The sequence below is a fragment of the Marmota flaviventris genome, chromosome 6, assembly GCF_047511675.1.
Source record: "Marmota flaviventris isolate mMarFla1 chromosome 6, mMarFla1.hap1, whole genome shotgun sequence".
Lineage (NCBI taxonomy): Eukaryota > Metazoa > Chordata > Mammalia > Rodentia > Sciuridae > Marmota > Marmota flaviventris.
In genome coordinates, this window is record NC_092503.1 from 48,522,369 (window position 1) to 49,675,801 (window position 1,153,433).

Below are 1,153,433 nucleotides of genomic sequence, written 5' to 3' on the forward strand. Positions count from 1 at the left end.
TTTGAAATGTAGGTGACTGGCACATTGCTGTATTTCACAAAGAAACATCATTGAAGCTTTACACAAATTAATAGACTTGACTTGAATATGCTATTGATGGCTCTGACAAAACAGAACACAAGAAAGTACTATTTGAAATGTTTACTCAATGAAATACACTTTAAAATTCATACAATTCATACTTATGAATGATTAGAAATCTTAAGAAAAAAAAACACACAAACAAACAAAACATTGTCTTGAAGGTGAAAGAGCCCTAAATTTGCAGAATTTCACATATTGATAATGTAAGGGAGATAGAAAAGAGGCCAGAAGGATAAATAATTATTTTAAAAGGAAGTGAAAGAGACTAGGTAAAAGGAAACATACATCTGAGATTAAGTATGAGGCTTTCCTGACACAGTTAATGTGTAAAGAACTTAAAATGCTGTTATTAAAATAACATTTGAAGAAAATATTTTAGTTCAAGTATGATAATGGATATGAAAATATTCTGACAAGGATAAAGCACTATGGAAATGTAATGTATGATTATTAGATCATCACTTGGATTATTAGATCCCCATTTATTTGACAAATAATATGTTGGTATATTTCTCTGACATAATTTACCTTTATTAAATCATAATGGAAGATGTCATTTTATGGGTAGTCTAATTGTTGTTATGGGGGCTTTGTCACAAACCATTCAGTTTGCCAAGCAATTCTGAATGTCAGTTTTCAATAAGGGACAATTTCTATTATTATCATTTAGATTAAATGAAAACTGGTAAACTTTATCATGTGTCAATATAATTGGACAAAAGCAGTTTGGAACTGAGTAGTTAAATTGACTTCTCCAAAATAAGCTCAACTGTAGTTAAAAAAATTATAATATCATCCTATTGACTCACAATAAACATGTTTGATGCAACACCTGAGTTTATGAATAATGGTTTCATTTTGAAGTAATTAGGCTTCAATGCTACTAACAGCAGGATATCTTGAATAATTATATTTTAGAATGAAATGTCTAAGAAAAGGCATTTCTGTTTTTTATGACAATTATGCATTTGATTAATGGTATAAATGACAATATCCAATAGACACATAGAACAGCAAAATTAACTGTATCTATCATGAGTGACAGTATTAAAATTAGATGAAATCAATAATCACACGTAAGAAATGGTTCTGTTAATATTGTGCTCTCCAAGGCAAGCCAGATTGAAGGATGAGAAGAGATTTTACTTTTGTCATTTTATTTAAAGTCTCAGTGAATATCAATCAGTAAATATCAATTATGTGCACTGCACTGTTTAAATGCTTCTACATCTTAAAAAAAATACTTGAGTGCTAAAGGTACATCTAAGGAAACAACTGTGAAAAATTACCATTTGCAAACATTTCATAAAGGAACATTCATTTCTAGGATTTTTTATATTTTTAGAGTGGTGTGCCCAGGGACATCTCTCATTAATATGAGGCAATGAGATCATTCTAATGAAAGGGACAAATTCTCAGGCTTCAGCTCCAGGGATCAGGATATTGCATCCTCTATAGTCATAACATTCTATAGGACCCCAAAGTCAAGTGGGTTATATTTATGGTGTTTTATTTATTTTTCGTATAGGCCTAAACACATAACACATGTACACCCCCACCCCTACCTAAGATGAAATCTTAGGGTAGATTTTATTTGCATAACTCAGAAACACAGATGTTTCTGAGTTATTTTGTTTATTGCTTACTTATTTTAAGACTTAATAAATACTTTTGAAAACTTTACTTTCATTTTTAAAACTTTTTTTTTCTTAGAGATGTCATGCAGCTATTAATTCTGCCTTGTAAATCGTATGTATCTTGCTATCACTACTTACTAAGCATCTATGAATTTCTTTATAAACTAAGTACTTCATCCTTTCTTATTTCTCTACCATAATATTAGTATTATTTCCCAATGTCTTAAAACAAAATCTTCATATCATGAAAAGAATATAGAATACAAATAGAATAGTTAATACACCATCAATTTAAACTATTCTCAATTCAATACTTTACCTGGTCATTCTTCCCTTGGGTTATTTTGATGCTAATTCTAGGCATTATATAATTTATTTTTAATTATTTTTTTAAATTTATATATGACAGCAGGATGCATTAGAATTCTTATTACACATATAGAGCACAATTTTTCATATCCCTGGTTGTTTACAAAGTATAATCACACCAATTCGTATCTGCATACATGTACTTGGATAATAATGTACATCACATTTTACCATCATTTCCGATCCCATACCCCCTCCCTTCGCTTTCCACCCCGCTTCCCTATTGAGAGTTCCTCTATTCCACCCATGCTCCCCCTCCCTACCCCACTATGAATCAGCCTCCTTATATCAGAGAAAACATTCGGCATTTGTTTTTTTGGGATTGGCTAACTTCACTTAGCATTATCTTCTCTAAATCTATCCATTTACCTGCAAATGCCAAGATTTTATTCTCTTTTATTCCTGAGTAATATTCCATTGTGTATATATACCACATTTTTTCCCTATTCATCTATTGAAGGGCATCTATATAGGTTCCACAGTTTAGCTATTGTGAATTATGCCACTATAAACATTGATGTGGCTGTGTCCCTGAAGTATGCTGTTTTTAAGTCCTTTGGATAGAGATGGAGGAGAGGGATACCTGGGTCAAATGGTGGTTTCATTGCCAATTTTCCAAGAAATCTCAATACTGCTTTCCAGATTGGGTGCACCAATTTGCAGTCCCAACAGCAATGTATGAGTGCCTTTCCCCCCACATCCTTGCCAAGACTTATTGTTGTTTGTGTTCAAATAGCTGACATTCTGACTGGAGTGAGATGAAATCTTAGGGTAGATTTTATTTGCATTTCTCTAATTGCTAGTGATGATGAACTTTTTTTTTATATATTCATTGATTGATTGTATATCATCTTCTGAAAAGTATCTCTTCAGGTCCTTGGCCCATTTATTGATTGGGTTATTTGTTTTTGTTTTTGTTTTTTTGTGTGTTGTGTGTGTGTGTATGCGTGTTTTTTTTTTTATTTTTTTTGTGTTTAGCTTCTTGAGTTCTTTATATACTCTAGAGATTAGTGCTCTATATGATGTGTGAGGGGTGAAGATTTGCTCCCAAGATGTAGGCTCTCTGTTCACCTCAAAGATTGTTTCTTTTGCTGAGGAGAAACTTTTTAGTTTGAGTCCACCCCATTTATTGATTCTTGATTTTAATTCTTGTACCAAAGTAGTTTTATTAAGGAAGTTGGGGCCTATCCCACATGATGGAGATTAGGGCCTAGTTTTTCTTTTATTAGATGCAGGGTCTCTGGTATTATTACTATGTCCTTGATCCATTTTGAGTTGAGTTTTGTGCATGGTGAGAGATAGGGGTTTAATTTCATTTTGTTGCTCATGGATTTTCAGTTTTCCCAGCACCATTTGTTGAAGAGGCTATCTTTTCTCCAATGTATGTTTTTGGCACCTTTGTCTAATATAAGATAATTGTAATTTTGTGGGTTAGTCTCTGTGTCCTCTATTCTGTACCATTGGTCTATGAGTCTGTTTTGGTGCCAATACAACAATGTTTTTGTTACTATTGCTCTGTAGTATAGTTTAAGGTCTGGTATAGTGATGCCACCTGCTTCATTCTTCCTACTAACAACTGATTTAGCTATTCTGGGTCTCTTAATTTTCCAGATGAATTTCTTGACTACTTTTTCTATTTCTATGAGGAATGTCATTGGGATTTTGATACGAATTGCATTAAATCTGTATAGTGCTTTTGGTAGTATGGTTATTTTGGTAATATCAATTCTGCCTATCCAAGAGCAAGGTAGATCTTTTCATCTTCTAAGGTCTTCTATGATTTCTTTCTTTAGGGTTCTGTAATTTTCATTATATTGTTCTTTCACCTCTTTAGTTAAGTTGATTCCCAAGTATTTTATTTATTTATTTATTTATTTATTGAGTCTATTGTAAATGGGGTAGTTTCCCTTTCTGAGGAGTTTTCACTGATGTACAGAAATGCCTTTGATTTATAGGTGTTGATTTTATATCCTGCTACTTTGCTGAATTCATTTATTAGTTCTAGAAGTTTTCTGGTGGAACTTTTAGGGTCTTCTAGGTATCATCAAATGGTGCCAATTTGAGTTCCTCTTTTCCTAAGTGTATCCCTTTAATTTATTTTATCTGTCTAATTGCTCTGGCCTGTGTTTCAAGAACTTGTTCCAGTTTTTAGAGGGAATGCCTTCAATTTTTCTTCATTTAGAATGAGTTGGCCTAGGGCTTAGCATAGATAGTCTTTACGATGTTGAAGTATGTTTCCTGTTTTCCCTAATTTTTCTGGTGTTTTGAACATGAAAGGGTGCTGTATTTTGTCAAATGCTTTTTTGGTGTCTATTGAGATGATCATATGATTCTTATCTTTAAGTCTATTGATGTGATGAATTACATTTATTGATTTCTGCATGTTGAACCAACCTTGTTTCACCGGGATGAATACCACTTGATCATGGTGCATGATCTTTTTGGTATGTTTTGTATTCGATTTGCCAGAATTTTATTGAGAATTTTTACATCTATGTTCATTAGAGATATTGGTCTGAATTTTTTTTCTATTTCCTGAAATAAATTGAAGAGTATTGGTATTAGTTCTTCCTTAAAGGTCTTGTGGAACTCGGCTGTGTATTCATCTGGTCCTGGGCTTTTCTTGATTGGAAGACTTTTGATGGTGCCTTCTATCTCATCACTTGAAATTGAAATGTGTATATCATCCTGATTCAATTTGGGCAAATTGTATGACTCTAGAAATTTGTTGATGCATCCAATATTTTCTATTTTATTGGAAGTTTTCAAAAATAATTTCAAATATCTTCTGTATTTCTGTAGTGTCTATATTTCTTTTTTCATCATGTATGTTAGTAATTTGAGTTTCCTCTCTCTTTTTCTTCATTAGCATGACTAAGGGTCTGTCAATTTTATTTATTTTTTCAAAGAACCAACTTTATGTTCTGTCAATTTTTTCAGTTGTTTCTTTTGTCTCAATTTCATTGATTTCACCTCTGATTTTAATATTTTCTGTCTTTTACTGCTTTTGGTGATTCATCATTCTTTTTCTATTGCTTTGAGATGTAATGTTAAGTCATTATTTGTTGACTTTTTCTTCTTTTAAGGAATGAACTCCATGCAATGAACTTCCCTCTTAGAACTGTGTTAATGGGGTCCCAGAGATTTTGATATGTTGGATCTATGTTCTCATTCACCTATAAAATTTTTTATTCTCCTCCTTGATGTCTTCTGCAACCCATTGTTCATTCAGTAGCATATTATTTAGTCTCCAGGTGTTGGAGTGGATTTCATTTCTTATTTTATCATGTATTCTAATTTCATTCCATTATGATTTGATAAAATGCAGGGTAGTACCTCTACATTTTTTATATTAACTAAGATTTGCTTTGTGGCTTAATATACGATCTATTTTAGAGGAGGATCCATGTGGTGCTGAGAAGAAAGTATATTCGTTCACTGAAGGATGAAATATTCTATATATGTTAGTTAAGTCTAAGTTATAGATTGTATTATTGAGTTCTATAGTTTCTTTGTTCAGTTTTTGTTTGGAAGATCTATCCAGTGGTGAAAGAGGTGTTTTGCAGTCACCCAAAATTATTGTGTTGTGGTCTATTTGACTCTTGAACTTGAGATGATTATGGTCGATGAAGGTAGATGCTGCATTGTTTGGGGCATATATATTTATAATTGTTAAGTCTTGTTGGTGTATGGTTCCCCTGAGCAGTATGTAGTGTCCTTCTTTATCCTTTTTGATTGACTTTAGTTTGAAGTCTACTTTATTTGATATGAGGATGGAAACCCCTGTTTGCTTCTGCAGTCCATGTGAGTGGTATGATTTTTCCCAAACCTTCGCCTCCAGTCTGTGGATGTCTTTTCCTATGAAATGAGTCTCTTGGAGGCAGCATATTGTTGGGTCTTTTTTTTTTTTTTTTTTTTTGATCCAATCTGCTAGACTTTGTCTTTTGATTGGTGAGTTTAGGCCATTAACATTTAGGGTTATTATTGAGGCATGATTTGTATTCCCAGCCATTTTTATTTATTTTTGGTATTTAATATGACTTGGTTTCTCCTCTTATTAGATTTTCCTTTGTGTAATCCCTCCTTCTGCTGATTTTTCAACATTGTCTTTCATTTCCTCTTCTTGGAATATTTTGCTGAGGATGTTCTGTAGTGCAGAATTTCTAGTTATAAATTCTTTTAACTTTTGTTTATCATGGAAGGTTTTTATTTCATCATCAAATCTAAAGCTTAGTTTTGCTGGGTATAAGATTCTTGGTTGGCATCCATTTTCTTTCAGAGCTTGGTATATGTTGTTCCATGATCTCCTGGCTTTGAGGGTCTGGGTTGAAAAATCTGCTGAGATATGAATTGGTCTCCCCCAATATGTGATCTGATTCCTCTCTCTTTCAGCCTTTAAGATTCTATCCTTATTCTGTATGCTAGGCACTTTCATTATAATGTAGCTTGGTGTAGATCTGTTGTAATTTTGAACATTTGGTGTCCTTGAATCCCCTTGTATTTGGTTTTAAAATTTGTTCTTCATGTTTGGGAAATTTTCTGATATTATCTCATTGAAGAGATTGTGCATTCCTTTGGTTTGAAATTCAGTGCCTTCTTCTATCCCAATGACTCTTAGATTTGGTCTTTTGAAGTGCTCTCATAATTCTTGGATGTTCTGTTCATGGTTTCTTTCTATCTTCACTGTGTGATCAAGTTTATTTTCCCTGATTGTATACTTTGTCTTCCTTATTTAACGTTCTTTCTTCCAAGTGATCTAGTCTCTTGGATATAATTTCTTTTTAAAAAAAATTTTAAATTTTTTTAAAGCAAATGACAGCAGAATGCATTACAATTCTTATTACACATATACAACACATTTTTCATAATTCTGGTTGTATATAAAGTATGTTGACACCAATTCGTGTCTTCATTGTTGGTTATGCTTTCTATTGAGTTTTTTTTTTTTTTAATTTGGTTTATGGTATCCTTTATTTCAAGAATTTCTTTTTTTTTTTTCTAGAGTCTCTGTTTCTTGAAGTAATCTTTTGCTACCTGTACTTGCTCTCTTATTTCTTTGTTAGCGTGATCAATTTTTGTCTGTATTTTCTCATTTAGGTCATTCTTTAATTCACGGATCCTTTTAATTATGAACCTTCTGAACTCCTTTTCTGACATTTCATCAACTTTGCTGTCCATGGGTTTTGTTATTTCAGTATCCTGGCTCATTTGGAGGCACTTTTCTCCCCCCCCCCACCTTTTTTTTATGTTGTCTATGTGTCTTTCTTGCCACATGGATGTGAGATATTGCAGTTTCTACCCTATATTCTTGTGATACACATGCAAATTTTCTGTACCTCACCTTGATATTGGGTTTCCCGACCTGATGGTGTTTCTCAATGTGTGCTACTGCAGCTAAAGGGGGTGGCAACAATAGTCAAGGTAATTTGAAATAACGGTTGAGGTGCCCCAAGGTGGAAGCAATGTCTTACAGAGATAGGGCTGAAAAGGTGGGCCTCACGTTCTCTTTGGGATGCCTTCTCTGTAATTTTGAATTGAATCTGCTTCTAGGCCCTGTCTGTTGTCAAAAAGTTAGGGGGTACTATTGGGGAATGCTAGGTGGTGACTGCAATGTCCCAAGATGGAAATGGTTTAGGCTTAAGGTTTCGGGTGGTGGGGGGGTGAACTTGGACCTACCCTGGACCTGGGTCCTGAGCAAGCTGATGTGGGTGGATCTGGGCTGGGCCTGGGCTGCCTTGGTAGTGGCAGCCTGGGTCACATGCAAGCTATTGCGGGCAGATCTGGGCTGCTGGGCTTGACCTCCTGTGGTAGTCTGCTGGTAGAAAGGGGTGGTCTTATGCCAGAGGCTGGGCTCAGGTGAGTGCCTGCTGGTGGAGGGGTGGACTCGGGTCTACTGTGAACCTGGGTCCCATGCAGGCCAGTGTGGGGGGATCTGGGCCGCTGGGCTTGACTTCCCATGGTAGTCTCTAGGCATTATATAATTGAATCCATAAATAGTGTAGCATGTGTCTTTAAAATATAAGAATCATTGTATTAAACCATAGCCATCTTATAATTATATGAGATGTTATATCAAATCATTCTTTTAATTTTCCATTATATTCTTTCTTATTAGATCTTTATGGTTATACATAGTAATTGTGTTCATCCTGAGCAACTCAGATATGCATGGAAATCGATTTCAATCCATGGTCACCTCATTATATTCTCACAATAGATAAAATTTGCTGCTTCAGATTACTAAAGACATCATTAAGTAAATAACTAAAGTAAAAATACGTTTTGTTCTCAAAAATATTTTTCCCCATTCTAGTGCCTTTAAAGTAAATTCATACCTTTTTTCTTAGTTTTGTCTGTTTTGACTAGTAGTTATTAAAACTTATGTTCCTAGTCCACATATTTCAGTTTTGAGTAATATTGTTTTGTTTTGATATTAAACAAAACATAAGAACTAGCTAGACAGGAGAAAAAGAATACCCCAAATAGCAGAAATAGTGTGAGCAAAGAATCAGAGGGATATAGAGCACTTACAGATCAATTAAATCTAGCAGTTTTCATATAGCCAGAGCCTGATGAGGCTAGTGGGATTTACAGAGGATAAGCCTGTTGAAGGCAGTAGAGTCCCATCTTTTATCCCACACATGTAATTCTTTGAGCTTTTGAAAGAGTGAAATGGCTGAAGGATTTAGAGAGAGGAGTAACATGGCAAGAACATAATTTTACTAGAGTCATGATAAAAGACAGTGTGAAAAGTGCATTTACAAGGGGGCATTTATGAAGACAAGTATACAATTCCAGAGCCTATTGCAATTGTCAAAAATAGTGGGGTCCTCAATATTCCCAGGCATTGATGGTGAAGAGGAACAGTTTTCCATAGATGACATTGAAAGAAAATGATGCAATAGAAAGGAAGAGATTTTTGATTATTTTAGATATGAGACATAGCTCAGATTTAGATAGATTTTGGTGCAATTAAATATATGGGACTTAAAAAGAATTGAAGTAGGATCACTGGGAAAGGACATAGAGAATATTGAAGATTTTTAGCTTGAAATGTATAAAGCTGGAGGATCCTGAGAGGTGTTCAAGGAGACATAAGAGGTAGAAAATTCAGTTAATCCATAGGATAGGATTAAGTTTTTATTGGGTACTGTTCAATTGCTGTGGAGGCTTTGAGAACAACACAGCTAGAAGAGCACAGAGAGGCCCAACAATTGACTTTTGAAGTCTAGGCTGAGGCCATATCCATCATGGAGGCCTCCTGGCAATGACTAAACACAAAGAGAACAAGACAGTAGACCTAGGAGACTTTGACTCTTGTGGGCCAGCATTAGTTGAAGGAAGGACTCAAGGACTTTGTTCAAATTTTCTTAGATTATATGTTAATATAGGAAGTTTCTGCCCCACATTCTTTCCAAGACTATCCTATTTTGTCTACCTATTATTTCTTCCTCTACTCCCACCCCCACATTTCTTCTAAAACATCCTTGTTTGCTTAATCCTGGAGTACTTAGTTCTGAACTCTGGGTTCTAACAGCGGGTGATGGAAATCATAATGGTGAGTAGAGTTTAGGAGTAACATTGACAACCCTGATCAACTACTGGAGGGATAATTGGAAGAGAAACATTGTAAAATGGGAAAGATCTGAGAGCTAAAAGAAAAACCTTTAGGTTAAGCATTCTTTAACTTGGAATGAGTGGCTCACATCCCTATCCTTATCTGAGTCCATGTCCTTAAATGGGTGATTAGTCCCTCCATGTCTCTCACTCTAATTTCATTTGCCCAGTAACCAAAAGTCAATTCCCAAGAGGTATCTCTTCCTATAATACTTCTATTTAATGCAATTATTTCTTGCCCACTAAATGGTTTCAACTGGGTCCTCTGGAACAACTACTGTTGGTGAAGTTGATGTCGTTACATGCGTTTATTGTTTATAGAATACTCCCTTTCACTTCTTTCCATACTGGGAAAATTCTGAAAGACAGGCATTGTTGCATTTTAAAGTTAAGATTCTGGTGAATACTGCCAACTACCACACATTGACCATTTATTCTGTGCCAGGCATTAATGCACTTTCTTGGTATATTTCACATTAGTAATCCTTCAACAATCCAATAAGATAATTTAATCATTCTACTTTAATAGATGTATAAAACTTCCTAAAATCTTTTGACTTGAAAAGTGGAAGAATCGAATACAAATGTTCTCTGAATCAGAGCCAGAGATCTCAGCCTTTCCTGCACTTTCCATTTTCTTTAGCAATGTACATATCTCAGAGCCCATAGAAAGGACTGTCCCTGGAATGGTTTTGTGACTGTGATGGTTTCATGTGTATTCCACTCTCTGGAAAATTGCCTTCCTTCTTTGAGTTTCATCTCTCTTTATTCTGTCATTTACTAATCTTGGCTGAAAATACTAGCATCTTTTCTCCTTGTACATTCATGTCCTACAAATTTAGTATTTGGTGTATTATTCATAAATTTAATTTCAAGATTTTGGAATTTCTTTTACCCCAACAGTATTCAACTCAAATGCTTGTTGGCAAAGAGCTGTGGTAGGCACACTTAAGATTTTATCCTCATTTTTACTGTATGGCTTCTGGAAGTATAAACTCCAATCATTAGTCATAATTATCAGTCTCTCTTACTTTTTCATTGTTAATATACTTGCTCTTCAATCTTATGAAGAATTTTAACACATGGATTTATCTTATTCTCCTAGATTATAAACCTTCTATTTGTTACATTTACTCCCCAGTGTAGATGTCATTGCCATCATTGTCATCTTTCCTTTATACAGCTGCCTTATAAGAGGTTCATAAATTCATAAGATCTGCCTGACTCAAAGGTGGAGTCAAGATAACACTAATAGTTATGTTTTTAATAATCTTTGATCAAAATAGAAGCGAGTGACAGAAAACAACAGGGTGTGTTATGAAACAATTTTTCTGATCAAATAGTAATCTTATTTTAAGTCTTCAGGGCAGTAAATGGAAGAAGGAAGATGAATTAACTGGGTTCTAAACAGTTTTAATCACAATATTTTTTTATAAATAATATAAATAATTAAATAATTATTTCATTATTTATGAAATAAATATTCATAATTATTTCCACTTTTTCAAACAACTCCCCAGGTCTTTACACAATATAAAAGTTTGACTAAAAAAAATGTGTTTCTATGTACATGTTATGTATGTGCATAGCTTTGCATCTCTATATTGCACAATCTTGTCTAAACTACAATCTACTTAAAATGGGTTCAGGTAATTAGAGTAAGTTAGAGAGATATTCAGCTGAAAGTTCTGTGTCGGGAAACATTCATTGTTGTTAAAAGAAGTTATTTTTGCTCTTTTCTAAGAGGGTTTATATTTGTCAGTTGAAGAGATGTATTTGCTGTGGTCTAGGGTCTTACCTTCATCTTTGTATGTCAGAAAAGCTGGTCTTCCAGTGAGGAGAGTATAATCCATTTCAGTGATAGATAGCTAAATTCATAGATGTGATGAATAAAAAAGTCACTTTATTAGTTTTTACTTAGTAGCATAATTACCAATGCAGTGGGTGAAGAAGCCACAGATTATAATCAGAATATTCTATTTCACATTACTTAGAATGGAAGAAAACAAGAAGGATATTTAGTGAAAGGACTCATTTACTAGCATCTGTTTATGGCTGCTTAATGCATTTTTCTCCATAAAGGGCATCAGGAACCAAGTTGTTTTGTTCTTAACCAAGATACCCTCTTCCCTGCACAGTCTGGATGAACTAACATTTTCCTTTGTGAATTTCCTATTCCTAGACTTTTATTGCTTTTCAAACTCATCTCCTTTCCATCAAAAGAATTTTTCTTTAAAGATGACAGTAGAACAGACATGTGAGCTTCAGAATCCTTATCCCTTGAGAACTAGGTAAAATTGTCTTTTAAAATCCTAGGTCTGAAACTTGTTAGAGCCCATAACCTTCCCCAAGATTCTCAGAAGATAGTTCTTTAGATTTACCTTTAATTATATTCCTGCTTCTTCCTCCTTCATGTATTTATTCATGTCTGGTAATTCTTCTTTCATAAATTGTCAAACACAGGTACACATTCCTACTTAGAGAGAGCCTTAGGTAACAGGTAGATCTTCCTGAAGCACAAAGGCCAAGCGAGGCTTCACAGTGGTATGCTTGTTATGCATTGTATAGAAAACTCCATAAAGAAATCTCTATTGCACAGTCTTGTCTCCCAGAATTACTTTTGAAGCACTGCCAGTATGATTTCCTCCCTGGATCCTTTTTCTCCAGAAAGGGCTGACTTCACATTCTCCATAAGCTTCTCTTCCTTCATTTTTCACTTGCTGTTCCTCACCTCTCTCCTAAACTGCCCCTCAGTGCTCCTAATTCTTCTCTCTCTGTCACACAGAGGATACAAATTTCCCCAAACTTGAGCTCTCCAGGCTTTTAATACTCTTGAAACAAGAAAGCAACTATTCTTCAAAAAGAACAATTAAAAATTAATTTGTCATAATGATAAACCTTGAATGACTGGGGACATTTTTAATTTTTAAGATGACTTCCTGCCTCCATTATGTTAATCTTATCAATTTGCTTTCAGAGAGGAATAGTCTATCCAAGCTTTTGGTTGACATCTATCTTTCATCTTTAGGTACTGCCTACAGTTCAAATTCTATTATGAAAACCCAAAAAGACAATGTCATCATCCCAACATCTGGAAACTCAAACTATATTTATACATTTGTGTAAATGTTGGGTCTCTGTGGATGGGAATATTTAATCTCAGCATAATTGAAAAATTCTAACTATAGTATGGAGAATTTCAAAGTGTAGAAAACTGTCATCCAAATCAATCAAATGTTCTTTGAAATTTTAATGTTTCAAGTTTTTTTTTTCTAATTCCTAATGGTCTAGAAAAACTTTTCAAACAAATATGCCCAGAGAGTCATCTTTAGTTAATTGCTGTGCAATTTAATGACTTCTAAAGGGTCATATTACTTTATTCACATCAACAATTTTACTTTCACTTAATTGCATAATTTTTCTCAGTTGCTGTTACCCAAGCTTTAAAATTATGATAATACTACTGCAGGGAACCATATATTTACACACCAGAAGTGGTTTAGGAGTTTTGAGAAGCACCAAAGAAACTTCCTTATTGCAGCATAGCCTGGACAGGTCAAAATCCTAACTCTATATGTTTGTTGTTTTCTAGAAAGTATCTTGGATAAGACTATAAAGCACTGAATATTTCAGAGTTCTTAGTCCCATTCTTCTACCACTTGCTACCAGAATCCCAGCAGCTAATGCCAATGTGTGCATTCCAGTTTATTTATTCCACTAGACAACTACAGAGGAATCCAAGACCACAAGTATGGCACAGTTTAGTGAATTTCAAAGTTATCAAGAATATTGTTGAATAATTCAATATCTTTTACTATTACTCCACAGTTCACATCTAGGATATGGACTATGTCATACTTGACTTTCCTAAGCAAGTATTCTTAGGTTCAAATAATAAACTTTCCATTTGCTAACTGTTCAACTTGGACTGTTCTGGCAAAATCAACTGTGCCTTAGTTTTATCCCCTAGAAAAATGGAGATAATTCTAATACCCAATTCATAAATCTGCAATGAATATTAAATGAAAATTTTATGTGAAATGCCCAGAATATAGTATTATACATATTTTATTATTATTTTCAACTGTTAATATAGTAAGTGCTTATTAATTGTTGAATGTATTACTTTTGATATCATACATTTAGATTGGAATGTTCCATAGAGCACATTTCAATAACTCAGTGGAAAGAAATCCCTAGTTATAAAATAAACTGAACTAAGGAAACCAAATTATATCATCAACAAGGCCTAAGGGAAAGTTGATAATAAGTTAGGGTTCTTGATTTCTACCATAATGAAAAAAAATCAGAGAGAAGTATCAAAATCCTAATTTTTTTATGAAGCAGTTCAATAGGACTATTCTATCAGCATAGGATTAAGAATTATATATATTCTATCAACATAGGATTAAGTACCAGAAAGTACTTAATTATACAATATTATTTTTAAAATAGTCTGATATGTATCATTTGTAAATAGGGTGATCATAAAATTTATTATTGAAAATGTAACTGTTTTGTAAAGTCAAAGGATGTATTCAAGATGGACTTGTTAATCAAGGCCTTAAACATTGTTAACAATCCATCCATAATTTTTTCCAATACTACTTATACTAATATGTTGGGTACATAGAAAAGTAGAACTCTTCTATTTATAAATTTAGAGAATTATCAGGGCATGAAAAGATAATGCATCACTTATTTGGTCATAGAATGCTAGAGATGCTTAAGACAATTTTTCTGCAAAGACATTTCTCTAAGGAATTTTACCATTCTTAGGTTTCATTGTGAAAAGTAATGTTATTAGGCAGAAGCTAACATTTATACCTGATGTTTTACAACTGCATGCTCAGTACATACACAACTTGTAAAATGCGATAGTGGCATCTCAAACTGCTGGGACCTGCATGGACATTAATTCAGGTACTGGACAAGGGATGATGAGGGGATGAAGAAAACACAAACAGACAAACAAATAGAGGAAAAACTAGGGCCCCATGGTGCTCTGTCACCTGATGAGGGATGGACAACCCAGAGCCAGCTCAGCGTGTTTATTATATAGGTTTTAACATCAAAGGGGTTTTCTATGAGAAAGTTTCTTCAAAGCGTACATGGTGAAGGACACTTTTGTGAAGCCCAATTATATTACCAACTTGGGCCCATAATTCTCAACCCCCTGGGCAGCTGCCATCTGAACCTGAGGTCGAAAACTGATAAATTTGTGGCTGACAAGGAACAGCCTTTTGAACAGGGAGTCACCTTAGCAACAAGGCAAGCTTATCGGCATTTTAGCATGGAGAGTTCCCAAGAGAGACATTGCCTCTGTCTCCGGACAGCTCAAGGACCATAATTTAGTTGCTGCTCCTGACATCATACTGTGCAGTAAAAAGTTTATTCAGTCTCAATGCTGGAGTATAACAGTTCAGTGGGAGAGCACTAGCCTACATGCATGAGGCCCTGGGTTTGATTCACAGCACTGTTTAAGAAAAAGAGAAGAGAATACAAGCAAGAGATAAGAGAAGCCCAGTACTTAGAAGACAACTCTAGTTATGAAACCTGCTTTGGTCCTGGAAATCCACAATCACTGCCTCAATAATGGATGGCCCAAACTACTTACCAAGAGGAAGTTTGTTTGTACTGGGCATGGTGATGCACATTGTAATCCCAGCTACTTGGGAGGCTGAGGCAGGAGGATCACAAGTTTGAGGCTAACCTCAGCAATTTAGTGAGTCCTTAAGCAACTTAGTGAGAACTTATCTCAAAATTAAAAAAAAAAAAAAAGAAGAGCTGGAGGTGTGACTCAGTGGTAAACACTACTGGATTCAATCTTAGAATCTCTCTCTCTCTTTCTCTCTCTCTCTCTCTCTCTCTCTCTCTCTCTCTCTCTCTCTCTCTCACACACACACACACACACACACACACACACACACACAGAAGTAGTTTGTGCATGGAGAACATGGTAATAACAAACCCGTAAATTACGTTAAAGGCTATTGGAGACTCTGGGTTTGGCTTATTTTCCAGCAAAATGAAGCCTGAAATATACTGATAGTTTACTATGTACTTAAAAATAACATCTAGAGGCACACATTAATATATTTATTAGAGACTACTAAGATACTACTAAGTTTTCCTTCCTTCTGAAATTATTCTCTCTATATATATGTGTGTATGTATCTCCTTTTCTAAAATATTTTTGGTGTTATTATTTGTGCATTGTTTTTATCATCTTATGAAATTATCAGCTCCTTAAGAGTATGAGTTTAGTCAGTTGTACAATCCTTTGTCCTTAGCATGGTGGGTTTTTGTTGTTGTTGTTTTTGTTTAAGGTTGGGTTTTTTTTGTTTGTTTGTTTGTTTTCGTACTGGGTGTTGAATCCAGGAGCACACTACCACTGTGCTACATCTCAAGCCCTTGTATTTTTTTATTTCTATTTTGAGACAGGGTCTCCCTAAGTTGCTAAGTGCACAATCCTCTTGCCTCAGCCTCCTACATGGATGGAATTGCAGACATAAGCCTCGCCCTCAGGAGCATGGTGCTTTCTTCATGGTAGTTGGCAAATGTATCTGCTGATGAAATATAAAGGTTCTATTAGTCTTGTGTTAGTATTATGTCCTTATGAAATATGCATATTCCTGAGAAACAACCCCATGCTGTAAATAAATTAGCAATGGCATGATTAGAGAGAAAGCAGTGATGGGGCACAGAGTCCTTTGATCCTTTGTAAGGGTTATGAGGTAGGGATGCTACTTGGGAAATATTTGGCATCCTTCCAACACCTGGGCTGTATTGCATCTGAAAATTTCTATTTTTACTTAATGGATTTATCCAGGTGGTAAGATTTATGTTAAGCAGCCATTATCCCTTTTGACAGTGCTATCCCTTTCTGTCATATTTTCACTCTGACCTTCAAAGTCCCCTAAATATTCATTTATGATACCTCAAACATCATTACTCTTGCCATACAAAGAGTCTTTTATAAGGTTTCATACTAACATAGTCTTTCTATTGATATATATTTATATATATTTATAAATATTCTTAAGCTATCCTCTTTCCTGATAATTATTTTTAAGGTGCCACTTCTGTGATTAAGTTAGAAAGATTATATGGAGGTAAACTATTAAAAAAATAAATAAATTATGTAACTTTCCTGAACACTGAATTAATTCCAGGTGTTATTTTCTGTTATTGAATCAAGAAAAATGTGGACGTTTATTTAACACAATATAAATGAATCATTAGAAGCCAAACATATCTATTTTTAAAGCTATTGAACTCTGTATGATATCAAACTGCTCTGAGTCAAGCCATAACTGAACAGATACCTTATGTGGTCCAAACCTCTGATAATTAGTGTGACTTAAATCTTCCTGGCACACCTCAGCATGTTTAATCATAAGCATCCAGTATTTATAGCACTTATTTGCATTCTGCCTCCTCCTTTTTGGTTTCATTAGCACGCATTACTCTCCAGGAGACTTGGGCTGAGTTCGTAGGAGCCTTGCCAAATGAATCAGGATCAAAATATTTAATAAATGCAATTCACTGTTGCATATACGTAGAGTCAGGACACATGGTTAATCTGGAAATACTTTTTCTTTAACATGCTGTGATGGCATGGCTGTTCTGAAATTTTAAAACTCCATGTCGTATTGTGAAGTGATGCTAAAAGGGAAAATATACCAAGCCAGGAGAATGAAACAATAGGCAATTAGTAAATAATAGCCTAATTTATAATAAGAAGGAAAAAAAAAGACCTTGAATATCTAATATAAAAAAAATAAGTATAAGCATAAGACTCCGAAGCCCCCTCTCCTATGTCATACAATACAGAGGTACACAGCTAGTAACTGAATGCAGATGGCCCAGGCAGTGGAGGAAAGTGACTGGTGTATTTGCCTCACTCAGTTGACTTCTCCTTCACTCTGCATACCTCTCCTTTTCCATGCGTGCTCTTTCAGGCCACTGGCAGTCTCAAAATATCTCCCTCATTTTCTTCCACAGTTATTCCAAATTTCTCTAATCAAGAATACCTTTCCAATATCTTTTTTTCCTTCAAAATCTGTCTAAACTCATCAATAAATCTATAACCTTGTATTTAATGGCATTCACTGATTCATACATTTGTCATCTCAGGAAACATGTATGCATATTAATAAGGATCATGTGTGGGTAAAAATATCTTAATTTGAGAAACTATGAATTGGGCATTTCAGGCAACAGGATAATACAGATAAAGTTTTTGGGAGACAATCTTTTGGGAAGCTGAGAAGTAACATCATAAATGAACCTTCCCACATGTAAATACAACGCTTCCTTATTAGCAAATAGAAAAATCATTTCATTTGCATTTGCACATATTAAAAAATTTATAAAATTATAAATACCAAACCCCCAAAGCTTACAGAAAACTAGGACTAGAAAACTATAGCTAGTATCCTGGTCTCCATTAAGAGGAAAACTAATGATCTTGGGGATTTTAATTTGGCCAGAATAGAAAGAGACTCAGTTGAGAATGGTGGTATTCAGGCTCTGGGTATGCAGTTGAGTAGGGCCATAGGGAATGTGCACTCCCTGAGTGAAGTACAAAAGCTCCAAGGGATGATTTCAATCCTCCTTTCCTCTACACAGATGAGTACAAATTGAAGCCCAAAGATTTTCATGATAAGATGGCACACATGCCATCCTCTTCTATCTTGATTCTCAGTTTCTATTGATCTCAGCAAGGTAGAAAGGAAATATGAACATGTACCTATGGGCCCTAGAGAAAGAAACAGTAGCTGAGAGATAAATGTTTTGTTTCTCTTTCAGGTCAACCTAAGTGCAGTGATATCAATCCTGTATGCACATTAAAACCCCAGGGTCCCACTCCAAAAAGCATTTCTGATTCTATCATCATGGGTGGAGTAAGTCATTCATTTAGAAATGTTCCAGTTGATAGTAATGTAGGGCAAAGGACCCCTGCCCAAGCGCTGCTACAGTGCAGGAGCTCCAACACCCAGAAGTTCATAGAGTCAAAGGGAATAGGCACAGAGGGGTCACCACCAGAGCCTCAAGACAGCTGCTTTTGACAGTGCTATGAATAGATCAGAAGTTTCTAGGTGTATAAATACCAAAGACACAGGCCAATATACACAAGTCAAGCTGGGAGGAATCGGGAGGTCATGGGTCAGGAAGACCAGAAGCTTCTTTCCAATGTTCCAAAGTTTGAGAAACTTCCTTTGCATGCACTGCAATCCAGAAGAATTGAGGAATAGAAAATAGAAAAATAGAAAATCAGAGCATATATTGTAAAAAGATTGAATTGTATCAGTTAAAAAATTGGTAGTGATTCTGTGCAATATATATATTTTAATGCAATCTAAACCCAGTTCTAAGACCCTGAGTGGAGGATGATCAGTTTTTCTTCTTGAATGGTTAATTCCATGTCTCAACCATTTCCCTTATGAGCTCTCACACTCAAGGGCCACTATTCAATGCTCTATTTGCCCCACTTCCAGTTACCACACAACTAGGTACAACCTCCTATCCTTAGAACTGGGGCTATTTAAATTAACCAACCTACAGGGAACCTCAAGAAACCTAGCTAATCTCAATGCACTTGTTGTACACAAACTGCCTCCCATAGCTCAGACTGCTATTGCCATATTTCTGGATGTAAAAGGCTGGGACTTTATGCGACTGCCTTCTCTTCTCTGGAGTTGTAAATAACAGTTCTGCAATTCATCTATTTGTGTGTGGTAGCCTGCCATTGAAATAAAATTTAATTTTTTATAAAGCATTCTATTATATTTAATGGACAAGTTTAACTTTCCATCAATTATCTCCTTTCCCACTCATCCCTCACACAGCAGAAACTGATCAAAGATATATAAAGTCACAAACAAAACCACTTATATCCATGTTTAGGTGTGCACTGGAGTTTCCAAATGAAGAATGCTATCATTACATTATACTGTGATGAATTAGATAATGTCTGACCCTCTACCATGTAGTGACATATTTTAAATTAATACTCCATTTATGGACAATTTGACTCACTTGCCCTAGAAGAACTCCTTTTGGGGAGATTTTCAGATAGATGTGAATTGGAGGAAAAGACAGTTAGATAGAGCTTGGATAGAATGAAGGACTGAATATGCTCTATAATAAACACATTCCTTATAGGACTGAGGAATATGACTATCTTTTATACTTGGCTGCATAACACATCCTTCCTACTGTTCTTTTGTGACTTATTTTCTCCTTTATTTTTCCCTCTGAAGTGTGTATTGGAAGAGGTAAAGAGGAGAGGGCAGAGGCAAAATAAAAGAAAACAAAGGCTAAAAAGAGCACACATATAACATGAAAAAGAGCACCAGAAATCTTAGAGTTTTTTCTTTGTAAAACTTCACAATCTTTTGTAATGCCTTCAAATATTAAGACACAGTAAAGGCTATTTTAGAAAAGAATGAATTGTTTGCTAAAAAAGTTTATCAATAATAAGAGAGAATACCCATTCAAATTTATAAATTAGACTTACCAACACACAGGCCAATGACCATACCAATATTTGGAACTTCTAAGTTTTATGAAAACATGCAGCTTGAGAAATTTATACGCAGTATGCCTGATATTTTTTAGAATTGTCAAATTTATAAATTTGTATTTTAATAAACAGGGTGTACTTTATAATGCATGGAGCCTTTCTGAATTTAAAATGAATTAGAGATTTCTTAGAATAGTGTGATTTAGTAAAAAGAACCAGGTGGAATGAGTTTAATAATGACTCTGGTAATAACCAAATATGTCAATGTCCCCCAGTTTGTATTAGTTATTTAATGATGCATAAAAACCTATCCCCAAATTTAGTAACTTAGACAACTACTGAGTACCTCTTCTAATATTGTGGGAAGACTGAGTTCAGCTAGTGGTTCTTCTGGTCTTACCTGGGCTCACTTGAACAGCTGCAGTCAGATGGAACACTGGCTGAGACAGAAATATTCAAGATGGCTGTAGTTACATGCTGGCTATTGAGAGATCCATATTGTCCTCCATATGGATTAGACAAGATTTCTCGTAGCATGGCAGCTGGGTCCCAAAGCAGCATGAATATTATGTGTCAAGTCTTCTAGAAGGCAAGAATTCAAATGCATTCTCTTAGTCAAAACAATGTAGAAGGAAGTTAAGATTCAAAAGAAAGAAAAATGCATTGTATCTCTTGATAAGAGAAGTGGCAAATTGCAAAAGGGTATATGATAATGGATGAAATAGCAGAGGCTATCTTTGGAAACAAGCTGTTCATTTGTTCAAGAGATTGGACCAGGTTATAGTAACAATCTTTCACCTAAACATTTATAATTTGAAAAACGCTTTTATAATTAAAATGATTATTTTTTGTATCATTTATTTCACTGTTTGATTTGGTTCTGAATCACAAAATTCTTCCTGTTGAATTCTTAAGTTCTTAGTACTTTCGGTTGCTATTCTGAAGATTGTATACATAATAATGCTTCTGGGAATAGATTCTAGTAGAAATTGAAAGACTTTTTATATGTAACACATAATAAGTTTTGTGTACCAGTAGTCAGTCATACACCTAGATTCAATCTTTTAAAATATTTCCCCTTTCTCCATTCTCTAAAAGATAATAGTAAGGCTTTCAGCTTTATTCATGATGATTACTTACTGTTGGATTCACAAATATACATCTTGGGGAGTAAGAAATCTCTTTAACCTCAATTCATTCCTTCAGAGGTCTATTGGATATTTTCATTTTAATGTTTGTTTATTTTTAATTTTAAATGTAAACAGCACCAAATTCCAATTTTCTTTCACCTTGGGAAAATTGAATCATTCTATTAACTTTTCCCCTTATTTTTGACTGTTAGCATCATTTAGCAACCAACTCTCAAAATCCAAGAGGCACATTTATCTTAACTCTTTATAGCTAAGTCTTCCCGAAAGCCCCCTATCTTGTCATCTAATTCAGTAATTGCCACAGCCATATTTTTCCTTCTGTAATAATACATCCACTCTACACTATCAGCAACCTCTTTTTGAACTTCTGTAATGACTTCTTAACCAGTTTTCTAACCTCCAATCTCCTGTCTGCCCCCACCGCCCAATTTATCTTCACACACCACTTTCAACAATAAATCTTGAATGGCTGCAATGCTCTGTGGTCTTGTGTACAATACCCTCCATGACCTTCCCTCATCTACTGCTTCAATACTTTCTCCCACTACTGTGCTGTATAAAATTTTGTTCTTATCAGATAGGTCTAGTCTCTGTCCTTCCTTGAAGGCTCACACATGCAGATTGCAAGTGGACTCATACCAGTCCCTTTGCCCAGACATCTTAACACATTTTGCTTCTCCTTAACATGCTTCTCCTTCAAGCTTTGGCTTAATGTTTATGTGAATGAAAATTTTGTTTTCATATTTTACCCCAGAAAATCAAATTTTTCCAGGTGTTATGATGGATGCAGAGTGTGTGAAAGAGTTGATATATGTAACACAGGAAGGATGATCTTGAATTTCAAACAGTCCTCTACATAGTTGAGTCCTTGAAATATCATTATACTAATGAGCAAAGGACACAGATTAGTTTCTGACCAAGGATGGATCAGCTCAAGCTGTAATGGTCCCAGAAACCTTGGTTTTATTTGCTACCTATAAATAAATAATGATTGTTTTGTGTATTTGGATGACTTTTTTTTTTTTTTTTTTTTTTTTTTTTTTTGTCTCTGCTACTGGATTTTTAGTTCCTTGGAGGATAGCACCAATTTATTCTACCTTTGTTTTTTTTTCTCCTTTGTCTACAACTTTATTTTTTCATAATAGTATGTGTTGCTATATGATACTTACATATGTTGCTATATATACTCAAAATGTCACAATAAATTACTCAGTAGGAACTAAGTAAATAATGAAAAGATAACCTTATGATTTCTTTCAAAATTACTTTGCATGTATAAAATAGTTTTATTTTTTTCTTATCAGATTTTATTTTTTATTGTTACCTAAAAGCAATAATCTTACTTCATTCAAACATGTTATATAAAAATTGAGAATATAAACTCAAAATTATTTTTTACATTCTCATAAATGCACTAAGTATTTAGAAGAGCATTTTGTATGTTTTCTTTTTTGTGCATATTGAATTAATACCTTTTTACAAAGCAATATATTTAAGAAATTAATGATTTGAAAGGGATACAAGTGACAGTGAGATCCTAAAATGACTAAAATTATTTTTAGCTAAGTCTTTTTCTGAGTTAATATACGTTGGTGTTTTTCTTGAAGAGGATACCAAAGGATAAGTATGGATTCCCTTAGGTAATTTCTAGAGATCATTCTTTTCCACGCTTTTCCTTACTTCCCAGTGTCAAAGGAGACAGCCCTGTATCTCACATATGAAACGTGCATTATAATTAACAAATGATAAGCAAGAATCAAATGATCAGGCAATCACCTTACACAGAACTTGCTTTAATGGAGTGAAAACTAATTTTGCAAGTGCTGTTTCACTTAGTGTTCAGTGCAGAGGCACAAACTCCATCTATTGAATTACACAAGCTCAGTGATCTAGAAATGAAATGAGTGTACATAAATGAACAGTGTGGGCTAGTGTAGCACAGAAAGGAATGCCACACAAGAACATTGGAGAAGGTATTTAAGAAATAGATCGTGTTTCAAGCAGATATTTTTATTTGAAGTTCTTAAGGAATAATGGAAGGTCACTGTTTTATTCAGCTTTTTCACTTCTGTGACCAAAATCTGACAAGAACAATTAGAGGAGAAAAAGTTTATTTTGAGCCTCATGGTTTCAGAGGTCTCAGCCCACTGACAGCCGGATCCATTCCTCTGGCCTTGAGATGAAGATGAACATCATGGCAGAAGGGTGTGGCAAAGGAAAGTGGCTAGGGACATGGCACCAGAAAACAGAGAGAGAGAGAGAGAGAGAGAGAGAGAGAGAGAGAGAGTTCTGCTCACCAAGAACAAAATATAAACCCAAAGACATTCTCCCAGGGACCCACCTCCTCTAGCCACAGTCTACCTACCTTCAGTTACCATCCAATTAATCTCTATCAGTGGTTTAACATAATGATTGGGTTAATGCTCTCATAACCCCATTATTTTACCTCTATGCTTTCTTTTATCATTTCTCACATGAACTTTTGGGGAAACACCTAACATTTAAACCATAGTAATCACAAATATTTAAAGTTTCATGTTCATAAAAAATGTAGTTGAGATGGACCTAATTACAGTGTTAAGAGGCTATCTCAAAATGGCTGTAATTCTTCAAAGATCTGAAATAGAATTTTTCTAATATGCAAATACTTCAACTTCAATTACTTAAACTTCAATTTTTAAAAGAGAAAATCCAACTCAAAAAGTCTCAGGCTATAAACATTTTCTATATCAATACAGTATTGCTTTCATTGTGATTTTTTTTTCCCTAAGTACCTAGTTATTGCTTTCATATAGGTTGGCTAGTTGACAGAGCACTCAATGTGTTAAGTATTCTGATGAAATTTCACAAAGGCAATGTAGCAACAGGTTTGAATTTCATAGGCACTGGAAAATGCCTTATAAATTTTAGTTCTAGGAGTATATAATATCCTTGATCTTGTATTTATAAATCAGAGAATGATTTTTCCATCCATTCCATTAATAAAATACCTACACACTAGCCATTTAATAAACAAACATCATGCTTCCCAGTAAAATCAGTGATTTGTTGACTAGAAACTGCAGTTTTTCTTGGTTTTCTAAAGCCTTGGTTTCATAGACATGTGTTTGGAAGCCATTTTTCTTTGAGAAAGTTACTATCAACAACTTCTGAATTTGCTGTCCTTTGAATTCATTCAAGTATCAGTCCTGTACATTAAAACCACATAATTATAGAGAAATTGTTTGTGAAATATTGTTTTCATTTAGGATCTACATATGCATATGTATACATATATCTGCATGTATCTATATAAAATAGAATTATTGAATTGTCTACTTTGTTTTCATTTGTCATATTGATTTCCAGGAAATTCAAAGTGAAATTTTATATTTAAGAAATGTAATATGAGCATTTGTATTGTTTGCATATTTATGATTTTCCCTCCTCTTGTCGCTAATCCCTATAATTATTTGTATATTTTAAGGGGTATTTCTATGTATTCTTAGTTATCATTGATTATACATGTTTTTATTTGATTTGTTTTATATACTTTATAGATTATGTTAGCAAAAATATAATCTAGGAGTCCAGCAGTCAAAGCTGGTCATAATAAATGCAGGGACAGAAATTACTGAAAGTTAAGAGAAAACCAAAACAACCTAGAAAGTGAAGATGTGCTCATTATATACAGATCTTGAGACTATATGCCATTAACACATTCATATTTGAATCATAAATTTTAAGAAAGTAAAAAGGAAGATACTGTCCATTAAATTTTAAATACTCTTCTGAAGAGGATGAGAACTTTTGGCTGGCCACAAATGAGGATCTAGGGACAAGTTTCCAGGAAGATTTTGAAAATCAGAAAGTAATTTCTCATTTGCAAATGAATTTGGAATATGAAAATAAACCTGCAACTTTGTGGGAATGCAGGAAATAAAAAAACAAAATGCAAAAGCATCAAGCACCTCTTAAATATCCACCATCCATTTTTGGAGTGTTTTCTGAGGATAGGCAGCAACTTCATTTTATATGCTCACATGCATCTTACTGGCATGTCTTGGAGAAGTCACAGATGAAAAAATAAGTGGAAGTGACTTAAGGGATAAATGTAACAAATTAAAATTGATTGCCCATTGATTACCTGTAAAGCTGACAATTTTATATTTTTCTAGAAAGTAATTCACAATAAAGACTTATTTATAAACTCTTAAGAGATCTTATAAAATAATGCACAATCTAAGTTTCTGAAGGAATTGAAAAGAAATACTCAAAAGGAATGAAATATCCCACAAAGTTTAAATTCTTTTGCTGATATAGAAAGTGCTTTTTCCTATTGATGTAGTTGTTCATGTGGTTGGAATGCACAAGTCTTAGGATACCAGTTCATTTTTCTCCTAAAATCCTGGAATTTTCTTCCATTTTTTTCATATTAATAAATCAAAATATTGGATTGGAGGATTACATGTCCTAGAAAAAACAAGCTCCTTATAGTTGTAAAGCTGGAAATTAGAAAATGTATATTCAGTTATCACTTGACAATGTTACTGTAAATGAGTTATGATGGCTGGGGATACATTTCTAGGTCAAAGAGATGGAGGTGTGAGCTGACTCTAGCTTGCACACAGTGAATTCATGTGAAGTGCAATTGAAAAGGAGAGGGACAGAGGAGACCAAGGCAAATTGGATGCTTATGATCATTTGCTCCCAAATATTGAGGAAGTTTAAAAAATACCTAATAATATAAGACAGGTTATTTTTTTCAAATATTATTTAAATTGATTTCAACACTTACAAGTTATCCATAAATTTCCAAGGAATTTGTTATTCTGCTTCCAAATCACAGAATGTTTTCTGTTTAAAACCTTAATATTAGTCAAGATTCAATCAGAAAAGAATATATATGATAAATTATATAACATAAATTGTGTAATTATAAATTATACCTGTGTGTATGATTTGTTATATTTTGTTGTAAGGATTCAATGTTCCTTGATTTTGAGAGCTGGTTAAACAGCCTCTATATGGATGTTATCTTACTCCTGATGCTGAAACTTGAAGTCAGTTGTAGGGCTGGTGGTTGCTTCAGACCGACAGCATGAGCTACAGATAAACAACAAGGTGTATGAGTTCCAAAAGGCTACTGCTTCATGTTTGTCCTCCATATGGCCCATAAGAAATTCTCAGAGGACTCCTTAGCTAGACGTATATAAGGCAGGGCAGTTGGATTCTACCTAGCCAAGTTGACCCATTAGAAAGTCAATATTCCTTTTTATTTAAAAGAAAAATTTATCATAAGAGAGCTGAAGGGGTAGCGGAATAATGGAATGCATGCCCTGAGTTCAACTCCCAGGACTTTTTTAAAAAAGAAAGTTAATTCTAGAACAGAAAATCTATAAAAAAATAAAATTAAATCAGTGTTTGTGTGTGTGTATGTGGAGGATGGGGGGCATGTCAAAGTAGAATTAAACCCTACATTATAGGCAAGAGAAAACATTACCTTAGAACAAAGAATGTTTAATTTAAACTATATTAAATATGTTAAATTTAAAGGAACTTTTTACAAATTGTTGTTTCTTAAAAGGGCTAGTTTATCATCAGGCTGCTATACAGGGCTCCCCACTTAGAAGAACTCTGTGATTGGAGTTTGCTGTTCTTGCTGTTCTATAATCACCATTTTGTAATTCTTTTCTTTTTTGGGGGGGATTGAACTGAGGGATGTTTAACCACTGAGCCATATCCCAAGCCCTTTTTACTTTTTATTTTGAGACAGGGTTTTGCTCAGTTGCTTAGGGCCTTGCTAAGTTGCTGAGGCTGGCTTTTGAATTTGGGATCCACCTACCTCAACTTGCAGAGCCACTGGGATTATAGGCATGAATCATGGCACCAGGTTTATTATGAAATTCTTAATAGTTTTATCCCTGAATTTGTGTTTTATAGATAAAATCTGGTGAAACAGAAGAACATGTGCTAGGAGTCTGCTTCTCACTAGGATGGGTTCTCTGTTACCTTCTGCCTCTAGCTAAAGCCAGGGAAAGGGTAGGGGTTGGGCTGGAGGCACACTGTGAGGTGTGTTTTCACCCGGCCAGTATCAGCATGCTCAGTTTCATCAAGTGAGTATGTGACATTAAATAAACCCCAAAATTTCATATTATATATATATATATATGGAAGTTTTATATTAATTTATTTACATAAATGTGAATAAATTAAAAAACGAGCATATGAGGTTAGGAGAGAATCTTTGGAAAAAAATAGAAAAGCTTTTTCCTGGTTTTGGAACAAATGACTCTGATTTTCATTTTTTATAGTTGAGTGCACATTAGCTAGACAACCTTGCCTTTTCCAAATACTCTTGCTATGTAAAGACATTATTGTTAAGACTACATTCTGAGCATTTTCAAATGTGAACTCACATATTCCATACACGCCATTTTTGTCCAAAGATGAAAAATAAACATGTTTTTAAAATTTTCATTTATACATGAAATTCATTGGTCTGAACTCCTGTATTAACAAATGGTACCATTTAAATGATACATATTATTCTTAGTTAATTTTTTTGTCCCATATATACTCCAATTTCTTCTATGCTTCTTTTATTTTCATTTATTTATTTTAGATACTGATAATTGAATCTAGGGTGCTCTACCACTGAGCTAGATTCACAGGCCAGTTTTATTTTTTGAGTTTAAAATAGGATCTTACAAAGTTGCTGAAGCCCCTTTAAATGTGCAATCCTCTTGCCTCAGCCTCCTGGGTTTCTGGGAAAACAAGAAGAGAACACACACACACACACACACTGTCTGTTTCTCTACAATTCATGGAAAAGAGAATTATTTTAGGAAATCTTCCTATGTGCCTGCAATATTTATGCTCTAAGGTCATAGAGGAGGGGTCAAATGTTTGTCCAGACATCTTCTTTAGCATTGGATTGTCCTTTGGCTATGTGTTTGGCTCCATGACTACATGTGACAAAACAGTCTTATTTATTTTAATACATGCTGCTCCTGCATTTGCAATTTACTTCCCCCTCAATTTTAAAGTTAGAGTTGTCTCAGAGTGCTGTCCTTTAGACTTTGAAAGTGTAGATTGAAGAACTTGAAATACTTCTTGAAGAAAAAACTATTAGACCATTGCTTTCATCACTTAAAATAGGATTGGATGAGCATCAAGGAACATGGTTTATGGAGCAATCTTCCACTCTCTGGGAGGTGGGAGAAGATGGCTAAGATGACCTGCTACTCTGGTCATCTTAGCAACCTAAGTTTGCTGCAATAAGCGTTTGATTTGGATTTACTACCAGAGCATTGGCCAGGAAAATGAAAAGTTGGCACCTATGATATGATTAAGACCTTTCATTATCTTTACTGGGAAGCAAAAGGACCCTGTGTGTTATGAAGAAAACAATTTTTTGAATACTCTTTGTTCCAAGAGTTGACTGATTTAATATTTGAGAGGTCAGGATACAAGACAATATTTAAACCATGGGGAGAAAAAGACAGACTTCCTGTCACTTAGGAGTTTACAACCTAGTGAAACAAGATTTATATTATGAGGTGCTCACTGTAGAGATTTTTTAAAAATTCCATTCTATTAGAAGATGAAGGACATGAAATAGAAAAATGAATTATTGAAATATTCTGCTTGATTGCCTCCCACTCCCCCATCTCCCCTGGCATTGGGAAAGAAGAAGAAATCTCTTTGATTCTCCTCCCACCTATCCCTCTGGTGCTAGTGCCCTTGGGTTTCCATTGCCTCTAACACTTTGGGGTTACTTTTATGCAATGTAGAAAAAGCCTCAAAAGAAGATGTACTAAGAGACAGAGGATACACAGCCAGTGATCAGAGGTGCAAAAATCAAACAGTGTTTATGTTTATTTTTTTAAAGTACCATATTTAAAACTATTACTGTCATATTGATATTATGCATGTAACTTATTGATAAATGTGATGTAAATTGAGGGCTTAAGGAACTTGTCTTTTTTTTTTTAAATAAAAACAGAGATGTCGGGGCTGGGATTGTGGCTCAGCGGTACAGCGCTCGCCTAGCACGGGCAGGACCCGGGTTCGATCCTCAGCACCACATAAAAATAAAGGTATGTGTTGTGTCCATCTACACCTAATATATATATATATATATATATATATATATATATATAACAGAGATGTCTCTTTATTGTGAAACTTTTTTAAGTCATTAAAAACTTTTTTAAGTCATTATTTTCTTTATACTTTTAACTACTAGATGCAACATTAATAGCTTTTTATTTCATTGTTTTTTAATCCTTTAGGGTGTCTAGTATATTGCCTCCATACTGTTGTTACTTGGTCTGACATCTACATGATGTAGCAAGCCACCCCAAACTCATAGTGTAAAGTAATGGGTGTTTTATTATGCCCACATATTTTGTGGTCAGGAATTTGGACAAAATGTAGTCAGGATGGTTTCTCTGTGCTGCACAATATGTGCCACTTCAGCTGGGAAGATTCAGATAGCTGAGGTTGACTGGAATGGTTGAGCTATTAGAGGTATCTGTACTCAGAGATCTGGAATCTGAAGTAGGATGATCAAAAGCAAGGACTTAACACAATTTGCTGGCCTGAGCCTCTACTTGTTCTCATGTGCTTCCACAGCTCACAGATGACAAGTATGAGGGGAAGCATCCTGAGAGTGAGTTTGGTTCAACTGACCAAGGTGGGAGCTCAGGCCTTTTTCTGACCTACCTTCATAAATCAAGCAGTTTCACTGCCACTGAATTTTCTTGTCTACAATTGAATCACTAAGGAAAGCCCAGATTCAAAAAGAAGAAAATTAAAACCCTCTACTTCATGAGGAAATAGCAAGATTATATTACAGAATGGGGAATAAAAGATACTGATGCAACTATTTATGGAATACAGTCTGTAATAACCTGACCTACTAATAGCTTCAAAACTTAATCTAACTGAATCCTAAATCAAAGGAATTGATGGATTTCCAATTTATCCATGATACTTTCACATAGTAAGGACAAGTCAAACTTTGGACTTACTTCTAGTGTTTATCTCTTTTGATTGCTGGGTGTGATGGTTAAATTTATGGGTCAACTTGCCTGGGCAATAATGCCCAGATATAAAGTCAAACATTATTTTGGATGTTTCATTGTGAGTGTATTTATATAAGACTAACATTTAAATGTTCGAACTTTGAGTAAAGTGGGATACCCCCTATAATGTGGGTGGACCTTATGCAATCAGTTGAGAACCTGAATAGAGCATAATACAGACTTCCCCAAACAAGAGGAAGTTCTGTAACAGACTGGCCTTCAGACTTGAACTGCAACATTGACTCCTTCTGAGTTCCATTCTGCCAGCCTCCCCAGAGATCTCAGAGTTGTCAGCCTCCATAATCATTTCAGCCAATTCAAGAAGATAAATTTGTGTATGTGTGTGAGTTCACATACACAAATGTGTAAGTGGTGTGTGTGTGTGTGTGTGTGTGTGTGTGTCTGACACATTCACACACATTCTATAATATTGGTTTTGTTTCTCTGGGAAATTCTGGACTAAGGAAGTGGTTTTCTATGGACTAGAGATAATAGAACTGTGGCCTACAATAGATTGGGTAGTGTTTCCCTTGGTGTTTTAGACACAGAACTCTAAAATTTTCCAAGGTAGTTTTCTTAATGTGCTATTTTATTTCTTGCTACTGCTTCTAAACTTCAGAATTATTTGATCCAAATTAAAAATAAACTTTGCTTAGTCATTTTCTGCTTCAAGAATTCAGGAACATGATATTGTACCTCTTAATAACACTGGCAATATTTCCTATCTGGTTTACTATACAGTAGGCCATAATTAAAAAGTAACTTTTAATATTGCCCTCCTCTTAAGAGCCAGTGAATCAAATATCTTCGCATCTCCCTTGCCCTTCAATCAGCTACTGAACATTTGAGGCCTGACTTTGGTATCAGCTGATTGATCATGACACAGACATGTATCATAGGACAGAGGATTTTCATTTCTGGGGCTTAATTGTTATCTAAACTCTGAGGTTACCATTTGGTTTTGTAGGAAACATATTTTCTTGCAAGTTGTCTTCTGGATACATGTCCAGCCTTTTTTAAATTTCCCTGTTGCAAGTGTAATTAACAGATTTAAAAAAATAAACATAGGTATGTGACATATTCAAATTTATTTTCATTTTCCTAGTCTTTTATCCCTACCATAACTTTATTTCACTTTGGTCATCAAAGATGTGTTACCTCTAAACTATAAAGACAGGAAACCTCAGCACTGCCCTGCCTATGTTACTGTCAGACGTTGGTAATGAATCTAGGCTATTTCAAGCTGAAACTCATTCAGAGAATCTTGCTCCATGAGCTGCTCCAGAAAGCCAGGACTAATTGATGGAAGTTGGTGTGGGAGATAAAAATCACATCTGCTATTTCTGTGACTGGAATTGATTTCCTTCAATACTCTGAATGACCATCCTTTTTGGACTATGGAACAAATAAATACATGTTAGACATTTTATTTAGTTTTGTTGATAGTAATATAATTGTTTCCTTGGATGAAAAATGTTATTTTTATTATAAAACAGTTTTCAAATTGTTTAAATAACACCTGATAAGAAGAATTTAGTGTATGTAAGCAATAACTGAGGTGTTACCTAGGGGCTTCTTACAGAGCTCTAATGATTCCCAGAAAGAGAATGTACTCATGGTCATGCTCACTAAGTAACATTTGGTTAATTGGGTCATTTTATCTTGGAATTATTTATTGTGATATTTTAAGTTTTTTTTTCATTCTTAATTAGGAAGTATGTGGTAGCAAACATTTGGGAAAAATGTTTTTCAAGGACATAAATGAGCTGTAGTAACCCAATTAACTTTCTTATGTGGGGAATTGGGGGGGAAGGTAACCAGAGATTGAACCTGACCACTGAGCCACATCCCTAGCCCTATTTTGTATTTTTTATTTAGAGACAGTGTCTTACTGAGTTATTTGGCGCCTCGCTTTTGCTGAGGCTGGGTTTGAACTCGAAATCCTGCCTTAGCCTCCAGAGCCACTGGTATCACAGGTGTGTGCCATTTCACTGGGGCCCCAATTAACTTTTGATATCAGTTATTCTATTCTATTTCTACAGGTAACACGTATGAGGTGGCATCCAAGCTGTCAAGCATTTAAGTTTATGTATAGCAGTTCATGTTTATAAAATTCTTGGTAGTCTCACTTTGCATTTTGGTCTTTGAGATATTCAGAAAGGGTTAGGAAATTTTCTACAAATGAAAACAATTAAAATCCATTAAATACAAAGCCAAAATAAATAAATGAAAATCTTGTGGCAGAGTCCGATTTCTCTACACAATTTTACAAGTTGTAAAGTATCCTTTTTAAAAATAAAGGTTTTGCTGGAGTAGAAGTGCATAAAGCTGAAATGCTTTCCACTCTTCTTTGCTGTAATTCTCTTTGAATTTTTTTAGGAATGGTGCAAACAACTGCAGAAGTTTTCACACACAGCCTTCCATCTGTCAACAGCTCAAGTTGGCAGAAATAGCCAGCTTTTCAGGGGTGTGAACGGAATTGATTTATACACACCGCTGGATCTGTTCCAGTTTATTTCCTCAGCCAGGACCATACGCGGTGTTGCAAATGAGCTGTACCATAGGCTTTTATCTGATGTTTACTAGGTTACACACACCACGCGCTCTGAGAAGCACAGGTTAAGAGTGGGTATCACATCAATCAACTCATGGCAGGAAGGAAGAAATGTCCGTCACATTATGAAGGATGGAAATTGAGCAGTGGCTAGCGAGAACTTAGGAGAAATGTCGATAAGCCCCATAGGTCCTGCCAAAGATGGGAAACAATGAAGGCAATGAAAATCACCCCTAGAGCAGGTTCAGAATTTAAAGAAATGAGAAGGAGTAGGGAGGGACAACAGAAGAGGATTGCTGCGAATAAAACCTTCTGACTTTTGTCAACACTTAAACTTGTTAATGGATTATTAGGGTTAAAGAGAGCAAAGTTTACATCACCTGCAGACATTCTCTGTTTTCTGCAGTGTAATGATGTAAAAAAGTAGTCCGCCCATTTATTTGAAAAAAAAAATACGTTATGCTTAATAAAAGGTTTTCTAGCTTAATTTTCTAAGTACAATAGGTTAAATATTAAACTAAACTAATAGTATTCACACTACTATAATAATATTTGCAACCTTTTTTTACACATTAAGTGTCTTATTTTTGATAGGTGAAGAAGATGACATCTTTTAGATGGATATTGCTTCAGAATGTGGAATGATTCTTATTTTAGGGTAATATTTCTACTAATCTTGGGTGCCTATTGCACATTGAACTCAATTGTTACAATAGGCAAGTATGTTGAAATTCCCTGAAATCACTTAGGTAATTTTAAAAAACTCAATATCATGTTTAAATTATTTGGTAAACAAAGGTAAATTTTCTATAAATTTTCATTTTTGGAATTTATTCTGAGAACAAAACATCTCTGTATTTTTCAATGTATCAATATTCTTCAGTTCTCCTCTATGACCATAATAACACTTGTACCGATACTCTTAAAACGAAAGCCACCACAATTAGAATTGCTGAAAAAGGAAGTTTATGAGCAGCATCTCTATGGAGGTACTGTAATGCATTATAATAACTTTGTTGAGTACTATTTCATATCATTTACATGCTATATTTGGAATTTTATGTATTAATGTTTAATTCAATTAAACAAAATACAGTTGTGTTGAATAGTGTAATTAGTTAGAAACACAACATATCATCTATGAACAAACAAGTTCTCACTGACCTTAAGAAGAGAGAACTGAGGCTCTGTTGCAAGTATGGCAGCCAACAGGGACAACATCAAGGTCAAAGCCTGGGCTCAGGTCAGGTCATGATGTTTATCTCTAAGCCAACATGGACAAATGAATTCTCTGGACTCAAAATCAGGACCAGAAACCTAAGCTACAAATAAATGGTTAGTAGCTGGTGGGAAGTAGATCAGGATAAAACAGATGAAAGGTTCAGAAGCAAAGGTTAGAACCACAGACTTGGGTTTCTATGGCTAATTAATGAGGTTGTCTATTCTTGAGAGCAAAGACCAATTTCATTCTCCCACCCAGGGTTTTCCTTTCTGGCTGCTGTTCAAAGCTTCTTCCCAGTCATTCTGCCTCATGCTGTTTCACCTGGGTTAATAATGCACCGTCTTTATGCCCTCTCCATCTTTTTCTTTCCCTGTATCCATAATTTATAAAAAAATATTTTTATTAATATGTACTAATTGTACAAACTAATGGTTTTCCGTGTGATACTCTAACACAGGCATGCAGCATACAGTGATAAAATTCAGCCTCCTTTTACTCCTCTTCCCAATGTCTAGCAATCACTATTCTACATTGAGCTCAACTAATTTTAGCTTCCATTTATGAGAGAGGATATGTAATATGTGTTTTCTTTATCTGGTTTATTTCAGTTTCTCCAGTTTCATCAATTTTGCTGCAAACGACAGGATTTTATTCTTCTTTATGACTGAATAATATTTCTTTGTGCAACTATACCACATTTCCTTTGTCTGTGCTTCCATTGATGAACTCTTGAGTTGATTCCAGGTGTTAGCTATTGTGAAGAGTGCCTCTATAAAAATGATGTGCATATATCTCTTTGGTATGCTGATTTCATTTCCTTTTGAAATATATCCATGTTATGGTTTAGATGTGATGTCCCTCAAAATCTCACGTGTAAGGCAATGCAAGAAGGTTTGGAAGAGAAATTATTGGGTTATAGCCTTAACATTAACCAGAGAATTAATCCCTAGTGGGGTTAACTGTGTAGTAACTGGAGGCAGGTGGGGTGTGGCTGGAGGAAGTGCTTCACTGAGAGAGTGGCTATGGGATTATATTTTGTATCTGGAGAGTGGAGTCTCTCTCTGCTTTGTGATCTCATATGAGCTGGTTCCCTCTGCCACACTCTTCCACCATGAGGTTCTGCCTTACCTCGAGCCTCAAGGAATAGAACTGGCCTTCTATGGACCTCTGAAACCTTGAGCCTTCATACAAACTTTTCTTTTAGTCAGAGCCATGAAAAAGCTGACTCAAACAACCCAGAAGTGAAACTGCTGGATCATATGCCAAATCTGTCTTCGGTTTTCTTTAGGATTCTCCATACAGTTTTCCACAGTGGTTGTAATAATTTACATTCCCACCATCAGTCTATAAGTGTTCATTTTTTTCAATGTTCTACAATTTTTATTATAGAGGTCTCTCATCTCCTTGGTTATATTTATCCCCATGTATTTTTTTATTTGAAGCTATTGTGATTGGAATTGTTTTCCTGATTTCTTTCTCAGCAAGTTTGTTATTGGGGCGTAAAAATGCTACTGACTTTTGCATGTTGATTTTGTATTCCTCAATGTTGCTGAATTCATTTTCCAGTTTTAAGAGTCTTGTAGTTCTGCCTTTAGGTTTATCTATATGTAGAATCATATAATCAGCAAACAGAAATATTTGACTTCCTTCTTTTTGTCATTTATCTTTCTCTTGCCTAACTACTCTGGTTAAAGCTTTGAGCACTATATTGAACAAGAACACTGAGAGTGGAAATTATTGTCTCATTGTAGATTTTAGAGGAAACTTTTATTTTTCTCCATTTATTTCCATGGTAGACAAATATTACTTAAAATGCTAAACATTGTCTTAAATTCTCTGACCAGAGGTTTAGATAACGAGTTTTGAGAGCATTTAAATGATGCTAGATATAAACAAAATGTTTTTGACCAGAGGATTACAACCTGACTATGAAAAAAAAGTTTTGAATACCTTATTGAATATCTTGTCAAAAAGCTTCATGTATAGAAATATGAATGTGCTTATTCTCTTTGTATTCAACTTCTTTATCTGACCTTGCTCTTTCAAAGATGCACTTGTTACAGAGTGTCAGTCACTAATGAGGCCTAAAGTAATTGAGGCTGATTGAGCTGGCAAGATGCTGCCTAATTAGAATGATAAATGGAAGTGGCTGATCAAGAATGGAGGAGTGAATGGCACAGAGGGCATTAAACAAGGTCATTCTGTCAAGGAGGGCCACTCATTCTACCCCTTCCCCCTCAAGTGATGACCGTCCTTCATGCCATGTGAGTTAAACACTATAGGATTTATGCACTTGTGTGGGACTTTTGACTGCTTTCTTAGGCAATGTGTAGTATGGCTTTAGTGATTCCTGGGGCAAGACATTCAGTATAAACACTAAAATCAAGTACTTTGAGCCACACAATTCTTTAAGAGTGAGAATTTATAATGCACCAGTTCTCTAAACCTGTGTGGAATACCTCAAAATTTGTTCCAAAAGTTCTGTGTTGTTGAACTTTCCACAACACATGAGAAATTCACCAAACAACTCTACATGTTTGAAGGATATACAAAATTTTTGTCATAGTGTTTTAGAATCCAAACCACAGTTAACTAATTAAAAAAAATTCCTTTGATGTATCTATGATAATCATCTGCCTTTGGTTGTCTTAACATTTTTTTCTTTTAAATAAAATATTCATTTTGTTCTTTAAGTTAATATGAATATAAATCCATATATATATATATATATATATATATATATATATATATTTAATTTTTTATTGTTGGCTGTTCAAAACATTACATAGTTCTTGATATATCATATTTCACAATTTGATTCAAGTGGGTTATGAGCTCCCATTTTTACCCCATATACAGATTGCAGAATCACATCAGTTGCACATCCATTGATTTACATATTGCCATACTAGTGTCTGTTGTATTCTGCTGCCTTTCCTATCCTCTACTATCCCCCCTCCCCTCCCCTCCCCTCCCCTCTTCTCTCTCTGCCCCCTCTACTGACATTCGTTTGTCCCCCTTGTATTATTTTTCCCCTTCCCCTCACTTCCTCTTGTATGTACTTTTGTATAACTCTGAGGGTCTCCTTCCATTTCCATGCATTTTCCCTTCTCTCTCCCTTTCCCTCCCACCTCTCATCCCTGTTTAATGTTAATCTTCTTCTCATGCTCTTCGACCCTACTCTGTTCTTAGTTACTCTCCTTATATCAAAGAAGACATTTGGCATTTGTTTTTTAGGGATTGGCTAGCTTCACTTAGCATAATCTGCTCTAATGCCATCCATTTCCCTGTAAATTCTATGATTTTGTCATTTTTTAATGCAGAGTAATACTCCATTGTGTATAAATGCCACATTTTTTTTATCCATTCATCCATTGAAGGGCATCTAGGTTGGTTCCACAGTCTAGCTATTGTGAATTGTGCTGCTATGAACATCGATGTAGCAGTGTCCCTGTAGCATGCTCTTTTTAGGTCTTTAGGGAATAGACCAAGAAGGGGAATAGCTGGGTCAAATGGTGGCTCCATTCCCAGCTTTCCAAGAAATCTCCATACTGCTTTCCAAATTGGCTGCACCAATTTGCAGTCCCACCAGCAATGTACAAGTGTACCCTTTTCCCCACATCCTCGCCAGCACTTGTTGTTGTTTGACTTCATAATGGCTGCCAATCTAACTGGAGTGAGATGGTATCTTAGGGTGGTTTTGATTTGCATTTCTCTGACTGCTAGAGATGGTGAGCATTTTTCCATGTACTTGTTGATTGATTGTATGTCCTCCTCTGAGAAGTGTCTGTTCAGGTCCTTGGCCCATTTGTTGATTGGGTTGTTTGTTCTCTTATTGTCTAATTTTTTGAGTTCTTTGTATACTCTGGATATTAGGGCTTTATCTGAAGTGTGAGGAGTAAAGATTTGTTCCCAGGATGTAGGCTCTCTATTTACCTCTCTTATTGTATCTTTTGCTGAGAAAAAACTTTTTTAGTTTGAGTAAGTCCCATTTGTTGATTCTAGTTATTAACTTTTGTGCTATGGGTGTCCTATTGAGGAATTTGGAGCCCGACCCCACAGTATGTAGATCGTAGCCAACTTTTTCTTCTATCAGACGGCGTGTCTCTGATTTGATATCAAGCTCCTTGATCCATTTTGAATTCACTTTTGTGCATGGAGAGAGAAAGGGATTCAGTTTCATTTTGTTGCATATGGATTTCCAGTTTTCCCAGCACATTTGTTGAAGATGCTATCCTTCCTCCATTGCATGCTTTTAGACCCTTTATCAAATATAAGGTAGTTGTAGTTTTGTGGATTGGTTTCTGTGTCCTCTATTCTGTACCATTGGTCCACCCACCTGTTTTGGTACCAGTACCATGCTGTTTTTGTTACTATTGCTCTGTAGTATAGTTTGAAGTCTGGTATCGCTATACCGCCTGATTCACACTTCCTACTTAGCATTGTTTTTGCTATTCTGGGTCTTTTATTTTTCCATATGAATTTCATGATTGCTTTCTCAATTTCTACAAGAAATGCCGTTGGGATTTTGATTGGCATTGCATTAAACCTATAGAGAACTTTTGGTAATATCGCCATTTTGATGATGTTAGTTCTGCGTATCCATGAACAGGGTATATTTTTCCATCTTCTAAGATCTTCTTCGATTTCTCTCTTTAGGGTTCTGTAGTTTTCATTGTATAAGTCTTTCACCTCTTTTGTTAGGTTGATTCCCAAGTATTTTATTTTTTTTGAAGATATTGTGAATGGAGTGGTTGTCCTCATTTCCATTTCAGAGGATTTGTCGCTGATATACAGGAATGCCTTTGATTTATGCATGTTGATTTTATATCCTGCCACTTTGCTGAATTCATTTATTAGCTCTAATAGTTTCTTTGTAGACCCTTTTGGGTCTGCTAGGTATAGAATCATGTCATCTGCAAATAGTGATAATTTAAGTTCTTCTTTTCCTATTTTGATGCCTTTAATTTCTTTCGTCTGTCTAATTGCTCTGGCCAGTGTTTCGAGAACTATGTTGAACAGAAGTGGTGAGAGAGGGCATCCCTGTCTTGTTCCAGATTTTAGAGGGAATGCCTTCAATTTTTCTCCATTCAGAATGATGCTAGCCTGAGGCTTAGCATAGATTGCTTTTACAATATTGAGGTATGTTCCTGTTATCCCTAGTTTTTCTAGAGTTTTGAACATAAAGGGATGCTGTACTTTGTCGAATGCTTTTTCCGCATCTATCGAGATGATCATATGGTTCTTATTTTTAAGTCTATTGATGTGGTGAATAACATTTATTGATTTCCGTATATTGAACCAGCCTTGCATCCCAGGGATGAATCCTACTTGATCATGGTGCACAATTTTTTTGATATGTTTTTGTATCCGAGTGGCCAGAATTTTATTGAGGATTTTTGCATCTAGGTTCATTAGAGATATTGGTCTGTAGTTTTCTTTCTTTGAAGTGTCTTTGTCTGGTTTAGGTATCAGGGTGATGTTGGCCTCGTAGAATGAATTTGGAAGTTCTCCCTCTTTTTCTATTTCCCGAAGTAGCTTGAAAAGTATTGGTATTAGTTCCTCTTTAAAGGTTTTGTAAAACTCTGCTGTATACCCATCCGGTCCTGGGCTTTTCTTAGTTGGTAGTCTTTTGATGGTTTCTTCTATTTCCTCAATTGATATTGGTCTGTTTAGGTTGTCTATATCCTCCTGACTCAATCTGGGCAGATCATATGACTTAAGAAATTTATCTATGCCTTCACTATCTTCTAATTTATTGGAGTATAAGGATTCAAATTAATTTTTGATTATCTTCTGTATTTCTGAAGTGTCTGTTGTGATATTGCCTCTATCATCCAGTATGTTAGTAATTTGATTTCTCTCTCTTCTTCTCTTCGCTAGCATGGCTAAGGGTCTGTCGATTTTGTTTATTTTTTCAAAGAACCAACTTTTAGTTTTGTCAATTTTTTCAATTGTTTCTTTTGTTTCGATTTCATTAATTTCAGCTCTGATTTTCATTATTTCTTGCCTTCTACTTCTTTTGCTGTTGTTTTGCTCTTCTTTTTCTAGGATTTTGAGATGAAGTATGAGATCATTTATTTGTTGGTTTTTTCTTTTTTTAAGGAATGAACTCCAAGCAATGAATTTTCCTCTTAGAACTGCTTTCAATGTGTCCCATAGATTCCGATATGTTGTGTCTGTGTTTTCATTAATCTCTAAGAATTTTTTAATTTCCTCCTTGATGTCTTCTATAACCCATTGATCATTCAGTAACCTATTGTTCATTCTCCAAGTGATGTATTCTTTTTCCTTCCTTCTTTTATCGTTGATTTTCAGTTGCATTCCATTATGATCAGATAGGATGCATGGTATTATCTCTACTCCTTTGTATTGTCTAAGAGTTTCCCTGTGACATAATATATGATCTATTTTTGAGAAGGATCCATGTGCTGCTGAGAAAAAAGTGTAACTGCTTGATGTTGGGTGGTATATTCTATATATGTCAATTAAGTCTAGGTTATTAATTGTGTTATTGAGTTCTATAGTTTCCTTATTCAACTTTTGTTTGGAAGATCTGTCCAGTGGTGATAGAGGTGTGTTGAAGTCTCCCATGATTATTGTATGGTGGTCTATTAGACTCTTGAACTTGAGAAGAGTTTGTTTGATGAACATAGCTGCACCATTGTTTGGGGCATATATATTTATGATTGTTATGTCTTGTTGGTGTATGGTTCCCTTGAGCAGTATGTAGTGTCCCTCTTTATCCCTTTTGATTAACTTGGGCTTGAAATCTATTTTATTTGATATGAGTATGGATACTCCTGCTTGTTTCCGAAGTCCATATGAGTGATATGATTTTTCCCAACCTTTCACCTTCAGCCTATGTATGTCTTTTCCTATCAAATGCGTCTCCTGTAGGCAGCATATTGTTGGGTCTTGTTTTGTGATCCATTCTACTAGCCTGTGTCTCTTGATTGGTGAGTTTAATCCATTAACATTTAGGGTTATTATTGAGATATGGGTTGTTCTTCCAGCCATATTTGTTTATTTATGTTACTAAACATGGTTTGTTTTCCTCTTTGATTATTTTCCCCCCTTTAGTGTCCTACCTCCCACTGTTGGTTTTCATTGTTATTTTCCATTTCCTCTTCCTGTAATGTTTTGCCAAGGATGTTTTGAAGAGATGGTTTTCTAGCTGCAAATTCTTTTAACTTTTGTTTATCGTGGAAGGTTTTAATTTCATCTTCCATCCTGAAGCTTAATTTCGCTGGAAACACAATTCTTGGTTGGAACCCATTTTCTTTCAGTGTTTGAAATATGTTATTCCAGGATCTTCTAGCTTTCAGAGTCTGTGTTGAAAGATCAGCTGTTATCCTGCTTGGCTTACCCCTAAATGTGATCTGCTTCCTTTCTCTTGTAGCTTTTAAAATTCTCTCCTTATTCTGTATGTTGGGCATCTTCATTATAATCTGTCTAGGTGTGGGTCTCTTATGATTTTGCACATTCGGCGTCCTGTAGGCTTCTAGGATTTGGGGTTCTGTCTCATTCTTCAAGTCTGGGAAGTTTTCTCGTATTATTTCATTGAATAGATTGCTCATTCCTTTGGTTTGAAACTCTGTCCCTTCCTGTATCCCAATGACTCTTAAATTTGGTCTCTTGATGTTATCCCATATTTCTTGGATGTTCTGCTCATGGTTTCTTAACAGTCTTGCTGAGCTGTCTATGTTCTTTTCAAGTTGAAATACTTTATCTTCATTGTCTGATGTTCTGTCTTCTAAGTGTTCTACTCTGCTGGTAGTATTCTCCATTGAGTTTTTAAGTTGGCTTATTGCTTCCTGCATTTCTAGGATTTCTGTTTGTTTGTTTTTTATAACCTCTATTTCCCTGTATAGTTGATCTTTTGCTTCTTGGATTTGTTTATGTAATTCATTGTTGAAGTGATCTTTCATTGTCTGATTTTGCTGTCTGATGTCTTCCTTGAGACTCCAGATCATCTGAAGCATGTATATCCTGAATTCTTTATCTGACATTCCATCTGCTGCAGCTATTACCTCTTCTAACGTTGAGTTGACCTGCATTGCTTGTGGTCCTTTCTTTCCTTGTCTCTTCATACTGTTCGCGTTCCTTTCTACTTGGTGAAACTGTTGTGCTATTGAATTTTCCCCCTATATATTTATATTGGTCTTGTATAGTTGCAAAGTCTCCCTCGCAGGCGCGGGCGGCGGCTCTGCCCCTCCTCCAATTGGGGCAATGTGCCTACCACGCCGGCAGGCCGCTGGGCCTGCTCTGCCGGTCGGTAGCAGGTCCGCCGACCTTGCAGGCGCGGGCGGCGGCTCTGTCCCTCTGCGGGCCGCTAGGCTTGTTCTGTCGGTGGTCGCAGTTCTGCCTACTTTGCAGGCGCAGGCAGCGGCACTGCCCCTCTGCAGGCCTCTGGGGCTGTACTGCCAGTGGGTCGCAGGTCCGCCTACCTTGCAGGCGCGGGGGGGGGGGGGGGCGGCTCTACCCTTTCTCAGGCCACTGGGCCTGTTCTGTCTCTCGGTTGCAGGTCTGGCCTGTTCTGATGGTAGTCACAGTTCCGTCTACCTTGCAGGCGCGGGGGGGAGGGGGCGGCTCTGCCTCTCAGCAGGCCGCTGCTCCTCTTCTGCCGGTGGGTCGCAGGCCCGCCTACCTTGCAGGAGTGATTGGAAGCTCTGCCCCTCCGTGGGCCACTGGGCCTTTTCTGTCGGTGGTCACAGTTCCGCCTACCTGGCAGGCGCGGGGGGTGGGGGGCGGTTCTGCCCCTCAGCAGGCCGCTGGGCCTGCTCTGTGCGTGGTCACAGTTCCCTCTACCTTGCCGGTGCAGGGGGAGGAGGCGGCTCTGCCTCTCAGCAGGCCGCTGCTCCTCTTCTGCCGGTGGGTCGCAGGCCCGCCTACCTTGCAGGAGTGATTGGAAGCTCTGTCCCGCCGTGGGCCACTGGGCCTTTTCTGTCGGTGGTCACAGTTCCACCTACCTGGCAGGCGCGGGGGGTGGGGGGGCGGCTCTGCCCCTCAGCAGGCCGCTGGGCCTGCTCTGTGCGTGGTCACAGTTCCCTCTACTTTTCTCCATATATATTTTTAAATACTACTGTGATCATGCAATTTTCAATATTTATTTAATAATGCCTATTTATTAGCCATCATCTGAGAATAAATATCCTGAAGAAAACTGCAGTTATTTCCACTAAGTCATATTTAAACCATCCTTAATAAAAACGTGTCCAAAATATATAATACATCTGCCAGAAAACTTATCCCCAAATTTCCTAACATTGTCCCTAAAGGCAAATGACCATCTTCTAGATAGCTAATACCCATAACTCTAGACATAATTTCAAAATTTGTAGCTGAAGATGTATTCTCCATGTTCTCAGAACTCCTGGCAGATACTCAGTATATTCTTTGTCCTCAAATCTATAATCTGACTATGGTAAAAAAAATCTGAAATGAAGGACAGGTGTGTCCTAGTCAAAGAGAAAGTATGTCATCACAATTTAATTTGGCAAAAAAAATGGTAGAAAGTAACATTAAATGATGTAAAAGAATTCAGTACATTGCCTTTGGAAACAGAAGTTGTCCTATGCCAATAAAAATCTGTCACTTCTTTCAGTGTTGAACAGTCAAAACATTTTTTTCTGGTACTTTTCTTAGATGTCCTTTCTTTACCCTTCTAACTGTGTAGTCTTTCTTAAGGATTCAGTTATAGTATAACCTTTCAAGATCCACAAATAAATACATCATGTCTCTGGTGTTCACAGCTGTTTGCTTGATTCTCTGAGTTGCTCTGAAATTTGATGGCTTTTGAAGATACTGGTTAAGAGTAGACTTTTTATCATCAGTGAGGCCTGACCTCCAATACTGTTTGTGTCATTTACTAATTACGTGCTTTGGAACAAATTTCCTTACCTCCATAACATGGGAATAATGGTGTTCACCTGATGGCTGGTTTTGAAGATTAAGGGGGAAAATGTGTCTAAAAAGGTTAGCATAGTACTAGTAACATAGCTAAGGAATTGGTAGATAAGGATGCTTACATGAACATTTAATGGCGGCAACTAGGAAATGAATGAAGCTTGCATTCCCCCCTCCACCTCTGTTGCTCCCATCATCCAGAAGGAGATTGGCACCTTTCCTTTCTCCACACTTTTTTTTTAAAATTTCTGGCAAAGAGTCATTTGAAATCTCAGTCCTTTTGGCAACTGTCCCTTCTTCATCAATCTACGGCCCCTACTACCTCTCTACCCTACTGTCATACTGCCCCTCCTTACTCCACTGAACATCCTCTGTCCTGTTGCCAATTCTCTTGCTGACACTGGCATGACTAAAACTGTCAGTCATCTCTTTGAGGCTCACTTACATCCACTTCATAAATGTATTAGACGTTCACTGCTTATGGAACAGAAGACATTGAATAGAACCTTTCCCTGATGTCTCAGGGTTATGTTCATGAACATCAATTATTCTTCTGTCCTATGCGGTTATAAGAGTCATTGAAGTATATATTTAGCTTATCATTATGCTAAATAGATTTATTCTTTATTACCAAGAAAAATATGACCTCCCAAATAAAGGTGGATACATCCTCTTGTTTGACAGTGACAAATATTTATATTGCCTATGTGCTATGCAAAAATGCTTTTTCTTTTCCATATACTTCAGTGATTTTCCTGTTTGTTTCATGTTACTTTAAAGATTGTCAAGAGCCAATGCACTTATTTTTATTCAGAATGTAATTTCTGTTCCTGAATATGATGATCTCTAATTTTCCATCCAGCTACAGAATTCGTATTTAAATATTTCACTGATGTTTTGTTCAATAGTTATATTTTAAATGCAATTTTATTATGTGTTCTTTCAAACCTATTATGTACATACATGGGTGTGTAATATAATATAAAAATCATGTTAGTTTCCTAAAGTTGCAATAACATATTTCCACAAAATGAATGGTTTAAGACAAGAAAAAATATTTTCCAAGAGTTTCTGGAAGCCAGAAACCCAAGACCAAGATGTCAGCAGGGTTGTGCTCTGGCTGAAGGATCTGAGATATGATTCTTCCTTGCCTTTTCATAGTTTCTGGTAAGGGCCAGCAATCCTTGCTGTTCGTTGGCTTGGAAACACATTCCAATTACTATCCCCATGGTCATATGGTTTATCCTTGTATATTTCTGTCTCTGTGTTCTTGTATACAGACACCAATCATTGGATTAGGGTTCATTCTTATCCAATAAGATTTCTTCTAAACTAAACTAATTCACAACTGCAAAGACCCCCATCTTCCAATAAGTTCACATTATTGAGGTTCTGGATTGATGTAAATCTTAGGGGGCAATGTTCAACCCACTACAGGCATCAACTGCCTGTTTTTCTGTTTGGTTATATTTCAGTCAGCACCATCTGCTCAGATCCTTTTGTGGAAATTCTTCCAGAGATACTCCTTTGTGTGTTCCAATCTCAGATTTTTTGAAAAATCAGAAGTCAATGCAAAGATATTAAATTGGTTAAATTTGTTCACCTGTTAACAAGCATTAACATCTGTTAATATTTTTGTCCCGGGGACTTTATTTTTAAAAAGACTACTACAAAGTAAATGGTAGCACCCTGTGTCTGCATTGCAGTCCTTGCAGGTTAGGATAATGGCAGAAACTGTCAGGTGGTAGCTAGACTCTGTGAGCCGTAGCATATGGTCTTAATAGGCAGCATCCAATAAGCAGGTGATAAAAATAGGGAAAGTAAGGTCATCCCGTAGTCCTCATTAGACATATTTATCTGTAAACAACATGCTCAGAGATATAACTTAGCTCACTCCTATAATGTCTCTTGGAATTTCATGTTGCAATAAGGAAACATGAAATTCTTATTCAATAAGAATGTTGTCGACTCAATTACTGGAACCCAAAAAACTGGCTGGTATTTCAGTTCTGTCCTGTGTTTTGCTCACTACATTTAATCAGTCACCACACCTTGCCAAGCCTATCTGATGCTAACATATTTATTTCCTGCTTCCCATCCTTCTTGTCACTCCCTTGGTTCAGTCTCTTGCCACCTTTGTACTATGGTGATCATTTCAACATTCTATCCAGCATTAAGCCTCTACCTCTAAGAAGACCTAACATTAAATCCTGCTTGTTGCTCCTCTGGTAAAAATGCTCAATCCCCTTCCGTAGAATAAAGGATAAACTTCAAGCGTGTTAAAGGAACAAGAGGGAACTGTAATGATCTGATTTTCCACCTTCCCAACCACATCTCCCAGCCTTGCCCATGTGCCCTGTGCCGTAGCCCAGTAAAACAGCGTATCTTTCCCACTGTTACTGGTACAGTAACACAGAATCACAGTTATAGCTCAATATCATTCTGGTATCTTCTCTGCCCATTTTCCTTAGAGAATCAAACACTGCAATTTCTATACTGTGATTTCTCTACCTACATAGTATAGATTTCCTAGTAATACACCAACTATTATATCATTTGGTAATATTGTATGTGTGCTTTTACAAATAAAAATGAATGCAATAAATGGAATAAAACAAGCTCTGGGAGCCTATATTTGTTAAATACAATCAGTTTTTTTTTTTTTTTTTTGCTTTGTAGCCACTTGATATCCAGTAGATTGGGAAGGGGAAAGTAAATATTGAGTTCTTGGACAATCTCACAGAAGAGACTTAACAAGCACATTGAAAAGAAGGTTTGGTACACATTGCTCCACTCAGAGTAGAGTGCCCCTTGTGGACCAAGAACACCAAGGTGAATACTACATACTAAGTCCTTGCCTTCATGGAGCTTTTATTTTGTTCATGTGTAAATATCTGTTAGTTTCATTTACTCCAGAGTCTCTAATGCTTTACATAGTGCCAATGAACATTATTCAAAAATATTTAATTTAAATGAATAACATATAAAATCAAAAGTTGATTTTTATGTGGAATTTGAAAAATGCATGAAATAGAACAAAAAGTGCCAAACAAAATGATTGCTTTCCTAATCTAGTAGTTTATGGAGTGAATGTTCCTTAAGCACTTTTATCTACCGAAGTTTTTGTGTGCTATCAGACTTAAAATGTTTGTGAAGCAGTCCAAGGGAATCAATCAATATCTACTAGTAATAGCAGACATCAAAATCTTCAGCATCTAAAGCATCTATTACATGTTTCAATTTTTAAACTAATGCAACTTTGGCAGGGGAGGACACAATGAGAACAGAATTTATGCATTGCCTTCTAGGTTGTCAGGGATGGTCAAATACACAAGGATCTAAGTGTACTGAAGAGAAATGCAGCTTCTTCACCTGTATCAGTTAGCTACCTAATGACAGAGAGAAATTAAAGATAAGTTTGCATGACTTTACTGTTTCCCCGGTCATCATCATCATTATCAACAACTAGATTCATTGATAGAATACTCTGTGTGCATTTGTGCTAATGTTGCATTACTTGCCAAAAATCAAATTCCAGATCCTTATTTTGATAAAGTGTATACTATAAACAGAGGAGGTAATACATCCACCCCAGAGGTGAAAGCTAATACTTGCACATATAAACATAGATGTGTGAGCCACAGGTACAATTTTAAAAAGCCTCGATAAATGAAATATGTGCTAATTAATAGTTAGTACTTTTGTTGATATAGATATTGTCAATCCAATGGTTTACTTGCTTATGTGTGGTCAGTTTCAAGGTTCATTTTATGCATGAAATCAGGGTTATCATCTACTCTGCCACTGGCTTACTTGAATTTACTTTGGCTCTAACTTCTGTTAGCAGACATTTCACAGGAAGGAAAAGATAAGCACGTCAATGAATCTAAACATTCTTAACACAGAAGTCAATAAAACAACTAAAACCACCCATCTTGCTTCAAATGAACCAGGAGAATAATTTCTGATTACTAAAGAGGAAAAAGTGTAATTCGTGATATTTAGAAACTCAATGACCGTAATACGGGGGGAAAATCAGCATTAAGCAAGGAAAGATTATTTTTCTTGGTAATTTTGTTTAAAATCCAGGGAAACTTATTCCCTGGTCAATGAAAACAAATATTAACCAAGCATTTGGCAATGTTTCAAGAAGATTGTGCTTCAGGGATAAGACAAACTAATAATCTAATTTTTCTACCGCAATAGTTTCTCTGGGTAACACATTACTTCATGTTGATGCTTCTTTCATAGTTTAAAACATCCTGGGATGAGAGTAATCTGGAATGCAGAATAGTGGCTATGCTGAGCACCAAATTTTGCCAAGTCTGCGTGCTCCTACATCATGATTCTTTTGCTATACACACAGCCTCAGCCTTTGTGGTTGTGTTAGCTGGATGCCAGAGCCCCAAGCTCATTCTTCTGTCAGATAAATATGGAGCCACCACTGTGTATTTCTAGTTCTCATTGCTTAGGAAAATGGAAGAGCAGAAAAATGAGATAGAAAAATAAAAAAGGGCTAACTGACAAACTCTAGTTTCAGTGGCAATAATAAAATAATTTTTCTAGCAGAATTTTGTTTGGAACATATACCTGGGGGACTAGAAGGATTAGGGAAACCTTGCCAGTCACTGCAGGGTGCAGCTGAAGGCAGATTCATTGAAGTTTCAGTTCAAAAATGATAAGGTTTAATAAATCTCTGTGGGTAGATTTATCTCATAATTGCAGATCATATTTAGAGGACTGGACTAATTAGATTTGATTTGTATATGCTTTAGGCTTAATTGAAAGTCAAATTTTCCTATGTTACTTCAAAATGATTCTTTGTTACTGTGGAAAGAGGCAACTCTTTAGCATAAGCTGAATTCTAAAACATGACCAAATTTATGTTTTTTTTTTTTTGTTTTGTTTTTTTTTGCTTTGGAATTGCATGCCACTCTGCTGTTATGAAATATAGTCACTCTTCCAAACAAAGATGTTGATTTCATTGGTCTATGAACTGCTATGTTAAAATATATTTAGAGATAAATTTAAGAAAAAATAGTATATGTGTGTTCCAAATAGAATTATATTTTAGTCAAAGAAACAAAGGAACACAGTAAAAATAATTCCACTGTGAACCATCCTTTGTTTAACAAGGCCACTCTTGGTGGCTGATGAACTGGTTTAGAAGCTAAACCTAAAATGATACATTTTAGCTGATATAAAAATTATAATATCTTTGAACTATTTTAATTGCAGTAGATACAAATCTTACTAATGTTATAGTTTGGTTTAATTATTTGGTTATGACTATTTAAATTTCACATTAATATTCACCCATTGTGAATTTTTGCCTTTGAATTTCCATAATTTTTTTTGACCCTATTAAAGTATTTTCAGTATGGCTGAAATTCAGCCATTAGATTAATACTTGAAGCTACAGGGCAGGTGTACAGTTCATGCTAAATTTGGAAGCCATCAAGATTTCTCTGTTACCTCAAAATAATGGTATCCCACTCTCATTCTCTATTTACATGGTATCTGAATCACCATCACTGGATTTTCCTTAGCTAAAAGTTAAAAATAAATTTTATAAAAGCAATCTCAATCCAAATCCCAGCAGTTATTTTGTAGGCATTCTGATGTTTGTATGAAAAAACAAAAGAATTAAAACAGCCAACTCAATACTGCAGAATAAGAATGAAATCAAAGGTTTGACACTATCTGATGTCAAGACTTACTATAAAGCTAGAGTAATCAAAACAGCTAGACTAGCCAAATAAATTGATGGAAAAGAATAGATAGCTCAGAAATAGAACCACATAAATATAGTCAACTGATCTTTGATAAAGGAACAAAGGCAATTCAACAGAGAAAAGATAGTCTTTTCAACAAATAGCGCCACAACAACTCAATATATCTAAATGCAAACATTGTTTAAAAAGATCTATACAGGGCCCTTACTTCTCACAAAAATAAATTTACAATGGACCCTAGACTTAATGTAAAATGCAAAATAGTAAAACTTCTGAAAGGTAAGATAGGAGAAAATCAAGATAAACTTTGGTAAGGTTATGGCTTTTTAATACACTGGTTTAAGATGGCATAAAACATGAAAGAAATAACTGGTAAACCTGATCTTATTAAAATTGAAGACTTTGCTATGAAAGTCAATGTCAAGAGAATAGAAAGACAGGCCATGGAATGAGAGAACATATTTTCACAAGACTTATCTGATAAAGAGTAGTTACCAAAAATACAAAAAATAATTCTTAAAACTCAACAATAAGAAAATGAAAAACTTTATTTTAAAATGGAACAAAGACCTGAATAGAACCATACTGAAGAAACTACTTAGAGCAAATAAACAAATGAAAAGATGTTCAATATATTTTACATATATATATATATATATATATATATATATATATTATATATAATGATTATAATATGTATAATAATGATATTACATATCATTAGGGACTTGAAAATTAATACCACAATGAGATACCACTACATACCTATTAGAATACCAAGAATCCTAAACACTGACAACACTCAATTCTTGTGAGGATGTGGAGAAACGGTAACTCATTTTTGTTCATGGTAATGCAAAATAGTACAGCCACTTTGGAAGAGAGTTCAGTAATCATACCTTTCTGTATTATTCTGTAGTTGTACTCCTTGGTATTTCCCTGAATGAACTAAAAATTTGGGTGCACACAAAAAATTTTACATGTGGATCTCTACTGCAATTTTACTCATAGATACCAAAAAATGTGAAAACAAAATAGATGTCATTCGGTAGGTGAATAAACTATGGTACATGCAGACAATAGAACATTAGTGATAAAAAAGAAATGAACCATCAAGCCATGAAAAGACGTGGAGAAATCTTAAATTCATGTTATTAAGTGAAATAAAACAAGCTGAAAAGGTTACATATTGCATGATTCTAACTGCATGACATTCTGGAAAAGGCAACTACAGAGACAGTTGCCAAGAAGTATAAAGGGGGAGGGAATGATAGGGAAACTGCAGAAGAGTTTATTTCAGTGAAACACTTGTGTTATTATGCTACAGCGGTAGATACATGCCATTATATCCTTGTCAAAATCCGTGGAATATAAAACCCCACTGTGATGACAGATAACAGGATAAACTGTACCTTTGTAGAGGCAACGAGTATATGGGAGCACTCCATTTTTTGTTCAGTTTTGCTATGAGTCTGAAACTGCTATCAAAAATAAAAAACCTGTTAAGGGTTGGGGATATAGTTCAGTGGTAGAGTGCTTGTCTAGCATACATGAGGCTGTGGGTTTGATTCCCAGTATGGGGGAAAGGTCCATTAAAAAAAGAAATAATATTTGTATTCAACTCCCTCCAAATTTTTTTTTCCTCCTCATTTTCTATTAGTGGCAGCAAGCATCTCTAGATGACAAACTCTGACCAGTGCTCAAAGATATCCTCTGTCTTAATAAGAGAAAATTTTTAATATTTGCATATCTAGGAATGAGTATGCTGGCAGGTGGGAAAGAAGGGTGGAAGAAACCTCAGTTGCTTGTAGAAAAATGAGAGAAGGTAGAAAACCACAAGGGTTCTGACAAACATCTTAACAAAGAAAACAACAGAATGGAACCAGCATGGTGACTAAGTGTGTAGAGACATATCCATAGTTGAGTCAAAGTGAAAAAGTGGGGGTGAAGTAAGGTAAAGATGAGCCCTGCTTCACTAAGAAGAGATGGGGGTCACCTGGTAGACTGCAGGACCCACATCCCACTTTTCTATCCTTAACTCTGTTCACCGTTAAGCGCATGTGTTGCAATGAATATAATGAAGTCCTTTTCCCCAAACCATTGATTTGGAAGTAATAAATATCTCTATGATTTGGGGCAATTGTTGATTGTGGGATTTTTATTAGAAATCTGGCAAGAGCTGAGAGCAGTTTTTGATCAGTGGGAATGAGAGAAAGACTGCTGGATTAAATGATAGCAGACATTTGAAGCTGGCAAGGTCCAGTTTTCCCTTAAGGAAGGTCCTCTTGCTTCAGGAAAGCCCAGCTAGTATGCTAGAGACTATGTGGGTGAAAAGATAGCTATTTATTAAATAAATGACTGACTTTGTCTTTAGTGAGTAAAGTTAGCTTAAATTACATCAAAAACTAAGGTTTTATAAACCTTTTATATTGAAAATTAAGTCCTATAGGTTATATTCATAACTATATCAAAGGGATTCAAAGATCAAAACTGTAAAAAGAAACAAAATATTTTGTGGAACTGCAAATAATAGAGAATATTCAAGTCTGTAAGAAGCACCATCTTAAGAAATCTTTTGATGGGTGAATAGGAGGGGGATGAAGGCAAAACAATTTGGCATTAAAGTTTTGATTGACTATTGTTTTTGATGTGCATTGTTTTTAACTTGATAACATAAGAGAGAAAGCAGAGTAAACATAGAGGAGTATTCTAATCAGCATTTGAACAAACTGATTTCCTCATGAATTGGATCTACTGATAGATTGGCTCTTGGTATATTCACTATATAGATTTTAAGCTCTTAAGATATTAAAACTATTGATATTAGGTTTTGAACTAATACAAGAGAGAGCTGATAGATACATGTAGGCTGAAATGGATAAAGTACAAAAAGGGAGGGGAAAATATGTCCTCATATGGAACATTATACAAGTTAATCCCATGCTTGCATAGTTTATAAAGCATGTGAACTCAGATATGTGGCCTTGTTTAGCATCATAAAAATCAGGTATTAGAACTTCATCATAAATATGCTATTCATTTTTAACCTTACAAGTGATTATATGATAGGGTTTATCCAACTCAAGACAAGGCATATTCAAGGCTTATATTGCCATATACTTATGTCAATTGTCATAGGTATATGTCAATATGTGCACATAGACATCAGTATAACTTCATGGGTGAAAGTGGGGGAGAAAGGGAGATGCAGGAGCAAAGAGCATATGGAAATCATTTTCATGTAAAATCAGTAAAACATCATGAAATAACACATAATTTGCTTGTTGGATAATCTTATCAAAATTACATTAATAAGTGATTGTTAAGTGAATATTACTGTAAATTTACTTAAGATTCTCGTACTTATGATTTCAGAGGCTAAAATATAATTACCAAGATGTTGCTTTTTCATTCAGTCATTTACTCAGTGAATGAGTGCATACTGTCCCAACTCTGATATGTATTTTGAAAAAGGATGCAAATTGTTAGAATTTTCCAAAGTTAAGATGAGGCACATTTCTTGAGAAAGTAATTTTGGTGTGGCTTATCTCTGTATCATAAAAATCTTTTAACATGGTAAAGTAGTTGGGTGAGAAGGAAAAGGCACCTTCTGTTCAAGGCATCAATCTGCACAAAAACACTGAATGAAGGAGAACAGAAGGAAAGGACAGGGTTGTGAAGCTTAGGGAGTGGAGGGTTAAATTGCAAGGTGAGGCTGAGGTGTGGAATATAAATCATAAAATTTGTAGACTATCTGACACACTTGTGCTTTTCTAAGAGAAATGTAATTCTTTTGAAGATTCATTAACATGGATTAATGATACCATTTGCATTTTGCAAAGATTACTTTGACACGTGGAGATAACGGAGTGGAGGAGAAAACACCAATGTTTAGATTTAAGATTAAAGTTGTTTGAATAAATATTTTTTATGCTTTTTTTTCTTGGAAACACACCAAAGGGGGGGAAACATATGCATTTGTAATTATAAAATAGTAAATATGGTAACAAATATCAAATAATATCTACCAGATAATAAGATATGGTCCCAAACAAGGGAGCATGGTAAGAACTAACATACTCTTCTCTAAACCTCAAGTCAAGTACATGCATCTTTAGAAGTAAGTGCCATATTTCTGAAAGTCTTATCCAATATTCTCTTAATCAGGACAATGAGGTACAAGGGTTTGGTGGGATGGAAGGAATGGAAGTGTCAGTCATTGATACTCCTCAGTTGGACCTCTGAGCACAATGTGATGTGATGGAGGATGAGAAAGTAAGAGGACACTTTTCATATCATCATCTGCCCCTCCTAGTGAGTGAGCCTGCTAGAGTAAAGTAGTATGAAATGTGGAAAGGGAAGGGGAAAAGGATTAGGAGATTAAGGCCCAGAAGTCTGAGTAAAGCAGCTTCACAAAGAGGATTACAAACCCCCACCTCCAAAATCTCAGTGTACAACTGAACTCAGTGAAAATGAGCATAGCTGATTTGTGGCTTATCGTGGTATGACTTGAAATTGCAGATATCCTCAGGGGAGCACCTGACTGTTTCAGACTGGCTGAAATCTTACTATACACAATTTAGGAAGGAAAAAGTCTAGAACCTGGGCAGAGATCCTGTGAACAGAACTAATGCAACAAAAGAAGCAAACGATAAAAGAAACATACAGATATGTGACAATGGCAATAAATACAAATTTGGGAAGAAAGGAAGATAAAAAAAAGAATTTGACAAGTTGTAACTTTGAAATCATAAGGAGAATCTGTAATTGTAGTTTGTACACATTTGTGAAAATAATTATGTTTGTGTATTTGTTTAATGAATGTTTAGAAAACGAGTTTAAAGTAGAGTTGCCAATCCAACAGAAGAGAGCCAAAGTGAACTGACATTGCTCAGGAGGAAACGGAAGAAAATCATAAAGCCATTGCAGAGTTTAGGATACATTTCTCCACAAGTAGAATGAACTTAGCCAACTCTACAATTGCAGAATGATAAACATAAGAACATTGAGAAAGGTCACAAAAGCACAGAAAAATAAGGAAATATGAAAAAATATTATTAGAACAAATAGTTGATCTGATATTAAAAAAATGGAAACCAACAGACACATAATTCATGTTCCCACAAAAAAAATACAGTATGTGGAAAAGATATTTAAATAGATGATCAAATTGCCTTTCCTGTAGAAAGACAATACAAGTCCCATAAAATCTAATTACAGAAAATGCAATATTATAGCACATATTGTGAGATTTAAAACTCAAATGTTAATAATAATAATTTTCAAAAGCACATGGACAGAGAGCTAAGACTTCATCACACTTCATACAACGTCCAGAGAAACAGAGGACAATCTAAGAATCTCATGTGCAACATTTATTTCTTTCTGGGCATTAGTCTCAAAATTTATAAAACTCAGGGAAAATATCTCCTTCTTGAGTTCTTACTGAAAGATATATCACTTAATAACAAAATAGAGCCAATCAAGAAATAATTACAATGAAATTAGAGATCAGGAAGGATATAGCAAAATAAAAGGATAGGCTGAGATTGACCTGTTCAAATAAATATTGTTTGACTCATCAGTTCTTATTTTCATTTCTTTGTACTTCCCTATTTTATAGTGAGATTGTGTCCTTTTTACACACAGTAAATATTTTAATTTTAAAGTATTGATATAGAGAAGCAAGTTAAAATGCAGCTATTAAGTTTAGGCACATGGGTTCCCATACTAAAAAGTATGAGCAGGGCTGAAGAGGATGGGCAGAAGCAGGAGATGGAGATATGGGGGGTAACTTGACAGGCTCTGCTAATAGGATGAATGTGATATGTGAGGGAGAGGAGGTAACAAGCACAACGTCTGCATTCCTGGCTTGCACAACTGGTTGGATGGCTATCATGATAGAAAATACCAAAAGACCAACTAGGAGAATGAGGTTAGATAAAAGATATCACTTGACTCTAAGGTGGTTATTAGCAAACTTCAGAGTGCAATGATTTATTTTGACTGGCAAAATTTTTCAGAGTTCTCCTTTCTCCTTCCCTGAAACCCACATAGCCGTACACATTATTCTACATCTTGGTAATTACTGCTCCAGAGTGTAGGTGTAGAGGCAAATGTTCTCTACTAATCTAGAAAGAGGTGAGCACACCTTTTGTAAAGGGCCAAATAGAACATATTTTAGATTTTGAAATCTGTTATAACTACTAAGCTCTATTTTGTAGCATGAAAGCAGATATAGATATTATGTAAATGCACAAGTTTGATGGTGATACAATGAAATTTACAAACACTGGAATTTGAGTTTCATATAATTTTCAAATCATGCAGTATTCTTTTTTTTCACCAATTAAAAATTGTAGAAGGCATTATTAGCTCATAGACTATAGAAAAAAATAGAAATGGTATAACTTTGGCATTTTGCATCCAAATTTGTGAACACTTGGTCTGGAATATTTACTTTCTAGATGTCTGAAGTCTTTCAGCAAGAATTGGCCTCTGCCATACCTATGTCATACTCTTTGATATTATAGATGAAATCAAGGGAACTTTTGACCAGAACAATTGTAGAATGTTGATTACCCAAGAATCACAATTAAAAACATATGGCACAAATCTTCAAGGGTTTTCAATAAGATAAGGAGTTCAACCCAGTAAATATAACCTATAGAAGCAGTGAATTTACACTATTGTCTCATTTGGACAATTTTGGTTGTAGTGTTTGGAAATCTTTCGTCTTGATAAATTTATTTATTGAAGTTGTGTTGCTATTCTGGCTATATGATTGCTTTAGTTATTATTTTTTAAGATAACTGTCAAATTCCACACATAATTTTCTTTATAATTGACTTCTAGTTCCTTTTCAGTTAATTTAACTGAAAAATAGTATTGTGGAATACATTGTCAGGTGAACAAAAGTTGTGGAGGAGAAAGAAAACATTTTTATTCCACTGCAGTCTAAAAATTTCACTGAAATATTTTCTGAAGTCTCATAAACTCTTTCCCTTCCTTAGTTATAAGTATAGAATTTAACATCGTTGAAAACTGAATATATGCTACAGAAGTTATAATAAGATGATATTAGATTTTTTTTTACTTAATTGGTCTGTACATACAAAATATAATATGATTCCAAAAAAGTAATGTATTTAGTTTAGCAGTTGAAATATCTGTGTTTACTCTACTAATTAAATTAAACATATTTATATGTAACTAACTTTTATAATCCTTTTAAAAAACAGTTGTGTGAACTGGCAAATAGAGAAAACTTCAAATATAAGAAAATGCTAAAGTTCTTAAAGAAGAAGTGATTAGAAGTTCAAAAAATATTTTAGATAAATAGGACTTGAATAAAACAGTTAAGAAAACATTGGGGCAATTGAGCTCTTCTAAATTTATTGTTATTACTGTAGAATGACCAACTATGGTGATTTCTAAAAATGCTGCTCTTCTATATTTATTGTTATTACTGCAGAATGACCAACTACAGTGATTTCTAAAAATCTAATCTATACTACCTTCAAGCATATAGATTATTAAATAGGGATATTTTTAAACTCAGGCAATAGATATATCAGTATCTTAAGTATATGTGTGTCATCTTCACCAATAACCAAATCATATGGAATCTTAAGTGTATCTTTACATTCTTTTCTTTGAAGAAATTAATAATAGATTTAGAATATCATTAGCCAATACTGATGTCAAACAAGCTTTAGTTTATGGTAAATGATGCCAAACCAGAATAGATGAGTCCTCATGGTAAACAAAGAAAGAAGGTGAAAAGGTAAATAGAAAGCACACTATATCTCAATGCCTATCATAGTTCAAAAAATGTAGGGAACATAGAGTTTATTATTAAAGTGTATTTCCTATAAAATGTTATCCACCGGGATATTGACTTATTATATAGCAAAAAGTTCAGTTGATTAACTGAAGCAGTGTATCTGAGAAATTCCATCTAATTGGCATTTTTTTCCTCCCACTCTAATTGAAATCTTCAATTCAACCACCTGGGAAAATCATAACCTATTGTATGTTGGAGACAGAATTTTGTATCAATGTTTTATCGCTTTCTAATTTACAAGAAAAATGTTCACTATAATGCTCACTCCATCATGAAGTGGAAAAAATATAAAGAAGAAAATAAAGATCACTCATAATCTATAACTGAGAAATAGTCATTATAAGCCTACATGGATTTCTTCTGCGAATTTATTGAATTACACTAATATAATGAAACCAACCTCTCTAATTAATAGTGATGTTTGAATCACTTTATTTCTCATTGTATTAGTTGTTTAGATTCTCAAAGGACAAATCATGAAGCAACATTTCACATCTCCTATATTTAGACAGTGCTATTTATCCCTAGATGGTAAACTCAGATGAAATGGCATTTATATTATAGCTAATTTTAGTTCTAATTATTGCTGTACCAAGCATCCACTAACCAAGATTTTTATGTAAAATTGTACTACAAATGCAAAGCGAAATATTTTGTTATGCATGTAAAAAAAAAGAATTAAACAGTAGGTTCTTTCCCTTTCTTTTTTTTAATAATTTATTTCTTATTCAAAGAATTGTTGGAAAATTCATTTAGCCTCAAAACATCATTATTTACTAATTGTTTTAGTGTCTGTTTTTCTAAAATTGTTCACATTCTGATTTGATCTGTTTTCAGCTTTGGTTGTGCTTAATGGTGCCATTATCTAAACATTAGAATCTGTTAATTAAGCAATTTGCCTTAGGTGTTACTATTGTTTCTATAGGTATTGACAAGATACTAATATCGGCGTTGTTTGAATCATGACATTGCACACAATGTAAAATAAAACTGTAATCTTTTCATCTACAAGTCTCACTCACTGATTCAAATCTCTGTTTTTTTTTTTTTTTTTTTTTTGTACTAGCAACTGCACCAGATCTTTCTTTCTTCCTATAGTTATAAGGCCAGTAGTTTTATTGAATTAAAATCCTATTCTTAGGATCATGTGTTGTGGTTTTAATATTAGGTGTCCCCCAGAAGCTCACATATGAGACAGTGCAAAGAAGTTTAGAGGCGAGATGATTGGGTGATGAGAGCCTTAACCCAAACAGTGTATTAATACCCTGATAGGGATTAACTGAGTTGTGACTGCAGGCAGGTAGGGTGTGGCTGGAGGATGTAGGTTATAAGAGGTATGCCTTTTGGGTTTAAATGTTGTGAGATGAGCTTAGATTCTCCCTCTGCTTTCTGATCATCATGTCCTGAGCCACTTTCCTCCACCACACACTTTCACCATGATGTTCTGCCTCATCTCAGCCCTCGAAGAATGGAGCCATCTGTCTGTGGACTCAGATCTCTGAAACCATGAGCCCCCAAATAAAGTTTTCCTCCTCTGAAATTGTTCTTATCCGGTCTTTCAAATGCGATATTGAAAAAGCTGACTAAAACACCTTGTTTGACCTTACTTATCTTCTAAAGTCCTATCTCTTAATGTGAGGAGTGAGGGCTTCTACCTATGAATTTTCTTCTGGGGAGGAATACAATTCGGTCCATAAGATATAGATAAAGATAATTTAATAGAAATAGACAATGATGTCCTAAAAAGTGACAGCCCAAGTGCCTTTAGCTTGCTGTGTTCAAACATAATTTTCTGTCTATCAATCACAGTGTCAAAAGCACAGGTTCATAGCTGACAATTTTCTATGTCTCTGTACATGAATCTAATCTACCCAATTGAGCAAGTCAGCCCTTTGGAAATTTGAGAACATATAGATGATTGATTCTATGTACTCTTTATTGTTTATAAGTGTGTATAGTCACAGTATAGATTTTCACAAAAGGGTCATATTCCTGATTAAGAGATAAGAGTTTTTATCATGCATATAAATTGTGCTCAAAATTTGCAAAATCATGATGTTATGGTTTGGATATTAGGTGCCACTCAAAAGCTCCTATTTCAACATAGGAATAGTCAGAGGTAAAATGATTGCATTATCATAGATGTAACCTAATCAGTCCATCCTGGTTTGAATTGAATAACTGGTTCATAGCTGTAGGAAGTGGGAGTGGCTGGAAGAGGAAGTCACTGGGGTTATGCTCTGGAAGGAAGGATGCATCTTCCCTGAGGTCTCTTCCCGCTTCTGTTTCCTGATTAGCATGAAGTGACCCAGGCTCCTCCAGCAGGTGCATTCTCCATGATGTTCTTCCTCTCTTTGGGCCTAGAACAATGAAGTCAGCTGCTACCATAGTCTAAAACTCTGAAACCATGACTCCAGATAAACTTTCCCTCCTCTAAGTTATTCTTGTCAAGTATATTGGTCACAGTGACAAAATGATCACTAACATACATGGCTCTGCTATATATATATTTTTTCTTAATCACTCACTCAAATTTTTGTATATGATGGCAACCTATGATACTGTTTTTTAATATATATTTTCTAGTTGTTGATGGACCTTTATTTTATTCATTTATTTATAAGTGGTGCTGAAAATTGAACCTAGTGCCTCACACATGCCAGGCAAGTGCGCTACCACTAAGCCACAACGTCAACCCTGATACTGAGTTTTTAATAAAGATAAAAATATACAGTGAATAGGCAGAAATGCCTGAAGATCACCTAGATCTTTTATATTTACATAGAGTTACACAAACAAGTATAATAATTCATACAAGTCATTTAGTTTTCCACCCAAAATATATTTTTGGATATTTTCTATATAAAAACTCAACAAAGTCATTGGGAAGCAATTAGTTCATATATGTTGCATACATTATTTCTTAGAATATATTTTGTGCAGAAAATTAATGATTATCTTGTTGGTACTTATTTTGTTTGAATTGTAGAGACAGTTGAAGGTTATTATGTTAATAAGTCAAAATGCTTATACAGAACTCTATAACCAAATGAATTCTTTTGTCTTCTCTTGTTCAGTGAAATTAATACAATACCAGAGCAAGTAGGCACTTACTTCTGCTGGGGAATGCAAAATTAATACATTGTGTCTTTAGGATAGGAACCATCATAGAAATATATGGATATGGATTTAGGCAAGTCTGGAATCCAAATAACAAGAAGTGTCAGTCAGATTTTTCAATATAATAAACATCCTAAAAATTAAAGTGAAATACAACAAGAAACATTCAATTCTTGATCATATGTCTGCTATTTATCTGGAGTAGATTTGCTTTAAGTTGTAGATACTGTATGTGGGGTTCAGTCAGGACAACTCTGCTTCATATTGTGGATTCAAGCTATATTGTCTACTATGCTGAGTTCAGTTTTCTTTACTCCAAAAAAGAAACTTCAGGCACTCAGAGGAAGCTCTCCTCATAGTGATCTTCAGAATGCAGTAATCCATGCACATTTTAGACTTACTAACATCATATCTGTTAGTTTTCATTGGTCAAACATTGTTGTACATTATATCTATGCCAACCTTAATTAGGGAGGAAAGCCCATGCCTTTCACGGTAAGAATAAGGGTCAAGGATGAATATATGTCAAAATTAACCTAATTTTGCAGTGTAGCCTCTTGTTTACATATATTTACTTTCCTTTTTCATGGAAAATTGCTTTCCCCTCAGACAACATACATAAAAAGTCTATTTAGAAACTCATTCAATCATGCCACAAACTTGAAGTTATTATCTTGTTATTTGTATGGTGCCTAGATTATGCTCCTCTTGAACTAGAGACAAATGAAATAAAAGGAAGCTATTTTCTAAGCATAAAGTACAGGTGCAGCAGCAGGAAAACTACATGAACAAACCTGTCCAAAAGGAGAGACCCAAATTATATAGTGTGTAGGCAGAAATCATTCCCTGATCCAAACTATTCTAGGGTTCTTCAGGGTGAATGTTTACTATGTCTTCTTGTATAGTATGAGAGAAAAATTCCTTGACCAGGCCCAGGATCCCTTCCTGGAAATACTTTTCCAATATATACCTTCCACATTTCCAGGATCTAGCTTCATTTTTCATCCTCCTCCTGGTCATTTCTTAATAAATCATTGGAACACATGGCATTCATGAGAAATTAATTAGCTTTCACTCTTGCATTTATGCTTCATGAAATCTCAGTTTCCTTCAATTTGAGATATTTGTACTTTTGCCAGTATTACCCACTGACAATGGAAGTGTTGCATTTTTCTCTACTTAACATTATGTGCCCAATGCCATGTCTCAAATTATTTTCTAGACTTGTCTTCTCCGTAGATTTGCTAACCACTGTTTTGGGTGCATTTGTTTTTGCTGAACAGTGAATGCTGCAAGTTTTCTAAACCCTTTGGCCCAACTGACATAATCCATTCAAAACCTTTACTTTTTCAGAGGTCCAAAATAAATATTACAGATACACTCTTGACATCATCTTTGATTTAGAAAGTTTCACTTTTCAACTCTGTAAATTCTTGGCTGTCTCTATTTCCTCGGAACTCTGTTTGCCAATAGGTCATTTCCTTTCTGAGCTCATCTTCTAATGTGCTTCATGGCAACCAGCTCACACTGTCAAGCTGCTTCCTCAAAACTTCCTATCTCAATACTGCCAGTTCAATAGATAGATGTTTTCCCCTTTCATACATTGTTGCTGGAGTCAGTTTTGCCACTGCAGTATCCAGATCATTGTTCTCAATTTCATTTAACAATTTCCTTATCTTCCTGCCAGTTCCCCCAAATCACTGCCACATATTTTAGGTTTTAATTATGGCAGCTTCAGACTTCTAAGACCAATTCTGTGTTAATCAGCTTTTGTTGCATAACAAACAACCACAAAATTTCTGTGACACACAAAAATAAGCACTTATTTCTTATTCGTACATCTGTGATTCAGCTGGGGTATATCTGTTTCAAACTCTGGAGATGGCTGCCTTGGCTTCAGAATCTATGTTTGGGCTTATGTCTGCTTGAGTGTGTTCCTTCTGGAGTTAGGACTAACGAGGCAGAAGCAATCTGGGGGGATGCTCTTTGCAAGACAAAATATCAGATCCCGAGAATACTTTCCCAAAGGCATATGCATATTTTAAGCCTTGTCATGTTCACCAACATCCCATTGCATAAAGAAAGTCACATGGCCAACCTCAGCATCAATAGAGCAAGAAGGATTTTTGTTTTTCTAGTAAGATCAAGATTTGGAGAGAATGAGTGAATGTTTAACAAACAATAATCTAATCAACCATACAGGGGAAAGCATATGAGAAATATAATGATTACAAGTCCTGCCATGAAAGTGAATAGTGTGTGCCTCTGTTTCTCCTTGTATCTGAACCTTGACACTCTGCAGAAGTCTATGGGAAATATATAGATTTTCAAACCAAAGGCTATGGGCTATGTGAACATTTCAGAAAAACAGAAGATGTTTGGACTCTGGAAGGAATAACTGGAAGCTCACAGTGAAATGAGAGCTGAACATTGGGAAAGGGAGACTAAGCAGGGAGAGATTTATAAGTGTGCTTGCTTGCCTTTATATGAAGAGAGAAAAATACAGCATTAATCACAGCAGTATCTAGTGGGCTAATATCAAGATGACATAAGGACAAAATTAACTACATCCCTTAGGATTGGCAACCACTAAATAATGCTATACAGTGGCCAGAGTAATAAAATAAGGTTGTGTGTGTGTGTGTGTGTGTGTGTGTTTATCTCACAATTATGTATACAAATGCAGGAGTACACACCACACACATTATAGGAAGTAAGGAAGTTTAAGACTGGGGTTCAGATAGAAAAGGAAACACACTAGGTAAAACAAATCCTTGAAGAATATGATGTTAGCAGAAGTATGTTTAATTTGACCTATTCGTGAGGTATCCAGATTTTTGATAGTATACGTGTCAGAAACAAGTACAAATATACAGAGTCACTGAGGCTGGTATAGACACTCAGGCACTTCACAGATAGTAGTAGATAAATAAAGTGTCCCAGAAACCAGAAGTTAACAGAATGATAGTAACAAGGGTGAGAGAGGTCAATCCAGAGAAAGAACCTAGAAGAAGGCATTGGCAATGCAAAGACCCTGGTGGAGGGAATGTCTGTGGAGAAAGGCCGCCTCAGCTATGGCTCTGACTATTCATTGTTGGGAAAGTGGTCCACCATCAGGTGCTACCTGAAGAGCTCTGTGCCAAATGAAATGGGAAGAGGGCTAGGGAAATGATGTTGAACACTTTGGGCCATTAGAAAGTATTTTTAGGATAAATTATAGTTATAAAGATGGGAACAAGCAGACTGGGGTTGTGGCTCAGTGGTAGAGTGCTTGCCTGGCATGTGTGAAGCCCTGGGTTTGATTCTCAGCACCTCATTTAAATAAATCAAATAAAAATGTCTGCCAACAACTAAAAATAGTATTTTAAAAAAAGAGATAGGAACAAAATATTGTAACTACGATAAATCTACTAGCATATACAGATGGTTTTATTAGAGCTCTTTTTTAAATTGCCTTTGTGGAAATGGAATTGAATCTGTGTTTTGATGAGAATGATTTACTGTGTTCTGCATAGTTTGGAGTCATCCCTTGGGAAGGCTGTTCGGGACCTACGTGGTGGTTTTCTTTAAAGGAGGAGCTCCGCTGAACAGAAGATGGAAAAGAGTAAAAGTCAGGGTAGGGAAATCAATGTTCCTACAAAATGAATAGCTGATTCTGGCAAGATTTCCAGGAGAAATATGACTATGGCTAAAACGCGATCATATCAGAATTGATTTGCTGTGCCTGACCTCATTGTATAACAATCTACCATAAACTGAATGGGAATTACTTTAAAGAGGAGGTGGGTCCACTATAAAGCAAACTGTCAATCCTGACAAATACACAATTTTCCCTTTCTGGCCTCCTCTACTTCCTCTTGTCCTTAAGCTAGCAGCATTGCACATTTATTTGATGGTGGCCCTGAAACATTCTTCTCTATGAGAGACTGCACTGCTGCCCCATTGATAAGAAAGTCCCTATGTTTTATAAAGCAGATCGCAATTTCTGTGGAGTCTCATGTAATTTGCTTCTTAACCCAAAAGGTGATAGGAACTAACATGAAAGCTACTTTTAAATCATAAAAAATGTAGAAAGAAAAGCAGCATTTCTTCTACCCTTAAGTAAACAAAAGGTAAGATGCTAGAAGGAAAAAAAAATTCTGTCTTTTGTGTCTTTTTTCTTTACAATTTAGACTACATAGTTTATCAGAATTAATTTTTGGTTCTATTAAGTTTTATATTTAAGGAAATCTAAGTACAAGTAGTAGTGGTAGAGTTATTCATATAAGATTTTTTTATTCACCATAAAATAATCAATAAACCATCTTGATCATGTGCAAACATTATTGCTTCTTACTCTTTTAATCATGTGAAATTCTTGCCTGTCAACTAAAGTGGAAATGAAAATAGGATGAAAAACTTCATGATTTAATTAAGTGAACAGGTGACAGAACAGAGAGACAATTAGTGCAAAGCAAAGATTTGTCTTCAGTAAAGTGACATGGCAAGTTTTCAGAGGCTCAGTCTACATCAATCATATATAATATAACTCTTGATATGTGCCAGGATTTAGCAGAGCCTCATGGATTTGTTTCTCCTTTCTTACCTTCTCTTGTCTATTTATTTCAATTCTGAGTCTACCTAAGAAATTTAAAGTAGTATAATGCACACAGTCGAGATTTACAATGTTATATGTTGAGTTGGCAGAGCCCAAAAAATGAGGTTCCAGGTTATTACGATTTTTCTCTCACCCAATTTACTTTCTCTCTCGCACCTGTGCTGATTGGCTAACATCCTTGAACAAAAAATGGCTGGTCACCCCTCATGTATAATTCATGCAATCAAAACTTTGCAACTATGCACAATTTTGAGTCCTGTGTCCTATGTGCCCAAATGTGCTCTCTCTAAGCTGTCAAGACTTTCTGAAAATCAGCTTGCTCCACAATCATAAACTGAAATACTAATGAAGTTGTCCAAATGGTTCTAGAGAGAGCAGTTTATTCAGACACTGCTTCTAATTGGGATTGGCTAACAGGTGGCCCCAAATACTGAGAGACTTAACCACAGTTTAAAACAGCAGCAACAATGAAAACAGCTCTCTTTGCATCAAACCAAATTCTCATATGGCTTACTGAAAAATGTGCACGAAGAGATTTTAATCCGTGACTTCCATTCCCAAATAATAAAACTAGCATTTTAGAAAAAATGTAGGTCTTGTTACCTAACACTGTTTCTAAACCCAATGGTCAATTTAATAATTATGTAATTAGATATGAATTACCAGAATGGATGCTTCTGAGGCACTGGGACTTACAGAGTATGTTATCTCAAATATGCACATGCCTTTGAATAGTTTGATGAAATTAGCCAATGGCAATGGGGAGAATTTTCACACTGTCATTTTCTAAATGCATGATTTCATGATTTGGGGTTGTATCCACAATAATGGGCTAATCATAGAAGGGGAAAAAATGGAAACATAAAATATTACATGTTTTTTCTATGTGCCAAATTTGATTTACTTGCTAATTAGATATTTTTCACCATGGGAATTTTCTACATACTTAGGCAGCTGTCTTCTTCTGATATATGACACAACTATGTCTTCTCAGTTATTCATAGTTAAAAGATGATATGAAAGATTCTTTCGTTCTCAGTTATGAAATTAGATTATTTATAAAGTATATTAAAAGTAAAACTATATCTATCATGTATTTTTTTTTGTATTAAAGCAACTAAATCTTAGGATTAGGATGAATCCAGAAAAGCTAATGTGTAATGTGAAGATACACTCAGTAGCAAGTTTTGAAGCAATAGTTTAGGAACAAGCATGTACTGAAAATCTTCTATGTTTAAGGAACTGAGATACTTACTAAAAGGTATACAATGGTCATTATAATTCAGATCCTGCAATCAAATACTTATGATAGAATAAAGGATAGAAGACTATAATACATCAAGGTATGGGGAAGTCTTACAAAATGTAAAAAAAATCTACCAAAATGCTTAAAAAGACAAGAGAAATTATATTAGTTTGGCATTGAGATCCCAGAATGTTCCATCTCTGTCTTATTTTCACTCTGTTGACTCTCCTTTCAAGAGAAAAGCTCTTCCCTTATTTCTGAGATGATAACATTTTTAAAATGACAAAACATCAATCTCCAGTAGTGAAGGGACATTTTTTGATGAATGAACAAAATGTTTAATACAAATAGTCCTCTTTGGCCATAAACACATCCACTCCCTATAAAAACCTTTTGAGGGAAATAATCTTATTTATACTTAATGATGAAGATACTGAAGGTCTAATTGGCTATCCTCATATACCCACTGCTTCTAAGAAAATTAGAGCAGAAATACCACAGTGAGTTTAGATTAACTGAGACCTTCTGGTACATTTGAGCATAAGGTCACTGTTTGCCATATCTTGGAATAAGGGCCTTCTTTATGATACCAGATTTCCATTATCAAGGGAGAACAGGGAAAGCGGTGCTGGAGGTCAACTAGCTATGTCTGCTATATTAACATGAGGTTTTGTAATTAATGTTGGTACCATGCTCACAAGAGTTAAAGTGGTTAAGGTTGAAGCTAGGTTGAATCCTGGTATGCAGTTAGATCCCACATAAAGTAAATTCTATTAGACTATTTGGCAGGGAATGTTAGGGGAGTTATGATATACTCAGTAGGAAGATTATGAAGGTAATGAGAAGAAATTTTGTACTAAGGAAAGAAATATTTATTATTTTTTTATGAGAAGTATTGTCAATGACGAGAAAAGACACTACAAAGAGGAAAATAATTGTTTGGAAAGAGTTCAGAGGAGCACTTTTTATTATTTAATGTGCATGTAAGCTATATGATAGAAACTCATGGTGAAACCTTATCAGGAATATGTATCTCAATAAAAGAATATGATATTCTATGTTAAGTCTAAGAGCAGAAAATTGGGTGCCTGCAAAGAAAAGGAGTGAGGAAAACATTTGAAAGGGCAGAAGCCCTTGAAGACTACTGCAATTGTTTACAATGTCTAGAAGAATTTATCATAGCCAAGATGGGAGGATGCCAGAGTGACTTAGAAGAACATATAGATTTAATGCTAAACCTCAGGCTAGCATCATTCTGAATGGGGAAAAATTGAAGGCATTCCCTCTAATATCTGGAACAAGACAGGGATGCCCTCTCTCACCACTTCGGTTCAAAATAGTTCTCGAAACACTGGCCAGAGCAATTAGACAGACGAAAGAAATTAAAGGCATAAAAATAGGAAAAGAAGAACTTAAATTATCACTATTTGCAGAAGACATGATTCTATACCTTGCAGACCCAAAAGGGTCTACAAAGAAACTATTAGAGCTAATAAATGAATTCAGCAAAGTGGCAGGATATAAAATCAACACGCATAAATGAAAGGCATTCCTGTATATCAGCGACAAATCCTCTGAAATGGAAATGAGGACAACCACTCCATTCACAATATCCTCAAAAAAATAAAATACTTGGGAATCAACCTAACAAAAGAGGTGAAAGACTTATACAATGAAAACTACAGAACCCTAAAGAGAGAAATAGAAGAAGATCTTAGAAGATGGAAAAATATACCCTGTTCATGGATAGGCAGAACTAACATCATCAAAATGGCGATATTACCAAAAGTTCTCTATAGGTTTAATGCAATGCCAATCAAAATCCCAATGGCATTTCATGTAGAAATAGAGAAAGCAATCATGAAATTCATATGGAAAAAGAAAAGACCCAGAATAGCAAAAACAATGCTAAGCAGGAAGTGTGAATCAGGTGGTATAGCGATACCAGACTTCAAACTATATTACAGAGCAATAGTAACAAAAAGAGCATGGTACTGGTACCAAAACAGGCGGGTGGACCAATGGTACAGAATGGAGGACACAGAAACCAATCCACAAAACTACAACTACCTTATATTTGATAAAGGGGCTAAAAGCATGCAATGGAGGAAGGATAGCATCTTCAACAAATGGTGCTGGGAAAACTGGAAATCCATATGCAACAAAATGAATCTGAATCCCTTTCTCTCGCCATGCACAAAAGTTAACTCAAAATGGATCAAGGAGCTTGATATCAAATCAGAGACACAGCGTCTGATAGAAGAAAAAGTTAGCTCTGATCTACATATTGTGGGGTTGGGCTTCAAATTCCTCAATAGAACACCCATAGCACAAGAGTTAATAACTAGAATCAACAAATGGGACTTACTCAAACTAAAAAGATTTTTCTCAGCAAAAGAAACAATAAGAGAGGTAAATAGGGAGCCTACATCCTGGGAACAAATCTTTACTCCTCACACTTCAGATAGAGCCCTAATATCCAGAGTATACAAAGAACTCAAAAAAATTAGACAATAAGATAACAAATAACCCAATCAACAAATGGGCCAAGGACCTGAACAGACACTTCTCAGAGGAGGACATACAATCAATCAACAAGTACATGAAAAAATGCTCACCATCTCTAGCAGTCAGAGAAATGCAAATCAAAACCACCCTAAGATACCATCTCACTCCAGTAAGATTGGCAGCCATTATGAAGTCAAACAACAACAAGTGCTGGCAAGGATGTGGGGAAAAGGGTACACTTGTACATTGCTGGTGGGACTGCAAATTGGTGCGGCCAATTTGGAAAGCAATATGGAGATTTCTTGGAAAGCTGGGAATGGAAACACCATTTGACCCAGCTATTCCCCTTCTTGGTCTATTCCCTAAAGACCTAAAAAGAGCATGCTACAGGGACACTGCTACATCGATGTTCATAGCAGCACAATTCACAATAGCAAGACTGTGGAACCAACCTAGATGCCCTTCAATAGACGAATGGATAAAAAAATGTGGCATTTATACACAATGGAGTATTACTCTGCATTAAAAAATGACAAAATCATAGAATTTGCAGGGAAATGGATAGCATTGGAGCAGATTATGCTAAGTGAAGCTAGCCAATCCCTAAAAAACAAATGCCAAATGTCTTCTTTGATATAAGGAGAGTAACTAAGAACAGAGTAGGGACGAAGAGCATGAGAAGAAGATTAACATTAAACAGGGATGAGAGGTGGGAGGGAAAGGGAGAGAAAAGGGAAATTGCATGGAAATGGAAGGAGACCCCCAGGGTTATACAAAAGTACATACAAGAGGAAGTGAGGGGAAAGGGGAAAATAATACAAGGGGGAGAAATGAATGACAGTAGATGGGGTAGAGAGAGAAGAGGGGAGGGGAGGGGAGGGGAGGGGGGATAGTAGAGGATAGGAAAGGCAGCAGAATACAACAGACACTAGTATGGCAATATGTAAATCAATGGATGTGTAACTGATGTGATTCTGCAATCTGTATACGGGGTAAAAATGGGAGTTCATAACCCACTTGAATCAAAGTGTGAAATATGATATATCAAGAACTATGTAATGTTTTGAACAACCAACAATAAAAATTAAAAAAATAAATATATTCATCATAAAGCAAAAAAAAAAAAAAAAAAAAAGAAGAACATATAGATTTATAGTCAGCTTTTCTTATCAATAGGTTATGTATCTGTGGACTCCACCAACCCCAGACTGAAAATATTTAGGAAAGACTTGAGTCTTCATTGAATACATATACACATTTTTTTTCCTTCTTGTTATTCCCAAATCAATACAATATTGCAAGTATTTACATAGTGCTTACATTGTATTAGGCATAATAAGTATGTGGAAGGATTGTCTGGGTTATATGCAAATACTATGCCTTTTTATAAGGAACTTGAGCATTATTGGATTTTGGTATCCTCCAGCCCTAGAGCCAATTCCTTGAGGATACTGAGGAAAACTGTATTTCACATTCAATGACTTAGCTTACAGCGATAAATACAGTTGTACCAGTACAAGGAGAAAGACATAAAGAAAAAAACCCCAGAGAAATATATAATTTAATTTATCACATATGTTCTGAGAATCTATAAAGTAACACATTTTAACTTTTGGGTCACTGCAAGATTTGCTATTTTAATTTAATATAGCTCTTGAAATCAACTATTAAACATACAAATTTGAAAACTGCAAAGATTTTATTATGAAATAATTTATAGTGAAAATTCCAAATGCATAAGATTTTATAAGTAAGGGATGTTTTGTTATTTATTTGTGTGTGTGTGTGTGTGTGTGTGTGTGTGTGTGTGTATGTGTGCAGGCACACAAAATATATGAGGGAGACTCAGATTGATCAAATGTTTAAAAGAAAACACAGAAAGGGATATGAGATCTCATTTTTGAAAAAAAAAAGGTGAGCTTAATACAGAAGTAAGAATACACTCAGTTTCCTAGAGAAGAATAGAAACCAGATAGAATTAATAAGAACTTAATAAAAGTGAAATATTTTTATTTTAACAGTTTAAAATTCTGGACAATTGATCAGGTTGATTTTGGTGGAAGCAAGGCTTGATCCCTTGACATGTTTAAACAAAGGCTGATTGATTATTGGCCCCAAGATTATGGAGAAGAGATTGATTTTATTGGCTGCTAAGACTAAATATATTCTAACAATCCTTTTAATTTAATAACATTAAGTTATATACATGGTTGTACTCTCAAATTTTTCCTCTTAATATGAAATGCTTTTTACTTTCTTAATCAGAGATAAACACATTAAATTCAACAAATAAAAAAATAAAAATCTGATCACTTTAGTATGGATAATAGAATTTTGAGAATGTCATTAAAATGTTCCTATGCCAATTAGTCTTCAGGAATTTACCTTCAGGACTTGAATCCAGATAACTGGGACTTATTCAAACTTTCAACATAAGCCAATTATACTACAGCTCCAATTCCTATTTTCCTGGCTGTTCCTCTCTTTGTTGATTGACTGGAAAAACTGGGTTTACCTTAAATAAACTATTGGGAGTATTTTTATCCTATTTACTTGAAGATGTGTATTATATCAATCAACCTAAGGCTTAGCTATATATATTTTGTTAATCACCCATGTTTTAATATCTGTGAGATGGAGCTAATGCTGCAGGAAACATTAGCTTACAAAGTTGATAAATATATTTAGTGTCTCAAATATCTTTATATTTATTCCCACTAGTGTATGCATTTCTAAAGCATTATGTTTTTTTCCTACGGTTTTCATTTTAATTTTTTCCTTTTCAAGCATTTCATTTAAATAATTCACACATTATTTTCTGGCAAAGATAAATGTAAAAATATATTCTTTCTACCACATACTCTCAATGGTGAACACATACAATGATTACAGTTCTATAATAGTGGAGGGAGAGGGGTGATTAAACACTCATATTTTCACGAAAGAGGTTCATGTAACTATTACCATGTTTAGCTTTTATAAATAAAGGTAAACATATATGTTAGGCCTCATTTACTTTTTTATTAAAATTTTGTGATTTCCATTTACCCTGTGAAGTTTAACTCACAGCAGTATATGTATGGTTTGCGTGCACACACAAACACACACACACACAAAACAAAACAATAACAAAAAAAACACTTGTGCTAGAAACTGGAGTATCAATGTATAACAAGCTTCTCCCTATTCCCTAGCTAAGGGTTTGTGGAGATGAAAAAAAAATCACAGGAATAGCTTTTCTTCAGAGAAACAAGAGAGGGGACTCAGGGAGTAGATTAAAAATTGCTAAACTGTTTTGAAGAATGTATAAATAATGCCTGATTTATGACATAAAGACTACTAGTTGGTATCGGTAAATATATCTATTAATTTTTTTTAGTTTTTATTTATTTATTCTTTTTGTGGTGCTGGGGATTGAACCCAGGGCCTTGTGCATGCAAGGCAAGCACTTTACCAACTGAGCTATAACCCCAGCCCAGTATGTCTTTATTAAAACAAAACAAAACAAAAACCCACAAAAAAACTATTGCAATTACTAAATTATGTACATTAATACAAATTATGAGGAAGTAAAATCATAAATTTCTTGCCAAAAAAAATCTGTTCAACATATTGACAGTAACAAAGGGAGTGTAAAATTCTTTTTTGAATTAAAATAAAAATTGAAATTCAGTGAAGAAGATAATTACCATGGCTGGTACTGACCACATTATCTTTCTATGGGTTCTTTTGATCATTCAGCCTTCTTCAAGCTTTCTTCATTGGCCCAGTGTAGGTATGGCCCCTTGCAGCCAGGAACTATTGTGTTGTGAATCATCTTATCACATTCGATTACATCACATCACATCACATCAAGTCATCCTGACACATCACCTCACATTTTCTTTGCTTTTGTTTAATTGTGTGTGATTTAGACCAGAATTCAGGTCTGTTCTTAACTATTGTGAACCCCAGGCCAAGAGTAGAAATGGAAGCTATACGTCAAATATTAATAGCTAAATATAGACCTAACAAAATGTTGAATAAAATATCTCATATCCCTCCCTTTGATAAATATTTCTTCAGAATGAATGCACAAAAAATTGAAATAGTATGGTTTTTATATGAGTAAACATTGGCAAAATGTAAAATGCTGAATTTAATTTTTATTGAACATGTTATATTTTCTATTGATGAAAAAGCAACTTTTGACTAATTATAAGCAACAACTTTATAAATTACTAATTCCATAAAATTTGTTTTCCCAGCAAAATAACTAATTATATTATTTTAAACATTTCAAATATTTGCTTTGTTGATGATATAAATGGTGAAAAACTATATTTAAAGTGAACAAATTTTAATAGATTTGTATATAAACATAGTCAAATTTTAATATAAAATTTTGAAAGATTTAGCTGGCTGTCATGGCCTATACCTGCTACTAGGGAGGCAGAGACAGGAAGATCACTGGTTCCAGGTCAGTCTCAGCAACTTAGGGAGACCCTCTTTCAAAATAAAAATAAAAAGGATGAGGCATGTAACACAGTGGTATAGATCTAAATTCAATTGCCAATACTAAAACAAATAAATATAATGAAGAAAATAAAAACTTGAAATTTTTAAATTTATTTCCTATATATTCAAAATAAAATATTGTATTCTTAAATATTTTCTAAAGCATTTTGTAATAAATGCAGAATTTAATAATTAATAAATAACAAAAGCAAAATTTAAATTATTAAATTGAACTAACCTTTTGGTAAAATTTTTAAAATATTCAAAATCTTAAATGCTTTTATTTTTTTAATATTTATTTTTTTGTAGTTGTACACAATAACTTTTGTTTATTTTTATGTGGTCTTGAGGATGGAACCCAGTGCCTTGCACATGGGAGGTGAGTGCTCTACCGCTGAGTCATAACCCCAGTCCCCTTAAATGCTTTTATAACAAGGAAACTATTAGAAATTTTTCTGTATAATGCTTTTATAGTTACAAAGGTCATACTCCAAGCATGTTACATCTTGTATACATAGACATAAATTTAACATTTTTAAATAATGCTAACTATTTCTTGGCTGTCATGGGAAACTTCTGACTCTCTCTCTTAATAGCAGTGTGACTTTCCACAGGAAACAGCCTTTCTCTGCCTCAGTTTCCTCACCTGTAAAACAGTCAAATTGGTAATAAGTACTTCACAGGGATAGGGCTTATTAAATGAAATGTAAATCTTCTCTCAGTCTCTTGCCAGTTTTACAACCCAGGGATATCTTTATCAAGTACCTGGGAGATTAATCTTTTGGAATGCAGTTATGGAAAGAGATAAAGCCTCTATCTCCCAGTCTCTATGGGATAGTCCGAGCCTAATTTTAAGTGACAATTAGCAAACTCAATTGGCCTAATTAGATTGACCAACCTCCCCCAGAAAGCCTTCCAGTGTTTTTCTATTGGCTCATATCCAGGGTTTAGGGAAACACAAAACAAAACCACACAACAACAAATAAAAACACAACCTTTGTTTCAGAGGAAATGAGTTTATTTCTCCTATTGCAGTAGTCTTGAATAAAATCTTCCTTCCCTGTTTCACCTCTTCAATGGCTACTCTTTTTGAATCACCATTTTATAGTTGTGAAGCTGAAGTTTAGAATGATTAGGAAACTTGCTGAAATTCAAACAGCTAGTAAATGATAAAGCCAAGAATCTCACCTAGGAAATCTGAGTCCTGCCTGAATCTGAGCACATAAATGATGACAGGGGCTCACCTTTAGGAGAAGCAGAAGCATATATTTGCTTGGTTAAGACAACAAAATTTTCCCTTTTGATAGCTCCCAGTTAGCTATGTCCAGGCATCAAACATCAATGTCATGTCCCAAGGTCTAATATACTCTAAAACTAGCAAAAATAATTATTATGAAACCACCCTAACTTCTTTAAAATTTTTTTTTACACTACTAAGGATATATTCAAGTATACAGTACAGAATCATACATTCAGGAATGCTCATGGCAACATAATAATTCTCACAGAATCATCTATCAACAGTAAAATGGACAATTAGTTATGATGTCAGAATACAATGGGCAAGGCAGGAAGCAGGAAGAATCCTAGAATTTGGAATGTGGCTAAACTTACAGATTATATAAAAACAGTCCAGGAAATCTTGATATTGGGCTGAAAATTGTCACAGCTGAAGTGATTATGGTTCCCTTAAATGAGAACCCAGATTTAGAGTCAGTCTCAATGTATGTGCAATTCTGTTTTGGCACCTATTATACATGTAAATCTTGTATCATAGCAGTTTGTATATATTAAGCATGTATAGAAAAAAAATCTGCGTTGGTGCGTGTATTTTATCTTTAGAAGAAACCTAGATTCCAGAGGTGACTCCATCTTCTTAGAGTGCTTATTTAAAGAAGCGTGTTTATACTATGTAATCTACTGTTTTAGATGGAAGGTTTATGTGGCATTGCTTGTACAGTAATGAGTTTGCTTAAACAACACTGCATGACTGCCATCCTTTGGGACCCACAAGAAAATGAGCCTCTTGTGAGTCAATCCCAGCAATGAAACAATTTACAATAAAATTCGCTTCCGTTTTGTGTGCACTTTATATCCACTTGTACAAGGTGAGCTGATACAGGATATCAGCATGAGTTTTCACTGGGGTGGTCCTCTTGAGACTTGTAAAAGAAATGATCATTGCTGCCAATCCCCAGTGTTGTCTTTTTTCATTCCAGGCTGAAACTCCACTTTGACATTACAATGTTTTCTTATGCAAATTTTAATGATTGGCATTGCATTCCAAGTAACTATTTCTCTACAGATAATAATAGCAAATTTTATAGAAATACAGGCTTGGGCCAAACTTCCTATGCATTTTCCTAACATTTGGGCAAATCAATCCTTCCAGTCTTGCTCAATAACCATAATGAAGGAGCAGAAAATAGAGGAATAATAAGCTACTCACTTTGATCCAGGTATTCAAGGAAGAGTTTGTAGGTAAATCTAGAAAATTTGAGATCTGAATCAAACCCATCTCATCATAATAATGGACCCAAAATGTTGAATAGCTTGGCAAGAAGTTCTACTGAGGTTTTTATTTTTGTGCATAACAATGACTGCTGTCTGCTTTTCATTAACTGTTGTGCAGTTTAGTGAGGCTTGGTTCTAGCATAGGGCTGAGCTAGAGAACCAAACAGATTAGACAACATTGATTTTCTTATTTATGAATTTGGGAAATTAAGTCTGGGGAATAGAATGAGAGATGCAAGTAAACCTTTGCTGCTGACTCATTCTATTCCATTATGGCTAAAAATTAGGTTTATCACATACCTAAGAAAACTGTATGTTAGGAAAACAAATTATAATTGTGAAGGCAATTGATTTCCCATGTGGATCATAGTTTTACTTTAAAACAAACTAATAAACACCAACCCAATTACCTTTTCAACTAATTAAAAAAAAAAACAATCAAATAATAAATAAATTAAATTAAAACCCCCAGTTGAACAAGCTGAGTGAAGGTTTGAATTTTATGTTTGTTATTCTGAAACTGGGAGGGAAGATATGGATAATTCCTAGTTGCTCTTATATTATAAACAATTATTTAACTATCTCTTTTCTATTTATGGAATGGAATGATTCATTAGACCCTGTAAGAATCTGAAAGTTCTCTTATCCCAAAAAACATCATCTCATTCTGCCTTTCACTCCTTTTGTTTTTTTAGATTTTAAAATAAAAGTTTGGATTCCCCAAGTCAGCATCCTCTCTTCCATATCAAAGTTGCTTTGGGCAAAATGGTGGCTGTTGATGACTGATCATAATTACATTACTATAGAACATTGCAAATTCCCTGTAGATATGTGAGATGGCTAAATTCATTAGCCTTGCACCTAATAAAATGAAAATTATTTTAATGTCATTATACTTATAAAATTTATGAAGACTATATTACATTTTGAAATGTATGATGATTCTGGCTTGTATGTATCTCAGCAATGTCAGATATGGCAACTTCTCCAGTGATACACCCCTAAGTATCTGAGATAACTGGAATTAGTAGAAGAAAGATGTATGCCTGATCTACCACTAAAACAATGAAACTTTCTGAGTTGTAAATGTGTGTGTGAGTGTGTGTATGGGTGTGCATATGTATGTTTTCATGGCATAAAATTGAATTGTGAACATTGACACTGAAAACCTGAATCCTTCTGAATAACTCTGCTTCGTGCTGCCTCATGTTTTATGTAAATTATGTTTTTGCTAAAATTACTGTTGCCAGACTACATTAAATTTTAATACACTCCGAGAAGAACTGAATTATAAAAATTACTGTTAATATCATGTCTATTCAGAAAATACTTAAGAAAATCATTTCAACATTTTAAAAAGACATACGAAAAAGTAGTCCAGATGATAATAGAGGGAAAAACGATCATTTTTGGTCTAAACATGACACCATTTAATGCTTGGTAGTAAAATTTTGACCAATTTTTCACAATCAGATTCATAATAAGAGTCACATTCAAGAATTACTCTCTCTTCACAGTGAGCTTAGAACCTAGTCAGTCTCTTTAAGCTGAATCTTCAGAAATGAATCCGTAATACTTGCAGAAATTTTCTGACTAAAGAAAATAATTGGCATTTATACACAATGGAGTATTACTCTGCATTAAAAAATGACAAAATCATAGAATTTGCAGGGAAATGGATGGCATTAGAGCAGATTATGCTAAGTGAAGCTAGCCAATCCCTAAAAAAATGCCAAATGTCTTCTTTGATATAAGGAGAGTAACTAAGAACAGAGTAGGGACGAAGAGCATGAGAAGAAGATTAACATTAAACAGGGATGAGAGGTGGGAGGGAAAGGGAGAGAGAAGGAAAATTGCATGGAAATGGAAGGAGACCCTCAGGGTTATACAAAATTACATACAAGAGGAAGTGAGGGGAAAGGGGAAAATAATACAAGGGGGAGAAATGAATGACAGTAGAGGGGGTAGAGAGAGAAGAGGGGAGGAGAGGGGAGGGGAGGGGGGGATAGTAGAGTATAGGAAAGGCAGCAGAATACAACAGACACTAGTATGGCAATATGTAAATCAATGGATGTATAACTGATGTGATTCTGCAATCTGTATACGGGGTAAAAATGGGAGTTTATAACCCACTTGAGTCAAAGTGTGAAATATGATATATCAAGAACTATGTGATGTTTTGAACAACCAACAATCAAAAATTAAAAAAAAAAAAAAACAACAAAAATACCCAACACAGGGCTGGGGATGTGGCTCAAGTGGTAACATGCTCGCCTGGCATGTGCGGGGCGCTGGGTTTGATCCTCAGCACCACATAAAAATAAAATAAAGATATTGTGTGCACCGAAAACTGAAAAATAAATATTAAAAAAAAGAAAATAATTGCTATAATTGCACAATGATATTACAAAATATGTAATCTAACACTGAAAATTAATGAACAGTAAACTCTTATGTAATCTGATAACACCTTATAAACATTCTGAATTTCTTATGATAGACTGTCTTGACACTGAAAATTTCTTGTAGAGATTTTCAATTTCCATGGGACTTTTAGAAATATAATTTAGGCCTTTTCAATACTGTTGTTTTAAATGCATATAGGGTATTCTAAAAAGTTCATGAAAACAAAGTTATCTTTTTAAATTTTTTTCTTTTGGTAATTTCTTAGTAGATCCTGGAGATCACAGTAATAATAAGTGTTATAATAAATCAAATTGAATGATCTGTTTTTATCTTTCACTCTTCAGTCAAGGAAGTTAGCAATTATAGAATTCTGGAGAATTTAAAAAAAATGATAAAGGTTTCCTCAGTTAGTTTTCAAAGTTTCTCTCCAAGTGAATGTGTTAGGCTAAAGAAAAAAACACTAGGGAACAGATATAGATATTGGAACCACTGACAGGAGTTTTGTATAGATAGATTCAATGCTTCCTTCTTGCCTTGTTAAACATTTTATAGATAGTCTCTAATATATATCTTCACACCATTTCTGGTGATTTCATTCCTTCCCATAGACTGGAGTTTCTATTTGGAATCATTTCTTAGCCTGGCAAATCTTTTTCACATTGCTTATATTAAAGTTCTGCCAATAATAGTTTCTAGTAGTTTTTTTTTCTTTTTATATAATCATGTATTCATATTTGAAGGACAATTTCGTTGGATATGCAATTTAAGGTGAAAGGTGTTTTGTTGCCCTTTAACATTTTAAAATTATTAAACTATTGTCATTTTTTTTCTACCTTGTTTATAATGAGAAGTTTCTATAGTTTTAAACTTTGGTTTTCTACATAGGCAACCATGTATATAATGTGTAATTTTAATTTGCATACTTTTGAGGTTGTCTTTTCATCTTTATATTCTGTAATTTGCTTATGATGTGCTAAGGCATGGTTTACTTCATGTTATCCTATATGAGATAAAATTAAATTTTGAATCAGTACATTGAAGTTTTCAACTTATTTGGAAATATTCATTCACTATTTCTTTGAATATATTTTTCAATTCCATATTCTCTCCACAGTTTCACTCTTGTTGTCATATATATCAATATTTTATCATATTATTGCTGAGTAATATTCTAGTGTATTGATGGATGCCCAAACATTTGAATATTTGTTTATTATGTTTTGGTTTATTTTTCTTCAGTTTTTGGCTTTTTAAAATAAACCAGGACTATGGGAAGATGAATGCAATGTGTCCCATACTGAAAGAGAGGGGGGCAGTGAGGGGGGAGTGGAACAGTAGTTCATAAAGTATGTGTCCCCCCCAGTTGCATATAACCCAATACCAAAGTGGGATTTTTGGGGTCACATACTTTATGAACCACTTTTCATATTCAAAGCCATATATGAAAGAAGGCAGGCAAGCTCTGATGTTCTTTCTAATATGGCTTTGAATATATTACATTTTGGCACAGCAGAGAGGTTTATAGTCAAGGGCAAATTTTATAACTGTTTAAATTCCAAATAATACTCTAACAGATCTAATTCAATGTAAATTTTGAATTTTTATTACTTCATTTAAAGTTTGCAATATATAGTAGTGCTATCTCATGATTTTGGTCTATTTGAGAACAGTAGAGCATCTGATTTTGAGCATTTTAGACTTTTTAAGATCCAGAGGTTAACATGACTCCCTGCCATTATTTTTGCAGTAATTTATTTACTTATTTTATTTTTCATCTAAGGACAGAGATGTGACTGATGCTACCTGTGGCTCTAGCTATCAGCTGAGGATGGTAGAATTAGGCTGTCAACCATTCTGAGGAAGCTAGTGCTCAAAATACATTTGTAGTTGTTAAGGGGGTAGAGCCAGCTTGTAGTCTGTTGAAAAGTAGGAAAATGAACATTAAGCTCCTCAGCCTTAGCTTGCTGTGGGGCCATTGGTCTTCCTCTAATTTCCAGTTGAAACTTGCAGAAAGTTTCATAATGTTTGTAATAGATTTGAAATCTGTTAATTTCATGGAGAAGTCAACTTTATGGTTTGTAGAACAGCTTTGTTTTTTTAAGGGTCAAATCACAAATAATTGTACCCACATTGTTTGACTTTCTCTAAATATTTCAAAATACATTCTGTACTTGGTATAATTAATTTACCTAAGAAAACTAGTAAGAAGTAGGTAGGAGCTTATTTCATTCTAAACAAATAAGAAAACTGTAATTGATTCATTATTCCTCTGTCATTCTGAAATAATTATGATATGAAATTTCTACATATTATGTTAAAATAACTCCTTTCTGAATTGTTTATCTCACCCCTGAACCGTTATGAGTGGCTAGTATTAATATTATCAAATGTATTTTCTTAGGAGTCAGATGGCAAATATTATATTTCTGTTATACAATGATTAGGCTCAGAAGCAAGGATAGTAAGTGAATTTTACTTTGTTTATATTGGAAAGAAATTATTTATATGTTACTGTTCTGTAGAGAGTTCTACTGGGAAAAAAGAGATCTGCAAATTATGATCATATATATATATATATATATATATATATATATATATATATATATATATATATAATGTTAATCACCTTTTTCTTCTATGCATTTTCATAAAAAGAATGATATATCTCCGAATGTGGATTTCAAAACAAGCTTTCTGAATTGAGCCTGTTTATTGTTGATGAGCAAGTAAGTCCTATCATTCCACACTACCACCTTGTTTTAACAGTTAATAAAATTTATCATATGTATTAATGCCCTGCTTTGTGCCATTTGATAGTCCAGAGTTTTGGAAAACAGTGAAGAACAGGGTATGATTTGCTCTCTCTGTATTCATAGCCCACAATCAAGTAGGGAAGTAACAAATAAACAAATGCAACAGTGTACAATGAATGCAGAAATAGATTTTTTTTTAAATTACAGGGCAACAAAAAGCAGGAAGGAATTTATTTTTATTTAATAAGGAGAGAGATTGAATGGCCTTTGATAGACTTTTGAAGATCTCCACAAAGACCAGGGAAGAAAGAGAAAATGCAAGCAGAGGAAAAAGAGCATAGAAAAAAATTCAGAAGTTGCAGAGAAAAGTATGCTTTGTTTGGGGATGTGTTATAAATATATCTCTGGAATGTGAAGAATGAGATGGAAGTAAGAGAGAAGGCAAGAAAAACTAAAAGGTGGGTAAAGCCTTATGTGCCAGTCAATATACACATAAATGAGCCTAAAATCCCTGGGATTGGGATGACCTGTGACGACCCATATCCTCTCTCAGGTGCTCATCAATAACTAATGAAATGTATGGTGGTATTACCTGTGACAGAGCACAAGAAAAAAGGAAGGGTGCTCTGGGGCTGGGGATATAGCCCAGTTGGTAGAGTGCTTGCCTTGCATGCACAAGGCCCTGGGTTCAATCCCCAACACCATAAAAAACAATGCTTTTCTATTTTATCCCTTGCAAAAATTTTCTTGGTGAATTTACTGTTCATCTTCTAAAAGCCAAAGGAAGGCAGATTCTAAAGCCATCTTTTTGTTTGTTTCCTGTTTCCAAAGTGTCCTCCTCCTCCTGAAATCTAACCATTGGTCTCTCTTGTTTTCCCAAATAATTTGGTGAATAGCTCCATCTGTTTATAACATTTTATGATAATACTATTCATGATCCATCTTCTCCAGTAGATTGTCACTTGATGGAGTATAAGAACTGCTTTTTTAAAATTCCCAGTCAGCTAGAACAGTGCTTGTCATACGAAGTGCTTGATATATGTTTTTTATTTCACTTGTACATTGATTGGCTTTCTTTCTGAGTATTGTGATCTTGTAATTGGTCAGAGTTAAGAAAGAAATTATGGAGGACAATAACAGTTTTACTCAAATGTTCTTGGCTGTTTCCTATTAAAGAATTAAAAGTAAGGAGTTTGAAGAATTTTGAAATTATCTGGAAACATTCTTGAGGATTTGGAAACTATGTTCTAGGCTTTACTCTCACTAGATAGTTATTTTGGAGATGTTAATAACTGAAACTTTAAAGTCACTGCGAAATGGCCAAGATTTTCTATCACAAAGGCTGTTATTTGCATCTACTGATGTAATAGATTGGTACTATGCACAATGGAAAAAAAAGGATATTTAAATATGCATTGTTATTTTATTATAGCTATTAATATTTTAGAAAGTTTCCAATCATAACATGTTTCCTTTGCAGTGGCAATTTTCCTTAATCACCGAGGCTTTTTAACAACATACTAGATTTAGAGAATGAAAGCATAATTATTAAATGAAGAAAATAACTGAAAAAAAGTGAATGAGAGAAGTCTTAGTTCAAAATAATAGTAACATAAATATGACTCTGCACTTGATGAAAACAACTCAGTTTCTTCAGCATTGATAGAGAAATACATATAAATCTTATTAAAGCCCCATGATTTTGAAAATTTTATATAGTAACCTCATTAAATGCAATATGTTTGAATTAAACTGATATGCATACTTCCTTCAGAGTTATGTTAAGAAAACAAAAGTCAGAAATAATAAAGGCCAAAGAAAAGTTGGAAATGGAAAAGAGAGAAAGGAAACACAACTCACCCAGAATTACTGAATGCTCTCAGAGCTTCCATAGAGATGAGAATGGCTGGTATAGTTAGCCCCAAATCAAACAGGAAAGGAGGTGTTGATTCGAATGCCTTGCATGTTTACTTCATCCGGTTTTAGCATTGATTCAGTCTTTTGAATGCATTCAGCAAGGGACAGAGTATTGTGAAGTAAATATTTAAAACAACTACCAAGCATACTGTTCTCAAGAAAATAAATATACTGAAAAAAATGACAACTGAAGTAAAGGAACCCCCCCCCCACACACACACACACAAACACACATTATATTAATATAGTTTGGTGTAAACTAATTACATTATTTTCTCTAGTATGGATGTGTGTGTGTGTATACATATGTATGTACATGCCTTACAAAATAGACATGACATATAAATTTAATATTGTATTTGAGAACTATTGGATAATTATAATACTAATATTATAGCACTTGAAAAGGAAATCATATAAAGAAATGAAATTCTATTCATTTACCTAAACTACATACTGATATTCATATTATTTGAGTTAAGGCAAGAATAATATGTAGAAAGATTAAGAATTGGAGTTATGAGGTCAGGCAAAAGAGAAAGTTTAAAAATCACTTAAAAACGATATATGCTTTTATTTGATAGACATAAGGACAAAAATAGGTCTATATGGTACTCCCATAAAAGGGGGTGTGTATGAGACATGAAGTAGAAACAGAATTAAGACCAACAAGAATAATCCCTATATTCATACCTATAATCGTGTGTATATTTATATGAGATAGAGAAAAGTGCATACATTTAGGGGAGCATGCTGAGATTTGTTACTAGGCACATGCTTTTTGTTTGTTGTTTGTTTATTGGTACCAGGGATTGAACCCAGGGGTGCTTAGCCACTGAACCACATCCCTAGCTCAAAGTCTCACTAAGTTGCTCAGGGCCTTGATAAATCGCTGAGGCTGGCTTTGAACTTGCTGTCCTCTGCCTTAGCCTCCCAGGTTGCTGGGATAACAGGCTTGTGCTACCAAATCTGGCACTGGGCACATTTTAAAAATAAGAATTGCTTCTAAATATAAGAAATATTAAATAGAGAAAATTTAAATCTGAGAAGAACTTATGGCTTTCTAAAACATGAAACATTTGAATGTTTGTTTATAAGACATGCCCTAGAATTGATTAAATGAATAATTAAATTTTCTCTTTCATAGATACTTAGTTAAAAGCAGATATTTACCAAGTTATAGCAAATTTATTTATCCTGTATTGTTAGTGTAGTAGAATTTGTTATCATTTCCTCTCATTTTATTTCTTTTTTATTATCTTTATTCTAAGCCAATCTGTATATATTCTATGTTTAACTGGATAAGTCTGAAATTTTTCTTTAATCTCTTTCCCTTTTAGATTCTGCATTTATTATATTCTGTAGGACTCAGTTACAAATGTACTTCAGATCTCTTCAGAAACTCAGATTACTCTTTCCTTCACTAGAGATCCTTCTGGAATCCTTAACACTCAGTCTTATCCCACCCTCTCTATATACCTTGATTACCCTGTATTTCAATTGTATCTTTACCAATTTATGTCCCCAGATAAGGTCCCTGAGTTAGAACATAGGCTGTAGTTCTAGCTATACCATCTAACTCAGTGATTGGCACCAAAGTCTTACTGTGTTAGGTCTTTTTTTTTTTTAATTTTTGTGATTGAAATACCTGATAAAAACACCTCAAAGGAGGAAAGGTTAATTTTGACTCACAGTTTGAGAGGATGTAACCATGGTTATCTAGCTACATTGCCTTGGACCTGCAGTGAAGAATCATGGTGAAAGGGTTTGGCAGAAGAAAGTATCTCAGCTGATGGCATCTAGTAATACCTAAAGGACTTAAAATCAGCATATTAGAGTGACACAGCCACATGAATGTTTATAGCAGCTCAATTCACAACAGCTAAACTATGACTAGATGACCTTCAACAGGTCAATGGATAGAGAAAATGTGGATACACAATGGAATATTACTCAGCCTTAAAATGAATGAAATTATGGCATTTGCTGGTAAATGGATAGAGCTGAAGAATATCATGCTAAGCAAAGCAAGTCAATCCCCCAAACTCAAAGGCTGAATGTTTTCTCTGATATGCAGATGCTAACTCAAAATAAAGATGGGGAGCTAGGGAAGAATAGAATTACTTTAGGTAGAGGGGAGTGAGGTGAGAGGAGGGGGTATGGGGATTAGAAGGATAGTAGAATGAATCAGACATTATTACCCTATGTACATATAAGACTACACACATGATTGGTGAGATTCTATATCATGTACAACCAGAAGAATGAGAAATTATACTCCATTTATGTATGATGTATCAGTTCATTCTACTCTCATATATAACTAATTAGAACTAATTAAAATAAAAAGGAGAGAAAGAGGAGATAAGGGAGGGGGAGAGAGAGAGGGGCAGGGACAGGGACCAGAAAGATGCTAAATCACCCATTGACCTACTTAGTTCAACTAGATCCTACCTCCCAGTAGTTCATTCAGCCATCAAAGCATTACTAGGATGAGGTCAGAGCCCTCAAGACCCAAGGACTTCACAAAAGCCCCACTTTTACATGAGACTTTAGGGAACATTCCAGACCCATCATTTTAAGTTTAAAAGTAAGTGAATGGATACATTTTGCACTGACTACTGTGAGCAAGATACTATGTATTTTGTATATTATCCATGCAGAATGATTTTGATTCAGTTACTGTAATTTTGTTGCAGGTAAATTAGGAGATATTACTTATGTTCCTCTACTCACAGTAACATTAGAAAAATTGTGCTTTTTTAGATAATAATGATTAAATCACTAAAATATGTATTTAAATGTGTTTTAGATGCCAAATTCTCCTTGATCTATTTTATAATCTAAAGTCCTATGGTATATAAAAAATGAAACTGGTAAGAATTTTGAAATACATGTGATCAACTTTTGCAGAAGCTTGAAAGTGTGATGATGGAAGTTTCTGATTTATATGGATAAAATCTGTTCTGATTAAAAAGAGAAAGAATACCATTATCTGCCAGGGGAATAACATTAGATAAGTGCTAGCAATGGTAATGATCCTGCTCTTGGAATCGTAAGGGAATGGATACTAAAGTGAATAGTAATGAGTAGGAAATACAAAGCAAATTGAAAGAGAGAAAGTAAGAGCCATATTCTGAAAAGTACTGACTAAAGTAATCCCTTTGGTTTGGATTATATGCAGTAGATCATGATTACTGCAAGTAAAACTAGAAAACTTGCCTTGAATTCTGTTTTAGTCAGCTTTTTTTTTCCATTGCTGTGACCCAAATACCCAACCAGAACAACTTAAGGGAGGAAAAGTTTATTGGGGCGGGGGGCATGGTTTCAAATATCTCAGTCCATAGATGGTTAACTCAGTGGCTCTGGGCCCAAGGTGAGACATACATCATGGGAGAAGAACCCAGTGGAGGAAAGCTGCTCAGTTCATGGCAGGATTAGGAAGGAGAGAGATGGTGGAGACAGAGATGAGAAAGAGAAAGGAGGTGCCATAGGGAAGAAGCACATTTCCAGGGCATGCCCCTTAGTGACCTACCTCCTCCAACCATGCCCCACCTGCCTACAGTTACCAACCAGTTAGTCCACTCAAACTAGGATGGACTGAATAGGTTATAGCTCTCATAATCTAAATCATTTCACATCTAAACATTCCTGCATTAACACAGGAGCTCTGGGGGGAGTCTCATATCCAAAACACAACAAACTCCCTGTGTATTTGCTAATTTAACTTTCATTAATTTTCCTCCACATTAAATTTGTTAATTTATTGTGACCAAATGACTTTCACTAGCTATAATTGATGGTAATAAGAATTCCTACCTAATACGAACACCAGTGGAATGAAAGTGCATTGTTTTAGCTTATTTCTTCTTTCAATTTATAAAAGAGGTGATAGAAACTCAAAAAATTGGCTTAGCTTTCTAGAAGTGGTAGAGTACATTTTTCCTCTTGAGACCATGTCCTCTCTGATACACCATACCACTTCCAGTGTAGGTAATTGAATTACATAAGTACCAAGATGAATGTGGTAATGGTGGAAGACTGATTTTGCAGCAACATTGATATGGGGACTGAGAAAGAGAAAGTGCCTACAGATTGTTATAGAAATAGACAAATGATTCTGCCTAAAGATGAATTCCTTCTTTTTAATTTTGTTTTTTGAACCCAGGAATTGAACCCAGGGGTGCTTAACCACTGAGAAAAATCCCCAACTCTTTCTATTTTTTATTTAGAGACAGGGTCCCACTGAGTTGCTTAGGGACTTGCTAAGTTCCTGAGGCTGGCTTTGAAATCATGATCCTCCTGCCTCAGCCTCCCGAGCCGCTGGGATTACAGGTGAATCACGGTGCCTGGTTAGATGAACTCTTGCATGGAAGCTTCCTTGTTACCTGTTGGTAGTCATATCCCTTTCCTCTGAGCACCTACATTTATTTTTGTCTTTTTATGCATGTTTCACTTGCTGTCTTTCATTATACATGTTAAAATGCATACATTTAATTATTTATTACCTTATCTTAATAAAAGACACTAACTTATGTTAGTCTATAACATATTTTAGTGCATGCTTCTTCAAAGTGCAAGTTTCTTGAAGTAAGAAATACACCTATTGTTATTCCCACCATTTCTCACAAATATTAGTTGCATATATGAATTTATTAAATTATTAAAAGCAATGAAAAGAAAAACAACATGGTATATAGTCATTTAAAATAGAGTCTTTATAATTGGGCAGATCTGGGTTCAAATTCTGACTTTGATATTTTGTAGCTGTTTGACCTTGGAAAACTTAAGTCACTCAGGCCCTTACTTTCTTCATTTGTGATATGGTAATAGTAATGAAGATGATGATGATTAATGATGATAGATAACATTTGTGGAGTGTTACTGTTTCCTGAACACTCTGCTAAGTGCTTTTCATAGATATTTAATATCTGTAAAATCCTATTAAGAACATGCTATTATTTTAAAAATACTGCTTTGATGGATGGTTCTGAGAATCAAATGAATAGTGGGAGAAAAACACAGGAGACACTCAAGGTAAGGAATTACTATTAGTTGCTGATTACAGACAGAGGATTGTGACATTGGTGGAGAAGAAAGATGAATTCAAGAAATAATTAGAAAAACCTGCTTGGTGATTGGATATATAACAAATAGGATTCAATCACTATATAAAAAGGCTCAGTTGTATATCTAACATTAAAATTCTAATTTCAATTAGTCTCCATTAATATTACATTATCCTAAGGACAAGTTGATCATCGATTAACAAAGAACCTTTATACTGAAGATGTAGACAGCAAATAATTTTCAGGATGCCTACTATGGCAAAATTAACTTACTATGACAATAATTATAGCTGTTCCGTGTGGGAGTCCAGTTATGCCCCTTTTTATCAGCATATAAATTAGAACATCTAGCATCTAGTGAGTGCTATTTAAAAATCATTTATTTATGCTGTTGAAAGTATTGAATGTATTGAGAGCATTTGGGTTTAGAAAATTTGAATACTATATATATATATATATATATATATATATATATATATATATATATATATATACACACACACACACACACACACACCTGATTATTCCAGAACAGTCCCAAAATTATTTTCCTTGCATATATATATAATCCTTTTTATCCAAATGTTTATCATCCCCACCCCCATCAGTCCTTAGGTTTGGTCCATCACTGTAAGGTATCACACTGCCAGGTGTCATGGAAAGGGACAGTCCAGAGAACCATTGTCAGGCTTGTCTAGGTCCTGCACACCTGATTATTCCAGAACAGTCCCCAAATTATTTTTCTTGCAAAAATAATTTGTTCCTTAAGACCTAAGTGGCATGTAATAAAAGTAAACTATATCAATACCACCACCAAATTGGAATTTGCTATGGAAAAAAGCTTAAATGGTAATTTAGTGACTCTAAATAGTGAATTTTATTCTTAGATCATTGATAAAATAAAAGACATTCTCAGCAGATTTCATTGAATTGAGCTTAATTGTACTATGAGGCTATGAGGCTCACAATTTAGAAAATGACTGGAAAAAAAACTTCCAAATGGAATAATAATTCTTCATTCCTGAAAAGTTTTTGCTATTTATTTTAAAATACATATTACAATGTTGGTTTTGTTTGAAATATTTGTTTCATTACCAGATAAAATTTTTCCATAAGCTGAGATTATGTAAAGACCTATTAACATGATTTTAATAAAAAAAAATAATAGCTTAAATAAATTTAAGAAAATTTTTTAAATAGATGAGATTAACTTGGGATATGATTTAGATTAAAAGTGGTTTCCTAAGCAATGAGGTTGCCACCATTCTGGTTGTAATATTTGTACTTCCCAACATGAATAAATGTAAGAAATAGAGAGCAATGAATATAAAAATGAGCTTGATAAATGTAAAAATGTGAAAAAATGGCAACTTTTTTCTTTTCCACCAAATACATTAACTTCTTATGTTCTGGAGGATTTCACTATGTTTTTTCCACCAAGTGCTCTATGCTAATTAAACACCTTGATATTTATTTCTGTTTGAAAGCAAAGTAGCTTAAAAGTTATAATGGTTTATTTTTTATACTCATATATGAAAATATAATTATAGAAACTTAATAAAATTAGGATAGCATAGAGCATGCATAGAAAGCTAGAGAAACAATATGAATTGGACTGTTAGGATGATAAACTATGTTTGTGGTAACTAAAGATTGTTATTCATCTCTTTTTTTGAATATTTGGTAGATCTCCTTAACAAGTGTTTCCCATTGTGAATGTGTCTAGTTTGTGATAAAATAAAAAAGGGGCCTCGAGGAAACATCATTTGTTCCTTCTAGTGGTTGTTAGCTTTCTGTCACTGTGACAAAACACCCAAGAAAATAAACTTAAAGGAGGTGGGTTTATTTGGACTCATGGTTTCACAGGTTATAGTCCATCATGGCTTGGTCTCATTGCCATGGACCTGTGATGAAACAGAATAACATGGTGGAAATGTGTGGTGAACACATTTGATGAGAAGGAGATGGAAGGAAGAGATGAGAAAGAGATGGAAGGAAGGAAGGAAGAGATGAGAAAGAGATGGAAGGAAGGAAGGGAGGGAGGGAGGAAGGAAGGAAGGAAGGAAGGAAGGAAGGAAGGAAGGAAGGAAGGAAGGAAGGAAGGAAGGAAGGAACCAGATACAAGACATACTTTCAAGGACACATCAATAATAAATTACTTTTTCCAACTAAGCCCTACTTCCTAGAGTTATTCCACCACTTCCTGATAGTGCCACAGTCTGGTGACCAAACCTTTTGGAGACACTTTAGATCCAAACCATAACAGCATGAAGTGAGAGTTTTTTACAAAACACTGGCTTCTGAAGCAGAATAGAGAAGAATAAAATAAGAATGCAGGCTAGAGAGATTTCTTTCTTCTCAAAAACACCACCAAATAATCTAAACTAATATGAAAACTAAAGAGCTAGCATCTTTGATTGTTAGGATCTCAGGGGTTTTTCATTTTTGGTACTACTGACTTCAAATGATACATAATATGATATATATTATATATTTTTATATGTAATATATAATATATACTATGCAATACATTTTATGTAAATAAGGAAATTAAATGCAAAAAATCAGAAATTTTACATCCTTTACCTAAGTCATTTGAAGCATGTTGTCTGCTGTTATTAAAAAACACAATGAGTTTGTGGAAAGTTCAGTTATTGTTTATTTTCTTTACAAAATAGTTGGAATGAGAATTTCTTTGGTGACCTTGCTTAGGTGAAATTGAGGACTCATTGTGTGTGTGTGTGTGTGTGCATGCGTGTGTGTGTGTGTGTGTGTGTGCATAAAAATAAATGACCTATCTTTTTAGTTATACTTCTTTGACACAAAGAATCTTAAATAAACCTGAAAACCTAAGTTTCCTTTGTATCAACTGCAGATAAAAATAATGACTCAATTTGGACTTCCCTCCTGTAGAAATCTCCTAATCCTCCCTAATTTTTATATTTGTGTCTATGTTCATTGTTACTGAGCATCAGCAATGATTCTTAAATTAACAGCAAACATCTTCAAGTTGATTATTCAGTTTGTCTCAGGAGAATATTGTTGTTGCTGTTGCTGTTTTGAAAAAAAATGTAAGTGATAAATCTTTGTCTTATGTCCTCAGATCTTCGTTGAATTAAGAATGCAAACCAATCAACTGGATCACTTATTATGGAGTGGGAACAAAAACAAATACCTTATTAATTGGAGCACTCCTGTTAATTTTTATTCAAGTTGTTTTTTAGATCATGTTGTGAGAAGCAGTACTATGTATAAAAACCTTAAAAAACAAAAAACAAAGTCAGCAAATTCTCTCCAGAGTTGCAAATAAGAATGAGATACTTGACTTAAATAACTGTATTTCAGTTGCACATTGCATCTGTTTTTAAATTTTATATATTGATTAACATGTTAATTGTATATATTAATGGGCTTTAACACATGTGGATAGCATGCTCTGATCCAATCAGGATACCAAGCATTCCACTCTTTACATGACTTCTGTTGAGAGCCACAACCGAGTAGGGATGGCACCTAGCATTTTGCCAGAAGGAGTGGTTGAGAAGGGATGCCAGTGAGCCATTAAGATGATGATAATTAAATTAAGCTGTGTATAATTGCTGTGCCTGGATGATGCTGGATTGAAACAGGCTGTGTATTCAGTTGTATATAGACCCCTGCTGTCCTGCAATAGGGCGGCTCCTGCTGCCTCAGGCGCCCCACTACTTTTGAGTTCTCGCAGAGTTCCTGTTGAGTTCTTGAGGAGCCCTTTGAGGGCGGAGAGAGTTCCCGGGGAGTGCTGTGTGGAGTGCCAGTGGAGTTCGGGCAATAAAGGAATTCCTGTTTGGACCTACAAGTGCCTCATTGCGGCTTGGTTATTTTGTGCCCAGTCAGACTGTGGCAACTTCTTTGTTGCCTTTGAGTTCCTCTCTCCACTATATATATATATATATAACAGTTTATTGTGAACTATGGTCATCCCACTGTGTTTCAGAACACCAGAACTTTTTCATTTAATTATGTTGCTTCTTATTCCAAGAACTTAAGTCATCTGTCTGAAAAAAAGTTTGAATTATCTTAATAGTTTGCTCTTTCTTTATGTCTATTGTTTCAGCTGTGATGCTTCAAATGATGTAATATTACATCTTCATAAGGTACCACAAAAATTATTGAGTTCACCAATCCTGGAAGCTTATTTGAACCAATAAGCTCATATCCATTTAAACATTTGTAGCCAGTTGTAGATCAGATCCTTGTCTCTGCTGATCTTGGCTTTGCTTCTTTATAGTTCAATGGACTCTTGGCTGTTGTCTAATTTAGGATGATCTCACTTAGCTCGGCCTTTTAGAAAGAAGACTTTAAGTCATCAGATGCAGGTCATAGATTCAGGGATATATGAAGAATGGTGGCTATTAATGTAATTAATCTACCACTTCTCTGAAGTTGAACATAAGACTAAGTCTCAAACTTGTGTTTTTCAAATGTAGTATTTTCTTTTCAAATCTGAAAATAGCCTCAATTCTAAGAAAACATTTACAAATAACTATATTTATACATATACATCTATATCTATAATTTCTGTCTATCTATATAATTATAGCACCTTGTGAACATGGTAAAGACAAAAAAAATGCAAACTGTTTTGGATAAGTGAATATAATTGTCATGTTGGAAACCCAGCCTTGTTTCCCAGAATAGCCAGTGGTCTTGATATGGTCAACCAAGAATTATCCACAGCAAAGTAAACATCTAAAAATGTTTTTTAAATACATACATTTTTCTATTTTAATATTTTTTGACAAAATGTTTGAATAATCTTTTCTACATATGCATATTCCAATATTTCTCTTATTAATTTTAGTATTTCCTTGATATTTAGTTAAATGGATGTACCATAATTTTTAAGTGGTACTCTGACAATAAATATTTAAGATAATGAATTCCATAAGTTTTAGACAGTTTTCTATTATAAACAATTCTAAAATTAACATGCCTGTTCATATGTTTTATGTGAGCATGAAATAGTTATTATGTGCAATTATTTCCAACAAATGAAATGGTTAAAGAAAAATAAAATATATATTTCTGATTTTTGCAGATATCACCAAATATCTTTCTAAATATTCATGAGAGTATATAGATTTCTCCACATCTTCACCAACATGATGAATTTCTGCCAATGTGGTAGGTAATTCTGGTTTCTCATTCTTCTTTTAAGTTCTTAAGGCATCTATGTCTCAACACTAGAAGTTAAAGCACAAATTCAGCTTGGCCACCAAACTAACAAGGCATTGTAACTTTGATCTAATATGTTGCTTTAACTCTTATAGTTGTATCCTGGATGAAAAAAAACAGCATACACAGCATCTTCATTTCACTTTGAGATACAGCTCCCATATTCGGCCCCATATGCAGCCTCCTTAATGAAACTCCATTATACTGCAACTATATGCAATTTTCTAATCCTTCTACCCCAACTTCTAATCACAGGTAGGGTATTTATTTTCAGACAATGAAACCAAGGAATTTTTCTTCTCCTCTTCATTCTTCTTCTCTCTCACTTTCTCTCTTTAATATGAGTTCATTATAGTTACACATAATATTGAGGTCCATTTTGACATAATTATAAAAGCATGAAATATAATTTGCTCCAATTCATCCCCCAGTACTTTTACACCCCTCTTCCTTTTACATCCTTTTATACCCCTCTTCCCTCCCTCACTATGGTATATTCAAATTTGTACATTGGAAATTTTGGTCAGATTCATTCCATGTTTCTTTCTTTTTCATGACAGAAACTACAACCTTGGCCCGTATATGTATGCTATAATCACATCAGCCCAGGACCCCTCTATGAAACTGTAGCTTGCTTTCTCTAAATGTAACCAGGGTCTTCCCAGGAAAATTTGGCTCCCATTATATTATATTCCACATTCTTCTTAATTCAGGAGATTCAAAAGATATATTATCATACAAAAGCAAGTTACCCTTCCAGGGGTTTCTGTTTCTTTCAAGGGGCAAGTTTAAATTTTACTCAAACTTCTGAGGAAATTTATTATGTTGTGGTTGACATACACCCTCACCAAACTGCCTTAATAGGTTTGTCCATTTGCTTTTGAATTTTTGCATTATTTATTTACATGTTGGTTGGTAAAACTATTTTTTGTTATTAGAAATTAAGTCCTTTGCTGCATGTTCTAAATATGTTTGTGACCTGTCTTTTCTAAGTTTGAGCAAGATATTTTCCTAAATATTAATACAATTTCCTTTATGTTTTCCTTAATAGGTTTATTATATCTTATATAATTTAGTCATCTTATGGCATTTAAGTGTTTGACAATTTAAAAATTACTTTGGTGCAATGTGTGGCACAACAAGTTTTTTTCTTTACAATTATTTATTAAATAATCCTAAATTTCCACACTGCATTAAGATGACTTCTTTATCGTGTATCAATTTGTCAAAGCACTTGATACTTAATCTCACTGATTTGTATTTCTCTTCCTGTGTCTTTACCTGACTTCTTTAATTACTCTAGCCTTCTATTATGTCTTACTATCTGTTAAATCATCACACCCACACTACTCTTCTAAAATTTTTACAGGCTATTTTGTATGTATATTTTTCCACTTCTATTGAAATCAGTTCTTTATATGCAAATACAATTTTTCAATGTAACTTTTACTGTGATCAAGTTGTATTTGTATATTAAATTATGGGGAGTGCTGGGGATGTGTCTCAAGCAGTAGCGCGCTCGCCTGGCATGCATGCGGCCCGGGTTCAATCCTCAGCACCACATACAAACAAAGATGTTGTGTCTGCTGAAAACTAAAAAATAAATATTAAAAACAATTTCTCTCTCTCTCTCTCTCTCTCTTTAAAATAAAAATTATGGGGAAATATCAACTTTTCCAAATTGACCCTAAGAAAGTGATTTATTATTTACATTTATTAGCTATCTTTTCTACAGATCAGAATAGTTTTTATTATGCAGATTGTAGCATCTGTTAAGATTGTTTAATAATATGTGTGTTGATTGGTTTTATATCCTCTTCTGAGAAGTCTGTTCAGTTCCTTGGCCCATTTATTGACGGGGTTATTTGTTTTTTTGATGTTAAGGTTTCTGAGTGCTTTATACATCCTAGAGATTAGTGCTCTATCTGATGTGCTAGTGGTAAAGATTTGCTCCCATTCTGTAGGCTCTCTATTCACCTCAGTGATTGTTTCTTTTACTGAGAAGAAGCTTTTTCCTTTGAATCCATCAATTTATTGATTCTTGGTTTTAATTCTTGTGCTATAGGAGTCTTATTAAGAAATTTTGGACCTAATGTGACATGATGGAGATTTAGGCCTACTTTTTCTTCCATTAGGCGCAAAGTCTCTGATTTACTTCCTAGGTCCTCATCCAGTTTGAGTTGAGTTTTGTGCGTGGTGAGAGATAGAGGTTTAGTATCATTTTGTTACATGTGAATATTCAGTTTTCCCAGCACCATTTGTTGAAGAGGCTATCTTTTCTCTAATGTATGTTTTTGGCACCTTTGTCTAATATAAGAGAACTCTAATTATTTGGGTTTGTCTGTTTGTCCTCTATTCTGTGGCATTGGTCTACAAGTCTATTTTGGTACAAATACCATGCTCTTTTTGTTACTGTAATGTTGCTCTGTAGTGTTGTTTAAGGTCTGGATGCTGATGCCGCCTACTTGACTCTTCTTACTGAAGATTGCTTTAGCTCTTCTGGGTCTCTTATTTTTCCAGATGAACTTCATGACTGCTTTTTCTATTACTATGAAAAATGTCACTGGGATTTTGATTGGAATTGCATTAAATCTATATAGTGTTTTGGTAGTGTGGTCACTTTGACAATATTAATTCTGCCTATCTAAGAACAAGGAAAATCTTTCCATCTTCTAAGGTCTTCTTTAATTTCTTTCTTTAGCATTCTGTAGTTTTCATTGCAGAGGTCTTTCACTTCTTCTGTTAAGTTTATTCCCAAGTATTTTATTTTATTGAGGCTATTGTAAATGGGGTGGTTTTCCTAGTTTCTCTTTCAATGGATTTGTCACTGATTCCTTTGATTTATGGGTGTTGATTTTATATCCAGCTACTTTGCTGAATTCATTTATTAGTTCTAGGAGATATCTGGTGGAATGTTTTGGGTATTCTAGGTATAGAAATATATCATCTGCAAATAGTGATAATTTGATTCTTCTTTTCCTATCCATATCATTTTAATTTCTTTTATCAGTGTGATTGTTCTGGCTAGAGTTTCAAGAACTATGTTAAATAAAAGTGGTAACAGAGGGCATCCCTGTCTTGTTCCAGTTTTTAGAGGAAATTCTTTCAATTTTTCTCCATTTAGAATGATGTTGGGCTGAGGCTTAGCATAACATTTACAATGTTGAGGTACGTTCCTGTTATCCCTAGTTTTTCTAGCATTTTAACATGAAGAAATGCTATATTTAATCAAATCCTTTCTTAGCGTCTATTGAGATGATCATGCGCTTTTTATCTTTGAGATTATTGATGTAATGAATTAAATTTATTGATTTCCTTATGTAGAACCAACCTTTCATTCCTGGGATGAACCCTACTTGATCATGATGCACTATCTTTTTGATACGATTTTGTATTCAATTTTCCAGAATTTTATTGAGATTTTTTGCATCTATATTCATTAGAGATATTGGCCTGCAGTAGGGAAATGCAAATCAAAAGTACTGTAAGATTTCATCTCACTCCAGTCAGAATAACGTCTATCAAGAATACAAACAACAATAAGTTTTGGCTAGGATGTGGGGAAAAAGATACACTCATACATTGCTGGTGGGACTGCAAATTAGTGCAGCCAATCTGGAAACCAGTATGGAGATTCCTTGGAAAACTTGGAATGGAACCACCATTTGACCCAGCTATCCCTTTCCTTGGTGTATATCCAACGTACTTAAAAACAGCATACTACAGGGACCCTTCATATCAATGTTTATGGCAGCACAATTCACAATAACTAAATTATGGAACCAAACTAGATACCCTTCAGTAGATGAATGGATAGGGAAACTTTGGTATATACACACACAATGGAAATTACTCAGCATTAAAAGAATTCCACTCTTCTAGCTGCCTTATACAATATTATTTTTGTTCCTTTTCTAGTGTCTTTACTTGGTACTTAGATTTTTTGTATCCCTTACCATCTTTTAAGCATTTGTTTTTCTCTGTTTCTTCATTGTGTTAAAATACTTTTTCTAATTGTTCTAGACTTTTTGCTCTGCTTAACAGAAGAACTATTTTATACAGTCTATTAATGTTTTTAGGTATTTGAAAACTAAACTTCACTTTATTTAGAGAACATGGTACATATTCTAAAGTTTAGAATGTTCTGAATTTGTTTGTGTGTTTACTGTGACCATGGTATGGCAGATCAAGTCTTTTGTCTCAACACTCCTGACACTGTAGGCTAGATAATTCTTTGCTAGAGCATGGGAGTGTGGGCTGTCCTATGCATCAAGGGATGTTTAGTAACAAACTAAAAGAACTGCCAAATTTGGATTGTAAAAGAGATAATTATGTGTCATATGATAAACTATAAAGTCTAGAAGTAGGAAATATCTGCTTTTGTAGGCCTGTGTTAATAAGCTCCTTCTTTTGAGTAAAAGCTTAGACCTTTTTTATTTAAAAATTTGAACCAAAATATTTCTGATTATTATGGTGACAGAAATGTTTGAAAGTAAAAGAAAATGTGCTAAAAACAAAACAATGGCATTTCAATGAATGGATTTTCATGAAAACATCCATAGAAGATATTGAGTTAGCAGACTTTTAATGAAAAAAATAAAACAATAGCCTGATTAACTGTAATTATGAGATGATGTTTAGAGCTTTCAATGAATTAAAAAAAATCTTTTGCACTGGAGATACATGCAATCTATTTTTCTTGCTTTTCATTTAAAACATATCATTTTAATACTTTCAATTGTACTGGGTTGTAAAAATATTTGAAAGTCAAACCTAACAAAAGAAACATTTAAAACACTATAGCAGAATAATCCCACACACCAGAATGTTAAGACTATAATGTGTGGTTTATATAAAGTCACTTCTAATTGAAGATTAGAGATTTTATATCATTACTCACACAGCTTGCTATGAAATTTCTTTTAAGTATGTCCTTATATTTAATATTCTAATGAAAGACACTGTTGTTTCTCTCTGCCGTAATACTTTCAAGCGATCTGAAAATAAATTTTAAAGAATAAAAACATTGCACACAGAATAGAATAAGTAATATATAGAGTATTTTGATAGTTTAGGTATATTACATATTGAATGATCTGTAATAACAATATTTCTGTTTTTACTTCTTTACAAACTTACTTAGACAACTATTTGTCTCTTGTAAATTGTACTGGAAACAATTATTTTCCAAATTATTGACAGGAAATTGACAATGACATTGTCAGTTGAAACTGACATTGTCAATTGATGTTGACAATACAGAAAGAGAGAATGTGGATTCGTATATTTGATGTTTCCATTGTAGGGTCCATGAATTTATTGACATTATGTATCACCAATAAAATTTGTGAACATTTGGCAGTGTTTGGAAATGAGCCCATTAAAAAGGTTAATCATTATGTTTTTAGTAGGTGTATAAGTGCTCAGATATCTGCACAAAACTAGATCTGTTTTATGAATCTTTACTGATAATATTTGCACTTGTATAAGGAAAGCAATGATCTCTGTAAACCTACAGAGTATTAGATTTATGACATCTCCTGCATTTATATTTAAAATGTATTATTCGCTGTTTAAAAATAATTTGAACTGTTTCAATTTTTGTGAATTATTGAAGTATGTTGAGCTCCAAATAGGTGGCGTTTGCTGCTAAAATGTGTTATGTGGAGTGCAAAACTACTTAAAGTTAAATTGCACAGAAAGAAACAATATGGTTAATATTGCCCAAAATGGAGATACTGCCACAAATATGTCTTCAGGAACTTGGTGCTCATATGTTGGCAGCTTCCTAGTAATAAAATCTAAATTTGTTGCTCATACCAAAAAATTAGTGAGAGAGTATGAAAATTGTCCTGATTCAAAAAAAAGTTAGGATTTCTTGAGAAGAAGTTTGGCAGTCTAGTCTTATGAAAAAGGTCCTAAACAAAATGACTACTTTGATGTTTTGATGGAGTCCTAATTAATGAGTTCAGAAAGTCTCTGGATGTCAATAGTGCTTAGCCTCAAAATTTCTCTTCTTTTCTTAAGAATTGGCTTAAGGCAGGGACAGTTCTGGAAATATGTCAAACAAATCTTAATGTTTGTGTTAAGGGGTGAAGAAATCAGAAACAAAAATTGGATTTTTTAATAGCTTCTTCTTTCTGATGAATGGCTTTCTTTTGCTATTTGCAACTAAAAACTTGATGGAAAATATATGTTAAATAACTATATATCAATAGAGGGAGATTTCACAGAAACATTATTTTGAGATTCTCTTTTATTTAATGTCTATCTTTGATTGCAGTACAGGCTAATTTTGGGGAAGAGAACATAGTAAACACCTTTGTACCTCAGTTTTGCACAATTCTTGGCATACAGTTTTAATCACTAAATGTGAACTTATTTTCTGCACTTGTGTTTACATGTAGAAAAGAGTAGATAGACTGGTAACATCTGGTGTGGACTGTGTTGATATTATCCATCTTTCTTTCAGCTGCCCAGAGTAGTATGATAAGAATCATTTTTAATATCCTCTTTTCTGTCCTCAATCTTCCCCTTACAGTCCTTGCTCCTGCCCCATCCAAAGAAATTCATGGGCAAATAATAGTTTTGTTGCTGGATACTATTTCTGTTCTCCCCAACTTGCTTTCATCCAATTCCTTCTCTGGTTCTCTACAGCAGCTGGTGGGGGCCAGTGCTGCCCTTTTTTCAGTACTACTCTCCAGCTCACCCTTGAACGCTGTAATAACCTCCTGGGGGTCTGTCTGCCTTCTGAGCCTCTTATACTACAATCCATCATTCACAGAGTAAGCAGCCTCATAATTTAAAAAATAGATTTAGTAGTATACCTGCCATGCTTCAAAAAAAAAAAAAAAGCAAAATATTTGTGATTCCCATTGCTTACAAGACAGTCTAAACTGGATAAAGTGGAGATTTTTAAAAGTTGGTTAATAATTATGTTAAAAATTCTTAATTTCTGTGGATTGCTCATGTTGGCTGACATTTTAGTTGATTCATTTTCAGAATAATAGAGAGCTAATTAAAAATACCAACCACTTTAGAATTAACTTCAAGTGTAGAGCTTTATTAGGTAAACAAATATTATTTTTCTCTATTATGGTGATTTTTGCTATGTTTGCATATTTTGAAATATGAGCTGAATATTAAGAATAAGCCAGGTTTCCTTTAAATATCTTCTCAACAGGAAAAAAAACTGCTGAAAGAATCTATGGTATTTAAGTGGAAATACATCAATCATGGAAAGGAGCAGACCACAGGTCCAGGTCAATACCTTCCAGCCCATTAAACAGAGGGAAGGAAAGCAAGTTTGTTTACATTTAATACACCAGAGATCAGGGACGAAGAGCAATAATGTGGATCCTGACTCGAGCTTGCCAATAGTAACTTGGAAAATTATCAATCATTAATCCATCACAGTCCTAATTATTCCTGAACTTCTGCATCAACAGGAAACAAAATTTAATAAACTAGGTTAAGGAGTTTGGGTTTAAAAGATAAAACTTCTTATTAGATTACATCTAATGACCTATCCTAATACTAATGAACTTAGACACTTAAAAGAAATTTTATGGTAGGTGATGAAAAATGTATGTCCATAGAAGAAATTAAACATTGTGAGATCTATTCATGCCTTAAAAATGGTAACCTTATTATTTTAATATTTATTCATATTTGAAGTAATGTAGGAGATTTTGGAGTTTTTAGATTTAATTATGAACAGTGAAATAATGGATGCTCATTCTGCTTTCCTTAATAAAGTAAGACCCAGTGACAATTAGAGTGAACAAATTTCTCATAATAGACTAAGATAGTGTTTGGCAATAACGTGAAGTTGAATCTGAGTGATATAATGAACTCTGAGGGTGAAGTCTGAGTAGTTAAAAAAGGAAGCAGACTGTGCAGTTGTAAATACCTATAATATTAAAAGTGGTCCATTTTTCATTTTTATCCTTGCTTTTCTCTGGACAGATATATGAATTATGTCATTCAGTGCTACGTGAAGTATGCCTAAGAATATGGGCAGAGTCAAGGATTGGCAAAGGTACTGTAATACTTAATTTCATAAGTCTCTAACAATTTTTAAATCTTATTTGTGGTTCAAACATCTACAGAATTCTTCAGTATATTTCATATTCTTTTTTTCCTTGGTAAAACTTTTATTTTGAGAAAACCAATGTTGTAAAATAATGCACTTTATTAGGTAGACTACAAAGGTTAGTATGCCTTTATACATGATATTCTGTACTATAAGCTCCATGAACTCAAACTTTGTTTTGTTCAGCACCTTATCCATGCCACCAACTATATTAAAGCTATTTTTGCATGAATTAATGCATGCATCAAATTTTTCAAAAAGTTATTTAAATTTTTTTGTATGTTGTATTCTTAACAGAATTTGATTCTTTAAAATTTTCTTTTGCAAAGTGTATATGTTTTGAATGTACACAATTTCATTATTGTTGCTTTAATAATTACAGCATTTTAATAAAAGAAGATTCCACTTGTTTTTCCTGCTTATAGGATGTAGGCAACAGGGAAATAAAAGCTGTTTTTCAAGTCAATAACTGTCAGCATTAGTAAAACAAATAATGCTTGAAAGTCATATTCAAGGGTGAAAGCAGAGTGAAGTAATACCCATTAGCCCATAGCACCTAGACGTGCCTGCCCAGACGATGGCACTTAATGGTAGGATTCATTTGATAATTCAGCTAGACTGTGATCACCCATTAACCTCTGAAGAATGAGCACCCTGTGGCAAGCCTGAGATGGGTCTTACCCATGATCTCCATTACTTTCAGTGGTCAGAACCTGTACCTCATTGGAAATAAATGTGTCCCTAGTTATTTCTGCTGAATTTTGAAGGAAGACACATTGAAAATATTCAGAGTTTTAAAAAAAGAGTTAATTAATTTAAAAAAGATTATATAAAAATGAGGTGATGACAAAACTGCCTTTGGCTGTCTGTGACAACCAGTCCCATGATATTTGGTCACTAAAAAACATTGCAATTATTCTGTATTTTCCTTTTTTTGGTTGAAATGATTGATCCAAGATCTCTCCCTATTTAAAAAGAAATTGCACTTAGAAAAAAGGTATACCTTATTATATTATCTCATTTATTTTAAGCTTTGTCAGAACATCAGTGCAAATACTCTATCCCCTATATTTAATAATGTAAATCTTTTGTAACATTTTTGTTTTTAGTATGTAACTGTAATGTACTATATTGTTAAAACAATGTCTTTATATGATGACTGTGAACCTAACCATGTGTTGTCTTGGCACTAAAATTGTCTTTTTGGTTATGATCTCTTTCAATTGTTTTGAAGCTGAGTAAATGACAAGCCCAAAGTTAAATCAAATCAAATGTATGTTCAGTTACAAAAATGGGCTGGAAAGAGACTTTCAAAAATTAGGTGAACACACTTCCTAGAGTAGGAATAAATAATAGTTAGCAAGAAAAATAGATTTTCTAACCATGAAAAGTTAATTTATACTTTGATCACTTAAAAATAAAAAGAAATTGTCAGATCTTTTAATTCTATTTAAATACACACTGCTTATTGCTGAATATATCAACATTTTATTCTTCTGTTCTAAGCTTCATATCTATACAGTCTTTAAATATAGTCATCATTTATTCATTTTAACTTAATTTTTACTTTTAAAAATTATTCATGCAGATGGTTTGAAGTCAAATAATTGAACAGGCTTTTAAAGAAATTTAGAAATCACTGCTCATATCTCTCCTTCCTTATAATTCCTATACTCCCCAGGCTCCTATGCTTTGCAGCTGTTTTAGTTTAATTTTTTTTTCTGGGTGATTCCTTCTGTATTTCCAAATAACAAGTTTACAATATGCTTAGAAATTTTTCAAATTTTAGAGTTATCAAGCTTTTATTATGCAAAATGAAGACTTGGCTTTACCACCTGAAGAAGGTTAATTACTTGTCCAGTTTTCAATTTATACCCTCCCACCTTCTGCAGACTCTGTTCAGAGCCTGAGTTCCTCAGGTTCCACCCTTGCAGCAGGAAACCTGCATACCCCTGTGTGGTGAGCCTCCAACTACTCCTTGCACAGATGTCCAGTCACTCCTATTTCTACCTCCTCTTGTACCTCCACTTCAGTGGGGCAGTTCCTGAGTTTTACGGATTTTCTAATGGACATCAGCTTAACTCGCTGCCTTCAGCCCTTCCAGATATTCTTTATGCTATTTAATCAGTCATCATTTGTATACATTCCTTTCAGCTTCCAAAAGTTTATAAAAGTCTTATCACATATTGTTTCTTTAGAATTATAGAGCCTCTCACCCTTTTCTTATGGGTTTGTGAGGTTTTAGAAAAAACACAGGAAGTAAATTCATTTTATCATATTTGTGTAATGTTTTTTTTCTTTTCTCCTATAAGCTTCCTAGATATACTTAATTCAAATGTGGCATTATTTAATATATATATATATATATATATATATATATATATATATATATATCTCAATTGTGTGATCTCTTATGCTTTCATTAGTCAACTATTTCCATTTCAATAATTCATGTCTCTTTCTACCCCTAGCTCATTTCTGATTCATTCATAGCTATTCTTACACCTGCTTGATAATAATATTGCATTCTACAAACAGCATAAAGAAATGTGCATTGTTGCTCTGGGTTCATTGGTGATTTCAAATGGCTACACAAATATCAACTCATTAGCTCATCCTCTAAACATGCAGGTTAGTTGGTAACTTTATGTTTACATTGAAATGATGGAAAAGCTATTTATGAAAGATAGAATGTCTGAGCTACTGTGGGACTGTGGAATTCCTGAGGTCATTCCAAAGCATAGTTATGATAATATACATCAAGTACTCCCAACCTTTATTGTTCTGTGATAACTGCTAGTCTTAGGTCTTTATGGTAAAATTCACAATGGAATACTGCCCGACTGAACTGATCATTGCTATATCCCAAAAAGCATTCGAGAAAAAAAAAACTTGATAATTATACATTGCAAATATATCTTATAGATAGCATCAAAAATTTCACTTGGAGAAAACCTACCCATCTGGTATGTTTTTATTTTTTTTTCTCATCAATATTTGTCAAAGATTCAAAATAATGTAGTGTTCTCTTGGGCAAAACAGGCACTTGGTTACCGAAGACGTGAAAACCTACAAGCATGCTGTCTTTCCACTCAACCGTATAATGCAGCACTTTGCTATCACCATTAAAAGACTGACTTTGTACCATACTATGCATTTTATAATATTTCTATCTAAATGCAGATTTCTACATTCCATGTGTACCATGTAGTCAGGTTTTCCATAAAAATATCAGCAGGAGAGTACATTGAAATTCATTTTGCATATTAAAGAAATCTCTCTCTGAGATTCCTCCTTTTATTTGTTTTATCAACTCAAGCAATAAGCAAGAAAATTAGAGTTTCAGAAATGATGGAAAAGCTATTTATGATTTTATCAGGCTTGCTGCTTTTTTTTCCTGCTTAGAAAATTTACAGATTCTTAAGAGCGAGTCGGTTTAAAATGTTCCCACTGGAAAATGAAATAAGTTTATCTGTATCATTTCACCCAAGTACTGTAGTACTCTATTACCCCACGACAGCTTCACTTTGAGTAACAAGCTCCCCCAGTGCTTTTCTTCCCAATATCTACAGCACACATAAAGTATGTCCCATAGGGATATGTTCCACTTGAAAACATTATTACAAATGCCATAATATTTTCCAGCATATATCTCACTGGCAAGGTTGGGTCAGGGATGCAGTCAGAGCCTAACGGATAGAAAATGTGTCTCTTCACACTTGCAAAATTTTTAACAGAGAAAGCATATTTGAAAATGACTGTCACTGGAATTATGGCAAATTTCCAAGGAGGTTATTATAGGCAGTTTACTGAAGCTTTCCATGTGCCCACAGGCAATTCAATATGTAAGGAATAAACATAATGCATGGAAAACAATGGACAGATGAAATTAAAGGAACACTACTTTTAACTCTGTAAGTACAAAAACTGAGGTTAAACATACTGTACTTCCCATTCTTATTTGCTAAATTTATTTTGTGAAGTCCGTATTATCTTTTAAAGTCATATATATTAAAGTAAACCACGATAGATGATGTATGCATACATATATTCACATACAAATGAGATGTTATAGCTGAGGTAAAGCCCCTGTTTAACCAGTGGCAGTGACTTAGAATGTGGGGACAATTTGAATAAATTTGACTTCATCCAGGTTGCTATCTAAATTTTAATTTCTATAATAATCTGAAAATTATTATTTTTTATAAGCACTGTAATTTTGCAATTTTATTGATAGCATATATCTTAGCACACACACACACACAAAAAAAACCAATTTTCTGGTCTATTTTTTGTTGCCCATGTAAAGAATTTACAACCATTAAGACCAAGTCATGTTTAAAATTATTTTTTATTTGTTCTTTTTAGTTGTGCATGACAGTAGCATGTATTTGAACACATTATACATACATGGAATATGAATTCCCATTCTTGTGGTTGTACATAATAATGTGGAATTACACTGATCATGGATTCATATATGGACATAGGAAAGTTATGTCTGATTCATTCTACTGTCTTTCCTAAAATTATTTAATTCCCACAAATGCACTTTCTTTTCTATTTGAAACTAACTGCATTTTAACACCCTCCCCCGCCCCCACTATATATGAAAACTAAATACTGCAGTTTCTTTTTCTGCGTCTCATAGAACCAAACTCATACCATAATAAACATATGGATCTACAACATTATTGTGTTCTCACATTTTAAAAATAATTGCTTTCAAAAATAATGCTTTTAAAACATCTCTACCAAGAAAGACCATAATGCATACTCCACTCTTATCTGTTAGTTTTAAAAAGTTGAAATGTAACAGAAAGCAGTTCAGTCAATAATAACGTAAACAAGCATTAGAGTAGAGATTCCAGTTCAGTCAGGATAGACACCATTTGGAGAAATTGGAGGATCAGTCTGTGCTGCTCTGCAGCTATGTCATGGTTCAGGTACAGAGGCATACTGAGGTGTCAATGATCTGGAAAATGGCATGGGAGCCAACATTCAACTCTGCACATATTCTCTTTGTAGCGGTAGAATGAGTCTTCTAATTACTCTACATACTATTACTACGATGTGATTTATGTTTCTTTCTTTTTTCTTTTCTTTTTTTTTTTTTTTTTTTTGCACATCACCTATAAAAAGTGCTTGCCTACATTTAGTCTAATCTCTATTTCCTTCTCACTAGAAGCCCAATAACTAAAACCCATTTTTCTCTGCCTCCTTAATCATTCTAACATTTTATTCTGTTCTGCTGGCAAAAACAAAGGCCAAAAACTGTATGTGATTTTCTTCAGAAAAAGAAAAAGCATTAGTATGATGGTGAGAGTCATGGGTGTCATGGACTTGTGGAAGGATTTAGAGTGGTAATCAATAGAACAGGAATAATTTTGGGGGGATTTTAGAGGAAGAAGTTGGGAATACTAAATCGAAAGAGAGCTTTCTGCAAGGCCAAAAAGACAACTATTGTTGGCAGCTTTAAAATGAAACAAAACACCTCGGTTCCAGCAGAAGGTTGCACATTGTCCCTGGTGAGACAAAGAATTAAATACTTGTCACAGGTGATCTATGGCTGACATTCTGAGCTATATGGCAGAGTAAGGTTGCAGACCTCTCTGGTAGCTGCTTTCTCCCAGTTGAGCAATGAAAAGCCAAGGACAAAGCTTCACTTCCATGGTTCTTTTCCCCTTCAAACTACCTTTTCTAGCTTATTCATGGGAATAAATTTGAAAGGAAAAATCAAGTTTAACTGAATGGGTAAAACAGGGATGATGGTTTCTAGTCAAAAATTCTCTAGTTTGCAATTTTGATACTAAGCATATTAATCCAAGTTTAGGTGCTGTGATTCCTAGTGTTAGGTCCCTGAGAGTCAGTGTTTGTCAGCAGAGTATAATCTAAGGTAAATAGAATTTTGCTGAATACCACTAGTTGATCCCCCAACCACTTTAGACGAATATAAATCTGATTTTGGCAGGCCTTGACCTCTGCAGTGAATGGTAACTACCTGAATTTGTATGGCCGTTCAAAAGGATAGTCTGTTGAATTGTGGTCCTTCAATTTTTACCCTTTTTGGTTCATAGTTTTTCATCCCTTATTGGTGAAGGAAGATATTTTAAGTCAAGTCCATGAACTATTTTTTATTACTAAATACTTGAGAATACCTGTCATTGCAAAATTGCATAATTATTCCATCACACTTTCAGTACATAAAGCTACTTATGCCAAGGGCAAAATCTTAGGTCATATTTCTACTAAGGCATTTCTACATTTTTTTTTCACAGATCAGTTTGTGGTCTTAACTTGATATAGAGTTAGTGAATGTAAATGAACAAATAGCTCACATATTTCATAAGTCATTTTTTTCTTGAATATTCATAGGGTCAGATAGGCTAATGCAATTTAGTTTTTCATAAAAAATGTGAACATGTTGTAGCTTAAATTCACAAAAGTATTGTTAACTATAGACATAGCCCACTGCAACTTTGACTCTTTGCCTGTGTATAGCCGAGAAATTTATTTTTTGTGGTGCTGGGGATTGAAACCAGGACCTCTCGTATTCTGAGCAAGCTCTACCACTGAGCCACATCCCCAGTCCTAGCCAAGAAATTCTCTCACAAATGGATTTAATATTTAAAATATATATGTGGGCTGAGATATGGATCAGTAGTAGAGTACTGACCTAGCAGGCACAAGGCCCTAAGTTCAATTCCCTGCTCCATCAAAAACAAATGAACAAAAAAATAAAGATATATATGTATAGGAAACAATGAGCATATGTGAATGATCTATATGTATGCATTACCTACAAAAACACATGCATATGTTTACAGTGTTCTAAATGAATTTCAATCCCTTTGTCATTTCATTGTGAATGCTATTTTCAAATATTCAAAGTGTGTATTTAAAGTACATCCTTTGAATTCTCTATGATTTCAGCAATCTTTTCTAATTCATGGTCCAGAGGAAGTAATGAGATTTATTAGATTATAGTCCCTACTCATAAACATGTGAAATTTAGTTTTAGATCAGTAAGGATTTTGAATTAAAAGTTGCATTATCTCAAAAGAAAATGCAAGCATGTGCAAAGAATTCACAGATAAACCCAGTATCTACTGAAATTATTTTCCAAAACACTCTAAATTCCTTTTGTTTGTTTCATTCAGAGAAAGCTTGGTGACTAATTCACTACCCTCAGATCATCTGAAGTCTCTTGAAACTAATGTGCTCTCTTCCAAGTCTTTACACAAACATCTTTTCTTAATGAAGCCTGCTCTCTAAACACACTTCTTTCTTTCTTTCTTTCTTTCTTTCTTTCTTTCTTTCTTTCTTTCTTTCTTTCTTTCTTTCTTTCTTTCTTTCCTTCCTTCCTTCCTTCCTTCCTTCCTTCCTTCCTTCCTTCCTTCCTTCCTTCCTTCCTTCCTTCCTTCCTTCTTTCTTTCTTTCTTTCTTTCTTTCTTTTCTTTCTTCCCTCCCTCCCTCCCTCCCTCCTTCCTTCCTTCCTTCCTTTCTTTTTCTTTTCTTTCTTTCTTTCTTTTTTCTTTTGAGGCAGGGTCTTGCTGGTTTGCTTAGGGTCTCTCTAAATTGCTCTGGTTGGCTTTGAACTTGAGATTCTCCTGTCTCAGCCTCCTGAGTTGTTGGGATTATGGGCATGCACTACCAACTTAACATACTATCTAAAATTTCAGCTAATGCTATTTTTGGCTTATCTTGCTTACACTGAAAATAATTTTCCTAGAGCTATCCTATTCTAGAATAGCAACAAAATTAACATTTATTGTGTTTACTGTTTGCTGTCTTTCTATATTAAAATGTAAACTCTATAAAGGAAGCATTATGGTTTGGATGTGAGGTGACCCTACCCCTCCCAACAAAGACTAGCATAAAGTAGATAGTCAAGAAACATTTGATAAATGAATTTCTTCTAATATTTCTCACTCTTACAACAAGTGGATCATGGGTGAAGTGGTCCCTTGCTCTACTTTTCATCTCCTAGGCACCATGCTGAGGAAATGGAAATATTTTCGTGCTTTTACTACCATCAAGGCATGAAAAGAAAACATGGAAAGTGGTGCATTGAATAAAAGTTCCAGTTGCAAGAGATGCATGACCCTTCTACTTGCATGACATTGGTCAAGGTATATTGCATGGTTACATTGAATTCTGAAGAATAAGAAAGTACCACCCTGACATGTAACTAGATGGAAAATGGGAAAGATTTGAGTGAGTGCTAATGACCAACAGTACACAGTACTGTTTTTTTTCTTTTTCCCACAAGTCACTAGTACTGTGTATGTAACATGTATAAAGTAGAAGGTAAGTATAGTTCTACCAACACTGAATTGTGTTCTTGAAAATGTCACAAGTTTACTTATGCTGTAGATAGCTCTATTGGTTCATTGGACAGAAATTTTCACTGCAACTGTTTGAAACAAAAGATCAAAAAGAAAGTCCTCAACAGAAAGAAAACAGATGCAATTATAAAAGTCCACCTTGTCTCGTTTCTTCTCTGTGTCTTGCAGTGCCAAGATATTTTTATTCTAAAAGAAACGGGTCTCTAAATGGAGATTAATAAGCTGGCCTCAATCTTTTCCTTTTCTTTCCTCTTTCTCCGTCCCTTCTTTTTTCTTTAGTCTCTTCAAATTTTCTAAACTTTGTTCTTCACTTTTCCTCTTCTTTTAAAAGTGAAAATGGTTTTATTTAAAAGTTTTTCTGTATATAAAAATAAATTCAGAACAAATCATCAAAGTTCAGAACAGAAGACATAATTACCCAAAATATTACCATTTATGAAGATTTTTATATATTTCTATCTCTGTAACACACACAGCAACATCCACACACATAGACCCAACCTCCATCTACATTCACATACATACAAGCACACCACAATCACTTATTTATTCAAATCTGTTTTTATTTTATGAATTGATGTGTGTTCTTTTTCTCACAAGTATACTATGAACTTCTTTCTTTACTAGTCACATTAAATATACATCAAGGTTTTAACATTTACAAAGTAATTTCTAAAATTAATTTAGAATATTTAACCTACCATCTTCTTTTTATTATGGTAAAATACATATAACAGAAATTGTCATTTTAATTCTTTTTAAGTGTAAAATTCAGTGGCATTGATTATACAATGTAGTGTTACCATCTCCACTATTTCTAGAATGTTTTCAATACTCAAAACAGAAACTGCACCCATTCAGCAATACTTCCCATTCTCCTCTCTTCCCAGGTTACCTTTTATCTTCTGTCTTTATGAGTTTGTCTGTTTTAGGTATGCATTGAGTGGAGTCATACAACATTTAATGTGTGTGTATGTGTATCTTATTTCAATTACTAGGTTTTGAGGGTTCTTTTCACGTTGTAGTATATATCACAACTTTATTTCTTATGACTAAATAATATTACATGGTATGAATTTACTGTATTTTGTTTATTTGTCTGTTAATAGACTCTAGATTTTGGCTATTGTGAATAATGTTGAAATGAACATTGATGTACAGGCATCTTGTTATATCCTCATTTTTAATTCTTTTGAGTATATAATATATACCTTTTAGTGAAATTTCTGGATCACAATAATTCTGGATATAATTTGTTTGGAGAAATTTTCTCACAATGGATGCGCTCTTCTCCATTCCCACTGGCATTCCACACAGTTTCCCATTTCTCTACATCCTTATCAGTATTTATGTTATGGTTTGAATGTGAGGTGTCCCCCAAAAGTTCACGTGTGAAACAAAGCAAGAAAGTTCAGAAAACAAATGATCAGGTTAGGAAAGCCTTAACCCAATAAATGAATTAACCACCTGATAGGATTAATTGAGTGGCAACTGAAGGCAGGTGGGGTGTGGTTGAGGAGGTGAGGCACTGGGGACATGGACTAGGAGTATATATTTGCATGTGGAAAATGGAACCTCTCTCTCTGTCTCTCTGCTTTCTGATCATGACATGAGCTGCTTCCCTTTGCCACACTCTTCCCCTATGATGTCCTGCATTACCTTGAGCCCTGAGGAATAAAACCTGCTATCCATGGACTGAGACCTCTGAAACCATGAGCCCCCAGTTAAATTTTTCCTCCTCCATAATTGTGCTGGTCAGGTCTTTAAATCATGGTGACAAAAAAAAGCTGACTAAAACAGCTTGTCACTTACATTTTTTTAATTGACTTCCAAATGGTGCAAAGTGATACCTTATTTAAAATAGCTTTGATTTTTAAGTGCCTAAAGACTAAGAATGTTTGTTATCTTTTTGTTTAATAATTGGTTATTTACACTTCTTTGGAGAAAAAAAAAATATTTAGATATTTTACTCACTTTTGAGCGGAGTTCTATTTTTATTGTTGAGTTGCAAGAATTCTTTATATATACATATATATATATATATATATATATATATATATATATATATATATATTCTGTATATTAAGCCTTAATTGAATACATGATTGGCAAATATTTTCTGCACTTGTATGGATTGTCTTTTCATTCTCTTGATAGTATATATTTATGCATAAAACATTTTCACACATAGAAGGATGTTTAGATGGTGTCCCCTTTTTTTTCAGTATTACTAAGTTTTGTAAAAAAGAAACGCATTCACACACATGCATCTATTTATGCTTTTCTAATGGTCTTTTAGAGGTGAAATTGATGCATAAGGTCTATACATTCCTAAAACTTTTACAATACTAATTATTTACCTCTATTCGGGCAATTCAACAGTGCTATATACAAATATCTAACTCCTTCTACATGAATACAAACATAATCCTTTTTTATCCTGTCACATAATATTTTTTTTATAAAATGTTCTTTTAAAAATGACTTTATGTTCTTTTGAGGCTAAATTGCAATGTGACTATGGGAAAATTTTTGGAAAGAATTTTGTAAAAGAACATTTATAAATGCAATAGTTAAATTTAAATGATCTAAAGAATTCTGGAGTAGTAAATTTTAAAAAATAATATTTGATTATTAAGCTAACAAACATTTTTCATAGTTAATAATCATTTCCTAATTGATATACTGCTCAACTATAAATTTTTACTTTCTCATTTGTGCAAATAAAATTACAACTAATAAAATAATTCCAGAAAGAGAAATATATTATAAAAAACTTACTACTTGTATGCTAATAGATATTGCATATCACAATTTTTGTTTTATCATATATTCTACAATTTCATGTGAAAATTACTAAAGCAAATAATTAACAACTTGAAGCATAGGTATTATAGTAAATAAATTGAGTCATATAAAACCTGATAATTGCCTGTATAAACATTTTTAAAAAGTGAAAATGTTCAGAAATAAACACTTCATTCTTCTTGCTTAAAAAATTTGTAATAATTTATTAAATTCATAGAAACATAATAATTCATAATTATGAGCACAAGAATGGGTAGATTTAACCATTATATCACTTGTTAGGTTAATCTGTGATTAAGTAATATTGGCAGGCTAGTATGGGAAAATATTTTTAAGCTTTGCAAACTATGGGACTGTCTAGTCCCATAGTTTAGACAGTCCCTTAGTTGCCTTAAGCCACGCTCCCTTAAGGAGCAAGCTTTATGCCTCAAGCAAGTTACACATATATTCTAGGCTTTATTGCCTTCACCTACATATAAAGTTGACAGCATTGGCCTCATTGGGAAATTGCAATGATTAAATGAGATAATGTATATATTTTCCTTGAAGACTTGCACATTACTCGTCCTTTGTTTTTATTGCTTGTGTTGTAAATATATATTACTTATCTTTTTTCAAATAAATATGATATACTTAGATGATCCATTATGCATAGAAATGGAAGCTCAAGGTTTTCATATGCCACTTGGACACATATGTGGAGTGGGAAATATTATCTGTGTCTAGTTTGATGTTTCTTACTCTTTATTTTATATAGCTATTCTGCTTTGTTAAAATGCTCAAGAGTAGCCTGTGGTGTTACTTAAATAATGAAAGATTTGTTTCTGAAATAAGAAATGTCTTTATTCCTAATTCTAAGAATTACATTAGTATCAGTGGGAGGTTGATGTGGCTATCATGCGTGTGGAGGCAATAAAAGGAATTCCTAACAACTAACAAATGAATTTTCTCAGAAGGGGAATTCTATATGTCCCTCCTGTTGAGAAGTTTTAATCTGTATTTTGGACCACCAATACTAATTAATGTGTGCAATGTTTACACAGATTATGGAAGATACATTATTTGTGTTTAGAAAAGTTAATTACTTCAAAAAACTAAAGTTGATTTAGAAGCACAAACTCACCCTTCTAAAAGTTGTTCCTTTTCTGTGATTTTTTTTCTGATTTCAGAGAATGTGAATACAGACATGATACATTGCACTTAATAATTATTTTTAGAAAGATGTTGGATAGATAAACATGATTAAAATAGAAAGTACAGAAGTAATTGTGGCTGAAATCATTCTGAGATTGCTTAAGTGGTCCATGAACCAAGTATCTATTTTCAAGACAAATACAGAGCATGTGAATTTTTTCCCCCAAAATCCTTCCCTCCTAATTAAAGAGAAAAATAAAAAGTATGAACTATTGCTCACTGAGGAGGTCACCACATCAGGCAGAAAACAGACTTTCTTTTGGCCTTATTAACTATTGGCCAAACCTGATAATGCTTTGTGCTAACCCTCACCCTACTGAGTTTCTGGATGTTATCTACCACTTTTAAAAGTCAAGAAGTAACAAAAATACAAACTCAAGTATCAATAGCTCAACTTTTTAGTATCATAGTTGTCAATAGAATTTTTGAGAATCATTGAAAAATTACCAGGCTTTAAAGTGGAAATTTAATCTCCATTTTTCATTACTATTTCAACTTCATTTCTTACTACACTTTTCATTTCTTCTTCTGGGTCCACTTACTTCTCTTCTTTCATTTCCTTGGAGAACCATCCTCCCAAGAACTGGGGATTCAGAATGACTATCTGCAGAATTATCTCATCTGGCCACATTTCCCATGAATCCTTAGGAAAGAAAAAAATTCTAAAGGTAGCATTTGTGATCCTGAGGGAAAGGAGGTTCTTGCTTAGAAATGCTTAATACTTTCCAAGTTTATTTTCAAAAAGCACCATTTGAGCCTCCAACCAGTCAGCTCTGGGGCTTTCTTCTTGCTGCTTTAATGTTAAAAAGCTCCTGTGTCAAAGCCCTTAGGCCCAGTGGTGATAACTGCTACAGAAAAATGCTAGTGATAGAAAGATATATTTTCAATAACCCTTGACTTTTATTAGTTCAGCCACTGCTAGAATAAAGGGTAAGTGGGCCCTTGATATTTTAAATGTTCCATGTCCCCCTCCATATACTTCCCAGGTCAGCATTCTTTACTGATGAAAATTCTAGTCTGGACCTTGGTTAGCTGTTGTGCGGAGAAGAGCCTGCAATATTATCTACCTCTGAGCTTTGGTTGTTATCCCCCGAAGTCCACAATCAATAACAGTAGCATGAGCTTTGCAGTGGTTTTCTTATTTTCATTATATCTTAAAACCAAGTGTCAGATTAATAAATCTCTAGCAGTGTTCTTAGAGGATGAAGGGTTCCTCAAACAGACAAAAAAAGCACAAATTTGCGTGATAAAAATTTAAACATCATCAAGGAGATCTGAAAAATGCCATATAAAACTTTTCAGAGGAGTTCTGTAGCTGTGGATCAATGTTATGGATAAATTTTTTAAAATTCTATTACCTGTAAAACTTTTATTAGCCTATAATTTTTCGATACCTTTTTACGTTGACTAGTGCTAACATGAAAGAATTACATGACAAGAAGTATTTACCATGAAGATTTATGGATCTAGTGTTATTACTTTAAACAAAACGTTAAATTTGTTGCAAGGTTTTAATCGAATCTAATTGTTCACATATAGGATAGCATATCCATACTAACCTTTACATACATAACGTTGAAAAAAAATTTTGCTCAAGCATTTGGCAATAAATTAAAAGTTGACCTTCAAGTGTGTAGAGATGAGCTAGATTTATTGCCCTCTGACTTTCAAAGCTGCTTTCTTGGGCTTTCAATCAAATGGTCAGTTGATACAGGGAAGGAGTACTAATATGAAAGCTAGGAAAAATGGGTTCCAGCAGTGAAGGTGGGTGTTGGGCAAGTTAGTTAATGCTTCTGAGTCTCTAGTTGTTCCTCTGTGAAATGAAGGAGCATGATTAGATGACCTCTGAGAACCATTTGAATTAGAAATTTCTGTTTTCATTGAGAGGTATCATTCATAAGTTTGCAAAAGTACTGGAGTCAATTTTAGATCAAATTAGTTGAAAACTTTATATAAAAGAAGCATTTTCATCTGTATTTCCATATAGATATTCTTTTGACTTGGGTTTAATGATATATCATTAGTTTATTGGAAAAAGATGTTGACTATTATCTTCTCTGTTCTCTTTAGATTTGTAATGTAATGGGATAAATTTACAAATAAAGCAATACTGCTTTTATTTTGTACATCACTTTCTACATTTATAAGAGACTTTATGTTTTTACCTGGTATTGTTGTAAAGCTGGGTCTCCCACAAAACTGAAGCAAGGATGAAGGTCCCCCTTTGAACCTTGAATTTTGCAAGCATTCCAGAAAGATTTTAAACAAGTTGCTCAAAGTAACAGCCAAGAATTTGCTAGAATAGATAGGAAAGGGAAAAGGGAGACACTCTCAAGGAAGTGTGGGTCCTCTTGATGTAGGAAAGAAGAGACGGGACTCCTGAGGAATTTTTAGGACGCAGGTTTATTGGCTGCAGGGTCCAGAGGGGCTATTGCCTAAAATATCTCTGGACCTTGAGTCTGGAAATTCTTCGAACTTTATATCCAGTGGGAGGAGGGGCTTGAAGGTTTACATTTTTGCAGGAGTCTACATAAAAGTATTTTGTTTTTGAGTTAACAGAAAGTGCTTTTTGTCCCATTTTTTAGATTAGTCAGGGTTTTACAACAAAAGCAGAAGTGACATCATCACGTCTGTGGCCAAACTTAACTTTTGCAAGACAGAGCAATTTAGTGCTCACAAAAAAAATAGGAACTTCTATCCCACATTGAATTTTTTTTTAGAAATTTTTGCTGATATTTTGTTAATAAGAATAATTACGATGAAGGTCTCTGGAAAAGCTTAATTAAGATTCTTTGGTGGGAAGGTGCCACTATAATTCCCCCTGTTAGTGATGTTCCCCACAATTTAACCTTTTAAATTAAAGAGCATCATTAAAAGATTCTTGGCTGAAAGCCTTATATAACACCAAAATCTTAGCTGTTGTCTTTCTTTTAACAACTGCTTCTATAGTAGACCCAGTAGTTTTAATGCACAGGGGAGCCAGACATAGGAGTATCAAACAAGTTAATAGTAGAATACCTACTACACCAATTAAGATTTTGAATTTACCAAGAGTAGAAAACCATAGGAGGTCAAAGGCTGTAGCAGTTTGATTAGTAAAAATTTCCAGTACCGTTTGTAAGTGAATTTAGCATATAAACTAGAGTTCTATAGCCCCAATTGTCAGTTTAACATATAAACTAGGGTTATGTAGCCTCAATTGCCACCCTGTGCCCAGGTAGCAGGATCATATATGGCAATAATCTTCTGGTGTCAAAAAACTCCAAGTTTTTTTGACCTCCTAGATTAAGTTTCTAAGGGACCACTTTTTCCCTCTCCTTGACCCTAGATCCTCATACAAGGGGATCCCTGGGTCTTTTCCAGAGACAAATAGCCACCCAATTATAGCATCACTCTGATATCTCTGGTGGGGAAGGTACTACACACACACACACACACACACACACACACACATATACATATCACCACTTAATTAAAATAGATTGACTGAACACATAGTTCACATGATTTCCACCATTAGGGCAGGAGTGAGGTAGAACTCTCTAAGATTATTAAAGGAAACCAAACTAAGTGATAGACCAACATTTTGGTTAGCATAGGTTAAACAGTATAAGTGAACAAAATCAAACTAATATCACCAAACAAAAACCTATATAAGATAAAAAAAATGTATAAATGAAATTTTGTTATCCAGAGTCTGGATAACCTTAGGAGTTACTGTTCTCAAACCTATAGCAAAAACCAAGCTGAGAACTATATATGTGGCTAGAAGTAAGGGATAGCAATGGTTACAGTATAAGAACTACCTTAGAGTATAAAAGAGTCCATGTGTCCTGGTGATAAGTTTATCTTCCACTGTGCATTGATGAGCCAGCCCCTGAGTGGCTGAAGCAGGACTGTTGTTTCCTCCAGCTTCAGCCATGAGTAGGCTGGTCAGCTAGAGTGACTAGAGCAGGGCTGTTGTCTTTCTGATTCTCAAGCTTCTCTGGTGCTTCCTTCCTCCAGATGGTCGGCTTCAAGGGTATAGTGGGCTCTGAAATGCACTTTCAGTCCACAGCTATGAGCTTGAGTCTGATATAATGAATCTAGGGACCTATTTCTGTAACTTTCACTGTAGTTGAGGTGGATAAAATAACAGTGAAAGAATCCTTCCAAATAGGTTTAAAGTTAAAGGTTGATATTCCATTCTTTGACCCATACTGAATCTCCAGGCTTGAATGAGTGCTCATCTGTGGTCCAACTCACTGACAATCTTTCCCTGGTCCATTGGTTGTGTCTATAAGTTTTCCCCTAAAGCCTGAAGCTGTTTACTCAATGTTAATTTTCCTATTTCTCTTAACTCTCCCTGTAATCTCTTGATTAGTGGGGGAGGTCTCATCTCATAGGAAAGAATCTAGTCCTCTATAGTGGGAGTAGATCTAATCCCTAACAATGCAATGGGGAGGATTTTATCCCAATGCAGGTGAATTTCCTGACATAGTTCACCCAATTGAGCTTTTAAAGTCCAATTTATTCTTTCTACTTTACCAGAACTCTGTGGCCAAGAGGTAGTTTAAATCTCGTATTTAAACCCATGGCCAATAATTGTATCACCTCTGCCACAAAAGCTGCCCTGTTGTCTGAGTCAATGGTTATTGGAATGTCAACTATAGGAATAATTTCCCAGAGGAGTATCTTGGCTACCCCTTGAGATTTTTTAGTGTGAAATGGAAAGGCTTCCACCTAGCCAGAATAAAAGTACACAAAAACTGAAAGATATTTATAGCCTTGTGAGTGTGGGAGTTCAGTAAAGTTTACTTCCAGGTATTCAAAAGATGTTCCTCCTACAGTTTGGATTCCCAGTGGAATCCTTGGACCCTGGGATGGGTTATTGTGGGCACAAGTTTTGCACTGTTCAAAGATCACATGAGAAATGCTTCTGAGTGTGGGGATATACAAATGCTGACTTAAAACGGTCCAAAGTGCCATTTGGCTAAGGTGCCTTGTGTGCTCCCCTGTGGAACTGTCTGACAAAGGCAGGGGCTAGAGTTTCAGGGATGGCTATTTGGCCATCAGAACATCTCCACTATCCTGTTCTGTCTGCTTTTTTTGTTAGCCGCAAATTTTGGTTCTAGTCTGCTCTTTAGTTGCCCTTAGCAAACACAGTGTTCTCCTTTTGGTGGCCATGGCAATGTATAACTGCAACTTTTCTTCAGTGCTCATTCCACATCTAGAAGATTAAGAATTTCCTGTCCATGTTTTATGCCTTTTCCTCCTAAGTTAATTAGCCCCTTTTCCTTGTATAAGTTCTTGTGAACATGAAGAGTGGGAAAGGTGTATTTTTGAGTCTGTGTAAATATTGACACAGATTTTTGGTTGCCAGTTGGAGTGCTTAGGTCAAAGAGATAAGTTCTGCCTTTTGTGCTGAGGTTCCCTGAAGCAGTGGCTTTGCCTCAATGATAGTGTCCAGAGTGACCACTGTATACCCAGCAAGATATTTTCTGTCATCTATGAAACTGCTTTCATCTGTAAAATACCCCACATCAGGGTCCTTGAGAGATTCAGCCATGTCCAGTCTACTAGAGATCAATTTATGACCTCAGTGCAATGTGATCAAGCAGTCAAGTCCTGATGGGCAGCAGAGTTATTAGTTTAGAGTCCAGACAACTTCAAAGTGGACATGTGGATTTTCATATAACATGCCCTGGTATCTGATCATCCTCACATTAGTCAGCCAATATTGTCCTTTGTACACTAACAGTGCCAGTACAGAGTATTAGTTCCTGCCCCATAGTCAGCTTGTCAGCCTCTAACACCAGAAGGGTCATAGCTGCAAGAACCAATAAACAAGGTGACCAGCCTTGAATACAAAGTCTAGCTGTTTAGAAAGATAAGCTACTGAACAGTGCTGTGTCCTCAGCATTGGAGTTAGGGCTCCTACAGCTATTTTAGACCATCTGTTTTAGCCAGCTTTTTCACTGCTGTGACCAAAGGACCCCACCAGCACAATGGTAGAGGAGAAAACCTTTATTCAAGGGCTCATGGTTTCAGAGGTCTTAATCCATAGAAGGTTGACTTCATTCCTCAGGGCTTGAGGTGAGGCAGAACCTCATGACAGAAGAGTGTGGCATAAGGAACCAGCTCACATACTGATCAGGAAGCACAGAGAGAGAGAGACTGTACTCTCCAGATACAAAATATATATCCCATCGTCATGCCCCAATGAACCACTTACTCCAACCACTCCCTACCACTTCAGTTACCACTCAGTTAATCCCTATCAGGGGATTAATTCATTGATTGGGTTAAGACTCTTATAACCTACTCATTACTCCTCTGAACCTTCTTGCATTGTCTCACATGTGAGCTTTTAGGGGATACCTTACATCCAAACCATAACACCATGAATGGACATACATAGAGAAAGACTTTGAGAAGTCAGGGAGGCATAGTCTAGTTGCACTGGTGAATGCTTGTTTAACATCCTCAAAGGCTGTTTATTGTGTTGGTTTCCACATTAGAAAATCCCGTTATCCCCTCTTTGTGGTCTTATAAAGGGGTTTGACCATAACTAAAAAGTTAGGGATCCATATACAGCAGAATCGGGCAGTGCCAAGAATTCTCAGATCTGGCAGCAGGTAGAAGGGACCAGAATTGAGCAGACTGTTTCCTCTTGGGGCTCAGTTGCCATTGTCCCTTAGTCAGATAGAAATCAAGGCACTTGACTTTTTTGACAGATTTGAGCTTTCTTCTTTGAGATTTTGTAGCCAGTTTCACGTAGGAAAGAAAGAAGTGGTTATGTCCCCTTCATGCAGTCTTAGGTTGCTCTTGCCAGCAACAGATCATCTGTATATTAGAGCATTGTGCATTTACATCAGAGGCCAACATCCACGTTGTTTTGCAGGAAAAGCTTTCAAATCAGAAGCCAGTGCTACCCCGAAGATTGTTGGCAATTTTTTGAAGCCCTGTGGTAGTCTGGTCCGGCCTTCAGTTGGGGGCATTCTTTGTTCCAGAGGCCCTCTAGATGGCAGTAGGCACATTGGCTTAGTCTCAGCCTTTTCTCTGGATAAGGTTGTCCTTTCATTCAGGCCTTCCTTCGATTTTTCTATTTGTTTCGGCTTTGTCCTGGTGGGAATCCCCCTTTGGGTGCCTTCTGGGTTTGCCGTGAGGGCAGCTACAAGGAGATCCATCTTCTTTTTCATTTTTTGGTCGGCTTCTTGATGAGCCTCTTGGTCTCAGTTGATGAAAACTGTGGTGGCCACTTTAATCAGCGCACTGGCATTCTTTCCCACAAACTCCTCTAGTTTTTGTAGCTTTTGGTGAATGTCTCTGGGGTCTTGTCCCAAAAAGGCTGCATTGATCATTTGCTGGTTGTCTGGTGCCTCAGGATCAAAAGGAGTGAAGAGTCAGAAGGTCTTGCATAGTCATTCAGAGAACTGGCTGGGGATTTTATCAGGCTTTTGGAGTACTTCTGATATTTTGTTCATGTTTAGGGCTTTCCCTGTTCTTTTAGACTGCCTATGAGGGCCTCTTGATATCTTTTTATCTTTAGGAGGTCTTCCCCTTTGTTGGGGTCCCACCCTGGGTCTGTGTCAGGGAACTGGGCCCAGGCAGAGGCTTGAATGTTGTCTTGTGCACCCGGAACATGTTCCTTTAGTTATTTTAAAGCTGTTTGGATCATTTATCTGCGTTTCTCCATCAATCAATTTGGGCTGGTGGGTCTGGATAATGGGCTGCATCATCAGTCATAGCCTGGGGCTTCTCCATGTAGGAGGGAGTATGATTTTTCCGGTTCAAGAGATCAATGGTGGTGAAAGGCTGCATGCAAAATTGCTTTGTCCCCCTCAGATGTTTCCCTCCTGGTGAACATGGACAGGTCCTCTAATCTCTCATAGGGGCATCTGGAGAGCTCTCATCTGGGTTATGGTTCTGGTCTTGGGACAAGTTTCCTGCCTTGCTGGTTGAAGGAGTCTTTGGCTCTGGGGAAGCCTCTGGCACTAAGGACATCCAGGAGGAAGGAATGGCTGATGTTGAGGGGCTACCATCTACTACCTCTAGGGTTGAGGAGGTGGAGGAAATAGCCTGTTGCTTTGGTGGTCTTGGCAATGTTGGGTAGGGTGGCATTTAAGTTGATGGACATTGTGACATAGTTTCAGTGATAAAGGAGGGTCCAAGCTACCTGCTAGGCTGTGGTATCATCTTGAAATAGTAGTTTTTTCCCTAAGGGATTGAAATTATGGCTAGGGAGGTATTAACATACTGGGCCCCCATCTTCCAGGTACTTGTCTGTTACATAAGACTCCCTATGGTTTTTAGTAGCACTTCATTGTCTTTTTCCTGCTAACCATTCATGTCTGGACAGCTGCCTAAGAGTATGATTAGCAAAATAAGCCTCATGAGGTATACAGAGTGGGAATTAAGGCAACCATGTTAGCTGTGATATAATTAGGGTAGGTAAATGACTTAAGTTCACAGAGAAAATAAATAAAAAAGAAAGAAAGAAAAAAAAAACCTACATCAGATCATGTAAAGAGCAAAATTTATTTGAAATTTGTCCTCATTGTAAAAATAAGACAATGACTATGAGAAATATGTAAGTCCACAATAATATACAAAACTATAAAATTATAAGAACATAAAATTATAGTATAAGAAAACTCAATTGAAAAGAAATCAAAGTATACATTCTTTAAAATGAATTTTTAAGATGTATTCAGTGGCTTGCTAGAGGGTCTGATTTGGGAATGCCCTTAGATATCAATTTCCTCTTCAAACTGGCATTTTGTATTAGTTAAGACTGATAGTAACATTTTACTTGGCAAGGATTTCAGCTCAAGTATTTAAAGGTCAAGGGTCAGGGATTTTGGAAATCTCCATTTAATCAGCTTGCAGATTTTTTTTCTTCTGGTGAAAGACTTAACAAGTCTGAAATGCCTGAAGAATTTTCAAGAAAGGTGGTGACCAACTTGGAATATAAAACTATTGTTTCAATGAGAAAAGAATGAGATTAAAAATCAAAACTGAAACTTCCTAGATTAGACTTGAATGTATTAAAATGCCAAAATGAGTCTGTATGCATAGATAAAAAGTGTCTCATCCATTTATTCAGATACTAGTTATGATATGTTTAAATAAATCAACTGGATTTGTTTGCCTTGGTGGAATACTAAAGTAAATTTGGTTTTACATTTCTCTAGAATTAAAAAAAAATAAAAACGTTTCTTACTAGTTTGTTTTAGGCCTGAAATTTATGTAACGATAACCCAATAGGTGATGGCTATATTTCATATAATTAAAACATAATTTAATTAAGTACCACGGTATACACAAACACTGATTAAAAATAGGAAGAAAGAATAGGAATTATTCAATCTGTATACTGAAAAATTAATTGCTCTTAGTTTCTTTTGGTAATTTTTGGTAATTTTCTTCCACATTTCATACTAGTTGTCCTATATAACATCCTCAATGGAATATCAGATGACAACAAAAAATACCAATTTGCCCCCAATTGTGGCCTTTAGCCCATTTTTTATGTTTCTCTCATGTAGTAGTTCATAAGTTGCCTTGTTCTTGTAATCAGTGAAAGTCTCAATTATGTTCAACATTTTTTGTGAAAAAAATAATATTCTACTGTAAATAAAAGAATAAAAGACTTGTGTATGCATTAATAGAGTCCATATAAAATAAAATGGAAACCAAAAATATGTTTCTGAAAAACACAGATGAATAATGGTAAAGAAAAAAAATTGTTTTTTTCTCATAATTTATGGTTTAAAAAAATTTAAAGAAAAAAATAGAAACAATCCCCTTTCTCCCCCCACCCAAAAAATATAAAGCATTTTGGAGAAAATAATAAGACACTAAAATATAATCAACGAAAGTCTCAATTGTGTTATGATGATTTTGAGAAAACAATATTCTACTGTGGACAAAAAATGATTTCCATATAGTATAAAAATGTTTATAGAAAATATAATGAAAACTGATAATATGTGTCTTACAGTTACACATAAAGTGTAGAAAACAAAGGAACAAAATGCGTCATAAGAACTGAAGGCTCTTCCCTCTGATGACTGAGGACAGTTTTGCCTGTGAGGGAATATGAATTACCTTTTCATCACTGTAAACAAAACATCTAACAAGAACAACTTAGAGAAGGACATGTTTATTTTGGCTAACGATTTCATAGTTTCAGTCTCTGGTTGGCTTGCTCCATTGCTCTGTGCCCAAGATAATGAAGAAGGTAATGGCAGAAGGACAAGGTGAGGAATCATGTCTACCTCATGGAAATCAGAAAGCTGAGACAGAGAGAGCTCTGTTTGCCAGGGACAAAATATACACCCAAATTGCTTATCCCAGCATCTTGTCCTACTTCCTCCAGCTAAACAGTACCTGTCTGTAGTTAACACCCAGTACAATAGTCCTTTCAAATTATTAATCCATTAAATGGATTAAGTCACTGATCAGGTTACAGTTCACATAATCTAATAATTTTGCTCTGTATATTTCTGCATTAACACATAAACTTTCAAGGGAATACCTCATATTCAAACCATAGGAGGGAAAATTTTAGCCAGAAGAGCAATAGCTAGGTTCCAAGAAAGCATGACTTGGATATATTACTTGAAGAAATAATATGACTTGAAGGATATATTACTTGAAGAAATCTGAGGAGCAAAAACAATATTAGAACAGGAAAGAATATGGTTTGGTTGAAGCTCAGTTGACAAAGATGTTTAACTCTTTGCAAGACTTTAAAGTAGAAACAAACTTACAAGGAAAGAATACTTTCTATACTTCTGAATATAGAAGAAAGTTTGAAGTGAAGCAAAGACATTTTATCAGCTAATGAATTTCTAATGCTTCTCATGACTCTGTTCTCTTGATGACAAGTGTTTCGTGGTTCTGATGTAGTCCTAGATACTTAGTCTGAATATAACTAGAAAGTAAAAAGTGATTTCACACTGAAAATTATTAGAATCTAAATGCATGAGAATGTCCAATGAAATAACTAGAAGTTTGTGTATTTGGCTTGGGTGAGAGAAGTAATCTAGGACCAGATTCATGCAGTCAAAAAAAAGTATTTCTTATTCTGCTCTGCCACTTGTATATGATGTTGAATATACTCAGGAGTTCGTTATCATTAATTAATTCCTCTGACAGTGAAAATTTCATCAACTTTGGGGAAGAAAATCAATGTTTCAGCAATTTACACTATAATTGGGTTTTTAAATATACAGCTTTTTAAAAACTTAACATTAAAAAAACTATTTCATTTCACACTATTGCAGGTACAGAGACATGTTCACTGAGAAATGTACCTTATAACTAGCTTTACTTGACATCGTTGGAATATTAAGTAAGTTTTAAAATCTATCCCTTACTTTGAAGTTTCATGTGAGAATCTTTCACCTGACATCTTGAGTTTTATACTGGGAGAAGTCAAAACTGTGCTGGTTATCAGGTTTTAACCAAAATATGATGCATGGGATCACAGTTTAGTATACTTTTAATTTTCACTGTTTCATTCTGTATTTAAAGTCAGAAGTCATATTGTTGACCCACTGTTATTTCTTCTAAAGAAAGCTGTGTAAAGACTGTAATTGTAATTTTTAAATACATTTTATTAGGTCCATTCTTTATTGTGTTCATCTGTACACCTCCCAACATACTTTTCCAGTATATATCATAAGTGAAAAATTATTAAAAATGCTTTGTTTCTTGGAGACTAGCTTCTCAGAAACAATTAGAAATATTTTTGTCATATTTATAACACACATATGGTGCACATACGCGCACGCACACACAAACACACACACAAACACACACACACACTTCAATGGCAAGAAAGGATTCTACTTTTGCATCAAATGAACATGAGAAGCAAACAGTATACAACCCATTGTATGGTGCTGATGCTACATAAAATTCTATGATGCTATTTCACAGAAAGATTTTGCCAAGAGCTTTTAGTGTTTTTTAATATATGCCATTAGCATTATATTTATTTTTATGAACTTCTTATATATTTTCTATAGAAATGAAACTTTTTAAAGTGCTAATTTTATTGATGAGGGACGAGGGGAAATAAAATTTGATTTTTATATATTCATCTTCTTAGTTCCAAGTTGCATTTTTTTGCATTTGTTAAAGAATAATACATTTTCAGATTTACTTGATATTATACCAATAGAATCACATTCTGTAACAGGCCCAGATTTTTTTTTTTAATTTGTTTATGACGCTACTCTGAGTTTCAACATGTAACTTCCCATCTGTTACTTCACTGAAACAATTTTGAATCCTTTGAGTCATATTGGGAATTTAAAAGGGCACCTCAGTTAGAGCACTAATTTCCAGGATATATAAAGAATTTAAAAACTTAACACACATATACACACACACACACACAAATAAGCCAATCAATAAATGGGCCAAGGAACTGAACAGACACTTCACAGAAGAACAAATATGATCAATTAACAAATACATGAAAAAGAGTTCAACATCTCTAGCAATTAGAGAAATGCAAATTAAAACTACTCTAAGATTTTATCTCAATCCAGTCAGAATGACAATTATCAAGAATACAAGCAAGGATGTAGGGAGAAAGGTACACACAAACATTTCTGGTGGGACTGCAAATTGGTACAACCACTCTGGAAAGCAGTACAGAGATTTCTCAGAAAACTTGAAATGGAACCACCATTTGACCCAGCTATCCCACTCCTCAATTTATATCCAAATGACTTAAAATCAGCATACTACAGTGACACAGCCACATTAATATTTATAGCAGCTCAATTCACAATCATTAAACTGTGTTACGAAACCAGATAACCTTCAACAGATGGATAAACCATGCCTTTAAACATACGTTCTTCTTTTAAACTTTTGAATCACTTGCTTTTTAATGAGTTTCTTGGGGAAAAAATCACAATTTACTTTTTCATTTTACAAACATAATTTTGTCTTTTAAAAGGTGGGTTATTTTCCTTTACCTTTTTGGTAAAAATGTTACATTTGGTCTTCAATTCTGTCATGTACTTTCATGCTATATTTAATCTTTTAATAATTCCTAAATTATTTCAACTTTTTTATTTTTATAAGACTTTTTTATTCAAGAATCATTTCTGGTTTTGTCCTAATTTTGGTTTGCTACTATTATATCAGTTAACTCACCTTTTGATGCTATGTATTACTGTATTGGTCAGCTTTTGTCACTATGACCATAATACCCACCCCCTCACACACACACAAAAGTTGGAGGAAAAAAAAACTTTACTTTTGCTCATAGTTTTAGAGGTCTTAGTTCATGGTAAATCAGCTCTATTTCTCTGGGCCAGAAGTGAGGCAGAGCATTATGATGGAAAAAACACAGATGTAGAAAGCATCTCAGTTCATGGAAACAGGCAAATACAGAGAAAAAGAGGTCGAGAGCAGCGGGGAGAAGTTGCAAAGAAGATAGACATCTCCAAGGCATACCCCAGTAACTTATTTTTTCTAAGTAGGTCCTAATTCCCTGTAGACCATTCAGGTGTCAATGGAATAATACATCAAATGGATTAATTCACTGATGAGGTCAGAGTCAGTATGATACAATTATTATCTATAAGACCCATTTCTGAACCTGGTTTCTTTGGGGATCATGCTATTAACATATGAGCTTTTGCAGACATTCCAGATTCAAACCATAATGGTTACCAACTTAGCATTCAAAGCTTTCCCCCACCTACCTCCTTTCCTACTTTCCAACTTGGTTGACTAGTGTTATCTTGGTTAGTTGATTATTTCTATTTTTATAGAAAAGATAACACATTTTATTATATCTTTTGCATTCCCATATTTTAGCTTTAACTCTGAATCAGTTATATTTATCCGAAGTAACATCAGTTATTTTCAGAGCTAACCCCAAACATATGTCAAAATAATTGGTCATTTCATGGTTTGTTCTCTCATAGATTTCTCAGAAAGGGATTATGTACATAATATTTTCTAATTTCATGCACATGCATAATTATTTGTCTATGGTTTTTATTGTTGATGAGCAACTTTTCTGTATATAAAATATTTGTTTACCCTTCTTTCCTTGAACAAGTTAAATAAATTATCCTTTGATACAGTATTATAAAACACTGCAGTCAGAGTTTATGTCATCCTGACTCCTCTTTATTTCTTTTTTTTTTTAAGTGACTGCTCTCCCAGATTTCCAAAGAATTGTTTTCTGTTACATTTACAAGTTTGATCATCATCTCAAGAATTATCTCAGTTCTGAATATTCTTATAGAATTTTCAAAGTAGATAATGTATTCTATAGAAGGCTAATTCAAAATTTCTTTAGTTTAATAAAATGTATTGAATGATACTTAGAAGATTTATTGTGTTTTATTGCTTTGCAGTTCATCTTTGGGGTCTCCATTGGGCAAAAATCAGATCTCTTCACATATCTTTAATATCAGTTTATTTTCACTGAATTTTCCTTGACTCTTCACTTTCATTTTATTATTTATTTTATTATTTTCATTCACTCTCTAATTTCTTTTATGTCTATTTGCTTCAGTTTGTATTTTATTTGTCCTGTCTCTTCCTCTCTCTCTTTTTCTTTCTCTCTCCCCCTCTGTCCCTCCCTCTCTCATTCTTCCTATAGGTTTCTCATTTCTTGATTTTTTTGTACTATATATAGCCTAATTATTTCTGAATTTTTAAAATCCATATAGCTAATTTGTAAACATTATATCAAACTTACCGTCTTCCTCATGAGCAAAATTTCCTGGTATACTTTATTTTAATTATTGGAATATTATAAATTTCATTTTCATTTATTTTATTTCACTGTCATACTTTATAGTTTCCTAATGATTCTTTTTTGTTCTTTCGTTGAAATGAGTGAACTATTACTAATAGGCTTCTGTCTGAGTGGGAATGGGCTAAGGTAGCTCTCTTGTTTAACAGATCAAGTCTTCCTCCTTTATTAGAACCATGAATTATTCAAAACTATGCTCTCTTTGTGTAATTATTTTTCAGGCATACAGAAATAAACTCCTCTCTGAAAGGCCCTCACTTCCATTTCTTTTTTATTCAAAGTTTCATGAATTGTATTCTCTAGTACTGGATGTTCAAGATTTGAGCCTTTTTAATTTTGAGCACAAGGTAATTTGGATCTTCAAATTTATTCTTATAGTTAATTCTTGTTTTATCTCTTGGAATTGATAAATCTTGTTACTTTTAGAGCTGAGATTCAGATCCAGATGTGACTTCACCTAATCCCTTGCCATTTAGGATTTTTAAACAATTCTACTGCAAGCATAATTACTAAGCTCTCAGAGTTGATCCCTACCACATTCCTGTTTAGTGACTAAATTCTCTTCTTCTTTTTCCAGCATCCAAAGAAAATTCAAACAAACCACTTTGAAAAAGATGGTGGAAAACAACAATGGTGTTGACTAATATGATAACCATTTACTGTAGAACTAAATCTACCTTAATTTTAGAGTATGTCCTCACATATGGCAAAATTTAATAAATACTGCAATTTTTAGCCATAAGTCAGCATATCTTACTGACCTTTTTTTCCCCACCAGTACCGACAATTATAGGTCCTGGTTTTCATATTTTTCAAGTTGTCAGCATTTTGCTATGAGTTCAAGAGCAAGATATGAGAGACTTTGCTTGATTTTGTTTTAAATCTTATTTCTTGAACAAATCTAGAGATGTGTGACTAATAAGGATACGATGTTCTTTCATTCATTTCTCTGGTTGTTTCACATCTGGTGTTCTTGTTTTTCCACTTCAGCGAGATTCTTCTTCATCTAATTTTATTACAGCTCATTTGGGGATGCTATGATTTATAATCTGTGCCTGATGAGCGGCAGAAGCTGCCACTTTATTGAGAAATAAAAAGTAGGATTTTCTATTCTTTCTAATTTCTTGAGCTTTGATGAGGTTTTGCTATTCTATTAGTCATAGAAAATGACTGTATATATGTCAGTATATATATATATATATATATATATATATATATATATATATATATATATATATAAATATGGAGTAGACATAGAGACAGAATATATACATACATCTATATACTATACATTTTATATACATAGTATATATACACACATATATATGAAAAATTATAGTGTGTGTGTATATATATATATATATATATACACACACACACATACATATATGTATATATGTGAAAAACTATAAAACACTATGATTTTTTCTGGTTATTTACTAAATCTTGGTCCTTGAAGTAATAAGCTATATGGTCTTGAAGGTTATTTAATTTCTTTGATTCTATTTTCTTTCCTGCAAAATTCAGTATGCTAATATATATCTTGCAAAGAAGTGTATAAAATGAGATTAACAATTTAGTTCCTAGTCCAAATGATTACTGAATAGATGTTTGTTTAAATTCAATTTCTCTAGTTGTCACCTTCCTAACATTAAATTGGCATGGTGTGTTTTCACATGGTTCTCATGTACTTCTGCTTCCAAAGCCTCTGACAGTGAAATCCAATGACTCTCGCTATTTTACTGTTTCTGATGGGGACCATTCAAATAGAGAGTGGGAATAGGGACACTTGATTTACTGATTTGGGTGGTTTTCTGATTATCTATTTACTCTATGCTTCAGGAATTATTTTTGGTTGATAGGAACAAAGATTTGAATGTAGTCTCTTTATTAAGGTATTAGCTTTGAACTTCAGATTGAGAATTATCAAAGATAATATGGCTGTTCTGAGAAATTGTCAAGGATGCAGACTTCTGTTTTCTCATTGGCTACCCATATATTGCATCCTATCTCAAAGTCACAAGAAATTTTCCCTTAAGAACTATCGTGTGTCGTGTTTCAACTAGGAAACCTGAAAAGAACATAGATATCATGGTTCTTCCTGAAGCCCTATCCAATAACTTCTCACATCTCACTAATATCCCCAACTGCAAAGGTTAAAGCAGGTTTTGAGCACAGTGCATTACCACCATTCTGTTAAGGTGAGTTTCTGTTAACACGAAAGAAAAGCAAAGCATTTAATAAATAAGAAGCCAGTAGTCTTTGTAGTACTCTACTCCAGTAATCTTACCCTCACTGCCAGAATGTAGAGTGAGAACTAAATGATATGAGAAAGTGATTGTAGGGAGGCACATCTTGCAGTGAGAACATTCCAAGATCAGTGAGCTAGACCCCAAGGAGTTCAGAGCTGAGATGGTGCTGCTTTTAGAACAAGAAATGAAACATCCAAAGAGATATCCAATGGCCAAAGTGGTTGGATTCAGGGAGAACCAAATCTGAGGTAACTTTAAAAATTAAATAACAATGTTCAAACTTTCAGAAAGCAGAAAAATCTCATGCTTAAGATTTTGCATCTATTAAATTGAAAAAACAGTTTTTAAATTACTAATAAGGAGGTCTGAAAATGCTTTATAGCACTCTTATTATATCATCTATGTTTCCTCTTTTATCATAAACTAGCATTGATGTTCCATGAATTGAGCAATAGATCTAAATCACAAAGCCACATAGAGGACAAGTTGCTAGTAGATGAAAATTCTTCGTGTTTAAGAACACTGAGCAGAGCATGTTAGAGTCACAGATATTTAAATTAGTCCTATTAGTACTAAACAATGAAAAACTCTCAGGAACATCTACTTCAAGGAAAAAGGCAATAAAGTTACACAAAACTAAAGATTATGTGGACATAAAAATACTTTTTATAAAAAAAATCTATTAATAGTTTAGCAAGTGATTATAATGAATATTTTATGATAAGCTAGGATCATTTAAAGTGCTCAGAAATAATTTAAAAAATATATTTCAAGGGTATTAGTGTCAGTATTTCACAGATTCAAATACTGCAACCCAAATGTCAGCTGGCAAAATTCCATCTGAATTAATATACATTCAGATATAGACTCCATGGTAGTTTATATCCAAGCTTATAAAACTGGAAAGATAATATTTTCCATTTCTAATAACTATCTAATATTTTCCATTTCTAATAACTATCAAGCAATAAATGAGGCATCTGAGTTGTAAAGAAATAGCAAAGAATCATCAGATACCATTTCTTAGAACATAAAGGATAAGATATTTGCCAAATACAGCCCAAATGTCTCTTTTATCACCACATATTTTGCTAATTGTGACCCTGGCAGGCATCACTCTATTTTTTCAAGGCATTAAGAAATATGCTTCAACAATTTTCAGTTAATTATAACACTAGCATGTTAAATAATGGCTTCAAACATCATGTAGGGGAAAAGAAATGTGGTAGCTCATGTTGAAATCTTGCATGTTAACAAGTACAGCCACTTTGAGGATAACATCTAGGTGTGAACAGAACATGGCAAGGGTGTAAACTTGAATAGAGAGAAAATAAATTGTCAGGAATTCTCTAACTATGAAAATTTTATTGGAGATATTGCTTTAACCATTGAGAAAGGAAAATGAATTACCTCACTCAGAAGTCAAGGGTAGTGACACGCCCTGCAGACTTTCTAGATGCTTTGCATATAATATACTCTTTTACTGGAAAGACTGCTTCTTTTTGTGCTTGGTAACTCCTTTTCATCTTAAAGGTGTATAGTAGAATATCCATTCTGTATGTACCCTAATGCTTGCTGATACTACTGAAGAAAATCTTGCTTAATGAAGGAATGAACATAAAATACATGTCAGAGGCAGCTAAACACACAGGATTATACACCTGAATTCAAGTCCTCTTCCATTCTTATATACTCCTAACACTTTTCTGAGAAAAAAAAAATACATCAATTTGGTATTTTGGACATCACTGTCCCTTATCATAAAATATTAATTTTAAAGATATCTTGGCCCTGAAAGTCACAGTTATTTTTTTCTTACCTTAAAAAAGTTTCTAGGTAGTGTTCACATGTAATCCCAGCGGCTCAGGAGGCTGAGGCAGGAGGTTCACAAGTTCAAACCAGCCTCAGCAAAAACGAAGAGCTAAGCAACTCAGTGAGACCCTGTCTCTAAATAAAATACAAAATAGGACTGGGGATGTGGTTCAGTGGTCAAGTTCCTGAGTTCAATCCCCTGTATCCCCCTACCCCAAAAAAGATTCTAAATGTGTTCTTCAAGTGGCCAGCCCCTGCCAAATCTTTCACACTTGCCACCAATTCAGGATTTCAATGTGTGTGATGATCTAGAGGATTTAAAATAGAAGTTTTAGTATATTGTTTTTATTTTCCTATTTCACAGCAAAATCCTGAGTGGAAAAGGGAAGAATATTTTTATGCCTGAGGAATGTGGTCAAATGTGTTAGAAACTCTAGGGAATATAGTAAGGAAGGGCAATGAAGAAAAGCATGTTCCTAAGAAGGTTCAAGGAAGCAAGAAATAAAACATTTTCATCAATCATGACTTGTGTCCTAGGCACAGGTTCATATAGTGCAGGGTTAAAAATATAAGTATGGACTAGGACTGACAAGCTTCAAATTCATCTTTAATGTTTACTGCATGTGTGACTTTGGAAAAATCTTCTTAATTGCTATTAAATCTCCAGATCTATACCTCAGTATCCTTATCTATAAAATAAGGAGTTATAGCTCCTATACACAGAACTTTAGGGAGTATTAATTATACATGTGTGATGTGAATAAAGTCTTAGAATAGTACCTGGCACAAAGAAAGTCACACACACACACACACACACACACACACATTTATTTGAATTATTATTGTTATTATTTGAAACCAAGATAATTATTCCCTAAATTTTCTAGAAGGGAAAGTTTGGATTTTCTGTTCAATAGCCTAAATAAAATTGCAGACATATGTTTTCTTTTTAAGAAATCAGGCTGGGCTGGTGCACACTTGTAATCCTACCTACTCAGGAGGCTGAGGTGGGGGCAGCTCACGTTTGAGGTCGGTCTGGGCAATTTAATAAGACCCTAACTCAAAAACATAAAAATGAAAAAATAAAAAAAAATAGCTCAGTGGTAAAATGCTCTGTGTTCAATCCCCAGTTGGAAATAAAGAAACGGGAGGTTGGGGATAAAGAAGGGGAAGGAGAGAAAGGAAGGAAGGGAGGGAGGGAATGAGGGAGGGAGGGAGGAAAATTTTAGCTTTCCGAAGTCATTTGAAGGATGTGAAAGCTTTTTACTCTTTCCAAACATAGGCTGCTGTGTAAGCACTCACTACCGACCAAAAACCCGGTAAGCCCTTCTGCTTCAGAGGCAGTTGTCATATATGTAAACTGAATAACACCAACAATTTTTTTGAATGAGATTTCTTATCCAAATTGAGTTTTGAAAAATATTGGGTAGAAAATGAAGGAAAAGATGATTGAGGAGTTGGAATATAATCAATCAATAGTCAAGTAGGAGGACACAAAACCAGAGGTGCTTTTTGTGAAAACTGCAATCAAGGAAACATTCTCCTGTCACCTAAATTTATCTATCCAAGTGTAAGGCACATTGACGGTGATGAAAATAAGGATTACTATCTGGATTAAATCTACTTAAACAGGTACAATACAAAGAATATCAAGTCAGGGAAGGCAGTTTCAGATTCAATCAAAACAAAGTTTCCATTGGTGATTGGTAAGAGTAATGGAAAAGACTGCTGCATTTCTGATATTTTGAGCTAAACAATTTTTATGTCTATGCTTCCTGCTCCTTTTTACAGGAAATAAATCAGAATAGTCCACTTTGTCACCATCTGTGCATGATTTTAGAAAGAACACCGTAAAGTGAAAGAAAATACCCAAACACATCGTGTTTTCTGGCCCTGTGTAACTCTTTTTTTGAATTAGATCAGAGATTTGTTGTTTTGATAGTTTTCAAATGATCAGCTAAGGCACTGAAATTAAAGCCTATGGCATCAATTTAAAAAATGAAATCTTTATCAGCCTCATAATATGATGATAGTTTAAGTAGATTACAATAGGTTTGTATGGGGAAATTATTATCAGTGTAAGTAGTCAGATTCTATCTAGATGGAATACAGCTTTTGATGGCCTCAGTGGGTGCTAATAATGCTTAGATCCTTTTAGAAATTGTAGTGGTTTTTTAAAATTCAGATTCTTTTCTGCTTTTATAAACTACTTGGATTCTACATCAAGACATAAAATACTTCCAGAATAAAATGTTTTCAAGTTAAAAGTTACCCAGATTTCTGTAAAGTTCTGTGAAGCTTAAGATTCAACAGTGGAATGGGACTTGGGCTTAGTATAAATGGTAAATAATATAAATGAATCCAAGTTTGCTCTAAGTTGAAAGAAAGCTCTTAATGAGAGGCAGATAAGATGTGAATCTTAAAGGATATGGCATAGTGCCTGGTACTTACAAGTATTAAAGTTTTGTTATTTGAGGATTTCATTTCTATATAAGCATGTTCCATTAAGGTATTTACAAAGAACTGTGTATTCACCTTAAAATTTGTACTTCTAGGAGTGGAGATGTAGCTTAGTGGTAGAACACTAATTTGGTACACATGAGGCCCCCTGAATTAGATTCCCAACACTTCCAACAATAAAAGTGAAATTCTTCATACTTAACATTCATACTTACAGCATTTTTCTTTTTTCTGCAGTGCTGGGAATTGAACTCAGGGCCTAGTACATGCTAGGTAAGTGCTCTACCTCTGTGCTATATACTCAAACACTATTTATAACATCTCTTTGTGTAAAAGTATGATAAGTATTAAGGTCTTTAATTTAAACAAGGGAATTTTTGATTATACACTAATATCAGCAGATTATTTTTTCATGTTTATAGATGAGGGTGAAAAATTTACCATGGCACTATTTACTCCTCCTTTGATCTACAAAAGGCAAAGGAGTACCTTAGTCCTTTCTTTATGATTTAGACACATTTCAATAGAATCTTTAATTGAATAGTCCCTATGCCATAATGATGTTTACATGTTTGGGAATTTACTGTGTAAACATATTTGCCTGAAAGAATGTTAAAATCACTTTCCTTTTTCCATACAACAAACTCAAACTAAAGATATGTCATTATGTCATTTCTAGGGAGAACTTAGCTCTGAATTCAGCTGGTTTTATATTATGTACATTTGTAATACTTCATGTGCAAATTTTTGCATCACTAGATTCCAAAATAATAGTAGAAAGGAAAAGTAACAAATAATGAAACAGTTTATTATATAAAATAAACTTAAAAGTCTGTAAAAATTTAAAAATAGTCTTCCCATTTAATAAAACCATATAGAGCCACATTTGCCAAAATTTCTTCTGGAAAATATATTATTCCTACAGATTGTTTTGTAAGATGCATGTCTCTCTTTGTGAATCACATTGCCCATTTTTATACAAGAGACATTCCTTAGTAAGTATATTAAACTTCTGTTGCACATAATAGCCAGAACTTTTTGTAATCATAGAACTATTTTCTTATTCAACAAATAATAAGAAGGATACACTCCAGTGGGTACCGATGAATACGTTATTTTAATTTTCTAAAATAAAGTAAAACAATTAACTCCCTCTAGGTGTTGTTATGATCACAGGCACTGAACCCTGAGCTTTAATTCTCAGCATACCTTATAGATTCTCAAGTCTTGGGGGTGGGTATGACATGAGGAGAACAAAGGCAAAGGACTATCTCATTTTGTCATTAAACTGCATCTTAAGGATTGCACAAATATAGAGATTAGATTTCTTAGAGAATCAAAATGAGTCTGGTAAGAAATAATAAACTTCACTTCAACTCAGCAACAGCTCAACATCTTGCAAATAACTATTATTCATGACAAAGTCTGAGTTCACCATTTACCTAGAAAATGCTTTTAAATTCTGCCATTTACTGAAATAGTCTTTCTAATATGTGTAGTTATGGTGAAAATTGAAATCATTACACTAAAAGCTGCACAAAACTTTTTCGCCTCATTTGTAAAATAACTTATAAATCTTACTACCTGTCCTAACTATAAATAAAATCAGATATTTCAGAGCCAAACACAATAAATAAATACTCGACATCTACTGATGGGGAGATACGGGAAAGCAGCACCCTTTCAACATGTGTATTTGATTTTCTTGTTAAGTACATATATGATAATCTAAATAATTTCCTTAATCTGCATTCATTTTGAAAGTGAAATAGTTTTTGGTTCCCTGGTGCCAAAAGTTTATGTGTGATTTCAAATAGCATTGGTCTGCATTGCTCAAGTATAATGCTTGACAAACATTAAATTTCAAAAGTTTAATTAACAATTTGAAGATAAGCTTCACATATAATGGTTTCTAAGACTCTGAGTATTAAACCTGCACTTGTCTTAACCTGTATCTAAACTTATTAGACAGAATCTGCTTATAAATTGCTATTTTTCGCTATTTTAACATCTATTTATTTCTACAAATCTCTTCCATAGAAAGTTATTTCAGTATTTCCACAAATCTCTTCCATAGAAAGTTATTTCAGGGTATGAGACACTTCAGGAAATTACCATTTGAGATGAAAATCACATGCATGGAAGAATACAGGTCTTAAGTGTATAAAACAATGTATTTTGTAAATATATACAACCTTAACTCCAGTAGAGATAAAGAACATATCCATCAACTTTGGAAGCTCATTCATGCTTTCTTTGAATTAGTCCTCACCATTTCTATCACCACCATGAATCCAATGTTCTAAATTCTATTGTCAAAGTTTAGTTTAGTTGGGCGCAGTGGCACAAACCTGTAATCCCAGTGGCTCGAGATCCTTCCTAGAGACAGGAGGATCTCAAAGCCAGGGCCAGCAACAGCTAGGCACTAAGCAACTCAGGGAGACCTCTGTCTCTAATTAAAATACAAAATAGGGCTGTGGATGTGGCTCAGTGGTTGAATGTTCCTGAGTTCAATCCCTGGTACACCCCCCAAAAAAAACAGATTAATTTTTTATAATTTTGAAATTTATATATATGTGATCACAATATATATCCTCTTTTTCTTATGTTCAACATAGTGTTTTTGAGCTTTGTTTATATTGGTTGCCTATTTCAATAGTCCATTCTTATACTGCTGAGTAATATTCAATCATTTTTCTGGTTGATAATTACTTGAATTATTTCCAATTTAGGGATAACATGAAAAAAGGCTACTACAACCTGTATAGGCAAAGATGTAGATACATGTAGATGATGTAGGTGTAAGTTTCTCCATATACTCTTATCAGGTTCCTTTAATTCTATTTAGATCTACATGACAGTACAGTATATTTTGATATCAGTTTAAGAATGTTTATAAATCTAGTTTGCTCAGAGTATCTTTCATGAAAGAAATCTGCATTTTTTTCAAAGGCCTTCCTTCCAGCTATTGATATATTTATATAATCAAATGGTTTTATACATTTTCCTGGTAATGTGATGAATTGCATGAATTTTTTTTTTTGTGTGTGTGTGTGTGTGTACCAAGGATTGAGCCCAGAGGCGCTTAACTACTAAGCAACACCCAAGCCTTTTTTAAAATTTTATTTAGAGACAGGGTCTCACTGAGTTGCTTAGAGCATCACTAAGTTGCTGAGTCTGGGTTTGAATCCAATCCTCCTGCCTCAGCCTCCTGAGCTGCTGGGATTACAGGCATTTGCCACCATGTCCAGCTGAATCACATTGATTGATATTCAAATCTTAAGCAAATTTTACATATTTATATTAATCCTTGCCTAGCATTGTTTTTGCATCTCTAGAAAAAAAATATATTGTTTCACTTTAATTTCTAATATTTCGCTAATATTTTCTAGTATTTTTTCATCACTGATCATAAGAGATATGCACTTCTAATGTTTCCCTGTGATATTTTTGTGAGGTTATGTTATCAGGGTTATGTTTAACATAAAACAGATATTTCTATTTAATTTTTTGAAGAAAAATTCTATGAGATTTATATCATCACTTTCTTAAACATTTAAAATTAAATTTGCCAGTTAAATAATCTGTCCCTAGATTTTTTATACACATCTTATAACAAATTTAAGCTTTTTAAATGATAATTATTTAGACTTTCTATTTGATTTAGCTATTTTTAGTATTTATTTCAATCAATTTTTAAATTTTATCAAAGTTGTCAATTTGATTAGCATAAAGTTTTTTAAAACATTACTTTTATTTTTTTTTAAGATAAGTTCTGATTATATTGCCAGACTGTCAATGAACTTGCAATCCTCCCACCTTGGTCTACCTAGTTCTAGGAGTATAGAACTTATTGTCTTTACAAACATCTCTAGCAAAAAGAGAAATGCAAATTAAAACCACTCTAAAATTTCATCTTAATCCAGTCATAACAGCAATCATCATGAATACAGGTAATAATAAATGTGGGCGAGGATGTGGGGAAAAGGTATACTCATATATTGCTGGTGAGATTGCAAATTGGTTCAACCACTATGGAAAGCAGTGCAGAGATTTCTCAGAAAACTTGAAATGGAACCACCATTTGACCCAGCTATCCCACTCCTCAATTTATATCCAAAGGTCATAAAATCAGCATACTACAATGATGCAGCCACATCAATGTTTATAGCAGCTCAATTCACAATAGCTAAACTATGGAACAAACCTAAGTGTCCTTTGATAGATGAATTTTGATAGATGGATGCATAAAGAAAAGGTAATATATATATATATATATATATATACACACACACACACACATATATACATATATTTTTTTTCCAATGGATTATTACTCAGCTTTAAAGAAGAATGAAATTATGGCATTTGACAGTAAATGGATGCATCTGGAGAATATCAGGCTAAGTAAAATAAGCCAATCCCCAAAAACCAAAGGCCGAATGTTTTCTCTAATAAGCGGATATTAATTCTCAATGTGGGGAGGACTAGAGAAAAATAGAGTTATCTTAGATTAGGTAGAGGGAAGTTAAAGGAGGAGAAGGCACGGGATGTGGGGATAAGAAATATAGTAGAATGAAATAGACATTATTACTCTATGTATATATATGACTACATGACCAATGTGATTCTACAACATGTACACTCAGAAAAGTCAGAAATTCTATCTTACCTATGTATGATATATCAAAGTGCATAAATGCATTTTACTGTCATGTATAACTAATTAAAGCAAATTTAAAAAAATTTTTAAATGCCTCCAGAATTTACAGTGATTTTTCCTCTTCTCATTTCTATTATTACCAATGTGTGATTTTTCCTTTAATGAGTTTAACCAAAGCTTTATCAATTTTATTAACCTTTATAAAACAAAATATGTCATTTAAAAAAATTTTCTCTACTGTTCATCTATTTTATATTTTATTGTTTTAGGTTCTTGATTTATCATATTCTTCATCCTTCATTAGGTTATTTTTTTCCTTTTCCATGGTTTCATATTGTGGAAGCTTAGATAATTGATTCTACGTTTTTGATCCTTACAAATTTTAGCAGATAAAATGCAAATTTACACTGATTTTAGCATAGTTTTGATTGTGTCCCATGAAGTTTGATATACTATATATATTTATTATTGTTCATTAAAAAATCAAAATATATATTTCATTTTCTCAGATGACTTCCTTGAACATGTGTTAGAGTTTTCTTTTTTTAATTTTTTATTGTTGGTTGTTCAAAACATTACAAATTTCTTGACATATCATATTCCACACTTTGATTCAAGTGGGTTATGAACTCCCACCTTCACCCCATACACAGATTGCAGAATCACATCAGGTACACATCCATTGATTTACATATTGCCATACTAGTGCCTGTTGTGCTCCGCTGCCTTTCCCATCCTCCCCCCTCCCCCCTCCCCACCTCTCCCCTCCCCTCCCTTCCTCTCTCTCTACCCCCTCCACTGTATAACCCTGAGGGTCTCCTTCCATTTCCAAGCAATTTCCCTTCTCTCTCCCTTTCCCTCCCACCTCTCATCCCTGTTAAATGTTAATCTTCTTCTCATGCTCTTCGTCCCTACTCTGTTCTTAGTTACTCTCCTTATATCAAAGAAGACATTTGGCATTTGTTTTTTAGGGATTGGCTAGCTTCACTTAGTATAATCTGCTCTAATGCCATCCATTTCCCTGCAAATTCTATGATTTTGTCATTTTTTAATGCAGAGTAATACTCCATTGTGTATAAATGCCACATTTTTTTTATCCATTCGTCTATTGAAGGGCATCTAGGTTGGTTCCACAGTCTTGCTATTGTGAATTGTGCTGCAATGAACATCGATGTAGCAGTGTCCCTGTAGCATGCTCTTTTTAGGTCTTTAGGGAATAGACCAAGAAGGGGAATAGCTGGGTCAAATGGTGGTTCCATTCCCAGCTTTCCAAGAAATCTCCATACTGCTTTCCAAATTGGCCGCACCAATTTGCAGTCCCACCAGCAATGTACAAGTGTACCCTTTTCCCCACATCCTCGCCAGCACTTGTTGTTGTTTGACTTCCTAATGGCTGCCAATCTTACTGGAGTGAGATGGTATCTTAGGGTGGTTTTGATTTGCATTTCTCTGACAGCTAGAGATGGTGAGCATTTTTTCATGTACTTGTTGATTGACTGTATGTCCTCCTCTGAGAAGTGTCTGTTCAGGTCCTTGGCCCATTTGTTGATTGGGTTGTTTGTTCTCTTATTGTCTAATTTTTTGAGTTCTTTGTATACTCTGGATATTAGGGCTCTATCTGAAGTGTGAGGAGTAAGATTTGTTCCCAGGATGTAGGCTCCCTATTTACCTCTCTTATTGTTTCTTTTGCTGAGAAAAAACTTTTTAGTTTGAGTAAGTCCCATTTGTTGATTCTAGTTATTAACTTTTGTGCTATGGGTGTCCTATTGAGGAATTTGGAGCCCTACCCCACCGAATGTAGATGGTAGCCAACTTTTTCTTCTATCAGACGGTGTGTCTCTGATTTGATATCAAGCTCCTTGATCCATTTTGAATTCACTTTTGTGCATGGCGAGAGAAAGGGATTCAGTTTCATTTTGTTGCATATGGATTTCCAGTTTTCACAGCACCATTTGTTGAAGATGCTATCCTTCCTCCATTGCATGCTTTTAGCCCCTTTATCAAATATAAGATAGTTGTAGTTTTGTGGATTGGTTTCTGTGTCCTCTATTCTGTACCATTGGTCCACCTGCCTGTTTTGGTACCAGTACCATGCTGTTTTTGTTACTATTGCTCTGTAGTATAGTTTGAAGTCTAGTATCGCTATACCGCCTGATTCACACTTCCTGGTTAGCATTGTTTTTGCTATTCTGGGTCTTTTATTCTTCCATATGAATTTCATGATTGCTTTCTCTTTTACTACAAGAAATGCCATTGGGATTTTGATTGGCATTGCATTAAACCTATAGAGAACTTTTGGTAATATCACCATTTTGATGATGTTGGTTCTGCCTATCCATGAACAGGGTATATTTTTCCATCTTCTAAGATCTTCTTCTATTTCTCTCTTTAGGGTTCTGTAGTTTTAACTGTATAAGTCTTTCACCTCTTTTGTTAGGTTGATTCCCAAGTATTTTATTTTTTTTGAAGATATTGTGAATGGAGTGGTTGTCCTCATTTCCATTTCAGAGGATTTGTCGCTGATATACAGGAATGCCTTTGATTTATGCGTGTTGATTTTATATCCTGCCACTTTGCTGAATTCATTTATTAGCTCTAATAGTTTCTTTGTAGAGCCTTTTGGGTCTGCTAGGTATAGAATCATATCATCTGCAAATAGTGATAATTTAAGTTCTTCTTTTCCTATTTTTATGCCTTTAATTTCTTTCGTCTGTCTAATTGCTCTGGCCAGTGTTTCGAGAACTATGTTGAACAGAAGTGGAGAGAGAGTGCATCCCTGTCTTGTTCCAGATTTTAGAGGGAATGCCTTCAGTTTTTCTCCATTCAGAATGATGCTAGCCTGAGGCTTAGCATAAATTGCTTTTACAATATTGAGGTATGTTCCTGTTATCCCTAGTTTTTCTAGAGTTTTGAACATAAAGGGATGCTGTACTTTGTTGAATGCTTTTTCCGCATCTATCGAGATGATCATATGGTTCTTATTTTTAAGTCTATTGATGTGGTGAATAACATTTATTGATTTCCGTATATTGAACCAGCCTTGCATCCCAGGGATGAATCCTACTTGATCATGGTGCACAATTTTTTTGATATGTTTTTGTATCCGATTCACCAGAATTTTATTGAGGATTTTTGCATCTAGGTTCATTAGAAATATTGGTCTGTAGTTTTCTTTCTTTGAAATGTCTTTGTCTGGTTTAGGTATCAGGGTGATGTTGGCCTCATAGAATGAATTTGGAAGTTCTCCCTCTTTTTCTATTTCCTGAAGTAGCTTGAAAAATATTGGTATTAGTTTTTCATTAAAGGTTTTGTAAAACTCTGCTGTATACCCTTCCGGTCCTGGGCTTTTCTTAGTTGGTAGTCTTTTTATGGTTTCTTCTATTTCCTCAATTGATATTGGTCTGTTTAGGTTGTCTATATCCTCCTGACTCAATCTGGGCAGATCATATGACTTAAGAAATTTATCTATGCCTTCACTATCTTCTAATTTATTGGAGTATAAGGATTCAAAATAGTTTTTGATTATCTTCTGTATTTCTGAAGTGTCTGTTGTGATATTGTCTTTTTCATCCCGTATGCTAGTAATTTGAGTTCTCTCTCTTCTTCTCTTTGCTAGCATGGCTAAGGGTCTGTCGATTTTGTTTATTTTTTCAAAGAACCAACTTTTAGTTTTGTCAATTTTTTCAATTGTTTCATTTGTTTCGATTTCATTAATTTCAGCTCTTATTTTAATTATTTCTTGCCTTCTACTTCTTTTGCTGTTTTTTTGCTCTTCTTTTTCAAGGATTTTGAGATGAAGTGTGAGATCATTTATTTGTTGGTTTTTTCTTTTTTTAAGGAATGAACTCCAAGCAATGAATTTTCCTCTTAGAACTGCTTTCAATGTGTCCCATAGATTCCGATATGTTGTGTCTGTGTTTTCATTTATCTCTAAGAATTTTTTAATTTCCTCCTTGATGTCTTCTATAACCCATTGATCATTCAGTAACCTATTGTTCATTCTCCAAGTGATGTATGCTTTTTCCTTCCTTCTTTTATCGTTGATTTTCAGTTTCATTCCATTATGATCAGATAAGATGCATGGTATTATCTCTACTCCTTTATATTGTCTAAGAGTTGCCCTGTGACATAATATATGATCTATTTTTGAGAAGGATCCATGTGCTGCTGAGAAAAAAGTGTAACTGCTTGATGTTGGGTGGTATATTCTATATATGTCAATTAAGTCTAGGTTATTAATTGTGTTATTGAGTTCTATAGTTTCCTTATTCAACTTTTGTTTGGAAGATCTGTCCAGTGGCGAGAGAGGTGTGTTGAAGTCTCCCATGATTATTGTATGGTGGTCTATTAGACTCTTGAACTTGAGAAGAGTTTGTTTGACGAACATAGCTGCACCATTGTTTGGGGCATAAATATTTATGATTGTTATGTCTTGTTGGTGTATGGTTCCCTTAAGCAGTATGTAGTGTCCCTCTTTATCCCTTTTGATTAACTTTGGCTTGAAATCTATTTTATTTGATATGAGTATGGACACTCCTGCTTGTTTCCGAAGTCCATATGAGTGATATGATTTTTCCCAACCTTTCACCTTCAGCCTATGTATGTCTTTTCCTATCAAATGCGTCTCCTGTAGGCAGCATATTGTTGGGTCTTGTTTTGTGATCCATTCTACTAGCCTGTGTCTCTTAATTGGTGAGTTTAAGCCATTAACATTTAGGGTTATTATTGAGATATGGGTTGTTCTTCCAGCCATATTTGTTTATTTCTGTTACTAAACATGGTTTGTTTTCCTCTTTGATTATTTCCCCCCCCCCTTTACTGTCCTACCTCCCACTGTTGGTTTTCATTGTTATTTTCCATTTCCTCTTCCTGTAATGTTTTGCCAAGGATGTTTTGAAGAGATGGTTTTCTAGCTGCAGAATTCTTTAAACTTTTGTTTATCGTGGAAGGTTTTAATTTCATCTTCCATCCTGAAGCTTAATTTCGCTGGATACACAATTCTTGGTTGGAACCCATTTTCTTTCAGTGTTTGAAATATGTTATTCCAGGATCTTCTAGCTTTCAGAGTCTGTGTTGAAAGATCAGCTGTTATCCTGATTGGCTTACCCCTAAATGTAATCTGCTTCCTTTCTCTTGTAGCTTTTAAAATTCTCTCCTTATTCTGTATGTTGGGCATCTTCATTATAATGTGTCTAGGTGTGGATCTCTTATGATTTTGCACATTCGGCGTCTTGTAGGCTTCTAGGTTTTGGGATTCTGTCTCATTCTTCAAGTCTGGGAAGTTTTCTCGTATTATTTCATTGAATAGACTGCTCATTCCTTTGGTTTGGAGCTCTGTACCTTCCTGAATCCCAATGACTCTTAAGTTTGGTCGCTTAATGTTATCCCATATTTCTTGGATGTTCTGCTCATGGTTTCTTAACAGTCTTGCTGAGCTGTCTATGTTCTTTTCAAGTTGAAATACTTTGTCTTCATTGTCTGATGTTCTATCTTCTAAGTGTTCTACTCTGCTGGTAGTATTCTCCATTGAGTTTTTAAGTTGTTTTATTGCTTCCTGCATTTCTAGGATTTCTGTTTGTTTGTTTTTTTTTTATAACCTCTATCTCCCTGTAAAGTTGATCCTTTGCTTCCTGGATTTGTTTGCATAATTCATTGTCAAAGTGATCTTTCATTGTCTGATTTTGCTGTCTAATGTCTTCCTTGATACTCCAGATCATCTGAAGCATTTATATCCTGAATTCTTTATCTGACATTCCATCTGCTGCAGCTGTTACCTCTTCTAAAGTTGTGTTGACCTGCATTGCTTGTGGTCCTTTCTTTCCTTGTCTTTTCATACTGCTTGCGTTTCTTTCCTGCAGGCACGGGCGGCGGCTCTGCTCTCTCCTTATTCCAATTGGGGTGTCGTGACTACCATGCCGGCAGGTCACTGGGCCTGTTCTGGGCGCTGGCGGCGGCTCTGTTCTGCCCCTACTCCAATTGGGATGACGAGTGTACCACGCCGGCAGGTCACTGGGCCTGATCCGCCGGTCAGTTGCAGGTTTGCCTACCCTGCAGGTGCGGGCGGCGGCTCTACTCTGCCCCTACTCCAAATGGGGTGACGTGTCTGTCATACTGGCAGGCCACTGGGCCTGTCCCGCTGGTCGGTCACAGATCTGCCCACCTTTCGGGCACGGGTGGTGGCTCTGCTCTGCCCCTACTCCAATTGGGGTGTCGTGACTACCCCGCCGGCAGGTCGCTGGGCCTGTTCCTGGCATGGGCGGCGACTCTGCTACCACGCCTGCAGGCTCCTGGGCCTGATCCGCCGGTCTGTCGCAGGTCTGCCTACCTTGCAGGCGCGGGCGGTGGCTCTGCCCTGCCCCTCCTACCACGCCTGCGGACCGCTGTGCCTGATCTGCAGGTTGGTCACAGGTCTGCTCACCCTGCGGGCACGGGTGGTGGTTTTGCTCCGCCCCCCACTCCAATTGGGGTCACGTGACCACCACACCGGCAGGGCCTGATCCGGGCATGGGCGAAGGATCTGCTCTGCCCCTACTCCAGTTGGGGTGATGTGTGTACCACGTTGGCAGGCCGCTGGGCCTGACCCGCCAGTCTGTCACAGGTCTGCTTACCTTGCAAGTGCGGGCGGCGGCTCTGCCCTGCCCTTCCTACCATGCCCGTGAACCACTGGATCGCGGGTCTGCCCACCTTGCGGGCTCGGGTGGTGGCTCCGCTCCGCCCCCTCTCCAATTGGGTTCACGAGGTCACCACGCCGGCGAGCCGCTGGGCCTGCTCAGGGCTCTGGCAGCAGCCCGGCTCCTCCCCTCTGGCTCGACGACAAATCGAGAGAGACTCGGGTGTCTGTGCCTCACCCCCCCTACCAGGAGACCAACTGTTACTGTCGCCTCTGGTATTGATGAAGTTCTCTCCTCCGCCGCTTTCTGATGACATCAGATCTCTGCCATGTTGGTATCCTATGCGAATGGCAGCATTTCGTTCCCCTTGCCAGGCAACCAAAGCAACGGGTGAGTCCTGACCAGCCCTCAGAGGACCCGGACCGAGAAGCAGTTTCCGCAGGCTCCTAGCCCTGGGCCAGGGCAGTTCCGGGAGCCGGAACTCGGCCGCCCCGCATTCGGTGCTCGCTCCGATAAGAGCAGGCACTAAGAAGCACCCAGGCACTGAGCCCGAGCAATCTGTCTGCAAGCCACAGGCGAATGGCAGCCTGAAATTATCTGTTCTATGGCTGAATGAGCTGCGGTCAGTCGAAAACAGGGATGGTGACGTCAGCTTTCCAACATGGTGGCCGCTGGCCTCCTCTGTGGTCTGACCAGTGTGGAGAACCGAGATGGACCGCTTCCTTCCCCCGTCTCGAACCCAGAATTCAGCCCTGAGTACAGTGCTTGCACAGCGGGCAGAATCTGCAGCGCTGTATCCCTGTGTCGCTATCTCCTTGTTTCCCAGCTCGCGCTGCAGACTCTAGCCGCGGGGCGATTTGCTGAATAAGCAGTGTTACCCTCCGTGCGACAAACCTCTCACGTTTGAGTCCCCGTAGCCGATCCTCGTGCGATGGAAATCCTTCCTCCAGGTTCCGGAGCACCCCACTATTGCTGGAAATTCCTAACAAGATAGCCTTTAGCCGTCCTGACTTGTCATACTCCCACACAGTGAAGCAGCACACGGGGGCAATGCACTCCCCTCGCCGCCATCTTCCTCTATCTAGAGTTTTTTTTTTTTTTTTTTAATTCTAAAATGTTTTCTAGATAAGTGATTTGCACTGATATCTAATTCAGTTTTATTCCAACACTACTGGGTTTTTGTTCATAATTTTTCCTTTGTTATCTTTTTGTTAAATAGGTAAAAACCATGCTCATCTTAATTCTTTCCTGGAATGCTAACTAACTATAACTCTTTGTAATTTTTGTTTCATATGGATTATGGCTATGATTACCATATGCATCTGTAACTTGTTCATATATATGTATCTGTGAGATATATAAATATATAAATTCAACAATAGAAATGAATAGTCTCATGTAAGGTCTCCATGTTCATGCATTTATTTTCATATAGTTTACTTCGTTGTGTACCTTAAGACTCAAAATACAATGTTATGATTTTTGTTTTAAGCAATCAATTTTTAAATATTAAGCTAAATAAAAAGTGGTAATCTTTTACTTTTAGTTTTATATTTAACATTGTTTATGTTTATAATTTTTCCAAGTCTCATTTGGCATAAAGTGCCTTCCACATGAAGAACTTCCTTGCCCTTGCACATTCCTTGTACAAGATCAGCTAGGCATCAATTTTTTCATCTGTTGTCTTTCTTTTCTCATTTTTCATCTTCATCTGAAATTGTCTTGTCATTTTCACCTGCAAAGCTATTTGGACTCTGCCTATGTCTCTTGATTACCTCATCACTGTCTTCACATGGCCCTCTCCTCTGAGTCTCTACATGCTCTCATAAAGACTGCAGTCATTGAATTTAGAGTCACCCTAAACCAGTGTGACATTATCTTAATTGCACCTGGCAAGATTCTATTTCCAAATAAGGTCACATTTTGACATTCCAGGTAAACAAGAAATTGAGAGAGACTCTATTCAACCCAAAACATATATAATTTACACATTGGATATATAACTATTACCATTTTCACAGAAACCTTGCCATATTATAATGAGTTATTCTCTCTCTCTCTCTCTCTCTCATGCACATTTTGCATGTGTTGGTACATTTCATCTTAACCAATTACCAGATAGTAAGGTGCAATTTTCCCAGCCAACCCATTTTTATCTCATTTATGCATTATTTATTTGGTGGCATTGTTTCTGCTCCCCTGAGGTGTGTGTGATAAAGAGTTTCTCCCATGATGGAATACTACTCAGCCTTTAAGAATAATGAAATTATGGCATTTACAGGTAAATGAATGCACCTGGAGAATATCATGCTAATCAAAATAAGCCACCCCCCCAACCAAAGGCCAAAAGCTTTCTCTGAAAAATGGATGCTGATCCATAATGGGGGAAGGTGTGCTGTGGAAGAATGGACAACTTTGGATTAGGCAAAGGGAAGTGAGAGGAGGGGAGGTGGTTAGGGGTGGGAAAGATGGTGGAATGAGATGGACATTATTACCCATTATGATTACACAACCAGTGTGACTCTGAACCACGGACAGCCAGAGGAATAAGTTGTATTCCATTTGTGTACAATGTGTCAAAATGCATTGTACTCTCATGTATAATTAATTAGAAAACATTAAAAATAATAAATAATAAATAAAATAAAAAAGGAATGGTTTGACCACCACTGTCACAGGGAAAATTTATACATTGGCAAAGCCTGACACAGCCAAGCAGGTAAAGACCTGTGGCACATTTATCAACATTTTGTGGAATATTTTACTTTACAGAAACAAATGTGAAGTGTTGTTGATAGTAGGAAAATTTTAAAGTAACCCAAGAATGCTATCTCTGTTTTCAATAAACATATAAAGACTTTGAAAAAAGAATTTAAAGTCCAAGTGCACAATGAGAAAAGCAACAATTATTCCCACATCCAACTTGATCAATGGAAGCAATTGTTAGAATAATATCCATAAGTGATTATTGCATTTTCTGCTATGATCGCTAACCTACTCTATTTTGTTACCACTGTACTTTCCTCTAAAAGGCAGAATCCCAGGGGTTCCTCTTTCTGACTTGGAAATAGTTATGAACTAACTACTTCTTATAAAAAGATCAGACCTTTATTTTAAGGGAAAGTCTGGTCCATTAATTATGCATGTTAGCTACATATGTGTTGATATAACTACAGAAACCAAGCCAAAGGCTCAGCAAAGATGATAACAAGAGAGGTTGATGCAAGTGGAGATTTTCTAACCTTTGTTAGTAAAATACATTCATTTTCAGAAATGAAAATTACTTCTAGAATACATTGAGAAGTGTTGATAATGATCTACGTTACTTCTAATATTGCTTAAAGATGGTCAAAGATGCACCAAGCATATGCAAATAAATAGCAAACAGCAGTGGAGAGTAGATATAATAGGTATAAGGAAAGTCATAGTTGAGGTAGACATAGGATGAAAACCAATGAGAGTGAGGAACACTTTGTAATGCTAAAGGATATTGCTTACCTCAAAACAATGATAGCAAGTAACATATATAAACCAAACAGCCCATTAGAGACTACTGTGAAGAAGATATTATTATAAATGCAGAGAAAAATAGACACACTCACAGACAATAATGTAGCATACCTCTTTTCTACTTGGACACATCAAATGGAAAATAACTTAGTAACATATTGAAACCTATAAAATAAAATAGTGTATCCACTTTGCTCCCCAATAATGGATATTACACAACTTTACAAATGCATGTAAAAGTTAATTGTGAGTCCACACACAATAACCCAATTTAAAAAAAGAACTATGACCATAATACAATAAAACTAATGGTAAAGAGTTTTCCACTGTAATATTATGGTGGTATAGCAATAAGCATATGATGGATCAAAAAAGAGATACAAATTTGCAATTTCTAAAAAATTAATTATTAAAACATGACATAGAATTCATAAGATGTAATTAACAGGGAAATTCATAGCATTGTATATTTATATAAATACAGTTGAAAAAACTAATTAAATAAACATTCAACTTAACAGCTAAAAAATTACAAGTTACAATTTGTTAAAATGCATTAGTAAGTATGAAAACATAAATTAGCGAATGAGAAAATGTGAAATAGTAGAAGTAATGAACCAGAGCTTAGTTATCTGAAAAATATAAACAAAATATTAGCCTTTCTCCATCACTAGCAAAATAAATTTGAAAGTATTTTTAAAGTCATCTATCAAAAATAATTCTAATAAAGATGCAATATTGGAATATATCAATTTCCATAGGATGAAACCTTTAAAGACCAAATAGATTCAAGTTTGATGAAAAAATTCTGGAAAATAATAAAAGAATAAAAACGTTCAAAGCGAATTTAATGAAGATTGAATCAAATGTCAATCATGGGTATCAATGCCAAAAATTAAAAGAAATATTAGACAATAAAATCTGTTGTCATATTTAAAAATAATACATATTGTCCTAGATGGTTTGCCCCATTTTGACAAATATATATTAACATTAATCAAGGTAACCTTAACATCTACCTCAGCTTGTTTAAACTTTAAACAGATTTCTTCCTTCTATAGGTCTCTGACCTCCTTTATCTTAGAGCATTTACTTTAGAAAATTTGTAATGTAAATTCTTCTCTATCCCTATGAACTGTAGATATATTGTTTCCCCATGTGCATGTCAGTTTTACAACATAGGAATATCTTTCTCAAAGACCTGGGAGATATCCCTTTGAAATGTAACCATCAAGAAAGCGACAGTCTCTATATCCTGGGAGGGTAAGAGCCTAACTTTCACAAGTACTAATTAGCACACACAGATGGCCTGATTACATCTGCCATCCTCCATCAATGTCTTTCTGTACTTTTTATTTCTCATTTCAGTGATTAAAAACTTTTGTACATTTTGTTTCTTTCTCTCTTGAGTTCACTCTTTCTTCCCTATTGGAATAGTCTTAAATGACAACTTCCTTACCATTAAATTTTATCCAGTATAATTTTTCTTTGATAGAAAAAAATACATAATTGAGAAAGTTAAAGAGAAATATGACTATTTTCAGGAATGCCAATAAAAAGATTTGATAATTCAGAAGAAATCACTCTAAAAGTACTGGCTAAATATAGCTAAAAAAATGAGCCCATTTAAATGTAAATGAACACACATATAAACACGCAACATTTTGGCCATTAATATAAATAAGATGCCCACTACTGACAATGAACATAATGAATAATGGAAAAAAATAAACAAGACAAAAAACTAAAGGCATGAGAATGAGTAATCCAAGAGAGAAAATGGTAAAACTAGTATAAACAAGGAGAAAATCTATTAAAGTAACTCTATATTAATTTATATACAGAAATTAATAGACTTGAGGGGATTCAAGATGGCAGATTAGAGGAAAGCTGCCTTCCTAGTGGCTCTGTAGCTCTAGATTCAAACAGCAGGGGTACTTTTTCTCAGCAAAGTGGGTGAAAGTGGGATTTCACTGAAATTCAGTATTGGACAGTTGGAGTTTCTTAGGGATTCAAAAATATAATGAACAAAAAAGAGTACATTCGAGCCAAGCTGGTAGCGGCAATGTCAGTAGTAGTGGCACTGGCTCAACAAAGGGAGAGACATCACAGAGAGAGTATTTTTAAAGTCACAGCAGACAGATTTTATAGAAAGATTTTGTACAAAATCAGACTTTTGTAGAAAAACCTGAGATCAGAAAAAAAAAAAAATCCTGAACTTAGACAATCCAGAAACGGCACCCTGAACTGATTGTTTCTGTTTCTCAAGTGGCTGTGCAGAGCTGGGACTAGAGCCATTTTCAAGTGGCCATGCTGCATCAGCTACTGCAGAGGTAGGATATCAGAGCAAATATTGCCATACTATCCTGGCAAGCACCTACTGTGCAGTCTAGGGTGTACCTAGCTAAAGATGCATGAAACCAAAACAGAGAAGATTGTATCCAGGGAGATTTAAGCCAGAAAAATAAAGGGGAGCCCAACTAGATTTTCTTTTGCGTCTGGCAGCTCATGAGAGCAGGTCAAGAATCTGAAGAGGCAGGTATGGATATATTCAGGGACTAAGCCTGGGAAGGCTGTGGACCTGGGAAGCAGTGTGTGGGCAGAATTAACTTCTCTGACCAAGGAGTGGTGTTCTTGGGAGGCTCCTTAGATCCAGGCACCCAGTAGAGAACCCCGACTGTTGATGCTTAGGGATGTTCACATCTAATCTCTCCAGAGTTGATTCCACCCCCAAAATGCCCCTAAGACCTAATTAGACCTAAGATCCAGTTGTGAGAACTTCTCTCGTAGAACATTGTAGCATTCCCACCTTGGGAGTGAATTAGTGTGGGTTGTACAGACAAAACTCCAACTGACATACTTCCTGCTCCATCCTACCTTGTACTGGCGAGAAGGCAACTTGAGAGCTATTTTAACCAGGTTTTCTTAGGCCACTGTAACTGACAGCACAGTGAGTAACACTAAAAGAAGAAAGGGTTAACACTCTATTATGCACATCTCTCACTCACTCTCTTTCTTCCTGTCCATAGCCAAGAAGAAATGGAAAGAAAGACAGTTGGGCTTAGGCACTGACTATACATTCTCCTTGACTACTTTGACTACAACAGTGGAGATGGTTCCTTCCTTTTTTCATTAGGAAATTTTTGTTTGTTTGTTTTCTTTTTTGGTGTTCTTACTGTGCTGATTGGCTCATGGACGTGTGTGTGTGTGTGTGTGTGTGTGTGTCTATATATATTTTTAGGAAATATATATATAGGAATCTTAAAATTGTTACTTTTCCTTGCCTTGTCTTTTGAGGGTTAAGGTTTTTGGTTTGTTTATTTTGACTTTGTTTTGTTTTCATTTGTTTCTCTCTCTCTTCTTCTGCTAACAACCAAATTCTCTTACTCTCTCTCTATGCTTTGTTTGTCTATTTTTCATCTCTTTTCTTGTAACCATCACGTAATTCATCTCCTTTGCATTGTGTTTTTTCATTTTTCAGTTATAAACTTTTTTTCTATCTTTCTGTTACATTTTCTTTTCTCAGAGTGAACGATATTTTTACCATCTTTTAGAACTAATAGGTTTATGTAATTCCTGCCCCCACCCTTCATGCTGTTGCAATTACTACTTTTATGGATGACATGATAATAGTTACTGCTATGGATGCATAATCATGCCAGATGTTCATGATTGCATATTGTTTTTGCTTTTGGCTATTGTTAACCCCAAATTTTTATTTTTTCATGGTAATTAACATTTTAGATGTCATGGTAGAAACCAGGTAGTTATTTAATGCTGTATATTGTTTGTATTATTATTATTATTTTTTTTTTTGCTATTAGTTGTTTCCCCCTATTCCTTGAGGTGCTGGGAACTGCAGGATACTACAAATTCAAAGGTTAGAAACTCTGCTTCTGAACTGAACTTTGTCAAATGTCAGTGTACCTTGTTCCACACACAATTAATGACACTCAAACTTCAGTGATACTTTAATACCAGGAGTAGAAGAGACACAACGCACATTAACAATGAGGTCTCAAAAAGGAATTACTAGATGAGGGCTTTCAGGTCCCACTCATGGACATCCACTGCTATAGCAAAAAGAGAGAGCAGTAACACACAGTAACATGTATCACTCTAGGATAGTTTGGCAAGTGAAGGTTGTTCCCTAAATAGGCCTACACATAAGAAGAGAAGTCTATACTAACAAATGCATAAAATTCAACCCATGAACACAAGAAAGTAACATGATATCACCCTAAGTTCATAATTCACTGGCAACCAACCCCTGAAATATTGAAGCAGATGAAATACCACATATCAAAAGAATGATAATAAAAATGATCACTGGCTTCTAAGATAACACAGAAAACAAACTGAATGAATCAAGGAAGTTAATACAGTATATAAAGGAGAAATTCAGTAAAGAGATAGAGATATTAAAAAGGAACCAAACACAAATCTTGGTGAAGAAATACACAATAAACAAAATAAAAAAAGTTGAAAGTCTTTCTGATAGAGTAGACTATGCTGAAGACAGAATCTCAGAACTGGAAAATGAAGTGACTAGCCTTGAACATTCATATGGTAAAAGGAAAAGAATATAAGTAACCATGATCCAAATATACAAAAGCTCTAGGACAACATTAAGGGACCAAATTTAATAATCACTGGAATTGAGGAGGGTTGTGAGAGGCTGGGTAATGGAATTGATAAGCTCTTCAGGAAAATATTAACAGAAAAATTTCCAAACCTTAAGAATGAGAAGGAAATCCAGATACCAGATGCATTCAGAAATCCGAATAGACAAGGTGAAGAAAGAGTTTTTCCATGCTATATTATAATTAAAATGCCTAACATGCAGGACACTAGTATTGCTGTATGTATATACGTGACTGTGTAACCAATGTGATTCTGCAACCTGTACACTTGGAAAAATGAGAAATTATACCCCATTTGATTCAAATGTATGATATGTCAAGATCATTGTATTGTCATGAGCAACTAATAAAAAAAAGAAATCCAAATAGACAAGGTGAAGAAAGAGTTTTTCCATGATATATTATAATTAAAATACCCAACATGCAAGAAAAGGATAGAATTTTAAAAGCCTCCAGAGAAAAATATCAGGCAAGCCAATCAGGATCACTTCCAATATCTCAGCACAAACTCTAAAATGCAGAAAGGCTTAAAATGATGTGTTCCAAGTCATGAAAGATAATAACTGTCAACCGAGATTTCTATATACAGTAAAGTGATCCTGCAAAGTAGAAGAAGAAATAAAAGCCTGTCAAGAGAAGCAGAAACTAAGAAATTCATGATTACTAAACTGACACTATAGAACTTAAAAAAATATTCCACATGGAAGGAAATAAAAACAAACAAACTCAGAGCTCACTAAGATTAGCTAAGCAATGAAGAAACAGGACCAAATAAAACACTAAATAAATGAGAAATAAATAAATATCTCTATAATAACATTTGATATAAATGGTTCCAACTCTCCAATTAAAAGAAATAGGCTGGCAGAATGGATTAAAAATCAGCATCCCATAAGTTTTGCCCAATAGACTCAGTTTATACTCAAAGACAGCCACAAGTTGAAGGTAGAAAAATGGAAATTGATATGCCATGAGAATTAAGCCCCCAAACAAGCTGGAGTGCCTACTCTCATATCTGAAAAAACATACTTCAAACTACAATTAATTAGAAAAGATGAAAAAAAAATACAACTTCATACTAACAAGAGGGCCAAACCAACAACTATATATGGTATATTGATAAAATATGTATGCCCCAAATGTGGGTGCAACTAATTACATAAGAGACACTACTCAAATTGAAACCTAAGACCCCAGTTTAATAATATTGGGTGATTTCAACACACATGTCTGACCATTAGATAGATCACCTGGAAATAAATGCAGTAAAGACTCTTTGGACCTGAAAAATATTATAAATCAAATGGACTTAACAGACATCTATAAAATATTTTATTCAACAACAATTGAATACACTGTCTTCTCAGTGACTTGTGGAACCTTCTCCAAATCCACCATTGTTTTAGGCCACAAAGCAATTTTTAGCAAATAAAAAGTGATATAATTTCTTGTATCTTTTGAGATCATAATGGACTTAAATGAAACAACACAAAGCTCTACAGAAACTATTTAAATGGATATTAAGCAATATACTTTTGAATAATAAATGGGTAACAGAAGAAATGAAGGGAGAAATTTAAAAATTCTTAGACTCAAATGGGAATACTGTTGTAACAGCAGAACCATTGGGACACTATGAAAGCAGTTCTAAGAGGAAGTTTACAGCTATAAGAGCCTACATAAGAAAATCAGAAAGATATCAAATATACAACCTTATGATGTATCTCAAGGCCCTTGTAGAAGAACAAACTCATTATAAAACCAGTAGAAGGAAGAAAATAATTAAGATCAGAGCTGAAATCAGTGAATCTAAGAATTGAAAAAATTAGAAAGGATCAATGAAAGAAAGAGTTGCTTCTTTGAAAAGACAAGACTGATAAGCCCTTAGCTAATCTAACTAAAAGAAAAAAAAAGAGAAAACCTAAATTAATAAAATAAGAGAGGAAAAAAGGAGAAATCACCACAGACATTTCAGAAATCCAGCAGATCATTAGGGACCATTTTGAAAACTTATACTCCAATAAATTGGAAAACCTCGAAGAAATGGATATATTTCTAGACAAATACAATCTGCCAAAACTGAATGAAGAGGACATAGTAAACTTAACAGACCAATAACTTGTTAATGAGATGAGAGAAATAATAAAAGACTTCCAACAAAGAAAAGCCCAGGACAAGATGGCTTCTCAGCTGAATTGTAGCAGGTTTTAAAGAACAATGTCAATGCTCCTCAAATTATTCTATGAAGTAGAAAGAGTTTTAACATTTCCAAATTTTCTCTGTGAAGCCATTATCACCCTCGTACCAAAACCATGTGAGGATACACCAAGGAAAGAAAACTACAGAACACTATCCCTGATGAAATTAGATGCAAATATCATGAATAAAATATTAGAAAATCATGTTCACCAGCAAATTAAGATTATACATCATGATCAACTTGGTACTATCTCATAAATGCAAGAATGACTTAATATACACAAATCAATAAAAATAATTTATCATATAGATAGAATTAAGTAAAAAAGTCACTTAGTCATCTCAATAGATGACAAAATTCAGTATCCATTCATGAAAAAAGAAAAAAGTACTGTAAAAACAAGGGATAGAAGAAACCGATCTCAACATCATAAAGGATATATATATATATATATATATATATATATATCCTTTATGATATATATATCATATACACTCAAAGCCAACCTCATAGTAAATGGGAAAACCTGAAAACATTACCTTTAAAAACTGGAACAAAACAAGGATGCCCACTCTCACTATTCTTATTTAACATAATGTTAAAAATTCTAGCCAAAGTAATTAGGCAAAAGAAGGAAATAAAAGGAATAGGAATAATAAAATAAAAAGTTAAAATATTACTGTATGTAGATAATATAGTCCCATATTTAGAAAATCCAAAATATTCCATCAAATGACTCCTAGAGCTAGTAAATAAATTCAGCAAAGTAGTAAGTTATAAAATCAATAGCTTTTCTATATACTAACAATTAATCTGGTGATAAAGGAATCAGGAAAATTATTTCATTAACAAAAGCCTCACAAAAAAAAATACCTAAGGATAAATCTAACCAAGGAGGTGAGGGACCTTCAAAATGAAAATTATAGAACCCCAGAAGAAGACCTTAGAAAACATTAAAGACCTCCCATGCTCATGAAAAGGTAGAGAATTAATATTGTTTAAATGTCCATACCAAAAGCAATATAAAGATTTAATGCAATCCTTATTAAAATACCAATGACATTTTCACCGAAAAAAATAGTCCTAAAATTCACTTGGAAGAATAAAACCCCAGAATAGCCAAAGCAATTATAAGCCAAAACAAGAGGCATACAAATTCCTGACTCTAAGTTTTACTATATAGTTATAATAACAAAAACTGGAATTATTATATTATTATTATAACTATATAGTTATAATAACAAAAACTGGAATTAAAATCTGGTACTAGATAAATATAGACATAGACCAATGGTACAGAATAGAAGACACAAAGACGAACTTATACATCTACAGTCATCTGATCTTTGACAAAGGTGCTTAAAACATACACTGGAGAAAAAATAGTCTTTTAAACAAATCATGCTTGAAAAATGTAAAAGAATGTGAATATCTATAGAACAATGAGACTATATCCTTATCACTCACCCTATAAAACAATCAACTCAAAATGGATCAAAGACCTGGGAATTAAACCAAAAACTTTGCAACTCCTAGAAGAAAACTAGGGTTAACACTTTAGCATATAGGTATAGACAATGACTTTCTCAACAGAATCTCCAAAACTCAGGAAATAATGCCAACAGTTAATAGATGGGATGGGGTTTAATTAAAAGGCTTATGCACAGCAAGGGAAATAAAACTGTGAAGAGAGAATCTACAGAATGGGAGAAAATCTTTGCTAGTTATGCTTCTGATAGAAGGTTAATATTTAATATATAAAAAACTAAAAAAAAAATATTAAGCCCCCAAATAAAATAACCCTGTGAGTAAACTGGAAATGAATTAAAGACACACTTCTCAAAGAAGAAATACGAATGGCCAACAAATATATGAAAAAAAGTGTTCAACATCATTAGCAACTAGAGTAATGCAAATCAAACTACATTGACATTTCATCTCACAGCATTCAGAATGGCAGTCATCAAGAATACAAACAATGATAAATGCTGGAGAGGATGTGGTGAAAAAGAAACAATGTTATACTACATTTGGTCCGATTGTAAATTAGTACAACCACTATGGAAATCATATGGAGGGTTCTTAAGAGACTAGGAATGGAACCACCATATGAACCAGCTATTTCACTCTTTGGTGTTTACTCTAAAGAATTAAAGTCATCATATTATAGCGATACATACATACATATTCATGTTTATAGAAGTACAATTTATAAGTCAAACTATGGAATCGGCTTAGGTATTCATCAATTGATGAATGGATAAAAAATGTGATACACATACAAGGTAGTTTTATTCAGCAATAAAAAATGGAAATATGTCATTTGCAGTAGAATGGATGGAACTCAAGACCATTATTGCTGGGAGCCATTAGCCAAGTAGGTATGACAATTTCCTTGCCAGCGTACCCCATGTTGCTTAGTGGAAGGACTCGTGGAAATAGGACATTTTGCAGTGACATTGTAGTTAGGTGACCTTGCTCAAGGACCAGGGCTGATCCGGGATTAGGGTGTTCCCGGTTTGGGATAATCGGGTTTAGGGCGTTCCAGGTTTAAGATTATTCCTGCTGGGAATAGGGCGTATCCTGCTGCCTGAGTTTCCCTTGTGTTCTCACGGGATTCAGACAGTATTTTGTGGGAGATAGAAGCCCAGTGGAGGTGGATTTGGGCAGAGAACGTGGATTTCCCCAGAACGTGATTGTAGACGGCTGGTGTGAGTTCGGGAATAAAGAGTTGCTGTTTGAATCTACAAGCTGTGTGGTGGCTCATGATCGTGTGACCAGCCAGACTGCGGCATTTGGCTGCTCATACAGGGAACTTCTAAAGCTTGGAGGTAAGTGAAATTGCTCACCCCTGAGGAAGAACGAAAGAATGGGTGACCAATTCAAAAAAGAATGTGTTATTGTTTTGATTTATCTTGTTTTTGTTTCAAGCTGCCTATCCCTAGAAATTTCTCAGGCAAACTGGAAAAAAATGGTTGACTAAAGGTTTGAAGTTTGTTGGCCCTGAGGAAGAGAAAATTGATACAACAATTTTTTATTCCATTTTTGTTTCATTCAGTTTCGGTTTTGTTTTGTGTTATCTTATTGGGTTGAGTTACCTTTATAGTAGATTAGAAATTAGTAAAAAACAAACCAAAAAGATGTTAAGTAAATTGTTAGAGGTTCAGACCATGGAGAAAGACATTTTAGATCAAGCAAACGAGAAGGTTTCTCAAGCTAGTCAGATGGAGGAAGAAAATTTAAAGGAAAAGGGGTTGTTAGGAAAAAGGCCACAACAGGAGGCTGTTACTAACTCCGTTTTATCACAAGAGGGCGTAATTCAACCAACAGCCCCACCAATGGAGACAGCTGAGTGGCCCTCAAACCCCGTAGTTGATAAATGGGATCCTGAGACAGGACCTCAAAGATTAGCATGCCCTGTACTTGAACAGGTAGGAGGGCAGCGAATTCACCGTGCTTTAGATTTTAAAACAGTGAAGCAGTTAAAGGAGGCTGTAACAACCTATGGTCCCCAAGCTCCCTTCACGGTAAGCATGGTCGAGTCCATTACTAACTTGGACATGACGCCAGCAGATTGGGCTAGCATGTATAAATCTGTACTAAATGGAGGACAATATTTGTTATGGAAGGTTGCCAATGAGGAATTTTGCACGGAGACAGCTAGGCGAAATGCAGCAGCTGGTTACCCTCAAAGAAATCTAGATATGTTGTTAGGAAAAGGACCTTATAAGGGTCAACGGCAACAAATTCAATATGATCCTGCTATATATGCACAAATTGCTGCAGACGCAGTTAGGGCATGGAAGACTTTACAAGGACATGGAGATTTACAAGGTCAGCTATCTAAGGTAATACAGAGAGCTAATGAACCTTACGCTGACTTTGTAGATAGGCTAATTCAAACGGCTGCCAAAATTTTGGGGGATACAGAACAAGCAATGCCATTAATAAAACAACTGGCTTATGACCAAGCAAATCGTTGCTGCAGAGAGGTTATTAGACCATGGAGACATGAAGATTTAAACACATATATTAAATTATGTAGAGATATTAATGAACAAGGGCAAGTCTTGGCAGCTGCAGTACAACAGGCTTTAGATGCCAGGCCAAAAACATGCTATGATTGTGAACAAACAGGACATTTTAAAAGGAATTGCCCCATAGGAGGAGGGTTTAACAAAAGAAGGTATCAAAGGAATAGAATACTGGGTATTTGCCCACGATGCCGTAAAGGGAGACATTGGGCTAATGAATTCCGTTCTGAAACCACCATAGAGGGTACTCCCTTATCAAAAAACGGACAAAGACCAGGTATTTATCCATGATATCATGGAGAAAGGCATCAGGCTCCATTGCCAAAAAACGGACAGGGGGGCCCAATGCCCCGGGGCCCACAACCACAAATCTACGGGGCAGTGGAGGAACCCAGCAACACCATCAGGCTAGTGCCCAGGACACATTGTCCATTAAATCCCTCATCAGACAAACCCGAGGGAGCGCAGGGTTGGACATCTGCGCCTCTGTCAGAGCAGTATTAACTCCAGAGATGAGAGTTCAAATCATTCCCACAGGAGTAAAAGGACCTCTTCCCCAAGGAACAGTAGGCTTATTATTGGGACATAGTTCATCTACATTAAAAGGACTTATGATAAGTCCTGGGGTAATTGATCCCGATTATGTAGGTGAAATAAAAATTATAGCTAGTTCTCCAAGAGGTATATCAGTAATTTCACCTGGAGATAGAATAGCACAGTTGTTAATAATACCCAGCCTACATAATAAATTTCCTAGTCATAGTGTAGAAAGATGTTCCAAGGGATTAGGCTCCACAGGTGTAGATTGGGCTATGTTGTCTTTAAATTTATATCTCGCCCAATGCTAAAACTAAATATTCAAGGTCATGAGTTTAATGGGCTACTGGACACAGGAGCTGACCTTAGCATCATATCTCGTCAAGAATGGCCAAAACATTGGCCATTACAACAAGCCACTCAAACGCTTCAAGGCCTAGGAGTGGCGACTAATCCCCATAGAAGTTCTATGATATTAGATTGGAAGGATCCTGAAGGATGTGAAGGAACTATACAGCCATATGTATTGGATCATCTTCCTATAAATTTATGGGAACGAGATGTCCTAGATCAATTAGGTTTGACGTTAACAAATAACATCAATCCTAATGTGCCCACTACTAGGGCTAGACAAGGCTTTAGGAAAGAAAAAAGATTAGGAAAACAAGGGCAAGGTATAGCAGCACCAATACAAATAGATCAAGGAACAGACAGACATGGATTGGATTTTCAGAAAGGGCCACTGAGACAATCAAAATTACTTGGAAATCAGAAAGACCAGTGTGGGTTCCTCAGTGGCCCCTGACTAAAGAAAAGATACAAGTAGCCCATAATCTGGTCAAACAATAATTAGCGGAAGGACATATACAACCTTCCATATCTCCCCATAATACTCCCATTTTTGTCATCAAAAAGAAATCTGGTAAATGGAGATTATTGCAAGATTTAAGAGCCATTAATAATGAGATGGTTATTATGGGACCTGCTCAATCAGGGATTCCTCAATTGTCTGCTTTGCCAAAAACCTGACATGTTTTAGCTATAGATATTAAAGATTGCTTTTTTTTCAATTCCAATTCATCCCGAGAATAGTCCACGTTTTGCATTTACTATCCCTGCACTAAATCATGAAGGTCCTGATCAGAGATATGAATGGAAAGTACTCCCTCAAGGGATGGCTAACAGTCCAACTATGTGTCAAATATATGTTAACAAAGCAATCCAGCCACTTAGAAATCAAAATCCTGAACTACAAATATTTCACTATATGGATGATGTATTATTGGCACATAAAGATAAAAATATACTGCTGGAATGTTATGCCACACTTACAAACTTATTAAAAAATTATAATCTAGAGATAGCAATAGATAAAGTACAATTAAATTTTCCAATTAATTATTTAGGAGTTCTATTATCCTCAACCATGGTCCGTCCACCAAAAATTCAAATACGAGTAGATCAACTCAAATCACTTAACGACTTTCAAAAGTTATTGGGAGACATAAATTGGATAAGGCCTTATCTAGGTATACCAACAGGAGAGTTGGGACCTTTATTTGATATTCTAAAAGGTCCATCAGATCCAAATTCACCCCGCATGTTAACTCCTAAAGCAAGAAAGGCATTAAAAATTATTGAAACATATATGGAAAATATACATTTGGATAGAATTGATATAAGTTTGCCTTTATTATTTATTGTACTACCAACAAAAAAATTCCTACATGAGTATTTTGGCAAGAAGGTCCATTATTGTGGATACATTTATCTTATTCTCCTAACACTATTCTTACTAGGTATCCTGAGGCTGTAGGACAATTAATACTCAAAGGAATAAAAGCAGCGAAGGGAGTGTTTGGAATTTCTCCCAATAAAATTATTACTCCATATACTATGGATCAAATTGATGAGTTAGCTAATGAGTTAAATGCTTGGGCAATAATCATGTGTAAATCTAATGTTACATTTGATAATCATTTACCATCTAATCCTTTGTTGTCTTTTTGGTCTAAGCATCCTGTAGTTTTTCCTAAAATGACAAGAAAAACACCTATCATGAATGCTCCAAATATATTCACTGATGGGTCAATTAATGGTGCAGCAGCAGTAGTTACCCCTGATCAAACTTTTACATTTTTAGTACCCAAACAATCAGCTCAAAAGGTAGAGCTTAATGCAGTTTTACAAGCTTTTTTGATGTTTAAAGATTCTGTATTTAATTTATTTTCTGATAGTCAGTATGTAGTTAATGCTATAGTATCTCTTGAAGATGCTGGTAGGATTTCCCCTTCTTCTACTGTTTTCTCTTTGTTTTCCACTATACAAAGTCTAATCTGGGACAGAAAAGATCCATTCTTTATAGGACATATTAGGGCACATACAGGATTGCCTGGAGCCCTTAGTTTAGGCAATGATTTAGCAGATAAAACTACACATGACATACATATTTTCTCTACATTTGAAGAAGCTACAAATTTTCATAAAAGGTTTCATGTTAATGCTAATACTTTACAAAAGTGTTTTAAAATAACTAAGGAACAAGCCAGACATATAATAAAACAATGTCAAAATTGTGTGACATTTTTACCACAAGTTAATCTTGGAGTCAATCCTAGAGGACTGATACCTAACCATATTTGGCAGATGGACGTCACACACTTGCCAGAATTTGGAAAATTAAAATATTTACATGTTACAGTCGATACTTCTTCTGGATTTTTGATGGGCTCCCTTCATGCCGGAGAAAAAACTAAAGATGTTATAGCTCATTGCTTACAAAATTTTGCCACTGTGGGCGTTCCTAAACAGTTAAAAACCGATAATGGTCCTGGCTATACCTCTACCTCTTTTAAACAATTTTGCTCATCATTTGGCATTACTCATATAACAGGAATCCCATACAATCCACAGGGACAAGGCATAGTTGAAAGAGCTCATCAACTTATTAAAGCAAAAAGAGGGAATCGGAAGGGGATATATATCCCCCAAAGATAAACTTAAAATAACGCTTTTTACTCTAAGCTTTTTAAATTTGGATTCATCAGGACTTAGTGCTGCGGAAAGGCATATGTATCCAAAAAATGTACATAAGCCTAAAGTACTTTGGAAAGATATTCTAACAGGACAATGGAAAGGTCCTGACCCAGTGATTTTATGGAGTCGGGGGTCTGTTTGTGTTTTTCCACAGGGAGAACAGCAGCCGATTTGGATTCCAGAGAGATTAACTAAAACAATTTCTACAGATCGAAAAGAAGATGATTTGACTCAAATCCATAACAGCTGATATCCAGAACTCCAGCTTGGCCATTCTTACATCTGCGACAGTGATTAACCAGGATGCTTTTTTCAATAGCTACTTTATTATTGCATTTTTCAACATCATAAGGTTCTATTTTTATTTTTTGAGCTCATACAAACCTAGGTTAATGTTTTTCTGATCAGTTTTATTTTTTAACTGTGAAGTTTTCAAACATTGCAATGGAGATTTCACCTAGGTAAAGCTACAAGGCCTTTACTATTTTCTTATGTGTTGTACGTTTGTGTGCACATTTGTGTTTTGTGTTGTATGTCTGTATGTGCGTATGTCCATATTTCTTATATGAGGAGCGCTCATGAAAAAATGGATCCGAATTATTATTATTTTTTTATTCACATGATTTAAATGGTTTAATTTAAATTAGGTAAGCAGCTGTTAAGGATTGTTTTTAAAGGTGGTTAACAGATCTGTTTGTTTACTAATTTAAATTAGGTAAACAGCTGTTAAGTATTGTTTTTAAAGTAGGTTAACAGATCTGTTTGTTTACTTTCACCTTTCCTTTTCATTATATTTAATAATTCTTTTCAGGATAATGTCTCTTTAGCATCATTGCCAGAATTCCTATCTTCATCCTAGTGCCGGTGAAGACAAAGATAAAACCAAACTACAGCTTCTATGATAGCTATCACAGTAAACTGTATAAACTGATGCATCAATGAATATAACTCAACAAGTTATGCTCAATCAAGGAGTCAACTTACTTTGGGAGGAAACAGATTTTGGGAGGAAATGGACATATTGATAGATTCCTCCGCTTTGAACTGCTTGCAGAACTTGCCTGGACTATGTAACTATCATTTGGTGCAGCGAATTGTGGTAATGCTGGCATATCTTTGCTGATGGTGTCACCAGTGATGCAATTTTTCCCAAGGAGCCGTCAATTGGCTTGGTGTCGTGGCATTTCTGTATCCTCCTCCTTTCTGCTAGTGATGGTCTAAAATTTGGGGGCCAATGGCTATATGCTGGACCAGTAGTCAGTGACGGGTATGATCCAATTGCAGTGGTATCAACCTAAGACAGGAGGCTGACGCCTAAAGGTCAGTTTTCAGATGACGGGTAAGAACCATATGTTGAATTGGACAACCTACCAGGCACGGTCCTTAAGCCACATTAATCTCACTCCCCCACTGGCACCAAGGCCAAATTTGGGGGCCAACAGAGGTGAGGCAAAGAACCTCACCCCCCCACTGGTGCATAGACCTATCCACAATTATGGCTGTATGCTGGACCGGTAGTCAGTGACGGGTATGATCCAATTGCAGTGGTATCAACCTAAGACAGGAGGCTGACGCCTAAAGGTCAGTTTTCCAATGACGGGTAAGAACCATATGTTGAATTGGACAACCTACCAGGCACGGTCCTTAAGCCACATTGCTTGTTGTTTAATTAATCAGAAGGGGGGAGATGCTGGGAGCCATTAGCCAAGTAGGTATGACAATTTCCTTGCCAGTGTACCCCATGTTGCTTAGTGGAAGGACTCGTGGAAATAGGATATTTTGCAGTGACATTGCAGTTAGGTGACCTTGCTCAAGGACCAGGGCGGATCTGGGATTAGGGTGTTCCCGGTTTAGGATAATCGGGTTTAGGGCGTTCCAGGTTTAAGATTATTTCTGCTGGGAATAGGGCGTATCCTGCTGCCTGAGTTCCCCTTGAGTTCTCAGGGGATTCAGACAGTATTTTGTGGGAGATAGAAGCCCAGTGGAGGTGGATTTGGGCAGAGAACATGGATTTCCCCAGAACGTGATTGTAGACGGCTGGTGTGAGTTCGCGAATAAAGAGTTGCTGTTTGAATCTACAAGCTGTGTGGTGGCTCGTGATTGTGTGCCCAGCCAGACTGCGGCACATTATGTTTAGCAAAATAAGTCAAACTCAGAAAGTCAAGGGATATACATTTTCTTTCATATGTGGAAGCTTAGAAAAGAAAAAATGAAAAAAAAGGTGGGGAGTGGGGAACCTCATGAAAATCAAAGGGAGATTACTAAAGGAAAGGCAACAGAGGATGGGAGTAGGAAAAGGATGGAAAAAGTACTGAGGAGTAATCATGGCCAAATTATTCTGTTATCTTGTGTGCATGTATGAATATATAAAATCAAATCTCATTATTTTTTACAAATATAATGCACCAATAAAAAATGTGAAAAGAAAAAGAAATCAGGAAATGCTATAAAATTATTAAAAAGAAAGAAGAAACATAAACAACCAACACATATATGAAAAAGTAGCAATCAGGGAAATTAAATCAAAACTAAAATAAGATTTTCTCTCACTCCAGCCCAAATGGCAGTTATCAAGAACACAAGTAATAATTAATGCTGGCAAGGATATGGGGAGGAAAGGTACACTCATATGTTATTGGTGAGACCGCAGATTAATACAACCACTCTCAAAAACAGGATGGAAATTCCTTCAAAACCTAGGTATGGAACTATCATATGACCCAGCCATCCCTCTCCTTAGTATTTATCCAAAGAGTTAAAATCAGCATACTATAGTTATACATTCATCTCAATGTTTATAGCAGCACAATTCACAAGAACTGAATAATGGAATTAACCCAGATACACAGATAGATGAATGAATTAAGAAACTGGAGTTTTACTTAGCCATTGGAATTTTACTTAGCCATAGAAGAATGAAATTATGGCATTTGCTGATAAATGGATGGAAATGGAGAACATCATGCTAAGTTAAATAAGCCAGACTCAGGAAATCAAGGGTTGAATGTTTTCTCTAATATGTTGACGATAAAGTAAAATAAAGGAAAGAAGGAGGGGAGGAGTGGATATCATACAGACATAGGGAAGACCAATAATGTAGAAGAAGGAGATCAAGAGGAAACGAGGTGGAATGGGAAAGAGGAAATATGAAATAAATTCTTTAAAATATTATGTATAGAAATATGCCACAGAAAATTTCACTTTTATGTTAAAGTAGAAAAAGTCAATCAAATGTAAATAAATAATTCATAGCACCACAAAAAAAAACTAAATAAATATTTGAGTAAAAGGAAGATCAGTAGAGGAGAGGAAGGAGAATGGAGTGGAAGGGCACAGAGAAGGGGAGGGAAAATGTGGGAACGTGAACTGTAATAGAATTCCATGCATGAACGGAATGAACCCAATGTATGTTGGATGAATGTATGAACCCAGGTACGTTGGATGAACCCAACAAAATGGAATGTATAAGTATAATGCTCTAATTAAAATAAAAAAGAGAGAGAGAAAAGACAATTAATAGACTCAAAAACACAGAATATAGGCATTTGGAAATAAAATGGAAGAACATTTTTTATAGTAAAAAATAATTTGGGACGTCCATGCTAAAATTAAAAAGAAATATACCAAACCTATTTGAGTAAAAATGTCTCTGAAAATCAGCAATATAGACTTAAATAAAGGAACAGCAATTTCATGTTCTTGGTAATTTCAGTATCATTTAAGATATTAAGTTTCCTCAAATGATATGCAAATTCTATGTGATCAAAAATGTCATTTTAAAAAGGTGAATCTCTATGCATTGCCTCTATATTCATGTTAAAAATAATGATACATAGTTAAAAATTGTAAGGAAAAATACAGAATATTATTAATAAAAATTATATACATATATCTATCTAAGATCTTTATGATTAAAATAAGGAATAAACAGACTAATGAAATGAGACATTTTAGAAATAATGCCAAGTAAATTTGACAATTTATGATCAAGTTGACATAGAAAATAAATAGGAACAAGTTAATCTTTCAAATCACTGTGTAAGGAAAACAGGTTGCTATTCAGATAAAAAAAATAATTAGACCATATCTTATGTTGCATCAGAAGGTAAATTTCAAATGGATCAGAGGTATAACTCATAAAAAATAGAGTCACACAAGTACTAGAAGAAAGCCTGGGTGAACTATTTTATGCCTAGCTATAGTAAAACTTTTGTAATTATGATTCAAAATTGATAAGAGGTAATGGAAATGGAATGATATACAGTCATGCATCCCTTAGCAGTGAGACTATGTTTTGAGAAATGTGCCCTTTGGCAATTTAATCATTGTGTTGACATTATAGAGGGCACTTACACAATCCTTGGGTGGTACAGGTTGATCACTTACCTCTTGATGCAGTTGAGAGACAGTTAACACAAGGTTATGATGCCATTGCTGGCATAACATGGCACATTATTTTATGGCAAACATTTTTTATAAGTAGGAATACATTCTATAATAACCATAGTAGTAAATACGTAAATCAGCAATGTAGTCTTTTATTGCCATCAAGTACAACATATTGTATGTACTTGAACGTACTATATTTTTGTATGAATGACAGTAAAGAAGGTTTGTTTGCACCAGCATCACTCAAATATTCTGACATCTACAATATCGCTAGGTGACAGAAAATTTTCAGCTTCATTATAATCATGTGCAGTCCATGACTGACCAAAACATCTTCATGTGGCACATGCCTGTATTTGATTAAGTAAACATTTAAAAATTGAGTAAAAAAAAATGGGTAATCCAGCAATCCCACTACTGGGTATATATCTAAAGGAAAGGAAAGTAAATTAATCGGTATGTCAAAGAGACATCTCCATTCCCATGTTCATTGCAGCAATACTTACAGTAGTCAAGAAATGAAAGAAACCTAAGTGTCTATCACTTACTGATAAATGGACAAGTAAAATGCGGTATATAGGCACAATGAAATATTATTCACCCATTAAAATGGATGGAATCTGTTATTTGTGATAACTTGGATAGAGCTGGTGATCATGATGTTAAGTGAAATTAGCAGGTGCAAAAAGTCAATGATTTGTATGATATCACCAATATATTTAATCTAAATAGTTGTTCTCATACAAGCAGAGAGTTGAATGGTGGTTATCAGAGGCAGGCGAGTATAGTGAAGTGGGAGGAAAGGATAGGGAGAAGTTGAACAATGGGTACTTAGTTACAATCAGGAATAAGAAGTACTGTTTTACTATTGTACAGTAGGATGACTATAGATAAAAATAATGTACTGAATATTTCAAAAATCCAGAAGGAATGGTTGACAATTGTTTGAACACGTAGATATGTTTATTTTTATTTAAACGTTACAGAATGTTTACATATATCAAAATATCTTGGTAATCCACAAATGTATGTTTTTTTATGTTCTCTCTATTAAAATAAGTTTAAATAAAAAATGATTAATGGGAAACTGATGAAAGTATTTACAATTTACTTCACAAATAATGGATATCTTTAATAAGATCAAAATTTCTAAAACTAGAATATAGCCTAGCAAATTAATATATAAATTATAAATGAAAAGAATAACTTATAGCAAAGTACACACATGGGCTCAGGATGTGGCTCAAGTGGTAGCGCGCTCTCCTGGCATGCATGAGGCACTGGGTTCGATCCTCAGCACCACATAAAAAAATAAAATAAAATAAAGATATTGTGCCATCTAAAAGTAAAAAAATAAAAAAGAAAAGTACACACATGTTCATTAAACAAACAGGAAGACATACCTTCACTCATAATGAGAGAAGAATAAATGAATTGATACTGAAATGTCACTCCTCACCATTCAGATGGACAAACATGGAACAAAAGACATAGTTACACAGTATACACTGTTGGTATGTATGTGGTGGAACAGTTATTCTCAGATACCACTAATGGGAATGCAGAGTGCTACAGTTCATACAAGGACTTCAGCAATATTAAGCAAAATTATATCAATCTTTCGAAAACACAATCCTACTTTTAGGAACGCACACTAAAAAGTACATCAAAATACCATAAAAGTTTATGTGTATTATTGTTTGCTAAAATAATTTGTAAAAGACAAATATTGTGAAGAAGACATGTATCCATTGTGTGTGTGTGTGTGGGGGGTAAATAAATAATTAAGTGTGCTAAACTACTATGAAGCTGCAAAAGAGAATTAGGAAGATCTATGATCATGGAAAATCTGGAGATCATGTAGTGATCTCCAGTATACGTAAGCACAGTACTATACATATTGTGGTAGCTTTGTTGTAAGTGATGGAGCCAGGGTTGTCTATCTACCTATCTATATATATGCATATAAATATATGTACAATATACATAATATACAATATACATATATACATATATACTTTATTTGCATATATTTACAAAAGGAAACAATAATAAAAGCTAATGAAAATGATTATGCATAGATGAAGAGATGAAACAGGGCATAAAGGGAGAGTATAAAATGAAATTAGGAATATACCTAATTATATAGTTTGTCTTTAAAATTATGTGAATATTTTTTATAATAAAACAAAATCAAATAAAATTTTAAATCTCTAAAATTAAGAACAAATTTGAACAAATCTAATGATTATCTATTTGGTGACGTAACCACTCATAAAAGAAAAACTATTCTTACTAAACTTAGAACAAACGGTGTTTGACTATAAATCACAGCAGGCTATGCTCTGAAGATAAAGTTAGCTACAGTGAAACCTTAGATGAATGTAATAGTCTTATTATTAATGTATATTGGTAAAGCTTCTTAGAGATAATAATGTGCATTATGCAAAAGAAATTTTAAAAGTTGATGTTTTCAGGAGCAAAGATTTTTAGCAAAGAAAAAGAATCAAGTTAAAACCCTTTAATTTTGAAATAACCAGAATGAGCATTGATTATTGCAAACTTTATAAAACTACTTATTTACTAACCCTGTATACTGTAGAAAGTATATGATAATGAAAATCAAATAACAATTCATTTCTAACACACAGGTTGTGGATTTTAAATATGATTATTTACTTTTAAAATATATTGGAGAGTCCTTGAATTAATGGTTGTTTATAGTTAAAGATCAAGATATAAGATAAGCCTAGGATATAGGATGAAAAAGAAATTCATACAGACTAACAAAGTTGTGCCAAAAGACACAGAGATAAACTTAAAGTGTTTTGACCAGAATCGGGCAATGTGAACAGTAAGAAGAATAGAAATTTCATTTGATTAAAATAATGAATATATGAAAAAATCACGATGATACGATAGAAAGGAAAAATAAAACAAAACTTGAACATCAGTGGAGATTGCTGTAGTACTAACTAAAATAAATTTACACCAACTACAGTATGTACTACTTCCAGGCAAAGATTCATTTTAATATCTGTTTAGACTGTGCTTGGGCTAGCCAAATAGGTTGAACGAATCAGGGAAAGTTCAATCCATAATAATTCCATCTCATCAAAAAAAAAATCAAATTAGAAAATCACCACTTTCATTATGAGATAATGAAGAAATTGTTCCACTTAGATCTCCAATGGATAGAAAAACCATTAGATCAAGATTGGGAACTTTAACTTCACATAGTCTCGCCATCACCTCCTGGACTCACTAAGTAACAAGTTGGCATCACTAACATACATGAGAACACCACCCAGTATTTGCCTATTGATAGATGTAATATGAAATAAGCAGCAGCCCTATGCAGCATTTTGGGTGGAAGAAAAAACAAAAGTAATCTGAATTAAAATCAGGTTGATAGGAAATTCATTGAATAAAGCAACAAGTTAAATAACATATGAAGAAAGAAATTATTAGTTAAATACAGAACGTGAGATATTCTCTAGACATTCATTCTGGTTTCTAAAATAATATTTTATACAAAAATATTTTTATCAGCAATAGCTGATAAAAAAACATGAGAAAAACTATTCTAGATAAATAGACACTAAAAATCCTAAAAGTCATATAGAAACCAAATTTAGGTACTCTACCTTACTTCGATTCTAGTTTGAATGGATTGATCATAAAAGAGTATTTTTAGTCAGTTTGGGTAATGTTAAAGTAGACTAGGTATTAGATAATATTTAGGCATGTTATTAATTTTAAGTGTGATAATGGAATATATATATATATATATATATATATATATATATATATATATATCAGAATTTAAAAGAAAAATTTCCTGTTTTGATATATATACAAAATTATTTATGAGTTACTTGACATAGAGCATAGATTTTACTTTGAAATAGTCCAGTAAAAATAAGAAAAATATTTTTAAATCTTAGTGGAAGATAGAAGAAGCAAGAATGGCAAAATATGCCTTTCTTGTAGCTTCAAGAACTAATGACATTTTTCTATCTGTATCTTAATTTTCCTCCTTTTGATCATATTATGAAACATTTCAAACATATAGTATTTTAAGCATACTTCTGTGCATATTTGTATATTTTCATGATAATTTTAATTGTTCTACAGACATTCAATAAATGATGTAATCTAAAGACCATTTTGAAGTGTCTAATTATTTATAGATTATCTTCTAAATATATTAGAATAGATTAAGCAAGGAATTTCCAGAAGCAGTTTTCAATCAGGTATGCTTACTAGGCTGAGAAAATCAAGGGAGGCCACTCAATCACCATTTCATGAGTCATTTAAAATGCACCCATCTGAAACATTTGAAATAAAATATGGAGAACAAATCACTATGGGCAAAACAGTGTGTTGTGAAGAGGGGTTATCTAGCACTAAGCATTCATGATTTTATTATGCTTGAAGAGCTTAGAAAATTTGTCTTGTGTTCTCACATCACTACGTTGCACTGCCAGGTTTACCTCTCAGCATGCACTCTGAGGAGCACAGGGAAGAACTCGGTAATGTCTCCTAAAATTACATGCCTTGCTGAGGCACCAAGTGACCAAAGTGGCTCATTAGGTTCAAATTCCATGACTAAGAAAAACTCTTTTCACCACCTTCCTTATTGAACACATATCTTATAGACTGTTGACACATATAAAGTAGGTGAAGATTCAACTTTAACATTTAAAGAAATCAAAATGATGCCAATTATGGATTGCCTTGGCACACTTGAGTATGTAAATTGGCATTTCAGCATTTTGGGCACCATGTTTGGGGGGGCTGTTTTGTTCATGTAATTATTAAACCATCAGGCTGTTTCAACATTTAGATCATAAGGAAATATCCAGGATTGTATTAAGAGAAGCCCACTAAGAGCACTCTATAGCACGTGATATGGGGAAAGAAACTTATCTTATCAGACCATTTATCTTTTAGAAGAATAGTAGGCTTAGGAGTTGAGTATTAACAGTGTTAGAATTAATAGCTAACATTTATTGAGTTCTTACTTTGGGCCATACACTGTATTAAGAAATCAACTTGTATAATCACACATAATATAGCAATCATATAAAATAAGTCTTTTTATAATCCTTTGCAATAATAAACTAAAAACATTCACTCTTAGTGAAAGTTTGCAAATTAATGAATGAATATGTTGATGTATGGAAAATGACCATATTTCAAAATATTCGAGAAGATATTTTTTCTTTCCTAAATATCTTCTTTTTTCTTTATTCAGTTGGCTTTATCAAAAGCATGTACTCCCAGGATGAAACTGTAATGAAACACATTGTAGTCTTTAATTTTGTTTCTGAATATAAAATCCCAGTTGAGTTGAGTGACACAGGATTGATCTTCACATGTTGGTAACCTGGACCTTTGTATTGTATTTCTAATTTTATTCTTAAAATCATGACAATCTGTTTACCTAGAATAATGACAAGGAGATCTATTCTTTTGTATTCTTCCACATTTAATTTCCCTTTCTCTGTGGACTTAGGAGTTTGGGATTCAAACTTCTGATTAATCAGCAATTAATAAACAGAAATCTTTGTTATAGGATCCGTATAGCTTTGATCTACCTGTAATTGTATTACCCTTGGAATCTTGTGATAAAATTGATTCAGCCTTGGGGCTGGGGATGTGGCTCAAGTGGTAGCGCGCTTGCCTGGCATGCGCAGGGCGCTGGGTTCGATCCTCAGCACCACATAAAAATGAAATAAAGATGTTGTGTCCACCGAAAACTAAAAAATAAATATTAAAAAATTCTCTCTCTCTCTCAAAAAAAATTGATTCAGCCCAATTAGGTCATGTATATACTGCCTCTCCACTGTCTGACTGCCTTTGAAGTCTATACTCAGGTTTATTATTTCCATAAATGTTGTCCTAGCTTTAGTAATGGTTTCTTTGTGTGGCAGATGTAAGATGTAATCTCAAATGTTGCTGAAAAAATGTAAGTATGTAGGTTTATAGGTTTATATGTGTATACATATATACACATACATACATATGTAGGTATTTCAAATTACTTTTTCCTAATTATATAAAAGTAATAGCTGCTCATTTTGAAACACTTAAATTTCAAAACTCATATTTGTAAAGTAAAATTTCTAGAAATCTCTCAATCTATCAATAATTAATATTACTATATTTGTGTTTAGGCTTACTATCTTTTCCCTACATGTGTATGTTTCAGTTAGATTTTGAATCACTGTGAACAATATACTTTACACAAACAATCTAGAAGATAAAACATTAATTTAGCTCATGGTTTCAGAGGTCTCAGTACATAGACAGCTGACTCTACTCCTCTGGACCCTGAGGCAGCACATCATGGTGAAAGACCTACCTTGTAGAGAAAAGCTGCTCAGCTAATGGTGGTATCAAGAAGCAGAAAGCAGAGGTAGGGGGGTTGGGAGTTGGGGGGCATGGGAGAGGCCTCAGAAAGAACAAACCTCCCAGTACAAGCCCCCAGTGACCCACCTCAACCAGCCATTGCCCACCTGCCTATAGTTACCACCCAATCAATTCAAACTAGGATGAATTTATTAGGGCATAGCTCTCAAAATCCAATCATCTTACCTCCAAATATTCCTCCATCAACAGGAGATTTGATGGTATACCTAATATCCAAACCCTAACATTCTGCCCCTTCCACAAAACTTCATGTCAATCTCAGAATGCAAAATAAAATTAGTTAGTCTCCAATAGTCTCATGTTCTTGCCAGTTTTAATATTATCCCAAAGTCTGAAATCTCCTCTGAGGATCAAGCAAACTCTTAGCTGTAAGTCCCAGTAACAACAAAAAACATGTTATACCTGTCTATTGTACAGTAGCAAAGAGTAAGTACTAAAATGAAGAAATAGAGTAGAGAAAGGGGGACAAAACAAGACCCAAATCCAGCAAGGCAAACAAGCCCTGTACCTCCACATTCAGCACCTGTGGCACATGGCATTCTGATATTCTGTCCAAAGGGCTTGTGTAGCTTTTCCCCTAAGATCCTGCTGGTTACAGACCTCATGGCCTCTCAGATTGTTTCTGCTCAATTTCTGATGCTTTCCTTGGTAGATGTTACATGTTATTGGCATCTCTGGATCTCAAGGATCTCTACTGCAGCTTTGACTTCCTTCTCACATATTACACTTTCAGAGGCAGCCCACAGGAACTCTGATCCTGGTAAACTTAATCTTGCCTCCCAGACCTTCCTTTGAAATCTCAGTGGAATCTACTATAAAGTACTTAGAATCTCTTTAGAACCTGCATTCCCTTTAACAACCTAACTTCCTTAGTGCTAGTTTTGCTAAACTTTCCTGGCCAAACTTGAAGTTTTGCAAATCTTTCTGCTTTGCTTTTTGCTCCTGATTATAACAGTAAACTTGGCTAAAAGCCACCAATAATATCCATACTTCTGACTTACAATGTTATGCTGCCTTGAAATTTCCTCTGCCAGATTAATTAGCACATCACCTTTAAATTCAGCCTCACACAAAAAAATCTCAGAACATGGACAAAATGTAGAAAACTTCTTTGCCAGAACATATGAATGATCTGTAGTCCAATTTTTAACAGACTTTTACTTATTTGAAACCTCATGAGCCTAGTCTTTACTGTTCACAATCCTATTGATATTCTGGTCTTCTGAGTTTCCACCAAAATCCTAGTAAGCAACATTTACAACTTCATAAAGCTTTTCCAGGTTGCATTTTTAAACATTAAAAGATTATTTCCTGGAAAAACAGCTTCAAAAGCTTCTTAACCATGTGGTCAGGATATCCACAGCATCAATTCCACTCTTGATATCAATTTTCTTATTTAGTTAGCTTTCACAGCACTGTGATCAATATATCTGACAAGAGCAATAGGGGGGAAAAAAAAGTTTATTTTAGCTCATGGTTTCAGAGGTCTTAGTTCATAGAGAGCCGACTCCATTGATCTGGGTTGGAGGTAAGGCAGCATAGCATGGAAAAAGGGTCATGGTGAGGTCAGGAAGCAGAGAGAGAAGGTAAGCAGCCACAGGAAAAACAACCCTTTGAGGACATGCTCCCAGTGACCTACCTTCTCCAACCACACCGCAGCTATCTAAAGTTACCACCCAATCAATCCATTCAAACTAAGATGGATAGATAGGTTAGAACTCTCATAATCCAATCATTCATCTAGAAATGTTCCTGTATAACAGGAGCTTTGGGGGATCCTCATATCCAACTTATAATAGTGTGTAAAAATGTTTCAAGATTACATTACCATAAGATCACAATGAAGACCTTATTTTTGTTTTTCTTTTAGCAGTATGAACACTTTGTCTTCTCCATAAGAATTATTCTTGCAATCATATTTAATTTCCACCAAAATCCTAGTTTGTATGGTATTATAGTATTAACCTTTTGGGGAATATAATCAACTTTCATTGTTTGACACTTAGAGGGTTTTTTGCCATTTTTCTTGTTTAAGTAACACTTTGATGAACATCCTTCTGCATTAAATTCCATTTCTGTAACAGTTGTTGTTGAAAGTAATTATATAGGTCAAAATGTAAGAACTACATTCAGTCTTTTGTATAACTACCTTTAAAAGCATAATCGTAAAATTAGAAACATGAGTCATAATGCTACATTTCTTCTAAAAAGTTTTTATATACATGGACAGCTTCAGATATTTGGATTCATGTTTATGTTGGATACCTTTCTCCTTGAATTTTACGTTTTGTTCTTTTCTTTCTCATACACTTTAAATTACATTATTTATATCATAATTCTTTCTAGAGTTATCCAGTTCCATTTATTTATTTTTATTTTTTAAAATTCTATTCTAATTTGTTATATATGACAATAAAATGCATTACAATTCATATTACACATAGAGAGCCCATTTTTTTCAATATCTCTGGTTGTATACAAAGTATCTTCACACCATTTGAATCTTCATATGTACTTAGGGTAATGATGTACATATCATTCCACCATCTTTTTTACAACCCTTACCCCCTCCCTTCCCCTCCCTCCCCTTTGTCCTATCTAGAGTTCATCTAATCTTCCCATGCTTTCCCTCCCAAACCCACTATGAATAAACCTCCTTATATCAGAGATACCATTTGGCAATGGGCCAAGGAACTGAACAGACACTTCTCAGAAGATGATATACAATCAACAAATATATGAAAAAATTCTCAATGTCTCCAGCTATTAGAGAAATGAAAATCAAAATTGCTCTAAGATTTCATTTCATGCCAGTCAGAATGGCAGCTATTATGAATACAAACAACAATAAGTGTTGGCAAGGATGTGGGGAAAAGGGCACATTCATACATTGCTGGTGGGACTGCAAAAATAGTGCAGCCAATATGAAAAGCAGTATGGAGATTCCTTGGAAAACTAGGAATGGAACCACCATTTGACCCAGCTATGCTACTCCTGGATCTATACCCAAAGAACTTAAAATCATCATACTATAAGGACACAGCCACATCAACATTTGCTGCAGCACCATTCACAATAGCTAAACTGTGGAACCAACCTAGATGCTCATCAGGAGATGAATGAATAAAAAAATGTGTTATATGTACACAATGGAGATTTACTCAGCAATAAAAGAAAATAAAATCATGACATTTGCAGGTAAATCGATGAAGCTGGAGAAGATAGTGCTAATTAAAGTTAGCCAATCCCAAATAACCAGTTCCATTTATATAAACAAACTTGTTTAGGATTATTAATTATTTAAACAACATGCTTGAGGCCAAGTTACATCACTAATAAATGTTACAAGTTGGTTCACTTAATGATTCAACAAATTCAGTTAGTGTTTTGTTCTTTTTAATTTTTTTTTAGTTGTAGATGAACACAATAGCTTTTGTTTATTTATTATTTGTGAGAGTGTGTGTGTGTGTGTGTGTGTGTGTGTTTGGTTCTGGGGATTGAACCCAGTACCTCATGCATGAGAGGCAAGCCTCTACCACTCAGCCATACCCCCAGCCACTCAATAGCAATAGTAACACAGGTTGCTATTTTGTTAGTGTTTTGCACAGGTCTTACTGTGAAATTGGCTACTGGACTAAGCATTTTCAGAGAGACAATCCCACATGTTTTAATATGTTACAGAAGGCAACATCATTCCACAATTGTAACACAATTTGCTCCACCATAATCTATTGATAGACTTCTATTTTGTTATCTGCTTTAGTCTACTTAAAACAATTAACAGAACAAACAAGAACTAGTTTTCTCATCCTTACACATTAACACTTTTCTTTCAATTAGATTGATTCTTGGGCATAAAGTTGCTGGATCAAATGATAAGCCTTCTGCTGCTTTGAATAGGTATTGACAGATTGCTTTTGAGACATCTTTTTACAAATTCATATTTTCAGCAGCAAGATGTGACCATGTGACTGTCCTTTCATAATGACCAGCCAGTTGCTATTTTTCTTTCAATAATTTCCAATTTAATTTTCAAGATGTAGAACTGCATTATGAATTTAAAGCTTAAATATTAGTGAGAACATATTTTTAAAAATGTCTTGGTTATTTGGAACTAGTAATCTAGGAGTTGTTTGAATGGCTTACTTGAATATTTTGACTACAGCTTTTACTAGATTTTAAAAACAAACTCGTCGAATGTTTGGTCAGTATTTTCTTCAAATTATCATTTGTCTTTGACTTGATTTGTGAAATATTTTATCTCATACTAAACTAATTACAAGTAAGGGTACCATTAAGGGTACCATGGAATTTTTTGTGTGGTGCTGGGGATTGAATCCAGGTCCTTATGCATGTGAGGCAGGCACTCTACCAAATGAGGTATATCCACAGCTCTCATGGAAATCTTTTATTTGATAGCTTCTGGGTTTTTTATTTTTTTTTAAGATGAGCTGCCCTTTGCTGGATTATACATATCTACATTTTCTCAGATAGTTTATTATTTTATATTTTTATACCAAATCCTTCTCTAAAACTAGAATTTCATTTTGTTTATGATATGAAGAAAACATCAAAGTTGTACTGGTCTCATTGAGAGTAACTTAAGTTCTCATTGTTAAAAAGAATTTTTTTTGATTTTTGAAATCAGTTAGTAGTTTTTTTATATGTTAACCTCTAATATACTGGATACTATTTTTTTACATATTTGCCATTCTCTGTTTTGAATCCAGACTTTTTTTTTTTGCTGTTGTTACTATTGCTATTGCTGACCTCCAACATGCTAGGCAATAACTCTACAACAGAGTTACATCTCTAGCCCCTTCCAGAATTCTTTGGTTATGTGGAATCATGTGTGTATTAAGGTAAGCATTGCCTTAATACACTTACTTTCCAAAGATAAATGCCTTGGTTTTTATCAAACAACTATGATTTCCTTTGGCTTTATTTTATTTATTTTTTCATAGTGCTGGGGATCAAACTCAGGTCCTTTGTGCGTGCTAGCAAGTGTTCTATCTTTTAGCCATATTAATCTTTTGCTTTAAAACAATTTAACAATTAAAAATAAGCTAGGATTTTAACTGAAATAATAATATATTTATTGAGGGGGAATTGATATCTTTATGATATTGTTATTACCTAAGAAAAAGGAGCATGCTTCCATTTATAGAGATCTCATTTGATGTCCTTCAATATGATTCCATGGTTTTCTCCCTATCTGTGCTTTTCTCTTCAAATTTATTCTAGAACATTTTATATCTTTCATTGCAATTATGAATTATATAGATAATTTTCCATTTCTTAGCTTGTTATTATTTATAAATTTGTCTTCTATAAACTTATTTTCCAATTTCCATAGTGAGGTCTAATTATTTCTGCTGAATTTTCTTTTGACTTTCAGGGGAAAAATACATAAAATTTCTCCATTCAAATATTTTCATTCAAATATTTCATTTCTCCTTTAAATTTTTGTCAGAACCCACATGCTAAATGTGTTATTTTGACTGAATTAAAGGTGAATATTTTGTCAAAGTTGCTTCAGGAGGTGAGTGGGTAGAATCAATGCTGAGTTTCCAGCTTAACTTTCTTTCTCCTGTTTTGCTCAGCCTCAAGCACTGAGGCAAATTTCTATAAGCTTATCCTTACCAGTTCCCAAGTGTATTCTAAGAATTGGTAGGAAAAAAATAACACAATGCTCATAAGTGGTTTTTAAGATTAAACCTATTTCCCTAAAACACAAGTTTGATGTGCTTAGAGTGGATATCCAGGCAGCTAAATCTGATCACAGTTTCCTTTTACCTAATGCATTCACTTTAAATCCAATGTGTGTATATATGGACCTCTGCCTTGAAGTCATCTTTCCTTACTTCTCCTGAAATGGGACTCTGGAGATCTTACTTGGATTTTATAGCCTGTACCATACGGTAGGTCTATCCTGATTCTCAACAGTATGTCTGACATTCAGCTCCCCCAGAAAAAAAAAAAAGCATGCAAATGATCTTTGCTTAGTCCTATGTATCCCTATTCCTAATGGAACCATAGAGATGGTCATTGAGTTAAGCCTAAATGTGCAAAAATACATTGGATATAGTAGGTTGAAATATTGCCTTCTGAGCTTCTCTGTTGTCTGGAGACAAGCGTTCCCCAATTTCATTCTATTCCTCTTCCCACTTCTCCTAGGTCATCACTGAACTATTCTTTATTTTGTGTGTTTTCCATGTCAGGTGTGTTTAGAGTTTGGATTCATAAGAAAAGTATGTGAAGCAGCAGTCAAAATCAAATGATACTAACCTCATTAACTGCTTACCATATGTCATATACTTTTATAAATATTATACATGTGTTAGTTCATTTAATTCTTGTAATTCTCTGGTAATCATATGAATTACCCCTTGACCTCCCATTTTACAAATAAGGAAATTAACAGACAGTTTCTTTTTTTTGAAAACCAGGCTTTTCTCTTCCAATTTGTCAAACATTACCCATTTTAAGATGGCATGGACAGTTAATAAAACATGTATTGCTTTCTACCCTGTTGAGTCATATTTCCTTTCCAGAGGCTTTTGCTTTAAGGTTACCTTAACCTCTAATTTGAAATAAATGTTTGAAAATGTCCAGAATTTTATCCTGAATTTCATTATGAAAATGAAATCTTTATCCCAGTTATATCAAATTCCAATAATATGTGATCAGCTGTGGGTTAGTTTTTGTTCATTGTATTAGTGTTCAATGAGTCCCTTGAATCAGGAAACTTCTCTTTCAGGCTGGGGTTTTTTTCCTCTTTTCTGTAATGATATCACAACTTCAAATCTCCTTTACGCTTCCTTTCTGAAATTTCTAGCAGCCAACTGTTTGCTATCTGTATAAATAACTATTTCTATTTTTTTCTTTCTCCTGTTTTTATTATACCTCCTGTGATTTGGGAAGTCTCTGGTATGTTTCCTTTCAAATGCACACTGATGAGGAGAAGTAATTTACCTACTGGGGGTGGTGGTGAAAAGATTCTTTTCTCACAGGTTATTCTTACATGAATCCCTTTTTCAACCACTCTGCCTCACCTCATATTCCTAGATTCTTCACATCTCAGGGAGGGTGCTCCAGGATGAATCCTCTAGCAGCTTGTTTGATTCTTCTTCTACAGACATTGGGGTTTGACTTGCCTGTTCATTGACTTATAATCATTTAATATGGTTTCCATCATCCTATGTTGTGTTTTGGATTCATATGTCTTTATTCACTTTGTTGAAGATGGAGTTGTCATTTCCTACTGTCCTTGAAATTTGTAGAGGGATTCTAAAGTCAAGGTTGTCAAAATGATAAGAAATGAATCCTTTTTAGTTGATTGTTTTTGTTAGCCATTTTTTTTTTATCTTTGGGGCTTGGTCCATGCTAGCTATTCCTTCTTCTTAACCTCTTTACAATCCCTTTTAATTCTCCATCATAACAGTAATCACAGTAGGTGGTAATTTTCTAGATGCTTGCCAGAACACAAATGTGTAGACCTCAGGAGAACAAAACCCTCCTCTATTTGCTTTGTCTCTACTGGCACACTGTCACTCAATAAATGTATGTTGAAAGGATAAATGTGTTTTTTGTGACCCAACAATGTGGTCCAACAGAAGTAGAGAGGAGTAAGGTTGATGACTCTGGGCAGGATTTCTGTCATGTCTTGGATTCACACTCCAGAAAGACAGCCTAGGAGTCAATTAGCCATGCCATCTCCGCATATGGCTATCACCATATGCCTTAATGAAAGTCACCAGACACAAATAGAGCATCATTTCTTCCCAGAACTGTGGCCATATTTGTGCATCTGTTAATGCTCATAGATATTATAGTGTTCATTGCCATTTTGTAGAGTGACCTAATTATACCTCTACAGGATCATCATAAGTATTATTTCACTGTGAAATTTCTCTCACCCTTTTCATTTTTCTTACCAATGTCTTATTATTTTTTTCAATGTCCCCTTCTGCATCCTCAGAATCCTTTTCCTCCTCTCATTACCTTTCTGGAGTATTTTTTCCTATGCAGTGTAAGAATCTTGCATCCTCTTCAGTAAACTATTGTTTCCTGTAAATGCTTTCCTTCCCTTTTTTATCTATCCAGGAGACCAACCTCCATCTATGGCATTTGGAATTGGAAAAGGCCACAAGTAGGAAGAGAATATGGTATATCCTCTAACCCCAGGATTAGTTCCGCTTGTGTCTATGTAAATGCTATTGGTCATGTTGGTTCACAGTCATTCCTGCCCTGACTTCTACTGTTCTTAATGTACTTGTGAAAGTATGCTTATAGAATAAATCTTATTTCTTCAATAAATAGGCTAGCACACACAACCTGACAGATCCACACCAGACATTGGAATAATTCTCTCTCACCTCTAGCTGTCTATTTAACTGTGTCTACTCACCAAGGATTTCTAGTGGGTCACCTTTTCTTTCTACAAGATAGGATTCTGCAAACTATAAAATGCTCTCTCCTTGGCACCTTTCTCTTTTTAGACTCAAGCACCTTTAAATTTTCCATTTTCACACTTTGAAAGCTGAGTCTGAAAAAAAAAAAAATAGAAGGATTTACAATAGCCCTCTGCTGCTATTTCCTTGTCTTGTATCATTAAAAATGAGGCTGTAACTCACAAGGATGCATGGATTTCCCCTTTGGCACATTCATCTGTTGCAAGTCATCACTGAGTGAGGGTACGGACAGGACTTTTCTCAATGATTTCAACCTGCTGTTAGAAGGCTCCCATGCTGGCTTCTAAATAGACTCACAGATAATTAAAGATTTATCCTTCATGACATTGTTCTCATTTCTCTCCACCAAACAGGAAATGAGTTGACGCAAAGAGAAACCTGACTAGTTAAATAAACAGTTATTATGTTTGTGAATACATACAAAGAAACCATCTTCCTTGCCCCAAATGGTGATGTGTTTGTTGTTTAGAGAATGCATAGCATCACTCATTTCCACAGTCCATAAACAAGAGAACCATAATAAACAAGGTATTTGCCTCTTGCGTAACATCTTCAGATTAAAGAAGCTGGCATTCGTCCTTCCCCTCTAGGGCCCTTGCCCATTAAGGCCATTAGCCAAACTGATGCTGATTCACCAGAAAGAAAACAAAGAAGCCCCAAGTGCTGCCTGTTCTGCTTTGAGCCAGTTCTTAAGTGCCACAAGCTTGCAAAGGAAAAAATATCTTCCTGATCCCTACAGTGTTGAGTTTATTTGCCGAAGCGTGAGATTTGATTCCTTTTATTTCTCCAAGAACCACTGATACACTATGTCAGAAGTGGACTTGGGCTCTTTTTAAAGAGGCAAGCAAGATTTTAAAGCTGTGCATTTTCCAGGGTGATTATTTACCAGGTGGCATGGGATTTTCCTTCTACCTACTTTGCATGTTGTTGGCTGTGTAGACTGATTTTGTTCTACTAGTATTGACCCATATAATGCTGCTTTTCTTAGCATTGTCTTGGAGGCTGGAGTTAAAAAGCATTGTCCATGCACAAGAAATGTGAAGCAATGTGTTCACATAACAAACTTTCTACTTGTTCTTCTAGGATCTATATTATATTAGGAGGGAGATGCTTTTAAAGAATCTGTTTTTTCACTCTCAATTTATAGTTTAACGTGAATGATACGTACCTAAATAATTTTGGAAGTCATAAAAGATGTTACAAATAATTGGAGCTCACTAGTGGTGGCATACATGGTTAAGATATGTAAGTTAGCTTTAACTAAATAATTTGAAAAATCTTATTGGGATCCTAGAGAAACCTAACTGGGCTGCTGATCTCTTTAACAAAAAAGCATATTTGTAAGCTGTCTGGTAAATTCTGTCACAACCATTTTATCAAAGTCTTTTTTTCAGTTTTTGAAATCCGGATGACATTTTTGTTTTTGTGGTCCTGTGATTTAAACCCAGGGCAGCACGCATGCTAGGTAAGCGCTCTACCACTAAACTTCATTCCCAGTCCAACTTAACACTTTTTGAGGCACTGATGATATGGCTGACACTTAGGTTCTCTCATACGTTAAACTTAATCCATTTCACTTTTACTTTTATGACTGCCTCCTCTCTTAAAATCTTCAGCAACAAGACTTTTCCTCTTGCACTGTAGTTTATTAATGTTCAGAATCAAGTCAACTATTTCTCATATAAAATTTGAGTAGCTTATTACAACTTAATAAATGCATTAACATAAACCATTCCCTCTGACCTACGTGATGACTATATGTAGTACTGTTATATCTGTTCCATAAGTGAAGAACCTGACCCTGGAAGAGACAAAGTAACCTGCCTAAAGGTGTTCAACTCTCATCCAAAAATCAACAGGGGTTGAAACCTAATCTTTCTAACTCTGTTTAATGGGAACAGCAAACAGTTTCTGGATTCTTTACTACTTTTATCATCATCCTCTGGTGACATCTACCACTCTCAACTTCTAACAGTACTACTTAGGAAGCTCTCAGGCATTCTTACCCAGTGAAGAATTTAGTGAAATGATCACTGCCCTGAATGGAGAATGACATTGTCATTAGTCTAAGATCATATTTTTTTCCTTAGACTTGCCTCACACTGTTGACTCGTGCTGAACCTATAAACAGCTAAGAGCTTGCTGTCTGAGACTGCTAGCAATTCATGACTCCACTTTGCTGAAATTGCACAATAAACTCAAATGTATATTCCAGAAAAATACTTTAAGTGTATTCTCCTAATATTTCTAATTTTTTTTTTTTAATATTGGTTCTATGCCTTGGGATTATGGTGCAACTGAAATGACAAGCTCTTTTATTTGACATTTAAGAATCAAGAACATTTTCCAGTTGGTAACAAATTTATCTTCCCCTTTTTATATTTAATATTCATTCTCACCAAGGGTTTAGTGAGTAATTGCAAATTATATTTTATCAAGCTTTCAGTGCCTTAGGCGGAATAAAATGTTGGGAAATTTGGGGTACCCTAAAAGTGATAGACACATAATTGGTTGGTAGCAGTCCTAAGCTGTATTGCTCAGGATTCTAGCTACTCTGCCTATGTGTATAGTGACCACATAGATGAAGATGTATAACTAAGATATCAATGAATCATATACAGGTTATAATCATAGGATAAATTAAATAATAGTATACAAATAAGTGACCTCTATGTAAAATGGTTCATTATTGGTTTCATCTTGAGAAGCAATCTAAATTATCAGAAGTAAGGTACCCTGTACTTTGTTTCAAAACTATTCAGTGACATGAGATAGTGGTGGTGTGAAAATAAATGTTTTCAATTGACTGGACTATTTCAATACTTTAAGTGTTCTTTATTTAAAATTTTTTTGAAGTCTTATTAAAATCTTTTTTTTTAAAATCTGCCTGTTTTAACTCTGCTAAGAAATTGGGCTGAGGCATGAGTATCCTTCTCAGAAACAGGTCTTGCACAGCCAGTGGGGAAAGAAATGAGACCGTTTTAAGGGGAACTGAGACTCAGGAAAGTTAAGAACACTTGGATGATGACCTCTCTCTCAGAAAACCTCCTCTTGGAAAATTTCCTGGGAAGGTCAGATTTAGCTTCACAAAAGGGAGGATTTTATACATGAAATTAAATTACAGAGATAAACTTTTGAGAAATTACTATCATTCATGAATTATAGCTAGTATTCAGAATCTAGTAATTATTACCATTCTTTTGGCTCCTTAATTTGATTGCCTATTTCTGGCTATGGTGAGCATCTGATAACAATGGATACTGACTCCAATCTTTCTTCAGAGCAAAGTTTACCACCCATTACCTTTATTCAATTAGTAGTCCCCCAAGTGGCCAACTTGTCTAAAAATGAATGAATACAAAAATGTACTGATCGTTTCTTCTTTTTTTTTTTTAATTAATCACTCTTAAAGACTAAATGATTGTCAGCACATACAAGCAAAAAAAAAAAAAAATGTCCTGTATAGTGTTAATTGTAGATAGAAAAGCAGTCCTGACAACTGTGGCTGGAATTGAGAACACCTAAGTGTTTGTGGATCAGCCATACCTCCTATTGGTTCCACTAATTGCCAGGACAGGACTTAAGATGTCAGCAGGGGAGCATTGATTCTGTACTTGGAGTACATCAGGATGTTTGAAAGCAGCATGAGACCCAAATTCAGATGTTGCCTAATAGATGATTTGGACATATGCCAGTCCTCTTACTTAGCTACTCCAGAAGAGCAGCTGACTCTAGCCCAGCTCCAGATGAACCAGTAATAGCTCCATTATGTGTTTTGCAGCAACAAACATTCCCAAAGGAAAATTTGACATATTAACCATGTGATGAATCATCCTAAACCTGAAATGTCATCTCTCTCCAGAAGAGGTAAATGCTGTGTAATTCTCTACTGGATAATTCATCAATTCTTGGCCACTATCCTCCAGAGATTAGGTTCTAGAGGATAGAAGATATGATATAAATTTGAAATATTTAAAATAGCATATATTAAGAAAATTATAGCTACAAAGAAGTTTACTTAATGAGCACTCTCAGGTGGTATTTTTATCCAATGGTTGTATTATAAAACTTACTCAAATGTGAGTGTTGGTTTGTGTACCAGGTACAGTTACTATAATTGATAATTTTGTCTGTGAATTAGCATCTCTTTGTTTATTATTTGTTTTGTTCAATATACATTCCTAATTATGGCTATTATTTCTGTATAGTTGGCATTTTACATACAAATAAACTAAAATATTCCAGTTGGAATAAATTATGATTGCAGAAAAGAGCTATTAAATTTCAGTGTAATGGTCTGTTACATCAGCCATGGAATTTAGATATCATTACCTCTGATTACTTCGTTTTCTCAGTAAGTAAATCACTAAAGAGTTGCTGTTTGAATCTACAAGCTGTGTGGTGGCTCGTGATTGTGTGCCCAGCCAGACTGCGGCATTTGGTGGCCCGTACGGGGAACGTCTAAAGCTTGGAGGTAAGTGAAATTGCTCGCCCCTGAGGAAGAGCGAAAGAATGGGTGACCAATTCAAAAAACAATGTGTTATTGTTTTGATTTATCTTGTTTTTGTTTCAAGTTGCCTGTTCCTAGAACTTTCTCAGGCAAACCTGGGAAAATGGTTGACTCAAGGTTTGAAGTTATTCGCCTCCGAGCAAGAGAAATTGTTAGAGGAAGGAGGCACCCCAGTGAGACCAAGAACAATTAGGGCATACGTTGATACAATACAAAAATGTAGCCAATGGCTTTTTAAAGATGAGTTATTAAGTATATTAATGAGACCATCATGGTATCCTGTAGAAGGATTTTTCTTCAACAAGAAAGAGATGGCTAGTTCTGTTTACTACACTTGTCTAAGATCTTGGTTTTTACAGACATCTGATTAATTTACAAAGCTAAAGTGTTAAAATATCAACCACTAAATATGAAATCAAGTACTCTTTACTTACTAAGTTCCATAAGGTAATATATTTAAACATTATGTGTGTTTTCATAAATTGGTAAATGGAAAAAGCTTTAATATTGCTTTGGTCTGTGTCTTTGCTGAAACAAGGTTACTAAGAGTTAAGACTCTATCATGTGTAATTTATATACAAAGAGTAGAAAAATTTTCAGTTGGGTTTCAATTATAGTATTATAGTATCATAAAAAACATGGAAGTCTTTCATCTTATTAAAGTGGAGTAATTTGTCTAAATCAGAAATTTTATAAGAGTTGTTTCAAAATGTGAATTTATAAAAAGGGTTAATGGTTAAAAAAGAGAGAAAAGGATTCAAGATGTGGAAATATATTTTAATATAAAAGGTTAAAGGAAAAAGAAATATTTCCAGATGAGATAATCTCTGTGGTAAAGTAAAAAGTTGTAAAATGCCATTTAAAAAGATTTTGAGGAAACTAGACTTACTTTAAAAGCTTGAGAAAGGAAGAAAGAAGAAAAAGGTATTTGTACATGGCAGATTGAGACAAAGCTTCTCAATGGAGTTTAAAAAAAAGCCTTTGGTTGAAGGGCAGCCATGTAAACTAACATTAAAGAGATTTAAACAGAATCAAAGCCTCGTTTAAAAGAGTGAAGTTGTAAGTGGTGAAAAAGTACATTTAAAAGTACAGTATAGATGATAATTAAAAGGCTTTAAAAGGTTAAATTGAAGGTGGTTAAAATGCCTTCATGACGGAGGAAAGATTGCGTCATTCGAAGCCTAGTTAATTGTAAAGACATTACTTAAAAAAAATGGGAAGATAATAGGATAAAATATACTTAGATAAAGAAGATTAAAAATTTAAAGTGAAAAACTTTAAAGACAGAAGAATAGAAAGTTAAAAAGAAAAAAAGATAGAAAAGATGTAGGAAGATAAAAAATGTAGGAAGACAAGAATTTTAAACCCACAAAATAGGAAAAAAAAAAGGAAAAAAAAGCAACTAAGGGTGAATGTACAAACCTTAGGGGGAAAAATTAGAAGATAGAAATAAGATAAAAAATGGTTGAAAATGTCAAGTAAAGTATTTCAGATAAAAAATGCAAAAAGCTAAGACAACTATTAGATACAGACATATACTTATTAAAGCAAAAAGAGGGAATTGGAAAGGGGTATATATCCCCCAAAGATAAACTTAAAATAACCCTTTTTACTCTAAACTTTTTAAATTTGGATTCATAAGGACTTAGTGCTGCGGAAAGACATATATATCCAAAAAATGTGGCTAAGACAACTATTAGATACAGACATGTACTTATTAAAGCAAAAAAGAGGGAATTGGAAAGGGGTATATATCCCCCAAAGATAAACTTAAAATAACCCTTTTTACTCTAAACTTTTAAAATTTGGATTCATAAGGACTTAGTGCTGCGGAAAGACATATGTATCCAAAAAATGTACATAAGCCTAAGGTACTTTGGAAAGATATTCTAACAGGACAATGTAAAGGTCCTGACCCAGTAATTGTCTGGAGTCGGGGTTTTGTTTGTGTGTTTCCACAGGGAGAACAGCAGCCGATTTGGATTCCAGAGAGATTAACTAAAACAATTTCTACAGATCTAAAAGAAGATGATTTGACTCAAATCCATAACAGCTGATATCCAGAACTCCAGCTTGGCCATTCTTACATCTGCGACAGTTATTAACCAGGATGCTTTTTTCAATAGCTATTTTATTATAGATTCCTCCACTTTGAACTGCTTGCAGAACTTGCCTGGACTATGTAACTATCGTTTGGTGCAGCGAATTGTGGTAATGCTGGCATATCTTTGCTGATGGTGTCACTAGTGATGCAATTTTTTCCTTGCCAGCGCACTCCATGTTAATTGTGGTAGTGCTGACATATCTTTGCTGATGGTGTCACCAGTGATGCAATTTTTCCCAAGGAGCAGTCAATTGGCTTGGTGTCGTGGCATTTCTGTATCCTCCTCCCTTCTGCTAGTGATGGTCTAAAATTTGGGGGCCAATGGCTGTATGCTGGACCGGTAGTCAGTGACAGGTATGATCCAATTGTAGTGGTATCAACCTAAGACAGGAGGCTGACGCCTAAAGGTCAGTTTTCCGATGACGGGTAAGAACCATATGTTGAATTGGACAACCTACCAGGCACGGTCCTTAAGCCACATTGCTTGTTGTTTAATTAATCAGAAGGGGGGAGACCCCATACGGGCCACCAAATGCCGCAGTCTGGCTGGGCACACAATCACGAGCCACCACACAGCTTGTAGATTCAAACAGCAACTCTTTATTCCCGAACTCACACCAGCCGTCTACAATCACGTTCTGGGAAAATCCACGTTCTCTGCCCAAATCCACGTTCTCTGCCCAAATCCACCTCCACTGGGCTTCTATCTCTCAAAAAATACTCTGAATCCCGTGAGAACTCAAGGGGAACTCAGGCAGCAGGATACGCCCTATTCCCAGCAGGAATAATCTTAAACCTTAAACCTGGAACCTAAACTGGGAACGCCCTAAACACGATTATCTTAAACCGGGAACACCCTAATCCGCCTTGGTCCTTGAGCAAGGTCACCTACATTCAATGTCACTGCAACATGGGATACGCTGGCAAGGAAATTGTCATACCTACTTGGCTAATGGCTCCCAGCAAATCACCATATAGGTTTGAAATGATTTTCCAGAGTTATGAAACCCATGAATAGAATTCACACTATGTTTTCTTAATTACTTATGTATAAAATTTAAACTCATGGGAAAATGTCAGATTCCCTGATAGTATTTACATGGTGAAATGGTTCAGGAGCACTGGCTTTGCACTAGATCTCTTATCTGATAAGCTACTTACATTATCTGAGCCCTATTTACCTCATTTTTGTATTTTATAAATATACAAAAAATAGTTTCCATCCTAGAATGATGTTTCAAGAAGTAAAGTAAAATGATTCTATAGTGTCTGGCTTTAGATTTGTACTTCCTTCTTACTTCTTTACCTAGTCTTAGAATATATGGATTCGATAAACAAACATAATCTTTATCCAAAATCATAAATCCACCTGAGAAAGTCTAATAGTTATTTATTTGCTTATTCATTCAACAATTATATAATGTTCATACAGTTTGTAATCTGAGATGGAAAATAAATCTTTATGCACAGGTAATTGCTTTTCAAAGATGCCAAGTAAAAATGCAGCATAGAAATTCTCTACTATAACAACATATAGTATAAGATTGGGTGAGTGCATTGCTTATGGGTCATACTGCCTGTTTTTGAAACATGGCCCAGCCACTCAGCAGCTTTGTTAACTTGGGTAATTACTCAACTGCTCTGGGCCTCAGTGTGTTGACTGCAGTCTATAGATAGCTTCTACCTCACAGAGTTGTGAGGTCTTAATCATTATTCCATTCAAATTGCATGCACTAAATAGTCAATAAATGCTTCCTTTATAATACTTTCATATTTACATTACATATTTACTATAAGATATATTTATTATACAAGTATAATTACTAAATTATACTTAGTAAGCAATCAATGTTTACTGTCAATAGCACTGATTATTATTTCCATGCAGATCAAAGTATGAATATGTGTAAGAGAGATAGTCTGTGTGCATATGTTGATTATCCCAGCCATCAAAAGGGCTAAAGATAGACACTCTTTGCAATTTATTCAAAAGTATACAAGTAACCTCAAAACATCCAAAGACTGCACTCCTTAGTAGGAAATACCACAAGATCAGGAAGTAGGTATCAGGGGAGAAAGGGAATTATGTGAGGAGAATCACAGTTGGGACAAGGATTAGGGATAAAACCATGATGGATGATGAATACAAATAGATGAAAGTAAATACGCAAAAAATACTGTTTTTTTAAGGAAAATTTACTTGAAACATTTTGTTAAATTAAACTGTTCAGGAGTAGGTTTATGCCAAAATTCATTCATTTTCTATTTACTTATCCATCAGATATTCATTAAGAGCAAGACTGTGAGGATAAAGTTCTATAAAGGCAAGCATGGAACATGCTTTAAAATGGCTTACAGTTATGTGGGACCAGTGCTTTTTAGTACTCACTCCTAAGCTTTCCATGTCTCCATCTGTCTACTCTGAATATGTGGTATACATCATGCACAAGAGAGAAAAAAAATTGCTATAAACATACAGGAGTAATTTCTGTGCTTATATCCAAGTTACTTGAATTTAGCATCTAATATCAGACATTAACTTTATGCTACAAACTATATAGTGTCATATGTATTTAAAATGAAAGAAATAGAAACATTCAAAGTGAAAACTTTTACTAATATTTCAGCCAGATTCACAAATAAATTTTTTTCTTTGGCATTTTTTACAAAAACACTTTCATATTGTCCCTGTGAAAGTTGTATATGAAGAGTTTACAAATGAGTTTTAATATATTTTATTAAAAGGTCATATAAGGATTTTCATGCATGTGAATTTATTTAAGAGGCATTTTGTATTAAACAAACTGAGATATTAGTGTAAATTTACTTTACTGTCCCATAGGACATTTTACACAGTGGTAGTTTGTGGCTATGATATTTATGGAAGTCATTAATGTAAACACTGGGGGAGAAAATATTCACTTTAAATAAGGCAACATTATGAGAAACATGATCAATATGTACCACCAAAATTATTAGCTTCTGGAAAGTTTTATGAGAGCTGGAATCTTTGATTATCACAACTACCCAATTACTAGCAGACAAGTAAATATTTAGAGAAAAAAATGTGCTTTGTGCATAATACATTTTTTTCATTTCATAATATTTCCCTCCTTTGTATTCCCAACATAGTAATAAAATTGCAAGTTACTTAAAGGAGTCTTTGACTCAAATACAGGAAAACATAATATCAGATTGTAAGTGTACCTGTATTTCACCAAGAGACCAGGGTCTTTATTTTGTGTTTTATTTCTATTGCTATTTCCCCAGTAAACAATTAATGATTCCTTTAAACAAATATCAATCATGTTGAACAACTAGTGATATTTATCAATTTTGTATATATATATATATATATATATATATATATATATATATATATATGCACACATGCATACACATAAATATATACAAATACATGTTATTTTATCAATAAAATAATCTTTTTGAATTAATTTAAATTCATGCAACTTTATGAAATACCATTGTGACCTTGTGAAAATTATTATATCCTCCATAAATGTTTTTTTCCTCAAATTAAAGTGATTTGGTACTTAATGATTATGATTTTTGAAATATTTAATTTGACTTAAAACCGTGCTAGAATTCTTTTCACACACAATAAGTTTACATCTATGAAGGTCATTAACTTTTAGGTTTATCAATACATATATTTAATGGTTCCACTAGTCCATTAAACAAAAACAATATTGAATAAAAAGAAATTTTATAAGTCAACATACATACACCTCCTATGTATCTGGCTGGTGAACTCTGATGAAAGCTTGTTTTTATTTTCAACCAAGAAGAAAAATTTCTATGAGCACCTTCAAGGAAATGAAAATTCAAGACACCTTAAAACTAACTATAATGGTCTTAGTTGGAATGATATAAACTGGGGATATTCCATTCATGATAAAATCAATTGAGTTACATTAAAAATTGCAGTCCATGTCCAGTGAGAGTTTGTCACTTGCTTTGGCTGAGAATTGTCAGTGGAATGTTTTATTACTTTTCACCTTTCACCTATTGCACAATCCTAGTTTGTACCTAAAAACACAAAATTTCTTGTGAATAACACTGAATAGGTGTTAATGTTTGAGACATCCTGCACGCCGTTTTCACTGACTCTTCCTTTCTCCCATGCTATACTGCTCCCAATACAAATGTATGTAGAAAATAAAATACAATGAATAATAGTGGTTAGAATTTAGGCAGATGGTTGAGGATACAGAAGGTAGGAACAATAATTATTGTGTTTAGCACTTTAAAGAGATAATTTATTTCCAATTAATAAAACCAGAAAATCAGTATTCTGTGTATTTTCACCTTTATTACCATCATTAATTGGCATTTTGTTTAAAGTTGTAGGCAAAGTACTAGAACACAAAACAGAAATGAGAAAAATCACAACTTTTAGAGAAAAGAAAATTAAACATTATAGACAGATAATGGTGTTATATTATTAGAAAACCAAACAGTAGCACTGTCAAACTTTGTGCAACGAGGAAAACCTTCAGTTAGTGTCTATCTAATGAAATAACCATTAAACACATGTGCCTATTCAGCATTTTAAAACTGGCATATGTGATCAATGAACTGAATATCCAACTTAATAGTAATTAATTTAAGTGTGAATAACCAAATGTACCAAATAACTATTATATTGAATACCACAGCTCTAGGGAATTACCTAACTTTCTTAGAATTAAAAATGAGCATTCAGCCAAAATAATGATATAATTCCAAGTGGCGGGTACAATGTCAATATTTTTAAATAACTTTTTACATATACCATTTTAAAGTAATTGAAATTATAATTGGAAAGTTCTTTCAATTTATTATTGCATGAAAATATACAGAATTTATCTAGTATAAACTGTGTAAAATGAATAATTCTCTTAGAACTATTTAAAAATTTAAATCTTAGCTGAGAGTTTTAAGAAAGAAATTTGAATAAATGAGGAGAAATATTGTGTGGATAAAATGACTGAATATTGTAAATATGCCAGTTACAACTAAATTAATTTCCTGGTTTAAGGCAATTGCAGTTAAAAGTGCAATAGAATCTTTCTTGGGACTTAATTAATTTTTAAAGTGGATTCTGTGTGAATTTGCACAATGTATCACTTGTGCCTGTCACTGTAGAAAGAGTACAAGGACCTACCCTTTTGAACACAGCCTGGCCTCATGAGTGGATTTTGTCAATAAAATATGTGTGTGGAAGCCAGTTATTCTTTTTCTCCCAGCTTTTTCAACTCAACAAGCTCCAGAATGAAATATCCAGAACTGTAGCCAACTCAGGAAAAAAAAAATGTTAGATGAGAGAGAAATATACTTGACTGGTTTAACTAACTGAGATAAAGACATCTATCATATTTTTGTTTTCTTTTTTTTCCATTCCTTTCATTTTATATTGAAATGTATTCTAAAACTAAAATAGTAACTTATCTGACACTGGTACAAGAAGCAACACATTAGTATTTGAAACAGAATGTAGATCTGAATTAGACCACAGAACCAAGAAGCAGTGTATTAGGCAATGGTATTTTATATTAGCTATTTAGGAAAATATGTCAATTTAAACATCAATTCACACCCACTTAAATTTACTACAGACTAAACATTCAGTATAATATGAAAGCATAAAGGAAATTAAAGCAGCAGAAGAAACACAAAGGACAAATTGCAAATAAGGATACCTAATATGTTCTAATAAACAAAATTCAATAAGTAAAATTAAGAAAAATGTGACTTATTAGAAAAATATTTATTGAAAAAGCAGATGAGGTTTAATTTCCTATGTAGATAAGTGGATAAACAAAAGACAGTAAATATTTATATAAGTCAGTAAGAAATTTCCAATACAAATGTGCAGATGATATGAACAATTTATAAAAATTAAATATATAGAATTTATAATGTCTTATTAATTTCAGAGATTGTATGAGCAGAAATATGTGTCTCTTTTTAAAAATATTTTAAATGGTTAAGAATTCCTTTCAAAGGTAATACTCAAGATTGAAGATGGTTTACTGAACCAAGCATTCTCATGCAATCTAGAAGTGCAAATTAGTACAAACTTCCTCAAGAGTGATACTTCACTATGTCATAAGAGACATTATTGAAATATAGAAGAAAATTAGAAACTATTTTGAAATTTTATACTTCAGAAAAATAGAAAATAAATTTCTAGAGGCAAATGATTAACCCAAACTAAGTCAAGAGAACATACACAATTTAAACAGATCAATTACAGACAAGCAAATAGGAGACACCATCAAAAGCCTACCAACCAAATACAGCCCAAGACCAGATGTATTCACAGCAGAGTTCTACAAGACCTACAATGAAGAATTAATACCAATAATCCTCAAATTATTCCATGAAATAGAAAAGGAAGGTTCCCTTCCAAAGGTACCCCTTTATTCCATGAAGCTAGTATCATTCTGATACCAAAACTAGGCAGAAACACACCAAGGAAAGAAAATTTCAGATCAATATCCCTGATGAACACTGATGCAAAAATTCTCAATAAAATTTTGGCAATTCCATAAAAAACATATTAAAAAATATAGTTTACCATGATCAATTAGGGTTCACTCCAAGGATTCAAGGTTGGTTCAACATATGGAAATCAATAAATATAATTCATCATATCAATAGACTTAAAGATAAGAATCGTATGATTATATCAATTAAAGCAGAGAAAGCATTTAATCAAATACAACACTCTTTTATGTTCAAAACACTAGAAAAAGTAGGAACAGTAGGAACATAACTCAACATTATAAAAGGTATCTGTGATAAACCCAAGGACAACATCATTCTAAATGGAGAAAAATTGGAAGCATTTTCCCTGAAAACTGGAACAAGACAGGAATGCCCTCATACAGCACTTTATCCAGAAACTCTAGCCAGAGCAATTAGACAGACAAAAGAAATTAAAAGGATAAACATTTTTAAAAAAGAACCCAAATTATCATTATTTGCTCACAACATGATTCTATAGGCAGAGTATCCAAAAAAACTCCACCACAATACTTCTAGAATTAATTAATGAATTCACCAAAGTAGCAGGATATAAAATCAATACCCATAAATCAAATGCATTTGTATACATCAATGATGAATCCTCTGAAAGAGAAATTAGGGAAACTACTCCATTCACAATAGTCTCAAAACAAAAACAAAAACAAAAACAAAACAAACAAACAAACAAAAAAACGGGGAATCAACTAAATAAAAGAGGTGAAAGTGTTCTACACTCAAAACTACAGAACACTAAAGAAAGAAATTGAAGAAGACCTTAGAAGATAGAAAGATATCCCATGCTCTTGGATAGGTAAAATTAATATTGGCAAAATGGCTATGCTACTCAAAGGCTATACAGATTCAATGTGATTCCAATTAAAATCCCATCATTATTTCTTATAGAAATAGAAAAAGCAATCATGAAATTCATTTGGATAAATAAGAGAACCAGAATAGCCAAAGCAATCCTTAGCAAGAGGAGTGAAGCAGGAGGCATCACAATACCAGACCTTAAACTATACTACAAAGTTATTGTAACAAAAAGGGTGTGGTATTGGCACCAAAATAGACATGTAGACAAATGATACAGAATGGAAGACACACAGACAAACCCACATAAATACAGTCATCTCATACTAGACAACGGTGCCAAAATCACATTGGAGAAAAGATAGCCTCTTCAACAAATGGTGCTGGGAGAACTAGAAATCCATATGCAGCAAAATGAGACTAAATTCCTATCTCTCATCATGCACAAAACTCAACTCAAGTGGATCAAGAACCTAGGAATTAGTCCAGAGACCCTGTTCCTAATAGAGGAAAAAGTAGGTCCAAATTTTCATCATGTCAGATTAGGTCCCAACTTCCATTATAAGACTCCTAAAGCACAAGAAATAAAATCAGGAATCAATAAATGGGATGGAATCACTAAAAACGTCTTCTCAGCAAAAGAAACAATCAATGAGGTGAAGACAGAGGCTACATTTTTGGAGCAAATTTTTGCCAATTGTATGTCAGATAAAGCACTAATCTCCAGAATATATAAAGAACTCAAAAAAACCTAACATCAAAAACAAAAACAAAAACAAACAAGCAAAAAACAACCCAATCAATAAATGGGCTTAGGAGCTGAACAGACACTTCTCAGAAGACATATAATTGATCAACAAATATTTGAAAAAAAAAAGTTCAACATCTCTAGTAATTAGAGAAATGCAAATTAAAACTAATCTAAGATTTCAGTTCATGCCAGTCATAATGGCAGTTATCAAGAATACAAACAACAGTAAATGTTGGTGAGGATATGAGGGAAAAGGCACATTCATGCATTGCTGGTGGGACTGCAAATTGGTGCAACCACTCTGGAAAGCAGTATGGGGATTCCTTAGAAAACTTGAAATGGAACCACAATTTGACCCAGCTATCCCACTCCTCACTCTATACCCAAAGGACTTAAAGTCAGCATACTATAGTGATGCAGCCACATCAATGTTTATAGCAGCTCAATTCACAATACCTAACAGTGGAATCAACCTAGATGCCCTTCAATAGATGAATGGATAAAGAAACTGTGGTATATATACACAATGGAATATTACTCACATTAAAAGAGAATAAACTTATGGCATTTGCCGGTAAATGGATGAAGCTGGAGAATATCATGCTAAGTGAAGTAAGCCAATCCCAAAACACCAAAGGCTAAATGTTCTGTCTGATAAGTGGATGCTGATCCAAAAGCTGGGGTGGGGGACATGGAAAAAATGGAGGAACTTTGATTGGGCAAAGGGGAGAGAGGGATGAAAAGGGGGCATGGGGGCAGGAAAGTGGTGGAATGAGATGGACTTCATTACCCTAGGTACACATGACTGCACATATGGTAATACTCTACATTGTATAAAACCAGAGAAATGAAAGGTTGTGCTGCAATTGTGTACATGTATCAAAATGCATTCTGCTGTCATAAATACTTAATTTAAATAAATAAGCTAATTAATAAAAAAAAAAACCTTAGGAGGAAATTCAGCATGTCTTCACATCGTACAACTAAGTTATTGTTGTTTTTCTTTCTGCTATTATCCCCTGGAGCTGAAAATTGCAGGTTAGAATTCAAATTTTCTACCCCTGTTCTGTCAAAAGCCTATTGCATTGTAATCACTTGTAATGGATAAGCCTGAAATTGAAACCATCAAAGGAAAAAGTCAGCCTGGGTGAGTTTTATCAAATCTAATGTGTGTTTTAAATTGGAATTATCTAATGGGAGAGACATTTTGCAAACACTAACATTGCTGCAGGACACCAGAGAGCACATTTTTTTCCACTTTTCTTCAGAACAGGCTAAAAGCCTGAAGGAAATCACTTCAGGGGCTACAGCCTTGTATGCAGTATAGCAATGAGAAACACTAGTCAGGGAGAAAAGGAGCTATGCTGGTGGGCAGGGATAGGAACTAAGCAAGTCGAGACACTTGGTTGCCATGTTGTGTGTGTCTCCTTACCCTCAGATTCTCCAGGCTCTGAGCCCTTATACAGAACAATCAGATAAAGACAGAAGACTCCCAGAACTTTCTAGAAATAAGTTCTGTGATGGGTATTGTAGTGATTTGAATAGTATCCTCAAACCATGTCCACCTAGAACCTCAGACTGTGACCTTATTTATGAGTAGTCTTTGTTCTCTTATATCTCACTATTGGAAAATCAACTTGAAGTGAACCACAGATGTAAATGTAAGATCTGAAATTATGAAACATCTGGAAGAAAATAGAGAAAATGCTCCAGGATATTGGAATAGGCAAATTTTTTTATGACCTTCAAAGCACAGGTAACAAAAGCAAAACTTGAAAATTGGAATCATAGCAAACTGAAATGCTTCTGTGCAACAAAGGAAAAGATCAGCAGAGTTAGGAGACAACCAAAATAATGGAGAAAAGATTTGTCAATTGTTCATTTGACAAGGGATTAATATTCAGAATATATATGGAACCTGAACTCAAGCATCTCAATAACAAAAAAAAAAGAATAAATAACCCAATCAATAAATGGGCTTAGGAATTGAACAGACACTTGATAGAAGAAGAAATATAATCATTTAACAAATATACTTTAAAAAGTTCAACATCTCTAGCAATTAGAGAAATGCAAATTAAAACTACTCTAAGATTTCATCTCACTCCACTCAGAATGGTAATTGTCAAGAATACAAATAACAATAAATGTGGGCAAGGATGTTGGGACAAAGATACACTCATACATTGCTGGTGGGACTGCAGATTGGTGCAGCCACTCTGGAAAGTAGTATGAAGACTCCTTAGAAAACTTGGAATGCAACCACCATTTGACCCAGTTATCTCACTCCTCAGCATATATCCAAAGACTTAAAATCAGGATAATACAGTGACACAGCCACATCAACATTCATAGAAGCTCAATTCACAATAGCAAAGCTATGAAACCAACCTTGGTGCTCTTCAACAGATAAATGGATAAAGAAAATGTGGTACATATATACAATGGGATATTAGCCATAAAGAAGAATGAAATTATGGCATTTTCCAGGAAATGGGTGGATCTGGAGAATATCATGCTAAGCAAAATAAACCATTCCTAAAAAAAAAAAAAAAACAAACAAACAAAAAAAAAAAACAAAGGATAATGTTTCCTCTGATATGCAGATGCTAATTCATAATAAGATAAGAAGGGCTAGGGAAAAATAGGATACTTTGGATTAAGCAGAAGGGAGTGAAGGGAGGGAATGGGGTTTTGGGGTAAGAAGGACAAGAGAATGAAGTGGACACTATTACCCTAAGTGCATATATGACTAAAGACCAGTGTGATTCTATATCACATACAACCAAAAGAATGGGAAGTTATGCTCCATTTATGTATGATGTGTCAGAATGCATTTACTGCCATGTATAATAATTAGAATAAAACAATTTTTAAAAAGGAAAGTAGGGAAAATGGACATGATATTCAGGATAATGATTATTAGGTTAGAGAAATGAGGGAGATAGGGAAGGGAGAAGAAAATATAGTTACATGTCGATAAAATTCAAAGTTATTAAAGGGTGGTTGTATGAGTGTGTTATACTAGATGGCATAATGGGAGTCTTATGTTATAAAATAGACAAATGTTTTATTTTATAATTTTAAAATGTATACTTTAATTTATAAAATAAATAAGTAAAGGGAAGTAAAAAGTAGTAATTTGGAAGAAACATGTACAGGATATTTACTAGAATTTCTGTACTAAAGACTACATAAGAAACAAACTAAATATACATAATGTGACATGCATTAAGAATCACCATCACATAAGAAAATATAATTCATTCATTAAAATAAGGGCTTTAAATAATTCTTAGTATCAGAAGAAATTGTTTGCCATGAAATAATAAATAAAATTAGCCATATTCTACCATACCATACAATCTGAATTTAAAAGGAACATATACACAGTGGAAGAAAATTAATTGGATTAAGCATATTAAAAATATGTAGTCCTGGATTTTTGTTTACTTGAACTATCTGCCCTTTTGACCACAGTTGCTCATCCATAGTTGAACTTGAGAATAAACAGGATACTTAAATTTAGTAATAACCAACATTGACTTTATTATATAGCTACTAAAATGCACAGAGGAAACTGTGCCTAAGTGTTTATTCCCATGAAGATATATTTTTTCCATGTACAGAAAAAAAAATATTCATGCTTATAGCACCACAATTCACAATAAATAGGTTATGGAATCAGCCTAGGTGTTCATCAACAGATGAACAGTCAAAGACAATGTGGTATATATACAAAAAGGATTTTTATTCAGCCATAAGGAGGAATGAAATTGTGTCATTTGGAGGAAAATGGATTGAACTGGAGCATATTATATTAAGTAGAAAAGCCAAATTCAGAAAGTCGGGATTGAATTATTTTCTCTCATGTGTGGAAACTAGAGAGAAAAAAGAAGAAGATGAAGAAAACAAAAGATCTTATGAATATAGAAAGGAGACCAATAGAGTAGAGGAAGGCGGGGGAGAAGGGAGAGGGCAAGGAAAGCTACTGGGGAATGAAATTGATCAAATTATATTATGTGCTTATATGAATATGAAATAATGAAACTCACTAATCTGTATAATTATTATGCACCAATAAAAATTAAAATATTAAATAATCCTGCACTATAAATTCTGAAGCATGATTATTTCTTTTTCTTTTTTTTTTTTAATTTTTTATTGTTGGCTGTTCAAAACATTACATAGTTCTTGATATATCATATTTCACACTTTGATTCAAGTGGGTTATGAGCTCCCATTTTTACCCCATATACAGATTGCAGAATTACATCAGTTACACATCCATTGATTTACATATTGCCATACTAGTGTCTGTTGTGTTCTGCTGCCTTTCCTATCCTCTACTACCCCCCCTCCCCTCCCCTCCCCTCCCCTCTTCTCTCTCTGCCCCCTCTACTGTCATTCATTTGTCCCCCTTGTATTATTTTTCCCTTTCCCCTCACTTCCTCTTGTATGTACTTTTGTATAACTCTGAGGGTCTCCTTCCATTTCCATGCAATTTCCCTTCTGAAGCATGATTATTTCTAACTTGGTCATTTGAATATTCAGTTACATTGAATATTATTCTTATTTTTAGGCTGCCTATTATAATTATTGTAATGAAAGTACACCTATAGACCAGTATATTATGCCTCTTCTGTGATTCTAATGAAAATTGTTCACCTAAACTAGACATGTACATACATCACTAGCATTTATTTTTCTAGTTCTAAGTTGACAATTTCTATAGGTTTTAGATCAGGCATCTTAGCTAATTCTTGGAGAATACAAAGGGAGAGAATGCCTTTTTCATAAAAGTGATGGTCTAAAAGATACTAGGTTGGAAGACAGATGGAAGATGGAACACATTTTTCCACATAGTGCTTTAAGAATCAAGAATTTAAATGTAGAGCAGGAGAAAATGAATAAACACAGGCCTGGTCGAGAGCGATTCCCTTGAGGATTCTGGGGCAGCTAGGCTGAAAGACATCTGCTGCTAAACCTGTGTTGCCTGCCACTATGGAGGATAGACATTTCACCTTAAAAAGCTATTAGACCTATAGGACTGTGTTCTCCAGATTTTCCAGGTCAGTTGTTGTTCAAATGTCATTAGGTTAATGCAGAATACAGAAACTATTCCATTCACCCTAGAGAACTTGTGAGCAGTGTGAGGAGTATTTAGTGGAAGTGCTGGTTTGGGTGTAAGAATGCAGTTTTTTTTTTTTTAATATGTGCCACCAAATTAACTTATTTGAGTTCAGTTTTAAAGTGAAAAATCAGCAATTACTGCTAGAACATTTTTTGTTTTCTTTCTACTACAATTTCATCTATATAATATATACAATGGCCAATGGTGATATTATACTAGAAAACAGTTTATTTTTCCCCCAGATTTTCTCAACTAGAACCTATCCCCTTCTAATTTTTCTTACTTGTGTTTATATAAAGAATTTTTCATCCTAACAGGACACGTCTGTTGGGCTAGAGAGAGAGGCATGGGTTTTGGAAATATGAGCCTTTGCTCATGGATAGAAGAGAACAAGAACAAAAGGGGCAGATTATTAATCAGTTATGGTGGCTGGTCTCTGCAATGACAACCAGGTGATCTAGTGCATGATGGCAAACTTAGGTGTAGTTTGTCCAAAAGAATGTAATATGATAAAAAAAATGATACTCAATATTTGAAATTATTGGAGGATAGATGTGAGATCCAAGACACCCATCCATTCAAAATAAGACAAGTGTTTGGAGATTGACAAGTACAATAAAGGACTGAAAAGTACTAGCCATGCTTCCTGCCATGTAGATATTAGTGCTTCAGTCATAGAAGAGAATGAGAATAATCGACCATGTAATGAAGAGTAGGTAGAGACCTAGCAGTTATCTGAAATCCAGTCACACTAGGTACTTGGACTTAGTCAATAAAAATAATTCTAGATGATTAGAGATGATGGGGTAAAGTCACTGAAGGACCAAGTCATCATTTTACCTGGGAATTATGGGCTTGAACCGTATAGTTAGCCTCAGGAATCCTTGGGGGAAAAGCCAAATCAAATCTTAGCAGTAAGAGGAAATAGGAACCTATATTTGCCAAATTTATGATAAATAGGCATTCAAACTGAATAAACTGATTTAGTATTAGTAAGTATTGTTACTATTTTTTAAGTGATGGGATGTGCTCTAGTTAAGGTACTGAAAGTCTCCGATGGCCCATGAGTTAAAGGCTTGGTCCCTAGGGTAGTCCTATTGGTAGGTGGTGGAACTTTTATGAGGTGGGCCTAGTGGGAAGTCATTAGGTCACTGGTGACATGCCTTTGAAGGGGATAGTAGAACACTGGCCCCATTTTTTTTCTGGTCACAAAGTAAGCAGTTTGGCTTTAACATGCTTCCTGACATGATATGCTGTTTCACGACAGACCTAAAGCACTGAGGCCAACTGACAAAGAACCAGAACCTCCGAAACTGTGAGCCAAAATGAACTTTTTTTCTTGACTAACACACGATTAGACTCAAACAGTTAGATAACAGCAAAGGTGTTACATGGAGCTCATACTTTTGCCTACTAATTATTATGCACCCATACCCTGGGCTACATTGAGAAAAGAAGAAGGTGAACATTCCCAACATACTTTCACATACATGTGAAAGACTAAAGAGAATTGAAGGAAAGTAGTAGAGTACAGGAAAGGGATCAGGGGAGGGAGGAGGGGAGAGAAAGGGGAAATACTAGGGATGATTGGCCAAACCATATTGTTATATTGCATGCATGTAAGAGTATGTAACAATAAATTCCATCATTATGAACATTAGAATCATCAATACAAAATATGGGAAAAAAAGAATCCTTGTGAAATGGAAATTCTTTAGTTCTTTGTGGAATTATAATGAATAGATTACTGAAGCATTTTGTGTAGACAGACATCTAGATGTAGATTCAGTATTACATGCCCTTCAGAGAATTCAGAGAGATGACTCCTTTGTCTTCAAGGTGGGAGGCAAGCTGGATAAATGCACAGATTGCCCCATAAACCTGTCCCCTCAAAAATGCAAGATTTATTTGTGGAATTAGGATTGACGATGTCACGATGGGGTGAAAAAAGATTAAAACTTAAAGACTATAGAAAAGAAGCTTAAGAGTCTAAGTTACAGTAGAACTGTGCACGGCTCTTTGAAGGTACTAAGCTCCAGAAAAGTATGCTGACGGCAAGTGTGAAATGGGGACAAGCAGAAGCACATAAGTAGATAAAAATGCCAATTATAGGAACAAGTGATTTGAAAGGGGATTAAACTAAAATATAAAGAGCAAAGGGATTTGTGTACCTCAGGTGGATGGAGAAAATCATAAGAGATTTTCCCCCTAATTTGTCAACTTAAATATTAAGGATAGGCTGTTATGGGCACATCAGATACAAATAATCAGTGTGTTTGAGTTCTCAGTTCAGGTGTTTGTGGATGATCATCCTACCATTAAATACTAAGGCCGTTTTCAAATTCCATTTCCTTGTTGGTCTGAGAGGAGGTCAGGCAATTTTATAAGTTATTTTTTTTTTTGGTTGCTATTTTGCATGCTTCACATTTACACAAAGATTTGCTGAAAATATTCCCAGAAAATTTCGAATCAAATTAAGAGTACCAAGTGATGAAATAAGACTCACTTCATTCGGTTAATATTTATGGAGTGACTACACAATGTGGACCACATTTTGAGCTATCCTGCCTAAAACAGTAGTTATTGGCCCATGTGATTATTTAAATTAGAATTTAAACTGATTAAAATTAAATCAACTTAGGAATTTAGTTCTTTAACTAGTCACATTACAAGTGCTTATGACCCACTGTGGGTAGTGGCTACCAGGCTGGAGATGTTCAGAGAACATTTTCATGATTTCAGACAGTTCTAATAGATAGCATTTTGGGTGAATATGGTTTTATCTAAAGAGCAGTGGAAAGTCACAACCAGCCTTTAAGTTTAGAGTGATATAATTGGCATGGGTTTTTAAATGGCTATAGAATAGAGACAGGTTTTACTGGGAAAGGCAAATAGAGTCTAGCAAAGTGGATATGACAGGCGGGAATGACAGGAGTAGACAGAGTTGTGTGATTTTTAGGAGTTTTTAATGAGGGGGGAAAATAGTCAAGACTTAGGGATAGATAAAATTTGAAAATTGAAGTTTTTGGTATTTCTGGGCAGTGATGTCATTATGAGAAAGAACAATGGGACAGGACCATAACTATGGAGGGATTTGTCTAAGGTGTCTGAGCAATTAAAGCAATGAAGACAGACACAGCCAGGTGAACCACAGCCTTTAGGTAGATCTCTAAGATGTCCAATATGGAATTCCAATTCCTGCCTTTGAAATCAAAAATCAATACAAAGTATAGTCACTGTCTTCATACATGTACTTAGGGTAATGATATACAACCAGAGATATGAAAAATTGTGCTCTATATGTGTAATATGAACTGCAATGCATTCTGCTGTCATATATAACAAATTACAATGAAAACAATCAGAACAGCTCAATTTAGGACAGTCAGGAAAAAAAATCAAAGCAATAACAAATAAAAACAAAAAATGTCTGCTTACTTCCTTCTTCCTGCTTTTTTTTTCCCTATTGTTCTTACTTTCTTCTCTCCCTTACTTCCTGGTCCATTGCAATTTGTTCCATTTAACAGACTCTGCAGTTTAGAAAAAGCTAGTTTGGGTCATCTTCCTTGTACTAAGAGCTGTACTTTTGACTGACTTGAAGCATAACCAGCTCTTGGAGTGTTAAACGGGACAGCAGCAAGTTCACACCCATCATTTTCTAGATGTAAAGTCCAAATGCTGGGGGCTTTCCTGGATTTGCTGGCTAATGACAGAGATAGTTGTTCTGCCTGTGCATTCTGTTGTTTTCTGCTTGCATCAGGTTGCTTCCCTAGGCTGAGAAAGAGGCTTTTTCCGGTTTAAAACTAGTGCAGTAAGCTGATGTAGGAAAATATCTATGGAGCTGCCTCGCCCAAAGGCTTGGGTGCAGACCTGTGCTTGATAATGGACAAGAAAGAAGCTCACTGTGTTTCTTGGCACAATGTCAAAAGCATAATTCTTCAACAGTTCTTGATACTATAGCTGCATGTTTTGATGGTATCTGTGAGTCGCTCAGAGAATTTCAAAGTAGTTTTAAATTTCCTCAGTCACACAAAGCTTGTCAAGTCTGCTGAATGACTATGATATTGTGAAGACACTGTTGGTAATACAAAGAGCTCACATACTTGAAACAGTTTTCAGAGCACAAATTCAGCATTTCTTGTTTATATAGTATATTTTCTGATATTTTACTGTGTTCACTCTCTGTTATTTTTATCTGCATAGATATACTCAAAAAATTCCATTGGAGACCAATATTTTCTTAGTGTGAGTGTAAGATACAGTTTACCTACCTGGATAATAATTTCTCACAAATATAATTTAAGACCGTTAATTATACAGAAAACAAATTTTTCAAACCTATTTTAAAGGAAGAGAAATCTATGCTGAATTTAAAGCAAACATTTTTTTACTTTAAGATATCTTTATTAAAATTCCATTTCTTTTTAGGAAACAGAATACACATTGAGTACTGTATTAAAAATTGAGACTAATCCTTTCATAAGTACTTAAGGCTTTTGGCATTTGTCTAAATAATCTGCTTTACAATCTGGTGACATGAAAAACATTGCCTCTTCTTTTTGAAAGTTGAAAAGATAAAAAATGTAGGCAAATTGAATTCGTACTATCTAGTAAGAAATTAGTTGACAAAAGCTAGGAGAAGAGTTAATGTTTCTTTTGAATATTAATTAATTAAAGATTATACTAGAAATACATTTCTTTGATCAGCACTGTAAATATATGCAAATCAGTTGTGACTAAAAGTCATTCTATAGTTATAATATTTTCTTAGGATTCTAGGAATAAATGAACAGTGTTGATTGACAATGAACTGACAATGAACGTTATGTCATCAGTCACTGACAAACTAGAGTTCATCCCCAAATATTTCACTTGTAATAAATATCAAGTCTAGACTTACCTTTCTTAGCTATTCCTACAGCATTTAAAGATAAAATAAAATTTTTAGAAATTAAGATTAAGATAATTGGACCTTATCAATTCTCTCTTCCTTTCTAATTGACAAATAAAATATGTATACATAATGGAGATGGCTAAATCAAGCATAACCTCACATACATATCATTTTTGTCGTGAGTACACAAAATTTAGCCCCAGCTATTTTCAACTATACAATACATTATTATTAACCATAGTCACTATGTTATACAATAGATCTGTTGAACTTATTCCTCCTGTTTATATGACATTTTATATCCTCTGGCTAATATCTTCTACTTCTTTAGTCATTGGTAACCACCATTCTCTTCTCTCTGCTTCTGAATTCTATTTTTAAAAAGATACCACATATGTGTGAAAAGCCCAGTGTTTTGTTTTGTTTTTTTTTCAGTGTTTGACTTACTTCACTTAACACAATGTCCAACAGGTTTATCTATCTTGTTACAAATGACAGGATTTTTAAAAATTGTTCTTATTTCTAATTTGAGCCCAATATTATAGTTTTAGTATGGCAGATTGAACAGATGACGGATAAAATGAAAAATTTCAGCTCTTGGTGTAGAGGTAAAAAATACTATGTCTTGTTATCTTTTCCAATTTTGATGTAAATGAGAAAAAAATGTCATCATGGAAATCGCTTACTATTATATCAATTTTATACAGACTTGACCTTGACCACAGAAACATGCTTTGAAAAGTTGAAATGTACCCAGCTAAGTAATATACATTAGTCATTAACATTAACTCAATTTTCAGATAAATAATAAATCTCTTTTGATTTTATAGCTAGAAGTTAATCCAGTAGAGTGGTTATCATCAACTCCAAGCCTTTTGGGGTTTTTAATTGTTCTACTCAAATGAAAAGCTTTATGCCAGCTTTTGTTATCACCCAATTAATTCTCAAACCAATTAAGATAAAATCATACATAATAATTTCCTACTTATTACTAAGTATATAAAATTTGCCTCCATCACTTGGTTCTTTTGACCCACCATTGACAACTCCTGATTAGTGGAGCTCCAGTACTCTGTGCTTCTTTGCTCATTAGCATTAATGGACATTTGGAAAAAGACACCCACTTCAATTTGCTAATTCAAATTACACAGAACATTCCCTACAATCAGAGTAGCTCTATAATTGTTTGTCTTTGAGTACCAGACTTTACATTATTTGTTTGTTTTTAACATCACTGCTGCTTGAGAACAATAGGCTACTAAAACAATGTGAAATGATTAATTTGAAGATTGGCTGGTTATCACTTTTGTTCACAAAACCTTCTGAGACTAACAACATAAATATCAGAAGTAACCATTATTTTTATGTTTGTAATATCAAGGAATGTAAATCATGTTTTCCAATATTTTTGACTTAGATAATTGACTGTTTTTTAAATTCTAGACAATCTAATATTTAAAAATACTCACATTTAAAATATTCATTCCAATAATTTTTTTTAAAAATTGAGTATTTTTAGCTAACATATTTAAGAAAACTCCCAGAATTGTACATATTAAGGCACTGCCAAGTGATTTTTCAATACATGCAAGTACTCTGGGATAGTATTATGAAAAAAGTTTCAAATTATGTTTTACTATATTGTGCTCTTTCAAAAAAACATTTTCAATAAGCACAAGCACTATGTAAATTTAAGTTTATTGCAACATTATTGTGAAATTTAGTGTTCATATATTTTTGCCATCTGGATTTAAAAATAATTAGTCAAGTTTATTTCAGAAAATTAGGGCTTTATGCTTTATTCATACAAGTGAATTCAGTTAAAGTATTTTATCTATCTATCTATTTATTTATTTTATTGGGTGTTAAACCCAGGGTGCTTTACCACTCCTGTGATAAGTCCACAGTCCTTTTTAATTTTATTTTGAGATAGGGTCTTGCTAAATTGTTTAGGGCCTCACTAAATTGTTGAGGCTGACCTCTAAATTGTGATTCTCCTGTCTCAACTTCCCGAGTCACTGAAATTATAGTCATGTGTCATTATACCTAGCCTAGTTAAAGTATTTTAAAGAAAAAAGTATTTTAACTATATAATAAATTAATTGCTGTTCATACAAAATTCTTGGGGTAAACCCTACATGTATTAGCTATTTGAAATTAATTTATATGCATGAACATCTGAAATGTCAATAAATTAACTCATTTCATATGTGTTTTTATAAAAATATCATTAATATAATATTTCTGAATTCTCATTATACCTGCATATAAACTAGGACACAATATCCATTGTTCCTTTATACTTTTCCTAATGAATATAATATTAGCTCCTAAAGTAGTGTTTTCCAATTATGATATTAAAAAGTGATAATTATGATATTAAAGACAATTCTCTTATTTTCTTAAACAATTTCATTTAAGATATTTTATGGAAGGTTTGTGAATTGGCTTAAAGAAGGATATATCTTAAAAATGTCATCTTTGAAACTATTATATTCTTGTTTCATATTGTATACAATGCATTTATATAATTTTAATGTGATAGTTAACAGTAAAAATTCTTTGGTTGAATACTGCTGACAAGCAAGTTCTGTTCCAGCTCTGTTTTCTTTTTTTACCAGAGGTAAATCTGATTAGAGGTCTATGTCCTGGGTCACCAATCATGCAAATATTAGAAGTTTGGATAACCCAGTTCATCTAAGAAATCAGTCAGGTGTTAGTGGCAAGGTAAATTCACACAGTCTTAATAATTAATAGGACATGAAGTGAAAGAATGGGTTGAAACAATAGAACCTACAAATGAAAGGTAGCCTCTATCTCCTCAAAGAGATAAATTAACTCAATAAATTAACAAGAAGACAAGAAGAACATCTGTTTAGAGGTGAAGAGTTAGGTATGGTTGGGGAAAATGAGAACTATGGAATAGATATTTAAGTTTTAGTTGTGGGGGTTGTGACTATAACTCAGTGGTAAAGTGGATGTTTAGCATGTTCGAGGACTTGCGTTTGATCTCCAGGACTATATATACACACACATACCAAAAATATTGTGTTCTTTAAAAAATATTACTTTCAGGTAATAAAAAATTCTTTCTTAATTTTATGCAAATGTTAGCATATATTTTAAATATATGCTGTTAGATTGATCTTTTCTTTTTCCTGAATTGGATAAGAGAATAAATGAGTCAGTTGGACTAAGTAGATAAGTAGGAACTTACACAATTCAAAAGAAATTCAGGTAGCATTTCTTAACACCAAGTAAAGATAAAATATAAAACAGAATGTCAACAATATCTACAGAGGCAGCAATCATAAACCAATCTGAGACAGCTGGGCAGATATTCAGAAAAAGAAATCCAGAGTCCTAAGTTGCCAGGGAATGCTGATTGTTAACAGTGACTTTTATTTACTTTTGATTTAACTTTGATCAACTTAGAAGAGAAGGCATTATTCTTTGAGTAAACTATATCTGAATGTGCAGGCTTTTCCCACCTGGAAACACTGCATGTACAAAGACATAAATTTCTTGAATACTGTTTCTGATTAGCAAATGATCTTTAAAGCTCCTTCCTCTGCAGAGCAGCAAAGTGTTTATATGCCTTCATCAGTGGTTGCCATTTAAAAAGCTTTCTTTCTTTCTTTCTTAAAAATGTGTGCTCACATTTTTATTTTGACTTTACTTTTGAATAATATTTTTTACTGGACATAAAATTTTACATTTACAATTTTTTTTTCAAAACTTTGAATGTATTACTTGGCTGTTTTTCACTTATTCTTTTTTTGTGTGTATTCTTTTTTAAAATTTATTTATTTATTTTAATTAGGTATATATGATAGCAGAATGCATTTTGGTTCATTGTACACAGTTGCAGCACAGCTTTTCATTTATCTGGTTGTACAGGTTGTAGTGTCGCACCATATATGCAGACATACATCTTTCCTGCCTCCATACCCCCTCCCCTCTTCTCCATTCCCTTTGCCCAAAGTTCCTGCATTTTTCCCATTCTCTAACCCATTTCAGATCAGCATCCACTGATCAGAGAGAACATTCAGCTTTTTTTAGCGGGGGTGGGGGTGGGTGGGTGGGATTGGCTTACTTCACTTAACATGATATTCTCCAACTCTGTCCATTTATCTGCAAATGCCATAATTTTATTCTCTTTTAATGCTGATTCATATTCCATTGTGTATATATACTACAGTTTTCCTTATCCATTCATCTATTGAAGGGTATCTAGGTTGCTTCCACTGTTTAGCTATGTGAATTGAGTTGCTATAAACATTGATATGACTGTGTCCCTTTTGTATGTTGATTTTAAGTCCTTTGGGTATAGATGGAGGAGTGGGATAGCTGGGTCAAATGGTAGTTCCATTCCAAGTTTACTAAGGAATCTCTATACTGCTTTCCAGAGTGGTTGCACCAATTTGCAGTCCTACCAGCCATGTATGAATGTGCCTTTTGCCCCACATCCACACCAACACTAATTGCTGTTTGTATTCTTGATAACTGCCATTCTGACTGGAGTGAGATGAAATCTTAGAGTAGTTTTAATTTGCATTTCTCTTATTACTAGAGATGTTGAACTTTTTTTCATATATTTGTTGATCAATTGTATATCTTCTTCTGAGAAGTGTATGTTCAGCTCCTTGGCCCATTTATTGATTTTTTTTTGGTGTTATTTTTTTTGAGTTCTTTATATACCCTGGAGATTAGTGCTCTATCTGATGTGTGTGTGGCAAAAATTTGCTCCCAAAATGTAGACTTTCTCTTCACCTCATTGATTGTTTCTTTTGCTGAGAAGAAGCTTTTTAGTTTGAATTCATATCATTTATTAATTCTTGAAAAAATATGGAATGCTTCACAAATTTGCATGCCATTCTTATTTAAGGGCCATGCTAATCTTTCTCTGCATAGTTCCAATTTTAGTATATGTTGTGCCAAAGGGAGCACTAAAAGCTTTCTTATTCAGCATTGAAAATGAAGAGTTTCTATACTTAATTTGGTATCATAGCTTTGATAATTTATTATCCAAGTTTATTTAGAGCAGCCTAAGAAGCTGAAAAAAAAAATGTCCCACTGGTAAGATTACTCTACTGGCATTACAAAATCCTAGACATTAAAGAACTAAAGAACATTTAATTTTTGACTCCTTGTGTGTGTTTAGGCTGTTTTCCTGTATTGAATAAGAGTTCAAAAACTTTAATTTTTCCTTGAAAGTTTATAAAGTCTGAGCAATGGTTGAATGTCTTTGAGAAATTAAGAATTATAATTTCAACACCATATCTTTTGAGAGGTAACTACAGACTTACTTCTTTATTCAATGAACATTTGCTGAGTGTCTTCCAGGACCTGTATCTGTTAATCTCTGAGGTGCATGAGAAGAAGCATTGTGCTGATTCACTTCTGAATCTCAGAAATTGTACAGACCTGGTAAGAAGAAATGAATCCTGAGATACAGGTGAAGACTAGATCTTGAAGAAACAGTCCTGCAATGTCCCTCCAAAATCCTTGGAATGCAATCTTCATTCTTTAGAAATTAGTTGTACAGAAAAAAATCTAAGCAAATATGCTGACTCCTATCAGGTAAAAGATGAGTTGTAATCACTCCTGAGATAGGAATGTCAGCTAGGAGACATTGGATTAGTGTATGTAGAGTTGGTAAGAAAAAGTACACAAATAGGAGGGATAAAGAAAAGATGTAGATTATTTGAAAAAAAAAATAGACAAGATTGGGTAACTATTTTTTGCTCAGATTTAGAGAATGAAAGTCCCTCTAAATTGACCTTTGATTCTTCTTTCTCTAAAGTTTTTCATGTGTTGATGACTTGGATTTCTATGTCTAACCTAGATCTATCACTGAGGACTTATAAATGTCTTATTTCTTCTCCATTTTATGTTTCAAAGTTACCTCAATGGCCAAATGATTGTCTTGCCATGTCCTTTTCTTAGAATGTAGCCTTTAGCATCTGATTTGTTTCTCAAGCCAGAAATCAGAGTCATCCTTAAAATGTGACTTTTTTGTATATATATATATATATGTATATATATATATATATATATATACACACACACACACACACACACACACACACACACACACACTGGAATATTACTTAGCCTTAAAGAAGAATGAAGTTAGGCATTTGCCAGTAAATGGATGGAGCAGGAAATATGCTAAGCAAAATAAGCCAATCCTAAAATACCAAAGGCTGAATGTTTTCTCTGTTATGTGGATGGTCAATCACAATAAGGTGACAGGGGGTGTTGGGGGTTAAACTACGGAAGAATAGAGGTACTTCAATGAGACAGAGGGGAATGAGAGGAGGGAAGGTTTGTGGGAGTAGGAAGGATAAGAGAGTGAATAGGACATAATTACCCTAGTATATATATGACTACACAACCTGTTTAACTCTACATCATGTACAACCAGACAAATGAGAAGTTATACTACATTTATTCATGATGTTACAAAATACATTCTACTGTCATGTATAACTAATGAGAACAAATAAAAAAATTTCAAAATGGGATTTTTGTTACCCTTGCCAGTTATATTTAATTCATTTCTGGTTTAGAAATGTTTTGTTTCTAAATGTCATTAGAATCTTTACTTTCTCTTCCTCTTCTGTAAACTACTCTAGTCTTGAATTCCATCATCCGAATTGGGTTTTTTCACATCTATACTTATTCCACTTCCCGTCCAAATAATATAATTTCTAAGAGCATTTCAAAATTCAATTCCAAAATGTCACCCTCTTTCCAAAATAGTCCTTTAGTGACTCCATTATTTTATAATAAACACTGGCATCCTTGATGCAATCTTTAATATTGATTTAATCTGATTCTTATCAAAAGCTCCAGCCTCTTCTTATGCTATTCTTCCTTTGCTTTACATTCTTCCACCATGTTTTCTCTATTTCATTTTTTCAGAAGATGATATGCTGTCTTACCTCAGGACACTTGCACAGGCTGCTTCCTTTGCCTAGAATTCTTTTCTCATTTATTCACATATTTGTCTTCTGTGGAAGTTTTCCAAACAATAATTTATCAGGACTCTTACAACTTCTTACCTTTTCCACTCTCTAGAGATGATGCACTTCTCTTATAAGGCTTCATGATTACCAACATATTTTGATTTATGGAACTGATCAAAGAATTTATATAGTGGTGTAATTTATTTATTCATGTCTTGGTTTCTCAGTGGGTTAAAGACAAGAAATATGTTTGTTTTGCTCAATAAAATATCTTTAGATCCTAGAACAAAAATTCATTATATAATATTCTTTTAATGAACGTAGGGTGATTGAATGAATGTATGAATTGATACCTAATTAGAGAAGTAAGGTAAAGACTTCAATATATGATAAACAATTACTACAAAAAACTTACATTTAGATTTATCTGTGGACATAATCACAAAGTCAAATACGTTTCAAAAAGTTATAATTAAAAGTGAAAGTATTTTTGATAAATGACTAGAAATTGAAGAGAAATCCATACTGAAATGTCAGAATTCTTTACCTGTATTTGAATTATGCTTTAGAAAACCATGCAAATAAGAAAAGATCTTGGATTTCATCATAAAGCAAAAAAATGATATAAAGCTCTGTGAGATTCTATTCTATTATATCTAAATTCAATAAGCGGTTTTAAGAAATCGCTCTAAAATGTTTTTGAAAGGTTACCACATGGAGACCAAAGAATTGATGAAATGAAGTACCATATAGTATAAAAAAGACGTCTGTTTTCTTGACCTTCTTAAATCTATTACTCATAGAGTACTCAGCAAATCTTGTGAAAGCCCAGCTATAAGGGCTTTTGTGAGGGAAACTTTCCTCCATAAATTCATTTACTAATGGCCTGTTCCAGCAGGGTAACACAATAAAAATATTTCCTGGGAATTCAACTTAAACTAAATTAAAAAGGGTCTGGACCAGCATTCTGAATCTCCGACCAATGACTCTGTGACTTTCGGAAAATGAAAAGGAGCAAAAGACTAAAAAATTTACATTTCTTTCAGCGCTCATGTTCTGTGTTTATATCTGATTCAGATAGAGGCCTGGCATTTCTTCCATATAAAGGTAGAAATTTAAAGCTCTTTGGATTGCAAACTCTTAAATGTCACTATATTTTGGAGAGATTATGGGCCTTATCAAACCCTTTAAGGGTTCAAATTCAATATTTCCCATGTATAAGAATACTTAGAGTTTAGGGGGAAATATTAGGGGCTATGGCTAATACAACTCGACTACTTACAACTTGCTACTTAACCTTTACCTCTGTGACGATAATGGTACTAACCTCACAGGTTTCTGTGAGGACCCATGTGCTAGTGTATAAAAAAATTCTTGGAAGAATCTTTAGCATGTAGCAAGAGCTCAATACAGTTTAATTATTAGTAGTATCATCACAGACTGTCAACAAACATCTTCCCTATGAAATTTCACAATATATTTGCTAGATTGAAAAAAATCCACAAGGGTAATTACAATCTAAAAGTAGTTGATACACAAAGTGAGTAAATTCCATGAGGCACATACAATTAAATGTAAAATGAACTCATCTTTTTATATTGTTATGGATGAGCCAAGGATGGGGAGATCAGCCAGAATGGGGCAGTGCTGGAATATTTCATGAAGAGGATCCATCAGTTTCGACTAGGCCTGGTAAAATTGTAAAATATGTAAAACTGAAAACATTTTTTTTTCAGTTAGAAATTTAATGATGAATAATTGTTTATGACTATACTTTAAATTATATCCTGTTTTATTCTATAAAAACATTGGGACAATTTCATGGGTAAATATAAATTATATATCAAGAATAGGTGAAAATATGATCTAGAGGAAATTCTTAATAAACAATTAAAGAAAAACCTTAAATGCCATTTTTTGGGAGGATGTCTAAAGAAGATTGCTAAACTGTTCCTTGTGATGCCCTGCAGATGCTGTACTCCTGTCTTGGAGCAGCTGCTCATCCACTGCAGAAGGTCTCTGAGAAACTTGCACAGGGAGACAAACCCAAGGTAATGCTTTATTATTAATGAAACCTGTTGAATCACACTTCCTACTGACCAGAAGCCATATCCCAAATCTCAGAAATCTTACATACTAGAGTGGGAGAATAGGGACCAGGATCAGAACCTTATAGCAAATATGTGCTCTGCTGTCTGTGGAACTTTCCCAGATCTGAACAAGCAGCTTTCTGGGGGCTTTTTCTACTCAGAAAAGTTCAGCCTTAGCTGTCCCATTTTGGGTGCAATCAGGTCATGGTGTCACCTAGGTTTTGAAGTTGGGACAGCATGGAAAATAAGTCTTTTCTTTGGAAAAAAAAAAAGATTCTAGAATTCGGGGCAAGTGAGGATCTGAGATCTCTAGGATCTGAGAAGCATCTGTCAGGTCTTCTGAGGAGACAGGAGCGTAGAGGCCTTCCCTGAGAAGCACTTTGCCTCAGCAAGAAGGTAGCCAATGAGTTACAATGGAACTAATCACTCTGTTGTGTGGCCAAGACACTGTGAATTAAATTTTATTTACTCAGTAGAAATCTAGGGAAAGGCTTGTCCAAACTTTTCTCTAAGGTTATACTACTTAGTGAATGCAAATGACACCAGAGGCCATAGTCACAGCCTACTGACCTTGGAGAAAAGAGATCTGGAGCCTACCATCTTAGTGAAAGGGCTAAATACAAAGGGAATCAGATGACAGCTATCCCCAAAAGCTTTAGTAACAATTGATTTTAGAAGTTGCTTGGAAAAAATAATTATAATATTTGAAATCATCTTTCAAGAAGCTGAAATACTGAGTTAAAAAGCTTAAACTTTTCAGGATAAAATGAAGAAAATGGTAGAAAATGACATGTTTATGAATTATCTACAGAATGTCATTATTCTTCTAGTACTTATCTTACTTTCTCTTATGATGGACAATATCTTCTTTTGTAAAATTATCAGATATACCACCAAGTAGATGGAAACATTGAACACAAAAACAACAACTGCCAAAATTTTAAAGAGAAAAAACAACAACAACAAAGTTTGTGTTCCAAGAGATATTAATTGTACTGTCTAAACCATTGGTAACAGTGGGGAGAAAAAAGATGCTACTTTCATCATTTATTCAAAACTGCTAAAAAGGCACTGGAGACATTGATAAAAAATAACTACATTTGCAATTTAAATAGCACAAAATATTTCATTTTTAACTGTTCCTCTCCTTTTATTTCTCAGGCAAATTCATTCCTCTTTTCAGCTTGGCTGGGCTGCTGATTGCTTGCCTTCATAATGTACTGTTTGGAATAATTTAAATGCACTTCCTTAAAACCTAAAAAAAAAAAAAAAAGATAAATGGAATTTTTTTTAAAAGCCCACCTACATTGGTATGTTTTCACATTCAACTCTTCACTCCAATTTATTATAAAAATTTTATTTCCAATTATAAATGTTAGAATGTGGATATGTGAGAAACCGGGAAAGGAAAGAATTTGACTTACAATATGAAATAGGTTGTCTTTCCCAGAGAAGTCTTCATGGGCTTCATTTTAATTAACCTGCCTTCATTTTTATTGTTGTATTATTCAGTTTCACTTTATGGTGCCACTTACACAGTAAACTTCTCATACATCTGCAGGCACTGATAACAATGAGTTTAATTTAAATTAAAACTATCAGTGCAATTTAAAGATACTAGTGCCACTAAGAATATTTTCATAATAGCATGTATCAGTGCAGGGTTTTTAAACAAGGCTATAGAAATACTTAAGGTTATGCTGAGAAATTTTACCCAATTTTTAAAAAATATCAAACTGTTCATTTATATAAGGATTTGGAGGTCTTTAAGAAATGAAGCTGTTCTTGATTCTCAACTAATGTGTTCCCCTTCTGTTTGTCTAGACTAATCCTGAGTTAGAAAAGCAATACTGACTATTTGAAATTGTTAAATAGAATTAAGCAGTAATATGTAATCATAACATTTTTCTTAGTAAAACAATGTATTTTTTTTCTTTTTTTAAGCAAAATTGGGGACAGAACAAAAAAATAACATCAGACAATAAAACTTTTTATGGTAAAACAATATATGTGATGTGGGTCTATTACTTTTCACATTGCTTCACATATGTCTGGATTTGCAGATCTTCTTTCAGTTCTCTAAGATCTCATCACTTATTGTACAATCATGTGCCATGTTAATATCAGCTTTCTCCTTGTTGCTTCATTTTTAGGATTTTAAGAATTTTGTTGATTTGAATGTTTTTTTTGTTTCTTCAAATTACATCTATTTAAATGTAGCAAAGAATGTGAATTTTGCTGTTTTAATCTTTACAATGCTCCCACTGGATTTTATAAATTGGAAAAGTAAACATTTTAATACATGAATGTGTTTTGAAACATTCATTAAAGAAAAAGATTACCAGATAGCTTAACAGGGATATGTGGATATAGTCAAATAGCCCAGAAATATACACTGCAGTAAATGAGTGAATAATAAATTTAGTATATTTAATGACAACACATGCACAAATAAAAATATAAACTAAAACACATAAAGGGTAAATCACATTGTTCAGTGCCCAAAATCATAAATTTTTGTTATCATTCACTTGCTCATTTATGAAATATGTAATGAGTATCCATTGTGTGCTAGCTATTATTTTTTATTTTGAAGAATATTTTTGTTTGTTCTGATGTGTGTCCATCTACATGTATGTAAGTGCAAAAGATGAAAATAAGGCAATGGAAAGGAAGAAGGAAACTGGAGGGTTTACACATTTTAAGAATGGTTTTATAGGACAAACCAATAAGATGATATTTGAGCAAAACTCTGAATGAAATGAAGAAATAAGCCAAGGGGGTGTCCAGAATATAAAAAATAGTGTTTGCTATGCAGCATAAATATAATGCAAATAATATGAGAACCAGCAGAGGATCCCGTAGCAGTGATATTTCAGTGGATGCTAGAAAGTAATAGGTTGTGGGTAAATTAAATGGAAAGGAGACAACTTTCCAGATGGGAGAAACAATCTTAGAAATGTCCAAAAAGAAAATGTAAATTTTGTAGGACAGAAAGATTCTTAGTTTCCATAGATTCCCTGAGTGATTATGTTATTGATGAAGATACACAATGAAAGAAAACTCATTGACAGAATGTAGCCACAGGACCAGAATTCATGGGAAAAGCAAAAGATGAAGAATAGAGCTTCAGACTTGCTTGGTGAAAAGGTAGGAACAGCTAGAAAGCAAGAATGCAAAGAGTGTGAAGCAAGTGGAAATCATGTGACTTTTCTAACAGAGTTGTCTCCCTTCAATACTAGAATTTTGGGGATGACTACTCCAATACTCAGTAATTTTTTTTTTTTTTTGAGATGTAAAATATCTAAGTGTACAGCTCAATGTATTTTTATGTAAGTGTCTATCCATGCCACCTCTGATAAAATCAAGATATGAAAATTTTCTAGCACCACAAACACTATCACGTCTCTCCCCATCAACACCCACTCTAAGAGACAGCCATTATTATATCCTAAAGTCACTTTGTCTGTTCTTGAAATGCATATAGATGGAATCATACACTATATACTTTCCTGAGTCTAGTAGTTGCTTGCAGCAGAATGTATGCAAGAGTCATCCTATTGTTTTTATTTTTATTTTGTTCTGTATTAATAAATGTCATTCTATTGAATGAATATAGCATCACTTATTTATCATGCCTATTACTGAAAGGAATTTGGATTATGTCCAGGTGTGGGTTATTAAGGAAATGCTGTGATGAACATCCATTGCTTATGTCCTTGGATGGACATAAGCAATCACTTCTGTTGGGTATATGCCAAGGAATGGAATTGCAGGGTCAAAAGTTTGGCATATATTTAGCTTCAGTGGGTATTGCTAGTTTTCTAAGATGGGTTTTATAAATTTAAGCTCCCTTCAACCTTGTATGAGCACTCATATGGCTTCACTTTATTCATTTTATTTTTATGCTTAATTTAGCCATGCTGACCAGCACTTATATTTTGTCTGAGAATAGGCATTCTAACCAGGTGAAATAGCATATCATTGTGAATTTGATTTGTATTTCCCCAAAGATTATTGATACTGAACATTTTTTCATATTTCTATTGAATATTTATATGTCTTCTTTTGAGAAATATTTGCTCAAATTGTTAGCTCATTATTAAATTGATTGGAGTATTTTTGTTATTTAGTGTTTTGTGTTCCTTATTTATACTGGATATGTTAGCCAGTTTTTTTGCTGCTATGACTTAAAGCCCTGACCAGAACTGCAAAGGAGAGAAGGTTTATTTAGGGGCTTACAGTTTCAGATATCTCATTACATAAGTGGATGGCTCCATCCCTTGGGGCTCCAGGTGAGGCAGAGCATCATGGTAAAAGAGTATAGCAAAGGGAAGCAGCTCACAGGATGATTAGACAGCAGAGAGGGAGAGCTATACTTGCCAGATATAAATATATACAAATATGCAAAAATTATTCTTTTCCTATGATTGAAACTTTTGTCAAAAATCAGTTGGTTATAAGCACATGAGATTAGTTCTGGGTTCTCTACTCTGCTCCAATTTGTCTATGTGTCTGTTTTTATGCCCATACCATGGGTTTTTGATTTACATATATATATGGTCCCTAGCCATGCACCCCAATGAACCACACTCTAGTCACACTCCACCTGCCTCCAGTTACCACTCAGTTAATTCCATAGGGATTAATTCACTGACTAGGTTAAGGCTAAAACCCAATAATGTATCCTCCAAACCTTCTTGCATTGTCTCACATGTGAGTTTTGGGAGGACACTATATCTAAACCATAACTTTGGATGTTATCCATTGTCAATAAATAGTTTGCAAACATTTTTTTTTCTTCCATTCTGTACGTTGTCTCATTGCTCTATTGATTGTTTCTTTTGCTCTGTAGCAGCTTTTTGATACAAAATCAATTGTCAATTTTTGTTGCTTATGCATTTAAGGCCTTATCTAAAAACTCTTTGGAGAGTCTTAAGGATAGGTCAATGTTCTGAAGCATTTCCCCTGCTTCTTTCTCGTAGTCATAGTTTTAGAATTAACATTTATGTCTTTAATACATTTTGAGTTGTATTTATAACTGGTGAGAGAGAGGGATCTAGCTTCATTCTTGTGCTTATGGATATCCAGTTTTCCCAACACTGTTTGCTGAAGACTATTATTTTCCCATGATTGAAACTTTTGTCAAATATCAGTTGGTTATAAGTGTATGAGGTTATTTCTGAGTTTTCTATTCTGCTATAATTTGTCTATGTGTCTGTTTTTATGCCCATATCATGTTTTTTTTTTTTTTTTTTAAATTTTGATTACTATACTTTTGTAGAATATTTTGACTTCTGGTAGCATGATGCTTTCAGCATTTTTTCCCCCTCTCTCTCAATATTGGCCATTTGGACTCCCTGTGTTTCTATATATATTTTAAGACATCTTTTTTCTCTAATTCTGTGAAAAATGAAAAATATTGATATTATGATGGGATTGCATTAAATCTGCAGATCACTTTGGGAGGTGTGAACATTTTAACAATATTAAGTAGTCTAACACAAGTCTTTTATTTATTTGTATACTTTTCAATTACTTTCATTGATGTTTTACAGTTTTTGTTGTAGAGCTCTTTCACCATATGTTATTGGTTTCTATTTGCATTTTGTTTAGTTTATGTCTGAGCTAGTGAGGAATATTGTTCCATAATTTTTTCTTTTTGTAATGGCATCGTCAGGTGGTTTTGTTTGTTTGTTTGTTTTTTCATTAATATGAGGTGAGAATATGAGTTTATTGTTTTCTCTGTTTGTGAAAACAAATTTCCCCATCACATCTCAATAATTCTACTTATATATTCATAATTCGTAGATCACATTAAATCTACCCATATGCTAACACCAGCTTCCATCCTATACCTTCTCTTAAATTAATCTGCATTTCTGATTTCTGCTGATACCCCTAATTTCTTTCCATAGATAATGCGGACAAAATTTATAATCATATAAAAATGAAAAGCAGACACAGTGGCAGAGGACACTAGAGGAAACTCAAAAACTACTGGGTCCCATTCTGGAATTTGGAGGGATTTAAAGGAGTCTGGCAAAAAATCCTTCATAGAATGGAATCCTTTAAAATGGTGGTAGTGAGAATCACAGATTCTGGGACAAGAGTCTATTTGCCACTATATACCTCTGGACTGCTCTGATGCTGAATACCCTTAACTGTGAATGCCTCATCAGATAAAAAGAGACTTTGTGTTACTTCCCCCAGCTTTGCCCTCTTTCAATAGGAAGCAATTGGAGATGCCATCATCCATTTTTCCATAGAAATGGCATGTAGAAAAGGGCAGTGGGGAAATGTAACAGTGTTCTATCTCATGCATTGACTTAGCCCTTGCTGCTCTGCCACTGTAACTTATTTTTAAAATGGACATGTTTCTTTTCTCTTCCTCTCTCCTTGCTCCTTTCTAATTGCTTTCCCTCCCTAATCTCAAGTAAACAAGATTACCTTTCTTTTCCCTCTTATGCAGAGTTATCCTTCTTTGAGTACACACCCACCATAGGAATGCAGTAATCCTGATTTTGCAGAGGTATAGAAGATTCCAGAAATAACTGTCTCCTAAATTAACAGGTGAATTACAACTCTAACAGAATGTGTGGAATAAATCACCCATTTAAAAGTCCCTTCCTCCCTTTAATAGACAGAATCACAGCCTCTAGGACGAGTCCTCTATGCTTCTTTGCTAGTAAAGCAATAAAACTTTTTCTTTCTCTTTTCTTTCTTTATTTTTGTATACTTTTATTTTGTTTATTTATTTTTATGTGGTGCTGAGGATCGAACTTGGTGCCTCACAAATGCGAGGCAAGTGCTCTTCCGCTGAGTCACAACCTCAGCCTGTCTTTTTCCCTTTTTCTAAAAAAAAAAAAAAAAAAAAAGTCGTAGTGATTTCTCAATTTATAAAAGCAAAATTAAATCTAGGAAAATGGAAATCCAGAAATTGAGGGTAGGTGGAGTTCTGTAATGAAGCTCCTCTTTGAGAGATAGGGTAATTTCACAATCACCCTTGGAAAATAATGGAGAGGAAATATTGTGACCCAGAGATTTCCTATACCCCAGAAAGGTGAAAGCCATAGAGCAATCAGACTTTACTGGGGCACTTGAAAGTGCTTAGAGGTTTGTCTTTGTTTTGCTCTTTTAATCAAAAGCTTTGCACCATCTCCCAGATTGAATCAGACTGCTGCATTGAGGTCCTGACAGCACTCATCTGGAAAATGGCAAAGACTGGTGGTGTTAGGGCACACCCACACCAGACACAGTCATCCACCAGTGGGTATACATTCTAGCTTTCATTATCTTTCAGAAAAGTCTAGTCATTCAGGAAAAATTAAATGTAACTCACTTAGTAAAGCAATCCTTGTGCTCCAGGGCATTAATCTAGAGAAAGTTCCAATGGACTATATACACTGAGGGATGTTAAAAGAACTAAGCTATTGAGGGTGGACTTTTGATATCACTCATTGATATATCCACATTATGGAAAATTTACATAACAATTATTTGCATATATTTATAAAACTCATCCAACTTTGTCATGAGTCCCCAAAGAATTTAAGCCATTAGTTCTACATAAACAAAAGCAGTGACTATCAAATTATAAACTGATTAAATTATTATGATATTTTAAAATAGCATCAGAAATAAGACTCTTGACTCCCTTCATATCTAATATTCAATCTACAAAACCAAATGCCTTATTGCTTATTATAAAGTTATAGAGTTCCTGAGTTACAAATTCCATGACCTGGTCAAGCTCATTACCTACATTTTAAATTCTGTGCTCAAGAGTTACTAATCCACAATTCTTCTAATCATAGTAATTATGCTAGCAAAACTCCTGACAAAATTAGATGATGTGCTTTATCAAATCAGAGAAAATTAGTCAACATAATATTATAATCTAAGTAAGAGCACATGGAACAACACACTATTTATCCACAAGTTCTTGATTAGAAAATATTCCTGTACTCTTCTTCAGTGTTTTTAAGATAGATGAGGGTGGAAAATTAGATGAATGAAAATATAACTGTATGATAATTAGCTTAGGATGAGTTTTGTCTATTTGTTATCGAATACACAGATCTACAGGTTTCAACAGAATATGACTTTTTAATAATAAATTATTTATAATATAGATATTTACAAAGACATTCAAATATTTAAAATAATATTTAATGGAATGCAAAAACATGTTATGGGTGCATATAAATTATCAAGTCTTTTAAAACTCTCTATCCTAAACATTTAAACAAATATGCATTACATATTTCAAGAATATGGAGTACAATTTGATATTTTGATACAAAACTTTCCCCTCTCTCTCTCTCTTTATATATATATATATATATATATATATATATATATATATATATATACACACACACACATACATGTATATCTATATTTATAATTAGATAATGATGAATACATATTCATCAATATAAGGTAGTATAAAGACTTAAAATCTATTTGAGAATAGTTTATAATTATTGGGAAATCTATATATTTTCATGGGATATTAGTCTACTAGGGCTTCTGCCAAAAAATAAAAATGAAATTTGTGGCTTAAAACAATAGAAATTTACTGTCTCATAATCCTGGAGTCTACAAGTCTGGCATTATGTTGTCATCAGGGCCATGTTCTCTCTAAAGTTTCTTGTGTGAAAACTCTTTTTCCTCTAGTTCCAGCAGTGCAAAAGAAAATTTGTATTAGACCCAGGAAAATAAGAAAGAACAACTTTATTCAAAATAATATATTGAGTTAGTAATTGAGACTGTTACAACTGAGAAGAAAGACTGAAAGCTACTGAAACAAAAGCCCAGAGAGTTTTAAACCCCTGAGATAAACTGGTGGAAAAAGCTGGAGGACATTCAGTGGGGGATTGGTCACTATGATGAGGTCATCTGTTTTTGCTACCTACCCAGTCCAAGGAGACCAAGAGTAGAAGCATTATCCCTTCTCATAGTTATGTTCTACAGTGATAGTTTCCTGGACTTGGGAAAGATATCCTGGGGTTGTAAAACTGGCCAGAATCTGGAAGAATATTTGTATCTCAAAGGGAGAGTGGAAAATTGCAAGTTTTCTAAAGTACATGCTCTAGGAAAAGGGAGTTCAGGGACCTAGAGTCAAGAAAAAAACATTTAGAAAATTCAGAGGACATAAACATCATCTTGTTCAGTGGATGTTGGCAATCCTTGTTTTTGGCTTTTAGGCCAAGTTACTATAATTTCTGCCTTTGTTTTCACTTGGCCTTCTCCTCTGGTATCTGTGTCTTTCTCTTCTTATAAAGACATTAGTTATTATAATAGAGTCCACCCATTCTAATCCAGGATGATTTCATATTAATTTATTACATCATATTAACAATTTTATCTCCAAATAAGGTCCCCTTATGATGCATCATGGGAAATATGACTTTTTTGAGGTACATTACACAACCCAGCAGATATGTAACTACAAAAATAAACTTCAAGACTTATTAAGTGAGTAGAAAAAAAATTGGCTTATGCAAAATTGTCATTTGCTTTTAATATTAAAATTAATTAATAAGCTATTTCCTAAACAATACTCACCTACCTATACCCATACCATCCATCTACATACAGATATCAAGTCACTGATATTTAGGATTACATTTAAAATAGAAATATTATCTCTAATTCACTGTGAATATTACAATTATTTTCTATATTTTTATATTATTCATACATATCTCTAAGAATAAATGTCACTCACTTCCATTAGAGAAAGAAGGATTTCATGTAAGAAAAAGTAAAGGAAATAGTATTTGTAACAGAGGAAAAAAGAGCAAGAGCTTTCTTCTCATTCTGTTTATATCATTTATTCTCATTCTTCACATAACTTTTTATATTGTAATTTTTTAAAAATGATTTTACTTTACATGTTGTCTTGTCTCAGTTTTTCTTGTCTTACTGCAGAAAATCATAAGATTTAATATGATTAGCCTACTTCAATTATTACTTAACAATATTACCAATAAGTACAAGCACTCCAAAATGGTTAGTTTTTATCAAGTGAAAAATTGAATACTATACACAGCTCTATCAAAATGACAGAAACCTAGAAATCACATTTGATGCACATCAAAAAGTAATATTAAATTTAAACTATATTTAATTTCTATAAATAGGTTGCTATTAGAACATTAGTGTTTTCTTCTCTTTCCATTTATATCATTTATTCTCATAAATTTATACATGGTGTTTCAAGTAAGTGTGTGTTTGATACTAATTCACATATTTAATAATGAGTGTCTACACAGGGCTACACATTGTTATATTCATTACGTAATCTCAACAAATTAATGCAGTAACTTGAACTATGACAGTGGTCAGGAAGATGCAAAATAAAGTGAGTGTCATATACATTTTGGCTGCAGAACCACTAGAATTTTATGGGAGTGTGGATATGAATAAGGACTTAAATAAAGAAAATAGTTATATTTTTAAATTTTTTTAAAATTTTTTTCTAATGAATTATACATGACAGTAGAATGCATTTTGATACATTGTACACAAATGGAGCACAACCTCTGGCTGTACATGGTGCTGAGTCCCACTTGTTATGTAATCATACATGTATATAGGATAATAATGTCAGTCTCATTCCACTACCCTTCCCACCCCACAAGCCCTCCCCTCCCCTCACTCCCATCTGCCCAATCCAAAGTTCCTACATTCTTTCTTACTTGCCCTGCACCATATGGATCACTTCTGCTTATCAGAGAAAACATTTGTCATTTTTTGGGGTGAGTTGGATTATTTTGCTTATCATGATATTCTCTAGTTCCATCCATTTACCTGCAAATTCCATAATTTCATTCTTATTTAAGGCTGAGTAATTTTCCATTGTGTACATATAGAACAGTTTCCTTATCCATTCATCTGTTGAAGGGCACCTAGGTTGATTCCATAGTTTAGCTATTGTAATTTGAGCTGCTAAAAATATTGATGTTGCTGTAAACTCAGAATTGGGATAACTGGGTCAAATGGTGGTTCTATTCCAAGTTTTCTTAGGAATCTCCATACTGCTTTCCATAGTAGTGGTACCAATTTGCAGTCCTACAAGCAATGTGTGAGTGTACCTTTTTTTCTCCACATCTTCACCAACATTTATTGTTGCTTGTATTCTTGATGACTGCCATTCTGACTGGAATGAGATGGAATCTCAGTGTAGTTTTGATTTGATTTGAATTTCTCTAATTGCTAGAGATGTTGAACATTTTTTCATATATTTGTTGATCAATTGTATTTCTTCTCCTATGAAATATCTGCTTAGTTCCTTTGCCCGTTTATTGATGGTGTAATTTGTTTTGTTTTGTTTTTTTAGGTGTTAAGTTTTTTTGAGTTCTTTCTATATCCTGGAGATTAATACTGTATTGGAGGTATATGTGGTAGATATTTTTTTCCTCATTCTTCAGGCTCTCTCTTCACATTATTGATTGTTTTCTTTGCTATTAAGAAGCTTTTTAGATTGATTCCATCCCACTTATTGATTCTTCATTTTACTTCTTACACTTTAGGAGTCTTGTTAAAGAAGTTGGGTCCTAAGCTGGCTTGGTGGAGATTTAGTTCTTCTTTTTCTTCTCTTGGGTGAGGGGTCTCTGGTTTAGTGCCTAACTCTTTAATCTACTTTGAGTTGATTTTTGTGCAGGGTGAAAGTTAGGGGTTAATTTCATTTTGCTGCATATGTATTTCCAGTTTTCCCAGTACCATTTATTGAAGAGATTATCTTTTATCCAATGTATATTTTTGGAGCTTTTGTCTAGTATAAGGTAACTATATTTAATGTGTCTTCTATTCTGTACCATTGGTCTACATGTCTATTTTGGTGCCAATACCATTTTGTTTTTGTTACTATTGCTCTGTAGTATAGTTCAAGTTCTTGTATTGTGATGGTTCCTGCTTCACTCTTCTTGCTAAGGATTGCTTTTTCTATTCTGAGTGGAGAAAACAGTTATAATTCTAAATTATGTTCTTGTTACAAAAGTACATTTGATGCTTCTCATTAAGATGACTAATTATAAGAATGGGGAAGTTAGTGAGTGGAGCAATTAAAAGTGAATGGTTTTGAACCATTCTTTTATGTTTTGTGTTTTTTTTCTAAGTTGAAATATTAAATAGGCAGTTAAATATGTTATTCAGCAATTGAGATAAGGTCTGGACTGAGATCCACTTAAAAACTGAGAATTTATATATAGGGTTTTGAGTAATGTATGTGTTTGATACTAATTGATGTATTTAATAATGAGCGCCCACATTGCACTAAACATTGTTACATTATTCATTACTTTTATCACCTACAAAATTCTCATAAATTTGTCTTGGCTCTCTTTTTATCCCTATGGTGACAATGAAAAATTTTAGTTTAAATGAGGAGTACTAAGATTCCTTTGGTGGAATTATCAGAAAAAATCCAATCCCATCTGATTTAAACTACAAACACAATAGAAAATTGGATGCAAATATGGTTTTCTATGAGAATATAGTATCTCAACAACATCATCAAGGGCATCATTTCTTGTCATCATTACATTTTGCTTCTGTGTTATTGTTTTCATCTTAATATTGAATCACCTTGAGATCAAGGAGAATTGTCCAGAGCTTTAATTTTCCATAGCTTGTATCTGTCAGAGAAAAGAAAGCATATTTTTCTCACCTTACATCTAAATCCCGACATTCACTTTGGTTGAATTTATTCGGGTCAAAATAAATACTTTAAATCAATCTATTTTTCTGGACTTCAGAAAGTCCACAGCACAGCTGGAAGTATGATGTGTGGTACTTGAGTATTCTGAGCTTTCCACTGAAGCTGTATCTGGAACCAGACATTGGCAAAAATGATGTAGGTTTCATAGGTAATTTGCTCTAAATTTTTGGAGAGTACTGTGGGAATAAAAAAAATACAGTACAGGCAATAGAAACAGGAAATAACTCAACATTATAAATACATGCTGTGAAATTCTCTTCATTAACTGAATATGAGCTATGAATTTGATTGTAAGTTTTCTAACCACCAATGGGAAAATGGAAATGTTATCAGCTCTACAATTAAAGAAATCCTTTATAAGACAAAATCAAGAAAGTTAATAAGAATAATTATTCTAAGTATTAACCTTGTCCCCGCCTCTGAATAAACCTAAGATGCAAAGAAGCTGTTCAATGTAATAAATAATAACCTAAACATTATCTTAATGTGTTTATTCATAGGTTACATAGGAGTTCCTTGCACTAGAAAATGGCATTACACTGAAATTCAATTTATAATAAGAATAAAAATCTCTCTTTGGAGACCAGTTTGTTGCAGTCCATGTGTGCAGTTTGCTGATGCTCAGAATTAATATGGGGATAGTCTTTGGAGAATTTGAAGAGATGAACAGGTTGAATAGTGCTTAGATAATATTTAGATAATAATAACAATAAAATATTATTTCCTTAAGAATTTTTTGATGGCCCTTGCTAGCAGATATTCATACATTCTAAATATTTATTATGTATAATTGTATTCCCTAACTAAGAGTAACTATAACATACAGTAGGAGAGTGAACAGCCTTTAACTACAATTAGCTCAATGTGACTCCATAGTATAACTTTGATAGAAAAAAATCCTAGCAGGAAAAGCTTAATCAATTGTGGTTGTATTAACATAAGAAGGATGTCTGAAGTGATTGGCCAGAGTTCTGGTCCACCCAGCCTATTTCACAGACCATACCTGCATAATTGGTTGAAATTATTCCTAGTTATAGACAATTTTAAGGAAGGAGACGTTCTAGAGGTAAGTTATCAGAATGATTAAAACATGGTAGCTGTGTTATATAAGGATGATAGTAATGAATAGGAAGGTTTAAATTTAAGGAGAAGATTCTGGGTAAGGGATGAGTGAACCATAAAGCCAACTTCTGAGTTGTGACACAAGAATGATGAGATGTATGTTAGTTCTTACACGAGAGACAAATTAGTGTTTAGTACCCAAGGTACAGGGAGAGAGGTTTCTATAAACCATAAGGAAGATGGATATATTAGTGAGACATTCCACATGTGAAATGGCATCAGCTGCAATTAACATGTTCACATCCTTGGATCTTTGCCAATAGGAATACACACTGGTGGCAGAATATTTACTTTGAATATAGCTGTAGTAAGTGATTATATGGCATATTATAATATTAAGAGTCTCTCATTTTGGTCATCATTCCAAAGGTCTTATTTCTCATAAATATTAATCCACCAAATAATTTATTTTTTATCAAATACTATTTGTTGCACACATTTCTAAGCATTAGAGGATACAGAAGTATATCACAAAGCAAATGACTCCTTAAACCTTATCCTATTTGGAAGAAACTTGTAGATAGAGATTAATAATAAATATATCAAAGGAACTAAAGAAAGTAGTATAAGGTACATTTCACATTGGATAGTGCAAAATCTCCATGTCACTAAGAAATTATTTTGATGAGATAGATGCTGATTATTGCCTATGAGGCCTGTTCCTTACACCTAACTGGCCTCTGTTTATATATCTACATGGTCTCTCACCACTTGGCATTGAATTCAGCCCTGTGGAATTGTTCCTACAGATATCTGGCAGATCCTTGTGTATTGAGCAACCCTTGTCTTTCAGGCTGAGTGCCATTTAAATTCCTATCCTGACAGCACAAACAGAAGTTATTACACAAGCAGGAAGTGGAATTTGAGGTGGGATATGTTAAAGCCATGGATCTAAAAGTGATCAGTGAAAAGCAGATCCTCTATCTGAAAGAACACACTAAAAATTCAGTATCAAAGTTACTGAAACCCTGAGTTTGCAAGCTAGTCTAAAAGGCACCTACATAAAAATTACAAGGAATACTTGTTTAAAATGCATATTCCTGGACTTGGGATGTAGCTCAGTGGTGGAATGCCTGCCTGGCATATATAAGGAAGGACCTAAGTAAGATTTCTAGTTTCAAATAAAGAATCATAAAATGAATATTCTTGCTCTTTAAACCCTCAGTTGAATATTTTTTTGGATAGCCTGTCAATTAACATTGTAAACAAACTCTTCATGTATTCTTTAAATTTTTTTTAAATTTTAATTTGTTACATATGACAACAGAATGCATTACAATTCATATTACACATATAGAGCACAATTTTTCATATCTCTGGTTGTACACAAAGTAGATTCACATCCTTCATGTCTTCATACATGTACTTAGGGTCATGATGACCATCTCATTCCATGGTCATTCCTAGCTGAAACCTTACAGGTCAAAGAATAAAAACTCAGTCAATGACATATAATGAGTACCTTAAAGACAAACCTCTCAGAAACATAAAAAGGAGGATTTTTGTTTACAAAGTCTATAGAGAAAAAAATGTGTTTATTATTTTGATTTTGTTGTGATTTTTTCTTTTTTTTTCTTTTTTTGCAGTCCCATGGGTATGCTGCCTAGAGAAAATCAGAGACTACTCCTTAGAATTATAAACAAAGAGTAAAAGTTTTCTCACTTAACCTTGCCACTGATGCTGCTAGAGAGGCTACTATACACCATATAGCACATGGTGTAACAGAATCAGATTAAAGTCAAGTTAGGAAAACTCATTTTCTAGAAAGCAGAAATTTCCTATAGAGGCTTACAGGAATTTATGAAAAATCATTTATTAATTACCTTCAAGTATGAACTTATTATGTACTAATTAGCACATATAAATTTCCTATCTAGACTGTAAGTAAGCTCATGAAGGAAACCTTTATTAACTTTACTCCTTATGTCTAATCCTAGCTTAAAATATTCAGCACACAGTAAATGCTCAATAGTCACTTGATTGTTTAGAGATAGTGAAACAGACCTCTAGATTCTTGTCCAAATAGAAATTTTTATAGCATGACTAAAAAAGAAAGGAAAAGCTTTTATGTATATTATAGTTAAGTATACAAAATAATTGGATTTAAACAAATTTGTTATTCATTATATATAAAAGGCATATAATGAGAGAAACAGGAAAGTAAAATGTGAGAGAGAGGAAGAGAGATGGTAAGAGTGATGCTTATGGACTTGATTTAATATTAAAGCAAGAAAAAATAATAATGTCTTATAAAAATCTATTTACTAACATCTTAAATACGAGGGAATTCATGGTTGTAATCTGCATGACTTTTAATAGAACAGAGTTAATCAGATTAATTTAAATTAATCTCCAATGACAGAGTGACAGTCTTTGTAGATCAAAAGAGTCGCTAGCTACTGTGTTTCTTGGCTTTAGCAAAGGTTTTGATTCTGAATTTGTGATAGAATTATAAATTAGGTGCAAGGATTTAGTACAGGGCAAAAAGCTAAGGCTAGTTAAATGACTGAAGCTGGGTCTTTCTGCTTACAAGAGTACTTTTCCAGTTCTTTTCTGTTTCTTTTGTTGAAACTAGCCATGCTTGGCACTTCTACATGCTTTGTAATTGAAATAACTAATTCTCTTGGATGCTTATTATTACACTGTCATGTAAATTAGTTGTGGCTGATTGGTTATACTCAAGGTCAGAACTATTTTTTAATGCTTCTGCCACAGAGAGTTTATACAGAATTTGAATGATGCTATGGGCCCTATACACATATTTGCACATATGCCAAGGCTCAGAGGACAGACTTTACCAACTCTGGCTGGCACTCTTGAGAGTTATCTTGAAGTACATATGAACACAATATCTTGCAATTTCAAAGGGAATGTCTTAGAGGATCCTATTAAAATGTTCAAAAAGATTACACATGCCTTTGAGGTATTGTAAGTTCTTGTAATAGCATATAACAAATTCACAGGGGGATCAGATTTACACTCAACTACTTCAAAGATCAATATTTACAAAAATATAGATATCTGGTTTTTAGTTTAAAATTCCCTACTGGAGACATTAGCCATAGGGAATGAAGTTCATAAATCCAAAGAGAAATTCAATTACCAAATGTTTAAGAACTAGATTGAAAAAATTAAAGCATTTGATGCAGTATAATGTGTTGTTTTTCATGTATATGTCAATGATGTAATACTTAATGACTTTTATTTCTCTAGGTATATCAGAAGTTATATAATTGTGCAATTAGAAATGTATGATTTTCCTGATTGCATCCCAATTTTGCTTGTAAGTTCTGAAATGCTTTCTGGAAGGAAGTGGAAAGTGTCCATCATCTACCCAGCATTCTAGTTATCTATCTACTCTTTATATGTCTCTTTATGAATCTAATTCTATCTGCTTTCTGCTGTATTGAAATGATTTATGCTTGTATTTTGATGTATATTTAGGAAAAAGTGGTGTAAAATTTTAGCAGTCTATACAATTTAACTGGTTTGTATTTGCTTATAATGTACGTAATTCTAACTTACAGAGGCAATAACATTTTTTTTTAAATCAGATTTCCTAATAGTAATTAAGAGATATAAAGGCAATACATAGTAGTAATGACTTTTTGACTATGTTTTTTAAGTTATTTACCTTAAAAAATGTGTGGTGCCCTACTGGAATTTCACAATGAACCATGCACACATTCTTCATTGCTGCAGCAGTATCTTGCATACCACGTTCCTCTCCAGTGTTCTAAACAGAATATTCATTAACTCACCTAATTGCTATTACATGTAGGACAAGGATTTTCAACTCCCCAACAGTTTGTTTAACAATAATTCACTCAAAAAGTCATCCATGTGTAGGTCTCCATAACAATGTAAAGTTCTCCCTTGTGTGTGCAGGTAATTATTTTTCTAAAGTTGAGTTGGACAATAATCTTTGTGTAAGCAAGACATTCCTATGCAGTCTGTTGATGATTGTTAATTAATTTTTGCCCATTGATGTAATGTAAAAATTCATTTAGAAGCTGTGAATTGTATGAAATACTAATTACTTCTAGAGGTTTCAGAGCAACCCAGAATGATAACAAAAGTGGGCATTGATAAGCTTTTAATTGCAATTCATTCAATTGAGCCATTACGTTTTCATAACCCCTTATTTTTCATTAGTTATCTGTCAGTTTGTAATACAGTTGTTAATTGAAGTAGAAACAGTAAGTGTAAACTTTGTTTTCCCAATTGTGTGCTTTGTGTACTTGAGTTATCCAGGAAGACAAATACACATATATTCATACTCCTACTACATTTTCAAGGCTAACAAAGCTAACAAGATGGAACCGAAGAGAAAGAAAACAGGATAGATAATAGATGTAGCCTCAAGGAGCTCCTTTTCCACAGCTTTCCAATAATAGTGATATGCCAAGTGACTTGACTACCAAGTACAGATAAAGCATACATGAGTAAAATAACGTTCGTCCATCTAATGTAAGCCATTGGATTGGGATAGAAAATGATTAGCTATTTTGTTCAAGGATAAAATGAAACATACACAAGAAAAAATGCTTTTCCTTCTGCTTTCAAAAATTTAACCTTGATAGAGCCTTTCTATTGAAACCAGTTTATTATTTTAAAAATGTGCATGTATCTAAGGATTGTAGTACCAATTACTATATTATTATAACAACTCTAGAAAGTTACATGTAATAAGAAAATTGGAAGAAATTTTATAGATGTCCTACTCCTAGGCAATAATAATTAATTAAGAGATAAATTGCATGTCCATTTCATTTAATAATACTTCTAATCATATTTTCAAACCTATATTTGAATCTTCTTTGTATAATAATGAAGACCTTATATACTAAACAAGACTTTTTTTTAATCATGTTTTCACTTAGAAACCTGACCTCCTAGATCTGTTAGAATAGTTTTTAAAAATTATTCAGAATTGAAACAAGATGCAATAGCAGTTCTCACATTCTCTGTAATATTGGCAAGAAAACCTCTTTTGCTTATTTGTGGTGATCACGTCTACATGCTTATAATATTTTTGAAAATGTAATTGGATGTTAGAATTAAAGTTCATCAGAATTTTAAAGATTAATTATTTCATAGATCTGAATAGGACTTTCTAAATCACCTGTAGAACCTTTGTCTGCTTGCCCTTACAGATTTTGTTTATTGTGTTCAATGATATTTTGTTTGTATTACTTTAAATTAAAAAGAAAAAGCTAAACAGTATGTTGTGCACATACACATGCCCCATTTCTTTCTCTTCAAATTTTGCTTCTCTTCCTACACCCTTTCTTCTGCATTTCCATGTGCACATTCTCAATGTATGTTGTATATTTTAAATGTAAATGGGCTTGGATTACATATATTCTATAGTTAACCTTTTACTTCATGTTATCAAATACATAATGTCAGAATATATACATATGTATATATTCATGCTATTTAAATGAGCACTTCATTTTACTTATTAGGAATGTGTTATGTTATCTAAACACTTTTAATTTAGATTTGTTTTTAGTATTTCAGTGTTGCAATAAAAGCTATAAAGAAATTCTTGCACACATTTATTCATGTGCTTGTGCTAATGTTCTTAAGGGATGGCACCCTAGGCCCTGTAATGTTCATCAAGAATGATATTCATCATTTAGATCAAGAGAATGTTCTCTTTGAATTTCATCTTCCTGATTCCTATTTTTGTTGAGGAAATGGATGTTAGTGATGCTGGTGCTAGTAGTGTGTTCAAAAGGAGCCAACAGAAACTTGAAAAATCATTTATCTGTCAACATTTGAATACTTTGTTTGCTGCAGGAAGACGAACCATCTTTCTCTTCTGAGAGGGAGCCCAAGACAGAAATACTTTGATGTGCAGATCATGAATCTATTACCAGTGGTTTTGACACAGATTAATTTTTGTTCTCATTCCCCTCACTACAGGGCATTTGGCAATGTCTAGAGACAATTTTTGCTTGTGATGGCTACAGGATGAGGACAGTATTACTACCAGATAGTGAACAAAGTTCAGGCATTCTGTTAATGTGTAGGGTAACTCTTTATGGAAAAGAAAAATCTTTCTTAAAATGTCAGTACTACTTTAGTTTAGAACCCCTATTCTATTGAAATGAGGAAACTATACATGTTCCTCTGGATTTAATAACATATATAACTGGATCTTAGACATCTTATTACACACTTGTTCTTAAATTTTTGAACAAAGTCACACACACATTAACTGTGGTTTCCATGTCTTTGGCCAAAATACGTCTCACTACAACACCACACTTCAAGACAGATATTAAGAAGATATAACCCTACCTGTACCTGTAGTCAGTCTAGCAATTCCAGATGTACCTGCAGTCACTCCAGCAGTTCCAGATATGATATCTAAGGAATTTAGTTTAGTTTGGTCCACAGATCACTACAATACCTGCAAAACAAATTATCTGTCCCCATGTATTTAATGTTTAATAATGAAACAGGCATATGACAGCCATAAAAAAGAATAAAATTATTTTGCCCAGACAGAGGAAGCTTGGAGATGTTCAGTAGATAATGATGATAAAGCACTGCTAAATCTCCAAATATATTTTGAGACGTCTCTTGTTCCTTGTTGGGTCCTGACTTCATTCTGTGAAAGGAGTTCTGGCTTCTTATTGTTCTCTTCCATCTGTGGTTTGACTGTGAAATCCTTCCTTTTCCATTATCTTCTAGCAACATCTGTACTGGGAATCTGGGAACGTATCTTCCTTGAAGACTGAGCAGAGTTACTAGCCTTCATTCTGCCTATAGATGGTCAGGGACCAAAGATCTTTTAAAGGTGTAGATTTATTCCCTCTCTACAAGCTTGAGAGTTCTTAAGCAATTAACTCATCTTAAAAACAAACAAACAAACAAACAACAACAACAAAAAAAAAAACACAAGATGCTTTTCTATTTGAAGCCAGTTCAATCTGTGGCCAACAGATGTACCTAGGTATCTTTTCTTCTCAACCCACATTTGTCTTTCTTGAACAACCTGGGGATATTTTGTGCTTATCTGATTTGAGCCAAGAAACATATCTCATTTTCTTGAACCACTTGTCCAGATGAATGGATTTACTCACTGCTACATTTTATTTGTATCTTTACTTGAATATAATTTAGTGTATTCAGAGTTTTAACAGAGTGTGTTAGCTGTACCTCCACAACAGGCTAAATTGAAATGATATATGCTTCCTACAATTCTTAACTAAAACTATAAGAACTAAAAATATGAAGAACTAACACTAAATAACCTCTACAGATCATATTTCATTACTATGAAGATGATGAATTCCCAATATAATTGTGATCTATATACTAAAAAATTAATGAAATTAAATATAGATTTTATTAAATAACCTCAGAGTTGAAAGTTTTTTTTTAACATAAAACCAAGAATTCCTAGCAAAACACATTGTTAAATATTACTACACAAAATGTTTTAAATGGTAAGTAGTTAAAAAATACATAAATAAAAAAATCAACAGAAAAATTACTGGTGGGTAAAATTTTGTAAATAATATTGTAGAAAGGAAAGTGATTCACATTATGTAGAAATATTCCCATATAAACCAATAAGCTAAAATGCTACACCACAATAAAAATTGGGTGAGACACATCCACAGAAAAGAAATACAGATAAAATTGAAGCCCATTAATAATGATATTCATCATAAAAGAATTGTAAATAACTTCAGGGAGTCTCCATTTTTTAGTTAACAGTTTGGCAAAGATGAGAATGTTTGAAAATACACTGATTCTGAGAAAGAGTGGAAAAAAAGTTTCATCTATTAGCTGGTGGGAGATGAAATACCTACAGTACCTAAGAAGAAAAACGTGCTTTCATTTATTAAAGATAAACATGTACATACCTTTTGATGCAGACATTCCCAATTCTAATACTTATTGATAAGATGCGAGAAAAGACATACATAATAGGAGACATTCAATGGAATATTTTTTGTAATACCAGAAGTTTTAAAGCAACAATACCCATAAATACCCGGGCACAGTGACATCCACCTGAAATCCTAGCGGCTTGGGGTGGGGCTATCGTAGGAGGATCACAAGTTTGAGCCAGCCTGGATAACTTAGGGAGACCCTGTCTTTTTTTTTTCTTTCCTATTATTGTTCCCCCTTCCTTCCCCTTTGTCTAATCTACTGAACTTCTATTGTCCCACCCACCTCCCACCCTTATTGTGTGTTAGCATCTACATATCAGAGAGAACACTGGACCTTTGGTGTTGAGGGATTGGCTTATTTCACTTAGAATGATTGTCCCCAGATACTGCCTTTAAAAAAGGGTTAAAAGGGATGGGAACATATTTCAGTAGTAGGATACTCCTGGGTTCAATCCCCAGTACTACACACACACATACACACACCCCTACCCACAAGTAATGGAAATTAGTATAATAATTCTTAATGCATTTATACAAATGAATACTGAAAAGTTGTTCCATGAACAGTGTATGGGTATGTATTCAAGTTATTCTGAGGCAAAAAATGAAAATAGAAATAAGGCACAGAGGCAAGGTATGATTATGCTGGTTCTATTGTGAAGATAAGAATATATACAAATCTGAAGATCATACAAAATGATAAAAATGGATGACTCTTGATAGAAAAGACTGAAGACTTTTATCCTATAAGATATTTTAACTTTCATAACAGGTGCATTGCCTATTATGAAATTAATTAATTTGACAAAAATTATTTTTAAGAAAGTATGGATTGCCAGATATTTCATTTTTAGAATAATATCTTAGTGAGGCAAATGTCATTTTCATTGGGCAGGTTACACCTAATTTTAAGGAATTTAATGTAGCAATATATAATTGATAAATATTAGTTACAGTAACATTTTAATTACTACCTACATTTTGAAACTCATGTATACTCAGATATCTAACAATGACAATATCCATAGAAAAATTATAATCATCTAGTCTTCATAAACTAAGACAAATAAATGCAAGCTTGCTATTTTTTTATGCATGTGAAATATAAAACATCTACAAATAAATATTTCTGATCAGATAAACATATTTTTATCTCTACTCATTATTATATTTTCTTTCATATGTTAATTTCATTTTCAACACAATAAATTCAACATTTATTTTGGGGGTTGATTTAGTGTATGTGTATATATGTATATATTTTTCTAAACAGAATTATTGATTTTTATTTTTTTTTCTATAGCTTCAGGTATATATTTTGATAATTTCTCTAAAAGTCATATATTCTGAGAAGAGCAAGCAATGATATTTGTTTTTTCTCTCAACAACTACATATTTATGCTAAAACTTGATTGTGATCAGCCAACTTGTATAGCATCAAGGTATTTGGGTTAAAAACTAGTGATATGAGGTCATTGTAAGTTCTTCATTCATATTCTATAGGAACATTTAAGCATCACATAATGCATGGGAATTTATTAATTTTGATAAAGATTATAAATAAATGAAATACGGAAAACAGAATAATATATTTCCAATGTGAAAATAAACAGATAGAAATGAAATCAACTTTAATACATCCTTTGCAAGTACATTAAGATATTCTGTAAATGGCCAATTAGGATATTTACATCATGTATATTAAATTATTTCAAGTAAATTCTTTGTCCCTTTCCACAAATATTAAAATTGAATTTTCTATTATAAAATTGAGACAATGCTTATAGTATAAAGAGGTACTGGTCAGAGTTATTTATTTGGGCACAGTAGGTTTAATGGAACAGAATTAGATCAAAGCCCAATTCTACCAAAGAACACTTAAAAATTATAATTAAACATGTTAAGAGTTCTACATGAAATTATCCATTTGTTCATGTATTTTATGGTATTATTACATATTAGTCTTAAAGCCATAAATAGATTCCACTCCTGAAATCAAAATATGTTGAATAAAATTTTCACTTCCTTGTGAAAGAAAATCAAGCATATGTAGACAAGTACTAATATATCACTTAAATAAGATAAAACATATTAGTCTTTCAAGTAACAGACCAGCAAATGTTTCAATATCACATATTTTAATCATTAAATTTTAATCTGCTTTATAGTATCAATACTGAATGTTTAGACAAACTTTTCCATATTGGTATCTGGAAATGTCACAATAATCTGATCAGATGCCATAATGAAGCTACAAGTTAAGCTGTTATAATCAAGAAATCCCAAACTACAGTATCTTAACCAAGGTGACAGTATATTTAATCTCTTAAAATAATGTTGTGTGGTTCAGGGATGCTGTGGCAGTTTGATCACATTGGGTACTTAGAATCCTTCTATCTTGCTGATTTACTAATGTATCTTTTATTTCATAGCCCCAGATAAATGCTCTTCTTTGCATCATCTTGCTCACATATCAACAACCAGAAACTTAGGAAGAAAAGTATTAATGCCCCAATTTCTTTTGTTCCTATGTCATTGGTCAAAATATAGCCACATGCCCCTTTCTAGTTGTAAAGTTCATGAGAAATGTAGTCTTACTGTGTGACTGGTGATGTGTTTGCTCATTTAAAATTCAGATTTTTTTTAACTTGAGAAGGAGATATGAAGTAGTTGTGTTGTGTACAATGTTAAAAAATTATATTTGATCATTGCACACTCATCTTTCTATCTGTACCTTAAGGTAGTGGTAAAATTAGTATAATTTGTGTTATTTAAAAAAAAAAAAAAACACCACTAGAAAGACCAAAAAACACATAAGCAAACGTTGAACATTTTACCAACATTTAAAAAGTTTTGGCATCAGAGATGGTTCTAAAATTAGGAATAGAAACCTATTCTTTTATCCAGGAAACTGTAATCTAATGTAGGCAAGCTTACGGCAGTAGCAATTGGTTAGTTTCATTTGTAAGTGTTCTGCAAAATTACAACCAAGATTGTGTCTATTTGAATATTCTTCTAATCTATCATTTCTAGACTAATAAAAGATTATATGCAATATGTTCTCCCATTACTACTTGTTGATTTGCTTTCCAGTCTTGCAAAATTAATGAAAAATGATTCTTTAAAATAGATCTTCCAGGGGATGGGGATGTGGCTCAAGTGGTAGCGCGCTTGCCTGGCATGCCTGCGGCCCGGGTTCTATCCTCAGCACCACATACAAACAAAGCTGTTGTGTCTGCCGAGAACTAAAAAAAAATAAATATTAAAAAAAATTCTCTCTCTCTCTCTCTCTCTCCACACACACTCTCTCTCTTAAAAAAAAAAATAGATCTTCCAAAAAAATGTTTGATCCTATAAGAAATCATATAGTCTGTGCTAATGAAGTAAAGAAAATTAACTTCTTGGAAAAAAATCAAACATTAAAGGAAAGACAAAAATTCAGTTATTGGAATAATCTATGGATAAAAATATAAACAAATAAACCCAAAACTAGTGAACAAATAATAAATACATAAGTAAATATATAGTCTGCTAAACACAAAATCCTACATCCATCTACTGGCTCACAGAACCTACATTTGCTTCTTTACTCATATCTGATATTTTGTTTTAATTATTGTTACTCATCATTCATTGTTATGAATTGACTATTAAATTACCTATTACATTTTAATTATCTATTAAAATTCAGGTTTCTTTGTTAGTAATAATGTCCATTATTAGATTAGTAGGTCTAAACTACCGTACAAATGAGTGTATTCCTTAGTGTTCTTTTTTTCAATATCTGTTTTAAATCATATTTTAAGACATAAATACATCTTTAGAGTTCCTAGTTCTCACTACTTCCGTATTGATTAGTTATCATTTTCCTCTGGAAAATATGTTTTTTTAATCCTTTGAAAGAATATCAGTGCGTGGAAATTTTATCTGAGTTCCTACCTGTCTCAAAAATTCTTTAATTCACTCTAACACTCGAATAATAAAATATTTTTACAGGTAAGATTCAACTATGCTATCCCAGTACTTTAAAGATATCACAGCACTGTTTTCCCGAAATATAATTAGTTGTAAGCTATTTGACAATCTTATTCACGAAAGTAAAACTCATTTTCTCCTCAATAATCTTAAAAATTTTATATTTAACCCCAATGATCATAAAATACACTGTGGTTACCTAGATTGTGATTTTTATTCTCATGTGTTCTGTCCATCATCAGACATCTCATTCAGTTTCCTTTTGCATTTCTGTAATATTTCATTCAAATTTACAAAAACACCATCTATTTCTTTTGTCTGTTTCTTACTTCTGGAAAACCAAGTAGAGGAATAGTGGAGTTTTGTTTCTATATTATAAGACTCTTAAAACTCCTTCTATACCATAAAGTATATTTTCATTATATTTTTGTACTCTTCTCTAGAAGATTTACTTAATTCAATTTTTCAACTTTCTAATTTGTTTTCCAGCTGTGTCTTTCTGCTATTTACCTAATTAGTGTACCATTAATGTATTATTTTGAAGTAGATCACACATACTAAAAAGTATCCATAAGTCTTTCTAGTTTAAAAAGTCATAAATCAAATACCTGATGCATTTAAACTTCCACTTAATAAAATGTGCACTAATGTGCCAAGTACCTTTGTAGTCCTCTTATTTATCCAGAACTAATTGCATTTCTTCTACATATATGTGGTTTTGTTTATGTTTGGATATCATACATATAAAATATATACATTCTTCCAGGATTTACTCCTTCATTCATTTTTTTTCTTTCGTGTTTTATTTCATAAAATTCCTAGGATTTGCTGGGCACAGTGGCTCACACTTGTAATCCCAGTGGCTCATGAGGCTGAGACAGAAGGACTGCGAGTTCAAAGCCAACCTCAGCAATAGTGAGGCACTCAGCAACTCAGTGAAACCCTGTCTCTAAATCAAATACAAAATAGGGCTGTGGATGTGGCTCAGTGGTTGGGTGCCCCTAAAGTTTTAATCCCCAGTACAAAAAAAAATTACTAGGATTTATTTATGTGTATATTCTAGAATTAAAGTATATCTATATTAATTACTTGGTCATTTGGAATAAGGTTGCCCTGAATTTTCTTGCATATTTCTATAGGCATTCTGATAAAACCGTTTTCCAAGATAGCTTCCTAGGTATGAAATAGTAGGATTTCTGGTTTATAGGTTGTATTTATTTTCATATTTGCTGTATAAGGCCAAAGCATTTTTCTAAAAGTATGGTCCCTATTTAAACTTGCAACAGTGCTACACACACAAAAAAAAAAGCATGCTCTACACTTTTATCAATATTTAGTACTTTTCAGCATTTAATTATGACAATAAAATGTGTACATGTGCAATTATGTGCATATGTATGACCCTGAAATGTAGAATTTCACATTTTATTCTGATTTCACATTTTATCTCATTGCCAGAGCAGCTACACTTTTAACTATGGAACTTTTGTCATATTTCTTCTCATAGATGTCTTGCTAGATTTTTGTGCACTAGTCCAGGGGTTGCTTATCAGTCTCTTTTCTTTTGCTTGTAGATAATTTTAAATAGCCTGAGTACTTGTTACATTGTTTGTTTGCATTACTTTTACTTTCTTTATAATTGTGGCTTTTTGATCATCAAAATGTACTGAAAACAAAAATAAAATAATAAACATTTTATCTTCTTCGTGTCTTATTTTCAGAAAACTTTCCTACTTCAATGGAAAATGTGTACAGTTGGAGCTGGCATTGCAGCTCAATGGTAGATTGATTAGCATGTGTGAGGCCCTGGGTTCCATCCGCAGCTCTGCCAAAAAAAAAAAAAAAAAGAATAAATTAAACAAAAAGAAAAGTTCTTGTATTTTTATTCTAAAATTTGAAAGCTTACTCAGGTAGCTTCTTATTCTACATGACATCATTTTTAATAAGTAAGTTTTATTTATTTAATATTATATTTGTTCCTTAAAATCATTTTGGCATTTGCTTGGCTATTATCTTTTTAAAATGAATTTTATTGTTAATAGTTTTATTACTACACTGTATATTGAATTAATCTACAGGTTGATCTGGGACTGAGATCTCCCTGTATAGTATCCTTTTTACACTGGATCATCTTACCCAATAATGTAGTTTATCATTCCCTTTAATTAGTTCTTAAATTTTGTCAATAAAGTTTTTTGTCTATTAATAATTTATTTTTTAAATAATTTCACTTATTTTAAAAATTATTCCTAAGTTTGTTTTTTGTATATCAGCTTTACATATAAATGTAAAAAAAGTATACTAACTTTACATATAAATGTAAATAATGGTACAAATTTTATTTTCACAAACCCACATATTGGCCCCAAGACTATGAAATGGCTTTACCAGAACACAAAAAATCTTTCTCATACTCCCTTTCAGTACTTATTTCTCCAAATAAAATTAGTTATCTGACCTCTAACAACACACATTAATTTCTCTTATTTTTATATCTCATGGAAATAAATATATAGTGTGTTTTAAATATATCTTCTAATTTCTCTCTTTAAATGAGATTTATGAGAATTGTTCATTCTTCTTTTAAATAGCCAAATGAAAATTTTTAGTTATATTAAAAATCTATAGATACTTTCAGGGTCGTTTTGTAGACCATTGTATCTAATTTTTCCTTTATATTTCTTATTCATCAAGAAATCAATCAAGAAATCAATACATTTCTTATATTACTATTTAGGATAAGATCTCCATATTAAACAGAAGCAATAAAAGTGGTTATCCTTATTTTGTTTCTCAATTTAAAAGATTACTTTTCACACGTTAAAGAACAACTTGCTATATGTCTTTAGTACCTAAACTTTAACATGATCAGGAAATTTCAAACTAACCTAAGGTTATTATCATATTTTTCTTTAAAAAATTAAAAGTGGGTTTTGAATCTTTTCAAAAATGTTTGTGAACTCTTATAATAATCACATTTTTCTTTACTTTTATGATAATAAGGATATTCTCTACTTTCATAATGATAAAATGATAAGGAAATTTGGGGCATATTTTGTCTTAAGGACCCTGGTGGATTCACTTCATGAACATGAATTTAGAATTTTTATATTGTCCCCACACCTTAAGTTGGCCTGTACTTTACCTTTATTATTTATTATACTGCCTTTGTCTGCTTTTTCCTTTTAAGTTTATATTGCCTTTGTAAAATGAGCTGGGTCTATTTCCCTCTCTTTTCTGTCAGGAATGCTTTGCACAGGATTGAAAGCTTCTGTCTTTAAATTTGATAACTTCCTGCTCATAACTTTTTAGTCTGTTTTCTCTCTCAGAAAAATTTAAAATGCTGATTTGCTTCTTTTATTTCTTTATAAGTTAATTCAGGCTTTTTCAAAGTTCTTTATAATATTATCTTTTATTTTTACTCCATCTATAGATGCCTACCTATTTTTATTCTCAGTAGAATTTAATTTTCTTTCATTTTCTCTTGAATCAATCTCAATAGAAGCTTGTCTATTTTATTAGCCTTTCTGAAGAAGTGACTTTTAGCATTGTTATGCCATTTTATTGTCATATAATTCTAACTTTTAAGTACACTTCTAAGAATTTGAAGTTTCCATTATGGTTTCTTTGTTCTCTCTTTTTCTTTGTTTCTAAATTTTTGAGTTGTTTTGGAACTATTTTAATTTCTAATTATATGCTTCTCATTTGTGTTTATTGTACTCATCTTTGAATATGACACCACTTCTTTAAAATGTGGGAAAATGTTCCCAGTTCCCATACAAGTTTTAAATGTGTTTAAGAAGCACCAATTATAATAGTACCTGACATAGGAACTGATATGTAGAACAAGTTCAATAAATCCATGTTGCATTAAATAGATGGGATTGAGCTTGTTAGTCCTGTTTTCAATTTTCCTATAGTTAAACTTTTCTGACGTACTTTGTTTATAAAAGTAGTGCAAGGTATATTGGATGATTCCTCTTGATGATAGATTTGTAAATTTCTCTCTAGTATTCTACCAATTTTACAAAATGTATTTTGATATTTTAGGTGATTATCAGTTTAAATGTGTTTTTATTTTCTTGGTTCATTAAATCTTTTATTACTTACACCACCCATTTATGATGTTGGTTTTATCATAAAGTCTATTTTTATTTGATATTCATAAAATCATGCTAGCTTTATTTATTTTGCTTATGTGTTCATTTATTTATTAATTTTTACTTTTTTATGAGAGATTAAATCTAGGGGCACTAAAGCACTGAGGGACATCCTGGACCTTTTTGTTTTTTATTTTGAGACACTTGCTAAGTCTTGCTAAGTTGCCTAGGGCCTCGCTAAATTACTGAGGCTGACTTTGAATTTGTGATCCTCCTGCCTTAGCCTCCCAAGTTGCTGAGATTACAGGTGGGAACCATGTTGCCTGGCTTCTAGTTTTAGTTTGATTAGTTTTTGTTTAATATATTTTTGAGAGACATGTAAAAATATGAAGAGAGTAAAAAAGATAGCTGGAGTCAAAGTACAATTTAGTATTTTCTAATAATGCTTGATATAAATATTAATTTACTAGTTTTTTCATTATGCTGTTTTATACTTTCAATGTGTCTCACTTTTGCCAAATTTCTCTTTAGACTTCTCTGACTTTTACATTTTGAATTTATATGTTTGTTTTCTGTTCTCATTTATCTTCCATATGTTGCTTTAGAAAATATGCATTTATTTCTTTTCAAATAATGTTTACACTTGAAAGAGTAATGTGCATATTTAATATAGTGAACTATAAATCAATGAACATCTTAACCATTCATACCAGCAAACAATTCAAGGACTTCACAACACTTTCTCTTATATCAGCCTGCAGCAGCTTGCAGCTAGTGGTTTGGTATTTCTGTTGTTATTTTAAGTCTTTTCAAAAAAATTGTTAGTCTTTTATACTGACTTTATTTGTAGATCTGTAAAATATTTTCTTCTTATCCAGGGGCATTTTTTAAATTCTGCTATATGGCTGCCTATACTTTGTAAGTCTTTTAAATAAATGTTGGTGGGGGTTCTTTTTATCTACTATAATCTCTCTGCAAATACTTAATTAAAACTTTCTTTCTGAAATATAATTCTGTTGGGAACACATTTGTGGTTAACCCTATTTTTCTGTAGCACTGTAAATATTAGTTTTCTTTCTTCTGGCTCCTATTAATATATAAATTCATCCACTGGGTAATGGATAAAGTCTAATTTACTCTAGTTATCTGTCATTTTGCAGAAACATATTTTAAGTTTTTTTTTCTGTTTTACTTGGCTAGGCATGATTTTCTTTTCAATAGTTGTACTGATATACATTGGGACTTTAATGTTTTAATCATTTGACAAAGTAAATATCTCATATTTTCCAAATTTCACCTCTTCTCCAAGGAACCAGTCTCTCCTCTGACACTGATTTGAAACAGACCATAGGTACCCCTTGTGTACTTCAGGGCTTGTGATATCACTTCCACACGTTGTGTCACACTATCTGTCTAGTCTCCATCCTGAGCAGTTTGCTCAAATATATCTTTAAGTTTATCAAACTTTTAAAATCACTCCTTTAAATAATCTTTTACATATATCTGCAAGTTATTATTCATCACATTCTGTGGATCTGAAAGTTTCATTTGAATTTCTAAAAAAATTAATATTCTTTTTCCATCAGCATAGATTTAATATTTTCTTTTATAGCCTCAAGCATAATATGTATTTTGCAAAAGTTGTTTATATGGCTTGTTGCTTATCAGATACTTTTTCTGTTTGCAGTCTGAATACATCTCATTTTGTTTTATTGTTTTTACACTCTTTATTAATATAGCATGTTACCTTTTCTGTGTGTGTTTGTGCAATCATTTTTTTCTTTTTTTAACCATTGAAGGATACCTTTGAGGCTTGTGTTTAAAGTGTATAACACTAGAAATGATTTGCTTTTTCTTCAACCTATCATATATCATACAGCTTTATCTTCTCATTTTTACTTTTTTAAATTCCATAGGAGCTCATTCTGTGTTTGGAAAGTTTTAACAGGTACTTTTTAATATGCATACACTGCTCTAGGCCTTGTGTACATATATCAAAATATCACATGGTACTCCATCTAAATACAGTTTTTTATGGGTCCATTAAAATTTTGTTCCATTAATCTTAATCACATGACTGCATCAGGTTTTCCTGCAGTGCTCTCTTAAGGAACATCTTGTTATCCACAAGTTCACAAAGAGATGTTAGTAGTTTAGAGGTTCTGGTTTCATTTTACATTTTTTTAAATCTCCTTTTATTTGTTTAAACCATGTACTTTGATTACCATTCCCTAGGTTTAGTTGAAACCTACATTATAGGTAAACACTGATCAAATTCTGATCAAAAACATTGGATCAAATTCTGTCTCCAGTGTTTGCAAACTTCTATGGATTGAGCTTCTTAAATTCTGATTGTGAATTGTGTTCTTCACAGCCAACTTGTTTAGTAATGTTTCAAAAAGAAAAATTTATTTTTTTTTCTATTTTTTTTTTATTGGTTGTTCAAAACATTACAAAGCTCTTTTTTTTTAGTTACAATTCTGACTTTATTTATTTTTTTATTGGTTGTTCAAAACATTACAAAGCTCTTGACATATCATATTTCATGCATTAGATTCAAGTTGGTTATGAACTCCCAATTTTACCCGAAATACAGATTACAGAATCACATCGGTTACACATCCACATTTTTACATAATGCCCTATTAGTAACTGTTGTATTCTGCTACATTTCCTATCCTCAACTATCTCCCCTCCCCTACCCTCCCATCTTCTCTCTCTACCCCATCTACTGTAATTCATTTCTCTCCTTGTTTATTTTCCCATTCCCCTCACAACCTCTTATATGTAATTTTGTATAACGATGCGGGTCTCCCTCCATTACCATTCAATTTCCCTTTTCTCTCCCTTTCCCTCCCACCTCATGTATCTGTTTAATGTTAATCTTTTCTTCCTTCTCTTCCTCCCTGCTTTGTTCTTAGTTGCTCTCATTATATCAAAGAAGACATTTGGTATTTGTTTTTTAGGGATTGGGTAGCTTCACTAAGCATAATCTGCTCTAGTGCCACCATTGCCCTGCAAATTCCATTATTTTGTCATTTTTTAGTGCTGCATAATACTCCATGGTGTATAAATGCCACATTTTTTTATCCATTCATTTATTGAAGGGCATCTGGATTGGTTCCACAGTCTAGCAATTGTGAATTCTGCTGCTATGAACATCGATGTAGCAGTATCCCTGTAGTATGCTCTTTTAAGGTCTTCAGGGAATAGTCCGAGAAGGGGAATAGCTGGGTCAAATGGTGGTTCCATTCCCAGCTTTCCCAGGAATCTCCATACTGCTTTCCAAATTGGCTGCACCAGTTTGCAGTCCCACCAGCAATGTACAAGAGTACCCTTTTCCCCACATCCTCGCCAGCACTTGTTTTTGTTTGACTTCATAATGGCTGCCAATCTTACTGGAGTGAGATGGTATCTTAGGGTGGTTTTGATTTGCATTTGTCTGACTGCTAGTGATGGTGAGCATTTTTTCATGTACTTGTTGATTGATTGTATGTCCTCCTTTGAGAAGTGTCTGTTCAGGTCTTTGGCCCATTTGTTGATTGGGTTATTTGTTTTCTTATTGTTTAATTTTTTTTGAGTTCTTTGTATACTCTGGATATTAGGGCTCTATCTGAAGTGTGAGGAGTAAAAATTTGTTCCCATGATGTAGCCTCCCTATTTACCTCTCTTATTGTTTCTCTTGCTGAGAAAAAACTTTTCAGTTTAAGTAAGTCCCATTTGTTGATTCTTGTTATTAACTTTTGTGCTATGGGTGTCCTATTAAGGAATTTGGAGCCCGACCCCACAATATGTAGATCGGAGCCAACTTTTTCTTCTATCAGACGCAGAGTCTCTGATTTGATATCTATCTCCTTGATCCACTTTGAGTTAACTTTTGTGCATGGCGAGAGGAGGGGATTCAGTTTCATTTTGTTGCATATGGATTTCCAGTTCTCCCAACACCATTTGTTGAAGATGCTATCCTTCCTCCATTGCATGCTTTTAGCTCCTTTATCAAATATAAGATAGTTGTAGCTTTGTGGATTAGTCTCTGTGTCCTCTATTCTGTACCATTGGTCCACCCGCCTGTTTTGGTACCAGTACCATGCTGTTTTTGTTACTATTGCTCTGTAATATAGTTTTAAATTTGGTATCGCTATATCGCCTGATTCACACTTCCTGCTTAGAATTGTTTTTGCTATTCTGTGTCTTTTATTTTTCCATATGAATTTCATGATTGCTTTATCTATTTCTACAAGAAATGCCATTGGGATTTTGATTGGCATTGCATTAAACCTATAGAGAACTTTTGGTAATATCGCCATTTTGATGATGTTAGTTCTGCCTATCCATGAACAGGGTATATTTTTCCATCTTCTAAGATCTTCTTCTACTTCTCTTTTTAGGGTTTTGTAGTTTTCATTGTATAAATCCTTCACCTCTTTTGTTAGGTTGATTCCCAAGTATTTTTTTTTTTTGAGGATATTGTGAATGGAGTGTTTTTCCTCATTTCCATTTCAGAAGTTTTGTCGCTGATATACAGAAATGCCTTTGATTTATGCGTGTTGATTTTATATCCTGCCACTTTGCTGAATTCATTTATTAGTTCTAGTAGTTTTTTTGTAGACCCTTTTGGGTCTTCCAGGTATAGAATCATGTCAACCGCAAATAGTGATAATTTAAGTTCTTCCTTTCCTATTTTTATGCCTTTAATTTCTTTCGTCTGTCTAATTGCTCTGGCCAGTGTTTCGAGAACTATATTGAATAGAAGTGGTGATAGAGCGCATCCCTGTCTTGTTCCAGATTTTAGGGGGAATGCCTTCAATTTTTCTCCATTGAGAATGATGCTAGCCTGAGGCTTAGCATAGATAGCTTTAATTTGCTAACATCATCCAGAATTTTTGGTGTTCACAGTCAAGCAGGATTTCTGTAAACATTAAATTTATATTATTGTTAAATATAAAATTATTTCACTGGGATCTTACTCTGACAGCTCTATTTGTATTTCTAAATTATCAAATTTCAATTTGATAATTTTGATAATTTTTCAATTTGATAATATTGCTAAGTATTTGGTCTTGTTTCTTAATCCCCACACTTATTTTGTAATTGTACCGTATCCTCTATCTCTCTAAAAGTAAAAAATATTCTTCTGTTGTACGCATTTCTTCATTGTTTCATTATTTTCTAATGTGAAACTTCTTCAAACTGTTGAAATTGGTAAGAGAAGAGGAAAAAAAAAAAACCAAAACCAAAAATAAAAGGATAAGATAATAAAAATGCCTTGCTTTTCAAACCTTGTTAGTTCTCCTGACTTTTCAATATGAAAACAACTTTGGATTGTTTAAAAAATAAAAGATGTGCATGATATAAGCCTTAAATAGCCTTAATTATATCAAATGGAAAATAATCCTAAAAGTTTTTAAAGAAAAACAAATGTAGTTATGTTAGTAAGCTTGTCTTGTTCTGTTCATAATGCTTGACAAGAACTATTTAGAAGGGGAAATGTTTATTTTGGCTTATGGTTTGACAGATTCAGCCCACAGTAGGATGACTGCATTATTCTGGGACTGAGATGAGGCAAAAAACATCATGGTGGCAGGGTTTGGTGGAGGAAAACTGCTCAGCTCCTCTCAGCCAGAAAGCACAAAAAGAGGAGTCCTGGGCAAGATAAATAATTCCCAAGGACATGATCCCAGTGACCTGCTTTCTTTAGTCATGCCTCACCTGCCTAGTTACCACTTAGTAATCCATTTCAATTATTGATCTATCAAGTGGATTAGTCATTAGTTTTCATAATCTAATCATTTACCTCTGAACACTTCTGCATTTTCTATAACATGAGCTTTTTGTGGAGCACCTCATATCCATACTATAACAAGTCATGTTTCATCATTTCTATAATTTCCTTATGCTCGTATTGTATCCTCCATGTCTCTAAAAATAACAAATGTGCTTATGTTAAATGCACTTTATTGTTCTATTATTTTCTAGTGTAGAACTTCAAATTTTGGGGATTGGTGACAAAAGGAGAAAAAAGGCAAAAGCTAAAAACCAAAAACAAAACAGAGGGTTAGGATAATCAAAACATGCCTTGCTTGGGGAACCCCATGAGGGCTCCTGATTCTTAAATATGCAAGGAATTTTGGATAATTTAAAAAAGTAAAAGATGTCAATAATGTAATCCCTAATTATATCAAAATGAAAAAAATAATCCTAAAAAATTTCAAAGAAAAACCAAGGTTGTCTATAATAGCTATATCATATAGAATTGCTAATTGAGTTCCCAGAACACCATCCCTTATTCTGAGTGCCAACAGGGCATCTGAACTCTTCATAACTCATGCAGTTCATCCATATCAGGTCTCTGCATTAGGTGTCATATATATAAGCAAGTACAAGGCAGAACCAATCCAGAGGGGCACAGGGCCTGACTTCTGTGCTCAGTGAGCTCTTCACATGCCAATACTAGAAAGAAAAAAACATATTCTGCATGTAGAATGGCAGAAGTGACCTAGTTGTTGATGCTAAGGAGAGACTACTCATGGTATTTATGTCCCTATGCTGCTAGAGTCCTCAAAATATTAACAATGAAGATCAAGCAAGTGAGAATTAACTTCTTCCCTTTGGTAGTTTTCATCCTGTCATGGTTTCCTTTAGTATTTACTTTCTGAGAATTGTATAAAAAGATGATTTTATTAGGTGTTTCATGTATGTTGGTGCATTCACCCCCTCTGTGCCATCTTCTACATTCTTTCTTGATCTACTGGTATAGAGAACAGTGTCCTGACTACCTAAGAGCCTTTAAAATTTAACCTATTTGCTTTTCAAGAAAAGAATTTAGGATGCCCAATGCACCTGTTTGCCACTTTTGTGCTGATTTACATCTCAGCATGTTCTGTTTCTTTCAAACCCGTAGCTATGGAAACATTTATCATTTTTCTTGCATTTCATGCACTAGTTGGACATAATGTTTCCTTTTATTCAGTGACATTAGTGGTATTAGATGGTGAAATGAAATCAAATTCTGGATGAAAGCTTAGACAAGTGTTATAGTTTCTGAAAGTACCTGGAACTGCTAATCATCATGATAAATGGCCCACTGTGAGTTGGTGGAAGAAGCACAATGAATTGTCACTAGCTATATTTTGAATCACAATTGCTTTTTGTAATATGAGCAGTTTGCCTGACCAAACGTGAAAGTGGAGAAAATTAGAATGAAGAGGTTGATATGCTGACATCTTTTTTAATCTTGATGCAATATAGAATACATAAAATATGCCAAAATAAATTCATTTTGAGTCTTTCCAAATTTCAAATATATATCTTTTTTTCCCTTTGGAACAATGTGTCATGAATATCAATAGCTCATAAAAAATTTATGAATGAGAAAGACATTTTATCTATGCTTCTATGTGCTGTAGCTTACATGGAGTAAAGTAGTAGCTCAAGATAAATTTCATCTTGAAAATTTATTGAGATGGAAAAATGCTATTTTCAGTTAATAGATGAGGAAACTAAGGTTCAGAGAGCTTTAAATAATGTACATCCAAGTGGTACAGTATACATTCTCTAATACATTGTAGGTATGCAGTACATGTTAATCTCTGTTATTTCTTATCAGCTCTTTGGTTTATAGGTTCTATTAAGATTTATCATGTGTTTTCAGAAAGAAGAACTGAATTATGGGGATGTCATTTGGGAAGCTGCTCCTGCAGAAAACATAACTAGATCCCTCCATGACTTCCTCATATTCTCTAATTCCATTTTTTTTTTTTTTTTGTATTTTAGACAGTTTTTTAGACTCTGAGTTTTTATTCTGTGTCCAAATCTATTTGGGCACAAGTAGTAGAAAACAAAACAAAGTAAATGTCAGCTCTACTGAATCCACTAAAGCACATGGATATGATTTAGAGAAGAACCATCCAAGACCTCACTTAAAATTGCTTTTAGTTGTTCTCTAAATTCACTAAACATCAGAATTACTTAAGTGTGAAATGCTGTAATGCAAACCCCAGTCCTCTGGTGGAGGAATAGCAGGAAACTAATGGGCAGAATCCCAGAACAACCCAGGACAGACAACCTGGGATTACATTCTGATTTTATACTAACTAGTTTTTAAAGATTCAATTTCTTCATCTGTTTTAGAGGGTTAATGAAGTCATTTGAGTCTCTGTGTGGTTTAAATAAAACAATCCTGAAGAAACCTTAGAATGATGGTAGGCACACAAAATAAATGTCAGCCATTGATATTCTTTACCTTTTTAAAGATAATAGGATCAAGACAAAGAAAGAAGATTCTTTTACCTGACATATACTCTTAATTTCGTTTTTAGATTAATGTTTTTGCTATGAGCCTTGATAGCTTCCAGGGGAAGTGCCAATCCATTTGGGCAGAAGAGAGAACTTTACACATGCAGGAACACATGCACACAGACACTCATGAGTGCGCAACACTACCAGAAAGAAAATGGTAGATCTAATACCAAGGATGTCAACAATTTTACTAGCAATATACTGCATACCAAAGTTAATGGATGCAGTTGGTAGTCAGAAAAAGAGCCTCAGCTGAATGTTACCATGTGGTTTACTGGAAGATCTTGAGTGGATGACTCTGCCCTTTAAGAATAATACCATTGTATTCATGATGAACATTATTTAAATAAGCAATAGTGTATCTATTTACCTACACTCAGATTATCTGCTAAGTATTGTAGAATACTCATTAATCGATTTTAGAAATGGATCTAAAATATTATATTTAACTGTTTAAAAATTTTGTGATATTTATAAAACTGAGGTATGTAGACTGACAAGCTTTGTATGGGCTGGGAGAACAAGGTTTCAATTATGGCACTTTAGGAGAAAATCACCTATACTTATAACGGACAAGTATGTATAGGTATATATATTTTACCCTGGAATGAATATAACTAGGTAAAACATCAGTCACTTATCATTTTCAAAATTTCCAAACAACAAATTTTTTTCTTGTTGTCCATGATTCCTTCTTGATCTCCTAATTAAATTCTTGCATGTAATTAATTAAGGCTCTGAACACCTATCCACAAAGTTCACAAATACAAGTCTTTAAAGAAATTGTGACTGAGCATGTGGAAACAGAGACAGCTTGATGTCTGTAACACACTGTGTGTAAACTGTGTACCTGTGAATAAAGACTATGGGTAGTCTTTTGTAACTCCTACAACTTCATAACTTGAATCCTTCTTTTCATTTTTATATACTTGACTTAACTCTAATGAGACACTGTATCCCATTTTTTTTGAACATGAAATCTCAAGAAAGATATTTTGAAAGCGCAAATATTTTCTGTGAGAGATAATTATACAAATTTACAAATTATCTTGTTGATATTTTGTGCTGGTTTATCCAGAAAGTGCAGTTTTGTGCATTGGCTAAAGAGTTTAAATTCTCATTTGTCTTTCCATTCTAATATTCTCCAGTTTTTGTATGTGTATGGGAATTACAGCAGGAAACTGCTCACAATAAAGACACTACAGTTTCATCTGCAAATTCGATTGGGTAAACTTCCTATAAGGAAATTGGGATTTTTACCAATTGTTTCACATCTTTCTGATGCTTAGAGTTTATTGACTGAGAAATTAACCTCGGAGAAGCTCTGGGTTAACCCTATCAGAAGCTCAGTGTTTTCCAGCGGTTGGAAGGCCATTTTCAATGCTAGTCTCAAAACTAAAGGTTACTGAAGGTTACTCTCACTCTCTCATATCATCAGGTTTCTTTGGGCAAATCCCTATTCTTTCTGATGAAAAGATGGGCAGAAGTAATGTAAGTCCAGGAAAGGTCAAAATCTAAATTAAGGCTTTAAAATATCCTTTTTGAATATGAAAAGTACATGAATAGGAAATATGCAGGGAACTGGCATTGGAAGGAAAGTTCTGCAAGTGATGTTGGCCATCTGGTGAATAAATTTATGGTAGTTATTGTTGTACTGTTCCTCAGAGACAAATTTTAATTTAAGAGAATTTAAATCATACCAATAGCTCTCAAACATTAGCATGTAGAATCATTTATCAGAATTATTAAAACACAAATTGCAGGGACTCAAATTTCTGATTCAAGGCCTGGGTTGGTACCCCAAATTTTCACTTCTAAGACGCTCCCATTTGATATTATTGATGCTGTTCTAGGCAACATGTTTTAAGAATCATTGGACTATACTAAGTGGAAGTGATTGTTTGGCTTATAATCTGCTTGCACTATAATTTCAAGAGCTACAGATTGTTTTCTTTCAAATTCTCAAGGCAACTTTGATAATGTCTCATTTTTTTCTCAAATTGAAACTACCAAAAATATACAAATATAAAATGGAACTCAGATATAACCTATAATAAGTAAGGCAATTAGGTGTAGGCATAAAGCTTTTAGAAGATTTTGAAAGTTACGGAGTTTTATTGTTAAACTCAAAGGAGCAAAACCTAGTGCATTGCAACTTGGTGGTATAACTCTTGCAGCTCATTGACAAGCTTGAGGTCTCTGAGGTTAGAAGGTAAGGGAAAGATAAGATGTAGGGAAGCAGAGTTATAAGTTAGAAAAATCTAACTTGGCTGCAGGTGGTGACCTCCTGGAAAGAACCAGATAAACCAAAATTCAGTAGGGATGACATTTTAACATATTAGCTAATGAGTTTTTCATCCTCAATACTTCTTATGACACGTGGGTCTTCACACATCAAGCATCTATTATATCATAGGCATAAAGAAAGGATCCTGCGTAGAACAAAGCATTTAGTATGTGATAGTGTTACAGTATGCTTCGAAAAATAATCAAAGAACACTTGTTTTGTTATGTGTTTAATTAAAGACTCTTCAGTCTTCTGTGTAGCTTAAGAAATATTCAAGTGGTTGTCAGAATAACTCCATATAAATCCTACACGTTCCTGACTGGACAGATTAGAGTAGAAGCTAGTCTTCTGAAGACCAACTGCTGGTCTTCCTGGCAAATAGAATGAGAAGGTTTGAAATTCCTTGGAAAGGTGAAAGAATAGGACACAACTGCAAATTAAGTGGACTTGTGACTAAAGACTATATGATAAGGAAACCTCACTTGATCCAGTGCATGGAAATGACAACTAGACCCAGGACCGGATGCATTCAGTATCAGCACATGGCTTCTCTTTGGTGCTCACACAGGCCCTCAGGACACATGTAACTCAGGGACGGGCTAGAAGACAATAAAGTTCTAAATTGATTAAGATTTAATTCTTATCAACAGACATTATAGTATTTAAAAAAAAATAGAACAAATTCAGATATAGAAAAAGACAAAAGGAAATTGTGTTTCTTGCACACTCAACTTTGTGGTCTGACATTTATATTGGTTCCAAGAAAGGAGTAAAATTTCCTCTGTAGCATGAAATTATGAAATTTCTGGTACTGACCAAACTTTCAGTTCAAGAGGAATAATATTCAGCAGCAACATTTCCGTTCTTACTTGGAGAATATCAAGAGTCAGTTTAAAATATGAGGATACACTTTTGGAGTAAATAATGACAGAATTAAAATCAGTGACATAGTTATGGGGATTAAGGATGAGCTCACACTGAGGAGGCATCACAATACTAGACCTTAAACTATACTACTATGCTATAGTAACAAACATGGCATGGTATTGGCACCAAAATAGACATGTAGAACAATGGTACAGAATAGAAGAACAGAGACAAACCCAAATAAATACTGTTACCACATATTAGACAAAGGTACCAAACACATACATTGGAGAAAAGATAGCCTCTTCAACAAATGGTGATGGGAAAACTGGAAATCTATATGTACTAAAATGAAACTAAACTCCTATCTCTCATCATGCACAAAACTCAACTCAAAGTGGATTAAGACTTTGGAGTAGACCAGAGATCCTCCACCTAACAGAGAAAAAAGTAGGCCCAAATCTTCATCACGTTGGATTAGGCCCCAACTTCCTTAACAATACTTCTAGAGTGAAAGAAATAAAACCAAGAATCAATATACAGGATGGATTCAAACTAAAAAGCTTCTTCTCAGCAAAAGAAATGATCAGTAAGGTGAAGAGAGAGCCTACATTTGGGAAGCAAATTTTTGCCACATGCATGTCAGATAGAGCACTACTAATCTCCAGGATATATAAAGAACTTAAAAACTGAACACCAAACAAAACCAAACAACCCAATCAATAAATGGGCTAAGGAGCTGAACAGACATTTCTCAGAATAAAATATACAATTGATCAACAAATATATGAAAAAAAAATGTTGAACCTCTCTAGTATTTAGAGAAATGTAAATCAAAACTACTCTAAGATTTCATTTCATGCCAGTCAGAATGGCAGTTATCAAGAATGTAAACAATAATAAGTGTTGGAGAGGACGTGGGGGGAAAAGGCACACTCATGCATGCTGGTGGGACTGCAAATTGGAGCAATCACTCTGGAAACCAATATGGAGATTCCCTAAAAAACTTGGAATGGAACCATCATTTGACTCATCTATCCCACTCCTCTGTATATACCCAAAGGACTTAAAATCAGCATATTATGGTGATGCATCCACATCAATGTATAATTAGCTTATTTCACAATAGCTAAACTGTGGAAACAACCTAGATGTCTTTCAATAGATGAATGGATAAATAAACTGTAGTATATATACACAATGGAATATCACTCAGCATTAAAAGAGAATAAAATTATGGCATTTGGACGGAAATTGATGGAGTTGGATAATATCATGTTAACCTCAGTAAGCCAAGCCCCCAAAACCAAAGGCTTAATGTGCTGTCTGATAAGTTGATGTTGAGCCATGGTGGGAGATGGGAAAAATGGAGGAACTTTGGGCATATGGGAGGGAAGTGAGGGGAGTGGGTATAGGAACAGAAAAGATGGTGGAATGTAATGGACATTATTGCCCTAGGAATATATATGACTGCACATAGAGTGTGACGCTTCATCTTATTCAATCAGAGAAAAGAAAAGTTGTGCTGCAATTATGCACAATGAATCAAAATGCATTCTACTATCATATATATCTAATTAAAATAAATAATAAAAAGAATGCAAACAACAATAAGTGTTGGTGAGGATGTAGGGGTAAAAGCATACTCATACATTGCTGGTGTGACTGCAAATTTTTACAACCAATTTGGAAAGCAGTATGGAGATTTTAGAAATGAGGTCACTCTGTAAACCAATATGCAACTTCACTTTAGTTTTTATCAACTTCTGTAGACAAATTCACTTGAGAAAAGTGTCTAGTTGCCATAACATCAGCTCACTTATCATACCACAGGTCACACTTAGTGTGATTTGCCTTGTGACCTTTGCTTTGCTTATTTCATTAATCTATAGCATCCCAGACTTTTCCTGTTTTGAATTTGATCACAGAATCCAACCTGTACACATATTTTCCACTTGCTTTCCTCTTCTGGGACATCCTCAAGACTCCACTGAAGGTATTCTTGGTAATTGCAAGGTTTTCTGACAATCTTAGCTTTGTTTTATTAACAGGCTTTCTGGTGAGATATTTAGGGAATTCAAGAGAATAATATTTTCAATCATTCAATCAACAAACTTTTCTTGAATACTTACTATGCGAAAAATTAGGGATTCAGAAACTGAAAGAAAAGTGGTGTGTGTGAGTTTATGTGTGTGTGTGTGTGTGTATGTGCACGCGTGCACGCAGATCAGTTTATGAACTCAAAGAATCTGTGTCTTTAGGGAGAAAAATAACTAGTAAAATAGAACAACTAAGTTGAATTTGGTATGTAAGGACAGACTGGATATGAATAAATTGTGGGGCCATGTAGGGATAGCAGCAATGGCTTCTTATTCAGATCCTGGCTTAGACAATTAAGATGTCATTTAGCTTGAGCTAACCAAGGATGAAATGCCTATGGAAGAGCACAGCACATTTGAGGACCCCTAAGTAGGTCAGAGGGTTGAAGGCTTGGAGGAATTGATGCAAGAATTGGCAGAGGTGGGAATGCTGGGGAAACCTGAGTGAAACTTTCCAGAGTGAGAATTTAATCACAAGAGGATCATGAATAGTAGGAATGTAGCTCTCTGGCAGTAAAAGCTTGTGTGGGCTGCAGATGACATTGATGGTACATAAGCCATTCAACAGGATGCCACTTCCAATTACTTTAGTTAAGAAACAGAGCTGGCTGGGGTGGTATGGGAAGGATGGTGGGAAGAGGAAAACTGGGAATTATGGAGATGGGAAACCAACAAGAATTATTAACTGAAAATGAAGGCTTTGTTAATTTATGGGGCAGATAGAGGGACAATAAGTTTGTGTGGTGTCTGATTGCACTTAAAAACATTTCAATTAATTGGGAAATAAATCCAAGCCAAAAAGAAAGATTATGATGTAAGATTATGGTGGTTACAAGGCCATGTTACAGGGATGTATGTCCCATTCAAGGGATTGGAGTACTGCAATCTACAACTGTCCGTTAGGGACTAGAAAAGTGCCCTCCTGTCAGAGCATAGACTACTCAGAAGTTCTCTTGAGCACACATTGCCAAATGCATTGATTTTTTCCTTTGTCATTGTTGAATTGAGACATTACATATATAGCTGTCTTGCTATGTTTGTGAAGGATTAGTTCCAGGACCCTTGAGATTATGATAATTTACAATGTTCAAGTCTCTTAAATAAAATGGTATAATATTTTCATTTAACATATAACCCAACCTCTTGAATGCTTCAAGTCCTCTCTAGATTACTTTTAGTATTTAGTCCAAAGTAAATGATATGATAATCATTTTTATATGCTGTTTATGGAATAATGACAAGAAAAAAGTGTCTACATGTTCAGTACAAGTTATGTATATATTTTAAACATAAAGTAAGTTGAATCTGCAGATGTGGAACTTATGGATACAGAGGGCTGACTGTGTTTGTGTGTGTAAAATAATTTGGAATCACAAGAATATTGGAGATACATACACACAAAAGAAACACAGTATCTTGTATTATAGCTGAGCTGAGAAAGGGGAAAGTAATTATTCAAAATAAATTCCTTTTATAAAAAAATATTAGAAATGAATCAACCTCACTAGGAGGCCCTGATTAACTAGTCAATCAATGAGACTAAAATATTTAAAATCAATTATTAGTTGCTTTTTAAAAATAGTTTGTTGTCATATTTACAATTTCTTTTCTCCTGTGAAATGCTAAACACATGCTCTGTTATGTTCCATGCCTTCCAGATGAAAAAGGAATATGACTTTTAGTAAGTGTAGATGGATATTTATGCTCAAATTTCTATAAGTATAAATGAGAAATATTGCTAGCGCATGAAAATGAAGGTTCTTCGTTAATTCTTTTTAAAGAAATAATATCAAAGAGCATGTGATCTAAATACTTGCATGTCAAAATTATTATTTTAAATTATGAAATGCAGTCCTTTGGAGACTTGGACATCAAGGAACAAAAGAAAAAAATGATATATGATATATATTAAGTTACAACATTTGGAAGTCTTAAAGAATTAGTATTTATACTTTTAAAAACTGTCCTTAAGAAGTCCTGCTATTTGTGACACTGGATGAAAACTGGGTATGTTAGATAGGCAAAATAAACTAGATATAGAAAGACAAACACTCCATGATGTCACATGTGTGATCTAAAAGTCAAAATCAGAATCAATAGAATGGTGGTTAACAGGGAATAGAGAGTGGGGCCTTTGATGAAATGTCTAAGGATTACACAAGATAACATAAAAGATCTAAGGTACCCTATGGTTACAATAACTAACAATAACCTATTATATACTTGAAATTTGCTAAGAGTAGATCTTAAGTGTCCTCCCCATGCACATACGCAAAAGGAAAACTATGTGGGAAGATGAATGTGCAATAACCACTTTACAACATATATAGAATCACCACATTTACTCCTTAAATAGACACAACTTTTATTTTCCAATCACACTTTGGTAAAGCTGGGGAAAGTTGTCTTTATTGTATATGGGTTAATCTATTATATTAGTGTTATAAAGGAAATATAGATCAGTATGAATTTTGCAAACTTCAGGAGGTAGATAAAGCATATGATATCTCCTTTTGTAAACAGAGGATGATCAACTGTCATTTAACACAAATGTTCCATGATATTAGTTATGGAAGAGTGGAATTTATTGTAATGTTTATATATTATCTCCTAATATTTTAGAGTCTTCTCATATTCCTTTAAGAAAGAGCAAAGAGCATGTGGAGCGTTCATAGGCAAAGTAAGAGCCCCCCCATGGAATTACTACCTTTTAGTGGCTGCTTAGCCCTAATTTTAAAAATGAAACCAAGTAAACACTGGTTTTCATAACTAAGATTTCAGAACATCTCCTAGAACAAACTGAGTATATTTGAAAGGTGGTGTACAAGTTCAGATTTTGTCATTCCACACATAGAAATGAAACCCTGTGAAATAACCAGGATCATGGAAACACTGCTGGTGCATGCCGGTTTGTGTGAGCTCTGAGGTGCTGAGAAAGCCATATGGCCAGCAGCTCTGTGGAGTTGGAACATTGAGATCCTGCTGCTTTATGTCCTTCTTTCCAGTTTGCAGTCCGTGCTCTCTCAGCAGCATGATGTGCTACAATCTCAAAGTACACAGTGACTTTGCCATTGCATCCATGCTGCACCTGCATGCTGAAAACCAGTCAGGGGACCAGGCAGCCATATGAGTCATTAGATAGGTGTCTTGTAGTACTTTAAATAGGTTACAGTGACATGTGGCAGAATGGGCTATGCAGACATCAGAATGTTAGGAGCTTTTCTTGCCCTTATGTAAGTTGAGAAATCACTCAGTCAATTGTAATGTTATTCTTTTTGTTTTCTTCTTGCTTCCTTCCTTACCTTACCCTTGACTGTGGTCACATTAGCAGTAGACTTGATGTTCCTCTCAGGTGTGAAAATCGCTTACAAAAGAAAGGTCTGCTCAGAACAGCACTTAAAATTTCACACACACACACACACAAGCACACGTGCACACATACCCATACCACATCCACATGCACACAAATACTCCTCATCTATTGCTATCCATAGAAAAATTGAAGTTAAGTATATTTCATATTTATAATTGTTTCAAATCATAAAAGAGCACCAGAGAGATTTCATGTTGTTCATACAGTGTCAGAAAATAATTTTAGAGAGTAATAAGATTAACACATAAATAGTGTGTGTGTGTTTAATTGTTTGTGTATTATGCAAAAATCCATCACCTTGGGTCCTCCCCACCCTCCACCCCACCCTAATTGCCTTTCTGGCTGAATAACTCTTTTTTCTAGCTGCTGCTTCTTCTTTTTTTTTCCTTTTCTGAGTCAGAAATCCAGCTTAAAAGTTGAAAACAAATGGGAAGTTTATAATCCTTTGTATAAACAATGTTTTAACACATTTAAAATTTGATTATAAACAACCAAAACACTGCTCAGAAACTGCAGGGTTTTTTTTTTTTTTAATGATCAACTAAAAACATGTAATCACCTTTTTTAAGTCTAGTGTTCCTATTCCTAATTAAAACTATCTCTTCTATCGGCATACTCTTCATCTCCTTGTCTGCATGGTCATCATAATGTCCACTAGATTAGGATAATTCTTTTTGTATTATACATAACGGAAAACAGAGCAGTCTCAGTTTCTGATCCAAATGTCAGTCATGTAAAAATCAAAAGTGTTGCCATCAATTTCCAAAACACCCCTGAGTGGAGGTTATTTTCTCTATTGAAAACTAGAATTTTAAACCTGAGCAACAAGGCTGCAATTTCCCTAAAGGTGAGTGGAGATGTGTCCTGTGCATTCTGAGAAGGAAATACCTTCAGTGACAAGAGGAGGCCCAAGGTCATGACCACAGAATTGAAAGCTGGCTTTAGGAGGACTTTTTCTTTTTTTAAGAGCTCATTAATTTTGCCTGCTTTTTTTTTCCCTCTTATATTGCCAGGGATAAGATGGGAATAGTAGGCAATCAGAGGAAATATTAAGTTTATGCTTTCATATGAGTGACTTTTTTATAAGCTCAAACTCTGACTAGTCTTAATCTCCTGATTTTAATCATCTTCTTCTTTATTAAAGATGAATGTGTATGCATGGACTTACAGAAATGTGTGGAAAACACAGAGAAAGAAAAGTGTCTTGCCCCCAAAACACACTTTTCCTAAAAACCAGGAAAAGGTGTCAACATTTTATTGAAGATCAGTATTTTGAAGTTCTATGTAGTGATCACTATGCAAGGAGAATTGGCTTCTAGGAGTCAGAATCAATGGGGAGGACAATGTCTTCAGAAATGGAACTGTCACGTGAATGACAAGGCAGATGTGAAACAAATATCTTCATTCTCAAGCTTCTAGCATTCTAGCAGACATTGGCTTGATAAAATGTTGAGTACTTAAAATGTGCCTCATTCAAAATAAGGTCTGCAAAGTGCATACAGAATTTCAGAGACTTTGTGCAAAGATAAAAATGTAAATTATCTTACTAATTTCATGTTCCAGTAGCCAAATATGAAGCTAAATGAAATACATTAATAAAGTAATCTCATCTGTCTCTTTGTATTTTTTATTTGTGACTGCTAAAATATTTTAAATTAACTATCTGAGTCTCACTGGAGGTTCACATTGGCCAATGTTGATCTAAGTAAAGAGAACTTTCAAAGTGAAGGAGGCTGATTCTGGGTTATAGTTGATTCAACAACTATTAACTGAGCTTCCCTATGTCAGGCGTTGAGCCAGGTGCTGGACAAACAGTATTGAAGGAAACAGATACATTTCATGTACTGAATAGTCATAGCATCCTCAGGGGTACAGAAAAGAAACAAATAATTATACTCATTCTAATTTTCATTCTCAGAATGACCTTCCATAACTTTCCAATCTCAGAAAGTTATGGAAGGTCATTCTGAGAAAGTGACATATATTGAGACCTCAAGTATGACTTGGAGTTAGCCAGTGCCATGGATTGAATTTCTGTGTCTCCTCCAAAAGTCAATATATAAAAATCCTGGTTTAGGAGATTGAGCCTTTGGGAAATAATTATTTTGGGAGGGGAGATACTTCATTAACGACATTAATGCCCTTATCAAAGAGATCCCATAGAACTAATTTGACCCTTCTGCTTTCTGAGGACACAGCAAGAAGACACTGCCAAAGACCAGAAGTAGTTCCTCACCTCACACCAAATCTATTAGAACTTTGATCTTCTAATTTCAAGCTTCCAAAACTGTGAGAAATAAATTTCATCCATAAGCCACTCAGTCTGTGGTATTTTTGTTATAGCAACCTACATGGACTAAGGTAGCCAAGCAAAATATTGTAGAAAGAAGAGCAATAGATTCTGAGGGAACAAGATGTATAAAGAGGCAAAACAAAGATGAAAAGGCTGACCCTGATATGTGTAGGTTTCGCTCAAGGAGGTGACTAAAGATGATGGCACAAAGACACACATGAGCCAGATCACCGTTGGCCAGGTTAACACTTTGGAAGAAACTTAAGCAAGAGAGTGAAATCATTTTCTTTGTATTTTTAATAGTGACTTTGGTGTGGTAGTCAAAGAGCACACTAGTGTGAGTGTGGAAGAGGAACATGGAGGCTACTGCCATGAGCCCAGGTAAAAGATACACATTCTGAGCAGAGTGGACAGTGCTGCTGTTCCCTGACCTAGCATGCGCTACTTGCCATTCCTAATGTAAGCCAGACATTCCTGTTCGTTAGTGATGATTAGTCCTTATTATACTTCTTTCTGCATATTTTCTGTTAATCTCAGGAGATTGCTGTTTTATCTGTCCTATGTGGATTTTGCCAAAGATAGAAGGTGACTTTTTGATTCCGCTGCCTTGTTAAACTTGATTAATGCCTCTTTGCCTCTTCTTTCAAAAGTGACATATAAAAATAAAGTGTTCATTCCTTGTTCTTTTCATGTCTAGACAATCTGAATTTCATAGATTCAGAATATCAGAGAATATTACTGCTAATACCTGGTGCTATTCCAGAGCAGAGAGTCATTTTTGCTATTGCAAAAACCTGAAAATATTTTATTCTTTTGTTAATACTGGGTAATAGAAACTTAAAAAATGTATATCAAGAAATGTATATTTATTTAGCAGTTTATTAGGCAATATTTTATATCATCATAAATTATGAAATGTCCTGAAAGAATGATTCTTTTATTCTGTTCTTTACTGATTAAACCCATGTAGTGGGTTAACATTGTCATTTGCATCTTTAGTATCCTTCCAGAAATTACTATTTCATACACATTTGTCTAAAGGATGAAGTGCTCCACCCTTTATTTTCTTTAAACATGGAGGCATACTGTAAAATTTTTTCATACAATGCTTTTGCTCTCATTTTTATTAAGTAATAATTTCTATATAGTAAAAATAAAAAATGATAAGTACATAGCTCATTGAGTTTGGGAAATTGCATATAACTCTGTAACCAAAAGACCAACTCAATTCATCAGCAAATTACTTCAACCTTACCACAAATTCATCTATATGAATTATTCTCACCATCTCTACTGTTACCTAGTCTGAGAGTCATCATCTCACCTGGTCTGGAAATGACCTTCTAAACAATTTCCATGCAATCACCCTTTCTCAGGATGACAACAGAATTCTTTTATAGGATAAAGTGAATTATGCTGTAAAACTGGTCTTTACAACATTTTGCAATGGGCATCCTTGAAATTAAGAGTACAGCCCTCCTTTACTCGTGTGCAAGAATGGCTACATAATCTGTGGGACTCAGTGAAAAATGAAAATGCAGAGCCTGTTTTCCTACTTTTCAAAGATCTGTCAAATGTACCAAATGTAGTATCCTTCTCCTCTCTCTTTCTTGGTTTTTCTCAAAGCATCTTCTTATTTTAAATTGCTATTTAATGTGCTATTCCTTTGAGAATGGGTCTAAAGGAAACAGGGTATCAGGGGTTTACCCAAGTAGCATTATTCCCTATCAGCTATGGAACCCAGAGACTGAGCCCTACTTTGGAGCAGGGAATTCCAACCAGATATCTTCCTTTCCACAGGCCCATTATCACTCTATGAGGGATATTTTTGGCTATAGGATATTTCATATTGTCTAGTCCCCTTTGTTTATTTCCACTATGCTTCATTCTTCTTTTACTTGTCTATAGTACAGAAGTAGACACAGCAGCTGAGCAAAGGCTAAGTGTACTGCAAACTCTATTGGAAGGCTACAGGTACTTGGATCTGGGATGGGCGAGAGGCATCACCTTCAAGTCGTACATGGAATATAGTCCTGAATAGGATGACCACTGCTGTTCTGCCTGAAGATGCCTAGAAGTGCACACAGCTAACACTAATTCTTCCCACATTCCTATCAAAGCACCTTACTTGGCCCTCGGTGAGTAAAGAATAGGGAGAGAAGGCAAGGAGTCCTGATAAGTGGGATCATACCTGCAAATAAGGCTCTAAGCATTCTATGTTGTCCAGTCAGTGCATGCCCATCTGAGAACACTTGATACGAATTTAGAAATGAAATTATCAATAATTTCAAGAAGGTGGCTAAAGAGCAATTCATTCCAAGATCAGGGCTGTCCTTGAATAAAGTCCAATGTGGCTGCACTAGGCACCCATTCATGGACCTCGTGCAACCACACCTGCCCTGCCTGTCTGATACAATCCTATTATTCTGCCCCTTTTTCTTTTCTGCAACTCTACTGGTTTATTTGCTATCCTTAACCACCACAGTGCACTCTCTTGAGCCCTTTGGAGTTTCTGTTTCCTCAGAACGCTTTTTCTTTAGTTATATATTGGATTCACTCCTTCATATTCTTCATGTCTATACTCAAATTGCACCTTCTCAAGGGAAATTTTCATCAACAATAATTTATGATTAGCACTGTCCTTCAAACTATATTCCACTTATTTTATTTTAACGAATTCATTACTTTTTAAAATTACATAGGTTTATCCAGGCATGTCGATAATTCTACTAGCTTGGCTGAGGCAGAAGGATCACAAGTTCAAAGTCAGTCTCAGAAACGTAGCAAGGTCCTAAACAACTTAGACCCTGTCTCAAAATAAAAAATATAAAGGACTAAAAATGTGGCTCAGTGGTTAAGTGCCTCTGTGTTTAATCTCTGATACCTATTATATATACATATATATATATATATATATATATATATATATATCAAAGGTAATCATATACATAATTATATATATGATCATGATAATATATATGATATATGATAATTTTATATATATATATATATATATATATATATATATATATGATTACCTTTGTTATGTGTGACATTTATCAACTGCTTCCCTTACTAGAAGACAAGCTCCATGAAGATAGGGACTAGGTATCTGAACAATGCATATACTGTCTGGCATGTGGTAGATGCTACATAAACTTTAGTTGGTTAAATGAATTAATATGAATTAATAAATAAATGAAAGCTTTCTGTCTGATAATGAAGTGAATAAAATTATACAATTCTTTCAGGAAGAACTACTGTGGTGTGTGTGTGTGTATGTGTGTGTGTGTGTTTGCAGTCACAAGAAAGAAATACTAGAGAGAGGAGGAGGAGGAATCGTATCAGTCTTTCAAAATAATACATAGTTTAGAAGGAGAAATGTTATTTGCAGTTAATCAACACTGCAGGTATTCTCCACTGTATTGAATTGAGCAAGTCTCTGTAAAAATCAATTGATAAATAATAGCTACTTTCCCAAGGTCACATGAGTAGTAAATGGCAGAGCCAAAATTCAATCCCAAATATATTTGGCTCCAAGGCCAGTGCTTAATATTCTCAGAAGTTATTTGTATTTTACAGAAGGTATCTATTAATTCACAATAAATATCTAATTAGAGAGCTCCAAGAGGGATATTTTTGGCTGTAGGATATTCCATATTGTCTAGTCCCCTTTGTTTATTTCGACTATGCTTCATTCTTCTTTTACTTTCTATAGTACAGACATAGATACTGAAAGTTGTCAACCCCTGAGTTACATGCAAACTGATGTATGGATCCATTTTAGTGCAATACATGCCTACAATTATATCATTACTCACTTCAATGGAGATTTTGAATGAAACAAATTATCCAAAGCATTTGGTAAACCAAAAATCATAAGGAAATGCTCAGTCCAGAAAACCTTGCTCCTCTTTCTCCCTGCCTCCTCTTTTCCTTCTTCTCCTCTTTCTCTCTCCTTCTCCTTCTTCCTCATCTCTCCCTCTCTCTCTCTCTCTCTCTCTCTCTCTCTCCCCCTCCCTCCCTCCCTCCCTCCCTTCCTCCCTCCTTCTCTTTCTTCCCCTCTCCCATTCCCTGTCCCTAAAACTGTAACTCTTCCTGGTAGAATTTTACATTTTCCAAGTGGTTGCTAAAAAGTTTGATAAATGCAATTCATATTAGAGATTCAGCTTCAAATACATTTTTGTATGAGTTTTATAAAAAATAATTTCAAATGGCACGTTATCTATTTTATGGAGTGGTTTGTCTATTATCTGTCACTCTCCCTATCACCAATACAAAATGAGTTTCATGAGGACAGGATTTTTCACCCACTTTATTTTGCACTGTATCTCTAGCGCCTATTATGGTACTTTGCAGTGAACATGTCTGATTTGCAGGGTACCTTTTCCCCTTTGGGCATGTAGCAGAAGGTAAAATAATGAGAAAATGTCAGGTGCTTGTTAAAGTTTTCTTAACTGTGTAGTTATTTTGTAAAAAAACATTTTGTAATAAGTTTTTCATTTCTGTAAGTTCTGGAACTTTGGAGCGGTTTGAATAGTAGCAGCAGATTAATATGCATAAACCAACAAAATCACCCAAATTAAATAAGTGTTTAAATGAATTTTAAGACAATTGGGAATACATCATGAGTTAATAAATAGATAAAAATGCTATTAACTACTCTCTTATTCAGTGAGCAAACTCAATTTAATGACTTCAGTTTATTATTTCTACAAATAAAATATTGTATATTATGTCTCGATCCTTGACCTCTTTCCTGAGCTTCAGTTCTCTCTTCTAGAAAACTCTGCATAGATATTAAACATAAAGTATAGAAATCTATACAATATGGTTTCTTTAAAAAAAACAAATTTATCTTCATAATTCCCATTTATTACAGTGGCATTATTATTTTTCTAGTTCTCCAACCCTAAAAGAGTCTTGTGAATCATTTTCTACTTTAGTAGAAAAAATGGATAAGATGCATTTTATGTTACTACATTAATAAAAATGCTCTAGCAAGGATAAATTTTTCATCAGAATAAAATGATTAAAAGCATTCTGAAGAAGGCTCTTTGTTGAAAATGACAGTAACAATTAAATGAGATATTTGGGTTATGTATTTAAGAGAGAGTTTTAGGAATAAGATTCTCTAAATTGAACCCATTAGACCACCACCAACAACAAAAATATGCAGTAGAGATTCATTGTTAAATTAAATTGCAATGGCTTCCCTCATATATCCATGCAATCATACCAATCATTGAAGGAGCACAGAATGGAAGATTTTTCCCAGGTATGAGTCTAGGACAAAGATGGATACATTTGATTTGGGACAATTCGTTGAGTTTATGAGATTTTAATTAGACTTTAAAAATTAAGATTAAGATGTGCATGATTAAATATCTTCAGCAAAAGATAAAACACGGCCAAGCATTTTCTTTATTTTTAAAAAAACTTTTTATTCTAATTTGTTTTATATGGAGCAGAATGCATTACAGTTCTTATTACACATATAGAACACATTTTTCATATCTCTGGTTGTATACAAAGTATATTCACACCATTTGTGTCTTCGTACATGTACTTAGGGTAATGATGTTTATCTCATTCCACTGTCTTTCCTACCCCTATGCCCCCTCCTTTCCCCTCCTACCCCTTTTCCCTATCTAGAGTTTGTTTAATCCTCCCTTGCTCCCCCTCCCAACCCCACTATGAATCAGCCTCCTTAGATCAGATAAAACATTTACAAGTTGGTTTTTGGGGATTGACTAACTTCACTTAGCATTATATTCCCTAATTTCATCCATTTACCTGCAAATGTTAAGATTTTATTCTCTTTTATTGCTATGTAACATTCCATTGTGTATATATACCACATCATGCCAAACACAAGACAGATAGAGCTGGATTTGGCTCATTGGAGGCTTAAATAAAACCCCTAAATTTAGAGAAGAATTGAATGCTTTTCCTCGCCAAAACCCATTCTCATAAAGACAGGACTTACTTGGGACAAATTGTCTTAGGATATTAAGAAGGTAAAATACTGGACATGAGATGAAAACTTTAGAGGTCTGGTAGATTCTTGTGAAGGAGCTTTGGGAACAATGCACATAAGACAGTAGGAAACTGCTCTTTCTCTCCTGTCATCTAAGTGCTAAACCTCTAAGGAAATCAGGGTAGTGTCCCATGGAGAGGAGCCTCACTCAGTGGGCTTTTAATTAAAGTAACCACAAAAATCTAGCTTGGGTCAGAAGATTTGAGATTGCTTCAGCATTTGGGTTGAAGTCTTATCTAGTAACAGTGCACGTGACCCATCTAGTCTGTTCATTACAATAAGGACATATTGATTTTGACATAAAAAAGAATAGGGCAGGGGGTGTAGCTAAGTGGTAGAGCACTGGCCTAGCATGCAGGAAGCTGTGGGCTTGTCCTCCTGCACCAAGCATACCAAACAAATAAACAACAACAAGAGCAGAAATAAGCCTACCTGGTGAGCAAACAGAAGGAGCACACAGAAGTTAGACATTTGAAACGAAGGCTTCTTTCTGTACACTTGCCTGTTGTCATGATTCTCCTTAAAGTGGATGTTTGCTGAAGTCCCCTGAAAGCACTTTACTTTGGGGTAAAGATGATTCAGGCACTCCATTGATTTTATAGAGCACAATAATCCATGTCAAATAATAAAGACTACCTTTCTGATGGCCAGAACACTTTCCTCAAATTGAACAACTGTAGACTGTTTTTTTTTTTTTTTTCTTGACTCTCTGCCCTGATCTGCCTTATCTGAGGACATTTTCTTTAGAAAATGTGTACTTGAAAATTATTTCTTTACCCCTTTGAGATATATGTAAAGATGTATACAAATCTTTCTAAAAGCTTCTTATTAGGTAAGCATTGCAGAAATACCTTTCTGAAGGACCTAGGAACTGTCCTCTTGAATTGTCATTGTCAAAGAAGATTATGTCCCTGCCTTCTGGGAGGGTTGAAGTCTAACCCCAAAGGACACCAATTAGCAAATACAGGTAGCCTAATCACAGAGGAAAAAACTTGCTAACTCAGGGACAACTCAGTGTGTTTACCACATCTTATTGATCAAATACTACTCTGATTCTCTGGTACTTTTCCACTAGGTCATCCCCAGAATTTAAAAATGTACCCATTCTTTGTTTTAGTGCCTGATTTCAGACCTAGATCTGGTCTCCCTTTCTTATTGCAATAACCCTAAAGGAGGTCTTTGTGTGTCTAACTTTGGTCCAATATTTGCTGTGACATGTTAGTGAATACAGCTCTTCTAGCTGTGTGCTCTGCATTCTCTTTGATCACCAGAAAAATCAGCATCTTTTTTCTTTGCTTTTCCTTCTTTTTTTTTTCTTCCTTTCCTTCCCCTTCTAGGTTCTGCAATTCCAGAACCAGTAACTATAATTTTATATTATAAAACATCAACACATAAAATGAGGATCAATTTTCATAAAAAGAAAAGATGAATTTTTCTTTATATATTATTTGAGATGATAGTGAGAACCAATGGGTTAAACACTTTTTGACAAATGATCTTACTCTCCTAACTTGAAAAATATACTATGCTAGTTTTGAAAGCTGTTACACACTTAAAATGATTTCAAATCATCTCAAGTGATGGGACTTGTTCACATAACAGAAAGTCAAATAGAACACAGAGATTTGACACAAACTACTAACAAGGAGAGTAGACAGCTACAGACAGATTAGCTTTTGCTGGCCTATCGCAGGCCACCTGTCCTGGCAACAATCACCCGGACCCAAACTATTCCAGCTTTGGCTTTTGCCAATTTGGGGGAGAGTGCTTACATCTGCCCTTGCATTGTTTCAGGGTTCTGCCCATTGGGAGTACTATGCTGAGGGAGATAAATGTCCCTCCCATTAATTATAGGCCTGGCTCTTTTCTGTCCACTTCAAGGGTGAGTTACTTCATCATAAACAATTCCCTTTAAAATAGGATGCAATTCCCTGACACTACCCATTGCTTCACAGCAATCACAGAATTGTTTGAGAAGCCTTGTATCCTTAAAGCAGAAGAAAGGAAACAAAAGAATGATGGAAAAATGCAACAAAGAATCAAAGTAAAAGCCCTCAAATCTGTAGTGTCCTGCCAATGTTTTAGAAAGCAGTTTAAAAGCTATGGGAATATTGCCACATGTAGCTGGATAATAATGGACTTCACAGGAATTCTTACTGTGCAAAGTAAAATAAAATATATCTTACAGGCAGAAGGGAATATCTGTGTTCAAATGAAGACTGCCACTGTGCATTGCACACTTAAAGATCATACTCTTTTCAGTGTTGTTATGAGTAAAGAGAAATATAAATGCAATGGGAACTAATGAGATCAAGTATCAATTTTCGGATTTTGAAAAGATATTCTGATCTGTGTTCTGACCACCCCTATTAGATACCAGAGCAGGGCCCTTTTTAATTGTCTTTCTATGATTTCAAGTATCCATGGTCTATTATATTCTGAAAATATTTAGTAAAAAATTTCATAAAGAAATAATCTATAATAATTAATAATCCTGAAGTAGTGCATTGTTTTGAATAATGTGAAATCTTTCTGCTATCTAGCTCTGTCCTTCCAGGGACATGAAACTTCCCTTTGCCCAGCACATGCTACTTGTCTGTTAGTCACTTAGTAGTAACTGTCTCAGTCATCAGGTCAACTGTCCCCATGTACTGGTGCTTGAGTTTCAATAACCCCTAATTTTCTTGACAGTGGCCTCCAAGTGCAAGAGTAATGATGCAAAAAATGCATGAAAACCTAAAACATGGAAGGACATTTTTACTCCAGTACTTAGTGTCAACACTAAAGGGCATGTAGGAAAAACATAAAATGTATACTTAAGAATTATCTCTGGTTTCAGGTATCCATGGAAGAATAGGGAGTCTTGGAAGATATTCTCTGCGGATAAGGAGGGCTTACACTGTCTTACAAAATAGAATAGGATAAAGTGTTTTTGAGTGACTTTTTTTAGAATGATGTAATTAGAGAGCATATGATATTTCATGAGGTGTTAGTGACATATTCACTGGAACTTCTTGACTCATAAAAAAGAAAAAACAGACAAGGAGACTTATTGTGATAAAATCATTAACATTTGAGTAACACAATTTATTATTTTATAATAAATAAAAACAATAAATTAATAGAATTAATAATTATTTCACTAAACACAATAGGACATCGCATATATCAATTCATAACATAATGTTAAACAATTAAAGAATGCTTCTGAGTAATTTGGAACCATGGGTCTTTGAGTACAGTGATTTTGATTTTCATACAGTTTCTTGGTTTTCATCATTGTGGAACATGTTTAAAGGTCAGCTTTTTCATGATATCAAACAAAGTATGTCCAAACAAAGAATTTTTATAAATAGCTATTTCAATGAATTCTGTGGGAAATATCACTAGATTAGGCACTTTTATGTAATACTTGTTCAATCCTGAATAAACGCAAATGTGAGTTGTATGCTTAGAAAATGACACTATAAAGCAGAGCTTCTAAAAGTGGGGTCTGTGGACTAGCCATGTCAGCATCACCTAGAAACTTAGAGATGCAAATGTTAGGACCCTGCCAAAAACTGAGCGACCATGGCCTCAGAAAACTATATTTTATTAAGTCCCCAAGCCATTCTCTGACATGGTCTAAAGTATGTAAAAAGAATAGAAGAATAGGACCTTGGGATCAAGCATACAGAAGGTACCCCAGCAGGGACAGCTCATGACAGTGTCATGGTAGTTGCAATGACAGCATAGATCTGGACACAGCAGCAGCCAACATCTTTCTGAGCAAACTATGTGGGTCTGCATTTTAAAACCATCTAACATCTGGAAATGCTCCTATTAAGTTCTGGAATGATGCTATTGTTTGCCTACATTTATTATCACATATTTCCAAGCTAGTCATCATTACTGTTGAGTTCTAAAACTTGATCAATAACATTAGAAATAAATTGTTCACTAGAAAACTTTAAAAAGATTAATATTAACTCTGAGTCTGTAAAACTCTGAATTTCCCTTTCCATCCTAAAAATAGCTTCTGATAAAATGAGAAACAGGTTACTTCCTTGACAATCATTCTCCTTGGATAAAAGGGATTCTGCGGCACACAAATTTAAAATTTCAGGGCAGGAAATGCTTCAGAAGAAGTCTTCATATTTGCCTTCACTGAGAATGAGAAACGGCAACATCATCCAACTGGATGGTCTCTTATTCATCAGAGGGTTGACTTGTTTTGGTGTCCATTCATTCATCTATCCTTTGATTCTCCTTTCATTGGAACATTTACCACAAGTAAATGTCAATGTCAGACACTGAACTATGTTGAGTATTTAAAACACAAAAAGATTTCCATGAAATGAAATGACAAAAGGGTGTGGTTACAAAACACTAAAGATTTTACCTTTAGATTTGCAGAAAAAACAAACAACTCCTGAAGAAATTATAAAAGGAGCATAATTCTGTTCCCCAAAGGCCATCAGTCTGGTGGTAAAGTCTTGCTAAAGTGTTAAACTAAATGCCATGTAGAAGAATGATTTCTAGTTGAAAAGTACTTATTTTATCTACTTATAAAAATACATATTTATAAAATTTTTACCCATTTAAAATAGTGTTTTAATATACGTAATATTTAAAATTGTCTTACTATATAATTTTTAATTGAACAATTCATTTTGAGATAATAGACTCATATGTAATTATAAGAAATAATAAGACAGATATTAGATCCCTTTTCTCTGTTTCTTACTATGGGAAACAGTATAATACAATATCACAATTGGGGTACTGACGTCTTCATTTCCATCAATACAACTTTATCACCTTTTGCATGTTTAGTCATCCCACTTCCTTCCTGCCTTCACTTCTTCCTTTACCCTGGCCACCACTAAGCTATTCTTCATTTATATAATTTTGATATTCTCAGATTCTGATGTATGAACTTTGGAGAATGGCTTTTTTTTTTTCTCAGCATAATTCTTTTGAGATCAATTCAAGGTGTTGCTTTTATCATTAGTTAATTTTTATTGCTGAGGGCATCCCATGCTATGGATAACCAGGCTAATTAACTATTTATCACTGGTAGATATCTAGATTGTTTTTACTTTGGGGTTTTTTGAGTAAAGCGTAAAGCTACTATGAATATTTGTGTACTCTGTGTGTGTGTGTGTGTGTGTGTGAATATAGTTTTTATTTTTCTGTGATAAATGCCTGGGACACAATAGTTTGGTCCTTTGGTAGCTGCATTTTCAGATTTTTAAAAAATTTGGCTTTCAGCTTTTTTGTTAGAAACTACCTGTATTCTACTGCTCACCCCGGCCAAGGGGCAGATTTCCACTCCAGAATGAGGAAGTTTGTGTGGACAAATACTGATTATCAGGAAACTGGGGAGATTGGGACTCTGTTACAGTACTGGCTCTGTGGCCAGTCCTAATGGCTACAGACTTTCTCAATGAATGACAGAATGCATATCTTAGACCAATGAAGAAAAATGTCACCTAGAAATATTATAAAATAAAAATAAAAAATGAAATATAAGGTAAGGAAGGAAGGAAGAAAAAAAAGAAGGAGAAGCCAAAGAAAAGGAGTAAATCTTTAAACAATCCATGGGAGAAAACATCTTCTCTATAAAGAATGAAGAAAACATTTATAGTGAGGCTAATTGTCAGACATCATGCAAGAAAGAAAAGAGTAGAGTAAAATATTTAAACTGTTAAGAAAAAACAAACAAACAAACAAACAAAAAACTCACCAACTTAGAATTTCTTATCCAGAGAAAAATCCCTTTGAAAATGAAAGAGAAATAAATATTTTTCAGACAAACTCTGAGAGAATTTATTGCCAGAAGATATACGATCTAAGAAAAGTTAAAAAAAAAAAGGCTTTTCCTCAGATAAAAAGAAAATTATATAGGTCAAATACTAGAACTTAAAGAAAGAAAGCATTACAGAGACTGCCCACACCAGCCTACATGGGACCCAGGCTCACAATAGGCCTGGGTCCACCCCTTCACCCATGGGGCAGACACTTAGCCTCTGGCAAGGGACCGCCTTGTCCAACTACCTCAGGAGGTCAAGCCTGGGAGCCCAGATCCAGCCACACCAGCCTGTGCTGGGCCCAGGCTCACAATAGGCCTGGGTCCACCTCTCCCCCAGCAGGCATCCACTAGAACCCGGCCTCTGGCACAGAACCACCTCTTCCAACCAGCAGACTACCACAGAAGCCCAGGCCAAGCCCAGATTTGTCCACACCAACTTGCACAGGACCCAGGTCCAGGATAGTTCCGAGTTTGACCCCTGCCACCCGGAAGCCTAAGCCTAACCCACTTCCATCTTGGGACACTGCAGTCATCGACATAGCCTTCTCCACTCAGTAGCCCCTAACTTTTGGCAACAGACAGGACCTAGAAGCAGCTGTATCTCAGAGCAGGCATCCCAAAGGGAGTGTGAGGCCCACCCTTTCAGCCCCATATCTGTAAAACATTGCTTCCATTTTGGGGCACCTTAACTATTATCTCAAGTTACTTCAGCTATTGCTGCCCCCACCTTTATATGCAGTAGCATACATTGAGGGAGACACCAGCAGGGTCTGGAATCCCAACACCAAGTTGAGGTACAGACAATCTGTATGGGTATTATAAGAATATAGGGAAGAAACTGTAATATCTCAGATCCACACTGCAAGAAAGGAAGACACATAGACAACATTAAAAAACAAACAAACAACAACAACAAAAAAAAAAACCAAGGAGGAAATTGCCCCAAAGAAACAAGAATGCTACAATAACAGAACCTATGGAAAGCAAAGTTGATGAAAGTGAGAGAAAGAGTTCAGAAGGTTCATAATTAAAATGATCTGTGAACTAAAGAATAACCTAAATGACCAAATACAGTCACAAAATGATCACTCCAATAAAGAGAAAAGAGAGCAAATGAAGATAGCAAAAGATTACTTCAAGAGAGAGATAGAGACTCTGGGGGGAAAAAAAAAACAAACAGAAATCCTTGGAAGGAAAGATACAATAAATCAAATAAAAAACTCAAAAGAAAGCATAACAAACAGACTAGATCTCTTGGAAGACATGATATTAGATAATGAAGACAAAGTATACAATCTGGAAAATAAAGTTGATCACACAGTGAAGATAGTAAGAAGCCATGAACAGAACATAGAAGAATTATGGGATAGCATCAAAAGAACAAATCTACGAGTTATTGGGATAGAGGAAGGCACAGAGTTTCAAACCAAAGAAATACACAATCTCTTCAATATCAGAAAATTTCCCAAGCATGAAAAATGATAGGAAAACCAAATATAAGAGGCTTACAGGACACCAAATGAACAAAATTACAACAGATCTGCACCAAGGTACATTATAATGAAAATGCCTATCACACAGAATAAGGATAGAATCTTAAAGCCTGCAAGAGAGAAGATTCAAAACACATTAGGGGGAAACCAATTTGTAACTCAACAGATTTTTCAAATCAGACTCTCAAATCCAGGAGATCCTGGAACAACATATACCAAGATCTGAAGAAAAATGGATGTCAACCAAGAATCTTATATCAAAAGCCACTCCAACACCTGAAGACTAAATAATATGCTACTGAATGAATAATCAGTTGCAAAAGTCATCAAGGATGAGATTAAAAAATTTTAGAGGTGAATGAAAACACAGATACAACATGTCAAAATTTCTGGGACACCATGAAAGCAGTTCTAAGAGAAAAGTTCATTGCATAGAGTTCATTCCTTAAAATAAGAAAATGTCAACAAACAAATGACTTAAAATTACATCTCAAAGCAATAGAAAAAGAAGAACAAATCAACACCAAAAGCAGTAGAAGACAGGAAATGATTAATATCAGAGACTAAATCAATGAAATTCAAACAAAAGAAACAATTGAAAAGTTGACAGAACAAAAAGTTGGTTCTTTGAAAAACTAAATAAAATTGAAAAACCCTTAGTCATGCTAATGAAGAGAAAGAGAGAGAAAACTCAACTTACTAGCATATGTGATGAAAAAGGAAATAATCAAACAGACACTACAAAATACAGAAGATAATTCGAAATTATTTTAAAAACTTGTACTCTAATAAAATAGAAAATATCAAAGTCATCAACAAATTTCTAGTCATATAATTTGCCCAAATTGAATCAGGATTATATACACAATTTAAACAGATCAATTTCAAGTGATGAAATAGAAGACACCATCAAAAGTCTACCAACCAAGGAAAGACCAGGACCAGATGGATACCCAGCCGAGTTCTACAAGACCTTAAAAGAAGAACTAATACCAATACTCTTCAATTTATTTCAGGAAATAGAAAAAGAGGCAGCACTTCCAAACTCATTATATGAGAACAATATCATCCTGATTCCAAAACCAGGCAAAGACACATTAAAGAAAAACCCTCAGACCAATATCTCTAATGAACATAGATGCAAAAATTCTCAATAAAATTCTGGCAAATTAAATACAAAACATATTAAAAGAACCATGTGCCGTGATCAAGTGGGATTCAGCCCAGGGATGCAAGGTTGGTTTAACATACAAAAATTAATAAATGTAACTCATCATATCAATAGATGTAAAGATAAGAATCATAGGATCATCTCAACAGACACAGAAAAAGCATTTGACAAAATACAGCACCCCTTCATGTTCAAAACACTAGAAAAAATATGGATAACAGGAACATACCTCAATATCATAAAGGCTATCTATGCTAAGCCCCAGGCCAACATCATTCTAAATGGAGAAAAATTGAAGGCATTCCCTCTACAACTGGAACAAGACAGGGATGCACTCTTTCACCACTTCTATTTAACATATTTCTTGAAACACCAGCCAGAGCAATTAGGCAGATGAAAGAAATTAAAGAGATACACATAGGAAAAGAATAACTCAAATTGGCACTATTTGCTGATGATATGATTCTATACCTAGAAGACCCTAAAAGTTTCACCAGAAAACTTCTAGAGCTAGTAAACGAGTTCAGTAAAGTAACAGGACATAAAATCAAAACCCATAAATCCAAGGCATTTCTGTATATCAGTGACAAATCCTCAGAAAAGTGAATGAGGAAAATTACCCTATTTACAGTAGCCTCAAAAAATACTTAGGAATTAACTTAACAGAAGAGATGAAATATTTATATAATGAAAATTTGTAGAACCCTAAAGAAAAAAAAAATCAAAGAAGACCTTAGAAGATGAAAAGATCTACCTTGCTCTTGGATAGGCAGAATTAATATTATCAAAATGACCATACTTCCAAAAGTACTATACAGATTTAATGCAATTCCAATCAAAATTCCAATGAAATTCCTCATAGTAATAGAAAAAACATCATGTAATTCATCTGGAAAAATAAGGGACCCAGAAGAGCTAAAGCAATTCTTAGCAGGAAGAGTGAAGCAGGTGGCATCACTATACCAGACCTTAAACTATACTACAGAGCAATAGTAACAAAAACAGCATGGTCTTTGCACCAAAACAGACAGTAGACCAATAGTACAGAATGCAGGACACAGAGACTAACCCACAAAATTACTACTACCTTATATTAGACAAAGATGCCAAGAACACGCATTGGAGAAAAAATAGCTTCTTTAACAAATGGTGCTGGGAAAACTGGAAATCCATATTCAAAAAAAAAAAAAAAGAAAGAAAGAAAAGAAAAGAAATTAAATCCCTATCTCTCACCATGCACAAAACTCAACTCAAAATGGATCAAGGATCAGGAATAAAACAAGAGACCCTGCATCTGATAGAAGAAAAAGTAGGCCCTAATCTACATCATGTGGGATTAAGCCCCAACTTCCTTAATAAGATTCCTGTGCCACAAGAATTAAAATAAAGAATCAATAAATGGTATAGATTCAAACTAAAAAGTTTCTTCTTAGCATAAGAAACAATCTGTGAGGTGAATAGAGAGCCCATATCTTTACCCCTCACAGTGCCCTATCATCAGATAGGGCACTAATCACTAGGGTATATAAAGAACTCAAAAAGCTAAACACCAAAAAAAGCAAGCAAGCAAACAAACAAATAAAAAAATAACCCAATGAATAAATGGGCCAAGGACCTGAACAGACATTTCTAAGAAGAGAATATACAATCAATCAACAAATATATTAAAAAATGTTCATCATTACTAGCAATTAGAGAAATGCAAATCAACACCACTCCAAAATTTTATTCCACTCCAGTCAGAATGGCAGCTATTATGAAGACAAAAAACAATAAGTGTTGGTGAGGATGTGGAGAACAAGGTACACTCATACACTGCTGGTGGGACTGCAAATTGGTGCAGCCAATATGGAAAGCAGTATGGATATTCCTTGGAAAATTGGGAATGAAACCACCATTTGACCCAGCTATCCCTCTCCTGGGTCTATACCCAAAGGACTTAAAAACAGCATACTACAGGGACACAGCCATATCAATGTTTATAGCAGCACAAATCACAGTAGCTAAACTATAGAACCAACCCAGATGCCCTTCAATAGATGAATGGATAAAAAAATGTGGCATATATACACAATGGAATATTGCTCAGCAATAAACAAGAATAAAATCATGGCATTTGCAGGTAAATGGATGGAGTTTTAGAAGATAATGCTATGTGAAGTTAGCCAATTTTCTCTGATATAAGGAGGCTCATTCATAGTGGGAAAGGGAGAGGGAGCATGGGAGGAATAGACAAACTCTAGATAGGGCGGAGGGGTTGGATGTGAAGCGAGGAGCCATGGGGTTAGAAATGATGGTGGAATGTGATGGATATTATTATCCAAAATAAATGTATGAAGACATGAATTGCTGTGAATATACTTTGTATAAAAACAGAGATATGAAAAATTGTGCTCTATATGTGTAATAAGAATTGTAGTGCATTCTGCTGTCATATATAAATAAAAAAGAAGGAAAGAGCATTACAGAAGGAATAAATGAATAATATATTTCTTGTATTTCTCAATTTACCTGAAAGATAATTATTTTTTTAAATAAAACAGGCCACCATATATGGGTGATAATAACACATGACAGTGAAATGAATGACAACAATGTCTCAAGGAGAAGCAAGTAGTTGGGAATAACTTACATTAAGATATGTGCACTAAATGTGAAGTAGAATAGTACTGTTTCAAGTTGGACTTAGATTAGCTAAGATATATATATATATATATATATATATATATATATATATATATATATATACATATATATATATATATAAATTCTAGTTAATACTAAAAATTTTTAAAGCATAATGGATATATGAAGTAAGACAGGAGTTATAATGGAATCATAAAATATTGATAAGACTAGAAAAGAGAGAAAGAAGCCTTTGTCAACAAATACAAAAACACTACAAAGTGTAAGAATGAAGAATAAAAAAGTTACATTCTGTTATTTAAATTATATGATATTCTAGAAAAAGGAAAACAAAAGTAACAAAATCAGAACCAATGGTTGTCAGGGTGTAAAATGGGCAGAGGTAGGGTCGTTCCATATGTTACTATAATCATGCATGCAAAACATTAAGCATTTGTCAAGACCCCTAAAATTTTATAGTGTGAACAGTAAAGCTCAATGCAAATTAATTTAAAAAGTCATTATTTGGTTGTGGAATTCATAGGCAAGAAGGCAAAATATGACTAAATTATGTACTTGTACCACATGAGTATGAAAAATCTTTGCAGAAAGAATAGAAAGTAAAGTGGAACTGAAGTAACTTTGGAAGATGTGAATCTGTAAGACTTAATGAATCTACACCAACACTGTACTCTAATAGACATACTTTGTTCCCCATGGTATGTGAGTTAACAATTCTGAAACCACAATCAATGTATGTTGAAATTAAACAATTAAGGAAATGGATGTGAGATGATAAGTGCCTGATTGCATATAAGCAAGGGGAAGAGGCTAGAATGATCCATAAAGTAATTGGTTAGTACTGGAGACACCAGAACAGACTCAGATTTAGCTTAATATAATATGGCTTAACAGAAATATTTATAGAGATGAATAAAACTGACATATTTTTTTAGGTTCTGCCAATGGGCAGGTGCTATAACAACCATCCCTGTAATGAGGAGTATCCTTAGCACACAGATCTTGGGTTCCAACACCATTCTCCAGTAAAAAGAATCAGGGCTCTTAGTGAAATAAGTTTCTAGGACCGATGCTTAGATTGCATAGTTTTTGTTATTCTATCTTCCAGTTCACTAATTCTTTCCTCCATTGTGCTGTTGAGTTTATCCGTTGAGATTTAAAGCTTGGTTTTTGCATATTCATTCTACATTTCCCATTTGGTTCTTTTTTTTAATATCTTCTATTTCTTTCCTGAGATATTTTATCTTTTTGCTATAACTATTTATATTTTTCAGTTTTTTTAAGAGAGCTTGCACTTGCTGTTGAATAAGTTTTTTATTGATTTTATTTTTTTAAATACATGACAGCGGAATGCATTACAATTCTTATTAGACATATAGACCACAATTTTTCATATCTTTGTATATAAAGTATATTCACACCAATTCATGTCTTTATACACGTACTTTTTTGCATTACAATTCTTATTATACCTATATACCAGAATTTTTCACATCTCTGTTTGTATATAATGTATATTGACACCCAATTTGTGTCTTCATACATGTACTTTGTATAATGATGTCCATCACATTCCACCATCCTTGCTAATCCCCTGCCCGCTCCCTTTACCTCCCATCTCATTTCCCTGTCCAGAATTCATCTATTCCTCCCATGTTCCCCCTCCCTACCCCACTATGAGTCAACCTCCTTATATCAGAGAAAACATTTGGCATTTGTTTTGGGGGGATTGGCTAACTTTACTTAGCCAATCTTCTCCAATGCCATCCATTTACCTGCAAATGCCATGATTTTATTCTCTTTTAATGCTGAGTAAAATCCCATTAGGATAATTTTATAATGACATAATTTTAACATTTCTGTCTTCTTGTGTTACCATCTATTGTCTTTAAAAAAATTCAATTTGGGATTCTCCTGGATTTTGATAAGACTTTTGACTCTACTGAAATCTTTAACTTTAGAGCATTTTAGATATTATGAGCCTCTGGATGTTACTTACAATAACATTTGTGAGGGCTTCCTATTCCTCCAACACTGCTCAGCAGGAAGTATAAGAGCAGCTACCTTCGTCAACCAGAGGGACTCCAAATTTGGGCTGTTTATTTAATTTCTGTTACATTTGAAGGTAATGTGAGGATTCTTGTTTGGCAAGGGTGCAAATTTTGACTCTTCAATAGGACTCCACTTATGTTTCCTTTTCTGATAGCAAGAGAAGCATCTCATTGTTTCTCCCCAGCTAGACTTCAGTGGCACCACAGGGGTAAGGGAAGGGAGGAAGTCAGTCTTTTTTTTTTTTTTTTTTTTTTTAAGTGGTGGTGGTAAATTCCAGACTCCCCTGCATCCTTTCAGTGAATAGGGACATCTTGCCACTTCTAGGTATAGATGGAAGTCCTGGCTTCCCATGTGATCTCCACAGATATATTGTGTTGGGTGAGGTCTTCTTATTGCCCATGGAGGAGGAAAATGCTGGCTCTCTTCTTTTCCCTCTCTGACATTAGCATAGTTGAAGCTCCTAGCTCAATTGGCTTGAAAGGGATGGAACCACAGTTTTTCTGTGGTGTTTGAGAAGAGTAAGGTAGTTATTGACCAATGTGTTTTCTCTAGGTAGGCTGCCCCTTTCCTGATTTTATGGACAGAGAGTAAGAGAGGGAGAGAGAACTAGTAAACTTTTGTTGGAGCTTCTCTTATTTGTGCTTATTGGTGTTTCTGTATTGAGAGCTTCTTTAGCTTCAAATCACAAAACAAAAAAAGGAAAAAAATAATCCTCAGGGAACTCACTACCACATGCTACTTGGAGATTGAGTTCCTTCTTAGCTAGTCTGCCTTGTTTTCTGATTGCTCAGTTTTCTTTAGTTTGTTATATAAGTAATGCCCAAGGATTTTAGTTATAGTTAGCTGAAGGGATAGGGAAAAGTATGTCTAATCCATCTGCCCAGAAGTCAGAGTATCCACTCCGGTATTTGTAAAAGTTGTAAAAAATGCACAATTATAGTTAAGATTTACATTAAAAAAATTAATTAAGTCTCATTTGGGATTAGAATTGTGTTGTGATTAAAATAATAATATATTTGAGCATGGTTATGCAATTTAAATACAGCAAATTATTCTCATGTTAATTTTTATATTTGTGTGAAATTAGGAGAAACCTTATAAACTTATTTACATTAAAGCACTTTTTAAGAAATGAATAATAATTACTTAGTAAATCTCTACCTATACAGTTGTAGTAATGGTCACACACTAGAGAAACTACATTGAGGTAATTCAATTTCAGTAAAAATCACTAACATCCCAATCAGAAAATGCCAGAAATGTTTGAACTAGTAAAATATACTTGTGGGAAATATGAAGCTCCAGGTACAAGAGGAAGCACATGGTAAAATAAATGTACAGAATCTAATAACAAACATCTACTCAGAGAAAATCTAGACCAAGGGTAGCAAACTTTTCCCCTAAGAGCTACATGAGAAACACTTAGGCTTGTGGACTACATGGTTCCAGATGTTACACTCTGCTGTTAAAGTATGAAAGCAGACAGCAAGAACGATTGCAATAATATTTATGGCTATTGAAAAATTAATTTCATAAAGTGTTTGAATGGAATAAGATATTTTTCTGTTAATTTATCCTGTAATCATTTTAAGTATCAAAACTATTATCAGTTCAATCATAATTTAGCACTCTTTTTAAAATTAGCTTTTCTATTTATATTATTAAAACTGTACAGTTTAACATTTTCTTATAAAACAGCTTTAATTTCTAATTTTAGGTATTTGATAAAAATCCAACAGTTATTATTAAATATTTGCATTTGAATATTTTTCAACAGGCAATGATATATTTGTTCAGAAATTTCCATATATAAATCATAATCTGCCTTAGATCACTAATAAAAGTATACTTACAGTTCAAATACTTTTAAAAATATCTGTGTATTTTCAAACACTATATATATATATATATATATATATATATATATATATATATATATATATATATATATAAATTCCTATGTTTCAATATGTTTCTTTTATAAAGACCCCAAGTTGATATGTTTAAACAAATAACATTTAATTAATAAGAAGCCTGATATATTATTTGTCAAAATCTAGACACATTTCCATAGCCTTTAAAGAAATGTTATAAAGAGCTATCTGAATTAATATGTTTTGAAGAAGAGATCTTATGGAATAGGAATATGTTAAAAATAGAAGTTATAAAGTCTTTTATCATCATTCATAGCACTTTTAAATAATATATAAACCTTATAATACCATAGGTTAAATGCTATGCTACTATCTAATAGAATGGATATTTTTCTTTTACATGTCAAGTTTTAATTCTGGGTTTTAACAGACATGTTTTACAATAACTATTTTATGTAATAATACAAATTATTATTATGAGTGATGGATTTTATTTGTTAAAGATTCTACTAATAATCTGTAGAGCTGATAGTATGCAGATCCAGATCCATAGTAGGATTTTTGTCATTTGATAATTTATTTACTGATACTGATACATCTATCTCTCTCTGAAAGCCACTCTAAATATTATGCTCAATTTGACTGAATATGGGAACTTTGATTTTGAATTTAATTTAAAAGTCAGATCATAAGTCACCTCTAGAAATAACAAAGACTCAGTTACAGATTTTAAAAATAATTGTAGAAGTTGGGTATGATTTATTATACGGTACCTAATTTTTTTTTTTAAAGAGAGAATGTTTTAATATTTAGTTTTCAGTGGACACAACATTTTTTTTTTTTTTAAGAGAGAGAGAGAGCGAGAGAGAGAGAGAGAGAGAGAACTTTTTTTTTAATTTTTATTTTTTAGCTTTCGGCGGACACAACATCTTTATTTCTATGTGGTGCTGAGGCTCGAACCCAGCGCCATGCACATGCCAGGCACTACCGATTGAGCCACATCCCCAGCCTGGACACAACATCTTTATTTTTTATTTTATGTGGTGCTGAGTATCAAACCCAGCTCCCCCCGCATGCCACATGAGCCACATCACCAGCCATACGGTACCTAATTCTTATGTAACTTAATTTAAAAAATTATTATTACTAAAAACACACTTCCTCTGCTTACATAAGTTTTATCACAATTCATACAAAAACAAAATGGAAAAACTGGTAATGGTATAACATAAATCAGGTAAAATTATCAAGTATATTTTAGTGGGGAAATGTTGGGTTTGGATTATTAAGAAATATACACACAAACACTAAAAGTAATTTAGGAAAAAATAACTATTTTCCAAGAAAAGTAAAATGTTTTATGACTCGATTAAAAAGAAATAAGTTCTATTACCTACATTTTAATTTAGTTATTTTCTGTCAGTAACTTAGTTCCTCAATATTAAGGTAAATGTTGATTATTCTTTTGAAGAGACCAGTGACTTACATGATAATAAAACATCATTTAATTTATATTCAAGTTGAGTATACATTTTCCCCTCTTGCTTTTATGTAAAAGGTAGAAATTAAAACAATATGAACTTTATTACACAGGGCTTCTATATAACACTATCCTAAACACATTAGAGATATTGTTAAAAGGGCTGGTTGTTATCATACCAATTAGCAGGTGAGGAAAACAAAGTAGAGAGAGAATAGATACTCTCTCAACATTATAATATGATGATATAATATTTAAGTAATGGATTCCTAAAGTACTCTGACTTTACTAAAGTAATCTACACTTCAGTGTTGCATGAGCTCTTCCTAATTACAACAATTAAACAAAATGATGTAAGAAAAAAACTTTTAAAATGCAAATTTCCTTTGATTTGTTTCCTAAATTTGATTCATAGCAAAAAGAATCTCCACCTAAAAATGACCACAGCTTAAGGTAAAATCTTAATTATCATCCTTAGGAAGACAAAGGCCAGGATCCATATACTTTTAATTCTTAAAAATATATCCATGATTAGTTTATTGCATAATTATTGATAACTATGTTCTGTTCATTTTGAACAGTAGAAAGACTAGTTTTAAGAAAAGGAAACAACCTCAAGTACTTCAAGTAAATCAAATTGTGTAAATAAATGCAGTTTATCATCAAAGTTTGTCTTGTGCTAGGCTCAGTGGCACATACCTATAATCCCAGCTGCTGGGAAGCCTGAGTCAGAAGAATTGTACATTCAAGGTCAGCCTCAGCAATTTAGTGAGGCCCTAAGCAATTTAGTGATAGGTGTCTCAAAATAAAGGGGCAGGTAGGGATGTGGCTTAGTGACTTAAATGCCTCTGGGTTCAATTTCAAGTACCCCAGTAACCCCTCCCCACTCCTCCCATAAAAAAAAAAAAAAAAAAAAAAAACCTTGCCTTGAATGTGTGTGTACACACATATGTGAAATAATCAGGTCTATTCTTTCTTGTTTATTTTGAAAAATCTTTTTTTTTTTTCATTTTAAAAAGCCCTGTGTGATCAAATGCCCGCTTTCATAATGAATATAATTTTTAAAATCTCAGTCAATTTAAAATGAATTTTCAGGTGAAGTTGTTGTTGAGGCTGCTTACATAAAAATTATAATAAATTATCTTAACATGCTTTAGGCAGTAGAATAATAGGAAAATATGGGTTATTCTAAAGGAAATGAAGCTGCTGGATATCAGTAGACAAAATATAATGGCTAATACATACTTTGCTTGAGTAAACTATAAAATACAACAGATAGAATCAGCAACATGATTCACAGTGTCCTTAATAAACATAGCTATGCAAAGGATTGAGGTTTAAAGGAATTGGTCGTGTCAGACATGGTAGACTATGACTGTCATCCCAAATGTGGCGACTGAGATAGAAAGATCACAAATTCTAGGTCCGCCTCACAACTCAGCAAGAACCTGTCTCAAGATCAAAAAACATAAATTAAAAGCCAAATAAATAAATAAATAAATAAATAACAGGGATGGAGGTATGGTAAAGCAGCCTTGGAATCAATTCCTGGTACAATGAATCAATCAACCTAATAATAATAAAAACTTGTGCACCTTTTTGTGGGTGAACTCTTTTCCTCAAATAATTCTTATAGAAATTTCAACATAGATATGTTATTTTTTTAAATTAAGCATCAATGTTCACTGTTTGATGAAAATTGAACCAAATTCAAAATACAAATTATATTAATTTGTGAATAATTATTTCAAATATAAAAATGCTAGTATAATAATATGAACTGTTAATGCCCTCTAGCAATGACCATGAGGGATTCGCTCTAGGTGGGATGCTGTGAAGAATTATTTCATAGGTGTCATGTAATATTTGTAATATTTTTATTATTATTGTTAGAGTTTTCAAATATAGTCTTACATTTTCAAGTTTCTTGTATTTTATTTTATTGTATAGTGATAAGATAATATTCTTAGCGGCCTTTCTACATTTTAGGTTTTATTTATACTTTAAAAGATTCATGACTTCAAAAATAAATTCTGTTTGGCATTGCAGAATGTAATGTATTAACTCTTTTAGGATATATTTTTATTACTGGCATTTCAAATCAGACAGGATGATAGATTTTCTTAACGGTTGTGTTACCAGTCCAGTATAGCTAGAACTATATAATATATTTTATGACAATATATAAAAATATATTTATATATTACACATATATTTACAAATATATTTGATGACATAATATATTTTGTAAATATATTTTATGACAAAAATTGAAGAACTTCTTTCATATTCTGTTTGCATTTTTTCTGCATGATGTATCAGGAAGGAGAAAAATATTCATGGTAATATTGTCCAGTATAAGTTTTTTGGATGATAAATATGTGCTTTTGTACTACCCAATATAGAAGTCACTAGTGGCATGAAACTATTTAGTACCTTATATGTGGCCAGGACAAGAATAACTGGATTGTAACTTTAACTTCGATTTAAAATCAAATACACAAAAACAGTGGCCTTCTTATCAGACAGTGCATGTCTATATCTCCTCACAATGGCATTTAGACAATTTTTCTTCATATGTCTCTCATTCTTATATATTATTTATATAGCCTCTGTGGTTTGATTTATTCCTAAGTATTTTTTCTGTAGCTATTGTAAATGTAGTTATTGTTTTCTTAATTTCCATTTTAGCTGGTTTGTATACAAACACTACCAATTTTTATATATTGATTTTATATGCGTCAAATTTAATGAATTTCTTTACTTGTACTAGTGTGTTTTGTTTATTATCATACTTTTTGTATTATCATACTTTTTGTAAAGTAATGAGGATTTTTCTCTATGTAAGATCATGTTAGCAAGCAGGAACAATTTAACTTTTCCTTTCCCATTTGGACATCTTTTAATATTATATATTCATTGTAGCATAAAATTTCATTGAATAAAATTGACTATTATCTCAATGCATTTAAGCTTATATTTATCTTTGTATAATATATTGACTCTAATTTCCTTAATATTTTTGTCTAATATATCTGTTTAACTTTTATTTCCTTGATATATTTATCCTTTCTGAAATCTTTTGTATATTTTTATTGTTTCATCTATCTTGTCTTTGTGTCTAATAAGATTCAAACTATTAATGTGTAAATACAATTTTAAATTCAGTCGTCTAATCTTTCAGACTTTTATGTTTCTTTGCTTTTCAATTATGTATTTTGATGTATGGTTTATACAATTTTGGAGGTTCATTGATTGCATATCTTCTTTTGAATTTTGCACCTAGAGATTTATTATATTTTTAATAAAATAAACATTGTATTTCCCTTAAATATGCTCTAATAATAACCTTTATTTTAGTTACTGTAAGTTAGAAATGAAATATTTCTTTTTTTCTTATTATCTTCTTCACATTTAGATTAGTTAGAGAAATCTGGAAATTCATACCTAGTTTATTCTTTTCAAGTCATATTTTTATAATAAATTTTCCTCTTCCTGGAAAACCTGGTCTTCTTTCAAAAAAGTGTCCTGATCATCAAAATTTGTTCTCTTCAAGCTGATTTCATCTTTCTTTAATTTGTAAAATTCTTCAAATTTTAAGGCTTGCTCTCATTGTATGCTTACAGTCCAAAAGATGGTTTTTCTCCTGACTGCATGTTTTCTAGCCGCTTTCCTTTAGCAGTGAAGAAATGTGAATTATGTTTAACCTCAAGATGCCACCATTTTCCTGGAATCCTTCCTGGGATCCAAGAAAAAACTTTTAAAAGTAAACAGAAACAGTAGACACATTTGCAATTCATGTTTACTAAGTAACTTACTGTATTATTTTCTTTAAAAGCAATCATTACCCATTACCTACACAAGCGCATGAAGGGTTCAGTATTTTACAGCTTCATTGCTTCTGTCTCAGTGAACTATTCTACACAACTAGTATTGTTGACAAAGATTCAGGAACTGGTATTTGATTTTCTTTAGGAATACACAATAAACAAGGACTTGAAGGAAGTACCTATAGAATGGGAGAAAATCTTTGCCAACTACTTTTCTGACAGAGGATTAATATCCAACATATATAAAAACTCAAAAAACTTAACTCTAAAAAACTAAATACCGCAATCAATAAAAGAGAAAATGTCATTTATCAAAGGAAAAAAAAAACCCTAAATTTGGCCAACAAATATATGAAAAACATCTTTAGTAATCAGGGAAATACAAATCAAAACTACACTGAGATTTCATTTCACACCAGTTAGAATGAAAATCATCAAAAGGAAACAAATGATAATAAATGCTAGAGAGAATGAAAGAAAAAGGAAGAGGAATATTTTACACTATTGATGGGAATGTAAATTCAACAACCACTATGGAAATAAGTATGGAGCTTACTCAAAAAAACAGGAATGGAATAATCTTATGATTGAGCTATATCACTCCTTGGTATCTTCCCAAAAGAAGTAAATTCAGCATTCTATAGTGATACATGCATACCAATGTTTATAGCAGCACAATTCAGAGAGGTCATGTTATGGGACCAGCCTTGGTGTCTGTCAAAAGAATGGAAAAAAAGAATAAAATTATGTCATTTGCAGAGAAATAAGTGGAACTGAGAACATTATGTTAAATGAAATAAGCTGGTTTGGAAAATCAAGGTTCATGTTTTGTCTAATACATAAAAGCCAGACAGGAGTAAGGGAGAAAAGTATCTTATGAAAATAGAATGGGGATCAGTAGATAAGAGGATGGGTATCAGAGAGAAGAAGGGGGAAAGAAAAGAGTAGATACTGAGAAATGAAATTAACCAAATTATGCTATGTGCATGTATGGATATATTACAATGAATTCTACTATTATGAATAATGATAATGTACCAATATAAATATTATTAAAAAATTATACATGGCAGTGCTGACCTATTACAATGGCATCATCATTCACATTTTGAACCTTTAAGATTTTGTAGTCATATATTTTAACAATTTATAGAAACTATATTTAAGTACATATCCTACTAAATTATATAAATAAATATTCCCATCAGCTTCCTAAGTTACATAGAAATATGAGTTATGGCTGAAGACCAATATAGTTAACAAAATTCCCTTGATATTCCTGAAAATTCCTATTTTACATGCTGAAAAATTTGTTGAGAAAAATATTTCCAAAATTCCCATAAAATTGTCATGAAATCATATTTAGACATTAATATTTGCCTTATACTACTTTCTTCTTTTTTCCCCCCAGTGCTAAGGATTGAACCCAAGGCCTCATACATGGTAGGCAAGCACTCTACCACTGGGCTACACTCCCAGCCCCTATTTTTGGTAAGATAAGTATTAATAACCCCTTCCAAGCCTTCTGTTTCCTTATCTTTGAAAATGGGAATGTGATTTCCCAGGAGTGTTGAGGATTCAATGACATAAAATTGATCAATAGAGGTCTTAGAATCTATTACACAATCAATAAATAGTAACCACCAACAGTATGACCATAATAATCACTGATAAAGTGATAAAAATATTTGCAGAGTTTTAAGTTATCCTTTCCTTTCTAGAAGAACTGTAATTTTTGTTTAGAACTGAAGTAATTTTGTACATGAATACTTCAGTTCTAAACAAAAATTATAGTTCTTCTAAAGGGAGGATAACTTAAAACTTGCAAATATTTTAAGAGTCTATCCTTATTCTATATAATAGGCATTTTCATTATAATGCACCTTGTGTAGATCTGTTGTAATTTTGTATATTTGGTGTCCTGTGAGCCTCTTGAATTTGGTTTTCCAATTTGTTCTTCATGGTTGGGAAATTTTCTGATATCTCATTGAAGAGATTTTGCATTCCTTTGGTTTGAAACTCTATGCCTTCCTCTGTCACAATAACTCTTAGATTTGGTCTTTTGATGCTATCCCCCAAATTCTAGGGTGTTCTGTTCATGGTTTCTTTTTGTCTTCACTCTGTGGTTAACTTTATTTCCAGAGTTTATACTTTGTTTTCATTATCTGATATTATGTCTTCCAAGTGATCTACTCTTTTTTGTGATGCTTTCTATGAAGTTTTTCATTTGGTTTATTGTTTCCTTCATTTCAAGGATTTATGATTGCTTTTTTTTTCAGAGTTTCTCTGTTTCTTAAAGTAATATTTGGCTACCTGTATTTACTCTCTTAATTCTTTGTTGGAGTGATCAATTTTTACCTGTATTTGCTCATTTAGGTCATTCTTTAATTCACAGATCATTTTAATTATGTACCTTCTGAACTCCTTCTCTGACATTTCATCAACTTTGTTTTCCATGGATTCTGTTATTATAGTGTCCTGTTTTCTTTGGGGGCACTTTCCTCCCTTGTTTTTCATGTTGTCTATGTGTCTTTCTTTCTTGCAATGTGGATCTGAGATATTACAGTTTTTACCCTGTAATCTTATAGTATCCATGCAGATTATCTCTACCTCACCTTGATGTTGGGCTTCCAGACTCTACATCTGTCCCTTGACCTATAATAATACAACTAAAGGTGATGGCTGCAATAGCCAAGGTAGCTCAAGATAGCAGTTGAAGTGCCCTAAGATGGATGCAGATCTTTCAGAGATGGAGCTGAAAGAGTGGGGCTTACCCTTTCTTTGGGATTCATGCTCCAAGATGTAGCTGCTTCTAGGCCCTGTCTGTTTTCAAAAGGTAGAAGCTACTGCATGGGGAAGGCTATGGCAATATCTGCGGTGTCCCAAGATGGAAGTGAGTTAGGCTGAGGATCCCAGATTGGGGGGATGGTAGACTAGGACCTAACCTGGGCCTGGATCCAGTGCAGGTGGGTGGAGGCAAATTAGGCTGGGCCTGAGCTCTGGTGGGTGTCTGCCTGTGGCGGGATGGACCTAGGCCTACCCTGGGCCTGGGTCCTGTGCAGGTCAGCGTAGGCGAATCTGGGCAGGACCTCAGATTTTATTTTTTAATGGCTTAATAATATTCTATTGTGTATATATACAATATTTTCTTTATTTATATGTTCCCTTATGAACACCTAGGTTGATTTATTATCTCTATTCTAGTTCTATTACAAATACTGCATCAGTAAACATAAACATAAGCATGCAGGCCTCTCTTTGTATGATGATTTTACTTCCTATGGATAAATATCCAAAAGCAGAATAGTTGGGCCATATGGTCAATCTAAATTTTGGGTTTTGAGGAACCTCCACATTGTTCTTCAGAAAAGTTACATTAATTTACTTTTCCTCCCACAACATTATCAGAGTTCCTTTTTTTCCCCACATTCTTTAAATCATATTTTTCTAATGAGGGTGAGATGAAGTTAAGTAATAAACCTTAAGCTTTCAGCTTTATCCTCTCAGAATTTAATGAAAGCTATTAATTTCCTCCCCCTAAAACTTATACATACATGCAAAACTGCCTATTAATGGAAATGAGACCATAATACCATGTTTGGCCCTGACCTTTGGGCTGTGACACATCTGGACTTCTGCTAAATAATCATTGGAGACCCTTTCTGATTATTCAAAAACATTTACAGCATTATTTTGGAGAGCGTCCATACCATTTTTTTAAGAGTTGTTGGATAAATATAAATGCAGCATAGGACAGGATAGAATACTGCCTATGGAATTCTGTACACTATGTATTTTTTTTACATAAATTGTTACATTTCATACTTAACATTCTCTCTCTCTCTCTCTCTCTCTCTCTCTCTCTCTCTCTCTCTCTCTCTCTCTCCCTCTCTCTCTCTCTTTTGTAGAAGTAATAGAAACTAAGTTCAAAGTTCAAACAAATACCATAATCATTCTGTCAATTACTTAACTATGTCAAGGTGTTTCTTTAAATTTAATTAAGGGCTTCATGATGTTAGATTTTATTGCAGTGTGGCTAACATAGAAAATATTAGTGTTCCAAAATAAATATCTTTTCATCCAGATAATTCCAACCTACTGTGGTTCAGTATGTCACTCCTCTAAAATGTAGCTTTTCTTTCTACTTTTTATTATAAAATGACAAGTCACTCTTTATACAAACAAATTTTCAAATAGCTAGGTCTTTGAAAAGCAAAATAATAATTCAGTTAAAACAGGATGGTACTGACAACATTAGAAAGAGTATAAAAGTAAATCAAATATCCAAGGAAGTTCAACTACTAAAAACATGCTAATTATAAGCAATTTGCAATCTTGAGATTAGAATAATAGGACTGGCAATCTTTGGCTAGAAATTTGTATAGATAGAATTGGAAGCATGTCCTATGAGAATAGTTTACCCTTATTTTCTGTTTGATTAGAATGATTGACTTTAGTCAAAGCACATATAAAATTTATCAAATGCTAAATGTCTAAACAGATTTATTTTATTTACTTTGTAGTAACTTTCATTAATTCATTTTAAAAGTATTTACTAAGAGCCCACACCATACCAGGAATTATGATTGATGAGAAAGGGAGAATGATTAATGATACACAATTCCTGTCTCAAGTAGCCTCGGGCTGGAGAGAGACAGACAAGATCATTGAAAAGTTAATATTGTGTGACAAGTGTTCTGATGGAGGAAAGCCCAGGTATTAGAAGGGTTCACAGAGGATGAAGTAACTCTGTCAAACATGAGAGATTAAAATGAGATTTTAAATACCAGTAGAAAATATGTTTAGAAAGAACAGGGATGAGAATAGAGGAAGGCAGTATGATCCAATCAGACAGAAGAGTATAAGAGAACCTCTAGAAACATAAGAATAATAGGGGGTTCTGAAATATTGATGCTTAAAGTTTCAGTTGTTGAAATATTTAATGCTACAAATTAGGTGACTTAAAACAATGAAATTTTTTTCTATCATGTTTTTATAGGTCAGAAGATGAACAATATTCTCAAGATGTTAAAATCAAGATGGCAGCACTCTCCTTACTAGAGGTTTTATTGAGAATTAGCATCTATGTTCATATAATGGCTGGTAGAAATAAGTTCCCTGAGATTGTTCTGAAGTACACTCAGAACTGAAGGATACATTCCTTTGTTGGCTAATGCTGCTTGCATTCTATGGCTCAAAGTTTCCCTGACCTTTCAAACTAGCAATAATAAGTGAGGATCTTCCTTTTATTTTGTTTTCTTTTACACCTTATCTCTCTACTTTGAGAAAAAAAATTGTAGCTGCTTTGAAGGGCTCATGATATTAGATTTTATCCATCCAAACAATGCAGGCTCATTTTTCCTTATCTCATAAACTTAAGCATCTCTGAAAAGTCCCTTTTGCTGTATAATCTAACATATTCATAGTTTCTAGGGTTGGAGGATGGAATTATTAACCTATCATATGGGTAGATACGGAGAACTGAGACTACAAGTATAAATAGTTGGGAGATAATAGTAGGTCTTATATAGTTAGATGAGAAGCAAGACTTAATACTAAGAGAAATGGAATAAGACTACACAATTTCAAGGCTGTAATGACAAAATGAGATTTTCATTTCAGAATGACCACACTAACTTCAATATTGGGATAGGACTAGAGAATGACAAGATCAGAAATAGTGACATCAGTAGAAAACTAAAGGATATAGGAAAGAGGAAAATCACATTTGACTAACATAGAGGCAGTATTATTAGAGGAAAATGGAACTGTAAGATATGAAACAGAAAAAAAGTCAAAATCAGTGATTAATGATACTTGGGAATGTGGAAGAAGGAATAATAGTTAATACTTAGTTTAGATTTTGCCTAGATAGTTAAAGATAAATATTACAGTATTTAGGAAAAACAGAAGAGAAGATTTAGGAAAGAATAACTATTTTATGCACCTTTAGATTGAGATACATACGTAGAATTCAAAGTAGATATCCAGGAGGAAAACTGGATACTCCAGTTTTGTTTTTTAAAGAACTATGAGTTTAAAATCTAGTTTGAGATGTGTAGTACCACTGATGGTACATGAAAACAAGAAGTACCTGAGGGTAATTTGATAAATAAAAAGAAAGGAGTACTGCCAATCACACTCAATTTGGGCTAGTTTTAAACAAAGCAGGTCAAAGATAAGCTGAGGAAAAGAGATGGAAGAAGTTAGAGGAAAACCTAATGAAAGTAATGACAATGGGATCCTGTAGGAAGTAAGTTATTATAGTAAATGTATCAAGTAGATCAAGTAAAATTCCATAACCTTTGCTTTTAGCAACAGGTTTTTTTATAGAAAGTGGTTCCAATGAAATGACGTGAGAAAGAAGGCAAAGTGTAATGCACTGAAGAATGAAAGAGAAATTAGAAGTGTGGAGAGGGAGTGAACCACTACCTATCTCCAAATCCTGCTGAACAATACAGGAAATATTGGATGACAAGTTTTTCCTTGTTTTTGTTAGGTTGCTATATGTTACCTGTGATAGATATATATTTTCCATGAACATTTTTTTATCAATAGCTTTACATACACAAAAAAGAAAAAAAATACAGTGAAAATTCATGTCCCCCCACCACATGTTAATTGCTATTATTTAATTACTATTTTATTACAACTTTCATTATCAAATCTACACATCTATCCATTTATTAATCCAATACATTTTCAATGCTTTTCACAGTAATTTTCTGGCATCAGCACATCTTTGCCCAAATACTTCAGTATGCATGGAATTAAAAGAGTTGTTTGTTTATGGTTCCTTTCATTTTTAAGATAAAACCTACATAAAATGTGATGTAAAAATGTTTTAAATATGCCTTGCATTGGCTAGTAATAAATGTACACAGACATGAAAACAAAATCTTTACAAAGATAAAGAGCATTACTATCATCACAAAAAAATTCATTCATTTCTTTCTTTCTTCTTCTCTCTCTCTCTTTTTTTTTTTTTTTTGGTACAATGGTTTCTCTTTGTAACCAGAAAGCATTTATTGGGCAGTTGCTTTAATTAGTGATGCTGATTTCACATTGTGAATAGCCAACAAAAACTCTAGCACTCAAATATATATATATATTTTATGGGGAGTGACCAAATTGAAACTTACTTGGAGGCACCTTTCCTATTTGCACAGCTAAACATCATTGTGTTTATTTTTTTTTAATTTTTAATTCTAATTTGTTATATATGACAGCAGAATGCATTCTAATTTGTATTACACATATAAAGCATAAATTTTCATATCTCTGGTTGTATACAAATCATATTCACATCATTCATATCTCCATACATGTACTTATGGTAATGATGTCCATCACATTTCACTATCTTTTATACCCCCTTGCCCCCTCCAATCCCTTCCCTCCCCTTTTCCCTGTCTAGAGATCCTCTAATCTTCCCATGCTCCCGCTACCACACTATGAATCAGCTTCCTTATATCAGAGAAAACATTCTGCATTTTTTTTTTGGGGGGGATGGACTAACTTCACTTAACATTATATTCTCCAATTCTATCCATTTACCTACAAATGGCATGATTATATTATCTTTTAATGCTGAGAAATATTCCATCCTGTATATATATATATATATATATATATATTACATTTCCATTATCCATCCATCTACTGAAGGGTATCTAGGTTGGTTCCAAAATTTAGCTATTGTGAATTGTGCTGCTATAAACATTGATGTGGCTGTGTCCCTGTAGTATGCTGTTTTTAAATCCTTTGTGTATAGAATGAGGAGTGGAATAGCTGTGTCAAATGTTGGTTCCATTCCCAGTTTTCCAAGGAATCTCCATACTGGCTGCAGTATTTTTCAGTCCCACAGTAATGTATGAGTGTGCCTTTTTCCCCCACATCCTCACCAATACTAATTGTTGTTTGTATTCTTAATAGCTGCCCTTCTGACTGGAGTGAGATGAAATCTTAGAATAGTTTTGATTTGCATTTCTCTAATTGCTAGGGGTGTTGAAAATTTTTTTATATATTTGTTGATTGATTGTATATCTTCTTCTGAGAAGTGTCTTTTCAGTTCCTTGACCCCTTTATTGATTGGGTTATTTGTTTTTTTTGGTTTTTAACTTCTTGTGTTCTTTATATACGCTTGAGATTAGTGCTCTATCTAATGTGACATGGGGTAAAATTTTGCTCCGAAGCTGTATGCTCTCTATTCACCTCACTGATTGTTTCTGTTGCAGAGAAGAAGCTTTTTAATTTGAATCCATCCAATTTATTAATTTCTCATTTTAATTCTTGCACCACAGGTGTCTTTTAAGGAAGTTGGGGCCTAATCCGATATAATGAATATTTGGTCATACTTTTTCTTCTATTAGGTTCAGTGTCTCTGCTTTAAGTCTAGGTCCTTGAGGTGAGTTTTGTGCATGGTGAGAGATAGGGATTTAATTTCCTTTTGTTGCATATGGATTTACAGTTTTCCTAGCACCATTTGTTGAAGAGGCTATCTTTTCTCCAATGCATGTTTTTTGGCACTTTTGCTAATATAAGATAACTATAATTATGTGGGTTAGTCTCTCTGTTCTCTATTCTGTATCATTGGTCTACAAGTCTATTTTGGTACAAATACCATGCTGTTTTTGCTACTGTTGCTCTGTAGTAATGTTTAAAGTCTTGTATGGTGATGCCGCCTATTTCATTCTTCTTGCTAAGGATTGCTTTAGCTATTCTGGGTCTCTTTTTTTTTTTTCCCAGATGAATTGCATGATTGCTTTTCTATTACTATGAGAAATGTCATTGGGATTTTGATTGGAATTGCACTAAATTTGTATAGTGTTTTTGGTAGTATGGTCATTTTGACAATATTAATTCTGCCTATCCAAGAACAAGGGAGATCGTTCCATCTTCTAAAGTCCTCTTCAATTTCTTTCTTTAGTGTTCTGTAGTTTTCATTGTAGAGATCTTTCACCTCTTTTATTAAGTTGATTCCCAAGTATTTTATTTTATTTTTGAGGCTATTATAAATAGGGTAGTTTACCGCATTTCTCTTTCAGAGGATTTGTAACTGATATACAGAAATGCCTTTGATTTATAAGTATTGATTTTGTATCCTGCTACTTTGCTGAATTAATTTACTAGTTCTAGAAGTTCTCTGGTGAAATTTTTTTTGTCTTCTAGGCATAGGATCATATCATAGGCAAATAGTGCTAATTTGAGTTCTTCTTTTCCTATCCATATCCCTTTAATTTCTTTTGTCTGTCTAATTGCTCTGGCCATGTTTCAAGAACTATTTAAATAGAAGTGGTGAAAGAGAGCATCCCTGACTTGTTCCAGTTTTTAGAGGGAATGTTTTCATTTTTTGTCCATTTAGAATGTTGTTGGCCTGGAGCTTAGCATAAATAGCTTTTACAATGTTGAGATATGTTCCTGTTATCCCTATTTTTCTAGTGCTTTGAACATAAAGGGGTACTGTATTTTGTTGAATGCATTTTTTTTTATTCTATTGAGATGATCATATGACTCATATCTTTAAAGTCTATTGATGTGATAAATTACATTTATTGATTTCCACATCTTGAACCAACATTGCATCCCTGGGATAAACCCCACTTGCTCATGGTGCATGATCATTTTATATTCAATTTGCCAGAATTTCATTGAGAACTTTCGTATCTATGTTCTTTAGAGATATTGGTCTGAAGTTTTCTTTCTTTGATGTGTCTTTGCCTGGTTTTGGAATCAGGGTGATATCCGCCTCATTGAATGAATTTGGAAATGCTCCCTTTTTTTAATTTCTTAAAATAAATTGAAGAGTATTTGTATTAGTTCTTCTTTAAAGATCATGTAGAACTTGGTTGTGTATCCATCTGATCCCATTTGATGGTGTCTTCTATTTCATTGCTTGAAAGTTATTTCTTTAAATTCTGTATAGCACCTTATTCAATTTGGGAAAATCATATGACTCTAGATATTTGTTTTATTTTTTATTTTATTGGAGTATAAATTTTTCAAAACAATTTCTAATTATCTTCTGTATTTCTGTAGTTTCTGTTGTGATAAATTTTTTTCATCACACATGTTAGTAATTTGAGTTTTCTCTCTCCTTCTCTTCATTAGCATGGCTAAGGGTTTTTTAATTTAATTTATTTATTTCAAAACCCAACTTTTTGTTTTGTCAACTTTTTCAATTATTTATTGCTATTCAATTTCATTTATTTCAGCTCTGATTTTGATTATTTACTATCTTCTAATGCTTTTGGTTTTGATTTATTCTTCTTTTTCTAGGGCTTTGAGATGTAATGTTAAGTCAATTATTTGTTGACTTTTTCTTCTTTTAAGGAATGACCTCCATGCAATGAACGTTCCTCTTAGTACTGCCTTCATAGTGTTCCAGAAATTTTGATATGTTGTATTTGTGTTCTCATTCACCTCTAAGAATTTTTTAATCTCCACTTTGATGTCTTTTGTTCATTGTTCATTCAGTAGCATATTATTTGGTCTTCAGGTGTTGGAGTAGCTTTTGTTTTTTTTTTATTTTATCAATGATTTCTAATTTCATTTCATTACAATCTGAAAGAATACAGGGTAGAATCTCTACTTTTTAAATATTTGACAAGATTTGCTTTGTGGCACATTATATGGTCTATTTTAGAGAAGGTTCTTTGTGCTGCTGAAAAGAAAGTGTATTTTGTTCATAAAAAAATGAAATATTCTATATATGTCAGTCAAGCCTAAGTTGTTGATTGTATTATTGAGTTCTATAGTTTCTTTGTTTAGCTTTTGTTGGAATATCTATCCAGTGGTGAAAGTAGTCCAGAATTATTGTGTTGCAGTCTTTTTTGAATTTTTACCTTGAGAAGAGTTTGTCTGATGAACATAGATGCTCCATTGTTTGGGGCATATAAATTTATTATTGTTATGTCTTGTTGATGAATAGTTCCCTTAAGCAATATGAAATGTTCTTCTTTATCCCTTTTGATTAACTTTGGATGAAGTCTACTTCATTTGATATGAGGATGGAAACTCCTGCTTGCTTCTGCAGTCCATGTGAGTGGTAAGATTTTTCCTAACCTTTCACCTTTAGTGGATGTCTTTTCTATGAGATGAGTCTCTTGGAGGCAGCATATTGTTGGGTCTTTTTTTTTTTTAATGCAGCTTGACAGTTTATGTCTTTTGATTGGTGAGTTTAGGCCATTAACTTTCAGGGTTATTATTGAGACATGATTTTTATTCCCAGCCACTTTTTGTTTATTTTTAGTATTTAACTTGACTTGGTATCTCCTTTGATGAGTTTTTCCTTTAGTATAATACCTCACTCTGCTGATTTACATCATTGCTTTTCAATTCCTCTTCATGAAATATTTTGCCTACAATGTTCTGTAGTACAGGTTGTAAATTCTTTAAACCTTTCTTATAATGGAAGGTTTTTATTTCATCATCAATGAAATAAAATTTAATTTTTATGGATATAAAATTTTGGTTGGCCTCCATTTTCTTTCAGAGGTTGATATATGTTGTTCCAGGATCTTCTCTCTTTCAGGGTCTGGGTTTAATAATCTGCACATAATCTAATTGACTTCCCCCATATGTAATCTAATTCCTTTCTCTCATGGCTTTTAATATTTTCTCCTTATTCTGTATGTTAGGTATTTTCATTATTATGTGACTTGGTGTGGATCTGTTGTGATTTTGAACATTTGGCCTCTTGAATTTGGTTTTCCAATTCATTCTTCATGTTTGGAAATGTTTCTGATATTATTTCATTGAATAGATTGCTCATTCCTTTGGTTTGGAACTTTATTCCTACCTTTATCCCTACCTTTATCTCAAGAACTCTTAAATTTGGTCTTTTTATGCTATCCCATATTTTTTGAATATTCTGCTCATGGTTTCTTACCATTTTCATTGTTTGTTACATTCTTTTCAAATATATATATATATATATATATATATATATATATATATATATAGACTATATATATATATAGACTATATATATATATATATATAGTCTTGTCTTCATTGTCTGAGGTCCTGTCTTACAAGTGGTCTAATCTGTTGATGATGCTTTCAACTGAACTTTTAATTTGTTTTATTATTTCTTTTATTTCAAGAATTTCTGTTTTTTGAACCTCTATAACTTTATTAAGTAATCATTTGCTTCCTGTATTTGTTTATGTAGCTCTTTGTCAAAATAATCTTTTGCTGCCTGTATTTGCTCTTTTATGGCATTCATTTATTCGCAGAACATTTTAATCATGTACATCCTGAACTCTTTTTCTGTAATTTTTTCCTGCTCTGCTGGCCATGGATTCTAATAATGTGATATCTTGATAGGTTTGGGGCATTTTCTTTCCTTGTCTTTTCATATTGCTTGTATGTCTTCCCTTCTAGCACTGTGGATTTGAGGCATTACTGTTTTTACACTGTAGGCTTATAATTCACTTGTAGGGATTCAATACCTCTCCTTTGATGTGAAGGACAATGTTGTCAGATCCCAGTATAAACAATATACACCCTAAAAACAAATATTTGCCATTAAGATATTTACAGTTTGGTCACAATATACAGATATGGTGAATTCAGTTATTATCTACAATATACTCAGTAGGTTTGTAAAAGGGTTTGCAGTTTCTAATGGTGGACAGAGCTGAGGGTGAGGAGTAAGATGATATGCTGAGGAAGAAGGAGGTGAGGATATAGAGTTGTTATGTTTTAGGAAGTGTGAAAGAGAAATCTAAAGAGTAAGATTCCTTACAGAAGAAGGGAGAGAAAGTAATTTGGGGTAGACAAATAAGTGAGAAGACAGTAGAGTACATAAAACAAATACAAACATATATTAAGAAAAATTAAAATAATGCTAAAGTAGTAAAAAGTGGTGGGATAAAAGGAATGTATAACACAGCTATAATATGCTATTCAGATGTCCAAGTCCTCAAAATCCTAATTCATGCAAAGTACTTGGTTTCACATATGTTGGGAATGTGAGGGTAGGAGAAGAGCGAGGGAAAGGAGAAAAAAAATCTTGAAGGAAGAAATGATTGCTTTGGTTGGAGATCAGTGTCTTTCCTGCTTCCCTTCTCATCCAATAGGTGTGGTCATCAGTTGTTAGCTGGTATCTCCACCCTCAGGATGGTGAAGGTAACCAGGGTTCGCTGTGCTGAGATTGTGGCTGCTGGGGAGAGGGCAGAGTTAGAAACTGGGTACCTGGCCAGCCAGAGTTCCAAACTGGAAAATGCTCCCCCACCCCCCCGAGGATGGTGTTGAAGGTGACCCAAGATGGAGGTGCCTACTTTCAGCAGTGGGCTGTTGGGTCCTGTGGGAGCCCAGAGATGGTGTGCAATGTGTGGCTGTCATCTGACTTCATAGTCTGTGTGAAATTTCCAGGTACAGGCAGGCTCCTGTGCATAGGGGACCATCTTCACTGCTACAGATTCCTAAGTTGGCAGCGACTGGGGAAGGCCCACATCGATAGATGGGGGTCCACATGGGAGTGACAGCCGGAGTTCCTGCATGTGGGAAGCTTATGGGTGTCCTGCATGAGAGTGGCGTCGGTGATTTCTGCTCAAGTGGGTGGCCGAAAGTTCTGTGCAAGTTTTAATGGTGCCACTCTGTTACCAGGTAATCCTGCATGGGTGAATAGTTGGGAAACTTACTCTGATGCTGTGGCCTGGAATCTTGGACTGGGCACTGTGGCGGTGATTCCTATGCAGGAGCAGGAATATCGCTTACAGAGAAGCAGTATTCTCACTAGTTGAGTCCCAGGTCATGGAGTGACACAGAATGCTGCCTGCCTCTAGCCCACCACCCTGGATCTCACAGAAAATTTATTTTTACCACTCCTCTAAGACAATCTGTGTTCTGATTTTTTTTTAAAATATATTTAGTTTGGCTTTAGTAGAATTCGTATGAAGAGTATTTTTCAGTGTGGACTGTTTTATAAGGGCTTCTTTAACTCAGCATATTGTTTGTTTTGATTTACCCATCCTATTGCACGTATCAGCAGTTTATTTCTTTTTTTCATTATATATCCAATGAATATACTATTTTATTTTTGATGGTAACTAAGGTGTTTCCCGTTTCTGACCTTACATTTGCATATTTTATATTGAATGACTTTCAATTTTACTGATTTTTTCTAACTTTTTTTTTTAATTAATTAATCCACTGAGTGATTTCTTAATGAATTTTCTGCTACTTTCTGTCAGTTTTAAAAAATCTATATTTTGTTAGGTTCTTTTTCACTACTGATATTGATTATCTACTTAACTCATTACAAAAAATCCACTTTTCCCTCATTTCATTGAGCATGGCCTTTATAGTCACCTTGAAATTCTGGTCTATTAGTGCCAATAGATGAATCATTGGACATTAGTCACTGTATTAGTCAGCTTTTTTGTCATTGTGACCAAAAAGTCCAATAAGAAAAGAATAGGAAGAAGTTTATTTTGGAGCTTGTGGTTTTATTTTATTTTACTTTATTTTATTTTTATTTATTTATTTTTAGAGAGAGAGAGAGAGAGAGAGAGAGAGAGAGAGAGAGAATTTTAATATTTATTTTTAGTTTTCAGGGACACAACATCTTTGTTTGTATGTGGTGCTGAGGATCGAACCCAGGCCACAAGCATGCCAGGCAAGCGTGCTACCGCTTGAGCCACATCCCCAGCCCAAGCTTGTGGTTTTAAATGTCTGACTCCATTGCTTTGGGTTCAAGGTGAGGCCAAACATTAGGGTAGAAGATTATGGCAGATGAAAGCAGCTCAGAATGTGATAATCAGTAAGCAGAGAGAGACAGACTGTCCTCACCACAGGCAAAATATATACCCCAAATATATGCTCCAAATGACCCACCTCCCCAGCCACACTCTGCGTGCCTACAGTTACTACCCAGTTAATTCCTATCATCAGAATTAATGCACTGATTAGGTTAAGGCTCTCATAACTTGATCATTTCACCTCTAACCTTTCTCATACTATCTCACACATATATAAACCATAAGTCCCCATTTTCTTCAAAAACATTTACAATATTCTGTTTATTTTAAAGTAATTTTGAATTGTTTCAGGCAATTCACAGGTCAGAAGATGTTAAAATAATAATAGTAGTGGTAATAGTAGTAATAGTAATAAGGAATACAAAATGATGGAAAACTAACTTCATCCTTTTGCCTTTTTCTAGTTGTTAACTACCCTATAATACTCACCTGAACTTGGTCCCTCTCCAGTGCCTCTGGGTAGGTATTCCATATATTTTTATCTAGAGTTCATTATTTTTACTTACTTATAAATTTCTCTGACAGGAGCTTACTCATGATCTCAAGGAGAAATACAATTGTTTGTTTATAAGGTAGAAAGAATGTGGATGTTTAAAGGAGCATGGAAAATTAGCCAAAAATGAAGAGATTCTAAAAATATTGAAGATAGAAAAGGAAGATATTAATGGAGTCTGGGCACTAAAGAAGAAGGCTAAAGAGACATCAATGAAACGTAGAATTAGACAGGAGTAGATAAGTGTACAAGGAGGAAAGAAAAGGTGCTTAATGGAGACAAAGTTTTGTAGGCGTTTTGAAATAGATTTAGAGTGTTCTTATCATTTTTGTATTATTTAACGTATGAAAATCTAAGTTCTATTTATGGTGTAGTCACTTTGGTAATATTACAAAATACCTCCCATTAGGACAAAAAACATGTTAAAGTATTCCATAACTTATATCCTTATTTCCAGCTCACCGTATGAGCTCCCATAGCTCCCATAGCTTCTTATATTTATCATTGGCTTTGGAATGAGTTCGCATATCTCCTTGTGGGGAGGATTTTCGAGTTGGAGGACTATATTAGTCCATTTTGTGATGTTATAGCAAAATAATTGAGGCTGGGTACCTTCCAAAGAAAAGAAGTTTATTTTGGTTCATGGTTTTGGAGGTTGTAAGTCAAGATCATGGCACTAGCATCTGCTTGGTTTCTGGTGAGGGCTTCGTAGGATTTTAACTCAAGTAAGAAAAGTGGGAAAGAGAAGCAGACACATGTGATGGAGAGGAGGTACTAGAATGGCCTGGTAAAAATCCATTCTCACTCTGTCAATCCAGTCCTATGAGAGATGGAAATCACTCCCATGAGAAAACAGTAACTGTTTCTCCATAATCCTAGCAGTGCTCAAACTCGTGATCAAACTTGTAGCACAAAAAATGGAGCAAGCCATATTTGAAACATTGAAAGAAGCAGGTACCTCAAATTCAACATCTTTCTTCACAAACTGGATCCCAACAAGAAAAATGATACATGAATAAAATAAAGAAATGCAACAGAATGCAGAAGACCCCGGAGGACCTGCACTTTCTTTTGAAGAAACCCTTGTGAACAGATTTTCAAACCTGCAATCTCTTCACATCACAACTGGGGCCAAATTCCATGTCTTCTTCCATGGATGAGAAGACATGCCAAATACAGAGTCACTTTTCTGGTTCTAAAGGAGACTAGCCAAGGTATTTATGATCACAGCAGAAGGTGAGAGAGATTGACATCTGAAATAAAAATACAAATGAAACAATAGTTTACTTGGTATTATAACTGTCTCTACTTATCTCAGTTTTGTTGAGAAAAAGGCAGAAACATTGAGACTGAACAAAAGAAATATGTGAACAGCTTTAGTCAATTTTTTTAGTGTCTGCAACTGCTTCGCCTAAAGGTAATACTTTGATTCAAGAACACCACAGACTCCAGGTTAAAATACTGCTGAGGTCGTAAAGACTATTGTCTCCAATAGCAGTAGCAGCATGGGTGTTAATGACTGGGTTAACCAGAAGTGACTACAGTCTTCTTAGTGTTCTGGCTCAGTCCCAGGTGAGATAAAAATTTGGCTTTTCAGCTGTGATAAAAAACACCAACTCACACTATCTGCTGATGAATATGACACAAAATATCATTATGCCTGGAATTATTCTTTTATGTAACATATCCAGTATAATTTGTTTTTAAAACCAATGGAAATACATAGTAGCAAGTGAGGTGAACCATGATCAAGAATAAATTTCACAAGATTAACTTTCTGATGACCCAGTTATTGGGATTAACACACAATGACCTTGAACAACTATTATAAGTATGTTCACAAATATAGAGGAAAAGATGTAAAGAATTAATAGACTTATGTGAAAATCTCAGAAGAGACAGGAAAACTATGAAAAAGAATGAGGTAGAATTTTCACTTCAAGCAACCTAAGTACCACTAAAATCCCTGCACGCTATATGTCAAAGAAATACAAAAGGATACTGAAAAGAAGAGAAAGGAAAGACTGATAAGGAACGTGGATTCTAATTCCTCTGGGTTTTCCTTTGTATCTCACTGATATCAAACATGTATTTGAAGAAAATGATAACCCAGAATTGTCAACAGGCACAGTCAACACAAAGCCCTGACAAACCCTATGCTCTCTAACTAAAGACCCAGAGGGGAGAGTGTACCAACATAGAGAACTTTTAACCAAATCCTTTTTAAAAATTATGGCCTTACCCCTACTCATTCCAGCAAAAATCAAACGGGGAGCCTAGATTTTCACCTGTCAAGGCTGTACAGAGAAAGTCAAGTAGGAAGCTGAGAATTTCATCCCTGTGGGCCAGTAGTGAATGTCTGGCTACCACTTGACCCATAACCTCTGCAAGTCCTGGGAACCTGAAACTCTCTGCTGCCAGTAGTAACAGCACCCCCTACCCTGCATTCATGGGATGGTATCACAGCAGGCCTGTTGAAAGTTCAACATTTTCACCACTGTTCAGTGTTTTGGGGACTGGTCCTATAGAGGTATCAATAGAAATCACTTGGGGTATCTGAGCTGTCACCCTGCTCAGCAGTAATGAAGGACACCTCTTTTCAATGTCAATGGAAGCCACAATGGGGCAACTGGACTTTTACTTCCATCTGGTAGTAACAAAGTACTGCTCTTTATCCCTCTTCAGAACAATATCAGAGGAGCTAGCTAGAACTGAAGATGTGCATAAAATACAGTCATGTAATACAGAAATGTCAAGGCTTTCGTCAACAACATTTGCCATTCCAAGAACAAAGAAAAACTGAAAGTCAATGGGAGAACTACAAATGATGAAGACTGGGAAGACAGATACATCAGACTTATCTGACAATATTTTAAAGCATACTTGATTATAAAAAATGCTCCAATGAGGAATTAAAACACATATTTAAGACATTAAAAATCAGGAAACTTAAAATGAAGTCTGAAAACTATGAGCTCAGTGGTACAGTGATTCCCCAACTTGCATGAGGCCTTAAGTTCAGTCCTCAGCATGCAAAAATAAAAATAAAAAGAAGAAGGAAAAAAAGAAAAAGAAAAAAATAAAGTCTGTAAACTAAGCAAGTAAACACAAAGAAATCTTTTGAAAGCAGCCAGAATAAAAAATATTCAACACTTTTTGAAAGATAGCCGCTTTCTTATAAGAAACCATGGAGGCCAGAGGAAGAGATACAACATTTTTGAAGTGCTGACAGAAAGTACTGTCAACCAGAATCCTATATTCAGTGAAAAGATTCCTCACAATTGAAGGGGAAATCAAGGCATTCTCATATAAACAAAAATAAATTTATTAGAAGTAGAACTTCCATGAAAGAATGGCCCAAATTCTCTAATCAGAAATGGAAAGATTAAAGAATAAACCAGGTAATGTTAGAAATAAAGGAAAAAGACAGTAAATAAAAATATGAATAAGCAAATAGACCTTTCTCTTCTCCAGTTTTCTAAATTATGCTTGATTGTTGAAGTAAAAAATTCTAACAATGTTTGATATAGTTTGATATAAATGTGGGGGAAGTGTTGAAAATAATATTATAAATGGATGAAGGTAAAAGATATAAAGTACTTGAAGCCTTTTCTATTTCACTCGAAATGGTAAAATGCCAATACCAATGCAATGGCAAGGATATGGTTTGAGTGTGACCCCTAGAGATTTATGTGCTGAAATATACTCCTCTTCATGAAGCAGTAAGAACACAGAAACTTGTTCCAACTGTGGTGTTGAAAAGTGGGGCCTCAGGAAGTAACGAGAAAAAGATAAGTCCATCAGGGTGGAGCTCCCCTGATTTAATCCCAGTACTTTATAAGAAGTGGGAAAGAGATCAGAAGAGACACACACACACTTGTGTGATCCTGTTCTCTTGCCATGTGATGCCGTGACCCACCTGAGAACTCTCTCAGCAAAAAGACCATCACTAGATGTAGCCCCTCATCCCTGAACCAGAGCTGAGAGCTCAAATAAACCCCTTTTATTTAAAATGAAGCAGCCTTGGGTATTTTGTTATAGTATTTGAAAACAGACTAATAAAATTAGTAGACTGAAAATTTATGTACATGTAATGAAATACCTAAAGCAGCTACTATAAAATGTATATAAAAAGATACATTCAAAAACAAGATAGATCAAAAGAATTCTAAGACAACATCATAACCCAAAGACAAGCAGAATAAATAAAGCATAAAATAAAATGATACAGTTAAAACCTTTGATATCAGCAATTACATTAAAGGTATACATTAATTAAAGATGGAAATTGGCAAAATGCATGAGAATATGACAAAATTATATGTTGTCTATAATAAATTCATGTCAAATATAATGCCAGATATAATTTGTAATAGAGTGAACACATACATGTAATATATAATATATAATATGCAATACATTAATATTTATTATAAATATGCAATACATTAATATTTTATGTATGAAATATTAATTATTTTTATAAAAATAATTATCAAAAGAAATAAAAATTAGATATAATAATATCAGATAAATTTCAAAACAAATAAAGTTCCATATCATACACAAGGGAGGATATCATGTAATAACAAAAAGTAAATCTATCAAGAAGACCTGGCTATTCTAAATGTACTTATACCAAACAACAGAGGTACAAATGTATGAGGCCTAAAGGTGATAGAACTTCACTACAATGGAGAATTTTAAAATTATTTCAAAAGTGATAGAACTTAATGAGAAATAAACAAATCTACAATAATGGTTGGAGACCCAATGCCTGTCTCTCAACAATTAATAGTATAATTGGATATAAAATCACCAAGGACATTGCAATTAAAATGTCTAATCAACGTTCAGAAAGTACTTCATTTGATGTTAGCAGAAAATATGTTTATTTCTAGTGCTAATGGGATAAATATTAAGATAGAACTATTGGGTTATAAAACAAACCTCAACAAATTTAAAATAAATATTATTCAGAATATATTCTCTGAGCACAGTGAAGTCATGCTAAAAGTCAACAAAATTAATATTTAAAGAAAATGCCAAGCACACAGAGACTGAAAAAGCCACATCTGAATAATCTGTGAACCAAAGAGAAAGTGTTAGAAGAAATGACAAATGAATGACCCTCTCTCTCTCTCTCTCTCTCTCTCTCTCTCTCTCTCTCTCTCTCTCCCTCTCTCTCTCTCTCTCTCTCTCTCTCTCTCTCTCTCTCTCTCTCAAACTCATCAACAGAGAAATGGAGATACAAATTGTGATCATCAGTAAAAATGGACTACTTAAATACTTTTAATTTAACAAGAATTAAAGTATGCTGAGAAAAAGAAGCTATGCATTTACAAGAAAGAAATAAAGAAATATAAGAAATAAAACTATCCCAAGGAGAAAGAAATGAGAATCATGGTTCTGTGTAGGAGGTGAGGGATTGACAAAAGGAGCAAAATGGAATTTCCAAAACTTATCACCCTGAATATTTGATTTGCCATCATTTTTTAAATGCAGTCCTACTTTAATATAGACACAAAAATTAAATGAAACAAAGAACAGAATATTTAACTGTATCTGTCTCCCTCCCCCTTTATTAAGGGGGTAAAGAGGCGTACCAAGGAGGAGTCAACCCAGGACCTACCTGCGTGCTAGGCCAATGCTCTACCACTGAGCTACACCCCAGTTCTCCCTCTTTCTTATATATTCTCTTAATGAGGTTTTATCCTTTGAAGTACCTCTCAACATCTAATGAATCCTTTACGGCCATGTCCTAAATCAGTGCTTCATTTGAACTGAGACAATCTCCATATTTATTCCCCTGCCTTCAGTCCTGTTACTCTTACCTATCATCCTAAATTTCCCAAGTAATTAAAAGAAGGGGGGAAAAAAGTTTTGTTCTAGCCCTTAGCACAAAAGTTTCACCTTGACTTTCTGTCTGCAAATTCACCCACCACAACTGAAGCTACCTCTAAGATTGCAGTTTAGATTGGCCTCAGCATCTTAGCACACAATTCTATATTTGTCTTTCATGAAGTTGCTTATGTTATCTCTGCCCAAAATGCCCTTCTGTCTCAGTTTCATGCGATAACACCTTCCTTCTTTGTGAACAAGCTATGTGGTAAATACCTCCTCTTCCCTGACAGGTCTCTGGAAACTGGATGAAGATAAGTAAGAAAATTTAAAGGATATGCACTGAATACTACATTACATATAAATATAACTAATAGCACATAATTAACACTTTTGAAAAAAAAATTCTTCAAACTATTGTACCATAGAGGTATTTTAACAAACTATATCAATTCTACATTCTCAAAACCTTAAACTTTTCAAAGTCTGAGGCATTTTTCAGTTTTCTGACTTTTAAACAAAATTTATTCTTTCATAAATAGGTAATAATATTAAATTAAATTATTGGGGCACTTTACTAATCTGACCAAAATTACAGTAATTTTTTATCACTAATTTGACAAACTCTCCAACACTTGATGTCTTTTAAGATAATTGTCAGTAGTCCAACAAAATAAATGTTTCCTTTTCTGTGAGTCATGAACATAATTAAAAAAATGGGGTAACATATATCTGAAAGTAACTAATATCTCAGTGTTTACTCTTGAAAATGTTTGGATCTCAGCAATTTTTGATTATGGGTAAAATGGTCTTAAATGAAACATGGAATTTAGAGTTTCTTTTTCCTTAAGTAAAAATAATTTAAGAAATGACTTAAAAAGTCAATGTGATGTAGTGTCAGCTGTGAGAAAATCTATTACTATTTTTAGTTCTGCTACTCATTAAGGCCTGAGCTCTGAAGCAAGCCATTCTTCTTATCAAAGTTTGCATTTCAATATTTTAAATATGGTTACAATTGAATATTCTTTCTTTACCCTGGAGTTCTGGAAAATAAAGTCCTTTGTGTAAGATAAACTTATTTTTAAACCCTGTGCTCCTGCTGCTGCTTATATGACCTTGGGCAAAATTTTTAGTTTTAGTTTTCTTAACTAAAAATTTGCTTTTCTTAGTATACAAAATGGGCATAATAGTGTCTTTTTAATAAAGCTATTTTTAAAAAATGAAATAATGGGTATTTAATTAAAATCTTGAGAAACATACAACAGAGCCCCAAGTTATAAACAATAGAGTGTTCAATGTGAAACACATGCAATATTTAGTAATTTAGCAGGAAGTCTAACATACTGTCCTGTACCTGTTAACCTACTCTCTCGGTGTCAATATGAGAAACCCCCAAATCCATCCTGTGCTATTCCATTCAAAAGGACAGTGTGTTTGTATCTTTTATGATGCTTAACTTTGACCTCACCAGTGTCCTTCCCAACATACCCAAGCAGGCCGCTCTGGAAGGATATAGGTCAATGTTGTCCTACTGCTACAACAAGATCCTGGCATAGGCCATTCCATTGTCTGATGTAGTCCCTGTTTCCAGATGTTGCTAACCATGCAGGGTTAGCATCTGTGCTATACCATCCAAAAAAAGGGAGGTTGAATATAAACCCCATGGTCAGTTTGCTGATACCTCGACTCATAAGAGCTTATTGTGGCACTTGCAGTAACTCTGGGAGCACCTTTCTTCCACCAGCACTGTATTTTACTATAGTCAAAATAATGTCAAAATTGGACTGAGCTCCCCAGATTGCAGTCCTGGAAAAAGAAAATCACTTGCCTTTTCTTCTTAAGCTCTCTTCATTAAAAATTGCTTCATTCCTGAATAATGTATTTTGGGAAAGTTTGGGTGTCCTTCCCGAGAGACTTAAAACTATGACTCATCTGATTTGTGCCCTGGGCATCTCTCTCTCACATTGATGTTCACTACTCTTGCCAAACACTGAATTCCAAAGAGAACAGCTCTACACAGAGTTAAGGAGCTTTAAATTTGGGGAAAAGAGGGTACCAATTTGGCTTCCCTTTTCTTTCCAGGAAGTCCCTAATTGTTTACACAAATTTGAATATATCCTCAGCAAAAGTCACAAAAACAATAGAGTAAGATTTACCAAAAAAAGGAACTCCTAAATATATTTCATAAATACTGTAGTTTCAAGAACACTTCAGCACGTTTTGAACAAATAGAGTAATTTTAATATCCCAAATGATTTAGGAAAAACCCAGATAAGTGTAAAAAATGTTTGGGAACTACATGCTTTTTATATAGTTGGAGAATTGGTTTCATAAGCATTTTTTTTCTCTGCAGTATCTCATTTTCACAAATGTTCATGTTGTCCTTGACATAACATTGATAACTTCACAATACTGAAGCCAAGTAAGAAGCTTTGAGACTAAACTTCCAATAAAATAAAAATATCTCTGCATTTACCTTTTAAACTTCTTTGAATTCTGAATATAGGGTTATCACTGAAAAATAATCAACTACTTTGTAATATTGAGACTTTAATAAATTCACAATAATTTATGCTAATATAAAATCCAGAATAAAAAGATGAAGGACAAAAATGGACTACAAAATTCACTTCCTGAATTAAATGTTTAATTTGAAATATTTACTACACAAATAGTTTATTTTCTAAAACAACATGGAAGCATATTTTAAAAACACGTTATCTACCTCCTACTTATTCTACTCTTGAATAACCAGTAAGTAAAATTAACAGTTACTGGCATACACACACCCACACAGAGATACATACACAATTCATTTTAAAAAAGATATTATAGGCTACTGTTACAAAAATGTTTGCAAAATCTGTATCAGTTTACAAGATGAAGATATTTTAAAGGGGATGAAATTACCATATTTTTTGTCATGCCAAAGAAATAGACATTTTTAAAAATATCTTTCTAGTTGTAGTTGGACACAATATCTTTATTTATTTTTATATGGTGCTGAGGATCAAACCCAGTGCCTCACACATGCGAGGCTGATGCTCTACCAATGAGCTACAGCCCCAGCCCCATTTCTTTTGTTTGAAATAAAAACAAATTCAACAACAACAAAAAAAATCACAAGATGATGAGGTCTAGTTTCTTCAGAGTGCTATTGAATATATTACTGAAACAGACTTTATAAAAAATATTTGTTGCATAATAGAACAGGTCCTCATTTTTGCATTAAACATAAAATTGTCAGTTGAAAATTGAAAGCAAAATGAAACAGTTAGTAGTGTATTTCTTAAAGATATACCTAGAAGTAGCTCTTTCCATAATTTGGAAGATGTCAGTTCCATACGGTTGGATAGTCTGAAGTTAAAGTGATCATGAGGTAATGATTAGCATTTCTTGTTTCTTTTCACAGTAACATGGCCAAGTAAATAAATGGTTGGTAATCATACCATATTATATATCTCATAATTAAACTTAAATTTGACTTCTGATCCAAATTAAATTTGGTAAGTATTCACCTTCTGTCTTTCAGACTTATTTGTTCATATATATTTCCTGAAAATGATGTTTTCATTTTTCTAAACATCTTTGCATCTCTCTGTTTCTCTCCATAGTTGAAGTTGTTCAAAAGTTGTCTTATGCCTGAATTCTCCCTTATAATTATGATCCAATTTTAAGATATTGGCCATCTATCTCCTGAATATGATACATAAATCTCTGAATATGATACAAAACTATTAATGATATCTCACATGTATTTTCATTAGAAGAGGTTAAAGAAGATCATAAAACTAAAGATACAGTATATAATACCCATTTTCCTAAACGGAAAAAGTCTTCCCTTTTCAAATTGTATATCCTTAAGGTACAGAACATCATGTTTTAATATCCATATCCATATATGTACGTATATACACACAACATGTAGTGAAGAGTTTACTACAATCAAGCAACAACTTACTCATCAACTCATATAGTTTTCTTTCTTTTCATTTTGTTTGTATGTGTGTTACAAGTACTTAAATTTACTCTGTTAGCAAATTACCAGAATGCAGTATAATATCCTTAACTTTAGTCCTCCTTTTGTATGTCAGGTCTTCTAGACTGTCTCATCCTATGTTGCTGCTACTCTGAATGCTTTGCCCTTTATCTCTCCATTCACCCCACCATGATCCTCTCCCCTAGTTATCACCATTATACTCTCTGCTTGTGATGTGTTTGACGATTGTAGATACCACATGTAAATAATATAAGACAATATTTTTCTTTCTTTTTGTGACATATTTCATTTTGCATAATGTCCTCTGGATACATGCATATTGTCCCAAATGGCAGGATACACCTTTGTTAAGTCTGAATAATAATATTCTATTGTATGTCACTATTTCCTTATCTAGTCTTCTGGTAGTGGACATGTCAGTTGTTTCTCTTAATTCTGGGGTTGACTCTATCATTGTTTATACTTATTCATTCCCTCTTCATTGTAAGATTATATATAGATCCCTGCTCATGGCCATGTGACTTGCCCTCCTTCTGTGAAAAGAATTCCATGGCTGTGCCATTATACTTTGATCTGATTGTGTGATTGACTTTGGCCAATGGAAAGTAAGTTACATGACATGTACCATATTTGGGCGGAAGCTTTAAACACTATTGAATAGTTTGGCTCAAGGCTTGTTCTGTTCCTGTGCTATGAAAATACATTTGTTTCACACAAGAACTGCTCTTTCAGGCTGGTTCTTATAAGATACTGAGATTTGGGGGTAAAAAAAAAAATATTATTATGTTTTAAGTGAAGTCTTGAATTACTTTATTTTTTTAATCTTAATTTTCCATGAATATTAGTTGTATATTCCAATTGATTCCAGTGTGTTATTTTGATTCATGCATGTGTATGCTTTGATCAATCCACCATCTCTATCACTCACCTTTCTCTCCCCTACATCCCTATCCCACTCCAGGGAATGTATTATAACATAACAAAACTGACTAATGCTGATAAAAATTTGGGACATTAAAGCTAACTAACACTAAATTTGGAAAGAAAATTAGATGCTTACCTCTAAAGTGATTATAAATACACTAATATAGAAGTGAGCTCTTCTTCATTAAGTTTACTCCAACCCAACCCATTCTCTTTACTGCACATCTGACTGAGTTATAGCATAACAAAAATCCATACCTTATCTTTACAGTAACAAGTTAGAAATTTAAAGATATTTTCAACCACAAGCACTATAATTGGAAGTGTAACCATGACTTAATCTTTTATCTTCTTGTAAAGTTACATAAACCAATGATTCTTTAAAATACAGAATAAATCATTTCAAAAATACAACAGGTTCAGGGATAATTAGGTAATAATAGCTTATGAGGTATTGAAAATAATATAGAAAGTCCAAACATAGCTATATTGATAGTGTTCATTTTACCACAGTACATGGAGTTTGTGAAGACTTTCTGTCACTTTTAATATTGAGAAGTTGAAAGAGTTTTTCTGAATTTCATTTAGAAACTATAAAATTCTACGATGCATAGTAAAGTGATGATTGAAAAAGCCCAAATGGGTACTTAAAAATTACTACTTTTTTGATATTTTACATTGGCAATGAATAACCTATGGCCATGACTAGCTTCTAAGTACTACAACCTGATATGCAAATTCAGTATGTAAAAACTGTATGTTGTGTTCATGTTGCTACTGCTTATGTATGCCCAGATGCTTCCAGTTTGCTACTAAAAATGCTTGCCAACTTTTCATTGGCATTCTTTTATGGGATGAAGTAATTAATCTTACATAATGTATAAGTTTATACATTCTTCAACTCTAACCCTAAACTCACCCTTACCATAGAGTCCTATCATCATAATATTTCAGAAGAAAATAAGTGAATAACTGGCCTATGAATATTTTTATTCTCCCGAATTTTCTTGAGGTAAAAATTTTTCTAATATTTAACATATATTTTCTAATTGTTTCTTGTTTATGGTTTTGTTTGTAGTCCTTGGATGCACATATTTTAGTTATTTGTGTGATTTTTGCATAATTTTTAGTCCCTTGCTGGTACCTCAGCTGTTCTTCCCATGGTTTCTTTTTATTTTTACCATTTTCAATTGATATTTGGAGATATGCAAAAATTTCAGTTCCTCAAGAAAGTCTTCCCTGGTCTTCCAGATTAGGTAGATGCTCCCAAGTTTTCTTAAAACTATTCTCTTAAAATTATTTTAGAGTACTTGTCCAAATTTGTACTCATAGTTATGTGCCTATTTAACTTATGAAAATCTTTTACTCTCCCTTTTAAGCACTATGACATGAAGGATCTATTTCACTCTGGAAATTAGTACCTCATTTCTAAGTACTGCACTTAATAATTTTTTTTTTGGGGGGGGGTACCAGGAATTGAACTCAGGGGCACTCAACCACTGAGCTACATCCCCAAGGTTTTTTTTTTTTTCTTTTTTTCTTTTTTGAGACAGGGTCTCATTGAGTTGCTAGCTCCCACTGTGGTTGAGGCTGGCATTGAATTCATGATCCTCTTGCCTCAGCCTTGCAAGCCTCTGGGATCACAGATGTTTGTCACTGTGCCTGACACACTTAATAAATTTTGTTGAATATTTTAAGTGGATAAAATATATACATACATACATGAGGGGTAGTCACTACCTATGTGGTCTAGCGATGTTTATGAAGATACTGATATTATCTCTAGTTAGATTGACATCACATCTAGTTATATTGACATCACACTTATTATACAACCAATAATTTATATTTCACAGAATTTCTAGTTAGAGTAGCACATTGAATTCTGGGCCATTAATGATTTTGAAACTTTGGTAAATATAAATTTTGTATATGAAGATTTACAATAAACATATGCATTTCAGCATTTTTTAGATCAAACAATTGCAACAAATGATTTGTACATCCCTTTGTGAGTGGATCAGAGGGTAGAATAGAGGGATTAAAGTAGAAAAAGAGTATAGAGTTACTCTCAAACATTTACCATTTTTCTAAAATCATATGAAGAAGATTAACTTGAGTGAATAATAACTTTTCATATATGCACTGAAATTTTAAACATGCAAAGATGCTGGTATGAAAAAACAATTTCCTTATCTATAATTATTGGATTTATTATAATTTCATTGCAATGCTTTTTCTGTACCAATAGACAATAAAAACATCATTACAATTGTGTAAGGACATGGAACACATTTTAATATCATGGTATATAATTAATCAGCTTTGACCATTCCTATAGCTTAATAAACAACTTTATGACAAAACAGCTTAAAATATAAATTATTTGTATTTATATGTCAGCAAGTCATATCTTGACTGGATGATGTATACTGGGGTTGTCTGAGCTTATCTCTAACTACAGGGTAGGGAAGGTCTGTTGAATTTGTCTCTCATCTTCCATGGACCATTGGACTGGTGGTCTATTAGCAATGGCAGCAAAAGAAGATACATGAAAGGAAAACTTTGATATCTGTTAAAATCTAAGCTCACATTTGACACAAACTTAGTGCACTCCTCCTTGGTGATGGTGACTTGGCAAAACTGAATATCAATGGTTTGGAGTAATAGAAGCTGTTTTTAGTGCAGAAAATGCATAGTGATGAGAAAATAGGATGGATATCAGGGTGACTGAAGGATCAGGAAAATAAAGTGCAAAGTAATTTTCTTTAGTATTCTCTCAAAAATTCCCACAAAGCAATTATTTTGAGAAATTGAGAAAGTTGATTTTCTAAAATGTATCCCTATTAAGACAGAACAACAAATGGATGCTTTGGATGCTTTTTTGTTTGCTTGTTCTTTTTTTTTTTTTTTTGGTGGTGAGCAGGGAGGGTGCTGGAGATTGAACTAGGGCTTCACACATGCTCTATCATTGAGCTACATCTGGAGTACAAGGGTACATTTTTTAGCTGCATCACCATTTATTTATTTATTTATTTATTTATTTGCTTACAGTAGAATACATTCTTTCTGCTTGGTGTATGGTTCTCTGCACCTTGGTAAATGCATGCTATATAACCATCATGACAATCAAGATGCACACCAAAGGGTGGCCGTCAACAAGACACCTCCACCCCTGAACCCTAGTAACTCTTACCTGGTAATTTTGTATTTTCTCCAGAATGTCATATAAATGAAGTCATTTAATCAGTAACTTTTAGATTGTAGCTTCTCTCACTCAGCATAATGCTTTTAAGAGTCATCATTGCTGTTGTCTATATGAGGAGTGTCTTTTTCTCTTTCTCCCTTAATTCTGTCTCTTTTTGTTTCAAATGTAAGGATTTGATATTTGTATGGTATTTTGCTGAATTGATGTTTTGATCTTTACTGAGTGACTCTTTTTCTCCCCGGCTATTTTCCCTTTCCTGAATTTTACTTTTATAATAGTAATACAGCCACTCAAACTATTCATTAGTGCTTGTGTCCTGCATCATTTTCTGTCCTTTTTCTTTTAACCTTATAATTTCATTATATATAGTTTCTTGCATATGCAAAGCATATGAAGAAAATTCATAAGAAATTCTCTGGTGATTTGTTTTATTTATCTAATCTGACACCCTTGTTCTGTTTGCTCTATATTGGAAATACAAATTACATTTTATTATTAACTAATTATTATTAGTTTTGTTATTACTATTATTCTGCTTTTGTCTCTGTTTCCCACTTTCTACCTTTTTATTATTTGAATGTTTTTAACTCTCTATATCTGTTAGATTTTTGCTCCTGTCGTTTTTAATGGTTGCCAGAGGGATAAGAACATGCACACTTAATTTTTCTAACTTTTTTACATTTGACTTAGACTTAATTATGAAAGCTTCCAAGTAAAAAAGACATTTTAACACCTTATGAATCTTTTGTTTTGTTTGTTTGTTGATACAAGCCAGGGGCACTTATCCACCAAGTTACATCTTCAGCACTTTTTATTTATTTATTAATTTTTAAATTTTGAAATAGGGTCTCACTAGGTTGCCTAGTGCCTCACTAAACTGCTGAGGCTCATTTTGAACTTGCCTCTGTCTCTCAAGCAACTGGGATAATAGGTGTTGCCTCCATTCCTAGCTAAACCTTTATTATCTACGCTTCTTGTTTATATCTATTGTGCCCATACATATTGAATCCTCTCACAATTATTGCTTTTTTACAATCATATCTATTTTAAATAAGAAATGTTATATATTTTTTAAGAGAGAATTTTGTAATATTTATTTTTTAGTTATCGGCGGGCACAACACCTTTGCTTGTATGTGGTGCTGAGGATCGAACCCGGGCCGCACGCATGCCAGGCGAGCCATGAGCCACATCCGCTTGAGCCACATCCCCATCCCAAGAAATGTTATATTAATGAGGATATTTAGCAATTCTTTAGCTTTACCCGAAATTCCAAGTTTGTCTTTGTATCACTGCACTTAATTGTGAAAACTTCATTTAGCATTTCTTTTAGACCACTTCCACTGAAGATAAATTATATTAGTTTCTCTTCATGTGAAAAAATCTTTGTCTTGCCATTATTCTTGAAACATATATTCAGTAACCATGAAATTGTAGGACTACAGTTCTTTTCTTCCATATTTTAAAAATATTTTCTCTGGTTATCCATTTTTCTAATGAGAGATCTTTAAGCATTTGAGTTGTTCTTTGTCTATATGTGGGGGATGATTTGCTGTTTTTCATTGATCTCCAGACTTTTTAATGTTAATTTTTGCCTTTCAGTAGACTAATTATGATGTGTCTGGAAATGGTTTTTCTCTTCATTTGTTCTAATTGTGGTTCATTGATTTTGTTGTTGTTTTGCCCAAAGCTTTACTACCTTTTTTTAAAAAAATAAAATTTTATTGGTTCTTTTTAGTTGTGCTTAATATTAGCATTCATTTTGACTTAATTATAAAAGCATGGAATATAATTTTCTCTAATTCAGTCCCCAGTATATCTCTTCTCTCCTCCCTCCTATTGTTTCCTTCACTCTACTTTATTCATCTTTCTGTTATTTACTTATTATTATTTTTTTTAATTAGTATTATGTGGATGTATATGATGGCGGGATTCACTGTGGCATTTCATGAATGTACATAGGAAAGTTAAGCCATATTCATTTCACCCTTCTTCGCCATGTATCTTGTCCTTCTTGTCTCCTGCTCACCCACTTCATCTAATCCACTAATCTTTCTTCTCTTTTAATGGAAATCCTTCCACCTTTTTCCTTTCTCTCTCTCTCTCTTTTCCCCCATTATTTTGGACTGGATTTTGCATATCAAAGAAGACATTCGACATTTGACTTTTTGGGTCTGGCTTATTTCACTTAGCATTATGGTCTCCAGTTCCATCTATTTACCAGCAACTACCATAATTCTGTCCTACTTTATGGCTGAGTAATATCCATTGTGTACATATACCACATTTTCTTTACCCATTCATCTGTTGAAGGGCACCTAGGTTTGTTTAATATTTTGACTATTGTGAATTACACTGCTATAAACATTGATGTGGCTGTATCTTTATAGTTTGCTGATTTCAAATCTTTTTGATATCTACAGAGGAGGAGAATAATGACATCATTTGATGGTTCCATTGCTAGGTTTTTGAGGAATTTTTATATTGTTTTCACCAATTTGCATTCCTACCAACAAACTGTAAATGCACTTTATGCCTACATCATCACCAGCATTTATTATTGTTTGTATTCTTGATGATGGTCATTCTGAAGGAAGTGAGATGAAATATCAACATAGTTTAATTTGCACTTCCCTAATTGTTAGAGACGTTGAACATTTTTTCATACATTTGTTATCCATTTGTTTTTCTTCTTTTGAGAAGTGTCTGCTCAGTTCTTTTGCTGGTTTATTACTTGGGGTTTTTGAAATGGTATTTTTTTTTTGAGTACTGAATATTGATGCCCTATCTGAGGAGCAGGTGGCAAAGAGCTTCTCCCATTCTGTAGGCTCTGTCTTCATGCTCTTGTTTCCTTTGCTCTACAGAAGCTTTTAAATTCAATGCCATCCCATTTATTGGCTTTTGGTTATATTCAATTGGTTTTAATCTCTGGGTTGAGAAATCAATTGAAATTTGAATGGGCTTGCCTCTGAATACTACCAGTATTTTTCTCTTGAAGCTTTAAAATTTCCGTCTTTATGTTGTATTTTAGACATTTTAGAGTAGATCTATGGCGACTCGATTTGGAGTTCTATATACCTCTTGTATTTGAATTTACATCTTATTTCTAACATTTGAATTTTTTTTCTAATATTATTTCAATTAAAAACATTGTGTACTCCTTTAATTTGTATTTTGAAGCCTTCATCTACCCCACTGATTCTTAAATTTGGTCTCTTGGTGTTATCCCAGCTTTCTTGAATATTATGGTCATAGGCTCTTTTCTTTATGGTCAATCTCATTTTCAAAATTATGTATTTTGTCTTTTTCTTTAAGGTATGAAAATCTATATTCAAAGTAGTCTAATGTACATTTACAGTTTTTAATTCTGTTTATTGAGTCTTTCATTTCCAGAATCTCAATTTGGTTCTTTGTTAGAACCTCTACCTCTTTATTAAAGAAACATTTCACTTCCTGTATTTTCTCTCTAATTTCACTCTTTAAATTGTTTTTTAGGCTGTTGGATGGGAGAAGAAGAAAGATTGTGGAAAAGAAAGAGAAAGAGAAAGACAAAAACAAAAATATAAAGGAATATTATACACTAAGGTAAAAAAGATGGATGGGGAGGGGCTGGGGCTATAACTCAGTGCCAGAGTGCTTGCCTAGCATGTGTGAGGTACTGGGTTTGACACACAGCATCACATGAAAATAAACAAATAAAATAAAGGCATTCTGCCAATCTACAACTATCAAAAATTAAAACAAAAAAAGAGATGGGGAGAATTTTAGGTAGCAGATAATGTAAGCAGAAGAAAAGGAGGTAAGAAGAGCAAGTATAAGGTTAAGAGCAAGCTAGGGTTAGAAACGCAAAGATAGGGAGAATAATCCCAATTAATGCTTTAAAACAGTAGAAGAAATACATTCAAATGTGTTGAAGGTACAATGTTGGCTATTAGAGCAACATGAGCAATCAAGAGAAAGAGTACTATATATGATCCTAGTTGACATTAGAATTATTTATAATAATGCATGCCAAGCTGAAGAAAATTATTATTGAATCTTAGTTTGGATTTCATTAGGATTAGGGACATTTAGAAGATGTCTGTCATTCTTTGACTTCAGATCACTTCAGAGATGTTGGGGCACAGAAGTCACTCCACTAGTTGCTGGAAGGTTCTGGTTTGTCAACTCCTGGGCTGGTGGTCAAATAGTCCAAGAATATGGTGCTATGTTTGTTTATTGTTTCTGTTGTACAGAGGAGTTCAGGATGAAGGCTCTGTGACTGCTGTGAGTCATCATGTACCTGCTCCCCTCTACAGCATCCTTTTCATTGTGACATAAATCTGGTGGCTGTCTACAAACACAAGTCCTGTTGTTATGGATTCTCTTCCAGTGATATGTGGTGCATAAATGATCCCCCTGGCCGATGCAGCTCATGGTCATGGTATTGTCCTTACTGCTGAGTAAAGGAACTTATCTGTTTTACTTGGGTTCTAGTTTCCACTGCCCCAGATTGTGAATAGTGGGTGCCGATTCCCTCTAACTGTGGCAGGGTCTTATCAGTATTCAAACAGTACCTAACACTTGGCAGCTGTAAACAAGAATCAGGCTGGGAGCTAAGTCAGGCTGTAGGACCACTGCTCTTCACTGCCTTGGACCCAGGCAACTTTGCACCTTGACTGTCCTCCTGCTGGCTAGAGTGTTGTTCAAGGAGCTTCACTCTAACTTCCTGAGGATTCAGGCAACTTCTGGTCATGGCCTTTCATCAGCTGCTGCCATAATCTGGGAAACCATCCCTCTATGCCACTGGATATCTAGGAAACTCCAGTATACCCCATGCAGACTGTGGGCCTGATCAGAACAGTCTCTTATTTCTGACAACTCAGGAAACTTCCTGCTTTTCCTTCCCCCAGCATCAATGAGAAACCACAGAAGTTCTAAGGGTTCACAATTCTCGTTTCCTCTGTTCAAGGCCCAAACCACTGTACTGCTCAGATTTGAGCTCTCACATCATCATAAATTGAAGTATCTGCTTCATCTCTGTCCAGACTTCCCCAGAGGCTGTTCAGAGCTGTACAATGGGTGAGCACTTCCCAATGGGGTTGCTCCACCTGGCTCCCACTCCCCTTGTACCTGGAGGTGGTGGGGTTCAGTGACTTTCAACTTTCTGTTCATAGCAGTCCCTGTACACACTCTTTCTAGGTGGATTCTTAAGAGATCCCAGGGGTGCCCATCTGGTTTAATTTGTTGCTGTCTGGAGGTGGGGAGATGCTGTGTTGGTTTAAGGGGTGACTGATCAGCTTTGGCTCCACAGAATGGCTTGGCACCCAGCACCAGTTTCCATTCATGATCTTATTTTATACTGCTCAGTTTGCTTCAGAGACACCCTTGTCCCATCATGCTTTAATTTTTTCTCCCTTTCTTTTCAAATGTTTTTCTGGGGTAAGCTTATGTGTTTTTCCACTCCCTTTTTCTCTCTCTGTTGTTCCTGTGGCTTCTGCCACCCTGGTCCTTGTTCCAGGTTAGGAAACTGCACTTTATTTCTACTCTAGTAACTGATCTTCAAGTCCAACCAGGTGGCAGACTTTGTTTTCTTAAAACACTTATTTGTCACCTACCTCTCAAATCAGCTGCTCCTTCACTGCCTCCTGTCTGTGTTTTAGAGAGACCTGGAATCACTGCCAGACTCCATTCTGCCATCTTCAGGATCCACCCCCCACACCACTAAGGTTTTTGAATCTGTAAATTTATGCTCTGTCCAAACTTGGTAATATACAGCAAGCTATTTTATTTTATTTATATTATTCTTCCTGTTCTCCTCTTCTTGTGGGAGTCCAGGCATACAGATATTTCCACACAGATATCTTAGGCTATATTCATTTAATTGGTAGCTATTCTTCTGTTACATAGGTTGTATAGTTTCTATTGATCCGTCTCCAAGTTTCATAACATTTTTTTTTATCATTTTCATTCTGGTATTGAGCCCCTCTGTTGAAATTTTTATTTCTTTTATCTTAATCCTAAAATTTCCATTGGCAGTTTATAGTTACTGTTGCTTTTATGATAAGATCTATCTTCTGATTCATTTTAAGAGATTTTACCTTATTTCATAAAGTATGGATTAAACAGTTACTTTAACATTTTTGCTTATGAATTACAAAATTTGTATTATTTTATGGTGGTTGTTTAATAATTTTTTTCATTACGATTAAAAAAATATTTTCCTCTTCATTTTATGGTGAATGATTTTGAATTATATCTTGGAAATCATAAATATTTTGTTGACTCTGACTATTAAATTTCCTTGGGGAATGAACTCTTCATCTTTTGGCATTGTCTTCAGCCCCAAGTTCAGATTCACCTTCCATATCCTACAGATTCAAACCAGGTTTTGATTTTAAAGGGTTTTTTTTTTGTTGTTGTTGTTGTTGTTTTAGTTATTCTGGTTCATTCCACAAGTCCAACTTCCAAAGCCAAACTGCTCTATGCATGACCTATATTTTTATTCTAAAATTCTTTACTCTGTTGCTTTGGTTCATAGCCTCACCTGCAGAGATCAGAAGTGTGCCCAGAACTTTCTATAAGGTTTTAACAGATCTCATTTTTCTGCTTCCCAGCTCTTTAATTCTCTCATATATGTTAGTTCCCAAGGAACCAATTTTCATGCTTTGGCTAGAAAGCAGAAGTTGGTTTTGTTTTTTTGTTTGTTTATTCTGAGCTGTTGTAAGATATCTACACTCCTGTCTTTTAAAAAGTGATGAAAAAAGAGAGAGAGAGAAGTAACAGAGATTCTGCCCAGATGCTTTGACCACAGGAATTCTTTTTCTTAGTTTGTCTTGTCAGAAAAAAAGGAGATCTTTTTTTTTTTTTTTTAATCCATGTGTTAGATGCAAAGGTGACTACCCTTCCTGCTATTATCACTGCCATTATCATCAGTGCTGAGCTCTTCTGCCATGGAGTGCAGATTCCTACAAGAAGCTTGCTTTGAGGTAGTGCTGAGGGGGTAAAAGAAAAACAAAATAAAAAGGATTTTCTCCCACCTGCTCATGTCTCAGGGGGGGCCTTTCCATGTTCTCTGGCTCAAAAGATAGTGTTTTTATTGAAGATTTAACTTTTCTATCCACTGCACCTTTCTGTACTGGAATTTTGATTGTGTCTATATAATCTTGTTTGCCAACAATTGTGTTTTCAGCCTACATGGGAAGATATTATCTAAAAATGTCCTTAAAAATCATATTGCCTTGTTCATTGTAAAGATGGTATTGGGGAACAGATTTGTAACACCAGGGAGTGCTACTTTCTTTTTGAAAATCATAAAGCAATTTCAGTGGTTTTGGCAGATGGAATAGTTAATGCACTTCTAAGTACATAGTTCATTTTCTTTGGCTACTACATTGCACAAGAGCATAGTTTTCTACCATAACTAGTAAGTTTATCGTCTGGATTATATACCGATCTCAAATTTGATTTTATCACATTTTGTCTCCTATTAATTTTTCTTTTTATCTGCTTCATATGGTTTAAAGTTTATTTTAACATATTGAATTATAGATATTTATACAGGAACCTTATTAATCCTTCTTTGGAAAAAAAGACTACAGGTAAATAAACCTAAGTGTCATAAAATTACACTGTGAATCATATCTGAGAAATCAATTGTGTAGAAAAGGCATGAATATGATAAAATGATTATTTTGCATTGTATATATTTAGCCCACATGAAATCATTTGATGTTTAACCTTGTTTTAAAAAAAAACATTGTTACTAGGATGTGAAAATTTGGATAAAAGTTTGTTCAGGAAAATGTTTTCAAAAGCTGGAATAAAATTATTTGAACTTCTCTTGATGCTCATCAGAAGCTACCATTTAAAAAAACATCTAATATTACTACCTAAACAATAGATAACGTATGCTTAAGCAGTTCATATTCCTCAAAGCAAATATATAATTAGTATAATTAAATTACTATATTTCAAATTTACTAATTTTAATATAAAAATACTTTGCCATAAATTCTGCCTACTTGTATTCATACCTCTTCCCAAAATCCATCCTACCCATTCTTTGTTATTTTGGTTAATTTCTTTTCATGTTGGCATCAAACTTATACAGATTTAAAAAAACAAACAAAATATTGCCATTTGCATTTTAGAAATGAAGCTATCAAGATTTTTGGGAAAGGCAATTCTATAACTTCCCAATGTAACTCTGTGAAATATTTTACTTCTAAGTTCATTTCTATGCTTTCCTGTTTTATTACCTGATATTTTTATCTCTAACACAAAGGATTGACACCTTTTTTTTTAGAACAGATAGTATTCTTCCATCTAGACAACCTCTTCTTCAATTGTTTGACATTATTCTCATCTTATGAGATTTAATTCCAGCTTTAATATCACTTCTTTTTTGATACTACCATGGGATAAAATAAATTATCTTCCACAATGAGACTCATTGCACATATTTAAGGACTTTACTGGATTTAAAACAAAACAGTGTTGAGCTATAAGTATGAAGTAGGTAAGGTAATAAAGTAGAAACCAGTTGTTTTAAACTCATCCCTTCAATTTCAACAGTTGATAAAGAAAGCGAACTTACAAAACAAGAACAATTCCAGATATCCATGGCACTGGGTTCATAGTGAACTAGGAAAGACAGGTTTCTTCTCTAACAGCAAAATAAATGCCTACTGAGAAGAGGATTACTGCCATGTTCACCAAACTCTGGTCCTAATCTTAACAACCTTTTGAACTACACCAGCATAACAAAATTGTTCCAAAGAAGAGTTATTTTTAGTAAATCTGTTGTTTCTTTATTAATGAAATTGTGCATGTGTTTGTGGGTAAGAGAAAGGTAAAGATGGTTTTGCTGCAGGCCTGTGAAATATCCTGAATCTAGAATGTGTAGAAGAAATTGAAATGATTGTTTTCTGCATTAATTAATACACTTTCATGGAGAGACCAGAACATTAGTCCAAAGCATTGCTTAAATTAACCTTGCATTTCTGGAAGAAATTAGAAACCCTTGGTCACTTTTCTTGTCAGGTGCTTGTGCCAGGACCACAAAGATGATTGAATGCCAAGCCAGGTCTCTGCTCCTATCCTTCTAAGTACATGACTCAGAAACTATAAATACCACATTGAAATGTAAATTGTGCTTATTTCTATGTATAGTCTTTAAAGTCACTGGAGACTATATCTGAATCACTTTTTAACCCCAGTTGTCAGGTAGGGTCACAAAGCTTTTTAAGATCAGTATAATTTTGGCTCTGATCCTCATTTCATAATTGTAGAAGTCTCAAAGCTCTTCCTGAAATTTCTAAAAATTATCAGTGGGGTGAAACCATCAAGAATGGATTTGAAGCGATTAGCAAGAATAATCTATATGAAATGGAAAGGGAAACGATCATGATGACCTTAATCTCAGGGATAATTCAGTTTAAGGATTTTCTTACTAACTCAGTTCCATTTCACAGTTTTTATTTCCAGGCTATTACTCTCTATTAATGACTTAGGTTGATAACAGAAATTATCAAATGCTTCAGGGATGCCTACATTTCCATTGCAAAAATAAAAATATAGTTGAATATCACCAATATATTTTTTATAAATTGTTTCTATTTCTGCAATTTGGTCTCTAGATTATGGATGTTACTCATCCCTTTTCTCTTTTTATTTCCTTCTCTATCCCAGATCTCTCTTTACTGCTTTTATTCCTTTAGGAAAAAAGAAAACGTTTTGTTGTATGGATCAAAATTCTCATGGGAAACTGAACCCACAGGATCATCAATCTATCATTCTATCTATTGATCTATTAATAAAAGGATTTTAAAGAAGCTAACTTAAAAATGGAGTGACAAAACTGAAAGGTGTAGTGTACGAGGACAGGCTGTAAACTGCCTGTGGTTGATGCCACAGTCCAAGGCAGATTTCTTTTCCTCTAGGAAATATCAATTTGATACCTTCCAATTATTTGGGAGAAGTCCATCCCCATTATTAAGGGTAGTATATCTTATTTAAAGTCAACTAATCAATGGATTTAGATGTTAACCAAATCTATAACATGACTTCATGTCAACAGATTAGTGTTGGTTAAATAACCAGGCACTATAGTCTAGTCAGATTGACACATAAAACTACCACTGCACCTGCCATTTTCTAATACTAAGCAACCCTTCTCCATCCAATATCCCTAACTTATAGATTGTTGCATATTTATTGATTCAAGCTTTGTTATTATAATTTATAAAGACAAGTTGGATTAATTACATAAATCAAGAGTGTCTTTTTGATCTCTGTCCAGGGTAAAAGTAGATTTCTCTATTTCCAGGGATATTTGTATTACCAAAAGCTTTAAAAAAAAACTTAATATATGGCTAGTATTCACCACTTTGTATGTATTTTTCCTTTGTTTTTAATGGGTTAATATCTAAAAGAAAATACTCTATCAACTTTCAAGATAATATTCTTGTGGTCTTCTGGCAGTAGAGAATTACCTACAGTCCTGTGTGCTTAATGTTAAATACATACTCAACTGAGGTGGGTGCCAGAGTCAGGAAGTTGGTGGAGAAAGTTCATGCACTAGGAATGGAGACTGGATTTGGAATTGCAGTTTAAAAGTTCATGTTTGAAGTGGAGGGATAAATAATCAAAACATTGGTTTTAGATGATTATTTCAAGGCTTACTATGATGAGCAATGAAAAAATAATACAAACTTGGGAATATTTGAAACAGCGAACTTTTGGATTTTGTTTTTTATGTTTTTGAAAAATGTGATAAATAACTCTACCCTGGGTCAGATTCTTAAATTTAGTAGAATTGAGTCTGACCAAGGAGCTAATGTTATTTGGAGACAATATCTCCAAAGTGTACAAACAGACCCAAGATTTAGGGCTGAACAGGATTGGCTGATGATGAAAATGGATGCAGTAGCCAGTGAAATTGGAGCTGTGCTGTTCTTTTTATTAGGATGCTCCTTGATATCTAGCCACTATTTAATACATACCCTGTCATTTTCTACATAATAAAATTTGTTCAATGGCAGATCACAGCATCGTAGTCCTATACGGTTAATCATCTAGTAACATCAAAACTGTCTTAGTTTGTGCAAATACCTGTACTTTGTGATGTTTACACAATGATGAAATAGCCAAATGGTACAGTTTTCAGGATGTATGTGAATGTATATATGCATATGTATTGTATACATATATTATATATGTGCATAATGTTAGATTAAAAAGTTTTAGAACTCTTCCTGTTAGCCCAATTATTTTCTGTGTATAATGTTGCAGAACATTTTTTATAAATAAATATTTATGCTATTATAGAATAAATGTTTATAACTAGAACATTTAATTGTTAAACAATATTTTTTATCTGGAAAAATTTAATTGTTAAAATTCCAATGAGCAATTATTTTGCTGATAGAATTTCACATGGTGAGATAAATTTAGCAATGAGGGTGTATAGCCCCCAAATGCTACTATGTTCTTAATGTGTCTAAATTTTGCTTATTTCCCAATGAACTGATCTATTCAAACCTAATGGCCCTATATTACCCAGAATATTTGGAATTCCTTTGAATTGATTTCTCTCCTCCCTTTATGTAGCTCATGTAAAGTAATCAAAATGATAACCAAGAAATAATTTTGCATTTAACCTATAATGTTGATAGCAGCAGAGTACATTTTGGTAGTACTTTTCATGGGAAAATATCCAGGGAGGTGTGAATTCATGCATACAAATCTGTTTTACTTCCCAATAGCATATTGCATTTGAAAGTGGCTTCAGAAGAAAAACATAATAGTTTGGTTTTTGGCAGTGAGGGCAATATACTCTTCTGAAAATGTCTCTTTTCAATTTTAAAAATAGAAATTAACATTATAAAATGCAAGCTGTGTTGAAGTTCTTAATTAGTGGTTATAGAAAAAATATGTTACAAAACATTGTTTTCCTATTTGTCCTTGAGCAATTGAAAACAGAAATTGGAAGAGTTCAGTTCTAGTATTTGTCACACAATCAAGATCAAATTCAAGCCCCATTTTGTTTTTGTGATGTTAAGTGAGGAGATGCTGAACTTTTATTGACCTTTTTAAGTAATTCTTTTTTTAAATATACATAGATAGTTTATTTGGTAATTAATTTAGCTTTTGGCTTGTTCCTATACTGGTATTTTTTCAGTTCTACTTTTCCGTATGTAAAATCTTGTAATAGGCATTATGCCTTCATGTCTTTTCCCATTCCTTGGCACTTATTATATTGATACATGCATTATAATTCATATGGACTTCTCATATAAACTGATGAATGAATATAATCAAGTTACAGGGTCCAATTTTATCAAAATAATCAGTTTCCCCAATTTATTGTTAAAGTTTACTTGTAAACAAACTAATTCCAAAGGAATGTAACAAAATACATATTAACTGGCCTAAATAAATAAATAAAAGAGAAAAAGTTCATACACTGAAATATCCAATTACCTCAGAATTTAACATCATGCTATCACATTAAACTCAAGAGGACTTGAAAAGCAATGATGAAACCATTACAATCTACTTGATGTTGATAGCAAAAATGCAAAGCTGAACCTGCAGCTCTTTATGATGTTTCTGCATCATTACTCTGTTTCATTTTCTCAACTACCTGTATTATCTTCCTGAAGTCTACATTTTATACCCAATTTGTGGTGGTTCATTAAAAGTAAATATAGTACTTTAATTTTTCCCTTATCCTCCTCTCCTCTCTAGGTATCACTTACCAAGCTATCTCCCCTTTACAAGAGAAAAATGTGTTCTAGTCAAGTCATTATATAAAAATTTCTACATTTCCAAAGTAGCAAATTTGAAGAAATAATCAGTTTTATTACATTTGTTTTCTTGATATTTAAATTTAAATCAACTTATATATTGAGCAGTAATGATTTACTATGATTATTAATGGCATAAGTATAAGCTTAATGCATTTGGCAACTGTTTTTTTTTTAATAAATCCATTCTCTATGGTACACCTTAGGTATTAAAATATACTCCTTTTAATAAGTATTGGTAAATATATATACTCATGTAGCCATCATGAGATTTGAGATATTAAACATATCCATTATCATAAAACCTCTATCAAAATACAACCAGACAAGCACTCCTCTGATCTTGGTTATAAACATTTAAAATAATTCATAAATTATATACATCTGGCTTTTGTGACTTATTTATAAACCACTGAAGCATACTGACTTCCTGATAACTACTTGACCTTTTTTTTTTTGCAATTATGAAACAATGTGGAGATGTGTAACACTGGGGAACATTAGGTCATTTGGAAGTCATTTTTATTTTTTTTTTCTGTTGGGAATTATCATTTTTCTGTTCCTTTCTATTTCAAGCAATTTTGGAGTTTATTTCATATGTTGGATGGTTTCAAGTATTAAGGCAATAAGAAATACTTCAAAATACTCAGTCATAATAAATAATTAGAGCAAATAGATTATAATTCCATGTTTTGTTTACATTTTCTCTTTACAAGGAAACATTAATTGCTTAAAATTAGTCAGTATAATAGTTTTTAATTAAAATTAGTAAATTAATTGCCACATATTCTTGTTTTGCTTTGCTTCAGGCATCATCAAGACAACATTGTCAGAGTTAGCATGTGAAGATCTTAAATTAATTAAATATTTATTAACTTTTTGGTTGTATTTTTTTAATATTTGTTCTTAGTAATGATTCCTAGGACCACAATACTTATGCTCAACTCTTTTATTGAACCACTTCTAATAAAATGTAAAAACCTAGCCATCACCTTAGGTATAATTACTACACTGAGTTCAATTTTACGTGTCATGATTGCTACAAGGTTGCACCTATGTATATTATGAACTCGCAAGAAGATAATTTTTACTTCAGTCATAGATACTTCATAAAATTAGGTAGATAAAAAATCTTTTATGTTTATATACTTTTCAAGCTGAGTTTCCCTTTGAATTCCATTACCTTCAGGTTGAACAACTTCCAATAGCATTTATTACAGTGTAGATCTATCGGTGGTGAATTTTCTTAGTTTCTTATAACTGAAGATGTCTATATTCAAATTCCAAAGGATATTTTCACAGCATATAAAATTCTGGCTTCATTTTTTTCAATTACAGCTCTCTAAATATTATCCCTCTGTATTCAGGACTCTACTGCTTCTCATTGTAAGTCAGTAGACTTTTACATTGTTATCTCTTTACCTATATAACATGTAATTTCACTGTGACTGCTTACTAGATTTTTATTTTTATTCTGGGATTTCCACAATTAGATCATAATGTCCACAGATGTGGTTTTGTTTTTTGAATTTACCATACTTGAGATTGACTGAAGTTCATGAACTGCACATTTATAATTTTTCAATAAATAACACCTTTTTTATCATTTTTTGTTCAAATATCATTTCTGCCCCATTCTTCTTCTCCCTTTCTAGAATCAAAATCAGTTGTTCCATGGGTCACTTAGAAATTACTGTTTTTAAAAGTTTCTCTTGTTTTATTTATTTATTTTTCTTTCAGTTTAGAAAAGTGAAGAAAAGACATCCAGAATATCCATTCTGGATGGTTACTGTGGGTAAGTGCCCTTTAGAAAATACAAATACTGTAATACCTTGGGAAATAGAGACATATTGTATTAAAAATCATTCTCTAGTCCTGAAATGTTGAGCCATTTGTAGTAAAAGTAACTGTATTGGCCCTGGACAGAGGAATACGTTGTGGGAAACATGCATGGCCTCTGTCCCTGCTGTCACGGTTACCATTTTCCTATGCCCATTGTATAAATAATAGAATGGACAAAGAACATGGATGCTCAGTGCAACTTATCCTCTACTCAGACTGGTTTTTACCAGATTCTAAACATAACCAAGCCATTTGCCACTAGCTAGGAGTTCATGCATGTCTATATTTTCAGTTATTTTTTTCCTTCCATTTCTACTATGTCTCATAAATATACTGGAACTCCAATCTATGATGAGCCCATTTTTTAAGTGAGCAGAAAATTATCTGTCACAAAACGCATGGTCTTGCTTCTTAACTTTAATTAAGGTCTGCATTGTTCCCTTTATATTAGGGCTTGACAGAGACATATCACAAGTATATATTCTACCATGGTATCTTTGGCATCACTTAATCTCCTAGGAGATTGAGTAGAAGACATTTTATTTTGCAACCCAAACCAACTACATGGTCCAATTTGTCTTAGGCCAGACATAAAATGAACTCTTCTGAGTCAGTAATTAATAATAAGAATTTTTTTTTCTTTATGCTGTGTATCACATCCAAAAATATTCCACCTCAGATCTTCCTTAGTGCTGGAAGATACAAGAGGCTACTTTCCTTAGAGAGGATTTTGTGCCATCCCCCTTACCACTAGTCCCTGAAAACATGACTGACATGGTTATTTCCAATCTCTTGTCAGAAATATGTTTTATTTAGGTTTGTCACCATCACACTAGATATTGAATCCATGGAACTATTACAAATGTAAGTGATACAACTCCCAAATCTCATTTTTAAGGGTCTTTTTTTTTCTTTTTTAAGGGCCAGTGGTAGAAAGTATTCTCACCAGAATTCTTCAGAAAGGAGAGCCTGAGGTAAAGAGTTAAATTTTGTTATTTTATTTAATCCTAAGAAAAAGGAGTTAGAGAAAATGAGAGTGAGTAAGGGAATGAGGGACATTATTTGACTGTTTTAATAACGGTCTACCATCTACCACAGTATTAACTGTGGTCACTAAATCTTGGTATCATCCATCTGCTGATGATAAATACTGTAGTTTGGATATGAGTTGTCCCCTAAAGGGACCTCTGTTAATGTCAGAATATTCAGAAGTGAAAAACTTAGGTTACAAGAACTGTAACCTAATCAGTCCATCCTAGTTTCAATGAACTAAATGCGTAGTAACTGTGGGCAGGTTTGAAAAGGGTGGAGGAGATAGATCACAGGGAGCACACTCTCCTGGTCCCTCCTACTTCCTGGTTGCACTGAGCAGAGTGGTGCTCCTCCTCCTCACCTTCTGCCATGATCTTCTGCCTCATTTGAGGCCCAGAGTAACGCAGTTGGCTGACCATGGTCTGAATCTCTGAAACCATGAGCCAAAAGAATCATTTCCTCATTTAAGTTGTTCTTGTCATGTATTTTGCTTACAGTGACACAAATCTGACTAACAGAGATGGCTTATGAAAAGAGGGTTACAAATAATTGCATCCAAGGATCATGCAAGTAAGGAATGGGAAAGAAGAAAAACCCACAAAGCTTCTGTCTACTGGCTTCTGTATCTCACTGATTAAAGTTGTCTTAAGAAGTCTTAATCCCACTGAGCTTCTGGTTTGCACACAAGAAGGCAACAAATGGGGTTGCATGGCACCTCACGCCTCAGCATCAGCAGGGACATCTCAGGGAGAAGCTGGGGATGTGCAGCATGCACACTGAGCAAGCCACTCTCATTAGTGAACTCTTGGTGAAGTTGTCAGAGGCCTCACACAGAAGACCAAACCAACATTGGCTACAAGAAAGATAAGGCTGAAAATGGACATGATGAAGTGGTGCATAAGAAGTGTCTGATACAAAGTAAGGTATGAATAATCCTTATGTTGTAGTATGTATACAACAGTTTTGAGTATGATCACACTAATCCTATCACCACCTGGTCTGTGAGATACTTTAAAATATAAAGAACCCGTTTAGCACAGCAGCAAAAGCACAACCTCTCACTTATCCTACTCCAGAAAGCAAAACAATGAGATCAGTGAGAAAAAAGGCTAAGTCATTTATATAACTGATTGTGCAGCTTATTTGTGTGCTAGGTGTGGTGCTGAGTCACCCTGGGGAACTCATTTTGTGCTGACAGATGCCAAAAAGGTTTCTCCTGTGGGCAACCATGCAGACACATCCCTCAGTGGGAATTTGGTATCCCTCTAAATCTCTAACCCAGAAATTCTTTTGCCTAATCTTTCTTTTTGGACACCTTGAAAGGCTTTTTATGTCTCTGAGTATGCTTACCTTCCATTCCCCTAGACAGGCTCAGTTCCCCAGACAATATTTCCTTTAGCTGTTCCTAAAACTTCATTGTCTTACCTGGTGACTAGTCCTCCAGTTTCCCTGCCTACACAGCAGCTGTTACTATTTTTTTCTTCTTCTCAGATTTTAGACAAAATTATGCCGTCATTTTTCTCATGTAATTTTTACTTACGTCTACTTATTTTTAATACTATTATAAATAGAACCTGACTTATCATATGACTCTTCACAGACCAAACACAGACATCCACAGAGCCTGTACGCATTTAGAAAAGGCAAAGTAGCTGTCTACCTTCAATCTTGTGTATGATCTGTTGCAGATTGTTTTCCTCATTCACTAAGATGACATTGATAAAGATTTTGTATATAAGTCACTATTAAACATAAATTTTCTATCTTCATTCCTTTATACTTGTATGGAAGAGGCTAGTTCTTAAAATGTAATTAATTTTTCTACTCTCATATGGAATTAAAAAAATTTCTGACCTGATGCAGTTGACAACCCTATATTAATCAACACACACCTTTTGAGAAACTGTTCCCTAAAATTTCATTTATAACTACTTTATAAAATATATTTTTAGATGTTGATGGACTTTTATTATATTCATTTATTTCTATGTGGTACTGAGAACTGAACCCAGTGCCTCACACATGCTAGGCAAGCACTCTCTCACTATACCACAACCCCAGTCCAATAACTGCTTTCTTAAATACATAATATTCATATTGCTAGCTCATAAAAAATCCTCTTGACTAAATTTCTGTCACTTTTCTAAGACCAACACAGTGACTGCCATCCAGGCTTTGTATAGTTTGGGCCCTTGGTTTTACTCGAATGAATTTCCTATGACCACGGTGGTGATATGTATTTGCTTTTAATGTTACAGTCTCTGTCTAGCATATCTTGCCTTTATCTAATTACTTTTAAGTGTTTTAATTTATTTAATCCTCAATAGGACTCAATAGCTGAAAACTAGTCACATTTACCAGTGAGGACATGATTGCTACACATAAGTTAAAAGTGATAGAGCTAGTAAAATAAATGAAGTAGACTGTTTCCACTTTGTTCATCCTCTCAGCAGAAACTCTATCACTGTGGTCAGGGTAGGAAGGGGTAGAACTAAGCCATGTAACCTTAGTAAAGGATCTAGACAAGGATGTTGACCACATGGGTTTACAAGTGAGGTCTTGTCCAAGAAGTCTACTTTTCATTGATTGCCTCAGAATCTAATCAAAATAAGGTTAGAACAAGAAAGGGTGGATATTGGCTAACTAATGAATTCACTTGTAGCAGGAATCTATTTCATAAATTTAATCACAGCAATAAAAAAGAAACATTTCATAATCTGGGAAAGTGAAAGCATAGAAGTAATTGAACATGTGTAGAAGAAAGAAACTAATAATATTTTTCATATCATTTTATTGGTTATTACTGTGACTGAAGAATTAATGATGGTGAATTCCCAAATAGCGGCCCTTAGATTGGAAGACTAGGCACCAATAAATAGGACAAAATTCAAAGGGCAGCAGGCAGCAGTTGTGGTCCTGCTAGGGAGAACCAATCCTAAAAATATCAATAAAGAGACAATTAAGACAGTATTAAAGAGGTAGTTATTGATGAAATGACCTTGAAGATTTGTGCACAGGGCAGAAATTCTTATTATTTTAGATTAGGACAACAAAACTGTTGATAAGAAAGCATGTCCTTATAAGTATCCTCATTATAAAAAATAGTTTTTGTTTATATTCTCCTTGCTTTTACCGAAGCTTAAATGACCTTCAGTTTTGTTAAGACACTTTTCAAGTTACTTCACATGTAAGATTCTAAATTATAAAGGATAATACTATATGCAATTTTTTCACTCGTGTCTCAGAAAAATTCTTTTCAACTTTGTTATATGTCAGCCCCAAGCTTAGGGAAGCTCCACAAAGCATTGTAAAGACATTATTTACTATTTTCTGCCATAAAGCAAAGTCTTCACTAGAAGATTTTCAATTTAGAACCAGGCATATTTGCAGGAAATTGCAAGAAAAAGATTCTAAATTGGTTTCCTAATGATTAAAGCATTCATTATGAGGCTAGCTAAGAGAGAGAGAGAGAGAGAGAGAGAGAGAGAGAGAGAGAGAGAGAGAAAGTTTTCCCTCAAGTCTGCATACTTCCCAGAAACAAAAATCCTAAATCATGCTGCATAGCTTGACAGCAAATGCCAATATTATTGCAGAAGGTAAGTTTTCTGAGGTTATTGAAAATTCTTTCACTTTAACCAAAATTGTTTCCACTATAATTTTGGAGAGTACAAAAAACAGTGACATTTACTCAGGTCTGATGGAAACTGATGCCTATAATTGTGTTTTCAGATAGTGGTATTTGCCATGAATGCATTGATCAATGTTCAATGCATGCACAATCTATTTTAAAGTTCTATTTAGAGGCAGAGTCTTTTCTGCTCACCTTTTTTTGTGTGGCTTTTTCTGATTGCTCTATTGCTCATGTAAAAAATACTGGTTGCTAGTATATTTTCTTTTAATCAAAGTATATAATATACTGTATTTTACTTTCATTGGCCTAATTACTACTTTTTACTAGAAGTATACTTATCTTTTCTGGTTAAAATAAAAATAATGAGAATAATGCTTTGGCTCTCTTAATTGTTATGCAGATTAATGTTGAAACAGAATATATATATATGAATATATATGTATATATTCATATATATATGTATATATATATGAATATATATATATGAATATATATATGAATATATATATATATATATAATTTGAAATACAGTTATTCTCTATGGGGCTTCTATTTAGAGGGAGGTATCAAAAGTTGTTAAAATCCATTTGGAAGGTTTTTGGAGAGAAAATTTAATGGTATGCTCCTTCCCTGTTCCCTTTTTGAGAGGACTACTGTTAATATAGTCTGGGGGAACTGAATTGGGAAAATAGGGAAACATGAATCTGACTTTCACTAACTTCCCAATGTCAAAGGAAGTTTTAAATATTTTGATTTTCAATGTAGAGCTTCCTAAAAGATTCTTCACTGGGAACTTAATCTATTCTCCCAGAAAAGAGAATAATGAGTATTCATTGACATCCCAGATACCCACCAGTTTTATAAATGGTCCCACTGAGCAATAATCTCCTTGTTGGTATGATGGCAAGCCAGTAATCCCTGGAGAGTTGCTTTGTCTTCACTGTTTTTGTTCACATAGAAATTAGTTTACACAGAAAGGTGTTAGGACTACCTAAAGACTCTAGCCTTGAACTATAAAAATGTTAATATGACCCACCCCCCACCAGATGACTCAAAAGCACATGATTAAATTTAAAGCAATATAATTAAATTTTGACCCTATGCCAGTAATTATGGAGATATTTTAAATCTTTTTTCCTTCAATGATATTTGATACTCACCTGATTAACTTGTTTAAAGAGTTATAATATTCTAGGAAATAATACCTTTATGACACATTCCTTATCTTTAAGTAATTCACGAATTAAGAAAACATTGACAATATAAATTATGAAAATATATCCCATTATTACCTATTTGTGTCAGACTGACTTCAATTCATGCTCAAATACTAAACCGGGATCAATAGGTAAACACTTTTGAATGATAATTTTAATTGAATAATCAAAAAATTTTTGCAACTAATGGAAGAGTTCAGTATTGGTAGCTACTGTGTTGTATAGTAAATATTTAGTGAAAAAAAATATTTTGAAAAATATTCTTGCTTTAATGGGTAAGTTTGGCTATAGTGTTTCTAAGTTCTCCTCAAACCCTAAATTGTAAAATTTAATTAGGGATTTTGTATTTTAAAGCATGAGATCAGGTATAAGTCATATTTTATAAAATGAACATCTACAAATAGTGGACTATGATATTATAAAATAACAAAAGATGATAATTCTCTTCAAAAGAAAAGAAAACTAAAACATACCATATTTTTAAATGAAAACATTGCATTATATCAGAATTAGGGTGTGTAGGCATATTGTTTTTATGCACATTTATATAAAATATAATTTGCTGATAAAATATAAAAACACGCAAAAAAAATCAATTTTACCCTAAAAAAAGGAAAGCACATAATGTACCTCCTCTTTTCTGGAGTGCTTGTCATGGTACTGGTTTGTTGTATCCCTTTTTTGTTTAAAACTTGACTTTCATGCAAGAGCTATAATGCTGGAGGCTTACTGTCCAACAATCACAACACTTGGACACATTGCACTATGCCATGTTTTGTATAGGTGAGAAATTCGCAAAAGTAATTAGCAAAGTACAATGAGAGTCATACTAATGACAGTTCTGCAGATAAAATCATTTGGGTAAACAAAATGCCTTAATTAGTCTGAATTCCTTTTTAATGAAACATAAGAACTCCAGATGATAACCCTTCTAATATCTTTCATTCTCTGAAGCACTTCTAGCATTGAAATACTCTCAGAGATCTATCATATGCAAATTCTTTCTTTGGGAGATTAACATCTTTAATGCTTTCTCTGTACTGCCAGCATTAAGCCTTCAATAGCTATCTTTTGGATGGTTGCCACTTCATACTGCACTGCATTTAAGTTTTAGTCAATGTGCTTTGTAGATAGATACCTCATTCATTCAAAAATATTTGAATGCATACTTTATGCATCTATACACTGGAGACATTGCAGTTTTTCAAAGTAAAATCTATTACATTCATGAAACTTATGTGACCATCATGGCTCATTCATCAAAATACTAAAAACAATTGAGTAATGTATCATCAGGATAAAGAAAGCATCCCTAAGTCCTTTGGGACAAAATAAATTTAATACACATATTTAGGTTTCTACAAAATTATTAATACAAAGAGTTTGAGAGTGAGTGCTGACTGGGGTTGTGGCTCAGAAATAGAGCGCTCGCTTAGCACGTGCGAGGCCCTGGGTTCAATCCTCAGCACCACATAAAAATAAATAAAAAATAAAGACATTGTATCCAAACACAACTAAAAAATATTTTTTTTTTTTTTAAAAAGAGTAAGTGCTGATTGGCAAATAATTGCCAACATGGATGGTTTACAAACAGAAATATATATATATATATCAGTATTACTAAATTACTAGAGTATTAATATATTAATGAGACTGATAACTACTTATCTTCTCAGACTGATAAAATATAAAAACACACACGCAAATATCCTTTCCACCAGCGGCCTTACAGCATTGATAGTGCCATGTGACATATTCCAGTCATAACTTTCACATCACAGCAGGACATTTGACCAAAGACAAATCACCTCATGGATTGGAATGTGTATATCAGATTTGAACCATGAGGCATCAGATCCTGGATGATTGGCTCAATGTTATTAAAAATATCAAAGTAATTTTGACCATAGATTAGCTAAATTCTTTGCATGAGACAAAGATCATCTTTTGATATATATATTCTTTCTTAGATACATAAATATGTGTGTATATTTGTATACATATATTTGTATACATGCTTTCTTCCCAATTATTAGCTTTAGTAGTCTGATAGTATTAATTTAGAGTATAAGAATAAGGGGGTGACAAAAACAACAACAACAAAAACCATTGTTCAAGTTCATACACACACGCAAAGACTTGAAACCTACAGAAGGACTTTAAAGCCTTCATTGCTAACCTTCATTTCTTCCATTATTTCTTTTTTTTTTTAATTTTTTTATTGTTGGCTGTTCAAAACATTACATAGTTCTTGATATATCATATTTCACAATTTGATTCAAGTGGGTTATGAGCTCCCATTTTTACCCCATATACAGATTGCAGAATCACATCAGTTGCACATCCATTGATTTACATATTGCCATACTAGTGTCTGTTGTGTTCTGCTGCCTTTCCTATCCTCTACTATCCCCGCTCCCCTCCCCTCCCCTCCCCTCCCCTCTTCTCTCTCTGCCCCCTCTACTGACATTCGTTTGTCCCCCTTGTATTATTTTTCCCCTTCCCCTCACTTCCTCTTGTATGTACTTTTGTATAACTCTGAGGGTCTCCTTCCATTTCCATGCATTTTCCCTTCTCTCTCCCTTTCCCTCCCACCTCTCATCCCTGTTTAATGTTAATCTTCTTCTCATGCTCTTCGACCCTACTCTGTTCTTAGTTACTCTCCTTATATCAAAGAAGACATTTGGCATTTGTTTTTTAGGGATTGGCTAGCTTCACTTAGCATAATCTGCTCTAATGCCATCCATTTCCCTGTAAATTCTATGATTTTCTCATTTTTTAATGCAGAGTAATACTCCATTGTGTATAAATGCCACATATTTTTTATCCATTCATCCATTGAAGGGCATCTAGGTTGGTTCCACAGTCTAGCTATTGTGAATTGTGCTGCTATGAACATCGATGTAGCAGTGTCCCTGTAGCATGCTCTTTTTAGGTCTTTAGGGAATAGACCGAGAAGGGGAATAGCTGGGTCAAATGGTGGCTCCATTCCCAGCTTTCCAAGAAATCTCCATACTGCTTTCCAAATTGGCTGCACCAATTTGCAGTCCCACCAGCAATGTACAAGTGTACCCTTTTCCCCACATCCTCGCCAGCACTTGTTGTTGTTGGACTTCATAATGGCTGCCAATCTAACTGGAGTGAGATGGTATCTTAGGGTGGTTTTGATTTGCATTTCTCTGACTGCTAGAGATGGTGAGCATTTTTTCATATACTTGTTGATTGATTGTATGTCCTCCTCTGAGAAGTGTCTGTTCAGGTCCTTGGCCCATTTGTTGATTGGGTTGTTTGTTCTCTTATTGTCTAATTTTTTGAGTTCTTTGTATACTCTGGATATTAGGGCTCTATCTGAAGTGTGAGGAGTAAAGATTTGTTCCCAGGATGTAGGCTCTCTATTTACCTCTCTTATTGTATCTTTTGCTGAGAAAAAACTTTTTAGTTTGAGTAAGTCCCATTTGTTGATTCTAGTTATTAACTTTTGTGCTATGGGTGTCCTATTGAGGAATTTGGAGCCCGACCCCACAGTATGTAGATCGTAGCCAACTTTTTCTTCTATCAGACGGCGTGTCTCTGATTTGATATCAAGCTCCTTGATCCATTTTGAATTAACTTTTGTGCATGGCGAGAGAAAGGGATTCAGTTTCATTTTGTTGCATATGGATTTCCAGTTTTCCCAGCACCATTTGTTGAAGATGCTATCCTTCCTCCATTGCATTCTTTTAGCCCCTTTATCAAATATAAGGTAGTTATAGTTTTGTGGATTGGTTTCTGTGTCCTCTATTCTGTACCATTGGTCCACCCGCCTGTTTTGGTACCAGTACCATGCTGTTTTTGTTACTATTGCTCTGTAGTATAGTTTGAAGTCTGGTATCGCTATACCGCCTGATTCACACTTCCTGCTTAGCATTGCTTTTGCTATTCTGGGTCTTTTATTTTTCCATATGAATTTCATGATTGCTTTCTCTATTTCTACAAGAAATGCCGTTGGGATTTTGATTGGCATTGCATTAAACCTATAGAGAACTTTTGGTAATATCGCCATTTTGATGATGTTAGTTCTGCCTATCCATGAACAGGGTATATTTTTCCATCTTCTAAGATCTTCTTCTATTTCTCTCTTTAGGGTTCTGTAGTTTTCATTGTATAAGTCTTTCACCTATTTTGTTAGGTTGATTCCCAAGTATTTTATTTTTTTTGAAGATATTGTGAATGGAGTGGTTGTCCTCATTTCCATTTCAGAGGATTTGTCGCTGATATACAGGAATGCCTTTGATTTATGCGTGTTGATTTTATATCCTGCCACTTTGCTGAATTCATTTATTAGCTCTAATAGTTTCTTTGTAGACCCTTTTGGATCTGCTAGGTATAGAATCATGTCATCTGCAAATAGTGATAATTTAAGTTCTTCTTTTCCTATTTTGATGCCTTTAATTTCTTTCATCTGTCTAATTGCTCTGGCCAGTGTTTCGAGAACTATGTTGAACAGAAGTGGTGAGAGAGGGCATCCCTGTCTTGTTCCAGATTTTAGAGGGAATGCCTTCAATTTTTCTCCATTCAGAATGATGCTAGCCTGAGGCTTAGCATAGATTGCTTTTACAATATTGAGGTATGTTCCTGTTATCCCTAGTTTTTCTAGAGTTTTGAACATAAAGGGATGCTGTACTTTGTCGAATGCTTTTTCCGCATCTATTGAGCTGATCATATGGTTCTTATTTTTAAGTCTATTGATGTGGTGAATAACATTTATTGATTTCCGTATATTGAACCAGCCTTGCATCCCAGGGATGAATCCTACTTGATCATGGTGCACAATTTTTTTGATATGTTTTTGTATCCGATTCGCCAGAATTTTATTGAGGATTTTTGCATCTAGGTTCATTAGAGATATTGGTCTGTAGTTTTCTTTCTTTGAAGTGTCTTTGTCTGGTTTAGGTATCAGGGTGATGTTGGCCTCGTAGAATGAATTTGGAAGTTCTCCCTCTTTTTCTATTTCCCGAAGTAGCTTGAAAAGTATTGATATTAGTTCCTCTTTAAAGGTTTTGTAAAACTCTGCTGTATACCCATCCGATCCTGGGCTTTTCTTAGTTGGTAGTCTTTTGATGGTTTCTTCTATTTCCTCAATTGATATTGGTCTGTTTAGGTTGTCTATATCCTCCTGACTCAATCTGGGCAGATCATATGACTTAAGAAATTTATCTATGCCTTCACTGTCTTCTAATTTATTGGAGTATAAGGATTCAAAATAATTTTTGATTATCTTCTGTATTTCTGAAGTGTCTGTTGTGATATTGCCTCTTTCATCCCATATGTTAGTAATTTGAGTTCTCTCTCTTCTTCTCTTCGCTAGCATGGCTAAGGGTCTGTCGATTTTGTTTATTTTTTCAAAGAACCAACTTTTAGTTTTGTCAATTTTTTCAATTGTTTCTTTTGTTTCGATTTCATTAATTTCAGCTCTGATTTTAATTATTTCTTGCCTTCTACTTCTTTTGCTGTTGTTTTGCTCTTCTTTTTCTAGGATTTTGAGATGAAGTATGAGATCATTTATTTGTTGGTTTTTTCTTTTTTTAAGGAATGAACTCCAAGCAATGAATTTTCCTCTTAGAACTGCTTTCAATGTGTCCCATAGATTCCAATATGTTGTGTCAGTGTTTTCATTAATCTCTAAGAATTTTTTAATTTCCTCCTTGATGTCTTCTATAACCCATTGATCATTCAGTAACCTATTGTTCATTCTCCAAGTGATGTATTCTTTTTCCTTCCTTCTTTTATCGTTGATTTTCAGTTCCATTCCATTATGATCAGATAGGATGCATGGTATTATCTCTACTCCTTTGTATTGTCTAAGAGTTTCCCTGTGACATAATATATGATCTATTTTTGAGAAGGATCCATGTGCTGCTGAGAAAAAAGTGTAACTGCTTGATGTTGGGTGGTATATTCTATATATGTCAATTAAGTCTAGGTTATTAATTGTGTTATTGAGTTCTATAGTTTCCTTATTCAACTTTTGTTTGGAAGATCTGTCCAGTGGTGATAGAGGTGTGTTGAAGTCTCCCATGATTATTGTATGGTGGTCTATTAGACTCTTGAACTTGAGAAGAGTTTGTTTGATGAACATAGCTGCACCATTGTTTGGGGCATATATATTTATGATTGTTATGTCTTGTTGGTGTATGGTTCCCTTGAGCAGTATGTAGTGTCCCTCTTTATCCCTTTTGATTAACTTTGGCTTGAAATCTATTTTATTTGATATGAGTATGGACACTCCTGCTTGTTTCCGAAGTCCATATGAGTGATATGATTTTTCCCAACCTTTCACCTTTAGCCTATGTATGTCTTTTCCTATCAAATGCATCTCCTGTAGGCAGCATATTGTTGGGTCTTGTTTTGTGATCCATTCTACTAGCCTGTGTCTCTTGATTGGTGAGTTTAAGCCATTAACATTTAGGGTTATTATTGAGATATGGGTTGTTCTTCCAGCCATATTTGTTTATTTCTGTTACTAAACATGGTTTGTTTTCCTCTTTGATTATTTTCCCCCCTTTAGTGTCCTACCTCCCACTGTTGGTTTTCATTGTTATTTTCCATTTCCTCTTCCTGTAATGTTTTGCCAAGGATGTTTTGAAGAGATGGTTTTCTAGCTGCAAATTCTTTTAACTTTTGTTTATCGTGGAAGGTTTTGATTTCATCTTCCATCCTGAAGCTTAATTTCGCTGGAAACACAATTCTTGGTTGGAACCCATTTTCTTTCAGTGTTTGAAATATGTTTTTCCAGGATCTTCTAGCTTTCAGAGTCTGTGTTGAAAGATCAGCTGTTATCCTGATTGGCTTACCCCTAAATGTGATCTGCTTCCTTTCTCTTGTAGCTTTTAAAATTCTCTCCTTATTCTGTATGTTGGGCATCTTCATTATAATGTGTCTAGGTGTGGGTCTCTTATGATTTTGCACATTCGGCGTCCTGTAGGCTTCTAGGATTTGGGGTTCTGTCTCATTCTTCAATTCTGGGAAGTTTTCTCGTATTATTTCATTGAATAGATTGCTCATTCCTTTGGTTTGAAACTCTGTCCCTTCCTGTATCCCAGTGACTCTTAAATTTGGTCTCTTGATGTTATCCCATATTTCTTGGATGTTCTGCTCATGGTTTCTTAACAGTCTTGCTGAGCTGTCTATGTTCTTTTCAAGTTGAAATACTTTATCTTCATTGTCTGATGTTCTGTCTTCTAAGTGTTCTACTCTGCTGGTAGTATTCTCCATTGAGTTTTTAAGTTGGCTTATTGCTTCCTGCATTTCTAGGATTTCTGTTTGTTTGTTTTTTATAACCTCTATTTCCCTGTATAGTTGATCTTTTGCTTCTTGGATTTGTTTATGTAATTCATTGTTGAAGTGATCTTTCATTGTCTGATTTTGCTGTCTGATGTCTTCCTTGAGACTCCAGATCATCTGAAGCATGTATATCCTGAATTCTTTATCTGACATTCCATCTGCTGCAGCTATTACCTCTTCTAACGTTGAGTTGACCTGCATTGCTTGTGGTCCTTTCTTTCCTTGTCTCTTCATACTGTTCGCGTTCCTTTCTACTTGATGAAACTGTTGTGCTATTGAATTTTCCCCCTATATATTTATATTGGTCTTGTATAGTTGCAAAGTCTCCCTCGCAGGCGCGGGCAGCGGCTATGCCCCTCCTCCAATTGGGGCAATGTGCCTACCACGCCGGCAGGCCGCTGGGCCTGCTCTGCCGGTCGGAAGCAGGTCAGCCGACATTGCCAGCGCGGGCGGCGGCTCTGTCCCTCTGCGGGCCTCTAGGCTTGTTCTGTCGGTGGTCGCAGTTCTGCCTACTTTGCAGGCGCAGGCAGCGGCACTGCCCCTCTGCAGGCCTCTGGGGCTGTACTGCCAGTGGGTCGCAGGTCCGCCTACCTTGCAGGCGCGGGGGGGCGGCTCTACCCTTCCTCAGGCCACTGGGCCTGTTCTGTCTCTCGGTTGCAGGTCTGGCCTGTTCTGATGGTGGTCACAGTTCCGTCTACCTTGCAGGCGCGGGGGGGAGGGGGCGGCTCTGCCTCTCAGCAGGCCGCTGCTCCTCTTCTGCCGGTGGGTCGCAGGCCCGCCTACCTTGCAGGAGTGATAGGAAGCTCTGTCCCGCCGCGGGCCACTGGGCCTTTTCTGTCGGTGGTCACCGTTCCACCTACCTGGCAGGCGCGGGGGGTGTGGGGCGGCTCTGCCCCTCAGCAGGCCGCTGGGCCTGTTCTGATGGTGGTCACAGTTCCATCTACCTTGCAGGCGCGGGGGGGAGGGGGCGGCTCTGTCTCTCAGCAGGCCGCTGCTCCTCTTCTGCCGGTGGGTCGCAGGCCCGCCTACCTTGCAGGAGTGATTGGAAGCTCTGTCCCGCCGCGGGCCACTGGGCCTTTTCTGTCGGTGGTCACCGTTCCACCTACCTGGCAGGCGCGGGGGGAGGGGGCGGCTCAGCCTCTCAGCAGGCCGCTGCTCCTCTTCTGCCGGTGGGTCGCAGGCCCGCCTACCTTGCAGGAGTGATTGGAAGCTCTGTCCCGCCCCGGGCCACTGGGCCTTTTCTGTTGGTGGTCACCGTTCCACCTACCTGGCAGGCGCGGGGGGTGGGGGGCGGCTCTGCCCCTCAGCAGGCCGCTGGGCCTGCTCTGTGTGTGGTCACAGTTCCATCTACCTTGCCGGTGCAGGGGGAGGGGGCGGCTCTGCCTCTCAGCAGGCCGCTGCTCCTCTTCTGCCGGTGGGTCGCAGGCCCGCCTACCTTGCAGGAGTGATTGGAAGCTCTGTCCCGCCGCGGGCCACTGGGCCTTTTCTGTCGGTGGTCACAGTTCCCCTATCTGGCAGGCGCGGGGGGTGGGGGGCAGCTCTGCCCCTCAGCAGGCCGCTGGGCCTGCTCTGTGGGTGGTCACAGTTCCCTCTACTTTGCCGGCGCAGGGGGAGGGGGCGGCTCAGCCTCTCAGCAGGCCGCTGCTCCTCTTCTGCTGGTGGGTTGCAGGCCCGCCTACCTTGCAGGAGTGATTGGAAGCTCTGTCCCGCCGCGGGCCACTGGGCCTTTTCTGTCGGTGGTCACCGTTCCACCTACCTGGCAGGCGCGGGGGGAGGGGGCGGCTCAGCCTCTCAGCAGGCCGCTGCTCCTCTTCTGCCGGTGGGTCGCAGGCCCGCCTACCTTGCAGGAGTGATTGGTAGCTCTGTCCCGCCGTGGGCCACTGTGCCTTTTTTTCTCTTCCATTATTTCTTAACAGCAGTCCCAGACTTAAAACTTAGGGAAAATGGTTTTAAGTCTGGTTTACGCTTCTGCTGCCTACTGTGACCTTTTCAAGGCATTTAGAATTCAATATGTGTGTTCCTCTGTTCTTTGTCTTTTTGTACTTTCAATATCATGCTCTGGAAATTCTCTAGAACTTCTCAGGGCATTCTCTGTCTCTCAACTCAAGAGGGCTCCTCGATCCCCCCTCCCGCAGAATTGCTGAAGCCTTGGATCTCTACTTGCACTCTTCTCCTATGAAAAATCCATTGCCTATACCCTTAAAATTTTCATTTTATCAAATACTTTCCATTCCTTTATATTTTAAATTTTCTATCATTCCATCTCCCCTTCTTATTCCCTTAGTGATGTGACCTCTACAAAAAAACCAATGGCCTCAAGTCTTACTGTCCTACCTCTACTTTGTGTTGGAGTCCCGATGGCAGACAGATCCTAAAGTGTAATAATTCCATCATACCAATCATACCAGGGTCTTCACCCTTGCTATTACCTCAAGATGAAATATATTCCATCCCTCCCCATTTTTTCAATTAACTCCTGCTTCTTCTTCAAGTATGATCTGTACCCTAGCCTGCAGCACTGGTATTATTGGTAGTTTTCTGGAAATATAGAACCTCAGGTCTCTGCCCCAGATTTTATGAACTTGAATCTGTTTTAATATGACCCACCCCCCACCAGATGACTCAAATGCACATTGGTATTTAAGAAGTCCTACCTTCAAAGCCTTTCACAATTGAAATGCCATGACGGGAAACCGTTATTTAATATAGATCTCTGTCTTAAGGTGAGCACCATGAAGGTAAGGGCCTTATCGATCATTACTTATTGCTTCAGTCCCAATTGTTGGTACTGCATCTTGTCAAGAATCCATACTTAGAAATAATTATTGAACAGTTATCATATGTCGTATATTTTTGTTTAGGATAGAACAATCCCATGAATCCAGACTATCAGAAATACCTATTTAAGACTATCTGCAGTTTAAAAAATATTGCACAAACCTGTATTATCTTCAATAAGCCAGTGCAATTTATAACAGTAACTCAACAGAGCATAATATATATTTTGTTCAATTATATATAAGATATAAAACTCTAACATGTTATAATTTGAAAGTTAACAAAAATGTTCAATGGATGCAACTATCAAAAGACTGTGCTTAAAAACTAAATTGACTCTAGTGAGTGCATAAAAGATAAGGTGTCTTTTGATATGGTGTGTTGGCTAACTATGACATTGAGATCAAGGAATATTTATTTATTCTTTTGGTGATAAGATGAGAAGCAACACTATCCTTTATCTCTCAAGATACATGTATACAACTGAGGCTTAAATCCATACTTGGAAGATACAAGCCCTACAAAAAGTAATTTAAGAGTGTGAAAGCTTGTTTTTCCATCAGCTATAAAGAAAACTACTTGTTCCTAATTGCTACTGCCACCATGAAGTATTTAGCAATACCTATTTCAAATACTATTAAAAGCATACATAGTAGAATAAATTAAGCTGGATTTCTTTTCTAAGGTTATTGTTATTAAATCAAAGCTTCTCAAGCAGTATTAAAGTTGAAATTGTTGTATCGGGTATTTTCTCTCCAACTGGGTGTGATGTAGATTTTTAAAAATGTTCTGACTCAGTGACACTGAACTATCCAATCAAATTTGATCTCATAAGACACTGTCCTTGCATGATACCATAGTTTGGTTTTGATTCTGTCTCTCTGAGCAAACCTTGGTGATTTTTTTCATTCACCTTATATGTTTCAGATGAGTAGGCAGTTCAGTTTCTAAATCACTGGCCTGGAACCATGATTAGAATCCTGCCATTACTTGCTTGATGAAGGGTATTTCTGAATTTATAACAGAAACTTAGAAATGAGAATTTCTCAGTGAAATAAGCTTAGTAATTGGAGATTCTGGCAAATTTCAGTAGAGCGATTTTCTCCTACTGAAGCTTCCATAGGCCTGCTTCAGCTTATAGAGCTTCTGGGAGAGCAATGATGGAATTCTTTCCTTCCCAAGAGAAAGCATGGGACTGGAGAAAGGTGGAACTTGTCAAGGTTAGGTAGTAAGCCTCTAAGTCAGCACTTGTGATATGAGGGGAAGTAAAATTCAAGCTCTGGGTTTCCCTGCTAACTAGAAATTTTGCTTTTCTTTCAAAGTGGGATCTACTATGTCAGCAGGTTTATTTCATCTTTATGCAAAAGTTTATGTGGACTCATCACATAATATGACTTTTGTGGACATTTCATATATTATGCATCTCAGAATAATCTGGAATATACCTTAGAAATATTCAAAACCAGGGATTTCTGAGCTGCTTCATGTTCTGTCTTATACTACTTTATATTACTTTATTCTCAGAGGACATACAAATATTGAGTTTATTAGTTGCACCACCAGAATATTATTTTTTTACCCATTATTTACATGTCTTTTGCTTTAAATATTTTGTTTCACTTGATCTCCACAGAAAAATGAAATATTGGTGTGAATCATTTACAGCACCAAGAAATTATCTACAGAATAATATATATATATATATATATATATATATATATATATATATATATATATATATTATATAATAGTATAATTAAATTAAATGCAAGACTCCCACATTTTTGCCAAGCCCACTTGTTGTTTGTTTTTCATGGGTGCCTTGATGTGGTTAATTTTTCTGCAATATGTTTCAATTTTATGCTTTAGAAACTATAAAACTATGGCTATGCCAAATATCAGACAGATTAATTTTGTTAAAACCAAATGGTTCTTATCTTGTTTGACATGTGCTACTGACACATACAGATGATTTTAATGGTCTGCTGAAACTCTTGAGGTGCTAGGTAGCACAGCTCATGTTCAATCAGTATGGCAAGTCAGTTCAATAAGCTGAGTTTGTCTATTGAAACATTTCTTTAAAATGATCTAAATAAGATCTGCATTTTACTAGAAAAAGAAAACATTTATTCTTACAAATAGGACATCTAAAAATGCATTGACTTTTGCAGCAATGCTGTGCTCAGGTGTAATAAAATTGATGAGCCCATATAATAAAATTTATGGAACCAGAGTGAATTCAATTTATTTGAATATGCTCAGTTATGTTTTTGTTTATTCCCATAGCAGATGTTTAATTTACAAACCAGGCAATTACGACAGCTCTTCCAAACAAATAAGAGCAGATTAGTCAAACGTTCACATCAATTTTTATGTTTATCATTAGTTTTATGAGATGTCATGAATATTCAGTGGTAAGAAAAACTATCATTATGGTACCTGGAAAACCTCAAAATGCTGTTTTGCATCTCTAAATGCTATCTCTTCTTTTTGATAAAACTATTAATGTGTGTTGTCTCTTATTACGAGTTGGGCTTATGGGCCACAATGGAAAAAGCACTCATTTTCTCCCGAGTTCTTGTACATTCTAAGCAATACACTGAAGCCATTTTTGTGGAAAGTATTTGAAAGTGTATCAATGATGTTTTGATTTTTATTATAAGGATAAACACAGTTTTGTGCATTCTGGTAGACTACTTGTACTCAAATACATTGAACCATGCATTCATTTCTGAGGTTAACCTGCTTCCTTTTCTATGAATTACCTTTTGTTTTACCTCAAAAAGACTTTTCCAAATATCGGACTTGCCATGGATCTTAACATGAACCTGTAGATAGGAAGTTTTAATATGAAGTCGTTTATGACTGAGGATTCTTACACAGCAGGTTTAATTTTTCTTTTTGGTGCTTAAGCTGTCAGAATAAAAAGGCTGGAGCTCAGTTATGAATCAGTAAAACTACATGCCATCATCCATAAACAAGAAAGAGATATTTCCAGCCTGGCTACTTTTGAACACGGTGCACTTTGGTGAGCTCTGTCCTAACAGAAGTGATAAGTCCTCAATATATTAACTGGATTCCCACAATGCATTTCCCCCGGCCATTGAAATCAATCAGCTTTCAGACTGAAAAGAGAATTAAAAGATTGATGTGTTAAAATCTCTCTGGGTGGAATAACATCAACAGAAAGTTTTTCAGCATAAGTTATTCCAAATGTTGAAACATAACATGGTGGAAATCATACTTCTATAGATGCTATAGCATAGTATTTTTTTTTTTTTTTTTGGTGTTTTAGTTCTTTGCTTATGTGTGCACAATTTTCTCATTAGCTTACTTTTTGGACAATAATCAAAACATCATATACTTCTTTGTTATTAGTTATAATATAAATCTCACTGGAACACTAACTTTTAAAATAGCATACAATAGTACATGTGTGTATGTGTGTGTTTGTTCGTGTGCTCTGAATTTGGATTTAGTCCATACAAAAAACCTTCAGAATTTCAAAATAAATGTCTTAATTTTTAAGCTATAATTATTAACATTAATTGTACAAATTAGTGAATTTTTCTGTGACATTTTTGTATAAGCTATATCATAATTTATTGTATAATCATCTTTCCTATTCTTATTCTAAAAGCATTAGTCATTTTGAATTTAATATTGAACCTCAACTGGGGTTTAATGTTCCCATGTTGTCTGTCTAGAAGGCAATCATTATGATATGCATACACACTTTTTGACTCAGCTTTTTTTACTTAATTACTTCATTTCTGTCATTTGGGTGGAGTACAACTAAAATTTTATATGAAAGATTATTCTTTTGAATCTTGAATTTATATCTAATAATATCAATTATATGAACGAGATGGTGCAGTGGAAGTGCATAGGCCACAAAATAAAAAATAAAGCTTCAGCAATAAAGCAGATAGAAATAGCTCACAGCATTAGTGCTACTATTCAGGAAAGTCAATGCCATTTTAAAAGAGATGCTAAAATCCTCACCAGGATGAGGACCAGGTGAGAAACACAGGCATATACAAAGAACCACTGATAAATAATTGCACACACACGTACATTACTGGCCATTGCTCTCTTGGGAATCCAATAAATACAGAAAATGTTACACTACTGATTTGTAGATCTGTTAAGTTTTTACAAAATATAAACTACTAGTGGGTTTTGCTTCCTCATAGTAGAAAAGCAGCCCATCAAATCTAAAGCTGGTGAGATTATCTAGTGATCTTCCACATCAATCTGTTTTAAAGAACACAATGACTTCAACACATTATAGAATGATGTTTTTATTCACAAATCATAAGACAGTTCACATTCACAGTAGCTGGAGTAGTAATCCATTTCAACACCATCTTGTCTTTTGACTCTTTGCATAGGTGTTTTATTTTGTTTCCAACTACTTTGGACTTTTATGTATTATTTCACTATTGTTCTGGAATGGTAAACATTAGAAACTTTCTTTTCTGTAAGACAAAATCTATGGCTTCTGTGAAAATATACCATGCAAAATCCATATTCTAATGGTTTTCCTATCAATTTCAGGTCAGATTTACTAATGGTTCCACAAAGTATGTCAACTTATGCCGCAGTCCAGCTGCAGCAAAATAACCGAGGGGTGACGAACAACTTGTGTACATTGATACAGCAGGAGTGGGAGCCTTTTATTGTAGGACAGGAGGGGTATATATACATTACACACAGCTTATCTTAATTAACATAAACTAGATACAGCAGTCAACCAATAAGGAATCTCCACACTTAATGGCTCCCTGGCGTTACTTCACAAACCACTCCCTCTGGCAAAATGCCAGGCGCCATCCTGACTTGTTTACAGACTCTAACATTTGCCAGGCCCCATCCTGACTTGTTTACAGACTCTAACAAACTTAGAGGTTTAAACACTAAATTTCTTACAGACAAAAGTCTGAGAATTTGTTTCAATATTTTGACCACAGTTTCAAAATTTAAAATTTCTTAATTGTTACAATTTTATTTTTTAAACTATTAAAATTGTCTTGGTGGTATTTCCTTATTTTAATACAGTAAATGTGTATTACTGGACTGGGGATATAGCTCAGTTGGTAGAGTGTTTGCCTTGCATGAACAAAGCCCTGGGTTCAATCCCCAGCACCACCACCAACAACAACAAGAAAAACCCAAAAAACAAACAAACAACAACAAAAAAGTATATTCCTGGGAATATAGAAAGAAGAAGGAATGCATAAAATATTTTAATATTTTTGTGCTTTGACAAAATTGAAACATTTATGTAAGTAACTGGTGCTTTCTCTATAAAGTAACATTTTAGCCTATTTTCTGATATATATATATATATATATATATATATATATATATATATATATATATATATATATGATTTATATAAAAAATATATAATATCAAAGAAAAAGGCATGTCTTTGAATGTTTATAATGTTAACTTATACAAGTTTATGCACTTATTTTAAAATTCTAAATGAACTTCAAGATAAAAAAATTCGTGCTTAAAAGAACAGTGAACAAGAAATATGGATTATAAATCAAGTAACATAATTTCTCACTTTTTCATGTATATGTTTATATAACATTGGTTGAGTTGAAAATTAATTATTTATTTCACACTACTATTTTCTAGGTAAGAGGATTTCAATATAAACGTTTATTCCTATTAACTTCCTGAATTCCAAGAATAGGGTGGGTGTGGGAAAAGGTCTCACAAAATAGGATGGTGTGAGAAACTGAATTTCAGCAATGAAAATTGGGGGAGCAAAGTTTTCAAATCTGTTTCAATATCTGCTAAGGAAAGTTAAATATATATATATATATATATATATATATATATATATATATATATATATACACACACACAGATATATATATATATATATATATATATATATATATATGTATGTATGTATGTATATAATCATTGATAATCTAATCATAAAAATCATTATTTAGTAATTAACTATATACAATTACTTTTTTCATACAATTTTGAATATTTTGAAATGTATTTATGTTTTTACTCTAATAATGTCTTCATTGGTCAATCATTATAAGTTTGAGGTTATTAAATGTAACAAACACCTTATTTCCATTTTAAATATGTGGAAATTAAAACTAAAGAAGAAAAATAAAATCTAAACAGGTGTAATCAAAATAAAGTATTTCTACTAAGTAGGTATACTTGCATTCAGTTACTGAATTCCTATAATAACATTTTGAACTACATCTGCTCGGTGATATAATGTAGAAAACATTACAGTAAAATAAAAATAGCATGTTTGCTGTTAATAATAGTTTTCAAATATAGAATTGGTCTTTTCCTCTTTTTTATACTCTTTCAGATTAATGTCTACTTCTCACTGACACACTATAAATTAGTTTCTCAAACTGCCTTATTCTTCTTTGGTTCAGTTTTACATGAATAAATAATGTGGACATTTTAAAATAACTATTTAAACTAGTTCATTAATATTGCTTTTCTCAACATGACTCTAAAAGTCAAAGAGCCACCATTGAAGTGGTAAGGAACTTCAGACATCATCTGCAGTCATGTTCTTCTAAAATGTCACTGGTTGACAACAATCTCTTTCTTTCTGAAATAATTTGGATAAAACAGAGTTTAGCCTTTTCAGTGCTGGTCAACTTAAATTGCTTGAATATTTTTATTTGGCTTACTAAAGTCTTCTTTAGGAGAGAAAAAGACAATAATCCCTACTTTCCCATGTAGAAGTTAATGAGAAGGATGTCTTTGGAAACAGTCAACAGAAGTATAGACCCAGTGAAGCAGAATTCTACACGAGCCTTGAGGGAATTGAGGGACCCTGTAGGGTTTCTACATGAGGGCCAGAGAGTACTCTGCAATGGGTGTCACACAATACAGACTTTGAAGAGAACAGCAGATTTAAGCAAAAGTCATTCTAGTTAGAATAAAAAGAATAAGCTAAGAAAGGAGGAATAGGGCATTTTCAGAAATAATAAAATCATATAGAAGCAGTAGAACACACGTGAAGAAATATGACATTAAAAGTTAAGTTTATGCCAAGTCATAGATAAGTATAAATGATTGTTAATAATTCCTGATTCTTATCTTTATACTTTCCTTCTTTCTGTAAAAACCTGCATTCCCCAAGTTCTAAGCAGTTTACTCTCCAACACAGTGACTTTCAAGCTTTGCAATTATGCAACTTAACCTACTATATTTTATAAATGTCTTATGTAATAAGAATCTGTCAGTTATTAACTTGGCAAATTATTTCACCTCCTGGATATCAGCATTCTCCTTTTAAAGTGGATTATTTTTGAAACACTTAGTAAGTGTAATTGAGAGAATTTAGTGACTGCATATAAAAAAGTATATATTTTCATGGAAATGTGACTGCCAATGATAAGTCTGATAAGGCTGTAGCTATTAGTAGTAGTGTTAGCATTAGTGGCACTAATATTGTTAATAGTAATATTGTACTTGAATAAATTATTGTTAGATTTATAAGATAAAATTTAAATTATAAAGTAATTTCTATAAGTTAAAAACAAACAAAACGTTCTAGGAACTGGAAAATCATTAAAATTTTTGAGAAGAATATACTTTATTATTGCTATATTCTTTTTCCCCCTATTTGTCTTTGAGATAAAAGAGCACCTCTTACCTAAAGCTGGTAACTTACAGTCTAAAATTGATTGGCAAAGTTACTTACCAGCCCCATTAGATTCCATCAGTCCTGGAACCCAAAGAAACAGTCCTGAGCATGTTCCCTTTGAATTCCCTACAATTTGGGTCACCTTTGAAGAGTTGACTGCTCAAACAAAATAGGTTCCTTTGTGTATTGCCTTACATAAGGGACATATTCAGTTTTATTTAATTTATTTTTTGTTGGTTCTTTTTAGTTATACATGACAGTACATTTTAACATAATTATAAAAGCATGGAAAATAGTTTGTTCTAATTTGAATCCCAGAACCTCTCCTTCACCATCCTGCTCCCTATTCTCCTGCTCCCTTCCTTCTACTAAGCTTTCTGCCATTTACCCATGGTTGACTTTTTAATTAATTTTTTGTGGATGCACACACATGAGGGTAAGATTCATAGTGGTATATAAATATATGTACACAGAAAAGTCATGTCAGATTCATTCCACTGTCTCCTTTTCAGTTTAATTATCTTTGTCATGAACTCAAATAAGGGACTAATTTACTCTAAAGGATTAGTTTAATTTTTCTTGAAAATAATCTCTAATATCAAAAAAATGAATTAAATGTAAAATAAATCAACCTATAAAAATATAATGAAGAATGTACTAACTACACACCTAAACTCTAAATCTAAATCTTGACTCTACTTCTAGAAATGTAATTTCATTGTGATAATTTCATTAGGTTGTTCATTGTTAAAACAGAGACAGAACCTACCTAACTCCTATTGTTGGTTGACTATTATTTCAGGCTATCCAGGCAAAGTGACTAGAATAACAGCTAGAGTCTCTAGTCATTATTTTGTTTTATATAATTAAAATCATATTGATATAATGTGTATACTTTTATTCTGACTTTAATCTAGTTATTATGTAGGTAATTTTTAGAACTGGGAGATGAATGTTGTTTAGAGAAGCATTTTAACAAACATAAAACATATCAACCCCATCATAATAGTCCAATGACAGGTAAATCAACTGGCATCCCAGCTTTTGCAGAACACCTGTCTCTATGTTGATTCTTTTATTCAATGTTTTTTATGTATTTGACATGTGTTAGACATTGTGTTTAGTCTGGGACTACATGTTGAATAATCCACAGATTGTTGTGAAAATTCCAGTAACAGATATCTCTTTATTTGGACAACATCTTAAAAATTAATTTTCATTTTGAATTGAGTTTTGTTCATGCTGAGAGATAGAGGTTTAATTTCGTTTTGTTGCATATGGATTTCCACTTTTCCCAGCACCATTTGTTAAAGAGGCTATCTTTTCTCCAATGCATGTTTTTGGCACCTTTGTCTAATAGAAGATAATTGTAATTTTGTGGACCTAGGAATAAGACCAGAGACCCTTGTCTAAAAAAAGAAAAAGTAGGTCCTAATCTATATCATGTGGGATTAGCCCCCACTTCCTTAATAAGACTCCTATAGTGTAAGAATTAAAAGCAAGAATCAATAAATGAGATGGATTCAAATTGAAAAGTTTCTTCTCAGCAAAAGAAACAATCTTTGAGGTGAATAGAGAGCCTACATCTTGGGAGAAAATTTTTACCCCTCACACATCAGATAGAGCACTAATCTCTAGGGTATATAAAGAACTCAAAAAGCTAAGCACCAAAAAACCAAATAACCCAATCAATAACTGGGCCAAGGACCCCAACAAACACTTCTCAGAAGAAGATATACCATCAATCAACAAATATATAAAAAAAGTTCATCATCACTAGCAATTAGAGAAATGCAAATCAAAACTCCTCTAAGATATCATCTCATTCCAGTCTGAATGGTAGCTATTATGAAAACAAACAACAGTAAGGATTGGTGAGGATGTGGGGGAAAAGCTACACTCATACCATGCTGGTGGGACTACAAATTGGTGCAGCCAATATGGAAAGCAGTATGGAGATTTCTTGGAAAATTGTTAATGGAACCACCATTTGACCCAGCTATCCCTCTCCTGGGTCTATACCAAAAGGACTTAAAAACAGCATACTACAGGGCCACAGCCACACCAATGTTTATAGCAGCACAATTCACAATAGCTAAACTATGGAACCAACCTAGATGCCCTTCAATAGGTGAATGGATAAAAAAAAATGTGGTATATATACACAATCGACTATTACTCAGCAATAAAAGAGAATAGAATAATGGTATTTACAGATATATATGGATGGAGTTAGAGAAGATAATGCTAAGTGAAGTTAGCCAATCCCCAAAAAACAAATCATGAATGTTTTCTCTGATATAAGAAGGTTGATTCATAGTGGGGTAATGAAGGGGAACATGGGAGAAATAGATGAACTCTAGATGGGCAGAGTGGTGGGAAGGACAGGGAGTGGGCATTGGATTAGAAATGATGGTGGAATATGATGAATATTATTATCCAAAGTACTTGTATGAAGACATGAATTGGTGTGAATATACTTTGTATAGAACCAGAGATATAAAAAAAGTCTTCCATATAAGTAATATGAATTGTAATGCATTCCACTGTCATATAAAATTTAAAAAAAATAATAAAAAACAATTTTCACAATGTCCTGAAGGAAATTTAAAAAATATATTTTTTACAAAGCCGAGGTTTTTAAATATGATTTAGTTTTCATTTGTTATTATTGCTTTAATAAATCTGTATAGATCGTAAAATGTTTTCTGCTGCCTTGCCACTATACATTTCTGTCTTGCCCATACATTCATGCTATGTGTATGGAATACAGCATGTACTCAGCAAATGCTTGTTGAAAGAAAGAATTATAAAATACTAAAATAGTCAGTGGTGTGCAGGCAATGTTTAATAGCTGGTTCTCTGGAGAAAGGGCTGGCTTAAAGTATATTCTGTCTGATTTCTGATTTTTGTGGTATGAAACACACTGTGCCTGATACCAAATACAAATGTGAAAATAATTGGTCACATTTCTGAAAATCCATCAATCAGCTCTCACAAGCTAGCCTAAATAATCTCCCCCTAAAACGTATATTAGTTTATTTCTGGCTAAATATCAAATCCAGAAAACATTATGTCTGTACTTTCTCCATTTATAATTGTACTTTCCCAGATTATTAGACAGCTTTTAGCTAGGAATTTTCAAGTTAAAGTATCAATTGCTTTGAAAATTTAAACTTTATTCCCATAACAAACCCTCAAGATATGTTAAGGTTTTACCTATTTTACATATGAAGAAACTGAAGTGCAGTTAAGCAATTAGCCTCAGATCACAGGGCTAGTAAATGGTAGAGCCAGAATTCCAAACTAGCAACCTGGTTTCAAAGCCTGAGCTCCTAATCATGTTATATTGCCTACTGAGTGAATGATAAAATACATATTAATGTTTCTTCTGATACTTACACTGAACAGTGAGGGTTTAATAGTTGATTAATTCCTTGCTGCTTTAGCCTCACCATATATTTAGTTGCTTGTTTTGTAAAATATTTCAATAGGTCAGAGATAAATGATCAGAGCCAGGAGGAATATTAGAACTTGTAGACCTTTAGGAAATTTGGCCTTGAAACTATTACAATAGTTATTTGTCTAGTGGAGATGTCTAGTGGATTTCTAGCAGCTTTGTTGCTCTTACATGCTGACAATCCCCATATAAAACAGACCAAATAACTCTTCAACTGTGCTTACCTAGGAATCAGAATTCACATGTGAATTGCAAAGTTCTTTAACCTCTGTCCCCTAATATTTACAGTAAGGAGAGAGAGAGGTTATAAGAAATAATCTACAGTAATTACTCAGAACTAAACTTTGAATTTGTAAACATAGGATTTCAGATTCTTGGGTTTTTTTTCTCCTTTAGACAAAAATAAACATATTAAATCACCCCCCTAATTGAGAGATTGTATTTTTTCTATACTGAATGGTCTTTTTTGATCTCTGAACAGCCTGAGAGAATTATTTTTATCTATCTTGTAGAAGACTTATCCAGAAAGAAACCAAGGAGTATTGAGTAAAAAAAGAGTAACTTGTGAAAAACATCTGCATTAGCTGTGTCAGCTAGATTCCCCAGGGGCTTACTCTATAACTCCAGAGAAGAATGATTATTGCTTGTTTAATGTTATTTCACTGCCTCCAATTAATCACAATAGAACTTTTCTTCATATTAATAGCAACTTTGTAACATAGAAGTCCTCAATAGATGATATGAAAGTGGTCTTAATCTCTTAATTCAGAAGAACTATGTTAGGTATTGTTGTCACAGTAGTAATTTACAATTGAATTCTCCTATGCAAGGCTTTCTCAAGATTTCAGCTTTAGCCCAAAACAAATGGAATTACTTACACAGTAGCACTTTTTTATGCATCTCTTGCACCCTCACTGATTCTTTTCCTTCAGAAATAGGTGAGCAGAGGCTATTGGCTTGAGAAACCAGCCACCACCAGCCAGTTTCCCCAGGAGGATTCAAGGCTCCTATAACTTGGTACTGGGAAGGAAGCCAAGGTTAAATAAAGCCTGGATACAGATCCAAGACAAGTATGCCAAAGGATGAATGAGAGAGAGGAAGCCAGAAGTTCCAGAAGGGAATTACCAGAAATTTAGGGACAGTGAGAAATAAAGACTAGCACAACAGATGCCAGTGTGTCTGTAAGAGCTTTCTTGGTGGAGTAGCATGTACTCTTAAGAATGCATTGTATTCATAGAAAGGGGTCATTACCAGCAGACCCTGTCTTAACTTGAGCAAAGACTTAGGGTAAAGGAGAATGGGAAGTGGCTGAATATGTTGGGGACAATGAGATTGCAAATGGGAAGATGGAGACAAGAATTCATGTCTTTGACTCTTCTTCCCTGACTTCATTCCCACTAACTTTCTTTGGACATTTAATTGCCAAAAGTCTGATGAGGGTGCATAGAGAATGTTTTCAGAGTTCAACTTTTTCCTAGCACCCAGATGAAAAGATGATGTCAACTTTATTTCATTTCAGGGCTGTTCAGAGAATTTGGCCCATTTAGAACTGTATTTCACTGAAAGAATATTAGTATCATCTCAGAGGATGGATTGGTTTTCAATATTTCGTTAAGTTCAAATGCAGAACAATGGAATTATTAGGAATTCTAATATAAATATAATTTATATCAGAAAAGTCTCAAAAATAGGATAAAATAAGGGTGTCATAAAAGTTTTCTAAAGACATCCTGAAAAAGTATACGTAAAAGAAAAAAAGAAATGAAATATTTTTTAAAACATTCTAAAACTCTCACCATTATGTTGGTCAGTGATGGAAAATGTTTAGTGACAAACTGGTAAAGTTTAGAAACTCTTTTATCTATTTCTTGCACAATAGTGGATTTCAAGCTACAAAAATGACTCCACTGAACAAAGGAAAGAAGTATATCTACTTGGTTCTCAGGAGCCAGTACAAGCAAAATCCAGAATGTCACTACCAGAGTCCCTGGGTGGAAAGAAATAGTTGGTATTTTGTTTTCTTATAACAGAATAAGGATGGGTATTCAGCCCTTAGGAATGTGTATTTTAATACCAGTAGAACTGAAGACCATAGGGGTGGGATTTAGCTCAGAGGTAGTGCACTTGCTTTGCATGGAGGCGCTGGATTTGAACTCCAGCACCACAAAACAAACAGAAAAGAAAACTGTAGCAGAACTGACAGATTTACAAATTGCTATTTTAATTTTATCAAAACAATCCAAATAAATGAAACAAAAAATAAGTAAAAAGTAAAAATGAAATAGAAAAGCAAAAAAAAAAAAAATCAAAATAAAATAGCAAACACCCAATAGGAGGTCAAAATAAAAGTGGAGCCAAATTATCAATGACTTACTATTTCCCCACCAGATGTGGTCTTTTAGCTGCAGGTAACAGGGATTTGTGAAAAGGTTTTAGCAAGAAGTTTCCTTCCTTCTAACTAACACTTGTTGTCATCCTATGACTCCCGCAAATTCAAATATTCCTGTCCTTTTCCAACTCTGTGTAAATTTTATTCTCTTTTCACAGTAGAGTGCCAGCAATCCAGCTGCCGGCTGATGATTGGCTCACAGCGGCCCCAGCAACATCTAGCTGATTGGCTCCTCTGCGGTGATGCTCATTGGACTGTTTCCCTGCCCTTTCAGACCACGGAGCTGCTCATTGGGGGACTTTTTTGGCTCTGCCCACGTGACCCAGCCAATCGGCCTCAAGAGCAGGAGGATTGTGGGAGGTGGAGAGAAGCTTGTGTTGTGGGAGAGAGGCTTGTGAAAAGCCGGTGGTGGCAGTTGAGGCTCTGAGGATTTTTCCTGAGGAGCTGTTTTGTTTGGCGTGTTTGGTTCTAAAAATAAAGTTAGTTTCTTTTGACAAGTGGCTTCTGATTGTGCCCAGCCAGACTGCGGCATTTGGTGGCTCACACGGGGAGCGACTGAGGGTAAGTGAACTGCTCGCCCCTGAGGGCAGGGCGAGAGGATGGGTAGCCATTTTAAGATTCTTCTTTTGTTACTTTGTTTCACTTTTGTTTTAAGTTGCCTGTCCCTGGAGATGTGTAAGATGGAAGAAAAACCACTCACATCTGAGAAACAGATAGGGAGAAAGGACGGATGGACATTTCAGGAGGCTATTATAATGATTTTGTGTTGTTTCAATTTTGTTTCACTCTGTTTCAGTTTTGTTAGGCGTCATCTTGTTAGGTTGTATTATAGTAGAAATACGGGATCAGAAATTAGTAAAAAACAAACTGAAAGAGTGTTAAGTAAATTGTTAGAGGAAGGAGGCATCCCAGTAAAATCAATAGCAGTCAGGGCATACGTTGATACAATACAAAAATGTAGCCCATGGCTTTTTAAGGAGGAGTTGTTAAATATATCACAATGGAACCATCATGGTGAAGATTTAAAAATAATAGAAAAGAAAAGCCCAGGGACTCTGCCAGTTGGCACATTGACATTGTGGGCGTTGGTGTCTTGTTTGCTTAGTCCAAAGCCTTCAGTTCAGACAAAGGTAGAGGAAGGAGAAGACATAATGATTCAAGTAAAAGTGAAGGCCTCTCAAGCTAGTCAGACAGAGGAAAAGATTCAAGTAAAAGAGAAGGCCTCTCAAGCTAGTCAGACAGAGAAAGAAAGTGTAAAACAGAAAAAGCCATCAGGGGGAAAGTTACAACAGGAGACTGCTACTAACACCTTTCTATCACCAGAGGACGTAAGTGTCCAACTAACAAGGCCACCTCCATATGCTGGGAGGTCCCCAACCCCCGCAGTTGATAGTTGGGATCCTGAGACAAGATCTCAAATATTAACATGCCCTGTATTTGAGGCAGGAGGGCAGCGATTTTACCAAGTTTTAAATTTCAAAACAGTGAAGCAGCTAAAAGAGGCTGTAACAACCTATGGTCCTCAAGCACCCTTCACTGTAAGCATGGTCGAATCCATTAACAACTTGAACATGACTCCAGCAGATTGGGCTAATATGTGTAAAGCTGTGCTAAATGGAGGACAATACCTGTTATGGAAGGTTGCCAATGAGGAATTTTGCAAGGAGACGGCTAGGCAAAATGCAGCAGCTGGTTATCCTCAGAGAAATCTAGATATGTTGTTAGGAAAGGGACCTTATGAGGATCAGCAGCAACAAATTGCATATGATCCTGGCGTATACGCACAAATTGCTGCAGATGCAATTAAGGCATGGAAGACTTTACAAGGACATGGAGGTTTACAAGGTCAATTATCTAAGGTAATACAAGGAGCTAATGAACCTTATGCTGAATTTGTAGATAGGCTTATTCAAACAGCTACCAGAGTTTTTGGGAATACAGAACAAGCAATGCCATTACTAAAACACCTGGCTTATGAGCAAGCGAATCGTTGGTGCAGAGATATCATTAGACCATGGAAACATGAAGATTTAAACACATATATTAAATTATGTAGAGACATTAATGAACAAGAGCAAGTTGTGGCAGCTGCAGTAAAACAGGCTTTAGATGCCAGAGACATTAATGAACAAGGGCAAATTGTGGCAGCTGCAGTAAAACAGGCTTTAGATGCCAGGCCAAGAACATGCTACAATTGTGAACAAACAGGACATTTTAAAAGGAATTGCCCCATTGGAGGAGGGTTTAACAAAACTAGATATCAAAGGAGTAGAATACCAGGTATTTGCCCACGATGCCGTAGAGGGAGACATTGGGCTAATGAATGCCGTTCTCAAACCACCATAGAGGGTACTCCATTATCAAAAAACGAACAAGGACCAGGTGTTTATCCACGATATCGTGGAGAAAGGCATCGGGCTCCATTGCCAAAAAACGGACAGGAGGGCCCAATGCTCCGGGGCCCAAAACCACAAATATACGGAGCACTGGAGGAACCCAGCAACCCCATCAGGGTAGTGCCCAGGACACATTGTCCATCAGATCCCTCATCAGACAAACCAGAGGGAGCGCAGGGTTGGACATCTGCGCCTCAGCCAGAGCAGTACTAACTCCAGAGATGGGAGTTCAAATCATTCCCACAGGGGTGAAAGGACCTCTTCCCAAAGGAACAGTAGGCTTATTATTGGGACGCAGCTCTTCTACTCTAAAAGGACTTATGATAAGTCCTGGGGTAATTGATCCCGATTATGAAGGTGAAATAAAAATTATAGCCAGTTCTCCAAAGGGTATATCAGTAATTTCACCAGGAGATAGAATAGCACAGTTACTAATAATACCCAGCCTACATGATAAATTTTCCAGTCGTACTGTAGAAAGAGGTTCCAAGGGATTAGGCTCCACAGGTGTAGATTGGGCTATGCTTTCTTTAAATTTAGATTCTCGCCCCATGCTAAAACTAAATATTCAAGGACATGAATTTAATGGGCTACTGGATACAGGTGCAGACCTTAGCATCATCTCTCGTCAAGAATGGCCAAAACATTGGCCATTACAACAAGCCACTCAAACGCTTCGAGGCCTAGGAGTGGCGACTAATCCCCATAGAAGTGCAATGGTATTAGATTGGAAGGATCCTGAAGGATGTGAAGGAACTATACAGCCACATGTATTGGATCATCTTCCCGTAAATTTATGGGGACGAGATGTCCTAGATCAATTAGGTTTGACATTAACAAATAACATCAACCAAAATGCACCCACTATTATGACTAGACAAGGTTTTAGGAAAGGAAAAAGATTAGAAAAACAAGAACAAGGTATAGCAGCACCAATACAAATAGATCAAGGAACAGACAGACATGGGTTGGATTTTCAGAAAGGGCCACTGAGATAATAAAAATTACTTGGAAATCAGAAAGACCAGTATGGGTTCCTCAGTGGCCCCTGACTAAAGAAAAGATACAAGCAGCCCATGACCTGGTCAAACAACAATTAGCAGAAGGACATATACAACCTTCTGTATCTCCCCATAATACTCCCATTTTTGTCATCAAAAAGAAATCTGGTAAATGGAGATTATTGCAAGATTTAAGAGCCATTAATAATGAGATGGTTATTATGGGACCTGCTCAATCAGGGATTCCTCAGTTGTCTGCTTTGCCAAAAACCTGGTATGTTTTAGTTATAGATATTAAAGATTGTTTTTTTTCAATTCCAATTCATCCTGAGGATAGTCCACGTTTTGCATTTACTATCCCTGCACTGAATCATGAAGGTCCTGATCAGAGATATGAATGGAAAGTACTCCCTCAAGGGATGGCTAACAGCCCAACTATGTGTCAAATTTATGTTAACAAAGCAATCCAGCCACTTAGAAATCAAAATCCTGAACTACAAATATTTCACTATATGGATGATGTATTATTAGCACACAAAGATAAAAACACATTGCTAGAATGTTATGCCACACTTACAAACTTATTAAAAAATTATAATCTAGAGATAGCAATAGATAAAGTACAATTAAATTTTCCAATTAATTATTTAGGAGTTCTATTATCCTCAACCATGGTCCGTCCACCAAAAATTCAAATACGAGTAGATCAACTCAAATCACTTAATGACTTTCAAAAGTTAGTAGGAGACATAAATTGGATAAGGCCTTATTTAGGTACACCAACAGGAGAGTTGGGACCTTTATTTGATATTCTAAAAGGTCCATCAGATCCAAATTCACCCCGAATGTTAACGCCTGAAGCAAGAAAGGCATTAAAAATCATTGAAACATATATGGAAAATATGCATTTGGATAGAATTGATATAAGTTTGCCTTTATTATTTATTGTACTACCAACAAAAAATATTCCTACAGGAGTATTTTGGCAAGAAGGTCCATTATTATGGATACATTTATCTTATTCTCCTAACACTATTCTTACTAGGTATCCTGAGGCTGTAGGACAATTAATACTCAAAGGAATAAAAGCAGCAAAGGGAGTGTTTGGAATTTCTCCCAATAAAATTATTACTCCATATACTATGAATCAAATTGATGAGTTAGCTAATGAGTTAAATACTTGGGCAATAATCATGTGCAAATCTAATGTTTCATTTGATAACCATTTACCATCTAATCCTTTATTGTCTTTTTGGTCATTGCATCCTGTAATTTTTCCAAAAATGACAAGAAAAACCCCTATCATGAATGCTCCAAATATATTCACTGATGGGTCAAATAATGGTACAGCAGCAGTAGTTACCCCTGATCAAACTTTTACATTTTTAGTACCCAAACAATCAGCTCAAAAGGTAGAGCTTAATGCAGTTTTACAAGCTTTTGTGATGTTTAAAGATTCTGTATTTAATTTATTTTCTGATAGTCAGTATGTAGTTAATGCTATAGTATCTCTTGAAGATGCTGGTAGGATTTCCCCTTCTTCTACTGTTTTCTCTTTGCTTTCCACTATACAAAGTCTAATCTGGGACAGAAAAGATCCATTCTTTATAGGACATATCAGGGCACATACAGGATTGCCTGGAGCCCTTAGTTTGGGCAATGATTTAGCAGATAAAACTACACATGACATACATATTTTCTCTACACTAGAAGAAGCTATAAATTTTCATAAAATGTTCCATGTCAATACTAATACTTTACAAAAGCATTTTAAAATAACTAAGGAACAAGCTAGACAAATAATAAAACAATGTCAAAATTGTGTGACCTTTTTACCACAAGTTAATCTTGGAGTCAATCCTAGAGGATTGATACCTAACCATATTTGGCAGATGGACGTCACACACTTGCCAGAATTTGGAAAATTGAAATATTTGCATGTTACAGTTGATACTTCTTCTGGATTTTTGATGGGCTCCCTTCATGCCGGAGAAAAAACTAAAGATGTTATAGCTCACTGCTTACAAAATTTTGCCACTGTGGGTGTTCCAAAACAGTTAAAAACAGATAATGCCCCTGGTTATACTTCTACCTCTTTTAAACAATTTTGCTCAACATTTGGCATTACTCATATAACAGGAATCCCATACAATCCACAGGGACAAGGCATAGTTGAAAGAGCTCATCAAACTATTAAAATGTACTTATTAAAGCAAAAAGAAGGAATTGGGAAGGGGTATATATTCCCCAAAGATAAACTTAAAATAACCCTTTTTACTCTAAACTTTTTAAATTTGGATTCATCAGGACTTAGTGCTGCGGAAAGGCATATGTGTCCAAAAAATGTACATAAGCCCAAGGTACTTTGGAAGGATATTCTAACAGGACAATGGAAAGGTCCTGACCCAGTAATTGTCTGGAGTCGGGGGTCTGTTTGTGTGTTTCCACAGGGAGAGCAGCAGCCGATTTGGATTCCAGAGAGATTAACCAAGGTCCTGACCCAGTGATTGTCTGGAGTCGGGGGTCTGTTTATGTGTTTCCACAGGGAGAACAGCAGCCGATTTGGATTCCAGAAAGATTAACTAAAGCGATTTCTACAGACCAAAAAGAAGATGATTTGGCTCAAATCCATAACAACTGATATCCAAAACTCCAGTTTGGCTATTCTTACATCTGCAACAGAACCAGGATGCTTTTTTCAATATCTATTTTATTATTGCCCTTTGCCATATCATGAAGTTCTATTTTGTTTTTTGAGCTCATACAGACCTAGGTTAATGTTTTGCTGATCAGTTCTATTTTTTGACTATAGAGTTTTTAAACATTGCAATGGAGATTTCACCTGTAAAAAGTTATAAGGCCTTTACTATAATTTTATGTGTTGTATGTATTATATTACGTGTGCACACTTGTGTTTTGTGTTATATGTTTGAATGTACGTATGTCCATATATCATATATGATGAGCGCTCATGATAAAATGGATCCAAATATTTTTTTTTTCACGTGATTTATATGGTTTAATTTAAATTGGGTAAACAACTGTTGAGGATTGTTTTAATATGTAAACAACAAAGAAGGTTAACAGATCTGTTTGTTTACTTTCACCTTTCCTTTTCATTATATTTAATAATTCTCTTAAAGATAATGTAAATTGTTAAGAAAATTGTTTTCTTTTAGTGCCTTCTGTAATGTTACATAATTTTTTCTTTAGCCATTATTGCTAGAATTCCTATCTTCATCCCAGTGCTGGTGAAGTCAAAGATAAAACCAATCTACAGCTTCTACAATAGCCATCACTGAACTGCTTGCAGAACTTGCCTGGACACATTGTGAGCTCACCTGTATGCATTGTGAACTATCTGTTGGTGCAGCGACTTGTGGTAGTGTTGGGGTATTTTTGCTGATGATGTCACCGGTGGTACAATTTTTCAAAGGAGCCCTCAATTGGCTTAATGTCATGGCATTTTGCATCCTCCTCTACTAGTGATGGTCTAAAATTTGGGGGCCAACAGAGGTGAGGCAAAGAACCTCACCCCCCCACTGGTGCAAAGGCCTATCCACAAGTATAGCTGTATGCTGGACCGGTAGTCAGTGACGGGTATGATCCAATTGCAGTGGTACCAACCTAAGACAGGAGGCTGACGCCTAGAGGTCAGTTCATCCGATGACGGGTAAGGACCATATGTTGAATTGGACTGCCTAACAGACACGGTCCCTAAGACACATGCTTGTTGTTTAAACAGAGAGGGGGAGATGTTGAGAGCCACAGCCGAAGGGGCCCCAGCAAACTTCCAGCTGCCAGCAATCCAGCTGCCGGCTGATGATTGGCTCACAGCGGCCCCAGCAACATCTAGCTGATTGGCTCCTCTGCGGTGATGCTCATTGGACTGTTTCCCTGCCCTTTCAGACCACGGAGCTGCTCATTGGGGGACTTTTTTGGCTCTGCCCACGTGACCCAGCCAATCGGCCTCAAGAGCAGGAGGATTGTGGGAGGTGGAGAGAAGCTTGTGTTGTGGGAGAGAGGCTTGTGAAAAGCCGGTGGTGGCAGTTGAGGCTCTGAGGATTTTTCCTGAGGAGCTGTTTTGTTTGGCGTGTTTGGTTCTAAAAATAAAGTTAGTTTCTTTTGACAAGTGGCTTCTGATTGTGCCCAGCCAGACTGCGGCAGTAGAGGTCTAATTCCTTTTTTATTTTATTTTTATTTACTTTTTCATTATTTATCATTTTATTTTATCATTCCTTCATGGTGAATGCTTTAGAAATCCTTTCTTCTAGCTTTTTGAGATACACAGTATATTATTGCTATCTGCAGTCACCCTACTGTGCAACAGTACTCAGGACTTTGTGCTCCTAACTGTAACTTAGTAGCCATTGCTCAGATTTTACCCATCATACCCTTGTACCCTCACTCTCTCTAGCCACCACTGTTCTCTCAGCTCCTATGAGATAATTTTTTAGATTGAACATTTGAATGAGATCATGTGATACTTTCTGTGCATAGTTTATTTCACTTAATATCAATGAGACAGGGGCAAAGGACAGGTAGCATAGATAATAAATGGTCAGGTCTGAAAGATGAGGACTAATTATCAAAAAAAAAAAAAGAAAGAAATGGGTTGATAATACCTCCATCTCAACCCCAACAATGGTTGCTAACACCCTGGGGGAGCAAAAGGAACACCAGGAGTTACTAATGATTACAAACATCCCACCCTGCCATTGATTTTCTCCTGCCTTTGGGCATAGCAGGATAGAAAGAAAGAGGAGATGGGAAGGGGGAGAGGAATCTAAGATCTAAAGAAAGACAAGACACATCAGGCTATAGTGAACACTCTCACAGGCACCCAGCTCTGGATCCTGGAGAAATCTGTTGTCTCTATCCTGTTCTTTCTTAAATAAAACTTGCTTTCTACTCTTGCCTTGACGTTTCTCTGGTGTTTAATCTTGAACACTAGGAATCAGAGAACCCAATCCTCATTTCCGGGAACAATGTTATCAAGACCTCCAGTTCCATCCATGTTATCACAAATGATGAAATTTCATTTTTATGGATGAATATATTTCCAATGAGTATAGACACAATGTTTTCTTTATCCTTCTATCAGTTGATGGACATTCAAATTGTCTAGGCTAGTGTGAATAGTGTTGCAATGAACATGGAAGTGCTGATGTCTTTTCAAAACACCAATTTCATTTTTTTTTTTTGGCTTTTTACTTTCTTTTCTTTTTTCTTTTTTTTATTATTAGTTGTTCAAAACATTACAAAGCTCTTGACATATTATCATATTTCATACATTTGATTCAAGCAGATTATGAACTCCCATTTTTACCCTGTATACATATTGCATATTCACATTGGTTACACATCCACTTTTTTACATGTTGCCATACTAGTGTCTGTTGTATTCCGCTGCCTTTCCTATCCTCTACTATCCCCACTCCCCCCCCTCCCCTCCCTTCCCATCATCTCTCTCTACCCCATCTACTGTAATTCATTTCTCTCTCTTGTTTTTTTTCCCTTTCCCCTCACTTCCTCTTATATGTAATTTTGTATAACAATGAGGGTCTCCTTCCTTTACCATGCAATCTCCCTTCTCTGTCTCTTTCTCTCCCCCCTCTCGTCCCTATTTAATGGTGATCTTCTTCTCATGCTCTTCCCCCCTATTCTGTTCTTAGTTACTCTCCTTATATCAAAGATGACATTTGGCATTTGTTTTTTAGGAATTGGCTAGCTTCACTTAGCATAATCTGCTCTAGTGCCATCCATTTCCCTGCAAATTCCATGATTTTGTCATTTTTTAGTGCAGAGTAATACTCCATTGTGTACAAATGCCACATTTGTGGAGGATGTGGGGAAAAGGGTACACTTGTACATTGCTGGTGGGCCTGCAAATTGGTGCGGCCAATTTGGAAAGCAGTACGGAGATTCCTTCGAAATCTGGGAATGGAACCACCATTTGACCCAGCTATTCCCCTTCTTGGACTATTCCCTAAAGACCTTAAAAGAGCGTACTATAGGGATACTGCTACATGGATGTTCATAGCAGCACAATTCACAATAGCTAGACTGTGGAACCAACCTAGATGCCCTTCAATAGATGAATGGATAAAAAAATGTGGCATTTGTACCAATTTCATTTTGTATAAAAAGGAGTGGAATTTCTGGGCCATGTGATAATTTTGTTTTGATTTATGAATGAACTTCCATAGTATTTTCCTTAATGGCTCTAATTTACATTCCCACCAATAGTGGCAAGGATTCCCTTACTCCTAATTCTTGCCAAAATTTTTTATCTATAGTCTTTTTGGTAATAACCATTCATTAGGTGATATCTCATTGTAGTTAATTTGCATTTTCCTGATTATTGGTGATGTTGAATATACATTCAAGTACTTGTTGTCTATTTATATGCCTTATTTTGAGAAATGTCTGTTTAGGTACAAGTTCTAATTTTAACTTTACTGTAAATAAGCATTCAAGTAAGACTATTTTAATTTTAATCCTTGTTCTACTATCTATATACTGTCTCTATGCTAGCTATATACACTAGCTTTATTACCTTGAATGACTTATTTAACCCCTCTGAGCCCCATATGTGCTATGTAGATAATTATGAGTAAATGCATGGAAGGTGCTTCAAAGAGTGTCTGGAACTTAGAAGCCACTGAAGTGTATCTATTAATATTACTACCATAGCTATCATTATAATTTATATTACTTCGTCTCCCTCTTGGAAGATTAAGATGAGAATTCATGCCTGATTCTTGTATTTCTGTGCCTATGGTAGAAACCCAGGGATCAGAAGGAAAGAAAATTGTTCATATTTCTTAGGTTGTCTTCTCAATACATCAGGCCACAGTGAATATCATAGGGTAGAAATATGTACTTGGCAGGCATACTAACCATGCATTAATTTTTCTTTGAATACCTAAATGCAAGTGCACAGCATAGGAATTTATATTTTATTTTTATTCCCTCATGTATTGTTTATTGTAGTTCCATATATTAACATTAAGTTCATAGAATTCTGGTAAAGATTTTAAGTACAATATCACATTTAATGATAGGTATCTCACTATTTTGAAAAAGTGAGACTCAGAAGAGTAAAGTATTAGGTTTATGCTTCTAAAATTAAAAGGCAATGTAGATTATGTTCAAGGTTAAGTTTGCCCGGGTTCTGAGGCTTTGTCCAGAACTCCTGACATGATCACTGTGTCCCCAAAGGAAAAAGCTCCTGAGTATAGTCACTATGCTTTCTTCTCTACCATCTTACAGGTTGGGGACATCAGGCAATGTTTGGTAGTTAATAGTTTAATTCATGAATATTTAAAAATGAACATGAGAAAATTTCCCACCGAAGAACTTTAACATTTCAAATATAAGTTTACATAAGGGTGCAGAATTATGTATTTTCAATTGTTCCATAGGAATCAATTTCCATGTGTTTGGAATTGTGTAGACATGATCCTGATAAAAGATAAAAGAAGGAATAAAATTTATAAGAATGTATCATCCTACACAAATACTTATAGAGAAAAAGCATTTTCAGTGACCTCATTTTCTCAACATTATCACTATTAAAGAATGTTATCCAGTGCCTTTCTTGTCCTCATTATGCCCCCGGACCTATTGATCATCTACCAATGAACTTCCTGTGACTTTATAGAGTCCTAGAGACACTCACCTGATGACCAAGCAGCTAGTGTCTTCTTTTCAATGTCTGATCTGCCTTTTCCATGCTCCTCTTTTCTGTGGATGCACTCACAATCAGATGCTGTGGTACTAACATTTCACCCACTGGCTGACTCTCCTGATGTCTCCCTGCATCCTGCCAGGTGATGCTAACTCAGTGTCTTCTCTCCAGACCTCTTTTAATTGTTGATCATCCTCTTCTATGTGCATAATTTAACCACTATATAATTTATTCAAGTATACCATGTGAGGTATAGAAATTTATTATACCCTTATGAATCACTTAATTCTAATATTCTTGAAATGTAATTGTGCATAACCACTGCCCTTGACATTTTTATTTGGATTCAATTCTTATCATTGACTAAAAAAACAAATGCTTCTTTTTTAATGAGATTTACGTTTCTTTTTCCAGAGAAAATGTGTTGAAATTATTTTTAATGACATGTTCTGCAATTTTGCATAAGTCCTCTGAGAATTACATTTCTCATAGGCCTACTTTCTGCTTGTAATTCCAAATATGGTTGACATAGAATTTATATTTGTATTGAAAAAGATAATTTTAAAATTTCAATCTCTGTACTGGGAATATTGTGAAGAGTACTAGCAAAATGCTATATTCATCACCAATCTGGATCAGTACAATGAAAGCCAACCCCACCAGGCACTTACTATACGCCAAAACTTATGCTTAGTAATTTACATGTCTTCTTTTCTTTAGTTAAAAAAAAGTGATCTCTTAACCCTGATTTTATGAAACAGATCTAGAGAATTTACTGTTTATCTAGTGCCATTCAGCTACGAAGTATCAAAGGTCAGACTCACACACAGGTTTTTCTACAAATGAAATATTTGCTTTTAGCTATTAAACTAAAGTTGTCCAATATTGCTTTGGTATTTTCTATTCTATCATTTCCTTTTAAAATATGGTTTATTAATCATAAGGATCACTGCTTCAAATCACTAGTTCAAAACCTAATAGAGACATTGGTTGTATGATATCCCTAGAGAGAATGTATTTAAAAAAAGCAAATGAACTTTTTTTGCACATTTGATTTAGGTCTTCCAATGAATTTGGAAACTTGAATGTTTTAATACTTATTATTTTAATTATTTAAAATTATTCACATAAAATGAAGTTATTTTAAAAATTAATTAACAGAATATTTGTCCTTCTCTTCTGATAAATTTGAGAATAATTCGTCCCAGAAAAGAATAAAAGGTAAAATAAAGATTGATTTCTACAAAATAATTTTTAAATTTTAAACTTATAGAAGCCATATTTTGCAAAAATAATACAAATTATTTATAACAATAATCTTTCTTACAAAAAGCATAACTCTGATAACTGATTACTTCTGTAGATTTTTTTTCTAAAATACTCACATTTCAAATACCACACCAGCATAAGAAGAGCATTCTAAAAGAAATTAATCTAAAAATGAAAAAGAATTATTGAACAAAATGAGACTATGACTTTATCTTCACAATTTAGATCCAAATTTCCTATTAGAAGCTGCATTAGGAAAGGCAAAGATTTTTTCACTAGATGATGCACAGAAAGTACACCAGATAATTTATTTCTTTTCTTTCTTTTTCCGAGACAAGCTCTCACTATATTGTCCCAAGCTGTCCTCCAATGCTTGAGTTCAAAAGACCTTTCTGCATCAGCCTCCAGAGTAGCTGGGAGTACATGTACATTCCACCGCCCCAGGCTCAAGATAGGAAAGTGTTCACAATTATTCATTGTATTTTTCTTTTTCCAAATATTAATAATGCAATGAAAATACCTTTTCCCTGGTACTGTTTTTACCCCTTAACACTTATCACCATAAAACATGCCATTTGTTTTATTCATACATATATTTATTGCTTGTCTTCCTGTAGAATGAGGTCAGGGGGTTTTGACTGATTTATTTATAGCTAGATTCCTAGTACTGAGAAAAAACCTTGGCCCACAGTAAGTGGTCAATAAATACTAATTGATTTAATAAATTCATTTATTATATAAGAACTTATTCTCTCAGAAATAATACAGAAATAGCTTTTTTAACCTACATATAAAGAACAAGTCAGAATAAGAAGGTATTGTTTATGTAGTTGTAGATATAGCAAAATACAAAACATCGGTGTATTAAAATTTACGAATAAAAACAAAGAGCTTTCCTGATATAAAAGCACTTAGAGACCAATTTGCATGCAAAAGCTAAGCATTTAGCTGTGAAACATCTTGGGCAGTTCACAAGGATGCCCCAGAGCATCCCACTCTTCCTTCCTGAACCATAGGGGTCCACGGAGCATCAGCTGTGTTACCCAGCAAGTGTGAATCAACAGCTCTTTCCCCATGAGGCATGTACAAAATGGGATGTTTTCATTTTTAATTTAAGAAATCTAAATTTAATCTGCATGAGACAAAACATAGTGATTCTGTTAAGAAAGTCTAAATGCCAGGAGTTAGCTACAATTTTTACCTCACACTCCTCGCCCCACCTCCCGTTACCAACACCACTACTACCAGCATCATCATCATCATCATCATCATCATTTTTTGAAAGGGAAGGAGTTTTCAACATCAAAAATGATTCTCTCTTCTTGAAAGGGAGTAGAAGGAATATTTACTTCTACTTTTCTTTTCTCTTGTTTTCTCTAATTTCTTACTACATCATCATCTAATCTAAATCTCTAATGAGACTTTAAATGCATAAGAAGGTGAATAGTCTATTTTGGGGGAACACAGAGTTTAGCTTGAGTTCTAGATCTGCCACTACTTTCTCTGTAATATAACAATATCTGGTGATTATTTCCTATTTGCCTCCATCACACCCTCTGTGCTCCCAGAGCCCGAGCTCCATGGACTGGAACACCAGGTAGCCTTGATCTTTGGCCACTAGTGGGTTCAGCCAAAAGGAGGTGCAGGGTGAAACCTAGAGAGTGAAAGAAGCAAGAATCTAAGTATTTATTCTCTCTCCTCCTGCCCAGACCACAGGATTTTTGTGAGTAGTTGCATTCCACTTGGTCACAAATTCCCTTGGTACGGGCATCTCTGCTTCTCTGTCTCACAGAGACAGAGGTATGATAGGTATGGGGTATGATAGCTTCTTGCTATTGTTGCTGCCTGGGTGTTTAACCATCTCTAATTAGTTCCCCCAACCCTGCTCACCTCTCTGCAAATAGTCTCTTCTGTAGAGACTGACAGATATATCAACCAAGAGTAGACACTGCCTCCAGTTTACAGATAAAGAATCTAATCATAAAAAACATATCACATATTTAAATTATCTTACACAATGCTTGGACATTGGAGGCTCTTGGTTGTCACTATTATGTCTAGGCTAGTAATAATGATAATTATTATTATCTGAACTAGTAACAATTTTCTCCTCTCTCTCTCTCTCTCTCTCTCTCTCTCTCTCTCTCTCTCCCTCCCTCCCTCCCTCCCTCCCTCCCCCCCTTCTCCCTCTCCCTCTAACTTTCTCTTGTTGGTGTTGTTGTTACTGAATGTAATTCTCAAGTACAGAATACACATGACAAAGATAAGATTCCAAGTGAAAAAAAGAAACAGCTTCTTTCGTAACTCTCCATGTAATAACAATTTCTATGACACAAAGTACAAACACACACCCATTCCTGAGGAGACTCACATTACAATCTCATGTCTCCAAAACCAGAATGATACATTTATGAGCTCAATGGTTGCATTAAGCCTCCTTGTATCCATCCACCACTTCATGTCTTTTCTTTTGAAACTCTTTTCATGTAGATATGCTATCATGAAACTGGACTACAGTGGGCTGGAGGACTATTGCCATTAATAGGACTTTGAGTGCCACTTTGGTCATCATTACATCACAAGTTCTCACCCTGGAGGACGCTAAGATGATTACTTTTCAACTCAATATTCTTACAGTGAGGTGTGGGCAGCTCATGAATGAGCAAACTTACCACAGTGATATATTTCCCAGACCCTTCAATTTTCATAATTTAAATGAGCACATTGATAGGCTGATAATTTTCCATCAGAAAATCTCCATTATAAGGAGGCTGTATAATGGCAAAGCAAGGCAAACACTACTTGGTTTGTGGATTTGAGTAGTGAGAAAAATTGGTGAGAAAGAATTATAAATTTTGTTTTAACTTTCAAGTTGATGTATTATACTTACCAAATAACCTTAAATTGGAAAATATTTTTATGAAACGAAAATAATCATTTCATATCAAATGTTGTCATGAACTTGAAATAGAATGATATGAGAATACTGTGCTCTTGAGAATGGCAGCATTGGAGAAGAACACAATTATAGATTCAACATTAATTCAATGGGTAAATTAATTATGGATCAAAGAAATGAAATAAGATTTTTAAGAAATATTATTTTAAATAAGTTAGGCATGGTGTCACACACCTGTAATTCCAGTGGCTCTGGGGGCTGGGGCAGGAGGATCACAAGTTCAAAGCCAGACTCAGCAAAAGAAACTGTACTATATATACACAGTGGAATATAATTCAGCATTAAAAGACAATACAATTATGGCATGTGCAGCTTAATGGATGGAGTTGGAAAATATTATGCTTAGCCAAGTAAGCCAATCCCCCCAAAATAAAAGGCCGAATGTTTTCTCTGATTAGTGAATGCTGATCCATGATGGGGGCAGGGGATGCATGGAAGAATGGAGGAAATTTGTATTGGACAAAGGGGAGGGTGGGGAGGAGTTATGGGGGTAGAAAAGATGGTGGAATGAGATGGACATCATTACACTAGGTACATGTATGATTGTACCAATGGTGCGTCTATATCATGTCCAACCAGAGAATTGAAATGTTGTGCTCCATTTGTGTATGATGAATTCAAATGCATTCTGCTGTCATATACAACTGAGTAGAACAAATAATAATAATAATAACAATAAAAACAAATGGGATGATGGCAATTCTCCACCACAAAGTTTAGGAAAAGAAGAGTGAAGCAAATGCCAAGGTAGAAAGATGTTCAGGGTTCTCGATAATATTCCAACTTTTGCTTCTTCTCTTTTCTGAAGCTTTAATTCTTGCAATGTACTTTTTTTTTTTTGTACTAGGGATTAAACTCAGGGGCACTTTACCACTGAGCTATAACTTTAGCCCTTTTTAATTTTCATTTTGAGTAGGGTTAGGGTTAAACGGGCTTTTATTTCTTACAACCAAAAATATTCTAATAAAGTGTGATTCTTCCCAGGGGAGTGGGGAAGCAAAGCACTAAGCTACTCAGTGAGAGCCTATCTCTAAATAAAATACAAAATAGGGCTGGGGATGTGGTTCAGTGGTCAAGTGCCCCTGAGTTCAATCCCTGGTACTCCCCCCTCTCCCCACAAAAAGAAGTTTAAATAAACAGATGGGCATATAGAAATGGAGTTGATAATCATTTGAATTTAGTGCCTTAATATACAAAGATCGTGGTTTAGTTTTATGTAAAAAGCTACTTGAAAAATGTAGATTCTAAAAATAGTTAAGACGCCTCCCTACAATGATAGAAGAGCAGATATATTTTAAGAAATTTTGATTTCCTATCTGAAAAATCATTTATGTCTTTCAGAGACAAAAATTTTATCACAGTATTTTAAATTTTTTAAAAGCTTTTGCCCTAAAATTATGGGGGAAAAAAAACTGTCTGAAATAGGAGCTCAATATAGAAGCCACATAGCTCCAGCAACAATAGTGAGTAAAGTTCTCATCATACAACTGATTCACTGTTTGCATTTACTGTTTTGTCCCCCCACCCCACCAATCAACATGAACAGAGCACAGCTTGAACTTTTATTTTTGTCCCTTACAGAAAGTCATGTTAGATAGACAATGATAAGATTAATTAGTTTTCATATTTATAGGCACCCATAACTGGAGAGTGACATGTTTTCTTTTTTTTTCCATAAAGCAAGAAGCAAGGAAATTTAGAATAAAATTCACATAATTTTGCATGAATGTAATTAAAAAATATTTTTAAAATACAAATTATAATCTAATAGTTGGATATTTTTGTGGATATCTTTCTAAAAACCATGTTCATTAGAAATAATTTTAAATTTTTCTCAGGCTTTTTTAAAAAAAATCTAAGTCTAAAATCTATTATGCAAAAAAGATGAAATCATATCAGATGCCCAATACCTAGTGGTATCACTTTTCCTACCATTTTAAGCCAAGAGTTTTAAGGAACTTAAACAAATGAACTTTGGGTGTTTCAAAAAAGTTGTGCTGAAGGGAAAGTTCTCATATTAATCAGAGGCTAAGTCATTTTAAAACGTTTTAATTACATCCATAGTTATCAGCACTAGTGATATTTGGTGAGAGTTGGCTTAAATGTTTCTTTTGCTTTCACTAATATTCTATATTCCAAAGAAATAAATAACATGCAACTGATATTTTATCTATTGGTTTTAAAATGGGCATTCAACTTGAGAAAATAATTCAATGTCTATATATGTTCCCATAGAACTAAATCAGAATTAGGAAGTCTCTGAATATTCTGGTTTGTGTTTAGTACAAATTAATTTGTTCATGAAATTTTAAAAAGCTATTGATATAATTCCTTTTTGCTGCATTTACTTCTACAGTAAATGAATTCATTCAGTATCAAGTAATAATTAATTTCTTTAGGGTAGGATGAGAATTTTACTTTTTATAAAGTTTGAAAGTTGTTTTCTCGGTTTTATAGAACTTGTAGATGCTGTTGACACTGAAATAAGAAAATGTAATCTTAAGGAAACAAAAAAACCTTACAAAAAAGCTGCATATGAACTAGTCAGTCCAGCAATTTCCTAAAATAACATTATGAGTACGTCAGTTATTTTTTCAATAACTTACAGCTATAAGTCAGAACAAGATATTTCTAAATGACAAGTTGACATTCCAACTGCTTCATTAATGTGAACTTGCATTTGCCAAATACATTCTAATTTTTTAAGAAACAAATATCACTAAAAAGTTATGTTTTTAAATATTGGAGTCAGAGTATGATATTTTGTTCAATATAGAAAAGAAATACAACCTGCATTTTTGAAGAGCCAATTCTCTCTTCATACATGCATGGCATTTGAAAACTTCAAAATGGGAAAAATGTCAAAAATTTTATTTTTCTAATTCATTACAGTACTGTCTGTTTCTTGGATGAAGTGGGTGATCGGGTTCAGGACTCAATGGAATACTGTCACTGAATACGCCTGCATGTCCTTTTCAGTTTAATTTATGTGACTATATTGTGGATACAAAAGCCAAATTACAATTTATATAAAGTATTATCCAAATTTATGGTCTGTTTTCCAGATTTCTAGTTATTTGTTATTATACATGTTTCTTTATTTTGTAAAGTAGATACTACTACTACTTACAAGTAGTAGCTATTTTGAAAAGTAGCTACTGCTACTACTTACAATTACATTAGCAAATTGTCTGAATTTGAGCTTCATGTATCAGAGAGTGAAAGAATTATAGGCACTAAAACAAGGCTTTTTCTAAGGGACACCACAATTGTATTCTGTGAATGTCTTTTATGGTGAGGTGAAAGACCCTCCTCTTTAAAAAAAAAAAAAGTATAGAAGGAATTTAACAGCAAAATTATACCCTCTTCTCTATGTCCTGATGATTTTATTAATGTGATGCAACCTTTATTTGCAGCAGTAGGTGTGAGGGCTTGCCAGTTGAGAATGATGAGGAAGCTCTCATCCACGAGGATAGTGCTGTCTAGTTTTATTCACTTTCATCTTGTAGTTTTGCTCCTTATCTCAGTTCTCTTTTTAGCTAAGGTACTTTTGAAGTTGTGTTTGTGTGTTTACTGTTTTTCTTGTTAAAAGCTGGTATTATTTTTTCACTCTATGCCTTTGGGCATGGTCTGGGAGAAGACCCCTGGTAGAAGTTTTAGGGCATATTTAGTTGAATAATGATAATGCTAAAGCATTTTTTGCCCTTTTCACTGAATTGACATTGTATCGATGTTGCAAAATCAAGAATGGGTAAAAACGCTGACAGCAGTAAAGTTGCAGCTGTACCCTAAAAACCATTTTATGGTTCTGTGCTACACATTTCCAAGAAAAACAGAAGCCAGTGACACATACAAAAGTCTGTGGTAAAGAAGTAAAAAATTTTCACTTTGTTAAATATCTATCCTTAATTTTAATAAGTTTTACAGATTAAGATCTATGGGACAAAATAATAACTCTGCTGTATACCCAGGTGCAGTGGTCTCCAGGAAAAGCACGTGGGTGACTGAGCTGTGAACTGTTTACCTTTCTCTTGAACCAACATTTTTACTTGAAAGAATAGTAGAAAAACTACTGTTACTGAGATGTAGGTTATTCGACACAGATGTTTTCTCAAAAATAAATGAACTATGACTGTAATTTCAAGGAAAATAACTGACAGTATTTAAGTGAAAATTAGAATTTTGTAATCTTGCACCTATCGGTGCAGTCTTGTGAGCCACCCAATCCTTAGAGACTTTTCTGATGAGATGGTTTATAGGTGGTGATCTTAACAAAGAATGGTAATCCCTTTATACTATATAATGGATGTGTCAAAATACAGAATACTTGAAGAGCTCAGTGAACCAGTGTTTTCCAAATGATCAATTGTGGCTACACAATCTTGAATGTGTAAAAGATTCTTTCAAAGTACAAGATAGTTGAGGGAATTTTGACATAATGAAGTACATAGAAAGCTTATTGGTGTGGTTTCAGATTGCATATCACTTGTTAAATTTTTGTAAAGTATCAAGGAAGAATATCTATAATTATCTGAGAAAATTGTTAAAAATACTCCTCCCTTTTCCAGCTACATATGTGTGTCAGGTTGGATTGCCTTTACAAACATCAAAATTTCACCACTGAAGGACCTGCAAAAGCTAATATGAGACTCAGACTCTTTTATATTAGTTCAGTTAATACAGAATGCTTGCAAATGTGCATTTCTTCACAATGTGTTGGAAAATATATTCTTTGTTTTTTACAATATATTTATGTAATACGTAATAAGTTTATAATTTTAAAATTATAATTAATAAAATATTTTAGTTTTAATATCTAATATGATAAATAGCAGTACATTTATAACCAAAGCTCTTTATAATCTATAATAATTTTTAAGCTTCTAAAGAGGTCCTGATACCAAAAAGTTTGAGAACTGATATTCTACATTATATTAAATATAATGACAAGATTTTTCACACCATTTATTTGAAAATATCTATCAAATTGAGATTATACTAATAAATCAATCAGTATATTAACTGATCATGAATAAAACATCTCTAAGATTAGTTATGCTTAAATTTAATGTAACAAAGTATTGCTAATTTCTTTGAAAGGTTAAATAGATATTACTCTACTGTTAATATAAGTTAATTAAAAATTAGTCTCTTTCCAGATATTCTGATTTGTTTAATACTCTTTGGTAGTGTTATTTACAGTGTTACATTTCTGAGATTTGTTGTTGTATCCTTTGGTGTCAGAGAAAAATGAAATAGCTAACTTACATGTTTTCAGATTTATGAATATCATGCTTTAACACCTTAATCTCTAGTATGTAAACTGAAAAAGAAATTAATTAGCACAATTTATAGTCATTATTTTCATTACTAATATTCTAGTATAAAATATTTATTTTAAAATTAACTGATACAGTTTGGAATTGAGGATAGTAGACATGTATACAGAATAACAGTGTAAAAAATGGCTCAAGAGCTCAATGTAACATACGCGTGACCTTGAGAAAGGGGAAGGTCAACATAGCAGGTAAAAAGAATGTACAGCAATGAACAGGCACTCTTTCTCTTAGCTGGACTGTTATACACTGTGCATTTTAAACATTGATAAACCTAAACTGTAAAATTATATTTTCTAAACTCGTGTATATTTGTTTATTTTATGTATTTATATACTAATATTCTACATATCCCAAAAGTGTTTACAAGTGCTTCAAGATTTTTCATGGTGTCATTGATACATTTTTTTGTTTTGTTTTGTTACCCAGGATTGAACTCAGAGGCATTGAGCACTGAGCCACATCCCCAGCCCTATTTTGTGTTTTATTTAGAAACGGGGTCTCACTGAATTGCTTAGCACCTCGCTTTTGCTGAGGCTGGCTTTGAACTCACGACCCTCTTGCCTCAGCCTACTGAGCCACTGGGATTACAGGCAAGCACCACCACACCTGGCTCATTGATATCTTTGACAATATTGCAATATCTGTAACAGAATTTATGGAATACTTTTACAATGATAGTACATTTCATTTTCATTACCTTATATAATTGACCTTTGACAGTGTTTTTATTAGTAGAGATATACTTGAGACTAAAGTCCAAATCATTTCTCATGCCAAAAATCAATGGATAACCTCAATGAGTCTTTCAGTAGCTTTAAGCTGGTTTACTGATATCAATTGTGAAGAAAAGCAGAAAAGGTGAATTTGTTCAAAATTTATATATTTGAAAATAGTTGTTCATATTTATATATACTTGACACTTATGCCTACAAATGCACATGAACATTCTTATGTTTAATAGATTACATTATGGATGGATTAATGATTAGCCAAAGGATGTACAGTGATCTACATTCTCAGATCCATGGAGATATTTGTAGAGGTTATAGTGTTACTAGAAATTAATTTTAAGATAATTTTGACATTTTTCCCCTCTCTTTGAGGGGGAGAAACTTTTGTAGAACATTTTAAACACCATGCCCACCTGCCTGGATCATTTTCAGAATAGCAATCAGCAACTTTTCAAACTGTAAAATGTGTTAAAATGGGCCTGTTAGCTCCTGTACTTATGGTGTACAAAACAGGTACTTTTCTGCTGTGCAACTGGCCTCACCCAGATTTGCTCACCCTTATTTCAGTGTTAGTCATCATGGCGAGATGTCTTCAGCTGTTTGAATTGGCCATGCTTTTCCCTGTTGCAAAGCAACTACCTAGCCTGTGCTTCTGTTGGAGTCCCTCCCCACATTAGACTAAGTTTCTTGAATAAAGGTTTCTGACTGCTCCCTTCTGGGCCATTGTTGCCCCCACAACCTAGACTCCTTCATTTCATATTGTGCTTTCCTACATATGGTGATTTTCTTCATAGTACTTGGTACATACTGTCCATATACACAGTATTTACATAGAAAAATATTATTAAGTTTTAGCTTTCTCCTTTTTGGTAGTGTTTAAATTTTGGTAAGTGTTATATTTTCAGGATCTAGAATCTTTCACATAGTTAATTGTCAATAATTTATTTAATTAATAAAAACAATGAAAATTAGTATCATGATCTTATGTTTAATATCTTGCTCAGTAACATAAAAATGTCCAATTTATTGCTCTGTACAATTACTATCATTCCTGTATTTCCACATAACACATATTATCTGTTCTACTTTATTAAAACATAATTTTACATCTTTTGAAGTCAATAATAAATCTCTTATTTTGCTTCTTTGCTTTTTAAAATGACTTTATTTAGATATATTTAATATATAAAATTTGCCTATTGAACACATGTAATTCAGGGCTTAACATATTTACATAGTTCTGTAAATATCATCATAATATACAGTGGGAACAACTCCATCACTTCAAATAGGAACTTAGCATCCATTTCCAAGAACTGTCAGACCCCCTCCAGTCTTAGGTAAACCATGAATCTACTTCTGTCTCTATTTATTCTGACATTTCATATCAATGGAATCATGTATTACATGGTATTTTATGACTGTCTTCAGTGCCTTTAAATTCTCTTTTCTAGTCATTCATATTTATTCACTTTTACAAAGATATGAATCTGCGATAAATGAAAATTTTAAAAGGAGAGTCTTTATTAATAGATTGAGAAGCACTATTTTAATAAATATCTATACATTGTTCATGTTGTTGCTAAACAAATGAACATTTATTTTAAAATTAGAAGTTTTCAACATGTCTATTAATGTGACCAGAATCAGTTTTGCTGCTTTGTATCTTTGGTTTTCAAACAAACTTGGCTGAGATTTTCTTCTCCACCACAGCTCTGGTTACTCAACTGTTTTCCACAAAGGCTGGCAAATTGTCCTAAGGATCTTGTGCAAAAATAATCCAGTGTTTTTGTTTTGTGTGTATATGTTTAGGATTTTGTTTACTTGTGGAAAAGTTTACTTTTCAAATATATATGTATTAGTTTAAGTTTACATATTTATATATAATTTATCAAACTTTATTTTCCCACCTAGTCAAAGGCTAATTCTTTTTTTTTTAATTCCTTTATTTTGTTTATTTATTTTTATGTGGTGTTGAGGATCGAACCCAGGGCCTAGTGCATGCTAGGTGAGCGCTGTACCGCTGAGCCACAACCCAGCCCCCAAAGGCTAATTCTTTATTCATCAGGTCTGGAGTCAAAGTCTATATATAGTACTGCCATCATAAAAAGAGATTCTTAGTAGAGTGTTCAGACATTCTCGAAAAGAATGTTATAATTTTAGGAAAATAATGCAAGAATGACTGAGTCCAAAATAAAATAACAGCTTGTTTTAGGTTAATATTTATTGAAATACCTGTCATAATAAAAATACAAAGGTATGGTTGTAATCAGTGTATAGAACCCCAAAATTACTAGGCTCTGATATAAGGTTTGTGTTCTTTGAGATGTTACTGGTTTAAACAAAATAAAATGACAGGACAGAATTTGGTTCGGTATTCCCTTCCTTAGTCTGTGTTTAATTAATATTGTCCTTACTAAGTGACAAAGACTGTTGCATCATAAACATATCACATCTCTGCATTCTTACAATATCCCCATTTCTGTCACTGCAATTTAAAATGGTGTCACACACATAAAAGGTAAGAGGTAGAGGGGGCTTCAGAACACTTGAACTCTGATTCTAGAATTTATGTTTTAATCATCATCGCTCAACTTTTGATAACACCAGCTTCTTCACACATGCACACTCACACATACTCTCCTACCTAGGTTCTATATACTGGGTTCAATGACATAAAAGAAAAGCTTGGCACAATTCAATCTCTTACCCATGGTTCCAGGGCAAAACTCTCCCTGAATCTGGGTGCTGTCTCCAAGGACATGGTCCACTACACTTTTTTCTACTTGATAGACGATTATTGGGTAACCACTTCAACTCAGGCACTGACTCCAGGTTCTGTGGTCGATATAAAACTGTGCAAGATTCTACCACCCTCCTTTATTAGTCTATTAAAGGAGAAAAAATATGAAAACAAATAATTAATTCAAAGTAGAAAGCGGCAACTGTAAAATATGAAGACAGAGCTGTCAGATTTCTGAAGACAGTAAGAACATATCCGGTTTGGAGATCGGGGAGTTCTCTGTGAGGAGGGGTGCCACCTGCATGAGCTCTCAAAGACGGAAGGCTTTTATGTGGAATAGTGGGAGATGACTGGAGATGGAGCCCACTGGTGATAGGAAGAATGAGAGAAAATTCATAGTTTTGGGAAAGTGCACAGCTCTTTCTGGAGTTCTAGATAGGTGGTACATGATGCAGAGCTACGCTGGTCATGTATTCATATAATCATAGGAAAATTATGTTTGATTCACTGTACTGTCTTTCCTAGTCCCATCTTCCCTCCCTCTCTTCATTCTGCTTTGTCTAATCCAGTGAACTGCTATTCTCCCTCTCCCCACTGGATATTGTCCACTATTAATGTTAATTAGTGATTCTTCCACAGCCAGCTGCTTAATGTTTACCCCTGTGCTTGTTTGTTTGTTTCAAAACATAGCCAGACAGTTGATTAAAATCTCAGCTTATCTTAAAAACAGTAAAATGTGCATTACCACAGAAACACTCTGTGGGTTGGAAGAATTGTGGTATTTTGTGTATTTAGATATCATTATCATCTCTGCATAGTGCTCTCTGTTTCACATTTTTCATCCCTAAACTGATAACACAAACAACGGGGCCTACTTTCCTCTGTATTCCAAATTCCCAAGGCAAGAATATTACAAATGAGATATGACACTTATTTGTTCAAATGCTTCATCTGGCCTGATAAGATAAATTTCAAATATTGTAGGTATGGCAACAATCCTGCAATTGGGTCAGCACTTGCTCCTGCTGCAAGGTTATTGCTTTTATTTTCTCCATTATAGCTTCTACCATGATACACCAACCCAACATGTTTTATTTTTCTCTTCTATGTAAGCATTATAATAAACACAGATAATATTTGTATGATATTTCCTCTTTATTTCCATTGAAACAAATATGCTGTGAGATGAGTTCTTCCAAAAATATGCTTCCACTATAACTTGAATACTTCTGGGGAATAAACTATGTAATCAAACTTCTTCAACTAAGCTGGTCATTTTATTTGAATAACAAGGGTTCTTATTGATCATTTCTGAAACGGAAATGAGTGTATAATCTTGAAAAGGAATAAATATTACAAGAGTCTCATGATTTCTGCCTCTCAAAATTATTCTTTGGATCATATCATTTCTATATTACAAGTCAGGCCTATTAAACAGACATAACTATTTAAATTTTAAAACAAAAGTAATATGGTCAAGAATACTTGTCAAGGTAAAAATTCTAGTTTTGTTTTTTTCTCTATGAAAATCTGATGCTGCTTCTCTTCAGATTTTGGATATGAAATATCATCTTCTCTAGGATCTTAAATAACCTCAATGACCTATTAGTATTTTAATATCTATACCTCATAAACACCAATCTGTATCCATCAAAGGAAGAAAGAAGGAAAAAGATACAAACTGGCAAATGTGTCAACTCACAAGGAAACAAGACTACTGAGTTTTTTCAATGAGAAAAGCTGGCCTTTTCCTGAGCCTCAAGAGCTTGGAACTCGTGTGCATATGAAGACCTCTGTAGAAACATCATGAGGTCTTTTTATCCTATGATTTGCTTTATAATGTTAATTATTTCTTATCTCAAGCTAAATTTCATGTAAATAGTTAATTGAGAACAAATTGCTTGGACATGAGGTTGACTTTTTTTTTTCACTATTTTGGGACATTTTAGTTGTTACCCAGGAGTGGCTTGAATAAATAGCCTCATTGTTGTTTATTTTGGTGACTATATATTTCAATTATTTTTCAAGTTTTTGCCATCCTTAGCAAAAAAATGTTCCTTAAATTTACAAGAATAGTACAGAAGTAATGGTAGCTTCTCTCAAAACAAGCATAATGCATTAATTAAATATGCTATATTGGTTCTGGCACAAAACTAGTGCATGAATGGTACATTAATACATATATAATCAAATTATATGATCAATACTGAAATTATATAGAATGACTACAATACACACGTGCTAAAGTAAAAGTTTGCTTATTGAGTAGGAAAAAAGAGAACATTTCTTGATAATTTTAGGAAAAACAGAGTAAAAATCCATATTCCATTAAATATTTTATTGCATGATCTTCTCTTCTCATCATAGTTATTGCTTTTTTAGTTCTTAATTATCTATCAGAAATGCTTTACATGATATGAAACTTTGCCTTTAGTTCACCTGAAAATGCACAGACTATAGATCAGATAAATTCTAAATTATGTCCATAAGCTTTTGAAGGACCAGAATGTTCAGTCTAATATCACTAACCTTATTATCTATCATCTTTCTATCTACTTACTTATCTATCTATCATCATCATCAATTTATATCATTAACAGGTCTTCATGTACACTTGGCCCCTTTACCTCTCTATCTTCTCCACTGGGAACTGGATTTTTAAAGTCTCAGTGGCTTGTAGAGATTTTAGTTAGTAGAAAAGGCCACTATTATATTGGAGGAACAGAGAGCCCTGGATGGGACCAGTAGGAAATGCTTTGTCATGAATGTTTTCATAGATAGAGATTAATTTATAATGACATAAGTAAATAAGACATAAGGATGAAAGAAAACATAGTACTGTCCTTGATGAACAGAAAGCAAAACACAGTTACTACTTATCAATTTATCAGTAAGTATGAAATAAAGAATTAAACTAACTTAGTTTTCTTTTATTCCTTCAGTTTCTTCAGCTACAATCCAGATGAGAAACCTAGTAACTATTTTTTCTTCAACGTATTTCTATTTCTCTATGTATGTAATGTTTTTATGTAGATTTATCATGGATAAATAATTCTTCTGGTAATAAGAGCATTATAGATTTCTGGAGAAGATCAACACCAGGTCCATTGTACTCAAAAGTATCTGCCATGAGGCTAATACTATAGCCTAAAAAATTTATTTATTGCCAAAGAGGGGCATTTATTTTGAAAAATTAAAAATATATATGAAAATAAATTAAATCCAACAGTCTCAAACTGGCAACAAAGCAAAAATCCATCTGCAGTAAAATGAATAGAAAAATTGTGCTGTATTCATATAATGCTATACTATTCAGCAGAGAGAATGAATGAGATTTAGTAACACACAACAGTGTTGAATTTCACTAACACAGTATTCAGCAAAAGAAGCACAGAGATCAAGAGCAGAATAGTTGTTACCAGGGGCTGTGGAAAGTGGCAGGAGGGAGGCCTGTGGATAGGTTGATCAACAGATACTAAGTTATAGTTCCTTAGGAGTCAGAAGTTCTGGTATGCTATAGCACAGTAGGATGACTGTAGATAACAGCTATCTGCTGTATATCTCCAACAGCTAGAAGAAATAATTTTGAGTTTTTAATATAAAGAAATAAATGTTTGAGGAGATAGGTATGTTTACCCTGACTTAAACATTATGCAAGGTATACATGCATCAAAATACACATGATAAGCCATTAATATGTAAAATTTTTGTTTTTATGTTTCAGTTAAAAATAAATTTTATTTCACTAAAAAATAAACCTAAGAGTTTTAATATTAATGGCTACACCAGGCATGATTGTGCATACCTGTAATTGCAGCTGCTCTGAGACAAGTCAGGATTGTAAAATCAAAGCCAGCCTCAGCAATTTAGGAATGCCATAAGCAACTTGGGGGAGACCCTGTATCAAAATAAAAACCAAAAAGGGCTTCATGCATCTCAGTGGTAAAGTACCCCTAGGTTCAATCCCTGGTACAAAAAAAAAAAAAAAAAAAAAAAAAAGAAAAAAAGAAAGAAAAAGAAAAAAAGAGAGGAAAAAAAAGAAAAAATATTAATGTCTGCTTTAAAAAAAATCTACATAGCTCCAAAAATTGGTTTGGGAGTAATATAAGTTACCCTTTTTTCCATTTACCTTTTAATAATTCCATTTCATATCTATTCATGTTTGTTACTAGATGTCCATATTAGTGTTTCTCAAATAATGGCCATGTTTATTAGCTATTAGCGATGTTAGGAAGTTGCATACAATAACTGACGTGAGATGAAAGAAAAAAATTAGAGAGCCTTCTGGAAACTTCCTAATCCACAGGAATACTGCCATGTCAGCAGTGACGACATTTTCTGAAGTATCATTTTGGCAAACTGTTTTCACATGTCAATGTATGAAGTGGAAACAGATTAAATGAACAAATCACCCTATAGCCATGGTCTGTACCTTGTAAAGAGAGGTGAATAGGACTCCTTCTTAATGCCACTGATTTCCAATACAACATTACACATGCGTAATGATTGCTTTCTGTTGGATTAGGAATTGTTTGTCAACTAAAAGAAAGTGAAAAGAGTAATAATGAGGCCCAAAAGGAACTTCTTAGTCTAGATTTAATTTTCATTGTTTTTTTTTTCTTTAACAAATTTTGGTAATAATTTACATTTTGTGCCTTTCTCAATGATATCCCTCCTTGCTCTTTATATTTCATTAGAATTCAGTGAATGCTTCCATTAAATTACTGTTTGTCAAGTTTGTAAGGACCACCGATAAATGCAAAATTTGTTAATATGTTGAGGGCTTACAATGTGTGAGCCCTGAACAAAGTGCTTCCCATGTAAGATCTTTTAATTTCAATATCAATCTTCTGACTCTGGTAATAACATTATACTCATACTATAGAAAAGAAAACAAATCACAGAGAACTTGTGACCACTTTAAATAACATCAATGAAACTAGAATTTAAAGGTAGTCTGATTCTAAAAGTTATATGGTCCCCAGTGGTGCATTAAAAAAACATTGTTAGGCACAAATAATTTGTAAAATAGTCCTAGATATACCATATTAATTAATCAGAAATTTTACAAGAGGTGCTTGGTTGAATCTTAGGTAAACAAATATCAATCCAATTTAATTTTTTAACAAGAAAATAGCATAAGTATACCAGAACAGATCAAATGCTTTCTTTCTTTCATGCAACTTTGTTAGTTTAAATGAAGGTGATGTTAACATGACAAGTCATTTTGTATTTAATAACTTTGGAATAATATAAAATGTAATTTAAAACATTCAGAAATAAATTTTTTTTGTGAATAAATAAGAGATGATAAAAATCGCAGCCCTCTATTCCTCAGAACGATTTTAAAGAATGTCATTCCTATTTTATCCTTAAATGTTAAATATATTTCATAATTGTTTTTTGATAAAAACTATATATCAAAAATGGAGATGACAAGCAGGTGCTACCTTAAAATAGAAGAGAAAGACTTATGCTTAAGTGCTCAGAAATTTGCCTTAAAGTAATTCTTAATTACTTCTTTGTCTCTGTAGTTTTGTGTAAAAGTCATTAATTTTATGGTGACATTTGTAAGGAAGAGACTGAACTCATACCCAACTCACCAACTATGTGGGCACAAAAGTAAAATGTTTTGGAACATTCATGGTGCGGCAAGTAAGACTTTTGACTCCACCTGTTTCCCTCCCTTTGTTGTATGATATTTCCTGTCAGACTCTGACTCCTTCCTTGCTCAAAGGAACTGGCCACTGGCAATTCTCATGCTTCACAAGAGTTTCATTTAAAAAAGATACCAATTAGAGAAAGATATTCTAACTAATCCCAAGTTCAAAAATCCTAAGAATGACTCCAATTGCTCCAACTTGTTGTTCCAACATACTTGGTAAAACAATCAACTCTGTTCAGAGTGCCGAAGTCTACAGTGAAATGACATAAAATTTCCCCTTCACACAATTGAATGGGGAAGAATTATTTCTATTTTAAAAACCATTTGGGGTAGAGGAACAATAGAGATATTCAACATTCCGCATAAAGTTTGCCTCACCTGTTTGAAAAATAAGTCCACCTTGTAATTAGCATATATAATCTTTTTCACACTGTTTACAAGTATAATTGCTAAAAATTCATTGCACTATTGTCTTCACTCTAATTTTTCACTTTTATATTAATGGACTGTATATGTAATGTATTCAATTCTGCATTTAGTTAGGAAAGATTCAAAGAGATGCAGGTTTATAAAAAAAAAAAAAAACCTCTTTAAATATTGTTCATTTAACCAAAAAACTTATATTCCTTTAATATGCTTAATATATCTTTTTGTGAAGCAACTATTTATTAAGTTCAGCAGTTTACTTCAATCAGTTGTAGGTATAAAATGAATGAAGGAAGAGAGAATAAAGGATGCACTGCCTTCCTAATAAGCTGTGTATCAGAACTTGTTGAATAGATAGAATTTTTAAGGGGCAGCCTCTTAGGACCACATCTTTATCAAACTAAGTACAGTCCGTTAGATAACTCAGCTTATGAACAGCCCACAGACTATCACATATCTGTGATAATGTAACTTCTCCAGCTGCTTTTTACTTTTATAACAACACACACACACACAGGCACACACACACACATACACTTTTCCCTCTGAATTTTGCCTGGAGATTCCTTTTCCTTTCTTCAGTCCATCCTTTCTTTCATTAATTGCACTTGTATAGAGATATTGCATGTATTTCTGGGTTCTAGCACAAGATTAAAATTTCTTGACAGATGCAGATGGCAGTAGTAGAAAAGTCACATGTTGCAATTTAAATCTGAATACGTATTTAATCATATTTGTTATTCCTTAAGCACAGAGCTTCTCCAAGGAGTCTATTCCAGTCCTGTGAAAGAAAATTTGTTTTTCAGCTTTCCTTCCTTGCAGAACTGTTGCTAATTTTAAGTGTGACAATTACATTTCTGTAAATTTCATTTTCTTTATGGGATCTATCTATCCAGTGAGGGACTCAAAGAGGTCATCAAAATTCCCATTTTAAAATGCTTTTTGAAGAAAGAGTCTTGTACATTCCTATAACAGCTCTGTTGAAACATCTCTATCCCACACTATAATTTCTAAACATGTAATATTCTATGTTTAATACATAATTAATTTTATTCATAAATATTTTTATTAGAATAATTTCTTCAGTTTCAAAATTTTTAAATACATTTTTTCATTCTTAAATAAAATTTGTTTTGTGGTAGAAAGCTCTTTAACAAAGACATCTGAAATTATACTGTGCAAATTTTTAAAATATCAGCATTGTTTATTAACAGAAAATGCCAATTGTATAAAACATTATTCATCTACATTGAGAAAGACCTAGACAATTTCTTCCTCTTGTTAAGTTTTTGTCTCTTAAAGTAGTGCAGCTCAGTCTGGAGATTATTGATCTTCTCAACAGCTGTAACAGACACAAAGCAAAACCCTTTGTCTTGAATGTAAGTAACTATGACTATTATATGTAAATATTGCACAATAATATAAACAAAAGTTGCATAGAGTGGACCTAAATACACACACTTTTAAAAGTGCCAAGAAGATTTTCTTCTTTTGTTAGAGAAAATGCTATCACCCATCTGTCTTTACTAAAATCACATTTGAAATACACTAGAGTTCTGTGCCCAGAATTTACTAGTTTACAGACTGTTGTTCCAGGTTTGCATTAAAAAGCACAGCATCAGCAAAATGCCCTCTGGTTTGCATCAATTTATATATTTAATTGAACCACCTGGTTTTACAACAGCAAAACATTTTCACACAATTCAAAATTCCCATCAAGGAGCAACAGATTTGTGAAGCCAGGTGTAGAAGTCCCACTGTTTCTCCCAGCCTCATTTTAAATGTATGATGAAACTGGAATTATTGAAAGGAGAGGATTGCAGCAGAAGCAGCAAAATAGGTAAGCCTGGCCCCCAATGATAATTTGATATTTTTTTATAAAGGTTGAAAAATCTAATAAAATGCCATATTGATGAAAATATTTAGCCTCCTTTATGTCTTTATTCAATATCTCTACTTCCAGTCATATAACCAATCTACTCAGAATATGGCATGTCTCCAAGCAAATGCTTATTTCAACAACTCTGCCAGAGTTTTACATACTTTATAAGTATTCTTTCTGATTTTTAAATTAGAAATTTCTACCTGGTTACTTAGGTCATTAGAAAATGCCATAAAGCCATTTTGATTGCTCATATTTTGTGCTATTATTTATACTAGAATATACTATGAGGAAGAATGAAGTAGAACTGACTGAAATACAAGTCTATCCAGTGCTCAAGTAAAATTCTGACAGAGGCCCACAATATAGATTAAAGTCATGTTCTAATATATCTGTCTATATATACATAAATAAGATATACAAAATGAAAATATTCATCATCTATGTATCTTTTACTAGCTCTTGATTTTAAAAAGTATACAATTTATAAATAAAATATTTAGCTATATTTGTTTCTCAAAGAAAATAGTGTAAAAAATTTGTTATTTGTAACCATTTTATCAATACTTCTGTTTGAAATGCTGTATTTTAAAGACTGCATTGCCATAAGGTTTTTTGGAATTTAAATGTTTCCTCTTTACTCATAGATGTAAGCAATATTTTAGAAGCAAATAAAAAATGTTAAATTCAAACTAAGAGTGGGACCTGAAGGTAAGATTCTAATTATATCTCAGACTTTGCCAGCTTGCTTTGGGATGAAGTGAATGTTTTAATTTCTACCTCAGAACTACAACTAAAGCAAAACAAAGCTGGGGTTTGTTTTTCTTGAGAGAAGAAAACAGGTGTATCTTTCACAGTTATCCTGGATCAAAAAATCTATTTTTTTTCCAAGAAAAAAAAGGAAAAGATTATAATCTATCAAATAAAGGCTATACTAAAATATCTTTATGATATTTATTGCAAGTTTCACAGTTTGTAAGAACTACAAATACACATCCTTTTTCCTGCTTCTCACAATCTTATCCCAGAATCCTTCTTCAGAACCTTTATTTCCCAATTTCCAGTGGTGTGTTTCTGTGCAATTCTCAAGCAATTTAGGTAATTCTTCCACTGTCAGAATGTTTGCTCAGTGTTCAATTAAGACTGAACTTACAAAATGAAAAAAAAATTATCCAATTCACTCAAGATTTCAATCAGTCTTTCAGACGGTAGGTAGAAAAATGAGATTTAATGAAGTTTTGGACAGACCAACGACATTTTTCCCATTATTTTGTTAATACCTAAGGTTTCCAATTTGTTCAGAGTGGCTACATAGTAGAGGCTCTAAGCTGGGCTAGTTTCCCCATTAAAAGAACCATCACAAGCACCTTCAATCAAGGTCTCAGCCCATTTATTCAAGTGAAGGCTGAATTACCTTATTTATCTCTGCAATTTCTATGCATGTGGTCTTTACAGCTGAAACTAGAAATTGCCAACATAAAGATTATAAGTCTAAGGATGAGGCTAAGTGGTAGAGCACTTGCCTAGAACATGTGAGGCATTGGGTGCAACCCCCAGCACCATAAAAATCATAAATAATATTTTGTTGGAAACTGAAGGGGTATACTATGTGTTGATGTAATCCAGATTAAAGTCTCATATTCCTCTTAAAAACAACTTTTTGTGCTTACGTGGAGAGGGAATCTAGAGGAAAATAACTATGGGCTTTTCACTAGTTTGAAATAAGAAATTATTGTGTTCTCTTTCATCTACCTTACTTGACCACAATTAGATGTTTAACAACAAACAGGAATATTAAAAATGTGGTGATTTTTAATTGAATCATCACATCAAACTTGAATTGACTGTTAGAAAATAACATAAGCTAGACTTTCAGGAGTTTTATTGGTTATGCCATTTTTCATTGTCACTATTCTGATGCTTCACCATCAAAACATAATGTTTCTTTAAATTCTTAAAAGAATGCTTCACTTGTGTTCCCATACCATGTATTGACTTGGTTTCCCTTGCCTCTGCTCTTGTTCCCACCCCCCAGTGGAAAAATTTCATACACATGAGTAAACAGAAATTGAATTAATCCATGACCTGCCAAGGTCAGTTTTCAACATTGTTACACATTAAATTGTAAACATCAAAACTGGTGTTTCATAAAGCTCCAGTAGTATTAAAATGTGCTAGGTAACAAAGCTGGAATTTATTTCTTTTTTCTTCTTGCTTTAAATAATTTCTAGATACAGTATAAAGTTTGGAAGCATATATTTACAACAAATCAAATGAGAGTTACTAAACCTTCTCCATTTAGCAAAATCAGAAACATTAGCAAGCCCCCAATTCTTTGTTTTATGAGAAATCAAGGATGTAAGTAATTGGGGGCAGGAGAAGGAACCTGAGTTATTTTATGGTTGTCATCAACCCTTTCTATTCAACAAAGCATAATTTCCTCCTGGAAAGAAGCAGATTTCATGCCTCAGGCTGGACATAAATCAAACAGAAATGCTATAGCATAGACTATAATTTTATAAACTATCATGTTGTGGAAAATAGAGTTAAGCTGTAATCTATGATGCAGTTACCATCCCTCTGAGGAATAATTGAGTAATGGGAAAGCAGCTCTAAAGAGCTTTGGGTGTTTGTTGTGATCTTTTGGAACCTCCAGAGAATGACTAGGCTCTTTCAGGTAAATGATTTGAGGGTTTTCTTAGTGCCTTTTATTCGACAAAAGTCTCTTCAGCAGTCTTCAATAAAACCATGTGCATCTCTTTCACTACATGAGCATATTTTTAAGCTATTTTAAAAAGAGCATTTTCTTCCAAATGTAATAGCTGCATTAACAGCTCCAAAAATTATGTCACATTTTGTAAAAGGATTTAAACACTTAAAAAAGAAGAAAATTTTTATCACAAGTGTCTAACTTGTAAGAATAACTATAATGAAGTAGGATTTATATGTAAAATTTGATAGCATCTGAACAACACAGTTTAGAATGCTATAAATCTAATGAGTCACTAGGAATTAGTTCCAGCATAACTGATCAGCTGGGGCAAAAACTGAGATATTAAATTAGCATTTATCCTGTATTTTTCACATTCAAAGACCCATCGACTATCAACTGTCCAGCATGCTTGTGGCTTTGGCCTTTAACTTTTTGACCCAGTCCTTTCTGCCTACTTTCCAAATATTTTACCAAATCATCAGGCACCTTCATCAGGGGTAAATGCTTCCCCATCAAAACATAATGTTTCTTTAAACTCTTAAAAGAGTGGAAAGGTTTCCAAGTTGGTCAATTTTATTGCTCATTCACAGGACTATTTTTTTAACATACGGGTGTAGGATAGTTTGAAATTGTTGCCTATCTCAAATATGACATTAACCTCATATGCCTTTTATTCACATTGTGTCATTTGAAATTACAGAATGAAGTCTTAAATATGTGCTTTTGTGTTTTATTAAAAACATACTATATTTTAGCAAAGGCTTGGTAAAGTTTTGCTTATTTATGCTTTTATAATCTCTATTAGGTATTTTACTTGTAAATTTAATATGAACCAAACCATAATAATGAATATTATTTTTTTTGCTCTATTTATTAGAACGAATGACTAATTTCATTCTCTGGAAGAAATTATAGTCAACTCTCATTGATGTGTATCCATTCAGAATGTTTATTTCTTTTTAAAATGGGTACTATTCTATATTATGTTTCTAATGAGATTACTTTTTAAGAAAAATGTGAGCCCTTTTTATGTTAAATTATAATATAGAACAACTTCATCAAATTTCACATGTTCAATTCTAAATCTTACTGTGATGGTATTTGGAGGTGGAGCTCATAGGAGGTGATCAGAATGTAGCCTACCCATGTACTGAGTGGAGTCCTTATAAATGAAGATAGTACTAGGAACTGTTCACAAAACTTGAGTTATTCTGTTATTATTATTATATTATAATTATTATTTTGTATCTGGTGGACATAAAATGACATCTCACTCTGTTCTTCAACTGTATCCCTGACTTTATTTCCCTGATTATCAATGTGATTGAGCACCTTATATATATATATACATATAGTGTGTATGTATATATATATATATATATATATATATATATATATATATATATATATAAAACATCTAATGGATGAATAGTTTGAATGGATATTCTGGACTTCAGTTGATTTCTGCACACAGATCTTAAAAGTGAAGAAGCCTTAGAATAATATATACTAAGCTCTAAAAAGTAATGGAACAAGAATACTATAGCCAACAAAAAATTAAGCTTCAAAATTGAAGATGTAATAAAACCTTCTATGATACAAAAAAGCTAAAAGATTTCATAACTAGAAAGACTGAACTACAAAACATCCTCCATAAAATGTTTCTTAAAGAAGCAATGAAAAATAAAAATGAAAACAAGCCTAAGGAGGCATTAATCTAGAAGACTAATCAATCAAAGAATCAAGCCAAATTTAAAAACTAAGATGAAATCAAAATGAAGGAAATAAAAATTATCTCTCAATAAAAACATTGTAAGTGGTCTAACTTTCTCAATTGAAAGACTTAAGTTAGCAGATTGAATCAAAATTCAAGACCCAACAATATGCAGTCTGCCAAAGACTCACCTTTCAGGCAAAAACGTCCATAGAATGAAAGTGAAAGGTTGAGGGGGAAATACCACTTATGTGTATCTCATAAACAAACAAGGGTTACTATTCTCATAAGAGATGAAGTGGATTTCAAGCCAAAATTAATAAGAAGAGACCAAGAAGAACATTTCATTCTCCTTAAGGAATCATACAACAACAAGATATAATGATCATAAGTGTTTATGCCCCAAACAATGGAGCATCTATGTACATCAAGCAAACCCTTCTCAATATTAAGTATCAAATAGACCACAGTATAATAATACTGGGTGACTTTAACATGTCTCACTCATTACTGGATAAATCCTCCAAAGAAAGAATAAGTAAAGATTCTAAGGAACTAAAAAAAATATAATCAATAATTTGAACTAGCAGACATCTTCAGAATATTTCATCCACTGATTACTGAATTCACTTTCTTCTCAGTAGCACATGAAACATTTTCTAAAATAGATCATGTTTTAGGTCACAAAGCAAATCTTAGCCAATACAAAAAAATAAATAGAGATAATACCTTGCCTTCTATTAGATCATAATGGAATGAAATTATAAATCAATGATAAGATAAGAAAAATAGAAACCACTCTAACATCTGGAGAAAAAAATAATACTTTTAAATGATGAAGAAACCATCAGAAGGAATAAGGGAAAAATTAAAGCTACACTGATATTTCATCTCACTCCAGTCAGAATGGCAATTATCATGAATACAAATAACAATAAATAATGGCAAGCATGTGGGAAAAAGGTACACTCATGTTATTGGTAAGACTGCAGACTAACACAAGCACTCTGGAAAACAGTATGCAGATTCCTCAAAAACTTGGAAAGGAAGGACCATACAACCCAGCTATCCCACTCTTTGGTATATATCCAAAGGATTTTAAATCAGCATACTTCAGTAACACAGCCACATCAGTGTATATAGCAGTAAAATTCTAATAGCTACTATAAATAGCTAACCTAATGAAGCAAAGTAGGTGACCCTCAACAGATGAACTGATAAAAAAGTGTGGTATGTACACACAATGAAGTATAACTGTAAAGAAGAATGATGTTATAACATTTGTTGGTAGATGGATGGAACTGAAGACTATCATGCTAAGTGAAATAAGCCAGTCTCAAAAAAAAAACATAAAAAAACAAAGCTTGAATGCTTTCTCTGATATGCTAATCCAAAATAATGGAATATAAAAAATAAAAACAATAGAAGAAAGGTCAGGGAAGGGAAGAGGGGAGAGATGGGATAAGGAAAATCAGTAGAATGAATCTGAGCTGATTGTCCTAAATATATGTGTGAATGTATCACAGTGAATCTCACCATTATGTATATTCACACAACACTAATTTAGCCGGGGAAAGTGGTACATGCTTGTAATGCTAGTATCTTGGGAGGCTGAGGCAGGAGAATTGTGAGTTCAAAGTCAGCCTCAGCAAAAGTGAGACACTAAGCAACTCAGTGAGACCCTGTCTCTAAATAAAATATGAAATAAGGCTGGGGATGTGGCTCAGTAGATGAGTGACCCTGAGTTCAATCCCTGGTACCAAAAATAAACAAATAAACAAAAGACACTAATTTTTTTTTTAAAAGTAAATAATGGAAAGATCAAGAATAGAGGGAAAGGAATGAGGTACAAGGAAGGGAGACGCCAGGGAAACACTAGGGACTGAATTAGAACAAATTGTCTTCCATGCTTCTATAATTATGCTATGGTATACTCAATTGTCATGTATAAATTATAAAATTTATAAAAAAAGAGTTTGAAAAAATTGCCATTAATTCTTTTAAATGTTTGGTATAACTCACCAGTGAAACTGTTCTAAGTTTTTCTTTGAGCATAATATTTAAAATTACTAATCATCTGTTATAGAAAGACATAGATTGTCTAATTTCTTCTTGAGTCATATTGGTAATTTGTATTTTCCTAATAATTTGTCAATTATTTTATATGTTCTTTTGGTAAATATTCCCTGTGCATGTAAAAATGAATATCCTGCTGTTTCATTGGTATTCCATAGATGTCTTCTAAATCTAGTTGGCATATAGGGTTTTTCAAGTTCTCCATCTTATTGATGTTATTCCTAGTTGTTCTATCCATTTTGAAAGTTGGCTATTAAATTCCCAACTAACATTGTTTGACTTTCTATTTCTGTCATTTTTTTTCAGATTTTTAATGGATTGAACAGTTTGTCATCATCAAATGTTCCTCTATATTTATAATAACAACTTTTTTATTTTAAATAGCAGATTTTTCTTATTGTGTCTGATATTAGTATGCTCCTCAATTATCCTACTCAAATTTCAGATCATTGGTTCTTGTCTGCGGGATAGACACACATTTGAGTTACTATCATATCATTTTCTGGACCTTTACTGTTATTGGCTTTTTCTCACAAAATTTAAACTGTTTTGTTTTAATCCACTTTGGATTTTCCTAAAACACCTCTTCTTTTTGAACTTGGAGTCAGGTAGAAGACTATACATTTGACTTAAAATTTGTAGTCTTGGTGAGCTCTATTGAGCTGTAAGATGTTAAACTAGCAATCTGATTTTTTAAAAAGGACAAAACAAAAACAAAAATAAACTTGTCCCCTAAATGTTTTCTGATTTTCTTTCAGTATTATATTGGTCTTCCCTGTGAGTACCTATTACACTAAAGTTATTTTTAATTTTTCATTCCCAAGATTCTTCTTCTACTTCTTGCTACTCTTTTATTTGCTCTGTCTCTGTGTGATCTCATTCATCCTCAAGATTTGTCTAGTTCTTTTTTCTTTGGGGGTTAGGGGGCAGTTACTGGGGATTGAACTCAAGAGCACTCAACCACTGAGCCAAATCCCCAGCCCCATTTTGTATTTTATTTAGAGACAGGTGTCACTGAGTTGCTTGGTGCTTTGCTGTTGCTAAGGCTGGGATTACAGGCATGGTCCACCATAGCTGGCTTGTCTAGTTCTTATTTATATTCTAATGACTCAAAAAGTCTTTTCTCTTAGTTTCTGTTAGTAACACAGGGTTTATTTTAGACATAATCCATTTGGGGTATTTCATAGAAGCCTCAAAGAATAAGAAATGCTAATAATTTACTTGGCATACATTTTATTTCATTATGTATTAATGGCTAGAAAGTTCATTTTAAATAAGTTGAATTTAAGATACTTATTACATAGCCAAGTGGATCTAGTGAATAAACAGTGAGATAAATACATCTAGAATTTTTCAAGATGAATCTGAACTAGTAATATAAATTGTCAGGAAAAATAAAATCGTTAAAACAATATTACTTATAGAATTCCTTCTTAAGGAAGTTTCTTTTTTCCATCTTTACTTGGAAACCCTCAATCAATCTTAAGGACCCAACTTAGGAACAAACTTCTCTCTAAAAACTTTTCTTGGATTTACCAGATTAGGCTAGGTGTCCTCTATTTGTGTTCTTTGATACATTGCATGTAAATATAATTGAATTTAACACTAGCAGAATTTACATGTTTATGTATCTGTCTTGCCCACCAGACAATTCTTCTTGGGGAAAATCTGTATGATCCATTTTCCTATTTCCAGTACTTTAAATAGTGTTCTGAATGGAAGAGTTATGTCTAGTAATAGCTCTACAGAATGGGCCTCATTTCCTTGTGGACTTGAGAATTATCAAGACTGTGAAAAATAAGACAATCTCTTAGAAAAGGGTAAGTCGTCAGACTGTCGTCACAGATGCCTAACTGAGGCTTTTGAATCCATTTGTTCAAAATCTACTGAAAAGAGAAAGGCTATCTTTGTGCACTGGTAATTAGCCCAAATCAATTTGTCAATTGTTTTCTCTGGTTAGGAAGCCACACAAGATTGGTATATTCTCTTATCAAATCTATACTAGATCCTTCTTGTTGACAAAAGATGTCTTGGAATCTTACTCAGCTTCCTGAAGGATAGGAAAAAGAAGCAAGTCTTAGAGATCTTGTTCAAATCACAGATTACTTGAACCAGAACCACTCAACCAGGGGATTCTCTAAATTACCCCAGAAACCTAGGAGTTCTAGGAATCCCAGTTTCCTAGAATCTTGAAAATATTGTCAATGATACTGGTTTTAGGCTTGGGTTTCATCTATTCCTTTATAAAAACAAGGGCTTAAAATAATCATCTTATTTGAGAAGTTTTTAATTTACTTGACAGGTTTTTTTTTTATAAACTGTTAGAAGGAACAAAGAAATGTTTAAGTAATTTCAAAAACTAGGGAAAAAAAAGCAATAATGCACTCTGATGTGCCTATAACCTAGCATCAACAAGAGGTTGGGTGATACTCTCCCTCCACTAGAGAATTTTGAAGCCAATCCTTGATTGTATAATATTTGATCCTTAAGTATTTCAGCCTACATTGAAAGACAATGGCCCTTTTGTTATTTTCAAATCTAATTATAAATGTAAACTTTAAATATTAAAAAAATAAATTGCTCATGATAAAGATTTAATACAATTAATTATGAAGATGAGACTCAAATTTTCAGTTACCTCATTACTATATTGAAAGTCAATTTGTTTGAACAATATTATTTGAACAATATCCAAACCACATTGATTTTATTAAGCATTTATTTATATATATTTAAGGATTTTTAGTTCCTTTAGTTCAGCACAATATTTTTTTTCTTCTCCCACTGATAAAGAACCCTGGCTAAAACTTTGTCTAGAATTTTCTATTTGCATTTATGGGTTGCAACTGAATATATTTCTTTCTCACCTTATATTTCTTTTAAATAGGGTTAGATCTAGACTTAGTTGACATAGACTTGACTTTTGGGGCCCAAAAATATGTTTGATAGGTTGCATTGTGTACTAATACCATATATTAAAAAGTGTATTCATTTGGTGATATTAGATTTTTACAATGTTAACTGACCATGATTAGCTATATTATTTCATAAGGATGTGCAAGATTTAAAAATGGCATGATTTTAATTCTACCATTCATCTATATTTATAAGCTAATATGATCTCCTATGAAAAGAAATTTTCCCTCAGGATTTGTTTATCCAAAGTTTCCAGAAATAAAAAAAAACAGTATTAAGAACTTACTATTTCTCTTTAACATTTAAATGAGTATTTATGACAGCAGAATACATTTTGATTAATTGTACACAACTGCAGCTCAACTTTTCATTTCTCTGTTTGTCATGATGTAGCGTCACACCATATGTGCAGTCATAGATGTACCTAGGATAATCTCATTCCACCATCTTTCCTTCCCCTATGTCCCCTCTCCACTCCTCCCTCTGATTTGCCCAATCACAGTTCTTTCATTTTTTCCACTTCTCCCAATCACCCCCCATTATGGATCAGTATCCACGTATCAAAGAGAACATTCAGGCTTTGGGTTTTTGAGATTGGCTTACTTCACTTAGCATGATATTCTCCAACTCCATCCATTTGCCTGCAAATGCCATAATTTTATTTTCTTTTAATGCTGAGTACCTACAAATGCCACAATTTTATTCTCTTTTAATGCTGAGTAATATTACATTTTGTATATATACCACTGTATCTTTACCCATTCATTTACTGAAAGCACTGAGGTTAGTTCCACAGTTTAGCTATTGTGAATTGAGCTGCAATGAACATTGATGTGGCTGTGTTACTATAGTATGCTGACTTTAAGTCCTTTGGGTATAGACCAAGGAGTGGGATAGCTGGGTCAAACGTTGGTTCCATTCCAAGTTTTCTAAGGAATTTCTATACTGCTTTCTAAATTGGTTGCGCCAATTTGCAGTCCCACCAGCAGTGTGAGTATGCTTTTTTCCCCACATCCTCACCAACACTTATTGTTGTTTGTATTCATGTAATTGCCATTTTGATAGGCATGAGGTGAAAAAAAAATCATGAGTTATTTGCCAAGAATCTTCTGAAATTAGTACATAAATGCTTTCTGTCCCCAATGTATTATAGGGATTCATAATAATTAATATTTTAACATGTTTTAATTTATTAGTATTTGCTTTAATGCTCAAATCTCCTGGGCCCCCACTTTCTGTCATCTTTTTCAAATTGGTTCCTAATTTCTTTGGACATAAGTTCAGCTTTTAATAGCATTTTTTGTTTGTTTGGGGGCTTGATAATATAGTTTATAGTCCAGGTTCTTTAGATCACCTCACTCAGTTCTGAAATCTGTTATCTATCTTAGCATCCTCAATTTGCTTTATAGAAAGTGGTGCTTAGAGTTTACAATCTGGGATGAATAATTTAATCATGCAATTTATTTGGTCATTTTTTCCCCAAATATTTAGTTTACAGACCTAGAAAATATGCTGATTTTTAAGTGAAATTGAACTTATTTTTTTGAATTAAATACTTTTTTTCAGAAAATGTAAGTACATTACAGGAATACCTTTTAAAAAAAGAATATGAGACCCAAATCTATACTTCAAAATGTCTGAAATCTAATTTTTTAAAAAAATATCAGACAGGCAAAGAAGCAGAAATATATGATCCAAACCAAGGAGACATATCAATCAACAGCCCCCCCCACCTCCCCAAATGATATAGATGTCAAATTTATGTTTAGAATAATATATTATGTCAAATATATATTTAGAATAATACAGTTTTTACTTTAATTCTTTAATTTTATATTTGCATCTTTGTTCTCCAACACTGAAAATATTGAATACTTTTTCTGAAAAAATTTTTTATTCATACATATTAAATATACAGAAGGTAAGCTTAATTGTGGCATAATTTGCACACATTAAAAGCATAACTGGGTCAATTTCATTCCCTGTATCCCCCCACCTTTTCTTCTTTCTTCTCTGATCCTCTTCCTTTATCTTAATGATATCCCTTCTAATTCATGGAGTTTTCTATTCTCTCTCTGTTTTCTTTTTCCTTCTTGCTTTTATATATGAGAAAAAACATGTCATACTTTTCTTTCTGAGCCATCAAGAGATGAATGGATAAAGAAAATATTATATTATTACACACACACACACAACAGAGTTTTATATTCAGTATGAAGGAACACAAAATTATGTTTTTTTGCAAGAAAATGAATGAAATCAGAGACCATAATATTGAGTGAATCTTAATTCCATTACTATTTGCTTTATCTTATCATATATGATGTTTGTGTAAGTATGTGTAAAATACATTATAAATCAAATATGATTGCCAGGCTGGGATAATTGGAACTGTTTTTCCCTTTCTCCTTAAAATGCAGATAATATATATATGAGATAAGTTTCAAAAATCAGGTAAAAAATATGTGATTAACAGGTGATGCAGAACAGTGATTCTTTTTTTTTTTAATTTTATTTTTTTTTGATTGGTTGTTCAAAACATTACAAAGCTCATGACATATCATCTTCCATACATTTGATTCAAGTGGGTTATGAACTCCCATTTTTTACCCCAAATACAAGTTGCAGAATCACATCGGTTACACATCCACATTTTTACATAATACCGTATTAATGACTGTTGTATTCTGCTACCTTTCCTATCCCCTACTATCCCCCCTGCCCTTCCCTCTCATCTTCCCTCTCTACCCCATCTGCTGTTGTTTAATTCTCTCCCTTGTTTTTTTTCCCCCTTTCCCCTCACAAACTCTTATATGTAATTTTGTGTAACAATGAGGGTCTCCTTCCATTTCCATAGTTTCCCTTCTCTCTCCCTTTCTCTCCCCCCACTCGTCTCTGTTTAATGTTAATCTTTTCCTCATGCTCTTCTTCCCTGTTCTGATCTTAGTTGCTCTCTTTATATCAAAGAAGACATTTGGCATTTGTTTTTTAAGGATTGGCTAGCTTCACTTAGCATAATCTGCTCTAATGCCATCCATTTCCCTGCAAAACCCACGATTTTGTCATTTTTTAGTGCTGCGTAATACTCCATTGTGTATAAATGCCACAGTTTTTTAATCCATTCATCTATTGAAGGGCATCTGGGTTGATTCCAAAGTCTAGCTATTGTGAATTGTGCAGCCATGATCATTGATGTGGCAGTATCCCTATAGTATGCTCTTTTAAGGTCCTCAGGGAATAGACCGAGAAGGGCGATAGCTGGGTCAAATGGTGGTTCCATTCCCAGCTTTCCTAGGAATCTCCATACTGCTTTCCATATTGGCCGCACCAGTTTGCAGTTCCACCAGCAATGTACAAGTGTACCCTTTTCCCCACATCCTCGCCAGCACTTATTGTTGCTTGACTTCATAATGGCTGCCAATCTTACTGGAGTGAGATGGTATCTTAGGGTGGTTTTGATTTGCATTTCTCTGACTGCTAGAGATGGTGAGCATTTTTTCATGTACTTATTGATAGATTGTATGTCCTCCTCTGAGAAGTGTCTGTTCAGGTCCTTGGCCCATTTATTGATAGGGTTGTTTGTTATCTTGTTAATTTTTTGAGTTCTTTGTATATTCTGGATATTAGGGCTCTATCTGAAGTGTGAGGAGTAAAGATTTGTTCCCAGGATGTAGGTTCCCTATTTACCTCTCTTATTGTTTCTCTTGCTGAGAAAAAAACTTTTTAGTTTGAGTAAGTCCCATTTGTTGATTCTAGTTATTAACTTTTGTGCTATGGGCGTCCTATTAAGGAATTTGGAGCCCAACCCCACAATGTGTAGATCGGAGCCAACTTTTTCTTCTATCAGGTGCAGAGTCTCTGATTTGATATCTAGCTCCTTGATCCATTTTGAATTAACTTTTGTGCATGGCGAGAGAAAGGGGTTCAGCTTCATTTTGTTGCATATGGATTTCCAGTTTTCCCAGCACCATTTGTTGAAGATGCTGTCCTTTCTCCATTGCATGCTTTTAGCGCCTTTATCAAATATAAGAAAGTTGTAATTTTGTGGATTGGTCTCTGTGTCCTCTATTCTGTACCATTGGTCCACCTGCCTGTTTTGGTACCAGTACCATGCTGTTTTTGTTACTATTGCTCTGTAGTACAGTTTGAAATCTGGTATCGCTATACCTCCCGATTCACACTTCCTGCTTAGAATTGCTTTTGCTATTCTGGGTCTTTTGTTTTTCCATATGAATTTCATGATAGCTTTATCTATTTCTACCAGAAATGCCGTTGGGATTTTGATTGGCATTGCGTTGAACCTGTAAAGAACTTTTGGTAATATCGCCATTTTGATGATGTTGGTTCTGCCTATCCATGAACAGGGTACATTTTTTCCATCTTCTAAGATCTTCTTCTATCTCTGTCTTTAGGGTTCTGTAGTTTTCATTGTATAAATCTTTCACCTCTTTTGTTAGGTTGATTCCCAAGTATTTTATTTTTTTTTTGAGGATATTGTGAATGGGGTGGTTTTCCTCATTTCCATTTCAGAAGTTTTGTTACTGATATACAGGAATGCCTTTAATTTATGCATGTTGATTTTATATCCTGCCACTTTGCTGAATTCATTTATTAGTTCTAGTAGTTTCTTTGTAGACCCTTTTGGGTCTTCTAAGTATAGGATCATATCGTCCGCAAATAGTGATATTTTAAGTTCTTCTTTTCCTATTTTTATGCCTTTAAATTCTTTTGTCTGTCTAATTGCTCTGGCTAGTATTTCAAGGACTAAATTAAATAAAAGTGGTGAGAGAGGGCATCCCTGTCTTGTTCCAGATTTTAGCGGGAATGCCTTCAATTTTTCTCCATTTAGAATGATGCTAGCCTGAGGCTTAGCATATATAGCTTTTACAATGTTGAGGTAAGTTCCTGTTATCCCCAGTTTTTCTAGTGTTTTGAACATAAAAGGATGCTGTACTTTGTCGAATGCTTTTTCTGCATCTATCAAGATGATCATATGGTTCTTATCTTTAAGTCTATTGATGTGGTGAATAATATTTATTGATTTCCGTATATTGAACCAACCTTGCATCCCAGGGATGAATCCTACTTGATCATGGTGCACATTTTTTTTGATATGCTTTTGTATTCGATTCGCCAGGATTTTATTGAGAATTTTTGCATCTATGTTCATTAGAGATATTGGTCTGTAGTTTTCTTTCTTTGAAGTGTCTTTGTCTGGTTTCGGGATCAGGGTGATGTTGGCCTCATAGAATGAATTTGGAAAAGCTCCTTCTTTTTCTATTTCTTGAAATAGCTTGAAAAGTATTGGTATTAATTCTTCTTTGAAGGTTTTGTAAAACTCCGCTGTATACCCATCTGGTCCAGGGCTTTTTTTGGTTGGTAGTCTTTTGATGGCTTCTTCTATTTCTTCCTTTGTTATTGGTCTGTTTAAATTGTGTGTGTCTTCCTGACTCAATCTGGGCAGCTCATATGACTTAAGAAATTTATCGATGTCTTCACTGTCTTCTATTTTATTAGAATATAGGGTTTCAAAATACTTTCTAATTATCTTCTGTATTTCTGTAGTGTCTGTTGTGATATTGCCTTTTTCATCCCGTATGTTAGTGATTTGAGTTTTCTCTCTTCTTCTCTTCGTTAGCATGGCTAAGGGTCTGTCGATCTTATTTATTTTTTCAAAGAACCAACTTTTAGTTTTATCAATTTTTTCAATGGTTTTTTTTGTTTCAATTTCGTTGATTTCCGCTCTGATTTTAATTATTTCTTGTCTTCTGCTATATTTGCTGTTGTTTTGCTCTTCCTTTTCTAGGGTTTTGAGATGTAGTGTGAGATCGTTTATTTGTTGGTTTTTTTCTTTTTTTGAGGAATGAACTCCAGGAAATGAATTTCCCTCTTAAAACTGCTTTCATTGTGTCCCATAGATTCCTGTATGTTGTGTCTGAATTGTCGTTTATCTCTAAGAATTTTTTGATTTCCTCCTTTATGTCTTCTGTAACCCATTGATCATTCAGTAACATATTGTTTATTTTCCATATGATGCAGGATTTTTCCTTCCTTCTTTTTTCATTGATTTCCAGTTTCATTCCATTATGATCAGATATGGTGCATGGTATTATCTCCACTCCTTTATATTTACTAAGAGTTGCCCTATGGCATAATATATGATCTATCTTTGAGTAAGATCTATGTGCTGCTGAGAAGAACGTATATCCACTTGATGATGGTTGATATATTCTATATATGTCGGTTAAGTCTATGTTATTGATTGTGTCATTGAGTTCTATAGTTTCTTTATTCAGCTTTTGTCTGGAGGATCTGTCTAATGGCGAGAGCAGTGTGTTGAAGTCACCCATAATTATTGTGTTGTGGTCAATTTGACTCTTGAACTTGAGGAGAGTTTGTTTTATGAATGTTGCTGCACCATTATTTGGTGCATATAAATTGATAATTGTTATGTCTTGTTGGTGAATAGTTCCTTTTAACAGGATATAGTGTCCTTCTTTATCCCTTTTGATTAACTTAGGTTTGAAGTTGATTTTATTCGATATGAGTATGGCCACTCCTGCTTGCTTCCGAGGGCCATGTGAGTGGTATGATTTTTCCCAACCTTTCACCTTCAGCCTGTGTATGTCTTTTCCTATCATATGAGTCTCCTGAAGGCAGCATATTGTTGGATTTGTTTTTTTGATCCAGGTTACCAGCCTGTGTCTCTTGATTGGTGAATTTAGTCCATTAACATTTAAGGTTACAATTGAAATATGATTTGTACTTCCAGTCATGTTTATTTATTTATTTATTTTAGTTTGGCTAGTTTTTACTTTTTGGTTGTTTTCCTCCCCCTTTACTGAGATACCTCCTGCTGTTGGTTTTGGGCACTGTTTTTCCATTCCTCTTCTTGTAGAATTTTGCCCAAAATGCTTTGCAGTGCTGGTTTTCTGGCTGCGAAATCTTTTAGCTTTTGTTTATCGTGAAAGATTTTAATTTCATTGTCAAATCTGAAGCTTAATTTTGCTGGATACAGTATTCTTGGTTGGAATCCATTATTTTTCAGCGTTTGAAATACATTGTTCCAGGATCTTCTCGCTTTCAAAGTCTGTGATGAAAAATGAGCCGTTAACCTAATTGGTTTACCCCTGAATGTAATCTGCCTCCTTTCCCTCGTAGCTTTTAATATTCTCTCCTTGTTCTGTATGTTGGCTATCTTCATAATTATATGTCTTGGAGTTGGCCTATTACAGTTTTGGATGTTTGGGGTCCTGTAGGCTTCCAGGATTTGGCAATCCATTCCATCTTTCATCTCTGGGAAGTTTTCTAGGATTATTTCATTCAATAGGTTGTCCATTCCTTTGGCTTGAATCTCTGTGCCTTCTTCTATCCCAATGACTCTCAAATTTGGTTTTTTGATGAGATCCCATATCTCTTGGATAGATTGCTCGTGAGATTTAAGCATCTTTTCAGTATTGACTATATTCTTTTCAAGTTGATAAACTTTGTCTTCATTATCTGATGTTCTGACTTCTACTTGATCTAGTCTATTTGTAATATTCTCGTTAGCATTTTTAATCTGGTTTATGGTTTCTTGCATTTCTAAAATCACTGTTTGGTTTTTTTTTTAAGATCTCTATCTCCTGGTAAAGCTCGTTCTTTGCAGTTTGAATTTGTTTGTTTAGTTGGTTTTCAAAATATACTTTCAATTCTTGGATTTGCTGTCTCATGTCTTCTCTGAAATTCCGTTCCATCTGAGTTAGGTATGCCTTGATTTCTTTCCCTGTCAATATTTCTGATGCTTCTAGGTCCTCCTGTAGATTTAAGTTGTCCTGCATTATCTGTACTCCTTTTTTCCCTGTTTTTTCCATGTTGTTCACATTACTTTCCAGCTCTGTTTGACTGCTTTGTAACTACTTTCTCCTATACATTTGTTTTGGCTTTGTTTATATCTGTTGTCTCTCCTTTGTGGTGGGAGATTATGCCTATAGATGTTGGGCTTTATTGTACTTTAGAGCTGATGCATTCAATTTATAAAGGGCTTCCGGATTTTGTATGCATATAGTGATTTGTTTTTTGTTCTTAGGACTTTAGGTTAGGTGCTATGAAGGTATAAGGGTTAGTATGTCTTGGCTACTTTAGAAGATTGCTCTACTGAAGGGGGATGCTAACCGTCAATTGGATCAGGGTGTTGGTAGTAGCTAGGTATTTAGGAGCACTATAGATGGCCTCGAAACATTCACCTGTTTGCATTTAGACAGTTACACGAAATGGAGGACGTAATGCTTGGGATGAAAGTTGGGGGGAAGGGGAAGGAAGGTGCTCTTGAAAAGAAAGAAGGAGGGGGAGTTAGATAGCATAGAGGAGAATGGAAAGAACAATAAAACTTGGAAGGGGAGAGAAAGAGGGAAAAAGGGAGAGAAAAAATAAAATAAAATAAGAAATAAAATTAGGTCTTAGAGATCCATTTTCTTCTCTTCCCATAGGCAAATCTGTGCCCTCCGGGCTGAGATTTGCCCTCAATGTGTCAACAGCAATCCCTGTAAGGCGGCTCCTGGGAGTCTCTCAATCCTGTTGGTCCAGAGCCGTTTCACTTCTACGGCCCCTCCTCCCCTTCCTCCTGCCAGCCAGCCAGGTCCTGTGCACCAGAGGAGGTTCTCCAAGGATTTGGTTACACTTTCAGCCCCTCCAAGTGCTCTATTTCCCTAATGACTGAGCACTCTCTCTGTCATTCATCTAAGCCCCAGTGCTGTGGAGCTGTGTTCTGGGAGTCAATAGTTTAATTTTTCCGGACCCCTTTGGTGGGCACACCTTTGGAGTCTGGCGGCTAAGACCATTGGTGTCGCCACTGGTGGTAATGGGAGTTGGGGGTCAAGGATCCCCTCTGCTTCCCTCAGCCCCTACAATCATGACCACTCCGCTGGCGGTAGGAGGAGTTGGGGGTCTGGAGTGTCCTCTGTTTCCCTCTGCCCCTACCGTCACGCCCTCTCAGTTGGGGTGGGGAGTCTTCTCTGCTTCTCTGCTTCTCTGCTTCCCTCCGCCCCTACAGTCACGCCCACGTCACTGGCAGTATTGGGAGTTGGGGGTCCAGAGTCCTTTGGCCCTTACGGTCACTCCCATGGAGAGATTTTGATGTTTCCCGGTTGTTTGTATCTGATGCGGGTGGGAATCACACACCTGCTAAAGTAGATTCCGCTGGGAAGGAATCTCTTTGGCCGAACTTTGGTGACTTCCCCTCTCTGCTATGGCGGGCCCCTGCCTCCTTGCTGGAGTATCCGAAGGGAGGGGTGGAACTGGCTTGTCTCTGGTCTGACACAATCTCTGGTTTTAGTTCCCAGTTCGCTATTTCATAAAGGCTTGGTTAGATTTCCTTCACGTCATCTCAGGGGGGGAGCCGTTTGCCGGGTGGGCGGGGCCGTTCGCAGTGGGGGCGGGGCCGTTAGCAGAGCCGGGAGGGCACAAGCCATCTGCCGGGCGGGGACCCTTCTCACCGCGCGGGGCCGCTGGGGGCCGCCTGCAGAGCCGGGCCGGCGCTGGCCGCGGGCGGGGCGCCAGCAGAGCCCCGGAGGGCGGGGGGCCAGTTTGCCGGGTGGGCGGGGCCGTTTGCAGAGCTGGGGGGGCAGGGGGCCGTTAGCCGTGTGGGCGGGGCGTTAGCAGAGCCGGGAGGGCACAGGCTGTCTGCCTGGCCAGGCGGGGACCCTTCTCGCTGCGCGGGCTGCCGGGGGCCGCCTGCAGAGCCGAGCCTGTGCTGGCCGGGGGGGGGGGGGCCGCCAGCAGAGCCGGGAGGGCGGGGGGAGCCATTTGCCGGGTGGGGGGGCCATTAGCAGAGCCAGGAGGGCGCAGGCCATTTGCCAGGCCCGGCGGGGACCCTTCTCGCCGGGCCGGCCGCCGGGGGCCGCTTGTAGAACCCGGTAGGCAGTGGCCTCGTGGCTAAGAGCCGGGCGGGCGGGGTGGCTGATCACAGAGCGAGCGGGGCCGCCAGGAGAGCCAGGATGGTGGGGACCGTCTGCCAGGCCAGGCGGGGACCCTTCTCGCTGCCCCGGGCCGCCGGGGGTCGCTTGCAGAGCCGGTTGGGCGGTGGCTGCGGGACTGGACCTCTGCGCCCGCGTGGCCGGCCAAGATTCACTTGTTTGGGGCCAACTGTCACCTCTAATATAACTTACTAATTCCTGGCAGGTCTCCTTTCAGCGGAATTTTGCTAGAAGTTCCTCAGTAGGTAGAATGTAGCTGTTTTAATGGGTGTTTCTGATCCGGTTAATGTGGAGATACTGAAACTGCTGCTTCCTTGCCGGGCGCCATGTTGGATCTAGCCAGAACAGTGATTCTTGAAAGCAAGAAAGAAAAAACAAAATAAACAACTGGACCAGTAACAGGAAGCCAGAATTAAAGATAGGCAGTAAGTATAAACAGATAATCTGGTGGGATCAAGAAATTGAACGTTGATATGGGTCTGGGAAGTTGGAGACCATTTCAGGGAGATTGAAATGTTATTGTCCCCCAGATTCCTGTCTATACTGCCCCTCCCAAAAGGCTGTTAACGAAGATAGGGAGTTGTTAATTAATGCCCTCTGGGCTACCGCCCCCTTAGTGCCCAGATCACTCCACCTTGGTCCTCCAGCCCACCTGTTTCATGTTTTGGCCACCTCACTGGCATCTCCTGGGTCTAGTTATGTATGCAAGAAGGAGAGAAATAAGAGCAAAGAAGGTAGGAGAATAACAACAACAACAACAAAAAAGGCTAAAATGTATAACAGCCTCACTTCTTGAGATACCAGGATACCAGCTATGACCCCCTATTCTATTTTTTCAATAAAACCTACTTTATATGTTTGCCTCTGTGTGTTTCTCTAATGTTATACTTCAACATTCCAGGAAGCAGATAATAGGCAGTATCAACATTTATCCTTAGTTTATTACCTGAGATGCAGGACAGAGAGAGTGAACCTCAAATCCTGACAGTGCTGAAGAAGCAGCATTCAAAATTTGACAAATGAAGACAGATAACATTTCCAGGATAGGACACCAGAAAAGAAGAAGCTTTGTAGAAAGAGATGAAGTCAAATATCTGGAAAAGATTCTTCTCAAAATCTACCTATTGATTAGCATGTGTGTTTAAGTAAACTCTCAAAGCCCTGGAAAGAACCACTGGTAAAAGGCAAGAGGTATTTCCTGCTGAGAATAGTTTGTGTTCCATTGGGCTAGAGTGGAAAGAACTTCTGACAAAGGTGTGATCATATTGTAGACTCTTTAAGGGGTATTACCTTAAGAGAGGGAGATTATTAGTTCCACAATAAAGTCTTATTTTTTGGACCTGATAAAATAGCCAACTTGTAAGCCTTTGAAGAATTAAAATTGAAGCCTTGAAGAATTAAACATTTTTTTCCAGAAAATGTAAGTATATTTTTTCTTTAGAAAAAAAAAAGAAAAATGATATGAGACCCAATAATCTAAACTCTAGAATGTCTGGGGGGAAAAAAGCCTGCCAGAGATGTAAAGAAGCAGAAGTATTTGATCCAAACAAAGCAAAAAAAAAAATCAATCAACAGAACCCCCACCCAAAATTAATACAGATGATAGATTTATTTAAAAAACAATATCAAAACAGCTTGGATAAATACACTCAATGTATTCTAACATACAGAGAAAAACAGCACCATGGTAAAAGGAGAGTTGGAAGATATAACAGACACCCAAATGAAATTTCTAACCTAAAATACCTGAAAGTAAAATTATTCTACATAACTTAACAGAGTAGACACTGCACAAGTTTAGAAACTGCAGATATAACAATGGAAATTATCCAAAATAAAACAGAGAAAAAAGACTGAAAGAAAAGTAAAACTTTATTGGTGAACTTCAGAAAACTATCAAGTAAAGTAAATGAATGCATTGTAATTGGCATGTTAGGAGAAGAAAAAATGTGGGATAACTTTTTCAATTTTGATTGAATTAAATTCGAAGCAATTTCGGTCCATGTGATATTTGTTCTCAGGTATCATTAGCTTTTACTTATTAAGATTTTATTTGACAATTTAATATAACTATATTTAAAAGTTTTATATAAAAATCTTCCAATTTTGATAATTCTCTCTTTTATCCATTTCTATACACCTACTGTTTTTCATTCCTAAATATATCTTTTAAAAATGATATACAGTTTTAATTGTCAAATAATGTAAGACAATATATTTGTAGAATTTTGTGTTCTCCTATGCTGGTTTTCACAAGATGAAAGGAAATGATAACAAGTGATAGGACCCAAACATTTTGCAATTGGTTAGTTCAAGTTAATACTTAAATACATTACTAAAATGTTTGCCTTTAGGCATTATTTTTGTTTGAGGTAAAGCCCACCCACACCCAAATTAGTTTCCAAACCTTTCCTACTTGATTCACATACCATGTACTCCAATTGAATGTAGACTTTCTCATCATAACAAATGTAACTACAATGTGGAACTCTTATTGCCAAGGTAATCTTACCTTGAGTCTGAGTTTTTAATGCCTTGAGTTTTCAATATTCTTCATTTCCCTTTACTCCTGAAATTAAGAGGATGACAGTCATTTCAGTTCTGTGGGTATTCATTACCTCCTCCTCCTCCTCCTCTTCCTCCTCTTCCTCCTCCTCCTCCTCCTCCTCCTCTTCCTCCTCTTCCTCCTCTTCCTTCTCCTCCTCTTCCTCCTCTTCCTTATCCTCCTCTTCCTCCTCTTCTTCTTCCTCCTCCTCCTTCTCCTCCTCCTCCTCCTCTTCCTCCTCCTCCTCCCTCTTTATTTCCTTTTCTTCTTCTTTCTCTCTCTCTCTCTTTTTTTAAATTTTTATTGTTGGTTGTTCAAAACATTACATAGTTCTTGACATATCATATTTCACACTTTGATTCAAGTGGGTTATGAACTCCCATTTTTACCCTGTATACAGATTGCAGAATCACGTCGGTTACACATCACTGATTTACATATTGCCATACTAGTATCTGTTGTATTCTGCTGCCTTTCCTATCCTCTACTATCCCCCCTCCCCTCCCCTCCCCTACCCTCTTCTCTCTCTACCCCATCTACTGTAATTCATTTCTCCCCCTTGTTTTTTTTTCCCTTTCCCCTCACTTCCTCTTGTATGTAATTTTGTATAACTCTGAGGGTCTCCTTCCATTTCCATGCAATTTCCCTTCTCTCTCCCTTTCCCTCCCACCTCTCATCCTTGTTTAATGTTAATCTTCTTCTCATGCTCTTCCTCCCTACTCTGTTCTTAGTTACTCTCCTTATATCAAAGAAGACATTTGGCATTTGTTTTTTAGGGATTGGCTAGCTTCACTTAGCATAATCTGCTCTAATGCCATCCATTTCCCTGCAAATTCTATGATTTTTGTCATTTTTTAATGCAGAGTAATACTCCATTGTGTATAAATGCCACATTTTTTTTTATCCATTCGTCTATTGAAGGGCATCTAGGTTGGTTCCACAGTCTTGCTATTGTGAATTGTGCTGCTATGAACATCAATGTAGCAGTGTCCCTGTAGTATGCTCTTTTTAGGTCTTTAGGGAATAGAACAAGAAGGGGAATAGCTGGGTCAAATGGTGTTTCCATTCCCAGCTTTCCAAGAAATCTCCATACTACTTTCTAAATTGGCCGCACCAATTTGCAGTCCCACCAGCAATGTATAAGTGTACCCTTTTCCCCACATCCTCGCCAGCACTTGTTGTTGTTTGACTTCATAATGGCTGCCAATCTTACTGGAGTGAAATGGTATCTTAGGGTGGTTTTGATTTGCATTTCTCTGACTGCTAGAGATGGTGAGCATTTTTTCATGTACTTGTTGATTGATTTTATGTCCTCCTCTAAGAAGTGTCTGTTCAGGTCCTTGGCCCATTTGTTGATTGGGTTATTTGTTCTCTTATTGTTTAATTTTTTGAGTTCTTTGTATACTCTGGATATTAGGGCTCTATCTGAAGTGTGAGGAGTAAAGTTTTGTTCCCAGGATGTAGACTCCCTATTTACCTCTCTTATTGTTTCTTTTGCTGAGAAAAAACTTTTTAGTTTGAGTAAGTCCCATTTGTTGATTCTAGTTATTAACTCTTGTGCTATGGATCTTTTTTTTTTTTTTTTTTTTTTTTTGATCCATTCTACTAGCCTGTGTCTCTTAATTGGTGAGTTTAAGCCATTAACATTTAGGGTTATTATTGAGATATGGGTTGTTCTTGCAGCCATATTTGTTTATTTATGTTACTAAACATGGTTTGTTTTCCTCTTTGATTATTTTTCCCCCCTTTACTGTATTACCTTCCACTGTTGGTTTTCATTGTCATTTTCCATTTCCTTTTCCTGTAATGTTTTGCCAAGGATGTTTTGAAGAGATGCTTTTCTAGCTGCAAATTCTTTTAACTTTTGTTTTTCATGAAAGGTTTTAATTTCCTCTTCCATCCTGAAGCTTAATTTCACTGGATACACAATTCTTGGTTGGAACCCATTTTCTTTCAGGGTTTGAAATATGTTGTTCCAGGATCTTCTAGCTTTCTGAGTCTGTGTTGAAAGATCAGCTGTTATCCTGATTGGTTTACCCCTAAATGTAATCTGCTTCCTTTCTCTTGAAGCTTTTAAAATTCTCTCCTTATTCTGTATGTTGGGCATCTTCATTATAATGTGTCTAGGTGTGGATCTCTTATGATTTTGCACATTCAGCGTCCTGTAGGCTTCTAGGATTTGGGATTCTGTCTCATTCTTCAAATCTGGGAAGTTTTCTCGTATTATTTCATTGAACAGATTGCTCATTCCTTTGGTTTGGACCTCTATACCTTCTTGTATCCCAATGACTCTTAAGTTTGGTCTCTTTATGTTATCCCAAATTTCTTGGATGTTCTGCTCATGGTTTCTTAACAGTCTTGCTGAGCTGTCTATGTTCTTTTCAAGTTGAAATACTTTGTCTTCATTGTCTGATGTTCTATCTTCTAAGTGTTCTACTCTACTGGTAGTATTCTCATTTGAGTTTTTAAGTTGGTTTATTGCTTCCTGCATTTCTAGGATTTCTGTTTGTTGGTTTTTTTATAACCTCTATCTCCCTATATAGTTGATATTTTGCTTCTTGGATTTGTTTATGTAACTCATTGTCGAAGTGATCTTTCATTGTCTAATTTTGCTGTCTAATGTCTTCCTTGAGACTCCAGATCATCTGAAGCATGTAAATCCTGAATTCTTTATCTGACATTCCATCTGCTGTAGCTATTACCTCTTCTAAAGTTGAGTTGAACTGCATTGCTTGTGGTCTTTTCTTTCCTTGTCTTTTCATACTGCTCGCGTTTTTGTCCGCTTGGTGACACTGTTGTGTTATTGAATTTTCCCCCTATATATTTATATTGCTCTTGTATAGTTGCAAAGTCTCCCTTGCAGGGGAGGGCAGTGGCTGTGCTCCTCCTCCAATTGGGGTGATCTGTCTATCTCGCCGGCAGGCTGCTGGGTCTCTTCTCCAGTTTGTGTGGTCTGCCTACCTTGCAGGCAACGGCTGGGCCCCTCCTCCAATAGGGATGATCTGTCTACCATGTTGGCAGGCCGCTGGGCCTGTTCTCCAGGTTGCAGGTCTGCCTACATTGGAGGCGCAGTCGGCGGCTGTGCCCCTCCTCCAAATGTGGTGATCTTTCAACTAGGCCGGCATGCTGAGGGGCCCCTTCTCCGGGATGCGGTCTGCCTACCTTGTGGGCGGCAGCTGGGACCTTCCTCCAATTGGGGTGATGTGTCTTCCACGCTAGTGGGCCTCTGGGCCTGTTCTGCCGGTCGGACGCAGGTCTGCCTACCTTGCAGACGCGGGTAGCGGCTCTGCTCTGTCCCTCCTCCAATTGGGGAGATGTGTCTACCACGCCGGCAGGCCGCTGGGCCTGCTCCGCTGGTCGGTCGCAGGTCTGCGAGAGGAGCACAGCCGCCGCCCTCCCCTGCAAGGGAGAATTTGCAACTGTACAAGAGCAATATAAATATATAGGGGGAAAATTCAATAACACAACAGTTCATCAACATCTAGTAGATCATTCCTAGATTTTGACTGGAGCCATGACCTTTCTTCCTTTGTTTTCCCATGGCTATTTTAGTGAGTTTGAGGAAGAAAAGTGAAATATTAGGAAATTTCTGGTCTCAGAAATAATTATAATTTCTTAACAAAAATAATACTTCCTAAGAAAACAACAAAAACACAATGAAAAAATTTTGTTTACTATACTTGGGAATTCTCTGAATATCTGTCAGTAGATTTCTGGCTCTGAGATAGGCTATCAAACATTTTGGACAAATTTTGAGGTTAACTAAATGTGTTTATGTCAGGCTAAAAATCATCAGCAAGAATGTGTTGGTGATAGGACTTTCGTCTTTAGAACTTATTCTTTGCAAACATCTAGAAATTATAGAATATAAAGTCTGAGAACTCAGGAGCCAACAGATCTGTTGTCTGAGCTACTCAAATGTAAGTAATCTCTCAGAGAGTGTCAGGATTTTTCTTCCTTCTACAATACTATCTTGGGAGCTGTTGGAATAATTTTTATATTACTATCTTATTTTTATTTTTCTATATTATCCCTGTAGATACTATGTTAGCAAAACTTCAGAAGAGTATGAAGGAAAAGTTCCTTTCTAAAATGAACCTATCTATCTTTATCTATCATTTTATAGACTTTCTCTCTCTCTCTCTCTCTCTCTCTCTCTCTATATATATATATATATATATATGTGTGTGTGTGTGTGTGTGTGTGTGTGTGTGTGTGTATAGATAGATAGATAGATAGACTATTTTATGGGCAAAATTATAAGAAATAATTTAATATGTGTTTGACTTTATTATAAAATTTAACCAATAAAATGAGTCAAAAAGCTCTTTTGTTTGTTTCATGATATAAGCATAAAATAGTTCTAATATTACAAATACAAATAGTAGCATTCCTTGTCCATACTTCCTTTAGAGACACAGGTTTATTTCAACTCTTTTGAGACCAAGTGTGTATATTGCATTTAGGTGGTCTAAATGCCCCTGGAGCACCCTTGTGTAAATGTAATACATGCTAATAATTTTTCATATCTATACTGTAGTAAAACCAACCATCTTTTATGTAATTAGAATCTCACAATTTGCCTACTGCCTTTGTTATCCCCTTGTTTATCTGAGAAAGTGCCTAAGGCCATTTTGGTCTATTGCTGAATAATGTGTTATCTCATAATGATATCCCTAAAATTTAGAATGACAAAGTTAGACCACTAAAACAGTGAGTCAAAATACAGAAAATACATTTAAATTCAATGGACTCTGGAACCTATATTTCTTAATTAACACAGTGAATTCTGAGACAATTTCTAATTTTAGTTAGAATCATGAAAAGGATCTTATGGAATATATTTGATGTAGTGAGTATATAATACAGTAAGCAATATGCCATATCCAGCATGTTAAATATTTACATTGAAACTTGGATGCATTATTTCATTTATGTAAGTTCATGCATGATATTTAAGTAAAAAATGACAGGAAAAAAGCCATCTTTTTACAAAATAGCTTTAATACTAATGTTATAGTCAGATATTTTCTTTAAGTATGATTTAAAAAATAATTGTAAGTATGTGAGTTTCCAGCTATATCTACACTTAGTTAAAATTTGGCACTAGAACTGAGGATATCTTGTCATAGGATTTACACGAATTATGAAACTGCTATATCAAAATAATAGAACCACCTGGTACAACAGTTTTGTTAATTAGGCAGTTAAATACTCCCCATCATGCTTCTTTGAAATGAGAAACAACTAACATTTTTTTTCTTTTAACTTTTTGCTATAAATTTGCATTTATTTATTTCACAATTATAAATTGACTTATAAATTCACAAGTAAAATTTTGTTAGTTTTATATTGTAATGTTTCTGTCAGGAAAATTAAAATGCTAATATTTTAGATACTGAATTTTTTTTCTAGTGTTATATACTTATATACAGTTAAAATAATCTGTTTAAAGAATACAGGCTGTTCATTGTTAACTTACATACACAGCAATGAAGCCAACACTACACTCAAGACAAAAAAATACCAATATTCTAAAAAATTATTCTGTTCCTTTAAATCAATTTTTATTTCTTTTTCATATTCTCCCATCTTCCCTGTGAACTACTGATCTATATGTTACTATATTTCAGGTACTATTTGGGGTGCGGTTTTATAGTTCAGGATCCTATAAGTTAGGGTATTCATTTATAAAATTAACTATATTGTCTTTTTTTACCAATAGGTTACTACTTTTCATTTCTGAATAGAATTTCTTTGTTTGGATATATCACAATTCATCCATGGCCTTGGAAAATGGTGTGGGTCTTGTTTTTCCCATTTGCTGTTCACTCTTAAAACAAAAATATCTAGAAAATAGAACTTCTACAAGTTTTCCTAATGTAGTGCTACATTTCAAAACAATTTAAATCATACATAGAAACATAAAAGTATTCATATTGATGGGGTATCATGTGCCCCATCAATATTTATACATATATTTTAGTATATTTTATACATATATTTTGTAAAATATTTGAATCAGAATATATATATATATATATATATATATATATATATATATATATATATATATATATATCTGCTGACATCTATTATTTCTTTTTTCGGGGGGGTGAAAATGGCTTTTTAATTTTTTTATTTTTAATCTTTTATTGATTTTATTTAAAAAAAAATACACAATAGCAGTGGAAAGCATTACAATTCTTATTGCACATATAGAGCACAATTTTTTATATCTCTGTATATAAAGTATGATCACGCCAATTTATGCCTTTATACATGTACTTTTTTTTTGCATTACAATTCTTAATATACATATATACCACAATTTTTTTTGTATTATTTCCTTATGGCAAAAACATTCAAAATTATTTCTTTTCAGACACACAGTACATAATTTTTATCTACCTTGACCCTACTGTGCATTGGCCTTTACTGTGCATAAGCACATAAAACTTCTCATTCCTATCTAACTGTAACTTAGTATCCATTGATCGCCTTTCTCCATCCTTCTCTCCTCCATATGCCTTCAGCCTCTGGTCACTACCATTCTTTTCTCAACTTCTCTGACATCAACCTTTTAGATTCCATACATGCAGTATTTTTCTTTCTGGACCTGGTTTATTTCACTTAATATAATGATCTTCAGATTCATGTTGCCAGAAATTTCAATCTATTTTATGACTGAAAAATGTTACATCTGTGTCACATTTTCTTTATAAGTTTATCAGGTGAGGCACCTATGTTATTTCGATTTCTCAGCTCTTGTGCAGTGCTTGAAATGGAACCCTGGTACTCTCCCACATTCAGTCAGTTACTTGAGCTACACTCTCAAGGACATTTCTTGATTTGTGACTAGTACTGCAATGAACATGTGAGTGCACACGTAGTTTCAATAGACTGACTTCAATTCCTTTGGATGTATTCACAGGAGTAGGATTGATGAATCATATACTAATTATGTTTTTAAGTTTTTGAGGAATCTCCATACTGATTACTATCATGGTTGAACTAATTTACATCACATTCAACAGTGTGCAAAGTTTCCTGTCACTCCAAGTCCTCTCTAGCATCTGTTACCTTTTCTCTTTTTGCTAATAGCCATTGGTTGAGATGATAATCTCATGGTGGTTTTGATTTGCATTTCTCTGATAATTAATGATGTTCAACATCTTTTCCCCCACATACTTTTTGGCATTTTGTATGTCTTCTTTTCAGAAATATTAATTTATTCTTATTGAGTTTTTCAACTTCCTTATACATTCTTGCCGCAGTCTGGCTGGGCACAAAATCATGAGCCACTCAAGCAGGAACAAACTTTATTTTTGAAACTGCCGCCAATGCCCCGTATGCTCCCGGGAAGATCGCAGACTGACCCACGTGGCGTTCTACCGGACCCCAGCAGGAAGTCCCTCCTCCGGAATTCCCTCCTACCACACTTCCCCAACCAATGGGAACTCTCCAGGAGTCCCGTAGCAGGGCTAGGTGGACAGCAGGAGTCCAATATCCATATGAATGCAGATCTTAATATAATCATATCATCTCAATGGCTTGCTGGCATCACCTTTCAACCAAAAATGCCATGCATCATATTACTTGACTGTGGCTCTTAGCATTCCTTATAAATTCTGATAATTGTTTCAATGTTGTGAAGAAGCTTTTTTGTTTGATATAACCCCATATTCCTGTTTTTACTTTTGTTTCCTGTCCTTTTGGTGTCATGTTTAAAAATTCCTTTCCATTGGACAATTTCAATATCCTAATTCATTTCCTTTGTATATTTCCTCATGACAAACTTTTATTGAGGGAATATCTCCAGTAGTAATAATTTGTGTCATAACAATTTCTTTATTCTCAGTACTTTTATTTTTTTCAAAGTGTAAACTTCCTATATCTCACATTTCTCTATCTAGAAATACAATGCTACTATAATGAACTATATTAGAATATATTGCACATATTTTCCACAGAACTACAGAGAGATATGTGATCATGCAACTACCTGAAATCAATCTGTATCCATTCACTATTGCACACCTATTTACAGCAATTATAGCATAGCTGTAACAGCTTTAGGTGAAGGGCATTCTTTGAGGTTGAGAAGCTACCAGCTACAATATGGAGGATTTCATTTGGAACATTGCAGATTGTAAAGACAGACACATTATCACATTTCTTCTCATCTAAGAAAAATATCTCTTAACCTTGTAACATTTCTGAAATTTAGTTTGAATGTTTTCTCTGATATGTGCATGCTAATTCTCAATGGGGCGGGGCCTAGGGAAGAATAGAGTTACTTAAATTAGGTAGAGGGGAAGGAGAGGAGGGGGGGGTTATGGAGGTAGGAAAGATAGTAAAATTAATCAGACATTATTACCCTATGTACATATGTAACTATACAACTGATGGGATTCTATGCCATGTATAACTGGAAGAATGAGAAATTATACTCCATTTTATGTGATATATCAAAGTGCTTTCTACTGTCACACACAAATAATTAAAACAAATAAAAAATAAATGAGATCCCAAACTTTGAAGTATTTTGTATTTAACATACTAATTATTATTGAATCGAAATAATTTTAATGTGCCCAACCTTTATTCCCTGCCTGTTACTCTTAGTTAAGACTATTTCTTGATTGCAAAATTATACTAGTTTAAATTGTACAAGTACAATAAAATCCCATTTCCCCAAACATCTAGAAACTGTGCTCCTAGCTCTTAGCTTCTAACAAAGTCATACCTCAAAGAGGGAACTGCCAAATATATGATTAGCCTGTTGTATAGAAAAAACCATTGGTATTTTATATATACTTTTCACTTCTAATTTTGTCTTTCTTTTTCTGATTGCTGTGAGCTAAAGAGAAATTTTAAAAACTTGTTTACTGAGAAGTGGAGAAAATGAATTGCTAATGTAAAAATTCAGAGAACAGAATGGAGGAACCATTATGTTGACATATGTTCTTCCTATAAATAAGGGTTGTATGTGTATGCATGATTCACTTGTGTTAGAAATCATCACCATCTCAGCATTGCTACTTAAATTTGAACACTACTCTGTACTTCAGCTTTGAACTAAATTTCAGAAATGTTAAAAGGTGAAGATATCTTTGACTCTCTTTTTTAAACTATTATAAATGTGATTCTGTTCATGATTTTCCTTTTCAGCAATCACATTATTGTTTTGTAAGAATGCTACTATTTTTATATATTCATTTTATACCCTGCAACTTTACGGAATGAGTCAACTTTACTGAATGAGTCAAGTTCAAATGGTCTTTTAGTGAAGTCTTTAGGTTTTTCCATATATACAATTATGCCACCTACAAACAAGGGTAGTTTGACTTCTTCCCTTCCTATTTGTATGCTTTGTATTTCTTTCTCCTGCTTATGTGCTATAGTCCAGACTCTCGGTACTACAGTGAACAAGAATGGTGGAAGTGGACATTCTTGTAATATTCCAGATCTTTGAAAAAACATTTTCAGTTTTCTCCTTTCACAGTTGTTTTGGTGTTTGTTTTTGTTATATATAGCCTTTATTATGTTGACATATGTTCTTCCTATAAATAATTTGTTCTGAATTTTTATAATGAAGGGAGGTTGAACTTTATCAATCACTTTTTCTTCATTCATTGAGATGACTTTATGACTTCAATCTATCATTTGGCTGATGTAATATATTACATTCATGAACTTGCATATGTTCAAGTATCCTTGTATTCCTGGTAAACATTCTACTAGATCATGATGAATAATTTTTTTAAGAAACTGTTAAAATTCTGTTTGCATATATTTTATTGAGAATGTTTGCAACTATGTTTATTAGTCTATAGTGTTCTTAGTTTTTTGTTATGTCCTTTTCTGATTTCAGTAGCAAGTTAATAATAGTATTGGACAAGAATTTGAAAGAATGTCCTTCTTTTCAATTTTTTGACATAGATTGAGAATACTTGGTTTCAGAACTATTTTGGTCATATCCATTTGGGATCCTATAGGTCTGCTATTCTGGAATGTCCTTATCTTTCCCAAGATTCAGAATGTTTTCAATTATTATTTCATTTAATAGGTTATTTTAATGGTTTTTCTTTTATTTCCTTGAATACCTTAAAAATGTAAATATTTGTTCTTTTAGTATCAGAGGATATCTTGACTCCTAATTTATTTCCCCCCTTCCTCCCTTCATTCTTTACTTCTTTCCTTTCTTCCTAACTGGTATGTTTCAAAAGACCTGACATCAAATTCAGCTATTCTTTGAATCTAATCTGTTGTTGAGAATTTCATCTATATGTTGTATTCATTTTATTGATTTATTCTTTCCCAAGATTTCTGTTTGATGCTTTTTCAAGATCTTTATCTCTTGAATGATTTTCCTGATTCACATTATGAACTATATTCCTACTTTCATTGAATTATCTTTCTGTGTGATGTTGGTTTTCATTTACTTTCCTTATAATTCTTCTTTTAAATTCTTTATAGAACATTTTATTTGGAATCTATTGCTAGAGAATTAGTGTTCTTTTGGAGATATCATGTTATCCTGTTTTTTAAAAAAATGCTTTTGTTTATAGTTCATGTGTTTTTGCATTGTAATTTGTGTATCTTGTGGATTACTTAATCCCTACAGCTCTTATCAGCTGTTTTTCATAGTAAATGGCTTTCTCCTCAGGTGTGCCATGGAATGGTTTGTGTGTAATGTTGTCTGGTGCTAGCTGGGCACAGTATCATTCCCTTATACCTTATATTGCTGTAATTAATTACAGCAATTAATTAATGAATGGGTTCAGTGTGTGCCACGGTAAGGTCAAAGAGACCCACTGTCTCTGAGGGACCTGCAGAGGTTGGAACTCTCCAGCAGTTCAGAGAAGTGTGGGGCACATAACAGTAGATTTAGGGTGTTTCAGTGTGTGGCCATTCTGACATTGGGATAGTGGCATTGGTCAGGCAAGGGATGATTCCTCAGGGACTAATGAGGTTATATTCGATCTTACCAGAGCTTCTTGCCCTGGAAACCCCAACAGCAGTGACGAGTTGGGGTAGAGCACCTTCCTTCAATCTAGTCAGTGATGCAGGCCCACTCAGGGTTGTCTGTAGGAAGACTGCTGGTAGAGGATAAGGTTGGTGCCTCTTTCCAGTGTCTACTCTGAGCTGGGACTATGGCATGCATCCATACATGGCATGGGAGGAGGTGATAGTAGAACTGCAGCATCCCTTCTGTGTCACTTGTTCTGAGTTCCAGCATTGGTACACCAAGACACAGCATCAGGGGAAACAGTATCAGATAATCATGAGACCTCCATTGTGGCACCTCCTTCCAGCCCTGGCAATGAAGCACAGACCCACATACAGTTAGCTGTCCATAGGGGAATGTGGCAGAAGAGAATCAAGTGGACACTTATTTTCAGTCTGTGTATTGGGAAGCTCACATGTGACTAATCACATCTTATATCCTAGAGGACAAGCATTTGGTGTCTTCATCCTTGTGATCAAGACTTTTCTGTGCTGAGGCACCTGTATCTTGCAATTCCTGGCAATGAATGGGCTTATGTGTTGGGATCACAGTTGCTTTCCTGAGTTAATTTGAATTTATGATACTGCAGGCCCCTGTGTTCATAGGTAAAATTTCTGTGAGGTTCCAGAGATGGGGATGCAGGTGTTTCTGACCCCAAGGGCAGTACTCTTTGTATAACGGCACTCCTCTCATGATGTGACATAGTTATAGCATCTTGGACTCTGGGTGTTACTGGAGAAATAGTGTGAAGTCTTAGACTAAAGATGGATCCTCTAGTTGGTTTGCAAACTTCTGATGACTGAAACCTCCTAGTTGCTAGGATTGCCAGAATCCATGTTGATAGAGTCTGCTGGGGTTTTCCCTTTGTCCCTTACCCTGCAGAGGTGTGTTTCCTCATCCACTGGATGAAGATCTAGGGTGGCAGTTAATTGGGCATTTTCTTCCTCTTTCTATGCTGCCATCCCAGTGCTTCAAATCTTACAATGTCACAGTATCTCCCTTCCTAGGTTCCAACTTTACCCCACAGTCACTTATATCCAAACTATCCACCAGTTTCTTTGGTTCTCTCTGTGGAGGGAGTAATAGTTGAACACCTCTGTTCAGTCACCTTGGTATCCTCTCACTTGTTTCTTTAAAAAATTAAACAGTAATAAATGTAAGAAATATTTCCTTTTATATATCAATACTTTAGAATAATATCAGTTAAACATGGTAAAGACAAAAAATGTGTTTACAGAGATCCATACATAATAAATGGTACCCAGATAAAGTCAATGATAATTATTGACAGAAAACAAAGCCAAAGCAGATTTTGTAAATCCTTTAGAAAATTGTGTAAATGTTCCATGAAAAATGAAGGGATCTTATCATTTGTAGTGGACAAGCATTTTACTAATTTGTACAAATAATCTCAGGCACATACTATTCCCTACACTTAGGCTGTGGTGTAATGGGTAAACTATGAGGACTCCAGTACACTTTTAAAATTGAAATATTTTCTGTAAAGTTTCTTTTATTCCTATCACAAACTCATTAACCACATTCCCTGTTACATACATATCCTTTGGATTTCTTACTTCCCTTTCTGTTCTTTCCCTTCATTTCATTTTCTTCTCTATTTCCCAGAAAGATTTTTTTTTAACCAGGACAACTAATTCCCACTCTTCAAAAAAAATGAGGGTTTAAATCTCAGGAATCATCATTTTAATGTCAATCCCATTCTAAAGGCAAATTTTCATTTTCAATAGTAGATATTCTAAGGTAGCTAAGGTATCTTCTTCTAGTCTCAATTTCCATAAATTTTCTTTGATTACTTTTCTTTTCTGCACAGAATTCACCAGAAAGTGATCTCCCCATCTTTGGGGGTTAACAGATTCAGCATTTCTCTGTGGAAAATTAGATGTCTTCTTTGCTTAGGCAAACAGTGTTGTCTTAATTTTATAGATACTGTATCTGGTTAGTTTTTTTTTATTTTCTTTTTCTGAAGATTGCTGCCTATAGGTTGAGACTATTGCTTTCCAGAACTTGTTAGATTTGTGATTTATTCAAAATACTATATCTATTCTCCCATCTAAGAATTCTAAGTACTTTGTGAGATAAAACTTTATTAAATTTTATTTATTTATTTATTAGGGCTGGGTGGGAGACACAAATTCAGGGTGTTGTAGTTAGTGATAGTATGTCACTAGAAAATACATTTTCAAATCCTCACTCAACAATTCAAAATGTTTTTGACCATAACTTTAAAGAAGCAGCCAATCAGTAAGGTTGTATTTATTTCTCTTTATATCATGCTCTAAACAAGATGCCATGTTCTAAATGAGATGCACTAACAGCAGTGCATGTGTATCAGTTGTCTTGCATTGTCATTGTTAGCCATAGATTTAAATGTTTCAGCATTGGAGATATATCATACATTTTAAATAATTGAAGTAAATGTAATAAACATTTAAGTATAACATGGTAACACATGATTTCTAAGTATACGTACTTATTTAAATTTTGGCATCAGGCATCTTGTCACAGCATTTAGCACACATTAATACACCTAACTCTAATGGCAGTAGTTCTAGTATAAAATGATTTGTAGTAAATAGAGTATTTTTACATGTGGGTTTTTAACAGAAATTATATTTCTATTATTTGTTTGCTATTAAAAGTAGAGAAAAAGATTAAAAAGTAATTCTAATGCCAATGAAAAACCAAAAATTAAGGTGTCTCAGAAAAATTTGTCTACAGAGCTTCTGCCACTACTCTTCATGGTAGATGGCAAAAATGGCTACAACACTTTTCAGTAATACCGAGAAGTAAAGTCACCTTTCAAACCCCTAGAATCTGATTTGGTCCAATGACCAGCTTTGACAAACAGAACATGACCAAAAATAAATAAAAAAATAAATAAAGTGAATGTCTTCTGCTTTCACATTCTTGGAACCCTATTCTCATGTGAACATATAGAAGCTAACATGAGAGAGAGGGATGTGTGCCTCAATTTCTTCATCATTCAATTTATATATAGTGGACCACCAAATCTGTGAATTGAGCCATCTGTGTCTAATCAGACCATAACCAATATTATAATTGATTGCACCGGGGAAGATACATGAACAAGCTAAGAACTGAAGAACAATACACCAGAACAGTGAACCAAATAAATGAATATTGTTTAAACCACTAAGGTTTTGATTGGTTTGTTATTTGGCAATAGATAACAGGAATATCACCATTGGCTCTCTGTTCTTTAGGTCATCAACAGGCAGACTATTTCACTGATCATCAAAACAACCCTTTTGCTTGGTGAGGTGGCATATGCCTGTAATCGCAGCTGCTCTGGAGGCTGAGACAGGAGGATTGAGAATTCAAAGCCAGCCTCAGCAATGGCAAGGCACTAAGCAACTCAGTGAGACCCTGTCTCTAAATAAAATACAAAACTGGGCTAGGGGTGTGGCTCAGTGGTCAAGTGCCTCTCAGTTCAATCTCAGGTACTCCCTCTTCCCACAAACAAATAAACAAACAAACAAAAAAAACCCCTGTTGTGTCAGACAAAATTACCTTGCTTACCTTAGATCACATAATTAGATGATAAATAAGCATAATAAAGGCATCAGCATTAGTACAAGGAGGTCTTGATTACACCTGAATAAAATAGCTAAGCAATACAATCATTAACATTTAAAAAACAGCTTGAGATATCATTCATAATTGCCTTCCTCAAAGTGTACAATTCAATGTTTTTAGTAATATATTTAATGTGCAACCAGCATCAAAGTCCCTTTCAAAATAGTTTTATCAATAGAAATATGTCATCATCAAAAATAGCTACATCTTTGCCCTATCATCTATCTCTCCTTCTATTTTTCCCTAACCCTAAGAGCTACTAGTCTACATACTGTCTCCATATATTTAACCATTCTGGATATTTTATGTAAATGAAATCATATAATATATAGTTTTATACCGAGATTATTTCAGTTGGCATGTTTTCAAGGTTTATCCATGCTACAGAATGCATCAATACTTCATTTCTTTATACATCAAAAAATGTTCTGTATCTATGCCATATTTTGTCTATCCATTTATTTTCTTTCTTATTTTAATATTTTTTTTAGTTGTAGATGGGACACAATATCTTTATTTATTTATTTTTATGTGGTGCTGAGGATCGAACCCAGGGCCTCACACATGCAAGGCAAGCACTTTACAACTGAGCTATGGCCCCAGTCCCTATCCATTTATTTTTGATGGACCTTGGGCTTTTGTTAATAGTGCTGCTATGAAATTATCCTATAATTTTTTGAAAATATATTTTAATTTATTTGATTGTATGTTTAAGAGGAGATTGCTTTGTCACTAGAAAACTGTTTTTAAATATTTTAGATAAAAACACTCAAGCAGCTGCACCATGTTACATTCCCACAAGCAATGAATAGGAGTTCTAATTTCTCCCTATGTTTGACACTCATAGCTCATTTAATAAACTATAATTTTTCTAGTCATCTCACTAGGTATGAAGTGGCATATCTTTAGTTTTCATTTGTGGTTCCCTAATGGCTAATGATGCCAAACATCTTTTTGCATACTTTGACGTTGCATATCTTTTTGGAACAATGATTGAGTACTTCATAAATCATTTTTAATTGGATTGTCTCTTTGTTTCTGAGTTGCAAGAATACTTTATATTTTCTGAATACTAGGCCCTTGTAAGATACACGATTTGCAAATATTTCTCCTTCTCTGAGTTGGTTTTCACTTTCTTGGTAGTGAAATTTGACAGTGTTCTTTGAAGCACAAAATTTTCAATTTTTACAAAGTCTAACTTACCTATTTGAAAAGAATTTCTTCTGTTTTTCTTGTCTTAATTGAAAGACTATTGGCAAATATAAAGTCAGAAAGATTTAGTCCTATGTTTTACAGATTTAGCTCATATCTATAGGTGTTTGTTGCATTTTTGAGTCAATTTTTGTAAATGGCTTAAGATACATATCCAACTCCATTTGTTGACTAGTGATTAACATTACATTACATTTTGCATATTAACTTTCACACATGAATCATGAGGGCTATGGAAGATCCTATATCTTTATATCTGCAACTTTAGTGTCTATCATGCTGCCTAGAAAATGACAAAAAATATTTATTTCAAATAAATAACATAAATAAATTAACTATTATTCAGTGTATAATGGATTAAGGAAGAATAACTTTGGTATATATCATATTCAATCATTCTCTATGCAATATTAAAAATGTTTTAAATTACCACTCCCCACACTCATATGACTTAAATTTGTGTGTGTGTGTGTGTGTATGTGTAAGGAGGATATATATATATATATATATATATATATATATATATACACATCCATATATATATATATATATATATATATATATGGCATATATAACATATATATGTACACACACACACACACACACACACACCCTATTGATATCTTGACTTGTGTGACTTAAATTATTTCAATTGAAGGAAATTAATTATGTGAAAGTATAGACTTTCTAGATACAAAGAAAAATCTAGATTTGTGTTTTCTAGTGATCCTGAGAACAACTCTATGGTAATTAAGAGCAAATTTTATACATATTTTATGTATTAACAAATTAATTGGGAAAAATAACCAAGGTTTATAGCAACAAAATGAAATGTTAAAAAAATCAAGATTATTTTTCCTAACTCTAAACTTAATTTTGTATTCCTTTTTTGTCAAAAAGTAGATTTCATTTTTGAAATTTGCTACTCTACCTAACATAATTATGTTCAATATCAATCTTTGCTACATAGCTGGTAGAGTTTTCAGTTCAAACCAAATCAAAAGCGTTAGTGTAATTCAGCTGTGTTAGATCTAAGGGTGGTTATGCCCCCTCTTCTACCTAGCATTTCTCTCTTACAGAGACCTGAATTGATTTATTCTGGTATGATATACTCATCATGAAAACACGCTAACTGCTCTTTAGTATCTTTAAAGTTAATATATTTCAGAAGGCACTTTGGATAAGTGCTTGTTAGAGGTGATTGATAGAAAAAGTAGATGGGGTGTTTTAAATCTTTAAAAAGAAAGACAAGTATTTCAAAGAACTTAATAAAACCTAATGCTCCTTTTTATTATTCAATAATTACATTCAAAGAGAAGTCAAAAGAATTCAAATGGGGAATCACAAAACATAAGAAAAATTTGATTATCAAGGGAGTTATTTTTATGTGTTTTGACATTAGAAAAAAGATCCACAATAATTCAAGGGCATATATTCCATCTTCACAAACTTTGCACTCCCTTGCCCACAAAATGTTACCTGAGAATGTAATTTAGTAAATTGGGAAATTAAGAAAAGAATGAATTTAATAATAGTAAAAATGTAATATCAAATAATATTAATAATATTCACTGAATATTTTAAAATGAGATTTAATGTATTTTTTTTGTTCTAAAACAGTTCAAATATCTAATAAAATTGAAGATAATCTCATACTAATTTAAAAATAATAAATAGTAGAAATTCTGATTCTGATAAGAGAAATTACCAAAGGAAAGAGTTGGAGGTAATGAGAAGAAACTTTCATTGGCTTTTTTATCTTACCTGAGGGCTATTGAATAGATAAACCCCTTAAAATTTGTCATTGTTACCTATAGCATAAATGTTCAAATGTACATAGGTACCGGGGATTGAATCCAGGACCTTGCACATGCTAGGCAAGTACTCTACCAATGAGACCACTTTTTAAAAATGTTATTTTGATACAGGGTCTTGATAAGTTTCTTAGGCTAGTCTCAAACTCACAATCCTCCTGCTTTAGACTCCTATATAGTTAGGACTATGAGCATGCATCACTATATCAGGCTCAAGTATATATATTTTTTTAAACCCTCAAATGCAGCAACAGCAGAATTTAAAAAATTTCTACCAAATTAATTGAAACAAAATGTAAAATACAAAGCACATATTGTAAAATACAGAAACCAGAGAAATCTGTTCAAAATGAGAGAAAAAGGAAAACATAAAAGGGTTAGTAAACTACTTTGCATGTACCAAGTGCCACCATCTGATTTTGCAAGTTTTAGTGAATATGACTACACTACTTTATTTACATGTTGTGTATGACTGTTTTCATGTAAAATGCAGAGGTAATCGTGACAGAAACTTTAAGGAGCACAAACTCTAAACTACTTAGAATCTGGCAATATTTTGTGAATATTATAATTCACAGGAAAATTTAATTCACAGTGTCACACACACATCTATTCTTTCCTTCAAATAACTTATAAGTTAATAAACTGAGAGAAGAGAAAATAAAAAGAGTACTGTGAAAAATATTGTGTTAAAAAGACATTCACAAAATGTGAGTAGAATAAATAGTTAAAGCTTGCTATTTCCTAGGTTGCTCTCTTTACATGTAGTTGAATAATAAGACAAATTCACAGGGAAGGTTATTTCTGTTGGATTTTTTGAGTTGTAATTTTGTTTTTTCTAAGCTGAGTACAAAAAAGACATGCCAGGCAGAGAAATCAGCACATAAAGAAAGTATGAGGGTGGGAAATAAGATGGATATTTCAGGGACAATGGAAAGTGATCAAAATAGAAGAAAGAGACTTGTGCAGGTTCTTGCAATGATTGTTCCTTCCCCCTGAGTCTCTTACTAAAGGCATCTATCATTGTCCCAAATGGTCTTACATGCTCATTAACACAGTTGCCTTCACTCTCCAGTGCAAGCCCATTAAGCATTTGTTGAGTGAGTGAGTGAATGAATGAATGAGTTAATTAATGCATAATGTGGACCATTAAGCATAAAATATTTCTAGGGGGTCTTAGAGGTCAAATAGCATCATCACACATACACATTGGTCTAGTGACTTAGGTGCTATTGCCACATCCAGTGAATTTCCTTTGAGCTATCTTTGTTCTATTTTTTTTATTGCCTGCAGATCAGTTACCTTATTAAAGGATAATAAAAGAGGAGTTGAAAAGAAACCTTCCTACCAGATAGTTATAAGCATTATTACATACTCTCTGGTGATGAGAATAGCTCTTATTTTAGCCACAGAGTAGAAAAAGTCATTTTTCCTTCTGTTTCTTTCTGGAGTTCTTATAGCTACTTTGGTCAAAAGAAGTCAAATCTGCTCCAGCAGCTACCTAGTTGCTTAGAACAAAGTCTGTGGTAAATCTCTGCAGTGTCCTGTAGCTGACATGAGCACAGTTAAAGATCCAAAGAGTCAGTGTCCAGTTAACTTTAGTCTCTACCAGACCCACAAACACACTAGTTATAAGACAGTTCTTGAAAATGCTGGTCAAACATGTAGAAGCACAATGAGTCAGTAGACAAAATTTTTATTAATTTATCCTTAATCTGGAATTGACAACCTTCTGTGTAGTCTCTATCACTAATTGAAAAATGATAGGCAAGTATATAGAGAAAACAGGAGCCATCATACATTATTTTTACCTGGATACTTACATGCAATTAGCTGATAAAACTAATGCCTATTTTCTTTTGAAAACAGAATACATGGTGGTTTAGTTGCATTTAGAGTTTTTAATCATTCTTGCAGATTAAATAAGCAAAGTAAGAATTAGAGTATTTAGAAATATTTCTAGCTTTGAATTAAATGTCAAATGTACATTTACTCTTTATTTAATAGAATTATCTCATTAATATATTTAACAGTTGAATTTTACTTTCATCAAGACAGAGATTTTCCTTTGTTTCAGCTGTTTGCATATATTATCTAACAAAATAGGAGTTACCATTTTCTTCTGCAATTATCAAGTGATGTTCCTCTATGGGTCAGCAAAACATTTTTATCTTTCTGGAAAAAAAAAGTAAAAATTTTGTTATATTAAAAAATAGTCACACCAATGGTCTTTATTTTCATTTTCAAATAAGATTATTCTTTTCAAAAAGGGAGAAATTGAATTCCATTTCAAATTCCATTACTGCCTGTATTAGTGTATGGTTGGCTACTCACCTACAGAAACCCATAGGTTTATGCCAAATAAAACAATCCTGGATATAGGATTTTTAAGATTTATAAAAGTAATCCAATTGTTTGGGAGGTATTTTCCTGTGAGATCATCCAAAGCTTTAGGGGAAGAAGATATATAATATTAGCATCAACATTTAAAATCCCGGATGAAAATACTTCAAAATAAACCAAGGTGGTTTGGTGAGTATTTTGATATCCTTGTATTTCTGGGAAAAGGCAAGAATTTCAGATACAGTGAAATAAAATGAGGTAGCAATAAAGATAAAAAAAGATTTGGGTATATATGTATATATTGTTAGAGTCTGTAAACAAGTCAAAATAACACCTGGCATTTTGCCAGGGGAATGTTAGAGTTCGTAAACAAGTCTGGATGGTGCCTGGCAAAATGCCAGAAGGAGTGGTTTGAGAAGTAACAAAAGAGAGCCATTAAGTGTAGAGATTCCTTATTGGTTGACTGATGTATCTAGTTTATGCTAATTAGATAAGCTGTGTGGAATGTATAAATACTGCTCCTGTCCTGCAATAAACGGCTTCCACTCCTGCTGTATCAATCTACACAAGTTCTTCGTCACCCCCCGGTTATTTTGCTGCAGCCGGACTGCGGCAATATATATATATATTTCAACACCAAAACCATTCTATATTCACAAATATCTCACCTTTAAGTGTTTTTCTTTATATATTTTTTATTTTAAAATTTAGGATTCAAGTTTGTTATTTAAGTTTTTAATGAAATATTTCCAAAATTATACAACAGCAAATTGGAAGTCATCCTACCCTTGTTTTCAGTAGTTTTTAGAAAATCTATGGTTCCAGATGAAAGAGCATTGAATTTGTAATATATTTTTAAGGAAAAAAATGAATTTGTAAAGATTTCTACATTTATTATACAAGCATTTTTTGAAGTTCACAGACGTATTGATCACATTTTCCCACTTTTAAATAAATGTTTTGAACTGAATTGGAATACTAAGCAAACATTTCAAAAACTACAATGCATTGTAAGCAATTCATTTGTAGTTATAAATGATATAATGATATGTTTGAGACTTTGATTTCCTAAAAATGACTTTAGGCAGGAAAATAGTTTGAAAAGAAAATCATAGTTGTTACAAAGTGTCCAAATTCATTCTATGTAGAGGCTTTTGCAGAACATATTTCTCAAACTTCAATAGTTAATACATTCAATATTAACAAATCAAATGTTCGGTGCATAAAAGTTGAATATATATGTGGATTATATATATACATAGGACTGACCATTGATATAACATGGCTTTAAATTCTTTTTTTAATATAATGATCACTATAATTACACAGTCAGAAGAATATAGTCAACATGCAAACCTTCTAAACCAATACTGTTTTAAGGTAAAATATTCACTGCTGACCAACAATTCATTAATACATTTTTTGCAAACATGTTGAGGAATACTACATTCTGTGCAAAATTGTTTTAGAGTTAGAACATCTTTAATAAATTGAGGGATTATTTGTTTGTTCATTTGTGTTTACTTTTTAGTAAAGAACTATCATTTGATATCTACCATATTATTCCATTAATAGTTAGAAATGTATGCACGGAAATTTAATAACCTCATCATTACTTTTGTTTACTTATTAAGTATGTAGAATTAGGAAGACTTCATTCTGGACACATGTTTGCTTAATACTACACCACAGAAGAGTCTGGATAAAAGGCACTTTATAAATTCAAACTATTTTCAGACACTTACATATGAAAGCAAATGACAACTATTTAGTGAATTTAGTCTTTACTTATTTTCTCACATAGTTTCAGGACCCTGTTTACACCTACACAGCTCTAGGATGAATGATTTTTTTTTTCCGGTTTAGTGTGAAGTACTTATGTGGCAGTTTCATTCCTATTTCCAGATGCATCAAGATGAGAGACCTAAAGCCACATCACACAGGCAGCAGACAAAGGCAAACAGTTAATCAAACTGTGACCGTGATTAGCAGAATAAAAAGTGACATTTTCTAGCAGTTCTGCAGCACCTGCATTTCTTCAGAATCTAGAGCAAGTATGACTGGCTCAGCAAATTCCAATACAGCAATTAACAAATACTGTAACATTTTAGAGAAGAAGATTAACAGAGGCGAAAAAAAATATGCAGGCTTTGAGAAAAACAGTGTTTTAAAAAATTGCATAAACTTATAATTTTGTATATAAAATGGGGAAATGTTTATAATAAGCTCAGGAAATCAACTTTAAACTGTGAGAAAGACAAGAATTTTAAAGCCATGGTGATGATGATAATCCTCCAAAATGAACTGCTAGCAAGAAAAGGAAAGAGAGGTGGGGATTCCTATAATGCATTTGAAGAATATTAAATGAGGATTAAAATTCTATTAACATGAGGAAATAACCACTCAGGCTTGAAAAATGAATATTGTCCTTTCACTGTTTCTAATAATTATATCATCTAGCAGCAGGCAATTGCTTGTTTGCATTACACACATCTGACATTGGAATGCTTATTATCTTTATGCCCTAAAATGTAAGAACTAGAATATAAGGTTGCTCATTACAATTTTGAATAAAGGACTGTGAAGGTCTCATAGATCTCTTAAGGATTTCAAATGATTAAGGCTCTGAGAAAGAATCCAAATAACATATTATCTTTGTGCATATTTGAATAGAACAATCTAAGGTTCCAACACATTCATAAGGATGTAAATCAAAGTCTATGGTAAAGAATTTTCATTGTAGAAACATTTATGTTTTAAGGAACTTACCTTTATTCATGTATGAATGAACATTCTGAATTTAAATATAAATTTCACATTTTAAGCACTGAGGTGGCCTGTTTTAGCTGACTTTTTCATCACTGTGACCATAAAACCTGATAAGAACAATTTAGAGGAGGAAAAATTTATTTGGGAACTCAACAGTTTCAGAGGTGTCAGTCCATAAATAACCAGCTCCATTGCTCTGGGTCCACAGTGACACAGCACATCATGGGGAAAGGAGAGCTGCTTAGTTGATGTGGAGGTCAGGAAGCAGAGAAGGAAGAAAGGGTCAAGGTAAAGAAGCACACCTCCAGTGATCCACCTCCTCCATTCATGCATGCTCCACTTGCTTATAGTTACCACCCAGTAAGTCTCTTCAATCAGCATGGAATGACTAAGTTACAGCTCTCACAATCCAATCATTTCACCCCTGAATATTCCTATATTAACAGGAGCTTTGGGGCCACACCTGTTATAGAAACCATAGCATAGCCTGAAAATAAAATTAAGATACTGTATGACTGATCTGTCAGTCACAGGAATTAAACAGAGCGTCAGGCCATTCAAGAGGTTTACAAATAAGCATTTGACATAAAATAGTATATTTACTATCATTAGTAACTCAATGATCTATAGAACTGCTAGTTCTAGACCTAGAGTTCTTGGCAAGTCTGGAAACAAACTTCCTTACAGATAAGAGCTAGGGCAGTCCAGGTAACCCCTGAGAATTGAGGTTAGACAGTTTAGATCTAGAGTCTTGGAGACAAGATTAGTGGCTATCAATGAACTAAATTCAATTCACACACCTGAGCCTCTGGGCTTCTTTGAACATATTTGTTTAGAAAAAAGCCTGGTTAAGTTTAGTAAAGATGTTGATTTCCAAAAAGAACTATATGAAACCACATTCAATCTAGTCTTTGAAACTAACAAAGCAAATGTTTTTAAATTTTTTTTAAATAAAGAGATGAAAAAAATAAGACTAAGAAGAATTATGCACACCAAAATAACTGCATTTTGTTAAATGGTGAGGAAGTTTTCCTCCATGAGGACCTGAATGTAGGCTATGCAGGCCTTATGAGAAATTCCAACCTGAGTTATGAATGAGGAGCATGCAATGAGGGATCGGTGGTGTTGGGGGCCAGATAATGTAAAGAATTTGTCTAGTTTTAGTTTCATGAAAAGCTAAAATTTATAGCTCATATTGATCTATGATAATTATCAGCTGAGTAGTAACTAGCCAGGCCAATGGATCATTGAGTGTTTTCAAAATAAATGGACTTTCTAGTGAGGAAGAATTTCCCAGGCCTGCATGTGACAACTATCCCAATGATTTGGGATGAAGTACTATTAATTTTAATAAACCCTCTTGGACAAATAACAGTTTTTTAGTCACCAAAACACATACGTTTCTTTTGAATTCAAGTTTAGAAAATCTTTAAAAGTGTGTGAGTGTATGAGTGTGGTGTGTGTGTGTGTGTGTATGAGTGTGTGTGTGTGTATGTGTGTGAGTGTGTGTGTGTTCACATGGAAACAGGGTTGAGGACACTTGAGATTCACTCTCTTAGTAAATTTCAAGTATATAATACAGACTTATTAACATAGTCACCATACTAAGAGTAGATCCACAGAATTTATTCATCCAACACCTGAAAGTGATTACGCTTTCACCAATTTCCTCTCATTTTTCCTATTCCCTTCTACTTTTTGCATCTGAATCTGACTTTTTAAGGCTACACATACAAGTAACATTATATGGCATTTGTCCTTCTGTGTCTGGTTTATTCCACTTAGCATAATGTTCTATAGAGGCATACGTATTGTCATAATTGGCAGGTTTCCTTTTTATGGTATTCCATAGAATGTGTGTAACTTTTTTTAGGCATTCATCCATCAATACACTCTTAAGTTGCATTCGTATCTGGGCTATTGTGAATAATGTTTTAATGAACATGGAATGCATGTATCTCTTCAAGATACTGATCCTGTGGATAAATTTGAAAGTGGATTGTTAGATTGCATAATAGCTATGTTTTTAATTTTTTAAGGAAGCGCCAAACTCCCCTCCATAATGGTTATGCCAATTTACATGACTACCAACAGTGAGCAAGAGATCTCTTTACTCCACACACTGTCAACACTTACCTTTTGTCATTTGGATATTAGCTATCCTGATATATCTGAGGTGAAGACCACAAGACTATTATCAACAATTATATACCAACACATTGAGTAAACTCAAAGAAATGGGCACAGTCTTAGAAACATACAATCTACCAATAGTAAATGAACATAAAATAGAAAACCCACCCAAACAGATCAATAAAAGTGTAAAGTATAAATGAAAAATCTGCCCAGGAGTAGGTGGCTTCACAGCTGAATTCCACCAAAGATTCAAAGAAGAAATAGTACCAATTCTTCTTAAATTCTTTCAGAAAATAGTAGACGAAATACTTTCAAACTTATTTCATGAGTCCAGTATCACCCTGATACTAAAGCCAGACAAAGCACCACAAGAAACAAATACTAGAGGCTCAAATATCTATGAGTATAGATGCAAATAATCTTCTGTAAAATACTAGCAAAATAAATTCAACAATACTTCAACTAAAGTTATTTTTAGCTGATACATAAAACATGAACATATACATATTAATGACTATCATGGGATAATTCGATTCATGTGCATATTATATATTTCAATTGAGTTAAACATATTCATGCTCTTGAGATTTTATCATTTCTTTTTGGTGAAACTTTCAAAATCCTTTCTTCTAGGTTTTTGAAATGTGCAGCATATAACTGCTGTCTACAATCACCCGACTGTCCTGGACTCCTATTTAACTATAACTGTGCACCCACTGATCAACCTTTCCACATGCCTCACTCCTGCTGCTCTCCCTAGCCCTGAGTAACTGCCATTCTACTTTCTACTTCCATGAGATCAACATGTTCAGATTGCACATGAGTTGGGTTATGTGACATCTGTCTTTCTGTGCCCAGCATATTTTACTTAACATCATGATCTCCAGTTCTATCTATGTTGTCCCAAATAACAGGAGTAGTATCCCATTTTCATGTGTACCACACTTTCTGAATTCATTCCTCAGCTGATGGACATGCTATTTGTTTCCATTTCTTCCCTATTGTGAATAGTGCTGCAATGAATGTGGCTGTGAATATGTCTTTTTCACAGGTTTATTTTATTTGTCTTGCATATATCTACTCAGTAGTGGGATTGCTGGGTTATAGGGTAGTTCTCTTGTTAGTTTTTTGAGGAAACTCCATACGGTTTTCCATAATAACTGTACTAATTTACATTCCTATCCACAGTGTACCCTTTTGTCCATATCCTTAGCATCACTTGTTTACTCTTCTTTGGTGGGGTAACAGCCTTTGCAAAAGGAATGACTAGGAAAGATTATTCAGCCAGTCAATATCACCTTGAGATATATTTAAAAAATGGAATTTAAAATTATAAATCATAAGAGAAATAGCATTTGTTTCTGGAAAACATTATAATTTTCAACAATCATAAACTTTAGCCTCATTTTTATAGGTATATCTTTAAGTCAGAGTGATATTTTTTCCCTTAAAAATATTTCCTACTTGGGAGCTGAGGTTTTGGCTCAGTGGTAGAGTGCTTGCCTAGCACATTGAGGCACTGGTTTGATCCTTAGTACCACATAAAATAGATAGATAGATAGATAGATAGATAGATAGATAGATAGAGGCATTGTATCCATCTACGACCAACAAATTAAAAAAATTAAAATATATTTTTGCCATATTTAAAATTTTATTACCATACATAATTTAGGCTTATTCCATAGAAAAATGGAGGTCGAAATGAAGTAGTTTCTCAATTCATGCACTAGCATGGGGTTAAGATGCTTACAATGTTTTATACAGGTCACATTATAAGTTGTTCTGAATAGCTACCCAAGTCTTTTGTTGTCTATAATTCAGGATAAGTTTCCTCTAGTTGCTGAGAAATTTATTAACCTCTGGCAACAGATAAGTAACTCCAGAACCTTTTTGAGTTCTTGGAAATATAAAATTATTTATATTCAGTGAATGGAAATATAACTAGAGTTTTATTCATTAATAATAGTGTGGACATTGTTGACATACTTCTAAACTTCAAAGGACTATCCTCTTAGTTGCTTGAGTATGGACCTAAAGATCCTGATTAGAGTCAGAATGTAACAGTATATAATTTTTAGAAATTATTTTCATTCTGGGTCTTGACTTTCCTTAGGAGTGCAGGACCTTTAGAGGTCTAGCATCTGTAGCATTCAGTGATTCTAAAGAGCATCACACACTTGGACTGATAGATCTATGTTGTTGATATCCAAGACAGTGGCCAAAAAGATTCTGACTTTAAAAAAAATTACAATACCTTGTGATATAAGAGAAAAATAGATATGTGTGTTGTAAAAAAAAAAGAAAAAATTCATTCCTTCTTGAAAATAAAGCAGGAATTAGAGCCAGAGGAACATTCACGGAATACATCATACCCTTGGAAATTTAATAATGTGATTGAACACAGTATTTTGAGATTACCAATTCATGCAGGATAGTCACTGAATCCAACTTGTACAAAATTTGGCACAATATTCTTCAGTATTAAGTGCTAATTAAATCTTTAGTGAAATAAAAGAAAGATGATCTGAATATAAGACATACTTTGGTGCCATACTTCACTGTAATGATTAACAAGAAATAATATTTTCCTTTCTTCAATGTCCACTTGATGACAAAATGTTGTAATTTTAGGAAACATTGAAAATGATCATGCCAACACATGAAATTAGAATTTTTGGTTGTCAAACACTATGGTTTGTATACATATTTTTTTTTTACTTCAAGTATTTGTTGATTATAGCAATTTTGTGTCATGAAATGATTTTCTAAAAATATAAAAATAAAAATATATGAAATGTAATGGATATTTTAGTCATGCTATAATTATAGATCAACATTTACAAAAGTATTTGTGTGTGAATGGAAATATTATTCTTTTAGAAAATAAAGAAATTTAGACATACAAATATTTTGTATGCATAAGTACATCATAATGTCACCTCATACCAAAGAGTAGTTGATCAGAACTTCTCTAATGGGTGAAGTTTTTGCTATGATGTTTGGTATTTTAATTCAAAGTAATTAAACTATAATCTGTGAAATGTAAATATAAAAGAGTTAAAAGAAATATTATTTATATTGAGAATTCTTTTTTGAGACTATTGCTGCCCAAGATTGCATGCCTTATCCAATAAATTTTTAGTTGGTATAGTAATATCTATTGAAATTTAATCATTTATTTGGAGACAGAGGGAAATTAACCTTACACAAAGAAGTAGTTTAAATTATATTAACCAGAAATTGAATACATTAAATCAGAGACTCCTTTTAAAAGTCAATATACTTCAGTTTAAGTCAGTCAACACTACAACTGGAATTATTGTGTTGTGGAAAATTCAGGTCTGGAAAATATAGAGTATTTGGGTGCCTATCTTATCCCCCCCAAAGATATTTTTGGTTGTTACTACTGGGAAGGAGGCACTTCTGGAATCCTGCGAGTAAAGAGATGCATTTATTTGCAAAGCACATACAGTGCATAGTTCATCCCATGACAACAAATCACTGTTTTCCCAAAATATCAATAGTGCATAGAAATTCTGATGGAATAAAATAAATCCATGCTATTGTTTTCTTTCTTTTTTTTTTTTCTTTTATTTTCCACACCTGGATATTTCTAGTTCTGGCTTAACTCCTTTGTCTTTGTACATTCTTTCTTTACCCGATGAGACTTTAACAAGACCCTTTATATTGTTGGTGGCAAAGGACAACTTCTTATAACCAGAGTGGGAACTTGAATTCCCTGTATAAAATTCTAAATTAAAAAAAATTCAATAGAAGTGGAATCATAGAAAAATGATTTGATTTAAAAAAAAAAACTTAAAAAGAATATTTTAAATTGTCCTAATGATGAACTCAAGGATTCATAGGTAAAATAATCCAAGAACTTCGAGAAAGTCAGCCTTAGAGAATCTAAACAAGGGTAACAAGAATCAGAGATTAGAAAGGACTTTACATTTGTATAAAACTTGCACTTTTAAGTTATTTTCTATTCATTTTTACAATTACCTTTATGATAAAACCACTGAATTTCAATCACATTTCTTTGTCATTGCTCTTGTCATTTGTAACCCAAAGTAAAAACAAAACAAAACTATACTTTCTTTTTTATTTAGAGTTCTATAAGAACTGCAACTTTTATTATGAAGTGTGTTAAATGAATGGCATATATCCAACATTTTGAAAGAAAATGCATACAATAAAATATAATTTTGGGCATCACTTTTTATGAATTTCTCTTATTTAAATTCTATCCATAATCTTTTCCTTTGAACTTAATTGTTCTCTATAGAATATTTCTCTTAAATTTGACTCTCATTCATTTACTACATTAATTAATTGAAGACAGGGGAATAAGAAAATGAGAAAGAGTCTCATTACTGAATTAATTGAACAGGGAAGTTGAGATGTGAAGTAATGAAAGAAGAGTGAAATGTATTTCCACAATCAATTGACCATAGAATATAGTTCTTTTCTTACATTGTCTCATTCATTTTGTTAACTGTTTTATTTACTTTTTCTACATATCATTGCAACCATTCCTCTGTTCCTTGATCCAACACAAGTTGCATTTATCTGTTCTTTGTTTCATCTTTATTCTCACAAGCACAATTAATGTCGCATCTACTCTTTTATTTCCTGAGCCTTATGGTTTTTTTTATAAATTTTTGGAAGCAGGACATATTTATACACTAGTAAAACATGGACTTTCTGGGAAATGCTTGACATTCAGAACCTGTAGTCTGAGCAAGGTGTCTCAAAATCTAATGTTTATGAGGGTCTAGAAATTTCTGAAGAAGAAAGGACGAGTCCCCTGTGAAAAGGAAACACTGATACTTAAATCTCAGTGTCACCAGACATTCTGATTTTTCAAAAGAGGCCCAGAAAATTTACTTTCATATTTTTTGCCATTTTTAAATGTGTATACAATTTTAAATCTCTGTAAACCAAAAAAAATCTGGTTTCCACAAAATTTTGTAAAGCTTCAATTTTCAACTATTGATCTAAGCACATTCATGATTTTTTATTGTAACCTTGTGTAAATAAGTAGAAATGGTCAAAATCTTGTAAGAGAGTATTAGCAGGTCCTTGAGAGAAAGTTTAAATGTTCTTATGTTCTCTACCTCAAAATATATGATGACTTAATTTGATGTTAGCTGAAAAACTGTGGCTAAGAATCTTTAGATTTTAATTAGAGAGGCTTTTATCTCCTTTATCACATCCTTCTTTTTCAACACATATAATAAGAATAATGGAATCAGTATTATTTTAGGATTCTCCAGAGAAACAGAACCAACTGGAGGAGATTTTAAATATAAATTTCAAGAGAGACAGAAAGAGAAAAGAAGATTCATGGAATCAGTGAACTTGAGAAGTCTCAGTCTGCAAGCTGAAGACCCAGGAAATCTAGTGGTGTCATTCAGTCCAAATCCAAAGCCCTGACAACCCATGGAACTGATGGTATAAATCCCAGTTTGAAGCCAAATGCCTGAAATCTGTGGGGCTTTGGGGATATGGTGGTATAAGCTCCTGACTCTGATCAGAGGCTCTGAAGACCAAAGGCAGGAGAAGATGGATGTTCTTGCTCAAGGGAAGAATGATGGAATTTGCTCTTCCTTCAACTTTCATACCTTCCAAGGCTCTCCACAAATGGGGTTTCTTTACTCAGTCCACTGATTCAAATGGAAAAGTCTCACCAAAATACTTCACAAACATAAAAGAAATGATTCTTTACCAGAAACCTTGTTTTAGCAAGAATTCCCTCACAGAACCCAGTCTGTTGAGACATAAAATTGGCCATAACAAGCATGTTTTAAATGAACATTTATTATTAGAATATTTTTCAACAAGATTTTTCATGATTTCTCATCTAGTGTGTTTTCCTTACCAGATTTTTTATTGAGAATATACATATTAGCTTTAGATCCCCCTAAGTATAATTTTTTTCAGTGCATAGAATTTCTTTCCATCAGTATTTATGCTTCTCTAATGACTACATTCTTGTTTATTTCTTTGAAAGAACTGAACTTGTTGTATCAGTTTCGTTTTCTTTAAGTTTACTTTGATAACAGGCATTGGTATCCTGATTTACAAAGTAATTAAGCTCTACAAAAGTTCTACATTATGAAAAATCAATGAAGAAACTTGACATTTAAAGGAATTCTATGATCAGTGTTTTACAAATGAAAAATTAATCCTTCTAACTTATTCTTTGTATAAAGAATTTTGTAAAGTTAGTTTTGTTCATGGCAAATGTGCACTTCTCTGACACCTATATTTAGAATATAATCATACAAGCCATATGAAATGTGTTGTATTACTGGAAATTGTTGAAATTTCCCTACCTACATAGTATGCCTTAATATCTAAAGTCAATCCAAAAATATTCCATGTCTTGCATTGTGTGTCTACACGCACGCAAGCATGTACACACACACTCACACATGCATGGTTTACTTCTCAACTTCAGGGCACCTTTAAATTTTCCCTGGAGGAAAGATCTATTTTTTTATTTGCTTATTTGAAATAATTATTGTACCTAAAAATTATTTTCAAGTGGTGTCTATGGCTAGGCTTCATTAGCAAGAGGCAAAGTTGGTGGTTCTCCTTGAATCTATTCTACAGTCAAGACTCACTTTCTTGTCTCAGAACTGACTTTTAATATATGATTAACCTTTACCTCAAATACTAAAACTGTCAATTTTCTTTGTGGTAGCCTCCAGTAAGGAAATTAATCAAAAGTTTAGAAAATAAATTAATTATTTAACATTTGTCACCCAGTTAACTCTGAAAATTACATAATAAATTTGTTGTTACTGCTAAGAAACACACAATATAGGTGGTTTCCTTTGGTCTATTTGGTTTTCTGCTCACTCTGGCCTAAACATCTTCAGCTTCTCATGAACACTGACTTCCTGACTAGTTGCAGTTATATACATGAGAACTAATACTATAGATTTAGTTAGCACTGAAAACCTTTCTTAGGATAATCTGCTCCCTTTTCTGACTACGCTTCCTAATTTTTTATTTTTAGTCTCCTACTTAATTGTTATGTAACCAGATCTTGATCCTTACCAAGTTGGAGATCTTAATTGTCCTTACTGAAATGTTCTCCCCACTTTAATCTGGTACTACTTAACTCTCTTCCAAGTCAGTACCTTACCAGCCACTAAAATTAAACTTTACCAGACCATTTTTTTTGACCAATGCAATTAACCTTACTATCTTACAGTCTTTTATAACTTCAGTAAAAACAAAATTTATCTGAACTTGCTCTTATGGATTTTTTCTTTTATACACAAATGTTCTTACCAGCTTAATTTGTAATAGCCCAAAACCTCAAAACAACCCAAATACCCATCAATAGGTGAAAAGTCTTTTTGTTTTGTTTTGTTTTAAAAATTTTGTTCTAATTAGTTACACATGAGAGTAGAATGCATTTTGACACATTATACATAAATGGAATATAACTTCTCATTCTTCTGGTTGTACATGATGTAGAGTTATGCCAGTCCTGTAATCCTGTATGTGCATAGGATCATAATGACCAATTTATTTTACTATCTTTCCTACTCCCATACTCCTCTCCTTCCTTCACTCCTCTCTGTTTAATCCAAAGTACCTCTATTCTTCCCTAGACCCCACCGTTGTAAATTAAGATCCACATATTAGAGAAAACATTTGGCCTTTGGTATTTCAGGATTGGCTTATTTTGTTTAACATAATATTGTCCAGGTCACAAAACAATGATAGTGCAACTAGCCCATTATTATATTTCAACTCAGTTAAACTCTTATTTTTTCTTAACAATATCATTGTGTATGTATTTTATTGATTTTTTTATTAACAACTGCTACATAATATCAATTGTAAATTGTTCATTCAGGTAGTGCTCAGTCAGAAATATCCTACTTCACCTGTAGCCTTACCAAAATTTTCTCACAAGCAATTTACTCATTCCTGTTTTTTTTTCTCCTTGAATAAGGTAAATACTATACTATTCCATTATAATTTATCTCTGTTAACCCCCTCTTGATAAATATTAACTCAATATAACTCTACAATTTTTGGTGTAATGCTAAACTATTGAAATTCATTATTAGGGAAGAATTATGTAAATGGAGTTATTTATTCTACTTTTATTCATGGTTTTTAAAGTGGATATTCTAAACAGCAGTGTGATGGAAGTTCCCAGTTTCCCGTTTCTCTTGGTTCTACCACTTGCAGAAGTGTGGCAAGACAGAGCACTCATTGAAATTAAGCCAAGAAGCTACTTAGATAGGCATCAAAGGACAACAGAGCCTAGGATTCATGGAAAGCCAGTTTCCCTAGTCTTAAGAATGGTGCCTAGACCAGATGGAGTCTCATCTGTGTATACCCCACCTTTCACTACTGTTGAGACATAATGAAAGATAACTCTGTTATGAGTTTTATATAATGAGGACTACTGAAATTTATGGGCTAAGGCACTGCAGGAAATTCTCTTCTAGAAAGTATTGGTATAGCCATTATGAAAATAAGAATTTCCATAAAAACTAAAAATAGAACTATCATATGATTCAGCTATACCACTCTTTGGTATTTATCCAAAAGATTTAAAAGTCTAAGTGTACTTTAGAGATGCATCATACCCATGTTTATCACAGAATAATTCACAATAGTCAAATTATGGAAGTATCCATCAACTGATGAGTGGATAAAAGAATATGGTGTCTATGTATAATAGATTTTTATTCAGCCATAAAGAAGAATAAAATGCCATTTGTGAAAAAATGGATGAAACTGGAGAACATCATGTTAAGTGAAATAAGCTTGATTCAGAAAGACCAGTATTATATTTTCTCTTATATGTAGAAAGTTGAAGGGAGGGGGAAAAAAAAGATGTCATAAAAGTAGAAGAGAGACTACTAGGATTGAATATGGGCATCAAGGGAGCAAAAAGAACGTATAAGGGTAAGTATTGGGGGGATTCTGAAGATGGCGGCGAAGGGAGTGCATTACCACCGTGTACCGAGTCACTGTGCGGGAGAATGACGAGTTAGAACGGCTAAAAGCTATCTTGTTCAGAATTTCCAGCAAAATTGGGGTGCTCCAAAACCTAGAGGAAGGATTTCCATTGCACGAGGATCAGCTACAGGAGCTCAGACGCGGGAGATTTGTCCGCACGGAGGGTCACGCTGCTTGTTCAGCGTATCGCCCCGCGGCTAGAGTCTGGGGTGCGCGCTGGGAAGCGAGGAGGTGGCAACGCGGGGATGCAGCGCTGCGGTTTCTGCGGGCTTCTGCCAGCTGTGAAATCACCGTACTCAGTGCTGAATTCTGGGTTTGAGACGGGGAAGGAAGTGGTCCAATTCGGTTCCCCACACCTGTCAGACCACAGAGGAAGCCAGCGCCCACCATCTTGGAGAGCTGACGTCACCATCCCTGTTTTCGACTGATCACAGCTCATTCAGCCATAGAACAGGTAATTTCAGGCTGCCATTCGCCTGCAGCTCGCAGACAAATTACTCAGGCTCAGTGCTAAAGAACCCACGGAAACTGCTTCTTGGAGCCTGTTCTTATCAGAACATACACCGAGCACGGAGCGGCCAAATTCCGGCTCCTGGAACTGCTCTGGCCCAGGGATAAAGAACCCTAGGAAACTGCTTCTCGGTCCAGGTCCGGCTGAATACTGTAGAGGTAAATACCAACCGAGCCTTCATAGGCAGTGGCAACAGGACTGAGACGGGGCTTGTGAGGGCCGGTCAGGACTCACCCGTTGCTTTGGTCACCCAGCAAAGGGAACGAAATGCTGCCATTTGCATGGGATACCAACATGGCAGAGATCTGATGTCATCAGAAAGTGATGGAGGAGAGAACTTCATCAGTGCTAGCGGCGACAGAAACAGTTGGTCTCCTGGTAGGGAAGGTGGGTTGCAAACACCTGAGTCTCTCTCACTTTGTCGTCGAGCCGGAGGGGCAGAGCAGAGCCACCGCCCACGCCCAGAAAAGGCCCAGCGGCCCGCAGGCGTGGTAGTCGCGTGACCTCAATTGGAGTAGGGGTAGAGCAGAGCCGCCACCCGCGCCCGAAAGGTAGGCAGACCTGCGAACAACCGGCAGAACAGGCCCAGCGGTCCGCAGGCGTGGTAGGAGGGGCAGGGCAGAGCCGCTGCCCGCACCTGCAAGGTAGGCAGACCTGCGACAGACCTGAGGATCAGGCCCAGCGGCCTGCCCTAGTGGTACACACGTCACCCCAATTGGAGTAGGGGCAGAGCAGAGCTGCCACCCGCTCCCGAAAGGTAGGCAGACCTGCGACCGACCAGCGGAACAGGCCCAGTGGCCTGCCGGCACAACAGACACATCACCCCATTTGGAGTAGGGGCAGAGCAGAGCCGCCGTCCATGCCCACAAGGTAGGCAGACCTGCGACCAACCGGTGGAACAGGCCCAGCGGCCAGCCAGGGTGGTAGGCATGTCACCCCAGTTGGAGTAGGAGCAGAGCAGAGCCTTCGCCTGTGCCCGGAACAGGCCCAGTGGTCCACTGGTGTGGTAGACAAGTCACACCAATTGGAGGAGGGGCAGAGCAGAGCCGCCACCCGCGCCTGCAAGGTAGGCAGACCTGCAAATGACCGGCAGATCAGCCCCGGTGGCCTGCCGGCGTGGTACACACGTCACCCCAATTGGAGTAGGGGCAGAGAAGAGCTGCTGCCCGTGCCTAGAAGGTACGCAGACCTGCGACCTACCGGCAGAACAGGCCCAGGCGTCTGTGGGCGTAATACACACATCACACCAATTGGAGGGGGTCAGAGCAGAGCTGCTGCCCGCGCCTGCAAGGTAGGCAGACCGCCGCCCAACCCTGCAAGGGAGACTTTTCAACTATACAAGAGCAATATAAATATATAGGGGGGGGAAATTTTCAAAAGCACAACAGTTTCACCAAGCATAAAGAAACGCAAGCAGTATGAAAAGACAAGGAAAGAAAGGACCACAAGCAATGCAGGTCAACTCAACTTTAGAAGAGGCAAAACATTACAGGAAGAGGAAATGGAAAATAACAATGAAAACCAACAGTGGGAGGTAGGACAGTAAAGAGGGGGGAATAATCAAAGAGGAAAACAAACCATGTTTAGTGCCATAAATAAACAAATATGGCTGGAAGAACAACCCATATCTCAATAATAACCCTAAATGTTAATGGCTTAAACTCACCAATTAAGAGACACAGGCTAGTATAATGGATCACAAAACAAGACCCAACAATATGCTGCCTACAGGAGACGCATTTGATAGGAAAAGACCTACATAGACTGAAGGTGAAAGGCTGGGATAAATCATATCGCATATATGGACTTCGGAAACAAGCAGGAGTGTCCATACTCATATCAAATAAATTTGATTTCAAGCAAAAGTTAATCAAAAGGGATAAAGAGGGACACTAAATACTGCTCAAGGGAACCATACACCAACAAGACATAACAATCATAAATATATATGCCCCAAACAATGGTGCAGCTATGTTCATCAAACAAACTCTTCTCAAGTTCAAGAGTCTAATAGACCACCATAAAATAATCATGGGAGACTTCAACACACCTCTCTCGCCACTGGACAGATCTTCCAAACAAAAGTTGAATAAGGAAACTATAGAACTCAATAACACAATTAATAACCTAGACTTAATTGACATATATAGAATATACCACCCAACATCAAGCAGTTACACTTTTTTCTCAGCAGCACATGGATCCTTCTCAAAAATAGATCATATATTATGTCACAGGGCAACTCTTAGACAATATAAAGGAGTAGAGATAATACCATGCATCTTATCTGATCATAATGGAATGAAACTGGAAATCAAGGATAAAAGAAGGAAGGAAAAATCATGCATCACTTGGAGAATGAACAATAGGTTACTGAATGATCAATGGGTTATAGAAGACATCAAGGAGGAAATTAAAAAATTCTTAGAGATAAATGAAAACACAGACACAACATATCGGAATCTATGGGACACACTGAAAGCAGTTCTAAGAGGAAAATTCATTGCTTGGAGTTCATTCCTTAAAAAAAGAAAAAAACAACAAATAAATGATCTCATACTTCATCTCAAAATCCTAGAAAAAGAAGAGCAAAACAACAGCAAAAGAAGTAGAAGGGAAGAAATAATTAAAATCAGAGCTGAAATTAATGAAATCAAAACAAAAGAAACAATTGAAAAAATTGACAAAACGAAAAGTTGGTTCTTTGAAAAAAATAAATAAAATCGACAGAACCTTAGCCATGCTAACGAAGAGAAGAAGAGAGAGAACTCAAATTACTAGCATACGGGATGAAAAGGGCAATATCACAACAGACACTTCAGACATACAGAAGAAAATCAGAAATTATTTTGAATCCTTATACTCCAATAAATTAGAAGATAGTGAAGGCATTGATAAATTTCTTAAGTCATATGATCTGCCCAGATTGAGTCAGGAGGATATAGACAACCTAAACAGACCAATATCAATTGAGGAAATAGAAGAAACCATCAAAAGACTACCAACTAAGAAAAGCCCAGGTCCGGATGGGTATACAGCAGAGTTTTACAAAACCTTTAAAGAGGAACTAATACCAATACTTTTCAAGCTATTCCAGGAAATAGAGAAAGAGGGAGAACTTCCAAATTCATTCTATGAGGCCAACATCACCCTGATTCCTAAACCAGATAAAGACACTTCAAAGAAAGAAAACTACAGACCAATATCTCTAATGAACCTAGATGCAAAAATCCTCAATAAAATTCTGGCGAATCGGATACAAAAACATATCAAAAAAATTGTGCACCATGATCAAGTAGGATTCATCCCTGGGATGCAAGGCTGGTTCAATATACGGAAATCAATAAATGTTATTCACCACATCAATAGACTTAAAAATAAGAACCATATGATCATCTCGATAGATGCGGAAAAAGTATTCGACAAAGTACAGCATCCCTTTATGTTCAAAACTCTAGAAAAACTGGGGATAACAGGAACATACCTCAATATTGTAAAAGCAATCTATGCTAAACCTCAGGCTAGCATCATTCTGAATGGAGAAAAATTGAAGGCATTCCCTCTAAAATCTGGAACAAGACAGGGATGCCCTCTCTCACCACTTCTGTTCAACATAGTTTTCGAAACACTGGCCAGAGCAATTAGACAGGCGAAAGAAATTAAAGGCATAAGAATAGGAAAAGAAGAACTTAAATTATCACTATTTGCAGGTGACATGATTCTATACCTTGCAGACCCAAAAGGGTCTACAAAGAAACTATTAGAGCTAATAAATGAATTCAGCAAAGTGGCAGGATATAAAAGCAACACTCATAAATCAAAGGCATTCCTGTATAGCAGCGACAAATCCTCTGAAATGGAAATGAGGACAACCACTCCATTCACAATATCCTCAAAAAAAAAATGAAATACTTGGGAATCAACCTAACAAAAGAGGTGAAAGACTTATACAATGAAAACTACAGAACCCTAAAGAGAGAAATAGAAGAAGATCTTAGAAGATGGAAAAATATACCCTGTTCATGGATAGGCAGAACTAACATCATCAAAATGGCGATATTACCAAAAGTTCTCTATAGGTTTAATGCAATGCCAATCAAAATCTCAACGGCATTTCTTGTAGAAATAGAGAAATCAATCATGAAATTCATATGGAAAAATAAAAGACCCAGAATAGCAAAAACAATGCTAAGCAGGAAGTGTGAATCAGGCGGTATAGCGATACCAGACTTCAAACTGTACTACAGAGCAATAGTAACAAAAACAGCATGGTACTGGTACCAAAAGAAGCGGGTGGACCAATGGTACAGAATAGAGGACACAGAAACCAATCCACAAAATTACAACTATCTTATATTTGATAAAGGGGCTAAAAGCATGCAATGGAGGAAGGATAGCATCTTCAACAAATGGTGCTGGGAAAACCGGAAATCCATATGCAACAAAATGAAACTGAATCCCTTTCTCTCGCCATGCACAAAAGTTAATTCAAAATGGATCAAGGAGCTTGATATCAAGTCAGAGACGCGCCGTCTGATAGAAGAAAAAGTTGGCTATGATCTACATACTGTGGGGTTGGGCTCCAAATTCCTCAATAGGACACCCATAGCACAAGAGTTAATAACTAGAATCAACAAATGGGACTTACTCAAACTAAAAAGTTTTTTCTCAGTAAAAGAAACAATAAGAGAGGTAAATAGGGAGCCTACATCCTGGGAACAAATCTTTACTCCTCACACTTCAGATAGAGCCCTAATATCCAGAGTATACAAAGAACTCAAAAAATTAAACAATAAGATAACAAATAACCCAATCAACAAATGGGCCAAGGACCTGAACAGACACTTCTCAGAGGAGGACATACAATCAATCAATAAGTACATGAAAAAATGCTCACCATCTGTAGCAGTCAGAGAAATGCAAATCAAAACCACCCTAAGATACCATCTCACTCCAGTAAGATTGGCAGCCATTATGAAGTCAAACAACAACAAGTGCTGGCGAGGATGTGGGGAAAAGGGTACACTTGTACATTGCTGGTGGGACTGCAAATTGGTGCAGCCAATTTGGAAAGCAGTATGGAGATTTCTTGGAAAGCTGGGAATGGAACCACCATTTGACCCAGCTATTCCCCTTCTCGGTCTATTCCCTAAAGACCTAAAAAGAGCATGCTACAGGGACACTGCTACATCGATGTTCATAGCAGCACAATTCACAATAGCAAGACTGTGGAACCAACCTAGATGCCCTTCAATAGATGAATGGATAAAAAAAATGTGGCATTTATACACAATGGAGTATTATTCTGCATTAAAAAATGCAAACATCAGAGAATTTGCAGGGAAATGGATGGCATTAGAGCAGATTATGCTAAGTGAAGCTAGCCAATCCCTAGAAAACAAATGCCAAATGTCCTCTTTGATATAAGGAGAGTAACTAAGAACAGATTAGGGAGGAAGAGCATGAGAAGAAGATTTACATTAAACAGGGATGAGAGGTGGGAGGGAAAGGGAGAGAGAAGGGAAATTGCATGGAAATGGAAGGAGACCCTCAGGGTTATACAAAATTACATACAAGAGGAAGTGAGGGGAAAGGGAAAAATAATACAAGGTGGAGAAATGAATGACAGTAGAGGGGGTAGAGAGAGAAGAGGGGAGGGGAGGGGAGGGGAGGGGGGATAGTAGAGGATAGGAAAGGCAGCAGAATACAACAGACACTAGTATGGCAACATGTAAATCAATGGATGTGTAACTGATGTGATTCTGCAATCTGTATATGGGGTAAAAATGGGAGTTCATAACCCACTTGAATCAAAGTGTGAAATATGATATATCAAGAAGTATATAATGTTTTGAACAACCAACAATAAAAATTTTAAAAAATGGGTAAGTATTGGGGAATCATATTATGTTACATACATGTATAACTATGCTGCAACGAAACCCACTATTCTATATAATTAATTTTCAACAACAAAAAATCCATATAAAATAAGATTATTATTTATGGGTACACATACATGAAATGACAATGTTAAATATTTTAAATAATAGAGATTGTTTATCATTAGAAATGAAAGAAAATGTGATAGGAGAGTACCCTCAGACTTCATTTTTAATGAATAATCTTTAAAGAAACAATAAAAAGATGTCAATATTTGATAAATTTGAGTTGTGTGTAGATATTTATGTTGTTTCATCCTCTCTACCTGTTAGGTACCTATAATAAATGATGAAATAATATTCATAGTAATTTTCACACTTATCTTTGCAGTATTATTCTCTCTCCCTGTTAGATACCTATAATAAATGATGAAATAATATGCATAGTAATTTTCACACTTATCTTTGTGGTGACAGTGCATGGTTATGTCCACTAGGGTACCAGAAAAACAAGAATATTGAGAAGGATTAGCATTTCTAAGGTTTTCATTCTCAGGATACCACACAAATTGCTCTGTGCTTGTGTTGTGTCTTTGTGGTGATTCTTGCCATGGTTAAATCATCCCAGCAGAATAGTGATATTAATAGCTCTATGGCTTTGATATTCAAGGTATGAATGTTTTTTTTTTGTTGTTTTATATTGTGTTCTAAAAATTTTGCCCACCAACTCAAATATTTTCTTCAAGTAAGGAGGGCATAAATTCTGAATTGAAAGCAAGTACTCCTGAGGTAAGTTTCATAATGGACATCCATGTATGGATCAAACCAGTGCTGTGGTGGAAATAACACACAGCCTCAGTGTCTGTTTTTTTTTTTTTTTCCTCCTTTTGGCACCAGAGATTGAACTTGGGATGCTTAGCCACTCAGCCATATCCCCAGCCCTTTTTATTTACTTATTTCAAGACAGTGTCTCCTAAGTTGCTTAGGATCTCACTAAATTTGCTCAGGGACTTGCCAAGTTGCAGAGGATCCTGAGCCACTGGTATTACAATCATGTGCCACTGAACCTGAATCCTCAGTGTCTTTTAATTCAGAAGACTATTTGTAACTGAATAAAGTTAACTCACCTACAATAAGGGGAAATAGATTGAAGTTTAAATAGTGTACAAACATTTTATGTTTCTCAAAAATTCCAATTGCATCTATTACTGGCAAAAAGTATTGTCAAATAATCTAAACTTATGATCTTGTTTTGCATTTCACAATCCATACTATTTAGGGCTGCTGGATTCTTTCCTGTGCTTGTCTGACTTCCCGGATGTAGAATTCCTGAGAACACAGCAACAGTGATTGAGCAGATGACTAACAGTAGTGTCCTAAAATCTCTCAAGGAAGATCTTAGAGGTGTCTCTGAGCTCTCATATTGATTTGCACTTAGATATAAGGCACATGCTGGTGGAGGCCTTGTGAAGTCCATTTCAGTTTGAGACTAATTTTCTAGGATAAAATGCACAATGCATTCTGAGATTTTATTTTTATTTATTTAATCAGTAGGAAAAAGGCTTTTAATGGTATGGTTTTTCCCCTATGCTTAATTCCACCATTCACCACCCCAAATTCTAGATTTCCTCTGCTTTTCCTGGAGGATAATTATACTTAAGTAAATATATATATATATATATATATATATATATATATATATATATATATATATATATATATATAAAGCCATAAGTTGTCTTCATCTGAGTTTTAAACCTGTTACTGTATTTTCAAGGGGGGCAGTTCTAACTGCTACAACAATTCCAGAAGTGTGAGCACCAGCATCTGCAGGGCTTAGCCAATATACACTCCATCTCAAGAATTCTTGAACATCTTACTATAGGTAACTCAATCTAAAAATCTCAGCTTAGGGTCATAATTAAGACATTGCAATCACAATTTCATATATGTACTGTAAAAGGGAGAAGTAGGGGCTTCCTTGAGCAAGGTCAGATGTATGTATCAGAGAAACTAAACAGTTTTTGCTCATAAACCCACTGAACTTTGCCTGCTTAGAGAGTTACATTTATAATACACTAAGGTAAGTTCAAGAGTAGGAGTATGCAGAGAGAGTTATTGGAGACCATGTTAAATTAAAGTAGGCCTCACAGGGGAGTTAATGTTCATCTTAAATTTTAAATATGCATAGGCATTATATAATCAACTTTAGCTTTTGGAAATACTATAGCTTATTTCAAGGAATAGATGAACTAAAGAACTGAAGAAAGAAACAGAATGCGACCAATTGCATGGTATATTTTTCTGTTTATTGTTCATTATATGTGTTCTGTTCATCTCAATAAAACACAGATAAAGAAAAGCAAGCTGTTTCTCATGCACCCATAAACAAAATAGAATTCTTTTTCTTTCAATGAAGCAATCTGCAGTAATCTTTTCCTTGATGTGAAAAAGTAAAAGTAGAAAAGTAATGTTCCAATCTTTTGTTATAATCGGAGGACCCCTGTGGTAGATATCTAATTGGAATAGAGAGTTAGGAGATTTGTCAAAATGTTTTGTTTACAGTGCTTTTACTTTGATTGTGTGACCAAAATGGTAGAATTAGGGAATGCTGTCTTTCAAAGAGGACTAATGCAGATATGGGAAGTAAGTAACCCTGTATGCTATTCCATTTGCTGCTCAATAGTTCTGCATATCTCTTTATATTATCAGTCATACTTTGCATGTTTTCCCACTGCATATAGTAGGTTATGGCACTTTGAAGATGTATTAGCTGGATCTGAATTCTTCAACACATTAATTATTTTAAAGAAAATTATTGATAACTAGAATATGTCAGATTCATGGTAATTAGCTTTGGTGGCAAGGCTCTATTGAATCCTTATTTCCTCCTTTGGATTATACAGTACACTTATGAAATCATATTCTCATTCTGATTTTTTAAAACAATTTATTCAAAGACTACTGTGATAATGCCCCACAGTGATTAAAAATACTTCCAAATAGAAAATGAGATATTGTTCTCCCCTTCTTTTAAGTTCCCCTAAATATTACAATTAATTCTCTGTGGGAATCTAATTCCCTACCTTTAGTAAGGGATACTAGTTGAATCTCTGATCCTCACTGAAAAGAAGTAAAGAAAGACAGGGGGAGAGCCTCCATCCAGGATCATGCTTTTACATTGAAGATGCACATGCTCATAGGATCTACACACACACACACACACACACACAGAGAGAAAGATAGATGGAATTTTCTAATGTGGGGGCTGTGCCCGAGTGTGTATGTTTACTAAGGGTGTTGGAACAGTGAATGAAATTGCCTGAAATTGTGTTCAGCTTTTTTGCTGTTGTGATCAAAAGAACAATTAGAGGATGAAAAGTTTATTTAGGGGCTCATGGTTTCAGAGTTCTCATTTCACAGATGGCTGATTCCATTCCTCAGGGCTGGAGGTAAGCTAAACATTATGGCAGAAGAGTATGGTGGAGGGAAGTGGCTTAAAACATCACAGCAGGAAGCAAAGCAGAGAGAGACTAAGCTAAGATATATATATGTATATGTATATATGATATATATATATATATATATATATATATATATATATATATATATATATATATCAATCTCCCAAAGGCATACCCCTGCTCCAGCCACACTCTACCTGCCTATAGTTACCACTCAGTTAATTCCTTTAAGGGGATTAATTTACTAGTTAGGTTAAGATTCTCATAACCCAATCATTCAACCTCTAAGCCTTCTTGCATTGTCTCATACATTAGCTTGTGGGTGATACCTTATATCTAAATCATTACACTCTGAGTTACCTAGACATATGTTGGGCCACCTGGAATTCTCTTCTCTCAGTTGGATCAGATATAACCCAGGTCAGTTTCTTTGATATTTTCCAATGACAAAAATAATTTCTTAAACTATTTCCTGTAATATAAGAAACTAATGGGACAATGATCTCATCACCAGAATGGAAGCCACATCTTCTTTAACAGATGTCCTATGTGTGTCACCATGAGATAATGGGAAGTTGGAAGAGTCATGTCTCTACCCTGTTTACCTTCACCTGAAACATGTCCTGCATATGACATCTGTAACTCAACTCCTATGACATTATGATGTCATTAAGACCCTTGATGTGTGATCTGATACAAAATAAAGAAATTATTTAAATAAGCAAGGAATTTAAAACAACAGAAAAATGTTCACAATGGCATATATTCACCAAAACTTTAAGATGAGAAAAGTCCTTTCCATTTTTGCAATTAATATTGCCCTTTAAGAGGTATACTGAAAATTTGGTTTACTTTCCTGAGTTTGAAATAACAAGGAGGGGAAGTGGGAGAAAGGAAGAAAAGGGGAATGAGGAAAACAATTTAAGTACCTGCCTGAGTTCCCTAATAAACATGGTTCACTGCTGTTGTCAGTGAGAATTCAATGACCATTAACATCACCATTCCAAAAGAAAAATTATCCCCACTTCATCTATCAAATCAATATCTTCACAGAAGGAAAGTATCATAGATTATAATCAGCATTCAGCTCAATAAATTGTCTGAGGTTCCCAAACCACATTAATCAGATCCTTGTTTCAACTGATATTAATGCAACATATTTCGACATTGTATTGGATATGCACCTCTGTGATTTCAGAGATATTTTTGGAAATCTCTTAATTGTAAACTAAGGTTTGTAATTATATGAAAATGAGAGGCAAGGGTGGGGGAGGAAATATTTACATATTTCCTGGGAAATATTTAAAGTTTATGTAACATTTTATAATGTATGAATTATATAAATATATTATTGCTCAGGGAAAATTGATTTATATTACCATCATGAAAATTATGAAGGCTTGTTTAGGTAAATCATTTTTTCTGTTTACCAATTCTAGTTCTGTTATTGACATATTATATATGTTTCCTATAAGTAAATGCCCTTAATATAAAAATTCATTTATCTACATGCTTTTTCTCTTTCGTGAATTATCAATATTTTCCTAAAATCCACTGATGAAGATTCCACTAAGTATAAATTGGCATTAATTTAAAAATTCACGAAACCTGCTTGACCAGGTGGAGTAAGTCACTTCTCCAATATACATTCAATTGCAAAGCCTGGATTTCCCTGAAATAAAATGTCTGTGCTCACACAATATCTTTCCTGAGTGCATTTTGTCTTCAAATGAATTTACATTTGCTAAGAAACAGTTATATTTCTGCTGAGTATGGATAGAGATGCAGAGAAAATGAGGAAAACTCTGGCTTCTAGGGATAATTTATTAATATTTGGTTAGGAAGATAATACACAAGCATTAAAATACTGAATGCAATGTTACAAGATACTAGGTATTTTCAAAGAGAAAGCTATTTTTCTATCACAGATATATTTATTTAGAGCTGGGTCTTTTTATTAAAAAGTGCCCTTAGTGCTCAGAAGGAAAAAGAGAATGTCTCCAAAGATTCACAGTCATATTTCTCTTGCTCCTTCTTTTAAGTTACCCTGGACCCCCGTAGCCCATGCCCTGGAGAAGCAGACACAGTCAGCATCTACGGGTTGTCAGTCACTGGGACAGGTGAAAAGTAACATGACCTTTCCCTCATAAAACTTTTAGTGTGATAGGTAAAACATGTAATTAAGTTAACATGAAAAGTAAATAATACATCAAAGTGATTACAATTCCATCTATTCCAGTTTCTAAAGAATGAAAAGGGAGCTTTTATGGGACTGGTGATTTGGAAGGTGATAATTATTATAAGTTTTGTTGTTCTAGTTCATCTTTCTGTTATTGCTTGTGATAGCACACTAAGCTGAGATTGGTCTCTCAATTGGAAAAATACAGTTGAAGAAGGACTAGTAGTATTTGAATACATAAATAATTGTGGGAAAGGCCAGATACAGTGGGGCATGCTTGTAATCCCAGCAACTTGAGAGACTGAGGCAGGAGGAAAATAAAATAAAGGCCAGTTTGGGCACTTAAGCAAGATTCTGAGCTACTTAGCAAGACCTTCTCTCAAAATAAAAGACAAAAAGGACTGGGGATATAGCTGGATGGAAAAGTACCCCTAGGATCAATCCCTAGTAACAGAAATAAATAAATACAAGGAAGTAAAAAAGGGGAAACAATGTGATAAAAACACAATTCAGTATGCTACAAACTCCCTTCATGGAAACCAGAGAAGGTGTTGGGAGAAAAATGACCCTTCACTGGTAAATTAGGATTAGCCAAGCAAAGTAAAGCAGCTAAAAAGGTCCCTTTACTTAGATGTGTGAAGATCCAGGAATGAGAGGAAATTCTAAAGTGTTCATTTCTTTATGGTTAGAAGTTACTGTATAGTGAAAGGGAGGGAAAGAAATTATCATGGCGGAGATTTAGTCTTGAGGAATATGGGAAGCCAGTGAGTTTGACTAGCAAAAGGAGATAATGAGATTTATGTTTTAAAAGGATTCTTCTAGCTACAGTGAAGAAGTTTGGAAATAATGAAAATAACTGTATCTGTCAGGGCAAATCAGAAAAGCAAAACACATTTTAGGTATTAAAACATAAGAACCTAGAAGTTGGGAAATGGTACCACATGACTTCGGCTTCTAAGGAGTGGATCTGCCCCAGTCGTTCTGATGCCTTGGAGTTTGAGAAATGGTCTCTATAGTCATGACTCAGGCTTCTGGGATGCACTGCAGCCCATATTGTATCTATATCTCTAAGGGCCCACAAGGAAGCTGATTCTCAAAGGACTAACAGGAGCAGGAGACTAGAATCAACTAGTGTCAGGTGAAGAGCTACTGATAGTGATGTTGACTGAAACAGCCAATAAATTGCAAAGAGCAAGTCCATTTAGTTTCCTCTTGCCCTGTCTCTCTCTATACCTCCCCTAGAAAAATCAGATAGAAAGATAGCAGGAAATAAGGAATTATATTTTTTAAAATCCTACCTCCATCATTAGAATGTAGAGCTTAGAAGTACATATCAGGATCTGAGAAACACTGGCTTATTAACCAGACAGTTCACCCTTTTGGCTTTTTGGGCTCCATGCTCTCCTTTTATACATATTTGGATTTTCATACGATAATTTCAGTCCTGTGCTTCCATTTTGTGATCTGAAATTATCCTCAAAACATTCTTTCCCCAGAAGTGGAAATGTTAGGTGTTCAGAGTCACTGCACCTTCTTTGTGTGGCACTCATCATGTTCACCTCTGGATGATTTTACTTCTCTAATTTAAGTCACTTTCCATCTAAATATTCTGTAATTTGAAGACTGGTACTTTACCTAATAAACTTCCAAGTCATTATTGTCTAAAAAGTTGTGTTTGCTAGCCAAAGACACATGATAATGTTGATGAAGAGAATTTAAATCTATACCAGTGATGTTTAGGATTTGTTTAGACAAAATGAGTAGAAAAAATGGAGGTGTTGGGAATGATTCTGAACTTTGTCTCAAGCAACTGAGCAAATGCTGGTGCCATTGACAATGTAGCTAACAGAAGCTGCAGGTTTGATAGTGAAAATGATCTCAGCTTTCAAAATGATTTTTTAAAGTGTATTTCTAATTAACATTTAAAATTTATCCTTTGGTGTACAGTTACATGAAATGTGACAAACGCATTAGCTGTGAAATTATTAGCACTAAAACAGTGACATAAAACATTTAATGTTTTAGAAACTTTCTATATACTACCCATTTGTAGTCAAATACTCTTCCCATCCCATCCCCTGAGGAAAAAAAAATCAATTATGTTCTCTGTTTTTAGAGTTTTACTTTTTCCACAACATCATATAGAGAGCCATGTATTAAACCTCATGCATTTCAGGCTCAATCATACCATTGTGTGTATTAACACTTCATTCTTTAAATCCATTTTTATTTGGATTTAATGGGATATAATTTACTACATAAAATTCTCTTGCTAGGTACAACTGATGTCAGGGTGAGGGGCTACTAAAAGAAGGATACTGACAGGAACGGCAGACAATGGTTTGTAGTAAATTTATAGTTATGTAACTATCATGACAATTGAATTTGATAACATTTCCATCATCTCAAGGAATTCCCTCAATCCCATTTGCAGTCAATCTCTTCAATCAACCTTGAGCCCTGCATAACACTGATTTGTTTTCTACCTCTATAAATCAGTCCCTTCTGGACATTTCATATAAATAAAATTATACAATATGTATTCATTTGCATCTGTCTTCTTTTACTTAGCATGCCTTTGCAGAGATCAATCATGTTGTAAGATATATCAGAATTTTGTTACTTTTTATTGATGAATGATATTTGATGGCATGGATATACATTTTATCCATCTATTCACCAGATAATGAACATAGTGCTTGTCTCTAGTCTTTGTCTATTATAAATAAAGCTGCTATGAATACTTACGTACAAGTTTTTCTGTGGATATATGTTTTAATTTTTCTTTGTTAGACTCATAGAGATCATTATTGTAAATTTACATTTACCATTTTAAGAGAATAACTGTTAGAGTCTGTAAACAAGTCAAAATAACACCTGGCATTTTGCCAGGGGAATGTTAGAGTTCGTAAACAAGACTGGATGGTGCCTGGCAAAATGCCAGAGGGAGTGGTTTGAGAAGTAACAAAAGCGAGCCATTAAGCGTGGAGATTCCTTATTGGTTGACTAATGTATCTAGTTTATGCTAATTAGGTAAGCTGTGTGGAATGTATAAATACTGCTCCTGTCCTGCAATAAATGGCTTCCACTCCTGCTGTATCAACGTACACAAGTTATTCGTCACCCCCCAGGTTATTTTGCTGCAGCTGGACTGCGGCAAATAACAAATATTTTAAAGTGGGTATAGAATTTTATATTCCTATAGTAATGTTTGAGAGTTCCTATTTTTCTACACATTTGCTGTATCTTTTGGTATGTTGTGGTTTTGTTAAAGCCATCATTATGGTACATAATGATCCCATTTATGGTTTGGAGGTAAAGTGTCTCCCAAAAGCTCATATGCAAGAGGCTTAGGGGTGAAGTATTTGGATTTTGAGAGCCTTAACCCAGTCAATGTTAATTCTGTGATGGGCTTAACTAAATGAGTGGTAACTGAAGGCAGGTAGGGTGTGACTGGAATAGGTAGGGCTTTGGGGGTGTGTCTTATATTTTGTATCTGATAAGTGGAGTCTTTCCCTGCTTTCTGATCATCATTTGAGTCACTTCCCTTTGCCATATTCTTTTGCCATGATGTCCTGCCTCACCAAGGAATGGATCTGGTTGTCCATGGACTGAGATCATTGAAGCTGTGAACCCCCAAATAAACTTTTTCTCTTTAAAATTGTTCTTGTCAGTTCTATTAGTCACAGCACTGGGAAAAAAAAAAGACTAAAACAAACTCCTCACTGGAGTTTATATTTTCATAATGATTAATGATAATGAACAATTTTCATGTCCTCATTTAGATGTGCATACCTTCTTGGTGTGTATTTCCCCAATTTATTCATCTTTTTACTTAATCATATGTTTAAATGAGAGTCAAACTGATGTTGTATCTGCTCCAATCTCCTTCTAATCTCTTCAATGATTCAAACGTTAGGACTTTGAATATTGTCCAGTAATTTTCTGAGTCACTGTCTCTTTTTTCTTTTTTTAAATTTTTTTTAAAATTTTTTTTTCTTTTTTATTCAATTTTCAGAGTAGCTAGTTTCTATTGCACTTTTAAAAATTTATTTATTTGAAATGAATTCATCTTCTTCTTTCCCCCTCAATTAAACATATTCTGTGAATCTTTATTTCAGATGTTACATTTTCAGTTCCATTCTACAGCTACTTTTTATTACTTTCTTCTTTCTCTCTCCTGAACTCACCAAAACACACATTTTTATAGATTTTAAGGAACTCCATTTTTACCTCAAAAGTATAGTTATAATACAGCTTTTGTAGTTTCTGATAACTTTTGATTTGAGTTCTCTATTTATATCTTTTCCTTCAAGTTGGTACAATTTTCCCCACTCTTTTGGATTGTATCTTGATTATTTGTTATCATTTTGGGGCTTCTAGGCCCTGTTAAAATCCCCTGGAGGATGTTGATTTGTATGTATATGTATAGGGGTGTGTATGTGTGTGTGTGTGTGTGTGTGTGTGTGATTGCACACACGTGTGCACTTCTGTCAAAACCACTGATGCTTGTTTCTGTTGAAACCACAAGTTAGATGGCATTTTCTGTGTGCAACAGTTCTAATGTTCAGTTTTCAAATTATTGCTATGCCCTTTAGATCTGCCCTATACATGAACTACACTGAGGTTAATCTCAGACTTAGTCAATGGTTTATTTAAATGTTCATGTCTCAAAGTCCAAATTCTGCCTCTTTGGTCTGATCTGTGCATGTGCAACTTGACTCAATGGAACTGTGCACCCACAATCTAGGTGGATGATATGCAAAATTACAGGATGAACTTCTTTAACACCTTCATTCATTTTCCTTGTACTCCCCATGTCACAAAGGTTGCTTTTTCCGGTTCATCTAGTGATCAAAATTGGTTTATTTCAGGGTTTTAGCCTCTGTACCCTTATATAGCTGTGTGCAACTAAGGATGCCTGGAGACACAATAGTAAGAAAACAGAGTAGAAAAAATAAGAGTTACACTTGCTATTTGCTCCATAGGAGACTCTTTTCTTGATTCCTCTGGCCACAGGGGTTGCTTTTCTCTCTGAATTTTAGTTAACTGACTGGCATGCTTGTTTTTGATGCAGTAGTGCATCATAGCAAAGAGAGTAATCCATGTCAAAGCTGAAAATAAAGGAAGAAAAAAATAACCAAGATACTCTACTTATTATGTTTTTCAGTTTTGACTTCTCTCTATAACTCGCTCATTATTGTTTATTTTTTAATGTTCTGGGTGACTTGAAGATCATGTTTTATAAAGAGATTAGAGTTGTAATTCATGGATGAGATAAGCTGGTTCTTTCTCCATCTTGGCTAGCACTGGAGGTAAGAGGAGATTTTTAAGGACCCATGAGATATTCAAATTGCTTATACTACTTAGGCATATGAATCAGAATCTTCAGAGCTTCTATTGCATTCAATTTGGGTTTTATATACAGAATAAGTAGAAAATAATTAAATTTGAAGACAAAGCCCCTAAGAGTCCTAATTGGTAGGTGAAGAGTGAAGAAAGAAAAACACAGAATCTAGGTACCAGAAAATTCAAGTGACATTTGAAGGAAAGGTTGCACGTGATGCAAACTGAAAGAGAACGAGACGTACATACACTTCAAGGAAATTATATACTGTGGATTCTTAGTGCCAAGAATGTTGAATGCCACAGAAGCTAAAGATGAGATTTCAGAAAGAAATTGGTTTAAAATGGGAGATTCTACTCAAAGATGAATGGTAGCATTTAAAAAAACATCCATTTGACTAAAGATAAAAATGGCATACATGTCCTTGGCAAGGACAGTTTAAATGAAGTCATTAGGGCCAAATAAGAGTGATTTTCTTGGTGAGTGGGAAGTCAAGTAGATACCACCAATTTAGATAATGTTAACATGGATTTGTCTGTGAGATGTAGATGATAGGACAGTAGTTAGAGGAGGAAGTTGCTTTGGAGAACTGGAGAGATTTTTGTCTTATTTTAGTAGTAAATATACTTATTTTTTTGTTCTTAACCTGTATATGAGCTGAAAACTTTAAAATGCCAATGAGAAAGAACCAGTAACTCTTCAAAATAACCCTAAAAGTTTTCTTTCAGTGTTCTCTTTGGATCTTTTTGTCCTTATTTCTTTCCTACCTCCTTGCTGGTCTCTCCTGAGAGCAATTTTCTAATGAATTAATAGGATATAAATTCTCATTCTAAAGTCTGCTTCTGGGGAAACCAACCCCAAACAACTCTAAATTTATTTCTCTAGTCCTGATTTCAGATTTTTCACAGAACTCCAAAGTCATCTATCCAAGTTCTTGTTTTATACTTCCACACATTTTTTAGAATAAGTATTTCAAACTTAATCTTGATTTGGTTCTTGTTGTTCGTTTTTTGCTGATGCTATTCCTCTTTCAGTGTTCATCCTTTTTAATAAATGGGAACATAATCACCTCAAGACAAATAATCATCTTTAATTTCTCTCTTTCCCTTGACCCACATCCAAACCTTTAGCAAATAATGTTGACTGGGAGTGAGATTTAAAATTTTCAAATCAGTTAAATCTGTCATGTCTTTCATTGGTACTGAAACCACTCTTGCCAACCCCTACTATTGCCTAAGTATACTAATGCATCAGTAGCCTAAGTGATTTCTTTAATATACGCATGCCACAATCTAATTAATCAAATATTAGCCAGAGAGATATTTGTAAATGCATCTCAAATTATGTCCTATGCTGCTTAGAGAGTTTTCAGTGGTTTCCTGATGCTTTTAAATAATAATCTTTACTAATTGCCATATCTGTATGCAAGAAGATATGAAATATTTAACAGGTATAGAGCGAACATTCACCAGGCAGAAAGTATGCTGATCATGATGTGTAATGCTTGTCCTCAGTGGTGGGATATCTACCTTGTCTATCAAATGCTACAAGATGCCCCCCCCCCCCACTTCTCTCATGCTGCCTGGTAATGCAGTTCTTTTTCCTCATGTTATCTTTGTTCAGCTCTGTGGCTGGCTCTCTCTCTCCCTCAAGTACTATTTCAGACATTACCGCCTCAGTGAGACTGACCAGTCAACATCAAGTCCTTACCTAGTCCAACTAATTCACTCTCACATGTATTTATTTGTTCTTGAGAGGACTGAAAACTATTAAATTATTTTGCATGTTTATTTACTTTCATTATTTACACCTAGTTAGAATTTAAGTTCTCAGGAACAGGGATCTTGTCTTCTTACCAGTGTATCCCCAGAACTATGCACAGTACTTGATATATGATAGACATTCAATGTTCACTGGTTAAGTGATTGAAAATATGAATAAATAAGGAAGGACATATGTATTGAAAAAAGTGGCTATAAAAACAAGAAAAACAACAAGAAAATAAATTATGTATGATTTTATTAACTTTATCACTTTTATTTCTTGCTTATACATAATTTGGAATCCAATATGTCCAAATTTCTCTTATGTTGTTTACTGACAGGTAAATTTTGACATAAATTCATTCTTTTATGTTTAAACATTCCTTTTTCATTCCCTGTCATAGCATATGAGGTTCATTCATTCTATCATCATATGAAGCACAGTTTAAATATTGGGGTCTAAAACTAAATGGGCCTTAAATCCATTTCTGCTACTTATTATCTGTGGAAAAATTATTTAACCTGCCTGTAATTCAATATTCCTACTTATAAAATAGTGATATGAAAAGACCTGGTTCAAAAACTTGTTGAGAGAATTACATGAATTAATGCATGTAATCACTTGGGACTATGTCTGGCAGAGAGTAAGAACTCTGGAAATCATGGGTATTAGTGTATGCCAAACAATAAGTGTGGAAATAATCCCAGATTAGTCTCTAGTTCTCTTACTTTCCCTCATTTATTAGAACATAGGACCTTCAAATTTTGCCAATCTAATCTAATTTCTCTAATAAACTTTGTTATTCTTGTCTTCTTATATTTTGACTGTTTACAGCAAGAATAGCTCAATTCTTAAAAATTCCAGTGAGAAGGAACCAGTAAGTATAGGAAGTTTAAAGGGAAAGATCAAAGAGAAAATCATAAAAATAATCCAATCCCCAAGATAATAGATTGAAAAGGGATCACAAACACAGGTAAAGATACTAGCAAGCGTGGACAAAGGACAACTCTTTAACTGATAAAGTGAAAATCTGTCCCTCAATCTCCTCTTTCATGGGTATTTGTATTATCATAATATTCTCCCTAAAACAAAAACTAATGTATGGTTTCACTATGTAGAATTTCAGAAACACTGTACAGAACTTGAACCAAGCATGCCAAGGGAGACCTCTCAGTTAACTTCGCTTTTCCCTAAAGAACCTGCTCTATAGCTCACAGAAAGGTCCACCATTGGTATTAACTGAGTTTCTTTACGAATGTCCTTGCTTCCTCCTGCCTTTGAGCTGTTGTTTTCCCTGCTCACCACTTCACCATTTAGAAGGAAAGCCATGTTTGGCCATTCTCATTCCCTTTCTCTGCTCCTCTCAACATCTTCTTTACCTGATTAGCCTTTAAGATTGAGGCAAGGTCCCATCACCTCCTTTCTGAATGTTTTAATGAACAAACACTATTAAAAGCCTATTATATACCACAGCCCTTGTGACTATTATTGCCTCAATATTGTCAATACATTCCAAACTAGATTGCTTATTCTAGGTTTTCTTTTGTTTATCTTAGAAAAAGCTACATTTGACTTAATATTTAAGCTGATAGTCTTTAAGTTTATAGGCTAGGAAAATTCCATGCTTCCAAGGGATTTTTCTCTTTCTGAAGACTTTTGATTTAACATTCTCATATTTCTTCCTCCTACTGCTACTTGAAATTGTCATTGGAAGGGCTTTTTAAAAATTTTTGCTAACTTCATAACAGCATTTTAAAGTTCTTATGTTTCTATGAATTTATGTGAATATTATACTTGAAAAAGGAAAAATCAGTGATCAAGTGGTTAGATAATAGTGTATTCAAAATTAAGTTGTCTTCAATTTAATGAATAAGAAAATTATTATAGTTGTACTACCAGTAATAAAATGTTATTTTGTTTCTGGTAAGTGAGCAGTAGGCAATGATAGTAATTTAAGTATAGCTAATCACATCCAGACTAATTTTATAATTTTGCCTGGTATTCCTTTTAACAAACCCAATAAAAAATAACTTTTTTTCATGACAGTTCTCTTAACATAGTCAGTTCAAACTCATCAATGATTGTTAATAGATTAGAGATATCAACCTCCAAGCTGCAGGCATCGAAAGACTAGTGGAAGGAGAACGCCGTGATGATTCAAGAATGCACTGTTCTTAGCAACTTCTCATCAGTAAATCCAAATGAGACCTGACGAGGACCAAAGCGTGATATACAATTTGAAATTGGAAAATGTTGTTGGATTGATGAAACTGAAGAAATTTAGAGCCATAGACTGGAAACTTATTCTCTGGTAAGTGTCCTCCCCGGGTTCATGAAATAGCACTTTAGAAAAATAATTCAGTTTCTAATTCATCATCAAGACAGATGGATCTTAAAGTTATGGCAGTAAAAGTTCAGTTATCTTAATACTATTCTCTGTGTTACCAAGGAACCTTTATACAATCATTTAAAGTTGGCCGATATTTGATAGCAACATCTTCATGTTTCAAAAATAATGCTTTTTAAATTTTTGATAGGCCTCTCTCCAGCAAGGCCATGAAATAGTTGGGACAGGAATTCACAAAGATCCCAGATGTTTTCCTGGGAGTCTGAGGGCTCTCTACAGTAGGTGCTTCAGGACAGGTCGGCTTGAGGAGGTTCCCAGGCAAAGCTGAGTGGGTAGGACTACAGCCTGAACTAATGTTTCTGTCAGAGGGTCGCTTTTCCTTCTTGATCACATGAGGAATGTCCACATAAACTCCAAGAAACTGAACTGTAAGAAATATTATGACAGGATGGAGGCTAAGGTATTTGAAAAAAAAAATGGATTTACTGTTGAGAAGTTGTTAAGAACAGTGCATTCTGGAATCATCAGGGACTTCTTGCACTAGTCTCGTGATGCCTGCAGCTTGGAGATTGATGTCTCTAAACTATTTTATATTTCTAAAAATACGTGCCAGGGTAACTTTAAAAAACTTACTTTTAAATAGATAAATGAATTCTAAAGCTGTTGAATCTCTTAAATAAACGGCTCTCAAGAAATTCTCTTCACCTTTAAGAATTTAGGAGTCATTCTTGATTTAAAGTAGCTTTAAGTCATTCTTGATTTAATGGATTTTATTGGAGTATAAACAAATCCTATTGCATTACAAATATTATATTTATTTTCAGAGGAACTATCAGAATCAAAATGTGCTACTTAAAATTATGTAAATGTGTTTAGCATGATTTGAGAGTGGTTGAAACTATTTCACAAACTGTCCATATAATAGAAAGCTGCATGCAGATACAAATGCTCTGTAATTATTTAGTAAACAATTCACAATATGACACAGAATCCTTAAAGTGAGGAGTGGTGTCTGGTTCTTATAATTGTTATTTGTTGTAAATAACATATATAAACAATCTAGGGTTTTTTACAGCACCATGTTTTTTCTCCTCCATACCTGGTAGCTATTTTTAAGTATATCTCTTTCAGTTAACTGGGAATCTATCACTGTGAGGTCCTACTATAGCATTGCTTGGAAAGATTGTCTTTAGTATTTGGAAATTACTTCAGGAATTATGTATTGGTGCAAGTGATTTAAACATATAACTGTGGATAGGGACTTAATATAAGATTTTGGGTAAAGAACAAATTTTTTTATATTTATAAAAGAGAGACACAGTCAATGAATTATTTGTGTTATGTATGATATGTATCAACCACATATTAAGCATCCTAGACAATTTGAAAGTAGTAAATAACATGATATAACTTCTGCACTAAAACCCTAGTATTTTATTTAAGACAATGAGAATTTAAAATGAAATAATTAGAAAATGATGTAGTTAACTAATCTTTTCATTTCTCATGTCACTACAACGGATTGATTGGGAGAATCATGGATACAGTCTATCATGAATTCATTCTTCCTGAAATCAATAGAATGCTTCTTGCCAAATATTTTAGGCAATTCTTTCATATGTATATGAACTCTTTCGTGTGTGTGTGTGTGTGTGTGTGTGTGTGTGTGTCCTGAAAGACTATTCCAAATATCCTCTTCTCTTCTTTTCAATAACTTTTAATTCTAACCCTAAAGCCCTATAGGAAATTCAAATCACCTATTATGTGTGATTGGGGAAAAAAATCAAGGCCATTCAACAAAAGTTTCAACTCACTCCTTAGTTCAAACAAACTAACAAACAAACAGAATACTCATTTTTCTCTTGCTTATGTTTTCTTCTGTAATGGAAACATGGGCCTATTCTTTGTTGAAGTGAATATTTTTATAAACATCTTATATATAATTCTTTTCTTCTAAGACTTCAATTCATCATTTCCCTGTCATCTCTTATATCTCCACGGTATTGTTAGCAGTAATAGCCTACCTTCTTATCAGAAACCAAGCTGAGGTCTCAGCTATACTAAATGTAAATAATTAAAAAACAATGACCACCAAAATATTAAACAAACAAGTAAAATTTTTCCTCCTAAACCAATAGTCCTTTTTCTCCTTATAACCACATTCTTGAAAAGTAAGCTAGCTACCTGTCAAACCTGCTTTATCACCATTCACTCTTCATTTTGCTTTTTAAATTCTCTTTTAAGTACTGTACTGAAAATCTTCTTTTGAAGGTTACCAGGGTCTTACTCAAAATTCTACTGAAATTGTGTTAAAGATCATAGGTTAAAGCTAAGAGCCATGATGATATTTATTTTGTGAGTATCTGCTTTAAGCTATGCTATACTGTTATAAAAATGAACAGTGCTTAACACATTAGTCTTTAATAAATAAATGTGTCAAACTGAAAGAAATAAAATTCCAAGTCTATGAAATTCAAGAAAACCACAAAATAATCAAATCAATGGCCCTTGACCAATTTTCTATCTTTTTAACTTTTGTGAAGCATTTGCTACCACTGAACCATAACCTTGTCCTTGGGACTTTTTCTTTTGCTGACTTTCATGAAATTATTCACCTTGAATTAGTTAATATAGGATTTGTCAGAAATCCTTCATTTAGGGATTGATGGGCCAAATTCACCTTTTCAAAATGTAGTCTAGAGATGGTCATTGGATTAGGCTTTACCTTTATGGAGAGACCCATAAATTAGGACAACTTATGAACAATGGAAATAAGATTAACTAGTTGATGAGAATTGAGTTGGCAATACATTATGGAGTGTCTATCAATATGAAAATGTCCCAAAGTGAGCAGTAAGCAAAAAATGGTCAAAGAAGACACAGTGGAAATCTAGGTAAGAGGCCCACACTCAGTTCAGATAATAAGGCAATAAGAAATATTCACTGCTGACCCAGGCCAGACCTAATTTTAGAGAAACTGTGATGGTACCCTTGGGAATATGCTATCAACAGAAGAAATCAGACCTGAGGTCCATGTCAAGTACAAAGTCAAAGAGCTCAGTTAGTGATCATTTTGATTGGTTAAACATATTTGAGTTCTCAAGCCTGGTCCCAGAGTGAGGCACTTGTACTAGGGCCAAAATTTAAGGAGTACCCAAAACTAAATAATCAAGATAAATAAGATTTTCATGAAAAAAATTCATGTTAGTGCAAAAATTAATGATCATCAAAGTATTAAAATTTTATATTGCTAATCTCTTTCAACTTAAGTAACAAAATAAGTGATATAATAAATCCACAGGCAAACTACCAAAGTGATAAAATAAATAAAGTACATAAGAAAAAAAGATTACTGTAGATTTGTGAAGAATAGGAAAGCATTATAGAACTGGCTGACCAGTGTTGAAGGCAATAAATACAGCCATGATTTGTAATTATCCCAACCCTCATGTAAAAATGATGGAATTAATTTTATCTGCTAGATTTTGGAGATAGCATTAAATGCTTTTAGGGAAAAATATTTTGATTAGGTTTATAAAGTAGGAACTAGATTTTAGGAACATATTTTGAGTAACGAAACTTAATTTGTCAATATACATGTGCAAAAAGGCTGATAGTTGTTTTATTTTGAATATCTAATTGTCCAGGAAACCATTAGGAAATTTGGAGATAGAAGTAGATAGACATGAATCTTCTCTCTAGAACAGAGTAGAGAGACACCTGAAAATAGGCGACAAAAAGCTGTAAATCTTTGAATCATATTTCCGAAGATAAAAAGGGATGCTCTGGTTTGGTCACAAAATAAGAAAAATTTTTGATGATGAAATTAAATAAAGTAATTCTGGTTTTTTAAATTTAATATGCACTAGATTCTGGTTTTCATTCATGTAAAATATCACCATTGTTATTCAAGGCTGTTTTGTAAATTGTTAATCTATGGAAAATCTTTAAAACCAATCATGAGAAAATATACACAATTATACTCGATTATACACACAAAAAACACAAAGTGAATGTATTATTTCGCATTTTATTGAATATTTTTACAATTTATAAAGAGTGCAGGAAGTCATTTTGAGGTAATATGTGGCTATAGTCTAAGTGATTCTGATAAGATCGGTCTAATTTCTCCATAAAATTGCTGAAAAATGAACAGTAACACTAAGAACTGAAGAGAGGACCGTTGGACATTTTTCAGAAATCTTTTTCCTATGTCTACTGAGGACAGTGTGGAATTGTAAAACACTTTCCTCAACTGTGTTATTGTGATCAATTTTTCAAATAGAACAAGACAGGTATCTTCAATGAAAACAAGTAGCATTCAACTCTTCCCTCTTTATCCCTAATCTCAAGACACAGAAGACTAACTGAACATTTAAAGTTTTATGCTTGTCTTTTAAATGTTGAAGCCTTTTTATAAGTCAGGAAAAAATAAAGTCTGTTATCTCTGCTTCCTGGAATTGACCTTCCAGGACTTACCACAGCTGAAAGAGGAAAAATGACCCTAAAAAGCATACAAACCCCAAGATGTTTAGTTAGGTAGAAAATTGAAAACAGGATAGAGATATAAAACTACTAGAGAAAATGAAGATGGTGGTGTAGTCCTTCATTCACTAAATTAGTCATAATTGACTCCAAATATATTAGTAACCTTAACTTAGAATCTATGACCATAAATATCAAAAAATATTCTTCTTTCCTGTAACCCTCTAATTGATCATTGTGCTTAGACATTGTAATTGCGCTGCATTATTAGTCTGAACTTTTTTTTCATGTTGTGAAGTGTGAAGGTATTGAGAAAAAGACAGTAATAAGGGCTAAGGTTATTCCTCATCTCTAATCTGTAAGCAAGCATGAGATCTGAAAAAAAAATGTACTTTCAATTCAAGGCTATCATAAAAATCAGAGAGATAATTATACGGTGGCCTTGAGAGCTATTGAATCATAAAAGGAAACATTTGGTAGAAAAGAGTAGAAATTATTTCTGAAAATAATTTTATGTACATGAAGAATATATTTCATTCTTTTTTAATTCAAAAATGTTCACAGCTCTTTAATATTGAATGCCTAAAACAGACATAAAATTCTAGACTACAATTAAGCAGCATCTATCAATTTTTATAAGGAAATAGCTGTGACTCAAGAATTTTACATAAGACCAATTGTTGGATATGTATAACCTTGACATGAATGTGTGACTCAGAACATACAAAACCCATGTATAGTTCTGAGAATGTGGTATGTATAAGGGCTTGGGTTTGACCACAAGTACTGCAAAAATATAAAAATTAAAAAAAACAAAAGCATATGCGTATTTTTGAGATTGTATTAATAGATCAACTCAATTAGAAACTTATGCAAGTCAGGAATCCAAGAATTGAAGAAAATTAGTCAATTTTGTGAGTATAGAATAAAGGTAATTAATTTCATATGCTTAGACTTTAGCCCCCAATTCTTTAACCAAATTGGCTATTGTCGAAGGACACCTATTGTATCATTTGTAAAATCATTGGTTCTTGATTCAGCAACTAGACTGCCTGGTTTTAAGCTGGGCTTGAACCATTACTAGCTGTATTTCTCAATTTTGAAATCTTAAAAGCAAGAATATTAATTGTATCTGCCTCCCTGGGTTATTGTAAAAATAATTTATGTAAAATCATAATCATATATCTGGCACATAGTAAATCCTTGGTAAATGATAGATATCTTTATTGTTGGATATTTAAGCTGATTTTTCATTGCTATAATTAATGTTTGATTTCAATTAGTTATGTATTTTTCTTTATGTAGATGCCATTATTCCCATTCTACAATTCCTAAAAGTAGAATTTCAAAATGTGCAATCATTTTAAGATTTTTCAAGTTGAAAATATGTAACCATTTCAAGATTTTGATACTAACTTTCATCAACTCAGTATGCCAGAATATGTGTAAAAGTTAATTCCCTCCCTATTCCTTTTAAATATTTTTCTTATAAATTAAAAAAGCATAGTTTAGTTAACAAATAATTGATTTGTAATTATTTACACATGAAATTTATAATTATTAAGATCCTACTTATGTATAATTAGTAGAAGTATGATTTCTTTTTCTTTAAATGTTAACTGCCATCTTTTTAATTTTAATTAATTTTTCTATTTATACATGAAGCAGAATGCATTACAATTCTTATTATACATATAGAGCACAATTTTTATATATCTGGTTCTATACAAAGTATGTTCACACCAATTCATGTCTTCATACATGTACTTTGGATAGTAATATCCATCATATTCCACCATCATTTCTAACCGAATGCCCCCTCCCTGTCCTTCCCACCACTCTGCCCATCTAGAGTTCATCTATTCCTCCCATGCTCCCCTTCATTACCCCACTATGAATCAACCTTCTTATATCAGAAAAAACATTCAGCATTAGTTTTTTGGGGATTGGCTAACTTCACTTAGCATTATTTTCTCTAACTCCATCCATATATATCTGTAAATGCCATTATTTTATGCTCTTTTATTGCTGAGTAATAGTGCATTATGTATATATGCCACATTTTTTTTATACATTCATCTTGAAGGGCTTCAAGTTTGGCTCCACAGTTTAGCTATTGTGAATTGTGCTGCTATAAACATTGATGTGGCTGTGGCCCTGTAGTATGCTGTTTTTAAGTCCTTTGGGTATAGACTCAGGAGAGGGATAGCTGGGTCAAATGGTGGTTCCATTAACAATTTTCCAAGAAATCTCCATACTGCTTTCCATATTGGCTGCACCAATTTGTAGTCCCACCAGCAGTGTATGAGTGTAGCTTTTCCCCCACATCCTCGCCAAGACTTATTGTTGTTTGTTTTCATAATAGCTGCCATTCTGACTGGAATGAGATGAAATCTTAGAGGAGTTTTGATTTGCATTTCTCTAATTGCTAGTGATGATGAACATTTTTTCATTTATTTGTTGACTGATTGTATATTATCTTCTGAGAAGCTTCTGTTCAGGTCCTTGACCCATTTATTGATTGGGTTATTTGTTGTTTGGTGCTTAGCTTTTTGAGTTCTTTATATACCCTAGAGATTAGTGCTCTGATGTATGAGGGTTAAAGATTTGTCCCCAAGGTGTAGGCTCTCTACTCACCTCACAGATTATTTCTTTTGCTGAGAAGAAACTTTCTAGTTGGTGACCATCCCATGTATTGATTCTTAATTTTAATTCTTGCACCAAAGGAGCCTTATAAAGAAAGTTGAGGGGCCTAATACCACATGATATAGATTAGGGCCTACTTTTTCTTCTATTAGACACAGGGTCTCTGGTTTTATTCCTAGGTCCTTGATCCATTTTGAGTTGAGTTTTGTTCATGGTGAGAGATAGGGGTTTAATTTTATTTTGTTGCATATGGATTTCCAGTTTTCCCAGCACCATTTGTTGAAGAGGCTGTCTTTTCTACAATGCATGCTGTTGTTGCCTTTGACTAATATAATTGTAATTATAAACATTGGTCTCTCTATTCTCTATTCTGTACCATTGGTCTACCAGTCTGTTTTGGTAAAACTACCATGCTGGTTTTTTTTTTTTTTTTTTCTTATCTTTCTATTCTATTCTTTTTTTTTTTTTTTTTTTTTTTACTATTGCTCTGTAGTATAATTTAAGGTCTGGTATAGTGATGCCACCTGCTCTGCTTTGCCTGCTAAGGATTACTTTAGCTATTCTGGGTCTCTTATTTTTCCAAATGAATTTCATGATTGCTTTTTCTATTTCTATGAGAGATGTCATTGGAATTTTGATCTGAATTGCATTAAGTCTGTATAGTGCTTTTGGAAGTATGATCATTTTTATAATATTAATTCTGCCTATCCAAGAGCAATGTAGATCTTTTCATCTTCTAAGGTCTTCTTTGACTCCTTTATTTAGGGATCTGTAATTTTCATTATATAGATCTTTCACTTCTTGCATTAAGTTGATTCCCAAGTATTTTACTTATTTATTTTTTGAGGCTACTGTAAATGGGGTAGTTTTCCTCATTTCTCTTTCAGAGGATTTGTTACTGATATACAGAAATGCCTTTGATTTGGGGGTGTTGATTTTATATCTTGCTACTTTGCTGAATTTGTTTACTAGTTCTAGAAGTATTCTGGTAGAACTTTTAGGGTCTTCTAGGTATAGAATCATGTCATCAGCAAATAGTGCCAATTTGAGTTCTTCTTTTCCTGTGGGTATCCCTTTAATTTCTTTCATCTGTTTAATTGCTCTGGCCAGTGTTTCAATAACAATGCTAATTAGAAGTGGTGAAAGAGGGCATCCTTGTCTTGTTCCAGTTTTTAGAGGGAATGCTTTCAATTTTTCTCCATTTAGAATGATGCTGGCCTGGGGCTTCATATACATAGCCTTTATGGTGTTGAGATATGTTCCTGTTATCCCTAATTTTTCCTAGTGTTTTGAACATAAAGGGTGCTGTGTTTTATCAAATGCATTTTCTACGTCTATTGAGATTATCATATTAAATTTATTTTTAAGTTTATTGATATGATGAATTACATTTACTGATTTCCATATGTTGAGTGGAATGTTCCCTGGGATGAACCCCACTTGATCCTGGTGCATGATCTTTTTAATATGTTTTTGTATTCGATTTACCAGTATTTTACTGAGAATTTTTGCATCTATGTTCATTAGAGATATTGTCTTTCCTTCCTTCCTTCCTTCCTTCCTTCCTTCCTTCCTTCCTTCTTTCCTTCTTTCCTTCTTTCCTTCCTTCCTTCCTTCCTTCTTTCCTTCTTTCTTTCTTGATGTGTCTTTGCCTGGTTCTGGAATCAGGGTGATATTGGTCTCATAGAATGAGTTTGGAAGTGCTGCCTCTTTTTCTATTTCCTGAAATAAATTGGGAAGTATTGGTATTAGTTCTTCTTTAAAGGTCTTGTAGAATTCAGCTGTGTGTCCATCTGGTCCTGGGCTTTTCTCAGTTGGTTGACTTTTGATGGTGTCTTCTAATTTGTCACTTGAATTTGATCTGTTTAAAATGTGTATATCATCTTGATTCAGTTTGGACATATCATATGACTAGAAATTTGTTGATACCTTCAATATTTTCTATTTGACTATAAGCTTTCAAATAATTTCTAATTATCTTTTGTATTTCTGTAGTGTTGGTCATAATATTATCATCATGTATTGTTAGTAATTTGAGTTTTCCTTCTCCTTCTCTTTGTTAGCATGGATAATGGTCTGTCAATTTTATTTACTTTTTCAAAGAACCAACTTTCTGTTCTTTCAATTTTTTTTCAATTGTTTCTTTTGTTTCAATTTCATTGAGTTCAGCTCTGATATTAAGTATTTTCTGTCTTCTGCTGCTTTTGGTGTTGATTTATTCTTCTTTTTCTAGGGCTTTGAGATATAATGTTAACTCATTTATTTGTTGAATTTTTCTTCTTTTAAGGAATGAACTGCACACAATGAACTTTCCTCTTAAAACTGCTTTCATAGTGTCCCAGAGATTTTGATATGTTGTATCTGTGTTCTAATTTACCGCTAAATTTTTTTAATCTTCTCCTTGATGTCTTCTGTATAATTGTTAAGTCTTGTTGGTGTTTTGTTCTCTTTAGCAGCATGTAGTGTCCTCCTTTATCCTTTTTGATTGACTTTAGCTTGAAGTCTATCTTATTTGATATGAGGATGGAAACCCCTGCTTGCTTCTGCAGTATGATTTTTTGCAACCCTTCCCCTTCAGTCTGTGGATGTCTTTTCCTATGAGATGAGTCTTTTGGAAGGAGCATATTGTTGGGTTTTTTCTTTCTTTCTTTTCTTTTTCTTTTTTATGCAATCTGCTAGTCTATGTATTTTTATTGGTGAGTTTAGGACATTGACATTCAGGGTTATTATTGAGACATGATTTGTATTTTCAGGCATTTTTATTTATTTTGAGTATTTAACGTGACTTGGTTTCTCCTCTGAATAGATTTTCCTTTAGTGTTATCTGTCCCTTTGCTGATTTTCATCATTGTTTTCCATTTCCTCTTCTTGGAATATTTTGCTGGGAATGTTCTGTAGTGCAGGCTTTCTAGTTGTAAATTCTTTTAACTTTTGTTTATCATGGAAGGTTTTTATTCATCATCCAATCTAGAGCTTAGTTTTGCTGGATATAAGATTCTTGGTGGGCATCCATTTTCTTTCAGAGCTTGGTATATGTTGTTCCATGATCTCCTGGCTTTGAGGGATGGGTTGAAAAATCTGCTGAGATATGAATTGGTCTCCTCCTATATGTAATGTGATTCCTCTCTCTAGCAGCTTTTAAGATTCTAGCCTTATTCTGTATGCTAGGCATTTTCATTATAATGTGCCTTGGTGTAGATCTGTTGTAATTTTGTACATTTGGTGTCCTGTAAGCCTCTTGTATTTGGTTTTCCAATATGTTCTTCATGCTTGGGAAATTTTCTGATATTATCTCATTGAGGAGATTGTGAATTCCTTTGGTTTGAAACTCTGTGCCTTCCTCTATCCCAATAACTCTTAAATTTGTTCTTTTGATGCTATCCCATAATTCTGTGATATTCTGTTCATGGCTTCTTATTAACTTCACTGTGTGATCAACTTTATTTTCCAGATTGTATACTTTGTCTTAATTATCTGATATTATGTCTTCCAAGTGATCTAGTCTACTGGTTATGCTTTCTTTTGAGCTTTTTATTTTATTTACTGAATCTTTCCTTTCAAGGATTTCTGACTTTTTTATTAGCTACATATGACATTACAATGATCTTGGCAATTAATACATTTGAATCATTGGGGTATAATTTCTCATTTTTCTGATTGTACAGATTGCAGAATCACACTGGTCATAGAGTCACCTATATACATACAGCAATCATAATGTCTATATTCTATTCTGCTGCCCTTCCTCTCCCCCCTACTCCTCCCCTCCCCTCTCATTCTTTTTTTTTTTTCAGAGTCTCTATCTCTCTCTTGAAGTACTCTTTTGCTACCTGTATTTGCTCTCCTATCTCTTTGTTGGAATGATCAATTTTTGCTTGTATTTGCCCAATTAGGTCATTCTTTTATTCACAGATCATTTTAATTACAAACCTTCTGATTTCCTTCTCTGACATTTCATCAACTTCACTGCCCATGGGTTCTGTTATTATAGTATCCTATTTTCTTTGGGGCACTTTCCTCCTTTGTTTTTTATGCTATGTGTCTTCCTTTCTTGCAGTGTGGATCTGAGATATTACAGTTTCTTCCCTATATTCTTGTAGTACCTGTGCAGATTGTCTGTACCTCATCTTAATTTTGGGCTTCCAGACCCTGCTGGTGTTCCTCAATGTGTGCTACTGCATCTAATGGTGGTGTCAGCAATAGCAGAGGTAACTCCAGATAATAGTTGAAGTGTTCTAAGATGGAAGAAATCTTTTACAGAAATGGGGCTGAAAAGGTGGGCCTCACACTCCCTTTGTTATGCCTGCACAGAGATGCAGCTGATTCTAGGTCCTGTATACTGTCAAAAAGGGGCTACTGTATGGGGAAGGCTATGGCTATAACTACAGTGTCCCAAGATGGAAGTGGGTTGGGGCTTCAAGGTTGGGGGTAGGGGCACAAACTGGAACATACCATGGATCTGGATCCTGCACAAGTAGGTGTGGTCTGATCTAGGCCGGATCTGGGCTCCAACTTAGTCTGCTGGTTGGAAGAGGCAGTACTGTGCTGGAGGCTGGACTCTGGTGGGTGTCTGACCCGCCAGTGGAGGGATGGCCCTGGGTCTACTGTGAGCCTGGGTCCCATGCACGCTTGGTGTTTAACTGCCATCTTATGAGATGATGTTTTCCTTTTTAAAAGTGCTTTTATTATTGCATTGTAGCTCTACATAGTATTTAGGTTTGTTCTAACATAATCATACATAAATGAAGTATAATGTCCTTCACTTCAGTCCCAGTTCTTTGTCCCCCCCCACACACTTCCTTGCTGGTTCCCCTTTCTTTCTTGTACTGGTATTTCTTCTATTTATTTGTTTCTTTATAGTTATACATAAAGGTGAAATTCACTGTGAGATATATATATATATCTCACAGTGAATTTATATATATATATATATATATATATATATATATATATATATATGATATATATATATATATATATATATATATATATATATATATATATATCATAGTTTGTTCCATTTTGGTTCACCAATCCTCCCCTTTCCATCATTCTTCCCTAAAAATGTGTCTTTTTTTATACATTGCCCATTTCTGATATTATTATATTTATACTTTGTGTTTCTGTTGATGAATAATTCAAAAATTATTGCCAAAAGGGGAGAAAATCATTAAAGCAAAAAGTATACTCTATTTGATTGAGTTTGTCATTGCAAATCAGATTAACAAAGATTAAGATATACTGAGATAAAGTTTTTTCCTTCTTAATGACAAATTATAAATATCATATTTTATTGATCACAATAAAAAAACACATACTCTAGCAAATTAGAAAATAAAATAATAATCAAGAAAAAAAATGAAAGAGAAACAGGAAATCTGCCTCAGAAGAATGACAGAACATCAAACATATCAACTGATGATAATGAATTTCAATAAATTAACCTTTTATTAAATGACTAAGTATATCTTAAAATAGATTTTAAAAATAAAGTGACTCAAGTGCAAAATTATATAAAGACAAATTTAAAGCATGACAGTCAAAATAAAAACATACTTAAATTTAAAGAATATTTGAGAAGATTTTATAAAGCCAAAAAATAAAATGAAAGGAAAACTTTTTCTCTAAATATAATCTTGATATTTTCTTTTAAGTTGAACACTAGAATAAAAGTCAACAATCATATTGAATAATTTCTATTTATAAATAAAACTTTGTAAATTTAGATGGCAAAAATATTAATTGAGCAATAAATTATCCAGTAAGTTGAGTATTTAAGGGAAAACAGAGTTATCTGACTCACAACTGATCCAATAGCAAAACAAATTTCAGATTATTTAAGTATTTAAAAACAAAAAATGAAACTACAATAAATTAGAAGAAAGTACAGATGCATTTGTTAATTGATCTTGGGGTAGATAAACTTTTCCTAAGTTTACAAAAAAATAAAAGTAATTATAAATGTAAGTATCAATAAACTTAGCGATATAAAACCAAAACCTTTTAGATGCAAAAGGATACCATAAATAAGTTATAAGGCAATTTAAAAAGCAGGGACATATGGGCCACAAATATGACAAACACTGGATTAGTGCCTTATATAAAGAAGTCTTAAAATAGATGGGAAAGAACAAGTAAACCAATAAAAAGGCCATGAACTGAAAGTTCCTTGAATATTCATCCTCATTAGCAATGAAATAGATTAAAATTAAAACAGCAATACATTATTTCAAAGTGAAATTATATGAAAATTTAAAAGTTATGGTTCTCAATATGACTAAAGTGAAGGTGAAGCTGGTGCTCTTCTGCCCTCCTAGTGAGAGTGTTTTGTGTATGAATTTTAATCCATTGAGAAATATACGTTGAGAAGTTTAATAATCGCCTAACACGACCTGGTAATGTTTTTCTTACAATTTTCCCTAATGAAAAAAATCAGATTGATGTATGTAAGTGATCTTTATATATAATATTTATTAGATTATTATGTATAAAAGGAAATATTAAAACCAGTCCCAAAAGACTCTTGGTAAATGACTTAAGAAATGTAAGTATAAAGAAAACCAAATCTCCATGAAATTAGGTTTGAAATGATACTCAGTGACATGCAGAAATGTTAATTATGTAAAGTTTAGCGGGACCAATATTGAATTTCTCCCCAGAACAGTTTTTATAAATAGATATCTGAAGAGAAAAATGGAAAAGAAAATGCCAATATGTGAATAATCACTTTTAAAATGTGAAATCACGTGTGATTAATTCATTTTTATACTTTCAATAATTATCCACAATGAACATGTATTGCATTTGTTGTCACTGAAAAGTAACCTAAAATACCAGTAACAAACGTGGTATGGAATTGAAATGGAAGCCACCGTCTGGAGACAGCCTTCAGAGGACAGGATGAGGACAGCCCTTAGCTGGCCCTCCAGAGTATGTACCTAGGCTATCACTTACAGCTGCCATCCCCTCTCATATTTTCACTGACATCAGAGCAGCAATACCAGGTAATGATAATTTGTTATTAATCAATTTGTTATACTTGTTACCCTTAATATGCTTATTTTTAATTCTATCATATAGTCTTCATATACATATATTTCTTTCTTGTTAGTAAATGTGTTAAGGAGTGCATATGTAATTTGCAAGAGGGGTTCCATTAACATCAGAATTACCTAGGCTACTTTTAAAAATAATATACCACATCTCATCCATACATATTCCAATTCAAGAGATCTGGGAGTGGAAATTGGCAGTTTCATCTTTAAACGTCTTCACTCTTGCTTGTGCCTATATAAAAGCTCAGAATCAGCAAACTTGGAGTGAAAGACTGAGTTTCACTTACAGCCAAATATGTTCAAAAATCCCTATCTTGTATTTAGATTTTTATTAGAAATCTGCTCTTCAATTAAGCCTTAAAGATTTTGTCTTGGTATTCTAGTCAAAGTTATGGAATATTATACAGACATTACAATCATGTATTTTAATTTCTCTGAATGACATTAATGAGAATGCTCTTTAATGATATTCAAAAACAGTGTTTCATGGTTTTCAATTAAATTAAGTCTTTGAGCATCCTTTAAATATTAACTCAAGTTTCAGACCAGGGTGTTAGGAGTTACATAGCCAAGCCTCTCAGATTATCATTAAATATTCTATAACTTCGGGTACATTGTCTGTATCCTGAAGTCTCAAATAGCTCTAAACTGTGGTCAGTCTTTTACCTAAATGAATAGGATGGAAATAATTAAGAGAGAGGTGTTTAGGAGATGCTAACATTCAGTCAGCTTTGAGTAGATTTTACTGTGTGATTCACTGTTTACTCATTGATTTTTAATTTCGGGAAGAGCTAAGAAATTAAAGGGAATCTTCATGTGGACCTTCAGGTGATGGAGAACGCATGGTCTCTGTTTCTCCTACCCCTGTGTTTTTCTCTGTTTTCCATCTCATATGCCTGGTACATGCTTCAATACATATAACGCTCCTATTATTTTCATCATGTCCTGTGGGATATTCCCTTGGGGTCTCAAGTGAGATCCACCACAATGCTGTATGCTCTGTTTATTGCAGAAGTAAACGAAGCATGCCGGGCAGCATCTGAAAACAATTAAAAATAATTGAAATGAGCTGTGGACTCCACTACTCTCATTATGTTTTTTATTTCATGTTTCACACATTGGGGGATTCAGATCTGAACCTCCTATCCCATTGGCCTCCTGCTGGCAGGAGAGATCCCTTTCCCAGGGCAGATTCAGGGCCATCAGTTTCAATACCAAGTCTGTGCTCTAAATGACCAGGCAGGGAAATGGCCTGATGGCTGCCAAGAGGCTTCTATGGGAGGAGACATCTTTCTCCACTAGCTGCCTCTGAGCAGCTGCTTTATGAATTAATAAACATCATCATGAATATGCACACATCCTTATTAAGAATTCACAAAAACATTAATCAGGAACTCATATGCAACTCGGGATATTAAAGTTAGCTTTGCTGTTGCCTTTCTTTGAGAGAAAGAGAAAGAGCAAGAGTGAGAGTTGGGGAGATACTGAGACAGGAAAGAGAAACTATTTCAGCTTTTTCTTTATAGAAGGATGAAGACAATAAAAAAGTTTGAAAATTTGATTAATATGAGACCATATTTCAAAAATCCCCATTAATATAACTTATACATAATAACTTTAATATCTTAAAAGTTATATTGGAACCCATGTGATTGTTTAATTATGTCAAAACAACATGTGATACACTTTTCTACCATATATAAAAATGGCTATCCCAGGACACAGCTTTTGAGTGGTTGAGAAAAAAAGAAAAAAGTAGCTTTTTTTTGTAACCAGAAAGGGCAGGGAATTTAGCTGAGAGGTAATTATTCTTAGTGAGATATTTAACATGATTCAGTGACAGGTATGAGGAAATGAGATTAGCTCTTACCGTGAAGAATGACTCAGATGTAAGCTTGGAATAATGTGTGTATAAGAAAGATAAAGGTAGGTATTTTATTAAAGTGGTGGTACTTGTGAAGATCCTTCTATAGGCAGCACTGTAGATTTGCATGTTTGACACAAAGGAGCACTGGGAAGCTTCAAAGTACAATTGACCTTTTAATTTTCGCTATTTCAGAAAGATCTGATTACCCCTAGGCTCATCTTAAAATGTTCTTCCTCTGTCAACTGTAGAACACTGATACTGCTATTTATTCTGGATGACCATACTGATGGGGCTTGGAGAGTTAGAATCCATTTACTTTCTTCTTAGATTTCTATAAGTAAATTAACCACAAGGGAAACTCCAACTTTTTCAGACAGAGGATTCCTTTCATTTTAATTTTACAAACTCAAGTGTTCTCATCATCCCTATGTTAAATACTATCACAGTCTTTTCTGCCTTATCCAAGGGAAAAAATGAACTTTTCCATTTTTTTCTCCCGTATAATGTATGTTGTTTATGACAATAATGGCCAGCATTTTTTAACCACTTACAGTGTGACCGTCATTGCTCTTGTCATACCTCCATGAGGTAGAACATTATGATTATTTCAATTTCTCAGGTGAGAAAAGTGCAGTGAAGGAGTGGGAATTAACATGCTTATTCAATATTTAAAGGCAGAGTGAGAACTCATACCCAGATGTTCTGAATCTTGCTTCTGTGTTCGTAACCATCACATCTACTGCTTGTGGGACTCTTGCCCACACTCCACTGGTCTGCTTTATGTGCAAAGTTGAGAAGAGAGAACAGGACACTTGTTCAGAGATGAGAGAAGTTTAAAAGGTCTGGAAAGAGAGATGCATAGATTGATTGTGGGGGAGCTGCTGGTGTGAGATGAAGACTAAGTCAGGGTCATGCTGACTTTATAATCCCCATTAAGGAGAATGGATTGGCTGGTATCTTAAGGCAATGGAGGCCCTAGAGAGTAGCAATTGTGGAGGTTGAATGAATGGATTTGACATTCAAGCAAACTTTGATTGGAGGATGATGAGTAGCAGAGACAGGATTGGATAGAAAATGTCATAGTCCATTCAGAGACATGGCTGTGTTTTTTCATCCTGAGCAGCCTTGAATATTGTCTTATATGCAGTTAAATAGCATATGTAAACAGATGGAGTCATAATAAATAGTAGGTGACAACACATGCACAAATTATAGCAGACTGTAAATACATCTTAATTTCTAAATCTCTTTCACAGAGATAAATGAATACATATTTCTAAATCCTTCTCATACAGAATATATGTATGTTCAAGGAAGTGAGTGCTAGAAGCTCAGAAAGATAACGTGCTGGAGGGAACAGGATTTGAAATGTTATTAGTACATTTAATAGCTCTCAGTGTAACTTTTTCTAGTTGTACCATTCTCTCTCCTAGGCTTGTAGCCAGCACTAATTTCCATGACTGCATGAAATTGAAACCCCCTATTTAGGGGAATGTGAAAATGATTTTGAGATGATTTTGGCTCTACCACTATGTTTTTTGCATCACAAATTGCAGATTCGAACTGTTAAGACAGTTTAAAGAAAAGACAACGATCAAGACCAAAACAATGTAAAGCACTAATTTCTGAAGGTTTCTAAAGTCTTTTCATCTATTATAACTATTCTTCCTCTTATTCAGGACACAGAAATCTCACTATAGGTCACAGTCCCTTTTCAAAATTATAGCATGTGGAGAGTACTCTTGTCATCAGAAAGAAAATGGTAGCTAGTATTTGAAAATTAAAAGCTGCAGTAATGAATCAGGACTAGAATCTACTTTTATGAAATAGATTTAGAACAGGTAAGAAAATCTTTAAAGGTTTGGCAACTTTTATGTTATCGGGGAATAAAAAATAACTATGAATAATTGATGATATGCTTTGAAAGGAAGGGATGTAGACAAAATCACTCTTTAAATGCAAATACATAAATAGACAAGGAACAAATACTTTTATCTCTCTATATACATGTGTATCTGTATACATACACATACATACATGTGTATATATGTGTGTATATATGTGCATACATATATACAAATATACATATATGCACTTTTGTATGTATTTTGGCAGACCAAAGATGGAGAAATAATAATTATTAAATATAAGTCACCTAACCTTAAAATGCCAACATTTTCTACATTTTACGATCTGTGCAACAAACCTATAGGAAAAAGAGACAATACATTCAATGATTAAATCAAGAAACTTTAGATATAGGAGTAAACACAGATGAAATGTCATTTAGGATTCATTTTATCTGTAACTTGATTTGTTTTCATCAAACCAATTTAAGACTAAAAAAGAATTGAAATATGGGTGATGCATGTTATTTATACTACCAAGTTACTCACAAAAAGAAAGTGCAAATGGAAGATAACTGTGATTTTACTAATTTACTATCTTAAAAATGTCATTGAAATATTTTATATTTGAAATATTATATTTTAAAATTAATTCTAAAATACTTGTTTTTCATTTTATTTATATAAACTGTATTTTTTTCCCTTCTTATATCTTGGTAATTTTGTAGAAGATTCCTATTCCATGAGGATGGATGTGTTTATAAATCCTTTCTCTTTGATCTTTGAAGAAGTTCGATAATCTAGCAACAATATTGTAGTTCTCTTATTATGTTGTCTTTCTAAAATTATAAGTTTGGGTGCATGAATGTGTAACTTGTTTCATATGTCCTACTACATCTTTATTTCATGAAGAATTTTGATCACTTTCTGCAAATTGATTGCATTTGAGTTGTACTGGGTTTGAATGCTTAATTTTCCTTTGCATTATGTATGTCTACATTCAACCTAAACACTCATATGCTCTCAAGATATGAATTAAAAAGAAAATAATGAATGAAGTGCTCAATATATACTTTTACTAATAGTATATACTGTAACTAACCCAGATAGCTTTAAAAGTTCCCCTAAGCTTGAATGAACTTTAGACAGATTTTTCCTTTGACCCTTTACTTCTCATTTCTTAGAGTACTTAATTTAGAAAACCTGAAATTGTGAATTCTTTCTCTGCCACTTTGAGATGTAAATCTTGCTTCTTCACAACCCAGGAAAGTCTTTCTCAAGTACCTGGAAGCCATCTCTTCGGCATGCAAGCATCAAGAAAAATAAGACCCCTTATCTATGTGAGAGGGTAGGAGCTTAACTTTCATTAGCAACAATTAGAAAATACCAATCATATTGGCCAATCTCCCCTTACATGTCTTCCAGTACTTCTTCCCTAGCTCCCCCAGCCTTAAAATCTCTCTGGCATTTTGTCCTAATGGAGTTGAATTCAGTCTTTCCCCACTATGTAATAACCCTATGGCAATTTTCTTGAATAAATTCTTCTTGTATATTTAACATGTCTGATGGAATTTTTCTTTAATATGACCAAACTTTATGCTTTGTATTGAAATGTTATGTGAAGAGACAGGGCCAGGGACGTTTCCTAAAGGGTAATTAGACTTAACAAAAATCCTTAATATGGGCAAAAAAACACAATAAAATTAAGAATTTGTTGTATATATTCAATGATTTTATAGATGTAATACATAGAGAAAATTTATTAATGGGCTGGGAATGTGACTCAGTGGTAGAATGCTGGCATACCCAAGGCCCAGATTCAGTCCCAGCACTGCAAAAACAAATAAAACAGAGAAGAGTTATTAAGTTTAAAACATTTATGCAATCGATATGGATCCAGTCTTAATAGGAATTAATATCAATAACATTTTCTTGCATGTTTATATATGTATTATTCATTAATACTTTAAAAAAGTATAGTTATAGTGGTCATCACTAGAAAGTGAAATTATTTTGTAATTTAGATTTTATTTATGTTTTCTTGATGTTTTCATTCAAAATTTTTAAACATACAGTTAAAATTTAAAGGTAATTTAAATTATCCAATAGTATTGTTTAACTTTTTATTTTTAATTTTAGTACCATAGTAGATACTATTGTTGGCAACTGGCTTTGGTTATGTTTATTAATGATATTTGGTGGCTTCCTTACCCATAAAACAAACAAACAAAAACCTTTAGAGAAAACTCATACCTCTAAATAGAATAAATAAATAAATAAATAAAGTGCTTATGTTAAGTTTTCTCAACTTTCTAAAGTAAACATGGAAACACATCAATGTTTCAACTTCCCTCCGAAGCCAATGCCAAGGAAATAAAGTTGAGCTGCAAGGAGCTCAAACAAATATGGCCCCCAAGCCTCTGTTCAAATTGCATGAAGAAAATTTTTTTTTAAATGTCTATGTTTCTGATTCTGAACTTTATATGTATGGTAGTGAAACTGAAATATTCTTTCCAGAAAGGATAATTTATCACTTAAGTGACTTGCATTTATTATTATTACTTTTTTAAATATGTGGAATTTGGGAAGAAGCATTCAGCACTACATAAGTATACAATGTGGTGTCTGAATCCTCAATGCATCAGAGTGTCAATTATTTTTACACCTCAGTACCTGAAGATATTGTCATACATACTTTCTCTCATTTTATTCAAAATTCTTTTCTGTTTGTCTAGTTCAAATGTTCCATTACAATATCTTAAGAATGTGCTAATGCCATAAGCTTTGCAGGTGATTATCAATGGTATACATGGCTGCAAAAACAGATTGTTCTAGCTTTGCAAATAACACACATGCAGGAAAGAAAAGCAATGATGCACAAAGAATTAAAAAGCCATTTGTATTACCATATTGCTGTGCTCTCTGCATTTTTTTCTATTTTGATGGAAAGGAGTTAAAGAGAGGGTGAAAAATACATAAATTGATACATTTGAATTAAATACTAAATTATACATATAACCTCAGAAGTGTATCTAAAAGATATATACAGAAAAATAAAAGATTTATTTGTATAATAAAAATGATTTTTCCCATCTCAAAAAATTGCAGCTGAAGTGTTTTAAAAATAAGTAACTTTTATGTTAATTTTAAAATAAATTTCAATGCCCCAAGTTAATTTTATTCAAACATTATTATAACATTCATCTTATACAAACTTATACAAACACTCATAACATACAAACTTAAAGTTTTTAATAATTAATATTTAAAGCATAGAGAAAATTTTATAATTATATTTCAAAAATTTTAAGAATTCTTTTATTTCTATTGATCCAGAGATAGCACTGATAGCAGATAACTAATTTAAAATCTTTTATATAAATGAAAATAATTGATATTAAGCAACAAGTTTCTTAAAATATAATAATATAAGTTGATTGTACATTAGTGTTGGACTTGTAAAACCGCGGAAGCTCAATCCTCTCCCTTAAACAGCCTCTTATAGTTCAGTAGCTGTCTTCTGTCTAAATCACTGATATGGATGATGGTTTTTTGACATTTAACCTTTGAATAATAGAGATCAAGTGTAAGTTCAATGAAATCAATGTTGTCTAGTATCGTAACTCTAATAACTACATTAGATTCTGAAGAAGGCAGAGTAAAGAACAGAACAAGTATTAGATATCATAATGGAGAAATGTATACAATAGGCTTTCATGTCTCTTATCTCCTTCAGTAAAGTTTAGATGAATTAAAAAATAACTGATTTGTCCTTACTACCTGTCTCACTATCTACTGGGTGTGTGCTACTGCAATTATTGAGCTTTATGTGTTCTTGATACACTTTTTGCAGTTTTAAACAAAAGGCAGCCACTAAAATCACAGTAAAGACATCACTGTGTCTTCCTCTGCAAATGAGGAGACTGGCTGGCCCCTAGACTGAATTGCTCTTTAAACTGGACTGAGCACCATGTTTTTCTGTGTCTTAGCAGCTTTGAAAAGTATATGCCTATAAGAGATATAATAGGATAACAGGAATTTCATTTGGTCTTTTGTCAGAAAGCATTATGAAATTAATTTTATATTATTTCCACTATTTTTTTTTCCTTTTAGAGAGTGATATAAACAGGGAGAGCCTGAAAATTTAGAGTTGGGATATTTGCTTCAACTTTTCCTGATATTCCTCTTTGAAAGCTTTGGATTTTAAAAATATATTTGTTAAAAAATAAATTTAGGAGGACTGAATAGAAGATTGTTATTTATAAGCACTTAATTACTTTATAAGAAACATGTCAAACTTTTTCTTGATATATGAAATCCTCCAATAGTATGAGTAGAACTTCTTCTGAAAGGTACATGTGATTTTCTCTCTGTGCTAATGGCAAAAATAGCTATTAATTTACCATTTTATGCAAATTATGTTTTAAAAAGCCAACCTTGCTTTATTTAACAGACAATGACTCTCATGCAAAATAATTACTAATAGAGAGGACATTTCCTGGTAAATAAAAGAAAAATAAATTAACAGAAAGGCTAAACACGTAATCCAAATAATGATTTAAAAATAGAGAATATCTGGAAAGTTACATTCAGAAGTATAATGGGACCAATTTTTATTTTTTGTGGTAAAAAAAATAAAATATGGAAAGCTATTTTGGGGGGAAAAAGTGACTAAATATTGCTTATATAACTTGGTGATGGAGCAAAGGAAGTGAGTTCAGTGGCTGTAATCTCCTGTCATGAAGCTGTGTTAGCTTGTGCTTGCATCTCCTTATGAAACTTGCCTGTCAGGCCACAGAACTTGTAACAGATGATCAGGTATTCTCACACAGTCTGTCTCCCAGTCATAGTGACAACTTCTTCACAAGTCAGTTTTTAGGTATTTAAGTGATACTGTGGAATGTGAAGTTAAGTAGATATTTTCTGTTGTCCTGGGTATCAGTAACTAGAAAGCAAAACTGAAGACAAAGCTTATGATTTTGATATTTTGAAGAAAGGGATAATAATCACAGAATATCTTAGGTTTTTTGAAGATGTTATGAGAAATGATGTTGTTAATCCAAACATTACCCTCCGTGGGGTAAAAGAAACATACCTATTATCTCTATAGTCCGGAAAAGAAGATTCCAGTTACCCTTACCAATGGTCCTCTCCTTTCCCCATAGAGGATGGGATGGATATTCTTCAACCAACTATGTATAATAAGTGAAAGTTCTAAGAGAGACTATCATCTAGAAGAAAAGACAGGTACCTTAAACACTGCTTGAGTGCTTACTGCTAAGGGACCAGTGAACTTCACATGGTACTAACATCAGAGCAAAGTGGTGAAGACACTCTTGAGAAAACATGACTACTTCCTTGCAATTTGGCTTTAGCATACAGATATGGTTATTAATGTCTCTGAGTTGTCTGCAAAATACTGGTAGTAGGAAGCTTGCTAAGGAAGCCCACATTATAAGGCCAAGTAGGAACTTCATAGTGTTTTATGCCGAGAAGAATAAGACTCATATAACTTCACCAGTTTTTATTGATCTTTGGATTACTGGGAAATAGAGCCATGGTTTATTTGGCTCCATCTGAGGGAATATAAAGGTGAAAGAAAGGCCCACAATAAAATATTTCCCTGATGGTTGGCGAAGATTTTTCCCCTCTAAATTTGGAGTAAGGAGCAAAGTCTACTGGCGAGCTCTGAAGATGGTGAGGCTGATTCTGCCTAAGTAGATATTCTCTGATTTTGGAGTCAGCAATAAAAGGGTACAATATCCACAACAAAAGCAGGCATGTGACCTACATGGAAAACATCACACAAACAAACCACTAAGAGCAAGAAGAACCAGTCGCAGCTAGAGTGAAATTAGCAGAGTCTCTCCATTACCGATAGAGTTGAATGTGCAAAGAAAATTTTAAAAGTGGTATTTTATATTTTCAATTGTTTATGTCCAAGTCTATTTTAGTCAACTAGAAACTATCACACTTATTTCATCACAACAGAAAACAGGTACTACAAGCCAGATTCATATAGTCACACACTTGTCTTTTAATCAGGTTTTATGTCAGAGATTTGTTGCTCTTGTTCTGTGTGAAAATATTATGCACATAAATAAAAGTGTTATATGTATATGTATATATATGTGTGTGTGTATATACATATATATATTAAGTATATATATATATATATATATATATATATATATATATATATATATATACTTAAATGATCTCAATTTTTAAACTGTAACTGAGTTGAAAATATAACTTTTTTTCAATAGGAGTATTCAATTTCAAAAAGATTCAAAGTTCAGGAAACAGTTTATTATATCCAAAGGAACACATATTTTGGAAACAAATAAGTCTAGTCTCTAATCACCTTCCAAAATTAATTTTCATGGAATTTTGGACAAGCTTTTCTAAGCCTTTGTTTACCTAGTAGTAAAGGCCCAATTCAACATGCATTTCTGTCTGAATCCACAAAAAAAAAAAAAAAAAAAAAACATGAGATATAAGAAAGACAAAGCACAAACAAAAAGAAACATCCTTTAATAAGAGTTGTCTCATATATTATAATTAATAGTATCACTAAGCCTGCACTTGTTATAAGGAAATTTGTAGGACTGGGGATGGATCTCAGTGGTAGAGTACTAGACTTGCATGCATGATGTCCTGTGTTTGATCTTCAGCATGCGCACACACACACACACACACACAAAATAAGTAAAATAAAAATTATAAAATAGGCAAAATAAAAGTCAGAGAGAAAAAGGGAAAAGATAGCAAGCAAACTTGATAAAAAAAGATGATAGCTTGAGGGTATGAAAATAAGAGGGTGAATTCCTAGAATATACAGAAATTATTGGAACTTTGTAGAGACTTATATGTACCACAATGACTGCAAATGTAACAGTGAAAATTAATTTGCATTTTGTCTAACATCTAAAAAGTCTATTCAAATCTCCCATGGGCAATTTGAATAGGCAAAGCTAAAATGAGATGTACTTTCCACCTTTTTCATGCCTGTCTTTTTGCCCTTGCAATGTGAAACCATCCCCTTCACAATTCAGATTCTGTACAAGCATTTTGAATGATTCTCTATTCTATAGTCTCTCACTACTCATTCTCAGTTTAGGTTAAGTATCTTGAATTTTTATATGAAACTTTTTCTTTTTGTTGAAAAGATTTCTATGAGGGCTGGGTGGTGGCTCAGTGGTAAAGGGCTCGCCTAGCATGTGCAAGGCCCTGGGTTCAATCCTCAGCACCACATAAAAATAAAATAAAGATACTATATCTAACTACGACTAAAAAATAAATTTAAAAAAAGAAAAGATTTCTATGAAACATTATTTTAATTGAGAACTTTGATAGGTTTAAATAATGATTTTTGGAACCAGGCTGAAAGCATAATGTTTTAGATATATTCTGTCCAAAAAGATCATTTTATATTATGTAAATAATATGTAAAATTATTATGAACATATATGTAATGTACATTTTATGAACGAATTACAGTAGGAATTTGAATTAGTCAAACAGATAACCAATTATATAAGATGAATATATTTAACCTAATTTCAAAAGCTTTCACCTGTAGGTATGTTAATTCAGCCACCAATGACTAGGTAGATTTCATGGATATCTAATGACATCCTATATGGTAATCCCTTTCAAAATGACACCCTTGGTTCTTGTTTTATCCCTATTTAGCCATTACTGTTGAAGTTAAATTTTTATATTCCTCCTCAAATTTTTTATTTCCTGTGTATGCTTTCATCAAGGATTTTTTAAATAATACATCATACATGTATAAGAATATAAAGTAAAAAATAGAGCCTAAATATTCATTACTCTTTTATTTTATTATTAGTCATTTATTTACTTAGCCGTCAAACAAAAACTTTTTGAGTGTCTTTTTCTTGTCTCTGGGTGTTAGAAATCGTTCTTCATTATGTTTTCAATGTGTTTTTCTTCAATTTGCCCCTGGCAAGTTTCCATTTATCCATCAAAATTCAAGTGAACTGTGCTATTTTCAATATAGCATTTGCAGACTCCCTCAGATGAAGTTAATTGTTACCTTTCAATGATTCTCCTGCATCTTTATTGTTTACTGACCTGCTGGCTAGAGGCAGGACCTGAAAATACTTCCCCCAATCCTCTTGTCTTACAAAAGCAATTTTGTTTCTACCTTCATCACAGATTTTGCCATGTATATTGGACTCCTCCTTGGAGATGGAATGGATCATCTGGCTTCTGAAAGACAGCCCAGAAAAATATTCCAGGTTTACAAAAATTACTTTATGAGGTCCTTTTACATTTAACTTAAATAAATATGAACAGTTTTTTGTAACACAGAGATTTTCTTAAATTGTCACTAATCAGTGGATTATTATAAAAGCTAATGTGGTACTTGAGTAGAAGATGGTTAAAATTCTTTTGTCTTGAATTTTCTTTCCAGATCCATTAGGATGGTAAATTTAGTGTCTTAGTAAAGACATAAAATGTAACAGTGTGTCTTAGTCTATTCAGATTTCTGTAAAAACAACAACAACAACAACAAAAACAAAAACTAGGTGTCGTATAAATAAGATAAATTTATTTATTTCTCAGTTTTGGAAGCTGGAAATCTGATATCAAGTCCATAAGAGATTCAGTGTCTGCTAAAGGTTCATGATGTGCTTTGTAGATAATTGAACCCAGGCGTGCTTTACTACTGAACTACATCCCCAGACCTTTTTATTTTGAGATAGGATCTAAGTTCCTGAGATTGTCATGGAACTTTTGGTACTCCTGTCTCAGCATCCTGAGTTACTGGGGCCACTTTTAGAAGGGAACCAATCCTATTCATAAAAGCTTAACCCTCATGATATAATCACCTTCACAAAACCCTACTCCCTAATACTACATATTGGTGATTTACATTGTACAAAATTTTGAGGCACACCTCTTGGCCATTAAATATGCAGATATTTTATCAAAAAAATCTGATTATTTCTGAGCAAAGAGATGCACGCCTGTAATTCCAGAGGTTTGGAAGACTGAGGCAGGAGGATCACAAGTTCAAAATCAGCCTCAGCAATGGCTCTAAGCAATTTAGTGAGACCCTATCTCTTAATAAAATACAACAAAGGGCTGGCGACATGGCTCAGTGGTGGATTGCCCCTGAGTTCAATCACCACTACCACCTCTCCCCCCAAAAAATTCTGATTATTTATGTGAAGGCATTTTTGGTTGAACTTAATATTTAAATATATAAATTATTTATGAGCAGATTACCTTCCTTAATGTGGATGGACCTCATCCAATCAAAAGTTTGGATAGGACAAAATAGACACATCTCCTCAAAAGGGAAATGTGACTAAACCAGTTAGCATCACTCCAAGCGAATTTGGGGACTAAATAAAGATACAGACACAGAAAGTACATTTTGTGGGGGTTCAGTGACCTGCTCAGCTGCAGTATCCACAAGGGGGCCAAGAAAGAGAGTGAGGAGCATGTGCTGAACCCTTTTATTGGGGAGAAGCCATTCAAATGAGGCAAGGGGTAAATTTCAGGGAATTGAGTCTAGCTTCCTAATGTCTTGCTGTCAGCAGGTTGACTGATATCTAGGTAGGCCACAACCATTTCATGTGTTCTGTGGAGATCATAGGCAGAGCAAGGGAAAAGATGCATACATCGCCCATTCACACAGAGGGAAATCCTCTTGTTTGACTGCCTTTAATTAAAACATCATGTTTCATTTTGGTGTGTGTGTGTGTGTGTGTGTGTGTGTGTGTGTGTGTGTTTATGGAGCAGGGGAAGCTTCTGCCTTTAACTCAAACTGAAACATTGGTTCTTATGGGTCTCCAACCAACTGGCCTTTGGACTGGAAATGCATCATTGGTTATCCTGATTTTCAGTCCTTTGAACTTGAACTGGAGCTACATCATGTCCTGCATGCTGACTTATCCTGCATGTCTTGGATTCTTTTCAGCCTTTCTAGTTCTGTGGGTAAATATATGAATGTGTGTGCATGTGTATGTGTGTGTGTGTGTGTGTGTGTGTGTGTAGTCTTTGTTCATTCTTTTGACTGATATATCTGAATAGGCAGACTAGGCAACTTATAAAGTATCAAAGTTTATTTAGCTTTTGCTTACAGAGGTGGAGAAATCCAATATCAAAGTGCTGGCACTGAGGCCAATTGGCATTCTTGCTGCATTCTAACATGCTGGAGGTCATAAGATGGTAAGACAATGCCAGAATGTGTCAGCTTAGGTTTCTCTTCCTCTTCTTGTAAAGCCATCAAACCCATCATGACAATCCCCATCCTGATGAACTTATCTAATCCCTATTAACTCATAAAGGCTCCACCTGCAAATATCAACATGTAAGAATTTGGAGGTTAAGTTTCAGTGAGTTCAGATAAGATATTCAAAGCATGGCATGCCTGTGCATGAGTCTGTATGTGTGTGTAAATACATACATATACTCACATAAACACATACATATGTGCATGTATGTATATGTAGGTGTATATGAATATGTGTATATATTTGCATATGTATACATACTCTATGTATTATGAATATATATATATATATATATATATATATATATATATATATTATATTCTGTTTTTCTGAAGAGTCCTATCTAATACACTGAAGAAGATTTCATGTAATTTTCTGTGAAGAAGTGGCATTCAATATTAGAAAATGATGTTCAATTTCTACATTAGGGAAAATGGTGACCTTTGAAATTTCTTAGTTATATTCAATTGGTTATTAACATGTTTCTGAAAAGTGGAAACTTTCATGAGCAAACAAAAACAAAAAACCCACAAATTATTTCTTCAGTTTTAAGCAAATTAAAATATTATTGATCATTAACTGAAAATTTTGAAGAGGTAATGAAAAAGATACATTATGAACAAAGATACTGAAACGTTAAGAAATTATAAAATAGTAGCTTCTCACTAGTTGTAGCTCAAAGATAAGTACAAATCTTCTCTTGGAAATGTAAAAGCAATCTCTTGTACACATACACTTCTTGTTCTTAGACTGAACGGCCAAGTTATATATACAGTAGAAAAAAAGTAAAACTGTTCGGACTACCACAGGGTAATTTGTTAAGTATAGCTGAATGTGAATATTACATGAAAAACTCGGGATGGGGACATTATTTGTTGACAGTTTTCAGAGAATTGAATGAGCCATGGTTGGCACAAACTGAGCTCAGAAAGGTACAAAGTTTTTAATAGCCCCAATAGCACAATTCAAATATAGGTAGATTATTTTTGACATGAAATATCCCTTTAACATTCTATTACTGACATCTCTTATTACTGAAAAATAGAGATGTGAAAGACTACAATACCTGTAAAATTTTTCATTAGATTAAAAAATAACAGGAAAGTAAACATAAATTAGCAAATTTCTTCATTTTATTCTTCTTTTCACCATTTTAGAAGGTAGGGGCAATAATCAAATTTCAGGTATTATAATCAGAATCAACTCAACATAGATTTACGAAGAAATATGAAGACTGAAAAAATGAAGTTCCATTTTCCCCTGGTCCACAGGAAATTTCATTTATGGAGACTTCTTGGTTTTTAATACCGTGTCATTTTCTGATCCTGACATACAGCAGATGAAGTGGAAATTTAAAGAAAATAATAGTGTCTATTATTTTATTTTTGGCACAGCAAAGAGTCATAATATCATTTTTCCAGTTACATTTCTGAATGTATGATGACTAGGCTTTTAGTGCCTAGAACAGATCCATAATGCCTAGTCATTGGTTTCTAAATCTTGTATTTTTTCCCCACCGAAAAGTTATTTTACCCTATAATTTTAAATCTTACAGCAGGAGAAAAAATACAATATGGTCAATGTGCTTTTTCATGGCCTTCTTAAGGAAATATTCTTGATCAAGCAAGGATAAATGTTTTTCTTATAATCCTCTACTCCTTGTATAAGTCTTTCCTTTTATTGATTCTCTGTCACTCTTTTAACAAATTCCTCAAGTCTGATAAACCTAAGTTGTTGAAATTTTTAGTCTCTACTTTTCTCTAACATGTGTTTTCACCTGTTTTCCTCATTCTTACTCTGCATAAGATATCTTTTCTGCACTGCAAGTGATTACTTTTGTGAAAGAAAAGCTTTTGAAAGGTAATATATCATGAAGAAAGTACATCAAATGCTGTGCCTTCCCTGAGGGATAAGAGACTTGCTTTGCATTTACTGCAAATATTCTTGCCTTTGTTCAGAAAATACTTCATTTCATAAAATGCAATTATAATTTAACTGCAATTTTCCTGCATTATTTTGTTATCATTTACATTTTTTTGTCTATTTTATTTAGATTATTCTCAGTCTATTTTATTTAGGTATTTTATTATGTTAAAACAATATATAAATCTATCATTCAACGGAATTTTTTAAAACAATAGTCTTTTAGTAAATGTTCAACTGTATGTGTTACATTCAATATTCTAGGTACTTAGAAAATATGCACAGTATAATGTAACTTTGAAAAAATATATGAAATTACAGTTTATGACATTAACACAAGGAGGAATATGCTAACCTCTAAATCTGAAGATATTCTGGTTTAGAGATGCAGAAATATTTCTCTTTGAAATGCTCAAATGGATGTGCCTGGCTAGTAGGTAAGAATGCAGGAAAGGCATTCAACTTTATACATGGTCAACCTATATAACCTCCTTACCCTTCTAAAAAAATAGATCCCCAAGTAAGGAAATTTATCTCTTTGTTCCAATTTTTTTTTATATATTATATACTCTGTGCTAGACACAGAGGATCCAGAGAAAAATGCTTAGTAGTTGGAAATATAAATTTGCAACATGACAGAGTTATCTGATTCATGAGAGAGATTATTCTTAAATAGGAATAATTGGGGCAGCTGCTATGAAGAGTTTTTCAAGAAACCTATATACAGAAAGTCCTTCAAGAGGGTTATGATAATCCGCAGAGACAGAATAATGTAGAGAGGTAAATACTGGACTGTGACTGCCTATCTTGTCTCTCTTTGTACATCCATCTTCAGAATATTGAAGACTTTCAATACTCCTATTTTAATTCAGATACACAAATACTGCTTCAAATTATGTGTGCATGTTCACACACACAGCATCTAGATTGAGATAAAAATGTCCAATGCAACACACAAAAATATGTCCAACACCTCAGAAAGGCTCCTATGTAGCTTTTCCAGGTAAGTTAACATTCTTAACCATAGTACTAATTGTTAGTTTGATTTGTATTAACCCATTCGTATCCTTTTATAATTTGCCCTCTTTACATGTGCATGCATTATGAAACCAAGAAAATGGACAATTAAGTTTACTGTGTTTAGATCTATTATGTTTAAGGAAGACTAGCCTATAACTTTACTGGTATAGTCCTTGCTCCTTTTAATATTAGAATGATATTAATTTCCTAATGCAAACTGGGAATACTTATCTCTTTTTATCTTCACAACAATATATGTACATTTGGAATATTCATCCTATGAATGTTTGATAGGTGTAAAACCTGAAAAAGTGTGGTGTGATGGAAACAGAATGAAAATACTCTGTAGAGACAGAGAGATTGCTCCTCTGTTCCAATAAGGGGAGGAGGGATAATTGACCATTTTCTTTCCAAAATGGAGATCATTGTTGACACTGCTTGGAGGAGATAGTGAATTAATGTAGGTAAAACCTATCTAGAGTAAATTAAAGAAAAAATGGAAGGAAAGGATTTGGAAACCATGAGAACAGACAATTCTTTCATTAAAGTTTGCTTTCTTTAAAACGTATGGGCTACATAAAATTGAGAAGGCAGCTTGGAAATGCTCTTGTACTTTACTACTACTATTGCTAATTTTCCTCAGTTAAATAAGGAGACTATAAATGGCAGTAAGGAATGGAAGAAGAAGCTGGAGGTTTGAAAAGAGAGAGTATGGAATAATCATCTCAACTACAAATGTGAATGTCTGAGGGAAATGAATGTGTATGTTGCTACCTAACTCTCATTGCTCCAATGAAGATAAATAATTGTCGATTTAACAATGAGAGACTAGTTGGAATATTTTTATGATTTCTTTTCTATATACTCAACTCTATCAGTGTAAAATGTATAATAGGTAGCTAAAATTATATGGAGTATATAGTTTTAATTTTTTCACCATGTACAAAACAAGAAAATTTTAAAAGGTGAGGGCTAGAGAATGATTATCATGTTGTGTGGAATTTAACTGGAATAACATGATTAATGAGAATAGAATATGAGATTTGTACAATAAACATAAATTCAAGTATGGTAGAAGGATTGTTATTGTAGAGGAGCAAAATGGAAAGGAGACAGTGATGTGGGACAGAGTTCTTGAAACTAATGAAAGGTTACAGTTATTGATAATCTAAAGATTTAATGAGTGGCTGAAATGGGGAGATGGATAAAATTTGGAAGAAGAAAAGGTCAAGGATTTGATAAGATTTTTTCAGTCATGTAAATATTGAAATCTTGCAAATATTTAAGTGTCAAAGATACTAAAAGGAATAAGTAACTAAACTATTAAATATTGATTAAGAAGAACTCCATTTTTATGTATGGTAAGAACTGTGTAGTAGCATCACATGATAAGAGTTTTAACTGAAACTGTCTGGAAAATTCAATGCGAACTTTCCTCAATTCCAAAAGAGGTGATTCCAAAAAACATGAAAGAGAACATGGCTCCTCCTGACATGGGTGCCAGAGAAGCAGTAAGTATCATAAGCTGAAAGGGACATGAAATCAAGATGACACTGTTTCAGAAAAGAAACTCAGGATTCAGTAGAAGTGAGATCCAGTGCATACCCAGAAAAAGGCTCCCTCTGTTCAGGTGAATGCCCAAGGGCTGCTTTCTCAGCTGTCATTTTATCCTTTCCCAGAATTAAGCCAGTGAGTTCCTGGTAATATAATCCTAGATGATGCCATCTTCTTTTTATTTAGGAGTCAGAAGATACCTGGGTGAGATAGAATGAAAGCAAGAGAAGAGGGGAATGAGATAGAGTGAGAGAGAATTATGTGAGTATTTATGAATCACACTCATGAAAGAACTCACAGTTGGGAATCAATTCCTCCCATGCCGGTAACACCTAAACTTAGATTTACTCTTGTTTTCTAGCTGAAATTTATGACCAAGTAAGAAACAGACACAAGAAGCTTTTCCAATTGGTTTGTGTTTTGTTGGGAACAACAAAATATCGTATTTCATAAAATAGACCCAGAAGTAAGGAAACATTGCTGGTTGTTGGATCTGCACTTCAGCCAGGTGATTAGAAGTGTGGAGTCAGAGCAGCTTGCTCATGCCTCAGTCCTGCTCTCCCCGTGGTAACTTTTAACCTCTCTACACCTCAGTTTTCTCATCTGTAAAATATACAAAAAAGTAAATTATTTTCCTCAGATACTGTGGACAGGTTTATATGAGTTAATATTGAATGAGTATTTGAGACATGATTTGGAACATTGTGAGGATTATTAAAGTATTTATCATTATCATTATTCTAATAATTGTAAAGCTTGGTTTCATGTGACTTATTCCTGGAGAGGTATCATAGTCAAAATGAAAGTGACTAATAGTAATTTCAAAATATTTGGGATTATTACTATTATTTACTAAATCTCAAGAGGGAATATGTAATATTACCTAATTTACTTATTTATCCTCTGTATCATCATTCTCTTTCTGCTAGAATAATAGTTCCATGGAGGTACAGATTCTTGTTTTATTGAATAAAGTACCATATACACCTAGAATAGTGTCATGCCTATAGTATGTGCTCAGTAAATGTTTTCTCTATTACAGTTTATACAGCCTAGAGTATTTCTTTTCAGCACCTTCTTCAATACAGAGACATTGTTCTCTCTTTTTTCTTCTCCTCTTACCAGACAAACCCTGTTTTCTATACTCTGAATTTTTTTATAAAAACCGGAAGGTTCTGTGATAGAAACCTAATGAGGAAATGGTGATGAGGAATGAGGTGAAATCCCCTTCCAGGGACAAGCAGGGAAGGATGATTTGTGAAAGTGCCCACAGCAATAATTTTTTCTCTATTCTCATGCTCTCCATGGCTGTTTTGTTTATTTTTGTTACTCTGTTGATTATTTTCCTTAGCAAGAAACAAGAGGTCATTAGAAGAGATTTAAGTAAATTGCCTGCTAACTAAAAATGTTATCAAGTGTTAGAATGACAAAAAAAAGAAAAAAAATGCATAAAGTCATCAAATTGTCTTTCATAACATACATAAAAACATGTATATTAACATGATCTTCTCTTGTCACACTAATAAACTGCATGCACCTACGTTGTGACATGTATTGACTTCCTCAATTTATTCTTAGTAAAATTTCCAAACTTTATGTCTTTGTGATGCTGAAATAATCACTGAACACAGAGCAATTTGAAGAACAGAAAATTGGCCTTTAATGTTTTCAATACTCACATATTTGACACACCTCCATATAACTGATTTGGATACTCTAAACTTCATCATGAAGAACTGGGGAAGCAATGCTAAATTCTTCTGCAGTTATACATGTGTCTTATGTAATCCAAGAGGATTTGTATAAAAATCTCAGAGCAAACTCTTCCTTGCTTGTGGAAAGCTGAGAGCTAAATATATTCAAGTTAATCTAAAATACAATTGGTTATTTGATGAACTATTTAAGATGCTATAGATTATATTGAAAATCCATGCTTTGGGGGAAAAAGGAAGTTTTAATATAAAATTTTAAAATAGGTCTTTCCATTCATTGATATTTTAACATTTGCCATTGTAGACTTTGTAAATAATACATGAGCTATAAAATCTCAACAGCCACAAAGTTAGCAGTACCATATTCTACTCGCTAAATTCCTTTTGGACCCATTCACCCCAGATTCGTAATAACAAATGTATAAAATTATTTATGTTTTTCAAAACTTAAGCATATTTAGAATCTAAACTCTTAAAATGAGTATATTTGAAAATTTCTGGGAGGCAAATGATCAACCTGGACCTAAAGTAGAATTTGCTGGAAACATGGAAACTTTATACACTGTGAGACAGTTTCCCGCCAACCTGGGTTAATAGGTTCAGCTAAGCCCTTGGCCTAAGAAGGCTCTTCACTACTTAGCTTCTTCCTTGAAGAGGCCCTCCAGGTGTGTCTGCGGTGACAGCAGCTTTAACAGTTTAACAACACAGTGCCTTTTGATCTCATTTCAGCTGCTGTGATTAAACAGACACACATCACTTGCTGTGCCACAGTGAAAGAAGCTTGTGGTTCACCTTTGCTGAATTAGTACCCACTGAGCACTGCAAATATTTAAAATGTCAATCCATTTGATAATGTCAGAGAGGCCTGCAAATACCACAAAATGGCACCACGGAAGCATTCAACACAGACAAAAGAACATTTAACATCTCTGTCCTTCAAGGTAAAATGAGAGTTAAATGGAAACAGTAAACCTCTGATGAAGTTACTAAGGTCAGCTAATTTAATAACTCTATGTGGGGCATGGGCTTATGACAGACACTGCTTTGTATGCTCTTCCACGCAAAAATGTGTCCTAGCACTGATCTTAAACCTAGTGCCATTGTTGTACAATTAATTTATATTGACCCAGATTCATAAATTATTACCAAAAAAGTTATTCTGTCATTCTTAGGCAATCTGTGGATCCTGAACCCAAGAACTCAGCACTAAATGAAAATTTTAAATTTCAAGTATGTACTTCCCAAAGGTCAAACATCAGAACACCAGACAGATATAAAGTTTGAAAATATTGACAAAACCACATTGTCTCCAAAAAACTCAAAATCTTCATAACTTCCTAGTACTAGATCAAGAGAAACTGTTAATATAATTTGCTATATTTTAGTTTTGTTTAGATTACACCTATTGATACAAAATGAATAGGATATTTTTTAAAATTTTGTTTACATGTTTATAACAGAGTAAAAAATTAATTATACTACCAAAGTACTCATTTCATTTCTCAGTCAGGGAACATTCAGAGATAAGAGGTCAATGGACTAGCACCCAGGACACTGTGGGTTCAGTCCCTAGCACTGGGGATATCAGGAAGGCAACTTGGCACATTCAGAGAACTTTCTCAGCCATTTAATTTACCCATATCCTCACTTGTGGTAAAAAAAGAAATTCAGGATTTCCTTTTAAAATGTAAGGTGGAAATTACATATGTCCTCTTCTCTCACTCTACTGGTATGAACTTAGTTACCTGATTATATTTGGCTACAAGATTTGGGAAAGTAGTCTAGTGTCTAAGGAGAATGCTAGAAAATCAATTTCTCTCCATAAGAAACAAGGTCTCTTTGTTTATATATGCATTGTGGAGTGATACCCCTTTTTGTCATTACACATGGAAAGGATGATACTTTGAATTAAATATACCAAACAAAGAGAAAAGTCAAGAATACTCATTGATAAAAGTAAAATTCACATATAAAATTTAAAGCAATATAAAACACATTTTTGTCAGCATTGAAGGTCACTTGTGTGTTGTTTGATTTTATTTGTCTATTTAAGAAAACAAGTAAAATTTATTTTTGTCATTCGATGCCTCTAATTTTCCAATGTAAAGACGTTTAAAAGATGGGATCAAAATGAAGAACTCTGAATACAATCAGTATTTATAATACTCACAAGTATAAAAATTATATGAAACTCAAGCTTGAAATAAAAGATTATGAACAGTACTGCTTCTAAATTATTTTTTTAACACGGTTTATTTTAGAGTTTTAATTTCTGCCTTTAATGACATCCCAAGTCTAGATATTTCTTCAAACTTCTGCATAATAGATTTTATGAGAATGCATTTGTCTCAGAAAATCAGTAATTTTGAAGAAAAAATATGCTTTTTTGAAAATTCTCCAAGCCTAATTTCTTTCTATTAATTTTAGACCTAATTTTCTTCTATCAGTTTTCATATTCAATTGGTGTTTGCATGCTTTCAGTAATTATAGATGAATATCACATATCCTTTAGAACATTTCTGAGTCATGCTTTTAAAATATAAATGGTTTATAGTTTTATTTTGAAAAGAATAGGTTAATTTGATAAAATATACCACTGTTAAAACATTGGAGGTGAAGACATGTTGTGGAAACCAAGCTCTGTTGCAGTCTGTACAGAATGCTGTTTTGAGGGCAATGCTAAGCTCATCATTATTATTCTTCCCACATGAATCAATCTGTGAAACTCATTAATCATTTTCACCATCTTTCTTGGAGATTCTTCTACTTTGTCTTCATCTCATACCATTTTTGTAATATGTTAGACATAAATGATACTTGTTTCAGATGCAGTCAGCTATATAAAATAGAGATAACACTATCATATTTTTAGAATGGGTAATTGTTCTTAATTTTAACTTGAATTTCATTATGTTAGTAGTTACAATGAACATCACTTCTCAGTTTTGGAATTTCTCTTCAAGGAATACCTATAACTTATTCATTTATTTTGTCATCCAGTGAATATTTCTTGAGTGCCTACTAAGGACTAGGTACTGTTCTAAGTACTGGGGCTTTCATAATTGGGCAAGAGGAACAAAGAATCTGGTCTTATGGATTTTTATCGTTTAGTAGGGAAGGCAAATGTTAATAAAACAATCGAATAATAAAATGTGAAGCTTCAAATGTAACAAACATCTTGAAAGAAAATTTCTGTTTTCAAGCTATTTAGTCATTAAAAATATGAAGGGCTCCTTGCAGACAATTAGCTATACTAAAACTCAGGGCAGTGCTGTAAATAAATATATAAAAGCAAAGGTTAAGAGAAGAATCAAAGGTAAGAATTTGTAGCAGAATGGAACTTATTCACTTTGGAAAACTCGATCTAGGTTAGCCTTACTAAAATCCAAGAAAGGAAAAACATCTTGGGAAGTAAGACTAGTGAGGTGGGAAGGTGCTTACAAAGCTAAGCCATATCACAAATATGGATTTTTATTACATGCATAGAATTTTGTATGCATGCGGGGGATATGACTAGCTTTATATTTGGGGAAAATCATTCTGTTAACTCTATAGAGATCTAACTGAGGGTCACATGAGATTATCCAAAAAGTGAAATTAGGAGAGATGAGCCAGAAAACAAAATTAAGCAGCAATTGTTTTGCTTTACAAGACAAATGGAACAGAGGCCTAGATTCACTGAAGTGCTATTTAGGAGATAAAATCAGTAAGACTTTTTATAATGCACATAGATGGAAAAAAAGAGAGATTGAGGATGGCCACATGATTTCTACTTACTTAAAAAAAGAAATATGTTACTATTGTCCAAAATGGAATGGTGCTCAGAAACAAAGTATAGGGGAAAAATAACCTTGTTCAATTTAGAAAAAAAAAATTGCATTCATTTTGAGAAGAGGCAGAACACTCACATAGGGGTGTTGATGGCTAAAGATGTTTAATGGCTGAAGATGTATAATCTGGATATAAAAGTTGTGAACTCCCTGCATGAGGCAAACCACAGGTATGGGTGTACTCATTTAAGTATAGCACATGAAGAAAAGAAATTAAAAAAAAACAAATAAAAAGAAAAGACATAAAAAATATTTGAAGAGCTTTAACTTCTGATAGCTTGACACAGGAGGATGATACTGCTGAAGAGAGAGAGAAACTACATAGAAAAAAAAAATAGAATGTTAAGGTAATGTTTTGCCAGATGAACAAAGATAATAAAACAAAGATAAAAGCAATGGATAACAAATGACAAATACTTTTGAAAGCTCACGTAAGATAACTAATAAAATTTCCAGTGAACTTAAGGACATTGCAGTCTCAGGTCAGATTAGAATGAATTAAGAGATGTAAGTCAAACTGAGTCAAACTGAAAGATTTAATAATTCTCTGATATGTATCAAATGGACAGAGTAAATATAAATTTCTCTTATAAAATGTTGGCTGAGAAGAGGGCAAATAAGACCAAGTAACAGCTGGAATGACTGTTGTCTTCATTATTTTTATTAATGTTTTGGTTTTTAAAATGCTTGAATGAGAAATACTTGATTATGATTAAAAATCATTATAAAGAAATGATTTAACAGGGCAAGACAAGAGATAATCAATAGTGGAGAGAGGACATGTGAGGGCCTGAGTTGCAAAATATAGGTGGGAAGGAGATTCCTTTATTTAATCTTAGGAAAGGAAACAAAGGTGGAAAAATAATTGTGGGGTTGGGGTGGGGGGGTTTGCCTTTCCAGTAAAGGGAACATTCAGCATTTGACTTTCAGAAGGCTTTCACTTTGTAAATTAGGCGATGCTCTGTGAGAGATTGAGAGAATGGAAAATGTTAAATAAAAAGTTCTTTCAGAAAACAAAGGATAGTGCATATTAAGGAAGCAGTTGGAGCAATTCTTGAAACATTTCTTACTAGAAGGAATCTCCCTCCATAAATTCTAATTTTATTAAGGTTATTACATTAATAAGAAGAAAAATAAATACATAGCTCTCTCTAGTTAATCATTGAATGAAACTAACGGGTCACAGTGGGGCAGTGAAAGACTAAGGAGTTTTAAGTTTCTTGTAAAATCTGAGATCGAAAACAATTTGACATTTGGAATGAGAAAGTTTTCATCAAATGTGTTTCTTTTCATTTGACTAGCATATTGCTTCAACTACTTCCGAATGTGTTTGGTACAATAAAATACTTCTTCAAGAGCTTTTTAACTTAATTGCTAAAAGCCTGGCTTTGAGACAGATACTAGAGTGTGCACATGATGAAGACTATATGCTGAATCAGTGTTTGCAGATGCCAGTCTTCAAAATATTATGAAGAAATTTTCATATTTGAAAAGAAACATTTAAAACTTTCAGACAAAAACATTGTAAAAAGTAGACTTTTCTTTTGCAAATAACTCAAACCTTCAAAAAATGGGAGGAGGTGGTGGTGGAATGAATGAAGTTCAAAATCTGTTAAATTTTAGTGACTCTTGCTCCTTTTAAACTGATCACCACAAGTCTCAAAATATGCCAGACATCAAGGACAAAGGAATTAGACAGCTTCTCTGTTAGACTCAGCATCTAATAAAAACTACCATGCACTCTCCAAAAGTGTGTGTTAGCACTTTCACATCATTCCTCTTACTCTCTTTAATTTTATTACCTCAACTTCCTAAAACACAAGTAAATATCAAAGGCTGATAGCTTGCTTCCAATCCTAGCTTCCAGATGATATACTGACAGAGAACCATTGAAGCTATGACATTCCATCTCACTCAGGCTGAAATGCTTTTTGAAATGTCACTAAGTTCTGAGTAGATAAATCAATATATTTATTTCTGCAAAAGTAAAAGATTCCTACATTTTCAAGGATGGATTACAAAATTATAGGTTTAATAGTAATCCTCAAACTTCTTTTGTGATGCTAGGCAGAATTGTGAGCCTCACACAATCTAATCAATAATGGCTTTTATCTACAGTACTATTTCTTGAAATGGGGAGGATGAGCTGAAAGACAGAAGTACAGTTTGTTGACATATAAGAATAGAAAAATAATATGTGGTGAACACAGAAAAGTTAAGCAATTTAAAAAATGCTCTTTCCATATGAGAATAAATTCTTGATGGAACATAACCCCAATGCAACCATAGAAAATTATGACTTTACTATGTTTGCTTCTGGGGTAGAATCAGACTTCATTTGCTGGTGCAAATTTCCATCAGTGGACACAGGAGAAAAAGAGAGACGAACACACAGACATCCAACTTTCTAGGTAAACTCTTTTATAAGAGCAATACTATAATTCATTTTTTAAAAATGTATCAACAGCACCTATATCCATCAATGAATAAATAGATTAAAAAATTATGAAATATACATACAATGGAAGATTTTTCATTCTTTAAAAAAAGAAGTACAAATACATGGTACAGTGTAGATGAACTTAGAAATATTATACTAAAGGATTGTATTTATGTGAAACATACACAATAGATAAATCAACAGTGATAGGACACAGACTGGTGATTTCCATGGGCTGGTAGAGGAACTCATGGGAAGAAAATGCTTAATGAGTGACAAGTTTTATTTTGGAGTGAAAGAAATATTTTGGAACTTTATAAAGGTGGTTTTGCACGATCATACATTGTGTATGTACAGTCAGTGAGATGTTCATTTTAAAATGGTTTACTTCATATTGTGTGAATTTCAGCTCAATGTAGTATTTTATGATGCTAATATACTATATTATAGATAAAATGCTACAACTTTAAAATAAAATGCTAGTAAAATATAAATTTAACATTTAGTAGAAAAAATGTTAATTCTCATTATTGAGCACATATATTTCCCTCAATTCTCTCAGCAATTCTGTGAGTTATGTATTATTCTCCTTTCTTATTTTGAGAAACCTAAATTCACATTTCACTAATTTACTCAAAATCTTATATCTTGTGGTTGTATTTATCTTCCTCTTACCATGAATAAGTCAATCCTCTGTGACACATCTCTTCAATAATATTAAGTTATAGCCCATGATGTTCAGCTGTATAGCCTCTATCTCTATAAAAAGGAAAGTTATGAGAAATCAGAAAGGTCAGTAAAGTATAGATGAAGGGAGATAAGAAGGCAGACAAGAAAAAAATGAAATCATTAACATACATACTTGGAAGCAATATGTATAATTTTGATTTCCATTCCAAACTTGAATGTGTAAAAATATTGGAAATGTATAGAAGGCTAAAAGAAACAAAACAATTTCTTATTTAAAAGTGAGCTGAGTAAATAGTTAATATAAAGCAAGACTTGTATGAAAAAAACTAAGCAATTACTACATTTTTCTCTTAAATCATAAATTAGGGGAAGTAGGCATAGACGTGTGAAACTTAGGGTTTTACCTTGTATTTGAAGGCTAGTTCAGTACAGAAGGGAGACCCTGAGAACAACGTTACAGGGAATTAGGTACACAAAAGAGATAAAATTGGAGTATGGAGAAATATTCTTTTGTTGAAGAGTTGTAGATTACAAGGTAGAAATTAAACTACAATCCTTTTCCATAATTATTATCTTTCAGATAAATAAGAACAAAAAATGTAAAATAATAAAATTTCCTACGTCTATGTAATATGCACATGTGTATAAAACACTAGACTTATAGTTATCTGTTCATATTTTCCCTTCTTTTATTAATTATGAATTTTGGAAACACTTAACATTCTTTTTCTCAGAGAGAAATAGAATGAATTAATCCTAGTTCTTTTCAAACTCAAAGTCTAAAATAGATTATATATTAGAAAGTGATAAAATTAAGCAAAGAATCTCATTTGTACCTTATCTTTTCACCAGTTAAACTTCTGATTACTATTATTGCTGTATTTCCCTTAATTTTACATAAGCTATTTGTCAATTACTTGTGCAAAGCATAGAACGTAGAAAATATTTTTATCATTTCAGAACTTTGTATCATTATACATTTTGTCTCCAGATACCTGACTTTCTATCAATCACTATGGCTGCAATTGTTTCTATTGCATTAATATATTTATATGCACAGGTAGTTGAAAAATTTTGAGACATTTCCTATATAACCTTTATGATAATTGAATTTCTTGTTGCAACATCTTTAAATAGGAGAAATGAGAACAGAAAATTACACCAGAAAAAGACCAGATTTATAAACTGACAACTGATGTATTTTTTCTCACAATCTTCATTTTCTCTATCTCATTTGTATGATGAGATCAATAGGTTTAATTTGTGCTCAGATTTATTTTTGCTCAGTATGTGTATTTTCCTATTTTAGGTTTAAGCCTTGTATGTTGATAAGGTTATGTTATACAGATGTATGGATCAAAATTTTTATACTCCTATACATTTACTCTGGATATGAATGACAAAATGGATAGAAGATAATGATAACTAAATTTCTCACTTTTGGCATAAGAACTTATCATATGTTCATGTACTGAAGTTGGAGATAGCAGCAATAAGTTATCTTTGATTTAAAATAGATATTGATAGTTTAATACACAATTATAAGCACCACATATGTTAATATATGTCCCAGAAATAAAATACAAATAGGATAGAAAAAGCCATTCAAAAACAAACATAAAAGGACAAAACTATAAAAATTTGATGATAAGTATTAATTTAGAGATCCACTGCACACAGGAGGCTATTAAATATCTAGAAGCGGCTAATGGAGAACCAAACCACCAAATGTTCTCACGATGCTATAAACAAACTAAGAAACGAATTTCTAATAAAGACTGATGAGATAGTGTGAATAAATTTCAAAACTATATTGAGTAAAAGAAGCCATACAAAAGATTACATATTGTAGTATTCTTTCTATGTGAAATTCTAAAATGGCTCACGTAAAATCTACAGAAATAAAATCAGTGATTTAGGATTAGAGTATTTCCAATAAAGGAACATAAGAGAATTCTCTAATGTGATAAAGATATTTTAGATCTTTAATTGGGTGGGAGTTACATGGGTGTATACCTTTGTCAAAACACTAGCTATTTCATTAAACTGCATTGAATGCCTGTAAATTGCTATGTACCTTAATAAAAGTGATTAAAGAATGTATAGGAAAAAAAACATTTTATTTTATGAAATCACATCTTCCCATCCAGTAACATGGTATCTCTTCATGAATTCATATCTTGTTTCATATTCTTCAGTCATATTATATAGTCTAACAGCGTTTTATAATTGTATTAGTGTTTTATAATCTTTGTTACTACCCTCAGTAGCCTATCATTTTCCCTTTTCTGTTTATAGCTCATTATTTCAACCATGGAGAAAGCTATTGATTTTTATATATCAATCTAGTGCCCAGTTAATTTTCCTGTTTTATTAATTTTAATAAAATTATAATAAATTATTTTATTTTATAGTGATACAATTATATCACCTCCAGTTGAAGAATCTATGGTTTGGAAAAGTAGTCCTCAATGGTCTATGTGTTAAAAATCCCAGGATGATGCCATTGTGTGTGTGTGTGGGGGGGGGGGGCGGTTCCTGTAGGAGGTGAGGCCCAATGGTAGGTCCTTAGGTCATTGGGGGTATGCCTATAAAGGGGATTGTGGGTCCTATTTCTACCTCTTCTCCTTCTGGTTTTGACTAATGAGCTACGTGATTTGCTCCACCATGTACTCCCACCATGACATGCTGTCCTTGACAGAGTCCTGAAGACAGGGGTCACTTGATCGTAGACTAAGACCTTCAAAATTGTGAACTCAAATCTAACTATTTATCATAAATTAGTTGTCTCAGGAATGTTGTTTTAGTGACAAAAAGATGACAAATACAAATGGGTGTTTTGTATTATTCTTAGTTTGTTTGCTTTAATTATATTCCATCTTTGCCTCATTATATGATTGAATCTTCAAAAACAAAAAAAAATGACTAATAGTGCTGACTGTAACTACAATTTCCCTATTACATTTAAATTTCAATCTTAAAACATTTTTGCTATTAAATATTGACAATCTTTGTACACTTCATGCAATTTCCTCTCATTTTATGCATAACAGTGCCAAATTGCCTGTAGTTCCTTTTGATTATTTATTAAGATTTTTTCAATAATTACTTGATGTAATTCTTTAATTATTAAATATTCATAGAACTTCTATTATGTTCCAGATACTTTTTTACTATGGTAGTAAAAGCATCTAGTGCTGTAGACATTAGATGTACAAAAAAGCAGGCACAAAATAGCAAATTATATGTATATGATATTTTATATAATATATATTAATTATACATATTATATGTCTAACATACATATGACATAATTAAATCAATTATACTCCCCAATACCTCTTTGTACCTTCCTCTCCTCCCTCACCCAGATCCCCTTCTTATACTCCTGTAGTATTCTTTCTATTTTTATGACACACTATTTTATTTCTAATTTTAATAACCTTTGTCTTTCTTTTAATTAATTAATTTGGCTATGATTTATCAATTTTGCTTTTCTTTTCAAAGACCCAATTCTTTGTTTTATTCAGCCTTTTTTTCTTTCTTTTATTAATTTTAGCTTTGATATTTATTACTCCTTTCCTTCTACTAGTTTAAGGATTAGTTTTTTTCTTGTTTTTGTAAGATCTTATGTGTTAGTCAACTTTTCATCACTGTGACCAACATACCTGGCAAGAACAATTTAGGAGAGTAGAAGTGTATTTGGGGCTCATGATTTCAGTGGGTCATTCCCTGGTTAGCTGACTTCATTGTGTTTCTCTGTTGAGGTTTTCACATATATTGAGGTGGATCTTTCTTTCTTTATTTGTTTCTTTTTAAAAATTTTTGTTTATTTGTTTTATGTAAAGGCACTTATCTTTAGTAAGCAGTTATCTCTTTACAATGTGCACTGGACTGGGATCTATTGCAGGATCAAAGCACCCACTCAGTGTGATCTAAGTGTGTGGTTCAACAACCAGAACTGCTTTGATGGGAAAGAATAACCACCAGTAACTGCAACAATTCAAGAGCAAAACATGTATTAACACATAATAAAAACTCATCAAATATGATCTTTACAACAACTCTAACCAATAAGATAAGGTGATCAGCAATAACATAGAATAGGCTGAACAAGCACATATTAATTTTAGGATGCTTAATAGTAAATATATAAAAAGAAAGGAAAATTGTAAGAAATGAGGAGAAAGTAAGAAACAAGAGAAGGGAAAAAATAAAAATTAAAAAGAAGAAAGAGATCACAATAAAAACAATAATTGAAACACTATATAAAATTTGGTAGAAACATGAAAACAATAACAGAAAAAAACTGGAACAAAACAACTTACAGAAGAAACATGAGCACAAAAATAGACGAAAGAAAAAAATGATGAAGATTTCTTCTTGATAATATAATTAAAATGCAGACATGTTTTTCAGAGTTTTAATTTTCGAGTCTACCAGTTATGGGAAGGTTTGTGATACACAATTTAAGTTTTTTTTTTCTTATTTTTAAATATATATATTATGTGTGTGTGTGTGTGTGTGTGTGTGTGTAACCTGTTCAGGGAGTTTGTATACTGAGCTCTGCCCCACTTGTTCACCATGTTGTATATGACACAGCTGAATTCATCCATAGTAGATCTTGTTTTTGTACCTTGGAAACAGAAGAGGGACTTGGCTCTAATAAGTGCTGCCATTTGAGCCTCTCACCTGGAGCCTATGGGCTTTTCTGGACTGAACCACATCTCTCAAGAGCCTGGGTCCATGTGCTAGGTGGGAGTGTAGCTATGTCCAAGTTATGGTGTCAAATCTTCTAAATACTTCTGAGCTTGGAAGAAGTGAGCAGTCCAAGAGGAGATTGTGCGATTGTGCTGGGTTGCAGTGTTGTGAGCAGCTCACTTTATACCAGATATATCCATATCCAGCAAAGTCCACCATTCATACCCAGCCTGTCTCATTCCTTGTCACAAAGCCCAGACTGCCAGTTTCAAAAGGGCACATATTCTACCTTCCTTTGCTTTGCAGACAAGCAGACTAGCAATCTAACTCTTGTGGGTCCCAGAGCTCCCTAGGGTAACTGCTACTGTCTCACTCCTTGGCCCTGATTCTCTCTTGGGGCAGGTGCTTACTAATTAAATGAAAACAAACAAACAAACAAACAAAAAAGAAAAGAAAAGAAAGGAAGGCAAAAAAGAAGAAAGAAAAAAAGAGCAAAGAAGAAGAGAAATAGTGGTTACTGGATCTTGCAAACATGAGAAAAAGAATGCAGGGATTTCTGATCTCTCACGCAGAAAACCTAGACAATAGAGTCCTTTCTAATATGGATCCCCTTCCTGGCTCTCACTGAATCTGTAGGGAAGTGCAGGAAATCCCATCTGGAGGATAAATGGCTCTGCAGGATTCAGCTCTCCTTTCTACTCAGGCTGGGAGTTGCCTAATAACTCTCTGCATCGCTTGAAATTGCTAAGATTTTTTTTTTTAAATTTCACTTTGCCAGAGAGGAGTTTCCCCTTCCTGATCAAGTACACTGAGCCATTATGCCCAGTACTAATGTCTTTTAAAAATTCTACTATTATATATATCTGGATTTCACCTGGTTGCTGACTCTCTGAGCTATACTTCAGCACTTTCTGATTATTGTTCCCACCTCCTCATGCAGCTGCACACCTATTTATTTGATTTGATCTAGGGAATTAGCCTGTAGGCCCTGGATACTTCTAGTCTGTCATTTTCCTTCCCAAGTAGCCATCATTTGGGGTTAGAATTCCCAGGTATCCTGAGTATTTTGTCAGTATATTTCCTAATATTAAAGAAGTTTTTTTTTTTTTTTTTTTTTTTAATTTTAGCACTGTTTTATGCTTCTGAGCATCTTACACTTTTAAACTATAAAATATCTCTGTTTTGAACTTCACAGAGGATTTATTCTTGGATTTACTGATTTCCACTTGTGGGTACAAGAGCTTTTGTTAAATTGGGCTTCTCAGATTTGTTATTTGCTTAATACAAACTGTCTAAATCATTTTATGAAAAATGATGAAATTATGCCTTAATATACATTAATTCTGATAACAATTTGGTATCAACCAGAAGGATGAAACTGATACAATAAAGTGGAATGAAGAGAAGAATTAAACAAACTTGGAAAAAATGGGAACTATTTTAATATCTCTTTGATTACCATAATATCTTAATTTTCCTCTACAATTTTGAAATCGAAGAACAATTGAAAATATCTAATATATATTGAAGTAGAAATGTTTTAAGAATATAAACTAGAAACAAATGCTTGAATAGTTATCCATCCTATTTTAGTTTTTAACTGTCATTTGTGAAGAATTGGAAAATTATCAGATATTTAATACTAATAATGAAGAAAAATTACTTTGCTGTTTTATTACGATTTTTACTTTTGAGACCTAAAACTATTAGCTAAATGGTCCTAGACACAGAACCATTACTCAATTTCAAAATTAAATAATTAAAATTAAGGTAAATAAGGTAAAGATAAATTAACTGGCTAACAATAAATATATTAAAAATTGTAACTAACTCTACCGAAATTGTAATCATTATACATAATAAAGTCTTATTTATAATATACAAGGTACTAGATACTTTAATCATTTAATCCTAAAATAGTCTTAAACTATAGTTATTAATACTTGAATTTATTAAAGAAAAAGTTGAGTGTAGAAAATTATTTTTCCAAGATTATTTTTTTTCCCACCAATGCATGCTGTTTCCAACTACCTACCTTAAAGTAAAAATCCCAATACCAAAATAAAATTCTAAAAACAGAGGATTTTGCCACCTTTATATAACAGAAACTAATACAAGGAATTAAAAAATCTCATGGAAGAGCAAAGGCAATAAAATAGCAAGGGCAATAAAAACATCAGTTCACATTTATCAAGTGTATATTTAAACTAGGATCTTCTCTAAACAAATTTACATGTATTATCTTATTTCATAGTATTTGTGTGAAAGTAAGATACCATTCTTATTTTGGTAATAGATAGTGTCAGTACTAGCTGTGTATACCAATAACATTTCCTGTTTGTAGATAAAGAAACTAAGGTACAAATCATTCAATATTTTTGTGATCACAAAACAGGGTGAGGAGCACTGTCTGGTACCTTACTGCCTTGCGAAGACTGGAGTTAAACAGTTGAAGTGAAAAATCTATCAGAAGTCTCTTTTTTATCTTTCTTCTTTAGTGTATGTTCTACTGTTCCCAAATTGACACAGCCATAGATCTACTGTAAGTAGACTCTCATAGTCCTTTCTGAAATTTCTTGTTCAAACAACCCTCAAGGGACAATCTATTTGGGTCAGCTGTCCAACTTTTGTCCAATAAATTCTAATCAGAGAAATGAAACCATGTCTTTGATATTGGGTTGTTGAAAACTCTCAAATGAAAGAGCAGAGAAATCTCCTCCTAGAAAGCAGCAGTTTGAATAGGCAAAATAAAAACTATCATTGAGACAAAAGTAAGCATCAGAATAAAGAAATAATCTACCATTAGCTATAACACAGTATGTTTATTATTTGATTCTATGCCAGTTTCTGTTTTAGATACTCTGCTCTGTCAAGTTTTGTGTCTTATTCAACTTTATGTATCCACATCGTGTGTACTTTCTGATATACAAAGCTGCCTTTAAATACTTTGAAAAGAATAAAATGCTGATTATCATCCTCCTGATGGTATGCATAGATATATTCATTAAACATTCTTCCAAGGAGTGAATTTCTTAGAGAAATGACCACATATTTACAAATAATTTTTTAAAATTTATTTCTATAAGTGGGAATTATCTGGATATTGTCTTGATAATATTGTTTAGGAGTAAAATCTAAAAATAAATAATTTATTCCCCAAAAGCTAGATGTTAAAGAACCCAGAAACTCTGCATGACAATCCTTATCTCATGCACTCAGGACCCCTAGAGCACTATGAAGAATTTGGTAATCTCCCACAGGTCAGTGGAATGCCAGAAGGCTGGAAAGGAACCAATAGTAGGTCATTCTTTAAAAGGAGAATGGAAATTATTTGGCTTAATTGAAACAAATTGAACACAGTTTCACCTGAGAACTTACAAATTGTAATTAAAAACATTTATTATGTTAAAGTAAGTACAGAAATGTTTTGGAGGGTAAAAATGGAAGGTAAAAATTACATTAATTCTAAGGAAAAAGCAGTTTACTTTAAGGAAACCGAATCTCAGTTTTCCTGATGTACTAATTTTCTCATTCCTTCCAAGGGGTGCTTCTTAACCTTATTATATATCACATATGATTTCTTGAAATTAATGAAGTTTGTTTCTAAAATATTCACATAATCACACAGACACATTTATGTATTCAATTTCAGGAGGTCCAACCCTCCCCAGTATTCTTTAGAAGTCACTGCATACCAGAATGGGAGGACCTGCTGTATAACAGTATGCCTGTAGAAAACACAGACAAGTCTCCTGCAAAGGCATTGGCAAAGCATAAAAAAGGGACCCCTGTTTAAGCTATTGCCAATAATTAGCATTTTGTTTCACGGTACCCAGCTCCTTTTCATTTGATAGGTGGCTAGTCATATACAGAGTGGGAAATTGAATTAGAGTGGGAATTTGACAATATCTAGATACAAAGATCTGAACTAGAACTACCCGACCTTTACAAAATACTAGAGAAATAAGAAGGGACTTAAAAATACAGTCAAAAACAAAGACTTTGCTATGGTTAGCAAATTCTATCAATATTTTTTTTTCCTTTTATGTCAGAGCATAGCATCATTTTAATTATATAGCACTAGGAGTCATTCCCTAAACTATACGGAATACTCAACACAAATCATTTTAAGAGGTATAGTTAAATAATATGATGCAGTATAATCATTCCAATTATAGATAAAAATGTGTTTGTTTATGTGTATATGGGTGTATGGAGGAGAGAGAGGAGACAGACAAATTTACAGTCATGAGTCTAAACACAGAGTAAAATAATGATGTGATTTTTTTATATTGTAAAGTTTTACTAAGTATATCTGTGACACATATTTATTGAAAACACCTCTTGGAAACTTAAGTGTTAAGAAGATTGTTAGAAACATTAAAATTTGGAAGAATTAGATGTGGCTTTTGACACAATTATCAATTGTTTCCTGTCACATAATTTTGATTTAATAGCATCAATGAAATTATTTGTAGGTTAAAATGTTAGCTCAGATCAATATTCAGTGCATTAAAAATGACTTATTTTTATTTGTGTCAGAATCTGTGAGAACTGATTTGTAGAAAATAGCTTACCAGTTTGCTTATGTTGAAGTTACACTCTTCTCTCATAAATATGTGATCTCTAAGTTGTTTTATTTTTTTAAAGTATATTAATAAGGAATTAGCAAGATGGCTGAATATGCACCCAGCACTCACCTATTCCCCCACAACCAGAGCAATTGATGTATATAGCTGCATATTGCTGTGAGTGATCAAGGGAGAATACTGGAATTCAGCAGTAGAAACATGGAAACTTCCTAAAATTCAAAGACCTGGGACAGGAACATAGCAAGAAAAACAAAACATCCCCTCGCATTCTTGCTATGGCTCCATACTGAGGAAGATGTATTCATCCTCCACAGGGATAGAGGTTACAGAGAGGTCTAGCAAACAATTTGCACAGATACTGATAATCTTAGCTACTGGAAAGCTTCATAACCATTACACATAGATAAGAAGTCTGATATCTTCACAGTAGTCTGGTTTTAGAAAAGAGATTCACTTCATGTGTCAGAGTGCTATAGCCAGGAACTATCTTTGAGAAGGGATCTTTTGCCTGACTTTGTACTGCTCTAGGGATCATAAACCCCTGCATAGTTCCATTTTTGTGACCCCACAGACATCCACTGCACTGACTCAGGAGATAAAGTTGTCGCACAAGCCAAACTTGGCTCAGTGGAGGGACTGTCACACAATCCCACTGGAATGCTTCTCTGTAGGGGTTGGATATTACAACACAGAGAGCAGCACCATCCTCCAAAAGTGATGGTCAGCCACGTGTGGTTTCATTTGGATGCCAGGACTGAACACAGTTGCCCATCAAGTTCCTGACACCCCTCTCCCAGGGGTGTAAATGGGGACCTATCATTAATAAGGCAGAAAAAGAACTCTGAGGTTCCCCTGTTTTTCTACCTACAGAGGCATGCTTGGGTAATCTCCAGTAATTCCTCCACAACTCTAGCTCACACCCACCCCAGGGGTTGCACACCCAAGAAGATGCACAAAGGAACTCTGTTGCTAGCCATATTTCACTCTCACTAATGCCGGAAATCCCTCAGCTGAAAGCAATTTTGTTCAGTTCTTTAGTGACACACTCCTAATAAATCCTTGAAGGGTACAACAAGTGAAATAATGGGTGAGGACCAAAAATCCTAGCCATTATCCTATGCTCAGTTGTGCACAGAGGGGGCAAATGTAAGGCCCCACTCCTGGGTGGGCATACTCACAGTAGGAGCAGAGAGAAATGATGAAACATTTGCTGTCTCCACATCTACACAGACCCCCTGCATTGGTTGCCCCTTCAGGTTGTGTGATCATGCACTGTTGAGAAGACAGTGTGAGTGCCACGGAGAGGGCACTGTGATACCTGCTCCCACCTCTCCTTATAAAGTGACTTTATCCACACTGGTGTTTAAGAAAAAGTGCTTCTTGTCTCTTAATTATACTGGAGCAGTCAGAAAAAGAGGCAGTTTTCAATAAGAGAGCAAATATCAATAGTGTGCCTGAGAAAAATGCCATCATCCCATAAGGTTTATCACCTCCTTTAAAGGACTGAACACAAAGGGTACACTCCACACACTCTACCAACACCAAACCTTCTTCGGCTTCTGATGTCCCCACACTTGTGTGGCAAAAAGAGACAATTGTTCTCTCAAATCTTATATGGTATACACTTTGCCCAAATTTACTAATCACAGTCAACAAGTTATAGGGAGTTTACACAATGGTGCTCAGCTAGAAATAAGCTCAACATGGCATAACAAAACATTACCTCAAGACACATCTTTAGGAGACAGTCACTAAAAAATGGCCTTCTCATGAAAGTGATAGAAATGTCCATTCCACCAGAAATCTTCATGTCAACAGAGAACTAATACAAGAAATATGGAAAAACAAGGCAATATCATAACTCCCCCAAATCATTAGTCTCTGGTAACAGATTTCAAGGATATAAGAATGACTGAAATGCCTGATAAAAAATTATAAAGAATTAATTTTAAATATCTTAATGAGATCCAGAATAATAGAGAGAAACTGTTAAATGAAATTAAGAAAGCAATGTAGGATATGAATGAATAATTCAGAAAATGTGGATATTTTAAAAATGAACCCATCAGTAGAGTTGAAAATGAGAGCTCAATAAATCATATTTTTAAAATTTAATTGAAAACCTCAACAAAAGAACAGATCAAATAGAATAAAGAATATCAGATCCTCAAGACAAGTCTTTTGAAATGACACTCAGACATAAATATAGAAAAAACAAGAGTGTATATATACCACATTTTGTTTATCCATTCATCTGTTGAAGGGCACCTAGGTTGGTTCCATAGCTTAGCTATTGTGAATTGAATCAAGTCATGTATAACTAAAAAGAATCAATAAATAAAAAAGTAATAAAAGAAAAAGAAAAAAAAAAAAACAAGAGTGAAGAGGGCATTCAAGATCTGAGACACGGGGCTGGGGTTGTGGCTCAATGGTACCATGCTCGCCTAGCACACATGAGGCACTGGGTTTGATCCTCAGCACCAAATAAAAATGAAATAAAGATTGTGTGTCTACCTACAACTAAAAAATAAATATTAAAAAAGATCTGAGACATTATTAAGAGATAAATATCCACACTGTCAGCATAACCAAGGGAAAGAAAGTTTAATGTCAGAAAAATGGATTCAATAAAATAATACTAGAAAGTTTCCCTCATCTTGAGAAAGACATGAACATCTAGGTGCTAGAAGCTTATAGAATGTCAAAAGAAAAGTGATCAGAAAAGATTGTTATCTAGCAAGGTATGGTGGTGCATGCCTATAATTCCAGCAACTCAGAAGGCTAAGAGAGGAGGCTTGCAAGTACAAGGCTGGCCTCTGCAATTTAGCGAGGCTATAAGCATTTTAGTGAGACAGTGTCTCAAAATAAAAAATAAAAAAAAAATAAAACAAAGATTGCTGAGGATATAGCTGAGTGGTAAAACACATCCATGGACTAAATACCTAGCACAAAAATAAAAAACAAAGAAAAAATAAAAGAAAGAAACAAAGATTGTCATCATAACACATTAAAGTCAAACTTTGCAAAGAACAGGACAAAGAAAGAATCTTAAAAATAGCTCCAATTCATATTTTAGGGCAACCTCATTAGACTAACAGCAGGTTACTTAGTAGAATCTCTACAAAATAAGAGGCCATGGATGATATATTTCAAGTTCTGAAAAATATAACAACTAAATAAAATTTGTATACCTAGCAAGGATATCCTTCAGAAACAAAGAAGAAATAAAGACCTTGGGAGGTAAGGAAAAACTAAGGAAATTCATGACCAATAGGTCAACCTTACAGAAATTGCTTAAGGGAGTCCTACACTTAGAAGTAGAAGATAGCTATCACCATGACATCATGTGAAAATAATATATAAATCTCAATGAAAGAGTAGGTACATAAATGGGAAATAAAAAATAATCAAATATTGTCAGTACAATAAACCACCAAACCATGAAGATGAATAAGAGAGAAGAACACAAATAAACGATGTTCAAAACAAATAGGAGATTATCAACAAAATCAGTTATGCAATCAAATGATAAAGACTAGCTGAATGGATTAAAAAAGATCCAACAATATACTGTCTATAAGAAACTTACCTCACCAATGAAGCCACACACAGACTAAAATTGAAAGAATTGAAAATGATATTCTAAGCACATAGAATCCAGAAGCTACCAGAAGTATCTATGCTTATATTTGACAAAATAGACTTAGACAAAAATAGTAAAAAGAGGGTAAGAAGATTACTATATAAAAATCAAGGGACCAATTCATCAAGCTGATATAATGAAGACATCTTATAATGGAGACATATATTATAAATTCATATGTACCTAATGTCAAAGCACTAATTTTATTAAAAAAAATATTAAAAGCAAAGGGAGAGATAGGCTCCAATACAATAATAGTGGAAGACATCATCATGTCTTCTCACCAATGGATAGATGCTCTAGACAAAATAATTTTAAAAAGCAGAGTTAAACTACATTGTAGTTCAAAGAAAACCAATAGACATTGAAAGAACATTCCATCAACTATATATTCTCTTCATCATGCACAGAACTTTATCCATACTAGACTATATATTAAGCAACAAAAAATTGTGGCAAGTTACAAAACATTGAAATCATGCCATTTATTTTTCTGGTCACAATGAAGTGAAACCACTATAAAGAATATGGGACTTTAAAAATTATATAAATACATGGAGACTAAACACCTGTATTTTGAATGAACAGAGAGACATCAAGGAAATCAGAAAGAGAATTAAAATATGACTTGAGAGAAATAAAAATGGAAACAATTTGTGAGAAACAGAAAATGCAGTACTAAAAAGAAAAAATGTATCACAATGAATGCCTTCATTTAAACACTAGAAAGATTTCAAATAAGCAACCTTATGATGAATCTCAAGATCTTAAAATGATGAATTTCAAGATCTAATTTAAAACACTAGGAAGATTTCAAATAAACAACCTAATAATGAATCTCAAGATCTAAAAACATAGTAGAAAGAAAGTCCTAATAAATGACATGCAAAAATAAATTAGAGTGTAAAAGAACAATATAAGTGCTTGAATGAAGCAGACTCATTACAAAAGTGACAAGCCAACTAAACTTTAGATAGACTAAGAAAAAGATAGAAATATAAGTACAATTAAAAATGAAAAAAGGAGATATTACACATAATGCCACAGAAATTCAGAAAATAATTGTGGATTATTTTTGAAAAACTATATGCTAACGTATTAGAAATTTGAAGAAATGGACAAATTTCTGAACACAACCAACCAAACCAAAATTGAACCTAAATGACATAAAAAATATAAATAGGTAAATAACAAATAATGATATTGAATCAGTAATAAAAAGTTTCCCAACCAAAAGGCCAAGACTGGATGGTTTTACTGTTAAGTTTTACCAAACTTTAAAAGAATATCTAACACCAATTCTTCTCAAAATATTCCATAGAGTTGAAAGGGAAGTCTTCCAAACCCATTCTATGAAGCAATAATTTTTACCCTGTTACCAAAACCTCAGAAGGACACAATAAGAGAAAAACAGAGACAGAGAGAAAAAAAGAAAACTAGCCAAAATCCTTTATGAAAATAACTGCAAAAATATGAACAAATAGAATTGAATAGCACATCCAAAACATCTTACATCACAATCAAGTTGGTTTTATTGCCAAGATACAAAGAGAGTTCAACATATTAAAATCAATAAATGCAATACATTACACCAATAGAATGAATGATGAAAAATACAGGAACATCTCAAAAGATGCATAAAAAGCATTTAATAGAATTTAACATTCTTTCATGCTAAAATCTCTGAACAAATTGGGTAGAGAAGAATCATACATCAACATAGCAAAGACCATATACAACCAACATCCTACTGAATGGGGAAAAGCTGAAAGCATTTCTTCTAAGATCAGAAATAAGACAAGGTTATCTATTTTCATTGCTTTTATTCAATATAATACTAGAAATTTTAAGCAAAGCAATTAGGCAAGAGAAAGAAATAAAAGGAATGCAAATAGAAAAGAGGAAGACAAAGTGTCCCTATTTGCAGATTATATGAATTTATAAATAGAAAAATATAAAGATTCTACCAAAAGTCTATTAAAACTTAAACAAATTGAGTAACATAGTAGGATATGAATGACTATGCAAAAATTAGTGGATTTTTATATAGCTATACTGAATATTCTGAGAAAGAAATCATGAAGACATTCCTTTTACAGTACCCACAAAGAAATACCTAGGAATAAACCTAACTCCAAAATTGAAAGATTCTGCAATGGAAATTATAAAATACTAAAAATATAAATTGAAGAAGACACTAAAAATTGAAAGACTTCCCATAGGATGAATTGAAAGAAATAATATTGTTGAAATGTCCAGACTACCCAAATTTTTATGGCAAAAATTCAATAAAATCTCCTTCTAAATGCCAATGAAATTATTCATAGAACTAGAAAAAATGATCCTAACATATGGAAACACAAAAGGCCATGAATAGCCAAAGCAATCTTGAACAAAAGGAGAAAAACTGGAGGCATCAATATACCTCTTTTAAGTCATACTACACAGCCATAGTAACAAAAACAGCATGGTATGAGATTTAAAAAACAGACAAATAGATCAGTGAAACTGAATAGAGAATACAGAAATGAACCCATGCATCTGCATTCAACTCTTTCTTAGAAAAATTTCCAAAAATATACATTAAAGAAAGGACAGCCTATTCAACAAATGGTGCTGTGAAAACTGCATATACACATGCACAAGATTAAAACTTGACCAATATCTCAATCCCTGTAAAAAATAAAAAAATTAACTCAGGGATGTGAGGAAAAAGGAGGAGGCATGGGGGTAGGAAACATGGTGGAATGAGAAAGTCATCATTACCCTAGGTACACGTATGATTGTATGAATGGTGTGACTCTACATTGTGTACAACCAAAGAAGTGAAAAGTTAGGCTCCATCTGTGTTCAAGGAATTGAAGTGCATTCTGTTGTCATGCATAACTAATAAAAAAAAAAGAAAAAAGAGACCCTGTTTTAAAAAATTAACTCAAAACCGATCAACATTAGACCTGAAACTCTGAAACTACTCATGTAAAAAAAAAAAAAGAGAGAGAACACTTGATGTTGATATGGGCAATGGTTTTTCTGGTTAGGAATCCAAAAGCATGGGAAACAAAAGAGAGAATTGACAAAAAGATTACATAAAATTAAAGAGCTTTTACATAGCAAAGGAAACAAGCAAGAAAGTGAAGAGACTACCTAAAGAACAGGAGAAAATATCTGTCTGCTTTTCATCAGATGGAGTCAATATCCATGATATAAAAAGAACCTAAAACTTAACAACAACAACAACAAATCCACTTTAAAATGGGCAAATGACCTGAATAGACAGTTCACAAAAGAATAAATACAATTGGACAAATAATATATGAAAATGCTCATATTTATCCATCAGGGAAAAGCAAATCAAATCTACAATGAGATACCATCTCACCCCACTTAGATGGTTGTCACAAAAAGAGTAAATAATAACAAATGCTGGTATGAATATGCATAAAAAGCACTTTATACATTTTTGATAGGAATGTAAATTACTATAGACAACATGGAAACCAGTATGAAATTGGCTCAAAAATAAATAAATAAATAAATAAATAAATAAATAAAAAATAGAGTTACCAGGTGATCTAGGTATTTTACTCTTGTGTATGTGCAAAGAAAGTGAAGTCAGCATACAAAAGAGATAAGGCGATACCTACACTTCGTGTTTATTGCCGCACTATTTACAATAGTTGATGCAGAATCAGGCTAGGTGCCCATCAAAAGGTGAACAAATAAAGAAAACATAGTACCTATATACAATGGACTATTATTCTGCTATAGAGAAGAATTAAATCCTGTCATTTGCCACAAAATGGTTGGAACTGGAAGACATCATGTTGAGCAAAATAAGTCAGACACAGAAGGGCAAAGACAACTATAGCATGTTCTCTCTCATAAGTGAAAACTAAAAACAAAGCAAAACAGTGAACCCAAAAGTGAAAGCAAAATTATTAGAGACTAGGAAGGATGTGCAGGGGCAGAGGGATGATGAGGGTGTACATAGGGTGGATGGACATGATCAGTGCTTGCTGTATGCATGTATGAGAACGTTGAGTGAATTCATCAATTCATATAATTAGTATGTGCCAATAACAAAAAATAATATTTAAAAGCTCATTAATTATCTTTTAAAATAATGGGGTCCCTTAGTTAATTGTATATGCATTATTCAGATAAGAAATGTATAAGAGCTCAAAGCATCAATCAAAAACATAAATTCTTTGAAAATTACAGATTTCAATTTTAATATAAATATTTTTTGGTTAAGTGTAAATTACCATAGGTTAATAAGTCTTAAAATATTCATACTTATCTATTGTTTAATTATTTAAACTATATAATTTTATGCTCCTCACATTTTCTTATGAATCATATAACATTCTGATCATTTTATTCTAAGGCAAATCCTTTCATTATCCTCAAAGTAATGATCTACTGTTCATTATTTTCTAATTATTCAAATATACTAATAAGGAGAATTTCAATGCACAATCAATGTACAATATTCTACATTTTGTGAGTTTTCACAAAGATAAACTATATCAAAATATATCAAACACTTGACTTTATTTCTTTCCTAAGGATATATATCAGTTATCCAAAATTGGTTGTATAACAACATCATAAGACTGGATAAATGGTTTTTATGTAATTATTTAGATGGTTAAGTCCACAAGTTATTTTGTGGATATAAATTGAAATAGGCAGTATTAAATGTATAAAACTTATTTTTCATCCATAGGCCTTGCTGCTTTCAATCCATCCAATTTCTTATTGCATAAAGTTTTTTGCATCATTTCTTTATCAGTCTGGCTATCATGGCTCAACTAGCTATAATGATTTCAGAATGTGTACTGTATCAAATCCAAACAGTCTGCATGATTTCATAATAATTTACATCTGGATTTGGTTCAATCTTGTTTTTTCTATGGTACCCAAGAATCCCTTATGCCTCTATTTAATGTTGAATCCATCAAAATCATCCATCATGACTCTATGAATTATCTATCATTCATTTATATGTTCATTGTTTTCTTTAAGAAAATATTTATCAACTCTATTGCTATGTTAGATAGTAATGAATTTGAAAATTTAAAAATAAAACGAAACAACTAAATTCTCAAGGAGTTTAAAATCTACAAAGAAAGACTATGTTTACTCACATACTTAAATTGTGAGTGTCATCCTCATCATCATTACAATTACTACAGTATAATTTATTGAGCACTTATTATTATTCTAAATCCTAAAACACAGGAGTTATTATGATCCACTGAAGCTTAGAAAGTTTCAGTTGTTTCAACTGTTTCTCTAAAGGATGACCTTTGAGTAGTAGAGCTAGAATCAGAACCTGGGCAGTTATACTCTTGGCATAAGATCTTCCCAATTGTCCTGTGAAGAATACAGAGTGCATATTATTGACCTATTTCATTGATCATAGGGGAAAAAAAAACAGTGAGATCTGAGTTGTTTAGCATTGGGTGGCAAGCCAGAATTAAAATGCTGATCTCCCACATTTTATCTTTGTATTAATTTCTCAACCTCTACCACTTTCTACAAAGTTAGTGCTAAGCTATTTCAGAGAAAGACTTTATATTTGCTTGGGGATTGCTGTGTCAAATTAGTGCAGAAATGGTCACTTAACACTATGTTTTGGATGGTATTTTGTATTAGATGAGAAATAAAATAAGATAAGATAAAAAGAAACTGATGGGGACTTCATGGACATTTTTTGGTTGATGACAATTCTTTATGTTTGAGGAAAACACAGAAAAGTATAAGATGACTATTCACTTTTTATGATCTGGAACCAGATTATATAATGCCTTAAAACATAGACATCTTTAGTTCACAGGGGGAAAGACACTAAATCATGTTTAGAACAGACCAAGGATAATATATCTGGCAGTAATATGTGGGATTTGTTACAGCACCCCAGTGTGTGTGCTCTTGCATATCACCTAGAAGGCTTGTCTGCAACACACTTGCTCCTGAGAATCAAACTAGGTAGGTCTAGCCTTCTCCTTAGGCCCTGTATCCTTTATGTAAGCAGCTATATTGGAGATTAGATTGAATGATAAAATGCATGGTCCAGTGAGGATATTGCAATATTGAATGTGAGAAGGAAAGAACACTTGAACTTGGGTATTTTCAATTAAAAAAAAAGGGGGGGGGGAGAAAACTCAAATGTGCACTACAAAATATTCCACATACTTCTGCAAGAAACTAAATATCTGGGTAAGAAAGGAATCCATTGAAGTTTTGAAACTATAATTTACAGAAAAAAATAAAAGCAAGACAAGGAACAAGAGAGAAAGGGGAAGATACAAGTAGGTCATAAGGAATTTTACTTTCAACATGGAGTAGAGGTGAGTATAATTGTCTCTGTGCTTGTTAGCCCTTCTAGAGCAAAAGTTTCACCTCCAACTCCTATTTAAAACATGAACTTTGGTTGCCTTGTTTATACCCAGATGGCATAATCTCCTTGATCACGGCTTTTAAGATCAAGAAGGGCATAGAATCAGTATGCACTAAGAACTTGCACAAATGTTTCAATAAACTCTGCTTCCAATTTGTACTCTATATTCTGATTATTTAGCTATTCAAATAATTACTTATGTAACTATATATAATTAAATCTATATACATCTGTTGCCTAATTCTCCTCTTTGAGCTCCTTCTGATGGAAACAAAAAATGAAGACACAGACACCTGCTTTTGCACAATGTAGCAGTTATTAAATATTTTGTGGGAAAATGGAGTAGAAGGAACAGATTTCATGCCACAGAACATTCAATTTAGTGTTGAGCAGCAGGATACCATTGGGTAGAGTACACCACACAAAGGCTCCCCACTGGAGTGGCAAATGGGGATCAAAATCTATGTCATGTTCCACTCACTATGAGCCCTGGTGAGAGATTACATCCTGTCAGAGCCAGGAAAAGATCCTCTTTGTACTCTACACTGTGAGAGGGCTGCCTTCTTTAAAAATATTCTCCTTAAGAGGTATTTTTGTAATTAACACAAAAGTGTCATATATATATATATATATATATATATATATATATATATATATATATATATTAGCAAGCAGTCCAGATTAGATTAGATTAGATTGGATTGGATTAGATTACCCTAATGTCAATCATTGGTCATTCTACCACTTATAGGTCCTCCTCCTCCTTCTACCCCAATTTGGTTCTTTCTCTATTCAACAAATCAAATAGTCTTGCTCTACCACACCTCTAGCACCAGGAGTTATAGAGGGATGTAGTCAGCACTAGAAAATGCAGCCCAAAGCAGGAATGGAGCAACTGAAAATGCTTTCCAAACTTGTCAAGATGGGATTTTATAAGAGAAAATACATAATATTCTCTTTATAAAATGGAAATTTATTAGAGAAAATATGATTTTCTCTTTGTTGGTACTGTTTTTTTATTTTTTAACTATTTTTTAAGTTGTAGATGGACACACAATATCTTTATGTATTTTTAAGTCGTGCTGAAGATCGAACCCATGTCTCATATATGTGGGGCAAGCACTTTACCACTGAGTTACAGCCCTAGCCCTTTGTTGGCACACTTAAATAAGAAATGCATTGTCAGAAAAGGAGGAAATAAAGTTTGTTAAAAAGTGAAAATATATAATTCAAAGTTAGTAATAAATCTCAATAGAATACTTACACAATAAGTAAACTAGAATATATTGGAATGATGAGTGGGTGGAGTGGTATTGAGAAAATATGAGATTCAGGGACACTTGATAAAGTAGGGGTGAATAAAACTGAGGATAAAGTTCAAAAGGGTTGTCTTGTAATCTATGTTTTAGTTTAGGTTTTTCTATCACAAGAAAATGCTTCACGATAGTCAAACTAATATATTCACTGAAACTTGAATCAAAGACATAATTATGTGAAATATATGTTAATTTTGAAATAAAGAAAAACTGTTAACTGTAACAATATCGGCAGTCAGATTCCCCTAATAAGTTGGATAGAAATGAAATCACATTAGCTGAATTTAAGAGATTTTGTTTTATTTTACATAGCCAAATATAGCAGGCTTCAATGGGAAGGGCAATAGCATACTGCCAACACAAAAGAGTATGTAACTCTAGATATATTTTTTATAACTCTTACAGTTTAACTGTTGCTTTTTTCTCACTGTGATGCATATTCAGCATAAAAAAAATAGAAGAACTTCAAACTCGAATTTTAGTTGGTTATTCAAGAGAATGCAAAACATTTTGACAAATATTTACCAAGATTAGTCTGAAAGTGAATGACACGGTGGAGACAAAGTCCTAATGTTGAGGTCTAGACATGTACAGAAAGCAGAACTGCTCTACCCAAAGGTGAGAAGGATGGTATACAATGATTTCAGCCATATTTTACAGGGAAAGAAAAAGACTACTGGTAATGAATGGCTTTCTCTCTGGTCTCTAGTCTTTCATTTGAAAATCTCCCCAGGGACATGTCCTATAGGGGAATTGTCTGAACAGAGGATAAGGATTTGGTGGCTTCTTTTCACTGAGGTGGAGGGTACACATGTTCTTTTCTAAGCACTTTTTCCAAACAGCACTCTTCACTCAATAGGTAATGACAGGCTTCTGTGCCCTAAATCTTCAGTGCACAAGTCCTTACATAGATAGCATTTAATTGTTGAATATTTCAATCATATATCTCTTCTTTATAGAAATGAATCCTAGTCTGCATACTATAATTTTATAAAATTTCTGAGTCAGTTTCACATATATTAAAATATATATTGTATTCCATTTAATATGTTGAGGTCCACACTGGGAACAAAATCCCCAAATATTTTCATTAGTGCAGGCAATGCCATGGTTGCCTCCAAAGATTTCTATGTTTTTACCTAATGAAATAAAGACCAAAATGGAATAATATGAATTTTATCTTCATCTCCAAACTTACATCCAGAGAGTACTTTTAATATGTTAGAAGATAATCATATGAGCATAGGCTTCATGAACATAATCAGTTAGTTGATAGTAGATACAGAAATTCATTCCCTATTCATTGAGATTCTAAATGTTCGAAAGTGAAAACATTCAGAAAATATTGTAGAATACAGGATAATTTCCTAACACAAGATAAATTTATAAATCAAAAAAGAGATTTGATCCCCAGTACTGCAATGAAAATGGACAAGATTAATACATGCAAATACAGTAAAATTAGAAGCTTTCCTTCACAAAAACTGCTCACATAGAGAATGAAAAAGTTAAATCACAAAAGGTAAGGAGATATTTCCAAAGTACTATGTCTAATCAGCTTTTAGAGAAGTACTCTTATTCATCTAAAATCAAACCAAGTAAAAGGAAGGTGAAAGAACTTACAGGGTACCTCAGGGAATATTTAATAAAATTCAGTAAACCTAAGGAAATACATAAATGCAAACTATAAATATTATTGAGTGTCATTTTGTACATTTCCATCCTTCCATATCCATACTTAATTTCATTAGACATTTTAATTTTTACATTCTGTTGGGTGGAAAATGACTGCTATTAGTCAACTTCTTTTTCCACATGAAGCAGTTGCTAAATCAAGTCTTTGTACTTTCTAGACTCCATAGTATTAATTGACCTACATTAGGCACTATTTCTTATTTGTAAATGCCACTCCCAGCAGCTATGCTGGAGCAAATATTAAAAGGCCTACAGATCTTGAAGGGGAAATAAAAATTTTATTGGAACATTCTGTGTTGAGGACCATTGGGCTATTTTGTTCTACAGTGGGATGTAAATGAGAGAAAAGCAGAGTTAAAAATGGTGTGCATGTGTGCACCCACAGTTTTTGCTTTTCTTTTATTCAGTTGGAACAAATAGTAATGTCAACTCCTTCTTTGGGTGCTAGCTGTGCCTTAACTGTTTTAAAGTCTGTGGTCTGCAGAAGAATGAGGCAGTGTCCAGATGCACTGATTTTATTCACTGCAGGAGATCACAAGTCCAGCAGAGCTGCTTTGGAGCTGCATGCTGGGTTCCCCCTCTACCCAAAGAACAGGATATGACTACTGGAAAACAGATGATGGGGAAAAGAACTAAGAAACAATGGTCATAGGAACCTGTGGAGTGTACAAGGACTAAAAATGGAGCAATTTAATTTTTTACAAAAGAGATATATAGAGAAAAAAAACAATTGTGTGAAGGAAGGACAAAATTAAGGACCAAGAAGATGAACAAAGTAGACATAGGCAGAATCTCCATATGGCCATGTGACTAAAGAAGACAAATATAAAGGAAAAATGGTCTTTTTATTATAGCTTATTAAACTGTATTTGTTTTCAATCTCATAAGGATCTCCATATCCTTGGAATTTTAATATAAAAAATGATAGACTGCTCATTTTCCCTGCTTCTCCTTTAATTGGACTTTGAAACTTTTCCAAAAGCAATGTGAACTATGTATAATCCTCTACCCTAGCTACTGAAATTCTATATCGATACTTCTAGAAATCATTTTCTCTGTCAATGATCTTATGTCTTTCATTGCAGTTCCCTGTTTTTCACTCTATAAAAGCAATCTTGGGGTCATACTTAACTTTATTTCTAGCCTCACATCCTAAATAAATATATCATTTAACAGGATATACACTAAATAACCAAACAATGAACTGATGCTTTGGTATTTTGGATAAGTATCTATTCTTTTTGTTCTTACTGAATATATGTTTAATTAATATCTACCAAAATATCAAAGAAAATATATACATATATTAATAGAGAAATTTTCTAGTTCACACTGCTGTATATTCTCAGAAATTATGTGGGGCTTTTGTTTGTTTGAAATATAATCTATTTTTTTTCTCCCTTTTCAGTGTTTGTGGACTGCATTTTGTTTCAGTCTGTGCTCTTGGTTGCAAGCAACAGCAATCAACTAACTGGAGCAGAAAATAATAGGTGGAAGTATTTCAAGGCTCAAGAACTTGACAGAATGGCTAAAGAATTAGGGTTGAATAATGAGTAGGAATTACAGGAGCTCATCAGCAAAGAATTTTGCAAACTTTCTTTCCATGAATATTCTGTATGGCATAGGATCGAAGACAACTAACATCAGACACTTAGTGCTACCAAAATAGGGTCATCGCCACAGCATCAACTCTATGGATAATGTATCAAGTGGTTTTGGGTCTTTGAATCCTTCCCTCAAGATTCAAAACTCAACATGGCAGCATAAAAGTTTGAATTATTTGCCTATGCCCTATCTGTCTCCCAGGAGTTACCTAAGAGAAAATATTCACTATTGGACTTCAAATAATGGGAAACTCTACCTCTGATAATATCTCACATACTGAAAGATGCTGTTAAGATCAGAATGATGTTTGAATGTGAAGCTGAAAATGTAACTGAGGTCCACACATATCACTATTAAAGTCACTTTAGCATATTTCACTGTGTTTCTTATCAAATTCATAAGGGATCCACTTTTAGGACCTAATTACTTCCCAAAGGTCCCCCCACATAATATCATCATATTGAGGGCAAGATTTTAAACATATGGATTTTGAGGGAATTCAAATGTATCTCATACCAAATTCCAAAACAAATCACAAAATTTTTAATACTTGAAATGTTTGAAAAAAAATTGAAGATTTCACAACTTCAAGAAAAGATGATTCAATTGATGACCTTGTAATTGGAAGGTCTTCTTAAACCATGCCTCAGGAGCTACTTTAAAAAAAAAAATCATAAAGGAGCAATAAGAAAATTTTGAGTCTTTAGTCACACAAATTAAAATAATCAGTTCATCCAAGAAAGATACAAAATAAAAAATAGAAATAAAACACATATATATGTATATATAGACAAAGGAAAACAAAATGACACTGAAGCATACAAAAAGATGAATTGCACACACACATACACACACACACACACACACACACACATAATCTATCCAGACTGACAAAAAGCCAAATGTTTAGCAACACACTCTGTATGCAGTGCTTTGAGAAAAGATGCACTCTCATACATTGTTGGAAGGGGTGCAAAATAGTTCAAAAGCTAATGAAGGGAAATTGGACAGTATCTTTCAAAATTGCAATTACATTTACTCTTTGACTCAGGAATTCCACTTTGGGAAATATATCTTACCAATATAGCAATAAACATAGAAAATGACCTATGTGCATCATTCTTCACAGCCTTCCTGTTTATAATAGCAAAATATTGAACACAAGCCAAAGACTCATCTATATGAGAGTTGTTAAAATAAACCATAGCAAATCCACATACTGGAATATGTATAGCTCTTAAAAATGAGAGTTCTTTCTATGCACAAAAAGAAAAAAGATGCCTATTCATAGGTTTTCATCCAAAAAATACAAGTGTGCCACAGGAAAGTGGATATTATGTACTACATTCTGTGGAAGCTGAAGGGACACAAAACCATGTATTTACATTTTCATACATCTGCATGAATAAACACTGAATAAATACTTTTTTTAAAAAAAAGACATAAAAGTTATTTCTCCAGTGGATGGAAGTCTAGTGTGGACATGGGTGCAGAGATAGGAAAAATGTTTCAGTGATTTTATTCCCTGTGTGATTCCCTGTGAATATATTCTCTATTGAAAGAAATAATGAATTTAAAGTGGAATACTGCCTCTTTATTCTTCTTGCTTATTTTTATATTAAGCCCTAGATTTCTTTCTTATTTTACGTATGAAATATTAACCAAATGCAGATTTGTCCTGTGCAAAATATTGTTTTAGACATCAAATGATATGCTTTATTGATTTATTTTTATGTGGTGCTGAGATTCAAACCCAGAGCCTCGAACATGCCAGGCAAGTGCTCTATCACTGAACCACAACTCCAGCCCCTATGCAAAATAATTTGTGAATATATTTTTTACATTTGATATTTCTTTGGCTCTTGTTTGTGGCGTTTTCTCTCTTGGAGGAATGGTTAACTATTAATCAAACTTACCTATATTATTTTATAGTTTTAAAAATGTTTTGGGGGAGTTGTACCTTACTTAAAGTGATCTTTGTTGCCAGTGTTTCTAAAACAAAATAATACTTTTTTTTGCTAATAATTCTATACATTTTGCTAATAGCCTCTTTACATTTATTGCCAATCTTTAACCTATCTGCTAATTTCTTTTTGATACTTAACGAAAGGCAGGCAGCAATTTCTCTCTCCTTGAATATTTGTAGTCAATTATTGTAATATTTCTTGAGATAGGCATATTTCTGTCACTGATTTAAATAACATTTTCTTCACACATATTTTTTTCTTCTACTACCCTCCATTATCTTTTTGGTTAAATTTGTTTCTGATCTTTTGACCTCTTTTCTGCTGTTATAAATATAATATTTTCTCTGTGATATTATTTTTAGTTATACTTCCACTAAGTTTTCATTTATAGGAAATTTAACAATTTTTATTCCTTAGTCCCCTATTCAGACACCAAATTTTCTTACATTAATCAAGTTTAAATTTTAGGGGGATTTCTATGTATAAAATTGTCAGTCCAAAAATTAATCACTGCATTATTTAGAGTAATAACATGTCATTTAATTGGTTGAAACTTGTCTATATGAAATTACTTTTTGGTAATCCACACACTGCAGAGATATAGTAAAGCTGCCCATATTGTCTCTAGATGCTTACGATAAAAATTTATTTTGTTCCCCAGCACCAGGAAGTGGTGAAAATAAAATAAAAAGAAAAGAAAAAGAGAGCCAAATAAGAATATGAACTCTATAGACCATTGTCTCTGTTTCCTCTGAATCCGATTTTATATGGGTTGAAACTGGAATTATTTTTCACAATCATCTGCACAAATAATCTGCAACTTTGTGGAAGAAGCCTCAAGGTTCTTAAGACTGCATCGCCTCTAGAAGAAGAGCATAAATAATGATTGAGGTCATTAAATCAGCAATATAAACAGATAGCGTGGTAATGTATAGCCTTATTTTCATCTCAGAATATTACATCCATAACTCTTAGCTAGAATTTTGACTCTAGAATAATCAATATTCAATACAATGTAATAATGTTAGCTAAGACTGCAGACAGTTTTCATAAATGTTCTACAAAAGTCCACAGGACAAATTGTCCTTTTTGAAACTTGCATTAGTTTATTTCAATTTAATTTATTTTCTCCAGTTGCTCCTTGTTTCTTAACAAAATTAATTATCATCAGAGCTCATTTGCTTTATAACTGAGGTAGTTATCACTGTGTTCTGTCTTAATGTTTTTCTTCAGAATATGCTAAATCTTTTTTATTACCTTTTCAATTTTCTGAAGCTGAAAATGAGACAAGTATCACATTCAGAATTTATGTATTAATACTTACAGACATACATCTTACATTTTAACAATGATGTGATATCTTTCACATATCTGTTACAATAAAAAACAATTTCATAATTATATTTCTAAGTTCTATTTTGAGAAAAGCTTCCTTGAGAGAAAATTTGCATACCCCTCTCCTGAGTAAATCTATGTGACATGCCTTCTTTCAGTGACCCCTTCTATCCTAAAACTCAAAGCACATTTTCATATATTCAGATGTTAGAAACTTTTTATTGGTTCCTTCCTTTGTGTGTAAGTTTAATGCAGTGGATAAAACACTACCGTAATTGTAAGAGAAGATGAGTAGAGAGTGCAGTTATTCTGGGAAGCAAAATAACACAGAAGTCTATAAATTAAGCTGTTAATAAAAGATTGATTTTCTTAATCTGCATCACTAGGATTTATTTTAAAGTGGAAGTATGGAAGTATGTGTGTTTCAGTATGTAAATGCAGTACTCATGATAACCTTTGGCTGTCTAAAGAAGAATGTATGACCATGATCAGAAAAATATTTTTTATTCTCAGGACAATTCTAAATTTGTGCATCTTTATGGGTTTAAATTATAAAGTTTTGCAGTCGTTCTAAGGAGATACAAAGACAAAATAAATTAATACGAATAAAAATTGGATAAGAGCATTCTGCTGTAATGAAAACTAAAGTGTCAGGAATGATGGTAGATTATGCAGCTTCCATTAGGAATTAGAACAAACACCGTATGACAGAGCACTCTGATTCCATGAATGTGAAATAGCAATGGATTTGAGGTTTAGATTTTGAGGATACATTTCATATTTTGACATTTTAGAGGATGAGTGATGAATTTACTTTTTAAAATACCACTTACAGCATACCATAATTTATTCTTTTATCAGCTACAATTTCATTAAAATTTTCAGATTCTGTCTTTTGAGATATAAATAATACTACTTCATATGTCTAGTAGATTTTTTTTCTCTTAATGCTTATCAGGACACAGTTCTCACACAAACTTCTGAGAATTCAATATTTTACATATTTCACCTGTAAAAGCATTTAAAACTTACTTGACATTTATTTAATATTTCTAAAATAAATCTCACAAATTATTTTTAAAATTTTTTAATTGTATATGGACACAATACCTTTATTTTATTCATTTATTTTACATAGTGCTGAGCATCAAATCGAGTTCCTTACACATACATGGCAAGCACCCTATCACTGAGCTAAAACCCCAACCTCCACAAATCATTTTAAATTATGGGGACTGTCAAAATAGGATTGGGAAAAGCTTGTGATATCTCTGTATTAGAATATAGCTATTTAAATTTTATTGGCTGCCACATTGAAGAAATCCTGCTTTAATAGAGCTTTTATATAAACTTTTAAAATTGTTTTTTAGATATGCATGACAATAGAGGGGTTTTTGACATATTACACATACTTGGAGTATAACAAGAAGTAAAATCAATAATCAATAAATGGGATTATATCAAACTAAAAAGCTTCTTCACAGCACAGGAAATAATCAAGAATGTGAACAGAGAGCCTACAGCATAGGAGAAAATCTATACCTGCACCTCAGACAGAGCATTTATCTCCAGGATATATAAAGAACTCAAAAAACTTAACAGCAAAAATACAAATAACCCAATCAATGAATGAGCAAAGGAACTGAGGAGGCACTTCACAAAAGAATTATGAACAGTCAATAAATATATAAAAATGTTCAACATTTCTAGCAATTAAAGAAAAGCAAATTTAAAAACTACATTGAGATTCCATCTCATCCAGTCAGAATGGCAACTATCAAGAATAAAAGTAACAAAAAATGTTGGCAAGGATATGGGGGAACAGGTGCACTCATACATTGCTGGTGGGACAGCAAATTGGTACAACTACTCTGAAGAGCAGTATGGGGATGCCTCAGAAAATGTAGAATGGAACGACCATATGACCCATCTCTCCCACTCCTTGGTATATATACCCAAGGACTTAAAATCAGCACACTATAGCGATAGGTCCACATCAATGTTTATAGCAGCTCAATTCACAATAGCTAAGCTATAGAACCAACCTAGGTGCCCTTCAACAGATAAATGGAAAAAGAAAATGTGGCATATATACACAATGAAATACTACTCAGCCATAAAGAAGAATTGAAATTACGGCATTTGCCAATAAATGGATGGAGCTAGAGACAATCAAGCTAAGTGAAATAAGCCAATTTCAAAAATCAAAGGCCAAATGTTCTCTCTGATATACAGATGCTAACATGCAATAAGGGGGTGCAGAGAATAGAAGTTCAGTATATTAGACAAAGGAGAATGAAGGTAAGGGAGGGAGGATGGGAATAGGAAAGATAGTAAAATGAATTGGACATAACCTTCCTATGTTCTAACAGTCTTAACAAATCTCTTTTGTGTTAAATCAAAGCACAGCTCCTTGTGATTTCTATCAGTTGCCTTTAGTGTCTGCTTTGGGGAACATAGAAATGTTCCACATTTATTCTATATCATTCCTTTTTCTGTTAGAAAACTATCATTTTCTGGGAAGATCTTCATATCCACATCTAATAGCTAATTGCCACCATGTTTATGTGCAATAACTTTAAGTGTCATTATTAATACTCTAATGTTAGAGCTTCAAAGGATTAGATATTAAATAACTAACAATTTTGAGAATTTATGATAACTAGATTTGGGGCCTGATAATTTGTTTTAGATAATTTTTTTAATAATAAAGGAAATGTGTATTTTAACAACTAATTAGAAAACAGTAATTTGATATAGTAAAAGTTTTTGCTTGTTTGTGTCAAGTTCATTGAGGTCAGCAGAGGTAGAAGATAGATAATTAAACCTGGGATACTTTTATGGGCAAGGCCTAGAGAAAACAATGCTATTCTCATTACAATTCCAATGGCTAGAGCTCAGGTGCCTAGCCCATTTCTAACTACAAGGGAGTTGGAAAATGAGGTCTGGTTGTGCACCCAGTAAGAAAACGAAATTAAGTTTTTGAACACATAGAATTATCATTGCTGCTGTCCACTCTTTTTATCAAATGTTTTTTCTTCTTATTTTTTTCAAAAGAATACACTTCCTCTTGTTCCAGGCAAACCCTACAGTTCTAAGACAAAGCTCTTTTAATGCGCAGTTCTGTGTCTGGTCTGAATTTGACTCTTTGGTTTCAAGTCTTTAAAGCAAAATGTTCCCTCTTGTAAAGGGAAAGAATAAAGCTCCCATGCCCGTCACTGATACACAGTAATTTTAAAATCCGTCTGGATAATATTGTGAAAATCTGCCCTTAGAGTGGTAGAGTTCCTTGAATAAGCGGTGGCTCTGCTCTCTGTGTGGTTTCCTTCACCCATTCTTCTCTACTGGTGAGAAAGATGCTAATACAGCCTTCCTTTGGATGCAGGGCTGTTTAAAGGTTTGACTTACAATGTCAGGCATGAGAAAATCAGGCTTTAATTTTCTCTATTCCAACTTGAATTCCTCCTAAAATTATTAAGCTTCTAGTCTAAGTACTTTCAGGCATTCCTCTGTATCAAATGCTCAGCATTATTTTTAGTCTCCTCTGCACCATTTTTTTTTTTCCTACTTATTGCAGCAACTTGGAGACTAATGGGCTTGTTTGAAAAGGATACACCCTTTTTCAGATCTTTGTCACATACCCAAGTCACTCTTTTCAAAGTCACACAGGGTTTTCATCACTGGGTGTCTTCTAGAATCTCAGCGACTACTATTTATTCTAGAAGCTGTGTTTCCTTTTTCTTCAAGAATTCCTCCTCTCTGAATACATTTTAGTCTCTTTTATTTCTATTTCCTATATGGTTAAGTCCTCTTTTGCTCTTGCACTTATCTTATTCTCCTTATTATGTGATAACTGCAGTGAATTGAAATTAATATAGATCTTAACCATCTCCCCCGGCCCCGCCAGAGTAAGGAAGTGTCATGGTGACTACTAATTTCACAGGTGATCATTTCAGTAAAGGAACTGTCATATTATTGAATGGATATTATGACTCCTACCATTTCGTTGCCTTTTTTAGCCTTTTTCTCACCACAAAGCCATTTTCACATCAATCACTTCCCTTCCCACTTGCAGTTCCAATTTGTGTTTGAGTAAAAATAAGCTACCTCTGTAACGATCATCTAAAACTCTTAAATCTTATTGAAATCATAAGAACAATAAAGTACGTTCTTTACTCTTATTGTCAAGTATCTCCTCTTCAATTGAAACTTCTCTCTCTAATAGCCCAAACACATAAATCAATATTTAAACTTGCTTTAGTCTTTTCTGCTGGAAAACGTCTGACTTTCATTTAATGAGAGCAGTATAAAGTCTTATCAGAAAAATGCCTTATTCTAATATCTAAAGGAACAAAAATATATATATTTAAATACTGCATAAACAAAGAAAAAATATTTTAAAAAATGAGAGGCACTGATTGATACCAGAAATTGTCTTGTACTTGAGAAAAGAAACAAGAAATGATAGTTCTGTATAACTCCCGCCTCACATGTTCCTTCTGGAAGTCATAACTCACAGAACTTCTTTTGGTGTTTATTTATTTTTTGCGTATTTAAATTATACGTATAATAGGATTTACTATGTTATTTGTACATGCACATAAAATAATTCGATCATCACATTCACCAGTAATTTCTCTTTTCACAGACCTTTTTGGTAGCATCAAACACAGAGTTTATAGTTGGTTCCTATATTTTCCTTATTAGAATTAATAAAAAGAAAGTTATCAGTGATAACATACATGTACAAGAGGACAAGGAATCATTTCAGCTGCCTAAAGGCGGTAACATATTAGAGAATCTCCTGAATGGGCTACAGTTATCCAAAATTGGAGAACTATCAGCAGGAATAAGTCTACATCACCTGACTAAATGGAAGCACCTTTAATGACATGTTTTCTATGTTAGCTTACGCAAAGCACTTAACCTCTCTGTTTCAGTTTCTTTATCTGTGAAATAGAGGTTATAATTCATTGCATTCTAGTTATGATTAAATGAAAAAAAACCTCAAATGTTTAGAATCATGCTCTACAATTAGTAAGTGCTCAATAATAAATACTAATATTATTATTAATAAGGTTTGTAGTTAAGTTAGCCTTGTCTTAATTCATTCTATGTTGCAATAACAAAATACCTACTGTTGATATTTTTTTTAAGAGAGAGTGAGAGAGAGAGAGAGAGAGAATTTTTTAATATTTATTTTTTTAATTTTCGGCGGGCACAACATCTTTGTATGTGGTGCTGAAGATCGAACCCTGGCCGCACACATGCCAGGCGAGCTCGCTGCCGCTTGAGCCAAATCCCCAGCCCCTGTTGGATAATTTATAAAGAAAAGGTTTATAGACCTAATATCATGTGAAGGCCTCATGGTGGATCTTACCGCATGGCAGGAGTGTCTATGAGATACTGAGTTTACATGGTGAGAGAGGAAGAAACAGAGAGCAAACTGAGGAAGTTGAACCTGTTTTGTGACAACTCATTCTTGAGGGATCTAAGCTAGTCCAAGAAGATCCAACCCATACTTTTGAGACAGAGTGACCTACTTTTCTTCTACTAGCCCCCACCTCTTAAAGTCCCCACTGCCTCAACACCACCTCACTGGGGGCCAAGCTGCCAGTATGTGTATGATGGGGAGACAAACCATGTCAGCACCAAAGCAAGTCTGTTTCTCTGTTTTGCTTTTTGGTGCCTTTACCTTTCGACGCAGGCTCATTGGCTTGTTGCTCAGCCTCCATACAGAGTCTAAGAATGTTGTTGGAAACTGCTATGGTCTGAATATTTGTGTCCTCTACACATCATGTATAAACTTAATTTCTAGTGCAACAGCATGAAGAAATAGGCATGAGGAAGTAATTGGGTTATTAATTGTTTGCCCTTGTGCATAGGATTACTGTCCTTATAAAAGGGCTCCTGAGAGCCCTTTTGGCCCTTTTTGCTCTTCCCCCTGCCAACATATAAGGACATGACAAGAAACTTTATGGAACAAGTCCCCATCAGATGCAGAATATTTTGGCACCTTCCGAGAATCTCATATGGTGAGAAATACATTTCTGATATTTATAAGAACCTACTACATGGTATTTTGTTATAGCCACAGTAATGGACTTGACAGAAGCCAAAAACAGAAGAGAGTACACATTTATATCAATTATTTCCAAGCAAGGAAGGGACTTATAAGGATTTAAGCTGGTGGGCCATTCCAATTAAAATTCATGTTCTTTGCTCCAAAATTTAAACTTGTTATTTGACCAAAATGCATTTTCATTAGATTCCATAAATATGAATTTGTGGATTTGATTAATTTAGAATAGATTTTAAGCTGTTTACAAGTAAAAAATAAATGTTCCAGGTCACTTTTTTATTAATTCATTTACTTAGATTATTATTAAGAGTCTTGCTTCAGAAATAGACTTATGCCAAAATAAGTTCAAATAAAGAAAATATGCATGTGATTGGTAGAACTGTCATATTTTTAAAAGATATTTTGGCACAAACTTCTATGCCAAAGAAGGTTAAAGAATAGGGATCATCTGTTCCTTATAGACAGTGACACTTATGACCATGTAATAAAATTCTTCATGGTTCAGTCCTATAATTCCATTTTGCTCCAGAAGTACAGTGCTGCAAGTCATTTTATTTCATTGCCCTTATAGGACATGTTGCCTTTCTGGTCCACATACTAGGAATAGGACCATATCACTCCAATACTTGCTTTATTATGCCTAAACAGTTGGTTTTCACATTTTTATTCATATATAAGGAAATATTAACACCAAGGACATGTAGGGAGCTTGTATTAGGGATCCAGAGTTAGAAGATAAAGAGTTAAGGTTTTGATTGATTATTTATATTCTGTTTGACATTGGTAAAATCCCTTAATCTTTTTTAACATACATTAATTAGTTTTAATAATACTCAATGTCATTATGATGATGTAAGAATTGTAGACAATAAAACACTAAAATGTACTTAATAATTGTATCTGGTTAAACTATGAATCTTCTTGCAACAAAGCCATATGGCCACAGCTGTCCCAGAAGTAACATTAAGGCAAACCATAATTGAAAGAAAAGAAAATATGGATTCCTTCAATCACTTTTTGTGTTGTTTTAGGTACTGAATAAATCAAGATTCATTTTGTAAGCCATATTTGTTTCTTTTTTATATTTTGAGAATAACAAAACCAGTTTGCCGCAGTCTGGCTGGGGACAAATCACGAGCCACTCAAGCAGGAACAAACTTTATTTCCAAACTCCACCAGCACACTCCCGGGAACTCTCCCGAACCCCACCCAAGCGGCTTCTCCAGGAACACACCAACCAGAAATCCCTCCTCCAGCACTTCCCCAACCAATGGGAACTCCCGGGAATCCCTGAAAGAACTACAAAGTAGCAGGCCAAGGCAGACAGCAGGGGTCTAATATTACAATTGAATACACAGCTTAACATACATTATCATCTCAATGGCTTGCTGGAGTCACCTCCCAACCACTGCATTCTGGTAAAAATGCCATGTGTCATTCTGACTCAGCTATGGCTCTCAGCACCAATTATTGTATCTTCAAGTAATGTATAGACTCTAGTATTTCTTTGCTCTCAAATTCTAGATTGGTAATAAAAATCTAATCATTCATTTGATATCTCTATAAAACAATGTTCACAGGATAAGGCAGCTTACTTACTTGGCTTCCAAATCATGGTTTGAAATATATGTTTTACTCACTATGTTTGTTATGTTTTATAAAAACTGGAAATATTATAGTTTTATTCTTATAGCACCAGAGTTCCTTTTGCCATATCAAGACATATTATGGGTTGCAGTGACATAAATTAATTGATTTGTTTTCAAATTCTACTTAGTACATACAGACACAGAAGAGAAAATTGGATGACTAAAATCAGAATTGTGAAACTAAGGATTCACTTTCCAATCCAATCTATTCCTTGTAGGGGTGAGAAACCTAAGGCCTGGTGATCCAAATTTATAGGCATTAAGTCACATCTTAGGTTAATAATGGAGACAGGATTGCATTAGTACTGTTCCCAGGGATCCACATAGTCTCCATATGCAGTTTTAGTGTCCTTAGTTACTAATTTCTGTAAAATTTATATTTCCTAACAGTCAATTATTGTCTGTTTCAGTATTACATGACTTCTTTGATTTGAGAGATGATTCATGTCATGGGGCTTCAGTTAAGGAATAGATTCAGCTTCTGGCTGTGATGAAAGAAACATAAAAGGTGAAGAACTCAAAATAGTGATTCAGTATAGACTGACAACCTATATCTGATATAATGTTGGATAATTTTTTTTAAAGAATGTGAAATACTATAGATTGAGATATTTGCCTTTTTAAAATTTGTACATTGAAGTCTTTGTTTCCAATAAGATGGTATTAAAAGGAGGAAATTTTTAAGATCATCAGGATAGGACCCCCATGGATGAGATTAGGCTTTTGTAAAAAACAACAGAGTTATTTGTCTGTCTGTCTATCTCTCTATCTCTCTCTTACTCTCTCTCTCTCCTCCTTCCACCCTCTCTTCCATCTTCCATATAAGGTTATTGGGTGAAGGTAGAGAATCAATAAGTGGGTCCTCACCAGACTCTGGAGCTTGCTTATACCTTTTTATTGGACTTCTTAGCTTCCATAACTGTAAAAAATATGTTTTCTATTGTTAAAGCCACATAGTCTATGCTAATTTTGTTATAGAATTTAACTGATTAAATCAAAGAACAACAATTAGAGAAGAAACAAAGCAAACTCTGGATATTCCACACACCCAGAATAAATCTCATGTTTTCAGTAACTATAACCAACTTCTCAAATTGAGTACAAGGTGGTTCTAATTAAACAACTTCTGTCATCAAGATGAGTATTAAAAACCAAAGAGAAGAAATAGTAGACTAACCAGATTTGGGTCTTATTTCTCTTTTTTCTTTCTTTTTTTTAAATTGTGCTCAGGGTTTATCAGTTGTGTTTTATCTTTTCAATGAGCCAACTATTATGGGAAAATATGCCTTTTAGAGTGTACATTGATCCTTTATATTTTTTGTCTAATTAATCTTTTCTGATCTTAATTGTTTTCCTCTACTGGTTTTGGAATTGGTTTATTCTTGTATTTCTAAGGCCTACCATGTATAATTAATTAATTTATTTAGAATTTTTATGACTTTAATATACTATGAATATAGCTACAAATTTTCCTCTTAGACTATTTTCTGCTTACTATTAGTTAATTGAAGCCTTGACTACTGAATCAATTTATTTAACAAAAAAAATTGATAGCCATCACCTATCATGTGCCAGACATTGTACCCAAATCTGTATTAAGACCTATTCTAGGAAACTCAGAATATGTAGGAAAAAATGCAATTATAATTAACAAACTTATCAGTATTAGCAGAGGTACAAAATCTGAATACAAATTAAACTATCAGGGAAGAACATATAGAGGATAAATTCAGAGTTTTGCAGTGTTGGATGAGTATATACTCTGGGGTCAAACAGATCGTAATTGAATCCCCATTCTAGTATTAATTGTATGACCTAGGACAAATTTACCTTTGCTAGGTTTTTATTCCTTCATCTATAAAATGAGTATTGTTAGCTAGTTGCAAATCCTAAGCTGGCATATGGAATATAAAGAGAAACACACAGAGAGAGAGAGAGAGAGAGAGAGAGAGAGAGAGAGAAACACCACATAAGTTGGAAGGAGATTAGACTTTCATTACCCAAATCACTCTGGCCTTGCTGAAAAGTTTAAATTTGATTCTCAGTACTAAAGGAATACACTGGAAAGATATAAACCAGAAACTAACAAGATGTTATCTGTTTTAAAAAAATCACTCTGGCTGTGGTATGGATTATATTATCATGGAGGAAGAACGAAAACATGGGTGTTGAAGATACTGTACCTATAGGGCACTGAAAATGAAGATCAGCCCGGAGGTTCCTAGAAGAATCCAGGGAAGCAGGGCATGAGGTGGCTGATTAGCAGAGTAGAAAGGAAAATGTGGATTTAAGAGAGTCTCTGGAAACACATAAAAATAAAACAATAATTATATATGTGGGAATAGAGTAGTATTCACACAGTAGAGACTTTAAGTGTATCTAAAGAAAAGGTTGACATGGCATAAAATAACAGACCATATATAGGATATTAAGTCACACATCTTATATCCTTTTCCAGAGAGAAAATAACACAGTTTGTAGACTCATAGTATATAATATTAGGGAGTATGTTTTCTCTATCTAGGTATTGAAATACAAGAATAATAATTTTAAATTAACTGTATATAGGGAACAATACATTCAATTAAACACCCATTGATTTTTTTGTCACAAAATGATATTTTATTATTGTGAAATGAAATCTGTAAACTCTAATCAATGATTAAACTGAAGGGTTTTAGCACATCTCCTAAAAAGCTGCTTTAAAAATCAAACACATGGTCTTATATATCTAGCATGAAAATTCTGAAAGGACAATTTTTCTACTACCTTAAATAACCTGTGACTTTTAGTGTAAAAATTCCTAAGTATTAATGAATAATATTTTACTTGATTCTTTGCTAAACCTGAGTTAATTCTTATCACAATAATTTATTTTCTTTGTTAGGTGCATCATAACACTGAAAAGAAAAATGCATTTATTGAAAATATGAATTCTACAATGTCTGGCAAAAGTGCTTGAGAATTAACCAGCTTCATGGCATCAAACACAGCTTGGAGACCTGTTTCAGGTGTGTATCAAGGTGGGCTGACTCCATGGTGGCCACCAGTTTTTGAGCAACTCCTGTGACCAGACAATGTGATGTCACTAGGCATAGAGCAAACAACAAAGCTTTGGACATTTTGAATAATAGATCATTCATTAGTCAAACAGGTAGTTATTCAGTACTTACAAGGTATCAAGAATTGTTCGAGTCACTGTAGATTCAGCAATGAACACATTAGGTAAAAATTGCTATTTTCATGGAACAGAGGATATAATAAGGGAAAAATTATTCACTAAAATTAAATGATATAAAAATACTCTTGCATATACTTTGGAAAAATATAAATTATATATAATTGAATTCATTACATTAATTTTCAATTAATACTGGAAATTATTTTATTAATCAACTTTAACCCAAATGTATGAATTGATGACTCTAAGCAATTATATAGTGTACTCTTTTATTCATTATCTTATTCAGTTACACATGAGGACTGAGGGTGCCAATCAGACTTTTAAATTAAATTTTAGAGTAATTTTATCACATGTGATTATTACATATATGGTTGGTTTGTTGGTTATTTTGCAATGTTTTGATTCTTTTTCATAGACACATCAGAATGTACTTCAAAATGATAAAGGACTTTAAAGTAATGACTTAAGTGAAGCTATGAAGCAAATCTTAAACACAATTCTCAAGCACTGTTAATGAAAATTATCTCGCAAGCTCGTATTCTTCTTTAATTTTTTGGCAATTTGAAGAAGAATGCCTTAAGTGCTTCCCACTGTGCTCCAATGCAGATATGAGAATATGGCCAAATAAAATAAGCCCCCTGGATAGTAATGTACATTTCAGCAACATTTCATAGAGTGCTTTATAACAGTACCCAATAGAACTGCATAACACAAACATTGAGCTGTGGAGCAATCAGCTAAAAGCCTGATTAAGCAAAGAAGGTTTAAGCAAACATTTCAAACACTCAAGATTGATCCCTGAAGTTTCAAAGAATGGGAGCTGCCTTCTTTCAACCACAAACAATAAACCATTGGAGACAGAATCAAATCTTAATGCAAAAGCAAGACTATCAATATGACTGAAAAGCAAGAGTGAGACACAATTCCATCAATTTAAACAATACAGTGCATGATTTAGAAGCTGTGCCTCTAGCAAAGAAGTAACTGGTGCTTCTTGAGCACCCTATGTCCATCCTAGAGCTGTCCTGAGCAAGTGAGATATGAATAGATGCCCAGATGCACCAAGAAAGTAGGAAGGCAGTCAGTTTCCATTGGATCAACAGCTTTGGAAAATAATGTGTCCATTAAGTGATGAGGAGCTTGGAGTTTTGGGAAAAAATATTCTGGATAAAACATAATAATAGAAATACCTCTTATTTTCATGACTGACAAAAAGTCAATACAATTTATTTACTCTTTATTCCTCTGAAACCGACTCTCTCTCTCTCTCTCTCTCTCTCTCTCTCTCTCTCTCTCTCTCTCTCTCCCTCTCACACACACAAAGTCAGAGAAACACAGAGAAACAGAAATAAGAAAGTTTTCACTGAAGAACTATTAGTTTTAGCCTCAGAATGAGAAATATTTATGAAATAATGCTTTCTTTGTTAGTTTAAGTGCAAAAAAAGAAAAATCCGTAGATATTTCTTAACTAAAAGTAGATCACTAAATGTAGATAAACATTTGCACTTAAATACATTATTTTGAGAAATGTAAGTGAAATTGTGAAATAAGCTGATTCATAACAATGCTTATTTTAAAAAAAAATGTTTCCAGATGGAACATGCTGCCTATGATCCAGGCAACTTGAAAGGATGAGACAGGAGAATCCTAAATTCACAACTGGCCTAGGCAGTTTAGTGAGATCCTGTTTAAAACAAAATAAAAGAAAAAAGAAAAAATCAAAAGGATTGAGGATTTGGCTGAATAGTAGAGAACTTTGGGTTCAATCCCCAATAACAATAAATAAATAAATAAATAAATAAATAAATAAATAAAGATGAAAATTAGACTTAATGTACTTACATCTACTATTATCTCATGAACTATTATAAAACATTGTTTTATGAAATTCCAAAACAGGTGTCATTGCCTTCACTGACTACTACATTAACTACAAAACATACTGTAAGACAAATTCATGTTAATAAGTAACATAGCAAATTAATATACATGTAAGTAGAAAAAGTGTGTATCATGTCTTTTAGGTCCATTTATTGCTTCATCTTAGAGGTATATTTTCAATTGTTTTGGTACATATTCTAATGTAGATTCAATTACTTAAAACAGTTATTCAAATTGTGAATAAGATAACAAAGTGACAGGAGATCACCTCTTCACAAACAGGACTGTAACTACCTCAAAGGCAACATACTAATAAATGACTCAACAGTATCCTCATTCATTACCATCAGCAGAGGCATCCCAACTACAACAGTTAATTAAAATTAAGTTTCTCAAATGCCAGGATTTTCCTGAAAATTCTCAGGTCAAAAAATTTACATAATTCCAAAAAGATTCTTTGAAGGATTATTTTATTTTCTCCACTTTATAGATGAGGAAGAGCATGCTTTAGAGATGTTATACAAATTGTCTAACCCCACAGTGCCAGTTAGGAGCAGTATCTGAATGCAACTTTAGGCTCTGTCTAGAGAACTTCTCATTACTCTTCATGGTACATGTGATTTTAATATTTTTAATTATAGGATTAACAGAGTATCTGTTTCCTTTTTAAAAAATGTTTTATCCTCTTTTTCTAGCTATTCAATAAGAAAACTATTTAAATTTTGTCTTGTCTATTGACTTCTTTTTCACATTTAAAATGAACTTTTCAGTTGATATATTATAGGAATCATTTTAAAAAACATATTCTTCATTGTCATTAAATATGTATCTGCCCCTAGAAGAATGTTCTGGATGAAGGAACACAGGAAAGTATTTTATACTTTCTTCTTGGAGTAGACCATGTGGTAAGGGTATTTCCTTGGTCTGGCGGTACTCGTATAGCTTAAATGGACAATTATTTTAAAATAGTGACGGTTAAAATTCTGTACCAGATGAAGTTTCCAGATGGTATATAAAAACAGGAATCCGAAGATAGGCCTTTCCAGAAGATATCCTTTAAGTAGCTGCATCAAAACAAAATTGCTACTTGGGAGGCTGAGACAGAAGGATCATGAGTTCAAAGCCAGCCTCAGCAAAGGCAAGGTGCTAAGCAACTTGTTGAGACCCTGTCTCTAAATAAAATACAAAATAGGGCTGGGAAGTGGCTCAGTAGTAGAGTGCTCCTAAGTTTAATTCCCAGTCCCTCCAACCCAAGAAAAAAATCAGAATTGCTGGAAAATAGTAGTGTCATTATTGATAATCTACAAAATACATCTGGCCTCAAGAGTCCAATAATCTATTTTAAATAGGAAAACTAAGATTAATAATTTCAACCATCTTATGTGGATATCTCCAAAGCTCTTGACTAAGAATAATTTGCAGATATTCAAAATTACATATCAAGTATGAGAGCTTCTAAGTCCTAGCAAATTATACAACATAAATCAGTGCAACCTATTTCTATTGAACCTATTTATAGCATTTATAGGTAATGTCTCACAGGCAGGTAAAGATTGAAGGGATCATAGAGATTATCCAATCCCACTTCTCTTTAACCAATGACCTAACTAAATTCATCATACAGCATTTTCAATCTAATTCACTTAATTATATTGCAACCTGGAGATTGAGTAAACATGGTTGTACTTTTCCTCTTTTAAAACCCATATAACCTTGATTAGGAAAATGTACCCATCAAGTGCCCAATATTCAAGTGTAGCACTAAGAAAAATATATTAGATAGGACTTCTTTTAAAAATAGGATAAATAAATTATGCAATGATGAGCATTAGCTTATTTAGTTTACCTCCAATTCCAATTTCTTAGGTAATATAAAACTAATTAGAAAAGAAAGGGAGAGGAGAAGAATAGCCAACTTGAGAATTACTAGCTCTCTCACCTACAGGTAAGGATTTTTGTTACTTTGGTAAAGCTCCACTCCTTGAACATGCAATCATATGTGAAGACACAAAAAGTGAGAGAATCTAAGAAAAGTTTTAAAAACACAAAACAGATTTTTTAAAAATAATTTTGAATTTAAATAAGATTTGGGAAGATCATATAAAGAATTCCTTACCTAGCTCCCCCAGCATTAAGATCTAAATAAACATCATTCAATTACCCAAACTGAGAATGTAATATTGGCACAATCCTATTAGCTCTGATAGACTTTGTCCAAATTTTATGAATTTTCCATCAATGCCTGTGTTCTATTCTAGTCTGTAACCAAGAATATCCCTCCAATAAGTTGCCAGGTTTCCTTCAGTCTGTGACAACTCCTAGGTATTTACTTATCTATTGTGTGATTTTCACTTTTGAAGGACAGTGGTTTTGTATTTTGCACAATGTTACTAAATTCAAGTTTGTATAGGTTTTCTCATAATGCTGTTGAAATTATGAGAATGTCACATAAGTTATGTTTCCTTCTGACTACATCATACAAGAGTACATGATGTTCTTATATGTCTTTTTACTGCAATGTTAATTTTGATTGCTTGGCTAAAGTGATATCTGTCTGTTTTCTTTACTATATTTTTTTTTGGTGTGAGATACTTTAAGACTACGAAATTTTCCTGTTTATTCTTAAAGTTTTGTCCAATAACTTAATCAGACATCTATAAATCTTGTTTGCATTCATCACTACTATGATGTTTTAATAGTGATTTTCTACTTTCCTTATTCCACTATATTTATTAAGGAGAATTATACTGAGCAAAGGAGTTGTACTTTCTCCCAAATCCATTGTTTTTACTAAATATTCATCTATCTCCGTGATATTCATTGATATATGTTTCAACTGAGTAATAATTCAACGCAGTGAGTTTTTAATTGTTTAAACTGTTTTAGGTTTGACCAATATGAGATTTCAACTGTGCTTCTATATTTCTCTGGCACTTTTCCATCCTTTTTTTTCTTGAGCACTTCATTACAATTAATATTATAGTGAGTCCCAGAATTATCTGGGAATTTGCATGTGGTAGCCCTGGAACAACCATTTCTCAAAGGAGCCCACTTCTTTAAATAGAAAATGAATTATTTTTTGAAGTTAACATCTAGACATTTGAACTTTTTAGATATTAAGTGTATTTGTGGTTACTGAAATATCACTTCTTTTTAGAGCTTCTTGGTAAATAGAATTAAGAAATATATATGTATATGCATACATATATATTTTAATATTATACTTTTAAAAATTATTAATGTAAAATAAACATAGGTGTATATATATATATATATATATATATATATATATATATATATATATATGTATATATAGTATCCAGCAGGGTGTGGGGGAGTGGGGGTACACTAACCATGTATGTACAAATGGTCCCTGACTTCACTATTGTTCAGCATACAAATTTTGACATGTTGGCAGACAATTACTCAATAATTTATAAAGAAAAAGGAAACAAATCCAGTAGAATTGCTGTGTATTTTAAAATTTGCATGACAAATATTATTTCAAATGTGAGAAACATAGGTCCAGTGAGTATTGCCAAGTCAATACGGATTTTCCATACATTTGGTTTATGTTATAATGACATATTTAGCCACTTAAACCTTTTCAACATCACCATTTACAAATCAATGCAGTGGAGTTTTAGGACCTAAATAATATATAACCTAATTAATATTCAAGTATATTTTTGCTACAAAACTATTAGAGTATAAATGAAAGAATTTTCATTTACACTTTACAAGTAAAGATGTATTGTCTAAAATCCATAGCATAAATTTTGTAAGACCTACTCATTCCAGGAAGAAATCTAGAGAAAAAAATTTCCATGCCATTAGAAAGACAAAAATAAGTAAATGGTCCAGTAATGGGATTATATTTGATAAGATATGAAAATGGTAGAGCCCAGTGTGGCTGGGAGTGTGGCAAGTGATGATTTCGGAAGGAGATGACATGAGGTTACCAATCTTGTAAATCCTAGTTAAGGCTTTGGGTTTTGTTATAAATAGAGTGCATCAATCTCACACTGTTCAGGTAAAAGGAGGCACCATGGCCAGTTAGAGGTGTTTTGAAATAATCCAGACAAAAGAAAATTCCAGCCACTGGCATAATAGTAGAAGTGATTACACATATTTAAAATCTGGAAATAATTAGAAGGTTGAGTCAGTAGCGTCTACTTTAGGGAAAATATATATGATATATGGTTATAAGAGAAGAAAGGAGTCAAGGATGTCTCTAGAGTATTTAACCTAAGCAATAGGAAAACTAGCGTGATGTTAACTCTGATTGGAAAGTTATGAGTGGAGTAAATTTCAGGGAAGATTAGGAGTTCCATTTGGGAATGTTGATCTTGAGGTACCAATAACCTACCCAACAGGAAATGTCAAATCAACATAGGCAAATGAATGGATAGTGCACCTCTATGGCATGATTCAAAGAAAGTCTAAAGTCCCTGTGAAAAGCAAATTATTTTGTCATTCATTTCTTAGAGACATTTTGATTAAATACATTTTTATATGCTGGAGACTCTCCTAGATTATGATACTACATTAGGGAAGAAACAGGGAAAGTTTATTGTTTTAAAGAAGATTATATTTCAGTGGGAAGAGATTGAAATTTAAAAAAAAATAAAGCAGTAAGAAAAATATATAATAAATTTAAAAATAATGCATGCTCTGAGAAACAAAAGTATGAAAGAGTAGTGGGTGACTAGAAGTGTCTGCAAGATGGGGTTAAGAGATATCATGAAAGTGATTGCCGTATGCCTCTAAAACAATGTTCGTCCTGAGCATCTAAGTGGTCACACAGCATTCGAAGAAGCTTGTGCAGAATTTGCAATATCTGTAAGATGCCTATTTTACCTGATAAACTCTTTATGAAATAGAGGACTATAAATATAATCTGCAACTTTTGGGTGGATTATTTTTCTTCATTTACAATTGTACAAATAACTTTTTTTCTATCATTCCCAAATATGACAAAATAGTTTTTAATATTATTATAAGGTATGGGTTTAAATATATTTGATGAATTCTCATTTATTACAGTCTTTTTATATTTGATTTTTTTAGGTTTTTGATTTTTTATGGACGATGGGGATAGAATGCTTAGTCCTTGTGCATTCTAAACATTCACTCTACCACAAAGGTATACCGCTAACCCATAACTTTATTATTATTATTATTATTGAATATTAATTATACAGAATACTAGGTTTATTGATGTGTATTCATATATACATAAAATGTAACTTGATAAGTTTTACTTCTTAATACCTACCTCACCCCTCCCTACTCCATCTTCCTGATCCTCTTCCTCTATAATTGTGTCTCTTCTATCTTCATGGCACCCTCCCTTTGCCTCCTGTCTTTTCCCCCTAGTTACCAGATATAAAAGAAAACATATGACAACTTTTTTTGTCTGAGTCCGACTTGTTGCATTCAAAAGTATGTTCTCTAGGTCCAACAATGTTCCTGCAAGTGATATAATTCCATTTTTTTATGGCTGAATAAAAGTCAATTGTGTATGAATACTACATTTTATTTATCCTTTCAGGTGTTATTGGATACTCAGGTGGATTTCATAACTGGGCTATTGTGAAATGTGTGATAAACATAGGTATGCATGTTATCTCTAAAATATGCTTGTTTTAACTCTTTTGGATAAACACCATGAAGTGGTAGAGTTGGATCATATTGTAGTTGCATTTTTAGCTTTTTGAGGAGCCTCAATACTCAGTTCCACAGTGGCTATACCAATTTACATTTCCACTAACAGTATATGAAAATTTATTTTACCCCCCATTCTTGCCAGCATTGACTATTTGTAAGCTTGATGATTCCATTCTAACTGGAGTAAGATGGAATATCAATGCTGTTTTGATTTGCATTTTTCTGACTGCTAAGGGAAGATATTTTAAATGAACTCTACAAACATATATCTGACACCACAATTAATTTTGGGATAACCCAAATTTAGCTCAGATACACTTAATTCCATCATTAATATTTAAACTGTTTAGCTCATATTGATGGCCTGGTGAGGTAAGGGAGTCATGCTTTTCAATTAGTATAATGAAGATATCATCTGTTTCCTTTGGTGGAAGGGACTGAAAGAATAAGATGAGGGAAAAATAAGAGCTTTGGAGAAGGAAGAAGCAGGGTGATAGTAGATACAGTTACTTTTTTTTAAGATGGCAAACTTAATTCTTTCTTTTTAAAAATTTATTAAAATCGTTTTATTTGTTCTTTTTAGGTAAACATGACAGTAGACTGTATTTTGATGAGTACAACTTATTCTAATTAGGATCCTATTCTTTCTTAAAAGTATTTTTATTAGTTATTTATGGACTTTATTGATTTATTTGTTTTATATGTGGTGCTGAGAATCAAACCCAGTGCCTCACACATGCTAGGCAAGTGCTCTACCACTGATCTACAACCCCATCCCTAGGATCCTATTCTTGGGGTTATACCACACATAACTAATAGCTACTGTGCTGAATAGCACAGACAGGATTCTGTCAATGTCTTGAAAATATGGATATCTTTAATCTTTCCTATATGCAATCAGAACTATTAATAAAAGAAAATACAATGAAAAGATTTTATATTCTGAGCATCATTGAAGACCTAGACTGTAATCACAAAAATTAATAGTTAACATGCACTGGGAATTTTCTGCCTTGACAGGGACTGTGTTAACTGATGTACACTTTAATTCCTTTAACATATATAACAACTCTAAAAAGTAGATGCTGATTTTATCAGCTTTTTAAAGATGCAGAAATTGGGACTCATAAAGCTTAAGTAACTTGTCAAGTTCACACATCTGTGGCAATCTGACACCTCAACACACATTCGCACCTGTGAGGCAATGCAGTGCGCTTTACTTTAGTGGAGAATAGCCTACTCTATTTTTACATGATTTTTGCAAAGTCTCTTTTATCATCTTTGTGCACTCATCAAAATTTAGGGTATGGCACCAAAGAAAACAAGACTCAATTCCATTGCCAATCATAAACTCAGAAGATAGAATCCTGAATGCCATAATCCCAGAGAATGAAATCTCAAAGAATCAAAATCCTTATAATTTAAATCTCAAAATTACAATCCTTAAAGATTCAAATTCTGGTTGTTGAAACTATGAAAGCTGAAATTCAGAAAACTGCAATTCCCATGAATCAAAACTTTATATATAAGAGGGGTTTAAAAGATACATTCTAGGGATGGGATTGGCTACATCACATGGCAATGATTATAAGGTCAGTTTAAAACTGGGTCATTGGTTTGCATTGTCTTTCCTTCCAGAAGATAAAATTGCAGTAATTTTGAATGAATTAAATATGCTTTTTCCTGAAGATGACAACAAAATTACTAACTAGTTTGAAATAATTTTGTGCTCAGTAAGATTAAAAAACACACATATATGATGGTGTTGCTATTGATTACCCATATGGTTTCTGCAAAATTTATGGTCTGTCCATCAGTACATGTGAAGGGGATTTCCATGTACCCAAAACAATATAGAAGCATGGCAAAAAGAAAATTTAACGAGGAATGTTCATGTGGGTGTACATCATGTCCTAGAAGAATTTTAAAAAGACCAATGCCACAAAAAAAAAAAAAAAAAAAAAAAAAACAGGCAAACATATTCTCCAGTGAAAGCCATGTCCTAGAAGAAAAGAAAAACAGGTACTTATTCACTTATTCTGATGTGAGACTTCAAAATGTAGTTAAAAATTTTGAAAATTACTCAAATCTTATGGATCATCTCTACAAAATTACCGATTGTCTATCCCTGCAATGTACCTTTTTTGCCCTTTTTCATTTTAGGTTTTTTCCCACTATTTTAAACTATCAACATTTTTTTTTATTATTTTCTAATCTATATGTTTCATCTTCTCATCATTTCCATTATTAGAGGTACAAATTGAGTAAAGGCTTTCAGAGAGTTCTAATTTCTTTTTTGCAGTTTTTGCAAATTTTTGCAAACTTGACTCTACAAAAGAACCTTATCACAAATCCTGAGTATTGTGCATGCACATAAAAATTAAGAGATGACTATATGCATTTGTGAATGATAAAAATGATAAAATTCCTTCATATAGTCTGTTTAGGTGACTGCACAGTGACCCATATTGGGGTTGTGTGTTTGTTTTGTTTATTTTTAATCAATTTTATTGTCCATCACAAAATTGCAGATGATCACAGTTATAAAGCAGAGTGAGCACAATTACTAACAAAAGTAATATGCATGTATACCTTTTGCTTTTTAAACTATTTATTTATGGATAAAGTTTACCTGTATATAACTGTTATACCTGTGAAAATGCTGTTTGTATATCTTAGTGCTTATACTTGCACAAACATGTACACTGCTATTGAAAAAAAACAATGATGTTATTTAACATGTATACTATTCTATTATGGCCTACAGGGTATTCTGTCATATTTTTTCCCAAGTGAGTTTCTTTTAAACTATAAATCAATATCTTTTATATTTTAAATTATTTTTTCCAGAATTATCTTGATCTTTTTGGACTTTAGACTTGGGAGCTTGATCTTTCAGGATTTCTGCATACAGGAGTGTGTTGTTCAGAAATGTGTCTTGTAGGATTTGGCCTAAATTCACTTGAGGCAGAATGCTACATTACAGAAATTTTTATTTTGTAAGTACCAACTACCTGTTTTCTATCCAACATTGTCATTTAAATATGATTATGTAAATGTAATGTACATTCATACATGAATATACACATACACATATGTATCAAATTTTTCAGAAGCATGTAATTTATAATCATTAATCTGCAAAATTTCTTATTATTGAATGTGCTCAGAGTAGTAAATAAACATTCATCTCATTCCATTTCTCTCCATTGATGTTCTAACTTTTGTTTTAACTATATACAGCTGATAATAATTACTATGGTTTTAATGCATCATCACCAAAATTCACGTATTGCTAATATGATATTATTAAGAGGTAGGGATTAAGAAATAATTAGGTCATGAGAGTGCCTCCCTTTTTTCTAGCATTAAGCATCTTAGGAAAGAAGCTTCATGCAGCATTCAGTAAGGATACAGCAATCCTCCTTTCCTGGCTATACAGCCCTCACCAGACAATTGAAATTTTCTTTCCCTTACTCTTGGACTCCCCAGGCTCCAGAACTTTGAGAAAATAAATTTCTGGTCTATAAATTATCTGGTCTCAAGTATTATGTTATTAGTAGCATATCAACAAAATAATAATATACTAGTAACTTTTTAAAAACTTGTATATAGTATACCCTTTAATATTTGCATCAGCCCAATGAAGTTGAGATAATCTCTGCTTTGATAAATAAGGGAAGAAGTTTTTGAGACTCAGATATTTTTTACTCAGCTAAATATTATGAAAACTGGACCAAAGCCAGTTCACTCTGTCTTGTGCTCCTCCACATTCTTTCCTGAGTCTATGCACAGATTGCCTATAAAACTCATCCATAAAGTGAAGTGGTTTAAAAGGCCCAGAATTTTTATCTCTGTCATATAAGCACAAGAAATTACTTAATGCCATCTCTGATAAATAATTTAATCTACTGAACATGTGGGAGAAGTGAAAAAAGGGGAAAATGTAGAACAATAAGGAGAGACAAGGGAAAGGGAAGATTAAAGAAATAGAAGCCTTCTTTCTAAAGGATTGTAAATGCTTTGGTTATAATATTGATAATAGGCAGAAAAGCAGTGATGAGTTGTTTAGTTCTTAAAAGCAGCAATTAGCCTGGAGTTAAGCAATATTGCCCAAATAGAACCAAACTTTTCATCTTCTAGATTGGCCATGGTTTGAATTTTCTTCATTTTTTTTTAATTAATATACATTCATTTTAAAAGGGTAAAATTAAATATCTGCTCTTTAAAAATGAGCTTTTATTCTTTAACTCTGAATAACAACAAGTTAAGAGCAGTCATGGCTGATCCCTGATTTAACTGCTGAAATTTTAAAAAGTCCATATGCTTACTAGAAATATCCCAAAGAATGTACCATCAGGTTGTGAGTCGTGATGATCTACAGAGCTCTCCAATGCACAGTATTGGGGTATATGGTTACAAGCCTATAAAGGACATGTCACTAAGAAGTAAACTATGAGCATGTGCCACAATATTCTATGAATTACTATAGTCTTCTTATGATACTTTTGGGGAAAAATACAATTCTAGAGCTTGGTTTTATGACTTACATTGGAGTTTTAGTTAACTGTTATTTGTCTCATCTTAAGATCAATTCCAAGTCATACTGATGGACTTTACGTCAAAATAAATTCAGTTACTTAAATGTGAAGCATTATTAAAATTCTAGTAAAGGTGCCCATCAACAGATGAATGGATAAATAAAATGTAGTATATATATATATATATATATATATATATATATATATATATATATATATACACACACACAATGGAGTTTTATTCAGCCACAAGGAGGAGTGGAGTGGAAATTATGGCATTTACTGGAAAGCAAGAGATAAGAACTGGAGAACATCATGATAATTGAAGTCGGCCGGACTCAGAAAGCCACACACTCTAATATGTGGAAGCTAGAGAGGGGGGAAGGGAAGGAAGGGAGACAGAGATAGAGAGACAAAAATAGAGATTGATAGGTAGATATATGGGTAGATGATAGATAAATAGATAATAAAAAAAGGGATGTCACAAAAATAGAAGGGACACCAATAGAGTCGAGGAAATGGATCAAGAGGGAGGGAATATGGGAGAGCATGGGGAAGTAGTGAAGAAAAAAATCTACCAAATTATGCTATGTCCTTGTACAAATATATGTCAGTGAATCCTGCTTATATGTTCAATTGTAAAATAATAATAATAATAATAATAATAATAATAATAATCAGAGATCAGCAGAGTAGAAAGCAAGCAGGTCAGTAGGAAGGAGGAAGGGAGGGAACAATAAGGTACTGGGGAATGAAATTGATCAAATTGTTTTGTGCATGTACAAATATGGCCTATTGAATCCCACTATTATGTACAATTATCAAATCACCAATAAAAACAAAGAAATACCACAAAGAAATAGAGTAGAAAAAGATCAGAATTAAGGAATTGAAAAGTGATATCTTCAAAAACTTCACTAAATTCTTACGCATTTCCTCTTTTCAGTGTTTGTAGGCACTGATTGTTCTGAATAGTATCTAGTTTATTCTCCACTGAACATTAGATGTGATGGGTTTCATTAAAATGGCATAAGTTGTGAAACTCCCTGGGAAATCTTATAGACATCTGAATGAATAAGCAATCTATTAAATTATAGATATACAGCTTTGATGATAAGTTCACTTTCACAAACTCTAGCTCTTTTGGTCCCCTGGTACAAAAACTCAGCTTAAGGCACTTAAAGTTAACATAGTGGAAAAATAATGGCATTCATATAATGTACCAATAGATAATAGTTCACTGTGGGCTGGGGAGGAAGCTTCCACAGGGAAACGTAGGCATGCTCCATTTCATTGAGTAACAAAGGGAAAAGGAGTAAATATGTGAAGGGATAGTGTGGCAGAAAGGAAAATAAGGAGGAAAAAAGAGGCCAGAAAAAGATGGCATGAGCAGTCATGTCACATTCAGAATTGTCAAAGGAGAGTGGTGACATAAGTCCTTCCTGAGGCTTGTGCCATGCAGAATACTTAACAGAAAATGATGGCAAACTCCGACATCACTACAAATGTGCCTGGAGTAATTAGCCAGCAATTAAATAGAGGTCATAATAAGCAAGGTCGTATTCCTGCAAAGGCGGGGTGACATGTTTTTCTCCACTTTTCTGTGGAATTGCATAAACAAAAAGTGAATGTGGATCTTTTTTTTTTTTCACCTCTGCACTCCATCATCTGAATTTGTGCACTATGAACACTGACAAAGAGATGGAAGGTAGATATATTTTTAAAGTTTTTTTAAGTTTCTCTTTTTCTGTAAGAATGACACTTTTGAATTTATTCTCAAAATAACATCTCCTAAAAATAGTCTGACCTATAACCCCATTTTCTCAGATTTAACTGTGGCTTGGAAAATAATGTCAAGATTTGCCTTAAATTGCTAGGAAGAAGACTTTAGGAGACAGAGGTAGGAATTTATTCTAAGAAATGGAGACCCCATAATTTAACCTCACAGTTAAAGAGGCACTTTTTAAGTCAACTGGGAAATAGCATAATGATTAATGAAGATTCAGAGGGATGAGGAGAGGAAGGTTGGACAAAGGAATCTAAGAGTTGGTCCGTGCACACCACATGCACATATGAAGATATCACAGTGAATCCCAATACACTTACAGTTTATACATACTAATAAAACAGTTTGACTGATGAAGAGACAGAGTGCTTAGAAAGATGAATGTCAGAGTATACACCCATCAGTGCAGAGTAATAGCTGGGAAAGCAGGCATCAAATGGGAATTGAAGAAGGGTGAAAAATATCTATGTAAGTTATCTTTATTAAAAACCTAAAACTGGGCTGGGGTTGTGACTCAGTGGTAGAGCACTTGCCTAGCATGTGTGAGGCACTGGGTTTTATTCTCAGCACCACATTTAAGCAAATAAAGGAAATAAAGGTCAACCAACAACTAAAAATATGTTTTAAAAAACTGGCAAAATATTAATTTGCATTAGGGCTGGGGTTGGGCCAATAAGTATTTGTTACCTCTCTTTCTATGTCCTTTCCCTTACTGAGGAAGTGCTATCTTCACTTATTTTCTTTTTCTATTACAAATAGTACACAAAAAACAAACAAAAAATTTGATATAAAATAAATAAATAAATGAAAAGATTCCTATTCTTTTTATCATTCAACTTCGTAAAGCTGTAACAAAAACAGGTTTTTTTTGCACGAAATAATGTCCTTTGAGATTTTGTTTGGAAATAAACATATCATTATCTATAAAGCAATCTATAAAAATATTATTAAAACTGTGCACCCAACAATGAAAGTTGTTCACATTACTTTCACAGATTCATAAAGCCTGGACAAAATTGATGATGTACTGAATCAGGACACAAATCTTAACAAAATTTCAAATATTAAGATATTTCAAATATAGTCTGTGACTATAATGGAATTAACCAGATCATGAATTACAAATTCATCAAAAAATTTAAAAATGGCTGAAGATTTAGTAATATTATTTTAGAAAATCTACTGAACAATGAAAAAAATCAAACTAGGAATTTTAAAGTATTTTCAACCTAATGATAACATAGCAGTATACCAAAAAGCATGGGCTAATGAGGAAGTACTGGGGAATGAAACCTACCAAATTATGCTGTGTCTATGTACAAATAAACCACGATGAGTCCTACTTTCATATATATTTATAATGTACTAATAAAATAATAATAATAATGATGATGATGATGATAGATGGGAGATCAGTAGAGTTGAACAAGCAAAATCTGGGACTGAAAAAGAGGAGGTAAAAAAGGCTGCTGGAAAATGAGATTAACCAAATCATGTTCGTCATGAATCCAACTACTAGGTATAATTATAATGCCCCAATAAAAAAACCTGTGGAATATATTGAATACAGGACATGAATGGCTTTAATGATACATTTAGTCAAAAAGTTTTAGACTCAATAACTAGATTTGCTTCTCAAGAAACTCAGCAAAACTAACACAAAGAAAATAGGTAGAATGAAAAACAGTGTCAGAACAACATGAATTAGAGAAAAACTATGAAATAAATGAAATATAAAGGCTCAAATCTGAATAATAAAGAAAGGAATAGAGAAAAATACTGCTGATATCAGGCTTGAAAGGGTAGTAACTCTATAGATACCAAAAACATTAATTCAGCAATGTAGGTGAAATGAGTAAATTCTTTAGAAAGACAGTGTATCTCAAAACTGATGCCAAAAAATCGGTATAATCCTATAGTTGCTTTAAATTCAATGATTATTAAAAATTTTCTGAAAAATAAAAATCTTCCTCACAAACAATTAAGGAATAATACCTCCTAATCCTATAAATATTATGCAAAATCTTTAGAGGAACAGAAAACAAACAAACAAACAAACAAAAAACCCTACATAGTTCACAAATTGTCTCATGAGACCAGTATAATTGTGATACTCGGATCTGAAGAAAATATTGTAAGTAAGAAAAATTGGCATTCAATTTCTCCATGGAAAATAGTAAACTATAATAAAAATATTATCAAGTTAGTGTAAGGGTAAAAGAAATTGAAGTTAAAGCATAAAAGTTAAAGGGTAAAAGACCAGGTGTTGTAAAGTTTCTAAGCTGCAAGGTCTGAGTTAAATTTCTGTAGCTGTTAAGACAATGCTTGGAACTGCCCAGTAATAAGGGCTCTGTGTGGTCCCACATAGGCATTGCAGGGCCTGGACCAATCAGTTTAAATGTAACCCCCTCCTTAGGAATGACCTATCACTCCAGCCTGACCTGTTCCCGCCAATGAATGAACCAATCATGTTTAGAAGTTGTTATTCAATTTTCCCGCGCCTAATGATGATTTGTTCTGATGTATACAAAGCCCTCCACCCTCCCCAAAAAGTGTACTTAAGCAGTGCTCAGCCCCTGCTCGGGGCTCTGGGCTGCTTTCCCTTCTTGAGTGGGCACGGAGCCCCAGCATGCTGGTTCAATAAATCCCCCCTTCTGCCAATTGCATGAGTGGTCACTTGGTGGTCTCTTTCTCCGACGTTTCGCGGGACCCTTACATTAGCTCATGTGATATATACAAATTTTCATACATCAAATTAGTTTTGATGATGAAAACTGAAGGTAGTTTTTAAAATTTAGAAAAATCAATGTGTAAACTGTGTAACACTGACTGCAAAGGGAGAGAAATCTGGTGGTCATTGAAATAGATGTAGAAAATGCACTTGATAAAATTCTATGACCATTTTTCATTACAAATTTTTAGCAATCTAGAAATAAAAGAAAATCACTTTAATCTGAACAAGAATGTCTAATAGAATCATCACCCACAAAACACCAGAAAATGTCTCATTTGATTGTGAAATATGAACATTTTCCCAAACTGAGAATTAAACAATTTTTCCCAATATCTGTTTTATTTTAGCATTTTATTGGTGGTCACAGCCTATAAACAAAAGGCAAAATGGTCAGAAAAAATACTAATTACCTTGTTACTATGCACAAAAGTTCTAATGTATAAATAGAAAGTCAAAATAAATCTACTTCACATAATAATTAAGAAATGACAAAATTGCTATTGTACAAAAATTTTATTTCTACAATATTTGCCTTCAGCAAATAGAAAATAAAATTTCAAAAACAACTTTAAAAGCACTAAAACCCATCAAATATATACGAACAGGTATAATGAGAACTGTATAAATTTTCTCTACTGAAAAATACAAAATATTTTTGAGGGCACCATCTATCTATATATAATCATATTAGTCACTTGAAAACTCAACATTGTAAACCAGGGGATTTTCCTAAACTGGTCTGATGATGTAATTCAATCAGAATAATTAACATCTTATCAAAGTTGCTAAAATCAAAGAAAAAATAGTGATAATAACAAATGTAACTACCGTGAAATTCAAGAATTGCACACCTAGCCATTTATTCCAGAAAACTGAAGACTTGTGTTCACACAAACACCTGTGCATGAATCTTTAAAAGTTTTTTTTTTCAAACAATTCAAACTAGAAATAGCCATGATGTCCTTTAATAGGTGAGTACCTAAACAAACTATGCTGTACCCACACTATGAGGTACTACTTAGCAATAAAAAGTATGACAATGTTGGGCTGAGCACCACATAAAAATAAAATAAAGGTATTGTGTCCACACCTACAACTAAAAAAAAAACATTTTTTTTAAAGAAAGTATAGCAATATTAATACACATAGCAGCATGGATGAAACCATAGGAAGTGATATCAAATGAAGAATGTCAATCCCAAAAGGCTATTTATCCGATTCCATTCATATAACATTCTTGTAATGGAAAACAATTATAAAAAAAAATAAAGATCAGATCAATGTCTCTAGAGGTTAAATAGAGGATGCGAAAAGGAGACCTGAGGGTGGAAGTATAAAAGGGCAAAGTAAGAGATCCTGGTGGTAATGGAAATATTCCTCATTTTGACCATATCATGAACTGTGGTGCTATACAACAGTTCTGCAAGACGCAATTATGAGGGAACAGGTTATTGGGGACTGAGTGAAGAATACACAAGTTTCCTCATATTATTCCATACAATTGCATGAGAATCTACAATGATCTAAAAAAAATCAATAGAAACTTAAACTGTAAGTATATGTCTCTTAACACATTAGTTTAAGTGTTAAAAATAGATTAGAGAACCATTAGATAAAAAGAAAAATATTTCATGAAATCGGTTAATCAATTTTTTTTCCTGCTATTACAGATAGCTTCAGTGATACTTCATATATTTCAGAGATATTAGTTTGGGAGAGAAAGGTTTTTATCTGTTCCTTTCTACTGTTAATTTACATATGGCTATAGAGATGTGGCAATGAGTGTGGTGTACTCAGTCCCCTTTAAGTTAGAAACATAATAATGTCAATAATAGATATACACAATAATAGTGTTATCTATGGAGACTAAGAAAGACCTGAAAGAAAATATATTTACCATTATAATTGGGCACATTATAAAATTCTGTGCAAAATTATTAATATTTGGACTAGCCAAATAACCCTAAGAAAAGCAGTTATTGAAATAATTCAGAAGAGCTCTGGAAATGTAACTTAGTGGTAGAACACTTGGCTAGCATGCATGAAGCCCTAAACTCAGCCCTCAGTACCAACAAAATATAAATAAAAAAATTAAGAAGATCTTTATTATACAGACTTTAGGAAAAAAATTGTTGATCTATGAACATCTATTAACAATGAAAATATCCTCTAATTGTATCTGGTAACCCAGCCAAGTGCAATAAATATCTACATTAGGTATCCATTTAATGTTAACTTAGCATAGTAATAGGAAACCCAATGTATCTTTGAGTTTCATTATTTTAAAGTTAGGTATTCAAGGTTCTGATAGCACTATTGTTAGGAAACAACAGAGGGAAAAAATAATTTCCTTGAGATTTACAAAACAGATGAAGGAAATTATAACAAAACCACAGAATTATTTTCATCTACTGCAACAGGCAGCTTCCCAAGCTTTGAGTTTCTTATAATGAAGGTAAACAAGAAGCCTGAAAATTTCCAGTAAGTGCACCATTGTCTGAGTACCTGGAAAAATATGCCTAACTGCATGTTTTCCTCATCTTCATTCTCTATTTGTTTTGTTTTCGTCATTTATTGCCACATGCAGGATGCATGTATTTTAGCACTTGAGGGTGTCTCATTGTCAATACAGGATTTTCCCTTATATTTTACCATTAGAAAAAAATAGTCCTTTTAAAAAGGCCCTTATGCATGTTTTAAGTGGGTATACATTGATAACCGTTGCATAGTTTGGCGGGGTTATTCTGGTCCTTATTCATTCATAGTCATGCAGGAAACGAGGCAGGAGCAGTAAGAGTTGATGAATACAGATCTCAAGATTTAAATTCTCTTCCACCCAGACCACATTTTGTAATTACTAATCTGCTTACTGTCCCTGGATGAAACTTGATAATGTTCCCAGTTCTTACTTCCACAGCTAAGAAACAGCATTGCTCCTCTTGCCTCTTCAAATCTAGTTAAATTGGGGTTAAATATGTCTCACCTTTGTAACTGCTTGACTTTAGTCAGCATCAGGCATTTCCCGTTTTTATGGTGTAGTAATGTCAACCTTTACAATTGGCTTCTGCAGCTCACATCTTTAAATCTGAGTCAGGAAGAAGACTAAAAGCCTATTGGGGGAGAGGGAGAAAGCTAAGGTTGGCAAAAGCAAGAACAGTGACTTTCTCAACTTGAGCATGGCTCCTGATATCAGGGTTCTCTATGGAGACTTTGTCTTCTGCCTCTGCCAAGTTTTGACATTATACAATGGTAAAGATAGCAACTGAGGAAGCTCCCTAACCTTTCAACTCACTTCAAAATTTCAAGTAAATGGGAGACATACTTAAAAGCTTGTCTGAGTTATTGTGCTTTAGATAATAAACTTAATATTTGCATTCAGAATCAAATTATTAGCTAAAAAAATGGAATGTAAAGTAGACACTCAGAATGGGTTTGGTTTAGTGAATCACACACTGACAGTGTACATCCACAAATGAGAACTTGTGAACTTGTGAAAATCTTGTCAAACAAGTGACAATTTTATGTAACTTTAATCAAGCTAAACTTTTCAACAAATGCCAAACGAATTGCCTTAGCCTGAATCTAGTCACTCTTTTTATGGGGAGCTGCATTTTAACAGTTTAAAGAAATGCAAGTGGCAGAACTAATCATTGGATCATTTGAAAGACTGGAAAACATTATGTTCATAAACCCAAGAATATAAACACTTTCCATGAGATTCATTTATTGTATCTTTAATGTTTTCTAGCCATACACCTATCTGCACAATACATAAATTTCTATTCACATAAAACTACATTCTAAATATACTGCTGGTATGAATTCTTTTTTTCTCTCTATCACTCTCTTTTTTATTTTTTATTTTTATTTTTTATTGGTTGTTCAAAACATTACAAAGCTCTTGACATGTCATATTTCATACATTTGATTCAAGTGGGTTATGAACTCCCATTTTCACCCTGTATACAGATTGCAGAATCACATCAGTTACACATCCACGTTTTTACATAATGCCATAATAGTGACTGTTGTATTCTGCTACCTTTCCTATCCTCTATTATCCCCCCTCCCCTCCCCTCCCATCTTCTCTCTCTACGCCATCTGCTATAGAACTCAATAACACAATCAATAACCTAGACTTAACAGACATATATGGAATATATCAACCACCATCAAGTGAATACACGTTCTTCTCAGCAGCACATGGATCCTTCTCAAAGATAGACCATATATTATGCCATAGGGCAACCCTTAGTAAATATAAAGGTGTGGAGATAATACCATGTATCTTATCTGATCATAACGGAATGAAACTGGGAATCAATGATAAAAGAAGGAAGGAAAAATCCTGCATCACCTGGAAAATGAACAATATGTTACTGAATGATCAATGGGTTACAGAAGACATAAAGGAGGAAATCAAAAAATTCTTAGAGATAAATGAAAATACAGACACAACATATCAGAATCTATGGGACACAATGAAAGCAGTTTTAAGAGGGAAATTCATTGCCTGGAGTTCATTCCTCAAAAAAAGAAAAAAAAAACAACAAATAAATGAGCTAACACTTCATCTCAAAACCCTAGATAAGGAAGAGCAAAACAACAGCAAATATAGTAGAAGGTAAGAAATAATTAAAATCAGAGCAGAAATCAATGAAATTGAAACAAAAAACACCATTGAAAAAATTGACAAAACTAAAAGTTGGTTCTTTGAAAAAATAAATAAGATCAACAGACCCTTAGCCATGCTAATGAAGAGAAGAAGAGAGAGAACTCAAATTACTAACATATGGGATGAAAAAGGCAATATCACAACGGACACTACAGAAATACAGAAGATAATTAGAAATTATTTTGAAACCCTATATTCCAATAAAATAGAAGATAGTGAAGATATCGATAAATTTCTTAAGTCATATGATTTGCCCAGATTGAGTCAGGAAGATACACACAATTTCAACAGACCAATAGCAAAGGAGGAAATAGAAGAAGCCATCAAAAGACTACCAACCAAGAAAGGCCCTGGACCGGATGGGTATACAGCAGAGTTTTACAAAACCTTCAAAGAAGAATTAATACCAATACTTTTCAAGTTATTTCAAGAAATAGAAAAAGAAGGAGCTTTTCCAAATTCATTCTATGAGGCCAACATCACCCTGATCCCGAAACCAGACAAAGACACTTCAAAGAAAGAAAACTACAGACCAATATCTCTAATGAACTTAGATGCAAAAATCCTCAACAAAATTCTGGTGAATTGAATACAAAAGCATATCAAAAAAATTGTGCACCATGATCAAGTAGGATTCATCCCTGGGATGCAAGGATGGTTCAATATACAGAAATCAATAAATGTTATTCACCACATCAATAGACTTAACGATAAGAACCACATTATCATCTCGATAGATGCAGAAAAAGCATTTGACAAAGTACAGCATCCCTTTATGTTCAAAACACTAGAAAAACTAGGGATAACAGGAACTTACCTCAACATTGTAAAAGCTATATATGCTAAGCCTCAGGCTAGCATCATTCCAAATGGAGAAAAACTGAAGGCATTCCCTCTAAAATCTGGAACAAGAGAGGGATGCCCTCTCTCACCACTTCTATTCAATTTAGTTCTTGAAATACTAGCCAGAGCAATTAGACAGACAAAAGAAATTAAAGGCATCAAAATAGGAAAAGAAGAACTTAAATATATCACTATTTGCGGATGATATGATTCCATATCTAACAGACCCAAAAGGGTCTACAAAGAAACTACTAGAGCTAATAAATTAATTCAGCAAAGTGGCAGGATATAAAATCCACATGCATAAATCAAAGGCATTCCTGTATATCAGTGACAAATCTTCTGAAATGGAAATGAGGACAACCACCCCATTCACAATATCCTCAAAAAAAAAAAATAATAAAATACTTGGGAATCAACCTAATAAAAGAGGTGAAAGATTTATACAATGAAAACTACAGAACCCTAAAGAGAGAAATAGAAGAAGATCTTAGAAGATGGTATAAATTCTTTTAAGCAACATAGATGTGAGTTTCAGAAAACAAAGACATTGTCAATAAGAATGGTATAATATATTAACAGTTGTTGCTTTGCAAAAAGCTTGTACATCTATACAATGTATTGATCATCTTACAGCAATTAAAATGTCATTTTCCAGGGAATTATAAAATATCAGACATAAAATGGTATGTAGTTCAGACTTCCAGTTCCAAGTAGAGCAACTATATTATCCAATGTTGGGCTAATTTAAGTTCTTGCAAAAAGGCATGATAGATATATTATTATGCATAATGATGATAGGTTTATTCAAAATATTCCTAAAGCCTATATTAACCTAATTTCCCAGTAAAATCACCTTTTTATTTAATTTAACTTGTTTTGTAGTGCTGAGATTGAACCCAAGACCTTGCAGATGCAATGCACACATTACCACCGATCAACAAACTCAGCCACTAAAAATCAAAATTCTATACCAACTCACAAACACCCTTCATAAAAGGTGTCTTTTACCTTGGTGTAACATATGAGATTTTCTTTAACATTTTTAGCATGGCCCATAAAATGCAACTTCAGGTTTAAGATTTAAGAGCAGAGTTAGGACTATTAGATCCTACAGAAACTTCAGGTAGGAAGTTCCCACCTTGATTGATTTTATAAAAATTAGCATAAATTCAACAAAGAGTTTGTTGTCTCACAGTTCCAAAGCCAGAATTACAAGTATAACATGACTAGGCTCTGTGCATAAGGTCTCATAATGCCAAAGTCAAGCTATCCAGCAATCTGATTTTCATCTGGATATCTGGGGAACAATCTGCTTCCTTGCTCAAATAGGTTAGTTTTCAAAACCAATTTTGTTCAGGTAAAAGACTAGGATCTCTATTTTCTGTCTCAATGTGGGCCATATATTTTCATGTTGGCGACTCCGCACAGTCCTTAGTGCCGTCCATCTTAAAAACCACACAGATTAAAATACTAGTTTGTTTTTCTTTGCTTTGAATCAATCTCTTTGTCATGCTCTTCTGCCACCCTCTTCTCCTCATGAGATTGCATTGGGCTCAGCCATATAATACATTAAACCCCCTCTCTTTAAAAACAGAGCTACCATTTGAGCCAGGTACAATGCAGAGGCCTATAATCCCATCAGCTTGGGAGGCTGAGATAGGAGGATCTCCAGTTCAAAGTCAGCAAAAAGCAAGGCACTAAACAACTCATTGAGATCCTGTCTCTAAATAAAATACAAAAAGTACAACTGGGGATGTGGCTCAGTGGTCCAGTGTTCCTGAGTTCAATCCCTAGTATCCCACCCGCACCCCTGCTAAAAACTAGAACCACTGTTTGAACCAGCTATCCCACTAGGTATATATCCAAAGGAAGTGAGGTCAGCATACAAAATAAATACTTCATACACACATTTATTGCAGCACTATTCACAATAGCTAAGAAATGGAATCAGTTTAGGTGCCTATAAACAGATGAATGGACAAAGAAAATATAGTACATATACACAATGAAATGTTATTCAACCAAAAAAGCAGGAATCTTGGGAGATCTTATTTAGATTCTTGCCTGCTATAGGACTTCCAAAGCACATCTACTGTACTGGGCAAAGTGAAATGGGCCTTACCAGAATTATTTATAACAGCCATAAATCTAAAACTACTTTTTTTTTTGGGGGGGGGGGGATTTGATATTTATGAGATATACTTTGTAATTTAAACATGTTTGCTATAAGAAATCTAAAAGTAAATTAGAAAGAAAATGTGAATATATTACCCATGGTCTCAACATTCAAAAACATTACAAATTAATAGGTTGCTCTTTACATACCTTAGAGTTGTAATATGAGTGATTAAGTGTAATTATAATCTCATTTATGTGAATTTCTGAATGGTGTAAGATTATATGTGGAAGAGTTTCTTATTTACCAGGGAAATTTTGGGGGGTTTAGAATACTCATTCCCATAATAGTGCTAATAATTCATTGAACTTTTTGCTTAAATTTGCATCATGAAATGAGGAGGCAACATTTTGATCTTCTCACAAATTTAATAAAAGGGACAATTAAAATTGAAATTCAGTAAGATGGTGTTTTCTTCACCTTCATAGGGTTAGTTATGATGTGTTTGTGCATGAAGAAACCAATTCCGTTCTTCAAATTTTAAACTTCCGAAGTTCAAAATTGTTATTTGAAGTTTCATAGACAACTGGACTATGATTCCAAATAACTTTTTGAAGAAATTTGCAAAGGTAATTTACCTGAACTTTAGTATAAGTGGAGATGCTTTATTATGACTTTTATATTTAAAATATATTTTAGCTGGATATAAAACTTATTGATCACAAACTTTTCTCTATAAAAATTATAAATCATTTTCAATCCAATTTTGTATTTGTTATAAATAAGAAGACTAAATTCAGCATGGTTTTTGTTCCTTTGGAGATAAGAAGAATTTTCTATCTGAATGCATATAAGCATTGGACCTTATTATTAAAACTGAAAATGTTAAAAGTATTTTCTAGATGTAAGTCACATTCCATTTTTTTCTTACAACAATGTAATTTTTATCTGTATCTTGAGTTCTATTAAGGATCACAAATAAATCAGTTTTATATTACTGCTTCTGTGATTATTTTTGTATTGTCTCAGGGACATTGAGAGCTCATAAATTCAATCTTTGCTTTCTGACAACATTAGTGTCAAATTATCTGTCATCGTTTTAATCTTTGTTTCCTCATACATTCTGGCGAGTGACCATGGAAGTGTGACTCTGGTGTCTTCCTCTACAATGTTGATGTGATTTGTTTGTTAGTGTCAATTCTACTATTATAGTTTTAGTTTCCCCTGCAAAAAAATTCTGTTACTATCTCTCCTTTTACAAAATTCTGTGGGTTTTATATATTTACCTGTTATTTCTATGTTATTTTTGTTTATGTTTCATAGAAGTCATTTTTCTTTGTCCAACAGGGTTTTGCAATTTCTCCTAGTTCACACAGGAAGACACTTGGAGAGATATCTGAATCATTGAGATGATGTTCTCTTACTATTTTTCTACAACATTAATTCATTGTCCCACATTCATTTGTGTGAATTTGCTAGAAAGATAAGATTCTTATGCAGATTTTCTATTTACCAACACACAATGCATATGAATATCCTTCATCATATTATCTGTCTATCCCAATGCTAGTCTTTTGAAAAAATAAATTGAGGGTCTAGATTTTAAAATACATTTGTTTTATTAAAAATATGTTTATATAAGGCATATATTTCAAGACTATAAGTTTCCTTATCCTACTCTAGCTTTGTTTCTCTGATTAGATAGGATACTTGCATCACCAACATTTTTATTATGCATTGATATCAAAGTCAATCCTAAATGCTCTTGTTAGAATTAACATCATCTAATAAGAGTTTAGTAAGACCTAGATTTTCCACTTGATCACTCTAGCTTTGTAGCTTTTAACACATATCCTAACTTCATTGAATGAGTTTTATAATAACCTCCACCTAGGAGGATTATGCAAGGAACATGTAAAGCTCTAACACAAGGTGTATCATACATAAAATGAGTTCTAAGTTTAGCTCTTGGTACACACCTAGGACATAATAATTTGCCATTAATTATTTTCTCTTTCTGTAAAGAGTTTCCTCTTTTGTGAGCTAAATATAAAAAGAAAATTTACACTGAGCATGGAATGGGGGGAGCCTAAGTATTAGCATTTTGCTTCTGTAAGTGGCACACTCCTGGGAAAGAGATGATTGCTTTCTTTATTGGTACAGATCTTGAATTTAGGAATCAGAAGACAGAATATGTCTTGTAACTGATTGCAGATACAGACTATATAAACCATAAGTTTCATTTTTCAATCCCTTTCCCTCAGGCTCTTTAGAGAACACTCCTCAGTTGATCACAATATGTTGACAGCATATAAGATTTCTCTTGTTAATGTGTTTGTATGTGTGTATACATGTCTTATTAAGTATTTCAACTGGTAGCTCTTTTACTTTTGGGCTACGACTAGGTACTATTTTGAAACAAAAGACATTATTTTAGTAAAATTTTTCTTTCATTCAAAATTCTTGAGGTTTTATCGAATGGCAGATTTCCAATGGGAGTTATTAGATAAACCGGTCAAATTCATTTGGGAAAATCCAGACTGGAAAAATAAATGAATAGTTTCTTTACTGCATTACTATTTACAACTAACAGCTATTGTGCAATAACTTTTTAGAGGAGATACAATACATAAGATTTCTCATGTTAGTTAGACCATGAAAATTAGGGGAGATAGCAGCAGCGACTAACACTCTTGATGTTCCACCAGAAGCTTCACATTCCCTTTACCGAACCTAAGCCCCATCCCCCAGTTTCTGCTTGTTTTCTTGGTAAAATTTCTCATCTAAAAATGTCTTCTGGAAATCACACAGGTCACTAAGTGCCTTGTTAGTTAGGAGAACTGGAATGCAAATAAATTTATACCAGTTTCTTTCCAGTTTTACTTTTGCTGGGAAATCTCAGGCATACTTCAGAATTGTCCTATGGACAGAGTTGAATCCAGAATATTGCTTGGAGTGACATCATTAATTAGAGCTCCCCTTCCCTGCTCTAGTTCCGCTCTTCCCCATCTCCCAGGGGTTTCTCCTGGTAGCATATCTTTAATAAATCACTTATTCTCAAATCTATGGCTCAGGGTCTCTTTCTGAGGGAACACAACCTTAGGTTGTTTTGAACCTATGACTTAAAAACCAAACAAGTTGGAAATAGTACTGCATCACATGATAATTACATTCAGAATACCTGAAAGTGAGTTTTAGAATATATGTTTCAATAAGTAGATTAATAATTTGATGTTTAAAATATAATGACAATGTGTTAATTTTGGTGATAAGCCTTCCACTGTTGTCTAGTGGTCAGTCTCTGTCATGACATTCTTCAGACATATTTCAAAGCTCTCTTAGGAAATCTTTTTTTTTTTTTTTTTTTTTTAATCCCTTGATTCTCTAGTCGAAGAAATCATTTCAGGACAGTTTCACTACCAGGAGAAAATTTTATATTAAGCTGTTTGAAATTCAAATCATCTATTTAGGACTGGTGGAGACATTAATGATCATATACTTGAACCCTGCCATTTCAAAGATGAGAAAACTTAAATTTAGGGAAAAAAGTTATGGCCCAAGGTCAGATAAAGCCATCTTCAGTATTTTCAATCTTAGATATTTAATTTTTACAAAGAGTGCCTTCTTAATTTTTGCAGATAATGATTAATCTGGAATGCATTACATATCTGGAGTGTTCATTTTAGCCATAAGCCTATTCACAGATATATGATCATTACTTTATACAAACTGCTACTTAACATTCAGAACTCAACAAATTGAAAAATGATTTTTCCATTTATCTTGATTGGAAGAAAATATTTTAAAATTCATATACTTAATGAAAATTGCTAACTTCTCATAATTTCACTTTATAATTTTTTACCTATTATAAAAATATTGATAATACTGGCCCCCAAATAGGAAAGGATACATTCTTTTTTCAAAAACAAACAAACACACAAAACCCAGTAGTTTAAATTTCTCTAGCATTCAGGTTATCACAAAGTTTTGATCCAAGTAAGGAAAGTTTTGAGAGTGAAAAAGGATTAGTAATCCTGCTAGCTCGGGCCAAATGAATTGTGGTGTGGCGATTTTTACATGTTTGTTAATAGACTCTGAAAACCTCACCTTCCCCAAGAAAAGTTTATTCATTTGAGGTTTTACAGACAAGCTCTTTTCCTAACATAACCAGAGTATTATTAGTATTAGAGAGTATTACATGTCCTAGAGTATTATTCTCTCTCTCTCTCTCTCTCTCTCTCTCTCTCTCTCTCTCTCTCTCTCTCTCTCCCTTCCTCTCATCCTCTTTCTCTCCTTCTTTCTTTCTTGCTTCCTCCAGAGTAGCTAGACCAATGCAGTATTCTTCATTGGTATCCAGTAAAAGAAGTTTTACTTAGAATACATAAGTAAAACTAGACTTTAACTTGTATATAATACCAGTACATCCCAGTTAAGTCAAAATCAAGGTTCTCTTGTCTATATTTTGTTTCCAAAGAAAGAGATAATAATAATAAAAAAGAAATGATAATAGTAACCCATATACATTTGCTACACACATTAAGGAGTTTTTAAAAGATATACTGTAAGGATAAAGCATATGTGCATGTTCTTTAATTATTTTTACTTAAATTTTAAGTTTTATGTTTTAAATAATTCAAAAGAATTATAGATGTGTGATGATAAGTCAGATCATTCTTTACTCTTCTATTATTCTTTTCTTGCAACCTAAGCTAATTCTACTAATGGCTAATGATTCTCCTAATTACATTATAAGCTCTGTGAAAATTGACCTCCATGCAATTATTGGGAAAAAATTAATGAATAGATGCAAAAGGAAAGGTAATGCAAATTCTCTTCCTTACAATTTCATTGCATGCTGTATAATGTTATTTGATACTTAAAATCACCAACCTTTGTTTTCCCCAATGTATTATAATATGATTGACTAACATATTAGTCCCTAGTAATAAAATCAACTTCTGCAGTTATTAGTACTGAGTAATTAATATCACAATATAACTTTACCCTCTTTATTCATGAAATCTAAGTGAGTGGCAGCTATTACTTCATGCATTCTGAGGACCACTACAGACTTCCAAATATCTTGCTGATTAGGCGGTAACACTTTCTGAGGTTTCCATAATTTGGAGTCCATTGAACTTAGAAATGTTTGTCCATGTTCCAAAGACGGTGAAAATGGTTTTAGGTATAAGCAAACTGTCAAGCAGCAGGATCAATTCTGATAATTACCATTTAGTCTAATTTTGATAATATGTAAAGTCTGCTATGGGTAATTCTTTACTGGGCAATTTTGTAACTATTTGTAATGAAGAGACATCAAAGAGATTTAATAAATATTGAGCATATTTTATTTAGGCACTTTCACATATCTCATTTTATCCTCAGGATAACTAATTAGCAGATAATATCATTTCTGTTACCGAGATGAGAAATCCTGGCTAAAGCAGACTTAGGAATGTGCTCAACATATACCAGTTCACTAGTAGCAAATCTATGAGTTGAACGATGCTCTATCTCCCATATTCCAGAGGACTATGAACTCTTAACTAGATTTTAAAGTCATTTTTATCTCAGTACTTAGTTTTTCTTTTTTTTAATTATTTTAGTTATACATGGGCACAATATCTTTATTTTTTTATTTATTTTTATGGGGTGCTGAGGATCAAACCCAGGGGGTCTCATAAGTGAGAGGCAAGTGCTCTACGGCTGAGCCACACCCCAGCCCAGTTCTTTGTTTTTCATTAGTATCAATTTTATTATCAGTTTACTCTTAATAAGATGACATATTCTAGGGTAGTTATGGTAGTTGAAAGAAAATAATTTTGGCGATAAATATCAACATGATTTGGACTAATAGTTTTTTGTCACCATCAATCATTTAAAATAAAATTATTATACCTTTTGTCAGTGTTCTGAAGATTAAATGATAACCTACCTAGTATATCTCTTTATAAACTATAAGATATTATTCATATGTAAGATATCCATTGTTACAGACTGGATTACAAAATTTACTGCAAATTCTTAGTGAAGAAATTTTGTTTTAATAAAGCAATAACAAAGTGTTTACATATCATCTGATATTACATATTGTCATGTTCCACATGTGAAATCTTTTAATTTAAATCTTGAGAAATCGTATCAGAAATCCAAAAGAAGGTATCAGTAATAATTTTTATTTAAGTATTTTCTATATGATAATTATGTTTTTATTCAATAAGGCAGCCTTACCAGTATGAGTAGCTCACTTAAGATAAAAACACATTAGGCCATAATGAGCAGCTTCTATCGCCTGTGAATATATGTGGGACTAGGAAGTTTTACTCTATGATTTTTTGAGAAATGGGACGTTATTAATTGAAAAATACCCATTTGTGATCATTGACTTAAAACTTGGCAGAGAATAAGCCATTCATTTCCCTTTCTCCCGTTCTCCCTTTCTCCACTGCAGAACTTCAGAATTTGCACTTGATAAACCATCTAAATGGATAAGCCTGAAAACTTAAGCACTGTGAAAAAGAGGACTCAGAAGTGATAGTCTTTTCACATTGCATCAAAAACAGGCTCATTCCTAATAATGATAATTTTAAGTTTATGGGGAAAAGATAGTGACAAGTCACAATAAAAAATGCATTAGATATATCCCTGCTATTCTGTGACAACTGGGGCAGGACATATATCTTATATTATTGACAAAGTCTTTAGGGATTGACAACATCTTTAGAGGTGTGTACCACTTTTCCTATGAATGTGCGAAGCTCATGGTAAATCATGTTTTGTGCCGTTTATTGTTCTGACATATTTTATATATAATCCATGCATATGTTTTTAAAAATATCCTATAAACATTATTGTATTTTGAATATTTGTGTGGCTACTTTGCAACATGACTATAACTTTTTTAATGTCATTCTATTTACAGTATCTAAAATCATTTTCAATACTGGAGAGAAAAATGGGTTTCTGGTTGTGTGGAGAGCTGATGAGCCCCCCTGGTTATTGGCTGATCTTGTGGTATCAGCAAAAGCCAAGCCTAGGTAACATTCCTTGCCAAAAAGTGAGGATATTAACAGCCTTGACACTTGTCTCTAACACTAACAATTATCAGACATTCCAGTACAATGGGCTTCTGGGTGCACCAGGATAGATGCAAAAATGTTTCTAGCTCTGTTTTTTAGTGCACAAACAAGCCTCTTGATAACTCATAAGCCTTGAATATTTTACAATGCCTTTACAGTGCTTAAACACTGGTTTTTATTATATGGTCCTTTCCCCATTTCTACCCCCAGTGATCACTAAGCCCTAGGAAACTGATCTTCATGAACTGCATTATGCAGCCTCTCTTGCTATGTGACTTCTTCTAGGGTCAGTGGAGGATGGGAGGTGACAAAGAAGTGCAGAGGGCAGAGAAAGAGAGAATTCAAGGCATTTGTTCCCTTCCAAATGCTGCCTCCCACCTGACTCTGAGTCCCCTGTGGTTCCTTCCTGGCTGAGGACCAGGTAGAGTGTGTTCATTTATAGTCACAGGTCTGAATGAGCAGTTCCTCTCCCACACCTTCAGTTCTTGACCTCCTGGCCTAAAGTCCTAGTAGGTTTCCTATCGCTTCTTTCCCATGCTATATGCTTAGTAAATCACCTCCATTCATTGAATATTTCAAGTTTCAAGTTACGGTTAATCTCTTTTGAATTAACCAACTACTTCTTTTTAGAACCTTGACTAATACAGCTTGTTAACATATCCTTTATACCCCAAATCCAATCTGAATGTGCCATATGTTGGTGTCTCTCTAATTTAAAGAATTGTATTTTAAGAAAAACAGTCCTTCTGTATCCCTACTGTCACTAGAATACATTCAGACATTAAATTATAAATAATTAAAAATACAATTTATTTACAAAATATATTCAATTTAAACTACTAACTAATTAAAAATTCAAGTAAATAATAACATTTTGATGTGACAAATTCTTTGCTGGAATTAGTTATTTCAATCAAACATGTCTAGATTATACTAATGAATATGCATATTTCTGGTTCTTACTCTTTTAAGAATTTTGTATAAAAGATATCAATATACAGGACTAAGTGGTTAAACCTGGGTACCATTTTGAATTTTTCCTCTTATTCACCCTCCCTAGCACTCAACTGTTAACTTATATTTGTTTATAATGCCATAATAACACAGAGCTGGACATGGTGGTTCATGCCTGTAATACCAGCAACTGCTGAGGCTGAGACAGAAGGATTGCAAATTTGAGGCCAGCCTCAGCAATTTAGATAGGAAGTAAGCAATTTAAAGAGAACTTGTCTCAAAATAAAAGCTAAAAAGGGGCAGAGATACGCCTTGTAGTTAAATGCTCTCACATTCATTCACTGGTACCAAAAAAAAAAAAAAAAAAGTAAAAAAATTTAAAACAAATAACAAAAGATTACCATGTTTCCTATTCTGTATTATTAAATCAGCATATTTCTCTAATATTGCTCCTTTCCAACCTATGAACCATTTGATTCCTGCATCATTGTTAAAAAGTGTGAACCTCATGTCACTTCCTTTCAAACTATCTGATGGCCATTCATTGTCTCTGATGAAGCCACTCTTTTGCACAGTGTATGAGACTTCACATGATCTGGTTCCTGTTTGGAACACCACTTCAACAATAAGCAGCTGCCCTCTCATGCTCCATTTTCCATTCATTCCACACATCTTGGAATTCCTCTTTAGGAAAACCCCTTTGCTGCTTATGTCTCACTCTTGAAGTTCTATCCCTTTCATATGTTTTTCTTTTTATGTTTTTTTTTTTTTTTTTTTCTGGGTATCCTCCTCAAATCCATCCTGAAAGTCTGTTTCTCTAGGAATTGGTCCTGCATACATGTGTCTGGTTTAAATATTATTATTGTTTCTCTCACTCACTGACACAAATTTCAGGACAGATGTGTATGTCTCTCTCAAGTTCTTTCTGGACAGAAAATATGTCCCTCTTGTCGACAGCTTTGCTTTCAATATTTAGTACATTGCAGGAATATCAATAATAAATAAAAGAATATACAATAAATGAAACATTACATTCAAACTCATCACCACAGTTCTTTTTCTTTTCTTATTTAAGATTTCTCTGTTTAATCCCAACATACCCAAATCCTAAAGATTAAGGCTCAGTATTCATTTCAAAGTTCTTAGCCATTGTGACATCAAATAGGATATGGAAAAGCAGCTTTAGCCACTTTTCTCTTAAAATTCCAGATAGTGATAGAATCTTAAAAAAACAAAATAAAAAAGCTTTTGAAATTTGATAAAATCAATAGAAAATTCAAAGACATATTATCTAAACTGTTACTTTTAAAAGACATGTGGTTAGATCTTTCATTTCATTAAATAATAAGAATTATTTTACCTGCTATTTTATATCTGTGTAAAGCTACTAATAATACTAATTAAACTAAGTGAGTATTCTATGAAGAATTTTAAATAACGTCTAAAATAGCAGTAACATGAATTTCTAGCAAAAAAAGGTAGTAACAAAGTAAAAAAATATATATATTATATGGAATTACAATATGTTATTTGAGAGATGATTACCATATGTTTCAAAGTATTCTAGAATTATAATTTAAAAAGATGTACATATTGCTAACATGAATTTTAAAACAATATGAATACAATAGCTACATTTTTTGATAAAAAAAGAAAAAGTTATGTGGAAGTAGTCTGGAAGAATACACAAGAAAAATGTATCAAATAGACCTTTAAATAATAAGACAGCAAATATATTTTCTGTTAGATTATCTTATAACTCCTAATTTTCCATAATAAGTCTGAATTATATTAATTATATTTACTGTAACTTTAAAATATTCAAATAAGAAAGAGTTACTTCTATGTCACTATTTGTCCATATAATTCTGTGCATCAAAGTGAGGGTATTGAAATAATAAACACTTAGGTGGGAAAGGCAAACAATATCTCCAGAGGTTTTATAAATCAGTTTGATTCCTGAAAATAAAAAAAAGAGAGAGGAAAAAAACATTATTTAACATACATTATTTAAAACAGAACATATTTGCTCTTTTTTTTTTTTTTGTAAAGCATCACAGAATATAAATTGTCATACTGAGCACTAGTTAAAACTATTTTAACCATCCTGATATTATTAATATATAAACAGATTTTTATTGCTACAAGCATAGATATTTAAAATTTTCTGGTAAGGAAACATGCTGTTATTATTATGTATTATAAAATGGTAGTATTTGCTTTTATTTCTTTCAAAGAATATACACATAAAGTGTTTTATCTTTTCCTAATAAATCTATTTTTACTTATTTCTTTGCCTTGGCTTCTGCAAACCTTTGGGAATGATGTTGTGAAAGAAAATTTATTATTGTTGTTATCAGTATTATTGATTATTAATTAAAGCCATATATTTGTCAAGCTTTCATGCTTTCATCATTGATCTTCCACAGTAAATTATGTCTATGAAGCAATATTTTATGTAACTGTGTCTAATATGTAGTTAAGATGACATATGGGTTTTCCAATTGCCTTTATTTTATAATTATAATAAGTACATAAAAATACGAACCTGGTTTCTTTATTAAATTGATTTGTTGATAATTTCTAAATTACTGCTAACTTGTAAAAGCTGGATAAAATATTATGGACTTAAAATTAAATGCTTAGATTAGACAATAATGATCTATTTTGCTAACAATCTCGATATTTATATCATATTTTTCATGAAAAGGCTGTTAAAGTCAAAACCCCAAATTATGTCAATTATTAATACTGCTAATAAAATTGAAAACAAAAAGATCACATCCTAACTTTATAGCATATGTAAAAATTGTTGAAGAGCATTGATAAATCATCAAAGACTGAATAAATCTTCTTAGAAATAAAGGACATTTCAAATAAACATAGCTCATAAGTTTCCAGAAAAAAATAGAATATTCTATCTTCAAAGAAATTTCTCAAATTACTTCTGATTTTCAACTCAAACTTTGCAATAAAGCAGAGAGCTTTCAAGGTCATATACCAAAAAGCATTATAGATTTTAGAGAACAAAACCTGGGGTGGTGGTGTGGGGGGTAAATTGGCAAGAAAGTATAGAAATCAAAACATTGACCTAGTAATACCACTAACTCTGACTCACGGAAAAAGTCTTTCCACATCTCTGGATCTGAATGTTGAAAATGTGATTCATGCATTAAGCAGAAAATCTTTTCCTGCTTTCCTAAAAGTCACTAAAATCCCACCCTTGTAATATGCAAACACAGAAAGCACATAGGATCCACGTATGCTAAGTTAGTTATCTGAAGTCCTATTTAAATGTACTAACTTAATTTAAAAGTACAATTCCAGTTAGCCTTAAAAATAAACTTGGAAAAGTAAAAGCGCTATGCTGACAATCTAATAATTGAGAAGATTAATAATTTGATAATCTCAAATATATGGATATACAAATATGCATTGCCCATCTCCAAAACTCGGCTTTTGATATTAAGGTAGAAATGGAACTTTAGTTTATTAGTTGGATTGCAAATGGAGCCAATGTAATATCTAAAAGAGAAATGGCCTCCTCTGCCTTCTCCATAAAATTTGTTTTGTAAGAGTGACCCATATGGCTGCCAGCAAAGCCTACACTCCCAGCAGGCAAAACACTTACACCATAGAGTATTTGCTAATGTTATATTGGTAAAAACATGCGAATTCTATATTTGATTGTGCCAGTTACAGAGTATCATCAAGGTAAATCCAAACACTCCAGGGATTTAACCTTTGTTTCATTTGGCCAATTTCCTTCTAGTAACCAGAAAAATACCACTAATGACACCTTTATATGGAAACCCTATAATTTAAATTTTCCCCAGTCATTTTATTCAAGTGTTTCACCTTTAATTTCAAGTTTAAGGCAGTAAAGTAAATTCATTATTTTCTGCATATGTTGAGAAATTAGTTATCAATAGTTGTACGTACCACAGTGAACAAAATGAGCATAATGGAAAAAATCTCTAAAATATAGTGTTTGGTAAGTTCAACTTAGATGCAGAAAATCATACTTGAAGAAAGAATTTGGGTTATATATGTATATATACACACAAAAATATATATGCATGTTTATATATATATATTCTCTATATATGTATGGCATATATATTTAATACATATGCATATACACATATATATGTATGTATATAGCATAGAGTATATATTATATCTATACTATATATGTATGTATATATATTTGGAGGAAATATATATACTCATGCATATGTATAAATTATTATACTTATACATATTTTGTGTGTGTATATATATATATATATATATATATATATATATATATATATGTTATATATTTCCTCCAAAAGAAAGTAGTGGTTCTATATGCATATTTGAAATAATAGAGAAAAATTTTCAAAAAAAAGGACAAATATTTTACAGAAAATTAAATGAAGCTGAAATCAGAATGAAAGAGAGGGTGAAAGAAAGAGAAATCAAGTTCTGTTGTTCTAAATGACAATATACATACTTATAAATAAGCTTTAATAACTACATTACTTGGGTATATGCCAGAAAACATTCATAGAGGTCAAACCATTGCAATTTGGCTTTAGACTAAGTTTAGGAAATGGGCAGATGAAGGTTGGACTTCCATGGTCCATTGAAATGTTCAGTAGACACTGACTACCGGGTATGGTCACTTCAAAAGTGTTCCTTTTATTATTTGCACAACAATAACATCAAGGAATATGCCACAATAGTTCCAGTTTACTGGATATAGCACATTAGAATCTGACTGAGGAAGGGCCAATAATGGTCCCTTTCAAAAAATTTCCTTTGGACTTGATTCTCAAGATATTTGGACAAGACAAATATCTTGTCTTCTGTATGCTTGGAGGACAGAATAGACTGAAGAGATAAAATTATGAAATGAGGGATGAATCATTTTTCAGAATCAGTGATTCTTCCAGTAGGTGACTGCATTCTTCTAAAGAAGAAAATAAATTTTCTTGCTTCACAAATGTAACTTGAGTCAAAATTACCACTGGAAGTACTATGAGTTTTATGTATTTATTAACACTAGGATTTGATTTGCCTTTAAGCACACTGAGATTAGTTTATGTGAGATTTGACTTCTTATTAGTAGTCCAATTTTAGGTTATTAACATTGTTAAAATGATTTAGTAAATAAAATCATATGCTACTCTATCAATTGTATGATATTCAGCCTACTTCTAAGAATACCTTGCTTTGGGGGAGTAGGATTTTAAATAACTTATTTTTACTCTCTTTTTAACTTTTTTTCTGAATTTTCAATTTTTTTTGTAAAATAAGGATTTATTATACAAAGAGAGTAAAACAATACCAAATAAGTTATGTATCACCTCACAGTCTTGTCATCAAAATGAAGATTTAGTTTATTCAAATGAATCTTGGGTATATTGAAAAAAAATGTTTTGCTTTCGTGAATATATCTGTAAATCTGAATTATTGTAAATAACAGAACATGATAGATGTTGCTATTGCCATATTTAATTTATTCAATGAGTGAAAAACTTGATAGCCATAACCTGCCAGAGAGGAAGAACAAGGGGATGAAAAACATAAGGAAGCATGGTAGGATGAGTAATAGCCACAAAGGTATTTGGGTTCTAATCCTGAAACCAGTAGCATTAGCTGGGGGCGGGGGTTGGAGAAGGACTTATTAGATTGTATTAGTCAGCTTTTGGATCAGTGTGAGCATAAGACCTGATAAAGTAAATAGAGGAGGAAAAGTTTATTTTGGACTCACATTTTCAGAGGTTCAGTCCATGGTTGGCCAGCTCCAAAGCTCTGGGACCCAAGAAAAGCAGAATATTATGTTGGAAGGTCATGGCAAAGGAAAGCAACTCAAGACCCAACCTGGAAGCAAATAGAGTTCCACTCACCAGGAAGAAAATATAAACCCCAAAGACATGACCCCAGTCCTAAGTGACCTGCTTCCTCCAGCCACATCCTATCTGCTTACAGTTACTACCAATTAATCTATATCAGTGAATTAACCTATTGATTAGGATACAACTCTCATAATGTAATCATTTCTTTTCTGAACATTCTTGCATTGTCTCACACATGAGCTCTTAGCAGACACCCCATACCTAAACCATAGCACAGATGATAAAGATAGATTTTAAGACTGGGAGGTTATCCTGGATGGACCCCAAAGATGCATTTACGTGTTCATTTAAAGAGAGGCAGAGGAAGATCTGAAGCAGACAGAAGAGAAGGCATGTGACCAGAGGCAGGGGCTAGAATGGTGCAGCCACAAGCCACAAAGAGCTGAAGTATCAAGGAAGGGATTCTTTTCCAGATCCTCTGGAGTAAGAGCAGCCCTGTTTACACATTGACTTCATCCCAGTAAAAACAATTAGGACTTTTGGCTTCTGTGTAAGATAATAAATTTCTTTTGTTTAAGACTTCTGATTTGTGGTAAATTTTAGCAACAGAAACTAATAAAATATAACCAACAATCAATTATTGTCTTTCATTATAAAATTTCTTGGACAATGGTTGTGAACCCTGTGTTATACTATGCCCAGATCTATAGTGTTGCACATAGATCCCTGTCTCCCCACGGGAGCTTGTAGTCTAGCGAGAAGCAGTCAATAAAGCCAGGGAGAAGCCTTTATCTTATTCATGCAAAACATGAACTTCACCATTCAAGAGGAAGTAGGAGGGCTCAAAGCCCTCAGAGTTTTCCACCTGGTGGTTTCTTATTGCCATTCTGTAGACCTGAAAAGCCTGACCATGCTTATCAATATTTATTAGTATTTATTAGATTCCTACTTGACTAGGAGTTTTTATGTGCATTATGGTTCAATTGTTCTAAAAATTTCCAAAATACATACTATTATTCACTTTTACCAGATGATAAAATACTTACATTTACTTAATTTCACTTTATTTTCCTGAACTTAATGATATTAAAACTTTTATCATTATAAACTACAACAGACTGTAATTAGAATACAAATATAATGTAAACAACCCTATGAAACTTGGAAAATTTAAAAAATAAATGTTATCATTATTAAAATTACAGAAATATTCAGCATTCAAAAAATGTCCACACTGCATTTAAGCCCTTGATAGATTGAGCATCAAAGTTCTGTGTCCAATGTTAAGTTCCAAAATAGCCAAAGATACTTGTGCTGATTCAGTAAGAAAGTAGCTTGGAGGTGACAAATTTTGATTGGACAATTCAGGATAATTACTAAATAATTATTCTGGTAATAAGCAAATATAAGGCTGGAAATTAGATTCTGTTAAGCACTAGACCTCAGAAAAATTTTCTAAATAATTTCAGACTAATATGGCATGTTTAGGCAATAATCCAATTTTTTTAAAAAAATAATTTCCTAGGAATAAAACATAACTTAAATTTGTATGATAACATGTTGCATTTTACATGCTCCATGGCTTAAAAAAATAAAGCAAATAAACTTCAAACATTGATAAAATATCTGAAAGAATATGCACATTACTTCACAGTGCGCGCACACACACACACACACACACACACACATCTGGAGTGTTCACAGAAACTGTGAACGATATCAGTTTTGATGTTTGAAATAACACTATGAGATTAAGGATAATATCTTCTCTGAAACACAGGTGCTTAGCAAAGTAATTCCTCATAGATTTATGATGATGATTAACTAAATTAGTATACGTAAAGTGTTCTAGAATAATCCATGGAGCATGTTAAGGCCTTAAGAAATGTCAGACAGTATTAGAACACATGAAATTGTAACTTAATTTTCATTGTGAAATAACTTGCTATCTGACATCAATAACAACATGTGGATCATCTGCTCTAATTCCACACAGTTGTGTAGTGTGGTTTAGATTGTTTTCTAAGGGGCTATCTGGCTTTCATCCATGCATCATGAGTTTGGGAGTTAGTTGGGTTGGGTTTCAAATCTAGCTGCACCGTTTATCAGCTCTGCAATCTTGGGTGAGTTTTCAAACTTCTCTCTACATTTGAATATCCTATAATGGAGACTGTATTATACCGCAACACTACAGAATTAAGTAATACAGAGTGGCACAGTGTCAGTGGAGTGCACTATTTATGATTTTCTATACATATGGTAAAAATGTTATTCTTCATCATTGTTTACCTTTGGCTAAAATATGTTTTGCATTTTTCTATAATGAAAGGTACTACATTGTACCATGCATCCATTTTGTATGCTTTTCTTCTCGACTAGACTGGGAGCATTTTTTATTGGTTCTTTTAGTTTTACATGTCAGTAGAATACAAGTTGATATGATTATATAAGCATGGAATATATCCTATTCTAATTAAGACCTTATTCTTGTGGATGTAAATGAAGGTGAGATTCACTGTGGTGTATTTATCTATGTACATAGGAAAATTATATCAGATTCATTCCATGGTCTTTCCATTTCTTATCCTCCCTCCTTTCCCTTTATTCCATTTTATCTTATCTACTGAACTTCTATTCTTCCCCTCTCCCACCCCTCCATTGTGGGTTAGCTTTCACATATCAGAGAAAATATTTAACCATTGGTTTTGGGAGATTGGCTTATTTGATTTAGCATGATAGTCTCCAGATCTTTCCATTTACTGGCAAATGTCATAAAATACTTCACTTTCATGGCTGAAGAATACTCTATTGTGTATAAATACCACATTTTCTTTATCAATTCATCTGTTGAAGTGCATCTAGTTTGGCTCCTTAGAGTAGCTATTATGAATTGTGCTGCTGTAAACATTGATGTGGCTGTGTCACTGTAGCATGCTGATTTTTAAGTCATTTGGATATGAACAAAGGAGTGGGATAGCAAATAGTGGTTCCATTCCTAGTTTTTTGAGGAGTCTTGGTACTGCTTTCCAAAGAGAGTAGTTGTACCAATTTGCATTCCCACCAACAAAGTATGAGTATACCCTTTTGCCCAAATGCTCGCCAACATTAATTATTACTTGTATTATTGATAATGGGCAATCTGACTTTGAATATTTTGAAAGTAGAACAAAATCGCAATTCCAAATTTGTTTCCAATATACCCAAGTACACGACATACAATAGATGCTTTAATAATTTTATTGATTAAGCAAACAAAAAGTTGTTCTTGCTAAAGCCACCTGTAATAGTTAACTCCTGTTTCACAGGACAAATACCCAAATACCTAATATGACTTCCATTGCTTGTTTTTCATTTTCAATTGCTTTTAATATATAATTTAAATATCTATGTAATCTATCATTCCTACCCTATCCTTTTGCTTTCATTATTCAAATTTTTTTAAGTAATGCCAAAAACTTAATAGAGGTGAATTGAGAAAAAATTATTGAATGAACTGAGAATTATAACATTAGGTTCTATGCCCTTAATTTGTATAGCAATTTACAGGGATTGCAAGCTTATTGAAATTTTTATTTTGAATATAACATTTAATATTAATGATATGATGAAGGTTTGTTAACAAAAATACATTTTTTGAAACAAAAAATCCAAAATGTTTTTGTGCTTCATTAGAATAAATATCTAAATATATTTATGGTTGCAAGGTAAAAAGATGAATGAACACTTAGTGTTTAATCTTACTTTTTTTTCTCCTTTCCAGTTACTAATTTAGTTAACATATAAATATTGTTTGCAAGTATTATTATTAGTAACTAATAATAATATCTATAGTGTATAAATATGATTGAATGAATCAATACTTGCAAACAATATTTAATACATTATAGTATTATATGTAAAAATGTTAACAAAGCATAAAATCAACCAAACACTTATAACAGTGCATACACATAAACATTCCTTATATCTGCTATACAGCTCTTTCCATTTTTTAATAATTGGGGGAGTTTGCTTACATTTAAGCATTCCTGACTAATATTTACATGTTAATAATTAAAGACTTTACAGTAGAATGAATCAGATATAACTTTCCTATGTTCATATATGAATACACGATCAGTGAAACTCTACATCATGTACAACTGCAAGAATGGGATCCTAATTATAATGTTATACTCCATGTATGTAATATGTCAACATACACTTTATTGTCATGTGTACCTAAAAGAGAACATATAAAAATATTTAAAAGATTTTTAAAAGAAGTCTTTTCTCTAAATTTACTCACTATTGCATGTTTTCTTCATCATTGGCATAACAAAAATAAAGACCTAAGATAATGTTTATCTCAAAATATGATTATAAAATATATTTTAAGATTTCTCATAAAACATACTTCTGAATAATGTGACCATTAATATAGATAAAAACCTTTTGCAAAATATTAATAAGATACAATTCAATAATATGCAAAAGTATTATACACCTGAGAGTTTATTTGAGGGATGCAATATTGGTTTAATATTGAAAAATGAGTACTGAATAATTGAGTAACAGGGTAAAGAAGAAAAATCAGATTATTACATTAATTGGTACAGATAAAGTAAGCTACAAAATTTAACACCCATTCAAAATAAACGCTCCAAGGAAAATAGGAGTATAGAGGAATTTAACAAAGCAACAGAAAACTTTATTTTGGCATAAATTTTTAATATTGAAGGACTTGTCATTAAAATTGGGAATAAGGCATGTATATCTACCTATTCTCACCACTCTCATTCATTGTGGGGCTGAAAGTTCTAGGCAGGCCAACAAAGGAAGAACAGGCAATAAAAGGCATGCAGATGAAAAAAGAAAACAGTCACTGTTTGCAAATGAGTTGACTGCAGCAAACTCATGTTGATAACTAAGGATTAGGGGATGTGGAAAATGTAGAGACGTTTTCAAAGTATACAACCTTTCAGTTGTGCAGAATTAATAACTTCTGGAGAGCTAATGTATAGCATGGTGACTATAGTTAATAATACTTTATATGTACTTGAAAATTACTAAAAGAGATCTTAAACATTCTCAACATAGATGAAATAAAACTGAAAGTGAAGTGATAGATGTATTAATTAGCTTGATGATTGTAATTTCACAATGTATCCATATATCAAAACCTCACACTGTATATTTTAAATACATCCAATTGTATTTGTCAATTATATTTCAATGAAACTAAAATCATAAAAATCAACTATATTTTTATATTGTAGCAATGAATACATGGGCACTAAGATTAAAAATACAACACCAGGTATTTTTCCTCAAAAATTAAATACTTAAGTCTAAATCTATTAATATATGCACAGGACTTGTATGCTGACAGCTTCAAAAATATGTTAAGATAAATAAAAAATCTAATTAAGTAGTAAGACACAAATGTTCATAATTGGAATGCTCAATGTAGTAAAGATGTCAATTCTCAAATTGATATGCAGGTGTCTGCAATTCTTATCAAAGTTTCAGCAAAATGTTTTATATAGACAGACTAGACAATTTTATAATAGAAAGATTTGAAAAACTGAAGAAAATCAGAATGGAGTATTTGGTGAAAATTATGATCTTTAAATATGTGAAGCATTCAATTCAATCATGTGTCCCCTTGGTAATAGATAATTTGAGCATCAGAACAAGAAATTATAAGACTTCTAAAGTCAATTTCTACCCAGACTATTGCTTGATTTTATGATTCCCATCACAGGAGAGAGTTATCTCTAATTTAGAATCAGACTATATAAGATTTAGAAAATAAGAATACTGAAATAAAGGTTGATCAAAACATAAATGAAAACATTATAAAAGAATCATGATTTTCTATGCAATCAAGTCCTCAGCAAACTATCACACATAAAAAGAATTCTGAACATTTTTTTCCAAGCTCTATTATCTTCATCTTACTTGAGCCAGCAAAAGACTTTCCATCTCTGTGCCTTACATGGCCAGATGGACACCTGTGTTTGCAGAGGGTCATGGTGCTATGTACCTTACATGACTAGCTTCTCACACACTCTAGGCAGTGACATGCTTTTCTTGTCTTTCTAATGATCCTTTAGAGCTACCTAATCAATGGTCCTCCATGGACATTTCTATAGTATTATGTTTTCTCAGGAAGCATAATTTGTAAAATGAACAAGCTGTTTGATTAATAAAAATAATTATAATTCTTGCCTGTTTACCTACTAGGTTAATAACAGAGTATCAATTTGTAAAGTTAAATCTTCTCATTCATATTTTCTTTATTTGACCCTATTTGGGGGTATTCTATGTATTTACCTTCCACTTTAAATCTCTGTAACAACATCTTTGAAAAATTTAGTACCCCAAGAAATATTTTCAAGAGCAATATTTCAATTGTGATAGAAACAATTGAAAATTTAAAAAATAACTTCATTTCTGCAACTGCTGTGAATAAGAATTCATAAAAATGACTAGGCGCATGGGAGAAATAAAGCCAAGTATCATTAATTGACACAGTTATAGTAAAGAAGTTAACCTCAATTCTCCATTGTAATATAATCATCTATAACATTCTGAGAAGGAAAAAAAAAATCTTCATGCTATGCATTTCATTTACTGAATCTTTTTTTTTCTTTCTCTTTTTAAATAAATATCTTGGTACTTTCACCCCACAATTCAATTTCATCCAATAGGGAAAAAAGCATAAAGCTAATTTACTGTAGTTATTATGATTATTACTAATAAAAAAATCCTCCTCTTTTTACAATAGTAAAAATAAATAACAATTTTAATTTTCACTTTCCAAATCAGGTATCCTAGTTGGCTTTTCACTTTATTCCACATTTCAAATGACTCATAGGGAGGAGAAAGGAAACCTATGTGGAGTTTATTGTTCATTTCCAGTAAAATGCCAACTGAATTCCTTTGTTCAGATATTATTTTACTGCCAACTGCTTCTCTATCAAGAATGTTTATAAGCATAACATTATACTTTAGCTCTCTTTTTACTCCATAACTTCCATTATCCTCATCTGATGAAATCATATCCTAATGCCAAACCACCAATCTATCATTAATAAGCATTCTCAGCTTATTCAGTCATCAAAAGGTCTCCACACACCTGGCCCAATTGTGTTTTAAAAGCTCAGGCTTGTGTTGAGGAATCTCTGATTGTATTTAATAAGTAAATAGGGCAGTTAAAAGGGCTCAGTCAGCTTGTCTGGTCTTACTTTTGATTTGCCTTAAAATTGCTATAATCAAAAGGAAAACTGTTAGATCAACCATGACCCTCCCATCTTTTTGCAATTTATAACAGAGAGATGAAAATAGTGTAAAAAATTACTTCCAGCCTAGCTTTTGTCAAAACAGGGGACTGTGTTTGTATACTTTAAAGCATCCAGCTTTCATCTTTCTGGGTGAAAATTAATTAATCATTCCCTTGGAATTATCTATGTACTCTAGTCTTCACATATTATCTAATAGGATTACTTTCTGGAAAAATGTTATTCATAATTTTATAGGCAAGAATAACCAGATCCACCACCCTATATTTCCCAGTAGACAGTTATTCTGTCCATAAGAATTGTTTTTTCTCATATTTTTTTTAAATGTCAAATTACATAAAATGTACAGATTAATTACAAAAATTTCATGAATCTAATCTTGAAGTTTATATATGTTTAAGTGGGAAGAAAGAACAATAAACAAAATAGAAGGTGGAAAGAATAAATCCTCATCATGTAGAAAGGGAAAAGAAAATTATGGGGAAGGGAGGAGAGGAAAGGAAATGGAGAGGAATGACAGAGAAAAAAATTAAGAAAGCTAGCAAAAGCAGAGGAGAAATGTTCAAAGAAAAGTTAAAGAAATACTTCCTTCTCTATGCCAGAGGAAGTTGTCTGGAGTCAGTCAGAAATCAGACCCCACAGCTCCAGCCTCACTGAGCTAAGAAGGCAGGTTTAAGCAAACAGGACACACTGTTCACCATATCCTGAGGACCACTACTGAAACCGATCAGCTCCCATTAGAGGGTTAGTAATTTGTTGATTTGATTTATTCAAACTTTAATCTCCTTTAAAATTCTTTAAATGTGGACTAACCTTTCTACCTTGCAATGTGTTTATGCCCTCTTGCCACACCACTCCTACTCAGACACCAACCAATAGTTGGCCAAGAGTCAGCTGATAAAATACTATGTGGAGTATGATATTCTGAATGACTTGCAGATAATCTGTTTCTACCGGTTTTTGTCTCCATTGCTTGACTTTTAAAGTTTAGGCTTAATAAACATGTACTGGTTCATAAAAATTCCATGATGGTAAACACTAGAAAAATTTCTAACTAACTCAGTATATAAAAACAAGTATTGTTGAAGAAGGGTTTTCAACACGTTAATTAAAAAAAAAAAAAAAAAAAAAAACCTCTTAATTATGACTGTTGGTGTGGAAAAGTGTTCTCTGGGATCAGTACCAGGAACAATTCACTTTTTCTTGGTAAAACATTGTTTCATATTTTGAATTCTGAGAATCCCATAACTTATGTTTCCCAATTTATTTGGGGCACTAAAAACAGTAGATCAAATTCATGTTGTACAAATAGAAAATATATAAGACATCATGGCAAATATTTGGGGAAGTAATCTTAATGCTGGGTTCAATCACTCAATGCTGAATTAGTTTTTGTGGTTACCAAATCCATTATACAACTCAGTGGACTGTACACTGGATATAATAAAGCATTGGTTGGTGAAAGCAGAAAGGGGTAGTGAAATTTTAGTTAAAATTAAGTAAAGAATTAAGTTAATAATGTGTTAAACTAAAAGTAACCAAAAGTCACACAAACATAGGCTTTCAAAAAGTAAGTGATTTATTTACTTCTGGAGTATTGAGTCCAGGTTTGTGTAACTCAGAACTGGTGTAACTGTTCTAGGAAGTCACAATGTTGCAGACTTTATTTTGTCTTTCTGGTCAGCAATTTTTATGTGGTCTCAGAAAGACTGCTGTAAAAACATATGAAACCTACTTTTCAGACAGAAGAAAAAGCAGATATAAAAGCAGATATAGGGATTTCTTTCTGTATTTCATTAACCAAAACAGTGTCATTTGGCTAGGCTTAGGTGTAGAATAAGCTGGAAAGTCATGTATTTTTACTCTTTAATCCCCATTAAATAAAAGTAGAAGAGAAAGGAACTAGACTAAGTATAGAATTTGCCAAATATATGCATTGTGTTTTGTTAATATGTTGTTTACATTAGGAAAACATCACAGAGACTGTTTTCAAAACCAGAGTATACACAAAATAGTCATCAAGAAAGAAAAATTGAGTACATGAAAGTATATATTGTAGTAATGCAAGCATAGTGATTTAATTTGCTGTCAACTTTCATCACCTGAAAAATTCTTTTCTAGTTTCTTCTTTAATTTTTCATATTTTCTAGATCATGACACTGGCTTAAATGTGTGACTATTCTGACATATAAGGACACCTGAAATAAAAACTAGTCCTCTACTATAAAGAATTGGTTTTGTTTGATTGCTTATACTTGGATGATTCATCATATGAAACATTTCTGAATGTCATTTTTCTCATCTATTAAAGAGCAATAATTATCACTTCAAAAAGTTTTTATGACTATTGTATGAAATATAATATTTGAAAATGCCTGGCATATAATATATGCTCAATAAATGTTAGGTTGCTCTTTTTTTTACAGAGGGGCCAAGATGTTATTCATTGAACATAGTCAATTATAAAGAAAAATTTGTAAATTTTCTTCCGTGTAGCAGAAAAAATTTGGTGGTGGAGGGACATGACCTAAAATGTAAGCAACATTTTCTACCAAGTAGAAAACTAATTGTTTTCATATCTGAATGTGTTGGCTATAATTTCATATTTTAATGAATTATAGTACACAACTCTGCGTAGTGTGATTATGCATAATAAGCTGAAATATGCTTACTTTATAAACCTTTAAAAATAAATTTATGTGTGTGGGTTTTCTGTTAACATTTAAGGGGCTGAGAATAACAATGACACAATATTCTTTTGTTTTCTCCATTGTTATATCTTCATTTCAGTTGTTGAAAGCTGTGCTATGTCCCTCTGGGAAGAGAAGAAATTCTAAATAGCCCATCATGACACAGTGTTTCAGAAAAGAAAAATCGGTTCCTGAAAATATATCACGAAATCAATATATTTCCACAAGTGACCAGCTTAATCATCCAACCCTCTAGTCAAAAGAATTCCAATTGAAATGCTGACTGCCTCTGTCTTCAAAACTCAGAGACTGCTCGGCAATACATTGACCATTTTATAGGAGAAAGGGGATCTGGAGAGTTATGTATTGACTTGAAGGGAGGGCACTGCAGATCTTGCCAGAAGGCTGCAATGCCCATGCTTAGAAGTAATCAATAACAGAATTGCATTCATAGTTCTATTTATTTCTGTCAAATGTGTTATAGTGATCCTTTACATCCTAAGAATGGCATAAATATAACAGGAATAAATTTTCTACTGGATAAAGGTGCTATTTGTGTTTACAGAAAAAAAAAACTCAAAAATTGCAATTCAGTATTCTGCCAAAAGTGAAAAAGAACTCTTTTTCTACTATAATAGGTTCCAGGAAAGCACCATGAATTTTAGAAGAAGATAATATGCATATGAAATATTTAAAGTTTTTTTTTCAAGTATGTCCTATGCCAGATTTCTTTTACTATGTCCTAAGAAACTATTAGAAACAGAAAACACCATTTTCCTGTTTTTCTTTCTCAAGGAAAAAAAGGGGAATATAAATGAGTATAACTCAGCTAAAAGTGAACCATTGCAAGATGCTTGTTTACTTGGTAAAATAAAAATGATGCTATAGCATCATTCTTTCTGTGAGGGACAGACTTCTCCCTTTTCCATATGACAAATTAATAGTTCTTATTTCTGAAATTGGTGCAGAACCATGTATCAATTTTAGTTGAAAGAGGTCCCCCTAGGAGGGTGATGTATGGTCTGCAATATCCTCTGTTTGTAGCTTCTGTTCTGATAAAGGAGATGATTGGGACAATAACTCTTTATTGTTTCTTTATCAGGGTTGTGTCTGTGGGCTCTGTCAAAGAATTCTGTATTATCATGCTCTGCCTACGGAACAAAGTCCATCTATTATTCAATTTATTTTAAACCAAGTCACAAGGTTTGTGAGTCGCTAAGCCAAGGATTAAGACTTAAAAGTCACATCAATAGTAATATACTTCTTTGAGCAATTCCTTACACTTAGTTTATATTGTTTACTTTTTTTTGTTGGGGGGTGATAAGCTATTCATTTTAAATTCTTACCATTCTTGCACCAAACTAATAAGGATAAGACTTTCAGCAGTAATGATAGACGTTACTTTCACTACAGATATCAGCTCTGACATACTTTGAGTTCTGACCTTGAACAAGTTGCTTAACATCTCTATACCTCAATTTCTTCAATAGTCAAATTGAGGATAAGTATAACACCATCTTTATAGATGATAATATTATATTGACACATGATATAATAGATCTTATTAGGAGTGCAAAGTTTTTACAATGTTTATTACTGTCATCAAAAGAAACAAAGCAAGAATCCTTCTTAAGAAAAAATAGTGGTTATATTAACAGCAGAGAAAGTTTAAGTAGCTTCCTATGTCATAACTATTTATTTCCAGTACAGACAGAGTAGGTTATAAACTGGTTCAAAGCAATAGACAAGGCTGAAGAGATGTTTAAAGATAAAATTATGATTTACTTTAAAAAGTTTGCATTTTTGCCTATATGCAAACAACACTGATTAAGAGATTTAAGGAAGGACAAATAGGATCATTTTTTGTGTCAGAGAAAGATTATTCAATGTAACAGGCAAAGCAGAGAAGAAGCACAAGACTGAGGTGGGGACAGCAGGAGGTAAAGCACAGCAACTGTACAAAAAAAAGTTGATTAGGTTGCTTGCTAAAGCACTAGGATTGACTGGAGATGAGAGTGAAAAGAGAGTTTTTAAGAACACCCACTTTACAGGGCTCCATGGCTGGCTTGACACAAACTGGGCAAGGTGGGGTCATGTGGCCAAAAGAGCATCAGGATATGTGTGACTATAACCCAGGGGGATGTGGGCTAGAGGTTCATATTCGGGAAACAAATCTGCATCTGAATATGGAAGTTGCTGAGATATACCAGAAAGAGTGTATGCAATGAGACAACAAGATCGGAAGATGTGTAGGGGACGCAAATATCTTGATCCTGTCTCTATTGTTAGATATTCGCAAAATAACCCACAGTCAGCAAAGCAAAATTAATAGGGACAATAAGTAATAAATTAGCCAATAGTTTGACATACTCAGTTTATAAAATCAAGGGAAAATACCTGTGTGAGATGTTCATAAGACATTCTGTTTTACTTTTCCTTCTTCTTAGAAATTCCCCTCATTCCCTTCCCCAGGGGAACTGCTGAATTAGTACTGGCCCTTTACCTTTAGTTACAGCAGACTATTCTAGAAGGGTCATCTGACATGAAGCACTTACCACAACCACAGGAAAATGCCTCATCAGGACCAAAGGAGATAGTTCAGAATTAGGATATAAAAGTTTTGAGCACTGATAAGTTAACAAATGAACAACAACAACAAAAGAGGGGCTTCACAGATCAGGCTTCAGAAACTTTCCAGGAAACTTGAAGAAATGAATTAAATTGGGATGATGATGTAAGCTGAGCAATGTCAAGTGAAACAAACTAAGGATTTAAAAAAAAAAAAAATTTAGTTGTAGTTGGACACAATAACTTTATTTTATTATTTTTTAAATGTGGTGCTGAGGCTCGAACCCAGGGTCTCACACGTGTGAGGCGAGCACTCTACTGCAAGCCACAACTCCAGCCCAAACTAAGGATTTTTTTAAAAAAATATTTTTAGTTGTCAACAGACCTTTATTTTATTTATTTATATGAAGTGCTGAGAATTGAACCCAGTGCCTCACACAAGCTAGACAAGTGCTCTACCACTGAGCTACAACACCAGCCTCAAACTAAGGATTTTATAGTAATTGTCATATATGCTCATTTAGGTATGCATACAGTTGACATAATTTTGATTAAATATAAAGAATATTGAAGAGGTACTAAACGAATAGTTATTGGTGGAAATATTTTACACTCACTACAGGTAGCTTATTAATTATGTTTTATTAGTAATTATTTAGTGCTTCTCTAAAATTATTTTCAGCTCTTCTATTGGACATGGTCTCATTTTGCTTTTGTTGTGTGGAAATATTGAGTTGAATTTGATAGATAATATCCCATGATTGTTAAGAAAATAAAATATTGGCTTTAAATTTATTTAATATCCTAAAGAGAAAACACAAAGCTATTTCCTAAAAAAATGTAACTAATGGAATTCCACTCAGATTTCTTGCAGGAAATACATTGTGGTTTAGAAATCAGAAGCAGGAGATTGTTCCCACAGTTTTTCATGGAGGAAGTATTTAATATCTGTTGCACAAGTGCCCCAAATCCTCAGTGTGAGTCCAGTATCCATCTAATGACAAGAAATGCTGACAGTCCAGGTAAATTCAATGCGCTGCACTTCTGTTTTACTCTATTGAACTCACAGTGTATCCCTGCAGAAATCTTGCAACCTTGTGTGGGTGTTAGAAATTATATTTACCAGAGAAATAGCTTTGAGGACTGAGTGAATACCATCCATCTGTTCTGCTTGGCTTATTGTAGGCAAGCATAAAAGACACTGGAAAAGAAATTACTGGAAGGTAGTTGAAAATGCACCAAACAGTATAGGAAGTGTGAAAGAGAGGAGACCAACAGCAGTGGAATACCTTGTTTAAAAGTTAAGAACACAATATAAGTAGTATTTTACGCAATAACATGCTTGTTCTTTATATAAAATGATCAATTTCTATTGATTTTTTGCCTTAATATTCTCTAACCCAATTTCCAAACTCACTAAAGCACAACTTTCCTATGTTGAGATATTCAGGACTTCAGTAGACCTAAGATCAGTTTTCCCCGTATATTTAAATAGATGCACACACACATACAATTTTGACACAGATTACTATTGTACTGGTACCAACCTTAGCTATTTAAGTACTTTTTTAATATTCTCTGTTTTAATAAAATTATGCCAGCATATTAAAAAATCTAAATTGCCAATGATCATACATCATTCTAATATGCCAATAGTGAAAAAAAGAAGGTGGGTTACCTTGTTTTGTCTTGGAAAGTTAAAAGGGTAAGTTAATATATGCCAACAAGAAAAAATCAATAATACATTGTGCACAAGAATCAATCATCATTTCTATGGCTTCTATATTCATAATGACATGAATTTATTGAGGAAAACATTGCATTCAAATGTGGGTTTACAGCAAAAGTCCCTAAGCTCATTGAAGGCATAGTCAAGGTCCTTGCATTAGAATATTTTGGGGACTTCTAACATCAACATAACAACCTGCATACAAAATGAAGAAGTATATTTACTTGGCTTCAATAGCATTTTGAGAACCCTGCATTTTATGTTTAAATACCATGATAACAGACATATGCCATAATAATTTTATGGGATATAATTATTCAGACATCAATTTTATCTAAGATTCTTTGAAAATATTAGTAGTATACTGAGCCCCAAAGTTTATTTTTGCTACATATATAATAATTTGTGCTTATTCTCTGTTTTTTGTTTGTTCATTCGTTCATTGTCATCCTTTCACTGAAACTATTGTCTATGACTCTGGTAATACAAACCAGAAATGTTTTATTTCTTAAAGCACATTTTTAGTATTTTTACCCCAAAGTAAATTAATGTTTAAATTGATAAACAAAAGAAAGTGTGATAGTACAGTACATGAAGTTAACAAAAACTTTCCTAAAATTAAATGCACCCCAAATAATGCCTTCCTTGAAAAGAGAATATATTTTCTGTGTGCTTTTTATATGTTCAGTTGCAATTTCTATTTTCTTGGATCACATATAAAAGTGGAGAAATTAAGATTTCAGTTAAAGACCGTGGTTTTTTGGCTCAAATTGAAATTTGCAGTTTTGAGGTAATGACTTTACTTCAAATGCTTTTAAAACAACTATTTTCATGGTTATAAGAGTTTACAAAGAAATTTTGGAGTGAGCATTCAGGTGAAGAGAAGGCAGGAAGCACTGTGTGTGGTGTGTGCAATTGCAGAATACACACACATCTGCACACAGAGGCATACACACACGCCTGCGTAATTACTAAGTGGAGAGAACACTTAATTAACAGGACCAAAACATGAGAAACATAATTTCCAGCACAAAGGATTTAAGACCAGATAAATCTGAAAACCAAATTAATCTAAGATCTACAAAAACACACGCAGCCAGGCAGCAAGGTTGGAGCAATTCATCTTTACTTGTAAAGTCTAGATCCCAAGAATGGACTGGATACCCCAACATAGACCACTCAAGCTGAGGCTTCCAGTCTCAATTCTGGTGTCCAGTATAGATAAAACAAGAAAAGTATTTCCCTTTAGTTTGTCTTTGTTCCTAAGGAGATTTCAGCTACAAGCCTAAGCTGGTATCATTTGGCTGCTGGGAGGTCCTCTCCAGCTCTGCCCTCACTACCCACGTCCCACCACAGTTCTGTGACTATGATTTCTTCCGATAACCAATGCCCTTCATGTCTCCAGTGTTCCTTCTGGTCCATAGGCCAAGAGGTCCTACTCTACACTTTTTGACAGTGTGTCTCATAACTGCAGATTCCTCCTTCAGACCCATTCATCTTGTAGTAGCTTCTGATGCTATAATACAATGACTGAAAGGAAAGAAGAATCTTGAAGCCAAGGAAGCCATTTGTTAAATGTACTGTGGGGGAAGTTATTTTAAATCACTGAAGCTCAATCTACCATTACAAAAGTTGATTATCGTAAAGATTAGTGGAAAACATTCATAAATCACTTAACTCATTGAAATTACTCAATAGTTGGATCACTGTCCAAGGCCAAGCTCATTAATTCTGTATTCCTGTTTTGCTTTCTTGGACAACAAAGTCATCCTGCTATACCAGTAGGTTCTTAATTCTACCGCATTGACATGAACACAATGCATCCATTTGCTATATGTCACAAACCTATTAATAATATCTCCTAGGGAAGAGATCTACCACATGTATTTTGGAAAGCTTCAGAGGCAATATTGAAGGCCACCCAAGTAAATTTCTCTTCAAAACTATGATTTTATAATAAGTGTAACTCAATCTTTATGAAGATTTACTATGAAGAATTAAATGCTGTTCTCCAAATGTGGCCCAGGTAAGTATATCACCTTTTGATATCCAAATATTCTACTTACATTAATGCAGCTTAGTTTATGAATGATTAATAACACTTTATTCTTTACACCTATGAATTTAAAAGAAAAATAAGTCTTTGAACTAGGTACTGTGGCACATGCCTGTAATCCCAGTAACTCAGGAAGTTAAGGTAAGAAGATCACAAGTTCAATACCACCTCAGCAATTTAGTAAGGCCATAAGCAACTCAGCAAGATTCTGTCTCAAAATGCAAAATAAAAAAAAAAAAATTAAAAAATGTAAAATAAAAAAGTCTCTGTATTTTAGGTTTTATCTTGTTGATAATTGTTGCTTTGACTGAATGCAGAATTTGACATTTTCTTAACTATTACATATCCTATTTTTAATTCCTAGAATTTCTCTAGAGATGAATCATGATTCTCAGATTATTCTGTTCTCTAGCCCAGTCTATGTCATGGTCAAGTTTCATAAGTATTTCATTTAATTTTTTATCAAAATTGCTTTGATCGTGTTTGGTTTGCAACAAAAGTAGAGTTCACAGAAGGAAAAAAAAAACTAAGCATCTGATTACTCTCTCCAACACCACTCAACACCACTGGGAAAGTTCTTCAGAACTGAGGTGAAGTTTATTTACAGAGGTGACTAGAAATTTCCAAATGCATATTAGCTCAAATCTGGTCATAAAGTTTTATAACTGATTATAAAGACTATTATTCTTCTACTAAAATTCAACCATATTGCTATGGAAATGTCCAGAGAGCTAATTCTCATATAGAAAGCATCCCAAAATTTATATATATATATATATAATGGGTTCCAGTGTAAAATATGTCACTTGTTCATTAAAATTACTGGAAACAGCCAATACAGGAGAAAGAGAACAGAAACAAGAAACTTCAATTCATGGAATTTTAGAAGTGTAAATTGCCATAGAGTTTAGAGAATAATTACATCATTTTACTGAGAAAAGAAGAAATGTCTTGCAGAAGGTTGCATAACTAGATAGTGGCAGAATTAATTCTAGAATCCAGGTCTTCTGACACCTAGTCAATACTTTTTTTACTGCACTAAAATGCAAAGAAAATTTTAATGGGTCTGTGACAGTAGGCAACCTCAATGATAAATTTAAATATAAAACCCAGTATTTATTTGCTGTTTGACAGTACCCTAATACATGGTATTGTACTTGCATCATTTATAATCCAGAATCATTTAAATTCCTTTTTAGAAATACCCCGAATTATAGAGAAAATTGTATATGTTATTACATTTACAAATTCTGTAATAAGAAACTATGATTAGGGCAAGAAAAAAAGTCCTCTTAATCTTTCACAAGAATAAAATGTAAACACCCACCCTCCTAATTTGCTTTATAAGCAGATGAAATTTAGAAAATGTTTATTGAAAAGCCTCTTTGCAGTAAGATTGCAGAATACCTTTATGTGAGAACACAAGTATGGTATAGCATTGCAATATAAATCAATTATTTTTGACCTAACACTAGCTAGAAGCTGTACTGCTAATTAACAAGCTGAACCCTAGGATCCCTTTGCTTCTGCTCATTAAAGAGTTCATCACAAATGTTAAAAAATATATCAGGATAGTCAAATTTAGGAGCATTGCTATTTAGAGAAGGAGGCAGATGTCCTTCTGGTTGGGATTATTAAGAATTCAAAAGTGAAAAGAAATTTAAAAAATGTTATGGGGAAGACAAATGATCACACACATTCACAGAATGGCTGTACTGATTTTAGCAGAAGGATGTCACATTGTCATAAAATAACCTAGTGCAATAAGCTAATGATCACTTAAGCAGAGCTGCTAGGATTCACCACATACGTAATGAAGCTACAGATGTTAACACAGTGGGCTTGAGGGCTGAAGCATTGAAAAATGGAAGTCCACAGCTATGACCTGAAGAACATCCTCTCATAAGTTAAATTTTAAAGACGTATCTTCATTTTTTCAGAGATTGTGATTCTTCTTTTCAGAGAAGCCATTTTGTTTTAAATAGAGAGGTACCTTGAAAATAAGCAAATAAACAACAAAATGTTAATTCTGCAAAGGTGAGGAAGCTAAGCTCTTGCTTCTGAAAATGAGGCATTCTGGCTTTGGGGGACTAGGTTTCATGGGGCAGCACAGTGGTGAGGACTATTCTCAAACCAAGTATATATGCATGGTCTATTGCAGATCTACCAGGGAGTCAGCACCTGGTTTCATGTGGGGAGTCTGTGTAGCACAAGAGAGGACATACTACTCTCCATAGTCATGCTTGGTCATAATTTGATCCACAAGCCTCCAAGGAAAACATTTCAGTTTGTGTTCTTTCACTCACATCTATTTCTCTTTACCCTCTTGTAATGCCCACCATCACTCCTATTGACCTGAATTACTCATTCAAATGTTCTTTTCAAACTATACTTTTTCTCAAAACTTACTCTAGACATTATGACCCACATTGTCCTGACACTCAAGCCACAAGACCTGATTCCAAATATGTCTCATGTCTCACTTAGCACTTGTATTGTTGGTGATATAGCTACATATATCAGTATATATATATATATATATATATATATATATATATATATATATATATATATACTTATATATCAGTCCTTTATCATTTTACTGAGAAAAGAAGTGAAGAAATGTCTTGCGGAAGATTGTATAACTAGATAGTGTAAAATTAATTTCAGAATCCAGGTTTATGGTTACACACACACACATATAGTTTATTGCACCTTAGTGTGGGAAAGGATTGCATTTCATAGGTGAAGAATATTGTATGAGTTAATTGCATATTTGTGAGTTACCCTGGCATCTACTCTGGTTAAACATTCTTTCTGATAAAACCATTCTCAACTTTGAATAATACTGTATAAATGAGTTCAGGAACACAGCAAATGTATTGACTGGAATTGTATGCATTTTCTCTATTCATGAAAACAAGTGGAAAATCTAAAACTCACATGCAATATTATTCAAAATGAGTTAAAATTAAATGGGAAGTCAAAAATTTCTTTTCATTTTAGCTTCAGTTAACCCATAAATATACAATTAGCATTCTGACTGAGAATTCTGAAAATGTATTCGTTACAATTCCTTGGGTAAAGTGATTTCAGATTATCCCAACATACACAATATGTGGGATTTTGCCTTACCAAGAAAAAAAAATGCAATATAGATTCACTAGCTTTTCACTCAAGGAGAAAATGAACAAAACATGTTGGTACAAATAATACATTATTTTTAATAATATCCAATTTAAATGCACATCCAATATGAAATAATTGAGCTTTGATTTTAAAGTTTGACTAAAATTCTTTGCTATCAACTTTCAACTTAAAAAATGATTTATTTCTCTGCCTACTATATTAATCACATCCCACTTTGTTCCTTTAAGCAACCTAAAATGCAGAACTAGTTGTCTAATGTCATCCCCATTTAAGCACTGTTTTAACCACTCCAGAGATGCATACCATTCAACAAAAACAAAATTTGTCAAAATTAAGTGTGAACACTGCAGTGGCCCATGCAATACTGCAGTTGTAAGGAGCGTTAATCGCAATTATCCGAGCACTGGGAGGCGTATGGATTGGTTAAGTGCACTCCAGCTCCTACTTGGCAATCTAATACACGCATGCTACCTTTAAGCAAAGGAAGTCTTTAATACATTAACAAAATTCAGTCTCAAGTGCCTCACAGAGAAAATGTTGTATAGAATTCTACAATTATCCTAAACATGGACATAACACGGTTAGATGCTGAGTATTTATAAATGTGGTCCGTTATGTCTGCTTAAATAATCAGGGATTGTGACAATAACACGTCTAAATCACTGCCATTTAGAGAGATGTAATTGATTGATCGTAATTTTTTGCAACACCATAAAAGCCATCTAATGGGATGTGAGCAAATCTTATCCTTTTTAATCTGGAAAGCCTCCAGCATTCTGTAAATGTTATGATAAATGCTAAATGGATCTCCTTTAAAAGAATGGTCTCTGTGTTTCTCATCCGTAATTTCCCACTATAGAAGTGGATTTAAGAATTTCCTAAATAATCTTTTAGGCAGAATGACCAAAACACTTGTCCCCCAAATGGGAAGTTCTGTTTTTAATATTCAATTGAAAAACAACAACAACACTTAAAAACATGGTTACCATGTGTTAGAGCCTCACTGCTCCATGCCCTCTTTCCTCTGGCTGTCCCCTGTCACCACCACTACAGTTTGCTCAGAGCTCCAACAATTTCCACAATGCCAAGCAGATGGATCCTTCTTTCCTCTGTTTGTCTTACTTGACTACTTAGCTATACTCACCACAGTTAGCAATGTTCTCCTTCCCGAACACTTCTGCTTTTTAATTTTTTCCTATTTATTAGTTTATTTATTTTGCAGTGCTGGTGCTTTGCAACAGAGCTAGAACACTAGCACTAGCCCTCGAGTTATCTTGTTTATATCAGACTTCTGTATCTATGTGTCCATCACAATTCAATTTCTGACCTTTCTCTAAAGTCATCTACCTCCTATAAAACTTCCACAAATCTATCTTATTTACCATTATATACTCTATGCCTATAGTAATATCTACTTCATAAAATATGCAATATATATATTTACACAATATACAAATTATATATATATATATATATGCATATGTGTGTATGTGTATATATGTATATATATTTTTTACACACACATACATACACAAATTATTGGATTAATCTATATTTATGGATATCTATATTTTTATGGTTCCCAAATTTATATCAAACTCTGATCTTTCTCTGCTCTCCAGGCTTAAAAGTTCATGCATGTTCTTATTTGACTAATTCCTTAAATGGTAGACATTTACATACACTTAACAAATATAAAACAAGAACCTTTGACTCAGCTCAACCATCTACCCCAAATTTTATCCTTTTTCTGAAAATAGGATGGCCATCCTTCCTATTGCTAGATCTAAAACTTACACAACTTCCCTGAAATCTTTCATTTACTCAACCTCATATCTACTATATCAAAACATCCTGTCAATTTTATATTAAGAATATAACTTCACCTGCCAGGCTCCATCTGCACTGTGACTAGCTAGTAGCACTAGCTAGTAGCACCCTTGTCTATAACACTCCACTGCCTTCTCACTTTTCAAGGTAAAGAACAGGTGAGAGAAAGCCAATTTAATTTGATAAGACAGAAAATTCTGAGGGGATTATCGACAATTTCATCTTGAAAATTCTTAAAGAATTTAAGTCATTTTGTCCTTGCATCCTTACCCCAATTTCTCCCACTTCCTGGAGCAAACTCACACTCACAATCCAGCAAAAGTGTTTTCCTATAATTAAAATGTGAAAAAAAGAAAAAAAAAAAAAAAAAAAAATATATATATATATATATCTCAGAATATACTAAAATCACTATTGAATTTTTATTGGGGTTTTCATTGCACATGGAATAAAATTTCTATGTCTTATAATGTTATAAATTTAATTTAAATGTCCAGTCTAACTCCCTCTCTTCTTTTTTCAACTCTTCTTATTATATATTAAGTCCTGGAAATCAAAGTTTTTCAAGAACTAAGTTCTCTCCTATATCTGGATCATTGAATATTGTTCCCTCCCTTCAAAACACTATACATCTGCTTAATATGCTACTTTTTATTATTTTGAAGTCTCAGTTTACATAGCACATAGACCACAGAAAACCGTTTCTTGACCTTGGTGTTTAAGCTGAGTTCTCTTTTGTCATTCTCCATTCCTGAAGGGTTTCCTTAATATTATGTTTCAGATTAAAAAATGTGTTTGAAATATTTATTTTATTTATGTATGCTGTTTGTTGTTGTTGTTGTTTTTTTTCACTAAAGAGCATATCCATAAGATAAACAAAATTGGCTTTCCACTGCTCCTGGGTAAATGGCACAAAGTTACAAAATGAATGTATATTCTTGAAATAAATATACTTAAGCACTGTCTGGTTAAGTGCATATAAATTATTTATTCTTATTGAGTTGTTTTTAATCAATAATTATGTATTCTTTACCAAAAATAAAACAATAATAAATATTTTGAACATTTTTAACAGGAGCTAGATTCATCCATATTTTCAGACCCTACTCTAAATATTAAACAGAAGTGCAATCCACTTCAGAATGGTGTCTGTGGCCTTCATATTCTGGTTGTTGTTGCCGTCATATTTTGTTTATTGTTCCCAGAAATCATCCAACTCCCAGAATGCAAAAGCTTCATTCTTAAAAGGTCTAAAGTCTCCGCATTTGGTTTCTAATTTGGACTTGAGAACCGTTAAATTTTGGCATGCAGATGTTTTAAATACATTACATTACAATGTCTGTATTTCAGTTCAAGGATAAAGAGAAGAAGTAAAAATAGCAGAAAGGATTCTAAGATGGTGATTTGGGTCAGTCTATTCTTATCGCCTCAACTCCTAACTCTTTTGTCTCCTTCTCCCCCATTGCTACCATTGGCTGTGGACAGCAGGAGGGCAAGGAAGATAAAGGGGATACAAGTGAGCTCCTATCTCCCGAGAACCCAGAGTCATTAAGGGTGATGGTGTGATGGTGGAGGACTTTCTCCTCCAGGAATCAAACAAGATTTTTTTAAGAGAAGAAGAATGGTTGGCTCCTCAGAGACCTGTGGATCCTCCCCACCTTCACCCTCACCCAGTGAAAGGGGATGCTTGTCACATGGGCTTTGCCTACTTGCTTCTCAAAGAACTAATGAGAAGCTGAGGAAAGTAACTTGAATTTTCTCTAATTTTTGGGTCTGGAAGAATATGAAGAGACCAGTGAGAAGAGAGGCTTCTTTAGGGTGACTTCCAGGAAGCTGATGGGCTCCTCTTGCTACAAGAGTCAACCCAAAGAATAGAGTTTATTCACTGCAGGATGGCTGAGATAGCCTAAGCGATGGCTGGAGTGAGCCCATGAGCATACTAACCCAATGGCACACCAACCTGGGCCTAGACACCAGGGAGTGAAAGAAGAAGCAGTGCACTCTGACCTAGTTCTTACATGGGGAAGAAGGAAGCAACCTGGAAAGAAAGGACAAGGGCCAAGTCTAAAGAGAAACAATGTGATGATTAAGAAGATTCAAGGACAGACCTAAGTGTAGAATTTTGGAAACAAAATACATGCTTTATTAAATCAAATAAGATCATGGTTTAATTGATTAATTTACAAAGCTTATGATGTTATTAAAGACCAAAGTGATAGTTTGTAAATGAAGAGAAACTAAGAAAGATGTAGAGAATTAATAAAAGTTCAAGACAAGTCAAAGAACAGAAGAAAGAAATGCAATAATTAAATGATAAAAATGTCCTGAGCAACAGAAGAAACTGAGATTGCAGATGGGCTCAATGTCTTCTGGGTTGGATCCATGAGAAAAGGCACAGACAAAAATACAACCCAGTGAAGGCAAGAGACACATCTTACAAGCTTCAAGGCCAAAAGAACTGGTTACCTACCAGGGAGAAGGAGAAGATGGCAGTGAGGGCTCACCTGAACAATACATAGAAACTTAAAAGACTGTGGAATAACTTCTATAAAGCATTGAGGGGGAAAAAATACCTACAAACAAAAAATTATACATCCAAGCAAGATAGTGTCTGTCAGGTAAATGTGGATATGCAAAGATATAAAGAATATATGACTTACGTGCCCTTCATGAGGAAAACATTCAAGAAAATACTCTTTCTGGACAGTAATAGATCATAACAAAATTCTTAACACAGGAAAAGATGAACAGAAAAGAAATAGTAGTTGTTAGTAAACTTATTAGATAGAAAAATAAATAGAAGACAGATATAGAACTCATATTTTATGTGTATAATTTTCCAATACTAAATAAAGATTAATGAAATAAGCAGGTTATATTATAGGAAAACCCTGATGATCTAGAACAAAATTTTCTAAACTGTCTCAGCAAAATCTATTGTTAGGAGTAAGCAGAAGAGAAAGAGGTGGAAGTATCATGAAGATTTGATAGAAAAAGGCAGGAGGGAAATCGGAACTGTGGGTGGGGAGAAAGGAATTATTTTCACATCCTACTAAACAATGTGTTTGATTATTACAAGAGACTGTATTCAGAAAGAAAATGGAAAAGTGCAACAAAACTCCCCAAATGAGGAGATGAAGGGAGATAGCAATTTGATCAATTCACCAAAAGTTTGGTAAAGGAAGTAAAACAGTATAAGAAGCAAGAAAAATAAATGATGAACATCCTTTTAACATTAGAAATAAAATCATATTTATTATATTACAGTAAGTATTACATTAAATATGAACTAAGTTTTCCAATTTAAAGCCAAAAGTAGGCCGGCCGTGGTGGCACATGACTGTAATCCCAACAGCTTAGGAGGCTTAGGCAGTAGGATCAGGATTTCAGAGCCAGTCTCAGCAATTTAGCAAGGGGCTATACAATTCAATGAGACCCTGTCTCTAATAAAATACAAAATAGGGATAGTGATGTAGGTCAGTGGCGAGTGCCCCTGAGTTCAATCCCTAGTACCCCCTCAAAAGAGTAAAATTAAATAAAATCCCAAAGTATTTATAGGGGAAAAAGACAGCATAGCTGTATCTTATTTATAAGCAATAATTATAAAACAATTTTGGAAACCATGCTTGAACAAATAAATATTTAATCATTATTTAATAAATCAAAAGCAGAGTAGGAAAAAGTAATAGAAATATAGTACAAAAATAGAGTTCAACAAAATACTGAAGAGGGAAATTACATGTTACACATACACACACACGCGCGCGCGCACACACACGGAGCAAGAAGGAGTAGTTCTATAACATACAAGTAATTAAAGGGCACTAGTTTCATTTGGGGTCAGAGAGATCACATATAAGTTTGACAACTAATGTCTGTACTTCTTCTATTCTTCTTTACTTTGATGAAATTCAGCCCTATCAGAGAATACCAGAAAAATATTAGCCTGCAGGCCAAAATCATAAGTTATAAATACCCACAGAGTATCAAAAGGTGAAACCTGACAAAAAGACAATTCTCAAGTTTTTATTATGTCACCTTGTAAATTATTTCAGGCTTATGGATTCAAACTGTTCATTTTTGACATACCACTTTAACATGAGATAAAGTATTAGCTCATTTACATTCTAATGTATTCTTGGCAGAAGAGAAGAACTATATTTCAAATAGCCAAAAAATTGAAAATTATAGAATACTATAGATTATCAAAATGCAAATGTTTCCAGTAATGTTAACTCTTCCATGTTAAACATATTGTAGATTTTATATCTCTCGTTTAAGTACTGCTTAATGTCTATATTAATAAGTTACTAGAAATTGTTGTAGATGTTCAAGAAACAGATATTTAAGCCTGAAAACAAGTAAAATACATAAGATACAGATATATTAATGAACTTTCACCTTTAAGATAAGAAAAAATGGTAATATTTTGAAGGATGAAAGATTCATAAAACTAAAAATAGTAACATTTAAAGAAATATTCATTCTAATAGAAGAACTATGCAAATATGTAAATTTTCTAATCAAAAGTTTAAACCATCTCTTATTTAATGAAATTTTATTCCCTCACAATTTCATTCAAAAAAATATAGTGTTATTCAACATTTGTAGGTTACATTTAAAGGGCAAAATCATTCTATCATTATTTACACTAAAATGAATTTTAGGCATATTATATTAAAGAGATAAACACAAAAATTAAAAGTTTAAAATGTTAAATGACAGCAAATCCATATTTTTGGACCTATGGATTTCATAGATTTTATAAAACATATGAGACTATAAAGCAAATCTTAATAGACATTATTATTCTTTCTTCAGTGTTGAGGATGGAACTCAAGGCCTTGGGCATGATAAGCAAGATTTTTCCCTGATCAATAACTTTTTTTTTTTTTTGCAATTTTAGGAATCAAGCCAAGTGCCTTGTGCATGCCAGGAAATGCTCTATCACTGAGCCATACTTCCAGGCCCTGGATAGACATCATTATATAATTTTTTTTAAAAGACAAATGTTTGCATGTCATAAACTCTTTAAGCGATATTAAAATAATAGAGAAAACTGAAATTGAAATATTTACCACAAATACAGCAGATTTATGTTAACATGAAGGATGTTATAAATAATTAAATCTTCTGTAAAACATTATTGAGAACTTCATTTAAAAGGTCAGAATTGCTCAAGGTCTTAAAGTAGGATTTTAATAAGTGGAGAAATATAGCTGAGGCATTTCAGGTGGAAAGAATAGTTTGAATCAAAATGTGAAACTGTGAATGTTAAGAAAATAGCAGCTGAAGTGTTGGGAAAAAAAAAATCAATGGTCATGCTTAAAAATGAGATAATTTGGGGCTGGGTTGTGGCTCAGCAGTAGAGCGCTTGCCTAACAAGTACAAGGTGCTAGGTTTAATCATCAGCACCACATAAAAATAAATAAATAAAATAAAGGTAATGTGTCCAACTACAACAAAAAAAAATTTTAATGAGATAATTCTGAAGCAAAATGAACTTATTATTAAGCAGCTGATTAAGGAATTATGAGAATACTGGACCAAGTTTCTTTGCTTTGTAAATCTTTCTGATTCTGAAAGCCACAGTCTCCTAAATTCTTACACACCTCTTCCTAAGAGACATTCATGACCTGGAGTAATATCATTTTAACTAAGCCCAAATTTAAAATACATGTTAGGAGATTCTCCCTGCAGTATTCTCTCCTATTTGAAAGCTGGATGAAACCATTTTCCAAATAATTAACTTGATGAGATAAGTAAAAATTATTTTCATCCATTCTACTAAACAAATGATGTCTTTTTTGTATCAGAATCCATTGTCCCAACCAATGAAGACACAAGGCAGTTTTCACCAAATGAAAGAAAAGTAGCCAAGGAAATAGAGCTTGAAAAGTTACATTACACAGATGCTGATTGTTCGGAAGTGCCCAGGGTCAACACAAGCCACTGGCCTGCAACGGCTGAAGATGGAGTGGTTTAATTTGTGGAAAACCATTACACTGTCCATACTGTAAAGGCAAAACAACCACCAACAGTGGAAAATTCTGCAGGCCACAGCCCTAGCTACCGTTCAGAATCCAGAGTGTCATCTAATCAATGTGTATGGCTGCAGGTCACCCATTTGTCTTCCTAACCAGGCAAGCAGCCACACTATGAAAATCAACATTTTAAAAATAAACATGGATGAGTATTTTATCTGTAGACAGAAGTTGTCCCCAAATATCTAACTCATACTTTGCACCATTTCTCATGCCTACAGCTAGTGATACCAGAGTCTTCCAGTTGCACTAGGGGCCAAAGTTCACTCTCTCCCTTTGATTTCCTGTTTTAATAATAGAACATTATCTCAAATTTTTAAAATATTTTAAAGCTTATCTTATTCTGGGAAGCAATCTCTCTTGTTTCCTCACAATGATTTTAACGTTCATGATAAAGAACACTTAATTATAGCAGCAGTAACCCATTTGAAATAGAAGTTTTGATATCTGTTTTTTTTTTTTTAATGACAAGCTAGAGCTTTTTGAAGACATATTTTTTTTCCAGATGATTCAAGCAATTCTTCAAATGAGTTTGAGTCTTCAATTAGGAAAAAAAGGCACTTATATAGGCTTGAGGGAAAAAGCACTTACACAGTGGCTTCAATTTTACTTTGCCAGATAATGATATAAACTGCAACACATCAGAGACCATAATGAGCTTCTAGAGCTTTCGCCAAAACCTCATGAGTTTAAATCAGATCTTACTCTCTCTTCCTCACATCTGACATTCTACTGGACGTGGAGAAAATTGCTTAATGACAAAGATATATGGTTGTGGGGCTTTAAAATCATAATCAGACACGTATCACACAGATTTTGACAAAGCTCCCTGGATACCAAAGATGAACTGTCATGGAACACACAGCTCCCATAGAAACAAGCTCCAATTATCAATTTCTTGACTAATACATCTGGTTTAGGAAAATATATTAACCCAATTCTGGGCCTAGGAGTTTAATATTTTCTCCTGGGAGACTAAAAGCTTCCAGATATGGAAATTCCTCATGAGAAGCAAAGTAATAATCTTCATTGTTAACATTGTAAAGGAACTGTTAACTTTTTTCAAGTTAAAAATGTTCAACTCTAAGTAATTTTTAGCAATATCAAATAACTGTTTACTTGTTTTCCACCCAGATCAAAAATATTTTGAATTATATTAGCTTTTCAAGCACAAATTCTATCACAAAACAAGAAAACAAAAAGAAGACAAAACCAATCAAGCAAGAACTTTAAAAACATAATAAGAAAGATCATCACTGTTAAACATGCTCATACAGAATCAAATTTGAAGTCTTAACTCTCATTCTGGTCAATCAACTGAATAAAGGTTAAAGTTGAGATATGTTTATTTACTATGAAATGGGGATTTTTATTTTCCATGTTCTTCAACTTCAAAATGAGGAATAAAAGAGAACAAAATCATGCTTTAAAAAATTAAGAAAAATTACTCAAAAGTTAGTTACTGACTTTTGTAACAGGAGAGGGCTTTATATGTAACAAATTTTGGAAATCAAAACAATATCGTAAAATGAAACAAGACCTTCATTCTCAGGTCAATTGACAGAAATCAGACATGCGATTCCCAAAGACAGTCTACAACTCTCTAACACCTTCAAGAGAAGAATCAGATCCAAGGACTAACCTTTGCAATGAGGAGAACTTGCTTAGCACTCAAGAACTTCAAGTAGTATGTGCCTATCCAGGCCAGCTACATGATTTGTGAGGCAGAGGGCAAAACAAAACTGTGAGATTATTGTCCAAATATTAAGGGAAATAATTGGTTTCCTTTCTTCTTCTATCTCTTGACTTGTCTTGGTGTTTTTCTGTTTATTTAAAGTTGCTCTCTTTTGGACATAAAGAGAATCCTAGGCAACTGCAGACAATCACAGATGCCTAGGACACAGCCTGTTGATTTAAGCACACAGATGCATGGGTCCAAGCTGCCTTCTCTTTGCCTCTAGCCTGGTCTCCCCAGAGGTGAAGGTTGGTAACAATCTCTGGGCAGAGGTAATGAGTAGATGGCGATGAATTCATCTCAGGGTAAAAGGGAGGTTGTCATAGGCGGGATCTTCATGAGTTGAGAATCTAAGTCCACAATTATGCACTCCATTGCCCCTTGAGACTTCTTATACAAAACATGGATACAAAGGTAAAATTATTAAGAATTGAGATAGTGACCATAAACAAGTGCTCTAAATTTTTTCTGTGTGTGTGGCCCCTTGTGACTGCACTGTTAATACATGCAAGAAACAACACTGTGGCTGGCCCTAGACCAGTTTTCTAATGACTGTACTGTTATTTTGTGGAGACAGATAATTCTTTTGGGGGAAGGATATTATATGATGTTTGGAAGCATCTCTTGGTCTCTACTAATAGATACCCACCCATTGTGATAAACAATAATATCTAGAGACGTGGTCAGAAGTTCCTTGGAGTACAAAACTGTCCCTGGTTGAAAATCAATGCCCGAGGTCATTGTCTTTCTATATAAACCCAAGCTGATATGTGTGCACTTTTAACATTTCCCTATCAGAGAAGATGTCAGGGTTATCAGCATCCTGGCAGACCAGATTGCTGCTTGGAGGTGTGAATCGGCTGGGAAAATAAAAAGTCTGAAAATAATCAGTAAGGAACAAAAGACAGCAGGCAAAAAATAGTTTTCAAAGTTGTGGCCTGATAGGTCTTCTAGCCCTGGTGGGAACTGGAATTGAACAAGGAAAAAGGCCCAAATTCGTTATTTAAAGTGTAATACATCAAAAGGTTTTAATGTGGTTGGCTTTTTGAGGAAAACAGGATAAAGATGGAAAAAAACAAGCAGTTTGGGGCTGGGCCCACCTCCAGGGGCTACATTGGAACCTATGGCTGTGAATTAAGGGAGGGTGTCAGCTTTAATCTGAGCAATCTGCAACTGGTGGATTCACACCAAGAGTTCTCAGAAAAGTGACCCCCCTGCCTTGTGATGGCTCAAACAAACCCATAATTCATACATGGCCTCCAACAAGAAGAGAGTGATTCCAGGATGTAAAATTAACTTTGTGATAATCATTGGACAGTTACCAGTTAAATAAATAGAAGGCATCAAAAGGTAAGTCCTATTACAGTCTTCTGGTGCTCAGCTTAGGAACATGGAGTGCAGCTTAGGAGATAAACTCAAAGGACACTTCGTATTTTTCTTGAAAGGGAAAGTACAGAGACCTGTTACCACTCTATTCATCTCCTATTTCCTCTGAGACAGAAATAAATCAAGCAATTTCCCCCAAAGTGTTAAAACCTCTTGAAGTTATAGCTTGAACTTTGAAGGTTTTGTATAGTTAGCAGCAGTAAAGGAAGACCAGATGGATTCAGGAGCTCCAATTAGCAGGCCTTGCTGGGGAAAACTAGAATGGAATAGAAAAAAGTTTCCTGCTATCACCGTCTCTGGTCACCATATTGATTTTCAGTATGTTGTATCTGCATAAAATTATTTCCATTACATCTTCCTAATTTTAGGTAACAAAAGCCCAATATATTCATTGGTCTAATATGGTCAGTCATTAGTTTCTTTCAAAACTATGACTTTCTCTCCCAAACCTGTCCAGATCCCCTTCCTAGTGAACCACCTTGTTCTCTGCCATACATCTCCAAGACTTTCTTACTGCTCAGCTCCAGCAGCTTTTCCTTCAAGATAAAATTAGGCTTCTTTCCCAATGAAAGATAGACAGCAGAAACCACAGTCTTTTAAGCTCCAATTTTCCCAGCTAGCCCCCTGATAAGCAGTCTCAGTAATTCATGCTACATTTTCTCTGTTCATGCCAACTGCTTACCTCCCTATCTGCTGAATGCCTCTTATTCTTCCAGATCCAGATCAAATGTACTTCTTCTATGAACCATCTCTGATTATTCTACTCCACATCTGGTTTAGGAAAATATATTAACCCAATTCTGGGCCTAGGAGCTTAATTTTTTTTTTCTCCTGGGAGTCTAAAAGCTTCCAGATATGGAAATTCCTCATGAGAAGCAAAGTGATAATCTTAAGGATATCTTAATTTCATGAGCAGCCATTGATTGTGAAACACATGGTATATCCTGCCTGACACATACTAGTCAGTAAGTATTATCTACAGAAACAGCAATCAGTTCACATTTTAAGCCAGTGGGACATACTACAATGTTATTTACTGACATTCTTCCCAACTCTATTATAATTTTTGAGAGCAGAAGTTTTCATCCAGGGTCAAATGAAGATTACATAAATAAATTCATAATTAGGCACTATCTTACTTCAGCTTCTTTTTTTTCTGTTCCCTTTTACTCTCTATTCACATAATCTGTACCAGTCTTTAAAATTTAATCTGTACCAGTATTTAAAATTCAGCTCTTCCCAAGTCCTTAAGATATTTCAAACAGTCAAAGAAAAAATGAAGAATATTGACTATTTTTCTCACTAATAAAACTAATAGACAATAATTTTCTCACTAATAAAACTAATAGATAGTCAATATTTTGGCAGGAAGCCAAAATATTGATTATCTATTAGTTTTAGGATTGTGTTATATTGGCTAGGTAATCATCCCACTATTTCTTTGTTTTATAGTACAGATAGCATGCTGCAGTCACTGAATATTGTGATTATTATTATAAGAAAAGTAATAGAGTCCCTTATATTCTTATAAGAAAATTAAGAAGCATATGTAAATTGTTTGTGTTTATCCAGAAGCAAACAGAGAAAAATGATTTGTCATAGATTTTTAGGTAAATCTGTATTGAACAAATGATTTTTGATATATTTCCCTCTCTATTATAAGAAGATAAACATTTGGTATAGACATATGACTTAAAAAGCATGCAAAGGGGAAAATTTATGATGCAATATTAATTATAAAAATGTTCAGAAATATACATAGATGTGATTTAACTGCATAAACATGGAAGAAAGATGGAAAATAATTCAAATGGTATATAAGAGTAATGGTCTTGGGGCCAAGAGTGTAGATCAGTGATAGAATACTAGCCAAGAACTTTAAGAACACTACTTTTTTAAAAAATAAAAACTTAAAGAATTATTTTTGGAGAGTGTAAAAAAATATAACAGTGAAATAACCCCATTGACTTAATGTGAACTGACTGCTGTTTCTATAGGTGATAATTACTGACTAGTGAGTGTCAGGCAGGATGTACCATATGTTGTACAATCAATGGATGTTCATGAAATTAAGATATCCTGTGATTATTGTGGAGTAGAATAATCAGAGATGTTTCATTTGAAAAAGTGCATTTGAGCTGGATCTGGAAGTGTAAGAGGTGGTCAGCAGGTAAAGAGGAAAGCAGTTCACAAGGCATGATATGAAAAAAGCAACTTGGCAGCTAGCTAAGAGAGGTGTTAGTGAAGATTTGTTTTCCTTTCTCTTATACACATTTTTTTTTATTTTCTAAAGTTTTGTTTAATAATAATATGTTTTGTATCAGAGAAAAAACGTACAAATGCAACAAATTTTAAAATTGTTCTAACATGATTATTTTCTCCCCAGAGGTGGAATGGAATTTTTCTTTAGTTTCAAAATCATTTTTGCACCTCTAAAGCTAAGGACCGCGGACACAAGGGTCTTTCACATAAAGGGATTACCAATTGAGATTTACTCAGTGCCAGCAAAACATTACCACCACCCTAGCCCTTCTTTTTTTTTTATTAGTTGCTCCAGACAATACAATGATCTTGACATATCATACATTTGATTCAAATAGGATATGAATTCTCATTTTTCACGTGTACAGATTGCAGGATCACATTGGTTATACAGCCACGTATATACATACAGCAATCCTAGTGTCTGTTGTATTCTGCTGCCCTCCCTATCCCCCCATCCCCTCCCCTCCCATCACCTCTCTCTACCCAATCTACTGTGACACATTTCTCTCTCTCTTTTTTTCTTCCCCCTCACACCATCATATATGTGTTTTGTATAATGATGAGGGTCTCCTTCCATCTTTCGTGCAATTCCCCTTCTCCCTCCCCTTCCCTCCCACCTCTCTTACCTATTTAGTGGTAATTTTCTTCTCATGCTCTTCCTCCCTACTCTGTTTTGAGTCACCCACCTTATATCAGAGAAGACATTCGGCATTTTTTTTTTAGGGATTGGCTAACTTCACTTAGCTTAATCTGCTCTAATGCCACCCATTTCCCTGCAAATGCCATGATCTTGTTATTTTTTAGTGCTGAGTAATATTCCATTGTGCATAAATGCCACATTTTTTTATCCATTCATCTATTGAAGGGCATTTGGTTGGTTCCACAGTCTAGCTATTGTGAATTGTGCTGCTATGAACATTGATGTAGCTGTGTCCCTGTAGTATGCTCTTTTTAGATCTTTTGTGTATAGCCTGAGAAGGGGAATAGCTGGGTCAAATAGTGGTTCCATTCCCAGCTTTCCAAAGATGAATTAGAATTATGGTTCACTGTTCTGGATTTATCTACTCAGAAGCTTAATGTGGCTGTTACTTTCTCCTCCTATGCAAACTAAGCATGCAGTTCTAGAAAGATACATCAAAGTTGGGCATGGTATTGCACACCATAATCCCAGCAATTTAGGAGGCTGAGGCAGAAGGATCACAAATTCAAGGACAGTCTGGGCAACTTAACAAGACAATGTCTCAAAATAAAAAATAAAAAATCTGGGGATGGGGCTGGGGATATGGCTCAAGCAGTATTGCACTCACCTGGCATGTGCGGGGTGCTTGGTTCGATCCTCAGCACCACATAAAAATAAAAAAAAAATAAGATGTTGTGTCCACCGAAAACTGAAAAATAAATACTAAAAAACTCTCTCTCTCTCTCTCTCTCTCTCTCTCTTAAAAAAAAAAATATCTGGGGATGCAGCTCAGTGGTTAAGCATCCCTGGGTTATATGCCCCAGTACTGAAAGAAAAAGAAGGAGGAGGAGGAGGAGGAGGAGGAGGAGGAGGAGGAGGAAGAGGAGAAGGAGGAGGAGGAGGATGACGACGACAAAAGGAACCACAATGGAAAACACAGATGCTCACAAGGAGAGAAGAATTTCTCATTTTCAGTTGAATATACATGTGCACACTGGTTTGCCTCTCTCTCCCTCTGCCACTAAGCAGGAACAAAGAAACTACAGAATAGACAAGAAGAAGAGAGAGAGCAGCTGCCCAATTTACCTAACTCCTTGTTTTGGTCATGGCAAAGTAACTGAGACCCCATAACTCAAGTGGACTTTACAGAAAAACAGGAGCTTGATGTATTTTCTGGGCAAAGATCTCAATTCCAAAACATGTTCCTGACATATTACCAGGATTTCTCACTGAAAAAAGATGAGGATACATGCGCACACATTGGAATATGTGAGTCCCATGTGAGGACTTCTGAGAAACTCACATTTTTTTTGGTGGGGGGGGGGGTCACCAAGGTAGCAGTTAGTGAATGAATTTTGCCTTTTCCCCGTTCATCCTCCCACATCTTAATACTGTAAAAGAGAAATGGATACCCAGAATGGCCCGTTACATAATTGGTTATCTATGCTGAGAAACAAGCCATTATAAATTTTGTGGCTTAAAAGAACAGCCATTTTATTCTCATTCATTTTTTTTTCCCTTTGAGTTGACTAAGCTGACCTGGCAGTTTTTCTGTTGGTTTCACTTAGAATCTCCTATGAGATCATCTGGAGGGTCAACTGTTAAATGGAGATTTCTGATCATTTCTTCTTTCCAAATGACCTCAGGATCTCACCTCTACACCTGGTCTCTCAAAGTATGAGCTAGTGTTCCCTGAGGAGAGAAGCAGAAACAAGAGTCCTCTTACAGGCATGGCCCTCAACTTGCATAAATTTACTTCTATTACGGAGAAATGTTTAATACAGGACCTTCTCAGATTCAAAGAAAAGAGCAAAATTAGCCCCTTCTCTTTATGGAAAAAGACAATGGGTTTATGGTCATCTTTAAGACATCAAAGATGGGAGGGGAACTAAATGGGAATTGAAAACAATCAGTGAAGTAACCAGGTCTTTTCAAGACAGACTCCTAAGTCCAGATGGAAGATAAAGCCAGGGAGCTATAAATAGTTTCATAACACACATGAAATTGAACAAGAATCAGATTGGAATAGATAAGATTTCTATACTTGAATCTATTTAAAGTCATGGTATTAGTTCTTCTTATTATTTAAAAATAGAAGTATGGTTGGTGTATTAGTCAGGGTTCTCTAGAGGAACAGAATCATCAGGAAGTATAATTATAAAAAGGGGATTTATTCAATTGGATTATGTGACTAGAAGCTAGATAGTCCACAATAGCCCTCTGCAGGCTGGAGGGCTGGAAAACCTGTATCTGCACAGTTCAAGAGACTGAAGCCCCAGAACAAGAGGAATTAATGGTACTACCTTAGTCTGAGACCAAAGGCTTCTGGAGAATCACTGGAAAAATCCACTTTGGAAGAGTGAAGAAGTGAGAGTCTGATGTCCTCAGACTATCACAGCAGCAATCGAGAACCAGTTCAAGAAGAATCAAACTTGCATTTTCTACTACTTTCTAGCTCTTCCAACTTTTATTCCATCCCAGCCATCATTCTATTGGTCTGGGCTGCCCACATGCTGCAGTCTGGCTGGGCACACAATCACGAGCCACCACACAGCTTGTAGATTCAAACAGCAACTCTTTATTCCCGAACTCACACCAGCCGTCTACAATCACGTTCTGGGGAAAATCACGTTCTCTGCCCAAATCCACCACCACTGGGCTTCTGTCTCCCAAAAAATACTGTCTGAATCCCGTGAGAACTCAAGGGGAACTCAGGCAGCAGGATACGCCCTATTCCCAGCAGGAATAATCTTAAACCTTAAACCTGGAACCTAAACCAGGAACGCCCTAAACCCGATTATCCTAAAACGGGAACACCCTAATCCGCCCTGGTCCTTGATCAAGGTCACCTACATGCAATGTCACTGCAAAATGTCCTATTTCCACGAGTCCTTCCACTAAGCAACATGGGGTACGCTGTCAAGGAAATTGTCATACCTACTTGGCTAATGGCTCCCAGCACCCACACTTAGGGAGGGTCTCCATTTCAGTTGGCTATCACACATGCCAATCATTCTACTACACCCTCATTGACACACCCATAATCTTCTTAATCCTTGTATCTCTTAATACAATCAATTTGACAATTTAAATTAATCAGGCAGTTGGACTCAAGGACAGAAAGATATAAAATTGCTTCATGTTTGTACCATATAAGTTTTATACTGTTAAAGATGTTAATTTCAACTGTTAATTGATCCCAGACAGTGAAAAATACAATTGTCTACCAAAATAGTAGCCTGGGTTATTTAACTCATACGTACATATATCTTGTCTTTATAAGCTATTAATTCATTTAATGAATATTAGTGCTTCCCAAATTCCAGATACTGTGCCAAGTTATATTTTGAGATTCAGGTGACTGGACACACCTTCAACCTGGGTTTCCAATGGACAAAACAAGAAACTATTTTCATAATCCCCACATTGGAAATAGTCCCAAGAAATAGACTCACATGGGCCTGTGACTGACCCAGTGAACTCTCCGGCATTTCAGTTATTGGCTACTTCAGGCCCTAAACCCCTTCTTTGGGTCTTGATGCAACTGTATGTGAAAGAATCTGGGAATATTAGATTGCAGGAGGAAATACCAGGAACCATAAGTTGCTAATCACAGATCCCCTCAAGTTTTCTTGAGGCTCATGCAATTGTCTCCTGCTTTCTTGGAAACAGACTATAGCAACAAGAATAAGGGAGAAGATTAGTAACACATGCAAAGTAAACATGAGACATCTTTCCTCTTACTCAAAGAGACATTACTTTTGGCAAATATTTACGATATAAGAAAAGAGACACTTCTTTCAAAAAATTTTTGTATAGAACAGAAAAGATTAATGTAAAATGTGTGTTTATTGAATATCAACCAAAGGGATTAAATAAGGAGGTATCACATTGTTATATGGAGACTTAGACCCAGTGGCATTTCTTTCCACTGGTACCATAGGAATTCTCTAGTGGCATGTCATTGTTGAACTCAATCCAGATTTAATTAGGTAAATTCCCAGCCAAAGCCTTGAGGAAAATATTCACATATCACTAAGTTCTGAATCAATTTTCTTTCTACATGAATCAGATAACTTCAAACAGATGTATAGAGAGAAGGACAATATCTTTACAAAGAAGACCACAAGACAGGCAGTTCACACATTTCTAAAAGTAGAGTAAAAATCCTAATTGTACACACTGCTGTATTATAATATAGATGTGTCCTTTATTTATAATTACAATTAAAAAAAAACCCTAAACCCTGACACATTGTTTTTTTTTTTTTTTTTTTATATATATATATATTGCTTTGCTTTAGTAAGTTATTTGGAGGCAAAACCTGATTTGAATCAATAGGAGCAACTTGCAATTCTTACTTATTATATTTAAATAAAATACTTTCACCATGGAGATATTAATGTGTTTGATTATAAGATGTTGCCCTTGATTTGCCCAGGGCAAATCAACATTTCACTGCATGTGAAATGAACATTTCACTGCATGTGAAATGTTCATACTTTGCTATCTTTCTAAGATTTAAAATATCCTGAATTTTAAAATTCATTTGACTTCAAAGGTTATGGGTAAGAAATTATGGACCAGTTTAAAATCTTTATTCACCTCTTTTTAAAAATATGTCCCATCTCTACTATAGGTAAGAAAGCACCAGTGAAAATTCTTATTTCCTCATTCTTCCAGTGAACTCTTTTCTAGATTTTATTCTTCATACTTTGTGTTTATAAGAGCCATTTCTAAGTATTTTATCAGGCAGAAAGGCAAACAAAAAGGGTTCTGTTATTGGAAAACTCACTGGCTGATGGCTAAAAAGGGAAATCTCCAAACAATGTATGTCTCTTCAAAAAGCCCTAGGCAAGGAAGTAGATGTTTCCTTGATAACAGAGATTTTGTAATGAGACACTTGTATGATATTACAAAATATGAATGGACTGGAGTTCATTTATTACCTGGTGAAATCAACTGTCTCTTTAAGAACAACTTGTTAAGGTTAGTCAGCTAAGTTACTAAAAACTAAATAACAGAATTAGCAAAAATGTTGCACATTTATAGAATGAGACAGGCAGAATAGTGAAGAAATCAACTTACATGGTGATAATTATGGCTTATTTATTGAAGTATTTGTGATTTATGAAAAATCAAAAAATAATTTAGGTCTTAATTCAACAGATACAGTCAACATTGACCAGACAGAAAAAAAAGTATAACAGTTCAATTTTAATTATTAATAGATTTTTATTTCCTGGAACACTTATTGACCTATCTTTGATCACTGTAGAAGAAGTATAAGATATGTAAGACATACTTTTATGAGATATGTAAAGTACATGATGTGCGTCTTCCTTTTTTTAAGTTTTGTGTGATGGTTCCAAGGGTTCATACTAAAGTATCAAAAAAAAATTTTTAAACTAAAACTAAACATTCATAGCATTTTCAAATCCAATGGCTTTACATAATTAAGATGTATTAACTGAGACCCTAATGATTTAGAACAAAGGCTTTGTTATGCTGGTTTGTTTTCTTTTATCAGGCAAAATGTGTTTAGAGTAGATTCTGGGGAGTTTAAAAAATGTAAACATTTTTAAAATTAAAAAATGTAAACATTAAATGCTCTTAAAGGAAGTGGATTCATGTAAGGAGAATTGGAGAAAAGAAGAAATGAAACAAGCAAAAAAGTTGATCAAGAGCAAGAATCTCTTCATATGTCCTGAAAGATGATAAAGGTGGGTTGGGGAAGGATGGTTATTACATACTCTATCAGGAACAAGTGGAGTCCTCAAGAGTCCACCTGCACTGGCATCGTGGATGGAAACACATCCCTCAGGGTAGGAAATGGATTTTATAATGGATTGTGCAGCATGAGAACCAGAGAATTGTCCAAATTTTATTGAACAAGTGGATTAGGATGGAAAAACTAAATACCTATAAAGATGCCAAGGATGAGAACATATTTTCAAACCTGAATAGATTTTCTCCCTTTTGCCCTGTCTCTGATGTTCAAGAAAGAAAAATGTTTAAAGTTTCTCATCAAAGTTTAAACTTTAGGGGCTGGAGTAGTGGCTCCATGGTAAAGTGACTGCCTGGCATGTGTGAGAAGCTGAGTTCAATCATCAGAACCACATATAAACAAATAAAAAAAGTTTAGACTTTTATGAGTACACATAAGCAAGGCTTGAAAAGTGATTTTTCTGATATCTTCCTATGAACCTACTGTGTCATTCTAATCACATGAGTGGAAACCAGAAACATTGAATTTATTTCTTCTTGTGAAAAGAGCCCACCTATGTGCAAGATCTATAAGCTACCCTGCCTCCTTTTATTTCTAACTGGAAAAATACCATAATAGAAACCATTATGCATGGGGAATGCAGCAGGTAACATCTAAGTAACTAGAAAAATTACTTCCTGGCCTGCAGCCTTTCTTATCTTGAGAACAAATTCAAAATTTTAAAAATGTGACCTATTACAAGTTGCTCAGCAGTTATATTACACAGTTTGTGTTTATTCTTTCCTTCTATAGCTTACCATAATTCCATGAGAACCAAACTGCACCTAGCAATCCACGATTTCTATATTATAAATGTATAAACACCAGAATCAACCATTCTTGATGTGGATAACCTGTTTGTTTCTTTAAAAAAATTAAAGTTCCAGAAAAAAAAAAAAAAAAAAAAAAGTATGTTTTCCTCTTAAACTACCACTCAATCATTGATTACTGAAAAATTTCTTCTTTTCAGTTCTATTTTCTTTAATATTGGTACATTATCATAATTAATAATCAGCATAAGGCCAATAATGCTCTATTATTAAGTTCTATGGAGTAAATGATTTACTTTAAATTAATATAGAAAATCTATTGAGCATAAAAATTATTTATGATTACTATAAAGTAAGACAATGTTCTCCAGAGCAAATAAACACATTTGTCTCCCCCAAAAGAGGAAAACAAATAGCACTTACATATCATCATGTGAAATTGTTAGGGTCTGTAAACAAGTCAAGATGGCGCCTGGCATTTTGCCAGAGGGAGTGGTTTGTGAAGTAATGCCAGTGAGCCATTAAGTGTGGAGATTCCTTATTGGTTGACTGCTGTATCTAGTTTATGTTAATTAAGATAAGCTGTGTGGAATGTATATATACCCCTCCTGTCCTACAATAAACAGCTCCCACTTCTGCTGTATCAATGTACACAAGTTGCTCGTCACCCCCCGGTTATTTTGCTGCAGCCGGACTGCGGCATGAAATAAGATAAAGTTTGCCGTTTTAGCACATCCAAACTGTATGCACTGCCAAAGAAAAGTTTTCTTAAATGTATCATGAACTCACAGGTTCTAGGAAGGGAGTTTCTGAACGACAGGTCCCTGGGTGCTGTGGATGATCCCAGCTGTGCCACCTTCCCAGTGTTCTACCAAAAACTCCCCAGTAACAACATCCTCTGTATTTGCTGTCATAAATCTAGACGACAACACTGACACTAGATTCTACAGCACAGACCAGGGCAAATGAAATTGACTCTCAGGCATTCTCACACTAAAACAACCAACACAGAAGGCTCAGGTGTTTCCAGAGACCTGGTCTCTGAAAGGTTAAAAGTGCAGACAAATTTTTCTCTGATATTCGCATTTGTCTCCCCCACAATAAGGGAGAGGGAAAAATAAAAGTTCATCAGATTTGACAAAGGGAAAGGAAGGAAAAGGAGGGGGAATGGGAATCAGAAAGACAGTATAATGAATCAGACATAACTTTCCTATGTTCATATATGAATGCACGACCAGTGTAACTCCACATCATGTACAACCACAAGAATGGGAAATTATACTACATGTAAGTGCAATATGTTAAAATACATTCTATTGTCATGCATAATTAAATGAAGCAAAATTTTTTTTTTTAAATGTACACAAATATCTCACTCAAAAGACAGAATGCTCAATAGTGGTTAAGTCCCAAAGGGAATTTAGTTAAAGCACTAGAGAAGAAACAAACTATGCTAAAGATATGCATCTATATATTGGAAGATCAAATAATATTTAAGGCATGTTCACTTTGTATAATTATGGTCTTAAAAAATCAGTAGATACAGATGTTTCTTCCCCTATGTGAATTTCCCAAGTTACATAAATTAGGGACCATCTTTTTACAAAATATTTCACTGAAAATTATGAAAATGAAATTCATTTAAATACATAGGATGAATAGACAAATTCTAGGGTCTTTGAGCTTTGGCACCCAAATTCTAGTATTTGGTTTCATTCTGATGTTCACCTCAGGATTCTTGTGGAAAACATATGACACATTCATATGCACTCATTGAAAATGTTTAATATGGAAATGATACATCTGTGAGCAAGTTCCAAGGAAGCTGACAGGCAGGGCTGAGTTCACAAGCATCTGATCTTAGCAGTTGCACAGGTCCCTGGACTTGGGAGCCCTCCACTTGGTTTAATGCTCTGCTGTCATTGTCTTGAAATTCTTAATGATTTTTTTTTAAAAAGCCATATTTTCTTATGCCCAGTGCCTCACATATTATGTAGTCAGCCCTTTCAACAGGAAATATTGGCACACCTGAAGGAATTCTGCTCCAGACTGCCTTTGGAGTGAAAGGTACAACATTAACTCTCCCCTGGGGCTCCAGCCTGCTGACCTTCCCTCCAGACTTTGGACTCACCAGCTTCACAAGTCACAAGAATCAATTCCTTAAAATAAAACTAAAAATAAATAAAATCAAAAATAAATATCTCTCTTCCCTATTTTTTATGTTTATGTATATCTATCTATATATGTACACATATTTCAGTGGGTATATGTGTGTATGCATTAAAAAAAACAGAGATAAAAATATGACTTCATCACTCCTAAACCGAAACAAACAAGAAAGAAGAAACTAGATGGAGTAATCTGTTAGATGGAGAGATCAGGGAAATAAATACCCTAGACCTCACACTCCTCAACCTGAAAAATTTCCTCCTGCATCTTTTCTTTGCTTCAAGACAATGGAAGCCAGAGGGTAACAAAGTTCATTTTCATGACCCACAAATGTCAGTCTCTTGAGGCACAGAACCAGATGGAGAAAGGCAGGAATGAATCTAGAAGGCAAAATAACAGCACTCAGCATCAAAATCTAATTTTCTAAATGCTAAATTCTAAATATAACTTCTAGTATGTGCATCACATCATTATGAGCATAATCGTTGCTACCTCATGACCTTATTATGAGACACAGTTGTTATTCTGTTTCTACAGATGAGGAAACAGAGATATAAAAGGATTTTTAGTGTCTAATATTATATAGTCAGTAAATAGCAGATCTGAGATTCAATCTTAGTTTCTTTAATCACGAATACAGTGGTCTTAGCTATTTCCTTAAATGATGTGATGCTTTCTTTACTGTACTCTTTATCTTCAACATATTCATTCACATAAATCTTTAAAATATTACCAATATTTCCCTTTGAATCTCATGGTCCATTTATATCCCACCTTTACAATCTTATTCTTCCAACTTCTGATCTTAGTAGGAAATGATCTCTACTAAAATGTCAGCTAGGGGCTGGAGATGTGGCTCAAGCGGTAGCCTGGCATGTGTGCGGCCCGGGTTCGATCCTCAGCACCACATACAAACAAGATGTTGTGTCCGCCAAATACTAAGAGATAAATATTTTAAAAATTCTCTCTCTCTCTCTCTCTCTCTCTCTCTCTCTCTCTCTCTCTCTTTCTCTCTCTCTCTTTCAAAAAAAATGTCATCTAACAGTACCACTCTGGGAAGTCAGCAAAGTTTTATTTATTTTTATTCATATTTTTTATTCTAAACATTCACAGAATCTAGAGTTGATTGCATGAAAGACAGTTTTAATATTTGACTTTTTAATAAATATTCAGTTTATGACATATTTCATCATTTTTAGTCTTTTTTTGGAAGGAAATAAGAATGATAAGAGTTTTTTCTCTCCACACCTTCTACAAATCTGAAAGGGTTAATAGCAAGCAAGTCAACATGTAGCACATGAGCTTTTCAAGATTTAAGAATCTGCGTGGTTTATTTGATCACTTCCAACAGGAAAATTAGAATGAAGAGAGACCCAACCTACCCTTAGACCTACCCATCAGGGCAGGAAACAGACACTGACTCAACTGCAAACTCAGACTACAGCTTAAGTGGGACAGGCAAGCAGAGCCTAATCTCTAGTCACAACCTAGGCAAAGCTCAAGCAGGTAAAAACCAAGGTCAAAGCTCGTCTAAAACAAAATGTAGAAGCTACAGGAATTGGAATCACAGAAATTCCAGAAGGTCCAATCAATACCCAAGATAGCTATCATGGTAGAAGAATTCCATCCAATGGCAGGGTTCAGGATCATATATCACTCAATTCAGAAGTGAAACTGATAAGAGAAAGTGAGTGCCCATAAATAGAAATTGCACTGCATATACTAAGTAAGCTATTTATGATAAGCATAAAACTAACAAATGGGTCACAGGAGTAAGGCAGAAGCCTATTTAAATAACTTTAGTATCATAGCAAATTCTCAAACCTAGATTAACAATTAGGTCTGGCAGCCTAAATTACTTGGATGATTCCTGAGTCAAGATTAATAAGATTAGAGTAACTGATGGAGGCAGTGACTATGGGCCAGGGAGAATTCCAAAATGCAGGCAGTCTTTAGTTAAAATGTCAGACCATATTTACTTTTAAACAGAGGTTCAATGAAAAACTCCATTTGGAGCAGTGATATGCTCCAGGCTATAAATTCATTGACTCATTCTGAGCACTTATTATTTTTCTGGTTTTGAACTTTAATTTTTTCTTTAATTTCTCAGAAATTATGAGTTTAATATGACTGATAAAAATTTATGTAATTATGAAGTTTCATGTATTTTCTGAGTTTCATGCAATCCATTGTGTCTACTATCAGGGTGGGTAGTCATCCTCTGTTAATCATACAAGTAAATATCCCTGAGTGTTCTCTCAGTCAAGAAGCAGTGTGGCATTGTCCTGATACACTTATGCAGGAGAACCTCTACACCAAGACTCCCCAAGTTAGAAGTGGTAAAGTTGATGTTTATTTACTTACACATCACTCATTTAATCAGCAACTTATACATCCAGGCTCTACTTATGACATTCTGAATATGTTATTCCCTGTGCAAGGTACAGGTGGTTAGGCTGGATTAAATGTTTTAAAGTTCCTACTCTCCTTTTTTTTTTTTAATTTCTAAATTCTGTATGTGATGCACACTTCATTTGTGTACTACTATCTCTAATCTAGGCTTTAGAGATTTCACAGATAACAAATGAGGCAGAAACCTTAATAAAATGATAAGGAAAAAAGTCAAAAGAAAACTCTGCTAAACTAATGCCATTCCCAAGATACTGTATTCATGCCCAAGGCCCTGCTCTCGGATGAGCAACATCAAAGCATTCACGCTGTAGGAAAAACAGATTTTATAAAAATAATCAAGCCAAGCCACTAATCAAATAGGCAAACAACAACCAATAGAAACCCTGAGAGCAGGAGGGAAATAAGTATTCTCGTTGCTAAAATACACTAGCAAAATCATCCAGTTTTCAGCAACAAAAATGAAAAGTTCTGAAACACGCAAAATAACAAAACAAAACCAAACAACAAAAGAGGTCTTTGCGCAGAAAAAGAAGAAAGCAACAGAAATTACCTGTGAGAGGACCCAGATGTCTGAATTAACAGATTAAAGGCATCAAAGCAACAATTACAGATATCTTAAGAACTAATGGAATCCACACATAGAAACTAAAGCTAAGATGGTCATATACTATAAAATATAACAACTAATCAAGATATAGAAATTATTTAAAAAATGAAAGAACCAAATGGAAATTGTGGAAATATAGGTGCAATAATTAAAATGAAAATTTACTAATTAAAATGAAATTCATAATGAGGGGCTTATTATGAGATTTGAACTAGAAGAAAGAATCAGCAAACTTGAAGAGAGGTCAACAGGGATTATACATTCTAAAGAACAGAGAAAAAAGAGTGAAAAACAAAAAGAGCAGAAGAAAAATGTGGAACACCTTTAAGTCCACCAAAATACATGTAAGATACATGTAAAGTGAGAGAAAAGAAACAATAACAACAAAATTTTCAGAGAAATAATCCCTGAAAATATCCCAGATGTAATGAAAAATATAAGATATACACAAACTATTACATGCTTCTATACATCTAAAGCTTAACAAACACTGAGTAGGTTAAAAACAAAGATATGCATACTTCAGAATGTTGGAAGCTAGATGAAATTAGAAAAACCTTGAAAGCAACAAGAGAAAAATAACATTGAAAGAGAGCTCCAATAACATTAACTGAATTCTCATTAGAAGTAACGGTGGCCAGTAGACAATGGAATGACATATCCAAAGTGTTGAAAGAAAAATGACTGTCAGACAGGAACCTTAGATCCAGCTCAGCTATCTTTTTTAAAAGGAAGCCAAAATATAGATATTTACAAACTAAAAACAAACAAACAGAAAAACTAAGAAGCAAGATATACAGAAACACTAAGGAATTTATTCAGGTTTAAAACAAGTGACCAAAATGGTAAATTAAAATAAAACACACACACACACACACACACACACACACCACAAAACAAATAACAATAGTAAAGGTAATTGCAATTTATAAGTGATAGTACAAATATATCTTTTTTAAGTTTTTCTTCCCTCAACTGGTATAAATAGCAATTTTACAAAACATGTAGATGATCATAACTTTGACCTATAACATACAGAAATGTTATATGTAGCAATAATCTGATGGAACAAGCAGAAAAGAGTAAAGTGATGTTGAAGTAAGAAAATGACACCATATGGTAACTAGCATCCAGAGAAACAAATCAAGAGAATATAAGGGACTCTATAAATTTATACTTCTTCTTTATACTTTTCTTAACTTATACTATTATGGGGATAAAAATATCTAACCTAAAAATTATATAATAATATACTTTAGGTTTTACATATATTAATGATGATGATAAATATAACAATACATGAGAAATGCATAAAAAAGAGGGAACAGTGTTAATTAGGAATAAGATTTTTATATCTCACTAGAATTACACTCATAAAAATCCAAAGTAGACTCTAATGAGAGATATATGTTAAATTGTATGGCAACCTCAAAGAAAGTCTGTCCAAAAAATGAGTGAAAATTTTAAGAAGTGAAAAAATTTTACTAGGAAATGAAAAAAAGAAAATAGGAGAGGATTATAAGGGGGGGAAATATTTGAGAAATAGAGAACAAAAAGTAAATGGCAGACACAAATACAACTATATCTATTAATAACAATAAATGTTAGAAATTGAACCTCTCCAGGATTCAATATCTGCACCCCAAGGCAGTGGAGGTAAAACATGATGCTGAAAGTTCTCACATTCCATTTCATAGAGACAACAGTTAGATTCACAGATTTATCTTTTACAAATGCCACCCCTCACCTACCATTCCAGTGAACAGTAGAGGTATGTTACAAGAGTAATCACAGCATCTTCACTGAGTAGTGCACTAGCAGAGATAAAATGAGCTTAGGCAAAGGCTGGTGGTTGTTGAAGCTGGGTGATACGTAAATGAAGGTCCACTCTGTCCTTCTCATCGTATTTTGCTTATATCTTTTATGCTTCTCTATAAAAATATTTTAAAAAATAAAATCATGTTTTTTTAAGTGTGCCTCTCTACAATTACCAGTTACATAGAAAAAAATCAAAAGTTTGAAAAGGAATAAGATAAAATCAAAATATATCATTTATTGCAATTTTTTTCTAAGAAATAATACTACAGGCAGTTAACAGTTTAAACTTTTTCTCAAAAAGACTGTGGAAAATTAGATACTTTGCACAGAAATCCCTTCTGAAAAAAAGAATAAAGTACAATTATGTAGAATTAATGTCTTTTTAAAAATCAAATTGTTCTACATTTTAAAGTGCTCAGAGCAAGTAGAAATAACATTTCTGTTTCCTTTATGTTAATAACCATATTTTTAAGGAAAGTAAGACCAAAAAAATTGTTTTGGTTTGGTCATAAACAGGACAAATTCTAATAGTTTGAATTTCATGCTTTCAATTGAAGCTTTTATACCATGTATTATTCTCCAACATTAAGCTAAGTCTGGAATATGAGATAAACTTTGACTGGAGATCTTGAATTTTCTTTTAAACAAAGTTTAATTTTTCAATTTTTAAGGAATATATATGTAAATAGAATAAGATTCTTTTTTTTCTCTTTATTTTCTTATCCTTGTACTTTAAGATTTCTTTCCGTAAAGTATACCAAAAGCTCTCCTCAGTCTCATAATCAAAAGAAATACAACAGCAAACATTTGTGGACCTCTCTATTTCCCAAATTGAGTTTGGATCTATGGAAACTAAAAAGAATAAAAAGTGATTGTCCTTTCAGGAAGCTTATGATTTACTTGGAGAAAGCAACACAAACAGTTGAAATAATTTAAGGATAGCTTTGCTAGAAAGTAAAGGCATTTTTATTCTTTATAACGTGGATTAAAGAGGACAGGCTCACCAGACAGTGAGAAAGTGGCAAAATGTCAGAGATGACAGGCCAGGGGGAATGAGAAGATTTGAGTAGGTGGAAAGAAAAGGAAAAATAGGCACAATATTGAGATAAAAGGCAAACGAGGGGCTGGGGACGTGGCTCAAGAGGTAACGCTCTCCCCTAGCATGCACGGGTTGCTGGGTTCAAACCTCAGCACCACATAAAAATAAAATAAAGATGTTCTGTTCACTGAAAACTAAAATTCTCTCTCTCTCTCTCTCTCTCTCTCTCTCTTTTTTAAAAAAAGGCAACCTAGGCACAGTGGTGTACGCCTATCATCCCAGAAGCAAGGGAGGCTGTTCAAAGTTAACTCAGCAACATTGTCAGGCCCTAAGCAACGAAGTGAGACCCTGTCTCTAAATAAAATGTAAAAAAAAAAAAAAAAATGGCTGGGATGTAGCTCAGTAGTTAAGAACCTCTTAGTTCAATTCCTGGTATATAAAAAAAAAAAGTATGAAAGAAAAGAAAAGAAAAACAAAAGATAGAAGGCAGAATCTTATATCTGATTTTAGCAGATTTTTTTTTCTGGAGTCTAGAATGTTTTAATATGAAATGGGATTTTATAACAAGAATCATATCATGCTGTAACCTCATTGTTATACTCTAGAATAAGGCATGGGAAACATTAGACATTAGACACATTAGATATTGATTCAAGAGCTACAAGAGACTTCTGTAAGTTCTTAAGCAGAGAAACAATATGAGAAAAGAGCATTATTTGAAGATAATTTGGTTACTTTTTGCCAGTTGGATGTTAAGAAAGAAGAGCTTAGGGTCAGAGAAACCCATGAGGGATCTGTTGCAACACTCCAAGTCTTGGAGGGCATAGCAGTTTTAAAATATACCCACAAAAATTTCAATACACCCCCCTACATGAGGTGGAGCCTAATTTACTTCTTCGAGTCAGTGAAGCTTAGTGACTTTCTTCGTGTACTGTAAACATTAGAATAAAGTAGAATGGATGGTATGTCACTTCTGAATTAGGCCATAACAACATGCTTTCTCAGATCATTAGTTTGGGGCACTTAGCTTTTCTGCTGTAAACATCCCTTTGTTGGGGACACAGGGGTCGGGGAGAGAACCAGAACCAACCTACAGAACCATGGTGAAGCCTCGATCAGACACTCCTATGTGTGACCTTAAAGCATGTTCTCCACTCCCAGTCACACCTTCACATGATTATAGTCCCTGTCAGTGACTCTCAACCATTGCAAACTAGCAAGGCCATGCCAGGGTAGCTTGACCCTTGGAAGTTGTGTGAGGTAACAAATGTTTGTTTTCTTAAGTTAGTAAGAAATATTTGTTATACAATAATAAAACCAATTTGTGAATAAAAGTCTTTTAAAAGTGCTAATAGTTGACTGAAGTTTATTGTTTCTCAGTTTGGTTTCTAATTTCTTTTTTTATTTGTTTTATTTTTAAAGATTCAAGAGAAATAGATGCAGTGCGTGATGGTTTGACCACTTTGAGTTAATCCCCCTCTCCTCAAAAGGACTGTTGTAGAATAGGAACATTGGCTAGGTTGTAAGCTTAACCTAAAGGGAATCTGGTAAGATCATTACATTCTCTTATCTGGCCAGAGTTATGTGTTTTAAGACACAAAAAGATCTGACCTTGAGAAGTAGAGTAAGAAGAAAAATGGAAGATTCAGAAAAAGAAAATAGGAAAGATAAACAGCAATAGGGAAAAAAAAAACACAATTTAAAGATTATCTAAGTATAACCTTGTCCTTGCCCTGAAACTCTAGTCCACAGTACAAATATATGGAAAAAACAATTAACAATCATTTGTTGATTTGCTAAGGTTAGAACTAAATCAGAAACATCTAATGGCAGCAGGAAATAAAACTTTTAAATAGCATCTACATTGTGTGGCTGCCACTTTTCATATTTATTAGCAAAATTCTCCCTTAGATGATGTGGAATAAACACGTATAATCATGTCTGAAAATTTTTTAGTTGAAATTTCCCACAGAACACAGTTAATTTACATCAATTATCTTTTATGTTGGTTGTTTATTAATGATATAATATAGCTTAATCTTATTAGTAATCTCAAATATTGATAATGGGTTATTTACCTCGAGAATTAGCACTATGTACAGAATATGATACTTATTCTGTTTTTATTTAAATAAAAAGGGTTTTACAATTTTTGCATATGTGTATTCTTCAAAAGTGATTCCATTGAGTTTGGAAATAGTTGGTGGACTGAATTTGAAGGTAAAATCTAGTCTTTGTGCCTTACTAAGTATGATAGCATAAAGATTACATCTTAGAGAAATGGAAGAATAGTGATATTTCTAATAGAAACAAAACAGTTAACATTATAACTAATTTTGAATGAAAAAGTAGGGTTAAATTTATGTTCCCAAAAGAGGTTTTTTTTTTTTTTTAGTTTGAGAGTGCACCAGTTTATAATAATAGACATAACACCTACATGTGTTCTCTGGTCAAAACATTTGAGTAGCAGAACTGTGCCAATATATTTTGAAATGTGACATAATTGATGATCCCTATATCAATTTTCATTGCTGTAAAACATTGATAAGTTCAGTTCAAGTCATGTATGTAGAAATAAAAAAAATTCAATTATGGATCTCCAATAAGAATTTAGACAATATAATGATTCTCTTAAACATTGTAATTATCTTTACTGCACTGATTTAATATGTGTAAAAACAACAAAAAAAATGAGGACACTTACTTATTTTGTGAAATGGATCCATATGTCTCTTCCTACGTTCCCTTAATAAAATTGAATCCCCAAGTAAAATTAGCTAAAAGGCACTATCTAATTGGTAGTCCAATGATGTTTCAATAGTTTCCATTGTGCCTAGGCAAATATAAGTTATTTGGGTTTTCATTTGTTTCATGGTGCGATAAATAGGAAAAATATTAGAGAGTTAATAGAGTCATAACAAAATGTAAATCTTTCTCTCATAGACATTTATCAACATTCCCAAGATACAACAAAAAAAAAGCAATTTTCGTATCATCTATGGTAAATAATTTATTAATTAGTAAAGTAAAACCCATGATTGCATGCAATGAGTTAAATGATGAGACATTTGCAATTACAGCAAATGACTGGAAAAGGGCCTCAGGATGAAAAATATGATCCAATGTACCCTAGTATTGCATATAATGGGAAAATGTGTCCATAAATTTTTCCACCCACTTTATGTCCAGCTGTATGTATTCCATTCAAAATAGGCTCAAAACAGTATGCAAAATATGTTATAGAAAAACTAAAGGTAGGATTACAGGTATACTTTCTTTCCTTGATACAGGCCACCTACAATGAAATACAGGTTTCATTTAAAACTTTGCTCTGTTCTCAAGATTTTCTGAAGTTTAGATTTGGTTAGAAAAAGGAATTTGAGCCAGGCATTTAGTGGTGTGCTCCAATAATCTCAGTGGTTTGGGAGGCTGATGCAGGAGGATTGCAAGCTCAAAACCAGTCTCAGCAATTTAGCAAGGCCCTGAGCAATTTAGGGAGACTCTGACTCAAAATAAAATACAAAAAAAGGGCTGTGGTTGTGCCTTAGTGGTTAAGCGCCCCTGGGTTCAACCCAGGGTACAGAAAGAGAGAGAGAGAGAGAGAGAGAGAGAGAGAGAGAGAGAGAGAGAGAAAAGAAATAGGGTTTTGAAAATTCAGAGCATTTAATTCTCATTGTTTTGTGAAGCTTGAAATTTTTTTTAGGAATATATGTAATTGATAATGATTTTTCAAAAAGTCTGGCAGCAGAGGACTCTTAAAAACCTGTTTGTAAAGTAGTGATTTGGCATGCACCATGCCAACACACAACTTTTACAACTGGTTTATTAAGCTTATTTTTTATCCTCATATCAACAATAGGTAGAGTTTCAGATAAAGGACACTCAGATAACCTTTAATTTCATATCAACAACAAATACAGTTTTTGATATGTTTTAAATTATGTATAAAACATACTTCTCCCAAATCTGTTGCTGATCAATTGGTCAATAAATAAAAGGGATTTATTTCTGGACTCAGAATTCTAGTCCATTATTGTCTATCCTTTCACCAGTACACACTGTCCTTTTTTTTTTTTTTTTTTTTTTTTTTTTTGCTGTAGTTTTGTAGTAAGTCTTGAATTTGGGAAATTAAGGTCCTCAGACTTGACTATTCCTTTTCAGGATTGCTTTGGCTATTCTGAATCCCTTGCATTTCTTTATGAATTTTAGGATTAACTTGTCATTTTCTACAAACAGCAACAATCTTTATAGGAACCATGTTTTATAGAGAAAGAGGGATTAATCTGTATACAGATTCAATGAATACTGTCATTTTAACACATGTAAAACTTCTAATTCATGAACATGTGGTAAGAAAAAAATGTCACTTTCAAAACATTAATAACTTCATTCCCAGGACCTGTGGGTATGCTAACTTCCTTGACAAAAGGTATTATACAGATGTGATCAAATTAGGAAAGCTGAAAGGGGAAGAGTCTCCTGGATTATCAAGGTAGACCCAATGTAATCACTGGGGTACTTAGAAGGGAAAGAGGAATCCAAAAATCCAAAAAATCAAAAGTTGGATGAGATGTAAGATGTGGGGAAAATCAATGAAATGATTCTCCCTTGGAGTTTCAAAAAGAAATTCAAATCTGTTAATTGATTTTAGACATCTTACTTCTAAAATGGTAAAATACAAAATGTCTGTCATTTTAAGCCAATATGTAATTTGTTACAGAAATAAAATGAATCTAATACATCATGAGATATCTTCCCTTTAGTTAGGTCTTTAATTTTTTCCATGATACTTTTCAGTTTTCAATGTTACAAAGCTTGAACTTTTTTGTTAAAATTATTTCTAAATTTATTTTGAAAACCAGGAAACTGTTTTCTTGATTTGGCTTTAAATTTTATTTTTATTGCTACTGTAATATAAATAAAACTGATATTCTGATACTAATCTTGTATCTTGCAACCTTGATTTTCTACATGTAATACTATGTTATCTGTGAATAAGATGATTTTATTTCTTCCATTCCAATCTAGATAGACAGAATTTTTACTGTTTTATAGCCTAACAAGAGATTTATCACTGGGGCCTAATATTTTACTCTTTCCTGGAGACTATTTCACATGTAATAGAGAAGTATGTAAATGCTCCTCTAGTTGCATAGAGCTGTGGTTGAGGTGTGTCCAGTGTGGTTCATTCTCAATGTGAAAGTCTTCTATTAATATACAGATCTGTTGCTGCATCTTAAAATTGAATTATCAAAGTCTTCTTCTCTATCTCTATCTATTTTTGCTTCTAACATTTTTTACCTCTGTTTTAGGAACATGTAGTCTTAAAAGTACTGTATTCCTGATTGATTATCCTTTCTGACATTACAAGATATCATTCATTGTCTCTAGTAACACGTTTTGTCTTAAAGGTCAATTGTCTTACACTGCTATAGCTTTACCAGCTATCTTTTTGGTACCATTGCATGGTATGTATTCTGCCATTTTAATTTCAAAATACTTTCTCTTTGAATTGAGAGTGTTACTTATAAAAGCATGCAGTGAGATGATTTTAATCTGCTAATGCCTTTTTTTCCACTGAAGTGTTTTTATAGTTAGTGTATTTGTTGAATAATTTATTTGTTTATCATTTTGCTATTTGTTTCCTCTATGTTTTAAGTTTATTTTCTCTTTAATCTTTCACTCATTTTGTATTTTAATAGGTATTTTCAGACAACTTAAAGATAGCAGAATAGAGAAAGTTGCTTTCCTGGCTGCACCATGGTGTGAAACCAAAAAAAGAGAAAGGCAGCTTCTCTGCAAGGTGGGTGAACAAACAACGGGGAGAGGTGTTTATTGGAATTTAAAACTGGATGTTCAAAGCAGATAGGGGACTCAACAGATTTGATATAATAAAATAAAGAAGAACTCTTCAGCACCACAGTTGCTGCCATGGCTGGGCCAAAAGCACCAGCCAGAGCAGTCCCTCCCTTAGCAAAGTGGAGGGATAAGGAAATTAAAGGAACTCAGATATTTAGGAGACCTAAGGTATGTCTGGGTATGTGCATTTAGAATTCAAGAATATTGACTGATCAAACTGAAAGGTATGCTGCATGATATCCTTGTGGGGGAAAGAAGCCATCATCTCTCTAGATGCCATTCAGAGGACAAATGAAGAAACCCATTTTGCGGCCATGGCATGGAGACCAGCAGCTAAGGGAGATGATTTGTGGCAAACCCGAGTTTGGTCTGAAAACAGGCCCAGTAAATTAACACTGCAAGACATAGAGTGTGCTTAAGTGACCAGGAGAAAAATCAAATATGGAGAGAGTTTTACACAAGAGACAACTGGTGGCAGACTCCCTCAGGATATCCTCCTACCACTTCTAATCTGGCTGCTTGCAGGACCAGCTGGGAATTTGGAAAGGCAATGTTGGGAGAGATTGAGTTTGGAGATTGAATCCACAACCAGGAAACTTGGAGACTACAGATGACATAGGGGACTATGATTTGGTTCCTCCACCACACTAGTGGAATCCAGGGGAGAACCCTGGGTTACACACAGTCAGTGTGGACTAGCAATTACTGGGCCTTGGAAGTGAACTGATATAAGATCTCCAGACCAACTGACATTCAGTAAAGAGCCTGGAGCCCACCTAAATTTAAATTCCTGCCTCCAGGGATTTCATCTACAGGATTACTTCTCTCACTCCAGCAATCTGAATGGTGCATTACACTCCAGATAACCCAACCTAAATCTGCTGAAAAGAAAAGCTGAGAACCTTTTGAACTTAAATGGAAATAATTTTTTAACTTTTTGTTGAGTTTTTTTTTTTCTTTTCTCTGTTTAATTGTGACCTTAATGGTACATGGGCATTTATACATACTTATATTTCTTTCCCATTTCTAAAAGTTTTGAAGCCAATTATTTTTATGGATGAATATTCTGGGGACTAGGATGTTTGATTAGTATATTTTAATTTTGTTTTTTATTATTTTATTTAATTTTTTTTTTTAAGTTTACTTTATATGAACTCTTTTCTCTTACCCGTTTCCCTTGGTACTCTTTCTCGCCTTTCATCCACTAAAAGCCAATCTCTATTGTTCTCTTTTTTCACTCTTCCTTGAATTTTTTACTTCTGTTTGTCTCCTCCCTCATAATCATCACACTCTATATAATTTCTGTTATCTCCCTTTCCGTAACTGGAAATTATAAACCCTTTTGCAAACTTGCTGTTTTTGTTATGGAAATAACTGATCATATAATTTCTGTTTATTGTGATAACATTGTAGACATCACAGCAGGAAGTAATTGGTTTAATGCTGTATATTGTTTGCATTGGTTATTGTTATTATTTGTCTCACCCTAAACAGTAAGATACTGGAAACTTTCAAGGATACTATAAGTACATAAGGTAGAAAATCTACTGCCTCAGATCCATACAGTTAGATGGGTAGACTCACAAACAACTTGAAAAAGCAAGGAAATAAATCATTTCAAACCAATAAAAATATCCTAATAACACAATCTATTGACACCACAGTGGTGGAAATGTCAGAGAAGGAGTTTAGAATGCACATGTTTAAACTAATCTGCAAAGGAAAGCACAGTATAAGGAGTGATATCAGAGAGAAAACACAGGAAGTGAAAGATCACTTCAACAAATATATACATATTCTGAAAGATAAAAAGCAGAAATACTTGAAATGAATGAATCAATAAGCCAACTTAAAAATTCAATTGAAAGTATCACCAACAGACTGGGTCACATGGAAGACAGAGTTTCAGGCAATGAAAATAAAATATTTGATCTTGAAAACAAAGTTGACCATGGAGAAAAGATTTAAGAGACCATAAATAGAACTTCCAAGAAATATAGGATAACCTGAAAAGACCAAATTTAAGATTTATTTGAATAGATGAAGGCTCAGAGATATAAACCAAAGGAATGCACAATCTTTTTCATGAAATAATATCAAAAAAATTCCCAAACCTAAAGAGCAAAATGGGAAGTCATATACAAGTGGCATACAGGACCCCAAAAATGCAAAATTACAACAGACCCACTTCAAAGCACATTATTATGAAAAGGCCTAACATATAGAATAAGGATAGAGCCAGATGTGGTGGTTCATGCCTGTAATCCCCATGGCTCAGGAGACTGAGGCAGGAGGATGGCAAGTTCAAAGACAGCCTCAGCAATTTAGTGAGGCCATAAGCAACTCAGTGAGACCCTGACTCTAAATAAAATATAAAATAGGGCTGGGGATGTAGCTCAGTGGTCAAATGCCCCTGAGTTCAATTCCTGGTAAAAAAAAAAAAAAAAACCCTACCAGAATAAGAATGAAATTATAAAGGCTATGAGAGAAAAATATCGGATTATGTTTAAGGGGAAACCAATTCAAATCTCAGCTGATTTCTCAACCCAGATCCTCAAAGCTAGGTGGTCTTAAAATAATGTATACCAAGCTCTAAAAAAAAATAGATGCTACCCACAAATGCTAAACCCAACAAAGCTTCAGAATTGACGACGAAATAAAAACTTTCCATGATAAACAAAAGTTAAATGAATTCACAGCTACAAAGCCTGCACTACAAAACATACTCAATAAGATATTTCATTAAAAAGAAATGAAAAATAAAAAGTGAAAATAAGCAAAGAGAGGAACTACACTGAAAGAACAGTGACTCAATCAAGAAACTAATTCAAATTAAAAAACAGAAATAAACCAAAATGACTGGCAATACAAATCTTATTTTAATAACAACATTGAATGTAAATGACCTGAACTCATCAATCAAAAGACATAGATTGGCAGATTGGATTAAAAAACAAGGCTCAACAATATGCTGTCTCTAAGAGACTCACCCCATATGTAAAGACATCCACAGACGGAAGGGAAAAAAACATATCATTAACATGACTCTCATAAATAAGCAGGGGTTTATATAAAGTGGACTTCAAGCAAAAGTTAACTAGAAAGGACAAATAAGGACATTTTATACTGCCGAATGGAATTATGCATCAATAAGACAAAACAATCATAAATATTTATGCCCCAGATAATGTAACACCTATGTACATCAAAAAAATCCTTCCTTATTTCAAGAATCAAGTAGACCATAGCACAATAATACTGAGTGGCTTTAACACATATGTCTAACCCCTGGATGGATCCTCCTAACAAAATCTAAATAAAGAAGTTATAGAAATAAAATATATAATTAATAATTTAGACTTAACAGACATATATAGAATATTTTATCCTTCAATGACAGAATATACTTTCTTCTCAGCAGCACATGGATCCCTCTCTAAAACAGAACATATCATAAGCCACAAAGCAAACCTTAGCAAATAAAAAAAAAAGAAACAGAGATAATACCTTACATTCTATCAGATCATAATGAAATGAAATTAGAAATCAATTATAATATAAAATAGAAGCTACTCTAACACCTGGAGACTAAATAATGTGCTACTGAATGACCAATGCATAGCAGAAGAAAACAGGGATGAATTTAAAAAATACTAGAGGTAAATCAGAATAGCGATACAACATATCAAAATCTCTGGGTCACTATGAAGATGCAGAAAAAGCATTTGAAAAAAATATACCATCCATTTATGTTCAAAACACTAGAAAAACTACCTCAACAACTATCTATGCTAACCCCAAGGCCAACATCATTCTAATTGGAGAAAAAGTGAAAGCATTCCCTCTAAAATCTGGAATATCACTTCTATTCAACATAGTCCTGGAAATTCTAGCTACAGCAATTAGACAAGATAAAGAAATTAAAGGAATATAAATATGAAAATAAGAACTCAAACTAGTCCTATTTACTAATGACATAATTCTGCATTTAGAAGACCCCCAGAAGATACAACAGAAAACTTCTAGAGCTAACAAATGAATTCACAAAGTATCAGGATGTAAAATTAACACCATAAATCAATTGTGTTCCTGTACATCAGTGATGAATCAACTGAAAGAGCGACTAGGAAAACGATTCCATTCATAGTAGGCTCAAAAAAAGTAATATTTGGGAGGCTGGGGATGTGGCTCAAGCAGTAACGCGCTTGCCTGGCATGCACAGGGTGCTGGGTTCGATCCTCAGCACCACATAAAAATAAAACAAAGCTGTTGTGTCCACCAAAATCTAAAAAAATAAATATTAAAAAAATTCTCTCTCTCTTTAAAAAAAAGTAATACTTGGGAATCAATCTAACAAAAGATGTGAAAGACCTCTATAATGAAAACTACAGAACACTAAAGAAAGAAATTAAAGAAGACCTTAGAAGATGGAAAGATCTCCCGTGTTCTTGAATAGGCAGAATTAACATTGTCAAAATGACCATACTACCAAAAGCACTATACAGATTTAATGCAATTAAGGTTCAGATGACCTACTTCACAGAAATAAAAAATAGAAATAGAAAAAGCAGTCATAAAATTCATTTGAAAATACAAAAGACTCAGAATAGCCCAAGTTCTTTCTTCATCAAGAAAAAAATGAAGCAGGAGGCATCTCAATACCAGATCTTAAATTATACTATAGAGCTATAGTAATAAAAATGGCATGTTATTGGCACCAAAACATACATGAAATACAATAGTATAGAACAGAAGACACAGAGACAAACCCACATTAATACAGTTATCTCATATTAGACACAGGTGCCATGAACATATATTAAAGAAAAGGTAGCCTCTTCAACAAATGATGCTGGGAAAAATGGAAATCCAAAAGAAATGATATGGAATTAGACCCCTATCTCTTACCTTACACAAAATTCAACTCTAAGTGGATCAAGATCCTAGGCATTAGACCTGAGACCCTGAGCCTACTAGAAGAAAAAATAGGCCCAAGTCTTCATCATGGTTGGCTTAGGAATAGAATTCTTCAATGAGGCTCTCAAAGTGCAACAAGCAAAATCAAGAATCAATAAATGGAATTTAATCAAACTAAAAAACTTTTTCACAGCAAGGAAAACAATAATGTAAAGAGAGAGCCTACAGAATAGGAGGAAAATCTTTGCCACTTGCACCTCAGATAGAGCATTAATCTCCAAAATATATAAAGAACTCAAAAAACTTAACACCAAAAAACAACAACAACAAAAAAAAACAAATAACCCAATCAATAAATGGGCAAAGAAAATGAATAAACATTTCACAGAAGAAATACAAATGGTCAATAAATATATGAAAAACATGTTTTACATCACTAGCAATTAGAGAAATGAAAATTAAAATTAACCTAAGATTTCATCTCTCTCGAGACAGAATGGTAATTATCAAGAATGTAAGTAACAATAAATGTTGGCAAGGATGTGGGAACACTCATACATTGCTGGTGGGACTGCAAATTGGTGTAACCATTCTGTAAAGCAGTACGGAAGTTCCTCAGAAAACTTGGAATGGAACCATTTTTGACACAGTTATCCCACATCTTGGAATATACCTAGAGGACTTAAAATCAGCATACTATAGTTTCACCACCACATCAATATTCACAATAGCTAAGCCATGGAGCCATCCTAGATACCCTTCAACAGATGAATGTATAAATAAAATGTGGTACATATACACCATGGAATAAATATTACTCAGCCATAAGGAAAATTAAATTATGGCATTTGCAGCTAATTGGATGGAACCGGAAACTCTCATGCTAAGTGAAACAAGCCAATCTCCCCAAATCAAACCCTGAATGTTCTCTGTGATATGTGGATGCTGAATCACAATAGGCACAGGGTGCAGGGGAGGGGAGTGAGGCTCACTAGATTGGGACAGCAGGCAATAGGGTAAAGTGAGGAGGGAAATGGAAAGACAGCAGATTGAATCAGATATAACTTTCCTATGATCATGTACAAATACATGAACAGTGAAACTCCACATCATATACAACCACAAAAAAGGGAATTTACACTCCATGTATATATGATATGTAAACATACATTGTACTGTCATGTATAACTAAAAAGAACAAATTTTAAAAAGTAAAATAAATAGGTATTTTTAGTACATCACTTTAATTACTTAGTTTATTTTAGTTTATCTTTAAGTTATTTGGGTGATTACAATATTTTAAGCATCATTGTTTAGATTAACTTAATTTGAAAAATAAACATAAATTTTGCTCCTATACAACTCCTCCTCCCCACTTTTTTGAGATTATTGTCATACAAATTGTATCTTTATGCAGGATAAACCAAACAACAGAGTTTTATACATATTACTCTATGTAGTTTTCCTTTTAAAAATATGATAACAAAGTACTATAAACAAAAATAGATTCATGCTCTCTCTTATATTTACTTCAAAGTTATTTATGCCCATTGTTACTCTTTATTTTGATCATGTGCATTTGTGTTACTGTCTAGCCTCCTTTCATTTGGCCTGAAGGATTTCCTATAATTGCATATAATGCAGGTCTGCTCACAGTGAATTATCTACTTAGGGCAGCTACTTTTGTGAAGCTACCTTTGCTGGATATAGAATTATCACCTGATAATCTTTTTTTTTTCAACACTTTGAATTTCTGGCCACTTCCTCGATTCTCATGAGAAGTCAGCTTTCCATCTTAGTCAGGAAACTTGTTTTTGATTCACCATTTTCTTGTTGCTTTCAAGATTCCTTGTTTTTGTCTCCCAACAGTTTGTCTATGATGCATACAAGCATGGATCTCTCTAATAGTATCCTAGCTGAATTTGCTTGAGCAATGTGGATGTGTAGATGAAAATTTTAAATCATATTTTAAAACTTTTCATTCATCATTTCTTTAAATAGTCTTTCTGCTTTCTCCCTCTAGTCTAGGACTAACATTACACATGTTGAACATTTGATGATGTCCTTGGGTCTCTGAATCTCCAAACCTTTTTTTTTTTGTTCCATATGACACCTTTAGTTCATTGATCTATGTTAAAAAAAAAAAAAAAGTCTTAAAAAGTCACAACAGCAAAAGAATATGCAAAAGAGTATTTTGGCATCTAAAAGCCTATACAAATATACAGAAAGGAATGAGTTATTTATTTCTGCTTGTAGATTCTTTTTCCAATGTTTTCCCCAAAACTATTTCTAATGATACAAATGACTAAGGTCCACTTTAACAAATCATTTTTATGTATATAATACACCACTTTCAAATACAGATAGAAAACGGTCCAAAAATGTTATTCAGAAATTTCTCTATTCATAGTCTAAATGGAAAACTTATATAAAAAAGGAGTGTGCCCGGCAAGATTAGTATATTTTAAAGATTAATATAAAGTAAAAATAGTGAAGCTGGGCATAGTGCTACATGCCTGTAATCCCAGGGACTCCTGAGTCTGAAACAGGAGGATTACTAATTCAAAGCCAGCCTCAACAATGGACAAGGTGTTAAGCAACTCAGTAATACTCTCTCTCTACATTATATACATATAATGTAGAGTGTTCCTGTGCTCAATCCCCATTACCCCTCCCTCCCAAAATAGTGAGCGTATCTGTAAATTAGTAAATCTTAAAAATAACTAATATATCTGTTATTAATCAACTGTATTTGGTGAATTCAAATTCTAATAATTTTCTTTAGTGCTTTAGACATTTTTCTCTTTACTTCTTTGAACCGTTTTAAAATAGTTGATGTTCAGAAAGTCAAGTATCTGGGCCTCCTCAGGGACAGATCTACTGACTGAATTTTCCTTTTCTTCCTGTTTAGGCTAAACTCTCCAGTTTCTTTTAATGTATTAAATCCTTATTTTGAAACCTGGACATTTTAAACAATGTAATCACAGCATTACTCTCTGGAATTTGTTGTTGTTTATTTTTATTGTTGGATTATTGGGGAGGTTCGTTTATTTAGTGATTTTCTATCTTACTCTGTAAAATCTGTATTTTATCCAAGTAGGTCACTAACATCTTCCTGTTGGCTTAGCATTATTATCTGCTAATGTTGGACACAAATTTTCTTAAATGAGTAACCATTAAGCCTCCTACCCTTGCAAAGAGTCTGGGTGGTGCCTCACAATGCTCTCTGGGTAGTCCTAATTACAGGTCTTCCTGCGAATGCACATGCCCCCATTCACAGGCTAGCCTTCCAAAGCTCCCAAATTTCCAATTTTTCCCTTTTGTATTTTGCTAGACTGATGTTAACCTTATGAGGTAACAGTACTGTGGAAAGCTGTGATATTAAATGATTACCACTGATTTTTGACAAATGCTTTGTTATAGAGCTGCTTGCAAAGAACAAGTTCTGAATCCCATCAATGAAGACAAGCCTTGAGAACTGAGCTTTTCAACAAACTGCCTGACAGGTAAAACAGGCTTTGGGGGAAGCCCCAACCGGCTCTCCACCCTTTAATAACTGCTATTGTGCTGGTTTTTACAACAGCCAGGGTTGTGAGACTATTGGTTTTAAATGTTTTCAAGGAAATATGAGAGAAGGGTGAGAGCAGAGTAATTTAAAACAACACTAATCTTTTGGTTCTAACAGAGGTTCAGCAATTTTTCTTGAATAAGGATATTTTTGTATGTTTTTCATTTCCAGGGTAATATAAAAGTTGGTCTGGACAATTTTTGCCAGTGTTCTTGTTGCTATCAGAGTAGATTGAAAATTCTTACTACACTATTTCAAAAGTGATTCCTCAATAACTTTTTAAATATTAAGTAGAAAAAAAATCCTTTAAAAATGTTTTCTAAATCATTATGTGATATCTATAACTGGAAAGAATTATGATTTGTCATTAAATTGTAAATAAACGGGAATGAGGGATTAAAGATTTATGTAAAGTATCCCAGAATATGAGGTAGCATGTGGATAGACTTAGTGTAAATATTTAAAAATTTAGATATTTTTATTTCACATTTTTTATTTTATATTTTTTAAATTGGAAAATAAAATGAAATACATTCATCATGTGCAACATGATGTTTCAAAGCACATCTGCAATGTAGAATAACTAAATCTAGCTAATTCATGTGATTCATCTCACAGTAATCTTTTTTGTTTGTTTGATTTTTTGGTGAAAACTCTTAATATCCACTCTGTTATATTTTTCAAAAATACAATAAATTAAAAAGTGTATTGCCATGTTAAACAGTATTTATTCATATTTCGTGATATTCAGAGACTTTGTCAGGATTTTTTACTGACAAAACCTCAGTGTAAATGACCTCTGCCTCAAGAAGATGGAAATAAAACATTTTCAAAGGGAGCACTAGTTAACACTTTTGGATTCTTTTTATACTTCCATAATGATAATATGTGACAGCACAGAAACAGTTAGGAAATAATGACAATAATCTTACCAAGCACAACTAAAGTAACTTCTACAACAAAAACAAGGTTTTCTTTTTTTTCTAAGTTTCTCAAGTACATTTCCCAACACATTTTACTCTGTGATAATTGATGACATAACTCTAGCATGCAATAATCTTAGAGTTCATTTTATTCCTGGTAGTGTATTTTTAAATAGTTTAAACCATTAAGAAACACATGAATACGACAATACATATGGCACTTTACCTAGAATGGGGCCTGAAGTTTATTTGGGGCAATGAGCATAAAAACATTTCAACAGGTGAGTTTTTAAGAAAAGGTGGAAGCAGGGTTATTTGAAATAGAAAGGAAAGTAGTGACATTAAATATGGATGAGTGAGTCATGGAAAAGTGGTGAACAGAGGCAATGGGTACACACTGAGACGTTCCTGGACATATTTGGTGTGCCCCTACATGGCTCCGCTAAGATCAGTGCTTTTCTCTTTAATTAACTTGAGTGTTTCTAGTGGAGAAAATTGTGTGTGGTCAAAGGCAAAATTCATGTTATGGCCATTATTTCTTAATATATCCATCACTTTGGAACAAATTACAGTTATCAAAACAAGCATAGCTAACTGTATCTGAGAAACTGTGTATTTAAAAAAAAATGTCAAACTATATACCCTCCTGAGATAGATGTTTCAGTAAGGAGACTAAGCAAATAAATCCATTTTTTATTGTTGGCAGTCTAGGGGCTGTCTGGGAAGTCATTTGAAGTGACACAGTTGAGGTGGCATGAATGTGTGATAGATCTGATGGAGAAACTGAAAATGGGCTGCCTGAGGGGGCAGCCACGGTATTTGTAAGCCTCTGAGAAAAAGACACTTGCCCAGTCAACTTTACAATAGTCATTCTTATACCACACTGAACCCCGGGTCACAAATAATGGAATTCTCCTAAGCAATGATAAACACTCTTTTCCCTTGTGTTGAGGTAAAAATACATGGCAACATTTTAAGCTTTCTTAGAGAACAATTTGAGGAAAGCTGATTTTATTTTATGCCACCAGGCTGTCATACTAGTTAATATGTTCAGCGGTATATAAATTACATCAAAATAGAATGAAATTTTCAAGGATATTTAATTTTAAAGTAGCCAAGATACTCTTATTTGCATAATTGTGTCCTCATAGATTTTATTTACAGAAAGAAATGGTACAAAAATTGACAAAAGCAGGTTATGAGCATTTTAATTCCTTCTTCCTTTCCAAAAAAAAAAAAAACCAAAACATTAAGGCTTCAGCATGCAATCTTTTGCATTTCTTTCTTTCCTAACATATACTTTAATGTAGTATTAATCAGTCATGTTTAGTACATTTAAATCTATTTTCTTATCAGCATTGGATAAAGATATGAGATTTTTTTTTATATTCAATTATTTCTATAGTCCTTGACATGACTAATTTTCAAGACTCATTCAATTTTAATAACTTGAATATTTTGATCTTTTTAAGTGAGATTTAAAGCAAGTGCTGTATTGACTATCCTTATTTCTGTATTATAGTAATAATGTACAGAAAATATTCATATTTTTAATAATTACTAATTGAAATTAAAATATTTGTATATTTGTTATTAAAATAATATATATTTAATTTGGTAGAGGTGAACTATTGCTATTTCTTCACATTTTACAGTGACTTTTGAACAATAAGTACATAGACAGCAAAAACCTCACATATTATAGCATGCTCATTATCTAGAATAGGAGAAACGTTTTTAAAAAAATAAACACCATACTTAGATTTTAATGGTGTCTAAATCAAGATTATGCTATCTCCCCCATAAGTCCTTGGAATTTGAAGGAAGGAGGTAATTGCATGGTACTTGCTATGAGAGGCTGCCAGATATACCTGCCATTCAGTCTTTCTTTTCTTTACTAAACGTCAAGCAGAGAGAATTATCCAAATTCTATTCTCTAATCGTTACTGGGAGGTTTTTCAGACCAAGCATTAGGTTTGTAGGCAAAATTGCAGGTGCAGGCATTCTTTGGCTGTTTTGTCCCCCTCTGTAGCCTGTGATTACAGCTGGCTTTGGACTTATTCCCCCATATTAGACCAGGTTAAATGATACTATCAAATAGCCCAACAACGAATTCATAGACCTGGCATAATGGCACTATATTTCTTCACACTCTTGAGTGTAATTTGGATTTCCAACAGAAGTTTTCTTCTTAAAAACAAGATTTTTTTTTTTTACTTTGCCAGACTTTTGAATTTTCTTCAATTTATATCACATTGACCAATTTTAGAATTTCATTTCATATTTTTAGTTCTTACATTATCCCCATATCCTACATTTGTAATCTTTAAATGTGTTTTCCAAAAGAACTTAAAAAAATCTTTTTTTGTCCATAACTTCAGAATTTTCAGATAATTTCAAAACTTCAAGATTTCACAATATGAATTGCCTTGCCTTAAAGGAAACCATTTTATTTTACCTAAAATTATTATTTACAGACAACTAACAAGGATTATAACAATGTACAGCCTACAGCCTTGGTTGACACAGAGATTTTGCTTTGAAAGTAATCAATTTCTCTAATTCTGTGTTGACTTTTATTAATATAACAAGACTATAGTATATATGAAATCATATTCAATTAAATTATTCAACAAAGAATATTATCATAATGCAGTTTCTTGCAATTAGTCTGACTCAATCATTGCACTTAAAAATAGTTTACAATAAAACATGACATGACAGGGAAACCCAAAATAGATATTAATGTAACATTCTGATACCACATCAAAATTTTTGATGATACTTTCAATATTATATTAAGCTAATACTGGCAGATTCTCACAATAATAGAAACTTTTATCTGAAATCATTAGCTTAATAACAAAGTATTGATTACAGCTATTTATTAGAAACTGCATACACACAGGTATTGTAAAGTTTTGAAACAATGCTGAAGTGTGATTTAACTTTTTTTGGATTTATGATGGATGTGATTTCCTTTTTTTATATTTATTTTTGTCGTTGTAGTTGGACACAATAACTTTATTTTATTTATTTATTTATTTATATTTTTGCTAAGGATCGAACCCAGGGCCTTGCACTTGTGAGGCGAGCGCTCTACCATTGAGCCATAACCCCATCCCCTAAAATATGTGATTTCTAAACCTTACATTTCAAGCTCCACCATTCATGTAGTTTATCTACAAAAATTCATATTTATAATTTATTTATTAATATCAAATATGTCTGATGGTATTTACCCTCCTTTCTTCCTAAATTATGTTTGCAGTTCTTAAGTTCTAGGTTTCTGCCTATTCCACCCAGTCACTTTATTAACATATCTGCCCATGTAATTTTAAAAGTATTTAGTTAATAGCTACTATGTACCAGGTAAAAATGAGAGATGTAAAAAATTGACAAGAATGAATTCAAAGTTTCAAGATACTTAGAGGGGATAGGGACAGAGAAAAATAAAAAGACAACGAAGATCACATAGGGTAAATGTTAAATAGGTATAAACACAACATAATATGAATTTTCTGGAGCCCTGTAGTATGAAGAGTTAGATAGCAAGCAATGTGAGAGGTGAAATACAAGGAAAATCATGAGCAAAGGTTTTGTACTGTACAACATGTTACCTGCAGGTTGACTAACATGGCTGAAGAAGGTAGCTTAGGAAAATGGGGTAAGAGAAGCAGTTAGACAGGAGGCTGGAAAGATGAAGAAATAAGAGTAAGAGATATCTGTTTCAGAATTCCAGTGAGCCACTGAAGCTTTCAAGTAGAGAACTGTCTTCATGGATTTTTTTTTTTTTTTACTAAAGACCATAAAGATGAAAGTAATTTTAAACAAGCTGAAATATGACATTAGCAAGTTGGGAGTATAATTAGAAGACTGTTGCAATCATTCAAATAAAAAAAAAAAAATTATTATGAGAGCTGACCTAAGAGAGCCAACTAAGAATAGGGATGATGAGTGGACCTCAGAAAAATCACAAAAGGGATTTGAGTTTGACTTGTAGCTCATCTGGAGATAAAGGATAGAATTGAATAGAGATGTAGGTTGCTTTCTAAGATTCTGGTTTCAGCATGAGAAGTAAATGGGTCATAAATAAAGAGAAGCAAGTGTAGAGGAGGACAAAAATGAATTCAGTGTATATGTTCAGTTTTGGGGTGCATGCCTGATATATATTTACATCTATTCCATATAGAACTGGACATGCTGATTTGAAACGAAGAGAAAATTGGCTTAATGATAGGGCTTTGGGAGTACTCAGCACGTGAATAATGAGCCCTAAACTGGATAGTAGATAATCAGGACAGGCTAGGTCCCAATGTTGCCAGGTAAGTTGTCTGGAGTCCTTTATTTATTACATGTCTGCATTTGAACGTCTGTTTATGAGGCATGCCCTGTGTAGTTCCTCCCAGTCCTAATCAGTCACCATCCTATCAAACACTGTCTGCCCCACTCCTTCGGCTTTTGTTCTAACCCTGAAAGGCACTTAGTTTTTAAGACCTACAAGGGGATAAAAATAGAAATGATTGAACTCCAAGAAACAGCAACACTGTTAAGTACTGGGCTGAAGGTGGTAATAATGGAATGATAAAGGAAGAGGGATATACAGAATAAGAAGGCTCAAAATCACCCTGCTGTTTTGGGTTCCTCAATTCATTTCCTCAATTGCTATTTCTCATTCTATTCAAAAAGAAAGAAGTTTTACACACACACACACACACACACACACGAAGGAGGAGACAACTGAATTGTTAAGAATCTCATTCTTCTTAATGACATTGATATTCTACCAAGGTTAACATTAAATGATCAAAGTGTTTTTTGAGGGAGGAGGAATCATAGGATAAAAATATTTGACATACCAAGAGTTTAGGGTAGTTTTTCTCCATTATGTTTGTTCCCATCTTCCTCTTTTATTTGGAAAATATCTTTAGTTAAGATGCCTCACACATAGATATGGCAAAACACATTTATTTTTTTCTTAATATAGCATTATATATTTGGACAAAATTGGTAAAGCTAATGTGTGTAATGACACCCTCTACCCATTAACATTATAAACACACACACAAGTATTACACACATACGTTCGTGTGTGTATACGAAATATTTATGTATAAATATATTGTGAACAGGAGGGGAAAATAAAAAGGAGAAAAGGCTGGAGGAGAGATGGTCATTCATTTATTCTTGAAAGACAGTTATATTGCTCTTATACTAGCCAGGAAAAAAAAAAAAACCTTTGAAGAACAGCAGAAGCAGAGAATTAGCCCTATATGGTGTTAAAATATATTATTAATAATTTGTAATAGAAATTCCTTGTACCGAATAAAGAACAGATGCAAATTAGCAGAAAAGAATGAAGAACCTAGAAATGGAGCAAGGTATATACGGGGATACAGTTTTTAAAAATTATTACTTTTCAATATGAAATAACATGAATTAATAAATGCCATTGGAATTAATATATATTCACTTTGAAAAGTTATTTTCTTAAATAGTGTTTATAAAGGATGAAAAATTATTACATAAACTTTAAAAAACTGTAATAAAAAGACAGTATAATGACTGAAAATGCAAGTATGATATCTCAGCATTATTTTTTAAATAATAAGATTAGTTGACCACAATAAATAAAGAGTTTATATGAATAAATAAGAAAAGGTTATAAAATCTAAAAGATGTTGGTCAAGAAAAATCAAAAGGCAACTTACAGAATGGCGAAAACATTGAAATTATGATTGTTTAAGGATATATAAATTCAACAGACGGACCCTGTTATTCTGCCCAACACATGGTTACAATGAAAACAACTAATAGTATGTATTAATCCTTCATCTTGAGAAAATTACCAGTCCTATAAAAGCTTAGTTGGCTTTATTTTGCTTCACTTTATTGCATGTCAAAGACAACGTTTTTCTTTTCTTTCTTTCTTTTTTTCCCCCCTCACAAGTTGAAGTCTTCTGCAATGCTGTGTAAAGCAAGTCTAGTGATGTCATATTTTTCACCAGGTCAAATAACCATTGGCATTTTTTAGCAATAAAGTATCTTTAAAATGCATACATCATTTTTAGACAATGCTACTGCACACTTAATAGACACTTAATAGTATAGTGTAAACATAACTTTTTGCATCAAAAAAAATCTTGCTTTATTGTGGTACCAGCTTTATTGTAGGGGTCTGGAACCAAATTCAAAATATTTCCAAAATGCCTGTCCTTTATTGGTTACATTGGTTCAGCCATTCTGGAGTTCATTTCAACAATGTTTGTTTTAATTTTAAATATGAATGCAGTTATATTCAATTTTCAGTTCTATGAGTTATACTAAAAAAATACTTGCACATGTGGATGGAGGTAAGTATAAAATTATAACTGGAACACTGCAATACTGGGGAAAAAAAACCCACTATCATTCTGGATATAATGAAAGAATGCCTGCACCCCAGGGGAAATACCCAGAAGTTAAACAAAGTGTAGAGCTATGGGTTCTGACACTGGAATTCTTCCAGACATGTGAAGAAGAAGGGAAAGTAAAAGTGGTGAGCTTGAAGTGATGATCCTGGAGAGACTCAGGATTTAGTCATTACTGTGTGTGTGTGTGTGTGTGTGTGTGTGTATATATATATATATATATATATATATATATATATATATATATATATATATATTCTTCAGCTTGAGGTTCACAAACAAATTGGACAGACTCAGATGGAAATTTAGGATAGGACACAGGAATCTGAATTTTTCCAAATATATTTTTCTTTTTTTCTCCTACCTTATTGAGGCATGTTTGACATCTCATATTTCGTCTATTTCAAGTGTACAATTCAATGATTTTTAGAAATTTTACCAACCTGTCACAACCATCACCATAAATCAGTTTTAGAGCATTTCCATCATTCCAATAAGCATTCTCATGTCTTTTTTTACTATTAATCCCTGTACCAACCCTTGCTCCAAGCAATCATTAATCTACTATCTGTCTCTATCAATTTGCCTTTTCTTGAAATTTCATACAAATGAAATCATAACACTTGTCTTGAACTTTAACATGCATGGGAATCACCAAGGCATCTTGTTAAAATGCAGTTCGTTTGGTCTAGAGTGAGGCCTTCAAATTCACAGTTCTCACAACCTCTCAGATGAAGCTGACACTCCTGGTCCATGGGCCACAGCTTCCCTCTGATGCTTCTGATTCCTACAAATAGCCAATTTTAAGGGCGGTTTCTGAATGCCTTTCAGTATCTTTTCAATTTTTAAATATTAAACATTTGTCCCTATTGTACATTCATCTTTTGTTCTTAAAAGTGAGAAAGTCAGTTGATGGCATTATCTCATAATGACAAACACTTTAGTCTAGAAATAGTAACTGAAATCTTCATTTGGTTCCTGAAACTTTTACAGTTTCCCTGTGCTTGATTGTTACACGTTCATTGACTTTTAGTTTCTAGACCAAGTTTAGTCATAAAATATGAGGATTTCTTAGATAACAGGAAAATAGCCATTCTCATGCAGTTAAGAGTCTCAGGAAATAAAGAAAAATATTTAAAAGAAAAAAAAGTTGAATAAATTCCTGAAGCTTATGGGTAGAAGTGTACCCCATGTGAACTGAGTGAAGACGCAGACTATTACTAATTCTTCATACTACAAATAAGTGACAAAAGTTGTTTGATTTATTTGCATCTTCTCTTGACAAATTTATTTTTAGTGCCTGATCTTAAATTGTTTCTCCAATCCTAGATCAAGTTATTTATGCTTTCAATTTATAATTTCCATGTGTTGCATAACATAGACTCCTAAGATAACTCTTTTCTATTATTATGTATATCTCTGGAGTATGAAAAATGTATCCTTAGCTATATTAACATTTAGTTTTGCCCTCACTAACATCCTGTAATGAATATAAATAAAGAATGAGTAATATAGATGTCCAAAACACTGTTATCTGTATTGTGAACTTTGGGTGCAATAAAATAAAATTATTTATAATTTTAATGGAAGCCAATCAATATTATTTAATTTGTATTTACTATACTTCCTTGTTCATCTTTCTTGTCTTTTCAATACAATCAACTCTTGAGTTTATGTGCTTATGAAAAAAAAAAAAAGACGATGCTATGGTTTCAGTAATCCAAAACAATAGTTGAATCAATAGTAAAGTACTTGGTTTTGAATGCTTTAGAAAATTCTATTTCTTTGTATAGTTGGGCTTCCAAACTCCTGAAGGTTAATACAGAGAAAGATCATGGCTATAAGGGGTTCCTGAGAATTATCAGAAAGAAGGAATATAAAATGAATTTATATTTTCTATTACTTTTTGCTCCTGCAAATATAACTTTTCTTATATCAATCACTACTCATTTTGTGCAATAATAGATACTGTTTTGGTCTGAAAGCTTAAAATTTTACAATACAAGGAATTTATCATTTCTCTCTGTAATGACCTTATATTGAAATGTTTTTCCCAGATATTTCACCAGATATTATCAGTTCTACAAATATACCTGAGACAGTAATCTTGAAAGCAGAATACACTTTATATTTGAAGATAATATTATTATTTATATAAGATAATGCTAGAAACAAACTAAATACCAGATAATAAAAAAATGGTTACAAAATACATAACCCATATCTTCAAATGCTTATGGAAAATTTCAATGTGAGTTGTCATTAGCTATTTTCATTAATTTATTCATGTTTTCAACAAATGTCTTTAGTATATTTGAGACACCGTATAAAAAAACTTATATGAAAATAAGTTTTAAAAAGCACCATGCAAAATTATCAGTTATACTGTTGAAGCAGCTTTAGTTCATCATAGCAAAAACTATGTACAGAAAAGATCAGAAGGAACTTTAGTCACATAATAATTAATACTTATTTTCAAATTTTCAGTATATTTATAATTTATATACTCTATTTTACAAAGGGAATTTTAAACATTTTAGAAATAAGTGAAGTTTAAAAATAATTTCTTACAGAAATTAGTAACAAAAGAATTAGAATACACCTTTCAGTGTAATATATACATCATATAAATATTAAATGGCACATATATATTAAATATTATATCAATGAATCATATTCATATTAAATGGCACATATATATTAAAATACAGCATCTCCTTCAGTTTTCTATTCTTTTTATGCATAAGAGAGCTTGTCTACACTGGTTACTTTCTCTTTGAATTCAGTGATAACCAGGCCAGAGGGCTCCTAGGCTTTGAAAATGTACCGTAGAACAGATTACATATAAGGTATCAGTAAATTGGATCTAAACCCAGGGCATTTCTCACAACACTTCTCAATGTTGTTTTTTGGATTCGCACTTGTAACACCAGCGGCAGCAGAAGCAGACCGCCAGCTCATCCAGCAGAAAAGCCTTTTCAACTGATATTAACTTTAATGTCCGAAGTAGAAATATTTGGGGTTTGACCTACTGGCTGTCTGAATTAATTCCAAACCAAGTAAAGTTGCTATGTAGTTAAGTAAATCTCTCTCAGGAGGATTCCTAAGCCTTTTACAGAATAAATCTGAATTTTCTGGGCACAAAACAATGATAGGAGGAGAAGTACACTGATCAGTGATTGATTTAATCAAAAAGTGCATTTTCCACTAAAGATTTTACTCATGTCTTAAAAGCTAGGACTATCTGTGAGGGATAATGTCATGTGTCCAATTGGCCAGGCCACTGAAGCTGTTTTTTGATAGGATTAACATTTGAATAAGTGGACCAAAGCAGACTGTTCTCCATTATGTTAGTGGACTTCATCCAAGCCATTGTCAGAGACTGACCTCTGCCAACAGACCCTCTTCAGACTTGAACTTCAATGCCTCCCTGGATCTCCAGCTTACTAGTCTGTCCTGCATCTTTTGGACATGTCAGCCTCCATAACTGCATATGTCAACTCATTCAAAGATCTCTCTCTCTCCACCCACATATACATACATACACACACACACACACACACACACACACACACACACACACACACACACACATATGCACCCCATCCATTCTGCTTCCCAGGAGAACCCTGACTAATACAACAGGTTATGATGTCACTTCAACATATCGACTATTAGTTCCAAGTACATTGGCCAGTTTCTCTAAGCATATCGTAATTGTGCAGAGCTTTTTTGGGAATGTAAAATAACTTACCATGTTATGCATAAATTCATAAAAATTTCCTTGCCACTCAGTTAGAAAGCCTAGTCTGGATTACCAGTTAAATGTCTTTACCATCTGTTTCTTTCAGAGATATTGGTTAATAAGAAGGCACATTGGATCCTAAGACCAAGAATCATTGTTATAGCAATAAAATCATCAATAAACAAGATTTAATAGAGAGTTTTTCAAGAAAACAAGTTGCTATATTTGACATTTTAATTGCAGTCTAGGTCTGTTAGAAGGGGGTGTTTATTTTATTAAAATATTTTCAAGGTGATAGAAGTATCTTTCAATCTACTTTGTTAGGAAAGAAAGGTCAATCCAAATAGTTTTACAGAACTTTACTTCATATTAAATGACACATATATCTTACAGTCTTTGTATTTGCTATGAATTCAATTTTAGTGTCTCTCCTATCTATCAGGACAAAAGATTTAGAGTTATTTGAAATCCTCCTGGTTAAGATAAGAACGTCACATAGCTTTGCATATTTGTTTGTCTTGCAGAAAAAATAAAATCTTAAATAATTTCACATTTAAAAGGAAAGGAAAATTACTTTAAAAATATTGCTCCAAACTAACAAGGAAATAGGTTTCTATCATAACTTTTCATTTATGTCTCTTATCTGTAGTAAAAACAAAACTACTTTAAAATGCAAAAATCCAAAGTCAGTATGTCTATCTGACTTACCAAAATGATATCAAATCTAAATTAAATATTCATGAACAGTTTTACTTACTGATTGGATCAAGGATTTGACATATTCATGATCGATTTAAAGGAAAAGTTAGTTTGAAAAAGTTTTCAAGTTAACTTGCTTTTACTTGCAGCTGCAATTCACCTAGATGAAGCTTCAAGGATACTAACAGTAAATACCACATGTTAAAAGAAAGTTTTGATCTACTGACCATATGTAGAGCTTATTCTAAGATATAGTGATAGAATGATCTGCACATCTCTCTTAAGAACTTCATATCTTAGGGTTAAACACCAGGCATCCCTGAGCTACTGGATAAACTTTGGGATAGCTATTTGTGGACTGAAATACAGGCTTTAAGATAGCCAAATAAAAGGGAGGAAAAACAATGTGAATTTGAGATTATGCAGACCTAGATAGCAACCTAATATGAGAGAATGTGGCACCTCTGAGCAGAGACAACACATTATCTGCAGTAAGCAGTGTTCTGGTGTAGAACAAGGAAAGTCATTCAAATGCCTTCAAATCTATCTTATACAAGACTTTCTCTAACATACTTCACAGAAGCAGTTTGTGGAATGTTGGGGGAGTTACTCAAATTAAAAAGAGCTGATATCATTAAAATGAGCAGCATTTAAGAATCTGCCAAAAACTAGCAAGCATAGTGAGAACAGAAATATGATAAAAACAATGGGAAGAAATATCTATGGCTATAAAGGCAATGATAAAAAAAAGGACTGGTGGAACTTTGTCTTTCTAGTATTTACTAGGGAAGTAGCATCTAACTCAAAGCCAATGATTCTCAAATATTGCTCTTTAAGGATGTATGAAAGCCTAGGGGGCATTGACTTAATTCACTTTATTTTCAAACTAGCAAGATGACATGTCTTAGAATATTGGCTTTAGTATTTTTATGTTCTGCATTTTCAAAATAGATCCATAAAGAACAGTAATAAAATTTGTATTTCTCTGAGAAAATACAATGAACAATAACCTTGATTTCAAAGAGTTATTCTAATTATAGTCACTTCCTTGAGTGTGGTTATCTCATTAAAAACAAAGCATTCCAAGACATGTAACAAAAATCTAGGATCTAAATAAATTTTTCTCTTGTCTATAATATAAACCTAGTTCTAGGTTTCCTGTTTTCTTGATGTCACCTCCTTTCAACCTGTGTGGCAAGCTTCACATTTATTCCAAATATCGAATTGTTAGGTTTCTAAACATTTGATATTGGACCCTCTTCTCTTCTCACTCTGCACTTCATTGTCTTGTGAATTTTCATGCTTTCAATTGCCAACTGGTAGCTAATGACTTCCATATGTCCTGTACAATTTATATTGTTACTTACATGAACATGTATGTACATAAGAATAGAGAATGGACTAGATGAATAATTTGGCATGTGGATTTTAATGTCAAAGGCTCAAAAGTATTCCAAGCTTTTAAACATTCACACATTTGAGAACATAAATTACTAGTCTTGTGTAAAGCTTTATTTTAGTTTTGCAGCATTGAGAAACAAAGGGCATTCTTCTACTCTGTAATGTCCCTCTCCCTCATTCTGTGCTTTGATCTCCAAGTTCTCTTGACTTTTATGGATAGATAATAGATACATAGATAGATTCCTTAAATTACACATACTATTGTGATTCTCTTCATTTTCAGTGTCACTAGCATAAACCCATCCATCCTCGAATTTAACCGGGACTGTCACAACGTCTTCTAAGTGCTGTGCTCTTTATTTCCACTCTTCTGCTTTCCACACGTATGCCAATGTGACCTTCTCAAAACATCATCTAGAAGAAACTGTGGTATATATACACAATGGAATATTACTCACCATTAAAAGAGAATAAATCAAGGCATTTACAGGTAAATGGATGGAGTTGGAGAATATTATGATAAGTGAAGTAAGCTAATCCCCATAAAAACAAATGCCAAATGTTTTCTCTGATATGAGGATGCTGATCCATAGTGGTGATGGGAGGTGGGAAGTATGGGAGGAATGAAGGAACTTTGGATGGGACAAAGGGGAGGGAGGGAAGGGAGCGGACTTGGAGGTAGGAAAGATGGTGGAATGAGATAGACATCATTACCCTAAGTACATATATGAAGACATGAATAGTGTGACTCTACTTTGTGTACAACAATTGTGCTCTATATGTGTTACATGAACCAAAATGCATTCTGCTATCATGTATAACAAATTAGAAAAAAATAAATAATTAAATAAAATCATCTGGATCATATCTCTTTTCAGCCCCAAACACTTCCAGATCCCACAGTGTTTTGATTGATATCCAAAATTCTCTACAGGGCCTGCACAGCCTTCTCAGACTCACCTATTTCCAAACTTCTCCCTCCTTCAGCTTACCTCACCTGCATCTTTGTTCACTTAGTTCCAGACTCATCAAGCATCTGTCATTTCTTCAATTATGTCAAGGTCTTCTCTGAACAGTTCCCAGAGCTGGTGTTACTTCTGACTGGATTATTCTTCCTTCCTTGAAGTCTCCCTTCCCGTGACTCACTTGGATAGTTTTAGTGTCTACCATACACCATTTCTCTGAGAAGCTTTTCTTAGGCTCTTCACCAAATTGAGAATGTATCATACTTCCCCATACACAATGCTTTCTCAGAATACTTTATATCATTCTACATGGGAGCAATTATGTATTGAATGTTTTCTTTTCTCTTTATACTTGGAATACCAGGGTCTTATTAGTTTTGTTTAGAATTATGCACCCAGCATGCAATCAATATATAACTCATGTTAAACAAAATATGGATTTGCTTCTGTTTGGTAGCTGAATGAAATATTTATAATGGTAAGGAAACTGTTCACTGGGAATTTTTTTTATAGAAGTTAGTAGCTAATGACCTATGAATATTTTTTAAATACTAAAGTTTTTATGAATAATCTTCCTTGTTCCATGTGAGTCTTCTTGAATACTCTCAGTCATAGGTTTGAAGGGTTTCTCAGAGGTTTCTTAGAAGTCACCTTATTTGATAACTTTATGCAAGTTACTATTCCTAAATCTGGAGGACCATGTTTCCTGTTTTTGCATATCTCCCACATTATTTACATAGTGAGTATTCAGAAAACGGACCTCCATTAGAATACACTGCATACATGCCTGTCAAGCAAAGAAGCTTTCTCTACTGCCAGATTGTTTTCCTATCCATAACTATACAGACCTGGCATATGTTATTTCATTAAATTTGTAGAGTCATTTGCATTTTCCAAAGTGTGTTCAGTATGTAGATCAAAAGAGTCACAGAATACAGAATACTTCATTAGAAAAAAAAAAAATTACCAAGGAAAGATAACTATGAGGTATCAACATAGCCACTTTCTCCAGAAAGTAAAGTGAAGCAATTTGACTGAACAAGATATGATTTAGACAATTAAGAGTTCATGTATTTTTTGTTGTTGTTGTTTTGTTTTCATTCTGTGAACTGTGGTGTCATTTTGCTCTTTAAAGCCAGGTTTTCTATTAAAAGTCTGAAACTGTACATCACTTCCTTTGACCAGTAACTTGCGCCCCCTGGTGGTCTTGCTAAGCTCAAACTGTGGACCAAGTGTAGATATTGAATTTATAATGGGGCCTTTTTTTTTTTTTTTTTTTTTTTTTCTGAATGCATTTGAAGACTGACATCTTGACACCAACCTTTTTGAAGGGAGTGGGGCTATGATTTGTCACTGAACTTGTTTCTGAGAATAACAAGAAGAACAATGTTGTCCACTGATTTGGAGATACAGTCCCAGTAATAGCTTTATTTCAAAAATCTCTCATTATTAGAGTCCTTAAACATTTTTTGTGTGTTATTATAAGAGTAACCATGAAAAAGCACGGTGATTGGCAAGAATTTCATGCTTATCATAAGGTAGTTTTTTTAAGATGGACTGAAAGCCAGGAATGTGGGGAGAAAAGGCAAAGACAGGACTTGATTAAAAAAAAACCCTCCATCTTGGCACTGAACCATTGTTTGCCATTTCACTGAATATTACTACAATGTAAGCAGTTCCTTTTGAAATCACTGAGTGCTTCTGACATAAAAGAGATACAGGTCGAAAAGGAATTGGATTAAGGGAAGTGGCACTAACTTGAATCTAGTCTTCCCACGTAAGGTTGAGCATTAAAAATAAATGGCCGTGTTTTTAAAGATCATTAAAAATAAATGAACTTTTCTAATTTGACATCACGTAAATACTTCAAATGGTTAATGATGACAGCATACAAGCTAAATTCTGAGTCAAATACTAAATCAGAATATTTGTGTCAGAATGTCATCTTGGCTCCCAACCTAAGAAGGCTTCAGTGAAATCCTCTCAGAGCAAAGGGGAGGGGAGCTGTCTTCTGCTGAATAAATGTATGCTCCCAATGCGTGGCTGAAATGTTTTACTCTGAGCTCTTCATACTGGAGGAGGCATTCAGGAGAAAAAAAAAATCTACAATATATTTTCCTCAGATGTCTTATCGTGAAGACTTTGCATTTTTTAAGCCTCCCTATCTGTCAGAGCCCAGTGAAAAGATGGATTCACTCCAGTAAGTTTCAAAAAAGCTACTGGCTATTAAGAATAATGCATATAAAGGGGAAATAGAAGGAAAACTGAGAGCAAGGGAGAGATGTGAGTTGAACATTTACATCTGAAATATAAAGACCTTCAGAATGTTTGGGGCTTAAAAATATTGTTTCCATAACAAATACTTAAGAAGATTTGGGAACTCCTTGGCATCATAAGGATTTAGGTGATTTTAGAGACATTTCATTCAACCATATTCAGCACAGATTTTCAATAATGCTGCTGGATTTACCCCATCAACATTAGCTGCTTATGGGCTGGTAGGTACTATAACTGCAAAGAGACAATTACTAGTAACTGCAGCATATTCAGAATACTCCAGAGAAATCATCCGTGGCATTCTTTTGTAAGATCTGGCAACTATGAAGCTTTTCTGTATTGATTTTAAGATATTGGAGAGTCTGGAAGGGGGTTAAATCTTTTCCATTTATGGTAGCCCTAATCTTAACAGAGAGCCAGCTGGTCCCTGCAAAACCCTCTGTTCCATTTAGCGTGAGGCTCTCTTGTACATAGTTCTCTTGAGCCAATTAAAACTTGACATTTTCTACCCCCTGTAATTAAAATGTAAATGAAGGAATGAATTTTTTTTTCAAAAACAGATTATACTGTTCAATTAAGATGTCCTGTTACCTAGACCCAGGTTTGCCCTTAAGTAGGGTATTCAAAGAGCCTACTGAAATGGTGGAATATGAACTCTGAGCCTGTGTTTCTATAATGGAAAGATCCTTTATCTATGTATCAAAGCAAGGAAAACCAAGTCCTAGAGAGTGAAAGATACAATTACTAAATCTAGTCTTTAAGATAGTGGTAAGGATAGAGAGTTGCACCAGTTTCTGTTTAAAAGGAACTTTGCTACGTTTCCCTTCTGCTTCCAACTTAGAAAACAAATTTTACAAAGTCCCTAGCTTTCAGATGGTATGAATAATGAAAATTACCGCAATGAATGCATTTATGGAAACCACAAACTTGTACGCATTTATCCTCTTTTTATTGTCCACCTGAGTAATTAAAGGAGAGTTTCTGGCCACGTTGGAGACATTTGGGTCACAATTCAGACACATAAGAGGAAAGGTGGACAAAGCCAAGGAAAGCAAACACTTTAGAAATGACCTTGCATTATTCTTGGTGCTACTGTAAAAAGATGCAATTCTAAGGGTGATGATGGAAAGGAATAAAATGCAGCATTTATTTTCTACACTGAAAAGGCAAATAACGCTTTGTTAGTGTTTTTCCAAGGGAGCATTTTCTAGTTCTTGCCACTTAATCATAGCTGAACTTCTTGCACATACAAAACACAATGTCACATTTAGTCTTTAGCCACTAGAAAGATGGATACACAGTAGATGTTAAAAGATGCACAGATAAAGAAACAATTATATGGTATTTATGGCCAAAAAAATAAAATATTCCTAGATATCACAGATCAGATACAATATAATTACTTTAAAAACTGAAACATATAAACCCATTTTGAAAATTGAGGACATGAGATAATTAATGTTGGGGTTTGAAAAGGTCATCATAGCTACCTTGAAAATAAAATTGTTGCCACAATATAAATTAGGTTGTTAGAAACAGAGTAGGAGTTGAACCAACATCCACAGCATGATATAGCACCCTGGAACATCTCATTAAATACTTCAAATTGATGAAGTGCGTTTACATCCTTATATTTTTATTTACTGATTCAAATTCAGTCCTACCAAGCAGAAAAAGAGACAGAATACAGACTAGAGACCAAGGGAGAGCTAGGAAGGAGGAGGCATTTTCTGGAGTGCTTTAGAATATATTTGTTTTTCATGCAAGTCACTTTTGTGGACTTTAAAGATGCAGCTTTTCTCAAGAGAAAACTGATTTTTCTCTCTTTCAGACCTGAACTCTTTTATGCTTTTCTGTTTTTCTTTTTTTTTTTAAAGAAACACAAATATCTAATTTCTGATACCTTTTATCTGCCATTGTGCATACCTGATATTTGAAATCCTTACACTAATTTGTTTAGAAAATAAGAAATTTTTCAAAAATACTGCTTATAGTTTTCATTGTACACTCTGCATTTTTGTTAGCAATTTTTTTGCACAGGTGTGTGCATGCACACACATGCACACGTGTGCACACACACACACACTCACACACACACACACCACTTTCATGTTTTACTTTCTAGAAAACGTTTTTCCTGAGCCTTATAAACATTTATAAGTATCCCAAGAGTTATTAGTTGCAGGAATATGGTTATTGGTTTTCTGTCTTTGTAAGGTACTCTAAAACCTTGCTTTGGAGCTTTAATTCACCTCTTTTTTCCCTTATTATTTTGGGTGCATGGTTCTGATAGTGCCAGTTACCGATGAGTTCTGCTCCCTCCCATTTTGAAGTATAACATTAGAGAAGAAGCATACCAAGGGAAGCATATAAAGCAGTGTTTACTTAAAAAGGGTAACAAAGACTTCTCCTGGGAGGGAGAAGGGGACCATAGCTGATATCCTGGTATTCTAGGAAGAGGGGGTGCTCTGCCTTTTTATATGTCCTAGGCTTTCTTTGTTCTCCTGCTCTCTTCCCCTTCTCTCTTTCCTTCCTGATACATGACTAGGTCCAGGAGATGCTCAGTGGGATAGCCAAAAGGCGAAAAGCTGATGGGCAGGAGGGGTCAAGGTGGAGTGATCTGCGCAGGGAGGGGGCATAATTAACAACTCTCTGTAGGAGGGACAATCCCTGAGACAGGTTCTGTTAGCAACAGGTTAGAGCTGGGGCAGGTTAGCTTGATTAGGGTGGAGGAAGGGCTCTGAAGGAATTAGCGTTTCAATCCCTCTCCAACTTCCTGGACTCACTCTAATTGGCCTCCTTCATCTTATCTGACCTGATTTACCTATCTATACCTACTGCCTGTCTAATTCTGGCTTCATTTCCAGAAGGCATTTGCTAAAGGAAGTCCAGATCTGGTCAAATGTCTTGCTATGGGGCTATAGCATGCTCTAATGGAAGAGCAATGACCTGGTTATTTAGGAAATTCAGCCCTTTCAACCACTCTGAGGGCATCACAGGAACTCACAAGGCTAAGAGCATTCTTAAACTGCAGGGAAGACAGTGACTGTGCCCCAGAGACTAGGTCACCCTTTTCACTCCCAAGTGGTTGGTCAAGCCCTTTGAAGAACACAGTGGGCAACAACACATGAATGTTACCAGGGGAGATTCCACTAGCCCTAGAAAAAAAGCAAACCAGTCCCCTGGGAGAAGCAGGATCTGTCATCATAGAGCCAGCCTGACCCCATCCTCATTTGCTTTCCCTTCATTACTACACAGCCTGCTCTCAGAAACAGATTGTTTCTCTTTCTGAGATCTTCCTTTAGCCCTCCTCGGGGGACACTCCCTGCTTGCATTTTGTTACAGTCATAAGAAAGGCTACCTTATTGGATACCAACTACCATCTCAACAGGGAATCAGGAATCAACACCATGGATCATTACTCCCCAAACTAGTTTAGTGTCCTCTGGCTTCTGAAGGAGTCCAATTTTTCCATCCACCTCACACTGCTGCAATTTACAAAGAAGACATATAACTTGGGAACTGAATTATTTTCCTCCTGTAAAGTTAGCCTAGAATTCCTCTAGGGACATCCTAACCAGTTTTCAGTAACATGCTGTCAGAAACCTGAAGGAAGCCCATTTACCTGCATCGTGGGTTATCTGACTCCCCTAGAACTAGGCTGCGTTATCAGTGCTGGAACAGATAAACAGTAAAGACACATGGAACTCTGAGACACAGCAATGTCACCCTGCTTAACATCCTTCCTACCCTTAATCAGAACCCAGAGTCTACCGCGCACTCTCAATACCATATGCCTTTGTGCTTCGCTTTCTGTACTTGACTTTCATGGACATCATCCTCCGGAGACTTTTCCCACTGCTTCCAAAATCCCGGTTTCATGGCAAACAAAGTTAGAACAAAACAAAAAGCCCTTTATTCAGTTACTCAAATCTCTTCAGGCATTCTCTTCCACTAACTTCCCGCTGTCTGAAATGGGGACAGTCTATCATAGGAAGAGGAATTTACAGCCCCAACCCATCCCCACATCTAGAAGGTTACTCTTACCACCCCCTGCTGTAGACATCCTGCCTCCTTTTATACTATGCCACTTGACTCCATGGTCCAGAATCACACATGAGCCTCCACGTCATTTCTCCACATTTATCAGAATTCAGCACTATTTTCTTCAAGGCTTTTCCCTTCATTCAAATTTTTTCCCATATTTTTGGTTAGTTCAACACCTGTGCAACAGATCCGTCCAATTGCTTCATGCGTTCTAGAGACTTGCAACTCTGAGGATGTTCACATTCACCTTACCTCAGCCCCTCAAACCCATCACTCCATATTGGACCTTGTAAATCTCCTAGAAGCACTCCATTTCTGAAGCTGTCGGCTGTAGACATTTGTAATATCAACTCTTCTTCCAATTTCTTACTCATTTACTCCTGTGAATGCAATTCAAGTCCATGAAACTTACAGGTCCATATCTCCCCACCTTTCCTCAATCTCTGAATGAACTACATTCTCCTTTCTATAGACCCACCAGTCTGAATGTATCTCTTCTCGACAGCATCAATTTCCTTGCTCCTTTAAACTTTCTGCCACTCTTACTCTTACCCTGAAGAAAACCTTCAACCTGGATCTGTACTATCCATTCCATTTCCTCTACTCTTACACCAGAGCTCCTGGAATGACCTCTGAGGGGACAATCACATATCTGTGTTCATTGGGCCACAATAAACTCCAAGTCTGCAACTTCCTCAGCTCTGTTGTAAATATTTATAAGCTACTACAGGTATTCTTGAAATCCCTGTATCCTGATGATACCAGACAAGTTTAAAAAAAAAAAAAAAAAAAAACCTAATTCAGGTATAACATGCCATAACAAACACTGTGCCTCAGTTTATAGCTTGATGGGTTTTCAAAACCTATTATGCCCATGTAAATCAACACAACACTCCAGTAGGAAACCAAGAAGCCCTGCTGTGCTTCCTAGCCAGCCATTCACTTGACTTCAAAAAGTGTGAGACATTTTGCATTATCTTTTTTTCTTTTCCTCCTATACACACACACACACACACACACACACGTGTATATATATGTTGTGACATATATATTTTGACATATATATCATGACATATATATGTCATATAGTGCCTACCCTGATGTCTATGACTTATTTGTGTTCAACCTTCTATTCATGAGATTTTTATCAATATTGTTCAGTGTAGTTTCATCATTCTCAGGGCTGCATAGTATTCCATTGTATGGCTATACCCTACTATATTCATCCATTATACTACTGATATAAATTTGGTATGTCTCTCGTTTGGTATATTAAAAAATTGTGATCTTATAAAAGTTGTAGTACATGGTTTTTGGTGAAGATAGCTATGAATTTCTCATTCATATATACATAAGGGTAAAATTATTGCAGTAATTGTCATTGTTAAATCATATAGCCTGAATGTGTTTGGCTGTATAGAGTGGCAAACTACTTCCCAAAGTGAGTGCATCAATTGATACTCTCACGCAGTGTCCTAGTCCACTTGGTCCTGCTACAAAAGCATACCAGAGACTGGGTAATTAATAAAGAAGGGAACTTAAGCATCCAGTTACCCTATCCGTTGAGATACCTTAGTGGGAGTACACAGAATCAATATTGTTAGCCTGAATTGGGTCTGTGGTACTGGGAGAGTAAGGACTAATTAAATTCAAGACCTTCTTTGAAGGTGACACTGAAGGATTATTGGTGGATTGCATATGGAAGGGAAAAAGCACAGATGGAGGATGATTTCCAGATTTTGAGCTGATCTGATAGTCGTCAATTTACTGTGGTAGAATATTTGAAGGAAAGGCAAGTTTGGATGGAGAATGACAACTTACCCAAATGACTTAGAACAGAAAAGGTAGAAGAAAACACGAAAGACAAAATTGCCAGAATGGGAATTTATCTCTTTTCTTCATCATTTGGTAGGAAGACCTTCTTGAACCATGAAGAATCCTTGTACTAGTTTTATGGATCTGATCCTCTTTTATTCATCTAAACTCTTATGTATCCCTGATTCTATTTTATCATAATTGTCTCCTTATTTGCTCTTTCTTAAAGTCTATATATATGAATAAGCATTGACCATCGTTATTTACTTTCTTAAAGAACAAACAATCAGACCTTCAATTCTCCAGGGACCCTATCCCTCCATCTTTTCCCCATTACCATAATTCCTGGGAGCATTAGAGACAAGTTTCTACAAAGGGAAACCTACATTCAAATTCACTGTCTCTTTGCCTCCTACTCCCACAAAATTGCTTGGCATTGCAATTTCCACTATCCTCACTGTTATAAAATTCTCTCCACCTGATCATCTCCATTGACAGATCCTTCCCCTTCTTTGTTTATTTGGCTTTTGTCATTATTTTTCACTTTCAACCTTGGTATTTTTTGGACTTATCCTCATCATTTGTTTCTATTATTCTCTCTTGTGACTCTCACCTCTCTTTTGCCAGTTAATGTTCTTCAAAAAATGTTTTATGATCTATGTAATTTTCTTCTCATTTAAAAATGTATCTATGTTAGTTAACTTTATGTCACTATAACAAAATACCCGAAGTAAGCAATTCATAAAGAGGAAAAATTTTATTTTGGCTTGCAATTTTGGAGATTTCAATTAATGAATAATTGACCCCATTGCTTTGGGCCTGTGGCAAGGCATCATATCATTGCAGAAGTGGATAGTAAAGCAAAACCATTTACATCATGACCCCGGGAGAAAAGAAGAAGTCATGGTCCCACAACACCCTCTAAAGGCATGCCCCTGATGACCTAATGACCTCCCACTAAGACCTACCACCTAAAGGTGCCACCAGCTCTCAGCAGTGCCACCCTGTAGTACAACCTTCAAAACATAGACACATCAAATCCATAGCTATTTCCCTTCATAAGTTTCTATTTGATCTTATACTCACTTCAAAAGGATGACATGTTGATTGGGATGATAATAGTTTTTTGTTTGGGTTTTTTTGTTTGTTTTATTATTATTATATTTTTTTTGCCATGCTAGAGATTGAAACCAGGAACATTTTAACACTGAGATACATGCTTAGTCCTTTCTTTTTATTGTTCATTTTGAAAGGTCTCACTGAGCTGCGGAGGTTGGCTTTGAACTTGTGAGTCTCCTGTTTCAGCCTCCTGAGCCACTGGGGTCACAGATGTGTACCACCTTGCCCAGTTAATTGTGATAATATTTTCATTGAAAAAAAAAATATATATATATATATACACACAGCCGGGAGCAGTGGCTCACACCTGTAATCCCAGTGGCTCAGAAGACTGAGGAAGGATGATCAAAAGTTCAAAGCCAGCCTAAGCAATGGCGAAGGTGCTAAGTAATTCAATGAGACCCTGTCTCTAAATAAAATACAAAATAGGGCTGGGGATGTGGCTATGTGGCCAAGTGCCTCTGAGTTCAATCTCTGGTAACTATAAACAAATAAATAAACACACACACACACACACATATAAGGTTTGTCAAATTATAAACTTCAAACATATTTACTTTATACAATTTTTTTAACCTCACCTTAGTTTGAATGAATATTAGCAGAAAAACCATAAAAAGGAAGATTGCTTCTTAGTGGTTCTCACTATTGGTAGACATTTTCTGCTCTGTGAAGCATATACTTGGCTACAGTGGATTAAATCATCTATTAACCGGTTATTTATCGCACAGATGTAGACTCTTTGTTCTTTGAGGCAAAATTCATTGAAATGAACCCTAGTGACTTTTCAGGTGTGAATATATAAGTGACTTTTCAGAAATGAGTCTGGTATGATATCATTTTAATGTTTTCTGATTGTTTTTGTTTGTTTGATGCATGATCAGGTGCAGGTTTCACATTGTGTCTGAACATTCTCTCCTATCTTGCGTGAGGAAAACCAAGAAGAAGTTAGCTCTATGTCTGTTTTCTCCAGGGGTCTTCAATGTTGCCACAACTTGTTTTCAGAGTGTTTTTGTATGTCAGAGAGCACCCTATTACATAGTGATGTTATTCCTGAGTCAATGACCTCCTGCCTTGGGAGAAGGTGTACCAGCCCCCACCAGAAGGACAGGTTTTCCTTCTTAACATCACTCTCTGAAACTTCAAGTCACTTTCTTAGTCAGTGGCTATCACAAATTGTGACTGTGGGGTGGACTCAGAGATGGTCCTGATATTAGCTTTGTCAAACTTTTTTTGGATCAAACAACCATTTGAAGCTCATAGGACTTGACCCCCTGCTAGGTGAGGTCTCTAAGAAAACAACCCATGGGACAAGGCAAGTGCATCTCTTTTATCTAAAGGGAACCCTGAAATAAGTTCTCCTAGACTTGCCATTATGAAAGGCCTTGTAACATCCAGCTTAGCACTAGCCAGGACAAGAGGGAAGAAAGTGTTGTCAGTCTACACAGAAAGGCAGTCTGTGCTTATGTGCCTGATGGTGTTCTATGAGTGTAGTTACCACTTCAGCAGGAAAACCTTTTATGTGTAGAAATGTGACATCAGACTTAGCTGTCAGATCGGTTGGGATTCTTGTCCTGGATCTCTCATAAAATGTCACACCTAAACTTTCCAAACTGGCTTCTGTGGCATTATGAATTATTTTTTCAATATCCAAAGGTTGATTCAGAAATAACTGAAGACCACTATCAGGTTTTCCCTCTTTCATTTGATGCTCAGGTTTACTCATTGAATATGCATATACTAAATATCCATGTGACATTAGCAACAACCATTTTGCCAAATCAAGTTCTAGTCAAGTTTATACAGGAAAATCTTAAAATCACTATTCCTGAATTGTCTCCAAATATATTTGATCAAACATACATATTATAAATAATTACCTCAAAAATAGATGCAAATAATCAAATAGTTTTGCATGGCTAAGATAATGCATGCATTTCTTTAATCATTATAAATTCATATACTACTTTTATTATGCCAAGGTCTAATATATGCTGGAGATGATTATTTTTTAAGGTCTTACATATTCTTTGAATGAGATTTCTTATTAATATATAAATTTACACATTTCAAGTGGTTTCCTAATAATTTTCTAATTTTAAAGAATTTAGTTTGCCTTTTCATTAGACCTGATAAGTTCTTACTTAGTGTTATCTTAAAATGTGATTGGTAATGAACCAATAATAGAAGGCTAGAAGCTTAGATTTTCAGGTCTGTTTTTTTCTTTTTAGAAAATGAGTAGGAGAGTTGTTTGCTTGTACTTTTAGATATTGTTTCCAATCCAGGGTTGTTCTGCAGGATTAATTTTGATCAATTGTTCATTTGTGGAAGTTTAGTGTAGTTAACATTGGATAAAATAACACGTAACACCACCTAATGAGAAAAGTGGGTACTATAATGTGTTGAACAATGTTGAAATCAACATCCTCTTGGTATTGTTCACAACTCACTCTTCCTTGGGAATACCTCAAGGATTCTTGATGAAATACAAAATATGACATAGTGAACTGGTGAAGATGCCAGTACTGACTCACAATTCAAATATCAAAAAAGCGTAATTTTTATTTCTTATTCAGGACATACATAAATTATCAGGAACATTTTCTTATCATACTTTAACAGGTTACCATTTACATCATGTGGTGTGATTGTCCCAATTCGAGAAACCACAGTTTTATACTAATGCTTAAGAAATAATTTCTTCTATTTTTCCCTTGCATTTCAGCAGAGCAGGCAAGATCTCTTCCATCCTGATAAGATGTACTTATTTTTAACCCAATTATATGAAGTATTATGTCTCAGCTCTTTCTTAGTCCATATATTTCATGACCCCTCATTAAGACTTTTGTTTTTAACCTCTACAATTCATTCTTTATATTTTTATTTTTTTTTCATTTTAACCGATCCTATGCAGTATCTAATTGCTTCATTAAATAAATGAGGTAAATTACTTAATTTAAGAAATCCAGCAAGCAAACACTAATGCACAAATGTTATCGACATTCTACAACCATTCAGGCCTCCAGCTAGCTCTGTTTGATGGACAGTCACTTAGTTTTGCCCTCGATAGCAAACTATCTATCTGTATGCTCAAGAGATGCAATGATTATTGTTTCACTACCATTATCTAAAGGAATAAAATATGAATCCCATTTTTATATATTCCTGCCCTCTAAGAACATTAATTTTTAAACATTATTAAATATTCAATAGTTTAATTTCATAGCGAGATATTTAGAAAAAGTCACTGAGTCTTAGGCATGCAGAGCACTGAATACGCAATACCTGTACAGGCATTATCTGTGAGTAGAGAAAAATCTAAAATTAAACTCAGCAGTTCAGCAATGATATCACATTTGAATGAAACTGGAGTTAATTCCATTTATTTAATGAGTGGCCACTGTTTAGAACAGGCTAGTAAATGCTGTATAAAATTATAAAGTTGATTGAAGAACTAACTAACAAAGGCAATAGATGGTGTGGACAAGCTCTACTCCAAAGATAAGGGGAAATAATACATGAAAATCAAACAGATAGGGAATTTCACTGGAAAGGCCATAGGAAATAAACAAGTTTTGTTGCTTTTCTCCATAAATAAAATTTCTAGGGTTCAGAGCTTACAAAGTTTAAAATGAACTCTCACCTTGATTAGCTTTCTAATGATTTAATTTATAACTCTTTAAATAAAACCATTTCAGAATGTAAGCTTTACTTAATGCACAGTAAATATTAAATAAAGGTGAATGAATAAGAAAAATAATATATATGATTCAAAGGCACAATTTTCATTGCTTTCCAGTACTAAGTATAAATATGTACTACCTCTCTTCCTATGGTCTAGAATATTAATACTATACTACATGTAATTTTTCATAAAAATCCAGTGCTATAAAATTGCTTTTATAATTTTGAAAAATAACAGTCCTCTTTGCTATTTATGGAGCAATATGGTCAGTATTATTGCTATTAATGTAGCAATATGGTCAGTATTAGGGTTAAATTATAGAAATAAGAGGCATAATTTATATAATATTTGTTCACTATGTAAGGGACATTTATGATTGTTATTGGACTAACATGACAGCAAACATTTTGTAAATGCAATGACAAGCTGGTTTAAGCTCACTTTTGTTTTGCTAGTGCTGATTTTTTTTTACTATAAAAGTAATTTAATAGCTACTTTTGCAAACTAACCATCGAGAAAGGATATCGATTCTCATACTAAAGCTCACAGTGTCTAAGAGAAATTCCTGTTTCACTATAGGTTTTTCCTGCATTGGATGTTTCATGACTCTTCTGTCACGAATGTGAGAGATGAACTAATTTTACTTTATTCTTACCAAACTCTAAGAAACATATTTGCTTTCACAGATAATTTTTAGTTCACTCTTTATGTTCTTTTCTGAATTTTTCTATTAATGTTATAATTTTCAAACAGATTTAAATAATGTACTTCTTTACATGGAAGGATCATACTGGTATGTTTACCATATATGCTCTGCACATTTCCCTCATCTTATTAATTCTTTTAGTTTTTGGACCTTCAAAGTTTTAACAATCTTTATTCAGTCCAGTCAATCACTTTTCTGTGTCATTTTTTTTTTCTGCTACTTTTATGTTTAGAAAGTTATCCCTTTTGAAACCACATTCAATCCATATTTCTACCTGGTTGTTGGAGTTATGTTGTGTTATGTTTTTCTATTTAATCCATGTGAAATAATTTGATGTGCTGTGTATAAAAGAACTCTAACTTTATTTTCACCTTGGAGCAATTGTTCCATCACCAAATAGTGAGGCTGCTCTGATTCAATCAGCATTCTGAGCTCACAGTAAGCCATGCATTCCCTCAGGCACAGAAGAATTCTAGGATTCCATCAACCTGCCTTGACTGCCTTGGTCATAGTAATTTTTGAAAACACGATTCTGTATGACTCCTTGTGCCAGTAACATATTAAGCATTTTCTCTGATAGCACATTGTACTCTGTAGTAGGGCAACCCTTAGATGTCCCTAGCTGTTCTACTTGTCTGGACAGTGGGAGAAAATGTGGGACTGGAAGAAAGAAATAGTTTAATCTTTTTAAAATTCAATTATGTGTGTTTGTAATTTTAATAACATATTTGTTTTATGACTTTTCTTGATAACTGGTTTATTACTTTACAACTACTTTGTTAAGTCCATTATTCTCCTCCTTCTGGTTAGAATCATATCATACCCATAAATTAATATGAAAATAATCAATGCATTAATGCCTATTTTTACAATATTTAATTTCTTATTTAAAAACACATTAGGTCTCTTTTTTTAGCCATTTAATTTCATCCTCATTACTTATTTGAAAGTGTTTTCACAAACACGCTGTTTCACTTGTATAGTTAATTGTTAAGGCATTGGCAATATGATATTTTAAAATTATTTTTGCAACAATTTGGGGCTATATAGAACTATATTGCTTTGTATATTATTTGCAACATATTTCTTTAAAAAACTTTTAATACTTCTGTAAGTAAAATCCCTTAATTTATATTTATTTTATCTGAAAATGCTATGAATTGTATTACTTTTTTATCATAGTGCTAACTTCTATGAGTGCCGATTGTTGCGATTGATTGGTTCCTGCTCCCAGAACAATGCTAATAGTGAGGTCAGTGCCTCCAAGTCATATTTCTGATTTTAATGAAAATTCCTCTGGTATTTCAAGGCTAAGTATAATGTTTTATATTGGCTTCAATAGTTTCTATTCTTGAGGTAATTGTCTTTCTATTTCTGTATTTCCAATAATTTTAAGAATTGGTGGTGATATATTACAAAATTGCCTTTTCAAATATTTTGAGTATAGTGTTTTTTCTCTGTGTATTGATTTCATGTTTTATAGAAATTTGTATTTTTTCTAACATGAAACCATTTTTGTTTTCCTAAAACAAACTCCATCTGGACATATTATATTAGACAGAAAAATCTCAAATGTAGATATAAGAATGTTTTCTCTTTTTTGATACTTTTTAAAGATGTTGGTGCATGTATGATGATTATTTATTAAAAGAAAGTGATACATTTTTAATTTTTTTGTAGAGAGGAAAGAGAACTACCAGTGATTTGGAAAAGCATATTTGTTAAATTGACTAGATTTAGAGATTTTTTAGTTAACTTTCTGTTTTCAGTTTTCCAAGGCTTGATCATTAATTCAACAATCCAATATTACATTTATTCACTGCTGTGCTACTTAAAAATAGGGTTTAGGATAAATCTAATTGAACTTGATATTTAGAACTACACTACAAATTGGGTAGAGCAGATACTCATTTCCTCACTAAAGATAAGAATAGTAGCTCAAATGTGCTGTGATTTACCTAACATCAAGTTGGTATAACAAGCAACAGTCATTTAAACACTTGTCTTCCTGAGTGCTTCTTGTGATGTCCATTCTATTATTTAATTTATCATTCTATACTGACTAAAATGGTCTTAATGTTTTCCTCATTTTGAATAAATTTTCTACAAGTTCATTCCTGACCATGGGCCCCTGACATCCCTTTTCTTTCTTTGGAATACTTGAAATTCCAAAGACTTACTCTGCCCCCTTGAGGTGCAAATCTTTTTCTATTCTCTTGCTTCTTCACAACTTGGTGATGCCTTTCTCATAGACCTAAAACCATTAACTTGAAATGTAAAAATCAAGGATAGTGCCCCTATCTCCAATTTCTGTGCAAATGTCAGAGTATAACTTCAGGAGCATCATTAACACAGATGGCCTAGTATTGTTTTATTGAAATATGCCTAAATGTTAATGTTGGTTATTGTTTATTTTATGTAAGTAGGTGCACCAAAATTTGAGGCATAAACACTTAGCATTGTTTTACCTTATGTTGGAATGTTCCCTTTATCAGTATAAAGTGGCCCTCTTTGTTTTTTCCTGATTCATTTAGATGAAGTCTTCCTTGCCAGAAGTAGCTAATCCTGGTTTCTTTTGGATCCCATTTGCATGGAATATTTCTTTTGTCCTTTCACCTAGCACCTTGGATGTCTTTGCCTATAAGGTGAGTCTTTTCTAAACAGTATATAATTGGATTTTGGTTTTGAATACACTTTGTTAGTCTATGTTTCTTAATAGGTAAGTTGAGACCATTTACATTCAGTGTTATTATAGACAGTGTTTATTATTTCCTTTCCTTTGATTTTTTTATAATGTTTAAATAAACCCCTATTCTTCTAATAAGATTTGCCACTTCATAGACATTGAAGTTGAGTTTTAATTTCTTCTGTGTAGTGTTTTCTGTAGTGCAGCCTAAAAGTCATAAATTATTTTGACCTTGGACAAAGATGACAAAAGCATATATAAAAAGACAACCTTTTAAATAAATAGTACTGAAAAATGGTATATCCACATGGAAAAAAGAAAAGAAAAGAAATGTGATCCCTATCTCTCATTCTTCACAAAACCCAACTCTAAGTAGATCCAAGACCTTGCAATTAGACCAGAAAGTTTGCACTGTTAGAAGAAATACGAACAACACTCCATCATATAGGTCCAGGAGATGACTTCCTCAATAAGAATTCTAAAGCCCAGAAAATAGAAGCAAGAATTAATAAATGGGTGGCATCAAATTAAAAAGTTTCCGCACAGCAAAAGAAACAAAAGCATAAATAAAAAGCCTATGGAATCAGAGAAAATCTTTGCCAGCAACTCTCCTAATAGAGGATTAAAATCCAGAATATATAAAGAACTCAAAAAAGTTACACATAAAAAAGCAAAAAGCCAGACACAAAGCAATAAATGGGCGAATGAGCTAAACAGACAAAGAAGAATTACAATAACTAACAAATATATGAAAAGATGTTCGACATATTTATCAATCAAGGAAATCCAAATTTATTACACAGACATTTTATCTCACTGCAGTTAGAATGGCAGCCATCAAGAATATAAATAACAATAAATGTTGGCAAGCATGTAAGGAAAAGGAACACTAATACACTGCTGATGGATTGTAAATTAGTATAACCACTATGGAAATTAGGATGGATATTCCTCAAAAGACTAAGAATTGAACCACTATACCACTGCTCAGTATTTACCCAAAGACATAAGTCAGCATACTATAAATATGCATGCATACCCATGTTTATAGCAGCACAACTCATAATAGCCAAGTTTAGGGACTAACCTAGGTGTCCATCAAGAGAGGAATAAAGCAAATATGATATATGCATGCAGCCATAAAGAAGAATAAAATTATGTTATTTGCAAGAAAATGGAAAAAAAAAACAGGAGAATATTATATTAGGTGATATCAGCCAGAATGAGAATGTCAAGGGTTGCATATTTTCTCTCATATGGAAGTTACAAAAGAAAAAAATGAAAGAAAAGGGACCTCACAAAAATAGAAGAAATACTAGGAGAGTAGAGGAAGGGTACCAGGGTATGAGGAGAGGAGGGAAAATGTGGTGTGGGGGAATAAAATGGAGCAAACTATGCATTTGTACATTTATGAATATAGCACAATAGATCCCATTATGTTTAATTATAACACACTAATTAAAAAACACAGTTGACCTAATTACATTTACCAACCTCCCATTAACATTCTCCTGTACTTTTCCACCATTTCACCCCAGAGTTTAAAAACTTTTCTTTATATTGGTACAGGAGAATCAAGTCCAATCTCTCTCTTCTATTGCAATAGTCTTGTATAAACTCTCGTATAATTGTCTTGTATAAAGTTCTTCATTTAGAGACTATACTGTATTTTAATATTACATTTGGAAAATCAACAAGTAGCTGATACGATAGAGGTTCATTTCTAGACAAGAAACAGGTATTGTTAAAGGGTTGATCTCATTCTTTTGATTAAACCATACCCTCTATTTCCCAAGGATTTCTGGTTGAAATAATAATCAGGTCAGGCTTAGAGAATAATAAATTAAATGTGTGTTCCATTGAGAAAGGGTCCTGGAAATACAGAAGCAGCTGAAGGTACATGTAGCTTTGTTTTAGTGAGAGAGGTGTTTCTCACCTATCCACATTCTTCTTTCCTCTGGTATTAGAAGAGCAAAGAGACTTTCCTTCCTGTTACCAGTTGAAGGGACAGGCATATAGTTTGGAGAAAAAGCACTGAATGTATAAATATTAATGACTTCTCCAGCCCCTTCCTTTTAAAAGCTGTCTTCTTCTAATGGCATCATAATTGAACTCTTTATTAATAAAAGACAGATCATTAGAGTTCTCATCACAGCAAACCATGACGGTGCAGCTTTTCTTCATCATTACTAGTTACAAAGATCTTAGAATTTCTTTTTTGTATGTCATGCTTGCTTTAATTCTATTTTTCACTATTTTGTATGTATATATATATATATATATGTATATATATATATATATATGTATATATATACACACATATACATATATATGCACAATATATGAATACACACACATATATATATATATGACCAAAATATACAGAGTGTTTAATGTCTAATCTCCAGGACATTTTCTTTCTTTCAGACTGAATCAACATTGTTTCTATTCCAATTCACTTTCTCTCTATAGTATATGTTCATTCCCACCACTTTTCTTCACTTTAAGGGCAATAGATATACAAAAGTCAATCATGTATCTTCTCTTCTACCCATGGTACCTAAGAGCTTGCTTTCAGCTGATTGTTACATATTTTTGGCGGGGTAGAGGCACCGGGGATTGAAATTAGGGGCACTTTACCACTGAGCCACATCCCCAGCCCTATTTTGTATTTTATTTAGAGACAGGATGTCACTGAGTTGTTTAGCACCTCGCTTTTGCTGAGACTGACTTTGAACTCCCAATTCTCCCACAGCCTCCTGAGCCGCTGGGATTACAGACGTGCCCCACTGTGCCCGGCTCAGGTGATTCTTTGTATTATATTCCTTTGAATATCTAGCACAGCTTGAAGTTATGTGTTTATTTGTTCCATGACTGTCTTTTCTATTAGACTGAAAACTCCAGATGTTCAACCTGTCTATTGACTTCCGTATCCTGACAGATAGTGAATATTGAATAAACAACTCCTGAATGAAAAATTATAATCTCTAAGGAGCCAAGCCACAATTTAGAAAGGAAGCCTACAAGCCTTAGATAGAGACGTGACATGAGACCAGCAGCTCACATCAATTCAATAAAATACCTGAAAAAGTTGTAGTTGAAATGCAGGAAGGTAGCTTGTATGAGACACTTAAGATATCCTGATAACCTCCTGTCAAGCAAAACACCTGAACAGCAGGGTTTACAATTTTTCTGAAAATTTTGTTTCCCTAAAACTCCAGAAAAAAAATCCAGCTTCTAAAAAGTATCAGGCTTTTGTTCATTATCTATCTGAGATTGTAGCTTGTGGGAGCAAACTTCGCTGGAGGCCATTGAGGATTTCACTCTCCACACTGGGATGCTTCTTCTCTGCCCACCTTACCCATAACTACCTCCAACTGCTCTCCTATCATACATCACATGGCATTTTCCTTATGCTTGGTATACATTTTGCTAAAGTATTGCATGGTGGAGCATAGAAGGTGAGTTATATCTTATACTGCTGACTAATATAAATAGATTTACGTGAAACTATAAAATCCAGTATGGCAAATTATACTATTCTGTTAATATTTATATTTGATCATTGGTAAGAATACTTTGGGGCTGATGTAAATAGTCATTAGGACACAAGTTTGAGGACCAAAAATGCCTTAATTAATACCTTAGCTCCATTACTTAGCAATTATATATTTTTTAAAGAGAGAGAGAGAGAGAGAGAGAATTTTTTAATATTTATTTTTTAGTTTTTTCAGTGGACACAACATCTTTATTTTATTTTTATGTGGGGCTGAGGATCAAACACAGCGCCCAGCGCATGCCAGGCGAGCATGCTACCGCTTGAGCCACATCCCCAGCCCAAAATTATATATTATTTAAGTAAGTTTACACACACACATTTTAGAGGCCAATATTTATTGTCATGGTATAAGACAATGCACATATATTTGTTAAGAGACAAGGATTTGTAAAGTGTCTAATGCAGTGTCATACATATTCTTGTGTCCTCAATAAACAGTGAGGACATAATGTCATGTTGGTGATGATAAAATATTTAATGAAGTCATCTTACATTCTTAATATCTACAGAAGTCTGGCTGTAAACTGCATGTCATAAATATATCCCTCAGTATCTAATTGTAAATTGTGAAGTTTGACAGAAAAACTGCAATCACTTTTTAAATTATCCTTCTCTCACTCTTGATTGCCTCTCACCAATAGCCTCTTGTTTTTGTTATTTCTGTCCTAAAAGCCCACAATTTCTTAGACTTTTATAGGGTTAAGTAGGGCAAGGGGCTCTCCAGGAAGGCTGACCAAAGTCAGAATAACTGTCAAACCAAAGTTTCTCTGGAGACCGGGATTCTAGTCCTGGCTCTCCTACCAGTTAATGATATGACCTTGGGCAAGTGACAACCTGTCTAGGCTTAGCTCCCTCATTTGTAAAATGAGGGGATTGGCAAAGATTCCCTTTTAAAGCTCTTTTGAGTTCTACAAGGACTGTGATTAGTGCCTGTCACTCTAGGCAACATCTTACTGCCTTAGCTAATAAGGTCATGTATGTTCAAAGTCTATAAATGCCTCATTTTGCAGAGGTGTTAGAGCTCTTTATTGATGTTCTTCAGATCAGTTTGAATGAGTGCTAACTATTAGTAGAAAGGCTCTCCCTAAAATTGTACTGGGTAATAAACTTGTAGTTAAACCCACACACTCATTAGCAAGTTATTCCCAGGGGTTCAATAACAATATTTCTTTAGGCATACTCCCTATCTTTGTAGACATCACATCAGTTAATCCTGACATCAATGGTCATCATTATCCTCACCAATTACTATTATTAGTGATCACAATAGTCTCACGTTTTTTCCAGAATATGGAGCAATTATATCGTTTTCTATGTAGAAAGAAAAACCAAGAGAAATAAAATAGGTTTGTGCATAATTCCTATGATTTTTTCCTTATAACATTTAATTAATTCATTTTTCTCAAGAGTATTAGGAAGTGGAATTTTTTTTTGTCCTTCCACTTCGTTTTACCTGTTGTATGCAATGGATTTTCTTATTATATAATTTGTTCAGTTTTTACTTAGGAAAAAATATTTTTGTCAATGTGTCTTCCAGAATCATTCCTTCTAGGTTTTATTAACTTTGTTTCAGTTGCTCCTAATAGAATTTTTAAAAAATAAGTTACTCAATGGATTTTAACATTTTTCCTAATATAGATCCTTTCAGAAGACTTGAATTCATCAGATTCTTTAGAACTAATTCCTACATTTGAGATGACAACTCATAGATAAATGTACTCAATCGACAGCATAATTAAATTAAAAGTTGGAGGCCTATTTCCTTCATTGGTGAGGATGGTACAGGGTCAAATTATTTACATTTATATTTTAATCCTTTAATCTAGGAATAAATGTACAACCTGAGGCAATAAGTTAACAGCTTGCCAAAACTAAGCCTGGGCAGATGGCAACATCGATCCAGATTTCAATTTTCCAAGACCCCTGGAACTCTTTGGCACAAGAGCTGGACAGACACAAAGGAGTGAGGGTCACTCACAGTCACTCTCTCATTCCTGTGGCATCACACTTACCTCCTCTCCCACCTCAGGGCCCTGAGTTTCTTGTCTTTTCTGTAACAATTGTGTATTATATGAACAATGTCCTGTTTTCTCTGCAACATCATGGATCCAGACAAATTATATTACTATTTAATTAACTCAGGTCTTCACAAATATGCCCTTCTCTTTCTCAGTAATGCCAGATTATCTATCCCTACTATAATTATTTCTTACGTCTTGCTTTCTGTCTTTCTTTTTAAATTCTGACCTGTTCACTTTGTCACTATGAATACTTTGGAGCTGCTAAGAAAATATTGTAGTTATTCATTAAGAAAATCTTGTTGTTATTAATTTTTGATAACAGCAGTTAAGTGTTTCTCTATAGGTAAAAGCTTGTGGGATTTTATTTTTTATTTTGTGTGTGTGCACATGTATATGTGTGTGCACATATGTGTGTGTGTGTGTGTGTGTGTGCGCGCGCGCGAGCGCACTGGGGATAGAACCCAGGTCCTTGTGCGTGCAAGGCAAGCACTCTACCAACGGAGCTATATCTCCAGCCCTAGGGTCTGGTTTTCATAGCAGATGGTAACATGACACAAAGTTGTATTCAAATGCAACACAACACAACACAGTGTTTTCATTCAGTCCATGTTTAAGCAGCAGAGTGGTTCCTGGTAGGTACTCGGATGAATAAGTCCAATCACTCAGCTGTTTTCAATTTTTGTGTTCCTAAGCCAGGAGCACACGTCTTCCTTTGTTTGCCTTGCTACTTTTTGTTCTTGTCACTGCTGCCCTCTAACTCACAACCTGAAAGACACATTCTTTTTCTTTATCCTGCCTGTTTTTTTGTTTGTTTGTTTGTTTTGTTTTTTATCTTGTGGATAATATTTGCTACCAAAGACCACTTGATAGTGACTCCTTATAGTTTCCGTATCATCAGCTAAGTAGACCCCATTCTTATCAGTTCAGCTCTTTCATTTCCCCCTAACACTTGCGTAATGTCAATGATAAATTGGTTGCCTTACTTACTTTATTTCATATTGAATGCACATGGTGCTTTCAGTTTTGTGACCAATTTATAACCCTGCTTGATATTTGACTTCCCTGAACTTGTCTAGGCTTATTTTTCCACTCTTCCCCAACACGCCACTGCCACTTCACTTAAGCCTTCTCTTTTCTAGCTCAGGCACTCAATGTTCATTTCTACTTCTCCCATTTGCTCTGACTCAAACTCTTTATTCTTTGTGGAAAACCTGCACCTCATCTTCCTTGAAGCAATTCTGCCTATAGCCTCCCACATACTTCAATGTCTTATGTATGTCCCCAGCACTTCAATCAGGCCTTATGATTTGGGACACTGTAAATAGGCTCTTTTATTGTTGCAACTAGATAGGAAGCTCTCTGTACCTGACTTGCTCTGAAGATGCCTCAGTATCATCTACTGACTCATACTTGTTGCTATAGAGTCAACATTTTTTGATTGAATATATCATGAGTCCACTTTATCTTCTACAATTCAAGATTTTTAAAATGCCATCTTAAAATTAATATCTCCAGCTATTTTCTAAATAAAAAAGTAAAGCAAAACTTGCTGTACAAAATGCAAACCACTATAGTAACCCCATTATTCAAGTATTCAGAAACAATTGTTAATATGCTGATATATTTTCTAGTCCTTTATAGATAGAAAGAAAAGCTGTTTCTTTAATTATCAGAAAATGTGTCTATCCATTTATTTTTTCCATTTAGCAAAAAAAAATAAGTATATTTTTAATGACATGATATAGCTTTCAGAAGCATAATCAGATACTTATGTAATTATCTAATTATTCTTACATTATTAGACATTTAAATTTAATCCAATATTCTAATTTTTAATATTGAGTAATGCTATTATGAACATTTTCACCTAAATTTGTGAAATTTAATTGTTTCCTTAGGATAGATTCCTAAATTGGAATTGCCAGATCAAAAGGTAGAAATTAATTTATGACACTTGATTGATATTAGTAATTTGGTGGGATTAGAGAGCCTGTTTCTTTCTTTTCACTTCATCATTCATTCTCTTATTAAATTCATTCATTTCCTAACCAATTGTTGAGTAAGAGTGAGTGCTGCTCACTGAAGCCCAGGTGACTTGATTAGCAGGAAGTCTTACAATTAGAGTAGAACTTCTTCCAGGTTTAGGGCAACAGGTTGTCTGTGAGTCTTTGTTTTTAGTGTTCATTTTCTGCCTCAAGCCCTGCTAACTGGATGCCATTTGAAAGAGTAACTAATTTTTAATCTTATTTCCTTTTTTAAAAAATATTGTTTTTAGTTGTAGACAGTTACAATACTTTAATTTAATTTATTTATTTGTATGTGGTGCTGAGGATCGAACCAAGCGCTCCACCACTGAGCTACAGCCTCAGTCCCCTAATCTTATTTTGTTATGGGAATATGAGCCATTATGTTTTACTCATGTAAAATTAGGTGGTTCCCTTGGCTTCACACAGTGGCTTCCAGACCTTTGTCACAGGTTCTTGCGTGTTCCTTTTACCAGGAGAAATTCCATTAAACCCTGATCAAAGTACCTGGATAGTATTTGCTCTCTTTCAAATTTCTGGTGCACAATATGATACATGAGCTGTTTTGCCATTTTACCAGAACCATTAAAATGCAGGTGGAAAGGCCACACAAGTACTATTCTGCTCCTGGGACATAAGACTGCCATTTGGAATCACATTTTCACTAAAAGTATCGCAGCCCTTGGCATCACTCTTAGATATTTCTTGGTGGACTTAATAAGTTGTAGAATAAGTTTAATTCCTCTATTGAGATAATGATTACACCAGAATTCTTATTTCTGGAAATGGAATTATTTTCAGTTTATTCCAATTGAATAATATGAGAAGCCACATCATTTTGCTTATTTTGTGAATGTATCTCTTCCAGGATATTCTAAAATTTGACCTCATCAAAACTTCCAGTGCCCGGACGCAACATCACTAGAAGCAACAGAAGTCAGGAGGCAAGGCAATAAATCTGAATGAACAGGAAATCGATAGGTGAGTTTCTCTGATCCTAAGTAGGAAATTTTGTACCTTTCTTCCTGGTTTTATATTTTTGGCAAAAATACATTTGTCAAAAATACCTTTCTGAGGGTGCGTGATATTTGCCCTAGTTTGTATCTCACAGAGAAATATAGGGTATGGATTCTGACACTTTTTGTAAAGCTGCAAGGGTTTTGTTCATGCTTACCTTATATTTCTTTCTTCCAGAGACTGTTAAGAAAATAACATGCCAAAAAAAAAAAAAAAAACATGCATTTTCTCTCTTCCTTGCTGCCCTTGCCCCATGCCTAGCCTGACTTAGCTTCCACTATGACATGGCCATAGGGAAAGCTTGAATGGAAAGGTCAGGGTTGAACAAACTGACCCAAGTGTAGGTAGATCTCCTGAGAGCAGCTGCTAGAATCTGGATTTCTACAGAAATGGTGAACTGGAGTTAACTTCTTTGAGGATGTTATTCAGTTATATGAGCATAGAAACTAAAAAAGAACAATTTTCAGCATTAGAATCATTTTAGGACTACCTCTAGTTAACTTGCCTGGGTGGATGCTGAAGTATCTATGTGCTTTTAAAAGCTCTACACAAACTTTTCATGTGAGTGAGAGTAGATATCTCTGGAGTTTCCCCACAGTGGTAACTCTCAATTTAAAGCAGCAGGCAACTGTGGGATTTAGGGTAGAGTGTCCATACCTTACAAAACTTCAAAAAGTATGGTAGGAAACAGCAGCTTGTAACACCCCTCAGTGACAGGACTCACACAAAAACAAAGGATAGGTTGAGGGTCAGAGCCTGTCATCTGATTAAACTTCTAGGGAGTAGGTCAAGCTTATCAGGCAGAAGTAGGTTACATCAGAAACCTCAGACAATTACAGGCAAGAGGATTCGCTAATATGATGTCAAGCAGGGTGACCCATAATAAAAGCCTATAAGGCTCCCCAAGGTACAGTAAAGACCATTCTAGCATTCTTGAGTTTAAGAGGAGAAATAGATGATAGAAAGATAGCTAAATGATAGATAGATAGATAGATAGATAGATAGATAGATAGATAGATAGATAATCTCCTATATAGGCCTCAACCTGGTCTGAATAGCTAAGGTATGTTGGTGAAGGACACTTGAAGGGGTGGTATATTATAAGCTCCAATTTAGTAAAACTGAGAACACTTGGGCTTGAAGTTCTGTAACTTCTTCATAATGGTGCTAAACTACAATGGTGCCATTTGATTTCCAGTATGAAACTAAATCAACTCTAAAGTTTATTGAAGAATATAACCTATCATAGGGGTACGGAAACTGTTCTAGATTCTACTCTTAGAACCTAAGCTATGTCTTCTACTATGGACATTTCAGAAAGAGGAAAATAGTATAACTGAACATGATGGCCAGAAAATAAACAATAGGAAACAGAAGAAACTGGATGAGACAGTGGAGAATCAAGTCATTGGATGCGATGAATAAAGAAAAACAAAGTAAAATCTAATTGTTTCCTAGATCAGCATCTCACCCTACCCCTGGAGATGGGGTCAGGAGGAATTGACTCAAGGGTCTCCTTCTCACTGTCACTTTCTTTTGTCTTTAATTTCTCTGCTCTTGCTTCTCTTCTATGACCTTTTCTTCTTTCACATGTGATTTCATCCTTTAATGCACCTCAGAATTGCCTGCTTCACAATATGATGACTTTAAGTTTGTTCAACTTCTTTAAATCATTCAGCGACAGTTTCAGATTTGCATTTCTATTTCTGGAGTTCAGAGGGAGTTCTTTCAAATTTCCTCCATTGTTCTTCAGAACCACCTCTATCTTATCACATTTCTAATCAAATTTTAGTCTTACACTACCTGTCATTTCTCTTAGGCTTTGGAAGTTTTTTGTGCTCTAAGATTTAAGTTGTTTTTTCATTTGTAAAATAAAATAAAACTGTAACTTGAGAGAATGATTTGACCTATCTTTATGAGTTTATTCAGTTAAGTATACTTATCAAAGACCAACTTTGCATTGTTGATTTTTTTTTTTTTGATACTGGGGATTGAACTCAGGGGTACTCGACCACTAAGCCACATCCCCAGCCCTGTTTGTATTTTATTTAGAGAAAAGGTCTCACTGAGTTGCTTAGCACCTCGCTATTGCTGAGGCTGGCTTCAAACTCTCAATCCTTCTGCCTCAGTCTCCAGAGCTGCTGGGAGGGATTACAGGTGTGTACCACCACATCTAACTTCTTTCTCTATTTTGAGTTTCTTCTTCTTTTTTTTTTTTTTTCCGGGGGGGGGGGGTCAATTTTACTAATCACATAACTGTTTGGATGAACTCAGAGATACATCTTTATGAATTTTTGATTTATTGTGTCTATACCAATTTGACTGGTATGGGCAACTTGTGGAAAGTCACATTCGATTATCTTACTGCCTTTCAGATTTTTCAGTTGTATAATTCTGGGAGGGAAGTTTACAGGGTGCTAGAGACTCCTGTGACTTGGATCTTATAGTCCCTCAGAGCTGTCACTGGACAGTCACCTGCTCTGTCCCCTCCCCACATAGTCTCCACTGACTGAAAGAATGAGCTCCTTAGGCCTCAACTTCTGAAGGAAAACTTTCCCTACCCCTGATATATCCAGGTCCTATCTGAAGGGCTGGACTCTTGGCAACTCTGGATTCCATTTTATTGATCTGTAAGCACTGTGACCTCTTTGCAGGAGTGGAGCTCTGCTCTCCTGAATCTGGGTTCACTACAAACCTGATATGCCTGATGACAACTGTCCTGCCAGAGCGCCATGAAAACCAAGGAGTTGTTTTTTGGTCCGCTCCCAAGCAGGTCCCCCTTGACAACAATGTGTAAGATCTTCTCCAAAAATTATTTACTAGCCCAGTATTTTTGCTTGTGTTTTTATTTTATACTACTTATTACAATTCAGAGTCACGATGTTTATTCATCCAGAAATGTGGGTTTTGTCTGTCTACATGGGATTCCTGTATTTTTAATTTTTAAAAATTTTTTTATCAGAGCGTTATAATTATACATAATAGTGGGATAGATTGTTACATGTTTGTACATGAGAGTGATATAATTTGGTCAATTCCATTCTTCAGTACCTCCCTCTTTACCTTGTTTCCTTCCTCTTCCTGATCCCCTTTCTCTACTGTCTTCCTTATGTTTTCATGAGACCCTCCTCCCCACACTTTTTTTCCTTTTATCTTCCACATTTGAGAAACATGACTCTTGACTTTCTGAGTTTGGCTTATTTTGCTTAACATAATGGTCTCAAGTTCCCTTCATTTTCCTACAAATGATATAATTTTATTCTTTGTGGCTGAATAAAACTTCATTGTGTATATGTACCACATTTTCTTTATCCTTCCTCTTTTGACAGTTACCTAGGCTGGTTCCATAATTTGGCTATTGTGTATTGTTGTTATAAACATGGGTATGCATGAATCACTCTACTATGCTAATTTTAGTTCTTTAAAATAAATACCAAGAAGTTAGATAGCTGGGTCATCTGGTGGTTCCACTCCTAGTCTTTTGATTTCTATAATGGTTTTAGCAACAATGTAAAAGGGCTCCTTCAGCATTTATTATTGTTTGAATTCTTTTTTTTGTAATACCTTTATTTTATTTATGTGTGGTGCTGAGGATCTAATCCAAGGCCTTGCATGTGCTAGGCAAGCGCTCTACCACTGAGCCACAACCCCAGCCCTATTGTTTGTATTCTTGATGGCTGTCATTCTAACTAAAGTGAGATGAAATTTCAGCATAATTTTGATTTGTATTTCCCTAATTGCTAAAGAAATTGAACACTTTTTTCATATATGTCTGCTGTTTGTAGTTTTTATTTGAGTGCTGATCTATTTGTCTTCCTGTCTTTTTAGCTAATTTATTATCAAAGCTTAAGACAGTGTTAGCAGGTTATCAGGCACAGAATAAATGCCAATTAAATGAAAATCAACTATAACTTCTTTGCAAATATTTTCTTGCAATGGTGGGTGCTGCCCTTTTCAAAAGCATTAAGTTATTTTAACCTTATTGAGAGCCTCCATGTGCATATAATCTAACATCAAACTAGACATCTCCTGTGATTTTCACTTTTCTAATTCTAGCACCTGCCCTGGGTGCCTTCTCTAGGGCCCAGCATTATGAATTCATAATTGGTACAGGATACTAAACAGAGAATGCTTGTGTAGCACATATATTCCTACCTTGAACACACATGAAGGGCCATTTCTAAAAATGAGTACTACTTAGCAGCTGCCCTTGGCCTACTAAATGTGTTCACTGAAGCTTTTCAGTCAGTAAATCCAGCCCTGCCACACAATCCGAAGCAAGCCTGTTATGTAGAGTTATGTAGTGGCCACTTTAGGGCCTCTGTTTCTTCAGATCTAGCTTTACCTGCTGCCCTCATTAGAGCATCCAATAGAAAGTGGATAAACCGAGATTCATTTGCATGCTCACTAAGCTGCAGGCTTTCTCCTGGATTTCCAGGCTATATATAAAATATGTATGACTAGATATTTATCCTGATTCCTGATTTATGCTTGAATCAAAACTACATCATTTTACCAGACCTTAGATCATTTGGCTTGACTGAAACCCTGACAAGACATCCACATCTTGCCGGAAATCTTCTCCAGAAGCAAGACATTCTTGTTCCTTGAAGCTGCTGCCTCCAAACAAAACCTGTAATGCCACCATCAAATGCCAATCCTGGCACTATCTGATGCCCAACCAGACCCCAGGAGCTCACATCAGCTCAAGTCAGGCCCTTGATACAAGGGATATTCAGCTATGTAGTTTAGCTTACAAGCTTTCGGTCTTTCAAGGTGAGACCTAGAACCAGGAGAGGACCCTGGCTGTTGCTCTACCTACCCTTTGATTATGTTATTTTTTAAGGAAGCTGCCATGGGGTTCTGGTATGCTCTGAGGTCTTTCATGAATGTGGGCATCAAAGAAAAAAGCTTTCCAATTCTCAATAGAAGAGAACTGCTATTAAGAAACTCTTATTCCAACCCCTTTCTAAATTCTTATCTAATCAAGTTATAAGGACTATCTTTCTCACTTCTGAAGCCTTAAAGAGGCTGATTTTTGTCTAGATCAGCAGCTCTTTCTAAATATAGCTCTTTGCCCTTCTCCTAGTTTTGTTGTTTGCCAGCTTCCATAATCACCATGCACCTGTGGATAAAAGCATACTGTCTTGGTAAGGACATAGACTCCAGCCACATGGGAGAAATCCTGAGAACAACTTACCAACTTAAATTCCTGGGTTTGTTCTTTGTAACTCCCCCCTGAATCTATCCAAAGCAACTTAGGCAACATCACTTGTAGATCTCTAGAAAATCCTGAGATTAGCCCGGTGAGGGCGACTGAACACAGTAACAAGAGATGTGTGCTCAAATGACCCTGGAAATAGGACTCCATAAGATCCACTTATATGAATCAGGTAGAGGAAGAACATCACAAGAAGCAGATGAGAGAGATGGAACAGATACACAAAACTGGGTCTAAAATTCGAGAGCTTTATCAACAACTACATTTCACCCATGAAACCAAAGTTAACAACTTTTAAAATAAAGTCCACCAGGAACCATTAACTAGTCCGTGTCAAGACTCAAGTGTCCAGTGACAGTTCCGCATTCCTTTCTTTTTCATGTTTTAACTTTAAAGATATACATTCCTCATAAAATAGGTTACCAGTTATCTAAAGAAAATAGTGAGACTCCAGGGAATATGGTAATCTAGTGTCTTCCTATTTATGTATGGCCCATGTCACCTGGGAGTCTGATAGATAGTGAAAAATCCCAGGTCCTGACTTAGACCTATCAAATCGGATTTCTCATTTGGTGCTCAGGTGGAACGTGGACACAAAGAGGTTGAGAAATATTATTCCAGCAACTGTAAGTAAAACACACAGATCCCCATAAACATAGTTTACTGTTATTTGAGCTGCCACTGAAGGTTAATCTTGCTTTTGATTATATGAGAAGCTCCTATCCATCTATGAAAATCCTACTTAAACATTATCTTCCCTGAAGACTTTTCTGAAGCTGCCTCCAGCCCAAGAAAGAGTGATTTGCTCCCATTTTCTTGTTAGCTGATTTAATAACATTCTTTATACAACTTTATTCATATTAAGAGGTTTTCATCAACCAGTCATATAATTTCCTCTGTAGGTAAGATTATGAGCACACACAACAAATAGTTACAGCTCATAATTTTTGATCACTGTGTGTCAAAGTTCTGCCTGTTATAAACACATTAATTCACTTAATCCCCCAAAGCCTTATTAGGCAGATGTTACTATTATTTTCATTTTCAGATTGGGTAAACTGTAAATTCAGAGATTTGGAATAAATTCATTATATTGGTAAATTACTGCAGTTCACAATTAATCTGTTTTGCACTTAAGCCTAAAATAAAATGGAGACTAGAACAGTTTAGTTTAAACACTTTTGTTTCCAAAGTTTTATGTTCCTAATGCAGAATTAAGTGTACATTTGCTTTAAAACTTCATTGCCACATTCAACAAGGAGTTATCTTTTATTCTATAAGCAAAGCATTTGATATTTAAATCTTGAGCACAATGCCTGAGTCTACATCTACAGTATTGTTTCCTGAGGTTCAACAGCAAGTCAAACACAGTCTCCAAGGATGGGCTTGACTGTGGTCTCTTCAGCCCTCTGGAGACCTGAAGAGCACTTGATTATTTTACTACTCCTCTCCATAGATTACAACTCCACACAGAGAAGATAAATAATAAGCAAGTGTAATGCTGAAAAAGCTTTCTCAGATATCTGCAAAGCATGGGCTGGTGTTGTAATACTGTTCCAATTGTAGCCACCTTAAGGCTGATTGGCTGTGTGACCAAGGCAGGGATGTATTCCCAAGAGACTTGTTCAGACAGAATCTTTTTATTAGACTCCCCAAAGGACTCTTCAAGATTCTAATAGTCATTTTCTTGAAGAGGTTTTGTGAGACTGGAATCTGATCCTTTAAAGTGCCTTAAATACACACTTTATTTCAAAAGAATTAAAAAACACACAGAAGAAAGAATCAGTAGGTGATGGCAAGGTGAACTAAATAGTAGAAGATGAAAGGCAGAGAAGAAACAAAAGTTAAAGACATAAAAAGAAACTGTATTTATTCAACAGCCTAAGGACCTGACTTCTAATATTTAACAGTAGTATTCCATATTATGCTGCTTATCAAGGCCATTATTTTCACTGAACAGTGTCTGCTCTCATTCTCTATAATGAAATAAAAACTTTAAAATAAAGGCTGCCAGTGTTAAAAAAGAGTCAGCCTCATTCAGGACACCCATCAATCAGTCTAGTTATAAATGATAAATGATTTAATAGCAGGGAAAAATACTCTAATTAAATTTAAGAACTACATTACATTCAACTGTATTGTGAGATAATACAGTAAGCAGATAAAATTCTTAAGAATCCACCAATATTTTTATAATTAATGAATCTGTATTTTATCAATATTATTAATCTTCTAATGTGATTTCCTAATTATTAAGAGAAAACATAAGCCGTTCATCAGTTGCTAACTTTTAGGCACATCTGAAACACTTAAATATTCCGGAAAAAAGAAAAGAAGCTGAGATTCAAAGTTGAGTAAAATAATCTATTGCAGAATGCTGTAAATTAATTCACTATTTCTAATTTATCAATGATGATAGATTACCCATAAATTTTAGTAAAATTTATGACTTGTTTCTTTTACATGCTGCTAATGCATGTTGAAGTATGAATTCTGGGGCGATCTGAGACCCTTGAATTTCCTTAAATCAGTTTTGCAGATCTGCAGTCTGTTGCTCCTGCTGCTGTTGACACAAACAGTGATGTGCATTCTGTCAATAAAAACAACATCAATGCTAAGAAGCATTTTAGAATATTGATCCCTTGCAGTCTCATATAATCTAAAACCACTCTTTATTATCCATTATCACCCATTGCTAGAAAAACATTTCCCCATCTCAAATTTCAGGCCATTATCTAACTGCTGAGGCTGCTGTTGCTGTTATTATAGCATCAAACTCTTTCAGTATGAAACTCCATAATTGTACTGCAGGGGGAAATTCCACAGAAACTCTACCACCGTTTTAAAGACCACAGCAGATTAGAGAAGGATTTTCTCTGAGGAAGCTGTCTTGCTAGAGATGCTGGAGCAGCATGGCTTCAGTAGACCCACTGAGCCTTCCTCTCAATAGGCTCCATTGATTCCAGCAGCTACCTAATTGGCCCATGACTGAATAACATCCCTGAATGTGTTGCATTTGTATCACCAAAGTAAACAAGCAATCTTCACCCTGCATAACAGTAGTGCTAACTAATGATGCCTGGGAAGAAAATGCCCTTTATTGGAGGGTTTTGTTCAGGGATTTCTGGATGCCTGTGGCCTTTTTGATAATATTTGTCGTTGAAGTTCCTGACTAGATGTTAAGAGGGCTCCTCTGGAATGCCATACAATTTAAGGGTACTAGTAGTAGTAAACACTTTGGGGAATTTGTATGGTATGTAGAAGCCTTAAAGAAATAAGCAACCAACGGATAGACTGATAGATAGATAGTGATGGGTAGTAAGCATAGATATATATCCTTAAAGTTTATTATATTTATTTTAAAATTTATTATATTTTTTAATCAAGAGAGCAAGACTAAAAGTAATTTTTCAGCATATCCTTCTGTCTTGAGAAAAAGAAAACAAATTCTAATTTCAGGGGTATAGTACCAATTCCTATTTCTAGGGACATGTTTACTCTAAATATTTAATTTTGAAAATAAAATGTGTTGGCTCTTTGAATTGAGTCTCTATTCCCCTGAAGAAAAAGAGAAAAATAAATTTATTTTATAACCGATCAGGGAGGGCTTCTTGCTATCCTTTTTGTTTTTATTATGGGTGACTAGGGTAACAGCAGCCATCTGCAATGCCAATGGTGAAGTAGAAGGTAATTATCATCAGCTGGCAGATCAGGTTAGATTTGCTTACTGAAGACCCAGGACTAGATCTAAATAAGGCAAAGAAATAAGGTAAACAAGATTTAATCATTTTTCTTCTGGTAGTCATTATCAAAGGGTGTGTTAATTTTAATAGAACTCCTCAAATCTTAACCTCCCTTGAGCAAGTGTTATTTTATTTTAAACTAGAAGAACAAAGTATGTCTATATACACTGTACTGTCATATGCATTGTACTGTAATATACTTTAAAAATTCTTACTGATGCTGAACACCCACAATTAGGCCAGATAAAGTAGGTTTTAAATAAAAAACAATAAAAGGAGACAAGAAATATCATTATGAATGATAAAGGGGTAATGCAGCAAGAAGAAATTATAATTTTCAATGTATATTTAAATATATGTAAATCTTAAATGTATATTATACATGCACATATATACTCAATGTAAGAGCAACCAAATATACAAAGCAAATATTAATATACTCATCGGGAGAGATCAATTCTAATATAATAAAAAATGGTGAGCTCAATACCCTACTTTAAGCAATGGATGGAACATCCAGACAAAAAAATCATCAAAGAAACAGTAGAGTTAAATTGCACCATAAACCAAATGAATCTCACAGACATTTACAGAAAATTTCACCCAACAGTTGCTGAATATACATTCTTCTCATTGGCACGTGGAACATTCCTCAGGATATATATCATGTGATAGGCTATAATACACATCTAAACACATTTTTCAAGAATGAAATCCTATTGAGTATCTTTTCTGATCAGAATGCAATAAAGCTAGAAGTCAAAAACTTTGGGAACTATTAGAAAACATAGGAATTAACAGCTTACTTGAATAACCAAGGTATAAAGGAAGAAATCAAGAAGGAAATTTAAAATTTTCTTGAAAAAAATGAAACTGGAGACATATCAAAATCTATGTACTATAGCAAAAACAATACTAAGGAATGTTGATAGCAATCCATGGCTACATGCAAAAGAGAAATATCTCAAATAAATAATCTATCACTACATCTCAAGGAACTAGAAAAACAAGAATAAACCAAATCCCTAACTAGGATAAGGAAAGAAATATTAAAAATAAAAAAAAATATTTAAAAATATTAAAAATATTTCATAAAGAAATATTAAAAATATTAAAAAATAAATGAAGTAGAGACTAAAAAGAAAATATGACAGACCAAACAAAGAGTGGGTCTTTGAAAAGATAAACAAATTAGACAAACACTTAGCTGGCTAAGAAAAGGAGAGAGAAGACTCAAATAAATAGAATCATAGATGAAAAGGGAGACTGTACATCTGAAACTATAGATATACAAAGGGTTATGAAAGATTATTATGAACAATTATATTTGATAACCTAGAAGAAATGGACAAATTCCTGGTCACATCTTCCTTACCATGATTAAATCATGAAGAAATAGCTCAAATTAGTAATAAAAGTCTCTAATCAAATAAAAGCCCAGGACCAGATGATTTCACAGCTGAGTTCTACCAAATATTTGATGAAGAACTAATACTAATTCTTAGTTTTTCCAAAAAAATAGAAGAGTAAGAAATTCTTTCAAACACATGCATGAATGCAACATTATCCTAAAAACAAAATCAGATAAGGTCAAAGAAAAACTGAGGTCAATATCCTTGAGAACATGAATGCAAAAATTCTCAAAAAAAACAGCTATCAAACCAAATCCAACAATACATAAAAAAGATTATGTTGCATGTTGAACTGTAATTGATCCCAGGGATGCAAAGATGGTTTGACATTTGTAAACCAACAAGTGTGATACACCAGATCAACAGAATAAAAACAAAGCCATGTGGTCATCTTGATAAAAAAAAAAAAATGCCATTGTCAAAATTCAACATCCCTTCATGATAAAAATGTTGAACTAATTAGGTTAGAAGGAAAATGTCTCAACATAATAAAAGACCATTTATAATAAGCCAATAGCTCATATTAGACTGAATGAGGGAAGCTGAAAGCTTTCTCTCTAAGATATGCAACAAAACGATGCCCTCTTTTATTCAATATAGCACTGGAGGTCCCAGCTAAAGCAGACAGTCAGACAAGAGAAATAAGCATGCAAACTGGAAAAAAAAATAAAATTGTCACTGTTTGTGAATGACATACTATATTTAGAAAACCCGCACTCCACCAAGAAGAAATCTAGAGGTTGGGGGAAGGAAGATGGCGGCGAGGGGAGTGCATTGCCCCCGTGTGCTGCGTCACTGTGTGGGAGAATGACGAGTCAGGACTGCTAAAGGCTATCTTGTTAGGAATTTCCAGCAATAGTGGGGTGCTCCGGAACCTGGAGGAAGGATTTCCATCGCACGAGGATCGGCTGCGGGGACTCAAACGCGAGAGATTTGTCGCACGGAGGGTAACACTGCTTATTCAGCAAATCGCCCCGCGGCTAGAGTCTGCGGCGCGCGCTGGGAAACGAAGAGATAGCAACACAGGGATACAGTGCTGCAGTTTCTGCCAGCCGTGCAAGCACTGTACTCAGTGCTGAATTCTGGGTTCAAGACGGGGGAAGGAAGCGGTCCAATTCGGTTCTCCACACCGGTCAGATCACAGAGGAGGCCAGCAGCCACCATCTTGGAGAGCTGACGTCACCATCCCTGTTTTCGACTGACCACAGCTCATTCAGCCATAGAACAGGTAATTTCAGGCTGCCATTCGCCTGCGGCTTGCAGACAGATTACTCAGGCTCAGTGCTAGATGACCCGCGGAGACTGCTTCTTGGAGCCTGCTTTTATCGGAGCATACACCGAGCATGGAGCAGCTGAGTTCCGGCTCCCGGAACTGCTCTGGCCCAGGGCTAAGGAGCCCACGGAAATTGCTTCTCGGTCTGGGTCCTGCTGAGTACTGTGGAGGTAAGTACCAACCGAGCCTTCGTGGGCAGTGGCAACAGGACTGAGACGGGGCCTGTGAGGGCCGGTCAGGACTCACACGTTGCTTTGGTCACCCGGCAAAGGGAACGAAGTGCTGCCATTCGCATAGGATACCAACATGGCAGAGATCGGATGTCATCAGAAAGCGGCGGAGGAGAGAACTTCATCAATACCAGCGGCGACAGAAACAGTTGGTCTCCTGGTAGGGAGGGTGAGTCACAGACACCCGAGTCTCTCTCGCTTTGTCTTCGAGCCAGAGGGGAGGAGCCGGGCCGCCGCCCGCGCCCGGAGCAGGCCCAGCGGCTCACCGGTGCGGGGGTCGCGTGACCCCAATTGGAGAGGGGACGGAGCGGAGCTGCCACCCGCGCCAGCAAGCTGGGCAGACCTGCAACCCAGTGGTACGCGGGCGTGGTAGGAGGGGCAGGGCAGAGCCGCCGCCCGCGCCTGCAAGGTAAGCAGACCTGCGACAGACTGGCGGGTCAGGCCCAACGGCCTGCCAGCGTGGTACACAAGTCACCCCAACTGGAGTAGGGGCAGAGCAGAGCCTTTGCCCGCGCCCTGATCAGGCCCCTCCGGTGTGGTGGTCACGTGACCCCAATTGGAGTGGGGGCGGAGCGGAACCACCACCCGTGCCCGCAGGGTGGGCAGACCTGCGACCAACCTGCAGATCAGGCCCAACGGTCCGCGGGCGTGGTAGGAGGGGCAGGGCAGAGCCGCCGCCCGTGCCTGCAAGGTAGGCAGACCAGCGACAGACCGGCGGATCAGGCCCAGCAGCCTGCCGGCATGGTACACACGTCACCCCAATTGGAGTAGGGGCAGAGCAGAGCCGCCGCCCGTGCCAGGAACATGCCCAGCGACCTGCCGGCGTGGTAGTCACGACACCCCAATTGGAGAAGGGGCACAGCAGAGCCGCCACCCGTGCCCGAAAGGTGGGCAGACCTGCGACCGACCAGCGGGACAGGCCCAGTGGCCTGCCGGTGCGACAGATACGTCACCCCATTTGGAGTAGGGGCATAGCAGAGCCGCCGCCCGTGCCCGCAAGGTAGGCAGACCTGCGACCGACCAGTGGAACAGGCCCAGCGGCCGGCCGGGGTGGTAGGCACATCACCCCAATTGGAGTAGCAGCAGAGCAGAGCCTTCGCCCGCGCCCGGAACAGGACCTGCGGTCCGCGGGTGTGGTAGACAAGTCACACCAATTGGAGGGGGCACAGAGCAGAGCCGCCGCCCGCGCCTGCAGGGTAGGCAGACCTGCAACCGACCGGCGGATCAGGCCCGGTGGCCTGCCGGGGTGGTACACTTGTCACACCAATTGGAGTAGGGGCAGAGCAGAGCCGCCGCCCGTGCCCGGAACAGGCCCAGTGACCTGCCGGCGTGGTAGTCACAACACCCCAATTGGAGTAAGGGCAGAGTAGAGCCGCCTCCCGCGCCCGGAATAAGCCCAGCGGCCTGCCGGCGTGGTAGACACGCCACCCCAATTGGAGTAAGGGCAGAGCAGAGCCACCACCCGTGCCTGCAAGGTAGGCAGACCTGCGACCGACCGGCAGAACAGGCCCCGGGGTCCGCAGGCGTGGTAGACACCTCACACAAATTGGAGGAGGGGCAGAGCAGAGTCCCCGCCCGTGCCTGCAAGGTAGGCAGACCGCCGCCCGACCCTGCAAGGGAGACTTTTCAACTATACAAGAGCAATATAAATATATAGGGGAAAAAAACATTTCAAAAACACAACAGTTTCACCAAGCAGAAAGAAACGCAAGCAGTATGAAAAGACAAGGAAAGAAAGGACCACAAGCAATGCAGGTGAACTCAACTTTAGAAGAGGTAACAGCTGCAGCAGATGGAATGTCAGATAAAGAATTCAGCATATACATGCTTCAGATGATCTGGAGTATCAAGGAAGACATTAGACAGCAAAATCAGACAATGAAAGATCACTTCGACAATGAATTACACAAACAAATCCAGGAAGCAAAAGATCAACTATACAGGGAGATAGAGGTTATAAAAAACAAACAAACAGAAATCCTAGAAATGCAGGAAGCAATAAACCAACTTAAAAACTCAATGGAGAATACTACCAGCAGAGTAGAACACTTAGAAAATAGAACATCAGACAATGAAGACAAAGTATTTCAACTTGAAAAGAACATAGACAGCTCAACAAGACTGTTAAGAAACCATGAGTAGAACATCCAAGAAATATGGGATAACATAAAGAGACCAAACTTAAGAGTCATTGGGATACAGGAAGGTACAGAACTCCAAACCAAAGGAATGAGCAATCTATTCAATGAAATAATACGAGAAAACTTCCCAGACTTGAAGAATGAGACAGAATCCCAAATCCTAGAAGCCTACAGGAAGCCGAATGTGCAAAATCATAAGAGATCCACACCTAGACACATTATAATGAAGATGCCCAAAATACAGAATAAGGAGAGAATTTTAAAAGCTACAAGAGAAAGGAAGCAGATTACATTTAGGGGTAAGCCAATCAGGATAACAGCTGATCTTTCAACACAGACTCTGAAAGCTAGAAGATCCTAGGATAACAGCTGATCTTTCAACACAGACTCTGAAAGCTAGAAGATCCTGGAATAACATATTTCAAACACTGAAAGAAAATGGGTTCCAACCAAGAATTGTGTATCCAGCGAAATTATGCTTCAGGATGGAAGATGAAATTAAAACCTTCCACGATAAACAAAAGTTAAAAGAATTTGCAGCTAGAAAACCATCTCTTCAAAACATCCTCAGCAAAACATTACAGGAAGAGGAAATGGAAAATAACAATGAAAACCAACAGTGGGAGGTAGGACAGTAAAGGGGGGGAAAATAATCAAAGAGGAAAACAAACCATGTTTAGTAACATAAATAAACAAATATGGCTGGAAGAACAACCCATATCTCAATAATAACCCTAAATGTTAATGGCTTAAACTCACCAATTAAGAGACACAGGCTAGTAGAATGGATCACAAAACAAGACCCAACAATATGCTGCCTATAGGAGACACATTTGACAGGAAAAGACATGCATAGGCTGAAGGTGAAAGGTTGGGAAAAATCATATCACTCATATGGACTTCGGAAACAAGCAGGAGTGTCCATACTCATATCAAATAAAATAGATTTCAAGCCAAAGTTAATCAAAAGGGATAAAGAGGGACACTACATACTGCTCAAGGGAACCATACACCAACAAGACATAACAATCATAAATATATATGCCCCAAATAATGGTGCAGCTATGTTCATCAAACAAACTCTTCTCAAGTTCAAGAGTCTAATAGACCACCATACAATAATCATGGGAGACTTCAACACACCTCTCTCGCCACTGGACAGATCTTCCAAACAAAAGTTGAATAAGGAAACTATAGAACTCAATAACACAATTAATAACCTAGACTTAATTGACATATATAGAATATACCACCCAACATCAAGCAGTTACACTTTTTCTCAGCAGCACATGGATCCTTCTCAAAAATAGATCATATATTATGTCACAGGGAAACTCTTAGACAATATAATGGAGTAGAGATAATACCATGCATCTTATCTGATCATAATGGAATGAAACTGAAAATCAACAATAAAAGAAGGAAGGAAAAAGCATACATCACTTGGAGAATGAACAATAGGTTACTGAATGATCAATGGGTTATAGAAGACATCAAGGAGGAAATTAAAAAAATTCTTAGAGATAAATGAAAACACAGACACAACATATCGGAATCTATGGGACACACTGAAAGCAGTTCTAAGAGGAAAATTCATTGCTTGGAGTTCATTCCTTAAAAAAAGAAAAAAACAACAAATAAATGATCTCATACTTCATCTCAAAATCCTAGAAAAAGAAGAGCAAAACAACAGCAAAAGAAGTAGAAGGCAAGAAATAATTAAAATCAGAGCTGAAATTAATGAAATCGAAACAAAAGAAACAATTGAAAAAATTGACAAAACTAAAAGTTGGTTCTTTGAAAAAATAAACAAATTGGACAGACCCTTAGCCATGCTAGTGAAGAGAAGAAGAGAGAGAACTCAAATTACTAGCATACGGGATAAAAAAGGCAATATCACAACAGACACTCAGAAATACAGAAGATAATCAAAAATTAGTTTGAATCCTTATACTCCAATAAATTAGAAGATAGTGAAGGCATAGATAAATTTCTTAAGTCATATGATCTGCCCAGATCGAGTCAGGAGGATATAGACAACCTAAACAGACCAATATCAATTGAGGAAATAGAAGAAACCATCAAAAGACTACCAACTAAATAAGCCCAGGTCTGGATGGGTATACAGCAGAGTTTTACAAAACCTTTAAAGAGGAACTAATACCAATACTTTTCAAGCTACTTCAGGAAATAGAAAAAGAGGGAGAACTTCCAAATTCATTCTACGAGGCCAACATCACCCTGATACCTAAACCAGATAAAGACACTTCAAAGAAAGAAAACTACAGACCAATATCTCTAATGAACCTAGATGCAAAAATCCTCAATAAAATTCTGGCGAATCGGATACAAAAACATATCAAAAAAATTGTGCACCATGATCAATTAGGATTCATCCCTGGGATGCAAGGCTGGTTCAATATACAGAAATCAATAAATGCTATTCACCATATCAATAGACTTAAAGACAAGAACCATATGATCATCTCGATAGATGCAGAAAAAGCATTCGACAAAGTATAGCATCCCTTTATGTTCAAAACTCTAGAAAAACTAGGGATAACAGGAACATACCTCAATATTGTAAAAGCAATCTATGCTAAGCCTCAGGCTAGCATCATTCTGAATGGAGAAAAACTGAAGGCATTCCCTCTAAAATCTGGAACAAGACAGGGATGCCCTCTCTCTCCACTTCTGTTCAACATAGTTCTCGAAACACTGGCCAGAGCAATTAGACAGACGAAAGAAATTAAAGGCATAAAAATAGTAAAAGAAGAACTTAAATTATCACTATTTGCAGGTGACATGATTCTATACCTAGCAGACCCAAAAGGGTCTACAAAGAAACTATTAGAGCTAATAAATGAATTCAGCAAAGTGGCAGGATATAAAATCAACACGCATAAATCAAAGGCATTCCTGTATATCAGCGACAAATCCTCTGAAATGGAAATGAGGACAACCACTCCATTCACAATATCTTCAAAAAAAATAAAATACTTGGGAATCAACCTAACAAAAGAGGTGAAAGACTTATACAATGAAAACTACAGAACCCTAAAGAGAGAAATAGAAGAAGATCTTAGAAGATGGAAAAATATACCCTGTTCATGGATAGTCAGAACTAACATCATCAAAATGGCGATATTACCAAAAGTTCTCTATAGGTTTAATGCAATGCCAATCAAAATCCCAACGGCATTTCTTGTAGAAATAGAGAAAGCAATCATGAAATTCATATGGAAAAATAAAAGACCCAGAATAGCAAAAACAATGCTAAGCAGGAAGTGTGAATCAGGCGGTATAGCGATGCCAGACTTCAAACTATACTACAGAGAAATAGTAACAAAAACAGCATGGTACTGGTACCAAAACAGGCGGGTGGACCAATGGTACAGAATAGAGGACACAGAAACCAATCCACAAAACTACAACTATCTTATATTTGATAAAGGGGCTAAAAGCATGCAATGGAGGAAGGATAGCATCTTCAACAAATGGTGCTGGGAAAACTGGAAATCCATATGCAACAAAATGAAACTGAATCCCTTTCTCTCGCCATGCACAAAAGTGAATTCAAAATGGATCAAGGAGCTTGATATCAAATCAGAGACGTGCCGTCTGATAGAAGAAAAAGTTGGCTACGATCTACAGTCGGTGGGGTCGGGCTCCAAATTCCTCAATAGGACACCCATAGCACAAAAGTTAATAACTAGAATCAACAAATGGGACTTACTCAAACTAAAAAGTTTTTTCTCAGCAAAAGAAACAATAAGAGAGGTAAATAGGGAGCCTACACCCTGGGAACAAATCTTTACTCCTCACACTTCAGATAGAGCCCTAATATCCAGAGTATACAAAGAACTCAAAAAATTAGACAATAAGAGAACAAACAACCCAATCAACAAATGGGCCAAGGACCTGAACAGACACTTCTCAGAGGAGGACATACAGTCAATCAACAAGTACATGAAAAAATGCTCAACATCTCTAGCTGTCAGAGAAATGCAAATCAAAACCACCCTAAGATACCATCTCACTCCAGTAAGATTGGCAGCCATTATGAAGTCAAACAACAACAAGTGCTGGCGAGGATGTGGGGAAAAGGGTACACTTGTACATTTCTGGTGGGACTGCAGATTGGTGCAGCCAATTTGGAAAGCAGTATGGAGATTTCTTGGAAAGCTGGGAATGGAGCCACCATTTGACCCAGCTATTCCCCTTCTTGGTCTATTCCCTAAAGACCTAAAAAGAGCATGCTACAGGGACACTGCTACATCGATGTTCATAGCAGCACAGTTCACAATAGCAAGACTGTGGAACCAACCTAGATGCCCTTCAATGGATGAATGGATAAAAAAAATGTGGCATTTATACACAATGGAGTATTACTCTGCATTAAAAAATGACAAAATCATAGAATTTACAGGGAAATGGATGGCATTAGAGCAGATTATGCTAAGTGAAGCTAGCCAATCCCTAAAAAACAAATGCCAAATATCTTCTTTGATATAAGGAGAGTAACTAAGAACAGAGTAGGGACGAAGAGCAGGAGAAGAAGATTAACATTAAACAGGGATGAGAGGTGGGAGGGAAAGGGAGAGAGAAGGGAAATTGCATGGAAATGGAAGGAGACCCTCAGGGTTATACAAAAGTACATACAAGAGGAAGTGAGGGGAAAGGGAAAAATAATACAAGGGGGAGAAATGAATGACAGTAGAGGGGGTAGAGAGAGAAGAGGGGAGAGGAGTGGAGGGGAGGGGAGGGGAGGGGAGGGGGGATAGTAGAGGATAGGAAAGGCAGCAGAACACAACAGACACTAGTATGGCAATATGTAAATCAATGGATGTGTAACTGATGTGATTCTGCAATCTGTATATGAGGTAAAAATGGGAGTTCATAACCCACTTGAATCAAAGTGTGAAATATGATATGTCAAGAAGTATGTAATGTTTTGAGCAACCAACAATAAAAAATTTAAAAAAAAAAATCTAAACTATTAAATGACTTTAGCAAAGTAGCAGGACAGGAATTCAAGACAAAACCAGTAGTGGTGTTCTATGCCAACAGTGAAATGTCTGACATAGAACTCAAAAGATACTATGCACTTATAATAGCTAAATAAAAATAGAATACTTAGGGCTAAATTTAACTAAAGAGGTAAAAGATCCCTACAATGAAAACTATAAAACATTGGTGAAAGAAATTGAAGAGAACACAAAAAATGGGAAGAAATTCTGTTTGGGGTGGAAGAACCAATATTGTTAAAATGTATATATCACTTGAACATATCTACATGTTCAAAGCATTCCTTATCAAATGCAAATGACAGTCTTTAAAGAACTAAAAAAAGCAATCCTAAAATTTACACAGAACCAAAAATCTCAAATAGTCAGTTTTGAGTAAAAAGAACAGAGCAGAAGACGTTATACTGCCTGACATCAAACATCACTACAAAGCCATAATCATCAAAACAGCAAAATATTGGCATAAAAACAGGCACACAGATCAATGGAGCAGAATGGACAGCCTAAATGTAAACACAACACATTTACAGACTGTCACGTGTGGGAGAAAGGACCACTTTTAGTAAATGGTGCTGGAAAAACTGGATATTCTCATGTAGATGAATCAAACTAGACCCCTATCTCACATCAGTTAAAAAAATCAACTCAAAATAAATCAAATGTTAAAATGAAGACCTGAAACTATAAAAGAGAAGACTGAGGAGAGCAGAATAGAAATTCTTCAGGATTTTGGAATGGCCAACAAATTTTTTGAAGATGAATCCCACAGAAAAGGAAACAAAAGCAAAAATGCACAAATGGGATTATGCCACAGGCATAGAAAGAGAAGAACTTCATGGTCTCACTTATGTGATATGGACGATGAGATACTAAAACAGTTATTGAAGTTGAGAGAATGATGGTGATTACTGGAGTCTGAGTAAGGGGAAGTAGGGATGGGGAAAGATTGGTCATCAGGGATTGGGAAGTTTCTTTTGTGCTTTTGTACACTAGGACATCTATAGATAACAGTAATGTACCAAATATTTCAAATATATAGAAAAATAATTTTGAAAGCTTGATAAATGATAAACGTTTGAGGTATAGATAACTTTAGCCTGATTTAACATTGCATAATATGTACATATATTGAAACATGCTAATGTACTAATAGGTAAAATATTTATATCTTCATTAGTTAAAATAAATGTAATTAATAAGAAAAAAGAATTCTTATATAATTACAGCAATGTTTGGAATGCATGAAGATATGGATTTATACTTATGAAAGCCAAATTTTAGGGAGTTAAGATTTTCTTTTGATTTCTGAGTGGTCCAGATGCTGCTCTGGGCAAAAAGATAAATATCATTTTTAATTAGCAATTCTCAATCTCTAATATTCCCAACTTTAAGTAGCTCACTTAGAAAATACAACCTTTTAATTAATTTAATTAAATCAATTAGTTTAATTTAATTTAATTAATGCAACCTTTTAATTAGTAAGTTTCTGAAAAAAATCTGGTAAAAATGGCCCAATCATTTTTCTAATACTTATGCACCGTACCCAATCATTAATAATTGATTAATGATTGAGATCAGGTCAGTCTGTGAGAAACTACCTTTGATTTTTGTTATATCCTGTTTTAGGTATTGGCCTTGGAGACCCACAGCCAAAAGCATTGTTTGTATGTTGAAGGTAGCACAATAGCACTGAGGAAAAGAGTTTCTTGGAGAGAAAGGATCCAAATAAAGGAAGGCAAGTTTGTGATTTGAGAATCATCAAAATGAAAGGCACTTCTCTGGCTAACTAGTCAAGTAGTTTTGATGTTGAACAAAGATATCTTGGTTTCTGGTCTGTACATATAGGAGTAAATAATAAAGTCCTTTGTATGTCCCTCATCCTTTAATTCATAGAGTAGCCTGGACCCTTTTATCTGAAAAAAAAATAACCTACTAATTTATATTTGAATTTTCTTTGCCATTAGCACTTGAACATGGTTTCTCATTAGCAGTCATCCTTGCCTATCTTTTAAATACATAGCAGAACCTTCACTTATATTGTAAGAGACAGCTAGGAGAGTGCTAGTGTTTGTAAGCAATAACATTTGATCTTGAACTAAAGAAATTTACCCTTTCAAGTAAGAAATTTAGACCTTCTGGAATGTTACTTCAGCAAAATATAAGACTTATAGGTCACAATAGGTGGGAGAGCTTCCCTTTCCTCTCTGAACACCTGTGTGGGCTGTATGCTTATGTAGCCTTGAAGCAAAATGGTTATGACTGAGACAACCAAAGGGGAAGAGGAGAGCATAGCTGTGGGTCAAGGGGTGTTTGTCCAGAGCCATGGCATTGGCTCTGCAGAATTTAAAAATCTCAAATGAACTTGTTCTTGTGTAGAGACTTTCCAGTTACCAAAGGTTTGCTTTGTCATCCTTCTCTATCCCAAGGTAAAAAAGAGAATTTATGAAGTGGATACAGAGGCCACCAAGTATGAAAAAATTATTTAAGGAATATGAAAAGCATGGAAAATAAACAGAAGGTCTATGGAAAGCAGGCAATCTTTAAGTAACAAACCCAAATAAAAAATAAAACATTTAATCAATAAAAAAATAACATTTGTTTTATTAAAAAAAAGTATGATGTCTTCCTTATAAAGACAGACAAGATAAAAGAGCAAAAATAAAAAAAGATACAAATTTTAGAAACATTAAATTTGTAAACAATCGTTTGGTTTGTAAAGAAAGTATAAAATATATGGACTGTGTTCTTTTCTGTTGGTATATTAAAAATGACTCCTTTTATTATGCAGGTAAAATTACCATTTTTTTAAAGAGAGAGAGAGAGAGAATTTTAATATTTATTTATTTAGTTAGTTAGTTAGTTATTGGCGGACACAACATCTTTGTTTTGTATGTGGTGCTAAGGATCGAACCCAGGCCGCACGCATGCCAGGCGAGCATGCTACTGCTTGAGCCACATCCCCAGCCCTAAAATTACCATTTTTAAAAAGTTGTTCATTGTGGCATCTTTGAAGTGGGATACAAAAGTATGTAGACAAGATTTGATAATCAGAAAGAAATCAATTAAGGAGTCAAATTTTCTCAAAACCTGTCAGTTCTGTTCATGGGGATACTCAAAGTGAACAGTTAGATTTCAAGAATTAACATAGAATCCCTATAACATTCTCTAAATTCCACTAAAGGCTCAAGGTAATAATATGCAAAATTTTGCCCCAGTGTGACCCTACTCTGTAGGATGTATTCTTCTTGTTTCACTTGCTTCTCCTCCCTCACCTATCCCAAGGTGGCTCTGCTCATTTAAAATAGAATGATAAGAAGAACAAATTTCAAAATTTTGTCACAGTGCCCTATGAAGAATAAACAGTATTCCCATGTGTTCTGAAAGCAGGAGGAGTTTCTCATTTCTGTGTTTATGGCACACCAAAAATAGTAGCTTCCAATGTCATTTTAAGCTTGACTAGGAGAGACAATGAGGTGAAGGAGATGAACCACACATTCACACACAGGAAGCTCATTTTAACATTCTTTAGAAATGTAATTGATTACACTTCTTTTGCAGGTTTGATTGAACTGCAGCCCGAAGAACAAAAAATCAGCAAATTTTCATATAATGAGGAAATAAAACAACAGAAGCAATAATTGGAAATAATAATTAAGAATTTCAACTTCCTCAATAACAAAGAGGAAGGACATATCCTGTTGAAACAAGAGAGCTCGTGAAGTAGAGTCCACCAAGTATGACTGAACTAGAGTCTAAAACAGGATTTGATTAGACGTACACATGTACACACAACAACGTCCTATAAATATGAGAGTTTATGATATGTTCTTGTCAATTGCATTTGCTTAATCAGAATATAAAATTTCATAAAAGCTATAGCTCAACAGAATTACCACACTCCTAATATTGCAAACATAATTAACTTTGAATTATATGAATTAACAGTGCCTAACAAATTATCATTCAGCTCTGAAATTAAATTCTTTCATACCATTAGATTTGTTTGTTAAGCTCAAGAAGGAAAAAGTTTTTAATAAAGTAATAATGGTGGTTTGCAGAGAGTACTGTTGAGAAACATAGAAGTATCCAAAATAAATCAAGAAATTTCTATTATTAGCTAATATGTAAATATCTTATCATCTACATAATAAAATTAAGGGAAAAGCATGATGCTTTTACAGTATACTGTATGTTTATTACAGGAAGTCTTTTCTAATTATCTCTTTAATTAGATATTTTATAGGATTATTTTGTGGTTGCATACATGTAATATAAATATGTTTTATATTATTTTAGATTCATGAATCTTTTTTAGTTAAAGTTATACTAACATATATACTTAGAAAATAGATTTTAAAATCAGGGTCATCTAAACTTCAATTGTTGTAGTCCATTTCAATAATTTTCTCAATCCATTTGCAAAAGGCATTGAAGATAACAAATGAGAAGATAAGGAATATACTACTCAAGTGTTTTTATGTGATGGCAAGCATTGATATTTGAAATTCATATTTATATTGCAAAGTCTGTCCGTGTGAGTTCTAATCTTTATTGGATTGAAATTTTAATAAATCAAGAATAGGGTTGAAGACATGTTTTTAGTTATCTGTGCAAATAAAAGAACTTTGCTTACATGTTTAATTGAGTTTCGCTGAAGGGTGACATCTGAATAGTATAAATCCAAGCAATAAATGTGGAGACTGATATACTGGAGCTAAAGCAGACCAGATAACCCCATCCAAAAGACCCTTGCCATAATTAAGCTTCTCTTCTGTCAGAAAGATTTTTACAAAGAGTGTCAACACAAGATCAGCAAAAATTTATGCAGAGGGCATTGTGGTTTGTAGCTTCTTCTTTCTTGTAAATGCCAGGATTGCAGATAAAACTGGTGAAACTTCTGTCTAGCCTAAAAATGTGGAACAAAGGGTAACCACCTCCCTGTAAATCTAAAAGAATTTCCAGACTCAGGATCTAGAGTTTGTTGTAGGCCGTAACCATTCTGGACTGATAGAGCTAAATAAACCTGCTTCCTGAAAATTCTTTGGGTGTCCAGCCTCTTCTGTCCTATATCAGAGCAAGACCACTAGAATAACTTTGGGTGAGAGAAAAGACAGATCATTTAAATCACAAAATAAAATAAAATCCTAGCAGATTAACTTGATCTAAATGTTGGATTAATGTATCTACTTTCTCACTTGAAAGTGACTCTCTGATATAATTTCAAGGTCCACAACCTAAAATGACTTAGTTTGTCAGAGTATAGTTTGAGAATTAGGTTTGCTATTAATTAGGAAAAATTTTTAAATTGTTAAAAATGATGGTGTTTGGAGCCTGATTCTAGTCTCAGGGGCCTTGTTTCAATACTTACTACCTTACTTTAAGGCTTTCTGCATATTCCAATGATAAAATTCAACTGGAGCAAGGGCAAAAAGAAGCCTATCACATCTTACAGCAAAGACTGCTGCTATCATCAGGTACATGGATCTTATTTCAAAAGTCGTCTCTCCCTTACTGACCATTAGAGAAAGAAAGGGAGGCAAGGGTGAAGAAAGAAATACTGGTTCCCAGAGAGAAAGTTGTATCTTAATATAATCAGAACCAACTTTCTAACTTCAAGATTATTTTTAGCTGAAAAATATTTTATGGTTTTAATGAATAAAATTGTGTCTATGATCCCCCAAATCGAATAAAAGTAAAAGTCTATGCTAATATAATTATTCATAGGAAAATTATTTACTTAATATTTTATGAAATAATTTTCCAATATAAGATAAAATCTGACCCTTTGAGACAGCTGTACAGTTTTAAAGAACAAAGCATATATCAGTCATTAGTCAGTGGAGAAAAAATAGGCTTGATGGCCATCAGCAGGTGACCCACTTTGAGAAGTTTTCATTGCAGTAGATATTCTTAGCCCAGCATTTTGTTCTCACAGCAACATTTTTTAAATTTTTTTTTTTGTCAGCATGCCACAAGCAGAACAGTCTGTTTCAGGGGCAGTTTTACATTAACCAAATTATAAACATTCACATATGAAGTCTAGAATGTCAACTTCTCAAATAAATTGCAAAACTAAAAAACAGATCTCTCTGTGTTTGTGGAGTAGAACAACTGTTGTGCTGAAATCCAGTCAATTCTTAGAATATACGTGGTTCTTCTCTATGCACCCCTGTTAACACAATAGCACCTTGTCTTCTTCAGAAGACAGAGAGGACTGCACAGAGAGAGACTGTCTTAGGAACATGGAATTCACTTGTGCCTCATGAGGTGTGCATTCTCATAAGAACTTGATTGCACTTGGGCTACTATTAGTTTGGGGGGTTTTGTACACAGAACTGATTACACTAATTTAATTTACCCTCTGTTCTTCCTTACTGTGATTTATTCTCACTGTGCCAGTATGTTAATCAGCTTTTTGTCACAGTGACCAAATACTTAGTTGTTCTCTAAGAACAATTTAGAAAAGCAAAAATTTATTTTGGCTCACAGTTTCAGAGACTTTCATGGTCAGCCAATTCTACTGAACTAAGTTCAGGTGAGGCAGAACATCATGGTGAAAAGTTCTGAAAAAGGAGTGCTAACAGAGAGAGGGAAAGGGGCCACAGGGAAGATAAACCCTTCCAGGGCAGACCTCCAGTGACCCACATCCTGAAGCCATGCTCTACTTGCCTTTAGTTACCATCCAGTCACTCCATCCAAACTAGGATGGACAGAATAGTTAGAGTTCTCATATCTAATCTTTATCTTTTTGTACTCCTGCATTATCACAGGAATTTTGTGATACCTCATATCCAAACCATAATACTCAAAAGAAATGTTTCAGTGATTCCTTAATTCAAGCCGAATAACTGCTTACAAGAAAAATTTGCTTATTTTTTCTTTTGTAAAGATTTTACTCTGGAAATTCTGACCAAAGAAGAAAATGGATTGCTTCTTACTATTGTCGTGTGAACCTCAGCCACCCTTAATTCCAGTGCTTCTACTTTTATTGAACATTTGTTTTTTAGTTAGGTAAAACAGTTGTTGACAACCTTGATTTTCTTCCTTTGTCTTTGAATGGTCTTTCATCCACTTTGAAGATTTTTCTTCTTTTGCCCATTCCTAAAGGTTGTTGCTTAGAGTGCCATCATTATCCATCCTATCCTGCGAAACTGACCTCTCTCCCTTGATAGTTTCATAAGAAGCAATATATATTCTGCACTCCTATACTTTTACATCCCATAATTACCTCAAAATCAATGTGCAAAAAATTACTAGGAAAACCCTGTTTCTCTGTTATTCACACAATTGTCCATCCCACTTTAAAAAAAAAAATAAAAAACTTTTATTATGTTGTATTTGATTACTCTCTAAATCCTACTAATCAGACCTTCTAAAATCCTAAAATTCAGGTACCTCTCTGCCTCTACCCTTATAATAGTCGTCAACACCTCTCTTCTGTCACTATTAACATTCTTTGACAGGCATCTGTTGTCTCCTTCATGCGTTCATGATCTCCATTGCAGATCATTTCCCACATTGTAATGTGAATGGACTTCCTAGAACATATCCATTTTCCTGCTTAGAACATAATTAATGCTACTTATTATTAGACTTAACCCATCATTCAATGAATACCTAGTTACTTGATTAGTGTTCCTAATCATAGATGCTCTATTTTGTCCAGCATTTTATTTATTAGATACCAGCATCTGACAAATGATAGTAACTCAATAAATACCTGTTGAATCATTGAGAAGAATACTTCCAAATTAGAAATATAATACAATCATAACATTAGGAACATGATAAGGGCATGCAAAGATGGAACAGCCTTTTTAAATGGCTGTGTGTGTGCATAAGACAATTTTAAGTATCAGAGAAAGCAATAAGGTGGAATAATTCCATGTATGATCTCATTTGATATTCAAGACCACAAAGTAAATTAAAATATTAAAAGAAATCAAAAGATCTAATTTGTCCATGCTTGCTTTTAGATATCCAATTGTTATGAACATTATTTTGTCTTCTATTAATTTAATACAATTGCTAGATCTTAACTGTTTAGAATATTTATAGATCAGTAATACTTTGTGTTGTTTCCCCAATGGCTTCATATATGTTTGTTGTTCACAGAATAAAGGAGATTGTGCCCAGGATTGTGAGCTCTGACTGATGGCCTCTGTATACAACTTCCTCTTCTATTCAGTGAGGACAGTAATAGCACTAGCCCTCTAACCTGTGTGAGACCTAAATAAACTTACCTATAGAGGAATAAGAACAGAGCCTGGTATGTAGAGCACACAGTAGTTATTAGCTCACAGCTATTTTGCAAATATTTTGTTACAAATTTTAACCCCATCACTATTATCTGGAACCTACTATCTGTCTGTATAGAGTGCACTCTCAGATACTTGTGCCTAGCTTAATGGAAAACAATTAAATAATATAATTTATTTTCATTTACATTATATGTATGCCATTTTTCTAATTATATAATAACTCACCTCAGCCTTTGTTTCTTTTTCAAAACGCTGTTTTCAGTAATTGGCAGGGAATTTTGGAATTAAAATATCCAAACAAATTTTACCTAGAATCAATTTACATTCAACAAATTCTATACTTAGAAGCCCTAAGTACTCCTTGAATATTTTTCCTCATCCCTAACATTTATATTGATAACATTTTCATTACTTAACTTCTAAGAGCAAATGACTGTTATTAAAATCAAATTTTTTACAGACTTTTAGTTTCTATTGCAGATCATTGCCTCTAGGTGTTGCAGAATCAAAATCAAAACTACTAAATAATTTAGAGGTAAATTAGCAATTAACTGAAAATGACTTATTATGAACAGTGTTTCATATGTGACAAGAAGGCAGACAGAATTGTTAAAATCTGCAAGATTCATGGTGTCTTTTTCTCAAAGAGAGACAAAAACTACCAAAATCATTAAAGTGCATTTATATAATAAAAAAAAAAATCAATAGAACTTTATTTCCCTTCTTCTGAAAAACTCTACTATGTGCTAGCATATAATTTCTATTTTATTTTTAAAAGCCTTTACATAGTAACAATTGGGGGAGAGATACTTGATATTAAAGTACAATTCTATAATTTCTCATTTTTTTATTCAGCTATACTCTAAAATCCTAAGTCATTTGATCATTTCAATTGAAAAAATAGAAAACTTTGGGACTAATCTTTCATTTTCTAAAAAAAAATCATATTGAAAAGGAAAGAAATAACTATAATAACAAATGCAACCTTTGTCCTCAGACATCATTATTATAGTGGTTGCAAAGTTTCAAATTGCAAAGTTGGCAAGGATCTTAGAGCTCTCCCCACTACTTTGTACTTGAGAGAAGCAAGATGAAGAGAGGATTAAATATCATCTAGAAAGCCACACACAGGTTTGCACTGTTTCTGGAAAAAAGAACTTCTGCCTTCTGATGTCCCATGTGCTTCCTGAGTCTCAATTCGAAGCAAATTGGATCATTGGCTTCTACTAACCAATCGTTTTTTATGATAAAAAATTTCTATATTCTACACAATATCAACCATATTTTAGAGCACAGGTAATGTGGTTTGAATCTCAACCCAATAAACACAGCAAAGATGCACAGGGTTCCAGCAGTATACTAAATTCCTCACATTGCCAACTCTGCCCAGTTAAGATCATATTAACACCACAGGAGAAGAGTTGATTATGCTTTATTTCACCTCCACAGAGGCAAGGCCCCCTGACCCATTCTGCCAATCTAACATCTAAGATTGTAGTTACAAACCTCAATTCTTTCCTTTTTCATTCAGGCATCTGAGGGACTCTGTGGTGTTATTTTGCTCTCAGTACAAAATGAACGTTCTTAGTCTAGATTGCTTTCTCTACTTGGAAGTTTACTCAGCAGTTTGCTAAGCTGTGACTTTCTTGAGAGCAAGAATTAATTCTGTCTGAATGTTGCCACCCATATACATATCCAGCACCTGCTAGGTGCCAAATGCATTACAGAATAAACTATTAATTCAATATGAGTCATTGATCTTGAGGATCATATTTTTAATACTGAAATTTCCTTTATTTTACCTTTTTTAAAATCTGTTTCTTTTTTGTTGTTTTGAAAAGTTTATTTTCTCTTTTCCTTGCCAACTTTTCAATAGTATAGTCTGAACATGATTTAACATGAGAACAAAAATCCATATTAATGAAAAGATTATTATGTACCATGTCCCATGTACACACACACACACACACACACAAAGGGTTTTACTGCTGACTCAGGATCGGCCTAATATCCATCCTAGACTCCCCCCCTCCACCTTCCTCTCCCCCAAATCCAGGGTCTGTTTCTCCTGTATTAGCATTTAGGCAGTCATCCATTATAATAGAATCCCAAGGCAGAAAGACAATTGTCTTTCTAAATGAGCTTCTTCCTAATTAGTGAAAAAAATAAAATACCTAACCCAGCAATACTTATTTTCCTTGCATTTCAACATACATAAATACTGTTGCTTTAGCTTTCAACCAAAATTATGAGCATGATTTTTCTTGTCTCCTTTGGTTCCAGGATTTAAAGGCAATAAAGACACATTCAAAGAGAAAACCAAGAAAAGGTCTGTTGAGGTGTGCTGATAATAGACATCTGGGTCGGACCAGAGGGCAACAGTATGCTGGCCAGTCTGAAGAAGGATATGCAGAGCATTGAGGTCAGGACAATTCAGGAAAGAAAGCCAGGTGGACAGATGAGAGGCTGATGGACACAGAACCAAGAGGTCAGATAAGCAGCTGGGACTAGAAATTAAGCTAAAAGGTCTTAGCCAGGAGATTTTCTACTTCAGCAAAAGCAGGACAAGAGTCAAAAGTAGTGACTGATAAAATACTTCCTCTTGATTCAATTGTTGTTCTGGCTGCCTCAGAACTAGCCCTACTTTGTCTCTTGCCCTGAATGAGATTTGCCCAGGTGCTTCAGAATGCCCACTAAATAAAGCCTACTTGAGACAAAAATGTAGGGCAAGGGGTTCTCCTGTTTGAAGAGAGATTTTCTACAAGATCTCCTCTTTCCATCCTGGAAAAATAAAACTCAGTCATATGAGCTCTTGACCGTTGCAATAATAATTCAACCAATCCCAGTAACATTAGTTGGTTTGTTAATTGAATCCATGAATTATCATTTAGGAGAATCATAATATTGGATTGTAACTCTCATGTTCTTTTTGCATGGATTTCACCATATTGTCCTCTCCACCAGAGGACCACATTATATTTGATGTCAAAGCAGAAAAACTGGGCAAAGAGCTCGTCCTGCTCTGGGAGGCATTCATAACGAATGTGACTTTCCTTCCCCACTGCTTCATCTATCATGATCCTGTAGGGAATGTAACATTTTTTTTCAGACTTTTCTCAAATATTTATTAGACACTTACCTTGAGACCTTTAGTCCTTTATAGAACATGACTATCATGAAGGATGGACTATGAGAAGCAAAAGAGTCAAGGAATGCTCTCAACCAGCCCTCTGATTAGAGTAATGACCTTAGATTACACATACTTTTGTTTTTGTTGTTATTGTTGTTGTTGTAGATGGGAAAAATATCTTTGTTTATTTTTATGTGGTGCTGAGGATAGAACCCAGTGCCTCCCAGACGCAGGCAAGTGCTCTACCTCTGAACTACATAGAGCCCCAGACGGCACATTCTTATTCTGACCTGGAACTTCATTTCTCCTGACCCTAAACAAATACTACTTAATCATCTATTTGTTGAAAATTTCTTAGAATTCATAGGATGTGTCAATGATGAGAAAATCAAGATTTTATATATATATATACATATATACATATATATATACACATACATATATACATACATATATATATATATATATATATATATATATCTTGCTTTATATATTCCATGTTTTATAAAAAAATTCAAACAACTTGAGTACTGTATACTTTTGCCAGAATAAGTTTATTTTGCACATAAACCTCTATCTTATAAGAAATGAAAAGAATTTTAGACTCTGGAAATAGAAAAAAATGATAGTCACTCTTATTGAAGAAAGATCAAAAGTTAAAAAATGCAAAAACAATAATTTTGGGCCATATAACTTTTCTTAGACACCTATATACAGAAATTAGACTAAGCATGTAGGTAGCTGCTTATTTGATGATTATAAGTAGAAGAGGATTTTAAAAGATTTCAGCAGAAATGGGAAAATAACTATAAGATGGTAATAATATTTTGAACAGAAGCATAGTACTTGGGATGAAACCTAGGGACACTTTACTACTGAGCTACATTCCTAGCCATTTTTGTATTTTTGTTTTGACACAGGGTCTTGCCAGGCTGGCCCCAAACTTGTGATCATCTTGCTTTAGCCTCCTAAATTACTGGGACTACAGACTAGCATTACTCTCCAGTTGCCTTGTATGCTCTCAATATTATACAACATATATTAAACTAATTTCTTACAGTGATCCTGATATCTCGATGCATCAATAGAAACTTGTATTTGTATTTACATATAAACAAATAGGAGAGACTCCTCTAAAGCGGTCACCAAAAGATATTTATAGATTGATCTCTCTCTCTCTCTCTCTCTCTCTCTCTCTCTCTCTCTCTCTCACACACACACACACACACACACACACAGCCTAGATAAATTAGTCTTCAAAGTAGTGAAGCATTAAGCTGAATCAAAGTCAAAGGAATTATTATATAGTTGATTTTCTTGAGGCCTTCAACAGTCAGGTAGAAATTCTAAGGAGAATATAATATATAACCATCCCTATCCTATTTCTGGACAATAGAACCCATTTTTCTTGGAGCATATTAATGTTCTGAAAAAAATTGTTATGGAAATTGCTGCAAAAAGACATTAAACACTAGAGAAAGAGAATGTAAGATTGAAAATTACCATTACTATCCATTTACCTATACAAAAATAAAATAAAATTTCAAGTTCAAATTTAGGGGAATAGTGAAAAAAAAATTCCTTATAGAGTTTCCAGTTTGCACTCAAATGGGCATTACTGACATGTTTCATTGACATTACTATTACTTTTTCTTTCTATCTGTATTGCATTATTTTGGTGAGATTGTCATGACTTCATATCATCAAAGTTTAATCATTTTAGTATTATGTTTTGGCTTCTTCAATCACAAATTCTTCTACCATGGGAATTTTGAGGAATTTAATCTCAAAATTGGAAAAGAATCACTATGATTTTAAGAATAATGAACAAAGTGATATTGACATATGAGGAGAAAGTATTTCCCTGGAAGGAAATTTTTAAAAGAAACAACTAACACATTATATCACTCCCATTGAACCTGGTACGGTTTCTTAGGGACTTGTTCAATCAAAATATTTGAAAAGAAAAACAAAAAGAGGTGATTATGGAATAAAAAGCCTTGCCAAGATATTTGATAGAAAATCTGATGCTAATATTTTGACCTATTTTATGACACACTGTGGGTCATTACCATATGTACATTTATTCTTGTGGTCCCAATTCATCTCTAATGCAGAATAGTTTGAATGGGGTGACCATTTTATGGCCTAATTAATCTCTTGCTCAGTTACAGATTTTATCTAAAGCAGTGTTCTTTAACATACTACCAGATTCACAGACAAAAGGAGAAATAATTCAAGGATCCAGCCTCTTCCTCCAAGCCTGACCTGGGGTTAGAGGCATTTCATGAGTCTGAACATTTTTCCCCTTAAGTTGAAAGTAGCTTGTCATAAATTCCATATTAATGGCTTATGCTATTTTGTGTCTGAGCTATATGAATCTCCACTTTTCTGCTTATGGAAAAATTGAGTGGTTCAGGTCTCAGAAAACCAAGCAGGGCAACTATGACTACCACTATCCAAACCAACACTGACTAGGGTCTCAGGCAACTGTAATCATAGTCTGGATAGAGCATTGACTCCCATCAGTCCCAGGTTAAAATTCACAGGTTTTCTAGTATCCACATCTCTACCTATTCCTTAGGTCTGACAATCAGAGGAAAAACTAACTTTTTCTTCCTAGGCATATTTCTTCCAAAGTTGTTTAAAAATGAGCAGCAGAGAATGGGGACCAGTCATCTTTTGCTGACTTCATTATCCTTAGGCATATTGAGAAGCAAAGTGCTACTTAGTTTTACACAAAAACAAAAGTAAAATACTCAGAAGTTTTTGCATTTAGGTTTTCTTGTTTATTATGCATTTATCTTTCGAATTTTTTTAGTCAGTTCAGGCTTCTCTAGCAAAATGCCATAAATGGAGTGATTGAACAATAGAAATTGATTTCTCACAGTTCTGAAGGCTGAGAAGTCTAAGATCAAAGTACTATCACACTGTATATGTGGGGAAGACCTAGACCTGACTTGTAAATAGTCATCTTCCCCTTGCATCTTCATATGACATATGTCAGAGGATCTCTTGTCACTTGTCTTTTAAAAAGTACACTAATAACATTAATGAGATCTTTCCCCTCATGACTTAAATTTGCTCCAAAATTGTCACCTCCTAATACCATCACAATAAGGTCAGGGTCAGGATTTTAACACAAAGTTTTCAGGAGAACATGAAGATTCAGTTCATATCTTATCGCTTTATGGCTCTGGCCAACCAAAATTTACATTCAGCTCACATTCACAATATATTAATTTTATCTCAACAACCTCAAAATCTCAATTCCTTACTATTTCAACTCAAAATCCAAGGTCTCATGAAAATATCATATAAATAAGATCTGAGTGAGACTCAGGGCACAATTTATCCTAAAGCAAAGTTTCTCTTCAGCTATGATCCTAAGAAAATAAAGAAGTTATGTGTTTTCAAAATATAGTAGGGAGACAGGCATATATTCCCCTTCAAAAAAGAGAGGAAGAAGGAAGGAAGGAAGAAAAAGGAAGGAAGGGAGGGAGGGAGGGAGGGAGAGAAAGAGTTCCAGGTCCTAATCAAGTCAAAAACCAAGAAAGGCAAATAATACTAGATTTTAAGACTAACTAATAATATTCTTTGTCTTAATCCTCTGTCCTTCAAACACATTTGGGCAGTAGTCCTTTCCCCAGTACCACTGGGGATGCAGTACTGCTTCTGCAGTTCTTTCTTGATGGATTCCATGTCCATGGGAAGCTCCAACCCCATGGCCCTCCTTAGCATTATCTGCTAGTATAATCCCATCTCTATCCTACCTTTTGTTGATGTGGTTTGTGAAGTCTGTTGTTTACACCCACACTAACCTCCTTATCAATAATCAGCCCACAATATCTTTGGGGTTATCTTCTAAATGCTCTTTCTTCTTTTCTTTTCTTTTTTGTTGTAATATGAAAATCTGGTAATTTTCAAAATGTTCAAGTATCAATTCCTTTTTGTTTAACAATTCCATCTGCAATTATTTTCTCTTCTCCCATTTCACTATAAGTAATCAGGAAGAACCAAGCCACACTCTCAAGCTTATGATTAGAAACCTCCTTAGTTGAATATTCAATTTCATTGCTCACAAATTCTACTTTCTACAAAACACTAGAACATCAATATAATTCAACCAAGTTCTTTATCAATTTATAACAAAATGCATGTTTCTTCCAGTTTGCAATAATATGTTCCTCATTCTGTCTGAGATTGCAACAGAAGGACAGTGTAATAGTCAGCATGTTTGTGCTCCTCCAGATTCACATTAACCTGGTCCTCATGGTGATGTTATTTAGAGATGGGGTCTCTCGGAAATGACTGAGTCTTGAGGACTTGCCCTCATGAAGGGAATATTGCTTTTTATAAGAGACTCAGGCAGACTGTATCTCCCATCAGCCATGTGAGGCCACAGCACCAAGGTGACATCTATAAGCAGAAAGCCCTCACCAGAAACCAAATATTCTGGTGCCTTGATCTTATACTGCAGGCTCAAGAACTACAACCGATAAATTTCTGCTTTTTATAAACTACCAAGTCTAAGGTATTTTGTTATATCAACAGGAATGGACTGAGACAATCCTTAACTAACCATACTTCTTGCAACATGCTTTTCATGACTATTTATGTATTCTCTAAGAAGATGAAAATTATCTATAGCTCTCATCTTTTCTTTCTGAGTCCTCACCAGAATTACCTCTAACAGTTTTTTTAAGGCAATGTCACCTTTTCTTTCTTTTCTTTTTAAGGCAATGTCACCTTTTCCCTCCCTCCCTCCCTCCCTCCCTCCCTCCCTTCCTTCCTTCCTTCCTTCCTTCCTTCCTTCCTTCCTTCCTAGAACATGCCGCAGTCTGGCTGCAGCAAAATAACCCGGGGGTGACGAACAACTTGTGTACATTGATACAGCAGGAGTGGGATCTGTTTATTGTAGGACAGGAGCGGTATATATACATTCCACACAGCTTATCTTAATTAACATAAACTAGATACAGCAGTCAACCAATAAGGAATCTCCACACTTAATGGGTCACTGGTGTTACTTCACAAACCACTCCCTCTGCAAAATGCCAGGCGCCATCCAGACTTGTTTACAGACCTTAACAAGCACACACCTGAGAACTCTTTTATCCTGGACCCATTACTCAGTTTCAAAGATAGGTATACATTTTTTAGTATTTGTTTTAGTAAAATCCCCAATTCTATTTCTGTCATAGTCACTTCAGGTTGCTATACGAGAATACCATAGATTAGATTGCTTAAGTAACAGCAATATGTGTCTTATAGTTAAGGTACAAGAAAAACGAGAGAGAGAGAGAGAGAGAGAGAGAGAGAGAGAGAGAGAGAGACTGTATTAGTGGAATTTTATTCTCATCTCCATTGGAAATGTGTAGTTGATAATTACTCTTATTCTCTGATTAGTCCCACCCTGTATCCTATATTATCAAATGGTTAGACTAAGTATTTTTCACTGGAACTCACACCCGACAAGACCTAAGAAAACACTAATAACTCCTCTGGTGGTTCACCTCTCTAAGAATAAGTACCAGCATTTATTCAATATCATTAAGATTTCTGCCAGATTTGTCAGAAGAAGCTCAATTTCTGGAAAAAGTGACAACCAAATATCATCACAATGCTAATTTACATAAGTGTAACATAACAGAAAGATTCAGTTATCATTATTTGGGAGAAAGCAGTAATGCTTAGTAAGCTAATACCTTGCTACTTGATGGCAGTACTTGGTTTTGCAAATTTATTCTAATAACACAGAATGTCATTATGTTATAAATTGCTAAAATAAAACTTCTTGATTTTTTTTCTAATTGCCAGTGCATAGTTGAATATATCTGCTACAGTTTAGGTTTGGGTATGGTTTGAGTGTGTTCCTCAAAAGTTTATGTTCTAGAAGCTCAGTCTCCAGTGTGGTGATTTTGAGAGGTGGTAGAACCCTTAATAGGTGGAATGTGGAGGGAGGTAATTAGGTCATTGGAGGCATCACCCTCAGAAAAGATTAACAGAGTCCTCAGGAGAACCTTATTAATTCTATGAGAGTGTGTTATTAAACAAAGTGACTTCCTAAATCATCATGTGACTAACTTGTCTTCCATATACTCACTATATTGCCCTTACAAGAGGCTGAACAAATGGGACCATATGACCTTAGGATTTGAATCTCCAAAACTGTGAGTTAAAAAAAAAAAAACACCTTTTTTCCCCCAAATTACCCAGTCTTGGGTGTTCAGTTATTTAGCAAGAGAAGACAGTCTAATACAATATCTTATAGTAAAGGTTGACTTCACAAATGCATTTTTCTCTTTTTTTTATAAAATTTAGTTTTTATAATAGCTTCAAGTTCATAACAAAAATGAGTAGAAATATAGAAAGATTTCTCATAAATTCTTGGCCCTACATGGACATTTCACCACTGTGTAATACTTCTATTAATACCAATGTAACTACATTTAAATTTTTCTTTTTAACTATCTGCATTGGTTTTATGTAGTATTTTCTTTATCCATTAAGTTATATGAGAGAAAGCAACTATTATATATTCAAGAATATACAAGTATATGCATGCATTATGACCAAAATAGACACATTTTCTTGTTTTGTAAAGCATCCAGCAAGAGGGCCAAAACATAAACAGTCTACTCTAAAATCCATACTACCACACAGTAATTTTGGTAAATGTAGACTTGCCAAGAAATAAATCATAATTAAGACTATCTCAATAAGATGTTTAGTTATTATTTTTAAGTATGAACTTTGTACTTAATCTATTAAACTTGAAAAACATGTTTTGGAAGATTAATTTTTAAAAGATTGATAATCTCATAATTAAAATGCTGGCTTATAGCAGTTCATATACTGGTTTATTTTCATTTTGTCCTGTCAATTACCAGTTAAACTTGATTAGGTGTTGAATTCAAACACTAATTTAATTGCAGAACTAAAGATTTTAGATTCAGGATAACATCTCTATTTCAAGTCCTCTTGTGAGTTTGATGGCTTGTCTATTTATTAGCTATAGAACTTATAATTAGCTTCTTCAACCCTGGGTTTTCTTCATTGTAGAACTTAAGTAATAATTGCATTTATCACAGGAGATATTGTGATAAATGAGATAGTACATAAACAAATGCTCACTAATATTAATAATTATGATTAGAAACTGTTAAGAACTGAATTGCCCTCCCATTCATATGCTGAGATTCTAATCCTCAGAACCTTAGAATATGACTGACTGTATGTGAGATGAGGTCTGTTAAGAGGGAAGACTATGTGTGGACACAGGAAGAAGACGGTCATCTAGGTCACCTGAAATCCAAACAGGGAAACCTTAAAATTAACTTAATACTAACACCTCAATCTTGGACTTCTGACCTTCAGAGTTGTCAAAAATAAATTTCTGCTTTTAAGAAACCTTATCTATGGTACTTTGTTATGGCAGCCATAAGAAGTTAATACAGATATCAAGCTTATAAATTTTAATAATTACTTTCTTTAATCTACTAATTCTCAGGAACCAAATGAGCATTTTTTTGTTTTCAAAAATTTAGTTTATATGTAGTTGTATTACACATCTATTCTTATGTAACATCTAAGAACTTATTCACTAAAACTTAGCCACTTAAAAATGCAAGCATCTATCATCCCATGGTTTCTGTGGATCAGGAGTCCTGGGGCGGTTTATCTGAACATCTCTATTTCATGTCCTCTTGTGAGATTGCAGGAAGCAGTAGGCTGTAGCCTTATCTGAAGACTCAATTGTGGTGTCTTCATGTGGCTTTTTTTTTTTTTTTTTTTGCACAATTCATTTTCTCTAAGTTGTTGGACTGAAGGTCTCAGTTCTTCACTGTTTTCCCTTAGTTTCTTGCCAAGTGAACTGCCCATAGCGTAGCTCAAGGGAGTTAGATTCCCTCAGATCACATAATCTAAAGAGAGGATACCTAAGCCAGAAGCCACTATCTTTTTAAATGTAATCTCAGAAGAAACATCCTATTACTTATTTTATACTCTATTCATTAGAAATGCATCATTAAATTATATAGGAAAGGGAATGAAAGAGGAAGGAGGAGAGGAAAAGGGAAAGTATTGAGGACTAAATTGAAGCAAATTATATTCCGAGTGTCAAAATGAACATCAAAATTATGTATAGCTATAATGCACCAATGAAATATTTTTAAAAATAATACAAATGAAGTTGACCAAATTCTATGTACATATTTGAGTACTCCATGTTGAATTTCACTTTTATTTATATATGTATAAAAAGCATCAGTTAAAGACCAGTAGAATAGAAGACAAGGAACAAGGAAAGAGGGGAGGAAAAGAGAATCTACTGGGGACTCAAATGGAGCAAATTATATTTCATGCATGTAGGGTTATATAAAAATTAACTACAATATGATGTACACCTATAATTCACTAATAAAAATATTTTTTAAAAGTCAAGAAAAAATAAATTGAGCCTACCTGAAAGGGGAGAGGATGGGACTGGGGTTGTGGCTCAGTGATAGAGTACTCACCTAACACGTGCAAGGACCTGGGTTCAATCCTCAGCACCACATAAAAATAAATAAATAAAATAAAAGTATGTGTCCAACTACAACTAAAAAATATTTTTTTTTAAAAAGGAAGGAGATGATCACATAAAGGAATTAATACTAAAACGTAGATATTATTAAAGGACATCATAAGAGGTTAAAATCAAAATGCTAAGTTAAAGAGATTCAAAAGATTTACAACTGTATTCAAAATACTCCAAGAAAAAGTGAAAAAACATTCGCAAAACAGTGAGATGATATTTTGATTTAAACAACTGTCACTTAAACTCATTGACTGTGGGATAAAATGCTATATACATGGTTTATAATGTTGCTAGTGTGTCAACTCTGCACATGAAGTAGCCCTTGAAGAATTCTAAGAATTTCTTCTTTGTTCTGAAATCACACCAATACCTGACTTTCCTCATCTCTCACCCTCAGGGTCATTACTCCTCAGGGATCATGAACTACATTGTCCTTTTAACTTTTGAGCTTACTTTACGAACAGTTCAATCATCATAATACTAATGGCTTGAGGGAATAAAATTAAGGTGATAATGCTTATTCAGTGAACATTAAATCAAGACAAACCTGAAGTAGAAAGTCTGCAACCACATCACAGTACAATTCTGAACTGAAACTGATCCATTAAGTGGTTGATGAATCCTTAGAGTGGAGAAGAGTCATCAACATAAATTTTCTGCATAATAATTGAGTTGCAGAAGTGTTTGGAAACAAAAAGAATTTTATTCACATGTTTATAGATTATAAGCACCATGTTTCCTCACATCTATTTATCACTACCAAGAGCATTAGAAAAAGTTCTGAGAACCCCAGTAGTCATCAGTTCTCATCTGTGTTTCATTATCTGAAAAATCTAGACAAGTTTGAATCATCCAAGCCACTGGTGTTTTCAATGACCAACTGTTTCTAATAAACACACATGATCAGAAACAGTTCTGCTTTCTTAACCTTCAGCATTTTGAAATATCTGTAGAGAGGAAAGCATTTCTAGAGAAACCATAAAATATACCCTGTGGTGTGTTACAAGGCAACACATTAATTAAGTTCTTCTTATGGCACTCTAAGAATTTTACTCCTGGATACCATATAAAATTCCCGTGTTTATAATGCTACATTTGGGATGGCTGCTCTAATTAGGTATTCATTTCCCCATGATTTTTACACGTGATTCTTCCCTAAAACATACCCAAAACTTGTCTTCTATAAATACATATTTTTTTAACATTTCTAGAACAACCGCACCTATAGATATTTATCTTTTTGAAATGACCCTTTGTGGTGTTCAGATAATCATTTATCACTTCTAGCAAATTAAAAAATAATCCAATGGTAATGTAATTGAACTAAAGATGAAAAATCATTAACTGTAAACAGATGCAAATGAGGTCTTCAAAAATCTAGGTAATATGAATTATTTGTAATCTATAACACTAAGAGAATGAAGTACAATGTGAAGGAAATTCCTGTCTAAATGAACTGTAATGGAAAATTTTATAGCGAAACGTCCCAAGTCTGTAATAACAGATGTAAGTTTGCTTGAGTTATTGAATACCTATAGAAATGCACCATTAATACAGTCAAACAGAAAAACATGAATAAGCTATGCAGTTATGTGCCTGTATTTCTCATTTTATCATTATTAGAATAAAAAGGCTATTCTTAAACTTTTCAGTTGAATATTTTAAAAATATACTAAGACTTTAGTTTAGACAAATCTTTTGCTCTAGCCACATAGTGATAATTCCTGTCTTATTTAGCCCCAGGTAGATATGGATATTGAAGACACAATCTGTACAACACCATTCAGCTCTTTTGACCTTCACAATTTTATAGACCAGTGAAGGAGACAGATAAATGCATGCATGATGCATACAAATGTAGAAATATGAGATCATTTTTATTAGATAAATATACAAAATGCAACAACTGTATAGGTGAGAAAGCAATTCAAGTATAGTATATTACCCTTTTATTATGTTGTTTCAATTGAGTTAGTACATAATAAAAAACAACCCAAACTGGTAAGTTAAGCCAATATCAAAGAGGAAGTGTTTTCAACTTTTGATTTTTAAATAATCTTTAAAGAAACTGTTACCCTACAATCTTTTTAAAAAGTTTGGGTACATGGCTTTTCAAGATTGGGGTTCAGAAAGAAGAATAGCATGACAGGGAAATGAATCAAAGATGTAGCTCCTAAGGATCTTAACTAAATATGTTTGTATGATTAAGTTGACCCTTGAATCTTAGTATTTTAATAGTAAGAATAGCAGTTATAACACACAAACACACACACACACACACACACACACACACACACACACATACTACATTAACTGAGACATTGACTACTGAAATGTAATCTGGGTAATTATTTGATCATATATGCGTGTGCATTTGGGGGTTTTTGTTGTTTGTTTTTGCAGTGCTGAAAGTTGAACCTAAGGATGTTTTGTCATGGAGCTACATCTCCCCAATTTTTTTATTAATTTTTATTTTCAGACAGGATCTTGCTAAGTTCCCCTGGATTTCCTCAAATATGCAAACTTCCGTCTCACCCTCCCGAGTGTCAGGGATTACAGGCATGTACCATAGCACCCAAAATAATATATACATTTTATATCGTGTAGAAGTTGTATGAAAAATAAAAAGGATTGATCTTTTTTTATTATTTTTTTTGCATTACAATTACTTCCAGAAGTCCAAAAATTTTACTTCTGTTTTGCTTAATAGCATAAATCTTAAATGATCATTCCTGCACTTGTTCCAGAAGATGAAATGCATTCTTGAGCCACAATCCTTCTGTTGCTATGAACATGTATGTATAAGTCAAAGTGAAGCTATAACATTTTGGGATACTCCATCTAGAATTCACTTTCCTTGAAGTTTTATTTCAAATGAGTGACTAATGTATCCAGTAGGTGATAAATAGTTAAGTAGATAAGTAAATAAACAAATAAAGCCTCATTTCCTTCTCATAATTTTATTTTCGTTTCTTGGAGTTGGTACTAAAATTTCAGACCAAGATGAAATGGCTGTTGTTTTGCAAAATATATCACATTAGCAATTACTAAAGATTACTAAATATTATATTAGTCACACACAAATATATTTTATTATATCAGCTTCTCATTATTTTTTGCTTAAAGGATGAAAGTTAACAAAGATCTATCATAAATGTATAATACTCTTCAATATAAGATAACAATCTCTAAGTTTCTGCTGAATCTAACAAATGCATAAAATTGCATATAAGGAAAATGTATCCTTGTATCCACATGTAATTAATTAGTCTGAAGACATGGGCCAAACAAAAATAATCACCAAAGTTTTCTAAGTCACATATGGCTCCTCCAGATCTTCCTTCTGATTGTATGTGACAGCTTTATGTTGTTTTTCAAAAATTGAACTATGCATCTTTGGGTTTTCCAAAGTTGGCACAAACACCACACCATAACAAAATAGTTATATACCATGTACACTCGGTCAACAATACCACTTTGGACCATTAAAATCATGTTGTTAGTAAAATAGTGAGCCAGTAAAATGTTCATCTTAAAATCCAACCAAAGGTTATATCAAGACTTGCTTTAATCCACCCCTCCTAACAAGACTTCCTCATGGATTCAGATATTCTCTGAATATCTATTGTCTATATTAAACGCAGTACAACAAGAAAGAGAGAGTATTGTATCATGTTTGACCTCCAAAATCATTACTATAATAATCATAAAGAGAATCTTCATCAAGGATGCTCATTCTTTCCCTCTATCCCTCACCCCTTTTCTTTTCTATAGATAGTTTATATATTTATAAGTATCATACACACGTCTTCATAATAACATTTTGAAGGTGTACTCAAATGTTTTCCAAGTTGACAAAAATATAGCCAAAATGACTTAGCCCATGTCTTGTGCCAAAAAAAATCCATATATAATGTCCTGAATGCATTATAAACATAGTAAAATAGAAGATAGTAAGCTCCAATTTCTCTTTAATGAGGAACAGGGGATAGTATCATTCAGGATGACTGAGACCATATTCATGTTCAGCCACAATGCTTTTCTGAGTGTCTCAAGTTGGCTAGTTTCAAGAATTCAGTTTTGATCCAGACCTCATATGACTAAACACAGAATGCTATTTGTTAGAGTCTGTAAACAAGTCAGGATGGCACCTGGCAAAATGCCAGAGGGAGTGGTTTATGAAGTAATTAAGCAATTAAGTGTGGAGATTCCTTATTGGTTGACTGATGTATCTAGTTTATGCTAATTAAGATAAGCTGTGTGGAATGTATATATACCGCTCCTGTCCTACAATAAACGGCTTCCACTCCTGCTGTATTGATCTACACAAGTCATTCGTCACCCCCGGTTATTTTGCTGCAGCTGGACTGCGGCAGCCATTGATCTCTTTTATGTACTCTAGAGATGGCCAACTCAGTGATTTGCTCAATCATTCTTAATGTGTCTCTATTATATTTATATATCATCCCAGCATTAAGGGTTCTGGTGGTATATGTTAATAGAGGTAGAAGAAGAATGCTATGAAGTTAATGCCTTTAGGTTAGATTACTTTTTCCTTCCTCTCTCCTCCATTCTCTCTCTCCTTTCCTGCTTTCCTGTCTTCCATTCATTCATTTTTTCTATCATTTTTTTCTATGATGCTGGAGATCAACCCCAGTGTCTCACACATGCCAGGCATTCACTACCACTGAGCCACACCTCTACCCCCTAGATGCAATTGTTGTAATCTATTTTATGAAAGTTTCCAACTGGTCTCATTTGGGCCAAACCATAATATATCCTGTGTAATAACACTGAGCATTCCCTCAGTTGGTCAGTTGACATTATTTCATACCCCACTGCATGTCAGTTACATTTTCAGAATATATTTTAAAGATTTATAAAATCAGAAGAACATTGGGATGAAAGAGGTCAATGTTAAAATCACAGGCTCTAGAATCAACTACATAATTTTACTTCAAAGTTAGTATTTATTAACTGTGTGACCCAAAGAAAGTTTTTGATTTCTCCATTTTGTCATCTCTTAAATTGCATAGCACCTCTTAGGATTACTGAAATGTTACAAGACATTTCAAATAATGTCAAGCATGAAGTAAACACTATGACAGAGTTAGCTGTTATTATTATGGAAGCTTTATTATCACAAAGAGATACACAGGAAACTCTGGCTTAGTACCTTCACTTAGAGGATGGCAAAGGTTTAGTAGTAGAATATAAACTAGAACATGGAACAAGGGTTTCTAATCTCCAAGTCAAGTGCTCATGTACCTCATTAGTTCACTGCTTTATTCTGTTAAATCCTCTATTGTTCTCTAATTGTTGTCTTTCTGTTGAAATTGATCCTACAATTCCAAACTTTGTAAGCCATTTTCATACACTGTTCCTTTAATGTTCAGAAGAGTGTAACACAATGTGGAGCTTGTCCCAAGTTCTCAATCAATAGTTGTGTGCAGTTGGGAAATTTTGATAACAGAATGCACAGGACACTCCTTGTTGATGCTGCCACTCATCCATTCATGTAGTATTTATTCTAGGTAATCTTAGCATCCCCCTTGCATTCCTTCATGCTAGTGTGTTTATATATATTTTCTTTTTTGTACTCCTACCTCAAAACTTCTTAATTTAAAAGAGTACATTAAATGTAAAAGCCCATTCTGAAATTTCTAAACTATTTCCTCATTTTTACCTCATGTATTTATATATCTTTACTTCTCATATATTTAAAATTCCTAAATCATGGATCATAAACAGTGTGAACATATCTAACAAAGACCTTTTACCCAATTTTAAATGCAAAACTTCATTCTATCCTTCATCAGCTAATCACATATTGGTGACATAGGATCAAGTGAATTCTGAACATACATGCAGCTACTGTCTAGCTCAGGATTCATATTTTTATAATAATTCATATTGTAATATTCAGTAATGTTTACATTCTATTAGTCAACATATTGTTAATAAAGAGAAAATTTTAAACTATTATATGAATGTTAATACCTGAATTTAAATCTGCTTTACTATTGATTATATTTTCAATTAAGAAACCATTCACCAAGCACTTTTTACTGTGTATTTCACCTGAAAGTATTTCTTAGCCTAGATTTTTAAAAATATATTTAAGGATTTCAAGTAGTAAAAAAGAAAGCAATAGAGAAGTCAAGTTTTCATTTATTTTTAATCATTGGAAAGAACATCATTGATCTGAGTTTTCTAGAGATTATAGCTGTCAGGAGTCATTATATTGCTTATTGGGAACCAAATGTCACAATATGCCGCATCCCAAACTTCAATTTTTAACTGTCAATCACCCTTATCCACTAACCCTGCTTGCCTTCCATCCATGGTCCTCCTTTGTGTTCCTTATTGATGTTATATTCCATATCTGTTTGTTTTATTCCCTCTCAACATATTTTTCATGCCTTTCCTTCATCTTTGGTTTACTTCTATTCTATTTTTTATGGATCTTGATGATCATGGCTCCTCAAATTACAGATGTACCCACTCAAACATTCTCTAACTAAAAATATCACCACATGGCTTAACTGTGGGAATATTCTGAGCACCCATGAAGAGTGTGACATTCCAACTTAGTGTTGGATGATGTACTTAAAATACTTTACCCATGCTTAGAGTTGTTTTTCCATGGAAATTCAGAATATGTGTTACAACATTACCACTGTTACTGATCTTCAATTTAATATCTCCATCTCAATATTTGGATAAATAACAACAGATTACCTAATTTACTCAAGTTTACTCTGCTAGCCTATGATTGATTTTGAACAGATGAGGACCCTGGGCACACAAAATGGGACTTCAATGTGAAAATATAATAATATTAAAAATGTTGTTTAAGTCAGATTTAACAGCAATTGGTAATAAATACTTTTTGTATACTCATTTGGAATTTGTAAAAAAATTATAATTATAAATCCACCACCACAAAAAGTGAAGTAGTAATAATATACAGACAGAGGTACAAATAGATCAAAACCTCACATCTAATTAATATTTTTATAAAAGGCAAATAAGGCTCAACTTATGTATCTTATTAGGACATTTCTAGATTGTCTTCATAAGAAAATTCTAAAATCTGATCAGGAATTTTAGTACAATTTTGTGGAATTACTTTTAAGAAGGAGAAATACAAAGAACAGATACACGAAAATCTGAGTGAAAAGTCTTAAAGTCTCTCTCAAAATCTTCCTAAGAACATTGAGCTGTCAACAACATTAAAGAATATTTTTGCAACTGTAATAATAATAATAATAATAATAATAATAATAGAAGTTTCTGCTAAGAATTTGTAAATATTCCTGTGTATGGAGAGTCCATAAACAAAATTATTTCCCTCATTACTTAATTATTCCTCCAGTAATCCCAGTGGCTTGGGAGGCTGACGCAGGAGGACTGTTAGTTCAAAGACAGCCTCAGTGAAAGAGAGGTGCTAAGCAACTCAATGAGACCCTGTCTCTAAATAATATACAAAATATAAGTGGGGATGTGGCTCAGTTGTTAAATGCCCCTGAGTTCAATCTCTGGTACACAAAAGAACAAAAACAAAAACTTACCAATCCCCAGGCCACTGTTAAACAACTGTTAAGAGGAAAAGGTATACAAGTAATTACTAACAATGTTGGAGACTTAAGGTAATGGAAAATTGTCATGTGCAAATGAAATTTGTACAATATAGAAAACCTGAATTGAAAAAAGAAAAGAAGAAAAGTGGCTCTGTGTGTGTGTGTGTGTGTGTGTGTGTGTGTGTGAGAGAGAGAGAGAGAGAGAGAGAGAGAGAGAGAGAGAGAGAGAGAGAAGGAAAAGAGGATTAGAAGATGAGCATTTCATTAAAACTGACTTCTGATATGATTCATCTTGAACTCTAGGCAAATTCTTCATGTATGTATTTCACCATTATAGAACAGGTAAAACAAATGCTTGACATCTCACAGATGTTTTATGAGCTAAAGAAATAAGAAAAAATCCTTTTATGTGTAATAAATAAACCCTATGAAAATATAAGTATTGCTGAAATTCCCATAAACTGAAGAGCAAAGCAGCTATTGGGGGTGTGGGGTGGGGGAATAAATAAACAACAGGGATGAAAGGAATGCAAGTCAGGTGCCAATAAAGCTTTCTTTTATAACAATGGTATCCCCTTCAAATCTAACACCCAGTATTAGAGTTTAGCAATTTATCTATAGAGCTGACTTATATTTTGGTAACTGTTTTCATAGTATAAAATTTTAACAAAAATACAAATCAGTCAACTGGGATAAACTCAATTCACAAAACATATGTCTAAAATTTATTTCTGCACATAAGAAGCTGTGAACAGAAAAGAAAATACACAGAAGTATCGAATGTGCATGTGACATCAGGCTGAACATGAAAGACATTTCATTACACCAGGCACTATGAAGAAAGGAAATGTTGATACAAACCCATCATAGAGCAGTTGACATCATGGATAGGAGAGTTGTTATGTTGTTATGCATTCTGGCAAGCAAACCTTTTGCAGAACTGAAGGTTATTTTAAGCATTCAAACTTCAAAACCTAATTCATAATTGATGCATGCTCTCTAATGTCCCCCACTTCTATTCCATCCATAAACATGGAGACAAGTATCAACACACACACACACACACACACACACAAACACAAACACACAGAGAGAGAGAGAGAGAGAGAGAGAGAGAGAGAGAGAGAGAGTCACAGTCATCTCTAAGAACCTGGGCTTCCTAGGTAGACTTAGGAACTGGTGACTGTGCACTATGGAGTCTGTGGGAATGGTGCTACCTGTTTTCTCTACATTATGAGCTCTGACTATTGTGCATGTGACTTCTAACTTACCCCACGCCAGCCTTGCATGGCCACTACTAATGAACAAGGGTCTAACCAAACACTTCTCACCTCCACTGCTCTCTTTCCATCTTTTTTTTTTTTTTTGAGTTTTAATGTTTTATCTTTTGGGGTGCTAGCTCCATCTTTCATGGAATTTTCTTGAAAAGATTTCATGAAACTCTTTGGAGAAATCCTTCTCTTCTGAAGCTTTCTATAATCCATATATACAGAGAAAGCATTAATATCTTTTATATAGATGTATCTACCAAAACATATACCACATTATAATTGTATTTATACTTTGAATTTATATAATTTAGATTATGCATTATACTAGTAATACAATTAGTTGTACTATTTATATATTATTTTATATATTTTGCTTTAATATTCAATATACTTTTATGTCATATAATTTCATACATATTAATATACATGTTTTATATAGGTGTATATCTATATAGATCCAAATGCATATCCACACATACATCCATATTCATATAGTAATTTTTCACTTGATTATGAACGTTTTAGGGAAAAGACTAAATTTTATTCAATTTGTAGTCATCTGCTGACCAATCAGGAAGTATTTGTAGTTTGGGGATGGGGGTAGATATTTCACAATAGAGTGCTTGCCCACCATATATGTGACCCTAGGTTCGATCTGCAACAATACAAATAAAAAGAAAATGATATATGTACATGTGTGTGTGTGTGTGTGTGTGTGTGTTTCTGCATTTGAAGTATGAATGGGTGAGGGGCATTAGACTGTTTCTTCCTTCTCAACCTCAAATCATATGCTCACAGTGAAGCAGTTGCCATGTTTACACTTGGAGTTGGCATGTATGTTTAGTTACTACTTCCTGCCAAATAGTTACTTCTTTCCAAATATGTTTATTTTTTGCTTTAAGAATCATTATGGATAATTGAAAGGCTAGAAAATGGTTTAAAGAAAAAACAAATATTACTCTAGGAAGAAAGTGTGTAAAGACTGCATAAACTAACACATGAAGTTTAATATAGCTTTGGCCATAACAGTACCATGTACCGTCCTTACAGATATGTAGCCACTTTGAAGTAATCATGGTAAAGTGTTACCAATATATGAAAAAAGTAAATTTTTATGGGATTTTTGACAACAGTGCCTCTTCCTCTTTTTTGAAAGAAAAAGAAGTTATTAAGAAATATAAAGTGCTTACTGGAAGAGAATTAATTATTCATCAAAAATTCAATTGACTTTAGTCATTTGGCTTCTTTGAACTTAGAGTTTTTTGTTTTCTTGTTCACTAAGGGTTGAGTCCAAGAGCCAGGTAAGGCAATCCCACCAAGTAGAAGAATTATGCTCATGCCATTAGAACAATTTTTCTAAGCGCGTTAGTTCAGTAATGAGAGCCTGAGCTTAGGCAACTCCAGGCAAATATTGTCAATAGCCACATTTTGATCAGCCCTAAGGGACAATGGAACCACCAAATAAAGTAATACACAAAGGTCAACTCACAGAAATTTTCCCCACATTTTCGTACCTTTAAAATTTATACCAAATTCTGAAGCAGAGACCTCAAACAGACAGAACCTCTGGATTTATGTTCATGAGGATGAATGCCCAGTCATCTGTTCCTTGAGAAGCCACAGTGGGTTGCCAGAAATTAAAAGATATTATAGTCAGTGTACATTCTTTGCTCATTGCTAATTAATGTCATTGATGGTATCAAATATAATTGGATAGTTCTCAATTTTCATGTAATTTACATCCCATGCATATCTGTGGTCACTTATCCAATCTGCTTTCTTTCCTTGGTCACCCACTCAAGAGAGTCAGTAGCCACAACAATTGCTCCATGTTCAGGAAAAGCCATTGTCCTGTGTATTCTTAAAATGGTGCTCATGCTTAAGAAAACAGAATCCCTTGTGCTGTGATATGGTAGTAAATATCAATATCTACTAAGTTAAGTAAAATAAATCTGTACCTTAAGTGCCTAGAAGTATTTGGAATACCTCTTTTACTCAATAAAAACATTTTTATAATTTGAAAGGAAGGCATTATTATAGTATCACATATCAGAAAAACAAAAGATGCTGCTTTCACATTTGAAATATTTTATTTGTCGGTGGTTTATGGGGTGTGTAAGAAAACCAGAAGTTACTGATGTAAGTAAGACCTAATAACCTTGCTGACAGATAAGTTTCATGCAACTATAACAGAATGTTCAAATAAGTTATTTTTGAATAAAGGTGTTTATGTCCAACACAATTCAATGCCTCAGGCTGTAGGCTCCTATAACTTGGCTTGAAGGATGTCTAGTTTTTGCTAAAACAAAAGTAAGAGATAAATTGCATCAAGAGAACCCCTAGTTTATGTGCTTTGCTCTGTCTTGCTTATAGCGGTCTCTTTATAAAATACAATGCCTGAGGGTACAGGCAAGGTGCAGATTCAAGTATTTCTCTGTTCAATGCCAAGCAAATAAATGAAAATGAAATAAAATGACAGTAACATAGTCTTACAAGCATAAGGAAGCTTGATCCTTTATCTGTCAGCCTCTTTAACTTTTTCCAACTGTATTGAGTGTTCTTCCTTTATTATTTATTGATCTAGGAACAAAACTCTGCACATACCTATTGGCTCTTAAAAAAATTACATTTCCCCAGCATGCTATAGTGATACAAGCACAGCACAATTCACAATAGCCAAGTTATGGAACCAGATCAGGTGCCTGTCAAGAGATGAATGCATAAAGAAAATGTGGTATATATGGACAATAGAATTTTACTCAGCCATAAAGAAGAATGAAATTATGGTATTTGCTGGTAAATGAATGAAACAGAAGAACATCATGCTAAATGAAATAAACCCTCAGAAAGTCAAGGGCCAATTCTTTTTTCTCTCTCAAATGCGGAAACTGGAGCAAAATAAGGGGAGAAAACAGGGTATCCCATGAAAATTGAAGGGAGGTCAGAGGGAACAGGAAGAAGGGAAGGGAGGAAGGATAAGAAAAGGGAGGAACCATGGAATGATATTTTAAATTATGCTATGTACATATATGAATATACCACAGTGAATTCTACCTTTAGGTATATCAAAGCACAAATTTAAAAAAATAAGAAAAAATAAATAATAAATAGAAATAAAACCAGTAGAGGAAGGGGAACAGAGGGAGGGAGGAGGAGAGAAAATGAAGAAATATTAGAAATCAAAATGAAGCAAATTATATTCTATGCATGTATGATTATGTCAGAATAATTCCCCTACTATGTATAATTTTAAGGCACTAATAAAAAATTTAAAAATTATATCTCCCAAGTCATATCCAAGTGGTATGTCTTGATTCCTAAAACATGCTTTTTAATGATTGCTTCCAAATTTCACCTCCCTGATGAGATCTTCATAAACATGCCATACTCTTTTTTTCCTACACTGTTTCTTGGCTTTATCGTTATCTAAAACATTTATAGCTGTTTAGTGGACTCTGATGCCAATTTGCTATATAGATTATAAACTCCATGAGGGAAGGACTTAGTTTATGTTCTGTTTACAGATGAATCATCAGAGGCTTAAACAGTAACTGAAACTGATGGCAAGTCACTAACCTTGGGCAGGGTCCTCAGACCTAGGATTCACAGGATAAATAAGAGAGGGGAGAAAGTAGGCTGGAAGAGTAACTGGAGTTGGACATAGGAGAGCCACAGAAGGCTTTCTTCCTGACTCTGGGTGGGTAATTGGCCTGCCTTTCAAAACAGACTTTATCTTTAAATCCAGTTCCTCTGTCTCTTTTCTAAGCCTCTGTGTGCTCTTTCACCAGAACTCCAATGCTTTTCCCTGTGCCATTTCCTTGTAGAATTCCCATAAATTTACAGAAGAAAAGTAAGTAAGGAAAGTCTCCTCCTAGAAATATTGACTCTACTTGACCTACAAGGACCAACTTTTCCAGTTTTCTCAGGACTTTCATTAATTTTAACCCCAAAGTTAAAGTTTTATTGATTTTTATCCCACATCTGGGGAAATGTTTCAGTCCCAAGCAGAGCATGAGATGGTCACCCTAACAATATCTCAGTATATGGGCAAAGTTTTCCTGCCTGGAAACATGTCCCTGGATTTAGATCTCTTAATTTGTTTTAGCTCCTTCTCTCCTTCTACTCTTGCTCTTTTAAGACCACAGAGCTTTGCACAGTAGCCATCATGGCAGTTGCTCTCTTGGTAAGAAAGCACAGAGTAAGGACTAGAGGCAAACCAGATATCAGTACAGCTCCAAGAACCCTGGGAGTCGGAAAATTCTGCTTTGACTAGCTACCTTGAATCCTCACTGTTGTGGTTTGAATTAGGAATGTCCCCCAAAAGCTCAAGGCTTGGTCCCCAATGCACCAATATTCAGAAGTGAGACTTTCGGTGTCCTGAAGTCTCTAGTCTCATCAGTGGATTAATCCATTTGATGTATTAATAGTTTAGATGAATTTTGGGAGGTGATAGAAATTACAGGAAGTAGGAACTAACGGGAGGAAGTAGGTCACTGGGGGCATGCCTTTGGGGAATATATCTTATCCCTGGCCCCTTTCTCTCCTTCATCCCCACCCTTTTCTCTTTCCCTGATGCCATGAACAGCTCACTTGCCTTTGTCATGTCCTTTCACCATGATGTTTCTGCTTTGAGGCTGGTCATCCATCCACTAAATCTTCAGAAATAACCCTTTCTGCCTCTGAGTGGTTATGATTGGGTATTTTGGTCAGAGTGATGAAACACTAACACATTCACCTAGGATGATTCGCTCAAATCCTCAGTGAAACTCAAACCAAAAAATAATTAACATCTGGAAAAAAAAATCAATGTAGAATTCAATGTCATCTTACAATCAAGAAGCAAATTTATCTGAAAATATACTCTAATCTATAGGAAGTCATTTGCACTCTATGCAAAGAACAGTTTGACACTAGATATTTTAAAGCCACAACATAGTCTATTTTTTAGTTTGAATCACAGATGAGTAAATATTCACTAAGATAGTAACATAACTGCCCAAAAGGAGAACATCAGCTGTACTACCATCAAGAGGAAATTCATTACAAATACAGATCAACTACAAATGCCTCCAACGCTACTCTGCTCCATCCATATTGCATCACTGTTGTAAAAATGGCAGTAATTTAGAATTCAGGACTCCTGGTTTAACCCTAGATTCTCTGTATGTTGATACGAGAACTTGATTAATCACAACATTTATAAGGTAATCAATAAATAAGAAACAATAGGAACTAGCCTGCATACTTCACGTGGCTAATGTTAGATGAATGAGATAATGATCTTGGAAGATTCTCATACTTTTACATAAATTATGTGAACCATTTGCTAATATCTGTTCTTCATGTCACATTCAAGGATGAGGCCTAAGCAATTGACAGAAGAGCTGAATTATAGCCACCAAAGATGTAAGAGATGCAGGGAGCTTGAATTTGGAGCATTATATGCTTTTAGCAAAGCATGAACTATGCCACAATAAAATTTAGAACAACCAGGTAGAGTAGTGATGGGCAATCGAGGTTCTTGCAAGTGGGCATGCAGAAATCTGTAAAGAAGACAATAGGTTAAATGATTTGTTCAGCATCATACAAAAGTTTCCTTTAATTTTTTTGTCTTACCTACTTTGAGTAAAAATGGAAGGTATCTTGCAAAGTGAAAATAGAAGAATCAGCCCTAAACCTAAGTTAAAAACAAAACAAAACAAAAAAAACCTCAAACCTGTCTTCTTTTCCTTGAATTATAATAGAAAAAAATATACTGTTCTGGGAACTCAAAGGTCTGCAAGCAGCAGCCTGCTTGTTCTTGGGGAAAATCTGTCTGCAACAATTTCCTCATCTATAAAATAATAAGATCTATGTTATTTTGTGTTTTTTAAACTATTAGGTAAAATAGAGTTAATAAGAAAGAAGAAGAAGGAGGAGGAGGAGGAGGAGGAGGAGGAGGAGGAGGAGGAGGAGGCCACCAGACCACCACGTGGGGAGTTTAGGAGTTTCTATTTTATCCTGAAACCTAACAACAGCTAAAAAACTGAACAAACTGAAAAATGAATAATTCTTTGATCCATCAGAAAAGAAAAGTCACATGGAAAATCATTCTTCTCAAACTTGGAAAAGACTGATAAAGAGATTCACAACTTACGGGATCAGAGACCGCCCCCCAAGAAGAAGTCTCTATAGGAATCAGTGCCAAGGTAGGAAACTCTAAAATATAATTGACAAATTGTTGGAGGCTCAGTGTGAACAACCCTGAGAGGTAAAATCTCCAAGGGAATTTGGACATGAGGGGACCCATGTAATTTTCTGAGTTAAACCTACAGAAACTCTTATCAGGTCCTTTCAGAAAATTTATAAGAAAAATATCCCCACAGTTCCAGCAAATGGAAGAAAAAAGCATTTTTTTTTTCTTAACAAAGCCTGCCTTCAGGAGAAACTATTCTACCAGATCATAACCTGGTGTTATATCACAGCCTAGTTGACCTGGGGGAAAGGGAAGTGTTCAACTCTAGTCAGCTATAGCTTTCCTCAGGAAAAAGGGAAATGCTAGTTCAGGCTCCATTCCCCCTGCACCATTCTACTTGGAAGAGAAATACATACTTGCAGGCAGACTGTCCCACCTAAGGGGAGGATAAGATAGAAGCACTGGAGAAGTTCAGGTTCCAGAGACAAAGACTCACCCAAACACTGGGACCTAATCAAGAACTGTGGAAAGCTCGCCCTGATCCCACCCACTTGACCACTATGTTAATAAAGACCTATTTACTGCAGTTCTTTTCACCAAGTACCTCCTGTCTGTCTTTCAATAAATAATTACAATCTATATTACAAGGTAAAAAGTAAAATTTTAAGAGATTAACAGATGTCTTAACCAGGATCAGATATGGTAAGAATATTGGAATTATCAGATCAAGAATTTTAGAAAATTATCATTGACATGGTAAGGATTCTAATAGAAAATTTAGGCAAAATAAAGGAACAGATGAGTAATGTAAGCAGAAAGGCAACAATTCTAGGAAATAATCAAAACAAAACACTAAAAATGAAGAAATGTTCTAACATGAATGAAGAATACTTTTGATGGGCCGAGTAGTGAACATACTAAATGAATGAAATGGAATGAAAAAAAAAAAAAAAGAAGAATCCCTGTTCTTGAAATCCCTGTTTTTGAAATATGACAATAGAAAATTCCAAAACAGATGAGCAAAGAGGAAAAATTACTGTACAAACCACAGCAGAATATGAAAAAAATTGTTGAACAACTACAATAGGTATGAATTAGACAAAGGGGAATGAAGGGAAGGGAGGGGCGATAGAAATAGGAAAAACAGTGAAATGAATCTGCTACAACTTTCCTGTGTATATAGATGAATACACCACAGTCAATCTTCACATCATATACAATTACAAGACTGGGATCCTAACATGTTTATATAAATATGTCAAAATAAACTCTACTGCATATCTAAAAAGAACAAACAAAATTTAAAAAAATAAATATATTAAATTATATGAAAAAGAAGAAAGAAAAAAAGAGGAAAAGAACTAAAGCAATATTTGAAGCATTAATGGTTGAGAATTTCTTCCAAATTAGTGTCAGGCACATTACCACAAAAGCTATAGGCTCAAGAAGAAAAAAAAAAAAAAAACAAGCAAAACAAAACCACCCCTGCAAATATCTAGACAAACTTCAGGAAACGAAGATAAAGAAAAAGTTTTTGAAGGAACTCAGGGGGAAAAAACCTTCCCTATGGAGACGCATAGATAAGAATTCCATCAGAAATCTCAGAAACAATGCAAGCCAGAAGAGAGGGTAGTAAAATATTTAAAGTTATGAGATTTTAAAAGGGACTAAACTGGAATTCTATGCTCTGCAAAACAAGACTTCAAAAGTGAAGGAGAAACAGACTTTCAGAACCTGCACTGAGGGAATTTGTTGCCAGTAGACATTGTTTGCAAGAAGTGTTAAAATTCTTCAGAAGTAAAGTGATACAGGGCAGAGTCTTGGAGGCACATGAAGAAAAGAAGAGCACTGGAGAACAAATACGTGAAGGTTAAAAAAAATAAAAAACTCTCATTCTTGGTTGAGCTATCTAAGAATAGTTTGCTCAAAATAATAATAGTAAAATGTATTTGCTTATGTCTTTAGATATTAGTATATATGCCTGTATTTAAGTGAAATGAATAATAGAAATGATACAATTAGAAATATCTTGTTATTTTAAAGTAAAAATATAGTATCATTTGGAAAAAATGTGCCGCAGTCTGGCTGGGCACAAAATAACCGAGCCACCACAAAGCCTTGTAGATTCAAACAGCAACTCTTTATTCCCGAACTCTCACTGACACTCTCCACACACTTTCTGGGAATACCCTGCCTCCACTAGCTCTGCGCTCTGCGCACCAATTCTCTCAGAACCCTGCGAGAACTCAAGGGAACTCCAAAGGAGCAGGCGCCTGAGGCAGCAGGATACACCCTAATCCCAGCAGGATCCACCCTAACACCCCCCCCCCAGCCACCCTAATCCCTGAGCAGGGTCACCTTTCAACCCAAAATGCCATGTGTCATTCCTACTTGGCTATGGCTCTCAGCAAAAATGTGGACTCATTGTAAATGTATATTGCAAACTCTAGAGTATCTACAGTAAAATTTTACAAAGGAAGGTACAATTGATATTACAAGAAATGAAAAAATGAAAGCATATAAAGTGCCCATTTAAAACTGCAAAAGAAGCTGGGTACAGTGGTGCACACCTATAATCCCACCTACTTGGGAGGCTGAAGCAGGAGGATTGCAAGTTCAAAGTCAGACTCAGCAATTTAGGAAGTCCCTAAGCAACTTAACAAGACCCTGTCTCTAGATTAAATAATATAAAAACAAAACAAAACTGGGGAATGTGTCTCAGTGGTTAAGCACCCCTGAGTTCAATCTCTGGTACCAGGGATAAAAAAGTAACTACAAAAGACTAGAAAAGTGTGGATGTCAAAAAGAGGAGTAAACAACAAGGACAAAAAGTGGAATATAGCAACAAATATAATACATATTGATTCACTAGCATCAATTGTTAACTGGGATCCTAATTAGAATAATATATATTCCATGCTTGTATAACTATATCAAAATTGGCTCTACTGTCATATATAACTAAAAGAACCAATAAAAAAGAAAATTTATAGTATTGTTGGCTATATTAGAAAAGAAGAATGATCAAAAATCAACCTCCATGCTTCAATCATAGGAAAAAAATAAATGAAACACAAAATAAGCTGAAGTAAATTAATAAAAAAGTAAAAAAAATATCAATGAAATTTAAAAACAGGAAATCTGACAATACCAAAACTAAACGCTGTCTCTTTGAGAGGATCAATAAAATCAATAAAACTCTAGCAAAGCTAAGAAAAAAAGTGAGAAAACACAAGTTATAAATATATATAATGAAAGGACTATCACCACATATTCCTCCACACATTCCAAAAATAATAAAGGATAACTACAAACAACTGTATACCCACAAATTTGACAGCCTACATGAAATGCACCTATTCCTTGAGAAACACAGTTTGCTAAAACTCACACAGAAGAAATTAATAATTTGCTAAGTCTACATCAATGAAAGGAATTTTTCTTTTTTTGCAGTTCTGGGAGTCAAACCCAGGGTATCATGCATGCTAAACAAGCACTCTACCACCGGAATTATATCCATAGCAATTAAAAAAGTTGAATCAATAATTAATAACCTTCCAAAACAAAAACCAGACATACATTGATTTACTGGTACATTCTACCAAACATTTGGGGAATAAATTATATCAGTTTCCTCTAATTTATTACATAAGATTGATGTAGGGTGATTACCTTCTATCTCATGCTATAATGGTAGCACTAATATCAACATCAGACAAAGACGTTACAAGAAGGAAAAAATTACACATCAACATCTCTCATAAATACTAACACAGACTTCCTTAATAAAATAGTAGCAAATTGAAGTCAATAATGTATAAAAGGAATTATACACCTTGACCGAGAGAGTCTTATCCCATGTATAGAAGACTGATTCAGTATATGAATATGGATAAAGGTCAGATCAACGAGTAAGGAAGAAAATATTACATGATTGTGGAGAGTGGTGACAGTGATTGGGAGACCAGTGTCTGAGATTGGGGTCTCTGATGACTTCATGACTGCGGCATGCTTGGTGATTGGGAAAGTTTTTGTGGAAAGGTGTAGGATGCCTGGTTGCTATGGCAATACTCTTCAGGGGGAGACTCTGTTGCTAGAGTCTTATCAGCTTAGACCTTGCTCCAAGGCACACAGCTCCTGGGACTGAAGGAACTTTTTTGCTAAGACAACCACAATGTTTCACCAGTTCCACTCCTGAACTAGTAACTTTAAACAATGGAGTTCTTTGAGAGCTACACAATGCTTCTAACATTGCCCATTGCAACTGTAGAATGTAATTGAGGAAATAGCTGCATACCATTGCTAATTCAGTAACTTTCATGGATACAAAGAATAATGTTTGCATAGTCTTTAATCTGATTAATGAGACATATATAATAAAGATTGCTGGTGTAATTCTTTAGACCTGTTTCTCCGTCAGAGAGCAGCTCTCCAACCAATCCCAACTGTTTTATCTTCAAGATCTGTGTAGGGGGGTCTTATATCTTCCAATCTCCCATCACCCCTTGAAGGAACCTGCTAGTTTGGCCACACTGGTCAGATGCATGATCATATCAATAAATACAGAAAAGGCATTTGACAAAACCTACCACCCATTCATGATAAGAGCTGTAAACATACTAGGAATAAAGGCAAACTTTTTCAATTTTATAAAAATTGCCTACAAAAAGTCTACAGCTAATATCATATTGAAGAGAAAAATGCTAGAAGCTTTCCTGCTGAGGGCAAGAACAAGGTAAGGATACTTCCTCTCCTGTTTCTTGTTAATGTTGTACTGGAATTACTAAGTAATACAATAAGAAAACAGAGTGAAATAAAAGTTATATAGATTGAGAAGGAAGAAATAAATGCATATTTGCATGTAAGATTATCATGTATGTTGAAAAAATCTAAAAGAATGAAAACAACAACAAGTCCTTCTGAAACTAAGTGATTACCGCAAGATTGTAAGATGTGAGATTAAAGATGAATGACAATACTTTCATACATACCAACAACTAAAAACACATTGCCATTTAAAACAGAACCTTCAAAATTGAAACATTTAGATGTAAATTTAACCAAATATATACAAGATCTATTAGAAGAAAACTAAAAAATTGATGAATGATACCAAAAATACTAAATGAATGGAGAGATAGAGAGGAAGACTCAGTATTGCTAAAATGCCAGTTCTTCCCAGTAAGATCTATATATTCAACACAGCCCCAGTAAAAAAATCCCAAAAAGTTATTTTTTAAGTATTAACAAACTGATTCTAATGTGCACATGAAGAGGAACTAGAGTCGGAATAGCCACCACACTACTGAAGACTGCCACTACCTGAGAGATGTACCTGTACAGACCTGGCATGCATGGGAAGTCTGAACTCTGTGCTTAGTTTTGTTCCAAACCTAAAATTGTTCTAAAAATAGTTTATTAATTCAAAAAATATAGATCAAAATTCATAGAATATTGCAAATACAATTATTGTTTGTTGAAATGTGTTTCAGGGGTGTGTGTGTGTGTGTGTGTGCATGCATATATGGGTGTGTATTTCTATGCACACACTGAGTCAAATATAGAATGTATTTATTACTCTGGTTCATGATCCAAGTCACTTTCCAACTCTTTTCTGTTTATTCTACTGTGTCATCATTGGTTTTAAAATAAAAAGGCATCTCCTAGATTTCAATTATTTTCATACTTGGATTATTATCTTTTATGTCTTTAAGAGTCATCATTCATTTCCTTACTCTTTTTTATTCTAAACCCCTCTCCCATCCTTACTCACAAATGCTTGAAATTCTGTGGTTTTAAGGATTACCAAATCATAATATACTTTCTCTAATCACAAATTAATTATAGCAATATTTTACATTAGAATATAGATCCATTGAAACAGTCTATGCTATAAATATAACATATTGAAAATTAAATTTTGTGTTGTTTTTACTGTGTTTGAAGAATGGCCAGCAACAGCACTAGGGTACTTGATTTCAATGTTTTAAATGTCCCTTTCAGTGAAATATTTTCTTGAAGAAAGAAATAAGACTTGGGAAATAAAAGTGATCTAAAGAGCTCCACAGCCATCAAGAGCTGGGATCAGCAAAATAAAAGCCTCTCCCCCCAGCCCCACATATGTTCAAGCTGAGATAAACATGCATATACTTCAATTACAAGCAAAACTTTCTTGAGAGACAAGTGGCAGGGAGCACTGAAGCTGAAAGCAATGTGACAACACGGTGGCACACAATGGTGAGAAACAACTCAACCCTGTAATTAATTTCTATCATTAAAGTCCCATCAATATCACTTAGCTGGGTGACTCTGACAGGATGGGAATATTACCTAGAGACAGATTTTCTATTTCAAAGGTTATAGCACTGTTTGCATATGTACTTTAGAATAAATTATAAAAAGGTGAAAAAAATATGGAAGCCTTTATGTATAACTCGAGAGTAAGTTGGCAGGGCATAGATGTATTTGCTTGACATTGTATGTGGTGAATATAAAGTGCTGCACATATTCCCCCTCTAAATGAAAATGAAGAGGTTTAGAACTCAAAAGTGAACTAAAAAGACAATGTAGACCTAGGATCAATTTATACGAAAATCCTAGGACTTCCTATTTACTGTCTGTAATGGCTAATACCAATGAAGTATACAAAATTTCCTCAAACTGATGCCATCGTTAAAGAGAAGGAAAGGAGAAATGAGATTCGATTTCTTGATCTAAGAAGTGTCTAAGAAGACACTTGATTAAATGGATAATGAATGGATAAAGTGGGAAGGAAAAAAATTCCTTTGCAGTTACACCAGCATGGCTAAAGAAAGCAAAATTGCTTGTAGAATAATGGGTATCATGAAAAAAGTTATACCAAAAGCTTTAAAAATTTCTCTTAAGTTCAAAATGAAGTTTCCCTCATCTTAGCCAAACTCTGGCAAGTGATTCATTTGAAAGATAATGCCGAATTTCCCCAACTGAGAAATACCACTCACATAAACCTCCTTGTCCAAGATATATTATAGCATGAAGTTTATTCTATCTTTAAAATATAGATACATCAATTTAAATGATTCCTAATCCTCAATCTAGACACCCATTTTATTCTCTTTTTCCCTTTGAAAATCAGGGTAGATGCCAAGTAATCAAATGAGAATAATTGTACCCTAATTTGTGAGATATGAGAGGTTCTATACTTAGAAGTATTTTCAATTTGAACTTAATTTAATATATAAAATATATCAAAGTTTTAAATCATTTCTTCAGATCAAATCAATTTAAACAACAAAATGTCTCCGAGTTGGATATTGTCTGACATTCAAATTAAATTTATACCTTGACAAAAATAACTTAATCGTGCTTCAGGTGTATGAGTAAAAAGCCACATGCTGAGATTTTCTTCAGCATTTAAAAATTTGCAAAATATTTAAAAGGTGGCAATAAGTTACTTGTTGTGAAGAGATTCAGATTTCTTAACTTTGCCCCAGAGACATCACCTTCATTGCATATCTCTCAGTTCTCAAAGTTTTTTTTTTTTTTTTTTCTTTAATTATCTGATTGTGAAACTCAAGATCAGTTGAGGGTAAGTGGATAGAATGCAAATTCAGAACTCTGTAGGCAGATAAAATTCAAAACTTAGATTCTACAGTTTATGCACCAGATGTGCCAACACTAATTGTTAATTCATTCAATCAGATATATTTTTTCAATATTGTTTTTTACTTGTAGGTTAACACATATATTTATTTATTTATTTGTATGTGGTGCTGAGGATTGAACCCAAAGCCTCACACATGTGAGGTTGGCTGTACCACTGAGCCACAGCCCTACCCCCAATCAGATATTTTTAACTCTCTAAGAAGTGCACCAGATATTGTGTCAGGAAATTGGAGGGCACTAAAAACTTAACAATAAATAAGATCTGTGATAATGGGGGAGTAAACTCAAAATGAAAACATATGCAATTTTTTTTAAAAGATAAATGCAGTGAAAGAAACCAGCAGGATTCTATAAAAGAAGTTAGTCGAAAAGGACCAGATTTGGGTGAAAAAGTGAAGAACATCCCCCCAAAAATGACATGCAGGCTAAAACATCAAGGAAGAAGCCAGAGAAGAGTAGGGAGAGGGTTTTCTCATAGTGGGTAAGTAGCTTATGAGCACCCATGTGTCCAGAGAGAGCTTGCACTGTTTAAAGAACTGAAAAAAGCTGAAGAGGCTGAAGTAGAATAGGTCAGTTCATAGTATTTCCTGTTAAGTCATAATGACAAGTTGATCTCTTTCTGAATCAGTAGAAGCCATGGAAAGATTTTGAGAAATATAGTTGATGACCTATATATGATAGTTTACTTAGGAAATGGTTCTTTCAAACAAGTACCAGTAAACTAATGGACACGTAATTGAGAGACAAATCCAAATTGAAAACTACAATAAAAATATAGAAAGTTATACAAGAAAATCTTAAATGGCATTATGTTTTGCATTAAAAAATACATAATTCTAACTAAATAGACTGACTCAAATATTTCTAAGATTAGGCTAGCTTTTATACCACCATCTCACTTTATCTCCTTCATAATTGTGGCTTAGATATATAGGGTCCCTCAAAAGCTCATGTGTGAGATAATGCAAGAATTTTCACAGGTGAAATGATTGGATTATTAAACCTTTAGCTTTATCACTGGATTAATCTATTGATATGGATTCATTGGGTGGTAATTGTAGTTAGGTAGTGTGTATGGAGGAGGTAGGTGAGTTTTCCTACAACAAATATCTTTCTTCAAAATTTACATGAGATTTTTTTAGTTTTGTCAACAAAATGTCCTAATTGGGTTCATGTGGATTTATGTCTTGGAGATGAACCCTTTTGAGTCTAAAATTTAAGACTTATTTCCTGAGTCTGCAAGTTGACAAGAAAAACACAGACCATGGGCTGGGGTTGTGGCTCAAGGGGTAACGCGCTCACCTGGCATACGTGGGGCACTGGGTTGGATCCTCAGCACCACATAAAAATAAAAATGTTGTTGTGTCCATAGAAAACTAAAAAGTAAATAGTAAAAAATCTCTCTCTCTCTAAAAAAAAAAAAAAACAGACCATGCTAAGTAATCAAGATGATGGCTTTCCCTCAGTAGGATAATCGGAAATTAGTTTGCTCAACTCCCCTGATACTAATACTCTCTTATCTATCTTTACTCAAATTCTACACATGAAAATTGAAAAATAATTTACATTCATAATGATTTTTCAAAGTAGAGAGCCAACATGCTGTAGTAAATTATTTCATAAAACAAATCAAAACATAGAAGTTAGAGCAAGAGCTCATAAAGAAAAACTTCTTTGAGGTAATATGTAACCTCATTGTTAAAATAAGAGGAAATAAACAAAAAGTAAAAGCAATCACAATGAAGTTAAAAACAGAAATAAGTAAAAAATAATAAATTATAAAAAAGAAGTTTAGTAAGAATGATAAAATCAAAGCATAATTCTTTGAATTTTTTTTCTTTAATTTTTAAAAGTCATGAATTTTGTCATGGGTTAAACTGTGTACTGTCCCCACTCATGTATTTTGCTGATGCCTTAAATTCCAGGACCTCAGCATGATACCTTATTTTAAAATAAGTTTGTTACAAATGTGATTAGGTAAGATGAGCCACACTGGAATAGGGCAAAAACTAATCTAGTGAGGCAAACATCCTTACAAAAAGGAGAAACTTGAAAAAGACAGGTATGCACAGAAAAAGAACACCACAGGAATATAAAATGGCCACTCATAAGACAGTGAGAAAGATCTGCAATACATCCTTCATTCATGGCCCTAAGAGTCAACTCTGATAACACACTGATATCAGAATTTTTGCCTCTCAAACTGTAGGACTATAAATTTCTGTTGTTGTAACTGCCTAGATTGTGATACTGAATGCTATGATAGTCCTAGTAGCCCAATAAGAAAAACACAAATACATGAAATTAGATTAAAGGTAAGAGAGCAATTATAGGAGTACACATATTTCTGTGTTAATAAATCTGGTGATTAAAATAGAAAATATTATATAAGAATAGATACCCAAATTTCTTCAGAAATAGATGAAATTAAAAAATAATTAAAAACATAAATCATTCTAAATATTTCCTGCATAAACTTGAGGGCCAGATTGTTTTAAATATAAATTGTATTAAACATTTAAGAAATCAGCTGCCTATCAAAGCATTATGAGGTTTATAATGTAATACTGATACAATAATCTGACCAAGTTAATATGCTTATTGTAAAATCAAACTTATAGATGTATAAGCAAAGCTCAACATGAATCTATATGGAAAAAAGCCATGAAATTTTTTTGGAAAGACTAAAGAATACTTAAATGATTGTTGATATATGGGAATATTAAGATGTCAATACTTCCTTAATTAATCTATAAGTATAAAAAAATATAAAATATTTTAACTCCCAAATCATTTTTAATATATCTTGATTATGCTAATACATATTTGAAAGAGTAAATGTAGAATGTTAATAAAACATATTTTCTTACCAAACAATAACACTTTTAGCTGTTTATCAAGTTAAGCTATAACAAATACTATCTTCTTTAATCCTCACAACAATTATATAAGATGGGAAATTTAAATTTTCATTTTACGGCTAAGGAAAGTCTCAAATGAATTGTGTGAATTGCTCAAGAGCACATATTTTATTAAATGACAGATGAGGAGTTTGTACCTCAGTCTGTCAGCTAGCAAATCCTCTACTAGCAACTATATTCTACAGACATTCTCATGCCTTCAAAACCCTAAGAAGTTAAAACATAATACTACTGGTCCAAAATATATCTGGATAACCGACCACAAATCTGATAGCTGAATTGTTGAAGGAGTCTTTAGTGCAATCATCAGGGAAATGACTTATGAACTTACTTGGCGGTGGCGGCCTCCTCCTCCTCCTCCTCCTCCTCCTCCTCCTCCTCCTCCTCCTCCTCCTCCTTCTCTTCTTCTTTTTGTTTTTAACCTACTACTTTTGGCCCTTTGCTCTTCCATTCTGGCAACATATCAACCTGTTTCCACTCCAGGGTCTTTGAATTCATTCCTCCATTCATCTGAAACAGGTTTACCCAGACTTTCCATTAATGGCAGATTAATGTCAACTTCTAAAAAAGGTCTTTTCAACCACCTTTTTTTAAATGAAAAATAAGAGGTGAAAAATGAAATCTGTGTCTTCATAACTCCTCCAAGTTTTTCTCTATGCTATTACCATGCCTCACCTCTCATGATGACACTCATCATTCTGAAATCACCTTGGTTGCAAGAGTGAACTATACAAAGTAAGGTCTCAAAATTTTCTGTCACATGGTTGAGTCATCTAAATTGAATTCATAAGAGAATAAATGGATAATAACTGTTAATAAGGTTACTAACATGGAAACTGGAAGCTGTGAAAGAGAGATTGGACTTTTCGCTTCTTATTTTAAAGAATTTTCTATTTGAATTTTTTAAACAATGGGAATGAGTTATTCTCATTCTTATAATAAAAATGTTTCATCGTTTAAAAATAAATATCTTTCATCATTCACCCACAAAATAAATTCCAGATAGTCAACGTTAAAAGAGAGAGGGAGTTGAGAGAAAGGAAAAAGAACAAAAGGAGGAATTAGGTGAGAATATATTAGGAGAATATTTATCTGATCTCTGAAGTAGAAGGAAGACATTTCCTAAGCATTAAAAATGAAATAAACTCCCTAAGAAAAAATACTGACAGAGGCAAAAAAAGTAAAAAATTCAATGCACAAAAATCATTTAAAAGCTAATTAAAAGAAAAAGGAAAATATTTGCAACTAATGCAACTGACAGCATTTTAAATGTACAAATAAAAATAATGTAATATTCAAAAAATGGAGGAAGAATGTGAGTTAAAATTCACCAAGGGAGAAATACAGAATAGCTAATGCATAGCACATTTATATTATACTTAAGCTATCTAGTAATCAAATAAATGCAATTTAAATCAAGAAGATATCATTTTTTTCCTATAGTTTGCAAAGAACAGTCAAACAAAAGATCAAGCTCCTTGGTCTCCAGGGTGTGCTAAATTAGGCATTCCCTTTCACTGTTGATTGGAATGTAAATTGGTCCATCTTTCCTGGACAAGAGTCTACCAAAGTGTATCAAATCCGGAAAATATTCAAGCCATTTAATTCAGCAATTCAACTTCTAGAAAGGTAGCTGAATAAACTAATTATGAATGTCTGAAAAGCTCTGAATTCACTAATGTTCATTTCAATATTTCTATTAACAAACCAAACTAGAAACAAGACAACAGAAAGGCCATATAGCATAGGAAAGATTGGAGATGTTTTGGTCATGTTACATAATGATATGCAATTTTAAAAACTGTTTCAGAAGAATTTTTAGTGATGTTGGAAAATATCAGTATATTTATATATAATGTTGAGTAAAGTCAGCAGTATGAACAACTATATTCAGAATACCAAGAAAAGTAAGTAAATAAATCCTAAAGAAAATATACCAAAACATTTTGGTTTTTGTCTATGAGATTATCCATCAGTAATTTCTTAGATGTTTATTCTCTACACTTTTCCATATTCCACAGTTTGTTTAAATACATCCTTTAATGCCAAGAAAAATCATATTCTACCTGAAAACATGGATAAGTTTATTAATGAAACAATTTTGAGGATAAGTTCCCTTTCTATGGTCTTTAAATACAACACATACATATTTTGTCTTTGAAAGTAATTATCAAAATATTATGAAGGTGACATTCTGTTTGCCAAAATTAGGTTCATCACATTTTATTTCAAGTGCAAATATTTTATTATGTTTCAAATTCCAGGTGGCTTATTATCATAAATACTTTGTTTATTATTACTTTGTTTATTGTAATGTTTAAGGCAACTTAAATGAAGAACCCAGAGACTATTTTTTAAACAGCTGGAAAAACGTTCCTATAACCTTTTTAAAACATTGACATAGAAATATTATTTAAAATATTTCCACTGTTGTGCATAAAATAATTACACTGCATGAAGAAAATAAAATAAATATAATAAGAAAAAGGAACATCTGTTTTTATCCAGTACCCAACATGAGAAGAATACAAAAGGGAAATGATGACCTTAAAGAATGAAAATAAATTGGATTTCTAAAAGTCTTTCAGTTTTAATAATCTACAATGTTATTAGTATCAGGGCAAATTAAAACACAAACTTTATTTTGTCAGGGCAACATTATTTTAATTGGTTTTCTTCTGGTATAATGGACATTGAAATCACATTTCCAGGACTTTTTGAAGACTGAAAGTCTGTCCTGAAGAAGAATTTGTTCAGTGAATTACTTGCATCTTTTTAAATTATTTGATTTCCATAAGAATCAGTTTTAATTTATTAATAATGTAGATACCACAAAACAATACTGACATTCTGATCCCAGGATATATTTATTATACTTTTTCTGTTTCTTTCAAACATTCTGGATTGATTAGTATTCTAATAAAAATGTATTATTGCCTTTATAATCTGAAAGACAAGAACCTAATAATGTATTTTCTCCAAGGAAAGATGTCTAATATTAAAATGGCAACTATCAAATTTTATTTTAAAATCTTGTGTTAATTTTTTGAAAATAACAAATGAGACATTGCTTACTAAAGTCAAGCAGTTCAAAAGTAGGAAGAATTCATGTAATCCAATAGTCTCTGAATGTAGTCCAGTAGTCTCCTTGATGAGGATATAAGAAGTTACGGACCTCTAGGTGGCATGTATGTCTCTAAATTTACAGGGTCCCTTTTGCAAATTACTACTCTTCTCAGCTTCTATCCCCTTATAGTACTGGGGATTTAACCCAGGGCCACTCTATCATAGAGCTACATCCCAGCCCTATTTTGTATTTTATTTAGAGACAGGGTCTCACTGAGTTGCTTAGCACCTCAATTTTGTTAAGGCAGGCTTTGAACTCATGATCCTCCTTTCTAAGCCTCCCAAGCTGCTGGGATTACAGGTTTATGCCACCATCTCCATTGTTTGAGACAGGTTCTTGCTAAGTAGCTCAGGCTGTCCTGAAACTTGTGATCCTCCTGTTTCAGCCTCCTGAGTAGCTGGGATTACAAGTATGTACCATTGCTCCTGGCTCTTCTCAACTTCTTCATGGCGTCCTAAAGACTTTAAAAAATAAACTGCAAAATATGAACAAGACCTATAGATGTCGTTGTAATGACTACGTGCCTAAATATATTGGAATCAGAAGCAAAATTACAAAGTAACAATAATGATCTTTATTCAAAATGCTCATATTTATTCATCATTGATGGTTTGTATTTTTTAATTTTGACTTATTTATTTCTTTTTGTGAATGAGAATATCTGCATATATTTATCATGTACAACATGATGCTTTCTAACGTGTTTACATTGTGGAAGGGCTAACGGAGTAATTAGCCTGTGCAGTACCTCCTACATTCACCATGTTTAAGACAGTCTCTTAGCAAAAGTGCATTAAATAATACCTAGATGACTGAGCTTTTGGCATCCTCTAAATTTTGCATCTGAGGAAAGTGTCTTACACACCTCACCCTAATCCCACCTCTCAATCATACTTTATGTTTGTTGCTGGTTAATTTTATTCTCCAAATAAATCCTTCACATTCTTTTGTTGTTATTGCCCTTTATGAAAAGAAAATGATCAATCAAGCCTTTAGAAACAGAATTCATTCAAAAACTGTATACTACCCAAATAAGTTTAAGGGATGTAATTTACCAGATGTTGGTAGCTGGCAGACCTCAGCTAAACTTGAGTCTGGAGCAAAGCCACACTGATGGCTTTGTCCCTCTTTGTCCCCTGTTTATTACAAGAGGAGTAACTCTGGGTAAGTTAGCGTCTTTGGAATTCCTAAACAAGGCCTCAGCTCTGAACTTAGAAGCTGAGCTGGGTGGATAGGAGTTTGGCTTTTAAAAGGGAATGTGTACCACATACCCCAACATCCACTACTGTTTACCACATGAACTGTATGAATCTACTTGTTACATATATTAAATTCAGCTCAGCAGGAACATAGCTGCTTCCAAGATTCTGACTGATCTCATTTCTTTTGGAAACCTAGAAGTGGAAGGTTAATTAGATTTAAAAAGAAAAAGAAAGCAATGTTGTAATCCTGAAATCATGACCAGCACTATTCATCACTTTGCTTTACTACACTTCCCAGATCACACTCATTCTCCATGAGCCTCTCCTGTGGTCCAGGCAGCATGATGTATTAAGGTGAGATGGTGTAGAACCTTATTCCTGGTCATCATGCCTTTCTTATGCTATGGCTAATGTATTTGTCCATTTGCTATTGTTATTGGAAAAGAAGTACCAAAGTAAAGCTGCTAGATGCCAAACATATTCTTCCCTACCCAAACCATGTAATAACATTCCTACCATATCCTGTTCAGTACATCAATTGATCATTCCAGGATAAGTGTTTTCTTTGCCTGATTATCTATTGACATAAGAAATCTAGAAGAGCAGCTGGGTATGGTGGCACACACCTGTAATCCCAGCAGCTTGGAGGCTGAGGCAGGAGGATTGCAAATTTAAAGCCAGCCTCAGCAAAGTGAGGCACTAAGCAACTCAGGGAGACCCTGTCTCAGATTTAATGAGAACATGTAGACCAAAGAGACTATAATTGTGGAATGTGGGAACACATATCACCGAAGTGGATCACTAAGGGTGACCATCAACAGATCACTTCAACTTCTGGATTCTCTTTTGGAGATCTATTTTTCCATTAATAGATTCATAGAACCATATATGGATCATTGACTTAAGAGTGCATTGTATATTCCAAAATGGTGGTACCCCATCGTTGAAGAATCTGATATCCAGTTTGGCTCCTCATCTGCACCTTCAAAACTCTAAATTATTTCACTATTATTGCAGAAGCTTCTGGGTGGTGAAGTATAATTTGGCCCAGTGACTCTCATAATTGTGTACATACTGTCATAATAGCAGATTTTCTGGGAACTGTGTTTCTTGAGATGCTAAGTAGACATCTGATTTTGTTGAATCAAGCACAATGAACATCCTTGGATAGTGGTTCTGGTTAAGTCCTTGAAATAAGGAAAAGCAAACTCACTCAAAATATAAGTCAGTTCCAGTCCAGATGAATCACTATGCCATTTGGAGCAGAAAAGTGCTAACATAATCAACATGAGACCCAATGGAAAGTTGATCTTCCAAGGAATAAAACTATATCCAGTATTTGTTACTGGCTTCTGTTTCTCCCAGGTTGGATATTTGACAGTGGGAATAACTAGAGTAGCTGGGAAGTAGGAGCTTGTGTCACTTGGATGTTCTGGGAAGCAGAGGCTGAGGTCATGTTAGGAAAACACAGGAATTATTTCATGGGATAAGTGTGAAAATGACTGTGAAATACAAATGGGAGAAGAGCAGAATTGGGCAGGAAAAGACCACTAGGCACAGGGCATATCTAATACAAAGGAAAGAGAAGAGGAAGCAGAATATTTCAGGGAGAGCCTCAGATCACAACAGGGCCAATTCAACCAGGAAATGCATATTCAAGAGTACCCATTAGGGATGGGCATTGTTGAGCATGCCTGTAATCCCAGCAACTCAGAAGGCTGAGACAGGAAGATCACAAGTTCCAGACCAGTGTCAGCAACTTACCAAGACCCTAAGCAACTTAGTGAGACCCTGTATCAAAATAAACATCAAAAGGGCTGGAGATGTAGCTCAATGGTAAAGTACTCCAGGGTTTAACTCCCAGTATAAAAAATAATAATAATAAGAAGAAAGAGTCTCCATTTGACAAAAGTGCCAGTCACTAGTGTTCTGCTACAATGAATAACTGTCTATTACTGACTAGATGCATTGTGAAGGAAGAGTCAGGTCTCAAGCTTAAAAACCAAGGTGGATCCTTAAGGCACTCATAGCTAAAGGCACCCTTGGAGCTGAACAGTGAGTTATTGCTGATAGGAAGAGTCAAGCAGAGCATCTTCATGGCTGTCACAGCCCACCCTTTGGTTCATGCAGACCCACTTCTCCATATATTCATGAAACCCTCTTTCGGGGTTTGGGGACCTTTCCTTCTAAGTGGATATTTCAAAAAGCTATGGTAGTAAAATGAACTGCATTCATGTCAAATCACAACTGACATTTATCATCTTCCTCTTCTAAAATCTATTTCTCATCTATCACATTTGTTTCTTGGTGGCTTACCTAGTATCGTGACCCACGTACTCATTCATGAGGATTCTGAGCCTGTCTTTGGAGAAAACATAGCAATATTTGAATCCTCCCTGTGCCATCAACTGGGTGTGAGATCATGAGCTCTGCAAAACTCCTTTCCCACCAATAAAGTGTGAGAAAACTCAAAGATTATTTGAAGCATTAGATGAAATACCACTGAAAGGGAATTAATACTGCTTTGCCTCAAAAATTATTTTTATTGATTTTTTAAATTGTGTCAGCTTTCTAAAAAATCCCCTAGAAATTTAGAAGTTTTGCCTTCTCATCAAAAATGAAAAGAAGAAAAAAAAATCTAACCCCAGGACAGTGTTTGTGTACAGTTCATTTTATTTTTTTATGGTGCTGGGGATTAAACCCAGGGTCTTATGCATACGAGGCAAGCACTCTGAGCTATATCCCCAGCTTCTATAGTTCTTTTTTGAACTTAATAATTTCTTATGAAATTTCACTTACCAGAGTTAATTGTTGTAGTTTTTAGTTCAGTTCATGTACATTAAACTTCACCCTCTGTTAATGTAACATTCTATGGATTTTGACAAGTACGGTTATATTCCCACAACCTCAGGGAGAAAAAAAAAAATCTCTAAAACCAACATGAATGGAGAACAAAACTATTCCAAAATTTGGCTTTAAGACAATGCCTTTTTTAGTAAATAGTTACTTTTTAAAAAATTATAGCAAGGAAGATGTAAAGCAATCTAGGGAAGAAAATATATGTCCTTTTAGAATCCCTTTAGATATATTATCTGATTAGATTCTGATTGCAAATTAGCTATAAATATTCACAGTTCCTTTTCCCCTAGCCTGGAGAAGCAAGTTCTACTTAGAACTGTTTTCTGAGCATCAGGCACCTTCATTTGTTTCCCTTCCTCACACTATACACTAAGACCCTGTAAGGATGCCCAACTGTCTATGAACTGAAACAGCTTCTCTTCAGCAAGACTGGAAACTGTGGATTCCCTTATGGCCTCAATGAGACACTGATCAGGTAAGTTCTCTTTTACATCTTTCAGAATAGCAAATGAAGGCCTATCTCTTAGCCTTTTCAGGCTCCATTCACCATTCCCTATAGATTACTAAGGCTTTTCTCAGAGACCTACTACAGAACCACAGCTGACTCTTAACTTTTCTTCTGCCTTGGGAAGGTAAAGTTCACCTTAATATCACTAGATTATTATTTTGATACTGAAGTAAAAATGTCTGTAATGCAGAAAAGGTAATCTATGCCATAAAAATTTTAGCAATTAAAGAAACATCGTGTACCCTATAGCTTTTTTTCTAGATTTGCTGATAGTCGCAGACTTTTATAATCTCTTAGAGTATCTGGTTTCTTTTAGCAGCATCAGGATGGAAACTGAAGTCAACCAAGTTGTTAAGGTCCCAAAAGATCAAGAAGGGCTTAGGAATTCTTCTATGGCATCATACTGTGAAACAGTATGGGCAATACCATTTAACATTCTCCTACACTTTCAAACTCAGAATCATTATACAGGCAAATTAGGAGCAGTATTAATAGGAAACACCAGTCAAAATTGTAGGATAACCCACCACCATAGTTTGCCTGGATCTATCACAATTTTGAAAGTTTCTGGAAAACCTGTCAGCCCCTGGCACATTCGAACAATCGCTGAACTCTCATGGAGTCAGCTAACTTTAATTTCAGACCAAACCTTAATTTCCTCAATTGTAACAAAGTAAAGAAATATCTTTCTTTTTAAAAAACAGTTTTCCAAAGAGAAAATTAAATACAGCCAGTCCTCCATATCCATTGGTTGTGCATTCATTGATTCAACAACCATGAATCAAAAGTATTCAAACTAATTTGCATCTGTACAGAACATTGTCATTATTCCTTAAACAATATAACTACTATTTATATAATATTTAAATTATACTAGATACTGTGAGTCACCTATAGATGACTTAAAGTATGTGGATGGATGTACTTAGGTTATATGGAAATAGTGTGCCATTTTATATAATAAGCAACATTCAATGATTTTGGCATATACAGGGGGTGGGGGAATCTTAGAACCAACTTTCCACAGACACCAAGGGACAGATGTGGGATAACTGTAATAATTTAAATTATTCAGCATAGTTTTATGCACCTTATGAGTTATGGATAAATTATTAGCATTTGTGATTGTTCATGATGAATTACTCACTATTGAGTATTTCTTGGGTTTGATCATATAGTCATTAATGGTGTTGATAAGATGACAAAATTATATGTGCAGGCTGAGTGTAGTGGGCATGTGATCTCAGAATCAATAGCTTCTAGATTTCTAAGCAATTCTCTACTGAGAAATTAAATCCTTGCAATATTTTATAAAGTTAAATTCTGGAACATGATTCAAGGGAAACACCACTGGAAATGGAGTTAGCAAGGTAGTGGTTGAGAGTGTGGCTCTGGAATCAAAGAGACCTGCCTTCAACTCCTGGCTCCATTTCATAGACAGCCCAACCCAGCACTCTGAGCTTCAGTTTTCCCTTGAGCAGAGTAGCCATTGGTAATGCTGATCCCACAGGGTGTGGGGATCCTTAAGAGGATGATGCTTGAAAATTGCTTAGTATACTACCTGGCCAGTAAAAAGCTATCCACAAATATTATGAATAATAATATCTAATATTACTTAAGTGCTAGTTATGTGCCATACACTGTTCCAAGAATTGTTATGTATGAACCAAATATCCCAAGTAATTATGTGAGATAAATATCGTTATTTTCTTCATATGATAGATTTAAAAACTGAAGTAAAAATGATTAAGAAGCATATATCCAAGTTACCCAACAGAGAGTATGTGATTAAGATTCCTCAAAAGATATAATTACAACAAACTTAGTTAAATATCTTAACTGAAATTTATATGTAAGTCTAGAATCAGGCCACACCTCATTCTATCTTATAGTATATAACATAGATGCCCTAGTGAGCTTGGCTTTATAGACAGAGAAGCGCTGAGGAAATCAGAAACAAAACCAAGTTGGTCATTTCAAAGTTATTTTCCTCATACAGGTTAAAGCAGAAGGGGCTCCTTATCATGCTGGCTAAAACTGACCTGTTTGAAGATTTGGCCTGTTCTATTATCTATCTTTCTTTCTTTTTATCATCTCCTGATTTCTTGGAAAGTCCGATAAAGAACTTGGTTTTGACTTGATGGCATGGAATTTCAGTATGACTAACTCCATTTTGATTTGATATGTTTGGCCTATTTTGGGAACTCAGTCCAAATCAATGGCCTCCTATAAATATTTATTAATCAAAACAAATCAAAACTATCAGACTCCAGAATCCATGTTACTAACCACTACAAGAGTGTCCCAAGGGTAGAGCCCAGTAAGGTCAGAAAGGGAGGGAAAGAGAAACTTAAATATCTGCATTTGGTAAGTAGGAGATAGAAGTCACGTTGTTAGCAGATTGGATGCTGAGAGACCCAATGGTGGGACAGAACTCACAAACACACTGGCCTTCCTAAACAAAGGACAAATATGTACCCAGAGAAGTCATTGTTAAGTGCAGACACTGAGTGAGGACTTCATTTACAGCTCTGAAGGACACAGCCTAATTGGGAAAATAAAGACACAGCCAACTCTGGGAAAGAAAACAAAAAATCAACCAACCAACCAAACAAACAAAAAAATGAAATATCAGACACTTTTTTTTTTACCTGACTAAAATTTTAAGTTTATATTAGGTTCTCAAAGAATTTTATCTTTTCACATTTAGATAATCTTATCATCATCATAAATCAATGACAGAGAAACCAAAAACAAAAGATTACTATAAAATCAAAGAGGTTGCTTTCAGGTATAGAAGCAAGCCCTCACTGCACAAAAGCTCAATGCATTTCAGCATCTATCATTGACTTGAAAGTTTCACGTCAATTTTAGACTTTTGGTCCCAATTTAAAAGATGGTTGCCACATTGTACTAATGAGAACAAGAGACAAATTTTAATATTAAAATTTTATGTTTATATACCTATCAGATAGCTGAGGTCATAAAGAATTGAATAAATTATATTCCAGAAAATGATGTGCTCCACCAGGAGAGAAGATACTAGCAGTTGCTTTGTCAAGACCGCCTAGCTAAATCTTCATCAGCCTTTAAGGGCCACATGTGGCTATATTGATGAATTGGAATCCTAAGGAGCAACTTACAGTTTCTACTCATCCATTGATTCTTCTGCATGGGTCCTCAGTGAGTGCAGGAGCCATTTCCAGTCAGAGTCAGGAGAGCTGGAGAGTGTTACATTTCTTACCAGTAAGGCTAGGTTATACTGAAAACTGAGGACAATATGGCAGGACTGCTGACCGAAGTTCATGGGACACTCCTGGCTGTCACAGAATGCTCTATAGAAGCTACTAGAAAGCTGGGGCAGTATCACTAAGGTGGGGAAAGACCTATTGTTTGTAAAGCCAGAGGTAGAGTTGGAAAACCAGGACACTCTAGTGACTCAAATGCTGACTGCCTGACTTAAAAGAAGAGAGAGAAAAATACATTCTCTACCTTCAGATCATGGGCACCACAAATTATAAAGAATAAGGAAATATCTGAAGCCTTAGCATGCTAAGATCTCAATTGCTGATTAAGGAAAAGTCCTGATTTCCAAAAGTTTGAAAACAGCTGTAAGCCAAAACTAATTAGAGTTGCATTAAAGCCCAAACACAAATCAAATATATCTTAGATTAAAAGTTCTGCTTCCTACACTAATAGCCTGACTAAAGAAGCAGCATAAGCTTTTCTAATTATAAATATTTATGTCAGTTTCTATTATACACACAATGTCCAGTATATGATGAAAAGTGTAAAACTGTGATGGACAGTAAAGAGCAGAAACTCAGGTAGAGCAGACACAGAGATGGCCTCAGTGCAGCAATCATCAAACACAGCTTTTTTTAAGAAAAGAAAATAGATTATGAGGCTGGGCTATAGCTCAGTTGGTAAGAGTGCTTGCCTCACATGCTCAAGGGTCTGGGTTCAATCCAAAGTAAACAACAATAACAGAAAGAAACAAAGAAAGAAAGGGCAAGAAAAGAGATTATTTTAATTTTTATTAATTTTCTAGCATGATTTACCCACAAATTAATTTATGTAAATTTGTTGAAAAATAAAATTAAGAGAAAACAAAAGAGAAGCATCAGAAAATATCAAAGACCTAGGAGTAAATCTAACTAAAGTCATATAAGATTTCTTGGAAACATAAATCGATATTACATGCTAATAAAGAATAAGATTCAATAATGTTCATTTTACCAAATCATCTTCAGACTCAATGTAGTACCAAAAAAAAAATCAGACTTTTTGTGAAAATCTAAATTATCTAGAAAAAAGCAATCTTTAAAAGTACCAAATTTAGTGAATTTTAGATATTATTGCAAGAATTACTGTAAAGCTATGGCTGTGGTAACAACATAAGGAAAAATAAAGAACAGTGGAATCAACAAAATATAGAAACAATTGCACACTTCGACCACTGATTTCTGACCATTTTGCAAACTCATTTCAATAGAGAAAGAAGAGCATTTTAAGAAGTTATGCTGGAAAAATTGAATTATACTCATGAAAAAAAAATAGCCTCAACTTGTACTTTACTCAATACTCAAGAGTTCATTGAAGACAGATAAATTATAGACCTAAGAGTAAAAGCTTATACTCTTAAAGCTTACATACGAAGACAAGGAATCCAGGAGATATGACAGTGAAATGAGAAGGAGAAAGAATTCTCTGTTGTTTAGAAGAGGGGCCTCTTTTCCATTCACCTAAAGTGATGAGGTCCAACCACAGTGGGGAATATTCTTAACTTAGTCAAGGGATTTAAATGTTAATTCAACTCATAGAAACACCCAGAATAAAATTTGTCCAAATTCTGATATTCCCTTTATCCTTACAACAAGGTTGATGTATAAAACTAACCTACGTTGATATAGGGAGTATTTACTTAGAAATGACATAGATCCCTAACCACATAAGAGACAAAATAATAAGTTAAACTTTATCAAAACAAAATACTCACTCTTCAATGGACATTCTTAAAAATACAAACAAGCAAGACACCAGAATGGAAAGGTATTTGTAACATGCATCCACTTTAAGAATCTTATTGAGCAGCATATACTCAAATTCTCCCACAAATCGCAACAAACAATAACAATTCATAATACAGGAAGATATACAAATGTCTAGTATACACACGAATAGTGTTTAACTAATTTTTCATTATGCAATGGAAATTAAAATCATAATAATATGCTGTTTTCACATCAGGTAAAATAGCCAGAATCAGAAAGACTGTGCAAATGGTTGTAAAGCAACTAGAAGCCAGTTCTATCTCACTCTGGCAGGTAAAGCATGACCACTTTGGAGAGGTCTTTGGGAAGTTCTAATAAAGATGAACATAATTCCACCAAATGACCCAGTAATTCCCTTCTAGGTATGAGGTCATGATGGCTAAAACTAAATAGCACAAATGTCTATAGGTAGGAGAATGGGCAAGTGAGCTGTGGTGTACTCTTATGTACTCAGTAATAAATAGAATATATACAACAGGTGTGAGCCTTAATATAATGATTAATTTTATGTGCCAAATTGAGTGTGCTAAGGGACATCTAGGGAGCTGACCAAAAATTATTTCTAAGTGTATGTCTGAGGATATTTCCAACAGAGATGAGGCTTTGAATCAGTGGACTTAGAAAAGAAGATCTATCATTACCCACATGGGTGGGCATCACCCATTGCGGCCAGAATAGAACAAAAAGGTAGAAGGATGGAAAATTTGCTTTCTCTCTTCTTGAGTTGGTTTACCCATCTTCTACCTTAGACTTTGAAGCTCCTGTTTCTGGGGCCTTCAGGTTCCAGAATTTATATATACTATTGGATTCACAGGCTTTTCAGAACCAGACTCAATTATACGACTCACTTTCCTGCTCTTCAACATTCAGACAGCAGACGAAGAGACTTCTCAGCCTCCTTAGTTGTGTGAATCAATTCCCAGACTTATTTGTTTAAATAATAAACAAATTACTCCCAATTATTTGTTTAAATAATAAACAAATCTCTGTCCTCTCTCTTCCTCTCTCTCACCCTCTTAATATTCTAATGGTCTGGTTGGGTTTCTCTAAAGAGCAACTAAAAAATCATGTTAATTGAATGAAAGACTCACAAGAGATATTACATATAATTTCATCTACATCTATTGCAAAAAAAAATAGACACAAGAAATCTATAGTAATAGGAATCAGAAAGCACTTGCCTCAGGGGAAGGGGATTGCCTAAAAGGGGAAAAAGATATTTCTAGGGGTAATAGAAGGTTTTATGCATGGTTCACAAATGCAAAAGGTGTATGTTTTTCAAAACTCATAGGCATAAACCCTTAGGATATGTTTTTTATCATGTGTGAATCATACTTCAACTAAATGAAAAGGCAATATCTCTGGATATTGCCTTTTAAATACAGAAACATATTAAGATTATGACAGATTACTTTTAAGGATCTAAGTTTATATTTTTGAAACAGTACTTAAGGGAAAAAACTCTAGAATTTCTTTTCTTTTCTTTTTTTTTAAGTCAAGTCTGGGGCTGGGATTGTGGCTCAGTGATAGAGTACTTGCCTTGCATGTGTGAGGCACTGGGTTTGATCCTCAGCACCACATAAATAAATAAATAAAGATATTGTGTCCATCTACAAGTAAATAATAATAATAAAAAGTAAAGGCCTTTTTCTTAAGAAAATTGCTGAGGGTTTTTGTTTGTTTTGTTTATTATCTCTGAAGACTCAGGTAGTCTATTTGACTAATACTTTTTATTTGACAGAATGCTGGTTCAGAGGAAAAGAAAGACCAAGACAATTTTAGGAGACAAGACTATGTGGAGATCCCCCTCCCCGCCCCGCCTTTTTTAAGTTCCTAGCTTTATTTCACTGTTAGGATTATTCCCAAATACTGTACACTGTGCTTGCAAAAGTTAGAGATGAGTAAAAGACAATTTTGTAATGCCTGTTTATAACAGAATTTTTTCCATTATTTGTTCTTGTGGTTGCTGATGCAAGAAAAGCTAAAAGACGATGGGGAGAGGCAGAAAAAAAATTGAATGAGTTCAATACACTGAAATGAGTAGAGGTTAATGAATTCTAAATGAAATAAATGCATTTCTTATGACAAGTCAAAATTGGTTAAGTGATTTTTAAATTAAAGAGCATATTTGGGGATTTATTTAGGTGTGACAAATATATAGGTTATTAGATATGGTTGGGAGTATTGGGCATAAACTTTGTTCCCATTGAATTCCTAAGAACAACTAACTACATATGAAACCAGAGCAAAGAATAAAAGATGAAATATTGGAGGGTGTTAGACTTCACATATCCTAATGTCAAATGTATAACTGGATAATTAAGAAAAGAAGCATGGACTCTTGATTAGTTTTGTCTTGACTCTCTAACAAATTGCCACAAACTTGGTGGTTAAAAATATCAGGAGTTTATATATCTGTAGGTCAGAAGCCTTATATTGACTCTCTCTGGGCTAAAACCAAGGTGTCTGGGAGTTCTAATTTTTGAGATTTTTAAGGACCCATGTGTTTCAATTCATCCTTCCTCGATAATCTGGAGGAAATCAATCCATCTCAAGCTTTTTAATTGAATCACACCTGCAAAGTCCAATTTGCCAAATAAGGTAACAGATTCACATGTTCCTAGGGTCAGTAAGGATATGAACATGTGTAGAGAGCCACTGTTTGTTATATCACAGCAGTGAGGGGAAAATGAAGAAAACAGCAATCCAAAAGATGGTAAATATTTTGTTTCAATATTACTCTCTAATATGTTTATACAGATTGTTCTATTTCTTGGCACAAAATACTTAGAGTGTTCATTTCTTTTTTAAAAAAATATTAAGGAAAAGAAGATACTTTATAACTTCTCAATTATTTTAATGGATCTATAAGGAAAGATATTTTTCTTTCAACAAATATAATGTGAAGGTACTTAACAGCATCCTATTTTAGTTATTGATATCTGTCAGTAAACAAAGTCACAGTAGTAAACAAGTATCTCCAAAAGATCAGCAGATAAGTTTCTGAGTGTTTTTTTGTTTTTGTTTTTGTGGGGTTTGTGTGTGTGTGTGTGTATGTGTGTGTGTGTGCTGAATAAATTATCTTAAAATGTAGTTCTACAGTAAGATATTCATTTTTACCCTTCTGATTTTGCTATAATTTAAGTTTCTTTATAAAGCAATAAAAGACATCACTATTCTAACAGAAATTCTTTTTTGAATTTTGTAAAATGTGTTCCTTTTAGGTATACATGACAGTACAATAACATTCTAATTAGTATTCCATTCTTGTATGTTGTGGAGTTATACTGGTCATGTACTCATATATGAACATGGGAAAATTATGTACAATTCATTCTACTATCGTACCATCCCCACTCCTGCTTTTTTTGCCCCACTCTGTCCTGTACTATCTGGTGAACCTACCCTCCTCCCTCCTGCCCTATCTGCTTCCTTTGCCTATTGCAAGTCAGCATCTCGATATCAGAGAGAATATTTGGCCTTTGGTTTTTTTGGAATTGGCTTATTTCACTCAGCATAATAGTCTCCAGTTCCATCCATCTACCAGCAAATACCATAATTTTATTCTTCTTTATGACTGTGTAATATTCCATTGTGTCTTTATACATTCCTCAGTTGAAGGGCACCTAGGTTGGTACCACATTTTAGCTATTGTGAATTGATCTGCTAAAAGATTGATGTGGCCGCATCACTATAGTATGCTTACTTTAAGTTCTCTGGGTATATGCCGAGGAATGGAATAAATCAAATGATGGTTCCATTCCAAATTTTCAGAGGAGTCTCTATACTGCTTTCCACAGTGATTGTGCCAATTTGAAGTCCCATCAGCAATGTACAAGTGCACTTTTTGACCCACGTCCTCACCAACATTGTTACTTGTATTCTTGATAATTGCCATTCTGACCACAGTGAAATGAAATCTCAGTGTAGTTTTAATTTGAATTTCTCTAATTACTAGTGATGTTGAACATTTTTTCATATATTTGTTGACTGATTGTATTTTTTCTTCTGTGTCTCTTCAGTTCCTTGGCCCATTTATTGATTAGGTTATTTTTGGTTTTGCTTTTATTTTTCAGTGTTAAGTTTTTTGAGTTTTTTATATATCCTGGAGATTAATGCTCTATCTGAGGTGCAAGCGACAAAGATTTTCTCCCATTCTGTAGGCTCTCTCTTCAAATTATTGATTATTTTCTTTGCTGTGAGGAAGCATTTTAGTTTGATACTATCCCTTTATTGATTCTTGATTTTATTTCTTGTGGTTTAAAAGTCTTGTTGAGGAAGTCAGTTCCTAAGCAGACATAACAGAGAGTCGGGCCTACTTGTTCTTCTAGTATGCGCAAGGTCTCTGGTCTAATGCCTAGGTACTTGATCCACTTTAAGTTGAGTTGAGAAATCGGAGTCTAATTACATTTTGCTACATATGGATTTCCAGTTTTCCCAGCATCATTTGAAGAGACTAACTTTTCTCTAATGTATGTTTATGGTGTCTGTCCAGTATGAGATGACTACATTTATGTGGGTTTGTATCTATGTCTTCTACTCTGTACCATTGGACTTCATGTCTGTTTTAGTGCCAATGCCATGCCATTTTTGTTACTATAGCTCTGTAGTATAATTTAAGGTCTGGTATTGTGTTGCCTCCTGTTGCACTCTTCTCAGTGAGGATTGCTTTGTCTATTCTGGTCCTCTTATTTTTCAAAATCAATTTTATGAAATCTTTTCTATTTCATGAAATAGATGAAGAACATCATCAGAACTTCAATGGGAATTGCATTAAATCTATATAATGCATTTGGTAGTATGGCCATTTTGACAATATTAATTCTGCCTATCCAAGAACATGAAAGATCTTTCCAACTCCTAAGATCTTCTTCAGTTTCTTTCTTTAGAGTTCTGTAGTTTTCATTGTAGAAGGCTTTCACTTTTTTTGTTAGATTGCTTTCCCCAATTATTTTTTTTTTGACACTTTTGGGAATGGGATAATTTTTCTAATATCTCTTTCAGTGAATTCATCACTGATATATAGGAATTCATTTGATTTACTGGTGTTAATTTTATATCCCAAAACTGTGCTGAACTCATTTGTTAGTTCTAGAAGTTTTCTAGTGGAGTTGTTTTTTTTTTGTTTGTTTGTTTTTTTTTTTTTTTTTGTTTGTTTTTTTTTTTTTTAGGGTCTTCTAAATATATAAAATCATGTCATCAGCAAATAGGTTTAATTTGAGGTTTGAGTTCTTCTCATATTCATATCCATTTAATTTATTTTTTCTGACTAGTTGCTCTGGCTAGAATTTGTAGAACTGGGATGAATAGAAGTAGTGAAAGAGGGCATCTCTATCCTGTTCCAGTTTTTTGAAGAAATGCTTTCAATTTTTCTCCATTTAGAATGATGTTAGCCTTGGGCTTAGCATCAATAGTTTTTACAATGTTGAGGTATATTCCTAATATCCCTAATATTTCTATATTTTGAACATGATTGTTTTCCATCTATTTTAGGCATTTTATTAATAATGTGTAATGGTGTAGTGTGTTGTAATTTTTTTAAGACATATTTGGGGTCCTGAAGCCTCCTGTATCTGATTTTCCATTTCATTCTTTAGATTCAGGAAGCTTCATTGAAAAAAAAATGTGCTTTATTTTGGTTTGTATCTCCAAACCTTCATCTATCCCAATAAATCTCAAATTTTGACTTTTCAAGGTATTCCATATTTCTTTGAAGTTCTGCTCACTGTCTCCTAACACCTTTCCTCCATGGTCAACTTTATTTTCAAGATCATGTATTTTGTTCTCATTAACTAAACTCTGTCTTCCAAGTGATCTAGTCTTTTGGTGATGTTATAAATTGAATTGTTATGTATTTTTTTATTCCTTCGTTTTGAGCATTTCTGCTTTTTGTTTTTAATCAAAATTGCTATCTCTTTATTGAAGTGATCTTTCACCTACTGTATTTTCTCTCTGATTTCACTCCTTATACCATCCTTTACTTCTCAGATCAGTGTAACAATGAACATTCCAAATTTCTTTGAATTTTCTTCCACTCTGTTGTTGATGAATTCTGTTATTGGAGTATCTTGGTTTGTTTGAGAAGATGTGTCCCCTTGCTTTTTCATGTTACTTTTGTAACATCTAACAGTATGTATCTGAAGCAGTAGAGTTTCTACCCTGTGGAATTATAATGTCCCTGAAGGTTTCCAGTACCTCATCATTTAGGAAGAGACAAATAATAACAACAATCAATCCAAACAATATACAGCATTAAACCAAATACTTTCTGCTATGATAGCTACAATGTTATCACAATAAACAGAAATGATATGATCGGTTATTGCCTACAATGAAAACTGTACATTTGCAAAAAGGTTAACAATTTTTAATGGTGGACAGGGAGAGAACAGAAGTAATATAGGATGTGATAATTATGAGGGAGGAGGGGACAAGATATGTAGCATGCCTTTCTGTTATGTCAGGCAGTATCTTTGATCTCTAAACTCTCTGTACCCAGACAAACATCAGTCCTCCTAAAAAATGTGGGCTCCTTTAATTTCCTTATCCCTCCACTGTGCTCATGGAAGGGTCACTCTGGATGATAACCTCCAGCTGTGATAGAGGCTGTGGTGCTAGAAATTTCTTCTTTATTATATTCAACCTCCTGAGTCCCGAATCTGCTTTGAGTGTCCAGTGTTAAATTCCAGTAAAGCGCTCTCTCTCTCTCTCTCTCTCTCTCTCTCTCTCTCTCTCTCTCTCTCTCTCTCTCTCTCCTCTCTCTCTCCCTCTCTCTCTCTTGTCATGCACACACTTTGCTGAAAAGTTGCCTGCCTACTTTCTTGGTTTCACATCATGCAGGAGCCAGGAAACCTATCTGCTATAGTGACAGAAATTTTTGTAACATGTAACTAAATGCCTATTAGGACTGATATTGTGTGGTTTAAGTTGCGACAGGGGAGCCACAGAGGAAGAGGTTGCACTGTCTCTTGAAATGAAGGTACTATTAAGGTCTGTTCTATCCTGACCTTCCCATGTCTGACAAGAGTTTATGAACTTTTAACATAATATAAAGTAATGCAAGCTTTGGTTATAGGGAAAGAATGTTGACTAGAAGAACTTGAATTGAGAGGATTTTTAAAAGAATCTATTATTGCATGAAAATTCTATAGAAGACCTAAATTAAATTTGCTTTGTTAAACTTAACAATATATAGATGGCAAAATAAATAGCAAAATGCATATTCTAATTTCCTAAAACCATATGTATAAAATACATATTTATAAGGTTGGGAATTTTTAATACTTTTAAATTTTGTTTCTTACTATCACTACACATAAATTTTTGGAGGCTATCATTATTAAAGTAAGTTGCATGATCTTACCCTGTTTTTATCTTCATTGTTTACAAAATTATACTGAAACCTTAAAATCATACTGCATACTACTACCAATCATGAACTCTACATTCAGCATGTATTGAATTGTTTTTTTGGAATATTTTGTGGTCTTCAAAATCCTGACTATTTTAATGGATTATCTTGTCCTCAAATGAAAAATTTTAAGGGCTGTAAGAGGGCCCATAACCAAGAAAATTATTATGCCCTTTTAGTTTGATTATTTAAAAAAAAACCTGAAATCATCATTTTTATTAGTTAGTTCTAAAAGATGGTCTTTAAAGTCTTTAAGAGCCTTTCTATCTCAAAAGATGTGATTTTTTAGTTCAATTATTTTAAATTATTGTATTTGGGAGAAAAGCAGGAATAGAAATCTCACAACATAGTCCTTCATCACACTAATCCTTTTTATACAGAGCAACATAAAAGAGTCGATTATCTAGGGAAAAACATCCCCTTTCCTAGGAATTGACTGTGTTCAAGATGCTATTCACTGGTCAAATGAATGAAATAGACTCAGGGAAGTCCAACAACAACATGTCAGGACTCAGTGACCCTTAGTTTAAGGAGAAGAGACTTCAGTCTTTAGGGGGAAAGTCAAGTCCCAGCCCATGCTAACAGGAAAAACCTAAGCAAAGTGAGAAGAGCATAGGGACAAAGTCAGCCACTGCTGCCCCATTATGTTTCTAGGTTCACATTCCCCCTAGGTTCAGTCCTCTTGGATAATATGCCGATCTCCAGCCCATGCCCAGAAGGCATGAGAAGACCTGTCCTGATAACAGCGGAAGCTGTGGTCTGCCTGCTGCATAGGAAATCCTGAAATGAAGTGCCTACTGACATATCGCTTCTTTCTATTCAATCCCAGATGGCTGAGTCAAAATTGGGGGTTCCTTAAACTGACTAATAGCATTATGCTAGCCACATGGGAAATAAAATTTAAATAACTTGTGGATCAATTTATTAACTGAGCACCCTAGCTAATTACATGGATCAATGCTGAAGATTGTTGATAACTCTAGATGAAAACATCAATTACCTATGTAACATAAAGAGTTTGAAGGGATGTGAAAATATTATAGTATTTCAGAACATTTTAGTTTTTGTGGAATTAAATAAGAAAAGATTGTGGCATATTATCTATACTAGAAAAGGAATTTCTTCAATTTTAAATGCTGTCACTCTTCTAGGGTTTGATTTCTGTCCATCTGGTATCTAAAGGGGTCCTCAGAGGTAAGGTGCTTGATTCAAACTCCTGTGACAACCCTACACTGACCACTGCATTGCATTCACCCCTCCTGCAGTTCTGTTGACCTTGTGGTGGTAGTCATGTGAACCTAACTTAGGCACAGAGCAAACAGTTACTTTAAATCAGGGGATGAAAAATTGCCATACTCCATTCCTCCAGCACTTCAATCTGTTTTTATAACTTTTTTGAATATTTAGAAATGTATTAGAACATGGGCATGTGTATTTATTTCCACATTATCTATGGTTGCTATTATCTTATAATGGCAAAATTGAATAGTCGAGCCAGAGTCCATATGGCTTATAAAAATTAAAATATTTACAATGTTTCCTTTACAGAAAATCTTTGCACACCTCTGCCCTGAATCAATACAGTCCCAGATCAGCCTATTGCGTTTTAGAGTTATACCCAAAGGTGTGGAGAATGCAACATACCAGAAGGTTACTAGTAGCTGCTCTTTGATGAGGCCACTCTCAGGGAATCCAGGCCAGATTTCCTGACAGTTTCTCTTTTTATTTCCTGATTAATTCCTTTGGAGCAAGGGGCAGCATATGCATATTGAAAGTAACTAGACCTAAGTGTATGCTGCCCATATTAGTTTTTTTCCTCTTTCCAGTATAAGTCCCACAACCCCAGTCTTCATTACTGCTCAAGAAGTGACCCTTTCCAGAATGATAAATTGGTCGCAGGGATATCTACATCTTAAAGAGGAAATTGTATCTCCTGCTCTGAAGAATGAAGACTTATCCTATATCCCCAAAGGATTATTCCATTCATTGTAGCATGTATTATTGCTCCCAATTATTCATCGTCTTGACTTTCAGTATCTCCTGTGGAAATAACTTTCTCATGCAATTGACTTCCATCTTGATCAGATGGCTTGCCTTGACATAGCACATCTCAAGTCTTCAAAAAAAAAAAAAAAAAAAAAAAACAATAAAAGCCATCATACGGATGGCTTTCCTTTCCACTTTTTCTTTTGTTTTGAGAAGATCATGGCTCAAATTATGACTACTACTACATTCTGCATCTTGGCATTAAGAAGACATATGCCTTAGCTAACAAATAATAAATGTGGAAAATAAGCTTAGGCTTCTATAATTAATTGTGTATGTGTGTGTGTGCGCATACGCACATGCATGCACTAATAATGTCTGTGCTATTTGTTACCTGGCTTAGTAAAGAAAGAAGACAGATAAATCTCTATCAGTACTTCAGTGTTCACATGAGTAAATCTTATACCATGTGGCACTAGATTTAATGCCAGTTAAGACAACTATCATCCATAATAATTTAGAAGGTTTTGAAGAAATAGAATGGTGGCTGTGGAACTGTGATTCTCTCAGAAATAGTTTTGCTTCCCAGGCAGCACTGGGCAATGTCTGGAGAAAAACATTGTTGTTCATAACTGAGAGAGTGCTACCATCATCTAGAAGGTAGATAGGTGCTATTAAGCACCCTATGAGGCACCAGGTACTTTCTCACAACAAAGAATTACTGATGTAAGTGGCACTAAGATCTAGTGAACCTGATCTAGAAAAAGTTGTTAAAATCAAATTATTCATATATTTGATTATATATGACATAAAAAATAGAGAGAGAGAAGACTAGTCCAAAAAGTGCTAAATGATTTACAAGCAGTTATGGTACCTAGCACAATTAAGATAAAATCAAGACTTTATGAATTTTTTGCTATTAATATCATGACTATGTTAGCTCATCTAAACTACTGCTCAACTAGGACATATCTTCACAATCAAAGCTATGTTTTACTTTGTTAAGAAAGACCAGTCTAAATCCATCCAGAGAGGAAAATAATCTATATCAAATGAGAACCAATGTAGCTTGTACTCAGCACATATAACAGCTTGAAATATTAAACAGAACTCTTAGCAGTTCATTCTCAATAACCATTTAGATTTCTATAGTTTACTCCAAGACCAGTGAATGGCTACTTTCTGTATTTTTGAAATTAAATGGACAATCCAGAAGATTTTTTTTCCAAAAGAAAGAAATAAACAAATACGGTTAGCTGCAAAGACAAATTCAAATGTCTACCTTTATTTAAGAATAGCTATATAAAGAAGATTGCTTTTTTATTTCTAGCTTTCACCTATGAAAATTTCACAAATCAGTGGATTGATGTTTGAAGGCTTGTTCACAAATTCCAGCCAAAATAGCAGGGTTGGGAATGAGAATGAAAATACGAGGAGGAGGAAACTTAAGAATTTTAGAGGCCATGACTGTTATTAAAGAGTCCCTCTTTGGTGGGACAGAATCTGCTCCCCAAAGTGTGCTCTTTTCTGGAGTGATAACAACCTCAAATCAGCAGTGTCTGTACTGAGACATTCAATTAGATCAGATTTTACTAAAGATCCTCTGAACTTTGATTCACAAAAGCCATTCCAGTAAATAAGTTAAAAAAAATTATTCAGAACTTCAACTAAAATATTTACTTCCATACTTCTCTGAGTAGTACTTTCACAAGAGGCAGGTGTATCTGATTGTCCTGTTTAAAAGTATCAGTCTTACAAAACATTGTAAAAACCATGTCAGTAAGCCTGAGACCTGTGAGGCTAATGGGTTTAAGTGCTCCATGAAGGAAAATAGTATATTTTTAAATAACATGCCCTCCCAAAATAGCATGTCCTCTTATTCTGGCCAAGAAAACTTTTAGAACAAGATACAGTAAAAATTTTCTTCCTATTATTGCTAGCTCTGAACTTCCCATTTATGTTGAATGACCCAAAGTCGTCAAAGATTCACAAATATATATTGATGGAAAATAGATTTAAAAAACTTGTTATTACTAATTTTTTGCCATCTGCATTATATAAGAATATTAAAAGTAAATAAGAATATAGAGCATTAATTCCAGTGAAAATATTTTTGTTTCTGGGTACGGTGGCATACACCTTTACTTCCAGTGGATCAGGTGGCTGAGGCAGGTGTATTGTGAGTTCAAAGCCAGCCTCAGTGAAAGCGAGGTGCTAAGCAATTTAGTGAGACCCTATCTCTAAATAAAATACAAAATAGGGCTGGGGATGTGGCTCAGTGGTCAAGTGACCCTGAGTTCAATCCCTGATACCCAAAGGGGAAAAAAATGTTTCAATCAATAAGTTTTAGTAATTCAACTTCACAGTGTACCTGTGAATAACCCATTACATTCCATCTATACAGGGGCAGCAATTGAAATTCTCTAATGAATTATAAATAAACTTCACTTTGAAGGCAAAAATAACAAAAACAGTTGTACAGATTTGTACTGAAGTATAACACAAAGTTGGGTGGCAAAGTAGTCATTAGGACTCTGAGGATGGTGAGTTACTCAGCTTTCCATTGCTATGACAAAATACCTGGGATAAACAACGCAGGAGAAATATTTGTTTTGGCTTATAGTTTTGGATATTTAATTCCATGATCACTTGGCCATTTTGACTTGGGCTAGTGGAAGGACAGTACTTATTGGCAAAAGTATATGTGGTAGAGGAGTCTGCCACTTAACTGTAACCAAGAAATAAAAGACAGGAATGGGCCATGGTTCCAATGTCCCCTCCAAGGGACATACCCACAATGACGTAAGTTTCTCCCACAAGACACCACCTTCTAAAGCTTCCACCACCCCTCAATAGTGACAAGCTGAGGACCAAGCCATTAACACATGGGCCTATGGGGGACATTTCAGAACCAAATTCTAGTAGTTGACATACCTTAAAAAAATAGGTAGTTGGTGAAAACAGAAGGATCACACTCAGAGACTAGGATTGCAGAAAAGGCAAAGGGGTGATGGATAGCGATCAGCAGTAGTGGACACAGAATGCTTGTTGGCCCAGAGTTTTGAGGCTAGACTTGCACTCTGGGTAGAGGTATGGGTTTGAAAATACAAGAATGAGGTTTTTACCACATACCAATAGCAGCATGGGTACTAGAGCAGCAGGATCTTTATAGTAATAAGACTTCAGGGGCTGGGGTTGTGGCTCAGCAGTAGAGCACTTGCTTAGCATGTTTGAGTTACTGGGCTCAATCCTCAGCACCAAATAAAAATAAATAAATAAAATAAAAGTATTGTTTCCAACTACAACTCAAGGTAAAATGAGTTTCCCTGAAGACTGTTGTAATGCCATTAGATTCTCTGAACACTCAAGTGGGTGGTGCAGTCTTAAAAAGAAAACAAAGTTATAGTTTCATTTTCACTGTGGAAATGAGCCAGTTCACAGCTGAAATCTAGCTGTGTAGTTATATTTTTAATATTTTTTTTAAAATAAGACTTCAAGGCAAAAGGGAGCTCTCTTTGAACTGGTTGGTGTGCAGCGTTGGAGGTGAAGATATGGGGGTTTTGGAGACAGTAAACCTTCTTCAATGGAGAACACCAGCTGCAGGCTGTCACAGATGTCTGTATCTGAAACAGCAGAATGGAATCCAGATCCTCTATGTTGGTGACTTTTAATATACTTGATTACTGCCCTTCACAAAAATTCTTCAAAGGATGAAGAATTCTTGGTATTCACATATCCATAGGGACCATATTTTCTGCTATTCTTAATGCAATGCAAGGTTACAAGCAAATTCTTGCAGTTTTAAACCTCAGCATGTATGTCCAGCCCAAAACCTTTGGGTCAAGAAGTATTTTGTGTCTCTTGCTTTTAATTCAGATCACTACCCTTTTTGGCTTTTCTGTGTCCTGGAGTTTCCAAGTGAGGAGCCTCAATTTCTACCTGGTATCTGCCACTTTCCGAGAGTTATCCACTTACAATATGCTAGGCTTGAGAAAACTGTCGAATTCTTCCCATTTTTGCCTTCAGTAAGAAACTAATATGTACCATATTAGAAAAATTTAATTTCTGTCATTCTATAGAAACAATGTAACGCATTATTTATAGCTGTGAAGATGAATGGCTTAAACTTTAGACTGACCTAGGGAATTTGCCCAGATTTCAAATTTTGAACATTATCTGGCTGTGGCCAGCTTCTCTGAGTCTCTGCCAGTGGATCAGGGTAAAATGAGTTACCCAGAAGACTCTTGTAATGCCATTAGATTCTCTGAACACTCAAATGGATGGTGCAGCCTTGAAAAGAAAACAATGTTGTAGTTTCCTTTGCAGGATGGAAACAAGCCAGTTCACAGCTGAAATCTAGCTGCATAGTTATGTTTTTAAGTAATGTCTTTAGAATATTAACAATTTTTCTTTTAATCCCTGCCTTTTTTTTCCCATTCACTACTCTTGTAAAACACAGGAACATGATGCAAACAGCCCAACCTCTATGTCCGAGGAGGAATGTGATAGAATGGGGGGAAAAGGAAAAAAAGAGTGTTTCTATCTTTGCTTTTAAAAGCATAAAACTTCCAAGGAACAAGAGAAATCAATACAGATAAAATATTTGAGAGCAGGAGGTTAAGAAAAGTATGCATTTCTAACCCAAATCAGCTAATGACAGAGAAGAGGAAAGCCACAAAATGATTGACACTGGTAGGTGCTCACTGGCCAAGAACACCAGTTCCTAAGCTAATGCAGCTCATCCCTCTTTGCCTCCATTCCTGCTAGCCAATATTTCTCAGCTCCCTTTGTTTAGAAGGATAGAAGTGGGTATAAACGGTATATACTACTACTTGGGGTTTGTATAAAGACCATTTTGTTCCTTCTATAGAAGACACCTTGGAAAATAGTGAAGTCACAAAAAGGAAAATGTCTGGACCATGAATATTAATGTTCAGTTGGAGCAGGAGGTAACCAAGATAAAAGGCAGTGGGAATTGAATTATTTTGTTGTATCTTAACTTCCTTTATGACTGTGTTGAGGAACCCACAGTAGGTTTGTGAGCTCAGAACTAAAGAGACCTTCTCTGTAGACAGTCTGGTGAAGATGGAAAAACCCTAACAAATGAAGGGATTCAGATGGGCTGAAGAAGACAGACACATAGGCAGCCTCACAGAGGATCCCAGCATCTAGAAGAGCCCCAAAGCAGGAGATGCAAGGTATGTTTGCAATCTGGCCAGTGCAATATTTTTGCACTCACTGCGCATTCCTGGTGCTGTGTTATCCTTTGTAATGCCTTCTTACACTGACACCTGGTAACATATGTTTCCTCTGTGCATCCTTCATTTTGATCCTGAAAAGGCAGAAAAATAGTATGAAGAGAGTTAGCAGGCCTGAAGAGACCTAGCAGGAAGAAATTTTCATAATGACCATAGATCTGGTTTGTCTTAGGTAGTCATGCCTTTTGTTTGTTGCTTTGGCATAATTGTTTCAGGAACTCCATTTTCTTCTGGAAAAGAGTCTAGTTGAGATCATAAATGATATGATCTCCATAAATACAAGGTATGTCTACATAAATACATGCATGGGTATACAATATTAAGGATGGAGTGTCCCTCCTTGGTGATAGTCCCTAATACTTAGAAGTAACCTCGAGAAAAAGAGTGTAAAATAAACTGAGGTTATAATTCTGTGACTGTGTTGAATATAGCTCAAAATAGAAATAAAATTTATATATACAAAAAACAGTTCTATTATTTACATACCTGAATTATAGTAAAATTTGTATCTGCTACCCACATGTCTCTCCTCTCTTGCTCTCTTCTCTCTCAATTTCTCTCTCTCTCTCTCTCTCTCTCTCTCTCTCTCACACACACACACACACACACACACACACACAAATATAGAATAGATCAGACTTTGAATCAAATCCAAACACTTTTATGTATTCTGAGGTTTTGGAATTGAGCCTCAGTATCTAAAACTGAGTTTCTCCATCTCCATCTACAAAATGAGAATCATAATACTTAGTTTACATAGTTATAAGAATTAAATAAATAAATATCATGTTTACTCAAAAATGTGTGTTTCTACTTATCTGAATATAGGTACTTATTTGAATACAGATACTTCAAAATATGATGTCTACCCAGTTCTATTCATGTGACTATGCTAGCAATATTCAATTTGCAGATTGCACGCAGATGTCCCTCTGCTCCCTTCCCACTAACATCCTCACATTGGCATTTGAAACAGAGCCAGGAGGATGCCCCTTCCAGAACTAAGATTTCTAAACATTCCTAGACAAACAAAAGGCAAAGTCACCTGGAGACCATTAGTGTCAGTTAGGCTGGCAGGAGAATCACCCCCACACTAATACTGCTCACACCAAGCTCTGGGTTTTTTATCACAACTACTCATTCTTTCCAGCTTGCCTGTCCCTGTGACGGCATGGCAAGCACATTCTCAGACTGTTCCAGAATGAGGGGGTTTTCACTGTGGCTCCAGCCTTTTCCATATCCAGACCCAAGTGGCTTAATTTAGCCTTCCCCATTGCTTTTTATCCCTTTTAATACCCATTCCTTATCAAAGTAGCAAAATCATATAATGACAGTCATGCTGTTGTGAACCTGCAGAAATGAACTGCAGGGTCATCAAGTCCAGAAAGGCAAAGTAGAAACATAGGAGGGTGAAAACTGATTGTGGTAACACAGTCACTTAGCAATGGTTTTGCCAAACACTGTACAAAATGTGTTCCATGAATTATCCCTCTTAAGCCTTGAGGCCAGTCTACAAGGCAGCTGCTGGTATCATCACCATTTCATGTGTAAGGGAGCACCTAGCTCAAGCTCCTGTAGTACCAGAACACATGATATTTTTTGAGGATTCTTTGAAATCCAGACACTACTTAATATTTTGTGCATATATTATCTGATTTAATCCTCATAACAAGTCTATAAAGTACTACAAATGTAAAACTCACATTATAGATGATAAAATATGGGTGACACAAAAGTGAGTGTAATTTTCCTAAGGTCATCATTAAGTAGTGGGAGGATTGGAATTTGAACACATGTGACCTGACTTCAGAGGGTGCATTCTTAAACATTATATAATAATTAAGAAATTGTTAAATCTTCTGGATTACAATGCCCCACGGGCTTAACCCCAAGATCACATCAGAGCCTTTATGAGTTTCAGAGCTAAGAAGTTATCATCCAATTTGCTCATTCTTCATCTCTTTTATTGAACTGGTTTTTCATTATGGTAGAATATACCTGCCTGACATCTATTGTCTCTGTCATTCAATACCCACTGCCAATCTTCCCATCTTTCATTACTTCTCTGTTCTTTAATTCTCCAAAACCTATTCATTTAAGTCAAAAATGGGTGTGCTCTGAGCTCAGTGACATATCAGGTTCATTTAAATGTTAAGAGTTATCTTCTCATATCCAGTTCAATTAAAGTGTGATGAGTTAAGGAAATGAATAATAGGCAGGAAATTTTACAGTAAACAATGGATTAATTTGAAGATTAGGCAACTATTTTTTGGTTACTTATTCCCCCACCCCCAGACTAGAAAATGGCAAAACCCTGAAAAATATAAAACTTGGAAATTAGACTTAATATTGTCCACAAATGACATACTGTGAATCTTCTCTTGATTAGTCATGACTTTTTAGTTTGTCTGGTAGCAAATGCTCACATTGTAGCTTCCTAATTCTAGTTTTCATTTCCTAGGCACTTGTACAAATAATAGAGTTAATATAATTTAGTGTTTGGTAAACATGACAAATAAATAATTTTGAAATCAGAAATTTTTGACTAATTTTTTTTTGCATTTTATATTTTCTACTTAACAATATGCCCAAACATGTCAAACTGAGAGGTAATTGATTTGATTTCAACATTTAGCTATAGATTTCATAAAAATGTTTGCATATTTATTGAAAGGATAAGACTATTTATAAAAAATAAGCTTTTGTTTCTTTCATGTTATTTTATTTTATTTATTTATTGGGTACCCGGGGTTGAACTCAGGGGTACTCAATCACTGAGCCACATCCCCAGCCCTATTTTGTATTTTATTTAGAGACAGGCTCTCATTGAGTTGTTTAGCACCTTGCTTTTTCTGAGAGTGGCTTTGAATTCACAATCCGCCTGTCTCAGCCTCCTAAGCAGCTGGGTTTACAGGTGTGCACCACCACACTCGGCTTTCATGCTAATTTTTAATTCAACAGGTTATTTTTTTCAAGTGATCACCATGACTATTCCCAATAAAAGTCTATGCTGTAAAAATATATTTATAAGATTCTTTATTAAAATAAATTTTATTAATATAATTACATATAACCTGTAAGTTGTCCTATAATAAACAATGTTATTTTTAATTTAAATTCTCTACTAAAAACATCCTGTAAATTCAGAATTTTATTTATCTGTTAACATGCCAACTGTTATGAAATTTTCTATAAATCAAAATCCAATGTCTCAAAAGCTTTCTAGTAACAGTCTTGTACAGTAAGCATTGAAGCTATGCATATTCCAGAATTAATAATGTTGTATCTAAAAATCTTTCCATATTGCTTTAGCTTTTCAGCTCTTAAGGAAATTAGAAATGATTAGACTCAATTTCCAGCAAAATTCTCATTGGGAATAAAGATGATTTAAAAGAAGGGAATAAACCTAGTTATTTAAAAAAAATAAAGCCTCAAATAAATTTTGAATAATATGCTCTCATGTCCCCTTTCAACTCTGTAAAAATTTTATCATAAAATATCTGACTTCTTAGTCAGTTAGAAATCCAGAAAAAATATAAACATAAAATATAAGTATGTTTAAGGCAAATTCACTCTAAAGTAAATATATAGAGAATAAATTCAAACTTGTATGAAATCCAGAGGTACAGACTTGTTTTCTTTAAGATCAGAAAATAAGTTTATTCTAAGTTTACTCTTTATTTATTTATTTATTTATTTATTTCATCTATCAATTTTTTAAGTCACTCTCCCTTTCTGTATCATATTCTGAGGGGAAAAAAGGCATAAATAGACCAAAAAAATTATGAAAAACCTGATACTGGACTCTCCATCTCCCTGGTCCTAATGTTGCACTTACCACCAAAGGAACAGACAACAGGTAAGATAGTTATTATCTGAAAGCCTAATCTCTGTTGAATGTTTTGGGCAGTGTATCTAGTACAGTCTTCCCTGACTAGGTAAGCATACAGGAGAAGCCAAAGGAATAGGCACTTGTGAAGGTGACTATGATCTGATGTGAACCACCCACAAAAACCAATTACCACAAAGCAGAGCCACTGGGCCAAGTGCCTGTGGCCAGCCAGACACTGCCAACCACATAAGAACTACGCAGAAAATGTAGGCAGGCAGAGCAAATCAGTGATTCTCCAAACTAGAGGGCAAGCAGAATTTTTTGCTCAGTCACATGTTGGGTTACACCTCATTTAAAGCCAATACCTTAGAATAGGGTCAGATATGCATGAAATATGAGCAACAGTTTTGTTAAAGTAAGATTTAAAGATGATCAGCATAAGAAAATCATATTTATATTTTCAAAGTGTCAAGTTCATTTGTGGGTTTTTTTTGTCTATGGTAAATTAATATTAAAATCATTTGCAATTCTCTGTACAATGAGGTGTGACAACAACAATTAAAGTAAGACAGACCAGGTGGTGAAGGGCAAGACAGAGGGAGGAAAGAAGAAATTATAAATTAAAATTTAATTTATTGGATTACTTGCCTTTCCATGTTTGTTTTGTTTTAAAAGTACAACTAAATAGCTGCAAGGCAGTTAATTAACTCAGCTAATCAATATGTGGAATACAGAGAACAATTATATCTATATGAAGCAAGGATAATTGTCAGAATATTTTATTTTTTTCTATTAGTACCAGGCATACAGGACCAAAATTGTTTGTATGTCTCTCAAGCTCCTTTAATTGCAATTTTTCAGTTAGACTTTTATATTTGTTTATCTGAATATTTAAGGTTTTAAAAATATGTGTTCTTAGTATAAGAACAAATCTCCCTAATAATATATCACTCAACTTTAAAGAAAATAAGTTCTCCATTTTTATACATGCCTATAATTTAATTCTAATACAAATGTGTGCTAATACTTAGATGCAGCATGAATCCATTAATTAATTTGTATTTTATGAATGTTGATGGAATCTTAGCAACAATATTGTACCTCTTATTATAAACATTGCCGCCAAGGAAGTACATCTTTTAATTATCTGTACAATTATCTTGTTAGCTGGCATGCATCATAATTATTATTTTTGTTGCTGTGAAGATTTTGCTAAACCCTATAAAATTATGTTTCAGTTTTCAGTTGCTCTTAAAAAAATTCTTGTGGCTGGATTTTGCCTTATTGTAGATGAAGAAAGCAATAAGCAAATTGTTTTCTTGTGATTTTATCATGTAAATTAGATCAAATCTCCTCCACTGTAGTATGAACTAAGTTCTGATGAAGGGTAATTGGAGGGCTACCACATGTCATGTCTTCTCATGACACTTTTGAGATGGTCATCTCAATGTTTTTTGTTTTGTTTTGTTTTGTTTTTAGCAAATGTATCCAATAACCAGGATAGCATCACAGTTGATCCAACCTGATATTCAAGTGAGCTGGTAATAATTCTTTAATTATATGATTTAAAATGGTAAGTTTTCTCCTTATCTTCCATGAAATTTCAACAGGATGGAAATACATATTGTGGCAGCAAGACTGAAATCCTATGACAGCAACACAGTAACCATCTCTCCTTATTTCAGTTAAGCAAGACTTTTAATCGATATTATATCCATGTGCAGGGACAAGTTAATAATTACTGAAGACATTTTAAAGTGCAAAGAGAGCATAGTAGATACTTAATATATGGAATAGACATTCTATTTAAATATTCTATGCTGACTTTTCTTATATAGCAACTGAGATCCCATCAATAAGTCTGTATAAAAGGTTAAAACCTGATGTACAAAGTACAGGAAAACAAAATTTTCATATATGCAATTAATTATCTGAATAACATAAATACCACAAAACAAGAACTGGTCAGAAATTCCCACAAATAATTTATCCACTGATGACTTAAAAACTCTCAAGAAATGGATTAAATGTTCCTCAATGGGATGATCATGGCAGTAAGGTAAATATTGCTATTAAGTGTGATTCATGCAATGGGCACATATGGTCTGTAGATCTCAGTGGAGAAATATTTGTTATTATAAACTCTTTGTCATCCAGAACCAGACTGCATATAATTTTAACAGATTGTCTTTTTTTAAAATTCCAAATTGAATATATAGGTCAATCCCTCCCACTTCAGAATCCTTGGAAAGAGATACATGGTCAAAGCTACAAAATTTACAGAAATCACAGACAATGCATTTGAAGTAAACATCTAATGGATGCAGCCCATGAGAAGTATGAGAAAGATTAAACTCAATGTTTCTGAATTGAGTTTTCTGACTAAAGTCCCTGAAAATTATAGGAGCATAACCCTCTACCCACAAAGCCATATAAGTGTTATTTCTATTCAAATGTATATCTCTCTCAGCCTAAGCGATGATTGGAGGACTTCAATGCTTTTACTCTACACATGGTCTGGCCATAGATTTCCTCTTCAAGATGATCCATTAACTTTCTTCAGATTTGATGCTGTGTTTTTTTGGCTTGCCAATCAAGGATGATTATTATTTCCCCCAAAATCATCTTAACATGAAGAACTTATTAATTATAAAATGGAATAATGTATTCTAGTCATAATCTTATTAAAGTGGACTGACCATCAGTTATAAACTGTGCAGCCTATTAATGCTGTTTCCCTCTGTGCAATTCTTACCATCACCCTGAAGAATCACATTCCTTAAAAACATTTTATATTCCAGTGAATTACAAGGCCATATAGACAGCATAAAGGAAAACACAATTAAGAGCAATGAATTCTAAGCAGTTTTCAAAATTCATGTCTAAAACACGATGTGTGTGTTCACTGGTATTTGGCATCCTTTTGGAAAACTGCTTTGTGTCTTTTCACTAATGCCTTTGTCTTAAAGCATCTTGTAGTATCCCCATTAATCTGAATGACCTCAACAAACACAGAGTGAGGCTGTTTTGGCAGAAGGACAAAGGACACTTTCCCCTCAGCTCATAACAAATTACTTTCATTAAGAACAAATGGTCTTGGAACATTTTTTTTTTTTTACTGGAGTCTCTGCCTGGTGACAAGCCCATAGGGTAGAACTGATATTGACTGTAAACAATAAGAATAAGTCTCAAAAAGTAAAGTTTGCCAACTACAGCTATAGGTAGGAGCATAAGATAGACCACCCACTACCATAAAACTTCAATTCCTTATAACTTTTAGTAGTTGTTATAACTTTTGACTTTGTCCATGAGAAAAATAATTCTGATTAAGGTGATATCCTAAAGGAACAGAAATCTATTGGATACTCTAATGTTTATCACCAGAGCTACTACTCTGCTTTACTGATGTTACATTAAGGGATGATTACTGTGCTGCATCTATATATAGACACAACACCTAATTCACTTATTTCAAGGTCTCTTTGTATTATTTAAACCTAGATATTAAGGGAAATATTAATGTGCATTACAAATATCCCCTAGTAGAGCCTGCAAAAAATAAAATATGAGACTAAAAAACAAAAATGAAACAAATTTCCACATAATGTAAAGGAGAATTGGAAGATAATAGAAAAATAATATTCTGTATTTGTAGTTTTAGCTGATTTTTTAATCACTTTTTTCCTTAAAAAACTTCTTGTCAATGTGATTTATAAAATAACTACAATTTATAGACATTTTATTATGTGATTGTTAGCTCTTTTCTATTTTTAAAGCATGTTGATTTTGACATAATTTAGAGTCATTATTTAATACTTGAAAAATAGGTTCCAAACTTGCATGTCAACATAATTTTATTACTACGATTACTGCATTATGTTTTTACCATGGTTTTTTAAACCTCGATTTTAAGCATACTATATCTCAGCAGTTTAAACTGAATCAAGTTTCCAGCTGCAAATGATGTTTTTAAAAGGAAGATTAAAAACCAGCTAAACTGGACCACTTCAAAAGCTCATTGGCCTTGCCCTAAGCTAGAAGTTGAAGAGAAGGAAAAGGGTCATAGAAGTACATTTTGTGTTTGAGTAGGAGATTGATTTGGGAAAGAACTCCAGGCTAGGTGAGACAGAAGATCATAATTTTCTATTTTTCCAATACTCTGTCAATAAAAGAACATTAAAGACTCTCCTCTAAGGAAGCAGTCTGTCTTCTGGGTTCACTGTCACCATTAAAAAGCGTTCTTGCTATTTACACATTGGTTTCTCCACAGGAAGCAGTATGGATCGCTTGGCATATGGGAAGGAACCACAGAAGAGTCACCATCATTTAATAAATCCCTGCATCATTACAAGGTAGGTGGTAAATAACACCTTCCCCTTGGCCTTCTTTCTCTGTAGCCTTATGCATGCATGCCAAGAAGAAACAAACAGAAACATAAATAAACTCTTTTTAAAATCAACTCAAAGCAAGGCAAAAATAGCTTAAGGGAGTGACTTCACTAAAACACTATAAATAAATTAATAATCTTCATTCACATTGACTATGCATGTATTCACTCTTTAATTCCATAAATTATTTACTTCAATCCTACAAGTATTTTAGAACTGCCTATTATATGTGATCACAGGGTTGCAAAAAGAAAAAAAAAATCCCAACTGAAAAAGAAAAAGAGGCATCATTTATCTTCAATAGCCAATATGTTTCAAGTGTATATCTCAGTGTCCAGAAAATGAGGCAGATATCCCTCCTGGGGCTCTAATTCCTCTTCCAAACTTTGACAGCTCATGATCCATGCTGGCTTTGTCCTTGGAAGCAGAGCCCTTCATCTGGAAAGAAAGATGTTTTCTCCGAAGTTTGATCAATGCCATTTTCCAGTTCCTTTCAGTTCAGATTCAAGGTTACTAATTCTGACTATGTGGTAAACTCTGAAAAATCTACAATTTTTCTGATTCTACTTGATCCTGTATTGCACCTTGACATAGTGCTGCATTCACTCCCTCTGCCAAGATATTCAACCTGAAGCAGTCATTTGATTTTACTCTTTCTCTACCTGTCAGTTTATGATGATGAATGGAATGGACTATGACATTATGTCAGGTTACACCAACCAATATCAATGTAGGAACCAATGTCACTAGGTACTTCAAAACACTAAGGACAAGGGGTGTTTATAGATGTCCAACAGAAAAAGTTTTAGAAACCAAAGGAATTTGTGAAAAAAAATAAGTAAAGTTAAACTTATCTTCAATGATGGATATCTCTGAGCTTTTTAATTTCTAAGTTTGTGGATTTCTAAGAAGTGGTATCCAGAGGGATAATTCAGTCATCTTGTTTGATCAAGGTGTCCCCATCTTTCATTTATGGAATATTTTAAAGTTATTGTACAGTATCTATTTGGTGTAATGCTATTGCTGAGATTAAAACAAAAAAAAAGCCACAAAGCAAAGTTCTCAAGGTCGAGTTTTCAAAATATTCCAATAAAGAAGTTGCCAGTAACTTTAAAAAAGTATTAAAATATCTAAGATTAACTACATATACCTACTCTTGATTGAAGTTTTTCATAATAAGCAAACCATGCCTCCTTGCTTAAATAAAATAATCACTGTCATGTCTAATTATTATCAGATTCAGAATGATAAGAACCTAAATTAATTATGTGCCAAAACCTCTTGTAAATCAGTGTAACTAGGCAATAGCTAAGAAACTAACTGAAACTTTTGGGGGATATGTATATCTATCTATATGTACAAAGAAATATAAATTTTACAATAATACAAATTGTATATAGTCTAGTTTTATAACATATATATTTCTCCTAGATCCCAAGTTACAGTAACCAATAATAGTTAATGTGAAGCTATAAGTTCATGAAACTCAAAAGTCATGTTTTTGGGGTGGATTTTTTTTTTCCTCCATAGCAGTAACACAATGACTTGTATAAAATAGGTAGTTCATGAATGTTTCATATGTGAAAATACGTGAATGAACCTCTTAGTCATAGGAGAAAAAAAGAAAAGTAAGAGGGAAGAAAAATGAAGGTCATACTGAAGATTGCTTAGTTATTTTCTAAGTATTTATTAGATATCATTAGTATTCTAGATCCCATGCTAAACTTAAGCATAAATATAAAGATGATCTGGAGTTAGGAACACTGACCCTAATATTAAATACATATATTTCAATAAATAATATAGCAATGATGTTATATGTCTATAATAGAGGTATACAAAAATATAATGAGAGTGAGGAGAGAAAAATTATCCCCTTACAAAGAAAGGAGGCTTTCAGGAGTAAGAAACATCTGGACTGGGATTTTAAGAGCTCATCAAGTGGAAACAGGAGGAAGAGTAAACTAGACAGAGGAAATATCAATAAGAGCATAGAGAAATGAATAGGTGCTCAAGAAAATACTATCAGGTGAAGGAGGTGATGGTGAAGAAAATGTTTAGATACTGTGTTGAGAATTTGAACATTAGTTCTATAAATTCATTTTTTCTACATTTATCCAATCAAGAGATTTTTTTTCAAAAAATATTGATAAAAACTCAATAATGATTCATGACATGGATAAAATAAAGAGAAAACTCCCCTCAGAGACTAATTAATTGCAGCAAGAATTTATCAATAAAGAGCAAAATAATATCACAAATACACGATGAATTTGTGAGACAAATACAAATTGCATAAATAATTAATGCGAGTTGAATCCAGTAAACCTTTCACAATTTAAAGGGAAAGTTGATAAATGATGCCTATTAATTAATGGCAATTAATGACAATGCATAATTGAGATCACTTTTGTGACTTCCTGGAACTCTTAACTGTGGAATATCATTAAAAAACACTATTTAAAATACATATATGTAATTCAATCTTGATTATTAAAAGAAAATTCTTCTATCATGAGCTTCTCCGCATCTATGTTTACTTGCTTGGTATTAGCCAGATTGTGTGTGTGTGTGTGTGAGAGGGGGGGGGGGGAAGAGAGAGAGACAGAGAGAGAGAGAGAGAGAGAGAGAGAGAGAGAGAGGGAGAGACACACAGAGAGAAATAGAGACAGAGACATCAATGGTCCATACTTTTCATCATATTTTCTAAGGGACTACTGCCCTTAAAATGTTCAGAAGTCAATAACTCTCACCACTGCTTTTGTTTGGTGACACATTGGCTTAGTTTCTGTGATTTGTCTGGAACACAATGTCTTAGTTTGGTTGATGCTTTAGCAGAGCATCTGAAACTGGGTAATTTAAACAGATTTGTCAGCTTACAGTATTAGAGGCTAGGAAGTCCAAGATCAAGAAACCAGCTTCTTGGTGGGACTTTCTGGCTGCAGCACCCCAAGTTGAATGCAAGGCTAGGAGAAAGCAGGAGATTAAACTAGGAGCCCAAAGCCCTTTTATACTTGACATTAATCCATTCCTGAAGGCAGAGCCCTCATGACCTAAACACTTCTAGTTAAACCCGATGTCCCGACATCGTTGCATTAGGGATTAAGTTTCCAAAACATATTTTTCAAGGTACACATTCAAATTCCTAAATTAAATTTACAGGAGGCCATTGGTTTAGACTGAGCTTCTTTACTAGGCTCAAAAGACCAAACCAAACTGGAGATGATCATCCACACCACCAAGACAAAGCTGTGATGTTTATCTTACCTTCCAGAAATCAGGAAAGAAAGAAATAAATTAGCTAAGCCACTAAACAGACCAGTTTTTGTCCACATGATAAGGATGTTCCCTCTGTTTTAACCTTTCTACAAGAAAAGCAACTTTGAAATGATGACCAGTCTGCTTTTGATTCTCTGTTTCTGGTTTTTCAGCTCTTCTCTCTCTGTAAAGCTAAAATCTCCTCTGTTCAGCTCATTAAAACACTCATTCTATGTTAGAGAGTGAGGTGTTGCCCAATTCTAGAATTACAAATAAAAGCTAATTCAAATCTTAAAATTGTCATAATTTTCCCTTTTGACAAAACCATAGCAACCACCTACCATTTACACTATTCGATGAGAAAATGTGTTCTTTCTGTCAGGCAATTGAATTCCCAAGAGAAATGGTAGAACACATTTTCTTTGTAAGCAAGGGATTGTTGCTTTCAGGGTTTTCCTCAAAACATGAATGCAGCATGAGTTTCACACCACCCAACCCTACTCTTCCCATCTCTGCTCCTCCACATTGTCTCTGGGGTTCAACTCTCAGGGGATTTAGTTCCCATACTCAACACCCAGGAGTGTATGCAGGGACCTCATGCGAACAATATAACTTCTTTTAAAAGAAAATTGTTCTCATGAACTGTGAAGAATATGAATTCAGTTTAAAATGAAGTTTCATTCAATAAAAATGTTTGTCCATTAAGACTCATCATAATAAGAGAGGGGTTTATGTAAAAACTGGTAAAAATGATTGTAGTGAAATTTTAGTTCTAATTAGTTTTTTTATTTGTACTACATTTTACTTGATGCATATGGAATATCCATAAAAAATGTAGCATATATAAGGTCTGGTATAAAAATAAGTCCAGTGTATTTTTAAAACAAAGTATTATAATTCCATTTCCTTAACAGTTACACAGATCACAGAGCAAAAATGCAGTATTTGACATTGACTCTTTCCAAAACTTAGCCATCAAATGATTGGACTATTTGAAGAACATTGAAAAATTTTAATCTTTATGCATATTTTCTTCTTGAGCATCCAAACTCAATTGGGTGGGTTTTTCTACAAATTAGGTCTCTATACACTCATTTTGGGCTTACCTGCAACATGGACTATGGATAGGCTGCAGCAGCATCTCCGTCATTCCAGATCGGGCTCCACCAACTGCCATTTCATTTCCTCTGGTTGTTGCAAAACACAACATGCCAAACTCTCATCTCCACACCAAACTAACAAGGTATCAGCTTAGTAAACATTACTTATTTCCCCCAAAATATTGATAATTGAATCTTGGTGTTATTTTGTGTTTATCTAAATTATCATTGGATTCATTCAGCTATAGAACAGGTAATTTCAGGCTGCCATTCGCCTGCATCTCACAGACATACTGCTCAGGCTCAGTGCTAAAGAACCCACGGAAACTGCTTCTGGGTCCGGGTCCTGCTGAATACTGTGGAGGTAAATACCAACGGAGCCTTCATAGGCAGTGGCAACAGGATTGAGACGGGGCTTGAGAGGCCCGGTCAGGACCCACCTGTTGCTTTGGTCACCTGGCAAAGGGAAAGAAATGCTGCCATTCGCATGGGATACCAACATGGCAGAGATCTCACGTCATCACAAAGCGGCGGAGGAGATAACTTCATTGATACCAGCGGCGACAGGTGTGTAATCCCCTAGCCCCCCCCCTCCACACAGCAGGGAAACCTCAAGGGCCCCTCCCAGCTCTCCTGTGAGCGCAATAGTCAGACCGAGGGATTCAAGAGTGGCACGGGGCAGCGCGGGACCCCCGGGCTACGACTCCCACCAGCACAGACAATTGAGGTCTCTTACACCAGCTCCTGGGGGTGTGGCTACCGGAGGGCAAGCAAAATACGCCGAGGGCTCTCAGCCCCAATCTCCACAACCTTAGGGGCTGAGGGATTGGCAAGCAGGGATAGGGTGCCCAGTGGTTCAAGAAGATAGGGCTCCCGTGAGCAGCAGACCTGGCGTGTAGCCAGTACTGTGGTGAGCGTCACCTGTGAACGGGGCCAGTGGTGAGGTGACTAGACACAAGAAATGGCCCGAGACACTCAGGAGTGGAGACCTGCCCAGTCTGGGAGGAGGAGCTGCTGCACAGTGATTGGATCCCGCGCACTGAGAGGAGAAGCTTGGCCCAGTAGGCACAGCTCCACCTACTGGAAGAGAAGTTAATTGAACTCTAAGACTGCATTTTTTTTTAAATTTTTAATTTTAACTTTCTTTTCTTTTTTAATTTTTTAAAATATTTTTTGTATTATTTATTTATTTTTTACTATCACTTTTTTCTGATTATTTTTTTAATTTTTTTTTATTCTCCATTTTTTCTTTTGTCTTTTCATTTCTTTTCAATTTCCTTATTCCCCTTTCCTTGAATTCTATCTGTTTACTCTCATTCTCTTTAGTGACTTTTTCCCTTCCCTTCTAATACCTTTCCTCCCAAGCAATATGAAGCTGTTTATGTGTAATTTACTAAATATGTATAGGTCAATGTTCCAAGGCGTTATATAGTGCTACCAAGACCTTAACTTCCCCCAAATACTCCAGACCATTCTCCTGTTAATATCCCTAGTCAGTAGAGCAAACTTCCAAGGTTGCCAAGAGATACTAACCTCAATACCATCACATCATTCGACCTAAATATAAGTCCCAAGACCAAACCGCAGACTGCTATACGCCATCAGAATCCGTACACAGTTTAGGAAACGAATGAATCTACATTAAAGTGCAACAAAACTCATCATCTCTAGTCATAGTCTCCCATCACAAAAGAGAGACCCCAGAGACACACAAAACCAAATAAATTTATAGGAGTAAACAGTAACTTAGCAGTCAAACAGAGCAAGAAGTAACATAAGCAGAATGAAAAAGCAAGGAAGAAAAGGAGTACAAACAATGCAGGACAGCCTAAATATACAGGAGGACCTAGAGGCATCAGAAAAATGGCCAAATAAAGAACTCAAAGAATACCTTAGACAGATGGAATGGAATCTTAGAGAGGATATGAGACAGCAAATTCAAACAATGAAAGAACTCATTGAAAATTAAATACACAAGCAAATAAAAGAAGCAAATAAGCATCTTTATCAGGAGATAGAGATTATAAAAAAATCAAACAATAATTTTAGAAATGAAGGAAACTATAACCCAAATTAAAAACTCAATTGAGAGTATCACTAACACAGTGGAGCAAGTAGAAGCCAGAACGTCAGATAATGAAGACAAAATATATCATCTTGAAAAGAGTCTAGCCAACTCAGGAAGGCTGGTAAAAAATCACAAGAAAAACATCCAAGAGATATGGGATAACATAAAAAAACCACACTTAAGAGTCATTGGGATAGAGGAAGGCATAGAGGTTCAAACCAAGGGAATGGACAACCTGTTGAATGAAATAATTATAGAAAACTTTCCAGACATAAAAAAGGAAATGGATGTACAAATTGTAGATGCATACAGGACACCAAGCATACAAAATCACAGTAGACCAACGCCAAGACACATTGTTATGAAGATATCCAATATACAGAACAAAGAGAAAATATTAAAAGCCTCAAGAGAAAGGAGGCAGATTACATTCAGGGGTAAACCAATAAGGTTAACAACGGATTTTTCATCACAGATGCTGAAAGCGAGAAGATCCTGGAACAACATATTTCAAACTCTGAAAGATAATGGATGCCAACCAAGAATTTTGTACACAGCAAAATTAAGATTCAGGTACGACAACAAAATAAAAATCTTTCATGATAAACAAAAGTTAAAAGAATTTGCAGCCAGAAAACCAGCATTGCAAAGCATCTTGAGCAAAAAACTACACGAGGAAGAAATGAAAAACAATAACCAAAACCAACAGTGGGAAGTACCTCAGTAAGCCAGAGAGCAGGGGGAAAGTTAATCATGGAGAAACAAACCAAATTAAAAAAAAAAAAGATAAATAATCAAACATGGCTGGAAATACAAATCATATATCAATAGTAACTCTAAACATAAATGGCTTAAACTCACCAATAAAGCAACATGGGCTGGTAACATGGATTAAAAAAACAAATCCAACAATATGCTGCCTCCAGGAGACACATCTGATTGGAAAAGACATACACAGGCTGAAGGTGAAAGGTTGGGAAAAAACATACCACACACACGGTCCTCGTAAGCAAGCAGGGGTGGCCATCCTCATATCGAATAAAATTGACTTCAAGACTAAATTAATCAAAAGGGATAAGGAAGGACATTATATACTGTTAAAAGGAACCATTCACCAACAAGACATAACAATTATCAATATTTATGCACCAAAAAATGGTGCTGCGACATTCATAAAACAAACTCTCCTCAAGTTCAAGAATCAAATAGACCACAACACAATAATTATGGGTGACTTCAACACTCTTCACACACCATTGGATAGATCCTCCAAACAAAAGTTGAATAAAGAAACAATAGAACTCAATATCACAATCAATGACCTAGACTTAACAGACATATATAGAATATATCAACCATCATCAAGTGGATATACTTTTTTCTCAGTAGCACATGGATCCTTCTCAAAAATAGACCATGTATTATGCCATAGGGCAACCCTCAGTAAATATAAAGGGGTGGAGATAATACCATGCATTCTATCTGATCATAATGGAATGAAACTGGAAATCAACGATAAAAGAAGGAAGGAAAAATCATACATCTCATGGAAAATGAACAATATGTTACTGAATGATCAATAGGTTACAGAAGACATAAAGGAGGAAATCAAAAAATTCTTAGAGACAAATGAAAATACAGACACAACATATTGGAATCTATGGGACACAATGAGGGCAGTTTTAAGAGGGAAATTCATTGCCTGGAGGTCATTCCTCAAAACAAGAAAAAAACCAACAAATAAATGAGCTCACACTTCATCTCAAAGCCCTAGAAAAGGAAGAACAATACAACAGCAAATATAGCAGAAGGCAAGAAATAATTAAAATCAGAGCAGAAATCAACAAAATTGAAACAAAAGAAACTACTGAAAAAATTGACAAAACTAAAAGTTGGTTCTTTGAAAACATAAATAAGATCGACAGACCCTTAGCCATGCTAACAAAGAGAAGAAGAGAGAGAACTCAAATTACTAACATACGAGATGAAAAAGGAAATATCACAACAGATGCTACAGAAATACAGAAGACAATTAGAAATTATTTTGAAACCCTATATTCCAATAAAATAGAAGATAGTGAAGACATTGATAAATTTCTTAAGTCATATGATTTGCCCAGACTGAATCAGGAGGATACACACAATTTGAACAGACCAATATCAATGGATGAAATAGAAGAAGCAATCAAAGTACTACCAACCAAGAAAAGCCCAGGACCAGATGGGTATACAGCAGAGTTTTACAAAACCTTTAAAGAAGAATTAAAACCAATACTTTTCAAGTTATTTCAGGAAATAGAAAAAGAGGGAGCCCTTCCAAATTCATTCTATGAGGCCAACATCACCCTTATTCCGAAACCAGACAAAGACACCTCAAAGAAAGAAAACTACAGACCAATATCTCTAATGAACCTAGATGCAAAAATTCTCAATAAAATTCTGGCTAATCGGATACAAAAACACATCAAAAAAAATTGTGCACCATGATCAAGTAGGATTCATCCCTGGGATGCAAGGATGGTTCAATATACGGAAATCAATAAATGTTATTCACCACATCAATAGACTCAAAGATAAGAACCATATGATCATCTCAATAGATGCAGAAAAAGCATTCAACAAAGTACAGCATCCCTTTATGTTCAAAACACTAGAAAAACTAGGGATAACAGGAACTTACCTCAACATTGTAAAAGCTATCTATGCTAAGCCTCAGGCTAGCATCATTCTGAATGGAGAAAAATTGAAGGCATTCCCTCTAAAATCTGGAACATGACAGGGATGCCCTCTATCACCACTTCTATTCAATATAGTCCTCGAAACACTGGCCAGAGCAATTAGACAGACGAAAGAAATTAAAGGCATAAAAATAGGAAAAGAAGAACTTAAATTATCACTATTTGCAGGTGACATGATTCTAGACTTAGAAGACCCAAAAGGGTCTACAAAGAAACTACTAGAATTAATAAATGAATTCAGCAAAGTGGCAGGATATAAAATCAACACGCATAAATCAAAAGCATTCCTGTATATCAGCAACAAAACTTCTGAAATGGAAATGAGGAAAAACACCCCATTCACAATATCCTCAAAAAAAATAAAATACTTGGGAATCAACCTAACAAAAGAGGTGAAAGACTTATACAATGAAAACTACAAAACCCTAAAGAGAGAAATAGAAGAAGATCTTAGAAGATGGAAAAATATACCCTGTTCATGGATAGGCAGAACTAACGTCATCAAAATGGCAATATTACCAAAAGTTCTCTATAGCTTCAATGCAATGCCAATCAAAATCCCAATGACATTTCTTGTAGAAATAGATAAAGCAATCATGAAATTCATATGGAAAAATAAAAGACCCAGAATAGCAAAAGCAACTCTAAGCAGGAAGTGTGAATCAGGCGGTATAGCGATACCAGATTTCAAATTATACTATAGAGCAATAGTAATAAAAACAGCATGGTACTGGTACCAAAACAGGCGGGTGGACCAATGGTACAGAATAGAGGACACAGAGACTAATCCGCAAAGTTACAACTATCTTACATTTGATAAAGGGGCTAAAATATGCAATGGAGGAAGGATAGCATCTTCAACAAATGGTGCTGGGAAAACTGGAAATCCATATGCAACAAAATGAAACTGAATCCCTTTCTCTCACCATGCACAAAAGTGAATTCAATATGGATCAAGGAGCTTGATATCAAATCAGAGACTCTGCGTCTGATAGAAGAAAAAGTTGGCTCTGACTTACAGACTGTGGGGTCGGGCTCCAAATTTCTTAATAGGACACCCATAGCACAAGAGTTAATAACAAAAGTCAACAATTGGGACTTACTCAAACTAAAAAGTTTTTTTTTTTCTCAGCAAGAGAAACAATAAGAGAGGTAAATAGGGAGCCTACATCATGGGAACAAATTTTTACTCCTCACACTTCAGATAGAGCCCTAATATCCAGAGTATACAAAGAACTCAAAAAGTTAAACAATAAGATAACAAATAACCCAATCAACAAATGGGCCAAGGACCTGAACAGACACTTCTCAGAGGAGGACATACAATTAATCAACAAGTACATGAAAAAATGTTCACCATCTCCAGCAGTCAGAGAAATGCAAATCAAAACCACCCTAAGATACCATCTCACTCCAGTGAGATTGGCAGCCAGTATGAAGTCAAACAACAAGTGCTGGCGAGGATGTGGGGAAAAGGGTACACTTGTACATTGCTGGTGGGACTGCAAATTGGTGCGGCCAATTTGGAAAGCAGTATGGAGATTCCTTGGAAAGCTGGGAATGGAACCACCATTTGACCCAGCTATTCCCCTTCTTGGACTATTCCCTAAAGACCTTAAAAGAGCATGCTATAGGGACACAGCTACAACAATGTTCATAGCAGCACAATTCACAATAGCTAGACTGTGGAACCAACCTAGATGCCCTTCAATAGATGAATGGATAAAAAAAAATGTGGCATTTATACACAATGGAGTATTATTCTGCACTAAAGAATGACAAAATCATGGAATTTGCAGGGAAATGGATGGCACTAGAGCTCATTATGCTAAGTGAAGCTAGCCAATCCCTAAAAAATAAATGCCAAATGTCTTCTTTGATATAAGGAGAGCAACTAAGAACAGAATAGAGAGGAAGAGCATGAGAAGATCACCACTAAACAGGGATGAGAGGGGGGAGGGAAGGAGAGAGAGAAGGGAAATTGCATGGTAAAGGAAGGAGACCTTCATTGTTACACAAAATTACATATAAGAGGAAGTGAGGGGAAAGTGGGAAAAAAAACAAGAGAGAGAAATGAATTACAGTAGATGGGGTAGGGAGAGAAGAAGGGAAGGGAAGGGATGGGAGGGGAGGCAAGGGGAGGGGAGGGGGGATAGTAGAGGTTAAGAAAGGCAGCAGAATACAACATACAATAGTATGGTAGTAGGTAAAAAAGTGGATGTGTAACCGATGTGAATCTGCATTATGTATATAGGGTAAAAATGGGAGTTCATAATCCGCTTGAATCAAATGTATGAAATATGATATGTCAAGAACTTTGTAATGTTTTGAACAACTAATAAAAATAAATAAATAAATTATCATTGGATAGTGCACTGATATTTGGTTTTCACGTTTTCCAGAAATAAAGCTTATGCTGACAAAGCTAGCAGGAACCATGGTACTGAATAAATGCTGGTACTGATTCTTAGAAATGTGAACCACCTTCGGAATGGATGCCTGGAAATTAAGAAATGTCTCTTCCTCTTTGATCTGCCCCATGTGCTTCCCTAAATTCACAGTCACAAACACATATCTTTGAGCATTGTATAGAAGAGTGTAATAGAACTTCAGAAAAACCTCATTTCTCTGATATACTACAGATGGCTCATGAATTATAATAGTTTGATAAGATTTTCGACTTTGTAAAAGTGTAAAAGTAACGTGTAGTCAATACAAACTACTTCATGTTTTGAATTTTGATCTTTTCCCAAGCTAGCAATATTCAGTATGATAATTTCCCACAATGCTGGGCAGTGGTCACAAGCCACAGTTCCCAGTTTGTCACACAATTATGTGGGTAAACAACCAGCACTCCATGGTGTACTGTGTGGCTAAGCTATGATGTTCCATAGGCTAGATGTATTAAATGCACTTTTGACTCACAATACTTTCAGCTTACAATGGGGTTTATTTAAACTTAAACCCATTTGGTCAAGGAATATGTGTAGGTTTTGGTGTTGTGTGTGTGTGTGTGTGTGTGTGTGCAATTTCTTAAGGAAAGAAACTGTTTAAAGAAATGTATATATTAAAATATATTTTGAAATATGTGTAAAATATTATAAAACTTTTGTTGTATTACTATGCTGAATAAGTTTGCAGAAAAAAATTGTGGTATGGTATGTATGATTAGGCTGTGCAAGTTTTTTTTTTCATAATTTTTAAAGAATAGGTTTTAGCATGCATGTAACTAGAGCAGAAAAGCTGATTAAACTAGATACAAAATGTAACCATTTCCTTAGGTTTTCAACTTATCATTTAAAGAGGTGTAGCTGATTAAAGTTGTGAGAACCTTAAAAAGTAAAAATGGTCAGTTATCTTATACTAATATGAAGTGTGGTCAGAAAGATAACTGCATACATTCCCGTTCTTTTATAAAAGGGAAAGCCCTGAGCCTTCTCCAGGTGTGCAGGTGAACCACATATTCAGGGACTACTTTCCCAGGAATCTGCATTTTACCAAGCACTGAAGGTGATTAATATGCATAGTAAGCCAACTACCTCTTCCTCCAATCTGACCTTCAGATTACACTCTTTTCTTCAAGCCTACCAGGGAACAAATTGCAAAGTTGTTTTGCCCTCTTACGTGGCAGCCTGATTCAATAGAACATCTGTCAGTCCTTCTGATCAGAACCACTTTGCCACTCTGGATCTTTCCACTGGTTTCCTTCCTTGAGAGCCTCCTTATAGGGTGGGCACTGGCCAGATTGGCTTCTCCATCTTTGCCAAAGAACTTCATTGGCTTTGCTTGTTTAACTAGCTTCACAATCCAACCCTGTTACTGGATAATTGTGTGGCTTTGGGCAAATTTTACTACCTCTTTGTTTCTTATCCATAAAATGTAAGCAATGGTAGGATCAGCTTCTCACAATTGTTTTGAGGATGTATGAGTTAATACACTTAGTACAGGGTCTGGTACACAGAGAACCCTAAGGAAATGTGGAATATCATCATGACCTTGCTGAGGGCTGCCTACAGATGACATCTTAACAAAAATGAATGGAATTTTCTGTAGCGGATGTAGAGAGAAATTATTCCCCAGGCTACAGGACTCTGATGCTTCTCAAATTATGTCCTATAAGCAAAGACCTCTCAACTTATAAAAGGGAGTAACTTCTAGAGTTTCTTTTTTCAAACAAAGATTTTGCAGTGGTATGACAAAATAAATTATATTGAATCAGAATTTTAGTGCCTGGAAAGCAATTTATGTCTTGTAAATGCTTTATTTGTGGGGGCAAGGGAGGCAGGGTATCTTTTTTTTCCTCCAGTCCTGGAAAACAAACCCATTCCTCACACGTGCTGGACAAGTGCTCTACCACTGAACTATATTCCCAGCCCTGAAAATAATTTTGGACAATAGAAACATATATAATCAATGTTATAATGACATATGATAAGTGCCAACTTAAAAAAATTATAGGCTATAGTTAAGAAATAAACCACATTGTTAACTTCATACAATATAAAAAAAATCAATGAAGTCCTACTGGATGATTTGATGCTAAAATGAATCTTAGGAGAAAAGTAGAGGTACTTCTATTTCTTGGCTAGATTACGTGGCCATGGCAGCTCAATGTTCTTGCTGTAACATCTAGAAAAAATTCTGGAGAGTTAGGAAAACATAGGTTTTAAAAATTAGAGAGCTATGGATGCAAGGTGCACTGAATGGATTGGTATTCTGCCTTTGAAGGGCTAAACCATATTGTGTGTAATCTTTGACAGCACAGAAGGTAGAGAGCCAGTATTCTCAATGGTCTCAAGCCTTGCACAAGAAACAGAGTCAAACAAGGGAAGGACAATCTTTTTAAACGAATAACCTAGCCCTGAATCAACTCAGTGCCTTATTTAATTGAGGTTGTCATTCCCTTATAGTTATCTGATGTCCTGGGGATTAGGGGTGCTGGGCAAGGGAGAGGAAACACTTTACAGCTAGAAGATACCACTTTCACACTATGCTAGGCACACAATGAATAGAAAGTTGAAGCAGTGGTAAAATTCAACTAAAAAGAAATATATATATATATATATATATATATATATATATATATATATATATATGTATTAAAAAGAAATATATATGTATACTAAAAAGAAATATATATATTTGTGTATGTGTATTATATATATATTAGAAGCAGTCACACAAATAAACTAAATATTGGATTTAGTATAAGAAAATATTAAAATAATAATTAACATGTTAAAAAAACCTGAAAACTGAATGAAATGAATAAAATGATGGAGAATTTCAATAAATAATTGGAATCTGTATAATGAATAAAATGTATATTTTAGAACTGATAATATAATATCTGAAACAAACCCATTATGGGGAATAATAGCAAACCAGACACAATGTAAGGCAGGATTAGGGAACTTGGAGTCAGATAGTAGAAAAGCATATTAGTTGAAACAAATAAAAAAATAAAACAGAAAAAAAAGGCACACTGGGCTGTAGTCAGAAGGACAGGTATAAATATAATTGGAATTTTGGAAGTAGAAGAGAGAACCAACAAGACAGACAAATATTTGAACAGCTAATTGGTGATAAATTTCAAAAACTGTGAAGACTTAAATCCCTACTTTCAAAAAGTTCTGCAACCCTCAGGAAAAGAAAATATAAATAAAACACATATGCGAGTAGTATAAATAAATGCTGGTTAAAAAAAACACAAAGAAAAAAACCCATAAAATAGCAGAGGGAAAATAAAGCACATTATTTTGAAAAGAGCAAGAACACAGAAAAGACATCTGAATTTCTCAGCAGAAATGGTTAAAGCAGAGGGAGAGAAAAGACATCCTGAAAGTGAAAAAAAAAATATTAAACTGCTGACAAAATTCCACATTCATTGGAAGTACCCTTTAAAAATAAAGGCAAGAAAAGATGTTTTCATACAAACAAAAGCTGCCTTGCTAGAAATATTAAAGGAAGATGTTTGAACAGAGGGAAAAATCTTTTCATAGATAGAAGCACAAAATTTCAGAAAGAAATGCAAAGCAATAGAAAGAGTAGATAAATAGGTAAATATTTTTTTAAAAAAATAAAACATAAATAAATACGCCCAAAATTAATTCAAAAATTACTAAAGAAAAAATAGCATATTAACATTTATAATTAACTCAAAAGAAAAAAGACAACAGGAAGAAGAGAACAAGGAGAATATAGAAATAAAACAACAAACAGAAATCAAACAAATGACAGATATAGAGCAAAATACAAGAAATATAAATCAACTAAAGACTCCAATCAAAAGACCAAGACTTTTGGACTGCATTAATAAAGTCCGAAATATGCCCTATTTACAAGAGATGAAATCTAAATTCTAAGAACATAAAAAGGTTGAAACTAAAAGAATGAAAGAAAAAGCTATTTTATTAAGATCAGACACATTAGACTTTACAGGCAAGAAATATTACCAAGGAGTCACATTTTATAATAAAAAGCCAATTCAACAGAAATACAATCCCAGAGAGGAATCAATAATATACACTTTACTTCATAACTGGGATATTTGTGGCTCTAATGAAGTATGGTGGCTTCAGAAATAGGGTTGCTGAGAATTTAGAGAAAAATGAAAGTGAATAGGGATAGGGTGGGTGGGATGGGTGCAGGGAGTGCAGGCTACCTGTTCAGAGTGAATGATCAGGGAAAGAAGAATTATCAGTTACCAAAAAGTGAAGGTCCTATGAGATGATAGAGACATGGCTATAACTTCAGCTTTACATGAATAGATTTGAGATTTTTCTAACAGAAAAATATTGTTACTGAATAGCACATTGTTCACCAGCATTGTGCTGGGTATAAGGTTGAGTTCATGCCATAGCAGAGCCCTGAAGAAGGTCTTGCCTTTTATCCTCACTCATTCTGAGTGAACTCAGAGGATCCTCTGAGCCTCTGTTTCTCCTGTTTGAAAATGAAATTATTTAAACTGACCTTATGGTATTATAGTACTAAGCAAATAAAATTTTATAGGAAAGAGATTTGTAAATGAAGCTATTTATAAAAATAATGAATTGCAAAATAAATATACCTTACATATCTAAAGAGACAGTAAAATACAAGGAAGAGAGCATTCAAAATTCTATTTTCATTGGAACTTAAGAAAACTCTAATCTTTACATATATAATGATATATTTGTATTTTTTTTTTTTTGCTGTTTAGGTATTTTGTCTATTAAATATAAATATTAGTTGGTGCTGAAATATGCATTAGACTTACATGCTCCAGCTTTCTTTAATGTGCTTGGGACCCCAAAGGGGATTTTGCAATCAGTATCCCATCTCACAATGCTGTGATTTGCCTGCCAGCTAGAGACAATCTGGTCTAGAAATCTCATGAGTGCTGACGTTTAAGGTAGTTCTTGGGCTTATGCAGGAAGATTACAGAACAAAACAAGGCGGAAATTGGTTCCTGTTTAGTATTACCTCCTCTTAGAAGCAAATGCCATGAGTATTCTTCAGCTGAGGACAGCAACTTAGAAGCACTGCAGTAAGAAAGCCAGCTGGCAGATCCAAGACTCAAGACATAAAATGCTAAATTTCTGCTAAAAACCCTGGATGGCATCTTCCTGACATTTCAATAATACAGAGATACTTGATAAGGAGGGAACAGCATTAAATTGCACATTAAATATCAGAGACAATCCTGCTGGTGAAGTCATTTGTCCTCTCTGTTATTGTCTTGCACAGCTCAGGAAATGCTTGATGTGGTTAATGATACCAGTGGTGGCCAGCACCACTTCCTCAGGGAATGGTTATCCTAAATTTAAGTTGGCTGCTCCAGCTCCTTAGCATCCCTTGCTGTATAATTTCTATGAAAGTTCAGACAGTTCTGCTAGAAAAGCATCCTTCTCTATTCAAGCATCCTTCTCTGTTCTAGTCCAGAATAAATAAGAAAGAATCACATAAGCAGGCAAAATTCTGAACACACTGATCTAAAAAACAGAGAATGAAAGTCCTGGAGAACTTACCTATGTGTGTTGTTCTTGGGGAAAAAAAAATCCTGTAATCTTTCTGCACCTCACTGTTACCATCTGTAATTTTTAATCCACCCATATGTTTATGTAATATATGGCAGTCTTAGCTAACCTTAAACTAAATAACCTGTAGTTTCTTTCTATGAATAATTTGAGGTTGACCACAAGATAAATAAATAAAATCAAGTATGATTCAGAGACAAAAATGAAGAATTAGATATTGTGCTCTAAGGGATGACATTGGTTTGCCCTTGTTTGGCAGACTGCAGTTTGTCCTTACTTTGATGTTCCATGCACATCTCTTCTACCTGGATGTTGCCCTTAGTATGAGCAACCTCTGGCCAATCAAAGTTGTTTTACTGAGAGCTCAAGAAAGATAACAGTCCTGAAGAGCCAACCACTTCCATGATCCTCTGTAGCGGCTCTACTCTAGCAACTGAACCCAACTCGATTCCTACAAATCCCAGACCATTCATAAATGACAGAGTTAAATGAGTGATTTTTTTTCTGATTATTTCCCTAAATAATTATTTCCCTAGCTTCTCTGACCATGGTGTGAGGCTTATGTTGTATAATAATTTTCTTATTACGTAATATTCATAGCAACTTTTCTGTGATTGAACACAAGAGGATAAAAATTAAATAACAGTAGAAAAAAAGTACAAATATTTTGTCTTGTTTTAATTGTAAAAACTAATTCTACAAGTCTATGTGGACAAATAAGGAGAATTTTTCAAAATATCTCTTAATGTTAACTTATTAGCTGGTTCTGAATTCATTATTTGCATGGCCTGGAGCAAGACTACAAATGGAGGTCTGCATATCATACATTAGAGCAATAGTGAGACCAGAAATAAACCATGAGTTTTCAAACATCATATTTGAGTCATGCAATGCATTGTTCTTAAGGAGAAAACATTACAAACCATTGTAATTTTGTCACAAAAGTCACAGTTACTAATACTGAGATTTTTACTATTTCTTAAAGTATAAACAATGTTTCTACTATAGTGTAAATATGAATGTCAATTGTAGAGACCTAATTACTGCCAGACAAGTTGCAAATATGCCAGTCTAATTGCAATATAAATTTTCAATAATGTAAATATTCTTTTGCTTTTATGTGCAAGTGTTACAAATATTAGGCTAATTCACTGAAGTTTCTGAATTGTATGATATATTTTATATCTAACCACAGCTCTGATTAAGAAAAAAGAAAACATCAGATAAAAAACGAAGAGCTTCTGTTATAAGCTGTGAAGAGCCATGGAAGAAACGAGGACTGGAGAGGCTAAAATACTGGACAGGGAGGAATCCTAGAGAGGTGGCTGACAGACATCTATCACTTTTCCCCAGGAGCACTTGCTGATTTGAGGCAGGCAAAGCAGGCAGTAGAAGGTCGGTTTAGACAGAGGATCTCACTGGGGGACAGAAAAACTGGCAGTGTTTGATGGTTTTGTGGTTCTACACAGATAGAAAGAAAAAGAGATAAACTCTCAAGGAGCTTCTAGCACAGAGATGGTTTCTCTCTCAAGAGCTTTGTCAAGTTCAAAAGTTGGTTTGTAGCCTCACACCAAAAGAAGACTTGCTGTAAACTCTCCTAAGATTTGGAACAGGATAAGGATCACCCTTTTTGTTTGATACTATAGCAGAGGTTTGAACTATTTGAACTAAAAATGAGAAGAAGAAATAAATACAAGAATTGATAAGAAGTAAACTCATAATTATTCATTTTGGGATTTTTTATAGTAAAATTATCACATTTCATGACTTTTAATTATAGTAAATCAAAAGAATCCACAAATTATGAGGACATAGTGATTATTATATGAAAAATCAATTAACAAAAGCCAATTGTATTTCTATATACCAATGTATCAATGTTTGCTATGTAAAATGTAAAATATTTATTTTGCAAAACCATCCTAAAGCATGGTAATTAAGAAATAATATCTGTTGAGTAAACAATTCTTTTTTTAAAAAAAATGTTTTAGTTGTACATAGATACAATACCTTTGTTTTATTTATTTATTTATTTTTATATGGTGCTGAGGATTGAACCCAGGGCCTCGAATGTGCTAGGCGAGCACTCTGCCACTGAGCCACAATCCCAGCCCCGAGTTCACAATTCTTAACAACAGAAATGCAGTCGATGATCAGCTGAGCTGTCCTTGGTTGGCTTAGCTCACTCCTGCATCTGAGTTTACCAACTGGGCAACTGAGCAGTAGCAGTCTTGGGTTGTCCATACCTGGACTGATTCACTTCTGGTTGCCTGCCACTCCTTCAGTTCGCTATCCTTGACCTGTTAACAAAAGAGCTAGGAAGCATCCATCACTAGATCATTTTAGGTGCATTTTGTCATTAGTAGGAAATCACCTTTCATTTCAATGTCAGGGGGCAAAGATGTAGGAGAAACCTCCTTTGCCCTGAGGTCTAAATGATATTAGTCACAAGCAGACAACTAAGTGTATGAGTCAGGAGTGCCAACTCCCAAGTGACAGCTTGTATGTTTTATATTCAATGAAATTCTGTGTTTGTGACATGGAGGGCTCTCTGAAACACAGCAGCCTAGGTGAGGACTGCCATCATGCTGGTCTAAGGTGGTTCTGGTTAAAACCTGATAACGGACTAAGATAAGCATTTAAGTGTTACCCTTTGCTTCTTTATATTGGGTAAATATTATTAATTCCATTCTTTTCTTATAAATATTTCTAGCTATTTTTGTGGAATTTTTTCCGTAGAATTCTATTTATTTTGAAATATTACTTGCAGTTTGCACCCAGCATATTTAAACTCCATTAACCCATCTTTGTCCTACCATCCCATTTATAAAAATTTAAATGTAGAATATAATATCTTAGAAAACTGTTTAATCTATAATTATATAATAATTAGATATTATTATATCATGATATAATAATATTTATACATATAAATTCTAGATTATTATTTCCAAACTATTTTAATGTACCTATGTTATTTTCATTGAAATATTCACTGATTGAAAGTTGGGACTTATTGGATTAAATAAAAACAAAGGCAAGCGAGACATTTGACAACAAATACGTATAAATCTAACTTAAAATATAGGTTTATAGATATCCGTCTTAATTAACTATACCTGTTTATTATATTCCCCATAATGTTGTTAAAAAATAAACTAAAGTTCTAACCCAATGTCTTTTAACAGGAGCCAATACTGATTCTTAAATGTCAGATTCACAGCCTTAAAAGAGGAAGGATCAATGCTATATATACATGGACAATCCACTGTTAATTACATGTGTGTACAAATGGAAAATCTTTATATCAAGGGGATAAATTCACCTGGGGCTTGAGCAGGGAGAAGCAACCTAAAGAAGGGAGCTACATCCAGAGAGAAGTGTCACTAATTACCACTTCCACAGACAGGTGTTTGCACAGATCATCACTGGAGAGCATGGGGAGGGGGCCTTTACCATCAGTGGACACCACCCTGCTTTAGGTCCTTTAAAAGAAACTAGCAGCAGTTCTGTGGGCTTGACTGCAGCATACTCTGAAGAGTCTCCTGGGTAGTCCAGAGAGAACTGGCAGAGCAACTTCCAGCACAAAAAAAGTTCAAAAACAAACCTGATCTGTCTAATTTACTTTCTTTCTATAACATAAAAACAGGATGGGTGAATAAAGAGTTATAATTAGACAGATTATCCAAAGGGGATTACACATGTAAAGATGCAAAACATCATCTTTGTTAAATTTCTACTCCTATGCCATTTGGCAACATCTCTACAATGGGGAGACAGGGAAAATACGAAGTTTAATTTATTGTAGGTGCAAAAGCTGAGTATTCTGAGCAAGCCTGTATCACTCTTCAGGGAAACAAATGGCATGCATTGATGTATCCAGTGAAATTACTCAAGGATGTCCTATCTTCCTCTTTAGCATCTCCATTAATTACTTAGGGAGCAGTCAGCTGAGTTGGGCATGTTGGTACAGGCCTGTAATTCCTGTTAGTCGGGAGGCTAATGCATGAAGTTCAAGGCCAGCCTGGGCAACACAGTAAGACCAAATCTCAAAAATATAAAGTGCTAGATATATAGTTCAGTGTGCAAGGCCCTGGATTCAACATCAAGTAGGACAAAATTGAGTAAATCAACTCAATAAAGATACTAGCTAACTGTCAGAATCTTATACAAGATTGGGAGTTTTTCCAACAAGTTTTTTTGTATTATATAGCAAAATATTTAATAATTAATATTTACATAGTATAATTCTTAGTAATTAAACAGTATTGCCAGGGCTCAAGTCTGTTTCTAATTTCATCATCATATTTTTAAAATTATATAATCACAGATTCACATGCACTTGTTAAGAAATAACAGCGAGGTCCTTGTACTCTTTGTCCAGTTTCTCCCATTGGTTACATTTTCCAAAACTATTAGTGCAGTATCAAAGCCAAGCCTTCTCTCCTCCTCATATCGTTCACTTCCTCAAATATTACATATTTATTCAAATTTTCACTGAAATATTATATGTTAATAAAATTCTGGATTGAAATGAGGCAAGGAAAACTCTGAAGACAATGAAGTAAAGGGAGAACATTGTCAAAGCTTTTGAATTCATCCTTTCCTCTCCTCTGTCACTGCTTCTACATCTGGTCCTTTGTTATTTCTCACTTGAATCACTATGAAAGCCTCATAGAACCAGAATGGGCTGTTAATACTCTCCCAGACTTGCTTTCAAAGATGCCTTGTAAACCTCAACTTGCCTGCTGTTTTGTTGCTCAAAATCATTTGTTGCTTCAATCTTCTTGCCAAAGCATGAAGACTCTTTACAATCTAGGTCTAATTCTATTTCTCTTCCAAATAATTTGTTTTGCTCAATTCTAGACTCAGTTAAATAGAACTTTGAAATATTTGTATCTTGGCTCTCAAAAAATATCAGAACAACTTTTATATGTTTATTAATTTCCATGCATAGATAAGTAATTTTTGGACACACATCTTAATTTACAATAATTTACAGCCAATGGCTTTGAAACTCCGTGAGGTCATGTGGCATTACAAAGAATTTGTATAGCCATCATCTTCAATCTGAATAAATAACATAGCTTATGGGTATGATACACTACATTTCATCTGAATATATATTCTGGAGTAACTATTAAAGACAAATGGACATAAAAGCATTACTAAAATCATAGTCACTGTGTGTGTGTGTGTTTGGGTGTGTGCGTGCGTGCATGCGTGTGCATGGGTGCATGCGTGTGCATGCGTGCGTGCATGTGCACACTGGAGACAGAATCCAAAGCCTTGTGCATGCAAAGCATGTGCTATACCTCTGAATAATACCTTTAGTGCCCTGTTGCTTGTTTTTATTCAATTTCTTTACCAACCTTACCTCCTAGCATCCTTTTCTCTTCCCATGACAGACTACCCTCGATGTCATTTCTACATTGACATTTTGGTTTCCCTGACTTATTTTTGCATGACTCTGTACAAAAGGAATTTCAAAAGTATTGCAGATGATTAAAAATATTTTTTACACTGAATGTCACCTATGCTGCAGAACAGCTTTGAAAAAGTCTCAACATGGTAGCTCCTGAAGGATGTAATTTACTAATTATGAGTTTAACTGTAGCCTTATGACTGCTAAATGAATATAAACTGTAGCCACTGAATATTAGCTAGATAATTATCATTATACTAATAATCAGGGACCTAATTTTTGTTCACATAAACAAACAAAGCTAATGTGTTGAGGTAAAAGAAATTTGTTCCATGGTAATCTTTTCATACATGCATGCACAACAAATAACCCTTATAAAATTTACTTGCAAATGTATAAATATTCAAATATAACTCACTTCTTTCTCATCTTTTTAGTAACTAACTTATGGAAAAGTAAGTGCATGGAAAATGCTTTTCAGTCATTGGGCCATAATCACTCTCTTGATGTGTGGTTAAAAGTCACCCTACATATCATGTGTGGCCATGGTACAGTTGTAGAGATACTACTCATTATTTCATAAAGAAAATACCTTATTTCCTATATATTGGAAAAAATTGCATTTCTTGGAATTCCTTCATAACATGTACAAAAAATAAAATTCGAAAAAATACAGAAAACATAGTAATTGATTTTGTACTCTTTTCCATTTCTCCAAATTGTCCCAATACCACCTATAGACATTTTCCTGGATAATAAGCCATTTTCTAATGTGAAAATACCCATTCATTTGTCTTGATACATTTGCCAAGTTACTATAAAATCAACAAACTGGTCCTGTGCTGTGATGATAACCAGAGGTGAACCTGGATTTATATTATTTAATGAACTGAAACTGCTTATGAAAGCAACTGTGAATTTAGGAGTGAAGCTCAAATTGTTGATCCCTGCAGATAATAGGACTTTAAAGAGGAAAGTGATTGTGTATTTATATATTTCTGATCCATACAGAGGATTTTAAAACAAAGTTTATTTTGGAACTCTCTAGCAGCTGTGTTCAATGAGAGCTCATTTTTGTGATAATAATAGAAAGGGGGAAAAATTGGCAAGACTGGCAGAAGTACATCATGGAAGGTGTTTCGCCTTTGACTCTTCCCCAAATTAGAATCTGCAGTTTTCATCATTCTAGGGTGACCAGAGTGTGTATGATAACTAGAATTGAACTTTCTGCAAGGTATAGGCATGCAGTGCTGTCACTGAGAAAGCTTTTCCCCCACCAGGCCCAGGACTTCCTTCTGCAAGGCCACATGTTCCCCTTGTTATCACAGAATTCACTTTTAAAAGAGAAGGGTGGATTTTTTACTATATGCAAATTGAAGGTTGAGATTTTGAATTTTAAATCTACCGTGCAAAATGAACACTAATTTAGTTTGAAATATTAAACTATAACTTTTCTTGCAGATATTTTATGTCTGAGTTGTTTTCATCATATCTGAAAAGTAGATTTAATCATATAACACATCTAATCATCAACCCTGTTCTTATCACCTTATATCACATACTATGCTATTTTTGATGGCTTTGCAGAAAATTTTTATTTCAAAAAGTGACAACTAGCACTTACACAGTTCACCAGTTACCATTCTAAATGCTTCAACATTGATTAAATTCTTATTCACACTACTATGGCTATGATGAACATACAATTAGTAACTCAACTTTTCTGATTTAATAGGCAAATGGAGACAGAGAAGTAAAGTGATTTGCCTGCTCTAACACAATAAATAAGGGATAAGCAGTGACACAAATTTAAGCAGTCTGGTTCCAGTCTGTACATTTAACCTTAAGCTATTCTTTCCCTGATACCTACATCCCTGAGCATCATAAAGTATATTTACCAGAGTTTTCTAAGTAGTACTCTGTAACTAGACATTTAGGATCAAAATAGTTGTTGCATTTTGTTTGCTGCATATAATGAAATCTTCTCATGGTAAACCATGTTTAACTGAAAAATATAATGTAAACTTAATTTTTGAATATTAAAAATAATTTTCTATTAGTTATGAAAAATCATGTGCTTTTGTTAATTATCAAAAATTTTTTTGAAACACAATAAAATTTTTAACTACAGATTGCCACTTTTCTCCCCAAGTTCTTTTGCTATTTTATACATGCTGTACCAAAACCATAGTCCACAAAACTGGGAAATCTAGGGATAAGACTTCACTCATGCTTACTTTGCATTCTAGTCCTGGCTTAAATAAGATCCATTTTTTAAAAATTCTACATGACTCAAGGATTTATCTAAGTTAATTCTATGATTAAATGTATTTACTGCAAAAAAAATAATTCATAGCTCTTCTTTCTAATGTCTACATAGGCACCTAAATAAACACAAAAAAAATTGACTCAGAAGGACCTTTTAAAATACAAGAGGGAATTGTCTAACTATGACATTTTGCCCTTTTAAGTATTAGATCATTCTCCAATATGAAAGTAAACACTCTTACAAAAGTAATGGAAAGAAAACAGATGACTTTTAAAGGTCAACCACAGAAAACTAATTTCATATTGCATATATAAAATTAGTATATGCAATATATATAAAATTAGTGTATATGCAATATAATTTGAAAAATAAAATACAGTCAATTTTTTTGGAAACTCTGGGCCAAATTTTCCTATCTGTGGGCATAAATGTAAAAAATTATGTTTATCAGGATATGAAGGGAACAGAACTGCTGCTCTTTAAATACTTCATGTATTTTTAGGCCACTCAGATACTCTGTTCTTCAGGGAATCCTCTGCGGACTAAATGTTTCATTCACAGTCTTTTGCATTTGGTGGGCCTGTTAAAATTTTAAAATAAATTAGAGTACGTAGAGTTGTCTAGGGTTCTTTTGAAAATTAAGCAGGATGCAAAGTTTAAGAGAATCTCAGTGTTTCCCAAGGAAGAACAATTGGCAATCTTTCAAGGTCCTTACTTTTCTCTTTCCACATAGGCTGGTGAAAGTACCATCAGGCAGCCAGTGGGCTGCCATATAGGAGCCACTGGATATAAACCTATGAAGGCATTATACTTTAAAAATGCCTTTTACCATTTATTATTAAGTATATATTTAGTGATCATATTTTTAAATGCTATAACACTATTAGAAAAAGTTTTTAGCTGGAATCCAAGAAGGAAGAGATTCCCACTCCCCACCTCCTCCGGCAGGGAAACACATTTGACATAACATTGACTACAGTTCTCAGAGAAGACTCTTCTTGGGGAATGTTCATCACGGTAGAGAAAATGTAGCTTGAAGGGATTGTGGTCACAAGACAACAAGTATTCTGCTTGGTTTGGGGAGCAGGCAGCTACAGTGTCATATGGCCACCATCATACCTAGGAAGGCAGACTGTCTGCATTTTTCAGAGCTTGAGTTTGTTGGAGGAAACAAAACACTCAGTACAAGAATAGAATAAAAACTCTATCCTTAATGGCTTACCTCACCAAGCACATAAAATGTCTGGAATAGAATTAAAATATAATTTTGCAATCACTACAAAGGTTCAAAGTAAAAAAGTCAAGGTCCATCTCAGAGCGCTACTTAAGGCTACAGAGAAGAAAAGGGAAATTTACTAGAGAGTGAGTTTTTAACACTGTTTAAAAATTGCTGCTGCTTCCTTGTGGGACCTGGGAGCTACTCTCAGAAGCCCTTGATAATTTCTTGTACAGCAAAGTATACAAAGCTTTCCCTTATATGAGTTCAGTCTTTAATAGCTTTCTTCATCTCTAGCTAAAAGACATTCTTTAAGAATTCTTATAGTTTAATGCCTGCAAGTGATAGACAGTCTATTACATTTAAAAATCTTTCACTAAAATTGTGTAAGACATGATAGGTAATACTCACTTTGGAAAATCCTATCCTTTAATTTTCACTATAAAGGTTTTTATGCCCCACTTCAATATAAATGTGCTTGAAATAACGCAAAATCATGCTAAGTAGTTTTAATTTCAATTCATACCCACAAATTAATAGGACCTTTAATTTAATAGTGTGGCTAAAGCCACAACCTAGACATGTGTCTTAGTCTTCTTCCTCTTCAGATCTCAAATATTGCCAGAAATGGTGGCACACACCCATAATTCCAGCAGGTATAGAGGCTGAGGCAGGAGGATCGTGAGTTCAAAGCCAGCCTCAGCAAAAGCAAGCTACTAAGCAACACAGTGAGACCCTGTCTCTAAATAAAATGCAAAATGGGGCTGATTATGTGGCTCAGAGGCCAAGTAACCCTGAGTTCAATCTCCAGTACCCCCCCAACCGAAAAAACCTCAAATATTTCCTTACCTATCCTGAATTGAAACTATGATGCTGTTTGCTGTTTTACTAAGACAATGGAAACAATAAAACATAGAACTTTGACATCAGTACTTCATCTGCAGACCTTCCAGCATTTGTCACCAAATTTCTGTCTTCCTGCCTATCGTTCTAGATACCAAGCTTCATTCCCATATGTGTCTGGTAAAGCCTGTCACCTCCCATAGGATCAAGGATATTGCTTTAGCCATTCTTCTCTTTCTTGACTACATTATCAGTATTTTACTCTGGGTTCGACTATTCCTATTAGCATATATCACAATGGATAACACCTCATCCTGGATATACTGTTGTTATTTGGCTACAGCACACTACACCATCTTGGCTTTTCTGCTACTGCTCTTGTTTCTCTTAGACTTCTTTGCTATCTCTCTTCTTTTCCCCATCTTCATAAATTGAGATAACCCAAACTTCCATTGTAGAAAGGGGACAGAACTGACATTCCCTATGTATTCTACATCTTTCTTTTTATCAACTAGTCTCTAGGTTTCAAAATTCCATCTTCCTCAGAGTCACACAATTATAATTCCAGATACAGCTGAGGCCCAAACTCCAGACTCAGAATTCAAATACCTTTGTAGCATCTCCACTGATGTCTACAATAGACATTTAGAATCGCCACACTAAGCTTATCTGATTAAATACCAACTTAAATTAAAAATTTAACCAAGTAACTTGTATTTTCATTTTCTAAATCTGGCAACCTTACAATGTGTTCAAAGCTGAACTCAGCATCTCAAAGGTCTTTTCCTAATTCAGGTGATGCCAATTCATCTTTCCAGTCACTTAGGTCCAGAAACCTTAGAGCCATCCTTGATTTCTCTCCTTCTTTTATATTTCCCACCCCATATCCAATCCAAATACTGTTGGTTCAGCTCTCAAATATGTCTAGAGTCAGACTTTTTCTCACTTCTGTACTGAAAATGCCCTCCTCCACAACCAGGATACTGTTTTCTATCTCCAGGATGGCTATAATTCACTCCTAACCAGGCCCACTAATGCACCCTTGCCCTCTTACAGTCTATTCTTAAAATAGCAATCTGAGTGGTCCTCTTAAAACATAAGTGAGATCACATTTAGAGTAAAAGCCACATTTCTCACAATGGACTCCGAGTCCCTCCCTGCTTTTCCCTCTCTAACCTCATTTCTACAAACCCTCTCCTCTCTTTGTCTGGATTTGACCATGACTTGAACATACTAGGCAAGTTCCTGCCTAAAATGCTTTGAGCCATTTCTGCATCTTTCTGCTTGGAGTATTCCTTCCTTTAGTATCTGAAAAACAAATTCCCTTATCTCCCTTGAAGCTTTGCTTTAGTATCATAGTTTCACTAAAGGCAACCATGTCACTGCTTAAAGTGCTACTTGTTCCTCTTCTCTTGTTATTATAAATCTCACTTCTACTCTCTCTTTTTTAGCACTTACCATCTTTTGTTATCCTTCTTACTTAGGTTCATTGTCTGCCCTATGTTATCCTCCACCAGAATGTAAGATTTTCGAGCCTGGGTTTTTCCTCTATGTTGAGTTCACTATGTTAGTGCCCAGAACAGTACCTGGCATCTCTTGGTGATAGTGAATCCATGAAAATGAAGCCCTGATAGAGGCAGTGATATTCTTAAGACGTTCAGGGAGTCTATTGGAAATGCTATTTCTTTCATTCCTTCCTGGAAAAGAGAGACTAAGAGAAATACACAGATTAAAAATTTTCTTTCTCTTTCTTTCGTTTTTTTTTTTTTTACATTATCAGAAACAAAACAACTGCAAAAAAATGCAAGTATTTAAATTATAAACTAAAACAATCAAAAGGAAATATCTTCTTGGCATCTTCTCTATGTGGCATGACTGGATCTGCTTTTCTAGATATAAAAGCAATAACAGGAAGCTATAGGTATCGTAAGTAGTCACTGTCAACACTTCTTCCGGATTCTCCTTTATTTCAAAACAATTAAATGGAGGTTCAATTTAAGACAGTTCCCCCCAACAGCTACTTGCAATATTCAGGTTGCTTGTCTACAACAATGATAGTTGATAGAAAAAAAGAATCCAACATGTTACAAAATTTTAAATCCACAAATCAGCTAATATGCCTCAACAATTAGAAGTTCAGCAGATCATAGATTTGCTGATTCTTTTGTTCCTAACCCAATAGAATATTTATTCAACAGATGACTACTGGCATTGTTAGAAGGCAGTAATGCATTGAAACCATGTTTGCTTAGCCTAGCAAAATAATAAATTGTGCTGTGTTTATCCTTTTGTTTTTAAGGCCAACTGTTGGCTTTATTTAATACCCTCTTAACATGCTAATAGCTCCTAATGGTCACATCAGCCATCAGTTAAACAAACCATTAGGTTGAGAAAAGAAATTTCAATAAAGGCAATTTACTAATTTGTTGATTGTTAATGGACATTAGCCCATTCAGGACCTTAGCCTAGACATATAGTTTAACTCAGAATCTATTAGAGCAGTGTCTCTATACAGAGCAAGAGGCTAATTCAGCATTCTAAGTACTTCTATTTTCAGAGGACATACTACCTAGATTTCTATATGCAAATTAGATGTTTTCAGTCAGCAAATAGACATAAAGAAAAGAACCTGCTAAAAATAAATTGACTTGAATTATATAATTTTCACATGGTTCATGAGAAGGATAAATTTACAAGGGCTGTTTTAATTTCTTTCTCAAATTATTAAGGCACTGTTACTGCTATTTTAGTCTTAGAACTAGTAATTTCTCTCTTAAATTCAAAGTATCCTTTATGCAATCAAAACATATCATTATACCAGAAAAATGAAAGTCAAAGATATTTTTATAAGATCTTTCTGTTCAATTCACACTTGCCTTCATTAACAATGGTTTAAATTTCTGAAACTATTTTTGAGGGTTTGCACTTTTGACCAATGTATTTGTTTAATTTTTAAATAGAAATGGAATTTAATGGCTGTTCTTAGAAAATTTCCTCCAAATCTGATATTTGAGTATGCAAAAAAAGAAAGAAAGAAAGAAAGAAATTAATGCACAGTCTGCCAATGTTAAAAGGTAGGTTAAGATACTTATCTGTTTCTTCTCACAGTTGAATTATTTTTCTTGTGGGTGATTCCAGGGCAAGTATAAAGCTACCCAGAGCCCCTTTACTTCAACTTAAACCCAATTCCATGTTGACAGACACCAAAGCACACACACAACTGTGGAAAAGCATTTAATTGTCCTCATATTTTACACAGATGCCGTCCACATTACCCAGTAATGGGGTAACAAGTGCGCAATTAGATTTCTCATATCCTATGAAAGCCAGGTGATAAATCTGTGCAGGATTTCACTTTTTTTCTTCCTATCTTCAAAAAATAAGCTTCTTGAACTTTAGCTGAGGTATCTGAAGACTCCTGGTACTTTGAGGGTATTAATAATTTATTTCTTTAAAGAATTTCACGAGAAAGTTTCAGGTAATAAAACAACCAAAGTTTTAGGAATCGGATTTCTCAGCTTTGAAATTTGAAGAAATACCTTGTGGGCAGTGTTCTCACAACAAAGAACTTGAACTCCAAAATGATTTTCCTTCACAAATGCTATTTAATCATTCAATTACCTCAAAATATATAAGCTACATATCCTGGTCATACAATTACCTAATTGGCATGGTTGATCTATAGGTACATATATCTGAACCATAATAAATTATAGTGAAAAACACATCAATGAATTTTACATAAATATGTACATTTCTATGTAAATGAAATAAAGTAACCACATTTTAATTTTGTTGTTTTTAATCCCTACAAATTATTAAAACATATACCACTTGGCAGCAGCTCCTATGTTTAGTTGTGAAACTTGAGAAGTTTTTCTAAAAACTTCATAAGGATAATTAATTATTTATCTATTTCTATGTATATACTATATTTATTTTAATTGTACATTATTATTTCATATGCCATGTCATACATTTAATATGTATTGAACTTTTATGTAAATATATGTAAATTTTTAGTGTTACTATATAATAACTCAACATATTATCCATTGGAAAAAAAATCCAAATTTTCTATTCTTGAAATGTAGTAAATAAGGATCATTTTCAGTTAATTCAATTAATCAAATTAGTCATTTTATTTACTCAATAATTCAGTTCACTGAAATCAATTTTCAGGCATGTATGAGTTTGTCAAGATGAACCCAACTACTATGTATTAAGCTCTAATATAAATAAATAAATAAATAGACTTTAGTTCCATAAATATTAATTTAAAATGCAAGTTTCATAGGGCTGGATGAGAATTAAATATAATATACAATACAGTGTAAAGACTCACTAAATTTTTGTAGTTATTTGTACATCAAGACAGAGCCTAGCTGGTGGAGAGCTTGAAGTGGGAGAGAATGATTATACCTTTTATGTAGAATTATATTAACAATACTGTTTTCAATAAAAAGACCTCAGTTTTCAAAATTCTGTGGATTCATTATTCCTTTTACCCCATTACTTCTCATCTGCAACCCAACTCTTGCGGAGAGTGACAGAATCACACATCCATCCCTCAGTAGAGTTAAATTTATTTTAATTGACCATAGCATCCAGTTCAGCTACTGCTATACTGCCTAGTCCATGGTCACTCTGAAGGGAAAGTCATCTGTACCCACTTACAAATTTAGGTTATGTCTATCATCCTCCCTCTCCAGTTGGTCCTGTGTAGCCACTTATCATTCCAGTCACTCCTTTTCTGATCCCTTTTCGTGTGAATGCCCATCTAGTTCTGAAATGGTCCTGGGGTCACAGAGTTACATTACAAGGACAAAGATGTGAGTGGGGTTGTATACTTGTTCAACACCAAAATATATCTGGGTAAAAATTGAAAAAAAAATTAGAGTAATTAGTGAAATAAAACAAAATAATGAAACAGAAAAGATAACCAGAACCAATTTCATTACACAAAGCCAAAACCAATGTCCAGATACAAAATCAGATATAGAATCCATGTCTACATACTAATCAGAACCAATGTCTTAGAATAGGCATTGAATAGGAAAATAACACAAGAACTTCAGTGTCCTGTTATGAGCCAGCCTGAAGCATCCTCATAGATGGTCATGCTTTCATGATATTATCAAATAACAGAGAAAGCCCCTTTGTTTTCTCTTATCCAATGTGACTCTCATTTTACCTAGGAATCATAGGCATATTTAATCTGTTAATCTGCTCACAAGGAAACTACCTGAGAACATAGCATCTATTTCATCACTAACATTGAGATGATTAAATTGATATATATATATATATATATATATATATATATATATATATATATATTTTTTTTTTTTTTTTTTTTTTTTTTCCCCTCAAGGCTCATTACAAAATCACTATGTTGATTATAGTCATGGAATAAGTCAGTTGATTGATTGAAAACTATTATTGGCTTCATCGGCCTTGAAGTACCTCTTTTTTCACAAAGCAAGTATTCTAGTTAATAGGTATTTTCCTTCATCGGTATATTAGTTTAATATGATTAATAGTAAGATGCTGAGTCCTGTTGTTCTATGAAGCCCACGTCAATCATGTTGTAAATGGCAAATGCAACCACCAGAGAAAAAAGCAAAAATATGGAAGATTTTATCCTTTAGTGCTTGCTAACTACCTCCCCCTCTCTAAATCTTATCAGTTGATTTTTACATTTACCACAATTCTAATCATGGTACCTTTGTCCCAGACTATGACAGATGTCCATAAATGAGTCCTTTTTTAAAAGAAGAATTGAGTAATGTTTATCATTTTCTGAAACATCCCTAATTGTTCCAATTGTGTCGTTTAGAGTTCACTTACATGATAGCTTCACATGCAGGTTAAAACTGGCTATGGCTTGGTGAATCTTTCCAAATTTGTCTGTAGGTACATATACCTTTTTCTTTAGATGCCTATGTTCATGGTTTCTGTCTTCTTCTATGAGCTTTTATTTTCTGATTGTTATTATTTGCTTCTCTAAGTTTCCTCTCCTCTCATTTGATTCATTTATTCACTCACTAAATGTAACTGAACAACTACTATATCTTGAGACTGTTCACAGTAATAGGAAATCAGCCATGAATTCAAACATTGGGAATAGCAGGAAAATCAGAGTTAAGAGTTTTGAATAATTTCTGGGACAGAGGAGAATTAGAATGAAACTTTTGGATTACTCTTTCTTTTCATGCCTTAAGTTCTTTTACTGATAATTTGATACAGTATTACCTATCTCAAAAGGCTCTTTCAGGGAACATTTTACCCAGAATATTTCCTAATTTGGTTAAAGAACTGATAAACTTGTTAAAATATTGAAAGGTGATTCTCCAAGTAACTGCGTAATGATTGATGGAAAGAAAATGACATTATAATATTAGATCTTCTTTTGCATGAATAAGAAATAGCTAAAAATTACTAAAGTATAATCAGTCCTTTTATTTTTAGACTTGATTATAAAGCTGAATTTTTTGCTTGTAACAGTAAAATTTTAAAAAAATATTATAGATTGGACAAGCATCAATAAACACTACATTTTAAAATAGCCAAACCCCATTAGGTAGAAAGTATATCATTTTATTACCTTGAAGCATATAGGAGATGCCACAAAATAGAAACTCTGGAACACAAAAATTCCCTTCTTGTCAGGTGACTAAAAACAATTACACTATCTGTTTAAATGGAAATATTATATAGTATTGCAGAATGTTGTCATTGCTTACAAATTAGAAGACCTGGTTTAGCAATAGTAGACGAGACCCCCAATACGGGAATATCCAGTGAGGATGAATGACAACCATTCCATCAGCCAAAGTAGGCACTGCTCAAATGACCACTTCCCTATCATCCTCATCACCACACACACAGCTTACCTCATCACATTTATTACCTACATAATCCAATAGGCATTTCAGTTTGGGGGCCATGACCCACATTAGACTTAGTGATGTGGGAAGAAGTCACTAAGTATTAAGAATCTGAGGAATTGATTGTGGTGAGGGAGATGCTACCAGGTAGCATCCAGTTTCAAAGTTATTCTATTTCTACTAAAATACAAAGAAGGGTTTTATATTTCCCAACATATCTGTCTTGAACCAACATTTTGTAGTAGACATTTCTGTAAAAGAAGCATTATTTGCAAAAGTGGGAAAGCCACAGAAAATCGTGTCACAAAGTACTGGACTTCCCTAGATGATTTTTGCACACTGGTAGAATACATTATTCTCACAATTCTCTGAGAATCTGTTGTTAGCTCAGATACAATTGAGCAGGCTAAAATGGTTAGGTATAATTTAGCATGCAACCAGTAAGGGACACAGAAGATGATTAGCTCAAAGCTGACTTTTATAAAGGTGTAGAACATGGATCAAGTGCACCACCTCTCACATAGTAGAGCCCCAAAAATATTTTTAATAGATGAATGATTAAATTAACTATACAAAATCACCCCAAATTGTGTATATTGTTAGCAATTCATTATAGGAATGGTGCTTATACCTAGCTCCTATAATTCTCAAATATGATAAGACCATAGAAGTCTTAGCTAAACATAAATTCTATTTTGTTGACTCAAAATTTACACTTCACTTATATATTAAACTCAATGTTTTATTTCATATTAGCAATTAAATTCTTAAATTCTTCTTGTCTTTAGAAGTTCCTGAGCTAGGGAAAATCCTTTGGAAAAGACTACTAATTAAAAACAAAACAAAAAAACACCTTTGAACCAGACATGGTAGCACACTCCTGTAATTCCAGGTACTCAAAAGGCTGAGGCTAGAGTTTCCCAAGTTCAAGGCCAGCCTTAGAAACTTAGTAATATCTTGTCTCAAAATAATAAGATAATAAAATTTAAAATTTTTAAGAAGAGGCAACACATGTATCTCTATTTATTTGATAAAGCATCCTGAGTTCAATTTCCAGTACCTAAAAATAAAGGAAACCAACCTTTGATATAATACAGCATTTCCCTGACATGCTCTTGTCAGACCAAGTTAATATCAAACATTATTATGTGGTGCTGATCTGGACCTATTCTTGTTGGAGCATACTGAATACTCCACTGTAGCTAACCAGCTATGATATTAACAAAGAGCAGCAAAGGCAAATCAAATAAATAGATTGTTTTTCTTATCCTTTTTTTTTTTTTTTTTTTTTTTTGGTAGATGATAGATTACCAGGATTAGAAAGAATCAGTGTCACTTTTTGTCTTTCTCAATATTTCTTAGGCAGAGATCCACCCCAAACCTACACACATTCAGTTCCTAGGCTTGTATAGGGAGGAAAAGTGAACCCTGAGTGTCTATCCATCATGAGGTTATGGAATCCCACCTCCTGCTTGCCTCCTCAGTGCCATACCACTCTCCTTGCTTTTTTGGAAGTACTCTGTCAAGTGAGTTCACAGGACAATAATGTGAAATCCTGGAGCTTCCTCTCCTTTTTCCCAAATCATTGGCATTTGGGTTTTAGAATTGAACGTCCAAATTCTATTATGGCATCTGGTCTGATGTTGAATACATTTTTCAGCTGGGACTCCTACAGGTGGGACACAGCTGTAGATACTGAATTTCCTTTGACATTAGTGTCTTCTTGAACAAGCCCGAGTTTTTATAGTCCCTTTGGGCAGTGCACTCTCTTTTGCTGCTGGATTCTAGCAGATAATAGCACATTCTCCTTCACCTCATTTTACCTTTCCCTGAGCCCTAGTTGATATTTTACTGAGAACCTAAATCAAAGACTTCTAATCAAGAAGGATCTGTGAGAGTATTCTTTGAAGAATCCCTGCTGCTCCAAACACATATTAATGACTGATAAATAAAAAGAGAAGAAAGCAGCACCATCAAGAACCAAACACAAAATGAAACAAAACTGAAAATATATACAGTAAGTAATGACAGGTGCTGAAACCATTGCCTACTGGGTCTTGAGTCATAAGCAGAACTGGCCTGGCATTTGGCTTCTTCAGGGGAGCATAAACTAAAATTTATGGCCACAAATCAGATCTCATTTCTTAAAACCAGGAGCTGAAGTGGAAGTTGAGGAAAGAAAATTGAAGATGAAGCTACTGCCTCTGCAGAGAGTGTGGCCAATATAAAACTGAAGCCCAAAGAGCAATAGAAGGTAGGCAAAGCTATGAGACCAGGAAGCTACTCAAGCCAGAACTCGTCACTAGTTGGAGTTACTAGTTGAGCTATGTGATCAGCAGTTTGAAGACAGAGTTGACTTCACTGAGGTGCAGTAGCCCTAAAATGTAATGCAGGGTGTGATTTTGGATTGGTGGCTCACATTTTCCCTCTGTCTGGAATCCCTTCCCCACCATTTCCACATTCCTGAGCTCCTTCCATCCTCCAATGATCTGCTCAAGTGCTATTTCCTCCCCAAAACCAAAATTTTCTGACTAAAGGAAAATGTGTTCCTAGTAGTTTGTTGTTGTTGTTGTTTGTTTGTTGTTGTTGTTTGTGGTGCTGGGGATTGAATGCAGGGCCTTGTGCATGTGAGGCAAACACTCTACCAACAGAGCTATATCTCCAGCCCCTTCCTACTAGTTTTTGATATGGGGCACCAAAAGACATTTGGGATCTTATGGAGGGTGAATTCTATAGATATGCCAGGTATGGTGACATTCAGGGGATGGCATCTCAGTCAGTGCTTCCCAGCATATGAAGGCCTTGGATTGAATCTCAGTTTAAATTCAAGAGTAAACTGAGCTCGATAAGCCTCAGTCTATTTCCATATAAAAATAATCCTTTTTTTACATATATTATCTGGGAGGGTCAGCAGGAAGCATGAATGAAGCCATTAATTAGCATGGTGTCTGATATAAGCATTATTGTTTGTGGTGCACATCCTTCAGACTAAAACATAAATGTTTATAAGGAAGGTTTTATGTTTCAAGTGACTTATGTGATGGAGTCACTACAATCGCGGTTGTATTCTGATTCTATTCTTTAGTGTCTCATGTCTGTGGGCTGGATATCTAACCTGCCTAAACCAAATTAACAAGAAGTCTTCTGGACAGTAAAACTGAAAAGAAATCTGCGAAGGAAGGAAGGAAGGAAGGAAGGAAGGAAGGAAGGAAAAAAGGAAAGAACTATTCTGTTAATAAGACCAAGATTTGTAAACTCATTCATGTGGGAATCAGAAATTAATCAGCAATATATCTTACTTAAAAAGTGCCACTTGATAACCATTCAAATGGCTGTTATGTTAAAAAAGCAAAAGTAAGTGTTATCAAAACTGTGGAGAAATTGGAACTCATGCACTATTGGCAAAAATGTGAGATGATAGAACCAAGGGTAATTTCTCAAAAACTTAAAAATGTAACTACCATAGGATCTAGCAATCCCACGTCTTCTTATATACTCAAAAAAAGTGAAAGCAGAGTCTCAATCATATTTATACACCCACATTCATAGTGGCATTATTTATAATAATCAAAATATGAAAGCAACCTAAGTGTCTATCAGATGATGAATGAATAAACAAATATATATGTGTGTGTATATGTGTGTGTATGTATGTATGTATAAAACAGAATATTATTCAATATTAAAAAGGAAGGAAATACTGTCACTGCTACAACAGGTATAAATTTTAACAGGGTTATACAAACTGAACTAAGAGTCAAGGAAGGACAGATACTGTATGATGCCACTTATATAAGGTACTTAGAGAAACTACATTCACAAAGACAGAAAGCATAATGGCCATCAAGGATTGGAGAGGAAAGAACAGGCAATTATTCCTTAATAGTTATAATGTATCAGTTTGAAATGAATAAGTTCTGTATATGGATGGTAATAACATTTGCACAACATTTTATATGTACATAATACCACCGAACTCCACAAGTAAAAATGATCAAATCAATGTTTATAGCAGCTCAATCACAATAGTTAAGTTATGGAACCAAACTAGGTGTCCTTCAATAGATGAATGATAAAGAAAATCTGGTACATATATTCAATGGAACATTATTCAGCTTTAAAGAAGAATAAAATTATGGCATTTGCTAGTAAATGGATGGAGTTGTAGGATATCATGCTAAGTGAAATAAGCCAATCTCCAAAACCCAAAGGCCAATGTTTTCTATAATATGCAATGCTAATTCATAATAGGAGGCACTAGAGAAGAATAGAGTTACCTTAGATCAGGTAGAAAGAAGTGTAGGGAGGGGAGAGGTGGGAATGTGGGGATAAGAAGGATAGTAGAACAAAACACACATTATTATTTTATGTATATATATATGACTGCATGACCAATGTGATTCTATAACATGTATACTCAGAAAAATGAGAAATTATGTCCCATCTATGTATGATATATCAAAGTGCATAAATGCATTCTACTGTCATATATAACTAATTAAAACAAACAAATTATAAAATTGATCAAGTCATACATTATTGTCATGTATTATTTCCCAATAAGATAAATATGGTAAATTATAAGTGAACTCAGAGTTAACAGAACTTGTTTCACCTAGCAGTTTCATTTATTGTTGCAGCTTAGATTTTGTTTCAATGAGCTTATATTTCTTTCTTATTCAAATTGGAATTTATAATTATATATAATTTTAATTCTACTAAAACATTAAAGATATGCCCAGTATAACTTCAGAGTATCCCAAACTTCTTGATGAGCTTTAATCAACTCCCAGGTGTGCTGCCTGAAGGTGAGCCAATTTTAGGAAAGAATGAAAATAAAGGTTCACACTAACATCTTATCTCTATAGTGAAAATCAACTATGGGTTAAAGAAACCCTGTTCTAAGTATTTTTATACAAATAATACACACGAATAGACATAGGTTCAAATAAAAATTTGATTTTCTTACGTTATAAAATTTAGCAAAATAACTGTTCTAAAGGAAACAGACATGTGCAGAGAAATAGAAAATGTTCTTTGAAAACAATCCTGTCTTTGGTGAGTTAGCACACACAGTGTATAATTTAGGTGGTGTCAGTGGGGATCATGGAACTATTTAAAGCTTCTCCTCTGGGAAGATATTTTCTGTAGTTTATTCTGTATATATTTATCCCATATGAGAACTTATACCTCTCACCCTTTTTTCTTTAAGGAGTAAGTCTAAATAATACTTTTTTCCCTGGGAAGAGAGACTGGAGATTTGTGTTTTCCCTGTGGTATTTACACTCTGAGGAGCATTCAGTAATCAAGTAGTTAAAATATATAGGTCTGTTCATTAATCTTCCTTTCCTCCTTGCTAAGTCTGTAACTGTAGAGACACATTGTCCCCGATTGCTTGTCTTCCTTTATTCCCAACATACTCTTTTATTATCTGCAATTGTTTTGCTTTGGCCCTCAAATTTTCCTCCATCATTCCTCCATGACCTCAGTTTTGGGGCCCATAATAGCTTAGGTTCATGTGGAGGCAAAGGGCATTCTGTTTATCCAGCACAACAAGAAAGTGTCCTGCCCATGATAGTCATCCCAGTTGATACAGGGTGAATTGATTGGAGTGGTGAATAACATCAACAACAAAATTTTCTCTAATTAATTATATTCCCTGATTTTCATCTGGCAGAAAATTGAGAACTGACCTGCTTTTATTTGTTTAATTATTGAATTACTTTTCACATCTCACATATTATTGTACATCTTGTGGTACTATTATCATTTCCAGAATTCCCTGCATTAACGATAAGAATCAACGGGCAAAGGGGAGTGATAGAAGGCAGAAAATTAAGGAAAAGCATTAGAAGAGAATTGTAGGACACAGGACAGGGAAAGAAGTGATATATGTGTGGGTGCCTATCCTGGAAAGATGACAGGAAGGATTGAATGTAAGAAAGCACTAAAGAGAAAGAAGATCAGTCAACATCCACCTACAAAATAAACCTTGGCATTTGTAGTATGTAGTAAGGAAGAGCTGAACATAATTTAATAAACACGAAAACAGACAATTCCAGGTTAATCTAACAAATATTTAAATAGCATCTATTATGAACAAGCTATGTAGGACCCTAATTTAAACCCAAATATATCCTTCTCCTTACTGAGATATCTACCTAATGCAAGGAATACCAGAAATCTATAAGCATTAAAATTCTACGAGGATTATGCTCAGGGTTCCTGGGAATAGAATATGTAGTATAATGAGGAAAAGTAGTTCCCTTAATACAGTCCATTATAAGATTAGGGATTCATATTATGGGGCTCTAGGAGAAAATGGAAAGCAAGATTAGTCAGTCTAACATTTTTATTGTGTAAATTTGAAAACAATACAAAAAATGTTGGAGCCAAATTTTCTTGAATGACATTAAGCATTAGTTAGTAATACCGGCTGTCTCAGGAACCCACTTCTTGAATATTTCAGCAGACTAAGTTGTCACCAAACACAATGTTTTTAAAGTCATAGATCATAAAACATAGTACTTTCTGGTAAATGTTTAAATTGTTAATTTTTGTTAACACATCAGTGAAGTTCAGAATTCTCTCCCCAAGCACCATGGGAAACATTTATCAATTGCTTTGCCTTTTGTATACATAGCATAAATTTAGATATAGAGCCACATGAATCAGAAATTTGCCAAGATCATTGTCCTGTCACTCACTCAAATCCCGAGCATTCAGTTGGTAGCTAACCATGCAAATTATTATGAGGGGAAAAAAGTGAGAGACATAGTAAAATGAGTCTAAAGGAAATGAAGATTTTTAATGAGGAAGAGCTGAACATGATTTAATAAACAGGAAAAATAAATTAGGAGAAAATAATTCATCACTAAAAATAAATGAGTCAGAAATTGACTGTTTTCTCTCTCATTGAATTATGTTGGCCTGGTTATTATCTCATTTCCTTCCTTGGAGATGATTCTCCTGAGGTGGTGTGGAGGTAATGCCTGCAGTTCCCAGGGCCCTTCTTCTCCCAGAGACAGACTCCCTCTGCCCTCTGAAACCACAGGTGGTCTTGTAATCACACCCAGTGAGGAAAGCCACAGCCAGAAACACCAAGGCACAGGATGTTTGCCTTTGGCACAACCCCCACCCCACACATACCCTTTCCTCTTGTTCTTTAAGATAGCCTTAATCTAACAAATATTTATATAGCATCTATTATGAACAAGCTATGTAGGACCCTATTTAAACCCAAATATGTCCTTCTCCTTACTGAGATATCTACCTAATGCAAGGAATACCAGAAATCTATCTTAAAGAACAAGTACTCTAAGTACCCAATGACATCCCACTGGGATCCCTCTGAGGAGTAAATGGCTTTAATGTGAATCTGTTCATCTTTGAACCATTCTCAGGAGGATAAGCATTTTAAGAAAAAAACAATGGGGGAGATCCCCAAAATCATAATCTTTCATCAGAGATGATACCGGAATGGAAGAAAAGTTTCTGATTCTGTGTACCTCAGAAGAGTGGAGGGGATTTACAAACTTTGTTGCTCATTATCCTATAACAGAATTTTTTATAACTGACTCATTTTTTAAACTGAGTATGAAACATTTACAGAAGTCTAAATTCTTGTGAAGAATGTAATCTCTAGCAGATTGTAATTACTGAAATGTTAAAATACATATTTCCAAATGTTTTAATAGTAATTGGATACCTACCATCATTCATTTAGAAAAATATATGAAAAGACTCTTAATAGTCAGGAATGAAACATAATTATTTTCTCCCATTAAACTTGCATTATTATTCCACTTCTTCCAAAGAATTTTTCCTACTGTAATATAATTTTACTTGAACATTTATAGTTATTCAAGTTATCATGCATCTTGTACATATATGTACACACATATATACACCTTCAGATTCTTTTTGCAATCTATGTCTATTTATTTTTGTAGGCTCCAAAGCTCTGAATGTTAAAAAAAAGAAACAAAGAAAAAGAAAACATTTTCTTATAATAATATACTACTGGTACAAACAATATAATACACTTGGTAGATAATAATGAAACATAAAAGGGTAACTTCTTTTGAAAATACATTTCTTAATGAAATGTATGGAGCTTTTATTCTTCAATCAGTATATGTAACCATGGTGAAGATTGTTGATAAAATAAGAGAATTTAGCCTCAATTCAAATTTTATCTTTCATTTATGCATGTAAGCACTTGGATATATAAACAATGTAAGAAATGCAAGGACATCACTATGATGCCTTTTCATTTATTGAAGTACGAAGTTACCGTACAAAAATTGTGACAGCCAATAATTCATATGGCTCCTCCTTCAGTTCTATTGAATGCAAAAACCTGAAATCAAGCTCACTGGCAAATGTGTTTGTGACTAGGCAATTAAAATTAAAATTATTCACTTTCTTGGCATTTCATCAACTTTCCCAATGATACTTTTACAGGGTGCCCTAAAAGCTTTTTGTTGCTTTGCCTTTTATATTTTGTTTTGCTTGCAGTACAGCAGACTGAACTTAGGGACTGGCACACATGAGCGAAGCGCTGTACCACCCAGCTACAGCCCTACGCATCCAGAGGTTTTTATGTAATGGAACAACAAATCATACTGTGATTCTAGACAGATAAGAGATTTTTTTTCCTTTCTTTTATAAAGTGAGAAAAAAGGAAAATTAGCATGACCTCTGACTTTTTCATAGACAGTTTAGGAGAAAATATTTAATTACTCTGAAAAGGTAGAAATTAATTCCCTTTCAAAAATCTCAGAGCTGCCAGGTGCAGTAATCCACACCTGTAATCCGAATGACTTGGGATTACTGAGGCAGGAGAACGCCAAGTTTGAGGCCAGCCTTGACCGTTTAGTAAGACTCTGTCTCAAAAGGTAAAAAGAGCTAGGGAAGTAGGTCAGTGGGATGGATTCCATGTCTGTCCTAAAAAAACAAAAACAAAACAAAGTCCTGAGTGTCACCATATTCTTTGGAAGATGTTTGTGATCTGGTTACCTACACTCCAGCATGAAGAATGCTGTTTTATTGTGTTATTTAACAAAATTTAAAATGTAAAATTTTACTTTGATTTCCCTAACATCCCCATTTTTCTCTAGTGGGAACCAGTTTACTTTCCTTAAGTTATTTGGGACCTGCCATTTCCCTTAAAAGGAAAAAAGAAAAAGAAACTGTTAAAGCATATTAATTGATAATAATCTAAAGTATACTTTTATACTAGAGTGTATGAACTTGTGTAGTAACAAGAGTCAACAACCAACAACATAATACTAGGGAAACAAATTGTAATTATCTATTTCTAGGTATTCATTCAATGGGAAAGATCTTGAGCAATAGAATCTTCTGTGGAGGCTCTTCACACAGGAATTTGACTCCTTAGAATCGCATTTTGACTCATTGACTTTCTACTGTAAGCAACAGTCATGCTTACTTAAAAATATTAAGAACAATGTTATACATTATGTAATATTCAATGGTTAAAATCACCAAGAAGTAAAGACTTTGCAAAGGAGAAGATGGTTTAACTGAGTCCCAAACAATGGTAACTAATATTCTGAGGGCCACAGAACTTTGAAGAACAATCCATGTACCAAACGTTTGATCTCTTGAAGGTTATGTATGTATCCTTCTATGTATCTGTAGGCTGCAAGGCTAAGACATTCTACATGCTTCAACAGAGCAAACAAAAACTTGCCAGGCATTTTATGCAGAAAAAACAGACCCAAACATGTTATATTTAGATTAAATTCCATTAGGTCAATATAGAATGAATATTGGCTGCATTCATGAAGGAGGAGTGTGAAAGATGATATAAAGCTAAACTAGAATGAGAAGGATCTGAACTGGCTCTGAGCATCTTTGTGCTTCATTCAGTAGGAAAGTTATTATAATATTCAGATACTTTGAAAGATAGTTTTAGTTGTATAATTGAGGTTGGATGAAAGGGAAAATATTGGAAGCAAAAGGGATGGTTTAATTCTGTTGAAATGTAGCTTGAGAGCTATGATAATGGAACAGAAGACACAGAGATGAAGACTGTAAAACATGTAGAACTTCATAACTTCATAAGCAAATAGATATGAGATATGAAAAATGATCCAAAGAAGTAAAAATTAAAGCATTTTTTTTTGCTTCAAGGACTGGAAGATAACAACAGTTATTATTTACTGAATACCTACTGCTTGAGAAAAAGCAAGCTAGACATTTTTCATTTATTATCTCTGATCATTACCATTACCTATCAGGTCAATTATATTGTCCCATTTTGCAAAGGGAAACTCATGGCTCAAAGATATTAAGATATTTAAGGCCATGTAGTTAGGCAATACCGAAGACATAACTCAAACCAGAGTTTTTATTCTGTACTCCACTAATTAAGAGGTAAAAATATAGGAAAGGAAAAACTACTATGTATTTTTAAATGGATTACAATTTTCAAATAATTTTCATACTCATTTTCTCTTTGGATCTTCAAAATTTCCTAGGAGATATATATATATATATATATATAAATTTCTATTTTACAGCGGAGGTTGATTTGCTCAATTTTGTAGAGTTCACAAGTGCCAAGAGTCCTGTGATTTCTCTAATCAAGGAGAACTGGTGAAGATGTAGAACTAGTCTTGTTTTGTCCTTCACCAGCTAGTTTAATATGTTTATGAATATTATATTAATGATGGGTAATTGAATAAAATTCACTCAAAGAAAGTTTCAGTCTCAGTCTCTCTCTCTCTCTCTCCCTCCCTCTCTTTCTCTCTGTCCCCCACATCCACTCCCTGCAGCCACTCTTTCATACACACACACACACACACACACACACATGCACATACATGCACACACACACACACACTCACACACACACACACACACACACACACGATTATACCAGCTTTTGTACAAGGAATATAAAACAAAGAAAGAGTAGAAGTCAATTTTCTCAAGTCTTTTTGGAAGTTGAGTTTTATTTTCAGATCTCATCAGGGATTGAATTCCTAGGCTTAAATTTTCGCATGAAAAAATTAAGTTAAATGGAAAGAAGAACTTTCTGACATTGGAAATTATGAAACATAAAAATGGCTTGCCACTAGAGATTGTACCATTTCTGTCTCTGAAAGGCTATAAAATAGTAGAGGCTGCCCTTTTTGCCTGTAGTGGTTTAAAGTTGACTCTAAATGGAAGTGGACTCTTTGTGAAGTGGTGGACCAGGTGACCTTTCACAGTCTCTTTTATCTTTAAATTTCATTACACTGTAATCCTATTAAGGAAAAAAAATAACATGCAATAATGCCCACTCATCAGAGGTCAAGCTTCTGGAAACCTTAGAAGTTGATATATAGCCTTAAACTTAAAAGGAAAAAGAAAGAAAAAGGGAGCTCTCAAGCATGAAGAAATATTAACTATTATCCTCAGACCATTATACTTATTCTACTGGAAAGGTAGAGCCACCTTTAGACCCCTTCTAGACAACTATGTATGAAATAAGACATTGGATAAAAATAACAGTGCAAGAAAGAAAGGAACCTGAAAGAACAAATAAAATAATTAAGCCTATTTTAAAGAATCTGAGTTTTCTATTCCCAATTGTCCTTGAAATCAACATGACCATATACATGACAGCTAAATCAATGTTTCATAATAACGACTCCAGTTTAGCACAAAAAGTCTTGTATTTTTACCATTGACTGCTTTGGAAGGCAGTGATAATATTTTTATTTGTAAAATTTTTATATTTATTCATAAAAATTGCAAAAGTCATTCAAACAAAAAATTAAAACCTTTCACTGGGTAAACATACGCTTCATGAAATATTTGTGAGAAAGTCTTTATTATTTAATTATGCTGAATAAATATAAATACTTTATTGTATTTTTTAATCATATACTTTGAATATCTGTTTGTAGCAGAACAGCAACACAAGAAACAATTTAAATAATAAAAGGAAAATTTTGTAAGATGTGTTGTTTGAGAGAATAGTGTGGTGGTTTCTTGGGTTACTCTTCCCATCTATTTTGGGTCTTTAGTCATGTTGAATGTGTAGTAGATAGTTTTAGATATGTATTTCTCATAAGCTCATTCTCCTTCACTCACTGTTCACATTAGTTATTTATTCAGACAATTAACCCCATAGATCCACAGATTCTGAATCTCTAGATTCAACAAAACATGGACTGAAATATTTTTAAAATTACATAGGTCCTAAGCAAGTACAGACTTCCTTTCTTGTCCTTATCCCCTAAACAGTACAATTACTTATACAGCATTTACACTATATTAGGTGTTATAAGTCATCCACAGACGATTTAAAGTATGTGGGAGGATATAAGTAGCTTATGTGCAAAAACTACACCATTTTACATAAGAACCTTGAGCTTCTGCAGATGTCTCATGAGGATCCTGGAACTAATCCCCCAGGGATACAGGGGATGACTATATATAATTTTCCCCCCAAAGGAGTTGAGGTAGAATGCATAAAAAGAGAATTAAAATTTAAAATAAATAAATAAAACTAATAAAATAAAGAAATTAGAATGAGAAAACTAGGGGTAGTACTATAGTTTGATATGAAACGTCTCCCCAAGATTCATGTGTTCAAGGCTTGGTCCCCAGCCTTTGGCACTGTTGGAAGGAGTGGTGGAACCTTTAAGAGGTGAGGCCTAGTCAGAGGAAGTTAGGTCATTGGTTGAATGTCCTTAGAGTGGACATTGTGATCCTGGCCCCTCGCTTTTTCCATCTCTCCTTTGCATCTGGGCAAACATTAGGTGAACAGGTTTCTTCTGCACCACTTTTACCATGATATACTGCCACAGGCCCAAAAGCAACAGGAAAGTGACCATGGACTGAAACCTCCGAAATCATGAGCTAAAATAAATCTTTCTCACTTTTAATTTGCTTAAGTTATTTTGAAACAGTGATGGAAAGCTGATTGACATAGGTGGTAAAGTAAGTTAAATTCAGATACAAAATTAGAATATAAACTGTATGCAATATGATTTTGTCCTTGTTCAAGAAGTGAACAAAATTTGCTAGGCTTTTGGTTGTTGTTAACTTCTTTGATCAATTCAGCCTTACCAGCAGCCTCTCTAAACTCTTCTCTGTATGGAATTGGAGAAGTCACAAATATATTTATCAAAATCCCTTTCCCATATCGCCCAGGTTAGTCTGCCAAGGAGAAGCAGGCATGTGTTTGGAAGGCAGAAGCATGAAAGAGGCTGTCATCTACAGAAGCCAAGGTAGACATGGGATTGACTGTAGCTTTCTACTGAGTTTTTAAAAATAACTCTCTCTGCTATTTCAAGTTGAAACCTGTAGTGTCAGCCTTCACAACGTGCAGATTTTTCAGCAATGTGCAAACCTTTAATTCTCCAAATTATAATCCTTCATATTTGGGAAGCATAGAATGGCTTCTCTTTTCCTGTCCAACTCCTGGTTGGTATAGCTCCTTAGAGGAAAAAAGCAGAGGGAAAACCTACTAATCATTTGACTCACAGTATTTATAAGACAAATACAAACCATTTGCTCAAAAGAAGCCTAGTTTTTCTTCTTACAGAACATAGAGAGAAATTTCTCCTGGGAGTTTCATAAGGATGTATTGAACAAGTGTTTGACAAGATTTTTACAATTATGTATGATAGTGTCTCTCCTATGGCTGTTTCTTTTAATGTTGCTCAACATGGGCTGATGGCATAAATCCAAAATGCAATTCTGTACAAGCAACTCGACAAGGGGCTGAAACAATGCAAAAACAAGTGTACAGTTCTCCAATGGTCTAGTTGAATCCAAAATTAAAAATAAGAACAACTGAAAGGATATATTTATAGTAAAACCTCCAGAATTTTTTTAAGAAGGAAAAGTACATTTTGGCTCATAATTTCAGAGGTTCAGTCCATGGGTGGTCAATTCCATAGCTCTGGGCCCAAGATGAGGCAGAGTACCACAGCAGAAGACTGCAGCAGAGGAAAGCAGTTTAGGACAGGGCAATCAGGAAACCAGGAGAGAGCTCTGTTTTTCAGGGACAAAATATAAACCCCAAAGCACATCCTTAGTGACCTTCCTCCTCCAGTCATACTCTGACTACAGTTACCACTGAATTAATCCATATCAGTGGTTTAATCCACTGATTATCTTATGCCTTATAATCAAATCATTTCACCTCTGAAAAATCTTGCATTGTCTCACACATAAACTTTTGGGGAACACCTTGTATCTAAACCTTGACATTTCACCCCTTGTCCCCAAAAGTTCAGGATCATCACACAATGCAAAATATAGTGAGGCCATTTCCAAGAATCCCCATAGTCTTAACAGTTCCAACATTACCCAAAAAGCACATCCAAAGTCTCTGCTGAGATTCAAGGCAAATTCTGAACATGGGCCCCTATAAAAATCAAAAGCAATTTAAATATATCCAATATACAATGATACACTGTAAATATTTCTATTCCACAAAGAAAAAACAGGGGCATGGAAAGAAGATATGGGACAAAAGCAAGACCAAAATGAAGGTGGGCAAACAATCCTGTAGCTCCAGTCCTGCATGTGAGGCACATGACATTGTAATATTATCTTCAAAGAACTTGTGTATCTCCACCCCCATGGCCTTGCTGGTTACAGTCCACATGGACTCTCTCTTGTCTTATTTCTGCTGAACTTCTGCAGTTTTTCTTAGCAGATATCGCATGTTACTGGCATCTCTCGATGTCAGGAATCTTCATTGCTGCTTTGACTTTCTTCTCACATCTTCCTGAATCACCCTCTTAGAGATGGTATGAAGGTACTCTTGTCCTGCTATGTTTTGCCTGGCCTCCTAGGCATTCCTTTGAAAATTCAGTGGACACCTTCATAACTTCCTAATTCCACCATCCTGCTTTCTTGTACATCTAGCACCACATTGTTGATACCAAGATCTGCCACCATTTCCAGCAGCACCCAGCCTCCTGGGACTATGGCTGCAGCAGTCTTTGAGTCCCTGAGTGGCCAATCATGGTGAAATCTTAAGCTGCCCTGTGTAAGAAGAGTACACCATGAATCCTTCTCAAAGAAATTTTATGGGTATGGTTTTGCCAATTCCTGAGATGCTCTCAAGCCATTTTTCCTATTGTCTCTGTTCAAAGTACTTAGCAACACTTTAGTGGCCATAATGTCATTAATAATCACAACTTCCTAAGCATGAGTTTTACTCACTTTTCTGGCCAAACTGCAAATTTTTCAAATCTTTCTACTTTGTTTCCTGATCCAGATTATCAGAGTAAACTTGGATAAAAGCTGCCAGCAATATTCATGCCACTACCTATTCATACTGTGCTGCCTTGAAATTTCCTCTTCCAGATTAATTAGTCCATCAACTTTAAATTCCATATCACAAAAAGTCTGAAAACATGGGCAAAATGTAGATAACTTCTTTGCCAGAGCATAACACAAATGGTCTCTTTATCCATTTTCTAATACAATAGCTCTCTTTTGAAATTTCCTAAATCCAGTCTTTACTGTCCCCAATTCTACCAGCATTCTGGTCATCTGAGCTTCCACCAAAGTTGATCATTAAGCTCCACTTACAACATTGTAAAGCTTTCCCAGATTTCATAGGTAAACTTTTCAAAATTCTTCTCTACCACAAACCAACTCCAAAGGCTTCTGACTCACATAATAATCTAATAATCCCACTTCTTCGTACCAATTTGGTTTCAATCCATTTTTTTTTTCTGTGACCAAAAGATCTGAAAAGGACAACTTTAAGAGAGGAAATTTTTATTTTGGCTCCTGATTTCAGAGATTCAGTTCATGGTCAGTCAAATCTATAGCTCTGGGCCCCAGGTAAGGCAGAAAATCGTGGTAGAAGTGAATGGCAGAGAAAAGCAGCTCAGGACGTGGCAATCTGGAAGCAAAGAGCTCCAGGAAATTTTTATAAATATGATTTTCATATTAAAAGAAATATTAACAAGGCAATAGGACAACTGGTTAGTATATATTCATATATAGAATATTACTATATATACACTATATATATACATATGCTATATATATATGTGAATGTATATATAGTGTGTATATGAGAGCATAATTTACAAATTTTTAAAACTGGAAAAGTGTCAGATTTAAAGTCTTATTTGGTTTCTTTTCTGAAAATTAACTCATGAAATTTATCCTTAAAGTATTTATCAATACCTGACTTTCTTTATTATCCATTTGAATGAATAACTCAATAATGAGAAGTTTGTAAGATTTCAACTTGAAAATTTCCCAAATGATCTCTCTGCAGATATTGCCAGGATTTTTTTTTCTACCTAGCAATACTTATAAATCAGACACTAAAGAATAAAGCTAAGTATTAAACTAATAAAACTGCTACTCATTTATCATCAAATTTTGACCAGAATATTGACCAGAACTAAATAAGTAATATACTCAGATAGCTGTAGATCAGTAACAGATTGGAAGTGTTTAGTGTTTCAGTTCACTTACATTTTCCTCATCCTTTTTGTTTTATCTCTATCATCAGTTTCACCATGAGAGCAAATGGACCCAAGAATCTCTCTACCAAATACTCTATATTCAATTGAAGGGAAAATAGTTACATCCTGCACAGTTCAAATTGTTCAAGCTAAGACGATATTGTACAAAAAGTGAATATCTGTGACAGGTTTTGTTCATTGGACATTGAGACCTAAAAATGAATGGAGTATCCTAAATAATTTTATATTTCTCACTAAGTTTTAATTTTTAATAAAACAATCTAGTAAGAAAACATGTGTGCTGTTGTGACACCTATCCCTAAAAGCATTCAAGACCTCAGCTCCCCTACCTCAGAAGCCTCAGCCATAAAAACCAATGCCACCCCTGCATTTAAGTAATCCAAAGTAATTATCAAGTTCTTAAGGAACTATGTGTTGAGTATTTACTATATGCCTTATGTTGCTTAAAACTCTGAAATTAAAGCAGTTAGCAAAGCTAACAAAATCTTCATTCTTGAAGGTTAGATTATATAGAGGCAAGAAAAGCAAAACAACAAACATAATAAAAAAATTGTGCAAGTAAAATGATTATGCATCCAATGAAAAAAAAATTAAACAACAAATAGGGATATATAGTAGAAAACGGAGGATGAAATTTGCAATTTTAAATAGAAAGGTGAGGGAAAGCCTCACCCAGCAGGTAAAAAAGACACGAGGGAGATGAGAGAGCAAGTCATGTGAACATCTAAGGAAGAGACCATGGGAACCAGTCTTAGGTTGATGATCAGTCACATTTTAGCCCAGATGGAGAGAGAGAAGAGTAGAGGGGATAAAGTCAAAGAGTGGAGTGTTCAGATCATGTACAACTCTGTAGATTATTATAATGACACAGATTTTAATCACAGTAAGTTGGGCAACCTTTTTGAACTGAAACTATCCTGAACTAACTTATATTTTAATAGGAGCACCCTGGCTGCTGAAATGAGAATTAATTGGAGGGAACAAGGGTAGAAATAAATCTGTCTATTCACTAGGGAGAAGTGAATTGAGGAGGGGAGAGATTCACAGGAGCTGCTTTGGTGTGTTAAGCCTTAGATGTGTACTCACTATGAAAATAGAGATGTCAAGTAGGAAGTGTGTATATTCTGGGATTCAAAGGAGGCATAGGTAGGAGATGCACATCAGAGAGTAGTTCCTGCACAGACAGTTTTGAAGACAGTAAGATTGAATGATATGCCTAATGAAGTGAGTAGTCAGGGGTAGAAACAGCAGCAAGAGTATAATAGGCAATAGAATAGAAAGGGCACTGCTTAGCAGTGAGAGTCTGAATTACAGCTCATCCTCGGTGTGGCATGAAAGAGATCTACACTTCATAAATAAACAACGAGGTGACCACCAGCAGTTCTTGAGCCTCAAGTGAAGGAACCCTTAGCCATGGTTTAGGATGAACAACTCAAGCCTGAACCAAAAGAAGACTAGGCTGAGTCCTGGGGAATTGGCAGCACTAATGAGAGCTAACTGGAGGCCAAGTAAGGAAGGAGGAGACAACTGGCCATTCCTCACAAGGAATCACCACCTCAAGACTGGACCATTTCTTGCAAGATACTTTATTTTAGTTTTGAAGTCAGTTCTTCCCATCTAACCTACAGAGCCATTGCCTTTCATATCCACTCCTCTTAGACTTGGTAAGTAAGATGACAGTTAAGAGAAAGAGAAAGTTAGGGAGGTTATGGAAATTAAAATAACACAATGGAGAGAAGACGACAGATTTCAAGACTCAGTCCTGAGCAAAATAGAAAGCTAAAGAGATATCTCTAGCAGCTGGGACTGCATGTGAACTTTTAAGAAATCTGATAATAATATTCAATTTTTAAATGTTTCCTGTGTGGCCAGATGTGGTGGTGCACACCTGTAATTCCAGTGACTTGGGAGGGTGAGGCACGAGGATCATGAGTTCAAAGCCAGCCTCAGGAACTTAGTGAGGCCCTAAGCAAGGCAGTGAGATCCTGTCTCTAAATAAAAAATACAAAGGGATAGGGATGCAGGCTCTGTGGTTAAGCTCCCATGGATTGAATCCCCAGTACCAAAACAACAAATGTTTCCTGTATGAAGTACAGTAATATGCCATACCAATGCCCTAACATCTTCTGCAGATGTTTAAGAAAATTATTTTTTTTAAAATTTTTGTCATTATCCTGTAATATTTGCACTTTCTAGGCATGGGAAAGTAAAGAATATGATCTCATGGAGGACAAAACTGTGCCCTGGGAAATTAGTGGCCACAACAAAGAAAAAGGTAAAGAATGGGGATGGAGGGCTGCAGTGTTACATGGGAGAAGCAAGCTGAAATGTGGATCTGAGAAGGAACAAAAATGCAGATCGCAAATATGGTTGAGAAAAATGTTTACTCCTAAAAGGAGGTCTCGCTGTTATGTAAACAGAAGCCATCTTAATGCTGACAATGTGGTTACAATGTTGCTAACAAAAGTCAAGAACATCCTACCAATTATCTCATCATGCTATCAATTGCTGTGGTTTAAGCAGGACACTGGTCAAGGTAGGCGATGAAAGACCTCATGGTGTAGCACAGTTTAGAATTACAGAAATCCAAGACTAACTCCCTAGGCATTGATGGCTGCAACTGAGTAGATTGGTTAAATAACCTTTCTGGGTCCAAATTTCTTCATCTGTATTATAGATACAGTATTTCAGTGGTTGAGGTGCATGACTATTATAAATGATATAAGTAAACTGTCTAGCACATAGCAAACTGATTAAATTATGAGGCCACTAAATGGTCTGTATTGGAATCTGGCAGCCCTAAGAAAAATTAAGAAATTTGTCAAGATTTTGGTACTCAGAAATGTTCCACTGACTATTATGCTTCCTTCCTTCTGAATCATCAAAAATGTTAACAGGAAATACTTCCACAAAACATAGTGAACAAAACTTTCATTGTCTTCACCCAGAAAAATGACTTAAAGTGAAGATTTGTGACAATATGGCATGCAGGTAAGAGGTGACATTTTAAAAATGAATATTTTAATATATGTCAAATGATAACACAGAAGTGATCCTCTAATTCGTCTACTCATAATCTCAGCCTTAAGGAAGGTTTCTTGTTATTTATTCTTAATTTTGCAGTAGCTTATAGCTTCCCTCTACACTCAGTCCTAACTGGAAGTCCTAAAGATCTATAAATCACTTCCCACAGTTAAGTGAGAGAAAGAAGAAAGAAGAGTTGCTGAACAGGAATTGAGCCAATCAATGGTTATTTAATAACCACTGACTACTCAGTTCAATTCAACAAACATGAGTTATGTCAGGCATTGTGGATGGGCATAATTATAAGAATAGTCTTTATGCTCTAGGGATATGCCATCTGGCTGTAGAGATTAGAGTTAACTACATAAATCAAGGGTTAGTATGAGTAATACATAGTTTGAGCCTGGCTATGCTAAATGTTTTAAATATACTGTGTTCAATATTTACAACAAACTTACAAAACATATTTTATTACCACTTTTACAGAAGAAGAAATGGGTTCAGAGTATTTAAGTAGATTTTACAATATATGATGTGTATATAATATTGAAATATTGTATTAACTGTGAACATGATTGTCTATGTGAACCCACATATCATTGACATATTAAAGGGCTGTTACGCACAGGATAAATGGCTAGATGAGAACACAGCATCAGAAAAAGGATAAATGTTAAGGTACAGAAAATGAAAATGGACCAATTCAATTAACTGATATATTGATCAGTAGATACATCTATTTTGATGATGCAGAATATGTAAGTGTTTACGGAGTACAAAAAATATTTAAAAAGCTATATCAAATGTTATGGAGAGGAAGGAATATTCTAAACATTTTGAACTTAGGCTGGATGGGAAGGAGTAAAGAAGTAAATGACTTCAAGTATCTTTTAATAGTAGAAAACATGTACAAGAATGTTCATAAGAACAGTGTCCTTGAAACAGAACTACAGATAATCAAAGTGTCTCTCAATAGGAAATCAGAGAAGTAGACTCTAGAATATTTATAAAATGATACATTCTTCAGCAACAAAAATGAATTGTCTACTGCTATATATAAAAACACACAAGATTTTCACAGGAAAAATATGAAAAAAATAATTTTAATTGATTTTTAAAATAAAGAATGCATGTAGCATAGTACCATTTATATTTTTTTAAAAATGCTAAACTTTAAAAAATGTTTTTTAGGGATATAAACATCATGAAAGTATTTTGAAAATCAAAACTCTGGCAAAAAAATAAGAAAATGCATTAGTAAAAGGTGCATTGTTGTCTCAATGATACTGGGAAAGTTATATTTAGCAGGTAGGTATATATTTATTTATATATATTATATAATACATGTTCTACACAGTCATGCATCACATGCTGTGGTTTAGAAATGGGATGTTCCCCAAAAGCTCCTGTGTTCATTCAGAGATGAAATGATTAAATTATGAGAGCTACAATCTTAGCAGTCCATTCCACTTTGAATAGAGTAACTGGGTGGTAAGTGTTGGCAATTGGGTTGTGGCAAGAAGAAGTGGATCCCTGGGGATGTACCCTGGAAGGGTTCATCCTTACTATGGCCCCTTTTTCTTTCTCTGTTTCCTGACCACCATGAAGTGAACAGCTTTCCTCTGCCATGCTCTTCAACAATGATGTTCTGCCTCACCTCAGGCCCAGAGCAATGAAGCAGGCCAGGTCAATTCTGGATTGAACCCCTGACACTGTGAGCTTGTCGTAAACTTTTTTCCTCAACAACTTGTAAGTTGTTCTTGTTGGATATTTTGGTCACAGTACCAAAAAGCTGACTAACAATACACGACAAGACATCAGTCAGCAATGGACCATGCTCATTACAGTGGTTCTATGAGATTATAATGGAGCTAAAAATAAAAAGTCCTAATACCTGATAAATGCAAAACTGAAGAAGCAGCAAGAGAAAAGAAAACTTCAGGAGAAGAAAAAGTAGAAGAAACTCAAAAAAAAAAAAAAAAGTACAAGGAAGGGTTTAGCAGAAGCTTTTACAGAACTCCATAAGTTCCTTAAAACATTCAAAACATGGACCCCCAATACCAAAAAGTTTTCATTAATAGACAGGAATTTCCATGGTGCATTATCTGCTTAGAAGCAAATCTATGATGAAAAGAAAGCAACAAAACAAACAGATCACCATGGGAAAATTTTTGTAAAGAGCAATTCCTTCTCAGGAAGAGCCTTAGGCAGCTCCTTCAAAAGGGATTCCAGAAGAAGATGTTGTTGTCATAGAAGATGACAGATTAGTGCACATCATTGTCTCTAAAAACTTTTAGGGGTACAAGATGTGCAGGTACATACAGCAATATTGATGATTCTGATCCTGCACAGGTATAGGTCAATGTGTGTGTTTGTATCTTAGTTTATGACAAAAGAGTTTAAAAGTTTAAATAAATAAAAATTTGAAAAATTAAAAGCTTATATAATAAATAATGTAAAGGAATAAAATATTTTATACCACTGCACAATATATTATATTTAAGAAGAGTTACTATAAAAGAGTAAAAAGCTTTAAAAAATGAAGTTTATAAAGTTGCTACAGTAAGCTAAGGCTAATTTATTATTGAGGGAAGAAATCATTTTTAATAAATTCACTGCAGCTAAGTGCACATACTTACAGTCTACAGTAACATATGGCATTGGCCCAGGTTTTCACACTCACTCAGTACTCACCCACAGACTCACTCAGAGCAACTTCCCATCCTGAAAGCTCCATTTGTAGTGTCTTATTTAAGTGTACCAATTTTCCCTTTTATGCCATATTTTTTACTGTACTTTCTTTGTGTTTACATACACGAATGTCATTGTGTTACTATTGCTTACAACATTAAGTACAATAGCATACTGTACCAGTTCATAGCCTAGGGACAATAGGATACACCATATAGCTTACATGTGTAGAAGGCTATACAGTCTAGACTTGAGTTAGTATTCTCTATGGTGGTTGCACAATGAAAGAATTACCTAATGATGCACTTCTCAAAATGTTATCTCCATCGTTAAGCACGGCATTACTGAATATATGTTTAAATAAATTATTCGAATGTATATCATATTTCAGAATAAAATTAAAAAGCAATGTAAGATACCTATAAGGCAGAATGGGAAAAGTAGCAAATAATCATCATAATACGTAAGAGTATAAATTGCATATAAAGTGCTAGGAGCTTTATTCTCAACCCTCACCACAGCTCCTTGAGGTAGATGCTGTTATCACATATTATAGGTGAGAAAAATAAACTGCAAAGGCATTTGGACTATCTGACATCAGGCCCCAGAGAGTAATTGCCATCGAAATTTTTGGAAAGAGTTTTGTCTGTGGGATTCTCAGGGTAAACTTCATAAAAAGATGTTCTCTAAGAAAAAAAATTCAAGTTAGAATAAAGAAAATGAGATAGATGGTTTTTTTTTCTTTAATCTGTAGAGATTTTTCTTTAAATTAAATATTCTAGGGGAAAATTTAAAAACCCATGAAAGGAAAACTGTTCTGACAGGATGAGAGTCTGGAGCTTCTTCTCCCTTCCTTTATCCTGTCAATCCTCTCCATGAGCACTGCCACAATTTAAGTAATCTCCAAAATTAGAAAATAACAGCTCAAAGATAAGAACAATGGTTTCCCATTTTGCCCCATGATGACCTTGAGAGGTTTTAGTTCATTACCTGATGTTATTATTGATCATGTGCTTGGTAGAGGACATATGAATACATGGTTAAATTTTCCTCTATGTTGTAAGGTCTAGTGCACCAAGACCAACAGCATGAAGGGAAGAAGAGCAAGCATCTTGGCAGGTGGTTTGTGGTCTGAGATTTCCTCCTAGGGGGTGGAGCTCAGCCTTATGGAGACTAGTAATGATCTTTCTTGAGGGAAGTACCCTCTCTAAATTTTATTTTATTTTTATCTGTAGCAATTAGTCTTGGGTAAGGTACAGGAGGTATCTTTATGTAAGAGTCTTTTCATCAGGATCCAAACAAAATGGAAGAAGATGTTTCTTTAACATGAAATATAAACAAAATAAAACATGCAAAACAAAGACAGTATAATCGGCACCTAAGAAGCCTCTAGTAAGCCATTTAAGCTCTGGAGAACAGCTTGATGATTCTGGAAAGGTTGGCTGATAGAAAAGCTAAGGAGGATTTTATCCACTAAATAGGGAAAAGATAGTGAGATATTTTGGGCAAGGGAGTATCATATAATGATAGTAAGAGGCCTTGGTTTCATCTCCACATCTGTTTTCCATTTTTTCCTCTTTTTAACCTATGTTCTATTCCACATTTAGAATGAGGAGGAAAAAAAAGGTAGGAAACATCAAATGGAAAAAAATAATTATGAAATCTAATGAAAAAAAAACTAATCTCAAAAATCATCTCACTTGGACCATAATGTTCAGAGCCAAGCTGAAATCACAAAGAATATATCCATTGATAAATATCCTTCTTTGCCAAGTATTTGGGGTGTGAGGGAATTATTGCCAAGGAAAATAAAGGTCATTCCAGTTGCTGTCCAAGAAAACTGCTGTCTATTTGTGTCTATCTATAAATGCCTTCTCAACATTTAATTAAATAGCAAATGCTATTTCCAGTGTCAAATTCTGCAGATTATAAGGGTATTTTTACAGCAGTGCACTTTTCTAACATGGATATAAACAATTCAGCATTTGATCTATTTGATGCCAAGCAACTCTGACCTTCACAATGCTGACATCTTGTTTTGTTAAGGCATAGGCACAGTTTATGCCACAAAAAGAGATTTAATTGCAGGTCTTATTAATTCACAATTTCTGCTGTGTTGGAAGATTTTTGCATTTTCTTAGAATTGAAATGTAAAAGGGAGAATTGTGCACATGCATGCTACTACAAAAGTGGCCCTTTCCCTTCTCTGAGCTATAACATTTATAGAAGATAGTTTGAAAAATGTCAGAGCACTTAAAGAATAATATTTCTGAAATCTTAATTATACTGGGTCAAAATGGAACATTAAAATCACCTTTGATGTGATTTTAAGATTCACTTTGGTATTGTTGAAGATAATTGCAGTTTGGTTTATCAGAACAAAAAGATGAGATTTTAGAAAAATCAAGGTTTATCACTGGAAAGGAGCTCCTGGGCATTATTTCTTTTTTAAGTAAGCAGTATTAAATATATATATATATATATTTTTTTTCTTTTTTTTTGAGGGAAGGGGTACCAAGATTAAACTTAGGGTACTTCAACATCAATATTAACAATATTTTATCAAGAAACTACTTAATACAAGTGTAGTAAAGATCCTTAACTTCACTGAAAAGCAAAATACAATTTCTGTTATCATTAAAGCATACAGCTTTTTTGGATAAGGAACGAGAATTTACATATACAACTCATTAACATCTAACAGGAGAGAATAGATATGAACAACAATAATTTGTTTTGAGGTGAGATAACAATGCATAAGTTTTAGGTAAGAGACTTTTAGCATTTCATTTTTAATGTATCAAGAAAAACAATCTTAAAACATTCTGTAAATACAACTCATGTAATTCTTATAATTTATTTTTATTTTCTGTGATGAAATAAAATGTTATAGCCCAGGGAGTTATCACAAGAAAACCCTTTAAAAGAAACTTCAAAATAAAATAATAAATGCAAGAGAAGTCAACTCATATTCAATATTAAAGCATATGCCACTAAATGTTCCATGTGTATGTCTTGCTTCTTTCAAAAAGACTTTGAAGTACTTTACAATAAACACATATTTACATGATTTATTTCAGACTGACATTTTTTAGAGTCAGTTAATTTTTCATATGTTTTAATGACATTATTATGCATGACTAAATCTAATCTTGTGATCTGAGAGTTGACTGGTTTTATTGTCTTTTCTTACAATGTCTGTACTCTAGTGAACTTGAGAAAGAGGATGGGAATATTCTTAGATTATTTTCACTAATGTTCTGGCAAACCTTATACAATTACACTGTGATATTTCACATCAGCTTCAAGTTAGTAAATGTTAAAATTTTCTGATCTTTTAAACCTTTCTGTTATCTCAATTCCCTTCACTCCGCTTGTATTGTAATTAAGAATCCACTTCAAATCATATTGAAACCTGTTAGATACTGTGACATTTGCATCTGAAATAAGAATATTTTCAAATTCTTATTTCATCTAAGACTTTTTAAAAATCAAATACAATTTTAAAGTTTGTGAAAGTGCATGCTTATTATTCTTATTTGAACTAAGAAGATGCATATTAGGTATCAAAATGTAAGATTTTCAGGAATGATGCTATGATAAGTTGATTTTTCCCAGTAATTAAAAACCAGTAAGCACTATTTCTGACCCAGAATACTTGTAGGTATTTGTTTCTCATAGGCCTTGATAATTACATTAGCATGGCTGCCTAGAACCAAAGTGTACCACTGAAATACATTGTATTTTTGGTGTGACTGAGCCAAGTAGTTAAGCTAAAATGTCACACGATTTTAGATAGAAGAATTCTCTGTGGTGTGTCACAAGGCCAAAATATTATCGAAATGCAAAAAGATTTCAACGTTCTGGCTTTGATACTGTGTTTTTCTTTTTCCTCCTCTTTTTTAGCTACAAAATCTATGGTAGCATTAACAGCTATGGCCCATTTTAATAGAGGTCATATAAACTGTACCCTGCTATGCTTTCTCAAACTTGATGCTATTTACACGTTGGGCTGGATGAATATTTATGATGAGAGACAGTCCTGTGCCTTGTAGGATGTCAAACAACTTCTCTGACCTCTATCTACTAGAGCAGAATAGCACCATCTTCACCAGGTATGACCATGAAACATGTCTCCAGACATGGCCAAGTCTTCCAGAGAGGGGACCCTAAATTATAACCCCAGCTGAAAACCACTGGTCAGCTGGAATACCTTTAAAGTAGGGAAGTTTGCTAGTCAGCTTCCTCTTTCATAACTGGTGTCCCTTTTGACTTGCATTTAGTTTCCTAAATATTTAATGCATTATGTTTATATAACTCAAGTCCTGCCACATTCTGTTTGCTTGCATTTCTGATCCTGTCATCACATCTACCCACAGATCCCATGTCCCTCTTGTTGTTTCCAGGGGAATCCAACCTCTCCAGACTCACTCACTGTCTCTTTTTCAAGAACATTGTTGCAATGATTTTGTTCCCTCACTCATTGACAGCTTTCTGCTTCATACTACAACATCCCTCTAAGACTATATCATGCCCTTGATATGACTTATATGTGGAATCTAAAAGAGTTGAACTCATAAAGCAGATTGCAGAATGGTGGTTACCACAGGAGAGATTTAGGTGGTCTGTAAAGTTAGGGAGATGTTAGTAAAGGGTTACAAAATTTAACTTAAATGGGAAGAATACATTTAAGAGATCTGTTGTACAACATGGTTATTGGAGTTAATTAAATGTATCCTATTCTTGAAAATCCCTGAGTAGATTTTAAGTGTTCACATCAGAAAAAACATGGGAGATTATGTATGTTAATTTGTTGTAGGGACAGATCAGGCAAGGTACCAAAGATAGCAGGAAACAGTTTTATTTGGCTGCAGCCACGTTCAGAGGCACAGCTTTTGCTATAATCAATTAATCCCCTGAACCACAAGTTCAGGTAGTTTCAGAATTTTATACCTACGATGTAAGGGGAGGGACTCAGAAGTTCTCAGTCTGCAGAAGTTCATATAAAGCAGCTTTTTTTTTTCTTTCACTGTTCTGGGCAAGTTAACCCTTCAAGGACAACTCCTGAGAAGGGGGGAGCTTCTTCTCCCCTTTTTTTCTCCCCCTGCCAGTTGTTACCATGGAGCCCAATTGGTAACTTCTCTTATCTTAAAAATGTAGACATCTCTGTGAAGCCCCAGCTCAAGGCCAGAGGCCTTGTTTACACATCTCTACAAACTACTATACTGGATGCATGTTTGTGAAAAACTAGCAAGGGGGTGTCCAGCACCTGGAGTGCTGATTTCTTCCCATCCAGTGGCCGAGTTAAATAGGGCAACACGAAAATTGGAAGTTTATCTACACTGAACTCTTTTATAGAGACTCTTTTGCTGACAGTCCTAAAATCAGCCATGGTGAAGATTTCTGGAGAAGCCCAGTTAGGACTTCTGTGGAGAAAGGGGGTACCACTATAAATTAGCTCAATTTATCCAGTTCACAAAGTATATATATTACAAAACATCATTGTTCATAATAAATAGTTTTATTTGTTGATTTAAACAAATAAATTTATTTTTTAAAAAAAGAATATAGCATGGTGCTATTTTTTAAATAAATTTTTTTTAAATATGTAATTTTTAAAAAAATTCTGTCTCTTGATTCTATTTCCCTTAAATATGGCTTACATATTTCTTCCAGGGGAAATTTTTTTCACCTCATATGCTCTTAAATCTACTCCAATTAGGAGTCCAGTGCCTAGAATAGTGCAAAGCATCATGACTAAATTGACAAATAAATTAAAGATGAATGGTTGTCTTTCACATTCCTCAAATTGTCAGAGTCTCTATTTTCTTCCCCCAGAAGCAGAGTGAGTAGAACTTGAGCTACACTCAATGTGTTGCTTTCCTCTCTCTATGCTCTATACTTTCTCACTCTGGACAAGTGTAATACTTTCTTTTCCAGGTTAAGGAAAAAAAAAAAAACAACTCCTGTTCTATGCCTTGCCTTGTTTCCTCCCATTCAGTAGTTCCAGAAAACTCTACCAAGGTAAGTCAAATCCAAAATTATCTTTCTCTTGTTTTTGGTTCTTGCAAATCAAATACAACTTGCTTTGAACCAGGCATCTGCTCAAGCTTAAGTAAATTTCTTCTATTGATGAAAAATGTTCTCAGCTACTTACACTCTTCCCTTCTCATTTTCCAAAACAGTACATCTTAACTTCACACCAAAGTGTGAGTGGTAACGGTTGCAAGAAAAAAACAAATAACTATTGAAAAGGATTATTCAGATAATTTTTCAAAGCATCATTATCCTGCTGCATATGACTATCTCCCAATCCTATTTATCAAGTCTATACCTCAAGGGAGAATTTTAGCAAGTAAAAATGATGGTTGGACATGTTGGCTATTGGTTAGCAGGAGAAATACAGACCTCTTCAGGTTTCTATTCATTTTCCTTGTAGTTCTGGTGGTAACTGGAACTCATAATTCTATCAAAGCCAGTATCCAAAGTGGCCTTCTACAGTACCATATACATGGAACCAAGCTTTGTGCTACCTTCTTTCCTGGAAATCCAGTCATACCACTTCATTTCCCATGGTGGCATCCTGACTCACAGGCAAAAACAAGGGAACATCCACCCCCTCTTATTTCTGTCACAAATGTCAAGTATTTCAGTGGTTTTATTTTCCAAAGAATCTACATAGGTGAAATGCCATACTCTAATCATGATGAATTTTGACTAAAAATTTGCTTGTCTACTATGTTTTGACTTGGGCTTTGAATTTGGTCCTTAATACAGAGAAAATTGTCACTATGTGTGTTATAAAGTTTCAACATGTGATCCAGTTCCTGAGAAGCTGAGCATCTGGAAATGAGACCTAAACATATTAACATACTGGAAAATTTCATCCCTAAAAATAGGTGTCTAGTCCATGGAGATAGACAATATGTGCTTTCGTGACAGTACATCAGCACATCTACAGATGAAATACTGAGCTAAATTTGATTTTTCTTCACTTTAAATTCTCATCTAAAAGAGATCTTACCACTTTCATCATATTAAAATAAATCACAGATTTACTATTTTGTTTGTTGCTGTGACTTGTTAATTAAATCACAATGTGGTTATGTTTATTAAGTTACAAATTATACCTTTTGGGGAAGAACAAGTTCTGAAGTGGAACATGTTTACTTGATGTTTTCCCTCCCATCTGCCTTGAGGGGAGATATAATTAAATGTAACAAAGCAAAAAGAAAGTCAATGTGAGGAGAAAACATTGGAAGAAAATTTCTTCCAGCTGAATAAAGCTGTAGCTTTCTAATGGCAGACAAATTGCTACAGATGAAAAGCAAACTTGAATCTAAAAAAGATTGAAAACTAGAAAGTTTTACTCTTAAACCTCTCTTCTTGGGTTTTCCAAATTGTCTAAAACATAATGAAAAGTTACAAGAATTACATTGTCTCTCCTTAATCTACCGAAACATCTTCCCAGCATCAACCTGAAAGCTCCCAGATTTTATTTATGGATCAAAGACAGTCCTGAACTTCATTCAGGACTCCCATTATTGAAAGTTTGTGATAGTCTAAATTTGTGATATCCAACATGGCAACCACTAGTCACATGTATCTATTTAATTTTAAACTATGTAAGTGATTTATAATTAAAATCAAATAAAATTAAGAAATCAGTTCCTTGTTAACCACATTTCAAGAGCACAATAGCCACATGTAGCTAGGGATTACCATATTGTGCAGCCCTGATAGAAACCATTTCCTTCACCAGAGAATGTTCCATCAGATAACTCTGTTCTAGCTGAAGTTTGTTTATATATATATATATATATATATATATATATATATATATATATATATTCATCTATGAAATAATATATATATTCACCTATGAAATAATATATATTCATCTATGAAATAATATATATATATATTCATCTACAAAATAATATATATTCATCTATGATATATATATATATATTCATCTATGAAATTATATATATATATATATATATATATATATATATTAATCTATGAAAATGTTCAATACTATATTCTATAGTCGTGGCAATGTTGCAGCAAAAAAAGAAAAACAGATAATAGCATAAAATTGTCCCTGAGGCTAAGCTATAAGTACACCAACACACACTGTCTTTGTGGCCTGCTTAATACACACTAAAACACTTTAAAAATATTTCTCCTCTTGCCTGCCTGCATAATGCCTAAAACTGCCATTTTTTAGTTAATCTCTTAGGACAATACAAATCTTATTTAGGTTATATGGAAATGGTAATCTATACCAATTATTAGCACATTAACCCCAAACACAACTCTCTGCAATAATACAAATCTATAATTGCATCAACTACTATAACAGTCACAGACACATGTGTCTAAAGAGCATATGAAGTGAGCCTAAGAAACTAAATTCTTAATTTTCATTTTAATTAAATAGCCATTTGTGAATCCTGACTGCCATATTAAACAGCACAGGTCTATAGGAAAGAGATGAAAAAATTAATAAGTGGGTTTGAGAGTGTGGTAGACAGACTAAAAGTCGGCCCCCAAGATTTCCCATCCATTGGTACACACAGCCTATAAGATCTCTTTTTCCTGAGTATGGATAAGACTTATAAACGTGATATAATTTCACTCTCATGATTAAGTTACTAGTCATTTGGCTTTTTCTTAATCAAAAGAGATTATTCAGGATGTGCCTGACCTACTCAGTAGTCCTTACAAAGGACTACACTCTTATGAAAAGAGATTTGATCCTGAGAGGGGTTCTTTAGCTGACCTTGTAGGTATAAACTGCCATGTTATGGAGAGGGCCATGTGGCAAAAGGTGACAGTCCTAAGAGCTGAGAGTAGTTTCCAACCAGCCACCAATAAGAAAATAGGACTTCAGTACTATAGTTGCAAGGAACTGAATTCTGCCAAAAACCTAAATAAGTCTGGAAGAGGATCCTGGGCAATTGATGATATCATGACCCCACTAACCCCTTGATTGCTGTCTTGGGAAGGCCTGAGCAGAAAACCCAATTCACCTTTCCCTGGCCTCCTATCCCACAGAAATTGTGAGATAATAAATGTGTGAAGTTTTAAGTCACAGTTTATTGTGAATTACCCAGCAATAAAAAATGAGTACAGTTTAGGTATAATCTATTTAAGGGGAATATGTTTTTTAGTAGAATATTTGAATTTATAAAACAATGTTTTCTGCTATTAACTATTTTTTTCTTTTTCTTTTTCTTTCTTTTTTTTCTTTCTTTCTTTCTTTTTTTTTAAGAAAAAGGAAAAAGAACTTTTATTGCTTTGATAGCAAAGGAGAAATACAGAGGACTCCTGTCCCAGAGGCTGTGATCTGCCCTTCAGCAGGTACATGATTAGAGAGGTGATTCAAAGGCTATATCCCATGTGTTCTTTGTTGGATTGTAATTCACTTGTTAATTTGGGAGATATTCATTTCTGAGATCTTCTGTTACTATCCCCAAAGTCTGAATTACTTTGTCCCTATGGTGGGTGTGTATTTAAGCACAGAAAAATCTGTCTTCAATGAGGAAGAAAGGTATTCCTGTTTCCTCTGAGATTAAGGAGGGGGCAAGATTAGGGAGGAACAGGGAGAGGAAAAGAAACATGTCCATTTTAAACATAAATTTCAGTGGCAGAGCAGCAAGAGCTACATTTAAAGTATAAAGTGGACCGCTGTTTCATTTCCCCACTGTCAATGTCTATATTCCATTTATATGGAAAAATGGACAAAGACATCTCCAAGCTTCTTCCTGCTGAAAGAGGATGAAGTTGGGGAAAGTAACCCAAAGTCCCTGTTCTCTATTAGGTGGGGCATGGACAGTTAAGGGTATTTAGCATCAGAGCAGTCCACAGTGGCAGATGGCAGGTGACTGGACAAAGCATACATAGGGCAAGAATCATGTTAAGACAATAATAAACGAGATAGCAAAGCATTACATTTTTGTAAGCAATTAGTACAAAAGCAATTAGTATTTCAGCCTGTCTCCGAAAACCATGAAGACAGTAACTCATAATCATATCAGTGAAAAAAGACCAAGTTTATCAATATAGGACAATAGGAAGCTATGAAGGTCTATGAGATTAGGCTCAAATTAACTCAGGACAAACTTGCAACTCTCAAGAACTTTGTGATCATTATTATTAGGCACTCCCACACAAGAACCTAATCTAAATTTATTTAAATAGGCAATATGAGCCTAGAAAAATTGGTAATCAATATGGAGAATATCTTAAAATCAGACATGATTGCTTTTATTCACTAGAAAATAATCAATGTTTATAACACATGATCAGGATGGAACACATTACATATTTAAAATTTGAAACATAATGAAGCAGAAACATTGCAACTTGAGCTCAAACATGAAAAAAACCTCAAATTAGTGTTTTATTTTTCCATGTACAAAGACTATTCCTAACTTCTTGGATTGGAGAACCAAAAGTATCAAAATAAACATCTCTAACCTTTAACAACAACAACTATTTATATCCCGTTTTATATATATATATATATATATATATATATATATATATATATATATATATATATATTTGTTGTTCAAGGTTTTTTATAGAGAGACAGTTGTAAAATATATATATATATATATATATATATATATATATGTATATATTTATATATATATATGTATGTATATATGTATATATAGTGTTAAAAATTCTTTTTATGCCCCAATGATTAGTTTATTTGTTTTACACAACTGAACTTCATTTGGACTAAAATATTTAAATGATATTTATCATGGAATATATGTCATTATTTGTAGAAAACCTTGACCCAATAATAAATGAAGATCAAAATTTATCCATACCTAGAAACACAATCTCCCCTTGAAATAAATCATAAATAGAATAAAATGTACTTTTACATTATAACAAAAAAGATAAAATATAGGTCAGTCATTCAGAGAAATAAAAAAAAATGAAAACATCTTTAACATTTTATTCAAAAGAACTGAGTGTACCAGGTCAGCAGCAGTTCTTCAAAACAGAAAGGAAATGGTGTGTTGAGGATAGACAGTGATGGTAGACCAGGCTACCAGCCATCAGAACATCATGATGCTAAACAGATTAATCCACTCATGTGTTAATAAAGTTCTGTGTACCCCAAGACGGAAGTACATTGATTAGACAATTTATGGAGATCCTAAGCTCTTCTTATATTTTGTAATTAAAACATTAAATTTTTATGGACTTAGGTACTCAAAGAATCTTCTATTAAAGACCAGTTGAAGTGTGTACAATATTTATGTTATTGCTTACATCTGGAATGTGCCCCAAAGACTCATGTGTTCAGAGATGGGACTTTTAGGAAATACTTGGATCACTAGGATTCTAAATTCACCAGTGGATTAATTCATTGATAGCCGAAAGGACTACAAGGAAGTAGGACCCAGCTAGAGGGAAGTAGGTCAGTGGAGTCATGCCCTGAAAGGGTTTATTTTCTCCCTAATATGTCTGTTTATTTTTGCGCCTCTGTCTCTACCCCTCCACCCCTGAAACCATAATCCAAAATAAACCTGTCATCCTCCAAGTTGTTTGTTTCAGGTATTTTGGCCACAGCTATGAAAAGTTGGCAACACAATTTAGTTTCTTCAACCAAGTTCCTACTTCAAGAAGAAAATCTCAGCTATTTTAACCCTAAATTTTGGAAAGGAATTGCTTTCCCCCTTTGTCCTTGCTGATCCAGAGAAGCAGCATCTCTTGTTAGAGACAGTTGCATCTCAAAGCAGAAGCAGAAGCCTCACTCCTAAGTCCCACAACCCATGGCAGTGAACAAATGTTTTTAGACAATTATGTTCTTCCTTCTCGGAAAAAGGACAGAATCCTGTTAAAGGCATCTAGGACATTCAATCCTAGAAGTTCAAGTACATTGTAGTTACAGTTGGAGTGAAAAGTATGGAGGCATCATCTTCTATGATTCTTAAGACTAAAGACAGTCTCTTTTATTTATTCATATATATATATATATATATATATATATATATATATATATATATGACTTATTATATGAAGAAATTAAGATAGATGCTGGGCATGATGAGCATAAAAAGCATAGTCAGAAAAAGTTATCAAGTTCTGCTATACAACACTGTGCTCACAGTTAACAATATTGTACTGTAGGCTTAAGAATTTGTAAAGAGGATAATATCATGTTATCTGTTCTGACCACAATAAAATATGTCTTATATTTGTCATCATCCAAATAATATGAAACTAGGCAATAAGTACTTTCCATTAAGCTAAAAAATAAAATGTCATCCACTTTGCCCCCTCATGAGTCATAGAACCTAATGTGGATTAGGTGAAAATAAATATTTGCAGAGATGTCAACATTAGAGCCCAGGGTAAGTAGGTACACAGAGAGTACTGTTGAGCAGGGAGAATCTGTGTTTGTGCTGTTTCATGAATTCAGAGAATGTGATTCATGGACACAAAGAGTGAAAGCAAAGTAATGGGATTTATTTAAGTAATAGAAGGAAAGCCAACCTTCCCCAGCAGGAGGGATCTGAAGAGAGGGTTGCTGATGGGTGTCTGTTGTCTAGGGGTTTATAGGAAAAGGTTAGAGGGAAATGAGACGACCTTCAAGAGCACAGACTAGAGATTCTAAAGAAGTGGGTCTTTGAGTCCAGTTACAGGAGGACACCTGGTATTCATGTACCCGCTGTCTAAGCAGGATGTTGATCACGTGCAGCTTGGCCTCAGGGACTGGATCAGGGTCTCAAGTGCAGACCTTCAGGCTCCAGTGGTATCACTGGTTCCAAGGTGTCTGCTCCATTTGTAAACTCCTCATTGGGGTGGTGGGGGTCTGGGTGGTACTTAATTCTGTCCATCTAACACATTTCTGTCTCCTGCTGTCATTGTGACCAAGAAGAAATTTCTAAGCAGAGATAATAAAGGAAAATGGTGGGAAAGGGTCCCAAGTTGGAAAAAGGACTGTGCATTTAAGCACCCAAAGGGCTAGAATGGAGGAACTGTGCCAGGAGCCTGGGAGAAGCCTGAAGAGCATGCTAGGACCAGGCCAGGTGAAGTTTTGTGGACCACTTAGTGAGTTTGTCATTTCCCTGAGAGCAATCTATTAAAATGTTCTAAACAGATAAGGTTCATAGCTCAATTTATACTTTAAAATAAAGTTTTAGGGGAGATATTTATTAAGGTAGTAGGGCTCATTACACCTAAATTATCTTGCTAGTTTAAAAAGTTTCTTAGCAATATATCCTCTAAGCACATTCAGTTGTCATTACACAGGTTTCTGATTTTGCAAAATTAGATTGTGTGTGAACTGCAGTAAGGGCTCATGTGTCATTATTCTATCTTCAGCCAGGGCCTTTCTATCAACTGTCTAGTCTAGATTTTTTTCTGGACTCCATCAATTTTTACATACTGGGTCAAATTTTTCCTCATTGTGGATACTGTCTTGTACATGGTAGGATGCAAGGTCCAACAGCAACTGTCACCTCTGCACACCCAAAGCCCAGAGCGGACCATTTCTAAAGCCCAGAGCAGACCATTTCTGCACCCCAGCCCCACTTATGATGACCAAAAATGTTTCCAGATGTGGCTAATATAAACCTTGAGTGGGAAGTACTGATCTAATTTTAGTAAAACAGGCAGTGTTACTATTTAAATAACATAATTTCTGCAGGAATCAATGACTAGAAACTAGAGTTCTAAAAACCATCCCAGAAGTAATCTTGTTTGAGCCCCTATTGCTCCCACAAACATGAGTTAATTCTAGATTATTAAAGAAATTAGTGGGAAATCAAAAATTTTATTGTAGAGTGTCAATATTCTTTGCACCTAAAATATTCATCTCAACCAAATGCTTTAAATTTTAGAAGAAATTTGGGGTTGGTGAAATTATTTGGCTTCGAGGAAAGTGCAATTCTTATCTGCCCCAAGATCTTGCAAAGGGAGATAGAAAGGCAAAAAGATTCTGCTGTTATGACTTTTTTCCTGTCTCTAACTTTAAATATTTCTACTTGACACTTTCACTCCAGAAATTTAACATTCATAACCCTAAACATTCTTATTTAAAGATGTTCTGAATCATTCAACCCCAACTGTTTAATATCTAGTATCATCTCATTTAAGGAGACACTAGATTATAGCAAGAGTGACTTATCTATGGTCATACCCTGAGCTTGTCCATTGGAGGTCAACAGAAAGAAGATACTTGCCAAGTGTTTGATTCAACACCCTGCAATGGAGCCTATCCTGCAGGATTTTAAAAAGATGAACATGGCATAAAAATATGCTGTCTATTTTTGGAGACACTCATATGAGATATTTTATCTGCAATTCCAATGACTAGAACAGTTTGGAAGTATTGTTTTGTATTTAGGATAGTGGTATTTTCCATATGGATTTATATGATCTTACTACCATATGCAAAGAGAATCCCTTAAGCAGGCAGGAATGGAGTTGCCTCTCTGTTAGGATCTAAAAAAACAAAAACAAAAACAAAACAAACAACAACAACAAAAAAAATACTTGTTCAAGTTCTCTCTGCTTTACTTTATCACAGCATGAAGTTCATGTTACTTAAACTCTTATCTCCTCGGGTCATGGTTGATAGTGTGAACAGGTTGAATCAAAAGAGCTCAGAGTCCCGGAAATGCCTTCAGTTAGCTGAGAATCAATTCATATACAGATAAGTGCAGAGATTTGGAACCAGATTGCAAGGGCTGGAAACATTAATTTGGGCAAGTGTTTAATCTTTCATTGCTCTGTGTCCCCATTTAGTAAAGTAGGGATAGTAACCAAGCAGACATTATTTGGCTGTTCTGAGAAACAAATGAGTTTCTACCTGTGAGTGCCAATTAATATATCCATCAAAACAAACATGGCATTTGTTTCTATTTCATTATTAGCTCATGGGAATCTAATAACTATCTTTTTTAAATGGTTTTTTAGTTGTTGTTAGACATTTATTTTATTTATTTATTTTTATGTGGTGCTGAGGATCGAACCCAGTGCCTCACACATGCTAGGCAAGTGCTCTACCACTGAGCCACAACCCCAGCCCTATATTAACCATCTTGTACTTAAGTACATACATTAAACAAAGGATAAATCAAAGAACAAGTATAGATAGATAAATAGAGGGCTAGAATAAAATACATCTGCAAAAGCCTACAACCTGACAAACTGCCTGAAGGCCATACATAAATCCAAAGGAAATAAAAATCCATTTTTAAGTATTAATATTTGAGGACCTCCTATTATATCAACAGCCTGTGTTATACATTAAAGGAAAGGTTGTAAAGAAATGTTAGACCTAATTCCATTCTCCAGGGGGCTTACAAACTGCATAGAAAACTGAATACATGTTAAAATATATACTAGGGCTGGGGATGTGGCTCAAGCGGTAGCACGCTCGCCTGGCATGCGTGCGCCAGGTTCGATCCTCAGCACCACATACAAACAAAGATGTTGTGTCCGCCGAAAACTAAAAAATAAATAAATATAAATAAATAAAATAAAATATATACTAGCAGTTCCAGTGACATCAGAGTACAATTAAAGGGTATTAACAGGAAGTGTAGTTAAGGAACAAGGAGGAGGTGACTGTTTATCGCTGTGCCTTAAGGGTGTGCTTGGACAGAGATGAGTGTGCCTGGTTATGGAACCTAGAGGAGGAGGAAGGGGTCCCACAGAGCAATGAGGCCGTGCTCCATGGGCAGTGAAGGGAAAGGCTAAGCAGGGGCAACGAAGGAAGAGCTGAAGAGCGTGTAGATGAAAACTCCACTTACAGAAACTTAGGAGTGTTTCTTCAACACAAGAAGGTCTTACTTCTTAGTTACCAATTGTTTGGCTTCAAGGAGCAAAAAGCCATGGAAATTATTTTAAGTAAGTGGTAATTTATGTGAATATATGTGAAAGTAGGGACACCTCATAGATCCAAGGCAAGCAAATGTTGAGAGCCACAGCCAAGTCGGGATGGCGCCTGGCATTTTGCCAGAAGGAGTGGTTGGGAGGTGACGCCAGCGAGCCATTGGGATGATGGTGATTAAGTTAAGCTGTGTATAATTATTGGGATGGTGACTGATTGCTGTAACTGAATGATGCTGGATTGGGCAAGCTGTGTATTCAGTTGTATATGTGGACCTCTGCTCTCCGGCAGAGGGGCGGCTCCTGCTGCCTCAGGTGCCCGCTACTTTTGAGTTCTCTCGGAGTTCCCGTTGAGTTCCCTTTGGTTCTCGCGAAGTTTCCGTGGAGTTCTGGAGAGTTCCCATTGGGTTCGGGCAATAAAGTAGTTCCTGTTTGAACCTACAAGTGGCTCATGACCTCCTGGTTATTTTGTGCCCAGCCAGACTCTGGCAAGCAAACCCACTGAAATCTGGAAAGTAGAGAAGAAGATAGCCTCTGTGTGTGCATATGTGTGTGTGTGTGTGCTTGCATGTGCATCTGCACACAGATGGGGGTGGAGAGGAAATGGCTCCCCTATCTTTGCTCTTCTCTCTTTCCCTCTCTCATTTTCATTGCTGCCTTTGCTACAGCTCTCACAAAATATAACTTATCCATTGAGTCTTTCTAGATTCAGAATCCACAACTAATGAATCCAACATATATATTTCAAATTTTTAGTGGAGAGTCAGGTTAGTCCAATTTAAGTGCTTCAAAAAGTGTTAGCTGGAAAAGTAGTGATGGGCTGATGTATACAAGCATTTCCTCTGTGTTACCACTCTGGAACAGGAGTGCTGTCACTGTCCTGGGAGCATGGTGTGTGTGTGTGTGTGTGTGTGTGTGTGTGTACAGATGTCTACACACACCCACACAAGCACCCTATCCAAATCATTAAATAAGTAGTAGAAACAAGACATCTGAAAGGAGAGCATCCAGGGGAGGACCTGGTTGGCTGAACTCCCAAGAATGGACAGGATTAAAATCAGTATGAGTAAAAGAAATTAGGAGGACATTTTAGAAGGAAAATGGCACAAAGATAGACATGTCTAGGATTAAGCACTGCAGCTGTGAAGTCTTAGGACTGACTGGAGTAGAAGATTTGTAAGAGAATTGTGTCAATTGAGATTCAAAATGTAGATTCCATCCCATTTTTAGTAGGCCTCAAGCAAAGTAAACTAATTTAAGAACATTTACTCACCAAAACTAAATTGCATCTTATAGTGACAGGGACCACTTGCAAGAATCCTCTTTATAGGGCTGTGGCTGTGAATTGCTAGTACAACCTGGTTTCCTTAATTACTCAAGGAACACAAGTCAGGAGAATGCACACTCAACATTACGTGTAGGCACAGGCAAGTAACTAGGTGAGTGTGCTGTGAACACTGGCCAAAGAGCCAAGCAGGCTACTCTCCTGAGTGGTAAGACCCTGTAGCAGGGCATCTGAGTTCACTACAACCAGCTGCAAATGACCTGGGTGACCACTGAAAGATAGAATTCTTATGTAAGCAACCTTAGCTGTGGCAGGCTGTCTCAGTCACCAAACTGGGATAATGTCACCTACTTACATTTCACAGGTGAAGTAAGTAGTTCCCTGGTTGACCACTAAGGCAGCCTCCCACAGGGCAGAGAAAGAGCATGCACCACTGGAAAGCAGTGTATAAAATCGGATGAGGAAATCTTCCTAAGTGCAAATCCTTTAGCTAAATATCTTCTGGAAAAAAAAAGAAAGAAGAATAGTTAGAAAACTGGCCCAATTACCATCTAACCAGTGAAAAATGTGCATACAGATAGCAAAGTGTATTGCCATACAGTTATAATCATGAAAAACTGGAACAAAACCTAAGTGTCCAACAACAGATACCTAATTAAATATATTCATGGATACAAACACCCATTAACATTAACGATGATAGATTAAGTTTTTTTTCCTGAAATATAAATATGCTCATGCCATGGAATATTATTGTGACCAAAAGTAGATTGTAGAACAAAACGTGTGACCTGGTTCCATTTGGGCAAATTGTGTATATATGCATATTCTCTATGTGTAACTAGAATTTTAAAAACATAAAGATATATAGAAAATTTTAAGTAATTATTTCTTTGAATGGGAGCTATTTTAAGGGCACTACTACTCTTTTTGATATTTGTATCTGCAAATTGTCCAAAGTCAATCAGACACTCTTGAGTGACTTACCCTGGAACAGGGCATTAGAGATAGCTAAAACTAGCTGCAAATGTCTTAGGTGTCCATTGAAGGTACGCTTAATGTTTTTTTTTTTTTTTTTTTTCCTTATACTAAGCACTAAAACTATTTTTAGGAGTGAAATTGGGGGAGAATGGGGAGAAATTACAGTAAAATATGCTTTTCTTAACATCAACAAGGCATACCAAGAAGTTGACAATGGTATACATTTTATTTTCTAAATCTTTCAGAGTTTAATATAGAACCACTCAATTGCACTTTCTACATAATGATTAGCTTATTTATGTAGCTCTTGAAAAGAATGTTGGTCATTATTTGTGCAAGTAGCCAGGACAGCCCACTTTCACAGCATGAAAATTATTGATACCCCTGACAAATGAAATGTTTTCTAGGCCCTGAAATGGGCACTTTAAAAGGGGAAAGGAAACACTGCAGGTTTCCTGGTCACTGGTATATATAAGGGTCATTCAGAGACTAAAAAGTTCCACATGCCAACTCTCTAATCAGGAACACAGCTGGAGTAGAAGGAAAATACTGAGTAGAGGAAAATACTGAGAAAACACTTGAATTTCATTCCCTGAGTCCTGTTTCTGGTTCTGCTAACCTGTAGCAGAAAGTTTGTTGTTTGAGGCACACAGACACAAAATACTTCCCAACAAGTTTTCTTCTCCTTTTTTTTTAAGCTTCTCCCTTTTGAAATAAATAATATCCCAACTTGAAGATGGTAAATGCTATCTATTGGGAGGAAAAAGTTTAAAACCTGAGTAGACCATATCCTACCCTTTCCCCTGCATGCTCACGGAGCAATGGCAAGCTTCAAAGAGAAGGAGACGATCTCCCTTGTCTAGCCCTGCCTTCCATTTCTCCCATCCTGTCCTGTCTACTTATGAACCTCAGGACTCTTATGCCCTTGAACCTTCGTTCTCAGAAAAAAATAAATATTATCTACCATCACTAAGCACAAGTACCCAGGGAGGATGCATATAAACTGAGCTACTTCTGCATCTGCAGTTGTGAATTTGGATGTTGTTGTTATCTAAGGTACCTGAGTAAAGATAGATGAATTCATATATTGAAGCTTTTTTATAGTTTCATAATTTCATGCTTCTGTAATGATTAAATACAGGAGTTAACAAACAAAGGACATAACCTCATAAAGGGATATTTGGATTTTTAAAAGGTCAGCTAGAATTGGAAAATATTTGTTTGGCCCCTCATCCCCTACCAAGAAAGAAAACATGCCAGTCACAGAGGCGCATCTCTATAATCCCAGCAGCTCAGGAGGCTGAGGCAAGAGGATTGTTGAGTTCAAAGCCAGAGTAATTTAGCGAGGTGCTAAGCAACTCAATGAAACCCTGTCTCTAAATCAAATATAAAAAAAGGGCTGGGTATGTGGCTCCATTGTTAAGTGTCCCCAGGATCAATACCCAGTACTATTACTATTATTACTACTACTAATAGGAAGGAGGAGGAGGAGGAAGAGGGGAGGAGGAGGAGAGGAAGGAAGGAAGGAAGGAAGGAAGGAAGGAAGGAAGGAAGGAAGGAAGGAAACAGAATATGTTTCTCAGAATAAAATTTCAAGCATCAACAACCTGAACAGGGAAGAAAACTTAGACATTTTTAGACCCTCCAGACCACTCAGCAACTGGGACAACCCATTGTTCCTCCCACTGATGTCCTCTTGTGCCCATGTTGTACTATTCACAATGCCTTTGAAAGACATATGATTCCTAACTGGATCAAATCAGATGACATCAACAGTCTCATTGAAAATTGTTCTGTTTCCAGGAAATTACTAAAAAATTTAGTTTCAGATGAGCTTTAAACCTATAGTTCCTCATCAGAACTAAATCATTTTAGGGTTCTGGCCATTACTAAGTGTCATGCAACAAAGTACATGTGACTCTTTATGACACAGCTCGATATTTTGTAGTGCATTTAACATAGTAAAGGAAACAGTTTTGTTTGTAAGAAAATTATACTAGTTGTAACAAACATGTTTGCTCTAACTAGATTGCCTCAAGTATTGCAGAAAGAATAAAAAGACAAAATAAAAACCAAGATTCCACATGAATTGACAAAGGGCTTTTCTATCCTTTCTTCCTTGACTCAATTAAGAGCCAGTGTTTTCACTTTAAGATTGTCATTTACTTTCTGCTTCATGCCCATCTCTCAGTAAAAAAATTCTTTTCTTCTTTGCTTTAGGCTTTTATTCTATTTTCTGTGCTTTTCTTTTTCACACTTTATTTTCTAGCACTCTCAATTATTTCCCCTCAAGCTTATCTTCTTTCTTGCAACCTGTGTTCTTCCTCTTTAAGTACCCAAGAATATGTTCTCTTTTCTCCAGATGGCTTCAAACTCATCATTAGTCTTTTCCCTCTTAGTTTCAATGTGTACTTATTCTTCAGATAGTGAGCAAGGACACACAGTCTGCTATATTTCCCCTTCATTTCATGCTGTCATAATTCTTGTCTCTTCCATTTGCAGCAAGTAAACTAATATATATACACATATGTGTATATGTACTATATATGTAAATAGATCATTTAAAAGTCTTCGATGTATCACTACCCTCACCAGGTTAGCACAGTAAATCCTTCTATAAAATATCAGGATCTACAAGATGGTGTCCCCGCTGACCTCTTTAGTTTCCTTCTCCTCTCAATTTTCTGCTTGCCCTTTGGGCTCAACCTGCTCATATTCTGGCAGTTTCCCAAATACCATGTTCTCACCTCTCACCAGTTCACCACTCTTCCCATCAGGGACTTGCCACCATCAGTCAGTCCTCTCAAGACTAACTCCTCCAGGAAGCCTTCTTACCTTTTCCATCCTCCCCTCTACCCCAACATGGGTTCGCTTCTGTCACTAAATTCTCCTATGCTCTCTTTCATGAGACTTATCTCCACGTTTTAACAGAGATGGTAGTTTATTTGGCAGTCTTCCATCAGTGGATTCTAAGCTATTCTGAGCAAATTGTGTATTCCATTTCTTCCATTATTCATACCACAGAGATTTAGCTGCCACAAAATCATGTTTATGAGAGAAATTTATTTGTGATATGAAATGTCAAACAAAAAAAAAAAAGGCACTGGCAATCTTCAGTAACCCGCAATAAGATTGCCACAGTAAGGTGATCTGATTGTCATTATCGCAAGAGGCTGAGAGAGGAAAAAGACCTAGGAGACAGATCTACTTCCAACTTTTGAAAAGCATAAATTGTGGATCAGACATCTCTACTTTTGCTTTCAACATGAAGAAGAAGAAAGCCCCTGGGCAAATGCCCACAAAGATAAAAATTACATACAATTTTGTTTGCTTAGTAGTGGTATGCATAATTTCCTGTCCAGGGATTTTAAAATGTATATATGCTTTCTCTACAATCTCATTCTACAGGTTGACACAGAAGATGGCAGAGGCAGAAAATGGAAGGAATGTGTTTGCTAACTAGGGACATTGGTGTTGCACTATTATTATAAGAAGAAATCAAGTGGAAGACAGTGAAATTGTAGTGTTCATTTGTTATTAAAACTGTTTTTGTCCAATTAATACAATTGCCAAACTTGCCTGACTAGACTTGGAACCAGGGGCACAACTAGCAATCCAGAGAACCTCTTGGGAACCGTTGACATCCCAGGGCATGGAAATCACTGCTGATACTGAACGGTTGAGACGCTCCTGAAGCATGTGCCGAAACACTGGAATACCACTGCTGAGACCCTCTGGCTGAGTCAGTGAGTAGCAGGAGCCAGAGCACAAGGAGGAAGTAAACCCAAGCCCTCTGGAACTCATAAGAAGCATCTGACTGCCAAAGCCAATTTACATCCAAAAGTATAGCGACAAAAGGTCTAGAAAATGTGCTTGTTAAAGAATTCTTTAACCTCTGTGGTACAGTGGTATTCTATTAGTACATTAGCTGGAAGCTAGCTCAGCAACTGAGTAAAAACCCACCATAACCACCACTGCTCTATGAGTTAATATTTTTATATGCAAAACACACCCATATCCACATTCAGGTCAAAAGGGGAAAAAAATCAAAATATTGAGTGGTTTCCCTTAAGTGGGAAAACTTGTTAAATTTTACTTGATATTTTCCAAATTTTCTGTAATAAGCATACACACTTTAATTTGAAAAAAAGAACATTCTTTTGAGGTATAATAATATAATTATTGATAATTTTTTATTTTTGAAATTTACCATTTTTTTGTTCTTTTCTTCTACCACTCACAATTGCCCTCACACAAAAGACCCAGGAAAAGTGTTCAGAGTTTTGCAAATACTACCTTTTCTTTGCTTCTATGACAGACTGTGTGTGATTGGACTTCACAAGCAAATTCCTAAGTACACTAACTACAGAGGTCATTGTTTTGTATGCAAATAATTAAGTTCAGAACGGATTATTAAAATAAGTAAACTTTCCCATGATTACTAATGATATAAGAATAACTTCTTAATAAAGATCATAAAAAATAAAAAAGACAAGAAAATAATATGCTATTCTATAACAGGTAAAAGAACAAAGAAGCTCAGACAAAATGAAAACTGGTATGTGTGTGTGTGTTTGTGTGTGCACAAATGCTCTTGTGTTCAGGTGTTTGTGATTGTATCTCACATTGACCTTAGAAAATGGTTTCAACATTGACTTCCAAGTGGGTAGCAGTCTTACATTTTTTCTTCAGTGGGCCAGACAAGAAAAGTGTACAAAAATGATCAGTTGGTGATTAAGTGTGGGCACTTCTAGAGTTTCAACTAGGTGAAGGGAATTGTGGTTTTTCTAGCAACATTCAGAATCCATTTTTCTGCCATCATTTATCTCTATTGCATTCGAAATGCTCTATCATTCTAGCCTGCAACTCTGACAAAATGTAAGTAAAGAACCAGTGGTGATGTTATAAATGAAGTACTTAGAATCTCAGAGTAATAGGAGATATTAATAATAACCTTAATGAAAATTTGTAGCAACTCAATTTATCACTTGAAAAAGTAGCAACAAATGATATTTTGTTGTTGTCAAGAGCTCAGAAAGAAAATCTATTAATTAAAAAGAGGTCAGAACAAAGTTGTAATCTCTACTGAGATCTGTGACTACGTTGCAGATCAGTTACTAATAATATTCCTAACCATTAATATTTCCTTAGATTTTTTTTCCTGTAGAAATAAAACCCCAAAACAATACATTTATATAGAGCTATAGCAATAACCATAGCAGTTGGTATTGTCCCAAATCTACCATCTTTCCTGACTTTCTCCCTCCCCATAAAGTATACAACTGGCACTGCTGCAAATCCTTAAATTTAGTAGTTTTGGGGGCTTCTGAGGCCAATAGATCATGTTGAATCCAAGAAAGAGATCCAATGTGATTTTCACAAATAGGTCATCAAAAAAAAAAAAAAAAAGAATGTGTATTTTCTGTTTTGGTCTGTTGCAATGCCTGCCTTCCCTCTTGAAACCTTCATTGTGGAAACCCAGCTGCAATGCATTGAGAAGCCCAATCCAATGTGCTAGGCTGCTTCTAGTGCTCTGGGTGACAGTCACACATGAGCCCAGACTTTCAGTGAATCCATCCTGAGTAACATACATGTCAAAGTAGGAATCCTCAGATCATGCTGTTCCCAGGTGGAGTCAGCTCCTGCTATTCGAGTATTCCCAGGTGAGGCCAGGATATAGAGCATGTGACAAGTCCCCTCCCATATGTCTTGTCCAAATCTGACCCACAAAATGCATGTACATAATCAAATGACTATGCATTACACCACTATGACAGGACATTCTCTTATGTAACAACAGCTTCTAAAACAATAAATATTAATGATGTTATAGAAAAATTTTTATCTACTCAGCATCTGACAAAGCTTCCTTTCAGGGAGAAAGGGACTCTGAGAATGATTTTGGTAGACTTCTTTTGACACAAAAGTTAGACTGAATCTTAGTACAGAATTCTTTGGGGAGAAAAGAGTTACACAGCATTATGAAGAGGGAGTAGGAGGAAGGGGAGGAGAGGAGGGAGAAGACAGGAGGCACTATCCTGAGAACTGCATGTTGGGTTCTTGCAAGAGGAAAAAAAGAGAGACTAGGAAAAGACATGTATGTTGTCTAATGGGGATTTTTTCAACCTAATACAGTTGTTCTGGATGCTGTTTATTTCTGCAGACCATATCTTTCAGTTATCCCATGAATAATTTGGCATAACCAAGAGTTTTTATGGTTTGCTTAAATAAATTATTAGGATGAAAACAAAGTAGGAATAAGCTCTGAGGCCACATTGGCAAGAGAGTAAAACAAAGGTTACTCTGTTGAGCTACAAATAAATAACATTCACAGAGCCTTTAATAGACGTCAGTTATCATTTCTTGCACAGAAGGTTAAGAGTGCTTGGATGCAGTGGGAGAAACAGCTTTATCAATTAGTTATTAACCTAGACATTAATGACTCTCAAGTACAGTACAGTCCATTCCCAAGAGCTCTAGACCCAAGTATCAGCCATTTACCAAGCATTTGAAACGATTGTGGTGAACAAAGTGATATATACCACAAAGTAAAATAATGGAATTGAAGATGAGAAGAAAGGAGCAAGAAAGCTTTTTGGAGAACGTATGTTCATCTGGGATAAAGTTCTTGTATAGGAGAAGAATAAACATAAGCCAGACATTAAAGTTAGGAAGTAAACAAGGAGGAAAACCCCATGTAATGTAATGTTTGAATATGACATTAAATAAATATAATATAAGAAGTTTGAAGACAAAGTTGTAATGAAAGGAATTTTAGAATTTTAACAATATTTAAAAATTGTGGCAAATTGTAATGTTTCAGTATAATAGTAATGGGAAGCCTATAGTAAGGGGTAAAGTCTGATTGGAAAACATGAAAGCACTAGAATAAAAAACAAACAAAAAAACCCCCAAAGACCTATATAGGCCTTAATTGCTTCACCTGTAAAATGGGCAAAAGAAAATGTTACTTTGGAAAAAACCATTGTGAGAACCAGGGATATATTATCTAATGTATTTAGTAAAATGTAAGCACCTGATAAGTGAATGTTATTATTACTCTTACTATCATAGTATTAATGCACAAATAAGAGAAATTTTAAATTAAAAAATTAATTTTAGAAATTATGGAGAGTCATCTCTATGCTGCTAAAGAAGAAAAATCATATATGGACTGTTCCTGGACCCTTGTCAGAAAAGTGAGTCAAAAATTTTAGCAACAAGTAGTATTACTGACCTCAAAATCGCATATGGCAGGGGCTGGCTCTGTAGCTCAGTGGCAGAATGCTTGCTTCGCACGTGTGAAGCACTGGGTTTGAGCCTCAGAACCACATTTAAAAATTAATTAATTAATTAAATAATTAAGATAAAAGAAAAAAATTCACATGGCAGATCAGCAACACTGAATCCAGCCTCATGTGTATAAAAACACTGACTCCAAGGGCAACAGAAACCCAAGGAAAATGAGGGCTTCAGCAAGTTTTACCTGCATGATGTGTGTAAACATATACATTTTAAAAATCTTGTTAGAAAATAGAAAACATGAAGAAATATTTTACTAAGGAGACTATACAGATGATAAAAGCATGAAAACATTTTCAGTTTCTTTAGTCATTAAACAAATTAAAACTAATCCCCCAATGCAATATCACTTTATATGTATCATAATGGCTAAAATAGTGATACTGAATTCTGGGAGAAAGTGGATCACTCTTACATTGTTTGTGGAAATGTAAAATGGTAGAACCCCTCTGGAAAGCAGTTGGCAGTTTCCAACAGGTGATTGATTAAACAAACAGGTACATCCATAACATGGAATTTTATTAAGCAATATAAAGAATTGAGCTATTGACACATGCAACAACATGGATGAACCTTCAGAAAATTATCTAAGAGAAAAAATGACAATACCAAAATGTTATGTATATGAGTCTATTTTAATATACACTTAAAATATATATATTTTAAGAATGCCATATGTGTGTGTGTGTGTGTGTGTGTATTTTTTTTCCACCTGCCCCCCACCAAGAAAGGGATTACCAGACATTAGAATAAGAAGAGGACAAAGATAATGTGGTTGCAAAATTACACTACTATGTAGAGATCCTGTGGTAGTGAAATTATTTTGCATTTTTACATTGGTGGATACACAAATCCACACAAGTGATAAAATTGTACAGAGCTGAACACACACACACACACACACACACACACAGACAAGTGCAAGTAAAATTGGGAAATCATGAATGAGATTTGTAGTTTATATTTTTGCATAATATTACTATTGAGAGAAATCACATAAAAGCACATGGAATTTCTCTGTATTTCTTATAACTTTATGTTAATATAAAATTATCTTAAAATAAGAAGTTTAATTATTTTAAGAAAAACCTTTGGCCAATAAAGTTAATTAAAGTTTTTTAATTACTATGTTATAAGATATGAAAAAATTATCTTTAAATGACTTCAAAGTTTTAATATTTCATTTTCTTCTTCAAGATAATTCTGCAGAAATTTGATTGATTTAATGAATTTGGTTTAAAAACAGCTCTGTCTCCTCCCTGGTTTTACTATTAAGTAGTAAAATGATGCTAGCAAAATGTTCTAGTTTATGCAGAGTTGGATATGTGTTCTCATAGACAGAGTTCAAATTCTCTAAATTTCCTCTTCAAGTTTGGTGCAATAAATAAACTAATATTACTTATGAAATTGGAAATTTTTGTGTTCAAATAATTAAACATAATAATAAACAATGTCCTAATCAAAGGAGAGTGACACACTTAATGAGCCCAGTCATAACAATTTTATGTAATCAGCCTAAATTTTGATTTCTAGATATTTTGTTAATTTTAATTTATGGGCTAATGCTAATTTGAATTAGTTCATAAGTAGTCATTATGTATCCGGGAAGCTTCATAAAATGGTTCTGTTCTCATTTACTACAATGGAGAGAATCCATCAGTTAATACATTTTTAAAAAGTATAAACAAAGCTAGGTTATATTACATTCATATTCATTTCTGCAGAAATGTAGAAGTACAGAATGGAAGGGGATATATACACAGGTACTGAATATATATTAGTTTATTATGTGACAAAAGAGAATAATTTAGTTCTAAAATAAGAATATTCCACAATGTAAAAGCATATTAAAACAAAATTTGATAATGATTTGCACCATAAATGTTGAAGGTTTGAGGAGATGTGAACCTCATTTGCCAGGGTTTGTGAACTTAAAAGTAACACATTTAAGATAAAGTATGAAATGTGTTGAAATGTTTAACCAAGCTGAGTAAATGTGGTTTATTTATTTATGAAGAAAGTCATTATATGAATCATTTATCGTATGTTGGTATAAGGAAAATATCCAAAAATGTTAACCCAAAACTTGAGCCCTCCTCATTAGAAAGACCACATAATGTGGTGCTCAAATAACAAAGTCCCTCCTTATCACCACAGCCAACCTCTGTGGTTCTTGCCACACTTTTAAATCATTTTAGCTTCTTACGCTTTTGAAAATGTTTAATTTCTTAGTAGTAATAGCATTGTTAGTGATTGCTATTTTTAAATATTGCATGGTTATTATTTTCTTTAGATACTTGTGACATAGTTTCATAATTTATATTTTCTCATGACTCTTCTTGATATTGCCTATTGCAGAATCAGGCTCCAAATTTTAAATACTTACTATTATGATTTATTATTTCTTTTACATGTAAATTATGTATCAGTCACCCTGCAGTTAGAACATTACTAGTGCTCACCAGGTAACAGATTTATTCCTCTTCTTCTTCTGTGTGTGTGTATGTAGGTGTGTGTATGTAGGTGTGTGTATGTATGTGTGTAGGTGTATGTATGTAGGTGTGTGCGTATGTGTGTAGGTGTGTATGTATGTGTGTAGGTGTGTGTGTAGGTGTGTGTGTGTGTGTGTAGGTGTGTGGTGCTGGGGATAAAACTTAGGGCCTCATAAATGGTAGACAAGAACTCTACCCCTGAGCCAGACCCCTATCCCTAGTCTTTGTTTCAAAAGAAGGCATCTTAAAAATAATTAGATATGTTTGACATTCTCCAAATGTTTGATTAGTTCATCACTGTTAGGAGAGCCATCTTGCTTATTGTTATTTTTTTGAGAGGAAGAATGCCAATATTCTTAGGTTAGTTTCATATAGAAAAAGAGGATTAATATAATTGTTTCAGTTTTTATGGTTTTAGTAGATTTAAAAATTATGTTCATTTTCAAAGACTAACAAATTATTGTCAATAACCAATTTTAAAGATATTTTCTTCAGATTTAAGTATTCACTTAATTATAACCCATTATTATTGGTGACATTCAAAATGCACTTAATGATGTGAATTTAAAACCACTTACTAGTGCCTTCATTCTATCAGCATGGTAATTTATCAAAACTTTATAAAGTTGGTATATATATGAAATCAACAGAACAGACCATTCTCCTTTAGTAACTTTGACTGCTATAATAAAATAACTATAGGCATAAAGTCTTATGATCCAAACAAAACTTTCTGCTTTTGGAGGCATCACAATTTCAGACCATATATTATACTACAGAGCTATAGTAACAAAAATGGCATGACATTGGCACTAAAACAGACACAAATGCCAACAGTACAGAATAGAAGACACAGAGACAAACCCACATAAATACAGCTATCTCATAATAGACAAAGGTGCCATAAACATACATTGAAGAAAAGATAGCCTCTTCAACAAATGGTGCTGAGAAAACTGGAAATCCATATGAAACAAAATGAAATTAGACCCCTATCTCTCACCCTGCACAAATCTCAACTCAAAGTGGGTAAAGTACTTAAGCATTAGACGAGAGAACCTGCACTTACTAGAATAAAAAGTAGGAGGCTGGGCTGTACTCATTGGTAGAGCCCCCGCCTCGCATGTGTGAGGCACTGGGTTCAATCCTCAGCACCACATAAAATGAAATAAAGATATTGTGTCCAACTACAACTAAAAAAAAAAAAATTAAAGAAAGAAAAAAGAAAAAATCTCCATAATGTTGGCTTAGAAACGGAAGTCTCAACAAGTCTCATAAAGTACAAAAGTAAAATCAAGAATCAATAATTGGGATAATGTCAAACTAAAAACTTTTTCATAGCAAAGGACACAACCAATAACATGAAGGGAGAGCCAACAAAATGGGAGAGAATCTTTGCCACCTGCACCTCAGATACAGCATTAATCTCTAGGATATATAAAGAACTCAAAAAAACTTAACACCAAAATAAATAAATAAATAAATAAGTAAACAACTCAGTCAATAAATGGGCAAAGGAACAGAACAGACACTTCACAGAAGAAATATCATCTGTCAACAAATATGTGAAAACATGTTCTACATCACTAGCAATTAGAGAAATGCAAATTAAAACTCCAATAAGAATCCATCTCAATCTAGTCAGAATGGCAATTATCAAGAATACAAGTAATAATAAATGTTGGTGAGGATGTGGGGAAAAGGTACATTGCTGGTAAGTCTGCACATTCATGCAACCACTCTGGTAAGCAGTATGGAGTTTACTCAGAAAACTTGGAATGGAATCACCACTTGACTCAACTATCCCATTCCTCGGCACATACCCCAAGGACTTAAAATCAGCATACTACAATGACATGGCCACATCAATGTTTATAGCAGCTCAATTCACAATAGCTAAACTATGGAACCAACCTAGATGCCCTTTAACAGATGAACAGATAAAGAAAATGTGGTATATATATACACATTGGGATACTACTCAGCCCTAAATAAGAACGAAATTATGGCATTTGCGGGTAAATGTATGGAACATGAACTATCATGCTAAGTGAAATAAGCCAATTCCAAAAAAGCTGCATGTTCTCTCAGATATGTAGATGCTAACTCAAAATAACTGAGGCATGGGGGGAGAATAGAAGTTCAGTGGAATACACAAAGGGGAATGAAGGGAAGGAAGTGAGGATAGGAATAGGAAAGACAATAGAATGAATCAGACATTATTTTTTTATGTTCTTATATGAATACATGACCAGTGTCACATCATGTACAACCACAAAAATGGGAAGTTATATTCCATGTATGTATGGTATGTCAAAATACATTCTACTTTCATGTATAACTAAAAAAGAACAAATAAACAGTTAAAATATTCTCCTTTTTTTTTTTTTTGCTTACATTTGACAAATAGGTCTGCTAAAAGATAAAAATTTAAAAATCAAAGGTTCTAGAAGGGTCATCAGCAGAATATCAGGAAAGGAGTGTTACATAGACTTGATTGTTACTATTGCTGGCTATAAACTCCTGGTTTAGGCATCCTAGATTATCAGCTTGAACTGATGCACAGGATAGAGTCAGGACTTCCAGGATTAACCAGATCTAGAAGCAGATGACTCCATGGGAGTAGAATACCTAAGTCAAGTTGAGTTAAAGATGAATCAGTTACCTAGAACTTTGTCTTGTCTATCTGGGCTACTATAACAAATATGTGAAAATGTGGAAGTGACCTTGTGAATAAATATGTCTTATGACTGTAATTATTTACAAGGGTTTAATAAAAATGTATTTTCTTTTCCATCAAAATATAATTGGGTAAGTCAAATGTGTCACTATAGCCAACCCAAAGATCTTGTTTAACTGAGTCAGATAAGCCCACTAGTACTAAGCAGGAACTGTTTCATAGAAACATAGAAATGATGCCTACAAATTCCTTGCAGGACAAATTGCACCATTCCTGCTCTGTGGCATATGAAGTTTCAGCCTTCCAAGCAGTAAAGACATCCACTTCTGGTAGAGCCAGGATGCCCACAGAAAAGGGATCTCAGTGAAAGATGACCTCCTGATATGTATGGTGTCTACAAGAGAAGTCTGATAGCAGCAAGTGTGAAGGTGTTTTAGTTCTTAATCTCAGTGGAATTAATAGGAGCATAAATTTCCTCAGAGACATGAAAGTTTAATACAGACTCATGTCACTTAAATACCTGCAGATAAAAGTTCAGTATTAAAGCTTAATATTTCGCATGTCTACATTTTTTAGTCATGCTGAAAAGATATCCAAATCTTTATAATAAGCTATTGTCATGAAACTATGTGTTTTAGTCAGCTGCTGAGACTAAAGTCCCGACCAGAACAACTATAGTGGAGGAAAAGTGTATTTGAGGGCTCACTGTTTCAGAGGTCCCAGTGCATAGTCAGCAGTTTCCATTCCTAGAGGCTCAAGATGAAGCAGAACACCTTGGTAAAATAATGCAGCAGAGGGAAGCAGCTCACATGATGATCAGTAGGCAGAGAGAGAGAGAGAGAGGGGGGGGGGAGAGGAGAGAGAGAAGAGAGAGAGAGAGAGAGAGAGAGAGAGAGAGAGAGAGAGAGAGAGAGAGAGAGACTCCACTAGTCAGATACAAAATAAATACCCCATAGGCAAGCCCCCAATGAACCACTTCCTCCAGCCACACCCACCTGCCTCCAGTTATCACTCAGTTAATCCCATCAGGGATTAATTGACTGATTAGGTTTAAGAATGCAACCCAATCATTTCTCCTCCAAACCTTCTTGCATTGTATCACATATGAGCTTATGGGGGACACCTCACTTCCAAACCACAACACCATGAAGCCAAATATCAAATTAATCACTTCGAAAAACAAATTATGTGGTCAATTTGGCAACTCAACGGCAAACACTTGGTCCTAAGGGGAGATGGTAGAAGCAAAGCTAACCCTTGACACTACTTTCAATAGTAGTAAACACATACTGTAGTAAAAACTCAATACTTTACGCTCTACAGAAAAAAAGAAGTACAAATAATATAAATTCTAACTGGTTCTGATTTCTCAAATAAAAAATGTGAACACTTCTTGGAATCTAGATTTCTTGATAAGAACAAATTTTCCCCTGATCTTTTCTATGCAGATGTGGAAGCTGTGCTGTGGCCTTTGTGACCATAATAATTGTATCACAGAGATGTTGCTTTCCACTTTGAACAGATTAATATAAGCTCAGAAATCTTTCTAATTTCACAGAGTAATTTCTTTTGAAATGTTTGGTATTATGTAATTTGTTGAACCAGCCCTTCTACTTTGCAGTTAGCTTTTTCTACGTGTTTATAAATCTAAGTCCTTATTTTTTTCTTTTTTAACAAAGCCTATGTTTGATAGAAAGTAAGGCAAACGAATATGTACATAGTTAGTACCACAGATGGAGCCATTGTCTGTGGAGAACAATTAGAGAATGTACAACAAATGGGAAAACTAGTAAAAACAAATTAAACATGGCATGGAATTAGGTACCAAATGAGTAGTTCAGGAATTAAATGCAAAAGGATATGGAGAAGGAATAAATCACTGAGTCAGAATGGTTGGGTGACTTTTCTGAAAAATAGTAATCCTGTTGCTAGACAGACCTAAGGTGGTTTGAGAAAAGCTTCAAAAAAGGAAGACCACAAATTAAGGAACAGAACATTGAAGTATTAACCTCTCTCCTTTGAAACTTTCGAGATTTTACTTGACTTTTCTGAGGCACATATCTTCCCATAATCTTTAAGAATTTCACATGAAAAAAGATTAGTATGAGGCAAATTTCAGAGGTTAAAAAGAAGACTCATACAACTTGTTGGAATTCAGGAGTTATTGACTCTTCAAGAAATTTGGAAACGTTCTTCATTGATTTTTAGAAATAATATGAAATTTAAAAAGTTTTCAATATTTCTCAATAAAGTAACACATTCTCCAAACATGATCAAATTTTTATGAAAGAAATATATTCATCATTTTATTCCCTCTGCTAAAACCAAAGAGATTGAGTGCATGCTCCCTGTAGCTCCCCTGTTGGTCTTTATGATACTGTTGACATTACCTTGTGAGATTTTTCCTTTAGATACTCTGCTGCCAGGGGATTGGTAGTAGAAGTGGAGTTCATGTTGTTTCCCTATATGTTTAATTTTTAATGACAAGTCTCTAAATTACCAGATAGTGTCAATTATCCCTCCAAGAAATCTAATTTTGTTAATGAAATTACTTGCTTGGAAGAGAAACATAAGCATTAATTTCAGTTTAGCAGTTTCTCTTTGAGCTACAGCAGGTGCTCTTTGACTAAATTGCCAGCACTTGATAAAAGAGTTTATTGGTCCTATCCTCAAATCAAATCAGAGCTATCCCAACAGCTCTGCAGCCAATACCGTGGCTCATGGCAGTAGATTTGGAAAATAAACTTTCCAAACTCCAATAAATCACAGTTATTTTCTGAAAATAGGCATGTTGCTTATTATTTCAATTATCTCAAAGATACAACTTACAAGCACTAAAGGAAATAAAAAGTTATACATGGTAGTTCAGGATCAAAGCACATATTTCCCAGGATTTCCCAGGAATAACTCTCTACATCCGTCTACAACATAATTTTTATGTAAATTAACAAGATAATTTCTCCATTTATTGCTTTTACTTCAATTTACTATTTAAAAAAACACTTGGTGAAAACCATATTCTAATTCTGAAACCTCAAAAATTAACTCTTTGTATTCTCTGCATTTGACTGGGTTTTTCTTCCTTAGGCCAATTAAGAAAATGTCTAGCCAATAAATAGGGTTAATTGGGTAAAAGGAACTATGAATAAATCAGAAATTATCATACTATCATTTCTTATTATTGGTAAAATCATATATGCAACTACTCACTAATTCCATATTCTCATGAACCAAATGTTTCACTCTGAATTTTTAAAGATGTTTATAACCCTTTCAAAGACACAAAACAAACCATTCTTTACCAAAAGAAAAACTTCATATGAAACCATTGTTGAATTTGGGCTAATAGGTGGTGAAAGAGCAGGTATTAACTATATATTAGAAAACTTTTCTACATTCTGAAGGCTGAGAAATCCTCCTGACTCCTGTTCTGAATGGAGGGCTCTGAGAAGCAAATTAAGGTCCTCCCACATGTGCTTTTCAATTTCCTCCTCCATCTTAAATTCTTCCCCTCCTTCACTTTCTCCTTTCCTTTGTTCTGGATTTGGAAAGCAGTGCCCCATCCATTAGTAGAGTGATATTCCCTTTTCACTGGTACTTCTGATCACCTCACCCACCTGTGCTCCAGCAGCTTGCCTGGCAGTAGAGCTGGGAGTGTGGGGTTGTCAGCACTGTGGACTCCCAGCCTGGTTCTTCCCGTTTTCAGTTATGTAATCCTGCACAAGGTACTTACCATGCCACAAGCCAGGCTTTTGCTTTGTACAAATGGAATTATAACAGCACCTTCCATATAGTAAGTTCTTCAAAATTGAGGGATATTTAATTGGTACCTGCCTTGCTTCCTTGATTTTTTTATTTTTTTCTCTTACATTGATTCTGCTTTTTTTTTTTTTTTCCAACAAATCACCTCAGTTCTCTCTGGATCTAGAGTCCCTCACCCCACTCGCTGCATGCTCTCCTTCCCACCATCAGCCACTCCCTTTTCCACCAAAGTTTTGGGAGAATGTCTATCTCTACAGTCTTTCTTGATCATCCCAATTTCTTTTACAGATGTTATTGAACTTATTCTTTCAGTGGTAACAATGACCTTCCAATCACCAAATGTTGTGCCCTCTCTCTTTAAATTCCTCTAAATATCTTCACTACTCAGAAAAATGTTGAATCTCTCTGTGTTTGACATAATTTATTCCTTGGCCATTATCATTGAATTACATCATTATCTTTGATCGTTTTTCTTCTTCCTAGAAATGTACTGCTTTGTAAGGTTTTTATTCCTTTGATCCTCTTCTATTCGATGTATACAATCTTTTCTCAAATTTTATCAAATCTAACAACCTTATCTGAATGACCCAAAGAGTGTGTTTTATACCCTTAATTAAGAGTCTTATAAATTATCTACTTAGGTATTCTGACAAAGCCTTGAGCCAAGAGCATTCCAGAAGCCAAAGTCATCATCCCACTCCTTCCAAACCAGTTTTTCTTAACCTTGTGTAAAGACATTGGCATTCTCCCTAGCAACCAGATTTAAATCTTGGAGTTACTTCCTCTCCTCCTACCTCCTATCACTAATCAGTCACCAATCCTATAAATCCTAGCTCCATAATACTTTCACATCCATCACTGTCTTTTGGCTTAATTTCTATCACCATGGTTCAGGGATTTATTACTTTTTATCTGAACTACTATAATAAACCTCCTAATTTATTCTAACTCATTTTAAGTCTCTTACTCCAGCTCCCTGGCCTCCTCATTTTTTCAACTAATCATCCCAGTGCCAGGTAAATCCTCACTTGGTAAATCCTCACTTTGAAATAATAAGTTTTTATGAAGAAGAAACTTGCAACAGAGAGAAAAGCATTTTGAGAGCAGCACCTGGAAGCCATGCTAACTATTCCATGACTATGTATTTTATCTCATTCCATGATTCAGAATAAAGTGTGATGAATGTATTTGGTTGTCCATGCAATATCCATTTCTCCCTTCCTCCTCCCAAATAGAACCCTGATTTTATGTAGGTCACCAACACCTACCTTCAGCCAAAGGATAATTCTAAGTAGTCAATGCTGGTGAACTTTAGCATTTTCCTGTTTATTGTTAAGTCTAAGAGTAATTGTATGACTCATAAGATAAAGGGATAAAGTTGTATTTCATATTTGGCTAAGAAACTTTCTTTCTCCCTTTAGATAGGAAAAGAAATGTCTTGTTCAAATTGTCCCAGTCACTAACTTGGGCTCATGAGAAGAGCCATAAATAGTACCAAGTTGATTAAGAGAAAAGGGATGAACCAGACTCAGAGTAGCACACTGAACCTCAGCCCCTAGACCACTTGTTATCTGAGGGAGTATCTTTCCTTATTTGCAAAGCCAGTTCTGGTTGAGTTTTCTATCACACATAGACAAAATTTTCCTATGAACAACCCTATGATGTAGACACAGGCTCAGAGAAGCCCAAATTTGCATGCTTCATTGTAGCAAGGTTAAGATTTAAAACCACATTTGCTTAACTACAAAGAACTTGCATTATCCATATTTTCTGATTAGGAATCTAATCAGTTCAGAACCTGAAGAAATATTTCAGACATTCTTTGAGTCATTTTTATATATTGTGCTTGTTAAAGTAAGTGCTTTCATGGGTATTAACTAACTGATACATTGACACAATCCTAGAAGCCCTATATATTATCCTCATTTTACAAAGACTTAAAGAAGTTAAATAATTTTCACAAGGTCAGTGAAGTTATTATCAGCACGTGGAACTGACATTCCAACTCTAGAACCCTTGCTCATAGTCACTAGGCTCACACCTTTCCTTGTATGTATTTGGTGTGTATCAATGATGAAAAGTCAGGTTACACTGCTTTGGTAGTCTCTAGTTATGAGAAAAGTCATGAAAGGTTACTGTATGAGAATGCTGGCTTACAGCAGCAATTTCTGCATTTATCAGAGGGAGGCTGGCAGGAGGGTGGATGGAGGGGCTATTTGAATGAAAACACTGTGTCTAAAATGAAATTATCTTTTGGCTAAAAAGGAGGCAGCTCTCCATTTCACATCAGGAGTGAGGCCTGCTAGTGCTGTTGGCAGTGAAAGTTCTCAAAGAAACCTTCACATATGGCTTAAGTTTAAAATTGCTATGTTACCCAGACACCCAGGCCAACTGCAATAAGGGGTGCTCCACAGTACCAAAGTTAATTCCAAGCTCCTAGCCTCTTCCATATTCTACTTCCTATCTATTTTTCCAACATTCCTTCATCTCCTCAGCCTTCCCTTCTATACACATCATTCCCCCTCAACTTAAATTTAGGCGAACCAAAGCTGTTGTACATTAGTACTGATAATTCCTTCACAGGGAAATTTAACTTGCTTATAGATAATTTTAAAAAATACAAGTAGCATCTATTTACTAGAAATAGAAATAACCTCAACAGTTGGAGGTCTTCGTAATAATGCAATGGGACATATGGAGAGGGCAATGCAAAATCCTAGAAAATGAGGTTAGCTCAGTGGGAAACTGTTTTATATTTCAAAAAAAAAAAAAAACTGTTCAACTTCTACTCAACTAACAAATGAAATAAGGTTCCTGTTTGTGCTACATCAAGGAAATGTGTACTATCTGTCCTCACTCCTAAAGAGAAGCCAGGGGCAGCAATTAAATAGGCCTGGTAGAGCTGTGTGCATCTATAATTTAATAAAGGAACCAGAGAATAACAGCTATAAGGCTCTCAGTTTTTTTCAACTGTGGATAGACAATAACCCCACCTTCCAAAGCTTCTGTTTAAATGATGTCTTAAGAATAAGTGAAATATAGTTTATTATATTTATTCGGTAACAGTAGATTATTAAAGCCCTGTTCATCACGGGAATAACAGAACTTATTAAAACATAATATTCCATTTTTCCCCTTAGGATTAGAAGGTTCTCTCTGAACAATATGAACATTTAGCAACACCTTTCTTTATCAACCGTCACTAAGAAATTGGGGACACCATTAATAGTAAAGGAGAAGGGGCTGGGGATGTGGCTCAAGTGGTAACACGCTCGCCTGGCATGCTCAGGGCGCTGGGTTCCATCCTTAGCACCATATAAAAATAAAATAAAGATGTTGTGTCCACCGAAAACTGAAAAATAAATATTTAAAAAAATTACCTCTCTCTCTCTCTCTCTAAAAAAAATAGTAAAGAGGAAGATTAATAACAGTAGACAACCAGTGAAATAAGTCAGTTTCCAAGTAATTATCAATCTATTTCTTTTTCCTTTTCCACAGAAAGTAACATGGTTTAAAACACCTCCAAACATCATGAGGCATACCAGAGAGAGATTTCAGAGGAAAACAAGAAAAAAAAAACTGGTGCTATCTGGGAGTTCTGCCTGTTACACAAAGTTTTCTGGCTCCCAACAGGAAGGTAATTCACATTGCATATGGTACTGCAGCACGCTGAATTTTATTAATGGAAACCTATTATCTATCCAGTTGGAGAAAGGGAGAGGGCAAATAGGTTAAAATTTTTCTTTTAACTATTAATTAATGTGCCTCAGGTGGTATCCTTCCCATTAATTTCATTGTACTACAAGAAAATGTAGTAAGAGCAGCTGTACATGTTAATCAGTACCGCTTGCAAAACACTACAAGACAGAGACCTGACTTTCTTCCTCTAAATCAACAATGATAACAATGCCACCATCAGTAGTTCCTGAACTACTCAATACTGCCCATGACAGCACATGTGCCATCACTAGTTCTACCAACACCTATGTTTCTAACCAGATGATTTATGGTAAAATAACAAAGTCAATAAAATATTGTACATTCAGTTGTGGTCTATATCAAGATGAGGCACCAAGAACATAAAATACATAAAATAAAATTTAAATTTTTGGAATTTAGTTTTGGAATATGTGAATATTTATTCTTTTTAAATAAAGAACATTTATCAACTTGCTTTATTAACCAAGATATAGACTTGAAGGGGTCTCAAAAAGTCTTTTAAATAAAATTATGTATTCAGACTTTTTTTCTCATTTGAAAATTATAGAGACACATTGTAATCAGCTTCAGAAAGGAAAGGAATATATTTATCTAAAGTATTTGGACAGGAAAGATCTAGTACTAACTTCCAAGATGAGTGGGATTCAAAGACTGTCATGGCCCTCTTCTTTTGTTTTTGTTTTCTTTTCTCTTTCTTTATTTTCTTATTCCTAACTTCTCATAGTCTAGTGGTACTTTTTTGTGCATAGATCCTTTCTCCATGTGTAATTGATTATGAATGCATATATTCAGACAGAAAAAAAGAACAGAATAAATAAAAGGGAAGCAATTTATCAAAGGAAATGGGAGAGGCTGAAGGAATACCATCATAAGAACTCAAAACGACAGAAATATTTAACATCCATATTTTTTACTATGGTCTCCAAACCAGCAGCATCAGAATCTCCTAGGAAATTGTTAGAAGTACATAATCTCCAGTCAAAAACTCTTGGGATGGGGGACAGCAAGCTATGTTTTGCAAGCCCTTTAAATGATTCTGATGCATGCTATGGTTTCAGAACACATGTTCTATATCAAGATTCCAGATTTTCAGCATGAAAGTATAATCTGTATGTCCAACTGTTCCACATGCACCTTCAAATGGTGAAGATTTATGACAGAACTTATTATAATCTTCCAAATTTGCTCCTCCTCTGTTATTTCTATTCCCAGTTAATACCCTACAATTCATCTGGAAACTTGAGATTCATCCTAGAGTGCTCCTACCTTAACTTCTACTTAAAATTACCACTAGAATTATACCTATTTGATCTGCTGAGCATTTAAATAGGTCTCTCTACTTATGTCCCTGGCACCCACCTTTCCCCATAACCTCCAATTTATTTCTCCTCTGTAAATGAAGTTAGACACCTTTCCCCATAACCTCCAATTTATTTCTCCTCTGTAAATGAAGTTAGATAATAAAAACACAAATCTGACAATGTCTCATGTCTTTTAAAACATTTGAAATGTTCACAAAATAAAGCCCACAGGGGGAAAAAATTGCACAATCTTTAGCTAAGGTACCAAGTTCCTAGGTTTTTTCTCCCTACATCATAAGTTAAACTTTAGAGATGCATGAACTTACCAGGAGTCTGTAAGACAACAACAAAAAAAGCTATATTTAGATACATATTTTTCTAGGAAATGGGCCATCAGCTTTCATCAAATTCTTGTTGACCCAAAAAGCTTAAGAAATATGGGTAATAGTAGACAGAGGAGAAAAGTAATCTGGGTTGCCAGGTATACATTTAAGGTTGAGAGCACCCTGAAAAAAGTGAAGATGAATCTAATACAGCATAATTCAATATGAAGCCATTCCTGTGCCTTTGAAGAGAGTGATAATATTGATAAGCTGCAATATGGGTAAGCTATGCAGATTAAACATAGTGCAAAACCATTTTCACAAAGGCAAAAACACCATAGTGCTACCTGATTAGATTTATGCTCATTATTTCCTGAGAAGCTTGATGGAAAGGCTAGTATATTAATAAAAACAAACAAACAAAAGGCTTGAAAGTAGAATGCATCTAATCTGAAAACAGATGTGGTAGGGAGATGGGGTAGGGATTTTGATAGATATCTGAGAGGCTGTTCAGCATATCTTTCATTACATCTCATTTTTTAATACCCTACAGTTACTATTTCTCCCATTCTTGGTGGTAGATGTATAACTAAAACATGACGAATTATTGTGACCAAATTCCTCATTACAGCAAATGACCCTAAAGTGAGTATTTAGCAAACAAGCAGGACCAAATGGAGGTCTTCCCCAAATTGATAAATGGGTATTGGAAAGAAGTTCTTTTAAAACTAGGCATGGTAAGACAAGGTCATGCAAACCTATGGCTGACAGTAGCAGTAGGGAAAACTGGTCAAAATGAAAAAATCGAGCCAATATTGAGGCAAGGAAAAGCTAAACCAAGTAAAGGTGAGAAAGAAAACACCTTGAAGACATTGTATAAACTTCTGAAGCTTTAGATTTACCTTTTTGAAGCCAGATAGACTAAGAAATTTCTAGTTATATTGGCTAACACATTTTCTTCTATTGCTGAACGATGATGAGTAGGACCATTTGCAACATTACCTATGTAGTGTAGTACAACTCTGTGCTTTGCTATCATTTCATTTCTCTCTGGGACAGAGTCCAAGAGTGAACCCCAAACAAATCCCCTCGTCTTAAATGAGGTCAAATCTTTCTTGTTATTAAGGCTCCAAGATGAGATGCTTTCCTGGGTATACCTCAAGATGATCATTTTCTACCTAAGACTTTTCCTTGCTTAAATTTCAGCAACTAAAATGTAGCAAAGAACTTTAGTCATGTTGCACTCAAAGTACCAGGAGAGTATAGAATGATGGAAGCAGCATAAGACTCCTCAAAACTGCCAACAGTCATTTCTTGATATCTTCAAGAATTGGTTCTAGTAAGCCCCTTATATAAAATGACACAATATTTACATATAACCTACACATATCCTCTCAATTACTTTCAATCATCTCTAGATTACTTATAATACCTAATACAGTCTAAATGCTATGTAAATAGACATTATAGTGTATTTTAATTGTATTATTTTATCATTTTATTGTTATTTACTGTGATTTTAATTTCCAAATATTTTTGATTCACAGTTGGTTAGACCTGCAAATGTGGAACTTAACACAAATAGCTGATTATACTAATTCTGTAAATTTGAGCACTTTAGTTAACCTGCTAAGTCTAGGTTTTCTCAATAGTTAAATGGCTATACTTTCTAGCTTATAGGATTATATGGGTATGTGTGGTGAATAATGCAATCTAATACTATGTCTGTCATATTTGCACCCAAAAGTTATTCTTTGTCATAAACATATAGGCAAATGGGAAAGAAACCAATAATCTTTGCTTTGAGTCCATGTAGACCATTACTTGTAATTTTCCTTGAAGGGTAATAAGGAATTTTGTCAGAATAATAAAGTAAGGAAGGGCATTACATTTAGAGAATATCATTATTCACCTCTCCAGATCCTTTTTCTGCCTATCTCTGTGACTAGAAAGAGTGACTTCTACAGACCACACTGCCCTTCAACTTTGACTAGGATCACTCAATGGTAGACACCAAAAGGATATGAGAAGATCAGAAGAGAGTTCAGGGCATTTTTTTTGTTTGCCAATCTAACTCTCATGGCTAAAACTGTCCCTGGTTTCCAATAACAACTTCTGGCTGCAGGTAAGAATAGCTTTCCAAGATTGCTAGTTAATGAATACTTTACATTCATTTGTTGATTTCCCCATCCATTCCTAATTCTTTGGAAATAGTCTGTACATTTAGCCTTCTGCAGATTTAACCCTCTTACTAGTATGTCTTTTTCCTGTGTGGCCAGAAATTTACAATGTGCAAAGCATAGGTAGCAAAATGGCTGGCCTATTCAAAAAATAATAAAAAGCTCAGTTTTCTGCTATTTTCAAAGTAAGAAAAATACATAAAATTCAGAGGTACTTTTTCTTAATATTCTCCTGGAACCACCACCCTTCTCCTCCTTTTCCAATCATTGTCAAGCTTGTAAAAGGGAGGCTGGTACATTGAGTTCCCACCTCTTCACTCCTTTTCAGTCTGGCTTCAACTCTCCCAACCACAAACATTCCATGAAAACACTCTCAAGGTGTCTTTAACATCAAGTTCTGAAATACAGATATCTTTTGTCAGATTAAGACAGTGTCAGGCTGGTGATATGGCTCAGTTGGTAGACTGCTTGCCTCACATGCACAAGGCCCTAGGTTCAATCCCTGGAAAATAAAAAAATAAAAAAAAAAAAGACAGTTTCATCAATCTCTGATTTGATGATAACTTTTATCATGAATGGCCATTGAGTTTTGTCGAATGGTTCTTTGCATCTTTTGATATGATTATGTAATGAATTGTGTTGGTTTATTTTAAAATTTTAAACCATCCTTGCATTCCTGGAATAAGACTCACCAGGTCATCTCTCATTTGACACATAACTGGGTTCCATTAACTATTTTTGAATCCATGTTCATTAAGAACATTGTCCTATAGTTTTCCTTTTGTTCTTTTCAGGTTTTGGTGTCAGGATTATGCTAGGCTCCAAAACTTCATTGAAAAGTGTCCCTTTCATCCTTCTCTTTTGGTTTGACCCTTAAGTATTTTTCTCACACTGTGTTCCTTCTCAGCCTTTTAATTCCACTTCTAAGTTTGTGCCCACCACTCAAATTCTGGAATTTTCTAGGGTTTGACTTATAATCTTAGTGTGTATAAAAAATGTCAAAGAAAATAAATAGACTGAGTCTACATTGTAAAAAGATTTATACTAAGCATTTGTTATATTTCACCTAGCAAAATAAACAAACAAACAAAAGAACATATGTATTCCTACGTGATCTGCTGAGATGTTTGTCTAAACCTCTTCTTCCATGTTACTGTCAGGCTGGTTTTTCTAAAATGCTATTTCAATCTCTATCAACAGACTTCATATAGCTGCCTCCTATTTGCCAACCATATTAAGCTTGCAATTGGTTCACACTTTTCCAACTTCTTCCTAAATACTATTTCACCACAATCTGCTTTTAGTTCATTTCTTTCAAGTTTCGTTTAAAAAATATCTCCCTCCATGAAGGATTAATAACTTTCTTAGTGCAGAAGAAATGACATCTTCTCCTATTTGGACTCTTCACAGGTAGCACTGGACTGATAATGCTTTAACAAAACCCATTTTACTCGCGCTTCTTATAACAGCTACTATTTACAGGTTTTATTGCCTCTCCTAACCCCCACTAAACTATTTAAGAATACCTACTAATTCCTTGTCAAGTCCATTTCAGTGTCTTCTAATTTTTAGACTATTAAAAACCTATTTGCTGAGGTGAATTGAATTGAAATTGGTATGGATGATCCAGTATGTCTGGTCATCTTAATCTATATTTTACTGAGCAATGGTGTCAACTGAAATCTTCTTTTATGCAGTGTCATTCTCACCACTTTCTTCCCTTTCTATGGCATTTTAAATTCTGCTGCTAGAGTAGATAACTTAAGAAATTGTGTTTTTTTCATAGTGCACGGAATAGAATTTATATAAAATTCCTAAAATAATGAGGATATTGAAGTTGGACATCTAATTTGTAACTTACAATGAATCCATGAGCCTAAACAAAAGTTCCCAGAAATATATATATATGTATATATAAAATACTTCTTTATTATTATTTTATATGATTATATATAATATATTTCATGGTTATTTCCTTTCTCCAGTGTTTATTCTTTTCAAATGTTTGTTATTTATGCCAGATTTAATGAAAGGAGAATAAATAACCATGTCTTACAACACCATTACCAGTCTGTAATTTGTAACCTGCATGAAATACACGTATTTATTTATATTGACTTCCTAGTCAGGAAGAAAATGATAAGCACACAAACAGAAGCAACCAAAGAGCTATAGACCTTCTATCACTAAAAGTGTTATTAAGGAACAGTGCTAGAATACAGGGCCCAGCAGTCAAACCATCAAAGCTTAGCATGCAACATCTGAGAAAGCAAGGTATTTCTAAGGTATTTCTAAATCAATAGAACATCAAATTGGTCCTACATTTGATGAAAAAAAAATAATTCTAGTGGTTTAACTTAAAAATGAAGTGAAATGCAGAAATAAAAGTACATAGAAGACCAAAGTTTTTAGTATTACTTGATTTTTAATTAAAAAAAAATAACTGTTGAGCACATAAAACCAAATTAAATATGAGAATGCATATTGGAAGTTAAAAATCAAGTAATACTGAAAACTTTGATCCTCAGTGTTCTCTGAGTAATGGGGCCTTGGACCTGGTGGTTAAGATTTGCTGCTAGGATGAGCGGAAGCCCCTATAAACTTACGGATGTTTCTTCTACATAAATTTCTTCACTACTGTCCTAGAAAATGTCCCAAGCTCTGCTTTTTGGGGCCTTACTCTACATTTTCTTAGTTTTTTTTTCTCCATTTCACTTCTAGATCACTGTCTTGAAACATATTGTGTGCATATGTGTGTGTGTGTATGTGTATGTGGTACTGGGGATTGAGCTCATGGATACTCTACCACTGATTTACATCCACAATATCCCAGCCCTGCTGTTGTCATATTTTGAGACAGGCATCACCAATTTGCTGAGACTGGTCTTGAACTTTCAGTCCTTCTGCCTCAGCATTCCCAGCCATTAGGATCGCAGGTATGTACCACTGTGCCCTGCAGAGACCCTAGGAAGCTTAGGACTAAACCCAGGAGTGCTCTGCCACTAAACCACACCTGAGCTCTTTTATTTTTATTTTATTTTTTATTTATATTTTATTTTGAGGGTCTCCCAGGATTCCTAGGCTGACCCAGAACTTTTGTTCCTCATGTCTCAGACTCTCTAGTACCTTACAGATATGCACCATCATGCCAGCTTGAAACACATTCATCCAGCCAAAGTGTATGTAAAAAATAAAATAATAAATGACTTTCAAATATTATTCTAATTCTATCTAATCACCTACATATTCAGAAATAGTACAGAAAAAAATGAACACACTGAGATCCTTTGCCTGTTACTTGCTGCATGTTCCTGCTTCTCTACTTAGAATAAGACCTGTCTTATCTAAATGATTTAATCTGTGTATTTAAATTTGGGTGGAGACAGGAAACACTTTGATGACACTGATCATGGATAAAAGAGAATAATGGAAGATGAACTTCATTAAAGAAGTTGAAGGGAAGAATTTAAAGCTATGATGGGAATAAGTCATCAATGGAAAGTCAACAAGTAGACCACAAGAGATTATGTAAAAGAGAATATATCAAAAAGGGGGGAATTTGAAGCAATTTTGAAGGTATAATGATACAAAGAAGTAGAAGTAGATGTAATTTATAAATATTTTATGTCAGATATCTAGAAAGAGAAACAAGTTCAAGAATATTAATGTAATGTGGTTTCCCTAAAATATGATGTAATTATTCTTCTAAAGTCATTGTACAATATGCAAGCAATCCTCTCAAATTGTCCTCCCAAATTGTGCCCTGCACAATGAATGTGGCCATTATGTGAGAGCCCTTGCTGTTACAAAAATGTTTTGTCATATTTTTTTTACTTTTTTAAATGATACGTGAAAATGTAAAAAATGTTATAGATTTGTTGGTTATCATGTCATGTTTCATTACATATCTCCTCCGACATTTATCATTTCTTTATGGTGGAAACATTCAAAATAATTTCTTTTAGCTTCTAGAAATATGTGGTACATTTTCATTATCTATATTCACCTTACTGTGCAATAGCACATCAGAAATTCTTATTTTTATCAAACTATCACCTATATACCCACAGACCAACTTCTTCTCTCCCTCCTTCCCACTTCACTCCCCAGCCTCTGGTAACAACTATTCTATTCTCACTTCTATGAGAACAACCTTTTCATATTTTACATAGGAATGAGATCATGTGGTGCTTGTCTTTCTTTGTTTGATTTATTTCATTCAACATGTTTCCATTCATGTTGTCACAAATGACAGGTTTTCATCCTTTTATGACTGAATAATATTCCACTGTGTATATGTATCATGACAGTGTTTTAATTTAAAAGGAGGACATGTTACTGGAGAACTTTTCAGAAACAACTTTTCAGTGCAAGTGAAGAACATAATATACTAGAAATGTTCTTTCCAAGAAGTATGAAGACTTTTTGGTTTCTCACCATCGTACCACTGTTATAACTTGATGATGGTGCCAATATTGGACAATTTGCAGGTGCAATAACATCAGTCCCATAGGTCTCAACCTAACAGTTGAATAATCTTGCAAAGACACTTTACTTTTCTTAGGTCTTAGCTTACCCTCTATAAAATGAGGACCGTAGATAAGTGAGTGCCAACTTACACACATTTTGCCTGTCACTTTCCCATCAGTACCCACCACCCTCAGTATTACCTCTCCTGATGCACAATGATTTGAAATGGGCACAGGGAAGGAGGGATCACATTTTCTCTCTCCTATAGACAGAAATTTGGATGTTTCTTTAGTGAGCCATGCTTTTATCCTGCCCCGTTGAAAACACTAGGAAAGGATACTGAAATTGTTCTAGTGAACAAAATTATTCTCTCAGTAGCAGGTGCCAAAAATTATAGTCTGGTTGGTGTTGAAAGCAATACAACAAACCCCATAATTATAATTTTAGTCTGCCCATATGTATGCTGTGTATCTTGATTCTTCTTCTGCAGAAAATATAGATCACAACTGAGTAAAAAGTAAGGCATGAGCTGCATATGATCATTTTGATGTCCCACCATGTAGGTAACACAGTGACCAGGAATAAAGGGCAAGGCTAAGGCTTAAGACAATGTGATGGAGTGGAGAATCTTGGACTTTTCTTTGAAAGACCAGATGATCGCAGAAGTAGCCTTGTATAGAAGACAAAACACTTAGATGGTAATCCTCGTGGCATCCTTTTGCAATTCCTATTTAATTTTCTCTTCTTGCACTGGTTTCATGAAATCATCTGTTTTTATCCCACTTATCATAATTCCTTTTTGCACTTGGTAGACACTAATATTTTTTTCTTTTAAAAAACTTCATTATCATTGCTATTTTGAAATAATTAGAAATTATGGACAAAAGCATCTGAGAATATAATACAAAGAATCCTCTACCCAACTTCATGTGTGGTTAGCATTTCACCGCATTTACTTTCTCACTCTCGCTTCCCTAAATTATTTTGGAGCAAGTCCTAGGTATCTCAATATGGATTTTCCCAAAACAACAATAAAAATATTTCATATAACCAGATCACAGTTAACAAAATTACATTATAATCTGTATCTATGCTCCATGCTTATCCTTTGCTAATTATCCCATAGGCACTTTCCAAAGTATTATAGTAATTTCTATTTCATTTTAATCTCTTTTAATTTTTGAATAGATTAATAAATTTTAATGAAACCATGGAATATATTATTCTTTCAACTCTTTTTAAAATTTCCTTAATACTACATTTGTTAACACCTGAAATATCCCCAACAAGAGTGAAAAAGAATGAGACTTGGAATCCAAACACTTAAGGTCTGATTGCAGGTCTCTGTGTAGGTAAACTAGTGTGATTTTCATAGCTGCTGTCTTCCCACTAGTAAAATGGTTGGTGCCCTCACTAGTACATTGTGAAATATGTTGTGAAATGACTTTATAAATAGCATGTAACTATCTGAATACTAGTGACTTTTACATCTCTAAATACCTATGTATCATTTGATGAAAAGAAAGGTACTAAAAATATTCAAAGACAAAACACTAACTCACACAGAAGAAAGTTTTAGAGAGGGTGAAACCATGATATTTAAAGGCAGGCATGTAAAACTATAGTTATTCTATACATCTACTTTCCAAAACCAATCTATATTACGAATGTACTTTTATCTCTTTCATTCATTCTTCTGAAGTTCCTCATTGGTAGGAATTGTGTATTTCTACCTTTCCCAGTACTGCAGTACATCTTCTGATACATGTTTGATGATGGAAGAAAGGAAGAAAAGAAAGAAGAAAGGGAGGAAGAAAAGGAAGGATGGAGGGATGGAGGCGGGAGGGAGGAAGAAAGGAAGGAAGGAAGGAAGGAAGGAAGGAAGGGACAGACTGACAGATTTAAGGGTATAATTTGGTATATAAGATCTATTGGAATAATTTGAAGAACTCAGAGAATTACCTGGACCTGAGACCTCAAGAGAACCATCTGGAAAATGACCACATTTTAGGCTGAAGGGCATAGCATTACAACTATTACTGAACCCCATAGATCATATGCATGAAGCTCCCATTTTCAGTTTTCCACCAAGCCAGGACCTTCATGTGCCATTATGTGACATTTCTGTTCCTGGTGTGACAACTTTTAGGTTATGTTGATATTTCCTTTTCTTCTGCCAAGTACTACCAGATTAATATGCACATACAGTTTCAAGAGACAAATTTTTCTAAAGATTTCTTGGAGGAAACATGTGTTTGTTTTATTTTCTTCTTTTTAACAAATATATAAGAGGAAAATGTCAAGATCATTGTTATTTTGTTTGACTTTTGGCTGAGTGGGATGGGGAGCCATCATAGGATCTGGAAAAGAGGACTGATGTTTGTTTTGTTGTGTTGTTGCTGATTAAATTAAGGTGAATGTTACACAATTAATTCACATTGAAATGTATGATTCAATAAATATTCATAAGTGCAAATGCTCAAATCAATGCTTTTTCATGGAGCATGTTTGTCACCAAAAATTCCTTTGTGTCCCCTTTCTGTCAGTCTCTACTTCCACAAGATCCTACTTCTCAGGATTCTTATATTATTTTGCCTTTTCTTGAAGATCATATAAACAGATTTAAATAGCATATACATTTTGTCTTGGGTTTTATTTAACATAACAAAATGTTTTGAGATCTAGCTAAATTGTTGTTTCTATCAGAAATTGGTTCTACTTTTACTTCTAAGTGGTGTTTCAGCATACAAATATACCAAAATTTGTTGTTTATAATTAATGGATATTTGAGGGCTATTTGGTATAAAGAATAAAGTTATGAACATTATTTTATATGTCATTTTGCCAACATATATTCATTTCTCTTGGATAAATACTGGGAGTAGGAAGTGATGGCTGCTTTTTATTTGCTTAAGTTTTTAAGAAGCTACCAATAAGTTTTCCAAAGTAGTTGTTCCACATTACTCTACCTTGAGCAGTGTCTGAGCTCCAGTTGTTCCACATCCTTGCCAACACTGGATATCATCTATGTTTGGTAAAAATAATTTCTGGTTGATGTATATGGCATATCTTTGTAGTTTTAATTTGTATTTTTCTGATGGTGTGATGTTTAACACTTTTGAATATGTTTGTTAGTTATTCTACAACCTGTTTTGTGAGATATCTATTCAATTTTATTTTTACCCAAATTAATGGATTATCATCTTTTTGTTATGGACTTGAAAGAGTTCTGCAAATATTCAAGATATAATTTCTTTATTAAAGAGAAGTATTTTGAATATTTTCTCCTAGTCCATGGTTTTGGGCTTTATTAGTGCAAAAAAAAGAATATTTTTAATTTTGATAAAGTCTAGCTTATGATTATTTTTTTTTCAAGTTAAATACATTTTTGTTCTCTAAGAAATGTTTGCCTAAGCCCAGGTCATAAAAATATTCTCTAAATCTTGTTCTAAGAAATTCATAATTTTAAGCTTATAATTTGGGGCTGTCATCTATCTTGAATTTATTGTTGGGTATGATAAAAGGTGAAATTAAGGTTCATTTTTTTCCACATATTTATCCATCTGCTTGAGCATAATTTGTTAAAATGCAAGGTGTCTTCACTGTTTCCTGACCTCCAACGCTCTGATGATAATTCAGCCATCATTTGGATAATTGTTTCCTTGTATGAAACAATATTTTTTCCTCTAGATTCTTTCAATATTTTTTCTTTACCTTTTATTTTTGAAAGCTGTACTATAATTTGCTTAGGTATAATTTACTTCACATTAATCTATCTAGGAATTACCTAAGCTTCTTAGATTTTTAAATTTATGCTGTTCCCAAAACTTGGGAATTAAGGACCAATATTTTAAAAATAAATTTTCTGCCCTGTTCTTTATATTTGTGTGTGTTGAAGTTTGCTGACTCTTTTATATTCATTGCCAACTGATGCAATACAAAATTAACATGCATTCAGGTAATCCACACTAATATATTATCTCATAATTGTATAGGTGAGAAATCTGACACAGTTCTCACTGGGCTAAAGTCAAGATGTCAGAAAAGCCATCTTCCTTTCCAGGAGCTCTAGATGAGAACCTATTTGCTTATTCAGGTGATTGACAGAATTCATTTTGTTGTGGTTATGAAACTAAAGTCCCAATTTTTTACCATCAGCTTAGGCCCAGCTTGCAGAAGCAACTGCATACCTCTACATGTGATCCCCTTCTTTTATTCCCCAAATTAGCAATAGTGGGTGACTGTCTCTCGCATGCTTCACATCTCTCTTCTTCTCCCATTATCTCAGATTTCTGAATCTCTTCCATTTTTAAGGTCTCATGGGATTACATTGGGCCCTCCTGCATAATCTAGAAAAAATCTCCCTTGTTTTAAAGTTTGTAAACTTAATTCTGTCTCCAAATTTCATTTTCCATGTTAAAAAAATTTTTTTTTTCAAAAGTTCCTGAGATTAGAATGTGGATCTTTGAATGGACCACTTTCACGACCAAAAATTTTCTGCTGATGTCAATCTTTGGCTAACCCTATTCACAGAACTCTTTATTTCAACTGAAAATTTTTTTATTTTTAGAATTTCTATGTGATTTCTTATGGTATCCCTTTCACTATAAAGTTTACTCCATTTGTTCACTCATCAAAACCATTCTTTAAATTCAGTCCTCAGGATAGATCCTTTAATGTCCTTGACTGTCTACTAGTTACCACATTGATTGCTTTTATTCTTAATGATGGCTCACTTTCCTGCTCTCTTCACATTCCCAACAAACTTTTATTATATACTTGATTATTATATACAGAGACTCTTGATTCCTTATAATCCCTTAAGAAGTGATTTGTTTATTTGTTTTCCGGCATCCAGTTAAATTATTGGCTGGTCACACTAAATTTTTGAAGATTTAGTTTTGTAATTTATTAGATAAGATCTACTGGGCTTTGCCTTTAGCCTTAATGTATATTCCTTAGTCAGAGAACAAAGTACTTACACCTACTTAGGGAATCTTGTGGGTTTCAGTGGAGAGTGTGAGGTGCTTACCAAGCCCCTTTACCTGGGCAGGACTCGAACTCCAGACTCTGACTCCCCTACAAAGACCTATAGCTGAAGTCTATTGGCTTTATCAACCTTCAAGTTGTTGATTTTTCTTTGAACTCTTTAGAGTATGCCTTAAATATATGGTTTTCAGTGAATCATTATCAGGTTTAAAGAGATTTTAAATGTAGATTTTGAAGGTCCTATGTCTGTGGCTTCTCTTCTCTACTTTCTCCCCTTAATTTCGCATCACTCTGGTGGCTCCTAGCTCTTTCCTAGATATCACAAGACAATAAAACTGGGGCTTCTACTTAGCTTTATCCAACTGCACCACACATTGATTATTGCCCTCAGTGTAAATGTGTCTATCACTCATTGTGGTTTCCTTCTTTCGAAGTAAAGTCCCTCTTATGTCTTCCTATTTTTGACAGCTCTCCAGTGTCTTATTTAAAAAAAATGCCCAGGATTCATCCTTACCATCTGCAGGAAGACAAGTTCAATACATTTAACTAACATTTTTAAAGAACAGTGAAAAAATTTGAGAGGATAACTATCTTCAGTATTGAGAATATACAGGGAATACACAAGAAGAGAGGGAGACAAGGATGGAAACTGAGAAACAATTAGGAATTTCTTAAAATAATCCAAAGAAGAAAGAAATCAGGTCATCTTATACTAGTATGGTATCATAAGGTGGTGAAAGTGATCAAATCAGGATATCATTTGTAAGTATAGCCCAAAGAAATGAAAAAAGGGTATAAAACAAAATCAAGGATTTCTCCAAAATTTAGTACTTAACAATTTACAATAATTGACACAGGAGACTTATGCTGGGGCCATGGAGACAGGTAGACGTAAAATATGAGTTTACTTTCAAACATATTTAAATCAAGATGTGTATTACATATTGAAACAGAAATGCAAGTAGGCAGTTAGATACACAGGTCTGAAGTCCAGGAGACAATCTGGTTGGATATAAAAATTAGCACTTACATTAGTTGTCTATTGCTCTGTAACAAATTATACCAAAATTTAATACCTTAAAACAAAAATGTTTATTATCTTAACACAGTTTGTGAATATCAGAGATTCATATATGCTTTAGCTGAGTTGTTCTGGCTCAGAGTTTTTCATGAGGATGTAATCAAATTTTGACTAAGGCTACAGTCTCTGAAGAATTGACTGAAACTAAAAATCTGCTTCCAAGTTTACTCATGTGGATGTTTCAATTCCTTACTGTTTGGACCTCTGTAGAGCTTCTTATGGCATGTCTTCATCCAGAGCAACTGATGAAGGAAAGAGAAAGAAAGGGAGAGGGAGAGAGCTCAAGATGGTGTGCTAATCTCAAAAGTGATACACCACTTTGTATTCTATAAGACAGACCTTAAGTGGAGTTCATACTTAAAGGAGATGGAATTAAGCTCAACTTTTTGAAGGAAGAACATCAAATAACTTGAGAACGCATCTTTAAAAGTACCATAGAAGTTAGAAGCACACAGACGATATGTGAAGTCTTAGAACTGATGGAATCACTGAGGGAAAATATGAGAGAAATCCAAGATGTGGTACCTGGATCACACCAAGAGCAAGAGTCAAAGAGGACAGAAGGGACAAATCAGTGAAGGTTTAAAGAGCATGGATAAGACAGTTGGAAACAAACAAACAAACAAACAAAAACAATTGCAACATTCTTGAATGAAGAAAGATAAAGTACATTACATTCTAGCTATGGTGACAGACATGACAGTATTACCAGGTTTCTGCTTCCTTAAACATGGTTTCCTTGCTTTAGATATACTTAATATTTATTCTGTAATTATTACATACTGTACATATGTTTGAGCACTTAAGCTATATTATTTCATCCTCATTATAAATTTATAAGAAAAGGTTTTTTCAGCATTTTAAGGATGAAAAATGTGCAGCTCAGTGAGTTAAAATTTGCCCAAACTCATATAAGTAAATTCTAAATTGTGTAACTGAATTATGGTCAATCCTCAATTTAGAGAAGTAGATTTCAAAGTACACATTAAATTACATGTGCTTTGTAATTGTTATCTCTTTTATCTATCATTATTCAGTTAATGAATTTGGCCAAAGAAACAAAATTAGTATTTATGAAAAATTGCCTGTTATCCTTTAGAGTTCCAAAATAACTTTCATAAATGAAAGGATTTACTCTAATAGTCAGGATATATAATAACTTATCAGCACAATAAAACATTATGATTCTTCTTTACGGATGCCCATTGTATCCATCTTTTCTTTTCATTTCCACTGCTATTTTCCTATTTACCTATTAGCTATCTGATTAGCTTCCCAGCCACTCTCCCTAAAATCCTTTCTATATATAACTGTCATGTTAATCTTCGGAAACACAAATATCTTCCTGGCTTATCCCCTGCCCAGAAAAATTCAATGCTAAATGGAATAGAGTCCAGACCTCTGATGCTGGCACTGCTTTCTAATCTCATCTTTTCCGCCTGGACTCCTGTACTGACTGCCAACCTATAAATACTTTATGTAGACCTATCTCCATTTCTTTTTCTTTTTCTTTCTGCAGTTTTCACTACCCCTTCCACAATCTTCCTCCCCATAAGCAATCAATCTACACCTCACATGAGGCCATGAAGATCTCTCCATTCATTCAACTTCTGATCCAGTGCACACTTAACCAAAAAACATTCTTAACATTATATTCTCAATGTTTTTTACCATTAATGAACACACTCCTTGTGTACAAAATACATGTATATCATATTTGTGACTCTTACAGTTCATAGTATATAATATATACTATATAATAGATATACATAATAGCATATAATAGATGCTTAAGACTAATTTAATATTAATTAACTGTGAATATTCTAGGTGCCATAAGAGAAAATACTGAGAACTTACTTCATACCATGTATTTTTCTAAGAGATTTATGATATTAACTCATAAACCTTCTCTTTTGGGGGGCATAGTGGTACACACCTATAATCACAGCAGCTCAGAAAGCTGAGGCAGAAGAATTGCAAGTTTGAAGCCAGCCTCAGCAACTTGGTGAGGACCCAAACAATTTAGTGAAACCCTGTCTTAAAATAAAAAATAAAAATCCCAGTGATGGTGATTCGGTGGTTAAACCCCCTAAGTATAATCCAAAACAAAAACAAAAACATTTAATTTACTAAAATTTTGCCAAAGTGCCAAATGTTATATGGAACTTTATTTTAAAAAAGAATTAAATGTACCGGTAACATAAAAGTTTCTTTCAAGAAAACCTGTTGAATATTCTAACATGTATGGTCTAAATAGCATGTATGACATAGGTAATACAAACTCACGTTTATAACTTAAGCAAAGTGTGCATTCTACACTTTTACTTCTGTCAGAATAAAGATAGTGAGTAATGAAGTACATGTGTCAGGTTACCGTTTCTTACTCAGTAACATTCCATTTGCTCCTATAGACTATCATCTCTATCCCATCACCTTTAAATAAACATATTTACTGACTTAGATTTTAATGCACATTTAGTGCTATTATGTAACTCTATTTAAAAGCATATCATTTCATCGTGTTTATAGATGGGCCTCCTTTGGTCAAATTTTGTCTCTCAGAGCATAGTAGCCTTGGATGTCTAAATCAACATATCAAAAGAAGGAACCCTATTTTATTGGTTGCAGTATCTGAACTTAAAATAATGTTAGTTGCAGACACAGGAGCAAATAAAAGTAATTCTACCTACAGTATTAAGTCCGATCCTCTGAGTCTTCATTTTTCACACAGAAAGCTAACATTCACTTTTTCTTGACAAAGAACAAGTCAGCACTGATAGCTAAGAAAAGAAAATCAAGATACTTATTTTTACAATCAACGGATTGTAATCTATGGTCTTCTTATAGATTGCACCAAAAAGGATACAGATTTCTGTGGGATCTGGCAATTTTTGAAATGGAACATTTTATGAGCGATACCAAAGTAATACAAAAGTTCTGAAGTAAGATACCTGGAATTGAAAATCCTGATAAAGTAGAAACTATTTTGCAATTTCTTCAAGACGCCTGTTTAATATTGTTTCCTAGTGCTGGAAAAATTGTCTTCCTCACCTCTGTCTTGCTGTACCTGAACACAAAGATAAATGTGTTTATAACATACCCATCTCAAAAGGAAAGAGAAAAAAATCCTGTTTCTGAGTCCAGCAAATAATTGAGGCAGGAAGATGCAGCGCTCACCCCAAACCCAGTCCTCATGTTTATTATGGTTTTTATTTAATCAGAAGTGTTATGTGGAGCTTTAATTTAAAAAAAAAATACTATTACTTTCTTGAGCTATTGCAAAGCAATTGTTATTTAGTAATATATTTTTCTCACTGAACCAGATGAAACTTTAGTACATCCTTCCACATCCCCTCATGATTTAACCTTGAATTGAGCAACACAAAACAAAAGAATCAATTTCCTTTTTAAGAAACAAATGTTTAATCATCACACTGGACCAATGCCAACTTGAAAAATCTTTAGGCTTGGAAAAAAAGAAAAAATAAAATAAAAGGCACTTAATACTTTTTTCAAAGTATTAAGCACTTTGCAAGCACTAGTCAAAATAATAATAATAGTAGTAATAATAATTATTATATTATTATAATATTATATTATTATATATAATTATAATTATAATGTAATTATTATTATATTATTATTATAACTATTATTATTATTATTTTGATACAGGGCCCACTGTGTTGCCCACATTGGTCTCAAACTCATTATCCTCCTGCCTTAGGCCCCCGTATAGCTGGGAGTTCAGGCATGTGCCAACACACCTGAATTCTATCTAGCAGTGGTAAGTTATTCAAATTTGTCTTCAGCAAAGCCAGGTACCCTACTTCTCTGTGACTTTTGTCCTTGCTATTTTTTTTAACCTTTCACTTCAGGTACCTAGACTGAAAAATCTACCTCTAAGCATCAGTTTAAGTATGAGGAGAAATAAACTAAAAACGTCTTCAAAGAAACGTCAACCATATTAACTTTAGCCAGGGCATTTGTACTCTAAGTTTAAATTTTTAAAAAATATATCTTCTGAGTACCCATTCAGATCCAAGTTCTAAAAAACTAGAGAAGATAAGGCTTAGGCCTTATATCTGAGTGCTCACAGTCTAGCAGAAGAGAGACCTGCAACAATGACCAATATATCATGTACTAATGTCATGTAGAACCATGTTAAAGGCTCAGAGGAAAGGGAGAAATTACACTATGTTGCAGATCAGGAATGTCTTGGAAGAAGTACTGAGTTTGAGGTACTTTGGGGATTTCATCAATACATAGGAGGAATTGAATATTGTGGCCAGTTGACCAGAAACCCTATGAAACATCAGGACTGAAGATATTTATTTGAAAATATTACTGTCATCCATTCTCAGATGATAGAGAAATGTGTAGAAGGATATTTTTCAAAACTTTTACCTCAGATTAATCATCTCATTAGATGCTCTGGAGGAAACAGAATCTCATGATCAAATAAAATTAAGGAATACCATGATTTATCACCCTCCTTTGGAAAGTTGTAAATGAGAGTAACATTTTAAAACACTGACAAGTTTTCCACTTGGATAAGATTTGGAAGAAAAGAAATATTTATTAAGGAAGCTGAAAGAAAGGGCAAGAAATTTGAAGAGGGTAAATGTGGTCCATATAGACAAATTCCTAAAAGATAAAAATTGGCCAGGAGACAGTCTTGCAACAGACAGTTTGCTGTTCCAGAGAGCATGGCATATGTTGTGTGCTCAAAAAATTATTTAGCAGATGAATAAATGAGGAAAAAATAGCAGGAAAAGAAGTAATTTCTCATATAGGTCTTTTTCACATTCTATTCATTGCCTATGAAGACGGAAAAAGAGGCTAGTAATCGTACAATGAAATTCAGACAAAAAATATTATTTGATTTTGGAGACAGTTTCATGAAAATGCATAGATTCAGAAGTGTATTTTTAGAATATATAGTAGTTGTTTACAACAGGAGGAACAGAGAAAAATTTTGCTCCCCAGGGGACATTGGCAATGTCTGAAGATATTTTGGGTTGGCATAGCTAAAGATGGGCTTTTTCTACTTGGGCAGGGACCAAGGAGGATGATAAACATCCTACTGTGCACCAGATAGCCCTGTAGCAAAGAATCATCTGGCTCACAGTATTAATATTGCTGCTTATGAGAAATCCTGTTCCACAACATGTAATATGGCTTCAAATGTAGAGCAGCAAGGATAAATACAGTTAGGAAAATCTTTGATTCACCATCCTTTGTCTGCCCTAAAAACAAAAAATAAAATAAAATAAAATAAAGGAAAACATATGACAATTTTTTCCCTAAAAGCCAAGATTTTTTTGGAGAAGGTTGGTGGGGCAAGTACCAGGGACTGAACTCAAGGCTTAATCCCTGAGCCACATCCTCAGCCATTTTTTAAATCTTATTTTTTATTTTGAAACAGGGCCTTATTAAGTTACTAAATTGCTAAGCCTGGCTTTCAACTTGGCGATCCTCCTGCCTCGGTCTCCCTAGTCACTGGGATTACAGGAGTGTGCAACCATGCTCAGCAAAGAATCATTTTTTTTTTAAAGCCAGGCAAAAACTGCCCTGTGTTTCCACTTAGGATCTCCACATGAATCAGAGTCATATGCTGGGAAGCACTCACTGAGATGCCATCCCCTGAATGTCATCCCTTTAGATAACTCAGAGTTAGAAAGGCACCTTCAAGACCTGTGTACATAAATCTTCCTTTGGTTCTGGAGGATGGACATTTCTTGCACCCAGGTGAAGGGTAGACCAAGATAATGACACCAAGAAATCACCTTTTGGAAAAGGTCAGGTCTAGATGAATCTCTATCTGCATGAGGATGAACAAATAGAAAAACAGTAGAAAATGGGACAAAAGGAACACAAAAAGTTTACGACTATTTTTGATATCCTTAAAAACATGAAAAGATGGAAGTGGTCTCTGAAATAAAGGAGAGAAGAGTAAAGCATGTATGATAAAACTAGACAATAACAAAGAAATGTGACTGAAGTAGTGAAAACACACAGGGGAACTCCAGAGCAAGAGGATCTAAAATTCCCTCCCAATGGAGACAATGAAAATGGAAGGGACAAAATCAAATGAGTAACTAGAATGGCAAACTTGAGAAACTATAAACCCAAAGAAAAAGGACAGAAATAAAATTCAATTCAACCTTCAAAAGGCATTTCTGGGGCTGGGGATATAGCTCAGTTGGTAGAGTGCTTGCCTTGAACGTACAAAGACCTGGGTTCAATCCCCAGCACCACCACCTAAAAAAAAAAAAAAGGCATTTCTGGCACAACTAAGGGAAACTCATAACACAATAATCTGCCTAACATGAAGGAGAAAACCAAATTCATAGATTTGTAAAGCTTTACTAAATATCAGGCCCAAATAAAATAAGAGTCATTCTTGGAAATAATGTAAATCTAGGATTATAGAATAATATACAATACTGAAGCATCAAAGAGGAAATAATTTGTTTGAATAAAAATCAGGTTAACATTAGAACTCCTATAATACTAAATATTGTAGGAAAGTAATACAAAGTCTACGAATCTATGAAAAATAGCAAAAGAAAATGACCAAAAGATAGTCATGATGAAAAACTTACTTACCAATCATATCTATCACAAATGAAGTATGTAAAAGAATAACAATATAAGATTTTCTTATTTAAATGAGTAAGACTGAATTAATAGTTATGCCTTGAAGAAAATTAACCCTTTTAAACATCCAGTGTTACTGATGTTATTATATATTATGTTTTAATCATAAAGTCTGTTCACAAGGACTTTGCCTCTTTCTTCCTTTTTCTAGCTCAAATGCAGGGCTGTTTTTGACAGCTAGCCTCCCTGAATAACAGCAGAATCTTCCTGATTTGTAGTACTTGCCAATTTCCATGGTGTAGATACGCCCACCATGGCCAATTTCAAGGCACCAATATTTAAACAACCCAGCTGTCAAGATTTCTGAGTATTTAACAATGCAGCCACTGAGAGCCAGCCAGCTTCTCACACCACTAAGAAATGTTACCCTCTTACTACACTTCATTATATTTAACTGTTTGCATTTGTTTTTGTCACCAATTTCTCAAGGACAGGGACTTTAACATCAATTAGTTCAAAAGGACTTATAAGGGTTTGACTTCTAGGTTTTCAGTTTTACAGATAGTGTGAAAGCTACATGCATTTAGTAGAAACTGTCCTTCAAATTTTTAACTTGGCTCTCTGCCCAGGGTTAGGGTTATGTGGTAGATAAATTCTTAAGATGAACAACTGCTCCCAGTCAACTATGTGATGGCATAGGTAAACAACCAAAACTCTACAGGGTGTTTCACTACTGATATTTGCTAGGTTAGGTATATTAAACACATTTTCAACTTACAGTATTTTCAACTTGCGATGGTTTACTAGGACTTAACTCCATTGTAAGCAGAGGCACATCTGTGGTAATATCATTGTCAGTTTTGTGGAGAATAGAAAAATTGGCTGGGGATTTTGAATCCTTGACAAAAGAAGGTTATTGACATCACAGATGCTCTGTGTAAAAGACCAGCAAACACACATGCTTTATCACTGAAACTTGGCTTCAAAATGTGGAATGTGATCCTAAACCCTGTGAGCTAGATGGACCCCACATGAATCACAAAATCTTTTCTGTACAGCCTACATGAAATGTCACATAGTTATCTTTCCACCTTGACCCGAAACAAGCACCATAACTAAACTGATCTTTCTGCATTAGTGATATGATGAAACAAAGCAATAAAAGATCATTTCAAGGCCTAGAACAGCAAGTTAGCACATGGACCCCTGTACTCCATGACCTGAACTCCATCCTGATTGCTAACAAATTCCTGAAGATTTTAACATGATAGATGTTTTAAAAACATCTAACATGATTAAATATTTCTACAATATACACATCAATCATAACATCCCATTTTACCCCATAAGTATACATCATTATTTGTCAATTACACTTTTTTTATAAAATGGAAATTTTCTCACAGGAAAGAAGACTTTGGAGCATATAAGAGGGAAAAAAGCAAACAAACCCCCTATACTCAAAAGTCCAAAGATATCAGGGATTTTAATTCTTTCCTCATCACACTCAGAGACCTGGTCCATTGATGTCTCAGAATAATTTTTATTGCCCTAATCTGAAGCCAAGTGGGATTTCTTGGGTAGGATGGAGAGAGGACTGGTGTTTGGATGGAAAAATCTTGAACTAACTCTAAAGGGCAGTACTAACAATAATAGGGATCCACAAACCTTTCTTTAAAGGGCTGAATAATAAATATTTTAGACTTGCAAGAAATACAATATCATCAGTGCAAATTAGGCTATAGAGTTCACTTTTCATAGCAATCAAATTCACCTTAATTTTCAATAGCAATATAATTAAAAATGATATAGAATAGGATATAAGAATTTTAATCATTTCACCAAAATCAACAAAGGGTAAAAGAACAATGTAATTGTAAGAGCCAACATCCTCTTCCATGTTGAAGGACAACCATATTTACTGATACACCTCATTGTCAATCTAGCAATCATGTCCACCTGCTTTACGCAGAAAAAAAATGGGCAAACATTTTCTTATTATTTCAAAAACACCTTGAATTATGTTTCATATCAAATTCTATTTTTAATGAACAATCTGTGAAAACAAGAATTATTTAAATTAAACTTTATTTTGGCCAGAGATTCAACATTTGGAGGATCATTTGCAAATGTGAGATATTTTATACATACTCCAAAAGTTATTCTCTGAAACCTTATTTCTACAGCTGAATTAACAACTGCAGTAGTCAATCCAATATTTGCAGCTGTTGTTAGCAACCAAATCAAATTGCTACATGGTCAATCGGTTGATCAATGCATAATTGACTGTGAAGATAACCAGAAATATCAGCCAATTTGTTAACTGTGTGGTTATATAGATAAAGTCAATGACCTAATTGGAGGAAGGAAATTAAAAGAATGTAATCAAAATTGCTGTGTTCAAAAGAACTATTTAGATGTATGAGGCCCAAATTCTATTCCTTTTTTTTTTTCCTCTTGGAAAATCCTGAATGTTTCATGCTTAAAATTTTTGACATTTATTAATTACTTCCAGCAATATCTTAAATGAAACTTACTAAAAATATCCCCTACCCCAACCACCACTTTGCATTTTACTATAATGATAATAATAAAAGTCTGAAAATGTTTTCTAAAGTGAATATAGATAAGGAGCTTATTTAATTATTTTACATAAACAATATTGGCCATTACAAACTACATATAAAACACGATATAATACAACAAAAGGAGCTAGGGAAGATAATGAATATAAAAACAGTTTTTAAGAAAGAACATAGAAAAAGCAGGGAACAGCTTGAGAAGACAGCCACAAACATCATTTAAAAGTTAGATTTAGCTAGGAGTGGTGGCACACACCTGTAACCCCAGCTACTCAGAAGGGAGGGGAAGTAGAATCACAAGTTCAAAGCCAGACTATGCAAATTAGAAAGACCCTAGCTCAAAATAAAAAATAAAAAGTGCTGGGGAGGTAGTTCAGTTATAGAGCATCCCTGGGTTCAATCCCCAGTACTGAAAAAACATGTAATATGCCATTCATTTTGTATATAACACATATGTGTACAAAATGGAATTACTTATTAAAAATAATAAATTAAAATAAACCAAACTTGTGTTCCACTGCATTCCTGCATTCAGTGCCTGTGTCCTGCTGCTGGCACCACCATGTCCAAGAGAAAGGCTGATTCCTAAGGGGAGAAAGCCAATGTGAAGGACAAACTTCTGAGAAGATCTGCAAGGTGGTCTGCTAACCCTGCTCCTCCAAAGCCAGAGTGCAAGCCTAAAAAGCCCTTTTCAAGAAAGAAGAGAAGTTACCCATAGGAACAAAAGGAAAAGCTGATTCTGGCAAGAATTGGAAAAATCCTGCAGAAAATTGAGCTGGCAAAACAGACCAAGTATAGAAAGCTGAATGTACTGGACATGCCAAGTGAAGTATGTGCATTTCTGATAACTGTCCACTTTAGGTGACTGTACATTTCGAAATATTATTTTTTATCAAATTTATAAAATTTAGAATTTTGTTTTACCTTAAAAAAAGAAAAGTGTGTTGTTAGCACACAGAACATATCATTGTGGTTTTGGGTGAAGGAGTATACATCACTAGTAGAATGTCGCCAAAGCTGGATTGCTGTGGTGGGAAACACCTTTCCCTACTAATTTTGAGAGACTTCCTCCTGGCTCCCAGGAGGAGGGATTCCCTGATGTTCCTACACATAGCCACGTTGGCACAAACACCTTGTGGTGTGAAAAAACTCAATCAAATTCGCCTTTATGTTCTCCTCTCCCTCTCTGCCATAGACATAGACTTAACTCCCCTAAACCTTGATACACCTGTTGGGACCTGACTTTGAACAGTTGATTTTACAAGTGTGTTGGGCAATCTGGACATTCCAGTAACATCATTGAGATAGTGTTCCCCAAAAGAGCAACAATTTCTTTTCTGGATATTGGATCTTCAGATTAATAATTCTGCCATTTTTACATTATTTCCTGAAAGTCAGAGTGTACTTATGAAAAGATGTCAAACAACATGCTAAATATGAAATGTCAACCCTCTCTAAACTGCCCCTATTCAGAGCATCAGATGGAGACTTCACTGGGTTTTATAGTGGCTTTCTGATGTTGGTAGTCTATCCAAGAAGGGAGTTTGAATGTTGTTGTGCACTCTTACCAATTGTCTGCTTAGGTTCTGCCTGAAATATCATGATTGTTTGTTATAAGTACCTTTAATAAAACTGAATACAGTTTGGCTTGGAAAAAATTAAAGTTCTTATGTGTGTTTTATTTTATATATGTGTATATAATTTAAAGTACTTAGGTTGTTACCTCTTACAAACACAGCACGGAGAAATTTGGGCTCTTTTTAACTTTACATCCAAAATATTTGTGTCATGATACAAATATAATACTACAAACTTTTATAGATTTTATGTTAAAGTATTGATGGAAAATGAAGTATATATGGCACTTTAACACTCTCCTATTCATAATTTCATTTGTGCCTACAGATCTGTCAGGTAGGTTGATCAAGAATTATTGTCAGTTATATTTTAGAGATGAAGTACTTGCAGGTCAGATGAATGAAATGAGGACTTTCCCAAGGTCATGCTAATAGCTGATGAGTGAAATAACATTGATCAAGGTGTTCTGACCTTTCCACAGAACAATTCTACTTTCTACCATATCAATACTGAAATATGGAAAATATGTTCCTCATTTTACAAATAATCCTTTCTCCTTAAGCTTACTAAAAATGTGTATAAACATCAAGCATGATATACAAGTTTATCAAGAAGAGTCAGAAGAAGCTAATCCACTTGGTGAGCTAAAGGTCTTTTGATGTAGAGTAATATGAAAACACACCCAGCCTCAGCCTCATTTAGGTTCATATTTTAAGAACTTAATTGCCTGTTTGTCCAGACACACTGTGCTAACCACAGGGGAAAGAAAACAGACTTGTTTCAGTTTCAGACCAGTTGATACAGGAGAAATAATTCTTGTTGTTTTTGAACTGTAATGTAGTATTATCAATATTTAATGGGTGGAATAGATTGGTACACATACTTTCTTTGAACTGGGTTTTCGTCTTCTCTAGCTGTGCCCTGTCAAAAAGTCAATAAAATAAATAAAAAATTTAAAAGACAGGCACAAGAAGCCTAGTTTTCTTTCTTTCTTTTTACTTCCAATTGAGTCTGTAATCAGCACTAAGAATGATAAATAACTTGAGGGAAGCTATCCAGTAACTTGAGAATATGTGGATAGCAAACTTCCTCCTTAAACCTAAGGTTTTTCATTGGCATCTAAATAATATTGTGGAAATTGTTACTAGAAAACAACTCAACTGCCTTTGATAAAGGAAGATACTTTCTAATCATCTTCTCTAGCCTACCCTTTACTAAGATCCTTAAAATGCAGCTCATTTCCTGGTTAATATTTTCATGATAACTCAGATTCTGCAGCATTTTTTGAATGTCTTCTTTGAGTGCCTTCCACATTACTAAGGGTTTTTATCATTAGTGCCACTTTGATTTTTCTTCATATCAATAATTTAGCTCATGCTACTTTCTTTTTACAAAAAGTATTTTTTGCACCATATCCAATACAAAACTTATAGATATCATCTTGTTTCATTTTATTTGACCTTCCAAGCCCATAAGGGGACCATCTCTCACCCCACCCTGCAGGTGGGAAAAGGGAGGCTCCAAGTTTAATGTACCAATAGTCACTTTCTCTCAGGGACAAAGCTGGAACTCAAATCCAAATCTACCTGATTTTAGATTTCATATTTTTACTTTCTAACAGATTGTTAGTGTTTTTTCTACTTGGTTATATTATTGTGTATTTGGATTGAAAAAAATGTGAACCCATAATCGCTATTCCTCTAAAAATTTACACAGGAGAAGAATAATTTATCTAGTATCTTTCCACACATTATACCCACTTCATCACACACTCTGTCCTGCCATGGTCCAAGAGGACTTCTTATTTTTCTGTATTGACATTAAAAAAAATGAATTTGGCTGACAAATAATTCATAAGGTGTTAAATCTACACTCTTTGGAGAGGGGTGGAAAAAACTCTTTTTCACTGTCAAGTTAAAGCACATTCCAATTAATTCATAAAAAATAAGATTAAAAATGGATGAAATTCCTTCATCCTTTGATTTTCTTCCTTGTTTTGTAAATCTGGGATGGCCTATTTCTTTGATCAACTTAGTACGGAGAAGGCAATTCCCTGCTATTTCTGGGCCCAGTCTTTAGGAAGACTTCTGCCTTCATCTCTCAAAACCCTGATTCATAATGAAAGAAAGGACCAGGCTGCTGGATAAATCTCATGGAAAGGTCCTGAGTCCACCATTATCAGGGTTCTAGGCTTACATCTCTTAGATCATGTTACCAAGGCACAGACTCTGAGACTTGAGAGTTGCGTGCATTATGTTATTGGAAAGTTCCCTGTCAAGAACAATACCTATGAAGGATGAGCAAAGCACGTTGGGCAGGAAGAGAAGTTGAACTGTGATATAGTTTCAACAGATGAGCTTTGGAGCTAGGATGGCCATTGAGAGTTGTCTTGAATTGAGGGAAAGGGTTGTTCTTCAGGCTGTAGTATAAAGGAATCTTTGTGTGTAGGCCCATGAATCATACATTCAGGGCTATGCAACTTTCTGCTAAAAGCTTTAGTGTAGATGTCTATGCAAACCAGTTTTTTATTTTTTCTCCCTTTTTCTACAAAGGTGTGTTTTCCTTCAATGTGTATTGTTAGCATCTAAGCTACATTATATTTTTGCAAAATGTTCTAAATTAAAACTGACAAGATTCTTCTTGCCAAGCCTATTCTTATTAGAATAGTCCTCTCCTGACACCCACAGTCTTCAAACTAATTTTAGTAGAGAGATAGAAAAGTCAAATTAATATCAGTCTATTAGGAATATCTTGCTCAGCATCCTTTCCAACCCCAGAGGTCTTTTATTAGATTCTTTTTTATTCTAATTGGATGTATAGAGATACATGTAAATGGATATACAGAGAGTCAGTTAAGGAGATACATAGACAAAAAATTCAAGTTCTATTTTAAGAAACCAATAAGAACCAATAAGAAAATTTCATCCCATCTACTTCTGATTTCCTAGACAGACAACATAGAAAGCAGAAACCACTGCCCTGGCAGCATAAAATATTGCTGCCAGAATCAGAGGTCAAAAAACTACTTTTTTTAGCAAATTAACTTTCTATTTCAAATGGCCAGAAGCAACGCTGGCCCTTATTATACTTTTAATGTATATTAAATTGCTAGATGCAAGTGTTGAAAAGAAGGCTTTCTCTTTAGTCACAGCAAGAAGGAAACTATCACTTTTCTTTGGGTCAGTGTTCCCACTTAGCTTTTATGACATGGTCCAAGAAAACAATTGAGTCTGTTTTCTGTTGTTCCCATCAATCAATAAACACATGGTTTAGCAACGTCTTAAACTAAAATAAAATGATTCCACCCAAGAGCTCTGCTCATTCAACTACTTAGAAAACCTTTCAACCTATTTAGATATGGAAGATTTAAGATCTTATCTAAAATTTAAGATCTCTTATTTAAGATCTCACATTTTTATTGAGGAGTTTGAGTTGTTTATTTTTGTTTCCATGATAGAGGTTGATTATCTAGAAAAAAATCCTCCCTTCACCAGTATGTGTCACAGAACCTAAATGCCTCAACTAAATACACACTTATGTACATATAAAACCTTTTTATTTTTTAATTTTAAAGGAAAAAGTAGTTATCTTCTCAGTATGCCCACAGCTTACTTCAATTTGATTGGAACAATCCTGCAGCTGAGCAGAAACTTAAATCAGGCTCCCACATGTGCAAAATGGCACATCAGATCTGTGGTCTCCGCAGCTGGTATCAAAAGCATGTGATTTTCTCCTTGATTTAACACGTATTCCTGGCTCAAAAAAGCACTCTTCTGAGAATTTTTCTAAGAACTGACTATCATCCACCATTTGCCAAAGACTTACTTTAGACATTGAACGTTGATACAAATGAGATAAGGAACATTTTAATTACCCATGACCCTTGATCCCCTAAACATAACACCTCTATCTCTAGCTACATAAAGCTTATCGAGAGTTTACAGAAGCAAGCATTTTTTATGTTCCTTGTTGGAAATAACTGCTGGACACTTGACAATATGACTAAAATTGAAAATGCACATGTAATTTGACCTAGAGCTACATGTGCAAGTATTTACTCTAAGAAGCTTACTATATTTTTCAGAAAGTCCTATGGATTCCAACTAAAACATTTTCATAGTTCAGATGAATTGAAAATAACTTTAGTACTCATTGATAGGAGCTGTAGTATGGCATAAAAATACAAGGGACTATCATGTAATCATTAAGATGAGTAAAGTAGCATTAAATGGTTATGTAAATCTATAATTTTTAAGTCAAAATGTGGATAAAACAAATATGCATTTGTCTTTTTACTTGTTAAACTGTATATATACATGCATATGCATATAAGAAGGTATGAAAACAGACACAGAACTATTACTGGTAGTTATTAAGAGGTGGAGATGCCTTCATCTTAGACATTTATATACTAATGCATTTTTAACAACTTGCAATGAGCCTTCATTATTTTATTATTTTAAGAAAAAATAATCCACTCATTAAAAATGCATTGAGAAAATACAAATTGCACCTCATTGCCATAGTTTGTATTCAATTCAGAGTTAAAAATTCAACATTAACTTTTTATATAGAGAGAGGTGATGATACAGGAAAATTCAAGCACTGTTTCTAAGCAAAATTCTAGTTAAATCACAATGACAGCAATATTGTGCTAAGTGCTTTATGTTGCTTACTTCCAATATTTAGAACACCCTAAAATATGTTATTATCCATGTTTTACAAATGAGCAGTTTAAATTTTAGATACGTTAAGTAATTTTTGCCAGTTAGTGGTAGAATCAAAATACTAAATATGTCTGACTCCACAGCAATTTCTTAACCATTAGGCTAAACTATTTCACTATTTTATTATACTAAGGCCATGATCAGAAAAAGAAAAAAAACACTCTCTGCATTATAGATAAGACATATTTAAGAGACAAATTTGGGCATTTAAAAAGGCTGGAAGAGCTATGGTGAAGAAAGTTGAAGAAGCCTACCCCAGTATCTCAGTTGGAAGGTCAGAGGCAGGTGGCTCTTTAACAGCTCACAGAAGCTTCCACTGCAGCTGTCTGTTGTTAAAACTCAAAAAGAAGAGATTAATACATGCAGTTTGCATGTCCTTTGAAATCGTGATAGGGTCTTCTCTTTTGACAAGGATCTTAGAAACATGGGGGGAAATTTCTGGCATTAAAAAAATAAGTATTATTTTTTGAATAATTCATGCTATAATTCTACAGTTCACCCCTGAATAAAAAATAGAGTTGCCTGTGTGAGAATCAACTCCAGTCAAACTGATGCCTGGAATTCTGAGCAGCTGCCCCATCATTTGTTACAACCACAGATTGTTTTCACCATACAATGTGTCCTAAAATGTAAGATTGTTCTTTCCCACTGAGCAGCATAAGGACCTCAATACGAACTATGTTTTCAATCTCTGGAAGTTGTATTTCTCTCTATCTGTGGTGTCCTCACATTCTCTCAAAAAGAATTTTAAGTACATAAGAGTCTATTTTTTAAAGTCAGATGGTTTCCCACTTATCTTCCATATTTAGTGGAAAATATCCATCCTTGTTCTCAACTTCTCTGGAAAGTCACTAATTCTTTCTTTGAAGTGGTCTTCAGAGCCCCTCTAAGTGTATTGTGCTGACATTACCTATACAGTTTACATTTTTACATCAGGCCTTTGCAAATTTACCTTCAAATTTGGTGACAATTCACATCTCCATTTTTACTTGATGCATTAATAAACCAAAAGGCAGGTGTCACCTTTATATAGATTTGAAAGACTAGGTAAGTGAAGGTGATGCCTCCCACACACAGACTATTTAGATAGGCTTGCTTCTAACTCAAGCTGTCAGTTTGTTGTTAAAACTCAAGCAGTCAGGAGATTAATAAATGTAGTTTGCATGTCCTTTGAAATCACGATAGTTTCTTCTCTTTTGACAATCTTGATAATGGATCTTAGAATGCATGGGGGGAAATTGCTGGCATTTAAAAGTCTATAGCACTAACTCTCATAAATGCAGTTTTCATACATACAATACTTCCATCTGCCATAACACCATTTAACATTTATACAATTTAAAATATCAAAAATGTCTTTCCCTTTTGTTGAACAGCACAACTCAATAGAAACATCCATATGCACATAGATTCAAATTTCATTGTTGAGAGAGTATCATTATTAGTGATTGCACTACAAAAGGAATCTAGGGCTTCCTTCTAATTTCTATTTAACTCATGCTTCAGTCTAGTGTATAGGTGAAACCTCACCCTGTCCTTATTTAATGACTATTCAAAAGACTGAAAGGGAAGATACGACCATCTACATTTCTGTGAATCCTTGTGCTTAGGCTTCTTTGAGGTACTGACCCTGGCAATAACCCAATGCCAAAAATGGTATCAAAAGGTCAAACTACATTTGACAATAGAGGAGTGGGCAATAAGAAGTGCCGTGCAACTTCATATTAACTAGAAGATTTTTGAACCCAGTCAGCACCCAGCAGTAAACCTGTGTTCCTTCCTGCAGATCCACAGTAAATCCACTTTTCCACAGCCCTGGTTCCTGGATCCCTGGGACTCATCCATCATGAGTGACATGTTACCTCCAAGGCTGTGTCATTTATATCAGCCTGATACTTTTGTGATCGTAACCCTGGGCCAAGACTGCTCCTCACTGGATCATTATGAAGTGACTACTGAATGTCCTCACCCAACAGATGAGGAAACTGGACACAGAATTAGTAGCTACCCAACTGGTAGAGCTGGTAAGGGACAGAGGCAGGCTGTGTATGCAGGTCTGGCAGAGTATAAACTGGGAGTGCTTCAACACTGCAACAATTCACTTCTTAGAAGAATAAACTGGCTCTGACGTGGAAACAGAAGGAGCCTAAGAAAGAATACTTGTGAATATTCATTAAAATATTGCATTGTAACAAGAAAATTTCTTAGTAGTACCTCCAAAATAATGCCTATGAACTTAATACTCAAAAACTTTATCTTTATAAGTCACACACACACTTCTGGATCTTTCTGTGCATCTCCATGGTTGGAGCAATCGGAGCTTCTAAGTCTATTCCCTCTCATCTCCACAGTCTTCATTCTGAAGGTGCCTAGTTTCAGGAGTCAAACTGAAATCACTGATTTCAGTCCACACAGACAGTGCCTTCTTCGTTAGCTACATAATAATTGAGGAAGGAATGTCCAACCTGGCCACCTGCAGATGGGCAGAGGTTGGGGAAGACAGTAGATCTGCACACTTCATCTTTCTTTCTGTGGTCTGTGACCAGAGACTGTGGTAAGAATCTGTGTATCTATTCTGCCACTCCACAACTTGTTCACACAAAGTAGCTATTATTTTATTTTTCCAAATTCAAATATGATCCTGTTTTGTTCTAGAATAAAGTTCTCTCCTTTTATTTCCTTAATTAATTCATCCTCATCCTTTAGATTGAATGCAACAATTCCTTTCTTAGGAATCCAGCTCCAGCCTTCCCCACGGAGTCCCATGCTTCTGTTTTACACCTTCATAACATGAACCTCTTCTTTATAAGTTGTGTTGAGGTTGTAACTTTATGTTTGCAATAATTAAACATGATTTTATAGCAATTTGCTGTTGTTTGTCAGTGTGTAGCTCCCAGGATTGTGCTTTGGACAGTGTGAGGCTCATAGCATTTGTTAGTTAGTGATCTGGTGACAGGAATGAAGATGGCAATTTGCATTTATATCTCAATACAGTTAAATTTGACTCCAGTCACTGCATACGAGATTATTAAAGTAAAAAGTCATTAAAGGCTTTACAAAGGATGACCTTTTGCAATACTATAAGGACCATAGTTCATAACATAATCCTAGGGAAATTAATATGAAATACATTATGATAAAAAGTTGTAATTGATAGGATAGTTTCAGTTTTAACATTTTCATGTCCAACTAACTGGCTGGTGAAACTGTACTTAGGAAAATGATTCCTCTCTGATTAAAAATTTGTGTGTTACCTTTCTCTTCCAAGGAAATATGAACAACTGGTTATCTTGCATTAAAGGTCTATGACTGTGGTATCACACAGAGGACGATACCTGGCCATTCACTATCCAATCTCCAAGTAGAGATGGATCACCAAACATTCTAAACTCTGCATTTCAGATTAACAACATAGCATCAAATCATGGTATATGTGCAGGCAATGGTCAAGGCACATATTTGAATGATTCCTCAGTTTTCATTTTTTTTCCCTTTAACATGGTGGTAATCAGAATAAATTGATTTTGTTTCTCAGATTGCTAAAATCCTCCCAACACTTTCTTCAACATCGGTGCAGAATAAATCATTGTAATGTTCCCCTGAAGTGAATTGAAAATTAATTTACACAACCAAGATGATCCTCCTAATAACAGGGTACATGGAATGGGGAAATTGGAAATCATTACCCAGCAAACATTATCTGCATTATTTTTGTAGCTTCTTTAGATTGCATTGTAATAGAAAATTAGGAGACTGGCTGTGAAGAAGTTTAAGAGGGTCCCCTGAAGAGCGTCTGCTTTAAAATTGATTCTTTAAGAAAGCATTAAAAAGCTATTGGAATTGATTGCCTGCTAATATAAAGGAAAAACTCTTTGCCACCATTTGAGTTAAAAAAGAGCATCTTCATTCATGCATGTTATTAAAACTACTGGCCTGAAAGCCCCTGTAGAAAGATAAAGGATATGGATGGGATATTAAAATGGCAATCTTTACCTTATCTGGGATTTAAACTTAATATGTTGCTTTTATTAATTTAGCAAGAACCATTAGTTAGGATGTCAAAGAGTGGATTTACAATTAAAATGTTATAGAATTGTGGTATCTTTAATAAACAGTAGACTAGGAATTCCTCATTAATCTTCCAAGCACGAGGCATACCCCTACAAAGAATAAATTCTGAATATGCAGTTTTTGTTATTGCTAAGTTTTCTGTACAACAGTAATATAAGTCATAGCTGATAACAACTCTGATTAGCTCTTGAAACTTCCTCTGAAATAAGGTAATGATCAATCAGATCACAATAATTGGTCGAATTTAAAATGGTAGTTAGTTACCATCTAAAAATTTTATCTATTAAGTTTTGAAAGATTTCCAGGTATCTGATGCAGTGGGCTACTATTTGATAAACGATATTGTAGACTGATATACACACACATAAGCAAACTCAATAGGGTGCCTTGATACTAAATTATTTTCTTTTTATAGCCTTTTGATTTTTCACTGCATTTGGTGGAAAATTGCCTTCTAACACATGATAAGTGGAATTACTTAACAGCAAGGAATAATGAATATGAAATGCCTTTTCAAATACAATGTATTATATTTTTTCTTTAAAATTATCTTGGAATTTAGTTAAACTTCACCCTTGCCTAATCACTTCCTCCCCCTCCCCCCATTTTATTGGATTGTAAATAATTTCAACATATATGAGCCAAATCAGCAAATTTGGGGTGGAGGAATAGTAAGATATATGTATAGCATGTAAGCTAAGATTGCATTCCTAGAAGGAAATTTACAGCCCAGTACTACCTTGGAACCTCCCTCTCAGAGGTATCATCAGACCTTTTGTGATGCAGTAGAAAACAGCCTCATAATGAGGCCTTTGGGTACCTCAATTATAAACCCCTTGGAGATCACTTAAACAGGCCCATCTACATTATACTGAATTTTGCATTATTCTTACTAATCTGGTAACATTTCTCACATATCAGTTTTAAATATTGACATGAAACCTAAAATGCTTTGTGAACTTAACACCAGAACAAATTTTAAATCATATTCATCAAAATATATTTTGGTAAACTTTCTATGTCTATCTTATTACTATTCTAATTACTAATTTGTAACACCTTCATATTACAGAAGTCATAGATGAACTTGTTTAAAAAAATTCAATGATAAAACAGCCAGTGAAAGCTCTCTATAAACTTTTTCCACAGATACAACAATAGTTAATACAACTTTACATGTAAAAAAAAACAGCTACATTTAAAAAAAAAAAAAAAAAAAACAAGATAGTACTATTTTTAAACTGGTCTTTGCACCTCATTGAAGAAACCAGAAATAAAAGAGATTTTAAATAACAAACATAATTATATTTCTTTATCATGTTTTTCCATTCTATTAATAAAAGGCAAAGAACACAATAGCTTATGTTCACGGGGAGTAAAGGAAACCTGCTCAGCATATGGCAGCCCCAGTAGCATGGGTATCTTTTTGGACCATTCTCTTTCATGTCGAAATTCCCGGGCTTCTGTAAGTTATTTCACTTAAATTCTTTACTACTAATAATAATAATATTAAAAAACACAACAAAACTAAAACTAAGACAAAAAAAGAGAAATTAACACAAACTTTAATTTGAAAACCAACAATACAGATTCCTATTTAAATTGAAAGCCTGATTTATTGCATAGATGCTATGTGCTAATGCATGTCCTAAACATTTAATAGAGGCTTGCTAATATTTAAGATAAACACGATAATCTTATTGTTAAAATAGAAGCAAGAACAATTGAAATGTGAATGGATGAATTAACTGTGGAACATCTAGACAATCGATGTGATTTAGTGCTAAAAAGAAATGAGCTATCAAGCCTCGAGAAAACATGGATGAAACCTAACTGCACATTGCTACGTGAAAGAAGCTCATCTGAAAAGGTTATATACTGTGTGGTTCTGGTTGTACTTAAAGGTAAAACTATGGAGACAGTAAAAAGATCAGTATTTGTCAAGAGGAAAGGAGGGCTGAATAAGCAGAGAACAGAGGAATTTCAGGGCAGTGAAATACTCTACACAATATTACAATGTTGAATACATCTCATTAAACTTTTGTCCATTTATTCTTTGTTTTTTTGTTTGTTTTTGATGTTAAGTTTTTTGAGTTCTCTATATATCCTGGAGAATAATTCTCTGAGGTGCAGGTGGCAAAGATTTTCTCATATTGTGTAGACTTTCTCTTCATGCTGTTGTTTTCTTTGCTATGAAGAAGTTTTTAGTTTGGTACAATCCCATTTATTGATTCTTGATTTTACATCTTGAGCTCTAGGAGTTTTGTTAAGGAAGTCAGATGTGGAGTGCCCCTGGTGTTCAATCTGTATTAACCTGACAGAGAGTTGGGCCTGCTTTCTCTTCTAGTAAGCACAGTGTCTCTGGTCTAATGCCTAGGTTCTTAATTCACTTTGAGTTTCACACAAGGTGAGAGATAGGGGTTCAATTTCATTCTGCTACATATTGATTTCCAGTTTTCCCAGCACTGTTTGTTGAGGAGGCTACTTGTCTCCAATATGTGTTTATGGCACTTTTGTCTAGTATGAGATAACTGTATTTATGTGGGTTTGTCTCGGTATTTTCTACTTTGTTTCATTGGTCTTCATGTCTGCTTTGGTGCCAATACCATGCAAAACTTAACATGCATGCATGCATACATGTGTGTGAATGTGCACGCACGTGCGCGCACACACACACATACACACACACAAACCCCAAATAATCTGATCAATAAATAGACAAAGGAACTCAACAGGCAATTCACAGAAGAAATATGAATGATCAACAAACATATGAAAAATATTTAATATCACTAGCAATTAGACAAATGCAAATTAAAACTCCAATGAGAATCTATCTCACTCTAGTCAGAATGGCAATTATCAAGAATGCAAGCAACAATAAATGTTGGCAAGGATGTGGGGACAATGGTACATTCATACATTGCTGATGGGACTGCAAATTGGTGCAACCATTAGTAAAGCATTAAGGAGCTCTCTCAGAAAACTTGCAGTGGAACCACCATTTGCTCAGATTACACCACTTTTCAGGACATATCCAAAGTAATTATAATCAACATAAAACAGTAATACAGTCACATCAGTGTTTATAGCAGCTCAACTCACAATATCCAGGAACCAATGTAGGTGCCCTTCAACAGATGAATGGATAAAGAAAATGTGGTAAAATACAATGGAATATTACCCAGTCATAAAAAAGAATCACTTGATGATTTTGCTGGTAAATGGATAGAATTGGAGACTATCATGCTTAGTGAAATAAGCCCCCCAAACCAAAGATTTAATGTTCTCTTTCTATGTGTTGTTAACACACAACAAGATGGGGAAGGGGAAGAATAGAAGTTCAGTAGGTTAGGCAAAGGGTAATGAAAGGAAGGGAGGGAGGATGGAAATAGAAAAGATGGTAGAATGAATCTGATATAAATTTCCTATGTTCATATATGAATTCACCACCAGTGAAACTACATGTTATGTATATCCACAAGAATGGGATCCTAATTAGAATAAGTTATACTCCATATATGTATAATATGTCAGAATACACTCTACTGTCATGTATATATAAAAGGAATAAATTTTTAGAAAAACTTTTGTCTAAACCCATAGAATGTCTAACACCAATGGTGAAATCTGAATTAAACTATGTATTTGGGGTGTCATGTGTTGATATAGTTCGACTCATAACAGATATAGTACTCTGGGGAGGGTTACTGATAACGAGAAAGCTTATGCATGTGTGGGGCAGGGTATGTATGGGAAATCTCTTAAGGTTCCTCTTAATTTTGCTCTAAACCTAAATATGCTCTACCAAAATGAAATCTTAAAAGTATGTAAGTAAACTGACAGAAGAAATTAATGAAAATTAACATCATCTTCACTAATATTATTTTATTATAGACCTGTAAGTTTTTCAGATTACAAAAGTCATACACAATATAGAAATAGATCTGTTTATTATTCTTCCTCATGTGAGCTTTGAAATTTTCTTTCATAAGAATTCTCATTAATTAGAAACTAGGATTTTCTATTCACCAAGAGTAACCAAAAAAAATTCATATTTTTATATTAAAATTGTTTTTTACATTAAATAATTAAAAATCTCCATAACCAATCACTGATAATAGTAACATAAAAATATAGAAATTTGGGGCTAGGGATGTAGATAAAAGTTAAATCAAATGCTTAGCATGCATGAGGCCCTGGGTTTGATCCCCTGCATCACAGAATATACATATATTTTACACACACACACACACACACATATATGTATACACACATACATGCCTGTATGTATTTGTAGGGCTAATGTCCTAGACAAGACTTAAAATGAAATGTCAGCCCTTTTAAGTTTTTCCCTTAGAAATTATATTTTGGTGTTTTTTTTAATTTAAATCCAATGTCTCTCACTCTTGAAAGAAGCACCTAGCTGGAAATTTGTTCTGTAATTCTAATAGAATCCCATTATGTCCTTAAACATTTAAGATCATTAAACAGAAGACATATTCTGTTTAGCTAAGAAATTAGCTAAAAAAATAGACTCTAGAGTAATTTCTACATACTGAAAGATTAAGTTGGTGGTGAAAACAGCACAAATGAGATTGTCTATCTCTGTATATCTGAGAGATCTAATCTTTGTCGAAAATGGTAAGAAATTAGTTGACAAGGAAAGCGTTGATAACCTTAAATTAATAGAGCATATATTCTCTTTTCTCATTCATTTCTTAATAAATCTAAAGGGCTATTCCACTCCACACACACACAAAAAAAATGAAAGTCAAGCAATAGCTCATAAAAAAACAGAGCAAATATAAATCTCTTAGAAAGTCCTAAGCAAGTGAAAAGGTGTCAGGAAAAGCAAAGGACGGAGAGTTAGCTTTATCTTCATAGATTTTAAAGAGGTGTAAGACTAACTTTCACTATGTACATGTTTTTCCACTCTGCTTTTGGAAATAGATGAAGGAACACTGAAAAAGCAAATAGTCTCCATCTTCGTAACTTACAGAGTTGGTTTCAAATAAACAGCGGGGACAATAGCTAAACTGCTTGTCCCTTGGGATAATATGTGTGCCTACACACACTCGCTCCCAGAAAGCCAAAGCTGAGAGAATATCAAACCATTCCATTTTATACTGGAAAGTCCAGCTCAGTGTCAAGTTTTCTGTGAGAGATGTTTAAAATAAGAAATGCAGAATTGCAGAATCTCACATGCATCAACCTTTTAAGGAAGTATTTCTGTCACTTCTCTTTCCTTAATTAACATGTTAAAGGGAACTGAGCAAATTGAAGCACTGGCAATTGAAAGATATTCTTTTTAAGGAGACCAGACATCATCCTTCAACAATCTTGACCACAACTGAAAATTGACTGTTGCTATGTCGCTGCTGGCAATGATAGCAAAAGGGCCCCTGCCCAGAAGGGCAGCTCAGCCATGCTCGTCATTCTCCCTATTGTTGTGGCAGCCGTCAAGAAAAATTATTTGTACAGCAGCATCTTGAACAGATGGCTTGGAGACAAGTTAGAAATGGAAAAACCTGTGAGAAGAAATTGCAGAAGTCTAAACAGAGGCTATGGACCGCTCACCGGCTCTAGCTAGGATGGAAAGGTAGAAGTCTCCTACATATTACCCAGACTTCTACCCCTTCAACTGTGCCAGACTTTCATTGTCCACCTTGTATGGCTATGCAAAATCTGGGAGGAATGAGGGGCAACCCATCCCCTTCCTTTACCAGTGGCCAGTTCTGGAAAAAGAAAAATCAACACTAGGTAACACCATATAAGAGAAATGTAATCCTTCCATTCCCTTCTCACTCATCTGTCCCAGTTGTTTTTCCCCATGCTTAGTTTATGCCTTATCTTTCCTTCTTATCCAACATGGCAGTGGTAGATATGAGAGTGTACCCTGAAATATTGCAATGATAATTGAACAAAAGCCCCGTTTCTATATTCTGAATCCACCACTGTGTTGGCCATGGCTGTGCTTCCTACCAGCTATTTTCAGGCAAAGAAGATACTGTCAGGCATGTTTTTGAGAGATATCCCTCTGTCCAGTGACTGAAGGCCTTGCCAAAAATTTTCTTAGAACTATACTACTCTCTACAACTATTTCTGCCAAATCTCCCTTCCTCTCTTTCTGTTTCACAGCCCCAAACCTGCATTTTGATTCAAGAGCTCTCCCGGTCTCCCTCCACTTTCCCTCTCATCCAAGCTTGGTGTCCATTTGTTGGAAGGTCCAAACTAATATAGTGTCTCTGTCCCTTTAATCTCCTGACCTGTTTTGTGATATACTTCTGGAAGGTCTTCTGAGTGGTAAGCTGTTAGGAAACATTAGCTGCAGTTAAAGGCAACTATAATACAGATTTGAGCAAGACCAGAGCCAGTCGGTTGGTGAATCCTTCATACACAGGAACTGTAATATCAAGCAGAACTTGAAGGATGGAGTTCAGTTGGCAGCTCTGATGGAGATATGCACCACCAGAACTTGGGAGGGACATGTGGAGTTACTTAAAAGCATTGAAGAACAAACATATCAAGTGGGAAAATTAATAAAATATGCAGAAAGTACACCTAGGGCAAAAGAGTCCCTTTCCCTTTCAGGGACACTTTTGTACCAATGGCCTGAAACAGCACAGGGGAAATAAACTGGGTAGCTCATCAAGATGGAGACCTGAACTGTGAAAAAAAAGAAAGCAAAATTCTCAAGGAAAAGTTTACCTGGAATAAGAGTCATTAAACTTTTATTTGAAAAGAGCCAGATAAAATCATTTTAAAATCATTCTTCATTTTGGGTCCTCACAAAAACACACAGAAAGTTAACATGACCCATGGGTAGTAGTTTGCAACCCCTGATCTAAAGTGATCATTTGTATCTGCTCAGGAGCCACTTCAGGAATCATAAAATGCCACATTTAGATTTCATTCATATAGATTTAGTTTGATAGCATCCTAGCAGAGAAGGCTATATTGTTACATTTTAAATTATCAGCTGAATTAATTAAGACTATCACTGAATCATTATTCTTTTTAAATCACTAAAATGCTAATTATGATAGTATATTTTAAGAGTAGCAACAAGAAGGCAGGGTTCTCATCCTTTAGGTTGAAATTCTGTTAAGGGCTACATCTTGCAACTAAATGGTTCCTTTTATGTGAAGCTAATGGATTCTGTTTCCCTGTCCCAAAATCATTCAGTGGTGCCCACAAGCATCCAAACTCTGGCTGGCCCTGTCACTTTTTTATTTGCAGTAGAAAAAATCTACCGTTCATCTCTTGGGTCTCTATTATGTGAAATTTGCCACAAATCATATGTTTTCATCATTATAACAACCATATTGTTATTTATTAAGCACTTTTCTCTGTGTGCTTAACCTTGATACACAAGCTACCTTATATAATTCAAAGTTTCAAGGTTGGTGCTTTTGTGGATGATGAAACAGACTCAAGAGAGGTGAGTTGCTGTAATCAAGGTAACAAAATTAATCTAAATGTAGTAGATATTTTTTATGTGAGTGTGTGTTTGCCAGCATCATATCCTTTCCCTTTCTTCTGGTAGCAGAATTATTTTTCTGCTGTCCCTTCCACGCTGGATAGAATTCTGGTAGATTTGTCAGATCAGTGGCTCTGCTTTTCCTTGACTTAACCCCACAAGTGTGAGTCAATCACCAAAATGATTAATTAGAGTAGATGCAGTGATTGGTCCAGGCGTGAGCATGTCATCCTCTCAGGACGAGGGTCACACAGCAGATATGGAAGCTGGGAGACCTGTTCTTTCTGCTTTTATGAGATTGAGTGCCAGGTGTCATGTATGTTTTAGGGTGCCAGTGGCCTTCTCTGTCTCTACACAAACAGATTGCTGGTGAAGGGAGCCAATATTTAAGAAAGCAGAGCTGAGCAATGAAAAGAAATTGAATCATATGACATCCTCTAAATCTACCTTTAATGCCAATCCTTGGAACTGCTAGTAGAAAAAGCCAATAAATACTATTTTTTTTTGTTTAAACTAGAGCTGGATTTCTGTCACTGCAATTGGAAAAGTGCTGGCTAATACAATACTAGAGCTAGCATTTGACCCAGTCCCTCTGATTATAGAACCCAATGAACTACTATAACTCTTCATCAAAGACAAATTAGCAATGGAAATAATTTCACTGTTGATAGGGTAATACAAGATAAAATGTGGAAATTGCACTTAAATGCCCCATCCATAGTCCCATTGTGGTAATTAGCATTTTTTCTAATTACCTTTTTATGTGTCTTTCCTAGAAATCTCTCACTGATGGTTTGTGTCTTATTCATTCTTATAATCCTTCATCTGAGTATAGTCCTTAGGACTTAGAAAGTGCTCAATAAAGTTTTCACGAATAAACAGATATTTTTAATAGTTTACTAATTAAAGAATTCCTCTTGTTTCCAGTTTCCTTGGTTAGTCTTATCTCAGACAGCTGCATGTCTTCATCCTCAACTTTACTTAGGTCTGTGTTGAGAAGATCTGACCTTATCTGAGAACCTTCCAACCACTCTAATCTCATCTCCCTTCTCCCTATCTTACTTTATTTTCCTTGATAACATCTATCACCTATTGAAATATCTGCAGTTTATTCTTTTGTCTTCTTTCACTGAAATGTTAGCTTCTTGACAGCCATGCCTGGCATACAGAGGGCTTTCAAAAATGATTGAATATTTATAATATAAACAGAGTATCTGGTGATGCTTCCAGTTCCCCATTTCTAACACCCTCCAATATATTCTAGATATCCATTCACTATTATAATTATGACTATGACAACTAAATATAATGTATATGTGTTATAATGCAATGAGTATGTTTTAAAAAGTATTAAATATTCTCCTTAGCAAAATATCTTGCCATTGTAGAAAAGCTGAATGTAAAAATCTTCTGCTAAATCCATACTAGTAATCATATTGATTAACAGTATTGCCTTAATAGGCAATCAGCCATCTGTCTGCTCATGTTGTTATGGTAGTGATATCTTAGTCTAGTTTAGATATGAAAATAGATTGAGGCTTAGTACAATCAAGATATGTATACCATGATTGTTCCACATAAATTAGTCAATTGTTATTTTAAATACATTATTTTTTGGGCTGGGACTGTGGCTCAGTGGTAGAGCGCTTGCCTAGCGACCTGGGTTCGAGCCTCAGCAACATATAAAAATAAAGGCATTGTGTTGTTTCCATCTACACCTAAAAAATAAATATTTTTTTTAAAAATTAAATACATTATTTTACTCTTTTCATTTTATTTAATACAACTATTCATGGTTATCAAATTTTAAACAAATACATATATAAATTTAATTAGTTATAACTTGCTAGTAAGTTTACATTTTAAAAACTCAATCTAAAAATATAATATATTTAAGTGGGAAAATTTCAAATAAATGCAGCCCGCCGGCGTGGTAGACACATCACCCCAATTGGAGGAGGGGCAGAGCTGCCCGCGCTTGCAAGGTAGGCAGACCACGCGTCCCGGAGAAGGGGCCCAGCAGCCCTTCGGCCTAGTTGAAAGATCACCCCAATTGGAGGAGGGGTACAGCCACCGCCTGCACCTGCAAGGTAGGCAGACCTGACCCAGCGGCCCGCCAGCGTGGTAGACACATCACCCCAATTGGAGGAGGGGCAGAGCCTCCGCCCACGCCTGCAAGGTAGGCAGACCTGCAACCGACCGGGAGAACAGGCCCAGCGGCCCACCGGCGTGGTAGACACATTACCCCAATTGGAAGAAGGGCCCAGCTGCCGCCCGCAAGGTAGGCAGACCAGCAGCCCGCCAGCCTAGTTGAAAGATCACCCCAATTGGAGGAGGGGCATAGCCGCCACCTGCACCTGAAAGGTAGGCAGAACTGCAAACTGGAGAACAGGCCCAGCGGCCCACCAGGGTGGTAGAAAGATCACCCCTATTGGAGGAGGGGCCCAGCCGTTGCCCACAAGGTAGGCAGACCACTCGACCCGGAGAAGGGGCCCAGCGGCCTGCCAGTGTGATAGACAGATCACCCCAACTGGAGGAGGAGCACAGCCGCCGCCTTCCCCTGCAAGGGAGACTTTGCAACTATACAAGAGCAATATAAATATATACAGGGAAAATTCAATAACACAACAGTTTCACCAAGCAGAAAGAAACGCGAGCAGTATGAAAAGACAAGGAAAGAAAGGACCACAAGCAATGCAGTTCAACTCAACTTTAGAAGAGGTAATAGCTGCAGCAGATGGAATGTCAGATAAAGAATTCAGGATTTACCTGCTTCAGGTGATCTGGAGTCTCAAGGAAGACATTTGACAGCAAAATCAGACAATGAAAGATCACTTCAACAATGAATTACATAAACAAATCCAAGAAGCAAAAGATCAACTATACAGGGAGATAGAGGTTATAAAACACAAACAAACAGAAATCCTAGAAATGCAGGAAGCAATAAACCAAATTAAAAACTCAAATGAGAATACTACCAGCAGAGTAGAACACTTAGAAGATAGAACATCAGACAATGAAGACAAAGTATTTCAACTGGAAAAGAACATAGACAGCTCGGTAAGACTGTTAAGAAACCATGAGCAGAATATCCAAGAAATATGGGATAACATAAAGAGACCAAACTTAAGAGTCATTGGGATACAGGAAGGAATAGAGGTCCAAACCAAAGGAATGAGCAATCTGTTCAATGAAATAATACGAGAAAACTTCCCAGACTTGAAGAATGAGACAGAATCCCAAATCCTAGAAGCCTACAGGACGCTGAATGTGCAAAATCATAAGAGATCCACACCTAGACACATTATAATGAAGATGCCCAACATACAGAATAAGGAGAGAATTTTAAAAGCTTCAAGAGAAAGGAAGCAGATTACATTTAGGGGTAAACCAATCAGGATAACAGCTGATCTTTCAACACAGACTCTGAAAGCTAGAAGATCCTGGAACAACATATTTCAAACACTGAAAGAAAATGGGTTCCAATCAAGAATTGTGTATCCAGTGAAATTAAGCTTCAGGATGGAAGATGAAATTAAAACCTTCCATGATAAACAAAAGTTAAAAGAATTTGCAGCTAGAAAACCATCTCTTCAAATCATCCTCGGCAAAACATTACAGGAAGAGGAAATGGAATATAGCAATGAAAACCAACAGTGGGAGGTAGGACAGTAAAGGGAAAAAATAATCAAAGAGGAAAAACAAACCATGTTAAGTAACATAAATAAACAAATATGGCTGAAAGAACAATCCATATCTCAATAATAACCCTAAATGTTAGTGGCTTAAACTCACCAATTAAGAGAGACAGGCTAGTAGAATGGATAAAAAAAAAGATCCAAAAATATGCTGCCTACAGGAGACACATTTGATAGGAAAAGACATACATAGACTGAAGGTGAAAGGTTGGGAAAAATCATATCACTCATATGGGCTTAGGAAACAAGCAGGAGTGTCCATACTCATATCAAATAAAATAGATTTCAAGCCAAAGTTAATCAAAAGGGATAAAGAGGGACACTACATACTGCTTAAGGGAACCATACACCAACAAGACATAATAATCATAAATATATATGCCCCAAACAATGGTGCAGCTATGTTCATCAAACAAACTCTTCTCAAGTTCAAGAGTCTAATAGACCACCATACAATAATCATGGGAGACTTCAACACACCTCTCTCACCACTGGACAGATCTTCCAAACAAAAGTTGAATAAGGAAACTATAGAACTCAATAACACAATTAATAACCTAGACTTAATTGACATATATAGAATATACCACCCAACATCAAGCAGTTACACTTTTTGCTCAGCAGCACATGGATCCTTCTCAAAAATAGATCATATATTATGTCACAGGGCAACTCTTAGACATTATAAAGGAGTAGAGATAATACCATGCATCTTATCTGATCATAATGGAATGAAACTGAAAATCAACGATAAAAGAAGGAAGGAAAAATCATGCATCACTTGGAGAATGAACAATAGGTTACTGAATGATCAATGGGTTATAGAAGACATCAAGGAGGAAATTAAAAAATTCTTAGAGATAATTGAAAACACAGACACAACATATCAGAATCTATGGGACACATTGAAAGTAGTTCTAAGAGGAAAATTCATTGCGTGGAGTTCATTCCTTAAAAAAAGAAAAAACCAACAAATAAATGATCTCATACTTCATCTCAAAATCCTGGAAAAAGAAGAGCAAAACAACAGCAAAAGAAGTAGAAGGCAAGAAATAATTAAAATCAGAGCTGAAATTAATGAAATCGAAACAAAAGAAACAATTGAAAAAATTGACAAAACTAAAAGTTGGTTCTTTGAAAAAATAAATAAAATCGACAGACCCTTAGCCATGCTAACGAAGAGAAGAAGAGAGAGATAGCTCAAATTACTGGCATACAGGATGAAAAAGGAAATATCACAACAGACACTTCAGAAATACAGAAGATAATCAGAAATTATTTTGAATCCTTATACTCCAATAAAATAGAAGATAGTGAAGGCATCAATAAATTTCTTAAGTCATATGATCTGCCCAGATTGAGTCAGGAGGATATAGACAACCTAAACATACCAATATCAATTGACGAAATAGAAGAAACCATCAAAAGACTACCAACTAAGAAAAGCCCAGGATCGGATGGGTATACAGCCGAGTTTTACAAAACCTTTAAAGAGGATCTAATACCAATACTTTTCAAGCTATTTCAGGAAATAGAAAAAGAGGGAGAACTTCCAAATTCATTCTACGAGGCCAACATCACCCTGATACCTAAACCAGACAAAGACACTTCAAAGAAAGAAAACTACAGACCAATATCTCTAACGAACCTAGATGCAAAAATCCTCCATAAAATTCTGGCGAATCGGATACAAAAACATATCAAAAAAATTGTGCACCATGATCAAGTAGGATTCATCCCTGGGATGCAAGTTTGGTTCAATATACGGAAGTCAATAAATGTTATTTACCACATCAATAGACTTAAAGATAAGAACCATATGATCATCTCGATAGATGCAGAAAAAGTATTCAACAAAGTACAGCATCCCTTTATGTTCAAAACTCTAGAAAAACTAGGGATAACAGGAACATACCTCAATATTGTAAAAGCAATCTATGCTAATCCTCAGGCTAGCATCATTCTGAACGGAGAAAAATTGAAGTCATTCCCTCTAAAATCTGAAACTAGACAGGGATGCCCTCTCTCACCACTTCTGTTCAACATAGTTCTCGAAACACTGGCCAGAGCAATTAGACAGACGAAAGAATTAAAGGCATAAAAATAGGAAAAGAAGAACTTAAATTATCACTATTTGCAGGTGACATGATTCTATACCTAGCAGACCCAAAAGGATCTACAAAGAAACTATTAGAGCTAATAAATGAATTCAGCAAAGTGGCAGGATATAAAATCAACATGCATAAATCAAAGGCATTCCTGTATATCAGTGATAAATCTTCAGAAATGGATATGAGGACAACCACTCCATTCACAATATCCTCAAAAAAAATAAAATACTTGGGAATCAACCTAACAAAAGAGGTGAAAGACTTATACAATGAAAACTACAGAACCCTAAAGAGAGAAATAGAAGAAGATCTTAGAAGATGGAAAAATATACCCTGTTCATGGATAGGCAGAACTAACATCATCAAAATGGCGATATTACCAAAAGTTCTCTATAGGTTTAATGCAATGCCAATCAAAATCCCAACGGAATTTCTTGTAGAAACAGAGAAAGCAATCATGAAATTCATATGGAAAAATAAAAGACCCAGAATAGCAAAAACAACTCTAAGCAGGAAGTGTGAATCAGGTGGTGTAGCGATACCAGACTTCAAACTATACTACAGAGCAATAGTAACAAAAACAGCATGGTACTGGTACCAAAACAGGCAGGTGCACCAATGGTACAGAATAGAGGACACAGAAACCAATCCACAAAACTACAACTATCTTATATTTGATAAAGGGGCTAAAAGCATGCAATGGAGGAAAGATAGCATCTTCAACAAATGATGCTGGGAAAACTGGAAATCCATATGCAACAAAATGAAACTGAATCCCTTTCTCTCACCATGCACACAAGTTAACTCAAAATGGATCAAGGAGCTTGATATCAAATCAGAGACACGGCGTCTGATAGAAGAAAAATTTGGCTATGATCTACATACTGTGGGGTTGAGCTCCAAATTCCTCAATAGGACACCCATAGCACAAGAGTTAAAAACAAGAATCAACAAATGGGACTTACTCAAACTAAAAAGTTTTTTCTTAGCAGAGGTAAATAGGGAGCCTACATCCTGGGAACAAATTTTTACTCCTCACACTTCAGATAGAGCCCTAATATCCAGAGTATACAAAGAACTCAAAAAATTAAACAATAAGAAAACAAATAACCCAATCAACAAATGGGCCAAGGACCTGAACAGACACTTCTCAGAGGAGGATATACAATCAATCAACAAGTACATGAAAAAATGCTCACCATCTCTAGCAGTCAGAGAAATGCAAATCAAAACCACCCTAAGATACCATCTCACTCCAGTAAGATTGACAGCCATTATGAAGTCAAACAACAACAAGTGCTGGCGAGGATGTGGGGAAAAGGGTACACTTGTACATTGCTGGTGGGACTGCAAACTGGTGTGGCCAATTTGGAAAGCAGTATGGAGATTTCTGGGAAAGCTGGGAATGGAACCACCATTTGACCCAGCTATTGCCCTTCTCAGACTATTCCCTAAATACCTTAAAAGAGCGTACTATAGGGATACTGCTACATCAATGTTCATAGCAGCACAATTCACAATAGCTAGACTGTGGAACCAACTTAGATGCCCTTCAATAGATGAATGGATTTTTAAAATGTGGCATTTATACACAATGGAGTATTACTCAGCACTAAAAAATGACAAAATCATGGCATTTGCAGGGAAATGGATGGCATTAGAGCAGATTATGCTAAGTGAAGCTAGCCAATCCCTAAAACACAAATGGCAAATGTCTTCTTTGATATAAGGAGAGCAACTAAGAACAGAGCAGGGAGGAAGAGCATGAGAAAAAGATTAACATTAAACAGGGACGAGAGGTGGGAGGGAAAGGGAGAGAGAAGGGAAACTGCATGGAAATGGAAGGAGACCCTCATTGTATACAAAATTACATATAAGAGGATGTGAGGGGAAAGGGAAAAAAATCAAGGGAGAGAAATAAATTACAGTAGATGGGGTAGAGAGAGAAGAGGGGAGGGGAGGGGTGGGGAGGGGGGATGGTAGAGGATAGGAAAGGCAGCAGAATACAACAGACACTAGTATGGCAATATGTAAAACAGTGGATGTGTAACCGATGTGATTCTGCAATCTGTATACGGGGTAAAAATGGGAGTTCATAACCCACTTGAATCAAAGTGTGAAATATGATATGTCAAGAACTATATAATGTTTTGAACAACCAACAATAAAAATTTAAAAATAAATAAATAAATAAATAAAAGGTTAAAAAAAAAGAAAATTTCAAATAAAGATTTCTTATGATAAAAAGTAATTATAAGAAGAATAATATCATGGCAGATTTCTCTAGTTAGAGAAAATATTCAATTTTTACTTCTTTTGCCTATTAGATTGACAGCTTACGAAACTATGGTAATCATCTTTGTTCCCTGTCTTCTGGGTTTATGCACCTGTGCATTGCTCTTTTGGGGTAACTTTTGGAGCTATTGAAAAATGACATGCTTGATATTTTCCCATTAATATCATGAACATTTTAAAAATATTAAATGGCAATTGCAACATTAATCAGTAGCCCTGTGAAATTAAAATGAAAACAGTATATTGGCTCTTGTTGACTCCAAATACCTTACTCCTTGCTCTTTATTTCTTATCAGAAAGAGCAACTGTGGTTCTACATGGGATACACCTAGCAGCTGGATGCCTCCAGATGCCAACTCCTGCTATAAGAAGGAAAAGAAAAGAAAGCAGTCCTTCTCCAGGCTTATGTTTCCTTCAGAGACAGCTAGTGTTGCTATGATATTAAAGAGGAGAAGTTGGAGGAGAAAGGGGCCAGACTTCTACTTGATTTTCAGCTCTAACACATGCAGATAACATGTATCTAAAATACCAGTTCCCTGACCAAGGGGTTACTCCTTTCTATTTGAAAAGTGTGAGTGAAGTCTTGGCTTTCATTTTTCTGTGCAAAGGGGTAATTTGGCTGTAGTTTCCACCTTGCTTTCAAAAATGGAGCTTGGCCAAATCGTTCTTCCCTACTGCAGAGAAAAGATAGTTATGTGACATTTACACCAAGGGGATAGAGCCATGAGAAATATTATAAAATGGGACTCTCAGAGAATTGGGCAAGTGAGTATTATGCGCATTAAATCCAAGATCTTTTTTTTGACTTTAATAAAAATTTTAAATGAGTATTTTTTTTAAAAAAGGTACAACCTAAAATATTTGAATTCTAGACCAAACTCTCTTAATTTAGCATTTATATATAATTACACATATAATGTGATTAAGTACTTGAACACAACAGTCTAGAGTACACCTAGACTTATTTGTTTTTTAAAGATCATACTGAAACAATGAATTTACAAATGTCTAGTATTGGATTACCTGAATAGTTATATTGATTTTTGATTACATATCCATAGTTTTATATATAGAAAAAAATTCCAAATGATATTTTCATTTCTGAATTAAGACCCAAAGAAAAGCCAGCTATGATAATTACAGCTGTGTTTGAGGAGGCAAATTTCTTCCTTGAAGTTTTAGTTTTCTTTGGAAAAGAATCCTCTTTCTAATCATGAATCATAACTCCACTGAACTCAGTAACTTTTATCAGAAATAACTCATTCATTTCTAAGAAAACTTAAAGTTCGTTATTTACTTTTCATTTTCTCACATTTTATATGTCTGTATTGATATACAGACATGAAGAAAAATGTGAAAAATGGAGCCATTTTGCAGCCTTTCTTCTTCCAGTATAATTTTATCATTTACATGGACTATATTTTGGCTGCATAGATAATGCCCACTCTACTTGAATAGCTATTAAAAACATCTATCTTCTTTCAATGCTTTATATTTTGAATCATAACCCTAACTCACCAATTCACAACTTACACAGGACAATCTTATGAGTGCCACCATCATAAAATAATCCTGTAACTGAAAAAAAATAAGTAAACCATCCATAATTGAACCCAGAGACAGATATTTAGTCCTTTGCCCACATACTTATGTAGTTTACTTAGTTCACTGTTAAGTAACTATCCCTCTTTTTAACCAACAATTCTTATCTTTATGAACACACAGCCATCTCAGCTCTTATTCTAGTTAAAATCAGCTGAATTAGGCAGGACCATTTCTACAGAACATCCAAATCTGAGAGCCACATCTCTCAAACACTGAGTACTCAGGGACAACTGTAATCTACAATCCTCTTGTCACAACTTCCACCTAAGGACTAAGCCATAGGAAATTAAAGGCAAAGCAATGTTTGTAGACACTTAAGGAAAAAGACCTTCTAAAATTAAAAAACCCTGAAAGAAAAACATTCATTTAAGTTTTTGCAATTTACCATTGACTTTTAGGTCACTTATTATTATTTTTAAATAGCATTTTAAAAAGTAGATTAGCATATAAGAGATATTAAGTAAAAATTCAGAATAGTGGCCTATAAATGACCACTGGCAGTTTTAAATTCCATCTCTAACCCTCAAATCTAGAATAAGCTCAGGTTCCTGCACACAATACACCTACCCACCCAAAGCACCTGATGTTGCCCCTCTGGTCTGGATGGTAATCACCACAATCCTCTCCCATAAGCCTTGAAGAAGAAATAAATCTTTGCTGACCCAGGCTCATCACATTCTCTCAATTATATGGCTTTTGTCTAGTGAGTTGTTTCCTGTTTTTCACTTGGTGTTCTTCACAGCCCTGTAGGACATCAATATCTTTGAGAAATTGCTTCATTCCATGTTCATTATCTTGCTTTCTTATTTTCAGTCTAATATCTATATTGTAGAATATTAGTTGAACAACCCCTTTGTAGCCAGCACCAATATTTGGGGAAATATGCATGCTCAAAAATATGACACTCATGGAAATTCAAAATAAACTTTAAGTTAAAAGCATAGCCATGAGAAAGCAGTATGGAGATTTCTCAAAAAACTCAGAATGGAATGAGCATTTGACCTACTTATCCCAGAGGACTTAAAATCAGCATAGTATAGTGACATAGTCACATCAATGTTTATAGCAGCTCCACTCACAATAGCTAAGCTAGGGAACCAAACTAGATACCCTTAAATGGACAAATGGATAAAGAAAATGTGGCATGTGGAATATTACTCAGCTATAAAGAAGTGAAATTATGGTGTCTGCCAGTAAATGGATGGAACTTGAGACTATCATGCTAAGTGAAATAAGCCAATCCCAAACAACCAAAGGCTGAACATTCTCTCTTATATATGGATGCTTACACACAATAAGGGGAGGGGGAGGGAAGAATATAAATTCAGTGGATTAGATAAAGAGGAATGAAAGGAACAGAGGAGGGATAGGAATAGGAAATTAGTAGAATAAATCAGACATAACTTTCCTGTTTACATATTAGAATACACTATCAGTGAAGCTCCACATATCAACCATAAGAATGGGATCCTAATTAGAAGAAATTATGCTCCATGTATATATAAGAAACCAAAATACACTCTGTTATGTATATCTAAAAAGATCAAATAAAAGGAGAGGGGAAAAAAACATGATCTTAAAAGAGAGTAGGATAAGTCACTGCATATTAAATACTGAATATTGTGCTTCAAATACTGAGGAATAGAGCTGAATTTCCTTCCTTCCTTCCTTCCTTCTTTCTTTCCTTCCTTTCTTTTTTTCTTTTGTGGTGCTAGGGATTGAACCAGGAGTTTTGGGCATATGAGGCAAGCACTCTACCACTAAATTACATCCCTAGTTCCATTTTTTAAAAAGAGACAAGCTGTCCCTATTTTGCCCAGACTGATTTCCAGCAATCCTCCTGCCTCAGCCTCCTGAGTTGCTGAAACTACTGGCATGTGCGACCATGCCTGATGAGCTGAGTTTATTAAACCCCTCAGATCTGGAACCAGCAATAGACATTTCTAGAAAGGTCACCAGGTTATTCTAATGGTCAGTCAGTCAGGAGATCTGTTTTGCCAAAAAGTCTCTACTCTGGTTGATCAATAACTGAGTTGTGATTAAGGAAACCCAGAGCATTAGAGATATAGATGGCAACCCATTGTCTCTCAAAACTTACTGTGCACCAGGATTAGCCAAGATTCTGTTAAACATAAGTAGTTCTGGGTTCAGACTCCAAAGAATCGGAATTCACAGATCACAGACAGGGACCCAGAACTTGCATTTTCCACAAAAGGTTCTGGTCATTCTGATCAGTGAACTTCAGGCCATTCAAAATCACTATCTAGTCTTGTGCACTAATATTTCATAGGTGATAAGATTAACATCATACCCAGGTGACCTGAATCAATGCATCAACAAATATAAAAGTGAATTATTTAATGAATTTATTTTAATAATTTTAGTGTAGTATGATTAACATTCACCTTGCTATTTTACCATCACTAGATAGATGTTAAGAGTAACTTTTAAATTAATCTTCCACTTGGTACCCTTGTGACTTACTTAGAAAACTGAATCAGTTGAGATTCACTGTTTAAAAATAGAATGGTAATATTTTTAAAATGGAAAAGAAGGGAAAAAAAACTTTCTTTAGTTGTTACATGCATATCACTGTGTTTTCCTTTTCTCGTTTTTTTAAGAGTAAAAGAGGTGACAGAAGTTAAGATTTTTATCTTAAAATTATTAAAGACCTTAATTAATGATATATGCATTAAAGAAAATTGTTTGATTCACTTATTTTAGCTCCATGTGACCAACTGATCTATTAAAATTACTGATTAAGGCTACTAAAACTTGTCTGTTCTTCCAGAGAGAAATTTTGCATAAGTAAAAATAGGATGGAATAAACAAAGAGATTTTCCTTTTCTATCAATAAGTACTTGGAAATTAAATGTCAAGGTATATGTGATATGTAACACATGACAAGGACAACTGCCCCATGCTATGGAATGCATAATGATATTAGCCTACATATAATGGGTATGTGCTATTTCATTTTTTAGAAAAGTTTCCAGATTAAGGATAGCAAAACTTTATATTTGTACTTTTACATTCCTTTAATGTTAAAATGGAAAGCAATCATTTTATTCATACAAAGTTTATTCTTTTCTTCCAAACCAAGGTTTGAAATTCAACTACTTTAAGCCATCTGAATTCCACTGTTGAAAGAACAGGCACACCTGCAGAAGATCAAAGTTCTCATTGACCTTGGGAAGTCAGCAGTTTCAATGGAATAATCTCACTTAGAGAAAAAAAAAAACATATGTGAATCCACATTAACCACTCTTAGCCTACATCAAGGATGATGACTCCCTTGGCACCAGTTTGGATTTGAGCTAAGGAATTTGGCCTGCACTTCTCCATTCTTAGCCAGGACAGATTGATAAAGAGGTACAACATTAGCTTAATCAGTTGCTCCATATTTCCTAATTTTTCCAAATATGTTCCTCATAAGTTTGTTTTCAGTGCAAGTACAGAAAGAATGTTTTCACCCATATTCTTTTCTGCTGAAATCAGTTCCCCATGTGTTAGAGAGCATTGATCTAAAGAAATATGACTAACATCAACTCCTGATGTATTTATATTGTCTCGTTTGTGCCAGGAACATCAGTAGTATTTTTAAATGCTTTATTTCTGACATCCACAGCAATCCTTCTAGTATAACCTTTATTTCCCCCATTGCACAGGTAAGAAAACAAAGGGTCAAAGAGGGTGAGTGATTTTCCCCATGGGGGATTAATTATAGTGTCAACAAAACACTTAGAACACAATAAAAATCCATAAGTATTGATTCACATTTTCCTGTATTTGAAAAACAAACAGCTAACTCCTATACAGTTTTTACTATATATTGGGCTTTATTCTGCAAAGAAAGTGTTATTATTTCCATCCTACCAATGGAGAACATAAGGCAAAAGAGATCAAGCAATCTGCCTATGTTAAAATGCTGGTAAGTGTTCTAATGTTCTAATCCAGGTAACTGACTCCAAATATGCATTTTTAACCATAATGATATACAAATATTAAGCAGGTTCCAAATAGCCATTTTTTAAAATTTAGTTACTAAAGTGTGCAACAGCATGCTCTTTGAACATGGAGATATATTATCATGATACACAATATCAATGTGAGAAATTCCAGTGGATTAAAAAAAATACTCCAATTCTCTACTTTCCAAAGCTGGGCAGGAAGAACCCACATCAGAGGCATCATGTGTGCAAGGTGAATTCTGAGTCTTTTCCATCAGTTAAGAACTTTCAGAGCTACAAGAATTTCATCCTTAGTACAGGTGCTTTTTGAACATCCTTTACCATCTAAATGCACAAACAGCAAGTAGAAGAAGATATAAACAACATGCAGTCATGAGAAAGGTGATAGCTAACATATAATTTCCATTAAGCTGCCTTTTCTGAGTTGAGACATCATGATTGTGACGCATAAAGATAAATATAGTCAATTCAAGAAGAAATAAATGCATATGAGGTGGCATGGCACTTCAAAAAGAAGAGAAATCTAATAGTAAAATTCTATTAGAAATCTAAGGAAAGTAAGATATTTTATTTGTAATATCTAGTGGTTTCTGGCAAGTTATCAAATTTGAAACAGAGGAAAATAGATGATTTCAATCTGTCTTATGGGAACTGGGCATAATGTTATACCTTGAGTTCAGAGGTTTGCTCTACAAAAGCCCTGAAACTTGTTAACAAATAGTCATTTCATTAAAAGAAAAAAAAAGTATCTATAGAGGAAATAAAAATGAAAAGTGACCTTTATTTATTAAAATTGCAAATATCACCTGTGAACTCAAACATATACACTACTTAGATGGTAAGGGTTGTGCTACTCACAAGGATGGAGTCTCAGAGCACTGGTGTTGTCTCTCCTTCCACCCCTCCCTCTTTCCTCCCCTAGGAGCTCAGCCCTGGGCAATTACAGGGTTGCTATCACAGCAGCTGTCCCTGTTGCATGGTGCTGATTTTTTACATGCAAAAAATGTGCACTCTAGAGAGATGTGATGATGTGAGTCAACATTATGTCTGAATCCAGTTTTCTGTGGAGACATAGGTTTATTGTGTTATAAGGAAGAAAAATGCCGAGTTCTTTTCTTAGAGTTTTCATTTTTGCCATGTTGTTCTAGTTTTAATTAACCGCTAATACTCTGTGATGAATTATTTGTGTAGAATTAATGATGTGTACAAATAACTTAAGTATTTCAACCCTAAATTAATGAACAAACAGAAGAAGGTGAAGAGTGACAAGAGGCTTTCATTTAAAATGTACATATGACTTTTTTCTTTTAACCTAAACAGATGACATACTTTAAAAATTCAGTATCCTCTCTCAGGCTATAAAACTTACTAAGATGACTTAAAAGTTCCTTTTTGGTCTCTTAGAATGGTCTGATCTATCTGAGAACCAGTTTCTACCCATATGTACTTTGCTTACCACACTCAACAGAGGATTTCCATATAATCATTTGGAAATTTTAAAATCCAAGGTGTTTGGAAATTATGTATTAGTTATGACTACATTTGAAGTTTGGTATCACCAGCTAAATTATTTTTTTCTTTTGAAATATAAATACTGCAACTTAGGTGGCATGACACTATTGAAAACAGCTTGCCATATGCCTTTGATTTCACTGAGAGACATGCCATCTGCCACCACATTAGATAATGATTCAAAATTTAAAAAAAAAAAAGAATGGCAAAAGATTGTGATCAAATGAAAGAATGTTATCCATCAACTGTGGTCTAGGATCTGGACCTGGTCTGAGTAGCAGTTCTGATTACCTCTAGTCATGAAGTCAAACAGAGACAGAATCAACTAAATTCTTTTTCTCCCGCTTTGGTGGGTGATGAACCACGCACAGTGTGGTTCACTCAGCATGATTATTGATATAGATTTAGAAAGAAGTCTTTGATATGAAAGTGAAAACCAAAGATCCTAAGGCAATTTATATTTTAAAGGAGTTTTGGCCCAGGGACTGGGATTAAAACAGGGAAAATTTACTTATGCACAGTTAATTTATTTGTAAAAATTCAATATCTTCATGGGGTTTGGAGAGGAAGAAAATGGCAAGAAATCAGAGATTTCTGAGGCAATATATTTATATTAAAGAAAACATATAAATCTGTTTTGTTACTATATTTTATCAAGTGCTAAATCATCCAAGTGTGTGTTTTTACTCTATATAATAAAATTACTGTGATAAATCCCTTAAGATGATTCCCAAAGAACAGAGGTAATATTTCTAACGAAGCTTAAAAATAGAATCTCTCTCAAATGCATCCAGACAGTACCCTCACAGGCAGTACTTTGCCCAAAAAGAAAATAGGGGGAAAAAAACAGAATAAAATGTAAATATTATGGGAAAAATTTATAGGTAACTATGTATTCAGTTTTGCTTACTTGAAGGAGGAAGGATTCAAACCTGATAGACCAAATTTTGGCTGAGAGGATGCCATGTGAACAATACAGCTGGATTTTGACCAAATTTTTTCATACAAAAGAAATGGGGGGGAAAAAAAACGGGTTACTAAACTGTAAAACTGGTTTTGTACTGCAATGCAATCTTGTTTCAGAACTCTATAACCAATCTTACAAGGCAGTCTTGTGACTAGCTTGTGAGATTTATTTGAAATGTTTTTGCCCAGATAACCAAGGGAAAATAGCTTCTAAATAATAGAAATCTTTTAAGAAATAAAATTTAATGGAAATATATATTATTAAATTGCAGCTTCCTAAAAATGTCTAATGATTGCCAATAACTGTATTTGGCCTGTTGTAGAACTTCATGCCATCATTTATTGAAAAGTATCTAATGGGCACCTAAAAAGGCATTATAGGAAAAGAAGTTAAGTAATAATGTGTGGCACTTGTGTATTGCTTTATAATTTATTTACAATCTGTTTTACCTGCTTTATCTATAAAGTATACTTTCCTATTCCATAGGATAGAAATAGAGGCTAGCAGTTTAAGTCACCCACCTAAAGTCAAATCACTAATTCACTTTAAAATCAGAAGCAAATGGAAGTCTTTTGGTGCTACATCAGGGCTCCTTATACTCCAGCACCCTGTCTCTCAGCCAGAGCATCAGCTTTCCGGGTTTGATATATGATGCTACACAGTTGCCCTCAATGTGTTCCATCTTCTTTGAATGGAAATACTTCAGGATCAGTAACATTTTAAGCTGTTCTCAGCAACAGACACCCCTGTAAACCTAGGATTTATGAATTTACAGGGGAAATTGAGAAGAGCCTTATCATCACAACTGGTCACAAGATAGTTGTGTGACAAGGTATACATGCATGAAATGAATTTGTAATAAACCAGATGCCCTCTCTTAGAATACCACATATTGATATATTGATGTGATAATTTGATCAGTACAGTTAGAGAATTAGATGTTATATAACAGTTCATACGGAATATACACCTCACAATTGGCTCATCCAAGTCAAACTTGTACTTACAATTTATTAAATGTGTTGACAAAGCATAGTGTTGTTAGGCAGAGAATCTTGAGTAGAAAAATGAACAATCTCTCTGAAAATTATCCATCACTTATTTATGGAGGAAGCCTAATTTCAGAAACTTCTGTTTCTGTGGAAATTGAACTTGACATGCAGGGGACACTTTAAACATAATATGTATCTCCCAGGGAATCTTCCAAGACATATGAGTGGGAGAATCAAGAAAAGTTTAAAGTGTGCCAGAGAAATACATTGAAGTCCCTGTATAACACTGCTTTAAATCATATCACATCTACCATTTCTAGAAATATTTAAAGATACTACTAACAGAAATAAGCAAAGGACCCCTTGGAAGCTGAGAAAAAGCAAGATGGTAAAGGAGGTTAAAAAAAAATAAAAGTTTTCACAGTGTAGCCCTTGGAGGACAAAACTGAGTCTGAACACTCCAGAGCTTTGAGACTATAATTCTGTCCAGTAAGGAGAAAAGAACTGGGATGTGGATGTAAAGATGTACAGAGCACAGAGATCTCCATCCACTCCTTGTTTATATGTTGATATCTGCAGTGCCTTGTGTACAGGGAATGTTCCCCTCACTAAGTCAAAAACTAAGTAAGTTAATTAATGTTATGGTTTAGCTATTAGGTGTCCCCCAAAAGCTCATGTGTGAGACAATGCAAGGTTTAGAGGAGAAATGATTGGGTTACGAGAGACTGACCCAACTAGTGAATTAATCCCCTGATAGGGATTAACTGAGTGGTAATTGAAGGCAGGTAGGCTATGGCTTGAAGAAGTGGGTCACTGGGGATGTATGTGCCTTTGGGTATGTATTTTCTATCTGGCAAGTGGGGTCTCTGTTTCCTGATTATTGCGTGAGACACTTCTCTCCTCCACACTTTTCTGCCATGATCTTCAGCCTCACCTGGAGCCCTGAGCAATGGAGCTGGCCTGAATATGGATTGAGATCTCTGAAACCATAAACCAAATAAACTTTTCTTCCTCTAAAGTTATTTTTGTCAGATCTTTTAGTCGCAGCACTGAAAGAGCTGACTAAAACAATAAATTATTTCCCAAGCCAATAAGATGCAATGATGCACACCCATAATCCCAGCTCCTTAGGAACCTGAGGCAGGAGGATCAAAAGTTTTAAGCCAGCCTCAACAATTTAGCAAGACTCTATTTCAAAAATAAAATTTTAAAGAGGAATGGGGGAAGTGGCTTAGTGGTAGAGTGCTTGCTTTGCATGTGTTAGGCCCTGAGTTCAATCTCAGCACATACACACAAAAGAAAGAAAGACATTTTTTACAAAAAGTACATATCATGAAATCAAGTAAGAAGGTGACAAGACTTGATCAACAAGGTCTTTTCTAGTTTTAATACAGAATTTAATAAGTGGATGGCATAATTGTATTTTTAATGGGAAAAAAGTTAGAATTATTTAAAAATCCATTCAGGACTCTTTATTCCAGATATCCAAAGAACAAATGACTAACTTTACAGAGTCATTTTTTTATTATGTCTATGGTGCAGTTTTTGTTGCTAGATGATGGATGAAATAATCTTAATTAATAATGATTATTAATCCTTTTCTGTTCCCTGTTTTCCTGTTGCTCTTTTTTTTCCCACTTGCCAGTTTAGGAATTTACTTGGCTCTTTTCCTTCATTTAATGACTATATTTAAAAAAGGATTTGGCTACGTGCCTAGAGGCTCTTGGGTGTTGGGTGCCATATAAACAAAATTAATTACTAATTTCAGTGCCAGTATCAGATCACTGGCACTGAGAAGTTAATTGCCAAAAGAAAAAAAAAGCCAAAAAGTATTGAAAATTGCAACAAATAATAGTATGTTTATTATATTTTTGCATGAAATAAATCATAAATATATAAAAATTAATGAAAATGTACTTTTGTGTACATTTGTATAGTACTTTTTTCCAAACGGGATCATATAGGTCTTTTCATCTGGTTTTCAGATCAACCTCATGTATTAACTACTCAGATATCACCAACCTTATTTTGCAAAACTGAGGAAATAAACCTCAGAGATATTGATCTACCCTATATTTTTAAATTCACGCAACAAACACTGAAAACCTACATAACAAGATGTTGTACTCAGATTTGTAGGATAACCAACCATCCCAGTTTGTCCAGAATTTAAATGTTCCTTGGGATGTAGACTTACATTGCTAACATGGGACACTCCTGGCCACCCTAACACAATTTGGGGGATCCTATTGGCACATTTTGGCTTAAGTCATGAAATAAGCTCTAGCCTCCTTGTTCATCCCACTGAATGCTCTACCAGTTCTGAGCAAGGAGTCCTTCAGAAAGTCTGCATAGTCATCACTTCTTTTCTTTGCCCATCCTTAACACCTTAACTAACTTCCACTTTGCCTCTTTCTGGATTGATGTTCTGAACTTCTTGCTGAACCAATTTCACATCCCCCTCTGCTCCCTCCATTCACATCTTTCTTTGGCAATCAGTCTATACTTCTCCCATGTTGAAATGCATTCCTATTTTAATTCTTATGTTCTTTTACATAAACCATTCTCCAAGCAAAATTAACCACTTCCCAAGCAGTCCTTTTCTCTCTGTGCCTCTGTTAGGCTTTGCCACATGTGTGCAACACTTTTTTTTTCCCCTACAAAATCTTACTCGTCTTTCAACCCAATCTTAAATTTCAAAGTTTCTCAGAATTTTCAAAAGGATGTGAGCACTCTGTCCTTTGAACTCATTTCACTTTGTACTCCTGAATGACTCATCTCACCTGCTTTATATTATAATTATTTATATCCTTTTCTTAATTTTCCAACTAGATCATATATTCCTCAAGACCAAGCATGGTCTGACAAATTCCAGCATTCCTGCTTAATCCAGCAAACATTCACTATATTTTTATTAAAGATTGAATTGTTCTAATCCTCCTTCCAGATCTGACTTTAAAAATGCATTTTTAAAATGAACCATCTTGGATATTAGAAATTTAGCATATAACAAATAGATAATGAATGTATGAACATTGTAATTTTTAAAAATCTCAAATATCCAAGGATTATCCAACCTCAACATGAGAGTTCCTGCACACAGAATATACACGAGCATCATTGTGTGTGTTTGTACATGTGTGCATTGTCAACCCAGCCAGCTCCTTAGCAGGTCCCCTGCAGGAAAGGCCACAAAGAAGAAGAGCGACTCCAGGATGAGAAATCACTCATGTTCAGAAAATAGAATTTAATTGTGTAATTTTTCATATGGTTGAAATTGAATTGGTATTTAAATATGGAAAGAATGTCTTTTCGGGGTTTTACATTGTTTCTCCCCAATTACAGAGGGCCATAAGGTAAGACTGACATTCATGCAGTTTGAGATTTATACATTTTAGATTACATTTGTATTTTAGGACAATCTCAAAAGAAACCCATCAATTTGGGCCTTAAAGGGTTATACTTAATTAACCTGTAATAAATTGAAACTTTGTAACTAAAAGATTTATCACAGTATTTGTTTAGCTTTTATTAAGACAATTTCAAAAGTAGCCAAGTTGAAGAGGAGTAGAAGCATTTTTCATGATGTTTTCAAATTTTTCTCCTGATGGCTTTGGACGGGGATCTGGAGGAGAAAACAAAAAATTAATGAGAAAACAATCATATTATATCTTACCTTATCCTCTGAAGCTGCTCAGCCTCTCCCCCTCACAGAGTTTCTCCAGCCACTCACATGTATCAGGGCCTGCCACCTCAGATACTGCCCTCCGTGCTTGGAGAACAGAGCTTTGATCTTTGAATCTTAATCACAACTGACTTGTGCTCCCCTGTTCTGAGCCAAGTTATTTGAAGGAAAGGGGGAGATGAATGAGTGGCCCATGCATCTGACATCTAATATCTGCTACTTCAGATTTGGGGTTTGATTTAGTGTCTCTATTGGAGAGTTTGAGGGGAAAAAAAAACGACTTTTATCTTCTTTAAATAAATTCATGCACTGACGCACGATTTACCTTCTCTGGCAGTTTTATTATTCAAGACAATGGACTTTTTTAGTTGTGCGATATTTTGGCTTTTCCCTTTCCTCTCACGTTTATAAACAAAAACATTCAGTTTGGTCATTTAAACAAGAGTAAAACAGAAGTGATTCATAGCACTAAGACTCCAAAACTTCCATGCTGTCATTGTCATTGTTTTATAACACGCAATGGAAAGCAAAATAGTCCTGATCTTTGTATTTTAAATAACAACAAAATTCACTGCATTAAAATCATCTTTTCTGTGAATGACTTTCTACAGATGACTTATTTACCCTTCAAATGTTGCATGAGTCAGTTTATGAACCATTAGAGTGCTCATTCTGCACTGAGGCTCCAGCCAAGGCATTAAGTGGGGACTGAGTTGTAGCACTGTTCTGCAGGATAACTGCAGATAGGTGTCCTGCCTTGTAAGTTGCTCCTTCCCAGAAGACTGAGCACCTCTTTCTCAACACACATATACCCTCTGCACTTCCAAATCTTTCCTGGTGCAGCATTGGTCCACAGAGATCCATTTTTCCTAACTCACCAGCTTAGAAAGTGCATCTTTTCCTAATTTGTACAGAAGCATCCTGTAAGTGAGCTGCAACTTGGCCCCATAGAACCAATGCATGTTTCCAAGTGAATGACACAGAAAACAATCAGGATCAACAGCTTTCAATAACAGAAAGAAAAAAAAAATCATACAACAGTTTTGCTACTCGAGCATTTACTTGCATTAAAAGTCAATTGATGACAAGAAGGGAAGTTGAAAAGACACTTGGGATTCTGCCAGAAAGTGTTGAGAGGGATATATCCCCCATGGGAAGGTGTTATGGAGTGAGTGAGGCCTCAGGGAGACAGAATCTGGCTTATGCCACCCTGTGCAGAGTCAGTGCCAGGAAGACAGGTGGGATGGAATAAACTAGCGATTCCTGTGAAGTGGAATAGACCTTAGTGAGTAGAATTCATTCTAAACTCAAGATAATACTTCAGAGGAGGACACATCATGAGTTTTAGTTTAATAGGGATATCTCTGAGGCAACAAAAAATAACAAAGACCTGTCCCGATTGTCAAGTAGGTTCTTGGAAGGAATGGATAAATCTGTTTTCTTCTTCATTTTCTTATGGATGCTGATGGGAATAAGCAACTTCTGTCCAACAGACACTACCATGGTTCCACAGTCTCCAGAGACCCTGTGTTGCTCTCTTCTTTCCCCTACAGACTTGTTTCCTTGCTTACCCACTTTGACAGTGTTTCTCTTAACCCCATCTCCTCCTTTTTGGTAGATGTTGTACAGAAATTGAAGATGAGCTTCTGACAGCTTCCATTACCCTAATCATTCATTCCTGTATTAAGTACTGATTAAGGATTTGTTGTATGTCAGGCACAGTACAGCTCTGTTTATAAAGAGACAGCAAAGACATAGATATGTCAAGTTTCCTAGCCAAAACTCACCCCTACTTATTCTTCATTTCTTCCCGCCTGTTTTATTGGCTCTAAATCTTACTAGATCAATATTAGATTCTGGGTTCTGTGTTCCATCCCACAAGACTTTCTGAATGGTTTTTTAAAATACCCTCCTCTCACTCTTTTATCTTCTGTTTCTCCTTCCTGTCAGTATGTAATACTCAGTTATCTACTTAAAAGTCCTCAAGTATCAATTCTGAATATTAATCTATCAGAAAAGTAGCTGGCAAAGATTTTTCTCCCATCCTGCAGGCTGCCTCTCTACTCTGTTAATTGTTTCCTTTGCTGTGCAGATTTTTAATTTGATGCTGTCTTATTTCTCAGTTCTTGTTATGATTCCCTGAGCTACTGGAATCCTATTCAGGAAGTCATCGTCTGTGCCTCTGTCCTGAAGTATTTCCCCTGTGTTTTCTTCTAGCATTCAAAAAATGAATTCACAGAAGAAAATACAGCAACAAAACTCATGAATATCAGACTTGTCAACCTAAACAAGGCATGCTTTTCTAATTTCCATGAAAGGACTATGAAGTAAATAACCTAATCAACAGCACCAAAATATCTAAATAACCCAATCAATAAATGGGCAAGTGAACTGAATAGAAACTTTTTCAAAAAAGAAAAAGAAATACAAATGGCCAAGAATTATATGGGAAAAAGTGTTCAACATCTGTAACTATCAGGGAAATGCAGATCCAAACTACATTGAGATTCCATTTCACCCAAGTTAGAATAGCAATCAATACAAAAACAAAAAATAAAAAATGCTGGTAAGTAGGTGCGGGGGGAAGAAATGCTTACACACTGTTGGTGAGAATGTAAATTAGTATAGTCACTATGGAAATCGGTATGGAGCTCCTCAAAACACTAAGAACAGAGCTATCATATGATCCACCTGTCTCACTCCTTGGTATATATTTGAAGGAATTAAAGTCAGCATACGATAGGGACAAGTACATACCTATGTTTAACACAGCACAATTCACAATAGCCAAGTTATGGAACCAGCCTTGTTGTCCATCATCAGATGAGTGCATTAAAAAAATACGATATATATATATATATATATATATATATATATATATGTGTGTGTGTGTGTGTGTGTGTGTGTGTGTGTGTGTGTGTTATATCACATAACACACACACAATACAACATACACACACACACAATACAACATACACACACACACAATTGGGTATTATTCAGCCATAAAGAGATACAAAATCATGTTATTGACAGGAAAATGAATGGAACTGCAGATCATAATGTTAAGAAAAATTAAGTCAGATTCAGAAAGACAGGTACAACATGGTTTATTTTATATGTGAAGTCTAGAGGGAAAAGACAACATGAAAATAGAAGGAGAAGGAGATTGGGGGAGGAGGAGGGAAAGGTTATGGAGGGTAATAGAGAGTGGATATGATCAAATTATGTTATATACATGTATGAATATGTGCCACAATGAAACCTACTACTCTGTATTATCAAAATGCATTAATAAAAAAAGAAAATAGAATCTTATACTATAGTTCAGGGAAATGAGCATAAACAATTAAATTCATAAATGTTAATTTTATATGAGCAATACATGTAATGAGGACAATAAATAAATAAATAAACAAAAAAATAAAAATGCTCTCTCAAACTCCCCTTGGACTTTGGATTCTGGCTTTCTTACTCTTTCTTTCTCTCTCCTTCTTCCTCAAGGTTTTCATGGACAAGTTATTGGCTCTTGGCTTATGTAATTCCCCACCTATAACTCTAAAATTGTCAAACCTCTTCTCACTAGGGACACTAAATCCAATGAATATATTCTAAATCTTATCTTACTCACTCTTAAATAGCATTTTGAATGTTAAGCAAATCTTCCTATATTGATGATTCCCTTTTCTTGGCTTCCAACAAAACACAAACTCTAGTTTTCTTAGTTTTTGGCCAACATTCAGTGTCTTTATGAACTGTTCTTCCTCTAGACTTATGATAAGTGCTGGTGTTTGGTAGGCCCTCGCCTCATTTTATGTTCTCTACTTCCCTTGGGTGAGTTCACCAGTGAAATGGTTTCAATTACATAAACTAGTGAACTTCAAAACTTATGGTGCATAAGAATCAATTGGAAAATTGAAGTTAGTAGATATAAATGGGGCCAAATTTAATGTTTTGACAAGTACTTTTGACAATTCCAAGAAACAGAGTCACACATTCAAATTACCCCCTCAAACTTGAGCTGAAGTATAAATTCTATGAAGGCACTAATTGTGTTTGTCTTATTACCATGGTCTTCCCAAAGCCCATCAGGGTATCTAATAAACACAAAGCTTTGTTTAACATTTGTAGGGAAAATGAATGCATGAGTGGGTGATCTACACGTGCAGCTCAGAATGTGGTGTGCAGCCCCACCTGCCTCCAATGTCAGTGCGTTGTGCCATCAGCCACTCATACCAAGTCATAAACCCTGACTCTTCCATCTACCTCAACCCTATTTGACCATCAATTAACAAACATTCCTTTATCTCTTCTAATATTTTGCAAAACCCTCCCTTCCTTTCTATTATCATAGTCCAGGCCACCACCATTTCTCCGTTGGATGACTTCAGTGCTCTTCTAACTAGCTACACTGCCTCTATTCTTACTCCGGGGCTTCCTTAAACAAAAACAGCATCACTGGGGTCTAAACACATTAATCAGATTTCCATGGCCCTTTAAGAGAAGGCCTCTGTTAGTCTCTACAAACCCATTTCCACATTGTTCACCTCTCTTCCCCTCACTTTATGCTTGACTCAATGAATTTTGGAATTTTTCTTGCTTTTCATACTAATAGTATTTCCTTTCACAAAAACTTTTAGAGATATATCAATGATATATCAACTCAAATGCCAGCTCCAAAGGAGACATTTTATCTCAAGTATCATCTATATACACTGGTTTTTCACATTTTCACCCCTTTACTACAGAGTTTCTAACTCACTGTTTTTCAGTCCTTATGAATTTGATCCGATGTTTTTAATACAGATTATTCTGTTAGTAAAATACTTATTATATACTTATTTTGACATGCTATAATCTTTCAATAATAAATTTTTGAGATTTTAATGTTTTATAGCAATAGAAATGTTTCCTTTTTTCCAAATTTAACTTGTTATGTGAAAACTATTTTATCACCTGTGCTTTATCTCACCTTCTATTGAAATGTAGCACTAATAATTTTTTTTCAAGAAAGTAGGTAGATAATATATTTCCTTAGTACAACTTGAAATTGTCTTTCTATAACACCTATATAACAGGTTTGTTAGATAAAATATTCTTAGGCCACAGAATTTTTTCATATCCTCAATATTGTTTTTGTATTTTTTACATTCATTTTACATCAGACAACACGAAACCAAACTGAATTTCTTTTTTTAAAGAAAAATTACTGTGCTGAGATTCTTGTAAGGTATCTTAATCTATGCAGTTCAATCCCTTTTATCCTATGTATAGGTTGAGATATATTTTCACTGCCTTTTCTCCCAGAATAGAGTGGAATCTTTCAGTCTACTATTGAATATATGCTCACCCAAAAGGTCACCAAATCAACTTATTAATTAGAAAAAACTTTTTCACTTACTTCAGTAACAGAGGGCACTACTTCCACACTGCTATTCACATTTCTGAGAGGGGAGAAAAAAGTCAGGATATTCGTGAAATTTTGAAGTCTAGCTTAAGGTAAGTCTTTTACTGGGAAGGGTGACAGATGAGGTTTGAATAGGATTGGCTAAGGATCTTGTGTTAGTTAGCTTTTTATTACTAAATACCTAAGGGAAAAAACTTAGAAGAGGAAAGATTTATTTTGGCTTAAGGGTTCAGATGTTTCAGTCCATAATTGGCTAGTCCCAAGGCAGAAACATCATTGCCAAAGAGCATCGAAGAGAAAAACTGCACACTTCATGGCAAGCATTAAGAAGACAGACAGAGAGAGAGAGAGAAGAGAGAGAGAGAGAGAGAGAGAGAGAGAGAGAGAGAGAGAGAGAGAGATAACACGTACATGAGCAAGCAAAAGGCCCAGAACAAGATGAACCCTTCCAGAGCTAATTTCCCAGTAACCAACTTCCTTCAACAAAGCCCTACCCCCTACAATTTCTACCACTTCCCAAATAATGCATTAAATTATTAATTAATTATTCAATTCTTCAGTCCATTGATAGGCTTTAACCTTCTTGGTCAAACTGTTTCCAAAGAGCCATACCTCTGAACATTGCCACACTGGAGAACAAGTCACCAGCACATAAAGCTTTGGGGGACTTTTCAGAGCCACACACCATTATGTTATACTGTGGAATTGGTAGATGTAGCCAGGAGAGGATTTTATGGAGAGAGGTTCAAAATGTCTTGAAGAAAAAAAAAATCACCAGAATATCATTTTCACTTCAAAAGATGAATATTATTTCTTGTAATCACGAGTATAGGTGTTCACAGGTCTTGGGATATCACCTTTCTTTCATATACCCTATAGAAGAAGTTTCTGGAGTGATCAGTAAAGTTATTTGCAACTTTGTCCAAAACAAGAATTTCTGGGAACAATTAATTATGTTAATGTAGAAAGTAGCAATGTGGGTGTAAATACTTCCAGATTTTTGTGCCTGTGCATGTCTTATTTTCAGCTCAGGTAATATTATTGATTTGGGCTATTTTTTTTTCATGTGCTATGAGTTCTTCTCCAGGTTTAATGATTACACACATTTTGGCTTTTTATTCTTTATCTGTCACATCTACCTCCTCCTTGATTATTATTTTGACCTCTCATTTTTGTTGCACTTTGAAAATCTGATTTAATTTTTGTTCCATAAAAATATTAGTTTTCTGTAACATCAGCTCTTTTCTTTAGCATTTTCAATCTAAATGTAAAAATCTACTGATTTTACATTTTTAAAACTCCTACCTTATCTTATGACCATCTCATTTTCCTGTTAACTTGTCTCAGGGTGATATATTTTTATGGATTGTGTTGCCATATTATAGTGGACATTTTGTTTATTTTTTTAATTTTCTTTGAGTGCTCTAAATGGGTTTCTGTAGTTCATTTTGAATCTTGTAGTAAACTAATTTGCAAAGGCTTACAGAGATATGCTGTTCATATGATTCTTACTAAGTTTTTCTTTTTTCTGTATCATTTATCACAAGCTCTATGTTTCTCTTTTTCTCTCTCCTTCTCTCCCTTTCTCTTCTTCCCTCCTTGCCTCTCTCCCTCACACTCTCTCTTTCCTGAGTTGTTACTATTGTTCATTTTCTCGTTCTTGGTCACCCTTCTTGTCCTTGACTAAGACAAGGCTGTTTATCTTCAGTGTTTACTGATGGCACAGATGAGAGAATTCCTGAAGTCCTTCCCCAAGTATGGAATGGCAAATCCTTCTTTGAGATCTCACGGCAACTCAGTTAAACATTTATTCCCTGAAACCTTTCTCCTCTGTGTTTTTGCCTTCCTCACCCACCATTCCCTCATAGTCTGCTTCACTGACCTTTCTTTTAATTTCCACATGCAGGAATGTTATAGGGCCCTGCCTTGGCCTTTTAAAATTTCCATATTCTAAACATTCCTATTCTGATATTCCTTAAATCTATACCTGATCCTAACACGTGTAGTCTCTTTGGCATCCTCGATACATTGATCTATCTGCCTGCCCAGTACCTCCTTGTGGTAAAGCAAACCTAACATAACTGAAGTAAAACTATTGAGAGTCTTTCTTCAGACCTGACCTTCCTTTGATATTCTCCAGCCTGGTAATGAGTGACACTTTACTGCCTTTTATGGAGGCCCAAATTTCAGAGTCCTAGCCTGGCTTGGTAGCACATGCCTGTAATCCCAGTGGCTCAAGAGGTTGAGCAGGATCACAAGTTCAAAGTCAGCCTCAGCAACTTAGCGAGGCCTTAAGCAACTTAGTGAAACCCTGTCTCAAGATTAAAAAATGCTAAGCATGTAATTCAGGGGTTAAACACCTCTGGGTTTAATTCCTGGTACCAAAAATAAAAAATAAAAAAATGCAGAGTGCTTGGTTTTTCTCTTTCCTTCAGTTCCACTTGATCACTTAGCTATTCATATTGATCTTAACAACAAAATATATCACCCAATCCTATATTATTTAGCATCCACATTTTGTATTCCCTTGTCAGTAAAGTTCTGGCACACTCCAATAGGATTTTTGTGTTCGGATATTTATACAAACTCTTTTCTCTGCTCTTCTCCCTCTACCCACCCAAAATTGTGTAGCATATTTTTATTCTTTTATTTCCCATCTAATATTAAATTTTGTCTTAGTGAGGTCTGTCTACAATAACTTCTAAATTACAAATGATGTATACATCATTCTACTTTTGTCCTATGAATAGCTTTTATCATTATCTTATTTGTGTTATTATTTATTTGTCCATTTACTTGTTTTCTATTCTTCTCAACTACAATATTAGTTCTGTGAGAGATAAAACATTGCCTGTCATTTTTACTCGTGTATCATTAAATACTGGCTCAATAAATATTTCACATTTGAACGAATCTGTAGCCTGAGGGTAGATATTAATGTGTTGAGTTCCCTAGCTAAGTGCTAGATTTTGTCAGACCTAGGCTGAATAATCAGGTGCTCAAAAATAATATGTGAAAATATACCATTGATTGCTCTGCTATCAAGAAATATCCTGCATCACTCCCACTTCGTGACTTTCATTAGTAAATGCTAGATGCCTTCTAGAGAGCTCTGTGCCATGTCAATACCATTTCCACACTTTCCCTCCATTTGTTTTCTGAGATTTTGCACTACCTGCCTGTGTTGGGGAAAGTGACTCACCCAAGACAAAAAGATGATGTCCAGGTTATGTTTGATTCATATGTTGGGTCTAAAGTTACAGAATAGGTATGGAAGAAGGGAGACATAAAATATCCTGGTTCATTTTTGTTGGATAATGTCTTCTGTGATACAGAACCAAAGCTTGAAATAAGATGAAGCCTGGGAAGATTCTTATCTCAATCCACTTTTCTTTGCTGATAATTGTTGCCAATCTCTTCTGAATGCTATACATTTGTCTGTGTACCTGCAGGATTTTTTAATATAGAGAAAAATTATGTCTTTTATAATAATTTTAAATTTTCAATGTTCAAAATTAGTGCAATGAGTTTTCTACATAGCGTCACCAAATCTTACACATTTTTTGTCATCTTACATTATCTTAGTAATGGAAAAACAAAACAAAATTGATGTCTTGCTAATCTCCAATTTTTATTCGAATTTCTATAGTTTGTTTGTTTTCCCTTAATGTCCTGTTTTTACTCTAGGATCCAATCAGGAGACAACATCGTATTTTTTTTTTAAATGTCTTTGAAAGTGTTGAGGGGGGATTGGCCAGGTATCCCACAGTTGGTTTCCCCAATCTGGGTTTGTTTCTAATCTAATTGAAACATAACTAGGATAGATGGATAGAGAATAGATGGATAGATGGGTGGATGGATGGATAGATAGATAGATAGATAGATAGATAGATAGATAGACAGACAGACAGATAGATAACTATGGGGCTGGTTAGGCAAGACCAAAATCTGTTGGCAGGCCATCAGGAAGGTAGGCTGGGAACTTTCAGGCAAGAATTGAAGATGCAGTCCAGAATGGCTTCCCTGTCAGGGAAATCTCTCTCTCTCTCTCTCTCTCTCTCTCTCTCTCTCTCTCTCTCTCTCTCACACACACACACACACACACACACACACAAACACAAACTTGTGTATTAATAACTTTCAATATTTATCCAATTGTATCCATATTAAGCTAAACATGAATGAATACTGATGTCAACCACTCTACTCCAGCAGGGCAGAGTTCATTCTAGACCTCCTTACTTGTTTATCTGTAATGCCCTTCTTCAATACTTCATCAGTAATAAAGTTGTCTGCCCCCACCACTCAGTCTCCACCTACTTATTTTGTTGGATCCAGTATACATAAAAGGCAGTTTTAAAATTGCTAATGCCTACACTGTGAGGTTAAAAAAAATTTTTCCAAGTCAAGTATAGTGTTTGTATATAGTTCTTTTCTGAACTTAACAATTTCTTATAAAATTTCATTTACCAAAGTTACTTGCTATATTTTTTAGTTCATATACATTAAACCTCACACTCTGTTATGTAACAATTGATAAATTTTGACAAGTACAGTTATATTTCCATCACCTCAGAATTATACAGAATATTTTATTCCACCTAAAATTTCCCCTGGGCATCTTTTTGTAGCCAATTATTCCCATTGCTGTAATTTGCATAAGTTTTTAATACTATTTTTACTTTTTAATCATTTTCTTTGTATGACTATGGTTATTTTACTGAGTAATTATAAAGGAATTACAATTGAGCATGCTAACCATCTAGCATCTTTCTGTTTATTCAATTTCAATCAGGTATTTGCCAAGATCTTCATATTATCATGCATTGAGATGGGTACAAAGTATGTACAGAATACTTATTATTAAAAGTCATGTCCCTTACAGATAGTGTATTTAAACTTTCAATTACTTTATTTCTTTCTAATTGACACTTTAAGGTTTAGTTGGAAAAATCAATGAAAGCTTTGAGGAAACCAAATAGAATCACACAAAAAATGCTTAATGCTATGCTAATGAAGATATTTTAAGGAAGAAATTACAAAGACCTTTATGAACCAGACTTTTTCTTTGTAATGGTAATGATAATATCTAATTCAATGTTTCAAAACAATTCCATACTAACATAGCAATTTAAAATGGATCAACTCTGTAACATTAGAATATATATAAATTTTATTGTCATATTAATTGTAGAAATTACAACTATCAAACCAATAGACCATCTTGTTAAGTTTTATTTATCATATACTTAAGAAAGTGCTAGAGATTGCTTTGCTCACTGACAGACTGACCTTTCAGGCAATGTTTGCATGTGTGCACACATGTCTATTTAAGGAGGGACTATGATCCATCTTTTAACAATTTATAAACGTCTCTGCTGTATTCTGTGACTACATAGAACTCAGTTTACTGAAATGCCTAACAGTACTTGAAACAATGTGTTCATGGAATTCTTAAATAAAATCTAGTTATCTTTGAAAAAAACAAACAGAATTAGATTAGTCTTTCTCTATAATAATTTTCTGTAGTGAATATGACAGTTGGATGCATTTAGAAAATTAATGAATTAAAAAACATAATGCTTAGTCCCATCCCCCCATCCCATTTTTAAGAGAGATAATTTCTATGTTAACAATTCACCGCCTTAAGAATCTTAGAGACCTTTTCATTAATTTGTGCTCCTCAAATCACCTAAGAAAAATATTGTGATCTTGCTTCACCTGCACTTTTGAGGACAAGATGACACACCTGCTGAAACCTGTATGATAAAATGACACTGCTTTAACCTTCAGGAGATGAATGGATTTAAAAAATGTGGCATATGTACACAATGGAATATTACTCAGCAATAAAAGAGAATAAAATCATGGCATTTGCAGGTAAATGGATGGAGTTAGAGAAGATAATGCTAAGTAAATTTAGCCAATCCCAATAAAGCAAGTACTGAATATTTTCTTTGATATAAGGAGGCTGATTCATAGTGGGATAAGGAGAGGAAGCATGGGAGGAATAGGTGAACTCTAGATAGGGCACAGGGGTTGGAGGGGAAGGGAGCGGGTATGGGGTTATTAATGATGGTGGAATGTGATGATCATTACTATCCAAAGTACAGGTATGAAGACATGAAATGGTGTGAATATACTATGTATACAACCAGAGATATGAAAAATTATGTTATATATGTGCAATAAGAATTGTAATGCATTCCACTATCATATATAAATAAAAAGACACTGCTGTAAGAAATATTGTAGAAAAGACTGCTGCCTTGACCAATAATATTTATTAACTGAATTTATATAATGCATTTTGAACAACTCCTTCAGCATGGTATAATACAGGAGCATTTGTAATTTTGTTTGATAAAATTAAAAGCCAAAAGGGTAAGAATGATCATTTTTACAGACCTGGGATAATCTTCTTTTGATTATAATCCTAGGGTCTGATTCAGAGGGAACCATAGAGGTCATCTAGATATCAGAGTGCATAATTCCACCTCATGTTTACAACTGAATGTCCCTTGTTAGTCTTGTTATCTCTTCACTAAAAATAAATGTGGTGAATACTAATAGAATGTGATATCTTTGGGAAACTATTCAACATAATGATTAATTAATGGAGGGAAGCTTGGGTGATAAGTGAAATGAAAATGAATTTTTTTTTAATTCAAATCCAAAAACACGTTTGACATTTTGTTGTAAACTATATGTTTCTAGCAGCTGTTAGGGTAATTGTTTTGCCAGTTTCTAATTGCAGATGTTGGCAGCTGGAAATTATGAGCAAGTGGTAGTTTCTTTAGGGGATAGAATTAAATGTGTGAAAACATAGAGATTACATCATGCTTTTCCAGCCATATTCAACACTGCGATGAAGACTAAAGTTTTAGCATCTCTTTCTACTTTTTATAAAGCTCTGATAACCTTAAATGTTAAATATCTTTAAGCCTTTACTATATATATATAAAAGCATGTGACTTTTCAAAAGCAAATTAGATGACAAGTCTCCATGGCCATAGCAAAAAAAATAAGGATTTATTTGAATAACTAAATCAAAGAAAGTATTTTATTGAAGTATTCAGATAACTGTTTCAATTGCCCCACTTCGTCTTACCTGTGCAGATCAAATGAAATTCACTTTTCTCCTGCATTTTATCTCCAGAGCAACCTAAAATGATGGTGACAAACATTAATTTTGCATTTTAAAATAGTCTCAATAAGTGACAGCAATTTCAAAATTAATGTATAAGTCTCTGGAGAACATATTTCAGAAAGGAAAAAGGTGCCCTTAAACTTATTATTTAAGTGTGACATAATGTTGGTCGCTGTCTTACTGTAGTATTTTTCAATCAAAGAGATTACTGAAGATGATTGCTTCTCCAGTCATTAGAACAAAGAGCACCTATTCCTAAAGGTACAACTTATATTGTGTTGTTCACTCTGCTAATCACATATGCCAAGTCTCTGGGGTTCTCTCTTAAGATTTGTATTCAGGTATAGGGTAGAACATAGAGGAAATAAAGATGAGACATTTATAACATAATCAAACTTTTTTTTTCTGTGCAAGTCTCTGTTACGAAAATGAAAACACAAGCTACAGTGGGAGAAAGTTTGTTGCACCAATCTAACAACTTGTATCTAGAATCTAGAGAGCCTTCAAAAGTCAACAAAAATAAGAAAATATACAAGCCCTCAAATTGGAAAAGGATTTGAACGTACACTTTCCACAAAAATGGTGCACAAATGGCAAATTAGAACATAAAAGGATGTTCAATATAATTAACCAGTAGAGAATGCAAATTAAAACCATGATGAGATATTACTATGCATCTATGAGAATGGCTAAAACTTTAAAATATCTGATACTAGCAAGTGCTAGCAAGAATGTATAACTACTATAAATTGCACAGATTGCCGATAGGTATGCATTATGGTGCAGCTACTCTAGGAAGCAGACAGTATTTTATATTTAAGTGTAAACTAAGACATATGACCCAGAAATCCCATTTGTTGGTACTTTACCCAGAGAAATAAAAAACGTATGTGCATGCACAAAAACTTCAAATATTTTTAGAGAAACTCAGTTCATTATTATCCAAAACCAGAAATAACACTACACCTTTCAATGTATGGATAGATAAACAGCCTATAGTTCATACATATAATGGAATACCACTCCATAATATAATAGGATAAGGATTTGATATCCTGAACAACATGGATGAATCTCAAAAAATTTATATAAAGTTTTTAAAATCCAATTTTCAAGTGTTAAATAGTGAATTGATTCATAAAATTCTAGAAACAGGAAGCACCTTAGCAATAGTAACAGATCAATGGTTATCAGGTAAAGAAGGGGGGCAGGGTTCGATGGTTCTGTATTCTAATTTTCATGTAGTTATATGATTCTATGTTTAAAATTAATATAACTATAGGTCAAAATTTACTTTTAATGCATATTAAATTAAATGTTAAATATTGACATGATAAACTCTCAAATTGTGATGTAATAATTTGTCTTCTAGTTTTACCTGTTCTCTGTTTTTGGTGAAAATTATTCATTGACATTTTAAAATTCCTAACAACTATCCATTCTATGGAGAGTTTGGGGAAACAACATTTTGAAAATTTTTCGTAAGTATCAGTGTCTTATTGTGCTTTTAAATAAGCATTTGATACAATGTACATTTTATCTCACAGTCTAACCTCAGGATACTGACAAACCCTTAGGAAAATTAGAACCATGACTAGATCTGGAGCAGAAAATTATGGGGTCCATCGTGCTACAGTTATAGGCAAAATTTAGGAATGTAATGGGGCTTCTGCCCCTCAGGTTCTTTCGTGATAACTCTAGAGTAACTTAGAAAAGACCTGTGAATCAAGTCCTCTGCTGCTGAAAGGCACTGGGTAGGAATCCTGGCTATGTTCTAAAGCTCTGGCTCCTTCTGAGGCACAGTTTAGTACTAGGTTAGGTCCATCCTCTCCCCTCAAACTCAGCCTCTCTCCCATGCTCACATAGGAGTGATTTCAGATTTGGGGGTCCTTTGTTTTGCTTTTCTCTGTGTTGTCCTAAGCTTTACTTGTGTACATTCTGAAGTTCTACATCATCCACTTATCTCCTCTTTTCTTCTCAATTTGAGGTTCCACTTTTCAGAATCCTTTGAAAAAGTTCAGGCAGTGATGTGAAACTGGACATCAGATCAGACTAGGAATCCCTATAGAGCCCTCTAGTGCCTGTAGTTCAGTTCCCAGATAAGGCATGGGGTTTGAGAAAAATGGCAAGATTATGGAGAACAAAAGCCGAAGCTCATCCCATGGAGACCAGCATAAAACTTGGAGAAGAGATGTATCTTGTTAGTTTCAGTAGCTGTTTGCAGGCACATCCTCTATAACTAAAAGCAGAGGCAAATAACTTTTTATTTGGAAATACACGGGTACTCTGGATTGACATCTTGGTTGAGTATATAAATGAACTCTTAATTTTTTTCACTTTTTGTATTTTAATGTGTCTAATTGGTTAAAATTTTTAAGAGATTTTTTTTCTTAACATTTTGTAGAGAAAAGTTCAGTTCTTGTCTTAGACGTCAGCTTTTTCACTGCTGTTACCAAAAGACCTGAGAAGAACAATTTTAAGGAGGAAAAGTTTATTTGGGGGCTCACAATTTCAGAAGTCTCAGTCCACAGACAGCTGATTCCATTCCTCAGGGCTTGAGGCAAAGTAAAACATCATGGTGGAAAAGTGTTGCAGAAGACAGCAGTTGGGAACTTGGCACCAAGAAGCAGAGAGATCAATCTCTGTTCACAAAATATGCCCCCAAAGACATGCTCCTAATGACCCACCTCCTCCAGCCACACCCTACCTTCCTACAGTCACCAATCAGTAAATCCCTATTAGGTGTTTAATACACTGATTAGGTTAAGGTTCTCATAACCCAATAATTTCACCTCTAAACTTTCTTGCATTGTTTTACATATGAGATTTTGGGGGATATCTCACATCTAAACCACAACAGACTTATATTAATCTATAATATATAATATAATATAATAAAGTTATACACTCTGCTTTGCTTGTGGGGAGGGATCATAACTTGCCTTTTTATCTCTCACACTTAGTGCCAAGTCAAAAACATTAAGCAATAGTAATTGCCACATGTTTAATAATACTTGGCTATATGTTTGCTGAATAAATGAATAACTGTCATCATACTTCTCTGTTGCTTCTGGAGGGGAAAAAAAATCAATCCTTCCTCTGATTAATCTCATGACTTGCTAATGTCTATCTTTGGGTGTGGAAATTTTATCTTTTATCTTTTACACCTTCTCCAAAACTCTGTTCTTCAGTGATCAACTTTGTGACTTTTAATCTGTGTTCCTTTTCTCTACAATACTTCAGCGCAAGACTAGGAAATTTCTGAGTTAATTCTAAAATCATGTGCTAGCTTGTACTTCTCCTTCTCTACCTCCACCACACCAGAAATCAAACATTTGTGTTTTATTTTGTAATAAATCTAAGTTCATACCAACTCATGGAGGCAGTGCCTCTCTTAAAATAAAATGAAAGAAAATTAAGTTCAAAACAAAGATAATTCAATTGCCCAATAAAATAATTAAAAACAAAATAAAAATCTTTGGTTTATTCTATTCTAAAATAATAATAATAATAATAATAATAATAATAATAGTGATAATAATAATAATGATTGGGAATTTCCTAAGTGTGAGGCTTTGAGTGACCCACTTCATTTAGGATATTTAATTTAATTACCAGAACTCTTTGAGGTGGGTAGCTATAATTTTGATTCCTGGCTACAAGTCGGGGCACTGAAGCTTAAAGAAGTTAAATAGACTGTGAGGTAGACCTAAAGATGGCATCAGAAACCCAGGTGATCTTGACTTCCAAGATCAGGTTCTTGAAGGTTAGACAAAGGTCTAACAATCCCCCTAAATGCACACATTTACATAAACATCTACACCAATTCTGGAGGTACTGTTAAATGTCCTTTTAACATTAAAGCCACAGTCACAGCTACATTTCAGTGTGCTCCTATTACTTCCACTCCCACCCCCCAGCTCCTACTAGTGGAAATAATGACTGATGAAAACATGCTGTTTAGGCTCCAGATAAGATCATCCCTCCACATGCAGTGGTGATATTTAAGTGGTGATATTGAAGTGAACAAAAGATGAGAAAAATGATAAAGTAAAACAAAAAAAGAAAGCTTATGTGTTTCTGAAACAATTAGTTGTATGTGAGTACCCTGGACTTTGAAGTTTTGGGGGTCGTGGGAGGGCACAGAATTGCCAGTTGTCATAACCAAAATTAGCTACAAGACAGGGACTGGAGCAGGTGGGAGCAGCTGGTATTTACAAGGTGTCTTCATCCACCTCAGTACATTTGCTGGAGTTCCCCCACCTACTCAGTTAATACTTAAATACCTAAAGAGCATCTTAAAGTCTCTTTTCAATTTGTCCTCTTGAAAAGCTATTAAGCTAGTTACCCTGCAGCCCAGAGGGCTCTTCTTTAGTAAAACTGATTGTACCACACCATTACCATTAGAACAGCCCTGCCCAGGCTGCCTACATAATTCCTGTGAAAGGTCACCAGCTCTTCAACTATGAAGGCCTCTTTTCTTTTACAAAAAACAGAAGAAAGTGGTAAATCAGCTATTTTCAATTTTTCCAGAACAAAACCCGACATAAAATCCGAGACATATTTTTCCCCCTCTCCTCAACAGACTCATAATAACTGCATTCAACTGCAAAACCTTGGAATGAAAGTTACCTCATTATGTTATGATCTAAGCCAAAATCCATTTTAATTTCTATTCCTGTATATAGATATTGATTCCATTCTTCAGATACCCCACCTGTAAGTGTGGAATTTCTAGCATTTGATGGCATAAAGCAGAATCTTGGGCCTACTTCAGGCGATTTTGTAATGATAAGCCAATGCACCCTGCAGGAGAGCCATAAACAAGCTCCCTGAGAGGTGCCCACTGGGAAGCACAGTGAGAAATAGCTGATCTCCTGTGCAACATTAGCTCAGAGCACAAGTCCTACAGCCAACCTTGAGACTGAGGAAAGACTGTGATGGATTCACACATGGTAGAATATAATAGGATTGTGAGTTATATCAAAGCGGTACATTAACAGATTATCAGATTATCAAATTTTCCTTCATAAATATTCTCCCTTCTCAAAACCAAGCTACCTGTAAGTATCCATCTCTTAAAAATCGCCTCTTCCTCTCCGTTTTCTATGAGTAGACTCTCAATGAGCACAATAGTCAGAGGTTGAGATAGGATGTCTTTCATAGAAGGGAAGCAAGAAGTGAAGGCATTTTCAGTGAAATTTGGACTTTTTGTAAGTAAAAATCAGATTCATTAAATAGTTTATGGATGACATATAACTTGATAAATATCATTTCTTCTGATTTCCTATAAATAGATATTTCTTTTCTGGATTTCTCCTGAATCATTTAAGGACAATTTTTTTTTATTGTTTTAACATTATAAACAGAGACAGAGGACTGGAAAGCTCTAGGACTGTTATGAGGATGTGAACTTTGAAAGGCAAGTATCTCAAGAATGCCACTCTCAATCCAAAACAGGAACAAAGAAATTTGTTTCAATGTTTGAGCATCCTATCCATAATAGTAGAGATAAAATTGTTTTTATAGTAAGTTAAGGTTATAGTGTTCTGGAATCATAGATAATTTAATTCTCCTAGAGGGGAAATCATAGGTCAGTGAACTGTGGGGTGACCTGACTATTGGTGGTTGTAGGTAGGGTGAAGGAGGTCGACAAGAAGGTGTTAAAAGAATCTCAGTGGTCAGACAGTCCTAAAAATGCAACTAAGTAACCAATACGGTTGGAATTTTCTAGCTGGATTTTTGAAATAAATGGGCTTTTTTATAGAGGGCAGAATAAAGCAAAATTGAGCACAAAGGAATTGAATGATTCCCACACAATCTAGTTTGGATGCCCACAGCTATTTCACGACACTTCACAGGTCCATGAGCTCTGCTGTGCTACTTCTTCTGATGTTATTGTTCAGAAAAAAAGTGAGATATTATCTGAAGTTTTCACACTTGGATAACCTCTACATTCCTGTACTCCTAACATTGTTCAGTGTTTAAGAGGCCAATCTTTCCACTCCTTAATTATCACCTGAAAGTCAGTAAGCATCATGTTAGACAAGGGGCAAAAAGACAGATTGTGGTGCTACCCCTTAAAGGGAAGGAAGCAGATAAATATGCAAATATGAAATAGCTGGACAGTTATCCTTAGACACATAGACAAGAGTCTAAAACTCTATGGCTAAAGGGTGAGAAGCCAAAGGAAAGAATAAAACTCCTCTGGGGATAAAGATATAGAAACTTCATTAAGGAAGTCATTTGAATTTCATCTTCATCATGGTGATTCAGGTGGAAAAAATATATAGTTTTGAGAGAAAAGAATTTTGTCCTCCAAGAAAAAGAAGCAAAATCAAACAGAGCAAGTGTTCTCTAAAGGAGTAAATACAGGGCTTTTAAAAAATTTCCTAACCAATACTCTCTGAAAATGCTCAAAAACATCCTTAAAATAAGGCAGAAATATGGATACAAAAGAAGAATAAGGAGAGTGAAGATATAAGGAGCATTCATAAGTATCAGAATGAATGAATGAAAGAACAAATAAATGGTATTTGTGAGAGGATAAAAGAAGTCACTCTGAAGACTGAGGCAGGAGGATGGCAAGTTCAAAGCCAGTCTCAGCAACTCAGTGAGGCCCTGAGCAATTTAGCTAGAGCCTGTCTAAAAAAAAAAAAAAAGAAGAAGAAGAAGAAGAAGAAAGGAAGAAATACAAAAAATGTGGGTGGTACTGGGGGTGTCTGGGGATGTGGCTCAGTGGTTAAATCCCTCCTGGGTTCAATCCCTGGTACAAAGGAAGGAAGGAAGGAAGGAAGGGAGGGAGGGAGGGAGAGAGAGAGAGAGAGAGAGAAAGAAAGAAAGAAAGAAAGAAAGGAGGGAGGGAGGGAGGGAATGTCTGAATGTAGTGTTTATTCTTAAGCTGTGATCTTATGAACAAAGGCAAGAATTTCCTGAGTTGATGCTCTTCTAAGCTTCAACAACCTGCGGCAGTGGACAGTAAAGTTGAATAACTCTCTTTCAGTGTTTTCTTTGGGGGCAATGAAGAATGAGATCTGGTTTTCTAAAATCCTGAAGTGTCGGCTACAGCTGGTGTTCCACCACTACCTCTAAATGAAGCCAAGAGAGACTTCCACCCACATAGGCTTTCAGGGGTGAATCCATATGTCATAGAGAATGAAGTTCATACAATTTTAAAAATACAAGAGTTACAAATACAACCTTAGCTACAGAAACTTGGAGGAAGTCTGTGCAAGTACAGGAGCTGCACAAGTTTGGGTATCAGTCCCTTTGTGGTAAAACCTGCGATTCTCTGCTCTTTGTTACTAGCTTTCTGTCCCTCTCTCTGCTTGGCATGGATATGGAAATGTTAAGGACTTTAAGCAATTTTCTCTGATACTTGACAACCAACAAGAATTGGCTAGTTTTCCCATCACGGATTCCAGTGATTCAGTTGTTTTATAATTGGGTACGTACATCTCTGAGACCTCCACTGTGAACTCCTTGAGGGTACTGTCCTTGCCTCACTAGCTTTTGCATCCACAGCATGGGGCTCTCAAAAAGATGCTAATTCTGTGATTGGATAAATTATGGGTTTTTCTTACACAAATTGCCCAAGCTAAAACTAAGTACTATTACATTTATATCAACAAGCAAAGGTTTTTTGTTTTGTTTTAAAATCTGGTCTACATTGTTGATTAAAGAGCAGAATCTAAATAGCAGGCTAGTTTTCTTACTTTTTTTTTCTCATTCCAAGAGGAAAGTTCAGTTTGAAGAAGTGTGAAAACTTACAAAACTTGAGACATATAGGCTCAGACCCATTGTCACATCTTCACGCAGTGCTGCAGAGGTACTTTATTCCTAGTTATGGTTCATCATTTTGGAATAGAGATTTGCCAGTGAAACAATTAAACGTTTGATTGGGAAATATAACCAGTAAAATCTTTGATTAACAAAATGTGTTGAGGAAATAAAGATGGTAAGCTAAACATACTTTTTAGTGAATGTGACAGAATGAGGATCAAAACACCGAATCATTTTCTACTATTTGCTGGGTTGTGACTTGGATTTACACAGGGGGAAAATAAAAAGAAATTAGAACAGACCGAAAGTTTTCCTTCTACAATCTTCAAGATTATTTTTTGTAGCAAAGCCTGCAGGGGCAATTAAATTGGAAAATAAGAAGCACAGTAGCTATTTTTTTTTATAAAGTCACAAAGAAAAATCACAAACAGAACTACATTATTGCAAGAAGGTATGAGAAAAGCAAAAATATTTTCAATTTATGTTTTATGCACTTTTATCCTATGTCCTCCCCAAAAGTGATTCTGTTTCTGAGATTTGCTTGCCTTTACTTCAGCCATATATAGCACAAGATTTATTTTCAATTTCTAGATATAATGAGACATAGGTATGATAATGAAAAAATAAGGATAAATAATGCAGATAAATAATTATAATTATTTTAAGGACTGAAGGAGTAAATAGATTTACCTAGATACTGATGATAAAAATAATACAGATGGTACAATATGGTTTTTCCTTCTGAACTGTTTCAATCATAGTCTCATGTTTAAGGTCAATCTATATTTTCTTTCAATTCATCAGCAAATATTTGTACAAGGACAAGTTAGAAGACGGGAAACCTTGTCATGTTATTCTTCCCCCTGTGTTGTGTACAATTGTCCTATGAAAAGTAGAGAGCAAGACTGAACAAAGGTCTAGATCTCGTATGCTTATTTTTATTCTGTAGTGCGAAGTCTGCCCCCTTATAAGGCTAGAAGTAACTCATTGCCAGCTGTTGAGATTCTGGTATGATTTGAAATCACCTGCTAATCATTTGATCTGCAAACTATGGATTTTCAAGAATTATTTTCTTGTTTTAACTTCAGCTTTCAAGTGTACTTCCATTTTACTATCAGCAAAACAAGATATAAGGAAAACGTAAAGAAAATAGAAAAAAGCTGATCATTTCTTCCTCATAAAAAATAATTCTTAGACAAGACTTTTTAGTTGACAGAAAGATCACTATTTAAATTAAAAAACAACAACACTGAACTGCTGAAACTAAATATTATTCTGGCAGTCATTAATAGATCATCTTCCCACAACATAATCATCATATTTGAATAAATACCCTAATTTTGGAAACTATCATAATTACACTAAACTTCACAAGTGTTTTCTGTATTTATACTTTGAACATTAAAAAAAAAACATGTTCTTCTTCTATTATATGCATAGAAAGATCCACTGTCTTATTTATTTTTTATGCCTCAAAAAAATGAAACTTAATTGTATAACCTAATATTCTAACTATAGGTTTTAGCATCTCTATCACTGTAATCAAATCAAATTGAAAATAACTGACAATTTCATAGATGTACCTGTTTGTTGACTTCCACTACGTACCAATAAAGTGGGATAGTTTGTTCTTTATTTGCAGGTTAAAAATCACTTGACAGTTTTTATGGAACAAAGATGAAGTAAGAAATATAAAATGAGCAAGGCACAGTGGCACACACCTGTAACCCAAGCAGCTCGGAAAACTGAGACAGGAGGATCGTGAGTTCAAAGACAGCCTCGGCAAAAGTGAAGTGCCAAGCAACTCAGTGAGACCCTGTCTCTGAATAAAATACAAAATAGGACTGGGGATGGGGGTATGTGGCTCAGTGGTTGAGTGCCCCTGAGTTCAATCCCTGGTACAATATATATATATATATATACACACACACACACACACACACACACACACACACACACATATATATATATATATCTCCTGCTTTATTCAATTAAATGTTTTAGACAGAAAATATTAAAAAAGGGGAACACTAAGAAAAATTAATGGAGGAGAAAGAAAAGAGGAGTGAGAGGGAGGAAGAAGGAAAAAGAAGAGAAGGTTGGACATAATTCTTTCCAGGTCTTTCAAACTGAGTCATTTGGTTTCTTTCTAGCCAGAAAAAGGTTTTGTGTTTTTTCTTTCAAAATTTGAAAGTCAGTCTTACTATTTATGAAGACAAATTCACAGAACTTTAAAAAGATAGTAAGACTTGTAAAAAAAAAAAAAGATGAAAATCAGGCTTTAATGTTTGACTGGAGATGAGCAAAGGTAAGTGCTATTCTAAGGTTGGTCCTTTAGGTGAACTTTCTACTCTTAGTTTGCATCCTTGTTAATGCCTTTAGAGCTCTGAATCTTGTTTTCATTTGTCTCTGCCTCCTAAGTGGAATGTTTATACACCCAGCAAGCTTAGCACATGCAGATCATAAGAAGAACCATAGCTCAAAGCCTTCGCTAATCTGTATTAGTCAAGCAAAGGAAAATCAACAGACTCCAGAGCCCAAGAAAAAAATGATCAGATGATAAAGGACCTGCAAATGGATGTCAGCTCTGATGATCAGAGAATGGGTGTGGGTCCGATTTCTAAATGTGTAAGAAAGAGTTGTGTATTGCATCACTTGGGAGGAAATCAATGCAATTATGCTCAATGAAGAAATATAATATTTATGTAGAAAATGATACAAAATGTGCAGTGGACATTGCAGGACAAAGTAAGTGTCTTGGCCCTATGTCTTTTCATTTGTTCTTTCCTAGAGTATGCAATGGAATAAAGATGAGGCAGGAGATAAAATTAAGATTAATTAAAAGGCATGATGGGTGGAGAAAGATAGGAAGGAAGGGATTATGATTTTTAAACTTATAATCAAGAAAGATTCAAAGTTCTTACTAGATTGTAGGAGGCAAAAAAATTAACGTTTATCTTTTCTAAGAGATTATAGTAGGGAGAGGTAGAAATGGAGAAATACTGGTCAATGGATATTAAGTTATAATTAGGGAAAATAAGTGCTGGTGTGCTATTGCACAGTAGGGTGACTACAGATGATAATGCACTGTGTATTTTAAAAAAGCTAGAATAAAGGATTTGAAATGTTTTGTTACAAAGAAATGACAAGCCTTTGAGGAGAGAGATATGTTTTCCCTGATTTAAAATCACACATGTATACATGTATCAAAATACCACATGGTACCCCATAAATATGCACAATATTTGTATAAAATTTTAAAATTTAAAAAGATTTTATATGAATTGCTGGAATCAATGTAATGTTTTTCATTAATGAAAAGCTGTAGAATAAGCCCCAAACTTATTATTTAAATATATACATACTTATGAAATATCTATGTTAAATTAACTGTCCAAAGAACATATTGTGAATCCTTGAATACATGCTTTTCTATTTATTTATTTATTTTGTAAATTGAAAATTACTCGCTTACTGGTTAAGTAATCTGTGCAGAGGAAATATTAAATATAATAACAGTCCCTGTGGATATTTTTAATCCCATAATTTTAACATTTGGTAAACCTCTTTAATCAGGGTACAAGAGGAAAACTGTCTCTGGAAGTGGCATGTAGGCTCTAATTCTGGGATGAGATGATAATGCTTGAGCTCAGAATTGTTATAACCAAATATAAAGTTGTTATTTTTACTAAAATATTTTTTGCTTAAATTCACATTAGGACTGAATACAATTTATATGCCTAGAACATATTGCTCCACCAATAAACCTAAATCAAATTTTAATTAGATGTAAAACAAAATTGCAGTTCATTCATTTAATGTACATTGAGTGACTACTGTGTGCCAGGTACCCATGTTCTGAGCCCTGGGAACACAGCAGAGGACCAGCCTTCATGGAACTCATATTCTATTGAGGTGAGGAAAAAAAATCAGCAGTCACTGTAATAAATGAGAAAATGATCTAGCATGCTGGAGTCAGGAAGTGCTGTGAAATAATAAGAAAGAGAGCAGAGTAACCAACATTGGAGTTTTTGGAAATGGGGAGGGAGATCATTCAATTTGCCATTTTGGATAGGGTGGTGAGAAGTAATCAAAATGTGGATGCATTTTACAGATCAAGCAAACAGAATTTCCTAATAAATTAGATGCCTATCTTTTGAGGGAGGATGAGCCAAGGATGGCTCCAAGAATTTGAGATGAGCAAATAGATGGGATAGCCACCAACAGAGATGAATACTGCCCTCACACTGTTAAATTTTAACCCCATCCTTTCTTGAAATTCCCTCTTTCAGCAATTCCTTTGGCACCATGTTCTGAGTCCCCCACTTTTTTCTGCCTGCACCATCTTTTTCACCAACACCTCTCCTACCAGCTCTTACATATCTATCTACCACCAAGGCTCTCTCTCTTCTGCTTAACTTTCTTTGCAGGAAAATCATATAAACTCACCTCCTTTCATTATCCTCTCACCATTGTCCCCAGGTACTTGTCTCAGATGTTGTCTCTGTAAAGCCTTCACTGACAAGGTCATCCCACACTGGTTTTCTATCTCACCCTCCGAAAATCTAATTCTAGTTCAATGACTGTGCTACTTAAACTAATATACTGTCTTTCTCTGCCCTCTTTCTGAGCCCTTGGCAACAAAAATATAGAAATTATAACACATACCAAAATATTCAAAATATTGTCAAGTTTGAAATAAGTGACAGAAGTTTCTATAAATGAAGCAACTATCAAAGCCAGAATTCAGGACACACAAGCTAATATAGCAGCAGGTCAAAGGAACTTGGATATTGGTCCAAGGAAGTTAACCACCCACATGGAAGCAAAATAACCTTGAATTTGTGCAAAGCAGAAGGCTCCTGTGTTAAGAGCCAGAAATCTGGAAAGGTTGCATCCGAGTGAAATGATATAGAAAATAGTCATTAGTTTAGAGAATCTACAAGGGAAGCTTTTCTCTACCAGAACGAGGCAAAAGGGGTGAAAAATGTGCATCTAGTCTATTAGGAGAAATGCAACCCCTAAGCCTGTGTTTTCCTAAGTGTGAAATGTAAATTTATACTATTAATGTTGCATGAAAATTTCAAGTTGAGAAGTTATCATGAAAACTACGACAACTGAGAAAATTCACCAAGCCCCAAGAAACTGCCAAAAAGGAACATTTTCACAATTCAAGACAAAATTTTCACAAAATGGAACAAAAAAAGGAAAAAAAAATATTGAGAACAAGCACAGAATTTTAAAATTGCATATCACATAAAGAGGTAAGCTAACAGTTAAAAAGTCAGGAAATAAAACAATAAGAAGATTAATATTCCCAGGAACGTAAAATTTTAAAAACTGGAAAAGAACTATAACATAAATGTTTTCTAAATGGGCTAGAATCCTTGAAGGAAGAAGAGAGCCCATGTTTTAAAAAAGAACCAATAATCGTATATGTGCAAATTTAAAGAAGGTGGAATCCTACATCTGTCTTGGAGTCAGAGCTATTTTACTTTTAGGCATAGATAATATTTAATGTGAGTTTTTTAAATATTATGAACTTATAAACTTTGGTGAATATCTATGGTTGATCATATAATTGCTTAATCTTTAATGTATTTATATTGTCATAGTTACAATTTTAAAATAGCATCTTATAGATCTGTAAATATGAATGTTATTTAATATATAAAAATATATTTTTTAATTTATAAATATTGCTTTTTTTCATTACCATGTCATGATCATGTAAGTTTTTTTTTTCAACCATAGAAACATAAATGGCTCCCAAAATACAGTAATAAATTTCATGAAGTTTCACTGTCCAGGCTTTGAAAAATGCTATTCTAGATAATACCAAGGTCAAACCAAAAGCCTTCAATAAAGATAGATTTAAGAGTAAAACATCTTTGATAATTACACTGAACTACAATTTCTGGCTCATATTAGCCTATCCTGTACGAAATGCTTGCAATTTAGTTATTGCATTAGAAGTTGGGAAGTGTGTTCCTAAGAAGTGGTTAACCTTTCTTACCTTTTTTATGTTAATGTTTTGGCAAATTAATTTGCAATGCTGCAATTATGCAGTACTAGGAACTTGAATCTAGATGCTTGTGATAGTGAACAAATCAAAGAAATCATATTAGTGACACTTTCTATTAACAGTAAGAATTGATCAATAAGTATATGATGTTGATAACTTTCCAAGACCAATTAAAGTTGGTACAAAAGTAATAACATAGTAACTTATATCTAGAGACAAATATTATTTAGGTTTATTTCCTGACATTAAAAACAAATCCAATACAGGCCATAGACTTTTGTCCTTCTTTAATCTTGAGATTCCCTATCTTTGACTCCTATTTAAAATACAAGAATGGCTTTATGAATGCCTTCCCCCAGGGGAAACAATCTCTTTCTAAGTGGAGTTCATCACTTTCATATCTGGGCTAGATCTACTTTAAGTTTTCCAGGACTACAGAATATACTGTATTATAAAATAATCATGGCTACCCGTATTATATAATAACTGTGGCTTCTTGGAGGCTAGAGAACAGTTGTGTCCACAAACAAGGACTTCAAAACATTTGACAGATTACTATTCACAAAGATCTTAGTACTAAACAAAATAAAATACTTTTAATTCTTTTACCTCCTCATATATCATCTACTGTAATTGTTTTTTCAGCTTTTTTCACTGCTGTGACTAATGGACCCAACAAACACAATTGTATGGGGAGGAAAAGTTGGTTTGGGGGCTCACAGTTTCAGAGGTCTCAGTCCATGGACAGCTGGCTGTATTCCTCTGGGCTCAGGGCGAGGCAGAACATCATGGCAGAAGAGTGTGGCAGAGGGAAGCAGCTAATGTGGTGATCAGGAAGTAGAAAGAAAGACTCCACTAGTTAGATACAAAATAAATACCCCATAGGCAAGCCCCCAATGAACCACTTCCTCCAGCCACACCCCACCTGCCTATAGTTACCACTCAGTTAATCAGGGATTAATATACTGATTAGGTTAAGTCTATAACCTAATCATTTCTCTTTCAAACCTTTTTCATTGTCTCACATATGAGTTTTGGGGGACACCTCACATCTAAACCATAGCAGTAATCCTTAAATATGGGTGATAATAATCAGTCTATAAAAATGATCTTCATACATTCTATTAGCATTAAATAAACCCAGGCTGTAAAAGTCCAGACATACCACCAGGAATTCATATGCAAAGACTGCATGAGTTCCATAACCAGGCACATCCCGATATACCTACCAATTTAACAAAAATTAAAATGTGTAGTACCTCTAAGCCTATGCATTCATTTTTATGTAAATTGACAAAGTTAATCTATAAATTGGTAAAATCCATCTTATTAATCAAATGTTCTATATTATAAAGAATATTATTAAATCTCACAAACTCTTTTGTATGTGTATAACAAGTATGACTATAAATAATTTAATTTTGCTTTAATTTTATGCTTTGTTAAAGTAGGATAATTGATATTTTTTGATCTCTTATATAGAAAATGCCTGAAAAATAGTTCCCAAATATGTATCTGGTATTAAAATAAGTGTTCTATGAAAAAAAATCAACTGAGTGAATATGGTTATTTAAAATATAATTTTACAGAGTGTTGGTGTCAATTTATCATTTAACCACAGTGAATTTGCCTAAGCAGAGCTCTAAAATGCATTTTCATCAGGTAGAGTTATGGAAATATGTCCTCATTTAATGGTTTATCAGTGGGGAAATTAAACCATATTGATTACAATGTGATTACATAGGCTACAGAACTATAAAGAAAAGCTACCAAATGAGTATCAGGTGGTGGGTGAAGGGGAAGTCTGTGGAAAGAAAGGGTATATGAGATGCAGTGATATCTTGCTTTTTAACCTGGATGGTAGTAAAATGAATATATGCTTTATATATTCTATGCATAGTAACTATGTTTTATACTATAACTTTTAAAAAGAGAATAGAATGACTTTTCTTACTGCATCTATGTCAGTTGCCTATGGCTGCTGTAACAAAGTACCATATCTTAGGTGGCTTGAAATAACATAAATTGATTCTTTTACAATCCTAGAGGCTACAAGTCTGAAATCAAGGTGTTAGCAGGGTAATACTGTCTCTGAAGTCTCTAGGGAAGAATCTATTCTAGGCCTCTCTTTCTTAGTTTCTGGGGTTGTTCACAATCCTTGATGGTCCTCGGCTTGTACAGAATCCCTCTAATCTGCCTTTGCTCCCACATGGCATTCTCCCTAAGTGTTTCTGTGTGGGTTTCTTTTCTTCTTCCTCCTCCTTCCCTCCCCCTCAGACACTCCCCCCCTTTCTCCTTCTCCTCCCTCCTACTTTCCCAGAAATGGCAATTGAACCCACTAATGCTTAACGACTGAGATTCATACTTCCCCAGCCCTTTAAATTCTTTATTTTGAAACAGGGTCTCACTAATTTGCTCAGGCTGGTTGAATTGGCCAATCCTCTTGCCTCAGGCTCCAATTGACTGGGATTACACGCATGCATCATCTTGCCAGGCTCCTTCCTCTTGTATAATGACATCAGTCACATTGGATTAGGGCTCATCCTAATTCAGTATGACCTCATTTTTAACTTGAATATATCTGCAAAGACCTCTTTCCAAGTAAGATCACATTCATAAGTACTAGAGGTACTCAACATATCTCTTGGAGCAGGCGAAACATTCAATCCCTAACAGCATCCGTCTCTGAAGCCCTGCTAATGATAATGGGAAAGTTAGAGCTATTTCCTTGTTATTTTCACTATATGCAGAATGTTTTCACATATTCATGTATTTATTCCAGTAACTTGGTCAATACTAATAGTGAAGCGTATATAGTATAGATGGCCATATGTTTGGAAAGAATGAAGAGAAAGAGTAAAAAGTAAGCTATCCAAAATTAAATGCTATCTTCAATCAGGTCTGAACTTTTTTGGCCGTTCCCATTTATCCTTTAGTTCAATGTGCAGCAAACAGATTCACATTATAAGACAGACAATGAGGGTGATAAGTAGAAGATTGGCCTCACTTTTTTTTAGGGTGCTCTTTTTTACTTCTCAAGATTTTTAAATTCATGTTTGTCTTGCTTTCTGTTGCTTTTGCAATCATTGGTTCTTAAACTTGCAATTAAAAGTTAAGTAAAAGTTTTTGTTTATTTTGCAGCAGTATTCTTAAATATTTATGAAGGATCTTAAGTCTGACTTGCTTTGAGGAAATATAGATGAATTAATAATTGATGTGGCTGCTTTGCAGAAAATTAAAGGTTGGAAGCACGTGTTAAAAAATTAAATCATCCATGGCTAAGATAGCAGATGTTATTTATTTAAAATCTTGCAAAAATGTACAATTAGGTTTTTTTCTTCAGTCCAAGTCAACTAAAACCTAATGATTCATCTCAACTTCTTAAATCCTGAAGCCTAAGGCAAGTCAAAGACTAAAATATAAGGAGGAGAAATTTCAATTTCTAATGCAAGAATTTTTAAGTGAACTGCTTATTAACACAGAAATGAAAATGAAAATAACTAGATTTTATAAGAGTTTATATGTTCTGTACTATATGAGTCTACAGGCAGGACTTATTTATAGTTTTAGTATTATTTATATTGCTTACTAGCCATTTTGGCAAAAAAAAATCTTTAAAAAGTAATTTGTATCTCTTGCACATTGACACTCATTTATAGATTTAAAATAAAATAAAATAAAGATGCAGAAAATCTTGAGTTAGAAATGCTTCTACCACTGAGCGCAAGTAATTCCCACGTGTAGTGGAGGTACAGTTCACACTTTTGTGCAAGATTTATAGAATTTACGATCTTGGCTGGAAGTGTTATTTAGAGGGTAACCTTCCTATAAAAGTTCAGCAGTTTCATTTCTGCCTAGAGAATGACAGTCTGTCTACCCGAATATACTCAGAGTATTCTAGAGACGGTAGAGTGGAAAGCATGACCTCTCCAAGTTCTTGCAAAAAACCTCACTTGCTTATCTTGAACTGGAAAGAAAAGAAAAGAAAAAAATGCAGAGCAAGTTCAATAAGCAAAACACTATGGCTACTCTCGTAACTTCAAGTTACTGTTGAAAACTGTCTAGTCTTTTTGAAGGTATCATTTTAAAAGACATTTATTCACCTAGCTAGATTTAGAGCTTATTCTATTCCTTTTCAATAAAATACCCCATAACTTGATGGATCAAGTTTTATAATTCTGGTTTACCTATCTCTACTCCTGGAAGATCCCCATAAAACACTTGCCCTTTCTGAGAACAGTTGCTGTCGTCAAATTGCAAAAATCAGGGTAACACATTACCTATTAATTGAAAATATGAATCAGGAAAAGCGTTCCTGGGTTTCCTAAGAAGTGAAAATTTTAATTTTTCTCATATAAGCAGGTTTAAAGGTTGTGTGCTTCTCTAGTGTAACTAATGTGATATGAAGTCTGAAATATTTTTTCTCCAATTTGCCAGAATCAATTATTTTCCTAAAGACTTAATTTAATCCAGTCATCTTTCTTGTTGATCCTATCAAATTCCTTACATTTTTCTGTTGTATGCTCTTATACTTCCTCTTGGTTTTATAAAAGGAAGGAGAAAAGGAAAGTAAGAAGGAGGGAGGGTGGGAAGAAATTATGTCTCAATGGAAGTATTACTGGAAGTCCTCATTATGTGATTTCCCCATAATAATGGGGTTGGATAAACATTCTACGTTTGAAGTAGTGGTTCTTCAATAGTCTTAAGAGTAAAGGCTAAGGGGGACTGGGGCTGGGGCTGGGGCTGGGGCTCAGCAGTAGCACACTTGCCTGGCATGTGTGAGGCATTGGGTTCGATTCTCAGTACCGTATATAAATAAATAAAATAAAAGGTCTATCAACAACTAAAAAAAAAAAAAATTGAAAAAATAATAAAGAATAAAAAAGCAAAACCCACTTTTGCTTCATTTGGTTTCTGTTAAGTGTCATTTAGTCTCCTGATGGAGGCCTCTGAACTTATTATATAGCCCCATAGAGAACTGGCATACCTGTACAACTCATTACTTCTTGTAGTACTAAAAACTTTTTTTTCTTATTTAATTCAAGTAAAATAAATAAATTATTCTATTCTTCCTTAAATACTCTTAGAACCTGTTTCTTCAAATAAAATATCCAGGTTGGGATCCTACTTTATGCTTCCAAAATATATTTACATAAATTTCTGTCAACCGTTCACTGTAAAGTGAAAAGACCATGCTACTGAATAGCTGGCCTCTTCTGGGTAGTAAAAATTGTAACAGTGTCTTTCAAGCATTGCTATGTCGTTATGTTCTCTTGGTATAATTTCTGCAACAATGCCATACAAAAATCAATATGGTTTGTTCTGGATTTAACCAACGCATTCAAAGAACACAAGAGAAATGCTTTCAAAACTTAGAAAAGAGTGGAGTGGGATTGTTCATCTGGCTTTTCAGTTACATTAGTAAACTCATTCTGCATCATGATTGAAATACATAGTCTGCAATGAAAAGCAGCTGCTCAGTACTTCCAGAGAAAGTCACAATTTAAAATATAGATTTAATTTTCACAGGAGTAATTTAGGTTAGAATTAAAATAGCTTTTTCATTTTAATACTGAAATGTATGCTGTGAAAAGTCACCCGTATACCCCATAAGAACCTTAAGACTTAATTCCGTAGCTGCTGAAAGAGCTGTTCATCTTTTGTCCATCATCCAGAATCTGCCCTTTGAAAAGAACCCTGGACAGAGGAGAATCGTGTTGCCCAACTGCAAGCCTCGCTTCCTGGGACAGCAGTTGTCAGTGACTGGTCTAATGTAGAAAGTACAGCATGTAGCATAAATTATATACAACTGTATAGTATAAACTATGCAGTATGCTATATAGAATAACTAGTGTCAAGTCCCAGCACCCTCACTGGAATACAGAATCACTCTTTATTATTGAGACAGCATCACAGCTCTAACTTTTCTCTCTTTCTGTCTTAGCTTGGGCTGCCATTACAAGGGACCACAGACAAGGTGATTTATAAACAACAGAATTTCTTATTTCTAATAACTCTGAACATTAGCAGTATGAGATCATGGTACTATCGTAGTTGGGGCTGGATTCTGGCTTTAGACTGTCATCTTCTACAAAAAGAGCTAGCTAACGTTCTGACTTCTTCCTATAAGGGCACTAAGACCCTCTATGAAGGTACCCCCCACATGACCTAATGAACTCCCAAGGGTCTATCACCAAATACCATCACATATGAATTTGGGAGACACACAAACTTCCTGCCCATTGCCCTAACCTTGACTACCTTTGCTCATTCTCCCCTTTTTTTTCTCCCTCCTCTCCCTCTCTTCATTCTCAATGCATCCCCCCTTTTCTCACCTTCCCTTTCTCCTTTTCCTTTCCCAGTCTCCCCTTCCTTTCTTGTTCCTTCTCTAATTTGTCCCAAGGAGAATACTGCATGTACTTTGTCTCAGGAACTCAACTGAAATCAGTGCTTAGGAAAGATGAGAATTTAACCCAAAAGAGTTCATGCAATTTATTTTCTGGACAATATTTTAAAAGAATAACATAAGTAATTATCTTCCTGAAATCATATAGATATGAATCAATTTAGAACTTTTCTGATTCGATCATGTTGATGACTTAATTATGAGGGATATTGAAACAGTTAAAATAAATGTAAATCCGTGCACATGTAAGAATGACCCAGTGGCAGAGAAGAAGCACACTCAGCTCTGTGTTCATCTTTTGATTTATACCTTTGACTCTGAATTTAAACAATCTAGTTTTCATATGGGAAAAAATATCTTTGAAGTTTAAGAGAAGTTTCCTTTTTTGTTATAAAAATAGTGACCTTAATGGGAAAAAAATGATTTCACCATGACCCATTTGTAAATTTTCAATATTCTTTTATTTTTCCATTAACAATTATTTTTCTTGGTTAGTTAACCCTTGAAATAATACAAATATTAATCTTAACCAAAACAGATTAAATATGCAGTCTATCTGCTTTGCAAAATATCTGCTTTATATTCCCTTTTTAGAGGCAAACTGCAATTACTTTAATAAAGGTCTAGAAGCCCATTCTATGCACCATTGTCAAAAGAACTGAATGTGGTATTAGAAAGCACTGGCAACCCCAAAATTAGGATGCTCACATTAACAAGGGGTGGTGGGCACCAGTTAGTAGAAAGTCATCAGGTGCCAAGTATCACTTAGGTATCTTTTGCTTTTTTGAAAAGTTTTCAAACTTGTTTAACTTTCACATTATTCTGAATTTACAAGCAGCTGGTTGGCATTTTAAAAAATCCTGTCATCATTTCAGATTGGCTACCGGTGTCTAAAAGAATGGCATCTATCTAAGCTGAAAAAGTGTGTTCTCCTGTACATTTTAGTATCTTTGTCTCATTACACAGTTAACGTTCTGTTTTACCATCTAATGTAACATAATACATCAAGTAAAATTTGAAGAAGGAAATCATTTTATACATTAGGGAGCTACTTTCTATCTCTTATATCTATCTAAGCTGGTATCTATCTCCACTTCCCTGAGTACACCAAATAGCACTACAGACTAAGCCCACATCTGCTTGCAGACACTGGTGAATCAGTTGATGGCTGACTTTTTAAAAATCTGAGTAGCTTGGCACATCACATTCACCAAAAGTTGCAACATACGATGTTTTATAGCTTCCAATTTGCTTGAAAAGGCTGTGTTTTTCTTGTGTATCATCTTTTCCTGTCTTGTTTATATATTTTACCACCTACATAGATTCACACAAAAATATCAAGTTCTTTTTCATTTCCTTAATTAAGACAAACTACATAATTTCATAAATGCCAATGGGGGAAAATATTGCTAAGTTCTGTTTCTTCTAAGACAAAAGTACAGGAAAAGAAAATGGTCTAAGACTGTGTTTGGTTCCCATATGTCCCAATGTTGAAGAGAATGTACTTCTTTCCCCCAGGTGATGTAGTGCCCATGAATTTTTGGGTACAAATATATCATTCTCTTTCCAGTAGTACATATCTCAATATTTTGATAATGGCTTCAGACAGTTTTACAACATTGAATGATGTTTCTTCTGAAACTTTTAAAGTTACAATTATCAATTTAACATTAAAGATATCTCATATCAGAGGATTAAAGATTTGACATGAAATTCAATTCTCTAATCATCCACTGTCACCCATATTATTGTTGTTTGTATTGTCATTACTAACAGATCTATGTTCATCTTATGGTGTGTACCTCATTGACTTTGAGAACAATGTAGATTTCTTTTGCGGAAAAGTTCTTGAAGTTTAAAACTAAGTTCTTATTTAAAACATAGTAACTTTATTGGAGAATAGCAATGGTGTTGAGGGGAGAAAATGACATAAATTTTTAAAAGTTAGTTCTAACCTATTTAATTTTTATAAAGCATCCATTGTATAACTGGAGTAAGATAGAATTTTTAAATCCCAGTTCCTTATAAAGAATTTATATAGCCAGCTACCTGTTTTTGTAGAACCCACAAGCTATTTTTTATTTTTACATTTTTAAATGGCTATATTTTAAATTGCTATCTAAATCTCTGCATAGTATCCTTGATTTTGCCTTTTGACCAAAAAAACTTCAAAATGTTTACTAGGTGTCCTGTTTAGAAAACGTTTTCTGGCCTCTGACCTGAAGGAGAGGGTCAGTGTGCCTAGATCACTAACGTATAGTCTTCAGTGATGACCTTGGTCACTGAAGTCAGAAATTACAGCCCTCCAAAAATATAAGCAGTTCAGTCGAGTTCAGAAAGGGGGTCAGGAGGCAATAATTAAGTTTACTTTTCCACTTCTTTTCAATTTTTATTTATCTCATTGTATTTATTTATAAATCTTGCACTCTATTTTTCTTTATTTCTTCCATTTTTTTTTCTTCCAGACAGAAATATCATATTCCTTATAGAGTATAAATACAACCAAACCGCGTGTTTATAGGGAGACTGAGATGTTATCTTCTCCAACAATGATTACTGATGTTGAAATAATTGAGTAATGAATATTTATAAAACATATTAAAACTATACAAATAAACAATATAAAATAAAAATTAAAAAATAGAAAAAATGGTGGTTTTCTTTTTCCCCTAGAAAGCATCAGGTAGGGTTATACAGACCATTTGTATAAAGATAGCATACACACATGTTGTCAGCACTGATAGAAATGATCAGCTTAGAGAATGTGTCCACTTAGTAAAAATTCAGGATTTATTAAAGGTTTTACACATTACTCCCTTGGAGTATTTTGACATGAATATTCTATTTGATCATATCCATAACTTTTCTACTGATGCTTGCAGACATTGGATGTTGGGAAGACTTTCTCAAATTTTAACATGTCATCTTTTATAAAAAAAATAATTATTTTTATAAAAATAACCTTTTCCATGGTCCAACTTTATGACTCTAAATAACACTTTAGACTTAGATAAGTAATCTTTCTAGACATCATATTCTACCTTTCTAATTTTTACAGAACAATGAGTTTATAATAGTGTTCTAAGAGAGTGGAACACCAGACTAGATTTCATTTGAAGATTAGAATGAGTAACAATTTCATGTCATTCAAGTCTAACTGAACAGGCTGTTCAAAATGAGAAAATAAAATAAAATTAAAAACAAACATAAATCCTAAATTCTGATTCCTTTGGAAATAGCAGGGAGAGGACATTTGAAAAACAACTTCAACCCTTCATTTAGAGATAAAAGGAAATGAGGTCCAGGGCAATAAAGGGTTCTGCAGACCTCTTCAGCACTCAGCTTTTGTAATTTTTATTTCTAAATAAGTAAATATGAGCTTCTAAACTTCTTTTTTACACTTGGAGCAGAATAAGATAGTATCTAACCCAATTCTACACAGCTTAAGTAAGTCAACCTGCTAGTAGCACAGCGTTTCTTTTTGGGTATGTCTTTCTTCCAAAGTTAGTTTTTCATTTAGCACCCAAAGACTACACTGTAGCACTTAGAAAAGAAAAAGGGTTTTATTTTTAAAGAGTGTTAAGACTACAAATGATTAAAGAGTCTTTGATACCAAAAATATCCTAGGTAAAAGGGGAAATTCTCAGTTTGAACTATATGCAATTCTAAATGTGGCAGACTTCCTATTAGCCCAGACTTTGAAAAGAGCAGAGGGTGAGGCTGTAGCTTTTTGCTAAGGAGCACAACTCATGTCACAATGAGTTATGGAGTAAGAATCCTTCATTTCCCCTATTGTATATATACACACACACAAACATACACAGTCTCAAACACACAGACACACTCAAATGTTCTCAAGTGTTCAAATAGCATATAAATACACAGACTTAGACACACAGAGTCACATGTACTCACACAAAACTTATTAGGCACCAAAAATAACTATAGTAATGAGCAATGATAATTATAATCTTAAGTATAATTCCTTATGTTCATTATTACTCTTCTTTAATGAAATGACCTCCTTATTAAAAATGTCTTGTGACCATATAGAAAAATAGCATCTTTTTTTTTTCTTTTACTGGATATTGACCCCGGGGGTGCTCTACTACTGAGCTACATCCCTACCCCTTTTTGCTTTTTATTTTGAGTCAGGAACTCACTAAGTTGCCCAGGCTGGTCTGGAACTTTTGATCCTCTGGTCTCAACCTCCTGAGTCACAGGAGATTCACAGCTGGCAGGTGACCTTATTTTCTCACCTTTGAAATGCAAGAGTTCAAGGCTTCTCACCATCCTCACACTCTTAGAACATATTTATATTTGCATACAAACCAGAGTGATGAACTCTTATTAGCTAACCTCAAATGATCTGCCAAAGCATTGGAATAAAGCATTTACTGAACACCTGAATATTCTTCATTAGAGAAATTATAATGCTTTCAAAATTAATTTAAAGCAGGCGAATGTTCATTTGGTTGACATACTGTCCATTGAAATTGAACACATGAATGCTTCAGTAGATATAATCCTGGGGTATTATCAACAGTAAATCATCTAAATCACCATAAAATACATTATTTACTAAGGATATTACTCCCTTGGCTGCTAAACAGACATCATGTGTCATGTGTGGTAAGCAAACTTTAAGTAATTATGGTTAAATAATAACCGTTTATTGAAAGCAGAACTTTCTTATAGGAGCCTCTTCAGGAGTTACACCTGTCACTAATCCTATATTCCATTCATTCAATATAGCTTCAATTTAGTTATTTCAAAAATCTTTCAGAATTGGGAAAATTAATGAAATGATATATGTGTATCTCCTCTCCCTTATAGAAAAAAAATCAGTGTACTACCCACACTTATTATGTTATTAACTATTGAGTTTCTAAAATAATCAGATGATATGATAGTGTTTTCCATGGAACAGATACAGTGCTAAAGCTCAGAGAACAGGTAACCTGCCTGAAGCCACGTAGCCAGTGTGATATCCACTTTTCATCATCGCTGTGACCAAAATACCCTACAAAAATAATTTAGGTGTGAAAAAGCTTATTTGTGGTCACTGTTTCAGAGGTTCAGTCCAGGCCAGCCAGTCATCTTGCTTTGGGCCAGTGGTCAGGCAGAGCATCACAACGGAAAGGGCAGTGGTGGAAAAAAGCTGCTCACTTCATGGCAGCCAGGAAGTGGGAAGGGAATGGGGAAGGAGCTACAGGGATAAAGAATCCTTATAGGGCATGACCCCAGTAACCCACCTTTTCCAGCCATACTCCATTGTTGTTACCACCTTGTCCGTCCACTCAAACTAGGATGGAACGGTCGGGGTAAGGCTCTCACAATCCAAACATTTCACCCCTGAACATTGTTGCACTGACACAGGAGTTTTGGGGAGAGTACCTTATATGCAAACCATAACAACCTGTAAGTGGAAGATCTGAGTTTGGAACCCAGTTCTGAGGGACTCTTATTTCCAGCTGCAGACATTCCCCTGGAGCTTCTATGTTAATCTATTCTAATCTATGCAAAGTTTCTATGCAACCTCTTCTTATCTTCTAGATGAGTGATTTCTGCCCCCAGTTGATCATTAGAATCACAAAAGAAATATAAAAAAAATGACTGGGACCCATCCAAAATCAATTATTAAGAGATGGAACCTAAGCCTTGGGTATGTTTTGAAGGCTGCTCTGGAGATGTTGATGTGCAACCAGAATTGAGAATCACTGTTTTAACTAGTGGTTCTTAAAGTATAGTCCCTAGGACAGTAACAGCAGCAGCATCTGGGAACTCACAAATTCTCTGGCTTTATTACAGATCTCATAGGTGAAATTTGAAGTCTGAGGCTCAATGATCTGTGCTTTATAAGCCTTTCAGGTGATTCTGATGAGTTAAGTTTTGAGGACACTGCGTCTGTCAAGGAGAGGATTCTAGAGAGGTGATTTTCAAAATTTAACATGCATAGAATCAACAGGGGGTCTTGTTAAAATGCATATTTTAATTCAGGAATTCTGGGTGGAATCCGAGATTTTTGTATTTCTAACAAGCTTCCAGATGATGTAGATGCTGTCCACAGAGGACACTTTGCATAAAAGCTGGTCTCCAGTTTTTTTCTTTACTTTTCTTTTTTCTCTTTTTGGTACTAAAGATTGAACTCAGGAGCACTCAACCAACTCAGCCACATCCCAGCCCTATTTTGTATTTTATTTAGACATAGGGTCTCACTGAGTTGCTTAGCACCTCACTTTTGGTGAAGCTGGCTTTGAATTTGTGATCCTCCTGTCTCAGCCTCCTGAGCTGCTCAGATTACAGGCATGTGCCACTATGCCCAGTTCTTTTTCTTTTTTTAATTTGCATTACCAATGTAAATTTTCCATCCAGGGTAATAATCTGGTGTTAAAAAGAATGCTCCTAGAAAGAGCTACCCCAGTAATAATAGATAAGAGAACACAGATGTTCCCCTATAGCACATGAGATGGGCCAAATGAAACAGAGCACCAAAACAGTTTCAAATCTAGTTCTTGATAACTTTTCACAAGTCACTTTTCCTCATGACAGTATCAACTGTATCCTTCAAGGTGATGATATTATGGTGACTTCATCTCCTTTGGCAGTGTGGACCTCCTGTGATTGGAATTATTCCCTTATAAAAGAGGCACTCAAGAGTTAACTTGTTCCTCCCACCAGGATACCGAGAGCAGATGCCATCTAGGAGGAAGCAGATCCTCTCCAAAACTCCACCATGTTGATACCTTGGTCTTGGACTTTCAAGCTTCCATATAATGAGAAATAAATTTCTTTTGTTCATGTTACCTATTTTATGATATTTTATCATAGCTGCCGAGACAGAGGTAAGTGTATAAGAAAGTTTGTATTACTGTCTAATGAATATTCACTATATTTCCATATTCTACTTGGACTATTCCATATTCTACTATGCTGGTCATTATGGAGACTGTGATTATAAACACTTAAAAGCTTTTGACAGGTTACCAACTCAGAAATTTCTTCTAACTGCTTGTTGGATGCATGAAAAACAAATTAATAGACTATTATTTCAGAAGATGACTTACTTTCTTTTTCCAGTATTCGGGTTCAACTCCAGGGGCACTACTAAACTACATCCCCAGCCCGTTTTTTTTTGTTTGTTTGGTTTTTTTTGAGGTAGGGTCTCACTAATTTCTCTGGCTGTCATGTGTCTGGCAATTCTCCTGCATCAGCTTCCAGATAGCTAGGATCAGAGGCATTTAGCACTGTACCCAGCAAGACTGCTAGATTTTTCAAAATAGCTAGATTTCCTTTCTTCACAATAATGAGGAAATGTTTAAAGTAGCCACAATAATAACAGGCTCACAGAGCATCTGCCCTATTATATCACTAATTCAGTCACTACTTTATGCTTGCACAGTCCACACATAGTGGACAGAAAACACTAAAAGATTAAAAAGGACTTCTCTCTTGGAATAGCAGCATTTTTATTTTGAGCTTCAGTTTGCAGTATTACAAATTACCATTTTGCCCCTTCCCCTCTTATTGTAATTGAAAGAAATAGGCAAAATTTTTGAAAGGGCAACAGCAAATGACAAAAGAAAATGAAACATATGATTTTTTTGTAGTTCAGTATTTTTATAGACATTGGCTTCAAATTCCTGCCCTTTATTCCTAAAACTATGGAGGTAAGATAAATACTCACTTTCAAGGTTAGAACCAAAGGCCAAGGGTATCATTGCTACCTGGGCCTCCTGGGGAAACAGTGAATCCTGAGAGTCAGAGTTAACCAAGAAGGTGTGCTGATTAGAATCAGGCAGGGAAGATAGAAAGACTAAATTGATTGGATTGACAATGGCCAAATTACTCAGGAAGTTCTCCCAGATTGAGTTGAGACCCTTAGAGAACATGGAGACTTGTCTTAGGAAGCAGAGGGCTGATGACAAAGCACAGCCTGGAGAATCACAGAGGGAACAAAACCTAGGGTAACCTACTTATTCATGATGCTCTGAAAAATGAGCTGGCTGGGCACAAAAAGTGATCCAATTGGTAAAAATAATGAATTTGTCAACCATATAAAGAAAGCACCTCTTATTCACCTGAATAATACACAGATGTACAAAAATGTCAGAGACAGAGATGGATGAAGGATGAATAAATAGCAGACACAGTTCTCCAGCATCACCAGCTAAAATATATGGCCCTGGACTTCAGCATAAACAAGCAGAATTCTGAATCACCTCAGGAGCCAGCATAAGTGTGATCTCTTTGCTGAGTGTTGAGAATACAATATTTAGTAGAAATAGGCACAGTGCCTGCCCATATGGAGTTTGTCATTTGGATGGAAGATGTCCATAAAATATTCACTCAAATATAAAACTATGATTGGCACTATGAAGAGGAAGTGAGTGGTGCTCTGAGAACTTGAAAGAGAGAGTTTAACCTAAAGAGGATGGTGCAAGATAGCATCCTCAAGGAAGTAATGATTTTGCTGAGATCTGAACAAAGAGTAAGGGAACAAGCTGCCATCAGTGTGCTTAATGAAGAGGTGATGAGGGTTTCTATGATGTAGAAAGAACATGAGCAAAGTCCTGTTTTCAAAAGACTATGTGTTTTAGTCAGCTATTTCGCTACTGTGACTAAATGACCCAACCAGCACACCTGTAGAGGAGGAATAGTTCATTTAAGGGCTCAAGGTTTCAGAGGTCTCAATCCATACACAGCATGCTCCATTCCTGAGGGCTGGAGGTGAGGCAGAACATCATGGTGGGAGAGTGTGGCAACGAGAAGAAGCTCACACAGTGATCAGAAGAGAGAGAGAGAGAGAAAGATCTCCACTTGTTAGATACAAATATACATCCAAAACCATGCCTCAATTCCCACCTCCTCCAGCCACACCCTACTACTTCAGTTAACACTCAGTTAATTCCCTTTAGGGAATTAATTCAATGAATGGTTAAAACTCTCACAACTCAATAATTTCTCCTTTGAACCTTCTTGCATTGGCTCACACTTGAGCTTTTGGGGGACACCTCACATCCAAACCATAACACTATGCAAGATGCAGTTGCTAAAAAGGCAAGACGAAGGGATATATAGTGGCAAGTGACACTAGAGAAGACAGTTGAAAGACCCTGTTAAATATTTTGCTCTTTATTCTAAAATTAATGAAAACCATTTAGTTATCTAAACAGGACTGATTTTGAAATTATACTTTATAAAAAAGATGATTCCAACAAAGGCATAGTGGTGTAGTGTAGCCCAGATTTTAAAGAAATGACTTGGCAGGTTTTCAGAGGCTTTTTCAGGTCTCTGGGGTAAAGATGACAGACACTGGAAGGAGAGTCATGGCTGTGTTGATTTGGAGATGTTTAGAAAAGAAAAGGTGATGAATTAATAAGATGTGGCATGTGTAAAAAGCAAGCCTTGGAAGATGACTCAGGTTTCTGGCTCCCATGTCTTTCAAACAGCAAGACTTTGTTTGGTTGGTGGGCGGGGGGGCGGGGAGGTGGCAGTAATACATCTACTTTGGGGTGCTTAGTATTTAAGATGGCCACACGGAGATACCAAGTAGGCTATTGAATATACCACTCCAGAGCTTAGAGGAGAGCTCTGGGCTTGAAACAAAAATAAACAAGCCATGTACATGGTCAAAGCTACAGGCACAGGTGAGATTGCCTAGGAAAAGTGGATAAAGTGAGAAAAGATCTCAGGAGGAGCCTTGAATAAGTCCAAAATATAAAGGAGAAGGATGAATCTTCCTTGTCTTCCTCCCTCCAGCCAGACTTCACCTTGATCGAAGAAGGTGCTATCCGTGCAGTAGAAATAACAAATAAACAGAGCAAAATATACTAATATCTTTACTTCCAAACACAGGGTTAATGTCAGAGTAAGATAGCTTAGACTAGTCACTAAGTAAACTTCGTCAAAATTTCAAATACACAACAGAAACACATGTTATTCTGATTTTCACCTTATCAAAGATGCTTTTATTTACCAAAGTATGTCTATTAAAAACTTAATTGTCTCCAAGCATTTCAGATGAGATTGCTTTGGCATCTGGAGGACATAGTAAATTCTCCATGCCCTTGCAGATTGTTTGTGCTCCTGTTAGACTCTGAAGATGACAGCCATATGAGTCAGACATGCAGCACGGGATTTATGCAAACCAGTGGGAGACATTCCACTCCAAACCTTAACAAGGTAGGTATGGTTTCCAGAGAGTTGAGAAGGTTGACAATGAAATAGGAAAGGAGAATAGTTCCTCCTCTCCAAATACAAGATATGTGTTCATGTACATATCTCTTCAGAAGTTCCATCCTCAGTGACAATCAGAAAATATCAATGCCAAAGGAGAAACCTACATGTTCCTTATGAATTGCTAATCAAGCAGTTAAAGCTTTAGAATGAGGTTAACCAGGAAGCACCAACGTAAATTTTGTAACACGAAAATGATGCATCTAGGTATATGTTTTCAATGGTTGATTCCGTATTTTATTAAATAACAACAAACACCCCCACACACATATACTAGAAGTACATAATCACACTAAAAGATAAAATATCTATAAACTCAGTTTTTATATCTGAGTTTATGCCAGCATTAAGATTTTTTTTTTCCATTTTAAAAACATAGCTGTTAAGGGGGGCATAATGATACAGTGAGGCAGATGAAAAAACTGAAGAATTATTGAAATACTCCCAGTTGGTAACTTCATCTTGAGATATAAGTATACTCTAAGGATTTTCCATGAGATTTTTAGTTCTTGTGTTTGAGTGATTCATTTTTTTATATTTACATTTTAAATTGTTCTGAGGAATGTTTTTGTACACTGGAGAGAACTAATAAAATCATAACTGAAAACATATACACCATCTTTTTCAATATATTTTTAATATGTTTTAGTTATACATGGACACAATATCTTTATTTTGTTTATTTTTATGTGGTGCTGAGGACTGAACCAAGTGCCTCACATGTGCGAGGCAAGCACTCTGGCACTGAGCCACAATCCCAGCCCTTTCTTCAATATCTTTGTAATTTTTATTTAAAATTTTATTTTTGTATTTCTTATCAAGAACATGTTTTTTTCTTCTGACATGATTATTAATAATTATGAATTTTACTTTTTTTATTCTGGCTTTGTCGAACTTTGCAGATTTAAGCACCTCAACAAACTTAAAATATAAGGTTGGAAAAAAATTCCTGATGTGATGTCAGCTGAGTGGTATTTATACTTTGTAGTCAGAAATGTTACAAAGAGATTGTCTCTGCTTGTGATCTCACATTATGGGGAGCTCTGAGGGTCTGACAGCGCCTGACACCGTGATATACTCCTGTTACATGGATGAAGCAGACAGCCAGAGCAGAGTTCTCAGCAGAGCATAAGGAAAGATTTATAGACACGGCAAAAGAACACTTTGCCTGTTCCCTTCTTTAAATAATTATGACTTTCCATGAATCTCTTTCTAAATCAACTACAGAATGAGAAATATCTGGGCAAAGAAAAGGCCACAAAAATATCACTTACAGTAAGCACTATTGAGGTTTTAGAAGCATAGTATTGAATTCTCTGTTGTACGCTCTGCATATGATTCATTATGTGGGATGCTCCCCACCTCTCCACACTCCATATATTTCTCCCATTATCATTCAAAAAGGACTTTTAAAACTCCTCTTTCTGTCAAGTTCATTCTTTCTCAATACATGGGGTCAAGAAGAAAATATTTCAGTGTGTTTTTCATTGAATAAGTTAAGGAGATGGGATAAAAACATTTGCCTAATCAATGATGTGATGTGAATACCCTGGAAGGTATTTCCAGGATTGGGGGAAAGAAAAAAAAAAGTGTACAAGTATATGTTTTGTTTAATAAATAAAGGGTTACATAAAGTAAAATTTTTGAAACACTGAATTTTTTTAATGTCACTTTGTTCTAAGAAGGAAAAAAATATTTATGGACCATCTGCTCTGCATGGAGTTCTTTCACAGAGGAATCTGTCAGTCTTCACAGCAGTTCAAGAAATGATACGATGTCAGCCCCATTTCACAGATAAGCACATTGAGTGCCAACCAGGTTGTATGCCTAGGACTGCACAGATAATAATAACATAACAGACCCAGAATCTGAAGCTTTTTCTGGTCTCAATTCCATGTTCTTCCCCAAGACTGACTAGAATCCACAACTCATTAGCATTGCATGCAAAAGCAAATAAACAAAATGAAAACCAAAATAATCCAACACTCTTGCTTTACTTCTATAATCTGAGTTCACAACATGGGAAAGGGTGGTGATTGCCTTCTGATTTTATATTTTATATAATTCCACATATTCAGTCTAACAAAAAAAACTTGAGGAATATAATATTTATTAATGTGCACATTTGCTGAGCTCTGAGCTATGCATATTTGTTATTTGTATAATATTATGTAACTATTGTAATCCTCACAATAACAACACCAACTAGGTATTGTTACCCTCTCCATTTTGATGATGAGGAAACCAAAGGTGAGAGGTTAAAAAATTATTCACATGGCTTGTAAAATGGCAGGCCTGATTGGTTCTTTCTGCTTATATTGCAGTGAAGAGTTCTTACCCACAATGTTAAATCACCTCCCTTAATTACATAACTGTTATAAAACTAAACAATCACATAATTGCTATAAAATGCTGATTATTTGTGTATTTCTATATATCTAAAAAGCAATGTGTTGCATTTTGTATAAAAACTATAAGATTACTGTTGTTAATCACCCAAATAATACATAAATAGTATAAAAAGAAATGTGGAGATGTGGCACAGTGGTTAAGCACCCCTGGGTTCAATCCCTGGTACCCCCCCTCAAAAAAAAGTTGTAATCTATTTCTTTCCCCATTAATTATTCTTCTTCCCCCAAAGGGTAGCTATTGTTAACAGATGGATATCTTTTCAGCATATATATATATAGATATATGGGCCAATATCTGGGCAAAGAAAAGACCACAAAAACATCACTTACAGTAAGCACTACTGAGGTTTTAGAAGCACAGTAATGAATTCTCTATTATTCTTTCTCTACATGATTCATTATGTGGGATATTCCCCACCTCTCCACACATCATATAGTTCTATTATCATTCAAAAAGGACTTTTAAAATACCCTCTTTCTGTCAAGTCCATGCTTTTCTCAAGGCAAAGGATCAAAAAGAAACTGCATATATCCATATTCTGCTGCCTCTTTTCTTGATTATGTTAACATATCTTGGTGCTTTTTGTACATCAGGACACTTAACATTAATGTTCATTCTTTGCTCCTGAATAATTTACCATAATACACATATTCCATATCTTAGTTCTCCATTCTACAACCAACTGGCATCATATTCCTTAACGGGCTCTTTAAGTTTTCTCTGAAGCATCTATAGTGTGCTCTTTCTAATTACCTACTGGATGTTTCTATTTGGATGACCACAGATGGGCTTCAAGTCCAAAATGAAATTAACCACCACATTCCATGTTGTTGATACCTGCATGTTCACGAGGTCAGGAGTGATGGACCAGTGTTGGTCAGGGCTTATTCGAACTAGCTCATGATAAATTAAGTAGAGAAGCAGGGTAAGCATTAGAAACTTTCACAATAATTTACAATGCTGCAAACATCTGGCTGCATGAACATGCTTCTAGTAATTTACTTTCATTATATTTTATGAAGGTACCTAATGAAAGAGAAATTTTAAAAAAAATAGTGGTCCTTTACCACAAATAGCCTAGGAGCAACTGCTGTGGTTTGGCAAATAACACCAATACTTAACCAGTCACCTAAGCCTGAAATGTGGAGATCATCCTTATCTCTATGAACAAGAATTTGTGGACATGTAAGCAGAAGGAAAAGCACCAGAATGCTTTTAGAGTAAAGTGATTTGTTTCAGACTCTAATGTTTAAAGGCCCATTTGCCAATGGGATTAAAATATGTGGATTTTCTCTAATCTTATAATATCCATCCTCAATTCCATGTGGCCTTCCAATTACTGTTCTATCTCTTCCCTTCTCTTCATAATAATACTTTTCTTAAAAGATATCATGATCCCTTCCAAAAACCCCATCAATTGTGTTAAACATTGTAGTATGTTTTTCCCCACCTCTTTTGAAAACAATTTCTTTTTGGTACCAGGGACAGAACCCAGGGGCACTTAACCACTGAGCCACATCCTTAGCACTTTATTTATTTATTTATTTATTTATTTATTGAAACAGGGTGTCACTAAGTTGCTTAGGGTCTGGCTAAGTTGCTGAGCCAGGCTTTGAACTTATAATCCTCCTGCCTCAGCCTCCAGAATCTCTGGGATTACAGGCCTGTGCCACCATGCCTGACTTCCTTTGTTGAAAAACTTAAAAAAGTAACCAATTACAACCTTATTTCTAAATCCACTGTTTATATCCTTTGTTCCTTGACCTTTATGCAGCATTTGACATCATTGATCAACCACTCCTTCTTGATACTCAGCCTGTCCAATGGATGTATTTCAAATATGTGAAGGAAAATGTGAGCTCATCTGTAAATAGAAAGATCTAAAAGTTCCCCTGCAGAAATTTGAGATGGCAGCATCTATAGGAAATAGATCCAGGCAGCACTGAGGGCCTGTGTCAGCCAGGAGACCATGGATGTGAGATTGTACCCACCAACCACTTCTGTCTCTTATTGTCTCCAGGGATTGTTACCTGGTGTAGGCACAGAGAAAGTGGGTGGTGGGCCTAACCCAAAGTTTATCATTTTAAAGGCTTTTGGTTCAAAGCCATCACAGTGGATAAGATTCTCTGCAGAAAACATGTTGAAGGAGAAGCAAGAGGGCCAAGGATAAAATCCCAGGCCATGTTAATAATTAAAGAGTTGGCAGAAAAGGTGTTTACTGATGATACTGAGGAAAAAACACCAGTGAGATGAAAGGATAAACATGAAAAGTAGGGGCTAAGAACAAGAGGAGAGAGTTTTAAAAGGTAGATGCGATCAATAGCAGCAACTCTAAGCAAATGACGCTGTGTGAGACAGCAATATACATCACTGGGGATAAAAATGAAGAAGTCATGAGTGACTTTATCAAGGGTAGTTTCAGAAACACCCTGAGAAGTCTAAGCAGCTACAGTTTTTGCTGAATCAGACACATATCCTGCTTCTTACAGCACTGGGACTTAGACAGGTGGCCACTGGTATTCCCAGTGCCATAAAATATATGACCACAATTAGTGGGCAGGAGCAAATCTCCCTGGAAAAATCTTCCTACGCACATTACCATCCCAAAGGCTTTGACCAAAGTGTCATCTGTCATCATCTACTTTACTGCACAAACCGCGCAGGCCTCTCTGCAGAAGTCATTCAATCAAGACTTTTAAAGCTCCCTTTACTTGGATAAAGAGAAAGAAAACTATAAAGCTGAAATCTTTACTTTCTTAAAGTATCACTCCCAAACTTGGTCTTAATTGACTTCAAGACTCCTCTCATTTCTGACCATTCACAATTGTTTTCTTCTCTCTCTTCTCTAAGGTTCATTCTTTCTGACAAAAAGAAAAAAAAAGAAACACGAACCCAAATCCTTCCAATCAATGCAAAAATTATTGTTAAGACCAACCTTCTGCCTTTCCTTTCATTTTTCATTAAATTTTCACTACAAAGGATATTCCCGAAACTCTCCTTGGAAAAAGCTTGTATTCACATGTGCCATTTAAGTCCTTGGTCAGTCTTCCCACTGGCAAAGTCCTTGATGAAGGGAGCACAAATTACTCACCATCAAACTCATGGGATAAGGGTTGCAAACTTGGGAAACCCTCATGTGATAAAAGCCCAAATGGAGTCTAAGGCCTATCCTGGAACTTCAAGTGTCATCCAGTAAAGAATGAAACTATACCTTGCTCTGTCAGAAAGCACTGAGTGTCAACCATGTTTTAAATACTGCAATATTAAGTACAGGACAGGAGAACTGCCTCCATTGCATGTAACCCCTGCTCTGTCTTTCTTATTTTGACTAACATAAGTATCATACAATTATAGAATGAAAAGGATTATTTTCCACATTTTTTTTTTTGGTAGATGAAACTGAGTCCCAGTGAGTCTGTGTGACAAATACAATGTTACAAAACTACTGAGTGGTACTGAGAAGCCTAGAATGTAGGTTCCCTGATATTTGGTCCTCTGCTTTCTCTTTTATAAAGATCATAACCTAGTGTGTTCAAACAATAATGATAAGTTTATTGATAGCATGTTTTCATTGACATTTTAGAAAATGTTTATATATGTATAAAAAATAAACATTTTCAAATAAATATATTCATATAGCTGCAGATATACAAGTGACTAATATAGGCAAGAGAAGGCTAGGTCTGTCAAGGCTTTGTAGTGTCTTTCATATAACATATTGGGATTTGTCACTGTACATCTTGGTAAAGATTTATAGAATCATTATTTTACTCAGAAACTTTCTTAAATAGTATGTATTATTTAGTCATTACTTTGTTATTAATAAGTGATGAACCTGGAGCTCAGAAAATAAAATAATATTCCAAATTCATGCTACTAGTTAGTGATAGAAGTAAAACAAGAACTTAGCCCTTTCCTTCTCAACACATCCTTCTTGTCTTTAAAATGTTTCCTTTGTGTTACGGTTTGAATGTGAGGTGTCCTCCAAAAGCTCACATGTGAGACAATATAAGAAAGTTCAGAGAAGAAATGATTGAGAATTTTGAGAACCTTAACCCAGTAATGAATTAATTACCTAATGGAATTAACTGAGTGGTAACTTTTGAAGTCAGGTAGCATGTGGCTGGAGGAGGTGGGGTATTGGGGGCTTGCCTTTGGGGTATACATTTGTAACTGAATAGTGGAGATCTCTCTCTCTCTCTCTCTCTCTCTCTCTCTCTCTCTCTCTCTCTCTCTCTCTCCTTTCTGATACTCATGTGAACAGCTTCCCTCTGCCATACTCTTTCACCATGGTGTTCTGCCTCACTTGAGCCCAAAGGAATGGAGCTGGCTGCCTGTGGACTGAGACCTCTGAAATTGTGAGCCCCCAAATAAACTTTCCCTGCTCCAAAATTGTTCTTGTCAGGTCTTTAAGTCACAGTGAAAAACTTTTTCACAGCAGTGAAAAAGTTGACTAAAACACCCTGCCTCTCAAGTTGAGGAAGTAATAAAAAATTGAAGTTCTGTGGCTAAGTATGAGGAAAGAAATTAGAACAGTTTCTTCCATAACAGTGATGAGACAAGGAAAGTACTCAGAATTGAAGTGGAGCATTAGAGATGGAAAAAGGGGTTCTCCTGACTATAAATGAGTAGATGCCAATGATGGTTAAGATCAACCCAACAAACAGGTCTCATTCACTCCTATGATCTGTGGGAGAGTAACTTTTGAGAAGAGAACAAGTTGATGGTCTTTAGGGATTCTTTATTATTGTTATCTGGGAAGGGTTAGGGACAGAGCAAAATAGCTTGAAGAGAATTGCTGTCCATTACATAAGACTGGGTAGTGTCTTGACTCCCTCAGGGGAAAGGTGTGATGAAAACATTGTCATTCTAACTCCTGTTTTCCCTTGTGGTTGAGTAAGCCATTAGGACACATAATCTCCCACCCTTTGTGTCTGTGTAATGGCTCTGAAAAAGGCTGGTTTTCTGTGGCTCTTTAATCTCCTTGCTTAGTATAAAACTAATGCCCTAGGTTCAAAAGACCCTCAGTTCCGAATTTATGCTCCAGTTCATGAGTGGGGCCCTGAAGTCCAATCCTATATGCTAAAGATCTATTTGTTATTTTATGGTAAAAGAGCAATACAGTTCCTTCCAAAAGATCTGCTTGAAAGATAATACTGCAAGTGACCTCATGTGTATGAAGCATTCTTCATTAGAAAAGTGAATATGTATGTGTTTATATCATATACATAAGCTTGACAACCATTTTTCTATGATACGGGCTGAACAGAAAAGATTAAAACTCTGTGATCCCAGCCAGGAATGGGGGCACACACCTAGAATCCCAGTAACTCAGGAGGCTGAGGCAGGAGTATCACAAGTTCAAAGCCAGCCTAAGCAACTTAGCAAAGCCCTAAGCAACTTATCAAGACCCTGTCTAAAAATATAAAACTAAATGGGCTGAGGATGTGGCTCAGTGGTTAAGCACCCCTGGGTTCAATCCCTGTTATTAAGAAAAAATTTCAAACTCTGTGACCTGACCCACAGAGCTCACAATTTCTGTAGATTAGCTTTAACCTTAATCCACAGATCCACAAGTAGAGGCTTTAAAAAAAAATTATCCCACATGTAAAGCAAATGGGGATCTCCAGTGCCATATCATTACTCAGACAGTAGCTACTTACTTTCATTTTAAGAATTGCCTATTTGTCTACAAGAAAATCACCTCAGCATTAAAGTGTCACAAGAAGGTTGAAAAAGGAAATGGCATTGTTTATTCCTGCACGGATGGTTTATGTTTACAGCATCGCCTCCCACCAATCAGCAATAATCACAGCCTCCCCTATGCCTCCATGGGACTTCGAACATATACTCATTGTGCATGATTTCATTTTGGTTTAGCAAGATTCATTTGCATATGTCCTTTCTATTAAACTATAAATAGTTTAAGGCAAGAGATTACTTCTGCTATGTTTATATTCCCCACACTGTTATTAAAGTTAAAGTTCAAATTTTGTTTCAATAAGTCAGTGAATGAATTCCTACAGATGTAATGATTAGACAATGAGGGAAAGGATCCTACAGATATAAATAGATTACATGTGCAGAAGACAAGAAATCTGGGATTGTAGCTGATTCCAACTTGGTGACTGACTATAGCTTTCACATCTTTCAAGGGGCTCTGTGTCTCAAGCAGCCTTCCTCTTTCGAATGGAAAGTTTTTTTTTTTTTTTTTCCAAATATATAAAAGTACACAATCTTGGCTTAGGAAATAAGAACTAAAAGCCAGATGCTGTGTAGAAATCAAAACCTACAGCAGGACCCTGAGAGATGTAGCTGGTAAATTGTTCCCTAAAAACTAAGGATAAAATGCCCTTTCTGACCCACCAGGCTTGGTCTCACCACACTTGCAATAGGTGTAAACATATCAAGAATAGAATGAAAAGAGGGGATCATTCTATACAACATGGTTCGCGTAAATCCTGAGCAAAGAGCCAAAGGGGAAGCCCTGGCAACCCCGACAGCAGCATTGATAGGGCTAGCCTCCATCTTGATGGCTAGCTAATGAGAAACATGGGAGTAGCCCCCAGCTACTATGGCAAAACTTGCAGCTCAACCAAGATGCCCTGATTCCCATTCCCTCATCCTCTGGAATATTAACTTACAGGCACTTATTCATGGGGACAGCTAACAGGGTGTTTGTAAAAAAAAAAAAAAAAGGCCTGAAACCACTTTCTGAAAACAAAGCTGTGTGATACATCTAACTTCCTCATGCTTCCTGTAACTGGCTCTGTTTCCTAAACTCAATTCTCTGGGCTGACCTTGCTTGACTTGTATTATATTTGAGATAAGCCCATCTATTAATAATTTACTCATTTCTCATTTACATTATGTTATGTTTGTTTTCTTAAGGAAGTAAGAGTATTGATTTTAATTCCTATATCATGAAGCAAATTATTTCTGACCTCTGTATGTACAGAAGATATGCACTTAAGCTGCAACTCTTGCTAGTCATAAAATACTCTGCTGAATCATGAATATTAAAGCAAATAGCTTTCCATCTTGGGACCAAGTGTGTACTTCCATGAAAAAAATGAGGCCATTTAATTTTAACCAAAAAAAAATTAATTGGAGCATGTAGAAGTTGAGGAAAGTTTCTAGAGAAATATACATTAATATAAGAAGATCTAAATATTCAGCACATTTAAATTTATATATTAACCACAATTTTAATGCTAAAAGAGAGATGTATTCAGGATTATATCTATTCTAACACAGAGAGCTTTATTTTGCTCAGGAAGTGAATTGTTTCTTTGGTGGTCACTAATTTACCTTCCCAGGATATTCATTTTTCCTACTTGTCACTCTGTTGACGTATAAAATCATGGCCATGGAATGATTCTTTAAATATGCTTACACAAAATAATATCTATCCACGATGCAACCCACTAAGGCTAATTTTTTTCCTAGTTCATTATAGAATTCTTTAAGACATTTTGTATGTATATGATATCAGATTCATTCCCCCAAATCAAGACCTTTTGAATTGTGTAAAGTTAATCCTCCTTAAAACATCTAAGCTACATGTGTAGGGAAGTATGAACATGTCATTAGGAAAAGAGAAAGGCAGGACAGAGTGAGGGGATCTTTCTCTCTTAGGATCTCTATGAAAATAAAAACTAAAGAGGGATTAATTGCAGGATTGATTTTCAGTGGAGTCCAAATGTGCAGTATTTTTTGGACTCTTTGTGTGTTATGATGACACACATTAAAACATATTCAAAGTATAGCATTCAGACATACTGATTTCAGGGTGATGAACACTCCCTTTAGGATCATTATCATCATTACTTTCACCACTGCTCCCCCAAACATTGCAGTGCACGCTGACTTCAACCTTCTATGTCCATCTGCCCTTAGAGGGCATGCCAAGCAATTTACCACATAGCTTATATGTGAGTATTTTTTCTAATTGTTTTCTTGTCTCATCAATAATACTGAACTTCATGAGGACATTGTGTCTTTTTTGCATGTACACACACACACACACACACACATACACACACACACACACACACATGCATACACACACATCTAGCTCTATGTAAAACTTTCTTTATACCCAGCTTCTACAAAATGCCTGGCACATAGCAAATGTTGAATAGGTATTTAATTAAGCAGCTAATTCCAATATCTGAAGAATGATTTATATTATTTTTCTAAAGCCTAAAAATGATATTTGCATTTTAATAAATATTAAGAATATAATTCTGCTCTTAATATTCTTCAAAGTTATCACAATGGAACTATAGAAAGGAAATAATATGTTTTATGAAATTTTACACTAAAAATAAAAAAGGACACAGCAAATCATTTGCCCTCTGAGACAGATGTGGGTTTACATGGTTTCCCTCTTGCTCCCATTTTAAAAATTCTACTGAACAAACATAAGATTCAGATGAACATTGTGTTTTATTGGTATTTTCTCAAATGCTCAGTTTTATACACTCATCTAGTTGATTAGTAAGGCAATTTAAATTGCAGCTATTTGTTTTTATTACTAGTTAGAGCTGAGAAATAGTTATGTCTGATAGTCTTCAAATTTTGTATCCTTAAAGTATTCAGTGAGCATGCTTCTAAATGTTATTATAGTTATTCTGATTTTTTTAAAAAAACTTCATTTTACAGGTATGTAAGGAAAAAATCAATAGGTAGTTAAAATAAGGCATACATTAATGTTTAGAAGCAATAAATAACTTTCCTCAATATCAAAATGCTTGGCAAAAAGTGGCTCATTTTATATATCAATATTAACTTCTTTATTTCCTTGAGGTGAACTAATATCATAATCAATTAAATAGGATAAGAAAAATATATTAAGTGTGGGCTAAGAAGGAAAAGCTTTTATGTGCTTACAATCCACCTCTATTTAAATTTATTGATATACAATAGATATCAAGTAATTCAAAATGGTTGTCTAGTGATAATAATTACATTTTGGGGCTACCCTTTATCAAGTTGATTCTATATATAAGGATTTTACTACCCAACTGATAAAGCAATAATGGCTTCTTCATTTTTAACTAGTGATATTCTATTAAATGCCATGATCAAACCTTCACCACTTTTTCCAATTATTTTAAAGATATCTTGCAAAATTAGTATTTCACATATACTTAGAATTTCAGAGATATGGTTAATGCCTGAGACAGAAAGAAGTCAAAGAATAATATTTAGTGGTTTGCTTTCAATCAATCGAGATTTCTAAATAAACTCTTAGCTGAATAAATAAATTTCCAGATGACTTCTGTAATTTTTAGTATCTCATTCCGTGCTTATATTTAATATGGGTTCCATTTTCCCCTGCAGGATCAAAGTTGATGTCCTGCAGCCTCTTTCCAGTTACTGCATTAAATTCACACCACATGCCTCCACCAGCTTTTGTGTAATTAAGCTTGCTATTCTTGACACTAGCAGAAGCCATTGAAATGTAATGGTGACTGTTGTGTGGATGAAAAAGGCCTATTTGTCACCATTCATTATGTCAATTCAGCCATGATAAATTAACAGAAATGGAGAATTCTCCATATTTCTAGTGTGACTCCCTTTAAGCCTCATAGTCTGAATGCTAAGAGAGGGTGCTCTGCAAGAAAATTGTATGCATAATGCAGGAATACTTCATAGCACTTTGCAGTCTGGAGTTGGAGTAGCCCAGATCTGACTCATCTCCATGTCAAGCTTGTTTGGCATTTGGTTAATGTGTAATTTTGTTTTGACATGAATCATTGAAACTTAAACATGTCAAACTAAATATTTGAACTCTACAGAAAACCTTTTTTAAAAGTCCAAAGTATGTATTTGAAGCCTTTAAAAAAGCAACTTAGCTAAATATATAGTAATTATACATAATAGTCTCAAATATTCCTGACTTCTCTTTTGAAGGAGTAGACTATTTGGGGGCATATTGATGTTCTGCTTTCAATGAAAGGGAAATTATTTCAGTGTGAACTTGTCCCCTCAGGATGAGGAGATATGAAAGCTCAGCATTTAACAGATAAGCTAAAAATCCAGGTCATCAGTGACAGAGGATTTAGGATCCAAAATCACCAGAGAGCAAATCTCTGCATTATCTGGGTGGATCCTGCCTTTCTTTTCAAACCATTCATAATTGAATAGAGAAATAGAAAAGTTAAAAGATTGGATAGTTCATTTATTAGGGTTTGTAGAAATAATTAAACATATTTTTTTCAGATGTTATTAACATCTTCCATTACTGATATGAAGAAAAGGGTTATTATACTAAGACCCATTTTCAGCACATATAGCTACCTACTGGACAGGAGAGGACAGAAATCCATTGAGTGAGGACATTCTGGATCTAGCTAGGGGATAGTCTTCCAACCTTAGCCTAACAAGTACTTCACTCAGAATCTAGGCATTTGAAATTTCCAGATTTAATAGAAGACCATACCTTGTGTCCTGCATGTTAAGAAAGCATGTTCAGAGCATGCAAACCTCTCAGTTCTGAGATCAAAGCATTAGCCCTTTTACCTCAAACTTGGCTTGCCTTTCCATCAAATGGGTTTCCTGATTCTCTTCACTCAGGTCCCTTAACTCTGATTTGGAGAAAGCAAGGAAAAAAAAAAAAAAGCAAACAGCAACAAACAAAACATTTTTTTTCATGGTAAACCATAATCAATTATTGAATTTAGCTTTCCTTGCCAAATTGTATCAATGACAAATATTTAAAAAGCAGTATTTAGAATACTTATTGGGAAAATGGAACTCAGTCTTAAAATAATAATTTATGTTAAAATAAAATAGTCTGAGTCTCTATTTGAGTAATGCAACAATATATAAAATATTGGTGTACTTGAATTTCTAATTTCACAGTAGTGATAAAAGGAAACAGGAGTAGCCTGCAGGAGTTGTTGCCAAATGTAGAGTTGTGGCCTTCCCAGTGTTAGTTAAGAACTGCCTCAGCAAGTAGAATGGTTTGAAAGGCTGAAACCCTTCTCCCCTGACAGCTGCTCAATTCCCTCCAGCAGAGCTGATTTTAAAAAAGAAAAAGAAAAAAAAAGACCCTTTTGCACTAAATTGACCTTTTTCATGAATAGGTCAGCCAGGTGCAAGCTACCAGATGTGACTTTCCGTGGTCACAAAGCCTCAGGAGGCCATTTATCTCTTCTATGAGAGATAGGACTTAATTCTAACAAGGAGTGTGGCAGAACCAGCATCTTATTATTAGAGTATGTGTATTGGACAAAATTTTATGTTCTCCAATAAGAAAAGCACTCTAGATGTATAGTATATTTTCATTATATCATGATAATAACTTAAAATAGTCTCCCTGGTATTTGAAAATAGTATTGAGATGTTTATAAAAACATTTCTGATAGCCTAAATTATACTCTAATAAAATGTACTTCTCACCCACTTTACTTTGAATAAATGGTTTATTGATTCAAAACTGTGTTGAATGACTTATTTAAAGACTTAAAGAAACTTGAAGAGATGGCAGACAAAACTTAAGTTGGGTTTTCCAAAAAGCTCTGAAACTGAAGGAAGGTTCTTCTTTCAGCATATCCCGTGGTGTGCTTTCCACCCTCAAGTTCAGGTCTCATCTCAGACTTCATGGTTCTTGTAGCAACTAGCACGTGGTCATTTCCTCTTAGATCAAATATCCGGGGTCTTCAGTCTCTGCCTTTACACTTTTTAGACCTGGAGGCTCACTGGGTCACTAAACTATCTAGATAAACTAATCTTTTCTGGTATTTCAAAGGCTTTCCTGGAGATAACAGGTATTCAGTTAAACATTCCTCCACCTTTTTCTCAATGCTTGGTTTTTGATCTAATCAGTGTTACCTAAAACTAATGCCTTAAGAATAGTTTGGAGGTCTCTTTTAAAATACAGGTCCTTGAGCCCTTCTCTAGATTTTTATTCTGCAAGTCTAAAGACACTCCGAAATTCCCCCATAATGACCTAGGGCAACCAAGTTTGAGACCTATTTGGTAAACTCATAAATGAATCTGAGGCCATGCTAATTGATGGAGCACTATCTACATGCAGGGAAAAATTCATGGTCTTTGGTATTAGACAGACCTAGGTTCATCACAAGTTGTGTGGCCTTTCTAATCTTCGATTCTCTTCCTTAGAAAACAAGAATGTAATTATACTTGCCCAGGATGTCATATAAATTGAATGAGATAATTTGGTCAAAGATGTTAATACAAGACAATAAAAGAAAAAAAGCAAATTGGGAAAATGGAGGTGGAATGAATGGTAATAAACAAATAATGTAAAACTGTCCTGAAATAAATAGTCAAATACACGGCTGGAGATCATCATGGTACTTTTCTGAGCTCTGTCATGGAAACATCCTGGGCAGGAATTAAGAAGTGAGGATACTGAGAGGAGGTCTTGGTCAGAATACAGGGAGCTTTTTTCCTTGGGCAGCCTGAGAATTCTTTCATTCAACATGTTTGTTGAGTGATTACTTTCTGGCAGACACCATCCTAACACAACAGATACTGCATGGAAAGTAAGAGAGGTGTTGTTCCCATTTTGTTAGAATCCGTACTCTTGCAGAAGCAAGGTTTAGGACATACAACTGAACAAAGAGCAGTAAATGAATGAACAAGATAATCAGATTATGATAAATACATGCAAGATAGTTAAAAGGCAATATGACAGAAAGTGTCTGGACAAATGCTTTAGACGGGTGGGAGAGGAGGCATCTCCTGGGAATTGACATGTAGGTTGAAATTCAAAGGGCAAGAAGGATTCACCATGAGAATATCAGGAGACAAGAGCTTTCCTGGCAGGAGTCACACCAAGGAGAAAAATTATAAGATGACAAGTTTGGCGAGTTCTAGAAACAGAAAGGCCAGTGTGTCTGAGGCACAGTGGGTAAGAACAGGAGGGTAGCAACAAGGATGGAGCCATCAGGAGTCCAGCACAGACTACATGTCAGAGCTAGCAGTTTGGATTTTACTCTTAGCAAGATAAGAAGTTTCTGGGAAGTTTCCAATTGCAGCGGTATCATCATCAGGTGTATAATTTACCAAGATCAATCTAGGCAGTGAACAGAGAATGAGCTTTGTGAGAGCAGGGGCAGAATCGGGCACACCCTTAAGGAAGCTACTGCGGTGTCCCAGCAAGGTGGAGGCAGTTTGGAAAAGAGCGTTGCTCATGGAGATCAAACAGAACAGATGGAGTAGAAGCAGTGTCTTCACTTCCTGTAACAAGTGGACTATTCAGAAGGAGAAACTGAGGCTTTGGGGCTTGAACAAGTCAGTGTTGGTTGGCAGAGAAGGGGAGGAGAGGCCAGTTCCAGAGCTCTTCTGTGGATATATCAACTGCCATAAACTTTAATAACAACAACAAAGTCATCAATCTGAAGAAATTCATCAAAGTCATCCATAGTCACCAAACTTCACCAGGTGCCTTATTCTAAGAGAGTTAAAAAAAAAAAAAAAAACAATTACCATACCAAGAAAACATACCTCCTAGGTGACATATTTTAAGAGTATTATAATATACAAAACTACTAAATGATATGACAAAATGTAAGCACAGGTGAATTAATAATCTAAGTTAAGATTCAAGGGGCTTGTTGCCATCAGGTTAAAGGTGGACAAGTCTCCTTCAGTTCCAGATCAGCTATGGGGACAGCAGGAGTTATGGAGAGCTCATGGTACATAGAAACCTGTTTTAATGTTAATCTTTCAGTAATGCTGTGAAGCAAATTGTATAATCACCCCCATTTCACAGAGGAGGGACTTGAGGTGACTTCTTCACTATCACAGAGCCTGTAAGAGGGAAGCAGGATTCAAATTTAGACAGTCTGACTTCAGAGAGCAAGAACTTAAATCACACTAGGAAACCAGGACCACCTCAGCCAGACATATCTGTTACTTCAACCTTCAATGACTCTCTTCAGAGTTACCAACAAGCAAAGAGTTAACAGCCCCACACTCCTGGCATTCCCTTGATAGAACTCTGTCCATGTACAAATAAACATAATAAGTGAGACCAAAGCCCTAGGTGTTGGAAAGCTATGATATAAAAAAAGATAATTGGATTGTTTATTTTATGAGTATATTGCTTTAACTTGCATTATGCAATAAAACCCCATTAATCCACACTTCACTAATCTCATGTAAAGTTAACCAACTAAACTACATGTAATTAAGCAGTGTTCCTTTTTCTCCAAAGAATTCTTTAGAGTCTTATTTGTAAGCAAGGCAAATCCAGGTTTGTTTGTTTATTTTTTTAAGAGTCATTTACTTCTGATTCTAGTAATTAAAGTTGTTATATTATCAAAGTAGCTTATATTTATGATTGTATAAAACAATCAGAATCTGCTGTGAAATGTAGCTTTTATGAACTTAGCTTTACTACTTGTTAAAGTCTGTTTATATCTTAGCTTAAAATATTAACTTTCCTTGAGATGAATAAAACTCCCATATCTTCTCACATATTTTCTCTGGCTGATTTCTCTCTCTTTTCCCTTCATTGTTCCAAATGAGAGAGATTTTAAAGAGTTCACATTTATGGGACTGCATATAAAAATAATAATAAACACCAACTTTCAAAATTATACTCTTTTTAATTTTGTGGAGGCTGTTTAGAGAAATAAAAATGTAAATGATACAAATTTACAGCCCTTGATTCATGAAGCAGTCCTTCCCCAGTTGACAGAGAAGCCTGCGAATGCCCATAGCCACATAAAACTTTGAATGCAGGCATTTCAAACACCACCAGGTTTTTTGACACTTATTTTTAAGAGGGAAATTTCTGAGCTGAACAATAGGAAATAATGAATAGCTGGTTTTGATTGAGGCTTACTTTTCATATTTTAAAAAATGATAATCTCAAGTTCAGAGAACTCACTAAAGCTTGATATGAGACAAATACTGTTTATGTTTGAGAGCAAGAAAGATAACTGAAGAGCTAAGATTTATTGAGAATGATAGTAGGCAATCCTTCTATTAAGTATTTTACATGAACAGTCACAATAACCTGGGAGATGGGCCCTGTGATTATGCCCAAGTGGAGAAGAAACAGGTACTCTAAGTGTTTGGCTGCCTGCCAGGGTCCGGATGCTGGTTGGAATCTTGCCCACTCTCTTGACCACTGGGCTCTAAAGATGAGCTTCTGATCTCTTTCACATGCCTACCGCAGCAGCAGGCTGTGGATGGTATAGAGACCTGGTGGGGAAGAGGTGTATTGGCCAATCGATGCCCTTCAGTAACAGAGAGCCACAGAAGATAGGGCTGTATTTAACCAGAGATGTCAGCTCAGGCACCACACAGAAGAGTTTTATGAGGTGCCAAGGACAATATCCAAACCCCTAGACACATTTACTCCTTCCCAGACCATGATGTCTTCAGGAGAACTCCAAACCAGGTCATTCGTATGCAGTTTCTTATTTCCAAAATCTCAATCCACCAGATGTATATATTCATGATTAGGATTACCCTACAGCATTTATCTCCTATTATCTCATATCTTATGTCTTCTCTCTTCCTTCAACTTCCCATTTTCTTTTTCTCTCCTCTGCTTCCTTCCTTTCTTATCACTTGCCCTCATCTATTTAGAGCAAGGGACAAAGGGAGGAATAAAAGAAAAGGGAAAGAAAAGAAGTTGTGATGAAGCAATTATGCTGAGCACTTATTTTATGTGCAAAATATTTTTGTGCCCATATGTATTACATCTTGGATATTTACTTTATGAATTTAAAATTTCATGTCTTTAAATGAGATTCTTTGGGACTAAACACATTTGTATAGAGTTAACTTTCTTTTTCTTTTTTTGTCCCTTTGCCTCAGGCAGAGAACCTAGTTTCTTCTACCTTCTGGATGCCTAATGTACTAAATGTGTGATTTTGGACAAGTAACACTCTGTGTTTTCAGTTTCACTATCGGTCATAAAGAGAGTAATGCCTTAGCCAGGCTGAGGCACATGCCTGTAATCCCAGCAATTTGGGAAGCTAAGGCAAGAGTATTGCAAGTTCGAGGCCAGCCTTGGTAATTTAGTGAGGCCCTGAGCAACTTAGAAAGACCTTGTGACAAAATAAAAAATAAAAAGAACTGGGAATGTATTTCAGAGGTAAAGTGCCCCTGAATTCAATTCCCAGGTAGCAGAAAGAAAAGGCAGAGGGGCTGTTCTGTTTTGCCAACTGGACAAGATTTCTGTAAAGATTAAATGAAACAGCAAGAAGGACACACTTACAAAAGACTGATTTATTCCGAAGCAATCTGATAGCACCACATTTCTGCTCCTTTCTCAGTCCTTCTCCATCTCTTGCTTTCTCTTTTTTCACTTTTCTCATTTGTTTTTTAACAACACCTCATTTACTTGACACATCAATGCAAAAGGTGTTGGACTAGAAATTAATGGATTTTCCACAAGATGAAACCATGGAAATTTATCTTTTTAACTTTCATCACTTTAAATGGACTATTTTCAAAACAAGAATTACTCATATCCTGCCTCCTTAAACATGGTTTATGAAACCCAGTTATGTTTCCTGATGATTCAGGATTATCATTACTATAAACAGATGATAATAACCTCTCTCAAAAATCATAGATACCCACATCAGGCTACCATCTGTACTGCTTCAATTATTACACCTAATTACATTGTTACACCATACCATCTAACTTATGTCTTACAGTCTTTCTCCCCAGATAATTCTAATTTCCTTGATGATATGGGCTGTTTTTCATGGAACTCTTATGTTCTATTGCCTAGCATGGTATCCATAGAATAGTCAAAGTTTAATAAGCACTATCTAAAGTTATAAAATGATGATAACCTGAGAAACTATTCATTTCTAAAGAGAAAGGGAGAAAAACATACTCACTTCAAGCCTGTTGCTCACATGTATTTAATTCTAACAACTGAATAAGGAAGGTAATTTTATATTATCTCTATTTTAGAAATGAGAAAACTGAGGCTCTGATAGTTCAAAGAGCTGTCTGAGGTCACATGGCTACTAGGAGACAAGCTCTAACTTGAACCTTTGTCTTATTCCAAAGTACATTCTCTTCCTGCCACAACACACACCACATACACTCACTCTGGCATTGAATGGGCCACTTGCATTTTGGTTTGAGATGAAGTTCACAGGGTTTCCAGTTTTTCTGTCCCTCCCTCCAGGTCACCTACGTACCTCCTTGGTTCTCATGTGTCATGTGCCCTCTCCCACCTGGTATTTTTCTGCTCTGGTCTGGAATTGACTTAGAAAATACTAACCATGCTTGTTAGACTTGTTTAAAAGTAAGAAAAAAAATTCTCAGTAACAGTGCAGGGAAAGGAGGACAAATGATCTCCTACAAATCAGCAGGACCTGCCTGGAGTGCTGAGCCAGGGCTGCCGAGGCAATATCCATAGCTCTACAGGAGTGAGGGTCCATGGGGAGCAGCAATGTCTGGCATGGTTAAGAAAAGGAGAAGGGGTGTTACACTTCTGGGGCCTTGAGAGTTTTCAATAAGTGAATTGCATGACGGTTATTGCATGATCTCGGATGTTCAGATGTGCTTTTTACTGACTTCTCTGTTCTTAGTGAGAGTATATAGAATTAAGGAGGCTGGATACATGACTCTGGATAACTAGAATGTTTATAATGGTCTTTTCCTCTTTCTTCCTCTTTACTCAGTTTACCCTGAACTGTTCTCTATGGTTTAGGTTTGACAGTATCACCCTGCTACCCACTGATCTTATCTAAATCATTGAACACACTGAAGGCCAAAGAGGGTGAAGCCTGTGGAACATAGAGAAAACTCCAAGTAAATAAATTAGGAAATAAATGATTGAGTAGGAGATTTAATTATGCATGGCACCCTAACATCATTGAACTACTGATAAGAGCTTTGGACTTCATTTTCCTTCTTTCCACTCTCCATAAGAGCTGGAGACATTTCTTGGCCTCCTTTGCTACTGCTCTGTTTTGGTTACCACTACTTCTCCTCCATGTGTAAAATATCCTTTGCTTGCTCTCCCTTTATCTCTCCTTTCTTCTATCTTACCTCATTGGACCTCTGTCATGTCATCGGAGCTTCTTGGCTTCTCTAAGACTGACCTTTAATGTACATCACATTTAAGCCAAAACATTTCTTCCCTCCTGTTGGAGAATTAATCAATCAAAATCAATCATAACCTTTATGTCTTTGTCTCCTATTAACTTCATTCAAAAGGCTCAAAGCTCATGGTTTACTTCTTTTTAACAAGATGTACATTTTGTTCCCATTGTAACTGAAACCCTTCCTGCATTTGAGTACTAGACTCTGGATAACTTAGGGTATGCTGCACTCTGTGATATCACAGCAGGAAGTCACTTTTCCATTGCTGTACTCATGACAGTGGTTGCATGTATTCATGACCCTTCCCAGAGGATAGCTAAACTCCTAAGTGGCCAGCTCTCACAATTCCCTTTATTCTCCTTCTCTTCTCATAGCAAAAAAGATTGGCATTAGAGGAGGGGGAATTTTGATTCTGCTAGAAGTGATTTTCTTAAATTGTTTGCAAACAATGACACAATATATCCAACCAATTATTTGTGACAACTGATGGCAAAGCAGTGCATTTTAGTCCAGCAATTAACAACTCTTAATATCCATGGGCTAAATTTTCCAGATGGTCATCCTAAAATTATGACAACTGATGGTTTAATCATCTCTCAGATACCTAGTTGATTAAGTGGCATCCTGAAGGACCTTGTCTTTTCATGAGTCTAAGACTAGAGTTCCCTGATATTGAAAATTCAATTAATAGAGTTCTACAGGAAAGAACAACAATAGAGAAATAATTTCTGGGAAAAAAAATGAGAAAGGAGTTTTTGTTGTTATTGTTTTGTGTAAGATACAGAGTTTTATCTACTTTTGTAGAGAAACAAGAGGAAAGGGAAAGAGAAAATACATAGGAGAGTGGAGATAGTTATGGTTAAAAAGTGTTCTGTCCAATGTGTTAGCCACTAGCCACATGTGGTTAAAAGCACTTGAAATGTGGTTAGTCTAAATTGAGAAAGATGTTCTGTAAGTGCAATATACACATGGGCTTTTGAAGATAGCATGAAATAAAGTGTGTGAGCGATTACATTATTTTTTTGCATATTGATTATACATTAATATATAAGTTTGGCTATATTTGTTTAGATAAAATACATTGTTAAAATTAATTTTACTCATTTCTTTTTAAAATGGTTACTAGAAAATATTAAATTATAAAAATATGGTTAACATTTGTTGTCATATAAGAGTTTTTATCTAACACAGATATAAGGTTATATCTACCGGGATTAGGTTGAACCAGATATAACAGATTCCAAAATAACCCAGGATAATGACTCAAAGTAAATATTGATTGTCACTTCATAAACCAAAGACAGACATGATTGATAGAACCATTCCATGATCCCTGGAGACTAGAACTTCCTTTATCTTTCTGTTCCCCCAACCTAAGCATATTGCCTTATGATTCAAGATGGCTGCTAAAACTCTAACCAGAATAGCTACATTCCAGGCAGCAGGAAAGAGAAAGGAATCAATGTATTAAGGACACAATCATATGTAGCCTTCTTCAACGATCTTCTACTGTCTTCCTGATAGACAAGAACCCTCTGTGGTCAAGATGGTACACGTTGTTTTGTGTAAAATTTTGGAGGGATATTAACCACTGTGATCTGGTCCCATTTTAGTCACATGGTCTCGCATAAATAGAAGAGAAGATGGACAATCTGTTTTTAATTCCTTTCAGTCAAGTATTGTATGTGTCAGTTTTTCATGCTGAAAACCAAACCAACAAACAAAAAAAGCAGAGAAAAACACCTTGAAGGAGGAAAGATTTACTTAGGCTCATAGTTTCAGTCTGTGATCACTTGGCTCGAACACTATGGGTCTATAGTGATGCAGAACACCACGAAGCACATAGCAGAACAGAGCTGCTCACCTCAGGGAAGCTGGGTGAGAGAGAGGCGGGCTGGGAGGGGAGACCCAGGGACAAGATATATACCCTTCCAGGGCATACCCACAGTAACCTCCTTTCTCCAACTTGTCTCACCTCCTACAGTTTCTACCACTTACCAATATTCCATTCAATTATGAGTTCACCCATAGATTAATCCATTGATGAGATCACAGCCTCTTGATCCAATTACTTCCCTAATGCCTTACCTCTGAACATTGCTGCATTTGGGAACCAAGACTTTGAGACATGAATCTTTAGAGGATATTCTAGATCCAAACTATAAAAAGTGTGTACAGCTAAAATCAGGAGTTATTTTTAGGATGACCATTTGTCTTAGCTGGCTTGAAACAGTTTTGTGTATGTTGTCCTGGCATAATTATTAATATCTCGCCCTTTATTCTCTTCCAAGTGTCCTATTTTGGATGATAAATAATATGGTCATCCTTGTTATATTACCAAAGAAATAGCAGGAAACATTTGATAGGGTAGAAAATTTGCTCTGTCAGAGATCCTTGAGGAATCATTTGAGAAATCCTTGGGAAGTGTCTCCTTCAACCCACCTACCATTATTCTGAAGCTATATTCTTGGTGATTATTTGTGATCTCTATATTTGTCAATATTGACCACACATATATACCTCGTGTGTGTGTATGTGTGTGTGTGTGTGTGTGTGTGAGAGAGAGAGAGAGAGAGAGAGAGAGAGAGACTGGAACTGAACCCAGAGTTGCTTTGATACTGAGTTCTATCCCCAGCCTTTATCTTTTTCTTTAATTTTGAAACAGGGTCTTGCTAAGTTGCTCAGGCTGACTTCAAACTTGAGATCCTTCAGCCTCAGCCTCCTGAATAGCTGGGATTACAGGTGTGAGTCACTGTGTCCATCATCACTAATTCTTTAAGAGACTTGAATAGTCAGATGATATTTGGAAACACAGCATTATTAAAGTTATATAGTGCAACAAAATTAGTATTTTAGAGAATCTCTGATAAATTCTTAGAAATACCACAACAGAAAATTATACTTAACTATTTTAATCCAAATTGGTTTGGGCATTAATACTTGTTAATGCCTAAAGCAGCAACACTTTGAACTACTACTTCAGTGCCAGAAGCCTGAGGATATTATGAGACTCTCTGTCTGTGGCTCCCTCCTTTACATCCTGCCTCCTGATGCTCACATGTTTTCTATTTTTGCCTCTAAAAGATGACACTTAAGCAACCTTCTCTAGTCTTTGACTCATTGCCCAAAACACTAAGTGGGCATTATCACTTGAGTTAAACACAGTAATCTCAAACTTAGCAACCCCAAACAGAATCTTTCTTTTTGTCCAAAATAAAAAATTAAGTCACCTCTCATGCATGCCTATTTTTGGAATATTGCCTCTTGTGGTAGATGTATTTGTTGGTGGTGTTTATTTTGTAGGTTTAGGTTTTGGTTTAGTGAGGGTACAGAAAGGGTTTTGCTGCAGACTGAGTAGCATTGCAACTTTATTCTTACTTGAGGAACATGTCCTTTTGTGTGCACTGTTTGTGAGCATCTGCCAATGGCTCCTGGGCAGACTAGACATGAGCACATGGCTGGGCTCCATCAATTAGCCTTCCACTGGGAACTGTGAATCTTCCATTATTAGAGCAGCAATGTGGGAATGGTCATTTGTAGTGTGGCAGGGGTGATACAGCAATACTCCGTGACAGCAGTGGCCTTGTGTCTTGGTCACTCCAGATGTTTCCCATGGAACCTAAAGTTTGAGAACTATTGCATGAGGTCTTTCTCATGCATCTACTTTTCCAGGAAGATTTAATAATTATCCCACCTAAAATTAACTCTTCCTTTTCGTGATCCTATAACCCTTAATATATATACTACCCATGCTAAACCTATCCCATATAGCTTTGCATTTATTTAAGTGGCTAACTTATCTCTGCAACTAGTCTCTAAGCTTCTTGAAGGCAAGATGATATAAATCACTGTGACTTACATAGAGTAACAGCTGACTTAATGAATAAATGAATAATCACTCATGACAAATTATTGTTCCTGATATGTAAACTCTCCTTTTTCTGTAAAATAAACTTTAAATTAGTTCACCTCAAGAACTTCTAAAGCAGAGATTCTTATATATGCTATTGTTAAATTCACCTAGAGATCTGTAACAAATAGTGATACTCCAGTCATAACTTCAGAGATTCTTATTTAATTGATTTGGGACTGCAGTAATCAGGTCATTGTGATTTTGAAAGTTCCTAAATGGTTCTTTGTTGCAGAAAAGACTATGAATCATCATTCTGAAATTCAAAATGTAGTCTCAGGACCAGCAAAAGCAACTTTTCTTGAAGCTTCTGAATGCTCAATAATAAGAGTTTGAATGATTCTTACATACTTTAAAGTAGGAGAAGTACATGATTTAGCTACAACAGTGATAGCCAATATAAATATAATATAAGGAATGAGGGGAAGGTAGCAGAATAGAGAGATTGCTTCCCTGTTGACTCCATGCTGTGAACCAAGAAAAGCAGACAGGCAGCTTTCAGCAAAGTTGGTAAGTGATCAAGAATTAGGGGGGACTTTACTGGAATTTAATACCAGACACCCAAAACACATCAGGGACTCAGGAGACCTTATATAATAAAATAAGGGGGAAAGATCCCCACCCCTACAACTGAAGCAGTGGTTGGAAGCCCAAATCAGAATAGTCCTTCCATGAACACAGTAGAGAAATAAAGTAATTTAAAAAAATTCTCATTCTCAGGAAGACTGAGGCATGTCAAGGTATGGAGAGTTTAGAGGTCAGAGTCACTGCTCGAAAAAACAGTAAGCTGTGCTTCCCAGTATCCACGTATGGGAAAGAATCTGAAAGAAGCTGTCATCTCTCTCCCTGCAGCCTGCATAGGGGCAACAGAAAGAGGGGTGGGAAGGGAAGGGAGGGGTCATGGGGTTAGAAATGATGGTGGAATGTTATGGACATTATTATCCAAAGTATATGTATGAAGACACGAATTGGTGTGAATATACTTTGTATACAACCAGAGATATGGAAATTGTGCTCTATACATGTAAAAAGAATTGTAATGCATTCCACTGTCATATATTAAAAAAAATTAATTAATTAAAAAAATTTTGCAGCTGCAGCACAGGGGCCAACAGCTAGGGGAGCTGATTACTGGCAGACCCAAATCTGGATTGAAAAAGAAGCCAGGCAAATTCACACTGTGTGACAGAGAGTGTACCTAAGTGACAAGGAGAAAATCAAGGATAGAGGACGTTTACACAGGGAAATACTGGTTGTGGAAATCCACCTGGCTTCCCCCTTCCCTTACAATCCAGCAGCTGGAAGAACTGGCTAGGAGAGAAGCTCCAGAATGGGAATTTGATAGGGCAAGGGTAGGAGAGACTGAGTTCAGAGACTGAATCAGAGACCAGGAATCATGGGGTTTGCAGGTAAAGAAGTGGGCTAAGAACAGGCTCCTACACTACATGTGTGGAACCCAAAGGAGATTCCTGGGGTGCAGTACTCCACCATGGACCAGCAATTGCTGGGCCCTGGAGGTGTGCTGATTTAAAATCTCCAGACCAACTGGCTTCCAATGAAGAGAATCTCTGAGAAATTCTTAGAAATACCACATACCTAAACCTATATACCACCTACAGGAGTTCCATCTCCAGGACTAACCCTCATACACTAGCAACTCCATCCATCCTGAGGGTGAAGCTAGCATCAAACTCCAGACAGTACCACCTAACTGCTAAGAAGGGAAGCTGAGAAAATTTTGAAGTTCAACAGAAGCTATTGTACAACTTATCATCGAGGTTTTTTTTTTTTTTTTCTCTTATTTGTTTTTTTCTTTTTTTTAAAATCTCACATTTCTACCATTATTGAAAGCAAGTATTTTTCATGCATCAATTTATTGAGGACTAGGACATCTGAATAATATATGACAGTTTTGTTTTAATTTTACTTTTTTTCTTTCAATTTATATATATATATATATCTCACCTGTTTCCCTGGATTCTGTTTATCTCTTTTCTCCGCCTAAGAGCCAACTTCTGTTAATCCTTCTTTCACTCTTCCTATAATTTTTTTTAATTCTATATTTACTCCTCATTCCTCACAAACATCATATCTACTTATTTTTTCTCTTTGTCCAAAATTTGAAATTGTAAACCCTTTTATAAATTCATTCTTTATATCAAGACAATAATTGAACACATCATTTCTGTTTATTGCAACAAAACTGTAGACATCTTAGAAGGAGCTATTTTGTTTAAGGCTGTATATTGTTTGTATTGGATGCTGTTATTATTTGTCTCCCACTTAAATGAGAGATACTAGAAACATTCAGGGACACTATAAGTCTACACAGTCCCAACTGTACTGCAGATGTACACTGCTAATTGGGTAGACACACAAACTACATGGAAAAAAAACGGGAAAAATTACTCCAAACAAACCAAGATACTTCAATAATAGAATCCATTGACAACACAATAGAAGAAAATACAGAGGTGAAATTTAGAACATACAGTTAAACTTATGCCTGATATAAAGGACAACATAAGGTGTGAAATCAGAGATAAAATTCAGGAGGTAAAAGAGCACTTCAATGAAGAGAGAGATTCTAAAAAGAAATCAAGCAGAAATCCTTGAAGTGAAGGAATCAATAAAACAAATTAAAAATTCAATGGAAACAATCACCAACAGACTAGACTACTTAGAAGACAGAATCTAAACCAATGAAGACAAAAAAATATAATCTTAAAAATAAAGTTGACCGTACAGAGAAGATGTTAATAAACCATGAACAGAAATTCCAGAATTAAGCGATAACCTGAAAAGGCCAAATTTAAGATTTTTCAGGATAGATGAAAGTTTGGAGATACAAACCAAAGGAATGCACAAAGTTTTCAAAGAAATAATATCAGAAAAATTTCCAAACCTAAAGAATAAAATAGAAAATCAAATACTAGAGGCTTACAGGACCACAAATGTACAAAATTAAAATAGACCCACACCAAGGCACATTATAAAGAAAATGCCTAAAATAATGTTTTAGTCAGTTTTTTCACTTCTGTGACTAAAGGATCTGACCAGAACAACTATAGAGGAGGAAAAGTTTACTTGAGGGCTCATGGGTTTCAGAAGTCTTAGTCCATGGAATGCTGGATCCATTCCTTAGAATTTGAAGTGAGGCTGAACATCATGGTGGTAGAGGGTGGTGGAGGGAAGCAGCTCACATCACGGTGAACCAGAAGGAGAGAAAGAGAGAGAGAGAGAGAGAGAGAGAGAGAGAGAGAGAGAGAGAGAGAGAGAGAGAGAGAGACTCTGCTCACCAGATACAAATATATACCCCAAAGCCATGCTCCAATTCCCACTCCTCCAGCCATAACTTATCATTTTAGTTACCACTTTTTATAAGGGGATTAAACTCTTATAAGGGGATTAAATCACTGATTGGGATAAGACTCTTACAATCCAATAATTTCTCCTCTGAACCTTCTTGCATTGCCCCACACATGAGCTTTTGGAGGACACCTCATATTCCAACCATAGCACATAAGAATTAAGGATAGAATTTTAAAGGGTGCAAGAAAAAAGTATCAGATTATGTTTAGGGAAAACCAATTCAGATCTCACTGATTTCTTAACCCAAACCCTCAAAGCTAGGAAGTCCTGGAATAACATATACCAAGCTTTGAAAGAAAATGGATGCCACCCAAGAATTCTATATGCAGCAAAATTAAGCCACAGATTTGAAGATGCAATAAAAATCTTCCATGATAAACAAAAGTTAAAAGAATGCACAACTAGGAAGTCTATACTACAGAACATTCTGAACAAAGTATTCCATGAAGATGAAATTTTTTAAAAAGTAAAAACCAACAAAGGGAGGAACTACACTAAAGGAATAGTCAATCAAAGGAGAAACTAATTTAAATTAAAAACCAAAATGGCCAGGAATACAGATAACATCTCAGTAATAATCATGAATGTTAATGGCCTAAACTCATCAATCAAAAGACACAGACTGGCAGATTGGATTAAAAAATCCAACTATACGTTGTCTCCAAGAAACTCACCTCATTGGCAAAGACTTCTATAGACTAAAAGTAAACTGATAGGAAAAAACATCACTCACAAGGATTGCATAAACAAGCAGGGGTTTCTATCCTTATAACAGACAAAGTGGACTTCAAGCCAAAGTTAATCAGAAGGGACAAAGAAGGATATTTCATACTGCTTACAGGAATTACACGCCAATAAGACATAGCAATCATAAATATCTCTGCCCCCCAAAATGGATCATATATGTACATAAAAACACTTCTTAATTTCAAGAATCAAATAGACTATAACAAAATAACACAGGGTGACTCTATCATACCTCAATCACCACTGGATAGGCCCTCCAAATAAAAAATAAACAAAGACTATAGAACTAAATAATATAATCAAAAATTTAGACTTAAAAAAGATGTATAGAGTATTTCATCAATCAATGTGAATACACCTCTGCTCAACATCTCACAGATCATTTTCTAAAACAGACCATATTATATGCCACAAAGCAATTCTTAGCAAATAAAAAATAGAGAGAATACCCTGCATTCTATCAGCTCAGAATGGAATAAAATTAGAAATCAATGATAAAATAAAAAAAAAGAAGTTACTCTAACACGTGGAGACAAAATAATATATTATTGAATAAACAATGGATAGCAGAAGGAATCAGAGATGAAATAAAAAATACTTAGAAGTAAATGAGAATTGCAACACAACATATCAGAATCTCTGGGATACTATAAAGGGAATGCTAAGATGAAAGTTCAATGCGTTGAGCTCATTCCTTAAAAGAATAGAAGGTCAATGAATAAATGATCTAACATTATATCTCAAAGCCCTAGAAAAAGAACAAATCAATACCAAAAATAGTAGAAGAAAGGAAATAATTAAAATCAGAACAGAAATCAATAAAATTGAAACAAAAGAAAAATTTCAAAGAATTAACAAAACAAAAACTTTGTTTTTTTGAAAAATAAATAAAATAAATAAACCCTGGATAAACCTTAGGGTCTATTCAGTGGTGATTGAAGTACTCTAACAAAGAAAAAGTAAGAGAAAACTCATATGACTAAAATTTACAGTGAAAAAGGAAATATCATGACAAACACTACTGAAATTCAGAAGATAATCAGAAACTATTTTGAAAATTTATACTCCAATAAAAATGAAAAAATCTTAAAGACATCAACAAATTTCTAGAAACATGTGACCTCCACAAATTAAATCAGGAGGACATAGAAAATTTAAACAGAAAATTTCAAGCAATGAAATTGAAGATGCCATCAAAAGCCCAGCAACCAAGAAAATCCCAGGACCAGAAAGATTCTCATCCGAGTTCCACAAGACTTTCAAAGAAGAATTAACACCAATGAATCTCAGATTATTCCATGAAATAGAAAAGAAGAGAACCCTTCCAAATTCATTCTATGAGATTCGTATCACCCTGATATCAAAACCAAACAAAGACACATCAAGGAAAGAAAACTTAAGACCAATATTCCTAATGAACATAGATGCAAAAATTCTCAATAAAATTCTGGCAAATTGCATAAAAAATATTGAAAATACAGTGCACCATGATCAAGTGAGGTTCATCCCAGGGATGCAAAGTTGATTCAACATACAGAAATCAATAAACGCAACTCATCACATCAAGAGACTTAGAGACAAGAATTACATGATTATCTCAATAGATGCAGAAAAAGCATTTGAGAAAATAAAGTATCCATTCATGTTTAAAACACTAGGAAAACTAGGGATAGTAGGAACATGCCTCAACATTGTAAAAGCTATGTATGCTAAATCCAAGGCACAACATTTTAAATGGAGAAAAACTGAAAGCATTCCTTGTAAGAACTGGAACAAGACAAAGATGCTCTCTTTCACCCCTTGTGTTCAACATCATCCTTGGACTCTGGCCAGAATAATTAGAAGAAAGAAATTAAAGGGATGTGAATAATAAAAGGAGAACTCAAACCATCACTACATGCTGATGACATGATTCTGCATTTAGAAGACCCAAAAAATTCCACCAGAAAACTTCTAAAGCTAATAAATAAATTCAAGAAAGCAGCAGAATATAAAATTAACACCCATAAATCAAATGCATTCCTATACACCAGCGATGAATCCACTGAAAGAGAAATTAGGAAAACTACCCCATTCACAATAGTCCCCTCAAAAATATAAAATATTTGAGAATCAATCTAAAAAAAGAAGTGAAAGATCTCTACAATGGAAACTATATAACACTAAAGAAAGAAAATGAAGAAGACCTTAGAGATGGAAAGATCTCCTATGCTCCTGTATAGACAGAATTAACATTGTCCAAATGGCCTTACTACCACAAACATTATACAGAGATAATGCGATTCCTATTAAAATCCCAATGACATTCTACATAGAAATAGAAAAAGCCATCATGAAATTTACTTGGAAAACTAAAAGACCCAGAATAGCCAAAGAAATCCTTAGCAAGAAGAGTGAAGCAGGAAGCACCACAATACCAGACTTTAAACTGTACTACAAAGCTATAGTAATAAAAACAGCATAGTATTGGCACCAAAAGAGACATGAATACCCGTGGTACAGAATAGAAGACATAGAGACAAACCCACATAAATACAGTTATCTCATACTAAACAAAGTTACCAAGAATATTCATTGAAGAAAAGATATCCTTTTCAACAAATGGTTCTGGGAAAACTGGAAATCCATATGAAACAAAATGAAATTAAATCCCCATATCTCACTGTGCCCCAAAATCAACTCAAAGTGAATCAAGAACTTCGGATCTAGAACAGGGACCCTGCGCCTAATAGAAGAAAAATAGGCCCAAATCTCCATCGTTTTGGCTTAAGAACTAACTTTCTTAACAAGACTCCTAAAGCACAAGAAGTAAAATCAACAATCAATAAATGGGATGAATTAAAAGCTTTTTCTCAGCAAAAGAAATAACCAATAACCTGATGAGAGAGCCTACAGAATGGGAGAAAATCTTTACCACTTGCACCTCAGATACAGCATTAATCTCTAGGGTATATAAGGAACTCAAAAAACTTAATACCAGGAAAACAATTATGCCAATCAGTAAATGGGCTAAGGAACTGAACAGAACCTTCACAGAAGAAGAAATACAATCAGTCAACAAATATATGAAAAAATGTTCATCATCACTAGCAATTAAAGAAATGCGAATTAAAACTACTCACTGAGATATCATCTCACTTTGGTCAGAATGATAATTATCAAGAATACAAGTAACAATAGGTGCTGGCGAGAATGGGGGGGTACTTTTGGGGGAGACTGCTAATTGGTGCAATCACTCTAGAAAGCAGTATGAAGATTTGTCAGAAAATTTGGAATGGAACCACCATTTGACTCAGTTATCCCACTCCTTGGTTTATACCTGTGCCGCAGTCCGGCTGCAGCAAAATAACCGGGGGGTGACGAACAACTTGTGTACATTGATACAGCAGGAGTAGGAGCCCTTTATTGTAGGACCGGAGCGATATTTATACATTCCACACAGCTTATCTTAATTAGCATAAACTAGATACATCAGTCAACCAATAAGGAATCTCCACACTTAATGGCTCGCTGGCATTACTTCACAAACCACTCCCTCTGGCATTTTGCCAGGCGCCATCCAGACTTGTTTACAGACTCTAACATACCTGAAGGACTTAAAATCAGTATACTATAGTGACACAGCCACATCAATATTTATAGCAGCTCAAATCACAATAGCTAAATTATGGAACCAATCTACATGTTCTTCAACAGATGAATGGATAAAGAAAATGTGGTATATACACAATGGAATATTATTCAGCCTTAAAAAAAATTATGGCATTTGCCGATAAATGGATAGAGCTGGAGAATATCATGCTAAGTGAAATAAGCAAATCACAAAGAACCAAAGGCTGTTTTCTCTGATATGCAAATGCTAATTCACAATAAGGAGTGGTAGCCTAGGGGAAAAATAGAGGTACCTTGCACTAGACAAAGGGGAGTGAAGGTAGGGGAGCAGGTATGGGGATAGGAAAGATAGTAGAATGAATTGGACATTATTACCCTATGTGCATTTATGATTACATGACCAGTGTAATCTGTGTAATTCTGCATCATGTACAATTGGAAGTGTGAGAAGTTATATTCCATTTATATATGATGCATCAAATGCATTCTAGTTCATGTATGAATAATTAGAATAAAAAAAGAAATATAATACAAGCTACCTATGTAATTTAAATTCTAATAGCCATAATTAAAAATATTTTTGAGGTGAAAATAATTTAATATATTCAACTATTTTATATATATATAGATAGATAGATAGATAGATATAGATATAGATATATAGATATAGATATATTTTATTTAGACCAATCCTAAATAATTATCATTTTAACACAATATAAAATTACTAATTAAATATTGTCTTGGATATTTTTTACTACATCTTTGAAATTCCATTGTTTTATACCTACAGCAAATCTCAGTCAGTCTGAACACATTCCTATTGTCTCAGAGCTTCATGTGGTTAGGGGATGACCCTGTACTGAACAGTCAGGCTAGAGTTTACTAACCTTTCCATCTCCAACACCAACTATAGCTGCTCTTATAGATGCTCTGTGCTAAAGTCAAAAGGAACCTGTATGTTTCACAAGCTTGAAACAATAATTTTGAAAGTTCTCACCATAAAGTAATGATAAACATTTAAGAAGACAGACATGATTAACCTGATTTAAATATAATGCAATATATATAAGCATATCAAAACACTCTGTTCTCCCATCAATATGCACAATTTTTGTGTTGCTCTGTGCCAGTTAAAATTTAATTTTAAAAAGGAAATGTTCCTCAGTCAAATCAACCCCAAATTCACTTTCTTGTCTTTACAGAGTTAACCCCTCTCTTTCTTGTAGCCTGGAAAGTCCTCCCTCTGCTCCCTTCTGTTCTAGGTTTCATGTGTTTTTCTTTAAGCCCTATCCAATTTTATAGCTGCCAGGCAAAAGCCTTGCTAATATGGTCCCAGATAACAATGGTTGGTTCCTGCTCTTGAAGGATAAAAGTGGAATGATTAGAATTGTAAAAACATGATGCTCTTTTCTTAATAAAAATAAGATATAGACCTCAGGAGGTTGATATTGAAAGGAAAACTCTCTGGTGAGGAGTAATAGCCTTCCAGAATACTGACTTAAGGGGCCTAGTCCTTGTAGAGATCTTTCATGGTTATTCTTGCCTTCCATTCCCACCTCATCATGCTGGAACTAAATGACTAAGTCTCCATCTTAAGAGACAGTGACAATTCTTCTCTTCACAACTGAAGCAAAACTGAAATATTCAAAAAAGACTTTATGAATAGCCTGAATGTAATAATAGCAAAAGTGTTAGAAATGAATTGAGAAAATCTGGCATGTAAAACTTAGCTTGTTTTCTGTGTGAGCAATAGTACTCTATTCACATGGGGTAGGGTGGGGAACAAGGAAAAAGCTTCCTTGTTCCTCTTCTCTCTCTACATGGTGACATTATATTCAACCAAAAAAAAAAAAAAAAGCCTGTCACTTTATGAATATATAGACTCTTTTGGATCTGGATGTGTATCATCCAATGCTACAGCCATTACCCACATGTGTCTATTGAGTACTTGAAAGGGGCTAATGCAAACCAAAATATGTTGTTCACGTAAAATGCATGCCAAATTTCAAGTCCTGGGATGTCTATGAGTTTTCCATTGCTGCTAAAAAAAATTACCATAAATTTAGTGGCTTTAAAGCACTCATTTATTATCTCATAATTCTGTAAGCTAAAGAATTCCCAGTAACATGTACCTGAGTTGAATCCTCTGCTTAGAGTTTCATAAAAACAAAATCAAGGTGTCTGTCACTTCATTCTTTAGTAGGGGCTCTAAAGATGAATCTATATCCATTCTCATTCAAGTCATTGGTCAAATTCAGTTTCTTCACGTTATAGGGTAATGATCTCCTTTCCTGATTGACCATCATCCAGAGGCCTTTGGGATCCTAAGGCAACCTGCATTCTTTGTCACATTGTCACCTCCATCTTTAAACCAGCAAGGGCACATGCTTTGAACTCTGACTTCTCATGTGACAGAGTCGTGCATCTCTCACATCTCTTCTATTTCTAGTCTGAGCTTCTCCTCTGCTGTTAAAAACTTATATGAAGGAACTCTCCAGAAGACTCAATGAAAGGCAGGATGTGTGGCTGCCTAAGCCGTCCTGCTTACTGCAAGCAGCCATCACTCACCAGCTATCAAAACTGGTGAAAGAAACTACTTTAATAGAATGTTTTGGAGTCAAACCCAATCCGACCAGGATTTTAAAATGGCTTATAGAAAACTGGTATTGAAGTACCATCCTGACGAGAAATATAGGACAGAACTTTAACCAGATTCCTCATACTTAAAAAGTATTCTCTGATGCAAAAAAAAAAAAAAAAAGAAAAGAAATTAGGTGACGAAAGAGGAAAACAGATAAAGATGGTGGAGCAAGTGGTGGTTTTGGCTCTCCCATGGACATCTCTGGGCTTATTTTTTTGAAGGATGAAGGATATAGAGAGAAAGGAAAGACAAAAATTTTGTGAACTAGTTCATCGTAACCTCCAAAGATTTATATAATGTTACAACAAGAAAACTAGCTCCATAAAAGGATGTGACTTGTGACAAACATGAAGGCTGAGATTTGTAAAAGGGAAATGTAAAATGAGTTCCCAATCACTGAGGTGCTGGAACGCAAATAAGAATTTCTCAGCTGAGACCTGGAATGATTCAGCAAATTCATTCTGTGTGTATAGGGAATAGATCAGTCCTAAAACAGGCGTTAAACCTGCAATTGGAATAAGGCCCTCTGTTAAATCCCCAGTATCACCACCACCACCACCAACAACAAAAAGGCTGCAATATAAGATAGATCAAGAAGGATCTACAAGTTTGTATGGACAAAGAAGTGAAAGATGACCAGAAGATAACATTCCATGGTAAAAGCGATCAAGAATGGTGACTGAAACCAGAAGATATTATTGCTTTAGATTAGAAGTACCATACTGTTCTGAATGAGAAGATCTTTTCATATATGTAGACATATAATGGTTGAGTGACTGAATGGATGTCAAAACCGATATACATTCTGTATATCTGAATCTTGGTTATCATCTCTCATCCTCCAGGTTAGCTTTTTAGGTATGAACTAAATGAAAGCTTGTCAATTTATTGTAGACACATAAAAAAAGTCATCTAATTACCTAATTTAGGTTAAACTTTCCTGAGGACTGCTTTCTCTGTCTTGGTGGTCTCATTGCTAGAAAAACTTTTACCTGAAAGAAAGGAAGTCGATAAAAATGATGAAATTGTTCAGGTAGCATTTGTACACTTTGAAACAGGTCAGAAAAGATGGATGGTACCATACAATGGAGAAACTTACAAGGATGATGAACATCATCCCAGAGGTAGTGTTCAGTGTCCACCCTTTTCATGTTACCAGTGAAAAACACTCACTCGTGGTCATCTCCATGCAGTGGTCAATGAAGACCTATACTCTTAATATGCTAACTTCTTATTATTGTAGCAAGGATTTAGATTCTTAGCTTTTGCCTGCATTTCTGCTTCCATTTTGCATCTGACTTCTTTGCTCCGAGTCACCTTGAATTATAGGAAACACAAGTATGATCTATAAACATCTCATGATGAGTTGAAACTACTCCCCAGGCAACAGCAATGTTTTTTACAGCAGATAAGTCCTGACCTTACCAATCCGGAGGTAATGCGGGACCAGACACACCTGATCAAGATCAACTGTTTGGCAGCTTTACAAAGCCTCTAGCTATGCAAAGTCCCAACCTTACCTCATTTCCTTTCTATAATACCACAAAGTCATCGTCAACCCCTTAAAGACAGGATTAAGAACATGAGTCCATTTGTCTTCTTGGTACAGCTACATTGATAAAAGTTCCTTTCCATGTTTTTCACCATTACCTTTTCTGTATATTTTTCGGGGCAAGTAGCAGGACATAGTTCATTGAATCCCCTGAGTGGTCTTTATTGTTATTTGTGTTACACAGAATTCATTGTAATTCCTTCAGATTAATTCTACTGCCTCAAATGTTATTTAAAGATGGCATATTAGAGCATTTGGTTTGTGGGATCAGTGAGAGAAATGATCATATATGTATACAGTTTATGTATTGCATAACTATATAACATATATATGAATCATTAACTTTTGTTAATAAGTTCTGGTAACATTTTATTTCCTTCTCTGTGGACCATGATAAGTCCCTGAATAGTGACTTCTGGAGGTGGGAGGCTTGGAAGTTCATGTAAAGAGATGATCACGTGGATGAGAAGTAACTTGCATGCATGATCAGGACACTGTTCCTTAGGTATGTTACAGGCTTACTTCAAGCTACTTGACTTATGCTCCAAAGGGACTGAAATTTAATGTTAGGAATACAGGAAATCATAATAAATTTTTTAAATTTTAAAAGTTTAAAAGTCATCATGTATTCTTCACATGCTGGTGCCTAAATATCAAAAATCAAAGCAATTCTTGAAATGTATCACTTTTTATAATACATTAAATACAAAGTATTTCCAACGTGTGTCACTCTAGTTATTTTGCTCAGACAAAGAAACAGCAGCTTTTCACTAATCAAGATATGTAAATTTTTATTTTAACTGGGAAAATTGAATAATACAAAAATTACTATTTGACTATTAAAAATGAATGCATATGATTAAATTATAAGACCTGTAACTTTAATTACATCTGCAAAATCCCTTTTATAATATAGAGCAATACATTTACAAGTTCCAGGGATTAAGACATGGACATCTTAGGAAGGCATTCTATCAAATTTTGAAAAACATGTAAAATATCTTAATAATTTTAATGTTGATAATATTTTGACATAATAATATTCTGAATATATTATTTACATACAACATATTATTAAATTAATTTCACCTGTTTGTTATTAGTATTTTAATGAGTTATAAAAATATTTAAAACTTATATATGTGGTTCCCATTTGTTTCTTGCACTACACTTCTATTGGTCGGCACTGGTCAATACCTAGAGAAAGGTGAAATCCTATTTCACTACCCTCATAGTTTCTAATGTCCTACCTGAGGATGCATCCCTTTCATGAGAAATGTTTCCCTTAAAATTAAGCATAATGTTATGGTTTGGATATGAAGTGTCTCCTCAAAGCTCCTGTGTCAATATCGAAATTTTAGAGGAAAAATTTTTAGATTATGACATTGTAGCCTAATCAGTCCATTCTAGTTTAAGAAGACTAGCCGCTTGGCAGGCAGATGGGTTGCAGCTGGAGATGGACCATTGGAGGCCTGCTCTGGAAGGGTTTATCTTCCTCACAACCCCTTCCTCTTTCTGTCTCTGCTTCCTGGCTGCCATAAGAGGAACAGTGCTCCTCCGACATGCCCTTCTAATATAATGTTCTGCCTCAACTTGGACCCAGAGTAAATATTGTCATCCCACCAAAGACTGAACCTCTGAAACTGTAAGCCAAAATAAACTTTTCCTCCTCTAAGCTATTCTTCTCACGTATCTTGGTCAGTGATGAAAAGCTGACAAGCACACATGGCCTTAGACTTTAATGTCTCCCATGACTAAACAAAGCACAATACAATACAAAACTCACATTTTTTGAAGCAAGGGATTCTGAATTACAGTGCTGGAGTACATAAATGTGGGTATAGGAGCTCATTTACTTTTTTTTTTTAAAGAGAGAGTGAGATGAGGATTTTTAATATTTATTTTTTAGTTTTGGCGGACACAACATCTTTGTTTGTATGTGGTGCTGAGGATCGAACCCGGGCCGCACGCACGCCAGGTGAGCGCGCTACCACTTGAGCCACATCCCCAGCCCAAGGCTCCTTTACTTTTAAGGAAAGGGTTCCTGATCCACCAGCTCTATACCTGACAAACCCGATGATTACTGACCTCACTCCATGGAGGCAGAGGTTTCTTTCATTCATCTTTTGAAAAAAAAGTGTGTCCATCTAAAAACTGGTGATACAAGATTTATTAGCCCTAAATTTACTTAACCTATTTTGTCTCCCTCGAAGACTGAGGCAAGATTTGCAGCATCCTATTTTAGCTACCTGGATGGTGCCTAGAAATCTCCAGTCATTGCCTACTTTCAGGAGCACAGGTCTGATGGATAAACATTCTGAGCAACAGGTGGAAAATGGCCCCTCAAGTGATAGACTTCTTTTGAGCTACCCTTTAGAATCAGGTCTAAGCTCATGATTCACCAGTCCACAGTTTGACCAAAACTACTTAATTATGTGTAATTCTCACCCCCTGCTCCAATTCTTCCTTTCTGTAAACCTACCGCTCCTGGCAGCACCCTGAATACAGAGCTGAGATGCTGGATCTCACTTTGCCTTCCGATAAGACCATATTGATTAAAGGTCTTTTTCTTTCTTTCTATTTTTCACCATTACACTTTATGCTAATTTTGTGGGGGCAAAAGGGACCTGGTTTGTTGGAAGCTCTGGAATCATGTGTGTGACCTAGAAGTCTGGTCACATTGCCAGAAATATACCTCTCTGGACTGATCTGCTTCCAGCTGCAGGCATGATCCTGCACATGGAGGTGAAATCAGTGGGACAGTATCACAGATCATCAGCTACAGAGGTAAGGATTCTCTGAGAAGAAGTTGGGGTCCCTGAGAAAGCACAGGCTGCTAACTGTTCCTCAGCTGCTATAGAGGCACCAGCCTGATGTGAGACAGAATGATAAAAAACAGATTCACCTCATCCATACTCCTCCTTAGCCACCTTCCTGGTTCAAAATAAATAATGAATACCAATAAAAAGATAATACAAATCAACATTTTAAATAAAGTTAACTAATTGAAAGGACTGATAGATGGAGTAAGCCATTCTTCAAAATCTATTGTCATGCCTTTGGGGACTTTATTGCTTATCAGCAATTTTTCCCCCTCAGTTAAAAACAGAACAGAAACATTTGTTCAGGGGAAAAAAAAAAGTAAATCGTGTTTCTTTCTTTCTTATTACTTTTATTGTTTGAGGTTTCTTTTAGACTATAATGTGGCATTGTGATTTTGAGTTGGGAAAAAAAAAAAATCCCTTGTCTCAAACATAAGAATGTGATTGTATGCTATTGTTGCCAACAATGAGCTAAAGAGGTTAATGGATCACATATCTGGCAAACAGCCATCTTTCCTCAGCTCAATACACTACACAATATACATTTTGTTGTTGCTGCTGAGCTTATGATTTTGTCTTGAGAAGTTGGTAAATATGTTTACTTAGATTTCAGTTATCTTCTTCTAGAATTAGAGGGGCTTCATCCTTCAAGCTAGAAGCTGCATTTAAAAATGCAGTTTGAGATCTGAGCTCATGACCTTTGGAAGTGATGAAAATGGGCCTGTGGAAGGAGGTGAGGCTGGATTTTGAAGGAGAATCTAGAAATATTGTGCCTTGTGAATTGTATCTGACCTTTCATTTTCAGATTGACTAAATTAACAGAGTGAAATTACCATAATAAAAAGGAACGGATACTGGGGAAAGCACAGCAATTCTTTCTAGTGTTGTTGCTGGTGATCATTCTAACAGACTTCTAATTAAATAGACCAATATTGTCCACTGACCTCAGGTTGACTCAACTTTGCATTCTATGATTGTCGTTTGAAAACAGACAAGCCCTCCTGAGTAGTAACACTGTGATTTCTTGCCTAAAGGACTTTTCTGTGCGCTGCAATTGTAGTATGAAATGTAAGTAAGAGACTTAATGCCTCTACAGAAAGAAGAAAAGTAAAAACGGGGAGGTATTTTTCAGGAAAACTTCAGAGGGAAAGGGTTTATTAATGATAGTGATAGTTTTGCAGGTTATTTGACCGGATATGGATATATTTCGAGGAAGAAGACGAGTTGAGAGAGAAGCAATAACACGTTTCCTTCGATTATATGGGATCCTTTCATTCAGGCAAGGACCACAGTAAATAGAACGTCGAAATCAGTTCCCTGGACTGTTGTTTTCCTGGGGACAAGGTATAGGATAGAAAGACTAAATTGGGAAGATAAGTGTGCCTCTGGGCGTTGGAACTTTGGGACTTGGAAGAAGGCTGAACCCTGAGTTCCTTTTACCAGCTAAGCGGTGATGGTGATCGCCCCCTGTGACTCCGGATGCATACAGCAGCCCAAAGCACCGCTGCTGACGCGGCCCGATCCTTCACAGCCACTAGTTCTTCAGCCAGATAAACCGGAGCTCCCAGAGCACCTGTGTGCCCCGAGGTCTGAGTGTGTCCACCTCACCCCCTTTATACCAGAAAGACATGTCTCAGCTTCTCAGAGAATAGGTCCCTTCGATCTCTAAGTCCCGGAGCTCTACCATTACTGGTCACCTCCACAGGTTCCCCAGGCTGAGACCTCATCCGCTCAGGAGCCCTGCGCTCCCACCTGACAACCCCACTGCACTACTCGCCAGCGGTTCCCGCGCCTGGGTGGGACTCCTGGTGGCTCAGTAGCAGGACCTCCACCTCTGGGTAAATCCTCCTCTTCCCCCGCCCGCCCCTTCTTCGCCTGAGGCCCTGCCCTTCCCCTGCAGCCAGCCGCTCCAGTGCGTGCGCCCATCTCTCCGCGAAAGACACCTGCGCTTCTTTCCCCACCCTTCTCCTCCTCCCTTTCCATGCGGTTTCTCCGCCGCCTTTGGGAGCTCCGGAACGGCAGCTGGAGGAGGAGCACTGGGAAGTGGGGAGGGAGAGGAGGAGTAGGGGCGGGGTGGGTGGGAAGAGAGCCGGGAGGGTGTGGACTGGCAGCCACTCTGCAGCTGGTCGCCGGGGACCTGGTCCCTCCTGCGCGCCCGAGTGATGGAGGGGAAGAGATTCGCTTAGACACACACACGCGCACACAGCTGGGCACGTCTCCGGGAGGCAGCTGCCGGCTCCAGCGCGCTGGGGGCCGGGCGGCGGCCGTGACAGCGCAAGCCGCGGGGAGCAGAGCTCCCTCACAGCTTGGCACCGGCGGTTGGAGGACGCAGGAAGGGAAGATCCCAACCACACTGACTGTTGCTCTTTTGGGTGCATCCAGAGGGAACGAGCAGCTTGAAGCTGTCACCGAAAACGCCCGAGGCTCTCACCCTCCGCTTGCGGGGTCCTGGGCTGCGCCGGTGCCCTCGCGGGGAGAGGAGGATGCGCACCTCCTCCCGCAGAACGTCTGCGGTCCCCGACACTGCGCGGACTCGGGCTACGGCGGCAACCCGTGCAGTGCCCGCGCCGCGGGAGCGCGCCCTGCCGCACCTGGCTCCAGTCTCTCGGGGAAGTGCAGGAAACGCGCCCTAAACTCCACTACTTCTCGCCCGCCTCCTCCCCCTCCCGGCTCCCCGCCCAGGACCTCGCAGCGGCCGCCGCCGCCAGTGTGTGGGAGCCCGCCCGCCTCTTACACGCGCGCACGCACAGCTCTGCTTGCCTGCTCCCATTCACGCCGACTCGCTCTCAGCTGAGCCCAAGCCAGAGCATCCGAAACTCCTGGACCAATTGCCGCCCGCTGGGACCGCAGATACGGCCCCGTGGCCCGGCGTGACCGGCCGCCGGCCACCGCGCCCTGGGCTCCCACCCGCGCTGCCGCCGCCGCCGCCGGGAACGATGGTGAGCAGGGCGCACTGCCCGCCTCGCGCGGGGGAGGGGCTGGAGCACACTGGGCTGAGTGAGACCTCGTAGATTGGGGGGAAATGACAAGGGGAGAAAATCTCCAAAAGGAAGCATTCGTGTGTACCAGCCAAAAGCACTCTGTGGGGTGCGGTTTTCCGGGGCGCTACTCCGGGAAGACTTTTGAGTCGTTTGCTGGGGCTCGGGGTTAAACTAGTGGGAGATGAAAAATAGCGGGGGCGATTCCCGGGTGAATTTAGACTGTCAGTCTGAATCTCTTTTCCAGAGCGCTACCCCCAGCGCTGTCCTAGAGGAAGAGGGGGGAACAAGCGTTTACTCTCTTCACCGCGCTCTGGCAGAGTTTGGGGGCTCATGCTCGGTCACTTCTGGGGGTGGCTTTGCACTGTCGCTTGGAGTTTTAGAGCATCTTTAGGGGAGTTAGAGGCTGTGAAGCCCGAATGGAGGGCAAGCGGGGAAAGGCAAAGACTCAGTTAACGTGTGGGAGGGTTGCCCTCTCTTTAGAGCTGGCCCCACACCACCAGTCCCTGCCACCTCACAGCCCCAATTCACGCAGCCCTTCCCACCCACCCTCAACACGCACGCACACACTCCGGAGATGGATGCAGTTGAGGGGGTGGTCATATTGCTATTGATAAGAGGTCCAGGAGATCACTTTGGCTACTGACTGGAGAGCTGTGACTCCTGCCCTGTCCCTGAGACTTGGTAGATCACCTTGTTTCAGGGAAGCAGGGTAAGGAGCGCCCGGCCTGGTGTGGATACCTTTACCTGGAGGTTCCAGGAACACAACCAGCAAACCTCTACCGCAACTCCCAAGTCAATTCAGCGTGGTGGGCTCTCAGGCATCCCTCCCTGAGTGCTTCAGGAGACCCACCCAAGGGAACTGCATCTGGGATCCTGGGATCCATGGTTTCCTCAGTCCTCAGCGGGTGGGTCTCTCTCTCTCATTCTTTATCCTCTCCTATGAACAGTTTCTTCATGGAAAACATTGATCCCTTAAGGGGAGATTTAATATTTGCAAAGTGCTTTATATCATATTACTTCGTGGATACATTTAATTGCACTGTACTCCCCTCTGATTTATGTAAACTTAGTCTGATAAATAGCATGCAGGGTCGGGTTGGGCGGGAGCAGAAGTGGGTGGGCATCCTTTCTGTGACAGAGTTCCTTTCTAAACCAATTTGATAGAAGTAATTAGAAGTGGGCGTTTCTGAAAGATTTTGCTCAGGGATTTCTACATATTTCAGAGCTTTAGACAAATAATTTTAACATACAATTCAGTTCAAATATATTTGTCTTCTTTTCATGGAAAAGTTGAAGAAAAGACAATAAAAGAGGATCACAAATTTGGATGTTGAAAATGACTACTTAATAATGTTTTTATTGCTATCAATTGTGTTGCAACAGATTTTTAAAATTTACCTAATATGTTTCCTTCTAGTGAAATTCTTTTAAAAAAGAAATGAAAACAATTCTACTTACCTTTCTTCCTGTATTTGTTTACACATGGTCATTTTTCAAAGTGAACACCAGAGCAGGCTTCTTTGCTTAAAGAATAAAAAGTTATTCACCAGTGAATTGTGATATGATACAAGGAGATGTTAGGAGACACATAATGATGGAAAGGAAACAATTGCTTACATTTAACTACCTCCTTTTCACTCTAACAGTGAAAAGAAAAACTACTCTGGTCTCTTCCAAGTTACGCTGCAGTATTTATAAATGCTCTTTTCTCAATTATTAAGATATATGGAAACATCAGAACTCATATAAAATAATATTTTCAAATAGATGCCTAAGCAGATTATATGAGAAATTACAAACAGTGTTTAATGGACAATTACAGCAAGTACTGGGCCATGGTTTCTAGATTAAGCTAGACTTCATGCTTGAATGTTAGTATTTAAAGTTGCTCCCTTTCACATCTTTGTGAGGAGGTGTTGCTCATTGTTTTGATCAGGCTTGCATTATTGTCCTTACCATTTTATACACATACACAGATGTTTGTGAATGAATAACCTTCTTACTCACTGAATTTTTACTCATTCAAAATTGTATTTATTGAGCACATGAGTACACACAATATGCATAACTAAACTGGGGTGTTATTTTAAACAAGAAAGGATTATTGCTAGAAGCAGGGTGCTTACTCCTACACTGTGTAATAGAACTGTAGAGTAGAGGCTTACTTAGAGAAGCAGCTTCTTGCCCAAAGTAGGTGATCAACAAAGAGCTGCTGATGCAAAAATTATGGAAAATGTTAACTAGCCAACTTTGTTTCCACCCTACATTCCACCATTATTCTCAACCCACCATGTCATTTAGATATGACTCAACTTTAGAGAATTGTTGTTGACGCTAATCTTCTTGCTCTTTGAATACTTTAGAGTAATATAACTATCTGTGCACTGTGTATGATTTCTATGGAGCAGTGCCAGATCCGAATATGTCATTAGTATTCATTTATGAATAAATGCAAATGTTCCTGTTGCATTGAAAAAGAACTTGACTTTATAGAACACAACAAATATTTTGTTCCTTAATTTCTCATCTCTTGATTTTTATAATGTCTCTTAAAATGCAATTATATGTAAATTTACAATTATATGTAAATAACAAAAAATGATTACTTAAGGTTTTATCTTTTGTTTTATTTTCAGAAAAAGGGAAGTATTTTTGGAAATTTTAGTTCAGGAGAATTTTCGTTGACTTTCTTGACATGTCTGTCAGGATGGTCTTTTATTGTAGGAGCTCTCATTCATGAATGAAATAACTCTTAAGGTAACTTCTAGTAAAATGAACTATTGGTGGAGAGAATGCTTCTTGCTAAAACTTCTTGGAATAGAGTGAGCAGTAACACTAAGATTATGTCATTGAAATTATGTACATGCTTGTATATTTTATTGTCTGTATATGCATTATTTTAAATTTCTTAATACTTTTTCCAATAGTTTAATATCATAAAATTATTATAATTGAGTAATTACTGTTTGACAATATAATTCTATTTTTAAAGGTAGAGTAAATAGTTTAAGAGGAGTGAGCAAATCAAGTTAAAGGAATAATTATTCAAACCAAAGATTTATCTCCATTTAAGCTCTGTCCTTTTGTTGGGAAGGGAGGTCAAAGCCAAAATATGTAAAATTTTCATTATGGGATTTTTAGTTTCTATTGAGAAAACTTTCGTTTAAATTTTTCTGAGCTTACTATGGATTCTTTGAAAACAACAAAAGTTTAATTGTTTTCTGCAATTCAATTTAATTGTTGACAAGTTTTATTTCTTGTAGAATAAGTGTTTATTTCTGAAAGTAATGATGTTATCTTAACCTTCATAGAAGTGCAACTAAAGCAAGATATTAATAACTATATTTAAAAATCCCTGATCTAAGTTAAACCTACTTCAGAATATCTATTATTTATCCAAAGTAAAGTTAAAAGATTACATTTGGAGATCATACAATGTACAGGTAGGATAAATGAACCACTCTAAATTTCATACACAACTTTCATTATTATATCTTATTATCAATTAACATTTGGTGCGATGGATTATTATCTTCTTGAAAAGTTTATGAAAGAAAGCTGTCAGTATTAAAAAATTGTTGAATGGTTGACTTGACTTTGGATCATGTTTTATATGTGCAAGTTTTATATGTAAATATATGGAAGTGTATGTGTATCCATACACAAACAAATGCATATGTGTACTATATTTATATATTTTTTGTTTATGTATTCATCTATATTTTGTATAATAACTTTGAACAACAGGATCAAATCCCCTTGTGGTATATGTGGTTTGTGAAGAGGGGATCTTCTGGAGAATAATAATTATACACGCTCAACTAGTCTGAAATTAAAAGTTTGGAGAGTCTTGAACTTTTTTGAACAGTTTATTTAATAAACATGTAATAACCTTTAGAATGTTCCTGACACTGTCCAAAGAGCTCCATCATTAAATTCTAGTAGCCAGTCTGTCATCCCCCATTTTGCAGAAGGGAAATAGACAGGCAACATAATTATTATTATCCTCATTGGGGAGATGAGGAAACTGAGGTCTCAGCTGATTAAATAAATGACTCAAGCTCTACTCTAGGCCCAGACAATCTACTGTGCTGTGCTACTGCTCTTGAATAGATTTTTGTTTTTCAGTTTGCTTAAATTCGGGGCTGAGTCTTAAAGCCAAATATATGCTAGCTGTTGAGATTTATAAGAGTTTTCAAGTTAGAGTGAATTCTTAAGAATTTTTGAGGAAGGCTTTTATATTGAAGCAGTGACATAACCTGAACCACAGCCACACTTAAGCATAGTGCTGTACCTTAATGTAGTTTTTAATGGACTCAATAATTTTCTAAGGTTCAGCTGCTTTTAAATTAGGCAACTTTAAGAACTGATGCTATACTTAAGTAGTTTTAATAGCAGAGAATCTGATACTGAATGTTTTATGCCTCCCATAATATCCTTATAATGTGAACTTGAACAGAGGTCAGTGTTATGTGTTACCATTTTGTACATGCAAAAGAAATCTCAGTTTTATAGAAAGAGTGAAATGAGACCTTCTCTGCTCAAGCTTTCCTGCACACAGTAGGCATTAATGTTTACTGTATGAACTGAAGCAGGATATTCTACAAGTGGCTTGTCAGAGGTGAAGAAACTTCAAATCATTTTATAATTGCATAGATTTTTAAGATGTGGGATTTAATATTGGATAGACATTTTTCTTTTCATGATAATCTCAGGACATTATTATTTAGGGAGCCCTGTGGAATAATAACTTGTATGAGATGGAGTGGCCTGAGAGAAGGAAGATGATGGTGTAAGAGTGTAAGATAATAGTGTGATTGAAATGTTTAAATTTAAAGATAGACAAAAGGAAGAATGTCTGTAATTGTGGCTTTTTTTTTTTTTTTGGAAAAGCCATATAAGACATAATTAACATTAAGTAACAGAATCTTTAAACTGCTAATGAGGGAGCATAACCATCCTATCATAAATATTAACAGTCTTACTATTTGAGTATAGGTTGGGGAACTATTCAGAAACATATTAAAATGTTACTCTTTAAAATGTAATGCTCTTTACCATAGTTAACTAACTCAAGTCAATGAAAAACTCACAATAATCCCAAATGTGCCTCAACATAAATAACATGTTTATTATAGTACAAGAACTGGAGTCAGACAGCTGGCTAAATTAGAATCCCTACTTCACTGCTTATTAGCTATGGCATCTTGGGCAAATTACTTAGACTTTCTAATTCTCAGTAATTTGATCTGTTACTTGGAAGTGGGAATGCCATTTGTATACTTTCTTAAGATGATCTACATAAAATGTCTAACACAACACATGTGTGTTGGTGCATGCCTATAATCCTAGTGGCTTGGGAGGCTGAAGAAGGAGGATACCAGATTCAAAGCCAGTCTCAGCCACTTAGTGAGGCAGTAAGAAACCTAATGAGACCCTGTCTCAAAATAAAAAGTAAAAAAGACTGGATATGGTTCAGTGGCTAAGTGCCCTTGAGTTCAATCCTTGGTACACACACACACACACACACACACACACATACATAAATGCCTAGCACAGAGGTTCAGGAAGCAGTAGTTGATAACTGCTGCCACCACCATCATCCTTAATATCACATAACATCATTGGACATGGTTAAACATAATTGGGTTCATGATGTTCATCATAAGTGTATTTGAGTTGGCTGGTCTTCACTGAAAGTCACAGGTTCTCTGGATTCTCTTACTGTGATGGAACTGGATGAAGAAAGATATTTGTGTCTCAAGAATTAGGTTGGATGAAAGTGTTACTGGCTTTGAAGGCCTATGGTAAGCACAGAATTAAGATTCATAGTTTCTTGCAAGACCCAGTTATATATGTTTACACAATTCTTTGGAATGTGTATCCTTCTAGAGTATATGAGAAGAATAAACGTTTTTGCTAAAGGCATTGGAAAATTTTATTTCTCTTTACATCCAATATGAGTTAAATGTTTTAGGATACATATTATTTTTTTTACTCTCATATTTTACACCTGATAGAATTTATTGTATAAAGGGTAAAGTTCTTTGTCTACTGTGGCAAAACTTGTGCAACCTGACTAAAAAGGTTAAGTTTAATTTGATTAGCTGTCTTTAGACTTAATTAATTTTGGTAACCACTCAGCTATTTACATTTTATGCTTATAAGGCTTAGAAACTCAAGTCCTTCCATGTTATATTTTTTCCTCATATATACCCATTCATCCCTTTATCTTGAAAAAATAACAAATGATACTAGCTAATATTTATTTATTTTTTCTATGTACCATGAAGTTTAGGCCTTAATGTATTTCAGCATTTGGTAGAACATGTTATTAGTATTTGCATTTCATAGATGAGGAAATCAAGGCTCAGTAAGATCTCATAGCTAGTGGGGTGGAGCCTTGACTCAAACCCACACCAGCTGGCTCCAGCACACACGGGTAAGCCCCACATGAACAGACTTCTTTGCTGCCATTAGCTCCCACTTACTAGCCCTAGATTTCCAGACCTTGGAATCCATGCACTGCTATTTCCCAGTGTCTTCCCTGCAACAAAAGGAGCAGTTTAATTTAAATAAATATTAATTTCTTGGTGTCGTCATATCACACTATTTTCATATGTACATTCAGTGGCCACTAAAATAACCAACTATTCTGTATTAATTTTAGCCAACTATTGAACCTATTTTTAAGAAGATTTCCATAGGTCTGCCAAGATACTGCTGAATAGTTGAATCTGCACTCTGTGTGCAGTGGTGGGAATTGACTTTGTCTAAGAGTGGGATTTCTTCATCTGGCGAGCCAGCTGCCTATGACCTGAAGTTCCTAATTGCCTTAATTTTTCTGAGCTGAATGAAGCAGTTGGGGCCAGAGAGCACTTGGAAGGAGCCCTTCTTTCCAGGGACATAGGATAGAGAAGTGGCCAAGCTCTCTGTTAGGGAGCTCCAGGGTTCCTGTAGATCTGAAGGATTCTTCCCTCCTGAGAATATCCAGAAAAAGCCTGAGGATTCTTCTGTGGACCACCTGACTGCTTCTCAAAATAGGGATTGTGTTCCTTTCATTCTTTTTCCATGGCACTTGGCCCATGATATGAAGGGACAGACATAGAGCTTCTTCCTGAGAGTATCTCAGATCCTGGAAGCAGAGAGCTGAGGCAACCAAAGAGACCTGGGGGCAGGAGCAGAGAGAAAAAGATAGGTACAAGGGATCACAAGAGATTGATGGGCCATGGATGGATGGATTGCTGATGGGATTGCTTCTCTTCATTCAGTATGTATATGTTTCTGTTTCCAAATCTAGACCAGATGTATGGTCCCCACTTAACCCTGAGATCTGGCTCTTTAAACAACACTGTTTCCCACTGTTATGAAAAGCTCAGCTGTGCAACCATAAAACCTTACTAAGTATGTAATTATTATTTCCTAATTGTATATAAATGGAATATTCTTTTCTTAATCAGATGTTTATCTTAGTCACATACCTTGTACACTCTGAAATGGATGACCAGGCAGTCAAGGGTTACTCCCAAATTTGCTCTACCAACAACAAAATGGCTTGAGGGTTTGCTTTGTCTTGTTTATTTATTTATTTATTTTGTTGTTGTTGTTTTTACTGGGGATTGAAGCTAGGAGTGGTCTACACTCTATACTCTACATCCCCAATCTTCTTTGGTGATGTTATTTTTGGTGATAGATAAGTTGCAAGGCTGACCTTGAACTTGCAGTCCTCCTGCCTCAGTCTCCCAAGTCTCTGGGCTTACAGGCATATGACACTATACCTGACAGGGCTTGAGAATTTTATAGACCTTTACTTTTTTAGTGTTACTTCTTTTCCAGTGCTTTGTTATTGTTATCTTCTTTGATCTCAGTGTCACCTGCCCAGATATTTAAGAAAAGTGAGAAACCAAAGAGAAAGTTAGTTACAAAGTTAGAAAAGTTAGTGGGATAACAGTAGTATCTTAGAATTGTTTTGTGTATCTCCCCCTATTCCCACCTCTGGTCTGTCCCCAAGACATGACAATCCTGGCTCCTCAGCTATTTCACCAGCACCAGTGCTACTACTTTAGTTCAGGTCACTGGCACTTCTCACATGAATCATGGTAGTCTCTTTATTAACCTTGGGCTTCCATTCTCTTCAGTGCTTCTGAAAGGTCTTCTGACTACAAAGCTGACCATGCAGTTCCCCAGCTTAGAAACCTGCAACATCCCTTGCCTACAAGATCAAGTTTAAAGTAACTTAGCTGGCTTACTGGCTCAACCTTCCTGTCCCAATAACCTGGCCTGAAACTCCTCCTGTCACTCCTTGAGGAGGTCCCTGCAATTGGGTGATTCCAAACAAAGAATCAACTATGCTCCTTCACACATCCATGCCTTTGTATGTGCTGGTCCCTCGGCCTACATATTCTTTCCTGGTCTAATTTATTTTCTTACCCCCATACATATGTGCATCCCACCCACCCACACCCAAGCCAGAATGGGCTAGCTTTCTGTTTCTCTACTATAGTATAGATCATACTCCATTGTGTTATTTTCAATTCTCATCCTCTCCCACCCATATACACTCATTCTTTCCTACCTTCTCCAGTACTCATATCTTCACTGCCTAGTACAATATCTGGAACATAAGAAGCATTTACTTTATTTTTATTGGAGAAACAATCATCTTATCTTTCCCTCTGCCTGAGTAACATTGTTATGCTTTCCTCTCTATCGCTAATATCTTTCAGTAGTCATTTATTGAGTAACGACTGTATGCCAGGTAGTATGGTGGGTATTGAGGATGTAATGACTTAGTCTTTGCTCTCATGAAGCTTGTAAACATAAGAGCAAATCCAACTGGCAAAGAAACAAGTGTTCTTCCATTTGCTAGATGATGGGGAGAAGATACAGGGAAGACAGTGTAGAAGAGGGTTTGATTCTGCCTGGGAGAACCAAGAAAACTCCACCTCTCCTTCTTTTCCCTTACTAGTACTCTTTTCCCTCTTCTCCAGTATTCCAAATAACTAGCATAACCATCCATCTATCAAAGTTATTAATTTTGGAGTAGTACTAGGGATTGAACCCAGGACCTTGTGCATGCTAGGCAAGGGCTACCCTACTAAACTACCCCCAATCACCAAGACTATTAATTTTTTTTTCTTTTGCAGTATTGGGGCTTGAATCGAGGGGTGCTCTACCACTGAGCTATATTTCTTACCATTTTTATTTATTTATTTATTTATTTCATACAGGGTGCCACTAAGTTGCCAAAGCTGGCCTCCCATTTTCAATCCTCCTGCCTCAACTTCTGAGTCACTGGGATGATAGGTGTGTGCCACTGAGCCTGGCTAAAACTATTAATTTTTAAGAATAGATTTAGGCCTCCATTTCCCCAATATGTATCTATAGAGAATTTAAACAGTTTTTATTTTTATGTCTTACCTGCAAGATTAAGAAAGTTTCTAAAAGTTCCAGAATAGTCTATGAGCTCACTTTTTAGTTTTTTTTTTACTATTCAAATTCTTTTGAATATACTTGATGATCATGTTATGTAATTAAATTTATTTCTCTTTATAAAGCAAGGAATTTATATTTAACCAATTATTAGTATCTACTTAATGTCTTATACAAATCTGATTTCTTTTAAAGATTTGAGATAATTATGAAACTAAATTCTTTTACCATGACCAAAGTGGAAAATTCAATAAGGCCAAGACTAACTAATAGCATATGATAATCAAATTACAGTTCTTTATCTAGTACTCAAGGAATAGAAATTGCCTTTTGATTAATGTATTTAATACCAAACATGTGGAAGCAATTCTTTTTAGATGTGTATGTATCATTCTTTGGTAAGTAACCATACATACAATTAAAATAAATTACCTTCAAAGATATAATATTCAGAAATATGTAATATATAATACACTATTCTCTAAACTCATTAATACATTAATATAGTATATAAACTACAGGTTGAGCATATGTAATCTGAAAAGCCAAAATCCAAAATGCTTCATAATCTGATATTTTTGAAGCACTGACATGATAATACAAGTGGAAAATTCCACACTTGATGTCATGTGACAGGTTACAGTCAAAATGCATTGCACCAAAATATTGCATGGAAATTAACTTCAGGCTATCTGTATAAGGTGTATGTACAACATAAATTGAATTTTGTGTTTAGACTTGGATCCCATCCACGAGACATCTCATTATAAATATGCAAATATTCCAAAATTAGAAAAAAATTCCATATCCAAACATTTCAAATAAGGAATACTCAACTTGCATAATAACCATTTAAGGTGACCACATTTATTATCGTATATTATTTCTAAAGTTAAAAAGAAAACAGGATCAAATATCTCACTATATCATATTCTTCACTTCCTTTTAATACATAAAAGCATTAACTAATGTTCTCTAGTTATGTAAACATTGTTATCTCATTTTTATGTCTTAAATCTGAGAGAAAACCATGAACATTATTAAAGTAGAACCAAGCTTGTCCTTTCTGTTTTCACTTAAAAGTTTACATTAAAATTCTTATGCATTTGTGAGGATTTAACTATATTATTTTTTTAAAAAAGTACCTTAACTAAGGGATATATTCATATACCCCCACCACAGCTTTTATAGCTTTTCGATTAATAAGTAATTATGTTGCCTTGAGAAAGTGTCTAGTTTTATTCTCTTGCAACCATGAAGTGATTTGTGATTGAATTTCATCTGAATAATGATCAACATTCTTGGTCTACAGCTGGTTCTTTACATACATTAAAATTTCCAAGCCCAGCAACTTACCAAGGCCCCATGCAACTCAGTGAGACCCTGTCTCTAATTAAAATACAAAAGAAGGAGGGGGGCAGACTGAGGATGTTGCTCAGTGGTTAAGGACACCTGGGTTCAATCCCCAGTACCTCCCCCCCCAAAAAAAAATCCAAAATATTGAAATGCTGGAAAGCTAAATGTAAGACTTATATGTGTTATAAATAGTGTATCATCTGAACTGGGAGACTTTTGAAAGTAAAAGGGATACATTAATAATGATGCCGAGAAAAAATGTTATGAAGTCCCTAAATATGGTTCATGTGTTGTTGCCTCCCTGGGCCCAGTAGTCTACTGCTTGGAGAGACTAGCCATAGGAGTTGGGATCCACGCCTTCTTCACTTACCCAGCTCTGAGCTGAGCAGCCATTCTGTGAGATATGCATGGTGCTGTCTCTGTGCCAGGACTCTCCAATAACTCAAATAGGCTTGAAAAGAAAGACCTTTTTTTTAATTATTTCATAAGAGAACCACATGTGGTCTTGGCTCCTCTCATTAGATAAAAGAGAGCTTAATATAGGAAGGGGTATAATGCAGAAAAGGAAAATTGGGATCTTTGTGAGGGCGGAGCACCACAAACCAATGTTTCCTCATGTGAGGAAACAGAATGCATGTTCTTGTCATCACCAGAGCAGAGATTCCTACCTTTGGCCCTTCTGCCTAAACCCTTGCCAACAAGCATCACCCACTTGCTTCATCTTCCTGGAGTGGGCAGCATGACAGCAATTCAGTATGAAGACAGCAGCTCAAAATCATTGCTCATGCAACTATTCATGGAGCACCTACTGTACTCCAGGAACATGATCATCTGCACTCAGCATAGGTTGGACCATTTGAGGATATGGTGGGAGGTGACAGAAGCCCATAAATGTCCACAACTTTCAGAGGTCTCATCCATCATCCATGTTTATCCTGGTTATTCTCTTTGAACAAACCTGACTTTTTAAGGATCTTGGTGGCTATTCAGTTTCTCTTAGTGAGATCTTGATCACTTGGAATTTGTACCTTTTTTTTTTTTAGAGCTATCTGAAATAATGTAAATTATATCAGTAGGGAAAGTGAGAATTAATGGTATGGAAAAAGGAAGAATTTATACCACTCCCATTAGAGTATGCATCCTATGCATCCTAGGCACCTTTTGCCTAATATATTTTTAATATGCATCCAGGTAACTCTACTTTTTAAAATAATTTTCCATCTGAAAAACTTTTTTTCCCTAGGGACAAAAAATTATATTTACATAATGTGCTGAATTCAGAAAAGTAGCTGCCAAATTCGTGGGGACCTATAACAAGATAATTAATTATCTAGTAACACAAGGACTTGGTGGAGTGTTGGATATAAAGCAGATGGTGGGAGAAGAAGGATGAGGCAGTCAGGATGCTCTGAGGGCTGCGATAAGTCTTGTGGCGTCAGTGGGGTGAAGCTACTAGTATGCCAAACCTCTGTCAGACTCTACTTCCTGCTGCACTTATTTTTCTTGTTTGGTGCTTCCACCAGCCCATTACTTCACTCCTGGGGACTACAGATTCCCTTTGCCACTGCCACCACATTCATTTCAAAATGTCAGGGGAAGGGAGGAGGAGGAGGAGAGGACAAAAGGTCTGCCCCGCTTCGACCCCAGACATGATGCTGGCATCTGTGCAGCCCCAGGACAGACCCCATGGAGCAAATTAGGCTGCTATTACCCTTGCCCTGACATTGCTCTTAGTCACAGATGTAACAGCAATAAGAGTTTTAGATTCATCTCAGAAGTAGTTAAGAAAAATTAATGTTACAAGCAAACATGGATTTTAATTTTCATTTTCAGATTTCAAAGTCCTAAACTGCAGTCTAAATATTTTCCTAGAGAAATCCTCATTGAATATCAGTGAAAAGGCAAAGTGATTCTCCTCTGTGTCTACTCAAGGTGGCTAGCAATGAGAAAGTGCATTTGTACTGAACCAAAATATGTGACAGTAGTGATCACAGTGACTTCGCTTTTCTTATAGGTTCACCAACCTTCACCAACTATTACCATCAGGATGCATTCCTAACTGTGAATGTCCTAAAGTTCTAGATATTATAAAGAAAGGTGACATTTAGATTTCAGATATAAAAACTATTTAACTGCAAACCTTATCACTCATGCACTGAAGAAATAGAGAATAATCTAGTTAAGACATCGTCATAATAAAAACATTATTCATTCAGCATAAAAGGAGTGAGTTTCTGATTTAAGGAAGTAAGCAGTCACCTTGCCTATTGCACCCTCTCAGTATCAGGCCCATCTTTTATCATTTAAAGCAGAGTTCCCTAAAATAGATTACACTGACAAGTAGTAATTACTGACAGCTGCATTTAATTAGCAAAGCAGATTCCTGCTCATGACAATAAAGTATTATTACATGTTTAGCATTAGCACTGGCAGTGAGAGGTGACTTTGCTAACACAGAACTAGAAGACCTGTTTTCTTTATTTAAACACACACGCACACACAGTTTGGCTGGAATTGAGCTTGTGCTACGTGGGAGTGTCTATGGTGTTACAAAAAGAAGGAAAAACAGTAGCTGTAAAGTGTTTTTCTTTTCCTTTTTCTTTTTTTAGGAAAAAAGGCAGATTGTACAAGAATAAGAAGTAGCCCAGTGCCAACAATTGGCTCCTCTTCTGGATAGTGTTTTTGTGTTTTTGAGTCTGTGTGCTTGTTGAGGGTGGGATTGTGGAGGTATTTGGATACCAGAGACAGAAACACAACTCGACCCTATATATTAAGTAATTTCTGATTATGTGAAAGACACTTCCTTCCTTTCTTCCTCTCCCCCACCCCAACCTCTATACATATCTCCAGGTTATAAAGTAGTTGAACAGCGTATGTGATCAAATTTAGGATGTTATACATCCTCTGAATTTTAAAATTGAGTGCAATTTCCATTCATCCTTTGTTGCAGAGAGGAGGCTTGGTTTCTCTCTTTCTGCCCTTGTTATCTTTCTTCTACTGCTCTATCTTAGTCTCTCATATGTCAATTCTTACCAAATGTGAACCTATAATGGTGGAATTCTAAGCAGCAATCTGTGTTCAACATTCTGAGCAATACCAAGTGAACAGCATCATTTAATTTATAGGGCATAGGTAGGTACTTGTGACTTCAGGTAAAAAAATCATGAAAAAGACTAAAATCAGCAATCCTTGACTTAAGTGACTTGCTGTTTTCATTGTTTAAATATATTATTCAACATGTATGAATAGGTCAGCTTATTGTGACATTATTGGAAACAATACTACAACTTATTTTCTCTCACTCATGAAACCCAATTCCCCAAATATTTACTGGGGCTCTAAAATCTGAAGAAAGAAGTGTGATGTTGCTTGTCTGAAACTTGATTTTTCTGGGCTAGCATAGTGTGTTTTCACTATGTCGTTTCAAGTTATCTGGACGACATTTATTTCCCAAGTTGTAAAAATAGGCTCAGTATAATATACTGCCATCTTGTCAATTGCTATTATAAATGCTATATTCATAAAAATCAACTTATGTATCCATGGCAATGAGAGGCAAGATGAATATGCATAAAGAACTCCTAAATTGATCCTCAAACTAGTCTCCATCATCAAACTGTTCAGCAGTTCTCCTTTTGTCTTTTCTTGGTCTCTCCCACCCACCCTCTAGTGGACAGAATCTGAAGGAGAGCAGGGTACCCAAAGAAGGTTTTCAGCGAGGTGATAATGGAGATCCCAACCCCTAGTTGGATTCTTGTTTACAAGTATACTATAACCCAGGCTGAGTACTAAATAAGTTTATGTAAACTGGAAAATGTGTCATCTTTTGAAGTATTTGTCATTCTAAAAAAGATGTTTAAAGGAAAAAAATTCAGGAGCATATTGATATTCTAGATTTTGCTTAAAGTAAATTCTAAGAAACTGCATTTGTGTGGGATATTAAGTACAACTATCTAAATGGGGCACTCAGTTAAGACCATTTAAGAGTTATTTTGATTATTAAGCCACAAACCTTCACTATTATCCTAAATAAAACCCTGATGAATCTTATGATATTTTTATATTTAAATCCTATTAAGAGTGGAGATTTATTTTTATTTTATGCTTTAGAAACCAAAAAAAAAAAAAAAATCAGAAGATTATTCACTAAAAATTCTATAAGATTCTTCAAGGGCATTGACCAAAAAGAAGTATTGTGATCATTGAAATTGGGTAAGTTTGACAACTCAATGTTTCAACTATAAAACTTTCCAAAATTAGATCTAGAAAATTGAAACTACCATGCAACTTCTCTAATCTCTGTGCTTGTTCATAAATTAATACAGAGAATAGAGGCACAAACATTGTCAGAATTTCACATTTCGTCATTAGGCACATCCTTATTTATGGACTACTGTATGCAGTGGAGGTGAACAAAACAGTTTATTGGCTTCAAAGAGTCAGTTGAGAAAGTAAATCATTAAATTCCAATTGAATTAGTTTATTGTCATTTCTGTCCTTTCATCCACTAGAAAGAAGGTAATCTCCACCAAGGGCAAGGTCCTTATTCTCCAATATAGCCAAACATGCTCAAATCTTACCTGGCATGGGTGCTAAATAAACACATTTTGAATGTAATGATATGAGCTGTCAGAAGAGCAAGGGACAGAGCTTGAGCAAAAGGGGTCAGGAAGTGCTTTCAGGAGGAGGTAAATCTTGAGCTGAGCTGGGTAAAACTCTAAATAGAAAATAAATTTGAGCAAAACCTACTGAGGCCATATACACTGGCATAAAACCGAGTGGGTTTTTTTCTTGTTTTTTGTCTTGAAACCTGCATTATCAGTGATTTTAAGAACCATTAGTTTGGAACAGAAAACTAATAAACAAGTATTTTTAAAATTTTATATTTAACAAACTCCTTGAGCCACTTCTCCCTCTCTCTAAGCATATTTCACATGCTAATGGCCACATCCAAAATTGGCCTATTTCTCCAAACTCCTAATGAAATCATCTTCCCAGACCAACTCACCTCAGCAAAGATATACCAGTTTAATTTTATGTATGTAATTAAACATAATTTTGAATCAGTTACCTAATTGTGATCAATATTGGGCTAGAATACTTTTACTCCATACTTAGAACTGAATTAGCTTTTTCCACAAAGCTTAGACTACTTCTACAGTTTAATTAGGTTCTTATTTTAACTCTTTATCAGGTATACCTGGGTCACAAACTTCATCAAGCTGGCATATAGAAACTTCTTGGGTCCTAGCCTCAAGCCAGATCTTGTCCAGTATAGGTATAGATCTGCAGATTTTAAACTCTCACAATCCCCTCCCAAACTGGGAGATTAGTCTGATGTGTACAGGGTTCACTTCCTATTCTGAGCCAATCCTAAGGATTTTTTTTAGAAATCTTTGTTTAAATGTTCCTTTTTCTTAATTGTTGGCCTTAAACCACTGGTACCCATCACTAGAGTGTCTAAACATTCTTTTTTTCAGTTTCACATTACTTTATTGACCAGTTGGAGACTAAAGTTGTCCTGTGCCATAATAACTCTTAAATTGTGTGAGACATGTTATCAGCAATTGGAATCACTAGAGGATATGAATGGTGATCTCATAGACTGTTATGAGAGAAGGCTACAGTAGATCATTTAGGCTTGCAGAGCCCATCTCAGTGCCCCTGGTTATGTCATTTGAGTATCCTCTGTCAGAACATCATTACATGGAGAAGATCAAGATAGACTTTGCAAGTCTAGACCAGTTGTTTAAAAATTTGGAATAGGCTTTGGCTAGAAAAGGAAAAGGACTTAAACACGAGGTAGTAACTGACAAGTAACACCTCAAATTCACAAGGAGATTTATTTTGATGTACAAATGTATCTATAGGAATTTTTAGAGAATAAATCCTAGCCCATATGATAATGAAGTAATTGGGGGGAAGGCATTCTTTTTTTTTTTTTTTTTAAACATGGACTCATAGCCATCAAGCTAATGTTGCATCAAAGTGTTTTAAGGTCCAAGGATTTTGTGCCATTGTACCATGATTGAATGTCAAAAGCCATGTGTAAATGATGAATAAAAGTGATGAGCTGAAACCAGAAACCTGCCCATGTCAGAAACTCCTTGCCCCTTCAGGGCCAACTTAGAGATGAGAGTTTTCAGAAAATGCATTAAAGGAAACACTGGTATAATTCTCTCTTATAAGATCCAGAAGCCTTAGAAGCTTTCTGGGTTTTCTCATCAAGGCATTAAATTGGATGCCAATGAGACCTGGCAGCCCTGTTGTCCAAAAAGGAACCAGAGTGGGTAAGCATTTTCAGGCACTTACATTTCATGCGTAATAATGACCATAGCAATACATACCAACTTCTGTAAAATCGTGTTTATTTCATAATTTCCCTATTTTCCTCGATTTGAATCTAACACTCTCAAGAGCTAACCAAGGACAAGAATAAATCAGTGCCCCCATCTTCCCAGCTGGAGTCTTCTCAGAATGTCTTTGTTGACAGAAGGAAACAGAACCATTGCTGATCTACTCACTTAGTGTCTCTCCAAAATAGCCTTCCAGTCCTCCTTAGCCCTTAAATTAAAATTATGTTTTTCTTTTGAGAATCAATGAAACACCCTCTCATGCAAATTAATGTTTAAATCTGAAATTAGTGCTTCTTAACCATCCCTAAGCCACCATAGGTTTACACCCTACATAACTTTGTATACATTTGTTTTCCATTTATTGAGAGGGAAAAATTTACATTGATTGAGCAGCTGTTGTGAGCCACACACTACATAAGACCTTCAACAGGCATTATCTGTCATCATCACAACAATCCTATGACATAGGTTCCGTATTCTACTTTTACATATGAGGACATAGCAGCTTACAATAAATTTCTCAGTTAAACAGCTAGGAAAAGGTAGAAATAGGAACTGAACTCTCTGATTTCATGAATTCATTATTAGTAGCAGAGTGGTCTCTGCCACTAATCATATTGCCCATTATAGGTTATAATGAAAAATCATTTGATTTCTGAGGAAAGGAATTAAGTATTCTTGCACTATTGGTACTAACAAATACATTAATTATTTTATTTGTATCCCCCCACACTTAATAGTCACCCAAAAATGAGTCTCTAACCATTTAACAATTTGTCATTACGTGGTAGGCAGTTTTGTATGGGTTTTTTTCTTCCAATAGTCATTCTGCTGTGTGGTTTTTTTTTCCCCATACCTTCTAAGTTAAAGAGCCCCTTTTATTGTGGTGTATGGCTTCTTACCACCAATGTTAGACATTTTGAGGTTGCAGGTGACCAGTTACCATACCTTTACACCTCAAAAGTACACTTTTGTCCTTCTCATTCCATGTCATTTCAAGTTGGAAGCTGCACTATTCCATGTTGTCTGTGCTCTGAGACCTTGACTGCCAGAGCAGTGTTTATCAGGAACATTGCAGATCTGGCACAGAGATCACTGTGGAAAACACACTGGCAATAAAAACTTCCCTCTGAAAGTGACTCAAGTCACTTGTACTCATTTTACTAGCCCAATCTATTCCTACAGCCGGGTCTGACATTAATGGGCAAAGAAATATAATTCTTCCCTGGGGAGGAACATCAAATATTTGGGAAGTTTGGTGCTATGTCAGTAAGCATGAATGCTTGTTGTATCTCAGTAGCATAGCTACTCCTTTTATTGGGTAAGTAAAAAAAAAAATCATCAGTGAGTTTGGAAATTATAGAGGACAACAGGAAGGGAAAGAAGCTGCAAGGAATTTTTTTTCAAGTGCCACTTTAGCAGCTTCAACAGAAATGACCTACAGGATTCTTGTCCTTTCACAAACAAGTTTCTTCACATTTATTACTTTTGCTGAAATAGATTTTGGTCATTATCAACAGGGAATATATAGGCTGCACTGTTGCCTTTTTGAATTTAGAATATATATTTAGAATTTGGAATCACTTTCTCTGATGTCAGTTCTGCAGCTGATTTTTTTAATGTGTTATGTGAGCAAATGTAGATTGTAACGATAAACACCGTGCAAAGAAAAAGCAGGCCCATCTGTCTCTTTCAAACTTGATTAGGGAAGGTCGTGCAGACAATATTTTTAGTATGGTCTTAAAATTAAGGTTAAGTTGCTTTGAAGCCAGCCAGCTACCATAGATTTATTTATTTTGAGGGTTAGAGTGAAACAAATTGAAAATGTATACACATTCCCAAAGATACATTATGTTGCTACTTTAAAACCACATTTATTTTCAGTTGCAAAGGAAATACATTTGCAGGCACAGAGTTCTCATTCTCTGACTATGGTGATAGAAATTCTGAAATGGCTAACAATTCTATTACTTGTACTTAATGCTACTAACAAGAATTGAACATGCTATCAGGAAAAAGTCTTTTTACTGTCAAGCATTGTGTAAATGAAAAAGAAGTCATATGTTACATTAATCTAAATAGCATAAGGGAAAGTAAATTTAGTAGTGATTATAAGACAAAAGTGGCTTTTCCATTTATCGTAGGTATGATTTTAATAATTAATCTGAAAGACTGCTCTATCAAGTCACTGAGCTATTAAGTGACCAGAAAGTACCAGACCAGTTTTATTTTTCTCTACCTCCCATTAGAATGAGATAGAGACAAATGCCACACTCAGTCAAGCTCCAGGCACAGGTGGACATGTTGTGTCTACATGTAAGAAGGTACATTGATTTGTACATTTATACTGTGTTAAACCTAATACTTTGAAGACAATTTCACATTATGTGATGTTGATGTTACTCTGATATTATGCTAGATATTTTTTGAAAGATCTTTAGAGTTAATGAACTTGAACTATTAGCCACAAACAACCACCAATGAATGGAATGAATGGACAATAGAGTGGAATCTCCAGTTTTCTCAGCTTAAACTCATACAGCGTATGTGGAAAATGGGAGTAATAACCCAAGCAGAATAATAAAAGACAATAGTTGAGAGTTTGTTTCCTCTCACTACCTTAATTGAGAAAGACTCTGGGAGATTTTTTTTTTTTTTTAACGTCACTAATGAAGAAAAGTTCAAAAGGGAAAGAGTACAAGAAATTCCAGACAAAGGTAGTTTTATGAAATAGCAAATAGTTTTTGATGCCTGGAAACAATAAAACCACAGGTTGGAATTTTCAGCACCATGCTAAGCACTTTATGCTTTTAATCTCCATGAGGCTAATGGGTGAGGTAGAGGGTGTTACAAGGGATGGGGCCGGGGGAGAAGCTTATGGCAGTTGAGTAAATCTCTCATAATTTTAGTTAGTACCTGGACAGAGCCAAAGTTAATTATATCAATTCATTCCTTAAAAAAAATATTTACTAAGTACCTCCCAGGTACTATTCTAGATATTGTAGATACTACAGTGAACAAAAAGAAAAATATTCCTGCTTTATGAAGGTGGGTTTGCATAGTACTAATATTTCTTTTTAACTGTGATTTTTTTTTTATTCCTAATAAGACATTATGCCCCCAACTCCCTAAGGAGGTAAGGGACTACCTAACTAAAAACTACCTAGGTCTACCTAACTAGCACCTCTCTTGTTCTTCCTCATTGCACATATACCCTGCATTGCCACCAAAATGGTGAAGTTAATAACAAGGGACCAGGGAAGTGGGTCCAGATGATAAAGAATGAATACAAGATTGAAGGAGCCATCTTATGATATAATCAAATTAATGTTGGGGTGAGGTTATCTGTTCAGAGAGTGAGAAGGATGACAGAAGCTAAGAAGACCTCACAGAGTGTCATTTCAGTAGCCTCTCTGAACTGGTGGACACTGAATAGATTCAGAAGAACTCAAAAGACATCATGAGAGCCTAGAAAGACTAATACTATGCATTAGAGACATGAACTGGGTTTGATGGAGGGAACCTTTAGTCCCAGCTACTCAGAAACAGAGGCAGGAAGATCCTTTTAGTCTAGGAGTTCAGTACAGCCTGGACAACATAGACCCTATCTGAAAATAGAAAGAGAGAGGGAGAGGGATAGAGAAAGGAAGTGGGAGAGACATGATAGATTTGAGAATATAGTATAGGTTTAGAAGTTACAGAATCTGGGTGCAAAGCCTGACTTCAAGATGTTCTTTGTAACATTAGTCAAATTCCTAATTTGACCTGAATCTCAGTCTCTTCACCTGAAAAATGGACATAATAAAACAAAAGTGGACTTAATAATTGTAAGAATTAAAGATAATGCATGTAGAATCCCAAGAACAGCAGTCACCTACAAAGCATCTATCCTACCACCAATTTTTATATCAACCAAGGAACATCTTATACACATTCATTAACAAAGTGATATTAGTTATCTTCTATTTATTATATGTACTATTTCTTTCCCTTCAGTAAAAGGTTGGATGCACATGAAGAACTGATTAAACTTGCTGTGCTACCCATTATTATGAAGAATCATAAGAAACATAATGAAGCTCTAAACCATATTATGATAATGGTGGAGCCATTAAAAGAAAAATAAGAATCAGGTTTTATGACCTACTGACAACACATATGCAAGTATGTTAGTGTGTGTGTGTGTGTGTGTGTGTGTGTGTGTTGGTTTGTAGCACTGGGAATTGAACCCAGGGGTGCTTCACCACTGAGCTATATCCTTGATCCACTTTATTTTATTATTTTAAGACAAGTTCTAACTAAGTCTCTGAGGCTGGCCTTGAACTTGACTCTTGTCCTACCTCAATCTTTTGAGTATCTGGATTATAGGTGTGCACCACTATACCCAATTAAGTATGTTAATTGAATATTGTTTATGATAGTAAGAGACTGGGAAAAAACCTTTAATATCCACTAATAATACCTGATAAAAATTTAAAAGTAAGAAATATTAGTACAATGAAATACTATTCAACCATAAGAAAAAATACGATAAAACTTTAAATAAAAAAATGAATTTACTTCCAACATGTAAAAGCAAGAAGCATACTCTGAAAAAATAACATTAAGCTGTCACACACATAACATATATATCCAGGGCACCAAAGAAAAGAAAAACAATTAGAATACAAACATGAGAAAATGACATCATCTATTAATTAAGACTTCTGAAGTGGTCTTCACAAGGCCTCTATGGTCATAACCATAAATAAACTTTGAATATAGTGGTGACAGCTGGCAACCAAAGGATACTATTTATGAGTCAAGTTTACAAAAAACTTCAAGGTAAGAATGATTCTCTTGAACTATATTTACCTGAAGAATCACTCCCAGATGTAACATATTTGTACCCAAAGAGAGGAGATTATCTAAGTCATTAGAGTTGCATAACTGTACATGTAAATTAAGTAATCTAAAATAAATGTATTAAGCTTAAGAAAATTAAACAGATTGAATTCTTACCTTCTTAAATATTGGAATATATAATATATTCAGATGTTACATATTAAATAGTAAACCTATATCACATTTAATAGAAGCTTCATAAATATAAATGAATATTTTTGTATCTTTTTGAATATTACTGATTTTATTTGCAAATAAGCATAACAAAGCACAACAAAAGATTTGCCCAGTTGATAGGCTTGTTTAAGCTTTATTTCTCTTTGATAGGAGCTGATAAAAAAAATTGATGTTTTAGGCATTCTTGTAAAAATAATTATAGTATCATAATAGATAATAGGTATTGAGCATTTGCTAACGCCAAGCATGGTGCTGAGTGAGACTCATTTTAGTTAATCCTCATAGCATCTTGATGACATAAGTGCTTCTGTTTCCCTAAGAGGTTCACTTATTTTCTGTGGTCCCATAGGTAATATGAGGTCAAGTGGGCATTTGAGCCTATGTCTGCTGACGCCAGTCTTTTATCTATAACCAAGATGCTAGAGTCTAAGCTTAGAATATAACCTGCAAGAGGGAAATGGAAGTAGGATGCAGTCAGTATTTTAAAAACAGAGAAAAAACAATGCAAGAGAATGGATTTGTATATAGAAATAGAAAATAATGTGCAGAGCTTTGGTGGACAGAATCAATGGCCTTGTTTGACTATTTCGTCCAGGAAAGTTTTTGTTGTCAGTTATTAAAAAAAAAAAAAAAAATCTGTTTAAAGAGTCTGAAATCAGATTCCTGCAAATAGGGGAGGGGGGCGAAAAATAGCAATTAGAATAATCTAGTGATGAGTAAGTAGATAAATAATAAAAATAATCCATGTGATTTTTGAAACCATTGACGAAAGGACTGAAGTTGAGTCAAAGCATTGCTTAAAAAATTGTTTAATATGTATTATGCTTTTGACTACTGTAAACATTACAACTTTTTCTCATTGTTTACATTATGTTTGGGGCTGGACACGAAGTAGACGGAATGTAACCTATGGTTGGGGAGCCATGAATAGTGAGGTGGTAAACGGTGGAGATTAATGAGCCTTGGCAGGTCAGGGTAGGGGAGCCTGTGTGGCATCTGCTCGCTCTGCAGTGGGCTTAACTTTAGCCAGTTCTACGTGTTAGAACTCTTAGTTCAAACTTTCACATGGAGGAATAAACTCACTTTATCTACTAAGTATTCCAATTTGAACATTTTTGAATTAATGTTCCTAGTGGTATTAACTAAGATATCTTTCTTTCTCTTGTTTTGCATATTTTCATATGATTTGATGTATGGAAGCATATCATTAACAGACCACTAGTCACTCCTTAGGTAAGCAACCTCTCCCCATAGCTTTACCAACTCTTCAGCCCACCCACAATCACCAACATTAATCTTTGGTTCCTTGATAGCCCTTAGGACAATTTGTGAATATTTCAGTGTACCAATGTTGGCGCCACTCCCCAGTTAGAATATAATCTCTGTAAAGGCAGGCACCATGTCACTTTTGTGCTCCGCTAGGTAGGTGTCTAGCTTACCACTGCAGGCAGTGAATTAATATTTGTTAAATGAACAGATGGGTATACAAAATGGTTTTCTCTTTAAACCTGGAATAATAAAAAAAAAAATCACAATGTGTTATTCAAATATCACATCCATAGATATTACCCAAAAATCTGAAGAAAGAATACTTTTCTTATTGTGATTTAGGACTGTTCTGGAATTCCTGTGCCTTTCAGTTAGTATTTTTATTCTTGAATGAGATCTAGACTACATGCTTCAGCTAGATACTCCAGGTGTGTTAAGGACTGGCCTGGTTAGTAATGTGGGGTAGGGCTGGGATCACCTGGGGAGGAAGACACCATTCTTGCCTGAGAACATGACCAATCTTAAGGATATTTCCTCCAACACTGACTTATATACTTTGCCAAAACTGAAAACAGAAGTATTTACATTTTCATGAAAACTTATCTTTACAGAGGGTCAGACAAATTCCCTGTTGACATTTTCACACCTTAACGAAACAGAATCAGGGAAATTAAGTTTCTTACATAAAATTTCCTCACTAATGAATTTATCTAAGCTGGTAAATAATATCTTTGAGTCAAACATTAGCAAGTTTCTCATTAAAACACACTGGAATAGCTTATTTTTAAAAAGAAGATCTCATTTTGTTTCCCAAACTATATAACTGCTGTACAACAATTTCATTGACTTGGAACTTAAAAACAACAAGATAAGCCAAAAAACTTCATGATACAGTCTTGATTGTGTTGTATAAATTAATCTAAAACATGGGTGTATGAAATGACCCCAGATTTTTTCCCCCAGATTTTTAAATTATCTAAAATATAGAGACAAATCATTGCTTTTAATATCTTAGAAGTTATTTGTACTGATGATTCAGTTAACTTGTTCATTAGGAAAATTTTATTTTTTTCCAGCAACATTAACTGCAGAACATATCAGTAATATTTAAATTGATTTTTCTTAGCCCAGTGATACAAATACTTGGCTTGTATTGTGTGGGCTGTTCTTTCTCTGAGATCATCTAACTTTCATTGTTATTATTTTTCACTTTTGGATCAAGTTGTCACTTGAGAGGTATATCTAGAATCATCTCCCTTTTTTCTCTCCATGTCTTGTCCCCTTGGAATTAAAAAATCATCAATTTGATTTCAGTGCTCATCTGATATGTGACAGAATAAACAATACTGGAAGTGTTCCAGGCCCACATTACATTTAATGCCATCCCTCCTTCAACAGATGGCCAATGTGCTTGCTTTATGAGTGTCCTTAGACTGGGGCTGCTTCCTGCACCATTGGTTTATTGCAACTGGTAGCGATATGGTTGGAAGAGTAACTTCCAAAAGCAGATGACATGATGGCATAATTTATACAAATAATTATTTGCCCGTGGACAAGCTACAAAAACATAAAAACAATTTCTGTTGCCTTGAAAATAAAGTGGGGTTTTGGAGGACCCTTGCTCGTTGATGGGCTAATTCACTTTATATTACAATAAATTCAATAATTGTTAATAGAAAAAGTCACATGCCTACTTCCATTTCTTTTAATGGCACTGCAGGGCTAGATTGCAGCATGAATGAAAAGATGGTATGTTTTCAAAGCCTGGCAGCCTGCAGTGACCTTCAGGAGAAATGAAATGCTCTGCTGGCTAGAGAAACAATTGAGCTGAAACCAGTGAGGCGCAGTAGACTCAGAGAGAGACTTCCCAAATTAAACGCTGTTAGCAACAGCTCAGACAAGAGGAGGGAGAAAAAAAATATAACTCTGCAAGGTGATCTTAGGCAAAGATTAAAAATGCAGGAGAAAATAAAGTTCTGATAAGAGAAAATGGGGTTTTTGTCTTATTAAAGAGCTTAATATGCACATACTATCTAGACCATGGACTACAACCTGTTGAAAAGCATGCCGAAAAATAAAAGCCAGATTTTTTTCATAAACATGAAAGAATTAGCAGTGGACACAATATTTTACAATGAAATTGTTCTCTCTCCACCTCTAAGTCACAGAACATCAGTTCAGTGAACCATGTATTTGAAGGACAGTTTTAACGTATTTATTATGAAATGTGTGTACTAAACCTGTTAATAGTTGAGCTCTAAAAGTATTTGCCTTTTTATAAATTGAATACAACAAGATTGCTAGTAGCTTATAAAGAAATTAAAATGACCCCCTAAATATCCATCTAGGATATAGACCAGGTGAAGCAGAAAAATGAAAATATTTCTCTTTTATTTTTGTAAGGAATAAAAGAAATTATAGTATACAATGAATAGAGAGATGTGTAACATTCTAATATCACATATGGCAGTTCTGTTAAAATGCTTATGAATAATGCCAAAGTAGTATAAAATAATCCTAACCACACATAATGTTTGCATATTCTTCACATGAGAATTTTATTTGCACAAATAAAAATGCTCTTACATCTACATATGATCTATTGTTCACATGTAGCCCAAGCAACATAATACAAATCTTAATTTTCCATTAAAATTTGTTGTTGTAGTTACATCATCTGAACTAGGAATTGTGGGAGATGAAAAGATAAAATAACATAAAATTAAGAATATCTTCATTTTTATTTTACTAGAAAAGCACACACTTCTAGAATGTTTTGTAACTCTCAGGAGCTCTTGCCTTGCTCGTTACTCTTTTAATGGTGTGTCCTTCTTCATTCCTCTTCACAGCTAGTGACCTACATAATATCTATGCCAAGTATTAAATCTAAAACTTCACAGTGCTCAGCATAAATAAAAAACGATGTTGCATGCTTTCATGTACACCTACTGTTTATCTATGAACACATGTGTAAATGAAAATTTAAAACTGAGAAGATATTGATGAGTTATTTTAGTTTTTCTTAACCTTTTTTGATCATTGAGATTCCCTTGTAAATTTGATGAAGATTTGGCCCTGTCTCCAGAGTAAAAAAAAAAAAAAAAAAAGAGCATGCACACATAAAAAATCTGAATTCAATTTCAGAATGTTTGCCAACACTGTGAATTTCCAGGGATTTCTTTTACCCATGAAAGCAAATAAAAACTCACTTTTCTTTAAAGCAAATTACTTAAAACACTAAGATTCTTTCTGTTTAATTAAGAGGCATGAGTTTCAATTTTAACAATAGCTCTGAATCAAATGGCAGCAAGGCCATCTGGTAACAACTGAAATTCCCCTAATGTCTAAACTTAGGGGTGATTCTGTCTACTTCCCTAAGGCAGAAATTCTTGCTTTTTTTCTTTTTTAATGTATTCTAAAGTTGATAATACACCATTTCTGGAATGTTTCTATAAAACAAATAAGAAATTACATACTCCTGAATTGGATGTTTATAAAATAGTACATTATTTTATCATATTTAAATTGGTATATTAAACCAGATGCCATGGTACCTGGTTTAATGTATCTAGAGAACTTCTGCCTTAGAATAGACAGTATAGTGTTTTGAGTAATTTGCTGAAAAGAATAAAAGCAAGTTTTTTATTTGCTTTCATGGGGGTAATCCCAGATACTTTGGAGGCTGGGGCAGGAAGAACATAAGTTCAAGGCCAGTCTGGGTAACTCAGTGAGAACCTGTTTCAAAATAAAATTTAAAAGAAAAGATCTGAGGATATAGCTAGGTGGTAGAGTGCTCTGGATTGTTTCATTCCCAGTATCTCACACACATACACACACACACACACACGCACAAGTCTATATATATTTAATTAATAAATATATATTATAAAATAAATATCCTTATAAAATAAATATTTATTACAAAGATACATTATAATGTACTTAATATAATACATAAATATGTATTTATATATGGCTATTTCCATTAAATTTTAAATTGAATTTCCTCTCATTTTGTATACATATTAAATATAATATAGTTATCTATACTAAATATATTTACAAATATATTGATAAATATATTTACATTTATCAATATATTTATTATGTACATTTATATTAATATATATGCAATAAGGGGGAATTCAATTTAAAAATTAATGAAAACAAAATTAAAATAGTGAGAAACACAATAGAAATTATGCTGATATTTAGAAGCAAATTATAGCAAAACAATGTTCAGATCACATGAAATAAGTTTAGTCATTAAAAGGAAGAGTGGTCCTCCTCACAGAAAAAAATGAATAATTTCTTGGATTATCTGGTTTTTCAATCTATGTAAAGAAGTGAATCATCTAAACACATTGAGACGATATTAGAATTTGTGGCCAATTCAAAAGAAAATGCTGACAGTAAAGGTGATCATATAAAACTCAAAATACACCAGCATAAGGGGCCATTATTGACAAGCTGGTTAATAAATGTCAGTAATCCACTCATGATTTAATAGTCACAGCATAAGAAAACTTAAAATCTTACAGATAATATATGGTAGAAGTTTGGTAGAACTTTTAAGTTGATTTACAGTCTTAAATATTTGCATGATATAATAAACAGTGGTTTAGAATACTGAAAAATAACTTCTAAATTATCAGTATAAAATTTTTATTGGTACATATTTTATTGGTACATATTAATTTTACAAAACGTTAGGTTTCATTGTGGCATATTCCTACATGTACAAAACAGTTTGATCCAATAATTTGATCAATTTTACTCCCCAGGACTTTTTCTTAACCTCCCTTCTTCCCTCCCCCTAGTCCTCTTCCTCTATGTTAAATGTCTCCCATCTACTTTCTTAAGATCCCTTTTTCCCCATTTTTTCTCTCTAAATTACCCATATGACAATAAACATGACATTTGACTTTCTGAGTCTAGCTTATTTTTCTTAACATGATTTACTCCGCCCATTTTCCTGCAAATGACACAATTTTATTTGTTATTGCTAAATATAATTCTCTGTGTGTATAAACATGTACATGTGTCACATTTTCTTTAACCATTCATCTACTGATGGACACCTGGAGAGATTTCATAACTTCACTGTTGTGCATTGTACTGATGTAAAAATGGATATGCATGTATTGCCAAAATATGCTAGCTTCTATTCTTTTGGATAAATACTGAAGAGTGAAATAGCTGGGTCATATTGTAGTACAATTTTTAGTCTTTTGAGGTGTCTCCATACTGATTTTCATGGTAGCCATAATAACAAAGATTCTCAAAGAGTGTTGTTCGGACCAGCAATACCAGCATCACCTGAGAACTTATTAGAAGTGCAAATTATGTTGTTTTTAATGTTTTTCCTTCTAGTGACTCTGACTTTAAGGTTCATTTCTTTTCATGGATTTGTTGACCATGAGTTTATTTTCTTTGATTAAGTACCTGTTCAGTACTTTTATCCATTTTTAACTGGGTTGATTTTCTTATTATTATTCAGCATTAAGATTTATTTTAATTTTTTGCTTCTGAATACAGGTATATTTTTGTACTATAAATATTTTCTTCCAGTCTATGACTTGGCATTTATTTTCTTGAGACTCATTAGTTGTACTTTTAATGAACTCTAATTTTTCAGTTTTATTTTTTCAGCATTATTGCATCTAATCTAAAAAAAAAATCTTTATCTACTTTAAGGAGCTTCTCTTGTGTTTTATTGTAGATTAATTATAATTTATATTAAATATTTATAAACATTTAAATTTCTACTTAGGCCTAACTATTTTGTGTATGGTGTGAAACACAGGACAGTTTTCCTCCCATTGGCTATCCAGTTGTTTCAGCACATTTGTTGAAACTTGAAACAGGCATCTGTTTTTAACTTTCTAAAAGAGTATGTACTAATTTTGTTTTTAACTTTTTAAATTTTTCTCCATTATTCTTAGATTTTGGACAAAATTTCCATTAGATAATGTTAGTTTGAAAACGCTAACAAAAAATTCAACTATTACTGGAGAATTCAGTATTAGTCTAAATATAAGTATTTATTTGGCCCAAATGGGTCTAGAGGAAGAAAAAGACAAGAATGCTATTAGGTAGGACTCTCTACCTCATTGGAAAGGTAAATATGCCACTCATTTGCTAATGGAGAACATTACTTAGTGGGCAAAGATAAAATACTATTAACTTTCAAAGCAAAATGCTGAATTGGAAGTATAATGACATAAATAATGAAATACTTAGTAAACTATATATTGATTTACTTATGACTGTATTTTGCTTGAGGTATACCTTTAAATGGTAGCAATTATGATAAAAACATAAGTGTATAAAAAATTGAAATTTTTATAGAAAAACACAGTAAATCAACTCAGAAAAAAACAAAAGTATTCATGTATGTTCCTCCAAATGTATAATTACAAAGATCAAAATGGAAATACCTTATCATTGTTTTTCTTAAAATATTGTAAATATCTTAGTGAAGGAAGGTCAGAATTTTATAGGATTTTATTATTTGAGAGTAACACAACTTGATTAACCACTTCCCTAAGAATGAATATACAAATATTTTGTTTTTGTTGTTTTGTTTTGGTTTTGATATTTGTCCTTATAAACAGTACTGTGATTAACAGCCTGGTATGTATAATTTTGCATTTTCATCTGATTGTTTTAAATGGCAATACTTGTTTCAATAAATAAAATTGGTAGTTCCATTTCTTTGTTTATTTATTCTTCATCCTGAACATTTAATCTTGGTGACTGGCTGTATCAGCATATTCAACTTACTGGGACATTGACAATCTGGAAGTAAATCAGAAAGTTGCTAAGCTGTATTTATTTTTCCAGGAGATTTTGAAAAGTTAAGTGAGTTTTTATATTATAAAGAAGACTTAAGTGAGATTTTAAAGACTTTTATAAGATTTTGAAGACTTAAGTGAGTTTTTAAGTAAATCAAATATTCTGTTCAACATTCCTATCATTGAAAATTATAGGAAAATATAATCCTATTATTGGGTAATAATATATATAATTTACATTTATTGTGTACAAGGCCTTCTCTACATGCAAAGGACTTAAAAAATAAGAGATTTTCTGGATGCCAAGGAGGACACAAAGGAAACAATATGGTGAGAAAATAAAATTGTCTCTTCTACAAAAGATATTTTTAAAAATTGTCTTTTTACAATACAACTTAATTGAAAGCTTAAAATGCCATTTTAGTATAAGTTCCTTTTTAAGAGTCTTTATATAACTTATAGATAAGCTTGATTATTTTTTTTCTCTCTGAAAGAAAAATCCAGAGTTTTGGAACTTTTTCTTATACAACTACCTCTCCTTGATATATCATAAAGGCAAGTTTCTTCATTTAGTTGTCAAATAGTTATATAATAAGTGCACGGAGCATTCTCAAGGAACTTTCACTTAACCTGGGACTTTAAAACTTAAAAGTTATTTTAGATATGAGAATTTTAGTTTGGACTTAGAGCTGAGTCTTCCATGGAGACTCTGATTTTAACTTTTCCTGTCCATTCATCATGGACTCAGTGTTTCCTTGTCTCTTATAATTCAGAGGGAGCAATCACTTATGAGTCCTCTATAAACTCATTGGTTTTGTTCACTCTATTTACCCTTAAGACCTTGATGAAAGCATGTTCAACACAGTAAATAAATATAGAGAACTTTTTCTTTAGATAGACTTTTATATTTAAGAAATAGAAATTGGAAAATTTAATTTAATATTTGATGCAAACAATTTTCTGTTTAAAATTTTCAACAATATTGGCTCAAAGACAAATTTAGTACTATATTTTTTTTAGCATTTTATGCCTTATATTAAAAAATTAAGTTTAACACAAAAGGATTTTAATACTTTCAACTCAAGGTTACTAGTAATTCATTACACTCAATAATACTTTATGAATGTGTCTATATGTCTGATTGAAAAGTCACTTTCTTAGTAAGAGGTCTCACCTATTAACTGATTACATCTATATCCTGGTCATCTCTCTTTGTATTTTAAAAAAATCTTATTTACTTCAGTTATTTTAAGCACATCAACTGTTATGGTTTAGTTAGGAGGTATTCCCCTAAACCTCATGTGTGAAAAAATGCAAGGAAGTTTAGAGGCAAAATGATTGGGTTGTGAGAGCCTTGGCCTAATCACTTGAATGTATTAATTGGGTGGTAATTGTAGGCAGGTAGGTTGTAGCTGGAGAAGGTAGATCACTGGTGGGATGCCTTTATGGTAAAAATTTTTAACCCAGGTGAGAACAGCTGTCTCTACTTCCTGATAGCCATGTCCACCACGCACATCCCCCATGATGTTCTGCCTCACCTCTGTGCCCAGAACCATGGAGTCAGCCATGTATTGACACCTCTGAAACCATGAGCACCAAATAAATTTTTCCTCCCCTATGTTGTTTTTGTCTGTTTGTTGTTGTTGTTGTTGTTCACAATGATGGAAAAAGTTGGCTAAAACACCAACTTTAGAGGGATTTCATTTCCAGATAGATATATAAACAATGAAAATTGATTTCTAATAGTGAGGAAAGAATTTCCTCTTGTGTGGTCAAAGGGCTCACTTTTTCACTTTGTCTAGTTTCCAGTAATATAGATTACTTGTAAAAGGTCAGCTTCCTTGGCCCTATCTCTGCACTGTTTTCTGAATTATTGGTCACATCCTGGGTGAATGTGATGTTCACTGCAATTGAAGAACCAGTAAATTGAATGTGATGTTCACTGCAATTGAAGAACTTTGTGGGATGAGTTCATTTTTGCCTCCTACTTGCCAGGTAACATGATGCCTAATCAGAAGGGAAGATGTCATTTTCTTACTTCATACCTGCCTGTTGCTTGACTCTGAGGACACCTATTTATCAGTGGTAGTCTCAGCTACAAGAGAATAACAATATCTCTATGTTATCATCTACAAGAGAATAATAATATCTCTATGGACATTATAAGGCCTTATTGGCATGCAGGGAGCTGTCAGAAGAAAATCACCTCCCCAACTGTTTGCTCCCACATTTCTCCTTATTTGGATTGTGCTTTCTCCTAGGATCCAGTGCTGAGGCAGTTCAGAGGGTCTAAGACACTTCACAGAGCTTTGGCCGTGAAGTGTCTTAGAATGAAAAGAGCTATTGTTGCCTGTATTTATACTTAAATATTCAGGGAGTCATGTAGTTAGTGTAAAACTGAACCATTTCTTGAAATGTGGGTGAGTCAAAAAAGAATATTAAGTCTGAGAGACTTGTGATGGAAAGAGAATTTTTAAAAATTTAGTTTACTCTCAATATATCCCTATACTTATTAGTATACAAATTTTCAAGGTAATATTTTAGTAAGCATTTGCTATGATCAGTTTTTCTACATGTTTTCTGAAATAAAGACTATTCTATTATTATTTCCTCTCTTTGAGCAATGTGAATGTATATTTTTTTTCTAATTTATGTGTAGTTATCTGCTTTCTAAAGCAATCACCTCTAAGAATTCTTTGTATGACTCAACTCATTAAATTTTTCACTGTATCATTCTTAATATTTTAAATTGAGTAATTATTATCTTATACATTTGAATAATATGTTCCAAAATAGCCCAAGTACCCAAATCATTTCAATTAAAAAACAACATGAATTTGTAAAAATATCTTTGAGAATATTTTTTTATTCACCTCACTTTTATACTAATTAAATTGGTAGTATTCCAAATTTTCTTGGATAAGTTGCTATCAATATTATATTATTCTTTAAAAGAAAGCAAATCACACCTCACCAGTAAATGCCAATTCATCTGCTTTTTAAATTTAAATGCAAATTTTTTCCACCCCTTACCTTTACTAAGAGAAAAGTCAAAGTAGAAATTGCTTGTGTTATGTATTACTTTGTACAGGCTTCAATATCAAAATTATTTTTTTCACTGTTCTCTGAAAACTTACTTTAGACCCACATCAGAGAATCCAATTTTATGCTATTTTTACATTAAATTTTAATATAACAATAGACCTTTCTTATTTAAAAAAATAAAAAGCAATGGGATTTTATTATAATGCCTAGCATTGTAATTTCCTTTTTTTCTTTTTCTTTGGGGGGAAGATACTAGGGATTGTACCTAGAGGTACTTCACTACTGAATTACATACCTGACTCTTTTTATTTTTTTATTTTGAGATAGGGTGCCACTAAATTGCTTAAAGCCTTGCTATTTTTTCTGAGGCTGGCCTTCAACTTGCAATTCTCCTATCTTAGCCTTTTGAGCCGCTGGGCTTATAGGCATGTGCCACCACACCCAGCCACTATGTCATTTCCAATAGATTGCTATATGGGGGGGGGGGGAAGTAAGGGCAGTTGTGACATACATACTTCAAATGGGACTTCTTGTGTTTTTCCTAAGAAAAAATATTTTTTTCTTTATATTATTCAACCACAGGTATAATAACCAGTAATAACCAGGAGGATGTCCTAGCAAACTTACGCTGGATAATATCCTGTACCTAGTATAATAAAGATTTAGGAATCAAAGTTTGGAAATTACTTTCATTACCCACAAAGTCTTTGGACCTTTGGTATCACCAATAAAGAAAGTCCAGTCAACATTTTGTGTAATCATGACTCAGGAGTCCTTGCTGAACAGGAATATAAGATGTCCATGCTGCGCTTTCTACTGTCACTAATTGTTCACAGTTTCCCCAGGCCCTCAACCAGTTGCTGGTATTACCTGTACTGTAGTGGTCAGGAGGAATAAGGAGATGTGGAAATGAACCCAAACAAGCGTTCTTGTATCCTAATGTGTGCTCCTTAAATGTTTAGCAGTGGAGATTCTCTTGGTGATTATAATTTCTACTATATCAGGAATGGGTAGGGCTTACTTGATTTATGACTCAGCATTTAATATACTTTGATTTAATTTGAATACTCAAATAACATCTCTCAAATGTAACTGTTTTTATAGCCATTATACCTGTGTCTAGTAGAACACTCTATACTTACCTTTTTTATTCTAACCCATGAAATGATAATTTGTTTTAGTCTATAATCACACTGATGGATAACAACTTACAACAAGAATTTTTAAAAAATTACTTTCAAAGTGTTGTCCACAGACTCCTGAAATCCTGTAGTCACCATCAGAAGAGTCTCATAACACCAAAATGCTTTTTGATCTTTTTACTACGTTGACATTTGCATTGATGCAGAAAGCCCAAGGTGGGTAGCACCAAACTATTGGCATGCGTTCATGTTAAGAGAAAGAGAAGGGAGGTCAGGAAGAGGCAGCTCTACTTAGGAACATCCTTGATGAAGCAGTAAAAATTACTAATTATATTAAATCTTATCCCTAGAGTGTGGTCTTTTTGATATGCTAAGTAATGAAATAGAAGCAGAAGTGATGCACACCCAGGTACAAAAGCGAACTTGAGAAAAAAAAAAAAAAAACTCTTGTGGATTGTTGAGTTGATAGCTAAACTAGACACTTTAGAGTACAATATGTTTACTAGAAACAGTGACTTGGCAGACTATTGATATTCGTACTTGTGCATTTTACAGACATTATCTTTAAAATGAACAAGATGAACCTTCACATTAAGGGAAACAATTGATGATATTTGTTTCCAACGACAAAATTCAAGATTTCACGTAGTTTTGGAAAACTTGTATATACCACTGTTAGTGTGACAACTGTCCAGTATGTAAAAACTCTTCTGATGAGATAATTGGTGATATTTGTGAATAAACTTTTGGATAATGAAATGTATCAACATTTGGAAGGTCTTCAGTACTAAGTACAGTATCTTCCAAATGACCAGTGCATAATTAAAATTTATGCTTTGTAAAAGATTCATTCAAAAAATAAGCTGGGCAGGGTGGTGCATGCCTGTAATCCCATTGGCTCAGGAGGCTAAGGCAGGAAAATTGAGAGTTCAAAGCCAGCCTTAGCAAAAGCGAGGTGCTAAGCAACTCAGTGAGACACTGTCTCTAATAAAATATAAAATAGGGCTGGGGATGTGGTTCAGTGGTTGGGTGCTCCTGAGTTCAATCCCTGGAACAAAAAAAAAAAAAAAAGAACCAAATTGAAATTCAATGTAATACTTTTTATTGCAGTGTAATAAAGCACATTGATATGGTTTAATATTCATATCACAGCTAAACTTTAAGAAACTTTACTTGCCAAGTTTTGTTATAGTATTAAAAAAAAGTCCATGATTAAATCTGAAAATCCTACTAATTTACTCTCTTTTCCTAACTACAAATCTGTATGTAGTCTGATTTTTTTTAATAAGTGCCACCCTAAACAATATATTGCAACAGATTTGATACTGAAACAGTTAAGAGAACCCATCTGTACTGTATTAAGACAGACATTAAAGATATTTAAATATATATATATATATATAGATATAGATATAGATATAGATATATAGATATATTGCAGTTTTTTTTGTTTTGAAAGCATAGTTATTTTTATAACAATGTTACATGTTAACATGTAATGAATGAGTTATCACTATTTTAAATAAGTCAATATATTTTTTTTAAAATCTCACTTTAAATCTCTCATATGGTTAGGAGTAACAGATATTACCTGAGACTGAGGGTATAGCTCAGTGGTAGAAGTATATATTTAGTATTCATGAAGCCCTGTTTCAGTTTCCAGCACCATCATCATCACCACCATCAACATCATCATCATCATCATCATCATATAATAGATATAGCCAATAGAAACAATTTTTGAGACCAAAAATTTGAGAATTTATGATATAAATCATTAGGTTGGGTGTGGGGAAAGCTATTCAAATCTAAAATAAAGCTACTTTAGCCACTAGAGGGAGCTTTTATTTTATATAGATTATAATTTGAAAGTATTAAAATTTACATGAAAAATAAATGTAAGAATCCTAAAATCACAGTACATAAGATATACAACACAAAGCCTTTTGAGAATCCTACTGCTTTATTTATTCAATATCCCTATAGACAAAAGGGAAAGACATTTCCTACAGTCATACTTTTGTCTAGGCATAATAGGGCTTAAGAAAATTATGTTTACATTAAAGTAGACAATTAGGAAAACAACACAAATTCTTGATATATGGTGCTTTATAGAAAGAAGTTGTTATATTTTCCCTCTAACTGCTTCCTTTTAAATTACAGAGGTTCTTTCTTTTGCCTGACCTTTGAGTGATCACTAATTGCATGTAGGTCAGTCAAAAATACTTCTGACATCTTGCATTTCTCCTAGAGACATTTGTATCAGGAACAGGGAGATTACTCTGCATGTAGAAGCAATGGCTATGTCCTGTATGATTTATTTCTTCTCTTCTCTGAAGTGTACGTAGAACCACATCACTACTGAATCCAATCATTCCTGTGGTGTTATGAATTGTCCTCCAGTGATATCAATATTTTATAATAAAATTTGTCTTTCTTTTTTCTTCCTGAAGTCTTGATATGGAAAAACCACATAGTGATTCTTAAGAGATGGACACAGGCTCCATAGTTAAAACTTGCAGTAAACTTCTGTAGACATTATAGAAAAAAATATATATATATGTGTGTGTGTCATTATGTACATTTCATAGACAATCTCAGGTAAAATTTAAGCTAAGCACATCCAAATTAGCAGCATACAGGTTATACAAATCCTTTAGGATGCTTGTCTCCCTGATTAGATATATTATGCCCTGATAAGACCAGGGTAAGGAAATCTTCTGCAAATTAAAACATTTTTCTTGACTACCTTCTTCTCTTTGCAGACAGTCTTATATCCTATCAAGCCAGTAGTTCTTAACACATTGAAGTTAAAAAATAGTTAAAATCAGATGGGACCCATAGTTACTCTGCTCAGAGAAATGTATAAACACAATATGCTAAACTTGACACACAATTTTGAAGGTTTCGGGGGCCTCCTGAAGTCCTCAAAGATCTTAGGTTAAGAATCTAGGCTTTAAATCAATACAAAATCAGTGAAGATAGGATATTTTGGGGAAAGTAGAAGCAAAGGATTAATAACTGCTACTAACATGTATCAATCATTTTATTTGTGTTAAAATCACTAACAATATCCTTAGAAATCCTAAAATACTTTTAGTAAGGCATTCAAAATCCATTCCCATTAAAATATTTATAAAGCCTGGAGCTGAAAGCTTTGGTAGAATTGAGGCCAGACTTGGTAAACTTGGTAATTCCCCAATACAGAAAGTCCATTCAACCTGCCAACTTTTTTTCCCATGAATTTAAGAAAGTGATATATTTAGAAAAGCAGTATTGAGTCAGTCTTGTTTTACACAAATTAAACTTTTTGAATGATTTAGAGCATTGAATTTCCAGGAGCCAAATAATTAAAATTCCCCAGGAATCTCTACACAGTTTAAGTTATATAGAACAAGTCAAGAATGTTTTAAATATTGGCAGACCCAACTCATAATTCCAACATTAAAGTCGTTTATTGATATTCAGTTGTAGGATTTTCACTCTTACCTGAGAAAGAAGTGACATAATATTTAAACTGCAAATAATGAAGACAAATGATTTTACTGAGAGATGATTGATTAGAAGACCAAAGTCATGCCCTAAGGATCTTATAAGAAGGAAGAATATGATAAGGAGAGTGAAAAGATAATCGTTTGTTCACTGATTTTTGGCAGACCCTAATAGTTGAAGCTTCCTCAGAAAACGGAAAAAATTTTCCTTTTTTTTCCAGGATGTTACACCCCAAAATATTTGGTCTCTGAAAATTTTGCAAGGAATTTTCATTATTCAACATTGCTTTTCAGATGTTTTAACTTATTTAACCTCATTGTATGTATCTGAATTATGGTCCTAACTTTGACTTAAGTGGTAAGTGTTTGATGATTGATAGTTTAATTTTGCTTATGTACTTGCATATAGCCATGGTGAATAAATAAGACTAGGTAAACTCTATCATTAATAAACTTAAGCATGACCTTCCCTTGGCATTTCACATGTGCTGCCATATCCCACTGATCATGAAATTATTATCTGTAGTTTTCAGCAGGCCTAGGTTACCGTTACCTTGAATCTATTTTTGAGGATTATGCTGATTGAAAGGAGTAACTTTTCTGTCTCTCTCATGACCTGGTTAAGCCCCTCAAATACATTTAAGTGTATCCACGGTCATAACAAATAAAATGAATGTGTGCCTGAAGTATAGCTTCAAGGCTGCCACTTTGGCAAGAATAATTCAGCACCTTTCTGGTAACTTCAAATATTTGCCAATCTTGGAGAGAAGAACAGCATACAGTATGATCTGCAGCTTGGAGAGCAAACTTAGTGAGTCATCAATGTTGTTGAAAGCCAACAAAGAACTAATGAATATATGCTGTGGTTTTAATACTGGAAATCAGCATTCAGTTTTCCATGAAGCTATTTTTTCCTCTTCCAAGTCCTTTAGGAGACTTTTCTAAGTCTTTGTTTGTCCTTCCATTCTTCTAAATCTGGCAGGCATACTTAAGTGGTGATGATGGGCAGCTAGTGGCACGTGGCAAGGCTGTGTCATGGTCCTGGGAGACCTATCCCGTTCTGAAGAGAACCCCATGAGGCAGCTGAGGACCATATGTTCAGCTCCTTTGGGATAGGGCTGACAAAGAGAATGTCTGTGTCCCTGCCACTGAGTTCTGGTCAAGGATTCAATCCTAGGTGCAGAAATAAAGAAACCTAAGGTTTCCCATATTTGAGATAAAGTGCTGGGTGGGAAGCTCTGATGCCTAAAACAAGGAAAATAGTATGGTTTATTTCAGATGTAGATGCCTTAAGTGTATAATCCAGTACTTAGGATTCCAGGGCTATATGTAGACCTTACTTGCTGCTGGGAATGGAACTTCTTAAATTACATAATCCTTGTTCAACATTGAGTCAGGTGAGCTAAGATTATAGGGTTTTTTGGTTTCGGGTTTCTGGGTTTATTATTGTTCTTTTGATACCAGGGATTGAACCCAGAAGCTTAACCACTGAGTCTGCATCCCCAGCCCTTTTTATTTTATATTTAGAGAGAGGGTCTCACTAAGTTGCTTAGGGCCTTGCTAAGTTGCTGAGGCTGGCTTTGAACTTGAGATCTTTCTGCCTCAGCCTACCAAGTTGCTGGGATTATAGGTGTTCATTACCTCACCTGGCCAGACTGCAAGGTTTTGACAGTGGGTCTGCAGCTGAGAAAATGAAAACTGAAGGCATCTCTTCCCCAGTACAACACATTTAGTGTTTTAGTGGGTTTTGTTGTTGTTATTTTGTTTTGTTTTGTTTCAGTACTGGGAATTGAGCCCAGGTGTGCTCTACCACTTAGCTATATCCTCAGCCTTCTTTAAAAATTTGTATTTTAAAACAGTCTCACTAAGTTGCCTAGTTTGGGCTCAAACACATGCTTTTGGTGTCAGTCATATCTAAGAGAACACAACCTGAAGTCTGCCTAAAACACTATTGCGCATTAAGCCGCTTTAAATTTTGACCCTTAGTTTTTTAGACTTTTATAATTTTTTCCTTTTGCTGCATCATTGTACTGTCTTCACTAGCAGGTGAGGATGATTTATTTGGTGTCAGAGCACAGGAAGGAAGCAATGTTCAGGAAGTCTGTTTTGAATGATAGGTCATCAACACTGAACCTGAGAAGGAGCAGGCAAGGGCACGGCACTTTGCTGCCTTCTTTACTTCGCACAGAATATTCACTAAGCTGGAATATATTTCTAATTATTTTGTATGTATTTAAACTAGTGTCCATACTTTAAATGCTCCCAAAGGCAATTATCACTAGAAAATTCAGGCTTCTCTTGCCCCAAATCAAGGTGGATGGTGTTATTAATAGAGGACAACAGTGCATGCTCGGAGGTCAAAGGCCTGACTCTAAACCTTATTAACAGTGTGAATATGGGCAGGTTTTATCATGTGTTTTGTGTTTGAATTCTTATCTATAACACAGGAATTGATGGCAGCACCCACCTTGTAGAGTTGTGAGAACTAAATGAGATAGGATAGGTAAGTTAATTAGAACATTGTCTGACCTATAACAAGCATCCTCGAGTGTGAGATGACAATAGTGTAGTTATGTTCTAGAATTTGGTTCTGAAAAATTGGTCAGTACAGATCCTGATGGATCTTTTTCATGGCTGTTTATTTCAGACAATATGAAAAGGAACTTAGAATATGTGTAGCACCAGATATGCATATCTGAAACAGGAACATCAAGATCACTCAGATATTTCTCTTATGAAGATATTTTTTCTCTTAAAAATATAAGTCATACCTTCTAAGAGTAAGAAAATTGTCTCTGTCAATCTTTGTTGTTTAATTTATTTGAATTCTAAGCATCAAAATAATACCTATTAATCAAAGTTTTCTTGATTACTTTCACCTGCTACAATTGACTTCTTTTTTTTTTTAATTTTATTTTTAGTTGTCAATGGACCTTTATTTTATTTATTGTTACATGGTGCTGAGAATCAAACCTGGTGCCTCACACATGCTAGGCAGGTGCTCTGCCACTGAACCACAACCCAAGCCCTGCAACTGATTTTTTAAAACAATTATAGTACCTCTTTTTAAGACAGAATTTTATAGAAAAAAATTAACATTGAGATTCATAAAAACATGTTCCACTTACTGTTTCTAAAATAATGTGTGATGAATACTGTTCATCCTATTGTATTCACTCTGTATTACTCATTCTGGCACTGTTTTGCAAGTCTTACATACAGGACTAACTTATTCCATCCACACATTAGTATAGATGCCTTATCCACCTTATAGACTGTCACTTCTTGAAGGAAGGAACTAGCCCATTCTGGAGTCCTCACATCTTGCATAGTGCTTCATCCATAGAAAGCACTCAGTGGGTTCCTATGGAACCATAACAAATTTTAGAACTATAAGAGAAAGGCCTTCATTAGAAATAAATACGAATATAATGTCAGAAAATTGATCTGACACTTTTCTTATGAGCCCTGCTTCCTTTCTTCCTTCTGTGGTATTCAAACCTGGTGCCTTCTCCTCTCATTCACGTTATAGCCTGCAGATCCCAAGGACACCCCAGGTTGGGGTTGGGTGTTCCTGCAGTATGTGCCCACAGTACCTTGGACTTCCTCAATAGTACAGATTCTCTCACTTTTGTCAGTGCTGCTGTAATTGCTTGTCTCTCCTATAAGCTGGAGCCGTGTGAGCATGGAAACTGTGTTTGTCTTGTGTTGCTCTCCTTTTGCCCAGTGCACAGGTGCCTGGTGTGCAGCCTTTACTCACTTATTACCTAAACAGCTGAATAATGCCCAGCTCTGCTACTAATTAGTGCAGAAGTCATTAGCCTCTTGGGGCCTCTGTCTGTGAGATGATGATGATGGACTTGATGAGGGTTTGAAATTCGGTGTTCCAATTCCTGATTTTGACAAAGAGTGTTTTTATTTTGGGGTTTTGTCCTGTGTTTTTCAGAGAATCATGCACTCCCATTTTTCTGCAGACACCATTTCTACTGTCACTTTTTTGTTCATGTGATCTTATCAGCACCTGGAACCAACTGAAGTTGCCACCCTGCCCTAAGGATGACCTCATGTTCCTTTTCAGTTCTGAAGTTTTGAATCTCTGTTTTTTTTTTTTTTTTTTTAAATACGTGAATTTGTGCCACAGTTTCCATTTACATATAACGAGGAGCCTTTGTTTCGATCCATCTATCTTCTTGAAGATGTTTGGTTTTGGTTCTTTCTGTCTGGTAAAACTTATGAATTCCCAAGCCTACAAATTCATGGTCTTGACTCAGCCCTATATTTTAACAGAGGTGATTGTATGTGTTTGTGTCTCCTCTCCAGATATTTTTATTAGCACCTTCAATTGTGCTAATTCTTAACACTATGATAAAGATAAAATTAATCTTTTAAAAACGTTATCTTAAATATATCTTTAAGATATATGTATGATTTTTAGAAATTCCTTGTGATTAATTTGAAATTATTTTCTTTCTGTGGATTATACTCATGTCGGTTTGTTATAGAGATGCCTGAACACATTTTAATTCTGAAATAATAAGAAATATTCATAAATATGTGCACATATGTACTCATGTATTATAGACACATTAATAACTACATGTCATTAGTTATATCCTAGGACTTTTTTCTTTGTGGCAAAAAGAAATACAGAAACTTAGTAGGATCCACAATGAATCTTTTGCCTGAAGTCTGATTATCTGAAACCATGAGGTGTCATTCTGTAAATATTGCTGCTTAGTAGATGAAAATACAGTTGACGTGGGCCAATATTTACTTACAGTTGAGTGGAATAGAACATGTTGCCAGTGCTGGGTAAAAATGTTAATGCAGTAGTTTCTGAATGAGATGAATTACTGTTCATTTTGTATCAAAAAAATAAAAAATAAAACCTGTGAATTTTGTGAGCATGTTTATCTGTACTGACAGAGCAGCTGCTATTATATCTAGAAATGTGCCCATTTGGCCCACTGTTGCTACCCATCTCATGGTACTCTGTATGCTTAGCTAATGGAAGCACAGACATACAATGAAAGCAACTTTCCAGTCTAATAGAATCTGTGGGACGAACACATGGAACTGTTCAAATAACTGAGCTCCCTTCTACTTACGACTGTCTTATTTGCCACTTGGTGCAGCAGGCCTGAAGATTGTGCAAGCTGTGAAGAAGCCACTTTGAAATAGTCTGGCAGTCCCTAAGCAATTGTTTTAGTTTCTGTCACAGTAGACCTGGTTTATAGAGCACTAAGGAATACTGTCTTTAAGAATATTAAGCAGTTATGACTCCTACATGGGTTCTGAGTAGTTCTTTCCCTTCCATATATTTTCCGGGTTCTTAGACTGTTGTTATCTCAGGCATCTGAGTATTTGTGGTCACAGGCTAACAATGACCTTATTATGTAGCAATTTGATAACTGAAGCAGCAGTAGCTAGATATGTCAGCTTCTTGGATATGGCCTTGAATGAGTATTTCTCTTTGGGGGAAATTCTTTCTGCCCAATGTGTCTGTGGCAGAGTTAACGATTGTGATAGTCAATATACTTATTCTCCATCTTTGGTTTTATTTCCCACTTAATTCTTTATTGGGAGAAGGGACTATAAATTTATGAAGGAATTATTTATGAACCTGACACTATTTTTTATCAAAGTTTACCAATCATTTAAGAACCATTTATTATTATTTTATAGATATAACTTATTTATTGTGAAAATATTTGATCTGAATTAAAGGGCAGTAGAAAAGACAGTTATGATTCAAAATAGTTTTTTCAACTCCTCTTTGATCTAATGTATTTCTCTTATTGTATTAATGTGTGTGTGTATATGTGTATTTTCATGTGTGCATGCACATGAAAAGAAAGAAAGGAAAGAATGAGAAAATTTGAGTAAGCACAATCTCTTTCAGTATTAAAAACCTTGCTTTTGGGTATAATTCAGTACTGATGCAAGGCACTTGGTTTGAAGAAAGTTTTCTAATGCTTAATATTATTCCATCATTAGTATATAAATAATTATTTGAGGTTATGCATCTCCATCCAACAAGAAAACCATATTCTATGAGTACACAAACATTCTCATTTTCAGGTATGAATTCAAAATTGAGGGAAAAAATACAGATTAATAGAAGAATTAGGCATTTGATATTTGTAGGAATTTTCAAAGGTTTCTTCACCCATTTCAGTCAACATTAGTGAAACATCCTCAGTTTAGACCACTTTAGAAAGATGTATTTCAGGAGTTCAAAGAACATACAAAAAGTCATCTAATTCAACGCTTTACCCAAAGTTAGAATCCTGCTAAGTATCCTTCTCAATTGGTTGTCCAGACTCTCCCTGATCACTTCAGATAAGTCCTATTTCAGGTGAAGGAGAAGCACTGGGTTGCTGGTGAACTTTAATTCTATAACTTTTTTGTTTGTTTTCTATACTGAGCTGAGTTTGCTTCCATATATCAGTTCTCTCTTCCTTAGTGCATCTCCTGAAGATAAGCAAAATTTATCACATCCTGAATTATCTGAAATAGTGCAAACTTTGTGCTGTTGCCTCTTCTTTAGGTATTTCTCTATGGCATGTTATTGACAGCCATTGCAGACCGGGTCCTCTTTCTGAATGAATATTCACACCTAGATTTTCCCAACTATTTAAAATCTCTCCAAGGTTTTGTGTCATGCTTCTAAGAGATGTCTTTCCTTTCTGGTCATGCTTTCTCATTTCTAATCCACTCAAGAAAGCCCCACAGTCTGCCTTCTCCTTTGATCTAAATTCTACTAAAACACGCTTCTATAGGATTAGTAATGATCTGGGCATGGAGTCCTGAATATACTTAGTCTTTCTGCATCATTTGACCTGTTGGCTTGTTGAGGCCCTTTTCTCTTTGAAGGTCATAAAAATTCTTCCTCTTTCTTTCCTCCTGACTGACTGCTTCCTTCAGGCTTCTTTGCATGTTGACCATTTTAAGGCTACAGTTCATGTTTTTCAAGATAACATCCATCAGCTTTTCAGATAATACACATACTTACTGAGTGGTCATGTAGGCTGTTATGTGATACCATCCATATTCTTGAGGTTCACAGATACATATCACCATTTCAGGTCATTATCCAAACTTTCAGAATTCAGTTGTCCCATAAACCCCCTTAGCTTAGCTCCTCATCATTTCCTGCCTGTTTTACTAAAATTATTCCCTGGCTGGTCTTTATGGACAATACGTGTCTTCTCTGTGGCTAGAGTAAGATTCCTCAAAATTCAATCGTTCTCTGAGTAAGAGCATTCAGTGACTCCCTTTGACCTACTGAATATTTTTCAAACTCTTTGGTTTGTAAGTATATGTGATTCTTCAGGACTTTTTCCAGGTTACATCTCTTATGGAAAACCACTTTCTATCTTAAATCTCTCATCTGTAGATAGAAAACTGGCTTCTATGTTAAAACTTGATAGTCTTTCTTGCCTTTGAATCCTATTCAGTGTCTTCTTCCAGAAACTCCTATTGTTCCCTCGCTCCATCAATCTACTTCCTATGTACATCAAAGATGACACTCTAACTCTCTTACGCAGAACTTAACTAAGTGCCTCTTCTGAGGGCTCTGAGAGTCCCCATACACCGTGTGCCTATCTTAGCTGTGTTGTGATTGTTCTCGTGTGCGTCTCTTTCCCACAAAACCATGAACAACTTGAGGGAACTTCATTATCAAATGTGCAATGGTATTAGATGGAGCCCTTTGGGAGATATTTGGATCATGTAGTCTCCTCCCTCTTAAATAGATTAATGCCTACATAAAAAGGTTTGCAAAAGTGTGTTCTCCCTCTTTCGCTTCCCTGCTATATGAGAATACAATACCACCTTCTTCCATGTGAGGAGCGGTGCGAAGGCCCATGCCAGATGCTGGTGACTTGATCTTGGACTTCCCAGGCCCAAGAACTGTAAGAGTGAAAAAGGGACTAAGACAGCATTATCTGTCAAGGTCTTTAATAGATTTGCTGAAAAACAAGAAAAAACACACTGGTCCTCATGAAACTTAAAAAAATAACTAAACAACCTCTTTGTTTCAAATGCTGTTTACTACATTCCTCATTCCAATATGTATGATCATTTTAAACCTTCATCTTGCTACAAACCATATTAGCTAACTTTACTGTCTATACTCCATGCAGAGTTGTTCTTTAGTACACACCATGTTTGTACTTAGTGCTAGGCATGTCCTTAGTGCTAACATTTATCTTCTTTCAACCTCAGAGTAGCTATAACATTACTGGTATTCTCTCATCACATGTGAAAAAACAGAAACGTAGAGAACTTAAACCTTGGGCTTGTGTCAAAGCAGAGTTTCAAACTCAAAACAGAAGAGTTTTCAACTAGATCAAGAGGCTCTTTTCAAAGATTTCACTTAATGTGCTGATGACAAAGGTGGGATAAGAGCTGAACTCCAAGCCCCGAGGGCTGGCATAAAGGATACCCTTCCTGGTGACACTATCCATTTTTCAGACACTCCAATCAATCTCCCTAGCTAACCTCTCTTCATCCTATCCAAAAGGACATTACAAGGAGCTCCCTAATGCCTTGAAGAAATCAGTTTCCACCATATCCATGGTGTTGCCTTTTTCTTCTCTATAAATTGAGTACTCTATAAAATGGGGAAGTAGACTACACCTGAGGTTCAGTGCTTGCCCAATGGCATGCCTTATAAAATTTGTCAAATTATGATTGGCTAGACTTTCTTTCCTGTTCTTTCAATTAAATCCACTAATGACTTGCATAATGCATAAATGCTGAGTGTAGTTACTTTTCACATTCTGAAGCTTGATGCCTTAGTGCCAGATGAATACAAAACAACTGGCTGGCTACCTTGCATAAAATGCACATGGTTATGTGGCTGTTTTAATCAGCCTGCTGCTTGCTCTAAAGCAGCTATCTCTGAAATCACACGTTCTTCAACTAGTAGTTGCACTGAGGTTCTGAGCGGCAGGGCAGGTGGACTGAACCCAGCTATACTGAACTTCTTTTATCTCCGAAGAAAAATTGTCAGCCCGTGTGACAGAAGATATTTGGGAATTTTCCTAGAAGGAAACTGAGCAGGGTTAACACCCTAGGATTGGGCACTGTTAGATCCACAGCCCATTTCCAATGTTTTTCCTTGATAGTGTAATCAGTAGAGTTTCTTTTTCTTATATAATAGATTACTTACAGCATGTATTTTCCAGTTTTCATCCATGACGATTGATGGTTTCTGGATTAAAAAAAAAAAAAAAAAAGTCACACTGTTACACTTAAAACTATCTCCTTTTTTTTTTTTTTTTTTTTTTTTTTACTTTTTAGGCAGATGTGACAGTACTAACACAAATGTCACCTAGTAATTGTTAGGTTATAATTTTAGAAATAAAAAGTGAATTCCCAATGAGCCTATGTTTCAAAAGAAAAAATTTAGCAGCCACTGTGATAGACCATCTGGTATTCAAATCACTTTGAAAAAAAAAGCATTTGTAGTAGTGTGAATTCTCCTAGGACAAGGCTGGTGAGAAACAGGAGACTGAATTGAACAACCTTGAAGGAAATGAAATCCCTTTTGGCGTTATCTCTTTCTGTGTGATCTCCTGTCGGTAGTCCAGTTTTAGTCTGATCTTGATCAGAAGGGCATAATTAATAGAAAAGATTTCAGAATGGGACTTCATCTTCTTAGTGTTTTTTTTCCCATGATATATTTAAAGAAGGTCTGAATTCTCCACTTAAATCTGGCCAACTACTGATTATTCTGAAGCTCCAAAAAAAACCATAGATCAAATCCTTTGTCTTCTTTCTGCACTCCTGAGAGCAATAGCCAATGCATTTATTAAAGTGTATACTTGTAAAGAAGCTGATTCATGATGTATTTAATATCTTTCAAAACAGGGCTTTTAGCTTGTTAACTAGATTCTTAAAATGTAATTACAATAATTATAATAGAAATTTTTAAAACCTCATAGTATAATACTTTTATATTTATTAATCATTTTGAAATATTACACAAGTATGAAACTTACAAAAAAATGTTGTTCATAACTATGCTGTTTTTCAGTGACTATTGAGGAAAGAATTATTACATAATAACTTGATATAGCCTTTTTGGCTTCTCAGAACTTATTATAATCATTATTATAAAAGAAACATCACTTTTCATTTTCATGAGAGGTACATACTCACTGTTATGTTACCCATGGCACATTTTGTTCTTAATTAAGAACTGTGGTCAAAGAGTATCAGGACCCAAAATGTTGAACTTGGATTACAAAGCTCCTAGAAAGATATAGTTTGTAATATTTACCTTGTTTAACTTTTCTTATTTCAATTCTCTCTATCATTTTAGTAATGACTACAAAGTATAAAATTTGTACTTGTAGAACATGTTTCAATGAAAAATTCAAAGTGTGAGTGGTTCTGGAAAGCACTGTTTTTCACAGTCTTCTGAGGAAGACACCTAACAAGTATTATTACAATCTTCAGCTGAAACAAACTGCAATGCAGTGTGATGGGCTCAACCTTTCACATCTTCAGGTTTGTAAGACCACCAGCCACTTGGAATGGTTTCTCTGCCACCTTCCCAGGTGGAAACAAGGTGCTAAAAATAAGTAAGAGTATTTGGTGAATTAACTCCAAAGTGCTTGTTTACTTAGGACATTTTATTTTTTTTTATCTTTTTTTAAATTTTTTTATTGTTGGTTGTTCAAAACATTATAAATTTCTTGATATATCATATTTCACACTTTGATTCAAGTGGGTTATGAGCTCCCATTTTTACCCCATATACAGATTGCAGAATCACATCAGTTACACATCCATTGATTTACATATTGCCATACTAGTGTCTGTTGTGTTCTGCTGCCTTTCCTATCCTCTACTATCCCCCCTCCCCTCCCCTCCCCTCTTCTCTCTCTACCCCCTCTACTGTCATTCATTTCTCCCCCTTGTATTATTTTTCCCTTTCCCCTCACTTCCTCTTGTATGTACTTTTGTATAACCCTGAGGGTCTCCTTCCATTTCCATGCAATTTCCCTTCTCTCTCCCTTTCCCTCCCACCTCTCATCCCTATTTAATGTTAATCTTCTTCTCCTGCTCTTCATCCCTACTCTGTTCTTAGTTACTCTCTTTATATCAAAGAAGACATTTGACATTTGTTTTTTAGGGATTGGCTAGCTTCACTTAGCATAATCTGCTCTAATGCCATCCATTTCCCTGCAAATTCTATGGTTTTGTCATTTTTTAATGCAGAGTAATACTCCATTGTGTATAAATGCCACATTTTTTTTATCCATTCGTCTATTGAAGGGCATCTAGGTTGGTTCCACAGTCTTGCTATTGTGAATTGTGCTGCTATGAACATCGATGTAGCAGTGTCCCTGTAGCATGCTCTTTTTAGGTCTTTAGGGAATAGACCAAGAAGGGGAATAGCTGGGTCAAATGGTGGCTCCATTCCCAGCTTTCCAAGAAATCTCCATACTGCTTTCCAAATTGGCTGCACCAATTTGCAGTCCCACCAGCAATGTACAAGTGTACCCTTTTCCCCACATCCTCACCAGCACTTATTGTTGTTTGACTTCCTAATGGCTGCCAATCTTACTGGAGTGAGATGGTATCTTAGGGTGGTTTTGATTTGCATTTCTCTGACTGCTAGAGATGGTGAGCATTTTTTCATGTACTTGTTGATTGACTGTATGTCCTCCTCTGAGAAGTGTCTGTTCAGGTCCTTGGCCCATTTGTTGATTGGGTTGTTTGTTATCTTATTGTCTAATTTTTTGAGTTCTTTGTATACTCTGGATATTAGGGCTCTATCTGAAGTGTGAGGAGTAAAGATTTGTTCCCAGGATGTAGGCTCCCTATTTACCTCTCTTATTGTTTCTTTTGCTGAGAAAAAACTTTTTAGTTTGAGTAAGTCCCATTTGTTGATTCTTGTTTTTAACTCTTGTGCTATGGGTGTCCTATTGAGGAATTTGGAGCCCAACCCCACAGTATGTAGATCGTAGCCAAATTTTTCTTCTATCAGACGCCGTGTCTCTGATTTGATATCAAGCTCCTTGATCCATTTTGAGTTAACTTTTGTGCATGGCGAGAGAAAGGGATTCAGTTTCATTTTGTTGCATATGGATTTCCAGTTTTCCCAGCACCATTTGTTGAAGATGCTATCCTTCCTCCATTGCATGCTTTTAGCCCCTTTATCAAATATAAGATAGTTGTAGTTTTGTGGATTGGTTTCTGTGTCCTCTATTCTGTACCATTGGTCCACCCGCCTGTTTTGGTACCAGTACCATGCTGTTTTTGTTACTATTGCTCTGTAGTATAGTTTGAAGTCTGGTATCGCTATACCGCCTGATACACACTTCCTGCTTAGCATTGTTTTTGCTATTCTGGGTCTTTTATTTTTCCATATGAATTTCATGATTGCTTTCTCTATTTCTACAAGAAATGTCGTTGGGATTTTGATTGGCATTGCATTAAACCTATAGAGAACTTTTGGTAATATCGCCATTTTGATGATGTTAGTTCTGCCTATCCATGTACAGGGTATATTTTTCCATCTTCTAAGATCTTCTTCTATTTCTCTCTTTAGGGTTCTGTAGTTTTCATTGTATAAGTCTTTCACCTCTTTTGTTAGGTTGATTCCCAAGTATTTTATTTTTTTTGAAGATATTGTGAATGGAGTGGTTGTCCTCATTTCCATTTCAGAGGGTTTGTCTCTGATATACAGGAATGCCTTTGATTTATGCATGTTGATTTTATATCCTGCCACTTTGCTGAATTCATTTATTAGCTCTAATAGTTTCTTTGTAGACCCTTTTGGGTCTGCTAGGTATAGAATCATGTCACCTGCAAATAGTGATAATTTAAGTTCTTCTTTTCCTATTTTTATGCCTTTAATTTCTTTCATCTGTCTAATTGCTCTGGCCAGTGTTTCGAGAACTATGTTGAACAGAAGTGGAGAGAGAGGGCATCCCTGTCTTGTTCCAGATTTTAGAGGGAATGCCTTCAATTTTTCTCCATTCAGAATGATGCTAGCCTGAGGCTTAGCATAGATTGCTTTTACAATATTGAGGTATGTTCCTGTTATCCCTAGTTTTTCTAGAGTTTTGAACATAAAGGGATGCTGTACTTTGTCGAATGCTTTTACCGCATCTATCGAGATGATCATATGGTTCTTATTTTTAAGTCTATTGATGTGGTGAATAACATTTATTGATTTCTGTATATTGAACCAGCCTTGCATCCCAGGGATGAATCCTACTTGATCATGGTGCACAATTTTTTTGATATGTTTTTGTATCCGATTCGCCAGAATTTTATTGAGGATTTTTGCATCTAGGTTCATTAGAGATATTGGTCTGTAGTTTTCTTTCTTTGAAGTGTCTTTGTCTGGTTTAGGTATCAGGGTGATGTTGTCCTTGTAGAATGAATTTGGAAGTTCTCCCTATTTTTCTATTTCCTGAAATAGCTTGAAAAGTATTGGTATTAGTTCCTCTTTAAAGGTTTTGTAAAACTCTGCTGTATTTAGGACATTTTAAAGTAATAATAAGAGGAAGATAATTGTTAGAATGTCTTTAAATTTTGTATCTTCAAGTTAAAAGCATATATCCAGGCTGGGCACCGTGGTGCAAGCCTGTAATCCCAGCCATTCGGGAGACTGAGACAGGAGGATCAAGAGTTCAAAGCCAGCCTCAGCAAAAACAAGGCACTAAGCAACTCAGTGAGACCCTACCTCTAAATAAAATACAAAATAGGGGTGTGGATGTGGCTCAGTGGTTGAGTGCCCCTGAGTTCAATCCTCAGTAACCCCCCCCCCAAAAAAAGCCCAAATATCCAGAGTTATTTGCCCTCATAGGCCATATGATATCTCATGTTTCTTGAATTATTGGCTGTACGTGTTGTTGATTTGGAAACAGCTCCAACATCTCTGTTCTTACCAAGGAAAAATTTATATACAGTACTGATCAGTATCCAATGTGCATTAATTTTTAAAGCAGTGACTGAATTGTCTTTGACAGATGTATATTTGGTGTAAAAACTACAATGTGGTATCATATCTTTTGTGTCATAGATTTAAAAATTTATATATTCCAGATTGAAACATATAATATTGCTTAGAAACACAGTCACTGATTAAATGTATTTGTTAATTCTTTCAAATATTTCACCAGCCAGCATTTATTGACATCCTACTGTGTATCAGGCACTCTTCCAGAAAGAATGGCTTGAATGTCTTTCCTGTTACAGTAGTTTTGTGAGGCATTCAGAATGCAAAGTTCATAAAGCAGTCTGATTTCTTAGGGACCTAGGGATCTTTGCTATGGGGCAATTAGAGACACTTAGTACCTGATTATATCAAGTAAAACAAAATTTAAAAATGCCGAGATTATGAAGCAGTGGTCCCATCATTGTTGAACTGACTTACCTTCATTCAATTCCTTGGGCTGACTACATCTTACATCCTGGTCATTTGGGGGTCAAAAAATGACAGGAGATTCTGGAAGGAGTTGGAACAGACATAGTATAAATGCTTTCTCGATGAAACCGTTAGTGCTCTGCCCAGATAATCAATCACTCAAACTCACAAAGCTTATGGCTCTTATGACTTCTATTTTTGTTTATCTGTGTCAGTGTATCTGTCTGTCTGTCCTCTGTCTCTGCATGGCAGCTCTGGGCTCTAAGAGCAAGGGTAACAGAAAATAGGAAGTGAAAAGTATGAGTCATTTATGTTCCTTTGCCCTTTTTATTAATAAGGGCAAGATTTCAGAGAATTTTTAGGAGCCCTCTAAAATGTTGGTGTCTGCCTGGCTACCAAGCCAACATACTAGTGATATTTTTAGACCCATACTCAATTCCAAATATAATACAATATACCAGTGATTGGTGGAACTTTCAGTATATATATGAAACAGAGTAAAATGTGTCATTGTATTGATTTTCTGATTTATACTGCATAGAAACACACCTAGTGAATTTGGCCATTCAGTAATTGCCCTTTGGTTACCTCTCCTGAAGAGCACATTTCATAATACACTGTTAGGGGAAGAAAGGATTGCTTTATCAAATAGTGTTTACGTGTCTGTTTTATTGCTACTGAACATACTTGACAGAATTATTGCATAATTCTAATGGATTAATTATGTCTGTATATTCTATGTATTATGTATTTATAGAGATATCTATAATAATTCCTGACTTTCTAAAGTTACAGAGGACTAGAACTTATTTCTTCACATTTATATAGTACATCATGTGAGTATGTGTTGTGTGTGTGTGTGTGTGTGTGTGTTAAGATAACATTTTTCACACATTACTAGTTTCAAGGACTATTCCCTCTGAAGCTTTTAGGTGGGAGTCAATGAGACTTTGGGCAAAGGGGGAAATTTTCATCTTACTGCAGTGTAGCACACAATTAGGTGCTTTATGAGGGGTTTTATGTCTTCTGCTAAAATAGCCAACATTGGCCATTTTCAGAAATAGGATACTGGAATGATCAGATCATTGGTCAGTTCTGCCATGGTAATTTCTGTTGTCTAAAGAGAGTGATATTTGCTTGATTAGAATACATGTCAGGAAGTAGAGAGTGTTTTTTGTGTAGGCTTCCTGAATCATGTTGTTAGCAACAGCCATCCTATAAGATTTCTGATTTATCAAAATGCTTCTTGAAATTTCAAGTGTGTGGCAGGAAATTACTTAATGACATGAGAAGGGGTTCCTAGGACGTTACCTGGCTTTGCAAAGGTTACAAATGGTATATCAGTTACTCCTGTATTATACCCACAGAGGAAGCTCTTTTGGAATAGGTTTGTGGTTACAATACCAGCACAGTCTCTGACTTAGTTCAGAGGCCCAAATTCAAATCCCAGCCTCTCAACTTACTCACTATGTGAGGCCTGACCCTGAGCAAGTTACTAAACATCTCTGTGTGTTGATTTTCTCATTTTCAAAATGGAGACAGTATGAGGATTTGTACACTAATGATTAAGTATTCCCAAAGTATTAAGAGCAAAGACAGGTACAGAGTCAATGCTCAGTTATGTTAAAATTACATTTTATATTATATTTTATAATTTGCCGTTAATAAATAATACTAATAATGTTTATCTCTGGATAATAAGCTTAAAATTGTTTTCTATTTTCCTCTTTAATTTTCTATATTTTTAAAATTATCTAAAACACACATGAATAAAAGTTAAATGTTATTTAAATGAGAGAAGGAAGCTAATAACTCTAACTTATAACCAAAACCTTCAAGTACAGTCCAGTCATCTTTAACATCTTCTGCACAGAAATTGCTTTGTTTCACTCCATTTTTCTTTCTTTCTTTCTTTTTCTTTCTTTCTTTCTTTCTTTCTCTCTTTCTTTCTTTCTTTTTTACTTTTCTTCTTAAAGCATCAATGTTAGAATGTTACTAAGTTACTGAGATCACAACAGTTCCACAAAAGTAAGCAACATCTAATTTTTCAAACAAAAATTAGAGTAGCTTTTATCCTTAAAAATTTATTATTTAGAATAAATATTAAGACAGACTTGGGGCTTGGGTTGTGGCTCATTGGTAGAGCGCTCGCCTAGCATGTATGAGGCACTGGGTTCGATCCTCAGCACCACATAAAAGTAAAATAAAGATATTGTGTCTACCTAAAACTAAAAAAAAAAAAAATTAAAAAAAAAGACAGACTTAAAAATGTGTTGTATTTTTTAGATTCTTTCATAAATTTAATTAGTGTTTATATAAATTAAAATAAATCAAAAGAAAATGTAAAAAGCAAAATTGTATACTAGAGGAAAAAAGAATTTAGGAAGTCATTCTTTGTTAATTCAAGGTTGGTCCATAAGAGGGAAGAATGGAAGTTGAAAATGATTTCATACATTTACTTGGGAAGAAAATTAAACTTCTTCATGGTAGAACATAAGCTTGCTATTTTAGTCAGCTTTTGTGTTGTTGTTAACAAAATACCTGACAAGAACAATGTGGAAGAGGATACGTTTATTTGGGGCTCCTTGTTTCAAAGGTTTCAGTCCATAGATGGCTGAGTCCATTGCTCTGGGCCTGAATTGAGGCAGGACATCAAGGGTGTGGTGGAGAAAACCTGTTCATTTCATGGTGGGGTCAGAAAGTGGGGGTGGGGCCCAGGGCAGATGCATCCTTCCAGGGCATGCCCCCAGTGACCCACCTTCTCCAGCCATACTCCACCTGCCTATAGTTACCACCCAATTCTTTCAAACTAAGATGGACTAATTAGGTTATAGCTCTAATAATCTAATCATTTACCTATGAATATTTCTGCATCAATATTCCACAGGAGCTTTGGGGAATACCTCATATCCAAATCATAACACTTGCCTATTTTATTAAACCAAATTTATCAATATAATATGATATATTTGGCTAATAACAATTTGAATCTTTTAACATATTAACACATTAAATCTATTTTTTTCAAATAATTTTGTAGTGCACAGTACATATTGTAGACTATAGTAAAATGTACATCAGATCTCTAAAGTGATTTATCTTATTTGAGTGAAACTATGCCTATCAATTAGTAACAATCCATTTCCTTCACTCCCTAGCTCCTGGTAACCATCTTTCCACTTTTATTCTAGGAATTTGACTATTTTAGATACATTAGTGGAATGGTGGTATTTATCTTTCTGTGATTAATTTATTTCACTTAGCATAATGTCCTCAAGGTTCATTCATGTTGTCACACATCATAGAATGTCCTTCTTTTTAAAGGCTGAATAGTATTTCACTGTGTAGATGATTATACCACATTATATTTACCCAATCACCTGTTATGTGGTTTCTGCATATTGCCTATCATGAATAGTGCTGCAGTTAATAATAGAGTGCTAATATCTATTTGAGATTTTAATATCAATTCTTTTGGGTAAATACTTAAAAGTGTGATCTAAAATTCAAATATTTACAAGTCAATCTATGATACTTTGAAAACTATTTGTGTGAAAACATTGTGTGTATATAATAGTGCTTTAGAGAACTGATCATATTAAATAAGAATGATCTTAAGAACAATTTGGATTTTAGTTTGGGTATTTTCTCTTTTTCCTCCTAATATAATTTTATTAAATTTAGTAATCTCTCTCTCTCTTTTTTTTTTTTTGCTGGGAGATGAACAATAATATATATATATATATATATATATATATATATATATATATATATATATATATATATATTATTTATTTTTATTAGTTGTTCAAAGCATTACATAGCTCTTGATATATCATATTTCATACATTTGATTCAAGTGGGTTATGAACTCCCATTTTACCCCCGTATACAGATTGCAGAATCACATCGGTTACACATCCACATTTTTACATACTGCCATACTACCTTTTTTTAAATTTGAAGCTTATATACTCAGAGTAGATAACTGTACATACAGGTATCTACTCTGAGCTATATACCTTGAACTGTATATACACATGTAAATACTATCATAGTGTCACTTGATGACAGATATACATTCTGAGAAGTGCATTGTGAGACTAATTTGTCAATGTGTGAACATTATGGAGTGTACTACACCTACCTGTATTAGGTCAGTTGCTCCTCATCACCCTCTTAATGCAGACAAGAAACACGGCAAGCACAAGACCTTTGAGGCTGCTGCTGGTATAACATGGCACATGGTTTTGTAGTAAAAGGAAGCCTACATTCTGAAATGATTAAAATTATAGTATGGTAAATACATACATCAACACTATAGTTGTTATCATTATCTAGTATTATGTACTGTATATAATTTTAGGTGCTATACTTTTATAGCACCTTATTGCAATGCTTAACTGCAATAAGCTTGTTTATACCAGCATCACTACAAAAATGTGAATGATATGTTGCACTCCACCATTATGATAGTCACAGTGTCACCAGGTGATAGTAATTTCCAGCTCCATTATAGTCTTAGGAGACCACCATCATATATGTAGCCATAATTAAGGGAAACAACATTATGTGGTACATGATTATACATATGTGCATGTTGTTTAACTCAGAAAGAGAAGTTTAGAAATTCACTCTTTATCTCTATAAGCCTATTCTGGTTGAATACTCTTATGTTGCGATTTTATTTTCCATAAACTTTTGTGGAAAACATAAATATTTGCAATATTGATATTAAAGGAGGGTTTTGCTCTTGTTTTCCATGTGTTCTGTAGTTATAGGCCCACATTTTTAGGGTCTAGAATATTCCATGCCCTTTGGATTGTTCTGGAAGTGATGCACAGCAGAGATCAAGTGCAGGGCTGTCTGGTGCCAAGTTGTGACTAAGACTAGGTCTCCTGGCTGGGACTTGCTTCTCAATTTTCAACACAATTATTTGAGAAAGAAAGCCCTCACAACTGGTTTCTTTAAAAAAAAAAAAAAAAAAGAAGAAGAAGGAAGAGGAAGAGAAGGAGAAAAGAAAGAAAGAAAAGAAAATACACTAAAAGGAAAAAAAAAAGCATTTTTAAAAAGAGATAATTTTTAAATAAGCACTGAAAATAGACTATGTAAAACAATGGTTTAGTGTGGTTGAAAGCCTTCAGGTCCGTACATTATGAGTGGGTTTTTCAATGAAGAATGGATTGCTCAATTTGGAAAAATGAAGCCAATATAGGTTAATATTTAGCTTTGTAATACTTCAAAATGGGTTTTAAGTTTCTTCTGTAAAGTAGCTGAACATTTTCTAACTAATGGTGTATGATCACACATTTATTGTCACCTTTAAAGGAGAGTTTAGAAGTTTTCTTTTTTTTTTTTTTTCTGCTTTCTTTTTCCTTGATGCTTGATGTTTAAGACTAGATTCCTGGTCAATAACAAATCAGAACTGTAATTAAAATCCAGTGATTAGACCTGCAACCTACGTAGAGGCAGGCTTGGCTGAGTCCATCAATTTTTCACCCAGAGATATATGCAGTGTTATTATAAATAAGTTCTTCCTGTCTGTATTTTTGGCCTGAATAACCCACCTACTTCTGGGAAAGTTTCACGGGGTTCTTTTTGCAGATATATCACTTTTTGATATCCAGAGACAGTTTCCTATAGCATTTCTCATCACAAACAATAACATTCACAAATGCTCTAGCTTGTCAACAAGGAAATTTATACATCTCTTTAGGAATTTTCCAGGAATATATTTTTCTTCTGTCTTTTTCTTTCTCTTAAAAGAACAAATTCAATTTGTAGGAAGGAAAAAGAATTCCACTCTCTGCATTATAAATTCACTATTTTCAAAACTTTTTATTCAACTGAGTAAATTCAAATATAAACTAAAGATAGTGTTTATTTTATGACATGCAAAACGATAGCAAAATATTTTAATTTCTATTGATAATCTTGAAAAAATTATTAAATATACTCCTATTTGATTTTCTTGATAGTGTTTGTACTGTTACTCCTATTTTATATGTAAGAATTAAGCCTCTGAAAGGCTTTGCAGATGATAAATGAAAAACCACACCCAGAAACAATGGCGACTCTTACCCACTGAAGCCATATTATCTTGACACTGATTTTCTTTACACAGAAATCACAATGACAACTCAAAATGTAGACTGGAAATTGGAATAAAGGAGAACTAAAATTGATATATCAACAAAATGCCTAAGGAACTAACAAAGATTGAACTCTAGAATTTTCTATTTAAATGACATTCAATTGAGAAATGATAAAAGTCATTTTTAAAGCCAGTATTCAAACGTATATTTTTTAGCTCTTTGTAACTTAAGTAGGAAAGATCAAGTTTTTGCCTATCGATTTTATTTTAGAAAGAAAATCATATTTGTAGTTCAGGTTTAGAGGAAACATATTTAAAAGTCCTAGACTGCTTACCAAAGTATTATAAATGATATCACCTCTTATGGAAAGAGTTGAGGGAAAAGAGGTTTATACTTGAAGAAGTTTAGTTGAGAGATTACTTTGCAAAGATTTTACATAATTTCTATCAGAAATGAGCTGTACTAAAATCCATGAATCTCTCTGTGTTAAATGTTCCTTGGTTCCTGTTTTTAATAGCAGAACAAAAGACAAATGGAAAGGATAAGAAAAAGGAGGGAGAGAGAGAGGGGGGGGGGGAAATAAAATCTGTTGAAAGAAAATAGTTCCAAATGCACCTCAGTGGGCCAAACAGAGCATTCAGTGTGGTATATTAGCATGGGCTTGAATAATTCAGATTTCCAAACCACAGGAAGAGGCTTTCCAGTGGGAGAAAAAGTCACCATAATTAAAGCTTCCCTGGCACATGGAGGCAGCTGTATCCTCCGATAGACTCAGAAAATTGGACGTGGCCTAATAGCCTAGAGAACAAGGATGCTGTGGTATAGCATTGTTTGAGAAGTGTTAGGTTTATTTTGGTGTTCTCCAATTATAAAGTCAATTCTCTAGATACCAGCTTCTTTTACATATTAATGCCCTAACCCCTGGCATATGGCAGGAATGCAGGATTCAACTCAGAGATTGCTGAGAAAGGAACAGTCGGTTCGAAAATGCCAGTGGCTGCAGATCACAATTTTGAAAGTTAGCCTTCAAAATAAACAAGGAGATGAGATGTTTTAAAAAATATGTAACTCATTTTAGAAAGAATTATGTCTTCACATATTAAACTTATGGGTTTCAAAACATTGAGATATATTACATATCTATAGATATAGATATAATATATCTCACATTTACACACATTTGCTAAATATGTTGCTTAAGTTTTTACAATAAAGATTATATCATACCAAATCTAAAGTCCTACCTAAAATCATTCTTTTAAAGCATTTAAAAATCCCATTTGGTATTAATTTCCCAACAGCCAACACTCATCAGCACCTTGTTTTTTTGTTTGTTTTTGGGTTTTTTTTTTTTGTTTTTTTTTTTTTGTTTGTTTTTGTTTTTGGTAAAAGGTGCTATCTTTCTAATTTCCTTCCATCTCCCAACATCTTCAGCAAGGATGCTAATTGTCATGCTTGTTTCCTGGGGGTTGGTAGCAGCAAAGGACCTATATGAAATAAACAATTCAGTGTTTTCCCAGAGGCCTTGCGACTGAGAGAAACTAAAACATACTGTGGTGTTCCCTGGGGGACTTCACACTAGGCCATGGCTAAGGAAAGTGGAAGAAAGAAGGTAGCGGCAGTATTTTTTCCTTCTTCTTCTTCTTCTTCTTCTTCTTCTTCTTTTTTTTTTTTTTTTTAAACTACAGGGTTGACAGCTTACCTCCCATGACTTTGATTTTCCACTCTCCTTCCATTCCTAACGTCCGGCAGTGGTGAGATTTTTCCAACTGGCCACAGGAGATTAGAAAATAGAAATGGAAAGCAAGGAATCTGATGTTTACTGCTCCAGGGAGAAAAGAATTTTATTGTTGTCAAGCTACTTAAAAGCTGACCAGAAAGCTTCTGTGGCCTTTCAAAGGAACTCTTCATTTCTTTTAGGGCAACTTTTCAAATTTTCTTGGTAAACCTCTGTTAGGACTATTTTTCCAAGAAATAGTTCTACTATTTTAGGACCACACTGGTATACTTCACAAAGTATAACCTATTTTAAATTAGTTATTTTAATTAAGGGACTATAAGACATATCACTGCACCAGTCGTGCAACTCACTAAAGGATGCAGTAAAATAAAATGAAACACTGAGATACTTTAGATGAGACCACTGGGACAAAGATGTAATATGTTATTTGAGGAAACGATCGTCCATAAACAAAAATATTTTTCTGACTCTGAATTCAAAAATTAAATAATATCTCAGCTCTGATTTTCAAGCTGAAAATTTACTGTTACTAAGGACTTTGCCAAGCTTAGGAGGCTACTTTCTTACTTAACAAAACAAAAATGCATGGCCTCCTTGGGTCCCACCAGCCCATTGACCTGAAACCCATATTTACAGATTGCACTGTTAGTCTAATGATAATTCAAGGTTTTATGATTTTATTACTTCTCAGTTTTTATAGTTCCTAAAGGCTCTGTCTACCGCTAAAGGCGCCCTACTTTAGTTTTAATGCTGAATTGTGAATAAGCAGGTCAGATTATCTTCAAAGGCATACAAATTGAAATCAGATCTCTGAAGGCTCATTCAAAAGGGAAGAGAGAGAATGTAATATTTCCTGCCTTCAAAAATATCATACTTTAGAACTTTTTTGAAAATAATTATACTGAATAAACTTTAAATATATCATTTACCATATGGAAGACAGGAGAATATCGTCAGAAATAATTGAATAGTTCAACTCTCAGAAGACTCAGTAACAATCAACTGTGCAACCGGAACAAGTCTGATCCTGAGATATTTTATTAAGTGTATTTGGATGACATCTTCTGTATTCTTCTTCCCCAGAAGATGTCTGGGTCCTCTTACCTCTGGTTGGTGAAGGGAGTCTACCTCCTGAATCAGCCTTGATTCAAAGCCCTCTCTTATCTGTGAAAGGCTCTGTGATGCTGGCCCATCACTGTTCAGGTTTTGCTAGCCATATCCCAGTTAAGCCTTTCTTAACATTCTTAGCTGCCAACAGCTGACCTGTATCAGCACTGGGGTCCTGCAGTGTAGTATTCCATCACCCTCAGGAACAAGTGAAGCCGGCTTCACCTGGCCAAGAATAGCCCTTCCTAAGCGGGCCTCTGTTTCTGTCGCCTCATCTTTCCATGTCCCACCACACATCACTTGCCTTGTATAACTCCCTCCTTCCCACACCTTTCTTTCCATGTTTTCTTTCCCTCTTTCTGAAATACTTTAACAACCCCCACCCCTGCGCCCCTACACACACACACCTCTATCCTACCCAACTCCCACTCTTCTCAGGTCTCAGTTAGATCGCACTTCTCTGGGCAGCCCTCCCAGGCTGGCTTGGCCTCCTTCCTATATTCTTGCCTAGTTCCAATACCATATACTTCTGCTTTGATCCTTTTTATTATTCTTCATTTAAATCTCTTGCCTTTCCTCTTTTGTGTAGGAACCCTTCCTAGCTGCTCCTAAGCTATCTGAGGCGAGGGACCAGGACTCACCCTGATGTTATAAGACCTGCCCTACTGTCTCTACATAATAATTTCTCAGTAAACACTCATTGAAGGAATCAGCAAACAGCTTGGAGCCAGCTCATCCAAACTCTCCCAACTCTCGAAAGACTGCCTTCTCCCTTCCATCAGGCCACTGCAAGAAACATGTCTACTATTCCCATTCTACCCCAACCCTTCAAGGTAAATCCTGTCATACTGAGCTATGTCCCAACCCTAATGAGGAGGTTTTCAGAAAGCAATAAAATGAGGACAGGCTTCAGGAACTAATAGATAGGTGCAAGCTGTCCAGAATAGAGAACATCCTTATTTAGTGTTTTATCATTTAGATCTCACTGCAATTGCAGCAAAAATCTGGAACAGCTTTGTAATACACCCTCACCACATAGTCTACATTTAGAAACTTGTATAACACATAAAGCACAGATTCCACCTATTTTCTCCTAAATAGAAAGAACAGGTTATACAGTTAATGTTGAAATTATGCTTCCATTGCAGAAACCCAGGGTACAATTTGCTGCTCTTTATTTCTCTTGTACCATGTTAAGAACAAGCATAAATTATAGGGTATTTTCTGAAGGTGTAGTTTCACATTTAAATATTATTACATTTACATTCTTGCTTTCCATTGTGCAAACAGAAATGCATTGTTCCTTTCAAGTCAATGCAGGTAAATACAAACAGATACATTAAATATTGACTTAGGTGCTGATTTTTCTTTTAAAGAAATAGAATAAAACTTCAGAATAATCCTGAAGTTTTACCTTTCTTAAATAGCTCCAGATTTCTTTGTCTAATAGTCAACTAAAAAGAGAGGTTATTTCTTGCCATCAAAGTTTGTCTGATATTGATTAGCAATCCTATAGGAACTACCTGTTTTTCTATGTGGAATAGATGTAGTAGAGTAGAAACAGAATGGGAAAAAAATAGAAATTATTCTTCTTGGAGTGGTTGATAGGAATTTTCCTGAATGGGGACTTACTGATAAACTGAGCTAGTTAGCTGCATTCTGTCATGTGCTGTGGAGAACACATTTCCATCTGGTTTTCAAAATGAATCTTTTGAGAACTGCATGTGTGCATGAAATTTTATGCAGAGGAAAAAAAAAAAAGTATGTTCCCCTAGACATCGTCTTTTTTAATATAAATAACTCAGATGTTCTTATCATTGCCTGTCTGTTTAATCGCTACCTCAACTCTGTGCTTTCTCCCACCCTGCATCAGCCCCCAGCTTGCCCCTGGAAATTGGTATGCAGTGATTTGAATATAACTGACCAACAATTAAAACCTTGGAGATTTGTTATAAGAGTTTGTGTTCCCTCACTAATTTTTAAAAGAACATGAAAATATCCACATCTTAAGTGAATATAAAAAAAGCCTTGTATTGATTACTCACAATTTTCTAAATTCCCCTTGACGTTTATTTTATTTTGCTGTATTTTACTGTTTATTTGAGGGGAATTTGGGGGTTTATTTTTTTTTTACTTGAATTTTTAAGACTTAAATTTGCAGGTAAAATTATACAGAAAATGTAACCCTTAATATAGATAAAGTAGTAATAGTAATAAGAAAAAGAATAATGCTTTAAATTGCTTACATTCAAATTCAAGAAGAAGAAAAATGGAACAGCAAGAATTTCTATTGATTTTGACATATTTTTTATTACAGCATGGTGTTCATTTATGGAGCTATATAAATCTCATAAGAATACTAGAAGAGCACATGTAAACCTGCTCCTTTGCCCCTTTTAGGTCTCCTTTCCTCATGATTTAACCCAAATGTCAAGAAGCAGCTGTCAGTCATGGGTGGCTATGTTTAATCATCTATTGTTTTTCCCATTGACCCGTCCTTCTCAAATCCCATCCCAGGTGACTTCCCCAAAGGTAAGAAATATTCTCATCAATGATAATTAGGGTGACCTTTTCATGTTTGGAGAATTTTTAAATAAAATTTAAAAGAGCAGAGTAAAAAAAATGGTCATCTTTTCGTTCCTTTGTAATTACAACTATAACCTAGCATAGGCAACCTTTAATGAGAGCATTTTTGCCCAAGAAGAGATATGAGAATAAACCTCTGGAACTAACCTTCTAAAACATCCTTGAATAATATCTGCATATGACTTTTCCTGAAGTCAATGAAATTTCCACAAGTGTACTCAAGCATGGAGCAGTTTAGAATGAATTCCCTTATCAGGAACTGTTCACCACCTTTCTTTACCTAGGAAATGTTTTGTGCAACAAAATCATAACCCAGGAATGTATCTGTTTATTCAGCAGATAGAAATGATAAAGTTGCAACACCTAAAAGAAAAAAAATTGAGATTTGCATGTATATAAACTTTTATTGTTATAATTACTATTGCTGTTTATATAACTGCTTTTAAAAGCAGAAGTGTATTTCATATTGCAAAGAAGTAAAAGAAACAGGATTCATTTTTTTCCTTTTTCTAGTCCTGTTTATTTCTTATCCATCACTGACAGTCAATGCGCTATGGAAGATCTGTCTATTCTGTGCATTTCTTATAAATACAGTCGTACTGTATGTGGCCTTTTTTTTAATCTGTCTTCTTTCACTGGTCGTCATGTAAGTGTTAGTGACTTGGGAGTTTCTTTCTAAGGTGATGAAAATTTTCTTAAATTGGTATGACATTGGTTGTACAACTCTATGAATATATAAAAACCATTTAATTGTACATTTTAAATGGTTGAATTGAAAGGTACATAAATTATATCTCAATAAAGCTTTTTTAAAAATGCTCTATTAATACTATAAGCCAGAGGAGCCACCCATAAGTGACAGAATTCTAAAAAGGATTAAATCAAGAATTAAAAGAAAAAAAAACTTAGATGATATGTCATCTTTATTTTGGCTGGAAATGATTTTGCAAATATTTGAGACCTTCAGCTGTATAACTATGAACCTCTTGTATTTCATTATATCTTTCAGCATGGTTTTAAAAACAGCACAAATAAAACCCCAGACACTCTGAATATAGGCTTTCCATTGATGTAAAGGAAAGTCAAACTGGGGAAAGGGCAAAGCCAAAAGGTCACATTGACGTTCATTCTTTGCCAAATGCACCAATCACCTCATATTGCGGCTCTGTAACTGGAGATTTGTCCTAATGCAGCCAGAAGATCATGATGCCTCCCAACAGTGTCTATGCTCATCTCATGCTGAGCAGCATCCCATTTCACTATTTCCTTACACAAGCAGAATACAGGAAAGAAGGAAGACTTCATCCAAAGGGAGTTAGGTGGTTCAAGTAGGAACAAATGCATGTGCTTGGAAAAAAAACGCTTATTTGTGTCCATTAGATCCAATCTTAGTTGTAGAGATAGTCTTATTTTATAAAGTGTAAGCTTGAAAAAAGAAACTTGAAAATGTTGTACTGAGGTAATTTAGTGTATTTCACCTGGGAACTTTTCACTGAAACCTGATATTTTTTTTTCTGTCTATTCTCAGAGCTTTTGGAGACTTAGCTGCCTATAGCAGAACATGGGTTAATTTACCTAAATGGAATATGTATTCATACAAAAAGAGGCTTTTGTCCCCTTTAATGGCTAGTCAGAAGGTTACCCTTATCTTGAAGTACAGCATGAGTTACCTGTTGATTATAATCATTCAGAATACTTATTATCATGCCATGCCAATAAACCAGTGTTAGTTAATCCGTTCTGTCAAATCCCAAACAAGAAGCATGAAAGCAAGAAGGATTTTCAGCTTGAGTTTCCATTGACATTGAAAACTGAGACCACAGCTGGGATCACAAAGACATTTCCTGTCATAGAAGTCAGCAAACTACAACCTCTGGGCCAGCTCCCTGCCATTAGTTTTATCTGACCCATGACTGAAAATGATTTTTATTCTTTCAAATGGTTGAAAATTTTTAGAAAGGAACAATATACTTTGACATGTAAAAACTATATGAAATCCAAATTAAATATCCTTAAAGTTTGATAACAGCCACACTAGTTTATGTATGGCATGTGGATAATTTCACACTATAATAAAAGAATTGAGAAATTGCAACATAGTCCAAATGGCAAAAAATCCTAAAATACTTACTAAATGGACTTTTACAGAAGTTTACTGGTTCTTAACCCATGCTATAACCTTAACTTGTTTCTGCTGGAAGACACACCCACCAACTAAATCCACCATGAATCACTTAAGCCATCCTCATTTCATGGTTTCTGTATATATAGTACAAGTATAAATAATCTACAAGATAGATGTTTTTAGTGACCTTGAAAGAGCCATCCCAGGAGAGTGGTGACTAATGCAAAATATATTGATATTATATGAATTGATAGGAAGAATGCTTAGAACAAAGAGACAATGTTACTTACCACTGTTGTTATTATTATTTACATAATTATGTACATGTTTATTTAATAACATGAATAAAATGTACATGTTCATTTAATAAACACATTGTTCTCTTATTTCGTAGAGTCACATAGAGTACTATTAGATATCAAAGAGCATGAAGGTAACTTTGACACCTTTGCAGAGGTCAAGACACTTATTCTCCAAAACATACCTCAGCAATAATACATGCAAAGTAGAATATCAAGTCATAAAGAAGTGTGGAGAAAGTTATTTTAAAATTCAGAAACCAAGAAGGGAGGAGAGATGAAATCAAGTAATGCCTTTACAGAAGGAATTTTTTCACCCTTCTACACTACTCTTAAGGTTGTAATATAAATCTTAACATTACCAATAGCTGTAGCCCCTTCAAACTCCCAGTTTCAAGTATTGCCTCTACAGCTGTCACTCGTCTTTCTATCCTGCACCAGTCCTAGAAATTCACAGGGACTGGCAATACATCCATCACTCCACCTTCTCACTGACCCTCTATTTTCTCATATCTGCTTCCCTCCTACCAGCTTAAGTGTGTCCTCCTTCATTGAAATTATTCCCTTGCTTACAATCTCACCTCCATCAATAACTCAGCCCAGTTCTCAGTTGATGCTAGCCAAGCCTGCTTCTTGGCAGCCCCACGTTTCCAGAGAAAAACACAACCATGCTGATGGTGCTTTGAATTTGTGATTTCTAACCTCAAGTGGTCCTTAGTGCTGCTATTACCCTAGGACATCACCACCCTCTCTTCTCAAACCTTCACTTATCTCCCTACTGCCTTCCTAAGCTTATCATCTTACTTCTTATTTCATTAAAAATAAAGGAGAAGGTGTCCAGAGTACACCAGCTGAGCCATGTGGCCCCAACCCTTTAGGCCACATTTTCTGCACCTCCCCCTTATTCCATATGAACCACCTGTGCTCTTATCAAAGGCCACTGTGTGGTCACTAGGCCCTTTTCCCCCCCTGCTTTCTCCTGGAGCATTTAAACAGACATTAGGAGTCAAGCTCCAGTTCCTCTTTTCAGCTTTCTCTTTCGAGGTCACCAGTAGTCTCACGCGGTGCATATATGGCCAATTTTCTCCCCTCATCCAACTTGACCTATTGGCATTTGACACAGTCAATTACTTCATTTTCCCTGAACTTCTCTTGGTTTGCACTGGCTTTCAGGGGGCCAACCTTGAAGCTTTCCACCTTTCTCACTTCCTCACTAGTATTCCTCTCGTATCCTTAGCCACTTGATTTAAGTACCATAAATCTCAGACCCTGGGTCTTTTCTCTTTTCTATTTTACTCCTTTTACAATTTAATCCAGTCTTACAACTTTAAACACCATCAGTGAGCCAATAATTCTTACCTGAACTTTACCCTGGAGATCCAGACTCAAATACAACATATCACATCACTTAGATTTAATAAGCATCATAGATGTAAAGACCCACAACTGATTCCAATTTTCCACTTAATTCTTTTCCTGCACTTTGTCCCATGTCAGTAGATGACAAGGCTACCCTTCCAACGGCTCAGGATAGAAAGTTCCTCCTCTCATACTCCACATCTAATCCATAAAGATTACTTGTTGGCTCAGTCTTCAAAAAAAAACCTCTGACCACTTCCCATCTTCCCTGACATTCATAACTATTTTATTCAGCTTTTTCACTGTTGTGACTAAAAGACCTAACAAGAACAATTAGAGGAGGAAAAGCGTATTTGAGGGGCTCACGGTTTCAGAGATCTAAGTCCAGAGACAGCCAACCCCATTCCTAGGGAGCAACATGAGGCAGAACCTCATGCCAGTAGGGTGTGATGAAAGGAAGTAGCTCCGGACATCACATCACTGCTTTCAGGAATCAGAAAGAGAAAGAGAGCTTGGCTCATGAAGAACAAAATATATACCCCCAGAAATGCCTCCAGTCACCCACCTTCTTCAGCCACACCCTACCTGCCTTCAGTTACTACTCAGTTAGTCACTATCAGGGGATTAATTCACTGATTGGGTTAAGGCTTTCATAGCCCAATCATTTCATCTCTAAACCTTATTTCATTGTCTCACACATGAGCTTTGGAGGACACCTAGTATTTAAACCCTAATAAAGCCCTGTTCATGCCACAGCAATCTGTCAACTGCTTTATTTTTGATATCTTTCTCACTGTCTCCCTTCCCCTGCTCTTGTTCCCCTGAGTTAATTTTCAACACAGCAGCCAGAATGATCCTTTTAAATTTTGAATTTCATCATATCACTCCTCGCAATCCTCCAATGACTGGCCATTTATTCAGAGTAAAAGCCCAGTCCTTGCTGTGATCTGCGTAACAGTTCTTAGTCTCTACACCTGCACCAATATGTCCCTGAATGCATCTTCTGTTATGCTTAGTTCACTCCAATCTAGTTATACACTGGCTACATTGTAGCTTCTCAAATTCACTTCATTCTGCTGATACTTACATAGCTTGCTCCATCACTTCATCGGTCAAATGTTATCTCAGTAATTGTACTTCCCCAATGTACAGCAACATAGGAGAAAGTTTGCAGAGGGAGCCTCAGAGGTCTTCGTGAGAGTCCATCTGAAACTGTGGCTCAGGAATGAACTCAGGGAGAAGTCCCCAAGGCTTACCTATAAGCTATTCTTATGGTGTTGAGAATTGAATGGAAGTGCTGGAAAACTATGATGTTCCATCCTAGCCAGATTAGCACCTTTTTCTCTCCTTCTTCTTACCCTCAATACTGATACAATTGTAAAAAGTTGGTGCCTTCCATTTAGGACCACGCCCTTCTCTGCAAACCTTTAAAAACAGGTGTGAAAAGATTTGCAGAGAGATAACATTTCAAAGTTAAGTTTTCTCCAGTTAAAGGGGTTTGAGAAACACCTATGAGTGTTTCACTCATCTGCCCTACACAAATGTTAAGGTGATCATTCAGCAATTACCTACATACAAGAATAAAATCAACACTCCTCAGAGGGAGAAAACAAACTCCAATAATATATATCATCTACCAAATCTAGTGTTAATCCAAAATTATTATGCACTTAAAAGAATAGGAAGATGTATCCAATAGTAACAACAACAAAAAATAGGAGAGAGAGAGAGAGAGAGAGAGAATAGAAAGGGACTGTTGGATGATCCAAATGTAGGATTTAACAGACTTCAAAGAACCTGTAATAAGCCAAGCATGGTGGCACATGCTTATAATTCCAGCTACTCTGGAGGCTGAGGCAGGAAGATCACAAGTTTAAGGTCAGCCTGGTCTATTTAGCAAGACCCAGTCTAAATAAATAAATCTGTGATAAATACACTCAAAAAATTAAATAAAAAGTGTTCAAAGACTAAAATACGCTTGATTCAATGGTTCTCCAGTGTCACCCATTATTCATCTAACACTCTGTCATTTTTCTGCTTTGTTAATATATTGAGAACATATTTATAGGCTGCCAGAAAGATGGAAGATTTGAGAGAAAGAAGGAGGTCTTAGTAGACCAATGTCCTGCAGGCAGGTGGGAGAGTAATTAAGTGTAGGATTCCTTTCCTTCAAAAGATGGGAAAGAATTCTTCCTCTCAGGTAGGAAAGATGGAGAAAATGAATCTAAGCTTATCTTAAGATAAATATTCAGCTTAAGGCAGAAAGATTAATTAGAACTCCATATTAGATGTATTCAATCATACAGCAGGCAAGATTACAGACCATTATGGAGTAAAATTTAATGAAACTGGAAAAAAAATAGGATGCAACTATAGGGCAAGAGATAATGAGTCAGCAATAAGTAAACGAGAGTTTTACTTTAACTCAAAGTATATTTGGCTTGTTAAAAATAATACATATGTGCTAAAGTTAAACTTCTCCAAGACTGGATTAATTGATTTATAATTTATATTATCTGTTCATGAATGGCTAGGAGATTACATTTCTTAAGATCTACTTTATTTCTCTTCTATAGCTTTTTACCAGTTTATCAACTCATTTGTTCTAGTTATACATGATCTTATTTATTTTGTCTCAGAAGCTCCAAAATTTTTAGATGGTAATCGAGAAATGGCAAGATTTAATAAGAACAGGGAGAAGAACAAAGGGACTAGGCATCATGAGATGGAAAACTTTGGACTTCAGGGTCAATTCAGAATGCACACCAGAACTGAGTTGAATGGATAACTAAAGGTAACTGGGAGCCAGATTTTAATTACTATAAAAAACTCTCTAACAATGAGACCTGTCCAAGTAGACTTTCTCATATCATTAGTTAATAGAAATATTCAAGCAACAGATAAATATCATGTCTTTGTGAACTTTAGAGGAAAATTTTATTGCAATTGGTATCCAGTGAGAGCCTCTAAGATCCCCTCTGATCCCAAGATTACAATATGTCAACTTGAAGTATACCTCTACATCTGTACAATCATAACCAAAATACAAATACAGTGTTTTAATTTCTTTCTCTGTGACCATTGTTAATTCTTTACAATATTTCTTGGTCATCTAGCTTAAATGCCACTGGTATAGTTAACTTTTTTTTTTAGAAGCATAAGCTTCTTGATTTCAAATTGAATATTATGCCAGTATCACACTTATAATTTTAGAGTTAGAGCAAGCCTTAAAAAGTCACACAGACAGATTTCAAGACTTTGCAGGAATCAAAACTAAGGCCCCAAAAGGACAAGCTCCCCACAGGCAACCTGCATAGAACTTTCTGGATACCCTTCCAGAGCAGCTTCTAGTATACATGTTGCCACCTGCCCCTTAAGTCATTTTAAATGAAACTGTCTGCAATGTTTTTATTTCAAATATGTAATTTATTTCAGTAATTTAGGACCGTGCCATATGACCAGGAGTATGAATCAAATTGTACCAAGATAAAATGCAGTCTAAAAATGCAATTTATTTTAGTACTTCCCTCTTATACAAAGTCTAAAGATTTTAAAATGCACTTTTTAAAAATATTTCTTTTTACATTTTCACTGCAATGGAAATCAATAGAATCATAATGCTTTCAAATAGTGTGGATGGAATGTTTTCATTTGCAAGAGACTAATTAAATTACTGATTTTATCATTATGACTTGGCTGATATTAGTACAATTGGCAAATTCTGCCTCATTAAGCTGCATTTGAGAAGGGCATTTTTTTTTCTGGTTTACTAATTCAGAATACAGGAATTCTCAGCATCATGTCAACATTTCCTAACATTGTCCACAGACCATTCTGGTGCCAGACAGCTGTGGTGCCACCATAGCTAATCTGATTAGAGCTCAAATGCTAAATAGTGTCTGGTTATGCTGGATCAATACAAGAACTGGAAGGGTCGATCTGAGCATGAGTTCAATGTTTTCTCTTTCCAATGCCTGACCATGGAGGCACAGATGATGGCCCAAAGTGACTGACTGCTGGGTAAATATAAAATCCATCATCAAGCCATGAAAGATTTTGTGGCAGTATGTGAGTCACTTTGGCCCTCTGGGTCTTGGTTTTGTCATCTATAAACTGAGGAGATTGGACAATATGATCTCCAAGGATCTTCCAGTCTAAAATTATATTAATGTGCCTACAACAGCCCCTTGGGTATGCTGATAGCCAGAAATTATGTGGGCAGCCGCCAAACAGCACACATAGCTAAATGGACCTTTGTATATTTCATTATTATTTAATCTCCTTCTTCTTTCTAAGGTTTCCACTCTTCCTCCAATTATTGGAGAAAATTGAGCATGTTGGGAATAAGCTTAGGATACCATATGGTGGAACTGAAGGGGAAGATGGCTGTTATTTTCTTAATACACTGAGTGCAGTGTCTTCAAATTTTATATGTTAACCCTTTGAGAATGTGATGAAAATTATAGACTGTTCCCTCACAGAAGAACATATAAACACCAAAAATTCTGTTTTAATTTCAGAGCGATCATGAGCCTTACTAGAGGTGTATTTCCCTTCAACTATGTCTGATATGATGGGTGGTATTATAATCTAGGCTTTTCATAATGGCACCATGAAGCAATAGAAGGAATGTCAGCTTTGAAATCAGACCTTCAAGCTTGTAATAGAGCTGTGAAATATTAGAAAAGATGGTTAATCACTGAATTAATTTTCTCACCCTTAAAATAGAACACTAACTCTTCATAGGACTGTGGGGTTGTGAGAGATGAAATATATACATTACCTAACACCATACTTGATGCATACTAGTCATGCAACAAATCTGTTTTCTACTTCCTTTCTAATAATGAGGCTACTTTACATTTCAGGCAAAGTTTTGAAAAGCAACTAATGAAATTTTAGAATCATATTGTGTTGAAAGTTACTAGCCCATAAAATTGGTAATCCTTATACCATAACCTCTACAACTTGAGATATGAAGAGCTGGCAGGTCTTCAGAACCGTGGGCAAGTCTGTCCAGTCCGGGGCTCTGTCCTGATCAGGAACTGTCCCTGGCACCAGCCTCTTGTCCTTTCTCATCAAAATCCATCTATCTTGTGTTTTTATCTCTCAATGTCTTGCTCCCTTCTAAGTTCTCCTCAACTACTTTGAACTCAATTAACCATGAGGGATAAAATATTACTTACTATATGCCTTTACTACAGGTGTATTACAACTTTTTAACTGCTGTCTTCAGCACTTGTTACCCAAATAAATGACTAATAGAAGGAAATGAAATTGAGTGATTCACTTCTGAATCATTGCTTGTCAAGCAAGTAGTTTTGCTTTGGGAAAGGGAGACTGCTAGTGACCAGAGTAGGGCATAAATTGCATCAGATAAGCCACTTATTGTTTTGGTAAAATAAAAATTCAAAAGAAAACTGCCTATACAATATCTGGCACGTGCTTAAGGAATGTGTACTGTTTCCAGAAAAGCAACAATGGCAGAGAGACAATGAAATAGAGCAGAGTGGCTTTCCTCTTTTTTTTGTATTAGTACTTCTTTTTTTTTTTTTAGAGAGAGAGAGAGAGAGAATTTTTTAATATTTATTTTTCAGTTTTTGGTGGACACAACATCTTTATTTTGTTTTTATGTGGTGCTGAGGATCGAACCCAGCGCCCTGTGCATGCCAGGCAAGAGCTTTACTGCTTGAGCCACATCCCCAGCCCCATATATTAGTACTTCTTACTCCAAAAGTAGCAAAAATCCCTTCTCAGAGATTTGAGTGAACCCACAGACCTGATGCATTTACCCTGGGTTGAGGAGTAATGCAAATGTGCACATTCAGTGACATCAAAAGCTGCATAAGTATTTGGAGTGTGGTATGAGTGACTGAGCCACAGATAGAGCCATGAAACTGAGAAGCTAGAGAGGGAGATTTCTCACCCCAATCACAGTGGCTATGCTGAAGAAAGTAGATGTTCATGATTGATTATCTCACAGAAGTTGAAGACCTAGAGACAGTTATGGACACAAGGTTATATGTCTATACACAGCTAGAGATGGTAAAATTTGCAAGTAGGTAATTATTTCCTACTCATTAATCATGTCTATAGAACCTTGTATTATAAGACCTAAAAGATAGGTGGGTGGTAACCAAAGTTTTTCTAGGAAAAAATGTCCAAGAAATACACATTTTCTAAAACCAAAGACTTAGAACTCATGAAAAAGTATACTGACATAGTTAATATACTATGAATGAATGAATGAATAGCTTACTGCTTTTTTGGTCTGGCTTCTGTATCTCACGACTCTATCTCTCCCAGGCCCTCTAGAATTCTAAGGACCAATGGTAGCATGCCCTACGTGGTTGTTCAGTTGGTCCTGCTTTCTAAATCCAACAGCTGTTTTTTTGCTCCAACCTTTGACTTATAAAATTAGATACATCAGAAGATACGCCAGTTTCAAAAACTGATATTACACCTGCTGCCATGATCATAGGGTTGCTGTGCCTTTTCCTCTCTTTATCTGAATCTCTGCTCAGTCCTCTGCAATCTGTTGTCACCCTCAAGATCCAGAGCACTACTCTAATTCCAGTGTACTGGGACATTCTATTTTCAATATCCTGCATAATGGTGAGAAAGGGTAGGTGGTAGGTGAAAGATACAAGTTATTTATAGCTGTACGTTAGTAATTTTTCTTTGATGCTGCCTTTCATGGAAAGTATAACCAACCCTGATCAAAGATTTTAACCTTTCTATTAAAAAGTCCAGCTTAAATGCAAATTGATTTCCTAAAAATAATGCTTTTCTTATTGAAGTAGATAACTGTATTATTGCAAAAACAATTTCATCACACTTCCTCATTTTGATCACTTTCATTCTTATTATTAAATTATGCAACAATGAATCTTTAATTATTTGATTTTTTTTCATGGTTTTTGATTGACCAATTTATTCTGTGTCATGTTTGCCATGTCTGAGCTTCCACATCAAAACACAAGTGACTGTGTTTTGGTTAATGGCCAATACTTTTTGTATAGAGACAAGACAATGAAGATGCAATAAAATGTGAGAGCCATTATTCTCTGTGGACATGAGAACAATAGGTAACCAATAGTGCATTTAGCAGGCAACTAGAAGCACTCTTTGCAATTGAAACTGAATTTTCTTTCATGTATACTTGAATTCAAACTAATATTTATATATTGAGAATGGTCCAAAAGTTTAGCTTTGCCAGCCACTTTAATTTAAATCCAGATGTTTTGTATACTGTTTTAGTACCTTTTAATCAACAAAAGTTGGAATGAATATTTTTGTTTAAAATAATTGGTGGTACATGTTACCTAACATATCTTGGTAATATGTCTATGATGTGGAAAAATACTGACATGAATACTAGTAAACTAATGTTCTCAAACCTGTATGATGATAATTATTAATGTTATTTTTAGTTCTTCATAAATTGATGCACTCTAGAATTTTGGGGAAAGAAACCTACACATTACATTTTAAAATAAAAAATGACTATTGGTAGTTGTTTTTCTTGCTTCTCTCATGAAAAGACCGTATACACACATACACACACACACACACACACACACACACACACAGTTAGCTAATATCTCTTCATTTAGATTTAATGTCTCTTCATTTGGTCCTGCTTTCTAAATCTAACAGCTGTTTTTTGCTCCAACCTTTGACTTATAAAATTAGATACATCAGAAGATATGCCAGTTTCAATTAAAGGATAATATCAATTTCAAAGCAAAAAGAGAAATTTTTACTCTACTTGTATTTGAAAACTAACTTTTTTATGCTTTTATAAGTTCAAATTTTTGCTAAATGTGCCCTAATTCTTAAATTCTATCTTTGAATTCAATCATTTTCCCTTCAAACAAATTTAGGGGACCAACAATCCTAAGAAAAGGGATACTTCAGGCAAGTAAACTCCTAATACTTGAGAAATCAAACTTCTTGATTTTCCCACAAATAGCATTGACATTGCCTCTGGGCAGGCTTTCTGCATTTGAGACTGACAACCTGAGCAACAAGGCAGAGCTCAGAGCTCCAGTATAATTGATCTCACCTATAACCCATTCTCAGAGTAAGTACCAGAGAGTGTCCAGTGCATTTTAGAAGGTACCAGAGGATAACATTCATTTTTAATTTTGTTATGAATTAAAGGATAATATGAATAAAAGTTCCTTCCACCACTGGTCCCAATATGATCTCAGCGTTAACTATCCTACTATGCTTTCCTACACAACTTTCTTTTAATTCTCTGTAACAATTCTCAAACCTATACTCCTCTTCAGCCATCACGTTCCAATTCTATTCCTCAACTCCACCTAAATGATGAATGATATTCATCTTTGGTTCTTCCTTTAAAAACACAATCAAATTTTCATTATTTTCACCTTTTTCTCTTTCATGATACCTTCAAGCCAGCAACAAAATATGGCTAAGCTTTGCATGTGAATAGTGGAAGCAGGTATTGTTAGGGTTTCTGAATATGGCATCTAGTAGTTGACAGTGTCATTAACTAAAATAACATAAAATAACAACTGAATCTTGAGAGAAAGAGAGAAATTAATTCAGTTTTAGGTTCTTGTGGGAAATTCAAGTAAAAATCTCTATTAAACCATTGGATGTAATATATATTTGCATACATTAGAACTAGAATTTAACCTGGGTGCCATTGACATATAAATGACAATTTATACATTAAGAAAAAAGATCACCTAGGGAGAACCTATACTTAGAAGTAAAATGAAGAAAGAAAATGGAATCTTGAAATTCAAGAATGGATGGGCAGGGAAGAAATGTCCCCAAAAAGAATGAAAGAAGAATAGAAAAGAGAGGTGTCATAGAAACCAAGAAGTAGAGAGTATAGTGATCAGTTGTTTTAGCTGTGTCTAGTAAAATGAGAATTGAAATGCTCATTAGATTTGGCATGAAGGCCATTGGTGATGACCCTGACCAGAGATTTTCATAGGGGTCAATCCTTTTACTAGAATGCATTGCCTCTTGGTTTTCTTAACTTACCTCCTTAGGTTTTCCCATCATACTCTTGCAACTGAGCCTATCTTCTATTGGATCATTTCCATCAAAGTGAACTGGCATTTCTAAACTTGACACAGAATCTCCCTCCAATAATGACTCAGTGTTTATGCTCTATCTTGCATCTAAGTTATTTGAAAGAAATATTTGTTTATGTTGTCTCTGCCATTTGGAATGCAGTTTACTCACTAACTCATTGCAGGTCAACTTTTGCAACATTGTCTCCTGCAGCTTTCTACCAATAACCTCCTGACGGCTAAACCCAACAGACCTCTCAGGAGGATTGCATATTATCTACCATCTTGATAACATTCTTTTCTATTTTCATAACACCATACATTTTTGGCAAAATTTCTATTTTATTAACAATTCTTGTTTTTAGTCTTTGCTGAGTTCTTTTCTTCTTCCCCACTATTGAATGTCATGGTTTTCCTGATTTTGTCCTATACCCTCTCCTCTTTGTTTTCTAAGCTTTCTTCATGAGTCATCACATCCATTACTGGGCTTTGCATACCTCCCATACGTTACAATTCTCAGTTTTACATCTCCAGCCCAAGTTTTTCACTGGACATTTCATACACACATATGTACAGAATAAAATGAACTTGGAAAATGCTGACAAGTCTGTGTCAGAAGACGAAGAGAGAGAGAGAGAGAGAGCGCTTTAGGAAACTGAGAGGACAGGAAAATAGTGAAGAAGTGGATGAAAATATTTTCAACTTTGCTAGTAATCAAAAATCAAGTTAAAACTAAATTCTACTAAGCAAGATGAAGATGAATTATAATATCATAATGAGTAATGTTGAAGAAATGGACATTTCTATATAACATTGGAAGAATTTCTTGACACATTTAGAACTATAGTTTGTAAATACATATTAAACAGCAGATTATAAACATTCTTTGACACATTACCACTTACAGAAATGCATTCTGAAATAATTCCACAAATGTTCAGTATTTAGATGCTGTTTTCATCATAGATTTTTCTTAATAGCAAAAGTCTGGAAACCATCTAAATATTCAATAAAGAATGAGAAAAATGAATTATGTATCATCTGCATATGAGTATATCATGTATATAATAATGTGACTCTGTACTTGTTTTTAGAAACAAGAGCAATATTATGCTAAAATTTTCAAAAAGAATGCATTATGGTTCTTTAAAAAAAAAAAAAGGTGTTTGTTAGGGCTGAGGGTATAACTAAATGGGATAACACTCATGCCTAGCATACCTGAGGCCCTGGGTTCAATCCCTAGCACATTAAAAGCAATTAAATAATAAACATTTGTCTAGGCTTGCCCAGAAAAAGTCTGAAAACCATCAAAACACAAAGTTGATATTGAATATTTTGTGAGGATGCTTTATGTACTTTATATGTTTCAGATTCTTTCACCATGACCATGTTATTTGCTTTTACCCTATTGATCAGAGTGTCAATCAAAGTTTTGACACTGTGAACAAAATACCTGATAAGAATGATTTAAAGGAGGAAAAGGTAATTTAAATTCTTGGTTTCAATCCATGGTCAACAGATTCCATTGCACCAGGACCAAGGTGAGGCAGAACACCATGGTGGACAGGCATGGTGGAAGAAATCTCAGTTCATGGTAACCAGGAAGCAAAGAGAGAGAACATGAGAAACTGGGAACAAGATATAATTACCAAGGGCATGGCCCCAGTGACTTACTTCCTCTAGCCTTGCCCCATTTGCCTCTAGTTGCCACTCATTAGTTCATTCAAATTATTATTCCCTCAAGTGGTTTAATCCACTGATCATGTTACTTCTCTCATAATCTAATCCTTTCATCTCTCAACATTCCTGCATTTCCTAATACATGAGCTTTCCAGGGGACCCAAACTTTAACATTATAAAAAGCTATATTCCTTCAAATGAATATGGGTGTCACATTTTGGTTCTTAACTGATATTTATCCTTGACAACTTTGGGGTAGGGGGAGATTTGTCCCCATAATACATCTCCCCTAGGCACCAACACCAATTTGAAAGAAGATATGTAGACATGTAATGCTGTGTCAGCCATTCCTCAGTCTTTCCCAAGAGTGGTTAGGGTTCTACTGAGTATGTATTTTGTGGTCCACAAGGGAACACCTTCACACTACTTCATCTAGAAACAGATTACCAGCAAGCTTTCGATTTTGCTTTCAAGTCAGAAATCAGTAATAGAAACTTTAAAAGAAATGCACCTCCATCTAAAACTTGGTTGGCAGAGAACTACCTGAAAATAACTAATTTCAAGGCTTTGAAGATTAGGAGATATGTTAGAAGTTCAAATAGCTTTTTTTCTTATCTAGAGAATTGGATGATTCGCTGCTAACTAGCTAACGAGATTGTTTTTTTTAATTTAACTAGACTCAAAGAGAAAAGATAATATATAAAATAATAGTGAAAATCACAGAGAAGATCTTTGTTTTCCAAGCTTTTTTTTTCTGTTTTTGAATAATAAGATGCATGCCATAATTGCCTAAATGCAAGTGATTAATAGATTGATAAAGATCTTGAAGCATTTTACTAAAAAGTATGTATGATAGTCCCAAGTCCAGAAAGAAAATGACAATTTAGATAGTTATTAAATTCTTATCTGTGGAAAATAAAACAGTTTAATTATTTCAAGTCTTATTTTTTTTCAAATCTTAGTCTCTTAGAGTCCAACAAAGGTATTTATGCCTCTAACCCCTTATTTCCAGACTTACATTAAGAATAATTGAAAGAAAACAAGCTTAAATAAAAAATTTACTGAAAACAATAGAAACTTGATACCACTATATGTTCATTTTAATTTCCTATACAGTCCATATTTTCAAGTATACTGCTAATAATATTCTGATTATTTTCATAAAGATAATAAAATCCTTAATTATCAGAGAGATTAATTTGAAGACAAGTGTTTTTGAAGTAACATTTCTCCAACACAAACTTATTAAACAAAAGATTCCTGGATCACCATCAATTAATCAGGAATATAACAATTCAGTCTCTCATGTATGCATGCCAAATAATTGAGTTTTGAATTTCCTTTGACTTTTATCTTTATTGTTAAATAATATTGCTGTTTTACTATTTCATTAGTTTATTTTTAAAGTATATATATATATATATATATATATATATATATATATACACATATACGTATGTGTGTGTGTACACACACAAACACATACATATATATAATGTAGAAAGTATTTGTAATATACTAAAACCTTTCCATTTCATTTTAAAGCAAGCGGAAGTATGTTAGTACAACTTCATCAATAATATGGGTTTTTTAGATATTTTTAAGATGATAATAGTCTTATCCAAAGACAAGACAGTGTTGACAGGTCTTAGAATAGATTTGCACAGTTTGATTCATTGATCACATCTTATTAGTCTAATTATACAGAGAAATAGTCTGTGAAATAGGACAATGCAAAATAGAGAAATTCCAGTGTTTTGCCATATTATATGAGGCAATAATGCATGAAACCCACTTAATGGGGGTTCATGGAAAAGAATACTAATTTTCCATTAAGAGTAGAGAAACTGTGTGAGGAGAGGGCCTGCTGAATAGGAGGATCCAGTGGACAGTGAGTCCTATAAGGGCAGAAACTGTCTTTCTCATTTTAGCGTCATGTCTGTACCATGTGTTCAGTGAATCGGTGAGGAAGCAGATAACATCTCTTACAGGCCTTTGACATGGAGGGGCACGCTGGGAATGGGGCTGGCAAGGGGGGGTGTTTTCTGCTTAAGTGTTCCAAAAAAGCAAAAAATGTTGGAAGGCCTATGTAATGCAAGAACATTAATCAGTAACTAAGACTTTATATTAATGATTTAATAACAGAATATACTATAAATGAATTTGGGAAAAATGTTAAGTAAGGCATATATTTATTTCCTCCATGCTGTGTTCATATTAAAAATAAAGAGAGAAATCAAATCTTGATTTTCCTGTCCCTTTGATAAACAATATGAAGGTTGACTTTTTTGCTCCTGTTTATAATGACTGATTATTGCCACACTCTCTTTAATACTGAGACTTTACATACAGAGAAAACAGAAACTGTCAGGTGTATACTCAGCCATCTGAAGTGACCTTCTTGCCTTCCCCTTAAAGAAGAATTGCTTGGTCTCCTGCCATGGTTAACTCCTCTAGTTGTGATTGTACCCAGCCCCTCAACTTCCCATGATAGCATCTCATTGGTTAATACTCCCCTCTTCTCCATTCGTTTTTGTTCTTTCACAAGGTTGTCCTTTCTCTTATCCCGCAGTGGAAATTTTCCCATCCTAAAGAATGACCAAATGACCTGTCTTGATGTTTTTGACTATTGCCCAGCTTCCCTCAGTTCCTTTACCATCCTGCTGCACACTTCTCAGGCATCACTTAAGCTGCTGAGTCCAACTTCTGTCCCAGCACACAAGTGAGATGCTGGGGTAGCTGCCTTCCTTTCTGTCTGGACCTTTTGCCATCCTGTATCCCAGTCAAAGGAACCACTTTTGGTTTCTTGAACAGATCATGTTCTTTCAACTCTGGACTGTTACATGTGCTGGTCCTGTTTCTAGAACACCTATCTTCCCCAGGCCATTGGAGCCTTTAGAAGTTGAGATTGATGGAAAAGCAACAATATCATGGTTAAGAGCAGTTTTTTAGTCTTTTAGATTAAGAAAATATAGAATCTGTTCACTTATATTATCCTAAATTCAGGAAATGACACCAGTGGCTATGGCTGTCAAAGGTCATAGGATCCTATGACCTTTTCTCTATATCTCCCAAAGGAAACTATACACTCTAGTTATAATACACTGGTTTTTTTTCCCTAAAAATCTATTAATACCTTTTGATATCTAATTACAGATATCACATCTTTAAGTTAGTATATTAATAATAAAGAGCAACTTGAATTAAGAAAAATTCTTGATATAATAATTAGGCATATTTTTATAGATAAATATGACAAAAAATTTTAGTGATTTTGAAATTTTAACAGTAAACATTGTATTTATCTCTGGAGAAAATGTGTGTTGAAGATTAGTTTCAAAAGATTTAAAACATTTCTAAAGTTTTTATTACTTTGATTATGTATATTGAAGTTATATATGGTCTTATATATTATAATGGATGATATTTTAGAATAGATGATGGCAAAATAATGCTCAGTTTTGCTGTTTCCTATTTCTTTAGTGAGAAAAACATGATGATATTGAAATTATTAAGGTTCTTAGTATAAATACACAATTCAATGTTAACTTGTTTTGTGACACAAATTGTCATCATTAACCTAGATGTGACATTTTAAACTATTAATCCCGCATTTAATTTTATGTTATGACATTTTAAACTATTAATCCCACATTTAATTATTATGTTCATTATAAAAGGACATTTTAACCTATGTCCTTTTTATAATGAACATAATACACATAATAAAGTGTAATAAACAACTGAACTTATTTTTGAAAATTTTATCATGAAATATTGCTAGCATAAGTGATACATCAAAATAAGAAATTAAATTTTGAAAAAATTAAAACCATTTATTAAAAGAATTTTTATTGCCATTGGTGCTTTTCAGTAAATTGATGCTAGCTTTCTGTTTGAGATGTTTATAGAAGGCTATGCATTGTGGATTAATGTTCTAAATCCTTCAGATATATATAAATGTCTATAGCTACATCTGTTCAGTGTCTTTGCATTTAAGGATTCCATCAACAAGGTCTAGAAATCATAGTGATATCCTTTCCAATAAGTAAAACACGTATCAAAGTATCACACTGGTTTTTTAACTTGAATGTTTAGCAGCTTAACCACTTGAATATTATCTATTTAAAAAAAAACTATAGTGCCTAGTTTTAAAACAGGATAAATTTTACCCTGTGTATGGCACACATGTCCTCTGGTTACTTAAAAGAGATCCATCAATGCTGTGGATATAGTTTAGTAGTAGGGCACTTGCCTACACTGTGTGAGGTTCTGGGCTCAATCCCTAGCACCACAAAGAAAAAGAAACAGGAAGACATTAACTTAGTTGCTACCATATGTAGAATATGAAGATGTGTGGAGACACAAAGCACCAAGAGAAACAGTCCTGTGTCCTTTATATAAGTGTATGAAGAAAAGCAAGATGTATATTTATGAAAGTCAAACTTTCAATGATGCCACATGACTATGAAAAGAATTATAAAAATGGTAACTAATATATGGAAGTTGAGATTGATGAAAAGACAACGATATCATTTTGTGAAAATAATGTCACAAAAATTCAGAAATCTCATGTGGAATTTTTAATTGCTCATGTTCTTTTTTTATTATTTTGCCATAGTATTTTATTCTTGCCATAAATGCACTAATAATACAGAGGCATCTCTTTTCCATTCCACAGAGTTTAATTCTTTTTTTTTATTTTGATTTGTTATATATAACAACAGAATGCATTACAATTCATATTACACATATAGAGCACAGTTTTTCATATCTCTGGTTGTACACAAAGTAGAATCACATCCTTCGTGTCTTCTTATATGGACTTAGGGTAATGATGACCATCGAATTCCATCATCTTTCCTACCCCTGTGCCCCTTCCCTTCCCCTCCTTCCCCTTTTCCCCTTTGCCCTTTCTAGAGTTCATTTAATCCCCCCCCACCACCACCACAAACACAGCATATTATGGATCAGCATCCCTAAATCATTCAGCATTTGTTTTTGTTTTTTTTTTTTTTTGGGGGGGGGGGTTGGCTAATTTCACTTAGTATTATATTCTTCAGCTTCATCCATTTACCTGTAAAAGCCATGATTTTATTCTCTTATTATTTAATGGTGAATAATATTCCATTGTGTATATACATGACATTTTATTTATCCATTCATCTACTGAAGGGTATCTAGGTTGGTTCCACAGTTTAAATTGCTCATGTTTTTACCGACTACCTAGAATTGATTTCTAATTAGTCAATAATATGCAATAGTTCACATTCTTTAAAGGGCATTGAGGAGACTGAAGAAAGGGAAGGTAATCTGAAGGTTCAAATCCATAACAACAGCAGCAACAATACTAGTAGCTAGATTTAACCCCCTACTGAGGCCAGATACTGTGGTGTGACACATGTATGGATTACACAATGAGAAACTTTTTCCAGCTGAGAATCTGATCCACAGTGATAAAGTTCTTTGCCCAAAGCCTTGCTTCAAATATTTTTCTGCATCATCTGCACTTCAACCTCATCTTTATTTGCTTTATTGTTTCTTTGATTTTAAATAATCTGGACTTGGTAATTCAGCTGGAAAAAAAAATTCTTATTAAATAGAAAACAACATGAGAACAGAACAGAGCTGAGAAGATCAAAACCAGGGGCTCTGGGTCATTAGAACTCAGGAAGAGGTCAGAATGGACCACGGTTTTTAAGTTGGGAGAAAATTACCTGCCAGCAAGGATCAAGAGCCAGGGCAAGGAGACAGGGCAAAAAGAGATTCACTTACAAGCGCAGGGGCACTGCTGAGGCATGCCCTGCCCCGGCATGCCCACTGATGCAGAAGCCTGAGGACAAGCCCATGAAGCTTACCCCACACCATGGTCACAGCAGCAAACACCTTCCTCATCTGCCTTTCCTGCCTTTAGCTCCTCCTACCCACAACCTATTCAGAGACTTTGGGCTGGCCCTGCTGTGTTTGTCACCACCCTGCTGTTTGTCAGGAATATGCTGCTGCTGTTGCTGTGGGGTTGGTATTTTCAATGGAGCCTTTTCTTTTTTTCAGAATTCAGATTTATGTGAGAACTGGTAGGGACACGGAATCCCAGCAGGGAAATCCTGAGGCTTCAAGAATCTGAAACAGGAGAGGAACCTTCATGCTCTCCCCAAAGGTCAGATCCTCACTCCAAAGGAAGGCACATGTAGATGAAGGCAAACACCCACATGCCATCACCATCTTTTATTTTGAATAAGGAAAGTCAGTTGGGAGCCTCTGCATTTAGTAATTCGGTTGCTAAATTTACAGGAAGAGAGACTCAAGAACATTTATATTTGAAGTCCATAATCACTTATTTAAAAGAGATTCATCTATAATACATATACAAATAAAAGGATAAAGTCAAACATGGAGTATGAACAAATGTTATTGAATATCCTTGACCTACATAACAAAAATTCAGGGTTGCATTAACCAGGGTATTCTTATAGGTTTCTTGATAATGTTTTGTTATTATGTTTCTTTTTTCTTTCTTTTTTTTTTTTTTTTTCTAGTGCTGGAGATTGAACCCAGGGGCAGGCTTTTCCACAGAGCTATATCCAAGCCTTTTTCATTCTTAATTTTGATACATTGTCTTATTAACTTTGTAGGCTGACCTCAAACTTGTGATCTTCCTGCCTCTGGCTTCCAAGTAGCTGGGGTTACACATGTGCACCACCATGCTGGCTTCTGTGAGTTTGAATCAGTCTCTCAGATGGGTTTAGCTTATTATCTGACAGGAATATAGATCTTTGAGCTAGATGAAGGACTCATCCAGTTTGGGTTCAAAATCATCCTAGCTCTGCTCTTCACAAGCTATGAGTTTGGGTAAATTACCATGCCTCTCTGAACCTTGATGTCCTTTATCTATAAAAATAGGGATAAAAATAATTGTACCCACTGCATTGGGTTATTGTATGGACTGAGTGAGTTATTTGTCAAGAGCTAAGAACAGTATCTAGTATTTGGTTAAGTGTCTTGAAATTTTTCTTCTCTTTCCCCAATCCTATCTTTGAAAAATTCCTGCCAGTTCTACCCCCTCAGCAGAACTTGACACCATCTCCTCTTTTGGGAAGGGCTGGTAAGACTTAACCTCTCTTCCTTGACTTCCAGTATCCTCTTCAGTGGACTCTGTAATCTCATTCTAGCACCCCTCCTGGAAGGAATCAAAATTCACAAACTTGGGTTTCTAAGCAGAAAATCATACTTTTTCCAGAGCCTGAACAATTGATTATTTTTGAATCCATGTTGAACCTGTTAGGATGGGCAGAAATTTGAAAACATTCATTTGGAAAATTCAGGGTCTCCCACAGTGTCAAATCATTAGGTGGGACAGAAAAAAAAGGCCATGTGATCTGTGATCCACACTGGCAGCCAGGAGGCATCCACCATTGCAATGCATGTGGTTCTGCCAGCTCCGCTTCATCCACCACAATTTGGCACTAAAGTCTATTTGGAACTGCATATGGTCTTATCTACCTTTTTGCAGCAGGAAATCCTTTTCTTCTTGGGGTGTTCCCTCTCCTTCAGAGAACTGTTCAAAGGGAAGCTCTTCTTCAAGAAGCAGAGCTCTGAGATCCTGTGCACTGTAACTTCTTCATCTTCTCTCTGGCCTCTCCTCTCCCTGCCTGAAGGACTGCTATTCTTGCTTTGCATTTCTGTCCAAAACATTTTCCCTACACTTCCACATTTCTCTTCCTGTTCCTTATCTCACACAATTTCTAAAAGGCCCTAAGGCAATTTTGGATCAAAAGAGCTCAAAGGACATTTCTACTTTTCACCTTGCGGTATTCCTTTCCTGAGGCATTGAGCAGAAGAGGGTCTGTCCTCTGCTTAAATGCAGAAAGAATGACAGAACAAACCGATTAATATCTGAAAGAGCCTCTCACCACACATTCAGTGCACAAAAGTCAAGTTCACTGCTATGAGATCTAAAAACGCTAATTGAATCTCACCATTCCCATGTGTGGATATTTGTGGGCTCCTAATTGTGCTCAGTGACATATGGAAAAGGTCTGGACCTGGTTTACAAGCTTAGGCAAGTTCCTGTTAAGCTCACAGCCTCCTCCACTCTTGTTTCCTGCCATTCCCCCTGTCTTCCCCAGTGTCAGACCATATTAAATTTTATTCCTAGGGAGAAGAGATATTCTGGCTCTTCAGACATGAGCTACGTAGCCTTTGATAGTATCTGCATTTAAAAGACTCCAAACAAACTGAAACAAAAACCCCAAAGGATGCAACTATTCTCTGGATCTTTGTTGACCTACAGAGTACATGTGGCTATTAAACATTTGGAATGTACTTCAATTTCAGATTTTCAAGCTTCAAGCTGAAAAAGATACCAAATAGCTCATTAATATTTTTCCCTATTTATTTATTTACTTTAGTAGTGCTGGGGTTTGAACCCATGGCCTTGCACGTGCTGAGCAAGTACTCCACTACTGAGCTATAGCCCCAGTCCTCATTATTATTTTTATAATGTTTACATGATAATATTCTTATTATGATAGGCTAAATAAAATTGAAGATTATTTTTAAAATTTCACCTATTTCTTGAAACCTTTAAAAATGAGCCATCAGAGTATAAAATTCTGTATGTGGCTCACATACATATATTTCTGTCAGACAGCCCTGCTCTAGATTCTGATGACAAAAGAAAACAACCTTGACCATAGAAATGTGTAAAAGAAAGGCAGAGTTTCTGCTCCCATCTTGTCCTCAAGGTCAAAGATGATGGTGCTTTGACAGCCTCAGACTGGGTCAGCCTTAAATTAGATCAACTCTATAGGTAGATCTTATTTTTTTCCAAAAGCAGTATTTTCCTCTTTTATTTTTGTATTTTTTACTTTCTTTTAAATTTTTATATATTTATTTGTTTCTTTATTTATTAATGTTTTCAGTACCGTGGTTGAACCCAGGAACACTCTACCACTAAACTATACCCCATCCCTTTTTATTTTATTTTGAGCCAGGGCCTTGATAAGTTTCTGAGGTTTGTCTGCCTCATCCTTCAGGTCCCTCAGATTATAGGTGTGTTCCACCATAACCCTTATTCCTTTCCATTTTAAAACTCATTCTTCTCAGAGTTTCATTAACATCCTGAAATTTTGACTCAAGAGTTCTAGGTACTCCCTAGAAAACAATTTTCTCTTGCACCCATCTAGTTGTTCAGGAAACTGTTAAATAGTGACAAGCCCACTTTATCTTCCACGAATTATTCATTCCCAGTGCTCCTTGTTCTTCAGTCTCCTCTGTCACTGTAATTTTATACTCAGGCCATCAGCTAAGGGAGGAATGTTGATGCCTTAACCCTGGGCCAATGGCAAATTCTCATTGTGTACAGAATTCCTGTGCATCAAGCAACTCTCAAACTTCTGCATGTTGACTGAGACGCAAACACATGAACGATAATCTGCACAAAAGCATAGAGAGATTTACTGTGTTAGAGTAGGGATGGAGTTTGGAAATGAATCTGAGAAACTTTTGTTTTACAAATAAAGAAAATAAGAGTTGCCTTTTGGGCCAAATTTAAAATTAGAACCAGTACTCCCTACCTCTTGGTCATTGGATACTGAGCTACCCCTTATGTGCTGGGTACTCTTCCTCAATTCTAGTTCCATTCTTGTAAGCCTCTTCCCTTATTGTCACAATATAATAATCAGCAGCTCCTGGGGTTATGTGTTTTCAGAGACAAATCTAGCACAGAAGAGAGTGCGCAAACACCTTGGAATTGATTCTTGCAGCTCTGACCTGCAAGTTGAGTCCTATGTTCAACCCTGAACCAATTAGAGTGAGCTGGAGATGAGATTTGCTCTCTGGCTTAAGCCAATCAGGGCTACTCCCAGAGATAAAAAAGGAGTCGATTCCACCAAAATCATGTGCTAGATAGGAATTTGGAGGTACTGTTAGGAATGGAAGGGGGAAAATAAATGTGAAGGAAAAAATAAATAAATATAACGCATGTCCTCAAATGCTCACTGTTGAGAATTTTTAATACTTCATTTGATTTTTAAACTTTTTACCATGGAGGCCCAGAAGTTCTTTAGGGATATCTCAAGGTCTGAGGGGCTAGAAAACATTATTTACCCCCAATTCATATCTCCAACATTAAAGAGCTAGTCCTTTTGTCTGACTCATCATCAGAATTCTGTATAACATTTCATCAGCAGACAGTGCTTTGTTTCCAAAACGCAGTTTTAAAACCACTCTCGTATGTAATGTGATTGCAAAGCCAAAATTATTTACATTAGTTTTTATATATCACTTTTTCTTTATTCAGTAATTTATCCCTTTTTTCAAGGTGCCTCTTCCAGTACTAATTGGAATGTCAGAATGTTGTGGAGGCATTTCTCTGAATGTAGGTCTTAGTGCTGAAAATTCCATTTCATGGCCTCTTTTTTTCTTGCTTCTGATATTTTGCTGATGGTAGTCATTTGATAGATATTCCTCCAATTCCCTGCTCAATGTATTCACTCAAAATATTTAAGAACAGTTATTTTTCCTCTGTAAGACTTCTAAACACCTAACTTAGAGGCTATGACTTAGCAGTCAAAGTGCTGAACAAAGAAGTAAATCTGCCAGTGGGTTTCCTTAGTGAGGATGCTAAGCAAGCTTCATGCATCTCTCCTTCCAATAATCTTGCAGCTTACCTCCAATGGAGCTGTCATGGAATTTGAATTAACACTAAAATCAACAGAAAGCCAAACTGACCCAAAAGGAAGCCGAAATGTCTCTTTCTTCATGTCATATTTGGCCATGCTTATTATAGTCATATATTTGGTAATTCTCTTTCTTTACCCATGTTTTTAATCTCCTTTATATAATAATAAATGAAAACATAAAATTTTCAAGGTGCCTTTGTTAACTCAAAGAATTCAAGTCTGCATTTGTATTCAATTTACTTTTATCCCATTTCATTATAATGATATATTTGGTCAACAAAAAATATCCCTAAAAATATTTTAAAAGATATTTATTTGGGAAATTCAAAACATTTCTTAAAATTTAGTCTTGAACAGTGAGTAATACTCATTTCATAACTTTATTTAGAGGATCTTTATTTTATAACTAATACTATTTCTTTACTCAAAAATTATGTGGTTAAAAAGAATGAAAATAGGATATACGAATATGTCAGATTCATAATGATTTATTTTAACATTAACTATCTTTGTCTTTAACTCCTGGAATATTCAACAGTTCCCTGGAAAACAGATTCCTTGGAAATATGTGTGCATGGAATTTTGCTCAATGTTGGGAACAACAACTGTAAAGAAACCAGGGAAGCAAGATTGGATAGAGAGAGAGCTTACCCTAACATGGTGGCAATGGAACCTCCAGGTCATCATGGGAGCCTTCGATCTAGATGGCTCCTCAGAGGTGTCCCAAATTGGTCTTCATGTCCCACATTGACTAATCTACTGGATGCAGAACACCACTGGAGAAGAGGTGGGACTTGGGATAGGCAGTTCCCTTCAGCCCAGGGCAATGCCGGGAGCCTGTGAGGCTCTGAGCTGCCTGCAGCCAACATGGCTAGCAGTTGGGGAATATTTCAGATCTGAGCAAAATGTCCATTACAGCACAGTGTCCCAGCCTCATCCCCAGAGAGGGGCTTGTAGAGGTAGTTTGACAGGTGTGTATTTGAAGAGTGACAAGGACTACTTAATGTTCTGTCTCACAATTCATTTGTCAGTCACACAAACTATTTCTAGTAATTTGGTACATGGTTGAATAAAGTAAAGAACATTTGTTGATACAGTGAAAGTAAAAGTAGTGAATGTTGAAAGAATAAGAAAAACATGTAAGAGGTTTCCCTAAACCAAAAAGAGTAATTATTAATCAGTATGTGTAAAGCTTAATAAAAGAAGCACAGATATAGGCAGTTAATTTTTAGATTTTTTTTACAATTTTAGGTATACAATACATTTCTTTATTTCATTTTTGATATCAGGGATTAAACCCAAGGGAAAGTAATTATTGAGCCACACCCTCAGCCCCTTTTTATTTTGCTGAGTTGCTGAGACTGGCTTCGAACTTGTGTTCCTCTTGCCTCAGCTTCCCAAACTGCTGGATTATAAGCACACCTGGCAATACATTTCTTAAGCAGGGAGAAAAAAGAGGAAGTCATAGGAAATTACTTTGTTTTTCTTTTCTTTTTTCTTTTTTTTTAAAGAGAGAGAGAGAGTTTTTTTAATATTTATTTTTCGGTTTCCAGTGGACACAACATCTTTATTTTTTTTTATTTTATGTGGTGCTGAGGATCGAACCCAGCGCCCTGCGCATGCCAGATGAGCTCGTTACCGCTTGAGCCACATCCCCAGCCCCAAATTACTTTGTTTTTCACTGGTGACCTACCAAAATTTTCAAAAGTTGGATAGCATCCTTTCTCATTAACAAGAACCACCCAACTATAGCACATGCCTTCAAAAACATACCCACAGAAAAAATATTAAAAAAAAAGAAAAGAATAGACAAAAGATTAAAAAAAAAAGAAAAGAAAAGAAAAAAAAAAAAAAAACAATACCCAGAGCCTAAAGATTCTGCTATTGGACTGAAATGGCAAATGTTGTACCGCAGACATTACTTGCTTTGCACAATGCCGTGTCAAACAAAACTAATACACATTGGAACCATGGAAGATAAATAGTGTCATACCCAATTTTTATTTCAAATATTGCAAATTTGATTTTCCCCTATCTTGAAAATTATTGAACTGTTTTTTAATCATTAGACTTTAAGCTCCATGATTTTATGTGTTAATTTTAACCCTAGGGCCTAACACAGTGCCTGGCCCTATAGCAGACATTCAATAAATATTTGATTTGTGTATAGGTAAACCATCAGCCAAATAAAGAAATGTACAACAATCTAGTGACCATGCACTTTTCCCCCAGACTACTGGGTAAATGTCTTAATTATTTACAGGGTAAATCTCAAAAAGCTACAGAACTTTCTGTAGTAAATTGCTAGTGTGTGCTTCTTATACAGAGAAGCAAATTTTTATAGAATCCTTTATAATCTTGTACTCTAAACAAAGATATTAGCTACTCTCCTATTTTTAACAATTCTCCATAGGTCTAGCTCCAAAAATGATTGTCATCTATGTGTATGTGCCAATAGTGAATTCAATTTATTTATTAATAAAGCAAAAGTAGGCTTTTAAATTCAGCCAGAGAAATAATTTGTCTGTAAACGTGAAAACAAAGAAGTTTCTAACTGTGCTCAGCATTATCCATACTTACCAAGTATTTGGAACTGGGGGAGAAAAAAATACTAAGTAAAGAATGCAAATTCTGAGATGTATCGATGTTCAAGGGCACCAGAAGACTGAACAATGACTGGAAAACAAAGTACTGAATGAACCCCAAGGAGTTTCTCAAGTTTGTTTTTAACTAGAAGCTTTTTAAAAGGTGAGACAGTAACTCCTTTACCTTTATGAAAACTATGCCCTACTACTTTGGAATTGCCACATCTGCAAATTGCACACTGATTATAGAAGCTCTGGTGTTTTCTTCCAAGTCACATTTCTGCCAAAAACCTGTTTTTTTGGACTAGACTCAATCCTCAAATCCACTCATTTTCTACTCTGTTGAAGTTTATCGATCATTCTTTCTTTTTCTCCTCTCATTTCTCATGAAGATACACAGTTAGGGGGTTTTATCACAAAGGTACAAATAAAAAACGGCCCAATATGTTGGTGGCCACATGGTTAACTCACTGCTTGAGTGGCTGGTATCCCTGATCCAATCTGACATCTCTGCAAAGTTCCAGAGCTCTCACCATGTGGTCCCTTGTATTAAATTCATGAAAGCTGAAGAACTTCTTGCTGAAGCAAGACTAATGGCAGAAAGGACTTAGCTGAACATAGAAGGCTATTCCAAGAGATGAGAAACAAACATGCAGTCTGGTGAACCATCAATTCCACTGTGATGACAAAAGAAGCAAAATTAAGGAACATACAAAAAACAACTTCCTTAGGGGTAGGAACTTTGTTTAAAAAGAAAATAAAATTAGAAAAGAGGAAATTTTTGTTTTAGTGTATCCTTACTATTCTTTTTCCCCCCATTATCAGAATAAATGAAACTAGACTGTGGTGGAAGAGTGAAGTTAATTTTTTCATTTAAAGTAGTGATGAGTTACTTTTTTGTATTGTTTTATCTGTAAAAATAAAGTGACAATTTAACCACAAGGGAAATCTTTTTCTGAAGGAGCTCCTATGATATGGGTAGAGCATACCCAAACAAAATTCTTTTCAGTGACTACAAGTTGTTAAACAATGCCAGTCATTAGTACAGTAGTCATGTAAGGTCTAAACAAACTAACCAACATAAAACTCAATTTTGAGTGGGACGATGGCTTTCCTAGGACTATTAAGAAGACAAGAAGAAGAGGAGAGATTTTGTCCCTTTGCTTTGGAAATGCTGCCTAACCTATTATTAAAGCTGCTTTTTTATTTGCCTTAGCTGAGAGACTGGCAAACTACATTATTGTCTTTTAAAGCTGAAATGAATAGAAGATTCAGTTGTAACTCTACTTTGAACATGGCTGTGGAAGCCCTCTTGATTATACTTTCAGGCTTGCAGTGTGTGGATGGTGCTGTATGCTTTACAAATTATATCTATGTCTTTTACCAATTTCAATCCTCACAAAAACAGTGTAACTTAAACAGAGATGATAGCTGACAAATCATAAAACTCATATATGGCTCAGCCGTGCCTGCCTGTTTTCAGTAATTCTCCCTGGTAATTTCTTTCATGGAATATGGCTCTGTGACATGTTTCCCTGTGCTAGTAATCATGGAAATAATTAATGCTAGATAAGCACTCTTCCTACAAAGTTATAGCTAAATGTTTTATTAACAGGGAATATAATACAGCTCATAGATCAAACATTACATATATGTAGACTGCCAAACACTGGGTTATAGTTTTATTTTGCTGAGAATGTGTAGGCTAGGTAAGTTTGTAAAAAGTCTTACTGAGTTTGTCTACATAAAGCCTGAAGACCTATACTTCTCCATCATGTGAGCTTCAGTTTCTATGGGGTCAGGAGAAGTGACTGATTTTTTTTTTTCCTGGGCCCTTTCCATAAAAACTTGCATCTTTGTATCAATATAAAGCACAGTGTTTTCCTGGGTATTTGGCTCTAGTGGAATTAATCTGCATGGACAACACAGATGCAGCTTTTCTTTCCCACCTATGTTTGTAACGATTGTTTTGCTTGTTGGAAGCATCTGCTGGTGTTGTTGGAGCCTGGCACTCTGGGAATCTGCTCTTCACATCAGGTTTGATTCATATTTTGCCCTGAAAATGAGGTCGCTCCTCCTGATCGCTACGTGTCAGATCCATCTATCAGGCTTTTTTGCTTCCCAGCAGTCTACTACTCTCCACAGTGTCCATCAAAATTGTGCTTCGGTGTCCTTGCAGGACTCTATCTGTCCTCACAGCTTGTGGCTGTCCCTACATTAGCTCACCAAACCACATCTGCTCAGTTGTCCTGTTGTCATCTATTCTTCTCACCTGTGGAACTCCAGTGTGACAATCTAGGCTGGCAGGCTGGCTGCATACCAAGACTTTATTGTTGATGATGATCCTGACTTGACATTTAATGTTAAGCATTATTCACAAACACATGGGAAGAATCAGGTAGGCTTTTCTAATCCATCTCTGTTTCATATCTATGGATGAGGATGCACATTATATATCTCTACACCTTATTTTATGTAGGAAGAAGGGTGTTGTCTTGGTGTTTCCAATTTTTTTTTAAGTATCCTGTTTGTCTTTTAATCTAATTTTCTCCTTTTATTAATTCTGGTCAACTTTAGGCAAAGTGCTACTTATGTAACATTAGCTATAAATTTTACATAGTAGTTCCAAACCTCATATGGAATTACTAATGCTTTTTCTATATAGCTCTTCTGTGCTGAATAGTATCTAAGACCTAAATGCCACCTTGTGAATCACTAGTTGTATTGCTAGTGAAAACTATAATCCTGTCAGGCCATAGTCAATACCCATGCAAAAACACCATGTGTTTTCACATTTCACTACTGAAAGAAATGTGTGAAAAGGAATTAAAATGATATTCCAATCATGGGTAGACCTGTGTTGTCTTCCCTTTGAAAGAAACACAGGATAATGATGGAACCACATATAAATTTTGAGTTTTAATTTAAAAGTCCCCATATGTGGTGACTGTCTTTGTTGAGTTTTCCAGCATTTGCATCCTCTTGACCTTGGGAAGCTGCTTATCAATTATGACTGATAGGCAGAGTTTCTTTGGCCTTCTACAAACATAACTGTACAATAAAAAGCTCTGTCAATTAACTGCTGCTTAAGCAGTTAGCTACAGTTACAAACTTGAGCACAACTTGAGGGCACAGGTCAACCTTTAAAGTGATTATAGGCTAAACCTTTATTTTTCATACAGAAAATATGAAAAATAATGCTCTAATATTTCAATTAATATTTATGTCTAAGAAATGTGCTAAATATTTTTGTATTTACTGTCTTATCTAATCCTGAGGATAATCTATGAGCTTTTTTATTTTCTCCATTATATAAATCAAGAAATTGAGTCTTACAATGGTTTAGTTAACTGGATGGTTATATATCTAGTAAGTATTATGGAAAATTAATAACTTTGGAAGGTCCATGTTCCCTCTATTCATGATGCTGTGATTACATATTAAATTTTTTGTAAAAAAAAATCATTATAATTGCTCCCCTCACCTTCAGGAGATACAGTCAGGGCTCCCAGTGGATGTCTAAAGCCACAGATAGTACTAAATGCTCAATAAACTTTATTTTTTTCCTATACGCTCTGCAGCCACATGGTACCACATTAATCTGCCCTTCATGTTATATGTCCTGGTGCCTCCTACTCCTATACTTTGTGGCCACTACTTAGTGAAATAAGGGTTACCTGAACATTAAGTACTATATTTTTGTGACAGTCAGTCTCATAACCAAAACAACTTCTAAGTGACCTAAGGGTCACTGCATGGATGTGCTTAACTAAGGAATGGTTCACATCCCGGGTAGGACAGTATGAGAAGGTATGAGACTCTGATACTACGCAGAACAACATGCATTTTAAAGCATGTGTTATTTATTTCTAGAATTATCCATTTAATATTTCTGCACCACAATTGACTCTGGGTAATTGAGACCTCAGAAAGCAAAACCAAGGACGGGGTGGGGGACTACTGAACTGCAAAACTGTGCTTGACATAGACCAGTCTCAGAGAGGTGGAATTGTTTAAGAAGTAATATCAAATGAAGTAACTCAACTTTTCCATCTGAAGTTTTCAATCTTATAAAGAGAATTTAAACAACAAAGCCTTCTGGAGTGTTTGGTAAAATCCTCCTTTCCTCTTCTCACTGTAGCTCCTACAATCTCACTTTCTCTGGGTCTCACTTAGAAACTCCATGAGGAATCCCTACTCCTTTCCAGACTAGAGCCTGGGGTCTTATTCAAAAGGACACTGTTCTACTACTCTTGTCCTCCTACTTCTCTAGCCATAATTCCAGTTTTTTCTCATTCTCACTATTATGCAGCATCAGAAAAGCCCATGGAATCAATAGACAGCAGAACACCTTCCCAGGAGGGTGTTGGGGACAAAGTAGGAGATAGCCCAAGTGAGTGAAAGCCAGTACCTTCTTCAAAATTCAGCATAAGAGGAAGCTGGAAGTAGGCAAGTCATATTAATTATTTTTTATAATTAAATTAATAAATCATATTAATGATTGTCCCCCAAAACAAAAAGAAATCTAGAAATATTTCTATAAATAAAGACTTTTTAACAAATCAGCACTTGCCTGGAAAAATAATTATGCTATGCACTTCCATCCTACTTATATTTTACCATCCCCATTGATGGTTGTTTAACCCACCAATACTTGATGGGCTGGGGTGTAGCTCAGTGGTGGAGCACTCAAAGAGAATGTTTGAGCCCTTGGATTTAATCCCCAGCACCCCAAACTAAATAAAACATGGTACCTATGTGATGTACCTCTGGGATAAATTTGTTTAGCTCCTGGTAGAATATCTTTCCTATTTCTCATATTTTTCATCTTGGTCAAAAATAGTTTATCAGATAGGGAAATTTTTAAGTACGACTACAAGGTCCCCAATGTTAATTGTAACACTAAAAAATGAAAGCTCAGTTCTGAAGATTTCACTTCCATATCAGAGATGTATTTTGAATGAAGCCCAAATAACAAACAACCACAAAATCTCTGCAGCATACAATAATGAGCATTTATCCAGCTCATGGGTCTGTGGGTCACTTGGGGTCGGCTGGTCTCAGCTGCTTTGCTTCTGTAGATGGGGATAAGCTGGAGATTAGGCAACTGGCTCCACAGCAGTTTAATTTTATTCTATATGTCACTCATCCTACTCCTTGGATAAGCTGGTAAACCTGGGCAAGTTGTCACAACCATAGTAAAAGTGATAGAGAGTAAATTCAGTGGTGCGAACACTGTTCAAACCTTTCATTGCATTATGTTCACGAATGTCTCATTGATCAAATAGGTCATGTGGTCAAACCATACAACCCTCATTTAAAAAAAAAAAATAGAAGGATGGGGGAAAACTTTCTATTTCCTTATTGGGACAAACTACAAAGCCACATAGCAATGGGTGTGGATAGTGGAGAAGTAATGGATAGTGGAGAAGAATTGGGGACATCAATAAAGTCTACTGCAATTGATGACCTATTTTTCTTGATTATCACCACACCAGAAGTTAGTCAGTGTTCCTTTTCGTTATGGTTTGAATATGAGGTGTCCCCCAAAAGCTCACGGGTGAGACAATGCAAGAAGGTTCAGAGGAGAAATGATTGGGTGTAAGGGTCTTAACCTAATCAGTGAATTTACCCCCTGATAAGGATTAACTGAGTGGTAACTGAAGTGGTAGAGGGTAGCTGGAGGAGGTGGGGCACTTGGGGCAGGGTTTGAGGTATATATTTGTATCTGTCAAGTGGAAACCTCTTGCTTTCTAGTCATCATGTGAGCTGCTTTCCTCTACCATATCTCCTACCATGTTGTTCTGCCTCACCTCAAGCCCCAAGGAATGGAGCCTGCTGTCTATGGATGGAGACCCCTGAAACCATGAACCCCTGAGTAAACCTTTCCTCCTATACAATTGTTCTGGTCAGATCTTTCAGTCTCTGTGGAGAAAAAGCTGAATAAAACACATTTGATAGTGTCATCTCTAAGTGCCGGCACCATCCATCCATCCATCCATCCAGTTATCCATTCATTTGTTAATCTTTTAACATAATACTTAGTCCCTAGACAAGTGCAATTTAGTAGAAATATATTGTGAATGACATGGAATTTTAAATTTTCTAGTAGCTGCATTTTGAAAAGGTAAAAGAGATAAAATTAAATATAATAATATATTTTATTTAACCAAGTCTAAAATAGTATCATTTCAAGGTGTAATCAATGTAAAAGTCACTAAGACATTTTACTTTTTTTTTACACTAAGTCTTAAAAATCCAGTGAGATCAAGAATAACTCAGTTTGGACCATTTGTCTTTCAAGTGCAAAAACACACAGGTAAATAGAGGTTGTTATATTAGTGAAATTTTCAATTGTATACTGAACTTGATGCTGAGGATACAAAACACCTGCCTTTATGGATCTTATAATCTAGTGATAAAGATAGGAAAAGAAAAACCCAAAGCAATAAATAATTGTAACTGATGCTATAACAGACCCAGGTAGAATGGTAAAATGGAAAATGATAAGAGCATCAGTTTAAATAGTACAATCATTATAAATCTGAGTCCACGTTTTAAACTGACTCTTTTTTGGGGAATATTTTGTGTCTATACATCTCAGATCTTGTCAGGGAACTGTGCAGGAGCTCCTCTCCTTATTCTAATAGCTCTCTCTTACATAACCCAACATGAAACTCATCAGATTCCCCAATCTCTCATCATGATTTAGTTAGAAACATTTCAACATGCCTTTTCAAAATCTCTTATAGAGAGCCGTCAGGGTGCTCCTGTCGGCCAACAAAGATGCAATTGGTTGCAAAACCAATATAGTAAGGGGATATTACATGAAATCTTATTACCAGGTGGATAAATTTCCACATTATGACTTTACCTGATAAGAACCTAACTTTTCATGATAGGAAAGTTGAATGGCAAAGTTGTTTTTCCTGGTACTTATCTGCTTTTTAAAAAAAAAGATGTAGGTGGTTATAGAAAGAATGCATAATGAAAGTAGATAAAAGGGAGAATATTGCTTCAGAGGTAGTAAAAGGAATAACAAAAACAGAGAATGGAGAAGGTAAGAAAAAAAGAAACATTAACAGTGTTTATCTATTCTTAACCTGATTAAGTTTGAAACCCTTCAAAAAAAGTTTCAACTTTTCCACACTAAACTCTCCAAGCAAGGTTGATCCAAGAGGGTAATTTTTAAAAAGCAATTGTTGTCTATTGAAGTTGCAGATAAAGTACACTGGCAAGAAGAGGGAGATAAGGTATTTTCTTTGTAGTCTAAAAAAAAAATTCTGATGTTTCTTTAAATATATAGACATAGCTTAAAGAACCGAAAGCACTTTTCTTTAAAAGCTGTGAATCACCTTGAGATTTCTTTTTCTTTTAAAATTCTGTTTTGCTTACTGCATGCCTTTTCAGTGGTGATACATTGCTTTGATTGTTTAGCCCACTGATATCAAAACTACTTTGAGCAAATGCACTCACGTGTCATTGTTCCTTGGGCGACAGGGCGTACCCCAGGAAAGGCTCTTGGAATAACATTCTCGGTGAACCCAGAGCTCCCCTGATTTTTCATCTCTGATATAATCAATATTTGCCTCTGAATAGTAAACAATTGAAGTGGCTTGGGGGTCTACAGTATAGATAGCGTACTAGATTTTTAAAATCTGAGATGCTGTTTTCACAAGAAATTACTGAAAACTACGGTTGTAACTCTGTGTTTTCATACTAGACACTTTAGAAAATGACTATAATTATATAGAGAAGAGAGTCCAGATTACATGGTGGGCTTTTTACACTTTAATTACAAAAATATATTTGTGCATCTACTCCAGTTTTTCGTGAAGGATTTAAACTAGAACAGCAACACTGGTCTTGTGTTTAGCAACAAAGGATAGTTCAGAGTCAACCATTGTCAATAACATTTTTTTTGTTGTTGTTACCAGAAAATGCAGAACAGATACCTCTCTCCCCCCCAGCATTTGACATTCTGGATTTTAACACTGAAATATTTCGGGTCATCTCATTTCATTGAGATGTTTCCAGAAGGGGATTAAAAAAATTGAGAAGGGTGAAGCCACAGTAAAACTAATGATAGATTAGTGCTTTCTAAATTGGTGTTTTTGAATGAAATAAAAACTGTGATAAGGCAAAAACATCAGGAGGTAGGGAGCCACCTCTTTCTCCTGGGATCGGGAAGTATGCAGGGAACTTTGATTATGATAATAATAGAAAGTTTGGCATTAGAAACATCATCATATACTCAAGGACAGGAATTGGCCCTGTGAACAGGGAGTGCCTCTGTTGATCAAGTTGCTTAGTGAAGAATGAGCAGAATAGCTGGCAAAATAAATAGTAAGGGTGTGTGAAACCTTGTGTGTAAAACCTTGAGAAGTGACTTAAAGGAGTTTCAGCTGAAGTCATTAAATAAATCGTTGCTAAAAAAAAAATAAGAATTTTATATCACCATCACTTAGGGAAAGGAAAGCATAATCCTAATAAGTTATACTCTGTATATGTATAATATGTCAAAATACACTGTACTGTCATGTATATCTAAAAAAGAACAAATTAAAACACACACACACACGCACATGCACACACATACTCACACATACACACACACAAAGAAAGGAAGGCACATCATAAATAATCACTGGTGAACAAATGAAGGGATGTTATTTAATTAAACAAATTTTACTATGAGTTCACCTATTTCTGGATATATAAAAAAAGGGATGTTCTAAGAATCAGTCCTTCAAATACAACTATCTGTGCCCCACCTGCATGAGGTTACTTCTATTCCTCCTGCTGGGTCTCATAACTCAGATGCAGCTAAAGCCAATGGCAGGAAAGTGACAAGAGCTAAATATAGGCAGCCAGATAGGAGCACAGTTCTCACATTCTAGTTTTGAACTAGAACTCTAGCCTTTTAACTGTGGCCTGACAGAGAAGTACAAGAAAAAGAGAGAGAGTTTTAATCCTAATATGCTTACGTGAACAGAGTGCAGAGCAGCAGGGCTGTTTCAATACATCTTGTTAACTGAAAATTAATGACAACAGAATCTAAATCAAGGAGTTTTTTTTCCCACATGTTCATTGAGAGCATGAATACTTTGCAAAAGTAAATCACCCAAGAGAGGAAAAAAACTCAGATTTAAAGATTATCATTGAAAGCTCACCTATGACTTCTTTTTATAATCTTAATTCTGATTGCCTTTGACATTTCTGAATTTCCAGTATATATAAAGTATTACAAAAAGAAAGGCATGTTATATGTCTTTGAAGAACTCTCAAGCCTAATAATGGAACAAGTTAAACATATTTTCAAATAAATGCACATTTGAAACAGACATCCAACCTAGATTTCATTTATTTATTCAGCAAAGCAGTGATACAGAGGAGCACTAGCAGAAGATAGAGTTGAAAAAAGATATTACATAGAATAATATATTTATAAATATGGAGAGAGAAAACTTGGACTTTGCCTTTTCTTGAGGATATAGATCATCTAGACAAAAAAATACAAAAGTACAACAGCTCTCTTCTCATGGTTTCTTTAAGCTCACTTATATTTTTTAAAATTCTTTTTAATTTCTTGCATAGTGAAAGAGTGGTCATCCAGCTAAATGAGAAAACTATGCCAAGGCCGATCCTATATGCAGATGTTCTTCCCTTTGGTCAAACTATCAGAAGCTCTGCCAGCCTGAGTTTGTGTGGTCCACAGAAACCCTATTAAGCAAATTCTGGACCAAGCTCTAGTAAAGCAATAGCTACCAATATTTTGCTAGGAACCTTCTGTCCCAATAATCAGATCAATGTAAGATCTACATTTAGACATGGGAAAGTTTTATTCATTCAATAAATAACTAAGCAATTTCTTCATCAAAATATATTTTTCCTCCTTTAATTAGACCAACCCTCAATATTTCTATAGTAGTTAACTTTATTTCCACTAATGATTATCATTTATTATCAGTAATGATTATAACTATTTCCACTAATGATTATCATTATGTTTTTGTATTTTTATATTAAAAGTAGAGTTTTTATAAGCTTAGAATTCTAAAGTGTTTTATATAAGTAAACACTCAACATTTTTATTAAAAACTGATAGGCCACTACAATATTGCTTTTAGAAAGTTTATATTTTCACTATGTCTTTATGTATTTCTTTGCTTCTCTGTATCTTGTCTGTTAATTAATACTATATTTGATTTACAGCAGGGTGCCAGGGATTTTTTTTTAGTTGAAAACATAGTTCTCACTTGTGTAGAAAACTGCTAAGAGTAGAAATGAGAGTGCATATTAATAATAAACTTGGCCTTGGGTGTATGTGCATGCACACACAAATTGCACAAAGAAGGACTTTACCTAGAATTCCAGAATCATATACACTTAGACATTAAAGGTGCTGGGAAAACATAGGGTCAGTGAATCTCAACCAGGATGAAGATTAAAACCACCTGTGCAACTTCTGGGGCTCAGTTTCTCTACCTCATATAAATTCAACTAGATCTTTGAGGATGGGACCCAAGTATTGGAGGGGTATTTGATTTTTTTTGTTTTGTTTTGTTTTAAACCCAGATATATTCTCAAATGAAATGTCTAAAAACTTCTGTTTCAGTCCAAGATCTTTTTATATGGATGTATAATATAAGAATCCTTCAGGAAAAGAATTTATTTCAGGCCATAGGAGAACCTGGATTGGTAGCCACATCACCTGGCCCCAGTCAGAGCTATTTTAATAACAATCTAATACTCATATGCTTTTCATTTTTCATTTATATGAACTTTCCATTGATGAAATAATTAACAGAGAGAACCATGCATTTTTATTATAAATTTGACTGTGAACTAGAGAATTGCTGTCATGCAGTAAGTATATAAAGTAATGTATGAATTTCCTGCACTTTCTAGGATGGTTTACCTCCTTGCCTTCCACTGTAACTAAACAAGTCTTTGATTATTGTGAAGGACTTTTGAGACATATTTATAACCTGGATTTTATATAAAACAAGTAGATATCTTAAGTCAGTTTACCATATGTAAACCCACTTTTAAAGACATCCTATAAACTTTGTGTAACTCACTTTCTGAGAAACATTCTGAGAAGACAGCACCAATAACGTGGGCCCTGAGCCAGCAGAACTGAAGATATAGTTAAACATTTTCCTGTTCTTTGACATCTATCTTTTATGTGTATGTGAATCTGTTGAGCCCATCAAAGTCTAAAATATTTCAATTCAGCATAAAATTGCTGTACCAATTGTTATATGGCATATGTTTTATCTTGTGGAGAGATGGAAAAGCATATCTAAATGCATCGTGTCTAGGCTTAGAAGTAATGCAAATCTTCTGTCTTGCCTATGCCAGAAATAAATGAAAACGATAGCAGATAAAGGCTAGGAACATTTTTCTCTTTTGCACTCATGCAAAATGTTGTGTGAAGTGATCATCATCATGCATTCAGCATCCACTGTAAGCCAAACATTCTGTCATGGGCAGAGCATGCAGAAGGCATAGTCCTTGTACTCAGAAGACTCCCACAAAAAGACAGAAAAATTCAACCATTATTCATCAAAATCAAATAAACGAATATACTTTAGAATAGTTAGGAGTAAAGAACAGACATTAATTTTTTAAAAAAACTCATAAGAATAGTCTATGAATTATGAATAGAGCTATGTACATTCACATAATTCTTCAACCAATTACAAGAATTCAATAAAGAATAATTTATCTAATTGCACAGTGTCTTCTCCCCAGAGGGTCTCTTTCTGGCCTACCAGTCACTGTTGAGTAAACACGGATGTTGTGAGGGATACACCAACCAAAGAGAAATCTTTGGAATCATCTGAATAAGTGACTTCTGCAATCACTAGCAGGATGTAGTATCCAAATCAACACAAATGACTTCTGACTCCAAGATTTCCTCTTCATTCTCAAAGCTCCATGTTGCACAGGTCTCTAGGTTTTCTGTAAGAACTGGTTTGTGGGAGACAGATCCTCAGAGAAATGCACATAGGTGAGAAATCATACTACTACTCACATCTATCCATACCCTCCCCTGCAAATTTAGTTTCTATAGTTATATTCCGGTCCTGTCTCCTTGTAATGACCTTATTTTCAGATCTTCTTAATGGAATATTGAGATTTTCCAAGCTCCTCAGTCTCTCACTGGTGGATAAAATCACAGAAGGCTGATCATCTAAGGGTAATTATGGATGTGAATTTTTCACTTGTTTGGTTCTTATCATATACTATTTCTTGTTTCCTTGGCGAATTTTCGAAATTTCAAGGTAAAGTTTACTTTTTATCAATAAGAATTGTCATAGCTGTTCAACATCTGTTAATTAGACTTAGCCAAAGGGGAAAAAATTCTTTCCATTGCCAGGGATGCAAGCCAGGGCCTTGAGCCTCTAGTCAAGCCCTCTGCCACTGACCTATACCCCCCAGCTGAGCCAAAAGGAAAAAACAAAGCTTAGATTTTTAAATCAATATTGAGAGGTATACCTACACAAAGTAGAAATAAATGAGCAATCTCATACTCTTAACAAAAGAAACCACTAAATAAAAAACCACCAAAAGAAATACCAAAGATTTATACTATAACTATAGAATATATATCAATTTTTGTGCAAGAGGACAAACCCAATTCTGTCAATATATTCAGAAGTTAATAAATTTTTAAAAAGTGTTTACCAAGTGAAATACTCTACACATGAATATCAGTTATTCCCCTACATGAAAGATGCTTGTATAAAGAAGTACAGCATGAGAACCTGTTCTTCCATCATCTAGTTAACTATTCTCCCTTTCTCTCTCTCTCTCTCTCTGAGTAGAAGAATATGAGCAAATAAATAGTGCCTCTTCAGCCTACCTTTCAGAATTTAAGTTATGGGGAAAATGAACTCATGACTAACATCCTGGTGGATTTTCTTATTTTGCTTGAAAATCAATTGAGTATTAAATCATGATTCACTGGCTTCCTAAAATATCTGTTAGTACTCTGGGGGGAAAAGTGTAAAATAGCCTGCTCTCTGCTTTTTTAAGAGAAGTATTTTTAGTCACTTTCAAAATGCATTTCACAGAGGATGGTTCCTTTTTATCTTTTATTCCTTCTTTTTTCTTTTAATTTTACAAACTCCTCAACAGATTCAATACCCTGAGAAAACTGGAAAGTATTTATAACTGAACAACAGTCTATGGAAACCCAAAGGCAATTATTTCATGTATAAATGTGTCTCAGGCAAATTTCAACTTGTTTTTAAGAACCAGAAGATGAAGCTTGCTCAAGAATTTTATACAAGTATAAAATTTGCATTCTTTTATTTCCTGGTTTCTCAATTTCTGGATCTCTGCTATCCTAATCATGTCTACCTTTTTCCAGTTTGGAAGCCATTATCTAGCCACAGCTAACATGGAAGCCCTGGAGAACCATGTATGCCTGGTCCTCCTGTGTAGCATAGCACACTCCCACCCCTCTGTCAGCTTGTCTGTAGGCTCCCTTTGCTATTAGACTCCCTTAGGAAATATTCCTCCTATTTTGAAGGTCTAATATCTAGAAATTAATTTGTATTGGGGGTAACTATTTTCTAAAAATAATTGATCCCTACTCAGAAAGGCTTTAGCTGTTAGCTGTTACACCTACTGAATTTTTGCTTCTATTTTGAATATAAATCATTTCTAAAGAGAAATGTAAAATATTTGAAAATATGACAGTGACAATAACAAATGTCATGCATGAGTATTTGTTCATCTAACAGCCCTGTGTATGAAGGTTTTCCATATCATGCAGAACAGCTCCTTTATAATTAATCTGTGCACATTATGTAGAATTGTGATCAGATACCTAGATCCTATTTCCCACAGTTCTGACAGCAATAATATATTTCCTTTTTTTCATTTCTAATCTTATAGAAAAATTGTATCCTAGCCATTGTGAGAGAAAACGAACTTCAACTTTTTAAAAAGGAATCGGAAATGAATTATCAGTATCAGTAAAGTCAGATACTCCTGAACCTCAATTACTTGCATAGCATTCTGCTATAGGATATAAAAGACATTTCTTGCCTTCAATATGCTTATAAGTAATTCAAAAAACAAAATATGAAGGGAAAATTAATAACATGAGCCAGTTCTTGGGTTATTGAAAGACAATAGTTCATTCATTCAACAAATATTTATTGAGTGCCTAGTATGTATTAAGCATGTTGTTAAATGCTGTGTATATAAAAATGAGTTAAACAAAACTGTTTTTGTCATATAGACCAATAAGGCTGAAAAATAATGAAAGGTTTGGATGGTGTCAAACCACTGTATCCTGAGACCAGTGGTAAAGCATTGAAGTTTTTTTAAACAATTTAATTGACAGTGATTAAATTTGTGTTTTTAAAAGATCACTGTAGATGCTATGAGTAAAATATAATGCAGAGGAAAAATCTATAATGGGAGACTGAAAGAAATCCTACAGTGTTCTGGAAATTAAACATAGTCTTAGAGGTCATGGTATAAGAGGAAGAAGGAAGAGAGGATGGAGAGAAAAGGATCAAAGTAGAGATTTAAAAATTATTCAGGAAGTAAAATCAAAAGGATTTGAAACTAGATACTGAGCCTCAGGGAGAAAATAAGGTCAGATCTACTCTGATTCATTATTAAAAGTTTGAAGCCAACTTGGTTGTTGACTTTTCCAACTGACAGCTGATGGTTCTATTTACATGAACATGGAACATTGGAGGGAAGGTGTGTTTAAGGGGAAGGATTTATGGGCTCTATTATGGACAAACTCAGTTTAAAGAATCCTCAAAACATCCAACTTAAGATGTCATCTAGATGTCATCTAGTTAGAAATGACTGGAGACAAGAGGAAAAATATTAAGCTAAGGATAAAATTCAAGAGTCATCAAATGATATCATTATAGACCTTGATGAGTACTCTTATTAGCATATACAGTGGATAACATAGTGGTTTAGATTTGTATCATCTCATTATGAATTATAAGAATCTCAAAATGTTTCCTGAGAGGAGTGCTGAGTCATACTAAATAAATAAATAGAAAAAGATGAAATATGGATAAGAAAGCAGATGATTATTAAAGAATGAAATGTTATTACTGTTGTTTTGTTTGTTTGGGATGTTTGGTTGTTGTTTTTGTGCTGGGAATTGAACCCAGGGCCTTACCCATGCTCGGCTCTACCACTGAACTATGTATATCCCCAAACATTTTTAATTTTCTTTTAAAACTGGGTCTAAGTTGCCCAGGCTGGCCTAGAACTGCCAACCTCCAAGTAGCTGGGAATACATGTGTGTGTATACATAGCACCCAGCAGCTCTTGTGTTTTAAACAGAAGTAGGGTCCAGTGAAATATGTATTAAGAAGTCTTGAAGCAATTACAGGACATTTTGCAGTGTTTAGGAAAGTAGGAAATCTGTTAACAATAGACGAGGAAAAAGATAGTGAGAGCCTGGGGTACAACTGAAGAAGAAATGTTAATGAAAGGGAGATAGTGAAGCAACAAGTGTGAAAAGCATTTTATAGAAAAGAATCCAGGACACAGCAAGATAATAACAAAGAACTCTGGGGTGCTCCAATCTTTTCTACTGAGATTTCAAGTAATGTGATAGTTTGGCACCAAGGTAAAGATGAGATCCTGCTTCTCTCCTTTCTTAACACTGGACCCTCTTTCTTCAAAACTACCCTGACCTTGGCTTTTCACTCCATTTTGTTCTAATTAGTTACCAACACCTCATGTCTCATTATTCTTCATTTGCACAACTTTTGGGAGAGTCAAAAGAAGGCAGATTCCCACCTCTGTCACATAAAGGCTGTCCTTGACTCTCTACAGAATGAGAACTTTCCTTATTGTAGATTATATGCCAAGGAGTTAAAAGATAGATGCCACAATAATCTTTGCAGTGACACTTGCTTTTTAGCAATTTTGGGGCGTGTTTTGTAAACCAGAAAATCTTCTCTCAAAAAAAAAAAAAAAAAATAGAAAACTAAGTGGTTTAATTCCAGTAGAGTTCCCAAGTAACTGGTGTTGGTTTAGCTGCTTATCAATAACCAGGGCTGTAGCCTTATTTCTCTGGATATTTATTTACATCATGATGAAAAGACAATAGTTCTACCTATGGAAGAGAAGAGAGAAGGAAGCATCTTTCTGTTTATCTAAAAGCAATATTCTGTCAGGATTTCTTCCCAGCATATTTCACATAATTTATGGGCCAGAATACGACCACTTTGATGTCTCTTTGTGAAACACAGCAAGGAAGAAGGTTAGGAATGGTTTTATGATGGTCAGGAAATAGGTCTTACATGAGAACTACTGTCATACAATGTATTCTGTGCTTGTGTGTGTAGTACATTCTTGTCACTTTATATTTGACATTTTTATTTATTTCTATGTTTTGCTTTCTTCCTACTCTTCAGGAAAATAATTACATGATTGAATACCAATTTTTAAAATAGAAATGTTTTATTCTCTTTTTCTATTAACCACTAACAAATTTCAGCTCAACTCATTCAACAAAGATGCTAGAATTTCAATTTTCCTGAGTAGGCAACACATCTTGGGTAGAAAAAAAATATTATTCTTGTATATGCCTAATTATCTTGGCAAGTGTTACCCATGTGAAAGACAATATAGCAAAACTACCAGATGATTCCACCGGGATTTAGTAGAGTATCCTATTTTATCTTTTACAGGGTATAATAGTTTCATATGAAGATGTATTTCCAAGAGACCTCATCAACCTTAACTTAGAGAGAAATTCAGCACCAAAATACAGCACCTGCACATCAAAAATAAGTAATCATATCACTTGATGCAATGTTTAGAAAAAAATAGTCAATTAAAGCAATAGGATTTCTACCAGTATTCTCTGCAGGCAGTATCATCATGAAATTCTGACTTCATAATGACATGAAATTTTAAATGACAACTGTGCTAAATCAGGGAGCAGCAAGCCCAGGCCAAGTTTAAATTTAGTAACAGTGCTAGTTTACTGAAAATAACCTTCTCCATGGATGATTCTCTGTGAATTACAGGTGACCTACTGTTGGTTTTTCTGTTCTGTTTAGAGATAATCAGTTATCTACTGGCTTAAGCCTTGGTGGCTTCTCTTATCTGCATTTCTGGTGTCCACCTGAGGAGTCTCCTTGGCCAATCTTAACACCCTTGGAAATTGAAGAATCCACCACATATATTCTTCTTGATTGTCTCTATCGTATGTTCAAAACTTTCTGGATGAGCACAAGGATTTGAAGGTAAGTGAATTTTGGAGGTAACTCACATATCTATGTAACTTTACATCAAAAGTGAAAAACATTTTTTTAAAAAAAAACATATGAAAGTTAAAAGCAGTTGTTAAAGGTCAGAAATAGAGCTGCCTATGTGCAGTTCTACAGAAAAAAAAAAAGAGAAAATAAATGAAATATAATGTTTAAATTGTTGAATGTCATGAATACATAAGAAAGGCACAGTGGAAATCATGGAAATCCAATAATCATTCACACAAAGAAGCATGACATACAGTGGTTCTTGGACTTTAATATGCCTAACAGTCACATAAAGGTAAGAGAAAGGTCTTTAAAATGCTGATTTCTGGATATACTTCATGGAAACTTTAATTCACTAGGGCTGAATTATGGCCCAGGAATCTGCATTTTTACAGTTACTTAGCCTTAAGTGATCTTGGTGCATTTGGGTCTAGGACCTTAAAGAAACATGAAATTGGAATTCAGAGTAACATATTTTTTCATTTTTAAACTTTATGTTAAATTGGACTTTTATAGTATTTGTTTCCTTTAGTCACGAGAATAAATAAGGAAGGAATGATTTTAGCACAGAAGCACTAAATTAGTGCTCCCTTTTAGCCCTCCAATTTGAAATATTAATTCTCTTTAATATTTCCTCTTTTCTTAGATTTTAGAACCAGTTTAACTTTTTTTATTTTTAAATTCATTTTTTTGGTGCCTTATAATTAATTATACATAATACAGGAATTCATTATACCATATTCACGTATGCACATAGCATAATTTGATCTATCTCATTTCCTGTACCTTGCCTTTCCCTTTTCTTCTCCCTCCCTAATTTGCTTGGTCTACTCTGCTGATCTCCCTCCTATTATTATGATTATTTTAATTAGTGCAATATATCATATATTTAATAGGACTCATTGTGGTATATTTATACATGGACCTAGCTTAGTTTGGTAGATTTCATTCCCCAGTACTTCCTCATGCCCACCCTCATTCCTCCCTCTACTCTACTGATGTCCCTTATATTTTCATGAGATCCTTTCTTTAAAAAAAATTTAATATTCTCTTTTACAATTCAACATGATGAGCTCATTCCCAATTGCCCCTGTCTTTCTTTCATAGTGATAACCCTGGTATTGTTCTCCTTAGGTATCACTCTGTCCTGTGTAATGTTTTGATTTATTTAGATGCTTAGGGTTATTGAATGTAATTATACGAAATGTCTAGAAGATAAAATACAATGAGTTAGTGCCGGGGTTGGCCAAATATTCTTACATTTTGAGGGTTGCATTTTTTCTCTTCAATTTGAAAACTCAGGCCTAGACTCAAAAAGAACAGATCTGCTTAACACATTTATCATTACTTTTAGTTGTTTGTAGACAAGAACTTAGAAATCATGTGGTATATTTATGACCAGTTACAAGTGCATTTAGTGAATATCACTTTCTTGTATTTCTACTTCCTATCTCAATTAGCAAATTTTTCATCATTGGTGTTTTAAGTTTTTAAAAGTTTTAATTATAATCTACATTCAGATTTTAAACTGTGATTGTTCCTTAAAGGTTCAATGTGATATTATTTTAGAGTAAAAAAATGAAATTTTTAATCCTTTTATTGAATTTCAGGCTTAATGACATTTTTCTCTAACAGTCTTTGTATGCAGTTCTTCACATTGTGTCAAATTGCTTGGCCATAAACTATCAAAGGCAAAAACAAATCCCTTCATCAGAAGAAAGTGTATCCTTATAGTGTTAATTAAGCTACACATGTTAGCTATTATTATTAAACATAAAAATTGATTATAGTCATCTGCATAAAATAAAAGAGTTTTTGTCAAGTAACAAAAATTAAAGATTTACAAACTTGGATTAACAATACTAATAGTTTCACATGCATTTGTTATCAAAATTGTTCTGAATTACATGATAATTACATGTGAACATAAAATGCTAAAATTTATAGTACAAACATCATAAAAATCCTACAGAGCATAAGTTATGATTGAATAAGTTCCTCAAAGCTTTTAGTGCAACTCTTCTGTAATACTTTAATTTCAGAAAAACAAAGAAACTACTTTTTCTATTTCCTATCTCTCCATATTTCTCTCACACATGTTCTCTGTCTTTTTTTCTATGTTTCTCTCTTTTTATTACCTTTTATTCTTTTTTCTTTGCAGAGGAGCAGGTGGACAGAGAGTAGAATTGTGTCCTCAAGCAAGTCATGTTCATTATCACTGGTGTACTTACCAGTGTGTTTTTAAATCGTGGTTCCCTAAAGACACCTTACAACACAGTTTCAGGAATCTTGAGTGAGGCAGTCTAAATATGCAGCACATAAAGTCTACAACATATTACAGAACCTTTATAGAATCATAAAAGCATAAAGTTTTAGATTCGCTGAGGATAATTGAGTTCTTGTAGTCTGATCCCCTCATGTATGATGGCATTCTTTCCTCCTTCAAACTTGTCATAAAAAAGTCTCACACAAAGAACAGTAAACAATCTGGTCAGATATGACTGAGCAAGGAAACCTAAGTGAGTATTTTTCAATAATGATTTCTTGGGTAAGAATGGTAGGAGAAAATTTCCCTCCACGACGAAAGTTAAACACATGAAGAAAATACATAAGTACTTATAAATGTAATTGAATTTAAAATTCTTAGTTATTTTCCTTGTCCCTGTGTAATATGTAATGTCATTAATCTAGAAATAGAAATAGCAAGTTTAGCTTTAATTCAGGCTTGGTCAACTTTACCTGAAAATCTGATATTGAAAGTGAAAAAGGACCCAAAGTAAGACACTGCTTTAGAACAGAAGAACTATCTGGGACCATCAGCATAAGAGAAAGTAGACTTACCTATCTAAAAAGCTCTTGGGAGCATTGTGAAATTGAATAACAATAAAAAATCTGTGGATTATACAAACAGATTAGAATTTGTTTATTATTTTCAATTTAAGTTGAAAAGCTATCAAAATTTATATAGTAAAAGTATAATTTATTACTAACACTCAAAAATAGTCATATTTTATATAAATAAATACAAGAAGCTACAAAAGCACATTATAGTATTGCCCCGTTTTCATTTAAAATGTTAGAAATGAAAAGGGAGAAAATCTAAAGGAATAAAAATTTATTTAATCACAATATTGATAGTTATCCTCAATTGATAAAATTATGGGTGACTTTTTAATCTCCTCTTGGGATTTGTAAAACTTGTTTTCCTAAAGCATGATGGATCCTTTTTTTTTTTTTTTGGTACCAGGAATCGAATCCAAGGTTGCTTAACCACTGAGCCACATCCCCCTTTTATTTTTTATTTTATTTTTATTTATTTTGAGAAAGGATCTCACTAAGTTGCTGAGGCTGGCTTTGAATTTGAGATCTTTCAACCTCAGCTTCCTGAGCTACTGGGATTACAGGTATGCAGCACCGTGCCTGGCTTAAAACATATATTCTTAAAATAAGTTTAAAATGTTTCTGAATACGTGGAACAATTCTCATTTATCTGGAAATTTTACTTCTTAGCACTATAAGGAAATCCTACTAGTGGTTGTTTAAAATAACACAGCAAGGCTCTCCTGCATCTTATATTAATATTATTTGAATATAAGAATAGTACTTCTAGTTAGAGCAAAATAATTTTTAGATATAATGTTTTATTTGTAGACTATTGCAGTAGAAAAAAAAGTTTTCTGTTTCCCTCTTCATTAAACACTGATAATACAGCAATTCATTCCTTGGAAATAATCTTTAGTTCGTGGATCTGATAATTCCAATGTGCTTCCAAGAATTTTCTAACCATGGTAGCTTGTTTCATTTGGAAGATAATTTTATGTGTTTGGTTATGTTAGTGTTAATATGTCTTTGTTCTTCAAATCTCTAGTGTAACATACGGTTAGTCTCACCATTATTACTACCAGCTGTGGTTGGCCTATGATTTTGTTCATTCTGTCTGATTCCAAAGTAATTAGCTCTTTAGTTTAATGACAATATTTGTTAATTGGCTTTTAGGGCCAAATTCTGCTGTTAGAGAGTGGGTGGTGTATTTCAAGATAGAATCTGGCTCTTATGTTTTAAGCATAAACTGTCTACTTTTATTTCAAAATAATGGTTGAGAGAGTTTGAGGTAAGAAAGCTAAGTCTGCATTTTCTGAAGTTTCTCCTTTCAAGAAATAGAACATAAAAGTGACAATTTATGTATTTAACAGCAAACCTACTGAAAGTTCTTTGATTCAGCTATCCCAAGTGTGTCATTCCACAGTTGGAATATGGAATGAAATGATAATTATCAGACTCTAGGTACTTTTTTTTTTGTACTGAAGATTGAACCTAGGGATGCTCAACCATTGAGCCACATCCCCAGCCCTTTTTATATTTGTTTAGAGACAGGGTCTCACTGAGTTGCTAACTGCCTCACTAAATTGCTGAGGCTGGCTTTGAACTTGCATCCTCCTCTCTCAGCTTCCTGAGCCGCTGGGATTACAGGTATGTGCCACTGCACCTGGCAAAGTACCTTTTTTAATGTGGGGCATAAACTGAGTCTTGTATGTGCAGAGAAACATTTTGATCTTTGTGTTTTTGGAAGTCCTAGTGAAGTGGACAGTCTTTGCCTGGAAGTCATTAGTGTTCTCAGTCTGACTCACCTTCCTGATGGTGGCCTGACCTTGAGGAAATCTCTTTATGTTTTTCTCTGCACCCCAGTTTCTTCAAACTCATTTGAGGCCCTTGTATCAGGTGATCCCAGGGGTCCTCTCTAGCCATGATATGATAACTACAGGGTGCTATGTGGGATGTGCAGGGATGGTAAGGAGACCACAATGATTTGTACTAACTGAAAGAACAAAACTTTAACAAAATGTTAAGTCTACTGGTAGGTACTTTGGAAATATTTTGTCCTTCTTCTTCAATGACTTGTTTAAATATTTTTTTTCAATGACTCGTTATTTTATCCTGGAAAACAAAAAAATATTTGAAACATTTTATATAGAAAAGACTACAGGCTACTCAGAAGTTTTCAAGGAGGCACATTTTATCAACTTAAAAAGAAGATACATCCAACAAAGAATTGGGTGCCATGGTAGATTATAAATTTGCCATCATTATGGAAAAAAAGCATCAATGGCTGCACTTCAGGTATAAAGGATAGAGGCAAATACTCTGCATGCACAAGAATTCAGAAAGTATTCTCCTGAGCTCCTTTTGGAAACAGCTATTAGCCAGACAAACTTGGTCCAACCAAGAAATGACTGTAGAAACTACTACAAAAGAACTGTTCATAAGTGTTAAATGCATTTAACTCTAGAACTAAACATAAAATAAATATGGAGATGAAGGTGACAGACCAGAATGTAAAATCAGAATATCCTGACAATGAAGAACAAGAACAACTAACAAAAATCAGGAGGACACAATAGGAAGAATTTTCTGTAAGGAGAACATTAGCTGATTGCTTTTCAGTATCTGTGAATCACTAGATTTCACTTAAACTTGACAAATCAAATTACAGAAATGTTAAGTGTGCCTAAGAATATGAAAGAAGGTTCCTGGGAAGGTATAGTTATTGCCCAATATTCGCTGGTAAAGAATGGGAGGGAGGGAGAGGAAAATGTGTTACTTTTCCTATTTACTAGTAGGAAAATAATAAATATTCTAAAGATATAAAAGATCAGAGTTATTGTGTAAAGGTATAAATTTCCCACTCACTAAATGTTTCTAAAATCTACAAATGTTGAGAAAGAAAACAGACCCTATAATGAAGTACTATTTCAGAACCTTTTACAGAAAGCCTAAAATTTTATGAGAGAATATCTTTGTCACCTTTCGTATTGATAAATGTAAAAAATACATTTATTTATTTAAATTTAAGTATTTTCAAACTAGATCACAGTATAAAACCCAATTTTGAATGTATACAAGAATACAACTAAGCCCAGTTATTTAATTTTTTTTAAATGAAAAGATAGGCAAAGATGTACTCAAAAAAATGCAACCTCAAAATATTAGAACTAAGAATCCTAATATCCAAAAAGGTGAAATTCAGAGCCAAAAAGTATTAACTAAGACTAAAGAGGGACTCTAAAATCAATGCCTGTACATAATGAAGACATATCATAATTTTGTTGGTTACCGTAACAATTTATTCAACAAATAAATTTTACTCCTTAAAACAACACAAGAAATAGACCATTTTTAAGGTAGTGTACTAAGTCAAAATGTTATCTTCTGTATTAAAGCAAAGTATACTGAAATTTTATCTTCAAGACCAAGTATTTCTATATCAAAAATAATTAAAACTGCCTACTAACAAAAATTTCTTGCCTAGTCACTTCTTTTTAAAATTATCTGCAAAAAGGGGTTACAAGCCCCTTCTCTTTTTGAAAAGAAAGATAGCAGCCTTGCACTACTGCTAGAAATGGATACATAAAATTTATTTGATTTGAAGGCAAGTGAAATGTTCAGAATCCCCCGCCCCCAACCCAAACAGGTATTCTTAACAGCAGGATATAATTTCAGAGTTTTTGCAGTCAAGAGGTTTCTGCTGAGCAAAAATTCTCATTCAATTTAGGAATGCAGATTATAATAATTTTCCTATCCTTCTCACAGCAGGTTTCCTGCCTTCATTTTGAAGACTCCTAAGTTCAGTAAGAAACAACTAGGTAACTTCAGGTCCAGGTAGCACATCCTTTACACACAGTCTATTAACTCAACTTACTTACAATGCAAAGCTGCTTGGCTTCACTAGTGAAATGGAATACAGTCAAATTGCTTTGCTAATGTAATACCTATTTGTAATAAATGCAAATTGGTTTATGATGGCAAACTTTGTAGAGCATGAAAAATTATGAAAGAAAAACCTTATTTTTTTCTGACCTAAAACTATGAAGAAATGTCATGTATGTTGGCATGTGACACTTCTATTAAAAGGAAAGGAAAATATATTCAAAAATGAAACCTTAACACATTGACCTTCACAATATATTACTTCAGAAAAAAAATTTAATGAACCTATAATATTTTATCATAGCATTTTTCCTAGATAGCATATTTTTTCTAACTTATATAAATTTTCTCCAGTTTAATTTCTTTCTTTCTATTAGATCTCAACCATGTGGATCAAAATTTCCTTACATTATTTGAGAAAGTAAAGATAGTTCAAATATCATCTTTTTTTGCTATTAGAATATTCATAGTTGTATAAATGCAATTGAATTTACATAAAATACACAGTACTCTGGCATAGATCACTAAGACATTGGTCTTATCCTTTAGACAAGTAAATTTAAGATGGCTATTTTATCAAGTTGGCTAAAGTCAAATTGATAATATGGATGTCAGAGCCAACATTTTACAACCACAGATTGTTCTCTCCATGACCTTGCTGAGGTCATTCACTTTGCTCTTCCATCATTCTCTCTTCCTCATGAGTACATCCACATTGTGTCACGACAGCTATGTGTTCACTGTGTCTAACCAATATGGCCAAATGTAATAATTTATTTTTATAGCAGAAAAAATGAATGTCTACCTAAGTTCAGTAGGAACTTTATGAACTATACTGACCTGACTGTGTGTGTGTGTGTTCCTGTGCAAAGAGCTGTACATATGTTATGCATTGTATAGTGACTTCAGCTAAGAATCAAAGCCCACAGATGGATACATTATAAGTCAATATGTACTTCATTTCTTCATTCATTCAGCAAATGGAACACAAATAGTTAATAACTGGTATGTGCCAGACTGTTCTAGAACTTGAGATTCATCGTTGAACAAAACAGCCAAAAACATATCTGTTTTCATGGA

General features: G+C 34.5%; 1 non-coding gene across 1 annotated transcript; it reads right to left on the reverse strand.

Annotated features, from left to right (window-relative positions):
- Positions 1–213,435: 213,435 nt before the first annotated feature.
- Positions 213,436–213,543, reverse strand: LOC114086993 (U6 spliceosomal RNA). The gene has a single exon (XR_003581726.1). It is a non-coding gene; the product is annotated as a U6 spliceosomal RNA (small nuclear RNA).
- Between the last annotated feature and the right edge of the window lie 939,890 nt (positions 213,544–1,153,433).